Source organism: Oryctolagus cuniculus, chromosome 4, assembly GCF_051225735.1.
Source record: "Oryctolagus cuniculus isolate XC-2025 breed Fujian yellow rabbit chromosome 4, ASM5122573v1, whole genome shotgun sequence".
NCBI lineage: Eukaryota > Metazoa > Chordata > Mammalia > Lagomorpha > Leporidae > Oryctolagus > Oryctolagus cuniculus.
In genome coordinates this window covers 141,116,293-142,265,202 of record NC_142870.1, presented here as the reverse complement: position 1 = coordinate 142,265,202, position 1,148,910 = coordinate 141,116,293, and the positions used below count along the sequence as shown (strand labels likewise).

Genomic DNA, 1,148,910 nt, shown 5'->3' with positions numbered 1-1,148,910 from the left:
TTCCCCAACCTGTGCTCACAGGAACTGCCCAATCCCCAGTGTGATGTCTGTGCTGCACACTTTTTTTATTTTTAATTTGGAAGGCAGAAAGAGAGAGAGAGAGAGAGAGAGAGAGAGAGAGAGCAAGAGAGAACGCGAGCTCCCTCTGTTGGTTCACTCCCCAAATACCCACAATGGGGCCAACAGCAAAGCCAAGAACTCAAGCTACTTCTCCTATGCAGGTGGTAGGACCCCACATCTGCAATTACTAGAACCACTGCTGTTGCCTCCCAGGGTGAAGCCGAAGTCAGAGACCAGAGCTGGGATTGGAACCCAGGTGCTCTGACACGGAGTGTGGACATCTGAACGGCTAGGCTGAATACCCACCTGTGACCAGAACGTGTTTCGTAAAACGATCACACAGGCATGAGTCCAGATCTTGGCTCTTCCCCTTAGACAAGCGGCTTAGCTTCCAGGTGCCTGGTCTCGGCCCTCTGTGTCATGAGGTTGATAACCCCCCTCCAGGGCTTATCGGGAACAGTGACGAAGGCAGAGCGCCCAGTGTGGTGCACTATTCACACTCCGTACTCAGCGGTCATTTCTACAGCTGTTTGTAGGCCAACCCACCCAGGAGAGGATCAGCTGCAGGGGCCTGCGCGGGAGGCAGCAGAGCTCTGACTGATCAGCCATCCCCGACCAGCAGTATCTGGAGACTGCCGAGAAGTGCCAATCCCCAGGCTTCTCCTTGGCCCTACTAAGTCACAGGCTCACCCTGAGGCTCAGCAGTCTGTTTTAAAAAATTTTTGTTTAAAATTTTTAGCTAACACAAAAAATATCCATTTTAGGGGTACCTTCTGATATTTCTATACAAATACACATTGTGTAATGTTCAGGCAGGACAATGTTATCTGTCTTCTTAAATATTTTACATGGGCTAGTGCTGTGGCTCAGTAGGCTAAGCCTCCTCCTGCAGAGCTGGCATCCCATATGGGCGCTGGTTCTAGTCCCGGCTGCTCCTCTTCTGATCCAGCTCTCTGCTGTGGCCTGGGAAAGCAGTAGAAGATGGCCCAACTCCTTGGGCCTGTGCACCTGCATGGGAGACCCGAAAGATGCTCCTGGTTCCTGGCTTCAGATCGGCTCAGCTCCAGCTGTTGCAGCCATTTGGGGAGTGAACCAATGGATGGAAGACCTGTCTCTCTGTCTCTGGCTCTCACTGTCTGTAACTCTACCTCTCAAATAAATAAATAAAATCTTTAAAAGAAAAACATTTTACAAGCCATTTCTTTTAGTAAGCTCTGCAGGTGATTCTTGGGAACATTCAAGTTGGAGAACAATTGTGCTTTGTTCAGTTTTTTTTTTTTTCAAATTTGACCTAAGAGATTTTAAAATTGTTTCAGATAACATATTAATTGGTTTCACTTTGTGTGCCAAATCTGAAGTCCTGCAGCTTTCCCTAACTAAATATTTCATGATCTGCATTGTTTCAAAGCTGGCGGGCTGAATGAATTTTAAACAATATTTGTGCTACGTCCACTTGGTAGTGTCTTTTTAGTTGAAATCAGTTAGGATGCTCTTGCAGCAGGTAACAGAAATTCCTGAGTGCAAGTGGCATAGGAAATAGGAAAATATGTTCATTCACATGCCAGGAGTTCCACAGGGGGTACATCTGGGGACAGTGCATCAGGGCCACCTGGTTGCTCTGTGGTTCTTTCTGTTCCAGTGGTTCCCTGTGCCAGCATCTCCTCGGACTGAGCCATGGTGGCTGTGTGGTCCAAGATGCTACACCCAGCCTTGACAAAAAGTCCATCTCTGTGACTTCCTCGTCAGCAACCAGGAATTTTTTCCTACAAGATTCTGCAAGGCTTCCCCTCAGGTCTCGTTGGCTGGTCCTAAATTACACGTCCACATCTAAACCAGTGACCAGCAGGATAAGGACTTCATTGAGATCTAGCCATCTTCTGGTATTTGTTTTAGATCCAATCTTTTGGTTCTTGGCTTTGTCCTTTGGTTCCATTTGTCCCTAAGAATTTCATGTGCTGAAGTCGTAACCGCTGATGCCTTAGAACATGACCTTATTTGCACATAGGGTCCTTGCAGCAGTAATTAGTTAAGATGTGTCCTCATGAGAAAGGGAAAGGCGGACAGACCCCCAGGGACAGTGTGACGTGAACATGAAGGCGGAGACTGGGTGATGCAGGGGGCCAACAAATGCTCCAGACTTGGGGAGAGGCCTGGATCAGAGCTCCTCTCATGGCCCAGAAGAGGAACGAGTCCTGCCAGCACCTTGGTCTCAGACTTCCTGCTTCCAGAACTGCCAGGCAATAGATTTCTGTCACTCAAGCCACCCACGTTGTTCTGTCTATTCTAGCAAATCAGCAAAGCAGAGATGAACTAGATGTTGGTGAATACATCATGACAGCCATGACTGCTGCACCCCATCAGGTAATGAATCTTACGCTGGTGTCTCTACTGCAGTGTTGATCTACAGTGTAAGAGAAGCAACACCATGACGTAGAAGGTGTGAAGCTTTGGGTCTCAGCCACCCCCCTGACTCACTGTGTGACCTTGGAAACATCACTTCAGTTCCACTACTGACTTTTGAAGCCCACCACTGAACCGTGAGGTGGGCTACCAACTATGAGCGCAGAAGTTTTCAGAGACCCCGTTCCCCAATCCCAGCCCACCAATGTGAACACACCTCAGATTTCCACCTGCTTCTGTGCTATCCCTACCTCAATCTCCATGCTAGGGGAGTTTGATTTTGTTTCTGCAGAATGAAATGGGTGGAACAGGGCGAGAGAGTAGAGAGATGGAGGGAGGAAGAACTGAACCCCTACGGCAGGAGGTGAGTCTGTAGAATAAAGACCAGGGAAAGAGCTGAGACTGCTTGGGGTAGAGGGAATTTTGAGGGCTTTCTGGCTAGCGAGGGGCTTCATGGACAGTGGAGAATAGGAGAGTTGGGAAAGAGAGAATAGATTTCCAAGGAGATTTATACAAGATTAGACCTCCTTTCTATTTTCAGAACGCTCCAATGAAGACTGAAATTCCTGAGCCTTGGTTGGAGAACAAAGTTGCATCACAAACTCAACCTTCTGCTACACTTCAAGAAAGAATCCAAAACATGAAAAACATGAAAACCAGCCCCTCACAGAATAAATAGACAACTCACTAGCAACCAATCAAGGAAAAGGGTACAATTTCATGCCAGGAAGTCCCAAAAGTGTTGGTCAAAGAATGAGGCAGAGGGGCCAGCGCTGTGGTGTATCGGATAAAGCCGCCACCTGTAGTACTGGCATCCCATATGGGCTCCACTTCTGATCCAGTTCTCTGCCATGGCCTGGGAAAGCAGTGGAAGATGGCCCAGGTCCTTGGACCCGTGGGTCTGCTTGGGAAGACCCTGAAGAAGCTCCCGGCTCCTGGCTTCGGATTGGCCCAGCTCCAGCCGTTGTGGCCATTTGGGGAGTGAACCAGCAGATGGAAGAGATTTCTCTCTCGCGCTCTCTCTCTGCTCTCTGTAACTCTGCCTTTCAAATAAACAAATAAATCTTTTTAAAAAATGAGGCAGAGAAATCAGGCTTGATTTGCCGGAACTTGTAAACTTGCCACAGACACCATATTGATGGGAAGCGGTGAGCAGAAACAGTTCTGAGAATCCACACAGCTCTATCCTAATCTGGAGAGAAAGGACTAAGGCAGGGCTGCCCATTGAATGCCCAATACCTTCTTTCAACATGAATGTCAGGTCAACAATGAATAATGATCTAGTAGAAGATGCCCCAGGCAACAGTTGGGATGTAACCTATTCTAGGAAAACCTTGGTTGTTGATTTGCCTTTTTTTTTTTTTTTTTTAATTTATTTATTTACTTGAGAGGTAGAGTTACAGACAGAGAGGGGCAGAGAGAAAGGTCTTCCATCTTCTGGTTCACGCCCCAATGGCCAGAGCTGGACTGATCTGAAGCCAGCAGCAGGAGCTTCTTCCGGGTCTCCCACGTGGGTGCAGGGGCCCAAGCACTTGGGCCATCTTCCACTGCTTTCCCAGGCCATTAGCAGAGAGCTGGATCAGAAGTGGAGCAGCTGGGACATGAACTGGCGCCCATATGGGTTGCTGGAGCCACAGTCAGAGGCTTAGCCTGCTACACCACAGCGCTGGCCAGGTCGTTGATCTGAAATTTGAATTTAACTGGTAGTCTGGTTTTATTATTATTTATTTTAGTTAAATTAGGCAACACTAGACAAAGGTAATGAGCAGGTATTCTGTAAGTAAAAAATTTTTTTTAAAGATTTATTTATTTATTTGAAAGGCAGAGTTACAGAGAAGCAGGGGGAGGTGGGTAGGAGCTCTTCCATCTGCTGGTTCACTCCCCAAATGGTCACAATGGCCAGAGCTGAGCTGATGCGAAGCCAGGAGCCAGGAGCTTCTCCAGATCACTCACATGGGTGCAGGAGCCCAAGCACTTGGGCCATCTACTGCTTTCCCAGGCCACAGCAGAGAGCTGGATCAGAAGTAGAGCAGCCAGGACTTGAACCGGCGCCCATATGGGATGCTGGTACTGCACGCGGTGGCTTTACCAGCTATGCCACAGGGTCAGCACCAAGAAAATTTTTAAAAGAGCCTACAGTAAAACTCCTAACTACCCTTAGCCCTCTAGAGAGTTCTCACTGGAAATAGAGCGTGTTATCCCTGGGGTTCTTTTCTGAATGGGGGCACCATGCCAAAGTGTGGGGGAGCTCCCTGCACACTGGAATAAAACCCCAGGGGAGGAGGTCGCTAGGGGCCCCTGCCTTGCTTCAACCCCTGGCTCTGCCCTCGATTCCAGCTTCCGGCTAAGGCACACCCTGGGAGGCGGAAGGTGACAGCTCAAGTACGTGGGGCCCTGCTACCCAGCCACGTGGGAGACCCAAACAAAGTTCCTGGCTCCTGGCTCCTACGGTTGCAGCCATTTAGGGGAGTGAACCAGCAGATGGGAGATTTTTCTCTCTCTGCCTTTCAAAGTGAAAAAAATCCCCACAGAGAGATCCCAGCCCTTCAGGCTTCGTGTCACTTAGAAATGAGTTCTTCTCCTGCCTCTTGCACTCTCAGGCTAGAAAAAGCTGCACAGCCTTGAATTATCCCAGCCCCCGGAAGGCAAAGAAGACAAACACAGCTCAGGTGCAGAGGGAGGCACTCCATTAAAGAAAGCTGTTCCCCAGCCTCCTACGCTACAGTGAGTGCCATAGTAGGGGAGACATCACAGGTGTGTAAGAGAACCCACGGAACGAAAGAAGATTCCCTGTAGCTGTTTGGAGGCAGCTGTTTCTGTCCAGATTTTTATAGCAATAAAGAAAGAAAGAAAGAAAAGTCCTTAGATCAGTTTGCTCAGTGTTCTGCTTTGGGGAATTAATAGTTAAAGAGATAGTCGTGGACATGCGAGAAACAAACAAAAGCTGTGTGTGTAGCTAATAAAAACGATTTGTACAGTGAGGGACTGGTTCAGTACAGGGTGTAAACTCCCCCAGCGTCTGCTTCTGAGTGGGAATAATAGGGCGGGGGAGCAGCGTGGGAGGGAGAGCCTCCGAGTTGACGCCCACCCCTCTGGTCCAGGGTTCACCTCCACAGAAGGTAGCAAGCGCCTAGCAGCTCCCCAAGATAGCAGCGGCAGCAGCTGACTCTCGCCCAGGGAAGTTCTCGTTTTCACCCTTTTCTGCACTTCTCAGGATTGAGTTGTTTTGCTTTTTTTTCTTTGCATCAAATATGTATTGTTTATATTAATACAGAACTTAGCCCACTTTGGGGGAAAAAAAAAACACTTATACACCATCTGCCTTCCTTAGTGCATTTTCAAGGCTTCTGAAGCACTCTGGGGTGAGGAAGACCGGAAAGGACGGGACGGGGTCCTGTCTGCTTCCCAGCAAGTGGGCAGACATCGTACCTAGGACAGCGTGCAGCCCGGGGCCCCTGGGATGTCACAGTGACACTGGCCAGGTAATCGGTGGGACCTTGGAGCTGGGGCAGCTGAGCCGCTTTGAAAAGCAGGACCCAGCAGCTTAATGATAGGGTCATCAGTTCTCCTCCCCAGCCTCAGTGCCCTCGTCTGTAAGGTGGAGTTAATGGAACCTGCATCCTAGGCATCAGGTGATACAGCATGTGTGGAAGACAATGAATGCCACGTCCTCCTCAATGTCTTTTCCTTGTGCTCTTAACATCGGTCTTTTGGGGCTGGTGTTGTAGTGCAGTGGGTTAAGTCACTGCCTGTATCACCAGCATCCCATATGGGTGCCAGTTCAAGTCCCTGCTGCTCCACTTCCGATCCAGCTCCCTGCTCATGCACCTGGGGAAGCAGCAGAAGATGGCCCAAGTACTTCGACTCCTGCCACCCACACAGGAGACCTGGATGCAATTCCAGCCTCCTGGCTTTGACCAGGCTCAAATCTGGCTGTTGTAGCCATCCGAGGAGTGAACCAGCAGATGGAAGATGTCTCCCTCTCTCTCTGTCTCCCCCCTCTCTGTGTCTGTAACTCAGCCTTTCAAATAAATAAAATAAATCCTTTTTAAAAAAGATTGGGCTTTCATGTTGTTGATGATTGGACTCTGGATGGAGGGCGAATTCATTTGGAAATGTCGTGGCCGAATGAATGCCCTCCCTGCCCCCACACTGCTCAACACCCTCGCATCTGGCCTTCAACACACTTTAGGATTTCACCCGCGGTGGGAGTCTTATACTTGGGTTATTTGCTTCCAGGACTACATTTCCCTGTGCACAACCTCATTTGCTCCGTGAGAAACCAGAGGCTTCCATTGTAATTCCTATGATGAGATTGTGTTTAAGTGGAGGTCGGAGCACGGGCACAGAGGGAAAGCTTTGCAGCTAGAAGACTTGCCGTCGGCACCAACAGGTCCATGTGGCAGCTGCCATCCGAGAGGGAAATGCAGTCTCCTCTGCCCCCTCAGGGTGATGGGCTCTCAGTCCCGCTTTTTGTCTCTGCATTTCAGCTCAATTAAACAGCAGAGTCAGCCTGCGCCCCTGGCTGAAACATAAGTTGGGCACATTGGGTTGCTTCTGGTTTATTCCAAGCGGTAATTTGGATTTTCAAAAATAATGAAGACAAGTTAACCAGTCCCCAATCCCCTGTCAGTAGGGACAGGCTGTCCTTGGGTATGGGAGAAATATTCTGCCCAACATCAGCTCAAGGCAGAAACCCAGCAAATGGGATTACTCACCAGACTGGAGTTTTGGAAACAATGTGTGAAACAGAAACTATTGTGTGGCAACTAATTTATACCAAGGCAGTGAGCCCAAAGAGATGGGGAGGGGTTCAGGCTCTGAGCCAGTGGAGGGTGGGTAGATCTCAGGATGAGATCAGAGCAAACAGACATTTGTACAGAGCCCAGGCTACCATTGTGCTTTTCCTGAAGGTTAGTGTTGACAAAAGATGGATATGCAAGTGAGCCTGGATGTGTGCTTGGGCCAGGGGCTTCAGAATTTATTTGTTTTTCATTTTATTGGAAAGGCAGAGAGAGAGAGTGAGCGTTCTATCTACTGGTTCACTCCCCAAGTGTCCCTAACAGCCAAGGTTGGACCAGGCTGAAGCCAGGAGCCAGGATCTCCATTCAGATTTCTCACATGGGTGGCAGGCACCCAAGTACTTTGAGCCATCATCTGTTGTCTCCTGGAATCTGCATTAGCCTGACCTTGGACTTGAGAATCAAAGTAGGCATTCTGATATGGAACACAGATGTCCCAAGCTGTGTGCTAACCACTGAACCAAATACACACCCCGTCTACCCTGCCATGTCAGAATGCCCCAATTAGGCAGTGCTCTAATCAACCCTCTGGCGAGGCGGGCATATGTGACATGTGCTTTCTGACGCCTTGACCCTCACAACCACCCTCTGCGTGAGAGGAGGGAAATGAGCAGGCTCCCAGGGGCGGCATCTTGTGCTGAACACAATCAGGAAGTGATGACGCTGATGAATCAGCCATCACCAAATGGTCCAGCATTGAGGCCAAGGTCTTCACAGATTTGGTTTTTAGTAACCATGGAGCTGGCAACTTGGCCTATCTTATGAGTGCTTGTGTGTGTGTGTGTGTGTGTACGCACGCTTTCATTTACACACATTAAGCAGAATAAGAACAGAAATAAAAGAAATCCTGAACAATTGCCCAATTAGCTGTCCTCGCAATTAGGAGAATGTGACATTCAGTTAAAAATGCAACGATCATTTAAAACCAAATTGCCCATTTTGAAAGCGTCCTCCTGGCTCAGTCTCCATGCCAACTGGTTCTGCGAGAGGCGCCTGTTGCTTTTGAGAGGCTGGGCACAATGGTCTCCCTTGCACAGAGCCTGAGCCGGCTTCCTTAATCAACAAAGCTGGCAGCAGGGAGGGATAGGGCTGTGACGGGGAATTGGGACCCAGGGCAGGGGCTCTGCCAGATTGCTCTCCCAGTGATTTCTCGGCCACTGCATTTGAGGATATAGTGCAGGGGAGAGGCAGGGCCAGGCCAGGAGGACAGCCTGGGCAGTGACACTGGTGTGCAGTTGGCTAAAAATCTCTTTGGAGCATGGAGGAAGCGCAAGAGGAGGGGACGAGTGAGCAGGAGGGAAATAGCTGCTTCTTGAGAGGCACCGACAGAATCAACTGCAGCCGGCTGGAGTCTTACAAGCATTTTCTTTCTCCTTCCCTCTCTTTGTTTGCAAGAGCCTGTTCTCACGGGCTGACCTGCTCGCCTCACCACCCAGGGCCATCTCTGTGACACACAAGAGCCTCAGTTCTCTTTGGCCTTGTTCCCTGCTGGCCTTGTGCCCACTCACTGCCCACCCATAAAGAGAAGTACACAAGCCCCAATGCCATGGGCCCAGGGTTCCCATGCCTATCATGTTCACACCCCAGGGCCCAGGAAGAGGGGGCCGAGAGGCCTCGGGGTACAAGGGGTGCTGGGGCCTGCTCCCCGACAGGCTTCTGCACCGGGTGGCAGCTCAGATCCCCGAGCCCCGAGGGCTGTGCCCACTGTGCGACATGGTGTTACTGGGGAACACTGGTGCTCTCCCACACCTCAAAGTGCCGGGCTCATAACACTCATCTTGCAGGACGTGAACGACGCTCGCTCGGGACCAAGGATCTGGGCTTCCCGCAGGCTCTGCTGCTGCACAGCTTGGGGAGCCTGGACAAGCTACCCAACTGTCTTGCGCGCCAGGGAGCCTTGTCTAAAGCTTTGGAACCCTGACTCCTCCCTGGCCCCAGAGAGAGCCAACAAGACTCATGGGGAGTGGGATGAGCTAAACAGTGGTGGCATCCAAAGCTGTTCTGGGAAGGGAACTTCCTCACAGGGCCCTGAAGTCACTTAGGGTGGGGCAAAGCAGGTGAATCCCAAACTTGGGTTGGAGGGGGGAATAAAAAGTCGCTCTTTCCAGGAAGTCCTCAGCTGTGTGATCAATTTCTCTGCTCACTGAAGATAATGTTATAGAAGAATAGTTGGTGACCCAGGAAGAGTTTCTGTTATACCAGATTCTCGCCCTCTGCTCTGTTGGCAGTTGGGGCTGGTGACGGCTTGGTTGTGGGGCTGCCCTGTCCTGGGCTGTAGGGTGGTTAGCAGCATCCTTGGCCTCTATCCACTGGGTGCTGGTAGCACCCCCACCCCCAGTTATGGCCACCAAAAATACCTCCACCCACTGCTGAATGTGGGGTGGGCAATAGCATCCGTGGTTGAGAAACACTACAGGAAATGACATGATCCCACTTAAAAAAAAAAAAAAAACGTGACAGTGGACTGTTGCTGTTTCAGCCACTGTCTGGGGTAGCAGTAGATGCTAGACATTGGGTTCACAGCGTTACAAACAGGATCTCACTGTGGCTACAGGATTGTGAGAGTCCTGACTCTTTATTACAAACAGTACAAATAGCAGTGGGGTCCTGCAATTTCTCTACTCTCTTGCTGGGCTCTCCCTCTGCCTCCCACCCCACCCAGCAAGGAGGAGAAGCAGGGCTGGACAGGGAAGAGGTAACGGCGCCAGAGCCCAGCACTTCACTGGGCTCTGCTTCTGCACATCCTGCTCACCCTCCAAGAGCCTCAGCCCTCCTGTCTACACCACGCGGCTGGTGATCCCTGCCTTGCAAAGCAGGCGGGCTTGGGAAACAAAATGTGCCATAAGATCAGGATAGGGTGCCTGCTTTTCCCACCACCGTCTCGTCAGTACCTGGCTGCTGGGCCGGCCTTGTAGTAGACAGTCGCTCTACGCTCCCTGAATGCAGAGGCTGACGGAACAACAGCAACAAACCCACAGTGCACTGACATGTTCTTGGTTAAATACTGACTGTGAGAGGGACAGACAGGCAAAGGGCAGAGACACCTGCAGGCGCGGGACACAGCAGAGAGCAGGACTCAGAACAGAGCTGCCTGAGCCCTCATGTAGACTCTGCCCCAGGATGGAACAATGAGCAGTAGCCACACATCCCTGCGTAACTGCCAGTGCAGAAAGACTTCGAAGCAGAGGCTTGGCCACCTGCGTACTGCATGCCAGCCACGCTCCGGGGGACCGCCTGCCCAGGGGCAGTGCAGCTTGGGGGTCTGTGGTTAGCTCAAGGACGCCCGGGCTGTTTTTAAAATATCATTTTTTAAGCCTAAAACAATGAACTCCAATAAAGGAGAACATTTCCACTGAGCTTTTCAACACTTCCCAGGAATTAAAAGTAAGCAGGCTAATAATACAGCCTGTTTTGTTCCAATTCCAGAAGTGCTTTCTTACGTGATCATGGTCCTTCAAAATTGAAAATTACATTTGTCTGCATTTGGTCAAGGTCACATTTGCCCAAACACTGATGGATGACTACGGTAAGGCAGCTGCTTGCACCATGGGATGCCAGCGAGAGACGGGGCTCTGGGAAGCTCTGTTCCAACTCTAGCCCTTCCATGTCCTGGCTGTCACCCACTCTGGGCACATCAGCTAGGCCTCTGTTTCCTCATTAGGAAAGTGAGGGTTAACGTCACTGGGCAGAGCAGTGCTGAGGATTAGGAGAGCTAAGCTGTGTCAGGCGCCTGGCAAACCCCGTGGTACAAGGAGGGAGCTGTCCATTGATGAGGACCCCTCTGCTCTCCCCTTACCTCAGAGACAGCCTCTCCAAATCCCATGCACTCATCACGGCTCGGGGCAGGGGTGGGTACTTGGTGTGGCCGTTAAGATGCTCGGGATGCCTGCATCCCACGTCACAGTTCCCGGTCTGCTTTCTGGTTCCAGCTTCCTGCTGATGCACACCCTGGGAGGCAGGGGTGATGGCTCAAGGACTTGTGTCCCTGATACCCCAGGCAGGAAACCCAGATGGAGCTCCAGGTTCCTGGCTATAGCCCGACCTAGTCCTGGCACTGGGAGACATTTGGGGGAGTGGATCAGGCGATCTTTCCGTGTATATATGTCCTCTGCATTTCAAATAAATAAATAAATGACTAAAAATTAAATTGAGTTAGACTCAGGTGACGGAGAGTGGTGATGGGAAGCCTTTCTCCTTGGGCTGGGAGCCCGTCCACTTCTGGCTCCCACAGCCCCCTGCACACGCTGCCTGGTGCATCCTGCGCTGCCCGGACCAGGAGCTCCCTCGGGGCAGGACTGGGGCTATTACCTGCCGTGTGCCCCTCACTGCCCACTTGCTATTACAGGCCCCCAGGTGCCATCCTCCGCTGGGCTCTCCACTGCAGGGAACTACATTTCCCAGGCTCCCCTGCAGCTGGGTTTACAAGGTGGGAGAGCAATGGTGGAAAATTTGAAAGTGGGAAGGAAGGGGATGGTGGAGTCTCTCCCTATCTCTGTTTTGGGGGGTGGGGTGGGTTCGTGGCAGCGACTGCCTCTTCCCAGGGAGCCCCTCTCCCTCCCCCGAGAGGCTCAGACCCTTACATTCTGTGTCCTCTGCCCCTGACATGCCCCTGAGCCCTGGTCAGGTTGCAGGAGGTCTTCCTGGCTGAGCACAGGTTCATTGTAATGTCCCCCACGTGGTGAGATTTTGCCACCTTTTCTGGGCGTTCCCTTGGTCCTCCACACCCCCACTCACTTTCCACCACCTGAGCCCTCCAGGAGCCCAAGGAACAACTGCAGGGGTTGGGGGCCAGCCCCACAAAATCCACGACCCGCTCGAGAGCATCTGCGCATTCTGGCTTGTCCCTTGCTGTTTGATTTTCTGCAGCCCCAGCTTCTAATTGTGTCAGTCCACGGAACAAGTGCAATCAGTGAGCCAAAATTAAATATCCCCGACCTCTGCCCTTCCAATCAATCACAAATCACGGGTGGAGAATGCAGATGCCGGCCGGGGGGAGGGGGTGGGGAGGAAGGGCTCCAGGAGGCCAGTTCTGTCCATCAGTTCTGTTGGGCTCTGCACAGAGGTGGGACCCAAGCCCCCAGTTGGAGAGGATATAAACCAGCCCCTTCTGGTGACGTCCTGTCTGTAATGGAAGAGTCTGGAAGGAGGCTTGAAGTGAATGCCGATTCAAGAAAAAGAGAAAGGCTGGTTTCAAGTGATCAGGAAGAAACAGGAAAGAGAGGTCTTTGAAGACACCGGGGATCTGGAACTTGCCTCAGAAGGACTGCCCTGGTCCCTAGGAGCCTCCTGCTGTATCAATGCCTTGGGTTTGGGGAGCACACTCAGATCCCAACTTCTGCCTCCACTACTTATCAGATATGGGATCTTGGAGGAGTGCTTGACCCGGTCCGAGCTTCAGTTTTTCCATCTGGAAAATGGGCACCGGCATCATGGTCCCAGACAGAGTTTCAGTGAGGACAGAGGAATAGATTAACGAAGAGTTAATTAAGCCTATAATCTGGATCCATTCCTTGCCTGGAGGACCAGCGAGATGCCCAGGCCAACACTCACAGAGGGCCTGTGGGCCACCTGCTCGTCCCACGTGGGCCAAGTCGCATTCAAATGAACCCCGTGTTCTTTGGGGAGAGCTAGAGGAAGCCCCCAGTTGCTACTGCCCTGGTGCTGGGCGGCTTCCCTGGCCTGTGAAGACAGATTGGCTGATGGTGAGCAGGGCTTCTTTGGTAAGCCTTGCCTCCTCTTCCTTCCACCGTTCTCTCCCCTCTGCCTCCCTCTTCCCTCTCCTACCCTTCCCCTCCTCCTCCCTCTCCAACTCTGCCCTCCTGGTCTCTCCTCCTTCCTTCCTTCTCCTTCCCCCCTTTCTCCCCACCCTCTCTTCCTCCCCTTAACCCTCGGCGACATCACCTTCTCCCAGCCTCCCAACTGGCGGCAGCAGCTGACTGCTCTTCCACTCTGGCCCCAGCCCAGGCCGTGCTGCCTCCCCAGGCAGTGGGACTTAGCACTCAGCCAGTGGAGGCTGGTGCTGGCCGCTGGGGACAGGCCTCACACTGGCCTTTGTGATCATTGCTCTGTGGCTTCATGTGGCCAGGACCAACGCCAGCCCTTGCTCTTCAAGCCCTGGGCACCCCCCTGCCCTTCTGCCACAGCTAAGCCACACTGAGGGCCTCTGCGCTCCCCAAAGCCACAGCTGCCTGTGTGTGCTCCCTTAAGTGCCACTGCCACTCTGGCCTTCCTTCTCATAGCCACTGCCGGGCCCTGATGCCCGCGGGTCCCTCTTTGCTTCTCTCTGAACTCTGTGAACCTGGGTCCTGTGCTTTCCTGGCCCAAGCCTTGGACCGCATCGCTCTGTGCTCAGGAGCCTGCACTGACCTTCCTGGCCTGGCCCTCCTGTCTGCTAACACAGGCCGGTGTCCATGCACCCACCTGTCCCCAGCCCTCTCTGCCTTTCTCTGACCCGTGCGTTTGCTTGTTCAGTTCCTTTTCCACGGTTCCTGGTCTCCATCATCCATTGCCCTCCTCTGGGGCCCAAGTGCCTCCCCCATCATGAAACCCCTCCAAAGAACACAATCACTGGTCATGCAAGACTCACCTCCTGCAGGCAGGTGCCCTGATGTTTAGCTGCCAGACAACCTGGCCTTACCTGCCTGAGGAGGTGGGCTTGGGCTTGCGAGCGAGCGAGCATTTAAGATGATCACATCTTAAGTGAGGGAGGCAGGGTTTGTTTTCGCGCTTGCCCAGCACCTGCAGGGGACACACTGGAAGGCTTGAAGCCAGGCAGGCTCCTGGGCCCATCCCTGACCTCAGAGCCAGAGTTGGGGTGGAGGGTGGCAGGGGAGGCAGGGCAGGAATCTTAAGATTTATTTTAAGGGGGTCAAATCTTAAGATTTATTTTATTTATTTGAAAGACAGTTACAGAGAGAGGTAGAGACAGAGAGAGAGGTCTTCTATCCACTGGTTCACTCCCCAGATGGCTGCAATGGCCGGAGCTGCACCGATCCGAAACCAGAAGCCAGGAGCTTCTTCCGGGTCTCCCATGTGGGTGCAGGGGTCCAAGGACTTGGGCGATCTTGCACTGCTTTCCCAGGCCATAGTAGAGAGCTGGATTGGAAGTGGAGCAGCTGGGACTAGAACAGGTGCCCATATGGGATGCCAGCGCTTCAGGCCAGGGCTTTAACCTGCTGCGCCACCATGCCGGTGCCAGGAATCTGTGTTTTGATGAATCCTCCTACCCTTCACCTGTGTGGAACACTCTCTGGCTGGTCCCCAGGGGGCTCCCCACATGCTCTCTGGAGCGACAGAGGAGAGAGTCATTTGAGGCTGGGAGAGCAAGGGCAGCCTGGGGCTCCGGGCCTTCCGTGGGAGCTCCAGGGAGGTGGAGATCAAGGGCCCACTCGAGTTCCCATGGGACAGGGCTGTACCACCTCAGGATGCTCCCCTGCCCCTCAGCATCCCCTGCTGATGACACCAAGAGGACCATGCCCTGCCAGCACCTCCCCTGCTCCCCAGCTGGCATGAGGCCCCACCCTGGCATGGTTTTCAGGGAGCACGGCTTGCCAGGAGGCCCGTGGCAGGGCTGCTGGCCAGAGACCTGGAGCCACGGCTGGTCCTGGCCACATGGTTGGATTGCAGCCCGTCTACCTATCCCCTAATCCCACGTAGGACACCCAGGATCAATGAATAGGTCCCGTCTTTCAAATTATGCCAAACCGTGCCAACACCACCTGCCACCCCTTTGGGGATGAACCTGCTGTTCCAAGGAAATGTTAGCCTGAAGGTGGGATTCCAGGGGTGAGGAACTTCTGGACCCAGGACCTCTTCAAAGAGCCACGGTGAGTCCCTCCCCCCTCCCTTCCTTGTCTTTCACGTGCCCCCCTGCATCTGTGCACCCACCAGGAAAGCGTGACTCTTCTGCTCCAAGCAGGACACCTGCAGGCCTTGGAGGAGGTGACCTGTGCCTCCTGAGCACCTGCTCACCTGGTCCCTGGCCTGTGGAGTCCCTGGCACTGGGACTGGGGCTAACAAGAACCGAGCCCTTACCATAGACCATAGACCGGGTCCCCTCTTGAACCCTTTGTGTGTGATAAAGGCCTGAGCCTCACAGTGACCCCTGGAGGGAAGTGCTGTGTTTGTCTGCCCTGCGTTGCTGGAGACAGGAGACAGGTTTGTCATATGGGCAGGTAGAGAGGGACAAGGGCCCTGGGGAAGGGTGACGCCATCCAAGAGCAGTCAGTCACCAGCTGCGTTTGCATCCACCCAAGGCCCTGACCACCCTGGACCCGCTGAGCACCGGCTCAGCTTCCCCGAGTTACTCTGGCTGCACCGGAGCGGCTCCCAACCACCGCTTCAGTTTCATCTCTGAGCGTTTCTGTGCAAGAAAAGGGATTCTGGCTGCTGCTCCCTGAGTGGGGCTCCTAGTTTCTACCTTATTAGCATACATCGTAAACCATCAGGGAAAGCTCCCCGTTTAAAAACAAATAAAAACCTCTACCCCCTCTAGGACCCCTCACCATGCTGCTGAGTGCTTTCTCTTTTGCTTTCCTTTCTATTTGATAAACTTCTGTCACATTGCTCAGGCTTCCTCGTCTGTGTATCTAATTCTTCCCGGTCACAGGATAAAGAACTTGGTGGAGAGGAAGAGCCATAGCATTTCTAAACATTCAGCAGGAAGAGAAACTACAACAACAATACAGAGGATGGAGGGGGTCAAATGTTGTTGTGCCCGTGGCAAAACCAGTGTGGAAGTGGAATGGCAAGACTTGAACTCAGGTCACCAGGATGCAGTACTCTGTGTGGGGCAATAAGGTGCTTCCAGGCTGAACAGACAAGTGCCTGGTGGCCCCTTCTGTAGTGCACAGCTGAAGGTTAGAGGGGTGACGGGGGCCGGGGGCTGGGGGCACTGCAGACCAGGCCTGCTGGGGCTTTGAGGGTAGCTCTTTTCAGGCTGTTTAAGGTACAGTGCAAACTGGGAGGCATGTATATCCTAAAACAGAATTTTAGAGAAATAATGTGCTATCCAAAGGAATTATTCTCAAACAGGCAATATTCAAGAATCAGTATGGGATGCTGTTTTTCCCAGTGAATGCCTCTATGCAAAATAGACTCCCCCTCTTCCCAAATAAACTAACAAAAATAAAGAAAAAATGGGATGTAGTGAAGCAAATGAGGGGTTGGCATTGTGGCGTAGTGGGTTAACTTGCCACCTGCAGTGCCATCATCCCATATAGGCGCTGATTCAAGTCGCAGCTGCTCCACTTCTGATCCAGCTCCCTGCAAATGTACCTAGGAAAGCAGCAGAAGATGGCCCAAGCACATGGGCCCCTGCCACCCACATGGGAGAATGGATGGAGTTCCAGGCTGCTGGTTTCAGCTTGGCCTGACCCCAGCTGTTGTGGCCATTTGGGGAGTGAACCAGCAGATGGAAGATCTTTCTCTCCTTTCTTCCTCCCTCACTTCCTCCCTCTCTCTCTCCCTCTTTCTGTAACTTTGACTTTCAAATAAGTAAATAAACCTGAAAATACAAACAAATGAACAAACAACAATAGAGCCAGACACACACACACACACACACACACAGAGTCACCTCTTCTCTCTGTGAGTAAAACTGAAGGCATTGGATATAAAGGGTTTCTGAGAATAGGAGCGACTTTTGTCCTTTTGTTTAATGCCAGGTTTCAGGGGAGGGAGACTCTGTCTGGCATGGTGACACTCTCACCCATGGGACGCCTTAGTAGGGCTCTGGTGGGGAGAACTCTGGGAACAGGGCACTTAGGGGGCTCAGCAGGCCTCCCGCGTGGGCTTCACTTCTTTTTGAACACTTGGTGGCACACCTGGTCCCCGCAGGTCAGCTCCTGCAACGGCAGAAAGTGGGTTGAGTGGCTATGAAGCCAGGCCTTCCTTCTGCCCAGCCCCCTGCCCTGTTGGTGTCTGGGGGTAGCAGCCGGAGGTTGGGGGTGCGATAAACAGGGCACTTAGTTGCGGCGGGCGGAGCAGTTCCCACACTCAATCTGCCGGCTTGCCCGGCTGCTAGCAGTCATTTGAATTGGACACGTAAACTGAGCTTGAACAACTATAAAAATGAAAAATGCAAAGAAACGAGCCTCTTGGGCGGGATTTCTTCTGCTCCCGTGATTAAAGCCACGCCGTGTAATTTACGAGAGGCAGCGGTGCCACGAGGAAGGGAAAGATGTGGAGGAGCGCGTGGAAAGGAAGGGCCCGGGGAAAGCAGGCAGGGCGCTGCCCCTGCACCCTCTGGTCTGTGGCGATCACCACCTAGGCTGGTGGCACCCAGGCAGCGACAGGCACACGCCGCACCAGGGCTCCCCACGAGTGTGGTGAAGCTCCCCCCACCCCAGCACTGCAGCTGACAGTGCACCTGCTGTCGTAGCCATGCGTGTGTGCTGTGGGATGCTGTCTTTCAATGAACAAAATCCACCATCGGCACCAGAGCAGGCAGGGGGCGCTGCCAGTGCTGAGCACCTCCCGTCTATCATCGGCTGACGTTGCCTTCAAAACACAGACGTCAGGTCACAGGTCACGCCAGACTGGCCTGAACGCTGACTTTGGAGCCAGGGACCTACCTGACCCCAAAGGGGAATGAATGAATGAATGAATGAGTGAATGAAGAGCCAGCCATTGAACAAGCGAGCGACCACACAAGTGGAAGGCTTTTCACTGTTTGAAAGCTGGGCCCTTGAAGCTTGAAGAGTGAAAAATGGAGCTGTGGACATCGAGACCGTTTAGTGAAGGACATCAGTTCTTGTTGCGACGTCCTCTTCTAACGCCCAATTAACCTCAAGTATTCTGGGGTCAGGAGGACAGCACTCATGATAGAAGGTCAATGCCAGAGCCAGTTCCTAGGCCCTGCTGAACCGGTCTCCTTTCCCCTCCAGGCTCCGGAAACAGGGAGAAGGCACTGGCTCGCCCCCTCCCTCACCCCTACCCTCCCCAGGGGCATCTTAATTCTGTGTCCTCATTTCTCCCTAGCCGATCTTTCACAGGCTCCCTGCCTTTCTCCTTGGATCGCTCAGCCTCCTAACTCAGCTTTTTGAACTTTTCTTTTTAATTGCAGCTGCTTACAGTAACAGCCATATAGATTTCCTCCTGGAGTCCCCGGGGCCAGAGAGGGAACGGCTTCCTGACTGATCATAGGCACGTATCTGGCTGGAGTGCACAACCATTTTTCTTGCCGAAGCACCAGGGCCAGGCAGGGGATGAGGGTGGTCTGTGTGGCGCAGTGGGAGAGGGCTGGCGGCCGCAGGACTCACCAGATGCAGCTTGCCGTCCTCGATCCACTGCCTCCAGCCACGGTTCTCCTTCTCCCCCTTCTGCACGCACACCAGGCAGTCGCCTTCCCAGGTGACCAGCGTCTGCAATGACAGATTCGCAGGCAAATCAAACCTGTGATCCCGAGAGACTGAGCAAAGCTGACCCCCTGGCTGTCCTCGGCTGCCTCCTGCCCCCAGGGCAGAGCCCTCAGCCTCAGCCAAGCCACATCTTTCCCATCTCATCTCCACCTACACCGTCCAGGCTGCCCTGGGGCTTGCTCTGTTCTCCGGGAAGAAATACTGAGCTTCCCTTTTACCAGGCAGGGAGAGGAAAGGCATACACTGGATTCCGAAAGGACGTAAGACGCCTGCAGAGGGGAAAAATTCCTCCAAGTCAGCAGATAAATAACGAACTAGAAAAGTGATTGTAATGTATCAGAGCTGATTTCCTTAACAGGGTCCTAGAAACCAGGGAGCAAAAAGATCATTAAGTTAACAGTTCATGTCAACAAAAGAACTAACCGCTTACAAGAGAAAAAAAGAATCCAATGGATGGCTTTTAAGTGTCAGAAAAGGCGTCTGACCTCACTCTTGTAGAATAAGAGAAATGCAGACGAGGCTGCTTTTCAGATACAATTTATCACGAGGTCAAAGGTCAACATTTGGTGATGCACTGAGTGTGGGAGGGTGGGGGTAGAGAAACAGGCATCCCCTATAAGGAGAGCGGGAATATAAATCAGAATGCCTTTGGGGAGGGCTGTGCTCTCTCACCTTGCCAAACGTAGAGCTGCATTTAGTCTTTGAGTAGACATTCTCCTTATGGGAGTTTTCCCCACGCGTATTGCATCGTACTGTCCTGTCGGCTGGTAGCAGAGGCAGGGCAGTCCCCTAACTCTGCAGGGTGCTGCCCACGTGGCTCCCGTGCCAGCCTCCTCACCCAGCACCAGGAGAGTGGACCCTCCCCAGGGGCTGGCAGCTGTGTCCCAAGGGTTATTGGCACAGGGGCAGTAGCAGAATGCACCCAGCAGGTAGGAGAAGCCTCCATCCGGGCTGTGGAACCCAGGAAGTGCTCAACCCCTCTGCACATAGTCAGAGCACACACAACCCCCCAGGCGCCTCCCCTTTCTGTTTCCCACTTTCTTCCCTCCTCACACTCACCTTGGGATCATCTGTAGCACCCCCACCCACCTTGGTGCCCCAACTAGGTATGCACACACACCTCCTGAGAAAATCATGCCATTCCCGCCCAGGGAGTGCCTCTGTGTCAGCGAGGCCCAGACGCTGGCTGCATATTTTCCAAGTGTGTGCAAACCACATTACACCTCTATAAACAAGAGAGGGCCGAGGACCAGCCATTTATTTCCCTCTCTGTCTTGCAATCCCAAGCGGTGATAAACCAACCTGTGTTTTTATTTTTTCTCTGTCCTTGCACATTCAAGTCATCTGTTTTCTACAGATTGTTAAATTTACCTATTTCTAAAGTAATCTTTGACCTTGGCCATATTGTATATTTCATGTACAATTTCTTTCCTCCTCATTTTCCTCCTGAATGCATCCTAGCATTGTTATGGCAAGGCACTGGAAGCGCCATCAGTTCTGTCAGTGGGTGCCAGGTTAAACACGATGTGGTTCATCTCAGCTAGGCAGTCAATGAAAGAACAGGGCCAGAGTGCACTATGCAACTTAAAAAAGCAAGGAACAGGGGCTGGTGTTGTGGTGCAGTGGGCTAAGCCTACACCTGCTGCGCCAGCATCCCATTTGGGCACCGGCTGCTCCTCTTCCTATCCAGCTCCCTGACGGTGGCCTGGGGAAGCCATAGAAGATGGCTCAAGTGCTTGGGCCCCTGCACCCATGTGGGAGACCTGGAAGAGACTCCTGGCTCCTGGCTTCAGACGGGCTCAGATCCAGCCATTGTGGCCATTTGGGGAGTGAACCAGTGATTGGAAGACCCCCCCCCCCCATCTATAACTCTACCTGTAAAAAAACAAATCTTTAAAACAAAACAGAGCAGAGCCACATGCATGAACTGAGTGGGTCGGGGGCAGAGTGCAGACACACATGTGTTTGTACCTGCTTTCCTCAAGGAGGTGAAAGAAACCCCAACAGTGATTGTTCCAGAGCAGGGAGATGCATGGCTGAGGGCCGGGGTGGGATGGAGATTTCACTTTTTACTGTTTACATTTTTTTAAAGATTTATTTATTTGAAAGTCAGAGTTGTAGAGAGGGAGAAACAGAGAGAGAGAGAAAGAGATCCTCCATCCACTGGTTCACTCCCCAGACGACCACAACAGCCAGAGCTGGACCATGCCAAAGCCAGGAGCCAAGAGCTTCATCCGGGTCTCCCACATGTATGGCAGGGGCCCAGACACTTGGGCCATCTTCCACCACTTTTCCCAGGCCATTAGCAGGGAGCTGGATTGGAAGTGGAACAGTCAGGACTTGAACTGGCACCCATATGGGATGCTGGCGCTGCAGATGACGGTTTTACCTGCTACATCATAACACTGGCCCACTGTTTAAATTTTTTAAAAACTATAGGCACATATTAATATTCCCAAAACTGATTTAAAATTCTACATGCTGGGGCCAGCGTTGTGGTACAGCAGGTTAAAGCCCTGGCCTGAAGCACTGGCACCCCATATGGGGGCCGGTTTGTCTTCCTATCCAGCTCTCTGCTATGACCTGGGAAAGCAGTAGAAGATGGCCCAAGTCCTTAGGCCCCTGCACCTATGTGGTAAACCTGGAAGAAGCACCTGGCTCCTGGCTTCGGATTAGCATAGCTCCAGCCACTGCGGCCATCTGGGGAGTGAACCATCGGATGGAAGACCTCTCTCTCTCTCTCTCTCTCTCTGCCTCTCCTCTCTCTGTGTAACTCTGTCTTTCAAATAAGTAAAATAAATCTTTAAAAGAAAAAAATCTACATGCTTTTGTCTCCTCCTCCTCCGGGGCTCTCCTGAGCCTCATATCTTTGAAGGTCTTGGAGAAGCTCCATTCACAGGGAGCTCCCTTCACTCTCCTGGGAGAGGGATGCCTGGAACAGTAATCTGCTGCTGCCTGGTCTTGGCCTTGGACTCTGAGTTCCCTCCCAAACAGACAAGGACGGACTCAGGGCTTCTATGCAGGCAAGAACTGTGACTTCTATACTCCCCCCTCCCATATTGCATTGCACATGATGGTCACCCGTGCATGTTGATGGAATTGGCGCTATCCCCCAAGTAGGCCAGCTGTGTGCTCTGTGAAAGACGGGGCCGCCTCTGCAGGTCATTTCTGCAACACCAAACTCAGCACAGGGGTCTGTGCTGCATCTACAGTTGAGTCATTTTGTTGAAACAGAACCTTGATACAAACCCACCTCCCTCCTTGCCTTGCAGTCTACGGTCCCCTCACAGGGCCCAGATGTCCATCACTATGGCTGTGGACCAACTTCTTGTCTGCCTTCCCTGTGACACTCACTATCCCAGAGGGCAGGAAAGAGGGTCTGATTCATCATTTTATCTCTAGCTCCTGACGCCGGCCTGGCACAGAGTAGGGGATTAGTAAATTTTGTGGGAGGAAGGAAGGAGAAAAATGTTAGCGCACAGGGAGCTGCCCTAATATTTTATTTTAATAACTCATTTCGGACAGCAAGATTAAAAGTTATTCTGACCCTAAAGTAAATTGGTTACCAATGAATCATGGCAATACTTAAAATATTATAGCCTTACTCCTACATAAAACAGACAAGGAGAAGCAGAGAGAAGAGAATGGTTAAATGGACTAAAATTCCATAATTCAATTTGCTCTAAGCTGGTGCCCTTCATCCCTGTATCGGAGGAGAGTTGAAGACAGACTCCATCGCCTTAAGAGACCCCCAGGTGGAGGAAATGGGTAGCAGCGAGGCAGGCCTTGCTCCCCGGTGCAGGGAGGAGGAGGAGAGTGCTCCAGGGGTGGGCAGCTCTGTACCGGACTTAAAGGAGGAGGTTGGGCCCCACGGCGATCTCCCAGTTCACAACGGCCAAGTCAACGTTCGTAAAAGTAGCCCTTATGGCCGATTAGAGGCAGGGGCTGCTCCGATGTACTACGCGCAGAAGTTGATGATTACGGTGTGGCTACGTAAGAGGATCTCCTGATCCTTAGGGAATCCGTGCTGCATTATATAGGGCTGATGCGTCAGACTGGTCAGGGGACAGATCTGTGTATTTTACAGAGGGGGGGTGGGGATACAGAGGGAGGGAGGGAGGGAGAGTGTTTGTACAAATGATGAGGCAAAGATGGGGCAAAATGTGAACAGGTGGCATGAGGCTAGCTGCACAAAGAGGCTTTGGTTACCTCGTGTCACTTTTCTATGGATTTGAATCACTCCCGATAAGTATTCTTAAAAAGGCAAATCACGGCTCTTTAATTAAGAACACTGAAGGACACTGTGAACATACTCATCCCCTCCCCAGCGCACCTGCCCTCAGGGAGAGCTCTTCCAACCACCCAAAGGGCCTGCCCCTGGAGGAGGCAGTGCCCCTGCCCTGCCACCCCCCTGCTGGATTCCCCTGGCTCCCCCTGGCTCCAGGATAGCTTTGAGGCTCTAACTGCCCCATCTACACCTGCTCCTCCTGACTGCTCCAATGCCATTATTTATTTTTTTATTGAGATACAATTTATGAACCAGAAAATTCCCCCCTTTAAAGTGTACAATTCAGTAGTTTTTATTCACAAGGTGTGTGACGACTGGTAGCCCCAGCGAAAGCCAGAATGTTTTTATTACCCCCGAATGGAATCACCACACCCCTTAGGAGTCACCACTCATTCCCTCCGCCCCCTACACCCTGGTAAGCACTCTCTGTCTTTACGATTTTGCCTGGTCAAGAAATCCCAGGAAAATCTTCCCCACAGCATCTCTTGGCTTTGCCACAATACGTGGCCTTTTGTGTGTGGCTCCTCTCCCTTGGCCTGCGTTCCATGTTCATGCACAAGGTCACGTGTGTCAGCACTTCATTCCTCCTACAGGTGTGTGAGAGTCTGTGTGACATTGCATGGAATGTATGCTGCGTTTTATTTTAGGGCAGCTCGTGTAGTTTTGAAAGGGGCTTTAAACTCTGACAGCTACAAGTAAAGAAGGGCCATCTTTGCCTCCCAGATGAAGCCCAGCCGCTCCACGTCTGGTCCAGCTCTTTTCTCATGCTCCTGGGAAATCAGCACAAGACGGCCCAAGGACTAGGGCTGCTGTCACCCTCATGGGAGACACACATCACATGGGCTTCTGGCTTTGGCCCAGCCCAGCCCTGGCCGTTGTGGCCATCTGGGGAGTGAACCAGCAGATGGAAGATCTCTGTCTCTGTCTCTCCCTCTCTGTATGTAACTCTGCCTTTCAAACAACTAAATAAGCCTTTAAAGAGAAAATAAAAAGAAACAAATAAGGGTAGGAAGTTCGGAATATAAGAAGGCACTTCAGAAAGTGTATAGAAAACAGGAATAGGAGATGTTTATTTTGATACATAAAGCATATCTACACAGTCTTCCAAAACTATGTGAAAAGTGTGTTGCATGAAAAAATGTTGCATGGATTTCAAAAGCGTTTTGCACTAAAAGAAAACTCTCTTTAAATTCTATTTTTCCACCAACTTTTTGAAGCGCCCTCGCAGATGGCCGCAGGGAGGAAGAAGAGGGGTCCTAGACCCTTCAGAGGCGTGGAGCCCGTGATTCACACGGTTTCGTTGCCCCCAGGCTGCAACAGAAGGGAACACCGTGGACCTTTAGGCCTGGGCGGAAAACCACGTGCCTCCCCTCCAGCTTGCTGGGTGGGGCTGTTCAGAGGGCTCATGAGTGGAGAACAAGAAGGAGCCAAATGTTTCTCTCTCTCTCTCTCTCACACACACATAGCTGTTTGTGCACCAGGCGTGCCATCAAGTATGGGCAGTAGAGACGAACAGGGGAGAGCTTCTGGCTCGGTGTTTAAGACTCCTCTTGAGATGCCCCCACCCATATTGCAGAGCCTGGTTGGAGTCCCAGGCCCACCTCCAACCCAGCTTCCTGCTCCTGTGCATCCTGGGAGGCATCAGGTGATGGCTCAGGTACTTGGATCCCATCATGCACATCGGACAGCCTGAGTTCCCGGCTCCTTGATGGCCCAGCCCAGGCTGTGGTGGACATTAAAGGAATGAACAAGCAGACGAGACATCTGTCTCTCTCAGTCTTTCTACTTTTCAAGTGAAGTGAAAATAAGTGAAATGCAAACAAAAATAAAATAGTAATGGAAATGGACTCCACTCCTTGGAGTTCCCGTTCCAGCCACAGGCTCTGGGGCAGTTACAGGAAGCAGGCGGTCCTGGGGGGCACCTGCCCTGAGCTGTGATTCTCATGGGAACGACCCTTCACTGGAGCCTGGGCAGCACCATGCCCAAGGTGTCTCTTGCACGCCTGTGCATGTATGTGCATGCTCAGGTGTGTGCGTTTTCAGTAGCTCCCGCTTCTGCTACAGATCAGAAAGAGAGAAGCCGTGGGAAAGGGGACTGGTTCCCTCCACAGGGCTGGCTGCGGGGCCTGGTGGGAGGAAGGAGAGGCGGAGCTGGAGAGGCAGGTGTCGGCAGGCAGAACCCTGTAAGGCTTTGAGGGGCTGGGAGGACACAGTCTGTGTCAGGGAGAGTTAGCTTTCCACCACCAAAGGGGATAGAGGCACAGGTCAGCAAGGACGGGCCTGCTCTCCAGAGTCCCACACCCACAGGGAAAGGTGAGGGCAAATGAATCATTTTGAACTGATTAGGCTGGAACAGCAGAGTGATGCAAAAATTCAGAGACAAATTTTCCCATCAGTTCTGGTGTCTGATGAATGGGCCTTTTAGCCACACAGTTCAGGAAAAGGCCCCCGATCCATCATCCCCTCCGAGTGGGGGCTTCCGTAAGTGGACCTTGCAGGGCCCGGAAGCTCGCGCTCTTGGGCGAAGATGGCTCTGATGCAAGATCTCTAAAGTGCTTTTCATTTCCCCACTTTCGCTTCGCAAGGAGCACTAAATATAATTCAACCTTGACTTGATGGCTGAGATTATCAATGCTGCAGGACAACTTGATTGAGAAATAAAGTGCCTGCTGCTTGTGTGGCTTAGAGTCATCTACAAAGACTGATGACAGCTCTCCGCCCCCTCCTCCACCCCGGCTCCCAGGAGAGGAGCCCGAGCTCCTGTCCCGTGCTTTGGGGTGGAGTGGAGACTTTGACAGAGCCCCTTGGGGGCAGGCATCGTGGCACAGTGAAGCCCATAGTCCATACTGCGCTCCAGCATGGACCCAGATTCCTGCTCACGTGCGGTGTAAGAGGCAATGGTGATGGTGCAAGAACTTGGGCCCCTGCCACTCCTGTGGGGGACTCAGGTGGAGTTCCTACTCTTGGCTTCAGCCTGCACCAGCCCCAGCTGTTGTGGGCATTTGGGAAGTGATCAGTGGATGAAAGAGCTCTCTTTCTGCCTTTCAAATAGATTTAAAAAAAAAAAACTAATAAAAAACAGTTGAGGGGCTGGCGCTGTGGCATAGAAAGTTTAAGCCTATGCCTGAGGTGCTGGCATCCCATTTGGGTTCTGGTTTGAGTTCTGGCTGCTCCACTTTCAATCCAGCTCTCTGCTGTGGCCTGGGAAAAGCAGTAGAAGATGGCCCAAGTGCTTGGGCCCCTGCACCCATGTGGGAGACATGGAAGAAGCACCTGGCTCCTGGCTTCAGATCAGCCCAGCTCCAGCCATTGCAGTGATCTGGGGAGTGAACCAGCAGATGGAAGACCTCTCTCTCTCTCTGCTTCTCTTCCTCTCTGTGTAACTCTTTCAAGTAAATAAATAAATCTTAAAAAAAAAAAAAAAAAACTTGGAATTGCTTATTTCTGTCACTTTCCACTGACTATTATCACTGTCAGCTGACCACACACGTGTCACTGAAACCACAGCGGGCAGGAGGAGACCATTACAGTTCAAGCCCCTGGAAGCCTGGCCCCGGGAGCTCCGAGGACTTCCTGGACTGCATTCTGTGGGCCGGGAGAAGCGGAGACTTCCCCGTATTACCAGGACTGGATAAACCCTGACTGGTTCGCCCACTGAGTTTTTGGTTTAATTTGTACCATCCTTTCCTAAAACATTAAAACATCAGCTGGGATCATCTAAAATTGAGATGTTTCATGAAAATCATCTGGGTTTCCAATGCCTCTTGGGAAGAAACATCTGGCACCACGAGGCCTCATTCCTCCACAGCAGGGGCTGTCTGGGGCTGTCTGGGGCTGAGCTGGGCCACCCGTTTGCAGAAGGTGGTCACAGTCACCGTTCCCGCCTGGAACAGGCCCTCTGCCTGGCCAGCCCTTGTCAGTATACTCGCTGGCCCTTGACTCCGGTCCTGAAGAAGCTGAGACTCTTTCATCTCTCCGTGGCTACCTCTTCCTTTTTTTAGAAATATTTTATAAGGATTTATTTATTTTATTTCAAAGATTTACAGAGAGAGAGAGAGAGAGAGAGAGAGAAGAGAAGAGAAGAGAAGAGAAGAGAAGAGAAGAGAAGAGAAGAGAAGAGAAGAGAAAAGAGAGATCTTTCATCTGCTGGTTCATTCCCTAAATGGCTGCAACAGCCAGGGCTGGGCCAGGCTGAAGCCAGGAGCCAGGAGCTCCATCTGTGTCTCCCATTTGCATGCAAGAGCCCAAGCACTTGGGGCATCTTCCACTGTTTTCCCAGGCCATAGCAGAGAGCTGGATTGGAAGTGGAGCAGCTGGGACTCAAACCAGTGCCCATGTGGGATGCCAGCACTGCAGGTGGGTGGCTTTACCTGCTACACCACAGCGCCAGCCCCAGGGTTATGCACTTTTGACAGGAATACCCCAATGCTGTGATGGCAGCCAGGACCCAAACCAGAGCCCATGTGGGATGCTGGCACCGCAGATGGTGGCTTAACCTGCTGTGCCACAGCACCGGCTCCCCTTCTTTCTTCTAAACTTTCAGTAACTGCCCATCACTCACATCACTAAATTCTCTGCGGTCCCCTCTCCCTGACCCCTCCCAGATCCCTTCTGCCATTTCTCCATCGTGAAGCCTAAGAGCCGACCCCCGCACAGAGCGCAGGAGTGGAAATCGCCAGCCGAGCCAGTACCTTCACGTGCCGGTTGTCCAGGCCCTTCGTGTACTCATCGAACTCCACTCCAACGGTGAAATCCAAGTTGTAGTTCCGGAATGTGCTGTTGGTTTTCGTCTTGAAGCTGTCGCCGGCCTGATCGATGATTTTTGTCTGAGTCAGATGCACGGCGATCTTGCGGGTGGCAAAATCGATATCTGTTGGCAAAGGGAGTCGTGGAGGTTATGATGTGCCCAGCCAGGCTCATTCGTTTCTTTAACAAGGCCACACACTCAGGAGGAGAGACTCGGATTGGGGACAGGCCGTGTTGCTACGCTTAAGTGGGAAACAAGTGTTGTCTTACACATGGCCAATTTGGGCGTCTCAGTTGACTGCTGGAAAACCGAGGAATCTCTTGGCATTGCCAAGGAAATTCTGATGGGAGGGAGACAGAGCAGGCAGGGCTCACCCCTGAGTTGCAGCTCATACACGCACACACACACACACGTGACACACACGTACACATGTGTGACACATACATGCACACCTGCACATGTGCACACACACACTCACGCCCTCTTCCACAGTAGCTCCCTTCCGAAATACTGGGCTTCCTCCTAAGAGTTTGCTGAATGAAATGATTCCATGGCTTAAAGTATTTTGAAAGCCATGAATTCCAATCATGGGTAAAGATGAAACTTTTATTAATTTCCACTGTGTGGAGAGATAGACACCTTTATTATATATATTTATGTATATACATATATATGCATATATTTTCATTTTAGAGGCAGAGAGAAAGAGAGAATGACATATTCAAAGCTTCCACCTGCTAGTTTACTCCTTAAATACCCACAATAGCCAGGGCTCAGCTGGACTGAGGCTGGGAGCCAGTTTGTAAAGCAGACTGCAGGCGTCCTCAGCTAGGTGTTCTGTCTCCATCGCAGGCCCCTAGCATAGCTCTACGCCTACTCTAGACCATGTTGTGTGCTCGCTCAGAGATTGTCTTTTTTTAAAAATAACAATAAGATTTATAATTGTTTATAAATCTTAATGAAAAATTTCTAGAAAATCGAAGAACAGAGACAAGTACAAGAAATGCCACATATACACCAGCCAAATTCATCAACTGCCAAGATTTTGCCACATTTACCCCATCTAAGGCCTTGTTTCTTCTTTTAGAACAAACTTCATGCATTTCTTAGCAACTGTTAAACGGGAGTGCTTGGTTTCCTAAGCTTTGCAGGTAACAAGAAGCAGCTAAGTGCTGAGTCACCTACTTGCACATAAAACTTCACCCCAGCACAAGCCATCGTCCTGTGGAGCACAACTAGAAACAGAATAATTCTGAGACTACTAATTCTTTTTTTTTTTTTTTTCAGAAACTCCACCTGGATTTGCAAAAACACTGAGATGGATTCTGTTACAACCCAAGAGTAACAATGACCTCAAGAGAAGGAACAGTTCAAATTCACCAAGTGCTGCTTCTCTGAGAAGCCCTGCCCCGGCCATGGGAGGTGAGTGACAGGAGCTCATGTTTTGCCGTGGCTGGCGCAGGGTAAATATTGCATTGGGCCCACAAGAGGCCAGGAGTTGCCAGCAGCTCAGGGAGCTGCTCCTGTCCCCCCTGTCATGATGGTCCACATCACTTCTTTCATCCTCTCTCTCTGATATCTTTGATTGCCTTTCAAATCCCTGCTTGGTCACTCCTCCACCTTCTGCCACAGGACCAAGGAGAGCCCAAACTGGCTGCTTGAACTTCACTTTGCACCAGCAGTTGGACCACAGCTAAGAATCCCCAACAGAATCACATTGCACAGGGAAGGCCCTGGCCAGGCCGCTGAACCCCGTGTTGTCTAAAGTCCCATCTGAGCCTACAGGAATGGTTTTCAGTAGCATGAGCTAGCCCAGGAGGTAAAAGGATGCCATTCTTGCACCCTAAGGTTCAAGTTGGCATGGACTGGAGCACAAACACCAGTGCCTTCCTCACCTATCATTTCCAGCTATTTGTTGGGTGCCTGCCACATCTGATACATTTTAGGATCACCTGGGACTATGACAACACCGCAGCTTACTGGGTCCTACAGCAGGCCCCAAATCTCTAGGTGGCAGAGCCCAGTGACTTTAGAACTTTTTGGGGGAGGCTACTAGGAGAAAGATTTCCATGGCTTAAAAAATTTGAAATCCACCGTTCAAGCACCTGCAATACTAGGGTCCAGGATTTGGGTGGATGTGTCGACAGATTAAGTTGGGAAGAGAAAGCAGTGGTTTTTGAGTTTGGGTGACGATGGCGAGAGCCAGGGAAGGGAAAGAGCGAGCTAATTTTATGGGGGGACCTCATGAATTAAGTTTAGGTGAGGTGAACCTGCAGGCCCCACTGTGTGGACTCAGTACCTGGTGTGCTGAGGAAGCCACTCCTAGGAACCAACCAGGACTGGTGCCCCCTGGTGGGACCTCCTTTGGGAATGCTCACTCCCATCCTTCTTAAAACCCATGAGAAAAGTCTTATCTCCATTTTACCAGTGAGGAAAAGAGGCAGCAGAGGTAGAATTTGAACTCAGGATGGTCTGCCTCTCTGCAGGGCCCTGCTGCACTGGGATAGTCCAGTTAGACCACCCTCACTGTTCTCCTTTCATGGGTGCCCAAGAGACCAATAGCTTCTGCCTGTTGTTAAATGTCCCCTGGTGGGGGAGGGGCATTGTGATGTAGCAGGCTAAGCCTCTGCCTATGACGCCACCATCCCATATGGGTGCTGGTTCAAGACTCAGTTGTGGCCGGGGCTGTGGCACAGTTAAGACCCAAGCCTGCAGTGCCGGCATCCCATATGAGCGCCAGTTTGAGTCCCAGCTGCTCCTCGTCCAATCCAGCTCTCTGCTAATTGCCTGGGAAAGCAGTAGAAGATGGGCCAACTGCTTGAACCCCTGCACCCACGTGGAACACCTGGAGGAGGCTCCTGGCTCCTGGCTTTGGATCGGCTCAGCTCTGTCCGTTGTGGTCATTTGGGGAGTGAACCAGTGGATGGAAGCCTTCTCTCTCTCTCTGGCTCTACCTCTCTCTGTAACTCTGTCTTTCAAATAAATAAAATAATTCTTTAAAAAAAGAAAAAAAAAGATCCAGTTGTTCTACTTCCCACCCAACTCCTTGCTAACGCACCTGGGAAAGCAGTGGGAGATGGCCCAAATCCTTGGGCCCCTGCACCCATGTGGGAGAGGTGGAAAGAAGTTCCTGCCTTCTTTCTGGCCCAGCCTCAGCTGTTGTGTGGCCACTGGGGAGTGGTTCACCTGGGGAGAGGGAAGACCTCTCTCTCTCTAACATTCAAATAAATAAAAAATAATTCTTAAAAAAAAGTCCCCTGGGAATGGAGTAGGTCTCAAAGTGAGCCCTGGCCCAGCCACAGTGGCAGTACCTGGAAACCTGTGAGAAATGCAGTCTGGGGCCCACTCAAGACATACTGGGTAGAAGTTCTGCAGGATGGGCTTTGGTTTTTTTATTTTTATTTTTTTGAGATTTTTATTTATTTTATTTGAGAGGTAGAGCTACAGAGAGTGAGAGGGAGAGACGGAGAAAGGTCTTCCATCTGCTGGTTCACTCCCCAGATGGCCGCAACGACCAGAGCTGTGCTGGTCTGAAGCCAGGAGCCAGGTACTTCCTCCTGGTTTCCCATGTGGGTGCAGGGGCCCAAGGACTTGGGTCATCTTCTACTGCTTTCCCAGACCATAGCAGAGAGGTGGATTGGAGGAGAAGAAGCCGGGACTAGAACCAGCGCCCATATGGGATGCCAACGTCAAAAGTGGAGGATAAACCTACTGAGCCATGGTGCTGGCCCCACCTTACTTGTTCTTACCAGTCTCCCAAGTAGTTCTGTGCATGCTGAAGTTCCAAACTAAGGGCATATGTGTAGGGGTGAGGGGCAGCTCTGGGTACAAATCCTGTTCCTGAGCTCGAGGCTATGCGACTCATCTCCCCTCTCTGAGAACCCCCTCCCCAATTCCCTCACCCCCAGTTTTCTCAAGGAAAATGAAGAGCTGAGAGTCCACCTCAGAGGTCCATTTGGCGAGGGTCCAGCACAATGACGACGGCCAAAGGCTCCACACAGCACCAAGAAGCTATGTGGTCACTCAGCGTGCACCAGCCCCCACCCTGGGCTCTGGCTGCTGGGATCACATGGGGACCAGGGCAACATTCAGTCCCCAGTGACATTTCCGGCTCCTATGTATCCATTGCCACCGCTGCCGGCCCCTCCACAGAGCAGCGGGCAGGGCGGCTGACCCCCGACGCCCCTCACGGCCTTTCCTCCGGCCGTGGGTCAGCTTCCTCCCTCTGAAGCTGGCTTGATGAGTAGCTCCTGCTCTAGCCCTTGGTGCTCAGGTCCAAGCTGCGCTAGCCCGGCAGCTGGAACCACCGTTAGGAAAGGAAAACCACAGGTCACCTATTAACCAGATGAAGCCGAGGGGCACGCTCTAGGCCACAGAACCAAGGGCAAAAATGGGAAATTACAGATTTGGGCCAGAAGTGTCCCGATGCCAGCACGTCTCTTTTCACTCTGCAGCTGTGGAAATCGAGGCTGAGAGCGTGTAAGGGATCACCCAGCTAAGACAAAGCTCGGACAGTTCCTCTCCACACACCTTCTGTTTGGCATTCACAGCGATGCCTCCCTAGCAAAAATCATGCCTAGCCCTGGTTGCTTAGAAAAGTAGATCACCGCTAAAAACATCTATTGCTGCGGGCGCGGGTTTGTCCTGGAAACACCACCCCTAGTCAATCTTTTTGATCAGCGCTGGGGGAATCTTATTAGGGGCTCCATGCAAATGGAATCAAGCACTGCTTTGGCTCTGGATTGAAAAATGGCTTGGTCTCCTGGCCACCTTTTAGTGTTTGCACAGGCCACTTAATCATGTCTCTGCTGCTCCGCCCCGGGGAAGGGAGCCAAGTGCTCGGCTACTGGAGTCGTTGGTGGCTATTTCTAATCATAAGGGTTTAACTGCAGCTGTGTGACACACACACACACACACATACACACACAAGGATTTACAAAAATACTTCCTCTTTGAACTTTGCAGGGAAAATTATTTTCCCAATATAGCATTTCAACACCAGGGTTATCAAGTATGTTTTATCTGCTTTTCTGGATTAAAGATATCATGGAGCCTGATTTATAGCTAGGTGAAATGAATTTCTATCTCAGAAGGAAAGGTCCAAAGGCAAGCTATTTCTGAATAATATATACGGCTTATGGCTGGTGCGGAAGGAAAAAAACCCACAGCAGCGAAGTGACTTTATTAAAGCATACTTTTCATAACTGCATTTTGAACAATGCAAACCATAAAGTTGAAATATGAGCACGCTACCCAACATTAAAATGCTTTGTAATGCGCCTGTGAACAGAGCAAAAGTTGCAGGGTAAAAGGGCAGGCGCTCTTTGTAAATTAAAGAGCAGAGATGCGCACATATTCATCATATGAAATCTGAGAACCGTTCAAAGTGCAGCCTAAATGGGCTTCGAACCTAGACTCCTTAATTCTCAAATCATCAGCAATTGTGAGAAGCAGAGTGGAAGAGCAATCTCCTTTCCATGCCATTTCCTCCTCCAGAGAACACATTTGGAGAAGAATTAGACCGGCCCCCTGCCTGCCTCCACCCACAGTCTGGGGCTCACCACTAGAACGCGGTCAGGGTGGAGGTGCTGCCCACCTCTGCAAGGGGGAGACTCGTGAGGAGGGAGCACACTTACAGGCCCCTGGGCTCTGTCTACCCCTCAGCACATCTCCATTTCAGTCCAGCCAGGAACACTGTGCTTAACGTAAAGACTTTGGCAAGGTATAGAACTTCCTTGACTTGACAGCACTGGCAGGGATACAAATCTTACGAACCAAATTCACCCTTGGGTCATGATTCATTCATTCACTGACCCATTTTACCCAGGGATGCTGAGCGCCTCCCTAGCCCTGTGTCTCAGTCCTGCCAGCACGCTCTGGTTGCCGTGACAAACCTCACTCAGAACGAAGCTCCTCCTCTCTCACCCCCACGCTTTGCACTGTTGCCAAGAACAGCGCTGCGGAAAGCGCTGGGGTGTTAGAAGCAGGCAGGCAGGGCTCCTGCCTGGGCTGCACCACTCCCAGCCACACGAGGTCCCAGGTAGTGCCTCCACTTCTCTGGACTGCAGGTGCCCACCCCACAAGATGAAAGGCACCTAGAACCCAGACCAGTGTGCCAGTGTCCATATTCCACTTGAATGCGTAAGGGGTGTCTGAGACTCAAATATGCAAAGCAGGTCCTTAATGCATTCCTCCTGCCCCCAGAAACCCTCATCCAAAACTCGCTCCATCCATGTCCTCCTCATTTCAGCCAAGGGGATCACCACCTTCCCAGCCATTCAGGGCTTCAGCCTAGGAGCCATTGTCACTGCCTCTATCTCCTCCCGCTTCCTGGTCACCCGCAGCCCCTGTGTGCTTTGACCTCCAAAACACATGCTGAACCTGACTTCTTGCTCCAGCCCCACAGGCACCATGTAGCCCAAGGCACCATCATTAGTTGCCTGAACAACACAGCAGCTTCCTAGCTGCTTCTCTGTCCCCCACCAGCTACACCCACCTGCAAATGAATGAGAGCCTCAGAGCAGGACCACCAGGATGAAGCCACTTGACCCCCAGAACTGTGAGAGATAACTGGACACTAACTGTGGCTGTTTCAAGCCACTACGCCTGTGTGTGTGTGTGTGTGTGTGTGTGTGTGATACTCCTTGTTTAGCAGAATTCACGGAGTCTCCCGCAATGCCTTTCACACACCTGGGTCCTCCTCCTGCCTGCCTTCCTTGGCCTCCCCTCTTTCATCTCCTGACCCCAGCTGAAGCAGGACCTCAGAAAGTGATGGATTCCTTGCTGTCAAGGAGTCCAGAGCCCTAGGAGACATCGGGTGCCCAAGAATGCAGAAGAGGTACCATTGACCCTTGACCCTCGCTCTTTGCTCTCTAAATGGCTTTGATAACTGGGGGCAGACCCAAAGGTTTCTGTGACATGTCACTCTGCAATGCTGGTGCCTGGAGCCGCAGAGACAGCTGCCACCCAACCTGCACTGCTGCTCCTTCTCCTCTCCTGAACCAAAACCAGGCCCACAGAGAAAGCAGCTCCCTGGTGCCGGGGGCTGGAGTCTAAGAAAGGGATGGGTCCTGGGCAGGGGGAGGTGTCAGACCCCACAGATCCCTGCAGTGCAGGGAAGGCTGCCCGACCTTGTGCTCTGGGTGGGGCGAAATTACACAAACCCTCTGCTGTTTGCAGGTTAGACTGAGGGGCAACCCCGCCTCACCTACTTCTGCCTGAGCCCCTCGAGACTCATCTTCAGCCACGCCTGCCAGCATGAGGAGTCAGGTGTCCTGTCTCAGTGGTAGAAAGATGGCTTGGAGGCATTTCTGAATAAGGCATCATGGACTTGAACCAGCACAATTTGCTCGGGTCCTGAAGCACTGTGGGCCCTCAGCAGCTGCATAAGCCAGGAACCAGGTGCATCCACGTGTGAAGTTAGCTACTACCGCCACCTGTGTCATGACTGTGAACCAGCAAAGTATCAGCGGCTGCAGAGGCCCTTGGTACAAAGAGGCCAAGCAGTTGCTCATGGGAGTGAAATCCGTGTCGTGGAACATTAAATGGGAAGTTCTAACTGGAGCTCTAAGGGACATCAGATACTTTGGAGAATTACCCTGATCCAACACCTCCTGACTGGAGACGTGCGAATATCACAGTCAGCACTGGTGGGCCCCTCCTCCAGATAAGGGTGTGAGTTGGTGTGAAAGGTGCAGAGGAAGGCTGTTTTTAGAGAGAAGATTTCTTGGCGAGAGCTGACAGTGCGCCTGGCACTCTCCTCTCCTCTCTCCTCTCCTCCCCTCAGAGGGAAAAGAGGGTGGTGGGACGCTTGCCTCCCTACTTAAGCCTAGAGAGATAGACTTTTCGGGCCCATGCTCAGAGCCACACACTAAACAAAGGTTGGATTTTTAGACCTAAAATCACCATAGGACTTTTGACTATTTAAGCATAAGCAGCAAAAGCCTCCAAGTTTCTTTCTAACATTATGCCATGACCTCGGCTTCCTCAGCATACCACTAAAACCTCAAAACCAGCTTCCCAGCAGATCTGGCTGAGGGTCTTTCAGTTGTTCAGAACCGCAGCTGCATCTGTCATCACCAAGACAGGCGAGGCACCGCTGTTATCCCTGTTTAGTGGGTGAGGAAAGAACGTCCGAAAGGTCAAGGATGGGTTCAAGGTCAAAGACAAGTCCTGGTCCAGCTCGGTTATGTGGACTCCTCTGACATGGCTTTCGCATCTGTGTGGTCCTACCCACGGCTTTAGTTCTGGGCTGCGTTCCCCACCACTTGCCCGTGTGTCCATTCAGAATCTAGCGGCCGATGGCAACAGGTGCAACAGCGTTGAGGGTGGGCCCTGATGGATCCGGTCTGAGTCTCCTCTTTCCTCTCCACCACCGCCCCCCTCCCCGACCCAAGAGACTGATGCAAAATGCTGAGAGGAGGGAAAAGAAGCTACTCAGCGTGGGAAGCCTCCTATACGCACCAAAAAATCCCACGTGCCATTCATAATGAAACACCTCGCAGCTCTGCCTGTGTCAGTGGCCGTGTCAAAAGGGTTCATCAAGCTAGAAGGTAATGGCACAGGAAAACCCAGGATTCCTGTGTTTGGAGAGACCTCCCCCACCGTCACGGCCACGTTAGCTGACCTCTGACCCTGCCTGCAGTCATTTCCCTCTTGCTGCCTGCGAGGGAAGTTCCAGCCAGTTGGCTCCATCCACAGAGAAAGTTGCAGCTGGGGAGGGTGATGAACCTGAACTTGTGGGGATGAACCTGGAGTATGGGAGTCACCAGGCCGCGGTGAACTCTGTCTGGGTGCCCACTCAGCTTCCATGGAGAGCCCAGAGCCTGGACACGGCTACGTATGTTCTTTGCAAGCTGGAAGACCCCCCTGTAGTCAACTCAGGACACGCACTGACCGCTGTGTGGCCTGCAGCTCAGTTTAGAAGCCAGCTAAGCAGCGGTTTGAGCTATGTGCCAAAGCCTCATCCACCTTCTGCGGGCCTGATTTTCTCTGGGCTGAAAGATTGGTTGGCCACTCCTTTTCTGCTTCCCCAGGACAGGGCTGGCAAGGGAGCAATGCAGGATCCAGCCAGTTATCAAAGGAGACGGTGGCCACTCCAGGTTGATTTTATTCTGTGTGTGTGCACATGTGTGTATGTGTGTGTGTGTATGTGTGTGTGTGGCGCCTTCCCTCCACTGCATGTGTTCTGTGGGCCTATCCTATGGCCATTCTAGCCCTCATCTCACTTACCGCTATGCCCACTTTGCAGATGAGTCTCAGGCTAAGTCTCAGAAGATCTGGACACCTTGCCCGAGCATGCACAGCTGTAGGCAAGGAGCGGGGATGTGCACGCAGGTCTACTGAGCAGCACAGGGACCAGGTCTAAGGGGCCGGCGACAGTCCCTCCCCTCAGCCTCCCCTTACCCAGGGCCTTCATGTAGCCTTCGAAGTTGTCATTGCTCTCCATCTCCCAGGTGCCATTCTGGTCCCTCGTCATGGTGGCGGCCTCCGGTTCAGGGTGGGTTGTGTGGTGGGCGGCGGGGAAGAGGCTGCAGGCAGAAGGGTTTGGAATGAGCTGCTTTTATAGCCTGGTGGACCAGGTTTATGGCTCTGCAGATAACAGATTAAAGGTCACAAGCACGACTCAAAGGAACTTTCCTTTCCTTTGCAAAGTCCAGCAGGACTGTGGACAACCCAGGCTCAAAGTCCCGGTGTGGCCCGGTGGGGGCGACCCAATGACCTCCGCCATCGGCAGGGCCCAGAGCAGCTCACTTTTTGGCTGGCTGGGTGCCCACCACGTAGCCCCACACAGAACACTGCATCCTGCATGTGAGAAAAGCAATGCTCAGTGTCCACCCTTCATGCACCACCAAGCACCTAGGCCCACGATCTTGGGTCTGTTAGCCACCTAGCTTCTACCCAGGCAGATGGAGCCAAGCAATGTGGAGCAATGTGCAAACACCAGTCTTCTTGCTTCAGCTTACACAAGTTCTATGAACCATCACTGGCCACCCCATTTGGCAGTTGAGAAAGGCTTACGAGAGAGGTTCAGTTCATGTGTAATGATGACTTGTAAGTGGCTGAGCCAGGGTCCAGAGCCAGGCCTGTCTGGCTCCCCAGCCTTCCTCCATAGTGTGCTAGTTCAGCTCAGTCTCTCCCTTGTTTCCCAGGGAGGTGTCCCAGGGGCTTCTGAGAAGCACGGTTCCATGATAAAAGCAAAGGCATGCAAGCCAGCCGGGCCTGGAGGGATCCAGATGGGAGATGGGACCCCAGGAGTAAGCTAAGGAATGCCTGGACCATGGTGGGACATAGTTGGCACCTGGACAAGGACCCTTAGCTCAGGGCTGGTATCCAAGTGGCTGCCCCACTGGACCAGAAAATGGCTTGGTTACTGCCCTGACAGTCCCTTCTCAGATGTGGGGTCTGCGAAGGGACCTTGCCTCTAAAGAATGGAAGTGTGGGGCTGAGATGAATATATCATGCACCCCCAAATTGAGACTAATTTTTTAAAAGATTTATTTATTTATTTGAAAGACAGAGATACAGAGAACAATCTTTTATCGACCGGTTCATTCCACAATGGCCACAACGGCTGGGGCCGGGCCAGGCCAAAGCCAGGGCCTGAAACTTCATCTTGGTCTCCCATATGGATAAACTAGGGAGTTGGATTGGAAGTGGAGAATCCGGGACATGAACCAGCACCCATATGGGATAATGGTATCGCAGGCCGCTGCTTAATCCACTATACCACAACACCGGCCCTGAGACTAATTTTGATGATTATATTTGTGCTGTAAAGTCTAATTAAATGGCTCTGTGTGGGTCGAGGGGTATAAAACAGCACATTCATTTCTCCGTAAACATACTGGAGTCAAAGTGTGAAAAATGGCCCAGCTGTAGACAAAAGGCCAACACTGGACAAAGGGAGTGGGGACTAAGTGCCGACTTCACTGTAAATGGGAACTGAGTGGAGGCAGCAGACGTGGGCAGAGAGTGAGCCCTGGGGAGTCACCCTTTGAGGTCCAGCTGCTCTGGGCTGAGCACGGAGCTTCCTGGGTTGGAGATACAGACTGTGCCTTCAGGCTCGGATTCAAGGGCCTCCACCCAGTCCCTCCTGCCCCTGACTAGGTACCCAGAGGACTCCCCTGCAAGACTGGAAAGAAAGGTGGCCAGGTAGGGTTGGGGTTGTAGACAGGGAAGGACTCCTAATTGTGGAATGGGCATGGAGGAATGAGGCAGGGTCTTAGTGCAAGGCAGGAAGTTGAACTGAGTGAGGGGCTTGCATGAAGTCAGGACACCTGAGAATATGAACTAGTCAAAATCAGCCCAGAGACCACCAGAAAGTTAGTTTGACCTGCATCTAAGTTGTAAGAAGTTTTCGGGGCTGGTGCCATGGAGTAGCGAGTAAAGCTACTGCCTACAGTACTGGCATCTCATATGGGCACCAGTTCCAGTCCCGGCTGCTCCACTTCTGATCCAGCTCTCTGCTATGGCCTGGGAAAGCAGTAGAAGATGGTCCAAGTCCTTGGATCTCTGCACCCGCGTGGGTGACGCGGAAGAAGCTCCTGGCTCCTGGCTTCGGATCGGCACAACTCCAGCTGTTGCAGCCCTCTGGGGAGTGAACCAGTGGTTAGAAGACCGACCTCTCTCTCTGCCTCTCCTCTCTCTGTGTAACTCTGACTTTCAAATAAATAAATACATCTTAAAAAAAGACAATGTCTGTGTAACTCTGACTTTCAAATAAATAAATACATCTTAAAAAAAGACAATGTCCAGAGAGCTATCTAGAAAGTACAGAACACAAAACACACTGTGGTTAAAATTTAGGAAAAAATAACGATAAAAGTCTAACATCATCCAGAAAGAACAAAAATATCTACACAGAATACCTAAAAAGAAACAACATAACGATCAGATTGATATTAGGCTTTTCAATAACTCTTATGGAATGCAACTGGATCAAATTTTATAGTGAGGAGAGAAAGCATTTCAAGCAAGATGTCTAAACCCAGCTGTCATTCACAGCCTAACTGAATCTAAATTAATTTCCACTACAATAGCGCCGCTGTGGAAATGCAGACTTTCATCACCAAGTGGATGGGTACGCATGGTGGTATATTCTACAGAGAAAAGGAACACTTTCCTGATACACACACGATGTAGACGAATCTCCTGGACACTCTGCAGAGGGAAAGAAGATTGACATAGAAGACCACTGACCTTGTGCTTCCGTTTATACGGAACCCTAGAAAGGAATCAACCTAGCCCATATTGATACAAACTACAGCAGAGTCTCAAGGGTTTGGGAAGAGCAGGTGAAAGTGGGCCAGCCAAGGACACAAGGAACATTTTGGGGGAGGGAGGGGGGAATGGAAATGTTCTACAGTTTGACGGGGGTGATGGTTGCTTGGCACCTGTCAAAGCTCAAGTGTGCACTTGAGATCTGTGCCTTTTCATTATATTGTATTAAATTACACCTTAATAACGATGAATAAAGTGCTGATTGTTTATCCGAAAAAGATTTACTAACAGCTCAGACCGAAATCCCCTCGGTTACCCACGCGCGAAGTTCGCTGAGCCCTGGGAAGCCAATGCATGCTAACGAGCCCATCATTACTGATTGAGCTAGATGTTTGTGAGAAGTGCTTCAGCTTAAGCAGTGTCTTTAAAAATTTAACAGGAGCCAGCTGAGGTTCTCCAACTCCAGCGGGCACCGGAATCGTCTGGAGGGCTTATTAGAACTCAGATTGCGGACTCCGCCCCCAGCTCTCTGGTTTAATAGGTTTGGGTGGGGCTACGTTCTCAGGTCATGATGCTGCTGCTGCGGCTCCAAGATAACATCAGCACAGCTGTTGGAGAGTCACAGAAAGAGAAGGGGGAGCCGACAATAGAAGCTTCCGGTTCTGGGATCAGCCACGCCCAGTCTGAATGTAGGAGTCCGTACTTCCCACGGGCAGGACCCTGCTCCCTGGGCCGCGGTGAGTCTCAGGGTCAAGGTAAGAATTGCAGGGCACAATGAGCCCAGGGCTCTGAGCGGAGACCCCCGCACACGGCGAGTGTTTACTCTGAGACAGCAGCTAGTTTATGCGGCTCCCTGCAAGTGTTCGATCTGTCACAGGCCCTCAGAAACACAGCCGCAGCCACGCTCTTCCCGTCTGATCTGCGTGTGCAAGGAACGAGGGCGGTGCTGACAGCAAAAGTGAGGGACCCTGGCTGAGTGCAGCCACAGCCACCCAGCACCTCCCTGGGCCTTCCATTCAAGGAAGACCACCCAGAGGAGCCCCAGTGTGTGTCAAAAGTGCTGACCACCTGTGCCTAACAACACACACCTGGACGTCCCACTAGCTCGGGTGCTGGGGCCATTCCACCTGGGAACAGACTTGGCTGAGTCTCTGTGGCATCCTTCTGCGTCTTTAGTAAGCCTGGGGAAAATGATCTGTCACAACCAAGTCTTCCCAGGTTGCCAAGCGGCTTTCCTGGAAACCAGAAGGAGGTGCCCAGGTGGGTCTTCCGGGAAGCCCGGGACTGAGGGCAGTCAGTGAGCCAGGAGTCAGCACGGGTCAGCTCCCGGGGTGCTGCAGTCCGCAGGACGGCTGGCTCTCCCTGGCCCAGCTCCTTCCTGCTTCCTCCTTCCTCTGCAGGGGAGACATTCTCTCAGCAGCCAAGCCACCTGGTACTGCCTTCCCACCGGGTCCCCTTCCTTCTGCTCCCCGAGGAGAACGCTCCAGCGACTTGCACTTCTGGCAGCGCCGCGTGTGCTCAGTTGCGGGAAGCAGACCTCCAGATCTGCTTCACCTGGAGGCCTTGGAGGAAGGGGCCTGGGGCTGGGCCAACTGCAGACCCTCATCCTTCCCAGGAGGACCCCAGGGAGCACATTGCCCTGGCCCAGCAAGGGGCCCTTGGCAAGTCCCTTGTCCTCTTCACGCCCCCACCCTCTACCAGCTGCTGGTAGGATCCAGCCAAACCACCTCTTCCCAAGGGGGCTGGGCCTCCCTCTCCAAGGACCCTTGGAATGCCCTTGGTGATCCCACCTAGTGGTAGCTGTAGTTTGCTGACCATGCCTTCCAGATTCCAGGAACGTCTGACATTTTCCAGGTTAGGCAAGGCCTGTGACTAAGTGCAGTCTCTCCCCTGGAGGGGAGGGACCACCTCTGTTTTGCTTGCCCTGTGTATCCCCAGGACGTGTGAACGGTAGGAGAGGAATACCCAAGGCTTGCAGAGTGGAGCCCTCCTGTGTTAAGGGTGCAGGGCTGCAGGGGGGTGGTCTGTCTTTATACCCTGGGGATGGAAAAGTACAAGGACTCTGAGGGCCAGCGACACTGTGGGCCACCAGCAATTCTTTTCAATACTTCAAATGTAATAAAAGCATGGGTGAATTGATCAATAGAATATCGGTCCATATAGTCTCCCACCATTCATCACAAGCAATTGGATGTGCTAAAATCAATAAAGTTGTGCCTGTTCAAAAACTTTTATTAAATAGTGTTTTGTTTCCAGTAAGTGGTTGTGCTTTGACCCATGATTAGAATAACAATTGTCATCTTTCTTGGGTGTGTTGAGCACTTGCCCTGCCTTGTTTCCTTTGACTCTCTTAGTAACCATTATGGGTGGGAGGGAGAGGGAGAGAGAGAGGCAGAGAGAGAGAGAGAGAGAATGACTTAGTTCTCTGATTCCCATGTTAAGGACGATCAAGATAAGGTCCAGAGAGGTTAGGTGCCTTCAAAAGGTCACACAGCTGTTAAGTGGACCATGGAGTTGAGGTCAGAAACTCTTCCTTCTGGCCTATTCTGCCTCACTTTCTCATGAAGGAAAATATTATCTTTCTCTTAAGTCATGGTTGAGGATTCATATGAACAGTATTTGCAGGCTTTGTTGCAATGGTTCTCCAACTCTGACCTTGTCCTGGGTGAAAGCAGGAAGCCTGCCCTGTGCTATGCATGGGTACTGGGGCTCGCTGCGTCTTGGTAGCTCATCAGGTGACGCTGATACTCTCCAAAGTGTGAGGGCCATTGTCGCAGCACATTATTTTTTTATTTTTTTATTTTTTGACAGGCAGAGTGGACAGTGAGAGAGAGAGAGACAGAGAGAAAGCTCTTCCTTTGCCGTTGGTTCACCCTCCAATGGCCGCCACGGCCAGCGCGCTGAGGTTGGTGCACCGCGCTGATCCAATGGCAGGAGCCAGGTGCTTCTCCTGGTCTCCCATGGGGTGCAGGGCCCAAGGACTTGGGCCATCCTCCACTGCACTCCCTGGCCACAGCAGAGAGCTGGCCTGGAGGAGGGGCAACCGGGACAGAATCCGGCGCCCCGACTGGGACTAGAACCCGGTGTGCTGGCGCCGCAAGGCGGAGGATTAGCCTAGTGAGCCGTGGCGCCGGCCCATTTTTAAAAAATATTTATTTGAAAGGCAGAGTTACAGAGAGGCAGAAGCAGAGAGAGAAGTCTTCATCTGCTGGTTCACTCCCCACATGAGCTGATCCGAAGCCAGGAGCTTCTCCCGCGTCTTCCACGCAGGCACAGGGGCCCAAGCACCTGGACCATCTTCCACTTTCCCATACCATAGAGCTGGATCAGAAGAGGAGCAGCCAAGACTTGAACTAGCACGCATATGAGACGCCGACGCTGCAGGCAGAGGCTTTACCCACTACACCACAGTGCTGGCCCTGATGCAACACATTTCCCACACCCAAACAAGGAGTTAGAAAATCAACAAGCAAATGCAGAATTCCCGTGAGACTCAGGTGTAAGGAGAGAGCAGAGCATGGCCAAAGATCCAGGGTCAAGGGGTCAGTCTGTGTGGTCCCCTCAGGGCTCCACATGCTGCAGGAGCTGCCCTTGGCCTTGGGAGAGCCAGGCCTCGGGAACGAGTATTAGTAATGCCGTGGCTATCCTCATGTCCACAGCAGCCTCAGGGTGGACGCTGGGGAACGTGTCCCTGTGTTTGGGCCAGTGCTGGGCTGGCTGTGAGGAGTACCTATCTCTGCAGCCTTGGGCCGGGCAGGTTGCTGAGTCGGAAAGTGTCCCAACCCGACACCTCCACGAGGCCAACAGAGCCAGGTCCCTGAGTGAAGCTGTGCTCTTTAAGGCTGAGCTGTCAGATCCGCCTGCACCTGGAGAAAGGGGCCCTGCAAGCTCTGTCACCAGCCGGGCAGCGTGGGGTCTGGTCTTAGGTTTCCTTGTGAATTATGCCTCTTTGTCACCTTTGCTTCCAGGAGCAGCAAGGGAACATGGAGGACACAAACCCTCATTCCTCCCAGGCCCCAGGGAACAAACTCTTCCAGCCCAAGAAGGGGCCCTTGGCAACCCCTTGTCCTTCCTATACTCCGTCTCCCCTGCCCTACAGTTGGGAGGAAGAAACGCGAGGGCAGAGATCAATCCAAGTCACTCCTCCCGAAGGGGCTGTCCCTGCCTCCCCTTGGAAGTCCTGCCCATGGAAGCCCCTTCCCAACAACCTTTCTGTCCACCAGGCACAAGGAATGTCTGACATTTTCATCTAATGGATCATGTAAGTCTTCCATCAGCATACGTGATCTACTTCCTATTTACTGACATCTTACTGTGTCTTTGAGCAGGTAACATTCTCATGATTCCAAGTCAAGCACAATGAGAACAAAGACGATGAAAGTCCAGCTTACCATGTTCAGTTCCCACCTGCCGGTGCCAAGCAGGAAACCATTTGCATTAATTTGCCACGTATACTTAGACAGCTTCTTTATACACATAAAGGATACATACTCCCCTTCTTGCCATTTTATCAAACAAGCAGTCCACTTGTCATAGTCTGTTTCATGCTGAGGATCCGAGACTAGGTAATTTGCACAACGTAGGAGGTTACTCTCTCCCAGTTCTGGAGAATGCAAAGGTCAAGCTCCAGGTGCCTGTGGGGAGCAATCCGGACTGGACTAGGTTACTGGAATTAAGACTTATTCTGTGCATCTGCTCTCCCACAATATGGTGCTGGGAGAGAAGAAAACAGCTTCTACACAGCTGCCTCCAGTTCAGCCAATAAACAGCAGGACCTGCTCCTGATTGGAGGAGAGCAGCGTACTCGGCGTGTGGGCAGCCGAGTTGGGATTGGCAGAGGAGGACTATAAAGGAGGAGAGAGACGGCATTCAGGGGAACATCTAAGGGGAACATCTAAGGGAACACCTGTGCAGCCCCCGAGAGAGCCGGCCGGCGGTGTGCCGCTCCCCTGCGGAAGTGGGGAATGTGGCCAGGGGGAACCGCCCTTCCACGGAGGTGGAAGGGACAGCAGCCAACCCGGGAAGAACCAGCAGCAAACCCGGGGAGGGCCGAGCAGACAGAAAGAACAGCGCAGGGTCTTGTGTCGTTCCCCCACGAAGACGGGGAGCGACAGTGCCAGCATGGGTGAGGGCCCTCTCGCCGCACACTCGCATGGCAGAAGGCGGAAGGCAAGAGCGTGTGAATCCTCTTGCACGAGTTCCGAAGGACCGAGACATCATGACCTAAGCACATCCCAGAAGGCACCTCCTGCCAACACTGTTGCATGGGAAATCCATTTTCCAAAGCATGAACTTGGGAGGACACATGTAAATCACAACACACTTAGTTCCATTTTTTCTTTTTACTTAACAGGTGTCTTGGCAAGCTTTCCATATCAATAGAGAGAGAGCTTCCTTATTCTGATTACTGCATAATATCCTACTGCTTATAAGTACTATAATTAATTTAGCCAATTTGCAGAAGTTAGTCCTTTTATTGACTTAAAGAACTTTTTACATATTGAAGAAATTAATCTTAATATATTACTGTTAGATTTCCTCCAGTTTCTTTTAGCATTCTTTATTTCATTTTTTAAAAACTTTCTCTTTTTTGTCACAGCAATGCATGCATTTATTACAAATGTCAAAGTAGTACGAGTTTACTATAAGATAGAAATCTTGTCTCATACCTACTCATGAGTTTCTGCTTCCTGGAGCACCTGTTTTCATCACTTTTTGCTGTTTCTCTGACACTTACTCCCATGTTTCTTAATAAGTTTATGTTACTTTTCCTTATTATATCAATTTTAGATATTTTCTGTTGATTTCTGTTCATGGATGTTGAAGATCTAGCACTCCTTCTCCTTCTCCCACATATGCAAGTAAATTTGCTGCAGGTTCTCTCTATACTGCCAAGCGTACTTGCAAATGTTTTGGCAAAATGGAATGAATGCATAAGTTTATTTTGATGCAAAAGTATCAAAGTCTATGCATATAAATGGTCTTTTAAAGAGTCATGAAAAATCTGTATTATGAAAAAAGCTATGCACTGATTTCAAAAATTTTTATACCAAAATAAACTTTTAATTCCACTTTGCCACAAAGTTTTTGAAGTACTTGCATATATAATTCATTGTTTATGTATTACATAGTTCATAGTTTATTATGTAGATTATTGATTTTTTATTATATAGTTCAGAGTTCATTATTTATTTTGACTAAATGTTATTTGTAGTTGAGCTGAATAATTTTCTGTGATTAGATCTCCATTCCTGTTAACTCTTTGATTCTCCTGGGATTAACAAGGGCCTATGGTTTTGTTTGCTTGCTTTAAATGGTTGGTTTTTGTAGGTATAAAGTAGTTGAGTATTTTCAGTTTCATGTTTCAGCCTAATAACACATCTTTCACTCCTTTCTTTACTTACTTATTTATTTTAAAATGTATTTCTTTATTTGAAAGGCAGAGTTACAGAGAGGTAGAGTCAGAGAGAGAAAGAGAGAGAGAGGTCTTCCATCTGCTGGTTCACTCCCAGATGGCTGTAGTGGCAGGAGCTGTGCCAATCTGAAGCCAGGAGCCAGGAGCTTCTTTTGGATCTCCCATGTGGGTACAGAGGCCCAAGGACTTGGGCCATCTTCCACTGCCTTCCCAAGCCATAGCAGAGAGCTGGATCAGAACAGGACTTGAACTGGTGCCTATAAGGGATGCCGGCACTGCAGGTGGCTTTACTCACTATGTCACAGTGCCCCCCGCCCCATCTTTCACTTATTCATTCCAAATTCTCAACCTGACTATAAAAATCATTCTCCCTGGAATCAAGCATATCCAATGGGATTTTTTTTTTTTTAACTTGACTATATCATCCTAGAGCTCCAGCCTCAGCTCCTGTTCAGGTGGTACTGCAGCCCCAGGGGACTGTGCTATGCTGGTGTCTTTGAATCCAGACCCCGGATGGAATAATTTCCTAGAGAGTAAACCTGTGGTTTTTGAAGGGGTGGGATAGGCATGGTTCATTTTCCAGATGGGCAAGAGGTAAAAATCTGGGATCCTAGTTGTTCCTTTTATAAATACTGAATTGACCTTTCTGTTTTCAGTCATTACTCCTGCCTGCTGGGTTGTTTGGAGTCCCTTTGGGGTTCTAATTGGCATACCCCTTCGGGACATTTGAGTTTCCATGTTCTAACTCTGCTGAGTGAGTTACCCCTCATCTAACCACTGTCCAATTTTCCCGTCACTCATTTGTAGTTGTCCTGTCTTTCACTTTCGTTGCTTTTGTGCATTTGTACCATCTTTCTACTTTCAAAAAAATTCGTAGAAAACTTGAAATGCACCAAAAAAAATTAGCATGCATTCTATCTAGCCCAGTCATTCAGATTGCCTGTGCCTTTGGCTGTCTTTTACTAGGCTATTTTCTAACCGCAAAAATAGAAGTTAACATGTAGAACTGATCATAATATAAATATTTCCAGTCTATAGTTATGCAAATGACTCCCGACTGTGGCAGCCCGGCTGGGTTTTGTCCCTCGGGAATATAAATTTCGGGAAGTCATATGTTCATCTGCGGCAGTTGTAACATCTTGCTGGCTCTGTCATTAAATAATGAAGTAATTTAAAATCTTGGCCAAGTGTTCATTTTTGATTCATATGAGAGGTGTGAATTCATCTGTCTTTAAAAAGTGGCCTTTTAACAATTTTGGTGGGAGTTCCTGCTGAGATGCACAGTAGACTCACCTGACAGAGCCAGGTAAACTATGGACCCAAAGGAGACCCTTCACAAACAGCTTAAATCCAGACCAGTTCCTTGGCTCCTAGAAGAAAATTGCAAGTGTCGCTAGAACTATGACTTTGCTAATTCTACATTTGCTGGTTTTTTTTTTTTTCTCTCTCAATTAATGTTGTGTTTGGATTTTGTTTCATTTCTGCCAATAAGGGGTCTCTCATTGAGGATAGCAGTTACTAAAGCAAAGCATGGCAATTTAACCCCTAAGGGGAAGTGAAGGTACATCAAACAGTTTCTGGACAATGGAATTAAAATAAGTTAAATATTTTAATTTAATAAATTAAATATACTTATTATAAAGTAAGTATATTAGTGCAAAAATTTTTGAAATCCATGCATAGGAGGTGTCTTCAAAAAGTTCACAAAAATACATATTATGAAAAAGCCATGTGGCAATTCCAAACCTTTTTTGCGCAAAAATAAAACTATCATTTGATTCTGCTTTTCTGTGAATTTTTGACACACTCTTGTAGATACCACCTCCCTTTTGGGTGCAAGATGACAAGAATTGTCTGTTGTTTTTGTGTTTGTCTAATTTGAACACAAATCAACTCAACATTTCCTACCTGCTTAGAAAGAGAATACCCTTTTGACATCTGGAATGGTGAGTTTTTTGTTCTTGCTGTGTTTCAGGAGTCACTTTGAGACTGAACCCCTATAATGTAAAGGCAAGACCCAACCCTTGTCAGTCTCCATTAGCCCAAAGTGTCCTTGCCTGTCCTCTATCAAAAGGAATTCACTGACTTAGGCAGTGATCCAGCTGTCCTGACAAGATTCTAATTGCTGGATTCAAGAAGTCCTCACTTCTCCAACAGATAAGACCTGGTTGACTAGTATTGTCCAGAGGGGGTTATTTAGGGCAATTCCAGGCCTGGGGCAGCAGGTAACTACCATTTAGATGTAGCCCCAGACCAGCTTCATCCCACCTGGCCACCATAAACTCCCTGAAGAGCTTGGTATGGCTGACTATCAAAGGAAGGTCATGAGGACCACCGGCCAGGCCAGAACGTGGCCATGAGTGATCATGCACCCCGAGCCCCAATGTCAGCCTGTAAGAACCTTCACCCCTAGCTCCTTGGGGAGCCCAGAAATTCAGCAACTGCTGCCTGGCTCCTTGCTCTGTGCTTTGCAATAAACACCTACTTTCTTCTACCACCCCGAGGTCAGTACTGGCTCTCTGCGTGTTGGGGGAGCAGACCTAGGTTTGGGATGTTCTACAGCAACTCCAGTGAGTTTGGGGTGTTGTTCAGCAGCAATTTGACCTCTGGTTAAACTGTAGAATTGAAGCTATAAGCTCAATAACTGAATGCCATTGGCAAAAACCTTTACCCCTCAATGAGTGTGTGTATGTTCCTATTTCCAGAGGGTATAAATTACATTACATCTTTCAATTAAAAAAAGAGCTTTTCTGATTGATTGGTCCAGAGAATAAATAAGGGCCTATATAAAATGCTTAACATAAGACAGTCGTACTTCTGATATTTTCATGTGCTAGAAAATGTTCTTCCTGAAGCTAACTCAGAAATCTTGTAAAGATCAAACTCAAACTAAATGTTTGCCAACAAGACTAATACATGTTTAATAAAAATAGCTTTGTGTTTTCTAATTAATCACTCTTAAAAAAATAACACAGGCAGGGGCTACTGTTGTGGTGCAGTGGGTAAAGCTGCCCCTTGCAACAACTGCAACACTGGCGCCCCATACCAGATGGCTGGTTTGAATCCCTGGGAGACCTGGATGAGTCCTTGGCTCCTGACTTCAGCCTGGCCAAACTCTGGCTGTTGAGGCCATTTGGGGATTGAACCAGTAGACAGAAGATCTCTCTTTTTCTGCCTCTCCCTTTCTCTCTGTGGCTCTTTCAAATAAATAAGTAAATCTTTAAAAAAATAATGCAAGCAGGGGCCGACACTGTGGTTTATCGGGTAGAGGTGCCGCCTGCAGTGCCGGCACTCCATATGGGCGCCAGTTTGAGTCCCAGCAGCTCCACTTCCAATCTAGCTCTCTGCTGGGCCTGGGAAAGCAGTAGAAGGTGGCCCAAGTGCTTGGGTTCCTGCACTCATGTGGGAGACCTAGAAGAAGCTCCTGGCTCCTGGCTTTGGATCAGCCCAACTCCAGCTGTTGTGGCTATGTGGGGAGTGAACCATTGGTTGGAAGACCTCTCTCTGTCTCTCTCATTCGCTCTCTCTCTCTCTCTGCCTCTCTGTAACTCTGCCTTTCAAATAAATAAGTAAATCTTTTAAAAAAGCATTGTTTTTAAAAAATAAAAAATAATATAAGCAAACAGTTTGCTCTGTCTGGGAATGGTTTTCCTAAACATTTTTTCCCACTATTGAAATTAGCTGACATCACTGCTGCACAATATTTAAAATTGTGAAAAACGTAAATTTATGTTCCACTAAATCAAATCATTATTCTGACAAACTGTTATCTCAACAGTAATTGTATGTTGTCATATGTCAGCCTGAAGATAATTTCCAGATTTCTGAGTAACCAAAACCCTTGAGCTATACCACATTAAGTATTGACTATGTCATCGACAGATAGCTGGGCGCTTTCTAAGCACTGCCGCACTGAATACTAAGCACACTTTTCCTGGTATTTATACGCCGAAAGAGAAACTAAAGCAACGGGTCACGCTAACGGATGCGTCCACTTGTGCCACACAGGGCCACGTGTGGTTCTGAACACTCGCAGTGTGAGCTTCGTTTATCGGCTCGTGTTTCACGATGACAGCAAGTCCTTAATTACCCACTCCTGTTTTCTCTGTGCAAGAGAAGCTAACTGCCTCAATTAAAAGTTATAATTGAGATGAGTGGCTTCAGCTGGGAAGAGCAGCGGCGGCCGAGACCGGCTCCGGCTCTGCTTTAAGCAGCACTTCTGGGGTTTCAGTTCCTGAGGACACTCCGCGGTTCCGGAGGACCCCGCAGGGGCGGCAGCCTGTGTGGCTGCCATGATTTATGTTTGCCATATTAAAAACCCAAGCTGAGAAATGTCTAGAATGTTTATTTGGAGATGGCAGTGATGAATGGGTAGCAGGCTCTCCCAAGTAATATCTTTCTATTATCATGAAATTAGTTTTGAACTCGTGGCGCCCCCTGAGATCTGTATCAGAATTGCAGTGTCGCCAGAGACTTGACTTGGAAAGAGCAGAATAAAAGGTAAAACGTGGAGAAGTGGATTTGGCTTGCTCTGGTTTATAATGGTAAGTTTGCAAAGCTGCATATTACAAGCTACTAACTGCGTCAAAATGTTTGCAAATTGTCTCAATCTTGCTGGGTTTCCTTGGCTGACGGATTAACGTTTTCACCTACAATGTAAATGGTTTTCGTTTCAGGATGGATTTGTCTGAGTTCCTGGAAAGTCACAAAGATTTGCTCCTTTCCCGTATAAAATGAGATGCTGGGAATAATTAGGCTTGGTGGGCTGCTCCGGAAGAGTTGTCAAATCAGAAGAGATATTCAGTCTTTCCAAGGTTAAATTTTTAGAAAATGTTATTAACTATTTCAGAAATGTTCAACGTCTTGCTTTTTATGTTTTAATTTTAAGGAAAATACTGGTTAAAAGTCTAATAAATAGTTCTGCTAGACTTCCCCATTGTTAGCTAAGTCTCGGTAGTGTTTTGTGTGATGATATTAAACTAAAATATATTTCATGCTAAGTGCCCATTTTCCACAAAAAATTTTAGGGCAAATAATGTTTAGATCAGTGGTTCTCAAATGGACATCAACTAAGAATTCATAAACCAACTAAGAGGGTTTTTTATTTTTAAAAAATATGTACGTATTTATTTGAAAGGCAGAGTTACAAAGACAGGTGGGGGAGAGAAAACAATTGTTGTTTAAGATTTATTTGTTTGTTTTAAAGGCAGAGTTACAGAGAAGGAAGTGGGGAGAGACAGAGAGAGAGGTCTTCCATCTGCTTGTTCACTCCCTAAATGGCTGCAATGGCCGGAGCTGTGCCAAGCTAAAGTCAGGATCCCAGAGCTTCTTCTGGACCTCCCATGTGGATGTAGAAGCCCAAGGACTTGGGCCATCCTCCTCTGTTTTACCAGGCACATTAGCAGGGAGCTGGATTGGAAGTGGAGCAGTTGACTTTACCTGCTATGCCAAAATGTTGACCCCAGCTAAGAGATTTTTTTTTAAGATTTATTTTTATTTATTTGAAAGACATAGTTACAGAGAAAAGGAGAGAGAGAGAGAGTGAGTGAGAGTACTTCCATCCACTGGTTCACTCTCCAAATGGCTGCAACAACAGAGCTGAGCCAATCTGAAGCCAGGAGCCAGGAGCTTCTTCCGGGTCTCCCACATAGGTGCAGGGGCCCAAAGACTTGGGCCATCCTCTACTGCTTTCCCAGGCCATAGAGAGCTGGATTGGAAGAGGAGCAGCCAGGACTAGAATCGGCACACATATGAGATGCCGACATTTCAGGTCAGGGGGTTTTAACCCTCTGTACTACAGCACTGGCCCCAAGAGGTTTTATAGAAATAGAAATATTCTAAGCCCTACTCTATACAAACTGAATCTCTTTGCTTGATAGTCTTGGTGTATTATGTATATATGACATCCAAGGATTATTATCCATCCATCTATCTATATCAAGAATTTTTCATCCATGGAACCAGAGCTGTGGTATAGCAGGTAAAGCCACTGCCTGCGATGCCAACATCCCATATGGGTTTGAGTTTGAGTCCCAGCTGCTCCACTCCTTATCCAGCTCCCTGCTAATGGCCTGGGAAAGCAGCAGAAGATGACCTAGGTGCCTGGGACCCTGCACCCACATGCTAGACCTGGAAGAAGCTCCTGGCTCCTAGCCCAGCTCTGGCCGTTGGAGCTATTTGGGGAGTGAACCAGCAGATGGAAGACCCCTCTCTTTGTCTCTCCCCACTCCCTCCCCCGTAACTCTGCCTTTCAAACAAATAAATCAGTCTTAAAAAAAAAATTGTTTTCTGGCAAATGGGTTAGTTACTTTTGCATTGCACGCCATCATTCAACCAATCAACCCACCAACCAACCCCCCAACTTTCCTTCTCAGTTGCATTATCCTTGTTATGAACTATCAATCTTTTTATATTGGAAAATCTTCAGTCATAAAGTAATCAAAGCTCTGTCATTTATAGTTTCTATCTTACTCTAAGGCTTGATAGAATATCTCCTATAAGCTAAAGCCCAGAGTCTGTGTCTCCAACAAAGGACAGTCTCAGAGACTTGCTGAAAAAGTACTTCAAATGTCGACCTTTCAAAGAACTGCCCTTTGGGTGGAGGAGCCTGAGCTGGAATCACTTAGGCAACTTTCAGATCCTATCGGTGGACTGAGTCAGGATTTCCAGAACTTTCTTTAATTGAGTAGCAGATGGTTTCATTTTGAGGCAACTAACCATGTTTATAACCATATCATCTACAAATAAGGAGAGTTTTGCCTCCTTATTTCTAATTTCATACTTTTATAGCTGTTGATTGTCCAACTGCCATGGGTGATCTTGTAGAAAAGTGTTAAGTAATAGCAATCAAAGTGGATAACTCTTTTTTTGTTCTTGATTTGAGTAGGACTGCTTTTAATGTTTTGCCAATTAGACTGATGTTCGTTTTTAGTCTAACATATCTTGCTAAGAAGCAAGCTATCTGTATGTGTTTTATTTAGCTTTTATTGTTAAGTTAGTATCAGTAATAAGTGTTCAGCATCATAAGATTTTTCTCCTTTAACAAATTAATATGATGAATCACATTAAAACTCCTTTATGTTCTAGCAATGAACACCATTGCACATGGTGCATTGCTTTTTCAATGTGTTTTCTGGTCGTATTTGATTATATTAGTTTGCAATACTTACATGGTTATAAATGAGGTTAGTGTGTATTTTTCTTTATTAGACTATCTTGCATAGTTTGGATATAAATACTGCATTGGTTTGATGAATTAATTTGGAAGTTTTCTTTTTCTCTTTGGTCTAGATTGTTTTATCTAAGAGATGTCAGGCTTGGGAGTGAAGACTTATAACTGTCATTATTTGGGGTTATATAATCATTTACCTAGGAAAAATCAGAATCAGCACTCAATCTGTTAGAACTGATAAGAGAGTGGGGAAAGTTTGCCAAATGTAAGAACAACCTCCAAAAATCAATAGCCTTGCCCTACGCTAGCCATAACTTACTGGGAAATGTAAAATGAAAAAGAAGGAATTGTTCATAAGGGAAGAAATCTACAAAGAGTCCAGGAATGAATGGAATTGAGGCATACAAGGTCTCCAGGAGCAGTCCCAAGCCCTCTGCTTAAGGACACAGAAGAAACCCAGTCAAGGGGAGACGTTCCAGACTCTTGGATCTAGTGTGCTGTGAAGGTTTCTGTTCCTCACCAGTTCATCTATGAATTCAATGTGCTTCTCAGTGAAATGTTAGGTAGACTATTTTTTGGAAGATGATAAAATCACTCTAAAGGTCACATGGGTGTAAAGGCTCATGAATAGCTAAGTCTGCATAAAGAACAGTGGAGATGAGGATTTGTCTTACCAGATAGAAGACTCACAACAAAGCCAAAGTGATAAATACACTGTGCTCTTAACACAAGTTCAGACAAATAGACCAATGAGGCAGAATAGAGAGCTCAGACACAGACCCCCTGTGATGCTGGGAAGTTCATGTGCAATCCAAGTGGTACCACAAATCAGTGGGAAACAGGGTGAGCCACTGGTTCACTTCCCGGAGAAAACGGAAACCAGTTAGCTCCCCACATAAAGGTGAATTGTCAGGCCGGCGCCTCGGCTCACTAGGCTAATCCTCCACCTAGTGGCGCCGGCACACCGGGTTCTAGTCCCGGTCAGGACGCCGGATTCTGTCCTGGTTGCCCCTCTTCCAGGCCAGCCCTCTGCTGTGGCCAGGGAGTGCAGTGGAGGATGGCCCAGGTGCTTGGGCCCTGCACCCCATGGGAGACCAGGAAAAGCACCTGGCTCCTGGCTCCTGCCGTCGGATCAGCGCGGTGCGCCGGCCGCGACGGCCATTGGAGGGTGAACCAACGGCAAAGGAAGACCTTTCTCTCTGTCTCTCTCTCTCACTGTCCACTCTGCCTGTAAAAAAAAAAAAAAAAAAAGGTGAATTGTCACTGAATTAAAGATTTGAATGGGCATGATAAAACTAAAACATTTTTGGAAGAAAATGTCAGGGACTGTTTTTGGACTGAAAGAAAAGACTCCTTAAACCAAAACAAAACTTCAGAAGCCCAAACCATAAGGCAAAGAAATTAAATTATATATAAATTAAAGATTCCTGCTCGGGGTCGGTGCTGTGGCGCAGCAGGTTAACGCCCTGGCCTGAAGTGCTGGTGTCCCATATGGGCGTCAGTTCTAGTCCTGGCTGCTCCTCTTCTGTTCCAGCTCTCTGCTCTGGCCTGGGAAAGCAGAAGAAGATGGTCCAAGTCCTTGGGCCCCTGCACCCACACGGGAGACCCAGAAGAAGCTCCTGGCTTGTCGCTCCCCCTCTTCATGGAGGAACGACACTGAACCCTGCGCTGTTCTTTCGTCTGCTCGGCCCTCCCCGGGTTTGCTGCTGGTTCTTCCCGGGTTGGCCACTGTCCCTTCCACCTCCGTGGAAGGGCGGTTCCCCCTGCCACATTCCCCACTTCCGCGGGGGAGCAGCACACCGCCGGCCGGCTCTCTCGGGGGCTGCACAGGTGTTCCTTCAGATAGATGTTCCCTTTAGATGTTCCTGGTGCATGTTGTCTCTCTCCTCCTTTATAGTCCTCTTCCGCCAATCCCAACTCTGCTACCCACACGCCGAGTACGCTGCTCTCCTCCAATCAGGAGCAGGATCAGCTCCTGGAGGTCAGCACTCAAGTTGGCAAGAGGCAGCTGCATAGAAGCTGTTTTCTCCTCTCCCAGCGCCATATTGTGGGAGAGCAGATGCATAGAATAAGTCTTAATTCCAGTAACTTAGTCTAGTCCGAGTTGCTCCCCACACTGGCTCCTGGCTCCTGGCTCCAGATCAGCACAGCTCCGGCCATTGTGGCCATCTCGGGGAGTGAATCAGTGGATGGAAGACCGCTCTCTCTCTCTCTCTCTCTCTCTCTCTCTCTCTGCCTCTCCTTCTCTCTGTGTAACTCTTTCAAGTAAAATAAATAAATAAACCTTTAAAAAAAGATTCCTGCTCAATAAAGGAGACCACTGACAAGATTAATTTATAACAGAATGGGAGAAGACAGTATCTAAAACCAACAATTGGATAACACCTAGAATATACAAAGGATGCCAGAAAATTCATGAGAAAAAGAAAACAATCCTAATTTTTTTTGAAAGCAAAGTCTACATACTAATATTAGTATCAGCACAGGGAACTTGAAATTCCAACAAGTATATGCAAGCTCATTAGGAACTGGAGAAATGCGAATTAGACAATAATGAGATATCCCTTTACAGCCATTAAAGCAGCCAGGGTTAGACAGCTGGATAATTTCAGCTGTAATAGTGATATATGAAGGGTCTTCAAAAAGTTAATGGAAAATGTGTGTGAGAAAAAAACTATGCATGGATTTCAATAATTTTTTTGTACTAAAATAAACTTTTCTCTTAATTCCACTGCCTGTGAGGTTTGAAAAGTTGCCTCATAGGGGCTCCAGGACTATTGTAGTTTGAGGAAGTGTAGATGGGGGGCAGGTGGCCTTAGGCAGGCTGGCCCTGTTCCTTCAAGCACAGGCCACCTGCAGGGAGCCTTTCCGTTTCTGACTATCCTGAGGATCTTGCAGATCCACCAGGAGATTGTAGGCCTCCTGTGTGTCCCCCACTGGGCAGGAGGAGATGCACAGTGGGACACTGGATGAAGCAGTCGGAAGCGATTCATTACACCTATACAGAGCATCCTGAATGGAGCAGAAAAAAAAATCAATGAGATTATAACATACTTAATTAAAAATAGAGACTAAATGTATAATAGTACAAAGCAACATGTAACTGTAAAATATATATTAATACTGAACCTGTTAAAATGATTCCTTATAGAATGTGGAGGAGGAAATGAAAGGACAAAGAGAAAAAAGTATTCCAGACTCTCCACCAAAAATAGAAGAAACTATTAAAAGAAAAGATGCAGTGGCATTATTTTTTCCTGGGAGGATTAACATAAGGTTTAATACATGTTTGTCTGGAATATCATCTGGGTCTGGTGCTTTGGTTCATTCTTGGACAACTTTCTCATTTGGTCTCTTGATTTTCTGTCTGCTCTGGGGTCAGTTTAGTTTTCTATATTTAAAAATTTTCCCTTTATTGAAGAAATAACTGTAGGTATCTTTATTTTCTCTCTCATTGGCCATTTCTGCATCTAATTTTGAGTATTTATGACTTCACCTTTGCTTGATTTGGTTAGGGAGTAGTCTATTTTGCTTTTAAGGATCCAACTTGTGGATTTGTTCTATTTTTCTAACTTTAAATGTTAATTTCTGCTTTTTGTTTTATCAATTTCTTCCTTCTATTATCCTTATGCTTATTTTGCTATCTTTTTCTAATTTCATTATATTTTAAAGATTTATTTGACAGAGTGACAGAGAGAGAAGGGTGGGAGGAGAGAGAGAGAGTGAGAGAGAGAAAGAGAGAGAGAGGGAGAGAGAGATTAATTTTCTAGTTTTCCATCCTCTGGTTCACTCTCCAAATGGCCACAATGCCTGGAGCCAAACTTGCAACCTGGAACTCCATCTGGGTCTCCTACGTGGATGGCAGGGATCCAAATACCTGACTATCATCTGCTACTTTCACAGGCGCATTAGCAGGGAGCTGGATCAGAAGCAGAGCAGCTGGGTCTTGAAATGTGCTCTGAAATGGGATGCTGGCAGTGACTTAACCCACTTCACCACAAGGCCAGCCCCTCCTTTTCTAACTTTTAAATTATTTATTCAGTTATGCCCATGCTTCCTTTGCTCAGTACTATTAAGTATTTAAGGGTATGAATAGTTCCTCTGGGCTCTGTTTTAATCTTGTCCTTTGGGATTTTTTTTTTTTTTTTTTTTTTTTTTTTGGATAGGCAGAGTGGACAGTGAGAGAGAGAGACAGAGAGAAAGGTCTTCCTTTGCCGTTGGTTCACCCTCCAATGGCGCCACGGCTGGCGCGCTGTGGCTGGCGCACCGCGCTGATCTGATGGCAGGAGCCAGGCACTCATCCTGGTCTCCCATGGGGTGCAGGGCCCAAGTACTCAGGCCATCCTCCACTGCACTCCCGGGCCACAGCAGAGAGCTGGCCTGGAAGAGGGGCAACCGGGACAGAATCCGGCTCCCCAACTGGGACTAGAACCCGGTGTGCCGGCGCCACAAGGCGGAGGATTAGCCTAGTGAGCTGCGGTGCCGGCCTGTCCTTTGGGATTTTATATATAGTGTTGTCGGGGACCAACAGCATGTGACCTCTTAGTGGAAAGATAGGGCTAGACAGGCCAGACCAGATAGTACTGATAACGCAACCTTGTGTGACCTCATGCCTTAAGACCTTGTAACCTTTCCCCTGCTTGCACAAGCATTGCAGCTACAAGATAAGCTCCCCCTCCTCCCCGAGCCCGACACCCTGCCTCTATGATATATAAGTGTGTGGTTGAAAAATAAAGTCGCAGCTTGATCGGCACCTGTCTTGCTGCCATCTTTGTGTCTCCTGTCCCTTTCATTTCTCCTTCTAGGTGCTCGGCCCCAGTTGCTGTCCCGCGGGACAGGACATAGTGTTATCTTTTAAACTTTTTATTTTGAAATAATTGCAGACCCACCATAAGCTATAAAAACAGTGCAGAGAAGTCCCATGTACCTGTGGCCCAGTTTTCTCCAATGGTGACGTGTTATATGATTACAGAGCATTGTCAAAACCAGGAAATGACCAGCACAATTAGCCCAAGTAACTTGGCTGCAGTTCTTACATTGATTTCTCCAGGATTTTGTGTATTCTCATTCTTTGTATGCCTTTGTGTAGTTTTATGATATTTCACCCCATGTGTAGGTTCATAACCATAACCATGATGCTGACCTCGCTGTCCCCACAAAGGAGCGCTCATCTGCTGCCCCTTGCACCCCTGCATTGGCATCAGCTCCCCGGAGTCCCTGACCCCTGCAGGCACTGTGTGTCACCCTCTCTAACATTCTTCATTCAGATGAAGTTGTTTCCCTAGGATCACATAGTCTGTAACATTTGAGACTGGCTTTTCTCATGTTGCACACCACTCTAAGATCTGTCCAAGTTGTTTTAGGTATCAGTAGTCTAGTTCTTCTTTAGTGCTGGGTAATAAATACCCCATTGTCTGGATATACCATAGCTTATTTAACCTTTTGCATGTTAAAAGACATTCCGATTGTGTGTAGTTTTTGGCTGTTACCAAGAAAGTTTTTGTGGATAATGCAAATTACCCAGGGGCATGAGTGCTCAGTTGTGTGGTACATGCATTTTTCATTAAAAAAAAAATGCTGGGGCCAGCACCATGGCATAGTGGGTAGAGCCACCGCCTGCAGTGCCAGCATCCCCTATGGCCGCTGGTTCGAGTCCTGGCTGCTCCACTTCTGATCCAGCTCTCTGCTACAGTCTGGGAAGGCAGTAGAAGACGGCCCAAGTCCTTGGGCTCCTGCACCTTCGTGAGAGACCCAGAAGAAGCTCCTGGCTCCTGGCTTCAAATAGGTACAGCTCCAGCCATTGTGGCCATGTAGGGAGTGAACCAGCAGATGGGAGACACCTCCCTCCCTCTCGCTCGCTCGCTCTCTCCTTTCCCTCCCATCCTCCATGTAAATCTGCCTTTCAAATAAGGAAATAAATCTTTAAAAAGTGCCAGTTTCAATTCCAAAGTGGCCCTACCATTTTATAATCCCACCAGCAACGTACTAGCGATCCAATATCTTTGTATCCTTGCCAACAATTAGTAGTATTGTCTATTAAACTGTAGCCATTTTAACAAGTATTTGGTCGTATGTTATTGTGGTTTTAATGTGCATTTTCCTAATGTCTAATGATGCTGAAATGTGCTTATGTGCTAACCTCATATTCTTTGCTTAAGTATCCATTCAAGCCTTTTGCCCATTTGCTAATTGGATTGTTTGTTTGCTTACTGTTGGATTTAGAATGTTCTTTGTTTATTGTGGATATGAGTCCTGTGCGAGGTATGTGATTTGCGTGTATTGTCCTGTCGGTTTTTTTTTTTTCATTATCTCTTTCTAACCATTTGCCATGTATTGATTTATCCAAAAGTTTTTAAGAGTTAATGGACCCCAAAGAACAGGAGTTAGCAAACGACAGTTGGAAGAGGCAGAAGGACCTTGCTCCAGTAGTGCTTTGAGCTGGGTGTTGAGGGTCAGAGAGGGGATTACAGGAAGCTCGAGGGTTATCCACGGAGGGCTGTAAAATGCTGAGCCACCAGAGTGCATGATAGCGGAGAATTTCTCAAGACACCAGGGGCATTATCTCAAAAGCCCTAATTAGGCGATGCAAGGCCCACATCCCCTGAGGAACAGTGCCCTCGCACAGGTGGCCTGTCTGTGGGCCAAAGGTCCCCCGCCTCTGGCTGCGTGGCAGGGAGCTTCCTGTCCTCTGGCTGCCAGGCTGCACAGGAGGGCCATAAATGAAAGGCACCAAGGCTGGGCTGAGAACCGCGGGCTGTTCATTAACCCGCCACATGGTCCAGAACCCGGCAGCCCAGAGACCACATAGTGAAGCTGCAGGGGGCGGAGGACGGCATGCGACCAGGCACCCCTTGGCTAGAGGAAGGCTCATGGAGCCAAGAGCCACGTGGGGTCCCGTGGGTCAGCACAACTTGGCTGTTCTCTTGCAAGATTACAGAAGCGCCAAACCAACCGAGCTGAATGGGTTTAGTTAGGGAAGAGCCAGTCAGGGAAAGCTTCAGGAAGAAGACACTTCTTAAGCAAGTGCATGACAATTTGCTGTAAAGGGAAGGGTGGGACATTTTTCATGGGAGGGGAGTTTTAAGGGGGCCCTACCGCCAACATGAGGAAGGCGGATGATGCAGGGCCGGAATCCCAGTGCCCCTGTGTGCCCATGGAGGACCTCTGCCCTCCCATTCTGAGGTCAGGGAGAGTCTAAGAGCACAGCTTTGGATTAAGGCATTGCCCCCTCCAGGGTTCTCTCTCTCTCTCTCTCTCTTTTTTTTTTTTGACAGGCAGAGTGGACAGTGAGAGAGAGAGAGAGACAGAAAGAAAGGTCTTCCTTTGCCATTGGTTCACCCTCCAATGGCCGCCGCGGCCGGTGCACCACGCTGATCCGATGGCAGGAGCCAGGTACTTCTCCTGGTCTCCCATGGGGTGCACGGCCCAAGCACTTGGGCCATCCTCCACTGCACTCCCTGGCCACAGCAGAGAGCTGGCCTGGAAGAGGGGCAACCGGGACAGAATCCGGCGCCCCGACCGGGACTAGAACCCGGTGTGCCGGTGCCGCAGGCAGAGGATTAGTCTATTGAGCTGTGGCACCGGCCTCTCCAGGTTCTTCTGTAAGATGGATTTCTTCCCTCTGGTATCCGCAGCCCCCCCTCCCCAACATACACACATGCCGGTGTGTGCGCCCATGTACACACACACGCACACCACATGGTGGACCAGCCCTAACTGCTTCCCTGGGGCTGTTTCTCTGTGCTTGCTCGAAGTTTCCCCCATTGCCTTTCCAAGTATCTTCTAGCTCCCTCCAGCTGCTGTCTCTGCCAGTGAGCTGGTTGCCCTGATACCTGGGGAACCCACTGGGCCCCAGGTTCTGATAGAACCTTCCCTGAAGTGTGAACAGCCCAGCCCCAGCTGGGTTGACATCGCGCAGGTGAAAGACACACATTTATAGGGAAATGAGAGACATCAGGGAACGTCCACCACCTTAGGCCATTTTGAAATTGTATAGGATATTGCTCCCATCTGCTCATTTAATTTCATTGGGGATTTTTTAAAAAAAAATTTTTGCATGGAAACAACAGAACTTACTCTTTCAGTTCGGGAGACTCTAGGGTTGGGGGAGAATCTGCCAGCGATCCTTGGCATGCTTTGCCTTGTAAACACATGTCCACATGTTCCTCCGTGTCAAATGCCTGTCCCTTTCTCCCTCCTGCAAGCACAGTGCCATTGGATTTAGGAGTCACCCTCGTCCGGCCGGACCTCATCTCAGTCCCCACCTAACTCACACCTCCACTGACAGGGCAACCACGTTCTTATTCTATTCTCTGAATCTTGGCCTCCCTAAGGTTCAGAAGGAGGCTGCAATGTTTGCCAGCTCTCTCCTCCGCCCCGGCCCTCTCCTCCTTCTAGCCCCTTGGCACCAGGCTGAACGGCGGCCGTGTGGGAAGGGCATGATCTCTGGTGTTATAAAGACCCCATTTCAACGCCGGCGCTGCCCCGCGGTGCTGCCTGCAAAGCTGCAGAGGAAGTCTTGCTGCTGGCTGCTATGCCGTACAGCCCTGCATGGTTTCCATGGAGACACTGTGTGTCCACAAGGATGCCCTGCTGGCTGTGTCTCTGAGAGTTGCTATATTACTACTGCTGTGTAACAAATCACTCCAGAACTTAGCAGCATCAGACAGCACAAGCATGTATTATCTCACGGTCGTGTGGGTCAGGGAATTTGAGAGTAGCTTAGCTGGACTGGAGCATCTTCCGCAATGGTGGCTCAGGTGCTCCCCATGTGGGCCTCCGACAGGGCTGCCCGAGAGTCCTCCTGAGTGCTGTCTGGCTTTTTGCAGGTTACAGGATCTGTGGGAGGAGCAAGGAGAAAGCTGTATCCGTTCAGGATCTAGCTTCAGAAGCCACATAACATGACTTCTGCCACCAGGCCACATTCAAGAGCAGGGGAGTTCAAGGGCAGGGGAGCTGGGCTTCCCATGCTAAAGTAAGTTATGTCAGAGTTTGCCAAAATATCTGAAAACCGCCACAGCTCCCTTCTCTACTAGGTCTCTCTCTTCTCCACTGTCTTTGTCTACTGGGTCCATTATACCTTGCTCCTCAGTCCATTACCCCCCCACCCAGGATCTGTGGCAGTGTGGTGGACATGTGTGTGCCAATGGGCATGAGGGACTCCATATTAGATTCGAGAAGTCCCAGACAATGGTAAAAATTCAGTGTCCACAAGTGAACTCTGTCTCTGGTCAATGTTGAGAATGCACCTTGCATAACCTCAGTGCTCACAGAACGGTCTCTCCTTACTCTACGTCCAAGGAGCCCCTTCCAATAAAAGGTGAGGAAAGAAGGAATGAAATAGGGGGAAGAACATTCTGTTCTGACCCATCGAAGTGCACAGTTCTCAGCAATTTAACTAGTTTCTGAGATCGAATTTCTTTATCAAGTGATTGGAGATCATATTTAATCTCAGAAGTTGGTTTTCATTGCACCATTTTCATTGTGATGAACAGAACCTCTACACCTATGAGTTAAAGCAAAGCAAAGGATCCAACTGGCTGGGCAGTAAAAAGAGCAAGGCTAGCTTCAGGCAGGGCTGGATCCTGATGCTGGAACAATGAAGCACTTCTTCACCTCTTGCGCCTGCTCTCCTCCACGTAGGCTTCCCGTCAGTAAGGCGCTCTCCATGTGAGGGCACACGGTAGCTCTATGCTGTCCTCTCTCTACCTCTTCAGGATCCCCAAGTGGCAGAGAGCATCTTTTCCCCCAGCAGTTTAAGTTAAAAACTCAAGGTTCTGTACTTGCCCTCGGTGCAGAGACGTTGGCTTTGGCAGGGCCTGGGTTGTACAGGCTGGGAACATGGGACACTGGTGCTGTCTGAACCACACAGGCTGAGTGTCACCAGCAGAAGGGGAAGAGAGGTGCAGCAAGCAGACTGGCAGCACTCTACTCCGCTGATGGGGCCGCGTGGAGGAGAGCAGCCGTCTGGCACTCGGTGGCGGTTCTGTTTTCCTGGATTCCTCTCTTTGCCCTCTCTCCACGTTTGATCATTTTATAAGTCCTTTGGCTTTTCCCTCGGTGGTGTTGCTTGCAATGGCCCCCCCTCTGCATCCCACAGCCTTGCCAGGTCCTCTCCCAGCTGTTGCTCAGTTGCAGCACCATCTCGCTGCCCCACTCCAAGTCTCCCACAGCACCTGAACTTGAACCAGGCTCTGGACAACCATCACCTCCACATACTTTGCAATGACCCCTTGGTTACAGAGGTCCCCGTGCAGGGTTTATGGGAGAGCTGGTGGCTGAGGGGAGGTGGAGGTGCATGGTAGCCAGGGTGTGTGGGTGCTATGGTTCCCAGAGCAGCCCAGATGGAGCCCAGAGCCTCTGGGTGCTGAGGGAGACAAGACAGCCGGGTGCACTGCTGCTTCTCAGCACCCCATCTCCAGGGCAGGACGAGCAGCAGTTTTCTGTGCCTTGATCTACAGTGAAAAACGTCTGGCTGATCCTGGCCAACCCTGCCAACCGTGAAGCCAGGTGTTCTGAGTTCAATTTTGTGCAGGCTTCTTTCTTCTTTTTTAACAACATTTTCTTTATTTTAACTAGTTTTTTTTTTAAAGTTTTTATCCTGGAATATCACAAGCAGCTACACAGTAGGAAAAATAGTCCAATGAATTCCATATACCCAGGACCCAGCCTCACAAATCCTAGACACGGCCTTTTCGTCCATAAACAGAGATGCACTTAGATTCCTAAAATACCTCACCATCACGACCTCATCCTACCTAAAAATGCAGCAGTGCTTCCAGCAACAGCAAACATCCACCTCACATAGCGCCTCATAAACATGGATACTTTTCATATGGCTGCTAACATTTTTTTAAAAACTGAATATCCATCAGTTTACAAACTTCCCTATTTATCTAGTTTCTTTTTGTTTGCTGTAGTTGGTTTTGCTTTTACTTGTCATTGGTTTGAATGGCGATTCAGTCAGTGCTGTGCACAGTTAGTGGGTATGTCTCCTGAGTCCCCTTGAGATTCTGATTTCCTGCTCGCTATCTTTTGAAAGATCCTTTAAACATTCTTTTATTATTTGAAACTTTTTGTGATTAACAGGCCACACTTGCACACCGCGTGGGGCGCAGAGCAACATTTCAACACACACACAGACCCAGCGCAGACTGAGCAGACCACACCCCGAACCTTTCCAATTCCTTAGCTTTTTTTTTTTTTTTTTTTTTTTTGACAGGCAGAGTGGACAGTGAGAGAGAGAGAGAGACACAGAGAAAGCTCTTCCTTTGCCGTTGGTTCACCCTCCAATGGCCACCATGGCTGGCGCGCTGTGGCCGGCGCACCGCTCTGATCCGAAGGCAGGAGCCAGGTGCTTCTCCTGGTCTCCCATGGGGTGCAGGGCCCAAGCACTTGGGCCATCCTCCACTGCACTCCCTGGCCACAGCAGAGAGCTGGTCTGGAAGAGGGGCAACCAGGACAGAATCCGGCGCCCCGACCGGGACTAGAACCTAGTGTGCCGGTGCTGAAAGGCGGAGGATTAGCCTAGTGAGCTGCGGTGCCGGCTCCAATTCCTTATCTTTTTGTGGATTTGCTGCCCACCAGCTCCTCCCCCAGTTTTTATAAAGAATGCAATACAGTGCTGGGGAGGCCTTGAAGCTTCCTGGAGAATCCAAGTTGGGTTTCCCCTAGGGTTTCTCGCCTGTGTCAGTGATTGCATGCCTGTTGCATTCTTTTGCAAGTCCCTGCATGTTCTGTAAATGTGTTGCCTAATCCAAATTGATCAGGTTCTGAGTTCACTTCTTGCCAGAACCATTTTGTAGGTGTTGTGTAGAGGCACAAACGCCATCTGGTGGCCTCTCTACTTTGTGATGTTAACAACCACTGATGGGGCCAGTTTTGTGGCATAGGGGTTAAGCAGCCACGTGCAATGCCAGCACCCCACAGGAGCGCCAGTTCAAGTCCCCGCTCCTCTACTTCCAGTCCAGCTCCCTGTTAATGTGCCTGAGAAAGCAGCAGATGGACCCTTGTCACCCACAGAGAGTCCTGGATGGAGTTCTAGGTTCTTGGCTTAGACCTGGCCCAGCCCTGGTTGTTATAGCCATTTGGGAAATGAACCAGCAGATTTATTTATTTATTTGAAAGTCAGAGTTCCACAGAGAGAGGAGAGGCAGAGAGAGAGAGAGAGAGAGAGAGGTCTTCCATCTACTGGTCCACTCCTCAGTTGGCCACAATGGCCAGAGCTGCGCCAATCCGAACCCAGGAGCCAGGAGCTTCCTCCTTGTCTCCAATTTGGGTGCAGGGGCTCAAGGAGTTGGGCCATCTTCCACTGCCTTCCCAGGCCATAGCAGAGTGGAGCAGCCGGGACTAGAAGAACTGGCGCCCATAAAGGTTGCCGGCACTGCAGGCAGTAGCTTTACCTGCTATGCCACTGCGCCAGCCCCATCTTCCTTTTTTTTTTTTTTTTATTTGTTTAAGACGTAGAGTTATAGACATAAGAAGAGACAGAAAGTTCTTCCACCCACTAGTTGGCCTCAATGGCCTCAATGTCTTGGCTGATCAGAAGCCAGGAGCCAGGGGCTTCTTCCAAGTCTCCCACATGGGTGCAGGGTCCCAAGCACTTGGGCCATCTTCCTCTGCTTTCCCAGGCCATAGCAGAGAGCTGGACGGGAAGAGGAGCAGCTGGGACTAGAACCAGTGCCCATATGGGATGCCAGCTCTGCAGGCAGAGGCTTAGCTCACTATGCCACAGCACCAGCTCCCTGGAAGATATTTCTATCTCTCCCTCTATAGCTCTACCTTTCAATACAAAAACTTTAAAAAAAAAAAAAAAAAAGATGATCATTGCCTTGATCCGTTAATTTCCTAGGAGTCAATGAAGTCATCCTAATGATAAAAAATAATATATTATCATTTTGGAGTAGCTTAAACCATATCATGTGCTGTAAGGTGAAAATAAAAAGTGTCCTGGCTCTCGAGTCCTCTTTAGAGGTAACCACATTTAGAAGCTATCTTGTGTTTGCACTAATTAAAACGCATTGGTGGGGCTGACACTGGAATAGCAGGTAAAGCTGGCACTGCAGGTGCCATATGGGCGCTGGTTCAAGTCCCAGCTGCTCCACTTCCCATCCAGCTCTCCACTGTGTCCTGGGAAAGCAGTAGAAGATGGCCCAAGTCTTCGGGCCCCTGCACCCGTGTGGGAGACAGGGAAGAAGCTCCTGGCTCTGGATCAGCCCAGCTGTTGCGGCTAATTAGGGAGTGAACCAACAGATGGAAGACCTCTCACTCTCTCTCTCTCCTTCTCTCTCTGTAGCTCTGACTTTAAAATAAATAAATAAATCTTTAAAAAAAAAAAAGACTCGTTTAAAGTAACAAAACCTCACAGCTTAAGTCTGAAAGAAAACATAAGATGAGGCTACAGGAGCAATCCTTGGAGTCTTAAGGTGGGAGTGACAAGGGGCCGTCATTTCCGAGACCTGGAGAGCCACCGGCACAGGGCGCTGCCTTCCCAGGCTCGGGCCTGCACCGGTACTCCATGTTCCTCTCCGCAGCCGCCTCCTCTCACCTCTCCCCTGCCCTGCCCAGGCTCTAGGCTCTCAGCTCCAGCAACCGCACAGACTGAGCAGCATGGCTGGATCACAGGTCCAGGTTCCCAGGGGCTGGCGACTGATTGGTCCTTGTGAATCACGTGACCTCCTGCCCCTGGGCCAATCAGCTCCGTCTCCTCCCTCGCCACGTGTAGAAGCGGCTGTTTCTGGCGAGGTTTCTGAGTGGGGCAGTCCCTTCCCAGAAGGTGTGGTGTTGATGTTTGAAATTGCAACTAGAGCCCACTGGAGCTTTGGTGGAAAGGGAATTCATCACAGAGTTTTAGGAACCCCACAGATCTTTGGAGTCCATCTTGAAGGCTACGTAGAGGGGAGTAATACAGGTTTGATGCCGCAGGGCTGCTCGTGTCCACTGCCAGTGTGGACAGCATCCATGACGCTGGATACCAGGAACCAGAAACTGCCACTGGTACCAACCCAAAGCCAATTTTGCAGCTGCCGCCACCATTTCCAAAGCCTCAAATCTGCAATCCACCTTCATCACAGGTTCTCTTTCTAAACCCTCCCCTGGGGCGCGTGTAACTGAGGGGCCCTCGGCCTCATGCTGGAGCGTGGCCACTACTTATGCTGGAAGTCAAGTTCTTCCTCTATCACTGCCTTGGGATCCCAGTGAACACAATCTCCCACACAGGGGAGAGCCGTAGAGCTGTTCACAAGGAAGTGGGCCCGCTAGGGGTTCCCACAACAGCAGAAAGACTGAGGGGTCAATGTCAGAAATTCCACCAGGATCCCCAGCAGGGGCGCCCAGTGTTGGGGGATGGGGAGCCGTTTGGTCCAGACATGGCATTCGAGTGGGGCTTTTCTACATTTCACAAGATCTCCACCTGCAGTGGCACACACAAGTCACTGTGAGATAGCAATAACAGATGAAGTTCTTTCTCCATCTTTTTTTTTTTTTTTTTTTTTTTTTTTTTTTTTTTTACTTGAGAGGTAGAGTTAGAGAGAGAGAGAGAGAGAGAGAGAGAGAGAGGTCTTCCATCTTCCATCTGCTGGTTCACTCCCCAAATGGCTGCAATGGGCCTGAGCTGGGCCAACCCAGAGCCAGGAGCCAGGAGCTTCTTCTGGGTCTCCCACTTAGGTGTAGGGGCCCAAGCACCTGGGCCATCTTCTGCTATCCCAGGCTGTAGCAGAGAGCTGTTAATGGAGACAGAAGTTGCAAATTAAGGCTTGAAGAGGGTTCTATGGAGTTCCCCTTGCCAGGCTTACTGTGTACGAAGGTTTTAGAGGCTGCTGGCAGGAAGATATTTTACCAGAGTTAGGGGGTGACAGTGGGGTCCCAAACAGCTGTGTGTGTGGTGGTGGTGATGGGGGGGTGAAGAACCTGTACTCAGGTGTGCACATTCTGGCCCTGTCCTTGTCCTCTCTGCCTCGGAGGCCAAGGCGGGTGGGGGAGGAGGGGTCCCTGCCCCAGACAGGTCACCCCGCCTGACATCTCTTAGATGCCTCCCTGGCTCCCCCCAGCATCGGCCAATCCTGCTTTTTCAGCCACTGGGAGCTTGTGGGCGAGAAGTCGAGTTGACTCCACCTGAGTCCTCCTTGTAAAAACCCACCTGTGCGTTGGCTTGTTCCATGCCAGGCACTGATCAACTCTGCGAATAACCTCGATTTCTGTTCCAGGTTGCTGACATGTGCTTGATTCATTTAATTCTCAATAAAATAAAATAAAATAAAGCCTAGGAGAGGAGGCCTGACCGGCCTTGACCTTACGGAACTAGGCAGGAGCAGAGCTGGGGTTTGAACCCAGGCTGTGGGGTTCCAGAGCTCGGACCCTTGGCCACTTCATCCTGGGCCTGGCCTGTCCTGCCCGAGTGGTCACACACCGCTGTCTCGCTGTTAGCAAGCTTCAAGTCAGGTGCTCTAGACACGTGAATCAGTGCTCAGAGAACACTGTCAACAACTGAACCCCCTCCCCTTTCAGCTGAGAAAGCATTCAAAATTTCATCTTCCCAAGCCAGTAGGCCCAGGGAGTTGTGAGATGGGATTCCATTTTCCCAGCCCAGGGGCCCCGTCTCTGCCACTCCTTACGGCCGTCACCACATTGACGTATGCTTTGGAAAGTCGGTGCGGGGCTCCATTACTGGTGCCCAGTTACATCACCAGGAGCTGCTCAGGTGGAAAATCCTTTTCACACTGTAGCCATGGCATCCAAGTGTTGGTTAAGCAGTGCGACTTAGCAGTGGTTCTACAACGGAGCTAACACCTCCATAGCCTTGGCCGGGAGGCGAGAGGCCGGCAGCCACCATGAGGCCCACCACTGTGAGTTTAGGAGCAAGCCCTCTGCAAAAATATCGGAGACAAGGCCAACAGGAAACCTGCCTCCTACTCTGCCTGCATTTCTTTGGGAAGACTAACTGAATGGAAGGTGAGTGTTTGTGCTGCCTTCTGCCTGTGTTGTCACTCTCTTCCTACTACCAAGAGACCAGTGACTGGATTAATTATGCTGAGGCTGCTCATGGCCTCTCCTGCTCCTGTGGTACCCCACTCTTCACTAAAATTGGTCCTGGTATTCACGCTGGTCAACCAGAAAGGGGCCGAGAGGGGGCACTGTGGTGGCACAGCCACTGCCTGCAATGCGGGTGGCCCATATGGGTGCTTGTTCAAATCCTGGCTGCTCCACTTCCAGTTCAGCTTCCCGCTAATGCACCTGGGAAGGCAGCAGAAGATGGCCCAAGTCATTTGCCCCTGCACCCAGTGGGAGACCCAGATAGAACGCCTGGCTTTAGCCTGGCTCAGCCGATACTGCCATTTGGGAAGTGAACCAGTGGATGGAAGATTTCTCTCTTTCTTCCCCCAACCCCATTACTCTGCCTTTCAAATAAACATTAAAAAAAAAAAAAATGGAACTGAGTTTCGCCACGGCCCAGAGGCTCCCGCGGATGGAGCCACAACTCCTATATGACCCAGGCGTTTGTGCTAACAGGGCTACAGAGTGGAGATCCGGTAGGGGTCTGAATCCCCGGGATGGGGTGGTGGGGGGACTCACGTTGATCTGAGTGTTCCTGGCTGGCCGACAGGATGGCCACTCAGCGAGGGCCTTTGTGAAATGTGCACGTGCTCCACGCACCACCCTTGCTGTGGACGTCTCCAACAACAGGGGCCGAGACCAAGGCTGCGGAGGGGAAGGGTTCTCCAGGACCTCAGGCAATGCTGGGCTCTCGCTGGCTGGGTGCTGGCCACGGAAACAATCTTCAACATTTGTCCGTGGCCTGGTTTCTCATCTTCCTCTTGACTGGCGTGTTGCCTGGGAGATGCCTGGTTGTGGGGGCTGCCTGTGTACCCCTGACCTCTCACTGATGCCAGTAGCATCCCCCTCCCCCGCCAGCACACCCAAGTCAAGGAACCAGGTATCTCCAGACAGGGCCGAAAGCCCCTGGAGAGGGGCGGGGCTGAGTTAGCCTGAGCTGGGAACCATGGGGCCGGGGCAGCGGCTCTCAACCACCGCTGCACTGCAGAATCACCTGGAAGCCTTTCAAAGCGCACAGTGGCTGGCAGTTTGAGACTTTCGGCTGTAACTGATTCTGGGGCTCAGCCTGGGTGGAGGGAATGTTGAGGCTCTCCAGGCGGCCCTCACACTGAGCCTGGTCTCAGCAGCACTGCTTCAGGGCAATCTTTTGCAAGTTTCGCTGAGCTACAAACTCCGTAGCCCAGCTGTGCAGGAGGTGAGGCCAGTTCTTGTCCTGGTTTCCTGACCAGGGAAGTGAGATGCAGGGGGGTGTGGTGTTGCCTTGTGAGGGCAGGCTTGGGATTAGAACTCAGCTCAGGTGAATCCTAACCCAGTGCTCTTCCCAAGGGTGCCGGGCACAGCCGGGGCAGGTGGTCAGCTTGACCACAGGGTCTGTGATGCGAGGCTGACCTTTTCCAGTTAGCGTCCCCACCCTGGATCTCTTACCTCCTTACCCTTCCTTCCGTTTCCCTGCCTCTTTAGACAAAGGCACAGCCAGCCTTCGTCTACACTTCCGTGTGAACATGAGGCTCTTCTAGGGGGACTGCAAGTTATGCCGCAACTAGTCCAGTGCAAACAAAGTCTTCCTATCAGCCAGCAGGTGGGGTGGGGACGGTCTTGGGGTGGTGAAGTGAGTGTCCAGGACACCTCTGAAATCTAATCAGACAGCTAACTGCCTCTGATTAAGGTTCACCTCATTGCAGCCTTGGGCTTAAAATTCTGACTGCATTTCACTCACAGATAATTCTAGAGCGCCTCCTTTGTACATAACGCAGTTACAAAACCATTCTCTGCTGGGCGGGCCCCCTTGACTGGGCTCCAGGTCCCCAGGGTGGAGGGCAGCTTCTCCTTTGGTGGCACTCATGACACCGTCCATGGCTGGACATGCAGTATGGTAGGAACTCATACACACACCTCCCTGGTGCCAAGCCTGTGCCCCAGGGGAAGACACGCCCAGGTGTGTCCTCACCTGCAGCCGCCTGGCTCAAGGTCTCCCTTGGGCACACACAGGGGCCGCATGAGGAGCAGCTGGCCGCAGGAGCCCCAGAGGGGACGTGAACGCAGTGGAGTGTGAAGCTTCTCCCAAAACAGACATCTCGGACAGGGATCACTTTTATTGAGACGGCTTCAATTTAAGGAAAGAGACAAAGACAAGAGCCGGACTCTGCTGACGGATGCCGGAGGGGAGGCTGGACAATCTGCCCCGAGCTGTGCAGAGGGGCGGGGAGGGTGTGTGTGCTCCTGGATCCCACGTCCACGCCACTCGCTGCTTGACACCAGGGTCTTCTGCCGGAGTTTCACTGCACCTTCTTGAACACTTGCTTGCACACCACGCCCTGCACCCTCATCTCCTGAAATAAAGGCAAATGCTGGTCACACTTGGGGCTCCACATGTTGTGTGACACAGACCTGGAAACTGGTGACTGGCTGCTATTTCCCCCAGAGAGCTGGTTTGCACTAACGAACTGTCTGGTTAGCAGAGACCAGGCTGTGCTCCACCCTGCAGACAGAGCTGGCTGGGGGAGCAGACAGGGCTCAGACCTGGCCGGCCTGGCCCCTTGATGTCCCCCCTCCCCCTCCAGTGTCCTCCAAAAAGCCTTAAGCATCTCAGGACAGAGGCTGGTCCTGGGCTCAGACACACGGCTTCCAGAGGTTGCCCCGGCCCAGGGTTGCACTCTGGTGTGACCTGGGAAGTGTGCAAATGCCCGGCTCCCACACCAGACCGGTTCTATCAGCGGCTCAGTGGGTGGGGCAATAATTAGAAGCTGCCCACGCAGTTCCAAAAGGCAGCTAGCATAACGCCTCGCCCTGCCCACAGGGCCGGGGCCTGCTCAGCTCCTGCCAGCTGTGGCCAGGAGGCGATGGCAGCAGAATCCAAGGGACTTTTTTTTGAAGGGGGCTGGAAATTGGACGCTTAATGCGACATTTCTTAATTTTTAAGTTGGTGGCGGAACATGCCGGAAGCCCTTAGAGAACTAAATGAAACAGGTCTGCGGCCCTCAGATGGCAGCCTCTGGCACAGAGCCACAGCTATGAGCTGATGGGGATCACTTCTTCCGCCCTCTTGGCTCTGCATCGAGGACACAGACTCCTCGGGAGGAGGTGGTCCCCAGGCCAGGCCTCGTGGCCCAGGCTCTCTGTGTTAGGTTCTCCATGACCGTGCACTGGGCGCCCAGTGGTGGCATTTCCCAAAAGCAATGCCCTCCTGCCTCTTCCTGGCACTCACACTTCTCAAGGCTCCTGCAGACCACAGGAGATCTTTGTGGATTCCTCTGTGGTACAGTGGCAGTTTGCAAATGAGGCCGACATAGGGAAGGGACCTACCCACGGGCATCCAGAAAGTTGCCAGGGATTAGAAACTGGGTTGCCTGCACCAAGCTCCTTCTGCAGAAAGATCATAGCTGGGGAGTTCCAAGGGGGACAATAGAAGCAAGAGGCAGGGGTCCCCCTCACGGGACATGAGCTACGTCAGCCCTTTTGGAGTTAGGGCTTTGCTGTGGATCTGTGCACACTTTTCCCAGAGGGTGGATTGAGCATAAGTGCCTCTGACCTGAGGCCCTAGGCTGGAGGACAGGTGAGTGGGGTCCACCCAGAGCTGAGCAAGCGTCCCCTCCCCTTGACCTAGACCACGTCTAAGTCTCTGAGCCTGTGAATGCTCCTTGGCTCTGGCCTGGCCACAGCTCAGCACGGTGCACATTTATATAAATGCAGAATGCAGCAGGCACAGCTTTGTAGATGCGGTTCCTCCCCTCCACCCTCAGAATGGACAGTTGGGTCTGCCCAGAGCCCGCGTCACTCAAGCATCCTCCCCAGGTTCCTGGAAGACATGCTCCAGAGCAGAACCAAGACCCAGCCGTGGTGCCCTCTTCCAAGTTCCACTGGGACCTCCCTCCGAGTGACAAGGGCCTCGGGGGCCACAGCCCAGGCGGGCCCGGGGAACCTACCAGGTGCAGCTCGTCTCCCTCGATCCACTGGGTCCAGCCGCGGCCCTCCTTCTCGCCCTTCTGCACACACTCGAGCTTGTCCCCATCCCAGCTTACCGTGGTCTGCCAAGCAAGAAGCACCACTGTCAGGCCTGAGCAAGCAGCCCCTGGGGGCGGGGACGGGGCGGGGGCGGGGGCGGGGGCGGGGGCAGGGCGGGGGCGGGGGCGGGGGCAGCCCGAACCTGGATGATCCAGGATGCGCTCCTGTGCTCCCGGCAATTACATCATGGAAAATGTGCAGCCCCGCATTCCCTGCCCCACCCCCCAAAAACTTCAATTAAACGCTACCAATCTGTTGTAAAATTCATGAAAATCTGCATCTATATACAAGGGTCATTAGGGGGCAAAGTCATTGGGGTGGGGCTGTCATTGAGGGGCTGAGAATGGGGGCAGGGCTCCCTAGGGTTGAGCACAGGCCAGCTGCGGGCTGGTGAGGGCTCCTTCCCCACATCATGATGGTGCCGGGTGGGCTTTACTGAGTCTCCTGCCCACCCTTGGACCCTGCATCTCTGTTCATTCATTGTTCCCACTTTTCTGGATCCTGGGACACCCCCCAAAGACCCTACCCCTGCCTTCAAAGAGCTCTCCACTCGTCAGGGCAAATGACCTTGGTAGAATTATCCCCTGGTAGGCATACCTGGTGCCCGGCAGGTGCCAGCTTGCACTTCCAGGCCCTTGCTGTGCCACCTCTTTTCACAGACCAGGTGAGGACACTTGCCACACTCACCGTGGTGGGCAGTGCAGGAGCCAGATAGGAACACAGCTCCATGGGCGCCGAAGCCCCCCACCCCACTACAGCTTCTTGAAGCACCCTCACATCCCTAGACCTACCAGCACAGGCTGTGGGAGCCCAGGGCAGAGTCCAGGGAAGGGGCTTCCTGGGGGACCACCACGGGATGAGGGAAGGTGCAGAGATGGGCCTGCACAAGGTTGCTCTGGAGTGGATCCGGTCACCCAGGGGACTGTGGGTGCTAAAGGCACCATGCTGCTTGTGCTCAGAGCAGAGCACGGATGAGCTCCCGCTGTCTCCCTCTGAATGACCTTCCCATCTGGGCAATTCCACGTGACGAGCCCCGCCTCCTCACTGTAGCGGGCAGAGCTCTGCCCCTTGCTCACTGGGCTGCTCCGAGTCCATCCCGTCTCTGGGTCCCTGTGCTCCCATCAGTCATCTAAGGCCATTCTCTCAGAGGTATGGCTTTAAAGCTAACGTTCGAGGATTCCTGTTGGCAGCAGGCTGGTAAGGACCTGGGAGAGGAGAAATCTGGGAAATGGGTGTGGAGAGAACAGTCACTTCCTGGCGGAGGACAATTCCCACTTGTCTCCTCGCTCGCTGATCACTATCGCCCTCTGCTGTCAGGGGGAAGCCTGCAGCGAGACGCAGGCAGGCACAGGGAGGTCGGGGGAGCCTACCCCCAGCTCTGCGCAGGAGTGGGTCTGACTTCTCTGCTCCCGCAGTCTGTTCCCAGAGCGAGATGGGGCACGGGAGGTCTTGGGGGCGGCTCCTCTTCCTAGTCCAGAGACTCACTCGGGGTACAGGTGTAGCCCCAGGCCAGAGAGAAGGGGCCCCTCCAAGTCGGGACGCAGTGTAGTTCCTGTCTGATGGGGCTGTCCTGGGTAAAACCACTATCGATGTGGCCACCAATCAGACGAGGCGCCCATTCACCGGCGCCTCTTCCGTGCCAGGCCTGGGCAGGGAACCGGGAGGCCAGAGATCAGTCCTTGACTTCCAGGAGCTCCTAAGGACACCCTGCTTCCTCATCAACCCCGGAAGTCTTCCTCTGCTCATGCGGAAGTCCACCTGGCGTACAGAGGGCGGAAGTCCACCTGGCGTACGGAGGGCGGAAGTCCACCTGGTGTACGGAGGGCGGAAGTCCACCTGACCTACGGAGGGCTCCCCATTCAGGAAAGTGGCAATGAGACAAGTTCATGTGGTCTTGCTTCCTCAGAGACAGGGGCTCTCGCATTTTGCTGTATTCTGACCAGGCTTTTTTTTTTTTTTTTTTTTTTTTTCTATCAGCATACACACACACACACACACACACACGCTTCTGTTAGAACAAAATTAAGATTGCATCACTTATGATTTTGCATCCTCATTTCTTTACTTATTAGAAGCAATTTCCCACTTCAGCGAATAGTCTCCATAAGCATCATTTTAATTGTTATGTAATATCCAAGAAATTGCTACATAATTTGCAGGGCCCTGCACAAAATGAAAATGAGAGGCCTTGTTCAAAAATGATTAAAGTTTTTTTTCTCTCTAATTTTTATTTATTTGAGAGGCAGAGATATAGGTCCATAGACAGACAGACAGAGACAGACGTAAGACAGAGATCTCCCATCCACTGGTTCACTTCCAAAATGCCTGCAATAGCCAGGGTTGGGCCAGGCTGAAGCCAGGAGCCTGGAACTCAATCCTGGTCTCCCACATGGATGGTTGGGACCCAAGTGCTTGATGCCTCCCAGGGTGCACATTAGCAGGAAGCTGGAATCAGGAGCTGAACCCAGGCACTGACATATGGGGTGTAAGTGCCCCAACTGACAGTTTAACTACTAGGCCAAATGCTCAAAAATGATTATGATGTTAAAGGTGATAACAGTAGAGCACTAACCCGAGGGAGGGGTCCTTCTGACAGCACGGCTTTGAGGGACTGTGGAGGTCACAGGCCCACGAAGCCAGCCCTGGGGGCAGCTCATCACACAGGCATGCCATGATTCCGCAGATTTCCTATCTTGGGCAGTTAGGTTATTTGCAATTCTGTGCTACTACAAACAAGACCTTCTCATAAACACAGAGTTGAACACCTGTTTCTTTAGAATGTATTTTCAGAGGAGAGATGATTGCATCAAAGAATGTGCATATTTCTCAAGCTTTTGATAAGCATTGCTGGCTTGATCTCCAGCAAGCCTGCACCTGTTAACCTTCCAACACCTGTGTCACAGTGACCGTGAGAAGAGATGCTCACTAGCGGCTCCTGCTCGGTGGCTACCATGTCACCCTTTCCAGATCACTTGGCATCTTCTAACAGAGGCCATCTGGACAGAAACAATAATGATACCTTAGGAATAATGGCAGCATTTCTGGCACCATGATAGGGTAGGCCAAGGGTGCAGGGACCAGAAGCCATTCTGGGCACAGAGAAGTCTTTGAGCCCTACCAAGCCAACGTCTTAAAGGGAGGAACCCCTATCACCTGACTACCGTGGCGCTTTCCAAGGCATGGCTGTCTCAGCCCCAATCTGCTATTCACTCGGATCCTGGCTCAGCTGGACACAGGAGAGAATACTCAGAATATTCTTGTCTGTGATGGATGTAGAGTGGTGGCTGAGCTCAGAGGGGTTACATGGGTTTCCCAGGGTCACTCAGCTAATGAGAGGCAGAATGTGGGCCGGAACATAGCCCCTGCAGGGCTCCGGGCCCCCTTGTATCTCAGCCCACAGCAGGGCACCTGGCAAATACCTGCAAGATGCCTGCTGAAGTCTTTGGGAGCTGCAGAAAAAACCATGGGTGCTGTGTGACGCTTGAGCAGCCCCCTGGGGGGACACCGCGCAGCTCAGTACAACCACTGCAGGGCAGGGGTGCGGGAAGTCAAAGGACCACCACAGGGTAGGGGGCCAGGTCGTCACGGCCCAGGGTGGTGGGTGCTGTGCCCCGAGGAGGGTTCCTGATGCACACAGTGGGTTAGCAGTGGTAGGGACGCAGACCGGATGAAGACCCAGTGGGGACTTGAGGGGCAAGCTGGTGCCCTGGAAGTCCATCCTGCATTCAAGGCTATTGGGCATGCGGCAGCAGGTGGGGCGTAATGTCCAACCGCACAACTCAGACTCTGGCCTGGAGTGTGTTTTCATGCTCTCGCACAGCCCCACGGGTCTCATCGGCTGTGTGGAACCATCGGGGGTCGGGGGAGACCTACTGGGAAGTCCAGGGAGTCTGCCAGGTTAGCGCCTGGGTGAGCGAGGCCTGGACCTCAGATCCTGCTCCCTGGCTCCTCCTGTGGAGCTCCCTCCAGCTGGATCAAGTTGGTCCAGAGATGGAAGTGAAGAGCAGGGCCATGGCCTTTGGCAGAGGAGGGTCCTCTGTTCCTGGCGTTGTGGCCGTGGGGCCCTCAATTGCAAAAGGGGGCTAAATGCTACCTACTGCTGGAGACTGCTCCGGCGCTGGCCCCCAGCGAGTCCTATGATATTCAGGCCCTTGTGAAGTGGTCACCTGTACCGACCGGGTTTGGCCACCCCGCCTGCTCTGGCCCGCAGGATATGACGTAAGCAGTTCCTTCATCAGCATGTGTTGAGGGCGTCCCCTCTCGGAACCCAGCTGCCACGCGTTAGGGCAGTCAGGGATATCCCACTAGGGCGAAAGGCCAGCTGGCGAAGCCCTGGAGGGTGAGAGAGGCCGGTTAGAGGGGAGCAGAGGCGTCTAACTGAGCTCTCTGCTCAGCACAGCCTCCTGGAGCTGGAGACGTGCCCAGTTAACCACAGACCCGTGGGGTTTACGGGTCTTGTCATACGCTATGACACTTTGGGAGGGCTGGCTCCATGGCATTACCTAAACAGACACCTCCTCTACCAGGCTGTCCTGAGGCTTGGGCAACCAAGGTAACGCGTTTCCTGTGACACACACGGCAGCTCCCCTAGCGACCCTCCCGGGACCCAAGAACTCTCTCCCCCGCCTCTCTCGAAGGCAGCATCACTAGGAAAGGGGCACTCAGCAGCCTGCGACGAGGACCCTCAGCAGCCTGCGACGAGGACCCAGCCTCACCCGGAAGCCAGGCTGAGTGGGTCTTTAAGAGATCTGCAACTCAGTTTCCTGGATTAATCCCATGAACCAGGGTCTGGTGGGGACATTTCTGGCTGAGGGTGACCCTGATGCTTTTCAAGCCACATAGGAAAGGCAGACGCCTGTGGGGTGGGGTGGACATGGGTGGAAACCAGGGGAAGAGGCACTGCTGCTGCCTGCACCCCCACCATGGGCTCTGGGACCCCACCTTCAGAACGGAGCTCTCAGACAAGCCCAAGGACTGGGGGATGGATGGCCACCTCCATCTCAGCCCCTCACCAGAAATCGTCACCCCCTGGGCTCCCCAAGTACACCTGGGCTGGAGCCCAGGGCAGCTGGCTGGAAAGCCAAGCTGCTCGAAGTCTTCTGCTAAAAACTAGTAATAACCCCCATCCCCTTGGCTCTGTCAGTTTTCCCTAGAGAGACACGTGCCAACAGAGAGGAGACAGCATCCTACCACTGTGACAAGGCACTGTCACTTCAAAAGCCATCATCCAGCTCCCCTGACCACTCGGAAGTCCCAGCTGGCCCTGCTGCATGGGACTGGTGACATAGAAAGCACAGCTCCTACGGGCAGCCCAAGAGAGTGGGCCCCAGGGAGATGGTGAGGCCACTTCCCCATCCAGGTGACGGCACTGGGCGCGCCAGACAAGTCCGCCTAATGGAACCACATCTTCCCAGTGACCTGGCACAGCCTACAAATGCTGGCTCTCAAGAAACCAGTGACATCTGTGAAGGTGCCCCACACACCTACTCCAGGGAACAGGGGGCTGCCCTCACCCTTGCCCAGCCAGCAGGCCCTCTGTGCATGGGCGCACCCCGACAGGGAAGGACTAAGCCTCACCTCTGGGATGAAAGCGGGGGGCCCTGCCTAAGGTGACTCTGCCTGCAAAGGCAGAGCCACAGTCGACCTGGGGCTGCTTCCCAAGCCCCTGCTCTTCAGCTCTGGGGGTGAAATGTAAAAACCAGGTAGCAAGCAGACGCTTCCTGCATGCAACTGGCTTCAGGTGCAACCTGGCCTTTCCTTTCCGAGTCTCCTTGGGAAGGTATGCACGTTCCTGGGTGATGCGGAAGTTTTCAGCCTTCGCCGCTGTGTTCAATATGCAACCTGGTGGGAAGGTCCCGGGAACCTGCCAAGTGCCTGTGTGCCGGGAGCCTTGTGCAATGCTTCATTTAATCTTTGAGCTTTAGGGAGGATGAAAATTAGGCTTCTGTAATTTACCAGCTTGCTTCCTAGGTGCTAAGGCTTGGGCTCTAAGTGAACCCCAGGAATCTCTGGCTGAGAAGTCCCAGTGCTTCCCTGGAAGCCAGCCTGGTGGAGGGGGCAGGTAGTGAGCCCTCTTCTCCTGGGCCATTCCTAGGGGCCTGGCAATAATCTAAAACCAGCAATCAGAGGGAAATGCACATTCGGTCCATAAGCAGATTACAACTAAAATTAATAAGGCCTTGAAAAAATGTGAACAATAATGAGAGACACCAGAGCTGTTAAAGGCAACCTCTGTGAACCACCTGTGGAGCCACAGTGAGTGAGGCCTTTGTGGGCAGGCAAGGTCTCGGAGCTGACGGCAGGCGAGGGACAAGGCGAGAACGTGTCACGACTGAGAACCCCAGCACGTTACACGCTGTTTTCCTTAAACATTCCCCGCAGTGCTCACACGGATTTAAACTGTCAGAGCCCTCCAGGTGCCAGGAAAGGCAAAGAGCAGGGTGAGGAGGCGGGAGGTGGGGAAGGTCCCAGGGCCCCATGGGACCATGCTCAGCCATTCTGGGGACCCAGACGCAGGCAACTCGCCCTGGAGGGGGGCGGGGAGACACGGAACCTGGCAATGATGCCTCTGTGCTCCATGCTGGGGTGAGTGATGCGAGGTCAGAGAAGGCTTCCTGGAGGAGGTGACAGCATCACTGTCATTGTCACTGTCACTGCCATCACCATAAAGGCCGGTACTGAGTACTCATTATATGCTGGGCAGGACATCAGGCGAGGTATGTGTCCTATAGCCATCGCCACCTTAAAACCCCAGCTTACAAATGTGGATGCTGAAGCCAGACACTTAGCCACGAAGCAGGAACACAGTTAACTCAGGAGCCTGGGTTCTCGGCTACGCTTGCCCTGCAGCGACTTGGTCTAAGCTGACCCTTTAAAAAAATGTTTATTTTAATCTACTTGAAATACAGAATGAGAGAGAGAGAGAGTGGGAATCTTTTCATTTGGTGGTTCACTTGCCAAGTGCCTGTAACAGCCAGGGCTGGGCCAGGCTGAAGCCAGGAGTCCAGAACCCCATCTGGGTCCCCGTGTGGGTGGCAGGGCCCCGCACTTGGGCTGTCCTCCGCTGCCTCTCTTCCATGAGCATGAGGATCTTACAGTGTGAGCTCTGCAAGGAAACAGCTTCCGGCACTCATGGCTCCCACACCTCCTGCACACCAGACATGGTTAGAAAGAGAGGGAGGCAGGGCAGGGGCCCTGGGCTGGGGGCTCACGGACGGCCAGGCAGGAGGACAAGCAGACAATTCCAGCAGCCGTCCAGGTCTGGGTGCCTGAGCCTCTGAGGTGGAGGCAGAGGCCCATCCGGGAAGGCTTCCTGGGGCAGGAAGGCTAGAAGTGATGCTAGAACTGAAACCAGGAAACACCTTGGGAGTTAGATTAGAAGTAGAAAGAGGAAAAAGAGGGGCCAGCATTGTGGTGTGGTGGGTAAAGCCACTGCCTGCAACGCGGCATCCCACCCGGGTGCTGGCTCCTGTCGGACTGCTCCACTTCTGATCCAGCTCTGTGCTAAGGGCATGGGAGAAGCAGCAAATGGCCCAAGTGTGTGGGCCCCTGACACCCTTGTGGGAGATCCGGATGAAGCTGCTGGCTCCGGCTTGGCCCAGCCCTGGCTGTTGTGGCTATCTGGGCTTTTCCAGATCTCCCTTTGAAGCCTGACCCTGCACCTCCAATCCTGGAATTTGCTGGGGAGATGGCTCACGGCCTCTGGGAGTGCCAGCTGTGTCTGGCTCCAGCAGGCCGAAGCTGGCACCATGGGCAATGCAGATGCTTGCTTCTCTGGCCTGGGCCACCCGCGGCCACCCCTGGCCAGTCCAGGAGTCAGCTATTACCATTTCTATCAGCTATTATCACCTCTGTCAGCACCAACCCCCCTCTTTCTTTTTGAAGGACCGAAATATCCCAGGCAGTGCGGCTGCTTGTTCTGCCACAAACTGGCCTCCTAGAAATGGCTCAGCCATTGCCACAATTTCGTCCTGAGTTTCTGAGGCTTGGCGTGCCAGGCACCACACCCGGGGCCCTCCAGCCAGGAAATGTGGAAGTCCTGTTTTAAGCCCCCTTCTGCCTGACAGCGAGCCCATGGCCTGCACACTGTCCCTACACGAGTGTCCTGTGGCTACGGGTACCATGACTGTTGAAAAGTGTGGTGGGCTGCAGGCCCGGGGCTGGCCCAGCCATGGGACAGTGGCTCACCTGCCCAGGTGGGCATTCAGGAAGGACTCGGTGACAGCCTTGGAGCTCCAATCTAACCCCACCTCTTTCTAGCTGGATGATCCTAAGCAATGCATCCGACCTCTCTGGGCCTCCACTTCCCCATCTGCACAGTGGGGCCAGTGAACTCTGCCACAGAGCAGAGCCATCAGGATGAAATGAAACCAGAGGTGTCCAGGACCTTCTCTGGGGCAGGACACACAAAATTCCAGGCAAGCAGCAGCTCCCCTCTGCTCTTGGCCTCCCCCAGCCTGTTCCCTGGGGACCTGCAGACCAGCCTCTGCTTTCCCTAACCCCACTAGCTCGTCTCGAGATGACAAGAGGTCCCTTTACATGAGTGCCCCCACACTCCAAACTTGACTTTCGGAGGACACCCTTCACAGGGTGAAAGGACTACAAATAACATCTCAGGGCTGGGCAGGCAGGGCAGGGGTTAAGCCACTGCGTAGGAAACCCACATGCCTTATTGGAGTTCTGGCTCTGCTTCCGGTTCCACCACTCCCGTTCCTGCACACCTGGGAGGCAGCAGGTGATGGCTCAAGTACTTGGGTCTCTATCACCCATGCAGGAGACCCGGATGGGTTTCTGGCTCCTGAATTCAGACTGGCCCAGCTCTGGCTGTTATGGGCAATTGAGAGAGATGAGCCCTCCTCCCACCCTCACCACCCCACCCCTTCTCTCTCTCTTTTTCTCCATCACACTGCCTTTCAAATACATAAAACCTTACAAAACAAACAGGTGACTGCCTGCACACCAGCATCTGAACCTCCGCATGAAGTTGGCCTCCCCTGCTTTATCACTACCTCCATTTCACAGACAAGGCACAGATAGGCGAAGCACCCGCCTAAGTTTATCCAGGGAAGCGATGAGGTCGTAAAAGCAACCGTCTGGCCCCACACCTCGAAGGGATCTGGGCTACAGCTGAGCCAAAGCTTGAAGCTGGGGCTCCCAGCCTGCAGGGCTGGGATCCCACAATACCTCTCCTTCACTTGGGGATACTGCAGTTTAGGTTTCAAAAGCCTCACAAAGCGATTAATTCAGAGCGTTCACCCCTGGAGATACCCACTGGTACATCTCTCCCTGATCGCAATCTCGAGTGAGGTGCCCGAGTTCAAATCCCAGGGCCCCCCAGCGGCCTGATGGAACAAAAGATATCTCTGTTTTGCACATCACCTTTTTCATATATAATATAAAAAGAATTCTGGCACCTTCATCATAGAATTATGAGGATCAAAAGAATTAATGCATGGGGAATGTTTAAAAGAGTTCCTGACACAGGGGAACTGCCCAGCGAACATGAGCTCCTGCTAAATGGTACAGGACTCTTGCAGTAATAGGATCAAGAACAGCCATTTGTATTGTTTGAGGTTCTGCTGTGTTCACTTAACCCGCACGGAACGCACACGCTGCAGCCCACTGCACAAGGCATGGAGATGTGCCGATGTGGGCCCTGCTGTCCAGAATCTCAGACGCAGCCACAGTCATCACCAGTGCCCTAAGTGCAGCACCTGCAGGGAGGTACAGGGGAGGGGGGAGAGGAGGGGATGGCAGTGGGATGGGAGCAACCGAGCAGTCAAGCCTGAGCCGGGTCTCCCAGGAGAAAGCACAGGAGGGGTCGTCCCAGGGACGCGAGCAGAGGGTGGCAAGTGAGGACACCCGTATGTTGGTGTGTGTGTGTGGGGGGGGTTCTCTCGCACCAGGCGGGAGGGAGGGAATGGGGCTGGAAGATCCTGGCTAGCACTGGGTGTTGAGCTGTGAGCGACTCGCCCACCTGCCCTTCCTCGCTGGGGCAGGTCGGGCGGCAGTGTTGAGGATGGCAGAGGGAGATCAGTGTGATTGGGACTGCAGTAACTGACAACAGAATCCATGCACAGCGTGGAGCCTGGCGCATGGCACGCACAGGCAATGCCGGTGACTGCCACCATTACTGTTCCCAGGCAAGATGTTCAGAGCAGTGGGGCTGGGAACGGGGAAGGGACGCAAGAGCAGAATCTGAACGTGTTGACTCGCTGCTCCTAAACGCGTCCCTCTGACCTTCCCAGCGACCCTCAAGTGGCTAGGGGGCGCTCTGTGGGATTCAGAAGCTGCCATCTTTCTTTTTCTTTTTTCTTTTTTGACAGGCAGAGTGGATAGTGAGAGAGAGAGACAGAGAGAAAGGTCTTCCTTTGCCGTTGGTTCACCCTCCAATGGCCACCGTGGCCGGTGCGCTGCGGCCGGCGCACCGCGCTGATCCGATGGCAGGAGCCAGGTGCTTCTCCTGGTCTCCCATGGGATGCAGGGCCCAAGCACTTGGGCCATCCTCCACTGTACTTCCTGGCCACAGCAGAGAGCTGGCCTGGAAGAGGGGCAACCGAGACAGAACCCGGCACCCCGACCGGGACTAGAACCCGGTGTGCCAGCGCCGCTAGGTGGAGGATTAGCCTATTGAGCCGCGGCGCTGGCCGCCATCTTTCTAACCACGCATGGTCATTCACATTTAGGAACACCAGCTGCTGACAGCCTATTCAAAAACCACACCAAGCCAGGAGTCAGAGATATCTGAAGCCAAAGCCAGCAGCGTGGCCTTGGCCAGGACCTCCGGTTCCCTCCAGGACCTCTATGGGGGTTAAACAGAGATGCAGGAGAGCGGGGTGCTGCCTGCTGTGGGGTCAGCCCAGGGGCAGGGGCAGGTGGCTACGCGCATGCGGGTTAATGCCCCCGACTGTTACACAGAGGCCTTTGTACAAATAGACAGAGTAGGTCTTTTGTTTGTGTACTTTGAATGGTTTTTCCTGGAATATAATCCTGCAAGTGGGATTTCTGAGTCAGGGTAAGATAATTTCCTGACTCACTGCCATTGGCAGACAGGATTTCTTCCCCACTTTCTGAGGGCAGGGCCACTTCCCCTGCAGGGCTGGTGAAGATGGGCTTTGGAGCCCGGGTTCTCACCAGCCCCACCTTCCTGCTCATCTCCTCCACTATAGCTCAGCCCCGGGTGCGCCTGGCTGGTCCTCGGACCCTCGGGCCAGGAAAGAGAGAAGGTGATGAGAGGCAAGGGAGGAGGGGGGCATGGAAAGAGCGAAGGAACAAAGAAAGAAATCAAGAAAGGAAGGAAGGAGGTAAAGACACGAGGAAGGAAAGGCTCAGATCCAAGACGCCAGCGCTCTAAGGTCTTTGCATGTTAAGGCTGACGCATGAGAAGTCTTTGATGTTTAACCAAATTGATTGTCATCATGGAGGCACTCCAGGGTTCCTCTTTCATGGACAAGGGATTGTGTGTGTGTGTGCATGTGCCCCTGTGCGTGCACTCCAGCACAGCTCCATTTATACAACAGAGACACCTGTGAAAACCATTCTCAGGGAACGGGCCATTGTGAATCAGGCACCATCCTTGCTCCCAGGGGACTTTCTTAATCAACTCCAAGTCAAAAGCGCCAGTAAGTCGCCCAGTGCAAGCGAAATGCCAGCAGCAGACCCTGGGCTGCAGGCGTTGGCTCCCGGAGGGCCATGCGCCATGGGGGTGGGCCACCCAGTTTATGTCCAGGCATAAACTCCCTCAACCCCCTTAACTCTTCCCACCAACAGGACCCTGGGGACCGTCATGGACACACAGCCTCTGGATGCCAGGAGGGCTCCCTGCCCCCACCCACCTCTCCTGGTGCGGAGCAGTGCAAAGGGGGCAGGGGGCCGCAAGGAGGAGTGACTCCAGTACTGCTCAGCCCCGTGTGTCTGGGACTCGGGAGGAGGCTGCAAGGATGACGGTGAAGTCCATGCCCCCCACCCCCCAGCAGGCTTTCCCACAGGCCTCTCCCTTCCCTTCGGGGCATACACCCTCTGTTTCTGCTGGGCCCAGGCTGCAGAGTGCAGCCCATGGCGTTAGTCAGAGGCCAAACAGCCCAGCCCTGAGAGAGCTTCAAAGAGCAGCCGGTGAGTAAAGTTTCACCGGCAGCTGCAGAGCGTGCAGCACAGGCCGGCACCCACTCCTCTGTGACCCCTTGGAATGCAGACTGGCAGGCCTGTTGCTATGCACTTCCGAGGTGAGGTAGCTCCCACCAGGCTGCCTGCTTCCCTCCCTCTTGGGACCCGCCACCATGCTGTGAGGGAGCCCAAGCGGCCAGCAGGGGGCGTAGGAGGGGATTCCCCCCAGCTCCTGGCTGACAGGGCCCAGGCTGGGACAAGCCATCGCCTCTGGCCCTGCCCAATCTGCAGATCTGGGAACCAAATAAAGGCCCCCTGGTACCTGGAGGCACTAAGGGCCAGGTGGTTTGTCACACAGAGATAGGAAACCGGAGGACAGAGTCACTGCCCCATTCATTTCTGTGACGGTCCCTGCACAGGGTGCTACCGCTGGCTCCTTTTTTAGAGTGAGGACACTGAACTTAGAGGGATAGAGTACGTGTGCCAAGGAACATGGCTGGGAGGTGGAATCCAGGCCCGGGCCAGAGCCAGTGCTCCTAGCTGCCCTGTGGTGCCCCTACCTGGCTGCTGCGAGCGAGACTGGCGTCCCCAGGGACAGGGCTGTGCCTCTCCCCTGCCCTTCATCCCCAGTTGTGATGGGGACATCTCAGGAGCCTGGGCATGGGCCAGCTGCTTCCTCATTTTTCTTTCTCGGTAATTTGATCTGGAAACTTCTTAGAGACATAAGCTCTCAGGCCCCACCCCAAACTTCAGCAGTTAGGAACTCTGGGTGGGGGTGGGGCCTGCTCAAGTTTGAGAATGGCCTCTCCAAGGCTGCTGGGGGTGAGGCTGGAAGTCTTGGGATGTTTTCAGATGCAAAGGCTGGAAAGCAGTTCACACAGCTTAAGAGGGGAGAGCAGGAATGGATTGGCTTCGTACCAGGGACGCTTAGGAGCGGCTTTGGGGTTAGGGACTCCAGGCACCCTCCAATGCTGCACCTCCTCTGTCTCCCTCCCTCCCTCTCTTCCCGGCCCCTCTTATGCTTTCCTGCTACTGAGTTTCTCCATGCAGCCAGGGCAGGTGGGGTGAGCGGACTGGCGTCAGAGAGCCAAGTTTCCATCATACCAGCTCATCAGAAGAGGGAACAGAACTCCTCTCTCTTGCAGGGTCCCCAAACTAAATCCCAGGAAGGGGTGTGACTGGGCCAGCTGGAGGCAGGTGCACAGTCGCGGGGCAGGCCAAGGGACAGCTGGGGGCACCCTGGCAGAAGGCGCTTAGTTCCAGCCCCCAGGAATCCACACGGCGAGTAGGGGTCAAAAAAAAAAAAAAACGCAGTGGGGGTGGGGGAGCCATGGTGGTCAGAAAAACAAATGGCTGTCACCCACTCAATAAATTGCCAGCCAGCAACAACGGTTATGCCCTGGCCCTCACTCTCTGGGACCAGAAGGGCCTCGGGGCCTGTTCCGCACATAGCATTGTCTCTTCAGAATGGTCCCTTCCTCCATTCCCACGGTCCTCGGATTCTGCCTTGTGAGACAGGCAGAGCAGGCACCACGGTGCCCATTTTGCAGATGTGAAAATAGAGGCAGGGTGTCAGTTCAGTAACAGAGACAGATTCAAAAGCAGACACTCCGACTTAACACCAGCACTCCCTGACTCACACCAGGCCTCGTCCACACTGCCAGTGTCACCTCCGGCTTGTAGTGAGGCTCACTCACCAGAAGGGCCTGGCTTTGGCCCTCGGAGGAACTCTGTGGGAGGCGGCTGTCCAGGCGGACAGGTTAGAACCGTCCCTCTGCCATGGGCCAGCCAGGAGGCCCTGGGCTGCACCTCTCTGAGCCTGGGATGCCCATCTGTCAGATGCATACAATGATATCTACAGAAGAGCATGTGTTGTGGGATTCAAAGGAGAAAAGGAACCCGAAGCACTTGGTACTTAGCAAAGATTCAGCAGGAGCCCTTTTCTTCGGTTCCTGCTCCATAAAGCCCCAAGCCTAACAAACCACTGTGGCTTGCAAAAGCTACTTTGTGAAATTTATTTGGGTTGCTTTAATTCTTCTTTTTGTAATCCTCAAAGGCATGCTGCTGACACTGATTTCAAAGGTCGGAGAACTTTCTCTAAGACATGAAAGAGACCCTGTGTTTCCGTCCTGGCGTGGACCCAGCTGAAAACCAGGGGCCTGAGCCGGGCCAGGGCACTTCTCAGCCGGCTCCCCAGGCCAATGGCACGCTCACCCCTGCAGACCAGGAGGCTCCTTTCCCCACTGGCCCTGGGTTCTTAAAAACCAAAAGAAAAAAAAAAAAAAGTCTCTCGAATGGGTGGAGAACAGGATGAGCAGGCCGGCTGGTGTTTAAAGTGTGCTCAGCAGTTGGGTGGGTTTGTGTCTTATTACACAGACTTAGATGGACAGACAGATGGACAGATGGGTGTAAGGAAGTCGAAAAGGAAGGGAAGAAGACAGAGAGGGTTAAACAGGAACACAGAGGGAAGCTGCTGACCCTGACACGTCGGTTCCAGTCCCGGCTGTCCGGCTTCCCCTACCGCACCTGGGAAGGCAGCTGGGATAGCCTGAGGACTCGGGTCCCCTGCCACCCACATGGGAGACCCTGATGGAGCTCCAGGCTCCTGGCTGTGGCCTGGCCTATCTGAGGAGTGAACCAGCGGACGGAAGCTCTCTTTGTCTCTCTGTCTCTCCCTCTCTGTCACTCTGCCTTTCAAGCAAAATCTTAAAAAATAGGATGCAGAAAATGCATAAGTGTTGATGTGCAAAGATGCCTAAGAAATATCATTGAGTGATCAAATCCTGTGCAGAAAAGGGTCCCTCCCTCCCTGCCCCTTCCCCGCCCTCTGGCTGTAGATGGAGATACGGACCAATCAACAGCTAGGTGCATACTTGGGGGGGGCGTTTCCTGACAGAGCCAGCCAAACAGGGAGGGATGACCTGGGGCGTGGGGGAGGGGCCGCACTCCCTCCTGCTATCTGAGTTTCTTCCTTTCATAATAAAAACAAAGAGGGCGGTGGGAAGCGGAAGGCAGGCCTGTGGCGGGGTCATCCCGAGTTCACAGCTGGATCTGAAGTGGAGGCCTCAGCGGGAGCGAGCGGGAGGCGCCAGGACCTTGGGCGAACAAAGCCGCCTCCTCCAAGGAAACCTGGCCCAGTGTCCACCGTGCGGTGCGATGACAAATGGCTGCCCACCCCCGCAGCGCAGCACCGGCTCGGGGCTGTGATTCCTGGTCCTCTGCCACAGCTGCTCCTGCTCTGCTGGGGACAGAGCCGAGGCCCTCCCAGGGGCTCCCTCGCCCAGGAGAGGGGTGCCTCGCCCAGCCCTCCCGTGCTAGGTTCTGTAAAGGCTGCTGGTGGCTCCCCGGGGCCTCATCTTCAGTCCTAACAGCCCAAAGGGCACGCAGCAGGCAGTGGAGCCAGCCCAGCCCCCATGTAGGTCCCCCCAGATGGCAATCCCTGCAACCCATGGGGCGTCTAAAACCAGGACGCAGCAGACTGGGACTGTGGGCAGGGTGACGCTGGACCACGCAGATCTGCAGCCACCCCAGCCTGGGTGGAGACCACTGCGCCCACAGGGGTCGCACGGTGAACCAGTGAACTGTCGAGGGGCACGAGGCCTTGATGCCTGATGTTATGGTTTAGCCATTTTTCACTGCGATGCAGTGAGAGATGGTTCTTCATGCCAGAGCTGAGCTTTCTTTGCACGCAAAACACCCACGGGGCTGCTGAAACAGACTGTGGGCCCACGCCTCCGTTCCGGCTCTGCAGGTGTGGGGTGCAGGCGCAGAAGGTGGTTTCCCAAGAGGTTCCCTGCGAGGTTCCACCGCGTTGGGACCCAATGCTCTACAGAGACAACGACTTAACGGCCATCTGATCCCGGATCTGAGGTACAGGGCGGGGTGAGGACTGGAGTAGCCTGGAGAACGCCCCATGTCACTGGAGCCACTGTGACAGCATCCCCGGGAGCCACACGGTGTACGGATCCACGGTGCCCAGTGTTTATTTTGGTCAGAGCCACAAGCAAAATGAATGCTTCTATGGAATCTTACGCTCTTTGGCAATCATTGGCAACCAACTCGGAAATATTTCTAGCAGCACGCAGGCCAAACGAAACATAGATGCAGGCCAGACCCACAGGCTGGCGCACAAGGCTCCCGTGGAAAGGGGCAGACCCCCAGCCTCTGGCCTTTTGGGGTGTGACTCGGCCTGGCCACGCCTCTCTCAGCAAGGGCTCCTGAGTCCTCTCTGCTGCCACACTTTGCACGCCCTCCTGCCACACCAGAGCATTTGCAGCCTGCCCCCTCTCCCCTCCGTGTCCCTCCCCAACGGGGCTGTGTGTGGTCTCAGTGCCTTTGTCCCCACTTAGCTGAGGGGACTTCCCTGACCACTGGGGCCCCTCCACAGCTCTGTACCCCTCAACCGGCTGTGCTCCCAGCATGCACTGGGAGCATCCTGACACTGGCCAGGGCACCCAGGAGCACTGGCACCTCCATATCCCCAGGGCTGAGCTTAGGGCCTGGCACGGGTCAGGTCTGAAATAACAGTGGCCAAATAAGAGAACACGTCTCCCTGGGCTTCGGAGAACACACCTTTCTGGGCTGCTGCTCCTGGCTGGTGGGTGCCAAGTGGAGGGGGCAGAAGGGGTAGCCTAGGACCCCCAGGGGCCCTTGGAGACCTCAGCCAGGCCGTGGCACCCAGCTCCTTTCCTTCATAAGCTGCAGGGACAGCAGCTGCTCTGGTGTGGTTCCTCTGCTCCTGTCCCCAGCCATGCTCTTCACAGTGGTCCAACCTGCACACCCACAGCCACAGAGAAGGGCATGTCTGCACTGCAGGGGGCTGAAGAGCAGCCGGAGCAGGGCAGGGGGCTGTCTTGCCTCCCGGCAGCCAAGAGCAAGGCGAGTGGGTGGCAGACGACTTGGCAGTGGGCTTCCCTGAGGCCTGGAGCCAAGAAGATGACCACAAGTCCTTGGCCAATTCCATCTAGTTTGTCCAGCACTAGGATCCCCTGCCTGCCTACCGTGGACCTGAGGCCGGCATGAGAAGAGGTGGCCACTGCTCTTTCTTTGTCTCCAAACCCCTCCCTTCTACAGCAAAATGCAGCGGTCACCTCCTCCAGAAACCCTTTTGGGATGCCCTCCGCTGGGTGGCTGCCATCCTCGGACCCCGGGACTTCCCTATGTCACCACAGAGCGCACAGGGACGCACCACAAGGACTGCTTATTGGATGTCAGGGACTGTAACTTGCTTTGCTGTCCTGGGCCTGGGTCAGTGACCAGCCGTGAGGCAAGTGGCACGCGCGCTACAGGGGTCCACTGCAACCCTCCCACTGCCACCCGCTGAACCTCTCCACGGTCACACAGCAAAACGTGCTGCCTCGGTTTTCTGCTCATTAAAATGAGACTGCAGAGGGTATTGTGAAGATCCAGTGGGTTCATATAGAGAAGTCTGACAGGTCCTGTGAGCACCCCATGGGTGAACTGGGGGCCAGGACGGTGCCTTGGGGGCAGAGCTCGGTGCAGTGGGGCAGGGCGGTCTGCAGGTCTCTCCCCAGGCCTTGAGACCTTCAAAGGCTCAGCCTGCCTTTTCCCAAGGCCAAGGCCGCTCCTGCTGCCAGCTCCCCCTTCCCCCATCACTGGAACACAACCTCAGCGGCCAGCCCCTCTCCAAGCACAGGCCTAAGGGGCTCAGCTGGCTTTCCTCAAAGACTGCCAGCAGAGGGGCCAGGCCCAGAGCGGGGGAGGGGGCTTCTGAAGCCCCAGGGCTCCAGTTCCTCCAAGCGCCCCTCAGCCTGCTCCCCAGCATGATGCGGGGTTACTGATGGCTCCCTCCCGGGCCGTGGGGGAAGATGACCAGCACCATGCGGGGCACGCGGGGCAATGGGAAAGACGCTCGGTGAATGGTAGAAGGGCTGGGCAGGGCTGCCTCAGTAAGCAAGGCGGACTCAAGACTGGAAGGGATGACAGGAGGGCTTTGACCTCCCCATGGCCTGGGAGCGTGATGCGGCCTGGGGCTGACCTTCCGGTCAGCGCTAATTGGGGTCTCCTGGTCACCAGCTTCCCATCCTTGGGGGAGGGGAGGCTGGAGGACCTCTCCTCCCCCACTGCTGCTTCCTCTGGCTGGCGCTGCAGGGACAATGCCCTCCTGGTAGGTGTTGGCTGGCAAGGATCAAAGCCTGCTCAGTGGGCAGCGGGTGGGGGCAGGGGAACGCCACAGCCAAATCCCAGCTTTGGAGCCAGGAGGGCTTCCTGTGGGGATCAAGGTGCCCCTGCCTCCTGCAGTCACTTCAGGCTGGGTCACCCCCGAGGGCTTGCCTGTGTTTCTTCTCTCCTGCTTCTCCCCCACCCCCAGCCCATTCCTAGGGCCAGAAGAACAGAGGCCGCCCACTTGCTTGGAATTCAGCCCCTCCCTCGCTGTGCAGCTCTGGACCTGTTCCCTCATCTCTCTGAGCCTTTCTTCCTCTCTAAAATGGGCAAGTTCATGTCTCCCTCAAAGGCTGCCCGAGGCTTGGGTGATGTCATGTGTGCCCAGCGCCTGCGCACAGCAGAGACTCCAGACGGTTTTCACAACTCTTAGCAATCGCTTAGCACGGAAGCGGTCGGGAGGCCTGATGTTTGGGTGCTGCCTCCCCTGGGGCTGGGAGTGGGAAGATCCAGGGTCCCTCCAAACGCAATAGCCCTGGCTCCCCTCCCCCGTGAACCAGCCCAGCCCGTCGGGCAGCCCACGCGCGGGAATCCTCACCATGCACTTGCGGTCGTCTATGCCGGTCAGATCCTCTTCAAACTCCTTCCCGACGTGGAAGTCCATGATGTAGTTCCTGAAGGTGCTCAGCGTGCGGATGATCATGTGGTCCCCGTCCTGCAGGATCTCTTTGTCTGGCTTCAGCAAGTTGGCGATTTTGCGCAAGGCCACATTGACATCTGTAGGGAGTGCGAGGGCAGAGAGGGACAGGGAGACTCAGAACCAGTCCCGGGGAGGGGGACCCCCAGCGGAATACCAAGGGGGTGTTCCGGGTCGCTGGCGCTGTCTTTGCACGCAGCCGGTCTGCGTCTCTTTATTCTCGCAACAAAGTTTTCTGCCCTCAGGTTAATCCTTTACAAACAGAAACTAGCACACCAAGCGCGCTGCACTAATTAAATTACCCACGCGCGGAGCCAACCAGCAGATATTTGCCACCAATTAGCCCTAACAAGCCGGGTCCCGCGATTCGCAGCCCTCTGGCAGCCCCGGCTGGCTCCCGGAGCGGCCGGCGGGGGCGCCCCGGCTTACCCAGGGCGCGCAGGTACTCCTCGAAATTCTCGTTGGCCAGCATCTTCCAGTACCCGGTGAAGTCGACCGGCATTTCGGGCAGGGACCGGGGCGGCTGGGCCACGGAGCAGGCGGGCGAGGCTCGAGGCTACCGATGCGATCCGGGTGGTGGGCGGCCCGGAAATGTGCGCCCTGGGGGGACAGGGGGCTCGGCGGGGCGGCGACAGCTGGGTTCCCGGAGCGCACAAAGCCCCGTGGGAGGAGCCAACGTAGCCGTGGCTCCTCCCCTCGGCGGGGCTGGGGGCGGGGACGCCGAGGGCCCGGGGCTGCCCTGGCCCGCAGCCGCCTGGGCACACGCCCTCGGCTCGCTCGGCTGTAAAGAGACGGGCGGTGGCGGGAGGCGGGAACTGCTTCCGTGGCCCCAACTCCGCGGCTCCCGAGGGGCCCCTTCCCACTCCGCATTCAGCGGTCCCCCGAGGTCCCAGCCCCTCGAGGTTAGGAAGAGGTCGGCGCAGGGCTGAGTCTGAGCGGCCGGGGTGGCGAGCGCCGGGCGCCGTCCGTCCACGGTCTCCCGAGGTTCCCGGGCGACGCGCTCTGCGGTCGTACACCAGGGCTGTACTCAGATGTCAGTGGTCACCCATCGACGGCCGGTGACCTTTCCTCCTCCTCCTCCCAGAGGCAGCCCCGTGCCCCACGCCGCTCTGCACCGGGCCTTGCTCTCACTTGGAGCGTTCTGATTCCCGTTCCCTGCGTCCTTTGGCGGCGCGTTCCGCTGTTTGTCCAGCGGGTCCCCTCTCGACGCCACCTCTGTGCATTCCGGTGCTGCGCTGTTGGAGGCATCGCCGCGGGGGCGATCTTTGCTGGCAGCCCATCTGCCACCTGCGTTGTCACGGCGCTTTTAAACGGCAGTCTTTGCCACCAAAGCAGGTGACATAGTCGCACAAGGTGACTTTTTGACCCTCTATTAAAGACTAAATATCGCTTTTAAATTGCTTTTAGCGCAAATCACAGCCTAGAAGACAGCGGGTGCATTTTTCTCCCAACAGGACTTTGCCCGCCCCTCTCCCAGCAGGGCTCCGTGCACTCTGCACAGTGCATTTGGTTAGCAAGAAAGGCAATTCCCTCCTCCCTCCCCGGGAGGGGCCTGGGATTTAGCTTCTCTCAGCTCCTCTGCGCTGCTCCTGGGGTGGGGTGTTTCCTGAGCACTACTGATGTGCGGGGTCACGTAGGTGTTGTGGGGACAGCATCCCTGGTCTCCGCCCACTCCATTGCAGCAGCACCCCACAACACCACCTCTGGATATTGCCAAATGGTCCCCCAGAGGGAGGTGCAAGATCCCCCTGGCCGAGGGTCACTGCGCTAGGCAGCTGTCCCTCCCCGGCCACACACCCACTACTCCATCCCCCAGGACCGGTTGCCAACCTCTCCTGTGTCCGGCTCTGGGGTGCTCAGGCCATCAGCTGTTCACACAGGCCCTGGCTCTGTGTCCATCCCTAGCTCTGGGCAGGCAGCCAGGGCAGCCTGTCCCAGCCCTACCCAACCTGAAGGTGCAGGCTGACCTCTGTGTGGCTCAGTCAGGGGGCTGGGTGCGTCCTGGCCTGAATTCTTGAAGGCATTAACTGGGACCAGCCACGGGCCTGGGCTTCCTGCCCTCCTGAGTCACTGGAAGGGAGGCTCAGCCAAAGGCCTGACCAGTGCTCTGAGCATTCGTTGGTTGTCCCCAAATAGTTAGAGCCCTCTCCCTGCGGCCATCCACCCCAGCCTCTGTTCGGGGAGGTGAGGAGGAGGACAAGACGGTCCAGTAAGAGATAGGTGGGCAAAGGGATGCAGAATGAAGTGGCAGACTCATTGATGATGGAGAGTGAGATGTGAACGCACCAGGGCGTCCTGACTGGGTTTGCTTCATTCCCCAGCCCTACAGAAGAGCACTGGGGGTCCACGACCAATTCCTGGAAACCCAAAGAACCACCAAGGCCACGAAGGACAGCCAGCAAGGACAAGGGAGTGATCCTGGGCTGGAGGCATGGAGGGAGGTGAGGAGAGGGCCAAGGGTCCTGGGTGGAGGGAGTTCGGGGACGTCCAGGCCTTCCCATGAAGACAGGGAGGGAATTGTGCCTTTCCACTCCTTAGTTGGCCGGCTGACTCCATGGGACTGTGGTGGAGCTCAGGAAACAGCCTGCAAGGGGCCACCCATGGGTCAAGCCCCTTGCCCAGGGTCTCAGTTGTCAGGGGTTGGGGTGCACAGAACTTAACCGGTGGCCGTGGTGTTGGAGCAGAGAACCCTGGGACAGACCTGGGTGTCCCAGCCTCAGCTCTGTGCTAGGTCTCCCATACCGGCAAAGTCACTTGGCTCAGGGGACAGGTGGCCCTTCTGTCTGCGGCTGACATGGACATCTGCCCTTGTCGGATCACCTGGGCACTGACACTGTGTCCCTGCGCTCCTCTCCAAGGTGCCTCTTAGCTTGAAGCCTTAGAGAACCATCCCTTTTCCTGTGTTCAAATCTGTCTCTGCACAGCGACCAGTGCAAGCTCCAGGCTGTCACTGCGCCAGCTGTGAGGGCAGCGTCTGGAAGGACGCGTGTGGCCCAGCCATGCTGCTGCCCCGTGCCCACGTGTCGGGCAGTGAGAGGGCCCACCCAGAGGCCACTGGGGCTGAGGGGCACGCGGTTCCCAGGGGACCCTCTGCTAGGATGGAAGCCTGAGTATTGAAACATGCAAATAACACACCAAGCCAGAACCCGAGCATCTTCAGCCCACCTGGGGTTGGGGGAGAGGGGGCCTGGGCCTTTCTTTCTTTGCAGAAAATGGTTGTGCAGTGAGGGTCAGCTACCTTCCATGCCACAGCCACTGAACTGTCCCTGTGGATCAGGACATGGACTTCAAAGGAAGGCTTCTTTTTCTCCCTTTTCTTCACCTCTTTCTTCCCTCCCTCCCTCCCTCCCTTCCCTCTCTCCTTCCTTCCTTCCTTCTTCCCTCTCCACCCCAACAGCTCTCTTAACTGTTTTATTGTGGGCAATTTTACCCCTATGTAGACACAGAGAAACTCTTCATTGTACCACCACAGCTTCATTCCCCAAACCCAACCATTATGAACTCACGGCCCATCTGGCCTCATCCACATTCAGCCCCCTCAGTTTTCAGAATTAGCGTGAGGCAAGTACAGACGTGATATCATTTCATCTGGAAGCATTTCAAGAAGTGCTGCTGAAAGATAAGGATTCATGATTTCTAAAGGCTAAAGCCATGCCAAGTTCTTGCCTTACACTGGTGGGGGTCAGAGATGGTGTCACGGGCTGAGGGCGGGGTGCTGGCCGGACTGCGCTCCCTCTGCCAGGCTGCCCCACCCCCAGGCTCAGGGCCACACCACTCTGCCCACGACTTCTTTCCTCACTTCCCTTTCCATGACTGCTGTCTACTGTGTAAGGACCCCCATGTGATCGGCTTGTGCCCACCCAGATGAGCCAGGAGAATCTTCCCATCTAAATGGATCTTCTCCGCCCCCCTCTTTTAAAAAGATCTTTCAAAAGATTGATATATTTGAAAGAAAGTGACAGAGAGAGAGGGACACACATACACACACACACACACACAGGGAGAGAGAGAGAGAGAGAGAGAGAGAATCTTCCATCTGCTGCTTTGCTCCACAAGTGCCCCCAACAGCCAGGAGTCAGAAACTCCATGTGTGTCTCCCACATAGGAGGCAGGGACTCCGATACTTGGGCCATCACTGCTGCCTCCCAGGGGGTGCATCAGCAGGAAACTGGAATCAGAAGCAGAGTCAGGACTTGAACCCAGGCACCCAACATGGGATGTGGGCATCCCAAGAAGTGGCTTAAGCTGCCATAGCACAACAGCCACCCCTCGATCTCTAACCTAATCATATCTGCAGTCGCATGGGCGTTTGGGGAGGGCCGTTATTCTGCCTACCCCATTAAGGAACAAGAAAAATCTCATTCTATTAATAAAATTATGCCAATCAATACAAGCAATATGTTCTCAAGATCGATTAATAACTAATGTGTGGTGTAAATTCTTTCTCCCTCAACTACAACTTGGCTGGTAAAGAGCAGATCACAATTCTTCTATGCTTTGCTTCTCTTGTGTTACCCAGAAAGCTGGACTATTACTATTACTATTGTTATTATTATTCCTTTTGTACCAAACGGGACGGGGGTAGCGATGTCGGCCTGGGAAGCTCTGACCTGACGTGGACTTTTCGCTCTCTGGCCTGGTGCCTGTTTAAGGGCTCCTCCATCTCTTGGAGCCCTCGTGTGGGTCCCCAAGATGACCTTGCAGAGAACACGCACCTGTGTAACGGCACTGGTCCAGGCCTCTTCTCTGCATGACTGCCTTTGAGAAGGACTCGCCTTGTGGAGACATCATTATCTCAACTAAGAAACAGTCCTCTTCGTCCCTCATCATCCTCCAAGTGCTCCGTTCGCTGATGTTCTCAGTTTGTTTGAGTTGGGATCAAAGAGGCTTAATGCATTACCATGGGCTGATGCTCTCATGACAAAATATAAACAGAAAGCTAAACAAGCCTTCTTCGGTGAATGGCAGCACACCTCGTGCTCTTTCAGACTTCCTGGTGGGCCCCCGCGGCTGCACCACAGTAGCCCGCAGGAGGCTTCCTGCTTCCCTTCGCAGCCGCTCCCCTGTGTGGATGCAGCAGCATCTACCACACCTGAGCCCTCCTGACGGCCACCCCCCTTGCATGGTGCTGCAGCAAAAGGGTTGCGTCTTTCCATGTTTTGGCCAGAGGTGTCCTTGGGATGGATTCCGTGGAGTGGGATTGCTGTGTCACAGAACAGATGCTTGGTGTGCTTTTTCTAGTGACTGCTGAACTCCCTTCCACACCACTGGCTCGCTTCACCGTCCTACCAGGCTGTGTGCAAGGGCCTGTTTCCTCACAGCCTTGCCAACGGATCAGCGTCAAACTCTTGGGTTTTCCTATGTGAAAAAGGGCATCCCCGGGTGGTTTGGGTTTGCACTTGGGGGAGGTTTTGATACCAAGAAGTGAGCCTGTCTGGTCTTGGTTAGCCGGGATTGTATGTGTGGGATACAGCAGTTGAGCAAGCTTACAACATCTGGGTTTGTTTTCTTACATTGTGTTTATAAATTCTACTGGGAGTCCTTATTCCTGTGCATGTCTGCTTGGTGTGACATGCCCCCAGGAGGGCCGTGCCCCCCGCTCCAGGTTCTGGGGCAAGCAGAGTCTTCCAGAATCTGGGAAGATGCACCCAAGGGCAGCCCCACCTGTTCGCCATCTTGGTAAGCTCCCCACCGAGTCATGCCAGGGCCCCAGTTTTAGGGAGAGGGTCATTTTTCATGTGCTTTGCTGTTACTCATTCACAAGATGGTGTGGCAGGCACCCCTGGTCGCCACCTGATGGCTGGGGCACTTTGGGAAGGGTGCTACAGCAGGTGGGAGTTGCTAAGGGCCCCATCCATAGTGAGTACACCATGATTAAGTGGGCAGATCCGGGTCACACAACAAGGCAACTGCTGGTGGTGGTGCAGGAGACTTTGTGAGGGGCAGAGTACCTTCTACTGCCTCTACACCAGTCCACCCCCCGTCTAACTTCCTCTGGCAATGTTCTCTGAGTCCCAGCTTTCGGATCCTGCAGCACTGCAGACAGCCATTTGCAAGGAAAATGCCTCCTAGAAAATGAAGTCTGGGTCCCTGGGGGCAGGCAGAGAAGTGGGGTAGGGTGAGGGGTTTCCCACTGGCGGGAGGAAGCTCCCACATGGTGTGTGCCAAGGCTGCGTGGGGGAGCACCTGGCTCATAACCATTGGGCACACCCTGGAGTGGAGACCTTATTGGGAAGAGGCCCACAACCCAGATAATGGGACAAGGAGGATTTTGGCGGAGTTATGGATGCCTAGCGGGAGGGTTCCCCAGGGCACGGGTTCAACCAAGAGACAGCATCTCGCGCAGTGGCACGGCTGGTGGGAAATCTACAGCCCTGAGATTCAGTCTTCAGGAGGTCACTTTATCCTGTGAGAGAGAGGGAAGATGCAGAGACTGGAGATTGTCCCAATTCTGGGACTCACCATGACATGACAGGGCAGCGGGAACGTTGTGGGGTCAGAAACCACGACTGATGTGGTAGAGAGTAAAACAGAAATTCTAAACTGCTTATTAATTTATTAAAAAGAACAATGAGCTTATTTTTTGAGAAAAGCATTTTATTTTACAAAAAATAGTGGAGTGGCCTTGCTTTACAATTTAAAAAATAAAATCAATAGATTGATTGATTGATTTGAGAGTCAGAGAGAGAGGGAAAGGCAGAGGTCTTCCATCTGCTGGTTCACTCCCCAGATGGCGGAAATGGCCAGGGCTGGGCCAGGCTGGAGTCAGGAGCCAGGAGCTTCATCTGGGTCTCCCGTGTGGATGGCAGGGACCCAATTACTTGGGCCATCTGCTGGTGCTTTCCCCAGGCTATTAGCACAGAGCGGGATTGGAAAGGGAGCAGCTGGGACAAAAACTGGGCCCTGTGCCCCTGTGGGATGCCAGTGTTGCACACCAGGCCACAATGCTTGTTCTGAATTTTTAAGAATCTCAATATTTGCTTAATAGCAAGATACCAGAATTCTCTTATATGTGTCTGTATTCAACCTGTTACATACAAAGGTACTTCAAAAATTTGTGGGTAGGTGGAATTGAGAGATGCTTGTATTGTTGCAAACACTTTGACTCGTGTGTATTTGTTATAATATGTATTTTCCATAAATTATTGAGGACCTCCCCCTTGTATGCATGAATTTCAAATAACTTAGCACCACAATAAACATATTTTAATTCCATTTTCTAAAAACTTTTTGAAGTACCTTTGTATGTGTGTGTTGGTTTGATTGAAGTATATGGAATAAATCCAATGTAATACAGACAATTCACAAAAAAGAAGCCATGATTGAAAGAATTTTAAAGTGAGATGTCAATGATAATTAGGTTAACCAAGAGTGACAGAAAGGTGAGAAAAGCATCGATATATCTATCTATCACTATATATTATAATATAATGCATAATACAAGTATATATTACTATATAATATACATGATATATAAATACATAAATACATTATATACTATAATAAATAATGCAACATACTACACATATAAATATAATTTATAATATTATAACATATAATATATAATACATAATGCATATGCTATATATTATATCATATATAGCACTATGTTATATATTTATATAATTATATAAATACAATATATATCATATATTTTATATACAGCATATAATATACAGTATAGTATATAAAATACATGTATATTGTACATTATATAATATATTATAAAATATATAATCACATAATATATCATATTTATAATATATAAAACACATATTATAGACTATATACGTAATATTACAATATTTATCATTATATAATTATAAATACACAACATATTTTATATAAAATATAAATATAATTATATAATTGCATGTACCATATATTTATATAATCATATAAAATATATGATATATATTTATAATTATATAAATATAATTATATTATAAACTTTTAAAACATATAATCATATAATATGCATATTCTACAATACAATATATTATACAATACACATTCTATAATATATAATATATAACATGAATTTTATATATGATATGTGTATATTATATAATGTGTTATATACAATATATAATACATTATATAACACATCTATATAATGCATATAATACATTATGACATATTTATATAATGCAATATAATGCATCCAATAATATATCATACATTATATAATATGTATCATATAATATATAAAATATATAATATACAATACATGATATAACATATTGTATAATGCATGTATCACATATGCTTGTATAAAATCTATTATATAATATATTATATACTATAGAATATATAATATGATATATAATAGATATAATAGATAATATATAGCATGATATATATTACATAATGTATACATTATATACTATATACAGTACAATATATATTACACATTACATAATGTATTCTATAATAATAGCTCTATATCTATGATAATAGATCTATATAATATTTAATATATATAATATAATATATTATGTAATGCATTAGTATATAACATATTAGTACATAATACAATAGTATATAATATGTATTATATAATCATGCATATTATATAATATGTGTAATACATATATGTCTAATAATACATATTATATAACATGTATGTGTTTATATATGTATGTGTAAACATATATGTGTATATGTATATGTATATATGCATATATACATATACACATAATAAGCATTACATTTTATGTAATACATATATATTATATATAATTTATATCATAGTCTATTAATATATCATATAACTATACATCATATCATATAGTATATTATATGTTACATACAATGTATAATTGTACAATTTATATATCATATATCATATATTATTACATATGTTACATATAATATATAACAATGCACTATATCATAGTTCATATATAATATATAAATATAATGTACATATGCTATATTAGATATATTACATCTATCATATTGTATATAAAATATAATATATAATAAATAATGTGTATATAACACATATGATACTATATAAAATAGGATGTGCTATATGTTGTCTAATATATAACACAAAAATAATACATGCTGTATGTAGTATATAACATATATATGATATCTAACTCATATATAAACTGTATTATATATTATACATAGATTCGCATATATATGCATATACATTGTATAATCTATGCATAATACACATATATTATACAGGCATCACTATAGTTTATATATTATAATATATAATTATATGGTATGTTATAGCATATATCATATATTATAAATAGCATCATATATAACATTATCATGCTATATTATAGCACAGATCATATATTATTAATAGCATCATAATCACATTTAACATGCAGAATATATAGCATATTACACAGCTTACATTATATTATATGCTATATATCACATATATATCATATTATATGTATTATAATATATGTATATTGTATGGTATTATTATAATTATACAATCTATAATATATTATAGATAATATATTATATCATATATAATATGCATTGTATTATATTGTAATATATAATGTAATATATATTGTATTATATTGATATGTAACATGATATATAATATATGATATGCAATAATGCATATTTATTATCTGATATATGTTATATAATATATAATTATATAATTATCTAATATATCAGATATTATATAATATAGTATATATCATTATATGATATACTAGAATTATATATTACTATGTATTATACTATGTAATGCATTTATTATAATGTATTGTATATAATATAATGCTATATATCAATGTTATATACATTATGTATATATATACATAATATATATACATAATATACATATACACATACATAATATATAATACATAATATATGTATACATATATATGTATACATATGTATATATATACATATATATTTTGCCTACTGGTGGCCAGCAGTTTCTCTTCCCTGGGCCAAGGTGGAAGGTGGGGCAGGCTAGCAGAGAAGCAGGCTTCTCCGGGCTGCCAGGGGCAGCCCCTGCTGAGTGGAGATAAAAGATGTGTACAAGCAGACTCCTGACCCACAAGGCTGCTTGCTTTGTTTTCCATAGGCCCATTCATTGGGTCAGTGGCTGGGCAGTAGGGCTGATGTTTTCTGGTCACTTAACTTGAGCAGTGTTTCTCAAGTACATGGTGTTCTGGGGCCTTGAGAGTTTGAGATTTATAAACCTCAGAAGGCTTATAAGTTATGTATTTTCATTTTGATGCTATTCCCAAATACACTTTGGCCAATAATACATTTGAAAGCCATTATACCTATTCACAGCTTCCCCCACCTCCTGCCTTTTAAAGGAGATCCCAGTTTTGTCAATTTTAACCCACATCCTTTTATTTTTTAGATTTTATTTATTTGAAAGTTGTATATAGAGAGGAAGAGACTGACAGAGCTCTTCCATCTGTTGGTTCACTGCAATGGCTGTGAACCAATGGTTGGTGACAGCAATGGCTGGGGCTGGGCCAGTCCAAAGCCAGGAGCATCACATGGGGCTCCCATGTGGTTGCAGGGGCCCAAGCACTTGGGCCATCTTTCACTGCTTTTTCCAGGTCATTAGAAGGGATCTGGATGGGAAGTGGAATAGCTGGGACTCGAACCAGCAGCCATATGGAATGCCACGTCACAGGGAAGCAGCTTTACCTGCTGCGCCACAACGCTGGCCCCACCCCGCATCTTCCCATGGAGCTAATCAGGGGTGCAGGTTAAGGATTGTGAGTCTGACCAGGGCGACAGAGAGCAGGCGGCTTCCCAGGGAAGAAGAGGGAGGCAGAAATGGGTGAAACACAGGAGGGCTGGGTGAGGCCACAAGTCCTTGCACAGAGTTGGGGCTTTGCAGAATTGTTGTGACCCTACAGGGGGAATTTGTGCAGATGGCAGGATTCTGGGTAAGACAGAACTCCGTGGGGCCTTCTTTTTCGGGAAAGAATGGGATTTTGAGTGGTTTTATCACTCACTTGAGATCCATGGGTGGAAGGCAGGACTGAATCCGCATCTGGTTCTCTCTGACTGCACAGCCCAAGGCCTTCACCACCTGTGGTCTCCTGGGAGATGAGGCAAAGCTCTGTGGGCATCTTGGCCTGGCGCATCTGATCAATCAGCCCACCGAAAGGGATCCCAGAGAGGAAAGAGATTCCCCAGGTCGTCATCAATATGCAAGCGGAGCTTGAATCCCCATGTGCAAGGAAAGCACAAGGCATCTATTCTGAGCAGAAAAGTCCACGCGCTGTTAAAGATTAATGCGCCTTAGTGAGGCTCCAACCAGACTTAAGAGCAAATCTTGCTGCAGCCATGTTTTCGCGTTTGGAGGGCAGAATCATACAATGAAGAGATGAAAGGGAAGCGGCTGGTCAAACACATTGATTTCCAGGAAGCACATGACCTGGTCCAAACCTCTCCTGTGCGTGAATACAGGTCAGAGCCATGCTGACCTTGGCCTTGGAAAGGCAGACCAAGACCACCTGTCTGGGGCTAGGCTCAAGGCCTCCATCTATGTCCTGTCTCCTGAGAGGCAGAGGAGGCTGAACAGGCTTTTTAGGCAGCTTGCGTAGGGTCTGCACATCCAACAAGATAGGCAATAGGCCAGGAGCTCCCTGGGCCAGCAACAGAAGGTGCAGCCCAAACGGCAACACACTCTTTGTGAAGGCCGTATGCACCTGTCACTGTCCTCGCCACTCCACCTGGCCCACAGCCTCAGGATCCGTAGGGCGTAGTGGGAAGCGCGTAGCTGGAGCATAGTCAGGCTGGTTCTGAACACCAGGTCCGCCGTTCCCTGGCCGTGTGAGCTCGGCTAAGTCACTTAACGCCTCTGAGCAAGGTAGCTTCTGAGGAGTGGGGCACACACACATCCGCCATGAACCCCAGCGTCCTGCTCATCCTGGTCATCGGGCCCCAGGGTCCCGTCCCAGCACTCCGTCTGCTCCCTTCGCCCACCAACCTGCACTGGCTGATCTGTCTTCTGTGTCCTCAACAGCCAAGTCTTCCTCCTACAGATCCCTCTGCCCGAATACTCTCCCTCTTCTCCTTCCTCTCCACCCATCGAAGTCCTCGTGTTCCATTTCTCCACAATCTCTGAACTCCCCAGCCAGGCTGTGCTGCCGCCTCAGGTGCACTGTGCACACTCCGCCACACCTCCACCAGCTTCTTCAATAAGACTGTCGATGCTGCATAGCCAGTGAGGGCAGCCTAGACTCCTTTAGGGGCTGGCTCCACAGTGCTGTGAGCTCAGTGGCCACTCACTGCAAGATGGTCGGGGAGGGGAGTATGTTGAAGCTGGGAGCTTACGGATGCAATCGACAAACCTTGAGTGCTTCCAGGTGCCTGGAGCAGGGCTGGGCATTGAGGACGCTGCTGAGAGTAAGACCCGACCCGAAGGATATCAAAGCTCAGGAAGAGGCAGCAGCCTAACAAGCAGAGAGAGGATTGTACAAGGTGCCTCAGGGTCAAGACAGTGGCTGGACCTAGGAACAAAGTTTGGAAGTTTGGGTGGGCATTTGCCTGAGGATGGAGGGGTGCTCCCAGGAGGGAAGTGCACATGCAAGAGCTCAGAAGCTGGCATAGGGGCCAGCATTGTGGTGCAGTGGGCTGAGCCTCTGCCTGGGCACCAGTTCGAGTCCCGGCTGCTCCACTTCCGACCCAGCTCCCTGCTAATGCATCTGGGAAAGCAGTAGAAGACAGAAGGGCCAAGCACTTGAGCCCCTGCACCCACATGGGAAGCTCGGAAGAAGCTCCTGGCTCTGGGCTTTGGATCAGCCCAGCTCTGGCCATTGTGGCCATTTGGGGAGTGAGTCAGTGGATGGAAGATCTCTCTGTCTGTAACTCTGCCTCTCAGATAAATAAATAAATATTTTAAAAAAGATGGCTTTCCAGGTTCATGTGTCTGCAACACCATTGTTCGAAAAAGAAAAATAAAAAATAAAAAAAGAAGAGGCTGACATATTCAGGGCAAGTGGAATAATCACCCGATGTGACTCAGCCTGATCCATGGCATGGGACCGTGGGACTAGGAGATGCTATCGGAGAGACAGTGGGGCCAGCATGGAGAAGCCCTGGCCACTTGAGCGTCAGCCTGCAGGACACGGGAAGCCACTAAAAACTGATCCCTGCAGGAGTGCAGCTGCCATCGGGGAAGGAGGAAAGGAGAGAAACGCGTCCCGGGCCACATGTGTGAGCTTCTGTGGCAAGTCAGCTGGCCTGGAAGGGAAAAGCCAGATGTGGCGTGCAGCAGGGGGCACGCTGCAGGGCCTGCACGACAGCAGGTTCAGGGGTTTTGCTGCTGTGCCACCATGCTCCTGGCCATAGCGATGAGAGCAGGATGTGAAAGTCAAGTTCTCGGCCGCTCCTGGTGCTGCTTGTGTGCGCGTTCGGTGCGGACCTGGTACCTCTTTTGTGAAGCGGCAGCTGAGGAGACTCCGGCGCTCGCCATGGCCGATGAAAAGCCCAAGGAAGGAGTCAAGACTGAGAACAACGATCATATTAATTTGAAGGTGGCAGGGCAGGATGGTTCTGTGGTGCAGTTTAAGATTAAGAGGCATACACTACTTAGTAAACTAATGAAAGCGTATTGTGAACGACAGGGTTTGTCAATGAGGCAGATCAGATTCTGATTTGACGGGCAGCCAATCAATGAATCAGACACATCTGCACAGTTGGAAATGGAGGACGAAGATACGATTGATGTGTTCCAGCAGCAGACGGGCGGTGTCTACTGAAAAGGGAACCCGCTGCTTTACTCCAGAACTCTGTCCTTCAGACCAAGAACACATTCTCAGCCAGAAAACTGCGACTGGGTTCCACCACACCCTGACTACTGCAGCATAGTCTCTATTCTTTCATTTCCCCTCCCCATTCCTTTATTGTACATAAAGTAACTGGTGTATGTGCACAAGCATATTGCATTTTTTCTTTTCTTTCTCTCCTTTTTTTTTTAAACTAAATGGCCAATGGTATGTTTTGATTGACATCAAATGGAGATGGAATGGGGAAAAATCCTGGTTCTGTGAAAATACCCCCTTTCTCCATGAGTGGCATGCTCATTCAGCTCTTATCTTTATATTCCAGTAAGTTATTTTGCTCTCACTGTTTTAACAAAAAAACCCAACAACATAAAAATCCTTGCATACCTTGTTTGATTGGAGAATTTTAATGTTTTTCATTTATCATTGTAAAACCAAGGACAATTTTATAACTTTTTTGTACGTAGCTGTTACATGTAGGGCAATCTGTCTTTAAGTAGGGGTAAATTACTCTTAAAAAATGAATCCTAGATAGTTTTCCCTTCAAGTCAAGCATCTTGTTGTTTAAATAAACTTCTTGTTTAAAATGAAAAAAAAAAAAAAGAAAAGAAAGTCAAGTTCGCACCCATCTATCACCCATGCAAACAACCTCCTTCCTCTCCCCCTCTGACACACCCTCATTGGCTGGATCCACCCACCCGGGCATTCACCCCCTACCGACTCACGTATGGTTGGGGAGGGGAACCTGTTTCCTGCCAAGGGCCTTTTGAATATTTGTAATGTCATACATGGGCCACACAAGATTACTCACTTAAAAATTAGTCTGCTGTAGATTTATTGAAGTTCAAGTTCCCACCTGCGGATGCCTTGGCAGGGCCAAACCCAGTGATGTCATGGCCCTTACATGGCCTGCAGTCCAGATGTCCCCACCCTGCCACATTACCCATCAACCCAGCATCTCCTGACCAGCCTTCCAACTACTCATCCACGTGCATCTTTAAAAAGGCGGAACCAGGAGTTATAAGGGATACAGAGAAGTGCTTGAGACCTGTGCTAGATGACAAAAGTGGCCGTGCAGAGTCTCCCGCCACCTCTTGCACCCACCTCTTGCATGCAGGCTGGCCTCAAGGCTTGTTCCAACCAACAGCAGAAGCATGGGGTGATTGTGTGTGGCTCAGGGGTTAAGTTTCCATTTGGGATGCCTGCAATCCACGTTGGAGCACCTGGATTGAGTCCTGGCTACTCTGCTTCCTAACCAACGTCCTGCTAATGTGCACCCTGGGAGAGAGCAGGTGATGGGGCAAGTCCTTGGGTCCCTGCCATCCACTTGGGAGACCTGGATTGAGTTTCTGGCTCCTGGCTTCTTTCTAGCCCAACACTGGATATTGCTGGCATTTGGGGAGTGAGCCAGTATATGAAAGACCTCTTTCTATCTCTTTCTCTCTCTCATTCTTTCAGAGAAAATGAACATTAAAAAAAGAATCTACACCAGAAATGACGTACCAGTTCTAGGTGTGGAGCCCCAACAGCTTGGTGGATTCTGCTTTCACGCTTTTGCAGTCCCACCATCTACTTCCAGGTGGCTAAGGCTGGCTGGCCTGATGGCTGGTAAGGTGTACCTGGCCACCCCACTGAGCCTGCCAACGACCAGTCACGTGTGTGCGTCAGCAGACCGCAAGGCTCATGAAAAATAAACACCATTCTTGTTTAAGCCATTACCCATCACGGGGTGGGTATCTGTACTTTTTACAGATAATAACAATAAAATTTACAGAGCATACGTAACTGGCTCCAATTTATACACATAATTTTAGGAAAGAAAAAACATGATTCTAACCCAGTTTGGGGTGATCTCAAGGCCCACACTCTTGTTCGGTTGCTGCGGCACGATCGAGCTGTGTGTGCGTTCCTCCTTGGAGGTGAGGGACAGGATGGTGCATCGTCGTGTTCACACACTTCAGCTGGATGCACCTGTCATCCTGGGATCTAAAAATCACTGCAGAGACCATTTCATTTGGGACTCTGAATGACCGCGCAACCATGCTGGATCCCAGGGCAGGCGGGCACCGTGCAGCTTGCAACAGACGAGACAGGAGCAAAGAGAGGAGTGTGAGGAGGACCGGAGCTCCGACCCAGCAAAGGGTTGGGTCCAGGCGCCAGTGTGTCGCCGAGAACCCATGCAGTGGAGACGCTGGGCATTGAGTGCAGAGTTGGCCTGGAGACCCGCCCACCCCAAGTCCCCCAAGCTCCTGTCAGCTCCAGGGTTTCCAGGTTGAGCAACTTGGGAGGGGTTCTCCTGGGTGGCTCCCTGGCATTCCCAGAGTCAGAGGGACAGAGAGCTCTCTGGTCAGCCTCAGCCACCCAACACAAGGCGGTCGGTCCCAGCCAAGCTATGAGGTCAGACGAGGGAGGACCCCGTGGGCCAGACAGGGGAAGAGCCTTCTGGAAGACATGGACCTTGAGAGGGTCCCAGGGAATGGGTGATGTTCAGAGAGGCTAGGAGGAGAGGGAAGGGCATTCGTATCTGAGAAATGGCACACGCCACGGCTGGGAGGTGGGAACCCTTCCGCGTGGAGCACCTCCAGTCATCCAGGACAGAGGTGTCTGGCTAAAGAGCTGGGAAACAGACAGGAGCACAGAGACCCAAACGTTGCTGCCTCTTCCCTGGGCTGATGGGAGGCTGCTGAACGTCTGAGACACCAGATGTGTGGGGCGGAGCTGGATGGGGAAGGCTGCAGGCTGCAGGTACTCCAGGCTGTGAGCCCTGCACACGCCCCGCCGCCTGCACCTCCAGGACCACCCACCTGCGCTTCTTCCTTCTCCCATCCTCAGGTCCTGCCTCCCCTCTGGGGCCTGGGGCCTTGTTCAGACTCGGGTTCCTGGGCGGCTCAGGCATGTGGCCTGTAGCCAGCTCTCCAGAGGATCCCATGCTCCCTGCCTTTGGGGGATCCGAGGCTGAACGTCTCCTCACCTTCCCTGCACCCCGATCCTGGCACTGGAGACTGGCAGGGTGAACCTTGGATAGAGAGCTCTCCCGAGAGCCTGGGGGCATGCTCAGGGTCTCGACCTTGGCCTTCCTGTTAGCAGGAGCTCAGCAAGGTCTCTGCTTCATCATTCTCACTGCAGAGGACACCATGAACCTGACTTTGTGAGTGCTAATGGCGTTTCTGAAATCATTGCCATGGCTGTCCCAGTGGTGACACAGATGTGATGTCGGGGTTTGGTGATTCCGGAAAGAACTGCTCATCACAGCCACCATCACTGTTGCCATTCTGCCCGGCTGAAGGCAGGCTTTCCAGAGAGCCTTTCACTCCCCAGTCACTCCCTCATTCGTGGAGGCTTGAGTTCGGTTTCTTCCCTCTCTCCCAGCTCCGCCCCTGTCCCTTCCTGCCTCCTCCCATTCCTTCTTGTTTGAATTATAAACATCAGAAATAGACTTTGGGAAATATAAGAAATGAGAAAACTGGGGCCAGTCTTGTGGTATAGTAGGTTAAGCCACCACCTGCAGTGCTGGCCTCCCATATGGGTGCCAGTTCGTGGCCTGGTTGTTCCTCTTCCAACCCAGCTCCCTGCTAACGCACTTGGGAAAGCAGTAGAAGATGGCCCAAGTGCTTGGACCCCTGCCACCCTCATGGGAGACCCCGATGGAGCTCTCGGCTCCTGGCTCTGGCCTGGCCCAACTCCTGCTGTTGTGGCCATTTGGGGAGTGAACTAGCAGATGGAAGTATTCTTTATCTGTCTCTCCCTCTCTATCTCTCTTTGAGACTGCTTGACAAATAAATAAATAAATCTTAAAAAAAAAAAAAAAAGAGAGAGAGAGAGGGAGAGAGATGAAAAAAATCTCCTGGAAAAATTAGCAAAGTCTGAGAATTGTGGGGAGAGAAATGGGAGGAACAAGTGTGCCTTGCACTGGGAACTGGCTAGGACGTGGCCACCAGGATAAAGCCACTGTCACCTGTGTTGTGTCCCTGACTGCAATTCTGGGAAGGAGAACACACCAAGTCCTTCAAGAGCACTCAGGGTGCTAGTGGGAGGGGTGTGGACGCCGGATCCTCTCCGGGACATCTGGAAGCCCACCCATGGGGCACCTGACCCAGGGAACCAGGGGAGATGGAGCGGATTCCGGCCGGGCCTGCCCTCACGGGGCGCATACTCAGGCTGGGAGGCAGCCTTGGAAGCAGGCAGTGGGGGACAGGCTGAGGCAGGGTCTCTTCCAGCCCTGCAGGGAGCCGGCAGGGCGGGGGTCAGGAGAGACAGGTCTCCTGACGCGGGCACCTCGCAAGCATCCACTTGTTCTGCTTGCCACCCTTTTGCAGAGAAGCCGGCTGAGCCTGGGTCACAGGAGGGCTCCAGAGAGGCGGTGAGGGATGAGACGAGGCTCCAGGGCTGCGGAGGAGGCGTGGGACCCCACTCCTGGCTCCATGCTCCACCCTGGCTGCTCTGCAGAATCCGCCTGCTGTCCCGGTGCTCTGCCGTCCCCTGCGGAAGCCGGAAGCCGGAAGCCGGAAGCCGGACTCCCCCAGCTCCACTTTCACGCCTGAGTCCTCGCACAGAGCAGAGGTGAGGGTGGAGGGTGAGGAAGGCGCAGGTGTGAAGGCTGCTGGGGGTGCAGGAACTCAGTCTGGGGAGGGGGAGGAGGAGAAGGGGAAGAGGGGAGAGGGAAGGAGGAAAGGCGGAGGGGGGGGGAGGGAGAGGGGGGAGGGGACTTGATTTTTTTTTTCTTGCTTTCTAGTTTCTCCTGAAACCTGCATATTTGCCCTCCCATTCCTGACATTCTTGATCCCTGACCCTCCACCTCCCTGTTTTAAGCTAGTTTGAGGAGTTACCAAAAACCAAAACTCTTTGAGTTTTGTACCCCGCAAACACTGGAACAATGCCTGCCTGGGAGCTGCTGCCTGTGCCCCAGGCTGTCGCACTGAAATGAAGAAACGGGTCTGCTTTGCCTTCTGTCAAAGACAACAGCGGCTTTGGAGAATTCCGGCAGCTGCACGAGATTCTGCTGTTTTATTTCTCAAAATTCCACTTAGAAAAAAAAAAGGTAGCGACTGCAGCCCAGTCTCTTGCCTTAGCACCGAAAGTACGCTTAGCAGTGGGCCCAGCACTGCCCCTCCTGGGAAGCAGTGGCTGGCAGGGTTTCTGCGCCAGCGTGTTTACTGCAGCGTTGTTTTCGCAGGAAAACGCTAGGTGGAAAGAACCAGTTTGATAACTTCTAGACCGTGGCCTCGCGTGTCACGTCCCGCCCACTGTCAAGTGTCTGTGTGTACAAGGGGACTCCGGGTGCTGCTTTACACAGAGCCTGACTCGCGCGCTGGGATGGCTGTCAGCTGCAGGGCTTAAGTGGGGTGCCCATATCCCAGGCTGAAGTGCCTGGTCCAGGTGCCACCTCTGCTTCCCACCCAGCTTCCTGCTAATTTAGCACCACCTGGGAGGCAGCAACTGATGGTACAAGTAGTTGGGTCCGTGCTGCGCATGCGCACACACACACACACACACACACACACACACGGCCCAGCCCTGGCTGTTGCAGGCATCTGGGGAGTGAACCAGCAGAGGCGAGGGCTCTGTCTCCCTGCCTTTCAGATGTGCGCATCTTGGGCTTCTCTGAGCTATGCAGACGCTTATTCAGATACTAGCTGGTAAGGTGTTTGTAGGGCACCCGCAGTGGGCCAGGAGCTGTGCTGGAGGAAGAGGCAGTAGCTTCCCACCCTACAAGGATGCGGTCACAGTGGAGACAGAGCACAGAGGGTGGCCCAGTGAGGGGCTGGGGCCAGAGATGAGGGCAGGAATGGAGAAGGGACCCCCCCCACCAAACAGGGAGAGGCAGGGCTGAGAAATGGAAAAGCGTGTGGGGAGGGAGCAGGCAGGAAGCAGGAGGCAGAGCTGCAGGCCACTGCCTGCCTCCCCCGCCAGGGGCCCTCCCTCCTGGGGCAGGCTGAGGCCCGCACAGGCCTTCTCTGCCACACCCTCACTGCAGCACACTACACACCCACACCAGCTGCCCATTCTGCACGCAGTTTGGTGAGCTTTCGTAAGGTTCGAGAGTTGTGCGGCCATCACCACGGGCCTCAGAACTGGTCGGCTGCCCCCAGAACTCCCCCGGGCCCGCCCTCAGACAGCCCCCGACTGGCTCCACACCTCTATTGTTCTGCCTTTTCTAGAAATTTCATACACACGGGGTCATACAGAACACGGTCCTCAGCTTCTGGCTGCTCCCGCTTGGTGCACTTTTGAGGGTCAAACGCATTGCTGCATGTGTCAGTCCTTTTAAATATGTCTGAATCCCAGAGCCAGTGCTGTGGTATAGCGGGTAAAGCCTCCGTCTGCAGTACCAGCATTCTATATGGGCGCTGGTTCGAGTCCCAGCTGCTCCACTTCCTATCCAGCTCTCTGCCATACCCTGGGAAAACAGTGGAAGATGGCCCAAGTGCTTGGATCCCTGCACCCGTGTGGAAGACCTGGGAGAAGCTCCTGGCTTTGGATCGGCTTGGCTCCGGCTGTTGCGGCCATCTGGGGAGTGAACCAGCAGATGGAAGACCTCTCTCTCTGCCTCTCCCTCTGTCTTTTTTATTATCTTAGTGGCAGCCCTGGAAGGAGTTTGGGCCAGGAAGCGACATGACCAGGTTTGCCTGGGTGCTAGGTGGAGATGCAGTGCAGGGGCCTGGGGGGCGGGGGGGGGGGCTGGCATCTGTTGGGAGGCCAGGCAGAGGTGAGGGGAGAGTTGATGGCTGTTTGGGTTAGGAGGGGCCAGAAGTGTTGAAGAGAAGTGGCGTACATGGGATGTGTAGAAGGCAGGAGTGACGGGGCAAGCAGACACATGCTGGAGTCCAACAGCAGAAGGCAAGACCACGCGTCTCCCATCGTCGACAGCACGCGCCAACGTTTTCGCAGTGAAACTTCCATTCATGGGTGGACCTCCGCGTTAGAGAATTTGGAAATGCAGTGAATGAATGAACTTTGGGGTCCCTTCCAAGTCCTCGCAGCCTGCAGTGCCAAGGCCCACCCCGAGGTTATTTTAACAACACTAAACAATTCTGGGCCGCAGGCCTGGCTGCACTGTTATGGGCTGTTTATCAGTCATGCACATGGTCCAAGAAAATCACTTCCTAACTGAAACGCAACACAGTCTGTGCACGGGAACTCCCGCGAGACGGAAGGGCAGAGACAGGGTTAGCGCAGGAGGAGGGTGGGCCCTGGGAACGGAGACTCGGAGCCACGCAATCACCCAATTACCCAACGCACCTGGCACGGCCGAGCGCTGGCTGTTGAAAATGGAATTTCACCTCACTCCGTCCCAAGTGACAGAGACAGTATTAGAAATGAAAATTTTTTTCCTCAGGCCAGGATACAGAGTTCCCGCCGTTTGGAAAGCGTGTGTATCGCAGAAGAACTTTTATTTAAGGCTGGAAATTGTATTTACCCAGGAGCCCAAACCGCTGTTTCTCTGTTCTTGCAAAAATCAACAAAACTCTCTGGCAAACTAGAGGCAAAGGAGACCTGGGGGAAGGGAGTGGAATGCGAAACAGGTGTGCGCACTGCAGCCTCAGCGCCGAGACGTATTTTCTCTTCTGATTCCTCATGAATCAATGAGACAGAGTGAGCACGAAACGAAGATATGCATGTATGCCCCGGGTGTGGACACACACGTGTGCACATCTCTTACAGTAGGTTTGACTGTGGTGCTGTTTTATTTCAGACAGAGATGACGTAAAGGCTCGGATATTGAGGTTTTGCCTGTTGTGAGATGCTTGTGGCAGACATGGATCAAGGAAGCCATAGCACCAGCTCCAAGCCTGGGTACGCCTGAGCCCATGGGGAGGCTGGACAGGGAGTGGGATGAATGCAAGGATACCCCTGTGCACGATGTCATCAACCCCTTCTTAGGGAGGTGAGGACTAATCCAGCTCATCATGTTGCTCATTCTGCCCCCTTCCTGCCTCAGGGCCTTTGTACATGCTGTCCCTGCTTTCTGAAAACCAGCTGCCTCCACCCATCCCCAAGTCTTGTGACTCCATCTATCAGGTCTCAAATCCATCCTCACTTCCCTGCCGTCTACACTGCCAACAGAACAAATCCATTTTATGGAGTCTAAACCTTCAAACATGAAGGCCTTTTTTTTTTTTTTTTTTGAGAAAAAATGATTAACACTGATAAACTGGAAGCTGCGCACCACATCACGAGGGCCCCTCCCGGTTATCAGGAAGGGCCTGGGTAAGACAGAGGCTGCAGCTTCCCGGCCTTGTGGTGAGCCCTCTGCCTCTGGCTGTCAGACCCCGCCGTGCACCTGCCCCGCAGCCCTCGCCGAGGCTGTGCCGGCAGGTGCAGCTGTGAGACTGACACCTGTCTACTCCCAAGGGCTTCTTGAGGGTGGGGGCTGTGCCTGCTCTGCTCACTGATGCACCAGGGGTGCTGGAACGGGGAGTGCTCAGTAAATACCATGTGAATAAATGAATCCCAGCTTTGCGGCACTGTCATGGTAGCAGCAGCTCGCTCTCACGGCCAGCCTCCCTTTGTCAGCTCCGAGAGGCCAGGGTGTGCGGCGACCCTGAGCCTTTGGTCAGCAAGCTTAAAGAATAAACGCAAATGCAGTCAGACCAACGCAAACCCTTCCTTAACACGGAGGCGGAATGCCGAGTCCTGATCACACGTGAGACCCCTGTTCTCATCGTGGAGTCTCCGCGGGGGCACAGCCTTGGAACCAGTGCGCATCAGATGGGAAAAGCGCACGCACGGGGCCGAAAAGCAATCGCTCCCTCCATTCCAAGTATGGGACACACGGACTTTTAAATTCAGGCCGGTCTGATTAAAACAGTGGCAAATTTCATGGAGCAGCTTAAAAAAAAAAAAATAGAGCAACAGCTGGTACACCAGGGCATTAATAATATAACAAAGGAAGAAAAGAGAGAAACTTTTCATTAATACTTTTTGATGTCAATTTATTATTTATCGCTTTGCCAATATTCAAACAGCCAGGCAGTCATAAAACATTCAGACAGATCCTGTCGAACAGGCAGGCAGCTGTTTTGCCTCAATTCCTCTCCAGAAACCTGGAAATCACGAGCCTGGGCATGCGCGGCTGAGCGGTGTTAAAAACCAGGTCGCCAGATCAAAAACAGGGCCCGAGGATCACTGCTTACTAAAAGGTTAGTTTCTTTTTTTCTTTCTTTCTTTCTTTCTTTTTTTTTTTTTTTTTTTTTTTTGCAAGGCCAGTGCGCAGGGCAGGCTGGGTTGCAGGGGGAGAAGGGTCAGGTTTCTGACGCTTCCGTTAGCATCAGGTGCTCCAACCAGGGCGTCTCCTGCACCCAGCACACCCCCACCCGCCAGATGACGACCCCGGTCCACGATAGCGGCTTTCACATCCGTGGGCAAAGTCTGTCCTGGAATCGGAGGCGGGTTCTGCTCCTCCAAAGAATGCGTCTCTCCCGGAAAGCAGAGTCCCCGCGGGAAGACAACCAGTGGAAACTGGAAAAGAGCCCCACGGAGCAGAACGCGCGCCCTAGCTCGTGCTGCCCGCCCCGTACAGCCCGTGCGCCTGGATGTAGGCGAGGACGGCGTCGGGCAGCAGGTACTTGACGCTGCGTCCCCGCGCCAAGGCCCGGCGCACGTACGTGGCGCTGAGCGCGGTCAGCACCGACTCGTGGGCCAGGTGGATGTTGTGGCGGTGCCTGCGCAGGATGGGCGAGTCCGCCACGCAGGCCTCGGCGTCGTGCCCGGCGCGGCCCACGCACACCACGCCGAACTTGCCCACGATCTCCTGCACGTGCGCGTCCTCCCAGAGGCTGGGCACCCTGAAGCTCTTCAGGAAGTCTGCCCCGCACAGGAGCTTCAGCTCGGGCGTGGCTGCGGAGACAGGGGCGGCGCCCGGCACGTTATGCAGGGGTCCTCGGGGGACACCCGCACCGCATGCTTTTCTCGGCTCCCGTTGCCTGGGAGAACGGCAGAGGCTTCCCACGGCTGTGTGCGCCAGGAGTCCCAGTTTCTGATAGGAGAAGTTCTGCATGCCCTATGACCAACAAGCTGAGAGCCTCGGCCAGCTCACTGCGCGCCTGAAATGCGCTTAGAACCCGGGACCTGGTTCTTTTATACAGAATGTCATCCTAAAGACTTACCACAGGGGCCGGCGTCGAGGTGCAGCGGGTTAAGCCGCCTCCTGCCACCACCACAATCCCCTGTGAGCACCCATGCCAGCCCGGCTGCTCCACCTCCCACCCAGCTCCCTGCTCACGGCCTGGGAAGGCGGCGGAAGATGGCCCGAGTGCTTGGGCCCCTGCACCCACACGGGAGACCTGGATGGAGTTCCTGGCTCAGCCTGGCCCAGTCCCAGCCATCGCAGCCACTGGGGGAGTGAACCAGCAGCTGGAAGCTCGCCTGCCCCTGTGACTCTGCCTTTCAAATACTTGAAGTTACATCTCAAGGAAATTACTATAAGGGCTCTTTGGGTCACCTTACCAGCTGTGACCTTTCCGTGGCAGTTTCTCTAGAACCAGTGATTAAGGTGGAAATTCCTTTGGAACTTGTTCTAAGACAATGCTCGGGGTGCTTACTATCTGCACCGTCGACAAGTGCTTTCTAACACCTGCTGACTCTCAGGACAACTTCATGAGGTGGTATCAGCGTGTCCATTTTGTGGACGGGGAGATCCTGGGACAGGAGGCAGATTTGCATGGACAGTGAAGCACCCAGGTGGCCAGGCAGCCTGCGGGCGGGGCATTTGTAACTGCTGGGCTCTGCCGCCGCCTGCTGGCAGGAATCCGTACTGCACCGGGACTGAGCCAACCCTGGCTGGAAGGCTGAGTTCCAGCTGGGCTGTGACTCTCCCAGCGCTGGGCTAATCTGGAAGAGAAAAATCCTAGTGCCTGCTACCAGCAAGCGTCAGGATCTCTGGCCCTTCTGGAAACGGATTCCTGGAAGAGGCAAAGGCCGGGCTCCCAAGGGCGCTGGCTCAGGAAGCCTCGGGTGGGAGGAGTTTCAGGGCTACCCCAGGCTGGGGGACAACATGCTGTGCAGGTTTGGTTTGGGCCAGAGGGTCGGAGTGTGGCGGAGGAGCCTGGCCTCGGTGGTGCAGGCGCCAGGTAAGGCCTGCTCCTTCTCTGCAGCTCAGTCTCCCCAGCCGTGGACGACCAGCACCAGCAGCCTGTATACTTGCCAAACTCACTCTGGCAGCCAGAGACGGTGCTCAGCGGGTGGTTCCCAGCCCAGAGCACAACAGTCCACAGGAACACACATGCATGTGCATACGCACACGCACACACATGTGCATATACACACAAACACTGTGGGGAGCAACTCAGACTAGACTAAGTTACTCGAATTAAGACTTATTGTATGCATCTGCTCTCCCACAATATGGCGCTGGGAGAGGAGGAAACAGCTTCTACACAGCTGCCTCCAGTTCAACCAATAAACAGCAGGAGCTGCTCCTGATTGGAGGAGAGCAGCGTACTCGGCATGTGGGTAGCAGAGTTGGGATTGGTGGAAGAGGACTATAAAGGAGGAGAGAGACAACATGCACCAGGAACATCTATCTGAAGGAACACCTGAGCAGCCCCCGAGAGAGCCGGCCGGCGGTGTGCCGCTCCCCCGCGGAAGTGGGGAAAGTGGCAGGGGGAACCGCCCTTCCACGGAGGTGGAAGGGTGGGTAGCCAACCCAGGAAGAACCAGCAGCAAACCCGGGAAGGGCCGAGCAGACAAAAGAACAGCGCAGGGTCCTGTGTCGTTCCTCTGCGAAGAACACAAGAACGCATGGAAAGATGTGAGTGCTGAAAGCAGAAAAGCCACACAGCAGCTAGGAGTCTGCTTGCTGCAATGCCCTGCAGTATTCCCGGACGGCTCCTGGGCTCTCCCGGTGACTTAGACAGGAAACAGATGTGAGAACAGGTTCCCACTTCCTGTGTGCAGCTGGAGACCAGAGCTGCAGGATCGTTGCCCAGTTGCTCCCACTGCCTTCCAAATGCTTCTCCAGGCCCTCAGAACCTTTCCTGTGGCTCCTCATCCCTACGTGGACGCAGAAGTTACACACACGGCGCTTTGTGCTTCAGCTGGAAGCTGCGTGATAAACAGCCTTCTGCGCCAGTCTTTGTCCCAGTAGCTGCTGATTTCCTTAGCCAGATGCCCAGGCAGGAACTTTACTGCAAGCGCCCACGGGAGGTGACGGGTGAGGGCTGGGGCGCCCGCCCGCTGTCTCCAGGCCACTCTGCTGCTGCCTGCCTCTCCCGGGAGGCCCTGCAATTCTCCAGGGGCCCAGTGGCCCACATGTGCCTCGAGACGCCTCCAGCCTCAGCAACCACGCTCACCCAGCAGGTCTTGGTGGGGTCCCCTCCTCAGAGCAGGATTCCTCACGCATGCCTGCCCGCCTCACCTCCATCCACAGCCTGGCTCAGGCTCAGGGCAGGGGCTGGGCCCCGGGCTCACTCGGGGACGTGCTCAGGGAGGGTTGGCAGAGCTCTCTCAGAAGTGCCAGCTAAGCCAGAGATGATGCAGAAAGGAGAGAGGCTGACGGTGGACACTGGGCATGGTGCTCACGCCTGGACATAGAAGGGGCAGAGCCTGCCCCGGGCATGGCGGGGAGGCAGGGGGAGACCAGAGGAATGCAACACACATTTTGTCAGCTGATTCGATATCACTTCTTCCTTTTTAGGCCCTCACTCCGGGGCTGAAACACACCCCCCAGTAGGCCTCAATTTGATTTTTTTTTTTTTAAGATTTGTTTAATTTATTGAAAAGCAGAGGAGAGAGAGAGAGAGGAAGAGGAGGAAGAGACAGATCTTTTATCTGCTGGTTCACCCCTCAAATGGCCGCAACAGCCAGGGCTGAGCTGATCTGAAGCCAGGAGCCAGGAGCTTCTTCCGGGTCTCCCAAGTGTGTGCAGGGGCCCAAGGACTTGGGCCATCTTCTACTGCTTTCCCAGGCCACAGCAGAGAGCTGGATCGGCGGTGGAGCACTGGGACTTGAATTGGTGCCCACATTTGATGGGGGTGTTGCTGGCAGTGGTTTAACCGGCTACACCACAGCACCAGCCCCTCTGTTCAGTTTTGTAGTATAAAGGGCTAATGGTACCAGTTTATCCCAGGGAGGCCCTGACTATAATCCATGTCATGAGCCCAAGTTGTGGGCCAGCTCAACGCCTGTGGGACGGCAACTCCCAGACGGGCACCAGCTTACAGTGGACGGCCCACTGCTGAGTAATCCGACCGCCTGACCCTGGCGGTCACCCAGGCCACTGGGCCTCCAGGAGGTCCCTGTCTGTGTCCGGAAGGCCGCACCCCACGCCTCCCATGTGGATCCCTGACATGTCAGCCCCCCACAGACGAGCTCAGCACCTACCTGCTGGGGCCGGGGCCAGGGCCTCAATGGAGTCCAGGCCTTCCGCCGGGGCTGAAGACAGGAGCAGCTGCCTGTGGTGGTGCCTGCGGTGTGAACAGATGGCTTCAGGGTGCGTCTGTCCTGCAGCCCCCAAAGCCACCCGGGGAGCTCCGACTGGAAGCCTCGACCTGCTTCTGTACATTTTAAGCTTGCTTACTCCACATTTGGTGGGGGCCCCCTGTGTGCCAGGCATCGTGGCAGGTGCCAAGACTGCCAGAAGCCACTGCTGGGAACTCTGCCTGTGCCGCCTGGGGGGAAGGGGGGAGACAGCATACATCTACCCACTCAAACCTTTCTTCACTATTTCTCACCCAAGAGACACAGGAGTCAGGCTTGAGCAGGGATTAAGGGTCACAAAGTCCTGAGTTCGAAATGCAAGCATTCATCTGGAAAGTCCGGGGAATGACAGCTGTTTTTTTGTTTGTTTTTTTTTGTTTGTTTTGACAGGTAGAGTTATAGACAGTGAGAGAGAGACAGAAAGAAAGGTCTTCCTTCTGCTGGTTCACTCCCCAAATGGTTGCCACGGCTGGCGCCACACCAATCCGAAGCCAGGAGCCAGGTGCTTCTTCCTGGTCTCCCATGGGGTGCAGGGCCCAAGCACTTGGGCCATCCTCCACTGCCCTCCTGGGCCACAGCAGAGAGCTGGACTGGAAGAGGAGCAACCGGGACAGAACCCGGTGCCCATATGGGATGCTGGTGCCGCAGGCAGAGGATTAACCAAGTGAGCCACGGCGCCAGCCCCGACACCTGGTTTTTAAAGACCATGGTGAAGGGAAATGAGCTAGATACACTAAACATGGGCACAAGTCAGCGCTCGGAAAAGATGCCTGCTCCCATCACAAGCCAGTGCTTTGGGATGGACCAGGTAGCTGAGAGCCAGGGCCTGAGGACCTGGCCGGCTGTGTGACCCCAGGTGCATGATTTCTGGTCCCTGTGTGCATGGCTCTCTGCACCTGCAGTGAGGAGCAAGGGTGGTGCCCCCTCTACTGGGCAGCGCTCAAGATGACAGGAGTTGGCACTGAGTGTCTCAGGCGTCTCCAGACTGACCCCAGTTTGGCATGCCCAGCTTTCAAAGCCATCACTTTCTACAAATCGAGATCCCTGTGTCATCATCATCATCACCATCATCCTCTTTTAAAAACCCAACACAGGTGTGCCCTGAACGCCCTTTCCTGTTTAATCTGCTCTTGCACCTGCACTCACTGCGTGGTGGTGCAGTTACTACAGCTCTATTTGGGAGAGAACAGTGTGGCTGGGTTCAAGTTCAGCCTCCCCTGCTTGTGTCACCTTGGACGAGTCACTGGCGAGACCACAAATGAGACTAGGCTTCTACCTGGCCGTGTGCTGGGGAAGTGGCTGCTGCTGGGTGTCACTGGGAGAGGTGTGGGTACAGGCCAAGTCCAGGATTAGGCTGCCTGGGTTGGAGTGCTGGTTCCCAGCAGTGGCTGCGCCACCTTGGAGCAATCGCCTCCAGTTTCCTCATCTGCAGAATGGGCGGCTGAGGGCAGGGCCACCCTAGAGACCACTGTGAGGTTCACTTGGGGCAGCCTTGGCCCGCGCAGACAGGACGGTGCCTGGCACAGGTAACAGGTGATCACTGGAAGGTGGGGACTGTCACCTGATTGACCGTGAGGCTCCTCGCTCCAGTTTGCCTCACTCCAGTGGTAGCTGCTATCTCTGAACACTGGGGTGCGAATGATCACTTTCAGTACCAAGTGCGTTTCCCTCCCCGTGGACTTCTGCTCTGTCTCTGCGGGGTGGTGGGCACTGCTTCCTCTCGCTGCCCGGCTGAGGGTGGCCAGCCCAGGGCCTGGGAGTCGCCCCCGGCAGCATGTTCTCTGTGTCCTCAGCAGTCCCCTGGACTCCAGGGAAGCCCCGCCTCCTGCTCCCTTGCAGTGTGGCTGTGAGCAGCTTCACCTCTCTGAGCCTGAGTCTTTGTATCTGTGGAATGAGGACAATGTTGAGATCGTGTTTACCCTGGGGTCCAGCAGGGTGGTGAGGGGCAGGAGGGGGCGACTGACCATGCCGCACGGCCCTGCCCCCAACACCGGGGGAAGAGTGAGTAGAGTAAGTTACCAACTGCCTACAGGAGTGAGAGTTGGCCTGGCTTTTTTAAAACTTAGCTACCTGAGAAGGAGAAAAAGCACCCCCAGGAGGTCCCACAGCCACTTGTCACACTACGGATAGAAACCGATGTTGACCCAGTCAGGGTGCTGCTAAATGGAGCCAACGCTGGGGCGGATTTCTACCGTGCTTCTAGAATCACTCGACCTTGCAATTGTAGCCAGGTTCCCGATCCCTGGAAAGTCATCAGCTCTCTGTTAAAACTGTGTCTACTCCATGATTCGCACACACAATGTATCATTCAGGATTTAAAAACAACCAAGCTTAGAGCTCATGCAAGACAAATAAAAACCGCCAGGGTAGGGGGAGCATGTTCAAAAAGCTTCCCTGGCAATCCCCGCAGCAGGGGTTGAGAGCTTCTCTGGGTGGGTCTCAGCGTCCGTCACCTGCTTCCAGGGCCCTCACTAAGGCCACGCAGAAGAACCCACAGGGTGCTCTTAATCCAGCTCCCTGCCAGTGTGCTGGGGAAGGCAGCAGATATGGCCCAAAAACCTCGGTCCTTGCCATCCATGTGGGGGACCCAGATGGAGTTCTGGGCTCTTGGCTTTGGCCTGGCCCAGCCCTGGCCGTTGTGGCCATTTGGGGAGTGAACCAGCAGACGGAAGACCCCCCCCCTCTTGCTATGTGTGTCTCTCTTTCTGTGTCCTCTGCCTTTCAAATAAACAAATCTTAAAAAAAAAAAAAAAACTAAGTCCCAAGGTCCCACCCAGGCCAATGACACCCAGTCTCTGAATAACACTTAGGGAATCGGACTTTTTGTAAAAGTTTTCCCCGCTGACACCAATGCACAGCCAGCACTGAGATGCACTGGACTAAGGGACAGAGTAAGCCAAGAAAGTGCATGCTCAGGCGGCCCTGGGCTCACGGCTGCACATCACAGCAGAAGCCTCACTCCTCTGAACGGCACTATGACCCACTCTGCCTGTCGGGGAGACTGGGCTGGAGTTACGGATGCAGGGAAGGTGGGTTATCAAGATCCTATTGTAAACGAGGTCTTCTGCCCACTTCTATCACAGCGGCCCACTGTGTGACACCATCCTCATCCCGGTAGGTGAGGCGCCGTGGCTCACGGGGGCTAAGCCACTTACATCCAGTCACCCAGACACCTGTGCCCAGGTAACACAGCCTCTCGCGGGTGGGGAAGCAAGCTTCCCTTTCTGAGGGCATACTACAGCTAATGGGGGTGGCATTTGGCTCAGCCAATTCAGTCCCTCGTTAGCACACCTGTGTCCCTCACGGGAGCATGTGGCCTCCACTCCTGCCCCTGCATTCCTGCTTCCTGCTAACACGGATCCTGGGAAGTGGCACTGACGACCCAAGGAGTTGGGCTCCTGCCACCCACGTGAGACACCTAAATTGGGGTCCCCCAGATTTGGCCTTGTGGGCATTTGGGGAATGAACCAGCAGATGGGGGCTCCTCTCTCTCTGCTGTTTCTCTGTGTGCAATAAACAAGAGAGGACTGTGTGCCTTGTTGTAAAAGGGTGATCTGGCTGTACATTGATTCCATGTGTAACTTCCGGTACATGCGTCCTTGTCTACACCGATGACTGTTTTAAAGCAAAGGCAGTGTGAACCCTCACACTCACGTCCCATTTGTTCTTTTGGTTTGGCAATGGCTCGGAAGCCACACTATAACCACGAGTGCTTCTAGATGGTTCTTTCCCTTACAAAAGATAAGCAGTGAGAACCAGGACATGGCAACAACGCGCTCACCTTCGTTGAGCCAACAAAGGAAGCGTTTGCCTCCCAGGTGACTCTGAAGTAAGAAAACAGTGAAAACCAAAGCACACGATGAACCAGCCTGCCAATCATTCCACTCTGACACTCATGCCTCCATTCCTAGCCATTCCCACCACATCCACATGGAGAAAAGACACAGCCCACAGCCCGCAATTCCTCCCGGCCGAGCTGGCTATCACAGGTGATGAGGCAGGCCTGCCCACAATCCCCTCCTGGAACTTCCTGCTTCTCTGGCAAACTCTGACACCAGCTGGGGACCCGTGGTCCTACCTGCGGGGCTGACCCAGGGCTTCTCAACACCCGCACCACTCACGCTGAACACGAATAGTGATGACTCAGGAGAAAACCCCAGGCAGCCATTTCTAGGTGTAGTCTTTTTGCTCCCTACTGAATCTAGAGAATCCAGGATCTGTAGATAATCCCAGGAGTGGAGAAGAGGGAGTGGTGGCCTAGGCCCAGCGGCTCAGCCTCTGAAGCGAGACTGGGTGGGTGCTGGCACCAAGCGTGCCCCCAGAGACAATGGTTTGTAGCAGTGCTGCTCGGGACCCGTCTCAAGAGGTGACTTTGCTGGTCCCTCCCGCCCCAGGTGCTGGCTGCAAAGGTCCAGCCGCACCCCGGGGAACACTACAGCCCTGTCACCCAGTGCGCTGTGCAAACGTCACACCGTCATACCCGCAGGAGCATGCCGTTACCTGAGCACCTTCACCGTCTCCATCCACTGCGCCTGCTCGCTCTCCCAGGGGTCCACTCGGATCCAGTCGGACGTCTGAAGGGCCAGCCGTGCCATGGCCACTCGGTGCCGGGCGGCCACAAGGTCTTTCTTCCTGTAGCTGTCATTGACGGGAGAGACGATCCCCGCGACCACCTGGTATTTTCCTGAGCAAGGGAGAGCAGAGGTGTTGCAGGTGCCACCCGGCAGCCAGGATTCAGGCGGGTACTCAAAGCCTCCGGGCCTCAGCTCGAGTGGGAGCAGGCCTAGGCATCTCCCCCCGGGAGGGTCAGCTCCAGGGTGACCTCTGCCACCACGGGCCTGCCCTCCAGGCTCCCACAACCCAGAGTAGCATCTCCAGTGAGAGCACGCCCAGGCCGGGGTTCCACACAGCAGCATGGGCAGGAAGGGGAGGGGATGGGATTTAGCACAGCCAGGTGCGGTGGGTGATGGGCCAGCAGTGTCCCAAAGAGAGCGTGGCTAAGGGAACAGACGGGCCTGTGCTGCTGGGAACCCTGGGGCTTCTGAGAGACGCGCTGCATGGCGCTAAGCCCCCGAAGCTGAGGGATCAGCTGCTGAGCCCAGCTGAGCCCATCCTGACAAACATGTCACTTCGGGAGACACTCCTGCTCTTCCTGGTTTAAGGGATTCTCTCGCAGACGAATGTTGGCTTTTATCAAATGCTTCTGCTGCAACTCGAAATGATGGTGTGGTTTTTCCCCTTGAGCCAGTTAATGGAGTGGATTATATTGATTAATTTTCTGATCTTAAACCAGCAATGTATTCCTGAGGTAAAACTAACTTGGTCTGGACAATGATCTGGTTTTTTTGGTTTTGTTTTTTAATGCATTGATGGGTTCATTTTTTTGTTTTGTTTTTGAAGTGTTCTGTATTCTTCCTTTCTCTCTCTGTCCTAACCAGGTTCCGGTATCAAGGTGATTCCAGCCTCATAAAAAAACTCTCAGGGAGTCCCCTCTCTTCCTAAGCTCTAAGCGGGCTTGTGTGTAAGGGCGGAACTAACACTTGTTGAATGTTTGCTAGAACTCGCCATTGTAATCTTAGGAGACAGCGTTTAATCAGTGCAGAATTGAATACTGATTTAACTCATTTAATGGTTAGAAGATGATTCAGATGACCATTTCCTAATTACAATTTTTGGCAGCTCAGATTTTTCTAGTGTTTTTTTGGTCCACGACATCTCCGGCTGACATTTGCTGGCGGCAGGAGCCCCGTGACAGGCTCCGATCTGTTCACGCCTTCCTCACGGCTGCTGCGGGAGGCGTCTCCTGACCTTCCCCTTGCACAGTGTTGCTCGGGGTCTGGAACTTTGCTAGTCTTTTCAAGAAACCAACTTTTGGCATACTGCTTTTTTTTCCAACTGAATGTTTGTTTTCTATCTCACCAACTCTCGCTCTCATTTTTATTAGTTTTGTCCTGCTCTCTTGATGCCATTCTGCTGTGCTTGTTAATGTCCGCTCAGCTAATTAACTTGCAGTTTGTCTTGTTCTTCTTTCCTGCTATACACAGTGCAGGCTGCAAAGTGTTCCCCTGGCGGGTGCGTGTTTGCTCAGCAGTTAGACGCCACAGGGCCACCTGCATCCCATAGTGCCGACTAGGTTTTATTTCCAGCTACAGCTTCCTGGGACACCTGGATATGGTGCCCGGCTTGCAGAAAGCCATTTGGGGAGGGAACCAGGGAATGGGAGATCTCTCCATGTGTGTGTCTCTCTGCCTTTCAAATGAATAAAAATTAATTACTTAATTGAAATTCCTTATGGGGCCAGAGTGCATGGTGTAGTGGGTGAAGCCACTGACTGTGGTGCTGGCATCCCATATGGGTGCTGGTTGGAGCCCTGGTTACTCCACTTCCAATCTTGATCCCTGCTAATGCACCTGGGAAGACAGCTGAAGATGGCCCAAGTCCTTGGCCCCCTGCACCCATGTGGGAGACCTGGAAGAAGCTCCTGGCTCCTGGCTTCGGATCAGCCCAGCTCCGGCTGTTGGGAGCATTTGGAGAGTGAATCAGTGGATGGAAGACACTCTCTCTCTCTCTCCTCTCTCTCCCTTTCAAATAAACAATATGTCATGATCAGAATACACATAATAATGGAAATCAGAAAATCCTGCAAACAAAATAGTACATACAGATGTGCTTAGAGGGAAATTTTTTAAAAGACTGATTTATTTGAAAGGCAGAGTTAGGGAGGGAGGGAGGGAGGGAGAGAGAGAGAATCGTTCAACTGCTGTTTTACTCCCCAACTGTCTGCAACAGCCCAGACAGGGCCAGGCTGAAACCAGGGGCCAGGGGCTGCATCTGGTCTCCCATGTAGGCGGCAGGGACTCGAGTACCACACCCAGCATTTACTGTGTCCCAGATGCATCAGCAGGAGGCTGGATGGGAAGCAGAGGTAGGGCTCGAGGGACTCCAGGCCCCCAGTATGGGATGCAAGCACCCGGGAGGCAGCCTAACCCACTGCAGCCACTGCGCCTGCCCTGATCTGTGCGTTATTTGAAAGTGCTTTTCCTAATTACCAAATACACACGCAGTGACGTGGGGTGTCTTTCTGTTGCGGATCTCCAGCTTAGCTGCACTGTAGTTGGAGCTGCTCTTACACTGGAAGCGATCACTCGGCGTGTGTTGACGCCTGCTTTACATCCCAGTGTGTGTTCTGCTTGCTGGGTGCAACGCTCTCTCTATTCAGCTGGGATCATGAATTGCTTTGCTCAAAACTATGATCTCACTGAGTTTTTTGTCTGCTTTATTAGCAATAGCGAGAGAGATGTTAAAATCCTCCACTATGGCTTTTCTTTCTTCCATTTGGTTCTTTCAAGGATGTGTAATCAAGAGTATACCCATTTATAACTTTTACCAGGCTCTTTATCTCTAGTAATTTTTTTCCTTTTGCTTGCAGTCTGATAATAGAGCTTCAAAAGGTTCATTTTGGTTAGAATACACAAGGCACATTGTTTCTCTCTTGTTATTTTTAACCTTTCTGCACTTCTGAATTGGGCGAGACTTTTATACATAACCTAGAGCTGGGTTAAGAAACTTTTGCTCAAGTTTGACAACTACTGACTTTTACTTAATGTGAACGCTGGTATTTTGCTTTCTTTTTGTCACACACATTCTGTTTCTTTGATTCTCTTTTCCTCTCTGGATAATTACTATTTAATGTTTTTCTCTCTCAGACTATAAATTACATACACAATCTTTTATCCAAAGTCAATCTAGATCGTTAATCTCCCCCAGTAACATCCACTCACTACCCACCCCCCCGCCGGGTATTTGTTGTTGCTGTTTTCATTTTCAATGTTTATTTCCCCCCAGTCCTACTGGATCTTACTGCCCCGCTTCACACGCCGAGGCTCATTTGCGCTTGCCCGTGCATTTGCCTTTTCCCGTGGGCTTCCTGCTCCTTGCACATCGGGCCTCCTACCTGGCAGTCACTCCCCTGCAGAAGTCACCTCGTAGACTCTCCCTCACCTACTGACGTCACCCTGGGCCTGACCCGCATTCTTGAAAGAGAGTCTCACTGGGGAGAAAACGACTGGCTGCAAGCAGCTTCAGGAAGCTGCTTCCTCGGCTTCCCTTGTTGGTGCTGCAGTGTCACTGTTTTAGTCCATTCTGGGTTGCTATGACAAAATACCTGAGACTAGGTATATATATATATTATATATATTATATATTATATGTATATATGTGATTATAATCGTTTTGGAGGCCTAGAGTCCAAACTTGGGTCTGCCCTTTTGTTCAGCCTCTGGGAAGGGCCTGCCTCCTATGCCACAACATGGTGGGTGTGGGGACACGGGGACAGGTGTGAGTATGGCTGGTGGACTACACAGAAGAGGTCAAATGCCTGGGGCAGTTCTTACTGACAACTGGCTCTCCCTGTAACCAGTCTAGTCCCGAGAGACCTTACCCACTCCAGCCAGATGGGAGTTAATCCCTTCTGAGGGTGGTGCCAACAAAACCCACTGGGCCCCAGCTCTCAGCTGTATCACGACCACTGCGTTAAACTGGGGACCAAGCTTCTAGCACCTTTGGGGACAAAACACATCCAAATCACAGCAGTCCTTCTGTAAGTCTAACTGCCACTCCTGGGAAGGTAATCTGTAATTTTCTGGTTGCTCTGCAGTTTTCTTTTGTCTACATAATGTTGGGATCACAAGGTCTCCTAAGTCTGTGGATTAGGGTCTTTCACTGGAAATGGAAAATTCTTAGTAATTATCCCCAGAAACTGTCTGCCCTCTTTCCTTCCTTTTCTAACTCTCTAACTGGATACATATTAATTCCGTGTCTCTTACCCTTTCTCTTGGCCTTTCTCTATGCTCCATGCTAGATAATAATTTCATTTAATCTATATTCCAAATAACTAAACCTATATCTTGCTCCAGCTGATCTGATTCAAAATCACTCGTTGAAATTTTGAGTCTTCCAAGCTATGATCATGTTCTGTATCTTCATTTGTTCTTGGTCTTCTGTAATTTTTATTTTCGGCATGACAAATTTGTTTCTGGTTCATTGAACAGTCCAAAGCAGGCATTAGGGTTCCTCTCTTCCTCCTTTAATTTCTTTTATCAGCATCTTATAGTTTTTAGGATTTAAATTCTATACATGTTTCAGGACACAAATTCCACATGTTTTGTTAGATTTTTAAGTGTTTCATTTTCTTTAGAGCAATTGTAAATGGCATGGTGATTTTAATTTCGTGTTCTTACATTTGTTATTAGTATATAGAAATGTGATGATAGGATTAAGATGGCGGAGTAGGGAGGGTGCTTGCTGCTTGAGTGTAGGAGAAGACAGATTAAAAAAAGTGGAAAGATTACAGTCTCAGGGAAGAGTTAGGGAGAAAACAGCAGAGGAAACTACGTAAACTGGAGGGACACAGCGGACCTACGTCGAGGGCGAGGACACACACAACTTAGGACCCCAGAGCTGAGAGCCTCTGCACCAGCGTTGAGAGCGAGGGGAGGCCAGACTGCAGCAGCCCAAGCCACTGGTGAAAAAAAGCTTCAGGAAGAGCCTGGAGGGAATCCGGCTTTGAGCCCCGTGGGGGAAAATGTACCTGTCAAACTAGAGGAGAAAAAACAAAGAGCGGCATGTTTTCTCTCCCACAATACCAGATTTCAGGACATACTACAAGGCAGTTATAATCAAAACACCCTGGTACTGGTACAGAAACAGACTGATAGACTAATGGGACAGAATAGAAACACCAGAAATCAATCCAAGCATCTACAACCAATTTATATTTGACCAAGGAGCTAAAACCAATCCCTGGAGCAAGGACAGTCTCTGCAACAAATGGTACTGGGAAAACTGGATTCCCACATGCACAAGTATGAAGCAAGACCCCTATCTTACACAAAAATCCACTCAACATGGATTAAAGACCTAAATCCATGACCTGATACCATCAAATTACTAGAGAACATTGGGGAAACCCTGTAAGACATTGGCACAGGCAAAGAGTTCTTGGAAAAGACCCAGAGGCACAGGCAATCAAAGCCAAAACTGACAAATAGGATTACATTAAATTGAGAAGCTTCTGTATAGCAAAAGAAACATTCAGGAAAGTGAAGAGGCAGCCAACAGAATGGGAGAAATTATTTGCAAACTATGCAACTGATAAAGGATTAATAACCAGAATAAATAAAGAGATCAAGAAACTCCACAACACAACAAACAACTCATTTAAGAAATGGGCCAAGGACTTAAATAGATATTTTTCAAAAGAGGAAATCCAAATGGCCAACAGATACATGAAAAAATGCTCAGGATCACTAGCCTCAGGGAAATGCAAATCAAAACCAAAAGGTGGTTTCACCTAACTCTAGTTAGAATGGCTTTCATAGGAAAACTAACAAAACAAATGCTGGTGAGGATGTGGGGAAAAAGGTACCCTAATCTACTGTTGGTGGGAATGTAAACTGGTAAAGCTACTATGGAAGGCAGCTTGGAGATACTTCAGAAATCTGAATATAGACCTACCATATGACCCAGCCATCCCACTCCTGGGAATTTACTCAAGGGAAATGAAATCAGCAAATAAAAGAATTATCTGCACCCCCATGTTTATTGCAGCTCAATTCGCAATAGCTAAGACATGGAATCAACCTAAATGCCTATTGACTGAAGACTGGGTAAAGAAATAATGGAATATGTACTCTGCAGAGTTTGTTCAGGTCATGTCTGCTGCCTTGGTTCTGCTAGTCCTTAGTCACACGGCTTCCTGTCGTTGTGTTTTGTTATTTTTGAATGGTTGCTGCTCAGTGCCCCTGCCTGGTTATCGGTGGGGGCTTCTCCAGGCTTCATGGTTGCTTTTTGTGGCACCTGGATTATTAAACGGCATAGGTGACCTAAAATCAAGTTCCTGATGGAGCTTCTTTGGCTAAAACAAGGGCTCATGTGTGGCCCTTTCTCCCTTGGGCTCACTGATTCTTTCTTTCTCCTTCTGCTTGCCTCAGCACCAAGGCACAAGGCCTCTCTGAAGTTGTCCAGGATTAGGGGAAGGAGATGGATTAAGACCCAGTTTAGCTTGGCCTGGAAGATGTGGTTCCTCAACTTTGTTAAATTCATTGAGTCCAGCTTAATGGGGGGAAGTCACCTAAAGGCTTCCCAGGTTGGGAGGGCTCCATCCCTTGAATTATGGCCCTCATGGCTTCTGTGGCCACTGATTCAAAGATTAGGTGAGGGGCCGGCACTGTGGCGCAGTACGTTAATCCTCCACCTGCAGTGCCAGCATTCCATCGAGTCCCGGCTATTCCTCTTCCAATCCAGCTCTCTGCTGTGGCCTGGGAAGGCAGTAGAAGATGGCTCAAGTGCTTGGGCCCCTGAACCTGCGTGGGAGACTGAGAAGAAGTTCCTGGCTCCTGGCTTTGGATTGGTGCAGCTCCAGCTGTTGTGGCCATTTGGAGAGTGAATCAATGGAAGGAAGACCTTTCTCTTTGTCTCTTCCTCTCACTCTCTGTAACTCTACCTCTCGAATAAATAAATAAAAATATTAAAACAAAGCAAAACAAAACAAAGCTTAAGTGAGCAACTCTGACCAGTGCCCTCAGTTATCAATGATTCTGATAACTGGGGTTTCTCCTTCATCTTTGAAAGTGAAACTTGAGGGGCTGGCACAGTGGGGTAGTGGGTAAAGCCGCCGCCGGCAGTGCCGGCATCCCATATAGGCACTGGTTCTAGTCCCAGCTACTCCACTTCTGATCCAGCTTTCTGCTATGGCCTGGGAAAGCAGTAAAAGATGGCCCAAGTCCTTGGGCCCCTGCGCTCATGTGGGAAACCTGGAAGAAGCTTCTGGCCCCTGGCTTCAGCCTGGTCCAGCTCCAGCTGTTGCAGCCAGTTGGGAGTAAACCAGCAGATGGAAGACGCATCTCTCTCTCTCTACCTCTGCCTTTCAAATAAATAAATTTTTTAAAAAAGGAGAGTGAAACTTGAAAAATATTCTACCTACCATTTCTTATTTTAGTGGGAGAGTTGATTCAAAAAGAGGAGCCTGCCCCACTGGGAGCTGGACATTCTCTGGTGCCTTTTGCATCCCTGGTAATGCTGGCCACCCTGGGCTGTCCTGTCTGCCTCGGGCCCTCCTTCCTGGGGGCTGAGGCATCCGCCGCTTCAAGGGCATGGCAGGCCCCAGCTGAGAATCAGGATGTGACGTGCAGCTTTGCACATCCAGAAGTGGCTCCCCAAACTCACTTTAGGGGTGACACTCATGAAAGGTAGAGCTTTTAGCAACCAGGCTTTGATGAGACAGCGAAGATTTATTTAAGTTCCAAAGTAACCCTAAAAAATTATTAAGACCCAGAACCCAGGAATCAGCGCACACATTTTCCTCAATTGCATGGAGTAGTAGGAAGAGATCTGAAGGAGTGAATGAAGGCACTTCGTGGGCTAAGGAGGGGTTGGGGCTGAGGTGGGGGTGAGGTGGGGTGAGGCAGGGGAGAGGCAGCAGGCAAGAGCAGAGACTGGCGTGGGGGCAGAGCTCCGTGAACGTGGCCAAGACTCCTGGAGAGGAGCACTGGAGGAGGGCGAGAATGGACAGTCAGCATGGCTACCAAGGGAAGTAGAAGGTGCAGGGAGGGCAGCCCAAAGCCAGCCTCCATGGCCTTGGCACGACCAGGGAGAGCCCAGGCACGCGGCCAGGCAGCAGGGACATGGTGTGCGAGTTGACAGCAGCTGAGGAGGCTTCCAGATTGGAGGCAGAGAGGACAGAGGTTACCTAAGGTCAAGGGCATGCCCCTCAGCTAGGCGGCACTGGGCGGCCCAGGATGCCTCTCTCCTGGGGAGGTAGGCAGGGGAAGATGAACTTGATTAATAACTGACCTGCGGGAGACTAAGCTGAAAACTAGAAAACTGCCACCTTGAAGTGACAAATGGACATGGTGGCTCAAGAGCACAGTGTCACAGAAAGCAAAGTAAGTTATAGTCCTGCACGTCCGAGCCCCTGTAATACGCAGAAGGCATGCATCACCTCTTTCTCCTTTCCCCTTTAAAGGAGATGGGTTCTGCAAGGATGAACCCCTCCAGGGAGTTCATGCATTTAAGCTTCACATTACCCCATTTTGCCAGGGGGACCAGGGTGGGAGGACAGGGGCCAGGCAGGCAGCTCTGCTGGGCATCCTGGAGACCCAGGTGTCACCTGTGCTGGTTTAGCACATCCTGACAGCACAGGTCGTGCACTGAGAAATCAATGCTTTCTTATAGAACACAGGGCGGAGAGTCAATAAGAACAACAATTTGAGCTAAAACTCCTTCCTGCCTTCCCAGTGGTCATGAGTGCAGCCTTTTCCCTCCGCCGCCGCTCTTGGTCACAATCCCAACGTTGCCCTTGGGTGATTCCTCCACCCCCCACCCTGCCCCAGCCTTCACCAGGCACTTCTCCCGTGGCCCTCAGCTGTCCAGACACACCTCCCTCACAGCACCTGAATGGTAATGATCTCTCTGCCCTTGTCTTTCCTATGGGTCTCAGAGCTCCTTATGGGCATGAACCTGTCTTTCAATTTGGGATGAGACACCTAGCATCTCAGCACCAAGCTGTACCATCCTCCCTGTGGGTTTATGAAAGCAACTCATGGCTGTGAGTTTAACATGGCACACAGAGTTCCTTGTTCTTATTCACCTCCTCTAGGACCTTATAAAATGGCAATAAAGGAAGAAAAGCAGTGAAATCACAAGGACCCAGTGGAAGAGGAGCCGAGCATCGGGAAAAGTCCACACCATGTCGGAAGCTGGAGAGCTGGTGAGCATTGGGAATAGACCAAGCAGAGCCTGCAGAGGGGGAGGTGAATAAGAGGCAAGCTGTGGCCGGCACCACGGCTCACTAGGCTAATCCTCCACCTTGCGGCGCCGGCACACCGGGTTCTAGTCCCAGTTGGGGCGCCGGATTCTGTCCCGGTTGCCCCTCTTCCAGGCCAGCTCTCTGCTGTGGCCAGGGAGTGCAGTGGAGGATGGCCCAAGTGCTTGGGTCCTGCACCCCATGGGAGACCAGGAGAAGCACCTGGCTCCTGCCTTCAGATCAGCGCGGTGCGCCGGCCGCAGGGCGCCGGCCGCGGTGGCCATTGGAGGATGAACCAACGGCAAAAGGAAGACCTTTTTCTCTGTCTCTCTCTCTCTCACTGTCCACTCTGCCTGTGGAAAAAAAAAAAAAAAAGGAGGCAAGCTGTGCACACAGAAGCCCAGAGTGGCTCAAACTGGAGGATTAGGGGCCTTTCTATGTATGGGTGCCAGAGGGCCTGAAAACAGGAGGACCAGTTGACAGTTTGTCTAAGGAGCCTCAGGTCCACCCAGACCACCGGTGACCTACCTTCTTCTTCCAGGTATCTGCTTTCTGCCTAGGCTGGGCCAAGAGAGGATCCTGACCCCCAGAGGAAGGGACAGGGAAAGAACATCCGTAAGTCAGTAGGGTTAGGTTTGTCTCCCAGAATAGAGTACCAGGTTAGTCAGAGACACTTCTCCACCCAGGAGGAGACACCAACACAGGCTGACGTCTGGGGTTTTGGACCTAGGAGCTGAGCCTATGGCCACGAGGTCCATCAGCCTCACCCACACACCCAGAGCTTCTGGCCTGCATGCAGGACCCGGGCCTGGTCTGCAAACCCGAGTGGACAGCCTAGGAAGGGACCCAGTTTAGAAGGTGGCCTACCGCGAGAGTGACCACCACAGCTGTCAGAGGGAAGGAACTTGGAGGACTCAAAGGCAATACAGAGAGACGATTTCAAAACCCTTCAAGGAGCAGTGTCAGAAATACTGCAGGGATATGCTCCTCACAAAACAGGAATGGCGTGCTTTAAAGAGACAGCCAGAAATCAGGAAGGGCTCATAGAAGTCGAAAAATACTCACTCACTCAACATTTGCCAGCTGCGCGTTGCTTGCTGGGGGTGGCGTTGGGTCTAGGGCAGCAGGTGATGATGCTGCGGACCAGCCCCTGCCCTCACTGATTTACACTGTGCTGGATGGCAGCAGCGAGGGAGTCAGGCGGAGGAAGGACCAGAAGACAAACGTGAGGGAGCCACAGGCTGCAAGGAAGGCAAAACTGGAGGCTCGAGCCAGGAGTTCCAACACTTGTCTAATGTGAATTTCTGAAAGGACAGAAAAACAGGGAGGAAATAGCTAAACAGGATGAGTATCTCCCCAGACCAGGGCGCACAGTTGCAGAATCCACTGCTCTCTGAGAACTCAGCACGTTGAATACAAAAGACGGCTCATGCCGTGGCAATCCATTGTAACACTTCAGGTCCCCACGTTCCACGTCAAGCACACAGGCCCGGGAAGCAGGACGGCACTGGACTTCTCAGCAGCAGCTCTGCAATCCAGAGGTCAGAGGGAAAGGATTCAACCTAAAACTCTGCCTTCAGCCAAACATCCAATCACTCAGGGCAGAGGCGGGCCGATGTTTTCAATTCAGAGACAGACAGTAAATAGTTTAGGCTTTTGGGGGCACATGCAATCTTTGCCACAGTCTATTTAAAAAAATTCTTTTTTTTTTTTTTTAGCCAAACAACTTTTAAAATGTAAAATGAATGAAAATAGGCTGTGCACCAGATTTGGCCTACGGGCTACACTTCACTGCCCCTTCCAGGGGAATGTGGACTAAAGCTGCATTCATATATGCAAGATCTCAGAAACTTCACCTGTTCACGCGCACGCTCTCTCTCTATACACACACACACACACACACATACACGCACACACACCTTCTCAGAAGGATGCTGCAGGATGTACTCCACCAAAACAAGAGAATCCACCAAAAAAGCAGAAAGCATGGGATCCAGGAAAGAAAGGCTCTGGATCAGACACTGGCCCGGGGAATCCCAGGACATGCCAGGATGACGGTGTCACAGCGGAAATACGGAGCTGGCTGTCCAGAGAGGAGCCGGAGAGTCCAGGGACACCAGGAAACAGGAAGAGAAGCTCACCTGGTGAGCATGTATTAAGAATTTCAGAGCTCTTTTGGAAAATTTGGGACAGACCTGGTGATAGGTATAAGGAGCCAAATCCATGAACCAATTAACTCTTAGAAAAACCAAAGTCTGTATGAGAAAATGGAATTACAGTGGACTGTGGTGCTGGCACTGTTTACACAGCCATAAATATAAACAAAACTATTAATTCAACCTGGAGTCGTGCATGCATCAGCATGTGGTCAAGCATGAAGGTGAGGGTGCAAGGGAGCTAACTTCTCATTTTTCATAATTGGAAACCAACAGATAACACCTACATCTGAAAACAGAGGCACCACGGTCTGAACATGCTATCTGGAAGTAGGGAGTTGAAAACCAGAGAACACAGACGAAACAGAATGACTGCTGGGATCCAGGAATCCAGGACGGAAAAGTCCCACTCTAAGCCTTAAGGTGACTTCCCGAGTGTCTGTGTATTATAAGTACATGTGTGCAGAGATATGTATACACACAAATGTACGTACACATGAGGGCACTTCAGGAAGCTGCTGGGAAAATAAAATTTTACATATATTTATTAATATAAATATAAGTTTAGAAATGAGTTCACATTGTAGAAACACTGCAATAAACTAAAAGGTGTAACTTAATAAAAAATTAATAAGACAAATCTAAGAGGCCAATACTCTATATTTTGGTTCATTTTCATGGTCTTTTTCTTATATATCTTTCTTTTTACAAGGTAAACCTACTTTTGTATCCTCTTTATTTAGGGTACATTATAAGCATTTTTCTTTGTCATTGGCACCCTTGAAAACATCATTTTTAAGGCTACATAATGACAAAGATAATAAAAATTAAAATACAAATTTTTATGCGAGAATCAATATATGGTGACCATCTCTGTAGGTCCTGATTGCAAGGTTTACAAAATTTTTCCAGATAAATTACTAGAAAGGAAAATTACTGGTTTGAACATCTGGGGGTCTTTTGCTTCATGCTGCTAAACCACTCTCCAGAAATTCTGACCAGGGAGAGAGCGCCACCAGCAGGTGTGAAAGATGCTATTACTTTATCTACCAACCATTGCTGGTAGTAGTCATTCAAACACCTTTTTCTTAGTCTGTAGGGAGCTTTTGTGGTTTACAATGTGCATTTAGAATTAATTATGTAACTTTATTACTTGGTTATGTTTCTCCTTTTGCGAACTGCTTGCTCACATCCATCGCTCATTTATCTCCTTACTACGCACGGACTCTTTAACAAGCATCGCCAGTGTTTGCCTGTTGCGTCTGTTGGCAGTCCCAGGGAGAATCACGGACGTTCCCTGCCACCTCCTGCCTGGCTGCCCGGAGCTCAGTCTCCCTTGCTCCATGCAGAGTCAGGCCTCAGGTCCCGGCCTAGGGACGTGTCTTGGATTCTCACTGCGCCTCTGCTCCTCTGTCCTGCACCAGCACTCTGTGTCTCCTAACTGTCACCTCCTCATCTTCGTCCTTGGTTCTGGAAGACATCCTTGGACAGGTGTTCTGATCCTCCGACTCAGCTGCAAGCAGCAGCCTCCTGCTGCGCTGGCTCCCCGAGCATTCGCTGGGCCATGCTGTTCTTAATCCAAACACACGTCTCAGTCCTCAGGTGGCCCCTGTGCAGCACAGGCTGTCCGTCTGCTGTTGCACGCTCTCCAGTTTGAAAAATCTCATCATCTTCTTATGTGGAGGGCCGCGTGCCCTCGCTCTGAGCCTGCTACCTTCCTTGGAATTACAGTCCCTTCTCATCTCACCTGTGCCTTCTGGTGGGCCAGCTCCTGGGTGGCCCTGTCGGTGCTGGAATAAGCTCTTATTTAATTATTTTGTTCACAGCAAAAAGACAAAGGCAGCATTTAGGTTTTCAGTATTTTTTTCTTTGCCTCTGAGTAATACACGTACTTCCTTGTGTAGTTTAGAGAGGGAGACAGCGGGTCAGAAACATAAGCCACTGACAGGGAATTCGCTATGCCAGGTTTTACCTTTCCTATTTTACCAGGTGAAATAAATGAGGTAGGAAATCAAACAGCTTTTTCCCCCCTCTAAATATGTTAAATGTGCCATTTCTTTTAATTAAATAATCTGTTGCCTGACTCCCATTGATTTTCTTTGTTTTTCCCTTATTGCATATTTTATCAACTTCATGTTCCGTGGTGCCATCTGGAGTCAGTATTACACTCCTGTAATCACTTTTTTAAAAAAAATAACATTTTAATGCCTGGGGAGAGCATTCGGAGCATCTGGTTAGTCGTCCAGGACAACTGTGGGCTGCTTCTCTCAGGTCTGAAAGATACAGGAAAGTTCCCATGCTCTGGCCTTGTCACCGGAGAGCCGGTTCCTAGAGGACGCTTCCTGTGAGCAGCTGGAGGACCAGAGCCTCTCAGCACAGGGCAGAGCTGCCCCCGGAGGCCCTGCTGCACCTGCTGCACCTGCTGCAGGTCGGCCCTGGGTGTCCTTGGCTGCTGCTCCTGTGGGTGGGATCTTCTCCTTTTCTCACTGTATTTTATCGTGTGTGTGTGTGTGTGTGTGTGTGCAGCTTTTCCATTCCATTGCATTGCAATTGTTTTATCGGGAATCCTGTGCTTCGGTTGGTTTATTCTGAATTGGGACTGCTTTACTGCTGTTATTAGTTCTAATCGGTTTTCCAATGCTTCTCCTGGATTTCCTAGGGACACAGTAACGCCCCTACAAGTAATGAGATCCTCGTCTCCTTCCTGTGGCTGTGTTTCTTATTTGCGGCTAATGCCGCGGGAAGCCAGTGGTGAGCAGGTACTGCCTTCTGCTCCCTGCTCCTGGAGACACCCCTGCAGTGTTTAGGCCATTATGCCGCATGCGCGGAAAGTATCCTTAGAAGTCTAATTTACTAAGAGTGTAAAAAAAAAAAAAATCCCTGAGTAGGTGTTGGATTTTATTGAATGACTTTTAAGTGTGTATTGAGATGATGATTTAGGTTTCATAAAAGTCTATTGTCTTAGTAATGCGATTTATTAATAGGTATCTTTATGGTATATTGTCCTTGAATACCTGGCATAAGTGCTACCTGGTCTTGTTGAATTATTCTTTTATTAGCAATTTGATAACCTACCACTTTATATGGGTATTTTGCATCCAAGATTATATGTTGAACACTAGCTGTAATGCCACAATATCCTTATCCAATTTTCTTTGTGCTGGAAAATGGCTATGGTAGATTGAATTATTGGTCCTGATTCCTCTCTCTGCTGCAATGCTATTACACAAAGGCGGGCTGTACTTCCCTATTCCTCGACTTTGAGCTTGGCCCTGAGACTTGCTTTGACCAATGGGATGTCAGCATTTGGGACAAGGCTAGAAACTGACACACTGCTTGCTTGCTTGCTTGCTGCTATGCTGTCCCGTGAGAAGGATACACAAGGTAGCCGCTGCTCCTCCTGTTCTCCCAGACCCCAGAACAGGAGAGGAGGAGCAAACCTGTTCCAGCCGACCCACCGACTTTTGCTCAAGATAGGAACTGCTCATTCTTGCATGCCACTGACATTCTGTGGTTTTTATGCAGTTGAAGCCGAAGTCTGATCTGAGAGAAACAAAAAGTGTGCACTGGCAAGACCCAGGTACTTTCACTAGAACTGGGGAACGAGGACACTCCCGGGCCTAACTGGTGCTCAGCAGTTACTCCCTCCCCTCCCCGGCCTTGGCGGGCTCTACAGAGGAGAGGACTGTGGCACACTGTCCTTTCCAAACGCGTCCATGACACAACCCCCTCCCCTGCACGCTCCTGGAGGACCCGGCCACTCCTTCGTTGAGAGGTGAAGTCTGCATCCCTCCTCGTGGACCGAGACAGGCTCCAGACTAGACGCAGCGGCGTCAATGATGCTGGCTGACTTCTGAGCTCAGGTCTTCAAAATGCATGCGCTTCTGTCTTCCGGTCTTGGGACGCTCGGTCCTAGAGCCCAGGTGCCTCTCTGGGAAAGTCCAAATCAGCTTCCGCTCAGAGACCCCGAGAGCGGCTGTGTGTATAAGTAGTGGCTGCCCCTCCAACATCCAGCACCGACTGCCAGGGGTGTGAGTGAAGACGCTTCCGACACTTCCTGCCTCCTGCCATCTGGTACCCCCAGACTGCAGAGACAAGCCACTCCCTGTGCTCTGGGTTCCTGACCCACTGAATCTGTGATCCTAACCACGCCATTGGTCTATACCACCAGGTTTGGGGTGGTTTGTTATGCAACAACAACTGAGACAGGAACAGGGATTCAAAAACGTGGTGTGATTCCCCCACAGTGACACTCCCGGGAAATGGCAGGGCTGGGATCTGAACCTGGGTCTGTCGAGCTGGACTGACAATGGAGGTCTATGGCAGCCAGGCCTAAGATGCCAACTGCTAGCCAGCCCCACCTCTGTGAGTGTCTATGTGTGTCCCAAACCAGGCCAGGCTGGGCGGGTGACAGAGAAACCGACCTTCTACCACTGACCTGAGAAAATGAGGCCACATCCCCACAGCATGATCGGGCTTCAATAAAATGTTATTGCTGTTTAAAATGCTAGCAGCCTCACAAAGCGTGAAGCAAAGACTTAATAGCATTCCAAACTGTAAAAAACTTCATTATTTCCACAGAGGCTGCCTTGGCACATTTATCAGCGTTTTATTAAGAATTACCATAGGTATTTAAAATAAAACTACATGTGTCAAAACAATTGTGGGAAGCACTAGGTAATGCCCAGCTGTGGCAGCCCTGTGGCCCGGGCTCATTACTAATTCTCTTTCTGCCACTGTGGCCTTCAATTCTGGGACGAGCTTGGTGGCCCTGGGTGTGTGTGTGGGGGGGGGTGCCCCGTCCGGCTCCTGCCCAGCTCATGCATCTTTTAGTCCATTTCCTTTTTTCTTGCCCTGTGTTGGCTGAAAGGCTCCCTGGGAAATAAGGTCTTGGAAGGCAAAAACCTGAGAAATCTGACGAGCCACAGCTGCAGGTGCTGCCGGGGATCAAGCCAACAAGAAAAGGAAGCTGGGGTAATAGAGTCGTTTAAGAAAAAGGTGACCAGGATCTCGACTAAAGCCTAGGAGTACTCCCAGCCTGGCCTCCACACGAAGCCGGCGAACCTGCTCTGGCAGAGGTGGTGACGGGACGCTGGAGGCCCGAGGCCACTCAGGCACCCTTTGCCTTTTTCCTCATCTGGTTCTGAGCTCACGGAACGAGTCTTACATTTTTCAGGATCTTTAGCCAGAGTGCTCTTGGCCTTGCTGGTGCAAATGAAGTGGAGACAGCTCATTTACTGCTGGTGTCTGCACCGGCTGGCCAGAAGTGCCCATGCGTTTCAAAGGCCAGTGAGTGCCGGGATCGAGGAAGCCTGGAGGAGGGAGAACACATCCAGGCTGGCCCTCGGGGACCACAGGCGGCTGCTGGGACCATGGTGGCCGTTACTGATGCAGGGTCATTCGCCCTCCCTCCTCGGGTGAGGCCCTGACTTCCCTTCCTTTTTTCTGTGCAAAGAGTCTTTCTTTGTTTCTTATTTATTTATTTATTCACATGTTTGTCTGTTTGCAAGACAGAGTTACAGAGGGACAGAGGCAGAGGCAGGTCTTCTATCTGCCAGTTCACTCCCCAAATAGCTGCAACGGCCAGAGCTGAGCCGATCTGAAGCCAGGAGCCAGGAGCTTCTTCCGGGTCTCCCACGTGTTTGCAGGAGCGCAAGATCTTCTACTGCTTTCCCAGGCCATAGCAGAGAGCTGGATTGGAAGTGGAGCAGCAGGGACTTGAACCGGTGCCCATATGGGATGCCGGCACTGCAGGTGGCGGCTTTACCCGCTATGTCACAGCGCTGGCTCCGCAGAGTCTCTGTCAATCAGCAGACTCCCCTGCGCACTCTCCTGTACCCTCCAGTCTGCAGACCCCGTCCGTGCCTGAGTCACAGTGCGAGGCCTCTCTTTCTTTGATGTCCAGTGCTCTGCCTTTTATGTGTGTGTTTGACTTCCTAAAAACCCGGCACAACACAGCAGCGGTAATTCACGGGGTTTACACTTCCCTGTCCGGACCCAAATGGAAAGGTTGCTCTCTCTCTCCTGCCCGTTCTGCGATCACCTCCCTGAGCCCCAGGCATGCAGGGCTGGTCTGCTGCCCGAGCCCCAGGGGGCCGGCTGCCTCCTCTGGGTGCTGCACGGTACAGAAGCTCTGTCTCGTGATTCCGTCTTCTCCACACTGAGGTCCCGCACGCGTCCTTGCCTGCTGATGAAGGAGGGTCCTTTCAGAGCAGGTGGATTTTTAGAAAGAACTCACTAGAACTCCCCAATGCTGGGGTCTTGAGATTCCTCATAAACTCATTCCTTTCTCTGTGGGATGGGATCTTCGGTCTGACAGGAGTTTCAGCCAGGACGAAGGGCAGGTGGGAAGGGGTGGTGGGGACTGGCTCCTGTCAGGTGGTTCTGGTGGGTGTATAACGCAGGTACATAACACAGGTGACAATGACACAAGCTACTGTGGGACAGCACACGGCTGGGGAGCACACCAGAACACGGGATCTGTATTCCCCCCAGCTCCCACCCTTGTTTCATTAACACCATTGTCTCCTCTTTCTTACGAAGGCAGGAGGAGGCCCCTTCGTTTCTGCGGGAGGCACTCCTGCATGCCTGTCAAGCCAGGGGGCGTGGCAGTACAGTGGGCTCGGAAGCGGGGTTCGGCCCTGGGGGAGCTGGATGGTCACCTTACGGTTGTCAGTGCTGGGCATGCAAGGGAAGCCCCAGGGCCCCAGGCCCTGTGTGTGCTGCCGCAGCTTTTCTGGAAGGGTCCTCTATACCGAGTCACCTGCAGCAGGCAGATGGTAATCTAAGGCAGGCGAAGCCTTGTTCATCCCATCAGCTCTTTCCACTTGAACTTGAAAAAAAAAAAAACCTTCAGAACCACTGAGGCCGGAGGACTCCCTGACTCTGCGCTAATACCTTTGCCTATTTCTTGATACGTTTTCAATTTACCTTCATGGTCATTTACACTCAAGGGAGCTGTCCAGGATTGGCTAGGGGATGCAATAAAATAGGTCATGGAGTTAAATGCTGTGGTGAAACACAGGGCTTCATTTTATGCAGAAAATTTAAACAGCTTGGCTGCCCTTTTTTTTTTTTTTTTGCATGATTCGTGTTAAGACTCAGATCACTCAGTGATGGGGACAGGGTCACTGTAGGAGCCAGGAAGCCATTTTCTGGACTCTGTAAGTACACAGCTGGCTGGGTTAGGGACTCTGCCCTGGAGGGTAACAGACACTGCAGCAGGGAGGCGGCCGCGGCGGCTTTCTGGTCAACCTTCCCGACCTGGCTGCTCCCGACACTGCTGCAGGAAGGGGAAGCCCGAGACGGGGACTTGTCCTCAGACTGACACTGGGGAGAATGAGCGGGGGGGGGGGGGGGGACGCTGCTTGAGCACCTGCTCTTGTTTCTCCAAGTCGGGTCTGCTCTGCTGTCCGTGTTGAACACGCACGCTCCAGGCTGCGGCCAGAGCTGCTCGCTGAGAGGCAGGCATCCCAGGCGGTCAGTGCTTGTGCACCAGGGGCGGTCCACACCGGCACTGCCGGCGGACACACCTCTGCCCTTCAGGCATGCAAGGTTATTTTATTGACCCAGCAGAAACCAGGCTCCAGAGTAAACAGGGACTGCTGTTCTGCCATGTCCGAATCAGTAATTCCATGAGTGTGGAACAAAAAGGTGGGTTTCTTCGGGTTGTAAATGTTTTATGGAGCTAATTCAATTTCATTTTTGAGGCTTGTTTTTAACAGTATCCTTAATTTCCATGTCTAATGTGTTCCTTGGTCAATTCTGATTATGGAAATTTAAGATGATCTTTTCTACTTGTAATATAAGATATAATTTAAACTAACCTAAAGCTAACTATTCTTACCAAGCACTTAAAACCTAGTCCCTGTGGGAGAATATGTTTTGCAAGTTTTTCTTTTCTATTTCTAGTGCTGTTTAGATTTGTGTTTATCTAATTGTTCTGCTTAACAGTTAATAGGTGCCTCCCTCCCCCAGTCAAGGAAACATGGCGGTAGACACAGAGAAACAGGCTTTTCCTGCGGATCACCCAAGAGCTCCCGAAGAGCAGGTGAGCACAGGCCTCCAAGGTGGGCACCGAGGTCCCAGGATGCGCCGGGCTCATTTAGCTGCCGGCCATCGTTCTCTGCTGAGTGAGCATTCAGACAATCACAGTAGCGAAACACTCAGTTACCTGCATCAGCAAACTACACTGAGGGATAGGGCTGCTCTGAGTCGGATGCACCGCCCATGGGAAAGCACTTCACTCCTGCAGGTGTGTGGACGCCGGGGAGCTTCCTCAGATGCAAACCTGATGCCCACGTGGAGGCACTGACCTCAGCTATGAGACTCTCCATCTGCCTGATCATCGCCAGCACTGCTGCCGGTGTCAAACCATGATCGGCGTCACCGCCATCATCCCCTGACCCGCATATCCTCTGTGGCCTATACCATCGCCACCACCACCACCACCAGTACTCCCCACACTGCTATGCCAATTAACACCAGGCACATCATCACCACCTCTACCGATATGGCCATCAGTACTGTCGCTCCCCGTCTTCGTGGGGGAACGACACAGGACCCTGCGCTGTTCTTTTGTCTGCTCGGCCCTCCCCGGGTTTGCTGCTGGTTCTTCCCGGGTTGGCTACTATCCCTTCCACCTCCGTGGAAGGGCAGTTCCCCCTGGCCACATTCCCCACTTCCGCAGGGGAGCGGCACACCGCCGGCCGGCTTTCTCGGGGGCTGCACAGGTGTTCCCTTAGATGTTCCCTTAGATGTTCCTGGTGCATGCCGTCTCTCTCCTCCTATATAATCCTCCTCTGCCAATCCTAACTCAGCTGCCCACACGCCGAGTACGCTGCTCTCCAATCAGGAGCAAGTCCTACAGTTTATTGGTTGAACTGGAGGCAGCTGTGCGGAAGCTGTTTACTTCTCTCCCAGCGCCATATTGTGGGAGAGCAGATGCATAGAATAAGTCTTAATTCCAGTAACTCAGTCCAGTCCGGGCTGCTCCCCACAAGTACCACACCATGGCAAGCCAGCACTGCTGCCGGCACCACCACTGGGATCTGTCCTACCACCACCATCACTGGTTCCAGCATGGCTAACACCACAGCCACCACCACTGACCCCAGCCACACACAGAACACGGGGTCGGTGCTGTAGCTCGGACTCTGGTTGCCGTGGCCTCCCAGCAATCATCAAGTAGAAGCAGACCGGGTGTCCCAGAGAATCCCAGGAGCCACAGCCTAAAGGGGCCTCTGCTCTGGGGCAAGGGTCCCTTTGTTACTTCCACGACAGCAGCCAAAGAGGTCGCGCAGGACTGCGGTCAGGTGTAGCCTCCGACTGCTCTCAGAAGTGCAAACACTGGACAACTAGCTGTCAGGGAGCAGTCCACTTTACAGCCAACACAGAATGACGCCTGGTGCGGCTGTGAAGAGGGAGGTCGGAGACCACAGCAGAACACTGCTTAGCTCACTCAACTACCTGCTCTGCTGCATGTCATTAAGCTATTCAGAGCTATGTGTTACGTATGCGCTACTGATTATATTGCACATATGGAAACGGCTGTCATTCCCCTTCTCAAGATGAGCAAAATGTGGCACAGAAAGATTAAATAATCAGCCCAAGGTTACAAAGCAAATCAATCGTAGGACAGAAATCTGAACCCAGGGGCTCTGGTTCCAGGGCCACTGTCTTCACCAGAGCAGGGTGGTCAGCACACGTCTGCACGTTGTCTGCAAGTGTACGCAGTATACAGACGTCAGCTGTGTGCATGTTATCCCGCACACGGTGATGTAAGGAACGTTTGAGGGTATTGCCGGTGATGTGCCATCTGCCTCACGGGTGATGCCTAAGCTTAGCTCTGGAGGAGATGCAAGTCCCCGGGAATCGAAGGGGAAAAAAAGACAGGAGAGGCCACCAGACGCAAAGCAACGTGGTGTCGGACACAATGGCGGCAGGATGACTGGACTGTTGGCCAGGTTCTCGTGAGCTCTCATTGTGCACATCGGGAAGCACGTAACAAGGGGCTGTGGTGTGCTGGGCGCTGGGCAGGGCAATGCCAGCCCTCCTGCTCTGTAGCCTGTCAGGGGTGTGGAGTCCTCAGTGGTTCTCAAGAATGGGTATTTGGGGTTCCAGCAGCTGTAGGTTTGCTAAGCACTTTCATGGTGGCAGGAGTCTGCAGGGAGATCAGGGCTGACTCCGAGGGCCGTGCAGAGGGGGCAGCCAGAGACGGCCACGCTGCCCTCACCTCCTACATGCCGTGGACATCTTGCTATTACAAACACAACCTACTATTGTTCCCCACCAGCAGTGGCACCCTCATCACCCTCTCCTCTGAGGTGAGCGCCGGCAGAGCCAGGCTCTGATGATGGCCAGAAGTCTCCTGAGGTCTCTTATTTGACCTGGCTGGAGCTGTGGCGCTGGGCTCAGGATGCAGGTCCTATTGTGTGGCTCTGACCTTGTTGCTGGTTTGAGTGTTCTGTGCGTGTTCTCACTGCCTCAGGCATCTCAGGTTAGCCCTTCTCTAAAGTGGGAGAAATAATGCCAACTTCACGGAACCGTTCTGGACTTCGACAGAATTAAAAATATCTTGTGAAAATGTAAGGAGCCTTCATGTACAATATTACTATTGTTGTGGTTTCATGCGATAAAACCATGGCTTTTCAAAATCCATAACAAATTGACATGCTGATACTGATTTCCAAGTAATTGTCTCCCTTTGTAATTCCACCAGTTTTGACTTTTTATTTGGGAAGAACTTTCAAGTTCCGGAAGCTGCAGAGTCCCCATACAGCCATGGCTTTTGCCAAAGCTAACACCATGTACGACCACGGTACAGTGATCTGGCAGGAAGTCACCATGAACACAGCGCCACTCACTGATCCGGACACTTGGTTCATACTTCCCCTGTGGTCCCACAGGGCCCCTTCCAGGCCTCGGGTCCAACCCAGGGCCTCCACACTGGGACGGCACCGCAGTGTTTCAGGATCTGAACCCTCCAGAATGGTCCTGGGGGCCACTTTTTAGGACATCCCCCCAGTGGGGTTAGATGGAGCTAATCCACCCTAGGTGAGAACGCCTTGGAAGTGAGGCCGTTCCTCCTCAGCGCCTGTGTTGGGCAATGGGATGCTGGTCTGCCTTGATTCTGGTGATAGAACTTTGACACTCGGTTCAGGTGGTGTCTGCTGGGTTTCTCCATGGGGAAGTGCACACAAAATGGGCACCTGTGGGAAACGCTTTGAGACTATGCAAATATTCTTTCCCTGCTACACTTGTGCCTACTAACTTTAGCATTCTCTGATGATTTTGGTCTACAACAATCATCACTGTGCTGTTTGCAAAACTATGATTTGCTATTTCCAACATTCCTTCCATGGTACTAATTAGAAGACTACTGTAAGGACGAACTTCTGTACATCTGTATATATGAAATACATGAAATCCATATACCTTAAATAAAAAGAAAAAAGTGAAAAAAATTCCTTTTCTCCTGTATTAATTATTCATTCAATTACTTATTTTATCAGGATGGACTCATGAGTACTTCTTGTATGAGAGTAATCCAGCATCATTATTTATTTCATTCCTGAAATTACCCCAGATTTGCCAATGGATGCTCCAGTATCTTTCTGACATGCTCCGTCATCTCTGAAGCACTTCTTTGCTTTCTGGAACCACGAAGTGTATAGGCTTGTCTTATATTCTCCCTGCCTCAGCCCTGGGATCAACCATTTTCCAAGGAGCCCTGGTTGGTTTGTTTCTCTTTTCTTTTTCAGAAAGTCCTTTAGAATCAAAGGGGGCTGTTGTACTCATTGCTACTGGGGTTTTGGGTTTCTTGGCCACCTTGGAAGACAGACATAGGTGATTTCATATGCATAATTAGATTATCCACCTAACCTCTACTTTTCCAGTGTAGTCTATGCTCACACAGATGTACCTCTGATTTCCTTCTTGATCTATCTACCATCTATCTATTCATACTGAAACCTTCAATTCTGACCTGACACCACAGAGTTCATTCCAGCTTCTTGATCTGTCAACCTTTCTTCAACAGTGAAAAACCTGGCTGCAATTATCCACAGTGGCAACTCATTTGCTCTATCCTAGTATTTACATGAAGCAGTTGCAGAATCCCTCACCTACAGAAGAGTATTTACGGATACTTTTTTTTTTTTTTTTTTTTTTTTGCCCTTCGTCTTGCATATTGGCTCCCACAGTCTGCTCTCCTCCCCTCCCGCCTTCAGGGTGGGTTATGCATTCATTTGTAATGGAGCTAGGCTCATCTGTTGCTGTTTGCATTTCATCTCGGGTTCCCCTTGCCTTCTGGCTGACTTTGATAATATATTCAGCTTTTCCCTGTGTGTGCGCGCGCGCGTCTCCATGGCTCCTAGAGTCACAGCCATCAAAAGAGAAACACTCAGCGAAGAACCTTTTTGCTCTCATCCAAGCTTCTCCTCTTTCCCCCACTCTCCTATTCTTTCCGCTCCGTTTCCATCCATGGTTTGTAAGTAATCAATCTCATTAGTTTATTAAATCTATCCTTAAAGGATTTTGTCTTCTTAAGATTTATTTTCCCCATAATTATCAGTAACTCCTAAATTTCCCCATGGTCTAACACCGCCTTGACAGCCTCATCTTTAGGAATATTTACACAGGCACATCTATTCGATTCCTATTAATTAACGCCCTTTGTGCTGTTGGGAATTGTCCTGCACCGGCTGCTTTATCTGATGTCAGCCTGAGCTTTCCACGCACACTGTGCACCGCTTCTCTTTACGGTCCGCTTAACAAAGGAGCCAACCGCTGCTCCTGGACTCTGAATGACCGTCGGGAAGACAGAGACGGTTACTGCACCCGACACGCTAGCCCCGGAGCTGTCTCCTCAGGGAGCTCAGACCTGACTGGTGGGAGAGTCGGTGGCGGCGGTCATGGCCGTGTGCTCAGGGGAAGAGGCGCCCCACGCTAGACAAGGGCACAAGCCCCGGATTCTGAGACTGGGGCTTCCCTAACGAAGCACAGCACCTCTCCAGCCCTCCCGCTTCCTCCCTGCTGTAAGATGAGAATACTCACGCTTCCCTCGCAGGGCTGTCTGGAGGACACAGCGGCTGTCTGAAAACCCCCGGCATGGAAGAGGGCCAGCAGAGGACGGTGCGGCCTCCGTGCTTCATCCCTGCCTCTTCACACTAAGAGCATGTTGCCGCTGGTCGGCGTTGTGGCGTCGTGGGTTAAGCCACCACCTCTGACGCTGGCATCCCGTAACAGCACTGGTTCAAGTCCTGGCTGCTCCACTTCCAATCCAGCTCTCTGCTAAAGCCCCTGGGAAAGCAGTGAAAGGTGGCCCAAGTGCTTGGGTCCCTGCCACCTACATGGGAGACCCAGCTAGAATTCCAGGTTCCTGCTCCTGGCTTCAGCCCAGCCGTTGTGGCCATTTGGTGGGGGGGGGGGGGGGCGAGGGGTGAACCAGTGGACGGAAGACCTCTCTGTCTCTCCCTCTCTTTGTAAGTCACCCGTGTCAACTCAGGATGATGCCTTTCCCTGGAGATGCATCCACGTGTGGCGCAGTTTCTCCTCCCTGCTGAGGAGACTCCATGTGCGACTGTAACCCTTGAAGGACAGCTGGGTGGCTGCTAGTTTTTACCCACAGGGAACAAAGCTGTAATGAACCTCTTCGTGCAGGTTTTATGTGAACACACGTTTTCTCTGGGCTAAACGCCCGAGTGGGATTGCTGGTCATGTAGGAGTCGCATGTTTAGTTTTATTATTTTTAGTTATTGTGAAAGGCAGAGTTGAGGGGGCGGAGGGAGGGAGGGAGGGAGGCAGAATCTTCCATCTGCTGGTTCACTCCCCAAATGGCTTCAATGGCCAGGGCTGGGCCAGGCTGAAGCCAGGAGCCAGGAGCCTCCTCTGGGTCTCCCGTGTGGACGCAGGGACCCAGGCACTTGGTCATCCTCTGCTGCTTTCCCAAATGCATTAGCAGGGAGCTGGATTGGGAGAGGAGTAGTCGGGACTCCAACAGGCGCCCATATGAGATGCCAGTGCTGCAATGTCACAGTGCCAGCCCCGCATGTTTAGTTTTATAAGGCAACCGTCCAGCTGCCTTCCCCGGGGGTGGGGTGGGGTGTTGATCCATCTAACGTCCCCACCATCATAGGAGTGGTCAGTTTCCCTGCACTTTTCCAACATCTGGTGTTGTCACTTTCGTTTCAGCCACTCTGGTAGGTGTGCAGCACTCTCACTGTGGTGTCTGAGTTGTGTTTCCTTAGTGGTTGATGCGGAAAAGCTTCCCTTGGACTCTCTGCATGTCCTCTTCAGTGAAACGTCTCCGTATTCTTATTGTTGGGCTTTGAGAGTTCTTTATATATTCTGGAGACTAGTGCCTTGTTGCCTATGTGGTTGGTGACAACTCCTTTTGAGGAATAAGAGCAAAATGAAATGAACAAAATAGGAATATGTGGATATGCTATGGTTTTGTCTTTGGTTGGGGGGCGGGGAAGGTTGGAAGAGGATGGGTGGGGTGGAGGTCCCTTACAGTTGACGAGGACAGGAGTGCTGGGCTCTGTGTGGCAGCAGTACTGAGGCAGGGGCACAGGGCCCTCCGGGCAGTGTCTGAAGGCCTCAGTACAAAGCACAGCCACCTGTGACCCACCAGTCACCCTATGTGGTGTTGGAACAGAGCCACAGAAACAGTGTTCCCAGAGGCCCTCCCAAGATGTTTCACGTAAGCCACGTCTCCAGGTAGGCATCGGTGGGGACTGCAGAAGGCTCATGGAAATGCAGATGATTAAAACAACTATAAAGAGTTTTCACCATTTTTTTTTTTGCAGCAAAATAAATTTATCTTCCAATTCCAACCTCCCCTCCCCTCCACCAACTTTCTGAAGTACCCTTGCATAAGGACAAAGAAAATACACGTTTGTTATTTAATCACCCAAGTCTCTCTCCTGGAAAGAACTTGGGGCTGTGGCACGTGTAACCTCCAATCCTTGGAGCCCCACATGAGAGGGAGAAAATTATCTTGGTTCAAAACAATCGCTGGAGTAATTCAACATTCTTAAATCTGTCTGCTCCAGAAAAATCTTTTAAATTACAAATGTGAAAATGAACAGTTTTTCAGCCCAGACTGGAGAAGTGCCCATGAATATATATTAAAATTAGTCTATTTGATTAATAAATGTCCATGTGAGGCCGAGATTAAAGTGGCCTGCTGAGCTTAGAGAATATTTACTTGTGCTCTCTCAGTCTCCCCAGCCTAGAGGACCCAGGCCTGGGGCTGTCACTGCCTTCAATGGAACTCTTACAGCTTAATTTCCCCCTTATCTCAGATGGTACTGCACCTCCTCGCCCTGATGCATTTAATTCTCTCCATTCTCACCGTGCAAGGCAGAATTAAAATTAAGATCACAGGAGGAGCCAAAGTGCTGTGCCACACGCTGGACATGGATCAGACATTTGTTACTTCACACAGAAAATTGCTGGTGTAAATGATATCACAATAAATACACTTGGATTTAACATGCAAGTCACTGAGAGGAAAAACTGGGAGCCATAAAACACCTCTCCCCTCCTCAAGGTTGTACAAAGTGGGGAGAGAAAAAGGAGGCGGCTTTGGAGTGTGCTGTTATCTTTACGACGCAATTTAATCTGGGATGCCGCAAGCATGGGGGGTGGGCAGCGTCATAAAGTACCGAGAGAGGGCTCAGGAAAACAGGAGGAGCTGTCTGTGCTTTTCTCATTCCTGTGCGCAGAAAGGGGAACACCATGTTAACCTGTCCAGTTCCCGCCACAGGAGCGGGGGAGGCTGAACTCAAGGCCCCGAAGGGACCAAACCTCCCCTTGGAGGTCCTGCAAGCCCTAGACGCCTCACACATCTCATCTCATCTCATCTCATCCAAGCCGTGAGATAAAGAACTCGGACCAAGGGAATGCAAGCTGTAGGCACTGAGTGGCTCAAGGGCACGCAGCCAGTGAGGGTCTGGCACCAAGGTGGAGGCCAAAGCCAGGCTGTGTGTGTGATCACAGAGAGGGGAGTGGTGTCCCCTCTGAAGTCCACCACCACTCTGCGGTCCTTTCTAAGGCAAAGCTGAAATACAGAGGAGAATACCAGGGCCCAGGAGCAAGCAAGGTGGCCAGGGCTGGCTGGGGTTTGCGGGGGCTCAGGCAGGGCCTTCTGCAGGCTGCCCAGGCCAGGATGGAGATGTGTGCCCACTTCTCCATGAACCTGCAGGAGCAGTGCTCTTCTTTCTGGAGGCTTCTGTTGCGTCCATCGTAGGAAATTCATAAAGGATAAATTCTGGAGACCATAGTTTGGGACTCTGAATTGTAACCAGAGCAAAATCAGAACAGAGTCTGAACCTGACAGTTCCTGGGCACCGAGGGAGAAGGCTGACTGCGCAGAGCCTGCAGGAGTTCACGAAGTCACCTCCCCAGTCGGTGGGGTTCCCAGAAGAGCAGGTGCAAGGCCGTATCCAGGCACTGGACAAGGCCTCACAAGTTCACCCTGGCAATGATTCACCCTGGCAATGAGGTGGGAGATTCCCATGGGACTGCGGTGCAGGCAGACGGAGCTATCCAGGGTGAGTGCTGCTCCCTCAGGTGGAGAGGGCCTGGCCGCTTAGAATCAGCGAATCCTGGCCTGCCAGGGGTCTGGGCTACCCACACTCAGGGACTCGGCGCCTGCCCAACTGGGAGCTCTCTGAGGCCTGTTGTGTGGAGGCTTCTCCGGGGCCTAAGTTCCACCTGGTGGGCACACGGTGGGCCACTGGGCAGAAGACTTCACGGATCCACTCAACCGGAAGTCCACCTCCCCCCGCCCCGCCCCCTTCCCTAGTTCCTGCTCTGTTCTCCCCACGGCACCGCCTGGGGCTTTCACAAGCATCCAGTGGCCTCTGCGGAATACGGGTGGGTTCAGGCGCCGGCAGGTGGCAGCCTCTGCTGGCCTCAGTTTCCCTGCGGCTCTGAGGAGAGGATGAGTGCTGAGCTGCTCCCTCACGGACACACCCTGTGTGTTCACCAACCCGGTACCCCTGAAGCTCCTCGCCCCACCCTGCCCCCATCCCCTTTGACTCAAAGGCCCTGGAGAGTAGGCGCAGATGTTTGCAAAGCCCTTCTGGACCTGGGACTTGACGCACATGGAGGCTCTCACTGCAGGCTCCATACTGCCTTGTCCTGACTCAGTTGCCTGCCATTCCCCAAACCCTTCCACTCAGCCTCCCCTAAGGGCACCCCTTGTATCTTCTTTGCCAAGGGTTCTCGGGCACTCACTTAGCCTCTATCAACCTGTAATGGGTCACACCTTGGTCTTAGAGCCCGGCACAGCACAGTACGTTTCTCTGCACGCCCAAGCTGTTCCAAGTGCACACAGACAACAGTCTAACCCCTTAGGTCCTTGCCCTCTCATCTCTAAAGGTTTCTCTTCTGTCCCCCGGAGCCCATGAGTTAGTTCTTCCACGCATCGGACCTCGTGACCCCACGACGGCCCCCCAGGCACTGTGGTCTCCCTGCTCTGCCCACACCCTCGGTCAGCTCTCGCTTATTCACCACTTCGATAACTCTGCGTCTACCTCCACAGGGCCTCCAGCCCACCGTGGCCCTTCCCAGCTGCCTCCCTGCTCCTTCTGCACTTTGCTTCAGATCTTCCTAGGCTCCAAGGTCAGTCCCTTTAAGGGTACTCACAGCAGGCTCCTGCACACTGCCACCATGCCAACTCCTCCTCTGGTGGAGCCCAGGGGCCTTCTCTCCCGAGGAGGCCCCAGAGCAGCCAGGAGCAGCTGGGGAGAGCCACCCCTGCCCCGGGCCTCATGCAGCACTGCCCCCAGGTGGGCCAGCTGCACTGTCTGACAGTGCATCAGAGGCTATGGTGCTCGTGGCCCCACACAGCATATCCCATGAGCCTCGGTGCGACCCTCACTCTGCTAAGGACTGTGCCACCTACCTGGGAGGATGAGAGAAACAGCACAAGGAAGTGCCCTCCTCAGTGCTACCGAGCACCACTTCCCAGTGCCCACCGCTGTCCTAGCCGTCTGGTCTCCAGTGGCAACAGGACAACAGGCTGGGCCAGGACGGCTGCCCGGGGCCTCAGCTCCCACCAGGGGGTCTGGGCCCCATCAACTGCAGCCTGAACCGGCCACCATGGCTTGTCTCGCTGGGTCCACACACCATAATGCTTTTGAAAAGTTCTAATGTTTGCTATTCTATTAGCTATTTTTATAACATTATTTATTATTCTATAATTTATATTTCTTATTTTAAAACCTTTTAAACTTTTAATTTGATAAAACTTCAGACTTAAGGAAAAGCTGTGAGAATAGGATCAAGAATGCTCATACAGATTACACGTCACCAGATTCCCTGCATGAAAATATCTTACATTTGATTTGTCCTTCCCTCTCTCTCTCCTCCTCCCCTCCCTCCCTCCCTCCCTCCCTCCCTCCCTCCCTCTCTCTCTCTCTCACACACACACACACACACACACACTTTCTGAGGCAGCTGGGTGCCTTGTAGACATGATGTCCCTTTACTGCTAGCTACTTTGTTTCTTTTGAATAAAACATTCTCTTACTTAACTACAATAAAGTGATCCACATCAGGAAATCCACACTGATACGGTACTACTATCTAACTCGCAGGGCTGAGTCCTGTTTTTCCACTTGTCCTGATACCATAAGTAAATACACCCGCCCGAGATCACACCACGGTGGGCTGGCGCATCTCCTCGGGTGTTCTTTGGTTGGCGCAGTGTTGCCTGACGCCAACACTCTGTACGGGCCCATTATTCCGCAAGACGCACCTGATGCTGGGGCCCTCAGATTGGGGTTGCCCTTCCTCAAGGAGCGGCGCAGAGGCGACGGTGTGTCCTCGGCGCGTCCCCTCCGACCGTGCCTGCCGCCAGGACGGCCCATCTGCCGCTGGCAACTTTGATGGCTTGGCAATGGTCTGTGTGGCGGGTCTCTCCGCGACAGAGTTATTATCTTTTTCCTTCAGAATGGATAAGCCCGTTGTCAGAATTTACTTTGTGACCATGTGTATTCCCTGTGATTTCAATACACGCGTTTTTGGGATCCGTGAGGGATTTTTACATAAATCAATAATTAGGATGGCTGCCAAATGGCGATTTGCCGTCTCCACCACGCCTTCTGCACTGGCATTCTACAGTAACAAAGGACTTTCCATCCTCTCCCATTTGTCTGTTCATTTAATTAACCAACACATTGATTTTTTTTTTTCCAAATCAGTTTAGACTCACGGATTATAAATTTACTCAACGAGTTATAATCCTTTACTTCATTATTGATTTTTATGTTCAGATAGGCTGTCGCAGGCCTGCAGGCTGGCTCCTGTGTCCCTGAGCCACGTGTCTATTCCTGAGCACTTGCACACCTGCTGGCTCCACAAGGTACTCCAAGGTTACCGTGTGCTTTCTCTCCTGAGCTCCAGAGAGGTTTTTCCAAGGCGCCCTCCTAGTACAGAATGGCGTTTAGAAACCAAAATTAGGATGCAAGTTGATAGTATTGCTACTGGGATGTAATCATTCCCGTGCACACGTAGCAGACGGGCTAAGGTACAGATGTATTTGTGTGTACACATATCCTCTACCTACCTACCTGCCATCCACCCATTCTTCCTGCCTTATCCATCTGTGAGTTCACTCTGAAGCCTCTGATTCCATTCCTGCATCACAGAGCACTTCCACCTCTCCTCTGTCCATATTTGTAACTCCCTTCTCCAACGGCGAGGAGCCTGACCTCCACAATCCACCAGATAGAGACTGCTCACTCCCAGGGTATGCAGAAAGCAGTTGCAGAACTGCTAGACCCTGCGGCTAGGAAAAAGAAGGCTACAAACTAGATCGGGTATTTGTTCACAGTTGAAGGTTCTGTTTTCCATACTCTGCAACTGCAAGCAAAGCAGCCATCCAGAATCTTTCAAACATGAAACCCTCTATTTGCAACTTCTTTGGAGAAGTCAGGAGGTGTGGTTGTTCCTCCCCCTCCACCTCCCCAGGCTTGGCCAGGACACACCTGCTCCCCTGGGCTGTTCCCTCCGCCCTTCACGGCAACTCACCGCTCCTCGCTCACGTACATTCAATCTCACCACACCGGGGCCCCTGCCATTCCCACAAGGACTGTCTCTCCTAGCGGCCTCTGTTCTTTCCTGGGCGTGTGGCTGGTCTGGTTGTCAGTACCTCTGCTTCAATGAAGCCTACTGCCCAGACATCACCACCCGCTCCAGGCAGCCCAACCCCACAGATGGGATAGTCCAGTCTTCAGCTAACCTGAACATTAAACTCTCACACTTGGTGGTGGAGACCCCTTCACTTTCCCGTCTTCTGGTGGCACTTCTCTGCAAGCTCCGCCCTCCCTGGGACCCCACGCCCCTCCTGGGAATCTTGGCATATTACCATCAGGTGATTTGCCAATGTCTGTCTCCAGGCTCTCCCACGGCTCCCAACTCAGCACACCTGTGGATGAACTGGTCTGCTGTCCAATGCCAGGACTCTTCCTTGTGGGGGCGCTATCTCGGCCTCAGAATCAACTCTTTATGAGGGCAGTTCTGCCTTCTAACTCCTACCCACTGTCAGCTTCTCTTCATTCCACTCATCACCCCTTTGTGACAAATATTGTCTGGGGCCAGCGCTGTGGCGTGTCGGGTTAAGCTGCTGTCTGCAGTGCCTCCATCTCATATGGGTGCCCGTTCGAGTCCCAGCTGCTCCACTTCTGATCCAGCTCCCTGGTGCTGGCCTGGGAAAGCAGCAGGAGATGGTCCAAGGGCTCAGGCCCCTGCCCTGATGTGGGAAATGGGGAAGAAACTCCTGGTTTCAGCCTGGCCCAGCCCTAGCCATTGCAGCCATCTGGGGAGTGAACCAGTGAATGGAAGTGCGCGCGCTCTCTCTCTCTTTTCCTTTCTCTCTGTAACTCTTTTAAAATAAACAAATCTTTTTTAAAAATTATATTACCTCAACTGCCTCCTAACAGGCTTCCCCTCACTGTTCAGCGTGTGTGAATACGCACGGCAGAGAGAGGGAGATGAGCAAAAATTCTCGTCTGTCAGCTCTAAGGATAAAAACAGATTTCTTACCAAAGGCCTGCAAGGCACTCGTGGTTGGCTGCCCCCACCTCACCCCAACTTACTGCACTCTCCCTCTGCTTCTCTCATGACTTACTCATTCCTTGGTGGCCACATCCTCTTCCACCACACGTGCACTTTCCCACACCAAGACTTTCCCTGCACCCCCCTGGCCCCAACCAACCTCGCTTTTCACCTGAGAAGCGCCTCCTCATCCTTCAGCGGCTCAGTCCCTAACATCCTCAGGAACACCTCTTCTGCACTCTTTACCTGCATCAAATCACCACGCTGCTCCTGCTGACAGAATTGGGAATGTTCCCTGCCTGGCATAGGCCACCTTGGTAATTTCTGCCCCTGTGGGGTCCGACTGGTGTCTGTCATACCCCAGCCCACCCCGGGAGCACAGGGGCAACTTCTGCTGTCCCATGTTCTTACACCCAGCACAGACAGATGCTCAACAAGAGATCTGCTGGACGAATGCAGTGGCATGGCAGGGTGCTAACAGGCAGGCACACTGACGCAGGAGGGCTGCACTGCCTGTGGGAACTCAGCCTCTCGGAGCCTCAGCCTGCTCACCTGGGAAACAGGAGAGGCAGAGGATTCAGCTTCCAAGGCTGTAATGAAGCCTTAGTGTGCAGGACCTGGCAAAGAGCGAAGAACATCGATGTTTGATAAACATGGAACATGAGCAGGTGCTAAATAGATGTTCAGTGAGTAAGTATTAATTAAATTGGCAAAATTTGATTAAAAAAAAAATACAAGTGGGCTGTTGTTGAAATGCAGGCCGATGGCCAAATTACATTGATTAGCAACAGCCACCCGTCTAAATCACAGAAAAGTGGGGTTGAGATTTAATTCAGCCTCCAAGAGTAAGTTTGTGACTGCATGTTGGGAAAACAAGCACTTACAAGCGGGAATACATCCAACATCTTAAGAGACAGGCAGGCTGCCATTCTCAACACAATTCCCAATACCCTGGGGGTCTGTCTGAAGCTACTGGCTGGTCGTATGTTCGGCTGGATCATTTCTGTCGGAAATCAGCAAACCAAGGACAAAAGTCCCAAGTAAACTCTTTACAACTGTGAGAGCCCACGCAGCACAAGTCATCAGGCAGGGACATGCCTACGACAAAAGGGACTCACAGCGGAGAGCAGGAGACGCACAGACAGCTTGGAGGCTCCCAGGCCCCTCGCCCCCAAGCAAACGGCTCAACATGCTCCGACAGGGAAGCCCGCACAAGGAAACCGACAGGTGCCAGTTTCTTGTTACCTAACGTGGATTTCCTTCATCAGGGAGCGGTGTGGCGTCACAGGACTACAGAGGGTTGGAAGTCTGGCTACACCACAGGGCCTCTGTCAGTTCGCAGGGCTGGGTTGTTTCAGGAGAAAAGGGAAGAAATACGCCGAGGGAGGAAGCGCAGGTGCACCTGGGCAAGGGGAGCCTGCAGAGGGGAAAAGTTCAGAGAGGAAGCAGAGCTGCAGCGAACCAGGGATGCTGTTCACTTCCGCTAAGGGCACTAAGCAAGTGGCCTCTGCTTGTTAACTCGGTCTACAGGCACACAACAGCCAATTCAAACCGCGAGCCGTCAGTGAATACTCCCACAGAAGGGAGATTCGGTTTTCTTCGTGAGAACCAAAGTCGGCTGAGGGGCCAGATGTTCCCGCAGTTTAGTTGTGGGCTGATTCAGACCAAGAGTGAAAGGCACTGCTGCGGAGACGGCGGGGCGGGTCACGGCTCTGCGCTGTGGGAGGCTGTGGGTAGGAGCCTGACTACGCCAAGCAGGGCAGCTCACATCACACACACCTCACGATGGCGAGGAAGTCCCCTCCCGCACAGCTCCGCCAGCCGTGTGTGGAGCACGGTTCTCACCTGTCTCCAGCTTTCCCTGCCCACAGTGCCCCTAAACCACCCGGAGGAGCTTCCCACACTGGCCAGCTCCTCTAAGGGGCTTCTCCCGACTGCCAGGTGGACGACCTCCCTCCTCTGCACCTGCTTCCACAATCCCTGTCCCCATGTGTCCCCTGCCACCTAGGCTGGGCACACCTGTTGGGCAGGGGACACAATTTAATTGACGTTATTTATAGTCACAGTGCCCAGTCCAGAGGAGATGCAGGAAAATTATGAAACACTGAAAGGTGGCACCGCCAGGTGTAAACACACAAGACACAGGCAGGAGGGTTCACTCCGGACCTTCAAGAATGACCGAGTACTTTCTATGAAAGGAGGGCCGAGAACCATGACAAGAAGGTGAGGGCACTTGGCACCAAGACCTCTCTACTCTGAGGCCAGAGCCAGGAGCCTGGGGCTCCAACCGGTCTCCAAGGTGGGTGGCAGGGACCCAAGCAGCTGGGTCAAGTGCTGCTTCTGCTTTCCCAGGAGTGGCATCAGCAGGGAGCTGATCAGAAGCGGAGCAGCCGGGACTGGAACCGGCACGCCAATATGCGATGCTGGCACTGCAGGCGGCGGCTCAGCTCACCGTGCCACCACGCTGGCCCCTGTGTTCTGTCATTTGAAGCATCTGGGTCTGGCACATCTCTGTCAGGTTTACCCCCAAGTGTTTCTTTTATTTTATGCTTTTGTAAATGAGCTCTTTCAGCTTTTGGGCCCTGAAAACGTCTTGTCTTTGCTTTGGTTTTCCAAAGAAACTTCTGCTGCAGAGAGGACGGACACAGAATTCTAGGCTGCTGGGGTTTCAGTTTCTGGAAGGTATCGCTTCACTAGATTCTCTTTTGGGGAAGCCTTAGCTTTGTTTCACTGTAGCTGCTGTTAAGATTTTCCCTTTACTACTGGCTTTGAGAAATCCACTTGTCATACACCTTGCTGTTATCTTGTGCGTGTTTCTAGTGGTGGGGGTTGTTGAGTGATGTGGATCTAGGGGTTCACTGCTTCAGCAAATTTGGAAAAATTCAGTCTTTATTTCTTCAAATATTTTTTCTGTTCTTCCTTTGTCTTCTCCTTTTGGGATTCCGACTGTAAGTGTGTTAATATTACCCCACCTCTCACCGACACTCTTTCTGGAACTCCCTTTCCTCTCGGTATCTGGCTTTGGATAGTTCCTGTTGCTGTGTTTTCAGGCTCACTGGCCTTTTCTTCTGCAGTGTCTAATCTGCTGTGAATCCCACCCAGGGTGTTCCTCAGGTCAGATGCTGTAGTCTCTGCCTCTGGAAGTTGGATCTGGGGCCCTGTGATGCTCCCCAGGCCTCTACGTAACTTCTGAGCACATGTACCTGGCAACAATAACTGTTTTCATCTCTCTGTCTGCAGCTTCTAACACCATGTCGTCCTTGCTCCGTCCTGGCTTGGTTTCCACAGATTGATTTCCCCCTCCTCCTGACGTGAACACAGACTTGAACACCAAGCTGTCCTGCAGGTATGTCTCATTATTCACCCAGTCGCTACCGGGACGTGACGCTGTCTGTCTCCCTCCCTAGCCCACCAGCACCGAATTTTGTCGGTGTTTAATCTGTGCCAACCTCACAGGCTTGCCCATGTCCTTCCATGCCAGATACTCGAGCCCAGGGATACACGGTGGCAAGTCTGCCGTGTTCCAGCAGTCGCAGCGGCTGCCCTCAGAGTGCTTACAACTTGGTAATTTACCAGGTTTCTGTTTGAACTGTCAGTGACAGTTAGTGTCTCTGAGCGTGATTCCCGAGTTTACTGGCCATGTCTCTCTCTTCTTTGGCATTCTGCCCACTAATGTCCACTGCCCTGTTTTAGCTTGATTAGATGACTTTTATTCCTTTTATTTATTCCCTCATAAGAGCTATTTATATACTAAAGGTACACATCAACTTTCACTTTTCTAATAATAATAATAAAAACAGTTTCATAAACAAAGGCATTTCCTTCCAAATCAAGTTAACTCTCGTGTGTGACTTCTTTGAAGAAGTTACTTACAAGGTACTCAAATGCTTTTTTCCATATCAAAAATAATAGGAATTGATTCTGGTGTGAAAATAATGTTGTTAAAGGCAAAAAGAGCTGGAATAATATTAAAATAGGTATATGAATACATAAAACATACACAAACCCTAATAGTAAATAAAAGCACATATACCTGATGTGGACATGTAAATGACTCTACCCTGTAGCAATAACCATGCAGACGGCAAATGTCACTGTGCTCCCTCAGTGATGAAATGGAACATCGAGGAGGAGAAACACTCCCAGACTGTGTATTTCCAGCTGATAAAATATTTCTCGCAAAGTCATGCCATCTGTATTGGAGATGCCCCCTGTGCAAGAGTGCTCATTTGTAATCACCTAAGACCTATTCTTTAAAAGGAGAAAATGTCAAAATCCTCATTATTGGAGGTTTTCACACCCACTGAGGAATAGCAGATTTCAAAGGCACAGGCCACCTCTCCACTGGGCTGAGGGGCTGAGACTTGGGGGTCCCAGGAAGGAGGCCCTGACTGAGGCACAGGTTCTGTGAAGCACCTGCTGTCTGTTTTAGCAGTCACGGCCATGTGCAGCAGCTGGGGAGGGGAGACGGCTGGGGATAAGACTGGCGCACAAGCCACGCGGCCCTCCGAACAGAACAGAATGGAGGAAAGGCACACCAGTTACACTGTGGATGACAACAGCAGCCAGCAAAGCGCCATGAGGCCCACCCCGCCAGCTCCTCCCTTGGATGCGGGGACCCCTGACTGACCTGTTTGGTGTAGGTGGTCCCTGGCCACTTCAAACAAGCGCAGGTGCATGTTGGTGATGGGGTTGAAGGAGCCACAGGCCAGCAGCACCACAGGGATCCGGCTCTTCATCTTGTCAGGTGCAGCCACACCGGCTGCTGCTGCCACCCTGTCTGGACAGAGACAAAAGCTCATGTCAAGGGGCTGGCACTGAGACAGCCGTCCAATCAGTATGTCTAAACCACACACAGGCTGTTCCTCCTCACCGGTAAGATGGCCGAGGAGGAGGCGACAACAGCAAGAACTTTTGTGGCAGGCTCACCATGGGCCAGGCGGGAACAGGGCCAGGTGCTATGCTGAGGTGTGCACCTTCTCGTGACGCATCCCTGCAACAACCCCAAGTGGCTCCCACACGGCTCAGGAACCCTAGCAGCTGCTGGGCCATGACCGGAGCCCGGGCAGCCTGACCCCAGGACCACACTCTGCCCTTCCTCCCTGTACCGACCCTGTGCTCTGGGTCACCTTGGGCTCAAAAGGAGCTAAGACCCCCATAATGTCACCTCTGAGGGTCCAAGCGTGCATTGGCATTTAAAAAATCAAAAAACCTTTAATTTGAAATGTTAGACTTATAAGTTGCAACACTTGTTAAAAAGGATTCTTATACCCAGATTCCCCATGTGTTAACATTCCACCACACTTCTGTTACTCTTTCACACACACACACACACACACACACGCCCGTGCATCTATCTCTGTTCATAGAGTTTTTTTCTGAAACGCTTGAGAGTGAGTTGCAGACACAGGGCCTCTTCCCCTCACCCACTGCCAGCTGCGTGCCTGCACCAGTTAGGAGCTTGTCTGGCTACAGGTCCTGGACGTCCAGCCTCGGGGGTTTATGTGACGGTCGCTGCCCCATCAGGTAGGGCATCTAGATGCAGGCAGTGGACGGCATCAGATCCTGGGCTCAGCAGCGACCCAGAGTCCTCCTCCTGGCTTTTCCCCCTGGTCTCAGTATTGCTGCTGCAGCCGCAGCTGTCACGACACCTGGCTTGGGTCACTTGATCTCTGGTTGACCCTGGGTGAATGTCATGCCACACTGTATGAAAAACAACCTGCTCCGTGTGTCTTCCCTACCCCTCTGGACAGTACGCCCCTTGGGAGCCGGCCTGCTGGCTGTTTTGTTCGGCTCTGCACGGCAGCTCCGAGCACGGGGCTCACTTAACACTGAGGGTAGTGGGCGGCCGGACGGTGGAGCTGCTGGCTGTGGTGAGGCCCGGTGTACCCGGTGCACCCGTGGGCACGCAGAGCGCAGTGGCTCTGACGTCTCCTGAGCTTGGGCACTGCAGGATCACCCCCTCCCACGGGAGATGAAAGCGCTCTGCAGGCTGCTCCCGGCTGCCCCCCAGCGAGGGGGTGGTTTTTGAGGTATTATCTGCTGGGCCATTCACCAGAGCCGCATATGTTTGAAGAGGGCGGCTGTTTTGCACAATTATTATGAAGCCTTTAAACATTCTATTTCTTTTTGATGAAGCATACATTTCGAGAGCCATTAAAACACGCAAGTGCAGCATCTCTCAGGTAACCTGGGGCTCCGATTCATTTTTCAGAAAGTTCCCGGCAACTGTAAATCAGAACATTTGTTTGAGTGGGGGCATCCGAGGCAATGCAGTAGGATGTTGGGAAGGAGAACAAATGACTATTCTTATTTAAAATGTATTTGAAAGGCAGAGAGAGGGAGAGGGAGAGTGAGAGGGAGAGGGAGAGAAAGGGGGAGGGAGGAGGGGAGGGGGAAGGGAGGGGAAAGGGAAGGGGGAGGGAGAGAAAGAGGGGGGAGGGGGAGGGAGAGAAAGAGGGGAAGGGGGAGGGGGGAGGGGGAGGTACCAGGGATTGCTGTCTTCTGGTTCACTCCAAATGCCCACAATAGCCAGGGCTGAGGCTGATCCAAGCCAGAAGCCGGTCTCCCACGTGGGCGGCAGGCACTCAGTCAGTTGCTCCATCGCCTGCCGACGCCCAGCATGAGTATTAGCAGGAAGCTGTAGTCAGGGACAGAGCCATAACTCGAACCCAGGCCCTCCCATACGGGGATTTGGGCATCCCGGCTGGCATCTTAACCGCTCTGCTAGTGCTTCTGCCTCTTCTTTCCTCCCCACGGGCGTGCTGAGCCACGCCACTTTGTCCTGTCCGAGGCGCATCTCAGGCTGGAGGACACAGTGGCTGCACACTTCCGGGCTCAGTGAGGAGGGCCGCGCACCTGCACCATGTGTCTATTCCAACTTGCTTCTGCTACACATCCTTGCAAGCCACACCCAGAGAAACACAGTGATGGAACTGACCGGGCTCACCCCGTGGGGCCGCCATCATATGCACCACAGGACGAGTGCCATGGAAGTGAGCCCTCTGCCCTTATCTTCTGATAACCTGCGAGGGAGACTCTGGATACCGAGAAAGGCTGCTCACCGGGAAGCACAGGATGGAGGGCCACAGAGCAGTGGCTGCTCAAGAGTTTAACACGTTGAGAAGGAGGTACACGCAGGGCTTTCTTAATTTATTATTAAACCGGAGGTAGAACAAACAGAGTCCACCTGCTCCAGCCTCCCACCATCCTGCTCCCTCCTACAACACGCTGCTCCTTCGAATGCTGCCACAGCCTGCCCCGGCCCCAGCGCGCACCCGCTGGAGTGTTCACCCCGGCTCCCTCCCCAACCGCACCAGCATCGCTTCTTAACACATCTTTATTGCCACTCTTTTTTTCCTCAGGCGGCCTTTCCCCAAGTACAAGGCCAGCTCCTAGAGGGTGGTGCTTCCTCATCTGGGTCCCTCAGCTCCTGGCGCTGCACCCAGCACATCCCGGGTGCTCAGGACACGTGTGCAGAGTGAACGAGAGAACAGGTGACTCCCTGCCCGAGGATCTTGTCGGAGGCCTACCTGGTCTCTTTGGGTCTATCTCAGAGCCCGCATAGGGCCTTCCAGAGACAGAAATGGACCTTTCCGGCTTCCTGGGAGTACTGAAGCCCTCTCCCCAAAACCCCCTCCACAGACTCGGACTAGAATGAAGCAAGACAGCCGGGCTGTGCCCCTTGCTCTCACCAACAGGGGTGTGCTGGCTGCACACTCACTGGCCCTGGAGAATGTGGGGTAACAGCTGCTGCTGGCCAGGGCAGCGCCCAGAAGCCCCCCCAGGTTCCCTTCCTGGGTGCTGCCTGCCCCCTGCACATTTTCAGACCATCCCGTCTCTCCACAGCTGCCTTCCTTCCATCTACCCGCAGGGCAGCTTTGCACAAAGCATCTACTCATGGCCAGGTCCTCTGCCGGGCGCTGGACTACACCAGAAAGAAAAGCACGTGTGGCCCCCGACCTTGGCAAGCAAGCCCTCTGCGGGAGAGATTCTCAACACACGGACCCCCCAAGGCCAGGGTTCCGAGCACGATGCGAGGGGCTGAACTGTGACTCCTGAAGATGCCCCCGCCCCTGTCCTCGGAGCCTGGGGTAGCACCTACGGGAGAAGGGACTGCACGTGTGAGTGAACGAAGGCCCCTGAGATGGGAGGGCATGCTGGGTTATTCGGTTTAAGCCTGGAGGAACCACCAACCAGAGTTTCAGTGGCTGCAGACAGATGCTGCATGAGGCAAAAACGGACTGGCCCAGAGCCTCTTAAGGGATGCAGCCCCACCCCCGCCTTGGCTGCAGGCCTCTGCTGAGCAGAAACCCCGTGCTGTCTGCAGTGGGAGGCGACACTTCGTTCACAGCAGACACACACAGGGAATGCACACAGTCACCGCAGCAGTGAGGCCAAGGCCTGGAAACCGGACGAGGTGGCTGAAGGTGGGCAACGAGTGGGCAGAGAGCATGTTGGGGTGAGCAGAGCCCAGGAGATGAGGCTGCCGGAGGGGGAGGCTTGCCCAGGCCCCCAGGGTTGGCAGAGTTAAATTTTACCTTGTGGGTGAGGAGGAGCCTCTGGAGGATTTTTTTTTTTTTTTTTTTTTTTTTGACAGGCAGAGTTAGAGAGAGAGAGACAGAAAGGTCTTCCTTTGCATTGGTTCACCTCCCAAATGGCTGCTACGGCCGGTGCGCTGCGCCGATCCAAAGCCAGGAGCCAGGTGCCCCCCCACCCCCCGGTCTCCCAAGCGGATGCAAGACACAAGCACTTGGGCCATCCTCCACTGCCTTCCCGGGCCACAGCAGAGAGCTGGTCTGGAAGAGGGGCAACCGGGACAGAATCCAGCGCCCCGACCAGGACTAGAACCTGGGGTGCTGGCGCCGCAGGCGGAGGTTTAGCCTAGTGAGCTGTGCGCTGGCCCTCTGGAGGATTTTAAACAGGTGCAACCCTTGCAGGGATCTGGATTCAGATAGAGCGAGTGGTGCAAATGCTCCCTTAGTGGGGTATCCCATACGGGGATTTGGGCATCCCGGCTGGCATCTTAACCGCTCTGCTAGTGCTTCTGCCTCTGCACACATGGTGCAGGTGTGCGGCCCTCCCCTCTGAGCCCAGAAGTATGCAGCCACTGTGTCCTCCAGCCTGAGATGCGCCTCGGACAGGACAAAGTGGCGTGGCTCATCCCTTTGGGAGAGGCAGGCTCTCCCAAAGACAGCCTTCGCTGATGCTCTATCTCACCCGGCTCGCCAACGGCCCACAGGTACTCAGCTCTGGGTCAGGGGGCGCCCCTGGGCCCTTTCGTCACGGGCCAGCCCCGCAGGCGAGGTGCCGTGGCTGCAGCAGGAACACACGGGTGCTCACCGCATGGGAAGCAGTCAATTTACCCTGCGTGCGCAGTGAGCGCAGCCTGGGACTGGGGACGGGGCTGCCAACAGCCCGTTTATATATTACAGACATAAAGCAGAGGGCTCCCGGCAGCACGGAAATGGGTTCCACAAACATCTTTCATCACACGGCCCTCTGGACCGGACTCCCCATCTCAGACAACAAGAGCCACGGTTTGTATTTGTGGGGCTGACGACCACATTTTTCAACACCCGGGGACATCGCTTCCATCTGTGAGAAGCGGTCGCCTTCTCCAGGGCAATCAAGCTTGATGGCGACTCCGCTACTTCTTTCATTCCAACTTGGCTGGGCCGTGCCGTGTTGCTATGGGCGTGTGGCACCTGCTGGGAACAAAGGCGGGCAAAGGGGGGAGGGGGGCTCCCGCAGTCCCACGCTCCTGAGCTGGGGACTAATGGCAGTGGCTGCGCTGAGGAGGAGATGGGGTTACGGGGGGCCAGGCTGGGCGCCGTGCTCTAGACATTGCACACCTAGAAGGCAACGGCTGGGGCTTGTGTTCTGGGCAGGAACCCCATCGACGTCTCCAAGCCCCCGAGAGCCCCGCGGAAGATGGAGATGACGACCGACCTATACTGCTTAGAGCACCCACCAGGGTTACAGGCGGGCCCCTCCCCCTCAGCACCTGGCCCCTAGTGGGTTTGCAGCCGTGTCAGCTCCTGTCCTTTGCCTTTCCTTCTGCTTAACACATAATTCACCACCCCTTTGCCTGCTTCCAGATGTTTCTCTACCTTGTTTGAAAAACACCCCTGGGGCCAGCGTTGTGGCCTAGCCAGCTGAGCCGCTGCAGGCTCCTGGCATTGTCGCAGCCACTTGGGGAGTGAACCACCAGATGGAAGATCTAACTCTGCCTTTCAAATAAATAAAAATAAATCTTAAAAAAAAAAAAAACACCTGCCATTTCTCTAGTCGCCCACGAGTAAACCCTGGCAGCCCTCAGCAGCGCCCTTGCGCCAGCATGGCCTGGGAGACGTCACCAGGGGAGAGTGCTCTGGGAAGGCCAGCCCCTCCCGCTGCCGCAGCCTGCAGTCCAGCACCAGCCTTCACACTTGGCTCTGAGCATCAGCCACCCCAGGAATTAACGAGGGCAGCCTCAGGCCAGGCCGCCAGCAGTAGCCTTCTGATGATGAACACACACACCCCCAACGGCAGCTAGCTGCCAGCTGGCCGCAGGGAAGGCAGAACAAGAGGTCGAGGGAGAGAAGTGCCTGGGCCCTGCCATGAAGGCAAAGCAGTGGAGAATTAACCAGGCGACCTACCAGCTTGCCGTGTGCCTACCTTACAGACGAGGGGGGAATGTGCCCTGCCCTCCAGGGGGCTTGGATCGCGCATTAACAACCAACCCTGGGACCGCAGGTGGGCCAGAGTCTGCTGTGACCCCTCAGGACCCAGAACCCTTGTCCGCACTTCCCAGCCTCCATAGCAGTGGGGCAAGGCCAGGTGGCGAAGGGCTGGCCAGCGATCTTTGGAGGCAGGTGTTAGGTGACACTTCAGGAACTCTCCTTAAAAGAGAAAGGCAGGCTGGTGCTGCGGCTCACTTAGCTAATCCACCACCTGCGGCACCAGCACCCCGGGTTCTAGTCCTGGTTGGGGCGCTGGATTCTGTCCAGGTTGCTCCTCTTCCAGGCCAGCTCTCTGCTGTGGCCTGGGAGTGCAGTGGAGGATGGCCCAGGTGCTTGGACCCTGCACCCACATGGGAGACCAGGAGGAAGCTCCTGACTCCTGGCTTCGGATTGGCGCAGCGCGCCGGCCGTAGCGGCCATTTGCGGGGTGAACCAACGGAAGGAAGACCTGTCTCTCTGTCTCTCTCTCTCTCACTGTCTAACTCTGCCTATAAAGAGAGAGAGAGAGAGAGAGAGAGAGAGAGAGAGAGAGAGAGAGAGAGAAAGGCATGTCTTTCTCCTCTTCTCCATTCCTGCTGCCTGGAACGTGATGGCTGGAGTTTGGCAACTTTGCTGGACCCAGAGGATAAGGACCAACTCCAGCTTGATGGAGAACAAGCCAAGAGAAAACCAGGCCCCTGGAGCAGCCATACCATCCGTGGACTGCCCACCCCCCAAGTTTCTGTAATGGAAGGGGTGACCATCTAAGCCACCATTACTTCCTATTTTTATACCATAATCAGCTTACTCTAATTCTAATGGCTTATTGATACCGAATGAATGCTTATTGAGTTAGTACATAAAGAAATGAAAAAGTAGGTAAACTTCTGGGAGCTTCTGTTGCCCCAGTGAAACCTATTTTTGCATGCAGAAACTCCAAAAGATGTTGTTTGAAAAGGGAAAATACACCTTAGGAAACAAAAATCTACCAGAACATCATTTTTCATGAATTTTTCACGGGAGGAAAAATCCTTACTCAGGACTCCAGGAGGCAGAAACGCGCAGCCGTGAATCTGCTTTTCTGCCGATCACAAAAACCAGACACTGTCCTATCTCCTTCCTCCCCAAACAGACTCACTACGGTACGCCGCCGCTCTCTGCTTCAAGTGGGCACTGGCCATATGGCTTGGCAGTTTAATGGTTCTCTGATACTTGACAAAAATGAAGCGCCATCATTTTGCAAGAAGCCTACGTTCCTAGGTGGGTCTTTTGCAAATAACAGCTGTGCCTCAACATCGAGTCACTCAATGTGCAATCTGAGGACACAATGCTCAAACAGTTGCAAGTGAGCAGAACCTCCAGCCACTTGGCCTATTTCCAGGCTTCAGAACTTAGGAAGCTTTGAGCAACGTTACGAGCGTGCAGCTGTCAACAAGCTCAAGCCAATGTCTCTGAACCCAGCCCTGCAGGCAGCAGCAGTGATAGGCTACCTACCAGCCGGCCACGTGGAGCTGACCACAAACCAGTGGGAGAGAGGACCTGAGAGGTGCCTCGCCCCCAAGCCCACAGGCTAAATCCCTAGGCCTTTCTTTCCACCCCTACCGCAGCTGTGTAGGTGACACCCAAATCTGAGGCTCGACTCTTCTTTTCCTTGCAGTCTTTTTTTTTTTTTAAGATTTATTTATTTTATTTGCAAGGCAGAGTTACAGAGAGGCAGAAGAGGAGAGAGAGAGAGAGAGAGAGGGAGGGAGAGGGGAGAGGGGAGAGGGAGAGGGGAGGGGGAGGGGGGAGGGGGGAGGGGGGAGGGGGGAGAGGGAAGGGGGGAGGGGGGAGGGGGGAGAGGGGAGAGGGGAGAGGGGAGAGGGGAGAGGGGAGAGGGGAGAGGGAGAGGGAGAGAGGTCTTCCATCTGCTGGCTCACTCCTCAAATGGCCACAACAACCGGAGCTGGGCTGATCTGAAACCAGGAGCTTCTTCTGGGTCTCCCACGTGGGTGCAGGGCCCAAGGACTTGGGCCATCTTTAACTGCTTTCCCATAGCAGAGAGCTAGATTGGAAAGGGGGCAGCCAGGACTCGAACCAGTGCCTTTATGGATGCTGGCACTGCAGACAGTGGCTTTACCCACTGTATCACAGTGCTGGCTCCTCTGCCTTGTTATTAAGCCAATGCCAGGTAGGGCTGCATTTGCAAGGTCAAGTGCAGAGCTTCAGGGCTGGCGCTATGGTGAGTCCCGGCCACTCCACTTCTGATCCAGCTCTCTGCTATGGCCTGGGAAAGCAGTAGAGGATGGCCCAGGTCCTTGGGCCCCTGCACCCACGTGGGAGACCCAGAAGAAGCTCCTGGCTCCTGATCATCCCAGTTCCGGCTGTTGCGGTCATTTGCCTCTCTGTAACTCTGCCTTTCAAATAAATAAATCTTTAAAAAAATAACGAGGCAGAAGTACATGGAATCACAGCCAATCAGCACTTCTTGAGTGACTGTGACTACATGTATTAGCAAGCCAGGTGAGCTGCATGAACAAGTAACCCCCAAATCTTAGTGGCTTGAAACAATGAAAGTGTATTGCACGCTCATATTGCACGCCCATTCCAGCTGGCTGGGGGCTCTGCTCTGTGTCTTGTCCCTCAAGCCAGAACTCAAGAGGATAGGTCAGCCTCTACCTAGGGTGCCGCCAGTTCCTCAGTCCCTGTTGCAGAGAGCGCGGGACGATCCCTCATCAGCAACTTTACACTTGGCCTCCAGGGGGCGCGTGTCACTTCCTCAGACTGCACGCAGCTACACTGAGCTGGAAAGGAGAACCGGGCTGTGCTGCAGGTGGAGGGTCAGCAGCCTTGGCTTAAGCAGCCACCCTGAGCCTCAGGGACCTGAATGGGAAGTGGAGATAATCACACACACACCTCCTGGAATTGTCATGAATGTCACGGAAGTGCACCCACGAGCGGCACCCATGAACACCCATGAACACCACCTGGCTCCTTCCCTTTCCCCGTGTGTAAAACACGATCCACTCCCCTCCAAACCTGCTCTGTGAGTGTCCGCACCCAGTCACGCCCGGGACAAAGCTGCCACTCAGCTGTGACATCTCACCCGTCACCACTGCTCCAAGTCTGGCCAATAGTCCCTATGTAAGGTCCTCACTTCCCACCACTGCAGAGACCCTGCCCTGCCGCAGGATTCGCTAGCTGGGCGTTATCAGTTAAGGGTGGCTGTGCTGCCAACAAGAGAAACCAACTCTGGTGACCCCGGTCCTCGCCCCCCCACCAGCAGGGCAGTGCAGCAGCACGGAGGGCTATCAAAGGCCAGGGCCATCACATAGGACAGAGAAGGAGCTCAACACGGGAGCTCAGGCTGAACAAGGGACAGGGTGGTGGTCCCAGCGTGCAAATGGGCCCACACCAGCGTGCACTGCTGCTCCCCGAGGGGAACAACCGTCGTGGGCTTCACGGCCCCCACTGACTCCGGTAAAGCTTCCTGTATTTGCTACAGGAGAGAAGCTCTGGAATCACATTCCCACCATCAACTTGGCCCTAATCCATTCCATTTGTAGGAAGCTAAGCAGATCAGCCAGCCCTGGAGTTGGTTCCATCACTCAAACTAATGTGCTAAACGACTGAGTGTTTACCATGCCCCAGGCTCTGGATAAAATCTGGGCGCTTATGCCAACCCAGTGATGCGCTGTGGAGGCGTCTGGTCTCCACTGACGTTTATCCGCTAGGCTGTGTCCTTCATCTGGTATCAGGACTCTGGCTTCCCTCTGCCTCTCCTACGAGTCTCCAGCCACCCCTCCCGCTCTGCGTGTGCTCCACACACTCATCAGGCTGGGGCTACCTGCCGCTCTCTGCTGTGGCTTGGAAGAGTTCCTGCTTCCTCCACCTCTATCTATACCGCTTCCCAGGCTGCCAGGGTCTCTTCCAAACCAACACTTCTGCAGAGCACCCTCTGGTGGCCCAGGGCTCCCTCCTCTGACCTCTTAAAGGCACCACGTGCCCATTCCACTTTGTGAGCCCTCTCTCTTTTCTTGCCTCGATCACTGTAAATCCCCAAGGGCAGGGATTCCACAGGGTCCAGTGTAGAGTGGAAGCTGAATACAGGAATATTCACCTTCTTCACTGAGGGACAAAATAAAAGCGAGAGTAGATCAACAGGAGCCAGTGGGCGACGGCCTCGTCAAAGCAGGGTCTAGGCTGAAGCAGGACAAAGCAGCAAGGGAAGAAATAACTCCCAGACCAAAACAGCAGAGCCCTCCACCCTCCACCCTTCCATCCCCACGCTGGCTTCCAATACCTGGCATTGCCTTGTCCGGTTTGCTGTCTTGCCCCTTGCGGAGTTCTGGCCTCCTGATCTGGGGTGCCAGCTCCCTTCTGAACTGAAATGTTGCTCTCACCCCATAAACGGCACCTGCTGCCTTGGGGAGGCCTCATTACAGGATCCCAATTCCTCACTCCCACCTTAGCAGCATCATTTGATTGCACTCTCCTGTCCCAGCATCTGCCCATGCCTACTCTGGGGTCCCTGCCCAGGGTCCCTGCCTGGGTTCCCAGCTCTAGTCCAGTGGGGGCCCGGGGTGGGGGGGCACCAGACCCACACTCAGTGTTGGGAAAGCAGTTCCCTGCCCTCTGCAGCCCTGGGGGCTTCCCTGTGTGGCAGCGAAATGCAGAAGCAACTGTTCATGACAGCAGGGACGGCACTACAGCCCAATCACAAAACTGGCAGCCCTCGGGGCTCTTCCCTCTCCCCGGCCTCGACAGGCTGTCCATTCCACCTCGGCAACATCTTTATCATCCATCGCCCTCAAACTGTGCAGCCACTGCCTGAGTTCTGTCTCCAGTCGCGCCTCCTATAATCCACCTGCCACACAGCTTCCCGAGGGATCTTTCCATGTGCTTGGTCCCCCTGCCTCCCAATCTCATTCTGGGTAATGCTGAGACTCCTTGCATGGCATCCAACCAGTCACCACCTGTTTCCCCAGTCTCGTCCCCTCCCCTCCGGCACCCTCCCCTTGTCTGCTCCACCAAAGTGCTTTCTATCCTGTCAACACCAGGCTCACTCTCATCCCTGTATGTCAGGCTAATGGGGACATCACTGGACACAACAGAACCAAGTCCATGGCCATTTTCTCCAGTCTCACGTAATCTAATTCCCTCTAAAATTGTAAGCTGAGTAGACTGCTATGGTGATGCACAGATAACTGCAGATCTGGGCAATGATCTATGAAGTCAGAGCAGACCAGAGCCCGGTTTGGAGCTGTGATTAATTAAAATATTTAACTGAGTGGGTCCAAGCTATACTGTTGTGCACAATTGGTATTGTGTTGGCTGGAAGTTAGACCAGAGTGGTAGGCAGCTCATAGCAACACCTGGAGTCTGTATCCCTACACAGACAAACTAGAGCATGCCCTGTTCATCTCTCCATACAAGCACATGTGTACTCAAACAGCAACAAGAATGGAGGTGCCGTTTCTGGCCTTGAACTAGGCTTGCACTTGGAGATCCGTGGAGTGGAAAACGCACAGCATTCACAAGCTTTGCGACCTTAAGGATGCCCTTCAGAGCTCTGTGAGCTGAGGACCTGTGGAAGCATCAGGAACCACGCGGCCACCTGAGGACTACACCTCCTTCCACCTCCTTAACTGGAAGAGGAAGCTTCCCATCACACAGTCAGGGAGGACAGCTCATGTAGCCTTGTCAAGACATCACTGTCCACGACAGACTCCACCTGTCCTGGTAAGAGCAGGAGGAATCAAGACACTGCGTATCTGAAGGCATCCAGCCGTGCCCAGCACAGAGTCAAGGACTTGATGGAGCCAGCCTTCTGGCTCACTGGTGCATGGGCTGAGCAGTGGAAGAAGCCTTGTACAAGTGCCCAGCAACTTATACACAGCACTCCAGCTGACCTGCACCAGGCTCCCTCCAGCACAGTAAGACATCATCTTTCCTTACTATCGATGACTTTTAAAACCAGCAGAGAGATTAGTTCAACTCCTCTGGTTTCTCAAGAACCAGTGCAGCAAGTGCCACACCTTGGCTGATGACTTTTTCTGCCAGCCCATCATGAGAGATCTGCGAGTGCCACGCCAGGGGCCCTCTGCCCTGCAGCTGGAGGAGAGCAGCTGCCCGGGCATTCAGGTGGAGGAGGGGCCTGGGCCCAGGAGGTGGGGCTGGTGTCAAGTCGATGAGTGGAGCTAGAATCCAGTCCAGCCACAGGAACTAAAGAGGCCCTACGCCCACCCACGTCAGGGAGAAGCCGGGCAGATGCTGCAGGTGTCGGCTCCACAATTAGGACAGTGAGGCTTCAACCCTTAGGCTTTTCTGATTCACATGAGTTCACCAATAGGGATGACCTTACTAAATCGATGAAGTAATAATTAAGTATAAAATACAACGTGGGCTGAAATAAAATGATTTAGGCTGTCGTCCACGAGCAGAGGTCGCAAAGGAAGTGTGATGTGACCAAGGAGAAGCTGCTGGCCCTTTCTGTGGCACGGTGACCCACCTTTCTCCTGGCTGGAAAACCTCAATTTTGTGTTGCATTAGGGACAAGAGTTGCAGATCCAGACAAACTATGGCAACTCACTCACCACGGTGGTCCCATCCCAAGCCAGTGAATGGTCAGACATGAGCATGTGACCCAGTTCTGGCCAATGAGATGCAACAGGAAGTGCGTGGAGGCCTCTGGGGTAGCTTTCTCCATCCAGCTGATGAAAAGCTGACAGCGATGACCAGAACTTGTCTGCATTCTCCCCCCCCACCCACCATCCTGGACACTGTGACATGGGAATGTGATGTGGGGCAACCATGAAGATGCCTCAGGACCCTAGGCTGCTAGCATCCATTTCCCTGCCCACCCCCATGTGCCTGGGGACCTCTCTACGGAGACGTATGTTCTCCACCTGTCTGGTCTGCAGGCTCCCACTGCTGTCCTGATGTCAGAGTTCCGCTGAAACAGACTGTGATGTGGGGTGTTCTGGACTAAATCCGAGAATGCACGATAATGCTGAGCAATGCAGGTCTGCTCTGGACCTGGGGAATGGGCGTGTAAGACATCCACAATGCACATTCCCGTGCAAGGGCATGGCCAGGGCCCTGCTGCATGGGCCTTTCGTGGCAAGCGCTGGAGAGTCTGAAGGGGCAGAGGGATTCTGCCAGTTAAATGTGTGTTCGTGAACCTCACCCTTGGCTACTCCTGTTGCTAAGCGTCTGAGGAGCACACACTTCTCTTGGCCTTAGGTCTCCAATGCTGCCCGACACCCACCACTGCTCTTAACCACAGCAGAGTACCTGTGGGGCCCTCTGGGCAGGTTGAAGAAAAGCATCCTATGGTTTGCTCTGCAGGAAGGAAGGTGGAACAGCAGATGGCTTCTCAGCTCGTGTCTGTCCAGGGCGTGCACACTATCCCACAGCACACACATTTCTCAATTCAAATGGGAAGAACCTTGTGCCATATAACCTCTGGGTTAAGGAGCTTGGTCAGCCAGAGATGTTCTGTCTGAACCTGACTCTGCCACCTCACCTTTCTAGCCAATTTTTCAATGCACAGAGCAAAATAATATTTTTCTGTCTTCTAGATAAACAAAAACACATTCTTCCAAAGAGTTCAAAGGAAATATCCAAAATTACCCCTACAGGAAGTTAAAATACTTTCATAGTGCCCAGCAACCTCCATTGCCTTTTTTGTTTTTTAAGATTTATTTGAAAGAGCTACAGAGAGGCAGCGACGGAGACTGAGGTCTTCCACCCACTGGTTCACTCCCCAGGTGGCCACAATGGCTGCAGCTGCACCGATCTGAAGCCAGGAGCCAGAAGCTTCTTCTGTGTTTCCCACACAGGTGCAGGGGCCCAAGCACTTGGGCCATCTTCTACTGCTTTCCCAGGCCACAGTGGAGAGCTGGATCAGAAGTAGAGCAGCTGGGACTAGAACCAGCGCCCACATAGGATGCTGGTACGGCAGGCGGCGGCTTTACTTGCTATGCCACAGCGCTGCCCAACCCCACTGGTTCCTTTTAATTGTATATTGGAAAAGAGATTGAAAAATCCCATTGTGGCAGGCTGAATAATGTTCCCCAAAGATACCAGGTCCTAACACTTAACTGTTACATGTACTGTACATGCATAGGATACATGTACGTGTTAATATATTTAAAACCAAACCAAAGGTCTCTGCAGATGTGACTAATGATGGGGTGGGGCTAAGTGCAATCACACGCATCCACATAAGAGGGAGGCAAAGGGCGGGGTCACGCAGAGAGAGAGGACATGTGGAGACACCAGCCTTGAAGACTGGAGAGATGCGGCCATGAGCCAAGGGATGCCAGCAGCCCCAGAACCTGGAAGAGGCAAGGACCAGGTTCTCTGACCGAGCCTCTGGGATTGTGGCCCTGCTGACACCTTGACTTTGGCCCAGGGTGCTAATTTAGGACCTGTGAGGAAACAATCTCGGTTGTCATAAACCACCAAGTTTGGGATGGGCATTTGGCCTCCTGGATGGTCCCTGGTCAGGGTGCCTGCGTTCCACAAGGCTTGAGTTCCAGATCCATTTCCTCGCCAGCCTCCTGCTAATGACGCGGACCCTGGGAGGCAGTGGTGACGGTGTAAGTAATCAGGTCCAAGACACCCACACGGGAGACTTGGTCTGAATTCCCAGCTCCCGGCCCAGGCCTGGCTGCAGCAGGCTTTTTAGGAGTAAATCAGCAGATGAGAGCTCTCCTTCTCTGTTAAAGAAAGAAACAAATACTTTAAAAAAAAAAAAAACCTGCTGGGCTCGTGGTAAGGTGTTAACCATATCCCTGGGAGACTGATGCACAGGGCGTTGGAGGGAAGAGCTGCAGTACCTGCAGAAGCAGCCCTGCGGTTCTTTGATGGCGTGTGGCAGACGTCAACCCCCTGACTCTAGTTGAGCGGGCTGTGAGGCAGCTGAATGCAAGCATGGGTTACAAAGAAAAAAAAAGGCAGCCAACTGCCGGCTCTGGGCAATGTGCCCTCCTGAAGCAGGAGGCTGATGACGTGTGGACAAATCTATAGTTCTTACAGGTAACATCTGGACAGGGAGGTGTGAAGGGAGTGGGCGGAGCAGGAGCAGGTCAGCTTCCCCCAATGGACCTCACAGTGTGTGTGAGTGTGTGAGTGTGTGAGTGTGTGTGTGTGTGTCAGGGAGCACACCTTCAGACAAACGCAGGGTAATTATTAACAAACACTGCCAGATGTCGGCAAGCAGATGTTAGCAGGCTGCTCTCGAAAGCCTTATTGGAAATCACAAAAAGTCAAAATGTCTACCTAAAGAACGGTGAAACGCCACGCAGGGCTGTGTGACTGCGAAAAAGAGTGACATATCTCTATGTGTACCAATGTGGGAGATTATTATTTTTTTTTATTTGACAGATAAGAGACAGTGAGCAAGGTCTTCCTTCCATTGGTTCACCCCCCAAATGGCCGCTATGGCCGGAGCTATGCCAATCCAAGGCCAGGAGCCAGGTGCTTCTTCCTGGTCTCCCATGCAGGTGCAGGGCCCAAGCACTTGGGTCATCCTCCACTGCCTTCCTGGGCCACAGCAGAGAGCTGGACAGGAAGAAGAGCAACCTGGACTAGAACTGGCACCCCATGGGATGCCGGCGCCGCAGGCGGAGGATTAACCAAGTGAGCCGGCCCTGATGTGGGAGATTATTAATGAGTAAATATTGGGTAAAAAAATATGCAGGTTGCAGACAGTATCACATCATGCAGTTTCAACAAAGCAGGCCACGCTGCTGTAGTCAATAAAAGCAATATACAGGGATACTTCAGAATGCGTGTGGAGGCCAGCATTGTGGAGAAGTGGGTTAAGCTGTCACTAGCATCCCGTATTTGAGGGCTGGTTTAAGTCTGAGCTACTCCGTGTCCAATCCAGCTTCCTCCTAATGGGCCTGGGAAGGCAGTGGAAGATGGCCCAGTAACTGGGGCCCTACAACCCATGTGGGAGACCACGATGGAGTCCCAGGCTCCTGCTGTCTGGCTTTGGCCTGGCCCAGCCCTGGCTGTTATGAGCATTTGAGGAGTGAAGCAACAGAAGGAAGACCACTGCCTCTGTCTCTCTCTCTGTCACTCTGCCTTTCAAATACATCAATCTTGAGAGGTTTGTGGAAAGTGGAATTAAAGGACAAATTCATTTTGGTGCCAAAGAATTTTGAAAACCTTGTGTATAGAGAGTCTTCACAGGCTTCATGGAGGCCTGCGCTGTGGCATAGTAGGCTAAGCCTTGGACTGAGGCGCAGGCATGCCTGTGGGCACTGGTTGAGTCCCGGCTGCTCCACTTCCGATCCAGGTCCCTGACCATGGCCTGGGAAAGCATGGAACATGGCCAAAGTTCTGGGGTCCCTGCACCCGTGTGGGAGACCTGGAGGAAGCTCCTGGCTCCTGGCTTTGAATGAGCCCAGCTCCCATCGCTGCAGCCACTAGGGGAGTGAACCAGCAGATGGAAGATATGCACCAAATGCATAAATACACTTGAACTCATTATCAGGTGCACATCAAATAGTAAGTCATTACTCCCAGGGAAGGCTGGGTTTGCTGGGATAGCAGGAGGTGTGCACAGATGTGGGTTTTCTTTTCTTTTCTTTTTTAAAGAATTATTTATTTATTTGAGAGGTAGAGTTACAGACAGAGAGGGGTAGAGACAGAGAGAAAGGTCTTCCATCCACTGGTTCACTCCCCAAATGGCAATGGCTGGAGCTGGGCCAGGTGGAAAACAAGAGCCAGTAGCTCCTTCCGGGTCTCCCACGTGGGAGAGGGGCCCAAGCATTTGGGTCATCTTCTACTGCCTTCCCAGGTGCACTACAGAGAGCTGGATTGGAAGTGGAGCAGCCAGGACACGAACAAGTGCCCAAATGGGATGCCAGCATCACAGGCAGAGGCTTTGCCCATTATGCCACAGTGCTGGTCCCAGACTTGTACTTTCTTAAATTACTTTACAGATGCGCATTTCCCCTAAGCATGGGCTCTTTCTGTAGTTTTAAGAAACAAAAACTAAGAAAATGCAATAAAAATGTGCTGTGAGAACTGTGCCTGGTGAACAGGAGGCCCACAGTAATGGAGCCCCGGGGAGGGCCGTGCAGTGTGCGGAGATGGCTGGCGGCTCCTGCCACAGGGCCAGGGCCAGGGAAACCCTGGCATTCACACCAAGCTCACTGAGGGTGTTCCATGCTTGTATCTAAAAATAGAGAAATGCCACACAGTCTGCAGCCAATGCCACCAGCCCGGCTGTCTTCTTGTGTGTTTCACGGAGTGGGGCAAAGTCGCTAGCCCCTGCTCCGCAATTCACACCAAGGCCATGTGCAACCTGTCTCTTGGGCTAAGAGTCCCATCTGAAACACTGCTTTGGATTAACGCAGTCGGGCATTAATTTTCATAGAGGGTGCTTCAAAAAGTTCATGGAAAAGGACCAGCATTGTCCTGTTCCATTGGGAGAACGGGTTGGGTTGCCGCCTACGATGCTGGTATGCCTTATGAGCACTGGTTCCGGTCCCAGCTGCTCTACTTCTGATGCAGCTCCCTGCTAACGCGCCTGGGAAGGCAGTGGAACACGGGCCAAGTCCTTGGGCCCCTGCACCACGTATCTGATGCTGGTGCCAGGGCTGTTGCGGCCGTTTGGGGATTGAACCAGCAGATGGAAGATCTCTCATTCTCTCTTCTCCTCTACTTTCCCTCTAATTCTGCCTTACAAATAAACAAATCTTTAAAAAAAAAATAAAGAACTCAGTTTATTTTTTTTAAAAAAGGCCATGAAGAAATGGAACTAAAAGACAAGTTTATTGTGTACAAAATTGATGGAATCAAGCAAACCCTTTTCACGGTCTACATTTCCATGAACTTTCCGAATCCCTGTCTCATAGCTAGGGGAAATGCGCACTGATCTCCCAGTACCCAAGGCAGGGGCACCAAAGAGAGGAATGGGAGTGTGTCCCACGGCCCCAAAACAGAGACCCAGTCTTTGGACAACCGGAAACCACGTGCCCAGTTCCCTTCAGGGTGACTTAAAGCAGGGGTGTGGGTCACGCCCATGTGAAATGCATGCGCTCGGAGCAGAGTGCCTTGCAGCTGGCAGATCTCTGCAAACACGTCTCAGTGAGGGCTCTTAGTGAAATTACCACTTATGCTGAATGTGAGGAACCAGTCCTCTCTCTCTCCATATGATGAGGAGTGCTTAGGCTTCAAGGTATGTTTTCCCACAATTTGCTGAAAATCTTAAAAAGTTTTGACATCTTCTGATTCAGAAAAGCAGCATATTTCAATCTCATATTTCACAAAAACTGTCATGAAAATACACACAACTGGGAGCTGGATTTCTCCCTAAGCAGGGAATGGTGTATCCTGAAGGCTTACGCGTACTAAAATACATACGCCTGTGGGTGGTGCATCCACTTGCAGAAGGCTAACCTGGGCTCCAACCACCCAATCCCCAACGCCACTTTGTAAATGAAGACTGAAGACCAGAGAGGTGATGTTGCTTGTCCAGGGTCACACAGTAAGTTAATTACACGGCTGGAGTCAGGGCTCAAGCTCAAACTCCCCACTCAGGGACAAGATTTTTTTTTAAAGTTTGTTTATTTTTATTTGAAAGGCAGAGTCGCTCTATCTGAGAAAGAAAGAGAACCTTCTATCTGCCGGTGTAGTCCCCCGATGCCTCCGTCCAGGTCTGCCACGTGGGCAGCAGGGAGCCCAGTCCTTGGCCATCACCTGCTGCCTCCCAGGGTGTGCATCTGCAGGGAGGGGCGGGGGAGCGGAGGCCGGGCGCTCTGCCACACGACCCCAGGGTCCCGCCCCAGGGCTGAGCGCTCCAGCCTGCCTCACAACCCGAGCTCTCGGGTACAGCAGGTTTTCAGGGTTTGTGATGAATGTGTCGTGGCATGGAATCCTCATACTCTGGGACAAGCGGGAGGAGACAAAGACGCCTCCCACAGAGGTAATACCTTCAGAGGCGGCTAAGGCTGCAAAGGCCCTGGGGCAGCCTCCATCCCATTCTCCTTGAGGCAGACATCACTCCAAGGCAGAAGCCGGTCTCTGATTTCTAAAACCCTTCAGGGAAAAGACACCACCCCGCCTCTCACCACAGAGGACATCTGATTTCCCCAGCGCAGTACGCTCCAAGAAGCAACCCAGGAAAATTGCCGCCTAGTTTCCTAAGTAAAAACAAAACAACAACAACAACAAAAAAACTAAAATCTTCCTCCTTTGGGTACCACCCAAATGATCTAAAATAATTTTCTAGTCAAATCCAGCGTGAACATTTCTACTGGCAAAGGAAAAGGCTTTGGAAAATCAGAAGAGCGCAGAGCTGTCCAGGGCCCCGCGGTGGGACTACTTTCCTGAGACGGGCAGGGCCGCTCAGGCTGGGCCACGCGAAGCGCTGGGACAAAGTGCTGGCTGGCACAGTCAGCTGGCACCTCTCAAGCCGCTGTCCCATATGAGCACCGGCTCAAGTCCCAGCTGCTCTGGTTCCTATCCAACTCCCTGCCGATGCACCTGGGAAGGCAGCGGATGATGGACCAGTGCTCGGGTCCTTGCCACCTACGGGGAGACCCAGATGGAGTTCTGATGTGGGATAAACAGCTGGAAGTTAGTTCAGGTCTGCTGGGCAGGAAGTCACAACCCCTCCCTCCCACCCCTGCCGTGTGTAATTCTAGTCTCCTACTTGTCAGTCAAAATGCCCCCTTTCCTGGAATGCATTTGCTTTATCTGGAACCTGGGAGGAGAACCATGAAAATATGGACATTGGACTCCTTGCAGAATTAGTGGAGGTATCATAAAATTCCCAGGTAACTTCACGCCTGTAGAGCCGACCCCCCCCCCCCCAACATCCCTCATAAAAGATATCAACAACAGGGAGGGGCTCACTCTCTCTTGTGCCACAGACCACAGCTGGAGGGGCTGCCACATGTTTCCTTCTGTCTCCCCTCCCCCACCCCTCTGCTGTTGGGCAAATCTTCTGGTCCACTGCTCATTCATGATGGGTATTTCTCTGCGTGGAGCAACCCACGCTTCCGTGTATGTGTGTGTATGTGCGTGTATGTGTGTGTTTGCTTTCTCACCTTTTCAGTAACATTCACCTTATATGTCAGCACTTAGAATGCTTGCTTTTGTGCATGTCAAGAACCTGGAATAAAAGGTAATTCCCCCCTTACCCTCATCAGTTCCAGGTTTCTGGCTTCAGCATGGTCCAGCCCCAGCCATTAAGACCATTTGGGGAGTGAACCAGTGGATGGAAGATAGATCTCTCTCTCTCTCTCTCTTTCTCTTTGGAAGTCTACCTTTCAAGTAGGTAAATAAGTCTTAAATAAAAAAAAAAAAGTGGACAGATAATGCTATACTCTGCAGATAGCGGCACGGCAGATGTCTGCAATGCAAAGACTCTTGAGTTATAAAGCGACTCCCTCCCTGTGCATTCAAGTCTGAGTTCACAAGAAGTCCCTGCTTTTTGCAAAGTAGTTTCACTATGAGGACTTAGTTCAAAGTACATTTCCAAGAAATCTGAAGAGAAGAAGAAAAGCAAAGCAGAATGGGTGCAACCTCCCACCCTGGACTCTCCACATCCCATGCCAAATGATTCACACGCCAGAGTTTCCTCTGAGAGGAGGAAGTAAGGCTGCCTGATGCCCGGGATATGAAGAGAGTGGAGCCAATAACGTGGGGCACTTCATCTGCGGATGACTCTGCACCGCTGTCCGGTCAGAAATGGTGAGAATCCACTCCTGAGAACCCGGCCTGTGTCTCAAGGATGGAATGAAATCTCAAGCTCTCGGGGAGCAAGGCTAAGCTCTAACCTAAAGAGGGAGGGCTCTTAAGCTCCTGATGGCTGCGGACCTTAGCATTTTGTATCTTAATTCAACTGCCTAGATAATTAATATTAACCAGACCTAAATGATTTTATGGAGCTAATCTGTAAATCACTGAACTGTTATTAAATAACAGGAATTCTAATGCCTTCATAAGAACAGCATCACCTTTATTTTTCCAGTTTCACTGGAAAGTTTTTCTTTAACAGTTGAACGTCTTTATGGGCTCCTGTGTGACCTTCCAGTGCAAGTACACACAGGCACTGGTCAAGTCAGGGTCAAGTCAGCATTTCCCTTCTCTGACTTCATGACCGGAGGCTGGAGCTCCTCCCTTCTCTTGGTGCATACGACACCCACTGTGTTATGGGGCGCACAGCATGCTGGGTGCACTAGCTTACTCCTTCCATCTCACTCTGATGTGCAACCCGCTACCGTCGGCGATCTGCATGCAGCCTCACCGTTCTCCTCTCTGTAGGGTCTCACCTAGGGGCCCCAAAGCCCAGGCTGGACGTGATGCTGGGAGGAAGCCTCACCTGGAAAAGACCCTGGAACCAGGCCAGGTTGGGGGGCAGTCACAGGACCACCATAATCCCGTGAGGTGTGATCATCAGGTACCCACAAAATGCAGGGGGACCCCCATGTGAGGCTCAGTGGCTCTGGGTGGATGAGCACAAGGATGCTGTCAGGCTAGCATGGGGGCTGGACAGTGTCCCTGCCCACCATTTAATGGGCACTGCTGCTGGCTGCTTGATACATACCATTCCAATTAGCACCGCTGCCTTGTGTAGACAAGCAAACAGGGGCCCAGAGAAGTGAAGCTGTTTGCTGGGATAGGATCCCCTGCGCCTGCTCCTGCCTCCCAGCCCCAGCTGGGGACCGGGGCAGCCTGTGTGCAGCAGGAGCACATCTCAGGGAGGCACAGGCCCCTGAGAGGTCCTCCTGGGGACTTCAAGGCTCCCACTCCCAGGTTCCCCACATCATGGTGTTAAGGTCCAATTGCAAAACTCAGAACCAAATTAAATCCGCTTTGATCTTCAAAGCGAACAGATGCCCTGCAGCTTTTCCCCGAGGAGGGAGGAATCAAGATCCAATAAAGCACTGTGCCCTCCTCCCCGAGGGTCACCATGGAACCCAGTGCAGCCCTGCTTCCTGGAAAGCAAGCTCCGGCCAGAACTCCCATGTCCAAAGACAAAGGCGACCCAAGAAACCCGGAGCCTGGGGCTCCTGGCCAGTGAGAGGCACGCTCAGGATTCTGAACATTCAAAGACAAAATGAGTTTCAAAATAAGCACCTTAGCCCATCTTACTGAAACAGTGGAGCTCAAACGTTAAAGGGAAGGATACACAGGGGAGGGGAAATGCCAGAGTTCCAGTTTAAGGAATGGCTGCTTCAGAGAGGCCGCCTTATCAGTGTTATTCTGTTTTTGTCAATGTCTATTCCATTTCACAAAAATATTTACATTTGGATTAGCAGGCTCCTAAGAGGTCACCCTGCAAATAAATCCCAGAGGCGTTTTCTCTTAAAAATTCAAATGCAAGAAATCTCACACTTCTCAATGTCATGGAAGAATGTGAAAGGTTAAAAACGTCATGATTAAAAAATAATCCAAATAACAATAATAGAAGTTACAAGATGCTTATGTGAGTTAAAGCCATTATTTCCTGAGCTAATGGATCATCTCTGCTTTTCTAAAGCAGAGTCCTGTGTGCAAAAACCCCAGCCCCGGTTCCTCCTGTGTCCACGTGCCTGGGAGAGTCTGACCCCTCCACCCGCTGCTCCCTTCCTTGTCTCTCCTGCCTAAGGCAGGTTTCTGGCCATCGGCCACTTCCGGAGCCCCAGCCTGGCAGGTGCACTGCTTCTCCACGAGAGTGGCTCCCATCAGACACTGTCAACCCCGCTGTCCTTGCTGCACCAGAGCATCACTGGGCGGGGGGCCCTCCTCTGTGTCTCAGACCAGCCCACTGGCTCTTAATAGCCCCGGGCCCCTTTCTGTGACCCACTGAGCTTGGAACTGTGGGCTTCCTTCCTTGTCTGGAGCTCTTCTCTCACGTGGGACGGCCCTCCAGACTTGAGCCACGAAAGCTCCTCTGATTCCCCACAGCACCCAGTGAGCGCCTGGGAGTCAGGCTGGCCCCCTCCATCTGTCCATCACTGAATCCTGTGCCTTCCAGGCCCTTGCTCTCTGTGCCCGCTGGTCCTCTCCACAAGCTCTGTAATATCTGGGGCCAGGGGCTCCCGTGATTCCCACCCAGGGGCCTCTCCTGCTTTCCACTCCCTGAACACAAACCTGAGCTCCTCCTCACTATACACCCCTCCCCCCTGTCCTCCAGCTACAGCCCTGCTTGTTAACAAGGCACCAAGAAGAGCCCAAATCTGGCTGTGCGGAGTCTCAGTCCCGGGGTGACTGCACCCGCCTGAGCTGAGGCCCTCCTCCCTTGGAGGCCGGGACCCTGGCTGGCAGAGCAGTCAGACACTGAGATCAGGGATTCATCAGAAGGCCTAAGGGAACTCTGGTCTTCAATGAAAGCCCATTTGGGCAGCTGATTTGATACTGGGCCACAGCTCTGCTATGAGAGCCGGGATTAGTGTTTACACAAACCCCATCCATCAACAACGACATCCCATTTAAACATGAGGGGAGAACTTGTCCACTCCCCTGCCTCTGCCTCACCCATCTTCTATGGTCATCCAGTTCCTGACCGACACATGCTGGGGGGAGCAGCAATCCCCATCACGAGTCTTTCCAAAGCATTCCATTCCGTTAGAAAAACCCAGTCTTTTCTGCACATAGTCCATCAGTTTATGTACTATTTCATAAAGTTACGCGCTTCTATTAATGAATAAACTGGCACGGCCGTGGCTGGGGACCAGCAGCAGAATGGTAAGTGGGACGCACGGGGCAGGAGGCAGCAGCACAGGGCTCAGCTTGCTGCCCTCGTGGTCTCTGTGCCTAGCACAGGCTGGCACAGAGTCTGGGCTGAGGAGATCCCGCTGCATGAACACATGAGCCTCCGCGGAAGTCCTCCCTCTCTACTCCGACTCACTCGCCGAGCCACTCTGTGGGCAGTTCAGATGCAGGGTGTGAACTTGTCCCAAGGGCCAGGTGTGAGGGACCGAGGGCATTTTGTACTCTGGCCTCACCTCCTCCCAGGAGGAGCTGGAGTCAAGCTAAGCCATCCACCAGGGGCACGTAGTGCCTCGACCAGCACTTCTCCTGTGCCTCTCTGCCTGCCTTCTTTCCTCTCCTGTCCCTTGGTCTCCAGGGGCTGGGAGAGCACGCATCACAGTCCTCACTCGCGCTCTTCTGAGTGAGCTCCTCTGGGCAGGAAGCACACTTGACTCTGCCTTCTTCCCCATGGCGAGGGGCTGATCAGCTGAGAGGGGCACAGGGCAACTCACCTGCTGATAAAAATAAAATCAGCTTCGCACCAGGAGGCTGACTTAGATGTCAACACTGGGCCGCTGCTGACACAGGAGCCTGCAGCTGACTCAGAAGACAGGGTGATGAGACTCCCAGCCAGTGGCAGGTGTGCCCATGCACGGGCAGGGCCACTAGCCCCATGGGCCACCAGGGAGACAGCTGGGCGTGGAGCGCCAAGACCCATGTGGATAAGCTTGCTTGCTGGGCTCTCACCGACTCATCAGCAGACCTCCTTTTAATGCTGGGAGCATGTGTGTGCCCTTGAGCATTTATAATAATATCACAAAACAAGACACAGAGCAGTAAACACACTGCAGCCCCAATTATGGCACAGAGGCACGAAGGACTTAACACAGGAGCAAGACTAAGGTCGCTCAAGCCAAATGTGCTTGTGGCTTTAACACTGGGCCGGCCTTCCTCATGGCCCCCCCTGAGCCCACAAAGACAAACAGGGGCTCTGAGGAGCCAGACCCCCCAGTGGCTGTGGGAAGCATGGGACTTCCTTGTTACCTTGATGCCATACCAATGCTTTTCCAAAGACAGTCTTCAAACCCATTCCCAAGTCCTCGACTGCCATGAGTGATCCCTTTCTCCAGCAAACACCACACAGCATCCAGGCAGTGTGCTGGAACCGGAGAGACAGAAGGGTGAGCCCTATCTGTGCCAGTGCAGGGCAGAAAGACCAACCGCTCACACCCGCGGTGGTACTAGCTGGCACAAACAGACCGAGAGAGCCGGGGCACACACAGGAGGTCTCCCAACCCGGCAAGGGTGCCAGGAGGAAGTAACTTGTGTTTGGAGTTTAGAAGGATGACTTCAGGTGGGTGAACGAGGTGGCATGAGGACACCGTTTACGAAAGCCTGGAAAGGTGAGAGGCCGGCAGAGGGTCGGCAGGGTGGCCAAGGAGGGGTGGGGGCCATGGGCCAGGGCACCCAGCGCGCCCAGGGCCTGGTGCTCTCTGCGGACGAGGTCACACTACATCCTGACGACGGGGGACGCTGAGCTCCTGTGTGGTTTGCCGCAGGGAGCGGTCGATCCACAAGCGAGCACCTGAGAGGCCCTGAAGAGCTGCGCGACTCCCGGGACGCCTGCCTGTCCTCGCCGCTCCCGAGGCAGCAGCAACTGAAAGGCCTCATTAGCAGGCAGCTCTCCGACTACCCACTCAGCCCTCCTTCCCTCCAGTGATGCCCTCTCTTCGAGGCCACAGCGCCTTTCAATTGCATTCTAATTTCAAGAAGTGATAAACATACGCTCATGTTGCCATTTACAAGTTTTTGATTATCAGCCTGGCATTGTAGCTGCAAATTACCCATTTTCTCTTATAATTATTTTTACTTCTCTACATGAAGGAGGAGAAGAAGCGCTTTTAAATTACTCAAGTGCCTGAGCCATGGAGGGTGGGAAGAAGCGGGCACGGCCGCGTCTTGCCCCCACAGCGGTGCCAGGGAAGAGGGCGGAGAATGACATGTGAGCTGCAGGCTGTGTCAGACCAGGCCTCCTGGAAGGCGCGCTTCTCACCACCATCAGTCTATCTAAAACCTGGCCCAGACGCAGCCAGGGAAGACGCCAGCTGCCGGCAGAACTGCTTGCCGCTGGGCAGGGCTCTCCAGGAGCAGCCCCTGGGAGTCTGGGCTGCCCTGGACACTCTGGGCACTAACTCTTGTTTTTTTCTGTTAGGGGGAATTTTTCTTTTTAAAAGAACTATTTTTAAAAACATTTATTTATTTGAAAGGCAGAATTACAGGGAGGGAGGAGGAGAGGGAGGGGGAGGGGGAGAGGGAGGGAGGGGAAAGGGGGAGAGGGAGGGAGGGGAAAGGGGGAGAGGGAGGGAGGGGAAAGGGGGAGGGGGAGAGGGAGGGAGAGAGGGAAAGGGAGGGGGAGGGGGAGGGGGAGGGAGAGGGAGAGAGAATCTTCCATCTGCTAGTTCATACCCCAGATGGCAATAATGGCCAGGGCTGGGCCAAGCCGAAGTCAGGAGCCTGGAACTCCATGTGGGTCTCCCATGTGGATTCAGGGGCCCAAGCACTCAGGCCATCTCCACTGCTTTGCAGGCACCTTAGCAGGGAGCTGGATCGGGAGTGGAGCAGCCAGGACATGAACTAGTGCTCATTTGGGATATAGGCATTGCAGGCAGCAGCTTAACTCACTGCATCACAACAGTGGCCCCTAAGAGCAATGTTTTTAAAAATGGACTGTTGCAAACTCAGATGCATCCAAGCAACTGCTGCATTGGGTCATGCTATCTTGCATCATGAGCTCTGCCAGGCAGGACCCATGGCAGGGCCGTGGCTGAGGGTGGGGTGGAGGACAACCGATGGGTGGCCATGAATTCAGGTCACTGACGGAAGTGAAAGAATTCTACCGTGCAGAGTTGCAGACCTCTTGGCAGCTTAATGTCCCATTTAATTGGCATCACGCTAATTGACGGAGTAGCATGTAAATGAGAACACAGCCATGGCTTTGGAAATGCTCTTGGTGGCTTTGCCTCTGAAGTGCAGCTGGGACTGGCTTTGTTATTGGGGTGACCTGCTCACTGGGCAACTGTGCCACTGCAGCGACATCCACTGTGCTCCTATCATCTCCTGCGCAGACTGTGCCAGTCCCAGGGAGAGGGGCCTGGAGCACACGGTCCCCAGTCTCGAGGAACTTGGGGAGTTCAGAACTGGGACGGACATGGGAAAAGCAAGAGGCAACTACTTAAATGTTCAAAATGCCATTGTGGTAAAAAACAACAAATAAGAATCCTGCCACTGTAACTAAAGACATTTCCAAAATCACCCTTGCATGTCACTCATTCATTCATTTAGGAGAATGAGCTTACTCCCCAAATGCACACAATGACCTTGAGCCAGGGGCGGAGGCTGGGAGACAGGAACTCAAGCTGGGTTTCCCACATGGGTGGCAGGCACCCATGTGCTTGAGCCATCAGCTGCTGCCTCCCAGGGGGCACACAAGCAGGAAGCTGGAATTGGAAGCAGAGGCAAGACTTGACCCCAGGGACTCTGATAGGGGGCATGGGCATCCCAACCAGTAGCTTAATCTCAAACCCAAACGCCTGGCCTCTTTTCACATTTTAAACCCTCATGGATGACACTAATAAATCATAATCAAACCACAGCAATGGTAACAATAACCCTGGCTAAAAGTGTACTATTTACTAGGTCCCTTTAGTCTATTAGCCATACCTTGGCAGCTGCTGTACTGTGCCTATAACCACACTGTCTTTTGTGCTGTCTGAAGCTTTGAGAACCTGCAGAAAAGTACCAACATCTTATTTCCCACAGGAACGCGGACGCCTGGCCCGATCCACTCCCTACTGCCTTTGGTGCCCCCAGAAATCACCAACAGCTCTGATGGAGGCCCAAGCTCCAAGCTCTTTGGTATGCAAGATGGTCTCATTCATTTTTGCAGAGAACAATGGATGCAATCAGCAATATTAACCATCCTTTAGACATCAATCATAAACTCCTCTCTCCACGTAATTGTTGCTCTTCCCATGCATCTCAAGATCCCTGCGCAAGTAAAGGCTGGTCAAAGCAGATGAACAGGGCACACCAGAAGCTACCCCTCCTTCCCAGCTCAGGCAAGGGGGCCTCACTCGGGGGTCGCTGGGTGTGTGTGTGCAACGGCTGTGTTGGGGCATGTGTGGCAGGAGGTGTCACAGAGCAGCACAGGCGGTAGGGGGTGTCAGAGCGGCACATGTGGTAGGGGGTGTCACGGGGGCTTCTGTGGTAGGGAGTCTGCCATGGCGGGACTGATGGAGGATGGGGCTGTGGGGTGCCTCCGGGGAGGCGTGCTGGGAATGTGGGATGGCGTGGGCATGGGTGGAAGAGAAGGCTACGTGGCCGTGCGTCACGGAAACCTCACTGTGGGTAGTTTCCCACTTTGAGGGGATGTGACATGAGGCTGTACTGGAGGTTGCTCCAGGGGGTGGGCTGTGGAGTCTAACACGGGTCGGCCATGGGGTTCAGCGGGTATGTTCTGAGGTTGTGCCATGGAGGGTATGCTGAGATCTTGGAGGACCCTGCCATCCAGAGGGGTGACTCAGGCCCCTGGTCAGTGTGGAGGAGGCCCCTGGGGAACCACCTACCAGACCCGAGAAGCCTGAATCTGCTTGCTCCCCATGGTGGCAAGCTCACACCCTGGAACCCCAGCCTCAGTGGTCCCTGGGCTCAGGATGGCCAGTGAGACATCAGGGGTGGTGTGTTTGGGGGTCCTGCTGGTTGGAGCGGCTTGTGCAGTGTCCCGGTCTGTGGCAAGGCCCAGGAGGCACTGCAGGTCACATCCACACAGTTTCTGCAGGACTCTGCTGGGGCTTGCTGCCCAGGTGATCCACCCCCAGGACCCAGCCCAGGTGAAAGAAGGAAATGGCTCAGCATGCCCCTGCAGAGGGGCCAGGACCAGCGAGCCCAGGCTCAGCCCTCTGCCAGCACAGCAGCCTCTGAAGAACCCTGGCCTCCACTTCTGGTCCGCCCCTCCCAGCTTCCCATCCATCTCACTTGTGGGAGGAGCCAGGCCCAGGGGGTGGCCAGCGCAGAAGAGCTTGGGCATGTGGGTGAAGTGCGTTTAGCCGTGTGTGTGTGCCCATGTCCCCCCAATGTGGATTACACAAGATTTTCAAACACACAGCAAAGCTGAAAACATTTCAAGTGGTCGCCTGGATATCCACATCTCGCTTCTACTATTAACACTTTATTATGTTAATCTTATCACATATCTACTCCCCTACCAATCTATCAATCCAGCTTACTTTTCTATGCTTTTCAAAGTAAGGTGCAGACAGCAGTGCGTTTATCCCTATGCACTTCAACGTGTGCATCAGCAACCAGAGCTCAGTGTCGCCTCAGCATTCCGCTTTCCCTCCACTGAGCGTGCCATGAAACGCACAGTTCCAGGTGTACCATCCAATGAATTTCCACAGACGTGTGCAACTGCAACCCCTACCAACACAAACAGTGTGCCCCCTCCCCGAGGCAGCCACTCTCCTAGGTTTTTCCACCAGCAACTAGATCTGTTGTAGAACTTTAAATACAAGTGGACCCACACATGGTGCAGCCTTCCTGGCTCTGCCCAGCAGTGTTTATGAGATTCAGCCACGTGGCTGTGTACAGCAGCAGTCTGCTCCTTTCAAGGCTGAGCAGTTTATTTAAAAGTCAAGATTATGACTTACTGGAGGCTACTCTGTAACACAGTCGCTCTCACTTGCACTCACACCTGTCTGCCCTGGCAGCAGAAGAGCAGATGCGTCAGAGAGAACACAGCCCCACCCGGCCAATGAGCGTCCCTGAAGAATGGAAATAATGTATCTCATCACCTTCCTCATAGGAAAATGATGGAAAGGGCACAGGTCTGGAGTAGAGGTTCCCCAAACGTGACAGGATGCAAGATGACCCCAGGGGAGAACTTAATAATGTCAACAGGTAATGTATTTGTTTATCGCCATGTTCCATTTACGGTCTGCAAAACTGGTTTTCCTACATGAAAGAGATATGTAGTTTGCTTCAAAAGTAAGTCTATTTACATGGGGGAAAACTTGATTTAAGGAAACATTCAGGGGCTAAAGATACGGAAGAAACCATGAGCCTGCATGCAGGTGTCTGAGGTGTGGGCATCCCAGTGGGGAACCATGGGGCTGGTCTTGGCCATACATCACAATCACCTGGGAGCTTTACGAGCCAGGCCTGCCTGGGCTCCCCCCTCAGAGCCCTTCGTGTAATTGGTCAAGGCGCCCCAGACGTCAGTTTTCAGCGCTCCCCGGGTGATTCTAATGCGCAGTCTGGACTGACGAGCATGCTTCAGCAACAGCCCTTTAACAAGCCCAGCCTACCCGCATCACCTGGGCAGCAGTTACATTGGTCGGAACCGCAAACTCATAGGTGCCCCTCCAGAGCCACTCAGGCAGACACGGGGCCGAGGGTCAGCACGCTGGGGCTTGACAGGTTCTCCAGGAGTTTCTGATGCTTAAAGTCGGAGACCCACCGCCTCAGGGGCCGAGGAGACAAGCCCTAAAGCACGCTTCTAAGTAGCTCCCAAGACTGAGGTCTCTACCACCAAGGTGCCGATCCAGCCGCAGTCACCAACTCTGCCCGGGCAGCCAGTCCCTGGGCAGCCCCTCTCCTCCCTGGGAGAGGGCAGGTGGGTGGGTGCAGGTTGGGAGCAGCGGCTGGTCAAGCGCCGGAGGCATGGCATCCTAAGGTCCACTGTGTCGTAACCTCAATTAATCCTCCGCGGAGTTAATCAGCCCCCAGAAAATCGAGTGTTGACCATAATCTCATTTTCACCATGGTTTTTGATTATCAGCGACCTCCTTCCACTCCATTACCCTTGTTAATTGAGAATTGACTGCACAGTTAAAATGAATGTTTCCTCCACGAACAGCGAGTGCTGTACCAGATGCACCGGGAAGGCCCTCCCAGCTCAAAAAACGCAGCAGCTCTGCAGATATATTGATCTGATACAATTCATTTCACCAAGAATTTATGAAATTACCACCAAGAGGTCAACTGTTAGGCGTTCATGTGTCCAGAGGCCTACAGGAAAGGAACAGTTTGTCTCTCTCCCCCTCCCCCCGCAAAGGGCAACACCGTACGTAGACAGCTAAACTGGCGCTCTTTGCTTGGTAGCAGTGATGTCTCTATTAACAGATGTTCAACACAGCTCTTCAGAGCTGGTCAAGTCCTTGGAAAGGCTGTCGCCTTACAGTCAGAGGGAAGATAAGAGCAGGCGCTCCTCCCCACCAGCTGGCTGGGTTGATAAGGAAAAATACAAAGTAGGCAGAAGCCACCGGGAGATCAGGGAATCTGATTCTCTGTTCCAATGCTAAGTTTGAAAAAACATGAATTTTCATGTAAGACCAAAAAGACTGTGGAATTAGCCAAAGACGACGTGCTGGGAACTCTGAAGTGACAAAGGTAATGCCCGTCAGGCAGCAGGTATACCACAGGAAGACGTGTGACCAAAACACCATGCTCCCTTTCTCGACTCATAATACGGCAAAGGAAAGATGCCATTAGGGAAATTCTCTCCATGGTCAGGCATCAGAACACACGTGAACAACTGCTTCTCTCTCCTTTGATCCAGGACCGACTAGCGCCAGGCTACCGAGGCCCCGCGCAGTTGCTACCCAGGAGCCAGCCCCTCCAAGGCCACCCGCCTGCCTCCATCCCCTTGCCCTGCCCTTCCTCGGGCCAGGGCCGTCTCTTTGGTCAAGTGACTTCTTGGTGAGTCTTCTCCCGGGGAGTGGGTCTAGTTCTAGCTCAGCCTAAGACAGAGTCCATCCTACGTGCTCAGTGACTGATTAAAAACTTTATGCAAAATTATATACACAGTAAAGAAAACAATACAATGCACTGCCGTGAGGAGGACCCCAGTGAGCATCAGGATAGTTCCATTTTTACTTCACCTTTTTTCCCTCCTGGAATATATTAAGGTCCCTTATGAACATCAGGTCATTTTACTTCTAAGTGCTTTAAAAAAAAAGGCACTTTCTAAAATATAGTTCTCCACTCATCCACAATAACGTGCTCACACCTGGCAGGACTAGCAACCATTAGCAAAAATTCCTCAATGTCATTGGATGCCAGTCCAAATGCCAGCATACATCTTTTGAAAACATGAATGAAGTACAGTTAAGAGTTGTAGTGACTCAGCAAGAGTGGCAGGTGCAAATGCACCCACAAAGTTCCCAGGAAGCCCACGTGTCCCACCCCTGCCACGGCTGGCGGCCCCATTGTTCCCAGAGGCACGGGAAGACGGAGGGCGCGTTCCCTCCCTTGAGGGTCTCCACTCCTGGGCCCACTGCACCCACACTCAGCCCCTTCAGGCAGCAGTCTTCTTCCACGTGGTGACCGGTTCTGTCCCAGAGGCTGGACCTGGAGCCAGAAGAACCTGGCTGGGAACCCGGACTCTGCCCCAATGAGCTGTCTGGCCTCAACAAGTGTCCTAATCTGCTGGAGCCTTTGTTTGCTCGTCTGTAATATGGGAGGACAAAGACTGGGCTCAGAGGGCTCTCACGATGAGTAAATGGCCTAGCATGCTGCCTGGCTGCTCATAAGCTCATTACTGCTCACCTGCTGACACCAGGGGTGGCAGGAACAATTTGAAGGTCCTGGAGGGTAGCGGTCAGAGGCCCCTGTCCTCCCTGCCAGAGGCACCTGACGGGCAAGTTCTGCCTCCCCTGACGTAGGATGGAGATGGAGGTGATGAAGGAGTGGAGGAGGAGGAAGGCCTCCCCAACCCTAGGAACTGAGAGGTTCCTTCAGGGTGTCTTTGGCCACTCAACTGGGCCATCCGGTGTCTCCTGCTAGCCTGAACCTCACCACTAGGGCACCAATTTGGCTCCTCAAAGACACTGCTGCTCTCCCTTCACCTATGACCACCTCTGCTCACCACCTCGCCTGCCGGCCACTACTGTTTGTTAGGCGTCTACTGTGCTCCAGGATCTCTGCTGGGTCCTGACAGTCAACTCTGTTCAGGTACCAGTGATTACCTTGCTCCCGGCGCCTTAGTTTCCCATGGCTGTTGTAATGAAATACCTCACACCTAGTGCCTTAAACAACACGCATTTATGGAAGCCACAAGTTCTACGGGATTAAAACCCAGGCGTCGGCAGGGCTGGGTCCCTTCTGGAGGCTCCGGGGGAGGATCCCTTTCCTGCCTCATCCAGCTTCCAGAGGCTGCCACGCTCCTTGGCTCACGTCTGCCTTCCACCTTCCAAGCCGGCAGCTGCTGGCCCAGTGTCCGACCCTGCGTCTCTCTGACCGGCTCCTGCCTCCCCCTTTACCAACGAGGACTCTCACAGTCAGAATGGCTCTCTGCCAGGATGGCTCCTGCCCTCGTCTTAAGGTCAGCTGATTAGCAGCCTTGGTTCCCCTGCAATCTTCATGTTCCCCACACCGTGTAACTGAACACATATACAGGTGCCAGGAATTAGGACGACCCCGTGGACGGCCATTATTCTGCCTCCCACCACTGGGGCGGAAGCTGAAGCTCGGGGGGGGGGGGGGGGAGCGTAAGCTCGGTGGGGAAGGGGGCGTACTCAACACTACACAGTTACTAAGTGCGACTGGATTCCAAAGTCAGATTACTGGACTCAGACCCAGCTCTGCTGCTGCTTCACGGCACGACCTTGGGCCAGGTACTGACTCCTCTGGCTGTTTCAACTTCCTTGCGATGGCCAGACTGTCTAAACGGTCCCTAAGGTTCCCTCCAGCGAGCTGGTGGCTATCTGAGCATCTGGGCCTCCTGCTAACTACAGGCATCATGAAGTCCACGACCCCAGGGGGCCCTCGCCTGACCTGTCCACACTGATGCAGGCTCAAGTGCTGCCCACGAAAGGGGAAGATCCAGCACAGGTGTCCTTCTCGCCCCAGCTGGACTCTCCTGAGGCTCTTGTCCTGGGAACCATGGAGACCGGCCTTTAAGAGCCCTGATTCCCTTCCCTTCACCCTCCCCTCCAAGCCTCCTGCACAAATCTAAAGTCAAGTGCTATGCATTTTCCTCCCAATCCCCAGCTTAGAGGCAAGTAGGGATTAAGGTTTCTTGGCACAATGAAAATTAAAACAGTGAGAAAATCGGACAGTAAACATATGGGGATGTGAATGTTTATCTGTTGAGTTTCCAAAGAAGCACAGAAAAAAAGCTCATTTTACGTTTTTTTAATTACATACTTATTTATTTATTTTGAAAGACAGAAAACAAATGGAGAGAGAGATCCCATCTGCTGATTCACTCCCCAAATGCCTGCAACAGTCAGGCCAGGCTCAAGTCAGAAGCTGGGAATTCTGATCCAGGTCTCCCGCGTGGGTGGCAGGCACCCACCTACTTAAGCGTCCTGCACACTAGCAGGAAGCTAGAATAGGGAGTAGAGCCAGAACTTGAACTCAGGTCCTTGTATATGGCATGCAGATTCCCCATCTGGCATCTGAACTACTGTGTTAAATGCCTACCCCATTTTATTAAAAAAAATTAGTTTCAGGACTGGTGTTGTGGCACGGTGGGTCATGCTGCCACCTGTGACACTGGCAACTCATAAAAGCACTGGTTCAAGTCCCGGCTGCTCCACTTCCCATCCCGCTCCCTGCTGATGCACCTGGGAAAGCAGATCATGGCCCCCGTAGTTGTGCCCCTGCCACCGACGTGGGAGACCTGGATGGGGTTCCAGGCTCCTGGCTTTGGCCTGGCCATTTCAACCATCTCGGGGGTGAACTAGTGGACAGAAGACCTCTTTCTGTCTCTCCCTCTCTATCATTCTTTCAAATAAATCAATCTGTTAAAAACTAGTTTTCATTACAGAAATTTTCAAACCTACACAAAAGCAGAGACTGGCATGCTGAACCTTTCCTGAACTCCCAGGCCCAATGTCCCCAGTTCAGGAGCCCTTCCAGTGTAAAGCCCAAACTCAGACTCGCCACCCATGGTGGGCAGTTCCTTTGAGTCAATCCTGTGTCCCTCTGTTTGGAGAACTGCTTGGTTACCACTCCTCACGACTCTGGGAGATCTGGCCAACTTCAACACCCTGGGAAAAAAGACTGACCCAGAGTGGACGCAGGATCCCTGCAGGACGACACTGGACAGAAGCGTGCCCTCCTCTGGGATCAGGCACTGGGGATTCCATCTCCCCTACCTCAGGGCATGAGGCTCAGAGACAGAGACGGCGAGACGCCAAGTACCATCACCTGAGCGCCTGGATCCAGCTGCATCTGACAGCCCGACACCTTCCCATCATCACAGCCATATTCCCGCTCTGCTTAGCCTAGCCTGAGCCAAATCTCCATTCCTTATGACAGAAAGAACCCTGCACACGCTCTGTCCCAGAAAGCCGTCTTTAAAGCAGCCAGCCCCGCTGTCAATCTTGCTTGGGGGGATCAGAATGTGGGCTTCTTAATTTAACAAAAACATCCTCTGCTCCCTAAGGAGCGTACTTCCTAACAGCAACAAAAAGGATGTGATTGGAGAAGAGAGGTAACGGCTGTTTTGCTGGATTTTATTCACTGAGGGTATGTTAGCACTGCCCACCTCCTGCCCCTGACTCCCACCTGCTGGGTTGTGGCTTTAAGCCTTCTAAGGTACCCTGCAAGTGAAGCACGTCTAAACAGGGTGGGACTGGATTCTGGTGTCGGTGACAGACCACAGTCCCCAGGTGGTGACAGTCCCTTCCAAGAAGCGATGATAGGCAACTAGAGGAGGTGGAACACAGGTCCTCCAAGAAACCTGTACTCCGTTGCCTGCCTGCTCCTCCTCCTTCCGCTGTGCTGTGCACAGGCCTCCTGTGCAGAGTGTAGACACAGGGCTCCCCGCAGAGCAGTGGGGACACGAGCCTCAGTAGCCAGTCTCTGGGCGCCCAGGGTCTGGTGAGCAAGGACCGTGCTGCAGTGAGATGTCAGGTGCTGTGCAAAGAGCGGGGACAGGCCAGGGCTCCCTAATCTACTGCCTCGCACAGAAGACGGCACCGTGTGTCACCATAGTGCTGTCTGCAACAGCAGACTGGAAACAGCCCCGCACCTACCCACAGGGAACTGATGGTGTCTGCCAAGGTAACACCACACAGCAGAATTCTGTGTGCCTGTCATCAAGAGTGAGGGCGAGAGCGAGACTCACTCTATGTATTGATAAGGAAAGCCTTCCCAGACACACCGTTAAGTGAAGGGGAAAGAAGCCAAAGCAGAACAGTGAGTGCAGAACAGCGAGTGTAGGATAACGTGTTTTGTATTAAAAGCAGGAAATCTAAAAAATACCACAGAAACAACAGGAAACATGATAACAGTGACTGCCTATGAGGAGACAGAACTATGAGCTGAGAGGGGCCATTTTCATTGTAAATATTCATATTTATTTTGTCTTAACTTTCAAAATCATGTAAATCATGTGACCTATTCAACATAAATGGAGAACAAAGCAGAAGCCTTCCGTTTAAGGCAGTTGGCAAAGGCACGGCCAGCCTTCCAACACAGCTGATGTGCCAGGGACATGTCTGCTGCAGAGGGGCGGGCCTGGCTCTCCTGTCCCCTCATGGCTGTGCAGCTGCAATGAGCCTTCTGAGGACAGATCTCAAGAAGTGATCTGGGGCTGGCACTGTGACGTAGTGGGTAAAGCTGCTGCCCACAGCACCAGCATCCCATATGGGTACCGGTTCAAGTCCCGGCTGCTCCACTTCCCATCCAGCTCCCTGCTAATGCGCCTGGAAAAGCAGTGGAAGATGGCCCAAGTCCTTGGACACCTGCACCCACATGGGAGACCCGGAAGAAGTTCTTGGCTCTGGATTGGCACAGCTCCAGTTGTGGGGAGCAACCCGGACTGGACTAAGTTACTGGAATTAGGACTTATTCTATGCATCTGCTCTCCCACAATATGACGCTGGGAGAGGAGAAAACAGCTTCTACGCAGCTGCCTCTTGCCAACTTGAGTGCTGACCTCCAGGAGCTGATCCTGCTCCTGATTGGAGGAGAGCAGCGTACTCGGCATGTGGGCAGCCGAGTTGGGATTGGCGGAAGAGGACTATAAAGGAGGAGAGAGACAACATGCACCAGGAACATCTAAGGGGAACATCTATCTGAAGGAACACCTGTGCAGCCCCCGAGAGAGCCGGCTGGCGGTGTGCCGCTCCCCCGCGGAAGTGGGGAAGGTGGCAGGGGGAACCGCCCTTCCATGGAGGTGGAAGGGACGGTAGCCAACCCGGGAAGAACCAGCAGCAAACCCGGGGAGGGCCGAGCAGACGAAAGAACAGCGCAGGGTCCTATGTTGTTCCTCCACGAAGACGGGGAGCAACATAATGGTGCCGTGACTCGGATATGAAGCCTAGGCAGGGTTTAGTGTCGTTCCTCCACGAAGAGGGGGAGCGACATCCAGTCATTGCGGCCATTTGGGGAGTGAACCAGAGGATGGAAGATAGATTGATCGATCTCTCTCTCTCTTACTCTGTGTGTGTATATGTGTGTGTGTCCCTATCTCTTCCTCTCTGTAACTCTGCCTTTCAAACAACCACATAAATCTTTAAAAAAAAAAAAAAAAAAAAAAAGTGAGCCAGCTTCTAGCTGATCCCTCTGGGGCACTTGTTCTCAGGATCCAGCTGCTAGGCTGTGAGGACATCCAGGCCACACGACGAGGCACTGCAGCCAGCCAGCATCCCAGCTGCCAGTCATGGAGCAGAGCCTCTGAGGTGGCTCCAGCCCACGCATCCTCTCCATGCTGAGTGAGGCATCCAGTGAGAACCGCCTTGCTGAGCCCAGCAACCCTGAGACCTGTGGGAGATGATGAAATGGTCACCTGTTCTAAGCTGCTACATTCCGGGCAGCAGCTCTCAGCTTGTGCCCTTGTCTTACCAGTGATTTTCCAAGGCAGAAGCTTTCTGACATGCTTGGAACAGTTCACCTGGGATTGTGAGAAGTTAATAGTAACAACCCGGCAGGGGCAAGTGCTGAGCTGGCCCTAGCAGAGAAGGAACGTCTAGAACCAATACAGCACGTGACCCCAGATGCCTCTGGGGACGCGCTCAGCAGGCTGCTGGATGCGGTGGTCTGGGCTCCAGAGAGGGCCTGTGATAGTGACAAGGGTGTGGGTGGGGTCCATGTAGAGGGGACAGTCTTAGAAACGAGGTGTGGGTGTACGTGCTACCATCCAGGTGGGTTGCACAGACGAGAGGCAGCCCAGGACAAACTCTGGGGCTGCTCCCACTGAAACTGCCCACGGACGAAAGGAAGCAGGTGGAGAAGTCATGGGAGGAAGGGGGAGGGAGGGAAGCACCAGACCAGCTCAAACTGTCAAGGTCAGAGATGTCAACGGTTGCCCAGAAAATAAGGACAGAGGACGCCTACGAGGTTTGGACGTGTGGACAGCACCAGGGATTGCAGTATTGAAGTCTGTTAAGGGGGCAGGAGAAAAGCGAGATCTCAGAGCCTTCCCACGGCCACAAGTGACTCCAACACGACTCGGAACGAGCGAGCGTGAGCGGGAAACAGTTCTGGGCTTCCCACTTTGCCTTCTGAGCAGCACTGGGGAGACAAAAAGGGGAAGAATAAAAACCCCAGGAAGGGAGACAAACATTGACAAACTGAACACCTATCATCCACATGTCAGAGGTACATAGGGAGTTAGGTTACCAAACTGCCTGCCCCTTGAATTTTTTTTTTTTTTTTTTTTTTGGGTGGCGAGGGGATGAAGGCTTCCATCATTGAGCATTTCGGGCAACGGCAGGGACAAGTGCAAAGGCACGGGAGTTCAGAGGCTTAGCTGGGGAGCCAGCATGGACGCTGTGTGGGACACTCCGAGAGGAGGACACAGGCTCTGGCATCAGTCAGCGATGACCGCCGAGTGAACAGGGCATGAAATAGGGTATCTGTCATCTCAGTCTTTTTGGAACAGATCTTGGACCACAATTTAAAGGGAAATGGCTTCATTTCTCTAAAACATTGAGATCTTGATTTTTTTTTTTCCTATACAAATTCTAAAATGCCCATAAATCAAAGTGTATGAACTCAGCCACTAAAACCTATTGTGCTTGCTACATGAACAATTTTAAATCATCTCCTGGAGTAAGGCCTTCATCTGCAGCGTTCCAACACACTTGATGAGAACAAACACACAAAGAGCGCTTCTAGGAGCTGCGTGATGCCCCACACTGCCGCTGCAATCCCTCCCTGCACAGGGGAAAACACATAAAAGGGCCTGGGACTCACAACAGCACACAGTGAATTAAGTGGGAATGTCAGCACGACCATATCCTACGACTCAGCTGTGAATAGATATTTTGATGAAGAGCTCACTAAATCTTTAATTGGAGATGGAGTGTCTCCATATAAAGGCAATGACGACAAAACATTCATCACAGCACCCGAAGCCACAGCGCCACAAATGCTCTCCCGTCCTGGGGTAGGAGCGGCAGCGCAGTAAATCCAGTATTCATATTACGACGTGGCACGGGAGGTGTGATCGTGGGCCGATACAAATAAGGGTAAATGTTTTCTCCCAATGAATTTTTCTCTTAAAATCATCTCAACGCACTGGAGAAATAACGGGAGCAATCAAATGGTGACGGAGGGAGCCATTGCCGCCATAAAAATAAATCTCAGTTTACACTCAGGCCCGTTTTTACAAGGGCTGGGCCTGTACCCTCCAGCCACGGTGCAATAGCATGCTGCCGTTTAAGTCAAACATTGGTATTCTACCCCAATTCACCGGGGGAAAAGGGCGGTATTTCCATTATTTAAAGCTTTCTACCTGTGATTTTTTTTTCCCTTAAACTTTTGGGGTTGGTTACAACTTAAAGTGGCCTTCCGTTCTGTGCAACCACACCTGAGCAGGGAATCGCGGGTTTGGTTAGAATGCTGTAACGTGTGTGGTGTTTAGGGAAGAACATTCCAGCAGAAACTGTCATCGCAGTGTCCTTGGCCTCAGGTCTCACCACCTCAGAGCAAGCCAGCGTGGCTTCCAACTGCCAGCACCCGCTTCCCTCTGGATGGAGACTACTTCGCCCAGAGAAACCCGAGCATTAACGTCCCCTAAGGAGCGGTGTTCAGCCAGTGACGGACAGGAACAGCATCCGCTAGTCCCCCTGGGGGACAACCCTAGGGTGGTGTTCCACTGGCTCTGGAGGTTCCTGGCAGGATTAAGGCCCAGCTGCCCACATTGGTCACCTGCTCCCCGGTGAGCTCATTTCCCTACATATTGCTAGTGCCTCCCGGGATTTCTTTCCAAGTAAACTCATACTCAATCCTTGTCTCAAATAAAGACACAGGTCATGATTTCCTGGTATTTGGCCATTGAATGAGTTTGAGTTGGGCCATGCATTAAGCCAGCATGGGACACCTGGGTATAGGGTGGTCACAGGGGTGTTGGCATGCAGAACTAACATCCAAAGCCTGCAGGGTAAGCAGCCAGAATGATGCATGGCCGACCCAGGCCACGGCGGGGTGTGTGTGCGCGTGTGCACGTGCGTATGCATGCACAGGGTGCGGAAGCTTCCCCAGTGAGGCTCGCAAAGGTTTTACACCCCAATGTCAATGGCGGATGAGGTGGGCCAGAAACTTTCTTCAGCTTAAAAACTCTGAGAATGTGAGTCTACAGGGCCAAGGTGAGCATGTGTGTGGGCTACTCTGCCCACGGACTCAGAGTATATTCCTGGACTGGAGACGCAGTGGGAAGGAGCCAGGCCTGGCCTCAGAACTTGCCAATGGATTTCATTTAGGATGAAGCCACAAATAGGGGCACACATATACTGCCCTTAAAAGTGCAAACAGGGCTGGGCACCACGGGTCACTTGGTTAATCCTCCGCCTGCAGCATCGGTGTCCCATGTGGGCACCAGTTCTAGTCCCGGCTGCTCCTCTTCCAGTCCAGCTCTCTGCTGTGGCCCGGGAGGGCAGTGGAGGATGGCCCAAGTGCTTGGGTCCATGCACCCGCATGGGAGACCAGGAGGAAGCACCTGGCTCCTGGCTTTGGATCGGCGCAGTGCCGGCCGATGCAGCCATTTGGAGAGTTAACCAATGGAAGGAAGACCTTTCCCTCTTTCTCTCTCACTGTCTATAACTCTACCTGTCAAGTAAATTTAAAAAAGGGGGAAAAAAAAGTGCAAACAGCATTTGGCCAGTGCTGTGGTGCAGTGCGTTAAACCCGCATCCCAAATGGGCACGGGTTCCAGTCCCAGCTGCTCCACAAGGATCCAGCTCCTTGCTAATGTGCCTGGGAAAGCAGTGGAAGACGGCCCAAGTGCTTGGGCCCTGGCACCCACAAGGAAGACCTAGATGAAGCTCCTGGCCTCTGGCTTTGGCCTGGCCCAGCTCTGGTTGGTCTGACCATTTTGGGGGATGACCAGTACATGGAAGATCTTTCTTTCTCTCTCCCTCTCTCCTTCTCTCTCTCCCCCTCTTTCTGAAAGTCTATCTTTCAAATAAGTAAATAAATCTATTTTAAAAAAAGAAAAATCCCTGCAAACAGCAGAAAGATGATTATGGAACTTGGCTCATGCGAAGATTTTTTAAATGTTATAGGAGTAAGAAAGCAACACAGAAAGCTACAAACAGGAGAAAATAATTCGTTGTTGCACTGTTCGTTTGCCACCCTCGTCCCCACGAAGGCTGGTCTGAACATACCTTTTAAGTTTGCCATTCCATCCCCAGAGCCATGTGAAGGCTTCCCCTGCTAATGCTCATATTTTAAGAACTGCACAGCATTCCAGCAACGTGGCCTTCTGTGATTTGACTACGCTCCTATACTGTACATTCAGGTCACTTTTAAGCTCTCACCATTATAAATAATGATGCAGCATCTTCCTACAGTGGCTCGCTCCTCTTTTTAGATGATTTTCCCGAAGCAGACTCCCAGAAGCAGCCAAAAGCTAGAGGCATCGCAGTGACACCTGAAACAGGCAGCCCCTCTGCTTTCATCACCTGTGGTCCTTTGATTATGTACAAAATACAACGTGGGTAACACCCCCTGGCACCCTTCTCCTCGCAAAAGAACATAAGGCAGGCATGCCCAACCACTTCCTAAAAGTTACATACAAGAAGCCCAGAAGCTGGGAATTAAAAGCAAAGCAGTCCTTGATACTAAGTATGGGTTCGTGCAATCAACACCTATCTCTGATCTTTGAAATGAACATTTGAAAGTTAGTAGTAATTTGCAGGCGGGTAGCAGGCACTTGGTGCTAATGATCGCCTGCTCCCAGAGACACTTCCAGCCTGCGCAGGCCACCTGATCTGCTGAGATTCTCGCACTGACACTGACACTCGTTCTCTCCCAGATGCCAGGGACAGAGCCCACATGCAGCTCAGGGAGCGCCACTCACGGCTTTCATCACCCACCCCTGCCCCACCCAGGTAGCACACTCCCTGGCTGACAGCAGAGCCGTGGCAGCGGCTGTGGTTAGCCTGCAATTAGGCTGATCCCTGCTTGTCAGCCCTTCTCCACACCTCCCCCCACCCCTGTCCGCAGCAGAATCCTGGGACAGAGCCCCTCCGCACCCCCACGCCTGCCTTTCATGTGTTACCTCTGCCAGGCAGTTCCAACCTCCTGCCTCGACAGACACTTCATGTCTATAAAGAGGAAGGTTCAGGGTGGGGGTGAGGGAGACCGAGAGGGGCGCTGATGGAGGGGAAGACAGCAAGAAGATTGACTTTAATTTCAAACCATCTTAGGAGCTCTAAAAAGTTGCAGGTTGACGGATGGACACATTTACTCCTCAGAACCCTTTTCATAAATCCTCACCACTTAACATGCACTCTCCAGCAGTATAAACAGCGCCGGCAGACTCCCAGAACCGCTCTTTCCTCCATGTCCGCAAGCCACACGATTGCAAGCCCATTACAGCTGTCCCCCGGAGTATGGCCCTTCCCACAGGCCTCTGTACCAGGACAGTCACACCCACCCACCAGGTGCCTGCTGCTGCTGCCGCCTCTGACCCCGTGGCCAGGGTGGGCTCCTCCCTTCGCTCCAGGGAAGCCTGCAGCTCCTCTCTTGGACTAAGGCCTGCAGCTGACCCTGCAGGTGCCTCCAGGTGTATTTCGTCAGCAGCTCTGGCCCCACAGATAAAGTAAGTCTCTACTAATCTTCAGGGGACCGGACATTGCCCGGGGCTGTTAGGATCACATCTTACTGAATACCAGCTTTCTCCCTGCTCTCAGTGGGCCTGAATGGGCCAGGAGGAGGCCTAGTGTGGCTCTGGAGGGTGTTCACGAGGGACCTGCTGGGATGGCAGGTGGGCCCCAGGCGCATGCACACAGGTGCGCCCACGACCAGCTGTCCCCGTTTCCCGTTAGAGGGTTAGAGGGCAGGCCATCAGTCACATGGTAAGACCTGTGTGGTCTTAGCCGGGGTGCCCAGGAGTAGCCACAGAGCAAGCCAACAGGCTCTCAGGTGGGCTCTGTCATCGGGAAGGGAGAGGGCTCCAGCGCCCACCTCCTGAGATTCACCCAGGAGAGCTGGCTGCTGCCACCCAGGTGTGGGGAGAGATGTGCTGAGAACCGGGGTGCTCCAAGAGGCTCTGTAAACTCTAATGGGGTCAGTGAGTGGGAGCGTTAGAATTACTCCCCCATTCGGGAGCTGAAGCACAAGTGTTTCTCAAAGTACCTCCTAAGATTACCCTGGCAGCATAAAACAGTTTTTAAATTAGAATTTATAGAAAACCACCACACCATTCCTGTCCTCAAAGGCACAGGAATAAGTGAGCATTAGCTTTCATCCCACATTTACGGGTCCACTCCTTATGGATCCTGACTGCATTTCCAGGTCAGTCCCACTGAAAAGGCAGAGAGACAGGGATATACAGACAGATGGACAAAGGTCCAGTAATCCACTGGTTCACTCCTCAAAGGCCAGCCACAGCCAGGGCTGGGCCAGGCTGAAGACAGGAGCCTGGAACTCCATCAGTGTCTCCTAGGTGGGTGGCAGGGACCCAAGGACTTGCTGCCTACCAGGGTACATATTAATGGGAAGCTGGAATCGGAGGCAGAGGCTGGACACAAACTCAGGCACCCTGCTACAGGATGCAAGCTAGGTCAAACCTCTGCCCCAGCTGGTCCCATCTTTATATAGTCACAGCACACAGGGCTCTCCTTTATGACAGTTAACCAGTCTGGAATTTGTTGATGTTGATGTGTGTGTGTGTATGTGTGTGTGTGTGTGTGTGTTTATGCAAAGCAATCTGCTTTCACTAAATGCATCTCATGTTACCAATCTATCTATATTAATATACAGGCTCCATAAGGGTCAGGACTGTCAGTTTGACTCCCCACGACACCACAGGAAGTGGAAGTGTCTGTCCGAGGGGGAAGGGAGGCAGGCCACATGCCAGGACACTAGTCTCAGGAAAGCCCAGCAGGGGAGGCAATTCAGGGCAACCGCAGAAGGCCGTGTTGACACAGGCTCCCTCTGGTGCCATGAGACAGCAGAGGAGCAAGTGCAGGGAAACCTGCCAGCAACAAGCTGTGCCTCCGCAGCTGCCCCAGGGGGCTGTGGCTTTAGGGGCAGGGACAGAAACGCAGATGGGGTGGGGGAGTCCCAGTGTCCTGGCTCAGTGGGTTGAGCCACCACCTGCAGTACCAGCATTCCATATGGATGACGGTTTGTGTCCCAGCTGCTCCACTTCCAATCTGGCTCCCTGCTAATGTGCCTGGGAGGGTGGCAGGGGATGGCCCAAGAGCTCTGGCCCCTGCATCCAAATTGGAGGCCCAGATGAAGCTCCCAGCTCCTGGCTTCAGCCTGACCCAGCTCCAGCAGCTACAGCCGTTTGGAGAGTCAACAAGCAATTGCAGGATCTCTCTCTCTCTCTCTCTCTCTCTCTCTCTCTCTCTCTCTCTCTTTCTGTGTGTGTGTGTATCTCCCTCTAACATTGCCTTTCAAATAAATAAAATAAATCTTAAAAAAAAACCAGAAATGCAGATGAGGCCTTCATGGGGCAGGAAGTCAGACCCAAGAAGCCACTCTTGGGTGGAAAGAGCAGACAGCTCTGACATGCAGAAGATGCTGTCACCCTCACCCAAAGCACCTTCACCCCCAGATCCATCGTCTTGGAGAACTTGAGATTGCCCGACACTAGCACCAGAATTCCTTTCCATCCCTAAGTGCCCGCCTGGTGCCTGCATCTATGTGCACATGAGAGGCTCGGGAGTCCAGGCTTGTCAGACACCATCATGCAAAACTACAAGGCCGACACAGTGGGCGGAGCTGCCGTCCTGAGGCCTGCCCTGCAGAGTGGGATCCGTCCTTCGCCTGGGGAACTATGATAAATGAGCAAGGACAGACACTGGTCAGGACAAGCCACTTTATTTAAAAGCTTCGACAGCCCAAAGTGGTTTAACATAGATGCATTGGGAGATTTATCTAGATGATAAAATACCTGAACTTGAAAGCCACATAAATTATCATTTTGCAGTTTTTTCCCTTTTAAGATTTCACACAGTCAAGTGCTTTAAGTAATGAATGAAATGCACATACAGTTGACTTCATTTCCCACAAGCTGTCTGGTTCACTGTCTGCACGGTGCTGCTGCTTCCAGACGGGACTGGGCTCAGAGTCAGCGCCACACACCTGTGCCTGCGGCCTTTCGTCTTCTCATCACAGTGGTGAGCACCGGGGGGATGCCTAAATGCAGTGCGAACAGCAGCTGTGACTGGCTAAGCACCCACCACCATGTGCCCACCGCCGACATCTGAACTTCACATACTCCTAAGAGCCCAGTCAGGTGCAAGCAGTCCCATTTTAGAGATGCACAAACTTGGGAGGTGACAACTTCTGTCAACGCAGACAATTCTCTCTCACTAAAAAGCTGTGTGTTCACCAAGCTGCAGTACACATGAAAATGCTTGGCTTTCAGCAAATGCAATTGGCTACCTTTCCCTGTGTTCGCTCTCCTTTCTTAAAAAACGCACACCTACACTCAGGGAAAAGTTTGCCTCTTGGGTTTATGCTCATTTATCCATTTGTGCTTGCACTTGGGGCCTGGTTTTCAGCTGGGTGCACAGGGGTTACAAAGCGCTCTGGCCCTTTTGCACATGGGAGTGCCTGGGTTCAAATCCTGGCTCTGCCACCAGCTTCCTGCTGGTGCCCACCCTGGGAGACCTGGATTGAGTTTCTGGCTCCCAGGAATTTGAGGAGTGAATTTGGGAAGTCTGTCTCTAATACATAATAAATAAACAAATAAATAATAATAATAATAATAATACTAAAGCTCCTTGCCATTTGGAGAACCAGACCATTCTCTGGCAGTCAGCAGCCCCACATGGAAGGCGGCTGGCAGCGGGCAGCAGGGGGCAGCAACAGCCCTGTGGAGGGGACCCACATCTAGCAGGGGTTGGAGACGCCCTGAAAAAAGACCATTTCTGACCCTTTACAACCCCAGCTCTTCCCACTTCTGCTGCTGCATTTTCTTTGGTCTGAGACTTCAAAGACTCAATTCCCAGGCCTGACAGTGCGGCTGCCCAGGAGGCCTTTTATCCTGCAAAACACCCCCCTCTCCCGCCAGGCTGATAATTGCTGGCCAAACCACTGCGACAGATAATCCAGCTCCCCCCTGCAATAATCACCCTGCACAGTCCCTCAAACCCCACACCCCACCCCTGCCTGCCGCCACTTCCTCTCCTTAATGTTTGCCTAGAACAGGGACCAGTAACAGCAGTGGTCGCAACTGCCACGGGTCAGGCGCTGCCCGCAGGGGCTCATCTACGGCAGGCACGATCATTACTCCTATGTCAGTTCATTCAGGGAGAGGAGGGAGGGGCTCATGTGTCTCCAGTGCCAACCTCATGCCAAGCCCCCGTTAACCGTGCACAGACCTCCCAACTCAGTGCCCATGTGACCTGTCCAGCCAGGTCAGTCACAGCGCCAGGCGTGCCTGCTCTGCCACCCCGCGCCTGGAGCCTCCCTCCTCCCCAGGGCTGGGACACTGCTGTGCACTGCGAGGGGACACGGGGGATGCACAAGGCCGCCCTCTCTCCCTCTCCACTCCACAGTCAACACATCTGCTTTTGACCACTCTCCACAAACGGTGCCAGACTCCAGCCCCAGCTGGGTCCTCCACGCTCTGGGAGCAGCAGGTGTTCACGGAGCAAATCTCCCGTCTACATCAACAGTGTGAACAGAGCCAAAGAAGAAATCCGGGATCATTCAAGCCAAAAAAACACATCAAGCAGCAGATAGGATAGGTGTTCTCGGGAGCCCCAGAACAATCTCAAGGCCTGAGGGGCCTGCAGCAAGGGAGCAGAACTGTGGCCTCAGGGCGCCTTCTGGCCGGTTCTAGGAGGGTGACCCCAGGAGCTGAGAGCCACCAACTGCAGCCTCCTGAGAAATGTGTACTCGGCCGGCGGCAGAGCGGTTTCAGCACTTCCTCTGAGTTCCGCAGGCTGCAACGGGGACTCGACTCTGCCTGGCTCACTCTGCACGGGCTGACCTGGCCGAGGGCAGGGTCCAGGGCTGAGTTCTCCCTGCATCCTCAGCACCAGGGAAAACCAGTGGACTGCTTCAAGAATGAATGACTTAACCAGTTGTCCTGTGAGAGAGGCGGTCTCCCACTCAGAGAGGCAGGCACACCTGCTCAGCCAGTGCATCCTCCCTGGTGTCACACACCTGGTGGTTCACACTAAACGCTCCGCCCCCCACAGTCCCACTGCAACGAGGAGGAAGTGAGGTTAGGGGCCCTGCTTCTCTCTAGCTGTCTGCGGCCAGGCAGACTGGCCCTCCCAGCCGCACACAAGCCACAGCCTCCGGCTGCAACAGGTACTTGCTCTGTGGCCCTCCTAGCTGAATCCGCTGATGCTTACTAAGGTTTCAGCGCTGGCCAGCACCCAGTGACGTCTATGTCACAGCTCTGCGCGGTTTTAACTTTTCCCACTCGGGAGCGTGGGCCGTGAGCTCCACGGGGTGGACACACCCCTCCCTGCTGGCCCACCGCCCTAACGCCAGCATCTGGCCCTGGGCCGGGCCCTGCGGGGCACACCTGAGTACTTGTGGAATGCTTAGTTTTAGAACGGCTGAGTGTGAAGTGCCGAAGGTGGAACCCGAACCTGCGTCTGCCCTGCTGGGGTCGGAGTCCAAGGGGTTCTGGAGGGTTAGGTTGGCACCTGCGGCGAGAACCCGGGACGCACCGCGAGGCCCCGCGCTCCGCCGCCACCTGCTGCCGCCGCCCCGGGCATAGGCCTCCGCCGTGGGCCAGGAGTCCTAGGGGGGCCCCCAGGGCCGGGGCGGCGCTTACCTGCAGCGTCCCGGGCTCCGGGACTCGGGGGACAGGAGCTCGACGTGCGAGGACTCCGCGGGAAAGGCACCTGGGCTCCGCACGCAAGGCCGCCCCCGCGCCGGCCACCCGGCCCCGCCCGTGACCTGAACGCCTCGATCCGCGGGTGGGCGGAGCCGGAGGGGCGGCCTCCGCGCCCCGCCCCTCGCCGGGAGGGCCCCGCTCCGGCCCCGCCCCCACGCGCTCCCGCCTGCGGGCGCCCAGAGCCCCACCCTTCACCCTTCCAAAGGGTGCGCGCCTTTGCTTTTCTGTTCCTGGGTTTTGTATTCCATTTTTTTTCTTATTTTTACTGAATTGTACTTTTTAAAAAGTCGGAGTTTAAAAGTATGGTTAAGTAATGCATGAACTTTTTTTTGTTTTAGCAAAATTGTATTATGTAGAGGAGCTTATAATGAAAGCAACAGTCCCCTCTCCCGTGCCTTCACGCGGGGACACTTTTTAATCCATTCCTGCTTTTAGTCCTCGTGGTCACCCCTTGTTGCTAGAGAAAGCAGCTGACACAGCCATTTCTGCCTCCTATTGACTTTCTGCCAGGGTGGACGAGGATTTACTCTCTTGCTGCGCCCCTGCTGCCTTCTCCTGACACATTTACACCTCCCTTCTCACGCCCTGCCCTGCTCCGGCCGAGGCCGAGGACCAGGAGTGGATGCAGCTTTTCTGAGACCTGAAGCTGCCGCAGCTGTGGGGCTGAGGACAAAGCACTGTTGGAGACGGAGAGTGCAGAATTGGCGCTTGCAAGCCAACATTTATTGCTGGTTAGAAAAGACATCTTAGCAGTCCTGGAGCGCTGGAGTTGGGCTGCCCCCTCCTGTGGGATTTTAGGTGGTTTAAGTCCTGGGTTCTGGTACCCTCTGCCCACCTAGAACTTTCCAGAACTCCCAGCACTCCAGGGCAAGACACTCCAGCTTCTGCCGCTGGGGCTTCCTTGTGCAAGGATTGCAGTGTGCAGGGAAGTAGAACAGCCAGGACTCGAACTGGCACCCATACAGTGATGCTGGCATTGCGGGCAGAAACTTAACCTTCTATGCCACAGTGCAGGGCCCAAGCTTGGAGATTTCTAAGCATCTGTGTGTGGCATGTGGTACCACGGCTTGTGTAGAGTCTCTGGGTTATAATCAAAGGCCAAGTCATTCTGTGTCAGGACCCTGGGACAGACAGAGACTGGACAACGGGAGCCAGAGGAGAGTTGGGCAGTGGCTTCCCCAGGCCAGGGCCTCTTCCTTCCCCTGGGGTAGGGAGGGGAAGGCTTGGCTGAGAGGGAGTCTGGCTTCCTGGGCAAGAAGTGGGGGCCCCCAGCATGGCATGTGATCCCCTCCCGTAATAACCTTGCTTTGCCAGACTAACAGAGGGAGGGGCAGCAACTGAGAGAGCCACTCCCTAGAGAAACCAGGTCCTGATTTTTCAGAGGAAGTAGATGGAGCTGCGAGTGATGGGCCTTTGCCTAAAGTCACAAGAGGCTCTTGGGTCACAGATCTCCCCTGTGTTGATACGTCTTGTGCTCTTTCCTGGATGGCACCTGCCATTACCGCTCAGGGGAGGTGGCTGGGCAAGGCCGTATCAGGAAGGGGAAGGACTTCACATAGCAGGTGCCTCCCCGTGAGGCCGATCCCGAGCCCAGGAGGGAGGCACTGGGAGTGCCAGCGGAGGAATGCAGGTGTCACCGAGGGCAGGAAGCAAGGCAGCCCAAGGAAGGATGCAGTGCTGAGCCGGCTGCTATGTGTGATCAGTGATTGGAGCTTAGTCCCTCGGGAACTCTGCAGAAAGGAGTACAAACAGCGGTTTCCAGGAGAGGCTGCAGGAGGCAGCTCTCTAGGGGAGAAACAGAAATTGACAGCTTAGCTGTGTTTTTGAACATTCCAAAAATGATCTCTAGGGGTCAAAATGGGGGGGCCCAATGAGATCAAGCGGCAGTACTCTGTTCTGCGGTTTCCTGCTGTCACCCAGCAGTCCCGAGGAAGTTTGTGCTGGAGCACCCTGGACCGCCGTCGGTGTGCGGGTGGCCCGGAGTCAGGGGCTTAGGCCCAGAGCCATGTCCCTGGGATGTCTTGGAAAGTCTACTCAGGGAGCGGGGCCAGCCTCTGCATTTGGATGAGCTTTCGTTGACAAAGAACCCACTTTGGCTGGGTAAAAGGGAGACAGTTGGCTTTTATATGACCAAGGAGGGCAGATTTTCAGTCCCAGCAAGTACTTCAGGAAGTTTTCTTATAAGCAGTGGACGGTGCCAGTGCCTCGCCGTTCTTACACGGTCCTCCCTGCAGGCCTCCCCACCCGCCCAAAGCCACTATTGCCAGCATGGCTCCCTTGTGGACATTTACCACCCAGCCAGGGGGACCCTGGGAGAGCAAGCAGCAGCTTACGGCCCTCCGCCGCTCAGAAGCCCCCGTGACCTGAACCACAGTGAGGATGAAATCCCGAGGCCCTGCCATGGTTCTCCCGACGTCTGCGCTGGGAGCTCAGGGACCTCGGGCTTTTCCTCACCTCTGCTTTCCTGGGCTTTGCTGCCCTGCCTTGACCACACTGGGCCTGTTTGCACACGGGAGCCGCTGTACTGCTGTCTCACTCATGGCAATGACGCCCTCCCTCCTCTCTCCCCACGACTTGCCCAGCCATTAGCTTTCCAACAGGCCACTGGCCTCACAGACAACACTCCCACACTGTCTCCTTCCTAGTATGTATTCCCTGTCGTCAGGGTGCAGCCTCCCTTGTTATGTGTGTCCCCCACGGAAGGTGGGATCAAAAGGGGTGGAGCCTTTGTATATCTCGCTTTCTGATCTAGCCTCCTACCTAGAACAGTGCCTGGTACTGAGTTAGGTATTTGATAGATCTTTGTTGAATGAATGAATGAATGAATGGAGAGCATGAGAAATATACTCAGGAAATAGACACAAAAATATTCTAGAATAGAGACTTTTCATCAATCTACATTAGATTCCTCTCAAATTGAAAACAATTGTTGGAACCTAGATAGGAAAAAAAAGGAGGCTGAAATGCATTATATAATCTGATTCATAACCATAGGCTGATTATTAGACTGAGAAATTTTGTGTTATATTTGGCCCAATGTCAGTGATAAATATTTAAGTAAAGGTTAGCTCAGAAGGCTACATCCTTGTTTAAGAGTAGTAAAAAAAAAAAAAAAAAAAGCTCCCACTCGTCATGTTAATAATTCAGAATGGTGTTCTATGGAGACTGTTGGCTTTGGAGAGCCCAAGATGGTCACTGGTTACCTGAAAATACAGTTCCTGATCAAATATTTAAGATCTCACTTATTTTCATTTTCTGCATATTTTGTATTCCTGCTCCTCATTTTTTTTTTACTCTTTCTGCAGCCACCCAATTCACACACTAAAGTTAATAGGAATGTTTCATGGATTATTAAATGCAGCTAAGCCATGAGCTTTTGCTCGAACATAAGGCCAAACTGGGGCCACTTGGCTGTTCTAAGATAGTAATCTTCCCTTGAAGCGCAGACTGTGAATTCACCAAGGCCCCTCCCCTGCGCGCTGAAGGTTGGTCAGGCAGAAGCGGGGCTGCTGGCTGCTGCAGGGAAGCCTTGCAAGCGGAATGCACATGCTGCCTAGCACAGGTTTCTCGATGCTGCAATTAGGAAGCCTTCTCATCAGCAACAGCTGAAACCATAGACGTGTAAGTGAGCCCTGGCCATCACGGCCCACTGAGGAGTGCCTGCTTGCTAAGGAAGTCATTGCACTCTGCTGCAGTGGAGAGTGGAGTGGGCTTGTATTGAGGTCATTGCACTCTGGGGCTACTACCAGCAGCCGTGGAGTGGGCGTGGGTGGCATCCACCCAGGCTTACCTGGCTAAGGCATGTTGCAGGAGCAGCACCTGCTGCTGTAACTCATCCTTTCTAACCCAGCTTTTGTATCCCACCCTGTTGCCAAAATCCTTATCCAGGCTTTTGTGTCCATTTGGGCTTATTTGACACAAGCAGGGGCTTCTGGGGGTGGTCAGAGTCGCTGTTCACAACAGACAGCGCTGAGAATGACGCACCTGTTCGTGGTGACGGCAGAGGACCCAGAGGTTCGCCGATCACACACTGCTGGCCGGAGGTGGGGTTGGAGCATCGGTCAGGGGTTTTTGGTTCCAAGCGACAGAAGCAGTCTCTGCTCGTGGAGTAGAAGGAACTGGCAGGACTGGGCTTCCGAACTTTCAGGAAGGCTAGAGAGCTGGGCTTAGCAAGGAGGGAGAGGAGAGCAATGCCGAGAAGTGAGAAAGGAACTCTCTCGGAAGGAACTCAGTAGAAACAGTCCATTAGGGCGCTACTGCAGAGACAGATGGCGCTGGTCCCACTTGTTAGAGCCCTGGGCAGAGCCTTCCAATGGGCCACAGTTAGCACCTGCTCTGTTGGCTGTTCTGGGGAAGGTGTTGGGTAACTCCTTTGATTTCAGATGCCAAGGGGAAGGAAACCCCGGAGGATGCAGTCAGGAGGAAGTTGCGAGTGCAGAGAAGCCAGGGCACAATGAAGCCGCCATTTGGTTTAGGGGGCCAGACTCCTGCACAGCTGCAGGTGGCTGTGAGCGGCACACTGTAGCCTTCTTGGGCTAACGAGGAAGGTTTCAGCCTCCAAACACAGGTGCTCTCTGTCCCTTTCCCCTCTTTTGGCCTGGAATGTGGGTATGTGCCTGGAGGCCAAGCCATCTCAATTAAGTCTATGAGGAGACAAAAAGGGCTTCCAAAGCTGCTTGCAAAAAGATAGGACTTTGATCTGTTAAATACATCGTGAAGCTGTTATACCAGCTCTGAACTGCCTATCTCCAAATGTCTTTATTTCATAAGAAAATTAAAAGCCTGCTTAGCCAGGCCACAGTAGTTGAATGTTGATAACATGCAGCCTAGCACAATCCAGATTTATTTATTTATTTGAAAGGCAAAGTTACAGAGAGGCAGAGACAGAGAGGTCTTCCATCCAATGGTTCACTCCCCAGATGGTCACAATGGCTGGAGCTGCGCCGATCCGAAGCCAGGAGCCAGGAGCTTCCTCCAGGTCTCCCACATGGATGCAGGGGCCCAAGGACTTGGGCCATCTTCTACTGCTTTCCCAGGCCACAGCAGAGAGCTGGATTCAAAGTGGGGCAGCTGGGACTCGAACCAGCGCCCACATGGGATGCTGGTACTGCAGGCGGCAGCTTTGCCCACTACATCACAGCACTAGCTCCAATCCAGTGATATAAATTGGCCCTGGAAATCTGACCTCTTAATGCCTATTACACTAACTAAGCACTTATCCTACCTTCAACGGGCTTATGGTCAAATTGACCTTGTTAGGGTTCTCCGTAGAAACAGAACCATGTGTACACAGAAGAGTAGACCTGCGCGGGAACTGACTCACGTGGTTGTGAAGGCTGAGAAGCGCCAGGACGTGCTCTCTGGCAGGAAGTCTGGCGCTGTAATTAATCTGAGTCACAAGGGCGCAGAAGCAGGGGCTCCAATGTCAGAGCACAGGAGAAGGTGGATAACCCACTGACGGAGCGAGAGCACGCCCCTCCCTCTGCCTTTCTCTCCTATTAGGACCCTGCTGGTAGCAGATGACACCTGCCTCCGTTGGTGGGGCTCAGCTTCTTTACTCAGACTACAGACGCTCCTCTCTTCTGGAAACACCTTGACAAGACACCCAGAATTAGTGCTTTCCCAGCCATCTGAGAATCCCTCAGCCCAGTCGAGTTGATGCACAAAATTATCAGGACAGAGGTTGAAATGATACTCTTCAGCAACTAGAGAGCCAGGAACTGTGTTGAATCATACATCCAGAGCAGTAGGAGCACCCCCCGATGGTAGAGAACCGGGGTCCCCCCGCCCACCTCCTCACCCCTGCCTCTGGCCCCGCCCTCCATCTGTTGTCATACTTCTCTTCTTTTTTTTTGGACAGGCAGAGTGGACAGTGAAAGAGAGAGACAGAGAGAAAGGTCTTCCTTTGCCGTTGATTCACCCTCCAATGGCCGCCGCGGCCGGTGCGCTGAGGCCGGCGCATCGCGCTGATGTGAAGGCAGGAGCCAGGTGCTTTTCCTGGTCTCCCATGTGGGTGCAGGGCCCAAGTACTTGGGCCATCCTCCACTACACTCCCTGGCCACAGCAGAGAGCTGGCCTGGAAGAGGGGCAACCGGGACAGAATCCAGCGCCCCAACCGGGACTAGAACCCGGTGTGTCGGCGCCGCAATGTGGAGGATTAGTCTATTGAGCCACAGCGCCGGCCCTATACTTCTCTTCTGCCTCACACCTTCTCCTCTCCTCTCTGCTCCTTCCTCCCTACTTAGAAGGAGGATCAAACCTGTCCCAGCCTGAAAGGAGCCCTCCCTCTGCCCAAGGACAAGTCTAGTAACCAATCTCTCACCTCTCTCTTTACCCCGACTTCTCAAAGGCATGCTGTATCCATGCTGTGTCTCCTTCCACATAAGCCTCACCCCAGAGCATCTAGCATCTGTCCCTGCTTTTGTGGTTTCCTATGGGTGAATCTCTGTCCTCCTTTTACTGCACCTGTGGGCTGTGCTGGGTGCTGTTGGCCACTGCCTTCAGAAAACTCTCTGCTCTTTGGGCTCTGTAACTTCCTGTTCTCTTCTTACCTCTTGACCTGCACGTACCTTCCTTCCAGGACCATTCATCAGGACATCAGACCATGCCCCAGCTGGTGGGAGGGAGCCATGCCCCTCCTTAGAAACTGAATCCTGAGCACGGAAACGAAGGCACTCCAATCAGGGCTTCCATCCACTGCCATGGCAGTGCCTGGGGCAATGGTGAGGAGCTCCTGCTAGAGTTCTGTCTGCTGCCCTGCCTGGTGCTTCGGCTCTGCGGCAGCCTCCCTGAAAAGTCTCCTTGCCTTTTCCATTAGCCGGAGTCAGCTCCTGTTGCTGGTGTCCGAGGAGCCTCAGGGATATCTCTGTCCATGCTGCAGAAATGAGCTCTAAACCTGTGTGTGGAAAGCAGGCTGTGAGCCCCGGTTGGTACCTGTGCCCTGGGGTATCTCAGCCAGCAGGGATCACCTCCCTGCACAAGTAGCCCTGTCTGGTCTATGTTCTTTCCTGGGTCAGCAAGACCTTGACCTCCAAAGGGCTCTTAGGGCCTGGGGTGCTCTCATATTTGACTGTAACACTCACAGTGAAAGCGGTTTGTCCCTGCTCTGTCTGCCCAGCTGGTCCAGAAGGGCCTCACGGCCGTGTCTAGATCTTCCCCCCTCACATAGTGTCCCCTGTGGCCCTGTCCTGCTCAGGTGAGAGCTAAGGAAGAACTGACAAGACTCCTTTCCAACAGAGATCCCTGAACGTTGATTTGTCTCCTTGGAAGGAGCTGGCGAGAAACACCACCCACCACCAAACTTCAGAGCTGCTGGTGCAGGCGGGACCTGTTCATTCTTGCCCCTCTCCCACTACTGCCCTGACTTCTGTTTGGGTCTCCAGGAGCCAGGTGCTGAGATGGAGCTAGAGGTGCCAGAGACATACAGAAAGTCACTTCTGCGAAAGGAAAAGGACGGAAGCAGGTAGAGCAGTGGGCGGCGTCAGCCTGTGCTGCAGACACACAAGAGGAGACCTGGTTGGGCCTCCACAGCCAGGTCCTTGACCTTCACTTTGCTTAGTTGTTGGCTGGCCCAAGGACAAGAACTTCAGACTCTCAGGAGGCCACACTCCTCCCAGCCAGGGAAGGAGTCCTCCCTGGAGGCAGATTGGCACAGTGCATGCCTGTGTCCAGCCCACCTTCTCCCAGCCAGAATTTGCTGACAGAAGCTCATGGAGCAACCAGGGTCCTGGCACATGCCTCACAGTTCTGTGTCAAAGTTTCTAGTTGGGGAAGCTGTGGCTATTTCTGTAGAGAGAGACAGGGTTCGTCCATATCCCAGATTCTAAAATGATGGCTAGAACTCAAGACCCAACCGTGGAGTTCTTGAACCTCATAGCACAGGCTCAGCTGTGTGTCTTGGCTCTGTCTCCAACCCCTGGCTTCTGGGTCCTGCCCTGCACTCTTGCCTGCCCCTCCTCCGTATGCTGCCAACCCAGATGGTGCTGAGAGCACTCACTGGCTGAACGGGAATGAATGAATTGCAGTGGAGGGAAGACTGATGATCTTCTAGAAGAATGAAGAGAGGGGAACAAATTGAATAAAGATATTTCAGCAACAGAGCTACTGATGGAAGCACTTAGGGACGAGATGATCGTGTCCAGCCCCAGGGATTCTTGGAAAAATCACTCGCGAGCATCCTTTGGTGGCAGAGAAGCAGTGTCTGCTCTGTCTCCTGCCTATTTCCCCGTGAGGACAGCTGTTCTTTCAGCCTGTGCCTGCAGCTCTTTGGTTAAGGTGCCATTGTTCCCTCGAAGGCGGCTTAGCTAAGGGCATGGGGAGCACAGATTGTGGGGGAGGCCCTGGGGCTCTCGGAGCTCAGACAGTAAGGTGGTAATTGACTGTGCCACCCCAGGGCCTCCCTTCCCTCCACCGTCTTTATTGCTGCATGCCGTGCCCAGATGGCACCTGAGCCTCTGCCTCCAGCTGTGGCTGCAGCTGGCTGGAGCCGAGTGACCCTCCAGGGCGGAGAGCGTCCCCCACACTCACTTCCACTCTCACTTCCACGTGGTCCTATAATGACTTACAGCAAAGCGCTAATTGGCCTGCCTTTCCTTGGGGAGTTGGGACTGACTCTGACAGCTTGCCCCATCAGGAGGGCACACTGCAGAAATACACCCTCGAGGAGGAGATAATTGTCCCAAGATCATTTTCAGAAAGGACGAGTGGAATCTCACACGAGTGCTTTGGCGACTTTTCCTTTGTCCTTCCAAGACTAGGAAGTATGAACGCCTAGAAACCGCTTATCCATGCGCAGTCTTCAGCTTGGGTTAAGTTACACTGGGGTGATAAACAGCCACACATCCCAGGGACTGAGAAAAACTAAAGGGCTCCTTCTTGCCCAGGCCACATGGCCACCATGGCCGCCATGGCCGCCTACAGTTCTACCCCACTGTGTATTTGCACAATAGCCTTTTTGGAGATGCTGCCCTGTGGCAGAGGGAAGAGAAGGAATCCTGTAAGCTCACCCTCCGTGCCATGGTCCTCTACGTTTTATTAACCAAAGCAAGTCACATGCCACTTCTAGTTCCGACAGGCTAAGGAGGTACAGACACCCCAGCGCCCCCCACAGGCCACAGGGCCCAGCCTGATAATGTCAGTGCTGTGGGTTGGCAGACCCCTTTCCCAAGCACGGTTGCTGTGGTGGGTCACAACGAACCACCTACCTTGACAAACAGGAGGCCGGCAAAGAAGTCAGCTTTAAGGTGTGTGCAAGGCTCTGCACCTGCAAACCAGGCAGAGGACAAGCCTTCCTGCAAAGCAGTATGAGTTAGTGACCGAGGGCCAGGGGTCAGCTTGGTCTCCGCCTCTGCCCATGTGACCTTGAGCTAACTGCCTATCCTTTCTGCACCTCTAAGTGAGTATATTCATACTCCTTCTTAAGGTTGTTGGTGAAGATTAAATCAGATATCTGGCAGCTGCATAATACATTAGAGGCTGTGTTAAGGTAAAGAAATTCATGCTTACCATGGACAATTCAGAAAATTCAGGAAAATGGGAAGAATTAAATAGTGCTAAACCATTTCTTGCCACCCAGAGACAGCCCGTGTGAGAATGTTGGCATATTTCCTTCAAAAGATGAGAGCTGCTATTTTGAAGGCTGCAGCTGCTTCTGCATTTGGGGGAAAGACAAGGAAGACATTTGTTTGGGAAGACACCTTAATGGGTTTTTAGGCTCCTTTCCTTGCTCTCCTCAGCGAGTCTGGATGGGAAACGTTGAAAGAGAAGTTCCCTGAATTCTCTGCCCGCTCATCAAGCTCGAGTTTTGGAGATGTCTGCAGAAAGCAGACAGGAAGGGAGCCTCCGTTGTTGGGGCTCCGGCACCCGGAAGAGACAGGGTGCAAAGGCAGAGGGAGCGTAAGCGATGATCTGAGACAGGTACGCATGGAGAGAAGGTGGGGAAGCCGCAGAGAGAGAGAGAGGCTGCCACAGATACAGATGGAGAGGGATGCAGAAGAGGGGACGTGCAAATGGCAGAGAGATCAGCAATGTGCACGTGGGTGGCTGCATCACACATACATGCGCACGCTGCACACATACATGCACACACACACACACACACACACACACACACACGTGCTGAGGCACAGCAGGAGATCCAGCACAGCGGAGTCCACCCGCCGCCTCAATCAAGAGACACCGCCAGGCAGGTTCTGCTTGGAGCCCAGCGTGACCAAAGTGCTCCAGAGCCCGAAGCCGGATGCTTACTTAGTTCTCGGCCCTGCCCTGCTGGTGCTGCAGCCCTGATCCTTGGGTTCACACACCTTTAGGAGAAAGCCCATTGCACAAAACAGCCTGGTGCTACTGCCGCCCTGCAGGGGGATGTGGGACAGGGTTGGGGAGGGAGCAGGCTCGCGGGCACTGCCCGACAGATAACCCCAGTGAGAGCAGGTTTGGAACAGGGCGAGTGACAACCCAGGAAAATGAAAGCCCCTTTTCCTGGGGTGCCCTGGGAATCTCCAGAGGGAGGCTTCGGAGTCCTGGGTTTCTGTGAGATCGGCGTTTGCGTTATTATGTGTGGCTAGGCAGGAATCTAACGACTGGTAAGTAGTAAATATAAAAATACAGTGACAGCTACATACTGATAATACGTGTGTATATATACATAGATAGATAGTTCAAATGATCCTCGGGTATATGAGATCCCCTGCCTTTTCTCCTAGGTATTCTATTTCAAACATTCTCCCACATCGTTAAAATCTCTCCATAAACATCGTTTCAGGGCTCTTACCTTCTCACAGCTGTCACGCCGCCTCCCTCTGCCTCCCCCTCCCCGGGCACCCTCCCTACTGCCGCCCACCTGCTTTGTTGTATGAATGTCTCTTGACAGAGCTGGAGGAGGGGCCTCTGACCAGGTCCTTGGTGGGTGCAATTATGGAAAACATGGACTGAGTCAGGAGCTGAGTGATGGCCGTGTCCCTCCTGCCTGTTATGGGAGCCGTCACAGAGATGCTTCCAGAGAGGCAGCACAGTTTTGTTATTTGCCGTTGTGGTTAATGAAAAGATGAAATTGGAGACTATGAGCACAACATGTAGGCAGCACCATAATTAGCCCTCTGGAAGGTGAAGGATCCACTTTAAAATAAAAGAAAATAGCTTTACTCCCACAATGAAATGGCTGCAATTTTCCAGCTAATGCAGAACCTGCAGTATTTCTGTAATTATGTCCCCTAGGTCTTTTATTCACTGTAATTTCTTCCTTTCTTTTACTCTCTTTTTTTCTTCTTTCTTCCTCTTTTACTCCTAAGTAAATTCCCTTCAGTACAAAGAAGGCTAAATAATATTATTTGCAAACAGAAGGAACAAGCTCTTAGACACATGATGAATATATTTTATTTTGAAAAACAAAAAACCCAAAAATCCAATGATGGAGTTCTTAACCTGGTGGAGCTGTGCTGTCTAAAAATAAGCCAAATGTGTGCAGGTGAGACTTGGCCTGGATTCTCAGTGAAAGGACAGGTGCCATGAACAAGGGAAAGTGACTTTCTGGGGGCTGACTGACTGCCCCTGCAGTGAGTCACAGGCAGGTTGGAGGAGGGGCAGACTCCCTGGGCTCGGCCCCAGACCCGACCCAAGTTCATTACCTTTCTTCTGTGTGCCTCACTTACCTCACCTGTAAAGTGAGTGACAACCTGCACCTTGCAGGCTGGTCTTGAGCATGTGGAAATGCCTAGCACAACACCTGGGAGTGATTGAAATATGGTGGGAGTTCAACCGTACTAAGTATGTAAAAATGTATTTATTTGAAAGGCGGAGTGTGTGATAGCAAGATCTTCCTTTTTTTTTTTTTTTTTTTTTTTTTTTTTTTTTTTTTTTTTGGACAGGCAGAGAGAGACAGAGAGACAGAGAGAAAGGTCTTCCTTTTCTGTTGGTTCACCCCCTCAAATGGCTGCTATGGCCGGCGAGCTGCGCCGATCCGAAGCCAGGAGCCAGGCTCTTCTTCCTGGTCTCCCATGCGGGTGCAAGGCCCAAGCACTTGGGCATCCTCCACTGCCTTCCCGGGCCACAGCAGAGAGCTGGACTGGAAGAGGAGCAACCGGGACAGAATCTGGCGCCCCAACCGGGACTAGAACCTGGGGTGCTGGTGCTGCAGGCGGAGGATTAGCCTAATGAACTGCGGCACCAGCCGATAGCAAGATCTTCCATCAGCTGGGCCACTCCCTAAATGGCAGCAACAAGTGGGACCAGGCCAGGCTGAAGCCAAGAGCCAGGAACTCTGTTTGGGTCTCCACATGAGTGGTGGTGCCCCAAGCATTTGGGTCATCTTCTGTTGGCTTCCCTGGTGCATTAGCAGAGGGCTGGATTGGAGGCAGAATCATTAGGACTTGAACAAGCACTCCGATATGGGATGCTGGGGTCACCAGCGAACAGTGTAACCCACTGTGGCACAACGCCAGCACCATCTTTATTCCTTTGACCTGGTGAAGTCACTGGCTTCCAAAGACCATGGCTCTAGAAATCATGGTGATGGCCAAGCTGAGAATCAGGTTTCTCTCGAAGCAGCACTTTGAAGGAATTGGCAGCGAGCAGTCTTGCAAGACAGGTGCTGTTATCCCGGTTTCACTCTTGGGGAAGCAGAGACTCGGCAAGTTGCCCAAGGCTACATGACTGAGCCAACACTTGAACTCCATCCTGTCTGCTTCCAGACTCCACGCTCATTCTCTGCCCCTTTGCTGGAACCCTGTCCTGGCTCCACCATGTTCTACTATGTCATCTGTGGAATGGGCGTGTTGCTTGTGCACGGCCTTGGTTATCAAACGGGCCTGAATCTGAGCTCCAGATCTCCCATCTCCAGCTGGATGGCTTCAGGCCTGGACCTTCACATCTCCTAGAGGGTCACCAGTTAAACGTAAACACTTGTCCCCTAATGCACCTGTGAAATCAGGTGTGGGTGGGGCCTAGCATCATGTTAGCAGCCGAGTGGCAGCCTTTAGGATGTCACCACTATGTTCTTTTTTCAAATTATTTATTTATTTATTTATTTATTTATTTTTGACAGGCAGAATGGACAGTGAGAGAGAGAGACAGAAAGAAAAGGTCTTCCTTTTTCCATTGGTTCACCCTCCAATGGCCGCTACGGCTGGCGCACAGCGCTGAACCGAAGGCAGGAGCCAGGTGCTTCTTCCTGGTCTCCCATGTGGGTGCAGGACCCAAGGTCTTGGGCCATCCTCCACTGCACTCCCTGGCCACAGCAGAGAGCTGGCCTGGAAGAGGGGCAACCGGGACAGAATCCGGCGCCCCGACCGGAACTAGAACCCGGTGTGCCGGCACCACAGGCAGAGGATTAGCCTAGTGAGCTGCGGCGCCGGCAGACCACTATGTTCTTGATGTGAGGATGCATTCAGGTCACAGCCACAAAAGCCTTCAGAGCTCAGGAAGCCCTTGATCCCCATCATCCCCTATCACAGATTCTGTAGCACAGATTCTGGTGCTAATGGCTGGGGGGGGTGGTTCTCAAACCCAGAATGAGCAAACCGTCCCTACGCCTCCCCATGCTCTCAGCTCTGAACTGTCCCCAGAACTGAGGGAGTCTTTCCCGTGAGACGATGTTTGCGTGAGGCCCTGCAGCAATCCCCCTCCTGAGTAGCTTTACTGCAGGTGCTAGGCAGGGTCCCCGCTCCCTTGGCACACAGCAGCACTGACGCCTGTCAGAGCGGGGCGGGGTGGGCAGTGCACAGCTGATCTGTGATTAAAATTCACTGCAGATCCCCAGCCTACACATCGTGCTAAAAATTGACTGCAGTGTCAATTTACTGCCCCTGCCTGGGGATCCGTGCCCCTGATCTGGGATGAAGCAGCCTCTGTCTCCATCAGGTCTGTCAGGCAACAGCGATGGCTGATGGTCAGACTGCTGGGAGAACTGGAAGGGAGGAAGATGATGGTCACTGGAAGGCCAGGATCTCTGTCCCATCCTTTCCTTTCCTCTCTCTCTTTCCCTGTCTCCCTTCTTTCCTTCCCACACACAATTATTGAGTCCCAGCTGAGCCAGGGGCTAATCTAGGTTTGAGACAGACGATGAACCTGACCTGGCTGTGGTCTCAAAAAGTTCAGAGAAGTAAGGGACAATGACCCTCAGTGATCAACCATCATAGGGGGAAGGCCAGATACCATGAGAGTTACAGGGAGCTCAGCCTTGGTTATGGCTGTGTGGGGTGTCCAGAACATTCTGGAAGAAATGGAATCTGAGCTGAACTTTTAGGAGTGTTGGTTAGGTGGGGTGGGACTTAGAAGAGCCTTAGCAACATCCAACTAACACTTAGGGATACAAGTCACTCAGCAGGAGCGGCAGGGGGAGTGGCTGTCCTGGGGCAGCCTCCGCAGAGCCAGGCTGTGGGAGGCGGATGAGTCAGGCTGGCCTGCCACCTGTCCGAGCCTGCCCTCCAGCAGCAAGGTCGCAGTGAGCAAGGTCCTCACGCAGGCACTCAGCTTCTCCCTGGATGCAGTGGCAGTTCTAGTGCCCACATCCCAGAGCAAGTCTCTGCACCAGGGTCGGGCTCATCTGGGCACTCAGCAGACCACAGCTCATTCCTCTCCCTGGGGGCAGGGGCTGGGGAGACGTGGGCTAGGAAATGGGCAATGGTTCCTCTCCAGTGCTGTGCATTGTCAAACCTTTTGAAATTTGTACTGCTGTGGGGACAAGAGAACCTGCGTTCCCCTAGTGGTCTCCGGGTTCTAAGCTCTCTGTGGGGTGTTGAGGGTGAAAGGGAACCCTGTGGGCTCAGCAGCCTGGAGGTAGTCACAGCCATCAGCCAGTGTGTGTGTGTATGCATGTGTGTGTGTGTGTGTGTATGTTGCGTGTGCACCATGCAGTGGAGGCCCTCGTCTTGGGCCCGTGGAACTGTCCACAGCCTAGTGGAATGCCGATGAACTGTGGGTTTTACTTGCTGGGTCACAAACCCTCCCAAGGGGAAAACCAGGTGCACTGGAGCTCTAGCAGGGCCCGGCACAGAGCTCAGCAGGTGTTGGCTGAACAAGTGCCTGAGCCATCTGCTCCTCCCCCTTTCCAACTCTCTCTGGGAAAGCCTGCCCCACTGGGGGCTGGAGGAGGAGCCGACTCTAGGTTTTATGTCCTCTAAATGGCCGATTTCCCTCTGCTCCCGGAGAAGATGGTTGGTGGGCTGGACCAGTGTGTCGGAAGACCCCTCCCACACTGTAGGTGACCTGGCGCCCTCTTGCTGTGTCTCTGAGGACTGGGATATGCACACCGCAGGGTAAAGTTTTCCTTGAGCCCTAGCGGTCACATCACAGGGCAGCTATGGCTTCTAATACGCTGAAAGCCACTTTTATGTGCATATTCCAGCCAATTCATCCTCCTCTTCTAGGCTCCTTGAGCTGGACTCTCCCACTGCCCTTCTGACTTCCTGTGGCTTGGGCTTCCATACAAAGCATTGCCATTTTGAGGGGTCTGGAGGTAAGCTCCATAGTAAACACCACTTGGGAGTCTGGACTTCTCTGTTCTTGCCAAAAAGTCAAGTTCATCCTGTTGTCTCTCCCCTCCCCAAGTCCAGCTCTGAAAACCACTGACAAACGGTGTGGCTTTTACCAAAGGTCTCACAGGGAGACGGAGGGGAAGGGTACAGCACTTGTCTGAGATCCAACTTTTCTGACTTTTTTAAAAATACCAATGGCATTCTTTTTTTAGTTTTATTTTATTTTAAAGGCAGAGTTACGGAGAGGCAGAGGGAGAGAGAGAGAGAGAGAGAGAGAGAGATCTTCGACACACTGGCTCACTTCCCGATGACTGCAAAGGCCAGAGCTGCACCAATCTGAAGCCAGGAGCTTCTTTCAGGTCTCCCACGTGGGTGCAGGGGCCCAAGGACTTGGGCCATCTTCTACTGCTTTCCCAGGCCATAACAGAGAGCCGGGTCAGAAGTGGAGCAGCTGGGAGTAGAACTGGCATCCATATGGGATGCCAGCACTTTACCCATATGGGATGCAGGCAGCAGCTCTATCCACTATGCCACAGCGCCAGCTATCTCCTTTAAACAACTCCTTCATCAGCTGCCACCTCTTCCCTCTGCCTCTCCCTTCTCTGAATCTCCCTTCCTCAGTCTCTCCAGGCATGCCCTTCTGTCCTACCCCAGGGCTTACTGTTGACATCATTGTTCACGTGTCTAGTGTCCCCATTCACTCAGGTCACTCAGCGACCTACCCTGCTATACCTTCTTCAAAAACCCAGTGCTAGAATGCCGTGCCCTGGAAGGTAGTGGGAGGTGTGGGGCCGGTGTTGATGCCTTCATACCACACGTGGGCACTCAGAGATAAGTTAATCAGGCAGCAGCCAAAAGGCATGCTGGCCTATGCTCTCCACCATACTCTCCACAGCACTTGGCTTTCTGTTCTGATTGTGAAGGGAAAGACTATGCTCTCTTAGCATTTTAGGATTCCCTTAAGGTTTAACACAGGGCTGTACACTGGAGGCTGGTGAAGGAATTCCTGCAGGAGGAATCAGATCCTTTTAGGTATTGAGGATACATTAAGATGCTGTATTCCTATTCCACACAAGCTGTGGCATGGTGATTTCTTTTAATTAAAAAAAATATTTATTTATTTGAAAGGCAGAGTTGCAGAGGAGACACAGAGAGGGGGACTTTCTATCCACTGGTTCACTTCCCAAATGGCTGCAATGGCTGGGTGTGGGCCAGGCCAAAGCTAGGAGCCTGGAACTCCATCTGGGTCTCCCACATGGGAGGCAGGGCCCCAAGTTCTTAGGCCATCTTCAGCTGCTTTCCCAGATGCATTAGCTGGGAGCTGGACTGAAAGTTCAACCTGGACCCAAGTCGTTGCCGTTGTGAGATGCTGGCATTGCCGGTGGTGGCTTAACCTGCTGCACTGCCATGCTGGCCCCGGCATGGTGATTCAGTACACAGACGATGGCACCACCTTGGCCTAGGTTCCAAACCCAGCTCTGTCACTGGCGGTGTGACCGCGATCAAGTTGCTTAGCCTCTTGGTGCTTCTGTCTCCATTTTTGCAATTTTATACAATCACGACCAAGTAGTTATTACGATTAAATGAAATGAATGGGTACATGTAGAACAGAGCCTGCACTTCAGTAAGTGCCATGTAAGTTTAAGTTATTGGTACAGCTGAACAAATTGCATGCTCATTCTCCAGCTTGGCTAGTTTGGAAAAGGATAATAAGGTGAAAACGGCAACTGAATCATGCTCATTCAAGAGGCCTTGAGAGCTGGGCAGCAGTTTTGAGCATGTTTCAGCAATTTTGCTGATTACTGACAAAAAAGAATTGATCAGTAGGCCAAACCTTTCCAATCTTGGCCCAGGTACAGATTCGACTGTAGCTGTGCCTTAAGTCACTGGCACTGGCTTACACCCGAAGCACAGGTGACCCTTCACCCTTGCCCTGGGCACTTGCTCACGGGCATGCCTGAGCTCAAGTCAACAAAGCAGAACTGGTCAAGACAGCGATGATGGCAGAGAAGGTTAGGAGTCTGTCCCTCTCCTGCGTCTCCCTGAGCAGAGTCCCTTCATGGAATAAACCAGATGAGTCAGCCATTACTTTAGAGCCCCCAGTGAATAAGGAACTAGATCCCATATTCCCAAGTAATGCACTGCCACTGATGAGCCAAAGCTGCAAGAAGAGGAGTTGCACATCTAACTCTGGCTGGAATTTTGGAGTGAATGAATACTGTTATGAACTGCTCTGCTAATTCTCAAAGTGTATGTCCCACTTCTTTAAAGAAGCAGAAGAGAGGCCGGCGCCGTGGCTCACTTGGCTAATCCTCTGCCTGCGGCGCCGGCACGCTGGGTTCTAGTCCCAGTTGGGGGCACCAGGTACTAGTCCCGGTTGCTCCTCTTCCTGTCCAGCTCTCTGCTGTGGCCCGGGAGGGCAGCTGAGGATGGCCCAAATGCTTGGGCCCTGCACCCACATGGGAGACCAGGAGGAAGCACCCGGCTCCTGGCTTCGGATCAGCACAGCGCCGGCCGTAGCGGGCATTAGGGGAGTGAACCAACAGAAGGAAGACCTTTCTCTCTGTCTCTCTCTCACTGTCTATAATTCTCTTTGTATCTGTCTCACTGTCTAACTCTGCCTGGCAAAAAAAAAAAAAAAAAAAAAAAACAACAGAAGAGAGAGTCCTCCCACACCCCGTCTCCACTTTTCCCTACATTCTAGAAAGCTATTGCATAGCTGGGCATAGGCCCAAGGAAGCGGTCCTCCTGTTGGAGGGCCTGTCCCCACCAGCCAGGGCCAAGGCCCTTGCCAGGACCTCTGTTCCTGGTATGAAACTAACCAAAGTCACTGCAATGGGTCAGAACAACTTTGGAGCCAATGTCTGCCCTCCCCTTTCAGATCTGCGACATTCGCACCACGCCGCCTCTGTTCAGCTGCCCAGCCCAGCTGCAGGGCTGGCTCTTCCCAGGAGAGTGCCCGGTAGAATGCTATGCCCCATTCATTGCAGAAATCTGCCCGATGTGTGCTGTTTGCTGTGCTGCTCCCATCCATAAATCTCAACCAAGAAAGGCCAGGCAGGCACGCTGCAGGAAGGGTAGGGATTTCCTCTCAGTGCAGAGAATTTCAGACGTGTGGATCTGCTAACACTGCTTCCCCAGTCAACACTTCTCCGTCCAGTTTCCAACTGGGCAGCTCCACGGCCTTAATGGGCTGAAAGGGTGTTCGTTTTTGTTAATTTTGCAACCGACAATTTCCGCACTACTTGAAGCGGCCTGCAGCCTGTGATTTGTTGGTTCTCATTAGAAGGGAAAAGGTGTAGTCCCGCACTCCGCGGCTTTCATAAATCACATTTTCAGGTGGCTTTAGCATGCTAGAACATTTCTGAGCACAGGGCCTGACGTGAATAATCCCCAGGATGCGGCTCTGTGCCGGCAGCGGGCCCTCGAAGCTCTTCCGCGATCCCATCTGTGATTCACTGAACATTCGTGCCGAGGCACAGACAAAGGTGAATTAGTTCCAGACAAAAATGCATCAATGCTCCATTGAATAGTCAATTATTAAACACATAATGGAACCCGCGGTTAGCCAGGCGGGCTGAAGATGTGCCATGTGTGCACAATTCCCAATGCGAAAAGCAAGGCTGGCTGGACATCTCTGCAAAATGAGACAAGTCACTGACATTTCACGTAAGCTGGAGACACACATCTTTCCTTAGAGATGAGGGACAGAGACCGCTGTTCATCCGCGTGCTCTTCCACTTCTCCCCTTAACTAAGCCTTTGGGCAGTCAGCTCTTGCAACTCGGCGGTCAGCAGGGGTGGAGGGAACGGGGAGGGAGAGATCGGAGTGTTGGACTGCCCAGCCGTCTTTCTGTCTGTGGTCGGCTGGGGACTGTCCCACGGAGGTGCGCCTATGGATGCGTGTGTCCTTAAGTCCACAGGGCTCCAAGCACAAGTGCCTGCTGCCTCGGTGTTGAAGGCTCCAATGGAGACACAACTCCACCTAACACACAGCCTCAGCCTGCCCGGGGCCAGAAGCAGCTGTTGGGGGCTGGTGTTTCCTCTAGGGAATGGGTGTTGGGTGCAGCAATGAAGGTGCCCACAGCCCACATCAGAGTGTCTGGGTTCAAGTCCTGGCTCTACCCTCCGTTCCAGCTTCCTGCTAATGTGCACCGTGGGATCCATTGGTCATGGGTCTCTGAAGCCCATGTGGGAGATTTGCATTGAGTTCCAGGTGCTTGACTTCAGCCTGGACCAGCCCTGTCTGTTTTGGGCTTTTGGAGAGTGAACCAGTGGATGAACTATCTCTCTCTCTCTCTGTGTGTCTCTCTCCATTTAAATTATTTTAAAACAGACAAGGTGCCATGCTGGCATCCTTAGTGGGTTTTATTAAGGACAAAGGCAAGCACAGCCCGGGGGCTCCCGGGAGCAACTGGTTATGTTTTGCTCAGGGTTCTGCTTTGAACTGTGTGTCTTTGGACAGCTTACCATCCCTCTCTGGTTTCACTCATCAACAAAGTGAGTGGATTGAATTGTAAAAAAGAGATGTAAGAAAAATCTTCGGTTTATTCGCAAAGACACTGAAGTCAGATAATGCCGAATTTTGGAGACATGTGTGGTTTACTTAATAGTGTTAATTCACTGTAAGCAAGTATAACAAAATAATCTCATAACTGCCTTCAACTGTGTGTGCCGACTCTTTTGGGTCCTTAACAACATCTTGGTCAGATTCCATCATTTTGCCTAGCTTAGTGCATCCATCAGAAACTCAATGTACGCCACAGCTCCTCTCTTCCCCTGTGACTCCAGGGAGGGGAGAGGTCAAGTGTGCTCCCCTGGCTGGCAGCTTAGAGCTGGGGGTGTGGGGCTGGGTTCCTCGGCTCCCTCCAGTCCAGGTCTCCAGGGTTGAGAGAAAGGAGGAGGAAGGGGGAGTGCAGGTCTTCCTGCACACCTGAGAAGGGGCAGCTGGAGGCGGGCAGGTGCTGCTGGCCTCTCGGACGTGGGTGCAGTCCTGCCTGGCTGGAGGCCACGTGGTAGTACCCCTGCCAATGTTCTACGTGGGCCTTGGGGGCAGTGTCCGACTTCTCCCTGGTCAAGGCCTTATCTATGAAGACAGGCAGCATTTCCTTCCTTCTGGCCCATCGTGCATTTCTGGGAGCCACGGGAAGGCAGGGGTTCTCCTGCTCCAGCCACGGGTCACACGTGGTGGTGAAGGTGGTGGTGGACTCGCTATGCCATGAGCCTTCCTTTACTTCCGCCACCAGGAGGGCTGCTGCAGCCAACCTGCAACCTGCAGAAATTTCTAGGGGGAGAAGCAGGCTCTAGATGTCTAGACAGCCTACACCCCAAACTGCAGGGAACGCATTTCCCCAAAAATGCCATCCCCTGTCTTTCCTGCAGCCAGTGTCAAAGCCAGGGGCACCCGTGCCTGCTGCATTTACATACATGGCACTCCGGAATGCAACGCCAGCCTTCCCTCTGATAGGCTCCCTCAGCTCCATGAGTTGGTCTTTGCAGCCTTGCTTTGCAAGTGTGTGTGAGCTTTGCTGCACTGACCTCTCCTCTATTAGACAGGGCAGGGGTGACCTGTGGATGAGGGCCACGGGCCTGGTTCTACCATTTCCCCTAAGCCTGGCAGTGGAATGGGGGTGTCTGGCTGTGGCTGCTTGGGCTGACAAAGCCTGTAAGATCCACGGTGACTCCAATCCTCCAATGTTGAGTTTAGCTGATGATCTAAGAACCACTGGAAAAATCCACACTCAACAGTATGTTCCAAGTGATTTCATTAGGTTCTCACAGGGCCACACACCTCCAACAAGAGATGAAGAGCTGTCTGGCTCCCACAGATTCTGATTGTAGTTGGAATCGAGGTTGGCTTGCGCTCATTGGGAGAGTTGGTAAGATGTGACCCTCATTCTCTGCCTGTTCCTGTGACAGCATCCGGGAGGCCGGTGACCACATGCTTCTCTGAGGAGCTTCTCCTGGGATGGGGAGACCTGGACCCCTGGGCAGAGGGAGGGTCTCTGTGGTCACACAGGTATTGGATAATGCTGCCCCTTACCCTAAGAGACCAGCAAAGCAGGAAAGGGCCTCCGAGGGGGTAGGCTCTTTAGGAGCTGGAGAGTTGGTGCCGTGGGCCTGCCCCACGGGGGAGACCAGGAGACGGGAGGAGGCACCTGCGGCAGCCTCCACGTGACGTTGAGGCGAATGGCCCCCGGTCCTGTTGTTTGTTTGCCTCAGAACATTTACTGAAGCCTAGGCCAGGGGCCCCTTCTGGTCCCAGCTACAGCCGCAGGTAGTCCAATGTCCTCTCATCACCGTGCGCCTCCCTGATGCGTGTGTGGGTTTGCTATGGAAGCTGTCTAGACAGAGGCTGGCTGAAGCAGCCCTCGGGAGTCCAAGCTTCTAAGTTACAGAAGGTTAGGCTGCACCAGGGGACTTCAAAAAGTGCGTGGGAAATCTGCCTTATCTTTTAAATTCTGTTTTCTCTCCAACCTTTGAAGCCCCCTTGCATTAGGGTAGCAACTCAACCCCTAAATCCCAATGGCCTCGCAAGAGTCTATTTCTCACGGAGATAAAGTGTGCTGCGGGGTCAGCCCGGGCCAGCCGCTGCCTGGCTGGGCAGGGACCTGGGCCCTGTCCCCATTTTTGGATGCCACCATCCTCACACACAGAGGCGGGAAGAGACGCAACGGAGCGCTTCCAAGGATGTCTCACCTCGGATGTCCTGGGCTTTGATTTCCTTGTTGAGTGCCACTTTTCTTCCCAGACACCCTGAGACGTTTGTCAGGCCCATGGGCTCTTTCTCTCACCACAGTAGAAGATTGCAATGCACGTGCCCCATGTTACCCTGACTTAGGTGCAGACCTCTCTGAGCTATCCTAGGCGTGCTCATGACATCGGGCATTTATCCAGGTCTTTTATTTCCTGGGAGCTTTCATATTTATCTCATTTCATTCTCGCAACATCTCTCTGAGCACAGATGGTGCACTTCCAGCAGTGTCCAGTTGGGGAAGTGGACACGTAGGACCCAGTGTCTTTCCCTCCACTCTGCCCTGACCGTGCGGCTGACCAGGCTGATGGCTCAGTGAAGTGAGGGTGGCAGCAGACGGCTAGAACCCTCGTGTCCCTGTTGGCTCCTCCCCCTCATTCAGGTTGCCCCCAAATTGTCCCCATCACCTCCGCTTTGGACACCTGTCCCTGCTTGCTCACTGCTCCCACAGTAGGTCTTTCAGACACCTAACTATCTGACTGCTAATAATGCAGTTGGCTTCTATTGACTTCGTGATGATTGGATCCTAAGTGGACCTGGCGGGTTCCACTGGGTGGTGAGGAGACGACTGGCACCCTGTGTCTGTTCTGAAAACTCCCAGAAGAGATTATTTTGAAGGCTCCTGAAAAAGTGATGGAGCTGTCAACAGTAAGAGATTTTGGCAGTTTAAATGGATGCATTTTAAATCGTATCTCTTTCTTTGGTAGGAAACAACATAAAATTGCAGTTTTTTAAACAAAGGAAGAACTACATAGAATCTTTGAGTTAAACAGGGTAGTTTGGACAGAGACAGTCATTCTTGCTCTCTTGAGATACCAGTGAGATGGCAGAAAAAAGACATAGCAATGGCGTAAATCTGCAAAGAGAACAGGGGTGAAGATGAGAGTGGAAGAGAGAGGGCTGCATACTCAGGAGGGTGGGACGCTGGCGGCCAAAACGTGGTAGAGGCACTGTCTGCAGCCTGGGAGCCTGTGGGGGCCCGGATGCTCCATGCCCACGCTGGAAGGTTCAGGGCTGGGAAGGTCCAGGTCCCTCTGCAGGCAGAGAGGTGAGACTTAAGACACACAGGCATAGCCCAAGTCTGTGAGGGGAGTGCGTGGAGCTCAGCTCTCGTCCTCCTTGGCTGCTCGTGGGAAAAGACTGAACCCAGTCCGTCAGGGAGACTGTGAGCTCACACAGCCAACATGGAGCAGAAGGGGCCCCGGGGGAGGATGTGGGCCACGAGGAACAAAGTCAAAGCCCACAATTCACTGGTGAGTTCCAGCCCCTTCCCGTTGCTCAGCTCAGCTTCCACAGGGGTGCTGACCGCCAAGTGTCAGCCCAGACAGAAGCACTCCAGAGCGGAGAATGAAAAGGACCAGAGGGGGAGGAAAAAAAAGAGAAGACAGAAAATTATGGACTCAATCTCTGTGGTCCAAACCTGACTAATGGGAGCTCCAGAGACAGGGAGCAGGGAAGATTGGTGGGAGGAAATTATCAGAGAGATAATAAAAGTATATTTCCCAGAACTGAAGGATTCCGGTTTCAGATAGAAAAGGCCTGCCACAAGCCCAGCACAGTGGATGAAAAATGACCCTCGCCAAGGCCAGAAGCAAAGATCCCGAGAACTTCCAGAGAGAGAGAGAGGGCGGGAGAGACAGAATCATATAAAAATAAGTGTGATTCAAAACGGCATCAGACTTCTTAATAGCAACCCAGGATGCTGGCAGATAAGAGGTAATTCTTCAAAATCCTTAAAGGACATTTTTATCTGGTCTAGGAGTCCCTGCATGGCCAAATGGTCAAGGACAAAAACTATGATCTCTCATGCACCTGCTTGTTGAAGGTTGTCACAAAATGAGGTAGCTGGGACTGGGGTTGTGGTGCAGTGGGGTAGGTCGCCCCCTTGTGTTTCTGCCATGCCACACTGCAGTGCCAGTTTCAGTCCTGATGGGCTGTTCTGCTTCCAATCTAGCTCCCTGCAAGTGTGCCTGGGCAAGCAGAGGAGGATGGCCCAAGTCCTGGAGTGTCTGCTACCCATGCCTGAGTTGGTTCCACGTATTTTTCCCAGTGACATCTCTCCTGGATCCTGGATGGAGCTCCTGCCTCCTGGCTTCAGCCTGGCCCAGCTCTGACCATTGTGGCCATCTGGGGAGTGAACCAGCAGATGGAAGATCTAGCCCTCCTCCACAATTACTTGACCTTCAAATAAATAAATCTTTAAAAAATGAAGTAGTTGGGGCCGGCACCGTGGCTCACTAGGCTAATCCTCCGCCTTACGGTGCCGGCACACTGGGTTCTAGTCCCGGTCGGGGCGCCGGATTCTGTCCCAGTTGCCCCTCTTCCAGGCCAGCTCTCTGCTGTGGCCAGGGAGTGCAGTGGAGGATGGCCCAAGTCCTTGGGCCCTGCACCCCATGGGAGACCAGGAGAAGTACCTGGCTCCTGCCATCGGATCAGCACGGTGCGCCGGCTGCGGCGGCCATTGGAGGGTGAACCAACGGCAAAGGAAGACCTTTCTTTCTGTCTCTCTCTCACTGTCCACTCTGCCTGTCCAAAAAAAAAAAATGAAGTAGTTGAAAATAAAAAAAGACATAGGATCCAGGAGGTAGAGGAGCCACCTCACAGAGGGGAGGGGATGAGTGAGGTGGACCAGGTGTCCTGGGAGCCCCGCTGTGCAGCGACTCTGGAAACAAGCGTCAGTCTGGAGCAAGGGGATGGGGGATCCCGGAGAGATGCCACCAGGGAAAACACCGTGGAACCTAGAAATTTCCGCACATATCTGGCTCGAAGGAGGGTTGTTTTACACCTGGGTGTGTGATGAGCTTGAGTTAGTGATAGATGTCCAGAGAAAATGACCAAATGGGAAAAGCAAGGAACCGGCAACACTAGGAACACACATAAGAAAGCAAATGTGATTACATCATGCTCTGTGTCTCAGGTGTGAAGAGTATTTACATGGCCCTAGAAATGTAAGCACTGTGGCAATCCATCCGGAAATTGGGTTGGTGCTTTGCGGGAGGACGAGGGGAAAAGATCTGACATGTGTGCCTGCGGGAGTGCACGCATGTGAGTGGGAGAGGGCTCGGTCCTCACGGCCCACAGTAGAAGCTGATGGGTGCTGCTGAAAGCGGTGCCAGCACTAGCCTCCCAAACAACTTGCTTAGGAAGATGAAGATGCGGGGCTGGCTGTGGGACACAGCAGGTTAAACCGCCGGCATCTCTTAGGAACGCCGTTTGAGTCACAGCTGCTCTGCTTCCAAGCCAGCTCCCTGCTAATGCAACTGGGAAGGCAGTGGAAGCTGGCACATGTGCTTGGGCACCTGCCATCCACATGGGAGACCTGGATAGAGTTCCCGGCTTGGGCCTGGTCCACTCCTGGATGTTGGAGAGTGAGCCAGCATATGAGCGATTCTCTCTCTCTCTCTCTCTCTAACTCTGCCTTTCAAATAAATAAATAAATAAATAAACATTTTTAAAAATGGATTTGTCCCAGTGAGGGGCTCTGGAACATAACATCTACGTCTTGGTCAGGAGATACCACCTATCCGTGCAAACCTTACGGCATCATTCATTGTTTAGCCTTGTATTCTAATACACCATTATTATATTTGTTACATTTTTAAAAATTTTAATGTTGTTTATTTGAAAGGCAGAGTTACAGAGAGAAAGAGGGAGAATGAGCAAGAGAGATCTTCCATCTGCTAGTTCACTCCCCAAAAGGCAGTAACGGCCAGGGCTAGGCCAGGCCAAAGCTAGGAGTCCAGAATTCCATCCAGGTCTCCCATGTGGGTGCAGGGGCCCAAACTCTTGGGCCATCCTCTGCTGCTTTCCCAGGTGCATTAGCAGGAAGCTGGATCAGAGGTGGAGCAGCCAGGACTTGAACTGGTGCCCATTTGGATGCTGGCCTCACAGACAGGGGCTTAACCCGCTTTGCCACAACAAGCCCTTAGTTGTATATTTTTTACAAAAGAAAAACAATAAGCATACTGCTAGAACCCAACTGATGGAGCCACTTCAGTTACACCGTTTCTCCTTGGCTTTGTGTAGTGCTGTGAGAGCCAACCCACTCTGTATGTGTTCGTGTTTTCCCACCTCTTTGCATCGCGCAGGGCACATAGTGCTACCTTTCCCATTTGCAAAGGGCTACAGTGAATTTTCTTATAAAGCTCTGTGCTTGCTTTGCCATGAGCCCTGCCCTAGGAAGTTGAACAAGTCTGTCTTCCCTCTCTCCCCTGCTTGCCCACAATGCTCTGTCCCAGGAGGCTCCTTGACCCTGGTGGGAGCAGCATCACAGGTATTGGACCGGGGTGCGCAGAGAGGAGGAACCCTTATTTCAGGAGAGAGCCCTATCGGTGCTTTCTGTGTGCAGAGCTCAGAGCAGAACTCAGGGTAGGGAGCAGACTGCTGCCGACTTTGCTGGGACAGAACCTCTCCCTCAAAGTCATGTCAACAGAAGGCTGTCTTTCTGTCCTGTTGGTTCTGCTGTGTTTGGGCACTCAGCACGTCTCAGCCACCATCAACAGACAAGCCTTTGACAACTCCTATGCAAGGTGCCAGGTTACACTCGGGGACCCCAGTGGAAACACCTGGCTCTGCCCTTAAAGGGTCCTTGATGGAGGGCCTGGGCTCATCCAGCTCAGCTCCACCTGAAGCTGCCCCGCCTTCAGCGTGAGCCGGATCCTCCCTGTGTGGCCGACTCTGCTCTCGGAGGCAGGGTTCAGACAGCTCCCGCCTTGTGGGAGGCCACTGTGTGCCTAGTTCTCCCTGGGAGAAGTGAAAACATCTGTCCACATGAAAACCTGGAACTCCAATGTTCACAGCAGCGCTATTCATAATAGACAAAGTGTGGGAAAACCCAAATGTTCATCAACCGATGAATGGATGGACAACACGTGGTACGTCCATTCAACAGAATATTCTTTGGCCATGAAAAGGAATGGGCCACAACTTACTTGCTGAAAACATACCAAGTGAAAGAAGCCAGTCACAGACGACCACACCTCCTCTGTCTGGCTCTGTGAAATGCTCAGTAGGTATTTATGGAGGCACAAAGCAGATGAGTGGTTGGCCAGGGCTGGGGGAGGGAGGGTGAGGAATGACTGCTGATGGGCACAGTTTCTTTCTGAGATGATGAAAATGTTAGAAAATTGCCTGTGGCAGGGATCGCACGATGCTGGGAGTGGGCGTAACATCGTCAATTTGCGCTGCGGTGAGTGGAATGTGAGTTATGTCCGAATAAAGCTGTAGTAAAAAACACCAACAGAGATTGTGTGAGTCTCTCCCAGCCGGACTGTGACTTATCTGAAGGTAAATTTGACACCTTCTGTCTCTTTGAATCTCCCATGGAAGTAAACACAGCATAGAGTACCAGGAAGTTGGCTTGCTGATTGATTGGATAATTGATAAATACCTCTTAGCAAGCAAAACCACAATGGAGAAACAATTCCCTCAGCTGCTACTATCAGTAGGGGTGTGTGTGTGTGTGAGAGAGAGAGAGAGCACGAGTGAGCCTGAGATTTGGAAGAAGGCGTTCATGTCATTTCACCCTCCCATGACGGACAGACAGGTGCGCCAGGGGACAGGTAAAGATGGCAGTGAGGAGCGGAGGAGCCTGCAGCTTGGGTTTCTGCACTCAGTCAGAGAGGGCTGGAGGCTAAGTCTCAAGGACATCTTGTCACCTGGGTGCCATCCACTGAGTCTAGAGGAAGATCCCCAGGGGGACCTGGGATGCTGGCTCAGGGTTAGGACTCCCTTGGCTCCTGGGCTGTCCCGTGTGTGTGTGTGTGTCTGGACGCGGCTGGGTTGAGCTCCAGGCCTCCCCGCCTCCTCCTTGGTGGTGTTCTTGCAGGGAGAAACACACCCACATCAGGGCCTTGGCCATCTTTATGGGAGTCAAGGATGCCCAGGGGCACCCGCTTCCCTTCCACTTCCCAGTCCCAACTTGACCTTTTACCTCCCTTCTGGCCAGGGGGAGACAAGCAGAGAAGTGTCCTTGGAGTGGACGGTGGAGGTAAAGGTGGAGGGGGTATGGGAGGGGGAGGGGGAAGAGAGGGAGGAGGGGAGGAACAGAGGGAGGCCCAGGGTCAGGCTGCAGAGTGGGAAGGCAGTGGTTGGGGCACTGGCAGTGAGTCGGGGTTGGAGGAGGGCAGGGCACGTCAGCCATGGAGGGGTGGCATCCGGTAGTCGCTCAGGGGGCTCCCTTTGGGAGATGCTATGACAGCAGCAACTCTGGGCTCCTGGCTGGCAGCAGGACCCTAGCCCTCTCCCCAGAATGAAGCCCCTGCACCCTGCCCTGCCTCTGCCTCTGCAGGGTCTCAGCTCAATAGTGGAGATCTCTCCTGTATTTGCATTAGAAGTCTTGCAATTTCTTATCCTACACTCCCTTCCCCCCAGTTGGCTGGCTGGGAACCCAGAGTTGACAGAGGCTAAGATGCTTCCTACAGCTCCAGAGCCTGGGTGCAAGCCCAGATCCTTCCAACCCATGGGGCTGCTCTCCAAGGACAGAGTCTGGGTTTTCCTCGATATGCACAAACCCCAACCCCCATCCAGCCCACTACTTACATGGGTATGAACTCAGCCAACATTCACAGGCATCTGAGGTCTGACCTGGCCTTGACCCGGCAGAAGGGATCCCGATGAGAATCACCAAGGGGTGTCTCCCTGCAGCCTCGTTTGCTGCTGCCGACACAGCAGCAGGCACCGTGGCACAAACAACGTCTCAGTTGAATGAGTGTCAGCGTGGGAGGGAGGCAGCCAGAGCTTTAGCATCCAAATACGCTACCATATTTCTCAATGTCCTCTTGAGCCAGCGTCTGCACTGCCACGGACATAGCCGTGGGAGCCGGCTGTGGCCACTGACCGTGGGCTGGAGCCAGCTCTGATTTCACACATGCTGGCTTCCCACGGCTCCGTGTTTCTGGTATCCATCATGGAGACTCTGTCCAAATGCTTGTTAGGGCTATTTTTAAAAAGTCCCATTTAGCATCGCACTGATGCCAGCAATGCAGCCTGTAAAGGAAGACGACAAATGATCACTTCCCCTTCCAACTCCGTCCGAGGCCTGGAGCTGCAAGACGAACGGAGTCTATTCTTGGACAGTCAAGACAGAAGTTTCTTTTTTTATTGTTTTTTTAAAATGCCAATCAAAATGTAATACCATTAGCACTCTGTGGGACTCTGTGGATGGTGTGCGTGCCAATGAGGCGGAGTCCTGCCAGCAGAGAGCGTGTCCTTAGGGAGACATGGCAGGGTACTAGGGGCCGTATAGGGATCTTGGACATGAAAGTCGGTTACCTCTTGGATATAAGCTTCCTGTGGTATTTGTGGAGCAGCTGTGGAGGCCCTGCTTAACCACAGCAAGCACTTCTGCAGTACCAGCCCCGGGCCAGACGCTATCATGGGTAGTGCTTTCCATGTCCGTGTCAGTTATCTTTATAAGCTCTCCAGCAGGTCGGCCCTGGTGTTAGCTCTGTGTTACAGGTGAGGAAATTGAGGCTCAGAGACATTGAGTGATGTGTCCAAGGCCACACAGCTAGCACGTGGTTCACACCCCGAGCAGCCAGGCCCCAGAGAGCGGGCTCTCGGCCCCTGCACACGCGTCTCAAATATGTGCTGTTGGGATTGGCGTGGTTGCCTGGGGTCGTGGAGGAACCCGAGTCTGGCCCTTGAAAGGGAGCTTCCTGTTCCTCCCACTCGTGCCGTGGGCTCTCTCCTGCCATTTGGCTGAACATGCTGTGGTGCCAGTCTCAGGCTGTGCCTGAATGTATCCTCTTAGTTCGTATGTTGGAAACTCCCCCCAACCCCCAATGCAACAGTGTTGGGATCTGGCTCCTAAGAGGAGATTAGGTTGTGCGGGCTCCGCCCTCAGGCGTGGATGGATGTCCTTATGGCGGGAGTGGGCTTGTTGTAAAGTGAGCTGGACTCCCTCCTGCTCTCCTGCTATGGGATGAAGCAGCATTGAGACCTTTACAGACCCGACTGCTCTTAGGGTCCCAGTGCCAGACACCATGAACTTGCATTGTTTGTAAGTTCTGTGGTTTCAGCAACACAAAGTGGACTAAGACGCCTTGTCACTAACCCTGACTCACTCCTTGAGAATAGAAGCTCTGCCTTTGCCATCTCTTTGCCCCTGGTCCCCATGGTCTGGCCCAGACTAGTATTCTTGGGCTGAGTGGTGGTGCTGATGGGAGGTGAGAGGGAGCTGCAAGGGTATCTCAGGCTGGACAGCCGTGCAAGCAAAGGGGTGGGACTGGGAGGGAATGGGGGCTCTGCAGAGGGCCTGCAGGCTCCAGCCGGGAGTCCACGAGGCAAGACTGTAGGGGGCCTTGAATGCAAGGCAGGAATAAAGTCCAAAAAAGTTGCTATCTGGAAAATAGGGTTTAAGCATGAGCAGTTTCGGAAATGTCAATGGACTTCCAGACCGGGGTGGGGGAGCCTTGGGGGACCATGGAGTGATGAATGCAGACAAGGGCCTTAGGAAGCTATCTGGTGTCTGGGATGCGGAAGCTTAGAGGAGCACAGGCAGGAGGCTCAGAGGAAAACCCAGGTCTCAGCAAGGTCAGAACAAACTGTGAATCAATCAAAACCACAAGTGACGGAAGCATGCCCTGCTGTGAGACAGGGAGAGGCACACCTAGCCCTGCCTCTCTTCCGCAGGTGCTTCCTGGGAGGCATGGCCAGGGGCTCTGACCCAGGTCACTACGTGCCTGAATCCTGCTGGACACTGTGGACCCCATGCAGTGCTTCTCATCATAGTTATCTCTCTCATCACCTGGGTTCAACCTGTAAACCTTCATCTTTTCCCCAAGGCTGCAGTTTCAAACATAGTTTTCTCTTGTGCAAGGAACCAAACTCTTTTATCCTATCCCTTCCTGTTGGAGCGGGGAAAAAAGAATTGCTCACCCTCAGAAAACTGATGCAAATGCCAGCTCTGATTTGAAAACAGCCCTGTCATTGGGAAGCTGAGTTTCTCTCTTATCAGCTCTTCTTGGGTTCCCAAGGGAAGTAGAACAATCATTTATAAGAATAATACAATCATTTTCTTGGTTTGACGGCGGCTGCTTTTCCGGCACAGTTGGCCAGGAAGCAAGCGCTGGTTCCTGGGACTGTTTGCCAACACACGTTCTGTCTTGCAGCCCTGGAAGCCCACTGCATGCCCCTCCCTCATGACTTAGAGGCCACGGTGAGGCTGGGGAGGTGAAGGCTCCTGGATGACTTTGCACGAAGTGTCCCCTTGCTTTTCCATCTTTGCTACTGCGCTCTCACCCAGTCCAAGTGCTCCCTCCGCCTCCCCTCAAATTCACTCTTCATGTCGGGCTGTGATGGTTAATAACTTTGTGCCGACTTGACTGGGCTAAGGGATGCTCAGAGTGCATTTGAGAGAGCATTTCTGGAAGAGGCTTGCTTCTGCACTTGTGGCTGGCTGAGTGAAGACGACTTGGCCTCCCAGTGCAGGTGGGCACTGCCCACGGACACGGCAGTGCCTGGCTGTTGGGTCTTTAGACTCCAGGACTAACATCATCAGCTCCCTTGGTTTCAAGTCTTCAGCTTGGCATGATTGACACCACTGGGGTCCTGGGTCTCCAGCTTGCCAAGGGCAGACTCTGGAAGTGGAGGGCCGTGGAGGATGGCCCAAGTGCTTGGTCCCCTGCACCCGCATGGGAGACCAGGAAGAAGCTCCTGGCTCCTGGCTTTGGACCCGCCCAGCTCCAGCTGTTGCAACCATTTGGAGAGTGAACCAGCAGATGGAGGATCTCTCTCTGTTTCTGTCTCTCTTTGTCTGTCTCTCCTGCTCGCTCTGTAACTCTGCTTTTCAATTAAATAAATAAATCTTTTGGGGGAAAAAGGACTTCCTTGTAAGTTCTCAATGAATGGTGACTGCTATTATAATCCTTCTCCTTCTCTTCAGTGCTATTGTTCGCTGTATCCCCAAAGCATCTAACAATCTGAAGCATGTATCAGATACTCTCTATAGGTCCCAACATTCACTTGGCTGAGTAGGCACAGAGCCTGGGGCCCATAATCATTTCAGGCCCATGAATATAAATATATATATACACAAATGTATTCATTTATATATATATATATATATATATATATATATATATATATATATAAAATCAGAAGGGAAACATGGATATAACAACAGTAAGTATATAGTGATGAATCCATCCTGGTTTATATTCACCTACACATCAATGCAGTCATAAGCTATAATCTTTAATTTTTATGGAGGAAGTCAAGCACCTAGGGCCAAGCCACAAAAGTCACAGTGAGGTTTTGATTCCACAGACAGAAGTTAGGAGCCCATCGTCGGGGCTGCTGGCCGTGGGACAGTGGTACCTCCTAGGCAGGATCTGCTGGACAGTGAAGATCTGGAGCAGGGCTGGGCTCCCGGCGGGGGGCAGGAAGCGAGGCCACTCTTCAGAGCTCAACAATTGCTCCTGTCTTCACTGCTAATCTGAGCTACAATCGCTTCTCGGCCTTTTGGCTAAGATCAAGTGTAATCTGAGCTACATCACATGACTGGCAGTTTCCCCAAGTCTTCCAGACTCCGGAAATGTAGTGATGAGGGAGCTGGAGGAATAAAATCCTGCAACAGGGAAGAGTCACTGGCAAATGGCCAGTAGGTTTGGAAACGTGAGTATGGTTTATCTGAGCAAGGGTGAACAGTGCACTAAGGTCAGAGCCAGGATTATCCGGAGGCTTTGGAAAAGGGTGACCTTAGAAACTGTTGGGGGGACAGATTAGCTCCTGGGGACCCTCTGGCTACTTAATTGCACAAGCAGGGGCCGCTTCACAACCCTCTGCCTGAGTGAGCCTTCCCCTCCCACAGGGAAGTGAGGGAGAAGCCATGGGGTGGGGGCGAGCTTGGGTCCTCCATTGCACCCTCACACCTGGGAGTCCCTGCTACACTCACACTCCCCGGAAGTGACGTCATGGGCTTGGTGAGAGACTTGTGCATGGCTGGTGGTGGGTGTCTTGGGAGGTGTTTCCTGACACAAAAGAGTATTTGGGAACAACTGAATTATACTGAATCCCAATCCCTATTCTATTTGGAGATGCCTGCATATTATTTTCTCCTCTCCTGGCTGTAATACTAAAACTTTTTAAAAATATTTATTTATTTGAAAGAGTTACAGAGATAGAGGGAGAGGGAGAGAGAGAAAGAAAGAGAGACAGAGATATTTCATCCACTGGTTCCCTCCCCAGATGGCTGCAACAGCCAGTGCTGGGTTAGGCCAAAACCAGGAGCCAGGAGCTTCATTCAGGTCTCCCACGTGGGTGGCAGGGCTCCAAGTACATAAGTCATCTGCTGCTGCTTTGCCGGGCCATTAGCAGGGAGCTGGATCAGAAGTGGAGCAGCCAGACATGAGTCGGCGCTGGTGGGGGATGCAGGCGTCACAGGCAGCGGCTTCACCAGCTACCCCACAATAGCAGTGCCGCTAGTAATATTCACAAAGCACTTGCTGTGTGCTAAGAGCTTTCTGCAGACAATTAGCCCTCACAGAAGTCCTGTGGGGATGCTGTCTCGTCAGCTGCTGGAACTAAATGACCCTTGATGTGGCAAATTACAAGAACCTGTGGTTTCTATCAGTGTACACCACACTGCTACTGAACACAGAACTCACACAGCAACAACCCTGCTGATGGTCACCGAGCCCTACTACCCCTCAGGTGCTTGGCACGGTCACCGTTCGGAAAGACGCTTTGACAGGGGTACTCTTAGCATTTCTGTTTTACGGCCGAGGAAACCAAGGCCGAAGCCAGTGCAGGCACTTGTTCAAGGTCAAATCTACGCAGTGGTGGGGCAATTTGTTCCAGAGCTGTCGCTGGCTCTCCGGTTCTATTGCTTATGGCTGCACCTGCTGCTCTTTCTCCCCCTCTTCTTGTATTAGGACCCCGCGGCTTTAGGGCTCCTTATACCCACAGTAGATACCTTGCCATTGACAACTGTCCACCAAGGGCTGCTCTCCCCAGGTATTTTCTGCCTGTTTCTTGCTTATCCACTTACCCCCCACCCCTCCTCTGATCCCCATTTCCATTCTCCCTCCCTTCATAAACTCCTACTCTAATGGGGTTTGTGTCTAAACTTACACAGTGTGACATTCAAAGCGTCAGAATCAAGGTGGGGTCATTTCGCATCACACCTTAGCAGCTACATACTGAATACCGCTAGGGTGTTGGGAAAGAGACCTTGTACATGCCTGTCTGATGACAAAGCTGTCAGGAGGAGGCTGCCGGAAATACAACCAGCACAGAGGTCACTGGACCCTCACGCGACAAGTTCATTGGCAAGGACATGTGCTCAGCAACTTCGACCTGCTCCTTGTTATTGATCCTGTGGCCAAGGATAATTGGTTCAAAAAACATACGCAATCTTCTGCATTTTATCTTTAAAAGCGCTTTATCCTTCGGCCTTGGCGAATGCGCCTTTAATTTACTGCGGCACATGCATGCCGGCTGCAGTGTTTATTCGTGATTACATTCGTTATCTTAGGAGAATCTCTCTCTGTCACTGAGGTCGACAATAGGCATGTCTCATTAGAAAATCTCTGGAGTTGTTTTATGCATGCTTGGGTTCTGATTTATATGAAAAGTATTGTTTCTCAAAAAAATCCATCCTGGTTCTGGCTTTCCCCATTCAAACCCACGCTTTCACATCTCCCCAGGTGGATTTATGTGCATCTAGTTCACAGCTTCTCACTGCTGCCTGGCATTTATCATCTATCCAGCACATTGCACTTAATTGTCCCTCCAATGCTGGCCCCCCCCCCCCCAGCTTAACTTCCTGCTATTAGAACTAATAACGCTGCTGATAAACACCCTCAGACTGGTTCCCTTGTTAGGTCTGTACAAATCTCTGGGATGTGTAAACAGGAGTGGAATTGCCAGCTTACAGACATCAATACCCATCATTTTACTAAATCCTGCTAAATTGCTTCCCAAGACAGCCGTGTGTGGTGCTTCTGACCCCTCACATGCTCACTTCAGCTAGGATCACCCGCTTTGCCCCGTCTGCAGCTCTGCTGGGCGTGAAGCCCCGTGTCTGTGGTGATTTAATTTGCTCATGTGGATTATTAGGGAGCAGTAATTCATTTAGCTTCCGGGTCTTTGAATGGCCCATTCAAACTCTTGCTCCTTCACAATATTAGTTTCTCCACTTTTGGCTTTGATGGTCTGGAATTTGTGGTCGTCTCCAGTAGGTGTTACTGCATCATTGGCAGTCATTATTGAAGGACCTTCTCCCAGCCGTCATCATTCTGTTATCTTTGTTTATGGTAGTCCTTGTTAAATCCCATCACCACCAAGTTGCGGCCATTTTTGAGATTTTGTCTTGTTCCGTTTGCCTTATGATTGCGCTTTTGGGTATTTGATCATAGTCATTCAAAGTAAAAGTTCTTCTGTGAGGTTTATGGTTTTATTTCCTGCTTATGTATTTACTCTATTTGTAATCTTTCAGCATAAAGTAATCGCCTAGGAATCTCTTCATAGAGCAAGACTATTTCCCAGTTTCACTGAGTATACTGAGTATCAGCCTTCTTTTCTTTTCTTTCGTTTTTTTTTTTTTTTTTTTTTTTTTTTTTTTTTTGACAGGCAGAGTGGACAGTGAGAGAGAGAGACAGAGAGAAAGGTCTTCCTTTGCCATCGGTTCACCCTCCAATGGTCACCGCGGCCGGCGCCCTGCGGCCGGCGCACCATGCTGATCCGAAGGCAGGAGCCAGGTGTTTCTCCTGGCCTCCCATGGGGTGCAGGGCCCAAGCACTTGGGCCATCCTCCACTGCACTCCTGGGCCACAGCAGAGAGCTGGCCTGGAAGAGGGGCAACTGGGACAGAATCCGGCGCCCCGACCGGGACTAGAACCCGGTGTGCCGACGCCTGGTGTGCCAGCGCCGCAAGGCGGAGGATTAGCCTAGTGAGCCGCGGCGCCGGCCAATCAACCTTATTTTCTCATCTTTCTGTGGAATGACCTTGACCATTATATATGTTCACATATACACATGCTTGGTGCTACTGATCTATTTTGTTCCTATGTCAGTACTGTAATATTGCTATTACTATAGCTTTGTAGGTTTTACTGTAATTGGATGAGTCTCTTCTCTTGGCTCTTCAATTTTTATTGACTTTTCTATTTACAGTCCTGCATTGTTACTTAAACATTTTTGAATGGTTCAGGCTCTTTAAAATATCCAACTGCAGGGGGCCAGCACTATGACATAGCAGGCAAAACCATGGTCTGCAATGCTGACCACATGGGCACCAGCTGCTCTGCTTCTGAGCCAGCTCCCTGCTAATGCCCCTGGGAAACAGCAGAGTAGGGCTCAAGTTCTTGGACCCCTGAATTGGTATGGGAGACCCGGAAGAGGCTCCCAGCTCCTGGCTTTGGATCTGCTTAGCTCCGGCCTATACAGCCATTTGGGGAGTGAACCAGTGGATAGAAGATCTCTCTTTATTTCTCACCCACCTCCCCAAAACTGTGCCTTTCAAATAAATAAATAAACATTAGGAAATCCAGCTGTGGGGCTGGTGCTGTGGCATAGTGGGTAAAGCGGCTGCCTGTAGTGCTGCCATCTTATATGGTCACTGGTTCAAATCCCAGCTGCTCCACTTCCTATCCAGCTCTCTACTATGGCCTGGGAAAGCAGTAGAAGATGGTCCAACTCCTTGGACCCCTGTATCCACGTGGGAGACCCAGAAGAAGCTCCTGGCTCCTGGCTTTGGATTGGCACAGCTCTGGCCATTGCAGCCAACTGGGGAGTAAACCAGCAGATGGAAGACCCCTCTCTCTCTCTGTCTCTGCCTCTGCCTCTCTGTAACTCTGCCTTTCAAATAAATAAATAAATCTTTTTTAAAAAAAATTCAGCTGCAATTTTGATTGGAATTGCACTGACTTTTTAATATTCATTTTGGAGACTTAATGCATTTACCCTGTTGAATTGTCATTGAACTTGGTGTATCTCTCCAATGACTTCATTTTTATGTATACCCTCCTAGAGAGTAGAAAATAATTTTCCATACAGGTTTTGTTAGATTCATAGATACTTGATTTTTTTGTTCTTGTTATATACAATGTCTTATTTTTGATTGCATTCCATAATTGATTATCATCAGTGTGGTAGAATCCTATTGATTTTTGCCTCATTAAAGTCTCTTAAAGTTGACTACAGTTTTTTTGTTACTTCTGTAAGGGGTACATTATATTTTTGGAAAGGTAGTTGTATATTTTATTTTGAGTTCATTCTGTCACCTCTTCCCTTCTCACAGGATAGGCAAGGATCTTCAGTGTTATAGAAACAGAGCCTGCCTGCTTTGCCCTGTGCAGTGAGTTCTAATGGCACCGATACCTCATGGTTCTCTGGGAATCCACAGCTAAAAGTGTATAGGCTCACAAGTCGCCACTCTCTCCCTCTAAGATTTGTTTACTTGTCTTCTGAAGATTTACCACTTTCACTGGGTTGATGTGTGCCGTTTAGTTCTTGGTTTTAAGGCATTGGTCTCAACACAGCATGTTCATCAAGAAGTCAAAAGCTGAAGAAGATGAAGGAGGGATAAGAAAGAGATAAGAACAAGAGGCGACTTTCCGGCTTCTAAAGAGCTGTGTGTCGATCCCTGCTTGACAATAATCTTTGCTCCAATCTCTGATTATTTTCTTGGAGCAAAGTGGGATTCTAGAATCAAAAATATCATTGGGAGCATTTGAATCGCTGAGCATCGTTCATTCATTGAATACTAACATAACGAAGACCTGGGTAGTCCGCATCGCGCTAAGCACAGAATCTGATTTATTGCAAAAGTTTTCACGGAGCCGCTTGCTCTCATAAGAAATCTGTGCGTCTGTAATCTTTAAAGTTGGGCTCACGCAAGCATGCCTTTCTTCAAGTGAGCTAAAGGAAGGAGAAGAGGTGATTTACAAGGAAGGCAGGGCCGTCCAGCCAGTGGGTCTCAGCGTCAGTAATCTGGTGTGGAGTGGAGCAGACGAAAGCTTTTTAACACTTTGGCCTCTTTTCTCCCAAGCTCCCACTGAAGTTAGCAGTGGGGAGACAACGTAATGGCACAGTTTGAGCACAGGGTGTTGACTCGCAGCTGTAGACAGGGAGTGGGCCGCAGTCGGCACACAGAGGAGAGGATGGCTGGCTCTCGCTAGAGAGGATGGGGATGGTCTTTCTGGGAGCTGGCTGGGCATAGAGGGGTAGGCAGGAGGCCTAGGGACTCTGTGTGTATATGAAGTATAGGGGATGTCACGAAGAGCTCAGGGTCTTAAGTCTGGAAGAATTAGCAGTGAGTTACTTCGTCACTCATAAGCTGTGTGATTTCAAGCAAGGTATTTAGCTTTGCTGAGCTCCTGCAAGGCTGGATGAGTGATACTAACCATCAGGGATCTTAGTGAGGGTTAGAGGTAATGTATGTATAGCATTCGTAATAGTCCCCTCCCCTAGAAAACCCACACATGAACTGTGTACGAGCAATGAGGACAACTATGTGTCCAAATCACTGAACTTGTGATCATCTGGGAAACAAAGGCAGGAAACGTGGCCTTGTCCATTGCCTTGGAGCAGAAAGAACAGGCAAGATGCTTGCCTCTTTTTTTTTTTTTTTTTTATTTTTTTGACAGGCAGAGTGGACAGTGAGAGAGAGACACAGAGAGAAAGGTCTTCCTTTTGCCGTTGGTTCACCCTCCAATGGCCGCCGCGGCCGGCGCTCTATGGCCGGCGCACCGCGCTGATCCGATGGAAGGAGCCAGGAGCCAGGTGCTTTTCCTGGTCTCCCATGGGGTGCAGGGCCCAAGTACTTGGGCCATCCTCCACTGTACTCCCTGGCCACAGCAGAGAGCTGGCCTGGAAGAGGAGCAACTGGGACAGAATCTGGCGCCCCAACCGGGACTAGAACCCGGTGTGCCGGCGCCGCTAGGCGGAGGATTAGCCTAGTGAGCCGCGGCGCCGGCCAAGATGCTTGCCTCTTAATCCCCAACGTGTGGGTGCAGGAGCAGATGGCATGACAGTGAGATCTGCGCTTAGGTCTTGACCTTCCTGTTAGCTTTCCTATTGCAGGAGGAACCTCTGCCTGCTGGAGGGGTCAGGAGTCTCTGGCAGGTGCCTGGGGCCTGGGAGAACTTGTGATACGCAGGAGCTGCCACTTGGCAGAGAGCGCCCCTCTGAGATGCAGGTGGTGTTTCAGTTCCTGCCCAGACAGTTCCAGAGACGTCCCTACACTGGTGGGTGCTATGCTGGCTCAAACCCGGCTTCAGAAGACCAGCCTCCACTGCCTACATGAGCGAGTGCAGAGCCAGGCTTTGGTCATAACCATCTGAGCTCGAAGCCCTGTTGTACCACTGATAGCTGGATGACCTTGAAAAAATCAATTTCTTTGAAACTTACTTACCTGGAAATTGGGCCAAGAGCAACAATGGCATAGAGTTTTCAGTAGGATCGAAGGAAGTGTCCTGCACATTTCCTTGTACATACAAGTGCTTAATAAATGGTAGGTGCCTGGATGTCAGGAGAGAAGCCTGCACAAAACAGGTGCTGATTGGAAGGTGACTAGAGAAGCTTGCTAGGCTGCTGGTGGCATTCTCAGCTGTGAGAGAGCGGTTGAACAAAGGCCTCAAGCTGTGAAATTGCCTGACATTTCGGGAAGTTGTAGGTGGTTTTGTTTGACTGGAGTGCGATGTAGGAAAGAGGAGGGCCATGTACTCTCCAAGGTACACACAGAGGCAGTGAACTACAGATAGTCTCAGGCAGTTTTCTAATTGTTTCATGCATGTCTCTGGTCATGTGGAGAAGATGGCTATTCCCCGGATGTTGGAGGTGCCTATCTGATACCCTGCTTGGTGGCTGGACCAGGCTGGGAATCCTTGAGAAAGTGCCATCTCCTCAGTTCCTGGTTGTAGCCAACAGTACAGTGAGCTATGGCCGGTAGGAGGTCTCAGAAGTCTTGGTCTGGGACAAGCTACCTGAATTCTTGCTTCTGAGACCGCTCACCCACCACCAGCCAGAACCCCCTGAGACTTATCTACAATCTTGAGCCAGGTTGCAGGTAGGGGCCTCTCCTGACCTTGCTACTTCTTCAGCCACTATGTACCATGTGGTCCCAAGGCCAATGCAACCTGTTTCCATTGCACCCTAATCCTGGTACCAATTCTGTATTAAAGTTCAGTGCGGTAAGTGGAGCCACTGTGTATGGCATGAGTTAAGGGATTTGCACAGTTGTGGGAAGAGTTGGGATGTGAAGTGTGGGGAACAACTCGGACTAGACTAAGTTACTGGAATTAAGACTTATTCTATGCATCTGCTCTCCCACAATATGGCGCTGGGAGAGGAGTAAACAGCTTCTACACAGCTGCCTGTCACCAACTTGACAAGCTGCAGGAGCTGCTCCTGATTGGAGGAGAGCAGCGTGCTCGGCGGTGGGTAGCAGAGTTGGGATTGGTGGAAGAGGACTATAAAGGAGGAGAGAGACAACATGCACCAGGAACACCTGAGGAACATCTGAGCAGCCCCTGAGAGAGCCGGCCGGCGGTGTGCCGCGGAAGTGGGGAAAGTGGCAGGGGGAACCGCCCTTCCACGGAGGTGGAAGTGTCGGTAGCCAACCCGGGAAGGACCAGCAGCAAACCCGGGAAGGGCCGAGCAGACAAAAGAACAGCGCAGGGTCCTGTGTCGTTCCTCCGCGAAGAGGGGGAGCGACAGTGAAGGTCTGTGTTAGGAGCTGAATTCTGTTCTCTCCTTCTCCCCAGCGCTGGATTCATATATTGAAATCCTAATCTCCAGTAGCTCTGAATAGGATTGCATTTAAAGACACGGGCTCTAAAGAGGATATTAAGGTTAAATGAAGGCACCAGGATGGAAGCTAATTCATTATGTACTGAAGTCTTTATAAGACGAGAATATCAGGACACAGGCACAGCCAGAGGCAAGACCACACAGAGGAGAGAATACAGTCGCCTACAAGTGCAGGCAAGAGGTCTTATAAGAAACTCACACTGCCGACAGCTTCCAAAATCAAGAGGAAATACATTTCTGTTGTTAAGCAAATCAATCTGTGATACTTTGGTGTGGCAGCCCTAGCAAACAACGCAGCCTGGAAAGAGACACTGGAGCTGCGTGAGGAGTCATTATCCATCCTTCTGAGACCGCGACAGGGATGGGCGAGCTGGAGCTTGCTGGGGAAATCTGAGAAGTCAGCAGGTTCAGCCGCTGAAGTGCAAGTGTGAACGTGGCAGCCACAGACGGGGGTGGGGGGGAGGGGGGCGCTGTAGCATCTCTGTAGCTGCTGCCTCGGTGGTAGCCATGCATCCAGCGGTGGGCCTGGGGCCGCTGTTGGTGATTAGGGTAGGAAGATGAGAAGGAAAGGCAGGCACACAGCCATGGAAAGCCAGCTGGAGGGGCCGTGCTGTGGCGTAGTACGCTAAGACTTCGCCTGCCGTGCCTGTATCCCACATGGGCACTGGTTCGTGCCCTGGCTGCTCCACTTCTGATCCAGCTCTCTGCTTATGGCCTGGGAAAGCAGTGGAGGATGACCCAAGTGCACGGGTCCCTGTACTCACGTGGGAGACCCAGAAGAAGCTCCTGGTTCCTGGTTTCAGATCGGCCCAGCTCCAGCTGATGTGACCATTTGGGGAGTAAACCAGCAGATGGAAGATCTCTCTTTCTTTCTCTCTCTCTCTCTCTGTAACTCTGCTTCTCAAATAAATAAACAAATCTTTAAAAAGAGAAAGAAAGGAAGAAAACCACCTGGAATCCACATTTGTGGATTAGGCACCTTTGTAGTTCTTTGCCACGCTCAAAGAGAAATGGTTGCTGCTCCATTTGCACGTCCCAATTCTTATGGAACTTCCACTTTTAGTTTACCTGGAGCTGGGACAGCTGAAACAAGGGGGTTCTGGAGAAGAAAACTTCCAACTCAACTCAGTTGACAGCAGAACAATGCAGCTAACAAAGCCTTTGAAATGTTCTGGGGAAAAAATAGCAGAGTGTGAATCTCCGGACTAATAGATTGTACAAATATCCACAAGTATAATCATCATCGTTTACACATTAGAGGATCTTTCTGCAAAGAAACTCACTTAGATACTCAGCAGACTCATAGAATGGCGGATGTCCTAAATAGCACTCTGGCCTCAGAATCAGCCCTAAAGGCACTCAGATCTGGCTGAAAAGCCCATGAGAGTATTTCAGGCATGGAAAGCCAAGGCACTCTGGCAAAAAGATCTCTGTGAGTGAGATCCCAGTGGAAAGAACAGGTCTTCAAAGAGGGAGGTGCCTTTCTCTGAAGGGAGGAGAGAACCTCCACTTTGACTATGACCTTGTCTAAACAAGATAAGAGTCGGAGAACTCAAGGGGCTTCCATAGCCTTGGAAACTCATGACTGGTGCATAGGGAGATTATTGATGCCATAAACAGGAGTGTCAATTTGTAAAGTCAACAACAGGAGTCACTGTGCACTTACTCCTCATGTAGGATCTCTGTCCTTAATGTGCTGTACACTGAGGCTTAATGCTATAACGAGTACTCAAACAGTATATTTCACTTTGTGTTTCTATGGGGGTGCAAACGATTGAAATCTTTACTTAATGTACACTAAACTGATCTTCTGTAAAAAAAAAAAAAAAAAAAAGAAATTATCAATTCCCAACTTGACTCTCACTGGGATTAAACATGACAATAGGTCTGATCTGATTTCATCATGATTTAAAAAAAAATCATCTATTATTTTTCACTTTATGTTTCTGTGTGGGAACAAACTGTTGAAATCCTTACTTAAGGTATACTAAGCTGATCTTCTGTATATTAAGATAATCGAAAATGAATCTTGATGTGAATGGAAGGGGAGAGGGAGTGGGAAAGGGGAGGGTTGTGGGTGGGAGGGACAGTATGGGGGGGAAAGCCATTGTAACCCATGAGTCGTACTTTGGAAATTTATATTCATTAAATAAAAGATTAAAAAAAAAAAAAAAAGAAACTCACTTAATTTTGGTCTTTCTCTTGGGCATTACAATATGAGGATACTTTAAAAGGTCCATGGGAAGTAAGTTTATTTTGCTGCAAAGGTTTTTGAAATTCATGCGTAGTCTTTTTCATAATACAAATTTCCCCAGGACTTGTTGAAGACTCACGCGCATCAGAATGGACATTGGGAACTGCTGCCTGCCTTCCTGCTCAGCCCCCTTGCGACCACGCTCCACCTCCCCCACGGCAGTTATGACCTCAGAGGCTCTTCTGCCCAAGCGCCCCCTTGCTACCTCCATCCCGCTCGTGGAGCTGCACGGCACCGATGCTCCTTTGAGCTTGAGAGGGAGACACGGAGTGGAGTCAGGAAGGGACTGTGTCATAACCGTGGCTCTCACCCATCCTGTGGGCCGGAAGTGCACATAGCACGGAGCCCTGCTGTTTTAGACACATGATGGGATTACTATTTGGATAACACTCCAAACAATGAGCCAGATGTTTCCTAGTCTAGTACCTCGGGGTCCAGGCTATTGCGATGTTTATACTTTGTCCTACCAGGTCCTGGAGATCTGAACAAACACATTCTGGAGATGTATTTGAACAAATCCTGGAGATGCCAGAAATCCTGGCTGTCGGCCCAGGCGGGAGCCACAGCAGAGGTGTGCGGTGACTCTTCTTGTCACCGTCACCGCCGGAAAATTAGGCAGGCTGCCCGCAGCTTGCCTTGGCCGAGGAGGGGAAGTGCGCCACCCGCCACTCAGCCTTCCCCAGACCCGGGGGACAATCAGGCACGGTGTGGAGCTCAGTCGAAGCAGGGTCTCACTTTATTGTAAAAGGGAGGTGTATATATAGCTGAGGTACAGAGCGGATGGTACAGAGCAGACGGTACAGAGCAGATGAGCAGATGTGGGCAAGGGGTGGGGTGTTGTGATGCAAAAGGGTGCTAGCCACTCCTGTGATACCACCTTAATGATCCTTAGGCAGAAGCGCCCTGGGGCTGGGGTGTTTGCCACCAGGGATTTGAAACTTAAAGTCAGGTTTTCAAATTCGAGGCAGGCTCAGGAAGTTTCCTCTAGGCCTCTCCGGATTCAGCCTCCCCAACAGAGGTGGGCTTTGCGCTGTGTATTGATGCTCTTCTTTCTCTGTCAATTCAAACATACATTGAGGACATGAAAGCGAAGCTGGAACCTAAATCCAACCAAGTCTTGCAATTGGAAAAAAGAAGAGGAGACATATTTCTGACAAGGTTGCAGCCATTGGTTAGCTTGACAGGGCTTTAAATAGCTGTTATTGGGGAAGTGCTGAGGAGTCTAAAAAGAGTGCATTCCGTTTCTCTCCCCTCCCGAGCCCCCCACTCCCAGGGGTCAGTGGGCGGAGGAGCTATAATTACACCTCCAGTGGTTGCAGTGACACAAAGGGGAGTGCTGAGGCCTTAGGTGGCGACAGGCACAGGCACAAATCTTCACTTGGGCATAGCGCACACATCTCCCAGATTTCTGCAGATAAAAACAGTGCTGAGAATTCCGGAGAGACCGGCTTCCTGGAAGGGGCGCGCGATGGAAATAGATGCATCTATTCTCAGCAGCTCGTAACCCTGGTCTTAGAGGCTGTCTCTTTTCCACCCTTCGGCTCTGCAAGTTAGGGCTCCAAAGACAGTGGTGACTTGGGGTGACGTTCTCCAAGTTTCCCTTGGGAAAACTGTATGATGAGCATTCCTAGTCTCTCCTTGAAGAATCAGAGGCCTCAGAAATGCCCCATGTATGTGTGTGTGTGTGTGTCTGTTACTGGAGAAATTGCGGGGTTCTTATCTTCGCGCAAGAAAGAATTCAGGCGTGAGACAGAGAGTAGTGGGAGGTAAAAGTAGCAAAGTTTATTTGGGAAGGGACATCTGCAAGAACGGATGGGCACCTCTCCAGACAGGACCTGAGAGAGAGTGCGAGTGTGCAGTCGCTCGGACTGGGGGGAGGGGGGTTAGTAGAGAGAGTACACCTGGCCAGACCAGGCGGGCAGCTCAGCAGAGAGGCAGAGTACTGAGCCGAGGTCCTGTTGAGGCACGGGTTTTTAAGGAGACGGGTCTTGCTTCCCCACCTCTGCTTCTCTTGGAACAAAGGGCTTTTTGGATGCAAATAGAAAAACTTTTCTCTGGAAGGTCTGAAACAAAGGGCTTTATGGACGCAAATGTTATCAGACCATAGGAAGGGAGCAGGGTGTTTGAGATGCAGATACTGGGCTGCACCTGGGAGATTGTGGAAGATTTGTCAGGCAGAAGGGGTGGGGACCCCCACCTGGCAGGTTATCAGGTGGAAGGGGCAGGGCAGGGCAGGATGTGAATACCGGGCTGCCCCTGAAACACCGTCGTGATGACCTTGAGATGCAGCATATGCTGGACATAGATGTCTTCTCTTTGGGCCTTTATGTCACACACACATAAGCTCATAACTGACTTTCCTACCTAACATGTCCATGTGTGTCTGTGTGTTATGTGGTGTGTCTGTGTGTGTGTGTCTGTGTGTGTGTGTGCCAGTGCGCTTGTGGGAGCTTTGGTCCAAGTGGTCACTATGGCTCAAAACCACACCCCCAGTATCCCTCAGCTTCCTGACCCTCCTGCCCCATGAGACTAATCAGGAAAGCTGATCACCCCTGGGGGACCCCAGGGAAGAGATAGCAGAGGGGAGACCACTATGGGAGCTAGCTTTCTAGCCTGTCCCGTGCTCCTGGAAGCCAGTTCCCTCTGGAACACAGACAGGAGCCAAGTGCGTGCATTTTCCCAAGCACCAGCAGGGGGAGCTTGGAGTGGCAGCCAAGAGCCTGCCGGGCCTCAGATGGCAGCATGAGCAATTCTGATTTCCATCTGTTTCTCTGTTTATGGTAGCAAACCAGTAACAGAGTGTCCCCTCTTGAAGCCGTAGGAAGACTGGTGCTCCCTGGGCTGGTGAGAGACACCGGTTCCTACTTCAGGCAGCAGCGGGCTGCCCACAGACTTAACAGAGGGCAGTCTGCTTCCCAGCTGAGCGAATCCCCCCACACCCTTAAGCATGGGAAGCCCTGGGGGAGTGGGAGCAGCTGCCCTCTGCCACACCTGGCATGTGTCACTGGCAGACACCTGGCAGCCAGGTGGTCTCTGGAGAGAGAGGCTGTCCTGGGAGGAACACTCTCCAACACGAATCCAAGGAGAGCCAGGGAGAGGGGCTCAGGCCCACGAAGGAACGATGACCTCTGAGATGAGCAGAAGGACTTCGCGGCCAGTGAAGGTGGATCGGCCCCGGGAGAAGCCAGACGAGTTTCAGGAGAGAGCCTGATGCTGTTGCTACCTATTTCCTTTTTAGCTGTGGCATAGCACACACCCCACAATGTAGAGAATGCACAAATCTAGACTCCGTAGCTTGATGACCTTCTACTCCGGTAGGCCCTGGGTCACGGCATCCAGCTGCAGATCCCAGCATTTCTAGCCCCTTCCCGGTTCCCACCTCCTCTCCCAAGATCGCTGCTGCTCTGACTTCTGTTGCCGACTATAAAATTCGCTGGTTACTGAGCTCACTCCACACATTGACATTTGTGACTGGCTTCTCTTATAATATAAGAGACCTATGGACCTTTTTAGTGCTGGGCACCAGTGGTTCAATCATTCCTTCTTTACAAAAAGTTTCATTTATTTATGTGTTCAAAAGACAGAATGAAGCAGAGAGAATTGTTCATCCGCTGGTTCGCTCTCCAAATGGCCACAACCACCAGGGCTGGGCCAGGCTGAAGTCAGGGCCAGGAGCTCCGTTCTGGTCTCCCATGTGGGTGCAGAGGCCCAAGTACTTGGCTCACCTTCTGCTGCTTTCCCAGGAGCATTAGCAGGGTGCTGGATCAGAAGCTGAGCAGCGGAGACTTGAACCGGTGCTCTGATGTGGAACACCAGTGTTGTAGACAGTGGCCTAACCCCACAACCCCAGCCCCAGCTCATTCTTTCTTAATGCTGGATAGTATTCCATTAGGTGAATGGACCACAGTGTGTTTACCCATTTCTCCAGTGAGGGACAATTTAATTGTTATCAGATTTTGACTGTTACAAATAAAGCCCATAGTCCTGTCCAAGCCTTTGTGAGGACATATGCCTTCATTTCCGCTGGGTCTATATCAAGAAGTGGAATCACTGGCTATAGGGTAGGTTTATGTTTAGCTTTAGTCAACACTGCCTAACAGTTTTGTAAAGTGTTGAACCAGTTTACACTCCTGCCAGCAGGGAGGGGACTTACACTGGAGAGTGTTTAAATGTGATTGCCATGGCCACATCTCTGCCTTGCTGATTCTCCTGCAGGCTCCACTTAGGCCAGTACCCTGAGCCAACCGTGACTAGAGGGTCATCTGAGCTGAACTCCCGGTCCAAGTCCAAGGCTGGGCTCTGTCCTTGGTCAGTGCTGGAATCAGTCCATGGCCAGGGAAAGAGCAGGACCACCTTGTGTTGCTCTATGTTCTTTGCACCTTGTGACACTGGCGATTGTGCAGGTGGCAGTGGATTCCCCTTACGGGGAACCGACCATGGTCTCTCCCAAGCTGCACAAAAATCGGACGTGGTCAGTTTCTAGCCCTGCTTAGAAACCGAGGAAGGCAAAGCTTAGCAAGGTTAGACAGCCCACTTGTGCGCTCAGCTGCTGGGAGCATTGGCTGTGAGCTGTGCTATCGTCTAACTATAAAGCCCTTGCTTTGTTTTCCCTTTATAATGCGACTCATTCTTGGAAAACATTTGGCACAAAATCAAAAGTATCCAAAGAGGAAACCCAAAGAAGAGCAAGCCATCATGGCAGCCCCAGCCCTCCCTGCCCGCCCTGCCAGTTCCTCCTCTCCAAGCCCACTGCCGTCACCAGCGCCCTGCGTGTTTGCAGAGCGCCTAAGCATTCATGTACATGCGCAGACGTCGGCAGCAGTTTCCCCCAGAGCTTGCTGTCATCATTCAACAGCACAGCTCCGAGGTTTTCACTGCAGTGTTCCCAGGAACGGCTTCTTCACAGACGTACCCCTTCAGTTACCCACTCCTCTCTCGAGGTACCCTTACGGTGTTTCCCATTCTTTGTTGTTGACAACAATGTTGCCCCAAGTATCTCTGTGCATAGCAACAGGTGCCTCTTTATGATAGAAATTTAGAAGTGGGGTTGTTGGGTCAAAGTGTGTGTACATCTCCAATTCCACAAACTGTTCCCAACCTGCCTTTTGTGTACCAAAACCAGTGGAGTGGAGTCAGCTCTGTGGCATAGCTGGTAAAGCCATTGGATGCAATGCCCGCCTCCCATGTGGGCGCTGGTTCAAGTCCCTTCTGCTCCACTTCCCATCCAGCTCTCTGATGAAGCACCTGGAAAAGGCAGTAGAAGATGGCCCAAGTACTTGGGCCCCTGCCACTGACATGGGAGACCTGGATAAAGCTCTTGGCCCCTGGCTTCGGCCTGGCCCTAGCCCAGGACTGTTGCAGCCATTTGTGGAATAAATAAGTGGATGGAAGATCTCTCTCTCTGTAACTCTGACTTTCAAATAAAATAAATAAATCTTAAAAAAAAAAAAAAAACATGAAGCAAACGCCTGGAGTCCAGGTGACATAAGATCTCAAGAGTGTTTGGTGTCTCGCCATCACCCCCTTGGGTAGGTCCAGCACAGTCTGTTTGCCGAACGCATGAGTAAGAGAACCCCTACTCCCAGCAAGCCTTGCAGGTCGTTTCTGTCGCCGCTGCTGGTCTCCCTGTGGGCTTCTTGGCACCATGGCTGTCCCTTAACTCCTCTCTAATGGCCTTGCCCTTGTGTGGCTGCTTCCCAGGCTAGAGAGGAGGATCTGAGTGCAGGAACTTCTTTGTACCGTTACATTTCAGGTGTGATGCTTTGAGGCCAGGGTTTCTGAGTGTGTGACTGTTCATTATTAAATTATCACCACGTGAGTGTGAGTCATGCTCAGATCCTGGTCAAAAGGTTGAAGAGTTCGGGAGGCTTTGGTCTGCCCCCCTGCTCCTCTTAAGTTTTAAGGAGCAAAGCAAAACAGGCTGGCGCCGTGGCTCACTAGGCTAATCCTCTGCCTGCGGCACTGGTGTCCCTGGTTCTAGTCCCAGTTGCTCCTCTTCCAGTCCAGCTCTCTGCTGTGGCCCGGGAGAGCAGTGGAGGATGGCCCAAGTGCTTGGGCCCTGCACCCCATGGGAGACCAGGAGAAGCACCAGGCTCCTGCCTTTGGATCAGTGCAGCACGCCGGCTGTGGTGGCCATTTTGGGGGTGAACCGAAGGAAGACCTTTCTGTCTCACTGTCTAACTCTGCCTGTCAAAAAAAAAAGAAAGAAAACCAAAACAAAAAATTATCACCAGGCGAAAAAGACAACTTTACCAGGTTCTCAGAAAAATGCAGAAGTCCCCAGTGGTTTTTTTACTCATCACTCAAACTTTTGAATTCACTCAAACTAGGGATAAGACTAGTCTGAAAGGCCAGAATGGGAGGGAGCCCTGAGGGAGGAGCCAACTGTCGATGACAATGAGCGGAGCCACGGAGAGTGAGCTTTCAGGGGCTGGCCTTGTGGCATAGCTGGTAAAGACATCGTCTGTCACGCCAGTGTCCCATGAGCCTGTAGTGAATGCCAGAGATGCGGGCGCTATGGGGGGCTTCGCTTGCTTCTAGAACCTTACCTGGACTGGTGCTGTAGCGCAGCAGGTTAAGTTGCCACCTGCAAACCCCAAACCAGCTCCCTGCTGATGTGCCCGGGAAAGCAGCAGCAGAAGGCAAAGTCCTTGGGCCCCTGCACCCACATGGGAGACCTGGATGGAGTTCCAGGCTCCTGGCTTCAACCTGGTCCAGCCTCGGTCTTTGTGGCCATTTGGAGAGTGAACCAGTGGGTGGAAGATCCCTCCACCGCCCCCCCACCTTCTCTGTCACTCTGCCTTTCAAGTAAGTCAATGAATCTTCATTTTTGCTTCCTGTACAGGCCTGCATCCCCCCCTCTACCCAGGCCCCCACTAGAGCAGCTGCAGGTGGCAGGGATGCCTCCTTTTTGAGGACAAAAGGTTCCTGCCAACAGCAGTGTTCATTTATGTTTTGTTGACTTCTGAAAGTGAGATCCAAATGTTTCATTGCTCTCAATTACATTTATTAATGAGAGCTGAAGGCTTCTGAGGGTGAAGCTTATTGGAACATATGGTCAGCTTCCATCTCTGAGAGCCTGGAGCCAAGGAACATAGGGAGGAGAGAGGCTGGGGTTTTGATAAGCGTTTGGTTTGTCCAGAATCCCCTCTCCCCCAGAATAAGTAAATCAAAAAACCTCTTCTCGTTTCTTTATGAGGCAGATTGGCCAGTTTAAAATCATTAAAAAAAATCAAGAAAAAATTAGAAGGCATACTCAAATAATAATGCCTTAAGAGGTTCAAGCTTGGCTTTATTCTCAAACCTTTTTAAAAAAAAAAAAAAAAACATTTTGTTTGGGCTCTGTGCTGTGGCATACAGGTTAAGCCTCCACCCGCAGTGCCGGCATCCCATATGGATGTCAGTTCTAGTACTGGATGTTCTACTTCCCATGCAGCTCTCTACTATGGCCTGAGAAAGCAGTAGAAGATGGGCCAAGTGCTTGGGCCCTTGCACCCATGTAGCAGACCTGGATGAAGCTCCTGGCTCCTGCCTTCAGATTGGCCCAGCTCTGACCATTTTGACCATTTGCAGAGTAAACCAGAGGATAGAGGGTCTCTCTCTGCTTTTTAAATAAGTAAAAATGACTTTAAAATTTGCTTATTTTTTGAAAGGCAGACTTACAAAGAGAGAGGGAGAGAGAGATCTTCCACCTGTTGGTTCACTGCTCAAATGGCTGCAATGGCCAGAGTTGGGCCAGGCTGAAGCCAGGAACCAGGAGCTTCTTCTGGGTTTCCCATGTGGGTGCAGGAGCCCAAGCACTTGGGCCATCTTCTACTGCTTTCCCAGGCCATAGCAGAGAGCTGGATCAGAAGTGGAGCTGCTAGGACATGAACTAGTGCCCATATGGGATGCCAGCATGCAGGCTGTGGCTTCACTGGCTACACCACAGCACCAGCCCCTATTCTCAACATTATTTCCCCGACTTTGTCTGGTTTGCTAATGGTTTTGGTACATGATCAGAAAAGGGTTTTGGATATGGGAATCCATAAAAACCTCCTTAATGCCTAGCTCCCAAATGAAAAAACTGAGTCTCGGAAAGATAAGCAAAGTGCCCAGGTGACCATGTCCAGAAGAGGCCAAAGTGTCAGAGCTGAAGGGAGAGGAAGGCTGATGGACGCGGGTCACCAGGAAGCCTTTGTGGGAGGAGGTAGCTTGGGTTGCATTTAGAACAATGAATAGAACCTGGTTACATGAAGAAGTGAGGGAAGGCACCTGGGCAGGGAGCTCTGACCAGGCAAATGTGCAGGAAGCAGCAGGACTAGATGAGATGTGTTTTGCGGGCCAGTGCCGCTGCTCAATAGGCTAATCCTCCGCCTGCAGCGCCGGCATACCGGGTTCTAGTCCCGGTTGGGGTGCCAGATTCTGTCCCAGTTGCCCCTCTTCCAGGCTAGCTTTCTGCTGTGGCCCGGGGAGTGCAGCGGAGGATGGCACAAGTGCTTGGGCCCTGCACCCCATGGGAGACCAGGAGAAGCACCTGGCTCCTGCTTTCGGATCAGCGCGGTGCACTGGCCACAGTGCGCTGGCCGCGGCAACCATTGGAGGGTAAACCAACGGCAAAAGGAAGACCTTTCTCTCTGTCTCTCTCTCTCACTGTCCACTCTGCCTGTCCAAAAAAAAAAAAAAAGAGGTGTGTTTTGCAGATAGGGGAGATGGCAATTTGAGTTTACAGAAAGGTTCAGCTAGGGTGGTGGGAAATGAAGTTAGAAGCGAAGGTTGAGGCTTTGGGAGGGGATGGCCAAGCTGCTCACCCTTGACCTTTGAGTGATCCTTTGGGGATTAGTGCCTGTGGGAGGACTGGGACAGAAGTGGTGCATCAGAAAGGTGAGCTGCTGGATCAGCAAGGAAGGCTGGATCTCAAAGTGGTCCAGGAGACATTCAGCGGGCACCCACTGGGTGCCAGGCATTGAGACCGGTGCTGAAGACACACACCAGGAACCCCAAATCTTGCTCATGAGGGAGCATTGGTCCAGGAGGAGAGCCAAAGGAGATCCGTGAGGGGACGGGAAGGAGTTCCCAGCTGTGAAAAGCTGTGGGCTTGAGTCAGGATGTTTGTGGCGGGGGGAAGGAATTTGGACAAGGAAGCTAGAGGCCATGAGGCATGGCGGGATTTGAGGAAGGAGGAGAGAAGGTGGGAACTTCATCGACTGCTTCAGGAGAGCCCTGCCCCTAGGGCTTCTCCACCTGTTGCACTGCTGGCAACGCTGATGTGGGCGCCTCGGTCCTCTGCAGGAGAGCTGCCCGTGCACACCTGGGGGCTTAGCAGCACCCTGGCTTCTGTCTAGTGGGCGCATGGCCCTTCCCCAACTGTGACAACCCAAGAAAACATCCTTTGGGGAACAAAATAGCTCCCCATTGAGCATCACGGCACCACGAGGTGGCTGTGTGAATGCCATCAGCCAGCAGGTGAGGAACGTTAACTCAGTTCCCCAGGGGCCCTTGCTAGAACGTATTGCAACCAGGTTTTCAACCCAAATAATCTAGTTGTGGAGTTTGCATTCCTCCCCAGGGTGAGGCTGGAGGAGCGGGGCTCAGAGAATCAATTCCAGCTGGGAGGTGAGGTGAAGTGGTTCAGGGTCCGGTGCCTGCAGAAAGTCCTTGTCAGGGCTCCTAGAATGGGCCGGGTCGCAGCCCAGCCCAGGACGTAAGAAGTGGCTACTATTTAACTGTAACTACAATTCTCGCAGGCCAACAGCTCTCTGCATATTAAAGACTCCAGAAGGGGAGCATTTATCTTTCCATAAAGCCAGGCTTCCAGGCTCCAGGGGATCCACTGCTCATATGTTGCAATATTTCAGAAGTGATTACCCAGCCTGCTTTGGATTAAAATGCGTTTTGTGGTTAAAAAGTGATAGGCTAAAAAAATTTTTTTTCTAAATCTAGTAATGATGTTTGCTTCTCCCCAAATCTAATTCAGGCCTCACATTGCCACTATAAAATCTATTGATCTGTCAGCTTGTCTCACACTGGAATAATGTAAAGTAAATTTACAAACTCAAACACCTGGTGAATCAAGTGAAAAAAACACGTTGCTTCTCAGAGTCTCCTCCCCGTGCCTTCCACCTGGTTAGTGCCTCTCCTTAGCATTCCTTAGTGTGAGATGGGGCGTTTCATAGTCTCCCACTTGAAGCTGGAGCTATATAGAGACTGTACAGTGGCTGCCTTCAAGGGGCTCACAGTCTGTTGCTCAGTCTGCGGCAGGTGTGCGTCTTAAAAAGCGTAGAAGGGCAGCTCTGAGTTACAGCAGGGTTGAGGTGTGTGAAGTGGCCCGAGGGACTACGAGCAGGGGACGCAGCCTATTTGGGGAGGCCTGGGGCACAGCAGCCTGGTGTGTCAGAAGAATTGCCTATTATTTAGTTGGACACAGCACGGGCTCCAGGCAAATTGCACCTCCCAGGACCCTTGTTCCATTCCTCGGTGGTCTTGGTTTCTGCTTTGTGTACCCCCAGTCCGTCGCTCAGGACCCCCTACACAAAGACTCTCTGAGCGGCTGCTTCTGTCCTCTCTCTGACCGCTGCTGGCTGGGAGGGTCTGCACCTTTGTCGAGGCAATACTCAGGTACTTCATCAACAGAGGGCAGGGGCCCTGTTGCCTTGTTTTGTATTTCTCTGGTTCCCCAGCATCCAGCAGCCACCCAGTGTCCATTTCTTGTGGAATTTCGAATGTCAACACGAAGCTCTGGTGTTGCTCACTCGGAGTGGATTCAATGTGACTTCCACCTCTGGCTCCATATGGCATCACTCGCCGCTCTCTCCTGGGTTCCTTCTCACTTCTTTCCTTGACTCTTCCTGGTACCTTGTGGGACTGCTGTGGACTGAACTTGATTTTGCTCCCCAAACCCATGCAGATATTCGACCCCCAAAGTCCTCTGTTAACCAGGCTAATGCACTAATGCTGCTGGGTGAGGGTGAAGACTTGATCTAACTTTGGCGGCCAGGACGTGGGAAGCCTTTAGGACACTGGGGACTTGTCCTTCAAGGTCATTCTCCAGAGGAGGCTGGTTATTGAGTTTGGCTCAGCTTCTCCCTCTGCTTTTTTTTTTTTTTTTTTTTTTGACAGGCAGAGTGGACAGTGAGAGAGACAGAGAGAAAGGTCTTCCTTTGCCGTTGGTTTACCCTCCAATGGCCGCCGCGGCCAGCGCACTGCGGCCGGTGCACTGCACCGATCCGATGGCAGGAGCCAGGCACCCATCCTGGTCTCCCATGGGGTGCAGGGCCCAAGCACTTGGGCCATCCTCCACTGCACTCCCTGGCCACAGCAGAGAGCTGGCCTGGAAGAGGGGCAACTGGGACAGAATCTGGCACCCCGACCGGGACTAGAACCCGGTGTGCCGGCACCGCAAGGCGGAGGATTAGCCTAGTGAGCCGTGGTGCCGGCCTCCCTCTGCTTCTTCCCATCTGCCTCACCCCTTGACTGCTCCTGTACACCTGCTCTGCTCTTGTGGGACTAACAGGGCTGCCTGGTCTTGAACTGTGGACCTGTAAACAACAGGACCAAACAACCCTTTCCTTCCTTCCCCTAAAGCTCCTCCCGGGTATTTAGAGTGATGGGATGAAAACATGACCAATATAGAGACCGTCTCTGCCTCTGTGCGTTCTGCCGTCCCCAAGGCCGGGTTTTGGGTCCATGACTTCCTCCATCTGCGTTACCCCCTGGCTGGGCTCCTGCCCTATGATTTAATCACCACCCACTTGCTGAAGGCCTTCGGGTAAGCAGGGAGCTTTGCCTGCCTCGAAGGTCTGTCTTCTCCAGGCCTGCCCCTACCCCAGGGCCTTCCAAACACACTGATCGTCCTTACTTCCCCACCCCCATTCTGTGTCCTGCACCAACAACATAACTTCAGATGCTGATCCAGAAATGCAGGGAAGAGTCTAGAATTCTCTCGCCCGCAGTCCCATCAGAGAAGCTCAGTCGTGTCTCCCATCAGATGACTTCTAGACTCTGCACTTTCCTCTCCATCTGTCTTCACTATTAGATCAGACTTCATTCCCTGCTGCTGAGGTAGCTGCCCTTAACTGCTCTTCTTTCTCCAGGAGAGTCTCTCCATCTTTCTAAAAATCTTGCCATTCTCCTATTTATATTCTTCAGGAAAATGTTGGGGATGGTATTTAAAATCTTCAGGCAGAATCTCAAGATGCTTCCTAATCTCACCCCCATCATCCCTTCCAGAAAATGACTTGATGGCAGAGGCCGTGCAGCGCAGGGACTTTGTAGGGTCTGGTGAGTGGCTGAGGGCGTTCTGATGGGATGAATATGTTTTTAGCTTGTGGTTGCAGAGCACAGCCCCCCGCCCCCCAACACCCAGCATCATCTTGGGATCTGCCGGCCAGATGAACAAGGGCTGACCTCTCTGCAGGCTCTCACGCTCATTTGCCGGCCCAGAGAAGGTGACTTCCTGGTCCTGCTCTTCGGTCATTGTCAATGTCCTGCCTTATCATTTGAGATACGTCAGAGCTGAGTGCTCTTCAAAGGGGAACTTGCCTTCTTTTGATTAACTGGCTTTGCTGATTCCATAAAAGAGGACTTACAGCTTTATTCTAGGGTATATGTGAGGGAATAAGAACCCTAAGAAATTTTTATTTGGTAGGAATAAATCTGTCTAACCAGCCAATGCTGGCTGCACTATTTATTACTTAACTAGCAATAGCAATATCTTACGTGTTAACGCTTTCGTGTTTTCAAAGGCTTCTCATGCAGCCTCTCCTTTTTATTTTTGATTGCTGTGAGGTTGGCATGACTCCGAGCTGTCACTGAGCAGCAGGACTGGCATTTGGGCTAGAGCTTAGTGGACTCCTAGTCCAGTGCTCATTAGACAATGACCACAGTGTCTGTTTCGGGAAACCACTCATCTTTGTGACATGGTGGTTTCCAAAATGGTCTTGTATTTTATTTTTTAGTTTATTTGAGGAAATTCTTCCCATTTCTGCCTTTATCTTTCCTTTTTTTTTCTATCTTGCACTCAACACTGGTAAGATAATTGCGTAAAATAGTAGCTAAGACTTTCTGTTCTAGAAGTTTAGCTGGAAACTGCTGCTCTGGACACTAACGCTTTGGCACCTTGACCAGGGCCCTCAGCCACCACCTGCCACTTGCTGCTCAAGTCTCTGCTTCCAGGTTCTTAGCTGAGTTTCAGTAACACAAGGTGAAAGAGTTTCAGAAATCTGATGTACAAAAATGAACATAAAGTTGGCTATCAGGCATTGAACACTTAAACTTTTGCTGATGTATGTGTTTTTTACTCAGAGTGACTTTCTCATACCTAGGGCTCTCATATCACCTTTTACCCTTTTTGGTTATGTTTCTTAGAAAGAGGTGGTTGAACCCAGGGGCAGAACCTAGACTTTGCAAGTGTATTGTGGGTTTTAATCCCAGCTCCACAGTCTCTAGCTGAGTGAGTGTAGGTGAGTCAGCTCATCTCCCTACTTCTTTCTGTCTGAGGTTGGTGGTGGTAATGATGATGACAGAATCTGCTATGTAGAGTTGTTCCAATCAACCACACAGAGCGAAATCCCTGTGACTGCCGTTACTACGGTTAGCACAGCTTAGCCATGGCTAGAGTTACTTATTTTAATCCCGCTGCACTGAGCACATAATCAGTTTGAGGAGGTATTTGTGAGTTCCAGACTTTACATAATAGGTGTTCAATAGTCATTTGTTTATTGAACTCTTTATTGAATTGAAATTAATCAAGACATACAGGGAAAACTAATGTTGGATCAGTCAACCAATCAATGAAAATGTTGTTAAATGCAGACCAAGAGAATAGCCTGCATAAAGATTTATAGGCCTTAGTAGAGTACAAAACATAGCACTCTCCCTAATATAACAGTGTTATTAATAAATTAATAAATTCCTTTAGATACTGAACTCAACAGTCTAGTACAGAGACACTTAGTAGACATTTTAACAAACATCTAGTAAATCAAGCTTCCTTCCTGGGTTTAAATGACAAGGATCAGTTAACAAAAAACCTAAATCATCTGAACTCTTTCAAGAATTGGTTCCCCTTGGCAGGTAGTGACAGCCCATCACATCACGTGCCATTCACTTAGTGGCCCAGAACACACGTTCCACAACCTGATGTCTTCTTTTGAATTTATTTTAGCTTTTTATTTTGAAGTGATTATAGATTGCTAGGCAGTTGCAAAGGCAGCAGAGAGAGGGCCTGAGTTGTATCTCATGCAATTGTAGCGCACATCCAGTAACTGACATCAGCGCATTGTGTGTGTGCATGTGTGTGTGCACAGTTCTCCCTCTGAATTTTGGCTTTTCGTCTCTGTGCGAAAGCAGAGGAAAGAGCTTCAGAGGAGAGAGTCCAAGGGCTCTTCTGAGCAAACGTTGGTCCAAGAGCCACTCGAGTGTGGGGTCTCAGCCCCTCGCACCCACAAGAGGCCCCTGCGGGAGATGTGTGAGGGAGCTTGCAGGTTGTCCAGACTGCTTGCTGCAGGACACACAAGGATGCAGGTGTGGAGGGGAAGGACCCTTCAGATCTAGAGCTCTACATGCTGGTTTTCCCAAACCCGAACTCCCTTGGTTCCTCCTCTTTCTGGGAGGCCACCCTTGGCCCAGGCCACAGTTCTTCAATGGATGATGGGTTTGGTGCTTTCTGCTGGGCTCATAGAAACAGCGTTCCAAGGATCTGGTCTACTTGTATGAGAAAGAACAGAGGTAGAGTCGAGTATGTTTGAGACACCCACCACGCAGCCCTGTTTATGAAGCTGCAAATAACCCGCTTACCGAGGTGTTGACGATGACATTTTATAGGGGTTTAGAACACCTCATAAAGACCTTTTATTCAGCATGCTTAATTTTAAATAGGTCCTTAAATTGTAGGGCATCTAAATGCCAGTGTTCTTTGAATATTTATATGCTTGCTTCAAGGAGAAAAACAGCAGAAATGGCCAAGACAGAGGGAAAGACAAGGCTACCGTTCCCCAGCCGCTTCAAGGGAAAGGCTTGGGCATGGAGGGCAGGGAGGCTCTGTCTTATTAGCAGGGTTGGGAGAGAGTCGTGGCAGTTAAGAGCCCTGTGGCAGCTGTGTGCTGAGAGTGTGGTGGCCACACTCCATCCTACCATGACGTGGCGGCTGGTGGGGGCAGGCCACCTCCCGGCCCACAGAATGTCTACAAGAGACAGGTGGCTTCAGAGGAGCCATTACATTTCGAGGGCCTGCTATGTGCAGACTCCTTTTAGGACTTGATTTAATCTTCACTGCAACTAGATTAGATAGATTTAAAAAAGATTCATTTCTTAATTTCAAAGGCAGACATACAAAGAGAGAAAAGACAGATAAAGAGAGGGAGAGATCTTCCATCCACTGGTTCACTCCCCAAATGATCACAATGAAGGGGGCTGGGCCAGGCCAAAGCCAGGAGCCAGGAGCTTCTTCTGGGTCTCCTACATGGGTGGCAGGGGCCCAAGGACTTGGCCCATCCTCTGCTGCTTTCCCAGGTGCATTAGGATGGGAAGTGGAACAGCCGGGACTCGAACCAGTGCCCAATGGGATGGTGGCGCACATGGTGCTGAGCCCTCGGCAGATGTTCTCTCCAGAGAGGACATAAGTGAGGCTTGAGCAGTTAAGTGACAGACACAGAGACCCGGGGCTGGTGAAGAGGGGACCCCGGGTTGAATCTGTTTGCTCCTCCAGCTTCCTCACTGCACGTGGAGAGGAGAAGAGAAGCAGCGTGAGCATCCGATCAGAGGGAAGCCTCCTCACAAGTGGCTAGTGTGTGACCAATGCCCCTGGCCTCCCTCTTCCTACTGCTGCCGTACACTACTAAAGGTGGTGACCAGGTGGCCCTGCCTGGAGGAAGCCCCTGTCCTGAAGTCACCGTCTTCCCCAGCTGGGTCTCGGTGCAGGCACAGAAAGGGCGAGGATCTGGTGGGTGCCCTGTGAAACCTCAGCATGGGGCAAGGTGGTAGCTGCTCTGACCCCGAGCTGGCAATGCCACAGCACATGTGGTGACTTGCAAGGGCGGCTCATTCACCTGCAGGCCGAGTGGCAGGTGTGGAGAGTGTCCTGGTGTGGAGAGGCAGTCCTTGGGAGTGGCCTGGCCACTGTGAGTGCAAGTGGCAGAACCACGAGAAGGAGACTGCCTCCCCCACGGGTGGCCAGAGTCCTGCGTTTTTATGTCCCTCTGGACTCTGCAAGTTATGTCCCTTCCCCAGCGTAGCCCTCACCTGAGCTGTGTGCTTCCCTGTAGCCAAGGGCCCTGCACCTTTCTGCGGTGTTCAGCGGTGAGTGAGGATCCTTCCTCGGTCCTCAGAGGGGCTGGCACGCAGCAGGTGCTCTGCTGGATGTGAGATCCTGCAGGGGTGGATGTGAAGGTGGGAGATGATGTGTGCGCATGCTCCAGTTTCTTCCTTTCCCTCATTATCACTGTAGCACAGGAAGAGAAGCAGAGTGCAGTCACCAGCTGGGGGCCTCCTGGAACAGGATGCCACGAGGGCGCCTCACGCCGATCCCTCTTCTCATTCACACATTGATTTGTTCAGCGAACTCTTCTGAAACTTAGTGAGATTTAAGACAGGAGACATGCAGATGATGAGGCCAACCTGGCTTCCAGAAGCTTCTATGCCAACAGGGAGCAGGAGAAGAACACAGACTAGACAGCAGTCCGGGAACCGCTCGGGGGCAGAATGTGCAAGGAACAGGAGCGCCGGGAGTAGGACTTGATTTCCTCAGCCCCCTGCCTGCCATCTTCCCCTCCTGACCTCCGTGAACATGACACATTCACCAGGGGAGGCTCTGCACGCAAATGATCATAGGAGACGCTAGGGCAGGTGCACGCAGTCGCTCTGTGGTCTCCTCCCACCGTGAGCTTTTCCCCTTGTTTCTCTCTGATTCTCCTGTGAGTCGAGGGTAACTGAGGGTGACAGTGAGTGAAGGGGGACCAGGGAGTCCTGCTTCCAGGCAGAGGAGCTGTGCTGTGCCCGGGGCTGGGCAGGCAAGGGGTACAGCCCCACTCTTGTGTGAAGGCCAAGCTTCAGCCAGACAGGCACTCGTGAGAAATCCAGGAACTGTGCTCCAGCCTCTTAACAAAACCCGCCCCCCCCCCCCCCCCCCGGCCAGTGCCGCGGCTCACTAGGCTAATCCTCCGCCTTGCAGCGCCGGCACACCGGGTTCTAGTCCCGGTTGGGGCGCCGGATTCTGTCCCGGTTGCCCCTCTTCCAGGCCAGCTCTCTGCTGTGGCCCGGGAAGGCAGTGGAGGATGGCCCAGGTGCTTGGGCCCTGCACCCGCATGGGAGACCAGGAGAAGCACCTGGCTCCTGCCTTCGGATCAGCAGTGCACTGGCCGCAGTGGCGGCCATTGGAGGGTGAACCAACGGCAAAGGAAGACCTTTCTCTCTGTCTCTCTCTCACTATCCACTCTGCCTGTCAAAAAAATAAATAAATAAATAAATAAAAACCCACCCCCATCAGGGAGAGCATTGAAATTTGTGTTTGTTCAAGGGGGTGTGGCCTGGCGGGGTGCACACCACGGCCACATGTCACCCTGTCCTGTGGCCATACCTCCCCGACTCCAGAGGGTGGGATGCAGGGGCTGGTTGTGTCCCGGAAGCAAACGTGAGCAGTGTCTGCCGCAGGTGCTGTATGTCATGTGAGGGTAGTGCGTTGGACAGCAGAAAAACCATCCAAGAGAAAATTGGTAGCTTTCGGAGCATAAATCCTGCGCACTCAGAAAGCCCGTCAGGTACCGTGATGACGGAAGGCTGGGCCACTCTGAGAAGAATGTGTCTTGGTTCCCACTGCCCTTTACTTCACCATGACTCGGGCTACGTGCCCCATCAATTAGCCCACTTAAAACTGTGTACCGGACACTGGAGATGTGTTAGGGCTCCTTGTAAGTGTCAGGGACACGGACAGGCTATGAATCCTCCCCAGCCTGGTGGCATCTCCAGTCCCCTGGGCAGATGGGGAGCAGGTGCGGGGCACTATTTCAGCTTTTGTGCTTGGAGGCCTAGGAAGGTGAGGCTTTGGCAGGGCCTGCAGTGTTGACGGGGCCGAGGGGAAGGGAGGGGCCAGAGGAATCCTGGGAGATAAGGGCCCAGCGGTGAATCACCCCGTTACAGGCGCAAGTGGCTCAACAGGTATGAGTCAGCTTTTCACTGCTACAGCAAAATCCTTGGTGCATGGTTCACTGTCCACAAGTGGGTGCTTGGGCATCGGTGGAGGTATTCCCGTGGGTGGAGTCCCAAAAGGGTACAGGGCAGTCCATGGGTGTCTGTCTGTGTCACTGTGGTCTCTCGTGAAGCCAGCAGGATTTAATCTTGGGGCTTGGAGCTGGCGCTGTGGTGTAGAGGGTAAAGCCGCTGCCTGCAGTGCCAGCATCCCATATGGGTGCCGGTTCAAGACCCAGCTGCTCCACTTCTGATCCAGCTCTCTGCTAGGGTCTGGGATAGCAGTAGAAGATGGCCCAAGTGCTTGGGCCTCTGTACCCTTGTGGGGGACCCAGAAGAAGCTCCTGGCTCCTGGCTTCTGCTATTCGGACCATCTGGGGATTGAACCAGCAGATGAAAGATCTTTCTCTCTCCTTCTCTCTTCCCGCCCTCCCCTGCCCCCACCTCTGCCTCTCTGTTAACTCTGCCTTTCAACTCAATCTTAAAAAAATCATGGGATTCCACCGCAATAACCCATTCTAATCACCTCTCAAAGATCCCATCTTCAAGTCCAGTAATTATCACATTATGATGCAGATTACAATTGGTGTGTTCTCTTAGTACCATTAACGTGAGACTTTGGGTAGCAAAACTATAAGACACAGGCCTTTTGGGATACACTTTACATCAGAACTAATATCAAAACCACAGCACTCTGTTTTCTCATCTGTAGAATGGGTACAATAAACCAGGCTTTGCAGTACTGTGGCAACAGTGCACAATACATGGTGTATAATCTAGGTCTTAAGTGTGGGCCACAGCCAGATGGGCGTTCCAGGTGTGGGGGGTGGCAGGAGCCTAGGGGAACCACAGAGACATGGCTGGGACAAGGTGAACTGACGAGAGTCGATGTAGAGATGGGCAGGGGTGGAAGGCGGTGAGGCTGGAAGGGAGGGTGCTTTGGGGGCCAAGGGGCACTGGGAGGGGTTTTAAGCTTCATAACCTGAAGCGCGGCCCCTGAGTGTGATTGAAGACCCTGGCAACACAGCCGTCTGGGGCCCCATCTGCTGGCGGCTGCAGTTGTGGGAAGAGCCCGAGATAAGTGGAGGCATCACACGGTTTCCTCTCTGCTGCTGTTGACATTCATGCCCCTTCTGTGGGTACAAGTGGCACATCCAGGAAGGACCAATGGCACCCTGGCACTGACGGGTCTGCCAGGAAAAGCCTCACATGGACACAATCAGGCAGATGTGAGCCAAGGCCTGGCACACAGAGAGAAGGCAAGCCCAGTGCAGTAATTATGCTAACTTTAAACCAAACAGAGTGGGTGGGCTCAGCACACGGCGGGAGGAGCTCAGGCAGGAAGGCGCGGGAGCCATCTGTTGGCCGCTGTCCACCCATAGCGTCTCCAGCCGCATCTGCTCAGCCCATGCCACCCAAGGGTGGCTGGCCAGCACCCAGTGCACAGCTCAGAAAGCAGCAGAGTGGTGGCTGCACAGGGTCGCCTGTCCCCAGGTCTCCTCTGCTGTCTGTGCTGCCGTGGGCCATGGGGCACATGGGAAAGCCAACCCGTGTGGGGCATCTGTGATCTCCTCTCTTAGGAGTCTTAGGGTCCTGGGAGTATTGGCCAGGGACAAGAAATGCTGAGGCTAAGGGTTAGGTCTGGCCTTGCTTTCACAGTCCCTGTGGACGATTCAATCAATCCCTTGGACTGTGAAATGGAGACGATAATAACCATTCCAGCATTCACTCATTCCTTCGCGAATGTTTCCTAAGCATTCGCTCTGGTCTAAGCTTTGTGCTGGGCCCAGGACCCGGCGAGTGAATACGGAGGGGCAGCCCCATGCACAGGTGTCCATGGCTGGGGCATGACGGCAAGCAGCAGTGGGCATCCGACCCAGCTTGAGAAGGAAGCTTCCTGGAAGGTCCCATTTCTGTGTGAATCAGGAAGCAAAATTGTGTGCTGAGGGCAAGAAATGTGGAGGGAGAGGGGAGAAGCTTAAAGATAGGGGTGTGCCGGCACCGCGGCTCACTAGGCTAATCCTCCACCTTGCGGCGCTGGCACACCGGGTTCTAGTCCCGGTCGGGGCGCCGGATTCTGTCCCGGTTGCCCCTCTTCCAGGCCAGCTCTCTGCTGTGGCCAGGGAAGGCAGTGGAGGATGGCCCAAGTACTTGGGCCCTGCACCCCATGGGAGACCAGGATAAGTACCTGGCTCCTGCCTTCAGCAGGTGCACCGGCCACAGGGCGCCAGCCGCGGCGGCCATTGGAGGGTGAACCAACGGCAAAGCAAAGGAAGACCTTTCTCTCTGTCTCTCTCTCTCACTGTCCACTCTACCTGTCAAAAAAAAAAAAAAAAAAAAGAAAAAAAGAAAAAGAAAGAAAGAAAGGGGTGTGAGTGTGACCTGTCTGATGAAGAGACTACGAGAAGTAACCAACCAGGGCTTGCCGGATGGCTGCTGGGAGGATCATTGTGACAGGTGGAGGAAGCTGCGTGCACAAAAGCGAGTGACAAGCAGCCGAAGGCAGTGGCATCGTTGGCTTTGCCAGCAGGTGCACTGGTCCTTACTGGTACTTTCCACTTACCCGGCACGCTTGCTGGCTGAAACCCCCTCTGTTTCCTGATAAGGATTCTCCCCAGCTGACAATGGTTTGACTTAGAATATCTTGACGTTAACATGATGGTGCAAAAGTGAGATGCAGTCAGTAGAAACTGAATTTCACATTCTGACTTTGGGAGATGTGCTGAGCTGCCCCAAGGCAAAAGGATTCAGGTGGAGGAGGCCCGGGGGCCCAAACAGTGCAGCAGCCAGTGCCCACGGGGCCGGGAGGGCCCTGGCACGGAGGCTGCCCCCCTTTCAGGGATGCACTCATATTGTGGGAAAAGGAGTCAGAAGATAAGCTTCTTTAAGCATTCCTTATTATTCAGTTTCATTTTCTTTGAAAAGCAGACAGGCACACAGATCTTCAACCCATTGGCTCACTCCCCAAGTATCCACAACAGCCAGGGGCTGGGCCAGTCTGAAGTCAGGAGCCAAGAACCTGATCCAGGACTCCCACATGAGTGGCAGGGACCCAAGCACTCAAATCCTGCTGTCTCGCAGGGTGTGCATTCGCAGGAAGCCGGAACCAGAAGCAGAGGAGCCAGGACTCCCATCAGCCCCTCTGATATGGGAGCATATCAGCAGCATTTTAACTGCTGCACCAAATGTCTGCCCTGGAAAGGTTATTTTGGTGTAAAAAATTTTGATCTAAATCGGTGAACTCAAAAGGCTTCCATAGCCTTGGCAACTCATGACTAAAGCCTAGGGAGATTACTGACGCCATAAACAAGAGTGTCAAATTGTTAAGTCAACAACAGGAGTCACTGTGCACTTATTCCTCATGTGGGATCTCTGTCCTTAATGTGTTGTCCAATGTGAAGTAATGCTATAACTAGTACTCAAACAGTATTTTACACTTTATGTTCTGTATGGGTGCAAACTGATGAAATCTTTACTTAATATATACTAAATCGATCTTCTGTATATAAAGATAATTGAAAATGAATCTTGATGTGAATGGAATAGGAGAGGGAGCGGGAGATGGGAGGGGTACGAGTGGGAGGGAAGTTATGGGGGGAAAAGCCATTGTAATCCATGAATTGTACTTTGGAAATTTATATTTACTAATAAAAGTTAAGAAAAGGGAAAAAAAGAAAAAAGAAATTAGATTGCTGAATGGAATTTTTTAAAAGAGCATGGATAAATGAGTGAAAAAAATGAATGAATGAATGAAATGTTTCATTCACTAAAATTTTTGGAGAGGATTCAAATTGAAATAAAGAATCCTTGCCAGAGGGAAAAAATTTTTTTTTGAAATCTATGTATACAAGGGGTCTTCCAAATGTTCATGGAAAAAGTGGGTTATGAAGAGACTGCATGAATTTCAAAAAATATTTCACTAACATAGATTTAACTTTTAGTTGTATTTGTCCAACATGCATTGGGAAGTGCCCTGGGCCTGCAGGAAAGGAAGCCAAGGTGAGGAGAGGTGAGAGCCCTGTGGAGCAGCAGAGCTGGGCTGCAGGTTTGGGTCTGCACCACGCAGAAAGAGAGAGGTAGAGACACACAGAGAGAAAAGTCTTCCAGCCACTGGTTCACTCCCCGAATGGCTGCAATGTGTGGAGCTGAGCCGATCCGAAGCCAGGAACCAGGAGCTTCTTCCAGGTCTCCCATGTGGGTGCAGGGGCCCAAGGATTTGGGCTAGTCTCCACTGCTTTCCCAGGTGCATTAGCAGAGAAGTGGATTGGAAGCAGAGCAGCTGGGACCCAAACCGGTGACCATATGGGATGCCAGAGCTGTAGGCCAGGGATTTAACCCACTGCACCATAGTACTAGCCCCTCCCGTGTTCTTAACAATGAATCCGTCCAAGAACCAGCCTCTGGTGATCATGTATCCAGCACCGAGCATGGATGAGGGACAGGCAGGACAGGGACCAGGTCTGCAGAGGAAGGCGCAGTCTCCACTGGGTTCAAACCAACGACCCTCGTGGGACAGCTGCTGCCCGAGGCTATGCTAGGGGGTGCAGACTCTGTAGGGGGGTGGGCAGCTCACATAGCCAATTCTAGGGGGCCACAGGGGCAGCAGGGTGGAGAACGGATCACAACAGAAGTTGCTTTGCTGGGTGCACGGGGAAGTCTGGATGTCCTGGTCCTGTCCTCCCGGGACCAGACCCACGCAAACTCCTGGTGGATGCTCTCGTGTCGTGTGTGAGACAGGCCAGGCAGAGGGATTCAGGGGCAGAGAGGAGAGAGGGCCTCCTGCGGGCTTCTCTCAGAGGAGAAGGCTTTGCCGGGTCCATGTGGATCGGATGAAGCAGCCCGGAGAAAGACACATGGGCGGGTGAGGCCTAGGGGGTAGGAGGGCCGGCTGAGGCTGTCCAGGCTTTCTCTTTGGCTAAAGGGAAGAGAATTCCGGGAGGGCTTTGAACTCCAATGCGCACTGTGGGAGATGCCCTGACAGAGGTGGCAGGGGAGTAGAGGGCACGGGGTCAGGTACCCCCTGAGGGAAGGAGAGCCTGCGCCCCCTAGTGTGGTGGGGCAGATGGGATACGGTGATGGCGTCAGCAGCAGCAGACGGCCCCAGTACTGCTGGGTGGGGGATGGAGGGACAAAGGGGAGCAGTGGCTGCCCCTGTGGTGGGAGCCACAGCTGAGAGCAGGGAATGAGGGTGCCGGCTTCCCTCACCCTCCTGTCCTCCTCGTTGGCTGAGCCTGCTGGCCTGGAGCCTGGCATGGGCAGCCCTCAGGGGCCCAGGCCCTGTGTCCTGCAGAGCTCAGGAGGGGATGAGCATGGCACGAGTGCAAGGGGAGCGGTTCCGGGCCTGGCAGGTCCACACAAGGCCCCCTCGGGCCGTGGGCTCTCCGGGCAGTCTCCAGGGGCCGTGGGGTCCAGCCGCACCGTGGCAGAGGACAAGGGGGATGACCATAGGGGTCAGGGCAGTCAGTGAGGGTCTGCCTATTTGCTCCAGGCCTCGCCTCCCCACCACCTCTGGCTCCTTGCTGCCCGTGCCTCGCGCTCCCCTTCTCGCCCAGCCAGCATCTCCCTGTATCTTCCCAGTAATCACCATTGACAGGGATTGACTGGTGGTGACCGGGCTGGAAGCTGAAGGCAAGGGAGGGGAGGGGTTCTTCCTCTGCTGCCCATGTTGCCCCAGATGCAGCCAGCAGCGTGGCTCATCTCTGGCCCAAATCCTAACATCTTCACTCCCCTGTACCTCCTCCTATAAAGAGCTGGAGGTAAGCATTACCACCTCCAGAAGGGCCTCCCTGATTGCTCCAGCCCCCAGTCTGACAGCAGAATGATTGACATCAACCCTTAATGCCAGGACCAGGACCAGCACATCTGGAAGGGGAGGTCCCAGTCCCGCCTGTGCACCTGTGTCACCTGGACGGCTTGGCGGTCCACAGAGTGCTGGACCCACCCAGGGTTTCTGCCTCAGTGGTTCTGAGTGGGGCCAGGGAATCTGCATTCTGACAAGTGCCCAGATGCTGGGGCTGATCTTGGGTGATGACTCTTGCGTGGAGGGCCAGGTCCTGTTGCCTGAGTGACCCATCAAGACCTTTTGGTCAAGAGTCCTACCTAGGGCTTTGGTAGAAGCAGGTGCTTAATATGTCATTGGCTCATTGTTAACTAAAAAAAAAAAATGTTTTTTCCTTGTGAGTGGCAAGGGAAAGGATGAGAGAAGAGTTCAGAGTTAGGGGTATGGATCTTAAGATGTTGCAAAACATTGAAATCTGGCTTTTGCCCTGCTGGGAAATGAGATATATGTAAAGCAGAGCCATGTTTGAAACCTGTTAAATTCTACAGATATGTTTATCATTACCATTTTGGGGGAGGGGCTCTGGAATTCTGCACAACCTCTGTGTCTGAGGAGACAGCCAGTACTGCCTGGAGTCTTGGGCTGCTTCCGATTTTCTCTTTCCTGGAATGAAATGCAGCGAAATATGAGGATGAAATACACCAAGCATCAGAACGTAAACACTTACCTTTCGAAGGGTGGGTTCTAGATGTCTTATTATCGTCTCTCTACTTCTCTGTGCTTCCCTAATTTTCTACCACAAACAAGTGTTATTACCAAGATAAGCAGCAAAATGTCATTTGCAAAACTCTGAGTGTGCCCAACACAACAGCGCACAAGACGTCAGCGCAGCCTGGAACTTCTGCCCTCTGGGGCCATTTTCTCCCTTAGAACCCTGACTGGGTATTGAGCGCGCTCTCCCCCTGTGCTAGGATTCGAAGGTAGCAAGGCAGGGCAGCATGCAGTTAAGGGCGTGGCTTTGGCATCAGTGGGGTGAGGCGTCTAACCCTCCCTGAGCCACCTGCTGGCTCAGTGACCGGGCAGGTCACTTCCCCTGGGTGTCAATGTGCTCCTCTGGGGAGGTCACAATGCTGCTTTCATTGTAGGATCTCTGGACGGAACCTGCAAAAGCCGACCGCAGGCTGTTCCTGCTGAGGCCGATGTCTGAGAGCTGCTTCCCAAACACCCTCTTAGTAACCCCAGGCATCCCAAGACACCCCCTGGGCCGCTGTCCCCGCTCCACGGGGTTGGGATTGATAGGGCTTGTCACTCTCAGCTTTCACATGCAGACTGCGGCCTGAGCACCACAGAAGCCCCACCTTGTCCTGCAGGGACCTCCGTGTCACGTCGCCGGGCATGCAGGGTGACAGTGTGGCCAGCCTCCTCCGCTAATGGCTTTGCATCGAGCTGCTGAGTTGATTTGGCTGCCTATGGTACGAGTTCTCCGGCCCCAACATCTTATTTCTTTTTGTGCTGCTATAACAGAATATCACAGACGGGGTAATTTGAGAAGAAATTTATTTCTCACGGTTCTGGAGGCGAGGAAGGCCAATACTGAGGGGCTGGCTTCCATCCAGGGCTTTCTGACTGCATCAGAGTGTGGCAGAAGTCATCACACAGTGAAAGGGCAGAGAGGGAGACAGGGGGCCGGTGCTGTGGCATAGTGGGCTAAGCCTCTGCCTGCAGCGCTGGTATCCTATATGGGCACCAGTTCATGTTCCAGATCCTCCTCCTCTTCTGATCTAGCTCTCTGCTATGGCCTGGAAAAGAACTGGAAGATGACCCAAGTGCTTGGGCCCCTGCACCTGCATAGGAGACCTGGAGGAAGCTCCTGGCTCCTGGCTTTGGATCTGCCCAGCAGCTCCAGCCATTGTGGCTATTTGGGGAGTGACCCAGAGGATGGAAGACCTCTCTCTCTGTCTCCTCCTCTCTCTGTAACTCTACCTTTCAAATAAAAAAATAGGGCAGAGGGAGGGGGAGAGGGGAAGGGAGGGGTGGAGAGAGAGAGGGAGGGATGAAGGGAGAGAAGAGACTCATTCTTTCATAAGGAACCTGCTCCCTTGGTAATGGTGTTCATGCATTCATGAGTCAGAGCCCTCGTGACCTAATCACCTCTCAGAGGTCCCCACTGTGGCACTGGGGAATCAGGTTTCCAATCAGGTTTTGGTGAGCACTGACACTATGGCACCCAGTGTCTGCTAAGCTCAGAGAAGTCTCCTTTCCTTAGGCGTGAAGTCAAGAGGCGTTATCCTAACTTAGGCTAAACCGTGGGGGACATCTCACAGCTGTCCCGGCTGGAATGAGGCTCCATGGCACCGCCCAGAATGTGTTGAGCTGCAACAAGACCCCTCAGGAGCAGAGAGCTGCCACCTGCCACTGAGCTCCCCCATCTAGGGAGTGCAGGGGAGCCCCGACCCGGGATGAAAACATTCTTCAGCATTCATGAAGTGATGGGAGGCACGCCGAAGGACAACGCAGGTGCTCTGGGAATGGGGAGGCCGAAGACTGGGGGACAATGCTTGCTTGGGCATCATGTGCCACGCTGGAGAAGCTGCTGCCATTGTTCCAAGGGGGAGACCTGGTGTGTTCACTGCAGGCCGGTGGGGTCCTTCCCTGGAGGAGCCAACATGGGGACAGAAAGCCCTCCTTTGTGCAGGCCGGGTGAGGGCTCCAGCACTGATCCACGGCGAGGCCTCGGAGAAGTCATTTAACGTGTCAGGCATTCAGAATTCTCCGTGGGGAAATGAGTGATAATGGCATTTTGCTGGGAACCTCAAACAGGGCGGTGGGTAAAGCAGTGGCTCAGGGTTAAAGAAGACCCTGGATGGTGCTCCCCCGGGAGTGGCATTTTTGTAATGAACATAAAAATTTAGTGGAGCTTCATTTTTGGTGGTGTTGGGAGGTAAAGCTTCCACATACGGCCTTTCAGGTAGGTGGAACTTGCACAGGTTCAGGCTCTTTTTCATGATCTATTACAGCTGCCGGTCTCCTTTGTGCTGGTCGGTGCTTGTTTTTTTGTTTGTTTGTTCACTTATTTGGCCTCTGTGAGGCTGCCAGCTGTTATTTTTCCTTTCTTTTTTATTATCGGAAAATTTTAAACATACACAAAGGTAGAGAACCTGGCTTAATGAACCCCGCTTTTCCTTCATCCAGCCCTAATAATGATCAATTCATAGCCAGTCTTTCTCCTTCTCTACCCTCTACTTGCTCCCCACTCCAGGTTATTTGAGTGAATTCCACTGATTGCATCATTCCACCCCCAAGTGTTGGATTGTAGCTCTAGAAGAGAAAGACTCTTTAAAAATCACAGCTACAATGCCATTATCATTTCAACAATTAGCAATCATTCCCTAGTTTTGTAGAATAACCAATCTGTACTCAAATTTCCCTGACTGCTTTATACCTAATTTTTTTTACAGTTTGTTTGACTTGGAATATAAACAAAGTCCAAACATGGCAATGAACTATCACCAAGTCTCTTGTAATCTCTAGCTTTCTCCTTTATTTTTCTGCTGAACAGCCTGACTGAGTGGTTTGTCCTGGGGTGGTTTACCACACTTGGGGCTCTGCTGATTGCGCCCACGTCGTGTGGTTTAACAAGTTCCTCTGTTGCCTGTAGTTCTTGCACATTGGTAATTAGGTCTGAAGTCTTGATTACAGTCGGGGTAGATTTTTTGGGTTTTTCTGGAAGACTGTGTCACGGCAGTGCTGTGTGCTTCCATCAGGAGCGTGCAGTGGCTGGTTGTCTGGCGATGGTCTTTGTCTACCTCTGTTAATTCACTGGGGTTGGTACGATGTCAACACACTAATCCTACCACGCCGCCTTTGTCTATTAGCAGAAATACATCTATAAATAGATGCCTCTCGTCATCAATTCTGCGGTTGCCCTGAGGGAGATTCATTTAGGGAAATCAGCATAAATGCTTGATTATGCCCCCTCTTTTTTGCCAGTTTTAAGATAATTAGCTACTTCATTTGTGCCTTCCAATGATGACTAAATAGTTTGTTTTTAATTTTTATGAAGTCCCGGATTTAAACATATCTGATGTCTTTTAATCTATTAGTTATCATCGTTATTGAAACTCAAATTGACTCCCTTCAGCAAGTGGAAGCATCTTCAGGTTTGTTCCTGAGTCTATTTGACAGGACCCTAGAAGTGTTTTTCCTCCACAAAATAGCTTTTTTTTTTTTTTTTTTTTTTTTGAGATAGATGCTGTGGCACAGTGAGTTAAGCTGCTGCCTACAAACCTGGCATCCCATATAAGCATAGGTTCAAGTCCCAGCTGCTTCACTTCTGATCCAGCTCCTTGTTAATATACCTGGGAAATCAGCAGAAAGCCCCAATGCTTGGGCCCCTGCCACCCACGTGGAGATCCAAATGGAGCTCTGGGCTCCTGGCCTCTGCCTGGCCGGGTCCCAGGGGTTGCTATCATTTGGGGAAGGGGTGATGACACAGCAGATGCAAGCCCTCTCTCTCTCTCTCTCTCTGTAACTGCCTTTCAAATAAATGAATCTTTTTAAAATTTCTTATTTTAGAGTCGGGGCAGAGAAGGAGAGAGAGAGAAAAAGAAAGAGATCTCATCTGTTAGTTTAATCCCCAAATGCCCATGTGGCTGGGACTGGGGCAGGGCTTAGGTCAGGATCTGGGAACTCAATCCAGGTCCTGAGTGGCAGGAACCCAACCACTTGAACCCTCACCACCGTCTCCCAGGTGCTGCATTAGCAGGAAGCTGGGATTGGAGCCCCTGCAGTGGGGGTAGAATGCAGGAACTACAATAATGTAGGGTGTAGGCATCTTAACCAGCATCTTTCTTCAAAAAAAAAAAAAAAGATTTTATTTTTTTTTATTTTTGAAAGAGTTATAGAGACAGAACAAAAGTCAGGGAGAGAGAGATCTTCAATCTGCTGGTTCACTTCCCGAAGAGCTGCAATGGCCTGACTCAGGCAGGCAGAAGCCAGGAGCCAGGAGCTTCATCCAGGTCTCCCACTTGGCTAAATGCTTGCCCCAACCGTAGAAGTATTTGACAGCTTCCTTTTCAAAGTAAGACAAGATGTCTTGGACTCATCCTGTATGATTCCTGCCCCGGACTGGCCAGCAACCACTTCTCCAAAAATTCCTGAGTTCTTTCAGTGCTCACAATCTCTGGTTTAGTCTTTGTTTCTGGGCCTTTCTAGAGGGCAAAGATGGGGGACATGTATACATGAATGTATATTTAAAAAGAGACATGGAAAATGAAATAAAAGATGAATTTATTTTGATAAAAAAATTTGGAAACCCTTGCATTTGAGGATCTTCAAAAAAGTTCATGAGAAATCATATTATTAAAAAGCTATGATTTTAAAGTAATTTACCTTCCAGTTGAAGTTTCCATGAATGAATGCATTTAAGATGAATTCTATCTATCATGAATTAATATTGCTGCTACCGAGCCTGATTTAGGATTATGGAATTTTACTTAACCTCAGTCTACGTGCTTTCTCTCCCTTACCAAAAATATAACCTCTCAATGTCACCATATAATTACGTACAGGCTTTATTGCACAACACACACACAATAGCCTGAGAATGACAATACAAACCCACCATGAACACTATGATTTAAACATGACTCATAAACATGAGTTCGGAGGACTTTTTTTTTTTTTTTGCAGTTCTTTTTGTCCTTAGGATATATTCCACTGGGGATGGATGTTGAGTCAAATTACTGTATTTTAGAACTGCTTGGAATAATTCTGCTCTGGTTATGCTACCCAGTGAATACAGAGTTATGTTCACTTATTTCATTTTACTTTTGATTTTAAGGGATTACTTTTCTGAAATTTAATTTTGCTTTATACTTAATGTAAAATATTTACATGGTTCCAAAATTAAATCTATAAAGCAAGTTATATCTAAAGAAGTTCTAGTAGTGATCTACTTTTAAATAGGCACGTATGTTGCATATATTCATAAATCCTCCTTTTGTAGATAATTGGTACCTTTTTTTCCCCTACCTTGCCTCTTGCACTTGCTTGATGTATCTGAGATATTCCTCCCTGGGAGTATGTAGACTTATCCTCATCGCTTGTCAGAACCCCTGTGCCTGCCTCTTGCAATCTGCCTTCTTTGTGGACATGTTGAGTCTTTGTGTCTTAGAGAGCGCATCTCCCACCTCACAAGGGCTGTAGTTGCTACGATTTTGTGGGTCCTGGGTGAGCACTCAGGGGGTCTGCAGGGAGAAATGGGCTTTCCAATAGATGTCCCAAGTGCTGAGCCTTGCTACTCAATAAAAATAGTTGAGCAACTCTGCTTCCAGAGGCTCTGGACAACCTCACAGCCATCACGGCCAAGTCTGCAACACCAGCAGCCATGGCCGGCACACCAGAAACATCCTCTGTGTTTGCCACTTTGGCTGGCAAAGAGGATGGTATCTGACAGTCATTCCTCAGCTTTGGAACTCCGGCTGGGAAACCTGTCATTTCTGGAGTCACGCAGCCTTAGGGATAAAACATCCTCGGGCAGGATTCCCATCAACGCGAAGTTGATTTGCTAACCAGGAGGGGCTTATCAATTTTCTTCAACAGCATAATTTTATTGATTGATTGGTTGATTGATTCAGCCATTCATGTGTATACTTAATTTTAAAAAATAAACAGTTTTTCTGAGCGCCTGCTTTGTCCAGGAATGATGTTGGAAATGGGAAGGAAATTCTTCCTTCCCTGAGCCTACTGACATCTTCTCTCACCCTTCTGGAACTTTCCTGTATAAGCTGATGATTCTTGGTCCTAAAATGCCAAATTCCCCTGGCTGAAGGGCATGTGTAAAGCTAGGCAGGTGGTAAGGACTGGGCGATGCTTGCAATCGCGTGTCGAGGTGTAAAGAGAGTGTCGAATGCTTGCAGCCGTGTGTCCTCAGGTCATCTTGCAGGAAGGATGTGTTTATTTCTGAGAGTTAAACTTCCAATGGGCTCAGGTCAAGTACCTTCAGGTCCTAATAAAATACTTTAGCATTGGTCAAAATGAAGGTTTTCAGTGCCACTGTTGTGGTGTAGTGGGTTAAGCTGCTGTTTGGTGACAGTGGCATCCCAGATCAGAGTGCTGGTTCAAGTCCTGGCTGCTCTACTTCCAGTCCAGCTCTCTGCTAATGCACACGGGAAAGCAGCAAAGATGACCCAAATACGTGGGCCCCTGCACCCATGTGGGAGATCCAGATGGTGTTCCTCCTGCTCCTGGCTTTGGCTTGGCTACTGGGATCATTTGACTGTGAACCACTGGAAGGAAGACTCTCTCTCTCTCTCTCTCTCTCTCTCTCTCTCTCTCTCATCTCTCCCTTGCTCTCTCTGTCACACTGCCTTTCAAATCAATCAATCTTTAAAAAAAATGAAGACTTTTACTGATTAAGCATTAACAGTGTAGTTTTTCATGGCATGGAAATAGCTGCCACTTTTCTAAATAGAAACCGTGTCTTCCCACAGCTGACAAGCCCCTCAGTTCTGGGACACAATTTCCTTCTCCCCTGCAGAACCCACTCTTTTTTTTTTTTCCTACAAAATATGAATGGGTGAAGCGCAGTACTGCTGTACTCTTTTACTTAAAACAATTTGCTTTTAAAGGCTGTTACAAATTGCTCTACACACACCTTCAGGCTGAGTCATTAAACTACCTCTCGGGGTTACTGTGCACAAAAGAGATAGTAATAACGACAGAACTTCTGAAGGCGGGAGCAGCAGGAGGCCAGCACACTGATGAGGGCCTCAAACGGAAGGCACCTCCAAAATGGTTCTCATATGCGTGCACCTGCACACACACTCACACACACACACATAGCACAGATGCACCTTCATACACACACACACAACCCTTCCCATGCACACTTACATGTGCACACAGTTGCACAAACTTGTACATGCACACACATGCATGCTTATCTACACACTCCTCCACACGTATGATGGTGCTTCAAAAGGGTTGTAGAAAACAGAATCGGGTTTATTTTCATGCAAAAATTTTGAAATCCATGCATAGTTTTTTCATTAAAATTCATTTTTCAAGAACTTCTTTTTTTTTAAAGATTTATTTATTTATTTGAAAGTCAGAGTCACACAGAGAGAGGAGAGGCAGAGAGAGAGAGAGAGAGGTCTTCCATCTGAAGATTCACTCTGAGATGGCTGGAGCTGCCACTCTGAAGCCAGGAGCCAGGAGCTTCTTTTGGGTCTCCCACGTGGGTGCAGGAGCCCAAGGACTTGGGCCATCTTCTACTGCTTTCCCAGGCCATAGCAGAGAGCTGGATCGGAAGTGGAGCAGCCGGAACTAGAACCAGCGCCCATATGGGATGCCGGCGCTTCAGGCCAGGGAGTTAACCCGCTGTACCATAGAGCCGGCCCTGAACTTCTTTAATTAATTAATTGAAGAGGGAGAGAGACAGAGAGTTCCCATCTGCTGGTTCAGTGCCTGCCACAGCTGGGGCTGTGCTGAGGCTGAGCAGGGAGCCAGGATCCAAATGCCACCACATAAGCCATCACTGCTGCCTCCCAAGAGCCGCACCAGCAGGAAACTGGAGCCGGGAACTAGAAGCAAGTGTGGAACCCAGACACGCTGACATGGGATGCAGGCATCTTCACTTCCAGGCCAAAAGCATGCCCCTGCATGAGCTTTTTGAAGACCCTTCATATGCACGGATTAATCTTTTAATTGGACTGGGACCGCCATTGGGTTGAACCTTTAAACTGCACTGCCCATAAAGTTTTTGAAGACTTCAAAGACACACACTCTCACACACCCACCTATCCACATGCACACACACTCAGGCACACTTATACGTTAAAACCCATAGGACACTCAGGAACACAAGCACACACTCACACAGACGAACACGGGCACTGCGTCTTTCTTAGCATTAACGGAAGCTGGAAGTGGCCACCCGTTCTGTTCTAATGTTCCCCTCTGCACTGCACTCAGAACCAGGCATTTGGCTGGAAGGTCACCTGTTGCCATGGACTCCCACCAGGCAGCAGGCTCTCCATGGTTCCAACCCAAGGAGCCTTCGCCCTAACCTTGAGCCCCTGAACCAAAAACAAAGAATCAAGGGGATAAGTTTCTTCCCCTCCACTCACCAGCTGGGCAAGGTCAAGCACGAGCAGAGAGTGGGACTTGCCCAGGCCTTGCAGGAGGCCACGGGAAGCTGCGCACAGCCCAGGAGCCAGCTCCCCTGCCCCCTTGGCCGTTTAGGCTTTGTGCTGAGGTGCCTCACCCGGCGCTGCCAGGCCAAGCTGCTTGTTTTCAGTCTCCAAACATTCTCTACCATTAATGAACCCTTTAATCAAACTCATTAATCATGTTTTTCATTATCCAAAGTGACTCTTGGAGTAAGGCCTCCCCCCACACCCACACATTGTTCAGAGGAAGTAGCTGTGTATCGTGCATCCCGTTCACCCAGCGCTTACGGGGGCGTGAGCCAGGCGTCGTCTGAAATTGCTGGGAATGTAATTTTTCTGAGCACTATTTCATGCGGCCTGAGTGACAGACAAGGAGGCCTTCAGGGACGGCGTGGCTGAACTCCTCGCCTCATGCAGGCTCTTTCCCTGGGAGATGAGATTTGCACCGAGGTTTGTTTCTGAACGATTGGGACCCTCAAACCCGGTGTTAAGTCACCCCACGCAGAGCCAGGAGCCAAGACCCCAGTCAGACCTGCCCCGACCCCTGACCCCGAGCCCCTCTTTGCAGCCTCTCCTTCCATGGGCTGGGGTGGAGCTGGAAGTAGGAGGGGGTCTCTGGATCAAGTATCCTTGTGTGACCTCCAGGTCGCCGACCAGCAGGTAAGAAGCTTGGACGTCAGCATCCTGTCCCGGTAACGAGTAAAACGCTGAAAAACCTGCAAACACCTCCTCTTCCACCTCTAAGACAGGTAGGGTCATAGGATGAACCACTGGCCTCCAAGCTGGAAAGACCAACAAGTGATCCCTGAGAACCACAGTGTCCCAGAGCAGAAACCCAGGCCTGGACCCCCCCAGGGATCTGGTGCCGGGGAGGAAGGGAGGGTGCAGGGGCGGACCTGTACCTGACCAGGTGCTGCAGGCTCAGGGCAGACAGATCCAAGAGAGAAAACACCCAGGGCACCCAGTCCTAGGGACACCTGATGGTTTCATGAATTTTAGTGCTGGATCCCTACCAGCTTCTCACAGCTGATATCAGAGGAAACTCCCCCCGTGGTTCCAGCAGCGAGACAGGAAGAGGATGGGTTCGAAATGTGCCAGAACCTTCTGTCCTTCCCGGCAGGGTGTGTCCTCGGGAGGAACCACCTCACCGGCGCCTCCCCTGCCCGGGGCTTCAAGCAGAAGCTGACTCAGCAGCGGGGGGGGGGGGGGGGGGGTTCCCAGCGGCCGCCCACTCTGGCTGGGCTGGCAGGTGGAAGGCACTGGTTCACCGAAAGCCAGAGTGTGGGACCACAGGACACCTCCCCTCCCCCTGCTGTTCTAACCCTTGTCACTCCCTTCCGTTTGAAGATCCTGGGGCTTTCTTCTCCTCCCTGGCTCCTTAAGGTCTAAAGTTAGGGGACTCATTTTGGATTTTCCTTCTTTTTTACTGTAGGCATGTATTACCATACCCTTCTCTCTGCGTGCTGCTTTTGTCGTCTCCCGTAAGTTGTACGTTTTGCTTTCGTTTTTATTTGTCTCACTGATTTCCCTTTTGATGTCCTCTTTGGCTTATTTGCTGTCTAGCAGTGTGTTGCCTAATTTCCATGTAATTGTAAATTTTCCAATTTTTCTTCTGTTGATTTCTAGTTTCATTCCACTGTGGTCTGAGAAAGGGGACTTCAGTTCATGTCTGTGCTATGACCCTGTGTGGTCTGTCTCGGAGGCTGTAGCAGGTGTACTTGTGCAGAACAAGACTCTTGCTGCTTTGGGCAGGGGATTCTGCTTTGGACAGAAGGCTCTGGCACGTTTCAGGGAGGGGATGCAATGCCCATGTCTCTGGGGGCCGTTTGGTCTTTAGTGTTGTGAAATCTGTTGCATTGATCTTCTCTGCGAGTATTCTGTCCATTACTGACATTGGGATACTGACGTCCCCCACCTTGATGGCACTGTACGCTGCTTTTTCCTTTTCTTCTGTCGATACGTGCCTTCTATGTTGAGGTGTTTGATGCTGGCTGCATACATGTTTCTGTCTTCCGATGAACCGATCTGTTTCTCATTATATTGTATTTTTCTTTGTCTCTCACAGCAGGTTTGTACTTGAAGTCCACTGTAGCTAATAACACTATAGCCGCAGTCCTCCCTTTGGTTCACCATTTTGTGTGGAGTATGTTTCTCCATCTTGCCACTTCCGGTTTTACATGTGTCCTTAAGTTAGTTTTTATATAGACAGAACAGAATTGGGTTTTATTTTTTAATTCATTCAGCCACTCTGTGTCTTTTGATTGAGCAGTTTAATCAGTTTATGTTAAAGTAATTACTGATAGTGATAGTGAGAGACTTCCTAGTTCCGTTTTGTTCATTGATTTCTGTTTGTCTTGTAGTTTTCTGTTATTATTTTCTCCTTTTGTTGTCTTCTTTTGTGTGTCATTGATTTTTTTCATAGTAATTTGTTTTTATTCCTTTCTTCTTTCCTTTTGTGTATCTTCTTTAAGTATTTCATTGTGGTTACAGTGAGGCTTACCTAAAACATCTTATACTTCTAACAGTCTATTTTAAGTGGATAACAATGTAACTACAATCAGATTCAAAAACCCTACACTTTAATTTCCTTACACACTTCTTGTTATGCCGCAATTTATATTTTTATGTTTCTTGGAACTTTTGTATATTCGTATTTATACTAAAATTAAAAATGATTTACATATCACTATTACAGTTTAGTAGCATTCTGAATTTGTCTATATATTTACCATTGCAAGTGAGTCTTATGTTTTCATGATTTCATGTTCTATGTAGTGTCCTTTCATTTCAACTTGAGGAGCTCCCTTCAATATTTCTCTTTTTAAAAAAGATTCATTAATTTAAAAGTCAGAGCAACAGAGAGAAAGACACACACACACACACACACACACACACACAGATCTTCCATCCGCTGGTTCACTCTCCAAATGGCCACAATAGCCAGGGCTGGGCCAGCAGGAAGCCAGGAGAGCTAGGAACTCTTTTCTGGTCTCCCACACAAGTGGCAGGGACCCAGACATTGGACCATCCTCCGTGTCTCCTAGGACCTGAGTAGGGAGCTGCATCAGATCAGCGCTGAGACGTGAGATGCTGGCACCGCAAGCAGTGGCTTAATGTGGTCCACACTGTGCTGGGCTCTCCCTCTGGTGTTTCTTCCAGGGCAGGATGAGCTCTTCAGCTTTTGTTTGTCTGGGAAGTCTTTCCCGCTCTTTCCTTTTGTAGGGCAGTTTAGTGGAGGAGTGTAACACTGCTGGGTGTCAGGGTTTTTGTGTGTGTGTTTGTGGTTTTCAGGGCTTTGAACGTATTATCTCATTCCTTCTAGTCTGCAAGCTCACTGCTCAGAAATCTGCTGGTGATCTCCTGGGGGCTCCCTTGTATATTATGAATTACCTCTCTCTTGTGGCTTTCAAAACTTGATCTTTGTGAACTCTGCCAAATTTCCAAAGAAGACTTACCACCAAACCTTCTCAACCTAGTCCAATAAACTGAATATGAGGAAGTACTTCCAAATCTATTTTATGAGACCAGTGTTACACCAATACCAAAGCCAGACAAAACCACTACAAGAAAACCATAGGCTAATTATTTCTGATGAACACTAATGCAAGAACTCTCAACAAAAAGCTAGCAAACCATTTCAACACCATGTAAAAAGGATCATGCACCATGATAAAGTGGGACTCTTTTTTCTTTGAGGTGTCAGGATGGTTCAACATACAAAAATCAGTTAATGCAATATACCACATTAACAGAATGAAAGATAAAAATCATATGATCATCTCAATAGATGCTGAAAAAGCATTGGGAGAAATTCAATATTCATTCATGATCAAAACACCAAAAATCCAGCAAACAGACACAGAAGGAATTTACCTCGACATGATGAAAGCCAATTATGACAAGCCCACAGACAACATCATACTGGATTGTGAAGACCTGAAATCTTTTCCTCTTGGTTTCTCAAAAAAACTAAAAATAGAATTACCATATGATCCAGCAATCCTACTTCTGGCTATATATCCGAAGAAATTGAAATCAATATCTCAAAGGAAGATTTGTACTTCCATGTTGATTTCAGCATTACTCACAATGGTCAATACATGGAAATAACCCAGTGCCCATCACAGATGAGTGGATAAAGACAATATGATTACGGACATGTAGTGGAATATTGTTTAGCTAGTAGAAAAGGAAATTCTGCCATGTAGCTATGTGGATGACACGGCAGGGCACTCTGCTAAGTGAAACAAGCAGTCACGGAATGGAAGATATTGCATCACACACACGAGTGTAAGAAGTATTTAAAATAACCAAGTCCTTAGAAGCAGAGTAGCATGGCATTTATCAGGGCCCAAGAGAAGGAAATGAGGGATTGTTATATGATGAGTATACATTTGCAGTTATGCAAGGTGTGTAAGTTTGTTGTACAACATAGTGCCAATGGTTAAAAATATTGTATGTGGAGAAATTTGTTAAGAGAGTACATCTCAAGTGTTGTTACCACACACTTGGACACGCACCCACACACAAAGTGAGCAGGAAGAAATTTTTTGGAGGTGATGAATATTTCTGTTACTTTGGTTGTGGTGGTGGCCCTAGGAGTGTGTGAATGTGCTCAAACTCTTCAATGTGTACACATTAAATATGGGTGACTTTTTGTATATCAATGTCTTCTCAATAAAACTATCACAGAAGAAAAAAATGAAAAACAGACTGTTGTGCCAAAAGAAATACTTGCAGTAATTTGTTGCAAGTTACTTGCATTATTCATGAAACAGTGTATTACTATCTTAAAATGAACTTGGATTTCCAATGTATATAATAAACTTTGGGGCAACTACTAAAAATGTGAAAAAGGGTACAACTGATATGCTAAGAAAGGGGAGAAGATGGATTCATACAAAATACTCAAAACCACAAAAGACAGATAAACATGGACAACAAATAGAAAATAGCAACAAATACGATAGCTATTAATCCAGCTGTATCAGGGATCACTGTGAACATAAATGGCCTAAATGCTCCAATGAAAAGAGATGGCTAGATTGGATAAACATACAACAAACTACATTTCTGTAAGACACATGCTAAAGACACACACAGATTAAAAGTATATGAATGTAGAATAGGTTGCCAGAGATAAAGGGGACATTACACAATGACAAAGAGGGTGTGTGTCAATTCTCCAAGAAGATGCAACAATTGTCAGCATCTATGGACCTAACACCAAGGCGCCAAAACACATGAGGCACAAACGGACAGACAGCAAAGAGAAACAGATGCACCTCCTATTGTAGCTGGAAACTTCCATACCCCCACATATGAAATGGTCCGATGCAGTAGGCAGAAAGTCAGCAAGAACACAGCTGGACTCATCAGCATTGTCAATCAACTGGTAATAACGCGTGACCCACAATAGCTGAATACACATTCTTTTCAAGCTTAAATGGAACATTCGCCAAAATAGACCACATTCTGGGCCATGAAGCATAGCTTAAAAGAAGAGAAATCATATGGTGTCCTTTCTCAGAACACAATGCAATTGAGCTAGAAACCAACGATAGAGAGATGGTGAAAAGATACCAAAATGTGGGGCCGGTGCTGTGGCGTAGCGGGTAAAGCCGCCACCCACAGGGCCAGCATCCCATATGGGTGCTGGTTCAAGTCCTGGCTGCCCACTTCTGATCCAGCTCTCTGCTATAGCCTGGGAAAGCAGTAGAAGATGGTCCAAGTCTTTGGGCTCCTGCACCCACGTGGGAGACCCATAAGAAGCTCCTGGCTTTGGATCAGCACAGCTCTGGCCATTGCAGCCAACTGGAGAAAACCAGTGGATGGAAGACCCCCCCTCTCTTTCTGTCTCCCCTTCTCTCTCTGTGTAACTCTGCCTTTCAAATAAATAAATAAATCTTTAAAAAATTCCAAAATACTTGAATACTAAGTAATATACCTTTAAATAACACATAGATCAAGGAAGAAATATCTGGAGAAATTTAAAAATAATACTAAATGCAAATGAATAATTTATCAAATTTGTGGGATGCTGTGAAAGCAATGCTTAGAGGGAAATTTATAGCATTGAATGTATACATTAAAAAAGGAAAGGGGCCAGTGCTGTGGCTCACTTGGTTAATCCTCTGCCTGCGGCACCAGCATCCCATAGGGTGCTGGTTCTAGTCCCGGCTGCTCTTCTACCAGTCCAACTCTCTGCTGTGGCCCGGGAGGGCAGTGGAGGATGGCCCAAGTCCTTGGGCATCTGCACCCACATGGGAGAACGGGAAGAGGCACCTGGCTCCTGGCTTCAGATTGGCGCAGTTCAGACCATGGTGACCATTTTGGGGGGGTGTGTGAACCAACGGAGGGAAGACCTTTCTCTCTGTCTCTTTCACTATCTATAACTCCACATGTCAAATAAATAAAAATAAAAAAAGGAAAAAAGATTTAAAATAAATTATCTATGCTTCAAGCTTAGGAAACTAGAAAAAGAAAAGAAAAGAAACCTGAAGTAAGTAGGAGAAAAGAAATAATAAAAATTAGAGTAGAAACCAATGAAATTAAATGCAGGATGTCAATAGAGAAAATGAAAAAATCAAAGCTACTTCTTTGTTTTTTTTTTTTTAAGAAAACTTTTATTTAATAAATATAAATTTCAAAAGTACAACTTTTGGATTATAGCAGTCCCCCCCCCCATAAACACCATCCCACTCACAAACCATCCCATCTCCTACTCCCTCTCTCATCCCATTCTTCATTAAGATTCATATTTAATTATCTTTATATACTGAAGATCAACTTAGTATATACTAAGTAAAGATTTCAACAGATTGCACCCACACAGACATACAAAGTATAGAGTACTGTTTCAATACCAGTATTACCATTAATTTGCATAGTACAACATGTTAAGGACAAAGATCCTACATGGGGAACAAGTGCACAGTGACTCCTGTTGTTGATTTGACAATTTACCCTATTTAGGACATCAGTAATCACCCGAGGCTCTTGTCATGGGCTGCCAAGGCTATGGAAACCTCTTGAGTTCACAAACTCCGACCTTATTTAGACAAGGCCATAATCAAAGTGGAAGTTCTTTCCTCCCTTCAGAGAAAGGTATCTCCTTCCTTGATGGCCTGTTCTTTCTGCTAGGATCTCACTCACAGAGATCTTTCATTTAGGTCATTTTTTGCCACAGTGTCTTGGTTTTCCATGCCTGAGAAACTCTCATGGGATTTTTAGACAGATCCAAATGCCTTAAGGGATGATTCTGAGGCCAGAGTGCTGTTTAGGGCGTTTGCCAGTCTATGAGTCTGTTGTATATCCGCTCTCTCCTTTTTAATTCTATCAATTATTATTAGTGGGCACTGGTCTTATTTATGTGATCTCTTTGATACTTAATCCTATTTTTATGATCAATTATGAACTTAAACTGATCACTTTAGCTAGTAAGATGGCATTGGTACCTGTCAACTTAATGGGATTTGGAATCCCATGGCACGTTTCTAAAGCTACTTCTTTGAAAAGACCAAAAAACAATAAGGTTCTAGTCAGATAACTAAGGAAAAAAGAGAGAAGATACAAATTACTAATATCAGAAATTAAAGAAGGAATGTGATTACAGATCCCATGGACATTAAAAGGATAATAAGGAAATGTTATAAACAACGATGCCTTCCAATTTAGTAATTTAGGCAAAATGGAGCAATTCGTTAAAAAACACAATCTGCCGAAACTCACACAGAAAGAAATGGACCATCTGAATAGGCTTTCACCTGTTAAACAAATGGAATCAGTAATTGATAACCTTGCAAACCAGAAAGGACCAGGTTCAGACAGGCTTACTAGTGAATCCCACCAGATATTTGAGAAAGAATGAGAATAATTTCTACAAGCTCAACAATACCCCAATACAATAAAAGGAAAATAGAGACCAATATATCATGAATACAGATGCCAAACACTCCAACAAATAGCAAATCGAATCAAACAGCGTGTAAGAGTTATACACTGCTGGCACCACAGCTCACTAGGCTAATCCTCCGCCTTGCAGCGCCGGCACACCAGGTTCTAGTCCCGGTTGGGACGCTGGATTCTTTCCTGGTTGCCCCTCTTCCAGGCCAGCTCTCTGCTGTGGCCTGGGAGTGCAGTGGAGGATGGCCCAAGTGCTTGGGCCCTGCACCCCATGGGAGACCAGGAGAAGCACCTGGCTCCTGCCTTCGGATCAGTGCGGTGCACTGGCCGCAGTGCGCTGGCCGCGGCAGCCACTGGAGGGTGAACCAACGGCAAAGGAAGACCTTTCTCTCTGTCTCTCTCTCTCACTGTCCACTCTGCCTGTCAAAAAACAAAAAAGAGTTATACACTACGACCAAGTGGGATTTATCCTAGGTGTTCAAGATTAGTTCAAAATTTGAAAATTAATTGTTATAATGAATTCAATCACATCAGTAAGCTAATAGAGAAAAATCACATAATCATATCAAAAGAAGCAGAAAAAGCATTCAACAAAATCCAACATCCACTCATGGCTAAAAACAACTCTCAGAACATTAGGAAAGACAGGAACTTTCTCAGCTCGATGAAGAATATCTACCCAAATCCTCCAGCTAACATCCCACGCAAGTACTTCATGAAGTGCATGAAAAAATGGAATGAGAAAGTAAGTTTCTCTTCCAAAAACTTTGAAATACATGTACAGCTTCTGAAAAAAGTTTATTTATTTGAAAGGTAGAGCAAGAGAGAGAGAGAGAGAGAGAGAGAGAGAATCTTCCAACCTTCGCTTCATTCCCCAGATGGCCGCAACCACCAGAGCTGGGCTGATCCAAATCCAGGAGCCAGGAACACCATCCAGGCCTCCCACATGGGTGCAGGGACCCAAGAATTCAGGCCATCTTCTGCTACTTTCCCAGGAGCATTAGCAGGGAGGTGGTTCAGAAGTGGAGCAGTGGGGACTCGAACCACTGTTGCAGATGCCAGTGTCACAAGTGGAGGCTTATCTTGTTGAGCCACAATGCCACTGATGTTTCATCATGCGCATTTTCTATAACATCTTTGAGGTGCCCTCGGGCTTAATGGTGAGAAAGTAGATGCCTCCCCTCTAAGCCTGGCCACTGGCAGAGGTATCCTGTGTGCACCCTCATAACTGTCCCCCCAGTTCCCAGTTCCCGTTGTTCCTAGTCAGACAGCCTGGGGGACAGAGCAGTATCCTGAGAAGGCCAGGTGCTCTGGGGTCCCAATTTGCCTCTTCCCTGATCCCAAAGCTTCTCTGCGCAGACTCGAGGGTCCGTTGCGAGAAAGAGGGTGAGGTCCCACTACATCCATGCGGCCCCTGGAATCGGGCTGTTTCCTCCTCACCTGTGTGCCGTGCTTCTGCTCTCGGGCTGGGCTTTCCTGAGAAGGTCATCCTCACCGAGGGCTGCGTGTAGGGGTTCTTGTCCACCTTGCAGCAGAGATTCGGTTGGCGTGGGTCTGGTGTGGCTCGACCCCTGGATTTTAAACATCGCCCTAATGCCTTCATTGTACGGGCAGTGGAAGCATCCCTGGATTACCACATTATAATGACTTCCCCCGGTGTGCTCCAGGGAACATTCAAATAAGGATCAAGGAGCCCTAGCATGGCGGGGTTCAGAAGAGCAGTCTGGGGCTCTGATGCAGGCAGAGGCAGGTGTTTGGAAGGAGGGGGGCCGTCCCTTTGCACCCCCACCCCCACCCCAGAGGCAACTGCCTCCATGCCTTCCCGTAAGGGCGACCTGGGCTGTAGGGGGCTGGTCTGAAGCCTGCCCCTTCTCGCACACATTCCTCAGCTGCTCTGGGTTTATCTTCCCAGCAGCCTCAGCAACCAGTTTTTCACAGATGCTGTTCCTGGGGGTGGGAGGGGCTCACACACCTACGTCCCCAGAGTTGCTGCACCCTCGCCAGGTCTCCTCCTCCCAGCTGCCCCACCTGACGTGTTTCTTCACTTCAGATGGTGGCTTTAGGACAAGTGACCACGACCTAGATACCAGCCAAAGGCCTTGGATTGGGCTAGCACTCTGTGGCCCTACAAATACCTGATGCGTGTGGTTGGTCTAGGGTGGCTTAAAATTAAAACAAGCCATTGCCAAGCAGGAAAAAAGTTTTGGAAAGTTTTTGGCACTTGACATTGAATTTGCCCCAGATGTTCAAGTAAGTCATGGTGTGAGCCTGACATGGGGACAGTGCACTTTCATGTGCTAGGAGCCAAACACACTTGTTCTACTTCCCAGCAAAACCACAGATCTGCCCAGACCACCCCAAAGTTCTGAGAGGGGGCTGGAAGGGTAGACCTGCAACGCCCTGGGGGCTGGATACCTCACCTACCTTGGAGCACAAGTTCCTCAACCTTTGACGTGCCAAAGAGGTCACCATGAAAGGTTCTGGTGCCACAAACCAGGTGTCCACAGTCCTACGTGTACTGGAAGGTAATGCAATTGTCTGATTCATCCTGAAGTGCCAGAACCTAGCCCCAGCCTGCCATGCAGTGAACGTTGGGAGGAATGATGGACAGGTGCTCCAGACCTCCAAGTACAATGACACAGTAGCAAGACTGCTTGGCCATGAAATTGTTATTGTTTAGCCTAAGTGCTGGGCTAAAACAGTGAGCACAAACAGACCGAGCCTAACCTCCAGGCAGCCTGCAGTTGGAAGGGAAGGCAGGCAGTAGGCAAGTCATCACACATGTCATCACTCAAGTGCAGTTTCCAAGGTGCAGTCCTGTCTGGTACAGGAAGCGGGTGATAAGGAAGGGCCCTGAAGTGAGATACAAGGTCAGAGTTCACTGTGTTGGGAGAGAATCAGAGTTTTCCTTGCAGAGGGCAAGAGCTTCAGTGCAAGCCCCCAGGTGGGAGCGAGTATGGCTCCTTGAAGTTCCTCGTGGCTGGGGTGCAGACGGACGGTGGAGGGCAGAGAGTGGAGTCGATGCAGGAACAGCCTCGAAGGCTCCAGGTCAGGAGCCTGGCCTTTGTTTGCAAGAACCGCCGGCAGTCAGTTCTGTTGCTGGGAATTCCTGTGTGGAGTGGGCTGTTCCTCTCATCACACTCCCTCGTTCTCCTTGTACTTCAGAGTCTGTTTCTAAAAAGGCCCCTCTCGGGGCTGGCACTGCGGTGTAGCAGGTAAAGCCACTGTCTGTGGTGCCGGCATCCCATATGGGCATGGTTCAAGTCTCGGCTGCTCCACTTCCAATCCAGCTCTTTGCTATGGCCTGGGAAAGCAGTAGAAGATGGCCCAGGTCCTTGGGCCACTGCACCCGCGTGGGAGACCCAGAGGAGGCTCCTGGCTCCTGGCTTTGGATCGGCCTAGCTCTGGCTGTTGTGGCCATTTGGGGAGTGAACCAATGGATGGAAGACCTCTCTCTGCCTCTACCTCTCTAACTCTGCCTTTCAAATAAATAAATAAATATTTTTAAAGACCTCTCTCATCCCAGGCGATTTTACAGATGCTCAAGTTTGTCACGATGTAATACACGTGAGGTTGCACAATTAGCCCGAGTAAGCCTACTTTATCCATTCTGGGCTGCACCCATGAGATTACACTCATCTCCTGATGGCTGGCTGAGGGTAAGCTCCTGGACAGGGCCAAGGGCGGTCCTCACAAGAAAGGGGCAGGCCGGCGCCGCGGCTCAGTAGGCTAATCCTCCGCCTTGCGGTGCCGGCACACCGGGTTCTAGTCCCGGTCGGGGCACCGGATTCTGTCCCGGTTGCCCCTCTTCCAGGCCAGCTCTCTGCTGTGGCCAGGGAGTGCAGTGGAGGATGGCCCAAGTGCTTGGGCCCTGCACTCCATGGGAGACCAGGAGATAGCACCTGGCTCCTGCCTTCGGATTGGCGCAGCGCGCCAGCCGCGGCGGCCATTGGAGGGTGAACCAACGGCAAAGCAAAGGAAGACCTTTCTCTCTGTCTCTCTCTCTTACTGTCCACTCTGCCTGTCAAAAAAAAAAAAAAAAAAAAAAGGAAGAAGATAAAAGAAAGGGGCAGCTTCAGCCATCAGCAGATGGCAAGGTCTCTGTGTGTCCTCCTGGGGCCTGGGGCGGCTCCAGCCCCCTTTCCACAGCCACAAAAGGTTGGTTCCTAGCTGTGCCTTTCATGCCCAGGTCCCTGTCTCCATGGAAGGGAGGGGCCCATTTTGATCCTGCAGATGTCTGTCTTGGGGACACCAAGGCCTTTTGTGATCACCTCTTTGGAATTTCTTTAATTTTTTTATTTATATAAGGGGAATCATGTATTCCATATATGCAGTTTTAAGAGCATAAAGATACTTCCCACTCTACCCTCCCTTCTTTGCACCCTCCCTCCCTCCTCCTTCCTTTCTTATTTTCCTTTGTTTTTTTTTTTTAAGGTTTATTTATTTATTTGAAAGGCAGAGATACAGAGAGAGAAGGAGAGAGAGGGAGAGAGGGGGAGGGAGAGAGAGAGAGAGAGCGAGAGCGAGCTTCCATTTGCTGGTTCAATCCCTAAATGGCTGTAACAACCAGGGCTGGGCTGACTGAAGCCAGGAACCAGGAGCTTCACGTGGGTCTCCCATGTCAGTGCAGGGGCCCAAATACTTGGGCCATCTTCTGCTGCTTTCCCGGACACATTAGCAGGGAGCTGTACTGGAAGTGGAGCAGCTGGGACTGGAACCAGCATTCTTATGGGATGCCAGATGCCCGACACTGCAGGCGGAGGCTTAACCTTGTGTACCTCAGCACCAGTCCCCATTTTTCTCTTAAATTTTATAATGGTATACTTTCAGTTTACTTTATAATCACAAGCTTAACCCTCTACGACATAAAGAACTCAACAAGTAGTAAGTAGAAAAGCCACTGCTGCTCAGGAGTTTGGACAAGGGCTGTAAACAATAATCAACTCTCAAAATGTCAAAGGTTGATACAAAATGCCAAAAACCTGTGAACCCCACTTAGGGATGAGGAAGGACTTTTGTTGCAAGTTACCTAAGGTACCGCCCCATGGCCTTCCACCTGCACCCTTCGGGGTCTTTCTCTCTGGGACCCTCCACCTCCCTCTGGGTAATGCCAGATGGAACTGTCCCCTCGCGGGAAAGCTCCTTCTTCAGCACCCAGGACTGCCCGCGGACCTCACAGGAGCTGGGTTCTCTTAAGGAGGGAATCCAGCGGCCACCAGGAGATTCTCCCAGGGGGATCTGGAGTTGGCCACACTTGGTACACGCTGGGTGGGTGGGCGGAGGCCAGGGCTTCTGCCCAGTATGGATTGCTTTGTGTCTTGTTTGTGGCCACTTTCAACCTGCCTCATTCAGCGTGTCCTTTTGGGTTGGTTGGCTGTGCTGTTTTAGAGCAGTGCATTTCTGGGCTCTGCTGGAAAGGGCCCCACGGTTGATCAGCGGTGCCTACCATGGCCAGGGGAAGAGGTTTATGACTCGTGACCGTGTCCTCGGCTAAATGGTCTCGAAGGTCTCTTTCAGCGGCAGCCTATGGAGACTTCACAGAGCTTTCCCTGACGTTGCAAAAACGCTCTTCCCTCCCTTTCAGCTCAGGAATATTCCTCCCCCTGCCCAACCCCATTCAGGCCCAGACTACTAGTTCTTTGTAAATGTTTATGTATTTTTAGACTTTTCCATTTTATTGCATAATGTCCTTATTTAGGAACTTGAGTTCTCAGGCAGATCGTAAGCTCTTTGGGGAAAGGGCTTCCGACTGCAACAGAAACTAATGCATGCCTGCCGACCCAGATACAGAGAGGCCTTCTCGTCTCATTGAGTTTTATCGGTCGGCGGTTAATTGTGAAGTCCTTGGCACCCAGTAGGCTCTGGTCTGGAGACTTGATTTATGACTAAGACAATGGTAATGGGTGCTGTGGGAGTCCTGCCGAGATGCCCCCGTCTCCCTACACAGGCACTTGCTAGCCGCGTCTCATCTTAGATGTCTTACACTGCGGCCTCTCTCGGTTCCCGACATGACCAAGGACGTTCAATACTGCTGCATCTTCCAACCTGAAACTCCCAAGCAGCTGGCTCTCTGGTTGTTTGTCAGACCTCAGCTTATTTACCCAGATATGGCTGCTGGTGTGTGTTTTCTGAGTCAAATATTAAGGCACACAGTAAACATGGAGCAGAGTATTTTATCTTTTTTTTTTTTTTTTTTTTTTGAGAGGCAGAGAGACAGACAGACAGACACAGAGCTCCCACCTGCTGGTTAACTCCCCAGATGCCTGCAATGGCCAGAAGTGTGTCAGGCTGAACCTGAGAGCTGGGTGGGTGGCTGGGACCCAGCTCCTGGAGCCATCACCCACTGCCTTCCAGGGTCTGCAATGGCAGGAAGCTGGAATTGGAATCCAGAACTGGACATCGAACCCAGGCAGTCCTATTAGGACACGGGTATCTTCACCAGTGGGTTTGCTGCTAAACCAAATACCCACACCCGGTAGAGTGTGTTAGGTCGGGATTATTCAGGGGACTCCAGGTGTACAGTCACAAAGAGCTTTGTTCCAGTCTGGGGACAAACCATTAACCAGTCAGGTTTCACTGGGATCTCCTAGGGAAGTGACAGGTGTCCAGCTGTGTGGCAGACACCTGAGTCTACATCACTCAAGAAGCTGTCTGAGCTGGTCCTGTGCAGCCCCGCCCCCTCCTCACCAGGCCCTTCCCACTTGGTTCCGAGCAGTGGACTGTGCGGTCCCCTGCAGCACAGAAGACACAATGAGGCCCCAGCTTGGAGGAAGGCTGTGTGTTTTGTGCTCGGAAGCCTGTTGGGTACGCATAGCCCGGTGCTCTGAGTTTTGCATTGCTGAGGTTCCTCACATTCCCTGTGTGGTTCCATCCAGTAGAAAAGAACAACACGTGGAGTTTGTCAGGCATCTGGGCCCTCTCCCTGGCTCCGAAGCCAGCAGCAGCTGCTCTCCCCTTAAGTGTCCTGGTTCAGATGAGGCCACGGTTCACCCAAGTACACCTTCAGCTCCAGAAATGCTGGTGCTTTCCCATAGGGCCTCACTGGGCTTGCCACAGGGCTTTTGGTCTTTGAGCCTTTTTTTTTTTCTTTTTTTTTTCTTTTTTTTTTGACAGGCAGAGTAGACAGTGAGAGAGAGAGACAGAGAGAAAGGTCTTCCTTTGCCATTGGTTCACCCTCCAATGGCCGCCGCGGCCGGCGCGCTGTGGCCGGCGCACCACGCTGATCCAATGGCAGGAGCCAGGTGCTTCTCCTGGTCTCCCATGGGGTGCAGGGTCTAAGGACTTGGGCCATCCTCCACTGCACTCCCTGGCCACAGCAGAGAGCTGGCCTGGAAGAGGGGCAACCGGGACAGAATCTGGGGCCCCGACCAGGACTAGAATCCGGTGTGCCGGCGCCGCAAGGCAGAGGATTAGCCTAGTGAGCCACGGCGCTGGCCTTGAGCCTTTCTGTGATCTCATGCAGGCAGCATGGGGCTCTGGGGGAGCTGTGCCTTCTGAACCCCGGAGCTAGGAGGTCCTGTGATGGTTCCCTGTGAGTTGCACCCGGGGCAAGCTAAGGGGAGGCATTCTCATCCAAGAGTGGGTCACCTCTGGACGGGCGTCATGACTGTCTCTCATGACTCGCTGCCTCAGCACTCAGCACCCTGAGGCCCTTCCTCGCCTGGGATGCCTACAACAAGGGTAGGCAAAGGGTGGCCCGTGGACCAAATGTGGCCCTCCGTCTGCTTTTGTCCATAAAGCCTTATGGAAGCACAACAATGCCCATTTGCTTTGTCTATGGCCAGTGTCAAGCTGTAATGGCAGAACTGAGTCCCTGCCCTGGACACTGTATGAGCAGCAAAGCCTAACACGCGTCCATCTGGCCCTTTACAAGAGTATGGCCGACTCCTGCCCAGGGCTAACTTGGCTCTGGGCCTGGGTGGAGAGAGGAGTGCTTCGGGAAGAGACTGGGCAGAGCTGTCCTGCCCACCAGGAGCCTGTTCTGGGCAATAGCAGAGGGAGGTCGGAGCTGCCTGATGCGTGGTTCCTGAGACGTGTTCCTGTGAACCCCAGCTGTGGAAGGTGCTGCCAGCAAAGAGTTCAAAAGTCAAAGACCTTTGAGAACCACATTGCTTAGCCTCTTCTCATGAATTCACAGCATTATCTTACTATATGAGAGTACTTTTCTCTCTTTCCCATTCTTATCTTTTACAGAGATCAATTTTCGGTTAATTCTTATAAGATTAACCCTACACTAAGTAGAAAGTTCACCAATTGTTATGAAGAAAAAAAGAAGAAAAGAACAAAAACAAACAAAACAAACAAGAAAAACATTCTTCTCCAACAGTCAAGGCAGGGGCTGTTCAAGATCATCAGGTTTCAAAGTGTCAGTTTCACTACTATAGATTACATTTTAAGTACTCTATTAGTTACCACAGATCAGAGAGACCATATGGTATTTGCCTCTTTGGGATTGGCTTATTTCACTAAGTATAATTGTTTCTAGTTGCATCCCTTTTGCTGCAAATGACAGGATTTCCTTTTTACTGCTGTGTAGTATTCCATTTTCTTTATCCAGTCTTCAGTTGATGGACATCTGGGTTGATTCCATATCTTAGCTATTATAAATTGAGCTGAAATGAACATGGGGGTACAGATCACTCTTTCGTATGCTAATTTCATTTCCTTTGGATAAATTTCCAGGAGTGAGAGGCTGGGTCATATGGTAGGTCTATATTCAGATTTCCGACGCATCTCCATAATGTCTTCCACAGTGGCTATACCAGTTTACATTACCACCAACAGTGGATTAAGGTATCCTTTTCCCTACATCCTCTCTAGCATTTGTTGTTTGTTGATTTCTGTATGAGAGCCATTCTAACTGGGGTGAGATGAACCCTCATTGTGGTTTTGATTTGCATTGCCCTGATGCTAGTGATCCTGAGTATTTTTTCATTTGTCTATTGGCCATTTGAATTTCCTCTCCTGAAAAATGTCTGTCAGGTCTTTTGCTCATTTCTTGATTAGGTTGTTTTGTTGTTGTTGAGTTTCTTGAGCTCTTTATAGATTCTGGAAGTTAATCTTTTGTCAGTTGCATAGTTTACAAATATTTTCTCCAGTTCTGTCCTTTGCCTCTTCACTTTGCAAACAGTGTTTCCTTTGCAGTGCAGAAGCTTCTCAGTACTTTTTAAAGTTTGTAGAAAAATGGAATTAAAAGATAAGTTTGCTTTGAGGCAAAATAATTTTTTAAACTTTTTTATTTATTTCTTTGAAAGTCAGAGTTACAGAGGGAGAAGGAGAGACAGAGAGCATGAGAGAGGGAGGGAGAGAGGGAGAGGGAGAGAGAGATTCTTCCATCTGCTGGTCTACTTCCCAGATGGCCACAACAGCCAAGCTGAAGCCAGAAGCCATCTGGGTCTCCCTTGTGGATGGCAGGAGACCAAACACTTGGACTGTCTTCTGCTGCTTTTCTCAGGCCATTAGCAGGGAGATAGATCAGAAGTGGAGCAGTCAGGGCACAAACCATCACCCATATGGGATGCTGGCATCATAGGCGGTGGCTTTATCAGCTATGCCACAATGCTGGCTTCACTGGTGCAAACATTTTTAAATTTGTTAATTGTTTTCACATTTTCCATGAATTTTTTTGAAGCAATCTTATACCAAGGATCTAAGAAGCCATGTGGGTAACAAACCCCTTTAAAAATTTTTTCTAATGGAAGTTGATCCAAAAATTATTTTTTATGTATGTACCCCAGAGTCCACAAAACCTAGAAACAGATTTGGAAAACAGTCATCTAATAGAAAAAGTTAATTCCATAAATTTTATTTTAAAAGTGATTTATTTATCTGAAAGGCAGAAGGAGACAGAAAGAGACAGACTCGTTCTTTGGTTCATTCCCCAAATCCCTGCAACAGCCAAGGCTGGGCCAGGCAGAAGCCAAGAGCCAGGAACTTCATCTGTGTCTCCTGAGTGGCAGGGACCCCAGTATGGGAGCCATCACCTGCTGCCTCCCAGGTGTGCATTAGCAGGGAACTGGAATTGGGAGCAGAGCTGGGGTCCTCCAACAGGAGATGTGGACATTTCAGGCTGTGGCATGACTGGAACCCCAAACGCCCATGCAGTCATGGATTTTGGAGGTTACTTGCTTGCTAATTCCAGAACACTCTTGCTTGGTTCTAGGAGACGGCATGAACACCAAGGCAGCCTTGCCCTGCACGCAGTTACCTTGGTGGGTGCTCAGAATGTGGGGTGCCAGGGGCTCCCTTTCCTTTCTCTCAATAACTCTGGGGGCTGTGAGCTGCATTACAGATGGTGAGGCTGTATGGCAGAGAGAGGTCTGCATCTGCAGCCTTTTGGGGCCTTCCGCTCCTTGTCCCCCCTGAGTCTGCAGTCTCTGTGAGGTTCCCTGGTAGTCCTAGCATGAAGAAGGACGAGGGGAACCTGGGAGCAGGCATTCCCAGTAGAGAGAGCCCCAGAGACCAGCCTGAGGTGTGCATGTGCCCGGGTGCTTCTTGTCCATGTCTCTTATGGTGCAAATTGGCACGAGTGGCTGGGAAATGGGGAAACGGTGACTACTTGCATGTGGTGCTCATGTTGCAAGCTGTGGGCATGTGCATTATACGCCAAGGCTGGCTAACACAGGGAGGGAGGGGATGGGGTCCCCCACAGGGCAGCTCCTGGATGCTGAGCCCCTCCAGGAGCTTACTGTCTCATGGCAGAGGGGGACTCATCAGCTCCCACAGTGCCCTGTTCTAGCTGCCGTCCTGCTGTGTGAATGCCATCCCGGGGACCTTTCAAGTTGGCAAGGGCAGAGGCAGATGCAGGTGTAAGAGGAGGAGAGTGACAGCAGCAGGGTGCAACATTCGAGCCAGGAGTTTCGGTGCCATCCACGACTGTGAGTTCAGGCCACGTCTCCTGGGAGATTGGATACAAGACGCAGGCTTCAGTAACAGAAAATAAGCAAACAAATCTGTGAGGCAGAATGAAGCCCACTGCGAAAATGAGCAGAATATGGAACAGATAATTAAAGAAATCGGAACGAAGCGGCAGTGAGAATCTATTTCCTCTGGATCAGAATAGCAAGACTTTGAATGAGGAAAATAATGGAATGACAGTGCGGCTGCTTGGCTGATGGGAACGAATGTCCTGTGGCATTTCCATTGCTATCCTCTGGCCAGACGGTTTCATTTCTAGAAACCTGTTGTAAGGGAATGAGCAGAGGTGTGGAAGAGAAAGCCTGATGAGCAAAGATGTCCATGCAACACAATCGACAACATCAAAGAATTAGGAGCCTTCTCCATGGCCCTCAGTAGGGGAATGATTAAGTAGATTGACGTTTGCATACAATGGAATATTTTATAGACTGTAAATATAATGCTTCCAAGGATGCTTTTAACAACATGAAATTCTTTTGACACAGTATTTGATGAAAAAGAAACACACAGAACTGCAGAGATCTCAACCATGGATACGTATACCATGATCAACAATAAAATGTTAAAAATACATATTTATGAACCGTGAGATCATGAATAATTTTTAACTTTTTTCTTTATGTGTTTTCCAAATTTTCTATAATGATCATCCATTACGTTTGTCACCAGACTATGTGACTATGTGAGCAAACCCTCGAGAAGATCAAAGATGGGAGGGAATATGATCCTGGAGTAATCAGAAGATGCTGGAAAAGCTGAGTCGAGCAAGGCTCTGGTTAGAATGACCAGTGCTGCTGTGGGCAGGCAGATGGGGGTGGGCCTGAACCTTTCACACCTGACAGTTAGGGAGTCCGAGACCTGTGGGCATAGCCCTGCTCGGGGCCCACAGCCAGCCTCAGCAGTCAGAGGACAACCTGCCTCCCAGTCCCTCACGTCTGGGCTTTCTTTTCTTTTTCCTTTTTTTTTTTTTTAAAGGTACATTTTTTGAAAGGCTGATTGAGAGATTGATTTTTCCATCTGCTGGTTCACTCACCAAATAGCCGGGAGCTCCATCCAGGTCTCCCATGTGGGTGACGGGGAGGGACCCAAGTACGCGGGCCACCTTGCACTGCCTCCCCAGGGGCAGTAGCAGGCAACAGGGTCGCTCCGGTACGGATACTGGTGTCGCAAGCTGCAGCTCAACTGTCTGCGCCATGATGCCAGCCCCACACAGCTTTTTCATTAGGCCCAGCTGCCCGGCGACCAGTGGAGCCCTGGGTATCCACTTGTTATGTCCCCGCCCTGCTACAGTGACAGCTGGTGCAGTGTGACTGCAGAAGCAAGCCTGGGCTGCCTCACTCCAACTGCCCACTCCACGGCCCAGCAGCCTTTGCTTCCTGGGGCTGCTGCTTGGGCCGGAGCTCACCTGGGGGCCCCGTTATCCCGAGGTTCACAGAGAGGTGCCACACCTGCAGCAACTCTGCAGGCCCTGCGGTGCTGACTCCAGCAGAGCACTTTGCTCGAGCCACACTTGGTCAGAAGGTCAGAAGGGGCATTTTGAGATGTTTTTTCTTTGCCATTTTATGGAGGTAAATCAGCAGCTGGGGTTATTGCCACAAAACAAAATGTGTCATAATGCAGCCCACAGGACAAGAGCGTGTACCTTGAGGGGAAGAATAAGAACTTTGGTGTGAGATGGGCTTGGATATGAGTCCCGCCATGGCCATCTCCAGCCAAGGCCCCAGAATCTTTCTGAGCCTTAGTTTTGCTCCTCTGTCAAATGGCCATGAAGATGCCCTCCTCTCAGGGAGAATGAAAGAACACAACGTTCCATACATGCGCCACCACAACTGAGCAAGGCGATGGCCGTGTTTTCAACAGATTTTACTATCTACCATGAAATATAATTGAGGACCGTTTCATTGATTTCAAAGCATGCTCTTGCCAGAGGGTGCGAGATGGGGTGTGGAGGAGCAGCTGGTGTGAGTGCGAACCAGGAGGGAGCGAGCTGCAGCCGCGTTGAGGACAGCTTTGCTAAGGGGACGGCCAGCGGGAAGCTGGAGGCACATTGTTGCGGTTGGTCGTGTGTTCTGGTAACATGACTGGCTCTTTAAGAAAAAGCAAGGCTTGACCTGTGGTTTGCCACTTTCCGCAATATAAATGTTTTCACCAGGGTTCCTTTCAACCTGCCAACTTGATGTCACAATCAACTCCCACAAACCACGCAAGCCAGTACCCAGCACAGCCCTGGGTGGATGGATGGAGGTACCATCAGTCCTCTTCCACAGGGGAGGTCGCTGAGCCTCGCTCGCCCAGTGGTGAAGGCAGAGCCACACCCCACCTCGTGCTCCTGCCTTCGCAGCCCAGGTCCTGCCGGCCTCACTCAGCTTCGGGCCGTCATAAGGATCACAGACCACAAGAGAGCCTTCGATGTGCCGTGGTGCTAGCTTGAGTGTTCACAACCAGTGGCCGTCACTGAGATGGTTGTCAATGATGACGTCACCAGCTGGTTTTCCAGGTCCTGTCCAGGGTGAAGCCAACACTGGAAGAACTGTGGCGAGGTGCTTGGAGGTGGCTCCTTCCACCTCTCCTTCTCATGGGCCACTCGGATTTATTCCCTGGGTGAGCACATTTGAAAAATGCCTTCTGTTATATAGTGGCCACAGCAGCAGCTGTGTCACAGTAGTCAGCACAGAATTTCAGAAATACATGTAAGATGGCCCGTGTCCACCGGAAAAGGAATGGTAAGGAATTCTGACGGGCCCTGGGGGAGGCGGGGAGGGAAGAGGTGGTCTTCAGCTAGCGACAGTGGCTTCCAGGGAGTCTGTGTAGTCATCCCTTGGTCACTTAAAGGAAATGTCTCCAAAGTACATGCCCATCAATGCATACCTGTGCCCCCCACGTCCCCAACACTTCAGGGCTAAGGGTGCTGGCTGGAATACGAAGGAGAGGCTCACGAGTATGGACAGGGTTCCTTAGAGTAGCACCGAGGGAACTACCTTAGGCTTCCTCGTTTGGTGGTGTAGATGGAGGGATGGGGCTTCCTTCAGGGCCCTGGGCAGCCGGTGGGATTCTCCCTGTGGACAGGACCGGCGCTCCTCCGTCACGGCCCCAGTCACAGCAAGCTGCACGGAGGAGCACTCTGGGACAAGGGGAGGAGGTGTTTGGGAAACTGCGGGAAGGATCGACAGCTCAGAGTCGGGGAGTCCGAGCGATGGTGAGAGTAGTGAAGATGAACACACCTGATACCTGGCCTGCGAATCCTCTGCTTTCACGCCCCCAGCCAGTGCATTCTGTCTCTGCTGCGTGGCCGAAGGGACTAAGGTTGAGGGAAGGTGAGCCACTGCCCAAGCCAGCTCCTCTGCTAAGGATTCCACAAGCACTGTCTCTCCCTGGAGTCACCCAATGCAACCATGCAGCTGGCACTGTGGTTATCCACGGGGCGTGGGGTGCTCGGAGAGTTCAGTAGGTCAGGCCTGTGCATCTGTACGCTCCAAATCTGCAGCTTTAACCAAACGTGGGGGCGAAATACTCTTCAGCCTTACTTGTGTGCTGAGCAGGTACCGACTTGTGTCCTTGTCGTTATCTCAGCAATGGGGGTAACACTATTCACCAAGCGTTTACACTGTGGTAGGTGTTGTAAGGACTGTGGAGCTGATTCAGTGTGCAGGAGGCTGTGTGTAGGCTGTAGGCAGACGCTATGCTGCATCTCATGAGGGGCCTGAGCATCTATGAATTTTGCTGTCCCTGGGAGGTCTAATCCCCGTGAACAGGGGATTAGAGGGATGACTCCTTGCAGGTGCTCTGCCCACGCCTTCTCTCCCTCCCCCAAAGCATGCCGGCTGGGCGAGAACCGTACCTCCTGGGGCAGGAGCCCTCTTCTAGCCTCGCATTCACTCAGCCTCTGGCCCCCTCCACCCTGTCCATCACGGATTATACCAGGCCTACATCAACCAACCAGACCCTGGTTTTAGCCGGTCAGTGCCCAGGCCTTTCAAGAGCTGGAAAAGCAGGTGGTGCTTTGCCAGTGATAATGGTGGTCCCTCTGTTCTCATTGCCGCCACTCTCCCGTCTAGAGATGACTGAATAATTTGTGGGACTCAGTGCAAAATGAACCCTCAGGGCCCCTTGTTTAGTAATTATAGAGACTACCAAGGCAATGACTGGAGAACATGCAATCAAGCAAGGACCCTGCTAAGCATGGGGCCCTGTGTGACTGCACAGGGTCCTAGCTGCGCTATGGTAATTGCCTGCTTTTTTTTAAAGGTCCTCCATCCGCTGGTTCACTCCCCAATTGGCCACAACTGCTGGAGCTGCGCTGATCCAAATCCAGGAGTCAGGAGCTTCTTCCACATCTCCCACATGGGTGCAGGGACCCAAGGACTTGGGCCACCTTCTACTGCTTTCCCAGGCCACAGCAGAGAGTTGGATTGGAAGGGGAGCAGCCGGGACTTGAACTGGTGCCCATAGGGGATGGTGGCGCCACAGGCGGTGTAGCTTTACCCACTACACCACAACACCGGCTCCAGCAATTGCCTTGTAACGATCCCTGGCCCTCCTCTCTTGCCCATCTCCAAGCCATTTCTACATGGCAGCCACAGAGACTGGGCTGTGACTCAGTGCCCTGATTCACAGCTCTGCACAGCGAAGGCTTGGATGACATAGCAGGTGCCCCAGGACTGCTGCCTCCAGACCTGGTTTCTTTCTTTCTTTTTTTTTAATTTATTTGACAGATAGAGTTAGAGAGAGAGAGAGAGAGAGGCAGGGAGAAAGGTCTTCCTTCCATTGGTTCACCCCCCAAATGGCCACCCCAGCCGGAGCTACACCGATCCGAAGCCTGGAGCCAGGTGCTATCTCCTGGTCTCTCATGTGGGTGCAGGGGCCCAAGCACTTGGGGCATCCTCCACTGCCTTCCTGGGCCACAGCAGAGAGCTGGACTGGAAGAGGAGCAACCAGGACTAGAACCCGGCACCCATATGGGATGTCGGTACAGCAGGCAGAGGATTAACCAAGTGAGCCACAGTGCTGGCCCCTCTTTCTTTCTTTCTTTTTTTTTAAGATTTATTTTACTTATTTGAAAGACAGAGTTACAGAGAGAGGTAGAGACAGAGAGAGAGGTCTTCCGTTCACTGGTTCACTCCCCCAGATGACTACAGCAGCCGGAGCTGTGCCGATCTGAAGCCAGGAGCCAGGTGCTTCTTCCTGGTCTCCCACATGGGTGCAGGGGCCCAGGGACCTGGGACATCTTCCACTGCCTTCCCAGGCCATAGCAGAGAGCTGGATCGGAAGAGGAGCAGCCAGGACTAGAGCCGGCGCCCATATGGGATGCCGGCACTGCAGGTAGTGGATTTACCTACTGCGTCACGGCACCAGCCCTGAGACCTGGTTTCTTACCCCAGCACCTCTGACAACTGTGGGCAGGACCGTTCTTTGCCATGGAGGTCCTCCTGTGCCCTTCACTGGCATCCCTGCTCTCCGCCTGCTAGATGACAATAGCAGCCCCGGCCCTCACTTACTCCTGCATAATAATTATCAAAAAAAATGCCACTCGATTCTGCTGAATGCCCTTACCTCCCACAGGGGGAAAATTGTCCCCAGCTCAACTACTAGACCCAACGGTGCTGAGCCTGGGGCAGCAGTGAGGAGATACCCCGTCCCATGAGGCCCTTGGAGTTAAAGCACCCAGGCTGGGTGTGTCCCTATGGGGTCTGTGGGGCAGGGGCACAGGGGTTCTCCCTGACATCTCTCTCTACCCCTTCCCTGAAGCCAGAACACCCCCAGGTTAAACCTCAGGTCTGACTCACTAAAGCTTTAAAAAAAAATCTGTTTCAGCTTCTAGCTTTTATCATTCTCTGGGTATGTCAAAGGATGCTAGAGTTTGCTTAGCTGGGCCAATCATGTGGATTGTAGATGAGAGAATTGCATTTCCGAGGGGTGTGGTGATTTGTCCCATGAGTTGGGTATCTCTTTCTCATGCTTCAGTGGCTCCCACTCGTGTCCCATAAGGCAGCACTGCTGTGGCTTTCTTTAAGGAGTCACTGTGAATCTCACGCCCTGCGGTGGGCGTGGGCCGACCTGGGTCCTGCTTTGGACACTATCCCCTTGGCCCTGAACTGGCCAATCAGAGTCAGTCTTGAGATTTGTGCTGAAATGCATGGGAACGGGGCCCCTCTTTCCTCCAGGGCTTTGCTGAGCTGGTTGGATGGAAGTCCGCACCCAGTCGTGGGTTCACTTGGGCAGGGAGCCCAGGCAGGGGTGAGGACAGCCAGGAAGCAGCCAGAGCAGAGGCACGGAGCGCCAGGGTTGTGCAGGCCCTGCGTGGGCTCCTGAGTCTGCTCAGGCCTGCAGGCCCGCAGGCTGCTGGACTTGGCAGTTTTGTGAACCCGTAAAATCCCTTTTTTTTTTTTTATCAGCTTGTCTAGTTGGGTTCCTGACACTTGTATCCAAATGAATCCTGACACATCTGGGGTTGTGAGTGCACGGAAGACCCTGGGAGCTGATCTCCCCCACCTCCGAGCTCGGGGTTTATTTATAGCCGACTGGGGATTGTCAAGGCCCGTGCACGCACTGGCATGGCCAGTTGTGTGGGTGCTGGCCCCAGGCCCCTGGAGCGGGGTGCGGGGCCACTGCGCTTTGCTCCCTGGTGGCACACACTCACCACGCTGCTGGGAGGTGTCGTCGGCACTCATTAATGCACTCGCAGGGAACATCCACCCAGAGACGCAGTGAGGAGCGGGCCTCATAAATCTTTTAACCTGACATGAAAGAAAGGCTTTGATTTTTTCCAATTCCTGGCTAGAAAGGGTAGTTTCTCTGTTTCAAAAATATTTATCTTTCAGCATCTTCAGGCCCAGAGTTCATCAAGTGACTCTCCCTTGTAGCCATGAGAGTGAGCTGTTAAACGCAGCCAGGATGGGGATCTGCTTCTCTTTCATTTTGCTACCCCGTGGCTCTGGTGCTTGTAATGGGGGCCCCTCCTTGGTGAGCCCAGACGCCTCTGGCTGCTGCTCTGAGCTTTGCATCTCCTTTCCTGGGCCTGGGGCAGCTCCTATCCAGAAGGGGAGGCGGATGGATAAATAGGGCACTCTGCTACAGGCGGCCCAGTGTGGGGTAGGGGGACACAGAGGGCCGTGTGAGCCCAGGGGAGGGGTGTCCTGTCCAGCTTGGGGATCAAGAAAGACTTCCTGGCAGAGGCGGCATCTTGGAGGTGAGTAGGGCTTAGGCAGCGGCGCTCTGAGAGGTCTGATATGACCTCAGAGAGGCCTCCCTGATTGCCTGCGTGAGGAACACCTCCCACCCCCCAGCCCTTTCTCCTCGGTCACTGCTGCCGGCCGTCTCCTCACAGCCCTTTTCCCGTCGGAGCCTCCTGTGTGCTCCTCTGCATGGGCTGTGCTGGGATTGTGCCTCTTGCTCTTGCGGAGAGGGCGGCTGGGCTGTCTTGTTCACTGCTCTGTCCCCAGCACCAGCACGCTCCTGGCATAAAGCAGGCCCTCAGTAAATCGGCTGCACAGACGGGTGTGTGTGTGTGTGTGTGTGTGAGTGTGAAAGCATGTGTGTTTATGTGTGTGTGTGAGAGTGTATGCACGTGTGTGTGGAGATGTGAGGGGGTGTGTGTGTGTGAGTGTATGTGAGTATATATGTGAGTGTGTGTGAGTGTGAAAGCATGAGTTTATGTGTGTGTATTTGTGAGAGTGTATGCACGTGTGTGTGGATGTGTGAGGGTGTGTGTGTGAGTGAGTGTATATGTGTATGTATGTATGTGAGTATATATGTGAGTGTGTGTGAGAGTGAAAGCATGAGTTTATGTGTGTGTGTGTGAGAGTGTATGTAAATGTGTGTGGATGTGTGAGGGTGTGTGTGTGTGTGAGTGTATGTGTGTATGTGAGTATATATGTGAGTGTGTGAGTGTGAAAGCATGAGTTTATGTGTGTGTATTTGTGAGAGTGTATGCACGTGTGTGTGGATGTGTGAGGGTGTGTGTGTGAGTGAGTGTATATGTGTATGTATGTATGTGAGTATATATGTGAGTGTGTGTGAGAGTGAAAGCATGAGTTTATGTGTGTGTGTGAGAGTGTATGTAAATGTGTGTGGATGTGTGAGGGTGTGTGTGTGTGTGAGTGTATGTGTGTATGTGAGTATATATGTGAGTGTGTGAGTGTGAAAGCATGAGTTTATGTGTGTGTGTATGTGTGAGAGTGTATGTAAACGTGTGTGGATGTGTGTGGATATGTGAGGGTGTGTGTGTGTGTGTGAGTGAGTGTATGTGTGTATGTGAGTATATATGTGAGTGTGTGAGTGTGAAACCATGAGTTTATGTGTGTGTATGTGTGAGAGTGTATATAAAAGTGTGTGGATGTGTGAGGGTGTGTGTGTGAATGTGTGTGTGAGTGTATGTGCGTATGTATGTGACTGTATATGTGAGTGCATGTGTATGTGTCATAGTGTATGCAAATGTGTGTGGATGTGTGATGGTGTGTGTGTGTGTGACTGCATAAGTGTATGTGAGTATATATGTAAAGGTATGTGTATAGATGTGTGCATGAGTGCATGTGCTTATGTATGTGAGTGTGTATGTGAGTGTGTGTGTATATATGAGAGTGTATGCAAACGTGTGTGGTTGTGCAAGGGTGTGCATGTGAGCATATATGTGAGGCATGTGTGTAGATGTGTGCGTGAGTACATGTGTTTATGTGAGTGTATACGTGAGTGTGTGTGTATGTGAGAGCCTATGCAAATGTGTGTGGATGTGTGAGGATGTGTATGTGAGTAGATATGTGAATGCATGTGTGTAGATGTGTGCATGAGTGCATGTGCGTATGTGAGTGTATACGTGTGTGTGAGTGTATGTGTGAGAGTGTGCATGGATGCGCCAGTGATCCCAGTGAGGAGAGTGAAGGGATGGAAGGAAGTTTGATGACCAAGTCCCCTGAGAGACCCCACTGTGTTCCCACTCTCGTCTGAGGCATGGGAGGGGCATTGAAATAATTTGTACGGGTGGCGGGGCTGTTTCGTTCCCTTTGAACCGGAGGCAAATCTCTCCGGCAGCCACGGGGAGGGCAGCTTGAAGAGGGAGGCCTTGGGGGCAGCAAGGACTGTTCAGGGGCTGTTCCATGGCCCAGGGCAGGAAGCAGCCGGCAGGGGCTGGGGCGGTAGCCTGGGAGCAGCCGGAGCATTTATCTGAGAGTGTGCGGGAGAAGCCCAAGACGTGGGGCTGGACGGGACGTGGATGGTTAAGCTGCTCCATCACTGTCAATCCAGCAGGTGGAAACGGCCTGCTAGTTTTCACTTTGCCTTTTTCAAAGATACGCAGCTGAGCATCGTGTGAACTATTCCAGAGCCACTTTCGCCAAACCGGAAGCACCCCCGCCGTCCCTTTTGGGAATCCTTTGTTCTGTTTTTGTTTTGCTGATTTCCAAGGACCCAGAAATCCGTGCCTCGTCTGTGACACGAGTGGCAGCTGTTAGAGCCAGGCTCCCTGAGCCGTGTCCTGCAGGTGTGGGCCTGGGGCAGAGATTCTGTGGGGACAGGGCTGTGTGTGTGTGTGTGTGTCTAGAACAGTGGCAGCTGAAAGAAGACTGGGTGGTCGAAGCCGGAGCAGGTGGAGGGCAGCCCTGAAGCGGCCGTGTGGAGCGCGAGGAGCAGTAGTGCAGGCTGGAACCCTGTGGGGCATCAGCATTGAAGGCGACAGCAGATCTGGGGGCTGCTGAGCCCATCATCTATGCCGAGGCAAACAACTCCGGTCCCATGCTGTGCACCTCAAGTCATCTCTATGACCAGAGAACGCCACAGCCTCCGCCCCCAGAGGAGAACCCTTCAGCCAGGAGCATGGGACAGTGTGCGGCGTGAGCAGAGTGAGACAAACCCATCAGCAGGAAACAAGGCCGGGAGTGAAAGAGAAATCCTGCCCACCCCCTGCCTGCCAGAGCTGTTGTGTGTGTGAGCATGCGTGTGTGCCTGCACGTACAAGCACACGTGTATACCCACATATAGAGCCCATGTCCTGGAGAGCTGCCGGTGTCAGGACAGGAGGGGTCTCTTCGCTGCGTGTGCCGTTATAGCCAAGGGCACCTCTGCCATCACTGCTTCTAGCCCAATCTGCTGCTGACTAGTGCTTCAGTTTTCTGGTCTCCTGTTCTAAGACTGATGCTGTGACGAAGGCTTTGGCGTGCATTGTTTAGCATTCTCGCAGGCGTAAAGGTAGGATAGATTTCTGGGAGGGGAGACACAGTCAGCATTTTCAGGTCTCATGCATTTGGCCATCTGCTTTCCGTTCCAGGTGTGCCAACTCCCACTCCTACCTCCTACAGGTGAGCTACCCCCCCCCCCCCCCCGCCCAGCACCACACGTGATTAAGCTGCTCCGGCACTGTCAATCCAGCAGGTGGAAATGGCCTGCTAATTTTCACTTTGCAGTGTTGAAACATACACAGCTGAGCATCGTGTGAACTATTTCAGAGCCACTTTCTCCCAGAGAGTCCTTGACTTACCCAGCACCAGCACCAGCTGTTTTTGAAAGCTTTTTTTCTGTCTTGCTGCTGCTTTCTGATTTCTGAGGACTCATTGTATCCTCAGAAATTGGCTCCTTGTTTGTGATAAGAATTGCAATGTTTTTTAAAAGACTTATTTACTATTTGAAAGTCAGAGTTACACAAAGTGGGAGAGAGAGAGAGACAGAGACAGAGACAGAGAGAGAGAGAGATCTTCCATCTGCTGGCTTACTCTACAATGGCTGCAATGGCTGAGGATGAACAAAGCCAAAGCCAGGAGCCTGGAGCTCCATCCGAGTCTCCCACATGTGTGCTGGGGTCCCAACCCCTAGACCATCTGTGCTGCTTTCCCAGGTGCATTAGCAGGGAGCTGGATTGAAAGCACAACAGGTGGGACTTGAACTGGCGCCCATGTGGGATGCCGGAGCTGCAGGTGTCAGCTTAACACACTGGCCCCAAGAATCGCAAATATTTTTACAGTTTTCACTTTGTCTTTCTCTGTTGAGCTCCTCATGTCTGGTCCCTACAGTAGCCAGCAATGACCTGGGCCATCAGCTGTGCTCAGCTGCAGGGAAGCCATGAGTGTCCAGAAATCGAGTAGGTAAGTCCCGTGAATGCTGTGTGTGTGTGTGTGTGTGTGTGTGTCTCAGTGGGGCTGGAAAATGAGCTGTGTTTATTCAGCCAGTGAGGCAAGCAGGGGGCATGGCCTCAGGCCCTAGGCCCGAAATAGCAGGACACAATTTTTAGACCCATCAGTGGGAGTGGGGTGTAGGCAAAATGGACAGGTGACAGCTGGTGGTGCAGGTGCGCGGCAGGTGATTCATGTGTTCCCACCACCCGTGCACATTTGTCACTGCTCGCAATGACCCAGGCTCTGGGGACGCAGAGACCCTGCCTTCGAGGAATTCACAGATGGGTGAACAGATGGTGCCGGAGCTGCATGATGAGGATCCCGGCAGAGACAGCACAAGGGCTTGGGCGACCCAAAGAGGGCGGCCCCACCTGCCGCCAGAAGTCTGAGCAGTCTTCCTGGATGAGGCAGCCAGCCCAGGAGGGGTGTGTGGAGGGGGAGGTGCCAGGTGCAGAGAGCTTTGGGGGTGGGAGGGACCGAGAAAGGCTCAGTGTTGCTGGAGCCGCTGCCGCACCTGCATGGGGTGTCAGCTGTGCCGGGCAGCCTGCCAGGGCAGTGAAGAGCAGAGACCGGGAGAAGGCCAGAGAGATGTGACTGCAGGTGGAACCCCTGAGCCGCGGGGAGAGGGGCATCTGGAAGGGAGAAGGAGCACACGTTAGCCCTGCTTGCAAATAAGGTTGGAGATTGAGAGGGCTGCATTTGCAGAAAAGCTGATGCGTTCAATTCGGCCATGGTGAACTGAGAAGACTATGGGGTTTCCCATGGTGCAGCTGGACCGTGGGCCTGTGGCTCTGTGGGAGGTGAGGGGAGGTTGCGTGGAGTCAGCTGTGTTCACAGAGGTGGGGGGTGTCGACCTGTAGGAGGAACCACTGGGTGGGACACCGGCAAGAGGCAAGGCCCCCCCCCAGAGATGATCGGACAGAAACAAGGAAGGGAGCAGGGGCGGGGGCTCCAAGCCGGGGAGGAAGGGGCTGTGAGGGTCAGCACTACGGATGAGGACCTGGGGCCTGGCCGGGCGGCACACACCCCCCTGGAGCTGAGCGGGACTGTGTCAGTGGGTCCTAGCGCAGGCCTTGATCATGGGGTGTGAGCAGTTTCTAGAGCAGGTGCCAACATAGGCAGCTCAGGGATTTGGAGCGTAGCTGTGCACCTTGGCTGGCGGGTGAGGGTGTTTGGGGGAGGGTGGCCATCGCTTGCTCACTCTTCCCATTGTTCTTCTCTGGCACATTCAGGCAACCCGACTGGGTACCAGGTTTTCTCTCTACCTCATTTGCTCACTGGGTAATGCTTGGGGAGGGCCTAGAATGGTGCCTGGCATTTACCAATAGCTCGATAAACATCTACCGCTCTTATCCTTGGCCATTTGGAGTTGCTGACTGTGGCAGACCTCACCGAGGTGGCCCCCGTGGGTCTGGCCCTGTATGTTTCTCTCATCTTGGTGGAACCTGTGACTTGTTTCTAACCCACAGAATGCGACAGAAGGGCCATGGGACATGTTCCCGTAGCTAAGGCGATGGGCTGTGCCCCAGGGTCATGATGCATGGTGTCAGCCTCCTCCTTAGCTGAGTGGAGATGGGCAGCTGCTGCTGGTGGGGAGGTGCAGGTCCCCACACATGGCAGGGAAGCGTGGACGGCCTCTGGGTGCCGCAGCCACTATGCGCATCTCACTAGGGCACGCCAGCTCCGGAAAGCCAGGTGCCCAGGCTGGCTGATGGCTCCACGCGGCTGTAGGGTCTCTGAGCTCTATGGCTCCAGACAGGGCGAGACAATCAAGGCAGGCTGGCTTCTGTGGCTCCAGCTGTAGTAATTTGCTAACGGGGTTACAGAGAATGCGGGCGCTAATACTTGTCTGTGCCACCAGGAGGGAGAACAGCTCCCTTCTGCACCCCCCACCCCCACCCCACCCCGGCTGACACAGTGCTAGGCGCTGTGCGGGGAGTGGATGCGTGAGACTCACGCTCACCTTCAAGGGCTCCCAGGGAACCTCTGAGGGGTGGGCTCCCCAGGCAGGAGCTGGCCTGGCAGCAGCAGGACAGACGGTCAGGAGGGACCTCCAGGCAGAGGAAGAAGCCCAGGTGAGGCGCACAGGCCAGGAGGGGCTGCAGCATTGTGGGTGCTGAGAACTTCAGTACAGGGAAGCACAGTGCATGGAGGGGGGGAAGGGAGCAGCCCCTGTCTCCTAGCGTCAGGACAGCCGCAGGGGAGAAGCTGTAGAGGGATGGCTGGGGAGAACGGGTGTTGGGTTGAGGGCAGGTGCACTGGTTTTTGCTGCTGGTGAGAGGCCAGCCCAGCACCGGGGCACTTTTCCTGGGCTGTGACCTGCTGAGCCCCCTCGGCCACATCCTTGGAGCTCCCCAGGCAGGAGGTGGCTCTGGTCAGCTTGAGGCGAAAGTGGTACCCATTGGAGGGGGGTCCTCAGCACCCTGTGGATGGTCCGTCCCTCCAAAGCTGGGGCTTCAGCCCAGAGCTCTGGGGTCTCTGCCCGTTCTCAGTTGCTGGAGAAAACGGGTCACGCCACAGAGGGCAGGGAGAGGCAGTTCAGAGCAGCCTCGTGGAGGACGTGGTACTGTGACACCAGACACAGCAGACCTGCCCTGAGGTCCCATCTCCCATCAGCCGCTGGAGGCCCCCAGGCAGGCGCCCTGTCAAACATGTGCATACAGCCTTTCTTCACCCAAGGCTCCCGCTAAGCAGACACGCTGACCTGCACGTTTCAAAGGCTCCACGTGCCGGCTTCTCCTGCAAGGCCAGGGCCAGGGCCAGGGCAGCTCACGGCCTCCCGAGGGTCTCTGCAGGGGGAATCAGATGTCAGGTGGCTCCAGAATGCCAGCAGGAGAGCCTGGGCCACACGCTCGTCCCCGCTCCCCGCCCCGGGAGCCACAGGCAGTTGTTATTTTCATTGGGAGGTCTCAGCCCCGCTCCTGGCTCCCGGCTCCTGGCGTCAGCTCCGCCTCAGCAGGAGCCTCGGGAATCGCATGCTCCCTGGCAGCTGTGTTGCTGTAGCTGTGACAGTAAATATCCAGAAAATTGAGTGCTTTCTGATCTTCAATTTAAGAAGTCATTTGCTGGATGCTGCTAACTAAGAACAGTCATTAAACTTGAGAAAGCACTCGTCTGCCTCACTCCTTAATTAAATGGAAGAGAGGAACAAAGAAAAAAAAAATCCTGGCTTCGCAGAGCCCGAGGCAAGCGTGGAGACACCCCTGGGGGGAGGAACGGGAAGGTTGAGTTGGGCTGCGGTTCTGCACGTGTGGCCAGGTGCAGCAGGGGCGGGGCATGCCTGTCTGTATGCTCAATCCTGCTCAATGCGCTGGCTGCTGGCAGGGGGCAGGGTGGGAACGGGGCAGTCAGCACAGGCCTGAACAGGTAGCTGCTAGGGACTGAATTAGAACCCCTCCTCTTCAAGTCACGGGCTGAAGCCTGAACCCCCAGCCTGGCTGGATTTGGAGAAAGTACCCTCAAAGTGCCCGTGCAGGTGAAATGAGGCCATGAGGGCTCAGGGTGTCCTTTTATTTTTATTTATTTATTTTTTTGACAGGCAGAGTGGACAGTGAGAGAGAGAGACAAAGGTCTTCCTTTGCCATTGGTTCACCCTCCAATGGCCGCCACGGTTGGCGCGCTGTGGCCGGCGCACCACGCTGATCCGATGGCAGGAGCCAGGTGCTTCTCCTGGTTTCCCATGGAGTGCAGGGCCCAAGCACTTGGGCCATCCTCCACTGCACTCCCTGGCCACAGCAGAGAGCTGGCCTGGAAGAGGGGCAACCGGGACAGAATCTGGCACCCCGACTGGGACTAGGTGGAGGATTAGCCTACTGAGCCACGGCGCCGGCCTCAGGGTGTCCTTTTAAGGAGGAGAAAGGACACGGGGACATGTGGGTGTGCAGACAGCAGGCTGGGGAGCACCTTTAGGCCCAGGCAAGAGGCCCCTGGGGAATCCCGTCCTGCCCACACCTCAGCCTTCCAGAACTGTGAGGAATGAACTGCTGCTGCTCTGGCTGTCCACTCTGTGGACCATTGTTCTTCGCCCCGAGCACCAAGACACCCCGAGATCAGGCCGGGGGAAGCTGGGAGGGCAGTGTTTGAAGGGCCAGCCATGTCCCCAAGGCCATCTGCCCAGAGAGTGTTAGGACTTGGGTAGCAGCGTGAACGTGGCAGTGTTGGCCTGGTTTGCATCAGGCACTGTTCTCCTTGGCTTCCCTCGCCTATAGTTGGTCGTCTTTGGAATGGCCTTTGTTGAGCACCTGCTGGGGTTCCACTAGTGGGGTAGGAAGAGGCCAAGTCCCTTTGGTTTGGGAAGACACCTCTCTCCTTGCTTCCCTGGGGCGGGGGGAGCCAGGGAGGACCCAGGTCGTGCAGGGAGGTCTGGGGTACCTAGCTCAGACTGGGAACTCTGGGTTACTCAGAGGGTCATCACTGGGCCAGATTAAGGGAGGAGGGCTGAGGAGTTGCTGTGGCTGGTTCATGCAGTTGGCATAGGCCTGGCCCTGTGAAGGAGGCCCTCCTGCTCCATGGGGCAGCCTGGGCACAAACCCCGGTGCGGTCAGCAGGGTGAGCTTGCTGCAGTGGGCCCACCCTCCTCAGCAGCTCCTGGACATGGTGGGCCCCTGGGGAAACACATAGGTCTTTTGAGATCTGCTAGGGTTTGAATGTCCCCTGAGGGTGCGCGTGGGCTCTGAAGACTGACTAGGGGTGTGTGTGTCGGCGGGGGGGTAGTCAGGATTAGGTACAGGCAGCAGGGGGAGCCCTCATGATCCAATCTTGGTGGCTTTCACAGACCAGGAAGCCAGAGCAGGACACACACCCCCGGCCCGTCCTCTCTGTCACCACGCAGGGCCCTGCACCACCTTGGGACTCTGTCAGCAAGAAGGCTGCCAGCAGGTGCGGCTCCTTGACCTCGGCCCTGGGGAGCCTGCCCCTTGCATTCTTGCCATCAGCATCTGACACAGGCCGCGGGGACCCATGGGTTACTGGGGTTTCTGAGCCTCTGCCCTGGCCCCGCGCCCTCCTGCACCTGGGAGGGAGACGCACTTTTCTTCCTTATCCCTGGAGCCTCCGTGGTTCTGGTATTTGGATATGTTTTCCCAGCAGAAGATGCGTTGCAATGTGTCTCAAAAGATTCAGTGTCTGGTTTTGAATTGTGTGGAAAATTGTTAGGCAATACTCTGCGAACTGAGGGAACGCAGCACGCTGAGTGTGGCGTCTCGAGAAGCAAGATGTGTGTTCCTGAAAACGTGCCTCTGGTGATAAAATGTAAGTTTGTGAGAACGTCAAACAATAGGTATGTGTTGATGAGATGTCTATACCTGACTTGCCAATGGTCTGATCAAATGATTTCAGAGAGAGAGAGAGAGGAAAAGAGAGCACAAAGTGATAGAACTATGGGATGCAAATGTTCCCCAAATGTAGATGCACCTTTCGCATACTGTTTGCTTTGTTTTCTTTGGGATTAAATTTTTCTTTTTTTTTTTTAATGGAAATACTCTTTTTAAAATTTATTTCATTTATTTCAGAGGTAGAGTTACAGTGAGAGGGAGAGACAGAAAGGTCTTCCGTCTGCTGGTTCACTCCCCAGGTGGCTGCAACAACCATAGCTGTGCTGATCTGAAGCCAGGAGCCAGGAGCTTCTTCTGGGTCTCCCTTGCAGGTGCAAGATCCCCAGGACTTGGGCCATCTTCCACTGCTATCCCAGGCCATAGCAGAGAGCTGGATCAGAAGAGGAGCAGTTGGGACACAAATTGGCGCCCATATGGGATGCCAGCACTACAGGCGGAGGCTTAATATACTGTGGCACAGTGCTAGCCCTGGGATTAAATTTTTCTAAACAAAATGTGAGAAGGAGAAAAAAGGCACCTGATGCAACACGAAGTCAAAGCAGGAACACAGCTATACACGCATGGATATGTATATTTGGATACTCACACGTTTTTTATTAGGCATTCAGGTATTTTTGTTGCGCCATCTGGCACCTTTAGTCATGCTCTTGGTGTTCACAGCTTTAGTTCTGAACGGTCTGCCTTGACCCATTTTCCACACCCGCACTCCTGGCCCTGCCCTGGAAACACCGTCTCCTCTCTCCATCCTTCCTTCCCGTGGCCCTGAAGGTGGATCCTGGGAGAGAACAGGGTCTGACCACGCTGGCTCGGGGTGGCGGGCTTGGAGAAACCCCCTCTCCTGGGAGTGAAACTCCCCGAGCCCCTGGGGACCTCAGATGCTTGGACAGAAACGGGGCTTGAATTTACATAAGTGAAACCAGGCTGGCCTCCTCTTATCTGTGATTGCAGACCAGGAAAGCGCTGCATTTGATTCTCACAAAGCGTAGGGAGGTTGTTTGGCTGGGCTGACTTGAAGCACAGCCGTGTGGCCTCCATGAAGCCCCAGGGAGCCCCAGGAGGACCTCAAAGCAGTGTGCAGAGAGCTCCATGGTGGCTGAAAGGAGGAACAAGCAGAGGCACCAGGTCAGGACCTGCAGGACGCCCACCACACAGACCAATACCTCACGGGCCCCCAGAGCAGACAGTGCTCCCCAGGGTGCTGAACACCCCGGCACAGATCCTCCCGGGCACGCAGACTGATGGCAGTGAAGCCTCCTGTGGCACAGGCAGCTCCACCCGGCGCACTGCTGGGCGGGCAGCAGTAAGGAAGCGTGAGCCCCGTGCCTGTAACACTGGGCGGAAGCACCAGAGAAATCAAAGCGCTCTTTACCCCTGACGGCCTGCAGCTCCTCGCCTCTGCCACTCCCCGTGTCCCTTCCCTGTGCCCTGTTCTGCGTGCAGTGAGCATTCTGTGGTTTCCATCAGCTCAGGGCGTCGCCCTGGCTGTCCATGACAGTCCCTCTCCCTTGCACAATTTCAGGGCACCCCGTTCCTGCAGAATGCCACGTTGGGAGGAAATAAAGGGTGGTTTAAAGCCACAGCCAATGTGGCCCGAGCCGTGCGGAGTGCTGGTGGTGCACAGTAATGAAATCTCCTCCAAGCGGGTGGGTCCTCTCTTGGTCTAAGTGCTGCCATCTCTACCCATCAACAAAGTCCACGATGAATTAGGCAGAGTCTTTAGCCGTGGCCCTCAGCGCAGCTCACAGCCTGGCCCCCAAGGCTCCATCCTTCTCCCCAGCCCCGGCCTGGGTGTGGCCAGCTAGGCCTGCGGACCTGAGGCTGTCACTGTTCCCGGGGGCAGGTGGCCTTGTGGGAGACTCACAGAGCCACCCTGAAGACCATGATCCACACGGGCAGGTGCTGGCTTCTCCCCCGAGGGTCCGTGACTTGGGAAGGCACGGACTGGGGATGTGGGGAGAAGGTGTGGATGGTGTCCACGTGGGAGATCATTCTCTCAATAGCCACACTGTGGACAGGGCCAGGAGCCCCTGCCTACTGTGGATTGGGCTGGGCTGACCCCCCAGCATGGATCCTACATATGGGGATGTCCGTCCTTAGGAAGGACCTGGGTTCTCCCCCAAGAGGGTCCTGAGAAGGGACCCCGAACCTTGTCACAGATGCCCCCAGCAAGATGAACTGGGCCACTTCCTCGATGTAGGTGATGGTTGGCTATTTTTATTTATTTCAAAGGCAGAGAAAAGAGAAGGAAAGGGAGGGAGAGAGGGAGGGAGGGAAGGAGGGGGGGGGGCCTTCCATCTGCTGGTTCACTCCCTAAATGCCCTCCACATCTGGGGGTGATGTTTCTGCTTTTCTTCTCTGCAGGAAGATCATTACACTTTGATTCAAGCCAATTACCTGTAAGCCAGGGGTCAGGAACTCCATCTGGGTCTCCCAGAGGGTGGCAGGGACCGAGTACTTGAGCCGTTCCCTGCTGCCTCCCAGAGTGTGCCTTAGCAGGAAGCTGGAACAGGAGCAAAGCCGGGACTGGAACCGAGGCAGCCTGATCGGGGACGCGGGTGTCCCGCGTGGCATCTTAACTGCTGTGTCAGTTGCCCCAAGCCTGTTTCCTTCATCACGTGTTGCACCGCCATAGCGCACTGGGCTTGAAACAATACAAACGCATCCTCTGCCAGTTCTGGAGGCCACACTTCCTCTGAAGCCTGGAGGGATGATCTTCCCCTGCCCCTCCAAGCTTTGGGCGGCTTCCCAGTGTCCCTGCCTTGAGGCCACTTCACCCCCATCGGCCTCTGTATTCACCGTGCCTCTCCTCTCCTGTCTCTCCTCCTTGGGTGTCTCTCTTACAAGGGTGCATGTGATTTTGTAGGGGGCCCACCCAGGTAAGCCAGGAAATGCTGTTTCTCTTTCCATCCTGAATTTCGTTGTAGCTTTGGCCATACCAGCTGGTCTTCAGGCTGTGGGGTTAGCACATGCGCACATCTCTTTGGGGCCCACTGCCAACCCCCCTCCAGGCTGTCAGCTGCTGGAGGGCTCTGCACCTTACCACGGCCGCTAAGAGTGAGTGCGAGGCCGGGCACGTAGCGGTGCCCTCTGGCCGCTGTGCAATGCGGGGTCGGATGCAAGGAGGCAATGCACAGCACGGTGGCTGTGAACCTGAAGAGGTGTCAGGGGCTGCAAGGAAGGGAGCGTAAATCTTGTTCCTGTCCCCGTTCCTGATGGAACAGCTTTCTCTCCTGGTAACAGGTTTTGAGACAAACGCGACTTGAGTCCCTCGGAACCATGCTTGGACAGGGCAATTGTAGTACATCTCACAAGTCATAAATATTTGGGGAGCAAGATCGATTCCTGCAGCAGTGGAGGAAGGGAAGAGAAGTGGGATGTTTTATTCGCGCTCCGTTGGGTCAGCCGAGAGGATGTGTGTGTGCTGGAATGCGGTGTCTGCTTCTCTCCCCAGCGGGCTGATTGCTGTACTTCCATGCAAGTCAACCAACTGTGGCGGACTGGACTTGGGAGGTGGCACTTGGCTCCAGCTGCAGAGCTCCTGGGATGGGACAGGAGGGGTTTGGTGTGAGCTGCTGGCTCTCAGCGAGGTTGCCCCCGGGCCTGAGCTGGATAGACCAGGAAATCCCGGGGTGGGGGAGCAGGTGTATGGTGTGGTTTTCCCCTTGGTCCTCTAGGAGTGAATTCAGTCTGGAGAAAAGTAAGGAGGCCCACAGGTGAGATGGGCATGGCCTGGGTGGCCACAGCCTCTTGGAAGTGGCTGACGGGCACAGGAGCAGTTCCTCCAAAGAACAGTGGCCAGAAAATAAAGTTTGAGGTCAGTTATTTGGCACAGTGGGTAAGGCACCACTCGGGATGCCTGCATCCTGTATGGGGGTGTCTGTGTTTGAGTCCTGACTTTGCTTTAGATTCCAGCTTGCTGAGGTGCACACCCTGGGAGGCAGCAGGTGATGGTCCAAGTACAGCTACCCATGTGGGAAAACCACATTGAGTTCTGGGCTCCTGGCTCCAGTCCTAGCATTGGCTGTTGCAGGCATTGAGGCAGTGAACTAGAGAATGGAAGATCTCTCTCAGCTTGTCTGGCTGGCGGTGGCTCTCTATCTTTGGTATACATAAAAATAAAGTAGATTAAAAAAAAAAAAAGACCTCTTTGGACCACACTGGGTCTCTTCCAGGCATGTGCAGATGGGCGTGGTTTGGAGTACTCAATCTCTCCTGTCCATCACATGGCGATGCCTCTTCAACTCTATTGTGGGTCTGCCCATGGTTGACGTGTGGCCTTTTGAACAGGAAGCAGGACAAAGCCCTTCTGCCTTTACCCCCCCTTAGCCTGCCTACAACTCCTCCTTGCCTGAGGGGGTGTTCAGGACAGACTCTTGCCATCTGCTTCTTCTACCTGTTGTATCGCCTTCTCTCGCCCACCGAGAGTAGGATTTCTATTTCTAGCTCCTGTTTGAAAGGGCTTTCCCGTGTGCCATTTCCACTCCTTCCTCTCCTCCCACTCGAGTGCTGGTGGCTGGAAATCAAGCTGTATGCAGGAGAGGGTGACACGCACATAATGTGTCCTGAATCCGAACCCTGCTTTTCTCCCTGGATCCGCAGGCGAGTGTGTCTGGGGTGTGCACACAGTTGTGTCACCAATGTTTTTTTCCTTTGAAGAATTCTCAATGAAAAAAAAGGAAAATCAACTGCAAGAGGCAGTCATTGCAATGGGAAGGCAGGCAGTGCTCTGGGACCCTTCTCGTCTCTCTGGGCTCAGAAGCTCCCCTGTTAAGAGTTGAGAAAGGGGGCCGGCACTGTGGCACAGTGGGTTATCGCCCTGGCCTGAAGCGCCAGCATCCCATATGGGCGCCGGTTCAAGTCCCGGCTGCTCCACTTCTGATCCAGCTCTCTGCTATGGCCTGGGAAAGCAGTAGAAGATGGCCCGAGTCCTTGGGCCCCTGCACCCATGTGGCAGACCCGGAGGAAACTCCTGGTTCCTGGCTTCGGATCAGTGCAGCTCTGGCCATTGAGGCCAATTGGGGAGTGAACCATCCATTGGATAGAAGATTTCTCTCTCTCTCTCTCTCTCTCTCTTTTTCTCTCTCTTTCTCTCTCTGCCTCTCCTCTCTCTGTATAACTCTTTCAAATAAATAAATAAATAAGTCTTAACAAAATAAGAAGAGTTGAGAAAGATGGTGGCTTCTGTGTTCCGACTAAAGACGCAGCAATCTCCAGCCGCATGGAAACAGCACAACCAGGACCACACACCGAGGCTTCCTTCACATTCTGTGGTCCAGAGGAATAATATCTGCTTTCTTTGCTTTAAAAAGCAACATTGCCAGGGCAGGGGGTTGCTATCATGGTTAAGACACTGCTTAGGATGCCTGCACCCGTATTGGAGTGCCTGGCTCTGCTCCTGATCCCAACTCCCTGCTACTCTGCACCCTGTGCAGCAGCAGGTGATGGCTCAAGTGACTGCATCCCTGCCGCCCATGTGAAACACCCAGGCTGATTTCCCAGCTCCCAGCTTTGGCCTGGCCAAGCCTAGGGCCTTGTGGGTATCTGCGGAGTAAAATAGTGGATGAGCGAGCTGTCTGTCTCTTCTTTTTCTTTCCCACTCTCCATTTCCCATAAATAAGACAAAAAAAGCAGTGTTGTCGATGCATATTTATTAATGGACTTATCTACCCCTGCCTTTTACCATGGCTCAAAGTTTGAAGTTTCACTTTATGTAAGAAATATTTGACTGTCCATGGGAAGTACAGAGAATCCTGACCTCCAAGTCTTGGGATCACTCCTGCTGGAAACACACCTTGGATCATGCTACCGGCCTTGAAACTTAGATGCTACAGGCACACCAAATTGGCTACTCTGCAGTCCATTCAGCTGGCTACAAATTGTTCATAGGGAAGGGCTTAGCTTTTTTTTAAAAAAAAATTATTTATTTGAAAGTCAGAGTTACACAGAGAGAGAAGGAGAGGCAGAGAGAGAGAGAGGGAGGGAGAGAGAGAGAGATGTGTTGTATCTGCTGGTTCACTCCCCCGTTGGCCACAACAGCTGGAGCTGTGCTGATCTGAAGCCAGGAGCCAGGAGCTTCTTCCAGGTCTCTCTCGCGGGCGCCCAAGGACTTAGACTATCTTCTACTGCTTTCACAGGCCATAGCAGAGAGCTGGATTGAAAACGGAGCAGCCGGGTCTCAAACTGGTGCCCACATGGGATGCCGGCACTGCTGGTGGCAGCTTTACCCACTATGCCACAGTGCCAGCCCCAGACTTAGCTTTTAATCAGATACCACATCCATCTCATGCAGCTTTAAGACAGTCTAGTGATTTCACTACCTTCAAGATACCACAAAACTTGATTGATAATTCAGAGCTTAAATGTTTTCAAAAGGGAAAAAGATAGTTCAAAAATCAATGCCTCCAACTATTCAGTTTTTTGTCATGAGTTTTCAATTTAACCATTGGAACTGGATCATTTTGTTGAAATATCGTTTCTTAGATCGTAACATCTAAGAGGCCAAGCATACTCCTTAAAAATAAATGTCAAAATAGTCTTTCATGTTTCTAATTATTTGCATTTATTTTAATAGGTTTCTCTGATCAAAAGAGTGGTAATGCATGCATATTGTGTAAAAAATTTAACTGTAAAAAAATCATGTATTTTAAGGTAGGGCCGGCGCCGTGGCTCAATAGGCTAATCCTCCACCTTGCGGCGCCGGCACACCGGGTTCTAGTCCCGGTTGGGGCGCCGGATTCTGTCCCGGTTGCCCCTCTTCCAGGCCAGCTCTCTGCTATGGCCAGGGAGTGCAGTGGAGGATGGCCCAGGTGCTTGGGCCCTGCACCCCATGGGAGACCAGGAAAAAGCACCTGGCTCCTGGCTCCTGCCAGGATCAGCGCGGTGCGCCGGCTGCAGCGGCGGCCATTGGAGGGTGAACCAGCGGCAAAGGAAGACCTTTCTCTCTCTGTCTCTCTCTCTCACTGTCCACTCTGCCTGTCAAAAAAAAAAAAAAAAAAAAAAAAAAAAATCATGTATTTTAAGGTAAAAATCCCTTTGAAATCACGATGAATAGACACAGAATCACAGTTACTGTTTTGATGTATACTCTTTGGGGGTTTTAATTTTTTCCTGCTAGCTTGAGCCACACAAAATTGTATATACCCATGCATACAAGGGAACTTCCAAAAGTTTGTGGAAAATGGAATTAAAAGGTACAGTAGGGGCAGCACTGTAGCATAGTGGGTAAAGCCACCACCCTCCCATATGGGTGCTGGTTCGAGACCTGGCTGCTCTACTTCTGATCCAGCTCTCTGCTATGGCCTGGGATAGCAGTAGAAGATGGCCCAAGTCCTTGGACCCCTGCACCTGCGTGGGAGACCCAGAAGAAGTTCCTGGCTCCTGGCTTTGGATCGGCGCAGCTCCAGCCATTGCAGCCAATTGTGGAATAAACCAGCAGATGGAAGACTCTCTCTCTCTGCCTCTCCTTCTCTCTCTGTGTAACTCTGACTTTCAAATAAATAAATACATCTTTTTTAAAAAAAATACAATATAAGATTACATTCTTCTCAGCACCTGCTCCATCAAGTTCAAGGCACTTTTGGGAGTGGCATCACCAGTCACTTAGCTCATACATAAAGACCTGAAGTTCATGGAAACCTAAGCATGCCAATGAATTCTTTTTTCGATTATTAATCAAAGAAAAATGGGCTTCCTTTAAAGACTTTTTAAGATTAGGAAACCAAAAGGAGTCAGAAGAAGCCAAGTCAGAGCTGTAAGGTGTCTCCTACCTTTTCATATCAAAACTTTTACAAAGTTGCCCTTGCTTGATGAGAGGAAGTAGCAGGAACATTGCCATGGTGGAGAAGGACTCCTCCGTGCCAAGTCTCCTGAGGATTTTCTGCTAAAACTTTGACTGTCTCAGAACACTTTCCTAACAAGCAGACACTATCAATCATTTCTCCAGAAAGTCAACTCCCAAAATGCCTTCAGCACCCCAAAAACCTGTGTCTGTGACCTTTGCTCTTGACCAGTCCGCTTGGGCCTTGGACCACTTCTGTCTCTTGGTAGCCACTGCTTTGGTTGTGCTTTGTCTTCAGGATCACACCCGTGAAGCTGTGGCCTGCCTGCTGTTCCAATTCTTCAGGGAATGTTTCAGGACCCCCATCCCACTTGCTTGAAGTTCTCTTTGAAAGCTCTGCTCTTGTCCACAATGTTCTGGCCACAACCGTGTTGGCACCTATTTGCCAGAAAGTTCACTGAACTTTAATTTTCCAGCCAGAGTTGAGTATGTCGAGCCAGTCGAGTTGTGGATGGTGTTGGTTATCATTTCTGCTGGTTGTTGGTCCTCTTCAGTGAAGTCACAAACCGGATGAGTCTTTCCTCATCAACTGATGTGCCTGGCCTGCCGCTGGGCATTGCATCTTCAAGATCATCTTGTCCCTTCCGAAAGTGAATTATTTATTTGTAAACTGCTTATTTCTTCAGGGGCAATTCCCCCATACACATTTTGTAAAGCATCAATGATTTCATCATTCTTCCACCCAAGCTTTGCCATTAAAATTGCTGTTTTTTCTTCAGTTTAAGCAGAATTCATGTTGCTATCATAGAGGCTCTATTTTTTTAAAAGATGTATTCTTATTTAGTTGAAAGGCTGAGTTAATGAATGAGAGGGAGAGACATGGAGAGAGAGAGCTTCTATTCATTGGTTTATTCCCCATGTGGAAGCTATCACCTTGCCCAGTCTTGGCCCTGCCAAAACCAGGAGTCAGGAATTCCAGTCTGGTCTTCCTCACAGGTGCAGGGGCCCAGGCACTTGGACCATCCTCTGCTGCTTTCCCAGGTGCATTAGCAGGGAGCTGGATCAGAAGCACAACAGTGGGGACTTGAACTGGCACTCTGATTTGGGATGCTGACCTAATAGTGGCTCTTTTAAAACTGAAATATTATTTAATCTTTTTTAAAGATGTATTTTATTTATTTTAAAGACAGAGTTATAGAGGGATGTAGAGCCAGAGACAGAGAGAGGTCTTCCACTCACTGGTTCACTCCCCAAATGGCTGAAAAAGCTGGAGCTGCGCCCATCTGAAGCCAGGAGCGAGGAGCTTCTTCCGGGTCTCCCACACAGGTGCAGGGGCCCAAAACTTGGGCCATCTTCTACTGCTTTCCCAGGCCATAGCAGAGAGCTGTATTGGATCGGAAGTAGAGCAGCTGGGACTAGAACTGGTGCCCATATGGGATGCTGGCTCTGTAGGTGGCAGATTTACCCACTACGCCATAGCACTGGCCCCTTATTTAAATTTAATTCCTCAAACTAGATCCTGTTTGGACATGCTATAATAAGTTAGAATAGGTTTATTTTAGTGCAAAAAAAAGTTGAAATCCATGGATTTTTTTTTCATAATGGACATTTCCACAACCTTTTTAAATGTCTGTGTTGTGTGTGTGTGTACACCCACAAGGCTTTATATTTATTTCAAAACTTGGTTTATTTTCACCTAACACATCTGGAGCAATCCTCAAAGGTTAAATATGCCTTTTACAAAAGTATTATGTGAATTTTATTAATGAGTCTCACTGGTTTTCTTTATTAGACATTTGGTTCATTTTCTCTTCCCACTGTTAACAGATGCTGTTGTAGATAAGACTACAATAAACATTCCTGTTCCTATGGGATTCTCTTCTAAGAACTTGTAGAAGGAGACTTCCTGGCTCCGTACTACTTGAACATTTAAAACAGCACTGCTGGTGCCGCGCAGGAGGGAGGGGTGTGGTTGTGCACACACCTGGCGTGAGTCCATCCTCGCTCCGTAGCTAGCCTAGCCCAGCCTAGCCTACCCGCTCCCTTGGCTTTGAAGAGTTGATTCAAAGATTAAGTAGGATCTTGTACATAAAGTGTCTACTCTGTTTCTGGGCCCTAGAAGAAACTAAAAGCGGCTAGCTTTGTTCAGAAAAGGCTGCTTGGCATAGCCCACAGTGGTGTTTGTCTAAAGATCACGTTCAATGATGGGGACTTCGGGCACTGCGGAGGCCTGGAGGGGGCCCTGGGCCTTTCTTTTTCCTTCTTATTTTCCACCTCTCTCTCTTTCTTCCCAGTCCCAGAGGCTGAAGAGTTTGTCTCTCTCTCTGCCCTAACTCTTGCAGACTAAAGCAGTCTCCTAAATGCCCCACTTAAACAGGAGAAGAAAGGACAGGAAGCAGTTCTATGCAGGGTTTGTAGCACGGGCAGCTGCCCTGTGGTCCTGCCACCCAGGGCAGGTGGCAGGTGAGTTGCCTGCTCCACTGTGCCCAGTCTCCCGTGTAGGAAGCAGTATTCAGAACTCAGGGAGAAGTGAACCTGGGGAAAGCACTTGACAGATGTCAGCGATCACCACTCTGGGACCCCCCCACACGCCCCACCAAGGCTGGCTGTGAGTCTGTGAGAGCACACATGCTGTCTCACCACGGCCAAGTCCGCAGTGCCCAGGACAGTGCCCTGCCATGCTGCAGTCACGTACTCCATGTTTGTAGGGCGAATGGATGCTTCTCTGAATACTCTCACTTCCAAAGAAGGACTGGGAGTGCTGTCTGTGCCACCGACTTGCTACTCTTGTTTTTGGCTGTGACAGCCATTCTAGGGTTAGTTAGCCATTCTAACTTCTCTGTGGGCGAAAACGCTGTAGTTTCTGGGGCACACGTATTGAATGCGGCTTTCGCTGCAGAAGTATATTCCTTTAGTGCCTTTGGAGTCCCTCCTGCACCTGCATGGTCTGGTAGGCTCTTGATCTATGCAACAAACATTTATGGATCTGAATTATCCAATGCGTCTGACCACGGAACGGCATGTGGGAGAGCGATCTCCAACCCTCAGACTCCTGGCTTCATGAAGCACACACACACACACACACGCACAGCTCTGTGCCTGCCCTTGGTGGGGGCCCCAACCCAGTGGGGGGCATTTTTTGCCCTGACCCATGAGCAGTGCGGAGGATGGATGATGAGAGTTGGAAGACAGCAGCCGAGAGAACTGGTGGGAGGATGGTGATTCTGAGCAGCATCTCAGCTCACCTGAGCTCAACAAACTCTTTCCTGAGCCATTCAGCAGGCTGGGCTGGATGTCAGGAGAGAGAGGTGAACAAGACCCAGGGAAAATGGGTAGACCAGAAGCCTCTCAAGGGACGGCCTCTACATCTTCTCCCAGGGCTATCAGTGGGTCCAGCATGAAGCAGCCGGTAAACGTTGAACAAATGCGGTGCCCAGCAGCAGGTGCACTGTGGGAGCCCCACGGTATCTGAGGGACAGGAGCAGCTGTGGCTAGACATATAGGCATGGGTACACCTGCAGAGAAATCTAAGACACCAGGCTCCAAAAGAAGACAGGCCTTGGATTCCAAAATCAGTTCTCTGTACCAACAACAACCAGGATGGATGGATCCCCTTAGGGACAGAAACTTCAGGGATTAAGTGGCTGCCTGAGACGCCAGCATCCCACATGAGCACTGGTTCAAGTCCCAGATGCTCCACTTCTGAATAGCTCCCTGTTTGTGTACCTGGGAAAGCAATGGAACATGGTGTACGAGCTTGGGCTTCTGCCAGCCATATGAAGCTCCTGTCTCCTGGCTTCGGTCTGGCCCAGCCCCAGCTGTTGTGGCCACTGGGGAACCGAACAAGTGGATGGAAGATCTCTCTCTCTCTCTCTCTCTCTCTTTCTGTAACTCTGATTTTCAAATAAACAAAACTTAAAAAAAGAATAGAAATTTGCTGTGGGGCTGTGTGGTGGTCACCACACCACCATGTCCATGTCTTAGTCCCAGGATTCTGTGAATGCTTTTTGCTTACATCTGCAAAGAAAACTGCAGCTGGGGCTGCATGAAGGGTCTTGGTACACGGAGATGACCCAGGGTTAGCCAGGGTAGGGTCTATGTCACCACAAGGGTCCTTCCAGGAGACAAGCACAAAGATTGGAATCAGGAAATGCAATGTGACGATAGGAGCAGAGAGCGAGCTTGGAAGAGGCTGTGCTGCTGCCTTTGCAGACAGAGGAAGGGGCCGAGAGCCAAGGGATGCAGGCGGAGAGAGGCCAGGAACCACCAAGGAACGGATTCCCCTCCAGAGCTCCAGGAGGAAAGCAGCTCTGCCAGTGCCCGGATTTCAGAACCTGGGGCCTCCAGCGCTGCAGGGGAATGCGTGTGCATTATTAGTCAGTTTGCACTATTTAATCCATTGTGCTTGCAATGATTTGCTGCAACAGTGAGAGGAAACGCACACAGGTGTCATGTTGATTGTTTCCTATGGTTCCCAAATTGTCTCACTACTCTCAAGCGTGTGTTTCTAGCCAAGACTCCAGCCCCTAGGTCTGGTTCCTGTGCCCAGTCGCCCCTGAATGTCTCTGCAGTGATATTTAAAGGGCTCTCCCTCTTTAACCTACATCCAAACAAACCCTTCTGTGCACCCTAAAATTGCCCCCAGGCTCCCTATCCTGGAAAGCCCTCTTTTCCTTACACCCCACATCCAGTCCAGCAGCAAGTGTTTCCCCCTCTTCCTTGAAAACAGTCCCTCCGTGAGCTTCGCCCCGGCAGTGGTAGCCCAGGGCCCGGGAGGTTTCCGAGCTGTCACAGTGGGCCCCTGGTGCTTCCTCTGCACACCAGGATCTTCACAGAGCAGCCAGAGTTTCCATTCAGGTGCCTGAGCCTTTCGCCCCGTGTTCTCCAGCATCTGTCACCCTCATTCAAACGAACGTCAAGGTCGCCTTCGTGAACGGATCCCAGCCACTTGCTCTCATCATACGCTGCTCCCTGTTGCCTGCTCTGCTCCAGCCATGCAGCCATGCATGCTTCCTGGGCACAAGGAGGCTGCGTCTTGACTGGGCTCTTCCCTCCGCCTGCCAGGCTCCTGCTCCAGGCATCACCTCCTCTGCCCTCCTTGATTATTCAGGTGCCTGCTCAATGTCACCTTCCCCGGCCACCGCAAGTACAGCGTGGTTCCTCTGTGCCTGCGTCCTCACAGTGTTTAATTGTTCCTCTGGGCACTGTTATACTCTGATGTTTACTCTTGGTCCTACACTTTTCTCTTCCTACTTATGTGTGGTTCCCAGGAGATCAAGGGCTTTTTTAAAGCATTGTTTTATTTGAGAGAGAGAGAGAGAGCGAGAGAGAGGTCTCCCATCCACTGGTTTACTCCCCAAATGTCCACAACAGCTGGAGCTGGGGCTGGGCCAGTCTTCCACACCGGTGGCAGGGGGCCTATGTACTTGAGCCTCCAGGAGACACGTTGACAGGATGTGGACACAGAACTCTGACCCAGGCACTTGCCTATAGGAGGCTGGTGTCCCAGGCAGTCTTAACTGCCATGCCAAGTGTGCCCACCCCGAGAGCGTGGACGTTTCGTTATGGCTCGTTTCCAGGGTTGAGATACTGAACAGATACTTGAATTAATGGCTGGCTGACTGATAATAGTAAAAAGAGGTGTGCCAGGCTCTGCGTTGATGCTTTGGCTTGCTCTCATGTCCCTCTTTCATCTCATGTCAAACCTGAAAATGTCCATGCTAGCAATCCTATTAAATGGCATCATTTCAAAAGTCATGGGGAGCCACCAAAGGCTTTTTGCCCAGTGAGTGATAAACTCACTCCAGGAAAAGGCAGCCCAGGGTCCAGGACAGAGGGGCAGGGCTGAGGACAAGGCGTGCTGAGGACAAGTCCCATCGTCACCATGCTGACCCCAGCCATGTGAGTGGGAGAGGAGGGATGGGCACGGCACTCATTGCAGAGTGAGAGGGACAGGGCCTGAAGAGCCAGGCTTCAGAGACTTGTTCCTATGAGGCAGAAACAGGGAGCACAGGAGGAGAGCCCGATTTGAGCTCGGCTTGGGGAAGGTTGGGTTGGTGAGTGCTGAGGGCCATCCCAGCAGACACAGGACCGGGGGCTGGGACACAGAGGAACATGAGCTCTGAAGCTCAGGGGATACAGAAGGTGCAGCTGGAGACCCAGGTTTGGGGCAGAGGTTTGCATTAAAAGACAGAAGTGGGGAACAGGGGAGGTCAGGTGGGTGGTCAGGCCAAGAAGGCTACAGAGGTCTTGTCTTCATGATTAGAAACTTGGACTCCATAACTGAGATTGAGCCCAGCCACCTCATCTTTAAAAAAAAAAAAGGTTATTTATTTGAAAGGGAGAGTTACAGAGAGGCAGAGGCAGAGAGAGAGAGAGAGAGAGAGAGAGAGAGAGGTCTTCCATCCACTGGTTCACTCCCTAAGTGGCCACAATGGCTGGAGCTGCACCGATCCAAAGCCAGGAGCCAGGAGCTTCCTCTGGGTCTTCCACGTGGGTGCAGGGGCCCAAAGCCATGCTGCACTGCCTTCACACAGCCACCTCATCGTATCCTATGCAGAGGCCAGCAGGTGAGCTGAAAATCCCTTTCAGAGCCTAGTAGAGGTGCAAGGGGTGAGGGCTTCTGTGGAAATGTCCTCCCCCGGCCATTGAAGGGAAAACATTGCAGCGAGGCAGAGAGGGAAGGAGGAAGCCAGCCAGCCTCCTCGGGAGGGGGCTGGGTCACGGGGCAGGGTTGTGTGTGGGAGAGGCTTCCAGTTGGGAGAAGCACAGTCTGGGTGAGGGCGAGAAAGAAGTGGTGTTTTCAAATCCACTTCCTGGGTTGGAAATGAAGAGACTGCCAATCCTACTGGGGTCCTGGGAGTGGCCTTCTGTCCACTCTTGGCTCATGTGCTAACTGGCCTGCGCCTCCCATTCATCCATCAGAGGCAGATGGATCACTGGGGCGCGCTGGAAAACAAAGAGAACAGAAAGGTAAGGTGTGCACACTGCTCCGAAGCCCCTCTGAGCCTGGTGGGCAAGAGAGAAAAGTGGAGAAAGCCGCAGTGTGGGGGGTGCCGTCAGCGGCTGCTCCAAGCGCCGTTTGGTGACGGCTGGAAACAGCTTCCTGCAGGCTCCTACGGCTGACCCGCGTCTGCAGCATGCAGGCAGGCAGAGACGAGAAGGGGTGTGTGAGTTCCTGTGACTGTGCAACCAATAACCCCCAAACACAGTCGACTCAGGCGGCCGTGTTCATCCACGATCTCACGCAGCTTCTGAGTCAGGAACGTGGGAGCCGCTTCGTGAGGGGGTTCTGGCTAGGAGATGCTCACGGACTTGCGGGTCAGGTGTTGCTGGGACTGCAGTCAGCTGAAGTCTTGGCTGGGCTGGGGACCGGCTTCCCAGCAGCCCCCGTTCCTCCGTGGGGCTGTGGCATTCCTATAATGTGGCAGTTGACTCACTGGGAGAGAGAGAGAGAGAGAGAGATGAGACGGAGCAAGGCAGAATCTGCAGTCTCTTATTGTTTTAAAATTTCCCCAATGGTGACTGTGTGGTACCTTGTTATGTTTGAAAGGCAGAGAGAGTGTATGTGTGTGTTTCCATTTGCTGATTCTCTCCCCAAATGCCCACAATGGCCAGGGCTGAGGTGGGTGGAAGCCAGGAGCCTGGAATTTCATCTAGTCTCCCCCGTGGGTGGCGAAGACTCAACTAGTTGAGCCATCACCTGCAGCCTCTCCAGGGTGTGCATTAACAGGAAGCTGGGTTGGAAGAAGAAATGGGATTTCAACCCAGGGACTCTGATAGGGGACACGGGCATCTCAAGCGGGGATTTAACCACTGAGCCAAATGCCAGCCCTTGCCATGTCTCAGTGCAGAAGTCATGCACTGTCATTTTGTCGTGGCCTCTTCATTACACAAGTGAGCCCCATTCACCATGGGAGGGAAAGGTGCCAGGGCATGAGGGCCAGGAGGTGGGGCCCACTGGGGACCATCATGGAGACTGGTTGCCACAAGGGGTATTTAACATCACAGAGCTGAGGTGCAGCAGGGTTTGAGAGGAACTAGAGCAGTTATCCTGAAGACAACAGGTGCAATCACAGAGATGGAGAGACAGATAAGGCCAAACAAGGCACAGCAACAAGTGCTCGGTGAAAGAGCTTGGAGGCCAGCTTTTGGACGACAGGACAGCCAGCAGGGACTTGTGTGTGATGTGGAAGATCGGGGCTGTCCCATGGAGGGAGCAACCCTGGGGACAGGAAGATGAGCAAGGGGGCTCCCGCAGAGCAGATGTCTGGGTTGGAGCTGAAGAGTTTCCCCCGGGGTCATCCATGGATGCAGGCACCCTATTGAAGAACTAACTGCACCTGGGATGGGTTGGATGCAGTGAGTTGAGGGAGGCTCTTTTTCCTCCAGCTTGGAGTCTGGGTAGATGGCAGTGCCACTAACTGAGATGAGGTCCCCAAGAGGAGCATGGTGGGGGGAAGCAGCAAGGGTGGAGAGGGTGAGCCTGCTTTGGGCCTGTGCATTCCAGAATATCCAGATAGCTTTTCCTCCAGCAGGCATTCTGGGGTCCAAGAGAGGCTTCCGAATCAAAGACAGGAAGCAGCGAGTCCTGCCCAGAGAGCGCATCACTCCTACTTGGGGCTTGATTAATGTGATCTTGGCTATTTGTGGTTTGTGTCTTGCCTGCTCAAACCATATGTGCTAGGTCAGAGCAGAAAGTAGAGAGGGAGAGAAGACAGAGCCTTTATTATGCACCTACTATGTGTTCAGAACTGTCCTGGGCTCTTTCAATTTTTAAAACCCTCACGACAGTATTGAGAGCTTATTACTGGTCAGACATTCTCCTAAGAATTTTGTGTGTGCTGAATCATTTAATTCTCATGACAAAACTATAAAGCAGGTGCCATTATTTGTAAAGAAACTGAGGTGGCTGGTGTTGTGGAGTAATGGCTTAAGCTGCTGCCTGCAATGCCAGCATCCCATATGGGTACCAGTTTGAGTCCCCGCTGCTCCAATTCTGATCCAGCTCCCTGCTAATGCACCTGGGAAAGCAGTAAAAGATGGCCCACATCTTGGGCTACTGCACACTCGTGGAGACCTGGAGGAAGCTTCTGGTTCCTAGTACTTGGCTTCAGTCCAGTCCAGCTCAGCCCAGCCCTGGCTGTTGCAGCCATTTGGGGAATAAACCAGTGGATGTAAGATCTCTCTCTCTCTCTCTCTCTCTCTCTCTATCTATCTCCCTCTCTCTCTCCTTCTCCCTCTCCCCTCTGTCTCTCTCTCTGCCTTTCAAACAAATAAGTAAATCTTTTTTTAAAAAAATCAAGGCACAAGGAAGTTAAGCAACTTCCCTGAGGTTTTGGAAGTGCAGAGTTAGGAGTCATTGCTGGTCTGTTTGCAGATAATGGATTAGCCAAGTAGTCTGGGGGTTGTGTCAAAGGTCAGACTGTGATAAAGGGTGAAGCCAGGATGTGCACTCACTCCTTTGCATCTTCTCAGACAGAAGAAGCCGAAGGATGAGGAGGTGGCTCCCTGGGTTTTGCCCAGTGCACCAGTGGGGAAAGAGGCTTGAAGAAAGATGCTGCAGGCTTAGAATCAGAGGCTGTGTGAATGCCTCAGGGCTCAGGAGAAACTCCCCAGCTCCCTTACAAAACCAGCCCCATCCTTGCAGGGGAAGCGCAGGGCCACCCCCAGACATCCCAGCCCAGCGTCTGTAATTGCAAATCTTACGGCCCAGCAAGCTGTGTGGGGGAATTGGCAGATCCAGTCTCACCTGGGCTGGGCTTAGCCAGATTTGGCTCCAGACTGCAAACTACCTAGGTCAGTTTCAAACAGGCCACAGCCTCCTTGGATCCACATGCCAGCCAGCATGTGTTCTCATGCTGATGGCAAATCACAACCAGTCAAGACCTCTCACACACACATGGCCAGCTTCTGTCTGCACCAATCCTGCTAATACCCCTGGACCAAAGCAAGTCACTGAGCCCAGCCTACAGCTGTGCAGTGCTTTTACAGGGGAGGGAAGAGCTAGGGTAGGAGTACCTGGCAGGGAGGGGTGCTCCTCTGATGAGATTCCTGGGCTAACCTGAATCAAATTACCTCGGTTCATTGGGGAGGCTGCTGAATGGAAAACTGCACCCCTGCCTGCCGTCACCCGTGAGTGTTTCATTCCTCTGAGCAGGTGTGGGGGCAGCAAGATGTGTGCACAGGTGAGGGACTGCGAGGGGCAGGTTGGCAGTGATGAGCAGGGGAGGCATGGTGAGTGGGGGCCCATATGGCTATGGAGGAAGAAGTCTTGCTTCTCAGATGGAGAAATGGAAGTATGAGTGATTAAAGAACGGGTCCTGGGAAACTAAGACTGACCAAGCATCTGCACTCATTAAAGGGCTTCCTGACACCTAGGCGAGTGGTCATCCCACAGAAGGAAATCGGGGAAGGCTGCGGCACCAGCCCGGACAGCAAGTGGCTCCTGGGTATCTGTGCCTTCAGCTCATCAGTGCGGTCTCACTGTTTCCAGTCAAACAGCCCCAGACTGCTGGAGGGCACGTGGGCTGCTCAGGAGGCCCACAGAGACAGGCTCCACCCTCTCAGCTGCATTTGCAGGGGAGCCACACAGTGAAGTCTCCCACACCCAGGCAGAAAAACCCCAAGCCCGGATTCCAGGCTTCAGTGACAGAGGGCTTGCATTCTGCTGCTCCACTGGAGCAAGGACAGCTGGGGCAATTGGCCCAGCTCCTCAAGGCCCCAGGTGCCATCCTTTCTGGGGACAGCAGACTTTTGACAAAGGCTGTGCCCTTTGTCATTGCTTGGATTCCTCTTTCAGATTCTGAAGTCTGTGAGATGTGCACGCCTGCAAGTAGTCTTGGACAAATGTGCTCTAAAGTGCATCCTGTGACATGCTGGGTTTAAGACTTCACCTCTTCTCTTTCTTGACCTCCGCCTCCCCAAAAGGGTTCCAAGTTTCAGTAAATTCAAGGTGCCTGAGATGAGTTGCTGACAACAAAGGCTATATCACACCAGACAAAGGCCACAGCCTCCAGGAGCCATGTTCAATACATAGTAGGCAATTAACGCAAATCATCACCGAATGGACTGAGCCTGATGCTCCAATGTTGTAAGTGCTTAACCATCACTTTCTAGTTACAGGGAGAAAAGCTATGGATTTTGGTTTTCAGCAAAGCACTTTTAATGATTAAGCTATAGACAGTTTTCAGCCTCATTTTCTTGGTAATTGAGAAACCGACGATTTGGAAGAGCCGTCGAGGACCCCTCCACAAAACCTAGTGACCTGTGTCTCACTTCACTGGAGCATGTGGAGCTGATGTTGCTAAGGGCCAGATGCTGCTGGGCTGAGGACCTGGCACACACAGGTCTTTCTGACTTTGCAGGGAGTGAGCAGGTGGAGGCAAAGGCTTATGCTTTCTGGACAGTCATTAATAAGCCAATGAAAACCACATCCGTTGACTCTGTAAGGAATCAATTTATTGCAATGTGTGGGGCAGCATTTCCTATTTCCAGTACGTTCTGTGCACCAGCACTGTGCAAGGTATGTTCATACATTGCCATCTCATTTACTCCTCCCAATGATTCTCTAGGGGAAGGAGACTATTATATTCATTTTCTTACAGAAAAGCTGAAGTTTGGAGAATGAAAGTCAATGGCCAAGGGTATCCCACTGAGGCCAGTCTGAGCACAGACCCAAGTGTCCCATACTACTATTTCACAGTGTCCTCCCCCAATAATATGGGGAAGTAGACATTGAAAAAGACAGCTCTCTGCCCAGCCTTCCTCCAAGATATGGATGAAGTACACAGTGCTCCTGTCTGACCGGTCACTCTGTGTCCTGGAAACCCAGGGCCTGGATTCCAAATGCACATCTATTCATGACCCTCTCTTTATGAGAAAGGAGAAAGTGTCCTCTTCCTTCCTATGCTACATGAATTAGCGGGTGATTTTTGGCTTTCATCTCTGGAAGATTCTCTAAAACTTCCCACTTAGCTTCAAAAGATCATCTTCCCTCAACTGTGGTTTACTAATTGCTTGTTTGGAGTTTAGTGTGGAATGGAAACTACCAAGGCCCTTCTCTCAGCTCTCTCCTCATTTATCACGTCCTGGAGGTGAGTAGTGTACCTTTATATTTAGCATGCTATTAAGGCTAATTATACTTTGGAATCAAAAGAGATCGCTCAATTTAAATGGGAAATGATTAAGTTCAGCAGAGTCTGATTTTCTAGTGAGAAAGGAACCCAAAGAAAGCTAAATGTAGAACTAGGATTTCCATAACTGATGGGGGGGGGTGGTATGAGGGTTGGGGCGGCGCTGGTTTTGCCACCCGGTCTTCCACCCCTTGAGTTGAACAGTGCAGTGGCTGGCGCTGTCCTTGGTGCTGGAACATTTCGCTAGTGTGTTGAGCAAGAGCTCAGAAGACCCTGCCCCGACTTCCCAGCTTGAAAACAGTGGGTTCTTATTTCTCTTCTAAAGCCACAAACTCCCCTGTTAAAAGGAAATGAATTGACTTCTTTCTGATCTCACTTCATTATTCCAGCACCATTAGCATGGCTGAATGTCAAAAACAGGGAGACCTGGTCCAGCCTGGGGCTCCACCGGACCTCTCCCCTCCAGTAAACTGCCTCTTACTTTCAACCAAGTCACAAGCTCTGGAAAGCATTTCCCAGGTTGGGAGGCACAGACTCTGGCATCAGGTTTACTGGCTTAATATTTTCTGATTCATTTTTAGATGCAGGATATTTGATTAAAAATCTCAAGTGGATCCCCAATATATATATAACAGGATAAAATTCACTGTGGGTTGAAGCAGGAGTAGTATCTGATATTCAGTCACATTATTCAGTCACATGGTCTTGCCCTCAAGAAACCCCCAGTAGTTGATGGGATTACCCTGAGGGACTATGCTGCCAGCTTGAAAGTCACTAATTTTAGTCCAAATCTTTCCTGATCCTTGACTGCTTGTTCAACTCCTTTTTATCATTGAAAACTAAGCTCAGCTCACCTCCCACAGGATGCTTTCCCTGACCCCTACACTGAGTTAGGGACTGTGGTCTCCCAGCCCTGTGCTCCCTGTTATCAGCACATCAATCCTTCTATTGGGCAATTATCTATTCCCTTCACTGAACCTGGAGATCCTTCAGGACTGGGTTCATATTCCTGGAACATAGTAGGTACTCAAGAAATACTGAGAGGCTTGTGTTTAATAAGACTACCGCTGGCCAGCGCCGCGGCTCAATAGGCTAATCCTCCACCTTGCAGCACCGGCACACCGGGTTCTAGTCCTGGTTGGGGCGTTGGATTCTCTCCTGGTTGCCCCTCTTCCAGGCCAGCTCTCTGCAGTGGAGGATGGCCCAAGTCCTTGGGCCCCGTACTCACATGGGAGACCAGGAGAAGCACCTGGCTCCTGGCTTCGGATCAGGCGCGGTGCTCCAACTGCAGCGTGCCCTCCACAGTGGCCATTGAAGGGTGAACCAATGGAAAAGGAAGACCTTTCTCTGTCTCTCTCTCTCACTGTCCACTCTGCCTATCAAAAAAAAAAAAAATAAGACTACTGCTCAAGGCAAATAGAGATCCATCTGCAGCTCTCCCAACACCTGCAGGGATGGGCAGCCCACACCAAATAGAGGAAGTCCACTCCATATTAAGGCTACTAGAATAGGGGGAAACTTTCCCACCATTTTGAGCCAAGATCTGTCTCCCTGTAGCACTTTCTGTGGCTTTCTGGGAAAAGTCTCACTCCTTTTCCACAAGTTGGCATTCAAGTGCTCCAGGAGAGTAAGCACATCTCTCATTTCCAAGCATCTCTCTATATATTCCTTGTGGGACATTATTTTGATTCCTTTTATCTGTGCATTTGCTAGTTTCTCCTGCATACCCAACATCTGCTATTTCCCTCTTACAGTGTGGAGTTGGGTTTTGAAGCTTAGATAAGCACCTCACATTTACTGTTCTTAGTCTAGTAAATTATTCTTTGGAGTCTTCCATTGCTCAAGGCCATTACTCTCCTAAGTTTTCTGCCATATTCTTTGAGGATCCTTCTCTACCTTAATGTTGGAAAACTTCTAAACTCAAAGATACGGGGGTGGTCCCAGCCCTTCTCTCTTTTTTTGGTGGAGTGGCTGATGATATGGAGTTAGTATCTCTTTTCCAAAGGCTGTCTTGGCTTGGGTTAAAGAACTGGATCTATGGAGAGGGAAGAGTCTTGTCTGTTTTGTTCGCTGTTGTATCCCCTAGTATACAAAAGAGCATTTGACATCTCTCACATGCTCAGAAAATATGTTTGGAAAGATGAAACACGTTAGACTAACACTGACATTTCCTTAGACACAATGGAGGTGATACCAGAACTTGTAGAAGAGTAAACTGACCCTCACTTGAGTGTTCTCATACTTCAAAGGAATGAATTGAGAAGGAATTCTGATTAAAAAAACAATATTAGTTTATATTTGTGAAGGGAGGGCGGAACACTCAGCACTTGCACACATTATCTCATTCAGGTCTCATAACTCTTCTATTGTGATAGGGGGACAACATAATTGAAAAGTCCAATGCCCATCCATGGAGTGCACCCCTTCAATGCCTGCTGCCTGTAAGCCTCCTGAGTGCAATGCAGGACCCCAGCCTTGGCTGGGTTATTTCTAGGTCTACACACAAAGCTGAACTTGGAGAATGCTCTCTTTCCTGAGATGGAGAGGATTCCTAAGAGCAGGGGCCACCAAGACAGTGAGGCTAGTCCAAACGCTGCTTTTATACCTGGCCCTAGAAATGATATGGTAACATGGTACTGCACCATGACAGGAAGACATATATGTCTGTACACACACATACTCATGTGTGTATGCACACATTAATAATACATGCAAATACATTGGCTTAAAGCTAGTTTCAAATACAGTGACCCTCCTTTATGTACAGGGAACAAATTCCAAGATGCCCGGGGAAGCCTCAAATCACATATAGATCTTAACATATACTACATTTTTTTTTCAAAATTTCATACAAATTGACGCATCAGGTATAGGGCCTTAGTATCTGATTTCCTTCTTTTAGCAAAATGCTGGGAGATCCAGCCTCGTTGTCTCCTGTAGTTTGTTCTTTTTTGTTGCTGCATTTTCTATGTTCTGGGAGAGTTTGTGGCATTGATATTGTTTTTCCCTAAAATGTCTGGTAGAATCCTTTTGTGGAGCCACCTGGGCCTGAAAAGCTTATTTTACAGAAAGTAATTCACTGTCTGCATTGAGCCTTTGGCACTGGGTGTAGGGCTCACTTACTTTCTCTTCCCTGCCTGATAGGGATGGGGCAGCTTTTACGTCCCTGGGAGACCCTCCTGCCTGCGAAGGATCACAATGTGCAGGGCAGGAACAGGCGAAGGGGAAGGATGAAGCTCAGCCATGGTGTGAGGCAGACCCTGCTGGGAGTGACACGTCAAAGAGATGGCAGCCAGGGCCTGCAGGGCAGAGCGTGGGAACTGGGAAGACAGCCCGCCTCAACCCTCCTGTTTACTCGGGAGAGAATCACAGCATCAAGGTCGCCCTGTTTGTTTGCTATTTCCATCCTCCTGGAAAGAGAGAAAGCAAGCTTCTGAAAGAGGCTCTGTCTCTGGAGATTTCCAGCCTCGCGTCCAGACCAAAGTGGTTTGGACACGCTTTAGAGAAATGTGTGATTGCTTTCACAGCCTTGGTGAGGCAGGACTTCCCGGTGCTTTGAAGTGTTCCGGTGCCACTGAAAATGCTCAGAATGTAACTCGCCAGCATCTTCCCCAATGGGAACAGCGTTGATGGATCATCCCTTGTCTCATGTCCGTAGCAAAAGGCTCCGTGGCTGTTTCAAGACAAATGTGCTGAGCTGCAGGCCCCCTCCCTCACCCCCGGGGAAGATGTCCTTCAGTCAAAGCCCACGAGGCAGGGATTTTAACGAGCTCCTAACAACACACATTGCTGGTGTAGGCTGAAGCATGGCTGTCCCCGACATTGCAATTATAACGTACTGCTCCTAGACTGAGGCTTGAAAGAAGTTAACAAGGAGGGCTCCAGACAGCAAGCAAGACAGACCTCGGGGCAGGGCCACGCATGTGGGGTGCCAGGACCAGGCAAGGAACTCGGGGCCACCCCTTGCCTTCTACTCATTCCTCATGTCAACACTCACCCCACGTGCCACCATCAGCCTCCTCCCTAGTTCTTCAGTGCAGTTTTATGTTTATGAAATTCTAAAATATTTTAACTGACACAAAATTGTTCAGTTTATGGAGTACCTTGTGATATTTTGATACATGAATACATTGTCTTTTTTCCGATCAGGGTAAACACATCTATCTTCTCAAACATTTAACATTACCTTGTGGTGAAAACATTCAAAATCCTTTCTTTTAGTTAGAGAATTATACAATAGGTTAAAATTATGTGCAGTCAATCTACTGTGCAATAGAACACCAGAAAACCTTCTCCTATATAGCTATCACTTAGTACCTGTTAATCAACCTTTTCCCAAGTCTTTCTCCCTCTTATTCTCCTCAACCTCCAGTAACCACCATTCTACTCTTAATTTCTATGTATTTTTGAAGAGGGAATGTTCCACATTGAGTAAATTACTTACTCTTTTTTTTTTTTTTCTGACAGCCAGAGTTGACAGTGAGAGAGAGAGAAAGGTCTTCCTTTTCCGTTGGTTCACCCTCCAATGGCCTCTGCGGCCGGTGCGCTGTGGCTGGCACACCGCGCTGATCCGAAGCCAGGAGCCAGGTGCTTCTCTTGGTCTCCCATGTAGGTGCAGGAGCCCAAGCACTTGGGCCATCCTCCACTGCACTCCCGGGCCACAGCAGAGAGCTGGACTGGAAGAGGAACAACCGGGACAGAATCCGGCGCTCCAATCGGGACTAGAACCCAGGGTGCCAGCGCCGCAGGCAGAGGATTAGCGTATTGAGCCGCAGTGCCGGCCTACTTATTTATTCTTTTAACCAACTTTTGTTGAGTATCTCCCATTTGCCTGGTACATGCTAAGTTAGGGGGTCTGATCTTTCTGCTTCCAGAGCATCAACTGATCCCTAACGTGTGACCCACTCAAGTGCACTTCCATGGTTGATGGAGAGACTATTAATGATGAAAAAGCTATACATAGTTTACATTCATTAAGATGGCTATTAAACAAAATAACAATAAAGAAAAATCAACCCATGTTGCTGAAGAGATGGAGAAATTACAACACTTGCACACTGCTGGTAGGAATGTAAAATGGTGCAGTTGTTGTGGAATATGGTATGCAGTTCCAGAAAATATTAAACATAGATTTTATTTGATCTAGTAATTCCACTCTGTGGGTATGTAAGTATGTCCAAAAGAATTGAATGCAGGAATCTGTATAGATATTTGCACACCCAAGTTTGTAGCAGCATTTTTAGAATAGCCAAAAAGTAGGAGCGACACAAGTGTCCATCAGTCAATGGGCTGACAAAGAAAATGCAGCAAAAATGTACACTGAGGTATTATTCAGACTTAAAAGACAGAAATGCTAGGGCCAGCATTATAAAATAGTGGGTAAAGCTGCTGCCAGCATCCCATATACATGCCGGTTCAAATTCCAACTGCTCCACTTCTGATTCAGCCTCCTGCTATGGCCTGGGAATGCAGTGGATGATGGCCCAGGTGCTTGGGCCCCTGCACCCATGTGGGCGACATGGAAGAAGCTCCTGGCTCCTGGCTTCAGCCTGGTCCAGCCCAGGTTGTTGTGGCAATCTGGGGAGTGAACCAGCAGATGGAAGACCTTTCTCTCTATCTCTTCCTCTCTATCTCTACCTGTCAAATAAATAAAATAAATCTTTTTTTTTTTTTAAAAGGCAATTCTGACACATGCTCCAACGTGAGTGACCCTTGAAGACATTATGGCAAGTGAACTGAGTCAGTCACAATAGGACACAGAGTGAATGTTTCTACAAACTGGAAACATCTAGAGTGGCCAAATTTAGAGACCAAAAAATAGAAAGGTGGTTGCCAGGAACTGAGGGGAGAAATGCATTTAAAAAATGACAGTGACGGCTGCCAATCCTGCACGCACGCATCATATTGTCCAGAGAGAGAGTTCATCCTCCCCCAGCACCTGGGGGCTCTTCCTAGAGTTTCCTCTGGTTGGGTCAATGCAAGTCAGCTGAGAACCAACATGCAGAAAGGACAAGGTCATGGCCAGCCTTGTGTGGCAACCTCGAGTCACATCTCTATCTGGAGCCTTGTTAGACTGACTTTTCTCTTCACTTGTGCTAGTGTGAGTTGGGTTTTTTAAAAATCTCATATGATCCACATCCTGTCTACAGAGATGGGAAGGAAGGAGGGATGGAAGGAAGCAGAATGGAACTGGGCTTTCATGTGAGTTATGGAAAATGGAGGAGTGGATGTCCCCTGGGTTTTAGGTTATTTGGGTTAGAAGGGTTGATGGGTCATCTCCTGACCATCAGGGGGATGTTGGTGGGATACAGGACACTCAGTTGTTGAGAATAAAAAAAATTGAAATACTCACCATGAAAACTGAAAAAGAAAGCCACCTAAGGAAACCAGGATCTCCAGACTGTCTATGTGGGATTAAGATGGAATGGAAGGGGAGAGGGAGTGGGTAAAGGGAGGGTTGCGGGTGGGAGGGATGTTATGGGGGGGAAGCCATTGTAATCCATAAGCTGTACTTTGGAAATTTATATTCATTAAATAAAAGTTAAAAAAAATAAAGAACAAATCCTGCCAGAAAAAAAAAAAAAAAGATGGAATGATTTTGGAGAATTTTTATAGTGAGTGTGAGGCAGAGGTGGGTTAGGAATCACTCTAATTATGGCAAAAAGTTAAGACATCTAAAGCTCTGTAAGCCATCAAATTGAAGGCACACATGCCATAGTTAACCACAGAAAAGAGATGGTTGACAATAACGCATTTTAAATTCTCATTATCTCATTTTCTCCCTGGAAAAGACCTACCAACACTGACCAACCAAATAGCAATGCACACACCTGCCACTCAGACTGGTTTCTAGGTACCGTTTCCTGCAAAAGGAATCAGTGCTCCTTGGGGGAAATTTCTGGGGAAGGAAATAGGCCAGATGAGCCCGGAACATCTTCTTATACCACAAGCCATGGAAACGATGAGCCAACCAGGATGGCATGAAAAGGACTCAGAGAGAAATTCATAATCTTCCACTTGCCAAATATGAGACAACTTGAGCATCAGTAAAGGTAATAACTGCAACAGATTAAAGTATATAAACACACACACATATAGAAGGATACTTTGAAAAGTTCATGGAAAGATATAACTAAAAGATAAGCTTAGTTTGGTGAAAAAATTGAAATCCATCATAATTTTTCATACTATGTGTTTCCCCATATGCTCTTTCTGAAGATTGATTTCATATTTTTTACACCAAAATAAAGTTACATTTTAGGGGCCAGTGTTGTGGCATAGTGGGTAAAGCCATCCCCTGCAGTGCTGGCATCTCATGTGGGTGCCAGTTCAAGTCCCAGCTGCTCCACTTCCAATCCAGCTCTGTGCTATGGCCTGGGAAAGCAGTGGAAGGTGGCCCAAGTGCTTGGGTTCCTGAACCCGCGTGGGAGACCCAAAAGAAGCTCCTGGCTCCTGGCTACAGATCGGCCCAGCTCTGGCTGTTGCGGCCATCTGGGGAGTGAACCAGCAGATGAAAGACCTCTCTCTCTTCCCTGTCTCTGACTCTGCCTCTCCATAACTCTGCCTTTCAAATAAATAAATAAATTTTTTTTTAAAAAATCACCTTTTAATTCCATTTTCCCACAAAATTTGAGGTATACTCACACGTATACATGTATACTACTCTCAATAAAAAAAAACTAAAACCATCCTAACTGGTCACTTCTGGAGTTGTCAACTTTTCTCTACTTGAAAGCAGCGGAGTCTGTATTTGCCTTCTTGGAACCTGGGCGGGCTCTCTGCGTGTGTTCTCCAGTGGCAGCTGGTGGAAGTGATTGTTACAGGATTTCTGAGGCCGAGACTTAGGAACTCTTGCACCTGTCTCCACTTCCTGCCATGTCAGAAGTCTGACTGCTTGGAGGCGTCCACACTGAGAAAGAAGCCCCAGACAGCCACATGGGGAGAAAGCTAACCCAGCAAGCCTCCAGTCCTTCCAGGCACCCCAGCTCAGGTAGCAGAGAGGTGAACAAGAGGTTGTTCACCAGTGTGGCCCGCACGAGGTAGAAGAACCACTTAGCTGAGTCCAGCCAGATTGCAGAATTGTGAGAAAGAAGAAACGCTTGTGTTAAGGTGCTAAATTTTGGGCTTACCTGACACATAGCAACAGACAGCCTTATTATTTGCCATTATTTTGAAAACAAAGGGAGACAATAATTTTTGTCTTCTGTTTCATTCGTGAATTGGAAAACTGAAGAGTAAATGAAGATAAATTTTTATTTGGTACATTTCAACAGATAAATGAAGAAAATTTAGCAAAATAAAATATTAACATTTTGCAACATCTAATGAATGGTGGCACAGGCTGTCAGGAACGTTCACAATGATGTGTAGTATTTTTTTATGAAGAACTGGAACATGGCCCGTCATTGTGACATAGCAGGTAAAGCCACTGCCTGGGATGCCGGCATCCCCTGTGGGCACCGGTTCCTGTTCCAGCTGCTCCTCTTCTGATTCGGCTCCCTGCTAATGGCCTGGGAAAAACAATGAGGATGGACCAAGTATCTGGGCCCCTGCCATCCATGTGGGAGATCCAGATGAAGCTCCTGGATCTTGGCTTTGGCCTGGACCAGCCCTGCCCTTCCTGGACAGCTGGGAAGTAAACCAGCAGATAGAAGTTCGCTTTCTCTGCCTCTCCCTCTCGCTCTGTAACTCTGCCTTTCAGACAAATAAATACATCATTTTAAAGAATTGGAACAGAGGGCCTGCTATGCTTCAAAATACAGAGAAAAGGTAAGAAAATGGAAAGGCTGGTTGTCTAGTATGGTTGGTATAAGCTGTTTGTTTGTGTTGAAGAGTTGCATTTACCCCCTTTAAAAATGTGCAAGTATTACATGTTTATCCAAAACTTTAAAATGAATAAAAAACTTGTTAAAGTTCCCAAAGAGAAAAGCCAGATTATATGTGGTTCCTGATAACAGACTATACCAACACCCGTTAAATTGTCTTGCCAAAAAAAGAAAGTCAAATCTGAACTTGGTTATACAACTATATCTAACTGCCAGTTTATAGGAAATCTAGAGAACAAAGAAATATGTTAAACTATACCATGGAGGTAGAATCAGGAAAATCTAGATAATGGTCAACTCAATGGGAGAGTGACCTTGTTTCTTCAATAATTTCAGGAGGAAAAAACAGATGGAGGAGGAATCTGCAGATGAAGAGAGGTTTTAAAACATATCAACCCATTTTAGCACAGATCTCATTTGGATCCTGACTCAAATAAATAATATGTAAAATATTAAATGATAAGATACTTGACCCTTTCAACACAGATTAGTTATTTGATGACCATAAAGGATTGTTGACTTTTCTAGGTGTGGTCAGGGAACTGTAGATATGTTTTTGAACTCTTCTAGTATTTTAGGAATCAATACTGAAGAGTTTTTAAGTGAAGTGATACAAAGTCTAGGATTCGCTTCCCATTAATAAGGAAGGGGGAAGTAGTAGGGGTGTGAGTCGGGCAGGAGCTCCTGATTATTGGGGTTCGGTGCTGAGTGTATGGAGACAGTCATTATCCTGTCAGCTGCAGTGCGTGGTTTAAATGTTCTGTAGTTGGAGTTTTTAATAGTCTAAGCTTCCCTGTGCTTCTGAAAGCCCACTGCTGTCACAGAGCAAGCCACCCATCTCCAAGTTCCCATATATCTCCTGTACCATCAACCATTTACACGTGTGTAGAATACATGTTCCTGGGGTAACACCAGCCTCAAGAATGACAGCTACCAAAGTGAGTTTGTTTGCTCTGCCTCTGCCTGTTCTGCGGGGCCTCCAGCCCCTCCAGTGCCTGCTGACCTCTGACCTAGGATGAAGGCTGTGTTGCCAGCTCTGTTTGCTTGGAGTGATGTGGATGTACGTTACAACCTGTTATGGCCTTCCCCACTGTGCCGCCACTACTCTGCCTATAGACTGCCTTTCTCCATAACCACAGAGGAGAGCAGTGCCAGCCACCACTGCCAAAACCCTAGCAGGCTTCCATGTTTCCTAGGCCTGTCTTGATTACACCACACAATCTTCTCTAGATGGGTCCATGGCTATAGTGCTGCTGCAGCACAACCCTTCCACTTGGACACAGATTAGTAGCCCAGGGTAGGTCCCAGAGCTCACCTGAGCCCAAGATGTCCAAGCAAATGTAGGATTGGGCAAAAGACAGTCAGTGAGGCTGGATTCATACCATACAACCTCAGCTACATGGAGAGAGTGGCAGAAATATCCAGTTTTCTGAAAAACAGTGCTGACAGCAGAGAGGAGAGAAGGACAGACAGCACTCTTGGACTCCCGCTAGATCTGCAATCCTATGTAGATCATCCTGATCTGCAGCTGCATTCTTAGCCTTAGGTGCTGAGAGTCAAAGGCTATCCTTAAACTAAGTCTTCATTTCTTGTTTAACCAACGTCAGCTGGTTTCTGTTACTTGCAACCAAAGAATTCTAACGTGGGAAAACTCTCAATCACATTTTTTAAATATTTCATTTATTTATTTGAGAGGTAGAGTTATAGACAGAGAGAGGGAGAGACAGAGAGAAAGGTCTTCCATCTGTTGGTTTACTCCTCAAATGGCTGCAATGGCTGCAATGGCTGGAGCCGGGCCAGTCCAAAGTCAGGAGCCAGGAGCTACTTCCAGGTCTCTCCCAGGGGCCCAAGGACTTGGGGCATCTTCTTCTGTTTTCCCAGGCCGTAAAAGAGTGCTAGATTGGGAAAGGAGCAGCCAGGACTTGAAGCAGTGCCCTATATATGCCAGTGCCATAGGCAGAGGTTTCACCTACTATGCCACAGCTCTGGCCTCAATTACTTCTTTATTTTTATTTTTTTTTTTTTAATGAGAGGGAGAGCAAGAGCAACAGAGAGTGAGAGTCTCTCACCCATTAGTTCATTCCCCCAAATGCTCACAATAGCCAGGGCTGGACCCAGCCAAAGCCAGGAGCCCAGAACTCCATTTGAAGTTTCCCATGTGGGTGGCAGGGATCCAGCTATGAGCCATCGTCTGCTGTCTCCCAGGGTGCTCATTAACAGGAAGCTGGATTGGAAGTGGAGCTATAACTCAAATGAAGGCACTCTGATATGGTATGTTGGTATCCCAAGAAGCATTTTAGCTACTTGCCCAAACCCCGCTTCCTCCTTTAAGTTATACCTTTCTTCCTCTTGCAGTCCCTCTGCCCAGGCATCTGAGTGGGTTTGCCTCATAAAAGGAATTAGATGGTGGAACCAGGCTGGGCTCACAATTACTCACCAACCCTTCCAGCACCAATGTGGCTCTCTGTCCCTGAGAGCACTGACTCACTCTATCTTTTGGGTGGATTATTTACCAGGAGGCACCCCAGGGCCCTCACATAAACGTGCACCTGCTGGGTACAGCACAGCTATATTGCTGACAAATTCCAGGAAAAATCTGAGCCTATTTTAGGATAGAGGTGTGGCCCTTCCAGTTCATGTCTCCTGAGTTCTACAGTAACCCCCGGATGTACAGGGCTGAGCCAACCTGTGCCTAACCTCTCCGAGGGCCCAGCCTAGAGGAAATGCTTACACCTGTGCTTAGAGACTGATGGGATGATTGACAACCTCCCATTTGAGATTTCTCATGGCACTATGTTCCTTTACAAAGCGGATCCCTTGACATGATACATTATATTAGTTTAAAGTAATTGCTTGCATTGTTCAAATTGCACTGCTTAATTGCTTCTAAAAGTGAGTAGAACCCAAGATGAGCAGAGTCGTAAAATCCGAGTCTGTTCTGCAGTGGATTCGTATTATGTGCAGATAGGAGTGGCTTCTAGTTTACAGGCATATGCTGGAGCCCGTCAGGGACCCCAAGGTGATGGGGAAAGGGAGACATCTGTTCTGAACCAAAGACAAACTCCTGTTGCTCAATCCCTTGTAATGAAACCAAGCCAGGGAACACACTAGGCACCCTCCTCCCCTGGAAACAAAAGTCCGACTTGTGTTTCACCCACCCTGTTCTGCTGTTTCTTTACATTTGCCCGGAGCTGGAGTCAAAGCAAAACTGGTCCTGCTGAAAGTCCTCTCTCCCTCTCTTCTCTTGTTCTTTTCTCTCTCGCCATCTACCTGTGCGTCTATCCATCCAGGATGTGTGGATATGCGTGGGTGTGCCTGCATGTATGGCTCTGTCTGTGTATCTATACCTACCTATCCATCCATCATCTTTGATGTTTGATCAGCGGAAGTGAATTGAGCATTTCCACTAAGTGGATGAGGCATGGGGCTCTCTAGACGGGGGCAGGTATGCATGGTAGGAAAAGAATCTGGTGAATTTTTGTTTGTTGAATCCGATAAGTCTTGATTTCGAGATGTGATCAAGGGGAGTGGTGTATTTAGGAACGGATGAGGAAAAAGTGATTACCTGCCTTGAACTGCCAGGAGGGAGCTGGGGCAGATGCAAGATCCCCCAGAGAGCACCTCTATGGCTTTTTGATGTCATATTAGGAAAATAGGAGGAAGCTGGGGGAGTGCTGGAGGAGGGGGAGGGAAGTCACGCTTCAGAGGTGCATTAGGACGGAGAGGACTATTTGCAGGCTTTGCCGTGTGGTTGGAACAGCACCTCACATTTTCTCTGCAAAATGATCAAAGACAAGATTCAAGACAGAAAAGGCCGAAAGCTCCATCAGCTCCAGCAAGGGCTCTGGGCTGGGGAAAAAGGACCCCACGGAGGGAGGTGGCTGTGCCTGCCCCAGTCCTCCTCAAAGCCACCGCACAGACACACCACAGAGGAGGAGAGGGCCCCACCGCGGGTCATGGAGGTGCTTCCCCACTCAGAGAGGGCCCAGGTGGGGGTGGTCACCAGCAGGCCTCCCTTCTCGGCTGATGGGACGGCTGCAGAGCACCTGCAGCCGCACGTGCAGAGGGTCCAGCGGGTTTGTAGTTCAGGGGGTCCCTAACACATGTACAGGTGCCAGTGGACAAACCAAGTGGGACAACAGGAGGAGAGCTTGATGGGTGGGGAGGGGGACAGGTGAGGTTTATCTGTCTCCCCAGAGCTAGAATCACTGGAGAAGAGCAACCATTGCTACCGTCCCTTACTGAGACCCACTGGAGGAAATGTGAGACACCCAGAATTCTGCACTCCCCTCCCACCTGCTTTCCTCTAGTGTCTCCCAGTGCCTGCCCTCCCGGCAGAGCATGATGGGATGCGTAGTTCTCTGCCGGGAGGGCAGACACGCAGGAGCCCAGCATCTTCATGAAGCTGAGCTCCTCCGAGGGTGGTGGGTTTGCTCTTCAGTCTTCCCAGCCTTTACCACCTGGGGTCTGCCCTCCACCGAGTACTGCCTGCTCATCTCGCCCACTCAAGCCTGCTCTCAGAGAAGTCTTCCCTCTCCGGGGTCACTGGTTGGCAGAGTTTCAGGCGCTGCCTCCTGGGGCATTCATGCCACGGCCTGGGCCAAGCCCACGAGGTAAGGGAAGATGCTCTGGCAGTGACAGGTCACATCTCAGGCTCTGGATGCCTGGGGGTTGGTGTGCACGTGGGGACCTTCCTTCCCGACAGCTACAACACAGCAGCGCTGGTTTTATCAACAGGTGGTTCCACTTGTCATCACAACCCCACGAGGCAGAGGGAATGGGACTGCCGTCCCCCTGGCTAAGAGCGAGCGCTGAAGACACGTGCTCAGCATGGCATGGCCTCCGGTTTCTGTGACTCCGAAAGCCGGGCCCTTCTCTCACTGTGCGTTATGGCTTTCTCGGGGGAGAAAGGACGGGTTCCGGGACAAGGTTGTTCATTGGCGTGATTCCCTCTCTCTGCAGTGAAAAACCTCTTCCTCACACAGGAAGCACCTCCACGCACATGGAGTCTGTTTAGGAAACATTTTATCCTTCTCAATTTAACCAATGTATCTAGTTCTACCTGAATTTTATGCTGTTTTAATTTAGCTTTAATGTCTATATTAATATATGTTACAGTCTGTTCACTCTCCCTTCTATTTTTCCTTAGTTTTACTCTTTTCCCCAAGATTTTCTTGGTTTTTCTCATATATTTTCTTTTCCATAATAAACTTGGAGTCTACTTATACAATTCGAGGAAGGATCTGCTGGCCTCCTGATTGGGGCTGCACTGCATAGCAAATTAATTTGAGAATTCTCATCTTTGCAATACTGAATCTCTCTATGTAACAACGTGGGGTATCTTTTCATTTATTCAATTACTTTTTATGTCTTTGATAAAGTTTTATGGCTTTATTCAAGCAGGTTGTGCACATTTCTTTGAGATTTCTTCCCAGACTTATTATAGTTTTGGTTGCAGATATGTACAAGGTATTGCCTCCCATGGCACCTTGTAATTGGCTGCCGTGATGTGGAGCGAACTCGTGATTCCCGCCTGCTCCGGTATCCAATCACCTGCCCAGACTCACTTGTTGGCTTAATAGCTCTTCAGTGCACTGGCCTGAGTTGTCTAGGTGAGGAACCAGATTGCCTTACCTACCATATTTAAGCTGTTTTCCCTTTTATGCCTTTATTCCCTCACAAGCACTCTAAGATTTTATCTCACTGCCTTCACACCCTGTCTTGAATTTAGTAACGTCTGCATTTCATTGCCTTTAGTAGATTGTCTGAGAGCAGAAATCATCTTGTTTATCATTGTACCATCTCTCCTTACTGACCAAGACCCCAGGATATTACATGGCATAGAGCATATTGTAGGTGTTCAATAATTGTTTCTGCAATAATTAGTCATACCCTTTAGTGCACTGAATTTTGCATATTAAACCCAGAATAGGCTGTGCAGTAAAAATACTATTTTGCTTTAACTAATATACTCCAAGCTGTCTTTCTTGTATCCTGAGACTTTTCCCCAGACTAAGCAAATAAATTGGAACACATTGCCCTGGGGTACAACAGGGAACAAAGATGTTAAATTCTTGGCTTTGAAAATAAAATTTCAGGCCAAGACAAAAAGGCAAACTTTGTGGTTCAAGGGAATTTCGCTTTTCTTCCCATCCAACCCACTGTGTACATGCATGAGCGTGCACACACACACACACACACACACACACATCCCCAGACAACACAAAGATTCCATGGGAGTAACAGGAGGTCCTGGGGTGCAGGACCCAAGCCAGCAGGAGAAGTCCCAGGCCGGGAGTTCTGCACAGGGCCCGCTAGTGACTCCACGGATGCTGTCAGTCTTTATGTGTGTGAACAGAGGACGCAGCATCAGCTAAAGATCCTGGTATATATGTATGATTTATTGAAAGGCTGTGGGGGGGAGCAGAGAGAGTGAGAGAGAGAGAGAACCCATGCAATGGTTTGTCCCTCAAATGCCTACAACAGTGGGGGCTGGGCCATGCTGAAGCCAGGAGCTCCAACTGGGCCTCCCAATGGGTGTCAGGGACCCAAGTACTTGAGCGTCACCCACGATCTCCCAGGCACATTAGCAGGAAGCTAGATCAGAAGCTGAGGAGCCCGGACTTGAAGTGGTGCTGTGATTCAGAATGCCAGTATCTGAGTGGCAGCTTAACCTGCGGCTCCACAACGCTGGCCCCTGTTAGTTATGTGTTACGATGCAACTGATAGTGGATCCAAAAGGCTTCTACAGCTGAGGCAGCTCATGTCAAGAGCCTCAGGTGATCCTGACATCATACATTAGAGTGTTCATTGTTAAATAAACAACAGAAGTCACTGTGCACCAGCTTCCCACGCAGGACCCCTGTCCCCAAAGAGTTGGATTATGAGACTTGCTAGTAAAACTTGTTTTCAAGAATCCCTTCCTGGCCGGCGCCGCCATAGCTCAATAAGCTAATCCTCCACCTGCGGCGCTGGCACCCTGGGTTCTAGTCCCGTCGGGGCGCCGGATTCTGTCCTGGTGGCCCCTCTTCCAGGCCAGCTCTCTGCTGTGGCCCGGTAGTGCAGTGGAGGATGGCCCAAGTCCTTGGGCCCTGCACCCCATGGGAGACCAGGAGAAGCACCTGGCTTCGGATCAGCACGGTGCGCTGGCCGCAGCAGCCATTGGGGGTTGAACCAACGGAAAAAGAAGACCTTTCTCTCTGTCTCTCTCTCTCTGCCTGTCAAAAAATTAAAAAAAAAAAAAAGAATCCCTTCCTTTTAGTGTATTAAATGGAGGGTATTATCATGTTATGTCCAAGAGCCCACAAAAGATGTATCATCCATGGGTTCTTCTCCAAAGACAATTAAGTTTCTAAAAGGAAAGAAGTGGGGGAGGAAGGAAGGGAAAGAAGTGAAATCACCTTCGAGAAGCAATAACAGAACAGCCCTTGACTAGACTGTTGAGGAACAGTCCTCTTAGGTTTTTTATTTCCATTCTTTTATTTTCTTTCTTTTTCTTTTTCGGGCTCAACAGGAGAGGGAGGAAGAAGGGGGGAGGAGAGGATGGGGAGAATGACTGTGTTCCTAATGTTGGATTTATGAGACACATACAAATAATAATAAAACAAAGATGCAGCTGAAGAGGATTCCTCAGGCTTGCCAGTCGGCGGGTGGATGTGGACGTGCTGGCAGCAGTCGGGGTCCCGGCTCTGAAGCCTTGCTAAGTGCCCTCCCCTGGCACAGGCCAACACTGCTCTCCCCAGGCCGGGGAGTCCCCCTGACGCCTCTGAGTGTTGGTGGTGGCCTCCCTCCTGGCACCCACCTGACCCCGGGCATGGGCATGGGCAGCCGAGAAGAACCCTGCTGCAGGCCCCCCATTGCTGGAGGTAGAGGAGCCACCTGTTCACAACACACCCACTGAGAGCAGGCTTGCTGAGTCAATAGCAACTCTTGCTCTGGGCCCCTTACCTCCCCTGTGGCCTGGGGAAGGGCCTGGCATGGGGGAGACCTGCAGTCGATGGAATCTGCCAGATAAAGGGGTGGACTCAGCCCTGGGCTGCCCTGGGCTGCTCCAGAGGCGCAGATGGGGGACTGCCGGGAGCAGCGGGACTGGAGGAGGTGCCTTCCTCTCCTTCAGAGTGGCCCCCAGCACACCTCTCCCAGCCACGAGGAACAGCCGGGGATGGAGGCTGCCTGCTGGTTCCAGAAGCTCAGGCCGCTCAGCTCCTCCCACAATGAAAGTGCTTCCAGTCCGGGTTCCGACGGCCATGGAGCAGCCACATCAGGACTCAGAAGCAGGGGAAACACAGCACTGTGCAGTGAGTAGGAGTAGAGCACCATTAGGGTGTTTCAGGCTGATCCAGAGTGTCTACACTGGCAGGGCTCCAGGGATGCTAAGTCCAACTTGATTCTTGCAGTGCTGGGGCCCTGAGAGGTGCGTGGCAGGAGCATGGTGGGCCTGGGGTCTGACAGCCCATCAACGTGGCCCCTTGTGCCACACCCAGGCACTAAAGGCATTCGCCCCTCTGAGGACAAAGCAGTTTGAGCCACCTTGAGCCATCCCTGAGACAGGGATGTTTATGCTTACATTTGCAAGGCTGCCTTCCCTGGCATTCAGGACAGCAGGGATGTTTCTCTCTCTCTTTCTCCCCCCCCCCCCCGCCCCACTGTAAGCTGGTGAACAGCAGGCAGCTCACATGCATTTGTTGAGTGACTACATGCACACTACTCCCGCCCCGCTGTATCCAAACAGGGGGCTGGAGGATGAAAACGGCCACCCCCCCCCACCCTGCACAGCCGTGAGCCCAGCAGCCAGCCAGGTGGTCTCCCCGCTTCCTTTACAAAATGGGAGGGACCGTGGTGCTGCAAGGGCCGGAGCATCCCAGGTGGTGGAGGTGTTGCAGGATCGGTTAAGTCGTCCATGCTGTCGTCACTGCTCTTCCTGCCCCTGAAGTGCTTGGCTCTCTCAGATCCTGCAGGCTCGCCGAGGTCAACAGTGGCAAGCACCACCCACTGGAGCAGCGTTGGTACCTCCTGGGGGCTCTTCTGTCTCTAGCGGTTTCCAACCATCTTCTAGGTTCCTGGCTCTGGGTCCCTCATCCCAGTCTCTGCCTCCATGGTCACGTCGGCTTCCTCTCTGGGTCTCTGTGTGTCTTTTTCTTTCTCTGATAAAGACATTGGCTTTGTCTGCTTTATGCCAGTGCCCAGAGCTGCCAGGAGGCCCTCGATTTATTTAATCTTCCCAGCAGCCCTCGGGCCTCAGCAGAACACCACAGACTGGGTCATCTGTTTTGGGTCACAGTTCTGGAGGCTGGGACATCCAAGAGCCTGGTGTGGCCTGCAGTGAGGGCCTTTGGGTTGTATCATCCCATGGCGGAAGGTGGAAAGGCAAGAGAGTACCAAGACCCCTTGTGTGGTAACTACCCCACCCATGCCATCAGCCCCTCGTTAAATGCATTGCCCCAAGTGGACATTGATCAGCCTTTCGTTAGGCCCCACCTCCCTTTGCTGTTGCCCCGGGCACTAAGTTGCTGACAAATCAACTTCGGGGTCATGTTCAAACCCCTGCAGATACTCTGCACTACACGCTCACCCTATTCGAATACAGTATCATTTTGTGTCGCTCCCCCTCTTCATGGAGGAACGACACTAAACCCTGCCTAGGCTTCATATCCGAGTCACGGCACCATTATGTCGCTCCCCCTCTTCGTGGAGGAACGACACTAAACCCTGCGCTGTTCTTTCGTCTGCTCGGCCCTCCCCGGGTTTGCTGCTGGTTCTTCCCGGGTTGGCTACCGACCCTTCCACCTCCGTGGAAGGGCGGTTCCCCCTAGCCACATTCCCCACTTCCGCGGGGGAGCGGCACACCGCCGGCCGGCTCTCTCGGGGGCTGCACAGGTGTTCCTTCGGATAGATGTTCCCCTTAGATGTTCCTGGTACATGTTGTCTCTCTCCTCCTTTATAGTCCTCTTCCACCAATCCCAACTCTGCTACCCACACGCCGAGTACGCTGCTCTCCTCCAATCAGGAGCAGGTCCTACAGTTTATTGGTTGAACTGGAGGCAGCTGTGTAGAAGCTGTTTCTCCCTTCTCAGCGCCATATTGTGGGAAAGCAGATGCATAGAATAAGTCTTAATTCCAGTAACTTAGTCTAGTCCGAGTTGCTCCCAGTTGCTCCCCACAATTTGAGCCTTTAGTTACATCTGCAGAGACCCTATTCCCAAATAAGATCACATTCTGAGGTTCCACGTGGACTTGAATTTTAGTAGGACACTGTTCCATCCGTTATACCGCTGTGATGCCATTCACCACATTGCATTCTCTGCTCCAGTTCATAAAGGCATCTTCTGGTGATAACTTGGTTTGCAGATCCCATGTCCTACAAAGGAGGAGGGGGGAGAGAAGGAGAGAGGGCAGCTTGGGCAATAGCAATGAAATAGGCCACACAAGGCGTGCCTCGAGTTCAGGTGGGGAGACAGGCAATCACTCAGGGATTGTCGTAGGACATCATGAGTGCTCTGACGACAGCGGAGTGGGGTGAGAGGCAGGAGCTCAACAAGAGCGCTGTTCAGCACAGACCTCTGGGGAGAGACTCCTGAAATAGACTCTGCATCAGGAAGGAGCCAGCCACGGGTGCAGCCCAGCAGGGGGAGTGGGAAGCGCAAAGGCTCAGAGATGGGAACGAACTTCGCAAGATGAAAAGAACGGGAAAATTCCAAGTGGGGCTGGGCTGAGATGCAGGTGGAGGGTGCTGTGAGATGAGAGGGGGCCGGGGCCGGATAAAGCAAGGCCTTGTAAGCAGGGACTGGGGTGAATTGGAAGCCTTGGGAAGGCTTCGACCAGGAGGTGGCAGGCGCTTTAACTTGGGTCACCTGCACAGCTGTGTAGAGTAGCAGTTACTCCAGGTCGGGGGAAGGAGAAGGGTTCGGCCATTATTTATGAGTTGTCCAGGTGAGGATGAGAGACGGTGGAGGCCTGGATCAGGGGGAGGGGTGAATATGGAGAGAAGGCTGCGGGGTGAGGCAGTTTAGGGACAGAGCCGGGTTGGGTGATGAAGTAGCTGTCGGCTATGATTTGAAGACAGATGTAGGACGGTTCCTCGGCTTTGCCTTGAGTAACTGGGTGGGAAGAGGCGCTGGGTCCCCAGAAGGGGTATCTGGTGAAGGTGAGAACTCACTGGGCGTGTGTCAGGGTGGGGGAGGGGGAGGGACCGAATTAGGAGCCCTCCCACCATCCCTCCCTTCTTCCCCACTTCACTCCAGAGAGCATGAGAAGCTGCGAGCCATCACCCAACTTCTGAGCTGAGCTTCACAGTCACAGTGCCGCCCTTTGCCAGTGGCCCATGGGTAGAGCGGACGGGATCCCCGAGGTGGTGTGGGTGGTGTCGGGGGGGGGGGGCTTGTGAAGAGAGAATCTGGAGCTGGACGCAGCTCGGAAGGGCAGGTAGTGGTGGGTGGGGTGGCACTGCTGGGGCTTCTATGGGTAGAAAAACTGCAGGCATAGAGGAGAGGGGCCAGGACAAGGAAACTCAGATGGGGAGAGCAAAGGTCACGCAGCCCCCAGTAGCAGGAAAGGCAGCCTGTGCAGTGAGGTCAGATGCTGGGCAGGGCAAGAGCGGGCAGGAGGAGCCACTGGAGGAAGAGCTGGGAGCTGACACTGAGGCTGGGAGAGAAGTAAGCTGGCACCCCACATAGCCCTCCCGGTGGCCCCATCCCTGTCTGCTGTGCCCCCGCGAAAGCTGTGGATTAAGAGGGGGCACCGAGATGGCCATGTCTGAAACCAGCCAACTGGACACTACCTCGTTTCTGCCTCCACGTTTCCTGAGGGGGCTCAAGGAGAAGAGGGAGTGATGACCTTCAGCTGCAGGGTGAAACGCGCAGTGTGGTAATCAGGTGTCAGCCTGGGGGACAGCTTCATCTCAGGTGCGCCAGGCTCCCGTGCTCCCCTCAGAGCATACTGCGTGTGCTGCCAGCTTCCCACTCCACCTGTGAACAGAGCCCGCCCGTCTCTCCAGCTGGCAGGACGCTGGTAATCAGAACTCCTCACCCACCCACCCACCCGAGCCCACGTGTGTACCAGGGGGCCTTGCAGACACCAAGTTGAAATGCAAATGTTTCAAAATCAGTGTTCACTCTCCCGCTATTCCGAAAAGGATCTGAGACCCCTTGCCCAGAAATTAGAGGAGATAAGACAGAGATTTTTTTTTTTCTAAAAGAGCTTTGCTGAGAGCCCACAAAAGAGGAGAAGGGGAAATTGCATCAGGAAATCAGGAGAAGAGGTAGTGATCTCTAAATTTAGCTCGCAGCTCATCGCATCTCTAGAAAAAAAAGGCCAGTGCACACTTGTGCTTAGTCCTCCATGCTTGCGAGAGGCAGGCAGCGCCGAGGCAAACATTGGCAAGGTGAGTGCTGTGTCGTGCCGTCCCGGAGGGGAGCAAAGCACCCTGGAGGCAGGCAGCGGTGACACCGGGCCAGACATCAAGCTCTTTGAGCACAAGATGTCTTTTCTGTGCAGTGAAGCAATTATTGTAAGCAGGGTGCCTTATAGGCACGAGGCAGAGATGTGTCATGGGGACCTTACATAAGAGGAGACACAATGCCATCTGGCCACATCCGCCTCCTCTCTGGCCTCACGGCCAAACTGCCTCTTGAAAGAGCACTCTCACCCAAAGGGAAGAACAACAGCCCATGCCCTCGGCTCGGGACCGACCCTGCAGGCACCCCGCGCCTGCTGAACTGGGCTACTCTTGTCTGGGTGTGCAGCGTGTCTTGGAGCAAAGAGCTGGCAGCGCTGAGGCTGCTGGAGGGCCCAGACACGACTGCACACTTCTGAGCCGGCCAAGCTTGGGCTGGCCCCGGCCCTCTGTCGCCGTGGAATCTGCTGCTTCTGCTGCTGCCTTTACAGGAACCGTGTCCTCATGGGACCCCTCTCCCCTCCCCACTCTCACGGCAGGCGTCCTGGGGCAGAAACTCAGATTGCAAAATTATTCCCACCTGCTTGCCCTCTCCTGTCCTGACCCCAGCAAGGCCCTGTTCTCTGCTAGGGACAGTGAGGGACGGAACATAAACCAGCTCTCGAGAAGGGAACACAGGTGAGTTGTGTTGTGGCACCATGGGTTGAGGTGTCTCCTGTGATGCTGCCATCCCATATCAAGGTGCCAGCAGGAGTTTCAGCTACTCTACTTCTCACCCAGGTCCCTGCTGTTATGCCTGGGAAAGCAGTGGAAGATGGTCCAAGTGCTTGGGCCCCTGCCACCCACATGGGAGATCCAGATCGCTTTCTGGGAGCCTGGCTTCGGCCTGGCCCAGTCCTTGTCTTTGTGACTACCTGTGGAGACAACAGATAGATTCTCTCTCTGCCTCTCCCCCTCTTCCTCTCTCCCTCTCTCCCCCTCTCCCCCTCTCTCCCTCTCTCCCTCTCTCCCTCTCCCCCCCTCCCCCTCTCCCTCTCTCCCTCTCCCCCCCTCCCTCTCTCCCTCTCTCTCCCTCTCTCCCTCTCTCTGTAGCTCTGCCTTTCATTAAAAAAAAATGGACTTTTATTAAAGAAGGTTGCACCAAGAATCATAGCAATGACCTTGGCCCTCATGGCCTAACCCTGCTCCCGGCTTGGGTCCACAAGCTCGTCTGATTGTAGCTTCCCCCTGCCCAGAGCCGGGCTCACCTGGGGTCCTAGCCCCCCTGAGACTTCCTCCTGGCAACCCTGGCACTCGAATCCATTTATAAGTGGATCACGGGTTTCTGCAGAGCAGTAGCCCCGTGACAAGCGCTGGGTAGCACAGGGCTTCAGAAGAGCTTTGGGAGGTGGGGGCTGCGGTAGCTGCCGCCTTCTCAGGAAGTAAAACATCAGAGAAAACTGCAAAAATGCAGGGTCATTCACTGGGCATGGATTGGAATACGCCCTGCTTTTCAGATGCTGCTAATTAACCTCATTAGGGAGATGGGTCCAGCACAAGCAACCCCGGCACCAGCTCCGTGTTCCTCGACCCAGAAAGTGCTGAGTACCCCAGACCACCAAGCCCTGTGCTGGGGCCTAGGCTGTGCAGGAAAATCACGGAGGCCCCGAACCTGAGCCGGGGCAGCTGAGAACCAAAGAAGGGGAGTTAGTGGGGAGATGGCCGCCAAGCCGCCAAGGGAAGACAGCACACGTGGCTGGCTCTGCACGGGATCTGGCTTGAGTGGACTGGGAGCCAAGCGCCAATAGTAGCTGTGTGGCCTCGGTGGGCGAGGCGGCTTCTCCAAGCCCCAGGGGCTCCCCTGTGAATCAGAGCTAGCGATGCTCCAGCCACAGCCCACGGCGAGGACCACGCCCGGCGATGTAGGCAGAGTGGCCGACTGCAACATCCCAGCAGACCTGCGGCCAGGCGACCGTTCCGCGTATTCTTTAAGTGGCTGCCGCATTTCAGTTGCCGTTTTTCTTACGATTATGATCATTAAGATGATTAGGATGGAAGTAGCTCCGATTAAGAAAATTCTATTGGCAGGAAGATGATGGAGAAGAGGCAAAACTTGGCAGGGCTTTAAGGAGGAAATGATGGCCGCCCGGCTGTGCAGAGAGAGAGAATGCAGTGCGGGCAGAGGGACCGGCAAGTGCCAAGTGCCAGAAGCGTGGGGTAGAGCTCAGCCTGGAGTGTTCCAAGAGGCAGAGTGGTCGTACCCTGGCATAGAAGGTGGAGTACCCAAGTGACATCTCCCTTTCTCCAGCCCTGTGCAATGGGAACGTGGAGGCAGCTTCCTCTCCCCTTCCTACAGGGGGCGCCAACCTCCATCCACTCAGTGCTACCCCAGCTCCCGCACAGGAGGCTTTTGGGTCACTGTGCCAGCGACCTTTCTATTTGGTCCAAGGCTCCAGCTTGCATTCAGCCGGCGAGGGGACAGCTAACTGGGCAGATGAGGCATCGTAGGGGGCTCAATGCCCTCGGCCCTGACTGGCCGCGGCAGATGGCCTGCCTCCCCCAGCCCTCCAGGGCCGCCCCCTCACAATTACGGCCCCACAGCTGCCACCCGCGCAGGTGAGTGCGGTACTTCAAACGTGTGCTTGGAAGATTATGTAACCCACTGGCAGGAGGAAGCCGCCACACTTGGTGAGTTTAGCAAGATTAAATGTGTCAACAGTCGGCTTTGAATATGAAATAATGCAAATGTCTCCTTTGTTCCATCGGAGTGTTCTTTAAAGAGCCGAGATTGGGCATGTTCTTTCTAAAATGCTAGAGGTTGAGAGTGTGTTTAACTCATTCATTCATTCATCAAGTCTATATGGAGGGTTTACCGTGTCCCAGGCAAACAGGATCCCTTGGGAAGAAAACGCAGTCATGACACTCTTCCCCCAAGGAGCTGACACTCTCCTAGGGCAAGACAGACGGTAGGTGACACCGGCAGTCATGGTGCTCAGTACAGAGCCACACAGAACCCGTGAAGGTCATGGAGTGGATTTGAAAACCAGAGGAAAGCAGAGTGGGTGTTCTCAGGATGACTGCACATTAAGCCGGTCTGCGAGGCAGACTTTCTCTGGGGAAGTGGACTGGCCTGGGTTTGGGTGCCTTTTCACTCTCCTGGTGGACGGAGGATGAGTCCGTGGGGTGTCTTTGATGTGTTCCCTGCTCCCTGTGGAAGACCTCCCTAGGGAAGAGTGCAGAGGGCACCCTCCCCGCCAGGGGGCCCAGCTGTGCCAGTTTGGCACAGAAGAGCACTGAGGACAAGGACGGTGCAGAGCCAATACCCGGGAAGTGCAGGAAATCAGGGACAGGGAGTCACCCTATCCCCCGTGCCAGTGCTTTCAAAGACTCTGACTTCTAATCTGGCCCCCGTGAGCCATGAGCCCAGCCAGAGTGGGCCCTGACTGACCGCGCCCTGGGCCCTGTCCCACTCATCTAAATCCCCCAGCGCCCTCGTCTCACTGCTTCTGGTCTTAAACTGAAGGCCTGGCAGTGGGGCTTTCTCCTCTCCTGCACATTTTCAACTTGCTTTGGGCCCCTGGAAAGAGAAGGAGGACCCATTTAGCATGCCCTTGGAAGTCTCCAGGGGATTTTTCTTGGGGACAGCATAAAACTGGAAATGTTTGCCTCAAGTGAGGTTTGAACATTCCCCAAAGATTCCCCCAGTCGAGGCGCCTCTGGAATCACCGGTGTTTGAAAGCTGATTGACGTAAGGGCTTGCTTTGGTCCGCGTGGGCTCGTGGCACCAGGCCAAGGACCTTGGTCCTGAGAGCGTGTTGTTCTCACCTTTGGGGTAGGCACTTCAAACTTGATCTATGCAGAACTCAAATTAACAATCTCCAACTCCCTCACCCACACCTAAACTTGCTTCTGTTCCCAAGTTCCCACTTCAGTGAATGGCCCACCATCCTCTGATGACCCAAGCCAGAAGCCTCTCTCTCAACACCACAGCCCATCAATCACCTGGTGCAATGAGGGATTGGCATGTGCTATCCTCCAGACGTGCCTTCTTGTGGTCTTCCCCGTGGCTACTGCTCTAGTCCAGGCTCCCATCACCTGGCATGTGGATGACACCCAAGCCATCTCATTGGTCTCTGAATTTGCCCAGTCTTTTTTAACATTAATTAGGGAATTTTTTTTTTTTTGACAGGCAGAGTAGACAGTGAGAGAGAGAGACAGAGAGAAAGGTCTTCCTTTGCCGTTGGTTCACCCTCCAATGGCCGCCGCGGCCAGCGCGCTGCAGCCGGCGCACCGCGCTGATCTGAAGCCAGGAGCCAGGTACTTCTCCTGGTCTCCCATGCAGGTGCAGGGCCCAAGCACTTGGGCCATCCTCCACTGCACTCCATGGCCACAGCAGAGAGCTGGCCTGGAAGAGGGGCAACCGGGACAGAATCCGGCGCCCCGACCGGGACTAGAACCTAGGGTGCCGGCGCCGCAAGGCGGAGGATTAGCCTAGTGAGCCGCGGCGCCGGCTAATTAGGGAACTTTTAAAAATACTCAGCTGATGTAACTTGCTTCCTGGGGCATCCATTGTAAACTTGGATATTTCCCAATGGGAAATGATCATAAATGACAATAAATGCATGGTTTCAAAAAAATACTCATTTGATTCTATCATTCTCTACCTTAAAAGATCAGCCATGGTTTTCCATTATATACTGGAAAAAGTCTGAGTTTGCTAGCACAGCGTATTAGGTTCTCTGGAATCTTGTCCCTGTCTCTTACAACCCCATGCTGCGGTTGGATTCTGGAATTGCATTCCTTAGCCGGCTGTGCCGCTCTGTTGTTACTCACATCCTGCCTCTGAGGGACTCTCCCAGTCTATCTGGTTCCAGACGCAGCTGCCATCTCCCTTCTGGAGTCTTTCCTGAGCGTTCCAGGTCGGACTGGTGTGCTGTGGTAGCTGCTGGCTGCTGTACACCACACCCTCCCTGGCTTCCTAAGCTTGCCCTTGTGTCACAGAGGCTGGGGACCTGGAAACTACTAGGTTACCCTGAATCCTCAGCCAGCAGAGCGTGGAGTGGTAGAAAGTGAGGATTTGGCTGAGAGATGCTCCTGGGCTCCGGTAGCCACCTCCTGCTCAGTGTCTTCAAGCAGGCTTTGGACTGTTCTTTGCAATATGATAGCTGACGTGCTGGCATATTCAGTAAGCTGAAATGTGAGGTGGTTTCACCAAAGAAGTGGCAGGTGGTTTGTTTTATTTTAAAAGACTTATTTATTTGAAAGGTAGAGTGACATGGAGGGAGAGAGAGAGAGAGGGCTTTTTCATCTGCTGATTCCCTCCCCAGATGGCTTGGTTGGGACTGGGCCAGGCTGAAACCAGGAGCCTAGAATTGCATCCAGGTTGCCCACGTGAGGGGCAGGGGTCCAAGAAGTTGGGCCATCTTCCATTATTTTCCCAGGTGTGTCAGCAGTGAACAGGATTAGAAGTGGACCATCTAAGGCAAGGTGGGGTTGGGGAGGGGCTGTAGTGCAGCAGGTAAAGCCACTGCCTGTGGCACTAACATTCCATATGGGTGCCGGTTCGAGTCCTGGCTGCTCCACTTCCAATCCAGCTCCATGCTAATGCACCTGGAAAGACAGTGGAGAATGGCCCAAGGACCTGGGCCCTTATGCCAATGTAGGGGACCCAGCAGATTGATTCAGCTCTAACCATTGTGGCCATTTAAGGAGTGAGCCAGCAGATGGAAAATCTCTCTCTCTCTTTCTCTGCCTCTCTTCTCTCTCTCTAACTCTGTTTCAAATAAAATAAATAAATCTTAACAACAACACCGAAAGAAGGAAGTGGAACAGCCGGGACTTGAACCAGTGCTCTGATATGGGATGCCAGTGGCGGAGATGGTTGCTTAACCTGCTGCGCCACAACTCTGGCCCCAGAGTGGTAGATTTTAACCTGTGTGTAGACAAAGAGACATGAAAATTCTGGTCATCCGAGATATATGACAGTTTCCCACATCAAGGCGCCAGAAGTTTAGGTGGGATGATTGTAGATTCTGTGGCTAGGAAAGGAGTTAGAGACACGTTCGCTGGATTGAGGCCATGATGAAAGCAGCTGGAGACGCTGGCAAGGCACACAAGGTGTCCTGCCTCGAGAGAAAGCCTCCAGCACATTCAGGCAAATTTCCAGGAGAGACAAGGATCAGGGGTAAGAAGGCAGGATGGGGACAGGTGAGTGAAATGTGGCAGGCAAACGCGTGGCATTCGGACAGGAGGGAAAGCGAGGCAAGTCGGGGGGAGAATCACAGCTGAGGGAAGGGCAGGGTGGCCGTCAGGGTGGTCCTGTCCTGAGCACGGGGCCAGGGAGGGCAAGGCCTGTGCCTTCCTCACTGCTGTTTCCTGCCCACCAGCACCCTCCCATAGATGCTTGTCGGGAGCATGACAGGTGCACCGGAAGTCCCCTCGTCCCAGCGGCAAAGGCGGGCAGGGTGTGTTTGGGTAACGGATTCTTTAGCCTCTCACTCTGGCTTATTCTCTTGCTATGGGCGACCAGGCCTGACACGTGCAGAGGGATAGGACCACAAACATCTATGTCCAAAACAATGAAACAGGAAAATCATGCCAGGCCCCGGGATGCTGAATCAGTGCTGGCCCCACACACAGAGAAGGTGTGCGGGGAGCTTAAGGAGCAGCTGATACGCCTTTTTTTTTTTTTTTTAATTTTTTGACAGGCAGAGTGGACAGTGAGAGAGAGAGACAGAGAGAAAGGTCTTCCTTTGCCATTGTTCACCCTCCAATGGCTGCCGTGGCCGGCGCGCTGCAGCCGGCGCACCGCGCTGATCCGATGGCAGGAGCCAGGTACTTCTCCTGGTCTCCCATGGGGTGCAGGGCCCAAGTACTTGGGCCATCCTCCACTGCCCTCCCTGGCCACAGCAGAGAGCTGGCCTGGAAGAGGGGCAACTGGGACAGAATCTGGCGCCCCAACCGGGACTAGAACCCGGTGTGCCAGCACCGCAAGGCGGAGGATTAGCCTAGTGAGCCGCGGCACTGGCCCCGATACGCTTTTAACAGGGCCGGAAGGAGTCAAGGAGGGACGTGGACTCCAGCCGGCTCTCTCACCGCCACGGGGAAGGAGGCTGCAGAAAGACAGACTCAGAGGACGCGAGCAGAGGGAGGGATTGGAAAGGAGCCCGCCGCTCGGAAAGACGGGCTTCTCGTGAGTCACGAGCGCGGCGCCAGTTCCTGGCATTCCTGCAGCCGAGAAGAACAGGCCCCAGCAGGCGGTTAGCACCAGGCCTGAGCACCAGGTGGAGCAGCCGTGGGCTCGGCACAGGCTGGGATGTTCCCGGGGCTGCCCGTGGAAGGGAGATCGAGCCCGTGGACGTGCCGTGAGGGTGCAGACACATGAGGCCCTGGGAAGAAAGAAGTGGGAGACGGAGGCTCAGGGAAAGGCGTGCGTGGTTGCACTGCTTCCCCCAAGATGTCACCCAGCATGTGCTACAGAAACATGGGCGCTCAGCTAAATTTGGCAGCTTTGGGGTTGGGGCCGGGATAGTCTCGGGCACCCTCTTGCCTTTCATCTCTGTGCAGAGCGGGATACACGAGGACCTTGGGCCTGGCGAAATCCAACCTCCTCTGTTGCTTTGGGAGCCACACCCAGTGACAGGGACAGCAGCTGCTCGTGGGGGAGACATTCAGGCTCCAGCTGGGGGCTCCCCTGCCCGAGCCTCGGGGGAGTGAAACTGGGTGTGGGAAGAGCTGTCTGTCATGTCCTTGGGCTTTGATGGGCCAAAGAATGAGTGCTTCCGTTTTGAACTTTGGTTTCTGGCCTGGAATTGAATGGCAGAGCGGAGCCGGTGGATCCCAAGTCCGGGGTATTTTAAGCTGCTGGTGTTGTGCTCCTGGAGTATTTTTGTGCTGCCATGTGGTGTTTGCAGCACAGCTTCCTCTGCGGAGCTATATCGGACAGTGCGGCTGGAAACTTGAGATGGGAAATACAATCGAGATGCATTTCTGGCCCCGGGTGCAGTGAAGACGTGGAGTAACTCTTCTGAGCACCTTGTCCTGGCCATTTCAGGGGCTTCCGGTGGCGACAGCTGAACGGGCCCATCCCCCAGGCCCCTGGCTGGAGCCCCTCTGCAGGCCTCTACCTGTGGAAGGCTGATGTCCGCTGGCTGGGCATGGGCTTGGCAGGTGAGCCCCGGTAGATAAGTAGGCTCCTAGGGGGGCTCAGGGTCCACCTGCCTTCTGTTCCCCAGAGACGAAGCCTCTCCTCCGCTATGTGCTCACGCATCCTTCCTGCCCAGGACGGGGGCATTGCTGACAGTCAGCAGGCCAGCGGTGACCAGGAAGTGGGGTGGACACTACTCACAGACAGCGAGCTCACCCTGTGAACTTGGGAACGGTGCCCCTTCTAGGCAGTCGTGGCCACGCTAGGGTTGGTGAGTATACATGTGTGGATGCATAAGTGCACCCCTTTGTTTTCAGAGGCCACCTGCTATGTGGAGCTGGGGTTACACTCCACTTCCTGCCTGTTCCCTCTAGGGATACTTTATTTTGCAGTGCACAAACCGCACAGCCTTACGCAGCAACCCCAGACACTCTTTCTCGGTCTCCACTCAGCAGGGAAGCACGAGGCGAGGCCTGCCTCTACACTCTCTGTTCAGCCTCCCAGGGCCTGTGGTCTCCAGGCTGCGGGAAGGAAGCAGGAGAGTGTTCTCTTCAGTCCAGTTTTCTGGGGTTTGCTGGGGAACGAGAGGTCTGCTGGGACCTGGAGCTCCAGAGCTAAAACCGAGAGCGTTCCGGGCAACCTGGGATGTGCTGGCTGCCCAGCTGCGCGCTCCGATTCTCACCATTCAGGGGCTATGCGCTCTGCACCTGACGGGAGTTTGCTGCCTGCTCTCCGAGGCTGCCTGTCTCGCCTTCCCCACCAGCCGGCCGTGCGCCATGGGACGGAACTTCTGCAGGAGTCAGTGTGAGCCTGATGTACAGGACAGGGTTAGACTGAGCCTCTTCCTCCCAGAAGGCTCCTGTCACAGGTGACCTCTGCTGTCTCCAGGTCCTGCCGGAAAGGCTAATGGAGAGCTCCCTGGAGCAGCTGCTGGTCCCACCACGCTCGGAAGTTTCACTGCGTCTCTCTGGGTCAATGCAGCACCTCCACCTGCCCAACACAAGACTGGCATTTACCTCTCCTCTAAGATTTTGTTAGTGGTGCACGTTTGGAGAAGGGTCTGGGAGCTCTGTCTCTTTCCTCAGCTTCTCTCGTTCGATCCTGGGTTGGTTTTGCTTATTGTTACTGTCCGGTCTGTGGCCACAATGCTTGCTGCCTGGTAGAGCATGGAGCCGTCCAGTGGTAACCACGTGACTCAAAAAAAATAGCCAAAATGCGCTTTGTCAGATCTGCTGGGAGAGGCAGGTAGCAAAGCCGCGCCTAGGGGTCTGGCCTGGGAGGGAAATGTGCTGATGCCATCAACCACAGGACAGAGGTAATCTGCTTGCAATTCCAAACTCATTATTTCTCTATTTGCATTCAGTATCGCACAGCCATTCATGAGAAACACAGTTTTAAAGCGTCATTACTATAAAATTTGTTAAACTGAGTGTAAACCTTTTATAAGCAATATGTTCTGAAGAGTTTTCTTTTCTCCCTTTCTCTCTCTCTCTCTCTCCTCTTTTTTTTTTTTTTCTTTTTTAACTGAAACATTATTTCACAGCTGCCTGGCTCCTAGCTTGGGTCGCAAGTTAATAATGCCCCTGCCTTGGAATGCAATCGGGCTGGAGCTGCCTGTCTTGCGAATGAGCCCAGGCGCTTTTCTCATTCCTTACAGCCCCGGCAGTGAGCAGTGCATCATCATTACGAAGCTTTCTTTTTTACTTTATCTTCTACCATCAAGCGCAGTCAGAGGAGCAGGAGGCCCTGTGTTCCTTGCAAGGAGATTCCAGCCACAAAAACATTTGGTTTATTGGGCTCAGGGGAGCCCTGGCGGCTCGCACACAAGGGAGCCGGCCGGGCACAAATGTGATGCAGACGGCAGACGCCCTTGCAACGAAAGACCTTTGCAACAGGAGAAGCAGAGCCTGCGTGGGCTGACGGCACCCTTGAGTTAAAGTGGCTTTGACCTTGGAACTTTCCTGATGTCCCAACTTTTTAAGCTTGGCTTTACAAGTTCAGGATTCGAAGGTGTGTTTGCGTCTTCCCTGGTGCGTTGGTCCCCAGTGGAGTGCAGATCATTTCGCGTTATTTCCAGGGATGCAGACCTTGGGAAGGAGCAGCCTGTGTCCAACCAGCAGATTCCCCTGTGTCTGAAGGCCGGCTGCCTGCAGCTGTGGGTTCCTGGACAGGTCCCTTGGCCCCTGGCTTTGTGTCCCTTATCTCCAAAATGGCAGAACAGGGCTCACGTACAGTGAACTCGGAGACTGAAAGGGAGGCCTGTGTAAAAGTCTCAGCCACACTACTGATTAACATTAGGAAGCCATCAGCTGTTTTTTAAAAAAATATTTTTATTTATTTATTTGAAATTCAGAGTTAGAAAGAGAGAAGGAGAGGCAGAGAGGCAGAAAGAGAGAGGGAGGCCTTCCTTTCTGCTGGTTCACTCCCCAAATGACGGCAACGGCCAGAGCTGAGCTGATCCAAAGCCAGGAGCTTCTTCCGGGTCTCCCACATGGGTGCAGGGGCCCAAGGACTTGGGCCATCTTCTACTGCTTTCCCAGGCCACAGCAGAGAGCTGGATTGGAAGTGGAGCAGCCTGGACTTCAACCGGCGCCCATATGGGATCCCAGTGCTGCAGGCTGGGGCTTTAACCCACTGAACCACAGTGCCGGCTCCCCTCAGCTGTTTCTTTTAAAAAAAAATCATTTTATTTGTTAGAAAAGCAGAGCAACAGTTGAGGGGGGAGGGAAAAAAAGAGGAGAGAGAGAGAGATCTTCCATTCACTGATTCACTTCCCAAATAGCTGCAAAGACTGGGGCCCAGAACTCCATCTGGTCTCCCATGTGGGTGGCACGGGCCCGAGACCTTGAGCCATGGTTAGCAGGGAGCTGGATGGAAGTGAGCAGCCAGGACTCAAAGCAGCATTCTCCGTGGGAGGCAAGTGGAGGCTTAACCTGCTGTGCCACAGTGCCTGCCCCATCTTCCAGCTCTTTCCAAAGCTGCCCCTCTGAGCGGACACACAGGGGACACGTGCTGTGCGGGGGGCTTCACAGGGTGGTGGAGCGGGAAGGCTCAGGCCCGAGGGCCTTTGCAGATTTTCTGATGATGCGAGGATGTCTTGTCTCTCCTGGTCTGTGCGACAACCACGAAAACCAGACCTTCCTCCTGTTTGCAGAAGCATTGCAGACGAGATCGGCCTTCCAACGGCAGGTGCGGTGGGAGCGCCTCCTCCCTGAGCCACTGGGAAGAAAGGCCGCTCTGGGGCAGTACGTTGACTTTACAGCTCATCTGGGAAGCAGCGCGGCCCGAGAACAGCCGGCATTACCCTCGGCCTGCAGTTTCCAGAAAGGCCCTTGGGGACTACGGTCCTCACACTTGTGCCCTTCATGGGGTTTGGGACAAGGACACCGGTGTTTATGCTGGCCTTGGGCTGGCGAGATCTCCAGAGGCTCGCGCTTGGCCATACTTAGCAGCCTTCCGTGCACCCGCGTGGGAGGAGGCCAGCACCAGCAGCCCCGGAGTCAGTCCTCGGGCTGAGGATGTGCTAAATCCCTTTTTAAAACAATGCTAAGTTTCTGTTCCCTGGACGCAACGCCTGCTCCCAGTCCCCAGCCCCTAGACCCAGGGCTCACAGTTGCATCACTGTGTCCACCTCAGGGAGATCGCGGTCCTTGATGTCAGCTCGGTCGTGAGCTGGTGTGGGAGACACACATGCAGACGTACGGCTTCCGTTAGCACGACAGAGGCTCTGGTGGACGGTGAGTTGCGCCAGGAGGAAACCAGTGGAGGTTCCTGTGGATCAGAGAGAGCCTTGCGAAGACAATGTTTGCAGGGCTAGGCAGGCATTTGCCACGTGAAGACAGTGAAGGGCTCACGAAAGGGAGACAGTGTAGGGAAACACAGGAGACGGAGAAAGCCTCCTGTGTTTCAGTAGCTGAAATGAATCTTTTTTAAAGATTTATTATTGGAAAGAGTGAAACAGAGAGGGAGACATATACACACCGAAAGAGAAAGAGAGGGATGGAGAGGAGAGGAGGGAAGAGAAAAGAGAAAGAGAGAGAGAAAGAGAGAGAGATCTTCCATCCACTGGTTGACCTGCAAATGGCCCCATTGGCCAGGGCTGGGCCAGGCCAAAGCCAGGAACCTAGAACTCTATTTATTTTTTTATTTTTATTTTTGACAGTCAGAGTGGACAGTGAGAGAGAGAGACAGAGAGAAAGGTCTTCCTTTGCTGTTGGTTCACCCTCCAATGGCCGCCGCACCGGCGCGCTGCGGCCAACGCACCGCGCTGATCCGATGGCAGGAGCCAGGTGCTTCTCCTGGTCTCCCATGGGGTGCAGGGCCCAAGCACTTGGGCCATCCTCCACTGCACTCCCGGGCCACAGCAGAGAGCTGGCCTGGAAGAGGGGCAACCGGGACAGAATCCGGCGCCCCGACGGGGACTAGAATCCTGTGTGCCGGCGCTGCAAGGCGGAGGATTAGCCTAGTGAGCTGCAGCGCTGGCTTATTTTCTTTTGGATTTTAATGACCTGATTTTGTTTCCTGGTATGTCTGGTAATATAGGACTTGCACACCAGGTCTAAAACGATTTAGAAACTTTGGATAATGTTTTCTTTCTCCAGAGAGGAAGAGAAGAGTAAGTCTCCATAGCTGCCTTCCTTTTTTTTTTTTTTCTTTTTGACAGGCAGAGTGGACAGTGAGAGAGAGAGAGAGACAGAGAGAAAGGTCTTCCTTTGCTGTTGGTTCACCCTCCAATGGCCGCCGCAGCTGGTGCATCGTGCTGATCTGAAACCAGGAGCCAGGTGCTTATCCTGGTCTCCCATGCAGGTGCAGGGCCCAAGCACTTGAGCCATCCTCCACTGCACTCCCGGGCCACAGCAGAGAGCTGGCCTGGAAGAGGGGCAACCAGGACAGAATCTGGCGCCCCGACCGGGACTAGGACCTGGGGTGCCGGCGCTGCAAGGCGGAGGATTAGCCTATTGAGTCTGCCTTCTTTTGCAGTTCAGATGAGAATACATAACATTGAGCTCCAGAACACCATGGGTTTGGCACGTCCTGGGGTTCAGGGCCAGAGATGCACAGGGTAGAGCCAGCAAATAGGATGTACACAAACAAAGGCACACACAGCCCCAGGAGGAAGGCCTGGTGCCAGGCATGGCCACAACTCAGCTTTCTCATGACTCAGCAGCACGGCAGGGATCCCGTGACTGACGGAAAACAGCTTCCAGGCACTGCAGGTTGCCCCCCAGCGTATCCACTTCCTGTCACTTGCAGTGCATTTTCCTGTGCACCTGTGCCCATGGGGTGGATTTGCATGTCTCAGTAAGAGGCTAGGGATCAGTTGCCTCCAAAGAACTGCCCACCCACCTTGGCTGCCAAATGTGGCGCCAAGTCCGGGCTGATGTGCACCTCAGCAGCCCAGAGGCCCAGGGGGCAGTCTCAGCGCCCCCTCCAAGCCCCCACCCACCCAGGTGCTCAGCAGGCAGTGGCTGAACAGCTTCCTGTCCCCATAGCCCCTTCTCTCTCTAGGCCAGAACCAGAAAGAGAGCAAACCTCCTTCTTTCAAGCGGGTGGGCCGTGGCACGACCGCTGGGACTCGGCGGAGGCTCCTGCATTTCTGCTCTGCTCTTACCCCACCACACAGCCCTGCCGGGGTCTCAGCAGGAACCCTGGGTGTGTGTCAGAGCCTCACACTGGAGCGCCCCACACTCCAGTCTTTATCTTCCTACCGCTGTGAGGCTACAGATCTCTGCTGTCCTGAGAGCTTTCCACTTGGCTTCTCTGTGTTTCACCCAACGCGCAGCTTGGAAATCATAAAACGACTCAAGAGAAAATTGTGTATCAGCTCGCTCTCTCTCTCTCTCTCTCTCTCTCTCTCCCTCTCCCCACCCCTTCTTCTGACTTCCTGGTCCCCAAGCCCTGTTTCTTTGTGGCCTGGGCTCCAGTTTTTTCCCATCCCGCCCGAGGAGGCTGCTGCAGGCTCTACACCACTGCCTCCCTCCCGGCATGCTCCACGTCACTCATGGAGAAAACTGTTGAAGGCAGGGCTCCTCACAAACCATTTCTCTGCTGGTTAAGCTTTGTCCCCTCAAGTCTGGAATGCTTTGGTTCCTCTGCGATGTCACAGAGCTGTTGTTGGATTATTATTCCGCTCTTACTGTCTTCCTTAGCCAGAGAGTTCATCCAATACTATTTATCTTCTCTAGAGGCGTAAGTCTGGACCTAATATGTCTCTTAAACATACATAAAATAAACTAGATTTCAGTTTCTATATTTATAGGCTTATGCAAATAAAAACCAAAACCAATTAATAGATTCAAACCCACATAACAAGTAGGATTCAAACAATTTTAGAACTTGGCTAAAAACAAAACAGTCACATTGAAATTGTTATTAATTTAATGTGGTGATGGAAGGGTTACAACATGTGATCAGCTCCTCATTTTGGGTTTTCATTGTGTTGTGTCAGTGCTGTGGTTTAATTCTCACATATCTTCTCTTTATTCATGCAAGTAAACAACTTCAATTCATACCATGTGCTGTGGCATTATTTGGTTGTCATGTGGCATAAACATTATATTTATGCATACAATTCAAATATGTTCTTTTCTCTTTGGTAAAGAGAACTTAAAATAGCATTCTTTGGCACCAACAGAGACAGTAAGGAACACACATGTAGCACCGAGATGCCCAGCGGCCGTGGCCTCTGAATGGTCATCCTGATATTTCAGGGTGTATTTATGTCATTGTTCTCGGGTGATCATTGGAATGAATACAAAAAAAATCAGTTACTTTTATTGAGGCTTTGGAGAGCCTACAGGTATGACAGTGGACCCCAGTTCTTAACACAGCTCGGCCAGGTGGGCAGGGGAGAGTGGACCTGCTTGGACTGCAGCTCTGCAGCCTGTTCTTAGCCTTCCACGTGCACTGGGGGAAGCTCACTCTCCCAGAGAGCTCTGGGTCCTGCACGAACTCCACAATCACGGAGTCCTTGCCCTCCCCAGCCCCAGGACAGCCTCCACCTTCCTTCTCATTAACGAGGAGCAGGTGGAGGAGTTTGTCTTCCTGAGAAAATCAGACAGGAGTGATCAGAGGCAACCTCAGCTTCAACCCAGCATTTCTCTTTGTCTTTCAGTGTGTGTGTGTGTGTGTGTGTGTGTGTGTGAGAGAGAGAGAGAGAGAGAGAGAGAGAGAGAGAGAGAGAGAGAGAGAATGTGTTATGGGCCAAATTGTGTCCCCCTAAGGTTCTAATGTCTAAATCCTAACCCCAAATACCTTGAAAAAATGATTGTATTTGGAAAGGGGGTCTTTAAAGAGGCACCTCAGTTAAATGGCATCATTAAGGTGAACTCTAAAGCAATATGATGTGTTAGAATCTTGTAGGAAGAGAAAATTAGGACCCAGACTGACAGAGGGGAAGCCTGTGTGGAGTCCCTGAGTTATGTGCAAGGCAGAGGGAGAGGCTTAGAAGGAATCACACCTCCTGACACCTTGCCCTTGGATGTACTGCCCCCGGATCTGCAAGAAAATAAATTTCTGCTGCTTAAGCCACTCAGCCTGTAGCCTTTGTGGTGGGGCCTAGGAACTAGAGAAGAGGGATGAAGGGAAATAGTGGAGAGGAGAAGAGGGGTGAGGAGTGGAAGGAAGGAGAGGGCCGGGCAGGCTGTGGCAGGTGCACAGACACGATGGGTGCAGGCAGCAGAGGACAAGGCTAAGGGTGAAGCCAGGCCCACTGCTCCCACTCAAGAAAGGTTCTGTGGTTTCAGGGAAGACAAGTCACTGCCGGACATAAGGACTCTTCTCCCAGGAGCCGTTCGGTTACAAAAGAGCACCCGGGCACAGCGACACCTTGCTGGTCCTGAGCTCCTGCTCCCCTTGCTGGCCCCAGCTGAGCATGGGAGCGGATGGAAGGATGGAAGAGCCGCGGACTCCTAGCCGAGGGTGAGAAAATGCGGGGAGGGACCCGGAGGCGAGAGGCCAGCAGAACTGATCCAGATCTAGGCGCCATTGAACCAATCAAAATCACACACACACACACACACACACACACACAGTCCTCAGCATTAAAGCACGTTTCCCATAAGCTGGAATCTAGTGCCGAGTACTGGAAGAGATAATCAACTCGGAGTTAAACAGACTTGGATTTAAATCCCTGCTCTGCCACTGTTTTGTGTAGAACCTTGGACAAGACACTTAAACTCTCCGAGCTGGTGTTTTTGAATTTCTAAAATGAAGATACTGACATCTGTTTCACCACATTGTTGTCTAATTAAGTGGAAAAGGAATAAGGGGATGGGACGTTCCTCCTCTGAGGAAAAATGAGGTTTTCCTTGCGTTCCAAAGGCAGCGTCCTCAAGAGTCACCAGTCACTGTAAGGTGTAAATTTCACGCCTGAGGATTTCCCGAGACGGGGTGAGATGGGAACACTGGGTGAGACACCCACCGAAGCTGTCGGAAGCAGGGGTGAGGGGGAGGGCAAGGGACACAGGGGAGGCCGACTTTGTCGTCAGACCAGCCCACCAGAGGGGTCTGCTACCCGGCCAGGGAAACGTTTGTGGATCGCAGCAATGCCATAAACCTGGAGGTAGAGGGCGCTGAGCTGAGCCAGCAGTCTGTACGTGGGCAGCTAGAGGAAGGAGGGCTACAGAGCCTTGCAGCAGGAACTGCCCACCAGCAGGAGAGCCTGACCTGGGGGGTGCAGGCTATGCCCCTCCTGGAGACTTTGAAACTAAGGGAGCCAGCCGGGAGCAGGCACCAGGCCACCTTCCTCTGCCAGGGTCCCTGTTTCTCCCCAGAGGATGCAAGCCACAAGCAGGAGAATCCATGGGGAAACCTATAGTTGTAGAAACAACCAAGAGCCAGTGCAAGAGAAAGCTCATAGTACTTGGGGCATGATAGCCACTTGTGGAAATTTATTATGTTCTTTAGATGCTTGCTTTACAGGGAGAAGGCTGAAAGAGATGCAGCTACCTGAGCGAGGAGCCAGGTTGCTGATTCTAAAGTTGTGAATGTAACACACACACAAACACACACACACACTCAGCCAGGGGCAGCATTGGAAGACCCCTCCCTTAGAGGTGGGCACAGGCTTGAGATGAAATGTGCATCTGTCTGCATGCATGCTGTCCCTGTCCTGCTGGCTTCAAAGGAAGTAGGCATGGCACTATCCTTCACTGGAACTGTTTCTAGGGTGGGCTTGGGGAGGAGATGCACTGAGTGTGGCGCTGCAGGGGGCCAGTGGCAAAAAGGGACCAACCAGGTGCTTCTAACTGTATGATTTGTATTGGTGACCTCTCCAGCATGTTTCTTAGGGCTCAGCACTTAGTCAACGTTCAATAGGTGCTTGTTTAAGAAAGGAAGAGCAAGAGAGAGAGAGAGAGAGAGATTCTATCCTTCTCTGGGGGATCACTGATGCCTGTCATGGCCTCTTTGGCTGGGACCAAAGCTCTGGCCAGGAATGCAACACTCCACCCCGTCTCCCAGGTGGGTGGCAGGAACCCAGCTGGTTGAGCCATCACGGCTGCCTCTCAGGGTCTGTATTAGTAGGGAGCAGGAGTCGGGAGCCAGAGCTGAGAATCAAATCCAGGCACTCCCATGGGGGCCACCGAGTGCCTGCCCCAACAATGAATAAGTATGTCCTGAATATTGCATGAAAGTATTTATATTGAAAAAGTCTTTGGTTCCTATACTCAAATTTAATTGGGTTACTTGCTAAATCTGACAAGCGTGGTGAATTGACAAGCCATGCAAGGATTAAGCCCAGGCTCTCTGCTCTTAACTACTGTGTTAGGTGTTGTATGTGTGTCAAGTATGTTTTCAGGGGTGACAGCTTTGATGACTTGATTTTTTCTCTGGTTCTTACTCCTCTTAGGTCTTTTTTTTTAGATTTGTATTTATTTATTTGAGAGGTAAAGTTACAGACGGAGGGAGACGCAGAGAAAGAGACAGATCTTCATTGTCTGGTTCACTACCAAATGGCTGGAGCTGAGTCAATCCGAAGCCAGGAGCTTCTTCCAGGTCTCCCACACAGATGCAGGGTCCCAAGCACTTGGGCCATCCTCTACTGCTTTCCCAGGCCATTAGCAGAGAGCTGGATCAGAAGAGGAGCAGGTGGGACTCGAACTGGCACCAATCTGGGATGCTGGCACTGCAGGAGGCTTAGCCTACTGTGCCACAGAGCCGGCCCACAGGTCTTCTTCCTTTTGAGTCAGTTTGATAGTATTTTCCTAGAAAAAGCACTCACTGAGTCTAGGTTTTGAAAGTAATTGGCATGGTACATTGAATCTTGTAATACCCTTAGGGTTTGTAATTCTTTTTGTCATTCTTGATAGAGTTCACTTTCTTTTCTTTTGTCAAAGACAGAGTCTTTCCATTGCTTCAAACTTCTTCCAAAGAATGAGCTTTCAATGTTTTTGTCCATGAGCAGTTTTCTTTATTTCAATCATTTGTTTTTGCTATTATTTTCCTATCTCTTTTCATTTTATTCTGTACTGTATCTTCTTGAATGGAAAGCTTTGTCATTCTTTAAAATCTCCCTTTTTTCTTAACACAAACATGAAGGCTACAGATTTTCTATTATCATTTCACTAATTCTCATAGGTTTTATTATGTAATCTCAATTTTTTTTTTTTTGACAGGCAGAGTGGACAGTGAGAGAGACAGACAGACAGAGAGAAAGGTCTTCCTTTTAACGTTGGTTCACCCTCCAATGGCCGCCGCGGCAGGCACACCGCGCTGATCCAATGGCAGGAGCCAGGTGCTTCTCCTGGTCTCCCATGCAGGGGCAGGGCCCAAGCACTTGGGCCATCCTCCCCTGCACTCCCGGGCCACAGCAGAGAGCTGGACTGGAAGAGGGGCAACTGGGACAGAATCCGGCACCCTGACCAGGACTAGAACCCGGTGTGCCGGCGCCGCAAGGTGGAGGATTAGCCTATTGAGCTGCAGCACCAGCCTCAATGTTTATTTCTAATTAAAATTTCAGCTTTGATTTTTTTCTTTAATTCACAATTATTTAGGAGAATTTTACTTTTTATGGGCTAAGTTTTTTGTTGACATTTTCTGGTTTTATTCGATGATTTATGTGTTTTGGAAATAATTGATGTTTTCTTTTTGCCCTAATTCAAAGTTCTAAGCATGGTTTTAATTTTTGAAGATTATTTTATTTATTTAAAAGACAGAGTTACACATAGAGAGAGGGAGAAATAGCGAAAGATATCTTCCATCTGCTGGTTCACTGCCCAGATGGCCACAATAGCCAGGGCTGGGCCAGGTTGAAACCAGGAGCCAGGAGCTTCTTCTGGGTCTCCCACATGGGTGCAGGGGCCCTATCACTCAGACCATTTTCTACTGCTTTTCCCAGCCATTAGCAGGGAGCTGGATCAGAAATAGAGCCGCCGGGACTTGAACCGGTGCTCATATGAGATGCTAACATTGGAAGCAGCAGCTTAACCCATTATGCCACAATGCCAGCCCTATCTAAGTGTGTTTGAAAAAGATGTCCATTTCTTATATGTTGAGTATAAAGTTACATATATGTGTGTATGAAGTAAGTGGTTAATTACTATTAAAGTTCTTAATTGTTTTGCTTTATATCTTAATCACTAGATTTGACTATTTTTGAGAGAAGTATATTAAGGTATATTAGTTTCTTAAATGATTGTGGATTTGTCTCAGGATGTATTTCTAGTAGTTATCATTCTGTATATTCTAATTAATTTTGCTGATTTGAAAGGCCGAAGGAGAATGACAGAGACAGAGACAGACAGACACAGAGAGATTAGACAGAGACTCTCATCCACTGGTTTACTCCCTAAATGCTTGCAGTAGCCAGGACCTGGCTGGGCCAAAGCCAGACGCTTGGAACTTAATTCTGGTCTGCCTTGGGGGTTGCAGGGACCCAAGTATTCAAGCCATCACCTGCTGCCTCCCAGGCTGCACATAGGCAGGAAACTGGATCAGACGCAGAGCCAGGACTCCAACCAAGTCACCCTGACACGGGATGCAAGTGGCCATGCAGTTTTTTAACTATTGCACCAAAGGTTCAATTCAAATATTTTAAAAAATGTTTGTGCATTAAAAGTTTTTGACTCTTAGAACATCATGGTGGAGTTTAGCTTTTATCATTAGAAAATTTCTAACACTTTCAGCTTGCCTATGCTGTAAATCTTGCCATTCCTGTTTTCTGTTTGTTGGTGCTCGCCATCCCTCTTTTGAAGATTTGTTTGTGATTTTTAGGTATGTGCTTAGGGCATAAAATCAGAGGTTGCTTTTTCCCAGTCTTAGTCTTTGTTCTTTTGTCTTTAAAACAGCTTCAAAGAAATATGATTGAGGTACAATAAGCTACATCTGTTAAGGTACACAATTGTATGCCCATTAAAAAATTCATAACAGTGATTGCTTTTAATGACTTCATCATTATTTATAATAAGGACATTAAATACAGTTGTCATAACTGAAATTTAGGACAGGTTTCATCATATTCTATTTTATTTTCCTGCATTATGTATTATATGTTCCTGTTTTTCCCCTTATCCAAGTTTTACTGCACTGAAAGTTTTCTTAATTATTTAAAAATGTTATTTGAGAAGCAAAGAGAGAATGCCTATCTGCTTGTTCATTCCTTAAATCCCCACAACAGGCAGATCTGGGCCTGAGGCCAGAGCCAGGGACTCGGAACACAAGCCGGGCCTCCCACCTGGCTGGCAGGAGCCCAAGCACCGGAGCCGTCGCTGCCACCTCCCAGGGTTTGCACTGACAGCAGCCTGGACTCAGGAGCCAGAACCGGGAATCAAACCCAGGCTCTCCGACAGGGGACATGGGTGTCAGGGTTCCTAATTTTAGTGACTATCTGTCTCTGGGGATTTGGAAGTTTTTTCTAGATGTTTCTAATTTGGGCTGGGTGCTTATATTTTGCAGGGTACACTCAAGTCTGTATTTCTCTATCAGCGTGTTAAACGCCCCGGGGTCCCAGGAGAGACTTTGGAGTGAGGCTGTGAGGGCGTTCGGTCCCAAGCCACATCCCCTACGCAGAGCAACTCTGGGGAGGCTTTCACTTCTTCACTCCCGCTGCTCCTCCACCACCAACTCTCGGGTTACTGGTCTGTGTGTCTGGAATCCTTTGAACTTTGGTCCTCGGCTTTTTTTGGACAGGCAGAGTTTAGACAGTGAGAGAGAGAGAGAGACAGAGAGAAAGGTCTTCCTTCCATTGGTTCACCCCAAAAATGGCTGCCATGGCCGATGCTCTCTGTGCCGATCCAAAGCCAGGAGCCAGGTGCTTCCTCCTGGTCTCCCATGCGGGTGCAGGGCCCAAGCACTTGGGCCATCCTTCACTGCCTTCCTGGGCCACAGCAGAGAGCTGGCCTGGAAGAGGAGCAACCAGGACTAGAACCCGGCACCCCAACTGGGACTAAAACCCGGAGTGCTGGCGCTGCAGGCAGAGGATTAGCCTAATGAGCCGTGGCGCCGGTGGTCCTTGACTTTTAAAAATACTTCTAGAATAACTTATCTTTCTGAATCTCTGTATTGTAGTTGCCCATCCCTGTTGTGTTCATCGATTCTGATGTAGCCATGGCTTTCGCCTGCTCAGATCCTCGAGCTGCTGTCCTGACCCCTTTCTCCCTTGCATCTGATTCACTGTCTCTCCTTTACCAGGCCTGCTGTCTGTCACCCAAGGGCCTCATCACCATGTCAGTGACCCAGGCAATACCCACTCTCTGAACCCCCTCTCTGACCTCACCACAGTCATCCACCCAGTATGAGTCCCGGCTGCTCCACTTTTGAGCCAGCTCCCTCCTAATGCACCTAGGGAAAGCATCTGAAAATGACTCAAGTGCTTGGGCCCCTGCACCCACGTGGGAGACGTGGTCATCAGTAACTGACCTCTATCAGCCATTGTGACAACCCCTCTCCTCCTCCCCGTGTCCCCAGGTCCCTCGCTCAGCCGCTCTCTAACCTGGTCGCACCGTTCTCCACTTCCCATCACCCTCCCCTGGGCTGCTTTCTCTCCTCGCTCGGTTTGTAGTTCATCCAGCACTGGAGCCTCCCTTGTAAATCTCTTAACTCACTTGCCTCTCCCGGAAGTGGGGTACACCTCCCCCCCACCCCCACCACCACCACCAGAAAAGGGATAAGCTGACATTAAATCTGTAAATGTGAGCTCATTTGGAAAAATGGATCTTTGCAGATACAGTCAGTTGAGGACTCAAGATGTGATCAGCCAGGTTAGGGAGGGTCCTAAATCCAACGATAAGTCCTTAGACGAGAAGAGAAAGGGAAACAGAGAGACACAGGAGAAGGCCCTGTGCAGATGCGGGCAGAGGCAGGCATGATGCAGCCACAGCCAAAGGGCGCCGAGGGCTGCTGGCAGCACCAGAAACCAGAAGAGAGGCACGGAACAGATCCCCTCTCGCAGCCTCCAGGACGGCCCAGTGCTGCGCTGTGAGAACCCATTGCGACTGTTTTAAATCACCATTTGTCATGGCAGCACTGGGAACATAGTACACTCCCACTGACGCACTAGACTGGAAAAGCCTGGAACTGTTTCAAACCAGCTCTCTGCAATTCTTCACTTATGCCCAAGGCGCCCACCACTGCCCGGGAAAATCCAGCTCGCTCCTGGGACTCTGCACTTCCCAGCCTTGGTTCTGGGTCCAGGTGGCCTTCCTCCATCGCCACGGCCAGCTTCTCACCACCCAGAGTGCACGAGTGCAGGAGAGCCGTGGGGCTCTACCGTCTGTCTTCTCTACCGGACCGCCCTGCCGAGAATGCCCACCTAGTCCCCTTCAGAAACGTACATGAGGGCCCTCCAAACAGAAAATACTTGTGGGGAAACGGAATCCGAAGATAAGCGTATTTTGTTGCTACAATTTGTGAAATCCACAAGGATGATGTGTGCGTGTGTGGGTGTGCTTCTCCTTGCTCTTCCTTCAACCTCGACTTCCTGTTTGAAACGGCAGATTCACAGCTCTCACGTCTCCCCTTGGAGGCCTCATTGAAGTCTTGGGTGTGGCGGGAACACATCTGGGCTTCCCATCAGACAGTTTGCTTTCTGTCGCAGTGGTCCACATCTTGAGAAATTACCACTAGATCCTGTCTCAGTTCAGTTTTTTCACATTTCATTTCTTTATTTGAGAGACAGATGACCAACTCTCTCTGTCTCTGTCTCTCTCTCTCTCACACACACACACACACTCACACACACACACACAGTGAGAGAGTATGTGCACCCATCCATTGTTTCACTCTCCAAATGCCTGGAGAGGCAGGGACTGGCTCAGGCCACGGCCAGGAGATGGGAACGCAATCCAAGGGGTCCCACAGAGGTGATAGGAGCCCGATTACTTGAGACGTCCCTGCTGCCACCCAGGTTACACAGTGGCAAGAAGCCAGAGTCCGGAGTCAGAGCCAGGAACTGAACCCAGATGGCTCAACCACCGGGCTGACCCCTGGCCGCTCGCGAATCCCCCTTAATTCCCCTTTCACACATCCCGTTTCCTGCTTGTCAGCTCTGCCTCCAGAGTTTCTCCAAGTTCAATCACTTCACAGCCTCTCAGTGTCAAAAGCTTCAGTCCGCTCCTACAGCGACCTCTCTCCAAGACCACGACCATGGCGCTTGCATGATCACAAGCCCTGCCCTAGATCCTAGAGCATAAATCACATGATCACATCACCTCCTTCCTGAACCTCCTCAGGCCCCGGCCCCTCCCACACCTGGCCCTTCCTGTTACACTTGGAAACTCAAACTCTGTGACAAGGTCCCACAGGACCCTGCCACACTTAGGATCAGAGGGAGCTAACTGCTGTCATAAATTTCCCCAATGGTGCAAGCCACTTAGATGTTTGTTTCTTCTTTTTTTTAATTTTTTTTTATTTTATTTTTTTTGACAGGCAGAGTGGACAGTGAGAGAGAGAGACAGAGAGAAAGGTCTTCCTTTGCCGTTGGTTCACCCTCCAATGGCCGCCGCGGCCGGCGCACTGCGCTGATCCGATGGCAGGAGCCAGGAGCCAGGTGCTTTTCCTGGTCTCCCATGGGGTGCAGGGCCCAAGCACCTGGGCCATCCTCCACTGCACTCCCTGGCCACAGCAGAGAGCTGGCCTGGAAGAGGGGCAACCGGGACAGAATCCGGCGCCCCAACCGGGACTAGAACCCGGCGTGCCGGCGCCGCTAGGTGGAGGATTAGCCTAGTGAGCCGCGGCGCCGGCAGATATTTGTTTCTTGCTTGCATTATCACACTGGGACAGGTGGACACGCTGGCAAAGTTGTTCTTCCCCAGTCACTTGGGGATGCAGGCCGACTGTCTTCTTCAACAAAAGGCTTCCTCTCAAAGTCACCCTGGCCATCTTGTCCATCTCAACCAGCCGGAGGGGAGAACATGCAGGCAGAAGCACATGCCGGGGGGTTTTATGGGCACAACTAAACATCGTTTCTGTTTATGTTGTCCTGGCTGCAAAGCTCACGGCCACAGCCAGCTGCCAGGGAGACTGGAAATGTGGCCTAGCTGTGCCCTGGACTTAGCAGCGAGAGTCCAGCGCTGGTGAGTGGACAATGGGCTCGGCCATACTACCTCCCTGACCCCACCTTCCTCTTCCTGCCCAAGTCTTCTAGGCCCGTGCACTGTAGCTGGTTGTTTTTTTTTTCTTCTTCTTCATGACACCTTGTGCATGCCCACGTGCCATCTTCACAACACTTGGTCCCTGCCTGCAATCCCTCTTTGTGACACCCGCCAGGGGCCCGCACACATGTCTTGTGGACCACTGTCCACTGGCACAGAACAGGGGCTTGGCAAATATCTTTCTGACTGACTCCAGGGACTCTGTGAACATTCCGCCCTACCTTGAAACTTTTTCGCTGCTCCTGTTCCGTTTGTCATAGGACTCTCTTAAGTAATTGACTTAGAAAGTCTGCTTGGGTGGCATTTATGAGTCTTTTGCGGTGAAAAAGCCTCGTTCCCGTCTCACATGAATATTTCATTGCGTAGTGTAAGATTCTTGGATCACGATGCTCTTCTCTCAAAGCTAAATATATTTTATCCCCTGTCTTCAACTTTCCAGAGCTGCAGATGAGAGATTTGTTGCTGATCTGATTCTCTTGCCTTTGAAACTAGCCCCTTCTCAGCACTGGGAAGCCTGGAAGCAAACCCCTTTGTTCTGGTGTGTATGTTTCCTTCATTGTTCCATCTGACCCTACTGCGCCTTTTCAACTGGAAAGTTTCTCTCTTTTTCTGCTCCGGGTGTTTCCTCCTTCTTTTTACTTTTGTGCTTCTCTCGGATCTGTTTGTTTGCTTCCATCTAAAATGACAGCGTTTTACATATTTCTTCTGCACGGCCCTCCACCACTCTTAATCTCTTCATTTCTTTACTTGTATTTTTTTGCTACTGTATAGTAAGATAGTGGGTTTTTTTTTAAAGATAGTGCTTTTACTCGATGTTTTACTCATTTGGTTTTTCATTCAAAACAATTCTATTTTTTCAGTTATGTAACTGAATTTCTCAAGTCAGGTTTTTTTTTTTTTTTTTTAATTTACCCAAACTCCAGTTGCATAGACTTACGCATTTTCTATGGCCTTTGATGTAACTTTTCCTGCATTTCTTTTACTAAGATGTCCTCATTAGGAAGAAGCTGGACTCTTTGCTTGATCTCCCTCCATGCTGTAAGTCTCTCACCTTGTGATCAGCCATGCCATGCTGATGACAACAGGTCTGCTTCCTCGGCTGTGCTCAGATGGGTTGGCAGCCAGAAGGAGGAAATGAAGGTGATGGTTTGGCCGGCACCGCGGCTCACTAGGCTAATCCTCCACCTTGCGGTGCCGGCACACTGGGTTCTAGTCCCGGTCGGGGCGCCGGATTCTGTCCCGGTTGCCCCTCTTCCAGGCCAGCTCTCTGCTGTGGCCCGGGAGTGCAGTGGAGGATGGCCCAGGTGCTTGGGCCCTGCACCCCATGGGAGACCAGGAGAAGCACCTGGCTCCTGCCATCGGATCAGCGCGGTGCGCCGGCTGCAGCAGCCATTGGAGGGTGAACCAACAGCAAAGGAAGACCTTTCTCTCTGTCTCTCTCTCTCACTGTCCACTCTGCCTGTCAAAAAAAGAAAGTGATGGTTTCCTGTCGGTGCTGAGCACAGTAGCTAGACAGCAGGCACAGGTCTGTGGGTCTGGTTGCTGGCGGCTCAGTGTATGAGGTCAGCCTACACAGCTGGGTGCTCAGAAGTCTTCACCCCACACCTCGCCAGGGAAAGCCCCTTCTCCCTTGTCACTGGGCCCTGGGTCCTCCAGGTGACAGAGATGAGTCCCGTAGAACAGATGTCACCCGATGCACTCACCGCCCAGTCTGCTTGTATTCTGAAGCTGTGGGTGCGAGCTGTCTCCTCTAAAATACAGAATCGGGGGACCCCCTCCCCGTCTCCATTGTCTTCTTCCCTTTCTTGAGGAGTCACTGCTGCAGGGAATCAGAAACGTGGGCTCCCAGAGGGGCCAGCACATTCTCCCGGTGTGTGTGGGGGTGTGTAGAGATATGGGGCCTAGGAAAAGGCAGGGAAAGGATGGGCAACATCCAGGGTTTACCCCTTAGGGCCCCTGTGGTCAGAAAGGCGTGGGGCTGCCTCCTGCTCAGTGGACATTATCCTCGCAGAAACAGAGAGGGAGCTGGGGCAGGAACAGGTCACCGATTGGCTTGCTGGTATAGGCTTTAAATTAAGGGGTGGGAGGGCCCCCAGATGGCTCCTATTCTCTAGCCCACTCCCTAGGCCAGGGAGAGAGGAGGTTGTTGGCGAGAGGGTTTTTCTCAAGTGAGTTTTCCTGGCATGACCATTCTGCTATTCCACATTGGGGTGAGCAGGCATACGCAGCAAGTAGACTGACTAGAGATCTGAGGATCCCAATCTTGCTCATCTCTCATCTCAAGAAACACAGCTAGCAGGGCTTTGAGGTTGCTGGATGGGCCCCCAGAAACGTAACATATTTGGAAAAAAGATCTGAGTTCAGCTGGAGGGATAAGTGCCTTCTTCTCTACGGTTCACAAGTCTTCAAGGCTTAGTGATCTCAAAAGCTTATCAGAGAAGAGGGCCAGAGTTTCTTTCTACACCACTGCTAAAAACCATAAGTGGAGGAGCCATGTGTGCAGCAGAAGCCAAAGCCAGCACGGGTGCCCTCCAAGATCTGTCCCCGGGGTTGGGGGGCTGCTTGGTCCCACCGCTCACAACTGAGCTGCAGGTGTGCTGTTGCTGAGGTTGTAGCAAGAGGGGCAGCAGGAGGAGGCACACCACGTGTGCAGCAGCGTGGCCAGGAAAGCGGCTGGCACTGGCAAGCGGGGAGAGACAGGCTGGGTGGAAGACGCAGCGACAACGCCAAGGCACAGCAAGGAGCCAGGCCCAGGCACCCACGCTTTCCTAGCTTCAGTTTTTGAAAGTTCTTCAAATGGCCTGAAAGTCCTTGTGTATTCTCAAGTTTCTAATAAGAATTTACAAATGTGAGAAAATATTCCCCTGCTTGGGGAATTTTGCTGGTGTCCCGGAGAGCCACTGCGCACAGGTGTCCTCCTCCACCTCCTCCACTTCCAACTCCCGCGGCCCTACTTGCAGCAGAAGGACCTCTATACATTCGCTTCCATTTCCTAGAGCTTGGTAAACATAGAGTCTTATGTGAAGTACTCTTTGGCCAGACCCCTTTGACTCAGCATAATTATTTCGAGATTCTTCCACGTGAGTAGCGATCGTTCCGTGTGTTTTATTGCTGAGTCGGATTCTATTGGAGGGATAACTACAACTTATAATACATTCACCTCTTAGTGGACCCTGGGCCATTTCTAGTCTGGGGCAATGAGAAATACAGCAGCTATGAAATTTCGAGCACAAGTCTTTGTGCAAACACAGGCCTTCTTTCTTCTTGGATAAAGACTGGAAGCTCCATGGCTGGGCCATGAGGTGGGTGTGGGTGACGTTTTAAGGAACTTTGTCAAACTGTTGTCCAAAGCAGTTCTTCCATTTGACATTCACGCCAGCAGTGGATAAGAATTCTGGTTCCTCGCCAACACTTGCTACAGTGATGGTTTTTAACGTTATTCATTTTAATAGGCCTGTGGTAGCATTTCACTGTTTTTACAGTACATTTCCTTAATGACAAATTGTGTTGAGTTCCTTTTTCTGAGTTTCTTGGTGATCTGTATATCACCTGTGAAGTTCCTTTTGAAACCTTCCATCCTATGTGGATGGGTGGGTTTTCTGCGTGTTGACACAGAATTATTTCTGTTGTATACGTATGGACATTGATATGTGATTTGCAAATACTTCCAGCAAGTGTTTGACTTATCTTTCGTTTTTTACTCCTATCAGTAGAGGCTTCTAATCTTAATGAAGTCCAGCTTATCAACATTCTTGGTTTATAGATTTTATGTCATGTTTAATGACTGATGTCATAATTAAAAAGTATTTGCCTACCTCTTGGCATTAGTCTAATTTTAAGGAGTTTTTTTGGCATAAAAATTGGAGCTCAAGTGCATTATTCAGCTAAAATTCCAAATCTCTGATTTACTTTTATTTCCTTTGAAACAAATATATTTTGTGGAGTCTATATGAGCCTGGGGAGCTGTCACTCAGAATTACTGCCTCCCAGGGGCTCAGTACTACTCCAGGTTACCAAGGAAAAATGTTCTCTTCTGGGGGCTGGAACTGGGTCCTTCCTGGACACCACCGGTCCTTTTCCTCTGCTTCCAGCCGCTGCCCTGCCCACTGCCCAGATCAGTAGGGAGATGCAGCATGGAGCAGAGGGTGCCAGCGTCTGATGGGCTGTGCCATCGGTCTTCCTGGCAAGCATTTTCTTCAGGTTCCAGGGACAGGAGGATGCAAACTGGGCTTCCTGCAACACTCGGGCCTGGTTCCAACTTCCTGCTAATGTGTGCTCTGGGAGGCAGCAGGTGATGGCTCAAGTACTTGGGTGCCTGCCACCCCATGGGAGACTAAGATTAAGTTCTTGGTCCCAGCTGTTGTGGACACTTAAGGGGTAAACCAGCAGATGAGAGATCTCCGACCATATTTCTGCTTTTCAACTAAAGAAATAAAAATTTAAAAAAGAAAATCACTAAACTTAAAAACCTTTATGAATCAAGGACACCACTAAAAAAAAAAAAAATGAAAAGGCAGCCCACTGAAAGGAGGGAAATTTTTCCAATCATGTCAGGTAAGAAACTTCTATCCAGCATATGCAAAAAAACTGCTACAACTCCACAAATACAAAAACGAACTGTTTAAAAAGTAGCCAAAGGATGCCAACAGATATTTATCCAAAGAAGGTGTACAAATGCCTACAGGGACATGAAGAGATACTGAGCAACATGAGCCATCCGGGAAATGCAAATCAAAGCCACAGAGCTAACTCCCCCTACCCACAAAGTTGGTATAATGAAAAGACACAGTGTTGCAGGTGTTAATGAGAATGTGGAGAAACCGGGGTCCTCATCAGGGCTCATGGAATTGTAAAATGGAGAACAGTCCAGCAGGTCCTGGACAGGCCGGATACAGAGTTGCATAGCATCTAGAACTTCCACTCGTGGGCCCATGCTCTAGAAATACGAAAGCATAAGCCCACACAGATGACTTGCAGGTGAATGTGTACAGCGTCACTCGTAATAGCCAAAAAGCAGAAAGAACTCCGTGGTCCTTCGACTGATGAAGGGAGAAGGTGTGGTATATCCATGTAACAGAATATCATTTGGCAATGAAAAGGAATGGGGACTGACACGGACTACGGCGTCAATGAACTATGTGCTAAGTGAAAGGAATCAGTCATAAAAGATCCCCCCACATTGTGTGGTTCCATTCATAAGGAAGGCGCTGGAGAGGCCAATCCATACAGTCGGGAGGTAGATTTGGGTTGCCTGGGACCACAGTGAAAGGTCAAGGAGAAAAGAAGGGTGATTGCTAACAGGCATGGAGTTTCTCCCGGGGGGTGGAGGGGGGCATGAAATGTAAAATACGTGGCAGTGATGGTGCACGACTCCACGAATACCTCCAAAAGCATTGACTTGTGTACTTTGTACGGGTGAATTGTGCTGTTACAGGAACTGTATTTTAGTTTTTCAATTTAAAAGTATAAGAAAGCAGCTGGTACCACTGCGCAATACATTAATCCTCCGCCTGCGATGCCGGCACACCAGGTTCTAGTCCTGGTCAGGGTGCCGGATTCTGTCCCGGTTGCCCCTCTTCCAGGCCAGCTCTCTGCTGTGGCCAGGGAGTGCAGTGGAGGATGGCCCAAGTGCTTGGGCCCTGCACCCCATAGGAGACCAGGAGAAGCACCTGGCTCCTGGCTTCAGATCAGCGCAGTGCTCCGGCCATAGTGGCCATTGGGGGGTGAACCAACGGAAATGGAAGACCTTTCTCTCTGTCTCTCACTGTCCACTCTGCCTGTCAAAAAAAAAGTATAAGAAAGCTAGAAAAGTCATATGAAAATTAGTCTACAGCTTACAAACCAGTTAAGGAGAGAAAGGAAAGAAAAAAATAAAGCATTATTAATTCAACAGATGGCAAGAAAGGAAGTTAAAAGAAGCAAACAGGCAAATAAATCAAAAATTGCCTGGTAATAATTAAATCTAAATATATCACTATTCATTAGTTTAAAATATCAACTAAAATACAGACAATAATAACCAATATTGTTACAATTAATAAAAATCAAGTTCTTCATTCTTTAATGATATGTGTAATACAAAGTCACAGAAAATAGTTGCAAATGAAGAGGTATGTAAGCTATACCTATAAATACAAATAAAAAGAAGGAAAGCTGTGAGGTATTTCCAAGAAAATTGAGTGTTAATGGAGAGGGTTTTATTAGAAGTAAAAAGGGGCACATTGATCAATATTTCATGATGAAAATATAGCAATAAGAAATACATAAGACATGAAACAGTCGTACAACAGAATGCATCACAGCAATTAAATGAAACCTGGGTCTTAAATGCACCAACATTGATAAACCTGAAAAGTGAATTATTGAGAGAAAATAGCTAGATGTATCTCAAAACATCAAGAATGACATTTTATGTAACTTTTATGTGAGTTCTAGAACACAGAACAGCATGTATTATATATGGTAACTATGTAATCCATGAGTTTTTTATTTTGTAAAATATTTGAAAAATGCTCGAATCCTTTTTTCTGCTCCTTTAATATAGGAATATCAGAGATAGAAGCCGGTGGCTTTTTCTCTGCCATGAAATCTGAGTGATTCTAATGCTAGAAAACACACAGTTCTCATAGCTCCCCTGGTCTGCCGTTCCGGACGGCGAGAGCAGAGTGAATGAGACCCAGCCCTTGCACTCAGTGGCCTCCCGGCCATCACGCTGAGAGAAAGGAAAACGGTAGCACATTGTAACAGATGGAGGGAGGCAGAGGTCCTAGGGAAGCTCGCCCATTCCTGTCTGCGGGTCTTCTGCAGGAGATGCCTTCCGCTGGACATTTTAAAGGGTGGGTGTTGCCCTCAGCCGGAGGTGGGTGAGGCAAGTACACAGTGAGAGCAGCACAGGGTCGTGAGAGCCCCGTGTGCTTGGGTGCCTTGGGTATGGGCACAGGTTTGGGTGCCGTTAGCAGAGGTGAGGCGTACACCTTGCCAGAGAGCTGGGCAGTGGCAGATCACCAAGGACCACGTTGGCAGGCACACCAAAGCCCAGGAGCTTGAGCCTAGGGACAAGAAGAGCCAGCACGGGGCTTCCAGGCAGGACTGGAGCAGGGGCATGCTTGTGTGTTGGAGAACTTCCTTGGGGAGCCAGAGGTGGTCGCACCCCGAGACAGGAAGTGTCTTCCAGGGGTGGGGAGCATCGGAAACAGAATCTAGGGTTGGAGACATGGCCCAACCTGATGGGAGGAGGACCCTGGAAATGCAGCCAGCTTGGGATGGGGTGATGATGAAGTGGGATGAGTGACACAGTTTGAGAGTGGGTGGGCGCTGAGGGAAGACCATCGCGGTGCACTGGCTGATGTTTCCCAGCCCCAAAAGCCAGGAGGTTTGCTCAACTGCTCCCGCATTCTCATGGCTGTGGACTGTGCAGTGAATTCAGGTCGGTGACGGGAAGCACGAAGAGATGTGGTTTGCGAATTATTTCGGCTTGTGGCTTTTGGATGTTTCCTTGTGGTAATTCTCTTGAGTTCACATCATCTGCTTTCTGGTAAGGAATGCTGTCACAAGGATTGCGATGCCAAGGTAAGCACCACCGAACTGCATCGCAATAAGCGGCTTGCTAATGGGCGTTCCTGACATGTTAGCGGTATCGAATCTGATTTTGTCACATTTACAAGGTACCGTGAGTTGCGATCCAGAGGCAGCATCATCATCGCCTAACATAGTGTTCCTTAATTATCAGCACTCTCGCACTTGCTGCTTTGGCAGATTGGAAGTGCTAGAAATAGCACGAACTTGAAAATTAGCGTTTTTCTCTTAAATAATCAGGATGCTATATTTATAGTGCTAATGTCTCAACGAAGGTAAACTCATTTCATCCTCAAAGGTGAGGTAGCTCTCTCCCCACCTCACCCCAGTCCTAACCTCTGTTTTCTTCAGCCTCTCACCATTTCCATAGCATGAGAAGTCTCCCCATCTCCCCCATCCCCCACGGGGTGTTTCTGCACTTGGCTTGCCCTTGTGATAATTCGCTGTGTTGGCCGGGAACCTGTGATGGAATGGAAGATTTTGCTTTTCTTTAGTTACTCACCAGCCTGTGACATTAGCAGCAACGTGATCACACGCATCGCACAATTTTCAAACTCCGGCGAAAGTCTAAGGGACTCGTCTAGGTCGCTGAGTTCTAAATCACATGTAACCTACTTCCCATCAGCCGGCAATTGAGTGAAAGAGGGAACAAGAGGAGGAGGGAAATTAAGAGACGGCTACGACGTGCATACAATCCTAAAGGGTCTTTGGCACAGAGTGAAGGAGGTGGAATCAATGCGGGACCTCACCTTCCTCTTTACCCCCCTTAGCCTGCTTCACAGGCACACGATGACCCCTGGGGAGCCCCGAGCACGCCCCCCTATAGATCCCTGCTCTGGGACTGCCCACCCCACCACCACATTAAATCTGCCATCTTGCTTTTAGGTTGATCCTGCCCTGTCTTAACAAGAAAGCAAACCTTCAGAGCTAATTCATCCCCTCTGCGTGCCTGCTGTCGGGCATACTAGACATTCTCAAGTTAGGGGAATTTCAGGGCGCGAGGACAGGGGAGGTCGGGCATTTGACATCTTGGGCAGAGCAAGGTCCTCGGGGGCTTAGCTGCCTTCCTGGAGTCCGCGGTAGCTTCCGGCTGTGTTGTCTGTGCACCGGGCCAGCCTTGGGAGACGGTACCTCCTGTGCTGTCAGTGTCACTCTGGACGAGCTCGCTTGTTGTAGCTCGGTGCTGGGCTTTGCAGTGAACCATGGGTTCTTCCTGGCTATACATCCTCAATTGGAGAAAAAGGGTGTTGCTAATTCATCAGTTCATCTTTGTTTCCTAACACTGTAGCTGTGCACGGTGCCTGAGTATTGTGGGCATTTGATAAACAGACACTGAGAAAAGAAAGAAAGAGAGAGAGAGAGAGAGAGAGAGAGAGAGAACAAGAGTAAGAAGGAGACAGGGAATGACAGAAACAGAGAGAACAGGAAAGTCTTTAAGAGCAGAAGGCCCTGAGGAATGTTAAAGTAGAACTTTGCTGAAAAGGAACAAGAGACTTCATGGTACACGACCAAGGAAAATGTAAAACAGGAGAGAAACTTAGAATTCTAGGTGCTGAGGTCTAGGACAGGAGGAGGCCTCAGAGCGCGCATCAGCCTGGCCCTGTCCGAAGCTTGATCCTGTGCCTCTGACTCACGGCTTGGTTTGTCTGGCATGGTTAGGAGGTAACAAGGCATGGTCTCTCTGGACGTGGGCAACACTGCAAGTATTGGTCACAGACCCATGGCATCAGGGGCTCACACAGGGAATCACGCTGCTGGTGTGAATACTGCATGGTTTTCCCTCCTGATATCATTCTCTCTTTGAAGGAAAAGTGCTGCTGTCCGCTTCTGAGGAGTAGCCCTCCTCTCTCCCCGCCCCCACCACCGAGGCTGGGTGCTGTTGAGTGGCAGCAGTCACCCCTTCATCTCTGGGAATAGGCAGGAGGCTCAGGCTTGTCCAATCACAGCACTGCATTCCCCTGGCCAGGGTGAGGGGTTCAAGGACAGGCACTTGATCCACTCCCAGTCTGAGACATTAGCAAGACACAACCTCACTCCCAATTGTCATAGAGAGAAAGGGGATGCCTGTCGAGTCCAAGTATGGTGGAGAGAAGAGCCTGGTGAGTCCTGTGTTCCAAACACAGACACATGCGTACACACACACACACACACACACTGGAAGGTGTTGTCAGAGGTCTGGGAACTTATCAAAGGCAGACCTCTTACTGGGAACTGGCCATTCATGCAAAACTGCTGGGCTTCAGGTAAGAAAGCCGGAAACACTAGGAGTCTTGCCTGGGACTGCTCTTATTCCTCATTTGCTCAGATGCCAAGATGAGGTACACTGTGAACACCAGCATCTCGGACACAACTGGGAAAAAATTAGCAAATTTTATATTTGTGAAGGATTTGTACCCAAAATATACGAGGGACCCTAACAAGTCAGTAATAAGAGAAGCAAAACGGTCTGAAAACAGGCAAAGGATCTGAGCATAAATTTTACCAAAGGAGCTATTCGAACGGCTAATACACACAGAGAAAGAGGCTCCACATCATTTGTCATTAGAGCAAAGCAATTTTGAGCCACAATGAGATTCCATTACACAATCGCTAGAGTGGCTCTAATTAAAATGACAAAGTCAAGTGCTGGAGAAGATGTGGAGAAACAGAAGCCTTCAGACATTGCTGATGGAAAAGTAGATTAGTAGAGCCACTTTGGAAAACAGTTTAGCATCAGAAAAATTAAACGCGAATTTGCCAGATGACCCAGCAATTCCATTGTGATATCTCTACCCAAGAGATGAAAATTCGTGTGCACATGAAGATGAGGACACACATTTCCATAGCAACATTATCTGTAATAGCCCAAAGTAGAAGCAACCCAGATGGTCATCAACTGATAAACAGATAAACAAACCACAGTTTATCCATACGATGAAAGATTATTTCACCAGTAAGAAACAATGACATCCTGGGGTTGGCATTCCATAGGGGCACCGGTTCAAGTCCCAGCTGCTCCACTTCCAATCCAGCTCCCTGCTAATGTGCCTGAGAAAAGCAGCGGAAGTTGCCCCAATTGTTTGGGCCCCCATGCCCATGTGGGAGGCCTGGAAGAAGCTCCTGGCTCCTGGCTTTCACCTGGCCTAGGCCTGGCCATTGCAGCCATCTGAGGAGTGAACCAGTGGATGGAAAATCTCTCTCTCTCTCTCTCTCTCTTTCTCTCTTTCTCTCTTTCCATCCCTCCTTCACTCTCTATAACTCTGACTTTCAAATAATAAATCTTTTTTAAAAAATGATGTCCTGACAGGCTACAGCTTGGATGATTCTTAAAAACGTGATGCTATGTGAAAGAAGTCAGATGCAAAAGACTGTGTCACATGATCTATTTCTGGAAAATGGCCGAAAGGGAAAGTCTGTGGCTCACGATTGGTGGTTGTCTAAAACTGGAATGAAAAGGAATTGATTCCAACCAGGCACTGAGAAACTTTGGAGAGAGCAACAAGTTCTAAAATTGGATTTGTGGTTATATGTTTCCTGAGATCATCCAGTTGTATAGATACAATAAGTGCATTTGAGTATTTGTAACTATTCCTCATTCAAGTTGCAAAACCAGAGATTCCTAGCTTCACCAGTGGTGAGAGACATGCAAATCAAAGGACAAATAAATACTGCGTCACCTATCAAATTGGCAAAAATATCACAAAGCTAAATTATGAATCACTGGTAGACACGCAGGAAAAAATGGGAACAATAATTGCTCTAGTTTTCTTCTAAGGAAATATGTTAATCAATATTAAAGGTGAAAATCGCTTTAGTCTCTGGCTCCCTACCTGAGCAGGGGCTCTCCCATACCTTGGGAGAGTTAAGCAAATATTTTAAAGGATTTTTGTTGCAGCATTGTATTTAGTGGCAAGATAAAGCAATCTGCAAACAAAACAAAACCCTGTCAATATGGAGTGGAGAAACTGTTCTGCCTCCGTAGGCTAGCTGCAGAATTCAGTTACAGGGAACTTAGGTTGGTGTGGGGATAGGGAAGGGACTCAGTCCTTGGGAGGGCTTGATGAGCAGGGTCTGTGCTGGGTCTCCAGGAATGACTAGATAGCGCTTCCAAGACACTAGCCCCTGAGCACCTGCTGCTCTCCTTGTGGTACAATCAGATAGCAGTGGTGGCAGACTGTTGTCTTGTTCTCAGTAATCAGCTCCCCTAATTTGTAAGAGGATTATGTGTCTCCACCCCATTCATGTAGTTTGGCCACGCGACTTGCCCTGGTCAATGAAATGTCAGTGGGATGATGTGTGCCAGCTGCAAATACAATAAAAGCTGCCCGTGCCTTGGCAAGGCTGTGTTGTCTTTTCGACCTATTCCGATGGTGGTATGTCCTGGACAAGGGCTGCTGTCTCAGCCTGGGCTCCAGATTAATGAAGACACAGGAGTGGAGGCCAATCTCATCAACAGCCAAAGTACAGCATCGGGGGTGGGGGGGGGGGGAAGACTGTCCTTTGTCTGTTTGTTTCAAAGCAGCATCACCTAGCAAGTGCTGACCAAAAACGCTGGAGATGCAGGAAGCTGCAGCCCCACAGGCTGGCTGGCAGCAGCCCTGCCATCGGCACGATCTAAGGCCGCAAGCAACCATGCTGCCTCTGCCTCTCACTGCCCGTGAAGCTGGGCACCGGGCCCTGGGGTTCCCTGGGCAGCCTGCCTTCCTGAAGCAGCATCTGTGACTGCCGCTGAGATAAAAAGCCGCAGCTCAAGTGCAATTCTTTATACTTCTGGGTTCCAGAGCCCTGCATTACCTATCTGTGCCTGCCAGATGAGGCTTACAGGCCAGGGGAGGCAGAAGGTAGTCAGTAAGGTGCTCTCCAGCAAGATCAGAATGCGCTGGGGGAGCCCACCTGCAGTATCTGCTACCCGAATCCAGCGGTCTGCTTTAGGTTGTAAGAGGGAGCTGGCCCTCCTCACTTAGGCTGTGCTCTCCGCCTCGCGTGGCAGGCTAGGAAGAGGCTATCACATGTTGATGGGGCATGTCAAAAGAGCACAGCTGGGTTAAAGGCCTGGCCTGAAGTGCCAGCATCCCATATGGGCGTCGGTTTGAGTCCCGGTTGCTCCTCTTCCGATCCAGCTCTCTGCCTTGGCCTGGGAAAGCAGTAGAAGATGGCCCAAGTCCTTGGGCCCCCGCACCCATGTGGGAGACCCAGAAGAAAGTCCTGGCTCCTGGCTTTGGATAGGCGCAGCTCCAGCCATTGCGGCCATCTGGGGAGAGAACCAGTGGATGGAAGACCTCTCTCTGTCTCTACCTCTCTCTGTAACTCTGTCTTTCAAATAAATAAAATAAATCTTAAAAAAAAAATAGAACTCAAGGTGGTGTGAGATGCTGTGGCTAGTTTAAAAAAGAAAGAGCACAGCTGTCCGACACGGGGACTTTATTGGCTAAAGCTGGGAAAATATAAGTATTAAAAAGAATAGTTACGGGGCCAGCGCTGTGGCACAGTGGGTTAACGGCCTGGTCTGAAGTGCCAGAATCCCACATGGGTGCCAGTTCAAGACCTGGCTGCTCCACTTCCGATCCAGCTCTCTGCTATGGCCTGGGAAAGCAGTAGAAGATGGCCCAAGTCCTTGGACCCCTGCACCCGCATGGGAGACCTGGAAGAAGTACCTGGCTCCTGGCTTCGGATCAGGTCAGCTCTGGCCATTGCAGCCAATTGGGGAGTGAACCACCGAAAGGAAGACTGCTCTCTCTCTGCCTCTCCTCTCTCTGTGTAACTCTGACTTGCAAATAAATAAATAAATCTTTAAAAAAAAAAAAAGAATAGTTGCAAGAGTTTAAAACGCACACATATATGCAAATCAGCTTGAGTGATAATCAAACAATGTTCATGAGTTAATGGATTTGGGCCATTGGTTTCCAGTATCATTGGGTGAAAGGCTTTGGATGCGCAGGTTAACACCTGAACCACCAGTCTACCACCATGACACTGACGCAACAGGGAGTCTTTAGAGTTCAACCTCAACTGTCGAGCCTCTAGCTCTAACTGCCTACAGGAAATACAGGCTATATATGTTTGCAGAAAATGGAATTAGAAGATGTTGATTCTTTGTGCAAAAAACTTGATATGGGCCGGTGCCGCGGCTCAATAGGCTAATCCTCCGCCTTGCAGCGCCGGCACACCAGGTTCTAGTCCCGGTCGGGGCGCCGGATTCTGTCCCGGTTGCCCCTCTTCCAGGCCAGCTCTCTGCTGTGGCCAGGGAGTGCAGTGGAGGATGGCCCAAGTGCTTGGGCCCTGCACCCCATGGGAGACCAGGATAAGTACCTGGCTCCTGCCATCCGATCAGCGCGGTGCGTTGGCCGCAGCCTCCGGCCACGGCGGCCATTGGAGGGTGAACCAATGGCAAAGGAAGACCTTTCTCTCTGTCTCTCTCTCTCTCTCACTGTCCACTCTGCCTGTAAAAAAAAAAAAAAAAAAAAAAAAAAAAAAAAAAAAAAAAAAAAAAAGGCGAGGAGAGGAAACTGTTAGGAATTAAAAGTGACTTGAGAGGAAGTCATCAAATACAATTAAGGACCTTCTTTAGAACCTGATTAAACTGAGTATAAAAAGAGATGTTTTTTGGACAATAGGAACATTTTTGGACACATTGAATTGCATGATATTAAACAATTGTTCATTTCCGAAGATATCATAGGTATTATGATTCTTCTTAAACTTGTCCTTCGTGAAAAAAATATATGGTGAAATATGTATGGAGAAACAGTATGGTATCTGTAATTTGCTGTAAAGATGCTAGCTCCTACAGGAAATGAAGGAGAGAGAGATCTGTTTTTCATGTCACTGTAACAGATCATCACAAACTTAGTAACCTAAAAACACACACTTGTTATCTTGCAGCTCTGCATGTGAGAAGTCTGACATGAGTCTCACTGAGTAACATCAAGGAGCTGCCTGCCCTGTGTTCTTTTCTGAGGGTCTAGGGAAGAATCCATCTCCCTGTCTTTTCCAGCTTCCAGAGGCCTTGGCTCATGGCTCTCTTCTTCTATCGTCCAAACTAGCAAGGTTTTATTTCACCGTGCCAAAGTTCTGTCGCTTGCCTTACTAAGTGCAGCAGGAAAGGGCCTGCGGCTTTCGGGGTTCAGGCGGTTGGGCTGGGGGGCCCTCATGCTATGTAAAGTAACCATGGCAGAGGATTTGGAGGCAGACAGCTCAGGAGGGCAGCATTCTGCTTACATGGGGGAGTTAAGGGAACAAGAGTGATCAAATGTAACTATTGGTCATTGTTAAAGCTGGGTGGTGAGTACTTGGGAATCCACTGTACTTCTCACTTCTTCCACTTTTGAAATTTTCAGAATAAAAATCTACAAAGAATGAGTTAGGTCTATTTCAACTGACTGCACAGTAACACAGTGGGAAAAGCTAACTTGAGAGAAGTCTAACATAATAATATAATCCCTTTTATAAAATAAACAGCTGAACCCTATTGATTTGTCTGCATGCCCTCTGCTTATTCCTTCTCCTCCCTGCCCATTCTCTCTGTTTCCATCTTGCTTATCTACTTAGGACGAAATTAACCTGGAGAAAGCCAGGATAGAATGTTCAGGTAAACTGTTAACATGTGGGTTATGTAAGATGTGAATATTGGGACTGGTTTGTGGCTGTTCCACTTCCAGTCCAGCTCCCTGCTAATGCACCTGGGAAAGCAGCAGAGGATGACCCAAGTGCTTTTGCCCCTGCACCCACATAGGAGACCGGGAAGACACTCCTGGCTCCTGGCTCCTGGCTCCTGGCTTCAGATTGGTCCAGCTCTGGCCATTGCAGCCATTTGGGGAGTGAACCAGCAGATGGAAGATCTTTCTCTCTGTCTCTCTGTGTGTGTGTGTGTCTTCCTCTGTAACTCTGACTTTCAATTTTCAAATAAATAAATAAGTTTGTGAGTGTTTGTGTGTGTGTATCGGGGCGGGTGTTGTGGTACAGTGAATTAATATACATGTTGGAGAGCCTATAGCCCATATGGAAATGCCGAGTTGAGTCCCCACTCATCTGCTTCTGATCCAGCTTCGTGCCAATGCACCTGGGAGGCAGATGATGGCACAAGTATTTGGATTCTTGCCACTCACATGGGAGATCCTGGCTTCTGACCATGGGCTGGCCCAGTCCTGGCTGTTGCAGACATCTGGAGAGTGAACCAGCAGATGGAGGTTTCTCTCTTTATCTCTCCCTCTCTCTGTGTGTCACTCTACCTTTCAAATAAATAAATAAATAAATATACAGGGATTTAGCATTTGCTGAAGCAGTTCCAGACTCTGCCGGGGATGCGTACGTGGGAGTGTGTAGGTTCGAGTCCCGATTCCAATCCCGATTCCAACTTCCTCCTTATGTGCACCCGGGGAGACATCAGGCGATGCCTCAGGTAATTGGATCCCTGCCACCATGTGGGAGACCCATGTCGGAATTTCCAGCTCCTGGCTTAGGCATGGCCCAAGAGGGTAAACCAGCAAATGGGAGATTTCTCTGTCTCTTAAATGAATGAATAGAAATTTTAAATATATGTGCTAAAATTTATGAGCAACCCTAAAATAATAGAAATAAAAGTGTAATCATCAAATTAGCAAAAGAAAAGAAAGGAGAGAGCTGAAGAGAAGCAAAACATAAATCAGTAAAAAAAAAAAGCAGAAGTTTAGAAAAGGGAAAAAATTGATGAGAAAACTATGACAAAGAATAGACTCCAAATATAAAGTAACAGCAAGGAGATAGAAATGAGAAATATGCTGAGGTGGTCAGTGCACATTATATATGCTTAGAAATATCACACTGTATCTCATAAATATGTACAATTGTTATGTGTTAATCAAAGATTTTAAAAAGTAAGTAAAAGCATTTACAATATATGAAGCAAAAATATGTGTTAATAATAACATATGTAAACATATTCAGCTAACCTACTAAATACACGACGTATCACGTTAACTAAAAATCAACGCAAAGTGTAAAAATCCACTTATGTGCTGCTTGTAAGAGTCATAAAATTAATGTAGCAAGGGTAAAGCTAGAGGGTGAGAACAGCCTCTCTGGCCAGTGGCAGCCAAAGTGCGGCTGCTGCATCAGACAAGAGACAACAGAAGATGCAAAGCGTTCAGTCACTGCATGATGAGTGGTGTAATCCACGGAGATGAGCTCACTGTGAGTTCATGCTACCAGCAACGTGGCCTGGAAAGACAGGACTGCAAGGAGAAGGGACACTCCCCAGTCCTGGTGGCACTGATGGAGCAAGAAGACAAGACCCAGGCGGGACTGCCAGGGGCAGTCATGTGCCATGCAGAAAGGCACAGAAACAGAGTCAGCGTGAGGTGGGTGAGGGAGGGAGGAGAGAGGGTTACAAGGCAGGTAGTGCATGTTTTTTTGACAGGCAGAGTGGACAGAGAGAGAGACAGAGAGAAAGGTCTTCCTTTTTCGTTGGTTCACCTTCCAATGGCCGCTGCGGCCAGCGCAACACACTGATCCGAAGCCAGGAGCCAGGTGCTTATCCTGGTCTCCCATGTGGGTGCAGGGCCCAAGGACTTGGGTCATCCTCCACTGCACTCCCTGACCACAGCAGAGAGCTGGCCTGGAAGAGGAGCGACCTGGACAGAATCTGGCGCCCTGACTGGGGCTAGAACCTAGGGTGCCGGGGCTGCAGGCAGAGGATTAGCCTAGTGAGCCGCGGCACCGGCCAGATAGCGCATTTCCATTGGCCGCCAGGCACCTGTCGGTAGAGATCAGGGGAGCCTCTCATTTGACTTTTGCCCTGAGCTCATTCTCCCGTGTTTCCGAAAGAATCTGTCACCTGCAGCCATGTCTTTAAGGCCAAATCAAAGCCAATGTAGATGATGGAACACAAATTGAAAACTCATCATTTGCTAACCAGACACCTTTTGTTGTTGTTGTTTGTTTCAGGCGTGCATGTAAAGTTTTGGACCAGGGACCGATGAGGAATGTTTCATTCTGAAACTGAAGGATGGAAAAACACAATATTAACATGAATGATGTTTACAGTGTGCTGTTAACAACCCTTGTGAATGAAACACAGACACTGGAGTGATTACTCCTTCTGCAAACAGCTTGCAAGCTCTGCAAAATGGCTTGCCACAGGGCGCCTTTGAGTAATGAGCTCCTGGGTGCGTTCTGTGCATGGCACCTGTTTCCAAGGAGCAGCTGGCCTAAGTTGGGCCGGGGATCCTTTAGAAGGTGCTCCTGCCTGGTGCACTTACCAGACTTCTCATTAGGTTCCTAGTGCTGGGAATGAAACCACAGCCGAGGTTAAGGGTACACCAGGTTGCACCCTGCAGGTGGCGCTAGAAAGTCAACTGAGGTTCCAGGGTCCTAAACGCACTGCTGTGACATAGCTAAATGAACAACACAGCCCACTGTAGAAGATGAGAAGCTGTAGCTGAACGATGAGGAAATCCCATAATTCCATATATATATAGGGAGTTGGCCCTCATATCCAACTATATCCATGGATTCCACCAATTGTGGATTGACAATATTTGGAATAGAAATTGTGTCTGTGCTGAGTGTGTACAGATGTTTTTCTTTGTTATCATCCCCGAAACAATGCAGTGTGACAACTGTTTGCATACGTCGTCACCGCGTTGTGTGCATAGTAATCTGGAGATGATTGACAGTGCGTGGGAGGGTGCCTGTGGGCTCTCTGCCAATGCTGTGCCATTCTGCACACTGGGCTCGAGAACGGCACACTTGGGGATCAGTGGCTAGAGAAACTGAGGCCTCTTGGAGACTGAGGGATAAATGAACACACACACACATGCACACACACACTCATACAAGGGTGCTTTAAAAAGTTCATGGAAATGGAATTAAAAGATATGTTTATTTTGATGCAAATTTTTTTGACCAATTTCCGTATGAAACACTGTGCAGGAAAAAGGAGAGATGATTGAGAGACACCAACACAGGCAGAACAATTTCTGCTTGGACCGCTTAGGAAGGCTAAGCTCAGGCAGTGGGGAAGCATTCCAGGCCCCAGGGAGAGGGGGCGAGCGACGACCCTGGTGGAGGAGGCACCTGGCATGGAGGTGGGATGGGAGGGAGGTCAGTGTTCTGACGGACAGGCCCGAGCCCTGCTCTGAGTCTTACTAGCTTGTGATCTTGGATTCTTGGAGCCTTACTTTCCTTGTGTATGAAACAGAATAACAAAGGTACATGAGTTTCAGGATTCCTGGGAATCTGTTGGGGCCCAGCATTGTGGCACAGCAGGTTCTGCTGTTGCCTGTGATGCCAGCATTCCATGTTGGAGCACCTGTTAGAGTCTCGGCTGCTCTGCTTCTGATCCAGCTCCCTGCTAATATACCTAGGAAGGCAGCAGGTGATGGCCCAAGGACTTGGCTCCCTGCCACGCTCATGGGAGAGCAGGATGGATTCCTGGCTCCTGGCTTCAGTCTGGCCCAGCCCTGGCCATTGTGGCCATTTGGGAAATGAACAAGCAGAGAGAAGATTCTCTCTCTCTCTCTCTCTCTCTCTCTCTCTCTCCTCTCTCATCACTCTGCCTGTCTAATGATAAAATAAGTCTTTTTTAAAAGTTACTATTTATAAAAGCACTTAAAGCTGTATATAGAAAAAATAGTCAACATGCAGGTGTTTGTTAAATAAAATAGCTGTGAGCAGAGCTTGCAGGATCTCGGTTTAGGCCATTCATCCGATCCTCGCAGCAGCCTTGTGTGGGAGGAGTTAGCATTGTCCCTTCAGAGACACAGCAGCTGCAGCTCCCAGGACCCAACTTTGCCAACCACAAACAGCCTCCCACTAGGGGATGGACATGGAAGTGCGGGCAGGGCAGGGCGGGGAGCCCCACAGGACCGCCCAAGGCAAGGCCAAGGGCGGAGAGAGGAGTTTTAGGACTGTAGATGAGTTCAGAGCCCAGGGTCATACCGAGGATTCTTCAGTGAGCTACCCTGCGAGCCCAGAGCAGCTGAGACAACTCTCTTGGGAAACAAAGCCCTCTGCCCCTCGCCGGTTCCTGGAGTGCATTTTGACTGAAAACGAAACCTGATCCAAGAACAGCCTCTCCAAGAACTCAACCCTGAGTCAGGAATGAAAAGCTGGTTTGTAACTTTTTTTTTTTTAAATATTATTTTACTTGTATTTGAGAGGCAAAGAGGCAGAGAGAGAGAGAGACCCCATTCTGTGGCTCACTCCCCAAATACCCACAGCCTTGCCCAGGTCCCCACATGAGTGACAGGAACCCAGCAACTTGAACCATCACCTGCTGCCTCTCTGGGTGAGCGTTAGCAGGAAGCTGGATTCAGGAGTGCAGCTGGGACTTGAACCCAGGCACTTCAACATGGCATGCAAGCCCCCGCAGTAGCATCTTAACTGCTAGGCCGAGTGCCCACCGCTGAAGCCAGTTTTCCGAATGAGCTGCCATCCCCAACGCAGAACTCTAACCCAGCCTCCGTCTCTTCCCCAAGTGCCTTCGGTCAGGGCTTGTGCTCAGGTCCAGGGGCTGAGCGTGGCCACCTCTGGGCTTCAGGTGAGAAAGACTTGGCCAAGTGCAGTGAAGAAGACACAGGAGAGAGGCAGGGCCAGGCCTGGCTGCCCCGGGAGGGACTCTGCACCTTAAGGCTCAGCTGTGTTTCTCTCTGCATTGAGCCACGACCCCGGGCCAGGGCCTGAGGCTACAGGTAACACAGAGCTCTTGAAAGTGGCGCCTTCTCGCTCAGGGTTTCCTGGCTCTAGGTGTGGTGTCAGACTCTTCCATTTTTGCTTACGTAAGAATATAAATTGGGGGCTCACAATAAACAATTATTTGAGTCGATCCAATAATGAGGATAATTTGGTTTCTCGTTCTTCTGGTCTCGTGGTCTTAGGAGACAGTTGCGCAGCCCTAGCAATTTCCCTGCCATGGCCTGCCCCCACTCCTCCTAGGACCCCTATCAGACGTGTTCTTTTTTCCTGTGTTCTACCCCACCAGGTCACCAAAGGGTCACATGTGACTGTGTGACGTTCACGCTCCAGGAGCAGGAAGCCTTGAACGTGGAGGTGAGTGGGTGCCAGTGGAAAACCTGGCATGAGCTGATGGCACCTAGACTGTTGCACGATTCAGGAGCCCCGCCAGAGCGCCTTCAGATGGGGCCTGCACATCCACCCCGACCCCCGTAGTTTTTAATTTAGCGGATCTGCCATGGGCAGCGGTAACTGGCAGGTCTTACAAGTTCCCAGGTGGAGTTGCTGCTCCTGGCCCACGGGTCACATTTTGAGAACACCTGGCCTAGAGCTGGTCCTTGCCTGTGGGTTGACCCAGGGGCATCGGCTGCCCTCAGTGGTGGAAGGGTATGAAGGTGTAGATGAAATCTGTTTTGGATGTTGGAACCTGAAGTCCTGGACCCGCTTCCTGGCCAGCTATCCGCTACAGCATAACAGTCACTGCTGAGGGAAGGGATTTGGGGCAAGGTGGCAAATAAGAGGGGGGCTTGTCAACAGCAGGTGCGGCCTCCCCCACGGTCGGTTGCTTTCTCGGTACCTCCGCCCCTTCATGCTACTTCATATCCTCCTGCTGTGTGTGTATTTTTCTGTCTTCCTGCTCCACGTTTCGTATCTCATCCTAGTTCACTGAGGACAGAAGTTGGCTTGATCGTTTATCCACCCACAGACATAGTGACTGAACGCTTGTCCCAGCTGCTGTGTCTGAGATTGCCTACCCTCCCCCAGCTTGCACTCTCACGGGCAGCCCGCAGCACGCTCAGGCAGCCTCCACTCTCTGGCTGGAGACGTGGATGCCAAAAGCCTGGATTTACGTCCTCACAATTTCCAGTGGCATAAAAGGAAGATTTTAGACATGCATGTCTGCTAATGGCAGACTGACTTTGTCCCAGAATGACTGTTTCGCCAAGAACAAGTTCAAAGCTGAACCAAAGACCTATTTTGCAAACGCTGGTTTGAAGATATTGTGAAATTAGTGAGTTGGGGAGGACCTGAGGAGCCAAGGCTACAGCGAGATGGTTACCCCAGAAAGGGAAACCTGATTTTTCTCTCCTGGAGGTGGCTGCCAATGTGAGAGACTGGGCAGATGCCGAGAGGAAGAGCGGAGCTTTAACTGCTCTCCTGAGCATGGCTGTGGGGGCCATGATCTGAGTTCAGAGCTCACGGCTGGGGAAAGCCCAGTGAACACTCAGGCTTTGAGTTACTACTGCTGAAAGTATACAAATGTAAAATAGCCCCTCACTCACGAAGACATAGGCCCAGCTGAGAACCACCTCAGTCCCCCTGTGTATTTACTTCATCTGTGACCTTCTGAAATGTCTGATATAAGAAAGAATCGATTTTTTATAAAGTGATAGAGCATTACCCAGTGTCCCAAATTTTCATCAATTCATACACAATATCTGGCATGTGACAAAATTAACCAGCATGCAGAAAGACAGCGAAAGACTTATGATCAGGATAAAAACATTGACAACACAAAGGACCTGTAGGATATCCTGTTATTGAAGACCTTAAACTATTATTAGCATGTTTTAGAAAATGCGAGAGAAGATGAATAATTATAGCAGAAAACTATACAAGCATGTAGGAAAGCATCAGATGGAAACTGTGGAACAGAGAAAGTATAACTAAAGAACTCAGTGACTCATTTTAGCATTAGACTAGTTCAGGCAAAAAGAGAAAACGAATGCAGTAGAAAACGGCAGAAGAAGATAGCCAGACTGAAGTGTGGAGGGAGGAATGAAAATACGCCACAGGGGCTGGTGGTGGGGCATGGCGGGTTAAGCCCTGTCTTGCAGTGCTGGCATTCCATACCAGTGTCAGCTGGAGTCGCAGCTGCTCTGCTTCCAACCTAGCTTCCTGCTAATGCATCTGGAAGACAGCTGAACATGGCTCAAGTGCTTGGGCTGCTACCACCCTTGTAGGAAGCCCAGATCTTTTCTCCTGAGTTTGGCCTGACCCAGACCTGGCTGTAGTAACCATTTGGGGAGTGAACCAGAATATTGAAGACCTCTCTCTCTCTCTCTCTCTCTCTCCCCACCCCCATGTGTGTGTATAACTCTGCCTTTCAAATAAATAAATCTTTAAAAAAATAATTATTCAATCTGAAGATTATACATTAGTGCTTCTCAATCTGTGATGGAGTTATGACCAAGCCCCTCATCAGTTGAAAAGATTTTAAGTTTAAAATGCATGTAATAGGGGCTGGCACTATGGTGTAGTAGATTAAGCCTCCGCCTGCAGTGCCAGCATCCCATATGGGCATCAGTTTGAGTCCTGGCTATTCCACTTCCAATACAGTTCCCTGCTATAGCCTGGGGAAGCAGTAGAAGATGGCCCAGGTACTTGGGCCCCTGCACCCATGTGGGAGACCTGGAAGAAGCTCCTGGCTCCTGGCTTCAGATCAGCCTAGCTCCAGCCATTGTGGCCATTTGGGGAGTGAATCAGCGGAAGGAAAACCTTTCTCTCTCTTTCTCTCTCTCTCTCTCTCTCTCTCTCTCTCTGCCTCTGTCTGTAACTCTGCTTCTCAAGTAAAATAATCTTTTAAAAATGCATTTAATATACCTAATGTACCAGACATCACAGCTTATCAGTACCGTACACTGAAGAGTGTTGATTGTTTATCTTAGAGATTGTGTAGCTTCCTGGGAGCTGCAGCTTGCTGCCACTACCTAGCATCTCAAAAGGGTATCACACTGGGAGAAAGATCAAAAACTCAACACTCACAGTGCAGTTCCTACTGAATGCACATCACTTTTGCACCATTGTAAAGCAGAAAAGCCCACGTCAAAGCATTGAAAGTTGGGGACCATCTATGTGTGAGTAAATGTAAAAGATTAATTGCATCAAATAATAATGCTGACTTGTGGGTTGACAACATAAAAGAGTAAAATAACAATACAATGTTAGCACAACAGCAGGAGGGGATGAATGGAGTTACAGTGCTCAAAGATCTTTATACCGTGGAGAGGTGGCAGACATATAAATGAGTATTTAACTAAAATATGTCATATGTCATGGACACGTCCTGTCTTCTTGTAGTGATAACAACAGAAATAACTGAACAGAAGTCCCACGTGCGTCTTTCACTTAAGCAATAGCTGAAGCACTAGCTGTGGCTAAGGTGAGAGTGGACCAAGGTCGTCCTGGCAAGTCCTGAGTTACAGGTGTATAAATTTGTCCCAGTCTAACTTTCAACTAGACCGCGGGACCTGCTTCTGCTCGCTCACCAGAGAGACACAGAAGTGATGGTGTGTTATTTCTGAGCCTTTCTGGGTCTTGGCATGCTCGCTTGCACCTCTGCCGCTCACATGAGAACACATCCAGGCATATGACAGATACATGGAACTGAGTCAAATCAACCCAGTTGCCTTAACAGAGGCCAACTTGGATTAGCAGATAACCAAATGGCCCCCAGAAATGTGAACAAGCCCAGACAGGATCAGCTCACAGCTGATCCCCGTCATGTGAGCCCTGGATGCCTGTGTCTGTAAACATGAAGGGTTTGTGATGGTTTGTTATGCACCACTATCACAGAGAAAGCGAATTAATAAGACTGATGATAGTACAATAAAATCAGGATCTACGTGGTGGGGGGTGGGGTAGAGATACCAGAAGAGGGACAACTGAATTCACTCAGCCAAGGCAACAAATGCCCACTGCTCTGTGCCATGAAGGATTTGTGTCTTTCATCTGCAGCTGTTGACATTTTAGACACAGAGTCCAAAGGGGCTAATGCTTGACTCAAAGGAATGGACCCACGAGGCCGGGATTCTCCGTGGTGCTGGTGGGAGAGCAGACCCATCTCCTTCAGCTGGCCAGCGAGGGTTTTGTGGTCTAGGGCTGCTCCAGGTCTGCTAATAGCACCATTTAGTGGGAGTGAAAATAAAGAGGGGATGTGCTTCTAGCAGAAGGCTAATGCATTGTTTGAGAAAAGATTTGCTCTGCTTCCCACCGAGGAATCTCTATGCTTAAAGACCTTCGCAACAGTGTCTCTTCGGGAGACAATTTATGGCAGCTGATTGCTGAGCTCGGTCCCAAGAGCTGAATCCTGAGAGCTAGCTGGGATTAACAAGAGAGGCGGCATTACAAGCCAGGGGGAAATCTCCTATCTGAGTTGTGTAATGTGTCGTATTTCCACAGCACTTCCCTCCCCTATTTAGTTCTCGACTATCCAGTACCTTTCTTGGAGAAAACGGGATTCAGTTTCAGCAAGAGAAATGCAGGCCGACCGCGAGGATGGATTTCTTACTGTGATGGTCATTCTGCTGGGGAAGGGGTTTTCAGGCAGTGGTGAGGTCTCCCTCCTCCAAGGCTTGTGGCCCATCTGGGGGTGGGGGAACTGGTGGGTCAGTCTGGCTTCCATCTTTTTTGGAGGCAGAAGCAGAAAAGTCGAGAGAGCTTTGATTCTAAAGCCTTCGTGCCGGCTGGTTCCTCCTCCTGCTGGCGGTTTGCTCAGCCCCATCAGCTGCTGGGAACCCCTGTCTCTGACCTGTGCACCTGCTTCCTGGACAAGGGCCACATCTGACCTTCACTGATGTCCCCCCGCTCCCCACGCTCCCTTCCCCCCCCCAGTTCTGTCTGGGAGGACACAGGGAAATGGCCGTGGGTCCTGGGCTCAGCCACATACAGCGAACGAGGTTTCCTCCTGAATTCTGCATTGAACCGAGCACACAGGTGGGAGCAGGGCCTAGCCCTTCACCTAATGCAGAAGACAAAAATAACCCAACCTAAATAAATACAGGTGACATGCTGCCAGGTAAGGATAAGTGGCAGAGACAAAGCCGGCGGCGGGGGGTTAGGGGAGGCATTAAATAAAGACAGATGCGAAGGGCAGTGCATTAGAGGGCAGGGGGTCAGGGCCGGCCTTTCTTGGGAGGGAACATTTGAGCAGAGACCTGAATGCGAGGATGCAGAAATCAGGCGAAAATGGGAGGAAAAGGCTGGTGCCAAGACCCTGAGGCTTGAACGTCTGGGAGTGTTTGAGAAACAGCAAGAAGTTCAACATGGCTGAGCTGTCAGAGCCAGATGGAGTGTGAGAGAGTGGGAGCCGAGGCTGGGCCACCTGGGGGCTTGCAGGGTACATAGCGCTTTGGATTTCCTTGTGAATGATGTGAGGCCGGGACAGTCTTGAGGCATGGGGGCTGGGAAGTGAAGTGACATGATCTGACTTACCCTGCTTGGGGCTGCTCTCGCTGCTGGGTGGCAGGCACTGTGGGGAGCCCCCGGTGGGAGAGGGAGGCCTGCCTGAGCAGGCTGCGCCGACAATCCAGGTGAGAGACTGGGCTGGACCGGGGCGGGAGCTGTCGAGCGATGACTCATTTTGATACCGAGTCGGACTTCTGGCACTGCCGCTCACACACTGTAACCTTGGACAAGTTGTTTAGCTTCTCTAGACTTCGCTTTGTTCTTTTCAGAACATCCAGGGCTGAATGTACTTCCTCTGTCGTCACTTGGTGCACCGTGGACTCGTCATAACCTGGTGGCTGCACAGCCCACCTCCACGTCCCCCCTCCTTCCGTCCCCAGGAAGGAGTTGCTCCAACCAGATCTTCCGTCTTGGGTGCAGAAGTTGAGTGGGCCCTTCTCATGGTGCGTGGCTCTTGGTGGCCACTGGCCCATGCAAGCTGCCTGTCTTGTTTTATTTACTTCCTTAATCTCCCTTCCTACCCCTTTAGCTTCCATCCTCAGCCAGTCATGGTGAGGTGTGAAGTGTGCACCCTTTTGCAAGCAACATGTTGTCCTGTGACTCGTACTTTGAATTTGTCTAAGTGGTGTTGCGTCATATACTTCCTTCTCTTACTTTTCTGAGCTCTGTATTTTCCTCATGCTTCCTCATTGCTGTGCATAATTTTTGAAGATTTATTTGTTTGAAAAGCAGAGTGACACAGAGAGAGGGAGAGACAGTGGGGATGGTAGAGAGAGAGAGAGGGAGAGAGGCAGAGAGAGAGAGAGAGAGGGTTTTTCATCTGCTGGTTCATTCCCCAAATGGCTGCAACAGCTAGGGACGGGCCAGGCCAAAGCCAGGAGCTAGGGACCAGGTCTCCCACATGGGTGCAGGGGCCCAAGGACTTGGCCCATCCTCTGCTGCTTTCCCAGGTGCATTGGCAGGGAGCTGGACCAGAAGGGGAGCAGCTGGGACTGAAACCAGCATTCTGGTATTGGATGCCAGTTTTACAAGCTGGTAGCTTAAGCTGCTGAGCCACAAGGCTGGCCCTGCTCTATGCAGGTTTGATCTGTCACTGCTGCTTAGTGCACACACCATGTGAGCACCTACCATGATTTACTTGGTCACTCACTCTTCCTGCCCCCCTGCAGGCTGAGATAGCCCAACATCCTCAGATACGTGACTGGACCTGTGTGAGAATTTCCCAGGAGTAGATCCCAGGAGTAGATCACCTGGGTCACACATACCTGCAAATATCACACTAAGCACCCCCAGAGGTTTCCAGCATGTGTGCAGCACGTCCCAGCAGCACACGGATACGCCCATGCCCCCCATCCCCTCCAGCACTTGGCATGATCCAGCTTTCCAATTTTTCCAGTCAAATAAGTGCTAAGCTCTTTGTTATTTAATCAGCGTGTTTCTGATTACTAATGAGCTTAAGCACCCTTCCCATGCTTACTAGCCCTTTGAATTTTCTTTTCTAGAAATTGCTAAGTCAGATCCTTTGAACGTTTTAAATTTGCAGTGGCTGTCTATTTGCCTTTTTCACTCTGGGAGTCTCTTTGTACATTCTAAATAATTAATTCCTTGTTGATATTAAATGCGACAAATATATATTTTAATTCTGTTTTCTATTAACACTTTCTAAATATCTTTCATTGGACTGAAACTATTTAATTATTTTGACAAGCTCAAATCCACCTACTGTCTGCAATGTGGTTTGTGCTTTTAGGAAATGCTGTCCTCCCTTGGTGTCACAACAGTGCTTTGCATCTTATTCTGATCATTCTAGATGCTCCTCTGATGTGTTTAGCTCTTTCACCTATTTGGAACACGATGATATTCAGTATGTATCTGGCTTTACTTTTCTTGGGTTCCAGTTTTTCCGACACTGTGATTAAACAACATTTTCTTTGATTTGCAGTCATTTTATCTCATCAGAAGTATGATAATGTGTGTTTCTTGACATTCTATTCTGTTTTATCAGTGTGTATTCTGTTTGTAGACTAATACTGGAGTTTATTACTATGGCTTCATAGTATATTTTATTAGTTGATAAAGTAAGTTTTCCCTTTTCATTCTTTTTAAGGCTGTTTTATTTCACTATGAATTTTTATTCTTCCATAGAAATGATGGAGCTCAAACTTGCATACATCAAAAGTTATACATAATTTTCAAATTCATTAAATTGAATATTTATAATCTTCATGTTTCTTATGCATAGAATTATAAATTAATAATTTATATGAAAGGAACAGATCTACAATTACCTTAGGCAGTCCTAAGACGTAGAATATTTTGGTCATTCCTGGCATTTTCTTTCTGACTGTCTGCCAATCTCTCCCCCAAGTCATGGCACTTTCTGTTTACTATGGCTACAGGTTGGTTTGGCTGATTTCTAATTTCCCATGAATCGAGTTAGACCGTCCTTACTCTCTCAGGTATGCCATCTTTCCACTCACCTCTGTTGTTGCAGCTGTTAGCGTTCCTCCCTTTCACTGTTGCCCAGATTCTTCTATCTGCCTGCTGGTACACATTTGCATTGCACCCAGTTTTTTATGGCATCCAAAAGGAGATTGTTGAAGTCTCTGTGTGGACATGCGTTTCATTTCTTTGTGTACACCTAGGAGAAGGGTTGCTGGTCTTGGGGTAAGTACTGTCAAAAGAGTCTTTAAAATTACTGTAGCAGTTTTACTTGCCTAGTCTGAGAGTTCCAGTTGCTCCACATTCTCATCGACAGTTGGCATTACCATGCTTTTTGCTAGAAGCGAGTCTAGTGGTGAGAATGTATCTCATTCTGACTTCAAGTCACGTTTCCTGATGACTGTTGATGTTGAGTGCATTCCCACGTGCTTATTAGCTCATCTTTATGAAGCGTCTCTTTGTGTCTCTTGTCCTTGCTTTTGTGGGAATATTTATCTTTTCATTGTTGGCTCAGAGGAGTTCCCAGCACTTCCTCCCCTCTCCAACCTGCTAGATGTGGTCTTTTGCAAGATGAAAATATTGTGAATTTAATTTTTGTTTGTGCCTTGCCATTTCATTTTCTTAATGGGATATTTTGATCAGGAGAAAATTTTTAATTTTTCAGAAGCCTAATCTTTCCATTATTTTTCTTTTAAGTTGATTTCTACCTGAGTTGCACTTAAGAAATCTCTGCCCAAGAGGCATTTTCCTATGTTTCAAGAGAGTTTGGGGTTCCATTTTTTTACATCCAGGTCTACATTTACTCTCAAATTAAATTCTTCTGTGTCTGGATTGAGATAGATGTCTATGCTCAATTCTCTGACCCCCTCTCCCAACTATATTAAGTTGATTAACATTCCATTAAAATATTTTCTGTGCCCCTTGAATTATCTGATGACTTAGTCAGAAAAAAATCAAATATGTGTGTGGGTATATTTTGGGATTTTTCTATTCTGTTACATTGATCTGTGATTTATGCCAATAATACATTATATTGATTACTATAACTTTATAATAGGTTTTGAAATCCAGTAGCATAAGCCCTCTAACTTTGTTCATATTTTTACAAATGGCCTTGGCTAGTCAAGATCCTTTATAACTCCATATCCATTTAATTTTAATGTTTACTTATTTGGGTTTTGTTGTTGTTGTTGTTGTTGTTGTTAGAAAGGCAGAGAGAGACAGAAATCTTTCATTTGCGGTTTCACTCCTCAAATTCCTGTAACAACTAGAGCTGGATCAGGCTGAAGCCAGGAGCTTGTAACTCAGTCTCAATCCTGGTCTTTCATATGAATGGCAGGGACCCAAGTACTTGATCTATCACGTGCTGCCTCCCAGGGTTCACATTATCAGGGAGCTGGCGTCAGAAGCAGAGCCAGGGAGTGGATCTAGGCACTCGAATATGGGATGTTCACATCCCAAGAGGAATTTTACCTGCTGAGCCAAATGCTCACCCATACACATTGTAGAATCACTTCTTAATTTCTTTTTGAAAATTCCCCTATATTTTGGTTAGGAGTATACCAGTTTGATGGATTGATGGATTATTGGCAATTTTCTCTTAACTATTCTAACCTATGAATATAACATCATTTTTCCAGTTATTTATTTTTTAAAATTTTTCCCATAAATATTCTGCAGTTTTCAGTGCAGAGGTCTTGCATACCTTCTGTTAGATTCATGCTACCTTTATGGTTTACTTGACACTGTTATGGATGGCTTAAAATTTCAATACCCAACTGCTAATGCTATTTTTAAAATATTGACCTCAGATGTTTCAAACTTTCTAAAGTCATTTACTAAATTTCAGAGATTCCCTATGTTTTTGTATGTATGAAATTATGTCATTTGTAAATAAACACTGTTTTTTTTCTTTCCACTTGTTATGCCTTATTTTTCTTGCCTTATTGTACTGAGTAGCATTTCCAGCACATTGTTACCTGGAAATGAAGACAGAGGAAATTCTAGAACTGCTTCCAGTTCAGGGAAAAGTGTTCAACGTTTTACCATTAGTTGTAATCTTAGCTATGTGTTTTCCACTAGTGCCTTATAGCAGATCAAGAAATTCCCTTTTGTGGTGGGCAAAATAACAGACTCCTTAAGCTGACTGCGTTAGCTCTAGCAACTTGCAAGTATGCTAAGTTACATGGCAAAGGGGAATTAAGGTTGCAGACGAACTGACATTGCCAATCATCTGGCCTTCAAATGGCAGATCATTCCAGATGATCTCGATAGGCCCAACTTAATCACAGGGGTCCGTGAAAGTCAGAGAGGGAGGGAGAAGGGCACGGAGGGAGAAGTGACTACGGTGAAGATTATCAGGGAAGGTCACAGCTGACGACCTTGAAGACAGAGCAAGAGATCTGTGAGCTCAGGACGCCAGTGACCTCTGAAGGCAGGAAAGCACCAGGGGACAAATTCTCCCCAAGGGCCCCCAGGCAGGAGCACGGCCCTGCCAACACCGACTGCTGTCCAGTGGGACCGTTTGGATCTCTGATCCCCAGAACTGTAAGATAACCAATCTGCGGTGTTTCAAGTCATTGAATTTGTCCTCATTTGTAGTTCATTATAGCTCTAATTATAGTAGCAGGAAGAAACGCATGCACCTTCCATTTCTGCTTTGTTGAAAGGGTTTTTTTTTTTTTAAATAAATGAGTGCTTTGCTCTTTTCTCTTTTAACAGTAAATCACATGTTCCTGATTGCTCTTGGGTCTCATAATTTGTAAAATCGTCTTTCAGATATTGTGTGAAAAAGAGCAGTAGAGAATGAGGTCATTTTATCTTCTGCAAGAAGGTGTGGTCCTTCTCTCCAGCTGCTAGCATAGGACATAATCCAGTCTCTGGTTGAGTTTGGGGCTTTCTCACACATTTAATTTGGTCCAATTCATGATTAGCTCCAAGTGTTTTGAGGTTAGAATCAAGACTTCCTCCTTTGGCAGGGACCCACGGCTCTGAGTGTCTCCTTGTACCTTACTGTCCAACGTCCAGCTTTTTGAGCTATGGGGGCTGTCTCTGCTGTGGTCTCCATTCCACCCCTCTTCCTGTGTCCCAGGAGATCTCTCTCTCTGCCCTGTTGCTCTGCTCAGTTCCCACAGGGCCACTGCAGTGCACCTGCTGAGGCTCCACTCTCCAGTCCTGTCCTCAGCTGATGGTCGTCGCTGTGCAAGCCCCAGAGTGCCTCAGAGGGAATTCTTGCAGTCCTTTGCCTCCCTGTAAGTGGTACAGTACACTTATCGAGTGCCTTTAAACTCTACTTGGAAAATTGCATGGAATTGTATTGAATTTGTGAGCAATTTGGGAAGAACTGAAATTCTTAATACTAGTAAGTTGTCTCACTTTTGACCTTAGACTGGATCTCCCTTCATTAAAATCATCATATAGACATGTATCTTTATTTACTAGAACTTAGATTTGCTCCTATATGTTTGTGGGCTTCGTGGCTGTGGTAAAATGTGTCTTTTTAAAAGTTATATTCACTAGTTAATCAGGGCTCATGTAAAGAAATAACATGGATTTCTGAAATTGATCTTAAGTCTCAAAACTCAGCTACACTCTCTTATTTGGCTTGATTCTGCTATTTATAGGGAGATATTTATAATATTGCCAAATTGTAGACATTTTATTTTTTTTTCTAAGTTCTTTCATCTCTCCCTCTTTTGTCTCCCCTTTTCTTTGCCAGTTGGCTGGGACCCCAGTGTTCTGGTGATCAGCAGCATGAACTCATTTTTAACCCCCTGACACTTCCCTGCCCTCACTTTGTGCTTTCCTGACTATACTTGAATTGAACCAGAAATAGACATCGGATCCAAGCTGGGCCAAGAAGTTCCTCTCCCTACAGGAATCCGGAATTGGGATTCAGAGTTGGTAGTCAGTCTGCTGGGCAGGTGAATTGGAAAATATTGTAAAGGTTGAATGGAAGCAGCCATATTTGGTCACTGACACACAAAGGAGAAAGAAAGAGAAGGAACCGATGTAAAAGGAAGCAGTTTAAGAGAGAGAACAGCCAGAGAGAGATGAGCCCAAGAGAAAGAGACACAAAGATATTGCTAAACATGCGAAGAAGCCAAAGGAAAGAAAAAGCCACGGAGCTGCAGGCGCAGGGAACGGCACCTACCCAACCACAAAGGAAAACATTCAGAGAGAAGAAGACAGACTGAGGAAAACAAAGACAAAGAGAGTAAAAGACAGGAAGAAATCTGACTCCACACTTGCCCGCAACCTCACAGTGCCTGGGGTAGTGCGACCCTTGCAGCAGAGACTGACCTACCAATTTCCGCATGAACACCATGCATGCTAGCGATGAAATCCAGATGACCTCATTTAGATTATCTGTGCATATACGCAGTAATGACATCCAAGAAACAGTGATTAATCTTAAAAATGCTCACTGTCCACACAGTGGATAATTATGAAAGCTGTCATTTTAACACAAACTCAGACAACCATGTCTTGTAAGTAGCAACTTTTGCTGACCCTTCTCTGCTCCAGAACCTTCAGTGGCTCCCATTGCTGACTGAATTTTAGCCAAAGATCTGTAGCAGGCATTCAAGACTCCTTAGAATGTGGTCCCAAGTCCATTTCCATTCTGTCTCTTTTTTCCCACTCTAGTGCAAAAGGACCGTCTCTATCTCCTGCTCTCTCCTATTGGTTCAGATATCTGTTGCTGAGAATGCTCTGATTTCACCTTTTTTAAAAAGATTTATTTATTTATTTGAGAGGCAGTTACAGACAGAGAAGGGACAAAGAGAGAGGTCTCCCATCCCCTGGCTCACTCCCTAAATGGCTGCAGCAGCTGGAGCTGGACTGATCAGAAGCCAGGAGCCAGGAGTTTCTTCCAGGTCTCCCATGTGGGTGCAGGGGCCCAAGGACTTGGGCCATCTTCTACTGCTTTCCCAGGCCATCGCAGAGAGCTGCATCAGAAGTAGAGCAGCCAGGACTTGAACTGGCGCCCATGTGGGATGCTGACACTGCGTGTGGAAGCTTAACCTGCTACGTCACAGCACCGGCCCCTCTACTTTCATCTTTGTTTTTTTTAAGGTCTTCCTTTTTCCGTTGGTTCACCCCCCAAGTGGCCGCCACGGTTGGCATGTTGCGGCTGCACTGCGCCCATCTGAAGCCAGGAACCAGGTGCTTCTTCCTGGTCTCCCATGGGGTGCAGGGCCCAAGCACTTGGGCCATCCTCCACTGCACTCCTGGGCCACAGCAGAGAGCTGAACTGGAAGAGGAGCAACCGGGACAGAATCTGGCGCCCCAACTGGGTCCAGAACCCGGGGTGCCGGTGCCGCAGGTGGAGGATTAGTCTAGTGAGCCGCGGCGCCGGTCTGCTTTCATCTTTAACCTTAACCTCATTTTGGAGACCAGTTTAGAACTTTATATCTTTTCTCGGGTGATAGTGATTCACCTGCCATCTCTTCTTCTGGAAACTCTTGAAGCAGTGGACAAAGGGGCGCAGTAGGGAGGGACACACACTCAGGGACTTGGCCCAGGGCAAACGGTGACTCAGATCATCAGCTCAGTTCATCAGCCAATCTCTGCCAACAGATTCTTTGCAGGTGCTGAGGACACCAAGTACAGAGGTTTTCCTTCCCCTTCTAAGGGCCTGTTCCCCACAACTGTTGACATTTCCTCAATCCTTTGGAAAAGGACAAGAATCTAAGTTCCCAATAGCCCTACCCACCAGGTAAAGCCCAGGAACCATTCCTGTGGCGGAATTCTGAAGGCTTCAAAAATAACAGCTTCAAGAGTTTAAGCTGGATGCCAGCACTATGGCGCAGTAGGTTAAGCCTCTGCCTGCAGCGCCAGCATCCCATATGGGCAAAGGTTTGAGTCTCGGCTCATTTATTTGAAAGTCAGAATTACACAGAGAGAGAAGGAGAGGGAGAGAGAGAGGTCTCCCATCTGCTGGTTCACTCCCCAGATGGCTGCAACAGCTGGACCTGGATCTGAAGTGGAGCAGCTGGGTCTCGAACCAGTGCCCATGTGGGATGCCAGCACTGCAGGCAGCAACTTTACCTGCTACGCCACAGTGCCGGCCACCTGGCTGGTTCACTTATGATTCAGTTCTCTGCTAATGGCCTGAAAAAGCAGTGGAAGATGGCCCAAGTGCTTGATCCCCTGCACCCACAAGGGAAACCTGGAGGAAGCTCCTGGCTCCTGGCTTCTGATCGGCTCAGCTCTGGTCGTTGTGGCCATTTGGGGAGTGAACTAGTGGATAGAAGACTGACCTCTCTCTCTGTCTTTCCCTCCCACTGTTTGTAACTCTGCTTCTCAAATAAATAAATAAATCTTTAAAAAAATTTAAGCTCTGGAGACGGCAGAAACATAAAGAAAAAGACACCCCCCCACCCCCATCTCTGCTGAACCTAGGGGTGTCAGGGAGGACTTCCTGGAGGAGGTAAGCTGAGTTAGGCTTGTTTCCCAGCAATCCATCTGCAGCTGGCTTTGTGGACTTCCCACCCCATCCTGGTTATCCCCAGAGGCTTGCAGACCTGGCTGGTGGTTCTTTACAACTCTTTATAGAAACTCAGTGGCACACTCATATTTGATCTTCCAGCACTTTATTCAAGAAGAACAGCATCGTCACCTCATTTATTTCTGGTGCTAATTCAGACTTTCAGAAATCTACTTGGCTCGAGGTCAGGGGCCACCAGACCCCAGGGACAGCTGGTGACATCAGCACTTGCTGGTTTCTATATTCAGCCTGAATCTGTCTGGAGAAAATCCATACTGTGCCTGCTGCACAAGTCTCTTTGGGTCACGGAAAACTCTGTAATATTCATTTTTTCAGAAATCGAAGGCTTCCCTTCAGGTAACACATCAAGATTTACAGTACCTTGGACAAAATTAGGCATTGGATTAGGAATTCAATGCATGCCAATCTAACTTCCTTCCCGAGAGATATTGTGGCACAAATCAGGAAATCATAGCCTGGCTGTATAATCAACAACATTTCATTGCAGAAAGCATATTGTAGCTGGAGCGATAAGGCCTATTGAAGCTGTGGATGGCAATTCTCAGGGTTTCTAACAGCCACACTTTCTGGGAACCCTTGTGGCTTTTCCGAACGCATTTGAGGATTTTCAGGTCCACTCTGTTCTTAGAGCAGGAGCTGATACTGCCAAGGTCGTGGGTTCATTGCAACAAGGGACGGTTTTCTTCACTTGTTACAGCTATATTTTCCATCTCTAAAAAATGATCCAGTGAATCTGTTCAATGTTTAAAAGAAAGCAAAAATAAATCTACTAACTGCACATCCCATTCTTGTTACAGTCTTCTTCGAATCTTCCACGGCCGGATAGCAATAACAACACACGTCAGGTTTACCGTAGTTACCATTCATAGCACACCTGTTTGTCAAACACACTGTTGTTTACCTAACCCTACTTAATTACAGCGATCTTGGGTTCTGGGTTGAAAACAGGGGCTCGGGGAGGTCAGGGAGTCTGTGCAAGGGGCCGCAGCTGGGCGGGCACAGCTGGGACAATTTTCTCCACTCTGTCCACTGATGCTCCAACCTGCTGCAGCCTGGCTGCTTCCTCCCTGGAGCTGTGGCAATGGCTCTCATCCAGGGCACTGGATTTAGCACGTATTGCTAAATCCAGCGGAAAGATTTCAGTCGTTACCTTAGGTGGTCTCCCTGCAGCATTTGTCACGGTCCTCTTTCCTCGGCCAGCGGGGAGGGACCACGCCAGCTGAGTCTTCTGCTATGTCCGCTGGGTGCTCCTTCTGTCTCCTGTGTAGCTTTTCTCATTGCTGCCATCTCCTAGTGTTGGTGTGTCTGGGAATTCTGTCCTAGATCCTTTTTTTTTTTTTTTTAAGATTTATTTATTTTTATTTGGAAGTCAGAGTTACACAGAGAGAAAAGGAGAGGCACTTCCCAAATGGTTGCAATGGCCGGAGCTGTGCCGATCCGAAGGCAGGAGCCAGGAGCTTCTTCCGGGTCTCCCACATGGGTGCAGGAGCCCAAGGACTTGGGCCATCTTCTACTGCTTTCCCAGGCCATAGCAGAGAGCTGGATTGGAAGTGGAACAGCCAGGACTCGAACCGGCACCCATATGGGATGCCAATGCTCCAGACCAGGGCTTTAACGCACTGCACCACAGCACAGGCAATCCTAGATCCTTTCCATGTTTCACGCATGGCCAACTTCCTCATCTTGTGTGCCCAACATGGCCCTGTCTTCTCCGTCTCAGACCTGTAGCTCCCACCACTTTATGGACTTCAACATCTCGGATGCCCTGCAGGCACGTCAAGTTCAGCACACCCCAAGAAGAACTTAGGACGCAACAATCCTAAGGGACAACCAGGATTGGTCCCAGGAGACCTCTACCGTGTGCCTCAGGCAATGGGTCCCTGACCTCACCCACGCAACTCTGTGCAGCTCAGTGTGGCTCGCACTCGCGACACCTACCGGCTCCCTTAGGCCTAGTAGATTGCAGGTTGTTCCACCTTGGTGATCCCTCCACCCAGTTTGCACATGAGTGGTATTATAATTTGAACAGGATCTGGCTTCCCAAACTCATGTAGTCATTTCATCCCCAAAAGTTACCCATTAATGGACTGATGTGAGTGGTTGATGAATTAAAGATGGCAGTTTCAACCCAGTGATAGTGTCTGGGGGCTGGGCCTTTGGGAAGTGATGGGATTGGATTAGGTTGCAAGTGTACAGCCCAAGAGGGAACCACAATCTTTATAAAGAGAGGCAGACAGACATGGAGGCAGAGTGTGTTCCCCTGTTTCCTGACTTGTCATGTGATCCTCTGGCTGCCATCCCCCAGCCTCCCCAGATCCCTGAGCCAATGGGGTCACCTCCTCTTGGACTGGGAAGCTCCGAATCTCTAAGCAGATGTGAACTTTCTTCCTTCCTAAGTGGCCCCCTGGGGTATTTTAGTTGGGTCCTACGCCTCCTGTCCCTGTGAGTTGCAGTGACATGCTGCCCTGTCCCACAATCTTCTTCAGGGAGCTTAGTGTCTGGCCCCCTGCCTCCTCCACACTCTGCCTGCCATGCTGTTGTGGCTTCAGCACTCCTGGAGGGGGCTCATCCAGCCTGCTGCCCACTCAGCTGCTCACTCCCTGCCCCCGTGACCTCCTTCCACCCTCAGTCACCCTCTCCCTCGGGCACAGCTAGGACCTCGTCTTTAGTAGATGCAGTCCTCTCTTTAAGTGTGGAAGGAAACCTGACCACTGCCAGGTTCCCAACTGGCTTCCTCTGTGCCTGGGCTCCCACAAGTGTTTAACCCACTGGGCTCTCCAGCTTCGGGCTGGGCTCAGTTCACTCCCCAGAGCTACTACTCCCTTATATCCTTCCCTTTACTCCCTTGTATCAGCCTTGGTTTCTCTTTCCTTTCATTGCACTTTCTGCAGAAAACCCCTACTCCTATTGCTGAAGCCAGCTGTCCACCCATTCTACACCCATCTCCGTGAACATAGCTGGAGAAGAACATTTTTAAACTTATCAGATCTCCAGTAAGTTCCAGACCTGACAACTGTTTCACACGTCTCCTTACCCTCAGCTAATAGTCTTGCTTCTTCTTTTACTGAGAAGACAGAAGACATAGGAAGAAAAGCCTCTTAATTTCCCAGCTGGGCATCCATCAACACCCTTGCTCTTATGTCCAAAAGCCCTACACCCTTATGGGTGCATTCACTCCTGCCCCTCTTGAGGAGCGACCACCCACTTACCTCCCGGCTTCTCTCCTCCTCCAAGTCACAGTTCTCTTCTCCAGTGGCTCCTTCTCATCACCATACAAGCATAGTAGTTAATTTTCATTTTAGAAACATAATCTTCCTTTCGACTGCCCCATTCCTTTGCTCTCTTGTAGCAAAGCTCTTTGGCTGAATATTCCCCACCTCCACTTCCTCACCTCCCATTCTTTGGAGTCCCTGCCAAACAGTTTTTGTCTCCACCACCTTACTGCTTCCACTCGTGGTGAGATCAACAGCCTCCCTGTTAGCAGGTTCAGCTAGTCCTTGTCTTAGCCGAGCAGCGTTGGCACTGTCAATCACGCCCTCTTTCCTGGAACCCTCTCTTCACTTGGCCTGGAGGACACTGGGGTGAACTGCTCTCCTGAAATCCAATTTTCATATCTAATCAGCACCCGAAAACATCACAACGCTGTTGGTTTCTACCTAGCCCTGTGTCTGAACCTTGGCTGAGCCACGTTTGCCTCAGTCTCTCACCTGTAGACTCGGTGCAACAATTTTACCTAATTGGAAATGTGGCAGTGAGAAGGAAATGTGGTGATAACTATAATAGCCTTGATCTCAATGCCAGGTGGACCGTAAGTTCTCAGTGGGTGGTTCTCGCTCTCCCTGCCTCACATTGCTGCCTCTTCATGGGTGTTTGCCTCTTGGGGAAAGGTACCGGCCTGTCACCCACTCTGGAACCTGACGTCAGCCTTGATTCTATCCCATGCCTAACCCCCACCCCAGTCAGCAAGCAAGGACGCTCAAGTCTCCCTGTAAGCCGTTCTCCCGTGCCTTTGTGTTACGGCGTTCCTTCCTACACCTGCTGTCACTGCTGGGCAGGATCTCCTTCCGCACTGCAGCTTCCTTGTGGTTCTCCAGGCCTGGACACCGCACAGCCAGGGATCCCTGGAGAACGCATCGTCTGCTTTCATGCCCCTTCAATTTCTCCCTGTTGACCCCAGGGAAAGAGCTAAATCCCTCCTTACTACTACGCGTGACCATTACTCTGTAAGACGGTTTGGCATTTGGCCTTGGCTCCCTTTCCCCTCTCACTACTCCCCACCCCATTCCCATCCAAGTCCCTGGTATAGTTTCTCCGCACCGTTTGCTATTTCCAACATCTGCCTGCAGTTCTTACCTCAAGGCTTCTGTATATGCCTAGGACCCTGTGCTGCGTGCCCCCATGCCCTTCGCCCAGCTAACCCCGACCTGAGATGGCCATTCTTGCATTTCTGTCTCTAAGAGCCTGGGGCTGACTCCCTCTGTTCTGTTCCAGGTTGGCTGCTCCCTCTCGCCAGCACCTGCAGCTTCTTCCTGTTTCTTCTAATGGCTCGTTTAGATGACCTGTTTCCCCACCAGGCTCCCAGCTCCTGGACGAAAGGACTTCATGATCAAAGCTCCTGGGAGTTTTGAATCCCTTGACCTTCTAAGAATACATTCCAACTTCTTGCTATCTTGAGCCATGCCCCTAACTGGATGCAGCACATGTGTATTGATAAACGTACCTGTACATGAGTAATTTTTTAATATTTGAAATGAGGTTGTGGAATTATATGGGGATACTTTAAAAAGTTCATGGTGTGGGGAGCAACTCGGACTAGACTGTTACTGGAATTAAGACTTATTCTATGCATCTGCTCTCCCACAATATGGCGCTGGGAGAGGAGTAAACAGCTTCTACCCAGCTGCCTCTCACCAACTTGACAAGCTGCAGGAGCTGCTCCTGATTGGAGGAGAGCGGCGTGCTCGGCGTGTGGGCAGCCGAGTTGGGATTGGCGGAGGAGGACTATATAGGAGGAGAGAGACGGCATGGTGGTGTGGGTTGGTTGGAGAGTGCGTTGGAGAGTTCGCGGGGAAGTTCGTTACTTCGTTCTTTCTCATTTCTCTCTACTCATTCTTGCTTTGGGAGTTTGCTGTTTACTTATTCTTGCTTTATTATAGAAAGGACTTGTAAAAAAAGGGGAACAACAAGCGCCCGGTCCAGTGCGGCTCCTCCGCGTGCGGAGGAGCAGCACATGGAAAATAGAACTAGAAGCTAAGTTTATTGTGGTGTGAAAAATTTTGAAGTCCCTAAAGCGCTTCACAGTTTTCAAATTCCAGGCCTTTCAAATGCTGGTGTATCCAGCTATAGAGGGCCAGGCTGTCTCAAGCCCGAATGGAAGGGCTGAAGGTGCTGGGGGAGTGTGAGACCATCCCTCCCTGGTCTAAAGTAGCCGGGCATCAAGCCTGCTTTTGACTTTTCTACCCAGTTATGTGAAAGCTATGTAGACACTCTCTAAAAGGAAAGTTATTAAACAGTTTCCTTTGGGGAATGACTTAACTGTTTTATATTCATTTTCTACCCCAGCTTCTTAGAATAATGGAGACAGCAAGATATAACAATTAAATGCTGCTACTCCCCAAAGGCCACTTGCTCCAGTTTATAATCCTGCTCCTGCCACGCTATAGCAAACAGTCCTGTCTCCAGTGACGCCCCCCTGGGTGTGTTAATGAATCCTTGTGCTTACAGACCCATGCGGCTGCAGGTCTGGTTAGCTCTTTGAAAGAGGTAAGGATTGAGTAGGAAGTTTTCAGGCATCTACATGAGCCTGACGATGGAGAAATAGAGTCATAGGTTTTCAGAGAGGAAAGGTTATTATGAAGTGCTTGGTACTTGATGCTGGGTATTTGTGTTAAAGGGGAGCACGATGCAGCCCCTTGGGGCCAATGTTGTGGCACGACGGATTAAGCTGCTGCCCATAATGCCAGTATCCCCTATGCATGCCAGTTCCAGTCCTGGCTGCTCCACTTCTGATCCAGTTCCCTGCTAATGCATCTGAAAAAGCAGCAGAAGATGTCATAAGAATTTGGGGTTGTGCTGCATACATGGGAGACCCAGATGGAGTTCTAGGCCCCTGATTTTGGCCTGGTCCAGCCTTTGCTGTTGCAGTCATTTGGGAGGTGAACCAGAGAATGGAAGATTGATCTCTCTCTCCTCTCTCTCTCTCTACCTTTCAAATAAATAAATAAATCTTAAAAGAAATAAAAATAAAGATGCAGCTTTTGGCCTTAAGGGGAGGAGACAGCAAGGACAATTGAAAGGAGGAAGAAGCCCAGGTGTGGGATGAAAATGACAGATGCCTAACCCAGCTGTAGGCATCAGAGATTTCCAGAAAGTTCTCAAGGAGGTGATTTTTTTAAGACGAATCCTAAATAATGTGCAGTAATTAATCTGGAAAAAAAAATAGGGGATAAAAGGCAAAAGTGCATTAAGGGGGAAAAGAGGAAAAGCGTGTGTTAGAGTCTGGTTCATGAGAGTGACAGGACCAGAGGCCTACAGTTCACGCGCACTTCTCTGAAGAGAGGCAGGAGGGGGTGATAAGAGGGAACAGGGCTTTGCCCAACGTGCAGAATCATCTGGTGTCTGGAAGCACCCTCTCCCCCCATTTCTGACATTCTGGAACATTCTGGTGCTTACCAATCCACGGGCCAATAGAATACTGAAGGATTCTGAGCTCATCTCCGACCATTCTACAACGTCCAGGTAGTGGGCTGTACTCATGCCTTTGCTGTTCTACTCTTTGGACAGCACGGCGACACTCTGTGAGCGATGATTAAGCTGACACACGGACGTGGTGTGCGTGAATCCCGAAGGCGCGAGGGGCCATTGGAGGTTATGAAGTACGGGGTAGCCTGGTTTCTAGGATCTTTCAGAAAGGTCAGTCTGCAGCAGCAGGGGGAAGGAGAACGCACATCGGGGCAGCGCCTCACCTTGCTGAGGGCGGCCACAGAGGAGGGCCTGTGCAGGGCGCAGAGGGTCCAGGAGGGGCCCAGCCCTGAGCCCTTCCTGCGTGGGTGCTCTGTGTGCCTGGCCACCCCCTTCAGCCTCCATCACCAAGGACACTGGCCCTTCTTCTCTTATCCCACCTTGGCCCCTTTAAGGCAGCCCCACCCAACTTGCCCAGGTCCATGCTGCTCACCTTCAGTTCCCTGACTGCCTTCCTTCCGGCCCCACCATCCACATGGCCACCCAGACTGGACACCTGGCCTGGCCTCCCCACTCTGCTGTCTATGTCCAGTCACCTCTGGATTCCGCCAGATTCACTTCCTAATTATTTCTGCACTCCACTGCCGCCAGTCGGCCCAGGTTATCTCTGGTCTGAGTCGCTGCCGTGGATTCCTAGTCGTTCTGCCTCCACGGGCCAGGTGTGTGTGTGTGTGTGTGTGCGTGCGCGCGTGTGTGCAGTGTTTTAAGGCCACTGGGATTAACTCCTCTGGGAGCTCAGGGTGGTTTGGAGCCTTTGTGTGCATGGGATGGAGACTGTAATCTCGGAGCTGTGAGTCTCTCTCCAGTGGCTGATCAACCAACCTCCTAGTACTTCCTGTGACAGGCACTTGGAATTCAATCCCCTTAATTTTAAATTTCTTTTGAAAAGCAAAAGCCTTCCAATGCGAGGGAAGGTTTCCTGCATCTGTCACCGGTAGCTTCCAACAGGGGTACCTGCCTTAGCCACACCTTCTCTGTTAGATGGAAGGAGACGCCAGTGGCCCATACTACAGATCTGAGTGCTTGTGCTTGTTTCCAAGCTGCCAAAAGGCCTGGGCAGAGCACTGGACACCAGGCCAGGCAAGGGCTCTGCTGTGGGAAGGGCGGAGAGCCTAGAGCTTGGCACAGAGTCCTCTGCCAGCCCAGCCAGGAGGCACTGAGCCGATGGAGGTGTCTGAGGGCCTGCAAAGCACATTGTGGTCTGAGAAGCACACAGCAGATTCCAAACTGCCTACCAGGAGTGGCTTCAGTGGCAATGGCCAAATAAAATACTTCCCAGCATCTGCCAGTTGAACTTGGAGCTCTCCAGCCAGGGCACGGGGGCACAGCCTGCCTAGAATTCCCATGTCTTGCTTTGACTAATCTGGTTTTACAGGAGGTGCTACACGCCCTGCTCTCTGAGAGCTATTTGGACCACGTTCCATGGGTCAGAATGACCAAATTCCTTCCTTCTCGGAAGTCCATCTTCATTTCCCTCAATGGCAGTTTAATTTTATTTTTATTAGAAGTGAAAATTCTGTGCTTTTCTCCAGCCCGCTTCTCTTCCATGGAAGCAGGTTTTCCTCTTTAATCTTTGGACAGGCGTGAGTTTGCTCCCCAGCCAGGGCCGTCTTCATCTGGGCACAGAGGCCATCTGGAGGGAGGGGCCGTGGCCTGAATCGAGTCACACCAGCTCTTGGTCTCTCTCAGCACCTGCTGCGTTCTACTCCACTCGCATTGCCTCAGCATTGCCAGGAGGGGTGCCCACCTCCTCCTCCACCAGCCCAGTCTTACCTGGTCATGGGGGCTAGGTAGGGGAAACACTGGGTTTTAGCAGGACTACAGAACGAGGGCCACTTTGGATAGCTCCGCACTTCCAAGGCCATCAGAGAGGCAGTGCTGGCAGGGGACCCCTGAACGGCTTTGTTCTGGGGTGAAGAAGGAGATTTGGGTTGTGTAGACGAGCAGCCCCATCAGACCTGCCTCTGCTTCTGCTGTGACGGCAGCGCCAGGCCTCCAAATGGCGTGATGGCTGCTCTCCTTGGGACCGTAAGAAGCTGTCTGTCTTGGATGCTGCTTGATCATGATTTCCCCATCATTTAATTAAAACAGCAGGCAAAGATGATCTCCTTTCCCACAGCCTTGATTACACGGGGAGTCTGATTCCAGGACATGAGCCCCTGGAGTCTGGAGGGGAGGTGCTGTCCTCTGGGCCAGGCTAAGCTACCAAGGGGGCACAGGGCGGCTTGCCCGTGTGACGATGCCAGGCTTTGCTGTCGCCTCTGAGCCCTCACTGGGAGGCCCTCTGGACCTGGAGCAGTCCCGTCTCTGCTAGAAGTCCCTCTTCTTCCATGACCTGGGTTGTAGCAACCGAGCACCGCAGCACACAGCACACAGCTGTGAAGACACAAGGGCAGCACCTACTGGGCCTGGGACTCTCTCCCCTGGAGGGCGACAAGGCGGACACTAAATCAGGAACATGCCCACACTTGCTCCCTGACCTGAGAGAGACAAATGAGGCCTCGGAGAGCAGTTGGCTCTTGGACAGCTCCCACCCCGTGTCTCCACACCTGTGCCCTGGGAGCTACGCACAGTTGTCTCAAATAACCTCTGAGATATATTTGGAAGAGAGGTTTGCACAAGCCCAGTCTGTGCTGCTTGTGATGCCCCACTCTCTAGCTGACCTGACTCCTCCAGCTGTCTCCTGCGCCCTCCGAAATCGCAGCCGAGGTCTGGCAGAGTCCCTCTGCCACCCTGTGCCGGCCCAGAGGATGAGCAGGGTCCGCAGAGCAAAGTCAGAACTTGCTGACTCCCCAGATAAAGCCAAATTGGGGAGGGGTGGGGAGCCGGCAGACTGTCAGTGGAAGGGGAGGCGTGGGGAGAGCAGGGGTGGCTGGGAGTGGTAGCCCTGACTCCTGTCTTCCGTGTTGAAAGTCCCCGAGGAGACTCCTGGCAAGTGTCCACTGCCCTCACGAGTGGCCTCGTGGAGTGCCATCCCCTTCTGAATCCTAATGACTTGCAGCTCTTCCGTAATTTCCCTCTGGGAAGCAGCTGGCGCCTGGGAGGAATATTTGACCAAAGCTGCTACAAGCTCCTGGATAGCGTTAGGACAATAAGCACACGGTAACCTGCAGCTCAGTCTATCCCAGACCCCTACCAGAGGCCTCCTGAACCACCCCCCCTAGCTGGAGTCAGCTCCACCTCCTGCCCTGACCAGCACGTCTCAATCCCTCAGGTCCAGGCTCCTCTAGGCATTCTCTTCATTCAGTACCAAGTTCTTCTTCCAAGGCACCATTGTCTGGTGACTCTCTGCTTCCATGGACTATGGATTCCCTTCCTCCTCTTTTCAGGATACGTGACTCACATTCCTGCTATCAAAGTCTAAAACAGGAGCTGGCGTTGTGGTGCAGCAGGTTAAGCCACCACCTGCGATGCCAGCATCCATATCAGAGTGCCAGTTCAAGTCCCAGCGGCTCTGCTGCGTCTTTGTTTGTTTTTAAGATTTATTTATTTATTTGAAAGGCAGAGTTAGAGAGAGAGAGAGAGAGAGAGAGAGAGAGAGAGAGATGGAGAAAGAGATCTTCCACCTGCTGGTTCACTCCCCAAATGGTCACACAGACCAAAGTAAGGAACCAGGAATTCCATCTGGGTCTCCTACTTGACTGCAGAGGCCCAAGCACTTGGACCATCTTCTGCTTTCCCAGGCACATTAGCAGGGAGCTGGATTGGAAGTGGAGCAGCTGGCACTAGAACAGGTGCCCATATGAGATGCTGGTTTAATGACAATGCTGGTCTCTGCTCTGTTTCTGATCCAGCTCCTTACTAATAACGCACCTGGGAAAGCAGCGAAAGATAGCCCAAGTACTTGGGCCCCTAACACCTTCATGGGAGACCCAGATGGAGATCCTGGGTCCTGGCTTTGGCCAATCCTGGCTGTTGCAGCCATTTGGGAGTAAACCAATAGATGAAAGATCTCTCTCTCTCTCTCTCTCTCTCTCTCCCTGCCTTTCAAATAAATAAAGCAAAAATAAATGAAATCCAACACGTTTCCCACCCTCTGCTGTGCACACCAAGTAGCAAGGCTGAGAGAGGGCATCAAGAGCAGGTGACAGCTGGCGCAGCAGCTCAATAGGCTAATCCTCTGCCTTGCGGCGCCGGCACACCGGGTTCTAGTCCCGGTTGGGGCGCCGGATTCTGTCCCGGTTGCCCCTCTTCCAGGCCAGCTCTCTGCTGTGGCCCGGGAGTGCAGTGGAGGATGGCCCAAGTGCTTGGGCCCTGCACCCGCATGGGAGACCAGGAGAAGCACCTGGCTCCTGCCTTCGGATCAGCGCGGTGTGCCGTCCGCAGCGTGCCAGCTGTGGCAGCCATTGGAAGGTGAACCAACGGCAAAGGAAGACCTTTCTCTCTGTCTCTCTCTCTCTCACTGTCCACTCTGCCTGTCAGAAAAAAAAAAAAAAAAAAAAAAAAAAAAAAAAAAAGCAGGTGACAGCAGCACTTGTGATCCAGAAGTGGTCAGTAGAGGTAGTAGCTATAAGTAGAAGTGATAAGATTTGGAATATCCAGTAAATTTCTCAGCACTGGCCAAACTGTTTCACACAACCCCCCTTCTATGAGTACCCATCTACAAGATCAAAGAGCCTTGTTAAAAATAATTTGTTTTCACAAGAGCTATCGAGTCTTTAATCACTAACAATTCTTTAATGCCTCCTACTCTTCTGTCATTGTCTCTCTCTCTCTCTCTTTCTTTTCTTTTCTTTTTTTTTTTTTTTTTTTTTTTTTTTTTTTTTTTTTTTTTGACAGGCAGAGTTAGACAGTGAGAGAGAGAGACAGAGAGAAAGGTCTTCTTCCGTTGGTTCACCCTCCAAATGGCCGCTACGGCCGGCGCTACGCCGATCCAAAGCCAGGAGCCAGGTGCTTCCTCCTGGTCTCCCACGCATGTGCAGGGGCCCAAGCACCTGGACCATCCTCCACTGCCCTCCCATTCCACAGCAGAGAGCTGGACTGGAAGAGGAGCAACTGGGACAGAACCCCGCATCCCAACTGGGACTAGAACCTGGGGTGCCGGTGCCACAGGCGGAGGATTAGCCTAGTGAGCCATGGCGCTGGCCAATTCTCATTATAAATTAATAACAGTCTGCATATATATGGGGTACTAGAATTTACATCTGCTATTTGTGGTTCCTATTTTTCTCCATGTTATTGGACAAATATTTTTAATTTAATAGTCACATTTATTAATCTTTTAAATTAGCATTTACCTGTTACCTGAAGGACAAGAAGATTTTATCCTGTATCATCTTTTAAAAACTTCATGGTTTTGCTTTCATGTAGGGTTTTTTTATGTACTTGGAATTGGTGTGAGGTAGGGATCCTTAATATTTTGTTTGTTTGTTTTTGTGAGGGTATAAAGAGATGCTAAGTCACGCACTCCGTTTTCCACATCTGTCTCATCCTCGTCCAGTTCTCCCTTAGGGCCCCCATGTCCCATGTTACTCCGTCCTCCTAGCTGCTGGCAGAGCCTGCCTTCCAGGACGCAGGCAGAAGTGCCCAGTCTTTCTGATCCCAGCCACCCTTGCGGCCAAGCGTGTCCAGGCACCCAAGTCCTGTGCAGACGGCAGGCTTAGTGGGAGGAGAGCAGTCGCTGAGACTTCGCTCCTTGAAGAGGAACTGTGGAGTTCCTCCATCTGGTTTTCCTCTCTCCTTCTGTGTCCTAGGGTTGCGCCAGGCTGTTTGCCTGTCTACCTGTCAGCAGGCACTAGGCTATGATTCACTTCACTTCATTTGGTTTTTTTCCTTGATAGAGAAACATTCATGTCCTTGGGGTCTTTTCTCAAAGGAAAACACCTGCTGTGCCAGGTTTCTCCTTAGGGTCACGCAGTGGTCTCAGAAGAAGTCACTGAGAAGGCATTATGTCCTCGTTTGCATCCAGTGCCTCTTTATTCATGCATGCGTGATGTATGCTGTCATACTCTACTCTGGCCCACTGGGTTGTTAGCTTATCTCTGAGCAAACAGTATTATATCTTAATTACTATAGCTTTGGAATAAATCCTGATACAAGGTGAGGCAATCTCTTTCTACAAGAGTCTTGGTTCTCTTTGTCTAAAATTTTGTACATATGAGTATATTTTAGATCAGCTTATATAGCCCCCATAAAACAAACACAGAACTCATTTTGTATTTTTTCCATTGAATCGGCATGTTTTTTGGGGAGAAATGACATCTTTACAATAAATAATATTTTGATTACATTATTTGCTGTCTATAGTCATTTCTGTATGTATTTGTAATGTGTCTTTATAATGTTTCATAATGTCCTCTGTAGGGGTCTTTAAAAATATTTTTTACATTTTATTTTAAAATTTTTCATTTTTAATTATGTGTGTCTAGGATATAAAAAAGCAAATTATTTTTGCATATTATTTTGTATCCTGTAATCTTGCTAAAGGCGCTCATTGAGTCTGATGTTTTTTCCATAAATTATTTTTACTTTCCACATTCACAGTTATATAATATGCAAACAATAATTGTGTCTCATTATCTTCTTAAATCCTCACAGTCTGTTCTCCCTCTCTCTCTTTATCATGCTAAGTCGTCTAGCGCAAAGCTGAACAAAAATGGTGAGAGCAGCTTCTTTATCTTAATCCCAGATACAGAAGGGGAGCTTGCAAAGCTTCAAAATTAGATATGCTGAAGTTATTTAATACAAGATCAATATAAGGCCCTTTATGCGTCCCTTTAATTTTTTTTTTTTTTTTTTTTTTTTTTTTTTGACAGGCAGAGTGGACAGTGAGAGAGAGAGACAGAGAGAAAGGTCTTCCTTTTTGCCGTTGGTTCACCCTCCAATGGCCGCTGCGGCCGGCGCGCTGCGGCCGGCGCACCGCGCTGATCCGATGGCAGGAGCCAGGAGCCAGGTGCTTTTCCTGGTCTCCCATGGGGTGCAGGGCCCAAGCACCTGGGCCATCCTCCACTGCACTCCCTGGCCACAGCAGAGGGCTGGCCTGGAAGAGGGGCAACCGGGACAGAATCCGGCGCCCCGACCAGGACTAGAACCCGGTGTGCCGGCGCCGCTAGGCGGAGGATTAGCCTAGTGAGCCGCGGCGCCGGCTCCTTTAATTTTATATTACTGTGTCTTTGTGTTTAGACAAAATGTTTTAGTTATATCTCATGAAATTTAAATATAGCATATGTAGTATATATTTATATGTAATACTGTATAGATCTAGATCCTGATATACAATTTCATTTTATAGGAGACAGAAAGTTTGCATCTAGCCATGGCTTTCTGAGACTTTTTAAAAAATAATGAATGGCATTGGGGCTGACGTTGTGGCATAGTGGGCTAAGCCTCCGCCTGCAGTGCCGGCATCCCGTATGGGTGCTGGTTCGAGTCCAGGCTGCTCCACTTCTGATCCAGCTCTCTGCTATGGCCTGGGAAAACAGTGGAAGATGGGTCACAAACTTGGGCACCTGCAGCCACCTGGGAGACCCGGCAGAAGCTCCTGGCTCTTGGCTTCGGATCTGCTCAGTTCCAGCCATTGTGGCCATTTGGAAAGTGAACCAGAGGATGGAGGATAGAAGACCTCTCTCTCTCTCTCTCTCTGCCTCTGCCTCTCTATAACTCTGCCTTTCAAACAAATAAATAAACCTTTAAAAATTGAATGATATTGAATTTTATAAATGCCTTTCTGCATCTTCTAAATTAACATTTTATTCCTTCAAATATACTAATGTGGTGAAATACAGCAGTCTATTTGCTGAAAAATGAAACTTGCATGCTCACTTTGCTAGTGCATGTTCTACAATCCAAGATTGCAAAGATTAGCATGGCTCCTGTGCAAGGACAACACACAACTTTGTGACTCATTTCATGTTTTTAACAAAAAGGGCAAAACGAGGTCACACACCACAAAGCCAAAATAATCAAAATGGCATGAAAACTGACACACAAAAAATCAAAAACTCAGAAATAAACCCACTGTCTTGGACAAAAGCACGAAAAACATACAGTGGAGAAAGAACACTCTTCACTATATTGTGCTGGGAAACTGAATATCCATATGCAGAATAATGAAATTGGTCCCTATTTCTCTTCATGTACAAAACCATCCAAAGTGGCTCAAAAACCTAAATGTAAGGCCTGAAACTATGAAACTGCTAGAAAAAACATTGGGGAAATGCTCTAAGGAAGTAGAGGCAATGGTTTTTTTGGATAAGATCTCCAAAGCACAGGCAGCAAACACAGGGATTGTCTCTGCATAGCAAAGGAAACAATAAATGGAGTGAACAGATGCCTGAAGAATGGGAGAAAGCACTTGAAAACTAATATCTAGCAAGGAAATAACATCCAGAACATGTAAGGAAAACAAAACAAAAAAACACAAAATATTTTTATTAAAAATGAACAAATGCTGTGAACAGACACTTCTCAAAAGAAGTAATTAGAGAATGTTCTATTGATTTCTTAAGTTGAATGTTTAGCTCATTAGATGTGAATTTTTAAAAATTTCTAATACAAGCATTAAGTATATAATTTCTCTCTAAGCTCTGATGTAGCTGAATCTAAAAGACTTGCTTACCGGCCGGCGCCGCGGTTCAGTAGGCTAATCCTCCGCCTTGCGGTGCCAGCACACTGGGTTCTAGTCCCGGTCGGGGCGCCAGATTCTGTCCCGGTTGCCCCTCTTCCAGGCCAGCTCTCTGCTGTGGCCAGGAAGTGCAGTGGAGGATGGCCCAAGTGCTTGGGCCCTGCACCCCATGGGAGACCAGGAGAAGTACCTGGCTTCGGATCAGCGCGGTACGCGCGGCGGCGGCCATTGGAGGGTGAACCAACGGCAAAAGGAAGACCTTTCTCTCTGTCTCTCTCTCACTGTCCACTCTGCCTGTCAAAAAAAAAAAAAAAAAAAAAAAAAAGACTTCATTACTGTAGTATACTTTAGTTCAGTTTTCTAATTCTACTTGTTTTCTTTGTTTTATGAATGTTTTCATTCTATGTCACTACATTTCCAAAACATGAAAACTTAATGGCATCACTCTTACTGTTTTGTTATTGCTTTTGATTTATAACTTAATTGTATTATAGACACAGCATACGGGATGTATGTCAATCTTTTGAATTGAATCAGGGCTTGATATATTATTTAATATCAGTGGTTCCTGTGTGTTTGGAATGAATACATATTCTCTAATTGCTGGGTTCTCTCTGCTATACCATCCCTGTTATACGCTTTATTGTTAGTCAAATCTTTGGTATGTTTACTTATTTCTTACTTTCTTAATATCAGTTGCTAAAAGAAGCCTACTAAATTTCTGTGCTATTACTAGAAATTATTTCTACTTTTTTAGTTCTGCCAACATTTTGCAGTGGTGTTTAGAATAGAAGTTTAGAATTGTTTGATCCTTTCCGTGAATTGGACATTGATACTTATGTAGTGATCCTTTTTATGTTAGAGTTCATCTTGGTCGATATTGATATAATTATTCTGTCATTTGTTTGATGGCCCTTTATGTGTCCCTTGAATTTCATCTTACTGTGTCTTTGTGTTTAGACAAAATGTTTTAGTTATATCTCATGAAATCAACAACATAGAACAGAATGATTTTGCAATCTTTGTCTTTTAACACAGGAATTATTCCACTTGTATTTGTTAATTTATATATTCATTTCTGCCTCCTGATTGTGCACTTTTCATTTATCCCCACTCTTTGTGTCTGCAATCTCCCATATTTTTTCTTGTCTTCTTTGGATTCTCATTCAGTTGTTGCTAGTGTTGATTTTCTTCTAATGTTCCTGTTTTTCATTGCACATATTTGGTGGTTGTGTCTTCTATGTTGGCTTTTTCAGTGACAGCCCTGCTATTTTAGCATATGTACTTCAATTGTGACAGTTTGCACTGACCCACCTCGCTGAACTTCATCCCACACACCTGGGCAGGGGCCAGGAGAACTCAGCCTGCTGAGAGAAGTGTGGCCGACTCCTACAGAGCATGGCCTTTCCACTGCCTGGTTCTGCCAGCAGCGAGCAGCGTCCCCAGTACTTCTGGGTTCTGAGGTTTCATAGTCCCCAGAAGTGTCGCCCTAGACCCTAGCAGCATCCGCCAGCACTGTCCCTGGTCACTTCACCAGCCAGTGGGCTTGGTCCTTGCCTACAATATTTTAACCTCTTCTTTGAGCACAGGGACTGGTGACTGCTTCTTACGTTTCTTATGTCTGCTGTTCCTCAGTTCTTTTTTTTTTTTTTAAGATGTATTTATTTTCTTGAAAGTCAGAGTTACACAGAGAGAAGGAGAGGCAGAGAGATAGAGATATAGACAGACAGAGTGAAAGGTCTTCATCCTCTGGTTCACTCCCCATTTGGCCGCAATGGCCGGAGCTGCGCTGATCTGAAGCCAGGAGCCAGGAGCTTCTTCCAGTTCTCCCACACAGTTGGAAGGGCCCAAGGACTTGGGCCATCCTCTACTGCTTTCCCAGGCCATAGCAAGAACTGGATCAGAAGTGGAGCAGCCTGGACTCGAACCAGTGCCCATATGGGATGCCGGCACTGCAGGCAGCAGCTTTATCCTCTACGCCACAGTGCCAGCCCCCTTCAGTTCTTTTCTAATTCACTTTGATCCTCCCTGGCCAATTCTGGATTGATCCAGTCCCCTGTTAATAATTATTTGTATTGCGTTTTAGCTGTTCAAATGACCGTAGGGTTCTTAGCACTTGACAGGGCCTTGGCTGATAGATGTTCTACAACATATACGATGTTGTCATCCCGTATTTTAATTCTTTCCTACACCTTTCAAAATCGACATTGCTCTCACTGTTTTAGATTCTAAGTGTTTCTATTTATACAGCTGTTATCAATCCCTGGACTCCGCTTGTGATAGTGTTGCAGCACAACACCGTTAGTGACTCAGAACAACACAACTACAGTGCTGTAGTGCAGAAACCAACCGGATCTCACAGGGCCCGATGCAGGGGCTGGCAGACAGCCCCCTTCTCTGAGACCTCTTAGGGGAGTCCATTCTCAGCCCTTCCCAGTTTCTCAAAGATGCACACACTCTTTGGCTGGTGGCGCTCTTCCTCCATCTTCAAAGTGCATCCATTCAATCATTTTGGTTTCTTTTTCCTTCCTTCCTTCCTTCCTTCCTTCCTTCCTTCCTTCCTTCCTTCCTTTCTTTTTTTAGGATTTAGTTATATAATTTAGAGGCAGAGTTAGAGAGAGAGAGAGAGAGAGAGAGAGAGAGAGATCTTTCATCCACTGGTTCACTCTCCAAAAAGCCTCAACGGTCAGGACTGGGCCAAGCAAAGCCAGATGGCTGGAGCACCACCAGGGTCTCCCCACTGGGTGCAGGTACCCGAGGACTCAGGGCCACTTTCTGGTGCTCCCCAAGTGCACTAACAGGGAACTGGATCAGAAGTGGAGCAGCCAGAGCTAGAACCGATGCCCATATGGAATACTGGCGTCACAGGCAGTGGCTTACCCCGCTCCACCTCAACGCTGGCTCCCCATTTTGCTTTCTTGTTTCATTTTTTTTATTTTTGTGGCTGTCTTTTCTTCCTTCCAAAATCTGCTTGGTCGTTCAGATATAGTCCCTTCTATTGTGCTGGTCTTCTCGGGCTTTCAGGCTTCTGCTTAATTCCTCTAGAAATACTGAACCCACGTGTGTAGAGTTTTAGGTCTCCAAATTCCAGTGTCTGGCGTGTCTCTGTATCTATGTTCCCTCTGTTTCTGTTGCTTCGTAACCGTGTGTGTATATGTAGTTTTTGAATGTGTGCTTCTTATCTACCTGTGGCAAAATTTGCCTGTGGCAATTCTTTGAGACCTGGATGAGGTTTTATTCCTCTGTGTGTATGTTTGTTCCCACTCCCTGTAGGTGCTACCACCTTGAAACATTATCTTTCTGCTTGATTCATTTTTTTAGAATGTACAGGAAATACTGATTTTTTTTTTTTACCAGCAACACATGAAAGGACTGGCTTATGGCTGTGGGTACCCAGGGGAGGTGCTTTCTCACCTACCCAGGGCTACAGAGTAGACGCCTCTGTGCAATTACAGAGTGACAAGCGTCCCTGCAGGCGGCCTCTGTGCGGTGACCCTGGTTACTCCTTCATTCTTTCAGGTTACCTGTTGCCTTCCATGTGGGGCGGAAGAGAGGCCAGGGTCTGAGCCTCATCTGGTCAGGCAGATGGCACAGGTGAAACTCAGGTCTCCAAGGGTGGCCAAAGCCCTCAGGGCAGAGCTGCCTTGGTGCCCACACACTTCCTGGGGGTTCCTTTTCATTTCAGATTTTACAGGACTCTTGCTTTCGCATCAGCTCAGCACTATGTAAAGCTTCTCTTTTGTGTCCATTATCTATCTAACCCCTCCTACTTTTGTACAAGGAAATGTCCAACTCGTGTTTTGTGGTTATCATCATGTAGTTTGGTTTTCACGTTTAATTTAAGTTCTATTTAATAGCTGTTGTGTGATTTTCCATGGCATGAATATATTATATCATCATTGATGACATTATCTTCTGTTGAAGGGTACTTATTATTTTCATAATTATGAAAACTATTGGAACAAACATTTTAATACATGCTTTTGTGTGCATGCATCTGTTTTAGTATATATATAACTAACTGCGGTGGGCACCTGCCCAGCAGTTCAGAGGACCACGTGTCCTTGGGTTTGGTTCCCTGCTCTTGCTCCCAATCCAAACTTCCTGCTGACTTACATTTTGGGAGGCAGTGACGATAGCTCAAGGAACCGGGTTCCTGCAACCCATGGGGGAGACCTGGTTTGAGTTCCCAAATCCCAGCTTCAGCCCCTCAGCCCTTGCAGGTGTACGGGCCATGAGCAGCAGATGGAAGTGCTTTCTCTGTCTGTCTACCTCTCAAATAATGTAATGCATTGTAATGTAATGTAATGTAATATAATATAATATAATATAATATAATATAATATAATATGTAACATAACATAACATAACATAACATAACATATACACGCTGCGAACAGTTATGGCTAGATGTTATGGGTGGAATTTTGCTCCCCACAAAGGAGGAACTCAGAATGTGACCTTATTTGGAAACAGAACCATTGTAGATGTGTTGAGTTAAGCTGTGGTCATGTGGGACTTGGATGGCTCGCATCCCAGTACAACTGGTGTGCTTGTGAGACGATGGCCATTTGAAGACACAGACACACCAGTGCCAGTGGAGGCAGAGGGTGCAGTTATGCTGTCACAAACGAGTAAAGGCCTAGTGCTGCTGAAGCTGGGGGTGGGGGAGAGGGGAAGGAAGGACCACCCCTAGTGGCTTCCCAGAGAGCACTTGGCTTTGAACTTGCAGTCCACAAAGCTGTGAGAGAACATATTTCCACTATTGTTTTAAGCCAGCCAGTTTGTGGTATTTTGCTACAGCAGTCCATGAATCAAATACCCTAGCTCATAGAGCATATGCACATTTAGTTTTAGCTAAGTTCTATCCAAAGATGTCGAAAGTGGTTGTTCCAATGATATTCCCACTAGTAGTAGAGCCCCATGCCCATTCTCACCAATGTGACTTTTAAAACCTTTCAAATTTGATAAGCTCGAAGTGATATTTCTTATGTCTTAAATATTCATGTTGTTTTATTTGAAAGGAAGAGTGGGGCCTGGTGCTATGGTGTAGTGGGTAAAAGCCACCGCCTGCAGTGCCGGCATCCCATATGGTGCCAGTTCAAGTCCCAGCTGTTCCACTTCTGATCCAGCTCTCTGCTGTGGCCTGGGAAAGCAGTAGAAGATGGCCCAAGCACTTGGACCCCTGCACCCTTGTTGGAGACCAGGAGGAAACTGCTGGCTCCTGGCTTCGGATTGGTGCAGCTCTGGCTGTTGCAGACAATTGGGGAGTGAACTAGTGGGTGGAAGACCTCTCTCTCTCTCTGCCTCTTCTCTCTCTGTGTCACTCTTTCAAATAAATCAATCAATCCTTAACAACAACAATAACAAAAAAAAGACAGAGTGACATAGAGAGAGGGAATGACAGAAAGATTTCTTCCACTTACTCATTCATTCCCCAAATGGTCACAGTGGTTTGGGCTAGGCCTGGCCACAGTTAAGAATGGAGCTCCATCCAGGTCTTCATGTGGGTGGCAGGTGCTCAAGTACTTGGGCCATCTTCAGCTGCCTTCCTAGGCTCATTAGCAGGGAGCTGGCCTGGAAGCAGAAGTAGCTGAGGCACAAACGGGCACTCGTACGGGATGCTGGCATTGCAGGCAGTGGCTGAACTCACTGTAGAAGGCTGGCTCCTGAAATGGTGTTGTTGTTGTATCATTTTTGATTTACATTTCCCTGATGACCTATGACACTGAATATCATTTTGTGAAAATATTTTTCTGTTTCCTTTATAGATTTATTTATTTATCTAAAGATTTATTTTTTATTTGAAAGTATTACAAAGAGAGAGGAAGAGGGAGAGGAGATAGGAAGAGAGGGAGTAGGAGAGAGGAAGAGAGGGAGAGAGAGAAATCTTTTACCTGATGGTTCACTCTCCTAAGGAACACAATAGCCAGGGGTATGCCAGACCAAAGCCAGGAGACAAGAACTCCATACAGGCTTCTCCCATGGGTAGCAGGGGCCCATGGACTTGGGCCACCATCTGCTGCCTTTCCAGGTACATTAGGAGGGGGCTAGACTGGAAGCAGAGCAGCCAGAACTTGAACCTGCACCTAGAGATGGGATACCTGTGTGGCCACTGGTGGTAATGCCAGTACAATGTACTGAATAGGTTGAGACTTTTCTTCATTCATGCACTTTGTTTTGTGTTTAAGACATTCTTCTTTACCTTGAAGTCACGAGAAGTAACATTCTATAATTTCTCTAAAAACTTTGCGTTTTTCAGATTATGCTGTGTTCCATTTAGAAGTCTTTGACTATGTTGATTGAGTGGTGCCTCTTTCCTGCACTGACTTCTAAGAACATATGAAGTTTCTATATATGTGTTCATCTATTTCTGGACTCTTACTCTGTTCCATTTCTCTGTCGATTGCTTCACCAGTGTCACACAGTCTTAAGTACTCTTGTTATTCAATTCCTAACTTCTTGTGTTGCGTGCTCAACTGAAAAATCTCCAGACTCTTTTTGTCCAAGATGAGCCTTGAAGGCTGTTATTTCTAAATAGCCTTTCAGCCTCATTCTGGAAATGTTGATAGGCTGTGTCTTCACCATGCTTCAGTCCCAAATGTTTTCTCATTTTTATTTTCTCTTTGATCCATTAGTCACTTGGAATTTTCTCCCCTTAATTTCCAAATCTGTGAGAATTCAGAAACATTTTTGTTATTACCTTTTAGTATAATAGGGATAAAAAATATTCCCTACATGATATAGATTCTTTGGTATTTGGTGAGGCTTTCTTTGTAAGTATCCAAATTGTGCTTGCAAATTAAATGGTATCCTTTAATTGTTAATTGCTGGTTTTAAATTCATCCATTAGAGCAGAATTGCTAATAGTTGTGTTCAAATCTTCTCTCTTCCTACTAGATTTTATTGGTTTGACCTACAAATTGCAAAATGAAGTATATTAGCTTCTTTCATTATGATTGTGAATTTGAGTCTTTATTTTGCAAATTTTTGCTTTACATACTTGGAGATTATATTACTGAGTGCATGGAAGAACAGAACTATTACACCTTCCTGGGAAATTGAAATTTTACCTTTATGTACTGATTCTCATTATTTCTGGTAATACTTTTTTTGTCTTAAATTCTATTATATTTGGAAATAAAAAGCAACATTTAGAAGATATATATATTTATATATATAAACATGTATTTATATGTGTATGCACATACCACATTACAAACCTTAACTTGTCTGTGAACTTGTGTTTTAAGCGCCAGCATATGGCAACATTAAAAATTCTTAACTTCAGAATTAATAAAGTTGTTAATAGATAACTTTAATCCCTTCATACTTGGTCGTGGCAAATTTGGATTTATTAGATCTATTTATTTTGTTCTAATAAATCTGTCTTTTCTATGCTGTTTCTTGTATTCCTTCACTTTTATTGGTTGGCCAGGTCCAATTTTCTTGCACCTTCCTTTTCAACTTCATTATTTGCAAGTTATTTGCTTTATATCTAGTCTTTAACTGCTTATCCTTAAAATTCTAACAAGAACACTTGCATGTGAACACGGTCTAAAAATAATATGTCACCCTACTCTCCTTTTGAACAATAGAGAGCCTGGACTATGTTAATCCTGATCATTCCATTCTGGTTTCCATGTTATTTTTGCCCAGTATTTTGTTGCTAGTTTGTTTTTATGCCACTCAAATTACTCATTATTTCAACTACTATTTTTATTTTGTTTGGATCTCTCAACATATTTTGTGTTGTCCACTATCCCTTTTCACCTCTAAGTTTCTTTCCCCAGGGGCTTGTTGGTTGTAAACTAGCACCAGCTATCTGAAATTATTTTTATTTCATATTTACTCTGGAATAACAGTTTTCCTGTGCAAAGAATGTATTAGTTACAGAGCTGTTCTTAAGCACTTTGAAGGTATAGGCATCTAATCAATTTCCATGAAGAGTTTTTAAAAAGCCCAAATCTTTGTTTGCAAAGTGTCAAGTTTCCTATTCTTGTGTCTGAATTGTACTGCATAAATCTTCAAAATCCTCCACCGCTGTGTAGCTGCTCTTCTACACTACTCCCTGCCTCCTCCAATCCTTCCACCTCTCCTCCCTCCCTTCCCCTCCTTCCCTTACTTCTCTGTCTCTCTCTGCAAGGTAGCTGCAGTATTAAATAAACCTTTAGATCAATTTTAAGAAAATGTATTAAGTTTGGATGTCAGTAGTCTGATTTAAGAATGTTCACCGCCACACTGTAAATCCAAAAAATACCTAGATATCTTCTACAATACAGCCAGCTTCTAGCACCCCATTACCCGTGGCCTCACACAGGAAGGCAGCCTCTCCGTGCCATTTAGCCGTGGCACGGGGTTTTTAATGTCCTGCAGTTCCTCCGCTGGCAACTACATACCGTTTGTCATGTGCCATCCGCTCGACACCGCTTTCCGCCATCCCAGATGTTATAGAACGTCGTATGAAGGTGATATAATATATCCTGTCCCCTTTGGACACATGATTCACTACACATAACCATGCCAACCTGGAAAAAAATTCTTAAATACTGAGAAATTGAAAGACATAAAACTTTAAAATTACTTGGGTGAAAAGGTTTCCTCGGAGCAGCGTAGCCACTCAGCTTGTCATCTTAGAGCAGGAGGCCCTGAGGAGCAGGCGCGCACAGCCTGCATCTTTGAACTGGGGTGCAAAGGGCGGTATTTCTTCACTTCTCTGTCACAAGGCCCCCTCCCCTGGGTGTTCCATGTGGCAGGCACTTTCTGCTGCCAGCCTGGTTAGCTCCAAGCATCTTAAAGAGTGGTGTTGGTACACCTTCTGTCCTGCACATGCACCAGGTTATGCTGCAAAGAAAGAACACTCAAGAGAATGAGAATGCAGCCCCGGCTGTGGGACATGAAGCCAGTGGCACAACCTCTCTTCGCTTCCATTTCTACACTGATAAAATGAGAACGGCACCTGCACTACCCACGATTCAAAATGCTGAATTACCCAACGCCTCCACTCACATCAGGAAGGATTTCCCAGCATCTTGCTTGGGCTACATGAAAACATGTTCTAGCTTTTGAAAAGAGAAAAAATGCTCACTGTGGTTGCTTTGCAATAGCATGTTTGGTGAAATAGAAGGGAGTAAGGCAGAAACAAATGGTATTTGGTCACTCATTCATTCGACAAATAACTATCTAAGCACCCATGCGTCAGACAAATGAGTCTCTCCTCTCTTACAGTTTATATTCTCGTGAGGGGAGATACGGAAATAAATGAGCAAGTAAATGCCTAAGAAAACATTAGCAAGGAGTGATCCGGAGGATTCAAAGAGAGCGACGGTAGAGACAGTGACTGGGAGCGCTCTCTGGGGAGGTGGCATTTAGGATGAGCTCTGAATGCCAGCGGATGGTGGAAGGCAATGCAGCCCTAGGGATCGGTTCACACCCAAGGTAGAAAACAGTTTGTTCTGTTCAAAGGACCAGAGACTGGTGGACTGGGAGAGAGCTGGTCAGAGAGGCAGGCGGGAAGCCGATATGGTGTAGCTTTGTGGGTCAGACGAAAATGCTTTTCCTCTGTTGTCAGTGTGGTGAGGAGCCGCTTTCAGATGCACGAGTCTGGGGAGCTAGAAGGCTTCTGCTGGAGGCGGGGCTGAGTGTGCTAGGTGGACAGGAACTAGGGAGGCTGGAGGGAGGTGGGTTCATTTGCATTAACCCTAAAAAGGTGTTATGGACTTGACCTCTTCCATAGTTTATTTTCTCACCATTCTAAAGGTTAGAAGCCCAAGATCAAGTTTTGGCAGGGTTGGTTTTTCCTGAGGCTCCTCTCCTGGGTTTGTGCATGGTGTGCATGGCTTCTTCTCCTTGTGTGTTCTCCTGGTCTCCCCTCTGTTACACCTGTGTGTCTGCCCCTTCCTTGTCTCCCACTGCCATCACATTCTGAGGTACTAGGGGTTAGGACTTCAACGTGTGACCTTGGCGGGGGGCATAAGTCAAACTGAGAGTAGAGGAGATAGTCTGAGCACAGGTGGAGAAGCAGGATGGGCGTGGTCCCTGGTGATAGACCACAGAGACAGCAGCCTGTCTGGAGCAGAGTTCAGATGGACTGGAGCCACTGGAGGCAGGCCATCAAGGGAAGTGAGGGCCAGGAAAGTCATGGGGCCTTGGTGTCGCTCCCCCTCTTCGTGGAGGAACGACACAAGACCCTGCCTAGGTTTCCTATCCGAGTCACGGCACCATTATGTCGCTCCCCCTCTTCGCGGAGGAACCACACAGGACCCTGCGCTGTTCTTTTGTCTGCTCGGCTCTCCCCGGGTTTGCTGCTGGTGCTTCCCGGGTTGGCTACCGACCCTTCCACCTCTGTGGAAAGGCGGTGCCCCCTGCCACTTTCCCCACTTCCGCGGGGGAGCGGCACACCGCCGGCCGGCTCTCTCGGGGGCTGCACAGGTGTTCCTTCAGATAGATGTTCCTGGTGCATGTTGTCTCTCTCCTCCTTTATAGTCCTCTTCCGCCAATCCCAACTCTGCTACCCACACGCCGAGTACGCTGCTCTCCTCCAATCAGGAGCAGGTCCTACAGTTTATTGGTTGAACTGGAGGCAGCTGTGTAGAAGCTGTTTCCTCCTCTCCCAGCGCCATATTGTGGGAGAGCAGATGCATAGAATAAGTCTTAATTCGAGTAACTTAGCCTAGTCTCAGTTGCTCCCCACACCTTGGAAAGTATCTGCTTAGTGGAGGAGAGGTGGAGAGTGATGACCAAGCCACTGGTTGTGTGAATGCCACTCAGGAGAGGGTGGAGACAACTTGGGTCATGGGACTCAAATCAGGCCATTAGGGATAGGAAGGAAAGGAAAGAGGCAGGGACATCCCTGGGGAAGAATTGCCAGGATTGATGGAGACAGCAGGGAAACAGAACTCCAACCCAAGGAGCCTTAAAAGATGACCGTATTGTAAATCGAGAACAACTATGCCAAATTCACAGGGGATATAACTGGGATGACATAGCCCATCTGTTCTCTTTCCAAAGCCTGCACCCATGGTGCAGGTTGGCTGCTTTGCCACACTTACCTGGAAACACACAGCTTCAAAGGGAGAAAGACCTCAGTTTAAATTCCAGCTCCTTCATTCATAGCAGTGGATCTTAGTATCTTTTTTTAAAAGATTTTATTTATTTATTTATTTGAGAAGTAGAGTTATAGACAGTGAGAGGGAGGCAGAGAGAAAGGTCTTCCTTCCGTTGGTTCACTCCCCAAATGTCTGCAATGGCCGGAGCTGCGCCGATCTGAAGCCAGAAGGCAGGTGCTTCCTCCTGGTCTCCCATGTGGGTGCAGGGGCCCAAGCACTTGAGCCATCTTCCACTGCTTTTCCAGGCCATAGCAGAGAGCGGGATTGGAAGAAGTGCAGCCGGGACTAGAATCGGTGCCCATATGGGTTGCCAGCACCGCAGGCAGAGGATTAACTTACCGTGCCATGGCGCCAGCAGCTAGTGACTTAATTTCTTTAAACCTTAATGCCCCCAGAAGTCTACTGGGAATAATAAATCACCCTTTTGGATGTTTGGGGGCCTAAATAAGGTAACGTGTACAATGTCTGGCTCATAGTAAGTGCTCAACAAATGGTTCCAGGAGTAGGACTTGGCTAAGTGATTAAGATATTCTCTTTCCACACTGAAGTCCATGGGTCAACGCACGGTTCAGCTCCAGCTCCAGCATTTCTGCCAATGTTCATCTGGGGAGGTAGCAGTAATGGCAAAAGCAGTTGGGTTCCTGTCACCCACCTAGTGAGTTCTCTGCTCCCGGCTTTGGCCCTGGCCCAGTCCTGACTCTTGTGAGCATTTGAGGAGTAAACCAGTGGATAGAAGTGCATACACACTCTTTCTCTCTGGTGTGTTTGTGAGTGCGTGTGTGTTTCAAAAAGACTAGGCTTCTCCTCATCCTGCTTATTGAGGTATTCACAACAAATCTGAATGGCCCTGGCAGGAATCCAGGCTGGCAAGTGGTGTAGATGGGTCTGGAGTTCTAGCCAGTCCACGTGTTTCCATATCTGCCAACATAGAAAACACCCCCCAATACTGGGACTGGCATCGTGGAGTAGCGGGTTAAGCCGTCGCTTGTGATGTGAGTGACAAATGTTGGAGTGCTGGCTCCTGTCCCGATTGCTTCGCTCCTGATCCGGCTTCCGCTAATGTACCTGGGAAAGCAGCCGGTGATTAGTCCCCTGACGTAGATGAAAAAACTGAGGTCAGACAGCAAGTAGCTTTCTTGATTTATACATAGAAAACAGTAGAGCTGGGTTTGCCACCTTGGCCTGCCTGACTCTCCCACTCACTTCTACTGGTTGCCTTCTTTGGCCTATGCAATTCTCAGTAGTTGAGCAGCAAAGTGAAACTGATTATACCTGACTTAACCTTAACATTTGGGCTTTGCTGTAGGGAACAGGTGAGAATAAGTATCTTCTAGTTACCCTGGGTGCCTTATAAACCACCTCCAGTGTTAGTGACATAAACAACCTCTTGGATGAACTCACAGGCTCTGTGGCTCGGGAGCCTGGGCAGGGCATAGAGGCAGTGGCTTGGCTTTTCCCTGGATGTTCAAGATCTCAGCTGTGAAGATCCAAACAGCAGGGCCAGGGGTATGACTCTGTGACTAGGAAATGGACTTCTCTGAAGGTTCCAGGCTGGTTCAATGGGTGGATTCAGCTGCCGCTGTCAACAGTACCTACAAGAAGCCTTTCCAACTGGCCCGTGACCCTCACAGCAGGGCAGTCTGAGGGCACTTGGCTTTCTCACTTGGAGGCTCCAGTCGCCAAATGTGAAGAGGCTAAGGGGACAGGACAAGCTAGGCTGGCCAGTCACGAGGCACCACTGCTACTGGACTCTACTGGGGAAGCAGGGGTCAGAGGCCAAAATGCTCAGATCCAAGGGGAGGAGCTATAGATCCCATCTCTCAGTGGGAGAACTGCTATGAATCTAATGGGAATTTACAACAACAACAACAACAAAATCACTACAAGGTATAAAGGCACAAGGAACCTGTATGGAAGTGTATAGGAATAATGCCTTTATAGTCAATGACATTTTGTTTTCAGTTTGGGCACCGTGCCTTGGCAAGTATAAAACACTCACATCCAAACAATGTTGAACATGAACTGGATTTGGTTGTGAACAAGCTTTTCTCACTGTTTCCTAAAGAGAAATGTCCTGGCACCAAAACATCCAAGAGCAATGTTGAAAACTGTGTGTCCTGTTCAGGGTGATGGAGTTCTGGCTTTGCCTGCCATGGTGGGGAACAGGAGGAGTAAATGGTTCTCACCTTTCTTTTCAAGTTAGGTACTTTTGAAGATTTGTTTATTTGAAGGGCAAAGTGACAGAGCAGGAGAGACCGAGAGATCTTTCACCTACTGGTTCATTCCACAAATGGCCATAACAGGCTAAGCCAGGCAAAGCCAGGAGCCTGGAAGTCCATCTGGGTCTCCCATGTGAGTGGAAGAGTTTCAGGTACCTGGACCATCATCTGCTGCCTTCTGAGTTATTAGTGCAGCAGCCAGGACTTGAGCAGGCACTGCAATAGGGGTTGTGGGCATTCCAAGCTGTGGCTTACCCTACTGTGCCACAATGCCCACCCCTACAGTTAAGTACTTTGGGGACAGGCATTTGGTCTAGTAGTTAAGATTCTGCTTGGGATGCCTTTACTCCATATCAGAGGACCAGGGTTCAAGTCTTGGTTCCAATTCCTATCTCCAGCTTCCTGCTAATGCATATACTGTGGGGAGCAGATAATGGTTCAAGTGGTCAGGTCCCTGCCTGCCTCCCCTGGCTTCAACCTTCAGTTCTGGCTGTTGCAAGCATTTGGGGAGTGAACCAGCAGATGCAAGCTTTCTCTCTTTCCCTCCTGCTCTCTCTCTCTGCCTATCAAATTAAAATAAAAATTAAAGAAAATTATTTAGAAACTTGAAAAGTACTTTCAGTTAAATTACACATAGGTCATATAGAAAGCTTCAGTTTAATTTTCTTTTTAAAAATAAGTTTCCATAAGTAGGTATGGCTTATTTATTTTCTTCATTTATCCAGCTTAAATTATTCAGGGGCTGCGTTTTGGTACTTAATTGGGTAAAGCATTAACAACCCTGGTGAAAGTGAAAGGGAATGACTGGGATTGTGTGGGGCCTGATCCTGTTAGATTCTGTTTTCTGGATGTGGGGACTTATTTATTTATTAAGAACTATTGACCCAGATAAACTGCCTGAAGTTCATTACTGTATTGCCAGGTGGGATCCTACAGGTGGGGTGGGGTGGGAGACTTACAGCAAGAGGCCTTATATCCTGCTCATCATTTTTTGAGTCTTTAAAGGAACATGTTACCATAGGAAGTCAAGAATAAGGAATGCAGTGACCACAAATTCAGGGTTTGTAGCACAATTTTGGAGCCACTTATTATTCAAAAGGTCATTATTCAGTGATGATGATGGTTAAAGATAAGAAAATCAAATTCCAAAATTACCTTTTCTGACTTGAAGCTGTTTTGTGTTTCTCTGTTATCCGACATGTCTCTCCCCGGAGCATGATGTGTGGGAGAGAGACGGAATTTGGAATCAAGCAGTCATGAATTGATATTCTACACAATTATGTGGATGGAGATAAATTACTCAAACTTTCTGAGTCAGTAATCTGATCATAATAAAGCAGGAAATTGCACCTGTTGCTGCAAGGTTTTGAGGAGGTATGAAGTATGCCACCCCCATTGCATCATCTGGCACTGCGTGAATCAGGACCCCGTTTTTGCCATCTGCAATGGCTCAGGAGAGGTAGCACAGCAGTGCTCCATGCAAACAGTACAGGCTTGAACTTCTTGTAGCTTGAGTGTTCTATTTTAAATTTATTTACTTATTTATTTGAAAGAGAGAGGGAGAGAGACAGAGAGAGCAAGAGAGAGACTGAGACCTTCCATCTGTTAGCTCATTCCCCCAAAGGCTTGCAATAGCCAGGGCTAGGATAAGCCAAAGCAAGGAGACAGGTACTCTATCTGGATCTTGCACATGGATGTCAGGAACCCAAGTACTTGGGACATAATCTGCTGCCTCCCAGGGTGCACGTTAGCAGAGCCAGGACTTGAACTCAGACACTCTGATATGGGAGGCAGGCATTCTAAAAGGTGTCAACCAGCGCCCCAACTTCCTGCCCCACAGCTTGAATATTTCCAAGGCCGAACTTACTTACCTTCACCCCTTCTAAGCCAGGCCATTGTTGCCTTTCCCCCATATAAACCAAATCGGAGTTGTGATTGGCATTTCAAAGACTTGGGGAGTGGGATAATAGGCATATGATTTTACACTATTGGACAATGACTATATGCAACACATGGAGTGTTTCACATATATATTCTCATTTACTTACTGTAATGACCTTTCAGATTAGACATACGCTGCTTAACCAATTACCCCCAAAACATAGTGGCTTAATATGACAACCATTTACAATACCTAATGAGTCAGCTGGGCATTTCTGATGTGGGTCAGGCTTGCCTGCTTTTGGCTAGACTTGCTCATGTGCATGTGGTCGGTTTGTCGGTCACTGGCGCTGCACAGCCTGGGGTGGCCGTGGCTGACCGAGACAGCCCAGCTCCGCTCCATGTGGTCTCCCACCCTTCTGCAGGTTGTTAGCTGGGCTTGTTCTTATGGTGGTGGCTGGGATCCAAAAGAGGAAGCGGTGACTACCCCATTGGCCAGAGAAAATCATAGGGCCAAGCTCTGAGTAGGGGTGGGAGAGCATTTCCAAAGAGAACAGGTTCAGGGAGGCATGAACAAACGGGGGCTAGGGAACTTGCTCTACCACAGTAGGCTTTGCAGAGGAGCAGGCAGAGGTTAGCAATGTAGTACCTCTTGGTCACTGGAGTGCTCCCTGGTGTCTCCCTGCTGTGTGCTTTCCTCATGATGTGTTACCTGGAGATGCTCTAATGACCTCTGTATCTCCCTTTTCTCATTTTTTGGTCTGAGTTTGAAACTTCATGTAAAATATTTGGGACCAATCAATTTGTCTTAAAACTCTGCTTCAGGATACCTAAGAACAGCGCAGCTAAGTTGGTAGCATGGGTCTGACTGTTACAGAAGACCAGTGTAATTGGATGGAAGAAAATGAGATAAATTTATAGTCCTCCTTTATTTGCTAGCTTTCCTGATTTCACCTGGGTCAGCGTCCATGTCTCCATATCAACCTGTCTGGATCTTGATACCAAAAGCCGAGAAAGGCAAGGACTTGGTGTTGGCCTGGGCCATTTGCTAACTCTTTTTTTTTTTTTTAAATATTTATTTATTTGAAAGGCAGTGTTACAGAGAGGCAGAGGCAGAGAGAGAGGAAGAGAGAGGTCTTCCATCTGCTGGTTCACTCCACAAATGGCCCCAGTGGCCGAAGCTGTGCTGATCTGAAGCCAGGAGCCAGGAGCTTCTTCTTGATTTCCCACGTGGGTGGAGGGGCCCAAGTACGTGGGCCATCTTCCACTGCTTTCCCAGGCCATAGCAGAGAGCTGGATCGGAAGCGGAGCACCCAGGACTCGAACCGGTGCCCATATGGAAGCCAGCACTGCAGGCGGCAGCTTTACCTGCTGCGCCACAGTGCTTCTCCCTGCTAGCTCTTTGACCTTGGGCAAAAAAGCTACCTGACTTCCCCTGGTCTCCATTTCCTCCTATGTGCAATGAGAATAACAGCAGAGACGCGATGTGTGCATTACAGGAGGCCTGCAGGTAAAGCTTCCCATCTGGTCTGAACCCCACGCAGCCACCACAATTCATGTCTGTCCCCAAACACCTCTTGGTGTCTGAAATGCCACAGAGTTGGCTTTCGCAACTGCTGCAGCTCTGGGTGAGCTGCCAGGGTGGCGCAGGGAGGCTGAGCAGCTTGAAGACTGTTAATGGATTTTATGGCTTTTTTGAGCACCCCGAACTACCGTTATTAATTACAGGATGCTGTTTAGACACGGTTGCAATATATACATTTAGTTAATTGATTTGCATAGACTTGCATCTAGTAACATAAAGAGTGTGCAGGACCATAACACTTACAATGGATCATAATTGCCTTTGCCGCTCTCTCTTGCTTCCTTGGCTGAAAATAAATGCTTCCAGGATGGGACTTACAGCTCCTCTCTGTCTTGGTTCCTCCAATCCTACAACCCGTCCAGGTGCTCGGAACACATCTTTAATCAAGGAATGCATAAGTAAGCTTGTTTCTATTTGAGTGTCTACCTTAATTCCAAATTACCTGTCTCTTAGGGACCCTGAATTTTGTGTGACATTGGCACCGCCTATGTGTGTATTTGTAAAGATTTGTTCTGAGCCACCAGGTAATGTTTACTGAATACATTTATGCTCTCTTCTTGGCCTGGGGTGGGTGGGGATGCCCTCAGGGAGCTGCGACATTCGTTGGTGTGAGGTTTTACAAGGCACGGCGGTGTTATCAAGTGGCCTGCTCTTAGAGACAACATAGAGGTGGGCACTTTTTGCAGGCGCGCCGTGCGGCAGCCCCCGCACTCCAAGTGTGTATTTTCTGATCCCGCTAGTGCCACGGCCCCTGAGAGCTGTCTACCCAGCCTGACCGCTCCTAGCCCGCACTCGCTCCTCGGAGCTCTCGCGTGCGCCTGGCGCCCTCCCCAGACCAGGCGGCACAGAGCGCCCAGACACCCAGCCAAGGGCAGCGCCCGCAGCGACGCCCGCTCGCGCCTCCGCGCCCAGGTCACTTTAAAGAGCCAGGCAGGGCAGGGTCCCCTGCGGCCCGGAGACGACCTTCAGCTCCAGGTGACCACTCTCTGGGGGAGCTCGCCATCCCTTGTGGCAGGCAGCTAGCTGTTTGGAGAGCCGGAGCAGGGCGGGTGAGGGTGGAGGCTCCGGGCAAGAGGGCTCCCGGGATCCGCCCCTGGGGTCCACGGGGAGCCGGGTGCTGCTTGGAGAGGGAGGGGCCAGACAGCGCTTGGTTGGGGGATGGCGAGGGAAAGTTGGGCGCCGGGGCCGCAGGGCTGCGCGCGGAACCCGGCGCCTGTGTCCGCGTCTCATGAATATGCACGAGCCGCCTCCCTCCCTCCGTGACGTCACGGGCCGTCCCGGGGTGAGCGCCGGAGCCGCTCGGGGTCCGCGCCAGTGAGCGCGGCTGCTACCGGCGAGCTAGCGAGCGAGCAAGCGAGCGGCGCGGCGGAGGGCGGCGGAAGCCGGGTGAGGCGGCGGCAGCGCCCAGAGCGCACCGGGCGGCACAGCGCGGCGGACACCGGGAAGCGAGAGCCGGCGTGGGCCGTGGGCGGCGGCGGCGGCGAGGATGCTGCCTGGGCGGCTGTGCTGGGTGCCGCTCCTGCTGGCGCTGGGCGTGGGGAGCGGCAGTGGCGGCGGCGGTGCGGACAGCCGGCGGCGCCGCCTCCTCGCGGCTAAAGGTGGGTGCTGGGGGGAAGTTTCCTGCTCTCACAGGAGGGAGGCAGGGCGGGCTGGAGGGCGCACGCGGCGAGGCCCCGGGCTCGCGCCGGCTGATTGTGCCCACCCTAGCTTGCCGCAGCTGCTCCGGCCTCTGTGCGCCCCGGATCCCCGAAGTCAGCGCCGGGCGCGGTGGATCAGAGAGGTTCCACCCGCCAGCGCCGGCCCAGCCTCTGGGCGCGGCCGCGGGGGCCCTGGAGAAGGCGAGGCCCGGGGCTGGGGGGGGGTGTCCAGACAACTTTGGGGGCCGTCTGTGCCTGGTGGGGAGCGCGGTGGGTGAGTCGCGGGCTCCCTCCCAGCGACGGCTGGAGCAGGGCGCGGGCGCGGCCGCGGGCACCAAGGGCAGGTGTCTGCTCCTGCCCGGGGGAAAGACAGCAGAGGTGCCTAGAGGGGACGGAGCCGCGCCGTCACCGGCCTCCCAGCTCCAGATGGAGTGGAAACTTGCAGGCTTCAGAGGGAGCCCCTGGCGCGCCCCGGGCTCCCCGCGGCCAGCTCTGGCTCCCCTGGGAACGCGCGCCCTCCGGGAGGGCGGCGAAGTCGGGAAGAGGTTGCGCTCGCCTCAGCTTCCCCGACTGCGCTCTGGCTCCCCAGGGGGCGAGACGCGGGGCTCTGGCGCCTGTCCCCCGCCCACCCTGTGGGATTCGGGAATCTTGACCTTTCCGCCCCGCCCGTCCGCCGGGAAGGCAGCTAGGGCCGGTGAGGGCGCCCGGCGCGGTCTGGCGAGCCTGGGGCTGACGAGCCCCGGACTTTGGCTGCTGCCAGGAGCGCGAGCCGGGGCGCGGAGGGCCGCTCCGAAATTGGAGGTCACGTGGGGAGGCGAGGGCAGAGCGGAGAGGGGCCGGGGGCGCAGCAGAGGCGGTGGCGGATCCAGCAGGAGCGCTCGGCCTAGGGAGAACTTGTTGATTCTCTGCGCTGCCGACGAGGACAGCGTAGGAGGGTTTGGAGGCTGAGACCAAGAGGACCCAGTGCCATGGGGGACCGGGCGGGGGGCATGGCCCAGGGATCCGTCCTCAGAGGGCCGAGGGTTTGTCTGTGGAGAAAGAGCCTGGAGAAAGAGCCTCCGTGTGCGCCAAAACCTGCGCTGCAAACTGGCTGTGAACTCCTGCGTGGCGGTGGCTCGGGGACCTTCGAATGACCCTTGGAGGGAGGGGCCGCGACGGTGCGAACTGGCTCTCCGGGAGCTGCGGGCGTACGTGGCCGGGAGACTTGGGCAGTTTGTGTAGCCTTTTTTTTTTCTTTTGGTGACATATTTTTGAAACGATTTTCCTCAGTAGGCATCCTATGTTTTCAGCATCTTCTTTAGCCCTAATGTGTCTCTTTTGTTGTGTTTTTGGAAAGATCGTGAAAAACCCACGGACGTGGTTCGCAGGCAGTGTGGTTAAGGAAGGGGTCACTCGGGGAGGCTTGGTTTCAGAGAAAACAGGGACTGAAAGCAGTGAACTTGGAGACCTTTTACCTGCTTCCCCCATACAGAGGCTTGCTAAACAGGTGCATTTCATTTACAAATGCCTCGTTAAACATGCGCATTTCATTCCCTGGGGACCTTCCTGTTACCTTTAGCACTGCCCACGGCTAGTAGGAGAGGGAGCTCCGCAAAGAGCACCTGGTGTGTCCACCACCTTGCTGAGGTCTGAGATCAGAGTGGGGGGAGGGGAGCTGAGAGAAAAGCAGCCCTTCAGGGATTCACGTTTTGTGAGTAAGTATGCGCCCTGTAGCCCACGCCGTTCACCTCCCCCACTCAGGACGCGCGCCTTCCGTGGTTGTCTTCTAGCTGTTTGTCTTCCCGGAGTAAAAAGTTTATTGGCCCTGCCAAGTCCGAGTCGATGTCTGAATCCCTCGCTCGGGCGTCTTTCCCCTTCCTGCCACCAGGGGGCTGCAGAGAGCGCCGTTTGCTGCGTTTTTGAAAGACGAATGGGTAACATTTGATCCCAGCAGAGACGTTGATTATGACACGTTAGTTGGTGTTTACGGCACAGGCTCCTTATCGCAGTGCACTTGCGTGTTGTGTTTCCGAATCACCTAATGTGAGAAGCACATTTGAGATAAGAAAGCTGGATGCTTCGTGTATAATGCACCTTGCCTCTGGACTGGGCCGTACTGAAGGTTCACATCGTTATTATTCCCGTCACTAGAGAAAACCCAGGACGGCCTGTGAAGAAGACGGGAGGAAAGAGCAGCTTGCTTCTTCCACACAATTCCGTGTTCGTGTGTGCAGGAAGATGGGGCGTGTGGCGTCCGGCTGCCTGGCTGCGTTGCCGGCTCCCTCTGGACTGTCTGGAAGCTGTCTGGAAGCTGCGCTCCCGGCTTCGGGCTCCTGTAAGAGGCCGCGGCTGCCGTGCACAGCTTGTCCGCCTTTGTCTTCCTTGCTTCTTGCCGTAGGAGCCGGGCAGCTAATCCCTGACAAGTGTGTGGCATTTTCAGAGTCAGCGCATTTTCAGTGGGAACATATTCCTGACTTTAGAAATAACACAGCGGCCAGGCAGTCACAGAGCCTTCCTTTCACTCTCCTGTATCTGGGCTGTTAAAAAAAAAAAAAAAAAACAAAAAACAAAAAACAAAAAAACACGACAGCCACTTTTTGGATCCATTGAAAAGACCAGATAGATCCCATGCACCTGTTCTCTGAGCCAAGCTGGGGAGGGATTTGTAGATCCACGCAGTCTCTGGGGGCAAATCCATGTCTTATTTGGGGGAAAGTACACAGTGCAAGGCAGACAAATCTCTGAAGGTGTGTGTAAAAGCTAGCCAAATGTCCGTGGTCTCAAGATCTCAGGTGCTCAGCGCACAGCCCCGCTTCCATTGCCAACACCCGGGCACAGAGGTCACTCAGGACAGAACCTGGTTAGAGATGAGCTAGTGTTAGATGCCCCCCAGAGCCTGGCCCAGTGCTCTGCAGAGGCTTCTGGGCAGGACCCTCCCACCCTGACCTGCCTGTGAGGAGCTGTTGGTCTTGCCTTGGAGAGACAAGATTTTTTTTTTAGGTGGGAGAGAATGGTGGCAGACAGAGTTTGTCCAAAGTATAATATTAACTGTGGAATGGGCCCTAGGCAAGGGAGATGGGAGTTTGGGGGACTTTCCATGCAAAAGTAGCATTTGGTGATAAAGGCGGGCAAAGACAGAGCAGAATTGTAGCAATAGTAATATAATGGCTGTAACTGCAGTGTGGGGAGTCTCTCTTTAATACATAACTGGTACTATGTTTATCCCTTTACATGGGCTGTCTCACCCTCTGACACCATGTGCAGGACTGGCGTCAGCCCATTTTACAGATGAGGAAACTGAGGCGAGGGGAGGGTCTATAACTTGCCAAGACTTCCAGCTGGAGGCTTAGCACTGGTGTGAGGATAGGAGGGCTCACCATGCCCAGGGCCCCTGGTTCTTTGTCGGATGGTCTCTCCTTTGGTTTTGAAAGCCGACCTGGAGTGCTCAGAGAAGCTTTGTTGCTCGTATCTGAGTTAGTCACCCAGGAGGTCTCGGGTGGAAAGGGGGCCCTCTAGCAGCAGGAGAGCCCAGGGCTGGTGGACAAGCTAGGGAAGTGGGCCCTGCGGGCCACTGTGGAACCACTGACGTGGCCTGGAGCAGCAGCCTGGTGTCACCCTCCAGCCCACTGTTGCAGACTGCAGATTGCACACTGCAGAAATTCATGCAGGGCCAGAGGTGGCTGCGGGGTGTTCATGGTGCAATGGGCAAGGAGCAGTGTCTCCCAGGGCTGTGGCAGAGTTCTTAGCCCTGTGGAAACCCTGAGCTCCCACAGATCTCGGCAGGGCACCCCCAGAGAGTGTTCGGCCCCTGCCCACCTGCTGTTCCTGCGTCTGAGTGCTCTCTTTCCTTGCCTGGAAGCTCTGGTCTTCAGGCTGGGAGGCCACCTTCCTTGGCCCATGGCCTGCTGCTATTCCAGACGTGGCCTTCCCTGGGAACCTTCCTAGGCTGGGCACCCCTGGACTTCCTAGTTGGACACCAGCACTGGAGTAGGGGTCTCATGTTGAGTCTCCCAGGTGTCAGAGCCTGGTCTCCAACATGAGATGAGCTGTCAGCAGTGATTGGCATATTGAAAGCACCTGCTTGTAACCCTGAACACTGTGTATTCTGGATAGAGACTTCTCCCATGTTTTCTCCCCTCCTGTAAGAGGTCACACGTGAGCACAGTAGCCAGAGAAACCCGGGTTCTGGTTCTGGTCCTACTGCTGTCTAGCTGGATGATCTTGGGCAAGTCAGCTAACCCTTTTGAGCTCAGAGTCCTATCTCCCAAGTGGGGATAGATAGCTGCCTTGCACGGTGGCCGTTATTTAGTTCTGAGGAAGCACGTGGCCCCCTCTGTGGCGTGTGCGGGTGCTAACTATGCAGTGATCATAATTATGGACCACTTCAACTCCTGGTTCTGGGCTCTAAGATTTGACTGCTGGGCAGCTCAGTAGTGTTATGCATGTCTTTTTTTTTTTTTTTTAAGGTTTATTTATTTATTTGAGAGGCAGAGTAACAGACAGAGGGAGAAACAGACAAAGGTCTATCCACTGGTTCACTCCCCAGATGGCCACAACAGCTGAAGCTGGGCCAATCCAAAGCCAGGAGCAAGGAACTTCTTCTGGGTCTCCCAGTGGGTGCAGGGGCCCAAGCGCTTGGGCCATTTTCCACTGCTTTCTCAGGCTATAAGCAGAAAGCTGGATCAGAAGTGGAGCAGCCGGGACTTGACCGGGAACCCGTATGGGATGCCGGCGCTGCAGGTGCATGCTTAACCTACTACACCACAGCACCTGTTCATGTCTTTTCTCAGGGCAACCTCTGTTCTCTGTCTCTCTCATGCTGTGTGTGTGTGTGTGCGCGCGCGTGCGCACGCAGGAGTGTGTAAATATCATGCTTGTGAGAACACCCATGGATGCCTTTGACACCAGGCCCTCATCTTGTTTGTCTCTGAAGCCCCGTCCCTTAGTGGCAGCTCACAGCAAGGCACAGCAATGTTTGCTATAAAATGAACAAGCAAGCAGGGGCGTCTCTGTGTGCCAGCACTGAGGTGTGGGAGGCTCTGCTGTCCAGGGAAGAGCTTGAGTGGCGCGGGTTGAAAGGAGAGGTCTCCTACCCACTTAATAGCGCTCGCCTCCCTCCCAGTCCTGCTGTCCTGGAAAGCAGAGTCGCTTTCTTTTCTGGTGACGGCACAGACACCCTTTGCAATGGTGCACGTTTACACAGAAGTGGGGGTCGGAAGCCGTGCTAACCACAGAACTACTGAAAGCACGTCACTGGAGGATTGTTGTCTGGCCCAGCACAAACTGGACTGTGTAGCAGTGGTTCCCTGGGGAAGATGGGTTTTGAGGGTGGACCATGGGAAGGCAGGATCTGGGCTGAAGATACTGGCACTAACCAGGACATTAGGCTTGTGTGGTGAGCTTCGGGGAGGAATCAGGCAGGGGGCAGAAGAGGCAGTGGTCAGAGGGGAGTGGGAGTGAGGCCCCTCCAGACGTGCCCTGGGTGCTGTGTCTTAGCTTCATCAGCCAGCAGCTCTTTCTCTGCCTCCTGTTATTCTCCATGTAGGGAGCAAGACGAAGACGGTAGAGAGAGTTCCAGATACCAAAGCACTGACACTCTGTTTAGAGCAGACATCACACATGACATGAGCGATGGCGGACTTTGGTAGTTTATGGGAAAGGAAGAAATTGGCACGCACAGGAGTCAGGGGAGATTTATGGAGAACACCAATGGGGTCTGGATGGCTGAGCAGACGCTGGGCAAGCGTAAGGGAGTGGGGGCAGGACAGGTCCATGTAGGGTGGCGAGAATGCCCGTGACTGGTGTGCCTGGCATTTGGGAAGGGCAAGCTCAGCCAGGGTTGAATATGGTTTTGCATACAAACTTGAAGTTGTATTGAGTGCATACTGAGTGCCAGCTACCGTGTTGAGACACCTCACTTCTCTCGCTTGTCTGTTGGCCTGATTCTCAATCCAGCCCCACAAAGGAGGTAAAACTAATAGATCGGTTTCATGGTGGAGGAAGCCAAGGCCCTGAGGAGTGGAGTAAATTGCTCTGGGAGTCACAGCTCAGAGGTGGGGAAACTGAAGTTGGAAACAAGAACGAATGTGCTGGGCGTGAATTGCCACATCACCTGAGCTTCCTAGCACAGTGATGTGATGGCTGCTTCTGGGAGCTTCGGGGGGAGTCAGAGAGGCCATGCTGTCCCCAAAGGGGACGTCACCTCAACGGCCAAGGATATTTGCTTGTGTTCTACCTCAAAAATGCTGAAGAGTGGGTTTCTCTGAATCTCTGACCCCTGTGGCGAATCCCAGGGAGTGTGGCCTCTCCCCTTCCAGGCAGCCCAAGCCGCCTCGCCTCCTGCAGTACCCAGTGTCCAGCAGAGGCGGCAGGTGTCTGCACCCGGATGTCTCCAGAGAGACTGGCCTCTGTGCCCACAGTCTTCCATGCTGGTCATTCATGTGGGCGAAACACTGCCCTCTTCTGACTCATTTGGCAACCAGGCAGGGCTAACAAAGGACACCATAGATGCGTTCAAGGGACACTGGGGCGTGGGTGCTGGGAGGTAAAGGCAGCAAGGGTGGGAAGAGATGGTGTGGGAGGAGTAGCAGGATCTGCACTGCCCTGCAAGGCTTTTCTTCTGATGCTGTGGCTGGGGTTTGTATAGATCAACTGTGTTTCCCACACGTACCCACTTCACAGGTTGCTGAGTGGACAGCATCATGCGTGCAGCAGCAGAGTCAGGAATGAGGCCAAGGGGCCAGACTGCCTGCAGTTGGGCGAGCTCCAGGGAGCAGGTGTGGCAGCCAGGTGACGTCATGGGTAATGGGCACCTGGAGTCCACTGCTGCTGCTGCTGCTGCTGCTGTTGAGTGGTTTTGGGGAAACAGGGAGTTGTCCAGTGCTTTGCCTTGGACCTTGCTTGCCCCCAGTCTCACACCCTCTGTGCACATCAGTCCTTCCAGAGGTGCCTCTGGTCCTGACGAACACCCCGCCAGAGGCTTGCTCAGTGTCTGACCCCTTTAGGATACCTCAGGACACGCCCACCTCATGGGTCCCAAGTTGACGTCCTCCATTCACAAATCCTCTTCTCCCTTTGTGGTCTCTGTTTGGGAGAATCACACATTAGGCTGATTCTACTCAGAAAGATCTAGAACTTCTGCTCTGTCCCCATGGCTACTGCCTGGATCAGTAGCTCTTGTGCAAGAAAGCACTTGATTCTAATTTTGAGCCTTTCTCGTCCTGTGTACCATGCTGTGGCCAGGATGAACCCCGTCCCATGAGGCCTGTGAGAAATTCCATCCCAGGCTTCATGAATTCCATGCTCACCATTCATGCTAGCTTGGTCTGTATGTGTGCCAAGGTTCTGAGGATAGCATAACACTTCTGGAATTGGCTCCAGTTACTGTCTCTTGCATATCCATTGTCCAAACAGTGTGGCCCCTTGAGATCCAGGGCACTTCCACAGGTGCCAGAATCTTAAGCCAGCACCAGTTCTCATGCCACAATCCATAGCTGTTGTCCCAGGTGCTGCTGCCATGTGGAGATGGGAGAGAGAACGGAACACCATTTCCTATCCTGGAGAAACCAAACCCAGCTCCGTTGTGGGATAGGTGTGCCAAAGCCTCCAGCCTTCTGCTTCCTTCATCCCCACCATAAGCTCGACAAGGAACCTGGTCACAGAGCAGCAGGTGTCTGTGGAGCCCATCTGCCTTTGCATGCAGCCAGGACTCCTGGGAAACAGGGACATCCTGGGCCAGCAGCCACAGCCCTGATAACCTCAGGGCTGCCCCAGTCCTGTCACAACAGACCCCAGAGTCTGCAGCCTGGCATCGGAACCCGTTTGTGATTTTTCCCTGGCTTCCTGTCTGACCTTCTCTCCTCTCAGTGAGTGTTCCAGAAATTTCCATATACTAAATGCCTCCAGCTTTCGGGAACTGCCTGTGTGCCAGGGCTTGTTCTGTTCTGAGTGCTTTCTGGGTATCTACTCCCTCTGCCTGCAGAGCCACCCAATGAGGTGTGTGCCATCATCGTCCCCATCTTGTAGGGACCTGTGCCTGGGCACGCTTCCCCCAGAGTTACCCATCAGGGCATTGCTCTTCAGTTATCTGCTGGATCCACCCAAACCAACTCACACCATTCGCATTGAGGGTTTACAGTTCTGCAGACGCATCAGAGGAACACTAACCCTGGGGAAACATGCTAAGAAGTCGTGCTGGATTTCAGGCTGGAAAGCCAAGACTCTGGCAAAAAAAATGTCCTATGTGAAGGATCTCTGTGAGTGAGACCCAAGTGGAAAGAAGGGGCCATCAAAGAAGAATGTACTTTTCTCTGAAGGGAGGAGAGAACTTCCACTTTATTTATGGCCCTGTCTAAATACTGACGGAGATCATGGATTCAAGAGGCTCCATAGCCTAGGCAGCTCATGGCAAAAGCCTCGGGTGATCACTGACATCATACATAAGAGTATTCATTGTTAAATTAACAACAGGAGTCACTGCACTAACTCCCCATGTAAGACCTCTGTCCTCAATGAGTTGTATTATGAGAATTAACTGCAAAACTTGTTCTCAAACAGTGTGTGTGTGTGACTTGTTCTCAAACAGTGTGTGTGCGTGTGTGTGTGTGTGTACATGTGTAAATTGTTGAAATCTTGATATAGAGTTGGTCTTCTATGTGCAAAGTTAATTGAAAATGAATCTTAATGGAGAATGGGACAGGGAATGGGAGAGGGAGGAGGAGATGGGATGGGAGGGTGGGAATGGTGGGAAGAATCACTATATTCCTAAAGTTGTACTTACGAAAAAGTTTGTGTTCCTTAAATAAAAGGCTTCTTTAGGGGAAAACAAAAAAAAAAAAAAACAAAAAAACAAAAAAACAGAAGTTGGGCTGGGAGTGAGTGAGTGGCCTATTGGTTAAGACCACTCGTGTCCTGTATGAGTGCCTGCACGGGGTACCCAGCTCTGCCCATGATCCCCATTTCCTGTTAGTGCAGACCCTGGGAGGCTCTGGTATTTGGGTTGCTGCCACCAGGGGGGAGACCTAGACTGCCTTCTGGCTCCCAGCTCTGGCCTCTGCTCAGCCTAGGCCTCTGGGGACATTTGAGGAATGAGCCAGCAGATGGGAGTTTTCTGTTTGCTTCTCTCTTTGTCTCTCAAAAAAAAAAAAAAAAAAAAAAAAAAATTAAAAGAAAAGAAAGAAAAAGTCTAGCCCAGCAGATGCCATCGGAGTGCTCACTCAGAAAGACTGAAAATGCCATTTGTATTTCTTCTGAGAATCCTTAATTGGCTGCACCTTGACTTTATTCCTCCAGAATGGCCACCACAAATTGGCGTATGACGATTACCGGCTTTTTAAGAAAACACGCCATTCTTGGGGCTCCTGCCTCTTTGAAGCCTCCCGATGTCTGTGGTTTGAGGCAGACACATGAGACTGGAGCCATCAATGGAGTGCAGCTGGCAAGTCACCCTGGGGATCCAGGAGAGGCCTCTAGAGGGGTGGGGTGCGCTGTCCAGCCCTCGGGTACCACTCTGGCCCCTGCAGACAGGTAAAGGAACAGCCAGGGCTGTCCCCAGTGTCCTTATGGAAGTGGCTCTGGTGTAAGGATAAGGATAAGGTGCTTAAGAAAGTAAGGTAACCTCAGCTAAGAAATTCGTTTGGAGGCTTGGGGACAAAACAAAGCCCCACTACTTTCTCTCTTTATACGGTTGGTCTTGGTCTTGCATATTTACTTGCTCGTATTTTCTGAAGTCTGAGTGTAGCCTTGATCTGGTTCTTTGATGTACAGCCTGCCTATCCCACACAGCTGGGGGTCACCAGGGTTGCGCAGTGAATGCAGCACTGGTAGGCCCATCAGTTTTCGGGAAAAACTACTCAAAACTGTGAATATTGTGTCAAGTTGATGCGTCGCTTTCTAATTTGCATGGATAACTGCATTTCAGCAAATTAATTAAAACAGATACATGTTAATCTAATGCATGTCCCCTTGTAATTAATGAAATATAACCATTATGGGGCATGTGATTTATTATTTTAATTTATAAAATGCTGAATTCTCCCATAAAGTGGGATATAGTAATAGGAGAAGCTGACCCATATATAGCATTAGGAAAAATAATCACATTTCTATAAATTAATCACTCTCTAAAAGGATATAGTTCATTAACACCATGAACTGAAAGTGTTAGATGTAAATTAGATTAACCTTTTTAGCGACACTTCCATTTATATTGTGCATTCTCTTCAAATGCAAAGCACTTTACATGTATTAATTCAATTAACCCTCCCCAGACCCCTGTTAAGTGAGTACATATATCAGAGTTGGAAGGGAGAAGCAAAACCCTTCAAAAATATTGAAGTCCGGGTCTTAGGATACATTGTTTATGATATGCTCTGCAGTGCTAAGTTACAGGAGAGCGCGGATAGGAATTCTCACTTTCTCTGCTGTGCTGCCAGGAAACACTTAGCACATCCCTCCATACCTGAAGCCAGAGACGCTTGTGTAGCCTTGTGATACAATGCACCCGAGGACCTCTGGGCTGGGCGGGCATCTCCAGGTGTGTGGAGCGCCCACTGCAGGCGGGAGCGCCCACTCGGGCCATGGAGGCTCATCTTCCCCTTGTGCTGGCCGCCGCCCTGCCTGGGCCCCCTCTCCCTTGACCACCGGGACACTAAGGTTGGACTGGAGCTCTTGAACAAGACCTTGGGATGCTAATGGCACGTGGTGGAATGTGGCTTGCCTCCCCTCCTTGCGGGGAGCTGTCCTGGGGAGGGGCAGAGGCCACTGTTCCTCTCTGCGGGATGGAGGGCAGGGTCAGTCTGGATGGAGAGCAGGGTCAGTCTGTCCTTGAGGCCTCAAAGCCTGTTTCTCAGGGGCTGGCTCAGTGAGGACCTGGGTTTTCTGCTGAAGCTTGTCACTGGCTTGTCACTTTCTGCCGGCGCCTTGCTTATATGGAGCACTCACTGTCCTTTGCCCAGGCTTCCAGGAAATAGACATGCATGTGCAGAGAGAAGGGCTTGGTGGGCATTGAGGTCTGCAACTGACGCTCACTCAGGGAGGAGTCTGTGTAGCATTTCCTCAGCTCCGGCCCACCTTGTGTGTGTGTCTGTGTGTGTCTGTGTGTGTGTGTGTTGGGCAGCTGCAGTTCTAAATGCTCATTTCTCCAACTGTCGCTGATCCTTCAAGTACTCAAACTGCAAAGCAGTCTTCTATGGACAGAGTGACACAATATTCCATAAAGTACAATGTATCTCACATGATAGCCTGCCCTGTAGCCAGTGGTTCCACACCTGCAAGGATAATGGTTAATCCAAAGGAATAGATCACTAATGGTTAGATATGAAATTGAGCATAGGAGGAAAGTTTCGGCATATGGGGAATTCTTCTCCCTGCCTGTGTAGTTAGAGAATCAATTGCTTTGGTCTTCTTGCACACATCTTTCTGCCGCTCATCGCCCCGGCTTCACTCCTCTAAGCCACTGCTTTGGGGGATTAAGAATCAAGACTCAGAGCCAAGAACTAAAAGACAAGATATCGCTAGGGAAACTCATGGGGATGCTGGGAGGATGAGACAAGGCATTGACTTTGCAGTTCGTAGTGTTTTCAGAATTTTTTTTTCTGTCTCCCATGTGTTATGTATTTTTGTTAGCTTCTGGGAGGGTGGTCATTTGGAGCAGGAAAGGAGGCTAAAATAATTCAGAATAAAAGTGAAAAGAAAATCATAACTAAAACATAGACTTCACCTTCCTAGCTTTCTTTTTGTTGGTTTTCTTTCCAAAGGAAAATCAATTATTTCAGCTTTATTGCACCATCATCAGAAATGTCAAGATGGTCATATCTTGCTTGATTTTAATTTTAGAATTATATTTAATACTTTTTGGTGATTTACTCTTCTTTCCATTAGACATCAAGAATAAATCATCTTTTATTGCACTTGCATCTAGATTTTTTTTTAAACAACTTCCTGCTTCTGCGCCCTCCACTCTTCATCTTCTGGAAGCTGAACTCCAGCCCTCCTGGTGAGAGGGACTGCAGTTAGGGGTCAGCCACGAATCTTTGCTTGAAGCAGTGGCGTTCTCTGTAGGTTTGCTTTACAAAACATGTCCCCCCCACCAATCTGTCCTGACACCCACTGCAAGAGAGGGGAGAGCTGGCAGAATCATTGTATCAAGATCCGGCACCTCTCTTGTTCCACTGTCCCCCTGTTTTGTGATATCTCTTCCTGTCTCTCTCACTTTGGGATCTCTCTTTTTAACCCTGGTGGCACCAGGTACTGCCTCCAAAGTAGGCTTCTCCTATTTATTGGCTTCTCCCTGGAAGCAAATTCTTAAAATCCTGCCAACAAAATGGGAACCATCAACAGCCTAGCTTTTCAGTTTGTTTTCTCAATCCAGTGGCAAATGCAAGTTAGAAGCATCTTTACAGAGCGTTGCTACTTTTAATGATGGAACCAGCCAGTCTTAGCACAGGTGAGGGTTTCCTGTGAGCAATAGCTTCAAAATAAGTCAGCTGGTTCACTCCTCGGACCAGGGAACCCCTAGGAGGAAACTCAGAGCTGTGCCTGCTCAGTCCCAAGTCTCCAAGACACTGGGGTCTTCAGACTCAGCTTCCACCAGCCCATCAGGGAGGAAGGGCTGTGGTGCTGGGACGTGGTGCATGTTCTCATGCAGCAGGGGCTGCACTGGGAAGGCAAGGGCTCTGCTCAACCCTCAGGGTTAGCCATTATTGAGCGGTGATGTTCCAGGCAGTGGGGCAAGCTGTCTGAGGTGGTGGGGTACACATATGAGGCAGACAGGTCTCCATCATGGCGCAGCCTCTGTGTTACAATTGTGCGGCCCCAAATTGTGCGGGTGAGTCTATGAGACCTAGCTGCTGGTCACCTAAAAGCTGGCATTGGCTGGCCACAGGTCCTTAGGAGCCATGCTGACTGCTAGCTCTGGTGGGCCCTTGGCCTTGCGTCCTGACACAGGGTATCCAGGTGTTTGGTCTGGGCAGCTTCTGTGGTTATGGGAAGAGATGTACACCTTGGCATCCCATCTCCTCTGCAGCAAGGCAGCCTTGGTGTCTGTAGAGCCCTGGTCCTGCCCCATCTGTGAGTGCTCCTGCATGTCCCCGCAGGCTTCGGTCTCTGGTCTTTGCTCCTCGTACCAGGGACTGCACCCTGACTTTCGCCCATCTACCTGAGCCAGCTCAGGACCTGGGGCCAGGGGTGGGGAGAGCAGCAAAGGTTCTGCATGGTCCTCACTGCTCAGGGAGCTCCTGGCCGTCTGGATTCTCCTGAGTGGTCCTGGGATTTTATATCCCATCAGCTGTGGACTAATCCCTTTTCAATCCAACAGGACATGGTGCTTGCTTGGTTTTCCAAACACACCCCCAGGTATCTTCTGCTCAGAATTTCTCTGGGTGACTTCTTCACGTCCAGGATAAGGTCTACAGCCATTGGCTCACCCTGGTGCTGCCTGCAAAGTGAGCTCCAGGTGAGCAGCACAGTGCCCAACCCAGAGCCAAAGCAGGTGAATCAATCCTCTCTATACCTTCTCCTCCCGCCTCAGCCCCCTGTAGGACCACCCACTTCACTGCCTCCTGGGTCTCTCTTGTGCTCTGTGCCACCTCACACCCAGCCTTGTCTGCTGTGCCCTGCGCCCTGCCTGGCCACCTGCAGACCCCTCCATACCGCAGGTGCTTCCTCAGGAAATGCGAGCCTGGACATCTGCTGGCTGAGGGAGGTGTCTCCTGCTCCCCAGTGTAGCTCTCATATGCAAAGGCACTTCAAACAGTTCTTGGGAAAATGAGATTAAAGCATAAGTTTATTTTGGCGCAAAAACGGTTTTGAAATCTGTGCATGGTGTTTGCCTCATGTGTGTTTCCCATGAACCTTTGGAGACCCTCCTAGAACTCCACAGTGCCCCCTCTCTGACTGTGCCATCCTTGCCCACCTGTGTGCCCCTCAGTAGACTGTGGTTGCCGAGGGCAGGAGCCATGACTCCTCACCGCGTGTCCCCAGACATAGTCTAGCATGGAATGAGGGTGGCGGAGTGATGGGTGGAGCTCCCAGGAGCCCAGGGTTTTGCTCTGTGGGGCGTGTCAGCCTGGGACAGAATTTTCCTTGATTTATCTTTCTCCCTCACCCTCCAGGATCCTAGTAGCCATCTCCTCAGCACAGGGACACTGAGCAGGGCTGGGGCAGGAGGAGTCGGTGGGGAGGGGTCGGTCTCTTGGGCAGGGCATTCTTGGGCAGGGTTGTCCTTGGTGTTAGCTGGTGCCTTCAGGCATGGGGAGGTGGATGGTTTGAGAGTGGGAATATAGGCAGTCTAGAGACTTGAACCCCTTTGGCTGACGATGCTGGAGGCGATTTCCAGAGTGTGTCTCCTTCTTGGATAAATAATGTAAGTGAACTTTGCCTGCACTGAGCACCGCCCCGCCCCGGTTCCACACTCTTCCTTCATGCACTGAGAGATTTAGTTGGAGCAGCGGCTACTGCAGGCCTGACCCTCTCCCTGTCGTTCCCGGGATCCTCTTTGCTCCAGTCAGCATTCTGTCAAAGCCCAGACTGTATGAGTCCTACGTGCAGAAAGCAGGCTCTGTTTTCCAAACAGGTCGTTAAAAACGAGGTGCGATTTATGACATCTGATACCTGTGCGTGCAGAGGCAAGGTTGAGGTTTTTAATTGGAAAAACATTGTTATCAATTAAAGTGGGACAGCCGTGTGCCAGCAGGCTGGTGGATTCCTGCGCCCACAGCTGGGGCAGCAGGGAGCGGAGGAGGCGCCGACTGCCGGCTGTGTCGATGGGCCACACAAATGAGCACACAGCAAGCTCTCTGAAGTCAGAACACTTGCTCTTGGATCTAAGGGTTCACTGGCTCAGTTCTGAGCACCTGCTGGGGGATGGTCTCCAGGGATGTGGACCGTGGGCTGCAGGCTGAGGAGTGGGCTGCTAATAGCCCTAATTCTGTCTTTGAACTTTCCTTTCTTCTCCTAGGGGCAGAGCTTTATTTTTTCTTAAATAATGCTGCTATTCCCTACACTGACTGCGGCAGTGTAGGGACCACCTTTTTCCCTCTAACTCTGGCTTACGTGCGAAGGCTGGATTGGAGCTTGGGCCCCACAGGGTTTGCCTAGAGGCTCAGCATGGATAACAGGGAAATAAACAGAAAAGGCCACTGCTTTTCAACCTTAATGGACCCAAGGGCCCCTTTTTACAACACATAATATGTAGTGTCCCATTGTTAGCCTGGAATGAAATTTACTGATGCTATTACCTACTTAGGTACATAATTTCACAAGTCAATGTAATGTCCTAACTGAAAAATAAAGAAATTAAAAGGAAAACAGTGTAGAGTAAAATATGTATTATGACCTGCAAATGCCTGGGCTCAGCTCTGCTAGTCGAAGTAGTGAGTTATGTGCTTGCTGTGACGTCAACAGCGACATGACGGGAACCATGGTTTGCTCAACCGCTGCAGGTGCAAACGGCTGGAGGTGTGTGTGCTGTCCCAGTGGTCCCAATGTCACCATATTGTGGTGATGTGACCGTTAGAAACGGTGAGATGCTTCTGGCAATGACCTGAACAAGAGAAAGTCACTCTTGGGCTGGCACTACGGTGAAGTGGGCTGAGCCTCCACCTGCAGCGCCGGCATCCCATATGGGCACTGGTTCTAGTCCCGGCTGCTCCTCTTGTGATCCAGCTTTCTGCTGTGGCCTGGGAAAGCAGGGCCCCTGCACCCACGTGGGAGACCCAGAAGAAGCTCCTGGCTGCTGGCTTCAGATCGGCCCAGCTCTGGCTGTTGTGACCATCTGGGGAGTGAACCAGTGGATGGAAGACCTTTCTCTCTGTCTCTCCTTCTCTGTGTCCGTAACTCTACCTCTCAAATAAGGAAATGAAATCTTTTTTTTTTTTTTTTTAAAGGAGAAAGCCATTCTGGTCTCAATCATGGGATGGTCGTGTTCTGAAGGACTGGGGTTTATTAAAGCTGCAGAAAGCATGTTTAGCTGGCCCACTCTGGGGCCACAGGTATGAGCTAGGACTCTGGAGCAATGGAAGGCAAGGGGGAGGGGAGCCCCTCCAGGCACAGAAGTGCCCGGACACCCTGTGTGTGCGCCTGCATGCACACACCACACACACACACCACACACACACACACACACACATTCATTCATGAGTTCCTGGTTCTCAGAGGTACCAAAGACGGATCCTGTACGGGCTTGCAGACTGAAAGTGCCTAGAAGTTAGACAACCTCTAGTTAGGGACTATTAGGGGAAAAGGCTGCCAGAAGTCGTATTTCACAAGGAGACTCTCTGGATGATCGCTGTGGTGGGGCCACACTCATGGCGTGTGTTGGGTGACCACGTGGAGTCCATAAACTGAGCACCGTCTCATTGTTTAGACTGACTGCAGAAAGGGCCCCTGCTTTGCCCAGATAGGCGCAGAGACACCTGTTGCTCTTCCCTTGTCCTACTTTTCAGCACAGAGATGCCTGGGGCGGGGGTGAGGCAGGAGGGCTCAGTAGGCACAGAGCATATGACCTTGGCATCATATCTGAGACTGAAATTTGAAAATGAATTAGACTAAATCTTAGTAATTGAAAGGGAATGAAAAGCCGTGAAATTGGGCCAAAATGTCTTTAAGGCAGTTGCCACCCATTGGGGAAGAGGAGCTTCACAGCATGGTGGTGGTGGTGGGGCAAAAATAACATCATTTTATGTTGATAGCCCAATGGATTGGACTCCAACAAACTGGCTAGGGTATTTGTTATGGTCAATCCTGGCATTTTAAAGATGAAACCCTGTTGTCTTGATAACTTGGATGAGGTTTTGTTTTGTGTTTAATCGCAAAGCTGTGTGTTTATCATCTTCACGTAAGATGGAGGTACTGCTAAGAGAGAGGCTGCATTGCTAAAGAGAGTTTCAGTAACTTTGAGAGGGAATGCATTTAATATTCTGATTTAATGGGGAACGGTATATCCCTTAATAAGTAGTGTAGTGACATTTGGTAGTTCTGTAATATTTGACTTGGAGTTGAGTTTATAAAAATTTCAGCCCAACAGTAACTTGAGGGCACTGAGGGATGTATGTATTCCTGAGATGAAAAGACCTGGTTGACATTCTGATTCTAAAATCAACATCATCTCTTATGCGTCACCATATTTTCAATTATAATGCACGATGGGCTGGGAATTTAGAAGCAGCTTCCCTGTGAGTTCCTGCAGGGCTCCTGCTTGTGTGGAGTGAAGAGGCTCTGGGGGTGGGGGAGGCGGAGTTCCCAGGCTCCCTCTTCTGCCTCCTCTTGTTGAAAGGCTTCCTTCTCTTAGACTGCTCCCCCCACACCCACTCCACGTTGACCCCCCTGGGGAATTTTTTAGAAAATGGAATCATTTTAATTTTGTGGGGGAATTTGCATCTTGATTTGCTAAGGATTTTTTCCCAAAAGGAAAACTCGTGGAAGTAAAAAAGCCAGAGATTGTGTGAAATCCCTCTGATGGCCAGACACAACGTATCTAACAAAAAATCGGTGGAGGGAGCCATATGCCTGGGGTGTGGGGTTGTAGCATCTGGTTGGCATGACATGTGCAAGCCAGGTCTGTGTTGCCTACTGGCTTCCTGTTTCACCATCATCTCACCTTCCAAGTAGAAAATGCCCTAAATGGATAGCAGGTGCTGAAAGTGGCATTCTCCGGTAGCGATTAAGGTCAGGGTTACCCTCAGGCAAGTCCTACAATGCAAGGGTTTTGTAGGGGACTGGGTTTTCTGTTTCTTTCCCAGGAGGCTCAGGATCAGACCTCCCTATTCCAAAGGGAAGTCACAAAAGCAGGTCTGAAATGGCCCCATATTCTACCCCTGATCAGCTTTAGATGGGGAAGGGCTGGCCTACCCTCCACCTCCTTGGGCTGAGCTGGAGGAAGAGAATGGCAGGTGGAACCTGCCATTAGGAGCTTACATCGGAGCCTCTTGGTAGAGGGACTGTGGTCTTCAGGCTGGCCTGGGAGCTGGCCTTGACTGTTTCTCCTGGATGCTTAATGTAATGCAGGTTGGGCAGAGCCCAGAGGGTGGCCGCAAGGTGGTGGGTGGGGGTAGCGCGGGCAAGAAGGGAGGTTGTGACAGGGGCTGTCCTGTCGCTCTGCTTGTGGCATAGTCACGCACATGGTCAGACTTGCTTGGCAGCCGTGAGGTGTTGTGGGACATTAGTCAGACCTTGCTCGTGGGCCCACCGCTCCCTTTGGTTGTACTCAATGCCAGTGAGTGCAGCACTTCCCTTTGCCTCTGCCCATCTGGATTAGGAGCCTGTGCTGGAACACAGGTCCTGTGCTGTGTTCTGCAGCTGAGGTGGACACTGTGTCGTGGTGGTCATTTCTCTCTGGGCCCAGGACTCTGCAGGTCCCTTGAGGGTGGGGTCATCCCAGCCCCTCTCCCAAGATCTGGGCTAAGGCACACATGCACCCTCTGGAGGTGAAATGAGTTGAATTAGGCTGAGTGCCTGCAGCCCACATACTCCAACTGTCTGGGAGAACATCTGGCACCTCCGATCACAGCCAGATTTCTCAAGTGTATTTTCAGCGTTTTCCCAGACCTCCAAAGTGAATTTGCAAAACAGTTATGTCTGTCTTCAGCACTCCCCTTGCTGCTTCGCTCCAGCCACCCCTGCTTGCTCACCCATCTGAATTACTGTGGGCATTCAGGTATTTGATTGATACAAATCCTGCCCTTTCTCTGGGAGACTTAATGCACTGGGCCATTGTCAGCTGAACAGCTTGATGCGCATTAGTCCATCAGCTAAGCTCAGTCACATGGCCCAGCTCAAGTGGGTGAGAACTGGCATTTGTTATTTTTTTTGACAGCCAAATGACTTTATTTCAGAGGTGAGTGTTACCAACATGTAGAAGATATGCAAATGGGCACCCGCAGGTACTATGTATGATGATGTCTGATTTATTTTAAAGCTTCTCTTAATTCCGGGGGCTGATGGGTGCCTGGTATGTGAATGAATCCTGAGATGATGTTTGAGTTCTGATTGTGCCACTTAAAAGCCATAGGATCATGCACAAACTGCATGACTTCTCCCATTCTTCTCATCTTTAAAATGGGCATACAGAATCCTTGCTCAGCAGGCTGTTGTAAAGATAAGGGAACCTCAGGGTATAAAAACTCCGACATCCAAGAGGTGGTGTTTTGCCTATCTGTTGCAGGCTAGCCAGCTACCCACAACTTAGTGATGTAAAGGAGCAAGCAATTTCTGCCCACAGATCCTGTGGCTCAGGGATATAGACATGAGGTTAAGATCATAGTTGGTCTCAGTTCCCTGAGTCTGTGGCCTTGAATGGCTGTGGGTTGGGGCCACCTGGAGGTTTCTTCAGATGGTTGGATGACTCCACGGTTCACCTGGGGCTACCCATCAGGTCTCATGCATGGCTTCCATATGTGACTCAGCTTCCTAACAGCATGAAGACCTCAAGGTGGCCAGAGTTCTCACCTGGCATCAGCTCAGGACTCCAGGGCACACGTGAAGCTCCAGGCTTCTGTGGACACAGGCAGAATTCTCTCCCAAGTCATCCAGTGCTCCCGGGCCCTCCTCATTTCAGTGTGTGGCCCTCTGGCTGACGGCAGGTGTTTTCTCCTTGATTCTCTTGGATCCTGAACCTGGCCTTAGCTAGAGTGGTCTCTGTGCCCTCAAAGAGAAAGGATGGACAGGGGTCACTTATTTCCTGGGGATCCCTATCAGGGAGGAGCATGCACAGTTAGAAACTCTGGAATGCAGACAGACCGCGGGGCTGGAAGGAAGGGGCGGTAAGATCCAGAGGGCAGTTAGCAGACATCGCTAAGTCCTGGTCAGCGTGCCCTACAGCTGGCCCTCACCATGAGCCTGTCTGTGCTCATCAGCTCATGTCAGGCTCAGAAGGACCCCACTGGAAGCTCTTAGAAGCTCTCCCGACTTCAGCACCTTGCAGCTGTGGAAACTGCCTCTCAGGGACTTTTTTTTTTTTTTTTAAAGATTTATTTTATTATTTGAAAGAGAGAGGTTGGGAGGGAGGGAGGGAGGGAGAGAGAGAGAGAGAGAGAGAGAAAGATCTTCCATCTGCTGGCTCACTCCCCAAATGGCCGCAAGGGCTGGAGCTGAGCCAATCCAAAGCCAGGAGCTTCTTCCAGGTCTCCCAGGTGAGTGCAGGACTTGGGCTATCCTCCACTGCTTTCCCAGGCCATCAGCAGGGAGCTGGATGAGAATTGGAGCAGTTGGGACTTGAACTGGCACCCATATGGGATGCCAGTGCTGCAGGCCAGGGTTTTAACCCGCTACACCACAGCACCGGCCCCTCAGAGAGCTTTAGGAGGTCTCTAAATAGAGCATCTGGACTTGGACCCAGCTCTGTGGGCCCTTGGAGCCTGAGTTCTTCCTGCTGCCATGTTCACAGCCTCCCATTTGCCAACACATCCTCCTCTGTGGCTCTCCATTTATTGTGCATTACTCATGTCCCCCACCACCTCTGTCCTCAGTGAGGGTAACAGGGCGCCTTTTCCTCCCATGCTTCTCTCCTGTGCAGATAAGAGTCCCTCAGGAAAGGGCATGGGGGATCCGCAGGGAGGTCCCCATCCTGCCCAGATGATCCTCTCCTTAGCCAGGCTAGCTGGGCTTGGGTGTCCCTCTGGGGAGCAGCAGGGCACTGTGGTGCACAGCCTATTCCCCAGAGGGAATTTGTTCTAGTTTATTGTTCAAGGATTGGCTTTGAAATGGAAACACTGAAGGTCTTCTAAAGGGATGTCCCCATTTGGAACAGACTCTCTTTTTTCATGTTTTCAGGTTAAAAGCAATACCCAGGAAGCAAACAGGAAGAAAACCCTCCAAAGAATATTGTGAATGGCTCTGACAGGTTAAAGCTGCTGCATAAATGCAAAATTTACATAACAAAAACTCTGGGCACAATACTGATTGTCATTCACCAGGAAAAGGAGTCCCTGAAAAGCTAAAAATCTTAATTAAAAAAAGACAATTTAGTTTTGCTGCCAAGTGTCCTTTTGCCTGGTGAGCAGCTCAGGCTGGACTCTCACTGTCCCCTCACTTAACTCCAGGAGGGGCTGTGTCTCCTTCTTCTTGGATCCCCCCCCCCCCCCATCTTCCCTCCCTGGGCGGGGCAGGCTGCTCAGAGCACAAAAAATCCTCAGTGAATGTTGTAGATTTGCCCTCAGGATGAACTGAGTTTTTGCTGGGGTAACTATCAAGCTGACAGATGAAAACATGAAAGGATGATGCCATCCAGGTGAGTGAGGCCGGAGGGTCAAGGTGGGCAGAGGTGATGAGAGCAGGTGGTGTCTGGTTGGAGCAAGAGGCCCTTGTGCGCGAGGACTGCCCCTCCCTCTAGGCTCAGCTCCACTGCACCTGACACAGCTGAGCAAGAAGCAGGCAGCACCTCCTCCTCCCCATCCACACCCTCTATCCCAGATCCCAGGGAGTAGAGAGAGATCTGGTTTCGGCTTAACACTCACCTTCATTGCAACTTTTTTTTTTTTAATTAAGGCTTTTTTTCCTCCTCCCACAAGTGTGCCCCTGTATAAACATCAAGTAGACTTCTTGCTTTCCTTTTTTTTTTTCCCCTCCATGGCCCTGAGCTGGAGGGGTGGGTTACTACAGGCAGCATTCTCAGCTACTCCAAGTCTCAGAATCCCCATAGGAGCCCACATGTCAGTCACATCAAAGGCAAGCACTTGCCCTTGTTTTTCTGATTCTGTTTTCCTGCTGAGTTCCTGCCTGTGTGAAAGCAGCAGTGAGGGCCCCCTTGTTTGATATTGATCCACAGTGTGCAAGAAGCCAGAGCCGGATAGATGCGGGGCTATGCTGGGGTGGCCAGCTGCTTGCCCTCCTGCCCAAGGAGAGGCCGGGGCAGACTCTCCATCTGGAGGTTGGGCAGAGCCAACCCCTGCTCCTGTCCTGATGGACAGGGTTCTGGCCATTAGAGCACTTGTCCCATAGTGATGACTCCCTGGAGGCTGGGGGTGCATGACTGCAGGTGAGCACCCGGAATAGTGCTGGCTGCTCTTGGGAGCGTTCAGCAGCTGTGCTGTTCGTGTGCTGTGCCCCCAGCACTTCTCCAGGGCATGGGGGTGAGCTGGGTGTGCTCACTGTCACCTGCCCTGCATCCCAGCTCCGTCTTCCCACTGCCCACGTTTCCTCCCCTCTGCCCTGCTGATTACTTTGCTCCTTTGCTACAACGTGCATTTCTGTGCAAAAGTCCACATCCTTTGCGAGATATGGTGCGGCATCCACGAATGCAATGATAAACCTGATTGCTGTCCAGGGTGACAGGATGAGCGTGAAAGCGGGGCTGGCCTTCATGTACCAGGCAGGCCAGGGGAGTGAGCTCTGGGGAAGGGAGAACACTTAGGAATTCATAGAGAAACACATGCAGCAGCCCCAGGGGCTGGACTAAGGATTAAACGAGGCAACCTAGTATGTGTGGAAAATGGGAAGCCTTGTGCCAGCTGAGCCTGATGCGGTAGGTGTGCCCGGGGGACTGCTTTCCAAGCATTAGCATTCCTGAAGTCAGGATGGGTCTTACAATGAGTGGTGTCCCAGAGGTGATGAAATGCATGAAAGGACAGCGTTATCTTTCTGCCTGTGTGCCTGCGGATGTATCCCTGCCCTTCGGACACTCACTTCCATTGGCAGGGATCGCCACCCCATAGTCCCTTGCCAGCTTGACCTCTGGCTAGGTACAGCCAAGGGAGGGCCTTGGTGGAAGACTGGAGGAGCTGAGGAAGCCAGAGGATATCCTCTGTCTCTTTCTCTGCCTGGGGACGTCTTGCCGTCAGTGGCTACTTCTCCTCCGAAGCTCTGGTTCCTACTGCCGCGTGGCTGCCTCTGTGGGGTTCCCTCCTTCAGGGGAGGCCTGTCAAATGGACGCTGGTGACCCTGCCTTCCCTTCTGGCCCTATGGCCCTGGGACAGGCACATCCTTCTGCCTTCCTATTGGCTTATTTTCCTTCTGGTTCTCCCTCACTGGGTAACTGATTCTTTCTGTTAAATTTTCTCTTTGAAGTACCTAGGGTAGCATCATTTTCCTGTTTAGATCCCGTCTGCTTCAGTGATCCATCATCACAAGATCAGGCAGGGGCATTCTTTCCCGCCCCCAAGTCCATGCATTCTGCAGGATCCAGTCTAGCTAAGATCCAGTTCAGAGGATCCCTTGAAATGTGTAGTGTTCACAGTGTGGCTCTCCAATTTGTGGAACCACCTGTTTCCTTGTCTCCTGGGACACCTGTCCCTTATTTCCATTTGCTTCTGGAATTTGCCTCAGCCTTCCTCACCTAGCTGTCTGCTCTGCAAGTCCCTTACCTGTTGGGTTCTGCAGAATCTCAGGTCATCCCTCTGCCCACTTTCCTGCTCTCATGCACCCCCGTCTGCAGTCCAGAAGTGAAACCCAAGATTCTGCCACCACCCTGGACCACATGCTGTGGGAGGTCTTCCAGATCCCGCACACTCAGAATGTCCCTGGATGAGCTCACCTTCTCACGCCTGACCCCCGCATTACCTCCCCCATCCAGCTGGTTTCCAAACACTTTATGCAGGGCTGTGTGCAAATGTTTTTCAACATTAGTTTAAATTATCAGGTCTTGGGGTAGGAAGAAGAGACACTCTGTAAATCCAGCATCTGTAGCATTTGCTAGTTTCTTTATTTTAAATACCCTTGTCATGGTTTGCTTCGAACCACCAATGTGGTGTCACTGGACAAAGACTGAGAAATCAAAGTGGCAAAGACTTGGATTCTTGCCAGCGACTTGAGCCAGCTCTGCATCCTGCAATGCTACACTCCTCCTCTTCGTCTACTTGCTGACTTTCACCTGGGTCGGTCCCTCTGACTACTGAGAGGGGTTTTCAGCTTTGCCCCTTCCACGAATACTTCACCAGAGCTGAGCAGGGCAACCCCTCTTTAAAGATCTATGGTCATGGCTGGCGCCGCGGCTCACTAGGCTAATTCTCTGCCTGTGGTGCCAGCACCCGGGGTTCTAGTCCTGGTTGGGGCGCCGGTCCTGTCCCTGGTTGCTCCTCTTCCAGTCCAGCTCTCTGCTGTGGCCCAGGAAGGCAGTGGAGGATGGCCCAAGTGCTTGGGCCCTGCACCCGCATGGGAGACCAGGAGGAAGCGCCTGGCTTCGGATCGGTGCGGCGCGCCGCCTGTAGTGGCCATTTGGGGGGTGAATCAATGTCTATGTCTCTCACTGTCTAACTCTGCCTGTCAAAAAAAAAAAAAAAAAAAATCTATGGTCATGTACTGTTGCTTGGAGTACCAAAGCTAGGTCATCTTGCAGCTGATTCTGGAGACCATGGACTGTGCCATCCTTCACTCTTCTCCCTCCTGTTGGCGTAAGGCTGGGCTTCAGCCCCCAGGGCCAGTCTCCTTGTGGGCTGTCTTCCATCTTTGCCTTCTTCTTCTTGTGTCCATCCATCACTCTAGCTGCCTGAAACAGTCAAATGTTGCAAGGCTTGCTTGGTGACTCCTGTGATGGTAACCATGAAATAAATTGGGTGGTAACTGACTCTATTTCACATCTGGGAGCTTAAGGCTGGGGACTTTTTTTTTATTTTTTATGACTTATTTTATTTATTTGAAAGAATTATATAGAGAGGTAGAAATAGAGAGAGAGTTCTTCCATCTGCTGGTTCACTCCCCAAATGGTTGCAACGACCAGAGCTGAGCCAATCGGAAGCCAGGAGTCAGGAGCTTCTTCCAGGTCTCCCACGTGGGTGTAGGGGCCCAAGGACTTGGGCCATCTTCTGTTGCCTTCCCAGGTGCATTAACAGGGAGCTGGATTGGAAGTGGAGCAGCCAGACTTGAACTGGTACCCATATGGAGTGCTGCTCTGCTACAGTGTGGTCTCGGCTTGGGAACTCTTGAGATGAGGAGTCAGGATCTCCTCAGGGTTCAATCATTTAGTGCTGCTGCTAAGACTGTCATGAAACAAATGATAGTCTTAGGGCCACATCTTTGAGAAATTATTCAGTAGGTCTTGAAAAACTTGAGATTCACTTAGATATTGGTTACCTAAGAGAGAGCACAGAATAAAATATATAGCTGTCCGTTTGCCAGGTTACTAACCCTTTCTTCTGGAAATCACTCACCAGAAGTTTCCCAGATGTCTGCCTTGGGCACTGGAGATGGAAGGACAAGTAGGACCTGATGGACTGCAGATACAAGGTCAAGTAGGACATGATGGAAGCTCCCAGGCTAGCGAGGGAACATGGACGCCCAGGACGTCTGTCTGTTGTTAACACAGGGGAGGCAGTGAAAGGCTCCTGAAATTAGTCTCAGCCAAAGGTGGAGCTTTGCTTTTGTTTTCTGATTTATAAAAAGGGGCCAAAGTACCAGCAACCCAATCATAGTCCAAGGCTGTTGTTCTGTTGAGATTCTCATAAAAATCGGGAGGTGTTATAAGAATATGATTAAGCATTAGGACTCCTGTGTGTCATCCCCGGGTGATCTTGTGTCCCTGTGTTCTCAGCTCTTTCCTGGTATTGTGGTAAGGCAGGAAGGGAGTGGCAAGGGAGGAATCGGCTTAGCAGACCGCCGGCACGATCAGGGGCCTTGATTGAATGTGTGGACCGACACAGGGTCTTAACAAGGTGCGCTGTGGAATCAGGCGGCAGTGTGTGGTGTTCTCCAGTGAGTCTCAAAGTAGAGGAAAAGAGTGTGGGTTCAAATTTCAGAGTGGAAGTTTGTAGAGAACATTTCTCCATTTTCACAGATGCAAGGGTTAGAGAAATGCAGTCTGGCTCTTATCCTTGCAAGGAACCAGAAAGATGAGAAGTTTCCCTTAAATATCATTTTTTTTAATCTTAAAATTTAAAAGGTATATTTTCATCGTGGAAAATTATGGAAATACATAAAAAATAGTAACAGCATTTAAACATTTGCATTAAAAGTTGAAAAACCACTCCTAGTTGCCATCACTCAGTGAAAATCCTAAAGGTATTTTGGGGATATTTCTATGCATAGTTTTACATAGTTTAGTTCATACCATATATGCAATTTATATCTTGAGTTTTTCACATAACATCAGCACATAAGTATTTTCTCAGGTTATTAAAAACTCCTCATAAGCCTTGCTTTTAATGGCTACATAATATTTCAATATGTGAGTATGCCATAATTTATTTGAAGAGTCTTTTTTTGTCAGCTATATTAGTGGGTTCCATTTTTTTCGTTATAAATAATCCTACAGAGGAAATTTTGTATCTCATTTTATGTCCTTAGGATATAGTTCTAAAAGAAGTGTCACAAAATAAGAACATTCCCAGGCTCCTGTGAGTATTGGCAGAGCTTTCCAGGAGGTCCTATTTATATCCTTTCACAACATTCTCCGCTGCCATCTTCCTAACAGGTGCAATTAACGCAGAGCAACCTGCACATAGTTCAAGTGTACAGTCCAATAATGCTGGACGTACATATGCACCCACAGAGCCGGCATCACAGCCAGGACACTGAGCGCTCATCCCCCTCGCCACTGCTGCCCTGCCCACCCCACAGGCACCACTGTCTCCAACTGTCTCACTGTTGGTAGTTTGCCTTTCCTATAATTTCACACAAATGGAATTATACAACGTGCTCTTTTTGTCTGGCTCCTTTAAAAAAAAGATTTATTTATTTGAAAGGCAGAGTTACAGAGAGGGAGAGGGAGAGAGAGAGATATCTTTCATCTGCTGGTTTACTTCCCAAATGGCTACAATGACCAGGGCTGGGTCAGACTGAAGCCAGGAGCCAGGAGCTTTATCTGGGTCTCCCACATGGGCGCAGGGACCCAAGCACTTGGGCCATCTTTCATCACTTTTCCAGGTATGTTAACAGGAAGCTGGATTGGAAGTGGAACAGCTGGGACTTGAACCAGTGCCCATAGGAAATGCACAGCACCAGCCCCATGTCTGGCTTCTTTTACTCAGCACGATTGTTTTGGGATTCACTTACTGTTGCATGTTTGCCTTTTATTGCAGAGTGCTGACCCATCATCTGGATGGACCACAATTTGCTTCCTCACTCAGGTGGCAGGCATTCGGGCTGTTTCCAGTTTTTGATGGTTGTAAATACAGCTGCTGTGCACATTTAGGGAACATGTGCTTTAGTTTCCTGTGGCTGAGTACCTAAGAATGTCATGGGTGAATCTTAGATTGGTGTGTTTACCTCCCTAGAACTGTTGGCTACTGGTGATAACTTCTCGGTACAAAACACTGGCCAGTTATTACTATTGTTGCATATTAAATGTTTTCATTCAGTTTTTTAAAATGCAAGAGATAGAGAGAGAGAGAGAGGGAGGGAGAGAGAGCAAGAGAGCACTCCCATCTGCTAGTTCATCACAGCCAAGATGGGGAAGAAAATCCAAGCCTCCTGTGTTGAGTGACAGGAACCCGGTGACTCCACCCATGTTTGCTGCCTCTGAGGGTGCACATTAGCAGGAAGCTGGAATCAGGAGCTAGAGCCGGGAATGGGATTCAGGCACTCTGGTGTGACACACGGACATCCTAAGCGGTGGCTTAACCACTGAGTTAAATAGCCTCCTCCCCTACATTACATGATTTTCATCCACTCATCTCATACCAGGCCTCTCCTCCAAGATGAGAAGGGGGAGGAGAGGGCAGAGACCCCCTTCCCACTTCCTCTTAGGTGTGCAGCCAGCAGTCCCTGTACACACAGAGGCTTCCACCTCTGGTCAGCACACAGGCTCTGCCCGCCATTCCTCCGGACCCCTCCGCATCTTCCTTAGAAGAGCAGGCTCAGATCCTGTGGCCTCATGCTGAGTCTCCTGTTGGACTGCACCTTCTCTTTCGTGATGCAGTGATCTGGTCCTCAGCCCGCCCTTTCCCTCCTCCACTGTACCCAGTGGCCTTCCTAATGTCAGGAGTGAGAGGTGGCTGCTGTGGCGATGGTCAGGAAAGGGGGCAAATGGCTCCCGGGTGACCTCTGCAGGGACCCTGCACCTGTGCACCTGTGGGCTTACTGAGGAGTCAGGAGGTGGGCAGGGTACTGTATCATCTCTGTGCTAGTTGTTCCTTGTTCTCTGAGCCTTCTGCCTGGGCCATGCTGGAGGCTGCTGTGGGCACTGGGTAGAACCCATCTCATGGATCCTAAAGACACATGTTTCTGGTTTATCTGAGACAGTGTTTTTTTCTTGAGTTCTTCAGACTGTCAGGTTTGCTCTTTATTTTGGGCCTGCTGTCCTATCCTAGAGACCTGTGGGAAGCACCGTGGAGCTGTAATCCATGTCTCTCAGGGCAGCTCATCAGGGATCTCTTCCTGGACAGGTGCTGCAGCCCAGCAGACCCTTGCCTTTGGCCCAGTGCTAACCACAGTTCCTGGCACGTGGTAGGAGTTCAGCAGATGCCAGAGTGCCCGGGTGGCGGTACTATAGCATTATGGGTAGGCTGGATTGGCTGGGAGCTCTCCCCACCACTGTCTGCTCTAACCTCACCCTTGGACAGAAGCTCCCCAATTTGTCTTGCAGCACCCTTCATGTCTCAATAACCGTCCTCCCTCAGTGCACCCCTGTGCCCACTGGGTGCTCACTGCATCCTCGGTCATGAGGTAGAGCGGAGCAGGATGCAATGGATGGGAGCAATGCATGAGCCATCATGGTGTCACCCAGCCAGGGCCCTGCTGGAGGCTGGCATGGGCGTTGGGTCTGACATACTAAGAACACATTCCATGGGAGAGAGTGCAGGCTGGGATCAGGTAGTTCTGGGACACCGGGCAGCATGTGTGTGTTCCACTCCCACCTGGAGAGTCAGAGGAAGCTGCAGGTGGAAGTGGCCCCCAAGCTTGGTCTCTACAGGTGAGCAGGAGTGGAGGGGTGAGCCTGGGTTAGGCAGGCACCTGCCGTTGTGCTGCAACACCCAGCGGGGGCCCAGCTGGCCCCCAGGAGGAGATCAGGGAGGGTGAGGGCGTCAGACTGAGAATTTGCCTTTCAGGAGCCAGTTGCTTTCTGGAGGGGGGAGAGACAAGGCGCATGCGCTGCAGGGCTGAGTTCCTGTGTTGTCTTCTTCCAGGAACCCCGGGGGCTGTGCAACCTCACACTTTGTCTGCAGTCATTTTTCTTCTTTCTATTTTTGCTTAAACAGAGGAGAAAGGCATTTGCCAGTGGCATACAATGCTGTTTCCAGAAGGTTTCATTTTTACCTCCCAGCCACACACGCGTCTCTGTCCCACTGCAGTGGCTTCGCTTCTCTTCGATTGGGGAATGACCTGCTTTGTCCTTCAGAACCTGAGTTGACAAATGCCATCTGATGTTTCTCCCAGGCACCCCCATTCATCTTGATGGCAGGCTTCAGACAACACTGCCACGCTGATTCTTGATACTTCGGGAGGGCTTTATTTATTTATTAATTTTTTTCCCAGCGATTTCATTTAACGTGCTTTTGATTTTCAGGCTGCCCTCCTTTGGTCCCCAGAAAGTTTTACACGGTGTCATTTGGTGAAGAAAATGCTTTCCTGTGAGTCTGTTCAAAGGCTGTTTAAAGGAATTAGTCGCAAGCTCTGTCATTTTCCTGAGACGGGTTACAGGCAGCGTTTGTGCAGGTGAAGGATGGGCATTGATGGGTCCTTTGAGCACAGTGCTGTCCGAAGCCCGCCGTGGCACAGCTGAGCTGCCTCTGCTCCAGCCCTGCACAGGCCAAGAGGAGGGGAAGGAGTGTGATGAGGCATGGGGTGGGGGCGTTTGTCCTTCGGAGCGACCCCTGGGCCTGGAGGCGTGAGGCCGGGCTGCTGTGTCTCTACTCTCCTGCTGCTTCCAGGGGTGGGCTTGGAGGGCACCGAGGAGGAAGGCAGCAGTGGCTTTCTAGAGGGGAGCAGGTGACTGACTGGCTGCACTATGTGGGATCAAGAGAGCCGCTTGGGTTTTCTTGGAGGACGGGGGGCAGACACAGCCCTCTCTAGGAGTGCCAACCCCAGGGATGACCCAGCCCTCTTGAGTCTGGTTTATTTCCATTTTGGAACTTGTTTCTCCACCGTGCAGGGCCCCAGAACCATCACACAGCCTCCCACCTCCAGCTGAAGCCCCAGGAAGCAGTGTTCAGAGCCACGTCCATTCCCTTGCTGAGTGTCCCGCCTGTGCCCTTCTCTCCTGCCCGGCTAACCTGCTGCATGGTGGCTTGGGGCTTGGCCATTTTGGTTCCTCCATCCAGTGGTGGAGTGTGCTGGCCCTTCCTCAGCTCTGGCTTGCAGGGCACGGCCGGGGGTGCTGGGGCCAGGGCCAGCCTAGGGAACGGCTCAGCCCGGGGTCTGGCTCTCTGTGCCCAGGTGATGGAGAAGGACCTGGGCTCTGTGGGATCGGTGTTTCCCTCTAAGTAGGTCATCGCTGGGGTGGGGGTGACACTGAATTGCAGTCCTAGCACCCTGCCTGGGGGGTCTGCAGTATAGCCTCCTTCCCAGTCCTGCCTTCCCTCTACAACCTGGGTCGGTCTGCAGCCAGAGACAGCAGCCTCCAACCCAGCTCTCCCGGCTGCTCTCGGATGGGAGTCCTTCCCACGGTTCCCGTTGTACTAAGGACGTGGTCAGAGCTCCTGAGCCTGCATCTGTGGCCCCTTAGGGTATGCTTCAGCCTCACACTTGACCCTGAGGTGGCAAACACTGCACGCACGCACACACTACATGGAGGTGTTGTCCCCTGCTCTTCCCTCTGCCTGCTGTGACCGTTTGTTCCCTGAATGGGTGTAGCTCGTTGGGTTGGGAGCCCCTCTGAGCTTGCCCAGCACGTGGTCTCCTGTGGCGCAGGCATCATCACGCTGCACTCTCATGGTTGGCTGGTTTGTCTTTCCCACTAGAGCCTGGTATAGTTAAAGCCAGTTGCTGCAGTCCTCAGATGCACCTGTTTGTTGATAGAGTTAGTGAAGGGAAGGGACTCAGAGGCCTGTGGCTGAATTATTTCTGGGTCTCTGTATGTGAAGCGACCAGGTCCTGCCGCAGCGCTGCCAGGGCTCTAGGCTGTCCCTGTGAAGGAAACCAGAATAGGAAGATATCTGAGGGCATAGACAAAGGAGGACGTATCGGGTGGCAGAAGCCTGGAGGCGCCGGGGCTGTGCTGGGTTGAATTACTGCCTTTTCTGGCATTGAGTCTCACTGGGGCTGCTCCAGGCCAGTGCTCCTGAACACTGGCCCCAGTCGTGGCAGGAAGAAGGGACTGACTTGGAAGCCACAGGGATGGATTTGAGAGTCAGAGGAGGAAGGAGCACTGGGAAGGGAAGTCTGTGAGGGAGCGGGAGGCGTCCTGCCTTCCTCTGCTGCCTTCCAGGTCTGCTCAGACAGCAACCTGCGTGGTGGCTTTGTCTGGGAAAAGTTGTGTCATGAGGATGTGATGAGTCTAGCTGCCTGTGCTCGCCCCTGCATCCCAGGCACTGAGTGGGTGAGATGCCATCAACAGTGGGCATCGGCTTCTTCTGGCTGCTGCTCAGTGACATGCAGGCCAGGGAACGGGCGTAGCCCTCCAGCAGCATGTGTGTCCTTCAGGCACGAGCCAGGGGAACTTGGCACACGGGACGCAGGGCAGCTGCAGGTACAGTCCCATGCATCCCTGGGAGCCTTGTGTACTTTCTCTGTATGTTTTTTCTTCCAAGATCATGGTACCTTTCTATCTTCCTTCTGGCTTCGGTAAAGACTGGTTGTTATTAAAAGTGGTTACCCATTCATTGCTTTCCTGAAAACAAAACAAAAAACAAAACCTCTCAGTTTCCCAAGAGCAAAGTATTCCACTTGTATGCTGGATGTTTTGAAGTTACAACAAATAGCTATTTTTAAAGCGATGAAACAGCTTTGTGATTTTACACATCCACACTAATATTTGCACGTGCTGGTGTGCGGGCAGGAGCAAACTCTTTATTAAAAGAAGGCCGTCCTCCAAAGGGTCTTTCAGGTTCTGCTGGAGAGAAGAGAGCCACAGAGAGGATTCACGCCTCTGGGGTCACGTGAATGCAGGGCACACAGTAGGCTGAGGTGTTTTGCAGCACAGGATCCTTGCTGAGACTCTTGGCAAAGAGTCTTCTGCAAAATGGGTGATTGCATTCATTGGATTTGTAGATAAATAAGGACTTACACATGCATACACATATGTGCTACACATGTAGCAATGAACATAAACATTTGGCATAATGAAATGCCTAGTAATTGAAGATTTGACATAGAAGAGGTTGAGAGGGCACCCTCTCCTGAAGCTGTAGAGAGTCACTGGATAACTGAGCACTAACACAGTCCCCAAAGCAAATTCACGGTCAGAATGAACCAGAGCCGCACACTTCCCAGGACTGGGCCCCTTTGGAACTGTGGGATACTAGTTACTGGGGTTCAGGGGGTACGTGAGGATTAGTCTTCAACCGTGTTCCTTTCTGCGGTCCTTTTGTGCGTCCCCTAAGTTTAAGAACTGTAGTTGATGGAGGGCCCTTGGCCTGAAGTTTACGGCCGCCCTCTTGGGAGCCCTGCCGAGTGGGTGCAGACTGCTCTCAGAGGGGCTGGCGAGAGTCGGTGCATTCTCTCTCGCTCTTCTACTGGGCAAGGTCATTGTGTGCATCCCCGCTTCTGCCCTTCCGTCTTCTGCCGTGGGATAGAGCTGCGAGGAGGCCCCACCAGACACTGGGCGCTAGCCCTTTGATCTCGGAATTTACAGTCTGGGATCACAACTCTGTTAGTCCACTGTGTCCTGGTGACTTTGGCTCTTAAAGTGTTTCCAAAAGTCAATATGTAGGATATACTGCTGCATAAAATAAGAGGGAAATGTAAAAAGAAATTAAATATATCTTAAGAAACTCAAATAAAAAATTATTGACATTTTTATTCAAATTCATGTTGGTAAGTCCGCTCTCCAGCAACAGCCAAAGACATAAACACTTTTTATTTGTTCATAATTTTGAGCCATAAAAGACGTCATTCTTAACACCTTTTTCTCAGAACGTAGCAAAGCCTTCACGTTTCAGAGCTTGGGAAAGTGAAAGGGATGTTCAGGGCCTCCACGCTGTCCTGAGCCTGGGGACCACTGAGGGAGCGCTTGGCACTGCTTTCTGTCTTGGGATTGAATTGAGGCGCATAGCCTCATGGGAGACTCACTGCACTCAGCTGGCTCCTGAGCTGTGGCCAGTGAGGGTGTCTTGCCCAATGTCACCTAACTAGTAAATGTCAGGGCTGCCACTCAAAGCAAGGCCTCCCACCTGGGCAGCCACTGCCAAGTCTGGCCCCTTCCAGCATCTTTAGGTCTCTTAGTCTTCCAGTCTCACGGCCCCACTCTGGGTCAGGTTCTCCTTCCTGGGGACATTACGTCATCCTCCCAGGTCACTTCCCACCCACCCCGGTCCTTCTGATCTCTCAACCGTTTCTTTCTGCAGTGGACTTGGAATGCCTGGTCTCTGCCCCGGCTGCACGGCTCTCCCTAGGGGTCTACTCGGCATCAGCAGCAACTTCCTGTGGCCAGTGGCGTAACTCCTCCCCTCTTCTCTCTGACCCTCAGGCCCTCCCAGCACTGCACCCATCTGTCTTCCTAGCCCTGCCTGTTCCTGCCCCGCTCCACCTTACCTGTGTGACCCTGCTGTCCTGTCCCCCCTGCTTTGCTCCTCCCACCACCACTCCTGGAGGTGGATCCTTTGCCTCTGCGCCCTTTCGCATGGGATTTTCCCCCAGGCATCCACCCATCCCAATACCAGGATCTCCCTGTGATGTTGTAGACTGGCCTGATTCCCTCTGTTCTATGTAGTCGGTGAGCAGCTTGAAAGCAGAGACCTGCAGACAGGCGTCAGACCCTTCCCTGTCCTCCTACTTAGCAGCCGTGGGAACTTCAGCCACTCCCTAGGCCACTGCTGCAGTCACCCAGTGGGCTTATAAGATATAGTGCCTTGCTCTGTGGAACTGATAGAAAGCCTGGGCATCAGAATTTTAAAAACTTTGTTTTTGACATAAGAGAGAGCCAGAAATGGATAGACAGGCAGACACACACACACACACACACACACAGTGAGCACTGTCCCATCCACTGTTCACTCCCACAGTGCCTACAATGGGGTCTTTCACGTGGGTGGCTGGAATGCAACTACTTGAGCATCAATGCTGTGTCCCGGGGTCTGCATTAGGAGGAAGCTGGAGTCAGGAGCAGAGCTGGGTATGAAATCCGGGCATTCTGACATGGGGTATGGGTGTCTTAACTGGCATCCTAACTGCTAGGCCAAATGCCTACCCCAGCAGCTGAGTTTTAAAGGTTTAGATGAATCTGATGAGTTTCTTGTTTAACCTGCTGGTATAGGTAGATTACAACTTAGTTTCAGGGAAGGGTGTTTACCCTTGTGGTTAAGATGGCCAGCACTGTGGCATAGAGAGTAAAGCTGCCGCCTGCGGTGCTGGCATCCCATATGGGCACTGGTTCGAGACCTGGTTGCTCCACTTCTGATCCAGCTCTCTGCTATGGCCTGGGAAAGCAGTAGAAGATGGCCTAAGTCCTTGGGCTCCTCACCCATGTGGGAAATCTGGAAGAAGCTCCTGACTCCTGGCTTTGGATCGGCACAGCTCCGATTGTTGCAGACGTTTGAGGAGTGAACCAGAGGATGGAAGACCTCTCTCTCTTTCTCTCTCTCTCTCTGCCTCTGCCTCTCTGTAACTCTGCCTTTCAAATAAATAATTTTTTTTTTTTTTAAAAAGACACCTGTATCACAGATCAGAGTACCTGGGTTAAATACACCCAGCTCTGGCTCCTGACTCTGGTTTCCTGCTAATGCAGACTGTGTCAAGGAGCGGTGATGGGTCTCATGCCTGGATTCCTACCTTCTATCTGGGAGACGTGGATTGGACTCTTAACTCCCTGCTTTCACTCAGCCCAACCCCAGCCATTACCAGCGTTTGAGGAGTGAACCACAGATGAGAGCTCTGCTCCTCTCTGTCTCTGTCTTTGTACCTGCCTTTCAAATAGAGAAATAAAGATTTAAGCAAACACACACAACTTATTCTTAAGTTCTAGGGTTCCTGGCACCTGCATGAGCTGATGTCTGGTGGGGATTGGGGTATGTGTGTGTCTCTGTGTGCTGCCAATACATGGTGGCCATTGGGATTATGGTTCAATCTTTTTTTAAAATTATTTATTTATTTATTTGAGGAGTAGAGTTACAGACAGTGAGAGGGAGAGACAGAGAGAAAGGTCTTCCATCCGCTGGTTCAGTCCCCAAATGGCTGCAAAGGCCAGAGCTGCGCCAATCCGAAGCCAGGAGCCAGGAGCTTCCTCTGGGTCTTCCATGTGGGTGCAGGGGCCCCAGGACTTGGGCCATCTTCTGCTTTCCCAGGCCACAGCAGAGAGCCGGATGGGAAGAGAAGCAGCCGGGACTAGAACTGGCGCCCATATGGGATGCCTGCGCCGCAGGTGGAAGCCCCCTATGATTCAATCTTGCAACTTCCACAATGCCTATTGTGACGTCCTGGACGGAGGAGGTGCTCGAGGCCGAGTTTGCCCTATGAACCGTCAGCAACGACGTGCTGCTGGGACAGAAAGAAGGTTGATCTAGGCCGGCGCTGCGGCTCACTAGGCTAATCCTCCGCCTTGTGGCGCCGGCACACCTGGTTCTAGTCCCGGTTGCCCCTCTTCCAGGCCAGCTCTCTGCTGTTGCCAGGGAAGTGCAGTGGAGGATGGCCCAAGTGCTTGGGCCCTGCACCCCATGGGAGACTAGGAGAAGTACCTGGCTCCTGGCTCAGATCAGCGCGGTGTGCCGGCTGCGGCGGCCATTGGAGGGTGAACCAACGGCAAAGGAAGACCTTTCTCTCTGTCTCTCTCTCTCACTGTCCACTCTGCCTGTCAAAAAAAAAAAAAAAAAAAAAGAAGGCCACAGGATCGCGTCTGCAGGTCCTGAGCGGCGGGCCCAGCCATGTACTGAGTGCTCCTCTCTGCCAGGCCTCTGCCGCTTCGGTGATGATGCTGGTGGCAGGCTTGTGGCAGGCAGAGCTGCGGCTGCCATGGTGGGCTCCCTGCCCCTGCAGTCCTGGGCAGCATTCCCACCCGAGGCAGCTTCCTGCCATCCCTCTGGGAAGGAGCTGGCCAGGTGCAGCTGTGGCCTCTCCCCCAAGTCTGAAGTCATGATAAGCTAGGCTCCGGGGAGGGTGTGCACTTGAGGAATAGCTCTGACAGGGAATAATGGGATTCAGCTTCCGGGAAGACTAAAGGATGGATGACAGGGACCCATTGTAAGCTTGCCCTTGGCGTCACATCAGTGCAAGGCTCGGTGGTACGGAGGGCTGAGGGTGCAGCAGTGCATTGAATGGTGAGCTTCTGCCTTAAAGAAATCAGGCAAAAGGAAGATTATGGTTTAGAGTGATCGGGCTGCTGCTTTGCATTCATTTGCTTTTCCCGGGACTGAGTAGCTATTAGTAGGCCTTCGTGATGCAGAGAAAAGAAATGGCCAGTGACGACGAGGGGTCTTGGAGCTGTTAAGTGAAATGCTTATAGAATAAATAGTACCTCTGCTTATGAGGGACATCGAGACGCTTCAGTGCTCGGCCGGGCTGGAGAGCAACGCGCTGAGAGGCCTCATAAAAGAGCACTCAATTATTTTAAAGATGAGTTGGCATCTTTTAATTCCTCACCAGATAATGAAATATCTATTTGAGCCTGGGGCTGTTGTATCATTTCTGGTGTTTTCAACAACATTTATTCAATGATCATTTCTCGAGTGCTGCTCTGGGGCAGGAGAGAATGGAGGAGTGGTCCTCGGTTACTGTCCTTGGGGAGACCCCTGTGTGCAGGCACGAGGGGTGGGACGGGGAGCCTGCAGACTTCCTGGAGGAAGTGTGCTCTCAGCCGGCCTTCCCAGCTGGGAAGTCACCAGACGGGGTAGGCGTCTCTGGCCAGGTGAGCCAGGGCTCATTCAGGAACACAGCACTTCCTTGATGAGCCGTCAGTGTGCTGGATTCTGAGCCCAGCCCTGGCTGCAGAGTGCAGACCAGGTCTGCCCCACATTTAGAGAGGCCGGCAGGACCACGCCTCCTGGGTCAGCAGGTGGTGGGGTGGATCTGCCCTGGCTCTGCCTCTGGGCGTGTGTGACACCAGGCTTCCTAGCCCGCTGGGCTCCGGTGGCACCTCCTGCAATATGCAACCTCTGGAGAGGGCCTGCGAGATGCTGAGCCTACGGAGGATTCTTGGAAGAAAGGTTTGGCTTGGCCTTGGGTCACGTGGCTGTCACGATTGGGTGCTTCCTCGTTTGCTCTTCCTTCAGGCCTCTGAAGCAGTTCCGTCCTCTGCCCCGCTCCCAGCCCGCATGAAGGGAGTAAGATGTGATGTTGAGCATCTCCTGGGGACTGAGTCCTCTGTAAGGGCCAAGTCCAGCGGGGAGGAAGGGCCTGGGCCGTGGACCCAGAGGGCTGCACCTTCCACTCTGTCACTTGCTGGTGGCACCACCCAGCTTCTCAGAGTTGTGCTTTCCTTGTCTGTGAAATGAAGGTGGCCCCAGGGAGCCAGTGGCTTGTGAGGATTCTGTGAGATCATTGCCGAGGGCCCCTCCCCGAAGGCCCGGCCCTCTTCGGCACTCTGGGAATTGTAGTTACCGATGCTCCTGACGCCAGGTCTGGTGTGAACCCTGGGGAGGGCGGTGCAAGAGGAGGAATGCGGGGCAATGTTGGATGAGGGGTGTGGCCTGTAGGACCATTGCTGGCTCCTGCCTGGGCCACAGGCACCACGCAGTCGTGTTGAACCAAGGAATGTGTGCACACGTGCGGGGTATGGAGGAAAAGTCAGAGCTGGCCCTCCAGTATTTCCCCTGGCAACTTTGTCTTTACATCTGTCTGCATTACGAGTTAATTGCTCTCGTAGTCTACCTTGGAAAAGCAAAGAGGATTCCTGCAGCGTTTCATAGATGGCTGAGATGTTAGCTAATTGGGCTCCTGATTAGGCTGGTGGGAAAAGAAACCTACCCTTATTTGGTGCCTACTGCACTCTGGGCGCGGAGGGCTTTCCTGAAGCCAGGAGCCCGTGATGCAGAAGGAGGAAGCCCTGGCTGGGCTCTGTGTGGGCTCCTCCATTGCTTGGGGCCACTCTCCGTCATCGGCTGGGTTTCAGGGGAGGTGCGTGGCTGAGAAGCAAGGCAGAGATAGCATGTCCTCCCACACGCCGAGTGCCAGCCGCAGCCTCAGCGGTGGCTGGCGTGGGTTAATGGTTAGAACAGGGGACTCAGGTAGGCACTGGTGAGCTCAGCGCTGGGGAAGGTGGGTCTGTCTGAGCTAAAGGCATGGTGCCGAGGAGAACGTGGGTGGAGGTGTGTGTGGGGGGGAGACTTGCTCTTAGGAACACCAGCTGGTCTGCACACCTGAGAGTGGGGTGGGCCCTGAGCTACAAGGACGGACAGGTGGCGCTGCAGGCTGTGGGCCTGTCCCATGGGAGCGTTGGGGAGGGGGCAAGGACTGAAGTCTGCTGTCCCCTGGACTCCACCAGGACACACCCACATCCCAGGCACGCGGCTGTCCGTGCTCCTGCCCACAGCTGTCTGCTGTCCGATGCCCGGGAGTGACACCCAGGGCTCATTGGCACCACCCGTTCCCTGCCCCCCAGCGCCCTGTGGAAGGCAGCACTGCTCTCTAGGGCGCCACACTGGCCCAGTTTACACTCTTGCTAAATGTTTTACAGCATGTGTCGTGTTGAGGAAATTGAAATTGGGCAGGAAGGTTTTTCCCAATTCATCAGTCCGAGAGAGCCCCTGTTAAGAGGTGGAAATGAGCTCTTGTGGGGATAACAGTCATAGGAAAACGAAGTGCAATAATATTCTGCTCTTTCCAAATTATGTGGAAAATCAATGACTAAAGAGCCTGCTGTTGTGCGTGGTAATTTATTCTAGGAGTCCAGGCCTGAGGGCTGGGGTGTGCAGGCGGAGCTCTGGCCCCCGCTCTGGGGTCTGCTGAGGAGGGGATGCAGCCGGGCTGGTCCTGCCCGGTGCAGGAGGAGAGGGTGGGGTGGGGGTGCTGCCTCCCCCTCGTGCTTTGCCCCACCTCCCCCGGGGCCATGCCTGCAGAGGAGTAGTGTGTCTTCTCTTTGCAGACAGGACACTGAGTCACTGAGGGAGTGTTCTTGGCATTGCTTCCCAGCTGGCCGGGGACAGAGCTAGGAGTGGTCACCTCCACCCTCCCCTGCTCTGCCTCAGCAGCTGGAGCCAGGCTCGGGGCTGGGGAGCTCTGCCTCGATGACCCTGTAGGCAAAGCTGGGGAACCCAGGAGGGAGGCAGGTGAGACCCAGGTCTGTCTATAGGGCCTGGGCTGGACTGGGCACCCCCTCAGGGCCGAGACCACATGTGTCACTGGCCCACTGTTTCCTGGAACCTGGCACAGAATGGGGCTTGTGAAACGAGACCAGATGAGTGAATGAGTGAGTGAGTGCTGTCCTGGTATTAATTGCAAACCTGAAACAGGGCCCTTCAGCTCCGTCAGGACTGCGAGACTGATGGAGACGTCACAAAATAAGTAAGATTCAGGGCATGGTGCATTTCGCAAGTGATACTTGTGGAGCGATGCTTGGAGAGCCGCAGGTGTCTTAAAACACAACCTCCACAGTCAGGCCTGGTTGTAGGTGTGTCCCAGCTTTGAGGCCAGGCTGCCACCCAGGCCACTCAGCGGGTGCCCGCGCAGCGAATGAGCAAACGCACGAATGGGCCATGTGCCATCACCTCTCTGCAGCAGGTGTGTATCAGGGGAGTCAGCACGGCCCTGGCGTGCCGCGTGGCTCAGTCTCCGGGGAGCTGGCTGCGCTGCGACCCCTGTCACTGTGACAGCTTCACGGCCCGAGAGGCGCCATGACAGGCCTTCCCTGAGCTCCTGCTGCGTGTTGGGCACCGTGCTGAGAGCTCCTGACACCTGCTTCACACGGTTCTCGTGACAGATCTGAGCTGGGTACTGGCACTGAGACTGAAGCTTGATGTCAACTGACTTTTCCGTGGAGCGAGTGGAAATCACAAGTCTGAGAAACACAACTAATCAAGTCCCAGTGCCCTCTGTGGGCAGATCATGGCTGAGTGCAAATCACTGACATTTCAGAATCTGTCCAGGACTGTCACCGGGTGCTTGCTGAACCGTTACAGCTGGCAGAGCGGCCTGCAGATGACGGGCTGGGGCCACTCCCCGGGAGGCTGCCCGTGGTTCCCTGGTCGGTGCTCCCTGACCCCCTTCCCTGGGCCCAGCCTGGGATGCAGCCTCTTCTTTGCCGGGCAGAGCCATCTAAATGTGCCACAGATCTGAATATTAAGGTGAGAATTACTAACAGCTGCCACTTATGGGAACAGCTGCCGTGTGAGAGGCACCGGGCCAGGCGTTGCACATATGGGAACTCAGACAGCCGTGAAACCATGTGGGGAGTGGCTGCCGTGCACCTCGGTGCACAGATGAGGGAGACTGAGGCTCAAGGGGCTTCAGCAATCTGCCCGGAGCCACTCAGCCCTGATTGCTAGAGCTAGGATTCAAATGGAGTCTGCCAGAGATCAAAGAACTCGCCTTTTCCTGCGGTGCCTGGAGTGCACCCAGCAGGGGGTAGCTGGATCAGAAGACACAGGTCCCAGTCCTGAGTCAGCAGGGGCTGAGGCCTGGGATGGGTCTTGGCACCTCTCGAAGCCTTGGCTTCCTCCTCCATGATATCAGGGTACCAAGCATGCTGAGGGTGCATTCCTTGGGGAGGGGGGTGTTTGTACAGTGATGGGTGTGTGTGCACCTGTGTTGGCAAGTTAGACACCTACAACCCTCCTGGCTATCATACTTCCTAGAAGGCAAATATTCAGTCTCCTTGTCTGGAGACCTCCAACAATGAAGTGCCTGCCCCCTGCCTCTGCCTCCTCCTGCTGCAGCTGTTGCCACCTGGGCCAGGGGCCTGAGGTGGACAGCTGCTTCAGCGCTTGCAAACAGGAATCCGGAGGGAGGAAAGACAAAGCCTGGGACCTCCGGGTGCTGCCTGGCAGTGCTAACCTTTGGCTGCAGGTGATGGTGTGCATCACGGTCCTCCTGTTGCTTCCTGCCTGGGCCTGGGCCTTGCAGATCTAATCGTCCCAACATCCCGCCCTCAAAGGACTGGCTGGGCAGTGCTTCAGAGTCCCCCAGGCAAGCGGACTGCAACTTTGGACAGGAAGGGAAGGAGGAATAAAGGAAGAGGGGACAGGAGCAGAGAGGGGGAAGAGGCGCAGAGAAAACAAGCTTGGGAAGGCAGAACACCATGGACAGGGGCAGCCTGCAGCCCAGGGCTTCCACCCACTTCCTGAGTCTCACCGCCTTCTCTCCTTTTGTTCTTCCTGCAGCCCAGATTGGTGTGGAGTAAAATGACAGCAGTAGCCAGAATCAGTGTCAACCAGTGTGGATTTTCAGACCCATGCCTTTCCCCTCACCTGTGAATCTCCAGGGAAGCTGCTGGATTAAGTGCTTTGGTGTCAGCATCACCCAGTCTGTGCCAGCACCAGCCCAGTCGCATGCTCTGCCACATTTCAGGGCCCCTGTTGGATTGTGCCGACAGGTCTGCGTGTCCTGGGGGCTGGGGTGAGGGTTTGGGACCAGGTGCCTGGGCACTGCAGGGAGCTGCTGCCTGGCGCACAGAGCTGTGCAGTTGCTTCTGAGCTGGCCAGGGCAGAGGTCAGCCGATGACTTTTGATTGTTTACCTGCCGAGAAAAATACAGCTCTGGAGTCGGGGTCATTTTCCCAGGCTCTCTGCAGAGCGTGTTCAGAATGTCTGCCTAGCTGGCTTGTTTCCATGGCACGTGGCAACATGGGAGGCACTGGCATTTCTCATGTTGATGGCGGTCAGGGCCTGGTTCTGAGGAGTGCCCCCAAACAGTATATCCTGCCTCCGAGGAACCCTGTGTCAGGCACACATGCAGACAAAAGGCTTGTGCAGAGTTTTGCCCTGGCAGAGCCAGGAACAGAAAGAAGCAAGGGATCCTGTACTCATCTCTAAAACATTGAGTCCAAAAAACCAAGTACCTGTGCCTGCCGGGTTAGTCCTTCCCCCTCCTTGTTGATGGTAACATGGAGTCTTTGAAATGTGTGTGGGGATAATAGCTCCATCCTCACTAAAAACTCCCTGAGTGCAAGGGGCAATGACAATCAGGAGAATGAACACTGGTACTTCAACTGTAGAGACTTAGACTCTGCCTAATGATGCTGGGTTTTTTTTTTTTTTTTTTTTGCATAGGAAGCACCCAGAAAATAAGAAAAATAGAAATCAAGATGGTTATTAGATTTTGAAAACACACAATTTTGTGCAGCAAAGGAGGAGAAGTAACGGTAGACATCTCTGTGAGGTCGCTATGAGTAGTGTTTACATGGCCGTAATTAGGTAAACACTTAGTATCGAGCTACCCAAAGTGTAAGGTAATTAACTCTAACTCAGCTGGGAGGAGGAGAAGTGTAGGTACATGTACGTGTATCTGTGTGTATGTGTGTGTGTGTGTGTGTGTGTGTGTGTACGGAGGAGAGAAAGAACAAGAACTGAATCATCATTTTCCAAAGTGGAAAGCTAATAGGTGATGCCCAGAGGTGGGACGTGAGGTGGCGACCTAAGCCTGTTATGTAGTGATATGGAGGTGGATAATGAGGAAATCAGCTGAAATGGAAGCATCTGCCTTGGGAGGAGTGGGAAGTGCGGCAGGGGCAAAATTCAGGTTGATTGTGCATTTTATTTTATTTTTTTTGCAATAAGCCCTGTAGGACTGTGTGACTTTTTTTTTTTTTTAAACTGTGAGCGTGTGGAATTTTGATAAAAAGTAACCACAAATGTAAAAGGAGGAAGATATTAAAAATGCCTACATGATGCCTAATGAGTCGTTGCTCATGCCCCCACTTTGGAGGCAGCAGACCTAGAAAACTGAGCACCGAAGGCACTGGCTTCTGAGGCCTACACACGGGTCACCTCCGGTCCACAGTAAAGGACTGGCTTGCAGGCTAGTCTGTGGGCACCGTGGGCGGCTTGCCACACTGGCATCCTTGCATGCTGTGGGTAGCAGAGCCCTTGTGGTTTCTCACCTGTCCATGGACGTGTCCAGAGTGAACGTGGGGCAATGTGCTCTCATTCATTATTCACATTTCCTGGCTGCTGGAACCCAGGATGACCCGATCCATTTCTCACCACACAAGTAGCTGAAGCCAGGGTCCTATATAGAAAGCTCTAGAGTCTTCTTGGTTCATTCTGTGAGGACTGATTTTTAATTTTTGGAAATTGGGGTGAATTCTTCACCCTGCCTTCTGCCACATCACTGTTGTCACCATCCTTGTGGGGCAGCATTCATGTCCCCAAAGTGAGCTGTTTGATTCCTCCCCTCAAAGCCACGCCCCTCCCCTATGCCCTATCTCCCACCCCCGTAGATGGCACTGATGCCCAACCCTTGCTTGGGCCATCTTGCAGTCTTTCCTGACTTTTGCTTGTTTCTGTTATTCCACGTCCCATTCACCAGGAAATTCTGTGAATTCTGTGAAGGGACGTCAGCGAGTTCATGGAACATGGAATGAAAAGAAATGTGTATTTTGGTGCAAAGTTTTAACAAGCTATGCATAGTTAGTGCATGACACACACTTCCGTGAACTTTTTGAAAATTCTTTCAGAATCCATCCGAAATCCACCCTCTTCTGCATATGTGTGGTTACTGCACTCAGCCAAGTCACCATCTTCTCTCACCTGGATGCCTGTAGTTGTCTCTGGACGATCCTTCTGCTCCCACTCTGAAAATGCCAGTCTTGAGACACCGGTGACTTCCCCAGGACACCTTGGCGAGAACCTGGAGTCCTCACTGTGACTGTCGAGGACCTACAGTGGCCTTACTGGCCTCATTTCCTATTGCGCTGCCCCGGCTTTCTCGGCTTCATCCACACCAACCTTCTTGCCTTTGATTTCTTGACCCATTCAAGCTTGCTCTTGCCTCAGGGCCTTTGCACTTGCTGTTCTCTGCTAGTCTCTTCTCTCAGAAATTCCAGAAGCCCACCTGCCCGCCCCTTCATTTCACTTAGATCTCTGCTTCAATATAGACTATTCACAATGCCTTGTGTGCTGTCACTCAGGAACGGGACCCCCTTTTGCTGCACATCACTGTCAGTCCTCCTCCTGCTGTCTACTTCCTAGTCCTTGCCATTTCTACGTTATATTCTATGTGTCTGTTTATCTTCCCCTCTAGACCACGTCTCTGTGCGAGCAGGTGCTAGTCTGATCACCTGATTCATCTGCAGCTCTGGAACAGTGCCACCATCCGGTAGGCACTCGGTGCAGACATTCATTAAATGTCTCAGTGCATGCATTGTGCACCTGCCATGGGCACAATGTAGACAATGGGCAGTAGCTACTTCCAACACGTAGAGACTTCAGACTTATGCCTGCATTGGATTTGTCATGCCCGTGGAAGGTGTGTGACCACAGGGAGCAGCCTTGCTGACTTCCAGCAGGAATTGTGGGGGGCTGTGCAGTGCCTTCTTAGTCATCTGTTGGTGGGACGGAACAATGCGTGGTGTCGTGGGGGATGGGGCAGAGGATGCTTCGCAGTCAGGAATTTCATGTGTGGCTTTGTGCAAAGCAAAACTATTTCTGCCTGTGGGTCATCGGTGCATATTTGGGTTTTATTGATGTGTCTCAGTGGTATCATCTCGTTTCTCTCACCTTTTTTTGGAAAATGTCATTCACTCAGCTGACTTTTTGAGACAGTTTGGCTATGTGCCTGGGAATTAATGCAGCCCTCATTCCCAAACTGCCCTTTCTGGTCCCCACCAAGTACTTTTGAGAACTCACTGTATTCTTGGCTCTGTTCTAACTGGTGGGGATACGGGTGGGAAATCAATCCTAGGATTGAAGGCTCTTTGCACGGGGAAAGATGGTGCACATGGGAGAGTGGGAGTCTACCTGGGTGTGGACGCCCTTGGGAAGCACGGGCCCCAAGTAACTCTTATCATTGCCTATACTGCAAGATGGCCAGGCCAAGCTCCCATGACGTCCTCTTCCTTCTACAAATGGAATGCCAGACATTAATTAAATGTCAATGACTATTCGTGCCAGTTCAATTTTCTGGCTCCCTCTAATTAGACTTAAATGGTGAGAGGTTAGGCTGACTAAATCAAAGGAACAAAAAGAGTTCAGGCTTCCCAACTATGTCCCTGCATTTGCTAAATCAATTTCAATTAGCTGCCTGAAGCTGTTTGGCTGCGTTTGTGCAGCAAGAGGGTGGTTGCCCCTCCCACCCCACCCCCTTTTTTTTGGACAGAATCTTCATTCTTCCCAGTTAGCCATGTTGACTTTGGGCCACCCCATGGCCTTGAGGACCTCTGCCTCCTTTAGGCTTTGGCAGCGAGGTGAGCACGTGGAAAGCTGGGTTTCCAGCCTGAGAACCCTGGGGAGCAGAAGGCCAGCCTGTCTGTTTGCAAGGTTGCCCTACCTGGGCCCCTCCCTCTCCAGCTGGTGAGTGTCTGTCCTCAGCATCCCAAGGAGGCTGGGGGTGGAGCCTTGCCATGATTTGTGTATTCCCTTCACTCGATTGGCAGAGCAAGGAAGAACAGGCCTGAGAGATGAGGAGCTTGCTAATTTGACCAATAATGATTTATGTGCTATTCAGGAGAAGCCGGATTCACTGTGGGCAGCTTTTCCTAAATGAATTAAGTGCTCATCAGCAAATTAAAATCTACGGGTTGAGCATCCTAATCTGAAAATCGAAAATGTCCCCAGATCTGAACTCTGTCCACGGTGGGGAACTCCACAGCAGGGATTCTGGTTTGAGGGGTCCCCTGGGGTCTGTGTGATTGTGAACCTGGTCTCCAATGTGATGGTACTACGAAGGTCTGTGGTAACTTTAGAGGTGAGGCCTATGAAGAGTCCTTGGTTTGTTGGGAAATGTGGAAGGAATTAGGTAGCTTTCATGAGACTCCCGGTTCCCCTAAAGAGTTGTTCTAAAAGGAACAAACCTGTCCACCCTCCAGCCCCCGCCCCTGCTTGCTGGCTTGAGATGTCATCTGCCCACTTCTGCAGGCACTCCTAGCACTGCCGCCATCCTGAGGCTGTTCAGTCAAGGGACAGCACCCACCCTGCGCTGTGCCTTTTGTACTTTGAACCTACCGATCTGCGCACTAAATAAACTTTTGCTTCCTACGTAGCTTGTGTCAGGCATTTAATTATGGCAATGAAAGGCTAATTCATCATGAAAGCTTGTTTCATGCACAAAATTATTAAAAGTACCGTATGAAATTACCTTCAAGCTGTGTGTATTTAGTGTATATGAAACATAAATTAATTTCATGTTTAGAATTGGGTTCCATTTGCAAGATACCTCATTTTACATACACAACTGTTCCCAAGTCCGAAAAACTCTGCCATCTGAGACATTTCTCGTTTAAGTATTTCAGATAATAATCATCTGTACTAATTTCTCACCTCTCTATATATTCGTTTTTGGTTAAATGTTTGTATTTTCAGGCATTGTTGTTATGAATTAATTCTTAGATTGTTGTTGGCCCAATGAAGTTATCACTTCCTCCACTTGTGATTTCGAGGAGTCTTTTGGGGGTTAATCTGTAATCTCTCTACATTTGTGAATTTTTACAAACTGCTCACAGGTCCTTACGTGTGTCTAGTTCCCTTGGTGTGACAGTGCTGCTGTGAGGGCTTGATTTCTATTGAATAACAGTTGGTGGCTGCAGATGCTAGGATGATGCTCAGAAGGGCGCTTTGGGTCGACCTCTGCAACTTAGCGAACTTTTGCAGGTCTGAGAAAGACAAAGGCTCAGCGGCTCTGCCCTGCTCCTGAGGGAGGATGCAGAGTCTAAGCTGGCTGAAAGCAGAGGTCCGCCTGGAGTTTCTGCACGTGGCCATGGAGCATCCTCCTGTGAAGGAGAAATGTGCTTGCAATGTGGATGTGATAGAAAAAAAAATCATTGAGGACTCAATAAAAATGAACAGAAAGTAGACATGGCTAAGAGATTTGCGGTGGGGGATGAGTGTCGATACAGGGCAGATTCTAGGTGTGCTTCAGACACGAGTCTGTGTGTCTGGCTGTGCCTGAGCACTCCGTAAGGAGCAAGCCCCCCAAACCACCGCTGGTATTTTAGAAGCAACAGCAACAGTGAATCCCTTCGAGATGAGCTCCTCCCTAAGCCAAGTCTGCCTTTCCCCGGGGGTTTTCCTTCCCTGCTATTCCTGGAAGGTGTGGGGCTGGTGTGGGCATGCTATTCTCCACCTGTTTTCATCAGGGAAACTTGATTAGGTGCCTGTTACTCACCTTTCATAAGAAGGCACTCATGTGGAAATCTGTTTACAAAAAGAGTGGACTGGAAAAAAAAAAGACGGAAAGGATGGTTTTTATCTGATTTAATATAATCTAACCACATTAAAATCTTAATTAGAAAAGAAATTTTGAGCTGTGGGTCTCATCTGGTGAAATACGCCTGAAAGCACTGCTGAAGAGAGAAATGAGCTTTTTCCTTAATTCACCATCATAGCGTGGTTTACATATTTATCCCAAGGCTCTGAAATAATCCCCTGTTTTAACCTTACAGCCACTAGAATCCACACGCCATTATATTAAAAACTTTGGGGGTAGGAGAAATGATTTCATATTACTCAGGCTGTCATCCGTTGGATTTTATGAAATTGTACTTGTAAAGCTTGCTTTTTAATTAAGCCTTTAAATAACACATGATTTAAATTTCTTGAATCACAATGACATTTTCTTTCAGTATGCCATAGTATTACAATAAGAGTGATTATTCAATGTATAATTTCAACATATCTTATCGCTATTTGAAGATGTATTGATTTGAAAGGCAGAGTGACAGAGAGAGAGGGATAGAGAGAGAAAGAGATCTTCCACCTGCTGGTTCACTCTCCAAATGGCCACAATGGCTGGCGCTGGGCCAGGCAGAAGCTAGGAGACAGAAACTCCATCTTGGTCTCCCCTGTGGGTGACAGAGGCCCAAGTACCTGGGCCATTTTCTGTTGATTTCCCAGGCACTTTAGAAGAAAGACGGATTGGAAGCAAAGCAGCCAGAACTTGAACTGGTGGTCTGATATGCAATGCCAGCATTACAAGCAGCAAGTTTAACCTGCTGGACCATAACTCTGGCCCTTAATATATTTTAAAAATTGACTTCCAGATTACTTAGAAGATATTATATATCTTGTTTTGTGCTGTATAAAGTGCTTTACATTTTAAATGGGAGCTTACCCAATCAATAGCATATTATTAACCTTGCATATTTGTAACAACATGAAACTTAAATGTATCAGTCTGAAGCTTCTAAACTGAATATATAAAGTAGTACTATTTATTAATCATTTGCAATTTGCTTCAGCCTCCCCAGATGGTCTATCTGCATTGCATTTACTTTTTTTCCCTCTTGGTTCTCTCATGGAACCACAGGTAAAATTGACTGGCGTCAGCCTTCTAGTTGAGCCATCTCATTAATCAGGCAAGCAGTGGTTTATTTGCAACAGTGGCATGTTTAAAAATCCTCATCACTGGTGCCAGGGCCAGGGAGCGTGAGGGAACTTGTGGGTACCTGTGTTTGAGGAAGCCATGGGGACGAGGAGTAGTGTAACTGAAGAGCCTACCCAATGCTCATCTTAGCTGAGCCCACTTCTTGCCTTGGGAGCTGTCCTGCCTCCAGAGTGGTCTGTGCTCATGGAGGCTGCCGGTGGACAGTGTCCTTCACAGACAGGCAACACCGTCAGAGACGCCCCCTGAGGAGCCCGCACCACGGGACGCAGGTGCATCAGGGAACCCCCTTACCCTTGCTCTTCCTTCTCCAGGTTCCAATTGGGCTTCTGTAGCCACAGGCTATTGAGGCTGTTCCCTACGCAATGTCTCTTCATGGGGTCCTTCTCCATTCTTGGAGGACAGGATCTCACTGTCACTTTTGACATAGACGACCGCCTCTTCTTCCGTGAAATGCTGCCGTCTCTTCACAGCCAGGGTGCCAAATCCCAGCTCTCCTGCCTCTTGCACCACCTCATCCTGATTGCCTTTCCCCTTTCCAACTCCTCAGACCCTTCTGGGTTGGCCTTTCCTGGGATCTGTCCGAAGTGCTGTTCTCAGCTCACCAACGTTACTCTCTAGGTATCTCTGTGCATTCCCGTAATGATGGGTTTTGGATACCAGCTAGAAGGTGAAACTTTCCAAAAGCTGTGCCTCTAACTCCAGCCTTACATCTCTACCTCTCTGCTTAGTTCCCAATTGAATATCTCAAAGGCCAAAATAACATGCTGTTCCCAATTCCCAGCAAATCTGTTCCCTTTCCTATCTACACTCCAGCTGCTCCAGCCAAACAGCCTTTCTTTACCCATTACACCTGCTGTGGTTTCAGTGTCCCCTAAGCCTTCATATATTAAAATGTAGCTGTCATTAGCAGGTGGATGCTTACTGACTCTGGCATGGAGAGGTGGGGCCTTTCGAGGTGCCTCAGATTGAATAAGGTCATTGGGGTGGAGTCCCGTGATCCTAACATGGAGAGCCACTAGAAGAGCCCTGCATAGACACTCACACTGTCTGTCTCTTGCTATGTGACGCCCTGTGTCATCTCAGCACTCTGCCAGCAAAAGCCATCCCCAGACCTAGACCTTACACCTGCAGATCTGTGAGTCAAAATAAACCTCTGTTCTTTATAAAGCAGCCTGCCTCATGTATTTCACTCTTGCAAAGAAGAGCTGACCCTTTGTGTCCAAACTGGTAGCAGTGCCTTCAGCTTCACCTCTAAAGTGTGGCCAGGAGTGCCTCGGTCATTACCATCTCCACAGCCACCACCAAATCACTGACGTCTGCCCCCACACCTGTATCACCTGCTGTGTGCTCTGCTTCTGCCTCCTAGAACCTTGCAAACATTTGTTCTGCACAGGAAATTTTCCACTTAGCAGAGTTTTTAGGTCATGATCCCATCGCATCCTTGTTTAAAACTGTATTGTGCTGCCCACCGTACTCTGCCTGCCACTCCCACTCAGCCCTGAGCTACAAGGCTACTGAGTGCAGAGCGAGTGGACAGAGCCTCACACTGAAGAGATGACAGGGGCATGGCCGTTTCTGTCTGAGTGGGAGGCAAAGCACTCATATTCATCAGTCTCTCGTTAGTACAGTTACGTACCCAAGACAAGCTTGTGAGAAGAGGCTTGTTTTGACTCTTGGATCTGGTCTTTCGTAATTGTTGGCATCTGGCAAGGGTAGCAGGTGGCACTGGCAGAGCATATGTAAAGGAAGTGGAGAGAGAGGCCGGGCCCAGCTTGGCTTTCATAACCAACCCAACCATCTCTCTTGTGAGAACTGCCTTCCAGCTATGCGTCCCACATGACTAAGGGGCAGGCCCACCTCACTGTAATAAGATGGTTTCCTCTCTCTTAGTGCCATTGTGTACTAAGCATACTCTCATAATACCCCATATGACTCAGGTTTAACGTACTGCAGGAGTTCAAGAGCCACACCATGTTTAAACCATGGCGAATGCCCATAGGTGTGCAACAGAAGTGTGAACAACACAAGTAGAGCTTCTTGAGCTTTCTTTTCTAGCAAAATGTCCACTGTGTGGTTAAAGCTTTACAAAAGCCAGTGACTGATTCACAGGCCTTCTTGAGTGTGTACTAGAGTGAGTTTTGTAGCTGGAAGGTCGCTGGGTGTGTACATCTGAAACTCTGATATTTGCAGAATTTTTTCTGAGTGTGTGTTCTTGTGCATTGTCTTTCCTGGAGAAGCCACTGCTTTCGTCCATTTATCAGGGCAATCTGTAGCTATCATTCAAAACAGCTTATCTGAATGAGAGATTTAAGGACAAAGGTGAGGAAGGGAAGGTAGTGGAATCTGCATTCAGGACCTGGTTGTCACAAGGTGCAGTTTATCTGGACTGTAGCCCTGAACAACAGGACTTCTGGGCTGCTGGCAATGGTTTATATCTGTGCCATTGAGTAGAGTAGCTACCAGCAACCTGTACAAGCGAAATGGAGCCAGTGCAACCAAGGAACTGGATTTTTAAACTTTGTTTCATTTCAATGAACTTAAATTGAAAGAGCCGCCCATGGCTAGCAGCAATCACTCTGGATACAGCAGACTCAAGCCTGTGGTTCAAGTGTAACTGGACATGAGTTAATTGTTCCCAATGCTGCTTAGACTTCAGGTCTTTCCAAGTGCCTTTCCATCTCTTCTCTCAAGCTATCCTAACTTCAGGAGGTAGATTGGATCTGCTTTTTTCTGTGATCTTACTGAGCAAACACAGTCATGTTGATATGATTTGTCTGGCTTCCTGAGACTAGAACAGAATTTTTAAAGAGCGAATTCAGCAACGTATTGAGCATTTAGAAGTACATTATCGAGGTGCACATAAACCTTCTGTTGTGACTCATTACTGCCACTATTAATAATAACAGCTTCCATTTCTGCATGGCTTCTGTGTACGAGGTTTTGTGCTGTTATCTTACCGATTTTGAGGGAGTAGGACCCCGGGCCCAAATAGGCATAGTATTTTCCCCAATTTAAGTGGCAGAGCTGGGCTATCTCTCTTCTCCTTCTTCTTCAAAGGTTTATTTATTTGATGGAGAGGGAGGGAGAGGGAGAGGTTTGGACATGGCTGAATCCAGGAGCCTGGAACCCCATCTGGGCTTTTCATGTGGATGGTAGGAATTCAAGCTCTAAGGCCATCCTCTGCTGCTTTCCCAGGTGCGTTAGCAGGGAGCTGGATTAGACATGGAGCAGCCAGGACTTGAGCCACACTTTGATGTAGGATATGGGTGTCACTAGCTATAACTTCTTTTGGTTTGCCACAGCACCAACCCCAGAGCTGTGCTTAACCTTGGGAAGTTTGCACTCCTGCAGGCATCCCTGAATCCCTGTTGCTCTTAGCTTGATACAGAGACCAGTCCACTGTGGGGAGGGTAATTATTTAGTCCAGTTTTCCTACCCTTTTCTCACGGAGTTCACTGACCTTTCTATCTCAGATTCAGTACTAGGGATTCTGGTTCTCCGTTCCTAAATTTTCTCTCTTGCCCTAGATTTTTATGGAATTTCCTTTATGGAGTTGTGCTTCCCTGTATGGCTTGATAATGTTCAGCTATGCTATTAGTTGCAGGTCTGTGTGGCCTCTTCTTGGCCGTGGAGGCAGGTGCATCTCATGGAGTGACCCCAGGCTGGCAGCAGCATACCAAGCACCGGGAGCTGGGTTTGCCAGTGGCACCCTTTGCCCACTCAGCCTGGCTGCAGGGTGGAGATACTGGGCCGTGTTGTGACGGGGATGGAGGTGTCTGAGAGACAGCGTTGATATGAAGTCTTGGTATCCACAAGGACAGATCCAGCTGGGTCATCCACACCAACTGTTCTCATGCATGCGCCTTGGCTTAGAGATGGATCAGAATCTCCTGCTGTCTAGATGGATGCTATTTACAAAATTCCCTTTGGCATATTGATTCTGAGAAGTCACCTTCAATGATTTGGTTCCTTTATATTTTTGAGAGTCAAGTATTTTTAGTAATTCAATGAACACAAATTGGAATTCTAACCACCCTTTCTTCTCCATGTACACAGTTTGAAAAGATAGTGGGTAGTATAATGCATGCCCAGTGCTAGGCCCTTTCAAACTGCGGGTGGCAGAGTCCTCTGGCAAGCTGTCTTGGGTGATCCTAAAATGTTTATACCTGATATTCAGTAATTAAAGTCATAGAAATTTACATCAGGAATAGATAGTAGAAATGAGCAACATCTTTTACTTAAAATGCTGGTTGCAGCATCTCTGTAACAGGAAAAGCTACTTTGCAAATGGAGCCACTGAGGACAGATAACTTGGTGACCGGCTGCTCCTCAGTCCCGCCCCTCAGCTTGACCTCAAGCAAGTCCACTTTTCTCACCAATAGGCTCTCATTCCCAAAACTGGTCTGGAGCTTCTGTTTTATAGGTAATAGAGATATTAAGGGGAAAAGCAAAAGCACTTTCTTAAAAGTGTTTTTCTGCCCATCGACAAAGCCCAGGGACGTGGTTTGCAGGGGAATTCACCAACCTCAAGAGCTAGAAGGTTTTGAGATCTCCTGCCTCCTCCAGTCTCCTCGATCGCCTGCTCAGATCACTGTGCCAGACGCTCAGTGAGGCAGATTGCACACCTTTAGGGTAACAGGCTCCTCACCAAACCCCGGGGAGATCAGGCTCTGAGCTGCAGGAGCTGGAGTTGTCTTAATAGGAACCTGCACCTCCTGGATAGCAGCTTCAGGTGCCACAGTGAAAAGCATGGAGGAAGGAAGTTCTCACAGGAGGAGCGATTTGAATTCTCAGAAAATAGACCAGGCCCTGTGTCTAGCCTAGGAAGGACAGTGCGGGGTGTTTTCTGGCTTTTCTAGTTTTATTAGCATTGTAGAACTGGCCCTTTCCGAAAGACATTCTAATGGGAATGGCCAGGAGTGTGTGCTGAGTGGGTAGGGACCTGGTGCAGCTCTTGTCCTTACTGCCCAGTGTCCTCGCTCTCAAGGATGCTCTGCCTTAACCTGGCCTGCAGGTTTGAACGGCTCCTCCAATCCACTGGGCCCAATCACTTCACATTTCCTGTACTCAAGTAACCAAGAAACAAGATAAAAGCAAAGATAGGCAACCTTCGAGGGATGGGATTTTGAAGTACAACACCGAGAGCAAACCCCTAACAAAATGGGGAGAAGCCCCCAGTGTGGTGACCCCTTGGTGCATAGCCCACAGTATATCCATGGGGCTTCAGTCACATGGTCAAGGTCACTCATCAGATATCCGTTGAGTTGGACTCAGTGAGTGATGGTTGCTTTGCTGGGCAGGAGTTTCCAGGATACATAGGGTGGAATCTTTGCCCCAGAGATTTTCCAGTCTTCGTGGGGAGGCTAAGGAGAAAACAGACACCTGGAGGCTGTGGGTGCCCCGAGGTGGGTACTCAACCTGGTCTGTGTGGTTAGGCAGCTGATGTTATGGTGGGGGTTCAGTGTGGGAGCTGTCCAATTGGAGAAATTTGCAAGGAGATACCAGAGAGCTTGCGAGGGCTTGAGGATTTGGGAGCTAAATCTTGCCCCTGTGTAAGTAAAGATCCCCTGCTGGCTGGATTTGGAAATTTTTATATGAAAAAAAATCTATTAGGGGTCTGGGGTCTGCAGCACAGATTTGCATGACAATCACCGAGCTCCAGGAGAGAGTGTGAGGGACAAGGTCACACCTTGTGTGTTCTGCAAGCAAGAGTCCAACCACACCCCCTCCCCTGCAGGAGCAAAGCCCTCTACACTGAGACAGGCCCTCTCTTGGGTGTTACACTTTGGGGAGCCCTCCAAGTTGCTTCCCAGCAGCCTTTGAACATAGCCAGCCCAGGTCCGTCGGGCAAAGGGTGGGCTTGCTGGGTCATGATCCTACTGGGGTTTCAGCTCTGATGTGAAAACTACCCCCACCAAGGCTCCTCCTCTGTCCATTTGGGCCCCTTGGGCATCTGTGCAGCCACCAAGGGCCCCACCTCCCCCACTGCAAGGTACCAGCTCCTTTCCCCATCTTAGACCCATGCTCTGCTTGCCTCCCTCCCACACTCTCAGGCTGCTGTGTCTCCCCACTCCCATCTCCCTTCCGAGGCCTTCCACTGCCTCCTCCGTGCCTCACTGTCACCTTTCACCTCCACCTCACCCTCCCTCTGGATGGGACAGGACCCTGAAGGAAACACTGCTTTTCCTTAGGCACTTCCCGGAAGGGTGACTCCCGGCACCCCTTGGCACATCTGAGTTTCTTAGCTGTCAAAGGGGATGTGGAATGCCCTCTTCCGCAGTTCTGCCCCCAGCCTTACTGCCCCCAGGGCTGACAAATGGCAAGCCCCTCCCCAGCTCCCTGCACTGTCTTACCCCAAGGCTCTTACCTCCCACCTCCCCACCTACTCTGCAAGTATGGTGCTGCCCAGTTTCCTCCCTTCTAAAATACCCTTGCCAGCAAGGATGTCATCCATATGAAATTGGATTGAGTTTGAAAAACTGTGATGTGAAAGTTTTAACACAAACTTAAAAATAATTGGCCCTCCTATTTCTGCCCCTGCAAATTGCCTGATTTCAAAACCAGATGGCTGAACTACAAACTGTGCTCACCCTTGAACAAGCAAACAGAAATAACCCATTCTGTCCACATCCCATGAATCTGTTTGTTCCTTGCATGCTTTGAAAGGCTGGGAGTCATTTTGGTATCGCTTATGTTGTTAGCTTAACGTTCACTGTTATTGTAATTGGAAATCCTTTTTTATGTCCTGTAACACCGTCATCCATGTGTTCATTAAGGAGCATTGCTAGTTCTGCAAATTGCACCTGAATGCCAATAGGTTGTGACCAGAAGTGTTACCGGAGAAATTGCAGGGTTCTTGTCTTCGCGCAAGAAAGAATTCAGGCATGAGACAGAGAAGTGGAAAGTAGAAGTAGCAAAGTTTATTAGGGTAGGGACATCCGCAAGAACGGATGGGCACCTCTCCAGACAGGACCTGAGAGAGAGTGCAGTCACTCAGACTGGGGGAGGGGGGATGGTGGTGGAGGGAAGGAAGGAGCCAGGTTACCTGGTTGAGGGTTGAGTGAAGTACACCTGGCCAGACCAGGCAGGTGGCTCAGCAGAGAGGCAGAAGGCTGAGCACGCAGTCCGGTTGAGGCCCGGGGTTTTTAAGGAGATGGGTCTTGCTTCCCCACCTCTGCTCCTCTTGGAACAAAGGGCTTTTTGGATGCAAATGTTAAGAAACTTCTCCTAGAGTTTTCTCTGGAAGGTCTGAAACAAAGGACTTTATGGATGCAAATATCAGACCAGAGGAAGGGAGCAGGGTGTTTGAGATGCAGATACTGGGCTGCACCTTAGGAGATTGTGGAAGGTTTGTCAGGCAGAAGGGGTGGGGACCCCCTCACCTGGCAGGTTATCAGGTGGAAGGGGGCAGGGCAGGGCAGGATGTGAATACCGGGCTGCCCCTGAAACACCATCGTGATGACCTTGAGATGCAGCATATGCTGGACATAGATGTCTTCTCTCTAGGCCTTTATGTCACACACACATAAGCTCATAACTGACTTCCTACCTAACAGAAGGAGGAGCTGATAACGTGCCATGACGAAGGCTGGACGGCCAGCGCAGTCATGGCCGTGTGGGTGGGGCCACTGCTGGGAACAGTAGGGCCAATGCTGGGAAGAGAAAAAGCATTTGAAAGTCAAATACGTGAGTGCTATGGAGGCAGGTGCTTCCAGGGCTGGTTCTCCTTCCTTCCTGTTTGTCCCTGAGTGTTGAGATCCACCTGTTTGAAATTGTCTGACACCTTCAGAAATGTGCCCTTTGCTTCAGATGCAATTACCTTGTAGGTTCAGAGATCATCCCACATGCGAAAGGCAATTTTCACACTCTACTGTCTAGTTCCTGGCCTACCAACAGATGAATAATTGTGTAATGAAGAGGAGCAGGCTCACTATAGGGAGGTACAGGGTGGTGGTCCCATCTGGGGGCATTAGCACTAAACAGGTGGAAATTGTGAGGCTTCAAGAAGGTGCTGCACAGGTCACCCTTCTGTTTCTTGCTGGAATGGCTTCACACCCATGTTTCCCTACCGTGTGCCGTGACCACTGTCCTCGGTATGCGTGATGACTTTCAGTGAGTACAGGATAAGCTGTTTTTATGTTAATAGTTATGTCTTCATTTTAGTATGTTCTTGAAGCGTAGCTGGCACATCAAGCTTACTTTTTAAAATGAAATTATTTAAATGAACAATATGGGCCTATTTAAAGAAACATTTTCAGTAAAGCATGGTACAGGTGGCACATGGCTATAGCAGAAATCATGAGAATATTATGCAAATGATGGAATTCTGGAAGATGTCGGTTTTAGCTTATTTAGGTAAATATGGGTGCCATGTTGATGGAAATCCTGGCGAGCACATATTGTTCTTTTGGGGCAATATATCGCATAATTGGATGTAGTGCTATTTTATATGTGGCTAATTTCAGAAGCTAAAACAACCATATCTATTAAATGCTATTTTATTTGATTAATAAAAATGCTAGATTGTTTTAGGATTGAATAAATATAAAATGTTAATTGGATATAAAATGCTTATTTATGTGATCATAGGCATTGCCATAAAACTATGAGATGGTTATTACTGTTTAATATTGCTTTAATTAGGAATGCTCTTCCAAAAGTTGAAGACAATAAGTTGTTTCTCCTAGCAGTGCCTGGGGAGCCAAAGCGGCGTTGGCATGAGCTCAGCAGTCGGAGTAGAACGGGGTGGTTTTCTTCCTCCCAGGATGACACAAGGTGAAGTTCAGGTGTGCTTTAAGAGGCTGGGGTTTAGGCTCCCATAGCGCTGCCGAATTTATTTAAACATTTATTGAGTGTGCACTGTGTCCCATGCTCTGAGAGGTCCCTGGGGGTGTAGACCAGGGTAATTCTGGGTGCCAGCGGTAAGAAACCTGACTCAAACTGGCCCAGACAAACAAAGGATTTGTAGGTTTCACGCAGTGAAGAGTGTAGGCACGGGCACGGACTTCCGGCATGGCTGTTTCCAGGCACACAGGCAGTGTCCTGGGTGCATAGCCTCCTCTGACTCTCTGCTCTTTCCTCTTTGCTTTCTCCACCTCGTGTCTCCTTGCAGCTTGAGGTGGTCCACTTGATTTCAGGTCTTTTCGGCAGAGTGGCATCAGTCTTGGCATTGAGGCTGGCTAGCCAGGTCCACTTTTTCTGTTACCTGGCCAGGGCCGGGGGGGAGGGGATGAGATCACTTGCATGGACCAATAGTGGGGGGTCAGTTGGATTGTGGACAAGCATATATCAGCTTAAATCCTGATTTGCCACAAACCAGTTAGGAGATTTGGGTAAGTCTGAGTCTCAGTTTCTTTATCTGTCAAATAGGAATAAAAATACTGACTGATCCGATGGATATGGGAAAAATCAATCAAAGTGTGTGAGCAGTGGATGGTACTGGTACAGAGAGTGCATGGATGCAGGGCCAGTCCTTAGGAGCTGCTGACTGGGGCATGACCAGGATGGTCGCATGGCTGGCTATTACTCATTTCCAACCCTGGGATGCCTGTGGTGAGATCTTCCCAGTGGGGAAGGGACTCAACCTAGCTCAGTCTTCAGGGACGATGGCTCCTCTGCTCTGTGCACCTGCCAGGGTCGAGGGCGGTGGAGAGCGAAGCTCACTGTTGGGTTTGGCATTCTGTCTTTCTGGACTAAGTACATTTGTCTCTAAGAAATGGCAAGTAGCCCACAACCAGTCACATCTCTGAGTTGGCGTAGCACCTGCCAGTGAGTGAGCTTTCCTTGTGTTTCTATAAAGTGACACTCTTTTTGGCATGCTTGCACATCTGGACCACTTAACCCCGGCACAGGCTTGGTAGGTTTCACACCCATTTGACAGATGTAGCAGCTGTGATGTGACGCTCTCCTTGAGTGCCGCTCGTTTCTGCCCTTGTGTTTGCCTGGCTGCCCCGAGCCCCCTCATGCGGCATCTGGCTTTAGTGTTCCTATGTGGAGAGGCTTTTGTGTGTGTGTGAGATCCTGATTTTTTTTTTAAATATTTATTTATTTAAAAGAGTTACACAGAAAGAGAAAGAGAGGGAGAGAGAGTGGGAGAGAGAGGAAGAGAGGGAGAGAGAGAGAGGTCTTCCATCCACTGCTTCACTCCCCAATTGGCTGCAACGGCCAGAGCTGTGCCGATCCGAAGCCAGGAGCCAGGAGCTTCTTGCAGGTCTCCCACGCGGGTGCAGGGGCCCAAGGACTTGGGCCATCTTCCACTGCTTTCCCAGGCCATAGCAGAGAGCTGGATCTGAGTGGAGCAGCTGGGACTCGAACCAGTGCCCATATGGGATGCCGGCACTACAGGCAGTGGCTGTACCCACCATGCCACAGTGCCAGCCCAGAGATCCTGATGTTAACTGAGATCTTGGCTGCAGGCAAACCTTCAAACCTCCCAGCGTGTGTGGTTCCTTTGAGAGAACTGCTCCCTTCACCTCCTTCTTGTTGGCCCCTGCCTCCAGCCTCTGCTTCTGTCAATGTTTATTTGATTCTTAACACTGAGTACATCCTTCTCTTGCATATCTCCTGTTGCTTAAGTGAGTCTCTTGGGCTACAGGAATTGATTAGAAAATCAACAGCATTTATTGAGAGTACATGAGCAAGAGTATCCTGTGCCAATACAGTTAAGGTGCCATGAAGTGTGACAGCGGTTTCCTTTGCTACTAACGAGTTTCCAAGAGAAAGGTGGCCCCTTCCTTTCCTCCGTTAGGATCCTGATATCCTTCCTAAATAACTCAGTTCTCAGGTTCAGAGACTCTGGCTTTGAACCACAAGGAAGACCCATACATCACCGGTGTCTTGGCCTTTATCGCTGACATTTGCTGGGGTGCCCGCTCTGAGCGATGGCCTCTGCTTTGAGAGTTGGGGTCTGCTGGTATCAGCCCTGCTCTCAGTCCTGTCTTGGCATCATCTGTCGAGGGTAAGGTTGTTGTCCTGAGCATTCAGAGATGCCTTGGGGAAATCACATTTCCTTCCTGAGCGCTCAACATCCAATTTCCCGCAGGGACCCCGACTGGTCCGGTCACCCGTGGACAGAGATATTTCTTTGGGAAATTGGTTTCCGTTTTCAGCTTCCACACCTCATGGCATAGCATATTTCCTGCATGTCAAGTTAAATATACCGTTGTCTATCCTGATTCTCTGTTTCTCCCGAGAACCACCGTGGGCAGGGATCCAAGGCACAGCTGGGAGCCGCATGGCTGTTTCTTGCACTTGGCGTCCGTCCCCCTCCATCAGCTGACTTCTTTTGTTGCCCCATGCCAGGACCCCTTGCATCCTTCTCTGGATTGTCTGCCATTCCGGGTGTCCTAATTGGGCTCCTGTGTGCAGAACTCGCTCACTGTTCCACATACTTCATCTCAAGTGACTTTTGGGGGCCGCTGTGCAAGAAGGAGTGTGGAGTTTTATCAGGTCCATTATTGATGTTTGCCACGAAGGAAAAGTGGTTGTGGGCTACGGGGGCTGCAGGCTGTCTGCCATCTGTGTTCAGGTGGGAAGCTGGGAGGAGAGTGTCCTGGCTGCAGGTCTCTCATGTGCACAGGTGAGGACGGTAGATAGCAGGGTTTTGGCAATTGCCATTATCCAATTGCACCCATATCCACAATTTGTTTTTATTGGATCTTAGGTATACAGAGTTAGATTAATCATAATTATTTTCTTTTTTTTAAAGATTTATTTATTTATTTGAAAGTCAGAGTTACACAGAGAGAGGGGAGACAGAGAGAGAGAGAGAGAGAGAGATGTCTTCCATCTGATGGTTCACTCCCCAATTGGCCACAATGACCGGAGCTGTGCTGATCCAAAGCCATGAGCCAAGAGCTTCTTCCAGGTCTCCCACGCAGGTGCAGGGGCCCAAAGACTTGAACCATCTTCTACTGCTTTCCCAGGCCATAGCAGAGAGCTGGATGGGAAGTGGAGCAGCCGGATCTTGAATAGGCACCCACGTGGGATGCCGATGCTTCCAGCCAGGGCGTTAACCTGATGCACCACAGTGCCGCCCCCATAATTATTTTCAAGACATACTATTTTCATTGACCTTCTGTTGTTTATTTTAAAAAATAATGAATGAACACCCACAGCTCCAACCAAGAGTAGGGTGTTGTCAGTAACTCCCACTTGCCCTAATGCTCCTTCCATCTCTCATGCCCCATCTCTCTTTCTCCCCACTGCTCAGCGATGACCCTGATTATGGAGTTGTCATTACTATTTTTTTTTTTTAATTTTTTGACAGGCAGAGTGGACAGTGAGAGAGAGAGACAGAGAAAGATCTTTCTTTTTCCATTGGTTCACCCCCTAATGGCCGCTGTGGCCAGTGCACCTCGCCGATCCGAAGCCAGGAGCCAGGTGCTTCTCCTGGTCTCCCACACGGGTGCAGGGCCCAAGCACTTGAGCCATCCTCCACTGCACTCCTGGGCCACAGCAGAGAGCTGGACTGGAAGAGGAGCAACCGGGACCAGAACCCGGTGTGCCGGTGCCACAGGTGGAGGATTAGCCTAGTGAGCCGTGGTACTGGTCTACTGTTTGTTTGTTTTTTAAAGATTTTTATCATCCACAATACCCAACCCCAAATTGTTTAGTTTTACATGGTGAAATTTATAAACAGTATCTTACCGGATATCGTCTCAGGTACTATTTTTTTCCCAGTCAGCATTAAGATATTACTCTGTGTGTCTGTGTGGCGTTCCAGAGGGTGGCATAATCACCTCATTTCTTCATCCTTCTGCTGGTGGGCCTTTGGGTCTGTGATTGTCCAAATTTACAAGATATCGCCAACTTATTTTTTCAGCTGTTCATATCATTTTATGCTGCCTGGCAGCGTAAAACCAAATTCTCTCAAACACTAAGCATTGTTATGCTTCTTATTTTTCCACCTGAGTGAATGTACAACAAAATCCTGAGTTCAATTTCCTGATTGCTACTAGGGCTTAGCGGTATTTCCTATGTTACTGGCCATCCTTGGGTCTTTGTCAGTGAAAATGCCTGAGCGTGTCTGTTGCTAATTTCCTTCCTGTATGTTTTAGGTGCTTTTTATTAATTCTTGATATGACTTGTTGGTTGCTCATCTGTTTCTCAGGTCTCTTCTTTGGGATGTAGCTTATCCTGTTTCCTTTTCTGGATCATCATTTGATGAATAAAAATTTTTAATGTTAGTGAAGTGAAGTGCATCAATCTTTTATGTCATTGCTAGGATTTTTGAGTCTTGCTTAAGAAATCTTTTCCTATCCTAAGGTCAGAAACACACACATACACACACACATGCGCACCGCGCGCGCCTCACAGTTAAAGATTTCTGTGAATGATCTGATAGATATAATTGCAATTTTACAAGTGGAGATCCAAACTTTTCAGCTCCATGGATTGTATTTTCCCTCCTGTTTCTCTATGTCAATTTTGCTGTTTCTTTTTTGTAGAGAACTTCACTCTCCAGGGCTCTCTGCTTTGCTGGTCACTTTTCTAGTCCTGCACCGACATGATTTTGTTTTAACTGGGGCACAGGTGGTCCTTGTTTCTGGTAGGGTAGTTCTACTTTTTGCTTCTTTAGAAGTGGCATGGCCATGCTTTGTCTGTCTCCCAATTTATATTAAGAGTCACCTTGTGAAGTCTCTTGAAAAGACTGATTTTGAATGAGATTGTATCCGGTGTATAGGCCAACTTGTAGGCCATCAGAATGGCCCTGATGATTAAGACTTCCTTCTTGTGGGTGTGGTGTGTCTCTTCTTGAGTGAGAGACTTTCCTAGGACCTTGAAATTAGGGACACATGGTTAGAAGAGAGCACTGCCTCTTTTTTTTGAGGGGGGGGGGGCAATCAGAAGTATGCAAGTGCTAGATTAAAAAAAACAAAACAAAATAAAACAAAAAACCCTTAATGGACATTTGGTCTGATCACAACATTTTCTTTTCCTATTGCCAGGGGAAGAATTAATGTGAAATTGTATCTGTAGAGGGTCAAGTGCGTTGTGTGGCCCAGGAGGATCCCTCTGTAATCAGAGCGAGGCAGGACGCTGTGGAAGGAATCCCACCTTCCTGCGCTGAGGAATCAGACCTGGCTTTGCCTGTGTCTCCCAGCCTGGGCCAGGACCTTCCCATTCCAACCACAGCGAGCAGTTCTAGGAGAGTTCTGGAACGGGTGTGGTTCAGGATTTGCTACTTGTGGCCAAGCTGGGGCTCAGTAAAGAATGGTTCCCTCCCCCCAGTCCAGGCCAGGCTGCCCTTGATGCCCAGGCTGGCCGTCTCCCTCCCAGCATCAGGAGCTGCGTGGACTCTTCTCCTCAGGGTCCCGCCACCTGCCCTGCCCGGGCCCGGAGTGCACTTCTAAGATGACAGCCCCATTAGTTAGCTGATTGTCCACTTGCAAGTCTAGTCACATGCAGACACTGCACAAGACCTAAATAGGTTTTCGGGAAAGCCTGAGGCTAAGGTTATAATGAGATTACCTCTGATGGGAAGAGCAGGCCTTCAGACTCAGCTCTCCTAGTCTGTGGGGCCTTGTGATTTTGTTGTTTTTCTGAATCCTCCAGTGATCCCATTACATGTGCTGTCCCTGTGGCCTGCCTCTCCTGGGCCAGCCCTTGGGAGAGGTGCTGTCTCCAGGCATCAGCCGCCCGGGGCCGTCACCGTGGCGATGGCTTCACGTTTTCTAATCCCGACCCCTGGGGTTCCTGAGGATGGGGAATAAATCCAGCACTGCATCCCATCTGCTGTGGGCCCAGGGCTGTTCTTCCACCTGTGCGCGTTCGTTAAGGATGACTGTGAGGCTGGAGTGGACTCCCTGCGCTTATCTCCTTGGACGGAGATGGGAGGGCTGTTTTGCAGCCCTCAGATGGATCTCACACTTGCCTGATAGGGACGTACCGTTAGAACAGTGTTTCTGATGCGTCCTAGCAAGCTCTGATGCTCCACTGGACACCTCTAAACCCAACTGGAGACAGACACACTTGCCATTTATTTAACTTCCTTTAAATAAATGGGAAAAGTACAACAGTGTGAGCAGATGTCCCTTAGTTTCATTGCTTTATGTGACTTATAAGGATAGAACATTGCAGACCTTCCCGTCTTCTCTCTCTCTGCTGAGATCCCTGTTGTCACACAAATGAAAGGGAAGAGGCAGCGTGTTAACAAGGGCTGACAGCGTGCTGATGCCTGCAGCGGGCACTGTATGTCACCCTCTCCACTAAGCAGTGCAGCAGTGCAGCACGGGCACATTTGTAGTTGGGGGGAACTGAGTCTCAGAGGTTGCTGTTTGGATTCAATCAGGCAAGTATGAACGGTCCCTAACATGCAGTGGGCACTCGGCAGATATTACCATCCTTTAGGGTTGACAAAGAACCTTGTGAGGGAGATTTTTAGCTAGCCATTATTTTGCAAGGTCGCTGTGATAAATGGAATGAGTTACTATGCATGTGAAATGTTAAGACTGGTGTGTGGCACACAGAATATACTCATTAAATACTATAAATGAAATCCTGTGAAATAAGTCACAGCAGGCAATAATTGGAATTGTGGATCATATGATGAATGTTGGGGTTATTACCCCGTTGTACCTGTGTTTTGAGCCATAAAACAGGTGTTGCCCAAATGGAGAGGGTCGGATGGGGACCTGACTGGCTGGGCCCAGATGAGCGTGGCTCCTGCTGTGGTCTGTGGATTGTCCTTTGTCAGTGGTCATCACTGGATACGGGCAATGAGAAACATCCGTAAGAACTGAACTGCAAGGGTGCTTCCAAAAGTTCATGGAAAATGGAATGAAAAGATACGATTATTTGGGCAGCACATTTTTAGATTCATGCATAGCTTTTCCAAAGTACACACTGTCCATGAACTTTTTGAATACCTCATCATGTGCTTGGGTTCTCTTGTAAGTCCATTTTCCCATGTTATTCTTCAAGTGTTGTCCTATTTTCTCATGACCTCTGGGCGTGGTTGTGGGGTGATGCTTGCCACCTCTGATAGAGTAGCTCAGCTTTTTTGTCTTGTCCTTCTTTGGCCTACATTATCTTTCCTTTCTCCAGGTTCCTAGCCTGTGCCATCTGTCATGCTGGCTGTGAGGAAGGAAAAGCCACGCAAGGAGTCTTCATCCCTATCTGCCCGTCTTCCACGTTGACCAAGGGCTGTGAGCTGGCAGGGCAGTGTCAGGGCCTTTGTTTTTGGTTTCTGCATCACTGGCATTTCTCTTGACGCTGGGACTGGTAGAGTGATAGGGCTTGTTGGGCTGAAAGGCTGGCTGGGAGCTGCACCCAGACTATACTGTGGAATATCCTGCCTCCCTCTAAGGAGCCTGCCGTGTATGTAGGCTCACTTGCTGCCATCTTGTCCATGCAGAAACTCAAGCGAGAGGAGTTGGGACACTTGCCAAGGACGTTTCTCACTCACTTGGCCAGGGAGGAGGCTGGGATTTAATTCCCATCAGTCCAAAGTCAAAACAGCAGAACTCGAACTTCATGTACATACGATAGATTGGCCATTTCCCATGGATCTTTTGGGCTGCTTTCTCTTCTTTACCTCCACTCCTTTTTCTCTCTGCACTGTAGGATGGCTCTACTAATCCTTTCTCCTGCTCTATCCAGTTGGCTGTTAAATACTTCTGATGAGTTCTAATTTTTTTTTTTTAAAGATTTACTTATTTATTTGAAAGGCAGAGATGGAGAAAAGGGAATAGACAGAGAGACCTTCATCTGTGGCTCACACCCTAAATGGCTACAATAACGGCCTGGGCCAGACTGAAGCCAGGAGCCAGGAGCTTTTTCTGGGTCTTCCACATTGTTGGAAGGGGCCCAAGGACTTCGGCCATCTTCTGCTGACTTCCTAGGCACATTAGCAGGGATCTGCATTGGAAGTGGAACAGCTAGGACTTGAACCAATGCACACATGGGAGGCCAGCACGGCAGGTGACAGCTTAGCTGAGTACACTAAAACACTGGCCCCTCTAGTGTTTTTTTCTTAAAGATTTATTTGATTATTGTTTATTTGAAAATCAGAGAGAGAGAGATATCTTCCATCTGCTGGTTCATTCCCCAAATGGTCACAATGGCTAGGACTGGACCAGGCTGCCTAGGAGCCAGGAGCTTCATCTGGGTCTCCCATTTAGATAGTGGGGACCCAAACACTTGATCCATCCTTCACTGCTTTTCCCAGACCATTAGCAGTGAGCTGAGTCAAAAGTGGAGCAGCCGGGACTTGAACTCGTGTCCATATGGGATGCCAATGTCACAGGTAGCACCCTCTACCTTCGACGCCACAACACCAGCCCTAAGTTATTTTTATTTTTTATTTTTTGGACAGGCAGAGTGGCCAGTGAGAGAGAGAGACAGAGAGAAAGGTCTTCCTTTTTTCTGTTGGTTCACCCCTCAATGGCCGCTGCGGGCAGCGCAGGAGCCAGGTGCTTCTCCTGGTCTCCCATGCAGGTACAGGACCCAAGGACTTGGGCCATCCTCCACTGCCTTCCCGGTTCACAGCAGAGAGCTGGACTGGAAGAGGAGCAACTGGGACAGAATCCGGCACCCCGACTGGGACTAGAACCCGGTGTGCCGGCGCCATAGGCGGAGGATTAGCCTAGTGAGCCGTGGCGCCAGCCCCTGAGTTCTTAGTTTTATAAATTGCACATTTCAGTTCCAACATGCCTTTTAAAAACTTTTTGATAGGTCCCAATTACTGTTGAAATTCTCCATCTTTTTAATTTTATTTTTCTTTTATTTTCTTTAACATGTTAATCACAATTATTTTAAACTTCTTATCTGCTGGCTCCAATATGTGTGTTATCTGTAGGTCTGTTTCTATGATCTTTTTTCCTTGGGTGATTGGTCCAATTTTACTGCATTTTCATATGACCACTATTCATTCTTTTTTTGTGTGCTAATTATTGCATGTAAAAAACTATAGAGGTGCTAATATTATTTTCTACCGAAGAAGGCTCTCCCATTCCCCAATTAAGTGGGTGGAATGAGAGAACACTGATCTCAATTTAATAAAAAATATACACTCATATTTTTCTCATCAAGCAGGGTTCACTAAATAGGGTTTCCATAGTCAGGGGGTAGCCTTTACTGCAGTATCTCTTATGCTAATTAACTAAGCAAGTACCTTCATTAATATGAATATGCTTATTCACAGAATTAAAGTCAGAGAGGGAGAAAGAGCGAGAGATGCTCATCAGCTTGAAGGTGATTTTATTAATGTAAACCCGATGATCTGACCTTGGTTCCGTTAGGAGAGGTGCGTTCTGGAAAGCCCTTGCAGAGGAGGTACAGATGCTGAGGAGGTGAGACCTGGGAGAAGGCAGTGTCATCCACCTGCGGACTTCTGCATCCCAACAGGGACACCCCGGGCAGCACTCAGCACCTAGAGAATGCTCTGGGGCAGCAGGGGGGACCATACCCTTCTATGAAGCCTTGGGAGGCCCTTTGCTGCTAGGCGCTCATCCAGGGACCTATCTCCCTGCTGTTCTGGACTTCCAGTGACTTGCTAACATGATAGCTTTCCTCAGCAGGAAGCAGAGACTTGGGAACGACGTGTGAATTGGTGAAAGACAAGCGTTTGCTGGTTTCCAACCCCTGCAGCCCAGTCACACTGGCAAAAATCCACCTTTGGAGGCTTCTTGGCTAGCTCGCAACAAAACCACTGGGTTTGTTTGCTGGGGCTCCATGGTACCACTGGGTGCTGAGCAAGATACAGAAATTAATTTTTTAAAGGTTTTTTAATTTATTTGAATGTCAGAGTTACACAGAGAGAGAAGGAGAGGCAGAGAGAGAAAGAGAGAGAGAGAGAGAGAGAGACAGAGAGAGAGAGTCTTCCATCCGCTGGTTCATTCCCCAATTGGCCGCAATGGCCGGAGCTGCATTGATCCGAAGCCAGGAGCCAGGAACATCTTCCGGGTCTCTCATGTGGACGCAGGAGTCCAAGGACTTGGGCCACAGATACAGAAATTATAAACCACCTCCTCTACCCCTGCACAAGCACCCTCCTGCCATGCACATGCTGGCCGACTCCTCTGCTCCTTCTGTTGGTCTGTAGGGAGCATAGTTGATGATTCATTAGCAAGCGCTGTCCCGTCAGGTGATCGCTACCTCTAGATGTGACCTCACCAAGGGATAGGCCGCTTGCGCTCAGCCCCAGGAACCCAGGGGTGAAGGAGCTGAGCGCTACAGACGTGGGCCTGACCTGGCAATCTCTCACCTCTCCAGATCCTGCAAGCTCTGCTGTGATTGTTGCATCCCCTCTTCCCAGTCTCCTCCTGTTCCTACTGGCTCTGTGATGGCCTTGGCTTTCCTCTCTGTCTTTGGGGTTGGGCCAGATGCCTTTCTTCAGTCTGCCTCATATGGTACCACCAGGTCCACACTCTCCCCCACAGGATCACATACTTGCCTTTGCACTCTGACCTGCCTTTCTTTGTGTCTCCCTTTGGCCCCAGCAAGCCTTTCACTGGATGCTGAAAGATGTGTTCATCCCTGAGACACGTGTGTGGCTGTGCATAACGTAGAGTTCTCGACATTGAGCAGCTAGTTCTCCCCAAGGAGACAAAACGCTTCTCAATCTTAACAAGGTACAGCTATCTTTAAGGAAGTGGTATGGTGCTGATGGGGGCTGGGGAAAGTCTGTTTGAGAAGAGTTCATGTCGTTTGAAGTAGGAGAAGACGTCGATCTTGATCTGGGATATGCCTTTTTGTCCACGTCTGGAGTTTGACCATTGCATCATCCATTGGCAACGTGTGTGGCAAATAACAAAGACAAAAAAAATGAGCTGATACACCGAGTTGTGGACAGGTGCCAACCACACATCCCAGGATGGTGATAGCCAGCAGTGTCTAATGTTGATAGCTTGCTGTGAACAATGTTATGTATTTTATCTAAACTAATAGTTTTCCAGTATCTAAGGTCACTCGTACCACTGTTAATGTTAGCAAAATTTTGGTTTGTGGGCCAGAGTTGATATATTGATATTCAATATAACACACACATTCTAGAAAAAGACAGCTCCTGGCTGAGTCTCCACTGAGGTTTTGTGGTTTCTCAGTGGGGTTTCCATGGATTCCCGGGTGTTAATGAGAGTGTGATATTCATGAGCAGATGAAGAAGCTGACCTCTGGCTTTAAATTAAATGAAACGTTTTCATGTGTTTGAGATACTTTGTTGTATTCTTTGTAAAAAATTAAATTGCAAGAAAAAATACTTTTGGCCACAGATTTCATAATCATCTTCCTCCCACAAATCTAAAATAGTCTTATGAAAGATTCAAAGCCTGGTTTCTGAAACACCCACCAGGGTGTGAATCCTCGGCACGGGGGGCCTTTCCTGAGGCCGTGTGCACATGTTCCTGGAAGCAGTCGGTCTCCGGAACCCCTGCCCAGCCCCTCGAAACGCTTCCAGGCACTGAGGGGTGTGCTGTAACCCCCCAAGTCTGCTGTCACTCCCCACAGTGCTTGCTCGACATTCCTCCCCCAGGGGACCACCCTCAGCACGCTGGGGTTTCCCGGGGCAGCAGGAGCCTCTTTGCCACCGTCTACATTGCCTCATACCAGTGGTGTGATGCTTGCTCTGCTATTTAGTTTCCGTGCCTCAGTCTTCCCATGTGGCAGAGGAAGACTGCTTCCTCCCCTGCTGGTTGGAGCAGTGCAGGGGCTGCAGGTGAAATTTTTGAGTGCTGTGTCTGGTGTATTCTTGGCGCCCATAAGCAGGCGTCCTATGGTTAGAGACCAGGGTCAGATGAGTGAGGCATTCATCTCAGCTTCACATCTAAGTGACACCAAAAAAAAAAAAAAAAAAAAACAAAGAGAGAAAATCTTAGAAATCAAGATTCAAAAATATTTCATGCCTTATTTTCAAAAATTAAGATTGGGCGCACATCCACGGTGAGTGCAATGCCAAGCTTGGAAATGAACATGAGGTCAGTGTTACTGATTTTTCCTTCTGCCTCGGGCCCCCAGGCCCTGGTAGCAACGAGTAACTGCATGTCCCTGTGTATTTCTGCCCATGGAGGAGTCTCTGTTCCTCTGGTGCCCACAGGGATCTGACAACGAGACGGCCAGGGCCGGGCATTGTCCATCTGCAGGGTTTGTTTCCCCAGGCTGTTGGGGGACATCCTAGGTGTGTCCAGCAGCAGGCAAACCTGAGTTGAGGCTGAGGAACTGCTGTGAGCCTGGCTGGATGGGATGGAGACAGGGCACAGAGGAGCGGGAGAGACAGGCAACTGACGTGGCTAGCACAGGCCAAAACAGTGGCAGTGGGGGGCTGCTGGCGGTGGTCTGATGGGGCTGCCTTTCTGCCTCCCTCGGCCCATCCTTCTTTGCTCTGGAGTTTAAGATAATCCGTCTACAGGACTGGGGCTGATTCCATTAACTAGGAGTTTCTCTGCTTCATGCACTCATTTGTACTGCTAGCTGTTTTGAAGAGGAGAGAGAGAGAGAATGGGTGGATAATGCTGGGGCCTCCGTCCCCAGTCCATTCACAGCAGGTGGAGGAAGCATGCAGGGGGCAGCGGGAGCTTCAGCCTGGCTCTCTTTGTAGACAGCCCTTTGCTTGTGCGCTCACCATGGTGTGAGAACTTTGTGGAGCCGTGCGCTGCTGTGTCTGTTCCTTGTGTGTACATGTGTGGTACCTCTGTGAACCACACACCCAGTTCCTCTGGTTTTCAGCAGAAACACCAGCCACCTCGTGCAGGGGTGGGGAAGAAATGCTGGCTGGTTCTCTTGTGCCTGCCGAGTGGTGTAAGGGGTTTCCTGGAGGGAACTTGGCCCAGCCATGATTTTTCACAGCGAGTGCTGGTTTAGAGCCCAGCCTTCAGATAGGAAGCAGTTTTGTCTTTGTGCATTTATCTACTCGTGTAACTGCCCGTGGGTACTGAATGAAGACTCTGGGTCAGATCCTGTGCCAGGTGCAGGGATGCCAAGCCTCGGGAGACAAGGCTCCAGCTTCAGGAATTCGTGTGTCTGTGGGCAACAACCACCTGTAAGCAGCTGAGTCTAGCAGAGGGTGAGGATGGTGGGGGATGTGACATCATGGGATGATGGCTTCTCTTTTGTCTCAGCTCCTTGAGTTTGTCCCATGAACGCCCCATGGTTCGTCCTGGAAGCTGGCTGATTGTCCTCAGGAACCCCAGCCCAGCCTGTGTGACTGTGGCATGGTCTCCTTGCCGATGGCCAGCAGCCCTTTTCCCATAGCCAGTATCCCAGTGGGTCAGGTCACCTCTGCTCCTGCAGCCTGTCTTGCCTGACCACCTTAGCCTCCAGGGAAACACCATTCACCTGTACCTGGTGTGTGCAGAAGCCTCAAGAAGGTGGGGGCCGTGTGCTCGCGTGCAGGGCCTCGGAGGCCATGTGCGGTGCAGCCAGCTGTTCTTGCAATTTATAGGGTCCCCCAGGGCCCAGTTCCCACCATTTGGCCGGCTCTGCATAGCACCTGCTGTGTGCTTCCTTTGAGTTTGCCAGGATCAGAGCCAATGGTTTGCCTCCATCAGGGCTTGCAGAGTTTCAAAGGTAACAGAATTTTCCTAATGACGTGAACAATCAGAGGATTATGATTTGGCTGCAGAAGGGCATCTGAGAGTCAGCAATGTTATTTGCCCAGCACATGCTTTTAGCGATGGTGATGGCGGGGCTGGCGGTCTCTGCCCAGCCGTTGGCCTGATGGTTTGTGGTCCCATTTTCTGTTACTCTGAAACATCAGAGACACATGGGCGATGCCATCAGTCACCTCAGAAATTGATCCAAGCGGCATTTGTTTTGCAGATTTTCCCAAATATTGAGATGTGCGGCATAATAGACCTTGTGTTTGTTGTTGTTGTTGTTGTTGTGCAGTCTTTCTGGCATCACACAAACAGGAGCCTTGTTGACTTCATGTTTGCTTGTATCCATGTAAATGCTTCCATTCACTAATATTTAACTAGTGTGCTGTGTTACAGATTGCTAAATAAATAGGGCTTGTATTAGAGAAATTTTACTGTGACATTAAAGAAAGATTGATATCTCCTCAGTGTACGTAGGGAATGTTTCTTATCCATTTCACTTTATCCAGCCGTGCTGCTTCCTATTTTCGTTTTTTTCCTAAAGGCCTATATCCTAATTACAAGTGTTGATCCTTAAAACTGACTTTGCTAAGTCATTGCTAGTTCTGCATAGATTTTTCTTATTTACTTCTTTTTATTTTTCAACTATTCATGTGCTTTATATGAACAATTAGATAGTTCACATAAGTAGATACAGAAAATAATTTAAAAGCAGCAATAATTTCATCACCCAGAACCAATGAATGCAAACATTTTTGATATTTATCTGTTCAAATATATGTATTTCTCATTCATTCAGTAAATATTTATTGAATTCCTGCTTTGTGCTTAGTACATGGAAACCTCCCCCCCACTTATATTCGTTGAGATTTGCTTATTCCCTCTAAATGTGTCCATCTCTCCACGCCGATCAGTGTGTGTTGACTTCATCTTTTAAACTGTTGTTTAGTTGTAACAGCCTATTGGCACGTCTTGTTATTTTTAAGTTTCTGGTGTCATATATTTATGTTATAAAAATTGCTTCAATAAAAGCCCTTATAAATATTTCTTGGCATGTGTATGAGATTATGTTGGAGAGATTTTCATATGTACTTACTTCCAAATTACAAAAGAAGGTGGAGAATCCTCTTACATGCCTCCCACAGAATTGCAACTGTACTCACGGTGGTGATGTCCCTGTCTGGGCAAAGGGTTCTCATCCTGCTCCCGCCTGGCCCAGGTGTGGCTTGGTGAGCCTCACATTTGGCTGTCCTCTGGCTTCAGTTTAGATGCCACGTTCTGAGAAAGTCTGTCCTGACCCTCTCTCAGACGAGGCGTGTGTTATTATTGGCTGCACTGCAGCCTTCCGCAATGCCCATGCCTCTGCCCTATCAAGAGCACCAGGCACAGGGCTCCTGTCTGTCTGGCTTGCTACCATCTTTCCTGCCGCTTGGCATGGTGTGCTGCTTGCCCATTGCTGAGTGAGTGGAAGCAACTGTGGTTGGAAACGGATGCTTCTCTTTGATTTCCACTTTTATCTTTTGGGAGAATTCTGTGCCCTGCCACGAAGTAGGAGACCTTGGTGTCTTGTTCTCTGTATTGGTGGGGAGACTGTCTTAAACAAGGTGAGAAAATATTGGCTCATGGCCTCGACAAATCCAGATGCAGGGTTGGCTGCGGGCGTGGCTGGATTTGTGTGCTTGGGGCTGTTGCTAGAGATCCGTGCATGTCCAGAGCTGGCTTTCCTCAAAGCCAATGCATTCCCTGGCAGGTGAGGGGCACGGTGGCCTCTGCTCCAGGTTTGCAACTTGCTCTTTCCTACAAGTCTGCTCAGCAACCTCGGGATGGATCTGAGTAGGCTGCCTAGAGACACAGGCCCTTTCCTGAGCCTCCCCAGGGCCCTGTGTCCCACGGGAAGCCAGGAGGAAGCAGGGGCAGACGTCACTGCTGATCCCCACTGCCACGGCCACTCCAGGACTGTTGTGAGGTCCTCTCGGGGTCTTGCTGTGTGCTGCTGGTGTTGTCCATGTGGACCGCTTAGGAAGCAGCGCTGCCTTCCTTGTTGGGAGGACCCAATGGGAAAATGGATACGGAAACAGGCAATTGTAAAAGCTTTTCATCTTCTGCACTTGGCTGTCCCTTTGTCCTTACACCTGAGCAGCCTGGGCTTCCAGGGTTGCAGTGGGCATCAGCTGACGGTGGGGGCTGAGCGCCAGCAGAAGCCGTGTCACTGCAGTCAGAGCACGAGGTGACCTTGGCAGGCTGGCTGCTTCCCAAGCCCTTCTGGACAGACCTGGGGACCCACCCTGGGGGGCTCTGGCCTTGAGCCACGATGCTGTTACCCTGGCAGCTTGTTGGGCAGCAGTGTTGCCAGGAAATCTGTAACTCCTTGATTGGCGTTTGTCTACCTAGTGATGAGCGTGGCGATGCTAGTGACAGCTCCTCTGCTGGCTTTTGGGTGGGTGTCTGGCTTGACTGAGCAGCCAGCAACAGCGGATGGGGAGTTGCATCTCCTCTGCTTCCAGGACATCCAACCTCCACCTGCAGACCACTGGCTCCCTGACCTTGTCTCTCTTTCCCTCAGCTGACTGTTCTGCCCATTGCTTGTGGCTCCAGACTAACTGCTCCATCTCCCTGAACCTCAGAATCCATGCTCTGTAGGACTACCCCGATTGTGCATTTTATAGTGGGGTCACACACCCAAAGTCATGAGGTGAAGGGCTTAGTGTGCAGTTGGTGGTCATGTCCCTCTAGCCTTGAACCAGAACGCCACCCGAGTCCTTCCTGAATGCCCTGAGCACCAACGAAGCCTCTTTACCTGACGGCTGTCGCCTTGTATCAGACTTCTGCTGAGTCCCTGCAGGAGGAGTGACTGTCTGGGGAATGGGAATAAAGTGCTGAGCCCAGGGTTCCAGTGATGGGCAGCAGGTGTGGGGTGAGAGCAAGGCTGTGAGGCAGAGGACCCCAGCTCTGGGGTGTAGAACAACCGCCATAAGGAGAGAGGTCAGAGAACCCTCTGGGAGGCCAGAAGGCTGTTGCATTCCACGTTGGAGAGAGCCTGAGATTCTAATGGTGCCAGAAATCCTGAGGCAGGCAAAGGGGCCTATGGCAGGGGCCACAGAAGCTGGGCACTGCCTGTGTAAGGTGCAGTGAGGCTGACAGATGGGCAGGTCCAGCTGGGATGCTCCCGGCCCCGTGTATGTGGGGCAGCTCCTGCTGCTCTGCCCCATGCAGCATGGATCCTGGGCAGGGTGGCTGCTCCAGGCACACTTGGCAGAAGGATGCCCGGAGAGGGGAGGGGGGGAGGCAGGGGAATAGGAGACGGGGCACTTGGGTTGGAGGTCTGAGGGAGGGAGGGCAGGAAGCAGAAGCAGAAGAGGTAAGAGCAGATGAGGACGCTTTAGGTGCCAGTGACCGAAAATACCATAAACCCCTGTACTTCCCTCCAGACAAGCCATCCAGAGGCTGGGGCAGTGCTACCCGGGTGCCCTGGGTCTTCTCTCTCCCTTGGACTCTTAACCCTCAAGCTTGCCTGGCCTGCCACTAGGGTCCTGGGGCTGCAGCAGTGTCGGGAGGGTGGGGGAGGGGGAGGAGGGGTGACCAGCTGCCCTCTAGCAATGTTTTCCAGCAGGCAGGGCTTGCCCAGGCTCCCCAGTAGGCTTCTGTCTCTAGCTCATTGGACAGAAGTGTGTCTCAACTTTCACAGGTCTCGTGGTGTTAATCCTGGGTGGCTGAGGAGCGAGGTGGAAGGTTGAATTAACATGACCAGGCAGATCAGGAGGTGGGAGGGGTGTGGGAGGGGAACTGAGCAACACGAAAGCCCAAGGTGCATCTCAGTGGAAACAGCGTTGGTGTTGGGGACACAACTTGGAGGTGGCTGGGCAGGGAGATGCAGAGAGGTAGCTGGGCATGGGCACAGGGAGCTGGCCAAGCATAGGGACAAGGAGGTGGCTGAGCATGAGGACATGGAAGTGATTGGGATGGGGACAAGGACATGGCTGGGCAGGGGGACGTGAGGTGGCTGGTACAAGGCAGATGATACAGCCAGAGGAGTCAGTGCTGTGCCATCTAGCGGCAGGAGGGGGCCGGGGGCTGTGGGTGTGATGAAGGCTGAGGGCCCCGAGGACCTGTCAGTGAGTGAATGAAATGAGGAGCAGCTGAGAGGAGAGAGAGCTGCCCGGGAGAAGATCTCTCTGAGAGAGAGGGCTGGGGTGTTGAAGCCAGTGGGAAAGCCAGGTGGCCTCAGGCAGGTATTATCATGCACCTGCTATCTGCCAGGAATTGAACTCAGAAACACTCTGGAGCAGATCTGAAGGGGAATCAATGAGTCTACCTGTGAGTGAGGGCACACAGTGATGGCTCTGCCACTCTGGAGCCTGGGGCTGGGGTGGAGTCTGCAGGATGTACCCTCGTCTGTCAGGCCACAGGCAATGGTGAGGGCTGGGCAGGCCACCCTTAGCGGGCTTGGAGAGGCTGCCTTGCTGCTTGTCCAGCTCTTGGTTCCCGCTCACAGGGGGCAGGAGGTTGTCGCGAGAACATAAGAATAGAAAGTGGTGCTTGGAGACGAGGAGACGGATCCGTGGGTGATGTAGAAACAAGGCTGCTGGGTGCCAAATATCTCTCTTTTCTGAGGCTTTCGCAACCCAAATATATCAACTGCCTATAGGAACACAATGTGGTATGCTATAGACAATCCAATGCCTGGGTTTCAAGTTTTAATTTAGGAAAATGCAATTGCAAACCCCTAAAAATAATCGGAAATATAAATAGCAGAGCACGGCTGTCGTAGTTACTGAGTCCAAAACCACAAGCGACAAGAGTAGAAGATGCTGCAGGAACTGTGCCAGTTTTGAACAAACCAGCTGACTGCTCCAGACGTCACCAGCGTGTGCTGGAGGTGGCTGCAGGCCCCACGTGTGCCTTGAAAGCCCACGTCACTGTGGCTTGAGCTGAGCTCAGCCCTGAGCCACGTCTCCCTCCCCACGTGTCCCTGCAGCACCCCGGGCCATGCTGACATCTGTGCCAACCTGTGCGCGTCTCCCCACGTGGCCTCTGCTTTGGTCTCTTGTCAGGCAGAGAGCTCAGCTGTGCTCTGTGGCACTGCTTTCCCATTCCACAGCCAGGAGTCCCTCAGGTCCTCTGCTGCTCTCTGTCCTTCATCGTCAGTGGGACTGGGTTAGGATTCCGTTGGGTGACGGTGGTGGTGAGTGCTACCCTGTGGATGTCCCAATGGAGCCGATCAGACGCCTAAGGTCTCGGGGTGGCCTGGGCCTGGACATGTGGCTTCCAGGCACTAACAGCCTCCTGTTTAAGCTGCTACCCCATACCGAGGTCGTTGCTTTCTGGGTGTGCTGTTGCAAAGTGCTAGTAAGACAGACAGGTGTTCACTGAAGGGCTTTGAGTGCAAGGACAGGTGCATGGACACAGCCGTGGGAGAGAGGATGGCCTGGGGAGACTGGTCACAGGTGCGGTGATGCTACGATAACACTGCATTCCTTGGCCCTCTGGGAGTCCTGACTCTCAGGTGGTTCCAGCATCCATCTCCCTGCACGAGGAGCCTGGGCTGAACTGACTTCCACTCTGTCTTGGGTGCATGCATAGGGCTGTGCATGGGCGCTACTCCCACGGGCATTGCCCACCAGCCCTGGGGTCCTCAGGGTGGAGTGACCCCCCCAGATGGAGGAAAAGAGGTGACTTTCCAGAGGTCACCCAGTGAGGAGGAGGAGGCCTGGGACGTGGTTCTCTTCATGGGTTGAGCTTCCTGCACAAGCCACAGCGGGCCACAGGCCAGACTCCAGCCTTTCCTTCTACCTGCACCTGCCATGGGCAAGTGTCCCGAGTTTCGGGGAGTCTGTGCCAGGGCCCCGGGGGCTGCTTTAGTGCCTCATCCTGGACTATTTAGGGGAATGGCGGCCATGCCAGAGATGTTTTTTCTGGAATAACTCTGACAGAGGAGCCAGATGTCATCTCTGTGCCCCAGGCGAGCCAGACTGGGTACCACCCACTTTTGCAGTTTTTGTTTAGAAAGAATGGAAGGCATAGAGTGGCTGAGAAATGTATCTAAGATTATAGCGTATCCCTCCAAGGCACTCGCCTGGCCATCTTTTCAGAAAGATAGTTGTCATTCTTCCCTTCGGCTGTGGTTTCTCGTGTGAGTAACTGGAAGTTGCTCTAAACCGGGCGTAGTCGTGCACCGCCGCTCACCCGGTTACCACTTGCACTTGTGACGCGACCCTCCTCTCCGTGAGCCTCAGGTCCGAGTGTGCGCATCTCTGCCCTGGCTCTAGGAGCTGCCGAACCTGTAAGGGTCACTGCAGACGCTGTGTCCGGGCGCTGGCTGTGGTGGTCACTGCAAGAAGCAGGGAGGTGTCTGATCTGAGCAGGCTTGGGGGCCTCCCCTGGTCTGGGCCTGCAGCCTGCTCCTGGCACAGCCCTGTCTCACTGGAGGCCCTGCGGGTGCCCTGGTGGCCGTCTGGGGATGAGCGTGGGAGGGCCGTGGGCAGGAGGAAGAGTGCTGTCTTGGGGGTTGGCTCTGAGTTGAGCCCCCCCCCCCCCCTTGAGCAGGCCATTTTGATCTGCATCAGGTGTTCTCTTTCTGTGGGGTAAGGCCCAGTTTGTGTGTTATCAGGGGCACTTCCCAGCTGGGGAGGGGCCCAGGGGCTTGTGCCCTTCCTCATCTTCATTCATCTGCCCCAAACCTCTCTAGATAAGGAGCACACCTACATGGACATTGTGTGCTGCTGGGGCTGGCGCTGTGGCGTAGAAGGTGAAGCCATCACCTGCAGTGCTGGCATCCCGTATGGGTGCCTTTTAAGTTCTGGCTGCTCCACTTCCGATCCAACTCTCTGATAATATGCCTGGGAAAGCAGCAGAGGATGGCCCAAGTGCTTGGGACCCTGCGCCCGCATGGGGGACCTGGAGGAAGCTCCAGGCTCCTGGTTTTGGATTGGCCCAGCTCTGGCCATTTTAGCCACTGGGGAATGAACCAGTAGATGGAAGACCTTTCTCTCTCTGCCTCTGCCTCTCTGAAACTGCCTTTCAAATAAATAAGTGAATCTTAAAAAAAAAAAAAAAAAAAAAAGAAAGAAACCCTGTGCTGCTATGGCAACATAAGTTCAGATCAGGTCCCTGCTCCCCCCAACCCTTCCCATCAGATTTCTACCCTGAGGCCCCTGTGTGGGGAGCAACTTGGACTAGACTAAGTTACTGGAATTAAGACTTATTCTATGCATCTGCTGTCCCACAATATGGCGCTGAGAAGGGAGTAACAGCTTCTACGCAGCTGCCTCTCGCCAGCTTGAGTGATGACCTGCAGGAGCTGATCCTGCTCCTGATTGGAGGAGAGCAGCGTACTCAGCGTGTGGGTAGCAGAGTTGGGATTGGTGGAAGAGGACTATAAAAGAGGAGAGAGACAACATGCACCAGGAACATCTAAGGGGAACACCTGTGCAGCCCCCGAGAGAGCCGGCCGGCGGTGTGCCGCTCCCCCGCGGAAGTGGGGAAAGTGGCTAGGGGGAACCGCCCTTCCACGGAGGTGAAAGGACGGTAGCCAACCCGGGAAGAACCAGCAGCAAACCCGGGGAGGGCCGAGCAGACGAAAGAACAACGCAGGGTCCTGTGTCGTTCCTCCACGAAGACGGGGAGCGACACCCTGCCCTGTGGGGACTGCACCCCCCCCCCCCACACACACTCAGTGTCTCCTGCACCACCTAGGGCCTGCCAGTGCATACTGGGTTCTGCTTACTGGTAAGTGCCCTCAGGGTTTATGTTCATTACTGGTACTTGTATTTGATTTGATTTTTCAAAACTTTTATTTGTGAGAGAGAGAGAGAGAGAGAGAGCGCTCCCAACCATTGGTTCATTCCCCAGATGCTCACAATGGCCCAGGCTGGGAGTTGAGAACTCGGTCTAGGTCTCCTCTGCTGGTGGCAGGGACTCCGTGACCTGAGCCATCACTGCAGCTTCCCAAGGTCTGCATTAGCAGGAAGCTGGAGTCAGGGCCCTGGAGCTGGGAACGAAACCCATGCATGCTGACGTGGGACGCGGGCATTTGACCCATGGGGCCAGATGTCCCTGCCTAGTGGTGCTTGGGTTTCAGGTCCTTGCAGAGCTGAGGCACGGGGCACGTTGTCTTCCCCGTGAAGGCAGCAGCGTTCCACTGCGTGGGACCCAGCTCCTCTGGGGTCTCCCAGCCCTGCAGGCCTGGCTGCCCCTGCCTGCAGCTGCTCAGAGCAGTCTGCGCCGGCCAGGCAGGGGGCAGAGTCCTCCTGGCTTCCCCAAGCCTCACCCCTGTTATTACAGAGAGAAGATGGCGCACTGGTTAATCGTACGTGTCAACCTGGCCGGGCCCAGGTGCCCAAATATTTGCTCAAATATTATTCTGGATGTTTCTGTGAGGTATCTTTCAGACGTGATTAACATGTAATGAACACAGTCCCTAACCGGGCTGAGCCCAAGACTGACTTCCCCTGGCAGGAAGGACTGTTGCCAGCAGGCGGCCTTTGAATTTCAACACTGTTCTCCATAAAAACGCCCCTCTCTTCCCAGAAAGTTAATAGAAAATGCACATTGTGAAAGAGTATGCGTGGATTTCAAAATTTTGTGCACTGAAATCAACGTATCTTTTAATTCCATTTTCTGCTAACTTTCTGAGTACCCTGGTGTGCGTGCGTGCGTGCGTGCACACACACACACACACCCTACCGGTTCTGTTTCTCTGGAGAAGGCACACTCATATAGATGGTGCAGTTAGGGCTTTTGAGGTAATGTTTGTCAGAAATATTCCCAGGCAAAGCAGGTTGGGTCCCAGTCTGAGTTTGGCAGGAGTCACTGAAGACTTAAAACAGAGGAAGGCTGGAACCAGCGCTGTGGCATAGCAGGTAAACCGGGCTCCCATATGGTTCAAGTCCCAGCTGCTCCACTTCTGATCCAGCTCTCTGCTATGGCCTGGGAAAGCAGTAGAAGATGGCCCAAGTCCTTGGGCCCCTGCACCTGCGTGGTAGATCTGGAAGAAGCTCCTGGCTCCTGGCTTCAGATCGGCCCAGCTCCAGCCATTGCGGCCAATTGGGGAGTGAACCAGTGGATGGAAGACCTCTCTCTCTCTCTCTCTCTTTGCCTCTCCTCTCTGTAAATCTGCCTTTCAAATGAAAATAAAAGAAATCTTCTTTAAAAAAAAAAAAGCAGAGGAAGGCTATGACTTGATTTGTATTTTATTTTAATGGTTACTTAAAAGAATTTATTTATTTGAGAGGCAGAGAGACAGGCAGGGAGCTCTCATCCTCTGGTTTACTCCTCAAATGCCCTCAATGGCTGGAACTGGGCTGGGCCAAAGCTGGCAGCAAGGAATGTAATCCAGGCCTCCCATGTGGGTGTCAGGAACCCAGATACCTGAACCATCACTTGCAGCCTCCCTGGGCTGCATTAACAGGAAGCTCATGTCTGGGGACAAACCTAGATACTCTGATATGGGATGGGAGTGTCATAGTACGAGGCTAGATGCTTGCCCCGATTTGTATTCTAGAAATATGCTGGAAGGGCCGAGGGCTGCAGAGGGCAGGGCACTTACCCAGCTGGGGAAGGGGCAGGGTGGGGAGACAGAGTGGAGAGATGTTTCAGGCAGAGGGGCCTGATGAGATGCAGGCCCAGTGCATGGGGGATGAGGCAGGCAGAGGGAGCCCGATTCCTCCTGGAAGGAGAATGGGGCTGGAGCAGAAGGTTGAGGAAGTGCTGAGTTCTGCAGTGCATGCCACGTTGGCAGGATCCCCTGGGGCATTTGGAAGGGACAGGCAGGGAGGCAGGAAGCAGGGAGCTGGTGGTCGAAAGCCCGTGGCAGTGCGGGGAAGGAACCCTTCAGCACCTGTCGCCAGGACTCACAAAGGCAGCACCCATCTTCTCACCTGTCAAAGACACTGTGCCGAGGGGCCTGAAGCTTGTTGCTTGTGCAGAGGGCGTGGCACGAGGGCATTTTCTGTGTGTGCACATGCGCACGTGTGCACCCGCTGATGCTCAGGTGGAAGCCCCCAGGCACGCACACAGGTGCATTCACAAAGAGTCGTATTGCTGTAACTTACTGACTCATATCTCATTTGAGATTCACAGCCCCCTTCCCTCACCTGCCTGAGCTAGCCATTTTATCCCCATTGACAGATGAGAAGAGGCAGGGAGCCCCTGTGCAGGCTCAGCCCCTGGGGGGTGCAGCGTGGGCCCTGTGCTGGCCCAGCACCTCCAAGGCCAGACAGGCTGCAGTCTTTCCAGCCTGGCGGGCAGCAGCGTCTGCTCCTCCCCGAGGCTGACCGGCCTCCCAGGCAGGACTCTGCCACCAGGGTTGTAAATGCATCTGTCTGGGTGCATTATCTAAATTGTTATGTATCGCCCTGGGTAATGGCAAAAGTGAAAACCGCTGTTGGCTCAGTGAATAAATCCTTGCTGTTGATCAATCATTGCATGGCAGAGACGCCTTTAATAGGCACAATTTACACGGAGCCTTGGCAGACGGCTTGGTCTTCTAATTGCAGACGGAGAACGGATGCCGATCTCGGCTGTGCCGTAAAAACGTAAACTCAACATGACTTAAATGCTCGTGGGCTCCTTCCTCTGCCCAGCACTCATTTTCATCCCAAATTTAGGCAAAAATTGGGGAAAAAAGACTCTCCTGTGAGATAGTAACTTTTACAATGTGGGGCTTGATGCTTCTCCCAACTGCTGCCCCCAAACCTGGAGCCTGGGTTTCCCCGGGTTTCTATCTTCAGGGAAGCATCACTGTTAGCTCCGTTGGCACTTCTAAGTGCCGCAGTGTGACTGCAGGCTCTTAAGTACCCTGAGTTACTACTCCTTGCACACACGAGTGCTTCTGTGGGCTGAAGGGCTCTGGAGCATCCAGGAGGGCCCAGCTCGAGCACTGAGCCTGGAGACAGGGGATTTTCATGGCAGATGTGTGCCTGGGCTGGGCTGGAAGCAGAGCAGGGAGGCCAGGTCTACCAGGTGGCCTGACTGGTTTCCCTAAGCGCTGGGATGAGCTGGGCTTGCTCTACTCTGCGTGAGCTTTCAGACCCTAGCACAGCCTGCTTTTAAGAACTTCCTTGGTCAGGATCAGAGCCATGTGTGTACATGGTCTGGGTAGGTTGTGTGGGTGGGTGTGTTTTTGTATTTTTAGTTCATGTCCAGGGACACTAAAGGATGATGTGAGGGGCACCATGAAGCCCTGTGTTCTCAACTCCAAAATTTTCACTCACCCATACTCCATTGGACCTGATATTTTGCCCATAAGAGTTGAATTTCTTTGGGGCTTGAGGCATGAAGAAGACCCCAGTTTTAAAATCCAGATGGGACTGAATAATCTCTTAGCTCAGATGAGAGTGTGGAGCCTTGAATACTAGAGATGATCCCGTGCCTTCCAGCACCCTCATTCTGGAGCAAGGAGAACAAAGGCCAGGATAGACATGTGACCTTCCAGGCCAGCCAGCAGGTGCACCTGCTAACTGGGTATAGCTCTTGTGGGAGGGAGTCTCCTGGAAAGGTGCTAAAGGAACGTGGCATGTGCCAGCCTGTTTTGATGGAGAAAAGCAGATTATACTGGGAACCCTGAGTCCAACCCAGGGTGGAGGAACCACTGGGCAGTGGTGAGAGTGGGGAAGTGTAGCCTGTGGCTGTAGACGTCCCAGAGAGCTGGAAGATGAGCAAAGCACCGAGGTACTGGGTCCCCCAGATGTTCTGTCCCTGGCCCCTCATATTCCCAGGTGACCCTAGGAGGAGGCTGGCAGTTTGCTTGGGTGAGGAGGCACAAGTATAAGTCAGAGAGCCTGAGCCGTCCCTGTGCACAGATGAGAACTGCCGAGAGAGAACCACTCCCGGGTGAATAATGACTGAGTCCCTGTCTCCCTTCATTTGCATCGCCTTGCCTGGCCTGCTCCCAGTGGCTCACGGCCTGGATCCTCAGAGACAACAAAGCAAGTGGGAGAGAACAGGCCATCCCTCAGGGGTCTGATCTCCCTATGTGGACAGTTGCTTGGTTCTCTTGGGTTGAGGCAATGGTCCGCTTGTGATCTATTAAGACACAGAGCTCAAAGTCATTTTTAAGAAAGTTTTAAATAAATCCTGTGAATCAATGCTGGCAAGTTGAGGGGTATCGTAAAAGAAATGCAATTGATTTTCTTCTGTGTTTCATTGGTTTATAAAACCCTAAGGTTTTATAAACTTTGGCCTTGGACTATGGCTGTTCTGTTAGTCGCAGAGCTGAACAACCCCCGCCCATGCAGGGGGCCACCCTCCAGGAGGGACAAAGTGTAGACACAGTGGCAGAAGGTGGGTGCCAGGACAAGCTTACTGAGGATGTGCAGGTGGAGGTGGAGAGAGGTGCCTGCTGAGCCAGGGAACGGCTCCTGGGAGAAGCAGGCAGGGACACTCAGTGTCCTGAGGCTGAGAGAGAGAGGCAAGAGAATCAGACGCTGGGAGGTGAGGCTGCACGGGGAGCTGGGCAAGGCTCTGGTGAGCTGCAGTGGAGGTGATTGGGTGCAAAGGCACCTGAAGCAGGAGTGTGACTCCCTTCAGAAGGACCTCAAGGTGCCCCCTTACATCTCCATTGTAGGAAGGGTGCTTGGGAGGGTGAGGAAAAAGGGGCGAAAGTGGAGAAGGAGGCTTTAGCCTCCTGTGGACCCTTCCTCTCTGCGTGGGTGTCAGGTGCTTGCCCCACTGGCTCTCCCACCTTGGCTCCTGGACACGTGCATTCACCCAGGACCAATGGGTCAAGTTCATGGATCTCCCCCTCCAGGGAAGAGGAGCCAGGCTCAGCATGGCTAGGGCCAAGCTCACCTTCAGGAAAAGCAGTGGCCGCTGCTGCCACCGTCCAGGTGTGTGATGCTGGGACCCTGAGAGGAGCAGGCAAACCTCACACAGGTGATTTAATGACCCCTGTGAGTTGCATCAGGCTGGAGAACCCTAGGGTCTCTGTGTGTGCAAGCCTTGCTTTGGGTTTATCTTCATTTGGGCAAGATCTGCCAGCTGGGGAGTTGACAAGAGCACCCAGCAGCCCTGAGTGAGGGCAGCTGAAATGCAGGTGCATTGGAAGCAGGTGGGAGTCTGCCGGGCTCGGGGTACTTGCTGCTCTCCAGGCTTCAAAACCTGCTGCCTGGGCCTGGATTGCACTCACAGCAGCCTGTGTGTTCCTCTGACGGGAGATGCTCCTTGTCCCTGAAAGCCAGGGCACCTCCTCCCCACGCCCACAGCAGGGGCCCGAGCTGGATCATTCATCCCAGGAGGAACTGCCGGGCAGCTTTGTGGAGGCCAGGGGCCCAAAGGACCACAGGCAGACTCTTTGTTTACCAGAAGGTTCTCCCAGGACTCTGTGCCTTCAGCACTGCCAACTCCCCCGAGGCACTGCTGCTTCCCGGCAGGAGTCTGGCCCCAAGGAAAAGCACAGCACAGGGGACGGAGGCAAGGCTGTGGGCTCCACTTTGCCTGGCACCACACCTGGGGCTCCCAGTGCCTCTGCAGGCTCACAGCAGCAGGGCGCTGCCTCTCTGGGGACTGAGGCTGCCTCGAGGGAAGGAGGCCATCAACAGGAGTTAAGTGCTGCGTCTCTGGAGGCTGAACCCAGGCTCTGCTGCCTGCTTATCACAGCCCACCTGGGTGTCCCTGTCCCCTCTGCTCAGTGGGGGATAAATCGTGGCGCCTCCTCGGTAGAGAGTTGAGATTCAGGAGGGAGTTGGGGAAGGCCTTTCCTATTCTCGCTCACACATTGGCTGCCTTGCAATTTTTTTTTTAAGATTTTATTTATTTTATTTGAGCTATAGAGATACAGACAGTGAGAGGGAGAGACAGAGAGAAAGGTCTTCCTTCCATTGGTTTACTCCCCAAACAGCCGCAATGGATGGAGTTGTGTCAATCTGAAGCCAGGAGCCAGGTGCTTCTTCCCGGTCTCCTGTGCAGGTGCATGGGCCCAAGGACTTGGGTCATCTTCTGCCTTCCCAGGCCATAGCAGAGAGCTGGATGGAAGAGGAGCAGCCAGGACTAGAACTGGTGCCCATATGGGGTGCTGGCACCATAGGCGGAGGATTAGCCTACTGCACCATGGCGCCGGCCCCATGCCTTGTGATTCTTAGCAAGAAGACCGGATAATGTCTCCACCTGGGCTGAGGGGTGCTCCATGGGGTGGCGTCCCATGGCATGGGGGCAACCTGTTGCTGTGCCCGCCTGGTGTCTCTCACGTCCGTCCCTCAAACGTGGGCAGCCTGGGTAATATGAGGCTTGGACTCAGCAGCTGGCAGGACTGGTTTCAGCTGAGCGTCCTGTCTCCTATGCAGTGAGGTCTTTTCCTGGGAGAGCCCCAGGGAGGGGGCTAGTAGAGCTCCCTGCAGCCCCCCAGGCAGCCTTGGTTTGGCTGGTGCAGGCCCCTCCACAGTAGACACGCTGTGACTCAGACTGCGCCAAACCGGCCACATGTGCCGGCCTCCCGTCAGCACAGGCCCTGTTGTATCAAGGTTCATGGTCCTCTTGCTGGTGCAGAGGGCTCGCTGGGCTTGCATCTTGGCCCCTCAGACTTTGTGAGTCTCAGTTGTGCCATTTATAGAGTGAGGGTGGCAGCCCTCATTTTGCAGGATTGTTCTAACATCTCGGGTACTGCAGAGAAAGCACCTGGCACGTATTTGGTGCTCAAGAAATGTTGGTGGCGGCTGTTGGTTATGTGAGAGGACCCAGTGCCAGGATTTGGTTGTTCCAGGATAAACACTGATCATTAAAGTTACCTAAACTAGACTAAGAATTATGGAGCTGGAAGGAGCCACCCTGAGTTCTTCCAGGGAAGGCCTATGGCGTGTTGGTCACTTGTCTAGGGTCTCACCTGGGCCAGGAGCCTGGCTGCTTCTAAAATCTCTTTCCTCAGCTCCCTGATTTTTTGTTTGTAAATAGAACTTTGGGAGTGACCTCAGTTTTGTTCCCAAAGATTGTTTTTTCTATTTAGTATCTTGGGCCCCTTAGAAACTTGCAGAGCAGACTTTATTCCTGGGTGTGCAGTGCACTCTTAAAGGTTGGGAGGCTTTTGAGACACCCACAAGGGAGGCAGGTGCAGAGAGGTGACTCCCTTTGTCCCCAGGGCTGGCCTTGCATGAATGAGGTCTGCAGACCTTGGTCTCGGATCCCCACTCTGCTCCTCGTTGAGCTCTGTCACCTTCATCAAGTTACCCCTTCTGCATGGGCCTCAATTTTTCCACCAGGGCAGCAGAGACAAAAGCTAGCAGGGGGCTTTTGCGTTGTTATTACAGATGGCTGTTGACGATGGATCCACCACTGCCTCCCAAGGGGCGTTCTTGTTGATGGGGTTGCCGGATGGTGGTGAATGGGTGTTTGGAGCAGTGGTTAAGACACAGCCTGCAATGCCCACAAACCAAGTTGGATTACCTGGGTTGAAGTCTCTGCTCTGCTGCCAATATCAGCTTCCTGCTAATGTCACACTAGGAGGTGGCAGGTGATGGCTTAAGTGCTTGGATCCCTGCCACCCACCCACACTGATTGAGCTCTGGGCTCTTGGCTTTGGGCTGACACATGCCTAGCTGTTGTATGCATTGGGGGAGTGAACCAGTGGATGGGAGATTTCCATCTCTGCGTCTCTGTCTTTCAAATACACTTGATGTCGGCCTCTCCAGAGTCTTCAGCAGTGCCCGTTGTGTTTGTGGTCCCAGGTGAGGCTGGATTTGCTTTATGGACACAATAATAGACTTGCATTATGCTGCCAGATAGGCATGGGCTAAGGCTGGGCTGCTCACAGGGCTACATAGGAACGGAAGTGTGGGCTGAGGGTTTCGTTAGAGGGCAAAGTGCTGGGAGCATAAAAGCCGACCGTGCCCAGTATCTTTCCCGGGCAGAAGTGATGTTTCTGCAGGAGGCATAAATAGTACTTGGAGCTCACCAGCTCCTTTCTGTGCTGTGTGGGGTATGCACCTGCTAAATGTGTCCAGGGCTCCAGAGGCAGGAACAAACGAAATGCAACAGAAATCTGCCTTCACATTGAGGGCCCTCTCGGTCACAGAAGGCAGGGGGCTGGGGGGACTTGAACACCTGCTCCTTTCCTGTTGGCCAGGAGGGAAGGTGGCCAGAGTTGTCTTTGCACAAGTTCTGGCCGCCCGATGCCCTGGTCCCCACCCCAAAGTGACGAGGCATGGTTGGGCAAGGCTGAGCGAGATCCCTGCTCTGGAGATGAGGGCCAGCCTTCTCCTTCAGCTCACTGTTCTTGCAGTCAGAGATGTCTGCAGCCCCCAGAGCTGGCTCTGGTTTTATGGATAGATACAAAGGGCCCTTTCCCCAGGCCTCTGTGTGGGTGCTTGACCCCGGGGTGCATTGACCCCGGGATGCAGGGCTTCCATGTTAGGGTACAGATACCGCGTGGACATTGCGTAGCATTCCATCTGAGTCTGTCTGACATTTCAAACAAAAAAGAAATAGAAATCTGGGGTGGAGAATGTGTGTGACCATAAGGGTAAGGGAAGGGATGCAGGAACGGGAGGCATGCCAGCCACAACAGAAAGGATGGGCAGCTGCCGGTGGAGTGTGGACCCTACCCCCATGCCCCAAGGCTGTCACGGTCTGTGCTTGTCTCTCCCAGCTTCCCTTATTATAGAGCAGACACTATCTGGAGAAGGCAAGATTGGTATTCCATTACCACGGAGGCCAGAGGGACGGGATTAGGCCAGGGTGACGTGTGGCTGACTCCCTGCCCTTGACTGCAAGTCGATTCTCCAGTGCCTCCTGCTCCCGGTCCCGTGATCCCCACCGCGGACGCCCGATGTCAGGAGGCTAAGAAGCTTGGTCACGGTGGGACTCGGGAGATCTGTTGTGTGCATCCAGGAGAGAAGGGTTGGGCTTGGGTCTGCCTCTTTGCAGGTGGCATGCGGGGCCTTTAGCCAAGGGGAAGGTTGAGAACCCCGTCCCTAGCTGGGGCTTCCATCCCAGGAGAGTGTGTGTCTTGCAGCTTGGGCGATGAAGCTTCTGGGGTGCACCTGGAAATGCCAGTGCTCCAGGTGGAGCAGGCTGTGAGAAGGTGGGGGCACTGCCACATCCATGCTGATGCTTTATCTTAAAATTGTGTCTCCTCCCAGAGCACTCATAGGACTCAGAGCCTGCTCATTCTAGGGATCCCATCAGTTCTTGCATATTTCTCTCTGGCTGTCAAGAGTGGAAATGGACTGGAATAAATGAAGGATTTTGGAGAAGAAATACTATCCTCTGCCAGTTCTTTCCCTACATTTTTATTTTACCGGTTGCAGAAATAATGAGTCTCGTGACTCAGTCTGGTGTACACAATGGTGTGTGTGTTCCTGAACTGGCATTTAAATTAAGGACTGGAAGGGGTGCTGGGAATGGAGTAACCCATGTGAGTGTCTGGCTCTTGTGTGCAGGGCCAGTGACCCATGTGGGGATTCTTAATTCTTTAAAAGTGGAGTTACTTCTTAAAGTATGGTGACAACTCTCAGAGCAGCCTCCCCCAAACTGTTCACCTCAGTGAACTGAGAGCTTGGCGCAGGGCTGGACTTGGGGAATATCTGTATCTAAGAAACACGCAGAAGCCAACATGCACAGAGACGAAAAGTGCCCGCATTGCAGGTGTATAAGATGGCGCAAACGTGAGGTCAAATTCCCCCTAAGGTTTTTGAGTCTGGATGAACCTCTGGCCACTGTGGCCATTTAGGGAGTGAACCAGTGGATGAAAGGATCACCTGTTTTCTCTCTCTTGCCTGCTTTCTCTCCCTCTCCCTCCCCTCTCATCCCTCTTCCCCTGGTCCTGGTGTTGGAACCATTGTCCCACCCTCCGATCCCTCTCGCTTTGCTGCCTATTTCAGCTCCCTGCCTGATCATCTTGCTGCATTGTAGTCAAACCCTGAGATCACCAAAGACCCACGTGGTCAGGGGACATCGCTGACAAAAAGTCTGCAGAACACAGCAAGCAGGTGCCTGGGGAGGCCCCCATGGCTGCCTTGAGAAAAGCCAAAGCTGTTTCCAAGAAGCTGCAGGCTCAGCTGGTTCACCTTGGCCCTATGTTTTCTGTTTCTTGTTCAGTGACAAAACACTCCATGCGCTGTGTGGGGCAGTGCCCAGCCTTGTCATGGGCTGTGGGCTGCTGGCAGGAACAGCAGGTTGGGGGTGGCCGCAGGGCTGCAGGGGGAGAAACTGCTGTTGCTGGTCTGCAAGGCTTGCTCAGCCCCAGACACTGCACTGGGTACTTGTGCACCCCGGGCTGCGTTATCTTTGCAGCCACTGTGTGAGACGGCTGATAGTTCCCCCAGCACAGAGGTGGGCATTATGCCCCTAGTGTGCAGAGACGGCTGATAGTTCCCCCAGCACAGAGGTGGGCATCATGCCCCTGGTGTGCAGTGGAATACGCTTGCAGGGTAGGGCCCCAATGCCTGCCTGCCCCCCCCCCCCCCCCCGCCCCCAACACCTGCTCAGGTGAGCTGCAGCCTCAGGAAGCCTAGGAGGGAACAGAGGAGAGAGAGAGGTGGTGGGAGCTGTGGCCACAGGGCAGCCTCCATCCTCTCTGCTCTCTTGGGAGTCCAGGAGGCTTCCTGGAGGGTGCTGGCTGCACAGGTGGGAGACCCAGGGCCCGGTGAGGGTGGGCCGGCGTAGTCGGGTAGGGAGAACTAAGGACACAGCTGCTGGGGGCAGGACCCTGGGCCCCTTCACAAGAAAAATGGTTCCTTCACTCTGTTGGAGATAATTTAACTGAAAACCCAATTCCTTAATATACTTTTGGAATTGTTAATTAAAAAATGCACACCCAACAACATTTTCACTAAGTACCCAAAATGGCAGATAAATTGCGTCTTCTGCCTCAAATTCCCCTTGGTGGGAGACATCATTAAAGGCAGAGAACTGCGATGTAAATTAGGCTGAGGGAGGGAGGAGCCCCAGGCAGGCAGGCAGGCAGGCAGGCAGATGCGTGTCCCTCTCTCTCTTCTAGGGAGCAGAACCTGTGCTGGCATTGCCTCTGCCTCTGCTCCTCTTAAAGCATCTAGACAGAGCCCTGTTGAAGGCTACGACGCCCTCCACTGAAGCTATCAATTCACACTCCTGCCTTGTTTCAGGGTGGTGTGGTGGCGTAGCAGGTAAAACCACCTGTGGAGCCAGCACTCCATGTGGGCAGCGGTTCAAGACCCCGCTGCCCTACTTCGGATCCAGCTTCCTGCCAATGGGCCTAGGAAAGCAGTGGAGGATGGCCCAAGTGGTTGGACCCCTGCACCTACGTGGGAGACTTGGATGAACCTCTGGCCACTGTGGCCATTTAGGGAGTGAACCAGTGGATGGAAGGATCGCCTGCTTTCTCTCTCTCTTGCCTGCTTTCTCTCTCTCTCCCTCCCCTCTCACCCCCTCCCCCTGCCGACATAACTCTGCCTTTCAAATAAATAAAAAATAGGTCTTAAAGAGCTTTCTGTAAGTCCAGTTACAAGAGGGCAGCAGCACAGTTAGGAAGCCAGTGAGCACCACACTCTGCCTGTCTTGGCTGCTACACATTCAGCTGAGCTTTGCGGGTACAGGGAAGGCATCGGTGGGCCTTGGAGAGCCCTGTTGACTCACCCTTTCTGCCTTGTTAATGAGGAGCATACTGAAGCCCTCATGTGGCGGGCGGGGGCGGGGGGAGCGGCGGAAATGGCTACCGTGTCCCCGGGTGCTGGAGGTGGTGGCCCTGGCATGTGTCCCTCAGAGGCCTGCCTCACTACCTGGACTCTTGGTGACCATGTGGAGTCTTTGCAGGCAGGATTGGATCCCTTGCTGGCCGAGATCTTGCTGCTTGGCTCTCTGGCTCACAGGGACTAGATAGATCAGATAACTGGTATCCTTTGATATTTGAGAAAGCATCACAGTGCTCCCCTTCCAGCTCTGGAGGTTTGGAGAGACAGGGATACCTGTATACCTGTAGTTTCCTTGTTCCGGACTTTTTTTTTTTTTGGATCTTGTTTTGACAGAGATCTTCCATCTGTGGGTTCACTCCCCAGACAGCTACAGGAGAGACACAGAGCTCTCACAGCTTTCCAGATTAGGCCAGGGCAAAGCAAGGAGCCAATAATTCCATCCTGGTCTCCCACATGAGTGGCAGGGATGCAAGCACTTGACCATCCTGCTGCCTTCCCAGGCGTGTTAGCAGGGAGCTGGGTTGGAAGTGGAGCAGCAGGGACTTGAATTTGCACTCTGAAATGGGATGCCTGTTATGCCACACCACTAGCCCCTCTTGGTGTTCCCTGACAACCTGGGCAGCAAAGCTGAGTTCGAGTTCGGTGTCATGGAGAAGACCCAGACTCAGAAATTGCTACAGCTGTGACTGCAAGGTGTGATGTCATCCCATGCTGGCCTTGGGAAGAAATTGGGTAGCTGGAAGTTCGTGATTTGGGATATGCTGGGGAAGACTCCCAGGTCTCCTAGAGCCTCACTTTGTGCCTGAACTGATCCATTCCAGCGTCCCTTGGTCAATAAGAGGCAAAGCTGGGATTCAGACAAGGCAGTCTGGCCCCAGTGTCTGCGCCCTCAGCCACTGTGCCGCTGGCCGTGAGATCTTGGGGAAGCTGCTTCCTGTGTTTAGACCCTGGGACCCTACTGTAAAACGCAGAGTTAGGCCTCTACTTACCATCCCTAACTCAGCAGCCTGGGGAATGCTGTGTTGCGCTGCTCTGTCCCAAAGAAAGTCTGTCCCCAACAGACCCAAGGAAGATGCTACCCTAGGCATGTTGCATGGGCTTGTCGTGAAAATTCTGTCTGTGCAGAGTAAACAGCCTTGCTGGGAACAGCAAGCCCGTATGTGTGCTCACAAGGAAAGATTAAGTAGTTGGAAATATATTTCACATGTAGCCTTTCTAAGAATCTTCCAAAAATGTTCTGCTCCTCTCTTTGCTCTCATCAAGCATAGTTCTAGGGCCAGTGATTACTTCTGTTGGGTGGGCCAAAGCTGGCACAGGCATGCAGAGGTGAGGGCGTGGCTTTGTGCCAGCTGGGCATCAGGCAGGAGTAGCAGTTGTGGTTCACAGCCCTGCAGCCGTCATTGGCTGCTGGCCTTGGGCAAGCCCCTCAGCCCCACCGCTCAAATTCCCCACTTATAAAATGCAGTTGAGGGTAGCAAATGCTCCTCTGGGTGTGTTGTGAGAAATGAGTGAAAACTGTGGTAGAGGTAGGAGGGGTAGTCTGGCCCAGGGGTGGGACAGGGATGCCAGGGTGAGGCAGTCCCTATCGAATCTGATTGTGCCTGCTGTCAGCCAGTAAGCCGGCGTGAGCCCCTGCACCTTCCTGAGCTCCTGTCTCCTTATTTTACTCATTTAAAAAATTTAATTTGAAAGGCAGAGAGGCAGAGATGGAGACAGAGATCTTCTATCTGCTGTTTCTCTTCCCAAATGCCTGCAATAGCTGAGGCTGGGCCAGGCCAAAGCTCTGAGCCAGGAAGGCCTTCCTCGCCTCCGATGTTGGTAGCAGGGACCCAAGCACCTGAGCCATCACTTGCTGCCTCCCAGGGTGTGCATCAGCAGGAAGCTGGAATTGGAAGCAGAGCTGGGACTTGAGCATAGATACTCCAATATGGGATATGGCATCCTATGCCCCATCTTAACTACTGTTCATACACCTGCCCTAAGTTTCTTTACTTTTAAAATTAGAGTGATGATTCTTACTTCAGATGTCATACTCATTTCAGTATGGAAAAGAAGTGGGAGGCTTAGCATATAGTAAGTGGAACATAAACATTGTAACATGCTCTGAAACATTGTAAGAGAACAGGGAAGACATGCAGGGCCCTTGAGTGGGCTCAAGGGACCTCACATGATGGCAGGGCCCGGTAGAAATTGGTCTCCATGTCCCCTCTAAAACAATAGCTTCCCACTGATAACTGGATTATTTTTGAGGAGCACCTAACTTGTGCCCAGAACTGGCCTGAAACCAGAAAGAACCTTTGGAGGCTGACATCGATGCTGGCATCCCATAATGGAGCACTGGTTCCAGTCCCAACTGCTCTGCTTCTAATCCAGCTCTCTGCTAAAGGACTTGGAAAGCAGCAGAGGATGGCCCAAGTGCTTGGGCCCCTGCCACCCACGTGGAAGATCTGGAAGAAGCTCCTGGCTTTGGCTTGGTCCAGCCCTGGCCATTTACAGCCATTTAGGGAGTGAACTAGTGGATAGAAGATCTATAGCTCCCTCTGTCTGTCTCTCTCTGCCTTTCAAATAAATACTTTTTTTTAAAGTGGTACTTCCTCTTCTGTGTCTTGCTTTGTATGCCAGGCGTGAATTTTTTTATTCCGATGGGATATCTTAGCTGACTGGCCCCTCCACAAGCTATTAGCACATTTAGACATGTGTGCAACATTCCTGATAAGTGAGCTTGGGTGCAGCGCAACACTGCTGTCAGTCTGTACTCAGTACCGATGCCCTAATGGAAGAGGCAGCCATCAGTCTCATAGGCAAATTAATGGGCTGGGAAAAGGAGGTTGAATATTCTTTAGGGTTCCCAAGCTCACAGGTGGGCAAAGAAGCATCTGAGGCTGTGTTTTATGTATATGCAAAGTGATCATTTTTTTTGTCTGCATGTGAGTAAAATTATCCGCTTTTCTGGGCAGAGTTCATAGCCCTCTTCATATTCTTAGAGGGATGAGGATCAAAAGGTTACAGCCCACTCATCTACTCAGTTACTTTCTCCAACAGGAGGCGGTTGAAATAATTAGTTTTGCCATAATATGTGGAAGAAAATGTCTCTCATTAGCACTTTAACAGCTTGAAAGAGTGCAAACTTTCAAGACTTCACCAATGAATGTTTTCAATTAATGCTGAGTGAATTTGCATTTTGTAAATGTGATTGCAGATGACTCTATATTAGAACCACTTCCAGGCTCTGACAGCACAAAGCCAGTGCACGGCGTTGACACCGACGGTCCCAAGTCAACTCTCTGTTTGTTTTAGAGATCACTCTGCAGTGCCTAGAAATTAATAAGTAATTTTCTTGGTGACAGCCTAAGGCAACTGAATGAATGCTTAAATTGCAGCCATGTGCAGTGTGGAAAGGAGCAAATGATTTGCAGAGTCTCCATGGCGGCCAGGGGAGGCGGTGGTGCTATGGCAGGGTGGCGGGGGGAGGGCCTAATGGGAATTCTCCTATTTCAGTCATTAACCCAGAGCTGGGAGGAAGAGGGAATGAAAACCCCAGCGGCCACAGGAGCCTCCAGCGCCAGATTGGAGTCACGGTTTGAGGTGGTGCTTTCTCTCCCCATGGAGGTGCCCTGTGCCTTTTCCTCAGGCATGGTCCTGGCCCCGCCACAGCCTTTCCACATGGACAGCGTACCCACAGATGCTGGGTCCGCCTGTGGGCTTGCAGACAGAGGGAGCCTGCCCACACAGTCTCCTTCAGCATCAGAAGGTGTGGGAGGGTAAGGAGCAGGGAGGGAGGATGGGGAATTATTTGGGGTTTGAGACCTATTGATGACAGTTAACTTTCCCCCTCTAACCTCTTAATAGGGCAAGTCAACGACCTAGATCCAAATGCAAACTTCTCATCTGTGACATGAGAATCATAATTCCCACATTGCAGAACAACTGAAAGGCCTGCTCCTATGCAAAGCCCAAGGTGCCTAGTAGGTTCATAATAAAAAAAATCAGGATTGAAGCATTGTATGTTGTGAGCAAGAAGCAGTCTATCCACATGTAGATCCTTCCTTGGGCTCTGGGGTCCTATTCATTTTAAAAATTTATTTATGTGAAGGACAGACATGTACATACACATAAGAGAGGGAGGGAGAATGGATGGAGGAGGAGGGAGAAGGGAGAGGGGAGGAGAGGGGAGGAAGAAGCAGGCAGGGAGACCTGGTTCTCTTCTCAAGCCTTCAACAGTCCTGGCTGGCCCTGATCAAAGCCAGGAGCTGGAAACTCAATTCAGGTCTCCCGTGTGCATAACAAGGATTCAATTATATGCACCATCACCCGCTGCCTCCCAGCCTGTGCGTTAGCAGGAAGTTGGAATTTGGAGCAGAGCTGGGACTCGAACTCAAGCACTCACATATGGGCTGTGAGTGTGGAAAGGTGTTTTGATCTGTACATCAAGCACTGCCCTGAGAGTCTACTCCCTGATCATTCTCTAGTGCCCCTAGTGGCCTTTGCAGGAATTCCCTGGGCTCTTACCTGCCCCTGGTTTAGGGATGATTGACACACCAAGGACATTGATTTCTACCCAATTTTGTGTATTGGAGCTTTTCTGAAATACACGTTTCCCTTTTGGAGTTTTGAATTCTGGCCAGCCAGGGAGCCATGCCAATGGCCTGGTGAGCGGAGGAACTTTGAATCTCCGCATCCTTAGGCATTTCCATCAGTCCCAAGAAGGGAAGAGGACTTGAAGATGCCAGCAGTTGTCTGTCAAGGGCATCACTAAGTGAGCAGTGGTGCCTGTGACTTGGGACGTCCTTCTTCCAGGTGCTGTGAGCCTTTTGTGAGGTACACGGGTGGTAGGCAGTGGTCGGCTGCAGTAGGCTGCTGGGCTATCTTTCCCAGGGTTCCTGCAGCCCAGTGTGGGCACAACCCCAAAGACAGCAGAGCGATAGGGAGTCCAGGTGGCTTTGGAGTCAGAGTTAACTCTTTCCAGCTGTGGGGACTTGTAGTAATCTCGCTTCCCTCCACCATGTCTCCATCTAGGATGGTGACAGAACCACATGGTAGGATTGCTATGTGGATGGAGTCTGAGAGTGTGTGTAAACCTCTGGCTGATACTTGATAGTGAAAGTACTCAGTGATGTTACAGTTGCTGTCGCTTGCCTAAAATATTTCATTGACTTAAGGCCAGGATTTTTTTTTTTTTTTTTTAACGATTGATTTATTTGAGAGGTAGAGTTACAGACAGAGGGTGAGACAGAGAAAAGTCTTCGATCCACTGTTTCACTTCCCAGATGGTGGGAGCTGGGCCAATCCAAAGCCAGGAGCTTCTTCCTGGTCTCTCAGGTGGGTGCGGTGCAGGGGCCCAAGCACTTAGGCCATCTTCTACTGCTTTCTCCAGGCCATAGTGGAGAGCTGGATTGGAAGAGGAGCAGCCAGGACTTGAACCGACGCTCATATGGGATGCTGGCACTTCAGGCAGCAGCTTTACCTGCTACACCACAGCGCCCACCTCAGGAATTTTTTTTTGTTTTAGAATTTATTGGAAAGGTAGAGTAACACAAAGATCTTTCATCTTCTGGTTCACTCCCCAGACGGCTGCAATGGCCAGAGCTGTGCTAGGCTTAAGCTAGGAGCCAGGAATTCCATCCAGGTCTCCTATTAGTGTGTAAGGGGCCCAAGTACTTGGACCATCATGTGCTGCTTTCCCGGATGCACTAGCAGGGAGCTGGATCAGGAGTGGAGCAGCTGGGATGTGAACTGGTCCTCTAACGTGGGATGCCAGAGCCATTAGTCACAGCTCAATCCGCTGCACCACAATGCTGGCTCAAGACCGAGAGTTTTAATGTGGCCTATGCGTGCTTGCGAGACCTGCACTATGCCTGCCTTTCTGACTTCATCCCCACCTCCTCGCCTGGGTCCAGTCACATTTGTTTTCTTTTGGTCCCTGGAAAGGAGCAGCATATGAGCTCTCTTCTGCCTGGTGCATTCTTGTCCCCAGCTCGCCTCCCGGGTTTCCTGGGTGACGTATGCTACTTCCGCATCTTTCACATCTCACCTTGAACATGCCTGCCCTGGCTACCGGCACGGGGCCAGGGTCCCCTGTCATGTTCACGAGGCCTCCTCCTCTTTCTCTGTGGTGTTTCTCACCACTTATAATTATCTACATGTCTTTATTGGATTATAAACCTGTCTCTCCCAGTAATCTCTCATCTCTGTGATGGCGGGAGCAGTGTTCATTTTCCTGCCTGTGGTCCTGGTGTCTGGCCTAGGATTCAACACCAAGTAGATGCCGGTTAGGGTGTGCTGAGTGAGCCGATGAGTGTTGCCTTCCAAAGCGCCGGCCATCGTGTAGGTCCTCCTTATGTATCTGTCACTTCTTAGAACTGTTTCCACTCCATTACCTGAAGCAATTATAGCTGAGCCCCAGATCTATAGGGTGATGGATGCTGCTTTTAATTAGGACCCACTCGAAGGCAGCTTGTCCAGGACTGCAGGAGCCTGGCTCCTCTTGGGTGTTTGTGCTGGCAAAAGGGTGGCATTGTTGCTTCCTCCTTCTCTAGTTGATACTTGTGTTTGAAGAAAGTGGGAAGGAATAATATCTGTGCTGACCAGGCCACTGTCTTCCAGTTCAGATGTGTACATAAATAACCCAGAATAGGTGCACAACTCAAGATGCTTGGAGATGCTTGGATTTTTCACTTTAAGGTTCCATTTCCCTTCTCAATTGTGTGTGAAGTGAGCATGGTGTCAATGTCCAAATGGCAGCATCACGGTGGATGCCGTGGTCTCATCAGTGGACACGCTGCTTTTACAGGAGGCTGAGCAGCAGATAAAATGCGAGGCATCTGTCACTCCGAGTGCTTCTAATATTTAGCATGCCATTCACTTATGACCTACATTTGAAATTGTATTTGTTTAGGATGGGGATACATGTACTCCCATTCCTGAACATTGTGTACACGCACTGTTGGATGTAAAAAGCAGTAGTAATTTTTTGATTAAAATACGTGCAATAATTATAAAGGAAGTGTAAAATATCAAAATATATAAAGAAAATAAAGATCTTCCATAATCCATGCACCCTGAGATAATTACAGTTTGCATTTGCAGTATGTAATTTTAGTCTTTTCTCTCGTGTTATGCGTAGTTCCTGTATTTAAATTGCAGTCATACGGTACTTGCTATTTTGTAGCATCCTTTTCCTGAATATGAATTCATTGTGGTACCTTTTAACATTCTTAATTAATATTTTCCCAGTTTTTTTTTTTTTTTTTAAACACTCTGGAGCTGAAATCTTTCTAACATCTGTGAAAAGAGAGGGTGACGTATTCACCCTGGTGGACCTGTCACCCAGGCTCAGCGCTCCCGTCTCCTTTTCACTCTCTTGCCTAGAACCTATTTGGAGACACCTCTCCATCCTTATATTACTTTCTCCATAAATATGTGAGCCTGGAATGCTAAAAGGTAAGGGCTCTTTTATTAAGTACATATGCACCCTGGCATTAACTCGTCTGTAAGAATCGCAACTATTCCTTTCTCTCGCAAAGCATTCAGTCACCATTCAGTTTTCCCCAGTTGGCTTATTTATTTTTTGAACTGGCATTCAAACAAAATCAAAACTGACCAGTGTCCCTCTGAAGTGTCTGATTGGAAGCGGTATACCCATCCACATGGGCTGTGGCGACCCCTGCCGCCTGAGACGGCACCCCCACAGGGAGTCCCACGCACCTCTCTCTTCTCTCTGCTTCCTGTGAGTTGACGGGTAGCGTGAGAGCCTTTTCAGAGCTTTGACTTGATGTTTTGGCAGGGTGACCTCGTGTAATGTGGCATGTTTCTGTGGTTTTGGCAAGGTGATCTCACGTTTCCATTGACAGTGTGTAACGTCTGTTTGTGTTTGAAATGTTGGCAGTCATGAATGGTCACTGCTTTGTGCATTAATTCATTGGAGGCTGCAGAATGGTGATATCCTGAATGTATCATTCCTCTGCACTTAATAGCTGAAATACTTACATGAAGGGAAACTTTCCTTCATGAACTATGTGGTCGGCAGTTTCCAAAAAATGAGGAGTAACTCTGTACTCTCAAGGGGAACTAATGTATGTCTTGTGCTGGGTGACTGTATAGACTTCGGCATTGTGTGAGGATGAATCCCTCTAAGCTCAACTGTTAGTGATGCCCACGTCGTCCCATCTCTGTTCAGTGGAAGCCTCTGCAGGTTAGCACCTATACCCCGAGATGCAGTTCCATAGTCTTTCATGGCCTTCTTGCTCTCCGCAGTAGCAAGATGTCCCAGGCCTGTTCTGTTCATCTTCTTCCCCAGACCTGGTACCAGTCCTTAGTCTGAGGAGTCTTTGTTGTTTTTATTGTTAAACATCAATGGAGTTGGTTGCTCCAGGGTTTCTAATATTCTCATTGGCTACAGTGATGGAAAAATCTGTTAGCTTAAACTAGTGGAAATTGTCATTTATTAAGGTGTTCTAATATTGGTAATTGCTTGTGGTTTAGCCTATTTTTAAGAGAAGACACATTTTGAGTTCTAACTGTTGTGTCTTTGAGTTTGTCTTTGCTCAACCTCATGCTCCTCACAGCCTGAGTCACTGATCCCTACATATCTGGTGGGGCTACTTCCTACTCATGTTTTCCTCTCTCAAGGGCTAATCTTGATTTGGCACTACATTCATTCATTCCTTAGTAGTCTCTCATTTGCCTGGACAAGACTTTAGTCATTTCCTTTTCCTGGATATTTTTATTCTAGTTTTTCTCTCTTGTATATGCAGCTGTGCTAAACACACTTGCCTATGCATCTTTGTCATAAATCTCAGGTAGTTTTCTTAAGATAAATTCCTAAAATGTGATTGTGCTGGGCTGAAGGGTTAGTTTTTGATATATTTTGCCAAATGGGCCTCCTCCCCTCCTGCTTCCACTGTTGCTCTGTTAGCTTCCCGAACTCATTCTGTATTCCTAGCCATTTGGATGTTTCCAGTTTTTACTGTCTTCATTTGCATATTAATAATTGTGTTATTAATGTTAACATTGTTAAAATCACAGTGAACTCTTTATATGTAAATTAGAGTGTTTAGTTTATTTCATAACCCTGTGCAACACTCCTAAAGCTAATTCAGAATTAGGGCCTATCTTGAAAACACTGTTTCTCTCCTTCTGGACAACAGGGCCCTGATGTCTTGCCACAGCCACCAGGGAATTTGTGGTGCTAAAAACAAACTGAAGGCTGGGATTCTAGACTCTAGGGGAAAAAATAAAAACCCGTTTTCTGTTATCGATTTCTGTAGGCATTAACAATGGATCTTCAAAGAGCTGGTGGAGAAATACATACATGCATGTGTTTCCATGTATCAAATAAACTTTTCTATTTTTCACAGACTTTTTGAAATAGCTGCGTGTGTGTGTGTGTGCAAGTATGTGTATATAAAACAAGTATACATGCATGTGCACTACAAAGTATTTAAGTTTTTAAGTGTATACACAGGTGAAATGACATCAACCTAATGAAAACAGAGACTGTGATTTCCAAATATCAAACTTGTTGAACTATGCCAAAATTATTTTGAGTTAGATAGCTCTGACCTTTCCTTCACTTATTTTAAACTGTTTTCAGAAGTTGAAGCTCCAAAATTAAATACCATTTTGTATGATAAAATTCCTCATCCATCTTCAGTAGGAAGCCAGTCATGGAACCGGGCAGCCCTACCTGGGGGCTGAAGGCACAGAGTTTTGAATTCATAGGGTTTGATTCTCCCATGTTCAGTAGCTGTGCCTTTCTTTTCTCATCTCTTTCGGCGTCTGTCTTAAGTAATGACCTCCTGTATGTGGCTGAGGAGTCGCCACCTCCCCGCAGCAGGTGGCCCCATGGGACCCACAGGCTTTGGAACTCCTGTTGGCCATTGCCTGGGGAAGCACAGCACTGGACAGCACTCCTGCAGTGCTGATGCACCAAAGAATGGAACAGTGGGCACCTTCTCAGGAAGCAGATTGTGTCTCCCAGGGGTGAAATCGTGAAGCAGAATGGTTGCACGGTGTTTGGACAGGAATGGATCCTCTCCCAGGCACTGTTCTGTACTGCTTCGTTGTCTGGGAGGCAGAGAGAGAGGAAGGCCAGTGACAAAGGTCCCTCCTGTGCACCTGTTAGTATTCCTCACTGGGTACCCTGACCCCACCTCACCCCAGTTCTGCCAGAGGTCTGGGTATTTCATTCAGCATTGGTGGCTTTTCCCATCAGTGGAAAGAAAGTTCGAGTAGTCTGCAATTTGAAGAGGTTAAAAGAAAAAAAAAGTGTCTATTGAGAAATGTGACTTGACTTATTCTTTAGTTTGAACCCAAGGCAAGAGGAGAAGAATCCAGTCTTGGCTGGGAGGCTGTTGATAATGCGGTGCGACTGACAGCCTGGTGGAAGTGGAGAGAGCATTTGTCATGATTACTGGGTGGGTCTGGCTGTGCGGTGGGCCCCGCAGTCAGTCAGTCATGTCTGGCAGGAGGAGGGCATGCAGGAAGAAGAGGGCACTTCGGCGTCCACCTTGTGTTGCCCACGGCAGTGATGAATGAAGGAAGGAAGGGCCCTCCGAATCCAGTGGCTGACGTGGGGAAGGGGGACCTGGGTAACGATGGGCGCTGTCTCCGCCCCTGCCCACGTCTGCACACCCTGCCTGCGGTCTGTCGCCCCTTCTGTCCATCACGCTAAATCCTGACAGCTGCGGGCATACGTCACTGCTGGATGCTATCTTCTGAGAAGTGCAAGCTGTGGTCTTGGCTTTCATTAACGGACTGTGAGGCGTTGATTGAGAGCTACCTCCCAAAGAAGGGGAAGGACATTGTGGGAGGGGCTGCTTGCTGGCCCCGCCGCCCCGCCAGCCTTTGGTTCTTCCCCAGGAAGCTGGGAACAACTGGAGAAATCTGTGACTTCCCTAGAAAGGACCTGTGCTGAGGACTGGGGGCCCCTGGCGGTGCAGGTCCTGCCCTGTAATCCTGGGGACCGGTCTGATCTCACTGGTCCAGGAGGAGCCAGGGGAGCCAGGGCCGGGGCCACAGACGCCTCACCAGGGAGAGGAGCCCGCGCTCCTCGCTGGGCCTGTGTGTGTCTTCAAGCTTCTCTCTCCCAGCCCTGCACACACGCCTTGCAGGTCACAGGGCCTGGGGCTCTCCAGCTTTCCAGCTGTTCCGCCTGCCCAGGAAGTGGTTCCCCACCTCCAGGCCTCCCCTGATTCTTGGCAAGCACGGTAGAGACGGATCAGTGTCATTATAGGGCATTGGGGGTCATCGCTGCTCTCAACTCTGTGTTGGTTGTGTCTGCGGTATGGCCGCGCTGGTACCCAAGGCAGAAATGGCGCTCTGCCGGGAGGCGGGGGCTGAGCGCCGGGGCATGGCTGTCCACGCCCCCTCCATCCACATCCAGCCCTGAGCCCTTACTTTAATATACTACAGCATACTGAGATAGAATTCACATGCCACGCCATTCACTCATTTAAAGAGCACAGCTCAGTGGCTTGCAGTGTTTTCAGTGGAGCATCCTTTACCGCAGTCTCAGAATGTTTTCATCAATGAATCCCCCCCCCCCCAACACTGACCATCAATATGTGGGTTCCTTGGACCCATTCTGCTTTTGAAACCAAAGAGGAACCTCTCCTCTGCCTCCCCAGCAACCACTGATCTACTTCCTGCCCTCACTGAGTTGTCTATTTTGGATATTTGATGTCAGTGGGGTTGCACCACACACAACCTTTTGTGTCTGCTTTTTCCTGCCAAGCATGTTCTTGTCCAGGTTCTTGTCCAGGTTCGCTACCTTGCAGCCTGCATCCACACTCCAGCACTCCAGTAATGCTCCAGTGTGTGCACCGTTCATCTTCCCCTTTGTCAGCGAATGGATCCCAGTCCTGATTGCTAATGATGACTCTGGTCTTGCCACCTCCAGGAGGCCTTCCTGACTTGCCTCTGCCAAGAATTGGGCAAATGCTCTTTCTCTGTTCGCCACTACAGTATGATACTGAGTGAGGGCAGGCACTTGCCTTTCATATTCATCCCAATGACCTGGCACCAACCTAACTTGCTGTCACCTGCATTCAGCTGTCCACACACCTGTATGCTTTCTACAAGGGGACTTCAAAAAGTTCATGGAAAATGAAGTTAAAAGACAAGTTCATCTTGGGAGCAAAAAAATTTTGAAATCCCTGCACATGTAGTATCTTCATGAAGTTCATGGAAATGTTTTATGAAAAAAGTGTAAGCATGGATATCAAACTTGATATTATCATTTATGTTGAGATTCATAAAATAAAGGACAAGGCAAGGATATTTAGGAAGCATCCATGCTGTCTCCATCTGAATCACACTAATACTGTGTTGTATTTCCTTCAACTCACTTCCTCTTTGAAAAAGGAATGAAAGTTGTTGGTTAAAAGAGGTCTAAAGTCCCTTTTATTATCAGTTTTAGCAGCATTCTCCTTCCTCTTCTCCCCGACCTTCCACATGGAGCACCAGCTCTCCAGTCTTGTGTATCTGTACAGCTGGGTACCTGTGGCCATGAAGAATATCAGCAATTGTATTTTAATTATACAGTATTTAACATCTTCCATAAATGAGGCCACAAAACTCATGTTGTTCTACGACACTGTTTCTTTTCATTTAGCTGTGTGTTGCAGTGACCTATCTGTGCTAGTCTATATACGCAGACCATTCTTTGTAAACGCCATGTTGTGTTCTACCTGTGCTTTCCATTTATATAGTATTTTCTTCTAACCCCTAGTATATATTAATTTTTGACTTTTAATTGAATTTTACACAAACTGTTAAAAACTATTTTTTTAAAGATTTTATTTATTTGAGAGGTAGAGTTACAGACAGTGAGAGGAAGAGATAGAGAGAAAGGTCTTCCTTCCGTTGGTTCATTCTCCAAATGGCAGCAATGGCCAGAGCTGCGCCGATCTGAAGCCAAGAGCCAGGTGCTTCTTCCTCGTCTCCCATGTGGGTGCAGGGGACCAAGCACTTGGGGCATCTTCTGCTTTCCCAGGCCATAGCAGAGAGCTGGATTGGAAGAGAAGCAGCCAGGACTAGAACCAGAGCCCATGTGGGATGCCAGTGCCCCAGGTGGAGGATTAACCTACTATACCATGGTGCCGGCCCCTAAAAACTATTTTCAACTACTTGAAAGGCAGAACAACAGAGATAATTTTCTATTCATTGGTTTATTCTTCAAGTGCTCACACAGCTTGATCTGGGCCAGGTCAAAGCTAGAGGTCTGGATCTTCATCCAGGACGCCCGTGCGGGTGGCGGGAGCCCAGGCACTTGAGCCACCTTCCACCGCCTCCCAGGGTACATTGGCAGGGAGCTGGAGCTGAAGTGTATTAGGTTGTGAAGCTGCACTCCGACATGGGACACAGGTGCCCCAAGCAGCAGCTTAACCAGCTGCACCGCAGTGCCTTCCTCCAAAGGTAAGTTACTTTAAAAAGGAAGCTGTGTGTCACCACCATAACTGGGGGAAATGATTATTCCTTGCCTTAAATAATGATGCAAGGAAATGAAGAAATGTGTGGTTATTAAGGTTAAAATATGAAGTATTAAAAATGACCAGAGGGATATTGTTCCCATGGTGACTGAGGGGGAAAAAGGAGGGAGAATGTGGCTAAGGATTGAGATCAAAAGGGATACAAATTCATTTAAAATGTTGCCATTGTTTATTTAAATATAAAGCTGATATCTCCTACCTTGAGGGTTTGGAAATGCGTGGGCGGTGGAAATGTAAGCAGCACTCGTCCATATCACCCGTACTGATGAGTTAAATAGCAGTGTTGGATGCAGAGGAGCTGAGTTCGCAGCTGAATGAATGAATGAATGAGTGAAGGCATAATCTGCAGGGTGGTTTCAGCCACCCCATAGTGAGCTGAGAGACTGCAGGGCTGCCTCGTGTCCTGTCTGCACACAGGCTGGCCCTCATGGCTGCCCCTTGTCCTGCCAACAGTAAGGACCATCAACCCTGTACAGCGCATCCCACCTGCTTTGCATTTATTAATATAGTTCCCACAGCAGCCTTGTTGGGTAGGCAAGTTCATTATCATTTCTGTTTTACAAATAAGGAGGCGGAGGTGAAGAGAGGCTAAGAGGATTGTTGAGGCCCACGCGGCCAGCGAGGAGAAGAGCAGGGTGTGAGCTTTGGCAGTGCGATGTCAGGCCCTGACCCCTGACCATCGACGGTAGGACCATGCCTAGCCCCTCCTCTGGGGGTGGTCCTGCATTAGGGGCCTCCGCTCAGGCTGGAGAAGATGCCAGCAATCTGTGTGCTCGCTGATTCCTGGGCCCTGGCCTCTAGCTGCTGCACTTGCCCTGAGAGAGGTCCAGTGGGAAAGACAAGAGGAGGTGTCTGGGCTCCCCGCTCTCCTGGATTCCCGCCTCCTGGCCCTCAGCCCCTCGGCAGTTGTGCAGCTCAGAGACCCCAGGGAGCCCCTCTGTGCTGGTCCTAGCACGTTCTGCACCTCTTGGTCAGGTGCACACAGGAACAATCAGAGGAAGCTGACTAATCTGTTGACCAGCAGCCTGCAGAGGGCCAGTTCCGAAGAGGAGCAAATGGCCCCCAGGCTCACCCCCTTCCCCGTGGCCTCTGCCTGACTTCTTTGTCTTTTTGAAGGCCGTTGCCAAGGAAATCCTGGAATTTAACAGTAAAATCCAGAGAGCCATCTTTTAAGGCAAGTTTTCTAACCTCGGGTGCAGAAAATCAATGTGTGATGAACAGTTTTAACCTCCCTTCTCCAACCACCAATTATAATCTCCAGATTAGAAATATGGTTTGCAGAATGAGGGAACAGAACCAGCCATTTATCAAATGCTGATTAGAGACCGCATGTTTTACCTATGCTGTCTTTATTTCATCTTCTCTGCCTCTATGTAGGGGCCCTGCCACCCCATACAGGGGTGACTCTCAAGTGCCAAGAGGCCGGCAGAGGTGTCGTTGGGGCAGGAGGAGCCTGTGCTGGGCCTTGGTCTCCCTGGCTTGAAACATTCCTGTTGGCTGCCTTGCTTCAGGAGAAGGACATCCAGGTCCCTGGGGGCTGGACAGGAGCTACTAGGGATGTGGCAAAGCATGTTCTGGGACGTGTGGCCAACCAGTGCTTGCTCCAAAGCTGACTCCGTGCAGGGCCCTCAGACCTAGCTTGGTTCCCCTCTCTCCCCTCAGGTGTCTTCTCCACCTTCTCCATTCTGCTCTTCCCTGGAGTCTGCCTAAAGCTGTCCATGGAGGTCAGCCTCCGGGGCACAGGGCAGCAGAGGATGAAGCTGGAAGCAAAGACCTCTACCCAGCTCTCCCATGTGAGTGGCAGGGACCCAGTGACTTTTGAGCCATTGCTGCTGCCTCCCATGGTGCGGGAAGTTGGAATCGGGAATGGAGCTGGGACTGAAACCCAGGCTGGCATTCGAGTATGACATGCAGGCATCCCAACCAGCATCTAAACGGCTACATTAAACGCCCACCTCTGCATATTCTTTGTTAGGGTCTCGAAGGCTGAGTAGGGTAAACGGACATGGAAGGTTTCATAACAATGAGATGAGAAAGAAATACAACACAGAGCAACCACAGCTGAAGCACATGCTGTCCTGGACTCAGCACAACTTCTGAGGTCCCCCAGCAGGGCCCCAAGGCCGGATGCCCACCCCGCTTCCTGGCTTGTCCTTGGAGGCCCCCTCAGCTCCACACACAGCCTCCAGTGCCTGTTCAAAGCCCAGGCCAGGCTAAGGGTGAGAACGGCTTCAAGGTCTTTGGTAGAACTGGGGTTTGTATGGCCAGACTGCATCAGGGAGCCGCTGTCTGGAGAAGCCATCATGCTTGTGGCTGCACAGTTTGCACAAATTTTCCGACTTGGAGGACTTTTTCTGAGGCATGAGGAACAATCAGGCTGGGGTGAAATATCACAGGTGTTTACGGCAGCTATTAAAATCCAAGTCAGAAGCCTGCCTGCCTTCATTCTGTTCCCCATCCATCCTCTGCTGCCTGCTGTGTGGCTCCATAAACAGCCTTGTCTTCTGAACTCCATTCCAGGGTCTGCTGGCTGCAGGGACACCCTCGTGCCTTTCCATCTGTGTCTTATTCCAGGCCCTCATTCCCAGGGAGGGATGCTCAACCTGGCTGCACCCAAGAAGCCTCAAAAAGCTGAGGCCAAGGTCTCATCCCACTGACATCCTAGTCGGTGATGTTGCTGGTCTGGGGCGGTTGGAGACACCCTCTTGGGAGGTGGGGGTCCTCCTGTGCATGGGGTGTGCTCCATCCAAGCTGGGTCACGATGCCCAGGAAGCTTTGGAAACCCAGGTGGCAGAGACAATCGACCTGGGCTGGGCTTGGGAACCTGCATTTCCTACAAGTTTTCAGGGCACACTGCAGCTTGAGAATCCTTGCCTGAGTGCAGTCAGAAGCTTGGAGAGTTGAGATGGCCTGACCAAGATTCAGTGGCCTCTTAGTGGATGGACATCCTGAAGTCAGTCTGTCCATCTCTCAGCCTGGCTGGGTCAGCCTGGTTTTAGATATCCTATTTTTTTCTTCAAATATTTCTGCTGTTAACTTACCCCAGGGTCCCTACGCACCCTACCCCTCTTCTAGGTTTACTCTGCAGGGCCTGTGTTTAACAGACTTGCCAGGTCAGGGGGACCCCTGCAGGTAGGGAGGAAGGCCAGCTCTCAAAATCTTCACTGTTGGGGGGCAGGTGCTTAGCTCAGTGGTGAAGATACCGCTTTGGACGTCTGCTCCCCCTATCAGAGTGCCTGGGTTCTAGTCCTGGCTTTGTTCCTGATTCTAGCTTCTGCTAAGGCACACCTTGGGAGGCAGCAGGTGATGGCTCAAGCAATTAGGTCCCTGCCACCCACCCTGAATTGAGTTTCCCACCCTTGGAGTTTGTATAGTAAACCAGCAGATGGGTGCTCTCTGTCTCTTTCTCTCTGGTTTTCAAATAATACATAAAGAATGAATAAAAAAGTATTCTAGCCAGCTGTACCTCTCTCCCACAACAAAGCAGATTTGAAAATGCCCCTGGGATAAGTGCTGGCCTTTCTGAACAGTTCTCTCTCTCTCTCTTTCTCTATCTCTCTCTTTAAATATTTATTTGAAATGCAGAGTTACAGAGAGGCCTGGAGTGTGAGAGGGAGAGGTGTTTCATCCGTTGGTTCACTCCCCAGGTAGCTGCACTAATCCAAAGCCAGGAGCTTTTTCTGGGTCTCTTATATGAGTGCAGGGGCCCAAGAGCTAGGACCATTGCCTACTGCTTTCCCAGGCCATAGCAGAGAGCTGGATTGGAAGTGGAGCAGCCGGGACTCAAATTGGTGCCCATATGGGACGCCAGCACTGCAGGCGGCAGCTTTACCCACTATGCCACCGTGCTGGCCCCTGCTCTCTTTTTTCTTTAATTTTTTTAATTTGTTTAGTAAATATAAATTTTCCAAGTACAGTTTATGGATTACAGTGGCTCCCCCCCCCCCCATAATTTCCCTCCCACTCGCACCCCTCCCATCTCCCGCTTCCTCTCCCTCTCCCATTCCATTCACATCAAGATTCATTTTCAATTATCTTTATATACAGAAGATCAGTTTAGTATATATTAAGTAAAGATTTCATCAGTTTGCACCCACACCGAAACACAAAGTGTAAAATACTGTCTCAGTACTGGTTATAGCATTACTTCACATTGGACACACATTAAGGACAGATCCCACATGAGAAGTAAGTACACAGTGACTCCTGTTGTTGACTTAGCAATTTGACACTCTTGTTTATGGCATCAGTAATCTCCCTAGGCTCTAGTCATGAGTTTCCAAGGCTATGGAAGCCTTTTGGGTTCACCGACTTCGATCTTATTCCGACAGGGTCATAGTCAAAGTGGAAGTTCTCTCCTCCCTTCAGAGAAAGGTACCTCCTTCTTTGATGGCCCCATTCTTTCCACTGGGATCTCACTCGCACAGATCTTTCATTTAGGTGTTCTTTTTTTTTTTTTTTTTTTTTTTTTCCAGAGTGTCTTGGCTTTCCATGCCTAAAATACTCTCATGGGCTCTTCCTGCTCTCTTTTTTAATACTTATTCAGGGCCGGCGCCACAGCTCAATAGGCTAATCCTCCACCTGTGGCACCGGCACCCCAGGTTCTAGTCCTGGTCAGAGCGCCGGATTCTGTCCTGGTTGCCCCTCTTCCAGGCCAGCTCTCTGCTGTGGCCCGGGAAGTGCAGTGGAGGATGGCCCAAGTGCTTGGGCCCTGCACCCGCATGGGAGACCAGGAGAAGCACCTGGCTCCTGGCTTCGGATCAGCGCTCTGCGCTGGCCACAGCATGCTGGCTGCAGCAGCCATTGAGGGCTGAACCAACGGCAAAGGAAGACCTTTCTCTCTGTCTCTCTCTCTCACTGTCCACTTTGCCTGTCAAAATATAAATAAATAAATAAATAAATAAAAAGACTTATTTGAAAGAATGACAGAGAGGGAGAGACGGAGAGGGATCTTTTATCCACTGGATCACTTCTCAGAGATGGCTGCAACAGCCCAGGCTGGGCCAGGCCAAAGCCAGGAGCTCAGAACACCATACAGGTCTCCAACTTGAGTGGCAGGGACTTAAGCACTTGGGTTATTGTCCACTGCTTTCCCAAGCACATTAGCAGGGACCTGTATCGAAAGTGGAGCAGCCGCGAGAACCTGGTGCTCCCGTATGGAATGCTGGGATCTTGGGCGGCAGCTTAATTGGCCTGAGCTTTTCTTCTGAAAGCAGCTCTTGCCTTCTACCCCATTGGTGTGGACAACTTCCTTGCTGAGCCTGGACTCTGGAGCCCGACAAAGCTGGGTCCCCAACACCGTGTGTCGACTCACAGGCTGTGTGGACCTGGGCATAGTACGTAGTCTCTCTGGGCTTCTTGCCTGCTCTGGCAGTTCCAAACCTGTACAGTGAGGGTTTTGAGGGTATTAAGTAGCATATGTAAAATAAGGGTGTGGACACAGCATGTGGTTGACAGTGGTAGGGGTGGACATAGCCACCATCCAGCAAGCATGGTCAGCCATACGTGCCTTCTGTGGGGTAACGGCATCAGGACCCTGGGGCACCCACCAGGCTCCCTTCCATTCCTGGGTGCAGGGAGGATTGGGGGGCTGGCCTGGGCCCCAGTATCCTGCTACCCAGAGGTCCCTCCTTCCAGCCCACAGCCCTACCCTGCTGCTGCAGCCCTCTAGGTGGGAGTCATTTCACGCCCTGGCTCTTTGCACCCTTGTGATGGATGTGTGTAAGTGACCTTGGCCCCTGTAGCCAGCATCGGCACACAGTGTGATGTAATTGAATTTGTATATGTCGTAAATTTTATTAGAGGCAGGCAATCTAGTTCCAATTCTGAGCCTCCAGAGTTACTGTATTGCATCTGAGGACAAACTCACTGGTCAGCTGGGTGGGGCGGAGGTCAGGGCCATGGTCACTCTCTCCATAGCTTTCACTGACCAGGTAAACAAAAGATTGCTATGAGTCTCCAGCGCACCTGCCCAGGGAATCTGCTCACAGCAGGAGCTCACGGAGGGAAGTCAGGTTTTGTCTTGCATGCTTGACTCCACTGTCCATCACTGTTCCTTCTCCTTCCTCCGTGGTTCTGCCTCCATTCCTTCCCCCTCTGGACTGGGAGGCTGTGGGTAAGCAACTGGCTCATCTCCAGAAGCCTCAGTTTTACTCCCTCTGAAGTGGAACTGGTGGCACCTCTCTCAGAGGGTAGTTGTGGGGGTGTGGAATGAGTTGGGTAATGAGCAGCACAGAGTTGGACTCAGCACCTGTCAGGTACCTTTTCTCATTGACGCTCCTTAGATACTTAAATGCCGTATCCCTAGGCACGTGTTGGCGAGCTGCAGCTTGGCTGGGAAACCCCAGCCCTGACGTTTCTGTCTCATGGGACAAAGCAGTGAATAACCAAGAGCAAGGGCTGGTGGTGACCAGCAGTACCATGGGCTCTTGGGGGAGGGAGGTCCTTGGGGATCCAAGCCTTCCTGGAGGAGGGGGCGCTGAGATTTGCAGAGGGTGAGCAGAGCAAGTAGACTTTTATCAAGTGCCTTCCAGATGCTCAAACTGTTGTTGAATCCGTATCATATCCCTAGCAAATAGTCATTGTCATCGCCCCCTGATGGAAACTGAGACATCACTGACGGTGGGAGGGGCAACTGATTTTTCTCAAGGCCACACAGTCAGTAAGGGGTGAGCATGACTTCTAGAATGGACCTGTCTTTCTGCACAGACTTCTCTCAGACCCACCTCCCACATTACCTACACATCCACCTGCTCACTGATTCTGCCAGCACCCCTACCCTGGCGGTCAGGTGAGGAGACATAATCCCCACCTACCAGCTAGTACGCAGAATGCAGGTGGATCTGTCTGTAGGGTCATCTGCCCTTGGGTTCAAGGTGTGTGTGTCGGTTTGCTAGTGGGGGTCAAGTTCCCGAGTGCTTTCTTGTACAGGTGGATCTGGTGGCCGTGATGAACCCCTTGCAGAGGTTGATCCTGTGTGGGAGGGGAAGGGAAAGAAGAAGATTTAGGGCGAAAACCAAAGCTCACGTCCTAAGAGGCGCTACTCCCGTTTGATTCCTTGGCAACAGAGGCAGCTGTCACTCACACTGGTAGCAAAGACAAAGTTCACCTGCAGTTTGATCCCCTCCTCCCCATCTTCTCAGAAGTATGTCTATTTCCGGAACACACCTGGGATACATCTGTGGGTTTATGTACTGTTATTTCTGAACTTGACAGAAAAATTGGCTTTGATTTTGTTGAAGGTTTTCTGTTTTATTAATGCTGGGTTTTCCCTCTAGATAGGGAGGCAGCTCGGTGAGGTGTAAAAGTTCCATTTTCATCTTTTTCCCACAGAATTTCATTCCGTTTCATCACCTGCTGCTTCCTCTCTGAGGCTTCCTCGAGATGGATGACAGGGTGCAGGAGCCAGTCTCGGATTCTGTTTCTCTTGTTTGTTTTTAAACCCTGGTTTGCAGGGGCCGGCCCTCCCTTAAGCAAGTCGTGGATTTTCACTTGACTTTGAGCCCCTTTCACACAGCAAACACATTGTCTCTCCAGATTGCAGCACTGGCACGGTTTGGAGGTAGGAAAGTTATCTGTGTGCTTGGGAGCCAGCTGGGTGAGGAAGAGGAGTGAGTAGAGGTTTCCTGGTTGCATAGCTGTGCTTCAGTCCCAGTCTTGCCACTGTCTGCCCATGCGACCAGCCTCCTGAAACCTCAGGTACCACATCAATGACAAGGAGGTTGTTAAGATAAAACAGAAGCACCCAGCCCAGCACTGGAGGAGCTGTTCAGCACAGGTCTCCTTTCCTCTGCTTTCATCGTGTGTGAGGGAGCAAAGCACGCTCCGGCTTAGCGCTCACCTCTGAAAGGCGGTGACCAGCAGCAGGAAGCAGCTTGTGTCCAGAGCAGGCTTAATCAGGCTCCCTGGCTGCTCCGTGTCTGGAGTCCTCTTTGGCACAATCAGGTGTAGGTAAGAGACAAACAGAGCCCAGCTTACTCCAGGAATTCAGGGTGTGGGTGGGAAGGGAAGATGCGTCTCAACAACTGGGTGCCCCTTAGGTCGGCTCAGCAAAGGCAGGGGTGCACCTTGGACTTGTCACCCATATGAGGACACTCCAAAAAGTCTGCAGAAAATTGCATTAAAGCCAAGTTTATTTTGGTGCCAAAAAATTGAAAGCCATGTGTGTTCCTTTCATACTACACATTTTCCATGAACTGTCTGAAGTCCCCCCAGAAGTGTGAATTTCAAACTTTTGCATTGGAATCAACTCCATTTTATTTCCCGCGAACTTTTTGAAGGACCCTGCCAAAATGGGAAGTCTTAGAAGAGGTGGAACTTGAGACTGCCAAGTGTTGGGGGCTGAATGATACTGGGCCAGGTTCGGGGCATCTTCCGAAAAGACATTGTCCTCACGGCCATGATCTCTCACGCTGAAATCACCAAAATCCAGACCCTGCAGATCCTGAAAATCAAGATCCCCAAAATATAAACCTTGAAAAAATCTTCAGAGTGTTTTAAAGACATGTAGTTACGTTTTTCAATGTAACCTAAAAACATAACAAAACACTGTATAAGCTGCATTTCACAATCCAATAGGCAGTAATAACAAATGTATTTTTGCAAGCATTAAGCGCTCAGATACACTAACGACAGTCCACAGCTTTGATAGTTGTGAGCCGATGTTCTAAGTGGGTCAGAAAGTGAGAAGCTGAATTTGTGTCAGCACAGCTGGGGACTGTGTACCCCCGCTTATAACTCCAGGCATCCAAAACTCAGGCATGAGCAACCTATGTCTTTTGATGAAACTGATCACCACCCACAGCAGGTCACTCCTGTGTACACAGGCACCCAGGAGCCAAGATCTTGAGAAACATCGTCCCTTGCAAATGCAGATGCACAAAGGACATTTCTTCATTTGTTGAGGAAGTTTCAGCGTTGTCACAGGATAGCGGTGCACGCGGTCAGCGTGTGATAATGTACTTCTACAGAGGCAGATGTGCCAGCAGTGCATAAAGTGTACAGGAACGCTCAAAGTTGTTATACAACGTTATCTCTCCAGTGTTGGAAATCAGGCAAAGCTGAGATACTTAGCATAACGAATTATATATGCTGATGATTTAAAATAGTGGGAAAAAAGCTTAAAAAAAAAAAAACACAAAAAACCTCTCCAAATCCTCCAAACAGCAGCAACAACAAAACCTAAGCCAACAAGTGCAGAAAGTGTACACAGGGCTAGGTCATGGCCAGTGGCGTGGAGGCGGTACTGAGAGCCTGCCGACGTGGACAGCCACAGCTGTAATTGGGAGTCTTGTTGAATAGCTGCTCCTCTTGTCGCGGACGCATTGTCCTAGGAGGATATATTCCCCTTCATGTTGAAACAGTGCAGCTCTTTAGGAGATCCTTCTGTGATTCCGTGTACACCAGCATGGACGTTCTCGATTAAACTTGCCTGTCCTCCGTGCCGTGCCTCTTGTTGTGGGTACACAGAAATGCACTCCACCTGAGCTCACATTCAGACTTGGTGGAAACGATACCAGGGACCAAACCGCAACACTGTTGAATGTGTCCTGCATGGAGTTATTTAGAACCAGTGAGCCACTTTGTGGCTTCTTCAGATAAGTAAAGGTTTTTTCTCTTAATGATGTATTTACTTGAAGGGCAGAGTGACTGGGTGGGGGGGGGGGAGGGAGATGGATAGATAGAGAACTTGTTCATTCTCCCAAATGCCAACAATAGCCAAGAGGGCCAGGCCAAAGCTAGGAACCCAAGAACTCCATCTGGGTCTCCCATGTGGGTGGCAGGGACCCATCATTTACTGCCTCCCAGGTGCATTGAATTGGAATTCAAATAACTAGGACTCGAACTGGCACTCTGATATGTGAGCGTCCCAAGAGTGGTCTAGCCTGCTGGCCGCCCTGCACATGCAGCTTTCATTCATTGCAAGGTCTTGGAATTGCATCAGATGGAAGGAATGCCAGTGCAGACAAATGGCGTTATGAAACTGAGGTTTTCATTGTTACAGTATCGTTGAGTCAGATCCCAGATTTGGGCTTTCTGCCCCTCATACGTAGCCTGTGTTTTTTGGGTGGTAATTGTGGTTTTTGGGATTGAGGCTCCAAGGATGACAGCATCCAGGATTGTAATCTTTCAAGACTGTGGTTTTCAGGACTTTAGATGTTAAGGATTTTAATCTTTGGGGACTTAGGCATTAGGGGTGTTCAGGGTTGTGGGTTTTAGGATGATGATGGGCACCAGGATAGAAGAGGGGACTGTCCATGTGGGGGCACTTGGGAGCAATGGCAGAGCAGGCCACACTGGGAAAGTCCTGCTGAGGAGGCGGAAGAGCGTGGATGGATTTTGGAATGCATGGCGAGAGTGATTCCTATGGATGCTTGATTTGAGATGTGGCGTGACATCATTCAGTGATGTCGTCTGGGCGCCTAGCACAGGGCCTGGTCCATAGTAGATCCTCAACAGATGAATTGCTGCTTGGATGACCAAGCTATGCTCCTCCTCCAGGAAGCCCTCCCTCACCCTCCTGCAGACCCTGATTGTGGGCTGGATAGGCTGCTGCCCCTCCATGTCTGCAGGACCCCTGGTGCACTTCTGTGTCATAGACAGTGACCCTCTGGGTGGCCTCGTTTGTTCCTGGTCTGTTATCTACCCTTGGCTCCTGTTTTCCTGAGAACAGGATTGAGCTCTGTCAGCCTGAGGGAGGAGTCTGGCTCGTGGATCACATGTTGGGAGAGGAGAGTAGGGAGCAGCTCCTGAATGGGAACTGAGAAAGATAAGAAGTTTGCAGACCTCACTTTTTTTCAGGGCTGCAGGTCAGATGGTCTAATTGCAACGTAATAACGGGCATCGCAGACATAGACCCAAACCCAATTAAGTTGACAGTCTGTCATGTTTTGAGAAATTTGAGCTGCTTCCTTAAAAAATTTTTGTAGAAAGTAATACTATTTTGTAGCATGAACTAATGCTTCCTAGAATAGTTGTGTGAACTGTGAACTGTGATCATTTTTATGAGCATTAAAAGCATGGCACCAGGGCAGCCCCTTGGATAACCAGTTGGGATGCTTGTTTATATCTTCGGAGTGCATTGCCTGGATTCAATGCCTGCTTCTCACTCCTGTCTCCAGCTTCCTGCTAATGCGCACCCTGGAGGAGCAGTGATGGCCTACGTAATCAGGCTCCTGCCATCCACATAGGAGACCTGGAGTGATTTCTTGGCTCCCTCCTTTGGCCTAACCTAGCCCAGGCCCTTACAGGCATTTAGTGAGACAACCATTGGATGGGAGTTCTTTGTCTCTTTGCCTTGGAAATAAATGAACAAGCAAATAGTACAGCACTGGTGCCCAAGACCCCATGGCTTACACTTGGAGGACAGAGTGGAGCCCAGGATCTTGACTCCTGATTCCCCTTTTCCAGAGCTTTCTGTTTTATGCTAAAGCTTCCCGCTGGAACAAGGAGATTTCTCGCACCCTCACCGCTCCCTAGCTTCAGTCGCTATTCCCAGGACACACTGGCCTGCTCTTCTTAAGTATCAGGTACTTGGCACTCTCATGAGGTTCTCATAATCCAGCAGGCAGGTGTCATTGTCCCCAACCACAGATGAAAGTGAGGCCCTGGATGAGGACATGAAGATCCGGAGTCGCTGAGATGTAAGAGGCGGAGCTGAGGCTTGAGCCTGGCATCCCGACCCCTAAGTGGGTGCCACTCCATGGGTGCCACACTGGAAACCATCCCTCGATGCAGCACACGGGGGGCAGGTACTGCTGGGAACATTTGCAACAGCAGATGTTTCACAGCTGGGCAGATGAAGCTGGGAAGAAACGGACCCTTTCCATGGTCCTCCATCAGCCCTCCGTGCCTGCCCTGACAGAACCAATCTCCTTTCTCCCTAGATCCCACTGGCCACTGATGTATGCCAGCAACCCGAGATTCTTAGCGAGGAAATGTTACATCCCAGGGATTGATGTTCCTGTATAATATTTCTAGAAAAGCTAATCACCTCATTAGTCATATTTACATTCTGTTTTAATTGCATCCTCTAGAGCAAATATATTCATTTTCTCCTATGTTATAGTACTCACTTTAACAACCTCTTAACAAAGCAGAGACAAGATCAGAGCCCATGAAGAAGTATGTATCTTGATTTCTTAAAATATACCACCTCCCCAATTATCACTGTGGCTATAAGCTAATTATCAGATACAAAATATGGATCACAACTAATTATCAGGATCTGACCTTATTTCGAAGTCACAGATCTTTCTAAACTAGGTTAGCATTACTAGAGATCCAGGGATTTAACTAGGAATTCAAGAACCGCAGTAACAAATGGGAATGAAAGTTTGTATTCTGACAAATGGCAAAGGCAAGATATATTTTTCCTAGGTTATGTCTGGTGAGATTTTCCAGAAGTTCACCCTCTATTAGGCCTTGCAAGTGGGACACAGGTGCTGAAAAGTCCGTTTCATTAGCATCTGGAATGTTTTATTTGGAAATAAAGATGGGTGCTTCCGTTTTTCAACTTTGTGAAAGCTGAGTTCTGTACCGCCGCCCACAACGCACCGCGCTAGGTGAGGAGGAAAGTTGTGAGTGGACTGAGTCAGTCTCCTGCCCTCAAGGGGCCAGTGGGTGGGGCAGCTGGATGTGCGGTGTGAGAAGCTGTGGGCGACAGCTTGCGTCTGGCCCGGTAATGCTGGAACTGAGTTTGGATGGTCTCTAAGATCTCATTAGTAAGAGAACAGAGCGAGCCTCGTGGATGGAGAAATGTCAAGAGCACATGTTTCCAGGGAGGGGGAAAGATGCACCTGTGTTTAAGGACTTAAGGAGCAGTGATAAGATTTGCATTTCTATAGCAGGGTGACTGCTTGCACTGGGAAGGTCCCAAAGGAGTGATATCTTTGGGATGATTTTGCACACGGAGGGATGCTTATACTTTTTGTTAGCTACTCGAAAGAGCCAGTGATCTCCAGCAGCATTGAGATCGGCTGTCCTGGAAAGCAGATTTGTGAATTGGGCACTGGGGAGCAGAGGGCGATAACGTAAACATGTAAATAAAGACTGACTGGGGGCATCTTGAAGGCCAGAATTGTGTGTCTAGGGACTCCACTGGGGCAGGAGTGAGGGGCTCGGGGCCTGTGGGAGGCAGAGGTCGCCAGGAGGAGGGGTGGGATGAGGGCACAGGCCAGGCTAGCTGCCTCTAAGGGAGGGCAGAGGAGCCTAGGGAAGCTGTGAGGAGAGGTGGAAGGGGTTTGCACCTGTTGGCAGAGAGGAAGCAGGAAAAAAGAGTTGGGGGGTGCAGCCAGGGATGGTGGTAGGTGGGCTTTGGCATTAGGCTTCAAACACTGCTTGGCTGCTTCCTGCAGGTACAGCATGGGGTGCTGCCTCTAACCTTCCTGTGCCTTGTTTTCTTAGCTGTCATGCTGGCTGCTGCCTCATGCTTTTGTGGAGGAGGATCCAGTGCACAGATACACACAAAGCACCTGGCACAGCCAGAGCAAGGCTGTTTTTCACAGTTGACTGACAGCTCCCTGAAGGTGGGGCCTTGACGTCTGTCCCCTGCAGGACCAGGAACATGCTTGGAACCCACTAGAGACTCCATCAAAGCATGCTCAATGTGGCACGGGTGACCTAGGGAGGTGTGCCAGGGAGCTGGGGTGCAGGCATGCTCTTGGTGAGCTAAGTGTGTTTATCCACAGGGGCGCAGTGAGAGCCGTGTGATGTGGGGCCCGAGGGGGTGTCCTGTCCACACAGATCTCTCAGGCCTGTGGGTGATGCTCGTCAGCTGTCCAGGCCTTGGGGGCGCCGTCTCTGAGAGCAGCAGGGTGGGTGTGATTTCAGCTGTCTGGCAGGGAGGATGTGGTGAGGGCATGAAGAAGCGTGGTCTTTTCTAGACACTCACTTGGGAGTTGCTGAGGTGCACCTGCTCTGGATGCGTCCAGCCGCGACCTCCGGGTACTGTTTTTTGTTGAGTCCAGAGCACTCGAGTTCAGTCCCAGAGAACCTGTGGCGGCCTTTGTTCTTGCCACCCTGGACCTGGCAGTGCCCATGGGCCACCTTACACCTTGCCTGGAAAATGGTCATGAACAGGGACCACAGTGTCCTGGGGGTGGGTCTCAGTCTGACTGAAGGTGGACCCACACACCCTGTTTTTGACCTGGCCTCTGGCTCATGAAACCCTTCTAAACCAGGTAGAGCGCTTCCATCTGCAGACCTAGAAAAGGCCGCTGATGAGCAGGTAGCAAGCACCTTTTTCTGAAGGTGGATCTGGGAGCATTGGCCGAGGCAGGGGGCCTCGATTCCCATCCCCCTGTCTCTGTCTCGTTACTGCCGACTCATCCTCCATGAGCTTCTGCCTCTTCTCAGTTAGTTAGCGTTTTGTTACTCTAAAATGTCCAAGAGGCACTTCTTTGGATGAAGGTTTGTTTCAGTTTGCAGGAGGGAGGTTCACTGTTGATTGGGTCTCCCTGTTGGTTCCTGCATTTGGTGAAGCCAAGGCAGTGGAGGCGTTGGTCTTAAGGCAAGCCAGGAAGCAGAGAGATGCAGGGAGCACACTCCCCCTCCCTCCCTCTCTTTATAAAGCCATTGTGGTTCCATCATGCGCCACACCCTAGCAACCTAATCCAACCCCGTCACTTCCCAAAGTTCTCAGCTTCACGTGCCATCGTTGGATCAAACCTCCACCCTCATCCATCAGCCACCGATGTGAGTCTTGGAGGTTTAAGTGTCTGCATGCCATTGGGAAGCCAAACCCTGTTCAAGCCTTAGCAAATGTCTTCCCTGCTCACAGGGAATCAGGCTTTAGCACTTGCCATTAAATTCAAAGCAAAGTAAAACCTAATCACTCGGAAAGGAGAAAATATAGCTCTCTTAAATGACTTTTGGGGACAAATGAAAATCAAAAACACAATTACAGGCTATTCATAGAGCAACACGACATCCCAGAACTTATGGGATGTGACCAAAGCTGTACAAGAAGCAAATCCATAGCCTTAAATGCTTTCATAATCAAGGAGAAAGAACAAAAATCAATAAAGCATTCCACATCAGAAGTTTGAAAAAAGAGAAATCTTGTGGAAATTAGAAAGCAATAAAGCATCAATATAGTAGAAATTAATGGAATAGAAAAAAGAAAAACATTAGAATTTATAAGTGAATCTAAAAGCTGATTCTATGATGACAACAATAAAATGGACATGTTCTTCTCAGACACAATCAAAAACCAGAAAGCACGAATACACATGATTAAAGATGAGAAGGGAAATATAGCCATGCATGTGGAATAGAGTGGGTCAGATTACAAGAGGATAACACACGGCCCGCGCTGTGGCTCACTAGGCTAATCCTCCGCCTTGCGGCGCCGGCACACCGGGTTCTAGTCCCGGTCGGGGCGCCGGATTCTGTCCCGGTTGCCCCTCTTCCAGGCCAGCTCTCTGCTGTGGCCAGGGAGTGCAGTGGAGGATGGCCCAAATGCTTGGGCCCTGCGCCCCATGGGAGACCAGGAGAAGTACCTGGCTCCTGCCATCGGATCAGCGCGGTGCGCCGGCCACAGCGCGCCAGCCGCCGTGGCCATTGGAGGGTGAACCAACGGCAAAGGAAGACCTTTCTCTCTGTCTCTCTCTCTCACTGTCCACTCTGCCTGTCAAAAAAAACAAAAACAAAAAACAAGAGGATAACACACATTGCTCTACACTAGCGTGCTAGAAGGTCTCTGAGATGTATGGTGCTCTGAGAAAATACGCACTATCAGATTTGGCTCCAAAAGTTAATTTGATTGGCAATGGGAACAACTTAAAATGATGTGTAGTGAATTACCCCAAAGTAAAAAGAAATGAGCTTCAAAGAAGGATCAAAACAGGTTTTACTGGAGCAGCAGAGTACATGGGGACAGCAATGAACAGGACAGGCTCAAAGATGCAGGTAGATCAGCACCAAGCCAGGTCAAGGCCAAGAGCAGGTGTGTGGGAGCAGGGCCAAGTGAGCCAAGGGTTGGGACATGCTGGGTTTGGTGATGGATCCATTGTTGAGGCTCAGCTCTGGCCTTTTGTGCCCTAGGCTTCATGTTCATGGACATCTAGGGGGATGGCCTCTTTCTACCTACTCACCACTGTTTTGAGACTGAGTGGGAGGGGTTAGGAAAGCTTGAGCAATTTTAATGTGCAGTTTTAACAGTAGGCTGGGGGGAAGGACTACCTTCATCTTGTTTGGGGAGCCGACTGCTGCAAAGCTGTTAGGTTAGCACTACAAAGCTTCAAGTGATTCTGATAGTCTTGAGTGTGTTACCTGGAGAGGAGCTGCCAGGGGAGCTGGGGACAGAGAAGGATGCTCTGGGAGCCATATTCACACTCCCACCCTGGAAAATGCCCATCTTATACGGCCCCACAAACTGTGGACCAGTGAGGCAGAAGGTGTTGGGATTTCAAAGATGCGATTCCAGAAACCATTGAATGCATTGTTATGCTTGATTTCATCTGTTTAAAGAGTGATGTTTCAAAGAAGGCACATGATCCAGTGAACAATAAATTGGTGGATGGGAAAGTCAGACCTCCATGGGCTACTTCTGTTGTCCTTTTGGAAGGATTAATCTTATAGCATCTGGTCAACCTTGGTGGAGAGAGAAGGGAGCTGTGGATACTCGAGTTCTCACGATTTACATCCACTACCCTGTATGACACTCATCATCAGATTTCACAGATGGTATCCCCATTTGGCATGATAGCTGGCTGAGGCTTTCAGGAATTAAATAATTTGTCCTTCAGCTGGACAGTGGCAGAGCTGAGATGCACACCTGGAGTCTAATGTCTTTCCTTGTGCTTTTCCACTCCTCCATCCCTCTGCTTTCAGATAGGCACAAACACACATAGCTTGGTTTCTGAGATGTCCCATCCTGGCTCCCGCAGAGCCTGTGTGTCCCCCGGCAGCCTGCCTGCCTGCCTGCTTGCCTGTCTACAGGGATGTGTGAGGCACAGGTACACCATCTCTCACCTTGTGTCTCTCATATGGAGCCCCACCCCACCCCACCCCCAGCCTCTGGCATGCTGTTTTTTCAATTCTGTTTGGCCAGTCTCTGATACCTGGAATTCTCTTCGCAGGTGCAGGTGCCAAAGCTTTTGCTCTATAATGAGAGAAGAGGCCTAGGAAGCAGATACCTCTGCGGTCTTATATTAGCCTACAAGGGGGACCTGTTTCCAGGAGATGCTCCCCTGGGAACAGGCGGAGAATGGAAGGAGATTAGGGCTGAAGGCACCCAGCCCCTGTGCAGCTGGAATGTTTCCATCAGAAATGAACAGGCACAAATGGGACAGGTGGTCGGGACACTCTACCCATTTCCCAGCTTTGTCTCCTTGGTGCAGGTGGAGATGGGTAGCTGGGGACCTCTTCTTAGGTTCCTGCCATGTTGAGCGAAAGCAGCAAGGTGTTGGCTTCCGCTCCTCTGTGTCCACCATGACCTCCGGATCTCCTTCCAGTGCATCAGCTGTATTGTTCTTCACCCCTGGACACTTGACTCATAATTTGGGAGCCAGACAAGGATGGCCAGGAGGTGGACTGTGCCTCCCTGTTGTTCCGTGTTCTGCACCAGCTATCTGTGGCACTTCTGTCACTCACGTCTCCAAGTCAAGGAGTTTGGTAATTTATCATCCATGCATTTTAATCAGAGCAAGAGATGCCTGAAGTGGATGCCATCAATCTTGAGGCAGGAAAGGTTTGACCTCTGACCCTTCCCCGCCCCTCAGTCTGTGCGACTCCATGATGGATTACATGAGGTAATGTGCAGTGATGGGGAAGGAGTCTCACTTGCTCTAAGAGGGACCTGGTGATGTCATACAAGCTCTCTGCATCTCAGCCGCTGCTTGTTAGCCTGGGGACACAGTGACCCACCTGGCAGGGCCATTTTGAAGATCATGCATGTAAAGCTCAAAGCATATGGCTGGAGAGGAGCAGCTTTTGGCTCTTATCTCTCTCTGTCTCTCGAGTTTTTAAACAGTTATTACTACAATTCTCTGAAGTTCATGGTCAGGTACCCAGCTCTGTCGATGGCTGGAGTCATGGCCTTCCTAGACAGACCTAGTCTGGCCTCTGCAGTTATTCTAAGACAGTCTGGGAAGCAGGGAAGCCTCACACTGAGCTCCTACTGTGTGCAGAGCTGTGCCGTACATGGTAGTATTTAAACCTCAAGTGTGGGGAGCAACTCGGACTAGACTAAGTTACTGGAATTAAGACTTATTCTATGCATCTGCTCTCCCACAATATGGTGCTGAGAAGGGAGAAACAGCTTCTACACAGCTGCCTCCAGTTCAACCAATAAACTGTAGGACTTGCTCCTGATTGGAGGAGAGCAGCGTACTCGGCGTGTGGGCAGCCGAGTTGGGATTGGCGGAGGAGGACTATAAAGGAGGAGAGAGACGGCATGCACCAGGAACATCTAAGGGGAACATCTATCTGAAGAAACACCTGTGCAGCCCCCGAGAGAGCCGGCCGGCGGTGTGCCGCTCCCCTGCGGAAGTGGGGAATGTGGCAGGGGGGACCGCCCTTCCACGGAGGTGGAAGGGTCGGTAGCCAACCCGGGAAGAACCAGCAGCAAACCCGGGGAGGGCCGAGCAGACGAAAGAACAGCGCAGGGTCCTGTGTCGTTCCTCCACGAAGACGGGGAGCGACATCAAGGAAGTCCTGTGTAGTAGGCATCATGCCCATTTCAGAAGGGAGAAGGTGGCGTCTCAGGAAGATCAGACCGTTTCCCAGAGATCACACACAGTCAAGAGGTGGTGTTGGGTCATGAATTCCCACGTCTCATGACTAAGTGCCTGGGTGGCAGGCACTGCTACTCCTGGGATAACAAGGGTTTCTTTGGGAGTGGACATCTTAGGACAGGCAGTTTCCTGGGGCAAATGGGGCAGTTTCCATCTTTTTATATTTTGAAGATACTTGAAAGGCAAACAGTGGGCGATCTTCCATCTGCTAATTCACTCCCCAAATGGGTGCAACAGCCAGCACTGGGCCTGGGTAGAGCCAGGAGCTCCATCCAGGTCTCCATGTGAGTGTCAGAGACCCAGGTACTTGGGCTGTCATCTGCTGCTTTCCCAGGTGCATTAGCTGGGAGACGGATCAGAAGCAGAGCCACAAGGACTTGAACTGGTGCTCACATAGGGTGCATGGCACTATAGGCAGTGGCTTAATACATCACACCATGAAGCCAGCCTCTACTTCTATCCTTTGGATGTTGGTTTCTTTGCCTCATTGGCTTCTGGCAGTGACATTTGTGAAACAACCAGTTTCTTTACCTCATCATATTGCTTTCCTCAAATGGATTAAAAACAGCAGCGTGCACTAAGTTCCCTTCTGTCTGACATGAAGTCCCTGGTCTGTGCGGGAATTGTGTTGGTGCAGTCTTCATGTCCCTGTGACTCCTCTGGCTCCCTTTCAGGCTCTCTGGACACAAACCTATTCTTCCAGGACTCCCACACTCAGGGCAGTGCAATCCATTCAATTCAGACACTCTTTGGAGGTCATGGAAAGAGCAGCACAGGGTCTAGTCTAAAGCAGGGCCAGCCTGGGCCCAGTTAAGAAGGAGGCTGAAATGTCTTGGGTAAGGCCACTCTTTCAGTGGGTACCTGTTGCAGACAAGTGGGGGTTGGCACCGACATTTGGAAAAAAGGGCCTTCAGTCGCTGTGTTGGATTCTCAGTCCACCAGCAATCTCGACAACTCTGGGCCCCAGATCCGAGGAGCCCTATCAGTATTGCTGGGAGGCACAGGTGGACTGATGCCTGGCAGTCCTCGGTGCGGTGCTTGGAACATGGACAACTAACCCAGGACCCCTGTGGCTGCCTTTGCCTTTCTCCTTCCATCCAGATGGACTCAAAGGATCCCTGAGCATTTGAGATACGTTTGGTAGCAGTGGGCTTTGTTACTGTTTCCACTGAAGAACATCGCATATTTGTTGTCTTGCCTCCCTTCTCACAGTTTGATTCCTGGGTGGGCATTAGCTACAGCATTGCCTTTTGGAATAAACCTTTTGGGATGACCAGTTCCTTTTGGAACTGCTCTGAAAGTGCAGCCAGAGATCAGAGAGGTGGCCAGTTGGTAGGAGGCCACTTCTTAGTGGTCAGCTCATTTCTTCTTCAAGAAAGGGTATCTGTAATTCCCTTACCATCTGCCAGGGATCCAGTGTGCAGGATTCATGAAATTATGTGTTATTTGAAGCACTCCATGAGATAAGCGTGTAGACGGCACTGATTAAGTGCCTGGGTCCCAATGTCACAGTCCCCAGTCTAGAGCTCAATTTTGCTGCTTCAAGCATTCAGCCTGACTGCTCTCTGATAATAGGCTCTCTCCCACGGGGTTTTGTGAAGAATTTTCTTTTGACACATGGTAGATGTTCAACACATTTTGCTGCCCTTATTATTTTCTCACATCTTACACACCAAGAAACTGAGGCTTGGAAAGTGTTTTAGAGTCTTCCTCTTCCAAAAAAAATTTCAAGCCTAAATCTTGCCTGAGATACAATATGCACTTAGTTCAGGCCAATGCTTTGCAATGTGAGGACTTAACTTTCCCTCGGTGAACAGCAAGTGACACCTCAGGAGTAAGTGATGGACATGGAGAGTGCTAGGCGAGCGAGTGTTCCACTTTAACTTGGCCATCGCAGGCATCCTGGGTGCAGCATGATGTCAAGACACCATGCAAATGCAGAGTCAGTTTAGGCCCCTCCTGAGCGTAAGCCACTGAGATGCTGAGCCTCCCCCTTGGATAGCTGACCCCTGTTGGTAGGGAGGGCAGAGCGTGGAGTCTCCAAAGGTTTTGTGGGCAGGGCCTGAGGCAGAGGGATGCCAGTTGATTGGATGCAAAGTGAGTTATGGCCATCCCATTGCTGAGTGACAAACCTGTATCATAACAGCGGATTTCAGCTCTCAGACATGATCTCCGTTGATTGCCATTGCTGTGCCAGGGAGGTATTCATGTTGCCCTTTTGCTATGAAAAAGCTAGGGTTGGAGAAGTTCAAGTATTTCCTTAAAGCACATGTTGGCAAAGGCAAGATTTAAACTTGAGTTTGCTGGACCCAGGAGTCTGTGCCCTCGCTGCAGCTCATGGACTGTGGGGCTGACAGAGGCCAGGAGATGACCCTGGCACAGGATTGGGGCAGTTGGAAGTGCTGGCATCGGAGAATCCATGATCCCAATAAGGAGTTGGTAGAGCAAAACTCTTTGGAAAGGAGGTGAGAGGATACCTCAGCCTGAAAAGAATAAGACTGATGGACACAAGCCTTGTGGGGTATGTGGGCTCTCGGGCAGCCCTCCACATGCATGATGGCGAAAGCACTTGATAAACCCGAGCATCACTCTGACTCTCATACAGCTTGAGCAGGTCTGAGAGTATGTGGTTCTCACCCTCCCCGGCCCTGCAGTCAGTATGTTTCTGGTCATCTGTATCTGGATCCCACCTCAATGTCGAAACCATCGGCTTTACCTACTTCAAGTCAAGGGGGCTCGTATTTGCAGCAGGAAATGGACAAGAATCTTGAAGTTCTGGTGCGAGGTAGAGACTCATTCAGATAAGTGTAGGGCTTTGCAAACGGTGCATGTGATTTCAGAGTATATGTGGACTCCTCGTGTTTGTCTATCAACCCCATGTTGAACAAAAATCAATAGGAATAAGAAATCCCATAAGTAGTAATAAACATAGAAACAGACAAAATACCTTCCGCTGAGCTTAACAGGGTGCGAGATCAGTAAGAATAAAACCTCAGTCTCTTAATGGAAACAAAAGTGAAGCTGTGAATAAGTAGAAAGAATATGGCCTTGGATAGTAGGGTTCAGTGTTTCATAACCTTGTTTCTCCTGTTAAGCATTAACTTCTAAATAATCCCAAACAGTCATCCATGGTAGTTCTGGTGGGGAGCACTTTCAAAAGTGATACTAAGATTCATTCAGAATAGGAGTTGGTCATTGTGGTTTCCTAAACTTACTTTTTTTTTAAAAAAAGTTTTATTTTATTTATTTGGAAGACAGAGTTACAGAGAGAGGTAGAGACAGAGAGAGAGGCCTTCCATCCGCTGGTTCACTCCCCAGATGGCTGCAACAGCTGGAGCTACACCAATCCGAAGCCAGGAACCAGGAGCTTCTTCCTGGTCTCCCACGTGGGTGCAGGGACCCAAGCACTTGGGCCATCTTCTACTGCTTTCCCAGGCCATAGCAGAGAGCTGGATTGGAAGAGGAACAGCTGGGACTAGAACTTGTGCCCATATGGGATGCCAGCACTTCAGGCAAGGGTGTTAACCTGCTATGCCACAGTGCTGGCCCCTAAACTCACTTTTTTCAATAAAGCTTTATTAGAATACAACCACACTAATTTGGTTGTGTATCTGATTTCCAGCTAAGCAGGCAGAATTGATTGGTTACTGTAGAGGCTCTATGACTCACAGAATTCCAAAGTATTTCCTCTCTATTCCTTTAAGAAAAACTTTGCAGGCCTCTGATCCAGAAAATTGAACCTATGAGAATATTTCTGAAAACCTAAAGAAGATTGATATAGGGAGCCTGGCCTTATCAGATTTCAAAATGTCTTATAATCACATAATACTTAGTTTGGTATTGGCACAATGATAGACAAATAGTTCAATGCAATGGAAGAATGATGCGGTAGGTCCAAGTATTGGGAGAATTTACATCTAGTGTGTGGTAACTTGACATTTCAGATCAGCAGGAAAAGATGGATCGCTCAGTGAACTATGGTGATATTTGGCAAAAGGAAAATAATATCAATACTTTCCTCTTCTGTCAGAGAAACTCCAGATGAGTACAATAGTTAATAATAATCAATGAAATCATAAAAAAGGCCAAATAGAAACAAAAGCTTCAAAAATAAAAAGTTGATTTATTTTACTCTAAAAGTAATTTTCAAGCTGACTGAGTAAATTTACTCCATGGAAGCCAAAACATGAGAAGGGACGGGGTGCAGAGAGGGCCAGCACAGCAATGGCTGGGAAAATAATGGAGCAGTCCTGTAGAAAATCAGCTGAGGGCAACAGGCAATCTGCCAATCAAATCATCTGGTATACCTTTGTTTACCTGTCCATGTAGGTTAGCAAAGATGAAAAGTACCAAGGAATGTGTGAAAACAGACATCGCCATATTGAGTTTGGAAAGAATAGTTGCAGTCATGTTGGGGAATAATTTGAAAGCATTTAGGAACATGGTAAATTCATCTACAGTCTGACCCAGCATTGCCTTATTTAGAAACTTATCCTGCAGGCATACTCAAACACAAGTACACTTGGCAGAGATTAATTGTGCATTGTTTGTGTTGGTAAGATAGCAGGAAATAACCTGCAGATCCACTGGGAGGGTTTTGCTTTCTCACCATTGCTCATAAATGAGCAACGTATCAATTCCATTCCGAGGAAAGAGAAATTCTCCCAAACCCTTACTATTGAATTTTGTTATTTTTATAATGACATTTTTATAACGTGTACAACTACTAAGCTAAGAATAAACCTCACAGGGTTATAGTAGTCTTATAATTCTATAAGTAGAAACAAAGTATTCTATATAAATAAAAATGCAATTCAAATTAACAAAAAGAATATAACGCACAATGTGTTGAATGCAAATTAAAGGGTGAGTGTTGCGTTAACATTGGGGTTGTGTAGGCCCAGTTAAATTTTACACATGAAATCTACTTTTAGTTCAGTAATACTACTGAACGGACCACTTGTTTATGGAAGTTGGCTTGAAAGTGATATTAATACACGTAGGCTTTGCTTGTTAGTGCAAGATAGTCAGATCCGTGATTAATCGAGATCTTCAAAGGCCAGTTTTAATGAGCTGTCGCTGATAATTCCATGTGGCTACCCGGTTTATTGAAGATAAACTTGGCATTGTGGCTGACTGAAACGTGTGTTAAATAGTACTTAATGTAATTATCCCTGGAACGGAGGACAGCAACATTCTGGGTGGGGTATTTAGGGCCATGCGCACGGCTCATGAGCTGAGACACGTGACCGTGGTGTGCACTGCTGCTGGGTTCCACCCTCTGTCTTGCTTGTTCTACCCTGAGAACTGCGTTTCTGTCCATACTTCCCTTCTGTTAGGTTATTTGGGGACCTTGTCTCCACGCTGCACTGAGGTCATTCAGTCTTTGATTGACGTGGCTCTTGTGGCAAATCAGACTCCATGGTGGGACTGAAACTTGGAGCAGTTCTGGGTTTAGAAGATGATCATCTGGGCCCGGCGCCGTGGTGGAGGTTAATCTTCCGCCTGCGGCACCGGCATCCCATATGGGCACCAGTTCTAGTCCCAGCTGCTCCTCTTCCAGTCCAGCTCTCTGCTGTGGCACGGGAAGGCAGTGGAGGATGGCCCAGGTGCTTGGGCCCTGCACCCGCATGGGAGACCAGGAGGAAGCACCTGGCTCCTGGCTTCGGATCGGTGCAGCGCCGGCCATGGCGGCCAATTGGGGGGTGAATCAACGGCAAGAAGACCTTTCTCTCTGTCTCTCTCTCTCGCTGTCTGTAACTCTGTCAACTAACTAAATAAAATCTTAAAAAAAAAAAAAAAAAAGAGGATCATCCAGATCACCCCCAAACACAGCTTGTACTCATCTCCTTATGAGCCAGCAGCACCAAAGTGAAAATGCAGAACCAGCCAACTGAGGTCTGACCTTGGGGGCTTTGCTATCACATGGTTCCATGTTCAAGTTACAGGGAAGGAGTAGGATGTGGGGATAGAGACAAGGAGTGCTACCACCTTCAAAAACAGAGGCACATCTGCTGTTCAGGATGCACCGGGGAGCCTAACAAGCTCATGCAAGATATGTATTATGAAAAAAACTATGCATGAATTTAGAAAAAAGTTGCACCAAATAAGCCTCTATTTTAATTGCATTTTCCCAAACTTTTGGAGGTGCCCTCCTATATCCTGAGTAGACTATGTGGTATGCCTGTTGAACTCATGTTTGAGCCTTGGAACCCAGACAACGTAGGCTCAAATCTGGGCTCGGCCAGCTGACTCATGGGACCTGCAGAATAATGAGAGCCAAGGCAGACACCATGGGCAACTGGGCTGTCAGCTCAGGGCCAGCCGCTCCTGCCAGGGTCATTGACTTCTGCTCCTCATTCGTGGGGCCATGCAGGCATCCCACCCAACTGGGCTGTCAGCTCAGGGCCAGCTGCTCCTGCCAGGGTCATTGGCTTCTGCTCCTCATTTGTGGGGCCATGCAGGCATCCTGCCCCCCTGCATGGTCTCTTCCAATGGACTATGCACATATTGGACCCCCTAGGCTGGGAGAGGGGGCGAGGCAGGTGCACCCGGGCTCTCCTTAAAGAGGCAGAAGATGAAGCGCGGGGTGGTTAAGTAGATGCTGGCTGAGAGCACTTAAAATCCTTACATCAGATGTTTTCATGCACTTCCCTGCCGAGAAGTGCAAAGGGTTCTTGGTTTAACTGTGGTTATTTACAGCCAAAGAAAGTGTCTGGCAGTTCGTAGGAAGCCAAGGGTTTTATTTCTCGCTCCTGTTTTCTATTTCTGTGATTTATGGTTCTTGGGGCTGGCAGAGCTTGCCTGAAAAGCTCTGAACAGAGTCTGCTGGGGCCCTGCCCCCTTGGACGCAGGTTTGACTCCCAGGAGGCCAAGGCAGGCATGGGAGCTGTTCCCTGTGCTGCAGGGGGCAGAGGTGCTGGTGGTGGTACTGCTGCTGCTTGGGCCAGCCAGGCTGTCCTCCGTTTCTTGTCCCTGGGCACCCCAGCACCATAGCTCTTGGCCTGAAAACTGAGGTTGGACCTACAACTCGCTGCTGTTTTTTTTTTTTTTTTTTTCCAACTGCTATTTAACATCTGCTTTTCCCTAGGTAAAATGTTTCTTTTTGAAAAAGCACCCACTTCTGCTCTCAGGAGCTTAATACATGACTGCTGAGTGGGTGAAGGGATGAGCGAGCCCCGTTGTCTGGGCCTAGCCACAGAAGTGCATTTCTGGCTTCCTGCCCAAGCTGGTACATTAAATTATGCTAACAGAGGTGTAAAAGTCATAGGATATTCAATGCAGCTGTGTGTACTCAGTACCAGAATGGCTTTTTGCTTTTTTTGCTATTAAAAATATGTATTTGATAGGCAGAGAAACAGGGAGGGAGTACTCACATCTGCTGGTTCCTCGCTTGTCCCAAATGCCTGTAACAGTCAGGGTCAGACCACAGCTGAAGCCAGGAGGCTGGAACTTAATCCAGATCTCCCACATGGGTGGCAGGGACCCAACTACTTGAGCCATCACTGGTGCTGCCCAGGGTGCACATTAATAGGAGCCAGAGGCAAATATTGGACACTGACATTCTGATATGGGGTGTGGGCGTTGAAATTGCTTGGCAAAGCACCTCTGTTTCACTCTTTTCATCGTGTTTATTGGGTACAGTCTGCTAACTGAATACATCAAGGGTGATGTTGAAATCAGGTTAGTTAGCATTTCGGTCTCCTTAAGCATTAAAACTTTCTTTAATGATTAATGTACATGTTTATGGTGCCCAGTGTGTGCTGGTCACTTAGAGTACCTGACGTTTCCTTCTTGTTGTCATTTTATGTTTGGAGACTTCCGGCCTCTCTCTTCTGTTCATAAAACATGTGCTAGGCTGTTGTGAGCCGTAGGCACACCTTTCTGTCCCATTATCCAGCCTCCCTCCACCGGCCTTCCCGCCTCTGGTCATCACTGCCCTGTGTCTGGCGCGGCTTTTCCTGTTGAGTGAGAACACAGGGTATGTGTCTTGTGCCACCTGCTGTCTTCCCCTGCTCGTGACAGCCCAGCAAGGGAGATGCTTTGATGACTCCCTTTTTACAGACGAGGAAGCAGAGGCCAGAGAGGTGAAGCCGCTTGTGTGAGGTGACAGTCGAGGTAGTTGGCAAAGTTGAAGCTTGGTTCCATTCGACTCGGGAGCCGGGGCTTGAGGACGTTATGGGATGCAGTCTTCTTTGGGTCACTTGGGCCCCCTTCATTGTGAAAGGCTCTCATGTGGCGGGCATTCCTTTGCTACTCACCTTGAGTACCCGTGCTGCCTTGCCTGCCAGGGACTTACTCGCTGCTGCACCTCCTGCTCGCCGCCGTGCCCTGTTGCCAGGCCTTGCTCCCAGGTTCTGCTCAGGAACTCACGCCCTGTCTGTCCCCTGCACTTTCGGGACCCCGAGGCGGGAGCCCAGGCCTCGCCTCTGGAAACACTGGTCGTGCTTGGCAAAGCGACTTCCCTTGTCATCAGGAATGCTCTTCTCTCGGCCTCATCGGATGCTTGTCAATTTTATTAGCCTTTTCAAAGAACTTGCTGTTGACTTTTTGGACCCTCTCCAGTTATGCTTTGTTAATAATTACTTTAAGTGTTATGATTTTCTTTCTTCTGCTTTCTCTGGATTCACTTTACTCTCCTCCTTCCAGGTTAAGAAAAGTGTCTGAGCTCATGAGCGGTTTTCTTTCCTTCACCAAGGCACTGCATTTTCCTCTAAATGCTGCATCAGCTGCATCCTGCATGTTTCGATGGATGTTCTTTTTATACCATTGAATTAAAACTACTTTCCTGTGGGTATTTTGATTTTTTAAAAATATTTATTTATTTACTTGCAAGTTAGAGTTACACGCACAAAGAGAGAAAGGGAGAGAGGTAGAGAGGTCTTCCATCTGCTGGTTCACTCCCCAGTTGGCTGCAACAGCCAGAGTTATGTTGATCAGGAGCCAGGAGCTTCTTCCGGGTCTCTCACGTGGGTGCAGGGACCCAAGTACTTGGGCCATCCTCCACTGCTTTCCTAGGCCATAGCAGAGAGCTGGATGGGAAGTAGAGCAGTTGGGACTTGAACCGGCTCCCATATGGGATGCCGGCACTGCAGGTCGTGGCTTTACCCACTACATCACAGCGCTGGCCCCATGATTTATTTTTTGATTCATGAGTTATGGACAGGTATGTTTCTTAACATCCAAACATGGGGGATTGTTCTGGTTTGGTTTTTCCTTGTTGCTTTCTCCTTTATTACTAGAACTCTTGTATCAAAGCAGAAACACCTCCCATTTGTTGCAAGACCCCAGGGCAGGGACAGCCTCCTTATTGCTGCTCCTCACCCATCCCTGCCCAAGTGCTGTCAGTTTCTCCATTGCATACATGAAGAAACTGAGGTTAAAGACTTGACCCCGTGCCCAGCAGTTGCCACTGTGCATGGTTGAACCCAGCCATCTCCAGTTCCAAAGCTCGGTTTTTGCCACCACTGCTGCCCACTTCCTAGTCACCGGGGATGTGAATAAGGGAGAGCCTTCATGTTTCTGGAGAGACAGGATGGGCAGAGTCGTCATGATTCAGGTGGGCACCAGGTCATCTTGCCTTGCAAGCACCTCTCCAGGTTTTGTCTTGTGTTCGTTAGTTATTTGTTTCTTGAAGGGTGTCGTAAGAACACTTAGCAGGAGCCCAGCTCGGTAGCCAATCTTTATATGCATGCAATACGTGATTTTAAGTGCAGTGTTGCATAGTACATCTCTAGAACGTACTAGTCGTGCAGAACTGGAACTCTACCCCCATTGATTGTCTGTTGCGCCCCTCCCAGTCCCTGCTGTCTGCCATGGAAGCTTTCTGCCCCCTCGAGTTTGATTTTAGGCTCTCCGCTCATAGTGGAGATCATGCAGCATTTGTCCTGTGACTGGCTTATGTTTTTCAGTCTGATGTCCTCGAGGGCCACGCTGTCTCATGTGGCAGAATTTCCTTCTCCTTTAGGGCTGAATAGTGTCTCCCCATAGGCACGAGTCGCCGCTTCTTCATCCCTCCATCTGCTGCTGGACACCGGGGCTCATTCCCCACCTGCTCTGTGCTCTTTCCCAGTGAGGACAGCCCCCTGCCTTCACCTCCTGGGTGATTTCTGACAAACTCACAGCTCTGGTCATCAGCTCTTCTCGTTTCAGACAGCTATGCTGCTAGAGTTAAAGCAGAAAAAAAGTTACAAAAAATGCAAAAACAGCTTGCAGGGGAAAGCCTGCCCTGGGATGAGAGTGGCAGGTCCCCAGCCTCACACACTCAGGGTGACGGGCAGAGCTGTGAGTGGATGGGACTTTTAGGATTCTTGTTACAAAACAAGCCCCTCCAGATGACTGCAAATATTAAGGAAAAAAATGAGGATTCTGGTCTCTCTGCAGCTTCCAAGTTCTCATGACCATGTTGTCTCTGCCCTCCTGGAGGCAACCTCTCTGCTGTCACGTTACTCAAGGAAGTCAGGGAGAAGATCGGCTCCCACCCTCCTCTCCAGACGTCACCAGCGCATAATAAGTCACTGCGGGGGTTCTGGAGCCTTCTGCTCTGTAATGAGGTCATCTGAGCTAGAATCAAGCATGAAGACATCCGAATGGAAAAAGAGAGTGAGGCTACCACCCAGATATTTGGAATGAGCCTGGGTATGGTGGAGTTTGATGTGGGATCCGCCAATGGCCCAGGGCTGGATGAGCTTGGAGCTGGTGATCCCAGCACCTGGGCTGCCCCTAAGGAAGATGACCTCAGTGCCCTCCCATCACCACACACTCCAGGAACTAGATGGGCAGTGTTGCCTGTGGTGTTTACTCACAATTGCATAGAGGTAGGTGGGAGGGAGGGACAATTTTTATGAAAATCACTTTTCTTATTCAATAGTAATATAAGAGGGATTCAAAAAGTTCAAGGAAAATTTACATTATCTTTTAATTCTATTTTTCAGATATTTTCTTTTAGACTTTTTGCAAGAAAAATCTAATTGTATAAAAATAGATCACACTGTGGACATTTGCTTTGGATCTTACAGTTTGAAGGAGCTGTAGGTTGGAGACGTAGTTCTGGGTCAGTGAATATCTGGTGTTTCCATAGCTGCATTGTATTTCATTAGGTGAATGTGTCATAATTTATTAAATGGCGACTCTTGAGGGTTTTTCCTTCTCTCTTTTCTCTTCTAAACAGTGCTGCAATCAACCGTGAGAAGTGGTGGGGTTCAGTGGAGAAATTCCACAGCCAAGAGCCTCCTGAAACTTGATTTTGGGTAATAAGAGCGGGGAGGAAGAGCAGCTTAGGGAAGAGAATGCCAGGATTGCTGTGTGTGCTGGTGGCATTTCTGGGTTCCCTCCACCCACTGGAGCCCCATCCGAGACCCGTGGAACATCCGCATCCCCTTTCGGATCAATGTTCACAGATGCTTGCAGCTGCTCTCCTGTGATCAGCTCTGATAGTGTTGAACTTTGCATCTGTGCTTGATCTCTGTCTTTAAGGAGGTAGTAAGTACGGGGGTATTGAACTAGTTTCTGCTGGTTGATTGAATTGGATATTGGTACCTGCAGCTGCCCAATGCAAAATATGAGAACACTTTAAAAAGTTCTTGTAAATGAAGTTAAAACACCATTTTAGTAGCAGCTATTTAGTGGCTCAGAACCTGCTTGTGACTCCAGCCTCCTGCTAATGCAGACCCTGGGAGGCAGTGGTGCTGGCTCAAGTAACTGGGTTCCTGCCACCCACTTGGGAGACCTGGATTGAGTTCCTGGCCAATAGCTTTGACCTGGCCTGGCCTTGGCCGTTATGGGCATTTCAGTGGTGGGTGGGTGGGTGCGGAACCAGTAAATATAAGCTGTTTCTATCTATCTTTCTGCCTCTGAAATAGATAAATCTTTTAAAGATAAATTTATTTTGATGTAAAATTTTTTGGAATTTGATTACAAAGGGTCTTGGAAAAGTTCACAGAAAATACTTATTATGGAAAATTATGCATGGATTTAAGAAATTTGAACCCAAAGATACTTTTCTCTCAATTCCAGTTTTCCATGCACATTTTGAAGTCCCCTGTGTCTGGTCACTGTGATTTAGAGTAGGTGGTTGGGAAAGAATTGAGCCATATCTTTGCCAATGTGAAATCAAAATGTGGTATAATATACTGTTGGGAAGCATTATAAAATTAAAGATGACTTTTTAATCAGGGATTGCAAGCCCATGGTAGCCTGTCAGGGGAGATCCATATAATGAGTATATTGTCTCCAGTAGGGACCCTTAATGACTGATAGGTGCAAAGCTGCACCACAGCCTGGAATTATTATGCTCACACACAAAAGAGGGAGAGAGTGACAGCATGGTGATCTATTAGAGCTGTCTGTGAGGTTAATGCTAAGCTTTCCTGCTGCTAGTGGTCTGTAAAGAGAGCAGAGGAAAAGGAAATGGTGCAGGGCAAAATCGATAGTATTAACAGAGTCATGGCAATAAATGCAATCATTTATTTCGGTGATGGTTTTTATTGAACTGGTTATGAATTTGATAATTTCCTTTTTAGTTTCTAACTTGGAGAGAATGAGATCTGGGAAGAAATCGGACTTTCCAGTAGACGCTGTTGCTGTGTTCAGTTGATTAAAGCTAGTTTTCATAGCCTTTGAAAAGGAGAACTGAGTGGTGAATATATATGAATAAGGAGCAGGCCACGGGAATGCTGGAGGATACAATGTGATTTTTGTGCCAGAAAGACTGGATTTTTAATCCTGGTTCTGCCTGGTATTACCTGCATGACCATTGGTAAATTTCTTCATCTTTAATATCGGATCTCTGTAGCTGGGGTCCAACAACATGAGGTATATCTCTAAAGGTGTCTAACGTAGTGCCTGGTAGAAAACAGCTACTTATCAAGTCGTGGCTGTGATTACTGATGCCATTATTGTTGCGCTATTGTACATTTAGTTATAGTCTTCTACTTCAAGGACCTTCAAGCCAAAGGCCTAGGAAGAGTTGCATGGTGGAACGGACCTTTTTTTTTTTTTTTTTTTTAAAGATTTTATTTATTTATTTTATTTGGGAGGTAGAGTTATAGACAGTGAGAGGGAGAGACAGAAAGGTCTTCCTTCCATTCGTTCACTCCTCAGATGGCCACAACAGCCGGAGCTGCACTGATCTGAAGCCAGGAGCCAGGTGCTTCTTCCCAGTCTCCCATGTAGGTGCAAGGAACCAAGGACTTGGGCCATCTTTCTACTGCTTTCATAGAAGAGAGCCTGGATTAGAAGAGGCACTGTCAGGACTAGAACCGGTGCCCATATGGGATGCCAGCGCCATAGGCAGAGGATTAACCTACTGTGCTATGGTGCTGGCCCCGGAAGGGACCTTTTAAGTCTGATGAGTGACAATAAGCACAGCAGCATCAATATTTTTAGTAGATTATTTTTAGAAGCCTTAAGTCTTCAAGAGATACATGAAATTATTCAAAAGATGACAAGCACTGGAAATGCCCAAGCCAGTATGGTAGGGGCGAATGTCAAGAACATTGTAGAAAAAAGTACTGGGGTGAGAGGGAAAGAGAAAGAATGGCCCATGTTTATGTTTTTAATCCCAGAACTAAGTTTCAGGTTGATATTTAAATTTTTTTATTTCATTGTATTTTTATTAAAAGGCAGAGACAAAGACATCTTCCACATGCTGGTTCACTCCCCATATGCCTGCAACAACTAAGGCCTGAGCCAGGCCAAAACCAGGAGCCAGGAACTCAGTCTAAATCTCCCATGTGGGTAAGCCATCATCTGCTGCCTCCTGAAGTGTGCATTAGCAGAAAACTGGAATCAGAAGCAGAACCAGGACTCGTTGTGTCCCAAGCAGTGTCTTAATCAATGCAGCAAATGACTACCACTCAAATGACTATTTTCTTAAGAGCTAGAAAAATATTAGGATAATGCAGTAGCTTATATGTTTAACTTTTTAAGTGGTCCAGCACATACAAGTTTTATTATTCTTGATTATTTGGTAAGCGGTAATTAATATATACCAATTATGAGGCAGATTTTCCCATCTGCATTATTTTCATAATTCAGTGATATAAAGCATTTTATTCTATTTCAGATGAGATTGAAAGCAAAATGAACTTAATTTTTTTTTCATGATATAGACGAAGAGAGAGGGGGAGAGGGAGAGGGAGAGGGAGAGGGAGAGAAAGAGAGAGAGAGAGAGAAAGAGAGAGATCTCATCTGCTGATTCATTCTCCAAATGCCATAATGGCCAGGCTAAGGCCAGCAGCCCAGAACTTGAGCCAGGCCTCCCATGTGGGTGGCAGGGATCTAAGTACTTGAGCCATCACTGCTGCCTCCCAGCACCTGTATGAGTAGGAAACCAGCACTGGGAGCAGAGCTGGGTAGAGAGCCCAAGTACTCCTGTATGTCACCTGGGCACCTTGACCACTCTGCCAAATACCCACCCCGGAACAAAACCTTTAATGTAGATTCAAGTTGCCATTATTTCTCAAAATCTTCCTGGCACTGGAGAAACCTCTCTTGACCCTTTTTCACATCCCCCACCTTGAAGCCCACTGAGTGTCCTTCCTTTAAGCTCTCTGAGAACCTGTTTGACATCCCACCATCATCCCCTATAATTCACTGTACTGTGCCTGTTGAGTCTTCAAGGTAAACTATAAAATTGAAAAAATTATGGCTCTTTCTTCCATGGACCTCCAGGACCTTGGTAGGAGTGGCTGCCATATCACAGATACCTGGAGAAGGTTATTTGAACAAGTGTTGGAAGATAATGCCCTAATGTTCAGCTCCCAGGACTTTCATTTAAATCAAGATGGGTCTCCCCCTCATCTATTGAAGGCCTTATTAGAGGTCACAGTCACCCAACCTAATGTTCTTTTCCAATGCCTTCATTCTTTTTTCATGAAGACAAATTCTCTCCAAGCCATTACATGGGGTTCCTGGGGTCTTCCACTTCCCCATGGTGTTTGTGCTCTGTCCAGGGTGCTGATTCCTCCACAGTTTTCCAAAGCTCCACCTCCCTTGCAGCTCAAGCTTCCTGGCTCTGTCTGCTCTTCCCCCATCAATGTAGATTCCAGGAAGTTACTGTCTGGTCACCCTCCAGTTTGTTCTCCCCCAGGACTGGGGCACTGTACACCTGCACAAGCTAGAAAGCCACTAGAATACAACACGTGCATTGTGTTACGAGGATAACTGCAAGAATTCGAGGGCAGAGATTTCTGCCACTGATCAGCTGTGGGGCACCTGACACTCCAAGCCTCCTTTTGCTCATCTCTGCAGTAGGGCTGCAGATACATACCATGGAGTAAGTTTATCAAAGTGTAGGTTTGATTCACGCACGATGAGAATGCTACGGGGAGGTGAGTCGCTAAGATGGAGATGGTGGCTGGCTGACCTCCCAACATCAGCTCCACAGCATATAGTGTGACCCCGGTGATGTGACAAATAGGCTATTACTTTGTGTGAAATGGGCTCCAGGAGGAAGGGAGATGCTTCTGCTGATAGAGACTGGAACAAGAGGTGAAGGTGTGTGAGAAAGCGATGGCTGGCTGCAAGGAATTGGACATTCTGTGGAGGGAAATTTTGTACTATAGTAGAATTTGGTTGGTCTCGCTCCTGGGGAAAATCCCTCACCAATGTCAAGACACTTGCAAAATGAACAATGAGGAGAAGAAAGAGAGCACCAAAGTATTGAAAGCATAGGGAAGTTTCCCTTGTTCCTTTGTGTTCAAAGATTAATTTCTTAGTGCCAAGGTTGCTGTTTCTTCTCTTCTGCATGTTTGTCATTAGTATTCTGCGTGAAAAGTTAAACACTTGAAACGGATAAAGATTACCTGCCAATGCTTTCCCCATGAATCAGATGGAAAATGCAAACTGTGACGGGAGGCAGAGACATTTATTTTATTTAGTAGGGAATCGGGAGAGGAAATTGCTTAGTTTCTGGTCTGTAGCCGCAGGCACCAGTGGGTCAGCTGGCATATTCCTCACACTCTGCTCCTGCCCCCACCCCACTTCCATCCCCAGTTCCTGCTCACTTCTCCCGTTCCCTTGTCTGACTGGTGCCCTGAGATCATGCCACCCTTGCTGAACTCCCTGAAGCCATTCTGATCGGGCAGAGGGCAGAGCATGACCCATTCTGATCCACTGGGCCCAGCCATCATTCTTCTCTGGAAAGCAGAGAGAATTATCCAGCTCTGCAACTTAATAGCTGTTTGACCTTCAGCAAGTTGCTCAATCCCTTTGGATCTAGCTTGCTTATTTGTTTTACACACACACACTGAAGTCCTACCTACCTATTGGTTGATTCATTTAACTGTAACCCTCCTGTTGTTCATCAGCTGCCACCTGCCTGGAGTTAATGTCAAGAAGGACATTTCTCCCCAGCTGTTTGGAGAGGACAAGGCTGTTAGAAGTGCTGCAATGACTAAAGCACCTTAAATGGAACAGCAGGGGTGGATCAAGCACAGCTCCCGCCTCACCGCAGGTGGATGCCCAGCAAGAGGCAGCACCACTCTCATGAGTGCTGGTGTGTGCCCCAGGGCAGGGGAGCTTTGCAGGAATGTCTGTTCTGCTGTGCTCTGCAGTATGTCTCCTAATCTTATTTGACTGCTCACGGCTCCTCCCCTGTTGCCTTCTTTGCCATTCTTTGACCTGGGAGGGCTTTGTGTTGATTCCACAGGGAATGCCTCAAAAATGCAGGGGACCGGCTGGGGAAAGATGGGACTGTGCCTTGCTCTAGGGATTGGGCTTTGCCCATGGAGAAACTGGGGTGGGCCATCCTTCTAGGCTTTGCTATGGAGGTGACAGGCAGAAGAGTTTGGGAAGCACGTCCATCCTTACAATGAAAAGAGCTCCATTGTGCCTCATTGCTACAATCAGAATGGATTAGATGCACTCTAGGTCTTTAGGAGCCTTGTTTATTTCTACATGCCTTGGACTGCAGTCGAATGCTCCCATACATTGCCTACCAAGCAGGGGGAGCTGCTTCCTAGTCTCTCTCATACCCCACTCCTGGGACTGCCTCCCAGCTTTGCTCCTGCCACAATTCCCTTTCTAGGGTAGCCTGGTTGCTGCTGTTCTGTACCATGCCCGGTATTTTCACTGAGGCCCTGGACCTTCCTGTTATCCTCCAGACTGCTCGTTCTAAACCTTGACCTCTGCCAGGGACTGTGGCAGGTGCTGAGGGCATGAGGAAGAACTGGACTTGTTCCTTGCTGCAATGAACTCATGGTCAGGGTGTGCATCTTTTACTTTTAATTATTTTAAGATTAATTATTTTTGAAAGGCAGAGTTACAGAGAGAGAGAGAGAGAGAGAGAGGGAGAGAGAAAGAGTCTTCCATCTGCTGGCTCACTCTCCAGGTGGTCATAATGGCTGGACCTGAGTTGATATGAAGCCAGGGGCCTGGAGTTTTCTCTGGGTCTCCCACACAGGTGCAGGGGCCCGAGGACTTGAGCCATCCTCCACTGCTTTCCCAGGCCATGGCAGAGGGCTGGATCGGAAGTGGAGCAGCCATGACTGGAGCTGGTGTCCATATGGGATGCTGGCACTGCAGGTGGTGACTTTACCTTCCAAGCCACAGCACTGGCCTCTGGAGTGTATCTTTTAGATGCAAGCATTCCTCATCTTCTATCCAGCCATTTATTTTGGCTGAAATGTTAGATGAACGAATGCATAAATTAACAGACAGTTGGTTGAATAACTGATTGATAGGACCGAACCTGATCTTTCTAGAAAGCAGGCATCCAGGGGCCTTTCTTTTCCTCTTTGTCTTTTAACCAGTGTTTTGCACCTTGATTCTCTCATCACTCCAGATCCCTTATTCCTGAGTGTCTACACATCCAGAGGCAGAGCCTGTGTTCGTGTTGAATGGCATGTGGCCCATTTCTACCTCTGGTGCAGGACTTCCCATCCACTGGCTTTTAGCCCAGCAGTGCTGGGGCATCTCCCCTGAGTACTGTGGAGAGGCTCCATGATGGTGCCCACACTGCTGCAGAGGCATCTGTGGGCAGGGCACAGCAAGTGTGGTGCAAGGGAGTGAGAACGTGAGCACCCCAGCTCCTGAGCTCAACCATGTTTTCTTTTCTTTCTTTTTCTAAAGAGTCAACTTTGATCCTCTGTCTCTATTCAGTAATCATCAAAGGTGGACTCTTGATACTTACCTTTTTGATGTGACACGTAAGGCAGAGAGCAGCAGGAGACATTCTTCCATGCCTTTAGAAGACTCTTGCCAAAGGGAAGTAATAGATTCTCTTGATCTGGGAATGCAGACTTTTTATGATGTTCGTTGTATGTGACCCCAAAGCAGAGGGTCACATCTTGGTGAATCAGTGATTCTGTCTCTCTTTGCCTTGTTGTGGCAAATTGGATGCATGTGAATCTCTGATCTGCCCTCCTGAGAGGCACTAACGCATGCCGTGGCGTTACTACCCTCTCCTGGTGACCAAAAGACAAAGAGATTCGTCCATGGGCACAGGATTCAGGAAGTGCACGTGCTAAGTACATAAATTTAGCCTCCATTTTCTTCAAACATTTGTTTATTATAAAGACTTACAGAGAAGGGGAAAGACAAAGAGAGATCTTCTCTCTGCTGATTCACTCCCCAGATGGTTGCAATGGCCAGGGATGGCCCAAGTTAAAGCCAGGAGCTTCTTCTAGGTCTCCCATGTGGATGGCAGGGGCCCAAACACTTGGTTCATCTTCTGTTGTTTTTCCCAGGCCATTAACAGGGTCTGGATTGGAAGCGGAGCAGCTGGGATATGAACCAGCATCCATATAGGATACAAGTGTTACAGGCTGTGACTTTACTGGCTATGACCCATTATAGCCTCCATTATTAGTAGATAAGAGAGTACTGCGCAAGAAGTGCAAAGATCGGGTTCAGAATCTTGAGCCAGCAGTGTGAGCTCTGGCAAGCTGTTTACTGTCTGTGGGATGCACTAAGGTAAGAAGTAAGGGTGTGTACAGACGTAGGCACATTCATATGTGCTATAGGAAAGCTCATTTCCTTCAGAGCTGAGGGCCTGCTGATGTAGTCAGAAGCCAAATCCACAGGCAATTGCAACAGAAAGTGCTGCTGTTTCTAGTGGTTATTTGACCTAATTAACAGGTTCAAAGAGACTGTGTTTGAGGGTTCTCTGATAATCTGCATGGTGCAAGACCCACTGAGGTAGGATACAAGCTAAGGCTGAACTTGAGCAAATTCTAGAATCACAGATTCTAAGAGTTAAAAGGGAGCCTAAAGACAGTCCTCCCAGAAGACAGTGGAATCTCCTTTCTAGCCTCAATTACAGGAATCTTCTATGGGTGCCTACTTACTTCCAGTGACAAGAAACACAGGACCCTCCTAAGGAAGGCCATGCCCTCTTTGATTTGGGACTCGGCCAGCCCGTGTGTGTGTGTGCGTGCGTGTGTGTGTGATGAACAGTGTGCATAGCTGTGGCTTTGTGCATGTAAAGGAGGTGCACACACAGCATATGTAGTATGTGATTGTTTATGCAGTGTGTGTGGCCGAATCTCCCACCATTTGCCTTTATACCGTTTCCAAAACTCACTGGGACTTTTCTATGGTTGTCAGATGTTTGGGGTTCTGACAGACTCCTTTCCCTGGTACAGTTCATGGAGGGTGGATTCTGTTTGCGAATGGTGTGCATTATTCAGCCAGGGACTCTGTGGACACCTCATCTCCTTCCTTAGAAATGAACAAACAGATGTGTGTCCGCCCTGTTGCTTGGTCGTGCTGCAAGAGAGATGGTGAGTTGGGGCATTTTGTTCCCCTGTCTGCACGAGGAGGCTCTCCTGCCAGCACCCAGAGAGGCTTGCTATGTCACAGTGACACTGTTGTGATGACGTACATGCCAGTGAAGCCAGGCTGTAAGCGCCTATCTGACCACGCTGCAGACATTGTTCCAAATCTGCTCATATTTCTGCCCTGCTGGAGACCAGCCTCAGCTAGAAGTAGGCAAGGGCCGCTTGGGCTGTGAATACCTTTTTTGAGGAGCCAAGTCATCTGGAGGCAGCTTACCATGTCCAGAGAGCTGACACAACTCATTGCCCATATTTAGGTGCTGGGCCCATCTGGTGAGACATAGGTGGCGTCTCCGATCCACCTGTTCTCAACATCCCGGCCAGGGCTGTGCCTCCTCTTGTGCCCGTATCTTCGGTGCTGCTGCCAGGATCTCGTACGAACATGAGTGAAGACAGGCTCAGTAAAATCATGTCTAGAGACAGCAGATGTGAGTCCTTCAGGCCTCTAGGGGTCTGTAGCCTCACAGGTTTTGCTGCGAGATCACACAATTGTGTAGTCACCAGGTCCTCCTCTGTAACTCTACATGGCAAGTTCTTGATCAACAAAACTTCAGATGGCTTGCAGCAGCTCCTGGAGAGCCTTCCAGATGGGCATTGACCTATTAGCAAGAAGTTTTCAGGTTCACATGTCCAGCCAACTGCAAATCCATCTGGAGGCATCTTCCACCTAATTCGTGAGAGTATAATAATAAGTCTGCATGACTACATGATAGATATTGGTATCTGTCCTGCCAATGGCGGGAGTGGCAGAGGGTTTTTCTGTGGTTGAGAATGCCAGCAGGCTAGGTGTGGTGTCTCTGAGGCACTGTCTTGAGAAGAATGTCAAGGCTGTGTCTCTGCTCCTTGATCCGGAAGGCTGGGATAGATTAGCAATGTCTGCCATGGGAATGGGACTGCAGAGTGGTAGTGTGTGCATGCTGTAGTGCATGAAACATGCAATTCAAATCCTAGCTCTCATTCTTCCTATAGTTGTTCAATCTTAGGCAAGTGACTTAAACTCTTTGTGCCTCTGTATCTTCATCTATACATTGAAGACAACAGTCCCTACCTCACAGGGATTTTGTGTAAATTGAATCCTCTAATTGGCATATGGTGCTTAGAATGCTGCTGACACACTAAGTGATGCATACATATTTGCTGTAACTGGAATTATTAATCACATCCCTGGCCTTCAATCCAGCACTGGAATTGACGTCTACCTGGTGGGCTGGTGCTGTGGCTCAGTGTGTTAAAGCTCCAGCCTGCAGCACCAGCTTCCCATTTGGGCACCTGTTCAAGTCCCAGCTGTTCCACTTGTGATCCAGCTCCCTGCTAATAATGTGCCTGGGAAAGCAGTAGAGGATGGCCCAAGCTCCTGCCTCCTGGCTTCAGCCTGGCTCAGTCCAGGCTGTTGCAGCCATCTGGGAAGTGAACCAGCAGAAGGAAGATTCATGTTCATTCTCTCTCCCCCCCCCCCAACTCTCCTCTCTCCTTCTTTAACTCTGCCTTTCAAATAAAAAATTTGTAAAATGTTCACCTGGTATATTTATTATTAATAAGGCCATCTTGTGTCCTCAGGCTAACTACTCCCCTTTCTGAGTACATGTAAACAATCTCTTGAAGGTGTATCCTACAATTTTCCTTGGCATCCCTGTGCATCTCACAGGCATCTGTTTTTGGATCTCTGCTTTCTCAGTGCTTCAAAATTAAGGCTTTTGCCATGGCTGGATCTCCGGGCTTTGCTCTCAGGCTGTCATTCCTCGGCTGCCTCTGACAGATCCTAGAGATATAGTTAAGCAGTCATCGTATCACTCACAGTTCTAAGAGCTTCTAATGTGTTGTCTCATTGCTTCCTGGCACGAGCCTTGAAGGATTGGCGTTAGGATCAACACCCACCCCCACGTTACCAAAGAGAACGTCGTAGTTTAGAGGACTTAGATGTTTTGCTTGAAAGTGCTCCTCTGGCAAACAGCGAGCCTGAATTCAAACCCAAAGCATTTATTACATGAAAGATGATTTGCAGATTTTAGGAATGGTACAAGAAGGACTGCAGCTGATATCTGAGACAGGATTTGGGGGCTAGGGTACGGTCCTGACTCACAAATCAGTGTGTTAAAACCCTGAAGAATGGAGTTGTGATGGGTCCATTTTGCCTTTGCTGAGATTAAGGATGGAGGTAGAAAGAAGACACTGATCCTGGGTGAAGTTTCCGCAGCAGGTTACTGAGGTTAGGACACCAGGTAGAGATGTGGGTCAAGCATCAGGTCGACGAACTGATTAAAGGCTAAACATGGAAATTGTGGCCATGCTCACTCTTGAAGTCAATGTTTATGATCCTAGGTACATTTGTAATACCTGCACCTTGCCAGCTGCCTCACCAGCACCTCCCTTCAGCAGGCTCCAGTCTCTGCCTCACACTACCTTCTGTTGGGATGAGTCCATCCTTCTACCCATCCATCCATCCATCCATCCCCTTATCCATGCAAGTCATCCCAAGCTAAGCTGCTTGTTGTGCATAGAGGGGAACAAAACAGATGCCTCTCTTTGAGGAGTGTCCTTTCAAAGTCAAGCAGAAAAAAACAAAAAAGCAAGCACATCTGATCCATGAAGTTGAGACTGATATGGAGAAAAGCATTAGGCTCTGGAGTCTGCCAAAGGGTCACCTGGTCCAGGCTGGAATGGGAGCAAAGTGTGACCGAAGGCTTCTCAGAGGCGGTGGGTTTGGAGTGAACTGGATAACCTACGTTGTTTGCAGGATAGGGAGGAGTGGAGGTGAGGCGTTTGGGGCAGAGAAAGTAGTGTGTATTTGCAGCAGTGTCTGGACCACTTGGGAAATGTCGCGCTGCTGGCATGAGTGCAGTTGCAAGGTGGCAGTGCTGTGGGGTGGGAGTCAGACCGCATCTGTCCCTGTGGGTCTCACGGGCTGGGATAAGCAGTGCCCCTTTGTTAAGCTGTGACATCTCTAACATGCTGGATTCTTTTGTGGCCCATTATTCTTTCGCTCCTAAGAAAACCAGATGCAAACACAATCACTTGGTTAGAATAAGATTTAGAACACTTTTATCACAGACGAGATGGTACTATCATAAAAGCCTCTGTCCCACAGGCAACATTTTCTATTAACAGTGGAAGATTTAACAGATGTCCATTATCTGAGAATGGGATTTGTGCTGATAATGGCCAGACAATGAGTTCCAGACACAGTTTGTAATCCGGAGTATCCTTTATTCTTGGGCAGGGCATGTAAATCAAGGTTGACTTTTATGTGACGCCTGAACACACCATACCTTGTGCAGGGAGGTGTTTGTCTGCGAGTCTTGTAGACTTTTAATCTAGAATCCAGCTGAGCCATAATCTGCAACCCCCATTCCACATTTATGTGCACCAACACTCCACTGGTATTTAGGGTCATTGGAGCTGACCTTCGTGGAGTGATAACTGACAAGAAACTAAGGAAGCTGGCTCTTCATAGCATCTGTAAGGCCCATCTCTGCCCCTGCCCATCACTGTCACCAACCCACAGTGCATCCACTCCAGTGCCTCTGGAACTCCCTGGAGCCCAGCCGTCCTGGGATGGGCTGACCGCCACTGTGGATGCCATGTGACTTTCCTGGGTTTCTCCCTAGATCTTCATAGCTTGCAGTAGGGCATTGTGAGCCAAAACCTGCACACAGATTTCATGGTTCTTGTCCCTTTCTCCTGTGTTCTCAGTCTTCTGGTCTGTGTCGTGGCAGCTTGTAGACCACTCAGTTATAACAGAGCCGGACCCCCTTTCAACAAGCTGAGGGAAGCCTGCTCCCGACTCGCCCCTCTGTCCTTGTGCTCCACTTGCTCAGACCTCATGGGATTCTGACTCAGAACCCATTTTCCTGTGTGGCTCTGTGTGCCCTCCAGAAACCAAGTCCAGTTCTTCGGTCCTTTTGGGATTTCTGTCTGGCTTCCCTTCTTGGCCAAGGCCCAGATTTGTCTTTGGGTCATGTGGCTCCTGAGAGCCCTGTTGAAGCCCTGAGAAGGCTCCCTCAGGGGCAGGCCTCCAAGTCTGTGCCCCACGCCTGGCTTCTCCAGCAGTGCATGCTGGCCCCGGACAGCGCTTCCATCTCCCCAGTGGGGAAAGGAACCTACTGTTGACTCAGCGGCTCTACACCTTCTAGGCAGTGAGGGAGAAGTAAAACCCTAGATTTCTGAGGGTTCTCCATGTTCCTTTTCAGATTCTTGGTATTGATTTGTCTGCTCTGTCCAGGATCATGGGGAAAAGGCAAAGATCTTATGGGTGCACAGATGTAGGTCAAGTGCTTGCTGGTGTCTAGCAATGTGTGTGTCAGACAATATAGGGAGAAGCAAGAAGAAGTCGTAGCACCTCTGCTCTGGGAACTTCAGACTGCGCCAGACACAGCACCGACACATGCAAGAGACTGAAGGAACAGGGGATTCTCCCGAGAGGAGTGGGCTGCGCTAGCCAAAGGGGCTTCCTTGAGGAAGTAAGTGTGAGTGTGTTCTTTAAAGAACAGGGCAAACATAAGGCAAAGTTGCTCAAATGGGAAGGCAAGACTCCGCAACAGGCCAGACATAACACGGGCAAGGAAGACAGGTGGGGGTGCGCTAGTCAGGGGACTTTGTGGAAAGAAGTTGGAGGCCTCAAATGCTAGGTTTGAAAGTGAGAAACCTGAGCCTACACGGGAAGCCAGTGGAAGAATTCTGGGGAACACTGGGCCTCTCAATGTGTGATGAGTGGAATTGAATGCTGTTCCTGGCTGTGTCACCTGGGGCCAAGTTTTGGCCTCCCAGAGCCAGTTGCTGTGTCTTGATTTTAAATATGAGATAGTGGCTGGCGCCGTGGCTCAATAGGCTAATTCTCTGCCTTGCGGCGCCGGCACACCGGGTTCTAGTCCCGGTTGGGGCGCCAGATTCTGTCCCGGTTGCCCCTCTCCCAGGCCAGCTCTCTGCTGTGGCCAGGGAGTGCAGTGGAGGATGGCCCAAGTGCTTGGGCCCTGCATCCCATGAGAGACCAGGATACCTGGCTCCTGCCATAGGATCAGCGTGGTGCGCCAGCTGCAGCGTGCTGGCCGCGGCGGCCATTGGAGGGTGAACCAATGGCAAAGGAAGACCTTTCTCTCTCTCTCACTGTCCACTCTGCCTGTAAAAAAAAAAAAATATGAGATAGAATATGAGACAGTGACCCTGACCTCCTGAAGGTGCCGTGGGGATTGCCGAGAACAAACACTGAGCATGGTACCCCATGGAAAGTCAAGGTTGGTACACACAGGTCCCCAGGGACATGCAGGTGACAGCACCAAGCTGCTGGGGCAGGAAGAAGCTGCACTCGGGTGCCACGATGCCAGGTTGAAGAGCCTGCCCTGCGAGACACACCTAAGTAGACTCTTAGCTTTACAGAAGCAGTGACGCTAACCCAGTGGTTAAGATGCCTGCTTCGAGTCCTGAGTCTTGGTGCCACTCCCAATTCTAGCATCCTGCTAATGTGTACCCTGGGAGACGGTCTGAGTTCTTGGATCCCTGCAACCTGGCAGACCTGTGTTGAGTTCCCACCTACTGGCTTCAGCCTGGCCCAGTCTCAGTTGTGGTGTGTATTTGGGAAGTCAATCAGCTCCCTCCGTCTGTTTCTCTGCCACTCAGATAAATAAATAAATAAATAGTTTTAAATGATGGAAATTCAGAGGAAAGGCAGCTATCTGGAATCTCGTTCCCCACCTGTACCCATAAGGCCCTCGGCCCCCAGGGAACTATGCCAGGCAAAGAGTTTTTCCCATTTTTACCCTGCCAGCTGGTGTCAGCTCCCGGCTTTCCTTGGGGGAGGGAATTCCTAGCAAATGCGGGAGCCTTGCCTGGGCAGCCTCTGAGAGTCAGAGAAGCCGGTTGTGTTTCATTACCCGAATCTGTCTGCAGCGTGAAGACACTTCCAAATGTTTACGATGACTTGCTGTGCTTCTCTGTGAAATCCTTTTCGCAATCACTCAGGAAATGAAAACATTTCTCCATGTTTTGATGTTGAAATGCAACAGGCGTGGGCCATCCATGACCGTGGTTCCTTGGAGCCAAGCAGAAAGCCTTAGAAACAAACAGAAAAGGAACAAGATCCCATTGGAAGTTCTCTTGGCGATGTATTTTAAAGTCACAGAGTGCAGAGTGGGTGTTTTAAGATGCCACTTGGGATGCTCACATCCTGTATCAGATAGGGTGCCTGAGTTACAGCTTCCGCCTCGTTCTCCATTCCAGCAGCCTGTGAATGCACACCTTGGGAGGCAGCAGGGGGTGGATCGAGTACTTAGAGCTCTGCCACTCCTGGGGGAGACACAGTTTTTTTTTTTTTTTCCCATTAAAGATTTATTTATTTATTTGAAAGAGTTACACACAGAGAGGAGAGGCAGAGAGAGAGAGAGAGAGAGAGAGAGTCTTCCATCTGCTGGTTCACTCCCAAATTGGCCACAACACACAAAGGCTAGAGCTGCGCTGATCCGAAGCCAGGAGCTTCTTCCTGGTCTCCCATGTGGGTGCAGGGGCCCAAGGACTTGGGCCATCTTCTACTGCTTTCCCAGGCCATAGCAGAGAGCTGGATCGGAAATGGAGCAGCCGGATCTCGAACTGGCACCCATATGGGATGCCAACACTTCAGGCCAGGGTGTTAACCTGCTATGCCACAGTGCTGCCCCCCACCTTTTTTTAGATTTCTTTATTTAAAAGGTGGTGTTAGAGAGAAATCTTCCATCTGCTGCTTCCCTCCCCAAATGGTAGCAACAGCCAGGACTGGACCAGGCCAGAGACAGGAGCTTCTTCCAGGTCTTCCACTTGGATGCAGGGGCCCAAAGACTTGGGCCATCTTCTGATGCTTCCCAGGTGCATTTTCAGAGAGCTAGGTAGGAAATAGAGCAGCTGGGACTCAAACCAGTAGCTATGTGGAATGCCAGCATTGCAGGCAGAGGCTTAACCCATTGTGCCACAATGCCGGCCCCAAGACCCAGATCAAGTTCCCAGCCTGACCTAGGCTTGGCTGTCGAAGATATCTAGGGGAGTGGATCACCAGGTGGAAGATCTCTCTCTTTCTCTCCCCCTGTCTCTCAGCTTTTCAAATAATAATAAAATAGAGAAATAATTTTTTTCTAAAGTTACACTGTGGTTTGAAGTTCTCTTCTGAATGGGAACAGTAGCCCTGTGCTTACACTTTTCCCTTTTCCCCAGTAATGTAATTGTTATTTGCTCTGTCTCATTTCTTCCTTCGTCATGGTGTTTCCGGCCCAGCCAATGCCTGGCATGTAGTAGGTGCCCAGTAAATGCTTACTGAATATATGAGGATGCGCTAAGTCAAGCCTGCCTGTGCCTAAAAATCCTGCAGGGAACTTTGAAGGGTAGCACATCCAGGACTTCACTGCCAGCCCATCGGGCAGCAGCTCTTGCACATCTGTCTGCAGGGGCTGTTGGCAGAGTGGAGTGGCTCAGAACCTGGATCCTTGATGAGATGCTGAGTGGCTCAGAACCTGGATCCTTGATGAGATGCTGAGGCTCCGGGCCCAGTTTGGAAGGTTAAATGGGCTGCCCGCTTGCTGCCCAGTTCTGTGAGGAACATTCTCATTGCCATCCCCCAGGAATGCTGGACAAGCTGGGCAATCCCATCAGGAAATCGGTGTCCTCTCTCTCTCTCTCTCTCTCTCTCTCTGACAGGCAAAGTGGACAGAGAGAGAGAGAGAGACAGAGAGAAAGGTGTTCCTTTTCCGTTGGTTCACCCCCCAATGGCCGCTGTGGCCAGTGTGCTACGGGCAGCGCAGAGCGCTGATCCAAAGCCAGGAGCCAGGTGCTTCTCCTGGTCTCCCATGGGGTGCAGGGCCCAAGCACTTGGGCCATCCTCCACTGCACTCCCTGGCCACAGCAGAGAGCTGGCCTGGAAGAGGGGCAACCGGGACAGAATCCGGCGCCCCGACTGGGACTAGAACCCGGTGTGCCGGCGCCGCAGGTGGAGGATTAGCCTAGTGAGCCACGGCGCCGGCCTCAGAGTCCTCTTAAGATGCTGAGGATGCACCCTGGGCTCTGAGTCCTGCACGGCTCCCGGCACACACTGGTGCCCCCGGGCATGCACTTTCCTCCAGGGGAAGGGGACTGTTTCCTCCTGGGAAACGGAGCTGAGAGCTTTGCTGAAAAGAGAAGAGCTGGGAGCTGAGGGGGTACCTTGTGGAGGAAGTGTGCTCCGCACAGGCCCTGTTGTGTGCACAGGTGGGAGAGGGTTGGGAAACACCAGAGGCTGAGGGTCAGGGGACCTGTGTCTGATCTCTGCTCTCAGACCTGATGCCTTTGCCTCCAACAAGTGAGTGGGAACACAAAGGAGTTGCACTGACCATGAGGCCTCCTCCAGCTGCCCCGACCCTTGTGCATGACCAAATGCAGCAGGAACTGAGCCTTCCTGAGGATGCCTCTTCACTGTACCCTCCACAGTGTCCCCAGACTCTGTCCTTTGATGCCTGAGCTGGGAGCTGCCTGTATGCTCCTGCTAACATAGGGGTCCTCCTCTGAGCACGTTGGCCAAGTGGCCAAGGAGAAGGATAAGTGAGTGGTGGGCAGGGGCTCCTCGGCTCCACTGGAGACCACCTAAAGCATCCCCGCATATGGTGTGTGTTCACATCGGGGTGCCCGTGAAGACCTAAGCCCCTCATCACCCAAGATGTGGGGCGACAGAGCTGTAGAGTCAGATAGAGCGAGAGCGAGTGAGATAGAGAGCAGACAGACAGATGATGCAGGCCATTAGGTGTATATGGCTCCCTGAGTCTGTCAGCTGCAGCCCAGCCCAGGCAGGGTGCTGAGTGCTGTGGCTGCTTCTGGAGCCACCATGTCACAGAGCGTGTTGATTCGGGCTGCATGAATAACCTGACTCTCTGAAGAAGTGACAGCGAAGGTGATGGGGCTGCGAGTAGTGTGGAGGTGGCCCAGCCACCATGCCTGGAGGTGTCCTGGCAAGGACTGAAGGTACACAGAGGGTGGGGTGGGTCCTACCCTGACATCACTGCTCTGCACTGGGCCTGGGGAGGTGCAGCTCTTAGGATTTCCAGATGGGGGTGGGGGACCCCATGGCCAAGTTCCACCTTCCCCTCCCCTAGGGAAGCCTTTTTCAACCAGCAGCAAAATCTTTCTCTCTGGCACAAGGTGAATGCAGTTTATTTACAGTTATGCATTTACTTCATTGTATATGGAAAGGAATATGATTAGCATGGCGAGCCTATTATTTCTCAGATACAAAGTAATAACATCTTAAGGATGAGTCAACCAAGTGAATTTATTCAAAGTCAAGTCAATACAAAGAGCCAGCAGTAAATAAGCATGCAAGTAGCTTCTGGATGGTGGGTAGCCTGGGAATGATGGGAATGCCGGAGCACTGGACCGGGGATCTGAACCAAAGTCAAGCTTATGAGGGTGAAGTTCCTTCTCAAACCAGTCCATCTCTTCCATGTGAGAATTTCCAGTTCTTCTATCAGCAGAGCTGGGGTTCTATGTTTTATCATTAATATGCTTGTTTGAAGAGAGTCACCAGGGCTGGCCATCATTGTAGTGTCACCTGCAACACCAGCATCCAATATTGGAACATGGGTTCAAGCCTGGGCTGTTCCTCTTCTGATCTAGCTCCCTTCTAATGCTCCCAGGAGGGCAGTGGGAGAATAGTCCAAGTGCTTGGGTCCCTGCCACTCATGGGAGAGACCTGGATGGTGTTCAGGCTCCTGGCTTTGTCCTGGACCAGCACTGGCCATTGTGGCCATCTGGGCAGTGAATCAGCAGATGGTTCTTTCCCTCTCCCTCCCCTTCCCTTCCTGTGACTCTGCTATTCAAATAAATGAAAATAAAATCTTATTTTTTTGAGAGGCACAAACCCGCCCCTCAAGGGAAAGTGGAACTGTTGGCTGCATGAATGTGGCAGTGCGCCCCTTTCTGTTCTTCCTGATCCCTTGGGGTGAGGGTCGGGGGCAGCATCCTTGTGTTAAGATCCTAGGCACAGGAAGGGGCAGCGCCAGCACTGAGCCTGCATCTGAATTCAGATGCCTTTCCCTTTTCTTTTCCTGGAGGAGCTGGAAAATCTCTTCAGACTCTGAAATCTATGACTTGAATTAAGGGGATTTTAATTTCTGTCCGTGCCCTTTGAAAAATAAAACTGACCTTCTATTTTCCTGGGGCCGATGGATTCCTCCAGTTCTCAAAGGCATTTTAATTAGCATCAATTCCATGTATTCAAGGAAATGAATTTTTATTTCAAATGGTTTGGGAGCCTCTGTCGGGAAGAAAGGAAAAAAACATATTAGCGACCGAAATGGTCAGTGTGCAAAACTCTAATTTAAAACCACAACATCATAAGTGCCTAAATTAAGCAGCCAGAGCGCTGTGCAATATTCATACAATCTCCTTCAGTGTTCAGCAGCGATGGCAGACAGAGGTTGGAGAAAAGCAGACAAAAACCCTCCCCCACAGCTGTGCCCTGTGGTCTACTGCTAGGAGGCTCCCTTTGAATATGGAGATGGGCAGTTTTCTGAGGTCTCTCACCAATACCATGTGACAGATTTCACTGGAAGCAAACTAACTATTGCATGAATGATGTTGTAACCCATCAAGGACCCTATTGCAGCCGGGGCTTTGCAGTCAGAGCCAGTAGGACTAACAGTGGCCTCTTAGGGTATTTTTTTTAAAGACTTATTTATTTGTTTGAAAGGCAGAGTTACAAAGAGTGGGGTAGAGAGAGTACTTCCTTCCTCTGGTTCACTAACCCCACCTCCCCAGTGGCCACAAAAGCCAGGATTGGATCGGGTCAAAGCTGGGAGCTTGGAACTCCATCCTGGTCTGTCACACGGGTGTCAGGAACCCAGGCACTTGGGCCAGCTTCTGCTGCCTTCCTTAGGTACATTAGCAGGGAGCTGGATGGGCAGTAGTGGAGCAGCTAGGACTCCAACTCCTTCTCTTACAGGATGCTGGCGCTGCAGAGGGCGGCTTAACCCACTGTACCATACACACTGGCCCCACTTCTGAATGTCTTGAAGGCATTTAAATTAAGATCAAAACTGAGAGTATAGAAATGTAAGCAGTTCTTAATGAGTGCATGATGCCTTCTCATTATGAGAGGTGGATTGCATCCTTAACCCTTTGAAGAGAAGAGTTCATAAAGGTTTTGTGAGCTGAATTTCTCTGTCACTTTCTGATTAGTTCTGTCTTCTTGCTGGTGCCATGCCACAACCGCTGGTGCATTGAGGATGCCTGAGAGTCTGTGGAGAGAATGCCAATAGAGGGGTGGAGAAAGTTGTGACATTGTCTTTGTTCTCAAAGTTCTCAGTGAAGTGTCGCCACATGGGGAGGGTGAGCTCTAAAAGCCTCTTGTCACATGGACATGTCCCTTATTGCCACATCGACCGTGTTCCTTGAGACCTGCACACCAAGCATCCACAATTCATAGTTGCTTAGCTCTTATCTATCTCTAGTTAACAGGGCACTCACTGTCTATGGAGGTGTAACACAGCAGTGCCCAGTGCAGTTAGTGTGACCTGGAGGATCTGGTGTGTTCTTTGCAATTATTCCACCCTGATAGCATCAGGTGGTGGAACATGATTCTTTGTCATCAACATCAGGCCTTGCCATGACAATGGATGCTACTCTGCTGCTACCGACGCTTCTGCCCCCATTCTCCTAAAGCATGTCGAAGCTTTGCCTGTGCCCTGATTTTTTGAGGATGGGTCACACTGCACTAAAATTGCTGCACAGTAAGAGGGAGAGAAAGAGTGAGGGACTGGAAGCAAACACCTGGGAGCTTGGAACTGTGGCAGTGACCGGTGACGAACATCTGTGTCTTTTCGGTGCTGTGTGTTTTGCAAAGACAGTGATAGTGGCTCCAATGCCGGCTTTTGGTCTGCAAGCGACTGAGTTCCAAGCTGGCGCCCACACTACTGGTGAGTGGGATGCCGTTTGTTTGTCTGACATGAGCACTTCTTTCTTGCAGCCGTGGAGTCGGGTCGAGCTGCTCTCCTGGGAGAGAAAGCTCGTGGTGGAGGAGGAAATGTTAGGGCAACAGGGTGATGGTGCAGTCAGCTCCTTGGAGAAACAGAAGTTCTTTTCTCTTCTAAGGGGAAGTGACTGGATTTTACCTGCCGCAGAGCGTGGTTGTGGTCCTCTCTGTGTCATCGTGCTCAGGCCTGCCTGCTCCTGCCATCTCCTCTTCCCTCCAGTGTCCTGTGCTTCCTTGCTGTCCCCAGCTCCCCAGACAGCTCAGGCCATAACTAATACTGCCTCTCATGCCTGCCCCTTTCTCGCTCAAGCCAATACTATCTAATGAAAATCATGTTCTGCCAAGAGCCTCCCCAGGAGGGTTTCTGATAATCCAGTTGACACTAGTGGCTCGTGATGCATTGCATCTCCCAAGAGCATTCGTGATGGGCTGGAGGATAAATGTGATTGCTCTGACAGTAGACACAGGTGCAGGTGGTAGGGTGCTGGGAGAGAGGGTTGGGCAGGAATGTTTCCTGGCTGTCCCGTCCTTTAGTGGAATGACAGCTGCATTCCCACGGCTGCTGCTTGTCGTGGGGGTACAAAGGATGTCTTCTAGGTGATAGCCCAGGACCTGTCAGCTGGGAGGGTTAGAGGGAGACACATATACACAGTGCGCTTCTATCAGCTGGTTCACTCCTTGAATAACCACAATGGCTGGGTCTGCGCCAGGCTGAAGCCAGGAGCCTGAAACTCATCAGGGTCTCCCACATGGTAGCAGGGATACAAGCACTTGGACCACCATTCACTGCTTTTCCTGCTGCATTAGCAGGGAGCTGGATGGGAAGTGGTGCAGCCAGGACTTGAATTGATGCTCACAGGCAATGCCAGAAGTTGGTGGCTTAACCCATTGCACCACGACACTGGTCCCTAGTCCTTGCTGTTAACTCTCAGTGGGTCACTTCCTGGTTAAATTTGATGCAGTCCAGCTCCTTTTCTGGAGCCTGGTTTCTTCATCTAAAAGTGGGGCAGGTAAACCAGCTGAGTTCTCAAGTTGCTCCCAGTTCCAACTCTGGGTACGGTATGATAGACTTATTGCTTCAAATGAGTGGATGCTTCCTGAGTACCTATTACATACCATGGACACAATGTATATTTTCCTACAAACTGTATTCTCAGCTTCACCTTAAATACAGAGATGCTAAGCTTCAGACATGTTGGGTGACTTGGCCTGTCCTGCACAGCAGGAGCTCTGGTCTGGGGCTCAGGCATGCCCGTCTCCACGTTCTGCGCTCAGCCATTCTTTTCCTTCTCCACCCTCCCCTGAAACTAGAGATAGAGGCCATTTGCTTTGGACTTCCTGCTAATTTACGGAAGCACTTCCAGCCTTCCTTGGGGGCCACAGTTTGGGGGTCACCATCGTAAGACTCAAAGCAGCAACCATTGCCCCCTCACTATGTGCCTTTGGGCAGTGGAGGAGACAAGACATACTACTGGCACAATTTTAGGTAAAGCCACACAAACGATTGCAATGAATCCATAGTTGTATAGTAAACCTTGTTGTTCTGACTCCACCTGCTTTCAAATTTTAGGAAAGAAATATGTGGGTCGGGCCAGGAAGCCCGCATGGACCCCTCCTCCTGAGCGTCCTCACTCGCAGGGCAGTTACAGGCCTGGAAGGTGCTGGTATTAAAACCTCCAGATGGGACCCATTGAGTAACTCGTGTCGCTGTACATTTTTATTGTCACAGGTGTTTGGGGTTTTCAGGAAGTGATTTAAGATGTGGAGATAACGAATGTAATTATTTCCCCAAAATGAAAATGGGCAGCTTTGATTACTTTGGATGTGAGTCTTCCTATTTTTGTTCACTATCTAAAACACAATGAAACTTTATTTCCTGCTATTCCTCCCAGAGAAATGAATTTCCTGAGTGCTCTGCACAATGTGGTGATATAAGACATTGGGCAGAATATTCCTGAAAACAGAGTAGGGGAGATAATAAATCTGACCCAATGTGTCTATTCAGCACGGCAGGCAGTACTGGTGAGAGTGTAGACCAAGGGGAAGGCTTTATTTTGTGCAAGTGTGAGAAGTAATCAGAGATTTCAAGAACACAGCAAAGCAAACCACATTAAGTATCACAGCTCATGCTTCTCCTGCAAATCGTCCTCATTTTTACAACTACACCAGGCCTTGCACAAGCCAAGTGGTTATTTTCTACGAACTTCTGCAAAGATGGTGCAAGCTGCAGAGTTAGAATAAGCCTTTTCCACCCCATTAAATTTTAACATTTCACATTTCCAAGTATTTGGCTACTAACACAGCATTACTTTTAATGAGAAATCTCAAAGCTGATTTCTCACCAGCTGTCACTGTGGAATTGTTTGATGTTCAATCCTTCAGCAAGACCGAGGGAGAGGGGGAAAGAGCTATAAAGTGACATTAATGACTTAATCAAAATATGTTTGTTTGGAAATGTATAGACCCTGCATATTTACTATTTTGAAGGCAGTATTTCTTTTCTTTTCTTTTCTTTTTTTTTTTCAGGAGATTGTATTCATTCTCCTGGCTTTACAGACAACTGCTAAATACCAAAGACCATGTAATCCTCCTTGAATGTAGTTCATCGTTTTATAGTACACATGAAGTCCCTTGTCTCCCTCCCATCTGGCTTCTAATATTTTATTCCTTGCGCCCTGAATTACCAAGCTATAAACCGTGTGCTCCTGAAAGTTCTGTTGTTTCACTGTGTTATGTGACAGCATTAGGAGTTTGGGTGTCCTCCTGGGAGCAGAGGTCTGCAAAAAGGAAAGGGAAGGGTGGGGGCGTTTGGCTTAGTACCTGCCTGTATCCCATAGGAGAGTGCCTGGGTTCAAATCTTCCCTCTGCTCCCTGTTGCAGCTTCCTGACAACGTGCACCCTGGGGCCAGCAGGGGATGTCTCTGGTAGTTGAATCTCTGAATGACCTGACTCAGCCTCAGGCTGTTGTAGGCATTTGGGGGAATAAACAGGTATATGGGAGCTCTCTGTCTCTGTCTCTCGAAGAAGACTGGGCATTTTTCAGGTGGATCATAAACTGAGGACTAACCCTCAGGGTCAAGCCGTACTTGATGGTGAGATGACACCTGTGGGCCTGATGTGACGAGAGTCACGTGTCAGAGCAGAGAGCCTGGTGCTGAGTGTGTAAATGCCATGGTCCAGAGAAAGATGACACACTCAGCCCAGACAATCGCATCCAACTTGGGCAGATTTTAATAAATGAAAGGGTGCAAAGTGGTTGCTGGCTTCTAAGGAACTCTCTGTGGCTCCCTGTATCAGTCTCCCGGGGCTGCGTAACAAATTACCATGAACTGGGGGGGGTGGGGGGAATGGGGGGGCGCTGCAAACCCCAGAAGAAGCTTGTTTTCCTCCCTACTCCAGAGACTCAGAGTCTGAAATCGAGGCGTCAGCAGGCTGGGGTCCCCTGAAGACTCTAGGGGACAACCTTCCATGGTGCTTTCAGCTTCTGATGCACCCAGACATTCCTTAGCAAATCACTACATCACTGTAGCTCCTGCCGTCTGCCTTTTGTATAGCTTTCTTCTCTTCTCCACGTGCCTTTCCTCAGTGTGCCCCTGACAAGGACACTTGTCACAGGAATTTGAGCCTACTTGCAAATTCCAGAATGATACCAGTTCCAGATCTTTAGCACCAGTACACCTGTGCAGATTGATTTTCCAAATATAAGATCGAAGTCGGCGAACTCAAAAGGCTTCCATAGCCTTGGCAACTCATGACTAGAGCCTAGGAAGATTACTGACGCCATACACAAGAGTGTCAAATTGTTAAGTCAACAGCAGGAGTCACTGTGTACTTACTTCTCATATGGGATCTGTCCTTAATGTGTTGTCCAATGTGAAGTAATGCTATAACTAGTACTGAAACAGTATTTTACACTTTATGTTCTGTGTGGGTGCAAACTGATGAAATCTTTGCTTGAAATATACTAAATAGATCTTCTGGGAGGTTGCACAGAACATCTGCCCACCTGACACCGTAGAGATGCTTGCTTGCATGCGTGTGCTTTGTCACCCTCGCTAAGATCCCACGTCACATCCTTTGTAAGGTTTATTTGTCTGTGTGCATACATCTGTGCAACTTCTGTGTGACTCTATTTTGGGACATCCTCATCCTCTCAAGGTATCTAGGTGACTCCTCTTACCCTTTGTGGGGAACTCAATCCCTTCCTGATTTGATGGGAGACCTTTTTCCATTTCGTCTGTCCCTTTTCCCTTTAGTACCATATGTGGCGCTGTCCACCTCTCCCAAGCCCCTTGCTTGTCTGCGGACTGTACCAAGCTATCAGATTTCCATCTGCAGCAGAGCCATTTAACCCTCCACTCAGTGGCATCGGCAGTGATCAAGGGGCACAGCTTTCCAGCAAAGGCAAGGGATTTATGATATTACTTTCAATATTCACCTTTAAACTCATAGGCACAGAAGGGAAGGGAGTGGCAACTATATGATGTTTTTAAGTTCTCCGGAAAATGTGACCTTGTGGTTGAGAAATATTTGCAGTCCTCGCAAGCCTTCACTCTATTTTTCATTCTTAAGTGCACCTAGCCTCCCACCCAGCCCACTATGGACCTGGCTGCCTGAGGGGGAAGAGGATCCTATGCACACCCACAGCAGAAGTGAGCTGTGGCAACATTAGCCACAGAGCTGTTGTGCACAGTAGTGCAGCTTCATAAAGCCTGAAGTGACAGTGCTGATGGCACCTGTGCCCCCATGTGATGCCTGTGACCCTCTGCTCTCTTGTGCCCCAGAGAGGAGGCTGAAGCAGTCCATCTCAGAAGCTTTTGTGATGTCACTCATACTCAGGGAGTATCACTGCTGGCCCTTCTGTGAGGCAGAGGGCACAAGCAGAGTGTAGGGGACCTGTTAGGGAGAGTGTAGCTGGCACTCTGGGGTCACACTGATACAGGGAACTATTGGTTGCTTGTCCTTTACTGTCAGGTTTTCACTTGTGAAATGGAGTTGATAGTGTATACTTCATTATGAGGATCTTTATAAGAATCAAGTGGGGCTGTATTTGTGCAGTGTGGAAAGCATTCAGGAAGTGTGCATATCTGCGCCTCCTGTACCCCCATCCCCTGCCCTGCTGATGCCCTGTGTTGCTTTGTGCTGCCCACAGACTTACTTCGGTTTGCCATCTTATCAGCTGATAACCACATAGTAGTATCAGTATTAATATTACTGCCTTTGCTAAGCTACTCCAATATGCCAGTGTCCATGTGCACGAAGAGCTCTGTATGCATTTTATAAGAGTTTAGGTGGCATCAGGTTGGACTGTCCCCGAAGTTGCTCTCAAGTAGGGGAGCTCTCCTGCAAAATCCAGAATTGTATCAGTTCTAGATCTTTAACATTAGTACACCTGCAAAGATTGATTTTTCCAAATAAGACCATATTTGTAGGGTGTGGACATGTGTGTTTTTCTTTTGGGGGAGGGGTGCCTTAGTTAACTCACGGACACCTGAACTGCAGCTTCCATCCCACTGACAAGAACTGGGTCCCAGAGACGTCCCTACCTGCAACGGAGAGGAAAGGCACATGGAGAAGAGAAGGAAGTTATATAAAAAGCAGAAGGCAGAAGAAAACCTATCGTTTTCTTGTGGTTTCTTGAAACATTGTGCATCTGTTTCTTTCTCCAACTGGTTTCCCAGTATGCGGTCTGTAATGTCTCTCGACCTATGGATCAGTCAGAAGAGACTAACTCACAGTGTGGAATTTATAAGCCCCCAAATCTCAAAGGAAGGTCACACTAAGAGTTTCTTTATCACCCTTGCAAAGCCTGGTGTGAGTTGTCAGCTTTGCACAACTGCTCTCTCTTAAGCCATAGTTCAGTGGATGGCGCTGATGTGGCCAGAAGTCCAGCCAAGGGACGTGGGCTGGTCTCCAAGGACTAACAGCTAGGATCAGTTATCCGTGCTTCAGGATGCATGCCTGTTGTGCTCAGGCATCATCTCTGCCAACCAGAAGCCCATGGTCATTGCCTTGGTCTCCACAGTGCTTGAGCAAACTGCTTCAGACCCTTGGAAAGCAGGGCAGAGAAAGAGACAAATTGAGAGAATATTTCCCCTAGTTGCCTTTCTCGTAAGAAGGAGATAATTTCCTGGAGAAACCACAAGAACTGACCTGCAAGTCATTGTCTTCCCATGACCTCGGTGGTGCCTTTATTTCATGTTCTTTTTGATGTCCGTGTTAAGGGCTGGGGAACAGGTGCTCATGGGAATGCCCTGGAAATAGAACCTAACTGTGGTATTGGGGAATGATGCACGCATCATTTGCTTCAAAATGATCAGTCATAGAAAGAGCCCTGGAGTCAGACAATATCCCAGAACTGGTACCTCGCTTGTAGGTCTGACACTCCATGTGCAAAACTGATTGTGTGATAGACACTTTACCCAACTCTGACCCTCAGTCTCCTGATCTGTCCAACAGGGATATTAACATCTAGATTTGTTGTGAGGCTTTGAAGTACAGCATGAAATCCACACGGCTTGTTGCCTGGAGATGCCAGCAGGATTTTAAGAGTCCTCCTAGGGCTGGCCGGCGTCTCCTGGCCTGCCCATGCTCCCAGGGTAGTTAGTGACAGCTGAGTCCAGGGTTGCAGCAGCTAGAGGAAGTACCTGCAGATGTCTGCTTTTGATGAGACACTGGCCTGTACCATTAGCTGAGCCAAGGAGTGCTGACTTCTGCATCATCTTTGAGCTGTTGTCTACGTTCGGGGTTTCAGAGCTGAATGGATGATGCCCAGCGGGCTTACGGTGCATGGGGGAAGAGGCAGCTCCATTCTCCATAGGGGGCTTTCAGTGGAGTTAGGCGGCTTCTGTCCACAGTCTTCTCAACCTCCTATGCCTGCCATTGTGCCTCCAGTTCTATCATCACAGGGACTTTGCGTCTTTATTTAGAGATTAGCAGCATGGATGAATTATACATTTGTGTATTTTTCCAAGACTCTTCTGAAGGTGGTGGCTTAGCTGTGATCCCTAAATATTAATTAAGTTTAAACTGAGGCATATACTTATCCCTGTCCAAATTTCCAGAGAGAAAATCCAAAGGCATTTCTCAGGGGTGAAATATTGTTTTCTCTTGTTTTTTCATGGCCTTACCGAAGTTCTGAAGAATTGCCTCCAATTTGACAGGCATTAATACAGCACCTTCTGTATACCCAGTCCCAGCTGGGCTTTCAAGGAGTTTCTGGGCTAGTGGGGAAAGAAGATTAAACCCATGAAGAAAGGATTCACAAAACAAAGGCTGTTCAACAATGGAGAATAAGACCAGAGAGTGATTTAAAGACTGTAGTGTTGAGGTCTCCAGGGAGCTGGGGCAGGATTGATAGAGCAACTAGAGAGACCTGTGGAAGCTGATTAGGACTTTATCTTTGCCTTGTTCTTATCAGGGAACAAGGAGACGCTTGTTCACATTAAAAGCTGGAACATGTAGCCAGCATTGAAAGAATTGGACAACTGTCGTCAGAATATTGCCAAATGCGCACTCCCCTTTCACGGGGTTGGTCAGGATGTCTTTCTCCTCTGCTGGCTGAGAGTTGAATGGCACCCTTCAGAGGGTGACCTGGATTCTTCTAAAGGACAGTCCTTCCCCCCCTGCACTTGTCTTCACAAAGCAGCAGGCCGGGGCACTGGAGAGAGGGAAGCTTTCTGAAGTATACCAGCCACACTTGGGAGATCACAGTTCTCCAAGCAAGAGCTGCCCGCAGCAGATATGTCATAAAAGACTTGAGGTTCTTCCTCTGGTGCCAACCAAGCAGCCCCCAGCAGAGAGGAGCCCCCACGTCCCTCCCTGGCTTCCCCGTCCAGGCCCTCTGCCTGACAGTATGTGGAGTTACTTTAGACTGGGTTTACAGTTGCAGCAGTTGTGTGAAATCTAATACTTTTAGCTTGCATCCCCAGAAACTGTAGCTGTCGGTTACTTAAGGAAAACCCAAAGCCAGAGAAAATGAAAAGAGAAACTGTTGCTGAGAAGCAGAAAACGAAAGGTAGAATCTGAATTTCTGATGGTGACATAGAAGGAATCTCCTGCCAGGACAAGGACTCAAGGTGGCTTAGAAAGGAGTAGTCTATCCAAGACTTGGGATGTTTCCAGGATTAGGACAAGTGCTGATTAATGGCAGCCCTGAACTAGTCAGATAAGTATCAAGTTTACCCAGTGCTCATTCCCTTCCATTCTTTTTAAGCTGTATCGTCTTCAAATACGCAGTCATCTTCAAATACGCAGTGTTCTCTGACGTTAGCTGTGTTAACTGACGAAATGCATTCCTGTGCCCATTGAAACTTAGCTTAGGGCAGACGTTGGCTGTACACCCAGGCTTCTGCTGAGGCTCGTGCCCCAAGTGCTGACTTCATTCCCGGAGTGAAGGCACATCCTAAAGCAGCCATTAACTCCTAGCCCAAACATTTGGAGGGCTGGTGCATGACTCCTGTTTTGGTAGTTTTTGTAACAACTCATACTTGGACAGTAGTCTCTGTTTCCCTCTACTGGGCCCAACCCTACTGAGGGCAGCACAGGTACATTTCCTCTCCTCTGCAGAGCACTGGGAACCACTTCACCACCCACTGCCCGGTCCCGAGCATCTTCTGCAAGCGAATTTCTTACAGTCACTTAGTGAGCCAACACGTACAGAGCATCTTATCCCTGCCAGGCTCCTCCCACGGGCAGGTGTATTCCCTGGGAATGTGACACTCAGTGACTGTTGCTTTGTCAGACCCTGGACGCCCTGGACCCAGCTTGCCAAAGATTAAGTTGCAAAAGACACCTGGTGCTGTAGCCTCGGCCTCAGGGGCCTGCGTTTCTTTGTTTTCTGGCACCTGTGCCATCCTGACAGTGGTCTCCCAGGGATTGGTTTGCAGTCATGCAGCACACGGGGCGCCCTCTTGAACAGAAGTCATGCTCAGTGGTCTAGCGGTGGCAGGACTGGATCCACTGTGGGAATCACACCCCTGCAGACCCAGGCGGGAGCGTGCACACTGCAGGCATCAGAGGTTGTCTTATCTCGTCACATCCAGTCTTTAAAGATGCAGTCTGTGTGGTTCTCTTCCCTTCTACAAACAGCCTGGCCCTGAGCCACACAGCTTCCAGATCACAGGTGTTCTGAGTAGCAGGGGACCAGGGCTCATTGCTGTTCGGGAGACCTGCATCTTTCCACACACCTGCTTCCTCCGAGAGCCCATCCCAGGAAGCCTCTCCGGAAGAGGCCGATTTGATGAACGGGCTTGCTTCCCACTGGCACATGGAGTAGAGATTCACCTGTGGGTCCCTAACCTAGGTCTGCCAGATAGACAGCCACTGCTGGCTTCTCAGAGGGTAGCTTCCCTGGTACACACGGTGGGGCAGGAGTGGGGACACATTCTCTTGTGCCCCTCCCCATTCTCTGGAGATGGGCACTTCTCTCAGCACTATGCTACCCACTTCTGCCTGGAATTCTAGGCCATGGCCCTTTTCCTGAAACCAGGCCCCTTTTCAAGATGGCTCCGAAGATATGGGAGGACCCGTTAGGAACCCCCAAAAGCACCATCTCAGGCTGCACAGTGCACAAGGTCCTCATTCTTTAAACATAATTTATACAGAGGAAAGGTCCCTTCCAAAAATAAATCTTCACAAAATCAAGACGGCCACCTTGCATGGTAGATTTTGAGCATGTTTTTTCAAACTTCTTTGAGCTGCTTATGCGAAGTCAGTGTTGACCCAGTGTTGCCCACTGGCTGCAAGATATTTTGGTAGAGACTCACTTTATAATTAATGCAATTAATGACCTGACAACTTGTCCTTTTCTACAAAGCTTCCTCACTGTTGGAGCACTGATGACCAAATTTCCCTTTAAGAGGGATACCAAGCTATAGGACTTCTTTTACGGAATGCTAGGACAGGTGGACAAAGGCAGATAAGAATATAAGTTCCCAACATCAAAATTTCTGTACAACCTGCAGGGGACTTCCACTGTGATGGGGGCCTTTGTGATGTCTTGAGGAGCACCCCCATATCCTGCCCAGTATCCTGCTGTCTTTCCCAGAAGTAGCCAGTTCTCTGGACCCTTCCACTCACTTCCCAGATACATACACATGCACACATGCTCGTCCCTACTCCTGTATCCCTGGATCCACCTCCTGCCCTTTGCTGTTGCTGAGTTAGCTTCATTCCAGCGAGAGGAGCACTCCTCATGGCCGGGTTGCTCTTTGACATCCAAGAACAGCTCTGGAGGAGTCTTGCAGGGTGGGCTTTTGGATGGGTGGGTATTTCCTGCCACACCACCCCCAGTGTGAGTGCAGGCTCCCCTGATCCTTGAAGCAGTATTCTAGGTGTAGCTGGATCTAAACAAACCTTGATGGCCCCCAGAGCATCCCTGCTGGCCCTGTCAGCCAGCGGCTCCTCTGAAGTCCTCGTGCAGAGTCCATCCCGTCTTTACCTGCCCACCTCAGCGGGGCTGAAGCACAGGCACGGGAGTCCCATCTCTTAGGAATGGATTCCCTGTTCTGCTTGTTCTCCGTCTTTTAGTTCTTATGAGAGTGCAGGTGCCCACCTTCCACCTTGATAGCTAAGAAAAGGAGATTTCAGAAAAGCTAAGAGACTTCTCCAAGGCATCCCAGCCTGTAGCCCACTGGGGACCTCAGTAGAGTCCAGCCCCTTTTCTCATCCTGGCCCTGTGCTGGAACAGAGCAGGGTTGGTGAGGGAGTCCTCAAGAAAGAGGGGCCTCTTGTGTTCCTGGCGTTTGGTGTTCCTTTCCAGTTTGCAGAAAATGTAGACGTTTAGTTCTGACACCTCTTCTGGAACGTTCGCATCTACTCTTCAGTGGTTGTGCACAGGCAGTGGAGCCGCCCTATCGTCAAGGCCAGGAGTTCACACTGGGTATTTCAAACCTTCACAGCCTGCATGGGGGCAGCAGAGTGTTTTTGCTGTAAAACACACTTGCCCGTCAGAGGACTAAACCTCAGGCTGTGTTGTGTGCAGCTATAGACAGAAATCAAAGTTGCCATCATATCAGGAAGTTCTGGTCATGGCAATGGAATTGAAAGACAAGTTCATTTTGGTGCAACGATTTTTAAAAATCCACATGTAGTTTTTTATATATATACATTTCCCATCTGAAGATCCATCTTCCTTGCACAAGACCTAGGGAGAGCTCTTTAGGGATTCCTGTAGCCAATGGAAGCTGGGCAGCGTGCCACGGTGGCAATGGTGCTGATCCATCCCTCCCTGCCTCTCTCCAGCCTCCTTTTCCAGGCACTTCCTTCTGCAGTCCCCCAGGGCTGCTCCTGTAGCTGGGAGCTGCGTCTCTCTGGACATTCTCACTTTAGAAGTGAGCCCAGAGACGGCAACCCTTCACTCGGCAGAAAGGACGGACTCAGTGTTGCATCCTCCCCCATCCCCCCTCCCCCCCGGTGAAGGTGAATTCATTTGTGCCCTCTCACCCTGGGCGCAGCTCTGTGGATTGAGTGTCATGATCCCATTTCAAAAGTGGGGAAAGCCTACCTCTGAGGGGTCAGGTGTCTTGCTCGGGTCAGGCAACTATGCAGCGGTTTGAACCCAGGAGACTGGGGCAGGTGGCAGTCGAGGGGTGGAGCCCCAGGCACATGGCTGATGGGTTTAGAGGGATAGTTCTGGCCAGTGGGTCTCTCTTGGGTCTTCTTTCCCTTCATTGCCCACACCTAATCAGAGAAGACCACCTGAACTGCTGCCCCCTCCTTAGTCTGAGGCTGCTGGCCTCATGGTGGCTTTGGCTGCTCTCCGGGACACCCAGGTGTTAGTGTAGGGCATCACCTTCCACAGCCAGGAACCCCAGCACAGGATGCTTACAGAGTCTGCCTGGCTGAGACTTGTGCTTGGGAGAAGCTTCAGTTTGCTCTAACTAGGGGAGGTGCAGGTGCCTGGTGGGGGACAGGCAGGTGGGGGATTGCCCTTCCCGGTGGCTTTGGAGGGCAGCAGTGGATATGGGGAGGCCATGAGCTTTTCATGCAAAGCTCCTTGAGTTTTTATCACTGAGTTTGGGGAAGTCCCCATAGTGGCTGGGCCCTGTTAGGCGCTAAGCTCTGTAGGGATCTGTAGAACAGCTCGGAGACGCCTCAGGGAGCTGGAGGGGTTCACAGAGCTGGTGCAGAGGATGCCTTTGCAGCAGAAGAGTTTTAAGGCAGCACAGAGAGCAGACCAAAGGATCAGCACACAGGGAGGGGGCGGACACGGGGTTGTGTGAGCTGGCCGGGGAGTAGTGCTCCAGGGCAGCATGGCAGACCGCATCCCTGTGGCCTAGGGGAACCCCAGCTCCTCTCTGGGGCTCCCTATCTCCAGCAGTAGGCTGTAAGGAGCTTGCTAACGCCTCCGCAGCCTTCCTCCCAGTTCACCCATTGATACTGATCCTGGCCATTTCTCCTACTCTGTCCTCGCTCTAACCCCTAGCAGCCCTCCCAGGGCCGCCATTCTCAGACTTCTGTGTGCTACTTTTATACCAGGGTTTGCTAATGCGTTTTTTTTTTTTTTCTTCAGAGGGCAGGCAATTTCACGTCAGTGTTACTACACAAATAATCTGCAAATAATGAAACAATATTACTCCCATATCCAGGTTTTACATAGAATTTCTCAATCTTTCTTATCTCGAGGCTCATTTTTTTTGTGGGCTTTTTAATCAGGACAAACTTTGTGATTCCCAAACAGATGTTCCAATAACCAGTGTCTTCCTTACATAGCTACCACTCCCTGATAGTCAACACAGGGAAGTCCAAAGATCAGAGTAGGGCCGCTCAGTCAGAGAAACTCTTGCCTTTTAGCACAGCCATGTTTTGGAAAAAGCACAGAAGGGAATGTAAACAGTCAGCACCACAGGGCACCATGTTATCAAATTAAGAAATTAATTTCCAATTTCTGCAGCGAGGCCGGAACTTTGATTCTGAGGTCAGGACTTTGCACCTTGCTGTTCCTTCCAAAGCTCTTTTTATCGTTAGAGAAAAATCCAGAGGCTAGCTGAGGGTGTTCTAGAACTCTCCGCTAAGGGTGGGTGTGCAGCTGTCCCGGTCATGATTTCTGCAGGAGATCTGGGACGGCCCCGGTTCTTCAGGTTCAGTGCTGCAAAGGTGTGCACAGGTTGTACCTCCATGCGACTCATGGCTGCCCTTGGAACCCCTGCCTCCCAGCAAGAGGATCAGGCTGTGGGGGATGTGACAGTGGTCAGGGGTCCAGTGCCCACAGGTGACATCTCCTGGGATGCTTTGCATTTGTCCTTGCCCCCTCTCCCGCCCCCAGACACAGCCCCTTGCTGCATCAGGTGTCCGTCTTGCTGCCTCTTCCTTTCCATTTAAAGCCACCTGTCCTTGTCCATCTCTTCTGGCCACATCCCCCAGTCTACGCTGCAGAGCTTGCAGGGGTGGGCTCGGCGATCCCCCTCCTTGTATCCAGATCCGAGAGCGGACATCCCTAGTGGACGTGTGAGCCACCAGGGCAAGCTGGAGACAACAGCAGGAGTGACGAGGCTGAGGAGTAGGGTCTCAGTGTGCCCCAGCTTGCTGAAGTGTCCCCGCCTCCACGGAGCACACGCCCTCTGCCCGCCTGAGATTGCCTTCATGTCTTGGGCCCCACTCTCTTTTTGCTCTCACCTCTTGATTCAACAACACACAAGTCTACAAGATCTCCCATCATCCCTGTGCCCCAGGTGTTCCCGGGGTCTACCAGACAGAGGGTGGGATGCGAGGGGCACGGCCCAAGGCATGTGGTTGATGGCTTTAGGGGGTTAGTTCTGCCCAGTGGGTCTCTGCACACTATGCACGGGAATGGCTTCTCCCCTCCACTGCCCACATCTAACAGGAGAAGACCAGCTGAGCCGCTGCCCCTGTCCTAGTCTTCTCCAGGCAGTCAGAATGTGGTTGAAAAGAGAGGGTTCTCATGTTTGGAGCAGCTGCAGAGCCCCATCACCATCAGCACCATTTACTGAGTGCCCACTGTGCACCTGGAGTCCCTCCACTAAGAGCTCCTTGTGCACCGTGCCTTTTAATCCCTGAAGCTTTTCCTGGGAGGCAGACCCACACTGTGGATGAGAAAACTGAGGCTTAGCGAGTACAAAGGACTCTCCCAAGCCCGCATAGGTGCAGAACCTGGCTTCAAACTGCATGTCTGAGTCCGTGGCCCATGGCCTACCCCTCTCACAACACAGGGATGTGCAGAGTGTACGGAGGCCCAGTGTCCCTGCCCTGACCTAGCTAGAAAGCACAGAGCGTGTGTGAAACCGAGGTCTGTCTGCAAAATAGGAGCCGCCTTCATTTCCTGCTGTAGAAGTACAGAAGTAGAGAAAGGGGCATCCTGATGGAATTTCACTTCTGTCCTGTGAGGGGGTGGGAGGACAAGACAAAGAAGCTTCTCCGGGCTGGCCTCCTAAGCAATTTTGAGAACGCCATTATCTCGGGAGCTTATTTGTCTCTGAAATCACAGATAGAGTGAAGGTACAGTGTGTAGGTATTAAAAAGTGCATTTTCCACTATGCTGCAAATAATTACCTTTTCCCCAAATGCCCAAGAATATCATAGACATCTGCAAAGCCTACCGCCAAAAGGGGTCTCAGGATTCACGGGCGAGCGTCCTCACAGGGCAATCTCCGTGAGCCAGCGGTGGAGCTGCAGACAGCCGAGCCTGCCCTGTGCATGCACACAAGGTCGTCTTTTCCTTTGTGACCTCAGTTCTGATTGGGTGGGTCTGAGGGCCCGCTCCGCTGGCTCCTCCTGCATGCATGCAGTCCAGGGGCAATGCAAAGGGCAGAAGGGCCTGTGTGGAGACACCTGCCTGTCTGACCTAGCAAGCTCTGTGGAGAGAGAAACAGGGCAGGATCTGATCTGCCCTTTAGGGCTCAGAGCAAATCCTGCTTATCCACACGATACCAAGGTAAACTTAACAAAGCCTCTGTGGTCTATAAACACAACTTTAGAAAGCACGAGAAAAACACCACAAAAATCCCCTCGCAGCTGATTTTCCCTGAAGTGTGAACGGAAATTGCAGAAAATGACCCCTAATCCATGCGCAGTCATCTGCTGGAGAGGGGCAGAGAAGCCAGCGCCTCCCCCCGATGGCTGCCCCGGGGGTTGTGCCGAGCTGGCTCCCTGGGAACCACCTGTTAAAGATTCGGGATCACCCTGAGCCAATTGTTCAACCATGCTGGTGACTGGAAATTGCCCATGGTTGTGATCTTTGCGCCATGGAAATGGGCGAACACCACAAATGGAGGGTTGTGCGTTTTTGCCCTGGAGAGCGGGTTAACCAGCTCACCACTGTCAATCTGACGTCAAAGGCAGCGACAGTACAAGCTGTGCTCCCCCAGGGCTGTGGAGACGCTCTGGGCTCTGGGGCATGGCCGCTGAGGGCCCGCTGAGGGGTGCAGAACCAGCTCCTCTGCCCCAGTGACTTCAGGGCTCTGGGGTCCTCGCCTCCACTTTGGGATGGGAGCAGCTTGCCTGATACTGACCTCGGGGCTTCCCTCACAGTGCTGGCCTACGTGCCTGTCTCAGCACTGTGCCCTGCCTGGAACTCTTCCTCCCCTCCTGTCCTGCTCTCAACACCAGCCATGCTCCATCCTGCCCCCTTTCTTGCTTTGTATCTACAGGGTCCACGCTGGTGAGAAATTGGGCTATGGGGTTTAAGATTTCCTTTGCGTAATTCCATTTGTCTCAGGTTAAATTTTTTCAAAGGTTCTGTGAAACACATGATCTGCCTTTGTGTTAATCCTCTCTGTTGGGCTTGACCATTTCCATTTCACAGACAAGAAAACTGAGGCAGGGAGAATGTGTGCGAAGTCGGGGAGTTAATTGGTGATCATGTGGGTCCATCAGGTTGAGCAAAAGATGCGTTTTGAATAATAAGGTGAATGAAGTAAATGTGTAGGTATTCATTTTTTTTAAAGATTTATTTACTTATTTGACAGAGCAATAAGAAAGAGGGAGGAAGGGAAGGAGGGAGGGAGAGAGAGAGAGAGAGACAGACAGACAGACAGACATGAATATCTTCTATGTGCTGGTTTATTCCCCAAAAGGCTGCAGTAGGCAATGCTGGGCCAGGTTGAAGCCAGGAGTCAGGAACTCCATCCAGGACTCCCACATGGGAGGCAGGGGGAAAGCACTTGGACCATCTTCTTCCGCTTTCCCAGGTGCATTAGCAGGGAGCTGGATTGGAAGCAGAGTAGCCAGGATTCAAATGAGCACTCCGAGATGGGGCATAAGTGATGCTTACCTCTGGCCCTGGGTGTGTGTGCGATCTCTAGAATCGCACATATGAGTTGAGTGACCTGAAGCTTGGAGAGTTATTCAGCACCCTGGGGAAGCCACCAGCTCCAGTGAAGCTGGGCCAGTGGAGCTGGGCTGGCCATGCATGCCCTGGCCATCTGGGTGGCCTGTGATACCTGGGAAACTGCTTCAGAGCAGCCGTTGCCAGTTACAGCCTATATGTCCTGCAGCCTTGGGGCAGGGAAGGCCTGATTCCTTTCTCCTGCCTGTGAGGCTCCAGACACCATCTCTCCAGCCCCACCCTCTGCCTCTCTGGCTGCACAAGGAGCCTCCACCCAGTGGCTGTGCTGACAACTCCCCCGCCCACTCCACCACGCACCCTCCCCAGAATATGTTCCTGGCCTCGTGAGAGCTTTGTGTATGTTGGTTCTTGCCATGACTGCTTCCCCCATACCTGTGCTGAACTCCTGGTGCTCCGGCTTCCCTGTGTGCTTAAGGCCCTCAGCTCCGTGTAACATCCTGGCTTCTCCTCGGCCTGTGGATCCTCTCCTTCGCTGGCCTGGAAGCCCTGGGCAGCAGGTCTACGTGAGGCTGGGCCCTGGAGCTGCAGGACCTTTGGATAGGGAAGATGAAGGGATGGTCTTGGACCCGAGCCAGAGTCAGATCCAGCCAAGGTCCATGGCAAGACTCTGCACTCACATGTGGCTTCCTTTGAGGGGCTACTGCGTGCCCTGTCCAGACGCAGGGCAGCTGGGAGTCCTCAGCCCTTAGAGGCAGGAGCTGCTGCTGTCCTCTCTATTTCTGGAGCCCGGCACTCAGGAGGTGGCATCTACATGTTTGTAGGATGAACAAAGACCCCGAGTGAGCAGCAAATGGAGCAGAGCTGTTTTCACCATCACAGCTGCGCTGCTTCCTTCTCCTGTGTCCCTGGTTTCTCCGTCATTAACGTGGTTAATGTTCCCAGGTGCCTGGGGCCAGCGTTCCCAGGAGTCAGTCCTGCGGCCCTCTCATGATAGCTGCTGCTTTGGTGGGTGGTGCGGCATCCACCTGCCCTCACGGGACTCAGGCCTTGGCCTTTTTCTGCCCTCTGCATGGCCTGTGCAGTGTGTGTTTTCCTTACTAAAACAAGGCCTTTTCTCCAATACTGCCACTTTCCAGTGTGTTCTCAGATGACTCCTGCTGAGTGGAGGAAACACTGGCCCATTTTGCAGTCCAGGAAACTGAGGTTTATTCTGGATCACATGCTGTGAGCAAATGGCAGGTGAATCGGAACTGCACTCCACTCCTCAGCCCCGAGTCTGCTTATTTTCCTGCGTCTCTGACTTTGACTTCCTGATTATGGGACATTATTGTGATTTTCTCGGTATGTGTGTTTGCAGTGTGCAAAGCTACCAAATCGGGCAACACAAGACAGCCTGATCCTTGCTTAGAGAGAAGGGGGGGGGGTGGAGAGAGAGAGAGAAGAATGTGTGTGATGAGCTGCATATTTGCTGGCCGCCTCACCCTTTCTTTCAGCTCCACAGCTGGAAAGAGGCCTCCCTCCCTGCTCCTGCCCTGCAGGAGGCTGAGCAGCAGTGGAACAGAAGTTCACTGGGAGAGGGCAGGCAGAAAACGGCGCTGCCTCTGCCTGGATTTTTCTCCCCATGTCAGCGTGCTGTTTCTGATGCCTGTCCCTCTGCAGGCAGGGTGGCCTGGGCCTTTGGGTTTGGGATTCTTTCAGGTCCAGGCACCAGGGCCATGTGCTTCTGGCTCTCTGAGCTGTCACCCCAAGAGATGGGGTGCAGTGTTTAGGTGGGCTTCCCCAGGAAACGGATCCCATCCCGTGGTTCTGCCGGAAGCTCTGCTTCCCTGAAAATGAGCAGTGGTTTCTAGGGGCAGCTGGATGCCCTCCACGGGAAGGAGTTGCCGAAGTGACCCCAAAGGGGACTCCGGACCAACCCGCGCCCATGCATGGGGCAGCTGGAGTGGGAAAACCTAGTGTTTCCCACCCTCAGCCCCGCACTCCCCTCCTTCCCAAGGTTTGCTTCATCTGTGCATCTCCGGTCCAGTATTGACATACTATTTTTCTCCAAAGAAACCTACATTTTAAAAATTCAGTTCCATTTATTTTGAAAGGGAACTGTATATATCAAGCTCAAATGGAAAACTAATACCGCTCGCTGTAAGTCTGTGAAAGTAAATACGGTGAAATGAAAGTCACACCGAGCCCTTGCCTGGCTCGACCGCCTGCCGGAGGCTGTGGGCAGTGGCCTTGCGCGAAGCCGGGGGTAGGAACGCAGATGGGCTTGGAGTTGGGTTTGTTTTCTCCCTGCGGAAACCACAAGGAGCTGACCCTGGATTGGAAGGGAACGTGCTTTGTCCCTGTGGCCAAGGCCAGGACAGGAGCCACTCTGACCCCTCCCTCTCAGGGTAATGGTGCACGTGCACCATGGTGAGGGCCACCTCCACGGCTGTCCCCTGGGTGCTGGCCAGACTTCCCCAATGCCAGCCCTGTGTGAGCGAGTGTCTGTCATCGCCAGGTCCTTGCCCGCCCTGCCAGCCCAGGGAGACACCTCCCACACCTCCCAACCTTGGCCATAGCAGCAGAGTGTTTGCAAGCCCCAGCATTGGTGGTGGCTCCCCTCTGTGGCTCACACAGCCCCTGTTTCCTGTCCGCCCCCAGGGAAAGAGCGCTGGGGAGGTTACCCAGCTTCCAAGCCCATCTCCAGAATCTCCTGTTTTGCCCTCTTTTAATCTGGCTGCTCTTTGCATTCTGTCACTCTTCTGGAATTGTGCCCACACTCCAGTTGCCCCGCTTCCTCCAGCTCCACAGTTGCAGGTGCAAGCGAAGCGTTTTGTTGCGGTGGCCCGAAGTGCACCATGCTTCCTTACTCTCCCTCCTTGCCCAGGTGTCCCTGCTGCCTCAGTGAGTGTGCCCTCCCCTCCCCGTGGTGAAGAACGACTGACCCCTGCTCTCTGCATGACCTGTGGTTTTTCTGCAGCCTGGACTAGCTTGGTGCACGCGCTCAGTGTGTGCAGCCAGCTCGGTCCAGCACACAGGGCAAGCGACACACACAGGTTCTGAGGTCAGGCTAGGCTGTGCATGCAGCTCCCTCCAGAAGCCTGCTGCCCCCACCTGAGCCAGAGCTCACGGTACCTTCTACCAGGTGGTGGGGAGGGTGTCCAGAGGTAAAGCAGCCAGACCCCAGCCGCAGAACCTGGGGCGTTGAGGTGCGGGTGCCCCATGTCCCTGCAAGCCCAGGTCTCCTTTCTCTGGATGTGAGTGTCCTTAGAAGATAGCTACTAGGGAGCAGCACTGTGAACTGGGAAGAGGAGGGAGTCTGGCTCAGAGAGGCACAGGGGCCCTGTGCAGGCTGCGGACTCCCTCTGCCTTCCAGGGCCTGGCCATGCAAGTGGGGTTGGGGGATTGGCGGGGCCAGGGACCAGGATTGGTGAGAACATAATCCTGCCTTTGGAGGCAGATATGGTAATGACTTTAGGGGGAGTGAAAGAGCACCTGTCACAAGGGGGTGTTAATCACAGTTTTGTTTTGTTTTTGTTTTTTTAAAGATTTATTTATTTACTTGAAAGAGTTACACAGAGAGAGGAGAGGCAAAGACTTCCATCTGCTGTTTCACCCGCCAATTGGCTACAATGGCTGGAGCTATGCCGATCTGAAGCCAGGAACCAGGAGCTTCCTCTGGGTCTCCCACATGGGTGCAGGGGCCCAAGGACTTTCCCAGGCCATAGCAGGGAGCTGGATCGGAAGTGGAGCAGCCGGGACTCAAACTGATGCCCATGTGGGATGCTGGCACTGCAGGCGGCAGCTTTACCTGCTACCCCACAGTGCCAGCCCTGGTTGTTTTTCTTAAACTTATCTCTTAATTCATTTGCCACAAACTTTTTTTTTTCTAAATTTTATTTATTTTAGAGGTAGAGAGACAAAGGGAGATTTCCCACCTGTTGACTCACTCCCCCAGTGCCGACACAACCTTGGCTGGGCCAGGCCAAAGCCAGGAACTCAGAATTCAACTTGTGCCTCTCTTGTGAGTGGCAGGGAACCCAACCATTTGAGCCGCCACCTGCTTCCTCCCAGGGTGCAGGTTAGCAGGAAGCTGGAGTCGGGGGCAGGGCTGGGCGTTGGAACCCAGACACTGGGTGTGGGAAGCTGGCCTGCTAACTGCTGTAGCCAGATGCTGGCCTTGGAGTCAGTTTTGATGCCATCAGGAAGTTCAGGCTGAGCAGGCACCATCGCCTGGTGGTTCTCCCTCCAGGCTATCTGCAGCTGCACGTGCTCACACTGCCCTCCGGAAGCAGCCGGGTGAGCTGCTCCCTACTCCACGAGCCTGTCAGTGCCCATCTCTCAGCTGAGTGGTTGGCACTGGGGAGGAGGCAAGCTGGATGGCCCCGCTGAGCTTCATGGTGGATGTCCGTGCAGGCAGGAGCCTGTGCGACCCCACAGATATGGACCGGCAGGAAGGGGTGGTAACCTGTGATGGCGTGTAACTATTTTATCCGGCAATTAAAGGATGTCTTTACTCCCAAGAAGTGGGCCCTTCTGGTGCTGTGGCGCAGTGGGTTAATGCCCTGCCCTTAAGCGCCGGCTTCCCATATGGGCACCGGTTCTAGTCCCGCTGCTCCTCTTCCGATCCAGCTCTCTGCGATGGCCTGGGAAAGCAGTAGAAGATGGCCCAAGTCCTTGGGCCCCTGCACCCACGTGGGAGACCCAGAAGAAGCTCCTGGCTCCTGGCTTCAGATTGGCCAGGAGCCGATCTCTCTGCGTGCTCCTGTGGTCGTGGCTTGGTACACGCACGTGCAAGGAGAGGTCTCTCTCGTCTCCTCATCTTCTGATGCCGCTAATTGTATCAGATCGGGACCTCATCCTCATTTAGCCTTATGGATCACCTACCTGCACTTTTCCCAAATACAACCACACTACAGGTCAGGGCTTCCATATAAGAGTGCTGGAGGACACAGCTTAGTCCATGGCACAGGGAGAGAGGGGGACAATTTAATAACCTCCTAAGTAAGTGTGTAGGACAGTGATGAGCAGGAACTGCCAAAGGAGGGTGTCGAGGGAGAACTGGGCCTTCTCTTCACCTCCGTTCAAAAGGTAGCCTGACCGGGAGCAGGTGTCCAGCCTGGCAATTAAAATGCTACATCCCACATCATAGTGCCTGGGTTAGATCCCAGCTGCAGCTCCTGACTCCAGCTTCCTGCTAACTCATACCCTGGGAGGCAGCAGTGCTGGCTCAAGTAGTTGGGTCCCTGCCAGTCACAAGGGTGGCCTGGACTGAGTTTCCAGCTCCTGTTGGGCATTTGGATGAGTGAACCAGTGGATGGGAGCTCAGTCTCTTCCTCCCTGCCATAGATACAGAGAGAAGTGGAAAGAGACAGATGGGGCGTGGGGAGTTATAGATAGATACAGCCTGGCCAGTTCTTGTCTATATTACTTTGGATTTTCTGAACCTCTCTGCCATCCACTCATGGTCATTACTGAAGGACAAATGGGAGTCAACAAGTCCCAAATCTTCATTTCCCCATAAACAAACTGCAACCCAATAGATGTGGGCTTTGCTCAGGGTCACACGGCAAATCTTGGAGCTCTTCTTTATTCTAGACTAAGGCATTGCTCCCCCATGCTAAGAACTACACTAGGAATATCTCTTATGCACCTCCCTGCCCATAGTTGGGGGAGGCTATGGTGCTGTCACCTGCATACTGTCCTGGCCCAGACACACAGCGACTGTAGGACTTCTGGAAAGTTGCTTAGTCTCTCTGTGCCTCTGTTTCCTCATCTGCAAAAGGAGAGTGACCACAGAACTAATCTTATGTGATTAGTATGAGATTTGAAAATGTTTGTAAATATTCGCACATGGCAAGCACTCGGAGTTTGCCAAATAAAAGAAATAATTGCTATGGAAAGTGGAGGAGAGCATGCAGGGCTTGCTGGTGTTTTACTAAGGTGTGCAGAGACGGCATCTCTTGAGCTGTGACCTGGGTGCTAACTATGAAAGGACGTAAGGAACTGCATCCCAGCAGAGGTGAAGTACACTCAGAGTCCTGGGGGGAATCAGTTCAGTGTGTTGAACAACGGAAGCCTAGCATGGGTGCTCAGTGATTGGCGATGGCTGGGCCATGAAATGGAGAGGGAAGCAGGGGCCAGATCAGGCACAGCCTCATAGCGGCTGCTTTTTGTAGACTGCTACCCCATGGGGGCATGGGGCTGCCTGCAGAATGCTATGGGGGGAACCGTAGTGAGCAGTGATGGAAACAGAGTAGCTGCTGACTGCGGGGAATAGGTGATGACGGTGACTTGCACGGGGGTAGAAGTGGGCTGTGGTGAGAGAATGGCAGTGTGTGAAAAAAATTGAAGGTAGAGCCATAGGCCTTGATGATGCATGAGACACGCAGGTGACATTCAAAGAGTCGATAAGGGGACTCCCCTGTGTTTGGCCTAAACCACCAAGTGCATAGTGGGGGCTGCAACTGGGATGGGGAAGACAAGGCAAGGGATGTGTCTCAAGAGGTGACCAGGAGTGCAATTCTGCATATGTTCAGTTATCCGTTAGACACCAGGAGGAGATGTAAAGTTGATGGCTGAGTGTTCAGGCCTGAGCATTAGGGGGAAATTTGGGGCTGAAAATGAAACGGTGACATCATCAGCAGATAGAGGATGCGTGAAGTTCTAGTGCAGGATGAGAACCTGCAAGGGGTGTGTGCAGGTAAGAGGCCCTGAATCAAGGGAAGGCGATGCTGGGGAGGAAGTGGAATTAGAAGGCAGGGAGGTCTTTCAGAGTCTCCCCAGTCAGTTGATAAAATATTTCCTAGGTACCTTGAGGACCATCCCTTGCAACCAATGTCATCCCTTCATGCACCCATTTAGCTGTCCACTGGGCGCCGTGCTGTGTCAAGGTCAGGCTGGTTCTGAGGACAGACATGGCTGTACTTGAACCTTGCCAACCATAGAAGGCCTTAGTGGGCCCCACTGTGCCGGGACACCAGTCAGCTATAATGTATCACAAGATGAGTTGCAAGTGGTATGTTCCTGCAAAAGGCCAAATTAATGCAATTAGCAAGTTATTGACTTGGAAAAATTTAGAACAGGTTCAAGGTCACCACTATAATCCATTCTTCCTCATTCACATACCAGAGTGTGTTTGTGAGTAGAAGACAAAGGGGTGATTTTAGGACCAGAGCAGGGATTTGTGATGGCCTCAGCATCCCCTTCACCCTGGGAGATAGTAAGGACCTGGGAATAGCCTGCCAGGGCCCAGATCCCAGCTCTTCTACTTATCAGGCACTTGATCTGGGGCAGACTGCTTAATGTCTGAGCCTTTGTGCCTCTGCTTCCTCATAAGTAAAATAGGGCTAATAACACTCCCAATGATAGAATTATGATGCAAGACTCACATCTTGATGGCATATTGCTTTAATAAATAGCAGATTCACTGCAGGGGTTTTTAACCTATAGTTTGTGAACCATCTGAAAATGTATGCAAATGTTTATGAAAACTTGTGTTTGTGTATTTTTCTAGGCTGAATTTTCATCAGATTTTCTAAGAGATCCATGTTGTCAAAATAGGTTAAGAATCACTGGGCTCTCCCAATTAAAGAAGAATTCTACTTAAAAAATGCTAAAAATCAATTTAAATAAATTTGCCATAAGCTCCACTCTTAGGCAAGTGAGCAGATATGCAGTCAGGCAGTTCCCACCCACTGTGGGCCTGACTGTGCTCAGTGGTTGATTCCTTAGGTAATCAAACAATGCATTAAATATAGTTTCTGCTTTCAGAGATGGTATCAGACAGCATCCTGGCAGGAAACAGATGGCACATTCAAATTAGGTAGTTTGAAGAGAAGTAAATAAAGGGATTATTTACAAAAGGGTGGGCGGGATGTGGTAGACCACAGGAGGTAGTGTGGTAGGGGCCTTCCAAGGCCTGCAGGGAGGTAGTCACTGGGGAGCTTGAAGAGAAAGGTGGGTGGAGAGGGACACCTCACAGGGCTGTTACCTTCCTTACTCCCCAGGGGAGGGAGTCAGCCCAAGGAAGTGCCCCAACCCCTCTTCTGTTTTTCTTCTTCTGTTCAGTATTCCCCAAGACTAGATCCAGCCCAGAGGAGGTGGTTCCGGGCTCATGGATGTGCTTGGCCCCAGGGTGCGGAACTGGGAAGAGAAGGGAAAGTCGATCTGGAGGGGCAAGTGGTGATTCCAGCTCAGAGACCTGGGCAGGGCAAGGGGTGGAGCTGAGGGCCCTTTGAGATCAGCAGAGATGCAGACATCATGCATACCTTCTCTACTAGGAGGTGGGGATTGCATCTCTACAGGAGGTGGGGAGAACATTACATTTTAGGGGATGCAAATCTTAGCATATCTAAAAACTCCTAACCCTGAGCTCCTGGAAGCCCAAGTGGCCAAGCATCAGCACAGAGTTGAACCCGATTTGTGTGTTTAATAAGTAGATTGACAAGTTGATTCCACCACTACTTCTTTTTTTATTTCTATTTTGAACTAACTGTGGACTCATAACAAATTGCAAAACCAGGGAGAGGGGGCTGGTGCTGTGGCACAGCAGGTTAATGCCTTGGCCTGAAGTGCCAGCATCCCATATGGGTGCCAGTTCAAGACCCGGCTGCTCCACTTCCAACCCAGCTCTCTGCTATGGCCTGGGAAAGCAGTAGAAGATGGCCCAAGTCCTTGGGCCCCTGCACCCGCGTGGGAGACCTGAAAGAAGCTCCTGGCTCCTGGCTTCGGATTGGTGCAGCTCTGCCTGTTGCGGCCAATTGGGGAGTGAACCAGCAGATGGAAGACCCCTCTCTCTCTCTTTCTCTGCCTCTCCTCTCTCTGTGTAACTCTGACTTTCAAATAAATAAATAAATCATAAAAAAAAAAACAAAACAGGGAGAGGTCTGGGGCCCCACCATTCTGTCATGAGATTAAGGACAGAGAAAGCACGCAGACTGGCCATGGGTACTTCTCATAAGTAGTTCCCATTGTCTGCATAGCTGCTCAAAACTACTCGCAAGGATTCTGGGGTCAGATCAGCCGAGTTCAAACCCAGGGTCTCTTACCAGTTACTGTGGTGGGTGATGAAACCTTCTGGGTCTTAGGTTTCTCATTCTGTGAATGAGAATTCTACCTATCCAACAGCGAAATGGCAAAGATTCAGCAAGATGATGTATACAAAGTGCCTTGCACACAGCAGGTGCCCAATAATTGCTCTTCTCATTATTAGATGGCAGGTTAGAGATAAGGACTGTGTCTTCCTTCTGTCTCTGTGTCATCTAGCAAGCCCTAGGTTCAGACAAGGCGCTCAGTAAATTGTTGACAAATGGATGCGTGCAAGAGGGACTGGATCTTGAACAAGCTGGTGTTCTTGAACCCCTCATCAGGCGCCACATCAGCTGGGCCTATGTGTTGAAGCTTGGAGCCACCTCCAGGAGCCCTTCCCCATGGAGCCCCATTCATCAGCCCCAGTGTCCACACACCACCACGGCGCGTGACGCATCGCCGAGCCCCTTATCACATGTAGGAAGCCCGCTCTCCAGTCCCCCTCTCACGGAAATGCAATCGGGACCCCGTTTATCATGGGGACCGGCATTCTCTTGGTAAACTAAACTGCTTAATGTACAGTGAACACAAATTGTCTCCACAGCACACTGAGCAGCTCTGCAAGGCGGGGTTGCCGACTCCGACTTTGGCCTGCTGCCACCAGGGAGATGAATCTGCTGTGTGTGTCACAGTGTGGCTGTCTAACCCAGGTTTCCACCAGAGAGCTCTTGTGTCACCCTGTACCATGTGAGCCCCAAAAGGCTCCATCACCTCTTTGAGCCTCTGCTTCCTCCTTTGCGTTGTGGGACTGGCCAGTCCAAGTTCTCCAAGCAGTGGTGACAAGCACAGTGTTACGGGTCCCCTGCCATCAGCTTGCCACAAATCATACACACAGGCATTCTGGGAGACCCTGGGGAACCTTCACGGATCTCCTTGAAGGTAGTCAGTGCACGTTCTAGGAAACCCTGACTCAGGTCCTGCCTGAGGACCCACAGGCCATGCCATTAAGGAGGGTTGCCTGAGGAACACTGGAGAAACATGCGTGTTTTGCCTCATTCGTTCTTTAAGCAAATATTCACAGTTACAGCACGTTGTGCACACGTTGTGGGTGTGGGGAGGGGAAGAGGCGAAGGGAATAGCCCTTGCTCTCAGGGACTCAGTTCTAGTGGCACAGAGCACATGGTGCAACTTGAAGGTGCACCAGTGTGATGACTGCCCTGGTAAAGACAAGCCCCCCTCCCCCCTACCAGGGGCAGGGGGCAGTGCTCTGCTCTGCTGTGTGTAGATTCTGATTTTACCCTGCTTTTTTGAGAAGTTGAGATGTTTGCAATTTTGTAACCCAATTCAAAGCGATGATTAGACCCACTGTTTAAGTGGCGTTGGTAATGGTATTTTTTTTTTTTTTCTACACCACAGTGCCCTATTCCTGAGCTCTTAATTTAGCTTCCCTGTCATTTGTCTGGGCTGAGTTCATTTCCCTGGACTTCCTTGAGTCCTGCCATGACCGGGAAGAGAACACTGGGCCCTGCTTTCTGAGTGCTCGGGGGTGACAGTGCACTTCTCGGGTGAATGGCGCCCTGGCTGCCACACTTCCTTTGGGTCCCAACCACTTTGTCACACAGAACTTGATAGCTATGTGTTGTAGCATTTACCAGTGGGCAGTTCTGAGGGCAGCAAGCACATCTTATAATTTTTACTTGAGTACTTAGTAGACCATACTTTGTCCCTTCAAATCCACAGTTTCACAGAAGATTTCTAAGAATGGATTTCTTCAAGGATTTAAAAAACACAACACAATGACCCTCTTCACTCTTTTTGTGGGTCCACAGAGTTCTTCTGTAGGTTTACTTAATGCTTCTATAGAATATACTCTTTCCTGATATTTCTTGTGGGGTACAAGTCAAGGGGATATCGAATGTGTGTAATCTTGTGGAGTGATCATACGCTTCTCCTGGCTTTTAGTTTTCAGCCTATTCTTTTGTATTCCGAGGTAGATTGTCAAGTTTTTAGTTTCACATGTAGAATGATTAGCCATCACCCAGAATGGACTATGCTAGCTGATTTCTCGTCTTCCCTAGACTTTCTTTCCCATGTGATCTGTAAGTCTGCTTCTGCTTGAAACTGGATGTGGTGTAAGCAGAGGTGGAAAGTCAGGCAATGGCTGGGGTCCTGTGGCAGAGGGCAGCCCCCACGGCTTCTCAATAGGGTTGGATGCAGTCAGTTTTGTGTTCAAAGTAGCTCATTGCAACAGCTATGTAGAGAATGGATTGGAAGGAAAGGGGCAGAAGTTGGACTGCTGGCCCCGTAGGGGTCTCAGACTGCCCCACAACTGACCAGTGTCTTGTCTGAATTGGCTGGCAGATGGGAAATTAACGTAGATGCAAGCAGTGGCATTTACAGTGTTGGAGACTAAATAGATCATTGCAGCCATACTTGTGTGTGATTTAAAAGCAGGTGATACAACACCCCAAAGTAATAAGCTTCTCTCGGCGATGAATTAGAATTCAGTCTGGCAATTACATTAAGGTTTCTGATCGATAGCTCACACGGAGAGCTGCAATTATGATACATCTTGCTCTTCTGCATGGCAGGCTCACATAACTCATCACGTTGGTTTGAAGTGTAACAGAAGGGAAGAATGGAAGAGACTCCTCACTTTCAGGTGCAACGCCTTCCTCTGGTTTCCACGCTTTTACCAGTAGCACTTAAATAATTAACTTTTTTCCTGTGTTTGAATGGAAATAATGCACAGATCCAAATGTACCTTCCTACTTATTGTTTTTTCAAGATAATACAAATAGCTTCACTTCAAATGTACAAATCTTCTCAAAATAATGCATCATCTCCCCATGCAGGAAAAGAAGAGAAAGTGATTCTTTGTGCTACTAAATGTCGAGGAGGGAAGGAGAGGCAGGAGCAAGCACACGGGCCAGGGGGCTCCGGTCAGCCCAATTTCTAGTCTCAACTCTGCCACTTCTAGGGCTGCAGCGTTGCTCCGTGTCGCTGAGGCTCAGTTTTCTGCCTGAAAGTTGAACAGAATATGGGCATCACGAGGATGAAATGAGATGACGTGAAAGCATGGCACAAAAGAAGTGCTCCAAGGATGTGAATTCTTTTTAAAGGTTTTTTGTTTTCTTAAGATGGTAGTACCTTGTTATAGCAGAGTATCCAGAGTAGCTGTTGGAAGAATAACTCATCCAACACCCACAGCTAGGAAGTGGTCGCTCCTGGAATTACATCCCTGTCTGTGTGGAAGTAGCATCCTCTGCCTTTAACTCACACCAGCGAGCTCCTGTACCCAGGCCACTGTGTTGAAATGTAGCTACAGGTGACTTTAGAGCGTGGCTTTACGTTCAAAGGATTGTTAAGTAGAGATGGAGTGCACTCTTAGAATGTTTGCTTGATGAAACAGGCATCTCTGTGCTGCCTGTGAGAGCACACAGGCCTGATTCTGAAGTACAATGAAACACCTGGTTCTGATCCATACCCAGGCTACTTGTGTTGGCACCCAACCTGTCTCCAGAGAGACCCGGAGGTAGCTGGAACTACCTGGCCAATCAGTCACCAGCAACTTGGGGAAGGCCCAGGCCATCCCCCAATATCTGAAGGTCAATTCCTGGAGAACGGTGGGGCGGGGAGATGGTTGTGTTGGTGGTCCCGTGGGGAGCCTGCCTTCGAAGGCAGACTTGAAAGCACTCACAGATAATGTTGATAGGAGGCCCATTACATAATGTGGTATTGGAAAAGCTTGGAGGCAGGAGTAGGGTAGCCCCATGCAGGGCCAGAAAACCTGGGACATTCTCTCTGGGAATAAGGGAGTGATGTCTGTCCTCCTTCATATGCACAGCCCACCCTGCAGGCTGTGGGACACATCCAGCTGCAGTTTGGATCTCAGGAGGTCAGTTTGGATGGAGTGCCTGCCTCCCCATCCGTGGTCCATGGGTAACTGGTTGTAGTTTGAATTGAATGAGCAACTGATGTGAAATTAGAAGCTTGAGTGCCAACTGTGGTACCTCCAGGATGTAACTTCACCTCCTCTGAATCTGTTTCCTTGTTGGTTAGTTTGTCATGTAGTGAGAAGCCTGAGATGTCTTAGTCCTGTTTCCTTCCCCATGTCCTTGGTCACACACTTGGATGCTGAGCTGAATGTGTCCCCTCTAGATGTAGAAGACTTCCCACTGGAGCTGCAGCGTGCGCTCTGCCCTTGCTTGTCCACCTCTTGCTTGGCTGATGGGTAGGTCACTAGATGATGTAAGACACAGCAGTTCTTCTCTGTAAATGGGGATTGATTCCCAGCCCCACCCAATGCAACTGGCTTCTTGGGAAGAGCAAACTCACGTGGAGCTCATAAGCACCTCCAAGTCTGGGGAGCTAAAGTAAGACATTTCTCATGAAATAGTGTTTCCATAGAAACATAGCCGATGCCAAAGCTGAAAAGGCTTGGATTGCTAATGAGGCCTTTTGGGCAAGGGGAGTCATCACTGGGGCCACAGTTAGGAGAAGATGGCCTGACACTGGCTGAGCATCCTCTTGATGGACTTCTCCCCCTACAGCACACGGATCACCAGGTGATATGTAGGCCAATGCCAATCACAGTGCGGAGCCGGGCTGGGGGAAGAAGCAGGTGTCAGGTGGTGCCCAAGATGCATGAGCTGCTGTCTGCTAATCCATCAAGGAACATCAAAAGCTCCAAAATACATGCAGTGACCCCTGGATGCTGGCTTGTGGAAGAAGGTTGGAGGACGTGTGTAAGAACACTCCAGAATGGAGAGCGCATGGATGGTGTTCACTTTGCAAACCAGGTTTGGTTCAAGGAAGGTTTAGATGATGCTTTCAAGAGTGTGCTCGTCATAACAGCAGTCCAGAGTGATGCATCTAATAAGAGCAGATACATTTAGGCTGTTCTGGGCATTAGAGTCATCTCTTGGAAATTTATAATGGATACTTGTATATCCAAGACTCTCAGAGCTTAGTGAAGATACGTGTTGAATCGTGTTTCATGCATTGCCTTCTAAACTTACTGATTCTGGGTGTTGCTAATACAACCCTACCCCTCTATTGTGGCACCCACTTTGGGAATCCTGTCAAGTCCCCATCACACTTTTCTTCAGTGTAATCTCTATGACTATCCTCCAAGCTAGAATCTGGGAGTGACTGCAGAGTGAGGTTGACCAGTGCTCCATTGCTGCTTTGTTTATATTTTCACAGGTTCTACAGACTAGCGTGGATAGGAGAAATTCATGAGTGTCTACACCTCTAGGAGCATTGAGAAAACGCATGTGAAGGGAGACAGTGAGGGCAGATGTTACAGACATGTAGGTAGCCTGTGGCCCTGGCCTGATCACACACTGACAGGTAAACTGTGTGCAACAGCACCTCCTACATGTGGAACAGTGACTTTTGGCGAATGGAGCACTATGTGGTGGGTACACTGTGGTGACCCTAAATGGACACATACGGCTCCATAATCTTCTTGCAGGGCACTTTTTAGAGTTTATTTTTAACATACATAAAATTGTCCATATATCTGGGGTACCCAGTTACATTGTATAACATTCAATAGAGGTAAACATACTGGTCTCTCTTGAAACACTTGTCATTTCTTTATGGTGAAAATATTCATTTTCCTTTCTTAGAGCTCTTTAAAGAAAAAGGCACTTTAATTGTCATTAGCTATGGTCACCCTACTGTGCAATTAAACCCCAGGCCTTCGCTCCCCATATCACTGAAATTTCATAGCTACTAATCAGCCCCCCACTCCCCACTCTCCCTGGTCTCCAGTCACCACCTTTCTACTCTTCTATGAGATCAACTTTTCTAGATTCTTACATGAGTGATTGTTTGGTATTTGTGTCTCTGTGCCTGGCTTATTTCACTTAAGATAATGACCTCCGCTTCCTTCCATGTTGTTGCAAATGAAATATTTCATCCTTACTTAAGGCCTAACAGCGTTCTATTGTATATATGTACAAAAGCGTCTTTATCTATTCATCAGCAGTCAGGCACTTAGGTGGTTTCCATCTCTTGGCTGTTGTGAATAGCACTGCAATAAACTTGGGAGTGCAGATGTCTCTCCAGCAGACAGATTTCATTCCTGTGGATACACACTGCATAGTGGGATTGCTGCATCATATGGTGGTTCTATTTTTCAGAGAGCTGTGGGGTGCTTTTGTTGTGTGGGTTTCCTCCTGTCCTGGGCTCCTCTATTTTAGGCATCTGGCTTAATCCTTAATCTCTGAAATCTTATTACCCCAAACTGAGTTCTATTTGTGTTGTTCATCAGGAGACTGCTGGTGAATGCAGATATACACTTAGGAGATTTAGATCCCTATCTTGGGGCATTCATATGAGCAAGTCATTATTTATCTTGGACTTAAGAAGCTTTGAATGGTTTGGATCCAGAAAGGCAGAGTAAGGGTCACTCTCATTCTTAATGATTAGTTCCTTTGGAGCTTATTAAATTATTCCTATCAGCCACTGCTTCCCTGAAATGATTTGGATGGATAACAGTGCTTTAATTATTAGGCATGTATGTCACTCTTTGTCATCATGCCCCAACAGGAAGTCCGATTCCTACTGAGAACAATAGCCAAATCTCTCCCTTGGTGCTTCCTGTTTGCAGTTGGCAATAAGGTGGAATTGTGGTAAAATGACAGAGTTCAGAATTAGGCAAAGTTTAACTACACAGTGTGTTACTATGCCCCAGAGGAGGTTACTTAACCTTTCTGAACTCTAAGATCCATATGTGTGGCACAGCAGTTGTGACACCAGCATCTCATCCATATCAGAACACCAGTTCTAGTCCTGGCTCCTCTGCTTCCAATCCAGTTCCCTGCTAATGCACTTGGGAAATCAGTAGATGATGGTCAAAGTCCTTGGGCCCCTGCCACCTTATGGGAATCCAGTATTGAGTTCCTGGCTCCTGGTTTCAGCCTGGCCCAGCCCTGAGGGTTGCATCCTTTTAGGGAGTGAACCAGCATACATAAGAATGCTTTCTCTCTCTCTGCCTTTGTTTCCCCTTCTTTCTGTCACTCTGTCTTCCAAATAAATAAATAAAGCCTTAAAAAAAAAGACCTGCATCTGTAGAATGAGAACCTACTCTGTAAATTTACCTCCTAAGAATTATCATGTGGGTTAAGTAAGATGACAATGAGTACTGGCTTTGACACTCAATATGCAGTAGCTATGTTGCTACTGCAGTTATTATTTGGTCTGCAGTCATGTTCTCTGACTTTAACCCAGGTGGAGCCTTAACCAGAGGTCTTGCAAGGAACAAGGTTGTGGGTCAAATGGACTGCACCTGGAATCTTGATATTGTATTTGTTATTAGCCCTCTAATCTGTGTGACTTTGGGGAAATCACTTGGCTTCTCTGAGCTTTAGCTTCATTGTCTGTAAGCCATGGTGACTCTCAGCTGCCCTGAAGGATTTGTGAGAATTGAGTGGGAAAACCTAAGGAAACCTGGTCCAGAACAGCCCTGGCAGGGGGCAGGTGATCTGTGAATGACAGCTGTTCTTCCTCTGCGCTTTGGTAAGAGGGCCTCATGGTTGGATGGAGCTAGGAGAGCTGAGTTCAACTTCATGTCTGGACTGGGGAGGATGCAGGGTCGGGGGAAGAAATATGGCAGGTCACTGAGGAGATAGCTGAAATCAGTTTATAAATGGAATGGTTACAAAAATGTGGGGCTGTTTGATAGTCTATGGCTATTTTGATCATAATCATGGTCTACTGCCTCCAGCTTGGATTGGAGGTTGAAGACTTATTTATCCAACAAATATTTATTAACAACCAAACATGTATCAGGACCTGGGCCTGTTTCTAGATTCACCGATTTATGATGAAGAAAGAATTATTGATGAGGGCACTTCTGTTGTCAGGGGTGAAGAAAATTCCATCATGTTCCTGTCTCAGCCCCAGCAAGACTCCACAGCCCAGTGATAGGGAAAAACTTGGACAAAGAGCTAAGGACCTTGGCAAAGATCAGATTACGAGAGTTGTAAATGCAGTGTGCGTGTTTGGATGTAGTATCCACAGTATCTCCACTCTGTTTCATCACACATGCTTTTTCCCACCTGGAAAATTCTCACCATCCTCCGCCTTCCAACCAGTATCATTTGCATGCATCCTCCCAAGCAGAGCTCAAGGGTTGCCTCACTCACAACGTCTTCTTGGACCACAGACTCGATTCAGTGCATCTGCTCTGGAGCCTGCCGGTCCCACCCAGTGCTTCCTTCCTTGTAGTTGAGCATCCCACACTCAATTTCCTCTTACTCCTAGCCCATATGCTCCTGATGGCAGAAACCAGCCCAGGGATTGTGATGTGTTTGGGATAGTAATGATGTGATTTGAATGTGTATGTGGTAGCATACTTGCAAATCACAAAGAGATGTAATAGTTGTAACTGTTATGATGACTATGCTAATATTTACATTATGCTTTGCACTTCACAAAGCACTCCCCCAGTCTCTCCTCACTTAATTGTCACCCAGCCCCATGAGGCAGACACCTTCAGTGGAGCAGATGCTGCTTCCATATTTGCATCTTTCAGAGGAGGATGCAATGTCAGAATGACTGTGTGGGTTGTGCGGGGTTAAGCAGTGTCCAGACTGGAATTCAAATCCAGGTCAGGGTGATTGCGTATCCTTTTGCTCTTTCTCTTGCAGTAGGTCTTTTATGGGCTTGCTTGCTGAACAGAAGTTCTGAGAAAAGAGGGACCTGGACAAAAACATAGGACGTGTATGTGTGTGCTCAGATTCCTAGTGGCCAGTGCAGCAAGGAGGGGGATCTTTAGTAAGGAGCCTCTAGTCTTGAGCTCTCCCTCTCCTAAATTCTTCACTCTGGCCCAGTTTTCTGAGCCCTGGCATCCCTCTTTAGGGACAAAAATCTAACAGTATAATAGGGCCTAGCCTGCAAGTGTTGTCAATACCCCCAATGGTAGATAGCAGATTTCTTCTCTGACCCATGTACTTGAAAGGAGGAGGAGGTATCTTGCAGCAAGAGGCATGGGCAGGTCAAGGAGAAAGCAGGCTACACTGTGCCCACAGTGCCACTTTCCCTGGGTCCTTTCCTTGTGCCACTCCCCCTGTCTGGTTTCCACTCAGGCCAGCCTGGTGGAAGCCTTGTGCAGCTGCAAGGCCAGTGCTCAGGGAGGAGTCTTCTGTCTTGGTATCCTCTTGAGGCAGCCTGGCTGGGAATCAGTGTTGGGATGAGGGCTGAGTGAAACCAGGTAGTCTGGCCACCTCAATCTGGACCTCAGCTATGAACCACAAAGTCACCGATCGTTGGAAAGATGCTTAGCACAGTCACCCTTCGGATTCCAGGCCCTGGAAGCACATGGCACTCTCGGGATGACCTTCTCCTTGAACCATTCCCCACACCTGAGCTGGGGTCCTCGTCTCTTAGCTGAGTCAAGTTTTGTAGGAAAGATGTAGAGAATGTGTAAATTAGAAGTGGGAAATAATATGCCTCTTTCTGGCCTGAGGCGCCTTTGCTGTGATGACATCGTAAGAGGCAGTGTTGACATTTCCTCAGCTTCCCCTTTCAAGAAAGGCAGAGCAGTGTACTCAGAAAGATGGGGCTGTGGGGGTGTGGGTGTAGGCATAGCAGGTAGCACGCCTCTTGGGAAGCCCATATCTCATACTGACGGCCTTGGGTTGGAGTCCCAGCTCTGCTAGCTTCTTGCTAATAGGCACCCTTGGAGGCAGCAGGTGATGGCTCAAGTAGTTTTGTCCCTGGCACCCATGAGGGAGACACTGATCATTGAGTTCCTGGCTCCTGACTTTGACCTGGCCATTGTGGGAGTGAACCAGTGGATGGGAGAGCTCTTATCTGTTTCTCTCTATGCCTTTCAAATAAATAGAAAATTGAAAAAGATAAGAGATCCAGGTCCAACCCCAGCCCATCTTTTATAATCACTGTGATATGGCCCCAGTTAAGTCCTTGTCTGCACCTGGGCTTGCTGTGGATAGAGTGTGAATAATCAGAGCCCTCTGGCAGCGTGGGTGCTAGGGAGAAAGGGTGTCAAGTGCTGGCCCCAAAGTAGGTGCTCAGTGTGGCCGATGGAGAAGAGAGCTTGTCCCAGTAACAGGAACTCGCACTCTATAGGTCAGGGCTGGTGTCGAGTCTCAGCTCAGTTCCTGACCAACGCTGCAACTCAGGCAAGCTACTGCACACCCCTTGGCCTTCCTGGAGGCAAGGTTATTGTTCTAATTCACAAAATTGAAATAGCTTTTGCCTTTCCTCTCTCTAAATGTCCCAAGGTCTGTAGTGAGGGCAGCTGGGCCTGGGACAGGAGGAGGTGGGAGATGAAGATGCCCCACCTGGCAGAGGGTCCGATGGTGGCGGGCAGATCCACCTGGTTCCGTGGTTCACAGCCCTGGGCTGCACAGTGCAGTCACCTGGGGGACTTTAACGAGTCCTCAGGCCTGGGTCTCACCCCGCTCTGTGAAGATTTGGTGTGATTTGGCTGGGATGCAGCCTGAGGATCTGGGGGTTTCAAAGCTCCCCAGGTGATTCTAATGTGCGGCCAGCATAGAAAACCACTGCTTAAGGGAAAGTGGATCTAAAGAACTCTCCATAGCAACCCATAGTTCACCAGCTCTGACTCTGTCAGTGGGTACTGAGTGCCTGCATTTAGGGCGAGTTCATTACTCTGTGTAACAGCCACCGTTCCAATGCCTGTGGGGCTGGATTGAATTGGACATGCTCTTGGCTCATGTTGAAGGCACTGGAACCACACTCTTCTTCTGTACCCAGTGACTTGTCCTAAATGATCGTGGTGGTGTCGTGGCCATGTCCTGACTGCAGCTCTGTAAGTGGAGCTCCGTGCATGTGAGGCTCATCCCTTCCTCCCTGGCTGGAGAGGAGGGACACTGGCATTTCCTAGGATGCCACAGAGGCTCTCATTCCTTGGGTGCACCAGTGGCACCCAGAGGGCTTGTGAAATCGCAGCTTTCAGGGACCCGGTCCCCAGGGGCTTTTGATGCAGCGAGTTTGAACGAGGCCTGAGGATGTGCCTTTCTGAGAAGATTGCAGGTGATGCTGATGCCAGGGCTGCACGTTCAGAACCCCAGGTCTGGGACGCTCAGGGGCTTTTATTGTTTGCCTCTACCGAATTCCACAGACCAGTGGAGCAGACACAGCTCATGAAGCAGCTTCTCGTTTTTTTTTTTTTTTTTTTTTTTTTTTTTTTTATTTTATTTTATTTTTGACAGGCAGAGTGGACAGTGAGAGAGAGAGACAGAGAGAGAAAGGTCTTCCTTTGCCGTTGGTTCACCCTCCAATGGCCGCCGCTGCAGCCGGCGCACCGCACTGATCCGATGGCAGGAGCCAGGATCCAGGTGCTTTTCCTGGTCTCCCATGGGGTGCAGGGCCCAAGCACCTGGGCCATCCTCCACTGCACTCCCTGGCCATAGCAGAGAGCTGGCCTGGAAGAAGGGCAACCGGGACAGAATCCGGCGCCCCAACCGGGACTAGAACCCGGTGTGCCGGCGCCGCAAGGTGGAGGATTAGCCTATTGAGCCACGGCGCCGGCTCCCGTTTTGTTTTACTCTCTGCTCAGTAGCTTGTTGAGGGGCACAGTTTTTATTATTTATTTTTTTTTTTTTTTCTTTTTGGAGAGAGAGAGGAGAGCACTCCCAACCCAATTCCTTCCTGAAGAGCTGAGAATGAGCTGGCCACACCTGGGTGCCAGTGGTGTTATCTGGGTATTCCACGTGGGTGACAGAGACCCAATCGCTTGAGACATCATCTGCTGCCTCCCAGTATGTGTATTAGCAAGAAGCTGAAGTTGGAAGGACAGCTGAGATTTGAACCCAGGCACTCCTATAGGGACATGAGAGTTTTAACCAGTGTCTTACCTGCTAGACCAAATGTCTGCCCTGGTTGGTTTTGGTGGTTTTTTTTTACAGGCAGAGTTAGACACAGAGAGAGAGACAGAGAAAGGTCTTCCTTCCGTTGGTTCACCCCCCAAATGGCCACCACGGCCGGTGCTGTGCCGATCTGAAGCCAGGAGCCAGGTGCTTCTCCTGGTCTCCCATGCGGATGCAGGGCCCAAGCACTTGGGCCATCCTCCACTGCCTTCCCAGACCACAGGAGAGAGCTGGCCTGGAAGAGGAGCAACCGGGACAGAATCTGGTGCCCGAATCGGGATTAGAACCTGGGGTGCCGGCACCACAGGCGGAGGATTAGCCAAGTGAGCCGCGGCACCAGCAGTGGTGGGACTTTTAACTAGCAAAGTTAAGATTTGAACTCGGGACTTCCTGTCTAAAATCTGGCTCTTCCCTCTGTCCATACCACTCTGCCTCCTGAAAGACTGTTATTGGGTTCCTGCCACATTTCCAGCCGTGTTGCCACTGAGTGGGAAGCAACCTGCCCTCATTCTTGTCAGACCTTTTCTGGGGTCTCCATCAAGGAAGGAGGCTCAGAGAGGTGCCTGGGTATGCAGCTCAGCATGGCAGTAAACGCTTGTCAATGAGGGGCATCCCAAAGACCCCTTCCATCACAGCACGCACCTGCTGTGGGGCAGGGCAGGCTGGAGAGCTGTGAGTTGCAGGGGTTGCAAAAGGCTCCTGAGATCAAGTGGGTCTTTTTTTTTTTTTTTTTTAAGATTTTATTTATTTGAGAGTTAGACTTACAGACAGTGAGAGAGAGAGAGACAGAGAGAAAGGTCTTCCATCCACTGGTTCACTCCCCAGATGGCCTCAGTGGCCAGAGCTTGGCCAGTCAAAAGCCAGGAGCCTGGAGATTTTTCCAGGTCTCTCTCCCATGCAGTTGCAGGGGCCCAAGCACTTGGGCTGTTCTCTACTGCTTTCCCAAGCCATAGCAGAGAGCTGGATTGGAAGAGGAGCAGCCGGGACTAGAACTGGTGCCCATATGGGATGCCGGCACCACAGGCGGAGGATTAGCCACCTCTCCACAGCGCCAGCCCCTCAAGTGAGGCTTGGACAAGGTTGGAGCACAGAAGGAGACATTGTAGTCCCTGCCCCTGCCTTACTAGTGGCTTTTGTCACAGGGTGAGCCTGAGAAGAAGTGGAGTCTCCTTTCTGTTTGATGCCTGGTCCTTGCACCTGGAGTCTGCCCCAAATACTGCCTCACACCTGTGGTGATGGACACCCTGATTCTGGGGAGCCACCCTGTCTGCTGTAGTCCCACTCTGCTCCCCGCTTTGACCAAATGGACACTGTCGGCTCTCAGCAGGACAGGACACTGGCAGGGAGTGTGCTGGAGCTGCGGTGAGGAGGCAGGGCCAGGAGTGGCAGGGGAGGCTCAATCTTAGGGTGCTTTAGAGGGATCTGAATTGTGGCTGTGTATCCTGCAAGTCACTTGAGTGGTGTTCCTGAGAAGCCAGCCTGTCTCAGTTGCATAATGGCAATAATAACAAGCAAGAGGACCCCTGGCCTGGCCAGCACAGGGAGCATAGAAGCCTTTGCATCACTAGGTCCCAGTGCATGCACAGTCCCAGAGGCCCCAGCCGTTCCGTGCCAGCTGCTTTTGCTGCCTGCAGGCCCAGCTTGGAGCCCTGCTCAGGCCTGGTGAGCGTGCCATACCCAGCACTGCTCTTTGCATGGTGGATGAGGCCAGTAACCGTGGTCTCTGCCTCTTCCTCACCATAGGAGGGTGAGAAGCCATTGTGTCTGCTTTGTCCAGTTCCCTGCCATAGGCAACCTTTGCTTGACTCCCTGGATGGAGGCCCATTGCTTCGAGGTCTGTGCTTGCCCCAGAAGGGATGTTGCCCTGAGTTGTTGGCCAACCTCAGTGCCCCCCCCTCCCCCCCCATTAATACAGAAACCGAAAAGGCAGAGGCCTCTTCCTTTGGGGTAGAATGATACAGGGCCTCAGGCTGCCAACCCCTGCATGGTGTCGAGGCTTTGGATGCTTCCCTTCATTTTTCTTGGCTTCAGTGGCCTCGTTTGTCAGATGAATATAATCACTTGTGATTTGCATAAGGAGGTAAGTAGGCCAGCAGCGCACAGACTTCAGTAAACCTTGGCACTCCCACGTGCATTTGCAAAACGCTGGCTTGGCTCTTGTTGCTTCCTGGTGTGGATGCTGGGGGCATGCACAGGGCTCGCGGTCATTGTTAACATCACCAGGATGAATGGAGGTGGCTCTTCGGGACAAGGGATGCCCGGGGGCGGGGGGAGTGCACCCAGTGCAGAAAGACTCTCAGCACAGGACTGTAGAGGGTGCCCAGGCTGGTGAGAGCCTGCCAGTGAGCCAGAGGTGCGAGGAAGCAGAGTGTCCTTGGGGAACACTGAGGAGCTGAGCAGAGCTGGACCCACCCTTCCAAACCCACAGCAGGCATCAGAGACTCGCTTGCATCGCAGCTCTGTGAATGAGCGCAGATGTCAGAAACCACCAAGTTATGCATCTGGCTTTCCGTGACAGTTTTCTTCTCCACGTTGTCTTTCATGTGATGAGAATGATTCATCTTTCTTTGGGCAGTCCCACAGAAGGAATGATTGGTCTAATGCTGCCAGGTCCTTTTGTGGCCTGGGGAGAAGCTGTGGGAGGAAGGAGGTGTCCTCTTGGCTTAGCCCATGAGGAGCTAAGGGAATAGGCGCCTTATTTCTTTGGACTTCAGTTTCTTTAACCGTAAAATGGGAGAAAAACAAAAAACACCTGTCCCGCTCGCCTCATAGGCAGTCAGAGGTGGAGACTCATTTGAAAGGGCACTGGGGTGTTGTGACAGTTTGAAAATCTAGAAGGGTAAGGGGTGTCAGCTCAACAGGGACTTAACAGCTCCTGTGTGCTCTGCCGACAGTGTGAGTTCTCAGAGCCCCGTTTTCTCCCCTGTCTGATGGAGAGAATGGTCTCACCATCACAACAGGACTGCCAGGCTCCTTGAATGAAGACAGTGCATGTGGGATGCCCAACAGAGGGTCTGCGTGTAGAACGCGAACCTGCTGTTGGCATGATCACAGTCACTGTGGTGAATCCATGTAATCCTCACGCACATGAACATATGTGTCTTGCCAGGGAGGCCGGTTCTTTTGTGGGCTTTCCCTGCTTTCTCTTTCACTGCCATGGTTCTTCCTAACCTGTGTTTAAACCCTGCTGTGACTTCTTGCAGCCTAGAGAGCGAGCACTTCCCAGAGCCCTGTGGGCTCGTGCTCTCTGCACTTTGCCCCGCCTGTGTTAGCTAGTGTTTGCAGGATCTGCGTGTGCATCCTGTTAGTTCATACACGTGGATGTCTATGAGGAGATGGATATGGAAGCTGGCTCTCGCGGCCTGCCGTCCGCAAGATGCAGAACCAGGAGGGCTGTGATACAATTCAGTGCAAGTCTAAAGGCTTGAGAACTGGGAGCAGCAGGGATGCCGGTGTGAGTCCTGGTCTGCCTGAGTAGGAAGCCCCACGCCCCAGCACACAGGCATCCGAGGCCTGGAGAAGACGGATGTCTCGGCTCAGAAAGAGGGCACTTTCCCTCGTTCCACCTTCATGTTCCACCAGGGTTCCTGACAGGTTTATCCACGGCATTGAGCATAGATCTGCTTTCCTCCAGTGGCTGACCCCCAGGCTGGTTTCCAGGAATCAAGCTTTTCCCACCTCTTTGTGCATCTCCTAGTCCAGTCTAGTCGACACCCGACACTGACCATCACCTCATTCTGCCAGCATTGCAGAGTGGTTTCTGGCTGTGCCCAGTCTTACTGCCTGCAGGAAACCTGCCTGATCATTTGTGTGGGAACTGGGGATGCTCTGATAGCAAACTTGCAAGGCTGCTTTGCCTGAAGTCTTTGAGAGAAGCGTGCAGAAAGACGTGTTATGACTCCAGGTTCCCTAAGCAGCAGAGGCACGGGCGGGTGTCGTGCTAATTAGCATGTTGTATGTTGTCTCCTTCACAAAGGGCCTTTGTGCTGTCTGTCAGCTTCCACTCAGTAGATACTAAACACTGTTAAGGCGAATGATATCATGACTGACAACTTAATAGATGTCTTTTTGAGCGGAGCGCGCTCCCCGGTGCTGCAGCCAGATGAAATTAACGCAGGCTTTGCAGATCCTCCCTTTCAGGCCGAGGCTGCTGACAGAGACGGGCTGGCAGGAGTCTCCCGATCGAGTGAAAGGCGCAGGGCTCGGTCAAATTGGAGATTAGGATCAGTCAGATGGAAGATTAGGGTTGGAGGGTTGCCAGTGGGGACTGCTGCAGAACTGGATGTCTGCAGTGGAGAGGGTCAGAGACAGACGTGTCTAACGTAGATGGTGAAAGTTAATTCCCCCCAGGGCGTTGCTCCCTTATTCTGATGACATTGGAAGTACTTAAAATACCTTTAGAGACACAGCTGCTTTCAGGACTTATGAACCTGTAAGCAGAAAGGGCAGAGCCGTACAGGTCACGTTGGTAAGCCTAGACTGTGCACGTCTGGTTCCGGGCAGTTGCAATGCTGGGCTCCTTCGTAGAGCACCCTACCCCACACCCCCTACCCCACCCTTTCCGTCTGAAATCCAGGTCATGCTAACCTGGCTTTGTTCACCCAACAGGCTCCTCCTTCTTCTTCCTCTGGCCTCTGCCTGTGACCATTTGATTTTTCTTCTGCCTTAAACAGCTTCCCCTTCCATGGGGTCTTGATCTGACTCCTTGTTAGCTCTGACGTCATTTCAGCTCCTGTCTTCTGGGGAAGAGGACACACCTCTCATTGTCCCCCAAGAAGACAGTTCCTTGCCCCCAAACCCTAGTTGCTCCTGGCCCACTCCTTGGAACTTTGACCATCTTGGAATAGTTTGGTTATGCTACTGTTTCCACCCTGTGATTTCTCTTAGTTCAGCTCTTTAGATCTGGGCTTGTAGCCCAACACCAGACACAGGGTATCATCTCAGTAAACACTGGTCCAGTGACCACAGGTAGCTGTGGCTAGGAAGCCTGCGTGTGTAGAGAGAGTTGAGGAAGCGCCCTTGGAGCACCCAGATTTCAAATTCCTTTTCTGTCCCCTAGGAGGGAGGAACAGGAAGACATCTTCAGTGTGTCTGAGTCCAGTAACTGTATCTTCCTAAGGGAGAAAATAACTCTTAAAGGCCTAGGATTTCTAGGAGAGGTGGAGGACATGGATCGGGTGCCCTGGCCGGTGTCTATGGGCCCTGTACTGCCTTGGGGACTGTAGCTTATGAATGCAGTTGCCAGCTAAAAGCTCCCCCGTGGTTTCAGCGAGGCTGTCACTGGGATGAGTGTCTGGGCTCCCCAGGGGCTACTTAGAGGACATGTCCTCTGTCTCAGCTGCCCCTGGTGTGCTGTGGGAAACACAGCTTTGTTTTACACCAGCCAGGGTGTATGCTCAAGGTGGCACTTGCCTGAGGGCCCTGATGGCAAATGCTAACATATTCCCAGCTTCATCTGCGTGCTCTGTCAGCCTTTGGCAGTTTAACAAGTTCCAGGCAAGATTCCAGAGCCTCTGCCAAGCACGGGAGGGTTTCCTGGGTTCAAAGAATATCATTCCTGGAGCCAGCAGAAGGCTCTTTCTGACACATCCCACCCATGTAGGACAGATGGCGTTACAGAACATTCTGCCCAGTGAACATTGCTGCCTGGGAGTGAGATTGCCCAGCCTCCACTTTCCAACACGTTCCCTAAGAATTCTGCCTTGTTTCTGGGAGGTGGTTGAATGGACTCAGACCTGCAGTGACCAAATGCTTGGAGCCACGGCACAGGCCCTGGACAGGCCTTTCTCGGGGATGTCCTGAGCCACCTGTCACTGTCCAGTGAAGGACCATCCCCTGGGGGCCCTGCTGATTTAGAAAAGCCTGTGGTAAAAATGTGTGTGATGGGCCCCAGAATCTATTACGGAAATGAGCATCCACAACACTGGAGACAAGTGGAATTTACTATGTTCAACTAAGCATGTGATAACTTACAATAGTTGGAATGCCCTAAAGTTGCTGAACACATAGTAAGGGAGGCAGAATTTAACTGGAATTAAAAAAATTCAGTGTACAGCACAGGTTGTTTTCATTAGGAGAATGATCTAGAAGTCAGCAGCCAGTCAGCACGGTGTTGTGGGGCTGTTGCTAAATAGCAGGGAAGCTAGAAAGCTCAGACAAAGCAGGACAGAGGGCAGCAGCTCCTGGGGAGGGGCACTGGAGTGGGCAGTGCTGTGGCCACACACCGAGAGCCCTTTCCTCCTCAGGAGCTCCTCCAGGCTTTGCTAAATAAAACAGGTGGGGGAATTCAGAGACAGAAGGAACACTTGAAAGTGGCAGAGATGACCAAGTACACACTCCACTAACAGCACGCAGAAGAAAATGCCTCCATTCAAAGAGTAGCTGTGCTGGGAACACAAGTGTTTTTAGGGGCTTCGGGGGTGGGGCCTCTGAGGAGATATTGGGGTAGTTGTGTCACTCCAGAATCTGAGATTAATCCCTGCACCACCATCCTTGCCTTCTTGCCACACCACCTCTTCCCCAGCAGGAGGGACACCAGGAAATGCAGCCCTGTTTATAGAACATGTCCCCTGGCATTCATGCACTCATTCATCAGCATTTATTTAGTACCTACTCAGTGCCAAGCTCCGGATCAGGTGCCGATGTGCATATGCAATGTAAGCACTTGGCACCATGAAAAGAAATGTTGACTTTCAACGTGCTGAGTGAGTTAATGAGGCCATGGATGGGCTGGTGGGTGAGTGCATTGGTGTGGACATTTCTCTTTAGTAGCAGAGGTCACAGCTGATTACCTAGATACAAAGAAGGGCAATAAGACAGCGCCCATGTATTCAGATAGGAACTCCGTGAGTCCCTCGCCGAGGAGGCTACTCACCCTAGGACATCAGGAAGAGCATCTTGGAGGAAGATGGAAGGACCCCCCCAGGTCGAGCCTTCAGCGGTGGTTTTCTTCTCGTGCCTACCTCATTTCTTGCTTGCAGTCCAAAGGCAGGCCCAACCATGGAGGCAAGGTTTGTTCCTAGCAATGGGTCAGTGTCTCTGCTGAACCCTTGACCTGCTGCTTGTACAGCTTGTCCTTTGCCCTCTGTCTTAATCTGCTGCCGGTCACTCTGGGTAACTGTCCCCACCTGATCCAGCCACTTGCCAAGGACCCATCCGTGGTGCCAGCACTCTTGATTGACCCACAGTCCTGTTGAAATGACAGAGCCTTCTGCAAGGTGACAGTTGGACGGCTTGGTTTCTCTAAAATCACCGTGTGTTACTAGCTGCCTGGTTTTCCCTTGTACACTGAGCACACACTGCTCATCTCCAGCATCTGAACTTGTAAAAGAGACAGTCAAAAGAAGCAGATGAGTTGCAAGGGGCAGGATTAAGCATGGTTGGGAGTCCTGATGTTGTTCGTGGGACTGCTCCTCACCATACTCTGCAGCCTCTGGGCTAACTCCAGAGGTCCCTGGGGCTTCCTTGTGAGGGTCTTCGGGACCTCTCGTTCTGGCTGGAGACTGGGTGGGGCAGGTGAAGGTGCTGAGTCTTGTCACCAGGTGCCAGGGTGAGCTCAGATGCCTCTCACTTAGCTGGCAAGGTAGGCGCACACCTCCGCTCTTCCCCCTCCTGAAGCCTTTAATTGCTAATGACTTTGAGTGGGATTTGTTAAAGCGATTCTTTATGTTCAACCTCTTTTTCTAATTTTTGTTCAAAGTCATTACTCACTGTGGGTAGTTTGGATGTTTGAGACAGCCCAGGCTGGCATATTCCCCATCATGGCACTTTATAAATGTTCATGCTGATTAGAACTTTTATTTTTCATAATGACCCACTAATGTAATGATAATGCAAGTAATAGTCCATATCTAATGGCTTCTTGTCCAAGGGCTGAGGGAATTCATTTAATGTATTTAGTGCCAAACTCCTAAAAGAAAACTATTTAAACTGCTGCATTCACTTATGCATTTTTATGAATCTCGGGGTGATAAAAGGGAATGGCTTGTCTGGAAAGTTGGGAGAAAAGGAAGAAGTTCAGGTCACTTGGGATCACATTTTGATTGTCACACACCATTTCCTTATTGCAGAGCTGCTAAGAAATCTCCGATTCTAGGACAGCTTCTGGGTGAGCAGACTCTTGAGTGGGAAGCCGGGGCCTTTGCCAATCTTGGGACTGTTCCAGGCACATTGGCACAGGGCCACCAGACTTCCTGGTGCCCACATGCAGGCCATGGGTGCTGCTGGTAAGCAGCAAAGGGGCTGGAGTGTTGCTCCTCCAGCCAGAGAGGTGAGCCTGTGAACCCTCTGTGCAATCCCAAAAGACTGGCCTCTCCTCAAGAAGCCAAGTTGTGTGAGATGGAGAGGCACACAAAGATCCCCTGCCTACCTTCAGCCTTCTCGTCTGCTTCTGAGCCCTTCGCCCCTGAGACATGTCCCTGTCTGGCTGTCCCTCCTCCCCAGTCTGTGTTCACTTCTGTGTATTCTTCAACACCTGCTCTCCGCAGCCCCTCGAGGGTAAGTGTAGCTCATGCCTTTCCCCTGCACAGGGTGCTGGTACACTAAGCGTTATGTTGATTGTGCAGTGGGAACTTCAGGCACAGCTGAGTGGATTGCACACAACAGGCCGTGAAAGAGTTTGGTGTGAAGAACCTTCTGTGTCATTGAAGTCATCTTGCAGACAGGGATGGAGGCCTTCCTCCTCACCCATGAGTTGGGTTACCAGATGAAGCACAGAGCACCCATGGGTTCTGATGGCAGGTGAAAAACACATGACTTTTTAGTGGAAGTGTGTCCCAACTCTTGCACAGACCTACAAAATAAAAACTCAGCTGTCTCTCTGAAGTTCAAATTTAACTGGGTGTCCTGTATATTTATTGGACACATTAGACATCCCTTTCCACAAGTCCTAGTCCAGGACAACCTCCTGGGTTCCTGAATGTGGCACAGGATGAAGCAGTGCCCCCCTCCCCCACCGCCCCATGCAAGTGTAAGCTACAGCTACACATGGTGCCATACCCCATGCATTCCCTGTGCTGCCCCATCCTTCCTTGTGACATTGCAGTCCTTTCAACAAAGAGTAGGTACATATATGGTCTTTGCCAGGTAAGGGGGCAACGAGAGTCACTACCCACTTGATTGGGAGCATTAAGCATTGTACCATGTTAGAAGTACAAGTTAGGGATCAGAACTGAGTTCAAAGCCAGCTGTAAGACTTTGGTCAAATGCCACTCTCACTAAGCCTCAGCTTCTCACCTGTAAACTAGAGATGCTGTCTCCGTTGCTGGGTCATTGTGAGTTTCCAAAGTGTGTGGTGCACCCAGAAATGTGCCACTGAGATCCCCTTCCTGTCGAATAGTTGTTGCCCCAGGTGCCAGAACAGTGGGCAGAAACAGCGTTCAGCAAGCAACAGCTTTGGGCATTACTCAGCTTCAGAGCGGTACTCCACCTAGTGTGCAACCCCTTCATGGGTCAGCCTTCATCCAGGGACAGAGAATGCAAGAGGATGAAGGCCCTAGATCTGTTGAACCCAGGACAAAAGGCTCATTCAAGAGCATCTTGGGGTCTTGGAGGCTGTCACTGGGCTGCATAGCAGAAGCTCCTCTCTGCCCTCCTTGTTGCCTCTTAGTCTGACACAGATGTTGATCCCAAGGGTGTTCCTCAGTAAACATCCTGCACACTCACTCTGTTTCGCAAGGGCACTCAATCTCACATGGTAGCAGGAAAGCAAGTGGTTTGGGGAGACCCTTGGCCTGTGAAAGAAATTCATATAGGAAGAGTGATGAATGCCCCCAAGTGCCTGGGCACTGGTGGGAGAGAGGAAGCAGAAAACTGGAAGTAGCTCAAGGTGTTGAGGGAGATTGGGCAGTAAGTGGAAGTCAGAGGCAGGTGGAGCTTGCAACATGAAAAGGCTGTAAACCAGGCTAAGGGCTGAGGCCGTTGTATTCAGGCTGGTGGGAGATGCTGGAAGGAAGCAAGCTGCGAGGTGATTTGGTTCCATCTCTGTGTTCAGCTACTCTGCAGCTGGGAGGGTTCCTGGAGGGTGTGACGTGGGAGACAGGTGGGATGCTCAGCGATGGCTGATGCACCAACTGATGAGAAAACCCGCCTGAAGCTGTTGGTTTGCAAATGACTTATCCAAAAGGCACTTATTGCCCTCTGAGATCCTCTGAGGCCAAACAGCTAAGCCCTGAGCACCTGCTGTGTTTCCAGCCCCATTGCTCCAAGAGCAATGATGGGGCTTTGGCCTAGCCAGTGAGGATGGAAAGCCAACTCGGAGAAGAAATAGGTGGATGTGGTAAGACATGAGTTGATGGGTAAGAGAGAAGGGACGTGGCTGGGTGGATATCCACATTGTTTAGCGACTTTGCTTTTCTGCCTACCATTGTGTCATGAAGACCCAGCCCCTGGCTCCTAAAAACTGGCCAAGATGGAGTCAGCACTGACCTCCCATTCCTCTGAAGTTCCTAAAAGAATACATCTGGTAAAGTGTTATTGTTAACAATTATTGTTGCTAATTAGTGTTTATTCAGACATTAATAAAGAACACATTTTCGACTCTGGATCCTGTTCTGATGTCCTTGGGAGCTGCTCCAGGCAGGATCCATTATTCCTTGTCTCCCTCACCCTATACTTGTCCCCTGCCCAGCTCTTTCCACCCCTCAAGATGGATGTATTCCCAACCCTCCAGTAGGCAGTCTCCTTGATTGTCTCTTGTTCTACTTTCTCAGCATAGACCTTAATTTGGGTTTAGAATGTTCTTGGCTTTCCATTTCTCCCTCTCCCCACTGCCCAACTCCTAGAATGGATAGCAAACAAGTTTCATTCTAAGTGCTACTTCTTGTGGGTTGGCAGAAACTTCTAGAAACTTTGTTTTGAGAAAAGTCTGAGGTCATGTCCAGGATTGGTAAAGTCGATTACCATGCCTGCAAGGGTGTGAGAGGAGGACAGGTTCTGTCGAGTTGTTCTGAGATGTTTCAATTATGCTGTGTCAGCCCTGTCTAGACATTTCCAGGAATATGCTGCCTTTCTGTTGCATTGCTTATGCCTTGCACATCACAGGTTCCCACTAATTATTGCATGAATGAATAGTATCTGGCAACTTATTTTTTAAATGTTGATTTTAATCTACATGAAAGGCACAACTGGAAGCGAGAGAGAGAGAGATGGATGGATATTCTGTCTGATGATTCACTCACAAGGGTGGTTGCAGTGATGGAGTGGAGGTGGACACAGGGGTGGCAGGGGCACAAGCACTTAAACCATCTTCTGCTGCCTCTCACGTGCATTGGAAGGTGCATCAGGAAGGAGGATCTGAAGCGGAGTACCTGGATCTCTGGCACTCTGATTAGAGATGTAGGCATGCAAGCAGTGGTCTAACCTGCTGCGCTACAACACCTGCCCCTGGCAATTTATTTTAAATTTAAGGGGACTAAGGGCAGGACCCGGAACTTTGTGTGGCAGCCCGAGAGGTCGTGCCACAGACTACAGCCGCAGGGAATGTAGTGAGGCCCAAGATTGGCATTGAGGCCATGCTCTCAGCAATTGTTCCCAGCCGATGACTGGGTATGGGGATATCAAGGAGCACTAAGGCAGACTAGCTCATGGGTGAGGTGAGCAGCCTCTGCCAGCTGACTTTGACTTGCAGATGCCTGGAGGCTTTGGCTTTGTGGAGTCTCGCTTAGAACGTCTGGTGTCTAGCACACTTGTGCCAGTCCTTCTCGCTGTCTCCTCCACTGGCGTGATGCTTGTGTCAAGGTCTAACTTCTTTGAGAGCCTGTTCTGGCCACCACCACCACCACCGCACAGGCATTTTCCCTAATAAAATCATGGCATATTTAATTCTGTCTTGGTGTCTGCATCTCAGAGGCCTTGAGCTAACCCCTGCTGCTAACATCAGAGAGGGCAGAGATCCTGTTAGCTGGGCAGCAGGGGACATCCTGCCCCTGCCCTGGGCAGAGGCTACAGTGTGCAGTAGATCGGCTGCTGGAAATGTCTTGTAGGTCGAGGCATCACTTTTGAGAAATTAAATCCTTATTTTTTAAAGAAGTTGAAGAAATGCTATTGAGAATTAAAATAAAACTGTTTCTGTAAATATCTCCATTTTCACTAATATGCAACACACCGAATGAAACACTATCAATGACATAGTACCCATCTTAAATATAATGAGCTATGCACAATTAATTCCAGTCATCATTCCTTGTTCTTAAGAATCTTGTAGGCTCTGAACCCTGAATCAGTTCACTGCTACTACATTTATGCATGTCTTACTCATCACTGAAATGTCTAGTGACAATCTGATTTCATGACTTGGGAATTACTTTTCTTCCTAGGACCCTCTCCATTCTTGGAATTCTGTGGAATTCTCATTCTATGCTGAACTGTCAGATCAGTGTTTACCATCTGCTGATTTCCATTAATTTCCCTACCTACTCTCTTTCTCTGTTTTCCTTGTCAAATTATCTCAAGAGAGATTGTTGTACATGGTACCAAAATTCTCTTTATCAACCAAAAGTTGTTCAGGAATAAAATGCCCAAACAAGAAATCATTGTTATCATAATTGATAATTGGGGGAGAATCATTGTATATGAGAGTTTACCCAGATAATTGATACAATCTATTAGAATATCTCACTCATTGGTGATTTTTTTTTTAAAAGAGTTATGTATTAATTTGAGAGAAAGAGAAATAAAGAAATCTTCCACCTGCTGGTTCATCCCCCAGATGGCCTCGATAGCTCTGGCTGGGCCATGCTGAATGCTGGAGACAGGATCTCCATCCAGGTCTCCCACAGGCGTAGCAAGGACCCAAGTGTTTGTGCCATTATCCACTGCTTTCCCAGGTATATCAGCAGGGAACTGGATCAGAAGAAGAGCAGCTGGGACTCAAACTAGTGCTCCAATGGGGATGCCAGGGTTGCAAACAGATGCTTAACCAGATGTGCCACAATTATAAATTATGATTGTGCCATTGGCGATCATTTAACACAGATTTGTGGAGCACTTGCTGTGAGCCAGCCCCTGTTTAGTAGTCAGAAGAGCAAGAATCTTAGTCACCAGTTTTAGGAAAGATGCCTTAGGCAGTGAGATTCTTGCAGCTTGTAAATACCTGTTCTATTTAGCTCTAGGAGAAATCAACACCTTCAGCAGTGGAGTTACCCTTTACAATTGCTAAGATTGAGATTTCTCTTTCAACACACAATAGTTGCCTCCTAAACACTGCAAATTCAGTCCAAATTTATTTCAAAAATTCATCACAATGCTTTTAACCTTTGCTGCCTTCTGCAGGGATGACTTATGAAGTTTATTTATTTTTATGGTGGTTTCTCCAACCAGGTGACAAGAGATAGAAGGACTGTGATTTCAGTCAATTATTCTCCTGGCAGCATACATTCAAGTTCATCCAACAAAAGAATACGTTCCTCTTGATTTTTCCAAGAGAATCAGAGATTCTATTACTTACACAGCAGTGCAGCAATTGGTGTGCAAGGTTATTCAGGCAACCAGTTGCTTTTTCTTCACAACCTGAAATAGAAAAATGACTGATTTGTCACTACTTTGGTTGACTTTCCTCCAACTGGTTGAATCTAAGAACTGATTCTGTGAATCCCACCTTGATGACTTTAGTCTTCGTTTTCTTTCCCTCCCTCCCCTCTGTCCCTTCTCCTCTCCTTCCTCTGTTCCCCCATCCCCTACCATTTCTCTCCCTTTCTCCTCTGACCTGAGTAGTGGGTACAAGTGCTTTTGATCTCATATACTTGAACACTTTTTAATATTATTTTTAAAAAATATTCATTTATTTATTTGAAAGAGTTGGGGTCGGGGGAGAGAGAGAGAGAGATATCTTCCATCTGCTGGTTCACTCCCCAGATGACCACAATGGCTGGGACTGGACCAGGTTGAAGCCAGGAGCCAGGAGCTTCATCCAGGTCTCCCATGTGGTGGCAGGGGCCCAAGCCCTTGAGCCATCTTTTGCTGCTTTCCCAGTTCATTAGCAGGAAGGTGGACTGGAAATGGAGCAGCTGGGAGATGAACCACCACTTATATGGTATGTTGGTGTCACAGGCAGTGGCTTTACCTGTTATACCATGATGCTGGCCTTCTCTCCAATATTATCGATAACCTCCAAAAACATTTGTGCACAATGCCTATTGCTAGTTATTGTATTAATAGTTATAATGGATAAAATCTAAAATAGTGTTTATTATCAATTAACCAAAACCAATAGTGACAAAAATAACTTAAGTAACTATATTATCAAAAATAAAAAGTAACCGAATGCCATTATTTTACAATTTTGCATATGGCTTTAACGTCCAGCTTAGTAGAAGACAGCTGGATTCTCATATCTGCTTGTGCACTCAACCTGTTGCGGTATCATATTCCTCTAAAATACCCTCCAGAGATAATGAGAGCAAAGAAAGCAAAGTGTCTTAATATGTTTCTGAAAACAATTTGACCTGAAAGTATCTCAGGAGCTCCAAGAGGCTCCTGGCCATAGAATGAGAAGTGTTGCACTAGATTCGAGGTGCAGGAATTAAAGACTCAACACGTTTCCTTGCTGTGTTGTAGAGGAAAGACACAAAAGGATATGCATATCTTAGTATAGTCCTTGCAGTGCTGGAGACAGGCCAAGGCCATGGGAGGTTGAGGGTAGGGTCTGATTCAGTCTTGGGTGTCTATTCAGCTGTGGAAGGCAGGGGAGTCTGAACCCCCCAGCCCTTTCCCATGCTGAGCTGAGCTGAACTGGGCAGGCGTAAGTGCAGACATTTGGGGCAAATGGTACCTTCTTCCCTGATCCACTGATTCTCAGCACTAATTATGAAGATGACCTAGGGTACTGTTCTTGTAGCTTTATGAAGATTTTGTACTTGGCTGGGAACAGATAGGATTTTTTGCCTATTCTCTACCTCAGATATTTCACACTTTCTCAGGATGGAGCCGGTGCTGGAGAAATGCAGATAACAGTCCACATAAATAAGAAGTGAAATTGGTCTGCCGGTGCTTTCTTCCTGAAGCATTGAGAAGCAGGCTAGCATTTTGCAGTGAATATACCATAAACCAGATAATTGCCATCCATTGTCCTGAACATCTTGGGATCTAAGGCATGAAATGGAATTTGCAATAAAAATGTATCACACATATGCTACCTTCTAGAACAAAGTTGATAGCATATGTCACAAAGGTTTTATTTATTCTCCAGTAAGGAAACAAAAATACAGTGTTTCTCTTTGAGGTTAAGAGGAATTTGCTGTATCCCATCAAATCTTCTCAGTTTGAAAATAAAATTTTAAAGGATTTTTCAATGCGTGCAAGGATTAATTTGTGAGAAATAAACTTGGCTAGACTGTAGCACAGTTGTTTAATCAAGCACCTATCTAGTAATGCTGGTGGAGATATTTTGTAGATGTGGTTCCCATCTATGATCAGTGGACTTTATGTAGAATAGATAACTGTAAGTAATGTGGATGGGCATCAGCTGATCAGTTGAATGGTTTTACTAGCAAAACCTGAGGCTTCTCGGAAAAGAAATTCTGCTCAGGACTGCAGCATCAGCTCCAGCCTGAGATTTCAGCCTGCAAGAGATACCAGCATTGAGATTTCCCACCCTCTACCCCCTCTATTCATCTGTCTTCCTGTATGTCTGTGTGTGTAGACAAACTCATATGTGTATATACATGGGGGTCTTCAAAATGTTCGTAGAAAATTCAAATTATGAGAAATGCATGGATTTCAATATTTTTGTAGCAAAGTAAGCTTTTCTTCTATTTTTTTAAAAGATCTATTTATTTGAAAGGCAAAGTGACAGAGATAGAGATCTTGCATATGCTGGTTCACTCCCCCCAGATGCTGGGCCAGGCCAAAGTGAGAACCCAGGAATTTCATCTGGATCTCCCATGAGGGTGGCAGGAACTCAGTACTTGAGCCATCTGCTTCTTCCCGTGTGGATTAGCAAGGATCTGGATTGGAAGCAGAGTAGCCAGGACTCAAGCTGGCACTCTGATATGGGATGCTAGAATTTCAAGTGGCAGCTTAACCCACTGTGCCACAATGCCTAACCCAAACTAAACTTTCAATTCCATTTTCCCACAATTTTTTTGAAATATTCTCATGTATATATGTGCATGTCTTTTTGCATATATACTTTCATGTGTTGACATAGACATATGTGTAAAGAGACACAGCTGTACAGACACATCCTACTGGTTCTGTTTCTCCCTTCTCTCCGGGCAGCTTTAGTCTTGGCTATTTTTGTCTCTTTGTATGCAAGTCAATGGCTTGACCCAAGACTTTGAACCACAAGAGATGGGAACGAATGCATGTGTATTGACCTCTGTTCAGAGGAAGAATGACCAACAAGGTTGGAAGTTTGAGTGCTTCCATTTGGGGCCATGACCTTGGAGGTGTTCCTAATACTCTCTGAACTTCTATTCCCTCATCCGTGAAATGGAGCTGACATTGTCTTCTCAGTGGGGTGCTTGTGAAGATTTAATGAGATCAGGACTAGAAACCCTGGCACACAGTAGGCCCTCAGCTCCTGATTATACAGAGGGTCTGGTTAGGCAATGTCAATTAAAGGAGTTTTAGACAATTAAATTCAGTAGCATAAATTCTGAAGCAAGTTAAAGGCTGGTTTTAGGGGTTAAAGATATTTCAAATGCAGTGAAGTATGAGGTATTGAAGTAATAACAATCTTGAGGAATTATAGATATAACAATTTAGTGCGCATTTCAGTCCAATAATGTTGTTCAGCAGGTAAGACATTTTGTGTGGAAAAATGAGCTGGCTCCAGCAACTGAAAGGGAACATTAAACAATCAGAGTCATTTTTGCCTCCTGCTTCCTGTTCTGAATGATCTTTTCTTGACTGACTCCCAGTCTTCCTCATATATTCTTACTTAACCTAATCTTTCCATCCCCCTAGAGTTAAGCCTAGGGTTCTGTTAGGTCTTCATCCTACTAATAGGTTTGTTGTTTCACGAGCCTGTCAGGCTGGGGCACACAGGGTCCTGTGTGGGTCTTGATCCAAGCCTGTAGACACTGAGGTTTTCAGAATCAGAGAGCTATTGCGAGGAGTCTGTGATGCGTGGGGCACCACTGAGTCAGCACTGACCCAAGGCCTCATTGTCTCCTCCTCCTAACAACCCCATGGGATTTTATAAAGGAGCATAGAGGTCTGGGCGGGTTGGAAGACTTGGCTAAGCTGTGCTTTCGATATGTAGGTTGAGAACTTTGACATTAAGCCCAGTGCTGTTTTTACCCAACCTCAGGATCTTAGAGTGAGCTTTAGCCAATTGGATTTATCCAGATGACGTGTGTAAAGCAACTTAAAACCTCACCTGAATAAGACCACCTGGCACCTGGCCCTCAAGGCAGGAGCTAGTGGATGTTGACATATGGTCCATCCCCAGGCTGGAGAAATTCATTTAATGACTTTGAGAGTACCCACACTCCAAACAATGGAGTATTTATGGATGGATAGTGACAGATGCCAGAAAAGAGGAATGTAGGAATGCTGGCTAAATGGATGGGAAGAGGAGAAAATAAAAGGAAAAGAAAGAAGGGAGGAAAGAAATGTTCTACCCACCCACCTAGCAGTTAAGGATAAATGACTCAGCATCTTCCCCTCAAATACCTTTCAGCCCGATTACAACAGTGCAAGAATGCCCCATCTTGTGTGAATTTTTGCACGTGTGAGTCACATACATGGGATTTGTATTTAAAACTCTCTAATTGGTACCTCTAGCGAGCAATCAGTGCTGCCTCTAATTATGTAATGGCAAGTGTCACCCCAAGATCGGAGTCATGCCTCTTTCTATTTGCGTGATGTAAGGAATACTTCCTCACTGACTCTCAATTAGCATGTACTCAATTAGCCCTGTAATTGCTCCAGGTATTGCAGGTGCCAGCAAAGCAAAGTTGTGCTAGCTTCAGTTGCCGGTGACTTGCTCTGTGTGGGGCATCGTGTCAGGAATTGGGGATGTCTTTGTAACTAGGATGCTGTCTCCTGCTCAAGGAGGTGCATCGTTCCCTGGGAATGAGGGGCAAGGAAGTAGTAGAGTACTTCAGAAAGTATGTGGAAAATGGAATCAAAGGGTAAGTTCAGGTCCAGTGTTGTGGTGTAGCAGTTAAAGCCAATACCAGTGATGCCGACATCCCGTGTGGGTGCTGGTTTGTGTCCTGGCTGCTCCACTTCTGATCCAGCTTCCTGCCAATGGCCTGGGGAAAGCAGCAGAATATGGCCCAAGTGCTTGGACCCCTGCCACACTCATGGGAGACTTGGATGAAGCTCTTGGCCCAGCTGTGGCTTATGCAGCCATCTGTGGAGTAAAGCAGAGGATGGAAGATCTCTGTGAGTCTCTCCCTCCCTCTCTGCAATGCTTTCAAATAAATGAATCTCTTTTTTAAAAAGGGTAAGTGCATTTTGGTGCAAAAAACATGTGAATTGTATGTGTAGAATTCATAATGCTGAACACCCTGCAGAGCTAATGGCAATGCAGTGATGGGTGGTAGGAGAGCAGGCCAAACAGAGTGACATGGGGTACAGAGGAGGGCAATTGGGTAGGGGCCTTGAGCTGTGTTTGGAAGGATGAACAGACAGGAGTTAGAAGCACAGAACCCAGAACACACAGAACACACAGAACTCACTGAGCCCAGCAGGAGAGTTGCTGAAGGGCCCCAGGCTGGCATGCACGGGGCTAGATTTGCCTGTCCCACGCTCACCCTGGAGCAAGGAATGAAACTACTGTATAATGCAGTCGTAGTTACAGTAGTTGAAACAGATACCTGCACAAATTAGTATAAATGAAAAAATGGCTGGGGGAAGAACTACCCAAAGGCTTCAGTTGGTGCCTTCAGCCCCCCAGGGTCAGCTGATGAGCCTGTGGAGGGAGAGCAAGGCCCGGGACTGAAAATCCAGAGTGGAGGGCCGGTCTCTGATCGCTGGCGTCTCCAGGCTGCAGCTCCTTTGTGTGTCTGCACGTCTGCTCCCAAATTCTGTGTTTCTAAGCTTCCCCAGGTTTTTGTGACTGTCAGCTCTCGGTGATCATGCATGAATGCCAGCCTTGGCTTCTTACAAACTTCCATTTCAAGATCTTGAGTGCTCCTCACCCAACCATCCTCCCCCGTGAACATGCCAGAATCCGATGGATTGGCTCTGCTGAGGCCAGCCATCAGTTTCCCCAAGGGTTGCTGCCAGGGAAGGGATTCAGGCCGGAAGGGGAGATTGGGCATGACAGGCAAAAGACCTGCCTAACCCCTGCAATAATTCACATGAGTGCTGCTAACCTGCCCACCAGTGCATCCTGCCATCAGGGAAGCTTATGTTTTATGTTTTTACTTGTAGTTTACTGTCATCCAGGGAGAAGCATTGGAGTTCTGAGGGTTCCGGGGCTTGCTGAGGCCAGAAGGGACAATGTTAGGATGAATGCAGACAAATTCTAAGGTTAAGTCGTCAGCCACGTTGATTTTCTGTGGTGTGGGGCATTCATACAGATTTACAGAGGTGGCAAGAAAGAGAAGGGAGCTGGGCACTCTTCTGAGAAGTGCATCTGTGCTCCATTGAAGGCACGTTGGGTGGCAAGCCCTGATTTCTCTGTAAATGGGCACAGATATCACCTTGGTGTTTCCTCTGCGTAAGTGCCAAGACATGGGCATTTTCTAGACTCTCTAACATCATGGAAAAGAGACTAGACAGTGGCAAGAAGCAGTCCTGAGAGGGTGGGATCTGACCGAGCTCAGCCCCGAGAAGGGGTGTGCAGAGGAGAGAGGTCCTGCCGGGGGCAGAACTGCTCCAAAGACTGTTCTTCTGAGGCTCAGAGAGCAAGCATGCGGGAGCTGAGCGGCTTCCATCTGCTGGAGCCCAAAGCCCACACACGCCCTCTGCTCAGAGAAGGCATGTCAGGGGCAGGAATGAAAATACAGGAAGTAACAGTCAGGCCAGAGCCATCAATGCTTACTGCTTCTTGAAAGGAGGTGGCTCTGCAGGGTCCCAGAAAGCCAGGGTTACAAAGTAGCTCCTGGGTGATTTTTGTCTGTGCCACTCAGCCCTGGGTGATGTGGATGCTGTTGGTCCAGCCTGTGCTGGCCTTGTCCTGTCTGACACTGATCTCAAGCCAAACCTAACTCTGCCCTCACATTTCCCCATGATGCACCTGGTGCTTCTGCCACTGGGCCTTTGTCCATGCTCCTCTGCCTGGAGCCTTCTGTGTCCTTTAGCCCTGCTTAATACCACTGCTCACAGCCTGTACTCTGCCTCCCGCAGGAAGTACCCTGGATGGCCATGGCGGTGCTTGGGCTTTTCTTTTTCTGCTGTGCTCTTCTTTCTTGCCTCGTCCCTCCCCCCTTGTGTTTATTGTGGGTCCACTCTAGGCTGAGAGTCCTGTGACGATAAGGACTTGGCTCTTGCCCGTTTACTGAGGTATTATTGACACATGGTAAGATTCACCCTTGTTAAGTGTATAGTAGAGTAAGTTTTGAAACATGCACGGGGGACGGCACCATGGCTCACTTGGTTAATCCTCCGCCTGCAGCGCTGGCATCCCATATGGGCGCCTGGTTCTAGTCCCGGTTGCTCCTCTTCCAGTCCAGCTCTCTGCTGTGGCCCGGGAGGGCAGTGGAGGATGGCCCAAGTGCTTGGGCCCCTGCACCCGCATGGGAGACCGGGAGGAAGCACCTGGCTCCTGGATTCAGATTGGCGTAGTGCCGGCCGTGGCGGCCATTTGGGGAGTGAACAACCGAAGGAAGACCTTTCTCTCTGTCTCTCTCTGTGTCTCTCTCTCTCACTGTCTAACTCTGCCTGGCAAATGGAAAAAAAAAAAAAAAAAAGAAACGTGCACAAAGATACACACAAGGTGTAACCACTACCACAGTCAAGATACAAAGCAGGTGCATCATTCCAGAAAGTTCCCTGGTGCACCTTTTTTCTTTTTTCAAAAACTTATTTTATTTATTTGAAAGAATTACAGAGAGAGGTAGAGACATAGAGAGAGGTCTTCCATCTGCTGGTTCCTCCCCAGATGACCACAATGGCTAGAACTGTGCCAATCTGAAGCCAGGAGCTAGGAGCTTCTTCCAGGTCTCCCACGTGGGTGCAGGGGCCCAAAGACTTGGGACATCTTCTACTGCTGCTATCCCAGGCCATAGCAGAGAGCTGGATCAGAAGAGGAGCAGTGGGGCTAGAACCGGCGCCCATATAGGATGCCAGTGCTTCAGTCCAGGGTGTTAACCCACTGTGCCACAGCGCCAACCCTCCCCCCCCCCCCCCCCGTGCACCTTTACAGTTAACTTTTTTTTTTTTTTTTTTGGACAGGCAGAGTGGACAGTGAGAGAGAGGAGAGAAAGGTCTTCCTTTACCGTTGGTTCACCCTCCAATGGCTGCTGCGGCTGGCGCACCATGCTGATCCAAAGCCAGGAGCCAGGTGCTTCTCCTGGTCTTCCATGCCATCCTCCACTGCCCTCCCGGGCCATAGCAGAGAGCTGGACCTGAAGATGGGCAACTGGGACAGAATCTGGTGCCCTGACCGGGACTAGAACCCGGGGTGCCAGCGCCGCAGGCGGAGGATTAGCCTATTGAGCTGCTGCACCGGCCACAGTTAACTCTTGCCACAGCTCCAGGCCCCTAATTCAAAATTTCCACTCACCTATTTCAAAATAAAATAAGGTTAGGGTTAGGGTTAGGGTTAGGGTTAGGGTTAGGGTTAGCACCGGCATCCCATATGGACACCGGTTCTAGTCCCATTGCTCCTCTTCTGATCCAGCTCTCTGCTTTGGCCTGGGAAAGCAGTAGAAGATGGCCCAAGTGCTTGGGCCCCTGCACCCACATGGGAGACCTGGAAGAAGCTCCTGGCTCCTGGCTTCAGATTGGCGCAGCTCTATCAACTCCTGATCAGTTACTGGTCCCTGAACCTTTGCACTTTCTAGAATGTCACATGGCTGGCATCAGACAGTACACAGTCTTTGTGTCTGACTTCCTTTAATTGTATTTCACTGGTGAAAGGCCTTTGAGTTCTATCCATTTTGTTATATGGATCTGTGGTCGTTCTGTCTTCACTGTTGAATAGTGTCCATTATCTGGATATACTGCATCACAATTTGTTTATCTGTTCTCTGGGTGATGGCCATGCTAATTTTCAATTTGGTTCTCTTGAATAAAGATTTTATAATCACTTACAGGCCTTTTGTGTAATTTATGTTTCCATTTCTCTAAAAGTCCTAGAAATGCAACTGCTGAGTCATTTCATAAGAAACTGTTGAACTGTTTTCAAAAGTGACTGTATTATTGTTATTTGTTTTTCTAATTTATTTATTTGAAAGGCAGAATGATAGACACATGCACGCACGCACGCACGTGCGCAGAAAGAGAAAAATCTCTCATCCCCTGAGTCACTGTCCGCATGCAATGCCCACAATAGCTGGTGTTAGACTGAGCTGAAGCCAGGAGTCAGGAACCATCTAGCCCTTCCACGCGGGTGACAGGAACTCAGTACTTGGACATTGTTGCCTTCCCGGGTTCATTCGGAGGAAACTGATTTGGAAGTAGAGGAGCCAGGACTCAAACCAGCACTCCTGTATGGGTTGTAGGTGTCCCAAGGGTTGGCTTAGCCTGCTGCACCGCAATGCCTGCCCTATTGTGTTATTTTACATTCTTAGTGGTAACGTGTGAGCATTTCAGTTGCTTTACATCTTTGCTGTTGTCCATCTATTTTAGCCACCCAAGGACTAAAATAATACAGCAGCAGTATGCATGGGATCATGACACCCCATTGTGATCTTCACTACACATCCCTGCTGACTCTTGGAGCTGAGCATCTCTTTATGCTCCTACTTGCTGTCTGTAGGTTTATTTTGGTGGTAGACCTGTTTACATTTTTGCTTCTAGTAAGGATCCTTTACATATTGTGGGTGCAAGTCCTTTATGAGAGCTGTTTTGCAAGTGTTTTCTCTCGGTCTGGCTTTAAATAAGTTCTCCTTAAGAGAGTTTTGAAAGGAGTGAAAGATTGTAATTGTTATAAAGTTTGACTTTATTTGCTTTATTTTCATTTTGTCTCTTCTAATCTTTGATGGAAGGACACAATTATTACAGAGACAGAAACATATCTTCCATTCACTTGCTCACTCCCCAAATGCCCACAGCATCCGGTTTGGGCCAGGCTGACGCCAAGAGCCAGGAGCTCAGTATAGCTGTCTCACGTGCGAGCAAGGACTCCAGTACTTGAGTCATCATTTTCTGCCCCCGTGCATTGGCAGGCAGTGGGGTTGAGTCAGTAGTCAAACCAAGCACTCTAATATAGAGCATGTGCCCCCCAGGAGCAACTTAACCACTCAGCCCGCTGCTTACTCCAGATAGAAGAAATTTTTATGTATGGTGGCAGTAGGATTGAAAGTTACCTTTTTGAATATGGATATTCAATTTTTCCAGCAGTCGCTTTAATAAAAAGGCTATCCGCTCACTGGGTTCTCTGGAAAGCCTTGTCAGAGATGTATTGGCTGTATGCAGGTGAGTCTACTTCTGAGTCCTTTTTTCTTTCTGTTGATGCACATGTCTCTCTGCATATCAACAGCACACGATCTTGATTAGGGCAGCTTTGCAGGAAGTCTTGAAATCAAGCAGGGTGAAGTCCTCCAGCTTTGTTCTGCTTTTCCAAAATTTGTCTATGCAAGTTCTTTTTTGTGTTCATATAGTTTTAAAATTAGTTTGTTCTTTAAAAAGTCCTTCTGGGGGCCAGCGCTGTGGCATAGTGGGTAAAGCTGCTGCCTGCAGTGCTGGAATCCCATATGGGCACCAGTTCGAGTCCTAGCAGCTCCACTTCCAATCCAGCTCTCTGCTATGGCCTGGAAAAGCCGTAGAAGGTGGCCCAATTCTTTGTACTGATGTGGGAGACGCGGAAGAAGCTCCTGCCTCCTGAGGGCTTTGGATCAGCACAGTTCTGGCTGTTGCAGCTAATTAGGGAGTGAACTGGCAAATGTAAGACCTCTCTCTCTCTCTCTCTCTCTCTCTCTCTGTCTCTTTCCCTCTCTCTCTCTCTTTCTCCATTTAACTTTGAATTTAAAGTCAATAATAAGTAAATCTTTAAAAAAATAAGTCTTTCTGGTGTTTTAATTGGAGTTGCATTGACTCTGTAGATCGTTTCTGTAATTTTCCATCTTATCCATACTGAGTCTGCCAAATTATGGACATCGACTTCCCTCCGTTAAGACCTCTCCAGGTCTTCTTCTTCTTTCTTTTTTCTTTTTGACAGGCAGAGTGGACAGTGAGAGAGACAGAGAGAGAAAGGTCTTCCTTTGCCATTGGTTCACCCTCCAATTGCCGTCGCGGCTGGCGCGCTGCGGCTGGGGCACCGCGCTGATCTGAAGGCAGGAGCCAGGTGCTTCTCCTGGTCTCCCATGGGGTGAAGGGCCCAAGTACTTGGGCCATCCTCCACTGCACTCCCTGGCCACAGCAGAGAGCTGGCCTGGAAGAGGGGCAACCGGGACAGAATCCGGCACCTCAACTGGGACTAGAACCCGGTGTGCCGGCGCCGCAAGGTGGAGGATTAGCCTAGTGAGCCGCAGCGCCAGCCTCCAGGTCTTCTTTAAATTCCTTCCACAGTCTCTTCGCTTTTTCAGTGTACAGATCTTGCATGTATTTTGTGAGAAATACTACTGTTTCGTGTGTGGGATGCAATAGTAACAGCATTTTTTATTTAAATTTCAAATTGTTCATTGTTAGTACATAAAACTGTTATTGATTTTTATAAATTGACTTTCTATTCTATTGCCTTCCAACTCTTTTATTAGTTTTAGTAGTGTTTTTGATTGTGTCTGCTTTTCTACCTTGACGAGCACATTCACTGTGAATAAAGACAATTTTGCTTCCTCCTCTGTTCTGATGATTTTTCTCTCCTGTTGCACAGATTAGCACCTCCAGTGCCATGTGACTAGAGTGGTGACCGTGTATTCTTGCTCACAAAGGGAAAGTATTAACTCTTTCATCACTGATGCTAGCTATAGTCTTTGTCAAAATCCTCCTTCAATTTAGAAGTGCCATCCCAGCTCTCATTCGTTGGACAGTTTTAATTATAAGCAAACACAGAATTTTGTCAAATTCCTTTCTTCTTTTAAGACTTTTTCCTCCATCTTGCCTCAACACTTAACATGTTTTCTACACCCTTTAGGCTCTGCATATATATTTGTTGAATGAGTGAAGCTGAGCTAAGTATCTGTGAGAGTGCATGGCCCTATGTCACCATCCAGGAGCACAAGAGAGCCTAGGGGGGTTGAGAGTGTTTGAGTGCCTACTGTGTGCCAGGAGAACTGGATTTGCTTTTATATTACTTCATGTAATTTTCACAACAGTGTTGAGAAATAAACATCACTATTTTCTAAGTGAACAATGAGTAATAGAATTATTTATGAGATATGGCATTGGCATGGCTGGATTGTAGAGAAGTCTTTAGTTTCATTACTCAGTGGAAATAAAATGGCAATCGTTAAGCTTAGAAAACAAAATAAAAAATTATACAAATCAGGCTGCCTCCAAATACAATGCTAGCTTAAATGGAGTGTGAGCATGATTCAGCCATTTGATGAAGTGAAAGAATAAAGAATCCATTAGTCCGGGTAGTAGTTATGTTGTCCTTGAAATGACCATAGGACCACCAAGAAGAAAAGGTTGCACAATATTTGAAATATATCCTTGTAGTCAAAATAATAATTTACGTTATTGGTTTACAACTCTGAGGATGTGACCTGCAGACAAAGAATGGAAGAATTTTGTTCCCCTACCGAAATGCAAGTGTTCATCAACCAAGACAAAGCCAAAGTCCAGAGAGGTCGGAGAAAGGTTTGAATGTGAGAGAAAACCAAGAAAAGTCTCAGTGTTGACGGCATTTCTATGTTCCAAAATGGGAGCAATCAAACACTCATCACCTAGGAAAGGTCGTTATCTCCAGGGGCTGCTGTGAGGACTGGAGAATTCTGTATGCAAATGGTTAACAAGTGGTAGGTCCCTGCTAACTGTGGTGTTGATAGCAAACAGGGAGGCAGGCCAGTAGTTACAAGGAGAGCACCCCATGAGCTAAGAAGGGAGAACCTCAGCTTTGTGGTTTCTCTGTGAACCACCTCTCCTTTAGACACTGTCACTGCTCAGAGAGCAGGCGGTGACACAAGGGCAAAGACGGTGTGTTCTGTGCACACAAAACATCAGAATGATGGACCTGGCCTGTGAGTGCTGCCAGCATCCCCATCTCATAGCCCAGGAAATTGAATCTCTGAGATGCTGCCCAAATCACCTAGGAGAAGTCAGGGGTGGCTTAGCCAGGGGTGCAGCCAGAAGCTGTGACTGCTAATGCCATTGCCTGCCACTGGGCCAAGTGGCACAATGAATCTGCAACATTAGGTGAGTTCTTGGCATAGGCTGTGTGCACATTTCTAATGAATAGGCTCCTAGGTTTAATTAAGGGGAAAAAAGATTAATTGTTTCTCCCAACAGTGGTAAATTATTTACATTGCATTTGTGTTGATGGCTAATAAAAGAGCGAAGGAGTGTGGGGACAGCCCAGGGTAGCTGTAATTCTTCCAGAGTCTGTAATGAAGCACTGGCCTGCATGCCAAATTGTGGGAATGGATGAGCCTGCTGCCCTGTGTGCACCTGCAGTGGGCAGAGCTACTCTCCACCCTGGACATGATTCAATCAGCAGAAATGGATCTCGGGGGCCAAGACCCAAGAATAGTGTGGCGTATGTCCATGCCCCACTACAGTGCCTCTCAGTTTCTGATTGCTCTGCAGTGGATGCAAAGAAGCAAAATAGCAGCCCAAATCCTGGGACGGTTCTTCATTGACAGTTGAAAAAACTTGGGGTGCAAAAGAGATGGAAGGCACTGCAGCAGAACTACTCTCATTTCTATAAGCTCTTGCTTTACCATGGCCATTGAAAATTGCGTAATAAAAGACAGCATCATGTAGCACATACACGAAGTCTTCAGAATGTTCATGGAACGTGCATATTGTGAAAAACGCATGTGTGAATGTCAAAAAAATTTTGCACCATAATAAACTTAGCTTTGAATTCCATTTTCCATGAACTTTTTAAAGTACTTTCATGTACTTTATGTTGGTATGTTGGTTTGCATATGCCTTTTGTCTATTATAAAGTATGAAAGCGTTCTCTGTTTTCTCATTCATGTATTATGCCTGTGTGATCATGTTGGGGAAAGTCACAGCTGTAGTAGCTTCTCCATCATCTTTGTAACGGTCACAGCGACATCGCAGGTTGCAGTGGGGAGCATTAAGAGTGTGACCACACCCTTGGAACTGTGAAAGAGGACGAGTTGGGGACAACTGTGTTTACCCTAGGGCCCCCTGTGCCCTGTGATTTTATTTTAAAAGTGCTTCATTGGCACTCAGACTTCTGTGAGAGGTATGTAGGGAATTAAGAGAAACTAAGCAGCTTACAGTTGAGTCATCAAATGAATGCTTTAGAAAAATCACTTTTTTACAAAGATTTATGTATTTGAAAGGCAGAGTTACGGAGATTGAGGTAGGGAGGGAAGGAATGAGGGATGGGGAAGGGGGAGGGGAGAGGATGGCAGACCACAATGGCCAGGGCTAGGCCAGGCTGAAGATAGGAGCCAGGAGCTTCTTGAGGGTCTCCCCTGTGGGTGCAGGGATCCAAGCACTTGGGCCATCTTCCACTGCATTCCCACGTGCATTAGCAGGGAGCTGGATTGAAGTGGAGCAACTGGTAATTGAACCAGCACCCATAAGGGATGCTGTCGACACAGTCTGTTTTTTCCCAGTATGTCACAGCATCGACCCCATAAAGATCACTCTTGATCCTGGTGTGGAGGGTGGGCTTAAGGGATTTTTCTACCGGGACACCCATCATGACGTCACTGCAACGCTGCCAATAGGAGTCAGCTGGGTCAAAGTCAGATCAGATGAGACATACCAAAGAGACAGAATGGATAAAAACGTGATGTTTACCAGATAAAGCTCTGTCATAGGAACGTTAGACTAAATCCTGGTGCAAAGTCCTGCTTGAACCCTCTACCCTCTGGTACTGCCCGTTGACTGTAAGTGTATTGTACTCATTGGCTAGTGCTGCCATTGTGAAGTGCCACCAACTGGGTATCTGAGAAGAGCGATGCCATTATACTTCTAGAGGCCCGAAGTCGGAAATCTCAGTGTTGGCAGGACCGGGCTCCCTCTGCTCCCTCGTGCCCCGGAAGCACCTGCACCACGCCCCTCCTCTAAATTCTGTCAGTTCCTTGGCTCAGGGCAGCACTCCAGCCTTGTGATATTCTCCCCGTGTGCATGTCAGTATCACAGTTTCTCCTTTTTATGAAAACATGATTCATATTGGATGAGGGCTCATCCAAGTGGCCTCATTTTAATCTTACCTCTACGAAGTCCCCACAGGTACAGTCACATTCTGAGGCACCAGGGGTTAGGATTCAGCCTATCATTTTGGATGGGTTACCATCCAACCATGACAAACATTTAGTGAATACTTGAAGTATATTGATTGTTCATTCGGTAATATATCATCCAGCTGATCAAATTACTGAAGGGCAACTTAGGTTGCTAGGTTAGACTGTTGAGATAGACATCATCTTTAAACGACCAGAGAATATCCAAATGTCTGTTGTTGGGTACTGGTACTCATACATATGTGTGTGCACATGATGAACATTCTTAATCAGAAAGTCCCACACCCAGAATGTTCTAAAATCTGAAATTTCTTGAGCACTCACATAATATAACAATGGGGAAATTCTGCACCTGACCTCATGAGGTAAGCTGAGGTCAAAATACAGGTGGTACTAAAACTATGCATAAGATTACCTTCAGCCTAGGTGAATAAGGTATATGTGAAATATAGGAGCCAATCCTGTGGCATGGGGGGGGGGTGGGTAAGACTCAGCCTGTAGCGCCAATAACCCATATGAGTGCTGGTTCGTGTCCTGGCTGCCTCTCTTCTGATCTAGCGCTCTGCTAATGGTCTCGGAAAGCAGTGGAAGATGGCCCAAGTGCCCGGACCTCTGCACCCACGTGGGAGACCTGGAAGAAGCTCCTGATTTTGGATCAGCCCAGCTCTGGCTGTTGCAGCCATTTGGAGAGTGAACCAGCAGATGGAAGACCTTTCTCTCTGTCTCTCCCTCTCTTTATAATTCTGCCTCTAAAATAAATAATGAATCTTGATGTGAATGGAATGGGAGAGGGAACGGGAGATGGGAGGGGTGCAGGTGGGAGGGAAGTTATGGTGGGGGGGAAACCATTGTAATCCATAAACTGTACATTGGAAATTTATATTTACTAAAAGTTAAAAAAAGACAAAAACAAAAACAAATTTTAAAAAATGAATCTAGTGTTTAGACATGAGTCTCATCCCCCAGATATCTCATTATGTATAGGCAAATCAATATTCCAGATTCCAAAGAATCTGAAATCTGAAACACTTCTGACCTCAACCATTTTGAATACGGAAATAGTCCACCTGTAACCATTCTCAATGATGGACCAGATTAGGTTGCTGTCAGAAATTGCAGTACAAAGTCATAATCTGCTTGTTTTTTCATTGATAATGCACGTTGAAACATCTATTAATAAGGGATAGCATTTGCAAATTAAAGTTTTAATCAATTCTTCCCTCCCTTTTAAAAAATTTTATTTATTTTGGAAGAGTTACAGAGGGAAAAGGGGAGACAGAGAAATCTTTAATCTGCTGGTTCACTCCCCAGATGGCCACAACAGCTAGGCCAGGGGCAGGCCAAAGTCAAAGCCCAGAGCTTCTTCTGGGACTCTTCCATGGGTTCAAGGGCCCATGCACTTGGACCATCTTCTGCTGCTTTACCCAGGCCATTAGCAGGGAGCTGGATCCGAAGTAGAGCAGCCAGGACACGAACCAACGCCCATATGGGATGACCACATCTCAGGCAACTTGCTTTACCTGATACACCACAATGCCAGCCCCTAAATCAATTCTTACTAATCTATACAGGGCATCTAGAGGTAGGAATGATGGGATCTGGGTCAGGTAAAAGGTCCATGGCCTTAGGGACAAAAAACCGTGCTTGAATCTCAGTGCTGCCTCTCCTCTCCTGCGAGCCCTGGATGAGCTGTTGAACTGCGCTCTCTGGAACTCTGTGGGTACAAAATCGGGCTAAGATGCCTGATATTCCTCTTAAGATTGTTGGGTGGAAGTCTAGAACTGGGAAAATATATGCTGTGAATATTATTGTGGATTAGTTATGCAAACAATGACCTTTGTTTTGTTTTTTTTTCCTCATCGTTTCCCAGTCAACAAGCACAAGCCATGGATTGAGACCTCCTATCACGGGGTCATAACTGAGAACAACGACACAGTCATTTTGGACCCACCCCTGGTAGCCCTGGATAAAGACGCACCGGTTCCTTTTGCAGGTAAGATGCTGGCTTGGGCAGGCTGGGCTTGCGTCGCTTTGGAGAAGTGTTGAAAAAACGCTGTCACCTCTTGCGTCTCCTGGCTGAGTTGTAGAGTTAACGTTGTGTTCTTTGCTTATTTCTGGTGGATTTTGAAGCTCCTTGTATGTTGCCACTCCTCTTTCCAGAGGAGTCATAAATTCCTAGAGTAACCCGTGGCATTGGAGAAGTTAGGCTGATAAAGTCATTAGGGGATTTTTCTCCCCAGTAGAGATGAGTCCTGCCTCACCTCTCAAATTTGATGGTTAGATAGAGACTACCTATCTTGGCTGGTAGATTGGCAAGAGAAAGGGGAAAGAACAGGGATCAGAAATACTTGTTGAGTAGTCCTGCCTAGGAGCCTCAAAGTAGCTGTGGCTTTTGAAGGTGGAATTGTAACACCGAGCCGCTGTGCCTTCTGTGCTGCCATCGAGACCGCCACTACTTCCTGCTCTGACCTCTTGCCAGGAGCAGCCCAGGAGGAGTGTGAGAAGTGGATGGCTATGTCACAGGTTTCCCTGGCTTTTGGCAAAGAGAAGAGGATGGGTGACGGCAGGGGGAGGAGTGATGGACAAAGAATTTCTGAAGATGCATGCATCATGAGTAATATTGTTAACATTTTATAACTGTCAGGAGAAAGACAGGAAATTTAATGAAGGTTTTCGAGATTTCTAGAAGATTGCTTTATGATAGATGGGTGCCAGGCAGAGGTTTTCACCATGATGAAGTCTATTTTTCCTGACAGTTTGTCTGCTACATTATGAGCTACCTGGGCAGGAAAAAAATTGGCTGTTTTGCACTTTTAAAAGATAAGTTCTGTGTAGGCTTTTTTTTTCCCATTATGAAATAAAATAAAGACTGACAGGTTGGTTCAATGGGGGAAATTCAATGCTACAAGACCCATGAGCATTCTTGCAGAGCGTGGAGGTGGGAGGTACTCTTGATCTCAGCAGACAGATTCATCCTGATTCTATATGGAATGGTATCCACCAAGGGAGCCTCACTGTGGCTTCCGAGATGTTTAGAGTTGGGGCGTTTCCATACATCTTTTGACATCACCAGAAGTCCCAGTGACTCTGTGGAAATGTGATGCCCGTGCTGTCTTTTCCATAGAGGATGACTTACCATCCCCAAACCTTGTTTGCTGGCCTAGGACTCTGCCAGCTCAGTCCCTTCTTGGGAATATGATCATTAATATGATATTGAGGTTAATCAGTAATTCTAAGCAAGCCCTGGGAATGTCATTTTAAAACAAATATTAGCAAAACTGTTTAGACCTTAGAAAGGTCTGGCTTGGTATATACTATGCTTAAAAATATACAACCTTTAGAAACTGAGATATTTGTTATAAAAATCCAGGATCTGGTTTATCTTGATGAATGAGATCTGATTTATGGAACTGAGCTGCGGCTTTGCTCTTGGGCCTGACTGTGCACTCCTGGCTCCTCTCACTGCCCATGTGAGGAGCTCCTGCTATTCATCTTTCCATCTCCATGCATAACTCCTCTTTCAAACCTAACGGAGGAAACCAATGGCAAATGGGGTGTGAACACACGTGGTTAAGTCACGTAGATGTGATCAGACTAACAGTTGAAAAGTTGAGGCTGTGGTACCCGGTGTGTGCCTTGGATGCAGGCCTGTTCTCATCTCGGGTGGGCCAGAGATACTGAAGTTGTGGAACAAGCTGTTCTACAGGAAAGTCATGAGCTCTCTATGTACAAATCAGGACAGAAAAACACCTTTTGAGCAGATCTGAAAGTTGAAAGCTTGCATTTACAAAAGATTGTTTACTTTTCTTGGTTGAAGGGCTGCAGCCCAATTAAAAGTTTCCTCTGAGGAGTCACTAAAAAAAGTTCCTTAAATCATAAATCCACCAGATGCCTTTAAACTCAAATTTGTTGTGTCCATTGGCTGTGCGCACAGGTGTTCAGGCATATCTTGAAAGTAAGGTTTACTTCTGAACCAAGCCCTGAATGGTTATTTCTAACTGAAGACAATTTCTGTATTCCTATTGTTTGCAGCTGCCTTAAACAAAATCTAGCTTAATGCATCAAAATATAATCTTGCAAGCTCTGAAGAGTAAAAACTGAAGAGTGGTCAAAGCTATTTTTCTCGGTGTTATTTATGACTTGCTCTAAGACAGGACATAGGCAGTGGCCATCCATCCATGCTGCAGGCATCTATTTTAAAGCATTTATCTTAAAAAGAAAATACTGAAGATTTATTTCAGATCCCTATCATTCTCATAAAATTGAAAAATTCGTATCTGCCAGCTCCATCACTCCAAGTCAACTGAGGCTTTTACCCCTCCCCCCCATCAATGGCTCCTGAGTCATGGGTTAGTTTCCTCACCCTTTTCCCAGGGGTCTTTCTTTCCAATCTAGTCACTGAGGTGTGCTGTACGCTTTGTAAAAGATAGTTCTCTGCATATCACTTTTGCTCTGTCTCACTCCTCTATTTTTTGAAAAATATTTTTTAGGAAAAACTTTCTCTCTAGAGAATCTTCTAACGTATCCCTTGGAATTATATATTATCCCATGAGATTTTCATTTAAATAATGATCATGATTACATCTGTATATATGTGCACAATCCAGGGATAGAAAATAACTTGTATACCTCCTGATTATGACAGTAATAAACATTGTGCATAAAATGTGGAAAATATAGCAAAGAACAAAACATGAATTATATGTTTCCCTGCCCCCAGAAAGGGCCTCTTCTACCATTTATTGTTTCCTTTTAGTTATTTTTCCTACTCTTTTTTTCAAGATTTATGATCACACCCCTTATTGATATTAATGTTATTAAATTAAATTATATAGCATGATGAGATGAATATATAAATGATCTATTACATTAATTAACATATTAAGATTGATATTTAATTTATTACTCCCACTCATCTAATGAAAAGTTACCATTTGTTTAAATATTCTACAAGGGATTTAATGACTGCCTATTTATGAATATTTTATAGTTGACCATTCTTTTACTGACGAACAATTTGCTTTCCATTTTTTGTTAGACTACATCTCCGCATTTCAGGTTCTGTTTTTCTGATGGACTTCCAGAATTGGAATTAACTGGTCAGGAAGTTGAAAGTTCCTGAAACGTGTGACATTGCTTTGCTGGAAAGTTGCCCGAGTTACATTCCTGCCCACACGACAGGAGCCTGTAGTTGCCTGGCCCTCTCTGGCTTATTTTGCTGGTGTGATTTAGTGACAATGTAGTGGACTAGCTGGTGACGGCTGCCTTCCTGTCATCATCTGCAAACACCTAAGCTTTCTCGGGTTCTTGCTTTGATCCAGGATAAGGAATGTCTGTGATGCAAGTTGCAATGGCTCAAGAGGTAGTGAAATTTTAGTAAATGTGAGTTTTGTTCTCCAGACCTTCCTCCCTGCCCATTTCCCACAGGAGGTAAGTGACTCCCATAGACGCTAGGCATCTTCCCTGTATCCCAGAGCCGGCTGGCACAGGCTGGGACGGGACCCGGGGCTTCTCACTGCTTGCTCTGAGCTCCCGTTCCCTAGGATGTGCCCACTGATCCCTGCCTCACCTGCCAGGGAAATCTGCTGACTCGGTGAATGAAACCTCCTCAGCCTTCAGTCAAGTCCATTAGACTTGACTGCGTCCTTAGTCCGGTCTCTGAGCTCTGTAGACTTGACCTTCTTAAAAGAATCAGACGTGGAAAAAAAATCCTTGAGTAATAATGAAAATCCTGTCTCCTGCATGGCAAAAAATGATAATGAAAGCAAGCTGGGCACACCGTGAACTTATTAATTTCTACATGTGCCCCACTGAGGCCTGTTAGGAAACTGTGGAGACTTTCACATTTGAAGGGAATTAGACTGCCTTTCGGAGATAATAGAATTGCTCATTTGTCTCCATTGGGCCAGTCTGGACTTGTCTTTTCTAAGGACAAGGCTGCAGAGAATTATCAGGCATAATTGGCTGGCTTCTCAGGCTGGGTGGCTCTCTGAAGACTGCCCAGAAAATTGTCAGGGACATGATTTGGCCTGGGTTGATGGGCTGCTCGCGGTGCTGGGTGCAGCAGAAGACGCCTTTTCCTGCAGGGCTAGCACAGTTAGTTCCCCTGTCCTGCTCAGTGTCTGCCCATCCACCTGCTTCCTTGTCTTTGCACCAGCCCAGGGGCCTCGTTCATGCCTCCACCCCTTCAGTGCCTCATGGTTGAGACCTTCCCAGGATTTTCACACAGTGGTGTTGTCTTCTGGTGAAAAAGGAAGACAGAGATTTTAACAGTCACAGGCTTTTTCAAAAATATTGCTTTAAAACAACAGATGGCCTTGCATGTTTGTGTTATGTGCAGTATGATGTTTTGAAGTACATGTACATCTTGGAACAGTTAAATCATTTCGTGGTGATCTTGCCCAACATCCATTCACTCTAGACTTTTCGAGAATATGTCATCATCCCCCATAGTCACCTCCCTGCCTGGCATATCTCCTGACAGGTACTCCCCGCCCAAGCATGATTGTGCATCCTCTGACGTCATCTCCCCTCCCCCCACCTCCCTAACTGCCTCCTCCCTGGGACCCACTGCCGTGCTCTCTACTTCTATGAGATCAGCTTGGTTTTTTAATCCTCAATATGGGCAAGATTATGTGATATTTGCCTCGTCTCCTGGCTCATTTCATTTACCAGACACCTGGCTTGACCTTCCGGCTTGGCCATTCCCTACCTGGGTCAGTGAACTCCTCAGGGGGCACTTTCCTCATCCTGAAAATGGGAGTGATCATAGTAGTACCCCTGAGTTATTATGTGGATAAGTAGGATATAATGCAAAGTGCCTAGAGCCCTCTCTGGAAGCCAATAGGTGACCAATAGATCACAGTTCTTTTTTAAAAAATATTTTTACTTATTCAAAAGGCTGGGTCACAGAGAGGGGACAGAGAGGAAAAGAGATCTTCCATCTACTAGTTCATTCCTTAAGAGCCCTCAACAGCCGGTGATGGATCAGGCCAGAGCCAGGAGCCAGGAACTCTCTCCGGGTCTCCCAAGTGAGTGGTAGGGACCCAAGTCCTTAAGCCATCATCTGTCACCTCTCAACATGTGCATTAGCAGGAAGCTGGATCAGAAGCAGAGATAAGGCTCAATGTCTAAGGGCCTTGTGGTGCAAGGTAGCGTGTCTGACTCCAGATCAGAAGAGCCAATCTCAGACACTCTGTTCCAGCGTCCCAAGTGGCAACTTCACACCTGTGCCAAACGCCAGCCCCATACGTCATGGTTCTGATAATCATAGCAGTGGTAACAGTGAGAATCACTGGAGTAATTGTACTTGTTAATGCTGTCAGTAAGCCACAGGCATTTTGAGTACAATGGTTTAATGATCATCTGTTATTAAAGAAAGGAGAAGGGGAGATTTGGAGCTTGTTCTAAGGCTTCATGTACTCATCCACTTCTGCTGTCAAGCTATGCTGCCTAGAGTGGTTATGCGGTATTGTGGGCCAATCAGCTGAGTAATATGAGGGAAAACAGCTTGAAAGTTGCACAGAACTCTATCAGTAAATAATAACAGTTTGGAAAACTTTCCTCACATTGTATCTGTAGTTTACCCCTGTAAGATAATCTATAAGTTATAAGATATACTTCCAGACTTGCTTAAACTATGTGTCCTTTTATTAGAAACACATACACTCACCCACATAGACACACAGACGTACACACACATGTACCAGCTGCTGCACACACAAAATCACATCTACACCACACCAACACTGTGAAAGCGGAAGGTAGATACCCTGACTCTATCTTGCGGATGAGAGCTTTGAGACATAGGGAAATGTCGTGAATGGTTCTAAATTACCCACCTGGGATGGATCAGCCCTGCCACTCCAACTCCAGATGCTCTGAGTCCTGCCTTCATTCTCGTCCGTTGATGGTCCCACGTGGGACACATCTCTCATTGGTGGTGGGAAATGTATGCAGTACCCAGACATACCATTAAAGGATTCCACGCCAAGTCGTATCTTTTGAATTCTCTTTCAGACTTTCTGATTATGTCCAGGAGGGTGCACCTTAGGAAGCTGAAGACCTCCTCTCCATCTCTCAGCCACTTGCTGTTCTCTCTTCTGGACAAAGTGGGGCATATTATTACAGAGCCTTCTGTAGGCAACACTACTGAGCTAGGGTTTTAATAATATCCTGCTGTGTTTTATTTAGGTTACCTTTCTATCTGAGGCAAGTATTGCTGGTTTTCATTTCACGCATTTTCTTTTTAAATACATTTATTTGAAATTTTTTTTAAATCCAAATTTTAAGAAAGAATGCAAACAAGTAAGCATTTAAGTTGTGGGCGGAAGCAGCAAAAAACACAAGAAATTTTCAAATGAATGCCACATGGAACCCTGTGTCCTGTCCAGCACCCTTGGGGTTAGCCCTGGGTGACCCAGCCAGTTTCAGTCCATCCTGCTCTGTGGCTCTGTAAGCTACAGTCCTAATGGCAAAGGGACCATCTCCTTAAGCCTCACAGTGGCAGTGCCTTTGCATGGGGTCAGCTCCCAGTCTGCTCTCTGAGCGGCCACTTTCGCGCAGCCCCACCTCATCTGATGGTGCTCCCGGCAGTCAATCCAGTGCAGAACTATCCGGAACCTACCATCAGTACTCTGCCCTCACAGCATTGGAAATCCAGAATGAGCAGGACAGGGACAGAGAGAGACCAATGTCTGTGAACTCGAATGCTTGTGGAAATCACTAAAAATAAAGAATAGGGCCAAATTCATTCCTAAGACCTTGCTATCTTTTTAAATATTCACATATAGATATTTTTATTAATTTGGACTATAGTATATATGGCTCTGAGTCTTTGTCTTTCAATGCTCAACATTTTCCAAACAGATTAAAAGTTATTCAAAATATTAAACTGCTAACATGATTATCCATCATATAACCATGCCATAGTTTAGGTAATCACTCCCAAATTTTTGGATAGTTAAGGTGCTGACAATAGTTTTCCGGTATCAAGCATTCCATCATGGCCAACTTGGTTTGAAATGCCTTTCTCATCCAAGCACAGGAGTGAGGGTTTTACTCTTGCGGGCTGGGCCGTACACAGTGACAGACCGAGATTGTCTGGTCAAATGTTACTGCTCATGTGATCTGTGATTGCCCAGTTTTGGAGCAGAGGATAGGGTTCAGATTAGCCGGAGGCGTGAGGACTGGACTGACCGTCCCACCCCTCTCCACAGCCCGCAGAGCAGTGCTCCGTGCCCGTGACCCTGGATGCTAGGCTCCATCACTGAGGTGAAGGACCTGCTCTCAGTATGTCAGTACACTGGGTGGGGTCCAGGAGCCCCCAGTCACAGACAAGCTGTGATCTGAGAGGTCACTGCTGCAACACAGAAGCTGCTGGAAAGCTGGAAACAACTGGGGGTGAAGGAGTGATAGCCAGGGAATGGCCACGGACCTGCTCACATCCAGGCTCTGGTCACTGGGGAGGATGATGACCAAAGGTCACGTGTAAAGCCCCAGGAGCAGCCTGGCTGTTGCCCCGGCCACTCCCATGCTCCTGACTCAGTGGCGAGGGTTAGAAGAGGGGGAGGAGGCCCCAGTGTATCCGCCGCCTCTCTTGTATGCGCAGCATCCCTTTGGCTCAGTTCTTTTGATCTCTTTCTTCTGCCAGCTTGGCAGCTCCCAGCCTTGACCGAGATTGAATTGAGGTCAGGGTGTGTTTGGTTCCTCCTCTCTGGGCAGACCCATGAGAAGCCCTGGGTTCACCCCTTTCATCCCTTGTGCTCCTGCCTCCTGTGCTGAGTGGTCAGGGCCAGGCTCTGGGGCAGAGCAGCTGTAGAAGAGAACTGAGAAGGCTGCATCCAGAGGAGGATGGTGTAAAGCCAGAGTACAGGAAGACCTATGAGGGTGAAGGTCCCAGGGACAACCCACAGCGGGGCTGGGCTCTGCTCCTTGACAGCGGTGAGGGGAGGGGCTGGCCGGGACTGCCACACTTGTTCATTGGTGACCCTGTTCCCCAGGCTCTGGGCCTCACTGAGCACAATGAGACCCTGGTTGGCCAACTGATGTTTTAGGAGAACTAGCAGATGCTCATGGCCTGTTCTCCATCAAGAAGTCTGGTGAAGAAAAGGTATTCCGAGAGGCAGATGGTCCTGGTCTGCCTGGAACTGCAGGGCTTCATGGGATGTCGCGTTTTCAATGCTAGAACCAGGAAGGTCCGGGAAGACCAGGCGAGTTGGTCACCCTAACAGGAGAGAAGTGGAGTCCCGGTTAGGAGGCTGGAGTGCTGGCACTAGGAGAGAGCTTGAGAGAAGCACTTGAGTGCCGGCATTTCAAGTTCTCCGAGTCTGCGAGTTAATGACAATACTATGCTCAAGCAGGAGGAAAAGTGCACACTGAAATCCACAATAATAGCGGGACTGCTGCCAGCCCATATGGCCACTGAGCAAATTAGAAACAGGTGCCCCTTCTTCCAGATGGATAATGTCCCACGTCGGAGCACACAGCTTGGCAGGTGGAGATTTCAGCCCCTTACTGGTCCCTTCAGCCCCACGTCTTTGTGTAGGAAACAACTTGTACACAACAGCACTGAGAGTTAGCTGCCACTGATTATTGCCCCATACCAGACACTGTGTTCTAGACACCACACCATGTGCTTCTCACCATGAGCCTCTGAAATAGGCAGTATTATATATCAATATCTCCATTTCATTGATGTTAAGACTAAGCTTAAGCCATAGTGTATGATTTTCCCAGAGTGTAGTAGAAATGGTGATGTTTCACTTCCAGCCTAGATGTCTTGTTAACTCTTGCTGTATAATAACCACATCAAAACTTAGGTGCATCAGAAAACAGCCATTCATTGTTTTTGTGAGTCTACCTGCTGGTTGGGTAGCTCGGCTAGTCTCAGTCAGGCTCAGCTGACCCTCACTGTGCTTGCGCAGGTGTCTGTAGGCAGCTGGGCTGTGTACTGTCTGCTCTGGGGGACCTTAGGTGGGATAACACATTCTCCCTGTGTATCCTCATACGAGGCTAGTTGGAGCATGTCCCTGTCATGCTTGCGGAGAGGCCAAAGGCAGAAATGTGCAAGCAGGTTTGTGTACAGCTACTTGTGACAGGTTGTTGTAACTACCATCCCATTGGATAAAGCTAGTCACCTGGCCACTCCCAGAGGCAGTGCAGGAGTGGACCACCAAAAGGCATGGAGAGATGACATGTGAGGGGCATCAAGGCCTTCACCCTATCACAGCCTGCCTGTTCGCCACAAGTGTTCACATCCTTTCCTCATGCAAGACACATTCACCGCTGTCCTGGGACCCCCAAGTGCCGTGTCCTATCACAGCATCTAGCTTGAAGCCAAGGAGTGTGTGAGGCTCATTAGGACTGGGTGCAGTCCCGCTGGCTCCAGGGACCGGTGACCTGAGATAGCTATCTTCCTGCACATCCCTACCAGAGGAAAGCACATCTCAGTAAACACTCCTATTCACATGACGAATAGCAGGAGACTCACAGCAACCACTGGCCCAAAGCAGTTCTGAAATTCTGATGGGAAAGTGTGGCCTGGCCCCTATCCCTTTGGAGCACGATACTGTTCCTCAAGGGGCCTCCCCCAAGCAGCATTCTCTACCCCCTGTGACCCAGTCCTCTCTTTTTCTGTCTCTGGTTCTGCTGTGGCTGGTGTCTAGTGGACTCAGCCGGAAGTCAGCCTCATGCTCCTGAGGTCGGGATCCCGGGCCCCGTCCCTGGGGAAGCTCTTTACTTCATTCATCTCTAAAGCGTTGTCTGGGACACTGCAGCCTCAGGGAAAGACAGTGGATCCAATCGGGGACTCTAAACTCACGGCTTCTCATAGAATAAATCAGGAAAAACAACCTAAAAAAAATCCCAAACTATTGCTATTGGAAAAACAGCTCAGAGGACCTGTCGGGCTCCAAGCTTAAAGACTTTCAGGGGCATTAAGATCCCTTAATATTATGATGTGTGTCACTGACAAGTATGACACAAAGCTGTTCTTGGTTATTTTCCCACTCACTGCCTTGGGTGACCAAATCTCAAGCCACATGACCCAGTCCTCTACCCAGCTGAAACTGGGCCTCCAGTGGACCCTTAATTGCTGGTGGCTTAGTGACCACCTGGGGCTGCTCCCTGGATCACATAGTCAGTGGGCTTCCTGTTTGAGTGTCGAGGGGCCAGGGGGTGGGTTGTAGATGAAACTCGCAGGACACATGTAAACCACAGGGTGGGCCCCCATTCATGAGAGAGAGGGGATGTGGCTGGCTCCAGGGAGAATCAGGTGTGTCTGGAAAGGAGAGAGTCTAAGGTTCCCCAAGGGAAGAACCACCTCAGTTCCAGGCGGTCCCAGTGTCCTGGTGAACCTGAGCCATCCTCTTTGCTGCACTGCTCTCTGCACTCTTTCTCCTGAGTGAGGATGTCTCTATTCCCAGAAACCCAAGAGGCCTGGTTAAAATGCCCTGTTCCTATGATTTACTGTATTGGGTAGGGGGTGGATGGACTGGGGCACGCAGGTATCCTTTGAGCTATAGGAGCAGAAAGGAGCCACAAAGCTCAGATAAGGAAGCAGCATAGAAAAGAATAGCTGGGGATCTGAAAGCATTGACCAAATCCTCTTAAAAGGCTGTAGCTGGTAATTATCACAGTGAAATCAATGATGATTGAAAACCAACGCCAACTGTCAGTAATTGGACCGTTTAATAGCCAAGCTTAGACAAGTTAATTCCGATTGCAATCCCTTCTCCAGGAGCCATTTCTGTGGCTTACCACGGTGACCGTATTGAATAGGTCTGCAATTGGAGCAGGCCACAAATATTAATTATGAACATGAATTCATAAGGTCAGTGGTTTTTACTTTAATAGGAATTCTGGGCCTATGGACGCGAGTCTTAAATGCCTAAGACTTGTTTGAGATTTCAAACCAAAGAGCAGGAGTACAAGCAGGCTTTTATAGGCCATTCTGCTTGGCAGAGTGTCCGGAGTGAGATCACCGAATACCTTGGCGTGGGTTCAGAGCTCAATTTTATTGTCTTGTAGCTGCCTGTAATCAGAGACGATGCATCAAAGGCCAGCTGTCCGCCATGAACCTTGACAGTCTATATAAACTAATTACTTTTTTATGAGCCATCCTTTCTGAGGTCTGGAGAGAGGACCTATTAAGCCAAGTTCAATATGATCTACAAACTTTAAAAATTATTATTATTTACCCAAGTTCCAGCTGAGTGCCATCGTAAATGACATTCCTTGCAATGGCTGGCTTGGGTGGCCATGGTCTTCATTAAAGTACCATACTCTGCATTTTTTAATGGAAACATGATTCCCAGGGTGATGGGGATTCTTTCTGCACATTAGTGATACTAAGAGAAAAGTTTGACGGCAAGAAAAGAAAATACATTTGGGGGCTGGCGCCGCAGCTCACTAGGCTAATCCTCCACCTGCAACGCTGGCACTCCAGGTTCTAGTCCCGGTTGGGGCGCCGGTTCTGTCCCGGTTGCCCCTCTTCCAGTCCAGCTCTCTGCTGTGGCCTGGGAAGGCAGTGGAGGATGGCCCAAGTCCTTGGACACTGCACCCACATGGGAGACCAGGGGGAAGCACCTGGCTCCTGCCTTTGGATCAGTGCAGTGTGTCGGCCAGAGTGGACATTTGGGGGGTGAAAATAAATTTGGGAATTGTGGGCACATTTGGAAAAAAGTCCCTCTCCTGATCATAACAGGCTGTGAGTTGCAAGGGTCAAGTCTCTACACTCTTTTTATGATTTATTTATTTATTTGAGAGGCTGGGTTATAGAAAGAGGGAGAGACACAGAGAGAGGTCTTCCACCCACTGTTTCACTCCCCAAATGGCTGCGACGACTGGAGCTGGGCTGATCCAAAGCCAGGGGCCAGGAGTCAGGAGCTTCTTTAAGGTCTCCCACATGGGTGCAGAGGCCCAAGCACTTGGGCCATCCTCTGCTGCTTTCCCAGGCCATCAGCAGGGAGCTGGTTCAGAAGTGGAGCAGCCAGGACTTGAACCAGTGCCCATATGGGATGCTGGTGCTGCAGGCAGAGGCTTAACCCATGCTACAGCAACTGTCCCCAAATCCACTGTACAAAGAACATCCCTTTAGCCCTGCCCCTTTTTGTGTCTCTCTCTTGAAACCCCTAAAGAAGTAAGATGTCAGCACACATTTGCCTGTCCCACCCCCAACCCTGTCACCTCGCTGCCCCCTACTTCCTGTCCTGTCTGCAGTGAGGCCACCGTGCAGACCCACAGCCCTGAGGAGGCTCCATCCCAGCCTCACATCTGGAGCGTGTTCTCTCGCAGCCTCTGGGTCACTCTGGTGCTGTCCTCCTTGACCTGCCATCGTGCGGATATGCTCTTGGGTCATCCCAGGTCCTTCCTTAATCACTCTCTCCTCAGTCCAGCAAATCTGGACTCCTCCTCTTCCTCTGGCCTATTTCATTCTAGGATTCACACACACAGGTTGTTTGCAGGCCCAATGATACTGTTCTTCCTGATTTATTATAAAGGCTTCCCTTTGTAGACATGGATGGATGTGCCCAGGTTCTAGGTACTATAGGTACTAGTGATGTGGTCAAATCCAGGCCTGAGCTGTCTTGTGGAATGTCACCTTCAACTCCAGTCCCTGCTGCAGATTCTTTTATTTGAAAGGCAGAGAGACATAGAGATACAGAGACAGAAACAGAGATAGATCTTCCATCCAACTGTTTCTCCCAAATGCCTATAAGGGCTGGGGCAGGTGGAAGCCAAGAGCCAGGAACTCCATCTGGGTCTCCCATATGGGAAGCAGGGACCCAAGTGTTTGAGCCATCATCTGCTGTGTCCTAAGGTGGGCATACATAGGAAGCTGGACTCAAAAGCAGAGCCAGTACTCAAACCCAGGCCCTCTGATATATGGGACATGGGCACCCCAAACAGTGTCTTTACTGCTATGGACTCTGATCTCAGCCATCTCAATCCTGTCTCATGTGTAGCAATTCTGTTTTCCTTCAAGCACTGGGCTATGTCTGCCTGCCCATTGGTTCCCACCATACCTGTCCATTCCTTCTCCTCGCAGGCACACACTGGGTCCCACAGGCATGACTACACGTGTCTGAAGCTGATCTGCCAAGAGGGTCTTGAGCCAGATAGCAGGAGACTGGTGAGAGTGCCTGTTTAATTCTGCCTGCCTATAAGCAGGCTCTCACTTGGTCCTGCACCAGCGTCATGTGCAATGGACCATTGTCTTCAGAGTGGCATCCATGGCGTCCATCCTTGTGTTCCCCAATCCCTGCGCTGTTGTCCTCTGCCCCAGCTCTCATCACACAAGGCTATGGTTGTGGACACATGAGCTCACCTTCTCACTCCTCTTGAAAGGCAGTGTCAGAATCCATTTGTGTTAACTAGCATTCAGCAGCAAGTGGGCAGCAATTAGTTTATTCAATGAATGAATGACACATTGCTATGCAAAGCTACCTCAAAGAGTTCACAGGAAATGGGACTCAAAGATAAGTTTATTTTGGCGTAAAAAATTTGAAGTCCATGCATAGGCGTTCATGAAAAATATGTATTGTGGGAAAACCGTGCATAGATTTCAATTTTTTGGTAACAAAATATATTTGTCTTTGAATTGCATGGTCTGTGAGATTTTTGAACTGCTATGGTACGACACCCTGAAGCCGATCTGTCATTTTCTCTCCTTGCCTTTCACATGTTTGCTCCTGGGCTCAGCCCTGGGTTCTGCTGCACTCTCCATGCAATCTATTTAATTGTCTGCTGCTCATACTGAGCGGGGCAAGCCTGCTTATCCATTGGTCCTGGCGTACCATCCAGATTAGAAGTTCTCAGTAAATATTTGGTGATTTGAATTGAAAAGGATTGAGTGGCTTGCAAGCTGCTTCTCATCAGAGTGGGAGTGGGGACCGAGGGCCACTGGAGTTCAATCGCATCCCTGCTGCTTCCACTGCACTTGGCAGGGGCTGAAGCCCCCTGGGGGCCCTCTGGTGGCCCGGGAGCAAGGCCGCTGCAGCTGCTGAGGTTCCCAAGCAGCTCAGAAGCCTAAGGAAGCCAGGGAAGGAAGCGGGAGAGCTTCAGCCGGGCTTGTGGTGAACCAAGGAACAAACAGCCTGAGGGGAGGGCTGCTGCTACTCAGCATTGGTGAACAGTTTTGTAAAATATTAAATTCTTCATTCTGAGGTCGTTGCAAATTTGCATGGCCTTGCAAGGAAACGCGGAGAGCTGCTGTGTTCCATTCTACCAATTTCCCCCAGTGATGACATCATGCATAGCAACACCGCCAGGAACTGGACATTGCGACACTCAGGACACATCATTTCCACCACCTCAAGGACCCCAGGTGGCCCTTTTGTAGTCCCATCTTCTTCCTTCCCACCCAGTCTCTCCTGAACCCCTGCCTGGCAACCACTTGTCTGTTCTCATTTGGTAATTGACTCATTTCAAGTAGGTTGTATAAATGGAATCATGCGGTAGACAACGTTTGAGAACAGGCTTTTTTTCCCCACTCAGCAGCCTCCTCCGGAAGTTCATCTGGGTTGTTGCCTGGGTGAATAGTGTGTTCTTTTTATTGTGGACTGCATTCTGTGAAATGGGTGTGCTACCGTTTGTGTGTTGCGGGATATCTACGTTTCCGGTTTGGGTGTGTTTTGAATAAAGGTGCTGTCAGCACTGCTGTACAAGTTTAACGCTTCTCTGTCGTAAGTGTGGGGAGCAGAACTGGTGGGTGGTATGTATTGCATATTTTGTTCTATAACAAACTCTGAAGCTGTTTTCCAGGGTGGCTGTACCATTTTACTTGTGAGAGCAAGCAGCTTCTTTGCATGCTCACTTAAATGTGATGTTGCAACTATTTTTATTATAGTCATTCAGATGGTAGTGTAATGTTACTTCATTGTGGTGTTAATTTCCATTTCTCTAATGGCTAATGATGTTTGATGTCTTTTCATGTGCATATTCCCATGTGTCTATGCTCTTCCATGAAATGTCTCTTCATGTCTTCTATCCATTCTCTTAACTGTATTTTTTGTATTGTTACTGTTGAGACTTGATAGCTACTCCTGTTCTAAATATTCTAAATATCCATGTCAGATATGTGGTTTGTAAATATCTTCTCCTGTGCCATAGTTTGTCTTTTTATCTTCTTTAGCAGGCTCTTTCTCAGAATAAGATTCTGATTTTTATGGAGTCCAGATCTACAGTGTCAAGTCCAAAAACTCAATGCCTAGCCCTAGAGTCTGAAGAATCTTTCTTGTGTTTTTGTCTTTAAAAGTTTGAGAGCACTGCATTTTACATTTAAGCACTTGCTGCATTTTGAATCATTATTTACTGCCCTTGGATGTCCAATTGCTCCTGTACCCATTTGTTGAAAGGTTTATCTTTTCCCGCACTGAATTGTATCTGTGACTGTCCTCCTAACCACACATTTTGTCAATGATGGTCACAACCCATTGCTTGCAGCAGTTCCCAACACCCTGTTCCAGGATTGGGTTATGAGGAAACAATGTAGAAAACTCTGCCTTCCTCCAGACAGATTCCCTCCCACAGAGTGCAGTGGCTTGTGGGTTGGGTCCAATAATCTGGTCCCACAACCAATCTTCACCCTGGCAAGGGAAGTATTTTTCCATATCCTTCCTTGAAAGCAAAACAACTTCCCCATCTAAGTTACTTTCTAAAGCTGGAGATTTTGAGTGTGGGGCCTCAGCTACCGCATGTAGGTTGTAGGGTGAGTTTCCCCTCAAAGCCTTCGCTTGCATTTAGCTACAGCATGATTGGAATTCCTTTGCCTCACTCCTTCCTCCCAGCAAGAGGAAAAGGGTGAGGCTGTGAATCCCAGCTTGAGATATATGGCAGCCAGCTACGCCCAGCCCACACCATCCCCACTTTCTCCACCTGCCTCTTGAAATATCCAGGTAGTCAAAGAACAGCCCCAAGCCCTGTGGTTCAACGCTAGGCCTCAGGGAGCCGGGCAGGCTGTGGATCTCTTCTTCATCTTCCCGGGAGTAGGCCGGCCTTCCTGGGTAACTGACAGCCTTCAGGAGGCCCGAGACCACCACATGTGGATACTGTGGCGGAAGGGGTACTCCCTGGACTGGGGAGGCAGTTTGTACTGGCTGGCATGGTGGTCTAGACCTTCAGGTTGCAACATCCGTCTCCTTTGGAGCTGGGCTTCTGCAAACTCTTCCCTTTGGCTGCCTCCCACTCCCAGTGCAGTACTCCAGGCAGGCCTGCTGATGGCTCCCAGGCCCTTGGATGACTTCTTGAAGGTGAACTCTGCTGCTTCACCCTCCTCCAGGCTCCGAAAGCCCTCCATGTGCAGCGTACGCTGGCGCACAAAGGTGCCACTGTGGGTCTAGTGTGACTGCATGGGCAGTCAAGGACAAGACGAACTCAGTGCGCACGTTGAACCACTTACAGATGCTGGCCCCATGCAGCAGCTGCGGCTCATCTGTCCCCCACGCCCCCTGCAGGCGTACACCTTCCGGATAGGTTAACGCCGGCGAGACCTCGGAGACACCAGACGCGTTTATCGGCTTTTCAGCTTTCACTTTATTTTTCAGCAGACTCGCGTTACATGTCGCGAACGCCCGCCCTGTTACCGGCATTCATTCACAACTCATTCATTCACAACTCCTTCATTCACAACTCCTGCTTACTACTCGCATTCATTCATAACTCCCGCCTGTTACCGGCGTTCATTCATAACTCCCGCCTGTTTCCGGCGTTCATTCACAACTCCGCCTGTTACCGGCGTTCATTCACAACTCCGCCTGTTACCGGCGTTCATTCATTCCTCCGTCTTTTACCAGCCTTCATTCATTCCTCCGTCTTTTACCAGCATTCATTCACTCTCCGTCTTTTACCAGCGTTCATTCACTACCCCGTCTTTTACCAGCGTTCATTCACTCTCCGTCTTTTACCAGCGTTCATTCATTCCACTCCCGCCCACCGTCCACCTATTTATATATATCATTCACGGAAAACATGTTACCAACTAAGTGTGGGAAACATGCAATAACAGGATGCTTAAAGTCAAAACAGGATCTTGCAATTAGCAACGGGCAGGGTGGAAAAAGCCCAGCACTAAACTTCTTGTGCTTGTACATGTCGGGAGGGGCACAGCTGGCCAGGCTGTCCCGTTCCCCGACATCTCCCCCTTATTTCTTTGCAAAATGGAGTGGTACTGTGCCTGTCTTAGGTGACCAAGAGCATCTATCAGGCTTACCCGTCATTGGCACATGAACATGAGGTGTGGAGGGAGCGTTCATGCCCTGTCTTAGGTTGCCTTGAAGACCTCTCAGAACTTACCCGTCTTTGACTACCATTCCAGCAGATTCAGCCACACCTGAATCTGTCCATTTTGCATGGGGTACTGGTTATTGAATATTAGCTGGCTTGTTTAACCACCATTTGCGTATTAACAGCCCTTGCAAGATCCGAACAATAATTGATCCTGTTATTAACATGCTACCCAAAAGACGGGACTGATTAGCAGCAAATGAAAAGTGGTTGTAGGGGTAGGTGGTAACACAAACTGCAGTAGATCCAGTAACACAGGGTATGCCAACCAGGCCTAATCTTGCAATAAATCCGTTCTTGTGATGCTATCAAGTGTGGACAGTGTGGAGGTTTGGCTCACGGCCATGCCAATAGCGGCCTAACAAGCTGATAACGCCGCAATTACTGCAACGACGACCACGGTGACTCCAAAGTCTCTCCTGTGTTGAACAGCCATAGAGAAGTCCTTCTCAGGCAAATACACAACTGGAGAGGGAGAGGTAGGGCTCTCAAGAGACCCCAATACTCATCCAGCTTGGCCATCGTCGGTGACAGTGGCGTCATTATTAGTAGGAGTAGGATCACGATCATCTTGCCACTCTATTGTTCTTGTCCGTCTTTCTGGAGTCCAGATTGGATTTTTTTCTTCCTGTGGGAGAAAACAAACAGCGCCTCATACCCTTCTTATTAATGGGTATGGGCCTTTCCATTTGTTATCTTGTGGGTCTTTCCACATAATCATTTTTCTAACGTGTGGCTGAGCTTCTGTCGGTTCATGGGGTTTATTACTATTGGGGGTCTGTTCCAAGATTACATGACGTTCTGCCGGGGTAAGACCATCAGCTTTTTTATTTAAAAAATTTATGGTAAGTAAGGCGAGGTTGAGAATGTCTTTAGGGGAACGGGATAGTGCCCCTATTCCCCCTTTTTGTTTTAATACAAAGTTTTTCAGATACAGATTAGTGCGTTCCACAATGGCTTGTCCAGTAGGGTTATATGGGATGCCGGTTAAATGAGAGATATGAAAAGTTGCTAAAAACTCAGCAAAAACCTTAGAAGTATAAGCAGGTCCATTATCAGTTTTTATTATATTAGGAATTCCCCAAGAAGCAAAACATTGTAACATATGTTGCATTACATGGGAGGTGGACTCTTTGGCTGCGGCGGTAGCCATAACTACTCCTGAGTAAGTATCCACCGTAACATGGACACAGGATAGCTTGCCAAAGGCAGGGATATGCGTTACGTCCATTTGCCAAATGTGACATGGATAAAGGCCCCGGGGATTAGCTCCAGTAGGCATAGTAACAGGCTGATGAATAACACATTTTTCGCAATTTTGGACAATAGATTTAGCTTTACGAATAGGGATATTAAACCTCATACTTAAGGTCTTACTATTAACATGCCAAAGTTTGTGATATTCTGTTGCCTGTTCCATGGCAGTGCAAGCTAAAAGGAAGCGGGAATGTTGATCGGCAAGGGCATTTCCCGCGGTGAGAGGACCTGGCAGGGAGGTATGTGCTCTAATATGGGTGATAAAAATGGGATCTGATCTCCTAAATAAAGCGTGCTGAACAAGCTCAAATAAGGAAACACTGTAGAACTTTTGGATATTAATGAAGGGGAGCCTAGCCTCTTAACAGCATTAACTACATATAAGCTATCAGAAACAATATTAAGAGGACCCTCAACCATATTTAATAACTTAGCCACTACAGCTAGCTCTGCATGTTGAGGTGAGGGAGATGCAGTAACTGCATGATGCACCTGACCTTGTAAAATAGCCACCCCGGTACCTCCTTTTGCTCCATCAGTAAAAGCTATGGGTGCTTTGGGAATGGGATTAGAATAAACTCTTTTAAAATAGTGTAAGGGTACCGTGTCGCAAAATCTAATAAAGGGATGATTGGGATAATGGTTATCTACACTTATGTCAAGGGTGATGGTGATGTGGGACCATTGCCAAGTTTCCTTAGCCCACTCCTGAATGACTACAGACTCTAACGGAAGAATGCAGGACTGTGGTCTTCTCCCTGCAATTTCTACGACTCGGTGGATGGCTTGTAAAACTAAATTTCCCATAGCCTCCGCATAGGAGGTAATAGATCTGGGCATATGGTTATGTAGGTATATAAACAACAATGGTCCTTCTTGCCAGAGTAAAGCATAGGGATAATGACTTTGTATGAACACCAAAATACTTAAGGGCATAGTGGGGTCACACCGCTGCATAGCGGTGCTCTTAAGGCGCTGTTCAAATTTTTTTAATACTGCTTTTGCCTCCTTTGTAAGTTGTCTGGGTGAATTTAGGCATGCATCGCCTTCCAGAAGTCGGAACAAAGGGTGCATTTCTTCAGTAGTCATTTTACAATAAGGCCGAATCCAGTTTAAATTTCCACACAATTTTTGTAAGTCATTTAAGGTTTTAACATGATGAGTGGAGATGATGGGGATTAAAGAACTCTGCCCAATTTGGTTTCAGGCGCCGCGGTGGGTGGGGAGTTGAATCCCCAGTATTTATAAAAAAAGCGGCTTCATCGTCATTACGAGCACTTTCATTTTCAAGCATTTGCCTTCTAGTCTGTTTCTCCGGCCCAGATTCTAAAACTATGGGCCTCATCTCGCTGGAAGCATTGACGGCAAAACAGCAACAGCGCATAGGATGACGGGGTGGTTCGTAAGGAGGAGCGGAGGGCATTAAGGGCAACTCCGAGTATAGTGGAAGCGATCCCAGCGTCTGCGGATGTTTTGCTTTTGGTCGGGCTCCCCCGCTTGCTTCCATCCTTTGTTCCTCTATACTATCTCCTTTTTCGCTACTGTCATGGGAGTCTTCACTGAGCTCCTCCAGTAGTTCGGAGCCTTCATCTAAGAGTTCCCCGATCTGGTCATCCTCCGACCGTAAAGCAGTATCTATCAGATACCACAAGCAGATCACTCCCTCCTCGACTCCAGCGTTTCGCAATTCACGTCCCACCCGTCTCCAACGAACCTGTGATAAATCTCCTTCTTCAACAAACCAAGGACAAGTTTTATATAGTATCCTCGTAAAATTGCACACAGCTACACTCTTTACGGGCGTCCCCGTTGCCTTTAAAAGGCGGCTAATCAATAAGTGCATTTTCGTGGTGGACTCTGTGTTCCCCATTGTACCGCGGTATTCCTAGGCTTTTTCCCCTAGACTCCCGTCTATAGACGTTTTATTTCTTACCTTCTTTCCGCGTCGCAGTGATCCGAGTCACGGCACCAGTTGCAGGCGTACACCTTCCGGATAGGTTAACGCCGGCGAGACCTCGGAGACACCAGACGCGTTTATCGGCTTTTCAGCTTTCACTTTATTTTTCAGCAGACTCGCGTTACATGTCGCGAACGCCCGCCCTGTTACCGGCATTCATTCACAACTCATTCATTCACAACTCCTTCATTCACAACTCCTGCTTACTACTCGCATTCATTCATAACTCCCGCCTGTTACCGGCGTTCATTCATAACTCCCGCCTGTTTCCGGCGTTCATTCACAACTCCGCCTGTTACCGGCGTTCATTCACAACTCCGCCTGTTACCGGCGTTCATTCATTCCTCCGTCTTTTACCAGCCTTCATTCATTCCTCCGTCTTTTACCAGCATTCATTCACTCTCCGTCTTTTACCAGCGTTCATTCACTACCCCGTCTTTTACCAGCGTTCATTCACTCTCCGTCTTTTACCAGCGTTCATTCATTCCACTCCCGCCCACCGTCCACCTATTTATATATATCATTCACGGAAAACATGTTACCAACTAAGTGTGGGAAACATGCAATAACAGGATGCTTAAAGTCAAAACAGGATCTTGCAATTAGCAACGGGCAGGGTGGAAAAAGCCCAGCACTAAACTTCTTGTGCTTGTACATGTCGGGAGGGGCACAGCTGGCCAGGCTGTCCCGTTCCCCGACAGCCCCCGGGCCGTGTCCTCCTGGGCCTCCTCAGGCACCTTCCCTACCACCTCATTGCTGCCACCTGCAAACTGTGTGTTGGATACGGAGTCCTTGACCGTCAGCAAAGCCTGCCACCCCAGGGCTCCTAGTCAGGCAGCTGCTGAGCCCAGAGAAGTTGGGACTTCACGCCTACCACATTGCGGGCCAGGGTGATTTGCTTTATTTGTTCCCTTGGCTAACCGCACCTTGGGTCCCACTTTGTCCAGGATGCAACTGCGCTATGTGCGAACGATGCATCTTATGCATTTTAACTTGTTTTTCTGGATATAAATATTCTAGTTTTGTATTTTTGTATGTTTTAATTGAAGGCCCTCTTTCCTGCACTGCATTTTCAGATTCATGAGCAGGGATGAGTCTGCAACAGCTCCAGGTGTGCACAGCAGGAAGACTTCTTGTTTTTCTCACCGTGGAGAGCAACTATGTGGAGCACACAGCCTATTGAACTACCTCAGTTTGCCCAGTGGAGCTGGCTTTGTTGCCACAGTGTCCTCTTGGAAACCCCATCCACCTTGAAAATGTTTCACTGGAGACGAGCTGTTAACTTGGGTTGCCCATGACTCGATCTCCTCCTCCTGGAAGATTGAAATGCAGTCTACATAGACAAGGGTGTTAACAGAGAAGTTAAGAGAGGCCCAGCCAGATGAAAGGCCCAGAGAGGCAGCTGTAGGGTTGCTTCATGCCAGGACACAGGTCTTTAGAATAACATAACAGATCCACCCTTCACCAGATTAGGTGAGGCCCACTACGCACAATAGTTTGTGTATGTGTGCATGCATGCACACGCATGTGTGTGAAAAAACACGTGAGCAGGTAAGGATGAGTTTGGAGACCAATACTCCTGTACCCATCCTGTGCTGTCCAGGGATAGAAGTGTGAAGCAAGGACTACAAATCCTTAAGCTTTCCAAATTCTTGGCTTCCAGGGAGACCCATAAGCGAGGGCCTCCGTGGTGTCCAGAGCCCGTGGGAGCCCTATGACTGTAGTGATTTCTGTGTCGTGGTAACAAAGGAGAAAATGGAGGTTTGGTTTACCTGCTGAGAGATGGTGCAAGCTGTGTTGACACAGGACAAATGCAATAGAATGCAGTGGGTGGTGTGTGTCTGGTCCCAGGTTCCTGTCTCCCCAGATGCTGCACTCCCCACCTTCAGTTACTGCTTTGGTCTGGGCTTTGCAGGACTTCGCTGAGTCTACGTTGGTGATTGGTAGGTGGCCCAGTTTGTGTAAATATAATGTGCTGGTCTTTCTGCATGTTTTTTTTTGGGGGGTGGGTTATTATTTAGGAACTTCTTTTTGCATTGAGAGAAAAATAACCAAAGCCATCCTTGGCAGAAGGTTCCACACCAGGCAAAAGGATCTGAAATATGAGTGTGGGGAGCCCTCTTTTTAAAGCAGGGACCCTAAACCATCTTGGCCTTTGTGTCCCCTTCCCCTGTCCTATTTTGAATCTTCTGTCCTTACCCTCTATCTTCTATCCTCTATCCCTACCCTCTCCTCCATTCGCCCATCCACCAAAGGAAACCTACACATAAATGTCTAATGGTCGGGGCGTCTCCACAACTCTAAAGGGTTCATGCAGACATCCTGAAGAAAACAGGAAACCTCCAGCCCTTGTTTCCAACCTCCCGAGTCAAGATCATTTCTTGATGTAATTCATGCCAAAACCTTAAGGCATTGATTTCTTTGCGTCACTCAAACCTCTTCAGTCTGTATCCTAGAGAAGCTACCAGGGACCTTCTGTGTAGAAAGTGGGGTTTGGATGGACATTCAAGTCACTCGGGAACTTTTATGCAGGTGCAGGAAACTTACGTCAGTACGGCCACAAGATTAGTAGACCGGTGAATGTAATTCTGTTTATTGGGAGAAACCAGAGCTGTGTGTGAAATGTGGGATGCATGGGGAGGGAGGCGGGGTAAGAAAGCCTGAGTCTGTTCTTTCCCTGACCCCTTCCCCTCCCCCGTTGCTGAATTGCAGGAAACTAAGCACCTTGGGCTTTGGAGACCCCTTCACTGGGGTGTGTTTATTTGAAGGTTGATTTTTGCTGTACTGGGTACTTCCTTTCTCATTTTCTAATCACTCGGTAACACAAATGCTGACTCTCTCCATCCCCTCTCCTTTCCCTGGGAAAATATAGTGAATAAATCAAGACTTATTGGCACTGGAAAAAACAAACAAAACAAAACAAGTTGAACTTTGTCTTAGTCCATTCAAGTTGCCATGATAAAATGTCATGGACTCAGTGGGTTCGGAACACAGAGGTTTGCTTCTCACAGCTCTGGAGGCTGGGATGTTGAGATCAGGGTTCTATCACCATTGAGTTCTGATACAAGCCCTCTCCTTGGTTCTTAGCTGTCACCTACCAGCTGAGTGCACACATTGTGGAAGGCGCTTCTCTGAGGCCTGTTTTATAGGCACACTGATTCCATACGCAGGACCTAATAACCTTTGTGAGGTTATTATCAGCATCCCATTGGTGATTAGGTTCAGCATATGGATGGAGGGATGGGGGCTGGGGTAGGGGCAGAAACATTTAGAGCATAGCAGGCCGACTTGTGTGGGTCAGTGTCTGGGTTGTCTTTCTGTCCATGATTCTGCCAGAGCCACCCAGTATTGAACTACAGTATTATAACCACACAGTATTGATTACTGTAACCATGTAAGTCTTCAAATTGAGTGAATGGATCATTCTCAATTTATTTTTTTAACATTGTTTTAATTGTTTCCCCTTTACAAGTAAATTTTGGAATATTATTATTTGAAGCTATAAAAAACTGCTAATGCTTTAATAAGAATAGAATTAAACTTGTGTATCAGTTTGAGGAAAGTCGATATCTTTTATCTCCTAAGCCATTCAATCCATATATAGATATATAGCTCTCCATTTATTTATTTACTTATTTAAAGATTTTATTTGTCTACTTTGAAAGTCAGAGTTACATACAGAGAGAGAAGGAGAAGCAAAGAGAGAGAGGTCTTCCCGCCACTGGTTCACTCCCCAATTGGCCTCAATGGCTGGAGCTGTGCCGGTCTGAAGCCAGAAGCCAGGAGCTTCTTCCAGGTCTCCCACGTGGGTGCAGGGGCCCAAGGGACTTGGGCCATCTTCTGCTGCTTTCCCAGGCCACAGCAGAGAGCTGGATCGGAAGTGGAAAAGCCAGGTCTTAAACCGGCGCCCATATGGGATGCCAGCACTGTAGGCGGTGGCTTTACCCTCTATGCCACAGCACTGGCCCCCTCTCCTTTTATTTTGATTTTCTCCTATTTCTTTCATCATTGTCGAGTAGTTTTTTAGATTTATACTTCATACTTAAATATTTCACCTTTTGAGCAGCTATAAATGATACTTTTGATTTTCTTATGTGCTCATTGCTAGTATAGAAGTACAATTGATATGCTTGCATTTTTATGCTTTCTATCATGCCGCCTGCTGAATTCACTTAATGGTTATAGGAAATGTTTTTGGAAGATTCCTTAGTATTTTCTGCATTGGTCATCTGTAATTAAGGGACAGTTTCATTTCTTCCTTTTGATCTTTTGAGTTTTGCCCTTTATTGCCTTACTCTGCTGACTGGAACTTCCAGCATGACATTGAATAAAATTGAGGAGAAAAAAATCCTTACCTTATTCCCAGTCTTGGGGGAAAGCATTCACTCCTTCACTGGCAAAGGTAACGTAGCCTGTGAGATTGTTGTAGATGCACCTTGTCACATTGAAGCAGCTCTTCTCTATTCCCTGGTCTCCGTGAGTATTGGGTTATAATTGAGTGTTGATTTTGTCAAATGTTTTTTTCCTCCTGCTCCCATTGAAATGAACATGTGACCTTTCTTCTTAGTTTATTAGTATCGGGATAAAATTAATGGGTTTTCAAATGTTGAACCAACCTTGAATGCTTGGAATTAAACCCCACTTGGTCATAGTGTATAATTCTCTTTATAGATTGCTGAATTTTTTAAAAAAGGCTTATTTATTTATTTGAAAGTCAGAGAGGAGGAGGGACAGAGTTAGAGGTCTTCCATCCCTCAGTTCACTCCATAGGTGGCCCCAATGGCCAGGGCTGGGCCAAGCTGAAGCCAGGAGCCTCATCCAGGTCTCCTATGTGGGTGGCAGGAACCCAAATCCCCATTTCTGCTGCTTTTCCTAGGTGCATTAGCAGGGGCTGGATGGGAAGTGGCGCAACTGGGACACAAACTGGTGTCCATATGGGATACTGGTAGCACAAGAGGTGCTTTACCTGCTTTGCCGCAACATAGGCCCCTGGTTGCTGGATTTTATTTTATTTGTTAATATTTTACTCAGGTTTTTTTTTTTTTCATTATCTTTTTTTCATACTCTTCAGGGATGTTGGTGTAGAGTTTTCTTTGTACTGCCATTGTCTGGTTTTACAACAGTAATACTACCTTTCATAAATGAATTACAAAATATTCGCTCCCATTTTTATGGAACTGGTGTTAATTCTTTTTATGTTTGGAAGAATTCTCCAGTGAAGTTGTCTATGAAAATCTGCTTGGGAAAAGAGATTTTTAAATTATAAATTCAGTTTCTTTAATAGTTCTTATCTCCATCAAGTTATGTAGTTCGTATTGGTTGGGTTGTTTCAAAGAATGTGTCCATTTTGTCTAAGTTGACAAATTTATGTGTGTCAAGTTGTTTGTAATGTCCTTTTGGCATCTGCAGGACTTGTCATGATATTCACTAGCTCATTTCTGATACTGATAATTATCTTTTCTCTCTCTTTTTTTTTTTTTTACTTTGTTAGACTTGATAGAGGTTTGTCAGTTTTATAAATCTTTTCAAAGATAAAGCTCTTTATTTCACTGGTTTCTCTATTGTTTTTTATTTCATTGACATTTTTCTTTATCTGCGCTATTTCCTTCATTCTACTTGTTTGGGTTTGTTTTGTTCTTCTTAATTTATACCTGTTAAGTGGGAGTTTAGATTATTGATTTGCTTCTTTTTTGATGTATGGAATTAATGCTATAAATTTCCCTTTCCAACCCTATTGAGTCCCACAAATTTTGCTGTATTGTATTTTTATTTATTTCAGTGTATTAGTTTTACTTTCACTGAGATTTCCTCTTTGATCCGTAAGTTAGAGTGTGTTGCAAAGTTTCTGCATTTGTAGGAATTTTCCTGTGATCTTTCTGTGACTGATTTCTAGTTTGATCCCATTGTATTTCGAGAGCACACTTTGTATGATTTGTTTTATGGTTCAGGATGTGGTCTGTCTCAATATATGTCCTGTGGGCACTTGAAAAGTTTATGTATATCTGCTGTTGATGGGTGAAGTTTTCTATGAAGCTCAATTAGAATCTGTTGGTTGGTGGTATTATTGAAGTCATCTGTGTCCTACCTGATTTTCTGTCCAGTTCTGTCAGTTGTTGAAAGAGAGATGTGGAAGTCTTCCATTATAAATATAATTATGAACTTGTCTGTTTCTGCTTTTGGTTCTGGTAGTGTTGATTCACTTATTTGGCATTGTTTACTGTAACATGCTTACTTAGTATTGCTGTATCTTGGCAGACTGATCCTTTCATCATGATGTAATGCTACTGTCTCCAGGAATTTTCTTTGCTCCGCGGAATCTTGCCTTATCTGTTTGATTAAAGTTTTCATGCTCTATCTCTATTCATTCTTTTGTTTTCAACTTGTCTTTACTATTATATTTGAAATGAGTTTCTTGTTGACAGCATATTGGGTTTAATTTTTCAGTCTACTCTGCCAACGTCTTTAATTGTATTTAAATCACTTGCACTTAATGTAATATACTAATATATTAGGGGTTAGTTCTGCCATTTTACTTATTTTTTCTTCATATGGTCTGGTTTTTTTTTTTTTGTTTGTTTGTTTTTTTGTCTTTTTCCCCCTGCCTTCTTGGCATTTACTTGAAAACATTTTGAAATTCCTTTCTGATTTAACTGATTTAACTATAGAGTTTTTGAATGTGTGTTTTCATATAACTTTTAAAAGTGTTTTCTCTAGGTATTATATATCTACTGGAGTTGTCATTCTATCAGTTAAAATGATGTATACAAACCTTTACCTCCATTACAGCCCTCTCCAAACGTGTTCATAATTATTTTGAATATCTCACCTTTGGGTACTTAGAGCCACACAAGATGGTGCTGTAATTTTTACTGCAAATGTGCTTTACAAAACTCAAGAGTAGAAAGAAGGGCTAATTTGTTTACCCATATTTTTGCTTATCTTGTTCTTTCTTCTTTCCTGACATTCCAAGATTCCTTCTTTCACAGTTTCTGCTTTAAAAACTTCCTTTAGCCACTCTTTCAGATTAGGTCTGCTGGTGACAAATTCTTTTAATTGTTTTCATTTGATTTCTCTCTTATTTCCAAAGGATATTTTCACTAGGCATAGGATTCTGTGTTGACTACTTTTTTTCTTTTATCATTTGAAAAAATTGTGGCCCTCCTTCTGGTTTCCCTGATTTCTGATGAAAAATCTGCTGCAGTTCTAACTGCTTTCTCCTGGAAGTAAGCTATTGTGCTGATGGGCTTTGATATTTTTTCTGTGTTTTTCATTCTTCAGAAGTTTAATTTTTGGCATCTTGCCATGAACTACTCTGAGCTCCTCCTGTTTGATTTTTGCTCAACTTCTTGAATCTATTGGTTTATGTCTTTTGCCACATACAGGAGGTTTCAGCCATTGTTTCTTTCAGTATTTTTTCCAGCCACTCCTCTCTTTTTCCCCTCACTCAGGACCCAAGTGATACACGTGTTAAATCTGGGGTTATAGCTCCACAGGCTCCTATAGTTCTGCTCTTTTTTAAAAAAGTTATTTCATTTTTTGTCTATTCCCCCTCTGTTCAAATTTTTTCCCCTGTTTTCTGTCTCCTATTGCTATGATTCTTTCCTCCATTCTGCAGAGGAGCCCATCCACTAAGCTTTTCAGCTAGATTTATTGTGTTTTTCATTCTGAAATTTCCATTCTGCTCTTTTTTTTTATATATCTTCTATTTCTTTTCCGAGACTTTCTAATTCTCTTTCTAATTGAATTTTCTGTTTTTTTTTTCTTTTGATTCATGAGGATTTGTAAATGATTATGCAAGCACTTTTATCATGGTTTCTTTAAAGTTTTTGCCAGTGTCTTAGTCTACTTGGGCTGCTCTCTCTGAACAACTAACAACAGACATTTATTTGCCTCAATTCTGGAGGAGTGGAGGGCTAACATAAAAGTGCTGGCAGGTTTGATGTGTGGTGAGAGCACACTTCCTGGTTCACAGACAGCCATCTTCTCTCTGTGTCCTCACAGGGCAGAAGGGATGAGGTGGACTCTGGGGTTTATAAGGCCACTAATCCCATTCATGGGGACTGGGCCCTCATGACCTATTCACCTCCCAAAGGCTGCACCTGCAAATTCCATCACTTCGGTCATTAGGTTTCAGCAAACGAACTTGAGGGGGAGACATAAGCATTCAGTCTAGAACATTCATTTAATTCTAATATCTCTGCTCTCTATTGTAGCATCCATTGATTGTCTTTTTCATTCAGGTGAAATATGTCTGATTCTTGTTACAGTAAATGATTTTTCTGTTAGGATCTAGACAACTTTGCTTTGTGCTTGTTTGGAACTTATTCCTTACTCTCATTTCAACTGGCTTTTTCTGGCGTTGCTTCTGCAAGGGAGGAGGGGGCTCTACCTCCTTACTGCCTGTTGGAGATAGAATTCCAAGTTCATAACTTGGCCTTGATTGCCACCTGCTGGGGGTGGGCAGTCCAGCTTCCCAGGTGGTCTCCAGTGGCCTCATTACAGCAGAGCAGTGTGACTGTTCTGACTCTCCTCTGAGGGCTTCCTGATTCTACCTCAGTGGGGAGAGAGAGAAGCTCCTGCTCACTGCCAGGTGGAGGTGGGCCTATAAGCTCTGCATGGGCTCTCCACTGACAGTACAGGGGAACCCTTCTCAACAGCCATTGTGGAGGAAAGTCCCAGCCCCCTACTTGACCTTGCTGATCCTACTCCAGTCATGTGTTGGGGTGCCTCAGTACAGCTTAGTGGAGACAGAAGTCTATGCTCCTTACTCAACCTGTGATGGGACGGGAAGTTGTGAGGCTGTGATTCTTTAGTGACTCTCGTCTAAACGTTTGCAGTCTTGTTAGGTTGCCCCTTCCCAGCTCCTGTGGCTAGAAAGCGCGGCTTCGTTGGGGGTTGTTGCTGTTTATGTACCTGTACCTGTTAGCATTTATGAGTTGCTCTCTTCTTCAAATCTATGCTTGGGATATGTGAGTAAAAGGAAAACACAAGGAGCCTACTCCCATGTAATTTCTGGGCTCCACAGTTCCTAGCTCATCTGCCACCTTCTTTTCGACTTTTAGAATCTCCTGGTGTTTGTTTTATATATCATGTCTAGGCTTTCTAGTTGTGCTTTGTAGGAAGAACTGAACCTCGTTTTTTCATGCTGAAAAGGTAACAAATCTGCTAATCTTGTCATCTTCCAAAAGAAGCCATAAATCTCCAGAGCTTTGTGTTGAATTTCCAATTTTTTTTAAGAAAAAAATGTAAACTGAGATTTTATCCATCAAGTGCATAGACCATCAACAGATTAAACAACACTTTAGGTGAATGTAGCCAAGGCCACCAGCTTGTGACCCCTGGTTGTGGCTATTACTCAGGCAATAATAAGGGTTTGCATATTCCTAAGAGGTGTGTTTCCTCTACCCCACGTTCATTCACACAGAAAATTAGTGAGTGGCTATTATGTGTGAACTGTGGTGGAGAATGAGATGGACAAGGCTTCTCACTTGATGCTTATGTGAACAAACAGATTAAACACATCTTCTATGGTGAGTGTCATGAGGGTGAAGAGGTTTACAAAGAATAGATGTGTCTCTATGGAAAGATCCGAGGGTGGGCTGTCTTTCTAATGGTTAGTCTCCAGGCAGATTTCTTCAGGAATCCAAAGACATCTTTCTTGTTCAAAAAGAGTTCCTGATGGCAAGTGTACTAGCCCCAGTGACAGCAGGAGCCTCCTAGCTACAGGAGGTTATAGCATCAATGCTGGCCATTGTCACAGGTGGCAGAGCTCTCCCAAATGTCATGGGAAGGGAAGGCAAGAAAAAAATTCCAGAGCCACACTAATGAAGGTCAAGGAAACAGGAGGTGTGAGACCAGATGCTGGGTTGTGGCATGAGCTGTCCTTGCTTGGTCATGGCTTGGAGATAAAAGTCAAGGTCATGGGCTTGCCTGATCAAACCATGAGTAGTGGAAGGGGCTGGATAGAATTAGAGACCACTCACCATCTCCAGGGCAGAAAGGATGGACCCAAAAAGTCTGCAGCCCTCATTCTTTTGACTTCCGTTGATCAGCAGGGTGGGTGAAATACTCAGCCCTGGCTCTGAAGTTGCATCCGTCTTTGCCTCCCCTGGAATTCCAGACAGTACAAATGCCCACAGTAGGAATAGGCCAAGCCATCTCACTCTGCTCTATTGCACAGTATTGAGCTTCTGCACACCCAGGTTTCATGGGGAAGCCACAGTTTGAAACCTCCAGAATCGAAGTTCCTGTTTTAGTCCTATAACACAGTGTGATCACAACAGCAACTTGGCTATTTTGTTATGAAAAACAAAATTACTTCTCTCCGCCTCTTATTCCCGGACCTTTTCCATCTCAGAACCCTGACGTCTTCAGAGGTGTTTGTCAATTCCACATTTTTATGAGTTTCTGCAATAAAAGCAGTTGACTTACTCAGCTAGGAAAAGGATGATAAATACTAATTGAATTTTACTTTGCAGAATCCTGCAGCTTGAGATAAGGATGCTTAAAGACATGACAAAAACAAACAAATAGCACCTATTTTGTTTTCCTGCATGTGCAAATACAACCCTGAGTGGCTTGCAAGCTCTCCTGTTTTCCTCCAAATGTGAGAAGGCCACAGTCTCAGCTCTCTGCTGCCAGGGTCGCTGTCCCTACTGTGAAATGGTTGCTCAGTGGCATTTACAGCAGATGGCTGAGAGGAGAAAGAGCTGGCTGGATATAGACAGTTTAAGCCCTGGTGTCACAGGATCAAAACTCATCAGGTAATAGCTACTGTTAGCCTACTGTATGCCTGGCACTCACCTTTATAATTTCATTGATGTTTACCAATCATGTGAGCTTAGAAAGATACTAGGTCAGATCCGTAAGTCTCAATCCCGAGTGATTTTGCCTCTCAGAAGACTTTTTTAAAAAATTCATTTAAAAGGAGGAGTTAGAGATGGGAGAGGAGGGAGATAGAAAGAGAGAGAGATCTTCTGTCCGTCTGTTCACTCCCCATGTGGCTACAACAGCTAGGGCAAGGCCAAGCCAAAGCCAGGAGCTTCATCCAGGCCTCCCTTGTGGGTGACAGGGGCTCATGTATTTGGGCCGTATCCTGCTTCTGCTGGTACATTGGCAGGGAGCTGGATTGGAAGCAGAGCAGCTGAGACTGAAACCAGCACTGTGACATCAGATGCCAGCATCGCAAGCCTCAGTTAAACCTGCTGCACCACAGTGCCAGCACACTCAAGAGGCATTTTTTGGTTGTCTTTCATGGAGGAGGGTTGCTGTAGCATTTAATGAGCAGTTCAAGGATGCTATGGAGTATACAGAATAGCCCCCCACAACAGAGGGTTATCTCACCCAAGACTTCCATTGTGTTGAAGGTGAGGAACCCGGGCCTATGGCAAGAGGCACCATTTTAGTTACTAGTACATTCTAGCTTAAAGCACATCCTTATACAAATTATTTCCTCTCTTTGGGGCTCAGGTTCTCACTGGAGGCTGGACTTTCCCACTCTATGCTCTCTCAGGAATTCCTGCCTTTAATGCCTGATCCTGGATCCTGGGGAACTTCAGGGTTTCATTTTAGAGCTCTTGAAGTGGTCTTGAAAGTGCCTGTGAGCTCTCCTGACACTTCCAGCAAGAGCTCTGGCTGGTGAACAGAAACAGAACAGGCAGCATACGCCTGACCACGGTTCTTGCAGCATCAGCCCAGCTGGCCGGGGTGGGGGTGGGGGGTCAGAGGAACAGATTATGCACAGGCCAAAACTGCTTCTTTGCACACATACACACACACGCACACACACACACACCACACATATGCACAGATTAACCCACATTTGGGGCAACAGTTTAAACCTTACAAGGCACTTCATCTTGTGAGTTTCATGAAGATTCTACTCCAACCAGGGCTTTAGAATTGTGGAAAACAGACACGTGGTGCTTTGAAGGGTCACTGCTGATGCTGTTGCAAAGCTCGGTGAGAGGAGAGCAGGTGGGCGAGTGCTTGGTGAAGTGCACTGGGGGACTGAGCCCTGGACGCCTTGAGTCACAGGGAAGGAGGCAGCTGTGGGCAGATGAAGTTCCTGCCGTAAAGGATCTGGCCCCGTGTTGAAAGCGGGCCTGGGAGGTAAATGACGGCGCAGTAGCTGTGAGAGACGCAGTAGGCAGGCCTGCTAAAGACCTCCATGTGAGTCTTTGGGGACGAGCATTGCTGAGCACCACAGACCCGGCCCAGCCGCCCCTCGTGGTGCTACTCAGGCTGCGTGGAGGCACTGCCACATCCTGTCCAGCCCTGGCCTGGGAGCTCTGGGAGGGGAGGGGAGGGGCCCCCACTTGTTCACCTCTGTGTCTGGGCCGAGCAATCCCAAGCAAGCAATTGCCAAGTGCATATTCCAAGTGCAGCAAACTCCCCCGGGCCTAGGGTTACTCGTGTGGCTTCTTTCTGGCTCTCCAGTCACTAACAGGGTCACCAGCACCTTAGGCTGAACACCACAGTCGCCCATGCGCAGATTGTGTGGTCTGGCCTCAGTCATTCTGTCTTTGAGCTGCAGTGTCCTCATCTCCCAAATGGGCAGCCTACAGGCCGTCTGGTCCTCATGCTGGGGCAGCCTGGCAGCTGGCTAATGGGAAGCTGAGGGTGGCTAGGGCTCTCCTATTGAGGAAGTGAGACAGAACCTTGAAGGGTGTCCAGGCTTTCTCCATCAGAGTGACCACTGAAAGATACCTTGCCTGAATGTCAGTCACCCGGGGAGCTTTTGAAAGTGCATGCTCTCGGCCTTCACCACTTTAGGATTTTTAGTTCAATAGATCTGGGGTGGATCTGGGAATCACAATTTCTCTGAGACCTCCTAGATAATTCTGTTGCAGGTCGAGATTTGGAAGCCACTAAAGAGACCCAAGGATTCCCAAGGAATCAGCTGGGATGGCTATTGAGCCTGGAGCTGCCCAGACCCCTGTCCCAGTGGTTATTGTCAAACTGGACACCATGATTTGCAGGCCTTTCCAACCAAATCCCTCCCACACTCAGCCACATGCAGCTGGAGTGGCGGCTGGGGTGAGTTCTGGGCTAACTGGCAGGCTGTCGACACCCCAAGTGGGTCTGATCTCCAGAATTTGGCGACCGCTGGGATGAAGGAAGGGAATAGATGCACCTGGCTGTCAGGTAGATGCATTAGAATTCATATGCTGCAATCCCAATCCCTTAAGTAGACTCAAATAACATTTATTTCCAAACAGTGGGTGTTAAGAAACTGCAAAGGTCTTTTAAATCTAGTGCCACTGAACCCTAGCATTGTGCACAAATAGTTTTCAGGTTCTGGCTGGCAAGCATTATTTATGCTAGGATTGGAGCAGCTGGGGCTGTGTCCAGGTACATCCCAGGAGGCTTTTAGTCCAGCCATGAAGGCAGCTCTGCTCAGAGGATTTTGATTCTACATGAAGCTTCCTGTTTCTTTTCCTGGGAGTTCTGTTCTAGGCAAGAACTATCTGGACCAGTCCCAAGTTTGACCTTGATCAAGTTCATCATGGAAGGCAAGATTTCTTGATCCTTCTAAGTGGTCTTGGTTGTGGGATGTGGCACCCGGATGCCATGGATGACCTTGAAACTGGCAGGGTCAGGGAAGGGTGAATGATAGGAGTCAGTTCAATAGGAAATGGGAGGTGAGAAGTAGATGGTAGCAAGGCGGGAACTTCTTCCTTCTGAGGAGCACAACTCCAAAGGAGAAGAAAGAAATGTGGTGCCAGGCGATGGGGGAAGAGGGATCAAAAGAAGGATGTGCATGTTGGCTTTGGTTTGTCTTCTGGTTGCTTTAAGATGAGAGGGGAAAAGCACACCAAGGGGTATTCGTTAGCGGGAAATGTTAGCTCTTTTGGCACATGGCCATTGCCTCTGCAGCTCACCTGGGATACTTATTTGTTTCCACCCGAATGGCAAATGATATCATTCTGAAAGGCCTCCTGGTGCCTGATTGATTTGTTAGGGAGCCTGACAGCCTTAATGGACTTTTCTGACAAGACAATGGCTTCTCCTGGAAGTGCTTGTCTTGGAGAGATTCCAGGCTGGTAATGAATGGTGTTATGCATGAAGACGGAGGACAGGAGGAAGAGGAGGGGGAAGCACAAGGATTTTTCTTAATGCAGGACCTACAGAATGAGAAGGAAATCCCAGGGTTCTGTCTAATTGGCAGATGCCACGGAGGGAACAAAGACGTCAAAGAGGAGGAGACGGTGGCATCTGGGAGCATCCCATGGGGATAGCCCCAGCAGTGGCGGTGTAATGTCCTGTCTCAGGGGCTGACCCTTAGCCTAAGAAGATGCTCGTTGAGATGCACACAGCCCGACCTGAGTACCTGGGCTCAATTCCTGGCTCCAGCTAATGCCGACTCTGTGAGACAGCAGTGATGGCTCAAGTAATTGAGTTTCCAGCTCCTGTTTTGTCCTCAGCTGAGCCCCAGCCCTTCCATAGCTAAGCTAGAGAACAGGGGAATGAACCAGTCGATAGACACTGTGTCTCTGTGCCTCTCTCTCTCAAATCTATCGACTAAATTCTTCACCATTTTCTGCCTGTGTGATCTTGAGTAAGTCCCTCGGACTTTTCAAATCTTTAAATTCCTTTTCTGGAATGTGGAAACAAGAATGTCTAACATCATGTGTGGCACAAGGGAGTTGCTCCCTATCTGAACCATCCAAGAAAATGTGGTGACTGTGAAGGCAGGGCTGGGCATGACCTAGGAGCTCAGACAGTGATGCTGGCTGGAGCCGTGCTGGTCTGCTTCCTTCTTTCTGACTCACACAGGTCACTTATCCTCTCTCTCTGTCTCTCTGTCTCTCTGTCTCTCTGTCTCTCTGTCTCTCTTTCTCTCTTTCTCTCTTTCCCTCATTCCCTCATCCGGCCATCCGCATCGTGAGGGTCATTACAGCACCTACCTCATGGGCCTCAGGGCAGTATTAACGAATGAATACTGCAAAGACCCTTAGTGTCTGCTTCAGAGGCACTTCTCAGTAGATCAGCTAGTGGGATACTTTGCAAGTGTGTGTGTGTGTGTGTGTGTGTGTGTGTGGTTTTGTGTTGATCTGGGGCAATGCAAACCCCTCGACTGGTTGGCTGTAAAAGAAAGACTTTGCTACCAAGGACAGGACTTGGGCTGGGGGAACGAAAGCTAGCAGTGTTAGTCTAGTTATACCAGATGCCTTTTCCTAGGGGAGCCACATATGTTGAGAGAGCCGGCCGGCGCTGCGGCTCACTAGGCTAATCCTCCACCTTGCGGCGCCGGCACACCGGGTTCTAGTCCCGGTCAGGGCACCGGATTCTGTCCCGGTTGCCCCTCTTCTAGGCCAGCTCTCTGCTGTGGCCAGGGAGTGCAGTGGAGGATGGCCCAAGTACTTGGGCCCTGCACCCCATGGGAGACCAGGAAAAGCACCTGGCTCCTGCCATTGGATCAGCACGGTGCGCCGGCCGCAGCACGCCGGTCGCAGCGGCCACTGGAGGGTGAACCAAAGGCAAAGGAAGACCTTTCTCTTTGTCTCTCTCTCTCTCTCACTGTCCGCTCTGTCAAAAAAAAAAAAAAAAAAAAAAAAAGAGAGAAAGAGCGAGAGAGCTCTGCCCCTGTTGGAAGGGTAGCATGAGCCACCCCAAGGTCCTGGCACCTGCTTGGGAGTCTTACTGTCCTGGTTGCTGACCCCACACACAGCCACACTACAGCAGTTATTCAGTCCTGCCTGCCGCGCCTCCTGGCTCCATGAGTGCACTGGGAAGAGACTGGCAATCCCCAGCGACAGTGCTATGAAGACCTCCTGACATCATTAACCTGCTAATGATTTGTAGGAGGCACAAAGCCTGAAGGGGAGCTGGGGAGAAAGGTACTCTCCAGGTGCTGCATAGGTCTCAGAAAGTGGGGACATCAGAGAAGCTGGAGACCAGATGAGGTTAGGACAGCCACAGGAGGTGAGGGCAAGTGAGGTGCCCATTGCTGCGTAGACCTGACCCCACACACAGTCACATTCTATGTACAGTTACAGTTAAAGGTCTCAGTCAGTCAGTGAACCCATCAGCCAAAATACAACCTTCCATCACTCCTTGGCTGAGCACCTACTGCACGCAGGTCCCAGGTCCAGGGTTGGAGGCAAGAGGGCAATAAGGCAAAGCCACTGATGGATGCAGAGAATGTCGCCTTTCACAGCTGCATGCCAGCAGTGCCCACAGGCAGCCCTAGTGCCACACAGCGTTCATGGAGCTGGTGAGAACACACTCCTGGGCACACGCAGCTGTGCGCCTTGTACCCCTGAGGGCTGAGAGCTCCATCCTGGCCTCTAGTCCCCAGCAAACACAGCAGAGCACACAGGAGGAAGGGGCTTTATTGAATATATAACCTTGAATCCACTCCTATTAAAAACAAGAAGAAAATCGTTTCCACACTTCAGAACATTCACTTTTATTAGTAACAAATTACTGCCTGCTAAACTACTGCTGCTGTGGCCCAGAGCTGTAAACAACTCCAAATTAGTGTATTCTTGGGGTCGGGAGGGTGTGGGCTACGGGGAGTTCAGAGAGCCAGGGATGGAGCCCACAGGGCCAGCTGCTCCCTTTTAGCAGTGCAGCCCTGGTCAGAGAGAAGAACCGTCTCCAGCAGGCAAGTCTGGCTCCACAGAGCCCCTTACCTGAGCCTCCCCAGGCTGGGGACAGAGGCCAAGGCAGAGGCTAAGCAAGAGTGGCAGGGTAGGGATTTGGCAAAGTGGCCCTGAAGGAACTGATCAAGGAATTGCAGCCCCAGCCAGCAGGCAATGAGCTTCAAGAGCTCCAGGAGGGCTCTGGCTTCGTTAACAGCCGTCTGCTCTTATCAACCAGGAGGGCACCTGACGTGAAACCCAGACACAGCTCTCATCTTCCAGACCTGAATCAGTTCCCCACACCACCTCTTCAGAGCTCCCTCTTTTAAATAATGAAGCATCTGACAGACGTGCTGCTGGTGGAATTGTAGCAGCTAAGGGGAGAGGCTGAGGTCAGGTGTTAAAGTCCCCCCAGAGAAGCTTCCCAGGGCCCTGCCGGGAGACATTGGTGTTGACCCTGTTGGGCTCTGGTTAGGAAGGGTCGGCCCATCATCCTCTCTCCATGGGCCCTGGGGTGCTGTCCAGGGTCCTTGCCGAGAATGTTCAAGAGCCCAGAGACTGCAGCTGGGCCTGAAATGGCCGGTGTGGGATCCACAACACAGCTCTGGTGCCTGCTAGAGGTGGGGATTCCTACTCTCAGGAGGGAGCAGAGCTTGCCTGGCCCACGTGGGGGATTAAGCAGTGGATGTTGGTTTCTTTTTTCTCCTGTATCCCCCTGTGTAGCCACCCAGGTGCTCACTGTGAGCCCAGAGCCCTTTGGGGTGAGTCTGGGAGGTCAGGGAGATTCCAGGACATTTCTTGAGGTCTTCCTTAACCTACTTCTCCATCAGAAGTGACCCATCGCCTGCCCGATTTCCCACGTCTAAAGTACCTGTGTTTAATGTAGTAAGCGAACAAACAGCCCAGAGCGGCAGTTTGGGAGGGCGCCCACGTGGTCCTTCTTTCCAGACACGTTTGGGACTTTGAGGCAGTGAATATCAAAGACGGACTGACCCAGGTCTCCACCTCCTCCCTCTAAACTCAGGTTTTCTAATTTACAAGAGAGAGCTTTCTCTGAATTATTGGCCATCCCAGTCTATTGTTGCCTTTTAAGTCTTAGTGCCATGATTCCAGATATCAGAGAAAACTTCTTGAGCCCTCTCACCCAGGCTACCCTTCACTTAGCATTTCTGTCTTTCAGTAACATCTGGGAGGATTGGCATTGATAATGGCTTGAGAAATACTCATGACTGTCCAGAAACAGGATATAGATAGCATCCCCTGCCTCAGCCCTAGACGCTTATTGGATTGGTGCATGGCAGAAGTCCCTAGAAACTGAATTGTTAGTTTTCTTGGTACTGAGTGCGGAACTGGTTCCCCAAAAAGAACTGGCTTCACAGTGGTTCAGAAAATAAGAAGCTACTTCCCTCTTCTATTTTGCCAATTTGATAAACAAAATTACTGCCATGTTTTCTTCAGCATTTTGTTGGTGAGTGGGAGCATTTCCAAAATGGTTATGGGTATATGCATTTCTTATTTTATAATTTTCATATTCATATATAACAGATGATTATTGCTTCCCGGTTAAAATGTCACAATGTCGATCTCTAATTTCTTTTTTTTTTTTTTTTTTTTTTTTGACAGGCAGAGTGGACAGTGAGAGAGAGAGACAGAGAGAAAGGTCTTCCTTTGCCGTTGGTTCACCCTCCAATGGCCGCCGCGGCCGGCGCGCTGCGGCCGGCGCACCGCGCTGATCCGATGGCAGGAGCCAGGAGCCAGGTGCTTTTCCTGGTCTCCCATGGGGTGCAGGGCCCAAGCACCTGGGCCATCCTCCACTGCACTCCCTGGCCACAGCAGAGGGCTGGCCTGGAAGAGGGGCAACCGGGACAGAATCCGGCGCCCCGACCGGGACTAGAACCCGGTGTGCCGGCGCCGCAAGGCGGAGGATTAGCCTAGTGAGCCGCGGCGCCGGCCTCTAATTTCTTTTTAATAGCAGTTCATTGTCTGCCATATTTTTTGCAAAAAAATTTTTCTTTGCTTTTAAATTTTTATGAGATTGCTTTGGATATAAATTTTAAACTCTGTTAGTTTAATCCATTGATGTTTTATTTTGTGAGTTTTCCCATTACTTTTTGCTTTAAGCAAAAAGAGAAAGGCTCTCTATCCAAAAATCTGAACAGTGCTAATAGAGTTTTTCCCAAGGCTCATTTTTAAATTTACTCTTTAATCCATCAAAATTGGTCTTGACATAGGATTGGAGGTGAGGTGCTAACTTGATTTCTTTTTATTAAGAATAGTGCCCTGACTAAAAATATTTTTTGTGACTTGTCAACTTAGCAAATTTCACTGGCTGTATCTAGGAAAGTATTTCTCTTCACTGATTTCTTTATGGAATGGAATAATTTTTTTTCAACATACACTTATGATTTGTTTTGTTTCAGGCAAGGGAAGTTTTCTATATCTTTGTTTATCGATACTGTTTCCCACAAGTGCAGATAATGTGCAGAATCCCCATTCTCTGGGGTGGGGGTGGGGGTCCAACATTGTGATTTGTCATTTGCCACCTTCCTGCCTTCTTAGCCATCTTCCCATTTTGTTTTGTGTCACTGGCTCAGTTGCCCTGTATTCATTTTGCATTTGTGGGCTCCCAATGTGAATTTTAATCTTGAAACATTTTTAAGCATCTGTTGCACTCCTCTTTATTTCACTCACCTGTTTTAGTTATTGTGTCTTCTTATTACGTGTTGTCTTTTAACCTGCTCCACCATATAATGTCCAGCAGCCCAGTGAGTCATGGGACTTCTCTGGAGGTGCTTGAGTGACTGCATGGGTCACTGACTGCTGTGCCCAGACCCGGCATGCAGGAAGGGCTCTGTAAAGCCTTCCGTGTTATTATGAACACCACCCACCATTTCCTGCTTGTCCCAGAGTGTGACAGACACAGTCTGTGGAGGACAGGTGTCTGCATTTTGAAGTGTCTGTCCCCTTGTTCACATTTTTGTGCCGTCATGGCTGCTTTCTATGAGAACTACTTATTTAGGAAAAATCTATAATTGCCATTTTATCTGCTGCACTCTCATCTTACGCTCAGATTTTTAAAACTTGGAGGCTGCTGCTGTCTATAGGATCAAAAGCCTTGCTGTGCGCACCACAGCCATTTTAGCAGGAGGAGCAGGTGGACAACTGGGGACAGTGCTGGGGGCAGCCTTCTCACTGCTCAAATTAGGCACCATTCAACAGAGAAACAGATGGCTTGCTTTGGGGTTCATATTCACTCTGTAATTCTGGATTGGGGGAAAGGCTGAATGAATGGACTCCAACCTCTCAGGCTCTCAGATGAGCAGGTTCACTTCTTTGTAGCCACAAAGATTTGGTGGTCATTGATTTTTTTTTCCCATTTCCATTTCGTTGGTGGGAGATAGCACTCTTCTCTGAGGTCTAGGAGTAGATTTGCGGCCAGGGCCCAGGTGGTGTCTCCGAGTGGTTGTCCTTCCTGCTTGCATGGGATACCAAGGGATGCAGCATCAGCTGCTGCTGGCCACAGCCTTTTGAAGGCTGATCTTAGATCCCTGATGCTTGCACCCTCAGAGCAACTGTGAATTAGTTTCTGAGAAGGTGCAACTCCTAAACAATGCTCTCCCCCATGGGCTGGAAACTGGAGAGGTTGGCACTATGAAGGGGAATAAACTAATTCAGACAGTGGCAGAAGATGGTGGGTCAGCCATTCAACCCTGAAGTGACTCTACATGTTCATGATCATATGGAGACTCAATTAATTGGGTTCTCACTACAAGCACAGAGTTCAAGATTTTTCCATGCACGTACAGGGCTGCAGATCAGAGGTCACACAGGTTCGTGGGCATCCACTCCCATGTTCCTATTTGTTGAGCAGCTGCAATGCACTAAATGCTGGGAGTCACCGGAGAGCAGGACAGAAGCTGCCGAGAAAGTCTGCTCTGCATTGCACAGAGTCCATGCCACTGTCACTTACTCACAGCCTCACCTGCATCACCGCACTAGGAAGCTGCTGCTGTTGGGTCCATTTCACAAATAAGGCAATGCGGCACAGGAGCTTGTTTGTGTTAGTGAAGGGCCAGGATCTGACCTCTTTGCCTAACTCCAAAGCTCTTGGCTCATACTTCCTCCAGCCACCAATTCTCACATCCCACAGATGCTCAGAATGTGAGAGGATGTAGCCCCTAAACCAGGCTCAGCCTTCAACCTGACAGCAGTGCCTGGAGCAGGCTGTACATCTGGTTGCTAAGAAACATCTGGAGTTTGTATACACTACTAGGTGGGTGTTTGGCATCAAAGAGTCAGTCAACCAACAGGAGACTCTCCTGGCAAGAAAGAGGAGCTCCTACCGGGACACAGTCTCTTGAGGTTGGAGAGCAATTTTTGTTTTTGTCTCCTTTAAGTCTCAGGGAAGTCATGCACTTGCCAGGCTGAGGCCACAGGGGCTCAGGGAGACGTTGAGCTGCTTTGCTTTCAGTTGGATAGCGCATTGCAGCAAAGCAACTCTGTGTCCTGCACAGCCTTTGCTGTGCACCCAAGAAAGGGTACTGCTCTCCTGGATGGCCCCTCTTGGCTGGATCCTGGAGGCCCCGCCCACCAGGCAGGAGGTCTGATGGAGGAGGATCTTCATGGAGACCTACTTAGAGCCTTAGAATGGGGTTGGGCAGAGATGGAGTGACAAGAGGCATCCAAACAGTGCAGGTATTGATGCTGACCCAGCCTTGATCCAGCCCTCTCTTGGCTTCCCAGGGAGCTTTGTGTCCCCAGTTCAGAACAGCGTCTCCTCTACCCTTCTGCCACACAAATAGCAACCCTACCCAGGGTTTACCCCCACTGTATACATGTAAGCATGATTTTTAAGAGCAGCTCTGTTGACTTGGGATTGAGTGGGGGCAGCATCTCCAACCCTGGACAGAGCCAGGCTCCAGGACAGAATCTGAAGAGAAGGAGCTGTGCGCTGGCTCTGGGCTCACCCACAGTGTGGCTGTGCTAGACTGTTCCCCTTCCTGGCCTCCGTTTCTCCCTCTTCTGTTGAATTCTTCAGGTTAGATTATTTAAAGGATCTTCCAGCTTCATTATTTAGAATACCTTCTAGGTGAGTAGTTGGCAGGGATGAGCAATCAGTTCTCAGTTATCTATGAGCAGTTAACATAGCAGAGGTGTGTGTGTGTGTGTGTGTGTGTGTACATCTAATACCCACAACAATGAGCTTCAGATACTTGTAACACTTCCAGTAGTGAAATAAGCTGAAGCATAACCCTCATCAGTCTGTTCAGATTCAACCACATTAGGACCAGAAAAATGTTCTGCAAGACATGCCTCTTGCCCAACTTACCATGTCTTTCCTAACTCTTCAACCTCTAAACTCCAGTGAATCGGTAAAATACAGGAAAGGTCAAAAAATGGAAGAAAGAAAGAAATGGATGCTTTGTGGCTTTTCAGGGCCTGGTGCTCACAATTTAAAGAGGATTTAAGGTTGATTAATTTTTTTCCTGGTGTACTTTTGACTGTGCTTGATTTCCAGTGCCCAGCATGCCCACTCACTTTTGGCTCTGCACATGTGTCGATTTCCCTTGCATCATCTGTAGTAGGCATCAGGTGGAGGGACGGATGCCCAGGGATTGGGCCAGATGCTATGGATTTCATGAGCAACCCAGATTCCAATGCAGTCCCACCCAACAGTGGCTGTGCTGATTCAAAGGTGTGGACGTTCAGTTTCTCAGGGACACGGTAGGTGTTTGCATTGTCCTGCACATTTCCTCGGATGGGAAGTCATTTACACTTGGCTCTCTGATGCATTATGTTAATCACTTTTAGCAGAAGTTTGCCTTCTGGATTTGGTTTGGCTCAGTCCAGTGTTCAAATGAGTTTGTAGACCTCGGGGAGCCGGTGACTAATGACAGAACGACAGCCATCAGTGTCTTGCCCAAGAATGGAAAATCAGTTTGGGATTAGCATTTTTCATTTGCCGCAGATAATCCCCAAGGCAATTAATGTGCACATAGATAATTACAAGTTGATTCGGTTGCACTTCTTTGAAATCAAAACTGTATAAGTGTAAAGCTTCCAGACTCCCAGGCAAGAGCGTCTTCGCCAAGCTTTCCAGCCCAGGTAACTCGTTTAGCCCGAGATACCATGCATCTCTCAATCATTTTTCATCCTTCAATGGCCCTCTGTTGCTTTTCAGCTAAAGCCTAAACTCTAACATGCCTCATAAGGCCTCCATCCCCTGTGTCCTACCTGTATCTTTAGCATCATCTCACAAGGGTCCTCTTACTTCCCAGCAGGTGGGACAATGGTATTACCTGCTCTCATGCAGGCCATATTTCTGGTCACTCTAGACCTTGCCACTGGTGACCCTTAGGCATGGAATGCTCGTCCTCCCCCCATGGCCCACCAGGCCTAGCCAACCTCAATGCCCCTCCCTAGATGTGTGCTCCCTCACAGCCCCCTCTGTACTCCATCTGCATTGCTGGCTGCCACCTCCTGTAGGCTCCTTGAGGGGCACACTTGGTGTGATTTGTACCAGGTGGTGCTTGATGGGTGCTGATGAAAGCAAACCTGTCCTCCGTCGGTGAAACTTCCAGTGGCCTCACAGCCATCAGCACTTTGCCCTTTCATTTGCAATATCAGGAGTAATATATGAGTATTTTCTCCTTGCTAAAAAATGGAAAACATTGTAGATGAAGCTGAACCCCTCTTACTACTATGCCCAGTCTAGTGCCAAGAGCTTCTCTCTCCTAATCTGTGTGTGTGTGTGTGTGCGTGCATGTTTGCATGTTTGTATTCACGTAACCACATATCATCCAGAGAAAACATGCGGCATTATGTGGCAGTATCTGTCTGTGACTTGCCTTGCAGATTTACAGCATGCTGTAAACTCGGTCCTGGGTTAGCGCCCACCCATAGGTCTGATCCATTCTTTTTAGAGGCTGTCAAGATTTCATGTGGATGCAACCATTTATTTAGTTGTCCATCGATCTTTAAGTACAGAGTGATTCTGGATGCTTCAAGACAGGGATGGCCTCTGGGAATCATGATGCAGCTAGAGCTGGCGTCCCTCTAGTGGGTGCCCCTGCAGATCATACCTGCACCTGCTTGGGTACTTGTGGAATAGGGTACTCAAGACCAGAGAAGAATCCCTAATTAGGGCATTTGTTCCCACTCCAAACCAAAGCCTCCTGCCCCCTTAAGCTCCCACTCTTCTTTCTTGCTCAGCCCTTTTGAACCTCGACCACTGAGGGCACTCCTCCCCACTCCACGCCCACCCTGCAAGTGTGTGGTGCAGACTGCCATGTTTCCCACTAGCCATTCAGGTTAATCCTTAGCCATAGCCCTTCGGGGTTGGTTTTTAGGCACATGCACCTCCATGTGGAAAATCTTGTCTTCATGTGCCACTCTCAGGATGGAGTGGTGGACTGCATGCAGCACACCAGATATGGCCTACCAGCTCTGGCTACCTACAGTTATCCCCTCCCCTGGTCTTAACTGCTGTACTTCTATGAACAATACCTGTTAGGTACCCAGCTCCAGGCTCCAAGAAGAGGTAGCTTGAGTAGGTTTGGGTCAGACTAGGAATGTGCATGCCTGGAGATGAACTGGGAAGGGGACTATACCCTGGAATGGGGGTCTCGGCAGGAGTGGAGGAATGAGAGAGTCCCCAGGGCCCTGGACAATGCCAGCAAGCAAAGGAGACAGAGGCACAGTCCCTCATCTGAACATGTCTGAGTGGAGGAGGCCAACCCTGGGGAAGGGGACCCAGCCCTGCTTGATGGTTCATCAGACTAACATGAGGAGCACCTGTGCACCCAGGCCTGCACAGGGATGCGAGCCCCAATCCTCCCCAGGTGCAGGACAGGAGTGCTGTGCTGAGGAGCAGCTGTTGATGGCCAAGGTCCTTGCCTCTCTGATGCATGCAGGAGGATGCCTGGTCCCACACTCACTCACCTGCTCTGGGTCTGGCCTTGTGATGTGCAACCCCGGGCCCCTTGCTGGAGCTGGTACTTGGGTAGATCTTGCTTTCCTTCAGAAGGGTGGGTGAGCCCCTGCCCGGTGTTGGCCTCAGTGTGACCGGGGCTCAGATCCAGCCCTGTTCTGTACCCAGCAGCACACTGTGGTTGCAAGCAACAGAAGCAAGTGCAGGCTGACAAACATCAAAACAGGATTTGCTGGAAGGATTTGAGGGCAGAAGGCGCTTACAGGCCCCATAGGAAGTTGAAGACCTGGGTTTAATTTCCATCATCAAGCCAATCCAATCAAGGTTCAGTGATCTGAAAAGTTCAATTGGCCCAGCAGCTTGGTTTATAGTTTTAATCTAAAATGAGGAGCAAAGAGTACAAGACATTGGCATCCCAAGGCAACCATTCTGGCTCCGTCTTAGAAACAACTACACAAGCCTCAGTTTCCCTATCTTTTATCTATGTAACAGAATGAATGTGTCTACCCAGTCTGCAAAGTGCCTAGCAAAGAGCAGGCGATGTCCTGGGACCAGAGCCAAAGCTTTCCTCATCTCCACGTAGCCTGCGTGTGACACTGCCCGTGTTTCTGACTTCTCTCTAGCATGTCCTCCCAGCTTGCAAACTCCACTACAGAATCTCCTAATTTTTTTTTTTTAATATTTCTTTGAGAATCAGAGTTACATAAAAAGAGAGGAAAAGACAGAGATCTTCCATCCATTGGTTCAGCCCCCAGATGGCTGTAATAGCCGGCATTGGGGCCAGGCTGGAGCTAGGAGCTAGGAGCTAGGAGCTGCTTCCAGGTCTCCCTTGAAGGTACTGGGACCCAAACACTTGGGCCATCTTCGCTGCTTTTCCCGGAACATTAGCAGGGAGCTGGATTGGAAGTGGAGCAGCAGGAACATGAACCAGTGCCCACATGGAAGGCTGGCCTTGCAAGTGGAGGCTATGTGACAACGCTGGCCCCCAGAATATCCTAATTAATTACCTTGTATCTTCAAGATTGCTTCCAGAGATCTTGGGAAAATTCCCACCCTAAGCAATCGCTCGTGTGGCAGGCAGCTTCGAGGACAAGAAGAACACAGCACAGGGGGAGAAATTCAATAACTGCATAATTTAATGAAAGCAATCTTTCTTGACTGTCTGAAGCCTTATCTGTTTTCTTACACTTTGGGAGGGCATCTATGCCATATATTTTTGAAGTCTTTATACAACATAATAAAATTAGACTATTTATTATATGTGTGTTCATCAGAATGTATCAAATTTTTATCAAGCAACCAAAATAACTAACACTTATGGATTGTGCATTGTGATGTGAATCTAGGGCAAGGGGATGAATATTTTAGGAACTGCGCTTAGTCCCGGCAGTGGCAGAGAACCCGACCTTCTCGTAGAACTACGAGGGAGGAAGGATCTTTTTCTGCCTTTGTTCTTTTGTAAAATAGAAAACATATATTTTATTTCATTTGAAAGCAAAGAGACAGAATGAGAGACAGAGGCAGAGATCTTCCATCTGCTAGCTGGTCCATTCCCCAGCTGGGCCGAGAGTTTAGAACTCCATCCTGGTCTCCAGCTTGAGTGTCAGAAGCCCAACTACTAGAGCCGTCACCTGTTACCTCCCAGCGTGTGCATTAGCAGGAAGCTAGAATTGGGAGTGAGCCGGGACTCCAACGCAGGCACTTAGGTGTTGGCTGCGAGTATGCAGGTGGCATCTTCACCACTGCACACGCCGCCCACCCCCCTTCTGTGACTCCAGTGTGGCTGCTGGCTTGGATGACGGAAACAGACGGAGCCTTTGCCCTTCTTCCTCCCTTTGTCATCATCTTCCTGAGCCTTTTCCCTAACTGCTGTCTTTCCTCCTCGTCCTCCTTCTCCTCCTCTTCATTCCCTCTCTTCCTCCAACTTCTGCCTGGAATGACAACCCCAGACCCACCATGACAGGCTGGTATTTTTTTTTGGAATAAAAACAGTTTTTAAATAATAATAATAAAATAAAATAATATATTATATATAACATATTATATAATATATATTTTATATTACAATATAATAATATAATAAATAATATAAATATAAATAATATGTAATAATATAATAATAATAAAATAATAATAAAAACAGTTTTCCCTTGGTAAAGGGAAAGCGCACTCAGAGGCAGCAGATAGCACCTTTTAGCTGCAGCAACCCATCTGTTTCTGCACGACACTTGTCTCTGCGTCAGAGCTCATAGGTTTCAGAGACGTCATCACAGGGTACGCAATTGGAAGGCTCGGCCTTTGTCTGCCTGAGTAACCTTGGGGGATCCTGGCACTCATTGCTCATGAAAGTGTTTAGAGGCAGATGTTGGGACACAGCAGGCTGGGCCAGTTTGTCACACACACACACATACACACACACGCACACCCATCACATATCCAAGCTGGGACCATGCTTCAGGTCCCAGCTGCTTCACGTCCTGTCCAGCTCCATGCTAATGTGCATTCTGGGAGGCAGCAGGTAACAGCTGAAGTTCTTTGGTCCCTGTCATCCACATGGGAGACCTGGATGGAGCTCCAGGCTCTTGGCTTTGCACTGGCCCAGTTCTGGCTGCTGTAGGCATTTTGGGAGTGAACCAGAGATGGGACCTCTCTCTCGTACTCTCTTTCTCCCTCTTCCCCCTCCCCCTCCCTCTCCCCTCTGCTGTTACCCCTATAGAAATCTGACCCCCATTAGTGGCCAGTGAGAACTCCAGGAAATCTGGTTCCAAGGCCTTGAGGCCCTGTGATTCAGTGCACAGAGACGGGAAAACAGTGGCCATGTCAGGCAGGGTGGGGATACAGCCAGGGCAGGTGTGAGAATCTGAGAACCGTGCAAGCTTTGGAGCACCAATGTGCTTTGCAAACGTCCAAATCACGTACTGATATTCGATGTCGGTGGAAGATGCTCATACCAGGAATCCAGGACCAAGCAGGAAAACCTGTGAAACTAAGTGACAGCACAGGGGAAAGAGGTCCCATGGTTGATTCGACATAAGAATGCATTTACTGTACACCAGACACTGCTGGAAGTACTGTGTGTGTCCCCAGTTTGTGCAAAGCTATGCACAAGTGCTACCATGCAACACCTTTCACAGGGAGAAAACCACAGACCGGAGAAAGAACTAGCCCAGGGTCTCCTGCTGGTGAACAGCCGAGGCTGGCTTCAGACCCCAGCAGTGTGACTACAGGGTACAAGTTCTGAGCCACGGCGACCCACCAGAGACCAGATGCTCAAGCCAGCGTCTGCTCACTTCAGTTTCCCTGGGAGCGGGCTCTGTCTGGAGCTGAGACGCTGTGACATCTGCCATTACGGCTCTGGTGTCCTTGGAGGGGAAGGGTTACTGTTTCAGCCCAGATTCTCCTTTGAGTCTTCTAGACGCAGTTGTGTGCCGAGGCAGGGGGTGTTTTCTCCAATTGAGAGGAATCAGGTGAAGTAGTTAAGCCACAGTGCACAGGGATGACTGTCCCTGAAGCTGTAACCTGCCCCCCAGGTCCGCTTTGCTTGTTAGAATTATCTTTAGGGCCGGCGCCGCGGCTCACTAGGCTAATCCTCCGCCTAGCGGCGCCGGCACACCGGGTTCTAGTCCCGGTCGGGGCGCCGGATTCTGTCCCGGTTGCCCCTCTTCCAGGCCAGCCCTCTGCTGTGGCCAGGGAGTGCAGTGGAGGATGGCCCAGGTGCTTGGGCCCTGCACCCCATGGGAGACCAGGAAAAGCACCTGGCTCCTGGCTCCTGCCATCGGATCAGCGCGGTGCGCCGGCCGCAGCGCGCCAGCCGCGGCGGCCATTGGAGGGTGAACCAACGGCAAAGGAAGACCTTTCTCTCTGTCTCTCTCTCTCACTGTCCACTCTGCCTGTCAAAAAAAAAAAAAAAAAAAAAAAAAAGAATTATCTTTAACCTGCAGTGGCGTTTCCTCCATGGTCTTCCCAGATACAGAAGAAAAGGTTGTCAGTCAACAGCCACAGTAAAAGAAGCTGTGTTAATTACTGGGTACGGGCCAACATTTGGAAACAGGACCGTTCATTAAGCACAGTAATCCTTGCCCTGTGATGAACTCATAGTATTCTCTGTACCTGGTGTCTTGAGAGAGGGCCGTGGCCCCAGGAATTGTGGCTTAAATGACACATCCTCTACTCTCTTTCCATCATCTTCATTTTGCTGCTGGAGCAGAAAGGGGGCATATTTGCCTTGCAAATATGTTACCGGGCACAGACATGAAACTACTCAAGAAATGCCAAGTGCAGAGCACGCTTAGAAATTACAACTTTAAATTTTAAAAGTTGCCTGCAACAGAAGAAAAGGAAACAGAGAAACCAGATGAGCCTCCAGACTGAGAAACCAGCTCAGGAGCTCATTGGTGACACATGGGGCCCTGCAGGGAAGCGGGTCCTTCCCGGACCATCACTGCGTGAGTCAGCAGGCACCGCCGGATCCTGGCGGAAGGCTGGCTGGGAAGAGGGCCCTGGGGTCATCTTCCCAGAGCTCATCACGGACATGGAACTCAGGAAGTAAAAGCACCGCTAAATACATGTAGATGAGAAAATGTGACAGTTGCCATTTTTTATTAAGCACCTGTCAGCAGAAATTTCCCAATTCTTGTCAGAAAATAACCACTCCTATCAGCAGAGAGATTCCAGTACCCAGGAATAAAATACTCCTGGGGCGCTGCGTTTGCTACTGTTTTACCTTTACTAAGCCATTAAGTCCCATGTATTTCAGTTCTGAAGACACTTCAATGACAAAAACGTTTATTTTGGGGGCACGGTAAGTGGTGTACTTAGTGCTCAAGCTTTTGCAGCTGTCCTGTATGTAGGATGATGGGACATAATGGGCTGGTCTCCCTGTTACTAAAGCAAAGAGATGCCCTCCCACAGTGCCCACTGACCAAGCTCCTACAGCTCCTGGGTGCTGCTCCCAGTGCAACCCAGACACTAAGCAGCCTGGGCTCACTTATTTTACCCTTTTCTTGAGTTGGAAATCTCCATCTCAGGGCCATGCAGGAAGTGAAAGCCAGGGAGATGGAAGGTGTCAATCAAATGGCTGCAGGGAATGTAGAAAGCTGGGGAGGCCTGGCTCTCGCTAAGGGTAGAAGCTGGCCAGTCCACGCCTTGTTGGAATGCCTGCTTATGTTCTGATTTGTTGAGAGGAGACCAAGTAGCTTCAGACGTGAATACCTTTCTGGGTCAGTTTCTTAAAGCATTTTTTTTTTTACAGGCAGAGTTAGACAGTGAGAGAGAGAGACACAGAAAGGTCTTCCTTCCGTTGGTTCACCCCTCAAATGGCCGCTACGGCCGGTGCACTGTGCCGATCCAAAGGCAGGAGCCAGGTGCTTCTCCTGGTCTCCCATGTGGGTGCAGGGCCCAAGCACCTGGGCCATCCTCCACTGCCCTCCCGGGCCACAGCAGAGAGCTGGACTGGAAGAGGAGCAACCGGGACAGAATCCGGCGCCCTGACCGGGACTAGAATCAGTGTGCCGGCGCCGCAGGCAGAAGATTAGCCAAGTGAGCCGCGGCGCCGGCCTCTTAAAGCATTTTTAATATCTCAGGGCCACGGTAGCCCCCAGGAACTTTCTCCCCAAGGACTTTCAGGTTGGTGGTAGCTGTGTGCAGGGACTCAAGCCCCATGGGAGTCGGGGCATTAATAGTGGTTGGGGTGGGATCTGCTGGGGAACACTGGATTTGTTTCCAGTAATGGTATGTGGAGCCCCCTGGGGACGAGGCTATTGAAGCAGCCTGCACAGATGTAGTCGGGCAGGCATGGAGCCATCTCAGCAGAGGCACTGAGCCGAGGTGGCAGAGTAGGAGCAGAGAGGAGCTCGACCTCGAGGAAGAGGAAAGCGCAGCGGGGGGAGCCTGATTGACACATGTGATGGCTGTAGATGCCACCTGGGCATGCAGTTACTGTCTCATTTCGTTCGAATCATTGGGAACTTTGTTTGAAGTCAACTTGTGCATCAACTCCAGCCATGCTCTGGTTCGTGGGCGTGCACCTCGGCAGCTGTCATCTGGGAGTGCAGGAGTGACGCTGGACACTTGAGTGCCCCATGCGTTTGTGTCTGAGGAGTGGGGTGCACAGCGTTTCGTGGAGAGTGGGGAGGCAGGGCAGAGAGGGCCCCGCATGTGCAGATGAGGGCCTGAGTTTCTCTCTCATCAAAGCCTTTCTCTGACCCTCCTTCCCTGAGAGCAGGCAGGGGACCGCTGGGCTCGCACATTAGTTGCACGTGAGTGAGTTTTAATTAAAGCCTGGGGCTTTAAAAGCTCCAGATTTCCCGCAGGTAACCTTTCAAACCACAGTTCCTTAATTCAGAGAATTCAAAGCTTCTTAGGAAAACAAGGTGGCATTTTACCTAGGAGCGATCTTGTTTCCAGACTTCTGTGGCTTGATGTATTTTTTAATGTCTTACAGTTGCTGCTCATCATTTAGCGCGTGCCTTGGGTTGGTGTCCTAGAAACTGGGAAATGCAGGGGGAAGAACCCCACACTCGTTCGACAATGCAAGCAGGGGCAGTGGCCACCTTCCCAGGCAGCCCTGTGGGTTCCTAGGGTGGTCTGTGCAACCTACTTGGTAAGGTGACCTGGTGAGAGGGCACCTGCTTGGGAACCTCCTTTCTTCCAGTCTTTTTGATCGGCACTGGCATTGCCTGGTGGACATCTCATGCTTGGCAGTGAGACACAGCACCGTCGCTCTCACATCTACTGCTTACCTAGGGCTTTCTCTCTACACTGCACTGTGGAACTTTGGCCATATTCACTCATTCCACATCACTCCAACCCCAGAGGGAGTGGGCACTGCTATGTCTCCGTTCTTTAGATGGAGAAATAGACAAAGAGAGGATTTAGGATGTTGTCAACATCTGTAAATGGCTTCCAACCCAGACAGCCAGGCCCTGGACGCTGTGCTCTGAACTGTTGTGCTCTCCTGCTTCCCTTGCTTTCCTTGTGCTCGGAAAAATGACATCCAGATGGAAAGAATCTGCTGCCTCAATTCAGCATTCAGCCCCTCCATACAAGTGCATACGTGCTGTGCTGCATCACCTGTTACTGGGTCTCTACTGGATGCCTGCAAGCGTGTCTGCCCACAGCGCCCCCTGGTGGAGGTAGCCCACTCTGCCTGTAGGCATCAGTATTAGGATGTTTGTTCCCAGGCCCGGAAGGATGCAGTAGGCAGGAAATGCAAGTTTCCTGGGCGAGTAGGACTGCGGGCATTATCAAGACTACTGTGTGGAGTTTGGCATTTGTCTCCCCACCTGAACTCCAAGATTAGTTTATTAACAGTTTCCACTTTCCGTCTTAAATTGATCCAGATGTCTGGCTTTGCACCAGACTGCCTCTCCTAAACATCGTGCAAGCACCCCTGCTATGTCTGTTGTTATGAAATCCATAACTCACGAAGAAGATTCTGGATGCAGTCAGGGGCAAATTCACTGAGAGACGTTTCTAGTCAATTCAGTAAAAATGTCTGCAGGTGCTCTCTGCTGAGGTTACCTGAGCAGAATTGGCACCCGCTTCTCTGACGCTTCCCATCTAATCAAAGTTCCAGGGGTGAATGCCTGTGAGCTCAGAAAAAAGAAAGAACAGAACAAGGCTGAATGTCACTGGGCACCACGATGGGTAAAGGATGTTTTCCTTCTCATCCGGAAGAGAAGAGCGAAAACTACAGATGCCACTGTGTTCCCAGGACCGCGTGCCCAATACTTTTGACCACGTATGTCCTTGGAGCCTCACCCAGTTGGTGAGTTCAGTATTATATCATCCTTGTGGCAAAGTGACTTAAGCTGCCGCCTGCAAAGCTGACATCCTATGTGGGTGCCAGTTCCAGTTCCGGCTGCTTCACTTCCAATCCAGTTCCTTGCAATGAGCCTGGGAACAGCAGCAGAAGTGTCAAGTACTCAGGCCTCTGCACCCATGTGGAAGACCCCAATGAAGCGCCTGGCTTCGGCCTGGCCCACCCCTAGCCATTGCGGTCATTTGGGGAGTGAACCACTAATGAAAGATCTCTCTCTCTTCCTCTCTGTCTATCCCTCTCTCAAACTCTGCCTTTCAAATAAAAAGAACGATATATTTATTTGAAAGGCAGAAATAGAGAGGAGAGTCACACACACATACACAAATATCTTCCATCTGCTATTTCACTTCCTAAATCAATGGCTGGGGCTGGGCCAGGAGAAAGGCAGGAGCCAGGAGCTTCATCTGGGTCTCCCACATGTGTGCAGGGGCCCAAGTACTTGGGCCATCTCCTGCTTTCCTAGGCACATTAGCAGGGATCTGGATCGGAAGTGGAGCAGGCAGAACTCAAACCAACACCTCTATGGAATGTTGGCACCGCAGGCAGCACTTCAGGCTGAGGCTTAACCTTCTACCCCTCATCACCAGCCCCAATAAATAAGTCTGTAAAATACAACACAGAAAAAGATGTGGCCACTGGGGCTGGGGAAAAGTAAACTGCAGGGGCCAGCACTGTGGCCTAATGGGTAAAGTTGCTGCCTGCTGTGCTGGCATCCCATATGGGCACCAGTTCGAGTCCCGGCTGCTCCACTTCTGATCTAGCTCTCTGCTATGGCCTGGGAAAGAGGAGAAGATGGCTGAAGTCCTTGGACCCCTGGACCCACGTGGGAGACCTGGAGGGAGCCCCTGGCTTTGGTTGGTGCAGCTCCAGCTGTCGCGGCCAACTAGGGCGTGAAGCAGTGGATGGAAGACCAACCCCCCCTCCTCTGCTTCTCTGTAACTCTGACTGTCAAATAAAATAAATAAATCTTAAAAAAAAAAAACAAACAATAAACTGCAGTGCTGGCTCTGTGGTTGGTGCCTTTGGACTGAGAGCAGGTGGGGACTAGCCTGGAGCAGTCACTGTGTGAGTCCAGCCCATCCTAAGCCTGACCGCAGATGCACATCCAGCCGAAGCTCTGGGCCCTGCTGGGTGCTTCCTATGGCTTCTTGAAAAAATGAGTTAATAGTAGCATTTGAAGTCTCCTAAGGACAGAAGATGTGATGAGTCCACAAAGATCATACAGGTTAAAGTGGTGGTCAGAGTCCCCAAGGTTTTCCCTGTGACTTGGTTTTCACTCCAGCTGCTGTTGAGAGCATTCGGCGCTGGGAGCAGAACGTCCCATCTGAGCATGGGGCAGATGCTGGAGACTTAGGGGGCTCCAGGGAACGGCAGGACAGGGTGCAGAGGTGTCATTCCAACCCCAGCAGACCCAGGCCCTCCAATGGCCCCCCATCTCTTGCTGGAGGTTGGCTGGTGAGCCCTGAGGGCCCCCAAGGAAGAGGTGGCTGGCCAGCAGGTTGTTACAAGGCTCCTAGAATGGCCAGGACTGGGGCTCCGGCATGGATAACACAAAGAGGCTGCCTCGCACTGCCTGGACACCCAAGTTAGGTGTGAGCACCAGGCGGTCCAATGAGACATTCAGTCCTACAGAAAGCAAGCACTTGTGTTTGTCTGACTGGTGAGCTTTCTGCTTTTAAAGAGCAAGAATACGCATTATCTGTTAATTATGTTTTTCCGTGAACTTAAGGAAATGCCTGCTAGGCAAGGTCAGGATTAGGAGGAAAACTTAGATAACTCTCAATTTTGATATTTCTGTCCATTTTGAAGTTCTGATGCATCCATCTTTACTGCAGTGTAGCCCGTCCGCAGAGGCTGGACAGGAGATGTCCTGGGAGAGGCACCCTCCCTCCAGAATGTTCCGTGAGAGGGCAGTGCTGTGTCTTCAAGCTGGCCCACGGTTTCTGTGAACAAAGGCTGTGGGCATATTGGCAGTTCTAGAACATGTGCAATTTTGTGACTACAGTACCTTCCCCATCCATCTGATTGCAGCAATGTGATCTCACAGCTAGGAAGGAGCCTCCAGTAGCCCAGGCTGGGAGCAGTGCCAGAGACGGCTCACATAGTATCCAGAGCCAGCAAGCAGCCCTGGCTAGGCAGCCAGGCACTGGGCACTAGAAACTCTGCACCAGGTGCTGGTCAGGCGCTTATAGGGTGGAGGGCCTGACTTCTGTGGGCCACCCAGCACGCCCAGGCTTAGCAAGGCCCTGGCAGGAACCATCTGTTACAGAACCAATGCCCACAGTCAGTCTAGAGCAAACCTCGGGGACCCCTCGAGGAAGGGCTTCTCTACTGCAGGCAAAGCACCCTAAGGCAGCGATCCAGAATACAGGCCAACAGCTCCCTATCCAAAATGCACAAGCAGGCATTTAGCCTGGCAGAGAAGGTGCCTGCATCCCGTACTGATGCGCCTGCGTAAACACCCAGCTCAAGCTCCTGACTCCAGCTTGTTGCCAGGTGGATCTTAGGAGGCAGTGGCAATGGCTCAAGTCACTGAGTTCCTGCCTCCCCCATGGGAGACCTGGATGGAATTCCCAGCTCTTGGTTTTAGCCCAACCCCAGCCATTACAGGTATTTGGGGAGTGACCCTGCCGAAGGGAGCCCTCTGTCTTTTTCTGTATCTCTCTCCCTTTCTCGTAAATAAATACTTTTTTAAACCCCAAAAAAGCTTTAAAAGTCATTTCCTAAGTTTGATGCCAAATCTTCCTTTGTGGAAAAATTACTTAATGTGCATGTTACTTGTTAGCCACAGAAAGGATAATGTTCCTGATTTGGGGGCATTGTCTTTAACGCTGCAGAACGTGCTACATCACAGAAATTGCACTCACCGTGTTTCCTTTCTACATTTCTTTAGCCAGACCTGACTGCCTTAAGGGCTGATTCTGAGGCCAGAGTGCTGTTTAGGACATCTGCCATTCTATGAGTCTGCTGTGTATCCTGCTTCCCATGTTGGATCGTTCTCTCCCTTTTTGATTCTATCAGTTAGTATTAGCAGACACTAGTCTTGTTTGTGTGATGCCTTTGACTCTTAGACCTATCAGTGTGATCAATTGTTAACTGAAATTGATCACTTGGACTAGTGAGATGGCATTGGTACGTGCCACCTTGATGGGATTGTATTGGAATCCCCTGGCAGGTTTCTAACTCCACCATTTGAGAATTTCATTTAAGTTTCATTTACTTGTGCTGCTCACACATCTCAACCTTAGTGGCAGCAGGGCTATGCCTGGCAAAGTCTTCGTTGAGCAGTGCCTTGCAAAGCAAAGCAAAGCAGTGCAGCCAGCTCCCTGGGTGTGGGGCAGACCCTTGCAAGGCCTGGAGCTTGTTGCCAGCCTTTGGAGGGAGGTTGAGGAGGCCCCTGAGTGCTGGGGTGCTAATTCAGTGCTCTCTGAGAGCTGCGCTTCCAGTGCCCAACGAGGGATCCCAGAGCCCCTGTTAGCAACCTCTGCTCTCCTAGGCGTGTTGGTTCCTTCCTGTTTGCTCCAGTGCTGGTAGAAGTCTCTCACAGACACACACACAGTGCTGCAAGATGCCGATGGCCGCCTTCCTGGGCCTACATCTACTCTGCTGGAATTAATGCTTCTAATTTCCTGTTTGGAAGCTATAGCAATTACTTAATTGCTGCAAAGGGCTTCCTGGCTCCCAGCTCAACCTCTCACCCTCTGTTCTTTATGGCTGCTTTACTCCAAAGGCCGCAGTGCTCGGTGTTGACTTTTTTCAAACAGGGTCACACATTACCAGGTAAAGCCTACAGGTAGTTCAGGTGCATCTTGGTGATGCTGGGGTGCCCACAGGGGCCTGTCCTGTCCTCTGCCATCGGGAAGGCGCTGCGGATGTGTGTGATACCTGAGCGCTGCAGGAGGCTGCCACAGAGGGCGAGTTAGGTCCTAGGAATGCGGTGGTTGGGTAGACACTGCTCTGACAGTGAGTCTTTGGATCCATATATTTTCTTACGTGCTCCTGCCTGGAAAGATGTAGTGGTTATTCACGTGGGCTTTGAGACGAGATAATCTGGATTCAAGTCCCAGGCTGCCTCCCTCCTAGGAATCATAAAACCTTGGGCAAATTATTTAGACATTGTAATCCTCAGTTTTCTCAGCAATGGAACCTTGTTCCCAGGATGATTTTGAAGTTAAGTGGGATAATACTTGAGAAAAAATTAGTACAATGCCTGTAACTCAAGAAGTGAGCTATTATTTTCTAATCATTTAACCAGGATTCACTGAGTCCTGACTGTGAGCGAGGCACTGTTCCAAGCAGAGGGCATGCATCAGGAAACACAGGGGAGGGCGTTTATGGTCCCAAGTTCACGGAGACGTGAACCACACAGATCAGAATCTTCCATGGGAGTTTGGAGAACCTGAGTTAGTCAGAACCTGAGAGAATGAGGTCCCCTCCCCAAATGGGTTGTACCTTGATTATGATCATTGATTATAATCCTAAATCAGGAGTTAAAACCATATACTCTAAAAAAAAAAATATTTATTTATTTATTTATTTGAAAGGCAGAGTTAGAGAAAGAGAGAGAGAGAGAAAGATCTTCTATCTCCTGGTTCACTCCCCAAATGGCTGCAACGGCCAGAGCTGGGCCTATCCAACGCCAAGAGCCAGGAGCTTCTCCTGGATCTCCCACATGCGCTGCTAACCCCTAAGGGATGCCAGTGTTGCAGGCTGTGGCTTTACCTGCTATGCCACAGTGCTGGTTCCCACCTTACAGTCTCTCTCTCTCTCTCTCTCTCTCTCTTTTTAAGATTGATTTATTTACTTATTTGAAAGTCAGAGTTACACAGAGAGAAAAGGAGAGACAGGTCTTCCATCCATTAGTCCACTCCCCAGATAGTCGCAACGGTTGGAGCTGCACCAATCTGAAGCCAGGAGCCAGGAGTTTCTTCCAGTCTCCCATGAGGGTACAGGGGCTCAAGGACTTGGTCATCTTCTACTGCTTTCCCAGGCCACAGCAGAGAACCGGATCAAAAGTGGAGCATCTGAGACATGAACCAGTGTCCATATGGAATGCTGGCACTGCAGGAGGCAGCTCAACCTGCTATGCCACAGCCCCACCCCTCCGCCACCTTACACTCTTATAGTAACCTGGCAGATCCCCATGTCATGGACTCTGAGCAGTCTTGTAGTAAAGACTGTCTAACTTGGATTAAACCAGCATTCTCCAAGAATCCTTGCCAGATATCTGTGCACTGAGAAACACATGAAGCAAAATACTGGGCTAGAGATGACTGGAAAGTCAAGACTGCGATTCACTGAGAAACACCAGGTAGCCCATACCTTTGCCAGGTAGGTCAAGGATGGGGCACCCATGGAGAGAGGCTTCCCCTGTTCTGGGGAGGAGGCGGGAGATTTGATCCAGCCAGCCCTCCAACGTGTCTGCTGTGGGCCCACCCCAGGTTGCTCTGCCTGTGGATAAATTCATTAACAACTTGAAAAGGAGCACCAGTCCAAGCCATCTGAGTCAGCAGCCTCCGAGCTCTGGGGCACAGGCTCACATCCCACCCTTAAAACTTTCTGGGGCCGGTGCTGTGGCATAGCAAGTGGAGCCACCCTGCAGTGTTGGTATTCCATATGGATGCCAGTTCAAGTCCCAGCTGCTCCACTTCCATTCTGGCTCTCTGCTGTGGCGTGGGAAAGCAGTGGAGGATGGCCCAAGTCTTTGGGCCTCTACACCCACATGGGAAGACAAGGAGGAAGCTCCTGGCTCCTGGCTTCAGGTTGGTGCAGCTCCGGCCGTTTCGACCATCTGGAGAGTGAACCAATGAATGGAAGACCCCTCTGTCTCTCTCCCTCCCTCCCTCTCTCTCTCTCTCTCTCTCTCTGCCTCTGCCTCTCTGTAACTCTGCCTTTAAAATAAATAAATAAGTCTTAAAAAAATATTTTCTGGGTGGCCTCTTCTGCCCTTCAACCTACCTGTTGCTTCATGGGAGGGGCCTTGTCACTCTGCAAAGAGAGTCTCCTCCTCTGTGGCTGGTTTGCCTCTCCAGGTGACTATCCGGGAGACCCCCTCTCATAACAGTCCTCCTGAGGCCCCTCACACTCCTTCCCTGGAAGTCTTTCCAGTGGAGAAACAGAGGGCTGGGCTTGAGCACTCAATGCTAAACTTCCAAACTCATGCAGAGACTTCCATACTGGTGTTTGCCCTCTTCCTTATAGGCTGCTAATTGATTTCTAAAGATTGCTGTTGGCAAGTTAAATGACACTTCCCTTCCATGTTATATAAAGAAATAGCAGCCAGTCACCTCTCCTGGGCACACATCCCCTCCTCGGGCTCCTGGGGTGTGATTCCATTACTGCGACTGCACTGCTCCTAGCACTGCTCTCATGCAGCTCCAGCCACAGGAGTGTTGCTCTTGCTTGTTTAATTGCCCATGTCTTATTACTGAGACAATTTATTGTTTTAGTGCAGCATAAAGTTCAGATATTTCATACAAGATGAATATGCCCACTGACATTTTTATGACCTCGTCAAATTCACACACACACACAAAATTCATACACTCTGGAAACTTTACAGAGCATTCGTGGCCCGTGATTACCAAATGTCAAAACTTCCACACACTAATTGTTTTCAAGAAGGAGAGAGTCCGAAGAATGTTACCTTCTCTACCATGGCGAGTGATTCCATTGGTGATAGTGATCTAAGCTTATGAGGCACTTCCTCTAAAGGTGCCTTTGGGAACACATTGGGAATGAATGGTTGATGGATGGATTGCCAGAGTTCTGAGTGAAACCAGCCAGTGTCCAGTTACATGACATTCTTTTTTTTTTCTTTAAGACTTAAACTTTTTATTTAATTAATACAAATTTCCTAAGTAAAACATTCTTTAAAATGTGTGGGTGTTTCTTTCTTTTCACTTATTTGAAAAGCAAAGAGAAAGATACAGAGATCTCTTATTTGCTGGAGAGGGATGGCTGAGGAACAGTTTTTTTGTTGTATTTTTTGTTTTTCGGTTTTCGGGGGCTTTTTTCCATGCAAACTGTTGAACTATTTACTTTAAAAAATGAATTTACAGAACAAATACTTTAAAATCTAGTTCTTAACTGAAAATAAATATTGAATGTATCAAAAATGAAAAAGAAAATGTTCATAATACAGTGTTCGGAGAAATACGATAGAAATTTGAGCAATCACCTAACAGAGAACAGAAATGACAGAACCCAACTGTGCAGGGCGGGAGATCCAAGCTAGTCATTTGGCCCCTGGCCTGCAGCAAAGAAAGCACCTGTACCCACTCTGTACATGAAGGAGGTTGGAGGTTCCTGGCATGAGACTCAGGGATCCAAGGACATAGGCTTGTTGCTGGTCATCCTAGTAGCCAGCGCAGAGCCTAAATCTCTGCCGGACAGTCTTCTGGATGGGTCCTGCAGAGCCGTGAATAATGGTACGACGTCTGGGAGTGTGGGAGTGTGCTTAGCTCCTGGCCATGGCCAGCCACATATCTCTGCACCACGGTTCCCAGGATCTGACGGTGTACGAAGAACAAGTCCCATAGCTAATGATGTGTACTCACGAATGCAAACATAAGACATTCAGTCAGCTTGAGTTCCAACCACTTCTTAACAATGACCATGCCCGTGATCCATTAGCAAAGTAGTAAAACCCAGCGACAGTCCACCTGCCCATTTGTGTTCCTGTTCTAGCCTGGTCACTGGAAACTGAAGCAGCAAAGGTGCCATATCTGCATATTCCATGGATACAACAGGCCCCTGTTCTCTTACTTCTGTCTTCCTCCTCTTCCCTTTCTAGGCCTGTTTCATCTCACAAAGGAAATGGCAAATTGATGCTCCTGGTGTGGTTATTCAAGAGAAATAAAGGCCACTCAGGCAGGAAAGGAAGGAAGTAGCCAGGCAAATGACGGAGGAGTGGAGGAGCTGCCTTGCTCACTCTGGGAGCCTGAACAAACCGCACCCAGCCTCACCTCCTGCATGAACCTGCTGCACACCTTCAGAACCTGTTTTCCAATCTTTTCCCCACCAAGATCTTCTCTTACAAAGGCAGATGAGGCTCCTGCTGTCTGGAATGTAAAAGGCTAACAAGGATGCCTTCCTCCCTCCCCATGCAATTGTAGACAGAGTTGTCAGCTGGCTAGTTTATCTCACGTTCATGGTTTGTCGTGATGGTCCCTCTGAGCAGAAGGTGAAGTGATCACCCAATCCAGTTTTTCTTTTGATGTGTGGCCTTTAGAGAATCTAGCACACTCTATCGAAATTCTTACTTTCCTCACTGTCTTCTATAGCCTGTGAGCACCTTGAATGATAGGGTATGATGCATCCCCTTCCCCGACAGGGGAAATCTTGGTAAAGTAAATGTTTAGCCAATGGATGATGGGGATAGGTGGATGATGGATGGATGGGTGGATGATGGATGGATGGATGTGTGGATGGATGGATAGATGGATGGATGTGTGGATGGATAGATATATGGGATATTGATGGATTATCAGGCCTCCATGAGGAAGGTCAGGAGCTAGTTTTTGCATTAGTTTCTGATATATGGAGAATTATGTACTGACCACAGTGACATGGGGCACATGGATTTGTTGGAAAGTTATACATAGCAGTATGGTGTGGTTTCACAGGCATAACCACAAAGGGGAAATGCCAAACCCAGAGGTATTTTACATTTGTCTATAGTATCTTCAATGATTGGAGCTAGACCAGCACTTGATATGAGTGAGCCCCAAATGGTAAATGTAGCCAGCCAGGAACTGAAGGTGTTACCTTGAAAATGCATGTGATAAAACCATAACCCCAACATTGATGGTATTAGGAGGTGGGGCACTTGGGAGGTGATTAAGTCATGAGACAGAACCAGGGTGAAAGGGATCAATGCCCTTAAATTTTAAAAATGACCCTTGCTCTTCCTACCATGTGAGACACAGAGAGAAGGCACCCTCTGTGAGCCAGACATTGACTCTGATAGCACTTTGATCTTGAACTTCCCAGCTTTTTAAGTCATTCAGTTTTTGGTATTTTATTACTTCAGTCTGAGGCGACTGGGACATAGCCATTTCAGAAGTCAACTTTGCATGTCAGCTCAACTCTACAGATGATGGGCTCTGTGGAGAAAATCCAGAGCCCATCACTATCACTGCCATGCTATGGTGTCCTACCTGGCTTCTTAGAGAACATTTGGAGAATGAAAAACGTTGTTGGTTCTCAGAAGATTTCATTGGCACTGTGAGGTCAGCATAAATCAACTGTTTTCCTACAGTGAATTATATTTTATAGACCCTCTTAGAAGTTAGATCTTGTTCATCACTGTAACAATTGTCTCCCATGGTGAATGTTGGAAAAGGAGGTATTATTGGGTCAGTAATCTGGCGCAGCGGGTTGAAGCCTCAACCTGGAGTACCTGCGTTCCATATGGGTGCCGGTTTAAGTCTCGGCTGCTCCACTTCCAATCTAGCTCTTTAATATGGCCTGAAGTGGAAGATGGCCCAAGTGTTTGGGCCCCTGCACCCATGTGGGAGACCCGGAAGAAGCTCCTCGTTCCTGGCTTCAGATCAGCTCTAGTCTGGCCTTTGTGGTCATCTGGGGAGTGAACCAGTGGATGGAAGACCTCACCCTCTCTAGCTCTTGCTCTTGCTCTCACTCTCGCTTTCGCTCTACCTCTCTCTGTATCTCTGTCTTTCAAATAAATAAAATAAATCTTAAAAAGGAAGTATTATCTGGAAATAGAGGAGCTCCTTGGTAAGGAACAGTAGACGTCTTGGCTTCTTTGGGGCAATCTCCCTCTATCTCCTATCTGTTGTAGTTGTCCTCTCCCCCTGCCCAGCTCCTGAACTGTGAGTACCCGCCCAGTCATCCACTGGAGGAAAGCTGTGATTCCATAAATTCCAGCCCTCTGAGTTATAAATGTCTAAGTCTACTATCAGCACAAAAAGGAACTGAGAAAAGCATAAAGCTTTTTCTGAAATTGCACACTGGATCATGAGCAGCAAAGTCACCATCATAAAAATATCTTCCCTTGGAAAACGCATGAGGAAGACAAGTTCAGGTCAAGGCAAGTCTGCAATGTCAGTGCCTACACCCTTAGCTAGTCTGTCCATTATGGCTCTTCTCTGGTCTAGGGACATGCTCTGCACCGAGGGACTCAATAAAAACCTGCGTTTCTCTTGGCCGGTCACCAGTTCAAGTCTCCACAATCTGTCACTCAGCTCCATTGTTCCTTCATTTTCTTGTATTTTAAAAAAATATTTATTTATCTGAAAGGCAGAGTTACAGAGGGAGGGGGCACAGAGATAGAAGGATCTTCCATCTGCTGGTTCACTCTTCATATGGCCACATCAGCTGGGGCTGGTCCAAGGCCGAAGCCAGGAGCCTGGAACTCCATCAGGGTGTCCCACGTGGGTGCAGGGGCCCAAGCACTTGAGCCATCTTCCTTTGCTTTCTTCGGCATGTTAGCAGGGAGCTGGATGAGAAGTGGAGCAGCTGGGACTCCAACGAGTACCCATTTGGGATGCCGGCATTGCAGGCAACAGCTTAATTCACCCACAACACTGGCCCCTGTTCCTTTTTTTTCTTCCCTAGATGAGGAATTAATTCTAGAAAGTGCTTGATTATGCATCCATTTGGGTATGAAGTGTGACATTTTAGTGAATTCTAACAACTGACATAATGTCTAGTACACAATAGTTATGTGATTTTCATTTGAATGAAAGATTTGAGATCCATTCCAGCTCTACAGTGTAGTGATAAGGAGCATGAACTTGGGAGCTGGGCTTTCTATGCTCAAACCTCATGTTTGCCACTTTGTAGCTGTGTGGCCTTGAACAATTTCATTGTGCCTCAGTTCCCTCATTAAGAACACGAGAGTAACAGTGGTACTGGATTACTTGGCATAATATTAGCACTGCATATCATGGGATTACTCGAAAGACTGAGTGGGAGAATATACTTGAAATGTTTAGAATGGTGTCTAGAGCACAGTGCATACTCAGTCAATGCCAGATATTAACCGTTTTACTTATTGAAACCTATAATATAGCTTCTGAGATGGAATTACATAGATTCAAATGGAAAAAGCAATTGTACGTTTCAATCCCACCCCAAAGCTCACTAGTGCTCTAGTTTTAGTTACGTTGCTTTATCCCAATGATCCCCAACTCCTTTATGTACAAAATTAGAATAATTTGGTCTAGCCTTGGGCTATTGGAAGCATCGCACGAGATCGTCTGTGGGCAGCACTGGGTGATGAATGGTACGCCTCTGTCTCCTGGTCCTTCATCCCCATCAGGATGCCCTTTGCCTTCCTCCTTGCGATGCTCACTGCTCCCCAGGGTTCCTCCCCTTACTCTGTGCTCTCTTTGGGGTCTCATCCCTGCCATGGCTTTGGACACAGTTCCTGCAGGCTGGTGCTCCTAACCGCTGCCTCTTGCCCAGCTCTCTTGCTAAGTTTCAGTCTCTTGTATCTGTCCACTCCATGTCTTCACTGGTCTCTTCTGTTCTACAGACACCCAGAGTGATCATGTCCAAGACTGAACTTCTTACCTATTCTCCAAACCTGGCCCTCCCCTTTATGGAATACCTCAGTGAGTGATGCCAACATCCACCCAGTAACTCAGCCAGAAACTTGAGTGTCTTCCTTCACTCCCTTTACTGCTGACATCTCCACACTCATGGACTGTGTCAGTTATACCTCTGTACTTCTTCTGTCTGATACTGTCCCCTTTCTGACCCCTGTTGTTGGCTTAGCTCAGGACACTAGTTCTCTCTTGTGTGACTGCCAGAGCATCTTGGCAAGCCTCCCCTCTGTCATGTCCCTCCTCCTCCAAGTCCATTCCTTTTTCTTAGGGAAACCCAAATCAAGTTTCTCTAGATTTTTAAAAAGACAAACCCAGCTTTAAAAGGCTTCTTTGTACCCTATTCCCCTGATAATTGGGCCATCTCTTTCAAGGGGTGTACTTCTCTCTCTCTCTCTTTTTTTTTTTTTAAGATTTATTTATTTACTTGAAAGTCAGAGTTACACAGAGAGAGAAGGAGAGGCAGAGAGAGAGAGGTCTTCCATCCACTGGTTCACTCCCCAATTGGCTGCAATGGTTGGAGCTGTGCTGATCTGAAGCCAGGAGCTAGGAGCTTCTTCCAGGTCTCCCACGTGGGTACAGGAGCCCAAGGACTTGGGCCATCTTCTACTGTTTTCCCAGGCCATAGCAGAGAGCTGGATCAGGAGTGGAGCAGCAGGGACTCGAACCGGTGCCCATATGGGATGCCAGCTGCTACACCACAGCACGAGTCCCAAGGGTGTACTTGTCTTTGATAATCTGACTGCAGATTCCCCCTCACCCCAGCACCCTCCATTCCCTTCTCATAATCAAGCCTCTATGGGTTCTGTACCCGCTTTGCTCTATCTCCCCATGCTGCCTGTCCTGGCCTTTACAGATTACTCACTCTGCCCCCTACCTTTCCTTGGATGACTTCAACATTTCCAGTCTCAACAGAGATCGACTTTCCTCCTGGAAGCTGCCCTTAATCCCGGCTCCTGCTCTGTATGAGTTGTTCTCCTTTGAGCCGTCTCTACTCCAGCCTGCACAACCCTGGTTTGGCTGTCTGTTTCTCTCTTACCCATTAGGCAGGGAACTCTGAGAACAGGGACATTGCGCCATGCATGCTGCATTTATCCCACCTGCCATATAGCAGGTAAAGATCAGTAAAGGTGAGTGAGTCAAAAAGGATTGATGGTAGTTGACATTCCCTTGCACTCTTCAGAGCCCATCTAACAAGAGTGTTATGAATGGGGAAAAAAGGTCTTCATTGTCATAAATAGTCTGACACTCTCCCGCTCTCTGTTAGAACTTGGCGATGTTCACCCCAGACACCTAGAATCCAAAGCTTTCTTGTCCCCGACTGCAATGTCCTGCATCCAGGTGGCTTCAGGATACGCGCTCAGCTTAAGGCACATTTTCCTTTCCACAGCGCCTCTCCCAGAAGGGAACGGCTGGTGCTCTAGGATAGGGAGTGGTCAACTGGAGCCTGAGGGTCAAACTCAACTCACCACCAGTCCTGCAAATAAACTTCATCAAAACATAGCTGCACTCATTCATTCACATACTGTCTATGGTTTCTTTCATGCCACTGTGGCAGAATTAAGTAGTCATGACAGAGACCAGATGGCCTGCAGAGCCTAAAATATTTACTCCCTGCCCCTTAATAGATAAAGGGCACCTGCTCTCGAGCCTTATTAGAGAGCATCTGGGCCCATTCAGCTCTGTGCTGAGATTCAAATATGCGAGGCATAACCCAAGAAAGGGTCACGGTCTCAAATCCAATTTCCATGGCTGAAAGGCATTTCTAATACATTCCCCTTGCTAATGCTTGATGCTTTTCTAAGTACTTTCATATTCATTAAGAGAAGAATCTTCAAATACAAATAGCACAGCTCCCAGGTGAGGCCGCTGCTGCCGCTCGCTGGAGCACACGCTGGGTTGCGTGGCCATGGGTGGGGCAGGCCTCCTTGCTTGTGCTTCACACTCAGTCGCCACTCACCGGTGCTGTGGACTTGAACAAGTGTCGTCTCGGTGTCCCGCCCTGTAAGATGAGCTCGACGAGATGCACATCCAACTACCCAGGTTGTCGTAGTGGACAGCAGGCGGGCCCTGTCCAGTCCTTATCACAGCGTTTGCCCATTTACAATGCTCTGGACATGGCAGCTGTTACGGTAGGTGTTGTGCTATCTGCTGATATCGTGACTGAAATTCCAACAAAATCTGGATTTTGGGGTTCTCTCAGCCAGATTCCTAAAACTGTGTTTCCTCCCTAATATTTCCTTGGCGTGACATCTCCTGCGTATCTCTGGTATCTGCATGAGATGATCCAAACCAGGGCTCTGCTTCATCACTCCATCACTCGGAGGCCTTCTGTCCCCAAGGCAGGTCTTCCCACTGCCCTGGTCATTGTGGCCCTGCTGTGCCCCCCAGCATCCTCCCCGCCTGTGTCCCAAGAACTCAACGCAGGACTGTGGCCACCGCCTGCTGGGCTCTCCTCATTCCCAGGGTTCGTGCAACCCCAGCAGAGGCTGTGACACTTACCTGTGCAGCCCTTATTTCACTGTGTGACCCAGCCTCTCTGAGCCTCCATTTCCTGAACGAAAAATAGGAATAATATTTACCTTTCAAGGCAGTTAGCATTAACTATAACGAATGTTTCCCAGACATAATAAGCTCAAAATACATTCATGCGTCTTCCATGCTTTAAGCTCATGGCCCTGCGTGTAACTGAGCACAATGGCTGATTAATGTACATTGCAGACAGCAGCACTGTCTGAGGACAGGGTGGGGGTGCTGATAGTCCCATACCAGCCCTTGATACCCTTTCTTTCCACAAAGATGAGGGTGATGGTGGAGGAGAGTTGAAGTCCTCTTCCTGGATATGGAAGTAGATTGGTCTGTTTGGGAAGAAATGAAATGCATGGTTAGTGATAACAGTAATAGCTGATAAATCAGGCATGAGCGGTGCCCCAGGCTGTGTAGCTCCGGGGACCCATGCATGGGTCTGAGTGGCCCTAATTAGTTTCCTGATTTGCAGTGGCAGACAGTCTGGTCATCACAGGTCTTACCTTTCCACTGCTGTTTGGTGAAGAGCCCTTGGTGTCTACCTTGTCTATGCCAGCAGCTTTCGGAGCTGTTTATCAGCAGGACTGGCAGAGGTTGGGGTACCTAGGGGAAGCCCCAGGGCATCCCTGGTGTTCCTAAGCACCTTCTGAGTTAGAGCCAGGCTTTCCCAAGCTGAGAGGGTGGGGGAGGGGCTTGTGTTCACCCAAGGGTTAAATAGTCCTTAGAGTTGGATGTTTAAGAAGGTGAGCTACTAGGCTAATTCTCCGCCTTGCAGCGCCGGCACACCGGGTTCTAGTCCCGGTTGGGGCGCCGGATTCTGTCCCGGTTGCCCCTCTTCCAGGCCAGCTCTCTACTGTGGCCAGGGAGTACAGTGGAGGATGGCCCAAGTGCTTGGGCCCTGCACCCCATGGGAGACCAGGAGAAGCATTTATCTGAAGCCACGGGTTTATTCACATTTTCCCAGTGGACACTATGCCATCAGGGCAGGAAGCGGAATTCCTACTAGATGCTATTCTTATCCTTGTTTTACAGGTGGTGAAACTGAGCCACAGGAGGCTGGATAATTGGCCCAAGTGTACACCTTTTACAGTTAACTGGGGGCTTGAAGTCCTGTTCTTAAACTTCAGGCTCTGCTCGCAAAAGTATTTCAGTGAATCAACTCAGAATCTTTCCGTATGGTAATTTGCTCTTAGCCATTGCAGGGGAAGGAAATCAACATGTGTTTGCACATAAGCCCATCCAGTTTTCAAGGTGGTGGTCCCGTTCTGCTCACTTGTATGCTCAGAGCTCATCACGTATGCCTTGCCAGGTATCATCCCCAATGCTGGATTTGCATCCTGCCTCAGACCTGGGACAGAAAGCCTCCCTCCCGACCCTGTGAGGCCAGGACACATTTCCAGAGCCTCCCGTTGTGACACATCCTTGTTTTGAGTAGAAATATCGTCTGACGTTTCAGTGCTATCTGGAACATTCCTGTTTTCAGAGCACAAACCATTTACCCAAACAGCGTAAGGAGATTACGGTTCACTCTCTACACTGAATTATGTATGGTTTTCACCTCGGCAAAGTTCTCGGTATTCTATTTTAGGAACATTTCCTGCACAGAGCAGGAAAATTCCTCTAGCTCCAGAAGTAACTATTCTTGATATATTTTACATCAACCAGGAAAAGAAACAGTGAGTCTGAATCTCAGCCATGTTTCCTGCATCTCGAGCTATAATTGGGAAGCAGAGATTTCACTTCAGTTTCAGCAGTGGAACTTGCCCCTTCATGTTCCAAGACATTGAAAGGAAAGAAAGGAGCAAATTTGGCCCAAATTTTAAGCCATCTATTGCGGCGGGCTCATTATGATCTCGTTTTAGAATGAGACTGACTAATCCTGCTTAATACATGAGAGTGTTTGCTATTAAGTGCTGTGCCTTCTCAGAACATCATGTCACAAGCACTTGAATTTGAGTTAGGGGTGATTAAAAAATGTCAGCTGTAAAAGGACTATTTCAGGAATGCCTCAGAGCCTTGGATTTGGCTGTAGAAATTGGTGATGTATTGAAATAATAGAATGATTAAGGCAAGAAGGGATTTGAATTCCAGAGTTTTCGTTCAGCATTTATGTATAAAATACAATAGACGTGGGTCTGAAACGTTCGATTGCCCAGCTGAATGGAAGGCTTGTGTTCGGGAGAAGGGACTGAAAGTGGCACATGGGCAGAATATTGTTGTATGTTTCTTAAATGCATTCTGCATCTCATCATCTGTCCCAGCAATTTTTTGCCACATTTGGTTTGCAGAAGACCCAGTAACCCCAGTGTTTGCGGTTAATCTCCCCAGATATTGGCTGTGAGCATGCAGCAGAGTGATTGATGGTATGAAAAGCAAAATGATATAACTATAGTTTTGATTCAGTCCAGACCTGCAGCTCATATTTTTTAGAGTTACAGGACATACATGTACACACATGCATGTATGAACGTAAGAATACACATGCACTACATGTGTGAACTCTCTTTATTAAAGCTAACATGCCATCAATCGTAAGATCTGATGGACCACTAGGAAATGAAAAACATTACCACCTGAACTGCGGCATGATGCTTTCTTTGTTTTTTTTTCCCTAAAGATTTATTTATTTATTTGAAAGAGTTACACAGAGAGAGGAGAGGCTGAGAGAGAGAGACAGGTCTTCCATCTGATGGTTCACTCCCCAATTGGCTGCAATGGCCAGAGCTGCGCCAATCCGAAGCCAGGAGCTTCTTCCAGGTCTCCACGTGGGTGCAGGGGCCCAAGGACTTAGGCCATCCTCTACTGCTTTCCCAGGCCATAGCAGAGAGCTGGATTGGAAGTGGAGCAGCCGGGTCTCGAATCAGCATCCATATAAGATGCCAGTGCCTCAGGCCAGGGTATTAACCCGCTGTGCCACAGCACCGACCCCAATGCTTTCTTAATACTTAAGCATTTTTGTTTTATATTTATTAAAGTAGTTTTTTATTTTTTAAAAAAGATTTATTTATTTACTTGAAAGAGTTACTGAGGGAGAAGAGACAGGGAGAGAGGTCTTCCATCCACTTGTTCACTCCCCAAATGGCCTCAACAGTGGGGACTGGACCAGGCCAAAGCCAGGAGCCTGGAGCTTCTTCTGGGTCTCCCACATGGGTTCAGGGGCCCAATAAGTTGGGCCATCTTCTGTTACTTTTCCAGGTGCATTATCAGGGAGCTGGATGGGAAGTGGAGCAGCCAGAAGTCACACTGGTGCCTGTATGGAATGCCAGGGACACAGGCAAACAGCTTAACTTACTACACCACAATGCCGGGCCCTAAAATAGTTTTTTTGTTTTTAAGAACAGATGAATGTTATCAGTTTTACACATATCCTCAAATGATCTTATCACATAGGCAAAAATAAATGGTTGAGGTGTTCTAAAATCAGCTTCACATTCAGGGACTGAATTGCCTGATCACCTGGAGTTCCGAGTTGTCCAAGCCCGAGTGTTTGCACACAGTATCATCCTCTGTGCCGTTAAGAACACTGCTAATGCAGTACTTCCTAAAAGCCTTCCACTGTTGTGGCCAGGACTTCCTCCAAGTGCTAAAAGCCCATCTTCACATTTTGTTGTGTACACACCAGCAGTTACAATTACATCATGGCTCAGCCTGGCGAGAGGCTGGGATATGCCATTGATTTTAACATACATCCTTATTCCAAAGATGATAAGCTATGCATCTGAGAAGATATCTAATCACATGAGTCTTTGTGTATATATTTGTGCGTACACCTATACTCATGTTTGTATGCATATACACATGCACATATGTATTATTTAAATAATATGCAGTTATAGCAGCATCTTTATAAAAGGGAGAAAATTCCATTTTGTAGGCCCTCACTCCAGAGGATGGATCTGTCTTCCTGCCTTTACTGGGTTCGGGCATTTGTCCATGCAGTTCCCTCTGCACTAGGCATTTCCCCAAGCCCCAGCTCCAGCCCCAGCCATAGGGCTCACTTTACTTGCATCTGGACAGCCTGCTCTTGTATGGTCGTGCTTACAGAGCAAGTTATCTAAGCAAGGAGAGTGTGCCTACGAGACCGCAGACACTGTGGCAAGAGAATGAGATTGGAAACGGGAAGAAGGCTTGAACCCCCGGCTGGAGGTAATGTTTACCAGCTGTGGAAATGTGCGCCTCCCGGAGCCTCCTTTCCTCTTCTGAAAATGACAGGTGGTAACCGCACCTTCAGAGCTTTGTTGAGAGGACAGAGGAGGTGTGGCATGGCGCACACGTGACTCAGGCATCCATCAGTGGGCTGACACTCCCTGCAAGCCAAAGGGCGAAGCCCTGGCTCTGGTAGGTGTCCTCCCCCTCGCTCTCAGCAAAGCTCTTAGGAAAGAGAGCTAGGGAGGAAGTGAGAGGGGAACCAGTGAGCTTGGAGAGGCAGAGCAGTGAAGACTGACCAGGGAACAAAGGGTGTGCCAGAGCTGGGCTAAGAGGAGAAGGCAATGTTTCAAGTGGCACCAGCAGGGTCTCTGCCTTCCAATGTCCCTCTCCATCAGGGCAACTTCCTCTTCACAGCTTATGTGCCGACCACAATCTGGAAGGCTAAGAGTGGGGGCAGTGACATGCGTCCCCTATCACCAGGAAGGAATGCATCCAGATTGGGGGAGACGGGGCGTTGTAACTATGGACAAAGTTGCAGGCCCTGAAAAATGATACTGTGTGGAATGAACATGGAAATTGTGGCTTGTACTTAAGGATCTAGATGTTCTCTTTTTAATGTGTTTAGCAAGATAGTAAAATTTCAGCAGCAATAAAAAAAATAAAAGTAATTCTGAGAGTGCCGTGCCGCGGTATGACGTACACATTTTGTGCCTGTGCATCCTGATCTCTGTAGCCAGAATTATAAATCAGTTCTGTATCTCCCATCATTTGGCATCGTTTGGCAGTGACTGCTGGGGGTTCTTTTGGTGACTATTCCAAGTCCATGTTCAGAGAGAGAGTGTTGTGTGAGGACTTAAAGGAGAAGAGGAGGCACTGAAAGTCTCCTGACCTTGGGCTGTGGGCCGGGCTTGTAGTCAAGATCTGGTTAGGGAGAACAGGTGTGTAAGAACTGGCTGCATTTGGTCCTGTCACTGTCCCCACGTGTCTGACCCTGATCCTAGTCCACACACACTCCTCTGGCACAAGTGATCACACTGTGCGTGTATTCATTCACTCACCCATGGCATTCAGTTAGCAAATCATGATCAGGCATTGGCTGTGGAGTGGAGACTGTGCTGGATTCTCTAGCAACATTGGTGAATAAGACACACGGAGTCCCTGGAGCCCTGCTGTCGACTTGAGCACGTGTTATTTAATACAATTGCCTTATGTGCTACAGAAGACAGTATGGTGTGTTATGAATACATAAGAATGAGAGAAACCTGGCCCAATCCAGGAATTAGGAGATTTCTTCGAGAAACATTCTTAGAAATCTTGTGGACATTTTCTAATGCATGTTCAGTATTTTCCAGGAAACACACAAGCGGCCATATAGAGAAAGCTCATGGATATATGACACTGGAAGGGTGGCCCTGTGGCTCCCGCGGGGCGACTTCTAAGAGCATTTCACACAAAGGACCACTTTGGAGGCCTTGCGGGCCTCATGCCGCACATCCATTCACTGTGCTCAGCCTCCCGGAGCCAGCAAAGCTAACTTCTCCTTGCATAAGACAGAGGCACAGCCTGCATCCCAGCTCCTCCCACCTGGCTGGCAACCACGGGGTAGTTATGGCCCTGCAGAGTGCTCACCCGAAGCTGTGGCTTTCCCTTGGGGATGCTTAACAAGCAGCGAGAGCTCCGGGGACGCTGAGCTTGATGGGAGGACACGACTCCTGTTCCCCCGGCTGTCTGTGTCCAGCATCACAGAGGCGATGGGGCCTGACCGAGTCCTCAGTGCCCAGCAGCCGTGGAGGAAAAGTCTCCTTCTCCCAGCAATCCTGTCCCTAGAAACACTGCAACGTGCAGGGCCCTGGAGGGGCCTGGCTCTTCCTCCTCTGGGACTCCAGTCCAGGAGCGACGTATACCCTGCTGTGGGTGTTTGTTTCCATCAACACCCACCCCTCTTCCTTCCACCTGGCTCCCTAGTGAGGTCTGATCATCGCTGTGCCCATGCAGCCCCCTAAACTTTTCTCCTCCCAGCACCCTCAGAAGCATGTGTATGCTAATGGCCGAAGTCCCGCTCTCCTTCCACGGCCCGGAGGGAAGGACTTCCCAAATCATGCTCACCCTCTCTCTTCACAGCAGGGTGCAGCAGAAGCCTGCCACAAGGGACGTTGGGCCACACACAAGCAGGGCCACTGGTGATGGACAGGGATGGAAATGGTCTTGAGTTTTCTCTTCCCACATTGGGAGTCAGTTGCCCACTATCCGAGGGCTGGACTTCACTAAGAAAGGCACTGGTAACTGGTCAGCTAGCAGTGTGTTTCCCCTTAAGCCGGTCACAAAGGGGCCTGGGTGTCTGAGACCCCCCCAGAGGATGTTGTTCTGCTTTTCCTGGCTTTAGCACATGAAAGGAGGTTGGGGGAACACCGTGTGCAGGAGAGGGAAGCCCTTGGTATATCCTTGGTATATGTTTCTGTGCACAGCACACAGGACCCCATGTTAGATAGATGCCTACGTGTTCCCCTCACTGAAAATGCTGCATTTGGGCCTCACTGCTGAAGCACACATTGATCACCACTGTATGCACGCAGGGCCTCCAAACGGAATGCTGAGAGCTTGGGAACTGTAGACTGTGAGAGGGGAAGGGAGCCTGTAGTCTTGCTTCTCAGAGTGTGGGCTGTGGGCCAGCAGCATCAGCATCACTAAGGAGCTGGCTGGAAATGCAGATTCTTGGGTCTGCAAATCTACTGCACAGACATGGCAGCCTAACAAACTCTCCAGGGAACTCATAAGCTGTTAATGGTTGGAAACAAGCCCAAGCTTGAGTTTGTCTCCCTGCGCTGTGCAGCTGAATCGGCCTGGAGAGAGGCTGCACAGTCAGTCCAGGTCAGAATGGGGACTGTAGCTGGCCTGGCAGTTCCCGGAGTACACCTGACCATCTCACGCAACCGGGGCTGATGGCCCCGCAGCTCGTGTCTGTCAGAAGTGCCGGGGAGCAGGCAGAGAGGAAGGCGGATGGCCCTGCGCGCTACGTGAGGACGCGCTTGCCTCTGAACTCAGGCGTGGAGGGGAAGAGTGGAGCTGTCCGGGCAGGATTAGGTTGCGCCCTGCCAGAGCTCTTCCCACCACTGCCTGCACCTGGAGCCGGCCTGGCTGAGACTGCACCACCTGAGTGAAGTGGCAAGGAACGGCATGGGTGCACAGAGCGACATTTGGTGGAGGTGGGTTTTGCGATCTGCAGCTCACTGGAAAGGAATGACCTTGGTGTAAAGCTAAATTGACATCATTGCTGCCAGGACATCATGTTGGATGGGACCTGCCCCATTCCCCTCAGGAAATGCCATCTCCATGTTTTCTGCTTCCTTCTGCACCTAACTAGCTAGCTCTGGTGTTCCGGGAAGGGCCCTTGACTTGGACAACACACACCGAGATACACATACACGCATACACACATGCACATACACACATGTGCATACACATTCACATACACACAGCACTAGATGCTGGCTTCCCACTTCAGCCAGTGTCTGGCTTATCTCCACAGCTCTCCACCAAGCTCATGCTTGGCACATAATAGCTGCTTAATGAGAATTCACTGATCCAAACGTATCTGCAGTGGGAGAATGGTCTTTTTCCAAGATCAAGGCCTCACCCATCCAAAGGAGAGGTCAGTCCTATGAAACTGCTTCCCAAACAGATGTCCTGTTGTGTTTCTATTCCTATTTCATTAGCTTTATGAGTCTAGTTTGGTGTTTAATGCAATTTATTCTCTGTGACACATGTGCTTACAGAATCTTAATTTTATCTGAATCTTGTTTTATATCTGAGTCTTGTTTCGTATAGCCTGGTGACTTGAGAAATGTCAGGCTGAACTTGCCATGGACTTCCCCAGCCTCAGCTGTGGTCACCTGCAGGTGCCGCTGCAGGAAGCAGCGTGTGCAGGCTGCCCCGATCACCCCCTGCCCCAACTTTCGTAATGGCCGCTCTTCTTCAAAGTCTTGGTTTCTCACCAGGCACTTCAGTCTCCTTGATCTAGGTGTGGGATGCACGATGTTTGTCTCCTAACTTGGTATCTGTGTGTTCCAGGTTCGGCAGAGTGTTTCTATCTGGCTTTTATTCCCAAAGGCTGAGGGCTTAGTAGGGATTCAAGCGATGTCTGCTGGATGAACAACTACATAAAAGTATGCCTGTGAGAAGTCAAACGGACATAAATTCTAAGGTAAAACAAACCCGTTTGAATTCTAATGCAATGCAATGCATATGTTCAGGGAGCTGCTCCTGTGTCGGGCCCTGTGCTAGACACAGTGAATGTAGGTATGTAGGCGACTCAGTTCCCTCCCCAAGAAGTACAAATGCCTATTGGGGGAGCAGGCATTTAAATAAAGACTTGTCTTACTGTAGGTTATTGAAACAAACCAGGGATGGTCACAGCTTGGAGACTGCAGAGGAAAAGGAGTGCTTAGTCCTTAACCTAGGAGCAGGCTCAAAGAGGTTGTGCAAGGATAGCAGTGAGTCCACCAGGTGGACCAGGAGTGCATTTCGGGACAGGGTACAGTACGGACAGGATTGGAGGGGAAGACCCATAGCCGTGTCCCGGAGACTGTTAACATCCATAAAGAGTGAGGTAATGACTGACGGATGCTGGAGCTGAGAACGTGTGTGGTCACAGTGCATCTGTCTTTGCTTTCCCTGGACACAGGGCAGTTGCCCACTCTGATTTGGGAAGGCCTCTCTCTTGCTGACTTCAGGGATTCGTGGTGACTTTGGACGGTGGCCCTGACCTCTGTGAACTTCCAGTTAGTTGCTGTTTTCCTGGGAACTGAGGGACAGCTTTGAGAGTGACCCCTACTCCAATACACATGGCTGATGGCCTTGGGCTAAGGCATGTTTGTCACTGGTGCTACGATTTTCTTAGAGGCTTCTTGTTATGCGGTACAGATATGTCTAAGTTTTATTTTCAGCTTGCACTCAATAAACTGAATCTGTGACTGTAAATAAGACAACTTGTAAAAATGCATTTACGTTGATACTTCCAACTTAAAATTTATTTTGCTTTTACTTTAGTTTATTTATGAGCCACGAACGACACTGATGGAGAATCTGTTTCCACACTAATAACACTAAAATAGATTTACATGCATATCAGATGGAAGCCGAGTATCATTTTTAATTATGATTAAGGTGACGTTTTATTATTTTCCCCAGGAGAGTCATGAATTTTGACTCTGCATGAAATGTTAATTGAATCCATCTCCTGCCCCTTCAATCAGGGGGTCTTCCTGGTAAAGAATGGTGGTTCCTAGTGGGCAGCTGCTACAGGGGGATTTTTACTCCGTGGATCCAAAGAAACATTCCAGGTGCTGGTCCATTTCCCTGAATATCTTATCCAGGTGGAGCAATTGGAAACATGTGGACCTGAAACCCCGCAATACTTCTTAGTAGCAATATGCACTTCAAAAAGTTATTTAATCTTTGTAAGCCAGAGTTGCCTCAGCTGTACAATGGATATGATACAGACCTCAGAAGATAGAGGAGTTTGGGAAATAATGATGTAAAGGACATAGGATGGTGCCTGGCATATAGTGTTATTTTATTGAAACGTCAGTAAAAACGGGCAATCTTAAACTCATACATCAGTGTGAGAGCTGGGAAGAGAGTGACAGGGCACAGCTGGGCAGGTGGGAAGGCATGGGTGCATCTGAGTGCTGGCTCCTCCACTGCCCGCCGTGGTGAGGCTGCTCCCCTGCCTCTGAGGGGTAGCCTGGCGTAGCTATGGATGCAGATGGCCTTGGGCCTTCATCCTGGGGATATTCAAATTGGAATGGTAGCACTGCCTTAGTTGTTGTGGGGACTCTGAATCATGGTGGATGGGGTATGAGTGGGAGTGCAGTGTCCAGCACCCATGGACCGATACCGGGAAACCAGAATGAGGGGCACCTCTACCCCAGTGGGTACTCAGGTCTCCTCTTGCAATGAAGGACGATGTGGGTTGAAAAGTGAGCTGGAGGTCATGAGAGGGCCTTGCCGTTGACCTTGGAGTGTTGATTTGCCGCTCAGTGTCTATCCCAGAGGTGACAGTTCTTAACCCCGTGTCTCCTTCAGTGGCCTTTCAAGAACTTCAGTAGCAGGTAGGACCTTGCTGTTGGCGGGATGTCCAGCTCGGCCAGGTTCTTAAGACTTTCCCAATGCCCATCTGGACAACCCTGCATTGTGGGGAGCCTTTAGCTCCTGGGCAGATAGGCTGGCTGTGCAGTTTGTCCCCGACTGGTAGGAGGGGACATGTGGAAAGCCCTGCCATCCCATAGTGCCCAGAGCTACAGCTGGACTAAGCCACCTTAGCAGTAGCCTAAAAACACAACTTCTAACTGGCATGGTAGATGGATTTCTTTCATTTCAAAACTGAGCAAGACATCATGGAACACTTGGGTCTCTAAAGTAACCCCAATGAGCTGATTTATGTGCTTTGCTGCAGTTCTGCCCTCCTGAAGGCTTTGGGTGTTCTTCTCACTCTTCTGAGCAGGTGTCTTTAGTGTGTGTGTGTGGAGGAGGGTGAGGGGTGCATCGGCAGCCATGACACCTACACCCCACCGCCTCCCCAGGGAAAGGCTTTGTCCCCTTGTGTGCCAAGAGGTGAGGGAGACAGCATCGCGAGCCTCCCAGAAAGTACCCCCCCACACCCCATCACAATTAGTAAATACCCCACACCCCGGGCAGCCATTTTTCCAGAGCTTTTCAAAACCTGCAAGTACCCCGGAGGCTTGAGTTCACTGCTGTGCCATTGGGCCAGGCCTTGGGCGTTCCTGAGAAGACCCTGGCTATGCTGCCCACATGGTTCCAGGGTGAGGCTGCTGCCCTATGAAGCAGGCTGTGTGAGCACTGGGTGCTTCCAGATGCCAGTGCTTTTCAGACCTGCTTCCTCCCAGGCATCCGATGAGCGTGGGAGGGGACTGCTGAAGAGCTGCCTGTGGGTATCGGGGGAGACGCAGGGTGGTATGGGAGCTTTTGCCATGTCTATCCCCTGAACAGAACAAGGCATTGGATTTGACACCTCAGATAACACTGGAAGGTATGGGTTAAGCTGACAGGGCTATTTGACTTTTTATTTCTAAGATTTCTTTAAATTTATTTGAAGATCAGAGTTGAAGAGAGAGAGGGAGAAATAGAGGAGAGTGTGATCTTCTATCCACAGATTCACTCCCCAAATGGCTACAATGGCCAGGGCTGGGCCTGGCAGAAGCCTGGAGCCAAGAGTTTCATCTGGGTCTCCCACGTGGATGCAGGGGCCCAAGGACTTGGGCCATCCTCTGCTACCATCCCAGGCCTTTAGCGGGGAGCTGGATTGGAAGTGGAGCAGCCAGGACTTGGCATGCTGGCGTAACAGACAGTGCTTTCCATGCTGCACCACAGTGCTAGCCAGACTCGACTGTTTTAAACTGCAAACACAGGCTATGCTGGAGCAAGGGTGACCCATCAGTAATAAGGAACTTGCTCCTGATTCCTGCAGGCAGCATTCCCACCCACACCTGGTGGGGAAGTGGTGGCCATTTGGGGCAGTGGCAGAGGAGACCAAGTAGTGTCCCCATGGCCTGAAAGCAGCAGGCCTCAGGGAGGAGGCTGGCTTCAGTGCACACCCAGTGGACTTGCTCCTGTGACACCCACCTTGAGAACGTCAGCCATATGCATCTGGGAGCACATCCATTGGCAGTCAGAGGAGGGAGGCCTGAAATCCCACAGAGGATGAGGCTGGGCTGAAGGAGCAACTAGTAAACAACAGACCTGGGGGGACGGTGGTTTTACAGGGAGGGGTGTGAACAGACTCTTCCAGTCTGTACTTCTGTGATATGCTTGAAGGCATTTTCTTAGACATTTTGATCTATACCAAAAAAGATAGAAGGAGCTGTAATCCACAGGCTTTGAGGTCAAGTTTCAACCTTGCTTCTCCCACTGATTGTGATCCTGGAAATGTCACTTTCCTTCATTAGGCCTCCTCTTGTCTAATGTAAAATAAGAGAAGTGGATCCGATGATGTCAAGGGGACCTTTTAGCACTGGCACTAGAGATTCACTTTCTTGAGCTCAGTTATCCCACGTAGAAGGGGACACCTGTGAGGTTGCCGGTTCCTCGACCCCAGCCACCATCCCCGCCCACTCCCTGCTTCTCCTAAGTGCATCCTTACTACTCTCTCTAACGTTTCTCTTTCTAGATTTATTTAATTATTTGAAAGGCAGAGCAACAGAGAGAGGGAGAGACCATGAAACAGGCAGATCTTCCATCTGCTGATTTGCTTCCCAAATGGCTGTGACAGCCAGGTCTGGGCCAGGAATGCTATCCTAGACTCCCACATGGGTGGCAGGGCCCCAAATACTTGGGCCATCTTCCCCTGCCTTCCTAGGCACATTAGCAGGGAGCTGTATCAGAAGCAGGGTAGCCAGGGCTCCAATGGGCACTCCAATATGAGGTGCTGGTTTTGTAAGTGGCAATTTAACTCACTGTGCTGAAACTCCTGTCCCTCTTGACAACTCTGGAGCTGTGGCAGGCCTGAGAGGCCAGCCAACATGCTGCAAGTCCTTCCTACCTCCATACGCTGTTGTCCTAACAAACAGGGCCTGGAGAGAGACTGTTCTGTCTCTACAGTTATTTCTCTGTTCAGACAACTGCAGCTGAAAATCTGAGCCTAGATGAAGATAAATCGACAGTGACAGATGCTCTGGCTGGAGCAATTGGCCTGCAGCTCACGTGGGAACATGTATTTAGCATGCCCTGCCAAGGGTCTGAGGACGGTACTCTGCAGAGGAACTACCTCATGTCATGTTGCTTTGGAGGCTGGAGCTCTTGGCAGGAAATGGTCTTAGGGAGTCAAGGGTTATGGATTCTAGTCTAACAGATATGACACAAGCTAGGGACATCACAACAAATGGATTCTATAGCAGGCACCTGCAATGTTCCAGGTACAGTGTAGGCTTTTGCACATTTTACCTAGTTTAATCCATGCCATTATTATCTCCATTTTACAGAGAAGAATTGCGGCTTCAGTGGCTTTAAGGGGAGTTGACTTGGACTCCAATCTGTCTGATACGGTAACCTGTTTGGTTTCCTGTAGTGGATGCTGAATTCTATCTACTCTCATCTCACCCATGCTTCCTGGAAATTGCTATAACTCATGTGTCTCAGCCAAGAAAATGGGGTAGTGCAGGAAGTCAGAGATGTCAGGGAGGGGTTTGGAAGGGCGTGAATCCCCAAGAGACAACAGCCAGGAGGCAACATCAACACCAGCGTGACTTTGGAGGGATGCTAAGCAATGTTTCACGTCAATTGAAGAAATAGCAGTTGCCCCTTTTCAAGATGTACTTGCTTAGCCTTTAGATTCAGAAACCTCGGAATGATTTGTGCCGTGGAGGGAAAAATCCAAACAAGACTAGCAGACAGGGTTCCAGGAATCAAACTTTCTCTGGCAAACCAAATGTGTCTTGAGGGGCTGTGCATTCTCTCAGCACAAGCTCAGGGGCGCCCACTCTATGCTGAGCCCTGTTCCAGGGTCTGGGAAGACTGAGGGAGCCAGATCAGACCTTGACTTCCTTCCAGGGGCTCATATTCCTCCAGAACACTGCAAAGAACATGCCAGGCGCTCGTGGTGCAATGGGGATAGGGGCTCATTGGAGACGAAGCTGGGGAATATTTCCATGACACACGGTTACAGCTGCGAGTCACGCTATTTGCCTGTGCCTCTTTTGGGGGCTGGGACTAATGTTTCATGAAGTTTTCATAGGGAAAAAAATGAGAACAATCTATTTCAATTACATTGTAGAAGTCAAATTTACATAATCATGTAATAGAATGCTGTTCAGGATGGGCTTCCCCAGAGTGGAGTCAGAGCCGCTGTGCCTGCCAGGGCCTGGGCTTGGAGGAGCGACAGGCATGACTCCACCCTGGGCAGGTCGAGCTGCCATCCACCGCAATTCGATGGGCTGCTGGTCATGGAGAATTAGGCCAAATGCATGTGAAAACCCACCCAGGAGGAGATAAGAAAGGAAAGCATACTCTTTAATTCATCACTCTTTTTCCAAACTGGAGAGTAAAATTAAAGTGTCATTTTAATAATATAGTCTTTATCAATGTGAAATCTAGTTTTAGGCAGGCCTTGATTCAGAACGTGCTTTTTTTGGTGAAATTAGAATATTGTTTTTTGCTGACCTTTGAGAAATCTATGACTAACAAGTGGAATTGTGAAGGAACTCCTGAGATGTGCAACTCTGTGAAGAGTCCTTTCCCCGCCCACTGGTTCTCCACGTGGCAGGTGTGTCACACGGTGACGTTTGTGCCATACGTATGTGGGGATGTGTGGGCATGTGGTCCCCTTGGTGAATGCTCCGAGGGCCAGAGCCACACCTTCTGTAGCTGGCTTTTGTAAGTCTAAGCTTGTACACACTTAGGCACTGTTTGTGGAAGAAAAGTAGGAGGGAAGGGAGGGAGCGACATGACCGAAAAGTGACTTCATTGTTTTCGGTACAAAAGTTTGGCATCTCTGTTGGGGCAAGACCATCACTGAGTTTGCCGTTGGTAAAAATTTTCCAAAAAGAATGTTTATGTTTCTCCCATTAAGACAGTCCTGTGGCCCGTGCCATTTATCCAGCATTGATTTCTAGACTTGGTATTACATGCTTGTTTTGTGTCTATGAGTCTGAGGGGCTCATCTGCTTTCTTTGAGTCTTTGGCAGGAAGAGCTGAAAATCTTTCGTGAAGTTTAGAGATAGCATCTTTGCCCTAGCCAGGTGGTTGACATCTCCTTCCTTGGTGCAGTGGCAAGAGAAAAAATGGAGTTCCATCCCTTCCTGGCTGCCTCCAATAGTTACTGGGCACCCCCACCCCCTACCCAGGCTCTGGGCCCAGCATGATGCTCTCTGATGGTAGTGGGACATCCAGATGTGACAGGAAGCTCATGCCCTGCCTTCCGGGGGGGGCCTGTCAGTGAAGGAAACAAAGTGAACAGATGACCAAAAGGATGACCAGGAGCCTGGACGAGGCGGAACTGTGCCCAGCCCGGAAGAAGCAGGAAGAGACACTGCTGTAGAGGGGGGCCAGGCTGGAAGGAGGAGGCTACACACTGTAGAGCAACGCGCTTGAAGCCTGGAGGCAGACAGCCATGACCCAGCTGGGAATTTCAAGGTCTGGTCTGGCAGCAGCTCGGCTTGGGAAGACAGAACGGGGAGACACGGGGCTGCAGCAAGGAGACAGGGCCGAGATTCTAATGAGCCATCAACACCATATTAGGAAATCTGTTTTCTAAGCACGAAGGAGTGGCGTTGAAGAATTTTAAGCAGAAGAGGGATACAGTGAGGCATGTGTTTTATTTATAAAGAAATATTTGGAAACAAAATGCAGTGATAGGAAGAGATTAGGGCAGTGACAAGTTGCTCATCAGGAGGCAGCTGCAGAAGTGCAGGTTCAGTGGAGGTGGGGGGAGGAGACGAGAAGGAGATCCTGTGGTGGAACTCAAGGCTGGACCGCAAAGCCTGTGTAACAGCATGTGTGTGGTGCAGTGGTTAAGGTACAGTCTGGGATGCCTGCTGGAGCGCAACTTTCAATCTTGGCCCCTCTGCTTCCGAACCAGCTTCCTGCCAGTGAGCCCCCTGGGAAAGCAGCAGATGATGATCCAAGTACTTGAGTCCCTGCCACCCACATGGGAAACCCACACAGGGCTCTGGGCTGCTGGCTTTAGAATGGCCCAGCGGGTATTTGGAGAGTGAACCACTGGATAGAAGATTTTCTCTCTCTCTCTCTCTCTCTCCCTCTCTCAAATAACATGAAAATAAATATAATGAAATAAAAATTCAACTACCACATTAACATTCTCAGCAGTCCAGCCTTGCTGGCAGTCCCACAGAGCAGGCTGAGAGCCTCGCAGTAGGGCTTCCATTGCAGACCCGCAGTGGCAATGTGGTTTCCATTGCAGACCTGCAGCAGGGCCCCACTGAGGTGCTGGGATGTATGCATGCATGCAGCAGTTGAGAAGCACGGCTGTGCAGAGGATCCTGGAAGATGGCCGCATCTCGAAGGGCCATTATCTAAGACAGACACAGGGAGTCCCGTGTGGTTGGTACCAGTCTCTTTTTGGGTTGATTCTATTCTTTGAGAAAAGCAGCAGCTCTAAGACTTGAAGGGACCTATGGGGAAGCTGATTTGGGCTCTTCAGCTGTGGCCCAGCCCCTGTTAGGAAAGGCAGTAATGGGTAAATCTGCTGGCCAGTGTCTCTCTATGGAAGCCAAGCAGACCAGGCCAGCGTAGACGTTCATCTCCTAATCACCCCGATATGCTCAAGCAAGCAACCAAGAAGTGAGCAGAATGTGAATTTCTGCTTAAGGTGACTGTCGATCCACGTGTGCATTTGATCACTGGGAGCAATGAGGCCATCTGGACAAACAGGGTGCACAGACTCCTACCCAAGATCAAAGTGGGGGGTTGGAGAGCAGCAGACAGATTCTAGGCCACAAAAACCAAGTCAGCAGATTGTGTCTCGTGGAGGAGCAGGACTCGGGTGAGGCTGGTCAAGGTCAGTGTATGAGCCCTGCCTGGTCCTGTCCAGGTTCTTGTGTGGAGGGTGGAGCAAGAGCCGTCTCCTTCCCCAGGAAACCCGTCGCCAGCCTCTCTGCACTTTGTGCACTGCGCTCTAACAAACAGGGCAGTCTGATGTTCCCTAATTAGAGTTGGCAGCAGCTGTATTTGTTAATGATGTTACATAATCAAATTCATATCATTGCTCTTTCATAACTCATTTAAAAAATAAAAAAAAAAAAAACCACAACACCACATGCAGGCAGGGAGAGCATGAGCTGGGGTCCCATGACTTGTCAACATTGCAGCTTTCCCAGACGTGGAAGGATGTGCTGATAAAAGCACACTCAAGAAGGTGACACGGAGGAGCTATTTCCTTATCTGCCAGAGTCAGGTGTGGCTCCCTTCCCTGGAAGAGACTAGAATTTAATTCATTTAATTTCTCGGAGATACAAAGTTCAGGATCCCAGGAGACAGGTATCCACCAAGCAATTTGGGTCTTTGTTTTGCTTTGTTTTCCTTGTACCGTCAAGTTATGACTGTTGCCACTGCGTTCCTCCAACAGGTGTGAGAATCTTTCATTAAGCAATGCTCTTGGAACAGGCAATCCCACAGGCAGCTTCGTGCTGGTCGTGTGCTGTCAGGGTTCTGTGCAAAGCCTTGGACACATAACCAGTGCATTCATTCCTGTTCATTAACCCCAGCACAAGCTATGAAAACAGAAAGCATTGCCTCTAGCTACATACCCCAGCATGTTTTGAGATAGTAAGATCCTTAAAACCTGAATCTGTTGATTTGATTGTATGTTCAAGTTCCACTCATGCCAACCCCAAAATTTCCTTTTCCCCACATTTTTCCAATGTGAGAGCCATAGAATTGCAAAATGACAAGGCTATATCCAGGTCAAAGTTAGCCCTAAATGAGGCAGCTAATGACCAGTGATGATATTCCTCAAATATACCATAACAATCTCCTGACACATTCTTTTTTTTCTTAAAGAATTATTTTATTTATTTGAAAGATGGAGTTACAGAGAGACATAGAGCCAGAGAAAGAGAGAGAGAGAGAGAGAGAGAGAGAAAGATGGTCTTCCATTTCTCTGGTTCACTCTCTAAATGACCACAATGGCCAGAGCTGGGCCGATCCAAAGCCAGGAGCCTCTTCCAGGTCTCCCACATGGTACGGGGGCCCAAGGATTTGGACCATCTTCTATTGCTTTCCTAGGCCACAGAAGAGAGCTGAATTGGAAGAGGAGCAACCAGGACTCTAACTGGTGCCCATATGGGATGCTGGCGCTGCAGGCTGGGGCTTTAACCCATTGCGCCACAGCACCAGCCCCCTGACCCATTCTTTATTCTGTTCCTCTCCTGGACCTGCGACTTCATCTTGCAAAATGCAGGTGACTGCCTCCTGTTGATAAAAAATGGATATTGTACTACATTTTGAACCACACTGCTCCACAAAGCAACCTTAGGGAATACTGTGTTTTTGATTCATGATCAAACTAATGCCCAGATGAAAATAGGTCTTTGACTGACAGAAAACTGTTCCAGCATGTGAGTGAAGTCACACTTGGCCTCTCTGTGGCTTGTTAAATGGGTATCATCGTATCAGCCTCATTGGGTTATTTGTGAAGATCTAATGAGATAAAATAAAAAGACTGGTGTCTGTAAACCTAGTGCGGAGTAGAATGTTAAAAATGGTCATCTACTTTGGCAACCTTTCAGAATGAGTTTCCATTGGATATTTCTATTCTGCGTCATTCCACTGTACCTCCCAGGAGAATGCATGCTAGACCTGAAGTTCTAGGAAGAGTGGTTCTCAAGGCTTCACAGACTAGGGCTGTCCCCAGGCTAACTCTGTCTGACTCCGATGTTATTTGATTTAGTTGCACAGAAAGACAACCAAATGCATATCATCAACTAAAATGCAAGTATCAGCAGGACCAGTGCACGGGTTGTAATGTGTTTTTATCTGCTTGTTTTCCTGTGGGAGGTTGTATCACCTGGCCTTCTCATTCCAGCCAGTGGATGTCTTCCCATACAGTCACACACCAAGTACTTGTGTGCTCCGTGCCTGACTCAATCTGCATGATACCTGGACTTCAGAAACTGAACTGCACACTCTCAAGTCTCGCCAAGGAGACATATTTAATGCACACAAAGCTTTTGAACAACATGTGTGGTACACAGAGGCATGGAGAAGGCTCTTAATTAACGTTTCTAAACGATAATATATTCATGGAACGAAATTCGGTGTTCAGTGGATCAGTTGTAGGGTAGAGGATCAATTTCAAACTTGTAAAGCAAATAAGCTTCCTGCTCATGAAAGGCCCTACGATAATTAAGTGTGTGTTTCATTAATGGCCCGTGGTGCACAGCGCATGTGGGAATGTCTCTGGGGATCACTTACAGGATGTAATAAGGAAAAGTGTTTAGGGTTAAAGTGGAAATCCAGGAACCAGTGGACAAGACATGGTCTACAGGAACACGGCCTGCCTGTGAATGGGAAAAGGCTTCTATTTTGAGGGCAAGCATTCATGAAAAGAATTTCAGAAAACACTGGTTGCACATTACAGGGGTCATGATGACACCCTCTTGTATCTTAAACTTGTCACTGCTCAGTTATTTATAAAGAAGAAAATGAGGGCACGAGTTTGGCCTAGCAGTTGAACCTCTAGTTAGGATAGCCACATCCCATGTCATCAAACTCTGGGTGTGATGCCCACCTCCAGCTTCTGATTCCAGCTTCCTGCCAATGCACTTGCTGGGCGGCTGTGAGGATGGCATGAATTTTTGCAGACCTGGATTGAGTTCCTAGCTCCTGGCTTCAGCCCTGGCTGGGCGTCACTGCAGGCATTTGGGGAGTGAACTAGCGAATGGGAGCTCTCCCCCGTGTGCACCTGTCTCCTCTCTCTGCCGCTCAAGGAAATAAATATATATGGAAAAATGTCCTGTATTCTCACTGCCATGGTGTAGTCTTATTATTCTAGCCTATTTCTAGTTCGGTGTATGTGTTGACTCTGAGACTACATTCTGCACACAAAATTATTTTTCTGTATAATATTAAAGAATGTCCATGTCATTGTACTTCTAAATGGCTGCAAACTGTGATGACATATTGATGTGCCCTAACTTAATTAGCAATTCTTCTGCTACTGGGTTTGTAGGTTGTTTCTAAACTTTGACTGATACAAATATTAAAGACACAGCTATGAACATGGGAGTGCAGCTATCCCTTCAACATACTGACTTCATCCCCTTTGGGTTTACATCAGCAGTGGGATTACTGAGTAATATGGCAACTCTGGTTTTACTTTTTTCTTTTGAGGACTCTCTATGCTGTTTTCCATCCTGGCTGTACTAATTTATATTCTCCCATAATCCCCTTTTCTCCATATCCTCTCCTACAATTTTTGTCTTTAATCTTTTTATTATGACCATCCTAACAAGTGTGGGACAGTATCTCATTGTGGTTATAATTTCCATTTCCCGAATGATTAACCACTTTGAGCAATTTTTCATCTGCCTGTTGGCCATTTGTATATCTTCTTTTTAGAAATGGCTGGTCAGCTCATATGCCCATTTTTTTGGTCCGGTTATTTGTTTTCTTGCTATTGAGTTGTTTGAATTCCTTATATATTTTGAAGATGAGCCCCTATCAGATATACAATTTTCAAATATTTTCTCCTATTCTTTGAGCTGTCTCTTCACTGCATTTGTTGTTTCCTTTGCTGTACAGAAGCATTTTAGCTTGATGATATCCCATTTATTTAATTTTGCTTTTGTTACCTGTACCTTCAGGGTCATAGCCTAAAATATCAATCATTGCCAAGACCAATGTGATAGAGCTTTACCCTTGTTTTCTTCTAGTAGTTTTATGGCTTCAGATCTTATATTTAAATTTCTAGTCCATTTTGAGTTGATTGTTGTGTACGGTGTTCTGTAAAATACTAATTTCATTCCTCTATGCATAGATATCTGGTTTTTGCAACACGGTTTACTGAAGATGCTGCCTTTTCCCCATTGCTGTTTTTGACACCTTTGTTGAAAATCAGTTGATCATAAATACATGTACTTGTTTCTTGATTTTTCATTATGTTTTAGTGATTGATGTACCCATGTGCCAATAGCATGCTGTTTTGATTGTAGTTGCTTTACAGTATGTTTGAAATAAGGGAGTGTGGTGCCAAAATTTTTTTTGGTATTGTTATTGGTGTTTAGGATTGTTTTAGCTGTCCAGGGTCTTTTGTGCTTCCATGTAAATGTAAGGAATGCAATATTTTTTTTAAATTTCTGTGAAAATGACATTGGAAATTTTATAGGTATGCAATAAATATGTAATCACTTTGGGTAGTATAGATATCTTCACAATATTAATTCTTTCAGTCCATTTATTTGTGTTTCCTTCAATTTTGCATCATTGTTTTATACTTATAGGTCTTTTGCCTCCCTGAGCATCATATACAATAGATGAAACTAGGCACAACCCAACTGTCCATCACTGAATGAATGGGTGTGTTCACTAGGCACTACTCCTCAACCTTCCAGAAAGGGAAGAAAACCTAGCATTTGCAACAACATGCAAGGAGAACGGGAATAGGGAATTGTTTGTCAAAGCTGCAAAATTCTAGATAAGAGGAATAAGTTTTGAAATCTGTTGCACAGTAAAGTGACAATAATCAATATTAATGTATTATATATTTAAAAATAATATATTAAATTTCAAATGTCTCATCAAAAACTATACACCAAGCAATAAGTATGTTAATTAGTTTGATTTAATCATGCTGCCTTTCATAGTGATATATTATCACATTACAACCCATAAATGATATAGTTATATTTTTGGTCAAAATAATCGTAATAATAAATTTAAAAGACATATTAAAATGATCACTTTTGTGTCCAAATTAAGATGTAGTCCCAGGGACCAGTGCTGTGGTGTAGCAGATAAAGCCGCCACCTGCAGTGCCAGCATCCCATATGTGCACCAGTTCTAGTCCTGGCTACCCCACTTCTTATCCAGCTCTCTGCTATGGGCTGGAAAAGCAGTAGAAGATGGCCCAAGTCCTTGGGCCCCTGCACCTGTGTGGGAGACCTGGAAGAAGCCCCTGGCTCCTGGCTTCGGATCAGCACATCTCCGGCCATTGCAGCCAACTGGGGAGTGAACCAACAAATGGAAGACCTCTCTCTCTCTCTCTCTCTCTCTCTCTCTCTCTCTGTAACTCTGACTTTCAACTAAATAAATAAATCTTTAAAAAAAAAATAAAAGATGTGGTCCCAACCGACAAATAGCTGGATAAAAGGGTTAGAAACATTGTAAGGTTCTTCATGTATATTCTGCTCAGATTTGTCATTCTGCAGTCCCATTGATGGTGTTAAAGGGCCCTTCCTTTCACAAATCCTGCCCGTATTGAATACTATTATTTGTGTCTATTTTGCTAGCGGGATTATCTCATCTTTGTTTGAATTTGCTAGTCTTTACTTATTGATTGAGTACTTTCCTCGGTGCGTAGGAGCCTTTTTAATTCCCTCTTCTGCACATTCCCTCTTCATAGCTTTCCAGCCTCCTTTCATTGGGCCAGGCTCCCGTTTGTGGTTATTTAAATAGAACTTGAGATTAAGAAAAGGAGGCCCTTTGTGGGAACTTCCAGCTACCAATTTGCTAATTCCAGATGAGCATTGACTGTCTCATAGACATATGTAGCTGAAATTACTTTAATACTTTGTGCTTCAGTCAAATATTTATACATAGGTTTTTTATTTGACAGCTAATCCATGCCCAGCTTTGGGAAGGCGTTATTTCCTCCATGTGGGCAAAGATAATGGATGAGGTCATTTCCAATTCATTTGTCTTTTCCTGTTTTCTTCTTCTGGCTCTCTTTAGTCAAATCCCTAGAAAACCCGCAGGTGCGTCCTGGTAAGAATGAGAAGTCATGTTTCTGATGGGAGCTTTGTCATGTCCCATTGGTGGCTGTGAGGTGTATTCCATTCAAAGCTGAAGTAAGCATGGATTTTTGACTTACAGATAAATTTCATTACTTCCTCCGTATTCATCGCTCCCCTTCCTTAATGTCTTTTGTGGAAACATCCACCATAATATCTTTGAATCATTTTCTTCAGGGTTGCAAGATCTCTTTGGGTTTTAACAACATGTTGGAATTTTCCATCATTTTGACATGTGCCATAGGATTTGTGGAAACGATAAAACTCTCTGATGACAGGCAGAACTTAAGAAGAGCCTCCTGTGTAATTATCTTTCTTTTCAAAACCTGTTCACAATACCTACTTTTCCACTGGTAGGGATCATGATATGCATAGAGTTTATGATGGCTGTTTATGTGGGGGAGATGCTGAGCAGCTATCCTTGGCAAGAAAGAGATAACCCCACAAATTTAATGTCTATAGCATGCTATTGACTCACACCCTTTTTTAAAAAAAGACTTTATTTATTTGAGAGGTAGAGGTACAGACAGTGAGAGGGAGAGACATAGAGAGAGGTCTTCCTTCTGTTGGTTCACTCCCTAAATGGCTGCAACGGCCAGAGCTGCAAAAATCCGAAGCCAGGAGCCAGGTGCTTCTTCCTGGTCTCCCAAGTGGGTGCAGGAGCCAGGAGCTTCTTCTGGGACTCCCGTGCGGGTGCAGGGGCCCAAGCACTTGGTCCATCTTCTACTGCTTTCCCAGGCCATAGAAGAGAGCTGGATTGAAAGAGGAGCAACCAGGCCTAGAACCGGTGCCCATATGGGATGCTGGCGCCACAGGTGGAGGATTAACCTACTGCACCATGGCACCGGCCCAGACTCATACCTTTTGATCAGTCCCTTTCATAATTTTAGCTTAGTCTCCATGTATTTTCATGGCTTGTCTTAGCTACCAAAATGTTTTTAGAGTTTGATCTATTAGAGATTGGTGATATTGAGAGTTATTTCAAGGTCAGCCAGGTAGACAGGATAAATACTATAATGCTATGAAAACTACAGGTTTCAGAATCACCGTAGCAGATTAGCTGTGTGACCTCAGTAGATTTCTTAACTTCCCTGAAACTCAGCTTCTTGGTTTAGAAAATCAGGACTATAATAAAAACTTTGCAGGTTTTTGGTTTATGTACACTATGTCTATATGCTTGTTTATTTGCTGTTGGAAATGGTCCAGTAGAGTATAAAAATGTGTATAATGTGGAATCAAAAGGGGCTGAGGCTGGCGCCGCAGCTCAATAGGCTAATCCTCCGCCTTGCGGCGCCAGCACCCCGGGTTCTAGTCCCGGTCGGGGCGCCGGATTCTGTCCTGGTTGCCCCTCTTCCAGGCCAGCTCTCTGCTGTGGCCCGGGAGTCCAGTGGAGGATGGCCCAAGTGTTTGGGCCCTGCACCCCATGGGAGACCAGGACTAAGTACCCGGCTCCTGCCTTCGGATCAGCACGGTGTGCCGGCCGCCGCGCGCTGGCCGCGGCGGCCATTGGAGGGTGAACAAACAGCAAAGGAAGACCTTTCTCTCTGTCTCTCTCTCTCACTGTCCACTCTGCCTGTCAAAAAAAAGGGGGGGGGCTGAGAACTGGGGTGAAGGCAATCGGCCAGTGAGCCTGGGCCTTGGATTAACGAAGCCACGTCTTTCCACATCACAGGACCCCAGTCAGCATGGCTGTGGGACTTGCTCCAGCATGTTCCCCTGCTCAGGTGCAAACACGGAGGTTTACCCATGGTCGGTGTTTTCTGGGTCTGGAATTCTTGAGAGCATTAGAAATTAAACAATTATAAAGGTGAACTGTGAACTCTAACAGGTTAAAATTGGATGAGAAGGAATAATGTTGATGGTGGAGAATAATGTTGATGAAGTGGCGAGATGAATGGCTTGGGCTTCTCCTGGGGTTTGCAGATTGGTGAGAGTAGTATTCCAATGACAGAGCATCCAGGGAGATGGTGTGGAGAGAGAAGACTGCTATGTAACCATGTCGTGAAGGCAGAGGTGTTGTCAGGAAGACATGACCTTCATCGTGGCCATGGGGTGGGTGGCTGGGACTAGCTGAGAATAAAGGGATTTGGTGTGGTGGCATCAAGGATGAGGCCAGGATGGGGGCTGGATTCCTCAGGAGACCATGGGTGTCACCAGGAAAGGGGACAGCAAGACTAGTGACAAAGAAAGCAGCAAGCAAGGACCTCAGCCCTTTAGACAGTGAGAGGGTCCACGAGGGGCCAATAGATGCCAATTGTGAGGAGTTGGTGAGTTCCATAGATCCGTGGGGTGCACTTGAAAGGAGTCAGGAGTTTTGGAGAAGGAGGGCCAGCAAGCGGTTTGGAGTGTCCTGAGGGCTACTTGACCAAACCGAACACAAAAATAGCTTCCAGAAGAAGATTGCCATGGAGATGGTCTCTCCCAGGGCAGCCCAGCTTTCAGAGGGAGAAGAGGAAGGAGCCCTCCAGGGAAGTGCAGACTGTGGAGAGTCGAGTGCTGACCAAGTCTGAGATGCAGAGGCAGCAGTGGGAGGACTGGGGAAGGGAGCAGAGGCAGCCTACAGGCCAGTTTTGGCGTGGGTGATAAGAGCTGATCTGGCTCTGCAGCGTAGTGGGTTAACGCCCTGGCCCAAAGTGCTGGCATCCCCTATGGGTGCCGGTTCAAGACCCAGCTGCTCCAGTTCATGTCCAGCTCTCTGCTATAGCCCAGGAAGGCAGTAGAAAATGGCCCAAGTCCTTCGGTCCCTGCACCCACGTGGGAGACTGGAAGAAGCTACTGGCTGCTGGCTTCAGATCGGCACAGCTCGGGCTGTTGTGGCCATCTAGGGATTGAACCATCAGATGGAAGACCTCTCCGTCTCTCTCTGCCTCTCCTCTCTCTCTATGTAACTCTGACTTTCAAATAAATAAATAAATCTTTAAAAAAGGAGAATAGAGCTGACCTGGGAAGCCCGGGCCAAGGTAAGCAGAGCTGGGTGGGGTGATGCCACTGTTCCTTGTGGGTTACAGGTAGCCAGCTGGAAGATGTGGTGGGGTGGTCATTGGATCATGTTCACATATTTCAGGGGCTGCTCGCTCAGCTTGTGAGAGTCCGGATGTCACCCAGTTTTAGTGACTGAAAACAACTGGAACAATCTAAATATTCTAGTTCTATATTTGGCTACTTATTAGAACAACACAACATTCGTATCAGCTACTCATTGGTAATTGCAGGATGAAGACACATCTGAGGGAGAAAGTTGAAAGTCCAACTTTGATAATCTAAAAGCATTTGAAGCTGTAGTCCTACAGGCATTCATTACAAGTGCCCTTCAAAGTACTTACTCCCACAGTGCACATTCATACACGGTGATATTTATTATTTGCCAACAACTCCATTTTTGCAAATATTCCTGCTTGCTAAAAATTGTGTGTTCTCAATATCCGTTCTTGGGCTCCTTTCACAGACAGAGTGGCAACACATTAGAATTGCCCAGTGCACCAGACAAGTGATGCTCTGCCTTCTGGTTTCAGTTCTCGTGCTGTACATGAGTGTTCTTCCCACGGTCTGTTTCGTGCTGTGGTTTTGTATGGTTTGCAGTAGGGAAGCCCGATGCTGCATTGCTGTCTCGGGTTCCCAAGCACAGGACGGGTATAATTTTCTTTGTGGAGAAAAACATATTAGATAAGCTGTGTTGAGGCATGAGGAATAGTGCAGTGGCTGTTAGTTCCAAGTTAGTGAATTGACAATATATATTAAATAAAGGGTCTTTAAACAGAAACACATGTAACACACAGTGATTTAAAATAAGTATTGATAATAACTTGAAAAAATCTTGTAGCCAGGGACTCGATGACACCCCTGTGTTTTCCCTAGGAGCCGTGGCTCAGTATTTATTAATTCAGCATTGGCAGCAACTTTATAGAGCCTAACTATAGCTGATAATGGTAATCAATGGAGGTTGATGATTCTCTTTGAAGCTGATCCTTTCCATTACCTTCCATTGACCTATCATGACCAACAGATAAGCCTCTTGGGTCAGTGACCCAGGAGCATGGAAGGGAAGCAGGAGGGTAATAATTAATCACTGACTTTAGAGCAGTTGAAAAACTGATGATTTTCCATGACAATGGCATTGAATTGAGAACTAGGAATCTAGGAGCATAGCCATGTTTATAACATATGTATTCAGCTATCCCTCTGTGCTGGGGTTACAAGTGTGATGTAAACAGGTCCAGACCCTTGAAGGGCTCATGGTCTATTGTCAGTACCTCCCTCCCAACCCCAGTGTTCCAGACCCTGTCGTGGTTCCTGTATTGTGCATGAAGACCCCAAGGGGAGGCACTGTATTGTTGCCATTATTCAGAGGGAGTCACTGAAGTCAAACAACTCACCCAAATCTACTCACTACATGACACAGTGAGGAACTGAGCCCGCACAGTAGGGTTAAAGACACCCACACATCAACACCAAACTTTCTTGTTGGAGAAACAGGTAGAAACAGATGCAAGACAGTTCCAAGTTGTAGGCACTCTTGCCTGGCAGGGACACAGGCACTGAGGGAGCCCCAGATGAGGAGAACCAAGGACAGTGTCAAGTCTGGAGTCTCCAACACTAGCAGGAGAGAGAAGGCGTAAATTAGCAGCTTCTCGGCAGGGGAGGGAGGGCTCAGAGGTTCGGGGGACCATGCAAGCTCTGTCAGATCTGAGTTCGGAGTTCTAAACCACACTTGTGCACGATCTGTCAGAGGCCCCGTGAGGCCAGCTTCCAAGAAAAAAAGCTTTTGTCAGCAGAAGGTAATCACTCCAGCTGGCCTATCCCCGTAGAGTGTGATTCAGTGCGGTTTGAATGCACTTTCCAATGGCATTGACTTCTTAAAGTGATTCTCCTGCTGCCTGTCTGGAATAAAAGCCACTTTTATCTGGAAGAAAAATGAAACCATCAGTGCTTCGAGTTTTCTTAAGGAAGGGCTAGATTTTCATTGTTCTTCCCACTCCCACCCAGAGCTCCTGAAGAGGGAAGTTTGTCAGGCAGCAGGAATGTTGTATATCAAAAAGGCTATGCAGAGCTGGCGGCTGAGGAAAATGAGGCTGGTACAGGCATCCTTGCCAGTCTGAGTCGCCCTCCTGTGATCTGAGCTGGTACCTTCAGAAAACATTTTCCCACACTGGGAAAATGAGGCTGAGACTCCAGTGTTCTTGGGTCCCTGCTAGGTAATCGTAGCTGATATGGGCATCAAGACTACAGTGCCACAAATCAGCCCATTATAGATGGATCCTTGGTGAGCATGGGTGTCCCTAACCAACCTTCCAGCATACAATAGACAGTCTGCAGTAGTTCAGCACCAGACACGGTGGCATTGGATTGCCGGGAGCAATTGATGCTGCACCCCACTATCAGTGATGGCTCACCACCACCACCCTCCTTGCTCTGGGATCCTGCTGATAGCTGGAGTACAGGGAAGATAGAGCCCTCTGAGTGGGGGTGCTTCAGTCCTTAATGGTGTGGAGGAATGCAGCCAGTGAAAAGCATAAATGGGCATAAAGTGAAATAAAGTAAAACAACACTGGAAGTCCCACAGCCACAGTGAGATGCAAATGTGAATTTGAAAAGGTGTTAAATTCCTATTATTAGAGAGTTGTTTTGGTGTTCATGTAAAATTCAGACAGCATCCCCCAGTGTTCCTTTCTGCTAAGTTTTATGAGTGTGTTGCTTTCAAATACACTTGTGCATGCCCCAGAAAGTGGACAGTCCCATTCTCAGCTACTCAAGGACAGCTCAGTGATGCATCCTTGCTGTTTGTTGATGTAACTATTCCTGAAGCTCAATGATAGTTTCAAGTAGGGGGTTTTGCTTTGAGGTAGGCTGTGTAAATGAGTACATCCCTGGATTTCCACTGGTGTCCATTGCTTCCACCCACCTTGTTTATGTCAGGCATTAAAGCTCAGACAAAGTAGGGTTGGAATAATGGTCACAGCATAGGATCTTGCTTAATCAAATAAGTGATCATCCTTCATAAGTAGTTAAAATAGAGATACAATACATAGAGCTGTGAGTGTTAACCAATGATTTGTCTTTTGCTATATGGCAATCAGGAAGAGAGCTACTGTGACATTTTGGATGCCACCTTTGTTATTTGTGGTGGAATGAGAAGGTGAAAAGGTCATGCCAAGATGGCCGCTGAGGTGAGAAGGTCATGCCAAGATGGCCATAGACAACAGAAACTGCCTGGCAACAGGCCGTGATTGGATGGCTTCGGAAACCACATGACAACAGAGCCTGACTGACATAGGCCATGATTGGATGGTGTCAGAAACTGCCTGGCAACAGAGCCTGACTGGCAACAGGCTCTGGTTAGGGCATAGACCGTCCCTTGACCAGATGGGCTGCCTTGGCTATATAAGCAGCTGTAGCAACTGAAATAAATGAGTCTGCAGACTGCTCGCCTCTGGCCCGCTTTCACCGGACTCCCAGGGTCTGTGTGGTGACTCCGTGCCTCTTGCCCCCACCCCCCCACCACACTCCTCCTCTCAGAATGAATCCTCTCAAGAGAAATCAACTGCAACAGTTATTGTCTGGAACTTTGTTTTGGAAAGAATGCCAGTGCTGAAACTGGCTCAATTGGGAATAGTGTCATCATCAATTAATGATGTCTCATTAGTACAGGTGGAGAGAACTGGGACAATTTCATTGTTCTTGGACTCTTGGATTAGAGCTGTAAAATACAAAAAGCAGATCTGCCTGGGAGTTAGTGGATGGAGAATGGACCGTGTTTCTCCCAGGCCGTCAGGGTGAGTGTTTAGTTAGTGAACAGTGTGTGACTTCCTGTCTCTGACATCACATTAGTACTTCCTCTCAATCCCAAGACTTCTCCGGGCCTTAGCGCTTCCCACAATAGGTAAGATGAGGAGAAAGCAACTTAGGGAGCAAATACAGGTAGCTGAGACTTTGGAACAAGCCCAGCATTACAGTGCTCCTCAGAGAATTTTGACATTGCATCCTGTAAAACAGTGTGTGCAGTGGTGCTGCAGGCCCTGGAGTGCTCCACACAGAGTTAAATGTTATCATTAAATGGAGATTTGTGTATTGCCCAGTCAATCAGGAAATCCTTTTTCGAAATAAATAATTGTTTGATTGGCAGCAAGACAGAGCAAAGAGAGACAGAGAGCTTCCATCCACTGGTTCACTCCCCAAATGCCTACAACAGCTGGGGCTGGGCCAGGCTGAAGCTGGAGGCTGGAAACATGATCCAGGTCTCCCACGTGGGTGGCAGGGAACCAAGTACTTGAGCCAGCATCTGCTGATTCCCAGGGTGCACATTAGCAGGAAGCTGGAATTGGGAGCAGAGCCAGGACTTGAATGCAGGTACTGTGAATACCAGGTGTCCCATGTGGCATCTTTACTGCTGTACCAAATGCCCACCCCAGGAAAATCTTCAATACATCTACTGGTGAGTAAACCCACTGGAGGGCAAGCACCCTGGAGTGCTGCTTATCTTGTTTCTCTCTCTCCTCTTCTCTCTCTCTCTCTCTCTCTCTCACACACACACACACACACACACACACACACAGGTGATCATAAGACACCTATGTCAACCATCAGTCACCCTTACTCCTCTGTTGAGAGACCTCTTGTTTTCAGGATTTGGGTCAAGAGATGGATTTTCCATGGATACAAATTAGAACCCAAGAGTGTGTTCTTTGGGGGTATTCCTTGGTTAGTTACTTTCAGAAAGGATTTTTTAGGAGGACAGAGAAAGTAAACAGTCAAGAAGTGTTTGTCCCCAGTAACTTTATTGGAAAGCATTATTGGGCCAAATGAACCGAGCTGAGCATTTACATTCATTAAATTGACCATAAACCGCACTTAATGTATCATTTCACCTTTCTCCTGGCCCGGGGTGCCTGAGTGTTCTGGAACTCAGATACATACCTGCTGGTAGGACGGCTGAAAGATCAGTGACAGTCAGTGTTTATAATCAAAGAAAATTAAACTTGGTATTAATTAACAGATGTCTAATGGTCAGCACTTACTTCAGTCAGAGTGACTCAGTCTGTGGCACACCAGCAGGACCGGGAGAAATTACACAGTGGCCCCTCTGGAAGCAAAGACTTTGTTCTTGTTGATTATTAAACTCCATGTGTGCAACCCCAATTCCTGAGCCAATGGGAGACCACACCAGGTCTAGCAGGACATTGGGACTGATGAAATGGAACTCCCAGCCTGCACCTTCTCAGTGCTTCTGGCTGCGGAGGACTTAGCAGAAGTGTTACAAGAGGAGGCTTGGGACAGGTGTTCTAGTGTAGTGGGTAGAGCCACAGCCCACAATGCTGGCATCTCATATGGGTGCTGGTTCATGTCCAGGCTGCTCCACTTCCAGTCCAGCTCCCTGCTAGTGGCTCGAGTGTTTGGGCCCCTGAACCAGATGAAGCTCCTGGCTTTGGCCTGACCCAGTGCTGGCCATCTGGAGAGTGAACCAGTGGATGGATTCTCTCTCTCTCTCTCTCTCTCTCTCTGTACATGTATGTGTGTGTCTCCCTCTGTCTCTGTAACTCTTTCAGAACAAACACATCTTCCATGAAGAGAGAGGAGGCTTCCTCCTAGGTTCAAAGCCCAGCTCCATCAGTCACTGGCTGTGTGATCCTAGCAAAGTTACTTAACCTCCCTAAGCCTCTGTTTCCTCATTTGTGAAATGGAGATCACGAGTTTGTGCGTTTAAGGAGGCCTGATGTGGTAGAGACAGAAAGAGGTAAGGCAGGAGTGAGGACAGGCAGGCTGGGAGCCAGAACACCTGCTCGCTGGGTCCCATGGTCACAGAGGAGGATATGTACCCCTCAAAGCCAGGATTGTGATGCGCGTTCCTCAGCCCACATCCCAGGAGGAACAGGGCAAGTGCATTAGAAAAGAGCACAAACGCCCTGGGAAGTGAGGATCAGGTGCCACCCTGATGGGCTCACCTGCGATTCAGGAACCTGACGACGCAGGTGAAGCCATGGATGCTCAGAGATGCTGAGGGACATGTGAGAGCCCCTGCTGGAGCTGGACTCCCCAGAGCCTGGATTCCACCCGCATTGTGCCCTGGGTCTCCTTGCTGAGCGTGTCTGTGGGAGGCAGGAGGCAGTCTCTGGTTGGGGGTGGGGGAGGAAGGGTGCCTGCAAGCTGGGTGAGAAGACAGAATCCCCCAACCAAAAATAAGCTGAGAATGGAAAACCGCATGTAACCCATTGTTGAGCCCAAATCACTCAAATGAGTCTCCCATTGAGTTAGTAAAGGGCATGAATGCTTTCCTGTGAGGCCAGGTTTTGTGTACATAGGGAGATGTGGCTGAAATGCAGGGTGCATAGACAAATACGGGTCTGCGGATCTACACTCAGAAGCTCTGGTCCAGGAGGTGACAAGCGCCACGGGGACACTTGGCACTTCCAGAAGCTTCCAGGTCTTTTCTCTTACTTGGAACCTACACTTGACCATGTGATGGTTGATAACGGAATCTGGGTACCTGCAGTACAGACTGGTCCAGGGCCCTAGGGAAGGTCTTAGGGTCCCCACCCAGCTAGCACTCCGCTCCAGCAAACCTGGGAAGATGTGTACCCTTGACCTCTCATCCTGGCAGGGAGACAGTCTAGCACCACTGGATAAGGTAATAACCTGTCACTCCTGACATGCTCATGCTGGATCATTCTTTGGCAGCTTCCTGGAAGCAGCATGATCACTTTGCACTGGCTCAGCACACAGCTGATGGCTCGGTGCATCATTGCCCCCAGTCGAATGGATTTCGAGCGCCATTGTCTTCTGTGATCGTCCATCCCTTGATCTCTCAGAGGTCACCTCTGCTCATCAGGGTCCCAGATATGCAAGAGGGAGGAAGCCCAAATGCCAGCTACTGTGTAAGCAGGAAGGGCAAGGGGCAGTGTATTTGGTGTGCATTTGCTGGTCCATCCCCTCCAGGCTAATGATCTGTTTCATTCAATGGTGCCTTTGTGTGTTTGGGCTCCTGTAACGAAATGCCTTAGACTGGGTAATGTATAAACAGCGGCAATTTATTTCCCGCAACTCTGGGTTTTCTCGGAGCTGGGAAGGGTGAGATCAAGGTGCCAGCAGGTGCATTGTCTGGCGGTGAGGGTGCCTTCACTGTGTCCTCACACGGTGAGACGCAGAGGAGTCAAGCCTCTTTTATACACATGCTTGTTCCATGTGTGAGGGCAGTGTCCTCACAGCCACATCACTGTATAAAGACCTCACCTCCTCATGCCAGCACCTTGGTCATCAGGTTTCAGCCTGTGGATTTAGGAGGTGGCAGGGCAAAAAGGTTCAGGTTATAGCAAAAGGTTTACCTGTTCATTTGCACACAAAGCAGCTTGTTGGGCCTGACTCCTTCTGTAAAGAATAAAAAGCCTATGAAATTCAAACTAAGTGCTTATGTAATTCAGATGCTCAGAGAGACAAAGTTTGTTTACTTAAAGGCAGGAACACTTGGTTTCTAGAATGGAGGTTCTGCCTGAAACCGACCCTGAATTCTCTGGCTCCTTCCTCGCTCTTCTCATTAGTGCTGTGGGCAGGACTAGTTCTCAGTGTGGACCCAGTAAGTGTCTGCCTTCCAGATTCAGGTGAGCGGGGAGTGCTGGGCAGAAGCTGGATAAAGGAAAGCCTTCCCCGATTTTCCTACTTGTTCCTCGATTTCTCCAAGACGGTGCAGTGATATAGGGGAAGAAAATAAAAGCAGTGTCTTAGCAAGTCAGATCTGGATCCACTCTCAGCTCTTCTAACACTGGCTGGGAAAGCTGTTGTTTTTGTTACCATTTATTTGTTTCAGAGGCAGAGTTACAGAGAGAAAGGAAGGCACAGACAGAGACCTTCCAACCACTGATTCACTCCCCATATGGTCATAAACTGGCCAAAAACGGAAGCTGGGAACTCCATCCATGTCTCTCGTGTGGGTGGCAGGGGCCCAAGTCCTTGTGCCATCTTATATTGCATTAGCGAGGAGTTGGATGGGAAGCAGAGCCTACAGGACTGGAACCAGTGCTCATAGGGATGCTGGCATCTCAAGAGGCAGTGTAACCCACTGTGCCACAGGCTGGCCCCCAGCCAAGGGACTTTGGGCAAGTGACCTGGTGTTGCTGTCCTCAGGTTTCTCCAGTCTCATAGGAGACCCAGAGTAACAGTGTAGCCCATGTATGCAGGCTTGGAATACATCAATACTTAAGACCTCATGTAGGGGCCAGTACTGTGGCATAGCGGGTCAAAGCCCTGGCCTGAAGCACCAGTATCCCATATGAGCACTGGTTCGAATCCCAGTTGCTCCACTTCTGATCCAGCTCTCTGCTATGGCCTGGGAAAGCAGTAGAAGATGGCCCAAGTCCTTGGGCCCCTGCACCCACGTGAGAGACCTGGAAGAAGCTCCTGGCTCCTGGCTTCGGATGGGCACGGCTCCGGCTGTTGCTGCCATTTGGGGAGTGAACCAGCAGATGGAAGACACCTCTCTCTCTCTCTCTCTCTCTCTCTCTCTCTGCCTCTCCTCTCTCTGTGTAACTCTGACTTTCAAATAAATAAATAAATCTTTTAAAAAAAAGAAAGACCTCATGCAGTAACTGTAGAGAATAGATTCTATATGGGAAAGAGTGTCTAGAATATAGGGGTTGTGGTAATTAGAATGACCACCTGAGCATCAGTATTCAGTATCTTACATTCCATTATGTTGATTTCTGGGTGGAAAAAAATCACAAAATGCTGGAGGAAGGCTGCGCTGGCTGCTGTGCCCTTCTGTCTGGGTGAAGCTCTGGACAGCTTGCAGGAACTAGCCCTGATCCATTCAGATGCAGGCGTTCACGCTGGGCGGTCGTCTTCTTCATGTGTTGGAGGCAAACTTCCTAAGGAACACTTTTGTCTTTGACATCAGACTCACCATCTTTGAGTTCCTATGGATTAGAAAATCCATTCATTTCCCTCTTCTTAAAAATACAGATCATGCACCATGCTGCAAGACACTGCTTGTGGTCGGCCCAATTTATCCGCACCACACATTCCGGCTTAGGAGCCTTAAAGCCTCACCTCCACCCGAGTGGCCTCAGCTCACTCCAGAATGAGTATTCTTCTATACTGCATGTGAATACAGATAATAATATAAAGTACAGAGAAGAAAAATGTAGACCAGGGGTCATGGGGGACAACTGTGCAGTGCCCAAGGGTATATAGATGGTGTCTAATGGATGCTCACGCTTGATTGTCCTCTCCTTGACCCCAGCAAGGTTCTCCTTGCAGCCCTCAGTTGCAGCTCCTGGGAGAAACCAGCCCCTCCTTCGCCTCATGGACGTGGGTGGAAGAGCCTTCCCAAGGCTGAGTCTTGAGCACATAGTCACAGTTTGACGTCCTGTCGTGAATCATCGGTCACAGAGCACAGTCACCCACTGAGGTGCCTCAGGAGCCTGGCCGAAGGGAACAGGGAGCAGAGCAGCTCAGGAAGTCTGAGGACAGGTGATGGCCCAGCGCACCCCCAGCATCTGCAGGGGGCATGGCTGAGCCATGGCTGCTGCTTGGGCTCCTCCTAGTTCCAGGGCAGGAGCCGGGAGGAGCTTTCTCACCACACTGTGAGCCCAGAGACAGCGCTGCAGCAGCACTTGGCATGGGGACACTGAGCTCCCCATGCAGGGCTCTGGCCCCCATGACCTTCTCACTGCCCCTAATGGAGGGCCCGGAATGAACCAACTGGATGTGCAGTAAGGAGAGGCCTGGCCAGTTAGCAATGACGTGTCCTGGGCTCTGGCATTGCTTGTTTGAGTGCCAGGGCTGGGCTCTGATGTGGGAAACCGGGACACAGACCCCTGCCTCTGGGGGTGGGGGTGGCAGAACCACTCCCCAAAGTCCCACAGGGGCTACCCCGACTGTCCACAGCTAATCCTGATGGTAATAACTTGTGGAAATTGGCCCTCTTGGGACTTAGTTCCTTCAACTGCCAACCGTGGGCCAGCACCTGAGACCAGAGTGGACAGGCCAGAGCAGTTGCATTGGCCTGTTCTGGAGGCCCTGGGTGTGCATGGCGTTGGGGGAGTGTGTATCTACTCGGGGGGTGGGGGTTGCAGGGGGCAGTTCCCGAGAGCTATGGCAGTACACTGAGGCGGGGGGCAGGGCAGTGTGCTTCTCCACAGGGAGGGAAGTCCCAGGCGTGGGTCTGAGAGGCTGCGTGCTCATCAGATCTGCAGAGAGACAAGGCTGTCCAGCGCACCCCAGCTGCAGGGCTGGAGAGGCAGAGATCAGCTGTGGTATCACAGCAGAGTCGAGAGGGCAGACCTTAAGCTGGACCTCCAGAAACATCCCAGACGCTGGCCTTTATGTGGTGCCCGCCGGCGTGACCGCAGAGGCAGGCTGGCTGTCTCCGGTGGCTGAGGGACAGGGGCGAGCTCCTTTGGCTTTGGCCTTCAGTGACTGAGACCCGAGCCTCTTCTCTGGAGGAGCCTTTGGGCTCTGGGGACTGTTCTGCCTGCGGATGGACAGGGCAGTCCCTAACAGGTGACTGTTGAGTGAGGATGTGAGGCCACCCCTTCGCCTCAGGTTGGGACAGCTCTGAGCTGTAACTTGCATGCCAGCGTGCTCCTGCAGGGCGTGACAGGATCCACCTGCCACGGGACTCTGCCACCTCCCTGCACTGGGCTCCCAGTCCCAGCTCCTTACAGTCGCCTCAGGAGCATTTCTTACTGATGGCTCCTGTGAGCACCTGCAGCCCGGGTCTGCTTCTGGGGGAACCCCACAGGAGATGCCATCAGGCCCCTTGTCCATGATGGCCCATCACTCACTCACCAGCGGGTTCTGAGCCTCCCAGGTGCTCTGTGCAGCCAGCACCACTCTGCTCAGGTTGTGCCATGTGGCCGGGTCCCGTCTGAAGCTGGCGTCTCCGGCTGTGGGGCATTCGGTGTGGGGAGTTTACTTGGGGTGGGTGGGGAGTGGGGCATCAGGAAAGCAGAGAAGCAGCCGATGGTGCAGTGGTGACCAGGTTACTGCTGTGGGCATCTGGACGCCATCCTACTGGGGACCCTCTTAGCTGCAATTAGGTGGACCAGCCATCCCTACTGACTCAGGTGAGCCCTGAAGGAGCCACGTCCTGAGAATCCCCCCAAGTACCTCTCAACCTGGAACTGCTGGGCACTGGTATTGTGTCAGATGTTCACCCAAAGGATGAGCGAAGCAGACATTTGTTGCTGCTTGTGCCTCCTTGGTGCAGGGTGGCCTCTGAGCGTTGGCACTTCCAGGCTGCCTCTCACAGGCTACTGTGGTTCCAGAGAAAGCACTAAGGCGGAGAAGCTGGGGTTTGCAGGCCCTTGAGTAACATACATGGAATGGTCCATGCACTGGCAGGTGAACTGAGACATGGGCCGAGGGGATATGGTAATGTCTGCGTTAAACCGTTTCCTTGTCTCCAGAAGTCTGCAGGGCGGGCGAGAGGCGGCCAGTGGCAGGTCTGAGGCCAGCTGCTTTTTCCATGGGGAGCTGCGTCAGCCTCAGAACCCACTCACCCTGCTTCTCGAACGCTGCCCTGTGATCTGTTTATCCTCCCGTCATCTCCATTGGCATCTGGCCCCAGACTGATTTCTTCTGAATCATTCTGCAGACAACTGTTACAAAGAGAGGCTATTGAAAAGCATCCTGGAATTTAGTTGGTAATAGCTCACCTTGAAAAATAACAAGGTTAGCCTGAAGAATGTTCTGTTCAATTCTGTTGTAATTAAGAGAACTTTCCTGCATTGCATGCTGCATAATTGAATTATGCTGCCGATTAATTTTTTAAATAATTATTTCTAGATGTGTTTCCTCTACCGGTCCCCCTCTTTTTTTTAATAATATAGTTTGCCACTTAATAAAGCAGCTAGATGTTGAGGGAGAGATAGTGGAGGAGACTTCGTTTGCACTGGGAAGTTCCATCATTACTATTGATTGTACAGCCTTATTATTCACCTCAACGGCACTGCAATTAATGGAAATGGAAATGAAGGGATACCTGTGTTCCATGAGCTTCATTGGAAAGGGAAATAAATAATACATGTGGACAAGTAAGACTTCTTCTTCGTTGGCCACAATAGTGGTGCTTTCAGGGGAAGGAGTCACTTACCTCTCAGCCACGCTCTCCCTGCATTCCTGGGAGGCATCCGCCTTAAAGCCCAGCCAACAGGTCTGCGGCACCCCTCGCTGGAAACCGCCCTCGGACCTGTGTGTGATCTGCCGAGACAGGGCTGTGAGCACAGTGGCCCTTCCCTGAGCCCCTCCATACCCCACCTGGTACTCCCAGTACTCCTCGTCTGAGCTGGGCATGGCCCTTGCTGGCTGGCCCCTCCTTCCCTGGCCTCTCTTGTTGCACGTGGGTTCCCTGCCCTCCCCACTGCTCCTTGCAGCCTGTGCCCTGGCCGGGGAGGCCCCTTCTCGTTTATTTCCCAGACCAGTGGCCACCACCCTCCAGATCTCAGCCTGCTCCTGCCCCTTCTCACGATCGGTTTACAGGGCTGTGTCTCCACCGGACCATGAACTTGACAAGGATGATCACTGTGCCTCTTCATGTCTGTCTCTTGATCTTCAGCAAGGAGGATGGCACAGCAGTCCCTGGAGCCTCTCATGACCTGGAGTGACCCAGAGCAAGCCCCTCTGTGCAGACATACAATAAACTCTATACCAGTGCCCCAAAAGTGCTTTTTTGTAATATCGAGGGATAATTTATACACAAAGGTGCACTGTTCCTCCAGGCACAAACAGATATGTATGCACATAGCATGTAGATGCTGCACAGAGAGGCATAGAGCACTTCCAGCCCCCCACTTCCCACCCCCAGGGTAACCACTCATCTCTGTCATTGTTGACCAGCTTTGCCTGACCTAGGGCTTTAAACAGATCAGACCATGGAGCAAGTACACGTGCATCTGGCTTCTGTCTGTGGAGGTTGTCCTCACCTTATGGGCAGGCTCTATGTGCCCTGAAGTCATCCTTGGCAGGTGCCCTGTTTGCACATCTCTCGCAGGAAACTCTGCTTGAGAGAGAACAGGGAGAAGCCCAGGACTGCAGGTGCTGGGCTGCAGGACCCAGAGGCTCAGCACCAGAGATTGGGTTGCCTGGGCAGTGTCAGGTCAGGGGACCACAGCTCCTGCTGGGGACCCGGCTGAGGCTCATGAGCTAAAGCTGCCACAGACCTTGTTTTGAGATGCTATAGAAAAGCATCTCAGCATGTGCACTTAGGAGAGACTGCATTGATCCAGGAGATAAAACTGGAGGAGGAAGGAGTGGTGCGTGGTGCATCTGGGCAGGGGATTGTGATGTCCAAAGCCCTGCTTCGTTCTGCCGAGTCACCGCTCTGACAGACGCGCCTTCTTGATTGCTCAGTCCTGCAGCTCTGTCTCTGCTCATGCCTATCAGGGCGAAACTGCGAAAGCAGATGACCTCTGCTTACCTGCAGTGGCTGTGAGCCTCCCAAGGTCAGCAGCCTGTCTCCTGTGTCCCTGTGCCCTGGCCCCCATCTGATGCCTGGTGCACAGCTGTATGTTCAGGAAAATCTCTGCCAAATGGACAGAAGAGAGGGGAAATGAGCCAGTAGTCCCACCTTTTGCACCTTCAAAGTACCCTTGTCCTGGAGGGAACCTGTTCCTGTCAGCGCCCTCTTGATCGTCCCAGGGGCCCACGCAGCCTTGCAGGAGCACAGCAGACTGCACCTGTCCTGTTGTGCGTTCTCATCAGCCCTATCTGCTCCCCAGCCGGCAGCTCGGCCCTGTTCACCTGCGGGTCGGCAGCCCCAGCACAGGGCCTGCACCAGACAAATACAAGTTGGTGAAGGGTGATGCCTGTGTGAAAATGAAATATTCATGTTCTTTCATAAATAAAGGGATGTTTTAAGCAAGAAGGAAGAAATGTTGTAAGTAGGTTACATTTGGAGATTCCTTCATACATAATGGTTTACATGCAGAAAGAAATAAGTGTTGCTTTTCAGAATCTGTGTCTTCTTCCCCCTACGCTGTCCCATACCAGGGATCCTACCTCTGTCATTTCAGGTTCCTGGTCTTTTTTTTTTTCTGGTGCAGAATCATGGGAAAATGGTAAATTGAAAGGCAGAAAGTCTGGCTAGATTTATTTGCAGTGAAAAAAGGCATAAAATCATTAGTGGAAGACAACAGGAGATATCCAGGAGGCACCAGCAGAGAGGATGGCAAGAGGGAGTAAGGACTGCTGGGAGGCCAATTTTAAAGGGTTGAGTGAGGGAGGAAAGTGACTAGGAATGAGCCAACATGTTGGCAAGGAAATGAGAAATATGCCGAGAGTGATCAGGGCGCTTCGCTGGGCGCTGTGAACGAATCCCAGAGATTCATAGAGATTTGAATGCCTGCTGCATTGTTTGGGTGTAGACTTGAGCTCCTTCCACTGTGCCATGATGCAAGACGGCATGTGGGCTGGTGGCTTCCTGCCTTAGCATGCCCAAGGGCTAGGTCGGAGGGCGGGAGAGGCAAGGCCACCTTCGGAAAACTTGGAGAATTTGTGCAAGTGACCTAACGTGCGTGGGATCGGCAGGAGCCCCTGTCAAGGGAAGGCTTCGATATACTGAGCTTGATAAGGAGTGGACAGCAACTTTCACCTGGAGGCCAATGTAGATGAGGTGGCAGTGCCTTCCCAGAGTGCTGCGTTGAGGAGCACGCAGGCTGAATAAGTAAGACTGACACAGGGCCTGTGCTGTGTCATAGCGGGTAAAGCCTCCGCCCCCAGTGCCGGCATTCCATGTGGACTCTGGTTCCAGTCCCAGCTGCTCCACTTTCGATCCTGCTCTCTGCTATGGCCTGGGAAAGCAGTAGAAGATGGCCCAAGTTCTTGGGCCCCTGCACCAATGTGGGAGACCCAGAGGAAGCTCCAGGCTCCTGGCTTCGGGTGGACCCAGCTCTGGCCATTGTGGCCATTTGGGGAGTGAACCAGCAGATGGAAGACCTCTCTCTGTCTCTCTCTCTGCCTCTGCCTCTCTGTAACTTTGCCATGTTAAAAACATTCCACAGACCACAGAAACTTGTGTGCAGGTTTTTCCCATCTAAGGATTCTCTCTTCTCCCCACATTTGTCACTCGTGTCCAGTCTTCTTGGAGGGGTGTCTTTCATCAGTGTATACCAAGGAAACTAACTAAGGCGGCAATGTGCTGACTTGTCCAAGGTCACAGAGCCACAGGAACTGAGTTTTGAAACTAGATCTGGGTCAGGAAGCGACTCGGATTCCTCTCCCTGTGCTATCATGCAGTGTGAGGGCCTCTGGACCTTTGCCATTTCCATTCCTTCCTCACTAAGCTGAGCAAGGAGCGATTCCTTCGTAAATGAGGCTCTGAGCCGTTTCCAGTAGGGAAGTGATTGTCAAAGTGGTTTTTTCCTCTTAAACCCAGCTGGTGCACCCCCAGTGCTGGTACATGGGACAGCTCAATGGTGAGTAGTTGTAATCCTTTGCGCATGGTGTTCAGAGCCCCCTCTCCCTATTACAAGCAGGTGTTTCTCCCTTAGCCCTTTCAATTTAAAAAAAGTGATATATTTCATAACACAACCTTTCTGAAGCCTATTACCTTGTTATTTTCCTATTATCCCAGCTTGAGAAAGAAGCATCAGCCCTGCTGCACTCTGACCAAACCTCCCATTCACTGGACTCTGGTGCTCAGTATTTCCCTGCAACCCTTCCTCTTTCTGAGGGCCAAAGTCCGTGTGCACCCATACCCTGGCACATCTGTGCCACCACACTTGAGCACCAGTGTGTGTGCGTGTAGGGCAGGTGACTGATGCTTCCGTGTCAGTCCCTGATCATGCCCAGCCCCTAAGGAGAGCCGGTGGGGTGTATGGAGATCATTTGGTCTCCTTGCCAGGGCAACCCAGGTGGGACTCAAAATTCAATAGATGGCTGGCGCCGCGGCTCACTAGGCTAATCCTACACTTGCGTCGCCGGCATACCGGGTTCTAGTCCCGGTCAGGGTGCCAGATTCTGTCCCGGTTGCCTCTCTTCCAGGCCAGCTCTCTGCTGTGGCCAGGGAGTGCAGTGGAGGATGGCCCAGGTCCTTGGGCCCTGCACCCCATGGAAGACCAGGATAAATACCTGGCTCCTGCCTTCAGATCAGCAAGGTGCGCCGGCCGCAGTGCGCCGGCCGCGGCGGCCATTGGAGGGTGAACCAATGGCAAAGGAAGACTTTTTTCTCTGTCTCTCTCTCTCACTGTCCACTCTGCCTGTCAAAAACAAAAATCAATAGATCTATCACAGGCTGAGCTTTTTTTTTTTTTTTTTTTTTTTTGACAGGCAGAGTGGACAGTGAGAGAGAGAGACAGAGAGAGAAAGGTCTTCCTTTGCCGCTGGTTCACCCTCCAATGGCCGCCGCTGCAGCCGGCGCACCGCGCTGATCCTGGCAGGAGCCAGGAGCCAGGTGCTTTTCCTGGTCTCCCATGGGGTGCAGGGCCCAAGCACCTGGGCCATCCTCCACTGCACTCCCTGGCCATAGCAGAGAGCTGGCCTGGAAGAGGGGCAACCGGGACAGAATCCGGCGCCCCAACCGGGACTAGAACCCGGTGTGCCGGCGCCGCAAGGTGGAGGATTAGCCTATTGAGCCACGGCGCCGGCTCAGGCTGAGCTTTAAGTTGATCATTTTGTATGTCCAATGAATGACGTTGTAAATATCCAAATGGCCTTTGGTGGAAAAAATGTTTCCCACCTCTGGGAGGAGATGGACATAAGGTCCCCCAGAGGGTGCAAAGCCAGACTTGTGCCAGGGACCTATCCCCCTCCCTCGCCCTTCCCCACATACACTAGCCTGGGCTCTGGAGCATTTACCTGAGCTCCTGCCAGGCCTCCAGGCCGGGCCTCCTGTTTGCTGGGTGTTGCTCAGTTAGGGAAGGGCAGATGAGACTGAGCAGAAAGGCCCTTCCTCCTCAGATGGAAAATCCCAAGCCTCTGTTGGAGCTTGGTTTCCCAATGTATTCAATGCCCTCTCTTTGCCTTTTAACTTCCTTCATTAATTGATAATGTTCCCTGCCCCATCAGTTTCTTTGACTGCTTCTTCCTTGAAAGCTCAGGGCCAGGAACTGGGTGGGTGGCGTTTGAGTTATGACTTGTTTAGAAAATTGATATTGGCATTTGCTGCACAACTCGCCTTTCTTCTGCGAGTTACTTTGCTCTCATTCTCATTAGAGGAACTGAAGAGGAGATGCGGGCTAATTAAGGAAGCTGGAAGCTGGAAGCTGGAAATGGCACCTTGGGCTGAGAGTGTGTTCTCTCCACAAGAATGGATGCCATTATTGACCAAATAATATTGTCACCCAAAAGAGCAACCATTTTAGTTTCCTAAGAGAAAGCAATGAGATATATATTGTTGAAATAAGCCTTTGACCCAAAGATACAGTTATTACATGTAAAAAAACAGGTGAATTTTTGTCAAATTGAAGTATACGTAGTCTAAAACCTAAATGTTATTAGTTTGGTTTTTTTTAATCAAAGAATAAGTTGGGCTTCCTATTTATTGCTGGGCTAAGAAGCACTAAAACCACACACACACACACACACACACACACACACACACAATTACTTGTCAAATTGAGCAGAATTGAAATGACAACAAACCAAGATCAACCCTAACCAGTGTTTAAGATGAAACAGCTGGTTCCACATATATACTATGGAATGAGTCCTAAAGAAAATGTGGGAGTGATTTTTGTCCACCAAAGCAAATCACGTTTTTCGCAACTTGCAGGGGTTTGCATGGACCGAGTCCTCGAACCAGGGCTGTGCATTCCCAGGCTCAAGAGCCACTCCATCCAGGCGGGCCCTGCCTCTGGGGCCTGCTTTCTGTGGAAACACTCCAACAGCACAAACCCTCACTTAAAGTCAAACACAAACCCCAGACCGAAACGGCTCCTTCTGAAGGCTTTGTTCTCTTGTGATCTTCAGGTTAGGATACATTTCTCTGTACATGGACTCCCTTTGTCAACAGCCTGGGTGTGCGAGGCAGGCAGCCGCATCCATGTGCCTGTTCTGCTCACTGCAACACCAGAGATGTGTGATGGACAGAGCTAGGACCAGTAGCAGGGGCTGTAGGTCAGGAGGGACTTTGTCCCCGCACCCCAGCCCTTCTTAGGAGTCCCTGTCCTAGCCTGCCACCCCCTACCTGCTGCTCCTGCCCCAATTAAGCCAAGCCAGAGACAAAGACCTGAAGAAGCTCTTGTGCAGGTTTGTTCCAGGAGACAGGGCTGGGGGACAGGGACTGGGTGGACTAAAGCAGTGAAGGAGGGAAGCCCACACACAGGTGCGTTCTCGCATTAGGCACTGCTGTGAGCAGCTGGGGCTTATCTCCTGGTCTTTTCCAGAGAGCTGTGTAGAACCGGACTGGGCAACAGGAATTTCTATAATGCTGGGAATGTTCTCTGTGCTGTCCAGTACCGGACCTACTAGCGTGATGGTGGTAGGGGCAGGGGTGAAATGTGCCCCCTTTATTTCTTCCATGTCCATTCATTGTAAGGATGGGCATCACCGTATGTAGTCACCGACTGCCATGCTGCATAGCTCATGGACAATCTTCATTCAGCTTTTCTGTCCAAGGGGTGGGAAACGGTAGCACCTGTTCCTGTTGCTTCCAGGTCAGCCTCTGTGTGTGCAGGCGGTTCCTGCGGGCATCTCCAGTGCTGAGTCAGAGGAGCAGGTGCAGCGTGGGAGTTCTAGGGTGCAGTTGAGGCAGGAGCTGATGGGACCACTCCTGTGCAAAGCTGGCAGTAGTGGACATGGCTAGCACAGTGACTCTCAAGCACGCGCCAGCACTCAAATCTCCCAGAAGGCTGCTTAAATCAAGGATTTCTTCCCCCTTACAATTTCTGATCCTGTGGGTCAGGGGTGGAGCCTGACCATCTCATTTCTAACAGGGTCTCTTTTTTTTTTTTTTTTTTTTGACAGGCAGAGTGGACAGTGAGAGAGAGAGACAGAGAGAAAGGTCTTCCTTTGCCGTTGGTTCACCCTCCAATGGCCGCCACGGCCGGCGCGCTGCGACCGGCGCACCACGCTGATCCAATGGCAGGAGCCAGGAGCCAGGTGCTTTTCCTGGTCTCCCATGGGGTGCAGGGCCCAAGCACTTGGGCCATCCTCCACTGCACTCCCGGGCCACAGCAGAGAGCTGGCCTGGAAGAGGGGCAACCGGGACAGAATCCGGCGCCCCGACCGGGACTAGAAACTGGTGTGCCGGCGCCGCTAGGCGGAGGATTAGCCTAGTGAGCCGCGGCGCCGGCCTTCTAACAGGGTCTCTTGATGCCACTGCTGCTGGCCAGCTGACCGCATTTCCAGAACTCCTGGGCTGAAGTGAAAGATGGACCTGAGGACATGAGTTGGAGCCAGGATGATGAACTGTTCATGGTTAAGACAGCAGCAGTCAGGGACAAACGGAGACACATAGGGCACCCCCGCTGGAGGACAAAAGGCATCCTTACAGTGACCTGGGCCTTAGGAACTCTTCAGATGGGAAGTTGAGGCAGAGCACTGCTGACCTCCTGGGTGTTTGTGCAGTCAGAGGAGTTGTAATGCAGCCCTGGCACATCAGAGGCTCAGCCTTATCCCCAGCCTCTGAGCAGCGGCTGCAGAACTGCTGCCGTGTGCAGGTGCTGATTCCAGGGATGGCCTGCAGCAGGGACCACGGGCCAGAGCTGCCTGCGGGGTTTTCATCTGTACCTTGCCCGGATGGGACTGTGTTCTCAAGGAGATCTGGGGAGACTCTCTGGACCACTGCTCCTTCACATGACAATTCAGTGTATATGGATGGTCCTCTCTGTTTGGCTCACATAGATATGTTTGGTAGGAAAGGGGCAGACAGCAGGTGCATCAAGCTTGCTCCTTGGTGACATCTGTGACAAACTGAGGAAAAAGAACAGGATGACAGTGCCCACCCCCAGCTGCCATATGGCAGACACACAGATGTATTCCCATCCTCTCCCCTTTTCTCCTCTCCCTCTTCACCCCTGGGTGTGGCCTGCACCTGTTGCTTCCCTCCCAACCCTGAACCCTAAGCGCTTTGTGGGAAGGGACTGTGTTTCTCATTCAACTCCTGGCCCCTGGTGCTCAGTGCAGAGTGTGGCAGGGAGGTGGCAGGAGGAGACACATGCTAAGCCGTGAGACATGGCGGGGGGCTGGAGGTGGAGGAGCAGCGGGCGTCCTGGAGGCAGTGAGGCGGGCCCTGGACCAGAGGACAGATGGGCCTTGTGGGAATGGAGGGTGAGGGACGGGGTTCCGGGCCTGGAGCAGCACTCGCTGGTGACAGACATTTGCGAGAGCCTGGAAAGGAAGGGTGGGTGACAGGCTGGACGGAGGAACCAGGCTGAACAAGAGGTCAGCTCCATCCATGGAGCACATAACGAAGGGTCTGGACTCCTAGCTGAGGAGGAGGCCTGGCATCATGGTAGCATTCACAATAAGGAGGCCTGGCAGCACGGTAAGCATTAGACACAATAAGAGCTTCCCGATTGTTCTGATTTTCAAGGATGTGGTATAATTTGTTAAGGGATGGCTTCACAGCTTAAAACTCCAGGTGATGAAATATTCTTAGCAATACAAAGCTGTAGACTGTTGATACACACAACATTGCAGATGAATCTCAAAGTCATTATTCTAAATGAAAGAAGCCAGGCCCAAAAAAAGAAAAAAGAGAGAGAGAGATTCTGTCTGATTCCATTTATATAAAATTCTAGAAAATGCAAGCTAATCTCTGACGGCAGGAAGCAGATCGTGCCCTCCTGGGGAGGGAAGCAGAGGGAGGAGCGGATGGTAAAGGGCAAGCAGGAACATGTGGGGGTGAGGAAAATGCTTGTTATCCCGGCGGAAGCAGTGGGTGCGCAGCACACGCACCTGTCAAGACTCATCACAGTGCACACTTTGAGTGTGTGCAGTGTCTTGTACTTCAATTACACCTCATTAAAATTGTAAGAAACAAAGGCCATCCGGTTCATGTAGAGGAATACCATAACAGTAGGGGTAGTTGATAAAACAGCTTTTTTCCAAGGAAAAAGGAATGCTGTGTGCGTGTCGATTCAGGTCATCCTCTCCAGGTATTCAATGCCTGTTTTATAAATTATAGACAGAGGCTGGGAGGGGTTCAGAGACACTCAGCTTGTGAGGGATGGGCAGAGCTGCAATCCAAACACAGGGCTGTGTCTGGGCCCTTGAGCCAGCGTGCCATTTCCTCTATGTGTGCCTCTCCATGGGATGGGAGCATGGCCCTGACTCCAGGGAGTCACCAGCACGGCACAACCTCAGAGGCCACAGGCCCTCGCTTTTCACAGTGGATTTGGGCTGGAGGAGGATTGCGTCTCATGATTATCCACGTGCTTTTGGCTCAGAATTTTAACCCAGCTCACTGATGTCTAATCGTTTCCTCCTCTTAGTAGATGAGAAATAAGGGTAGTGTGCAAATCAACCTCGGAGGCCGGTGTCGTGTCCCAACTGGTTAAGCTGCCGCTTGTAACACCAGCATCTCAGAGCCGAGTGCTGGATCGCTGGAGTTCTGGCTGCCCTATTTCCAATCCAGCTCTCTGCTAATGCACCTCAGAAGGTATTAGAAGACGGCCCAAGCGCTCGGGTCCCTGCCAGCCACGTCAGAGAGCGGGATGGAGTTCCTGGCTTCTGGTTTCAGCTTGAGCCAGCCCTGGATGTTGGGGTGTGGTGGAGAATTAAACGGGATATGAAATGTATCTCTTTCTGTGGCTTTCTCTCTCTTTCTCTCTCTCTCTCTGTCTGATGCTTTGCTTTTCAAATAAATAAATCTTTTTTAAAAAAACTTAGCAGAACAAGAATCAGGAGGATCAAAAATAGGTGTGGATGACTTATGATATGGATTTACAAGGGGATTTCAAAAAGTTTATGGAAAATGGAATTAAAAGCTGTTTACTTTTGTGCTCCACACGTGGGTTTTTCATGACACATGTTTTCCATGAACTTTCTGAAGACCCCCCTCATCCACATGTGGTCACCTTATGTTTAATCATCAACATGTATCACATAAACAAAAATCAAAGTACCCCAATTCAAAATGCAATAAAAGAGAGTGGGAAGAAAAGTAGGAAGGAGGCAGAAAGAAGGGGGAGGAAGCTGTCGCCTTGCGGACAGGTGCCGGGCTCAGCGTGCAGCCCAGCCTCCTCCGAGGTCTTCCTCTCTGCAGAGGCCCTGGCCAGTGAGCAGCGAAGATCAATGATCGCACCAATGCCCTGGCATCTGCTCAGGCACGCGGCAGGGGCAAGAAGTCTCTGTTGCAAGCAATGCACACCACTTCCTGGGTGTTTTGGAGACTGTCTTCAGCAACGCGGGTCGAGAAAACGAGCAGCTGTGGAACGCTGAGATTCCTCTCGTGTGTTAGTGAACTGCAGACTCCCAGGTGCTAGCCGTAATTTCTGGGGTTTGTGCATTGGCTTAGGAAATGCTGATCGATTGTTTTGATTTCCCTCCTTCTCACCAAGCCCCAGTTAGTGCACTCTGCTTCCCGCCCACACTGTCCACTAATTATCTCTTAAGATGCTGTCATCGCTGCTGTGGAAGGTCACATTAGCACGAACCAAGGGATTAAAGGAAGATGCCTGCGAACCGGGCTGGGACTCGAATGAATTACTCTGTAAGTGGGGAAAGTCCGCCAATTCCAGGCAGCTTGTGGCATTCTCCCCAGCCTCTGAATGAGCTGGGTTATTTCTGTCTGTCCTTTGTACCCTCCTCCCAGCGTGCCTTCCAGGCTGTCTCCCCGCAGAGTCTCCGGCAGGGTCCCCTGGGTCCTGTGCTTTGTCACCCGGCTCAGCTGCTGCTGCTCCGGTGCTGTCCTGCTCACACGGGGCTGAACTCCTCCGGGATTGTTACTAGATGCTTGCTGAGAACGGGATCCTCTTATTCCTCTCTGGGTGCACAGGAGCTGACACAGTAAAGTCACCACAGGAGAGCTAGTGTGACTGCTTAGTGTTTGCCTGGCAGAGTTCCAAGGTCTTTGCCTCTATCCAATCCTTTAATCCCCAGAACTCTATGAGATAAGCTGTGTTATTACCCCTTTATATAGATGTGGACACTGAGGCATGGCACACTTTGGTTATTTGTCCAACATCACAGTTGGGAAATGGAGATGCTAAAGGCTGGTGTTTGGCACAGTGGTTAAGATAACGCTTTGGAGACCCTCATCCCATACCAGAGTTCCTGGGTTCAAATCCTCGCTCCACTAGCTTCTGCTAATGCAGGCCATGGGAGGCAGCAGCGATGGCTCAAGGAGTTGGGTCCCTGCCACCCACGTGGGAGACCCAGACTGAGTTCTCAGCTCCTGGTTCAGCCTAGTGCAGCCCTAATGTTGTAGGCACTTGGAGAGTGGTCTAGTAGATGGGAGCCCTCTCTTTCTCTCTCTCTTTCAAATAAATAAAATTTAAAAATTGAAAATGGAGGTGCTGGGATTCCAACCCAGAGCACCTGTTCATAGCCTTTTACCATTCATCGGGTTGTGTTTTTAGAAATTGGGGTCTTTTGGGGCCGACGCTATGGCGTAGTGGGTTAACACCCTGGCCTGAAGCGCCGGCATCCCATATTGGCGCCGGTTCGAGACCCTGGTGCTCCACTTCCTGTCCAGCTCTCTGCTATGGTCCGGGAAAGCGGTAGAAGATGGCCCAAATCCTTGGACCACTGCACCCATGTGGGAGACCCGGAAGAAGCTCCTGGCTCCTGGCTTCAGATCGGCACAGCTCTGGCCGTTGCAGCCCTTTGGGGAGTGAACCATCAGATGGAAGACCTCTCTCTCTCTCTCTCTCTCTCTCTGTAACTCTGCTTTCAAATAAATAAATAAATCTTAAAAAAAAAGAAAGGAATTTGGGGTCATTCGATCAGGGACCAAGGTAACCTCTGGCACAGTCTCATTCCCTGGTATGATCTGCAGTGGTTCTGTGCCCTGGGGGCCTCTGTGTTGCCTCAGCCCCACCTGTGACTCCTCATTGCCTTTGGAGTCAGCCGGACACTTCTACAGATCCCCCTTCTTCAACAGACAAGGAGGGCCGTGTCTTGAGCGGTTTACCATCTGTTGGGTGAATGGACGACGCCTTCAATGGATCACACTACATCTGTGTGAGGTCCAGGGTGGGGCGTTTGCTGCCTTCCCCAAATCGCATTCCTGCCAACTTGACCAGAACTAAAAACATAACTATGTCAATTGTCTCAGACAAGATTTAAAAACTCAAGACAAGATGTCATCAGGATCCCCATATATGCTAAACAATGGCAATAAACTTTCATATCAAGTCAGGCAGCATTGTGTTTTCAGATTGGAAACAGTGCTGTGAGCACATGCAATGGTCTTGGGAGTCTCTTTGGCCATCTACTAGATGCTGAATAGCATTGTCAGGGCTCTTAAAGCAGACACTGTATAGAAGGTGGGGAGATAGGGACTACAAGTCCCTTTAGTGCTCTCATTTTGCTAATGGGCATCAGAAAGGTCTTCATTATCACCTTGCATTTTTTCAGATGATGGATTCTGGATTGCCTTGGAACACCCATTTTTATGACTCCCTTGAGCCTAATCTGTTTGGAGTGGGATCCTGTTCATTTCTTAATCGGTCATTTAGGAAAAAGCTCCCAGGAGTCAGGCACTGCCTCAGCCCTGGGGTGGGGCTGGGGGAGCTTTGGAGGTGACTGAGATCTCACCCACGGGGGGCCTGTGCAGCAGGAGGCACCTGCAGAGTGCTGCAGGGCAGCAGGAAGGGGGCGCTGAAGCGCAGACGGGAAGGCTTGTCCAGGCTTCCTGGAACCGGCTGGCCTGTGAGGCGGGATTGAGGGGCAGCAGGTGGGACTTATGCGAGTGAAGAGGCAGAGGCGGGAGAAAAGCAAGGGGCATCTCCGCGTCGTCTGTGACGCTCGCAGTCTGTGCAACCGACAGATGGCAGACAGGGAAACGCTTTTCCCTGCCGGGGATCCTCCAGAGCCCTGGCCCGCTCCGCGCTGGGCGTGGGCTGCCTCTTTTCAGGTGTAAGCGCCATGTCCTGGTTGCCACCTCCTCCTCAGTCCTCAGCCTCCGCTAGCCGCTTCTCTTCTGTCTGCCGATGCCACTCTGCACTTCATCTTGAACACAGACGTCCTAGGGCAGGTCTCCTAGGGGAAGGAGTGCCCTTGTGCCTCTTGGGGCCATCCTTTGCCTGATCAGCCAGGATACCCTCATTTTCATGACCCCATCCAAACAGGGTCAACTACCTGATGCGGAAAACCAAAAAGATTTGAATTCTTCTCTTTTCCTCGCATGCCCTTGAGCCCCACGCAAAGGTCTCTACCACCCTTCCCAGCAAAGCATCACTCATCTGCCTGTAGCCCAGTTCCCTCATCTGCAAAAGGTCGCACGAGGTTGTTGGAAAGTTGCAAGGCAGGGGCCTGGTCCCTGGGAGCTTTCCCTGTGGTGGGGTCCTTGATTTCCAGCAGTTGCTGTGCCCCTGGCTCCGCCTCCTCACTCCCCTCCAGGTCATCTCCCTTCCTAAAGTGTAGCTGAAGTTGCTTCTGTCAGGGTCACAGGAAGCTAAATGAGGTAAATGCATCCCACCCACCCCCTGCTGGCCTCTCCCTCACTCACCAGTGCCGACTGCCCCTCCCCCTTGGAAACACTTTCCTGGGTTGGATCCTGTGATCCTGGGGTCTCTCTGGAACCTCTTTCTCGGTCGCCTTTCTGTCTCCTCCTCTTCCACCGGACGGCCAAATACTGCAGTCTCATATCCACTGTTTTTGTCCTTTTGCTTGAAGATCTTCTCTGGCCCCATCCATATGGGACAACCTTCACTCCCTCCAGAGCAGGCATCTCTCTCAAACTGCAGGCCTGCACCTCCCCTGCCTACCTGATGTCACCACTGACCCCACGTGACTTGACTACGACATCAAAATCAGGTTTGTCCCCTCCTCCAGGGTCATAGGGTTGACGCTGTGTCTTCCTTGTCTGCACTGGGGAGCTCCCTACAGCCCACTTGGAGCCATCCTCGATCCTTCCCTGCCTGGCCACTCGCGGTGCAAATCTTAACAGCTGCAGCTTCAGAGCACATTGGTGCTCCTCTCCGTCTCGTCGCCGCAGCGTCTCCCTGCACCCACTCTGCCCCTTCTCAGTGCATGCTCCACGCAAAGCTGGAGGATGTTTTGAAAGCAAAATCCAGGTCATCATTCCTGACCTCTTTTTAGTTCTGTTCATAGACTTCCCAATGTCTTTGCAGTAGAAACAATGCTTGCCTACAAAACACCCCTGGCCTGCATCCCCACCTCCCATGCTCTTCTCTCAACACACATTCCTTGCACAGCACACCCAGACCCTCTGGCCTCTCTGCTTTCCTCCAGCTGACCGGGCTTTTGCACACACTGCTCCCTCTCCTGGGTGCAGCCACCTCCTACTTCTTACCCAGGGCCGTCAGCTGCTTCCTTCCTGTTGCGGGTGTCTTGCCCCAGATAGCTCGCCTCAATTAGACTTTCTGCGGTTTACCCAGTTAACTGCGTCGTTGGTATTCCTTTCTTTTCTATTTGGCCCACTCGTTTCAACACTGCTGTGTCCTGAGTGGCTGCAGAGTGCTGCCAGAGCATTAACTGCTCTGCAAAGCTTTGTGCAAGGATGAACACACGGGTTCCCCGACCTGCGAGCTGCGATAGCCCTCTCTAGTTACCCCGGCATTTCTGCCTGCCTGTCAGAACTGCTGCACAGAGTCATATGGCTCAGTTGGTAACCCACTTCTCAGCCTTTATCCATCAAGTGACATTAAGCAAGTTACTTAACCTGTCTTAGGCTCAATCTCATCATTTGCCAAATGAGGGTGAAAATAACAACCTAGTTCTCACGGGGTTGCTGGGAGAACTCCCCAAGTTAATGCGTGTGTCTCTGCTTTAAAAATTACCGACAATCGGGCTGGCACTGTGGTGTGGCGGGTAAAGCCGTGGCCTGCAGTGCTGTACTGTACCATGTGGGTTCTGGTTCAGGTCCTGGCTGCTCCACTTCCAATCCAGCTCTCTGCTGTGGCCCAGGAGGGTGGTGGAGGATGGCCCAAGGATTTGCACCTACATGGGGGACCTGAAGGAAGTTCCTGACTCCTGGCTTTGGACTGGCCCAGCTGTGGCCATTGTGGCCATTTGGGGAAGTGAAACAGCCCATGGAGGACCTCTCTCTCTGCCTCTGTCTCTCTCTAACTCTGCCTTTAAGCAGATGGCTAAATCTTTAAAAAAAAAAATTACAGAGAATGTTTCCAATAGTAACTAATGATTGAAGAAACTACAGCTTTCAACTTGGGAAGGCTGCAGGATTGTTCAGTCATTTCTGAAGACAATGAGGCTGAGTCTCTGGTTGGTGTTTGGCCCGGAGTCGCCTGTGTCCTCAATGCCCAGGCAGTTAGAAAGCTGTCCCCGCGGGCTTTGAGCAGACAGGAGATAAAAGCTATTGGAGCAGAGCACCCAGATGGCATGCTTTTAAAGGAGCCCAGCAAAGGGAATCGGGATCAAGCTCAATTTCTCTTCCCTCTTTCTCGTTAACCACAGCCCCTCCCCACCAGTCTATCTGTAGGATCTGTCTTCAGGGAGAGAAACTAACTAGGGTTTCCTGAAAGAAATGGGTTGTGAAGACACGCTTGAAGGTGATTCACTGGGTTGATAAGAGCGTGTAGGCTAGGCTGGGGAGGGGAAGGGGATGGGAGGAGAACATCTTCACAGGTAGCCATGGAGGAGCCAGGTGGGTGGCGTGGAACCTGTATTTTATGCACACCTGTCAGAAATACTTAGCATTGCCCATGTCAGAGGGAAGGCACTTGTGCTGAGCTGTGTTGCCCCATGATGACAATGGCTGGGGGAGCAGTGGGGAAGATGAAAGTGAGAAGTAGGCGGAAGGGACCCTAAGCTCTGATGGTGGACAGGATGGGGGAGACAGGAAGTTGACAAGATTAGGGCTGTCGTCCTGAGATGAGGAAGGCGCTGAAGCCATTGCTCATGATGGGAAGCCCAGGGTGGGTGATGCTGGGCGCCTGACAGCGTGATTTGGGCTTCTTGGGCCCAAGCATTGCTGACTACAACTCCTGGCTGGCTCATCCCTGGCTAAGGCGCTTGGTCTCTTTGCCCAGGCCTTCCCGAAGTTTTTTGAATGAGGTGTAAACCAGGGTCTTGGGAGGACTAACGGCTAACAGTCTGCAAACCAGGTTTACTCTACCCCATGCGAAGTTCTGACTTAGCCCTCTATTCATCTTCCCAAGGGCAGCTGGACCGCAGGGTCTCTGAAATACCCTCTAACAAATGTTTCTTTGGTTCACAGCCTATCGTAGCAATACTGTCATTGCTGTATATAGTCAGACATCTTGATTGGGTCATTCACTCTGACCATTGGCTTTCCTAGCCTGTCTAAGCCTCAGTTTACTAAGCTCGCAAATGGGAAATTAAGAGGGTAATTATGAAAATTAAATAGAAATTATAAGTCACGATGGGCTAACTTATTAATTTTAGCATATTCAAATACCAAGGTTTATTATTTCCATAGATTGAAATAACAAAGGCTTAGCTCTTATTCACACTATATGTCTACACTATTTTTTTTTTAAATAGTGCCACCTAGACTAGAACAAGATAGGTATGCAGCACCAGCTTTTTTTTTTTTTTTTAGATTTTATTTATTTATTCTTGAGAGGTAGAGTTACAGACAGGAGAGACAGAGAGAAAGGTCTTCCTTCCATTGGTTCACTTCCCAAACAGCTGCAAGTGCTGGAGCTGGGCTAATCCAAAGTCAGGAGCCAAGGAGCTTCCTCCAGGTCTCCCACTTGGGTACAGGGGCCCAATCACTTGGGCCATCTTCTATTGCTTTCCTAGGCCATAGCAGAAAGCTGTATTGGAAGAGGAGTAGCCGGGACTAGAACTAGCACCCATATGGGATGTCAATGCCATAGGCCCAGCCCACTGTGCCGCAGTGCTGGCTCTACCTACACTGGGTTTTGCTCCAACTCTTTCACTTCAGGCCCCAGGCTGATGTTGCCTTCCCTGTTAAGATTCTCTCTGATCATCGTTACCGTGGAAGTTGACATATTGTTCCCCAGCTCCTGGGGATCCCACTGACTGTCACTTCTGCTCACGTTTCAGTGGGCAAAGCAAGTGATATGGCCACCCCCTTAGAGAAGAGACAGAGACATGTTTTTGTTGCACGTGCTTGGAAGAATGAGGACCAGAAATATTCTATGAGCTGTTCTAGCAACCACTCCTGGGGTGGATATAAAATTCAGACACATGTCCTATGACCACGGTGGCATAGAAAGTGTTCTCTTCACCCCACTCGTGGGCCACAGGTGAAGGGCCATCTATGACTCTGGTTCCAGATTCCATGGTCTTCTGCCAGCGCCACATGGACTAAGTGCGTCCTGGTTACTAGCCCTCTCGGTGCCTCAGCTTCATGCCCTGTGGAGTGGGAATAATAAGTAGCACCCCTCCCAGGATTGCGGCGGGGTCCGGAAGGGTGTCTTCAACCTGCTACAGAGGTGTTCAGGAGAGTCGCTGCTAACTGACCTGTCTGAAAGCCTGGGCGGACAGTCCTCAGCTCCATGAGGAGCCAAATCTCCTGCCCCCTGCAGTGCTGAGAGGTGGAGCCGTGCAGGGAGCAGTTTACTCCAGGAGTGCTCCCCCTGGGACATGATGCTGGAACCGATAGCCGAGTATGGGGCACGGAGCAATCATAGAGACACTTAACCCAAGAGAGGGAGAGAGAAGAAATTTCAGATGCAAAGATACCCAGGCACCGTGGAGTTCGCCTTCTCCGAGTGGCAGAAGGAAAGGCTCTGGGAGCAGCTGTTGAGAGAGGTTCATCCTTACAGTCTGACCGTAGCTCAGTACTGTACCCTCTCCACATAACAGAACAGCTCAGACTCCTTGCTTATGCAAAGTACTTCATAGTCTCCCAAGGGTTTTCACTGTTGCATGGTCTTATTCGCATGACAGTGCCCGTGGGTGGCCAATGTCATGGAGGAAGCAGGCAAGAGGATCCTTGAGGCTAGAGGACCCATTTCCTGCCCACTCCCTTGCGTGAGTGAACACTCATTTCCTCTCTCTTTTCCTCCCTCCTGTCTTCCACAGCTGGGGCTGCCCTACTGGGACCCAGAGCCTGGGAGGCATGCAAACTGCAGGGACGTATTTCTCCTATTTCTCCCAGTTCTACATGACAGAAGTTGGAGATCAGGGAGCCCTGTGCTGGGCTCCCAGTGAGTAAGGGCTCGATCCAGGTCAGGTGCTGACTTCTTGCATGTCAGCACAGGGCAGGGAGAGGGCAAGAGACCCATCCTGCGCCTCTGATCAGGGGTACAAGTCCCATCCATGGGAGTTTCACCCTCATGAACCAATTACCTCCCATAGGCACCACCTCCTAAATACCCAGCCAAGCCAGAGGACTGCAGCTTATGAATTTGAGAGGGACACACATTTGGCCCCTAATAGCTCTCCTCCTCCCCTCTCAACTTCTTAAGATTTATCTATTTGAAAGAGTGACAGGGAGGGAGAGACACACACAGAGAGAGGAGAGAGATCTTCCACCTGCTGGTTCACTTCCCAAATGGCTTCATCCAGATCTCCTACATGGGTGCAGGGGCCCAAGCGCTTGGGACATTTTCCACGGCTTTCCCAGGCACATTAGCTAGGATCTGGATGGGAAGTGGAGCAGTCAGGACTTGAACCAGCACCCAGATGGGATGCCAGCAGTGCCGATGGTGGTGTTACCCTCTACACCACAGCCCCAGCCCCTCTCTTTCAAACTTTTTTTTTTTTTGACAGGCAGTTGGACAGTGAGAGAAGAGAGACAGAGAGAAAGGTCTTCCTTTCCGTTGGTTCACCCCCCAAATGGCCGCTTCGGCCAGCGCGCTGAGCCTATCCTAAGCCAGGAGCCAGGTGCTTCCTCCTGGTCTCCCATGCGGGTGCAGGGCCCAAGCACTTGGGCCATCCTCCACTGCCTTCCTGGGCCACAGCATAGAGCTGGCCTGGAAGAGGAGCAACTGGGACAGAATCCAGCACCCCAACCGGGACTAGAACCCGGGGTACCAGCACCGCAGGCAGAGGATTAGCCAAGTGAGCCGCGGTCCCGGTCTCTCTCTCAAACTTTCTAACAATAGCTGCCTCATACATATTCTCTTGCCAATTCTTTAGGAAAAATCACACTTTGTTTGTCTTGGTATTCATCTTATTATGAGCAGGTATGATTTTATGATCCTATTTTATACTTTAATTGATGATTCATATTTCTTCTATTAATAGCTTATTTCTTTTGCCCATTTTTGTTGTTAAGATATAGAACTTTTCTTTATAGCTTTGAAATCAGTTTTCATATTAAGGATTTTAGCCTTTACTCTGTCAAATAAATTATTTTCTCTAGTTTTAAAATTTATCTTGTGACCTTGTTTGTCATAATTTTTCCCTCACAGAAAGTCCTTTGCCTTTATTACCTCAAAATTATAAAAAAGATTTACTCACATTTGTGTTCAGCATTTCTGTGCCATGTTATGCGTAAATAAATCTTCAGTCCGGCTCTGATTCATTTTGATCTAAACAGTGATGGAAAACTCCTTGACTTACTCACCGGCCCCAACTCTTACTTCTCTGTCGAAGAGTCCACTCGGGGCTTTAATGCAGCCTCTGCACCTGCACCGATTCGTGAATTCTCCACACTTCTCCCCTGGGCAGTCTGTCTATAACCCACAGCTCCATGGCCATAACTGCCTCGCAACCTGGAAGGGCATCGCCCTTCTCCTCACTCTTCCTGTCCTGAAGTCACTGGGGAATCCTCACATCTGAGGATGTGGGAAATGGAATTAAAAGAGTAGTTTATTTTGGTGCAAAAAATATTTCAAATCCATGCATACTTTTTTCACAATATGAATTTGTCAGGAGATTTTTGAAGACTGTTAGAATGGGTGGATTTAAGTTTTTTTTTTTTTTATCACAGTAAATATTGGGATAGGTATTTAGCCTAGTAATTAGGACACAGGTTAAGATGTCCATGTCTCACGTTAGAGTGCCTGGATTTAATTCCTGGCTCTAGCAGCTGACTCCAACTTCCTGCTAAATGCAGACCTTGGGAAGCAGCAGTGGAGGCTCCTGTAATTAAACTCTGGCCACCCATGTGGGAGACATGGATTGAGTTCCAGGCCCTGGCATTGGCCCTGGCCCATCCCTGGCTGTTGCAGGCATTTGGAAGTGAATTTCTAAACGGAGGCTCTGTGTGTGTCAAAGAAATAAATAAAAACAAGTAAACTTTTAATTCCTTTCTTTCCACCAACTTTTTAAAGTACCTTCATATTTATTCTTCAATGTGATCTTGTGATCTTTAGAATCTCTGAGTCGGTTCCACCCTGTTGGAAAATTAATAGTGATGGTGAGTGCAGATTTAAGATATTGACAGATACTGGTAAATTGCTCTCTGGGAAGCTTGGACTAATTTATATCTCCCTAATTTCCTCATACTTGGGCTCCCATCAGTCATTATCTCTCTCTACTTGCATTGCCACACAGGGAGTGGCATCCCATTGTCATTTCAATTCTGCATTTCTTTGATTGCTGGTGAGCTTGAACATCTTTTCCAATGTTTACAGCTCACCTGTTTTGTATTTCCTGGATTGCCCAATTCTCACCCTTTCCTACTTTAATTGGGGTGCTCATCATTTTCTTATTGATCCATAAGATTTGTTTATAAGTTTAATGCCAACCCTTTACATAAGCCTCAATGCAATTCTGAAAAATATAGATGCCTTTTCACTTTGCTTTCCCTGTGGAGTCTTTTTAAACTTTCATGTTGTATTTGACCCATAATTGGAGCTTAATAAATATGTATTTGACGTTGAATTAATGAAATCAAAACTCCCAATGATTTCTCTATGGCTTCTGCTCTGATCACCTCCAGTGAGGGATATGTTTTGTTATTTCTAATCATGGCCAAGGCCATCCCCTCACATCTGGTTTTCCTTAGATTCCTCATCACCTCCTTGTTAGTAGAGAGGAAAGAAGTAAGAAGGAGACTTCAAGTTCAGGTCTTAAGGGCAGGAGGGAGAAGAAGAGCATGCTGGGTGGAGCCAGCAGGAGTGGTCAGGCCCACCCCACAGGCAGCCTGCAGTGGGCTCGGCCACGGTGGACAGAAGCGTGATGGGCACCGGGAACCATTCCAGAGGGTGCCGATTCCCTAAAACGTGAACATGTGCACTTCCCAGCTGCTCTTTTCGGAAGAGCTCTCTGGCCACTTCTTGGAGTAATTAACTTCTTACTCATAGTTTGACTAATTAAGAAACCTTTGGACTCAGTTAGGTTTGTTGGGCAGCTTTTCGTGGTCAGTGTGGCATTCAGTCAGCATGGACTCCGAGACTCCACCTCGCCCACGAATTGCACAGCCAAGTGCTGGTGGAGGGCACAGACTCTCACGCCCGCTGCTCATTGGCAGGTGCAGAGGGCACCACCACCTCTGGCATGGAGATCATGTCCAGTGCTGGTCGTTATCCTGCTTGCAGGGGCCTTGGCATTGCAGCCTCCTCTCCCACAGATGCCCACCCACAGCTTAGCTTGGCTCACAGCGTGAACTGCAGTAATCACCACCCAGCACAGTGCTCAGCAGCATCCTTTCTTTCTCTGTGGCAGGAAGGGGCCAGATGAGATTGTAGGCTTATGCAAGCTAAGACGCAAAATTGAGGAGCTCTTCTCCTGAAAGAGTGGAATCTTTAAAATCTAGAAAATCTAGAAGCCACTCTGAGCTCACAGGCCATATATAAACGTGGTTTGGGGCTGGATGCGGCCCGCAGACTGTAATTTTCTGATCCCCAGCATGTAGCACTAGGACTGGTTAGCAGATGACAAAACAGAGGCTTGGGCAGTCTGTGAGTCTACCTTAAGTGATTCGTTTTTGAGAATGTAGGGGCTTCCAAGTTCCATTGTGATAGCTCAACCTAGCATTCATTCATGCATGCATTCATTCCTCCACAATTAACTCAGCTTCTATGTGGTAGGCCTTATGCCAAGAGATAGGATGATGTAAAGAACAGCATTTAAGTCTCTGGCCCTGAGTTAGGCCTGCACACAGTCCCTGGCCCTGCTGCATACACGCTGGGGGACCCTCGTCAAGTCGTTTAATAACTGAGCCTCTGGTTTCTCACCTGGAAGATGGACCTTATGTATTCTTTAAGAATACAGAAAACAGTTCATTGGCCTGCTGTAAATATGTAAGGAAATAATCTATGCAGAGTCCTTCAAAGATGCCTGGAAAACAGCATCCATAGATATGGAACAAAACAACAGCAATAGCGGTGACTTAGGCCGGCCTGTGGGCCTTCAGGGACTCATAGTCTAGAAGGAGGAAGCGTAGAAGCCATGGCTGCAGTACACTGTGATAAGACATGCGGCAGGGGGAGGCATGGCTGTGGGTGTCTGGGGGTGGGTGGGGAGTGTTTGTGCGGGGAACACATCCCGCACAAGGGCAGGCAGCACCCAGCAGCTGCAGAGCCCAGCTGAAAGTGCCTGGGATTCATTCATTCATTCAGGAGCCCTTGGGCAGTGTACTTCCTCGGAAAGCTGACTGCCCAGGGGGCAGCAGCTGGGGGTGGGGTGAGGGCGATTAACACCCAAGGAGCCAGAATACAAGACTGGAGCCAGGGAAATGCAAATCAGCTAGAGGGTGGGAGATCCCACCAGCAGGATAAAGGCAAGGCACCCCTTCATACCTGAGCAGAAGCTGGGGTGTGGGATCTGAGGCCCGGGAATGGGCTGAATGCAAATATCTGCAGCCACTTTAAGGAACAGAGACTCTCTGAGGAGTGCCTGCCCCAGTGGTGGCCATGTGGTGAGCACCCAGTTCAAGCCTGGCTCTCAGCTTCCCACCCTGCGCCTAGGTCTCTGCACTCACCATCCCCTTCACTCTGTAGGAGCTGGGATGCCCACTGTACCCTCACTCAGCTAAGAACTACAGGTTCCTAACAGCCCAAAGCCAAATGCTCCTGCGTGCAGGAAGTCCTGTATTACTCCAGCACACAGTTTCCAGTAATTGCAGCATGTGGCCCTACTGAATGGGAACCCACTCTATCTGGGCAAGAGAGAGCCGTACCCTGGACAGCCACTCACCAGACCTGACTTGAGTACTTACCTGGGCTCCCAAGCCTCTCCCTTCACCAAACCTACAGGAGCCCACACAACAACACGTTTTAAAGATTAGTCTCAAATGGAAACCACATTACATAATAAACACACATATGATCAGTGTGTGGCTACATGCATGTTCCAAGAGAGAGTTTGTATGGAATGCAGCTGGAGTGACTGCTCTGTTGACGGCAGTCATAGTTCACTGGGAAAGTGCAGCCCCGGACCAGGTGTAGGGAGTGTGTGTGGGTCCTCCTCCTGCCTGGATGCCCTTCTGTCTGCGCCACCGGTGTCTCCGGGTCAGTCCCTGGTCTTTGTCTACTCCCCAGGCTTACCTGCATTCCGCTTTGCTCTGCTCGTGGAAGGATAGGAAAGGGATATGCAGAGACAGCTCAGTCTCTGTGGACTGCTGCCTGCCGACCACGCTGCATGCGGTGCCTTTATTACCGGCTTCGTGACACTGGCGAGTTGCCCCTAGTTCGGTGTGCATGGACATGTGCAGTTGGAGAACTCGGTATACGCTATGCAGACCTGCTCGCTGAAGCTTGAGGCCGTGAAGGTTTCCTTTTCTCCTCTCCTGCAGAACTAATATTTTCGTTGAATGGCTGGAAGAACGCCACATGTGATGATGGGATATTTTGTGCAGCTTTGCCTTTTGATGCAAAAAGAACAACTTTGATATTGTGAATAATCTGAAAATGTTTTCCTCCTGTTGTTGAGCAAACTACAGCTCTTGGCTTCATCACTGGGAGCTGTTGCCCAGAAAGTGGTCTCTTCCCCGCCCCCCACCTGTATAGAATTTGCTGTTTAATTATCGCTGGAGGTTAGGAGCAAAATATGCAGTTTAGTAAATAACTCGAGGGATCCCTCTGCATGCTAATGCATAGAGAGCCGGGCCTTGGTGCAGGGCTGCACGGAGATTAGGCCGCCATGAATAATGATGATCAGGAGTTTGGTGGGTCTTGCTGGATCCTTAATGCTGCTTAACAGTTCAGCCAAAATCTCCGTGGGCCCCTGCTCTCCCACCTGCCTCGCTTCCTTCATGGAAAACTTGCTGAATTCTTCCTCAGTGCCGAGGCCTCTCGTGGGCATTGAGAATGCAGGAGTGAGAGCCACTCAGCTGGTGTCTGGAAGTACCGGGACCTATGGTTACAGTACTAGGTGATCGGTGCTAGGATGAAGGCTGGCCCAGTTCCTTTGGGGTCAAGGCTCTGAGCGGGCTTCCCAGGGAAAGCGTCCTGGAGACAGGACTGAAGCAAAAGGGGAGAATGTCTCTCCTCCCCCTGTTTTTTTTTTTTTCCCTTTCTAACAAAGGAAAGTCTTTCTCATGAGATTGGCTGGTGCCCACCCACACTAGGTGAGTGACCTCCACCAAGACCACCAGTTCAAATGCGAATTTCGCAGACACACCCAGAAATAGTGTTTAACCTGGGTGCCCCATGGTCCAGTTCACATGAAACCTAAAACTGACCATCACAAGGTCATTTCTATCCATACTTAACCTTATTAGACAGGAAAGCTGGTATTTTCAAAGATATTAATTTAATTCATTTTAAAGGTTAGTAACAAACGCAGGGCTGTTAACATAAATCTTTTATGAAAAAAGGACTGTTTTCTAAAGCAAGGTGAGTCTGGTGGGAAGAGTAGCATTGCTTTACATTAGCGCAAGTCTCTTTACTGTTTAGCTTAATAGAATCAGCAGGATTCTTCATTCTGCTGTTCTGTTTGCCCTGCTGCAAGAATGAACCTCATGTGGCTTTGTTAAAACCTCACTGGACATCCATGGGAGAGTAGACTGAAACCAACAAATAACATCTTAAAGTAATTATAAAATGATTTTGATTTCATAGAATTCTTTCCTCCCAAAAAGGGCCACCAGGAATCCCAGGGTTCCCTGGACTATACTTTGAGAATTTCTGTTGTAGAGACAAGACACTCAAGGAGTCACAGTTGCCCAACTTGCCCAGCTTTGGGCTCCTACTGAGCAGGTAGAGACAGGCGCTTTTCCTGGAGGCTGTGAGTGGTTCCGCCGCTGCTGTGTCCAGCCACCATCAGGCAAATGGGAAACATGGGAGGGCATTCTCGGGACGGCAGTGGAATTTCCTGAAACCCTTTCAGTAATTTTTTATAGGAGAGTTTTTTGGATGCCATTTAAGATGCACAGGTTTGCCCAAAAACTTCAGGCCTCTGTTTAAAACAAATGCATTAAGATGGTAAATAGAAAAAATAATGTGTGCATAGGTTGAACCTTGTTTTTCATCAATAATGTGTTTTCTATACTGTTACATAGAACAACATTAACCTTCATTTGGTTAAGAAGCCATTAGGCTTACATCTTTATATGTAGAACAATGTGATTATCTGAGGCTTGGTTGGATTTTGTTAGTTTTTAATCTTGGGTTTTTTTTTTTTTTCCCTTTAAAAAACAAAAAGCATTCCAGAACCAGGACTGTGACTGTATTATTGCAAGGCTGGGTGAGTTGTCAGAGGGCCCTGATGCAGGAGACCACTTGTTAACTGTGCTGACACACAACGTCCATATTTATGAGCTCCATAATTGAATAAAGATGGGTTTGTAGGTGGAAAAAGAGAGTGACAGAGAAAATGGTGAATAACTGTGTTCATTTGACTCCCTTGGGATCGGGCTTGTTTTCTGCTTCCTTGCTATTAATGAAAAGAAATCCAATTTGTTCTACATGGTGAGATTTGTAATTTAGATGCTTATTAATTCTGGATTCGCACAGGAGTTCTTTGAAAAATATGGTCTTCAAAGCATTTGCTCTCAAAGGCCAGTAATCCTTGGCTGAAAACAAGGCAAACATGTGTGGCTAAAATGCTCTCCGTGTTTAACACAAGTTTATCGAGTACCTGCCATGCACAGAGTTCTGATCTAGATGGTGGCGTGTTTGGGGGTGTAGGAAAAATGCCTTCACCGTGGCCTGCTGTTCAGCTGGGAGAGCAAGGTGGGCATGGACAGGAGAACATTGCACTAGGATGGACCTCGCGAACTGGGTGGAGATGGGATGGTGTGGGCCCAGTGTGGAACCCAGTGTGCTCAGTTATCCAAATAAGGGCTCTGGTTTTCTGGTGAGAGCAAGGGCTGGGTCAGCCCCAGAGATGGTGCAGGATTGTCCTCCCTCAGCTGTTGCTGTGTTCCAGCTCTATGCAGTCCAGGAGTGCACGCAGCGTGTGGTCAAGAGCAGGGCAAGGGCTGTGACCTTGAAGACAGTGCAGTGTCCTGGGAGAAGCACATGAGGACAGGAAACACTCCATTCTGTGACTAACATCCTGTTCCTCTCCAGGGTACCTGGCTCAGTGTTGGGTGCACAGTGGGTGCTTGGTCAACACTTCCCCAACCAATCCAGTGCAGGAGTCATGTGCTAGTCCCTGCTCTGCCACCATCCAACCTTGGGAGTTTTGCCAAGTAATTTGACTTCATTGCACAGTTTTTCACTTACAAAAGAAGAAGAATCTCTAACTAATCCAGATTTTTTCCAGGTGTGATTACCAAATCCTCCAAACCTAGGGTTCTCTACAGTTTCCAAAATTTATTTGTTTAAGAAGCAGAGTGACGCAGCATGGCAGAGAAGGAAAGACAGAGAGAAAGATTATCCGTCTTCTGGCTCACTCCCCACATGGCCACAACAGCCAGGTTTGGGCACGGTGAAGCCAGGAGCCAAGGACTCCATCTGGGTATCACAGAAAGTGTGGCAGGAACCCAAGCACTTGGGCCATCACCTGCTGCCTTCCCAGGCACACTTGCAGGGAGATGGGTCCAAAGAAGAACAGCCAGGACTCGAACCAGCACCCTAGTTGAGGATGCCAGTCCGTCCACTGTGCCACAGTAGCGGTTCCTTTTTCCAAATTTAAAAGGTACCCAGCTGAAGGTCACCTGTGGCCAAGGAGGCAGTGGTGGCTTCTGTAAAGCTTGTCAGAACAAACTTGAGCCCGATGGGGCCATTTGGTCATTGTGTCCTGGCTCCAGCAACTCCAGGGCCCTAGAAGAGGCACCTGCTGTGTCCTGGGAGGAGCCAACCTGCTCTGGCTAGACACACAGAGGAGAGCAGCCACGTCCAGGAATCCTGCTGTTGACTTCCAAGGGGCCACCATCGAAAGAGCAGAGCCCAGGGCTTTGACACTTTTTCAGCCCAGAGTCTTGGAGGGAAACGAAGCCCACAGCAGTGCCAGTTTTTCCTCTATATTATGGGAGCTATTTCTTTCTCTAAGTCTCGTTTCCTTTGTCTTTGAAATGGCAATCGGAAAGCCGACCCATTGGGGCGGGTTGGAGGGATTAAATGTCACATTATGTGGAGCACTCAGAAAAGCATAGGTGTGAGGGACTCTGTTATATCAGAGATAACCAAGAGGGGAGGTGAGACAGCTCCTGCTGTGACAGCCTGCAACTTCCTGTCTCTGAATTTTCTGATGGCTGTGTCCATCCTCAAAGCTGTTGCTGTTTCGTTCCTCATCACTGGAAATCTGAAATGCTGGTTCAATTTCAGATGCAGCCGTTGCTGATGGTGGGGCTCTGAACCTCTGTGTCATCATCTGTTCAGACCCCCGTAAGTGCAGTCACTTGTTACTTTAAAAGGCAAATAAGTACTGAAAAGTTGCGGCACTGGGCAGTGCTTTCATTCTGTGAACATCAGACAGTGCAAGTACACAGACCCAGGTGGCACAGCTTCCCACGCACTTGGGCTAAATAAGCGGTCTATCTAGCTCTGTCTACATGAATACACACACACACATCTCTATTTATCCAAGTTTCTATGTTTATATATCTATAACTACATGCAGAGATTGCGAGAAAGATATGTAGATAAAGGTATAGACATATTGTTGCCTTAGGGCCATGACAAACAAAACAGCGTGAGATTAAATCAAGCTCAAGACTGAGGGATACATTCAAGAGACAGTGTGATACAACTTACTGTTTTACAGTAAACTTTTTTACAAAGTAGAGAGAATACACTCAAATAATGATAAAGGGATGATAATTTCATAAACTGGTAATACAGTTGTTTATTATCATTATGCAGTATGAGGCGTACATAATGGTATGTGCTCTACCTTCATCTGACTGGCGGTGCAGTGGGTTTGTTTAGACCACCATCAACACATGTGAGTAATACACTGTGCTAGGACCACATCGTAGCTAGGAGGCCACTAGACAATAGGAATTTTGCAGATCAATCATAATGTTATGAGAGCACTGTGGTGTATAGGTCCCAGCGTTGGCTGGAATAGAGATAGGGAGTGTGTACTACGTAATGCACTGGGTGTGTTGAACAACTGGGATTTATTTCTCATGGTTCTGTAGGCCTCAGAGCCCAATATCAGGATGCTAACCAATTCAGATCCTGCTGCAGGTTCTCCTCCTGGCGTGCGGATGTCTGCCTGCCGCCTCCTGCTGCGTGTTCACACAAGGAGAGAGTGTGCTCTACCTTCCTTTTTGGAGAGATGCCAATTCCACCATGAAGCCCCACCTTATGATCTCACCTAAACCCAATCACCACTTTTTTTTGAAGATTGATTTATTTATTTAAAAGGCAGAGTTACAGAGAGGCAAGGGCAGAAGCAGAGAGAGGGAGGGGGGTGGGGGAGAGAGATCTTCCATCTGCTGGTTCATTTCCCCAATCAGCTGCCATGGCTGGATCTGCTCCAATCTAAAGCCAGGAGACAGGAGCCACAAGCTTCTTCTGGGTCTCCCATGCAGGTACAGGGGCCCAAGGACTTGGGCTATCTTCTACTGCTTTCCCAGGCCATAGCAGAGAGCTGGATTGGAAGTGGAGCAGCCGGAACTTGAATCAGCACCCATATGGGATGCCAGCATTGTAGGCAGTGGCTTTACCTGCTATGCCATCTGCCGGCCCCATCAATCACTACTTCTAAATACCATCCTATTGGCAGTTAAGGCTCCAAAGTAGGAATTGGAGGTGTGGGTACAAACACTCCATCTGTAACAACCCGTGCGGACAGCAAACAAAGCTACTGCATCCACAGGGCTGGGGTAGGACGGAGAAAGGAGTCATGTCGTCAGCTGAGTCGGTACAGCAGGAGGAGGCAGGGACGTCTACTAAGTGAAAGTCGGCTTTGGATCCAGGCTGCTCTGAGCCCCAGTCCCAGACCCATCACACCCTGCTAGTGTCACCTTGGTGAAACACCCAGCTCTCTGTCCCAGGGAGGAACAGGCAACAGTTATTCCTGTTGTTCTAAGTCCAGAGCACAATAACTGATGGCACTTGTCCAGTGCCCTGCGTGTCACATGACACATACACCATACAGGATGGTTTGCTTTTCCCAGAACAATGAGGTCAGGTTAGCTGTGACACACACACACACACACACACAGTGCTACTCTTGCCCTTCTTCCCTGCCTCCCCCCACCCCACCCCACCACCTGGAGGACTAATCACCAGGAAGCCTGCAGTCTGTGCCGTAAAATGGATTCAAGCTGTCACCGTGTGAGACAGGGTCAGAAGGGGCTCCGTTTGTGCATTAATAGCCTGGTGATGCTCCTTTCCAATAAAGAATTGAATTCACCATGGCAGACTTACTTCCAGAAACCAAAGCACTTCCTTCAAACCCCAGAGCTTCCATGTAACGGCTTCGTTTTTAAAAAAGATGTATTTATTGGGGCCGGTGCTGTGGCACAGCAGGTTAACATCCCAGCCTACAGTGCTGGCATCCCATATGGGCGCCAGTTCTAGTCCTGGATGCTCCACTTCCAATCCAGCTCTCTGCTGTGGCCTGGGAAAGCAGTGGAAGGTGGTCCTAGTCCTTGGGCCCCTGCACCCACGTGGGAGACCCAGAAGAAGCTCCTGGCTCCCGGCTCCTGGCTTCAGATTAGCGCAGTTCCAGCTTTAGTGGCTATCTGGGGAGTGAACTAGTGGATGAAGACCTCTCTCTCTCTCTCTCTCTCTCTCTCTCTCTGTCTCGCTTATCTCTGTGTAACTCTTTCAAATACATACATACATACACATTTTTTAAAGGTGTGTTTATTTATTTGAAAGTTGGAGTGAGAGAGAGAGAAAGAGAGAGAGAGGTCTTCAATCCACTGGTTCTCTCACTAAATAGCCACAACAGCAGTGGCTGGGCCAGGCGGAAGCCAGGAGCTGGAAGCTTCCTCCAGGTCTCCACATGAGTACAGGGGCACAAGGACTTGGGTCATCTTCAGCTGACTTCCCAGATGCACCAGCAAGGAGCTGGGTCCTAATGGAGTAGTCAGGACTTGAATCAGTGCCCATATAGGATGCTGTTGCTGCAAGCTGTGGCCCAATCCCCTATGCCACAGCACTGGCTCCTAAAGTCCTCTATTGCTATTTATGGTTGCGTCAGGTTGAAGGCATCTCAGCTCCCTTTCTACAAAACAAAGTAGATTTTTCATTTTGTTCCTTTTACATCATTCCTAGCAAGGCCAGGTGCAGTATGGGAGGAAGGGAGCCTGCTTGCAGCGGGGAGCTCAATGGGACACCTGAGGACCCAGAGGAACCCTGGGAGGCCTCGGTGAACTCTCCTCTCCTCCCCATGTGACCCTGGTCCTCACCTTTCAGTGCAAGTAGGTGTGTTCTCAGGACCAAAGAGCTTGGGAAGCCCTTAACAGAGCACTGTGCGGCCGTGGAAATGCAGATTCTTGACATGTATTATAGCAAATATGCCCCGTTGTTAGGGATCCTGCATTATGTGTCCAATCTGATCATGGAGGTGTTGGGTTGTTTTGCAAAGCCTGGTGAGATAGACACCAGACACTATGAATAACTTCCTCATTTTTCCTGCATACTCCTCTGCATTTCCAAGGAATTTTGTGATGAATGTATGGGGCTTTTATAACCAGGGAGAGAATGGGGTGTTGAAATGTCCCTCTCTCTACTCAGTGAGGACAGGCCGCGTGTGCCATAGCCATCCCCACTGCTGTCAGTTGCTAATGCCCTGCCCTCTGGCAGCACCATAGAAAGTTCTCTTTCTGCACACGTCCAGACCCTGTACAGCTTTCAAGGCCTGATGTGCTCCCAGATGTCCTTTTACGCAACCTATGCTTCACCTTTATGCACGTGGGACGCAGGTGCATGGGACAGTTTCGTGCACACACAGTGCTCATCCGCAGTCTAGGAGTCAGTCACCTAGTGGGAGGAGTCTCCTATTCCTCCCCTCTGCTGCAAACACTCACCATTTACTCTCTCCTTAGAAGACATCATTCTTCCCAACATTGTCAGAGTTCTCAGAGGATGGCAACGTGGTTAGGGGAAAGCTCAGGTTTCATGGCCAATGGACCCTGGCCTTATTACTTTGGGGTCTTGGGCAAGTTACTGAAACATTGAGTGCCAGTTCCATCCTCTGTGAAATGGGTGCAAAACACAAAAGCTTAGTTGCAGGACCCGAGAATTGGGGAAATGAACATAACAAGAACACGGCTTGCTGCAAGGATTTGCAATGTTGTGTCCCCTCCTGCCTCTACGTCCTTGATGGATTTCAAGGATGTGACCTGCTGGCTTGTTCCACGTGTTTCAGACACAGAGACCTCTTGCCGCCCCAAGGCTCTGGTCTCGGCAGCCGCGTAACGTGGCTGCCAGCTGCTGTGTGTTCACTTACTCCCAGCTATTTGTTCCAGCCCTATCAGCTCTCTGGTCTTCTGGGAGCCATGTTTGTTTTTATTTTTATTCCTTGTTTTCTTCATTTTGGTTGTTTCTGCATGAACAACCCGAGACATTCAGAGCCCTTCTCCTGTGAAGCACGTCTGGGACCCTGTGGAGCTAACTGATGGCTTTCCATCCCCTGGGAGCCAGTGCCCACCCCAGTCCAGTCTTCCTCCTGGGGGCTCCTTGGCTCTGCTGTCTGGTGCCTTCGTCAGGAGTGCAGACGGTGCTGCTGACTGTCCTCATGCCCATGTCCCTCTCCCCTACTCCACATACACACACACAAATACACACAGACATGCACACACAGACATGCATACACACAGACACACACACAGGCACACACACAGACACACAGACATGCACACACAGACATGCACACACACAGACATGCACACACAGACACATACATGCACACACAGAGACATGCATACACACAGACATGCACACACACAGACACACACAGACATGCACACACAGAGTCATGCACACAGACACACACACAGACACGCACACACATAGACATGCACACACACACAGACATGCACACATACAGACATGCATACACACAGACAGCACACAGACACACACACAGAGACATGCACACACACAGAGATCCATTGAATCATTTCTAAATAGCCCTCCCAGTATTTGGCAAAAGGTAGGTGGTATACAATGAGTGCAGTATACAGCAGGTGCTCAAAAATCTTGCAGACTTCAGAAACCAGGCTTGGTCGTAGCCACAGGCCTGTCTTCTGCAGGGCATGGTGGGTGCCTGCTAAACACTCTCCCTTGTCCAGCCTTCTCAGCCTTTCCTCTACCTTCCTGAAATGCACATCCCTAGAAGGGCCAGGCCCTGGTTCGTGAATTGTCTGCTTCCTTCTACGTTTCAGAGGTAAAGGGAGGAGAAGGATTTCAGTCATTTCTACTTTATGAAGTTTTCTGGCATATTAACAAACAGAGCAATGCCAAACCGGTTACCAGTACCAGGTTGTGTGTAGAGGTTTGCCTTGGACAGTGAGCGAGCGTTGGTGTGGGAGCATCCTGTCATGTCTGCCGGTAGCAGCGTCTGCAAAGAGAAGCCGAGCAGGTGCAGCAAGTCTCAGTGTGAGGGTGAGGGATGACAGAGCACCCCTCCCCACCCCTGGGATAGACTGGGCCTACCGGTGCTGGCCCCTCGGTCTGTCAGCTCCATCAGCGCCCTCGGCGGGGGGAGGGGCCAGCCCCTCGGAATTGACTCTTGACCTCTCAGGAAGGTCACAGCCCCTTAATTATGGAACGCCAACAGCATCACGACCAAGTCAGGAGTCTGACAAGGTGGAACCAGAGAATGAGCAGGGCCACTGGTTCCGAAGGTGTTGGCCAGCACCGAGAAAGGACACAGGTGAGGGCCCTGTGCCATGCCGGCTTGCAGTAGGCTCTCCACAGCCATCCTGGGTACGATAAGCCCTGGGCAATCCCTCCTGAAATGCATTCTCCACCCTGATAAATAACTGTGTGGAGGATTCTGCATCTCCTGGGGGAGAGTCAACCTAGTTAATTCTAGAAGCACGTTTCGGAGTGAATGAGCATGTTCTAAGGGTTTGTGCGAGACATTAAAATCAGATTAGTTGGCCATCCCCAGGAGAATCGGGGAATGTTGCAGAACCACCCTGCTCCCTTCTCAGCCAGCTGGAGTGTTGACAGATCCTGTCATCGTGGAAAGGAAACAGCAGCTAGCAGGGCAGAAGTGCAGCCTTCACCCCAGCTTTTGGCTGCGCTGGTATTCTCAGGAAACTGACATCTGTGGACATGGTACAATTGCTTCCCACCCTGCTGGCAATCCAAGGGCTGATCCTCCATGGAGAATCGTTTCCTAACTGGACCGGCCTTGAGCCTCAGCAGAATACACGGATGAATTCCCATCCCGGAGTCCACTCCCCGGCTGTGTGATCTGGAACCAGGGATGACTCAGATCTGCAGTTACCTGCTTATTCATTGGGTACTCACTGAGCGGAGGCAATGGTTTGGTCCTGTTTTACCTGTGCCTCCTCTCATTGAATGTGCAGTCAGGTAGGAGAATCAGACATGTAACATGTGATTAAACAGAGAATAATTGGAATCATCACGTGACAAAGTTCTCCTTTGGCCCTTTTTCCCCATACTGTGGGGGCCTTAATGTTTGCATCCCACTTGGCGCTTATTCCTCGCCTCCCATTTGTGCAGGTTCTGCACTGTTCTTCTTACCCCTCCCTGCATAGACAAATACACATCCCCAGTTCTGCCAGGACCGACTCCTCCCAGTTGTCAGGACTGACACTTCTTTTTGTTTTCTAAAGAGTTACTTTATTTATTTGAGAGGTAGAGTTACAGAGTGAGAGAGGGAGGGAGAGAGAGAAAGAGAAAGATCTTCTGTCTGCTGATTCACTCTCCAAATGGCTGCAACGTCTGGGGCTATGCCAGGCTGAAGCCAGGAGCCAGGAGCTTCTTCTGGGTCTCCCATGTGGATGCAGGGGCCCAAGCAGTTCAGCCATCCTTTGCTGCTTTTCCCAGGCATGTTAGTAGGGAGCAAGAATGGAAGTGGAGCTGCTGGGACTCGAACTGATGCTGGTATGGGATGCCAGTGTTGCAGGAGGCAGCTTAACTTGCCCTGCCACAGTGCGGGCCCCACTGACACTTCTCACTGTGCTGCATGTGGCTTGGTCATCCTACTCGGGTCCTGTCCACTCTGTATCACCTAGGGCAGGTCTGGTCTTAAGAGCCGGAGCCTGCCTTTTTCTCCCTCTCCTCCCCCTCCATCTTCTAAGTTAGGCTTCCTTCTCCTCCTGCAGCTGAGGAGCTCAAGTGTGCACATCTGTTCCCTGGGCTTCTAGCGCAGCGTCTCGTCTGGCCCCATGCCAGCTGGACTCGCTGCCGCAGCCAGAAGTATATTTACGAACCAGAAATCTTTCTGTCCCCTGAAAAGCCTTCAGTGAGCACATGGGCTGGCCCATAGCCCCAGACCCTGGCCCTCCCCTGCCCTCATGTGTTACCTACCCTCCGAGGCGGTTGGAGTTGAGGCTGGCCAGAGGCAGGTCCGAGCCACGCAAGCCTGGCCTAGTCACCTGTTCCCTTTCCCGCCTCTCCCAGGCCTGCATGCTTTTCACTGCCTTCTCCATTCTGGAAAGACCTCCCACCCACTTCCTGCAGCCTTCCTTTCAGTATTTTGTCCCCTTTTAGCATATCCCAGGCTAAGGGCTGGGCCTGTGCAGAGGCCCTGTGGCTGCTCAGAGAGAGCAGAGGAGGCCAGTGCTACTGAAGCAGAGAAGAAGGAACCGGTGAGTGTGACATGGCCGGAAGTCAATGGATTATTTCTTTCTACAGTAGTAGAAAGCCAGGCCGACTCTGTTATGCACTAGGTTAATCCTTTGACTGCAGAGCCCGCATCCCATATGGGCGCCGGCTGCAGTCCCAGCTGCTCCTCTGTCAATCCAGCTCTCTGCTATGGCCTGGGAAAGCAGTAGAAGGTGGCCCAAGTGCGTAGGAGACCCTGAAGAAGCTCCTGGCCTCAGATCGGCCCAGTTCCTGCCATTGCAGCCATTTGGGGGGATAAACCAGTGGATAGAAGACCTTTCTGTCTCTCCCTCTCACTGTCTGTAACTCTACCTCTCAAATAATAATAAATAAAATCTTTTAAAAAAAATAAAATAGTGGAAAGCCACTGAATGTAGCAATAGCACCAGATTTGCCTAGCCTGGAATTGAGAACATTGCAAATACCTACTAAATGCTATTTGAATGAAAAGGCAATGAATACTTGCCTGAATTAATAATAACAACAACAGCCAAAAGCTATGAATACTCATTGCATACAAGGCACTATTCAAAGGACTTTAGATCCAATACTCATGATCCTCATGACACCCCGAAGAGGTCATGCTATTTGAATGATTTTCATTCTGCCACAAACTAAAATGAACCACAAGAGTGGGACGACTTGCTCCAGTCGTGAGTTTGGCAGGATTTCTACTGGGGCGCTGAGCCCCGGATCCTGGCTCCGGGAGAACAAATGGAGGTAGATGAGGGACAAACTTGTGCTAACAAAGCACCCGGGGAAGGAGAGACCTTATCTTCCACTGCATCTCTCATTATGAAGATTGTTCCAGTTACTTCTCTACATGTAGGTTGCCAGTGTTCTCCAATTCTCGTTAGAGTCACCTAATCAGAGGTAATCCAATTAAGCCTGATTCTGCTGTCCCATTCTCCCGTTCAGGATGCTAACTTCCAAGCACTGGAGGGAAGGCATTGCAGCCATTTATTTTTAATGAGAGGGCCAAGAGTTTCATTACCAAGTGCATCTAAAATCTCCTCCTGGTAGCTGTGTGCTGCGTGTTGGTTTCTCTAACAAATAATTGGTTTCCCATCGCTAGGTGGGCATGACTTTGCAAATCAGATCCCAGATGTGCAAAAATAAGCACCTTCCTCCCTTGCTGAGTGCACGTGCTCTGCACAGTTGACCTTGGCAGCAGCTGGTTCGAGGAGCTGCCGCTTGGCAGTTCTCTTCTCAGCACCGGGGCTCTTGACCTGTTCTGTCATCATCGCGTGAGAGGACTCTGACTTTTTCTTTTCCTCTTGATTTTTCTTTCAAGTGGCGCTCCCCCCAGGGAAATAAGCAGTCTTGACAGCTGTGGTTATCATGTTCAGTCTACAGCTCTTTCTGTAGCGTTTGGGCTGTGATTGATCTGCACTGGTATCATGCAGGAGGAGCCTCACCCCTCCCTCACAATGATGAGAAATACGGAAGCTGGACACCTGGGTGTCTCCCTGAGTCTTGTCCTTAGCATTGTCAGGAGCCAGGATGAGCCGGTGCCTGGCAATCGCAGTTATGTGAACTCAAGACCACAGTGAAACTGTAATTAATTGGGGTCAAGGGAAAGCGGGGGCTTCTCAGAAGAGCATCGGTTTGGCTTGCCTTGGCTTGAGCATCTGACGAGGGCTACGTGGGAGGAAAAGAGATGGACATTTGCATTTGTTTGGAAAATTGAGAGCAAAACCTTTTATGGGTTGACATTTTCTGCAATTGGATTATGTGTTAGCTTGCCTCCAAAGGTCTCTACCCTAAGCCTGGGCAATTCCTATATTGTGTTATTGGTATATGTGTTAATATCTTTGGGAACATACAGAAAACATTTTAAAGAAGCGATGCAAGGAGCCTTGGGGTGAGGGGGAGTTCAGGCAATTCCATTCAGCAAATCAAGTAGTGCCCCGTGCTGGCTGCTGGGGTCAGAGATGGACGAATCAGGCACTCTCCAGCATCCAGAAGCTCACACTGTAGCACCAGGGCTGGAAACACGAGGGCAGCACACTGCTTTCTAGCCCTTTATGGCCTTTCTGTGAGTCTGAAGTCTTGCATTCCGCACAGCTTTATCTTGAAAATAGCAATGTAAGTTAGGGACTATTAGTTCCTTCTGCAGGTAAGGAAGCTGTGGGTGGCTATTTAGCAGGTAGTGGAGGGGTGTGAGCCTTCCACCTCTGAAGTCCATTTCTCTTTCCACTCCCTGTGCGGCCCCTGTGCCCCGACAGGGGGCCAAAGCAGGAGGAGTCCCCTCTACCTGGGGAGGGGCCCCACACACCGCTTCACACAAGATGCAGATGTTCAGTGGAGTGCACTGTCATTCCGAGTTCCATGACAAATGACCACGGAGAGGGGCCCCGAGCAGAAGAGAGATGTGAGCGCCTGGAGGAGGTGGCAGCTGCGGTCAGTGCTTTGGAGGCAGCACCAGTGGGTTGTGAAGTTGTAGCAAAGGGGATAATGATTCCAGGAGTGAGACGGCGCCGAGATTGACAGGGGAGCTTTTACAGCTTCCAAGGGTTTCTGTTCCAGCCACTCAGAAGCGATTTCTAAACTCACAAAGTGAAGGGTGTCATTGGTAAAAAGTCTAGACAACATAATGGCCTTGTGACTCAAAGCACAGTGCAAAAAACTGATCTCCAAATCACACCAAACGCACCTGTGACCTTCCCTGCCACTGAGCCTAGGGCTTTGGGAAAGGTGACATTTGCCAGTTTGGGAACACTGAGAGCAGGACCAAGCCCTGCTTACTGGGGTGCCCCTCTTTGCCCTTTTACCCAGTCCAATCCCAGTCCTCCAGTGGCCACAAGGCCGACTTACTGGAGTGGGAAGAATAGGATGGCTCAAGGGAAGAATGTGCCTCATAACAATCCCATGAGGGGGTAGTACTTGTCTCTGACTTCGTTCAGAAATTAGCTATCCTCAAAGCCACTCTCCTAGGAAAGGGCTGGGTGCACATTACACTCTCCTGAGTTTAACAAAGCCAAGCTTGCTTGCATGGTACACCAGGGACCCAGGCATCCTGCCTTGGAGTGGCTCCTATGAGCAAGGCTGAAATGCCAGTCCCCTGAGGTGGGGGAAGACAGTGTACCCTCTGTTTGAACCCAAGCCTTTGTATGTGTGGTTTCTGGGGCATCTCACCTGCCCACCTCCCTCCTTAATTGGAAAGAGAGCAGCTTCTTGTCCAGACCCCGCCCATGGCCACCTCCCTGGGGGCCCCACCTGAGTGACAGAGTTGGGTGCTCTTCTCTGTCTCATAGTCTCCTGCAGTATTATCCAGTGTGTGTTGTTTCATATAAGCCAATCTTTCTTTTCTTTAAAGATTTATTTATTTATTTGAAAGACAGAGTTACAGAGAGAGGTAGAGACACAGAGAGGTCTTCCATCCACTGGTTCACTCCCCAGCTGATCGCAGTGGCTGGAACTCTGCCGATCCAAAGCCGGGAGCCAGGAGCTTCCTCCACGTCTCCCATGTGGGTGCAGGGGCCCGAGGACCTGGACCATCTTCCACTGCTTTCCCAGGCCATAGCAGAGAGCTGGATCGGAAGAGGACCAGCTGGGACTAGAACTTGTGCCCATACGGGGTGCCGCTGCTTCAGGCCAAGGCTTTAACCCACTGTGCCACTGTGCCACAGCGCCAGCCCTGAAATAAGCCAATCTTAAAACATGATACAAGCAGCCACAACAGAAAACAGGAGCTTTTGCTTAAGAATCTGGGTTTCTAACTTTTGGGTAAAGCCAGAATATCCAAGAACATGGGCACAGCCATCATTTTGAGTCTGGTAAGGCCCACTCCCTTGAGAGGGAGCTTGTGGGACCAGTGTTGTGGCGCGTCAGGGTTAAGCTGCCACCTGCAATGCTAGTGTTCCATAATGAGCACCAGTTTGAGTGCTGACTGCTCCACTTCCAGTTCATCTCCCTATTAATGTACCTGGGACAGCAGCGGAAGATGGCCCAAATACTTGGGACCCTGTCACCCATGTGGGAGACCCAAGCAGAGTTCCAGGCTCCTGAACTTGGCCTGGACCAGCCAGACATTAGCTATTTGGAGAGTGACCCAGAGAGTGGAAGATACCTGTCTCTCTCTCTTTTCTCTCTCTCATTCCCTTTCTCTCTCTCTCCTCTCTATTTTTCTCTCTTCCCTATCTCCCTCCCATCTCCCCCCATCACTCTCCCTCTCCCCCAGCCCCATAACTCTCATTCAAATAAATAAAATAAATCTTTTAAAAAATAATATGACTTTGTGTCATAGCTCTCACCCACCCACTTGTGGGTGTTGGTTGTCCTTGGGACATGAAGTAGGTGGTGCCTAGAGACATGGAGATAACTATCTCTGTAAATGTCCATCTCGGGGAGGAAGCAAGTCCCTGTTCCTCAGGGCAAGCCCCAGCTCCCTTTCATGGCCACCCTCTGGCCATGCAAGCACAAAGAAATATCCTTGAGGGAATGCATGGGGGAGCTAAGTTTCCAGGATCTCAGATAGATGAGAGAGTTGGACCAATTTCCAGTTGATGCCAAAGAATGTATTAGTGTGGCTGAAAGCTGTGCGTGTCTACTAGTGAGGGCAGATAATACACACTGCTGATAGGGGGAAGTGTGAAGGTCCAGGGGGCCAGTGGGCAGACCCTGCCTGAGAATCCAGAACTGCCACATGCACTCAGCAGAGCTGCACCTGAGCGAGGTGAAGCACAGCGCGTGTGGAGTGATGGGAAACCTGCCACAGGCCTTCCCAGAAGTGCAGTTCTGCACAGCACCTGCAATCGCCCAGCCGGTTCCGAACCCTGCGGTGGAGAAGGCGCCTGCCTGCCAGGAGGATTTGCTCCAAAGGAATCCTGTCCGGCCAGTTAATGATTCCAGAGCAATCAGCCCGGCTCCTCGGATTTAAACCCCACAGACCAATCCGCGTTAATTGGATTTGATTGTATTTGCTATTTCAATTAGAAGGGAAATTATGAAAATGTTTACTTGTTCTTGTGGATGTTACAATCCTCTCGCTGCTGTGGTTCTTCCCACTTCCACGAGTGCCAGATGCGACACCTTCCATTGTTCCCCTGCTCCTGTCTGCTCATTGTCAGACTGGTTTTCAATTAGCAACGGAGATTAAAAGGGTCAAGTGCCCTGAGGAGGATGGAGGCTCCCTGGAGTGACATTCCAGGGGGACCCCACAGCCGTTTCTGTCTGTTCCTTAGTCCTGAGTCAGAGATGGCATCTCGTAACAAGATCTCGTCCCACTGACTGTCATGCTGTGGGCTCAGGTGGTAGGGTTGGGGATGGAGGGCAGAGGGGATCAAAAAGGGAGAGTGGCCCCTGACCCCCAAGATGGTGTCTGTCTCCCTGAGTCAGTGGGCAAGGGAGGAGGGGAGCTCAGAGGTGGTAGAGTTGGAGTTTCCAGCAGAGCGTGCATTTATCCTTGTTCTGGTTCTGGGGGATCAGGAGACATTTGTTGGATGCCAGCTTGCTGCCGGGCACAGTGCAAGGCCACCAGGCTGTGGAGATGGATGAAACCCAGCCAGGTTCTTCACAACCCAATCGGGAAAAACCAATGAGCTCATGCAAAGTTCAGCATGAGCAGTGGTGTGAAGAGAGGCTGCACAATCGATGGATCTCACCTTTCCTGTGACCAGCGAGGGAGGACCCCCAAATCTCAAGTCCTGGAGGAGAACCAAGGCCATGCCAGTTCCAACAGTGTCAGCTTGGGGGCCCCAGTGTCGGGTGCCAAGCACAGGGTGAGCACAAGAAGGCACTTGCCAGTATTGTGGTGTAGTGGGCTAAGCCTCTGCTTGCGATGCCAGCATCCCATACAGGTGCCAGGTCATGTACTGGCTGCTCCTCTTCTGATCCAGCCCCATTCTAATGGCCTGGGAAAGCAGTGGAAGATGGCCCAAGTGCTTGGGCCCCTGCAACCATGTGGGGGACCTGAAAGAAGCTCCTAGATCCTGGTTTTAGATTAGTCCAGCTCCAGGCCATTTCTGGAGTGAACCAGGAGAGGGAAGACCTTTCTCTCTGTCTTTCCTTCTCTCCGTATATCTGTAACTCTGCCTCTCAAATAAATAGAATCTTTAAAAAAAAAATACACTTGCTCAATGGTGCCTACAGTCCTGCAGTTACTTTGTATCTTTTCCCAGTTGTCCCTTCTCCAGTACACACTCCTATTCTCAGTATCTCTCTTTGTCTGTGTCACCCAAGTTGCTCCCTGAGTACATGCCCTTTTCATCATGGCTTAATTGTGCTAGGATGTCAGTTCCTGAAGGCCAGAGACTGATTCAGATCTCTCAGAGCAACATGGGGCACAAACAAGTGCCCAGAAGATACTTGTTGGGGGTGAGGGGCTCTCACATTTCTCAAGAGTATAGGGATCTGTGATCAGAAGTGGTGATTGCCTGGAAGGCGAGTGATATGCTGATCTGATAACATATTTGTAAAGTTACTGTTTCCTTTCTCATAGTTAGTGGTAGCATGGCTAACTTGTTGTACCATTGAACTTTGAAAGAGACACCTCGCCTCCATCCCATCAAGCTACTCCAAGTGTTCAGTTCTGTGAACACAGATAAAGACTACCATGAAATAATGCAGGATGGGCTCTCAGGATGCTGGTGGGGAAATTGTCATGCTTCAGAGACAATTCCAGGAAGTCAAGACAATAAGTCCTGGGTGTTAGGCAGAGTCCTATTAAGGTGAATTATTAGAAGTGCTTCCATTTGAGAGTTCCAGTGATTTCCCCAATTAGTGGCTCCTCTGGGAATGATACTTCTTTATAATGAAGCTGAGCCTTTAAGCAAAACAAACAAAGAAAACCATGTCTGAATTATAACAAAGAAGTGTTGGCTGGACCAGACGGGTTAATTATGAACAGGGTAGTTGCTGCTTGCATCATCCTTTGGAAGTGCAGGTGATAAAAGTTCAGGGACCTTTCTGGAAGGGCTCATCCAATAAACCTCCTCAAGAGGCTGTAACCTCAGCCTCCGAGATGGAATTATAAGGAGTGAGGCTCTTGTAGCCGGAGACTTCTGCTAGCAGCCTCAAACCAGGTTCCTCTCTTCCTTGGAAAGTTCCTCACTCAGCCCCAGTCCACGTGCAGGAGTTTGCCTTTGGAAAGGGCCCTACAGCCTGATGCCTCGTGCCCCAGTGCTTTCATCAGACCTGCCAGTGACCAGCTGTCTAGGAAGTCACCAAACTGTCCAGGCTTTGTGTTCCTCATGTGCAGAAGAGAAAAAAAAATCCCTCGTACATTTGCCTGGGAATATTGAGTCTCCAATTGGACCAGGTATGTGGAAAAACCTTGGGAAGCTGATTTACTCTCCAACTACTCAGGGTCTGCTACTGTCATGACTCGATGCATAATCACTAGAAAAATGAGTGTTGAAATCAATATTCAAGGTGCACCTGTGTTCTTCTTCACATGTAATACTGGGTTTGCTGCTCCATAGGATGCCTCACTGTGCCTCCCACAGTTTGGGAACTCTTGCTATCCAGACTTCTAGAGAGCATACCCCTTTGGTTCAGAGACCTTGTGTTAGGTTCTAGCTACCTGAAAGTTAGGACCACCTCATCTGATGCACAGGCTGTGTGCCCATCACTGGGGTCCCCCCGTGTGCTGATGTGCAGGCTGTGTGCCCATCACTGGGGTCCCCCCGTGTGCTGATGCACAGGCTGTGTGCCCATCAGTGGGGTCCCCCTGTGTGCTGATATGCAGGCTGTGTGCCCATCACTGGGGTCCCCCCGTGTGCTGATGCACAGGCTGTGTGCCCATCAGTGGGGTCCCCCTGTGTGCTGATATGCAGGCTGTGTGCCCATCACTGGGGTCCCCCCGTGTGCTGATGCACAGGCTGTGTGCCCATCAGTGGGGTCCCCCTGTGTGCTGATATGCAGGCTGTGTGCCCATCACTGGGGTCCCCCCGTGTGCTGATGCACAGGCTGTGTGCCCATCACTGGGGTCCCCCCGTGTGCTGATGCGCAGGCTGTGTGCCCATCACTGGGGTCCCCCCGTGTGCTGATGCACAGGCTGTGTGCCCATCACTGGGGTCCCCCCGTGTGCTGATATGCAGGCTGTGTGCCCATCACTGGGGTCCCCCCGTGTGCTGATGCACAGGCTGTGTGCCCATCACTAGGGTCCCCCCGTGTGCTGATGCACAGGCTGTGTGCCCATCACTGGGGTCCCCCCGTGTGCTGATGCACAGGCTGTGTGCCCATCACTGGGGTCCCCCCGTGTGCTGATGCACAGGCTGTGTGCCCATCACTGGGGTCCCCCCGTGTGCTGATGCACCGCAGCTAAGTGTGCTAAGCAGCTGTTGCATGGCCCCTTCAGGATGTCTGATCCCAGGGGACTATGGAAGGTCCCTCAGGTCTCAGATGGTGACCTAAATATTACTGAGTGATGGTAAAAGCCTTCCTACTGCTAGAAGGTGATTGTTTCCTTCCCGTTCTTGGACCAGCAGATCTGGGCATGATGTCCATCCTCGCGTGGTACCGTTCCAAGGCCTTACTTCCTGATATGGAAAAGGAGCCAGGAAACCCAGGGCCTGGTCAAAGCCGCTGTTTCTGGCTGGGAGACTGGGAGTGTGTGGTTTCATAGACACATAGTTCATGGCTGCGCTGTACCCGGAAGTCTAGAGAAAGAGTAAAGTAGAGCTTTAACATAGTTAATAATAACATGAACTCTAAAATTTCGAAAGCAATCCATCCTGCTAAACCATCTATGCTCAGAGTTCTTGGGGGACAGTGTTGATTTAATGCATTTTCCTCCTCTCAGTGAGGGCACAGTATAACATTTCTTCATATGTAAGAACCTGTAGGTTAGAACCATTAGAAATTTGGATTTAGGGTTAATTTACCCCTGAATTTGCACTGTTTACTATATAACCTTGGACAAGTCATGCTCATAAGTCTGCTTCTTCATTGGTAAAATGAGGCTAATAAGAATCCCAGATAAGTTAGGATTTTTTCTATGTATAAGAGGAATTCCAGTTTTCCGAGAGCTGAGAATACTTGTCTGGTTTCACATAAACAGCTCAGTGATGCCAGCGAGGACCCAGCTCTCCCTGTCCCTAGCCCTGTGGTCTTCAGCCTGGTGGCTCAGGAGGTCCCCTGGGAGCGCAGGCAGCCCCTGAGAGTGGCACTTGGGTATACGTGCGCCGTGCCCTTCCCACCCAGCAGGAGAGAACGAGAGAGGGAGAACTTGGCACGTGGGTCCTCATCCTCGGTCTGTCTGCTCTGTGCTCATGAGTCCTGTCCCAGTTGAGGAACCGTGGCCAGTGGAATCCCAGGCTGATTTGCTTCTTCAGAAGCCAGGCTGTTCCTGTAGGGTTAGGCATGTGTGAGTAGCAGAACGAATCAGGAGCCAATGAAGCCGTGGGAGAGGATGGCTGCCGAGAAGGCAGCCAGCGCCAGCATCCGCCACAAGTAGTGCCATGGAGATCCGTGGTGAGGCATGAAGAGGTGGCAAGTGGGACGTTCTGAGCTAGGCACTCAGCATGCTGTAGATCAGTCTAATGAGAGGCAAAGGTGCAAACCCTTCTAGGAATTTCCGTCTGTTTCGCATAATAATCGCTCTTTTGAAACGTGCCCCTGGCACAGCATTCTGCTGATGCTTTGGAGAAGTGGCAACTCAGTCACCTCCGAGACACGGCTGCTGTCACTGAAGCTACGTCACTGCTGGGTCATGGCTTTTCCTTTTTGTGGCAAGTACATTCCCCAGTGTCTGGATGCCGTGTTCCAGCAGCCTAAACAAACATCCTTGTCCTGCCTTAAGAGGCTTTCGCATGTGAAGTGTCATCTTACAACATGAAGTATGTCCAGGACTGACTACAGGCAGCCACATGTCACTCATTCTCTAAGCTCTGCTGCTCCAACAGCCCCCTGTGCTCAGCGTCCCCTGTAGGAGCCCCGCACCATGCACGCCAGCCTGAGACCCTGGCAACCTGAGAAGTCCCTGTGCCAAGGAACCAGGTCACCAGGACCACTGCCAGCCTGGAAAGCCCCACACGCACTAGGTGGGCAGGGGGACCCTGCTCAAGTTTGCCCATGCTTGTCGTCTCCATGTAGGGAAGGGGATGAGGAAACAGGGGGATGAGAAAGACAGGGAGACCATGGGTCCAAAAATGAGAGTGACACCACCCAATCACCTTCTCCTGACTGACCGAAGTAAGGACTGAGCAATAGGAGTGACAGGGAAATGACAGAGTAACAAAACACAGCCTATCAGATGCAGGCCCCAAGACACACTTCCCTCCCCTACCTGCTAGTGGCATTGAGAGGACTCCTCAGCTACAGGTGCCACCAAGGGCTGAGTGGCATTGAGTGGACCCCACCTGCAGCCAGGTAATGTCTGTGTCCCCTCCACATTAGAGTGTGTATGTGTGTGTGTGTGTGTGTTTCGGGGGAGTGATTCTACATATCTTATGGAATATTCAGGATTCAGGAGCATCGCCCTCATCCCTTGGTGCCCTGAACCGTGTTAAAAGCAAAGATAGGGCATTTGTGGGATGCAAGGACAGCCTTGGGCAGGAGCAAAAAGGCAAAACCCAGTGGCAGAGGTGTGAGAGGCAGAAACAGAAGGCACATGCAGAGCAGGAGAGCCTGAATTCTTCTGCTTTTGTTCATTTGTTTAATGGGAGGTGGGCAGGAGTGACAAGAAGTAGCATTTCAACAGACTCCTTACAGGGCGCTAGGAACAGCACTCCATCAAATGGTCCCAATTAAAGGATATGCAAGTGTCCTTTAGTGTCTGAGCATGGGGTCAAGTTGCAAAACCACACACAGATACTAACACCTGCAGCTGCTCAAACCTTTTGACAAAATAGTGTAGTATGTGTGTGTGACCCAGGCACATCCTCTTGTAGGCTTTAAGTCATCTCTAGCTTACTTATAATACCCAGTATATGCAAATGTGTTGTGTCGTGTTGTTGAACCGTATTATTTAAAAAATGATAGCGAGAAAAAGGCTGTGCATGTTTTAATTTTGAAACTTTTTTTTTCCAAATATTTTCCCTCTGTGGATGATTGAACACGTGGATGCAGGACTTTGGATGCAGATTTGTGCTGATGTGCAGGACTGAACTGATGGCATCACAGAATGCCCCTTTGTCACCCTGGGGGCATGGGGATGCAGAGGGCTTGGGTATGCAGGGTGAGGGGCATGCGTGTGTGAGTGAGTGCCTGCAGGTGACTGTGGTGAGCAGTTGTGGGAAAGGGAGCTTCTTTGGTATGACTTTACCTTGGGCAGAGCTGGTTCCTGGACTAGGGGCCATGGGACTTTGAGGAAGAATTAGCAAAGCTCTGCCCCAGGACCCTCCCTATGCGAGGATCTAGTGGCCTGTGTGCACTGTGACCACAACTTCCATACTGTCCAACCAGCTATGGCCATCTCCAGTGTCCTGACCTGCCAGTAGAGCAAGTGTCCCCTCATCTCAGCCCTGCCACTCCTGGCTTCTCTTGAACCTTCAGAGCTCAAGGTCATGGCCTTGTTGTCCCATCTGTGCAGCACCTACTTTTGCACTTGCGCCCTGCATTCATGTGTGGATGCATGATCGGGGCCTCCACCTTCCCTCAGCAGAGCTGCCTGGAGCAGACCCCTGGGGGTCCTAGAAGCTCAGAGCAGAGCACCCCTTGCAAGCTGAGAGTTCTGACTTTTTTCTTCCATATTGCAAAAATGGGGATAAAGGCAGGGTGGGGAAGGGCCAGAAGAGTTGCACCGCTTACCCCCACCACCAAGAAAGAGCCCTCTGGGGAAGGCAGTGAGGAGGCACCCTGGTTCCTCAGCCTCACTCTACCCCAGAGTTCATCAGGTTTACTCCTTGAAGAGAGTTCTGTGAGGTATGCTAATCACCATTTCTGCTATTTTAATGTCCAACAATGACTGGCCATCCCTGGGAATCCAGGCTGCAGCCTTGTCTGTACACGGCCCACTCTGGGGGCAGAGTAGCCTTGTCCTTGTCCATCTTCTGTTGCTGTCACAGAAACCTGAGACTGGGTAATGTGTAAACCTGAAGCAGGTACTTCAGAAAGTTCACGGAGAACAGAATTAAAGGGTAAGTTTACTTTTGTGCAAGAGAATTTTGAAATCCATGCACTCCTTTTTCCATGAAACTTTTGGATGTATGTATTGATCTCCAAACTTTGTTTTCTATACCAAATAAACTATTCTTTTCACTGCATTTCCCATGAGCTTTTTGAGTTCATTTGGTCCCTTGTTTATTATTATTCTTGTAGTATATTTGGTTCATTGTTCTGGTGACTGGGGAGTCCAAGATCCAGGGGCCGCATCTGGTGAGGGCCTCCCTGCTGCATCGTGAGGTGGGAGTGGGGGAGCTGAATGCCTTCCTCTCACGACTGACCCGTTCCTGTGATACGTGTGATGCATGGGGGCAGTGCTGTTGTGACCTAATCACATCTTTAAGGTCCCAGCTGTCACCTGTCGCGATGGCAATTAAATGTCCATGTGTATTTTGGAGACGACATTCAGCCACACAGCAGGCCTCAAATAGCGCTGAGCTGCAGGGCGGGTCCCAGACCCTCACAATCCTCTCCATCTTCCCTATGTGGCTCCAGACCCCAGCTCCAAGGGAAGCCCTGGGCCAGGGACTGTTCTCATGAGCAGAGCATTGGCCAACACTGAACCATAGAACAAGGACTTTGCCAGTGACGGGAAAGAGAACCACGGTGTTGGGCAGAGGCAGGGACTTACCCTGGACCCTATGTTACAGGTCTCTGAGGCTGCCTCACAGAGAATCTGAGATGATCTGTGGCGAGCGCCCAATCTGAGATAATCTGTGGGTGGGAACCAATGCTAAGCCACTTTCCCATGTGCCATTTGGGAGTCATTGAGAAAATAGGGATGGAGCACCTTTGCCCCTGGCAAGCTCCAGACAGTGGGCTGAGGATCCAAACACACTTTCAGGGCTCAGGGTCCAGTGTGGGAGTTGGATGAGGAGACAGCCAGACACCATGCAGGGTGATACTGTGCAGAGCAGGGGTCATCTCACAGGATTGCAGTACACACAAGGAGCCCAAACCAACCTGAGGATGAACAGTGGTCGGGGAAATTTCTAGAGCTGTTGGCAATGAACTGAGTCTTTTAGAATGAGCCCTTTTTTATTATTTTTTGTTATTGGGCCTTAAAAATAGACTACAAAGGGATTTCCCCAAGTGCAGGTTGTGAGAGAGACAGCGTGTGTGTAAGTGGAGGCACCGTATGTCTGACTCACACACTCACCGGATGCTATCACTCCTAGAATCTCTCAGTCACAGTTGTAAAGCCTCCGAGGGATTTCTGGGTTACAAAATCCTGATGGAATCAGCGAATAACAAAAACAAATTCCCTATTTGCAAGCCAGCACCCCTGCCACGCAAAATCCTGTTTGCTTCTTGCTCACCCCTTGAAAAATCACGTCCATTATCCGAATTAAAATCTAAAAGGCAAACCTCACGCTGGGTTGATTTTCTCTAATGAGGTGATCCGTGCCCCCTTTTTGGGTGGGAAGTTATTGCAGCCATAAATACTTGTAATGTTTTCTCTGATGGATTGTATTTGTTAACAGCACCATGGGGCTCACATTGCGCTTGAGAAAATAAGAGCGTCCAATGGTAGGGACTAGAGAGGGGAGGCCAGGAAGAGAGGGGCTCCCTTCCAGAGCAGGCTCCCCAGCAGTGAACTTTCTGGGCCAGGGGGTGTGCGTGGAGGGGGCTCTGAGCCACTGGTCAGGGAACATGGACTCCAGTTCAGCTTCTGAGGCCAGCTGGCATCGTGCCTTGAGGCACAATGTCTCCCTCTCTACAGGGCTATGGGGCAGGATATGTTAGTAGATGCAAAAGGATTTTGAAAAGCAGTAAGCTCCACACTTGCACATCCCAGCCAAGGGCGGTAGAGCTGGGGAAGCTACTCGCTCCCTCTGGAGCGTCATGGATTGCTTGCCACTCTTAGCTTCTCTGATCAACCAAGATCTAGACTCACACAGCTATGGATTCAAATGCCAGTTCTGTGATTTGGGGTGGGTGGCATAGCGTCTCTGATTCTCTGTGTCTTCATATGTTCAGTTACAGATAAAGTCTGCAGTACACTTCATCTGTGGTAGCCATTATGATGGTGTGTGTTACTTTCACTTTAAGATGCTTTCAATTGCAAAAAAAAAAAAAAAAATTGAACTAGAAAAAAAAAGAAAGAGGAAACTTTATTTTATCACATAAGAAGTGTGGCTGTGGGGATGAAACCAACACCAGGATGTGTATAATAAGCACCTCAGTGACATCAACAAGAACCTGGGTTCAGGGTTGGCTTCTGTCCCAAGACAATCCCTTGCCTTTGTCTTCACAACATGGCTGCCACTGCTCCTCACACCACATCCTCACCCAACAGTGTTCAAACACCATGCCCAGAAGCAAATCCCTCCTGATGCCAATATCATAAGGAATTGTTTATCAAAGCAGAAGAGTGGCTCTTTGCGGGGCAGCCAGGTAAAAGCTCCCACCGTATGTCTTCATACAAGACCCCAGGGTGCAGACATGTAACACTCTGCACTCTTCTGTGCCATCTTCGCAACAACCACACACACATCAAGCCTTCAACAACATGTGGTTACTCATTAGAAATCATTGGCACAGCACTGTTTGTCGTTTGTGTAGAAAACTATCCACTCTGAAGTGATTTCTAAGAGCAAGAAAGAAAATGAAGCAACTAAGTGTTTAATAATAGGATCATTAAATGATCAGCGGTGCACCACGCTAATTCTGCAATATTAAAAAAATAATTTTAAGTGACACGGAAAAAGGCCACTCTATAATGTCGAGTGGGTACTAAAAAGAAGCATAGACACCACATGATTTTGACTAGAAGAAGCAAAAATATGTACAAAATCAAGCTATATATAGGGGCCGCCATTGTGGTGCAACAAGTTAAACCGTGGCTTGGGACACCAGCTCCCAGGTTAAATCCTAGCTGCTCTACTTCTGATCCAGCTCCCTGTTAATGTGCTTGGGAAGGCAACAGAAGATGGCTTAGGTGCTTGGGCCCTGCCATCCTCATGGGGGACCAGAATGGAATTCCTGGCTCCTGGCTTCAGCCTGGCCCAGCCCCAGGGGTTTCTGCCATTTGGCAATGAATTAGTAAATAGTAAATGGAAGATACTCATTCATATCCCCCACCCCTCCACACCTCATGCTACTGTTCAAGAAAATAAATAAATCTTAAAAAAAAAAAAGCGGGGCAGGGGCACAATCTGCTAGAACAAAGTAGATCAAAATGTTGACAGCAATTTTTCCAGGATTATGGCAGCCTGATCAATTGATTTCCCTTTATCTTTCCTTCCAGTATTCCAAAATTTCTATCCTCCATCTGTTTTACTTTTAACAAGGAGAAAAATCAATTTTAAAAAATAGCGGTGCTTAGGCTGATGGCAGAGGATGCCTCCCTGGCATGAATCTGCATGTATATTTATATCTTTCTGCTCCGTCCAGATCCACGTGGAGAGGCAGTCCAGACCATGTGTGAGTCCCTGCATCTCATGCATTTTTAACAGATTTATTGAAACAAGTGAGAGATGAGGGAGAGGACCTCTTTGCCCTGAGAACAGGTTATATAAACAAGAAATGATACCGTGGAGATGGCAACCACTGAAATGTAGGTGAGAGGACTTTTTTCTGAGGCTGCAGATGTATCACCAAAACGCTGATGGTTTGGGAAGCCAAGTTAATATCTGTGACAAATTAAAGAGGATTGCCATGCGTCCTTGTTAAGAGGAGATTTATTTTGATTACAGAGATATTAAAGAGCTGGAGACGCCTCCAAAGCAAGAGGTTTGATGAGGTGGACTGGGGAGCAGGCAGTGGAGCTGCTAGGGGCCAGCTTGGTGGGTCCGTGGGGGATATAGTTCGGCTCTCCATGGGCAGTGCCTTGGTCAAATTGTAGTGACTATGATGATATACCCTGGGCAGGCTGCATTGTTAAGAAAAGAGGTTCCTTGGCCGGCGCCGTGGCTCAATAGGCTAATCCTCCGCCTGAGGCGCCAGCGCACCAGGTTCTAATCCCAGTCGGGGCACCAGATTCTGTCCCAGTCGCTCCTCTTCCTGTCTAGCTCTCTGCTGTGGCCCGGGAAGGCAGTGGAGGATGGACCAAGTGCTTGGGCCTTGCACCCACATGGGAGACCAGGAGGAGCACTTGGCTCCTGGCTTCGAATCAGTGTGGTGTGCCAGCTGCAGCAGCCATTGAGGGGTGAACCAACAGAAAAGGAAGACCTTTCTCTCTGTCTCTCTCTCTCACTGTCCACTCTGCCTGTAAAAAAAGAAAAAAGAGGAAAAAAAAGAGGTTCCTTTTGGCTCACAGTTCCAGAGGTGCATGGTCTAAGGCCCACATCTGCTGATGGCTTTCTTGCTGGAAGAGTCCCCGGGGCAGCAGATGGCAAGAGACAGTGAGGATGCATCTCTGTCCATCCATGTCTCTAGTCTTTCTCTTCCTACAAGCTGTGGGGACTGCACCCTGATGACCTTATCAAAACCCAATCACTTCCCAAAGGCTCACCTACAATCCCCATCATGGGATTAAGAATCCACCCTTTCAGTACCTCACCATGGGGATTAAATTTCAGCACATGACATCATAAGGGGCCATCAAACTATAAACAAAGCATAGCAGGTCACTCATGAAGACTCTGTCCCCAGAAACCTTGCCTGTGAGGCAGGGATTGAAGTTTTTCAGAGGCCAGATTCACAGTCCTACCTCACAATGAAGTGTCACAGACAAGAAGGACCATCTTAGTGCCTTGTAATGAACACGGAGTGTGAGAGAATGCTACCCACGCAAGCTCTCCCCTGCTGCTGTGCTGTGCCTCAAACACCACCATCATGATTCTTCCCTCTCCAGCCTTGAATGGCCCCAAACAACCCTTTCCCACTGGGTAATAAATCAATCTTCATGTCAGAGCCAGAAGCATCGCATGGATTAGTCTAGTCATTGACTACCAATGGGGAGGGCCTGTGGATGTGAAGTTAGGGAGACAAGACAGGAGGGGGAAGGAGCCCCACAAGGCAAGTCCCCACTGTTCCTGCAAGTCCCGGACCTGAAGCTTCCAGAGATTCTTTTCCCCTTAGATGTTGCAGCCATGCGTGAATTACCTAATTCCTTCTTAGGGCCGAGGAAAAGGGATGCTAGAATGTGTTGGGCATTTTCCAGGCATGTTCTTTCATCATCTCAGCTTCTCCTGGTTTTCAGGAGAAAGACAGCTCTAAATGATTGCGGAATTTGGAGGTTTGCATATTGATACGTGGTGACTATGAGATTCAGGGCTATAATTTACTCTTCCAACTTAGACTCCTCCCAAAGACACAGAAACCTGGGAGACAGGCTTCTCCAAATGCTGCCACCTTTTCTGCCTACGTGTCCCCTTCGTCTAGACAGGCTCGCCATGGTGCTGGCCGTGGTTCTGAATGTCGTGACATTATGCTGACGATGAAGAACCTAAGGGATGAAAGCTCAGGGCCGGGATAGAATCCCCAGATTCCTTTTTCCTCTTGCACTTTTAGACAAAGCCCACTCACTGACCTGTGCAATTTGGCGTGACATTTCTTAAAGTGCTCTGTAGAACTGCACTTCCTTTAGACATCTCTTTTAAGAGCAAAAGGTCAACTTCCTGGATGTAAAATATTTTATACCTGACCTTTTATCCATCATTGCTAAGATTATTACAAACTATTTGACTTGAGGAATAACTTAAATATGCAATCAAATAAGGTTATCCATTGCATAGGAAAAAATAACACCTCATTCAAGTGAGTGTGTGTGAGTTCTTGGCAAACAGGTCAGCATCAATAAAGTCATGTTAGGAAGCACATGGAAGACAAAAGAGATAAGTCTAACACACACACACACACAGGCATCCACGTGCATGACAATCCAAGATGAACTCTTTTTGGGATAACCAAGAATCATGAGAACTGAAGCCAAGTTTGCTTATAGCAATCAGAACCTCGGGCTGCACTGTGCACTATGCATTGTGCACTCATTGCTCTTCATAATGTAGCCATTATCCTGCACTCCAATAGGACAACAGCAGGGAGAGTGACCCTAGCTCTCACATCCTGCCCCCTGCCCCAGAAACATGTGCAGTTCATAAAGTTCCTTCCTGCATGAGACGGAGCCCAAAGGCTTCTTGAATCCACATGAGTTCAGTACTCTGCTGTTCTCAGGTTTGGGATGTGGGTCTCCTGACGGTTGAGAGCCGGACCTCCTGCATACTCTCCTCACACCTGGAAGCCATCCTGAGCATGCTGCTTGGTACAGGCACATGCAGGAGAACAGGGCCTGACAGTTCCCAGCTCAAGCCCTGGCTCCACTGCCCAACATCTGTGTGGCCATGAGCCCCATTACTCTGCCCTCCTGAACCTCTGATTCCCATCCTATAAAGTGAATGCCCTGCAAAACCTCTCCCCTGAGAGTAGTTCTTGGGGATTAACTGAAATGAGCACCTTGTACTTGATCAGTGTTCGTTTCCGTGCCACTCATCCCTTCAACACTGTGGGATATGGAGAATTTGGTGTAGCACAATCGCTAATGTGTTTTCAGATGTAGCTAGCTACAGGTGCATTTATTTAGTGAAACTGTATGTAAAAACCCCACATGGAAACAAGTTAAAGGCTCAACTGTGAGTGTGGGAGACTTAGAATCTAGCTTCTTCATGCCAATTGTCCTTCAACCCCGACCTTTTGAGGGTACCCCAGATGCCCATGGGAATCCAGAAGATGGCTTGTCACTGCCCTGTTGTCATCACGTTGCCTTCCCTTACCTCCTGTGGTCTTGCTACTGGTTCAATTTCTTCAGAAGAAAACTTGGTCTTCTCCAGCCCCTAACTAGAAAGTTCTTGGACCTGGAGTGCTGCCTACCAAACCAAAGCAGAAAGCAAATAAATGAGGCTGGCTCTTGGTCTTCCCCAGCATTTCCAGGGTGGGATCTGCAGTATGATAAACCGTGCAGGGACTCTCTTCCCATGTCAGGCCCTGCTCCTCCCCCAGGACCCTATGCACAGAAGCCCATGGATCTTCCAGGTGCACACAGACCCCTCTCTTCTGTGTCCTGTCCTCTGGGTTAAAAAACCTAGAGATTTGGGGATGATTCTGTGTGTCAACTCCCTTCCCATGGCTCTCACTCTACTTCTCTTTTACCCCATTTGTTTAAGCTAGAAGTCCCATGGGAGCCCATCTCCAACTTGCTGGATAGAAGAGAACTGAGCTGTCTTCTCATAGTACAACCCTTTCTGCTGACTGTAGGGTTGGAAGGTTTCCTTGTTACGTGGGACAGGCCCCATGGCAGGAGGCTCCTCATGTGATGAGGGGTAGTGTTGTGGAGTGGTTAAGAAAGTGAACTCTGGGCAGGCATTTGACGTAGCACTTAAGACACCAGTGCAAACCCAACAGAGCAGCTGGGTTTGCTGCCCGGCTTCAAGTTCTGACGGCAGCTTCTGGTAATGCAGACCTAAGGAGTGGGCGCTGATGGCTCACGTGATTTGGTTCCTGCCCCCGAGCTGGGAGACTTACACTGAGTTTCTGGCTCCCAGCTTTGACCCCATCTTCCCCAGCTATTGCAGACATTTAGAGAGTGAACCACTGGATGGGAGCTGTTTGCCTCTGAAAACAGAAACAAAACAAACAAAGACAGTGGAGTATGGAGGTAGTCCAGATTCAGATACTGAGCTTTGGTACTTAGTGCCTTTACACTCCTGCCTCCATTGAATCACATGTAAAATGAACATAATAGTAGCTCTTTTCTCACAGGGTCACTGTGAGCATGCAATAAGTTAGTGCCTGGCCCATGACATGTGCTCAGTCAACTGCTCATTGACTTCTCATCTCTCTAGTGTGTTTAATAAGTTGACTCAATATGGGGTTGTCACAGGGGCACTGGACTGTCAGGATCTCCATTCTGACTTGGTCTGTCTTGGTTTCTCCATCAGTTTGATGTATAACATTAAGCAAGCTACCTTTTCTTTGGGGGAAGGGGCTTAGTTTTTCTCATTGGTGAGTTGAAATAGATCGACTATAAGACCTCCTCTCTTCTGTAACTTTGATGCTATGATTCCGTGCTTGATGTGGAAGAAATGGCTGGTTCTGGAGTCTGCTCCCCAGCCCCTTGCTTGGTATCTCTTCCCTGGGTTGCTTCTTGTGCTGTGCTCTAGGTATCCTCACAATGGTCTCCATCCCTTTAGTGAGAAGATTGAGAGTTGGCTTATACATACATGTGACAAACACCTTGGATTTAAAAAGAATTTAGCCCAACTTCATTTAAAAAAATCAAACTCTTTCCTTTGGTTTTGTAGGCATAAGCACTTTGGGTCATATTTCTGGGGTCAAGCTCCCAGCTTTGATGGATGGCCTCTCATCCGGCTGCCTATATTCATGGCATGGCCCCAACAAGAAGGCATGGGGGATCTATGGCCGGGTGCCACTGAAATATAAATGTTCCTTCATTTCTAATAGATGCTGAAGGATGCAGCTTATATCATTATGTCTGCCATAAAATATTAAATGTGAGTAAATTAATGTTACCCAAGAGCCAGAGCCAAGCTGGTGCCTTCTTCTTTCCCGGTTCAGGGCGGGGAACAGCCTTGAGGTCTCAGCCTGGCCCTGAATGCTAGCTGGATGCAAGGCCAGCCCCTTTGCAGTTTATGGCTGGAGGTGCCTTTCTTAAGATCATATGATGCTGGCTGCTGCAAGAGGAATGAGAGGCAGAGAGCCAAGCTCTGAGCAATTTCTTGTGCATGTCCTGCAAGGAGAGGGCCAGAGGGCCACACCTCGTCTTGTATTCTTTGTGTAAGGAAGGGAGGCCCAGAGTCTGATTTTTGCCTATGGATAGTCTGTGAATGAAATATTCTGTGCCTCGTGTCAGACCCTTTGGCCTGCCTGATTCCAGGGCAGTCATGATGGATAGGTTCCTCCACATTGCCAGCATCCATGCATTCATGGAAATCCACCCAACTCACTCAGGTTCTGCTAGAAGCGTGGGAAAGTTCACGCTTCCCTGGAAGCTCCCAGCTGGTGGAGGTGGAATGTCCTTGTGTTCACCTGTTGGATGGACAGTTCTAATGTGCATTCTGTGTGTTTTCTCAAAGCATCCCTGGCAGGATGGAGCCCCAGCTTGTCCATGGCAATAATCAGCCCTCTTTTGAACCTCCCAGTGGTTCGTGGGCTTCTTTCCCTTGACTCCTCACTCGGCTTCCTGAGGTCACCTCCCAGATCCATGAGCTGGCCCCAGTGCTATCTTGGGCCCTGCTTTCAGAGGAACCCTCACCAAGCCATAGGCTCACCATGTGGGGAGGACTACTTCTGGGAGGGGAAGTGAATTTGGGAGGATCAGGGCCTGACCAAAGACTAGGAAGCTGGAAAACTCAGGTCCTATGAAAAGACCTGGGCTTCTGTTGTACCCTTTGTTCTCTGTGCATCTGACCTGGACTGTCCAGGTCAGGCCACTGCATCTGTGCAGGTTGGGCACTGTATAAGGGCGCCCAACTCTGGATTTTAAAATGTGGTACTTGCTGTACTCACCAGACCGCATGCTCAAGCGTTGGACTTCATCTGACAAAACAGAAGCCCACCTTTCTCTTCACACAAAGGAACCCATCACTCCGTGAGCCACACATCTTTAATTGGCATCTGCCCAAAGGGAGTTCCTTTTTCCAGTTCATACAAAGGTACCCACAGGCTAGCGGTGGTCTTTGGTCACCCGGGCTTTTGGCCCATGTCTGACTATGTTAAGCCATGACTCTAACAGTGTAATCATAGTAGAATCAGAGTAGTCAGCTCCCTCCCACGCCCCATGTGACACTTTCATTGCTGCAACTGCCCTTGGCTAATGCCCACTCCCCAACTCACTCTGCTTCCCTGTTCTCTGTATTCCCATTGCCACTTACCCTACTAAGATTGCAAGCACACTTGTGTCTCCTCTCTCCAAACCATTATAGTGCTGATTGGAATCCATCCACGTGTTCACTTCTTTGTGCATCTATGCTTCAAGAAAATAGCCCGTGCTTTCTAATAATGTGCCTGACTCAGGCTCTGCAGACGTGAATCAATCCAGTCCCTGTTATAGTGGAGAAACAAAAAACGCAGAGAGACAGAAACACAGCACAGTGGGAGCCCAGGGGCTCTGGGAACAAGGACAGGGCCCCTCCCCAGCCTGGAGGTGGGTGTCAGTGTCATGGAGACAGAGGCAGGTTACTATCTGAGCCGTCTTGACACTGGGAAAAGGGGAGAGTGGGTGACATGCGAGACAATCAAGGGGCAGCAGTAGGTTCCGAGAAGAGATAACCAATGGCCACTGGGGACGCTGAACTTCTCTAGGGTTCTTGCAGCATAGCATTGAAGGCAGAGAGAAGAGAGAGGAGGCTCTGGGGGTGGGAAGTGAGCATGGGAGGAGCAACTCTGTCTCCAAGAGAAAAAGCCCATTAAGATGCTTCTCCGCAGTTCCAGCCATGGGACACAGCATGTTAAGCTGCCACCTGCAGATCCAGCGTCCCATCTGGGCACCAGCTGAAGTCCTGACTGTTCCACTTCTGATCCTCCTCCCTGGTAATATATCTAGGAAAGCAGCAGAAGGTGATTCAGGTGCTTGGGCCCCTGCCACTCCTGTGGGAGACTTGGATGGACTTCCAGGTTCCTGATTTAAGCCTGGCCTGGCCCAGCCATTGTGGCCATTTGGGGAAGCAAGCCAGTGGATGGAAGATCTTTTCTGTATCTCTGTATACCTCCTTTAGCTTATTTCAAATAAAATAAATAAATCTTAGAAAAAGATGTATATACTCAACCCTGCAGATAACAGAAGACATGCCAAGATATTGAGCAAGGGTTTGCTCTTCCTCATGTTTTGCAAAGAGTACCTTCAATAATTATTTTTCAGAAATCTGCCTGTGTTTCTGTATGCAAAGTTATGTCTTTTATGGGGCTTGGGTAGACTGTATTGGGTGGATGAACGATCCTGTGGATGAGACTTGGTCTTCTTTTTTTTTTTTTTTTTTTTTATTTATTTTTTTTTTTGACAGGCAGAGTGGACAGTGAGAGAGAGAGACAGAGAGAAAGGTCTTCCTTTGCCGTTGGTTCACCCTCCAATGGCCGCCGCGGCCGGCGCGCTGCGGCCGGCGCACCGCGCTGATCCGATGGCAGGAGCCAGGAGCCAGGTGCTTTTCCTGGTCTCCCATGGGGTGCAGGGCCCAAGCACCTGGGCCATCCTCCACTGCACTCCCTGGCCACAGCAGAGGGCTGGCCTGGAAGAGGGGCAACCGGGACAGAATCCGGAGCCCCGACCGGGACTAGAACCTGGTGTGCCGGCGCCGCTAGGCGGAGGATTAGCCTAGTGAGCCGCGGCGCTGGCCGAGACTTGGTCTTCTAAGTGTGGGAGATTCTGGGTCAGTGGAGGAGTCCAGAGGCTGGGCGTCCTTCTGTTGACCCTCACCCCTTTCACATGGTAGGTCTGGGGTTCTCAGGGTGAAATATCTCCCAAGGGAATTGAGTTATCTTTTGGGGTGGGAAAATCTATAGGAAGGGTCCTTCTGCCCTTGTTCTGGAGATAGGTAGGAGGAGGAGTAGAAGCAGGCAATGGGCAGTGCAACCTCTCTGCATTCCTCCAGGTCTTAGCAGGACCATGTAAAATTCTGGGAGGCCCAGCTGAGCAGAGAGACACTGGGTCTGGGTGTCTTACCCACCTGCATCAAAGCAACACTCAGGCTTAAGCAAGTTATCAACATTTTCTAAACCTCCAGTCTGCCTCCCAAGGAAGTCCATGGCTGTTAAAACAATGAAAGGAGACAAGACAGCACCAAGCCCTTAGCTCAGAGCCTGGCTCCTCATGGGACCCCAGATGGAGCTCAGTGTCTGTTGGCCCATTCCTCCCCACTACCTCTCCTTGGTGTGTGGGCAATCCCTGTCCATTCCCTTCGGCTCCCCTTCTGTAAGTAGGCAAGCTCCCGACCTGAATGTGTCAGTATTTCCCACCTCCTCTGTCTCTCTACAGGTTAACCCGCTTCCATGCCACCACCAGCAGTGAGGACTTCCTGAATTCGAACTCTGGTTACACCTTTCCTTTGCCCATAATTTACCATGCTACTGTTGGCAAGATAAATCTGCTCTCTGAGCCTGAGTATGTCCATCTGTAAAATAGGTGGGTGGGCTAGATGATCTCTGATAGTCATTCCAGATCTAACTCTATGATTTTGTGATTCCATGGCTCCACACTCTCTAGAAAATAAAGCCGGAATGCAAGCTCTCCCAGGGACCCCACCGCCTGGTCTTACTGCAATCGTATCCTCATCACCCCTGGTTCCTCTTCTGCACCTTCCAGTCCCCTGCCTCCTGTCTTTGCTGGAATTCCTGCCCCCACCATGGACCACCTGTCACACCCAGTGTATCATCCTCTTCCCTCCCCAGTTTCATCAGGTCCACTAACACCACTGCACAGAAAGAAGGCATACAATCGTTTGGAGTTTCATTATGAGTGAATATTCCCAATCATTAGCAAAGAAAGCCTTATCTTATAGTTAGGGACATGGTCAATGAGTTAATTAGGCCGGGCCATGTAGGTAGCCAGTTGTTAGGACTGAAGTCCTGCCCTCAGAATCACTCACTGCTCCTCATTCAGCCTGCTGGTCAGTGCTGAAACTACGCAAAAACGTTACACGCAGATGTTGTCTGAGGCATGTGTCACTTTGATGGAGGAGAGGCAGACTGGGGTTGAGGAGAGAGGAAGGCAGAGGGAGAAGCGTCTCGTGGTATCTTAGCTCTCCCTTCGTCCTTGAGTACAACTGCTTAGCTTTTCGGCGCTCAGCCCCTTCATCTGCAGAATGAGTGTGTTCTGATTCCTGTAACGTCTCCTGATGCACAGATTACACGTAAAGCTGCATTAGGAAGAAATACGCAAGGGCTCCCCACAGGGAAGAAGTGTTATCATGAAGTCATTGCTTATCATCCGTTACAGCAAGACTTTCTGGAAGGAGCAAGACCAGCCACCCACTCCAGCCACTGAGAAATGGCTTCACTCTGCGGACGTGACTGGAATCAATGAGCAAGTGTGGCAGCTCCAAGGTGTGAAAATGCAAGAGACACCGGTGGCTTCATTTGTCACTGCCGAGGGACGTTTCTGCTCTGTTTTGCTTGTGCATTTACCCTTCTGTGTTTGTTCCGTGAGCACACAACATTTGCTAAGATTTGCTCCATGCCAGGCCCTAGGCTGGACTTGGGAGGCACAAGTGGATGGACAGGATCTGTGCCTCCGAACCCCCCAGAGCCACATGGGGAGCCTCCTTGAATACGAGCCTCACAACATGTTCTGCTTAGTGACAGCGAGAAGGGCCGTCCTATGTGACGTTGAGAGAAGAGCGTGAAATCTTCCCTGGGGATCAAGAAAGCTTCATAGAGGAGGGAGCCTCTTGTTGCTGTTCCAGAAAGTAGCCCATTTATCCCAGGCTAACGGTGGAGCTTCTCCTGGTCTTTCAGTGGGTTCAGTCTTCTGATGCTGGACTGTACTATGAGGCAGAAGGGGTTGTGGGTGAGGCCCCAGCCAGCTCCTGCGTTCATGCAGAAACAGCAGTGCCACATCCCTATCACTCATCTCTCCATCCTGGCCTTGCATAGATGCAGCACGTGGACTCGCCGAGCTGGCCAGTTTCCATTTTCTTACGAATTTCTGAGAAGAGGCACTGTGGTGACTCCTATGCTTACTGACAGTTCTGAACTTGGGACCTTGGTGCCTTTAGCCATAACTCTTCAACTCAGGTCAGAGCCCAGGGAGCAGGAGATGGCATTTAAGAGGAGACTTGAAGGATGGCTAAGACATTGGCTGGGGGGCAGGGGAAGTCAGAGGAGCCCTGGCATTGGGGCTGTATCCTCGGGCAGAATCTGGAGAGAAGAGAATCAACCAGCCTGCAAGCCACACTGCAAGCCAGCACCTGGATGCCAACCTGTCGTTGACCCCAGAGCTTCCGCACCAGGCTGGCGTCAGTGCTGCCCCCTTCTGGGCAGGCAGACACAGGGCCCACGCCCCCAGCAGAGGGGACCAGGTACAGAAGCACAGAAACCACTGCGCAGGAATGGCTGAGGGGCTTCTCACAGGAGTGAGTGGCCCCCTACCCTGACCAGAGGTTTCCTTGGCTTAAGATTCCCTGGGTGGAGACTCTTCACCGGCTAGCGACGAAGGGCTGCTGCGTCTCCAGCTCTGTTGTGGGTAGTATGTCGCATCCTTGTGTTGATTAAAATCCAAGCATGGGGCCGGCGCCGCGGCTCACTAGGCTAATCCTCCACCTGCGGCGCTGGCACACCGGGTTCTAGTCCCGGTCGGGGCGCCGGATTCTGTCCCGGTTGCCCCTCTTCCAGGCCAGACCTCTGCTGTGGCCAGGGAGTGCAGTGGAGGATGGCCCAGGTGCTTGGGCCCTGCACCCCGTGGGAGACCAGGAAAAGCACAAAAGGAAAAAAAAATCCAAGCATGGGGCAGACCGCCTTGCCTGCCTCTGGTCTTTGCACCTGTGACCCATCTGATGGCAGGAATTCGGGGCTCGGCACAAGATTACTCTTCTAAGGATCGTGTACTCTTCGGGTGGTAGTAGTTAAAGAAATATGAACTTCAGCCACACTTGCTATTCTTAGCAGGAGCACTTACAGCAGGCAGGGAGCAGAGTTGCTGAGAGAACTCAGAGCTAGCAGCGTGCACCTGCTCAGAAGGTGGGCGAGACGAAGAAAGCCCCACTGAGACGTGTACAGGCTTTTCGCAGACTTGAGTCAGAGAGTGCACTATAACCCCCGGTCTCGGGGGCCTCGCCTTCCCCACAGGCCCATGGTCCCCCATGCTCTAAGGCAGGGAAGCCTGCACCCCAGCTGCCCCCGCATTAAAACGGCCAGGTTCTCAAAGATACTTAAAGACCGCGTTTCTCACTGATTGTTATTTGTAATACAGACGAAGGGAGAACACAATTACTTTAAAAGGCCTTTTCAGAAGGCTGCTGTTCCCACAGAGCTGGTATTAATGCGATCATACACCTGGAACATGGGGACTACGAGCTTAAGGAAGTCGACCTTCCAGGAGGAGGGGAGATGAACCAACAGAAGTCTTGAATGTGGCTGGGAGAGGGTGACACTCCCAGAACAGCCTTCTCTCCTCTGACCTCTGCTGCCCTCAGAACCTCTCCTCCACCGGAATTGGGGTCCCCATAACACCAGGATCTAGCTTAAACTAGATGTCTGAAAGCTGCTTCCCATCCCCCTTTTTAAAGACTTATTTATTTACTTGAGAGGCAGAGAGAGGTCTTCCATCTGCTGGTTCATTCCCCAAATAGTGGCAATGGCCAGACCTGAGCCATTCCAAAGCTGAGAGCCAGGAGCTTCTTCTGGGTCTCCCACATGGGTGCAGGGGCCCAAGCTCTTAGGCCATCTTCTGCTTTCCCAGGATATCAGCAGGGAGCTGGATCAGAAGTGGAGCAGCCGGGTCTTGAGCTGGTGCCCACATGGGATGCTGGTGCCACAGGTGAATGCTAAACCTACTATACCACGGTGCCAGCCCTAGAAAGCCGCTCCTTAGGGTTACATAGTGTCATTGTTTGGAGGCAACTGGGAGCAAAGTCGAAGGGACAAATGGCTACTCTTTGGATTATTGACAGATCTGTCAATCAGCAGTTACTTTTGAGTTGAATGCTGGCAAATTTGATTATTACTGCATGAGATAACCGTGATCAACCACAGCTCACAAGTGCTAACTGCATGTCTCAGGCCATCCATACACGAAGAATTGATCCTTGTCCCCCCATTTTACAGAAGTGTAAACCTTGCTTGCAAAACAAGTGCTTGCTAGAGACGGGATTTGAACTCAGTTGGTAGAACACCTCACTGTTCAGCATTTCTGGGGCGCGGTGTATTAGTAGAGAAAGAAGGCTCTGGGACCAGAGTTCAGCTGGGGAGGGGTCCTGAGAGGTCTTGAGTACATTCTGGGGCTTCAGTTTCCTCCTTCCTAGTTTTTCAGGTACTGCCAGTGAACAAGCCTCTCACAGAGCAGCCCCTGAGTTGCAAGCCCCATGGCATGGCAGAGCTCACATGCTGCTCAGGACCCGGATTTTTGTAGCTCCGTTGGGTACACAGCCCCCCCGCCTTGCAGCCCGACCGAGGAGGAGCTGAGAAGTGACCCTGTGCCAAGCACACAGATGCCCCAGCTTTCATCAGCTTGTCAGAGCATCACAGCCTTGCCAAGACTGCTGACAACCAACTGCTTTCCCTGTAGTAGAAGCTGAAGTCCTGGAGGGGGAAGGTTTTTGTATTTTCTTTCATGGAACCATTTACCGCTGCTCTGTGTGAATTGTGCACTGAGAATTGGCTGCCAAAGGCTTCGATCACCAGCATTCACTGGACAATGGGCCAGCGGGCTGCTGAGTGCCCCCAAGTCATCATGAGCCAAATTGTACAACTTCACAGGTGAGGGAGGGGCTGACTGGTCCCACAGTCCTCCCCTCTGCCTGCTGCCCTAGCTTCCCCAAGAAGATGAGCGGGTAGGGAGGAGCAGAGCTGCTGTCTCCAGCAGGGCTTTGTCCAGTTGCTGCTCAGCAGACTGCAGTCGGGGTCCAGAGTCAAGAATCTAGGGCCTACTTCTTGGAACAGTCATCCAGCTCCCTAATTCTAGAGTCCCAGGGATTGTCCATTCTGGGTGGTTGCATACATTAATTTTCTGGAACCTCCAAAACAAACCCACACTGTGTGTGACTGGAACGCATTGCGTCTGGCATCTGGACGCCCAAGATTAAGGTGTCAGCAAGGTAGGCTCCATCTGAGGGTTGCAGGGAGATACTGTCCCAGGACTCTGCTGGCTTCTGGTGGCCTGAGGTGTCCCTTGGCTTGTAAACAGTGTTCTCCCTGTGTCTTCCTGCTGTCCTCCCTCTGGCCACTTCTGTGTGCAAATGTCCACTTTGGTTAAGGCATCTGTTTTACTGAATTAGGGCACACACTACTGATCTCGTGTTAACTTGATATTCCGCAAAGACCTTATTTCCATTCACAGGCATGGAGGAGTCAGCACTTCTTTTTGTGGGGGAGAAGGGGCACAATTCAACCCATGCCTTTGTGCATAGTCTGTGCTAGGTTGTGGACATGGTTGGGTGTCACAGGTAAGGGAGATGTACCCAGGTTGTGGGACTGGCCTCACCTGAGACGGAGGAGATAATCTCCTTCTGACCGAGGCCCTGAGCCCAGGAACGTGCCCATGACTAGAGCCTCTCTGTGTGAGGTTCCACCAGTTGACCTTGACCCACTCTTGTCCCCTTCAGAAGCCCTTGGATGTGGATCACACTCTCACTGTTGGTCTAGAGCTAGTTGAAGGGGGTTGTGTGTGCTGACTGGTTCAACCTTCCTAACTCCCATAGTGGGTGGACACTTAGCAAGATGCCTAATTTTTTAAGACTTACTTTATTTGAAAGTCAAAGTTAGAGAGAGAGAGGGAGAACTGTTCCATGTGCTGATTCACTCCACAAATGGTTGCAATGGCCCAAGCTGGGTGAGTCCAAAGCCAGGAGGAGCTTCTTCTGGGTCTCCTTCATGAGTATAGGTGCTCAAGAACTTGGGCCCTCTTCTGCTGCTTTCACAGGTGCATTAGCAGGGAGCTAGATCAGAAGTGGAGCAGCTGGGACTTGAACAGGTGCACATATGGGAAGCTGGCACTGCAGCCAGCAGCTTAACCCACTATGCCATAGTGCTGTCCCCCACAGAATGCCTATTTTATAAACAGCAAAGGTCAGAGTTACCAAGCCAGGAAGTGACAGAGCTGAGATGGAGATTCAGGCACTCTGTTCCAGGGCCTGAGCTCTCAACTCCAATTTCTTGCAGAACTGTAGGCTTTTCTCCTAGAGTAAATCTGAGGTGGTTCTCTGGAATCTGAGTTTTAAGTCTGCAATGGTTCTGTTGCAGGGGCCATGGACATTCAGGCCACAGGGCAGCAGAGGGCCCTGGCTTTTCTCTCACTTCTCTGGCATATCTCTCTCTCTCTCTCTCTCTCCCCCTCTCTCCCCATTTCTCACTCTCCCTTTCCCTCCCCACTTCCCTCCCTCCCTCAGATACAAAGTGATGGGCCTCCATCTGTAGCCACTACACTCTCTCCTCTTCCAACCAGAGGCTTCTATTTTCGTTGCAAGTGTGGGGCCCAGCTCTACCAATCTGCCCAGCAGACTTGTATTTCTCAGAGCCTCATCTATACCCCAGCACTTCTAATGTTTTTCCCACAAGGGTGACAGCAAGGATAAAATGAGGCTATGATGTAAAATGTCCAGTTCCACCCCAGGCCCCTAAGGGGCACCGCATAAGTGGCTCAGCTTCAGAGCCCTCTGGAGCTGTGTGGCTCCTCAGACAGCTATTTGTGGGAACCCTATGGGATTGACTGATAAGGGAGCAATGGCTGGTGCCCTTTGCTGCATAGGTTAGGTTCACCATCCTAGGGGGCTTTTCTGGCCTGAGAGCAGGGAAAAGCATATCTTGGGGGACAGAAGCCCTCCTTCTAGGGCTCAAGATATTCAGGATACAGAGGCTGCACCCTCCTCACCCTCCTGGTGCCTGGCAGCTGGTCTCTTAATCCAATGTGCACTGACCTTGTCTGCTTTGTCCAGACAGGCAGTAGGGCCGGCTTTCTGCAGACATCTCTAATGAGGTGGGGAGCAGAGGTGAGGGTTCTGGCCACCAGACACAGACCTCGGTGTGCTGTTCCATGAGACTGGATTGGCACTGTGGCTCATCTCAGTGAAGCTGCCTGCATCTCTCCAGCTCTGAGCAGCAGCCATACCACATGCTTTGGCCAGTGGTTCACATGTGGGCTCAAGGTTGTCACTGCGTCTCAACATGGGAACTTGGCACTCTGTCTTTACTATATGGAATGGATTGGAAGGGACTCAGGATGTTTCTCCCATCTGGGCCCTTTGATATCCCAAGAAGAGTTTGGCCCCTTTAGCCAATGTCTTGTGTGGAGGACTTAAGGGGATTAATAGATCATGGTCCTCTCCCTCTTTCTTCCAACCCTTCTCCAGGGAACAGAAGTCAAAAAGACCAGAAGAGGCTCTTTGGAATTAGAGATGTATAAAGAGTAGTTGCAGGAACTTGATTTGCTAATCAATTGCTCTGACACTATTAAAGCTGGCAGGGACTATCTCAGCGGTTTCCAAATCGGATTGTGCATCAGCATCACATGGGGAATTACAACAATGCCAATGCGCAGGCCATAAACTCAACTTACTAAATGGATACCCCTTAAGCAAGGACCTAGCATTTGTCTTGGCTGTGTGCTTCCCCAGAGCCCTGGGAGTCTTGGACAGAGGCCAAGACATTTTAGTCATTAGACAAACTGCATCCACCTTTGGTTCCCCAAGGTTTGCATGGTCTAGACCTAGACCACTCAGAAAACCAAATCATGCAGACTCCAACATACATTCCATGCTAACAGATGTTGTAGCAGCTGAACTGTAGTTATCCATGCATCAGTTTGGCCTCAGTTTCATTTTCTCTAGAAGTTTGTGCTGGTCCGAACAACAGTTCTGCCTTGTATGTGAAAAAGAGCCCAAGTTTGAGAGCTGGACATGGGTTGGGATTCCGGCCCCATTATGTGTGAATGGTATTTGGCATCCAGCAAGGCACAGCTGCCTTTCAGAGGCCCTGAAAATGCAGACAGTGAAATGGATCTTGCAAGGTTCCTATGAGATTTAAAAGAGGTGGGTTTTGTGGTTTGTGAGGTGAGTGGTATGGAATATCACAGTACAAGTTTCGGCCCTCTTTAATTCCTCTCCCATGAGATCAGTATATATATTACAGTCTTTTTAAACTTACAATCTGCCCAGAAGATGGTCTAAAACATGCATTTTATCTCAGTGCATGCTAATTTGTGAATTACGCCTAACTTTCTGAAACTCTAATGTACTTCTTACACATACAAGGGTACTTCAGAATATTCATGGAGATGGAACTTAAAGACAAGTCTATTTTGGTGCAAAGTCTTTGAAATCTATATGTATAAGGGCCCTTAAAAAGACCAGAGAGGGAAAATGCTGTTTTCTTCACATCTTATCAAGGCACCCAACTTGTTTCTGTTGCTGTTGACCTTGGTCACCTGGTTAAGGTCATGTTTGTCAAGTTTCTCCCTCCTTTCCCCTATGGTGCTTTTGTTACTGGAGAAATGTAGGGTTCTTGTCTTCACGCAAGAAAGAATTCAGGCGTGAGACAGGGTAGTGGAAAGTAAAAAGTAGCAAAGTTTATTAGGAAAGGGACATCCATAAGAACGGATGGGCACCTCTCCAGACAGGACCTGGGAAAGAGTGCCCAGTCGCTCAGACTTGGGGCGAGGGGGGGAGTGAGGTTACATGGTTGAGTGGAGAGATTACACCTGGCCAGGCCAGGTGGGCGGCTCAGCAGAGAGGCAGAGGGCTGAGCATGCAGTCCAGTTGAGGCTGGGGGTTTTTAAGGAGATTGGTCTTGCTTCCCCAACTCTGCTCCTCTTGGAACAAAGGGCTTTTTGGATGTAAATAGAAAAACTTCTATCTGAGTTTTCCCCTGAAGGTATCAGACAGGAGGAAGCCTAGCTGGTGCCATGCCATCCTGAGTTTAGAGGAAGGGTGAGCAAGACCCCCTGGAGAATGGGTATCCAGAGCAAGGTATTTGCAATGCAGATACTGGGCCGCATCTGGAAGATTGTGGAAGATGGTCAGGCAGAAGGGGCGGGGACCTCCACCTGGCAGGTTATCAGGTAGAAGGGGGTAGGGCAGAATGTGAATACCAGGCTGCCCCTGAAACATTGTCAGCAGATGCATATGCTGGACATAGATGTCTTCTCTTTAGGCCTTTATGTCACAGACACATAAACTCATAACTGACTTCCTACCTAACACTTTGACTTGTTACATGTTACCTAGGGGTGTTTTTTTTTTTTTTTTTTTTTTTTTTTTTTTTTTTTTAGTGAACATAATTAATTTGATAATCAGGGAGGGAAAAATGTTTTCCTTTTAAAAAGATTGGCAAAGTCTCATGGGACTTTATTTGTGTTTTATGTCTTATTCAGGTATGGCTTTGCAAACACTATTGCACACCTGTCCTTCGGGGATTTGCGTGGCCTTTAGCCTCACTTCCTGCTGAGCGTGGCTCTGACCTCCACCCCAGTGTGCTGAGTCACTTCCCATGGTGCTGTGGGTCGCTTTGCCCTCACTGCCAGTAGGACAGGGACTTTCGGCATACTTTCTCCTTGCTGCCAGCGGCAAACAGGGTGTAAATCTTGTTGAAGGAGAAGTTCTTGTCCAGTCTCCTGGAAACACCCCTGCAGTTTCGAGGATGGTCTGCCCCACAGGGCCTTCCATACAAAATGCTCACTGCCCGACATAGGGCTGGGCACATTGTGCTCAACCATCAGTGGGAACAAATGAGTGAATGGTACCAGTCCCTACCTCACATGCCCAGAGAAGCCAGAGAGGGATACAATGAAATTAGATGGCTTTTACTGCAGCAGCAACTTCCTGGCCACCTGCTTCTGACACTGTGCTAAAATTTACTAGCTTTAGAAAATACGCATGCACACACATGCATATACATGGGAAATTTTTTTTCAAGAGAGGCAATTCTTCAGGGAGAGTGTGAAGTGGCTAATTGTTCCACTTCACAGGGAATCTGGTGCAGAAGTCAAGGCTCTGAGAGGGTGTTGTAGGGGCTTGACACTTGGAGTAGGCAGCCTGAGGATGCTGCTTCATTTATTTTACACCTGAGACAGAAAGAAAAGAGTCTTCCATCACACCTTGTCACAGCCTTGTCTTCCTGGCCCAGGTAGCATTCCTCTGTGAAAATGAAGCATTCTTCACAAATTATCCAGCTCTGAGTGGCTGCTGTGTTCTAAAGAGGAGTTTCTCAACCTTGACATCACTGACATTATGGACAAGTAATCCTTTGTAGGGCTCTGCAGGGTTTGAACATCATCTCTGGCTTCTATCTGCTAGATGACAGTAGCGCCTCTCCTCCCAGCTGTGACAATCAAAAATGTCTCCAGACATTGACAGAAGTCCCTTGGAGAGGGGGTGAAATCACCCTCTGCTGAGAATCCCTGTTCTAAAGGGATGCATATCTTTCCAGGTCCCATACAAGCAAATGTATTTGCATCACTTTTGTTCCTGCTGGTAGCCTGCAAGATAGGGACATTGCCTGCCTCTGGGCAGGAATGACTGCCCCCCTCCTGAAGTCCTGGGAGCCTCACATAGAGGCTTCAGGTGACCTGACACCTGGAAGCAGCCATAGCTGTCTTAACTTACAGGTCTTTTGTGTTATTGAAAGCTTGGTCCTTGTCCATGGTGCTGAATCAAAATAACAAGGACAATGTTTAAAGGAAAGAGGAAGTTTAATCCATCCATGGACAAAGTGGTAGCAGATGTCCATCTCAATAACTACTGTACTGCTGACGGAGGGTCTTTTGTGGTGTTTAAGGAGGCTACAAAGAAGGGGAAGTCAGGAATAAGGGGAACAAAGGACAGAGACAGCTGCATGTTAGCCTCTAGCCAGGCCATAAGGGGCTGGTTGGAACCACTGTTGGTATTTGGTCTGATTAAATGATCCGCTCGTGTCTGAGTTCCTGGTTGGTTAGCAATGCTGTATTCTTCATGGAATATTGATGATGGCCAAGTGGAACTTCAGTGATTTCTGCTCTGGTACATCAGCTATCAAGATGTTGTCTGATTATGACCTTGTAGGGCAGGCAGTGCCTCTCCCTCAATTCAGCGAGTTAAGCTAAGGGGGAGGGGGAGCCTAGGAGAAGGGGGCCTGATGGTATCTAGCATTCAAGGCACAGTTTAGGGGCTTGGTTTCAGTAGTGGCTGCTGACTGTCAGATGGCCTCTCTGTGCAGTCTGGACTTCCCTCCACAGGGTTCTCAGATGCAAATGGGTGTCTCTGGGCTCTGCAAGAGAATCAGGCATACGCTGGATGGCCTTTTGTGACCAAGCCTGGGAACTTGTGTGCTGAACTTGGGAGGAATGTCCCAGTCACATCGCAGAGAGGAGACACAGGCCAGGCTATACAGTTGTTGTGGTCATCTGCTCCAGTGTCCTCCTGAACTCAGTCTCTCTGTGGCCTGTGTCTCTCTCACCATGCCCCATGGGCCTGGGCTCCTGTCTCCCTTTCCTCAGGCTCTCTGCTCTCCTTTCTCTCACCACAAACTCCCCCACAAAGCCTGGAGAGATTGAAATGAAAATTACCCTTCACCTCTGCTAGACAAGGATGATGCTGGGTTTTTGCAGTGGCTCTGAGAACCTTTTTATTCTCAATTCTAGAGATCCCGAGAAGAGTTAACTCCATTTCACTCTGAGAAAGCTCATTTCAAGGCAAAATCACACTAGTTACTATGAGGTTAGCTCGACAAAGCATTATGGTGCTAATGTACTTGAAATAAGGCTGCACATAAATCTTTACTTTTAAGAGACTGTCTTCATCAATTTGTGTCTTCCAAGGTCTGCCAATGTAGTGCACTTACTGGGCTCTTAATAAAAGTTTGCTGAATAAATGTTTCTGATTTCAGTGACTAGGCACTTTATTGGTTTCAATGTTATCTACATTAGAGGCTTGGGAGATTTTTCTTGAGTTTGGAGTTTCTAGGAAAAATGTAATTAGAATATGAATTATTTTTCATCTACTTAAAAGACAGAGTGACAGAGAAAGAAACAGAGAGTGAGATCTTGCATCCACTGGCTCATCCCCCCCCCCCCAACACTCACAATATCCAGGATTGGGCCAGACAGAAGCCAGGAGGCTGGAACTCAGTCCAGGATTTCCACATAGGTGGCAGGGACCCAGGCACTTGGGTCTTCATCTACTGCATTGGAAGATGGGCTTTATTAGAAGATGAGCTGGATCAGAGCAGAGTGGCCACACTTAAACAAGCACTCCTATATGAGATATGATCTTAAGCAGCAGCTTAACCCACTGTGCCACTAAGTCTGTCCCTAAAATATGAATTGTTACTCTTTCATATTTGTGCACGTTCTTAATATGGTGACAAGTTGATGTTATGTTAGCTAGGAAGTTTTTCTAGGCTGTGGCCATAGGGGATGTTTAGCTTGATAGTTTCAACCTGGTGTTGCAAGTTGACTCAAGTTTTGGATGTGTATGCAATCTATGGTTTCTGGGTGAGGACACATAGGTTTGAGCTTTTAACTGTATTCACTATGCAACTTCTGTGTGCTCAGAATTATGCTATGTGCCAAGTGTGGGTGTCTATCCATAAGAAGCAGTCCCATTCCAAGTCTCATGCTACTTCTGGCTTCCTTTCGTTTGCTGTGTTTGTGTCCAGCTGGTTAGGACCGACACTTTCTTCCGACTCTGGCCTCCTCCTTTCTCATTCTTTGCTTTGGGTAGAGGATCAGTCTGCTGTACTCTCAGTAATGACACATACAAAACCACCCCAGAGCTATGGGGACACAACAGCATGTCTATACCCCTCGCCTGTCTGTCAGCATTGTAGTTTGGCTGTTTAGGCTGAGCTCAGTTGAGGCTGGGTTCAGGTCTGCTCTACACAGACTCTCTGCTGTTGGGCCTGAGGGATAGGCGGGAAATTGAACCTGACTGCACTCACATCATGTCCATTATCACAACCAAACCAGCTGGATTCCCAGCAAAAAGTCAAGTTGCCTGCAGGAAGACTTCTCCCAGAGGATGAGTGGCAGGAGTTGGGGGAGAGATGTGGGAGTACTTCCTAAGCAGTGATCTAACCTTTCATACCTGCCTATATCAGTACAAATGCCAATGTTCTTCTGGCCTCTGGACCTTAGGTATGCCATCCTCTCCATCTGAAATGCCCTCCCTTTGGGGGTCAAAGTACCCCGCTCCCTAAATAAGTCATCCTTCTCTGTTGAGATTCTAGCCAGTAGCTGCCTCCTCATGGATACAGTCCTTGAGAACACATTTAGGTTCCTTGCCTGTCCTCTGGCTCTCACCCACACATTTGTACTCCATTCTGCTGCACAAGTGGATGCCTCCCACAGCTTTCCATGAGCACTGATCATCTCTTATTCACCACATTTTCCCTGGCATGCAACACAGAGTTCAGAGGTTTTGGAGCAAATAATGCAATGTTAGTAGTGTTGGGTGAGGGACTCATGGGCTCTCTCCACTGACAGCCCTGGAGAAGCACAGAAGGAAATGGGGCATTGGCATTTTCAAGCAGGCAAGCCATTGGAAATGAACTATATGAGCCGTCTGGGCACAACTGTGTCCAACAAATGCCATCTGCTTTCGGGGCATGTCAAGACTAGGAAATCAGTGTAGACATGTGGCTTGGTTTCTGTTCTGGATGGCATCATTCCTCACTTGCCATTTTTTCAATCCTTTGTTCTCCCTATTTTGCCTAACATAAGGAGTAGATCTGACTTGTTTGCTCCCCTAAGAGGAGTTTGGGGAGGATCCAATAAAAAGAGGCATTAGGCAGATACAGGCTCTTTTATGCAACACTTGTCATTGGTATCATGAACAGATCTTTTCGTAAAGAGGGTGAGGCCAGGACCATGGAGCAGAAGGCTGTGCATGTGTGGCTGCCACTCAACTCTGTTTGGATTTCTCCAGAGGCGATGGGGACTGTGGTGGGGACAGGCTTTCTGGCTGCTTTCAACACACTCCAGACTTCAGTTTCTTCAGAATGGGGCTGGAAAGGGAAATTTAGATGTTTGCCTGGTGGTACTTTACAGTCACAGCTGGTGCTCATTTAAAGGAATTCAAGGCCTTTCATGGTGAATGATCTTTCTGAAGGTAACTCGATTATTTGTGTTTGCTGGTTCAATATGGCACTCCTCGCTGTAATAGCCCATCCTCTCAGCTTTCTGAATCCACGCGCAGCTGCCAGGCTGGATCTCCATCCAAGAAGCAAGAGGAGAGATTCAGGAGTCTCTTCCAAATCAGTACCCAAATATGCTTGATACTGGGGGTGGCTGAGCCCCAAACTCTGCTGTCTCTCCGTGTGCCACCTCTAATTCCCTTAGGCACACAAGCATTCAGAGGATTCTTACCATTTCAAAGGTGTTTATTCGATGCCAGTTGAGTTGGCTGAAAAATTCATCAGAAAAGGTATCACACCATGTATTCAAATTTAGAATTTTATATTAGCCAAATCCCTGCAGTCACCCAACATGTAAAGGTACAAACAAAATTTCCTGGATGTTTCTGCTTAGGGAAAGGCTATAGGGAGCTAGTGTTGAGAGTTCATGGGGTCAGTGCAGTGTGTGTCAGGCACCTCCCATCTCATTTTTGGTGACTCCTTCTCCCATTCTTGCTCCTTTCCATCTCTACTCTGATAGCCGTGTCCTGTGCTCTGACTGTCCATTCAAATCTGGGCAGTGTCCTTCCTGATGGAAATGCTTTGAATAGAGAGATTGATCAATGAGTTTGTGGGGTCGAATGATGAAAATTAAGTCGTCAAATATGCAGAAACCCAGAAGAGAGCCATTATTAGTCACGACTTTTCCAAAATGCTTGCTGAAAATTTCCTTTGAGTCTCTGTGTACAGCCACCTTCCTCCTCTCCCTGGTGATTGTATCTCAACATCTTATGGACCTCTCCTACACACTGGAGACAGCAGCTTGCAGGTGGCTATGAAGATTATGGTTACGGGATGGAGTGAAACACATGTAGCACTTGGCTGATGATGTTGAGTCTGGAATAGTGACTAACACTGGGACCTGGCAACCACCAGTTTTTCCTGTTGCCTACCAGAGGTGAAGAACCTTTTTACTGCCACAGGCCTTTTGGATATTTATAATATTATTCATGGACAATACAAAATTATCAACTTAAAAATTAGCCTGCTATTGATGTATTGAATTTCAGTCCTGCCTGCAGTTGCCTTGGCAGGGCCAGGCTCAGTGATTTTGAGGGCCTTATACAACCCATGGATCAGATGGTCCCCTCCCTAGAAGTCAAGAGCATAGAGATCTGTATACCAGTGCCGCAGCCCACCATATTTTTCTTCTCTTCTAATGAATAGATAGTGAACACCAGAAGAATATCTTTTCTACCCTTTGTTTTTCACAATTTTTCTCTCCTGGGAGGGATTTCACAAATCAACTAAAGTTTCATTTTCTTAAAAGGGGTGCAGAAGTATCTGCTTTCTCATGAGAATTGTACACACATTTGGAACAGAACCATCCTTCTCAATGGTCTCTTTACAAAACTCTGTTGACTTAAACATTGAACAAAATGTACTATTTGGCATCTTCTAATGGACTAACAACAAAATTGCCTTGTGCTATTGAACTTTTCCTTGTTAAACAAGAGGGATTAGGACATTCCTAGTGAGTTGAAGACTCTGAGCAGGTTTAGCAGGATGGCTGAAATGTGAGGCCATTGTGGTTTTGTTGAATGGCTTTTTATGAGCGCTTGCTCCAATCCACCATAATGGTGAGCTCTGGTCATTTTCCTGGGGATTGAAATCAGAGTAAGCAAAGGTGTACCACCCGGTATGCTTAAATTAACTCCCCATGATTCCACTGTCTTTCGCCGAGGCAAACATCTGATTCATCATTAAAATGCAGACTACAACATTTCTCTCTTGCTGAGCCTGGCTGAAGCTTTGTGTACATAAGTCCTCAGTGGAGTGTTTCTCTCCCAGATGTGAGAGTGAGTGAGCAGTCACAGCAAATATGCTGTCACAATCTCTAGGTAACATTTCCTTTCATCTCTCTGTCAAGAACAGTTGCTAATGGGTCAATTGTATGTTCTTGTTTCACATGAACTTCTATCAACTCCTCCGTGATGTACTGCATAGCTACTTGAGCGCTCTTCCCTGAATCTCCTCTTCAGGGAAGAACACATAGAGATGGAGCCATTGAAGACTGTATACGTGGGAACTCTTCATTGCAGTTGGTCAAGAAAAGAAAATAGATTTTGACCCATGAGCCAAATCCACTCCACTGATTCTGGCAGGCTGCAGAGATAGGCTTAGAAGGATTCTGAGGCTTAATATTAGCTCAGTAAAAATGATGCTTTGGGGAGCCAGTGCCATGGCTCACTTGGAGAGTCCTCTGCCTGCAGAGCCAGCATCCCATATGGGCGCTGGGTTCTAGTCCCGGTTGCTCCTCTTCCAGTCTAGCTCTCTGCTGTGGCCAAGGAAGGAGAAGCACCTGGCTCCTGGCTTCGGATTGGCGCAGTGTGCCGGCCGCAGCGGCCATTCGGGGGTGAACCAACGGCAAAGGAAGACCTTTCTCTCTGTCTCTCTCTCTCTCACTGTCCACTCTGCCTGTCAAAATAAATAAATAAATAAAATTAAGAAAGAGAAAATCATCCATGTGCATCTTAATATGAGTTTTCCCTTCTTTAGATAACTAATTTGAAATTTCTCTAAGAACTGAAAGACTCCCTATCATAGGAAGGCAGGCTTCAGAAAAAGGGAGGGGATTTAACTTCATATCAGAAGACCTTTATTATGTTGCAAGTCGCAGCACATATATAACAGCCTACTCTGCCTTATGTGTTAGGCATCGCTACTGTTCTTTGCCTTCCGCTGATGGGAATTTCTCCCCCTTGTGTCAAAGACACATACTCACCTGCACGTGTATAGGATGCTCCTTGCAGGCTCTCCTCTCCTCCTCTAGCCATCTCATTCAGGCACAGTACAGTCCCAGTGACTTTGCCAAGTCTCAGTAATTACTTGGTTGACTCTCTTTCTCTTGCTTTACAGCACCAGTATGCGTTTCATTTTATTATTGGGTCAAAATCCAATTACTTTTAGAATGTACTGAGGAAAGGAGAGGAAAAAAAGCCATGTTTCCTTTTGTACAATGACAGTCCTTCTGCAATAGGAATGATCCATTTGTTTATTCAAGAAACATGTGCAGGGCGCTTCCCCTATAGTCTCGAGATTTAGCCAGAAGGCTGTAGACGACCTTCTAGTGGGTGTCCAATCTGGGACTGCAGTAGCAAGCGTGGTGTGAGGGGGTGGGACAGGCCAGATCCGAAATCGGTGAATTTGTACTCTTTCAAATGGTCACTCAGACATCTGAATGTCCAGGTGTCGGGACCTAATTGCAGGGTATCAGGGCCCAGCATTGAAACGACAGGTACCTATTTACCTATTGCTTGCTATTTTTCCATCTGGGTGCCAAGACTGGGTTTCCTTCTCTAACAAGAGTCTGAACGTCATGCAGTTAGGGGAAGCAATGTTCCTCTGGTTCCTCACTATGATGTGTGATGGTGAAGCAGAGCGGACAAGCATCTTGCACCAGAGTCTCTCTCCAAGACCTTCTCCAACTTCCCATGCTTCTCGCCCTGTTGACTTGTCTCACAGACCGAAGGGATCACTTGGCTGACAGTTTCTAAAACTTTGTCTGAAGTTCAGGAAGAAGAGGCAGGTGTCATACAGAGGCTGAGGGCTAATGAAGCTCTTTTTACTACTCAGGCACCCTGAAGTCCCCAGGGAAAATGAGCTGGCTGGTTCTTCCTCCCACCTCGGTGGCAGCTTAGGGTGCGGGTGGACAAGCAGAGCGATAATAGCTTTGGAAAGCTGAAAGGATCACATCCCAGAAAAGCAAATCTTTCTGTAATGATGCCAAGAATACTACCTGCCAGAACTGCACACCGATCTCAAAAGATTGTAACAGCTGGTGGATTTTCACTCATGCAAAATGAAACTGCACATGCAGGTACTATGTGGAAACTAAACTTCCAGCTGCAGATTTTGACTCCAACGCAAAGCTTTGCCATGGCCATTGAGTTTGTGAAGGTCCCACGTGAGGGCTTAGATCGAATGGAGAAAATGGCACGTGACATGGGGAGGAGACATGACTTGTGAAAGCCCCCCAGTGTGCTTTTTTGGGTCTCTAAAAGTAAGGCACTGAAGAAATCATGAACCTGTCATACATGGTGTTCTCAATGTATGTAGTGGTGCTTTGTACACCTGAGTTCTGTTTACCCATTTATTCCTTGCTTGCACTTAGGCTCTCCCTTCCCAGATGTTTGGATATGATGCTGCTCAATTCACATTTCCTTTCACAGACTGTTCATGTAACAAGCCCCTTATTGGGTCTCCTCCTACATCTGAGTCATCAGTGATGTTCGGCCTGGGACAGCAGGTCGCTGAACCTGGGGCTCTCGGTCATTCAGGAAGGTTAGCAGCTAGATGCCAGAGATGCAGAAAGGCATAGCCACTTGGTCAGAAGTCTGGTGAGGTGTTTCAGAAAGCCGGGACCCCCTGCACCCATGCCAGGGCCTCTCGGCACAGCTGCACTCCTTCCTCTCTCAACCCTTGCGGTTGATTTTGTCCTTGTTTGCTCAGTGTTCCTGCTGTATTTGCAAGCTGGGGAGAGGGTACTCAAGATGCCACAGGTGCAGAGAGAGAGAGACAGAGAGAGAGGCTCATAACCAGGAGAGGGTAGAAGGGTACCACTGCAGAAGGGTCCCCAGAAAAGGCGACAGGCAGCTAAGCAGTGAAGTCTGGGCAGAACTGGGTGAAAGAACCTGGACAAATTGCATTCTCAAAATGTGTGTGTTATGTGTGTGCCTGTGTGTGAATGAGAGAGAGCAGGATAGAGATAGGTGGGAAGAGGAAAGGAGAACATGGATCAGAGTTTAACTTTTTAATGAGGGAACCCGCAGGATGACAAAATCACTACAGAACAGACCCTGAGAACTGGGGACTTCTATAGTCTGTGAAATGAAAAGGATGCTGGAATGAGAGCTCAGTGAGACACAGGGCTGAGCAATCCTGCAGGGCACGAAAGCTATCACTTTTAAGAGTCTCCCTGCCAGTGTCTCCCTGAGTCAATTTGCTGCAAGTCCATCACTAACCTTTACAGAGTGCAAAATTCTGGGTTGGATCAATAGTAAACAGTAAATCAAGCACAGTCACATCCTCCCAGTGCAGGGCCAGGCAAACTATTTCTGCAACGGCCCGCACAGCAAATATTTTAAACTTCCTGGCCATAGTAGAGCATGTTGTAACATGCTCTAACTCGGCCATTAGAGCACAAAAGTAGCCTAGATAATATTTAAATGAATGGGCATGGCTGTTTTTTTAAATAAAGCTTCATTTACAAAAGTCAGTGGTTTGCTGGATTTGGCCCGCAGGCTATAAAGTCCTGACCTACTCTACCTCGGACTTAAAAGAGTCACCTGGACATCTTTTTAGTTTAAAGCCAAGTTCTTATACTTTTGTCCTAATAGATTTAAAGCACAACAAACAGCAAGTTTAAATGCAGTGAAGCGTGAACACACATATTGTATTGGGGGATTTATAAAAAAGTGGAAAATCCCGAGTACCAGCGTGAGTGCATGAGCGTACATAGAGGGATGAAGGTGGGAAGTCAGGGGGGAGATCCACCATCTTTTACCTGTAAAGAAAATTAGGACCCAGCCCTGGTCCTAATCCCGATGTTTGGGCTGAGGGGATTGAGATAGTCTTACTTAAACCTCGTTCTTCCTGTTTCAAAGCTAAGGGTTATAATTGGACCTGTCAACAGGCTGCTGTGACAGTTAAAGGAAACAATCTATTTAGTACTCAATAAATGATCATTTTTAATTATAAAATTATCATTAATATTCTTTATCAGTCAGAGCCGTAGCGACATGCTGGGCTACAGAGAAATCCACAGTTGTTTGTTTGGAAAGCACAAGGACTGAGACCACGGAGGCCTTGTGCAAAGTTCCAGTTTCTCACTTTCTTCCATTGGAGGTCTCCAGTCCATGAGACGTTGTCCTAAACAACTCAGTCTGTCCCTGCAGTACCCAGCTGGACTCAGAAGAATCTGAGCAATAAGAATCCCCTGCCCCAACCCTGTAGCAATTTGTAAACAAGGATTCTGAGGACAAGGACCTTGTGAACAAGGACACAGGGTCGGTGTGCCCAGAGAAAGCTGCTCAGGTTAGCAACCAACTGCATTTGCATTTTGGCAATGAATATGCTAATTAGCAGATCCCTACCTATTCATTAAAGCCTCTAAGATTGTCTAAGAAATATAACAGCCCCCTTCACTTATGCCCCTGCCAATAGTATCCTGTGCTTCCTGAGAGGCCCTCTTTAAAATCTGTTATTTCGATCATGTATGTGTGTGTATGTGTATTCATGTGTGTGCATGCATGTGCGTGTGCATGTGAGAGGAAGGAGGGTGTGTGTGCACATGATAATTGGGTCCAGTTGTCCTTTCAGACCAGGGGATTCCTCTGTTGCACCCTGGCGTCCTCAGCCAGCCCTCTCCTCCTCAGAAGTGCAACCTGATGCCTTATTCAAGCTGTGGGTGGTATCTACCCCAGTCAGCAGCTCTGAAGCTTCCTCGGATTCCAGCATAAAATATGAATGGCTAACGACAATATTTATCTAAGCCATTCTTCATTTCTTTCTTTCTGCTAAATACTACTAATGCCCATAAAGTAATGATTCAACTGCTGTGTGACTGTTCTTCTTTTGCCTTGGGTTCAACCAAACAGATGGCCCTGTGATCCTAGACAGAGGGGACAGCCCCAAAGTACTGAGGTTGTATCACAGGAGAGCTGTGTTGAACCACAGGAGTAGGCCCAAGGGCGGTCTGCAGGCTGAGGCTACCAGCCTCCTGTGCACCCATCTCACCCTAAACACTCAGCCATGCGCTGGCTTGCTTTGCAGCAACACCTGGAGTCTGGACAGTGAGTAGACACACAGCCTTGGTCTTCCGAAGTGAAGGGGAGGGGTGAGCCAGACAGTTATGAAAGACCCTCCCTGGGTCATTTCACATACGACAGTAAGTTATCTCCACGTGCTGCCGTCACCCACAGTTGCATGGATCAGATGGAGCTTTGGCCCGAGGGGGACACTGCACCTGCCTTCGGGAGTGGGCCTCTTGTCTGTACTTACCTTCTGTGTCTGTTGTGGTTAAAACACTTTCTGTCCTTTGGTTGTGAAGAAAGTCTACAACTGCTAATTGTCAGTGGAAGATGTGTTTCCATCCGTCCCATTGCTGGCCCTGTGACAACCACGTGGACTTGACTTCTGTGTCACTCTGCTTGCGGAGGCACCCGACACACTGACCTTAGTCCTACGTTGCTGAACTTCCTAGCACATTGGTGGCACTGGATCCCCGCCTCCTGTCCCGACTGCCCTGCTGGGATGCCTCCTAAGACACTGCAGGAGACCGTTTGCAAATGATGCAGCCCTGACCAGCATCACAGCTACTGGTGTGTCTGTGCTTTACCACGCAGGGGGAGACTCTGCAGGGGGCCGGGTTGACACAGGCCTGGCACATAGCTGGGGGAATCAAGCACATGAATGTCACTCCCTTAACTTCCTTCTGGTAAGAGAGACAATGAAGGAGACTCAGCTTCCTCACTGCCTCTCCATGTGCTTTCATCCTAGTCTGTGTGACCACCAGGTCCACATGTACCTCTGCAAGGCGCACCTCCTGCTCACTGGCAGGTGCTCCTCCGGGGGTGAGGTGGCTCGTTATTCCACTCCATGCCACACTCGACAAAGTGTCTGAAGGAGCATGTCGCTTGACCCCTAACCTTGTGACATCTAGAGCCAGTAGGAGGGGGAGCAGCCGCTCTCATGGTATTCTCAGGAGACCAGAGAAGCTGGTGTGTGAGTACCGGGTGCTTTACAGAAAGAAAGTGGCTTTGCTATTGCACTGTGCACGTGTACAGGAATTACATTTCTTAGAAAGGCATTTCTTATTCAAGTCAGGCATGTCTTTTTTGAAACATTTATTTTATGAATATGAAAGACAGTGGGAGAAACAGAATGAGAGAAAGAGAGAGATCAATCTTCTACGTGCTGGTTCACTTCCCAAATGGCCACAAAGGACAGGGCTGGGCCAGGCTGAAACCCGAAGCTTGGAACTCCATCTGGGTCTCCCATGTGGGTGGCAGAGGCCCAAGCACTTGGCCATCTTCTGTGGCCTTCCCAGGCTGATTAGCAGGGAACTGGATGGACGCACAGTAGCCAGGACTTGAGCCTGGGATGCCGGCATTGCAGACTGTGGCTTAACTTGCTGTGCCACGACACGGGCCCTGAAAGGGATTTCTTATCTAATTTCAAAGACTAAAATGTGAACCTTCACTATCCTGCTAAATAGTTGGACTGTGGCGGTTTGTGTGTAATTTCACATATGTTTCAGTTTGAGCCTCACTTTCCGTACGTGTTAAGTGGGAATGCTAGCATCAGTCTCACAGGATGATTGCAGAGCTGATGTGGGAACATGCCCTTAGCATTCAGTGTGGTTCCTGGTGTCAGGAGGATGCCAGTCAATACGTCTGTGGGTGGAAGGGAGGCAACAATGCAGGCTTTCAAGACACCACCCGGGGGCAGCCAGGACGTGCTGCCAGGTTCCACGGGAGAGGGGTCAGTGTGTGTAGGAGCAACCCAGGAGGCACCCTGAAGGAGGCCATGCTGCACTGTGGGCCAGCGATTGGATGGCAGCCACAGGGAGCTGAATCAGAACTGGAGCAGCTGGGACATGAACTGACGCCCACAGGGGATGCCAGTATCGCAGGTGGCGGCTTTGCCCGCTGTGCCACAACACCAGTTGCAGAGTGAGTTTCATTACCGTTTGTCCCTTAGCACTTGCCCGGATAACCCAGCACCATCTCGTGTGAGGGGGGTAAGTGGAGAAAGGGATCCCAAGTCTGGACGGCTTGCTGCGATGTAGCTGGGAGCTCAGCGGAGGCCCTCCTGTCTGCCTCATTTTGCGCTTCCTCGATGTCCCTCTGGAATGAGGCTCAAAGGCAGGGGTCTTGGGGCTCCGTGGTTTGGAGCACCTGGACCATCCCTTCCTGCAAGGCCAAGTCACCAGGGTTTCTGCCTGCTCTGACTTCTTGTCAAAGCTGACCAGCTTCAGTGACTTAATGCTTAGGAAAAAATGATAAATTTCTGGATTACTCGGCAGAAATGCAGACTCTTATGGCTTCTGACAGCCCATTAGCTAGGAGTGAGGGGTTAAGTGTGAAGATGCCCTGGCAATTGCGTCTGTCCCTGTTCCCGCACAGGCGGGCTGCTCACGCCTCATCGCAGTTAGCCTGTCTTGGATCCCCACGGAGCTGACGGCTGGCCTAGTGCCCACCAGGCCGGCCACACACTGGGTGTGTCACAGGGTGGTGACCCTCAGGTCTCTTCTGCTTGCAATTCCATGAAGCCTGCATCTCCAGGCTCCTCAAGTGTCAGGGAGTCATGGCCAACCCTCTTCTACCTCTGTTAGAACTCCTGGAGGCAGCTCAGGGCTGGGGTCAGCAGCCTCCTGGATTCTGACTCCAGCGTGCGGCCAGGTAGTTGGTAACCTTGGGAACGACTTTTCACAGCCCTTTTGGGTGGAGATTTTTTTTAATCTAGAAAATGCTTCATCCTTAAATGCCTGAAAAGCCCACCTCACAGTGGTGTAGTATTTATTTAAAAATCTTCCCAGAAGATATCACCCAGGCAAGTTGGCCTTGGAAATGTCTTTCAGCCATAGACCTGTGGCTGGAGGCTGTGAGCCGTTCTTGGGTCATGCCTTGCGTATTTGAATCTTAGCACGGAGCTGGAAGAGACTCAAGAGATTATTCTGGGTTACTGTTATCCCAGTTCTGAACCCTCTTGCCTCATTATCATCACTTGGAAACTTCTTCTGGGTATCAGTCCTCTAATCTTACCCACTACCTCCCCACTCACACCCCCAGCTCTCGTATTTCGATCTGATTGATCTGAGGATGTTGTAACAACATAGGTGTTTATAAATTGTACTTACATGTTTGAAAGGCAAACAGGCAGAGAGAGAGCTTTTGTCTTCCAGTTTACTCCCCAGATGCCCACAACAGGCAGGGCTGGGCCAGGCTGAAACCAGGAGCCTGAACGTAATCACATCTCCCATGTGGTTGGCAGGGACCCAGTTACTCGAAGAGTCACCTGCTGCCTCCAGGTGTGCATTTGCAAGAAGCTGGATTGGAAGCAGAGCTTGTACTCAAAAGGGGATGCCAGTATCACAGGCATTCAGATATGGAGTGTAGAGACCCAGCTGGCATCAACCACTAGACCCAATGCATACCTCTTAACGACTGCACCAAAAGCCCACCCCTGGTATGTTTTAAAATTCCCCATGGACGTTGTGCCCCTGGGGCAGGAATGGTTGATTCCACCAGCCTTTTGTGTATCTGCTGAGGGTGCAGTGGAGGGCAGGCAGGCAGGGAGTCCTGCTCGGGTACACACCCCCACAGTCAGGAGGGTGTGAGATAAACAGGAGCGCAGAGGTCAGAGGCAAGATATTTCCCAAATCCTCTTCCAGAATCCAGGCATCTGCACAAAAAGCCAAAACCCTATGGCTCAAGGCGTCATCTTCCAGTCTGCGCCCACCCGGTGACACGCTCGCCGCAGCAGCCCAGGATTTAACGCCAGCTGCAGGAGCGCCCAGGCTCTTGGTCAGCATGTGTGGAAAGTGAAGCCTTTGTGGGGCAGGGGCTGAGTCCCGACGCCTCCCTGCCTCCTGAGAGAGGAAAGCAAAGCCGGAAGAACATTCCGTGTGTCTCTGAGGGCGAAAACGAACAGATGCATGTGAAGAGCCCAGGAAGGCCTCCATTTACACCGTGCATGTCACATAATGAAACCATTTCCATGCTTAACTAGCTCTTCTGCCCTAAATTCTAATTGAGTCAGCATAAAACATAATTTTGATAGTTAGCCGGGGCTGAACCGATGCTAAACATTATGTATACTCACATTTACAAACGAAAAGGAAAAAGGAATAAAGCTTTTGATTCGGTGCCTAACACACAATAAACCATGCATGGCGTTAATTGTTTGTAATAACGTAATGACATAATTGTTCCTGTGTAGGTTGCCCAAAGTAGCAGACGCACAGGATGATCTCAGATCCGAGCAAGTGGTTTAAAAAGGAAGGCTGGAGCTTGGTCGCAGCTCTTCTCCTCTGTCATCCACCAGCCTCTTCTTTGAAGGGGGACAGTCATACTGACCTCGCTGAGCTATGTCTGCAGAGGCATAAAGTGCTCACTTCCAATTACATTCTCTTGGCTGCAACTAGCCGCTTGGTCCCAATCTTGACTGCAGGGGAAGCTTGGAAATGTGCAATAAGCGTCAGTCAGTTCTCTATGGGTAGTAAAACTCCATCAGTGTATAGTCTTTCTTTCCTTCAGAACATTTTCCCCACCCAACCTTGGGAATACATTTATGATTTAGGAAGACGGTACGAGAAAATTGAATTATCTAAGTTGGGGCTTTAGCTCCTCCCATGGCCCTCACTTTCTTCGTTCCTCCCTTCCCTCCCACACTCCTGAATCAACAAGTCTTCATCAGGCCTCCCACGTGCCAAGCAGCTACAGATGCAGCTGAAGACTGCTTCTGCTTTCGCAGCTGCAGCATCCTGACAGAGGCTTCAGTGAGCACAGATAGAAGTCAGACCATATACACACACACAAACACACACACACACACACATATATATATATATATGAGAAAGTGACAGAATAAACAGAAAAAATCCATAAAGTGATAAGTGCTTTTCTAAAATAAAACTGGCTGGGGCAGGTGCTCGGTGCCCCTGTGAAGACTCCGCTTGAGATGGCAGCATCCCGTATTGGAGTGCCTGGGTTTGCATCCCACCTCCACTCCTAATTCCAGCTTCCTGCTAACGTGCACCCCAGGAGACAACAGGTGACGAGTCAAGTAGTTGGATTCCTGCTACCCACAGAAGAGACCTGGATTGAGTTTTCAGGTCTTGGTTTTGGCCTGGCCCAATCCCAGGCATGTGGGCAGTGAACCAGGTTATCATTGTCTGTCTGTCTGTCTCTCTTCCTCTGACATTCAAATGGGTTTTTTTAAAAAAACTAAAATTAAAACTGGCTGATGTGATAATCAGTAGCTGGGGGTGGGGAGAGAGATGTTTGAGATGAGAGTGACCGAGAAAGGGCTCTCAGAGGAGCTGGCGTTTGCTGAGAAACTCCGATGACTGTAAGTGGTTCCTGCAAAGTCTCCTTTACTGAGACATGAAAATTTTGTGCCAAAACCAGAAGAGAAAGATGTCACTACTGGATAGTGGACTGAGAGTTCAGCAAATTATTTTTCTAAAAAGGAACAATACAACTTAAAGGACGTATCAAAGACAACCATTTCAGGACTCTGGTAATGGACTGAAAGCAGATAACACACTGGAGGACTAATATGCTCAATTATATGCCAATAAATTGGATCATCTCAAAGAAATGGAAAGACCCCTAGGAAAACACACATCATTAAAACTGACTGGAAAAGAAATAGAAAATCTGAGTAGACCTTAGCAAGAAGAGAAATTGAATTAGTAGTTAAAAGTCTTTCCACAAAGGAAAACTCAGACCCAAATGAGTTCACTGGTGAATTCTATTGCATAAAGAAGAAATAATGCCAATAGTTCACAAGCTCTACAGGAAACAAAGGAAGAAAATACTTCTCCGTTCACCTGTGGGAGCCACATTACCTGATATGAAAGTAAGACAAAGACATTGCAAGAAACTACAGAGCGCTGTCACCAACATGGATGCAAAACTTCCCAACAAAACATTGGCAAATTCAATCCAGCAACATATACAAAGGACCACACACCAATTTCTTAGTTGGATTTACCCCAGGGTCAAAGGGTTGAGTTAACATCCAGGAATCAATGTACTATGCCATCTTATTAGAAAAAAAAAAAAAAAAAAGCTGTATGGTGACCTCAACAGACATAGAAGAAAGCATGTGACAAAAATTCAGCACCCACTGAAACTAAAAATACAGGAACTTTCTCAGCTTGATAAGGGACATTACAACAATCTTGAGCTAATAGCGTACTGAATAGTGAAAGCTTTCTATGTAAGATGGAGACAAATAAGGATATCCACTCTCCATGCTTCTACTCAACACTAGTGATAATGCTAGCCAGTGAAGTAAGACAAGAAAGAAATTAAAGGCCTTTAGATTGAAAGGGAAGAAGTGGAAAATTGTCTTTATTCACAGTAACATGTAGAAAATTCTACAGAATCAGCAGAACAAATGAACTCAGCAAGGTTGCAGTTCAATATGAAAAACTCAATTGTATGTTTATTATCAATGAATAACATGAAAGTGAAATTAAGAAAACAATTACAAATAAAATGACATTAAGGGTAATGAAATATCTAGAAATAAATTTCACAAAAGAAGTCCCAGACTTGTACTGAGAAGTAAAAAGCATTGCTTAGTTAGAAAATATAAGGTCTAAATACAAGGTCTAAATTAATGGAGGATCTACCAGTTCATAAATCGGAAAATTCAGTATTATTGTAATGACGGTTGCCCATAAATTCATCTACAGATTCAGTACAATGCCCATCAAAGTCCCAGGAGGCTCTTTCACAGAAAATGACAAGCTAAGGATCCAGAAGAGCCAACAGTTTTGAAAAGAAAAAAGTTTGAAAGCCTGAGACTTTGTGATTTCAAAAATTACTTTAAGTTAACAGGAATTAGAATAAAGAGATACCAGTGTAAGGAAGGGAATGTAGACAAAAGAAACAGAATTAGGAGTTACAAATAAAAACTTAAGTTTGTGATCAAGTTATTTTTCAGCATAAAAGCTGAGTTAATTCGATGAGGACCGGCTAATCTTTTTGAGAAATGGCACGGGTTCAATTGTACATTACCTGTGGGTGGCAGTGGTAATTCTCAAGTAATTAGGTCCCTGACACACATGTGGGAGACCTGGATTGAATTCCTGGCTCCTGGCTTCAGGAAAGACCCAGTCCCGGCCATTGCAGGTATTTGTGGGTTAACCAGCAGGTGAGAGCTCACTCACTCTTTCCCTCTCTCTCTCTCAAAAAAAAAAAAAAGTTTGAGTACATAGTGCAGCCTGGATGAATCCAAAAAGCAGGGTATTGACTAAAAGAAGCAATTACAGTAGACTACTACAGCATACCCTCCTTTGACAGGGGAGCTGTCCCGAGACCTTCAGTGGATGCCTGAAATTACAGATAATATTGAGCCCTATCTATACAGTGTTTTTCCTATATGTACTTACATCAGATAAACTTTAATGTATAAATTAAGCACAGTAAGAGCTTAACAATAATAACTAGTAATATGCAGCAATTCAAACAATATACTGTAATAAAAGCAGCTAACATCACTACTTGTGCACCTTGGGACCAGAATAATAAGGGTTACCTGAACACACACACACACCCTGCCAGTGGCTGTGGCAGTGAAGAGGGACTGGAGGGGCTGGGGTTAGTGGATGCAGTGTGGATACTCTGGACAAAGGGACGGTTCACATCCAGCAGGGTTGAAGTACAATGATGAGATACAGAGCAATGTGCATTCAAAACTTACAACTTGTGTTTCTGTAATTTTCCACTCCATATTTGGAAACTGAAGTTGTCTGCTGTACATTGTATGATTCTGAGTGTGAGGACTCGCTAGGAAAAGGCAAGTCTCTGGAGATAGTAGATGTGTTTCGGGTGGCTGCCTGGGACTAGGGTTGTGAGCCTCCGCCTTGAGTACAAACGGGTACAAGTAAAATTACACACCTACGGGTGAATTTTAGGGTATGTCAGTGATGCCTTAATGCAGTTGCTGGAAAAAAATGAGATCAAAACATGTGGTTCCCAACTCATGCCTGACAGACAAACAGAGTCGAGTTCAGTGGCAGCTGGCAGAGTTAACGGACCCTTAGGGTTCTGTGTTTGTGTTCCTCCTGGCTCACGTGGCAGTCATGCAGGGTTCCTCTGGGCGCTTGGGAGGGTGGGTAAGATGGGAAGGCCAAAGTCATTTGGAACTTCATTGTAAAGGCAGCAACAACCTTTCCCGCCTCTAAACTCAGGGCAGCTCATTCCCAGTTGGGTTTCACAAAGGCCCTGTGGTGAGGGAGACCCACTGGCCTACTCTGGCAATGGCCATGGCCAAGTTGGTAAACCGAGGACTAGTGAGGCTGGGAAACCCTGACTGGGAGCCTCGGTCTTTCCCTGACACATCCCTGGCCAACTTGAACCATCCCTAGTTCTCCCATCTACAAAGCAGGTGTGGGTCCTGGGATCCCAGCACAGTTCCCAGGGCCAGGCACATGGTCAGCAAATGCCCCATAGGAATTTGACCCATGAGTGTGTGCCCCCCTGAGGTCCTTCCTAGTTATTCCTCTATCTATGCCCTCATGCCTGACCTTCAGGAGCACATTTTCGAAGTCACCCATCTCACACCCCTCTTCCCATAAGTCTGTTGCAAGCAGTAGGCCTGGTTATTTGGGTGTGAAATGGGCCATCTTGGGCATGAAACAGACTCATCTGGAGGTCGCTAAGCAGGCCCCTTGCAGGAGCCTGGAGGTCTGAGTGGCACCAGCCCCTCTCCTTGCCCTACAGACTCTTGGGCTAGCAGCCTGGGGTTGATGAGTTCTGCCCTATGGTATCAAACAACCCCATTGCCAACCCCTGCTGAGAACAGGAGTTTGAAAGAAACCCACTGTTACCATGGAAACTGCCCAAGGCCTCTCAACTCATCCCTTTTTCTTTGTGTGGCATTTGATCTCTCAAATGACCCTCTAGTGCCCACCTTGAAACTTGCATGAGAGAGCCTGCCACTTGTCAGCAGGACAGGGAGATAGCAGCAGCAGTGGCAGAGGAAGAAGGGATCTGTGTGCAGGTGCCAGGAGCAGGGGACAGGGATGGGGTAGGGAGTGAACCGCTCATTGTGCCCAATCTTGGGGCCCGGGGGTGGGGCTAATGAGGCAGGGAGGGAGCCAGGGTGGAAGCCCAGGCCCACCTGGAAGGGCGTGGACAAGGCCTCCATTCAGATTTCAGACCCACACTTACCTGTGAGGGAATGGTGGCTGACAGCCCGCCTGAGATTCACTCACTCTCTCAGCAAACATCGGTACCCACTGTTGACCATGTTTTGAAAAACTAATCAGAGAACTCTACCTCCCTGAGGTAGACTATGGTCAATAGATGAAGGCCAAGGTGTTCACTGGGGCTGGCTTTTCGTGATAACTTTTTTTAGCAGACCATCTTCTGGGGATGATTTTCTGACAGTGTCCGTCCTATGGTTCAAGCTATAAGCAGCGTGGAATGTAGATACAAAGGAAGGCACCATCCAGGTCCTCTTGTCTCGCTCCAAGTGCATGACGGAGATGTGTGACGGGCTGGCCACTCCTCTCCCACGAGGGTCTCTTCCAGAGGAGGCAGCCTCTCCATCCTCACTAGGTCACAGTGCTCGCCTCCAGGAGAGGATCAGTAGCTGGGTTTCAGCAAATGAAGGAATTTCTAGACAGTGGCTCTGCTAATCGCTTCCCCACCTTTTAGCTAAGATCAAGTGAGAATGGCTGTGCTATCACCCTGTGACACCTCAGACCCTTTGTTTAGATAAGAGAAAAATAATCAGAAAATTCGTCCGTTGGATTCTGGGTATAGCTCAGTACTTAACTGTCTTGTGTAAAACTCAGCAGCAGGTGTTGTAAGGCAACCCTGAGAAAGTGGGAAAAGTTTTCACGTCACGGGGCTCTGTGCACTGCCTACTTGGGTTTCATTACAGGCAGCAGAGAGGAAAGCCAGCTGTGAGGCTTCCCTGCCCCTGACATCACACACTAAACTGTGGGCATTCGTCACAGGAAGTGAATTACACTCATATCCTACACATGGATGCAGTGCCTGGTCAGTACACTTGCTGCCCCTCGGCCTAGAACCAGAATCTGATGAGGAGACCTGTTGCACTTGTTTTGCCCAAGATGTTTTGTTTTTGTGTTCTTTAAATAGTTTACAAGGTTGATTGACTCTCACCCTTGACAATTCAAAAGGTTTCGCATGAAAAATGTAAAACATCTGAAGATCTGCCAACACGGGCCTTCAGTTTCTGCTTGGCCATATCAACTGGAGCTAAATAACAGCCCACCCATTTTGGATGGAGCATTAGCACTCCAGGAAGTAACACCCCCATAGCAGGTTGTGGAGGAGCCTGTCCATAGCTGCATAGGTGGCATTATGCAAAGCAGGCGGTGGGCCCTTGCAGGTTGTTTCCGGGTCATTCTATGCTCCAGTGTACTGAAATGTAGAAGTATGTATTGCTTCTGTCCGTTGGTAAGGACTGCTTCTATGGGGTCATAGGGTCAGGTCTTCAGGTCCCCACCTCAGGGCAGGTTGGCATCCCTAGAAACACAGCCTCAGCCGTGGGTTGCAGGTGAGAGCACACCTGAGCAGGCTGACTGCAGGTGTAGGGTGCTCTGGAACTGCGCTGTTCTCCGGCCCTGGGTGAGAACGCACAACCTAGGCCTTCATGGAGGCTGAGATCCAGTTGCCCTGAGGTGAGGCCTGGGCTCCCTGTGTGACTCCCATGTGCTGTGAAAGTGGAGAATCCCAGTCCCACGGAAGCCAGTCTTCTTCAGGTCCACACTCGTGACACTGAAGTGCTGCCCAGGTCTGAAAGCCTGGGCTCTACCTGCCCCACCGGAGCAGAAAGCCTGCATGGCTCTGGGTTCACCCTGTGTCCAGCAAATGGCAGGTGTGCAATACATAAGAATAGAGGGAAGGGCTGGTGCCGCGGCTCACTAGGCTAATCCTCCACCTGCGGCGCCAGCACTCCGGGTTCTAGTCCCGGTTGGGGTGCGGGTCCTGTCCCGGTTGCTCCTCTTCCAGTCCAGCTCTCTGCTGTGGCCCGGGAAGGCAGTGGAGGATGGCCCAGGTCCTTGGGCCCTACACCTGCATGGGAGACCACCTGGCTCCTGACTTTGGATCGGCGCAGCTCCGGCCATAGAGGCCATTTGGGGGGTGAACCAGCGGAAGGAAGACCTTTCTCTCTATCTCTCTCTCACTGTCAAAAAAAAAAAAAAAAGGAATGGAGGGGAAGAGGAAGGGAGGAAAGAAGGAAGAGGAGAATGGAGGGAGGGAGGGAGGGAGGGAGGGAGGCATACGAGGAGGGGAAGGGAGGGAATTGTTGGGAAAATTTCGCATCCCAGCTTATACTGACTTGGCAGTTCTAGGATATGGCTAGTGTGGAAGGTTTGAAGCAGGAGAGAGGAGACCCCACAAAAACTCCACCTCATTTTTTTAAAGATTTATTTATTGAAAAGAGTTATACAGAGAGAGGAGAGGCCGAGAGAGATAGAGAGGTCCTCCACTCTCCAATTGGCTGCAAAGGCCGGAGCTGCGCCAATCTGAAGCCAGGAGCCAGGGGCCAGGAGCTTCTTCCGGGTCTCCTACTTGGGTACAGGGACCCAAGGGCTTGGGCCATCCTCTACTGCTTTCCCAGGCCACAGCAGAGTGCTGGACTGGAGGTGGAACAGTCGGGCCTCGAACCGGCTCCCTTATAGGCTGCCGGCACTGCAGGCGCCGGCCCTACCAGCTATACCACAGCATCGGCCCCAACTCCACCTCATTTACGCAGTGTGCCCTCACCTCAGGCAGTCTGGGTTCAAGTTCAAATGGGACGCACGTAGGGCTTTGTAAAGAAAGCCATCTAGAATGCAGAGGGACAGAAGATTTGTCTTCTGGGAGCTGAGCAGCTGACCCTGCAGGCCAGCTACCAGCAGGGGCCCCGTGCGACCCATAGGCACACTAGTCCCCTTCCATGAGATTCCCTGCACACAGCTCTCACCCCTCCCCCCTTCAAGCCCCTCACACTTCGCCCCCTCCAGCGAGTTGGTCAGGAGAGCATGGTGACTCCAGATAGCAAGCGTCAGCTGCAAGCCCGTGATTTCCACAAACTTTGTGTCTCATGACAATCTAAGCACCCGCTAAGTGAAAACAACACCTCTCACGTGGTTCTGGCCAACACCTTCCACAGGAATTTTCTCACTTCTCACAGGCGACACATTTCGCTGGCAATTCCTCTGGCACAGAAGCTGCCGGGAGATGCGGGGAGCGGTGTGAGGCGTGCTCTGCCCGAGTCCCTGCAGGTGCAGGGAGCTCTGGGTTCAGGGAGCCGAGAGGGCGTGCATAGGAGACGTAAGGGAGTCAGGCCTCATGTAGGTGGGTCTTTGGAGATCAAGGGTGGCAGCTGGGCCTGGGGAGACTGTTGCAAAAGCATTCACAGAAGACTAGGGGAAGAGCTGCTCGGCTGGGACACAGGGAGCTAGGGCTCGGGAGCTGAGCAGGTGTCACTTCTCAGGACTGGCCACAGGCCAGGCATTGGTATACCTCAGTGAGCTTCCCCAGGCCGCGCTGCTCCTGATGCCAATGGGACCCCTACCCTAGTAACTACCAGCTAATCCTGTGCCCACCACATTCAGGCTGTTCCTGAAGCCGCCATGATGCGTCCTGCAGGCCGTGGTTCTGCAGTTCCCATGTAAATACAGAGGGACCATCCCACTCCCCACCCCCCCGCGCTGCAAGTCATACTCTAAAGTCCTGGTCCCCAGTGCCTCAGAATGAGGTCATCCTGGAGGAGAGTGTGGTGTCTTCCTCAAGAGGGGACGTTTGGAAGCAGATATGTACACAGGGAAGAGACCCTGGAAGAGGAAAGCAGAGCCCAGGGCTCTCACCGGCACAGGAACAGAAACGAGGAGAAAGGCCACAGCCTTGGGGAACAACAGCCCTGCTGGCGCCTCTGTCTCTACCTTGTAGCCCCCAGAACTGCAAGGCAATGCACTTTTTCTGTGTACGCCACCTGGCTTCAGCTCCAGCTACTGTGCTATGGCGGCCTTAGGGAAGGAACACACACTCTTCAGCCTTGGCTTTCAGCAGATTGCTAAGCGGCTGCCTCTTGACCCTTGCTGCCCGTCAGCCCCTGAGTCCCTGCCACTCAAGCCTGAGCATGTCGAGTCCCCACCTGGACTCAGAAAAGAGCCTCAGCTGCCATCATCCCATGGATCCCCCAAAAAGAAAACCCAAAAGAGATATTCCATCCTTACGTTCATTCGAGGCTGCAACCCAGGGAGATGACTGGACTCTCATTAATCTGGATTATCCCTATCAACCCACTCACAGAGCAGCAGGTGTGCAGAAGGCACCTGGTGAGGGAGCTGCACACAACAGAGTCACTGCAAGCAAGTGGGGCGCTGCCTGAAACTCTACCCCTGGGGACATGCTGACCATGTCCATGTCTCCCTTCCTGGACAGAGCTGTTGTAACATAGTGATGGTTCACCCTGAGCATGAGAGTCAGAGACACCGAGTCATAACTCCTGCATGACAGCAGGGTTAACAGGATATGCGTGGTGGGTGGAGGAGAAGGCTGTGCAGCAGGCAGGGATGTCCCAAATCCGAGCGGTCCTGGAGCCAGGAGGAGCGGGAGCTCAGGGGACAGCTGCCTTCCTGGAACCCCACATTTGGACAGGCGTGCCTTTATTTTGGCCTCCCAAGCTCCTCGTGGTTTCCGGGATGAAATCCCTGTTCCATAGTCCATCTCAGGTCATCTCTGTTACATTCTCTATAGTCTTTCTAGCCGCATCCCCAGCCACTCGGTCAAAAGTCATCCTTTCTTTGGGGTGAGCGAGCATTCCGGTGCTGCGGGAGAAGCCACCACTTGGAACTCTCACACCTCATGTTAGAGTGCTGGTTTGAGTTCTTGCTCCTCTGCTTCTGATCCAACTTCCTGCGAGTGCATTCCTAGAAGCAGAAGGTAATTGCTTAAGTACTTGGGTCCCTGCTACCCTTGGTTTTGGTCTGGCCCAACCCTGGCTGTTGTGGGCATTTGGGGAGTGAACCAGCAGGTGGAAGATCTCTATTTCTCTGCCTTTTAAATAAATGCACAACAAAATAAATAAAGCTGTCTTTTTGCCTGAATCTCACTGGACTGCTTGCACGCCTCGAAGCTTGCTGCCCTGCTTCCTGGCCTTTGCTCATGTGATTTGCTTTTCTAGGCAGGTTCTCACCATTCCCCAGGTAGGAGTCACCTCCTTTTGGAGGCAATGGTGATTGCATTTCACATGGGCAGGCTAAGGCATCCCTTCTCTGCTCCTGAATTGCTCAGTGCACACCTATCATAGCGTAGTACCCTGGAGAGTAACACCTGCTAGTGTGTGCCTCTCCCACCTGAGGGTCTCATGGGCAGGGGCTGCGTCTTATGGTCTTCTCGCATCCCCAGCTCCAGGAACAATCTGTGCCCAGTGTTTCTGAATGACTCTGAGTGAATCAAGGATGCCTGTGGGCATAGCTAACCCAGCAAACAGGCTTCAGCCCTTTACGTCTTAGTGACAACTCTTCTTTGTAACCAATATTGAGAGTTCTATCTGGAGTGAAAATAAAAGTGAAGGGCTAGGTGGGGAAAGGCAGTGAGAGCCTTGGGCACACATTTTGCTGTCTTGATAGTATCAGGCCACTCATGGTTTCCCACTGTGACGCACCAAACGGCCGTGTGTCCTGGAAAGTCTGGTCTGGAAGCCTGTGGAGGGAGGTGAGTCTGAACCCAACTTGCAGAATGCAGGAGGCTTCATCAACACAGGGTGGTATGGCCCTGTGTCTGTCTCCCCTAAGGCCCCCGGAAGCTCTAGTCCAGTGCAATGCTTACACAGTTCTAAGAAGACACAGTCCTGGGAACACTGTTCCCTTGGGAATTCAAGGTACAGACATGCATAAGAAAGGTTCAGAAAAGTCTTCCATGAAGAAATCTGCAAAGGGGCTGGTGTTGTGATGCAGCAGGTTAAAGCTACAGCCTGCAACGCTGGCATCACATATGGGCACCTGTTCTATTCAGCTGGTCTACTTCCCATCGAGTTCCCTGGCAATACACCTAGAAGACAGCAGAAGATGGTCCAAGTGCCTGGGCCCCTGGCACCCATGTGGAAGACCCAGATGGAGTTCTGCATTCCTGGCTTCTGCCTGGACCAGCCCCAGCCATTGTAGCCATTTGTAGAGTTAACCAGCAGATGGAAGATTCTCTCCCTCTCTCCCTTTTCTTCTGCATCTCTGCCTTTCAAATAAATAATCCTTTTTTTAAAATATTTATTTATTTATTTGAAAGTCAGAGTTACACAGAGAGAGAGGAGAGGCAGAGAGAGAGAGAGAGAGAGAGAGAGGTCTTCCATCCATTGGTTCACTCCCCAGTTGGCTGCAACAGCCAGATTGTGCCAATCTGAAGCCTGGAGCTTCTTCTGGGTCTTCCATGCAGATGCAGGGACCCAAAGACTTGGGCCAGCTTCTATGGCTTTCCAGGCCATAGCAGAGAGCTAATCGGAAGTGGAGCAGCCATCAGCGGCCACTCACTCACTTCAGCTTGCGCCACAAGCCCCTGACTGCTGGCTTTCCCACGGGGCCCCTTGGGATCCAGCCCTTTTTACTGCTTAGCTCCCTGACCTGAAATCCCACAACAAAAACCACATTGATCAACCTGTTGCTCAGGACTGCCCCAGCTACCTCCTGCCCTTCCTCCTTGTCTTCTTCCCCCTCTCAATCTGTCCAGATGCCACCATCCTTTACAATGCAACTCAATGCCTGTTGTGTCTTCGCAACGTGATCTGATAGGACCTGTTCCTGAACACTCTGGTGCACTGTAGTACTAACCCTTGTACTGTGTTGACCAATTTTTGTAGGATGCTCCCTTGCCTGCTTTATCCTCTCAACTGCATGTTTGCTGTTTGCTGAATTCCTCTTCTGTGGGATGAGCCCATATGGAAGGAGAGAGTCCAAAGAGAAAGGACAGATGTCCCACTCTCTGCACCCAGAGGACCTCTGCTTGGCCACTTGGTGAGAGCCCCATGCTCTGGGTGATGGACATGGCTGGGAAGGCCCCAGTCATCTCTCCGCAGAGGGGCTCCGCACTGGCACAGGCCTGGTGGCCAGATGAGCTCTGTCTTCTTGTCTGGTTTGTTGTGCCGCCTGGTTCCTCCAGTTTTACATTTGTAGATTGTATTCTTTCAGTATTTGTTCTGCTCTTTTGTTTCCTGGGTTTTAATTGTCCTCAGCTGACTTAGGACTTAATGACTCTCTTTGATCTCACTTTGACTTTTATCCGTGGCTTCTGTTTTATCCAGTTCTCTCATCACGTTCAACTTTTATTTGCAGCTTTATGTTTATCTCACTCATTTCTGCTTTAGTCCTGTTGTTTGCCTTTTATGCTGTTCTAAGTGATTTTTCCTTGGTGCGTCTTTTGGTTGATGGCTTACTGTTGCTTTATTGTCTTTTATGCTCTTTAATTACAAAACAGAAGGCCTGAGATGGACTCACCAGGGAATGGGTCGTGAGGCGTGTCCAGTCTCTTAGAAACAACATGAGTGACAGATGCAGTGAGCCACCCAGGCCAACTAAATGCAAGGAAGGCTGATTGGAAGAATACAGGCAAATATCAAGACAACAGGGGCTGGTGCAGAAGGGTAGCAGGTTAAGCCACTGCCTGCAGTGTTTTTGCATATGGGTGCTGGTTCGAGTCCCAGCTGCTCCACTTCCGATCCAGCTCTCTACTGTAGCCTGGGAAAGCAGTAGAAGATGGCCCAAGTCCTTGGGCCCCTGCACCCCTGTGGGAGACCTGGAGGAAGCTCCTGGCTCCTGGCTCTGGATCGGCACAGCTCTGGCTGTTGCGGCCAATTGGGGAGTGAACCAGCAAATGGAAGACCTCTCTCTTCTCTCTCTGTGTAACTTTGACATTCAAATAAATAAATAAATCTTTAAAAAGAAATATCAAGATGTCAAAACACAGGAAGGATGCGTGTGCCTTACTAAGCATGCACAATCGTCATCAATGACCATGATCTCCTTGTGTCCCCAGCCCAGAGTCCCTCTCTGCTCTCTGCTTCAGATGCTCCCTCCAGACACTCTCATTGTGGTTGAGACCTCGCCCGATCATGAGCTCAAGTCCACGTGTCTGCAGTCTGCAATCTGCCCCACCCAGCTGCTGCAGTCACTGCTGTCCAGCTCCAAAGGCTGGGGCTGGAGGAGCTGACTGGGAAGCTGAGTGAGGCTCTGTTTTCAGCCACCACCCTCTCCCAATACCTTCAGCTGAAGCCACTGGTCAGCAGAGAGTAGGAGTCCATGTTGCTCCCTGCAGGCCACAGCAGGCAGGGTCCTAACCAGGGATGGGTGCAGACATGGAAGGGAGGGGCATGGATGCTTTCTCTCTTCAGGTGAGAAGGCAGCCCATCACAACCCCCTCCCGAAGGCCCCATCCCCTCCATGTCTCACTGGAAACATATGTAGTTGAATAATTTGGTAGACAACTGGCCAAAATTCCATGTCCTACTGAGCAGTACATAGATTTTGTTTTTAAATGCCGGGTTAAAGGGTTTTTTAAAAATGTTCTTAAAGTTTGGCGGGCGCCACAGCACAATAGGCTAATCCTCCGCCTTGCGGCGCTGGCACACCGGTCGGGGCGCCGGATTCTGTCCCGGTTGCCCCTCCTCCAGGCCAGCTCCCTGCTGTGGCCAGGGAGTGCAGTGGAGGATGGCCCAAGTGCTTAGGCCCTGCACCCCATGGGAGACCAGGAGAAGTACCTGGCTCCTGCCTTCGGATAGGCACAGTGCGCCAACAACGGTGCACTGGCCGCTGCACGCCAGCCGCGGCGGCCATTGGAGGGTGAACCAATGGCAAAAGGAAGACCTTTCTCTCAGTCTCTCTGTCTCTCTCTCTCACTGTCCACTCTGCCTGTCAAAAAAAAAGTTCTTAAAGTTTTAATAAATGATTTGGAAAACAAATTTGCAAAGAGAGAGACAGAAAGAGAGATCTTCCATCCACTGGTTCACTCTCTTGGAATTCCAGCCAGGTCTCCCACACAGGTGGCAGGGACCCAATATTTGAGCCATCATCCACCACTGTCCCACATACATCAGCAGAGAGCTGCATCAGAAGCAGAGCAGCCAGGACTGGAACCAGTGCTCAGATATGGGAGGCCAGCATCACAAGTCGTGGCTTAACATACTGTGCCATAATGCAGCCCAAGTGTAGTTTGTTTTTTCTTAAATCCCCTTGTCTAAAGTCCCTATGGGAACTTACATTCTAAATCCAGTGTCCTCTCTGAATATACAAGGATGCTTCAAAAAGTTTGTGGAAAATACATGTTATTAAATCCTGCCTGGACTTAAATTCTTTTTGCACTTAAATAAATCTATCTTTAATTCTATTTTTTGCACAACCCTCTTGAAGTTCCTTGTACAATAACATTTGGCCAGATTCACTAATAGGACATCAGTATCCAAGTTTATGTGTTTTATTTTTAGTTTTTTTAAAAAAGATTTATTTATTTATTTGAAAGTCAGAGTTACACAGAGAGAGAAGGAGAGGCATAGGTAGAGAGAGAGAGGTCTTCCATCCACTGGTTCATTCCTCCATTGGCCACAACGGCCGGAACTTCACCAACGCGAAGCCAGGAGCCAGGAGCTTCTTCCAAGTCTCCTATGTGGGTGCAGGGGCCCAAGGACTTGGGCCATTTTCTACTGTTTTCCCAGGCCTTAGCAGAGAGCTGGAATGGAAGTGGAGCAGCCTGGATTTGAACTGGCGCCAATATGGGATGACGACACTGCAGGCGGCAGCTTTACCTGCTATGCCACAGTGCCGGCCCCCATATCCAGGTTTAATTAAAATAAGTCTCATGGTGTTGGTTTGTTTGAGAGGCAGAGAGACAGAAAGAGAGAATTCCCATCCACTGGTTCATTCCCAAATACCCACAACAAAGTGGGAGCCAAGAATTCAATGCAGGCAAGAACCCATCACTGCTGCCTTCTGGGGTCAGGAGCCCAACCCAGGGATGGAGCCCAGTACTCTGATATGGGACATGGGCATCTTAACAGCTGTGCCACATGTCCACCCCACTGCCTGTTATCCAGAACATTTTCATAAATCTCTCTGGGAGGAAACAGAATGAAAGGCCCACAAGCTGGGACTGTATCTAATTCTTTGGTCACTGGGACTTGCTGAGGTCTTAAAGCAGGTAGGAGCCATGTTCCTGCCCTCTGGGGTTAGGGAAGGATCATCTTCTCACTGTGAGTGCTCCCTGATACCTTTCTTTTGGTAGCAGGCGCATACAGGGATTGGCCAGGATTTGGAGGATTTCCAGGGAGTGCGATATACAAAACCAGACACTTCACGTGCTACCTGCTCTGGTGCCCAGTGATAGTTCACGGATCAGCTGCAAAGCCACCTGGCCCTGATGGAGAAAGAAAGCTGATATTTATACATGTTTATCATGGAGCAGGCACTTAACCAGCTTTGGCTGTGTGAGGCCCAGGACCATGGCCTTCCTGAAGTAACAGACTCCTTCCAAAGACTCAGAGTGCTATACCGACACTAAGGAAGGTGTGGCTCTATGTGCGCTTGTGGGGCTGCACTGTCCATCCTCCAGAGACCTGAGACAAGGCGGTCCCACTGGCACAAGGATCCCATTGCCTGTCTCAGTCTGGCTGTAGGGAAGGCAGCAGAGTGGCTACGAATTCTCAGTAGCAAGAGACTAAGAGCAGTGTGGGCTGCACAGCCTGGGTCACTTGCTGGCTGTGTGACCTAGGATGAGTCACAGAAACACTCTGAGCTCCAATTTATTTTTTTGTCCAATATGGCATTAAAAACCCAGCTCTCAGCAGGTGTAATGAGGATTGATTGTGCTGATGTGTGTAGAACACCTCATCTCCTGCTTCATGTGTGGTATCTGCTTAGACAGCCCTCTCCTTCCTTCCTCCCGCAGTGAGTGTGGCTTCTATCACAGCCACAGCCTGCCCGCCAAACAGTGCCATGTGCTCGAGAACTTCACTGTTGTTGTCGGCTGTCAGCATTGGCTTAGCAGCTGGGCTTCCCTCCTGACAGCTCCATCTGCTCCGTTCCCACGCTGCTGGTGAGAGGTGAGAGACAGCCCCCCACCCCCAAAGGGGACGGAAGAGGCAAAACCAAGTCCCTCTCAGGGTGGTTGCAGCTGGGTGTGAGCCAGAAGGATTGGAGACCATCATGCTGGGCTCGCAGGAGCCTTGATTTCTTTACTTGTGGTCTTGGGTTCCAGTGTGGCCAAGGAACATGGAGACTGACCCTGGGCCATGTGCAGAGGGCCATGGGTGAGCATAGCCATGAAGGAGGATGCTGGGATGGGGAAGAAGGAGACGGTGACTGATCAGAGTAACTCATTGGCTGGGAGTTTGTGTGGCTCATAGGAGAATCATTCAGCCAGGGATCTCTGTGATAGGGCTGCCGGTCTCTGACCCCAGCATAGCAAGGCTCGCCCGTTTCCTGGGAGGATGATGCCACAGCAGAGCACTGGTGATGCCAAGGACCCTACTGAGGCAGGGGCACGGGAGTTGTGTTTTTACGTAAAACAGCAAATTGCAGCATGAACGTTAAATTGTCACGTCCAGTATGTCCACTTCTAGGAGTTCATAGTCATTTTGTCAACAATATCTTAAAAATACATGAAACTGCTCATCTCAGTGCTATTTATGGCTCTGTGAAATTGGAAACCAAGTGCATTTCACCATCTGAATATGGGTTAAATACGTTTGCCATATCCACAGAGTGGAGAATTGTGCAGCCATCAAAATAATGCTTGCAATGAGCTTTGAGTTGGGAAAATACGTCCTTATAATATGAAATAAAGACAGAGGCAATGGAATTGGACATAAAGCATCATCTCCACGTTTAAAAGAAGTTCACTGGAAGAAGACTACAGTCTGCCTAAAAATTACTGTGGATTGCCTCCCAGAAGCAGGGTTGCCATTGTTTTTTTAGCTGTTTTATATTTCTAAATTTTATCTATTGGGCATGAAAACAAAAGTTGGAAATGAAACAAAAAACATCCTTGCAGTACCCGTAGTGGTGGTACTGAACCTGGAGAAGTGGGTATTGCTGGTGGGATTTCAGGCACCAGCAGGGGGGAGTTGCTGGAATGTAAGCCCCACCCAGCCAGGGTCTGGGCAATAGACCTTGAGCAGCTTTGCAATGCGGTTTGGGAGGGGAAGCTGGAGTGGGTGCCTGTCAATCATCAGAGACAGCCCCTGTCATGAGGCCGGGTGGACGAGGGCACTGAGTCCACGTGGGACCAACACTGCCCAGCCGGGTGTAAATGGGATGCTTCTCACACTGGCTGCCTCGAGGGACAGCACACGACCATGAAATAATAACGGGTTTATTTATAGCTCTTAGATCGAAATACTTGAGAGTTTCTGTTTTTAAAAATTCTGCAATTCCTCCAAGTTTTAGAAGCATGAACAAAGATTATTTTGGTTTCCTCTGGAGGAAACGTGGTCAGAGGCATGAAGCCTGCATAAGCACCTTCTGCAGTCTTTCCTGCTGCCCCAGCCCCCGCCCCCGACACCCCCTGCTCTGTGCCCCGCTGCCTGTGCCCTCTGTGGCCCCCTCTGATGCATAATCCTCCATACCAAATCCCCCAGGTGTACTCTGAGCTCCACCATCTCTGGAACCCCACCTGCTCCCACAGAGGTCATGGAACAGAAGGGGCATGCATGATAATCCATGACTGAACCACACATTCCTTCCGGGACTGTGACTCCTGCACAGGGCAGCTAAGGGGAAGTGTGGCCACGGGCTTAGCTGCCTAGAAAGCAGAGTGCACACCTGCCTAAGATGTGGCATCTGTGTTAGCTTCCCAGGGCTGCAATGACAAAGTACCAAAAGCTAGGGCACACTAAGCACCAGAGATCGATTGTCGCACAGCTCTGGAGGCCTCAACTCTGAAATCAAGGCTCTCTCATGCTGTGGGGCATCTTTCCTTGTCTGCTGTTACTTCTGGTGGTTGCTGGCACTCTTGTCATGTCTGGACTGGGAGGTGTGCCCTCCCCGTCCCATGGTCATCATCTCCCTGGGCAACTTCACATGGTCTTCCTTCTGCACGTGTCTCTCTCTAGGGCCAGATTCCTTCTTTTTCCATGGACACCATTGGATCAGGACTCTCTGGAATGACCTCATCCAACCTTGGTTACCTCTGCAGAGACCCGATTTTTAAATAAGGTCACATCCTGCTGCTAGATCTTCCCCACGTCTTTTCCAGGGGGACACAGCTCAGCCCATAACACTTTCTTAAGCTGACTCCACCAACTGTGTAGCCATGGAAACGACACCACCTCTGGGCACCTCAGCCGCTCTATAAACTGGGAGTAAAGAGAGCACCTGAGTCCTGTGGTCCTCGCAGGTCCAGTGAAGTTGCGTGTGTAACACACGTCGTTTCCATCCCAGACATGTCTTCTCGTTGTCCCACGCTCGGGCCATACTGGTACTCCCAGCAGGAGAGAGCGTCGGGGCAGAGGGTCTGAGCCCGCTGTGCTGGCAGGAGCCTCCCAAGCTGAACAGCAAAGGTACGGTGCCGGACACTGCTGGGATGTCTCAGAGTATGCTGGACAGAACCACTGGAGCTTGCCTTCTTAGAAGAGCCGCATAGAGGCCATCTTGGCCATGAGGCCTGCTGAGCAGCAGAAAGCAGCACGTGTTCAAAGGATGCCTCTGGGTTCAGACAACCAAGCCTTGATTTGGAAAGCATAGCCTGCATATCCCTCCTGCCCCAGTTCTGCATGCCACCAAGTCTTTCCTCACTAGGGTCACATTTCCTTTCTATTCCTTCAGAGGGAGCCTGTGGCCTCCTGCCTTTGCGTTTTTTGCACCTGCTGCTCTTTCTACCCAAAATGCACTACACAGGCACACTCCACCCTCCCAGCTCCCCAGTTTGTCTAATTCCTTCTCTTTATATTTCCCTTTCCCAGTCGTTCACCTGTTCATTCCCCTTCTAACATTTAATACCATTTGCAGTCACATCTTCAGTCTCAGGCCTAGTCATCTGATATTTACCTTTCCTGTTAGGCTAGGTCCCAGGCCTAAAGGACCATATTAGGTTCATTACCTCAAGGGCAGGTCCGGCAGAGCAGGTGCTGGAGCTGTTCCGTGGATGTGTGATGGGGGGAAACAGTGGCTCTTCCCCTGGGCAATGTGTCGTCCCACGATGCTGAAGGACTTCATGTGAAAAGGGAATGATACACGGCTCTGCTCTCAGCTGAGTCATATTTGAGTCTGTGTGATTTGTCAAGGAAGTTGGTTCATTTTCATTGAACTTAACAAGCAGCCAGTACCATCTTTGTGTCTGTGGGTGGTGCTCTGTGTCATTTTTTTAGGGGCTCAGGTTAATAGGATAACTGTCTTAGCAGGATCAGGCTGCTGTACCTAAATATAGTAAACAATAGACATTTGCTTCTCACAGCTCTGCAGGCTGCCAAGTCCAAGATCAAGGTTCCAGCTTGGCTGAGTTCTTGTGAGGGCCCTCTGCCAGGTTGCAGGCTACCTGCTTCTTGCTGGGTCCTCATCTGATGGGAGGGGCAGACAAGCTTTAGGCCTCTTAAAAGAGCACTAATCCCATTCACAAAGACTCTGCCCTTACAACCTAGTCACTTCCTGAAGGTCCTACCTCTTAATATGATTGCTTTGGGGAATAGTTTTAAACATTTGGATTTGGGGTATACAAGTATTCAGAATGCAGCGAGAAGCCTGCCAAAGAGCCCCCTTGCCTTGAAGAAGTGAGGTGAACCCAAGAGAAAACACAGAAGGCTGCCATTCTTGGTCCAAGTCCAAGCATGCAAGTGTATTCCACATAGGCTCCTGAGATTTGTAAGGTGCTTCTATCTCCTACGGAGGAAGGAAAAAAATGCAACTGAAAGTCGGAGGGATTGCCTGCTGTGTGAGGAGCAGCTGGCTAAGAAATGCAGTCAGCAGCTGCAGAATTCTATGAGCTTCCCAGCCATCTCCTAAGGAGATACCAGCTGGATGGACAGGGGTGAAATTATGTTCTTCTGCCTCTTCCTGCAGTGCCTTGAATATAACAGGTGCTTTCTAGTGATGCCTAATATCCCATGCATGAGGGCGATTGGCTGAGCGAAGAACAAACAGCACAAGATATAAATGATTGAATTAGAAGTTTCTCGAGGAGGTTCTGGGCAGAATTTGCCAACTAGGAGTAGGATGGACACCTGCTGATACATTTGTGCAGAGATGTGCAAATGCAGACTTCCCAATCAATAAAAATGTAGGCAGTTCTGAGGAACTGCAAAAAAAAAATGACATGGTCGATATAATTTTTGTAGGATACACAAGATTTTGGATTTCACTGGGGATAGTCTTATCACGTGACCTTTGCTGCTGGGGATGAGGGAATTCAATTCTCCTGAACCTTCTACAAGTAGCTTCTATGTAGAGAGAAGGAGAAATTCCATCTCTCTTCCCACTTCTAGGCAGCTTTAAGAGTGAACAGCATCCACATATATTTTGCATGGAGAAAGAGCATAAGGGTATTTGCTGTATAATGAGATGGATCACGAGGCTGTGATTTATCTTGCACTGGTCCAGGGGAGAAATGAAGCGCCCTGTTAGTATTGCTGGTCCCTGGGAATCACAATAGGCAACTTAGAGCTGCAGCAGGCACCAACAATACAAATGCCCATGTGTCTGTGAAGGAAAATGTAAAAGCAGAGTTTGTGTCTCTAAGAAAGAGGTTACATTTAGAAAGCATTAGCTCCTCACACCCAGGGCCTTGGTAATCTGCAGCTCTTTCAAGCTACGCACTGTAAACTTGGAAGCAACCAAGTTTTTACATTTGCATTGGCTTTCTTTGGCCAGCCAAAAATAAAAGGTACATGAAAAGGAAAGAGAGTTGTTTCAAGTCGGTCTCCCATCGGGCTGGCTTGCTGGGGGCTGTGTCCCTGCACTGAGAACGCCTTGACCTTCCTGGCTCTCTACCTGGCCAGCAGGCTCAGCTCCTGTCCCAGCCAGTGTTTTGGAAGATAAGTGTTTTCTTTTGCTCCAGAATTAGAAACTGAAGCAGCTGAAGCTGGGAGTTACGAGTCTTAATTATCATCCGTGGCCTTTTCTGTAGGAACCTAAAATTGATTTTCAAATTTCTCTTCTTAGCTTGATTTAATGTTTTAATCTGCGTGCCTTCTGTGGGGGGCTTGGCTGGCAATATCGATGACAAGGAATTGAGGAATCAGCCATCCACATTGGAGGCACTTGTCATCTGCAGAGAGGTCCTGCCCTCGATGAGAGGCGCTCCTGGGGGTCACCTGTCCTGGGGTAAAGAAGCACCCCAGGGCCGGCGGTGTGGCACAGTAGGTTAATCCTCCGCCTGCAACGCCGGCATCTCATATGGGCACCGGTTCGAGTCCCAGCTGCTCTTCTTCCAATCCAGCTCTCTGCTATGGCCTGGGAAAGCAGTAGAGGATGGCTCAAGTCCTTGGGCCCCTGCACCCATGTGGGAGACTGAAGGAAGCTCCTGGCTCCTGGCTTCGGATAGGCACAGCTCCGGCTGCTGCGGCCATTTGGGGAGTGAACCAGCAGATGGAAGACCTTTCTCTGTCTCTCCCTCTCACTATCTGTAACTCTATCTCTCAAATAAATAAATCTTAAAAAAATCACTCCCCCAACAAGCCCCTACCTTCACCCCCATCTCCCACTCCCCAGCCCTGGAGTGAGAGCCGAGTCCCGGCCGACAGGTAATGGGCCTGTGAACTTTAGTTCTAAAGTCTGAAAGTGTCCTCTGAGACGCTGATGTCTGAGCTCCATGAATTGACAGAGCAGTAAAGGCGTCCATATGCTTCCGTAGTATTGATCGGGCTGCCATTTCTCTCTTCCACAGCTCAGATATGGATTTTCCTGACACTTGCTTTAATTTGAATTAAGCATTTAAAATATGGCTCTGCCTCTTTGGGGTTCCCCGCCTGAACATTGGGGACTTCAGTACAAGCGAGACTTGTCAGGAAGTGGAAATATGAGGGCCTGTGTACCTACACTTGTTCATCGATTTCAGGGGCTTGCTGTACAAAGAGACAGCTGGGTATAGAACAGGAGCACCAGAGCCAAAAACAAGCTGCCAAATGCCGGTGTGACTTAAATGATTCAGTTGCTCTGTGCCTCAACTGACTCATCTGTCCAATGGGTGAATACAAGCCAAGAGCAGGATGACAGGCAGTGGGCCCAGCAGCTGGGAAGGACTGAGTGGTGTGTCCAGCTGTGGAAGCAGCCCTCCAAGCTAGGAATGCTGTCACACATGAGAGTCGTCCTGGTCCCCGGAATGGGGCCCAGCAGAGATAGCTCATAGCTCAGGAGCAAGCCGGGGCCTGCGTCAGGAGCCAGACAGGCTGTGAAACGAGGCTGGCTCCAAGAGGTCAAGCTGAACACCCGGCAGGGCGAAGCGGGGAGGCAGGCTCCTAGGGAGGGCCCTGTGTGGCTCTTGGACCTGCTCTGTGGCTCTCTGTCTCCTGTGAGTTTGAAACCAGAAGGACATGCATTTCAGCCTCAGCATGCATGTGCTGCCTCTTATGTTAGCAGTCGTGCTCCGTGTTCATGTGTGCATTAGGTAAGTGCCTTATGCACTCTGCTGTGTTGCTGTGAACGACACAGCAGCTCAGGATGGTAGGATCTGTTATTATCCCCATTTGGGGGATGAGAATATGGAGGCTGGAGAAGTTTACTCCCCTTGGCCAGGGTCCTATAGTTATGTTAGGAGCTGGTACTTGAAGGCAACTCCTTTGGATTCCATGTTCTCTGGCCTTGATCACGATGCCGAGCTTCGTGACATCGACTTTATCGTGACTTCGCTTTATCAACAGTCTCTCTAACATCCAGCCAACCTTCTGTGAGCACCCGTGAGAAGTCAGGCCTTTCCCAGGCAGGAACATCCGGGAGATGAGTAAGAACAGACTCCTGCCTCGGGGAACTCTAAGGAGAAAAAAGGTGTGCGGACACAGCTGACAAGGCAGGGAGCAGGTGGTACCGGGGAGCCCCAGGGAAGGGTGGCCAGCAGCTTGGGAAGCCGGAGCAGGGTGCTTGCCGGACATCGTGCGTCACCCGGCTCGTGAAGCTGGTCTGGGCGTCCTCCTAGCATGTGTGAGGGAGGCTTCTCTGCGAGTTGACCGAGGGTAGTAGGGTGGCTCACGTACATTCTTGGCAGCAAGGGCTGCGCACGGCTCCGACAGCTGCTTATTCATCTCTCCAGCGGGAAGCTTGCAAGCCTTCCCGCCTCCGTGGGTTCCCATGTGTAGAGAAACTGCAAACGCTGGCTTATTATAATGGTTTTTGTTCGTCCTTAATTCCCAGGGTAGAAATCTTGGCTCATTCATTGCCAGGTGGGTCCCTGATATTCTAGCCTTGAATGAGCAATTTCCAAGCAGGGCTTCTCTGGGCCTGAAGCGGCCCTCATGAAACGCGTGTCGAGTTACCAGACAATCATGCCACATTTCCCAAGATCGTTCAATCTACTCAAAATGTGCAGGGGTACAATAACATTCATTTCCTACTACAAGATATTTAGGTACTTTATGGAGTGAATTGCAAAACATGCATGTCTCTTTTTCTTAGGATTTATTTATTTATATGAAAGGGAGAGTTACAGAGAGGCAGAGAGAGAGAGAGAGAGAGAGAGAGAAAGGTCTTACATCTGCTGGTTCATTCCCCAGATGGCTGCAATGGCCGGAGCTTCATGGATCTGAAGCCAGGAGCCAAGAGCTTCCTCCATGTTTCCCATGCAGGTTCAGGGACCCAAGGACTTGGGCCATCCTCTACTGCTTTCCCAGGCCATAGTAGAGAGCTGGATTAGAAGTAGAGCAGCCAGGACTGGAACTGGCGCCACATGGGCTGCTGGCACTGCACGTGGCTGTTTTACCCGCTAAGCCACAGTGCCGGCCCCATGTATGTTTCTTAAAGGCACGTACAGCTTTCTTGGGCATGTCACAGCTGACATGGGCCACTCTCCGGCAGGGCACTTCCTTCTGCCTCATTAGGAGGTGGTGACACGGCTGGAAGAATGGAGCTAGGGCTCAGGTGTCCTGTTTCCAGTCAGGAAGAGACCTGCCTTTTACCAGCCCAAGTGCCCAACGCCCACAGCCCCGCTCCTGACGGGAGCAGGGTCTTCTCCCCGCTGTGTCTGCCCTTTCGTAAAGATGAGCGCCGAGCCTGCGGCTCACGCTTCGCCAGCGGTGGCTGGAATCTTACAGTCGTTTAATGTCTTGCTTGAAATTAAAGTAATGGGAAGCACAACCATAAGAAATCCACTATAGGCCGTGTCGAGTCATAAAACTGTAGTGCTGAAAAGCACGGCGGCAAGAAATCACTGCTGATGTGAAGGGAGCAAAATAAATATCTGCTGGGGTTTTAATTAACTGCCTCTAAATAAAGGAAACGAGCAAATTAGACTCCCTTTTAGGAGCCAGATCCTGTTGTCATTTATTCCCGTTGATGGACAGCGCTGCGCCTGTGATGGAGAGCTGTAAATCAGGCGGCAGCTCGCTCTCTCGTGGCCCCTGGAAACCTGGCCCTCCTGAGCCTGCGTCTGCTCCGCCCCTGCTGGGTGATTTTTGCCTCTGGGCCTGTGGAAGGGGAAAGTGTGAAGAAAGGCCCCGAGGCTTGGAATCTACTTGTGGTCTCTATAGTAAGGATTGTCCTTATGCCACTCAGAATATGGCTGCGATTACGAAGAGACTTGATTTCACGCTTGAGCCTGTGATGGCTTTGTGACATTGGGAAAGCGGTTTCACCCCTCTGTGTTTCTGTCTTCTTATCCGCATCAGGGGAGAAAACGTGCAGAAAGGGTTCTCTAAAGCCAGTGGCTCAGGTCCTGGCTCCTAGTAAGGACTCAAGAACTTCCCAGGGGCCAGCGCTGTGGCTCACTTGGTTAATCCTCCGCCTGGGGCTCTAGCATGCCATAGGGGCACCGGGGTTCTAGTCCCAGTTGCTCCTCTTCCAGTCCAGCTCTCTGCTGTGTCCTGGGAGGGCAGTGGAGGATGGCCCGAGTGCGTGGGACCCTGTACCCGCATGGGAGACCAGGAAGAAGCACCTGGCTCCTGGCTTCAGATCAACGCAGCGCTGGCCACGAAGCCATGTGGGGAGTGAACCAACGGAAGGAAGACCTTTCTCTCTGCCTCTCTCTTACTGTCTGTAACTCTACCTCTCAAATAAATAAATAAAAAGAACTTCCCAGGGCAGGCTTCTTGCCTGGTCCAGATCTCAGCAAGGAAAGATTTGCTGTCCCAGTGCTTTGCACCTGTGGAAACGATCGCACGGATGGTTTTTGTCCTTTGTCCTAGGTTAATGTAATAAATTACATTGATGGAATATTGCATCCCTAGGGTAAACCCTACTCAGTCATGATCCCTTTTATAGAATTGGACTATATCCGCTGGTATTTGTTGTTAAAGATGTTTTTGTGTCTGCATTCACAACGGGTAGAGGTCTTTAATTTTCTTGTAACGTTTCTGTTAAGTTTTGGTATCAAAGTAATACTAGCCTCTTAAAAGGGGTTCAAAAGGGTTCTTAAGTGTTCCTCCCTCTACTTTCTAAAAACAAATTACATATGATTGATGTGATTCCTCCTTTGAATGTATGATCGTATCTACCAGTGAAACCAGCTGGGCCTTGACTTTTCTTTGTGGGAAGGTGTATTTTTTTTTAAATAATGTATTCAATTTCCTCACTATGTGATTTAAATATAATGGGTTTTTTTTCATCTGCTTTCTTTGGGTTTACTTTGCTTTCCTTTCATAGCATACACTTATGCTTTTAAAGCTATGTATTTCTCTCTAGGCACAATTTATCTGTATCCCATGCATTTTTCTATGTGGTATTTGTATGCTCTTCAGTTCCAATTATGTTCTGATTTCCCTCTCCATTTTTTTCTTTAATCCACATAATTAGATGTGTGTTGTTTAATTTCCAAATACCTGGTGTTTCTCTAGATACCTTACCGCTAAACGCTGTTGATTTCTGATTTATTTTCCTTTTGGCCAAAGGCTGCGTTCTGCACTATGTGGGACTGAGTTTATGGCCAGTGCATGGTGTTGATGAATGTGACATGTGAGACTAGGCTGGGTTGCAAGTGAATGCAGCATTTTCTGCACCTGTCAGGTAGGAGAGAGTGATTGAGAGTCTTGTCTATATTATGACTGTGTGGACTGTTTTTTGTTTTATTCTATTAATTACTGGAAGAGTGGTGTGAAAGCCCCCTGTTATGACTGTGAAATGTCTTTGTCTCCCTCCACTTAGTCCTTTTCCACTTTGTGGTTTTTTTTTTTTTGTTTTTGTTTTTGTTTTTTTTTTTTTTTTTTTGAGCATACTAATAAGAACTTTCAGAATGTGTTCCTTCTAGAATGCAGATGTCTGGAGTCTTAGGATTGGTTAGGGAAAGGTCCATTTTTCCTGGTTCTTCTTATGTCAACTAAGAATCAACTGTACCCTGGACATTCTGAATTTTATGCTGCAAAGACTCTAGGCTGTCACATTTCTGCTAAAGCAGTTGCTGCCTTGCTTTATCAGGCTACTAGCTTTGTTGAACTTCAACTGTAGACAGCCATGGGCTGCAGCTGAGACCTCACTCAGATCGGGGGACTCTCAGTCTGCCCCAGAGCCAGCCAGAGGCTTGGGTGGAGTTTGAATTTAAACACAGCATTTGTTTGGGCTTCTCCTCCCTGGCTGTCTCCTCAGTGGACTCTTGGCTCACTCTCCAGCAGTGCTGCTGGCTGGGCCCTGAGGACAACAGTCTCCAACAGAGTCTGTGCCGTTCTGTTCCCATGTAGCTGCGTGGGACTGCACTGCTTCTGAGCAAAGATCAAATCAAAAAACTCATGCACAACGTAGCTGTTTCCTGTCTCGACCCATCTCCACATCTGCCCGATTTTGCTCACTCCCCAGAGCCCTCAGGTGTTTTGTTTGTTTGTTTTTATTTAAACTTGTGCAGTGTGTGACATTTTGCATGATTTTGGAACATTCTGGATAGAAACAGTGCAATCCAAATACTGACATATAACTTGTGTACTATATAATTAGTATTTTATAAAATTGTTAAAATAACTTTAATATAATACCGTTAATTTTGTTTTAAAATATTAAAAAATTTTCTCTAAAGAATTGTACACCTTCAATCCTGGTGACTAAGTGAATTATAAACGAGACCCCACTTGCTAAAGGCTTTTCTGATGCCATGGTAATCAATCAGTAACAGCCGTTTTCCAGTATGTACATACATTGGATTTTTATAAGTGGCCAAGATGTTGTTCTTGAATGTTATTAAAATTTTAAAATCATTTTGTATCCTATATCAGTACTGTCCAAATCATCATTATTAACTGGAGCTAAATGTCACAGAACCACCCGAAGAAGGTCAACTGAGCTTTTATTTTAAAAGAGAGCATTATCCTAAATATTAGGGCAGCATCCAGAAAGTCAAAATCAGCAAAAGGCGCAAGAAGCCTTCGTTATTGTAGAATCTGCCACTCCTTTGTCTCTATGGGGAAATGTAAGTCAACTGTGTGTGTTCTTTTTTTCTTTAAAGATTTATTTATTTGAAAAGAGGGAGAGAGAGAGAAACAGAGAGACAGAGAGGTTGATTGATCTTCCATCCAGTGATCCACTCCCCAAATAGACACAACAGACAGGGCTGGGCCAGGCATAAGCCAGGAGCCTGGAACCCCATCACAGACTCTCACTTGGGTGCAGGGGCTCAAGCACTTGGACCATCTTTTGCTGCTTTCCCAAGTGCATCAGAAGGGAGCAGGATGGGAAGTGGAGCAGCCAGGACTCCAACAGCTGCTCATATGGGATGCCAGCATCACAGATGGCAGCTTAACCCTGTGTGCCACTAATGATATATTTTCTAGTAGCCACATTATAGAAGTAAAAGAAAAGATGTAGAATTGACTCTAATAATATATTTTGCTTTATCCTGCATATTTAATATGACCATTTCAATATTGCTGAATAAAAATAATGAGAGATTTTTTGTTTTTCATTTAAAAGTCTTTCAAATCCAGTGCACCTTTGACACTTATGAGACATCTCCGTTTGTATTCTAATTTTTTTAGAAATACTTGATCTGAAGATTTCACAAAATTCACAGTTGAAAAATTTGATTTACATGTCTACACATAGTTGAAAGTTTTCTAGTAACTGAATGGAATATCTGTTCTTGAGTTTAGATTTAAAATACTAAAATCTAATGAAAATGTGAAATCTATTTCCTGGGCCATGCTAGCCATATTTCAAGGATTCAAGCGCCGTGTTGTAGCTAGTGGGCTCCACATCGTGGGGTGCAGATCAGCCTTTGCAGGAAAAACTACCCCAGGCCCATCTGGCTTCCTAGACATTCTAGATGAGAAAAATTCAGCAGGAAGTAGAAGGAAAATGTGAATAACAAATTAGAATTAGCTAGGGACAAGCAACGCCTTTAGGTGACTTCTGACTGGTTCAGGCATGAGGGCCTATGTCAGACCCCTGTCTGGACACTTAAGAGAAAAGGTAGGCAGAGAATCCAAGGAATTCACCTGTTAGCATTCTCTGCATCAGTTTCCCTGGACACTAAGACCTCCACACTTGGACTTAGCCAAAAGGCCAAGAAGCGATGGAATACTGAGACTTCCTCTGGCTAAGTGCGAGGGCTGTCCTGTTAAGCTCCCGTATCTTGAGAACTCATTGTGACTGATCAGTTGTTGGCCCCTCGAGGGCAAGGACAGAGGCTTGGGGTTGTGGGAACCTCTGCTCCTTCCTAGATCCCTCCATGCATGAGGTGGATGGTGTATAAGTCTTGTTGATGGAGATAATGGGATAGCAACACAGAGCCATTGTATCTGCAAGGGACTCGACACCATCCAAGAGGCTTCAACATCCATGGTTTTTCTAAAGGACAAAGGGAAATTGACAGAAATAGATCCAAGTAATGACCCTGTAGTGAGTGTGGCTTCCCTGGCACCCAAGAACCCTGGCAAACAAGGTGCCTTTGTATCTTAATCAGGTTCTCTATCCTTCCTGCATGGGTCTCCATTCCTGCCTGACTGTGGGAAAGATGTCTGCTGCCACCTTGTCATTGGGTCTGATGTGGGAAAAGTCAAGAGGATGTCTAGTTCATGAGCGGGAGACCACACCTCGCCTGCCCCCATGCAGGCCCACCTGCCAATCAGCTGTGTAACAATCCCCTTCTGGAAGTGAATAAGAAGCCTGGGGAGGGGAAGGGGAGGGGGCCCTTGTGGCTGATCTCTCTCCTCTCATTGACCCCGGGGAAGACTGGTATGGAGGTCCCTGTCTACCCCTCCTGGCCCACTCTCCCTTAGTGAAGCCCTCATGTTCTGTGGATTCTTCTCACTTTCTGAATAAACCTGATCACGCTGCATGTCACGTTTCAGCCTGCACTTAGAATTCTTCTCTTAAGTAAAAGGCAAGAACCTGGAATAGGAGTTTGAGGCCAACCTAGCCCACAACATATTTAAAACTAAAATAAAAATTAAAAAGTCACTCAACATAATCACCACCATTCCTGCCACCTGTGCCAGGGGTTGGCGCCTCCCATCTGGCACAAGCAGCCTCCACCGTTGCGGCAGCCTGGATTGAGGGTACCCAGCTGGCCTCAGCGCAGCCGGGCTGGGGCCGCCACTGCCCAGGTCCAGGATGGTAACTTAGGGTTAGACTCATGCTTGTCGCAAATATTATAATTTTAGCCATTACAATCTTGATCAGCGTCCTATTAGCTGTGGTTCACTGCCTCTCATCCCCTGTAATCTGACAATACCTGGCTAGAATTGTGGATGACCTCAGGGCTGGGATTGGATACCACAGGTAAGGACACAATGGTGGGATCAGGGGTACCTGTCTGCTCTGATCTGCCCTGATCTGCTCTAGCTTTCTGCTCGCTTCATCAGAAAACTGTTGTCAGAATTAAATGAGAGGGCTTTACACAGGTCACTCAATCCAGCTCCTGCCATTGAAATGTTTAGTTAAAAAAAAAAAGCTCTATTTTGATCATAATGTGGTTACCATAGGAGGAGGATGGTTTTATTCCTACTGTACAGGTGGGTAAAAGGAGGTAGGAATAGGCACTTTGATGGGCGTGAATCCGGGTTTACCTGGCATAGTAGGTGCTGCGTACTGCTGCTTGCAATGTCTTGGAACAGAAGCCCCGGACGCCATTGTAAAGAGAGAGGTGGGCAGTATCAGTGGATGGGGCTCATCTCAGCCACATTGTTTGGCTGAAGTGCCTTCCTCCTTGCAGCCACAGCATCCTCTGTGGGGGCACAGGACAGCCAGAGGTTGATTCTCAAAGTATTGAGGAAGGGAGAGTGCTCCGTCATCACTGTGCGCCCACAGCACCCGAACAAGACACCTGCTTCGGCCTTTGCAGAACTGCACCGCACGTGATTCTTTATTCCTCTGCCTTCTTCTCTTGACTGCAAAGACAGAACTGAGTCAGCTCCGTGTGCAGTCGCCACCTGGACAGGTCAGCGCAGCTGGGATGCAGGTTCTCTTCATGGTGGCTTTGCATGCCTGGTCCCTGGGAAACACTCCGTATGTGAGCTGCATTGATTTCTGGAAATCAGCATCCTGCGTTTTCTTCTTACTGTACCATTGATATTGCATTGACGCCCCAGGAAGTGTTGCTGAGTGAATGAATACAGTTCAGTCCTTCAGGGCAGGACCAGTGGACAAGGCGCAGACCCAGTGACCAGTGAGCGTCTCTGTAAGCTCTGCTTGATCTAATTCTGCCAAGCTCTCCATATCTCTCAGTACATATAGAGATTCTTACAGGGGCCGGCACTGTGCCATAGCTGGTAAAGCCACCGCCTGCAGGGCTGGCATCCTATATGAGTTCAAGCTGCTCCACTTCCAATCCAGCTCTCTGCTATGGCCAGGGAAAGCAGTAGAAGGTGGCCCAAGTCCTTGGACCCTGCACCCATGTAGGAGGCCTAGAGGAAGCTCCTGGCTCCTGGCTTCAGATTGACACAACTCCAGCTGTTTGGAGAGTGAACCAGCGGATGGAAGACCCCTCTCTGTCTTTCTCTACCTCTCTCTATAACAGTATTTCAAATAAACCTTTTTTTTAAAAAAAGCAGTTGTTACATCATTTATTCGTTCAACAAATGCTGCCAAAGGGAGAGAACTGCCTTGTCTTCCTTCGTGTTTCAGGAACATAATAACTGTTTTGTTAATCTTCCAAAAGATGGGGCTTTATCTCATCACAAAGCTTTAGGAAAATGACTTCTTGAATAAAAGCGTCTGTTTTATTTTCTCAATTCTAAGCAGACTTTAGAAAGCTGTAAATAGTGACACCTCCCTCGTGCCTTGGTTTCTAATGGGAACCAAGGTAAGTTGCCAACGTGCTTCTAGCTGTCTGCAGCCAGAAGGCAGCATGAATACGACTGTAACAAGAAGTAAATAGACCTTTGCGCTTCCCAAAGCTGCTCCACGTTGCGGGTGTCACTGCTGTCTCCTGGTACTCTGCAGTGGCACCTGGTTAGCACATCCAGCCGTGCTGAGCAGGAACTTGGGGAGAGCAGAGCCAGCAGTCAGGGCCAGGCTGTCTGAGCATGTCCTCAGTGCTCACATGTGGGAGCGCACATTCCACATCCAGCGAACCTTTCCCCTTCAGCTTTCTGCTTTTGGAGACTTTAAGTTTTCAGAACTGGGAAGGTTTAAAGCCAACTGTCAAGTTATACATGTATTGTATATATAGTAGCTCAATTCACCAAAGCTAGGATGTGAATTAACCCGGATGTCCATCAGTTGATGACTAGATAAAGGAATTGGGTGGCCAGCGCTGTAGTATAGTGGGTAAAGCTGCCGCCTGCAGTGCCGGCATCCCATGTGGGCACCGGTTCTAGTCCCAGCTGCTCCACTTCCAATCCAGCTCTCTGCTATGGACGGGGAAAGCAGTAGAAGATGGCCCAAGTTTTTGGGTCTCTGCACCCACATGGGAGACCTAGAAGAAGCTCCTGGCTCCTGGCTTTAGACTGGCCAAGCTCGCTCGCTCGCTTGCGCTCTCTCTCTCTCTCTCTCTCTCTGCCTCTCCTTCTCCCTCTGTGTAACTCTGACTTTCAAATAAATAAATGAATCTTTAAAAAAAAGAAGTTGGGATATATACATACTACTCAGCCATAAAAAGAATGAAATCCTGCTTTTTGCGACAAAATGGATGCAGTTGCAGGCCATTATGCTTAGTGTAATAAACCAGTCCCCAAAAGATAAGTATATTATGTTTTCTCTGATTTGTGGTAACGTATATATAGAGTACAAAAAAAAAGTAACATTAAAAAAAGTGAAATTGATATTTTGAGATTTGATTATTATTTATAGCCCTTGTCTACACTCCTGAGGAACGGTGTTCTTTCTGCTTACTACTTGTTGAATTCTTTATTTAGTGGAGGAATAAGCTTGTGATAATGAAGTAAGTTGAAAGTATGTCATTGCAAAAATTAAAAGTAAAATAAGAAAGATGAGGGGAGGGTGGGTGTAAAGTATCATTATGTTCTTATAACTGTACACATGAAATATGTGAAATCTGTTCCCCTTATATAAATGAATAAAAACCAATCTATATTCATATTTGTATTTTTTTTCCTAAACTCATCCCAGATTTGACATCCTGGGATTGATTACCTGTTGATGTGGTTTGTATCTGTGCTCTCTCAGTTTCTTGGACTGAAAGTGACGACAGATGAGTCTACATAGTGGTGTGCAGGACACTTTCACAGAACCTGTCCCGCCACCGTCAGCCCTCAGGTGGTGAGGTCCTTGTTGACCTCTGCCCTGTGGGCACAAGGGAAGACAGAGTGTGGCTGAAGCTGCTCAGGTGGTAGAAGAGGCTAAGGAACCCTCTGGAGCTTCTTTTATTTTTTACATTTTATTTATTAGAGAGACAGAGAGATTTTTCATTTGCTGGTTCACTCTCCAAAATGCCTGCAACAGCCAGGGCTGGGCAAAGCCAAAGCCAGAATCTAGGAAGGATCCAGGAAGTGAATCCAGGTTTCCCACGGGGGTGGCAGAGATCCTAGTAACTGAAAGGCAGCCTCTGCTGCGTCCCAGGTGCAGGTGCATTGGCAGGACGCTGGATCAGAAGCAGAGGCAGGACTCCGCCCCAGGCACTTCCTCTACTATGGGATGCAGGTGTCTCTGCTATGCCCAAAACCGGCCCTCTGGAACCTCTTTCATAACATAATCCCATCACTGGACCTCATCACCTCTCCAAGCCATCACTTTGGGTGTTTTCAACATCTGAATTTGGGGGAACACGGCACTCAGACCGTTGTGTGTTGTCTCTTTAAACCTCGCTGGTCCATCGTGCGCTGTGAGTTATGCTCAGTGTGACTGTGCCACAGCAGGCATTGCTCATCTGTAAGCTCACTGGTTCACTGTCAAGTAGATCTTTCCAAAGTGGACGTATTTCACTAGGCAATATCGAAACCTCACACTAGTGAGCATTGCTACCCTTCTCATCAGAAAAGTACTAACGTCTTAATAAATGGTACAACTCTCAGTGGCTGATGGTTTTCTGAAATTGAAAACTCAAATTTTGTATCTTTGGCAGCAAATACTATCAATGCTTTGCTTTAGAGTGAGAGGCTTACTTCACAAAATAGCTGCCACTCCCTCAAGTTTGAAGAAACATTTTGTAAATCATTCTCTCAAGTCTGAATGATCAGTTTGTCAGTCATTCTGTCAAGTTTAAAAATGGCATCCCACAGAAAAGGTTCCGGGTTCCTCTCACAGCTCAGGTAAAACACGCAAACACGGTTCCCGGAGACAAACCAGGTGCTTGCTGTGGTCGTCCTGCGGCATCACTGCACCACATCAAAGTCAGGGCTTGAGATTTCACGCAGTTGGTGCTGACTGGCTGCGCCGTGACGTCACTCGTAAGCGACCCGGGCTCCTTGCTCCTTGTGGGCGTGACGTACAAGCAAGCCAGTCAGGTGCCAGCGAGACGCGATGCAGCCACTCGCCGCCACATTTGTATCCTCGGTGCCAACATCAGCCCGGGGCTAAAAGCAAGCTGCATCCTGGTACAAACAGGATGCTTGTGTCGACTTTGTGGAGCCCCTAGACAGGGTCGCAGGGACCTCGGGAGGAGAGAATGGCCTTGGAGAACCACAGTTCCTGGAACATCACGGCCCGCCTGGGCCAAGCAGCATGACTGAGAGAACAGAGAGGGTGCTGGCTTCAGGTACCGAAGTTCTAGGTTCCAGCCCTGAATCTGCTCCACGCCAACAGGGTGACCTTGGACAAACACTGTATGCTCTCCACGACTCAGCTTCCTCGTCTGAAAAAAAGAGATCCACAGACTGTTAGCCAAGGGTAGTCAGGAGAAAGCATCTCTTTAACCCGATTCAGAGACATTCTGCTGGGGTGCCCTGTGGGGCTGGGAGACAAGTACCCCATTTTCTTCTGGTGTCTTAGGAGGTTAGCACAGTCTTGCAGGTAAGAAGGCACCTGAGATAAGGGGGCCCAGAGGTTGGGGCTGTTATACCCTGCCCTGGCCCTGCCTGCAGGATTATCTTTGGCCCCGCTCCCAAGAAGGACCTTAATAAAGCTGAGTTCAGCCACGTTGGACCACAGCTAGGGCGAGATGAGCCCCAGGGGCCCGGCGGCCTGGCTGTTGACTTCACTCCTGCTCGGCCCCCTGCAGGCCTGGCGCACATGTTCCTCTGTGGGTTGTCCCAGGCGCAAACCGGCGCAGTCTCCCACCCACCCAGGAAAGCAGGCTGCAAGCAAGACTGGAAAAGCCATCGGGCCTGGTCATCCTCCCTTGCACCGGGTATTAGTCAGAACAGATCCTCAGGACATGGCTCACACAAGATGCAGACACTGACGCCGAGAATGTGGGTCTTGCCAGCACCCCATCCTGGGACCTCTCTCCTCCCGCTGTTCTGAGTTTGGTATCTGATGCCTTCCAAGTAAAGCTGAATTTCTGAATTGTTCGCCTGAATGTTACCATTTATCCACTGCCAATTTTACATGCAAATAGTGGAGCCTTGCACGGATGTGCAGAATGTGTGTCTTGAGGCTCACGTGTGCATGTGTATCCTGGCACGAAATGAAATCAGTGATTTTTATTTTGCTTTTTGATGTGCACCCGCCATGCCCCCTCCCCCACCCTCCAGCTTGCTGAGGTGGGATCTGCGGGTTTTCTGATTCTCCCTTTCCCCCTTCTGCTATCATTTTCATTGTGAGTGGTCGGCTGATACAGGGGTGCAACATGAGGAGGACAGGGGGCAGCAGGGTTCCATTGTCAGTCATGCTTCCTGGTAACATGCTGCCGACTTTTCTTCACTCAAAACAGCTTGAACTTGACCTGCAAGCACAGCCCCTGGGGGCCATCAGCTCCCCACTTCCTCCGCTGGTGACATAACATGCTTACCACGTTCTCGCCCTGCATCCCGCTGAGAGCCCACACTGCAGGGGCTCCAAATTCTGTGTTCCTGGGGCATGCTGCACGCTCTGTGTGAATGGGACAGCAAGACGCTCTGTGCCCGTCTCCTCTGGCTGTGACATGCTCCATTGTGTCTTAACATCAAAGCACAAGTGCCCAGATAAAATGATGGAGAACCTCAAGTCAGAGACAGAGAGGCCATCCTGGCTCAGAGGGCCCTGAATGGGACTTCTGTTTCTCCTCTCCTCCCCCTCCTCCTCTTCCTCCCCCCCCCTTCCTGGGAAATTGCTGGGTGAGGGGTTTTTCTGGACATGGAGCTCCAAAACAATCTTCCCAGGACCTTCTCAACACAGTGTTGTCAGACCTCACAGTCCCCTTAGTGCAGGGCAGGGGCTAGTCCCCAGGCTGCCCCCAGGGGGAGGGCTGGAACCCAATAGCAGGGTTACTGAACAGGAGCAGAGGTGTAATTGCTGGCCAGGCTGGCTTTTACATTTCCTCTCATTCCACCACACAGAAACTCATTTTCTTTAAAAAAAAAAATTCCCCTTTTCTTGGTGCCTCGTGCACACAGGCTACTGAATGTCTACCTAGCTCCTTTTTTAAAAAATTTAAGATTTATTTATTTATTTGAGAGGTAGAATTACAGACAGTGAGAGGAAGAGACAGAGAGAAAGGTCTTCCATCCGTTGGTTCACTCCCCAAATGGGCGCAACGGCCAGAGCTGCGCCAATCCAAAACCAGGAGCCAGGAGCTTCTTCTCAGACTCCCAGTGGGGGCAAGGACCCAAGCACTTGGGCCATCTTCTACTGCTTTCCTGGGCCATAGCAGAGAGCTGGATTGGAAGAGGAGCAGCCAGGACTAGAACCGGCGTCCACATGGGATGCCAGCGCCTCAGGCAGAGGATTAGCCTACTGCACCACGGTGCCAGCCCCTCTACCTACTTCCTTTAACACAAGGACCTAATCATAGGGCTCCTCCCTAATGACCCAGTCAGCTCCCAAAGGCCCTTCCCCCCAGTGGATCCAGTTTGCACTGTCACCATATGGTTTTGGGGCTTAACTGTTTACGTTTGGAGGTCATTCAGATCAGAGCAGCATCCTTGTGCTTTCCGGTACCCCAGGCCTAGAGCAGGTGGCCTCAGCTGAGCTCACTGAATCTAGCCCCCCCAACCCACCCCCTGTGTCTCCTCTTCCTCTTTTCCCTCCGTCCTCTCCTTTCCCTTACTAAGAATTTCTTAGTCTTGGGAACCGCTTTAGTTGTGATCAGATGATTCCCACAGAAAATTAGCCTCATCTATTTTGGGTTTAATGCAACTCTTCAGATCTTGGTGGTGGTTGTGCACCCCAGAGAGTGCTCTGTGCACTTTCGTTGGCAATGTTCTCATGTTGGCATTGATCTTGGGATAGAATCACACGGCAGGCAATTTGGAGGTTGCTCTGTTCAAGCCCAGCTAACTCAGAGTGGAAATTACGCGTGAGGATCAGATGAATCCTGATTGAGCCTCGTTGGAGTGGGCAGGGCGGAAATGCTGAGTGAGAGGAGAAGCAGCGGCTAAGGGGAACCGGCCTGCCTGTTAGACCCTGCTCCACAACCTGTGTGTCTGGTCTGTGGTTCCACAGCCACACTGGAGAAATGGCCAGGAGGGGAGGTAGTAAAAGCGGAATGTTATAATGAAATTGAGGAGGGAAGATGTAATGGAAAACCAGAAACCTAAAGGTAAGATTGATATTGATTAACAGCTTAGAAAACATTGTTAGTGGGAGCTCAGGGCCTATTTCCTGTATGTAGAATGGGAATTTCTCCCCTGAGACCCGAATTCGACTATGGACCATTCCCGGGGGCCAGGCCAGAGAAATAGTTAGAACTAACGTAGTAGCCCAGCCGAGGGGAAGAAATGCATACATGTCTCAACGCGCTCGGCTCTGAGAAGTTAGCTTTTCAGGCTCCCCTGGGACTCTGAACTCATGTAGACTCAGCCACCGAATCCAGACAGGACGTTGTAGCTCTGAGTGGTGGCCTTTCTCCCCAGGGGAAGTGTGGGTTCTGATGCCTAAGGGAGGGGGGAGAGAATTTGGTCACAGCAGCAGGAGTGGGGAGAAAGGGCAGTGTTGCTCCCACTTCTAAATCAGTGGGGCTTCCAGCTTCTGCGTCTGGGGGTCTGGGTGGGACCCCGGATTCTGTGTTTGCAATGAGCTCCTCGGTGATGTCACTGGTTCATGGAGCTCGCTCCCAGAGAAGATAGCATCATGGGACGAAAGGCTGTCATGAGCTTTGGCCTTTTACTCCCTTCCTCTGCCCTCCTATGACTTCTGACTGCAGTCACCGTTCTTAATCCCAGACTGGGTGGGCAAATGGGATGGCTGCTGGGGAACCTGGGAGAACCAACAGTCCCAGGCACGAGGGCGCGCACCTGTTGTTCTGCCGGATGTCCGTGGTGGTGATATGTCCATGCATGAAATGTGGCTGTTTCACCGCCCATGAGACGGGCGTGTGGCCTGGCATCCTGTCCAGGTGTGACAGGTCTGTGTGTGTGCAGGAAACATCAGGGGGACTTGGGATCTGTCAGGCTGGCCCTGCCGAGGCAGAATGTGGTGTGCTATTCTCATGACTCCCACTCTCTATCTCCCATCCTACTGCAGGGGAGATCTGCGCATTCAAGATCCACGGCCAGGAGCTGCCCTTTGAGGCCGTGGTACTCAACAAGACATCTGGGGAGGGCCGGCTGCGAGCCAAGAGCCCCATTGACTGTGAACTGCAGAAGGAGTACACGTTCATCATCCAGGCCTACGACTGCGGCGCTGGGCCCCGAGAGACGGCCTGGAAGAAGTCACACAAGTGCGTGGCCTGCCCCCCGGCTCCCTGGACGCCCCTCCCACCCCGGTCCACGCCGCCCCAGCCCACACCCATCCATGCCCGATGGTCCCAGCCCTGCTTGGCTGCTCCCCGTTCCCCAGGCCCCGTAGGCACTTACAGGATGCTTCCTGTACCTGGAACCCCCTCCCCACTCTTCTTCATGAGAAACACTCCTTGTACACCTTCAGGGGCTGAGTGGTGATGTCACTTCCTGTGGGAAGCCCTTCGTGCAGACGCACTGAGGACTGTGTCCTGCGGGTGTGCCAGGCCATGTGCGGCTCTAAAGATGGGACTGGGGAGGAGTCCAGGGGTGGGTTCATCCCGGAGCTTCAGGGGAGTGCCATTGAGGACCCTGGTTGGAGGGGTGACCATCATTCTTGCAGCAGGTGCTCTGACCACCCACTTGGCCTTGGGACATGAGTCAATATCCTAGGGAGGTGTGGGGGTTGGGGCGAGTCTTTACCTACCACGTCTCTGCCTTCTTGTGTGCGGTCCCAGGGCCGTGGTCCATATCCAGGTGAAGGATGTCAATGAATTTGCCCCTGCCTTCAAAGAGCCTGCCTATAAAGCTGTCGTGACGGAGGGCAAGATCTATGACAGCATCCTGCAGGTGGAGGCTGTCGACGAGGACTGCTCCCCTCAGTACAGCCAGATTTGCAACTATGAAATCGTCACGACAGACGTGCCTTTCGCCATCGACAGAAATGGTGAGTGTGACCCCACAGTGGTGTCAGGGAGCAAATCCTGCCCCCCTACCCTGAAGGCCCAGCAGGGTCTCTGCATGGACCTGCCCTGCCCTGCCCTCCAGGGAATGGCTTGATGTGGTTAGCAGCCCTGCCAGGTCTCAGGCAGCACTGGGAAACCTCAGAAACCTCCTCAGGGAATAGTCTGTGGGCTCCCACGGCCCCACACCTGAGCACCCACAGAGCACACATGAACACCCACAACAGTCCATCAGTTGGCCACATTTCCCAGCTGCCATCCAGATACAAGTGCTGCCGTCTCTGAGCCGTGTCTGGGTGCCTTTCCTATGCACCAAGGTGTACACTACCCACCTCCACCACCACCACCACAGCCTGCCATCTGCCCCAGATGAAAAGGTGTGGATTTTGAAACACCTTCCAAACCACAGACCCATTCAGGAAGCTCACAAGGTCTCACCAGTGCCCCTCATGGGACTTTCAACCCCAGCAAGAATGAAGAATGAAAGAACCCTGCCACCCTCCTCACTCTCAGACCAAACTGAGAACAACTCCAGGATGCCACTGGGACATTACCCTGCAGTATAAACCCCTAGGCAGAGGCCCAACTAACTCAGCTCCTTTTGACTGTGATTTTCAGTACTTTGGTTATATCATAGTTCATGTAATCTATACAATATCATGATTTTATATAATTTATGACACAATCGTATTTGATTGTTTCCCACAAATGATAATTATTTGCTAAACATATCACTTCGTGTGAGTGTGCATTTATTATCCCTGCTTTGTTTCAAATAAGATTTAACTGCTGCACAAAAAGGCAAAAGTTGCAAAACCTGAAGTTTGTCCCCTCTAATTACTTACTGGATGTCAGACATGGTGCTGAACACTTGGGATGGAAATAGAGAACTCCCAACAGATACGGGCCTGCCTACATGAAGCTTGTCATGGGAAATCAAGCGGCGTCAGGGTACAGTTTGTGCAGAAAGCATGAAATGGACCCCAAGCCTCCCAGCAGTCAATGTCTAGAAGGCAGTGCACCCAGTCACCAGTTTGCAAGTCTGCAGGAGAAACAGCGCTTCCTCAAGTTGAGACCGGGGAGAATCCTGCTCCGTGATACAGCCTTCTGTATGCTGAGAAATGCAGCAGGTTCCATAGGGATGGAAGCCGAGGACTCACCTTTATCCCAGATCTCAACTAGCTCTGGCAAACAGAACTAATATTTATGAGACAAAAAATCTAGTAATGAAATAGTTTCCTATAAAATGTTAAAAGACACCTGAGCAGCAAGTATATACCTGGACATCACTAGTTGTGAACTGGACAGGGCACGAGATCGGTGCATAAGAAAGTAAAGAAAGGACTGCCGCCATGAAACAATGGGCTAAGCCCTGCTCCCAATGCGGGCATCCAATATCAGAGCGTCAGTTTGAGCCCTGGCTGCTCTGCCTCCAATCCAGCTGTGTGCTAATGCACCTGGGAAGGAAGCAGATGATGGCCCAAGTACTTGAGCCCTTGCCACTCATGTGGGAGTCCTGGATGGAGTTCCTGAGTCCTGGCTTCATCCTGAGCCAACCCCGGCTGTTGCAGCTATTTGGGGAGTGAACTAGCAGATAGAAGATCAATCTCTCTGTATTTCTCTCAATCTCTCTTTCTCACCTCTCTTCCCTGCTTTGCCTCTCCCTCTGTCATTTTGCCTTTTAAATAAAAACATCAATCTTTTTTTAAAAAAATGAAAGGAAATACTGGACTTTAATTACTAATGAAAATGAACAAGGTCATTTCCGTTAGTAAAGCCTATCAGAACTGATCCCGACAGCTTCTCCCGTAGCTTGGGTGCTGCGCAAGGCTGGCCTGTCCCCACCACACCCTGACAACATGCCCCACTCTGAGTTTCTGTTCCCCTGCTGTCAGTTTCCAGGCTGTTCCCATGCAAGCTTTGGAATTTGGGCAGTGCCAGGTTTGTGGGGAACAGCAGGACTGGACAAGTGGAGGTATCGTGATCAGTGGTCAGGCTCACTTGGCTTCCTGCACTTGTTCTGGAATGAGAGACGAGATGCTAATTCTTTCATCAGAGGGTACACTGCCCCAGTCATGGACATAATTACTCACCTTGATGAGCCATTTCCCTAACATATGCCAATTTATTTCCCTGGCTGTCTCATTAAAAGTGAGTAATGGGCCTTTGGCAGGCCGCTGCCTCCAACTTTGGTTTACTGTATGAGATGAAGAGGCGAGTGGGCACACCCAGGGAGTGTGGGCCCCCGACAGCGAAGCTTCCAAAAGCACTTCTCCAAGTAATGAAGGCAGGACCTAGGGGCAGGCACAGAAGCAGCTCCCATTCTAATGAGCTTCCCAGTTGGCCCCAATCCATCTCTACTGCTGGTGACCTTCCCAGCTCCTTGGAGAAGTTCTGGGCACACTCATTAGTGAACATTTGGGACCAAGTTTGAGGCCCCCTCACTGAGACCTGGATTTCTGCAGTCCCTACCCTATGGCTTCAGGTACTTAGGTCTGCCATAATCTTTGCTTTTAGGAGAGAGGAGGGATACAGGGTAGCATGGAGGACAGAAGACGTGGTGTGGAGTCAGGCTGACCCATCTTGAACTGGAGACCCCACTTCTCCAACTGGAGGCCCTTGACCTCCTCTCCCACCAACTTTTTAGCAGTTGGGGGCACTCCCTAGTGATCTGCTCCAGTTTCACCCACCCAGTGTAGCTGAGATACCTGCAGTTGTCTGGGAACAAAACAGAAGGACAGGGGCTATCTATCAGTCATGTGATGGGGACCACCATACTTCCCAGCAGCCTGTTGTGCCCAGGGCCCCAGAAACCTCCTCTTAAGAGAGCCTCAATAGCCCTTGTGGCCACCAAGCACACTCCCATGATTTTCAATAATGAGGATCCAGTGTTCCCCATCTCGGATCCCATCAGCCTTCTCTGCAGGGGACTCCGTCAGCCTTTGCCTCTGAGTAAACCATTAGGTACAGCTGCAGCAGACTTCTCTCAGCTTTCATTACTACAGGTGCCATAGTTGTCAGCTTTTACAGTTTCCAGATCCATGAGTCACCACCTTCCCCCTCTTCAGAGCTGCCCCAACCCAGCACAGCCACTGTGTATCCCCACAAATGGCCTCGGCCCCACTGCAGAGCCAGCCTGCACCACCATGTGCACACCTGTGCCTTGCCCCAGGAACATGCAAGCAGCTGGTCCTTGCCCTCATCACTAGGCCTCATGACTGCATGTCCCTGCAGCTGACTTGTGTAGCCAAGTGCATACTTGCCATCAGCCTCATTCTCTGCAGCTATATACATGTAAGCAGCCAGCCCCAGCTTCCTTATTGGCCCTCACTGCTGTGGCTATTCCCACAGCTGGCCCTGAAGCCATGTGCAAGAACACTGACACTTCTTGTTCCTGCAGCTGTGCATGGAGCCCACCGTTCTCATCATGAGCACCCACATACTCATGTGCTCACAGCTGGCCACTGCAGCTGCACACCCGCATTCCACCAGCCAACCCCCATAGCTGCATGTATGAACACAGCCATCCTTACCACCCCATCATCTGATCCTGCTGCCGTGGTGTGACCCCTGCAAGCACAGGCATGCACACTGGCAGCTTGAGCTGCACAGCTGCACATGTACATGTAACTGACATACTACTGCCACTGGCCCCCATGGCCACACAGATGCCTGTGGCTGGCCCCATAACTGTGCATGTGCATTATAGCCTTAGCTCCTATAGTCATGCTTGTGCATAACCCCAGCACCCCACTATGCCTATAGTTGGCCCTATCCCAGTCATCACCACTGTGCACATGCGTGCAGCCACGTACACAGACTACCAGTCCAAGTTTCTATTGTTGCTTGTACCAGTCCCTCACCACTGGATCCAGAGGCAACACTAACAATACCAACAGCTCTCTCAGTCACCACCGGCCTTCCACAGCTCTTGTCACACCAAGGACCACATTATTACCACTGTTACCAACTCCTACTTCCTGACTAACCAGATACCATGCCCCTGGAGCCACCTTATGCTAAGTACTAGGCATGGTGCCACTAGGCATGGCAAAGGTGAAAATCTTCCCTTAATGAAACCAGTCCATAAAGTCAGGAATGCTCAGACCTCTCAACTACACAAGACTACAGGTGGGTCATGAAGAAAAGGGAAACATGACACCAACAGAGGAACACAGTGAAATAGTAACAAAACCTCAAAGAATTGGAGATCCACAAACTTCCTGGCAAAGAATTCAAACTAATTCTTCTAAAGAAATTCAGCAAGCTATAAAACAATATGGATAAACAACTTAATGAAGAGAATGCAAGAACAAAACTGTAAGTTGAACAAAAAGAATATATAAGAGAACAAAGCAGAAATATTTTAACTGAAGAATGGAATGATGGAAGTAAAAAATGCAGTAGAGAGCTTCAACAGCACACTAAATCAAGCAGAAGAAATAAGCTCCAAAGGAAGGCATATGAAATTGTCCAGAGGAGAAAAAAATGAAAATGATTAAAGAACTATACAGGATTTGTGGCACATCATTAAGACAACTAACATTTGCACTCTTGAGATATTAGATGGAGGCAAGGGAGAAGGGGATAGAGTGCTTATTTAAAAAAATTATTGGCTGACAACTTCTCACGTTTGAGAAGATACATGGACATTCAGGTATATGAAGATCGAATACCTCTAGTAAGATTCAACCAATAGGAGATTCCACCAAGAAGTATTATCATTAAACTCAAAAATCAATACAGGAAGAAACAAGCAACAAGAGCAACAAGCAACAAGAGAAAAGAATACTGTTTTTGACAAGGGGATATCAAGAAGACTGTTGATGGACTTCTCAGCAGAAACATTGCAAACCAGGAGAGAGTGGGATAATGTATTTATAGTGCAGAAACTAAAAGGATACTAAATATTTCATCTGGCAGAGTTCTTCCAAATGAAAAAGATATAAATCCTGTCCCAGAAATACAAGCTAAAGAAGTTTATCATCACAAGATCTGTATTACAAGAAATGCTAAAGGGAATTCCCTAAGCTGAAACAAAAAGGGTGATTGCTAATAATATAAAAACACATGAGAGTATAACAGTCATTGGTAAAAGTAAGCATATAGTCAAATTCAGAATATTCTAGTACTGTAATGGTTGTATGTAAACCACTTATAACTCTCATTCAAAGGTAAATAGGTAAAAATATTAAAAATGACTATAACCAAAATACCTAATCCTAACCCACAGTGCCCTCCAGCATTCTGTGTAAACTGTGACATCAGAAATATAAATGGAAAGAGGAATAAAAGTACAGAATGTATACATGTGTTTAAATCATCTTCATCTTAAATTAGGCTGGTGTAACTGTTAGATATTTTATGTAAGCTCATTGTAACCAAAACAAAACCTGTAGTAGACAGTCAAATGATACATAGGAAATAATGAAAGAATACCACATAGGCAATTTTGTCAAATCACAGAGGAAGTCTACATGAGAGGGAGCAAGGAAAAAAGGATCTACAAAGCAATCAGAAAGCAAGTAATATGTCAATAGTAGGTCCTGAGACAAGATCCAACTATAAAATGTATTTGAAAGATTCGCTTCATCTTTCAGAGCATATATATACTATAAGTGAGGGGATGGTAAAATATATTCCTTCAAATGGAAATCAAAAAAGAGCAGGGGTAGGTATAGTTGCGTCAGACAACATAGATTTTGAGTAGCAAATGTAACAGGAGACAAAAATATAATTATTTAATAAAAAGGAGTCAATTCATTAAGAGAATATAATAGTTTTAAAAATACATACACTAAACATTGGAGCACCTACATATATAAAGCTAACACTGAAAGATCTGAAGCAAGAATAGACAAAAATGCAGTGCTAGCAGGTGACTTCAGTACTCTACCTTTTTCTTAAAGGATTCATTTATTTTTTGAAAGAGTTACACAGAGAGAAGGAGAGGCAGAGAGAGAGAGAGAGAGAGAGAGAGAGAGAGAGAGGTCTTCTATCCATTGGTTCACTCCCCAATTAGCTGTAATGGCCAGAGCTGCACTGATCCGAAGCCAGGAGCCAGGAGCCAGGAGCTTCCTCTGGGTCTCCCACGTGGGTACAGGGACCCAAGGACTTGGGCCATCTTCTACTGTTTTCCCAGGCAACCGCTGAGAGCTGGATTGGAAGTGAAGCAGCTGGGTCTTGAACTGGTGCCCATATGGGATGTTGGCAGTGCAGGCAGCAGCTTCACCTGCTATGCCTCCAGCTGGCCCTAGTACTCTACTTTTAACAATGGATAGATTAGCCAGACAGAAATTCAATAAGAAATTATTGGTGTACATGACCCAACTACCAAAGATGAAAAGTGCCAGGAGACTAAAGAAAGAAACAAATCCAGATTTATACAAAGTGTAATTTACAGGGGGACATAAGGACAAGAGTTTGAGCTCAGATAGCATGAGCATATGGTCTCTGTACCTCGAGGCTGGAGGGAAAGTGTTCTATAGACAGGGGTATCGCATGGCTAACTGGGACGTACTTGGGATTTTTAAATAAATATTAACACTCATTAGAGACATTCCATGCCTCATATGAGAGTGGCTTTGTTTACCTCATGAGGCTTGGGGACCATGAGGAATACCTGAAGGGCAATACAGCAGGTGCATCCAAAATGTCTACAGTTGCATCAAGCTGAATCCCTTCAGCAATGTTCACAGTAACAGAAAAAAACAATCATGAAGTTATGTGAAACCAGCAAAGATCCCAGTAACAAAGCAATCTTGAGCAAACAGAACAAAGCTGAGGGCATCACACTTTCTGGTTTAAAATTATATTACAGGGCTGGCACTGTCGTGTAGCGGGTAAAGCTGCAGCCTGCAGTGCCGGCATCCCATGTGGGTGCCGGTTCAAGTCCTGGCTGCTCCACTTCCGATCCAGCTTTCTGCTATGGCCCGGAAAAGCAGTGGAAATCAGCCCAAGTCCTTGGGCCCCTGGGAAACCCAGAAGAAGCTCCTAGATCCTGGCTCCTGGCTTTGGATTGGCACGCTCCAGCCATTGAGGCCAACTGGGGAGTAAAACTGCAGATGGAGGATCTCTCTCTCTCTCTCTCTCTCACTCAATGTATAACCGACTTTCAAGTAAATAAATAAATCTTTTTTTAAAAAAAAACTATATTACAAAGTCATAGCAACCAAAGCTGAATGCTACTGGCTTAAAAACACACAGAGACTAGTGGAACAGACTAGAGAACTCAGAAATGAATCAGTAAAAATAGTTAGCCAATTTTCAAGAAAGGTAACAAGAACCCGCAGTAGGGGAAAGGGTAGACACATCAACAAACGATCCTGGGAAAACTGTATCCACAGCAGAAAAAAAGAAAGAGAAAAAGAAATTGGACTCTTCACTCACACCAGACACAAAAATCAATTCAAAACATAATGAAGACCTAAAGACCTGAAACTCTAAAGCTGCTTGAAGAAAGCATGGGAGGAAAGTTCCTTGCCATTGGTCTGGCAATAATTCTTTCAGATTTGACATAAAAAAGCACAGGGCAGCAAAAGCAAAAATAATCAAATGAGACTCTATGAAATCAAATAGGAAACAGTCAACAAACACAGAGGCAACCTATGGAATGGAGTCAATGTTTGTAAACCATACATGCAAGCAGTTATCCAAAATATATAAGGAACACACATAACTCTACAGCTAATAAATAAATAAGCATATTTAAAAATGAGCAAAGGACCTACATGGACATCCCATGTAGACAAAGTAGACATCGAAGTGGCAGGTACCCATAAAAGATGTTCAGTATCGTCAATCATGAGTGAAAGGCAAATCAACACCTCAGTGAAATGTCACCTCACAACTATTAGGATAGCTATTGTCAAAAAGTAAAAAGTTAACAAATGTTGGTGAGGATGAGAGGAAAAAGGAAATGTTAATTCGTACAGCCATTATGGAAAACAATATGAAAGTTCCTTACTAGTTAAAAATACACCTACATAGTTTGCAAATATTTTTTCCCATTCAGTCATTTGCCTCTTCACTTTTCTGACTGTTTCTTTTGCAGTACAGAAACTTCTCAATTTGATGCAATCTCAAATGTTAAATTTGGCTTTGACTGCCTGTGCTTCCGGGGTCTTTTCCAAGAAGTCTTTGCCGGTACCTATATCTTGCAGGGTTTCTCCAATGTTCTCTAATAATTTGATGGTGTCGGGTCATGGATTTAGGTCTTTAATCCATGTTGAGTGGATTTTTGTGTAAGGTGAAAGGTAGGGGTCTTGCTTCATGCTTCTGCACGTGGAAATCCAGTGCAACAGATAAAGGGTTAATAACCAGAATCTACAAAGAGATCAAGAAACTCCAAAACAACAGAACAAACAATCCACTCAAGAGATAGGCCAAGGACCTAAATAGACATTTTTCAAAAGAGGACACCCAAATGGCCAACAGACACATGAAAAAATGTTCAGGATCACTACCAATCAGGGAAATGCAAATCAAAACCACAATGAAGTTTGACCTCACCCCGGTTAGAATGGCTCACATTCAGAAATCTACCAACAACAGATGCTGATGAGGATGTGGGGAAAAATGGACACTAACCTACTGTTGGTGGGAACGCAAACTGGTAAAGCCAGTATGGAAGTCAGTCTGGAGATTCCTCAGAAACCTGAATATAACCCTACCATACAACCCAGCCATCCCACTCCTTGGACTTTACTCAAAGAAAATTAAATTGGCAAACAAAAAAGCTGTCTGCACCTTAATGTTTATTTATTGCAGCTCAATTCACAATAGCTAAGACCTGGAACCAACCCAAATGCCCATCAACAGTAGACTGGATAAAGAAATTATGGGACGTGTACTCTATAGAATACTATACAGCAGAAAAAAAAACAATGAAATCTGGTCATTTTCAACAAAATGGATGAATCTGGAACAAATCATGCTGAGTGAAATAAGCCAGTCCCAGAGGGACAAATATCATATGTTCTCCCTGACGGGTGACAACTGACTGAACACCAAAAAGGAAACCTGTTGAAGTGAAATGGACACTTTGAGAAACGGTGACTTGATCAGCTCTTGTCCTGACTGTTGATGTACAACTTAATACATTATCCCTTTTAGTATTTTTTTTGTTCTAATTAATACTATTGGTTGAACTCTGTAATTAACACACAATTATTCTTAGGTGTTTAAATTTAACTGAAAAGTGATCTCTGTTAAATATAAGAGAGGGAGGAGATGTATAATTTGGGACATGCTCAAGCTGACTTGCCCCAAATGGTAGAGTTAGAAATGTGCCAGGGGATTCCAATTCAATCCCATCAAGGTGGCATGTGCCAATGCCATCTCACTAGTCCAAGTGATCAATTTCAGTTCACAATTGATCACACTGATAGGTCTAAGAGTCAAAGGGATCACATAAACAAGACTAGTGTCTACTAACACTAACTGATAGAATCAAAAAGGGATAGAACGATCCATGATGGGAAATGGGATACACAACAGACTCATAGAATGGCAGATGTCCTAAACAGCACTCTGGCCTCAGAATCAGCCCTGAAGGCATTCGGATCTGGCTGAAGAGCCCATGAGAGTATTTTAGGCATGGAAAGCCAAGACACTCTGGCAAAAAAAAAAAAAAAAAAAAAAAAAAAAACCTAAATGAAAGATCTCTGTGAGTGAGATATCAGTGGAAAGAATGGGGCCATCAAAGAAGGAGGTACCTTTCTCTGAAGGGAAGAATGAACTTCTACTTTAACTATGACCTTGTCTAAATAAGATTGAAGTCAGCGAACTCAAAAGGCTTCCATAGCCTTGGCAACTCATGACCAGAGCCTAGGGAAATTACTGATGCCATAAATAAGAGTGTCAATTTGTTAAGTCAACAACAGGAATCACTGTGCACTTACTCCTCATGAAGGATCTCTGTCCTTAATGTGTTGTTCAATATGAATTTATGCTATAACTAGTACTCAAACAGTATTTTACACTTTATGTTCTGTGTGGGTGCAAACTGTTGAAATCTTTACTTAATATATGCTAAATTGATCTTCTGTATATAAAGCTAATTGAAAATGAATCTTGATGTGAATGGAATGGGAGAGGGAGCAGGAGATGGGAGGGTTAACTGTAGGCTCAGGTCTTCTGAGAAAGCACTAGTAGGAAAAATCATTCAAATGTGGTAGGAAAAACACACAATTTAGAGGCCAGTGCTGCGGCGTAGCAGGTAAAGCCACTGGCTGGGATGCTGGCATCTCTGTGAGCGCTCCACTTCCAATTCAGCTCCCTGCTAATGTGCCTGGGAAAGCAGCAGAAGATGACCCAAGTACTCAGGCCCCTGCACCCATATGGGAGAAGCCTCTCACTCCTGGCTACCATCTGGCTCAACCCTGGCTACCACCACCCCCTGCCCGATAATTCTGACTTTCAAATAAATAAATCTTTTCTAAAAACACACAACTGTAATAGCAGCAAAATGGATGACTTTTCCTGAGCTTTCAAAAATTTTGGAATTGATTCTTAGCCAAAGATGATCCTCCTCCACACAACAATTGATCACAATATTATATTTTCCCCTGACCACAAAGTCAATCTTTGAAACCCATTTTCACATGCATGCAGTTGGAGGTGGTGGAGAAGGGAAATTAGTTTCTTAGACAGTTTCATTAGGGCTTGTTACGGAAGTGGAGCTGTAACAAATGGAGCCAAGGATTCAGCTTGTGTGTTTATTTTTCCACCACAATCAATAGTGTTTGCTCCGTTTAATGTCACACGGATTGTAAACCCTGAGCCTTCCTCTTTTAGGAAGTGGATCCATTGAGAGCCATTTAACTTTAAAGAAAGAGAAAGCTCAAACTTTTTGTTCAAAAATTCAATTTGTTGTTACAGAAACATGGTTCTCAGGGTTGTACGCCATTCCTCCTTGTGCTGACCATAGCCACAAACAAGTGTGTTAACAGAAGCCACGGGAGCCATACCAACCCACGACTGGACATTCCAGGCCTGAGCAGGCCCTCAGACGTGAGGCTGAAACAAATATTTCCAGGAAAGTGAAAGGGATTTGAACATCAGCCACAAAGCCAGAAACACATCAAATCCACTTTCATTCAGCCAGATTTGGGACTGGCTTTGTCAAACAACTGGACTCTGCCTGCAGTAGATGGGCACAGTTGCATTTTTAGGGCACTCCAGAGCAGAGAGCAGAATAAAGTGTCCTGGTTCTTGGTCCAGTGTCCTGGGCAGCATCATATTCCCTCCTTGCCATCACCCAGTCTTCATTTCCGCCACACCTCACATTGACTGAAACAGTCAGCCGTCCATGTCTACCGGTTCCACAACTGCAGGCTGAGCCAACCATGCATGGGAAATATTTGAGGGGCTCCAGCTATGACACAGTAGATTAAGCCACCACATGCAATGCCAGTGTCCCATATCCGAGGGCCGGCTCAAGGCCAGCCTGTTTCATTACGATACAGCTTTTGTTAATACACCTGAAAAGGCACTGAATGAGGGCTCACATGGAAGACCAGGATGAAGCTCCTGGCTCATCTTTAGCAGTTGTGGCCATTTTGGGAGTGAACCAGGGATGGAAAATATCTCTATATATCATCCATCTCTCCCTCTGTCACTCGGCCTTTCCAAAAAGTAAATCTTTAACTAAAAAGGAAAATATTTGAGGAAAAAGTAAATCTGCCCTGAACATTATTCTGTAAACAGTACAGTATAAGAAAAACTTTATAAAATAGCATTAACATTGCAATAAATGTAGTAAGTAACCTGGAGATGATTTAACATACGCAGGATTGCATCAATAGATGCAAACACTATGCCATGTTCTATAAGGGATTTCAATAGTGTTGGATTTTGGCATCTAGGTAGATCCTGGAACCAACCTCCCTGACCCCATATGGAGGAACACCTGCAAAGCCCTGTGTACTCCCATATGCACCTGCTCATGGCCTCAGGCTGAGCACTGTTTCACTGTATTGGCTGATTGATGGGTCAACTTTTTCCATCTCTCAAGTATTATTTGACTTTTCTAGTTTTCCACACTTTCTTGTCTTCATTCCTATTGTTTCATATAAACAATATACATCCACTCAGGTAATCTTCTTTAGTTTCTTGGAATATAAACATACACCAAGGTCAGTCATTCCATATTTGTCTATTTGTTTAATTTCCATTTTCTTGATATCACTTCTGGCAAAAGATGCTATCATCTGAATTTTAATTTACCGTCAATTTCCGCTGTCAAAAAAGCAGAAAAGAAAAGCAGGAATGAAATTATTCTCAGCAAAGGAAGGCTTTAATCTCTTGGAATTAAAAACATAAAAGTGTTTGATGAACTTTGTATCTTTATTACTTATTTGGAACCAAAATTTTATTTCAGCAAAAAGTCATTTAAATTTTTCTCATTAATCATCCCATGTTTATTTCTGATTCATAGGATAAAACTTACAAGAAGAAAAACACATAACAGCCCAGAAAAAAAAGAAGACATTTGGTCTCACTTGGGGAGGAAAAATATCTCCTTCTTCAGGGCAAGGAATTCGTTATTCTGAGTCGCTTTCAGAAAGGAGCTTGCGTGTTTTCTTATTGATTTTGCTTCGTATTTGGTAGCAAAATAATGTGAGAAGAGGCAGTGAACATGTCTGGCAACAAGCCCAGATGCTAAAAAATGTGTCAGGACTTTCTCTGAATTCCATCTTTTTCCCAGAAAGATGAGTTCCCGGTTCCCTCCGTCGGGGACATGCAGCCACAGGGGTGCACTTTAGGATGGAGGTTGCTGGCAACCCGTTAGTTAAAACACAAGCCTGTGGGATTCCTGGGTGTGCTGAGAATTCCCTAGCAAGCCCGTGGCACAGCAGAGCCCAAGCAGGTGGAAGCCTTGCTCCCACCTGTGCCCTTGTCTCCACAATGAGAGCGATTGCATTCTTGTGAAGGTTGCTGGGGTGGAAAGGGGATTTTGAAGAAGTCCCGTGTGGTTCACCTGACCTGAAATGATTGTGCATGTTCCTGTTCCTCAGGCAACATCAGGAACACCGAGAAGCTGAGCTACGACAAGCAACACCAGTATGAGATCCTGGTGACCGCCTACGACTGTGGACAGAAACCTGCTGCACAGGACACGCTGGTGCAGGTGGACGTGAAGCCAGTGTGCAAGCCTGGCTGGCAAGGTGGGCTGGTGTTTATCAGTTCCATGTGTGAAGGTGGCTCAGCCCATTGGATGGAAGGTTGTGGGCTTACTCCCACATCATCACAACCAAGGGAACTTTCAAAGCACGGTCACTTTGCTGCAAGAAACAGAATGGCTTATTTATTCCCACAACTCTTACAATGCATTATCCTCATGTTACAGCCAAGAATGTCAGAAGCAGCTTAGCTTGTCTAACATCATGTGCCTGGTTGGTCCAGTGCTCCCTTCTCCAAATCTCATGACGTCTGTGATCCATAGAGTTTATCCCTATTGCTGAGAAATTTCGGTGAGGCCCTTCACTGTGTCTCAGGGTGCTGAGTCTAGCTGATGCATTTCGCATTTTCTGAAGGTCATCATGCTCATTGCCACCCAGCACACACAGGCAGGGGGAGAGGCCCAACATCCAGCCTCTGGCTTAAGGAGTTTCTAAAATGCAAGGCCTTAGCTGACATCTCACAAGCAATGCAAGGCACCAAGAAAACGCAGTTTTAGCAGCTTGACCTCTTGTACCTGTTCTAAGTCATTTCCGTCCAGGCAGGAGGGGATGGCAGTACAGCGAAAGCAATCCATCATGTTCAGGAGCCGCAGCCTCCCCTGGCACTCTCCATCAGCACGGCGCCCAGTCCCGCTGCAGCCAGCTTCTCCCAGAAGCTGTCTCTGAACAAAGCTCTTTCTCATGGCCAGAGCCTCCCCTGCCTTCCCAGGATCCCTAAATGACCTGCTCCCAAACTCCAGTGATGCTGCCATTGCTACCCAGTAACCCCTTCCATGTTCAGGAGCTTGGCTACCCCAGCATGTTTCTGGCCTTGCCCAGCTGTGCACAGGCAGACCTCATAGTCCCAGGCTCTGCTGCCACCTGCCTTTCAGGTGGCCAAGACACTTTGTGCTGTGACTGTGGTTTCCCAGTTTCTGTCTTTTTCACCTGGATTGGGCTTGTCTTCCCAGATGGATATGGGCTACCTGAGGACAGGACCACGCTTCTGGCAGCCACTGCCACTGAACTTCCCTGTGCCACCAAAGCATCAAAGAAAATCTTGCTCACTAGCATCACTCCCCAGTGGGCAGAGTGGGGCTTGTCAGGGGTTCAGGTGACAGCAAGGGGACGAACGGAGGCTTGGCATCCAGGACATGTGTCTGGCTCCTGTATGGCATCCAGGATGCTAGGCTCGTGTGTCTGGCTTCTGTACGACTTTTGCTTTCTCTGCTGTGTTCTGAGCTTGTAGTTCTGCAGGGAGCAGGAGGGAGCATTCCCATTGTCCCTTGGCTGGGGAGGAAGACGTGCTTCAAAACAAACCAGGCTTGTGTGAGTTGAAGGGAGAGTCACAGCACAAGCTTAGAGAACTCACGGTGGGCTTACAGGTGTCTCCAGTGCACAGAGATGAAAGATCACCCCGGGCACCAGAAAGAGGTGCATCTGCATCAGGCCACTCACTGGCCAGAGCTCCTCTCCTGCCTCCCATGCCGTGCCTCTGGATTGCAGTCTTCTTAGGGTTTGATGCCCTCTGGCCAATTTGACAGAATTTTCTAGGCTTGGACCCCTGTGTGCTGTGAGGGCTAAGAGGAGCTGCGTTGGCTCATGGGAGGCTAGTGTGCCTGGGAGGCCAAATTGATGGTGGCAATAGCAGCTGGAGATGGAACTGAGCCGTGGGGCCCCATTGACCCCACCCTAGGTGGGCCTGACCTGTCCCCTGGAGGATCATTCGTAATGTAGTTTTGATATAGGGGATCTTTGTTTAGTTTTTCTTTCATGTTGTGTTACTGGGAGATACGCACCCTTGTTTATGCTTTGCTTTATTGTTTGTACTTTGTAATCCCTTGGGGCATCTCTTGCTTTGTTTCCAGCTGAAAACATTGCCACAACGCTTGCTGGTCCATTTTCCCTCTGAGTATTGCAAGTCTGACTTTACATTCATTGCCTGTTCCTTCCGGTCCAGACCTGAAGTCCAGAACTTCACTGTCCCTTCACCAACGTCACTGCCCTCTGCAGACAGCCTGGTGACCCTTGCCCATTGCTTCCCAGGCCATGCAGCCATTCTGGATCTGAGACTTGCACCCCCCAGAGGCCCCCACTTCCACATACTTGCATCACCCCTGAGCGTGACTGCTGGGCAGCTAAGACACCTGGCCCTGTAGCAGGTCACGCAATAGCAGGGAGTTTCCCCAGTGGGCCCAGCCACCTGCTGTTCCTTTTACCTTCCCAATAAGGTGTGTCCTACTTCAAAGAGCTCAAAAGGGAAATGCAGCCACATAACTGAACCATTTCCTCCCTGGTCTTGGAGTAATTCTCCAGGTGCATCCAGTTGTCTCTCACATTCCCTCCAGCTGGGCCTCTGGCCAGAAGGCAGGGCCAGGTGCTCTAGAGGGTGCCTCTCACCCTTGAATGTGCACGGAGTCCCCCAGGGACTTGGGTAAAATGCAGATTCCAAGAGGTCTGGGCTGGACCTGGGTGCCCCTGGGCCACAAGCTCCATGTTGAGTGAGAAGGTCACACAGAATTACTTACTCGATTCTTGCAGTGTGCCAAACACTTCTGTGTTGGGAAGACAGCAGGATGAAAGCTGTTGCTTGAGATTACTGCTCCCGGAGTTATTTGCATTGTAAGAGACAACTGAAGCTGACATGCCCTCACACGGTGGGAAAGATTCTTGGAGCGACTGCTCCCTTTTGCTAAAGGCCCAGTGCAGGCTAAAGGTTGTGGGTATGGAGATACATGTAGCAATGCCAAGAGCAAAAGCTATGGTAGAGGGAATTGTGGTGACACAAAGCCACCCCTTAACATGCATGAGGCAGCAATCTTGGGACAGATGCCCTTGGACCAAATCTAGAAATATAGCAGGCTTCAGTGTGTTGGAAGAAACGTGATCTAGAATGGGAAACTGGTGTTAGGAAGGTGGGAGGGAGCCTGATGTGGCCAGGTGCTGGTGGGGTAGGGGAGGGGGTGGCAGGGAGAGACTGGGCTGGTGGAGAGGGACCGCATGATGGAGGGGCAGACCTCCTGTGTTATCCTGAGGGCAGGGGGGAGCCCCAGAGAACTCCATGCCTAGTGCAATGAGGGAGGGTCTTAGGGAAGGAGGGCTGCACAGCCAATCACCTGTAGGGCAGCTGGTTGCAGTGACTGGGGACAGAAAGGCCAGGGGAAAGGGAGGGTATTCCTAAGTGCACTTGTAAGTGGACCACATCATGCAAAGGATCTTTAGACCTATATGATTTATTCCAAAATTAAAGTACTGGGCCACAAAGGAGGTTAGAGTTGCAGGCAAATCTTGTGAGAGTTACAGGCGAGAGGACAAAGTTGGCAGTCAGGCGTGTGGGGTAGAAGAGGTTCCTGCTAAGGATGGTCAAGTGCATGTCCCCATCCCTGCTGTGGCCGCCCACCTGCCACCACTCTGCAAAAGGAGCAAAAGGCTCAGGCCCCAGAGGTCAACTGACTTCACCATGCCCCTTCCAAAAGTCAGATCAATTATCGATCAGGTACACTGAACAGCTGACTTAGGTCTTATTCTGTGAAAGGCATTGATTTCCAATCGTAGGGGAACCAGCCCAGGAAGGAGCTCGGGTTTGCTTAGCAAAACAGTCATGCAGGGCTCAGATTCCATCAGGTGACGATGTCACCCCACAGCAGGCTGTTGCCCAAGGCACTGCCAGACAGAGGGAGGAGAGCAGGGCTCCGTGGTCTCAGTTCTGCCTTCTCGGTGCTGCCGGGTGTCTGAGATCCCACCGTGTCAGTGCCAGCCTTGGAATCTAGCAGCCAACCCCCCTTAAACGGCAGATAGATAGCTCTCGCACAAGTCTTGTGTTAAGTGAGCAGTCACCAAAGCGCAACCTGCAGGCAAACCAGGTCCACCACCTATCACTGTGAGTTTAAAAATACTTTTTAACATTTTAAATGGTTGCAAAAGGGAAGAAAAGTATTTTATAGCGTATGCAAACCATAGGAAAAATAGGCTGCAGTGCCCATCAATAAGGTTTTATTGGAACACAGCCACGCTCATTCATTTCTCCACAGCCTACAGCAGCCCTACAACAGCAGAGCTGAGACTGCATGGAGACCATCAGCCCCGAGGGTCTGATGTTTACCACCCAGGCTCTGCTAGAAAAGGCGTTCTGAGCCCTGCGGGAAGTTCTTGCTGCCTATTGACACTGCAGCAGGAAGTAGTTTCCGAGATGACCTTGCACAGCTGGAAAGAACGGGACATCAGATGGATACGTTGAGATGCAGGGCCAGGAGCCTTGAAGGCCAAGGAGCCATTCATGGCACAGAGGCTGGGAGCCTGCTCTACAGGGATGAGAGAGATTGAGTGAGGGCCCCCGACTCACAACTGATAAGTGGCCCACGTGGAATTGGACTTCTATCTGTCCACCCCAGAGGGCATTGCTGGTCAGAGCCAAGCAGGAGATAGGAAAGGAGGCTGGGAATCTGCACAGGGGCAGCGTAGAAGGGAGGCAGGATCTGAGTGTCCTCATGCCATCTATTTTGTGAAGATCGATCGATCTATCTATCTGAAACACAGAGTGGCAGAGAGAGAGAGAGATCTTCCCTCTGCTGACTCACTCCCCAAATGCCAGCAATAACCAGGGCAAAGCCAGGAGCCAGGAGCTCCATCCTGGTCACATGGGTGCACTTGGCCCATCTTCCATTGCTTTCCCCAGGCACATTAGCAGAGAGCTGGAGTGCAAACCAGCACTCCATTATGGGATGCCAGTGTAGCAAGCCACAGCTCAACCCACTGCACCACAACACCAGCCCCTGGTTTCCTTGCCAAATGACAAGACTTATCTAGAAAGGGTAGCCACAGTCCACTGAAACAACAGTCACGTGGCACTCAGGACCTGGCCACGTGTCAGTGCTCTCTCCTCTCTCTGCCCACCCACCGCTTGAGGAAGCCTGCTGTAGCAAACTGTCTCCTCGAAATCACAACTCATTCCCAGTTGAGCCCACCCTTGTGGACTGTCCGTCTCTCAGAGGCTGTTCGTCTGGAGCTGAAGTTTTCGTTGGTTGCCTGATTGGCTGGAGAAGCATGAGGTGGGCCTAGGACTTGGGTGCCCAGGGCCAAGGGTAGTTCCTCGTGCAAGAGCAAGAAGACTCCACTTTTTCCTTAAAGGGAATTTGTCATGAACTGTCACTCACCGTCCACCTGTCTGTAAGCACAGGGCATGGCTGTCCCTGCAGTTTGTCCCCAGGGATCTCTCCTTTGATCTCCACCCATCCTCTATCCCTTCCTTTCCCTCTCTCTCCTCCCCTTCATTCCTCCTTTAGTTTCTTTTTTTAAGATTTATTTATTTATTTGAAAGAGTTACACAAAGAGAGGAGTGGCAGAGAGAGAGTGAGAGATCCTCCATCTGATGGTTCACTCCCCAATTGCTACAACAGCCGGAACTGCACTGATCCAAAGCCAGGAGCTTCTTCTGGGTTTCCCAAGCGGGTGCAGGGGCTCAAGGACTTGGGCCATCCTCTACTGCTTTCCCAGGCCATAGCAGAGAGCTGGATCGGAAGTAGAGCAGCCAGGTCTTAAACCGGCGCCCACATGGGATGCCAGTGCTTCAGGCCAGGGCGTTAACCTGCTGCGCCACAGTGCCGGCTCCTTTCCTTTGGTTTCTTTACCCATTCTCCATCCCTCAAGCATTATGCTCTGAGCCCCCACTGGGAAGGCAGTGGGGTCACAGCTGGGTGGAAGTAGGAGCCAAGTGTAAACCAGTGGAGGTGGAGCAGGACGTGGGATGAGACTCAACCGTAGTTCTGCAGCCATGTGGCCAGAGGCTTTGCTTACACTTTGTCTCTGGCTGAAGTTTAGTTTCCTCAACTGTAAGGGAAGAATCATCAAAGTCTTTGGCCAAACTCTTTCTCAGGGTCCTTAAGACCCAAAGAGGTTCTGGGGTTGAAGCTGTTTGCAACATTTAAAGCACTGCATAAACGATGCTATGATTAAAACTGGGAAAATAGGCCCTAAGGCCCTTATCTTGCAAAGGAACACCTGTAAGCCCAGGGAGTGGAGTGAGGTTGTGTGGCCAGGGCATCAGGTCCTCAAGACTGGGACCAGAGGAGGGGGGTAGAAACAGCGCAGTCCTAGGGAGGGGCGGGAACCCCGGTGTCTATGCAGCTCTGCTGTCACTCTGCAACTCTGGGGCAGTCACTCCCGGGTGGCCTCTGCTTTCCCAAGTGAAAGCAGGACCAGGGAGCCTTCCAGAGAGGATTCCATGAAGCTGCATGGGGCTCCTTGCAGAGAACCACACATGGGGGCGTGCAGAGGACAGCAGGTCTTCACAGTCCCCTTGGTTCTAATGCGCATGTCAGAAAGGAGCACTTCCCCCCAGTAGTTGGCACAGCCATGGTGGGGCCCTGAGCGCCACTGCCTGCAGCCTTGTGACCCCAGGGCTTGCTCAGTGTTTGCTCAGAGCTGCCAGGCGGGCAGGCGACTCCAGGCTGCAGGCCTCGTGGGACGTTCCTCCGTGAATAACAACCTGTTTTGATGTTTCTGACATAGCTAATCATTAAGGTGCGACAAATGGTTGAGTACGGGATGCTGATTTACCTACTCAGTATCGTCTAAGTGTGCTTACAGGCTGCTGGGTAAAAGTGCCTGCGCTCAAGCCCACTTCTGCCTGACTCCCCTGAGCCTGAGCCTGTACCTGCAGCGCCGTGAGCCTGGGGTGTGTCTGGGTTCAACAGTCTCAGCCCTAAGCAGGGAGGGGTGTGGGCAGAATGCACTCACCCCAGATAATCCTCAGTATAACCCAGTGATCATACCACCACCAGCAGCAGCAGTAATAATTAGTAGCATGACCTGCACCTTCCCCAAGTCCTAGTCAAGGATGCTGCAGGCCTGCTCTCATGTACTTTTCACCCCCACCACATGAAAAGCTGATATTTTTCCCACCTTCCAGTTGAGGACAGAGGCCAGGACCCTGGGGACACAACTGGTGCACACCCAGGTTCCTTGTGTCTGCAGACACAGAGCCCTGCCCAAATCCATGGCTGACAGTGCATCTGGAAGCAAGAGAGCACCTCTTCCTTTTGAGGCCCTTGGAGGGGCACAGTTAGGGGGGCAGCTGCAGTTAGAGTCCCTGTGTGGGAGAGAAACCATGTGACTGGACAGCAGGGCAGCCTAGAGCGAGGACCCGGGCTCGTGGGATGGGGGGCCGGGGAGGCCCCCACTGGCATCTGCCTTTCAGCCTTCTGAGGCCACAAAGAGGAGGACAGGCTTGCCCAGGAACACGTAGATGCTGGGAGGGGGCAGGCAGGCCTGGAGCTGGCCCGGCCCCCCCACCCCAGTCAGCCCACTGGCTCTTCCACTGTGGGAAGATGGGATACCTCCCTACAGGTTGGCAGCAGAGTGTGGCTTCAGGGTGCTATGCTGTGAAGTCAGAAAGCCCAGGCGCCACCACAGCCCCCCTCAGGGGCAGTGGACAGGTCACTTCCCCTCTCTGGACCCTCAGGTGTGGCATCTGCCCTGGGAGCTCATCAAAGCAGTCCTCCCCAAGGCTGAAATGAGACAGGGCTGTGCCTAGGCGGCAGGTAGCAGCCTGCCCAATCACTGCTCACAGGGAGGGATAACTGAGGACCAGACCGAACAGAAGCCACCCCAAGGTGGATGTAGGAGTCGGGCCAGGCTGTCCATGCCCTCTACTTGCCTGGTGGCCTCCGGCTGATCCCTGTGTGGTGAACTCAAGTGTCAGAGGCCCAGAGGGGCTTCGTCCCTGCTCTCTGCACCCCCAAGGTCACCGCTGTCACCCTCGGCTCCCATGCAGACTCAGGCGCTCATGGGGCCTGCAGCCCCAGCCTGCCGCCCTCCTCTCCTTGCCACCGTTGTTCTCATCTCTGAAACGGGCAAAACAGTGCCCCCATCTCCCCCACACTTCCATCACCTTGGGAGGTGGAAGGACAGTGTGGACGTAACGAGTTGGCTGTAGTCTGCCCAGGAGCCCTGGATTCACACAGTGGAGTGGAGTGTGACTTGTAATCAGCCAACTCAGGAGCCACCTGAACCACACAGGTCTGGCCCAACTAAGTCAAGGCCAGGCCCACCTTCGAAGCCCTCAAAGCTTCCACTCAACCCAAAATTCTGCCCCAGGGCCAACCCTGTGCCAGGCCAGCGGTGAGACCCTGGGGACCATGAATGGGTGTGGTGGGGCCAGGACAGGCAAGTGAGCAGGTGAGTGTGGTGCAGGCAGTGAGCACAGTGGCCAGGCAAGCCAGGGGCTGGTAGAGCAGAGCACAGGGCTGCCTGACCATGCTCTGCTGGCCAGGGGAGGTGCCCAGGGAAAAGAAAGGCTTCCCAGAGGAGGAGGCACCTGCACCCAGACCTGCCAGGTGCCTGTCAGGGTCGGAGAAGGGGGCAGCAGGGCAGGCAGGAATGTCCCCAGAATCCCCAGGAGAGCATGGGGCTAACTTGCTGCACCTGCTGGGACTTTGACATCTTCCCTTGCTGTATGATCAAGTGGAGGCAGGAGTCTGGGTTGCCAAGGAGAGTTTTGGAGGCAGTTGAGTGACAAGGTTGATGGGCACGTGAGTGTTGTTCTCTTAGTTTTCCTTAGAGATGTGGTGAGATTTCTGATGTGGACAGTGGATGACACAGACAGAAAGACTGGGATGGAGGAGCAGAGATCATAACCAAAGCTCACCTGGTCCAAATGGGCAAGGCGGACCCCAGTGGTTAGGTCCTCCCCCCTGCTTTCCCCCCAGCCCACCTTGGTCCCTGTGGCCTGGGCACCTCCAGAGCACCGGTATGGCCACTGGCATCCGCTGGGCAGGTGGGGCAGGACAAAGCCTCACCATATGAGCAGCAGGAGTGGTCAATGAGCCCTGCACAGGTGTGGACACCTAGGAAGGCCCTTGTCTACGGCCTTCAAATACAAGTTCATTTTGAAGTAGACTTGCTTTCTAATAACGGGGTGGTGGAATTCACTATTTAAAATAAACGTGTGGGGTTATCTGGTTAGTCTTTGCTGAAGCTGGGATGGCTGTGTCCCCCCTCCGCCTCCCCAATGCCAATATCTGCCTCTGGCCTGAGCCTCTGCATCCCCGGGTGACAGCAGCCAGCCTCCCAGGCAGAACCAGGCAGAGAGGAGCAGGGTGCAGCCACCTGCTGGGTGGTTTGGGTAGTGACAGCCTCACATGCACTGAACTTCCCTCCTGCAAGGGGTTCTGGATCCGCCCTTCTCCCAGGCTTCGGCCCAGCAGCAAATGTGGACAATTTGTTGTCCCTGCTCAGCCTTCAAGGCGTCTGCTTTCCAAGCTCTGAACCTCGTCACTGGTGCCAAAGAGCTCCATGTCGTGTGCGTGTGTGTGTGTGTGTATGCAGATGATGGAGAAGAGCTCATGTAGCCATCGGGGAAGAAGCTCCTGTCTGTTCAGGACAGGCAAGAAGGGTGCTTTTCGTTGAAGGCTTATGAGATCTGCATCCTGCAGAGAACTTCATGGGAGAACGTGGCATTGGGCTGCTCTGACTTTCTTATGCAGACATTTTAACTTGCAAAGTGATTTTTAAAAAAAGATTTATGTATTTATTTGAAAGGCAGAGTTACAGAAAGAGGGGGAGAGAGAGAGAGAGAGAGAGAGAGAGAGAGAGAGAGAGAGACTTCTGTTTGCAAAGTCAGGAGCTTCTTCCAAGTGTCTACATGGGTGACAGGGGCCCAGGCACTTGGACCATCTTCCACTGCTTTCCCAGGCTGTTAGCACGGAGCTGGATCAGAAGTGGAGCAGCCAGGATTCCAACTGGTGCCTATGTGGGATGCTGGTGTCACAAGCAGTGACTTAACCTGCTATACCACAGTGCCAACTCTCACAAAGTGTTTGATGCTAATTTGAAAAATAATAAAATAAGAATAACCACGAAAAAAGGTTCCCCATAATCCAATTCAAGCAGTAACATCGACATTAGGATGCAGCTTTCTCCCTTCATAGTCATTTCAACTTTAGGCTGTTTCTTCACTTCGCTTTATGTGGTGTGCATTTCCCCGTGTCATAAAAGCTCACTGCTCCCGCGGGAGCTGCACAGCGTTCCCACAGAGCCGTGCATGCACGGGTGCATCCCCGTGTCCTCGCAGTCAGGCAGGGCTGGGACCATTAGTCGTTAGCATGGCTCCATTTGTCTTTTGAATGTGTTGGTGAAGATCTTAGTACAGAAGTCTCTGCATTTGGGCTGACTTCCTTGCGAGTGTATTTACCAGGCCAAAGTCTGCGGGCATTCGCCTGAAGTACCTTTCAGCAGACCCCTTTGTAATCAATCCCATGGGGTGGCTGCCTGCCCGCCCAACACCCCTCCCACCTCACACACAAGGAGGCAAGGGGCGCCATTTATTTAGCGGGTTCTTCCTGAGGCTGTCGAGCACATTTACTGCAGAAATGAGAATTTGGTCCCAACTTCAGAATGTCGTTCAGGGAAATGGAAAGTCTAGCACTCTAGTACCTCCCACAGTGAACGTTCTTTAACTTAAAAAAAGACAAGCTTTGAAAGTGTGTACAACGGGTAGGTAAAAGAGGTTCATGTAACTAGAGTGCAAATAAGTAGACAGGAGCCCTCTTTTCAGAAAGGGGGAGATATGTTCATGAAAAGCTCTATTCTTGCAGTGTAAACGCTCTTCGAAACCATAAGTCAGAATTCTTAAACAGCAGCTGCTCCATCTTACACCCGCAATGCATCTGTCGCAAGGGAAGACAAGTGCCTAGAAAAATGCTCGTGTTTACGGGACATGAGAGAGAAAGCCTCCTGCTTGGCTGAGTTCATGATTCTTTTCTCTGGGGAGAAGTAGCTTTCCGACGGGCCACTCCACGCCGCCTGGTCTCTGCAGCTTTCCAGCATCCGTCCTGCGGGGCGGGTTTCTCCCTGGGAGCTGAGCAGCACACGAGCCGGGGGTGTTCAGGGATGAAGTTGTCAGGGCCCCTGATTTCTGAATACCAGACAGTTCACCTTGACTTTGGATGCTGATTCATCTGTCTGCTGGGCTGCAAGCCTCCGTCCTGAAGGCTGAACCTCACCGCCATGACAAAGTTTGAGGATAAATTTCTGGTTGTTTCATTTGACATCTATTGAGAAGGTCTAAGAGGACTAAACGGCTGGAGCATCTCCAAGAGGGGAGCTATCTTGTGTTTTTATAATAGAAGTATTTGTTTATTTGAAAGGGAAAGCAAGGAGAGAGAGGAAGAGACACACACAGAGAGAGATTTTTCATCTACTAGCTATCTCCACAAATGACTACAGCTGCCAGGGCTGGGCCAGGCTGGAGCCAGGAGCCCACAGCTCCATCCTGGTCTCCCACAGGAGTGGCAGGGGCCCAAGAACTTAGGCCATCTTCTGCTTATTTCCCAAGTGCATTAGCAGGGAGCTGGATGAAAAGCAGAGCAGCTGGGACTCGAACCAGTGCTCCAATATTGGACGCTAGCAACGAAAGCAGCTGCTTAACCTGCTGTGCCACAACATCGGCCCCTATTGGAGCCCTTCCAAAAAGTAATTTAAATATACATGCTCACTCACAGGCATTCAAACTCAGGCTGGGGTGTATGTGTGCACACACATAGCAACACACACACACACACAGCAGCCGTGTCTTGGATCCCAGCAGCCTGTCATTTGGTGCCTGGCAGCAGGAAGCAGGGGGAAGAGTTGACAGCTGGCCCAAGTGCACTAACCCTTGCCAGCTGGAATAAGGACTCCCTGGGTTCTAGAGAATTGCCTTCCTCTGCCTTCAGCGGCAAGCACTGTGTGTATGTTCCCATGCTTATAAAGTGACCGTCGTCATGTCACAGATATTTATTGAGTACCCATCATATGCAAAGCACAGCACGGCGAAATACCAGGGGACTTCTAAAAGCTCCTAGAAAACAGAATTCAGAGGTAAGTTTATTTTGGTGTGGAAATATTTGAAATCCATGTACAGGTTTTTCCTAGTATGCCTTTCCCATGAACTTTTTGAAGACCTTTCACATGAATGGATTCCACACTTTCTGCACCGAAATAAACTCAGCTTTCAAATCCATTTTCCATGAACTTGTTGAGGGGCTCCCAGGCGAGGCATGCTACAGAGCCAGAAGTAAAGATTTCTAGGCGGGGTGGAGATGAGGCTCAAGAGACCTCCTTTCCATACCTGTGGGGCAAGACCCGGAGGAAGAGAAGGCGCAGCCCCAGGAAGACAGGGACCCAACCTGCAGCGGCAGGGAACAGCAGAGCACCAGTCTGAGGCTTAGCCAAGGATGCAGCTCGGAGATGCGTCCCCCCACCCCTCCCTTTGCGGGTAATTGTCTCTTTGCAGCAGGAATTAAAAGGTAATAAAACGCTCTGGTGAAAGTAAAATATAGTGAATGGGAAAGGGTCAGTAATAAAGGAAGGGAGGGGATTCCGATATTTGTAATTGAGTTCAGAGAGTTTGTGTTGTTTCTTGGTAAATGGAGCCTGCGGGTAATTGTTTTTAATTGGAGAAGAGAAAGCCACATAATTTAGTGCCCCCAAGCATACGTACTTATTATGTGTCAGGCACGGGCACCATGGGGGGCATTCTGCTTCGCCTGGGACCCACACACACAGCTGTGAAGAGCTGTGGAGAAGGAAGCAGCTTGCCCACAGTGGCTGAGGCCACGAGGCTGAGCCGGGGCTCACACCCAGGCCTGCTGACAGGGCCCCAGCTCCTGGTGGTTATGCGATGGGGCCTCCCCGTGGGGCATCTCTATAGCTGAAGAGACAGAGGCTCAGAAAGGTTAAGGAACACAGCCTGGGTCACAAGGCTGGCACGGCAGAACCAGCTGCATCAATTGTGGATCCCAGTACAAAATGGGAATAAGAGGTCCTCTGTTTTAAAAATCATTAAGAATTTCAAGACAGTGACAACAGCACACTGAAGCACACACGGGGACTTGTAAACATGGCAGCTGGGCCCAGAGCCAGGATTGGGTGCCCCGCCCGGTGATGGCACCCCTGCCTCCCTCCAGCCTGATGTCCCAACTCATGCTCACACCCCCAGGACAGCAGTTGATGAAATGCCTGTAGAAAGTAAATTTAGAGAAGCAAGAAATCTCTCTTGGGTGTGGCTAGCACCACGCTGGCTCTACTGCCCAATGCCACTCAAGCTCTCCCCAGCCCTGTCCCCCCTCCCATACCTGGGGACAATGCTCTTCCCCCACTCCCCCAGCCCAGCCTTGTTCAGACATGGCTGCAGGAGCTCCAGGAGCAGAGGGAAGGGCTTCCCTCACTCTGCTGAGAGCAGCCAGCAAGGCTGGCGAGGGCTGGCTGCCACACGCCCTGTGGATGCCTGAGAAGGAGCCTACACCTGCAAGCTTGGTACCAACATCCCAGTCTCCTGAGTGCTTGCTGCACCTTGCATGGCACACACAGCGTCTCGCCTAATTTGCACCATGCCCGCAGAATGTATGTATGTATGCATTTATTTATTTAAGAGGTAGAGTTGCAGACAGACAGTGGGAGAGACAGAGAGAATGGTCTTCCATCCACCCATTCACCTCCAAAATGGCCCTAACAGCTGGAGCTGCGCCAATCTGAAGCCAAGAACCGGAAGCTTCCTCCAGGCCTCCCATGTGGGTGCAGGGGCCAAGCACTTGGGTCATCCTCCACTGCTTTCCCAGGCCATAGCAGAGAGCTGGACTGGAAGAGGAGCAGTCAGGACATGAACCAGCACCCATATGGGCTGCTGGCCCTGCAGGCAGAGGCTTAGCCCATGGTGCCACAGCACCTGCCCCACAGTCCCTGATTTTAAGGAGCTCACAGCTGCTGGGAGAGGCAGGCCCACAAGTGGATCACTGCAATATGATGCCCTGTAGGATCCTTCCATGCTGTACCAGTCTTTAGAGAGTATCTTCTCCACGCCAGGCATCAGGAAGCATGATGGAAATTCTGAGTCCGCGTGATACTGGGATCCTGGGGCTGAGGCTGCCGTGGCAGCATGAGGAGGGCATCTACCTAGACTGGGGAAATCCTGAAAGGCTACATGGAGGAGGTAGCTAGTGAGAAAGTGACAGAGCAGGAGCTCATGTAGAATAAATGGCATTAGCATATGCATACTGGCATGAAGCACCTTGTACCTAGGATGCCACCCAAGGGAAGGGGCATGGTTTTCAGTACACCTGACAGGAAAGCATCCTTTAGGAAGTCTTTAGGATTGAACCTGGGCCTTTGGGGCATGGGCTGCCTAAGGTCGTCCTTGGAGAAGGGACAGGGCCAGTCCAGACATGGGTGCTGGAGGAAAGCCTATCACCGGTTGCTTTCTCCTCTGTGTGCAGCCACTCTTGACCCAACAAGCCCTCTTCCAAGGCCCTGGGATAGACTTTACAGCCCTCACGTGCAGCATCTGCTCACAGCCTGTGCTGGGATAACACCGTAGGGAGCAGTGGGCGAACGTGGGAGCTCAGGGCAGGGTCGTGGTGCACAGGGACATTGTCCCCTTCCTCACCAGGGAATGGGTTAACAGGGCCTACTGCCTGCCATGCCCACCTGATGGTTGCGCCTGATCCTCATCCCAATGCTGTGATGGTCCCTGTTTTCCTGGTGAGGTGCCTGAGGCTTGGAGGACCTGCCCATGAGCTTCCTGACCTGGCAGCCTCAAGCCAAGATCCGTGCTGAGTCTGCTTCAAACACACATCTCCCGAGGCTCCCCTGGAGCGTTCCTCATTGCCATGCAAGCCTCAGCTCAGACAGGCGCTCCTCATCCAAGGGAGCCCCTGCTGGCCCTGGCCTTTCCTCCCATAGCGCTTTCTCCTCTGATAGAACAGCATGGGCTTCGGCATCTCCTGCCAGTCTCCCACACCCCTGACTTGCTCACTGCTGTATCCTCAGTGCTCCGAGCAGAGCCTGGCACAGAGAGTCCCTAAGCAAATGGTTGCTCAGTGAACAAAGTCATCTCGCTGATCCCTAAGCCAGGCCCTGTCCATGGTCCTGGTGTCACCACAGCGGCAGTCACTGGGAAGTCCTGCAGAGCCTGCCGGAGGCTGCAGACTGATTCAAAGTCCCACAAATGCAGGACTTTCTTGGTTCCTCATGGGCAAGGGTGGGCAACTCCAGAGGTTTTCATTTCTACATCAGAAAACGCCATTGCAGAGCAACATGCTACATGACAAACATTGGGGATTTGTAGACCAGTGGTGCCCATCACTTGCATCTCTCGGTGACAGAGTCCTGCTGCACAGGAATCCTGGCTGAAGGTGGACGCCCTCCTCACAGTGCACGGGCTGCCTGCTGTTGTTGGCACCCGAACCTTATCAACTGCTGTGAGCGGCTCCTGGACAGGCCCTGACTTTCAATCTTTGCTGTTAACGCATCAATCAATTCCTATGTGCTTGTCCTTGGTATTTATTTCTGTAGATTGCTCTGTTCTTGTGTGGTGGCATTTTGATGATAAGTTTGTTCTTCGTTGCTTGATTGTCTCCAAATTGCTTCTCTCCTGAAAAGCAAGGTGATAGTCCAGGGCCAGCATTGTGGCACAGGCAATTAAGCCATTGCCTGTGACATCAGCATCCCACAAAAGTGCAGTTCAAGTCCCAGCTGCTCCACTTCTGATTCATTTCTGTGCTAAGGAACCCATAAAAGCAGCAGATGATGGTCCAAGTGCTTGGGACCCTGCCACCTGTGTGGGAGACTGGGATGTAGCTCCAGGCACCTGGCTTCAGCCTAGCCCAACCCTAGCCATTGTGGCCAGCTGAGGAGCGAACCAGCAAATGGAAGATCTAGATCTAGATCTCTCTCTCTCTCTCTCTCTCTCTCTCTCTCTGTAACTCTGCCTATCAAACAAAGAAATCTCTTTTAAAAATGAAACACGTCAGTGGTATTTCAGCAAGTCCTGAATGTTGGCCTATCCCTGCCTTATGATCACATCATCCTTGAAAGCCCACGCATCTTTTGTCTGCAAACAAGACCGGTGCATTCCTAAAACTCATGCACAAGGCAAAACAGGGTGAGAGACGCAATATCGGAAATCGTCATCTGTGACGCATCAGAGAGAGGGGAAACATTAATGCAGTTTTACACAAGCCCTTGACCTTGAAGAGACCTGACACGTGCAGGTGGAGGTGCAGGTAGGGAGGGCTGCAGTGGGTGATACTGTGAAACACGCAAAAATGACTGGAGGTTGTAACTGCAGGTGCCCATACACCAGCAAAGTCAGGTCTCCCCCAGGCACAGGGCCGTATTTATTGTAGTATTTGTGTAAAACAAGACCAGCATTTCCTCTTTCTCTCCTCTTTATGCACCACCAATGGTCGTTTTCTGAGCTTTGTACCTCTCGTCCCATTTTCCCTGTAGCACACAGTGAACTAAGCACCCGCTAGATGTTTGAGATATGTGCTTGGGCGTGTTTTGCATACTCTTACATGGCTTGGTTCAGCTGGGTGCAAGCTCCCTGTATTTTCCCTGCATTTCTTGGGGAGGGAATCTTGCACAAGCAAATGCAAAATCCCCATTATCCTCCAGCTGCTCTGTAATATATTGCTTGAAATCCATTGACATTCGTAAAACAAGTGTTCTTGCAGAACTGACTTCCTGCTTTATCGTTTCCTTGTTGATGCAGACTGGGCCAAAAGGATTGAGTACCAGCCCGGCTCGGGGAGTATGGCCTTGTTCCCCAGCATCCACCTGGAGACGTGCGATGGAGCCGTGTCCTCCCTGCAGGTCACCGCGGAGCTGCAGACCAACTACATCGGGAAGGGCTGCGACCGGGAGACCTACTCGGAGAAGTCCCTTCAAAAGCTCTGTGGTAGGGGTCTGCCTGCTGTGACTCATTACGTTAGCCCATGTGTGCAGATCAGATGTATTCTGTGATGGTATGAAAGGACCGGTCCTCCCCACCTGCGTCGGATTATGGCGCCCCCAGGTGGATCCATTTGCTTAGGGTGGAAGGGTTGAGGACAGGGAGCAGCTTGTGGCATCAGACACGCCTGATTCAGGCTCCTTTTATCAGTTGGTGGCCTGGGTCCAGTGGCACAGCCATACCTCCGATGTTCACTGGTCATACAGGGATTAAATGGCACAGCATGTTTAGGAGCCGCCAGCGCAAGGCCCAGGGACCCCCACGCTCCCTTCTGCCCTGCTGGCTCCCAGAGAGCCACCTGACTGATGATGAGTGGGGTCAGTCCCTTGGGAAGAGGTTGGCCTCCTCCCCACAGAGCCAGCTGCATAATTTGTGGGGCTCCATGCAAATGAAACTGCAGGACCCTAGTTCAAAAATTGTTAGGAATTTTAATACAGGGATGGCAAAACTTTAAACCAAGTTTTCGCAACTAAGGCTGGGGTTGTGGGTCCCTGCCTGGGTCACATATCCCTGAGGCTGGGCCTGGCTGCCCACAGCAAGGAGAAGCTTAGAGTCAGGGTGGCGGAGGGAACTGAACACTCAGGTGTAGGGCAGAGAGGGCTGGGGTCTGTGGGCCGTGATGTGGGACCACAGGATAGGGGACAGCCCAGGACTTGGGAAACCAAGCTGAAGGAGCTGTGCTGTGAGAAGTGGGTGTGGGGGAACCTAGCTTGATGAAGCACCTACTGTGTGCACCTGCAGACTTTAGGCACACTATTTTGTATAGTGCCCCACCTGCACTGTGACGGTGATGTCGAGAAGGAAAATGTAAGGCCCAGAGCATGAGAAAGGACTTCTGCCAGTTCACATCCAGAACTGGAAGCCGGGTGTGTGGATGGCGGCCTCGTTAACCCAGCATCCACAGAGGCCTGGATCTCTGAAGGGAGCCTGGACAGCGTGGAGATGAGCGCCTCCTAAGTGGGCACTGCCCCTTGTTCCTAAGACGAGACACTCGCTGTGCCGAGGGGCCTCCTTCCTCGCCACACCTGCAGTCACTTCTATCCTTCCTCATTTTCTCCAAGAATACTCAGGAGCTCACATGTGACTCTGCAGCCTAGGAAAGGCCGTTCTCTTCCACTGGGCCTGTGTCTGGGGGTCACTTCAATCCCGCCAAGGAAATGGAGATCCCTGCATGCATACGTTCTGTCCTCTCGTGCCCCCACTGCTGTCTTTCGGGGTGGCTTTCCCCCCTCAGCATTCACACACCTGTGTATACACACACACACACACACACATGCACACACACACACACACATGCATGCACTGCACCCACACACAATTCTTCACCCACACTGCTCGCACCCACAGAACCCAGTGAGAATTTCGGAACTCTCTGGGCTCCACCCTATTCCCTTGATCACGTCCCAGGCCAGCAGGGAAGGGTGGTGGCAGCACAGACCTCTTTGAAACTGTACAGGGGATGGAGGAAACCGCGTCTCAGTATTCCAGATGGTTCTGGCAGAAACAGGTAGCGGGGCCTGTGATGGTCAGAGAGCCGCCTGCAGCCCTGTCCTCCCCTCTGCCTGAAGAGAAGCCATCTAGGCTGACATCTCACTCTGAATGAAAATCCCATTTCGCTACCCGAGCACCTGAATTCTAAGCCGACTGGCCCCCACGCCACCATGGGTTAGAGTCATTTTCTAAACTCCTCCAGGTTAGAAGGAGATGATGGAATCAGCTTGTTAAAGATCAGATGGGCCCCAGGGCACAAGCCTGTGATTTGATTTTGAATGTTGCTAGGGAGAGATGGGGAGATAGGGAAGGCGAGAGGGATTTTCCGAGGGAGAAATCTTAAGCACACAATTGCATGCGGTGTGTGAACATGGCACATTCCGTGTGGACAGCAGGGCAGGCACGCACAGCATCTGACCCTGGGAGCTGACTTTGAATGGCAGAAGTCTGTCTCCGGTGACTTTCCCGGTCATGCCGCCCACCACCCTTACCCACACGGGGGAACCGGGCTGGCACAACCCTAGCAGGTACAGCCAAGCTTACCTCCAAATCAGAAATCTGACTCTTTAATTGCATTCTTCAGCTCCCAGGAGAGCTTGGAGAAAAGAAGGGCAGAAGCAAATGAGTGAGACCGAGATGTGGATCTGGTGCTGGGGTCTGTTTCCCATCGGGGCCCCATGCCCTCTCCAAGGCCCAAAGGAAGAAACCCTGACTTCTGAACAAGAGGCTGGGCTGGGATCCCTGACTCCTGTGGGCCCTTCTGGTCCTGGAAACACTTCTGTGTGCTTTCAGGGGAGAGAGGAAGGCTCCTGCCGGGCCTCCCACCTGGGACGCTGCCGTGAGGCGGGAAGCCTCAGCATTCATGCATTTTTCATGCTACAAATCTTCATCGACTTCGGATGGAAACTGAGAGACCAATTAGGATGCCTGAGCACGAGATAATGAGTTCTGAACCAGGGGAGTGGCAGTAGGGATGAATCTAAGACAGATGTAGGGGCAAACTCAGCAAGATTCAGTAACAGATTAGCTGCCAGGAGTGAGAACGAAGGAATCTAAGGCTCCGCTGTGAAGATCCAACTGGACAAGGGTGCAGCCGGCCAGCACTAGGAATCTGGAAGCAAGAGCAGATTTAGGGGCAGCGATGACCATGGCCTGTAGAACACACAGGTGTGGTCCAAATCCCAGCCTGCCTCCACCCTGCTGATCCATCCCTGGAGCCCCCTCTGTGGTCAGGGCACCCCCCCCCCCGCCCCGGTCTCTCACCTGGTTCACCCTCGTCCCTAGGTTCTCCTGTTTGCCTCCCACCAGGACGTTCTCTCCCCCTCGCCTTTCCAGACCCCTCCTCAGTCACTATGTGCCTGTGCGTTGTGCACACTGGCGGTCAGTTCTGGTCAGGCCCCCTTGATTTGAGTTTTGGAGCTTCCCCTGTGATGCTAGAGTCGTGCAGTGACCTTGCCTTGCCAGGAATGTCTCCCAGGAGGTCATCATGCGAGTGTAGCTGTTGCCCACCACAGGGACTTCAAGAGGAGCAGCGAGGGAATCCTGTTGAAGGGGAAGTGGGAGCCTGGCTGGTGTCAGGCCTGCTGCAGGAAGAAGCAGCCACACTGCAAATGGCCTAGAGAAGAATGAGATGTCAGACAATTGCTTCTCAATTGTTCTACACATACATGACCATTCTTCCTCGGACAAAAAGAGCAGAGCAGCGAGGGTGCTTAGTACTTAGTTAAGATGCTGCTTGGGACACCCACGCCCTAAGCCAGAGCACCTGGTTTGAATCCCTACTCTTTGGCTTCCAATTCCAGCTTCCTGCTTTTGTGCACCTTGGGAAGCAGGGGACAATGGTGCAAGTAGTAGGGTCCCTGCCACCCACATGAGAGACCCAGATTGCGTTCTTGGCTCCTGGCTTTGGCTTGGCCCAACCCTGGCATTTGGGATGTGAACCAGCAGGTGGAGGATGGATGGATCGATCTATCTATCATCTATCTATTACCTATCATCTATATCTGCTTTTCAAAGAAACTACATAAATTTTTAAGATTTTATTTATTATTTTTTATTTGAGAGGTGGGGTTACAGAGAGGTCTTCCATCTTGGTTCACCCCCCAAATGGGCACAATGGCTGGAGCTGGGCAGATCAGAAGCCAGGAGCCAGGAGCTTCTTCTAGGCCTCCCATGCAGGTACAGGGGCCCAAGCACTTGGACCATATTCTAGTATTTTCCAAGCCCATAGAAGAGAGCTGGATAAAGGAAGAAGAACAGCTGGGACATGAACCAACGCCCATATGAAATGCTGGCGCTGCCTGCAAAGGCCTAGCCCATTATGCCACAGCGCCAGCCCTGTAAATAAAAATTGAAAAAGAGGGCCCTGACCATGTGTCCCCTTCAGCATGTAGGGGACTTCACTCTGGATTTCATAAAGCCAGGCTTCCTGGAGAAGTTGGGCCAACTGCTAATCATTTCCTGCAAACCTGGAGGAGGTCTCCACCATCTGACCACCAGGCTCTCTAGAGGTGCAGTGTCTCAAAACTGCCCTGAGTATCAGATGCATGCTGGAGCTCCAGGGAGACCTCGCGGTGAAATTATACTTGACATTTACAGCAGCCCAAGGCGTGGGTGACCCTGTGTCACTGCACATTATAGAAAACGGACAAGCAGTTTCTGATGCATGCGCCCTGGAAAGCACAGGGGGCAGGGGCTGTTCCTCGTGGGGATGGCAGGGCTCTTGGCAGCTGGCCAGCACCTCCTGTGCACAATGCCAGGGTCAGCTGTTTCGTATGTGGAGTCAAGAATTCCCAGAACAGGTCCTGTTGGAGCTTGATCTCATGGTCCGTGTGAGTGGTGCAGATGAGCCTCCCTGAAGTTGTTCCTAGGTTTTATTTATCTCAAACCCCCGAGGGTTTAACAGAGGACTCACTCATTCATTCGTCTATTTGTTTAATTCAAGAAAATATGTGCTGAGCGTCCAAAGGCTGTGCTAACTCTTGAAATAATATAGAGATTAATAAGACCACTTAACAAGTCAGTCTTCTGGGAAAGACAGACGTGTTTAAAAAGTTACACAGCAGTGTTTTTTCAAGATGCTGTGAATGTCCCAGGTTTTCTAATGTACTTGCAGCTTAAGGAAGATGGTTTTGAGAATGACTATCAGAGATTTTATATCCTGAGAATGGACCAGCTACCGGAAGCTGGCGTGGGTCTCTCTAAGCTCTCTCTCAGGAACTGGAGCTTGCAGCGTGATGGCAGCAGTCCCATAGTCATAGCCACTGCTCGCAGTGTCAGGGATCTCAAGGAGGCCTCTTCTTCTAAAGAAACTAATCAAATCAATCATCACGCACTCACACTGACTCCTGCGCGATGACAGCGAGCAGCGGGCTTCTCCCTGGAGATTTGCTTATTTCTAGGCGATCACAAGGAGCTTCCACTCCAGCTGTCCTCTCTGTTGGGGAGGAGGTCTTGGACTACAGCGGCCCTGCTGTAGCTCAGCAGCAGCCAGGTACCCACGGCCCTGCCCAAGGAGCCTGGATGAGCACTCCCTCTCCAAAGCCCTGTTTGCTTCACCTAGGAATCCAAGTCTTAGACGAGTCCCTCTTTGTCTAGGAAAATGGAAGTAGGCTGACAGTCTGATGGTAGGAACAAGGAGATGTGGGTCCTGAGAGAATGTTGGAAATCCTTCCTGCCCATGCTTCCGGTGTACAGATGAAGTAGGATCTGGGGCTGCTAATGGCAATCACGTGTGTGGATTATCAGGCAGGGCGGGACAGGTGATGCTGCAGTAACGAGTGACCCTGAAATCCAATGTAAAATAGCCCAGGTTTATTCCTCATTCCTGTCACGTAGTCTTCTTGGATCGGCTGTGGCTCAGCTCCATGCTGGCTCCCCGCCAAGTTCCAGGCTGGTGGAACAGCTTCTGTCTAGAACATTTTCAATCTCATGACAAGTGGGAAAGACACATGGGGAGCCATGGCCTGGGTGTTAAGGTTTCTGCCCTGATGTGGCGTGTGTCACTTGCACTCAGATTTCACAGTCAGAGAAAGTCACGGGGCCAAGCTGAAATCTGTGAGTCACAGAAGCATGTTGTGAACTGAGTGCACTGTGCCACCGTACAACCCTGGTGGGGCATAAGGCACTCGTCACGAGGCCCTCTGGCTTCCCTTGGGATCTTCTGTCACTAAACCACACCCTCATGGAATTGCTTCTTCCAGAAAATCAATGCCTTTTACCTGGTGCCTCACAGCAGAGCCATTTCCACCTGGTCCATTGCTGCATTCTCATGGCAGGGCCTGGCATGACTGAGCCACTCGTAGCATGGACTGGAACGATAGGGAGCTGGCCTTGCCCTGTGTCCTTGTCCCTGCTGTGTTCACCATGGGTCTCTCCCATGCAGAGAATGCTTTGCAAAAGAGTTGGTGTCCTTGATTCACTGGACCTTCTCCTTGAAATCCTTCCACCTATCCCCAGCCCACCCTACGCCCTGCAGGGGACCATGAGGGCTGTGGGTCAGTCACCCTTGCCACAGGCACAGCTGGAGGCACTAAGGACACTCTGCTCTCATTAAAGCCATAGAATGCAAACGCAGGGACCTTGGAGGAGGACTCCACAGGAGCATCTCCAATGCACACCGGTGCACAGACCATCTCTGCGAGTGACGCATCCTGTCTACCCACTGCTTTCCCATGGGATCCCTCTGGGAGAAGCGATAGAAGAACTCTCAGAGAAAGTAAATCATTCTCAGTTTGTTTAAGTGAACCAAGCAATGAAATACAATCTGCCACGTTTATGGAGGTCTACGCCATCTGGCTCAATGCAGCTTAATGCTTCGGGGCAGGTGACACATGCGAGTTAGGGAGGATGGCCTGTGTCTCTTCTTTAGCAGGGAAGACCGGGGAGCACCACATCAATGGCTCCCCTTGTCCTCAACATGCCGGTCTGCGGTAGCAGCCACCTGGGTGGGGAGCTGGGGTCCATGGGATGGAGCCGGGCATGGCAGGTCGGCTGGTTGGCCCCCTGCATACTACTGTGTCTTGGAAAGAACACTGGGTATTTGAGAGCCACTTCTACCTCTGGCCAGCTGTGTGGCTGTGTGATCTCAGTCCAGTCACTCCCCCTCCCTGGGCCTCAGTTTCTATGCCTGTAAACCGTGCACGGAGGAGGTAAGGAGCAGGGGCCACAGAGCCGGGAAGTCCGGATGATGGATTCACTCAGCTGCTCACTCAGCCTCAGGCTCTTGTCTGCAAGCTGGAATCTCAGGAGTATTTATCAAACACGTGAGCAATTAAGAAAGAGCTCATGAAGTACTTAATTAATTCAGGTCTGGCACCACACAATGCCCAATAAAAACTTCCTAGGAGGAAACAGAAAACTTTTATAACTATGACAAAGCAAAGCTTTGGAGTTGCCGTTTAGCCTGGCAGTTAAGACACCCACTCCGAGTGCTCAGGGTCGAGTCCCAGCTCCGGCTCCTGACTCCGGCTTCCTGCCAGTGCAGACCTGGGACACAGCAGTGAGGGCTCAGATAATTGGGTTCTTGCCACTGCCATGCAGGACCTGGATTGCATTCCCAGGCTGTGACTCTCACCCCACTCCAACCCTGGCCGTTGGTGGAATTTGGAGAGGGAATCAATGGATGGGAGCACTTGATCTCTCTCTCTCTCTCTCTCTCTCTCTCTCTCTCTCTCTAACAATAATAAAGCTCTATAAATATTGGATATATCTATAAAATATCCTTGACTGGGCCTGGGTTATTCTGTAACCAGCCTTGCCTCCAAACCTTCCCTGTAGGTCTCCCCCATGCCCTCACGCTAGGCTTCACTCTATACCTCTCTCCCTCTATCCAGATATGTTTGGAGAGGAATTTATAGTCCTCTCCTTCCCTGGTCTGAAGTGTTCACTGTAGTGTGATTTCTGTAGGAACAGCAAAGGGTTTCGCCAAAACAAAGGCCCTGACATGGTAGAGTTTCATACCCTTCCCAAATGCATCCCAGTTCCCCTTCCCAAACGCATCCCAGTTCCCCTGGACCCTGGAGGAGGCCTGGCTGCTCTGTGTGATGGCCGAGCTCGTCCCAGCAGCCGAAAGTGCACACACCTCTGCAGGGGCTCCTGCTGGACTGTGTCGGTGTCATTGGCTTGAGTGAGACGTGGAGCCCTGAATACTCATCCTGTGTCTCTCTGGCCGCCCCCGGTTTCGGGAACTGATGCACACTCTGTGTGTGCTGCAGTCACCCCTGACTTCACACTGGGCAAATCCTGGTGCCCAGCTCCGCTGACTAATTGGGCCAAAGAGGCTGCTGGGGAAAATGAGCTTTTTGCAAAAAGCCATCATCTCCTGCTTCCAAACCACTCACAGATCTCTGCCTGCCACCACCTTGATTGATGCCTTTCGTCACACATACCGAAGGAGGGTGAAGGCTTTGTTGGTTATTAAAACCATAGTGTGAATTAGTTTATCAGATACGTACAGGGGTACCAATCCAGGAGCTAGGAGCATGGGATGAGAACAGGTATGACGAGAAGTGTGGGGAGTAGAACGGAGGCCAGATGGGCAAGCTCCTCTGAACACTGGCTAAGTTAGCAGAAACATCTCATGGGAGCCCTGGGTGAGAGCAAACACTTTCATAAATATTAGCTGAGAGCCTACTCAGTGTCAGGCGCAGTGCTGGGCAAAACCCCTAGGAAATCCTATGTAAGCCACCAACTCTACCTGTATTTCCCTCGATAAGCACAAGCTAAGCATGAACGTGAATGGGGAGACTTGCGTCTCCCACTGTGTTAGTGTTTCAGTACTTTAAAAACACCAGAAGGGTGATCTGGCTGGCAGTTTTGGAAGTTCACAGTCTGAGACTGGGCAGCCCCATGGCTCGGGCAGCTGATTGGCAGTGGTGGAGCCCGTGCAGAGGAACTACCACTTGGTAATCAGGAAGCACGAGAGACAGGAAGCACGCTCCCCCTCCATGACCATGCGCTCCTCTTTGTGAAGCTCTCATGATTCCATCATGGACGTAATCATTGGACCTAATCCAATCCCACCCCCCACTTCCCAGAGGCCCCACCTTCAGACGCCGTCCTTGGATCCAGCCTCCACCCTAATCCCTCAATCTCCAGCATTCATCCGTTAACCATTAACAGTAGACTTTGGGGTTTAAATGTCCCTAAGAATTTAGGGAGCTGAATCCAATTCAAACCCTACCACCCACTTTCTCAGCCTGCAGAGTTGTGGAAGCCTCTCCCAGGGTGAGCCTCTCACAGGGCAGAGCAGAGCATCTGGGCTGGGGGGGGGGGGGTACATGTTTCCCACCAGGCAGAGCTTTCCTTTGCAAGTCAGTGGGGAGAGGCCTGATGATTCGCTCCAAGGCTGGAAGGAAAACCGGCCGGGTTGAACCTCTGCCAAGTGTATTGGTTTCCAATGCGGTGCCTCCCCTGAAGGATTTTCAAGAGCAGTTTCAGCTGCAGATTTTCCGTGGTTGGTGACTTTGAAACCCAATCCCTGAGGAGAGTTGAGGCTCTGGTATACGGAAGTCAAAAATTCAATGATCCTAGACAAATGGCAGGTAATGCACATAACCACCGTCCATTAAACCTTTCAGCTTATGACTGAGTGGTTGGTGCTGTGCCAAGGAATAGGCCCGTGCACCCAGCCCCCACCCAGGACCCTCCTTAATCTCCCTGGGGTTTTTTTTTTTTTTTTTTGCTTTGTATGTTAAGATTTATTTATTTATTTTGAAAGAATACAGAGAAAGAGAGAGAGAGAGATTTCATCTGCTGATTGATTCCCCAAGATGGCCACAACTACCAGGGCTGAACCAGGTCAAAGCCAGGAGCCAGGAACTCCACCTGGATCTCCCGCGTAGGAGGCAGGGGCCCACAAGCACTTTGACCATCTTCCACTGCCTTCCCAGGCCATCAGCAGGGAGCTAGATCAGAAGTGGAGCAGCTGCACCACCAACGGCACTCATGGGATACCAGCATTGCAGGTGGCAGCTTTAACCGCTGCACCACAGCGCTGGTCCCCAGACTCCCTGTTTCTTACTACTTGAATATAACAGGAAGTTCCTGATCCTCCTCCTTCTCACCTGCTCCTGTATGGAGCAGAGGATGTGGAGAACTCTGTCTTTGAGCCTCTATGGGCAGCTAATGGAGGCCCATGGATCCTCCCGGTGGGGCAGTCAGAATTCTCTCCAGGCCAGCCAGTCTCTCACCTCAACCCTGCCCTCTCCAAAGCTGTTGATGTGATTCTAATGCACAAATCTGCCCATAGCACTTGTACTACTTCCAGCCAACCGGTCTTCCTGCTCTGGGTCAGATTCAAGTGCCTGTGTTCTCAGCCACTGGAGCATCTGGCCTCAACGAATGGTGGTACAGAAGTGTGTTGAGTGTGAAGTGGCTCACATGCCTGCCCAAGGGATCAGGACCTGGGACCTTCCTGTCACAGCCCTGACCTCAGTTGTGTTGCCACATTGACCCTACCCTCTCCAAGTCAGGAACTGCGTCTCATTCCCTTTCATGTGGCAGCGTTAGCAGAGGGTGTTAGCACTGGTTGGTGCCTACTAAATGGATGACAGGTGAATGGATGGGTGGTTGCATGGATGAGTCAGTCTGGGCATCCAACTCAAACCTTGGCTTTCCCTAGGAAATTTCTCTGCAAATAAAAGCCCCTACGCTTCTCCCCATTCTCTAAACTCCTCCAACACCTGTTCTTTGTATCGTAGTTCACACCCTGATGTGCCTCGTGCAGCACTTTTGTGTGTAATTTGCTAGTGCTTCCCCAAGCAGACGATAAGCAGCTCAGGGACTGGGATGGTGACTGACGCCTCTCTCTCCAAGTTTTCCAGCTCAGGGCTAGGCACAGGCCTCTGAATAAGTGTGCTGTGTGCTCCATCCTGACCCAGGAGCAGGTCACAGAGCAATGACCCTCTGCTCACTCTCTCTCCCCTGCCCACGACAGGAGCCTCCTCCGGCATCATCGACCTCCTGCCATCCCCCAGTGCTGCCACCAACTGGACCGCAGGACTGCTGGTGGACAGCAGCGAGATGATCTTCAAGTTTGATGGCCGGCAGGGCGCCAAGATCCCTGATGGGATTGTGCCCAAGAACCTGACGGATCAGTTCACCATCACCATGTGGATGAGACATGGCCCTAGCCCCGGTGTGAGAGCCGAGAAGGAAACCATCCTCTGCAACTCAGATAAGACCGGTGAGTCTCTGGCCTGGCACCCTTCGGTACAGACACACTCTGCAGGATGTGGGAGAAAAGCAGCAGCATGAGGGCAGCCCGGGGAATATATTCTGGTCTCTGATTTGTTTTTTCATTGCTTCTTTGATGGTCCCAGGAGAAAGCAGGAACAGGAAAGATGGAAAAGTAGAGGCATAGATGCAAAGAATGCATTTATTTAAAAAAGTATTTATTTATTTGAAAGAGTAATAGAGAGAAAGAAGGGAATAGAGAGAGATCTTCCAGCTGCTGGTTCACTCTGCAGATGGTCACAATGACTGGGGCTGGGCCAGGTGGAAGCCAGGAGCCTGGAACTCCATCAGGGTCTCTACCTAGGTGGCAGGTGTCCAGCACTTGGGCCATTATCCCTGCTTTCCCAGGTGCATTAGCAGTAAGTTGGATAGGCAGTGGAGCAGCCAGGACTTGACCCAGTGGTCAGATATGGGATGCAGGTGTTGCAAGGCATGGCTTACCCCACTGCACCCCAATGCCTGGATTAGTGGTTTTCACACTGGGTTCCTTGGAACCCTAGCACACCCAGAAGAATCTTAGGGCTGCTATAGGAGGTGCTGATGTGAGATGAAGCTTCATCCTCACTTCAAGCAGAGAAGCCTCATCTTTAATGTATGATAAGGAAGGTTTCCAAAAACCCTTGGAATAAAAGCCTGAACTTAAAACAGTGGCTGGAAAATCACCACCCTGTGTAACAACAGTCTCCAGTCTTGTTAGACATGTATCGCATATCGAGACCGTCTGTGCAAGTCACGGCGTGGTGGTTAGTGCTCCATAACTTAATAGCTGTGGGACCTTGGGCACATGCTGCACCCTCTCTGTGTGTCCCTTTCCATCTGTGAAATGGGCAGCATGGTGTTAACTTCCTCATAGGGTTGTGATGAGGATTAAATGAGTTGATAGATGTGCAGTGCTGAGAACAGTTCCTGGCACACAGGAAGTACACTTGGCATTAGCGGTCACTGTTCTATACAGTTTTCTCACCTCTACAACTTTATGAAAGCATTGTTGCATTTTCCGAGTTAAGGATAACAAGCAAACATCAGTGAGTAGCCAAATAACTTGTCACAAGTAGTTAAACAGCTAGCAAGTTTCAGAACTAGAACGGCAACGTAGTGCAGCTAAATCCACATCCTTTGCTCTGGTGCACACACATACATGCACGCACACACATGCATGCACACGTGCATGTGTGCACACACACGCAAGCACAAACATGCACGCTCACACACATGCACAGACATGTGTGTGTACACATGCACACGTGTGCACACACACTCACTGAGGCCATAGGCAAAATTCACAACTCTGATTACAGTTGCACAATTTCCCGTTTCAAGTACTACACTACTTTAGTTAAATTTCCCAAACAAAACAGCCACCACAGCAACTATAATATTAAGAAGCTGGTGCAGAAGAACGGCTGACAACTCAGCTCTCGGCTTGACGGCTCCTGAAGGTGTGACCGGGGTAAGTACTAAGTCTTTCTGAGCCTCAGTTTCCCACGTGCAAAGAGCGAAAGTAAACATGAGACGAAGCATTAAGTCACTTAGCCGCATCAGGCCCATGATCAGTGCTCTGTTGAGTTACCTGATGCTGTCCTTGTCCTCATCACCTCTGTTTTTTTCCTACTTTTCAGTGCTACAGGAACTCCCACATTCCCTGTTTCAATCGATCTTCACCATAAATACTGATATATGTCCTGGACGTAGAAACTGAGATGCAGATGCCTGCCGTTGCCCTTGTCATGTGATGGGTCTGTGTAGGGGTCAGTGCCAAGGGCAGGTTTTCTGAGACATTCATGCAGGAAGGACCCCGCACACCTGCCAGGGGTGGCGCTGGGGTTCAGGGCCGTGCTCAGTGACCAGGAGTGTGGGGCACCTAGTGGACTGCTCCCATCAGGATCTTGGAGCCAAATCTCAAGGAGGCAACAGCTCAGGCCTGTGCAGACCAACGCAAAGCAGCCAAGCTAGGATCAGCAGCTGCACACACAGAAGCCAAAAAATGTGCAGAGAAAGAAATTAAAAGAGGAATTTATTTTGGTGCAGAGACAAATTTGAAATCCAGGCACAGTTTTCTCAGAATATGCATTTCCATGAACTTTTTGAAGACCTACATATAGTGCTTTCTGAGATGTAGCAAGCATTCCTGGGAGGTGGGACAGCCAGAGACAGATGCTAGTGCGTACGGCCAAGGCAATTGGAATGTGGCAGGTTGAGGGACTGGCCCAGGACAGCACAGCCAGTTACCAAGAACCTGGATCCTCTGGCTCCATGTTCCCAGCCCAGACTAGAGCACCAGAGGTTGTTGTTAGAATAAGCTAGTGCATTTGTAAAAATATGTAGATACCAGAGTCCCACCTCAGCTCAATGAGCCAGGATCTCAGGGAGCTCTCTTGGGCAGCCACAGCTGGCAACTCTGCCTTCACCCATGAGGCCCCCTGTCATCACTGCAGATCTGCCAATGGCCATTCCAGCTCCACAGGTGGCGAGACCTGTGCTGTGCAGTTTGGCCCTTGCATAAGATCACACTTTACAACTTAGAGGAGACGGGCAGATTTTTCTCTAATTTCTCAGACTTAAAAAAAAAAAAAAAAGCTCTAAATATCTCCTTGTCCTTAATAAAATCAAAAATATCAAGAATAACTCAAAGCTTGATTTGGGACTTTTTAAATATCAAAACCTTTTCAAGGTATAAAAACAACATTTGTTTACAGCAGAAATGTGAAAAATACAGAAAATATAACAGAGAATTCATAAACCACCTAAAATCCTGACACTTGGGGGGATATTGTCTGATAACATTTTGTGCATTTCATTGGGACGTTATTTTTATATCCATGCATATGGAGACCATCCTTAGAGTTTTCAATATATTTTTATAATACGTGTGATGCTATTATCTTCTTCCTTTATGTAACCATATCCAGATAATTTTTCTATGTGATAAAATATTCCTTAAAAACGTGAATTAGATGGCAGTGTAGAATTCTGCCATATGGATTTATCACACCTCATTTAACTGGCCCCTCTTTGTTAAATATTTAGATTGTCTCCTTTTAAGTACAAATAAAACAGTGCTGTAGTGAGTGTTCTTGGATGTGCCTTCTGGGCATCTCTGCTGCTTTCCTGACCAGAAATGTTAGGAAAGCTATTAATGTAAAATTGTCAAATCGCCCTTCGTAAGATTGCATTAATTGCTGTTTGCTACACCGAGTGAAGCTTATTAATGCAGATCCATAATGAAGTAATTTATAAATAGTTGTGTAAAAGAATTGACTAGCCAGCAAAGGCTAATTGTGGGAGAGAGAGAGAGAGAGAGAGAGAGAGAAGGAGGGAGGGAGGGAGGGGCAACACCCTGGGAGGCTGACACTCTTTCCTCGTGGCGTTCCCTCCTGTCCTTGTGCAGGAGCCCTGCTGTGCATCTGTGCTTCGCCCAGGTGTTCAGAGGCCAGGAGCCCTGTATCATTTGGCACCGCCCTTTTTCACCACCGACCATAAAGCTAGAGCTGCGCATGGAAGGCCTGTGTTGGTGAGCACAGAAGATGGCAGCTCTCACCTCTGACTGTGTTCCACCTGCCAGAATGCGGCCACATTGCCCCCACCTAACACAGGAGAGGCTGTGACATGGGCATTGGTCGCTGAGTGTGCCTAGGAGCTGAGGACATGGGGTTCGGGGTTTGAGGAATGCATGGCAGTGTCTACACCGTGAGGACATTGTGTGCGTCCCTGTGCCCTGCACCCCCACTTCCGTTGGTCCTTCTTCTCCGGGCCCTTTCTTCTTTCAGTTGCTTTTCCTGATTTCTCCCCAGCACTTGCCCCCTCTCAGTAACCCCCCCCCCCAGCACCCACCTGCTGCTCCTGCTGGGGCTCCTTGCCCCTGGTGTGCAGCCCTCCTACTACTGCTGGGGTTCCCTGAGATCAGTGAATGACATGTGGCTCACATACTGCGTCCCCACAGGGCTTTCCAAGAGACAGAGGCCACCCTTGTCCTGTAATCAGCGGGCATGGTGGAGGTGTCAGCTTGGTGCAGGTGCTAGAATGGCCCCCTGCCTGCAGGGAAAGGGAGGTGATGCTCCCACACCCCAGAGGCACCCACAAACATCACTGGGAAGAGTTGGGTTGTCTGCTGGGGGTGAGGGGCTCACTCCAGGCTGGTGTTAAGGCAGATCCCAGGCGAGACCTGGGGCAGTTTAGCTCCTGGGCTCAGGAGAACAGGGAGTGTGAAAGCCGGGACCTGACTCTTGTCCAGGTGTCTGAGGTCAGCGCCTCAGTGCAGGGTGGGGAGAAGGACAGTGGGGAGAGCGGCTTTAGTGACAATCTGGCAGGGCACAAGGGGTTTTCTTCTTGTGCTTGTGCCACATGGCCCTCCAGAGTTGGGCTCGAGGCCGGAGGGCTGCCTGCCAGGAGAACCCAGCAGCAGGAGTGGATATGGGCCTGGGAGAGGACTACCAAGAGAGGCCAGGAGCTGGGGAGGAATCAGGAAAGTTCAGCCGGAATGGAGAGGTAGGGGCCAAACAGAAACGGGGTTACAATCAGCATAAAAGTCCCAGCCATCCAGAAAGGGACCGTCATTCATGATGTCACTTCCAGATTCAGGATTTAGAGCAGGGCCAGCCTTCCTGGGGGGATGGTAGGGAAGGTGGCAATCTGGAGTCTCTGCAGAGCCTCTCCACAAACCAACCCACGCACCCTCGGAGGGACCCATAGGTAGACACCTGCCATGACACAGGACTTACAACATTCATGAGAAAGTTGTGAACTCCACCGGCTTTTGAAAAAGACTCTATGCTGCTTTCCTCTTTATCTGCTTCCCTCGCCTCTGACCATGACCAGAGCTAGGAGGAAATTGGGGACTAAGGGGTGGAACAAGGAGACTAAAGGCACGGGCCTTACCCCACGCCTCCCTGCTGTTGGCTGCAGAGCTGTGGGTCGAGGCTGAGTGGAGGCAGGGTTGCATCTTGTAATCAGATGCGATGTCTGATGTGTGGCTGGATTGGCCTCCTCAAGACTGTTCCAACATCTACAGTGATAGGAAGGCTTGAGGATCTGCCAGAGATGTGGATAGAGAGGAGGGAAGGAGCTTCCTGAGGAACTCTTAAGGACAGGAAAGCAAGGCGGTGGGCTCCCGAGCCTGTCTCATCAGCAGTGCGCTGTGTACACCAGGGGCCTGGAGTGTGCTTGGACCCCAGGGGTCAAGTCACAAGAAAGGGACTGGAGCTGCCCAGGCTGTAGGGTGTTCCCAGCAGGAGTCTCTCTTCTTTCCTGGCCCCTCCTCAACCCAAGCCTCCCTGTCTCCAAATACAAACAAAAGCAAAAATGTTTTCTTTCTATACAAAGGTACTTCCAAAAAATTCATGGAGAAATGGAATTAAAAGATAAGTTTATTTGTATGCAGAAATTTGGAAATGCATGCAAATTTTTTCATGATATGAGTTTTCCATGAACTTTGTGAGGACCTTTAATTTTTTTTTTTTTTTTTGACAGGCAGAGTTAGAGACAGAGAGAAAGATCTTCCTTCCGTTGGTTCACTCCCCAAATGGCCGTTACGGCCAGCGTGTTGCACTGATCCAAAGCCAGGAGCCAGGTGCTTCTTCCTGGTCTCCCATGAAGGTGCAGGGCCCAAGCACGTGGGCCATCCTCCACTGCCTTCCCGGGCCACAGTAGAGAGCTGGATTGGAAGAGGGGCAACCGGGACAGAACTGGCTCCCCAACCAGGACTAGAACCAGGAGTGCCGGTGCTGTAGGCGGGGGATTAGCCAAGTGAGCCACAGTGCCAGCCCATATGTTCTTTTTTTTAAAAACAGTCTTTATTTATTTGAAAGAGAAAGGGAGAAAGAGATAGAGATAGAGAGAGAGAGAGAGAGAGAGAAAGAGAGATCCTCTATCTCTGGTTCACTCCCCAGATGTCCACAAGAGCCAGGACTGGGCCAGGCCAAAGTCAGGCTTCCAGAACTGCATCTCCCATGTGGGTTGCAGGGACTCAAGAACTTGAGCCATCTTGCATTGCTTTCCCAGGCTCATTAACTGGAAGCTGGATTGGATATGGAGCAGTTGGGACTTGAACCAGTGCTCCAATATAGGATGCCACTGTCGCAGGCAGCAGCGTACCCTCCTGCACCACAACCCCAGTGCCCCCTCATATTTTCCTTTTCTTTAAGATTTATTTATTTATTTGACATAGTTATAGAGACAAAAGGAGAGGTATATAGAGAGCTTCCATCTATGGTTCACTCCCCAAATGGCCACGGCTGGGTCAAGACAAAGCCAAGGGCCAGGAGCTTTATCCAGGTCCCCACATGGGTGGCAGGGGCTCAAGCACTTGGGCCATCCTCTGCTGCTTTCCAAGGCCATTAGCAGGGAGTTGAATGAGAAGTGGAGCAACTGGGATATGAACCAGTGCCCACATGGGATGCTGGCATGGCAGGCGGTGACTTTATCCACTATACCAAAACTCTGGCCCTTCCTCATATTTCCTAACAGATTTCAATATAAATTATATGGGACCATCTCTCTAATGGTGGAAGGAACAAAAATACATAGTAAAATCCAATGGCCAAGCTGTGGGTGTTTTGCCAGGGGCTCAGAGTGATCACCCAGACACTGGCCTGGGTAGGCCCCAGCACACTTGACAATAGATGGTCTCCTTCCTGCCACTCTTTGGTGACATCCTTGTGGGAAAACAGCCCCTGGCACGCCCTGGCCGCACTGCTGTGGTCACGAAGCAGGGTAATCGCCCTCCTAACAGCGAAGAGCTATTGAGCATCTGCCCTGCACAGATGTTTTGCATGCATCTCCTCATTATTATCAATTAAAATGCTTTCACTGGCCAGTGCTGTGGTGCAGTAGGCTAAGCCTCTTCCTGTGGCACCAGCATCGCATATGGGTGCTGGTTCGTGTCCCAGCTGCTCTACTTCTGACCCATCTCTCTGCTATGGCTTGGGAACTCAGTAGAAGGTGGCCTAAGTACTTGGGTCCCTGCACTCACATGGGAGACCCAGAAGGAGCTCCCAGCTCCTGGATTCAGATCGGCCCAGCTCCGGCTGTTGTGGCCATTTGGGGAGTGAACCAGCAGATGGAAGACCTTTCTCTTGTCTGTAACTCTGCCTCTCAAATAAGTAAATAATTTCTTTTAAAACCCAAGGGTTTCACTTACAATGGATATGAAGCCCAGGTCAAGCTGCTATCAGACAGCCAGAGAGTCAAAATAACACAGGCAACGCGGAGTTCCTGTGCCTGGAAGCGTCCGGGGCTGTGAAATAGTCCCTGGCCCCTCTTCCCAGCAGTTTTGCAGCTCTGCACTACAGGTGTATCCATTTCCTGTTGGCATGCAGGACTGCAGCCACTCCAAGCCTTCCCCTCCTCACCCCATTACATGCCTCGGCCTCTAGTGGGAAAGAGAGAAAGGCTTCTTCCAGAATGGCTCAGAAAAACTCACATCACTGCCCTGAACTGGCTCGGTTGCCAGGTCCCCACAGAAGCCCTGTGGCCAGGAGAATGGCTAGTACTGCTGCACCTGGACCAACCACTGTGGCAGGGGTTGGACAGGACGAGTCAGGCCCTTCCCAGAAGTGGACTGGTGTTGACCAGGGTTGTTCACAACCTCCTATTCTTAGGACACATTAGAATGTTCCATGGTACAGTTAAGACACTGAGGTTGACCAGGTGAAATAGCTCTTGCTGTCACTCACAGACCCGGATCACTCAAAATCTGACTGCAGGACCCATGCTCTTCCCACTTGTGCGTGGTGGCCTGCTCACTCTCCCAGCATGGATGGAGCGTGCCCCTGGGGGTTTCTGTGTGCCATGATGTGATAACCTGTGGGTTCTCCAAGCTCTGGTCCAAGAGCAGCTCCTCTTCTGCCGATTCACTGTACCTTGTGGCTGCAGGCATTGGGGCCAGGCTTCTGGGAGGCTTGCAAAGCAGGCAAGGAGGTTTCTGTACCAATACAGGAAATGGTCCCATTGACTGGGTGCAGAGAGGAGGGTTCTAGTCCATGGCTTTGGAGAGGCACAAAGTCTCATGCTAGGGAAGCAGTGTGCCCACCACCCTCCCAGCTGCGAATCAGGCAGCAGCTCCTCTGAAAAGAGACTCAGCAGGGAGAGGAGAGGAGCTCTGTGACCGGTTATAGAGCCTGATAAAATAAAAATAAAGCCTGCAGGGGCCCGGTGCTGTGCGTAGTAGGCTAAGCCTCCACCTGCAGCGCCAACGTCCCCTATGGGTGCTGGTTCTAGTCCCGGCTGTTCCTCTTCTGATCCAGTTCTCTGCTTATGGCCTGGGAAGGCAGTGGAAGATGCTCTAAGTGTTTGAGCCCCTGCACCCACATGGGAGACTTGGAGGAAGCTCCTGGCTCCTGGCTTCAGATTGGCTCAGCTCCAGCCATTGTGGCCATCTGGGGAGTGAACCAACAGATGGAAGACCTTTCTCAGGGCCGGCGCCGTGGCTCACTTGGTTAATCCTCCACCTGCGGCACTGGCATCCCATATGGGCACCGGTTCTAGTCCGGCTGCTCCTTTTCCAGTCCAGCTCTCTGCTGTGGCACGGGAGGGCAGTGGAGGATGGCCCAAGTGCTTGGGCCCTGCACCCACATGGGAGACCAGGAGGAAGCACCTGGCTCCTGGCTTCAGATTGGCGCAGTGCCAGCCGTGGCGGCCACTTGGGGAGTGAACCAACAGAAGGAAGACCTTTCTCTCTGTCTCTCTTTCTCACTGTCTATAACTCTACCTGTCAAATAAAAATAATGATAAAAAATAAAATAAAACGAAGACCTTTCCATGTGTCTCTCCCTCTCCCTGTAACTCTACCTCTCAAATAAATTTACAAACCCAGAACTCTCCCACAGCAGCTGGTGGGACTGGCAGAAGCCCCCTGACCCTCCTACAAATGTCAGCAATGCCAACAACAGCAAAGAGCCCCTTGACCTACGTGGTGTCCACCCGGAGCCGATGCAATTGCGGAGCCTCAGCTTGGCCAGTATTTAAAGCCCAACAGGATTCTCCGCACTTTTGCTGTAGGCTCTCCCGAGTCGTCTTCTTCCATCTCAGTGAGCTCCACACGTGTTCTAGAACGTTTTTGATCAGAACCCACTGGACGGCCCCGTGGCTTTGCCCTGCCGAGCTGTGCTCAGAGGTGGAGCAGCAGAGGCGGACACAGGGGGCTCTCTCACTCCCCCACCCCTCCTTCTGCTTTTCAGAAATGAACCGGCACCACTACGCCCTGTACGTGCACAACTGCCGCCTCGTCTTCCTCTTGCGCAAGGACTTCGACCAGGCCGACACCTTTCGCCCTGCAGAGTTCCACTGGAAGCTGGACCAGGTAAGGCTCTCGCCTCACACCTGCCCCTGCTCACACCTTTGCAGGAATGGGCAGTTTGCTCCCGGTGTGGCGATGGCAGCTGGTGGGGACCTCAAGGTCCCGGTCTTTTGCCCATTTGTGGAATGATCAGCTCAGGGGGACACCCAACATCTTAAAGTCAGGATGGAAAGTGTTTTCTGAAAGCCCACTGGAGGTAAGGGTGGGGTGCACTTCCCAGCTGGGTCGCGGCAGGGTGGCAGGTGTACCGCGTCTGCCTCATCCACTTGCTCGGCGTCGAGCTCGTGGGACACTGGCTCTCCCGACTCCTGGGCCTGTGTTGTGATCTTCATGCACGCCCCATGTCTGCCCTTTGATGCCTGGCTGCTTCCTTTGGGTGATGGTGAGCTTGCTTCTGGTGACACCAGCTTGAGGACAGACACCCAGCGGTTTTGAAGTAAGCGGTGACAGCGCTGGCACGGGCTTCTCATCACAGAGGCCACCGTGTCACATGTGTCGACGACAAATCCCGGTTTGCATCCAGCGTTTTGTAGTGTCTGCTTCCCGGGGCTATGCAGCATTGGGACAATGGAGGTGGCGCTCACCTCTCTGGGTATGGGCACTCAGCCTGGAGGTGGCCTGGGCTGTAATGTGAGAGAGGCCAGGAGTGGGTTTTAAATTATCCAGAGGTCGGCCCCGTCTCAGCTGGTGCAGGCATCCCAGGGGTTTAGTAAGTGAACCAGTGAACAGGGAGCTCTGTCTAGCTCTCCAAAAAACAAATGGGTTAAATGACCAAGAGGCCGTGTGTCGGCAGCACAGAGCAGGTGCAGCTTAAGGAAACGCTGGGAAGGACGCCCGCTGGGTGACCCGCGCCACCTGGGTGATTTGCTTCCATTCTGCCCCACCCACATCCTGAGCTGAGTGCTTCCAGGAGCCTCGGTCGTCTTCTCTTCCCCCAAAGCCTGCTGTCTGTAGCCCCTGCCTCTCCTGGTCTGGGCGTCACAATGCCTTCTCATCTCCCTCCCTACTTCTCCTCCTCCGCTCCAGCCTGACCCCACTGCGGCTGCTCTCAGAGAGAACTGATTCACCTGGCGCTGGGGGTGAGGCCTCCCCGTTTATCCTCACGGAGGGCCACACAGGGGCTCTGGGAAGCAGAGAGTCATTGCTAGGACGCTCTCTCAATGGTGCCACCTCCTGGCAACATGACAAGACCCAGGGTACCAGGCTGATGGGAAAGTGGAGGAGCCCGGTGGCAGCAGCTTACCCTGCTCTCCCTTGGTCCCACCCCGCCGCATCCAAAGCCTCTGCAAAGATAACACCTGGCCTCATGTGTGCTCCTCGGAGCCCGGAAGGCCAGCTCCTGCAGGAACGAAGTCTTGACACTGTTCACATGATGTCTCAGCAAACTCTCAGCCAGGTCTTAAAGTGCCAGATGGCTTTGATGGGATGTTTTCAAATATATAACACAAATGGAAGCGAATTAAAATGAATTCCATATTGTGATTTTAATAAGAACATTGCCACACTGGCTGAGATCATTCTAGATGCCCTGCGGCGTTTTCTGAGATGCGGTTGAGAAACACAGATCCAGGCAGATGAAGTCACGGGGTTTGAAATTAAAAACAGGCAAAGAGGGAATTTTGGTTCTGCCCAGAGAGAGAAGTGAATCTAGCTGTTCTAAAGCCTGTTCCTATAGTGGTGAATTTAAGGAGGACTGAGTCTCCCAGAATGCCTTCCACACTACCCCCTGTCTCACTGACAGCTGCCAGGGCCTGTGCTGTGCCAGGCAGACAACCCAGCTGTGCCCAGTTCTACTCAGTAATCCCAGGAAGCCCAGGCCCAGGACCCAGCCCCAGGTCACCCAGGACTAGCACCCACCCTCTCTGTGATGCTATGTGGCTACTTTAATGAGCTTGCCAACTAAGATGTGAAGCATTTACATTTTTTAATTTAAATAATTGAGGCCAGTGCTGTGGTGTAGTGGATTAAGCCACCTCCTTCAATGTTAGCATCCAAAATGGGCACCAGTTCAAATCCCAGCTGCTCCGCTTCTGATCCAGCTCCCTGCTAAAGACCTAGGAAAGCAGTAGAAGATGGCCCAAGTGCTTGGGCCCCTGCACCCACATGGGAGATGTAGAAGAGGCTCCTGACTTTGGCCTGGCGCAGCCTTGGCCATTGCAGCCACTTGGGGAGTGAACCAGCAGACAGAGATTGCTCTTCCCCGCCCCCACCCCATAACTCTGCCTTTCAAATAAGTAGATCTTCAAAAAAACATTGAATAACTTAAATTTAGAGACCAGGATGGGCCAGCGCCGTGGCTCAATAGGCTAATCCTCCGCCTGCAGCACCGGCACACTGGGTTCTAGTCCCAGTCGGGGCGCCAGATTCTGTCCCGGTCGCTCCTCTTCCTGTCCAGCTCTCTGCTGTGGCCCAGGAGGGCAGTGGAGGATGGCCCAAGTGCTTGGGCCCTGCACCCCATGGGAGACCAGGAGAAGCACCTGGCTCCTGGCTTCGGATCAGCATGGTGCGCCAGCCGCAGCGCGCCAGCTGCAGCGGCCATTGGGGGATGAACCGATGGAAAAAGGAAGACCTTTCTCTCTCTCTCTCTCACTGTCCACCCTGCCTGTCAAAAAAAAAATAAAATAAAAACAAATAAAAAATTAAAAAAAATAGAGATCAGATGTTCACTGAAATGCAAAATGCCCGTCATCCTGACAAGCCCTAAGAAACAGTCAAATCTACGTGGCTCGGGCTCTGTCTCCCTCCTCGACTTACTCTGCTCCGGCTGCCACACAGAGCGCACGTCTGGGCCCTTACACAGCAAAGTTCCCCTTTCTCACACTTGAGGAGGCCGGGAAGTCCAAGATCACGGTGCCTCCCAGTGGAGTCCCGCTGAGGGCTCTTCCTGGCCCGTGCATGGCCTCCTCACAGCCATGTCCTCACGGGGCAGCAGAGAAAGCTCAAACCAGACCTGTCACATTAGGATCCCAACCATAACTGAACATTAATTCCCTCCAAATATATTAGGGTTAGAGTCTCAAGGTGTGAATTTGGCCAGGGACACGATTCAGTCCCGAGCGTTCCTGTAACAAAGAAGTGAACGTGAGGGGCTGGCGCTGTGGCGCAGCGGGTTAATGCCCTGGCCTGAAGCGCCAGCATCCCATATGGGTGCCAGTTCGAGACCCGGCTGCTCCACTTCCTGTCCAGCTCTCTGTAGAAGATGACCCAAGTCCTTGGGCTTCTACACCCGTGTGGGAGACCCAGAGGAAGCTCCTGGCTCCTGGCTTCGGACCACTGCAGCTCCAGCTGTTGCGGCTAATTGGGGAATGAACCATCAGATGGAGGCCCTCTCTCTTTCTCTCTCTCTCTCGCTCTCTCTGCCTTTCCTCTCTCTGTGTAACTCTGACTTTCAAGTAAAATGAATAAATCTTAAAAAAAAAAGAAGTGAACATGAACATACTTGAAGACTGCATGCTCATAGCCGGAGGCCCAGCTTGCCTGGACAACTGCCGCCCTCTACAGGAAGCCACAATGCACAGGGTGAGGGGACCCTCGGTGACACCTGTGCTAGCAGTCAGGTAGTGTTTAGAGAGCAGCCCTCAGGTTCTTCTCCTTATTCAGCTCCCTGTGTGGGCAGAATCTGACCACAAGTTTCAGGGATGCAAACTGCTTGATGCCTAGAATGTGCATGCCTGTTAAGGCCTCTTCCCCCAGGAAGCCCTCCTGAATGGCCCCTCAGCTCTCCACTCCACATGCAGAGCTCCATTCTAGCGCACACTGGGCAGTGGTTGCCCGTGCATCCTACCTATCTGCTGGATGCACTGAGCATCTGGAGGGTGGGGCTGCGTCTCACCCATCTCTGACTTCAGTTTGTGTTGCAGCCTTGTGCACACAGCATAGGGGGTGCCTGGTCAAGCTTTGCGTAGCCTTGTGGTCGAGGGACAGAAGGAGAGAAGAAAAGCCCAGAGATCTTTGCAGTCTTCCTGGCGATTGGTGGATCTGTTGGTTGACGTCACTGAGCATTTTTACGTTTCCTAAATGTTGCCGTCCTTCTACTCTTTGAGTTGCAAGCTTGTTTTGTCCTTGCTCTTGACATCTTATCTCAAAGAGCTAATGGGATTTGCCACCAAGGAACCTGTAACCGTGTGGCCAAGGCCAGAAGGGCCTCAGGCCAGTCGAATGCACCAAGTGTGTTCAGACTGCTGGTCCACCTCGGGGATTCCACAGACGCTTTCTCTGCTCTATGCCTTATGGGAACTCACTGATGTCTTCAATCGGCAGCTTATTCTGAGTACAAGAAAGTGAGCCAGGCTCTGTGCAGTGAGCCTGGGCTGAGCCACTCAGAGAGGAGCCTCTGCCTTCTGCAGGTTGCCGTGACCGTGGGTCAGAGACCAGTTACAAACACTGCAACAGGTGCTGGGGCAGAAGGCCCTAGGGGGCAGCTGGGGGCAGCTGGGGGAGCCCATGCAGCAGCACCTGACATGGACACGTACTAGGTGGTAAGAGCCTGGGAAGGCCTGTGGGAGGGGACATGTGGACAGCAGAAAGAGCTCCCTGGCCCAGGACCGGACAGCCAAGGTGGCAGAGCGGTGAGCAGGAGGGCTGTTTCAGCTTTGAGAGAGGCAGGGCCTAGCGTGGGGCAGGAGGGAAGACGCTGGCAGGTCCAAGGACATAAGTGCAGAAGAGCAAATGGAAATGACCATCCCAAGAGGCTTTTTCTATCACGTTATTGAGCGGGTCCTTTATCCCTAGAGAAACGGGACACAACAGAAGCAGCTGTAGTTCAGTGGGAGACTTAGGAAGCTAGGGGTGGACAAGTGTGACAAATGCTGCCATGGATTCATCCTGTGTCTCATGAGTGCGCCAATGCAACTCAGGCCGGGCATTCAGTGGGCCCAGTGACAGGAGCTGCGTCAGAACCAGGGTCTCCCCCATCCTGTCTCCACAGCCAGAACAGAGCCCCACTCGAGGCAGGCGGGCTTGCACAGCTGGCTCCCCATGGGCATCCAGAGGAGTGGGACAGCTGCCATGGAGCCGCTGAGTGTGTGTAGCCCTCCAGCCCTGCACCGCAGAAGGCCTGTGCCCAGGTGGATGACATCCAGGTAGACCCAGTACCAGGGAGTGCCAGGAAATGCCTCTGAAGCCCAGTGCCTCTCCCTGGGTGATTCTAACAATGGGCAGACGGTCATTGTTGAGCCATGATTGCTTAGGGTCTACTCACGCGTGTGCCTAGAGCCTGCAGTGTGTCGTGTGCAAACCCACGCAGAGTGGGGAGAGCAGGCCCAGCTGCCAGCACGCACAGGAGAGTTGTGTTAATTTGCGTTCAGATGATTTGAATGTGGTTGACTCAGTGTCGCGGATGCTAATGCCCCTCCCTTTGGAGCTCTTGGTGCTTGGAGGCAAACCTGCTGATGTTTCCAACGTGTCTCACTTATTGGAAGGCTCAGCTTGAGTGACAGCCTCAATCGACCAGCGAGAGCACAGGGACTTCCCTAGTCCATACGGGGTAGGGGAGGGGATGGCATCAAGCCCAAGATGCAGAAGACGCATTCGTCTGGTCGACCCCTGGCCTCTCTGAGCAGGAACGTGCAATAGGCACCAGGGCGAGAGAGAACTTACTCACGCTGGGGACGTTCACGGCCCTTTGCGGCTTATACGCAGTTGCTGTGCCCTGGGGGACATTCCCCTGTGGGAGTCCTCACTCCTAATTGTCGTGGGCACAGAAAAGCAGCAAGAGTCGGGGACAACACCTGGTGGGTGCCTTGAAGTTTCAGGAGCCACCAGCTTCAGGGCCCACAGGATCCAGGCCCCCAGCAGCTGCTCTGCCGGTTGCTCAGTATCTAGAAATCGGCTTTGCATGTAAAATCCCCCCAGGTTTTGATAGCTCTTCATTTAAGGTGTGCTGTGGTCACCTTTATCTGAGACTACTGAGACTACCGATCGCAAACGACTCCTTTGGTGTGAGAAAACCCCATGCTAGCAAATCTGCTCGAGGACTTTGGGGCGCATTTATCCTTTTGTGAACCCTTCCCGTCCTGCCAGCTCCATGCCCCAACCCCAGGGTGGGACTCCCTGCAGAGAGAGAGCAAGACTGGCCCCCAGCAGCCCTGAAAGGAAGGGGCACAAGTGAGTGGGGCCGGGTCCCTGCAGCCCAGACTGTGGCATTGACGGTGCTCCTCCTCCCACAGAAAGGCGAGAGTAAGTCACGGGTCCAGGTTTCCCCAGAGCCGGCCCCTTTGCCTGCCAAGTCCACGCCACTCGCATAAGACTCCAAGCTCGTGGAAGCAGCTAGAACAGCAGGACTCCTTTGCGTGTGGTGAGGAAGGAACATGAGAACAGTGCACAGCTGGTTTACTTGTGTCTGCTCATTCAGCCACACGGTGGGGGAGACCGAATAGGTTAGTCCCCTGCAAATTATAGCCAAGTGCCCAGGACCCAGAGTGCTCGGTCTGTGTGGAGCAGGCAGCTCCGTGAGCAGACGACTCGGGCTTTGTCCACACTCTAATCCAGCTGTTCAAGGCTGACTCTTGGGCCCACTGGCCGCAGTTCCTCTGATGCAGTGTGGCCGCCCCCTTCAGCCCTTCTGCCTACAGCCACGCCTGCTTCCCTCTGGCTTCTGCTCACCCAGGCAGAGACCTGAATGACTTTTCTGCGGTGCCACCTCGCAGGGTTCTTCTGAAGAGATGGTGCCTGGGAAAGCGGGTCGCAAACACAGTAGCTCACACTTGGACTTGCACAGAAAACCTAGATTCCTCATTTCCCTGCAATGGATACTGCTCCGGGGCCCCTCTCCACCTCTTTCCATTTCCAAAGAACTCTCTAGCTCTTCAGCAAGGGGCAGCTTGGGAAGAGGAGAGTCCTCAGACACGCATGGCACACGCGGTCCTCCTGGGTCAGGACCGTGTAGTGGCCGGAAAGATGGCTGCTCACCACGGCAGCCCCTGTCTGAGCCATGTTCCCAACCCGTGCCTTGAAGCCTCTCTGATGGCAGCCTTTAATCCCATGCCAGCTCCCTGCTATACACCTGCCCTTGAAACCTCTGTGTTTCCAGTATCTATCTGTCTATCTAGCCATCCATCCACCCATCTATCTACCTAAAAGGCAGAGTGAGAGAGAGATCTTCCATCTACTGGTTTACTCCCTAAATGGCCACAATGGCTGGGGCTGGGCCACACTGAAGCCAGGAGCTGGGAACTCCATCCAGGGTGGTAGGAGCCCAAGTATTTGGGTTATCTTCTCCCGCTTTCCCAGGCATATCAGCAGGGAGCCGGATTGGAAGTGGAGCAGCCAGGACACAAACCAGTACTCATATGGAATACCAGCATTGCAGGCAGCAGCATAGCCCAGTGTGCTACAACTTGATACCTCTTTGCTATGCCACCTCACTGCGGGCCTCCAGAAATCTGGAGTTTTCTGTTGCCTTACATAGAAAAAGTGTTTGCATGGGTGGTGGAATGAAGGATCTGGAGATGGAGACATTATGCTAGATTTAGCCTTATGGGCCCAGGGCAATGGCCAGGGTCCGTAGAAGACAGAAGGGCAGAGCGACAGAGACAGAACAGGAGATGTGATGGCGGAAATGGAGGTCAGGGTAATGGGGGACCACAACCCAAGGACGGTGACAGCCTCTGGGAGCTGGAAAAGGGAAGTGGATCGATTGTTGCCTGCAGCCTGCAGAAGGGACGTGGCCCTGCCGGTTTCTTGATCCGAGTCCACTGAAACTCATTTCAGACTTCTGACCTCCGAAGCTCTCAGATAATAAATCTGTGTGCTTTTAGCCCATGAAGTTGGTGGTAATTTGTTATAGCAACAACAGGTCACTCATGGGGCCTCGAGGGGGCCTGGTCCTGCCTCCGCTCCTGTGTGAAGCCCCTCCCATCTCCCCACGCCAGGAGGAGGTCCCTTCACACCACTTTGGCTGTCACAGGGAGGAAGAGGCTCTGCCTGCTCCTCCCATTCTCTCCTGGCTTTTCACCTGGCCTGCTTCCTCACCAGCCTAGGACGAAGATCCATAAGAGACAGATTTCAGCCTCCCCTCCTCTCCAAGCCAAAGGTGCCGGGCCTTCTCACTAGCACTGAGGCAGAACAGGAACGTCCTACTTTGCAGAAAGGAGAACTGGGTCCTCTGTGCCTGGTTCTTTGTGCTTTGGAAAATCTGTTTCTTGATGGAGTCCCACCTATACACTTAGGGTTGGCAAAGCTGATGTGAGAACAGAGTCTCCAGGCAGTACATGCCCTGCCCCTGAAGCACAGACGCTCCCTTCAGCTGGACAGTTCCTTGTGCAGTGCACACCACACACCACCGTGCTTCTCCATCTGCTGCTGCAGGGTCTCCCCAGGCAGCGGGAGCTTGCCTGGCTGTCCTGAGCACTGTGCAGAAGTGCAGCAGCACTAGGACCTTCAGGGTACCCCTCCCCCCAGAGACAGCAGCAATGCCAGGCACCGTCCCCCACTTTTTCAGTGCAAGGAAGCCCCCACTGCCTGCAGTGATGACCTCAACAACTCCGCTTGCACAGGCTTCTCCTCCTTCTTGGAATCGCCTCCCCGCTGAGCTCTGCTTCAGCTCCCCGGGTGTCCCAGGCCAAGCTGCATGTCCACCGTGGACAGTTTCCAAACAGTGACTTCTGTAACCATCGGCAAGAAAGCGACAGGTGCCGAGTCCCCGAGGCAGACCCATCACGCAAGGAGGGAGTCACCAAGACAAAAGTAGTGACTGCCGGGAGGAAGGCAAGTTTGGTGGCCGCGGGTTGGTGGAGCCCACTGCATTCTTAAGTTGCAGTAACTTCCACTTGTGTCTTGCGTGGACCTCGCCTCTGCACACCCCCTGAGGGCTGCCATTGCTCCCCTGGTCAGTGCATCCCAAGTCATTTGCTGAAAGAGCCAATTTCCCGGGACCTTCTAGAATATTCGTCATGATTGGTGAGATTTTCTCTGATTTTTCTTTGGAGAATCTGTGAATCGACAGCTACAGAATGTCTCTGTCTCCCCTGCTGCAGCCCCCCTGGCTTCCCCCACCTTCTCTTCCCCACTTGAAGTCTGAAACTGTACACCTGCTACCTTCCAACTGAAGGTGCTAATTATTCTGTGCCTCCCTCCCTGTGCTGCCAGACCCCCTCGCTGGCCTCTCTCCCCCTGCTGCGCACCTGCTCAGCAATTCCCTTTGCTCGATGCCTGCGATCATTGTTTGTGTTTTAGCCCGTACGTCTGCCCACAGGCGAGGAGTGCCTGTTTTCAGTAGACATCTCCTAATGCATATTTAAAATCAGTGTTAAAAAGGAGAAAATGCTGTCAACATTAAGAGGAATGTTGTTTTGCTGTTAAAAAGAAGAAAATAATGTCAACACAATTAAGATGCTTGGTGAATCCGGTAACCTTTGCAGGAGTGAATTAAGATGCTGGCGCTCTGGGGCGGCCCCTCGGGAAGCGGCATGGATGCCGTCACTGCACCAGCTGTGCCGTGCGCCAGTCTTCCCAGGCTTTTCTGGGGGTTGGTGCCAGTGGGAGCAGAGACTCCTTGGTATGAAACCCAAATGTTTGCTTTTGTTATATGAGAGAGATTTTTCTCTGTCACTTCCACACAGTGGAAAGACAAGAAATTGGCAAAACTGGATCCTAATACAAAAGGAAAAGTCCTAATGCTAACCCCCTTTAGTTGGGAGGCATGAGGCAAAGACGCTGGTCCCCATGCAGCCGTGCAGTGGGTAGGAGACTTGGATCCAGCCGACTGCAGCTTTGACTTGGTGCCGGTGCTTTCTGTTAGTTCCAACCCGAACCCTGCAGTTTGGGGATACCCCCTGGGTGGGCTTTGAGCAATGGGAGACGTGACAAAGTGATGGCCCTGTGTCTCAGCTGATAAGCAGAAGAACCTGTAACGTCACCTCAAAATGTGCACCTTCCAAGAGGGGGATGGCATCGTTCTTGGGAGAATTGACACCCTGCGTGAATCTACAAGGTGACGGGAGTGAAGTGCTATCGATGGCCTGGCCTCATTGTTTAGAGCATGTCACGGGTGTCCACCCAGGAGCGGAGTCCACACTCCACTCACCAGAAATCGCGTGTGTGCATCTTTGGCAGCCAAGATGAGCTTGCTCCTGCAGCCTGGCGCTGGGCGGCCCTTTGAGAGAACAGAAGACAGTGCGGAACTGACGTCCCAGGGAAGACTGCTCCTTTGAGGAGGGCTTGAAAAGCCCGGCAGCGAGGTTAATTCGCCCTACCTTCCCTGCTTCTCCCGATCGCCCACGAGTCATCTGTTTCCATCCTTAATGTCTAAACATGCAAATATTGCTGCACTTACTGCTCATTAGTTTAGCTAAAGAAAGTGCCCTTTAATTATGCCTCTAAATAATGAACCTCCTCCATCACCTTGACAATCAGTACATATTTAGAAGGAAGCAAGGCCTCATTATGAAACAGCTACTGCATCTCTGAGTACTTGGAATATGGTATCTTTCTCGAGGCAACAGAAATGGTAGACAAACAAGCCTTGTGACTGCATAACTCCCTGTGACCTTAAGTGCAAAAATGGTAAAGAAATGGTAAAGAATTAGTAGCATTCCGTGAGAGGGGGAGAAAGGACACTAGCATTTGTGAAAAGCTATGGTGTACCAGTCCCTAAATGCTTGGTTTACCTGTGAAGATACTTCAAAAACTCAGGAGATGGTAATTAGGCTAGAGGTTAAATTACCCACACACCACTTAGAAAACCTGGGTTCAGGCCGGCGCCACGGCACACTAGGCTAATCCTCCACATGCGGCGCTAGCACACCGGGTTCTAGTCCCGGTCGGGGCGCCGGATTCTGTCCCGGTTGCTCCTCTTCCAGTCCAGCTCTCTGCTGCGGCCCGGGAGTGCAGTGGAGGATGGCCCAAGTGCTTGGGCCCTGCACCCCATGGGAGACCAGGAGAAGCACCTGGCTCCTGGCTTCGGATCAGCGCAGTGCGCAGGCCGTAACAGCCACTTGGGGAGTGAACCAACGGAAGGAACACTTTTCTCTCTGTCTCTCTCTCATTGTCTAACTCTGCCTGTCGAAAGAAAGAAAGAAAGAAAGAAGGAAGGAAGGAAGGAAGGAAGGAAGGAAGGAAGGAAGGAAGGAAGGAAGGAAGGAAGAAAACCTGGGTTCAGTTCCAGGCTCTGACTGCTAATTCTAGCTTCCTGCTAATATAGATCTTGGAAGGTAGCAATCATGGCAATGATGGCTCAAATATTTGTTCCTGCTGCCCACATGAGAGGCCTAAATTGAGTTCCTAGTTCCAGGCTTCTGTCTCTGCTTGGCGGCAGCCATTGTGGGCACTTGGAGAGTGAATCAGAGGATGATTCTCTCTCTTTCTCTGTGTGTGTGTGTGTGTGTGTGTGTGTGAGAGAGAGAGAGAGAGAGAGATAGAGGGAGACTTTCTCTGCTGTTCAAATATATAAATTTTTAAAGTATTTGAATTCATATAAAATGGAATTAAAACATATATTTATTTTGGAGCAAAAAAATCCATGCAGTTTTAAAAATATACATTTTCTGTATAAACTTTTTGAAGACCCTTCATATGCATACATTTCCAATTTTTTTGCACCAAAATAAACTTATCTTTTAATTACACTTTCCACAAACTTTTTGAAGTGTCCTATGTTAGTTGTAAGCCACACAGTTAGTTTGCATGTTATCTTGGCTCCACTTTATAAATATGAAATTGAGGCTCTGAAAGGTTAAGTAATTTGCCTAAACTTTGAACCAAGTACTTCATCGCCAGAGCTCCATGCTTCTTTCCATTATGTTTTATCTGGTAGAAAAGATTTACATAGCTTTGCATTACTGGGTATCTGCTAAGTCTTTGCCATATTCCTTCATTTTTTTGACCTCAGCAGAATCTCAGAGAAATAGTTTGCTATCACACAATTTCCAAAGACATGAGTGGCTGGACCACACTCTCTGTGAACCTGCCTGTATAGCTCAGAAGAATAAAATACCATGTGTCACAGACAAGTCATGTCCACCATCTGATGAGCCAATTAGCACTCATCATACAAGACCATATTCAAGGGTCCCATCCTCTTGAAGACTTTCCTGTAACTCCCTCTCCAACACAGAATGACTTCACCTCCTGGTGTGGGGAGCAGAAAAGACTTTCATCAGGGCTTTTTTCATACCTTATTCCACTTGCTTGTTCACTGGATCCTTTCCCCACTACACTGGAATCTCACATCTTTCACCTCTTTAAGCTTTAACAAAGTGTCTAACACAAATGTGTGTTCCACAAATGCTTCTTAATTTTTTTTAAATTGTCAGTGTGGCATAATATGATCTTCTGCACCATGCTCCCGTGATTGAAGTGGTGGCAACAGAACATGTGTAGCCCATGAACATGTTTTTTGGGGCCAGCACAGTCACACATACACACATAAATACACACACACACACACACACACACACACACACACTCATGCATAGATGGGTGGATGATAGCTAACTAGATGATAGATAGATAGTAGGGTATAGAGAGGTAGATAGATAGTATATAGAGTGGTGAATTGATAGATATTATAGAGAATGACAGATGATAAATACATGGAAAGACAGATGGCGGATACATAGATGACAGATTGGTACATGGACAGATAAGTGATCAATAGATACATAGATGATAGATACATAGGTAGGTAGATATAAAGATACGTAGATGGACAGCCTATTTGATAGATACCATAGGTGCAACAAGCACTCTGCAGCTGCTAAAGTCAATGAACCACATGCTGCTCCATACCAGGCCCTGATCTGGTGGGAGCAGAGCATAGAGTGGTGAACAGAGCTATGGCTGGTCTCTGCTCTTAACATCCAGGGTGCGCTCTTCAAATATCATTTGCACTGGAAGAAATCAGGATTTCCAGAGAAATAGCTGATTGCAGGTTTGGGACAAAACATGAGAATGAGCAGCTCAGATCTCATTGGAGATACGGGGACGGAGCAATATTATGAACCACAGGAGAGCACACAGATCACATAATCCACACCGGGAAAGTCTTTGGACCAAATGTATCGGGTTCTTAGGCAGATTATAAGGAAAGTGATGGAGGAGGAAGCTGTGGGTTTAAAAGGACTTAAAAAACATAACAAAGCCACGTTTTAATGCACTAAACCAGAGCAGAGTGTGCAGGGCTAGAGGTGCAAGCGGTGAAGCTGTCGAGAAGTGAAGACCGTAACACCGGCACAGCAGACGCTGTCGCAGGACGGGGTGCTCGTGATTGGAGTGGGGTGCGGGGAAGAGACTTCACGTAGCTGATAGGGTTTGAGCTCTGCACGTGTCTTGTGTGGTTTGCTATATCGTGCTTTGTATTACAATAAAGAAGCAACATGTGCCCAGAGTTTCTATGGGCTGGAAACTTTGCCAGGTGCTGTGGCAATGGACGAGGCGCAATCCTGGCCCTGAAGTAGCCATGGCTAGGGCTAGAAGAGGGGCAAATACAAAAGACTGGCTAGGAAAGGCCACCCACCCAAGCCGGGGACAGGGGAGGCTTGGACGGAACAGCAAGGACAGGTCCAGGACAGGTCCTCATGACTTTTTTTTTTTTTTTTTGACATGCAGAGTGGACAGTGAGAGAGAGAGAGACAGAGAGAAAGGTCTTCCTTTTTTGCCGTTGGTTCACCCTCCAATGGCCGTTGTGGCCGGCGCACTGTGGCCGGCGCACAGCGCTGATCCGATGGCAGGAGCCAGGTACTTCTCCTGGTCTCCCATGGGGTGCAGGGCCCAAGCACTTGGGCCATCCTCCACTGCACTCCTGGGCCACAGCAGAGAGCTGGCCTGGAAGAGGGGCAACCGGGACAGAATCCGGCGCCCCAACCAGGACTAGAACCCAGTGTGCTGGTGCCATAAGGCGGAGTATTAGCCTAGTGAGCTGCGGCGCCGGCTCCTCACGACTTTTAAAAACCTACCACACACCGGCCCATTCTAAGGCTACAGGAATGCCCTCGACACTCTCTTGGCTCGAAAAGGGCACTGATGTGAGCCCACTGGGGGATGCACCTTGCTGTGCACTTTATCCTTCTTCCCCTCAGTATCTCAGTTCATTCCAGCTAAGCACCATTATCCCGTTGCTCACATGTAGCTCGGAAAGGTGAAAGAACAGCTGGCCCTAGATCAACTGGCCAGGAAGCAGAAAAGCTGAGGTGTGAACCAAGTCTGTACTCTCTTGCCAGAGAAGCAGTCCCAGGTACAAGCAGTTAGTCTTACAGGAATGAGCAGCCCAGATGAGAAGTTAAAGAGGTTGGCAACAGAAAAGCACAAATTATCATTTTTTTAAAATATCATTTTTATCAAGTAGAACAACAAAGCTGATTTTATTTTTGTTTCTGATTTAATAAGAATACCAAGCATTGGCAAGTGTGCATTACAAATAGACTGCTTGGGGCAAGTGTATATTGGCACAGGTTGGCATGGGGCACCCGGAGACCCGCAGTCTCTTTCCTAGGGGACGTAGAGGACTTTGCATTCAGATCACCTGGAAGAGAAAGGAGGTTGTACGGGTGCTGTTCCTGGGGAAACTATCCAGCCCCGTGAGGACAGATGGCATGTGTAGAAGCAAGAGTCTGGCTACCCTCTAGCAGTAGGGACTTGAGGAATACTTACCCTACGTCCTCTTCTGCAAAGTGGTTACGTGAGCATTAGATATGCATAACACACGTATTGTACAGGAGGATCACTAGATTACACTATCTTGAGTGTTATTTTTGCTTTGTTTTAACCAGCACCAGAGGTCGTAGCTTAAGCAATTTCTAACTATCCTGAAGGATTTTAGGATTCAAGACTTTATGGAAATTCGAGACTGTGTCCTCTGGTGCACTTGGTTGTCAATGTTAGCCTGGCTCAGTGGTCAAGGGCCACTGAGGATTGAGGAACCCGACCTCAAGGGTTTGAATTCCAACTCTGCCACTACCTGCTGTGTGGCCATGGGAAAGTTGACTCCATTGACCATGCCTCGGTTTTTCCATCTGCTAAATGGCACTTACCCCATTGGCTTGGGAGGATTAAACATGCTGATACCCGAAGAGAGTGTTATGCCTAGTACAGCATTTGACTCTATGTTCTCTGCAGTAAGGAGCTGGTGAGGCATTCTCTCCATGTCCGGCAGCATGCTCCTGCTGGTCTGGCGGGAGCCCAGTCTGGGCATCGCAGGCTGCTGTCCCCTCATGAGGACCCTTGCAGGGCCTCTCAGGTCCTGCTCTGTGATGCTTGTTTCCACTGTCTGCCCCTTGCTTAAGCACTGACTTGATGTAATCTAAAGACTTGCAAGGTTGGAGTCTTTTGTGCAAGATTTTGCTTCCTTCTGCCCATTCCAGAGCACTGGGGGACATGGCAGTCCCCATCGCTAACCCAGTGCTCCATGGACCTCCTGTGAGCTCCACACATCGCTTCCGTCCCGTACGTCCTGTCACCTGCGCAGAGACAGAAGGGGAATGTAAACCTACTCGTGAAGGAAGGGTCCCTTCGTACCAGAAAGGGGGCCTGAAGGCCCCAGTGCCTGTGTGGGATGCTCGTCTTTGGGAGCAGCAGCTAGCGTGGAGCACTAGGACTGCTTTGCTGCCCAGGCTAGGAGCTTCCCACTGACTCTCACTCCAGAAAATGGACACTGAGCCATGGCCAAGATGCCTGTTGTGGGGACCAGTTGCTTAGGACAAGTTCAGGATGTGGCCCGTAGGCCTGGACTTGTGTTCTGTGCAGGCTCTCAGCTGCACCAGTAGGATTCTTCCACGTGCCCCCTCTCAGTCATGGGCAGTGTGTTCCCCAGGCAGCATGGTGGGCTGCATGTGGAAGCATCATTTGCCCAGTAACTGGGGTGGCGCCGCAGAGGAAGCTGTATTCTGACTCCTTCATCTCAGATGGGGCACCAGCTCAAGTCGCAGCTGCTCTGCTTCAGCTCCCTGCTAATGCACCTGGGAAGGCAGTGAAAGATGGCTGAAGGACTCGGGTCTCTGCCACTCTTGTGGGAGACTTGGATGGAGTTCCTGGCTCCTGGCTTCAGCCCGGCCCAGCTCTGCCTGTTGTGGCTATTTGGTGGGTAACCAGCAGGTCAAAGATTCTCTCTCTCTCTTTCTCACCACTCCCTCCCTTCCTCTCTGTCACCCTGCCTTTTTTTTTTAAAGATTTATTTTATTTATTTGACAGGCAGAGTGGCAGAGAGAGGTAGAGACAGAGAGAAAGGTCTTCCATCTGCTGGTTCACTCCCCAGATGGCCGTAATGGCCAGAGCTGCGCCGATCTGAAGCCAGGAGCCAGGAGGTTCTTCCTGGTCTCCCACACGGGTGCAGGGGCCCAAGGACTTGAGCCATCTTCTACTGCTTTCCCAGGCCATAGCAGAGAGCTGGATGGGAAGTGGAGCAGCAGGGTCTCGAATCAGTGCCCATATGGGATGCTGGCCCTTCAGGCCAGGGCGTTAACCCACTGCACCACAGTGCCAGCCCCCACCCTGCCTTTCTAATAAAGAAATCTTTAGAAAAGCAACAAGAGTCCCCCAGCCTAGCTGCCCGGCTCTGATGTACATAGCCGGGCTCACCTGCAGCCAGGAAGTAGTCACGTTGGTGGCCTAGAAGAGAAGCCCAGTCAGTGAGATGTCCTTGCACCTGAGGCCCCGCAGCAGCTGCCTTTCCACATTGGACCTGGCAACAGCTGGTCTAGGGAGAGTGAGGCAGGGTGTGGAAAGCCTGCCCAGTCAATATGATTTTAGCACGATCTGAACACCCTGCAAGTCCTTTGTCCCCGGCACACTTAGGGCTTTTTATCTGTGGAGAAAAGCACAACCGGCCATTACAATCTTGAAAAACATGCTGCACGTCAGAACCAGGCTCGGGCGGTCATTCGTCTCTCCGTGTCTCTGTGTCTTGCCAGCCTGGCCCCCTCCAGCCTTCATTCCACCCTGCTGCCTCAACTCGGTAGTTTTTCTAAAAACATCCCCGGAGCCCTTACACCACTGCCTTGCCCAGACACGTTCCTGGACCCCGTGCCACCCTCACCCCAAGTTTGCTATTCTAGCTCACATGTCCCTGGTGCTACAGGATAGCTAATCACAGCTAACAGGGCATGAACACGCAAACGGAACCGAATCACTTATTTTGGGGACCATTACTAAATCACCAGTAATGTGAAAGGAGGGATCTTAGAAAAAACATGATTGGGCTTGTTACAATTTTAGTAGTGACCTAATTTTTCCATCTATACGAACAAAAGTGTAACTTGCACATTGCAGCAGGATTTCACAGCTGGGCTATGATTTAAAATTATTTTAAGTCAGTTTATTTAAGTAAAAGTGGGCTAATCTAGAGAAAAATATTAAAATGATAGTAGAAAAGGTATGTAGACTTGCTCATTTATGTTACAAATACTTCCTCACACGCTGCCACCCAGCAGGCCTTGCCCTGGAGCCTGGGGATACAGCAGTGAATGAAGTGGATGAAAACCCTGGGCCTCTGCAGGTCCTGGAAAAGCACTTGATGAAAGAAGTTATCCACGTGGCTCATAAATGCATGAAAAGGCACTCAACTGCATTAGACATAGGGGAAATGCAAATTTCAAATCCACAGTGAGCTACACTAAACATTCATCAACATGCTTTAAAAAATTATGAAGACGTTTAAGAAGAGACAATGGCAAGATTTGGCAGGAATATAGAACAAGTAGAAATCTTATATGTGGCTTGTTGGTAGAGATTGATATGGCCACTTTGAAAAATTATTTGATGATATGTACCAGAGCGGACCCAATGGTTTATTCCTAGTCACCTACCTAGCAGGTGCACACACCCGCTCACAAAAAGTGTTGGGGACATGAGTAGGTCTCTGGTGCTGACTGACTGAGCTGAAACCCATTGATTCTAGAGTGTTCTATAAAATGGAAAATATGATGTTGTCCCTGTCTTTGAGGATGGTGGCTTCCTTTCACTGAACACAACTTTTCTGAGTGTGTGCTGTGTTCTGGAATTCATGCTGGGCAGGAGGAATGTAGGTCTAAATGAAAGATGACCTTTACTCTTTCAAGAAGACAGTCAACGGCCAGACCTCCTGGGTCTTTTGCACTTGGCTCTTCCTGGTTTGCATTTTATAATGTTGCTCTCCTTCATGGGAGCAGGGTTCATGTCTGTCTTATTTCCTTATCACTCAAGACTAGAATGATATCCAGTAATAGGCACTCATTGAAGGAGCTCAGTAAATATATTCTGGGCAGATGGATGGATGGATGCATGAATGCATGGATGTGGAGACATGGATGGATGGATGCATGGCTGGAAATATGCATAGATGCATGGATAAATGAATAGATGCATGGATGGATGTGAACAGGATGTGAACGTACATGGGAAGAGCTCAGGAGTCTGTAAACAAACTGTGCCACTGGAGGAATATTCCACAAAGAGCCTAACCAACCCTTTGCATCTCCATCAAGATCACTCACCAGCAGTTTGAATTGCTAAAATCAACCATGGACTTTGTTTTACTTAAAACATAGATTAATATTTTAGGAGAACAAGGTTCTAATTTACAACCAAGACCTTTTGTTTAATCAGAAAAAGGAAAAAAAGGAGCCCATGAACATCATTGCCTTGCTCAGGTTTTCCCATTGCACTCCTGACGGGGTTTACCTCTTTGGCCTTTAATTATTCCATTCCCTCACAGGGCTTTATCTCTGACACTTTGGGATGAAAATGTGATTTGCCATTCAGAGGTTTCAGCAAAAATCACATTCAAGTCAGCAAATTGAGAGTCTGATAAAGGAACAGAGGGTTGGGACAAGGCTTCAAAAGGACGCTTCTAAAGTGTTCTTAATTAAATCGGTGTTATTATTTAGGAAGGTGGAGAATCATTGACATGCATTACAGGCTTTGCCTGTAATCTCCGTCGGGCTGTTCTTGTAACTGCAGCATTCCTCATGCAGTCTAAGTGCGAGGTGACAAGTCTGCTTCTTCTGTCAGGTATCTTGCCAGCAGCACCCATTGTAGAGCCTGCTTGGTACTAGGTATCAACTACGATCTGTGCGTGTGACAAATAAATCCCTAACACATCACAGGCAGGCTGACGTCACTCACTCATGCTCTAACAGAAGATGAAGATGCCCAAGGAACAAGCATCAGTCAGCCCGTCCCCGCCGGGATCGGCCCCGGGTGCTTGGCCTGCATGCACACTTCCAACAGTGTGTCATGAGGACTCATCTCACACATGTCACAGGTGGCAGGCATGAGGCCCAGAGAGTTGAAATGGCTTGTCGAAAGCCACACAGCTCCTGAAGTGCTGTCTCTCCAACTTTGCCACACGATGGCGTGCAGCAGACCACATTGAAGGGTGTTAAAAGGGCCATCCCCCAAATGAACTATTAGATGACTCAAGGATGGTGTCTTCTGCATCGCACTCTATCTTTTGAATACCCAGTTTTCTGTCTGGATTCCATTCTCCTTACTAATAGTTGTCTCTTCATTTTATGAACATACGAAGACCATGTGAGTCATCAGGTTTCCTCTTTGCAGTGGTGGCCACAAAGCTTAGAATTGTCTGTGCTCTCTGCTAAAGAACATAGGTGCTCTCGGCAAACATTTAAGCCACAGCCCACATACACCCTTCCAAGGGTTCATCTTGACTTTTGTCTTATTCTGAGGCCCCAGAAAGAAGAGCCAGAGGCACACATTTCGGAGTTTCTCCTCTGTGGTTGTGAGTGCAAGCCAAAGATGTGAGAGTGTTGGGTAGAGAAGAGAGGGAAGAGGGAGATGACTGAAAGGGTGTGTTATCAAGCTGAAGAGCTGGTAATCAAGTTCAGCTGATTGTTCCTCCAAAGCAATTATTAGCTAATCACAAGTAGCTGATGTGTCTTATGTGAGGGGGGAAGGGAAAAGAGGTCATCCAATGGAGCCTGTCTCCCATTGGCCCAAGATTTCTCCCACAAGTCTCAACTTCCCTGCCATGTCTCTGGGACAACCAGGGAGCCCAGCACAACAATGGAGTGAGGTGACGCTGACTGGTGCCTCTGGGGAGCCCATCCTTGGGCAGCAGCTGAGTGGATCATGCAAAGTCATTTTCCAAGAAGGCAGCTGGAGCCAACTAGAGGCACCGCCCAGATGATGCCAATATCTAGGGTAGCCCAGAAAGGTGTAGACAGACTTTCTGACCACATTTTCCCTTCCGCAGCTTGTATTTCCTGAGTTTAAAAGAAAAAAATCTTGTATCGATTGTGTGCACATGCCACGTTCAGTCTGCATCGGATGGGTCAAGGTATCAATAAAATTCAACAATTGTTTGCTGTGCACTAATCCAGCTCCTTCAGTAGGAGCTCCATTCTCCAGGCAGTCTTTCTCCTTTATCCCCTGGAGTGCCCCCAAGAGTGGCCAAAGTGGGTACTTGAAGACAAATTGTCACAACCAGTAGCTGTTGTCACCGTCTGTCTACACAAGGTAGCCTTGAGTGCACTGTCACGTGCCAAGTATACTGCTTTTGTTTTCTGAAGTACTTCCTCTCAACCGTATTACATCTGTCATTGGAAGTCCCAGGAGGGTACAAGGACAGTATGTCTTTGGAATCTCCAACACTTTGTTGGCATTGTGAGCACTTAATGAATGGTTTCTGCACTCAACCAAATAATTCACAATGATTATATTAAAAATAATCATTTGGGGAACATTGCTCAACACTGCACTGCACTGCCTGGCTTGCCGTGTTTCATTCTCTCAACAACTCAGCTCTCCAGCTATAGCTCAGTTTTATAATCTAACAAGGAAACCTGATCTCTACAGCTGTGGATTTTACTAGAAAAAAAGCTTTCTATGCCTGACTCTGAAAAGGCACGGAACCCCTAATTTGCTGAGCTGGTGGTCTTGTGATGCTCCTCTTTTTCCTGAGTCCCCTGGTCTCGAGGTTTACCTTTCCAACTGCATGACTCACAGCCCCATCTACTGACTACACCTAAAATGGTCCACCTGTCTGAACACAGCAGCAAGGCATCCTTTAATTGCCTAATGTCTTCAGGGTCCCTAATGTGTAATTAGTTTGCCTGGACCTTGCAACTTAATGGTCAGCCAAGAACGTGAGATGGTGTGTGCCTTTGGCTTGGGCATTCATTCCCTTTCTGGGCTGAGACTCTGAGAACCACACCCTAAGGAACAAAGAACCACCTCGGTGCTGAGCTGCACCTGTGGCTTGGGGTGCATTTTTGGGGGTGCATTTGTGGCTTGGGAGGGGCATTTGGAGAGAGTGTGACCACATAAATCAGGGCAGCTGTGCTCACTGGCAGAGTCGCCCTGGGCGTAGGTGGTAGGGGTGAGATTTCTCGCTGAGTGTCTCTGATAGGCCTCCTTTGATGCCTGAAGATCTGCCTCTTGCCATACCTGGGGTAAAAATGCAAAGGTTCTCATGGAGGGGGGTGGGGGAGGATATAGCTGGAAATGGGGGCTGTTCATGGGGGAGGTCAGGGGTGCCCAAGGAGGAGCTCAGGAATTCAGAGTCAGCTTGTGAGACTCTGGACTCCTCGCTGACCCACTCAATGTGACACATGGACATGTCTTCCAATTGAGTACCAGAGGCTGTTCCCCAAACCAGCCTTGCTGGTAACTGTTTAAGGGCCCAGAGAGCATCTGAGAATGAGAACACAAATGAAGCAACATACAAAATATGCATATATATATATACACACATATATATGTGTCATGTTCATGAAAAGAATGCATATGGTTAAAAAATGACATGGATTTCAAAAAAATGGACCAAAATAAGCTTATCTTTTAATTCCGCTTTCCATGAACTTTTTGAAGTACTCTCAGATACCCACAGAAGAAAGGCACATTTGAAAATTACTCAGAATATCTGTGGGAGGGAGATAAGCTTGATGACATAGATGGCAAAGCCTGCCATGGATGCAAAGCAAGCTGTTCTCGAGTCACGGATCTGTAGGAAGGGTTATGCTAAAGCTTGAGGAATTAGGTATGTGTTCCTGACTCACTGTGTTGGACCTGTTCTCTCCTTTCCGGCATTGGATTAGTGTTGTGTTCCCAGTGTTGGTCTGGTTTTCATGTCTGCTGAGTTGGTTGGAGAAGCCAGGCAAGGAAGAAAAGTTCTGTCTAGACTGTAGAGAGCTGGGTCCTGCCCCCATTCACCTCACCCCATAAGCCGCCTCTGATGAAATCACTGCACTTGTGCAGAGCATACTGTTTTCATTTGTAGAATATTCACCCACCTGTTCTCCTGGAGAGGCTGAAGAGAAAATGGGATAATGTTGTAGAGTCCTCTGAAAATAATAAAATATGATTTCATTAATGGAAGATGATTAGTGCTGTTGCCATTAATGATGGCTATTAAAAATCTATTAATACAAATTGATGTGAAATCTGATGAGGAATGAGGTGAGTATAAATAAATAAATATGATCTAAATGAATGGGTTTAAAGGCAGTAATTATGTTGATTAAGTACCAGTCTTGTTCTTCTTCTGTTGAGTGTTGGGGTGAAGGAAGGAGCCCCTGGCACTGTTGACTGGAGTGAAATCAGCTGTGGAGGCAGCCAGGCCTCCACCCTGCACATTTGGTGCCCAAAGCAGCTCACCCCCAGTCAACCACCCTCCTCACCCACCTTGCTCCAGTTCCCACTCACTGTTTCAACTCTCTGTGTACCAGCTGGCTGGTATTGCAATGCCTATGATGTCATTGCTTCTTCCTCAGGCTAAGGGACTTTGGTTCCAGTCCATTCAGGAATGTTGGCAAGAGCAGTCCATTTGCTCTGATGCTCTTTAGAGGTCATTGGCTTCCCTGACCACAGCACAAGCCCAAACACTCCATGTCCATCCTCCAACAAATCTACAGGGGTAGTCTTCCCTGGCTGGTCTGGAGGCTGGGTACAGGCAATGGGGACACCCCGGAACCAGGTCCTTAGGGTGGAAATAAAATGCTTCAGAAAGCCTCCTCTCCTCTCCCCAGGCTGTCCCCCTCCCACAGTGCCTAGCCCCACTTGACCAGCAACAACACCTACACAGACACCCTGTTCAAATTCACATCCCATCCATGCTTGTTTGCTCTTTCTTGAGTGATGGTACCACATAGGGGCTTATAACAGAGCGTCTCACATTTTAATGTGCTTGCAAATCACCTAGAAATCTCATTAAAATGCAGTCAGATGCAGAAGCATCTCTGATGCCTCTGCTGTTGGTTGATGGCCCACAGCTGGAGCAGCAAGGGTTTCCAGGAAGGCTGTAGACACAACCTCATTGTGTGACCTTGGACAAGTTATTTAACCTCTCCGAGTTTTGGTCTATCTGTAAGATGGGAAAAGAGTAGCACCAACTCCAGGAATTATTGGAAGAACTAAATAAGGTAGTGCATCCCAGGTTCTAAGCCCATGGTGTAGCACAGAGCATATGAGAAGGGACTGGACTCCTGGTGCTGGGTGCAGGGGGATAATACAGGAAGCCTTCTCCTAAGAGGGCCTTTCCCTGGGGAGCATTTCAGTGAATCAGAAGAGCAATCTCGGGCCCAGCACTGCCTCAGCCCGAGGTCAGACAATTCTACACCTCTAAACGGAGAGCCTGTCAGCAAACACAGAGCATTGGACTAGCTGAGCAAGCAGTGGGAGGTACAGAGGCCTGTGTTTGCATGAGGGGTGTACAAAGCAGAGCTGATGATGCGTCTACCATGCAGGGCAGGACCCTATTCCCACACAGAGGTGATCCATGAGCACTTCAGGCAAGGTCATTTCTTATTCAACAGCCTGGGGAGGCTCAGCCAGGTGAGGTGTTCTCTGCTTATATACAGGAGGCTGGTGGTCATGGGTTATACATGAGGAAAATTCTTCCAAATATTGAGGAAAGTCAGAGATCAGAGCCCTGGGTACCTCGCTTCAGTGAAGGAATTTGGGGCAGGAGCAGAGGCAATGGAATAAATGGAGCTGGTCTTGGAAGATTACTTGGGTCTTAGCGGGGAGGGGAGTGGGGTACATGAAAGAGTCTAGGACAAAGAGAGGGCAGAAATCAGTTTGTGCAGAGAAGCAATGACAATGGCCTGAGCAAGATGGATGTGTTGGTTTCCTACTGCTTCTGTATAAGCTACCACACTCTTTGTGACTTCAAACAGCTCAAATCTATTGTCTTATCTTTCTGGAGGTCCAAAATCTACAATAGACCTCAGAGCTAAAAATCTAGGTGCTAGAGAGGCTGTGTTCCTTCTGCAGGCTCAAGCGGCACACTTGTCCCCTTGCCCTGCCAATTTCTGGTGGCAGCCTGCATTCCTTGGCTCACAGCCCTTCCACCTTCCACATCAGCCACTGCATCACTCCAACCTTGCTTCCACCTTCACGTCACCTCTGACTTGGCTGCCCCCTCCCCGCCACCTCTTTTTACTTGCAAGGATTCTGGTGAGCTCATTGGGCCCACCTGGATGCTCCAGGATGACCCAGGCGTCTCAAGAGCCTCCACCTGGTCACTTCTGCAAAGTCCCCTCTACTCTGTATGGGACCTACTTTGGGGATCAGGACATGGACTTCACTGGGGACCATTCTGACTACACAGTGGGCGAAACCACTCCCCAGGATTTTGTTGGAAATGCAGCTGATTAAGGATGTTCATAAAAAGAACAAAATTCTTCTCCAAGGGTTTGGGTTAGAAGGAAAAAGAGCTTCTCAAGACTTGGCTATACTGGCTCATTTGTGTGGAGAATTCTACCCCCATGCAGGGGGTAAGGACCCACAACGCATGTGGCAATGTGGTGGGGCCTGCTGTAGAGCCCCCCCCCCTTCCAGAAAAGAGGCAGGGGAGGCAGCTCACAGGTAGTGAGAACCTTGGAAGGGCACTATTTGCCTCATAAACCTGTAAAGTCCCTTGAACCTCAGGCATCCACATCAGGGCTCTCTGAAATAATCTGAAATCTGGGCCTCCTCCCAGCTTCTGCCAGACTCCAGGAGAGTGAGTCTGCAGAGCTCCAGCCTCCTCCGCTTCCTCTGCCCAGAGCAGGTGGAGCAGGCAGCCTGCACCAGCTCCGTGCGTATGCGAATGGATGAGTGACTAATGCATTAAGTGTGGTTTGTGGCCCTTTTGATGGGAGGCTTTGCTGTTGATGTTTTCGTCGCTAGAGAGATCATCCTTGTAAAAGTAGCACTTCCTGAATAAATGCAACACTCACAGATTATGATTATTCTCATATGAATCTGAAGACTCATACACACACACACAAAAAAAAAAAAAATAGAAAAGATGGCGCCTACTACCTGGCCACTTGGTGAATGATGGGAATTCGGATACCACTTGAGCACATTTATGTTCCTAGCCTTACACTGGGGTCCCAAGGAGATGAAAACTCCTGCACTTGGGCTTTCCCAGCCCTGTACAGAGGCTTTGTGAAATCAGGACCCAGCCCCGCAGAGCTGTAACAAGAGTGATGGCTGAGCCACCTCCACCTCACTGCACAAGGAGGGCCCCTCATATTTTCACTTTCCAACATCTGCAATCAGACAAAAGCTTGGAGCCGGTGTGCACTCTGCCTGTTGTGAGCACTTCTGTCTCTGCTGAGTGACTGACCAGAACCCGGGCACGGAGTGGGGCAGAGAAAGTTGGTGTTGGGCATGTTCTTGTGTCTGGGGGCTTGGTTTTGGTTTTGTTTGGAGTAGAGCGGGTTTTGCTGGATTTTCCCCAGCTCCCCAAAGCTCTGTGTGGGACCCCAAACCCAGCTGTGAAAAATCCCTGTTAGAAAATATCCCTCACAGCCTGGGGGTGAAGCTCTTGGATGTTCTAACGGGTTCAGAACTGCAACTACTCCCTAAAGATGTCTACAAATCCCCCGAAACTGAACGGACTGCCTTGTAGCTCAAAGAAAGTCCCCAGCTGCACTGCCGTGGAGCTCCAAGCACAGGCAGTGAGCTCACAAGCCCTCCCTCAAGGTCCCAAGACATGCAAACAAGCCTCTCCATGGAAATCTCGCCCTGCTGCGTGGCAGGTGACTCAGACGGGCTGCAGCTTCAAGTCCTTTCTGGAGCAACAATGAGATGCTCATGGCACAGCCCCCCGACAGCATGAATGGCAATGGAAGCTCCAAAGCCCACCAGAGCAAGACCTGTTTGGGGAGCACAGGTGGTGCAGGCCCTGCCCAGGGGACTCAAGAACTTCCCCGTTAAATGCCCATGTCCTGTACAGCACGACCAGGGAGCAGACGGGCACACAGCGAGCCCAGCAGATGTGTGGCTGAAAGGTCTGAGCCGCAGAGTGCCTGGCTGATGGAGCTGGCAGCTCAAGATGTCCCCCGTGAGCTCGGGGGTGCTGACTTCGCAGGAGGAAACCCTTAGCCTGTTCCATTCCAAATCAGTTCACTTTTCCAAAACAGACAAACTTATTATTTGGATTTTTCAAAGGAGATACATTTGCCAGCCCTGAAACATGAGATATGTCCACAAAATTGTAATTGTTTCTCTGAAGATATTCACTGAGATTCCTCTTTTTTTTTTTTTAAATGTTTGTTTATTTCTACCTACTTGGAAAGCAGAGAGATAGAGAGAGAGAGAGAGAGAGAATCAATCTTCCATCCTCCAGTTCACTCCCCAAATAAGCACAACAGCTGAAGCTAGGCAAGGCTGCAGCCAGAAGCCCAGAACTCCATCACGGTCTCACACTTGGTAGTAGGTACCCGAGTCCTTGTTCCATCATCTGCTGCCTCCCAGACACATTAGTAGCGAGCTGGACTGGAACCAGAGGAGCTGGGACTCAAACCAGCACTCCAGTACAGGATGTGGGCATCCCAAGCAGTGGCTTAATCCTCTACGTTACAATGCGCGCCCCTGTTTTTAATTTTGTACTATGACTCTAATAGCCATGTAAAATTATTTATGTGCCAGGGACTTGGTGAGGGAAGCGGAGTGGGGGTGGGGGGCAGCAGTGGACTGCAGTGAGTGTGGCCCAGATTGTGTGTTGAGAATGCTGGGAGCATGGGGCTTCTGCTGGAACACTGTAGGGGAGGACAGAAGCCCATGCCAGGGCCATGAGTCAGGGAGCAAACACCCAGAGCTGTCCCTTTGGAGCACACCCTATGTGCACTGGTATTCTGCAGTTTTGTGTGTACTAACTTAGTCCTTCCACACAGCCCCATGAGAAGGGGACACTATAATTTTCTCTGTGAAGGAGCTGAGGCACAGAGAAGGAACATGACTTTGCTGAAGTCACACAGGAAGAGATTGAATCAGAATGGGAACCCACAAAGGGCTGGCACCAGAGCCTTGGCAATGGGATGGACTGTAGACCCTCTCCAGGGTTGGATTGGGCATCCCCACAGGTTTGAGTCAGGCAGAGCGCAGTCCAGCTCAGATAACTCCAGGGTATGCTGATAGCAGAGGGAACAGGAGAAAGCAGAGGCTCCTATCTCCCTGGCTCTGTTCTCCCAAGCCCCTCCTTCATTCTCTGTATTCCAGCCCTGGGCTGTGGCACCTGCTGGTCTCACTGCCTTTGAATGCTCTTCCCTGCTTCAGCCTGTTTGCCCCCTCTTCATCACCTTTCCTCCCATCTTCATCACCAGATAAAAGCTCCCTGCTACAGGCTCATAGGGTGCCTATACCTCGATGCATAGTGTTTGTTACAGAAATAACATTACACATTTTTGCATATGTTATTTTCTGCCTGTCTCTTAAAAGAACAAAGGCTATCTTGGGTCACTTTATATATTCAGCACCAAACATTGACCTTGACCTACAGTAGGTACCAGCCATTGTCTGTTGATCACATTGTCTGAAGATCGCATCTTCCTGCAAGATAGCCATTGCACCCATTTTACGGATGAAGAAACTTGCACTTGGGAGGTTTCAGGAAACTCACTCCCATTCACAGCTATCCGAGTAGAGCTGGCATCTCCCAGGAGCTGGCTCCCCTCAAAGCCCTTGCCTCCCAGTGGGAAAGCTAGGAGGTGCTGGTAACCCTAGATGTGCATTGAAGCAGAGGCTGGTGATGCAACTCACATCGGCTCCTCCTTGGCCAGCATCTTACTGGGACGGACCTGAATCTGATGACCTGTACCCTGCTTCCTTGTCCCCACAAAGCTCTTCTCTCCCGTCCAGAGCCCTACTGGGGTCCTGATTGCCTTTTTCCTCAGATGCTCAGCACTGGTGAGTGTGCTGGACTCCCCACTGGGAAACTTCCCAGCTGCACCCTTGTGACCCCCTTTTCTAGGGGAGCCAGTTCCAATGTCGCTGGCTCTGCTGATAATCATATATTCATCCACTCACTCATTCAGTCTGTCAACAAGTTACCGAGGAGCTCCCACATCTTTACACTGTGCCTTGAGAAGCTCACAGGCTTCTGTGAGAAGAGCAGAACTCAGAGGACGAAACGCTTGTTGAGGTGGATTTGTTCTGAGACGAGGAGCATGGTGGAGGCAAAAGGCACAGAGTCACCACACAGACCCTGGGAGCTGGGTGAAAGCAGGCCAGAGGTGAGCAGCCTGCAGACTCATTTATTTCAGTTGGTACAGACGCTTATATAGCCAAGGCAGCCAATCCGGTCAAGGGGTGGTTTATGCCCTAACCATTCACAGCCTGTTGCCAGGCAGTTTCCGAAGCCATCCAATCACAGCCTGTTGTTAGGCAGGCTCCGTTGCCATGTGGTTTCCAAAGCTATCCAATCACATCCTGTTGCCATACAACCCACAGGGACAGGCAACCATTGAAAAAAACTAATAGGACAATTAAAGTTCTCTTACAAAGACAGAAAAACAATCATATGCCCCCAGACCCACAGCTTGCTTTGACTTTGGTCCTTTTCACTACCTATTTTCTTACTTTTGATTCCCAAGGGGTCAGCCCAGCTAATAAACACTGGGGATCCTTTCCATCCCAGACCCAATCCCCTGTGGTTAGGTAGAAAGACCCCCTGACAGGAGAATGGAAGGGACCACACCCTCTGCTAACCAAGGATCAAGGATATGCTTGTGTCTTTCCAGAGAATGTGGGACAGCCCACTGGGGTATCAGCCAGAACATCAAGCCTGCAACTGAGAGTCCGCCTTGTTAGCAGACGCACCTGCCCTATCATCCTACCCTGAGAAACTGCCCATAGTCACATCCATTACTGCTTTATACCCCACAAGCTCTGGTCAGCCACTCGAACGGCCCACATCCTGCGTGCAGTCATGCCATTCCTGATTACCATTGTTCCTCATTCCTACCCCCATCTGAGCAAGCATTCCTGTGGTCTCCCATTTTGAGCGCTGGTTAAGTCAATGACAGGTAAGATTCCCTAGGGGACAACCTAAGACAGGCACAGCCACATACGGAGACCACATGGAAATGGGGTCAACAATGGTACGGCCAAGAATCATGCCTCTCATTGCTCAAAAATAAACAAAAAGGAGGAAATGTGGTGGAATGAGAAGGCCATGCCAAGATGGCCACTGACAATGGAGCCTGCCTGGCAACAGGCTGTGATTGGATGGCTTTGGAAACTGCCTGGCAACAGCCTGTGATTGGTTAGGGTATAAACCACCCCTTGACCGGATTGGCTGCCTTGGCTATATAAGCTTCTGTACCAACTTAAATAAACGAATCTGCAGGCTGCTCACCTCTTGCCTGCTTTCACCCGGCTCCCAGGGTCTGTGTGGTGACTCTGAGCCTCTTGCCCCCACCATGCTCCTTGTCTCAGAGTGAATCCACAGCAACAGACGCTGAGCACCTGCACCACACCCTAAACCCTCACATTCAAGGCCATTCCCAACTGGAGGTAGGCGCCCTGCTTGGTCTTGGTACAGTAGTATGTGCCCAGGGAGGGAACAGACAAGGAGAAACAGGCCCTTTCCACACTGTCAGATGTGAGACGTGTGCTTCCCAGGCTAATATACTATCATGTTTGTTCCTTACCTGGGCCACTGCAACCTACAGCAGGCAGCTGTGTCTCTGTAGCTCTGAATTTGCACCCAGGAATATCAGCTAATGTTCACTGGCTCCAGGTGGATTCCTGGCACATCCTGGAAGCAAAATCCATGAGCAGGAAGGAAGCAGGGTGGGCAGATGGGTGGAAGAGAGGCAGTTTTCTTTGGGGGAATTGAGGATTCTACATGCACAGGAGAAAAAAACAGGAGGAAACCTATGAGTTGGGGCAGGCAGGACAGGGGAGGTGAGAGACCACCAGAGCATTTGTCAGAAAATCTTCCGATTTGGTTCACTGTCATGTTCCCAGTCCCTAGGAAGGACCTGGGCCGTTGTGGGTACTCAGTAAACAGGTATTGGACAAATTGAAAGCACTTCACAGCATGTGTCTTGTGGATGTTTCTGTTGCAGGTGATATTCATAGGGACTCCTCGGGAGGGAAAAATAAATAAGATCCAAATATTTGGTGAAGTGGCTGCCCTACTCCCACCTCCTTCCCCACCTTAGTGTATTCAGTTCTCTGAGGCAGGTGGGTCTTGAACCCAGCGACACCAGAAGCACCTGCAGGGCTTGCTGAAACACAGCTGGCCAAGTCCCACTCCTGCTGGGGTTCAAGGTGAGGCTGGGGGCTCTGCTTTCTAGTAAGTTCTTGGGTGATGTTGATACCCCTGGGCCAGGGAGCACTCTTGCAGAACCACTGCTCACATGAAGCCTGCTGAGATGGCCAATGAAGCTGTTCTAAAATGCTTTAGACTCTGGACCCCTTTGTTCACAGCGTAACTTGCAAAGAGGTGTTTTCCAGAATCTTAGCTTGGAAAGGGAACCTGGAAAGGCCCCCAGGAGGGCATTGCCTTGAGTGACAACAAAGGAGTGGTCTCGCTGTCTCTCCTGCTGGTCCTGTTCTTCCTGGCTCCTGCAGAAGCTAGGTGCTGGGAAGGCACAGCCCTGCTTTGCTGAGAGCAGATTTCCCACCCTAGCCTCAGGCTCCCACGTCAGCACCTCCATGCCTTCCTCCAGGGGGCTTCATGGAATTTGCACACGGGTCCCACCCTGGGTGAGAGGAGGCATTTGAACTAGATGGAGACTGACGTGTACCTTTTAATCCATGACCATGATGAGTGGAAACTCTAAGGGACCTGCCATGGGTGACACCCAGGGGTGAGAAAGGAGGATCTGATGGGTGAGAAAGATGAACCAGCTGATGACAGGGACAGAAATCACAGCATGGTGCCAGGATGCCAGGCGGACCATCAGTGCACCTAACAGGGTGTTGAAATAAATGCTTTAAACCCTTGTGCTAAGCTGTGCTTGGTGCACACTCTAAGCACAAACGGCAAAACAACTTTGCAGGATTGTTTAGGGGTTCTGCCCAAATGATGCTCAACCAAATTTCAATTGCGGGTGGCCTCTCTGACACAGGTCCTGAGTCAGCAGTGGCCTTCTGATGGGAGGCTCAGCAGGCACTTTCCAAGCTGTCACCATCACCTTCCTCTGAAAACACTCCACACTTCTCCCTGCCATGTCGGAAGTGCAGGCGACCTCCTGGGAAGATCTCAAATAGATCTGCAAATAAGAGTGGCTTCTTTGTCTTGGCACCAGGTTGACGTTGGCACTGCCCAACCCCTCATCTTTCTCATATTCCAAAACGGTGGCTCAAGGCCAGATGGCCTGGCTCGTCCCTCCTCCGTGAGAACCTGATTGGTGTGGTCTCCGTCTTCCTGGTTCAGTAGCTCTGCAGTTCATGGGGTGAAGCTCACTTTTGAGCTACGCTTCAAGTGTGTCCTGTGGAGCAGGGATTTAGGTAGCTTGCTTGTCTGACTGTCACACAGGCTCGGGCTGTGGAAGAAACAAATGGCTGTCTAGAGTGCAAGGCGCTAAAATATAGAGCGACAGGAACCTCAGGGTGCCAGACAGAGGCCTTGAGAAGCCAGTCCCCCTCCCTGGCCCCCACATACCTTCCAGTATATTTGTTGGAGTCTGTGATTCTGGCACCCAGAGACTCCATTCATTCTGCTCTATCATCTCATCTATCTTCCAATTACTAATTCTTCTGCCAGCTTTCTCACCTACATTTCACCTATTGGTTGATGTATTTTTATTTCAAAATCATTACTTCTATTCTCAGAATTTTTTTTTCCAAAATTGCCCTTCCCCCTCTCCCTTTTCATTGCTGCATGTTCTATGGTTGCTGGTATGTTAGTCTGAGCATGCGAGTGTCTACTTTTTCTCACACCCGCATCAAAGACAGCTAGCTTTGTCACTTCTTACCCTGAGCTCATCTCTGGTAGGCATTGCCATGCACAGGGCCCAAGTGTGGCACCGTCTCTAGTGAGCGGTTTGAGTTTGCCTTTGCTAAGGACCCTAAAGTCTGCACAAAGACATGTTTAAGTCAGTCTCTGAGTTTCAGAATTCCACATCGTGTGAGCTGATCGCCTTTGGACCCGACGCCCACGCACACAGTAGACCTGGGGCTCTAACTTTCCACTGCAGCCCAGGTCAGCGGCAGCCTTTGTCCCGGGGCCCAGGCAGCAGGCTTTGTGCAAACATTCCAGCCCCTCATTCTTTTGTGCAGAGGCCTTGATCTCCATCCCTGTCTCCTCACCAGCTTTGAAACTCGCAGCCCCTCCACACCACCAAGTGTCAACTCCCAGGTGTGGCTTTGCTTTCTTTGCTTCTTTTACCCAGAGTTCCTGTTCCCAAATTTTGCATTTTTGTTTTCCTCTGTTGTTATTGTTGCTCTTGTGTTTCACCCAGCGTTTCAATGCATTTGGAAATGGAGAGGGGTTCTGTTCTGGGATCAGGCTGGAAATACGTGCTGAGCATGGAATATGCCTTGGCTCAATCCACACAACACCAGTGAGCAGATACTCATCATGCTCACTTCAGAGAAGGCAGCCAGGGCTTAGGAAGGTTTGATTTTTTTCCCCTAAGTCCAGGACATGATTTCTCAAAAACTCATAAAGCAGGTGCGATACCTAACACCTTACCTACAGACTTGGCCTGCATTGACTGCCTCCATCCCCTCCTTCTGCTGCCCTGCCCACCTCCTCCTGCCTCAAGCCCAGGGCAGTCAGTCAGCAGCAGGCTGCTCACACTCATTCCACTGCTCTCTCCGCATTCCACTGCTGCAGATGGTCCTCTCTCCCTGCTAAAATGTGGTCCACCTTGCAATCGCCTGTCCCGGACACACTTTCTCCGTCAGCCAGCCCCTCCCTGCATCTCTTTGCCCTCCCCAGGGTAAGTGCTGGGTATTCATGAGGGTAGAGAGGGAGACTGGACAAGAGAGAAGCTTCATGTCAGAACTGGACAGCGCAGTAATTAAAGACAGGGGAAGAGCAGAGGGAATCCACAGCAAGGCCCTGTGTCCTGGCCTGGATGTTACGTTCTACAGCACTGTTTGTTGAGGCAGGAACACAGGAGAGGGGGCAGGTTTAGCTGGAACATGGAAAATGTTGAGCCCCATTTTGGACACAGTGAGTTGGAAGTGCCCCTAGAACATCGGGTGGCATGGAGGTGGGTGGGATCGGGGTGGTGGTGCTTGGGGACAACATGACACTCAAGCCTACCACTCAGGAGACGCCTCTGTTCCAGAGCCTGACTCAACAGTCTGGATGTGTGAAGGGGACAGGACATGAGGCCGTGACAGAAGCTCTAACACCCAACAAGATGGCAGGTTCCCTGGGACAGAACCAGATGCTCTCTTTCATACGCTGACCTCACTTCCTCCAGATATGGACCCAGAAGTGAGATGACTGGGCCGTATAACATACCTATTTTTAGTTTTTCAAGGAACTGCTATCTGTTCTCCATGATGACTGAACTACTTTACATTCAGCATGTCAAAGAGGCACCTGCACTACATGTTGTTTGCTGTGCTGTGCACAGAAACCAAGACACAGAATCAACCTAGGCATTTGTCTCGGTGGATGAATGGATAAGGAACATGTAGCATATACACGTGGTGGAATATCATTCAGCCATGAAAAAGAATGAAATCCTGACGTTTGATGTAAGATGTGTGGAACCAAAGATCACTATATGAAGTGAAACAAGCCAGACACAGAAATATAAGTACAACCTATACTAATATATGTAACTTAAAAAATGGTCACTCCAAACCTAGAGTAGTGACTAATAGAGGCAGGAGGTAGGACTATATGGTGGAGGTAAAGGGTTTGATGTTCCACAGCACAGTAGGACGACTCAAGTTTGCAATAGTTACAGTATTCTTTGTGAACTGGTAGGCTCCAAATACACAGAAAAGATAAGGAAGGGGAAAGGCTAACTGCCTGATGGGACCAGGTTTTTGCTGTGTGTGTATGCTGAAATGTTGCAGCATATCCCACTAAAATGTACAAATAATAAAGTATCACATGTGAATCCAGAATCTAAAGAATGAAAAGGAAACAGTGCCATTTCCTCCCATTATCACCTAAAGGCACCCGGGGCAGGAGAGCTCCTCCTTCAGGGGTTGTGGCAAGGGTGAAATAGCATCAGAGGATCAGGAAAAGCTGCTCCAGTGTTGAGAAGTTCGGTCCAAGACTGTTGTCATGACAACCACCCCACCCCACTCAGAAACCCCCAGACTTCCTGGTACCCACAGAGAAAGGCCAAGTCCTCAGTCCTGACTTCCAAGTCGTTCCTTGAAGCCACATCTCGCACCCCTCACCACGGGCTCTGCGTCTTTGCTCTTGCCCGCCCTCCCAGTAGCATCAGATGCCCCATCCTCCTCCACTGGGTCAGGCTGGCTCTCAGCACAAACCTGTCACCAGTGAGCGTCCCACTCTGTTGCAAGCCTTTTTGTTAACTCTGTCACTGCACTGGAAGCTCCACAGAGGCAGGTGCTGCTTTTGGTTCACAAAATCGAAATGCATTCAGGCAATGTCTAGTGGAGTGGATGAATGAGTGAATCTGCAACATGCCCCAAACCTCTGATGACAGAGAAGACGGACAAGTGAATGAAGGAGCAGGAGTTTTTCCACTTCGTTTGCTTGGAATTTACTTCTCAGCATCTATTCCCAATGCAATCTTAGTCCTTGAATCTCACTCTAAATTCCACCGTCTCCCAGCTGGAAGGAGTGTCTCCATTCCCTGGCACCTTGCAGTGCCTTGTACCTGGTCTGCAGCACTTACCTCCATTCCCAATACATTGGAGTATTTTGTAGACTCGATAAACCCCACCCATTAGGTTGAAAATCTGGAAGTCAAAAGACCTATCTGCCAGCACTAGTAGATAAATTAGTTGGTAAGTGAATGTATCTCATGTTGAAAAGTTGCATTCAGGCCAGCGCCATGGCTCAATAGGCTAATCCTCCGCCTGTGGTGCCGGCACACCAGGTTCTAGTCCTGGTCGGGGCACCGGATTCTGTCCCGGTTGCCCCTCTTCCAGGCCAGCTCTCTGCTGTGGCCCGGGAGTGCAGTGGAGGATGGCCCAAGTGCTTGGGCCCTGTACCCCATGGGAGACCAGGAGAAGACCTGGCTCCTGCCTTCAGCCACAGTGGCCATTGGAGGGTGAACTAATGGAAAAGGAAGACCTTTCTCTCTGTTTCTCTCTCTCACTGTCCACTCTGCCTGTCAAAAAAAAAAGTTGCATTCAAAAAATACCTGCATTAATTGGGGAAACCAAGTCAGAACTTCCAATCTGGCCCTCTCTAGGGCATTTTGGATGAGCCTGCCAACACAGAGAACTTCTCACCCAAACTCCTGTTCCTCTCATAAGCGGTTTCCCTGGCCCCTGACTCACCCTGGAACGCCAGCCCACTCCTGAGTCAGACTGCTCTGAACACTGTCTGCTACCTGTCTTCAACATTCATTTCTGGGTCTCTGGTCTCTGCCTCACTAACGAGCTAAATTCACAGCCAAGGCTGCCCAGCTTGGGAGCACCAGCAGGTGTTCAGAAAGTGAAGTATCTTTGCTCTAAGTGAGGCCCGGGGCTTTATCTCAGGGGATGGTGTGGGACTTGGTTGGTGCAGCTGGATTCATCAGTGACTGACGAACACTCAGGAATTCCAGCTCCAGGAAAGGCCACCATGCCTGTGTTCCTTCTTTTCTTGAGTGAATCATGCATCTCCATGTTAGTTTTGGCTGTCCCCTGGCCTGGTCATGTTTCCATCACTTCTGGTGGGATTCAGTGCTGGTCTCTTCCTGATCATAGACTCACATTCATGAAGTCCTAATTAGGCATTTGCTTTAGCGGCTGTCTTCGATTACTTCTTGGTGGGAGACATCTACAGTGCCAAGCCTAGTACATGCTAGAAGACTAGATTCCCTGTTAGGGGCTCACTGGGGCAGCCCTCAATCTTTCCAACCTCAGAGGCATAGCTCGGGCTGGTCCCCACTCTCAGAATTCCCTCCTTGTGATCCTGAAGCATGTGAATGACATCGTCTTGTGTGACCCAGGCTAAAGTGAGATAAGATGTCACCTCTCTCCAAATGCCAAGATTTTACTTTTGCTGTTGTTAGTGGTGGTGGTGGTGGTGGTTATTGGGAGGGTGCAAGGCCTGAGCTCTCCCACACACTGTGGGTAGGAGGATAAATAGTCACAATCTCTGGCAGAAAAAGGAATTAAGGATATGTATCAAGAGCCTCAAAAATATCTCCAAATTTTGATTATGTTTTTGGGAATCTTTTCTATGGATGCCATCAGAAACACTAACAAATACTTATGCAGAATAAACACATTACAGCAGGATTTATAATGCCCGATACCTAATCAATGCACGATAAGAAGATAGTTAACTGTGGTCCAGTATGATCATACTATACAGCCACTCCACTGAAATCTGTGGAGACATTTTAATGCTAACGTTGAAGAACCATGGAAACTTTCTAATTGTTACACAGGGGGCTCCAAATATGCCTTTCCCTACAGCTGCTTCACAGAATATTGATAGGAATATTATCAATACTAGGTTCCATTTTTCAGTAAGGTTGAAAAGCTGTTGGAGTTTGCAGCTGCTGAAGGCTGTGGACATGGCCCATGAAGATGGGAAATCCTACCCCCCAAAAGAGAAGCCCGGGGTATAGGGCCACTGGTTTTTCTGGGGGGCATCACAGCTAGCGAGAGAAAGCCTGGTGGGAAATGTGATGCTGAGAGGCCCACTGCGGCTGTGGAGCTCTGGGATGATTTCACTTCCCCGGAAAGGGTTTGCATTGTCCTACAAAGCTGTCAAGTGTCGTGAAAGAAAGGAAGGCAGAGGACCGTCCTCCACCTGCTCCGGCAGCTACGGAGCCCACTGAAGCCTGGCGTGGGCATGCCTTTGACACTGAGAGGGCGGGGAGAGGGGCCAGGATGGGGAGCTGCCTGGTCCCTGCTCTGCCTCAGGGATACAGCAGGAGGCACCACACCATCACCACTCCCTCCTGACCCTGGGCTGGCCAGAGGTTCCCAGATGCTTCTGAAACACCCCCAGGACGTCACCCATATTCCAGGTTGCCCTGCTGCTACCTGCCCTTGCTCACCAACCACCTCCATGGTGCTCTGGCCTCCCGGGTTGTGTGCTTCATTCAGTTCCTCTCCAAGGTTTCCCACCCTTCCATGTGCCCTGGATCTTCAGGGCTTCCTCTGTGCCCCACTCCAGTTGCAGGCCCAGCTCAAGAGCCCTGTTTTGGGCCAAGGTGCCAAGCAGTTGACGGGTATACACTGAGTCAGGGTCCCTGAGTCGGTGAAGCCAGCCTGTGCCCTCCTGCTTACTGTCCGAAGGCCCTGAAATATTCATCAGGCTTTATCAGGCTAATGGGCTTCAAAAGAAGCAATTTTCTGAGACATGAGAGAGGACAATATAAAAAGAACATTAAGGGAAAAATTCTTATTCCAAAATGAAAGAGAGAAGATCATTTAGCATCCCTGTTGGTGTTATCTATTCATGAGAAACAGCACACTGGATCCGGAGTGGGATGGGATGGGTGGGGGGGCTTTGATGTCCTCACCTCAGGGTCACCTTCATGCAAACAGCATCTGTCTCCCTGCCGCCCATGTCAGGGGCAAGGGAGGGAGAGCATGTGCGTGAGGGACTTTACCGCGGTGGACCTCGTGCAGTGCAGGGGCTGGAGCAGGAGAGAGTGGGAGAGGGAGAGTCAACACAGGGCACCAGGCTCCTATCTGGCTTCCTTTATGCCTCCGGCCTCCCTTCCCGAGATGGTCTTGGTCTGGTCATGTTGCGTGCGGCCAGCCCCTGGAGGGCAGCAGCCGTGACTCGCCCTAGTCCTCTGCATAACTACTCACCTGGTGAGGTTCACCAAGGTTGGGGTTGTTTCCCAGCCCTGACACCGGAGTCCTGTGTACAAGGCTGTGCGGGGGTGTGTGTGCGGGAGTCCAGGCCAGGAGAGCCTATCTGTGCCTGCCCTGCCTCCCATGTGCACCAAGACGGGGTGAAGCTGAACCCGCAAGGGCGGACTTATCTCCCTGGGAATTTGTTTGGCTTGAGTGGAAAGGCCATGGGGTTACACCGGCTTCACAGAAGCCTCACAGCGGGGGTAGGGAGCCTTTTTCTGCTGAGGGCCAGTTGGGTATTTGTAACATCTTCCGGCCCTACAAAACTATCAACTTAACAATTGGCCTGCTGTACACTGATGGGATTTGGAGTCTAACTGTCGTTGCCTTGGCAGAGCAAGACCAAATAATTTTGCAGACCTCACGTGGCCCATGGCCCAGACACTCCCCACCCCTGCAAGTATGAACAAAAGAATTGGGACTTCTGGTTCTTCCACGTCTCCTCCTTCTTCCTCTTCCTTCGTGCATTGCACTCTCTCCCCCTTTCTAACTTCTGATTCTCTTCTTGTTCATCAACTCCTTTCCCTGTCCCCTCCCCTCCCCTCTGTCTTCATCTTTATTCCCACTTTCAAATTAGCACTGTCTTCTTGCCCTCCCAGCTAGTCTTAAACTTAGAGAAATAACTTCAATCAAACCTTTGTTCTCTACTAATGAACTAAGAAGTTTCATACAAAGCAATTTAAGCCGATGCTCCCACCTGGCCACCCAACATTGGCCAGCCTACATAGCTGCTAATTGTGTGACTGAGATGATCTTCCCACAGTCACGACAGCCATCAGCCCTCAGTTCTATATCCAACCACAGACGGAGAATATTCTGTAAATGAATCTGCGCTAAACACATATAGACTTTTTTTCTTGTCTTTGTACCCCAAACAATCCAGTGTAGCAACTATTTACATAGAGTTTCCATTGCATTAGCTATTATAAGTGATCTAGAGGTGGTGATTTAAAAGTGTGTGGTAGGATGTGCACAGGTTATATGCAAATACAGCCCCATTTCATATCAAGGAGGGGAGCATCCACACATTGTGGTACCTTTAGGGGGGTCCTGAGGACAACTAGAGTTGTCTGATTGTTGGATTCTCCGGGGCTCCTTTCTCATCATTTGACAACAAGCTTCTGTAACCTCAGTGTTTGTCAACCGTGGTATATTCCTGAGTGCTTTGTGATAAAAATTGTTGAGCCCAAAATGTCCCCTCCCCCTTTCCTAATTAAAATAAGAATTTGTTTGGTGTTGTATTACATATTCAATTTTAAGTTTGCTTCTCTTCTTTTTCATTAGATTTGTGACAAAGAGTGGCATTACTATGTCATCAATGTCGAGTTTCCTGTGGTCACCTTATACATGGACGGAGCAACATATGAACCATACCTGGTGACCAACGACTGGCCCATTCATCCATCCCACATAGCCATGCAGCTTACAGTCGGTGCTTGTTGGCAAGGTAACCCCAGCTGGAGCCTTCTCTCTGGCCCCCAAAAGACCCTAAGGGTGAGACAGGGAGAGCAAGTGGTGCGCGAGTTTTCCAGAAAACAATGTACTAGATTTTACTGATCAAACAGAACTTACAAAAAAATTAGTATTCACGGCTGCACTAAATCTGATTTTAGATCAACACAAGCAGTTCCACAGTTGCCTCTGAGTTGCTAATGTCTTGTCGTTCTGACGTCTTACCTGGTTCCAAACTGGGGCTGTATGGAGACGAAGCTGAATGTAGAATCTTCTCTCCAAGCTTCCAGTTGACTCTGCTGAGCGCTGGGCTGATCTGGAGTCAGGGATCTCCCTTTATCCCCATACGAGTTCCGGGCTGTGGGAGGCAGCCTGTCCAAACTATGAAGCCACGGGGAGCCACTCTCCAGGTCAGCTCAGCCCTGCACCCCGTCGCTGGTCTCTGGGAATAGAAGCCCTTTATTGCCTTCCCACCGGGAGGTCTGTGGTCCCTTCTGACTTCCTGAGCAGCTGCCTCTCTCCCAGGCCCAGGCCAGGCTCCTCTGTGGAACCAGGAAAAGCAGCTCTCCAGGCAAGCATGTGACCTGTGTCACTCACTCGGGTCTGCCAGAGTCTTTGTTTCTGCTTCCTTGGGGGCAGGGGTGCTTTCAAGGAAAAAGAAAACCCTCCCCAAATAAGCAGGTGAGTGTGTTGAGATATGACCCAACCTTGTGCTGCTGGGTTCTGTGAAGTTTAGCAATGTTTGTGGCTAAGGATGGATAGTTCGTCACGGAGAGCTGCGGGGAGAGGTGAGAAACAAAGAGTCGAGGGAAGATACAGGGGTGAGGACCTGCTGTCCGAGTGAGCTGAGAGTGATGAAGACTGAGTGCTGGGGAAGCCCCATACCCAGAGCGTGGGGAGAAGAGCATATGGGGTCACCTGGGAGCAGTATGGATGCAAAACCCAGAAGGTCAAGCATGAAAGAGGTAAGGGAGCAGAAGGTGCTTTGGAGTGAAGGCCACCAGCTTGATGCCTGGCATGTGACACATTTCAGTAGAACTTGGTGGTGAGAGGTTCTTCAGTGTGGCAGGCTTCCCCAGGATATCGGGAAGGAGTTTGTGTCACCTGGCAAGCGTCCACCCAGGGATTAGCATGGCAGGGCACCAATTCAGAGGTTGCACAGGAATCATTAGCCACTGGGCATGGCTGTGCTAGAGTAACGGCCCTCTGGTGTGGCTCTGTGTCCTAGCTGAATGCTGTCACCAGCTGTGGCTATTACTGAACATAGCCTGGAGAATGGCCATAAGAGGTCTCTGGCCCGTGTCCCCCTTGTAAAGAATTAAGACAATGGCTTTGAATCAGCTAGACTAGATTAAGCTGTGCTTCAGTGACAAGCAAAGCTCACCTCTCAGTTACTCAGAAGAATTCTCACGTCGTATTCACTGCTGTGCTTGTTCATGAGCTTGAGGACACAAGCTGACACACAGCCGCAGGGCTGGGCCCCTGCAAAGAGGAAGCGAGAGTGTGGCCATGTGTGCCCAAGTTCCCAACGCTTCCACCTATACAAGTGATGCCGTCACTTTTAATTCACTTTTGTTGGCTAAAGAAAATCACACAACCACACTTAACTCCAACAGGGTGGGAAGTGGAATTGTTCCAGAATATTTATGGAAGAAAACCTGAAACTATCTGATGAACAACACAGTCTGTCTACCTGGTCAACAGAGATACATCTGACTCTCCTTCCATGTAAAAAGAATGTCCACCCTCCTCTAGAAGAGACAGCACGAAAGTGCCACCTGCTACAGGTTCCAGCCTCAATGTCTAACATCTCAGAGGCTCCATAGGAGGTCCAGCAGTGGCTGATCTGACAACTGTGTGTTTATAGGACAAATCACTTGCCATGACCACAGTCACCAACCACCACCATGTCCAACACCACCAACACTCACTCACACACACACACACACACACACAGCACTATACAACAATGGAATGAGGTAGAACAACCGACTAACCCTTGCACTAAGAAAGGAAGAATTAGAGAAATGTGACCATGTTTAGTCCATAGGGAGTCTGAAATCCCTTAGGCACGTGCTGTAGGTGGGGTCTTCTGCGTGGCCTTGGTTGTGTCCATTGAGATACATTTCTTCTCTAGTGTCCCTTCGGGCTGCTACTGAGGAGGGCATGGTCACTCCATAAAGAACAACTCGAATACCAGGGTGCTTCAGAAAGTTCAGGAAAAGTAGAATCAAAAGATAAGTTTACTTTGGTGTAAAAATGTTTGAAATTTCTGCATGTTTTCCATTAAGTAGTCTCTCCATTTTTTGAAGACTGCTCATATGTATGGATTTCAAGGATTTTTTGAACCAAAATCAACTTAAGTCCTTTTTCCACAAACTATTTTAAAGTACTCTCTTATTATATCTGATCACAATTTATTTAAAAGCCATTCAACAAAAATGATTGCAAACAGGACACTCATGTGTGTGTTTATTTTTAAGGAATGTGGTAGACAAGGTAAATACTATGGTGTTTGGCAAGTATTTCTGGCCTTCTTGCCGAATGGATGCCAGGGCTGCTCTCGCTCCGAATTAGATGTGCTCATCTGACTTGCTTGGAACACTGGAGTGCGAGTGAGTGGAAGGACCTTATATCATTCCCTGGTGGAAACTCAGCAGCCAGTGTCGGAAGGAGGCCCTTGATATAGTTGGGGTGGAGGTGGGGGGGCGGAGGGTAGACAGTTAACAGTTCAGTGAAAAATTGGTGTTAGTCCCAATCTGTGGATGAGGAAACTGAGGCTCTGAGGGGGGCAGACGCTTGCCCCATGCTGTGCCCTCTCGCTGTGGCCACTGCCCCCTGCTGTTTGTTGGCCACTTTGCTGACGCGATCCTGTGTTTGGGATGATGTGGATGGATGCAGATGCTGCCAACTCTTGGCCTCCTGCGACAGATGACAGTCTTCTGATGAACTCCCATGGGAACACTCCGCTCCCCTGGCTGATCCCTTACTATCCACTCCCTGAAGTGACGCACCCCAGGGAACTATGAGAATGAGTTTAGACTTTAGAGTCAGAGAAATCTGAGTTCGGGTCAAATCCCCGCCCTGCCACTCACCAGCTGTGTGGACCCCTCAGGGTCCTTCCCTGAGCTTCTCTTCTTATCTGTAAATAAGAGGGGGCCCTACCTCAGGGGGTTATCCTAAGGATTAGGTGCCTGGCACATCATGTGTGTGGCATCTTTTACTTGAACGAGTGCGTGGGTTTTAAAGCATCTGCTGTCGCCTCCTGCACCTCTTTCCCTGTTCCTCCACCTAACCCAACACTGCAGGCCATGTGTAAGCCCTGGGCATGCTCTAGCAAGTGGTCCTGTGTTCCCGTGGCTCTGGGCATGCACTGACTTCTCACCTTTCCTAGGACCGACCCTCCTGCCCAGATGTCTATCGTGAGGCAGGTAAAATGAGCCACTCTGGCTGCAGCTAGGGAGAGGCACTGAAGGGTGGCGTGAAGGTGGGGAATAGGCCCGTGGAAGACACGTGTTAGGAGATGGGACTTGAGACACAGGCACGAACCTCATCGAGCAGTCTTTAGGGCCGTGGAGAAGACTCGAGTATTCTCCCTGAGAGAAAGGACAAACCTTTGATGAAATTTCAGCAGGAAAAACACTCAGTGTCTTTCAGGTGGGCTTAGTAAAATGAGCAGGAGTTCGTGAGGAAGGGAAGGGAGGTAGCAGTGTATGCTGAGGTAGGGGGGTGGCATAGGCTGCTTAGGGCTCCCCAGAAATGGAGCATATATGGAGCAGAAGGAGTAGAGAAGAGGCTGGGGAGAGGAGGAGAGACCAAACCCTGGGACCCCACACTGCCTTGTTAAGGGTTCCCATGCACACTCATATCTTCATTGGAACCACACTTTTTCTGGGGTGGACACATGCATTCTTCAGTAGACCACAGTGCTGTGAAATCAGTGGCCTATGGTACAGCCCCTTGCCTCTGCATGTATGTAAACCTTCTGAGGTCCAGCGCTATGCATCACATGCACCTCTGTGTGACTCTAACTGCCTTTGGGACTGCAGCTGTGGGGTGCTTTTCAGGTGCTTTGGAGGTTGGCAAGGGAACTAGTTGTCATTTGTGAAATTTCCAATCAGGGCTGAACAATGGGAAAAGAAAATGATAGGATGGCAGCTGCTGGCTGAGTTCTCCTGGGAACTGGTGCCAGAACTGTTGCTGGGCAGTGTCTGCAGCCCCAATTAGCCTACTGTGTCCTGTTAGTGAATTTGAAAGCCAGTGTAATCAATGGAATTTCATTTCCATTAGTATCTTTTCCAGTAATTAGAAAAATGAGACTTCATTTACACTTAAGAAACGTTGCCAGTGAGGCCCAGAGCCTGTAGCATCTCATAATTGTAGGGAAGAGCCTTTGCAGCCAGGAGACGTGTGGCATCATGAGCGTGGCCAGCGCTCACAGTCTTGCTATCATTGCCCGGTCCTGGGAGGCGCTGTGCTCTCAGGGTGGAGTCCATGTCGTCTCCTGGCCATGCTCATTCTGGGCTGGCCCAGCCACTGGTACCTTTACAAATGCCAGCTTCTTTGTTTCTCAGTGGGTCACAGCCTGGGAGAAGTAGATTTCAGAGATGAAGTTAATTCATCCTTTATCTTAGAATTTCCTACTGATTTGTTCTCATTTCTGTGAACAAAAGAAAAATTTCTACTCCTAAAAAACAAGAATTAGATACTCACATCTGCTTCATTCTCAGACCTCTAAACCGGGCCTTCCCACCCAGACTCTGTGACCTGACTGTGCACAGGCGTGCATCAGCTAAGGCTGGAGAGAGTGCAGACCAGGGCCTCAGGGAGCCCTGGGGCTTCTGGGAGATGCTCAACACGTAGCAGTCTGGCCTCTCCCCAGGCTACAACCAGAGCGGCTCATTTTACCTGCTTCACAGTAGACATGTGGGCAGGAGTTCTTTTAATGCAATGGCTAAACCTGCTGAAAACACAGCTCTGGGCACCTGTTTGAGAAGCTATGTTGCCCGACTTCCGTCTCCTCTTGGGGCTCTCCTCCTGGGGCTCTCTGCCTGGGACTCGGTCTTCTGTGACCAACTCACCTGTCCTCTGGTGCTCTGACCTTGGCCTTGCTAGGATGTCCAGTCTTGCCCGTCCCTGGCTATCACAGGGGCATGGCAAGGCTTGGGGGAGGAAGGCTTTCCACTCTGGCTCCTGGCCTTGATGAGTCCTAAATCCTACTTAGCAAGTATGACAGCAGGAAATAGAGGAGGAGCTGTTTCTAAAAATGACAGCCCATTAAAGACAGATACAGAATCCCCATGGTGGCTCTTGGAAGCAGCCAAAGCAAAAGACAGGAATGGCCAAGAGGGGATTTAAAAAAAAAAAAAAAAAACAACGCAGAAATGACCTGTGAGCATTGCAGGAGTCAGCTTCATACAGTCCTCAGATACGGGGGAATTGGAGCCACATGGGATCCTGAATCTATTGTGCATTTTCAGGTCGTTTTTCTGCCAGACACGAGCATTAGCACGGAGACTTGGAATACATGCCTTCACTTAATAAGCTTTGTCTAATTTAGTACAAATTTCTCTTAATAAAGTCTGTGTTGGAATTATCCTGCCTCCCTTGGGTCTCTGCCGCTGAAGAAGGGGGCACAGACTCACCTAGTCTGCCTTTCATTCAGGCGGTGTTTCCCAAGGAAGATTTCAGGGAGCTCGGGGCCCATAGGATGCTTCTTGCCTGCACAAATGGGCCAAGGTCAAGGTCAAGGGTGGTAAACACAGCAAAAACCATCCCCACATCTCTACCTCGGAGAGCCACCGTGCACATTAAAATATTAAAAATTCTCAAAAGCACTCCAGGAAAGCAGCCTATTGGATGCTATTTAACCCGTAATCTCCAGTCTTCTTCCACCTTCGAGCTCACTCCTGGAGCACTCTGGGAAGCATAGGAATTGTTGACGGCAGGCTCCACCCCTTACCCAGTTGAGAGTTACCAAAGGACAAGAGCTATCTGGTTTCCCAGAGCTTCAGAAGGCCCCTTCCCTGACCCCAGGACCTAGAAAAAGTTGACAATCAAGGTTGATTGAATTACATCCTATTTTTAAGTCAATTATGTTTGTTGAACTACATCCTGTTTTTAAGATTGTTTTGACAAAAGTTAGTCACACATATGACACACACAACGATGACTAATCAAGTGTGTCTCTTAGCATTGTCTGCATCTAAAAACCAAGGGAAGATTGTTCTAAGCCATGGAGTCAATTTGGCACACGTCTACCTCTGGTTCGAAGACGACACAGATGAAATCAGGGTTAAAACTTGGTGTCCGATGTAAAAAATACAGTATAATTGAGCTATATTGCTAACTTTGTATCTTATTCTGGGTTATGTTCATTAGAAAGTGTTATGATGATCTGAAAGCAAGAGCTGTCACTTCCGCATCTCTGAGAGACACACGGCCAGGGAGAAGGAAGGGACCAGTGAATAGAAAGGCAGAGAAAACTTGGAATGGTGCACCTGGTCGTGAGTTCCTTGGCCCCTGGCTGGCCTGTGTGAGTAACTGGCGTGCACCAGGCACTGTGCTGAGCATTTCACATGCGTTCTCCATTGGTTCTCCCCAAAACCCTTGAACTTGCATGTAACTGTGAGCCCCAGTTTGCAGATTAGAACCTGGGGCGCAGAGAGAGTCAGTACCTTGCGGAGGATCACCCAGGGTCTGGATCTGAATGCAGGTCTCTGTCACCGGATCCCTCACCTTTACGAATCCTGCCAGACCACCCAGCAGAGTAAGGCAGCTCAGAGGATGCCAGAATCTGAAAACAAATCATTTGCCCAAATTTCCTTGTCATATTTCCCACTGATTGGACAAAATCAAGCTGAGGCCTAGGCTCATCAAACACCACAGTTTATTGCTGGGGAGAGGAACTGAGTTTGGACTCAGGAGAGAATTCCAGACCCTCACTACTGTTGCATGTTGTTCTGAGTCTGTGAAGACAGAATCTTGCTTCCCTGAGATTTTTAATTCCTTCATCTGGAGAATGAAGAGGGAGACTCTAGACGGTATGACACGGTCTTCTTACTCCATGAGTTAGGTCCGCAGCCCCAGAGAGCTGAGTTTTGTGGTCATCCCTCAGCCATATGCTTTGCTCACTAATGCCATGTACGTGTCTGCTGGAGACATGATCATGCAAGGACTGGGTCTGCTGAGCGTGGGTCACGTCAGCCATGGTGGCAGATCACCCATCTCCACAGGCCACCTGCAACCTGCAGCTGCGTGAGCAGCTGGGGGGTCATGCAGGCTGAGTTTTGAAGCTGCAGTTTAGGGGTGTCTATGACACACGTCACCTAGTCTTTGTGTTTCATGTCTCCATCACTGAAATGAGGAAGTGAGAGAAGCAAGATTTCAGACAGTCTTGCTATTTGCATTGCTCAAAATCGATGCCCAGCCATCCATGAAATTGTGTGCACTGAGGGCATCCCCATCCGCCCGCCATGCACAGAGCAGCACCCAACTCAAGCAAGAGGGAGCGTGGCCCCCACTGCTTGCCCTGTGGTTCTTAGCCTGAACAGCTGTGGGAAAGACAGCAAGAAAGACCAGTAGCACCCTGGGCACACTGTGCACAGCGAGGAGACAGTACAATAACACTGCAGAAACCTCGAAGCAGAGAGAAATGCCCATCACTGATTCAAAGGCTATATGTCCCACCTCAGATGAAAGACAGCTGGGAGGGAATGGATCTGTGGCTCTTCCTTCCCAGTGCAAGCCTGAGCTGAGCTGAGAGAGCAGGCTGCACTGAGTCATGTTTGCCAAGTACTACTGTCTTTCACAGTAACTATGTTTCCCAGCACACCCCACGCCCATCCTTGGGAGCAGCTGCTGAAGCCATTCAGTGGCCAGGGAGCCCAGTAGAATTGGGCCATCTGGCCCAGCACTGGGTATACCCCTGCCAGGGCTCAGCCCAGGAAGCAGGTCTGCTGCCTTCGCTCTGCAGCTCCGAGTTCTTGTCATCCTGCTGGAACCTCCTCACCCTTCCCACCTCTGATGTCGCGTGTCCTCATCTCGGGGAAGCCACATTCTCTTCCTCTGTTTCTCCCCAAATGCTGCCCACACCCACATCTCCCCCAGGCTCCTAAGGGTTAGGCTTCTGGGAACCACACTAGGGAGGAGATTCAACTGCAGGTCTCCCAGCTGCAAATTCTTCCTGTGGCCATGAACAAAAGGCCAGGGGTACATTTAAATGCAGGTAAGCTGGGAGAAATGCTAGGGAACAATTTTAAAGAACAGAGACACAGATATCCAAAATATCATCCCATCCCTTAAGGGTTAAATAAAACAGCAAATCAAAGTGCCCACCATGTTTCAAGGATGCAACAAATAGTGGCTATGTTCCCCTTTTAGGACACATTGTCTAGGTCACTGGGACATGTTGGATTCATGTTCCTGACAACCTCAGAGGTTCTATTATGCCAACAACCTATGCTTATAGTTTTACCTTGCCCTTCTAATGTCTGTGCTTTATTTTCCCAAGTCAATAAAAGCACATCCAGAGCCTGGACCACTTCTCTTAATTCACTAAATCTAGTAGAAAGCTGGGCAAACAGCAGATACTTTAACAAACGCTGCATAATCTAGCCTCAGGAATCTAAATCATGCATACAAATATTTAAAGAAGGTTCTCTGTGGAAGGAAGCAGGTTTTCTTTTCTGAACATGATTCATGACCCCATTTATGTCTACACATTCATAGAAGAACCATGTGTTCTATGAAAACTAAACATTAAAAACAAGGAGATTTTTAATGCATGAATCCTTTGTTTAAAAATCTTGCATCACAAGCACCACTGGGTGCAAATATAGGTCAGATTTTTTGCTGGGCCTCCTATTGCAAAATGCTAATTGAATCGATCTCCCAGAACCTTGTCACTGCTATACAGAGGCCATCACAGAACTGGGACGCTTGAGTCAAAAACACAGAACAGGAATGTGGGGTTTTTTTGTGAAAGAAAATAGCCTGTAGGAAAACACCTTAGCCTCCAAGAGTGTCTCAAAGCTCGGCCTTAGAGGATGCAGCTGCTGAGTGAAGGGTGGGGGAGAGTGAGAGGAGAGATCACAGCAGGTCCCCAGAGGTGCTGTGTGTGGATGGATGGAGTCACACCACAGGGACTCATGCTTTACCACTGCCTGCAGTGTGGCCTTGGGCCCTGCGCTTCTGCGCACTAAGCCTAGTGTGCTCACCTATCACTACAGAGGAGTCCCTGCCTCCCCAGAGTCTTGTGAAGAGTCCATGGGATGACGTAGGTTGAGAACCTGAGGTGGTGCTAGATACACATTTCATGGCCATTGGATGTTGGTTGTTGCTGGGTCTGCCGCTGCAAGTTTAGGGGTTGGGGGAGAGACAAAGCAGAAGAGAGATGACACATGTGGAGTGTACCACACCTGGGATGCCCTGGGAAGGAACAGCTCCACCACCCACACCCAGACTCACATCCTCCTTCCTGCAGCTCAACAGACACAGCCCCCTGCTGGGGCAGGAGCATGCACATGGCTCGGAGGAGCACATTCCTCCGTGGGCCGTCTCAGGTTATTCCTCAAAGTCAGATAGATATCCAGCGATCCCCATGAAGTGAGCACTTCCAAAGAGACCCCTTTCATTTCCAAAGTCAGCTGTGAGTGGCAAGGAATACCATGAGCCCAAATGATGCAAACCATGGAGACAGGTGCATCAAGGAGCCCAAGGCATCCCAAGTACAGCAGTGAGGAGAGCACCGGGCTCCACCCAGCCCTGTGTGGCTCTCCTGCTCTGCCCTCCTCCCTGCCTTGCCTCTGTGGCTGCCTCTAGTGTGCCAGCAGCCTTGGCCTTGGAACCTCACTTATCACCAAGGAAAGAGAGGAAGAGTCAGACTCTCCGTTCTCCTGCATCAGCTGTCAGTCAACAGCCCTCACGTACCCCCTGAGTTGGGTCTCATGATTATCTGTGGACCCATCACAGTGGCTGCTTGAATGCCACATGCTGATGGGATTCACCTTCGTCCTGGGTGCCAGGTCCACACCTCCATCAGTCTCTGCAGCAGTAGGGATGGCGTAAGTTAAATAAAGTTCAGCCCCTGGAGATCAAGTCAAATATCTAGGGCGGACTTTGCAAGAAGGAAGGAGTGTAACACATGTGGAGAGACAGCTACAATGCCCCGTTTTTCCAGTATTCAACTCCCTGTCTCCCACAACTCAGCAGACAATCGCAGAATGTCTGCTGTGTGCCAGGCAGAGCCCAGGATGCCAGGAGGACACCGAGGCCCAGTGTTGTGGAGAGGAATAAATGAGCCGACTTAGGCCAAGTGCCCGGTGCAGCACTCAGCCCCTGATTCTTGCTCAGTGTTGTCTTCATTAAGATGAATAATGCATGAGTGATCCCTGCTATCCAGGAGAGAGACTTAAACTAATAAATTACAGCAGCGTGCGGAGAGTGGCGAGAGTATGCCTGCGGGCGGCGTCAAGGAGAGACATCGCATAAGGAGTATGCAAAAAGACCCAGCCTCAGGAAGCATCTAGCTCAGTGGATCTTAACCTTGACTTTGCATTTGATTCACCTGAGGAGCTTTTAAAACTCCCCGTACCAATTAAGTCGGAATCCCTGGGGCTGAGACAGAGCGCTGGGCGCCGGTCTGACTTTGTAAAGATCCCCAGATGATGAGACTGCATGGGCGACGTTGGGCACCCTACCCTTTTAGGTTATTGAGGACATAAAACACACACAGGTAAACCATTAGTTGGCAATGCCGGGTGCTGGGGGGTGGAGGTATGGTAAAAGGGACTGTTAGTGCCCAAGGTTCAGGGAGGGCACGGGGCTTGGGCAGCTTTTCTGTGAGCAGCAGGGGACCGAGGGCTTGAGGGACCTTGAGGAACTGTGAGATGTAGCCGCTCCGAGCACTTGGGAGATGGTGTCTCTGTGGGAGGAATGGATGGGTGTAAGCAGAGGCCAATGGGCCAGCTTGGATTCAGTCAGGAGACAGAAGCCACATGGCAATTTCAACAGGAAAACGTAGCAAATCCCTGACTATACCAGGTCTCTAGTCAGAAGGGATTCGCCAGTAAGAAGTAAGGAGAGCCTAGAGGCACATCCCAGCAGGAACAGCGTGGATGAGATTAAGGGGCAGCCCTGGAGCCCAGGCCTGAGATAGGGCAGCCCAGGGAAGGTCCGCCCTCCCCAAGCAGAAGTGAGGAGAGTGCTGGTGGGGCGTGGCTCACTGAGTGACAGAGAAGCACCCCTTTTTGGGAATGGCTCCTTTTCCTGGCATGCAGAGGCAGCCTCAGCTTCATACATCAACGTCTTAGCAGGGGATGGTTGGGAATCTGCCCTCTCCGGAGCTGGCAATCTGTCCACAGGGACTTGTTCCACTGGACCCCACCCTACCACCAAACTGCCGGGGTGCTGGGAGAGCTACACGAGCCGTGCTGAGTCTTGGAGAAGGAGGAGGCAAAACCCAGAAGTGTGCCCTTTGGGCAAACAGAGGCACAGGGACCAGCAAAGCTGCGCTTCCCCCAGGGCTGTCTTGGCCCTGCCTTCTGCTCCCTCTCTGAAAGAAGAGAGGTGCAAGGTCCAGGCTACGTCCGGCTGTGCGGGAGCAGAGGGGCAAGTGCCAGTGCTCAGGGGAGTCAGTAGGCAAGGGACACACGGTCAAGTTGACCTTGATCCACAATTAGCTGGTGCTTTGAAGCAGTATATCCTACCCAAGTTCTATAGGACGAGTGACAGTGCTGCTTTATTTATTTATTTTATTTTATTTTTCAGGAGGAGAAGTTGCCAAACCCCGCTTTGCTCAATTCTTCCACGGTAGCCTGGCTAGTCTCACCATCCGTCCCGGCAAAATGGAAAGCCAGAAGGTGATATCATGCTTGCAGGCCTGCAAGGAAGGGCTGGATATTAACTCCTTGGAAAGCCTTGGCCAAGGAATAAAGGTAAGGAAGGAGCTGGCATCACCCCCAAAAAGAAATCAATTTATGAAGCTGAGGCTGCCTATGCACGCCAGGAAATGAAGCCATTTCCTGTAAGATTGCACAGAAAGGCCACCACGGCAAGGGTGCTGCCACGGGGAGGTCAGTGACTGTCACGTCCACGAAGGACTCCTGCTGTCGTCTCCTGAGACTCCCAGATCCAGCCCTCGTGTGCAATCAGGCCACTACAAGGAGTTGGCTCTCATTCAGTGTCTGTGTGGAGGAAGTTGTTGTACTTCATTTGTTTATGGGTTGGTTGGTTGCTGTGTCATTTATTCGCCTAAAGGAACTGAAGCAGTGTGCCGGAGTACATTTCCAATGCATGAGAAATAAATAAAAAGTTAGGGCTCTGTAAAATACAAATTAGAAAGGGAAGTGTAAAACCAGAGAGGGGTGGAATTAGAAAGCAGATAGGGAGGTCATTAGGTCTTAAACTGGGATGAGGAGCCGAGGATTATCTCCGTGCAGTCTCTGGCAACAGCAGTATGAACAGAGTCATGATTTCTATTGTCCACTCACAATTAAAATATTCAAGTGATGCATGAGAACCAAAGCCACATTTCTGAGGAAAGCTCCTCCTGCAGGGCTGAGCAAAGAATGTGGCCGACCGGAGCCTCCCTCACAGGTAGGGTTACTCGCTGGCCTCACCTGACGGAGCTCATGGAGCGCCTGAGATGCTGCCTCCGATTCCCATGTCCTCTATCACAGTGCCTGGGTTCAATACCTGGCCCCTGTCCAAATTCCTACAAATGCAGACCCTGGAGGCAGCAGTGATGGCTGAAGTAGTTGAGTTCTTGCCACCCATGCAGTAGACCTGGATCGAGTTTCTGGCTCCTATGTCCAGCCCTGGCCCAGCCCCAGCCATTGTAGGTATTTGGAGAGTGAACCAGCAGATGGGAACTCTCTCTCCCTGTCTGTGTGTCTCTCACTCTCTCCCTCTCAAATAAATATTAAAAAACAGAAAAGAGCAGAGTCAATATCGTGGAACCCGCACTCGAGGATCCTGGAGCCCAGTGAGGGAAGGCAGTTTCTCAGCCTCCTCTCTGGAAGTTGGAGGGCCCACCCTCTGTGTCCCACGGCACAGGCCAATAGCACAGCACACCACATGGCATCAGCAGCTCCAGGTTTCCCTCCTCAGCCATTTCCAGAGGGGGTGTGGCTACAGCAGGCTTCCGTGAGCCCCTCCCATCCCCCTCCTGAAGCACCTGTGCTCTCCAACAGAATGGCCCTGCAGGGGCCCACTGCTTGCAGGGCTCAGACACGGGGTGGCCTTGCAGGAGCTGGTGGCCTGGGGACGTGAGGTCTTTTTACAATTGCAATCATCCCTGACACTCACATACTCAGTTCTGGGCTGAAGGCCGGGATACAGAATATGCAGAGAACTCAGTGGTCCGGCTGGGTGACTGTTAACGGTGACCAGGAGCACTGGCATGCTGAGGGTGTCCCAAGTGCCAGGCACTCTGGGTTCTAGTCTACAGAGGTCCCCATGACTGAGGTACCCTGAACGTTCCCGTTTTTCACATCAGGAATGGAGGCCTGAGAAAGGAAACTGGTCTAAGGTCCCCAAGTTGGTGAAAAGAAGCGGAGCCAGAATGTGAACTCAGGCTCCAGAATTTCAGAATCGGGGGGGGGGGGGGATAGCAGTCAGGGAAGGCTCCCTGGAGGAGGTGAAGCTTGAAAAGAATGTTTAAGAATAGGTTGAAATCAACAGGAAAAAAAATGCAGGGCAGGTGGGAAGAGGGCGGCCATTCCAGGCAGATCCATGAGTGTGGGCAAAGGCAGGGGGCTAAGGAAGGACCTCACGGCGTGCACTGGCACTCCCACAAGGCCAGTGGTGCAAGTGCCTACAGTGCAGGCAGGAGAGAGCAGAAAGTGGGACTAGAGAGCTAAGCAAGGCAAAGATGGGCAGAAGTCTCGCAGACAGGTTGAGGTGTTCACATTTCTGTTTTTCTGCTAGCAACGGGGAGCCATCAGAGGTATGGGACGGGTGTCTGCTGTCCAGAGATGGGGTGCTGGGAGGCTGAACCTTCAGAACGGCTCAGGGATGGGAGCTGGGGGAGCGCAGAAGGTGAGGTGACGTCACCTCAACTTTCCAGAACGTTGGTTAACGCGGACGGCGTGTGCGTGCACACACGCCCATGATTCACCTGTAGTGCGGGTGTTCATGAGACCACCTCGCACTGGAAAGGCTGGCCACCATCCCCCCTTTGTTGTTCCCTTGGGGCTTCTGTCAAACCAGTGATATGCACATCGGGCCTCCTGCCCTCGCTCTGTTTCTGGGTCTGGATTTAGCGCCTGTGTCTGGGCGGATCCTGTCTGTTCTGGAAGGTCCCATGGAGACACAGCAGCGGGGTTCCAGGCCTGCGAGGAAACAAGCCAGGGATGCAGGGTTTAAAAGTCACACATTTTTTATTGATATATAAGTTCCTAGCAATTTCTAGGGAAGTCAATGCCTGTGAAAATGGGAAGTGCTAAAATAAGTGGCACAAGTCTTGTGGGGGGCTGGAGGGCGCTAATCCAACATCCAGGCTAGCACCTGCTCCTGCCCCAGTCACTGCTCACTTCGAGTGGTCCTCTTCCATCCCTAGGGCGCGCCTGCTAAGAACGAGAGCACTGAGTGCCAAGTTAATAAGACACACGACTCGTGGAGCGCTCACTGGGGGCTATTTTACGTTCATTATCCCTACTCCTCACAACAAATTAAATATTATGACCTCATTTCAAAAATAAGGGGTCTGGGGCTCAGGGACTTGGCCAAGATAAATCCGTGCTCTTTCCTCCAAGCTTGCGATTCAGATCAGGAGACATTCTTGAAAATTATGAAAACTTCCTTCCCTCACTCCCTCCCTAATCCCTCAGCTCAGGTCTGAGTAATGACTGCTATTACATTTGCTGATTCCTGGCCTCCTCCTGCCTCTCTGGCTACTGGGAAGAAGTGAGCCCCCCTGGGGTTAAGGATACTGCCTGTCAGTTAAGGATGCTGTCTGTCTTCCTCTGGACCGTGCACACTTTGGAACATTTCCCCAGCCTGTGCAGGACCCCTAAATGGCTGTGATGGCTACCTCATTCTGGCCTTCATAGCTCAGTTCCTGCCACTGTCATCTCCAAAGTACGAAAGACCAGGAAAGAGCAAGGACTTTGGAATAAAACATTCCTAGATCCGAATCACAATACCGATATACACCAGCTGGGTGACCCTGGGGGAAGATGTTACAACCCTTTAAGCTCCAATCCCTCATGTGTAAGATGGACTGAACACTGTGTATCTTGTAGTGATGTTGTAATTTAATTTAATATATGTATCAACACGCACACAGGGACACACACCTAACAGTTTTGAACAAATCACAGCTCCTTTTGTGGCAGGAAGATTCTGAGCTGCTAGATCCAAATCTGGCCCTGCTCAGAGGGCTGCCAAGTATGTGGGGGAACAGCTGGATGCCTGGGGAGCCGTGGCCAGCCTTCCCCTGAGGAGCAGGTCAGGGCTTTGGGCAGGGACCTCGCTGATGGTCCAGCCCAGTGGCTAGAGACACTAGCTGAGCCCCTAGCCGAGGTGACCATGCTACAAGGGCCATCTATCTAGCACCTGCTTGGTTCACTGTGGCCACAGCTTAGCTTCCCAGGGGAAAGTGAACATTGTCACTTCTGCTGGGCCCCAGCATGCCACCATCTCCTGTCCTTACGGTGATAACAGCACAAAGGTGTCCCCTGGATGACCAAAGATGTGTTTGCAGAGATGGGAAGACTGCAGTTGGAACAAAGCAAGAACTTATTTTGACTTTGTAAGAACTCTGTGGGTGGCAAGGCCAGTGCCCACCTTCCTGTCTTGGGATAACCCTCCAGATGCTCTGGCTGTTGGACCGGAGCATTACCTGGAGAGCCAATACATTCCCTAACCCGCGCTCCCACCTGGGGGCTGCGGCAGGAATGCGCCCTCTTCTGATTGCCATGGGGTACTGCAAACCCACCCCTGTAGATGAGCGGTCAAGCCAGGAACAATCAGCCCATTGTGCAGGGTTCGTCATCCTCCTCCTGCATCACATGTGAGGCAAACCCAGCACACCCTGCCTGCAGGTGCGCAGCACAAGCCCCTGCTGTTGGAGGGATGGTGTGTAGGGGAGGTAGGGGGCATGGTGACCAATAGTCTTCTTAGAGGAATGACCTTGCATCAGTACCAACCCACGATGGATGACCTGGACACCTGAGAGCGAATTACAACTCACTAGCATGTGGCTGCTGTGCTGGTAGGCCATCCACAGTTAGAGATACCCCAACACAGAGACTGGTTGTGGCATCAACCACGCGCATGCTGGAGTGCTCCTGAATCCAACACAGGGAGCAGCGCTCATGGCTGCTCACGACACGGCACAGGGCATTGAGGGACAGGAGGGGACAGGATCACCAGGAAGGAAGTGCAAGGGGGCCAGGGCAGCCACACAAGCGGACTCAGCCCAGGTACGACTGCCACAGAGACAGAATCAAAACCAGCACATGCTACACACCTCGTGAGTGCCAGAAACTTCACATATGTTTCCTCACACAGGCCCCAGACTGCTCTTTATTTCCCTGTTTTAAATGAGGAAATGAAGTCTGGAAAGGGAACATAGCTAGTCCAAGGCTGCACTGTGCTGTTTGTATCGGAACTGCCGTGTGAGAGAGCCCACAAGCCCCAGCATCTCTCAGAGGGGAGATCACACCTGAAATGTGCCAAATTCCCCCAAGCAGGCCACGCTGCTGCAGAAGCGACTGACTCCCAAATCTCAGTGACTGAATACTGACAGCCTGTGTGTCTCTTACACTCAGCCAGGCAGGTGGGTGGGCTGTCTGCCTGCCAGGTCACTGCGGTGCAGGAAGATCCAGGCTGGGGCATCCGCAGGGCCCTACCTGGCCTCAGCCCAGGGCACTGTGGGTCACTTCCTCCCACTTCTCATTGGCCAGATATGGTCATGTGGCTCATCTTCACAAGGCAGCTGGGAAGTGTGGCTTCCAGTATGCCCAGGAGGAAAGAGTTTGGTGTGATGACTCCCACAGAGCTCAACTTAAAAAGACAGGAGACTAAAATAAAACAAAATGGAAGCAAACATCAGTCCCTTTGGGAGGTGACAGGTAGGCTGGGGGACCGCTCACTCATTCATCTTACAGGGATGTTCAGAACACGGGGGCTGGGTTCTCAGATTCCAGGGTAGGGGTCACTGGACTATACCCATTGTGCTACCATTTCATGAGCACAGCAGAAGCAAGGCAGGGAAGCTCAGCAGAGACCTTAGTGAGAGACTTAAGGAGTAAGTAACACACAAGGTGATCCCAGGAGCAAGAACTGAGCTACTGGCTGGCTCAGGGCCACCTGGCAGGGGACTGGTGGCGTCCCGTGTCAGCAGCAGTGCCCGTGAGACATCTGCCACCTGTGGGGTCCAGACACAGAGCAGGAGAACTGTATAAAAGCATTCGAGTCAGATCAAGGAAAGTTAATAGATTTTTGCCTTGAACTCTGAAAAGATATAGTAAAAGAGATGCACATTAAAACCATACTGTCCCTCTTCCAGGCCAGCCCTCTGCTGTGGCCAGGGAGTGCAGTGGAGGATGGCCCAGGTGCTTGGGCCCTGCACCCCATGGGAGACCAGGAAAAGCACCTGGCTTCTGGCTCCTGCCATCGGATCAGCGCGGTGCGCTGGCCGCAGCGCGCTGGCCGCGGCGGCCATTGGAGGGTGAACCAACGGCAAAGGAAGACCTTTCTCTCTGTCTGTTGTCGCTCCCCCTCTTCGTGGAGGAATGACACTAAACCCTGCCTAGGCTTCATATCCGAGTCACGGCACCATTATGTCGCTCCCCCTCTTCGTGGAGGAATGACACTAAGCCCTGCCTAGGCTTCATATCCGAGTCACGGCACCATTATGTCGCTCCCCGTCTTCGTGGAGGAACGACACAGGACTCTGCGCTGTTCTTTCGTCTGCTCGGCCCTCCCCGGGTTTGCTGCTGGTTCTTCCCGGGTTGGCTACTATCCCTTCCACCTCCGTGGAAGGGCAGTTCCCCCTGGCCACATTCCCCACTTCCGCAGGGGAGCGGCACACCGCCGGCCGGCTTTCTCGGGGGCTGCACAGGTGTTCCTTCAGCTAGATGTTCCCCATAGATGTTACTGGTGCATGCCGTCTCTCTCCTCCTTTATAGTCCTCCTCTGCCAATCCCAACTCGGCTGCCCACACGCCGAGTACGCTGCTCTCCTCCAATCAGGAGCAAGTCCTACAGTTTATTAGCTGAACTGGAGGCAGCTGTGTAGAAGCTGTTTACTTCTCTCCCATCGCCATATTGTGGGAGAGCAGATGCATAGAATAAGTCTTAATTCCAGTAACTTAGTCCAGTCCGGATTGCTCCCCACAGTCTGTCTCTCTCACTGTCCACTCTGCCTGTCCAAAAAAAAAAAAAAAAAACCATACTGTGGTGGCCTCTGTCACCAGTCAGGTTGGCAAAAGCCCCAGAGGGCAATGGCACACTCTAGTTGAGGAAAGAGAACTTTGGTCCCTACCAGAGGAAGGTCCTCATATTATCCCAAGCAGTGGGGAATTTGGCAACATGATGCACTGTTTGCAACTTCACTTGTGAGGATTTATCCTACAGACACATTTGCACATTTATGAAATATTAGGTATATAAAAGACTGTTCACTGTGTCATTGTCAATAAAAGATACTGGAAATAAGCCAAATGCCCGTCGGAGGAGATTGGTTTATTTATCTAATGGAGTTGTAGTTTATCTATTCTATGGAATATTATAATCCAGTAAGAAAAGGAGGAGGGAGCTTTACATGTACTGATGTAGATATAGCTTCAAGATATAATCTAGTAAGAATGGGGGCTGGCATTTTGGCATAGCAGGTAAAGCCACCACCTGCAACGCCAGCATCCCACATGGGTGCCGGTTCGAATCCTGCCTGCTCCACCTCTGATCCAGCTCCCTGTTAATATGTCTAGAAAAGCAGTGGAAGACAGCCCAAGTACCTGGGCCCCTGAACCCACATAGGAGACTCAGAAGAGCTCCTGGCTCCTGGCTTCAGACAGGCCCAGCTCCGGCCATTATGGCCTTTTGGGGAATGAACCAGTGAATGGCAGATCACTCTCCCTCTCTCTGTAACTCTGCCTCTCAAATTTTTTAAAATGTAAATAATATTATGTGGCAAGCTACCTTTGGTATAATAGATAAAATGGAAAGGAAATGTATAATCCCTGATTACAGACTTGAAGAATGCTTCAGTAGAGTTGCCAGTGTAGGCTAAGTTATACAGGAGTAACAAATGACCTCCATCTCCATAGCTTCGAAGACAAAATGTTATCACTCCTATTTCACATCCACTGAGGATTGACTGCACCTCTGACCCACACCACCCTCCTTGTGAGACTAAGGCTGATGGGCCAATCCTTTTGCAAGTTTCATGGCAGAGAGAAAAGAACATGGAAAACTATGATCTCGATAGTAAACATCTCTGTGGGTGTGAACCAGATATTTCTGCTTAGCTTTCAGTGGCCAAGCAAGACACATACCCACCACTGAGTGTAAGAAGACAAAAATGTATAACCTCTAGTCAAGGGCATCGTCACTCACGTGGTCCACTCTGTGGACAGTACCACAGTGTGTGTAAGCCTCCCACTGAGAGCAGAGCCTACTAATTATGAACAGTTATGCAACTTGCCTCTAGGGAGATAGGATGGAGATGGATACTTGTCACTTTGCACATGGGTCTGGGTGACTAGTGATGTATTATCTATTCACAAAAGTAACCAACGGCTAAGTCATGTAACTCTAAAAAACATCTCACGTCTCCCCTTCCCTGTGACATGAGCATTTGAGCCCACCGGTATGTTCCTGATGTCTTGCTGATGGTAGTTCTTAATAATTGTTGCTCATGGCCAGTGCCGTGGCTCACTAAGCTAATCCTCCGCCTAAGGTGCCAGCACCCCGGGTTGGGGTGCTGGATTCTGTCCCGGTAGCTCCTCTTCCAGTCCAGCTCTCTGCTGTGGCCCAGGAAGGCAGTGGAGGATGGGCCAAGTGCTTGGGCCCTGCACCCGCATGGGAGACCAGGAGAAGCACCTGGCTCCTGGCTTCGGATCAGTGCAGCGTGCAGGCCGAAATGTACTAGCCATTTGGGGAGTGAACCAACAGAAGGAAGACCTTTCTCTCTGTCTCTTTAACTCTGCCTGTCAAAAAATAATAATAGTAATCGTTGCTCACAAGTTCCTCGGGATCAGTAACACTGAGCAATGCAAAGGCAGTTATTTGTGCTCCATTAACGGAATAACTGCTGGAGGGCCATGCAGAGAAATGTGGGTCTGTATCTTGTTTGGGACCCACAAGATTCAGTGGGGAGCATCACAGCCAAAGAGGCCTTCACCAAGTGTAGCACTCAGGGTGCAATGGGTAGGTGCAGACCCAGGGCAGCTGGCCAGTGTGTAAGCAGCAGGCAAGTCAAAGTGCAGCATCAGGAAATCAAGGCCAAGAATCAGACCTGGGAAAGACAGAAAGTCATTCACTGAAAGATGAGCTAAGAAGCTAAGAAGATCTGCCCTGGGCAGGAAGTCAGGTGCAGGATGAAGTGGGGAGAAGTTCAAGGCCAAAGACAAGAACAACAAAAGGAGCCAATGCCCAGGTTCTAGGCTGCTGCTGCTCAAGACCATGCAGTAGCACCGAGCGTGGACCACCCCTCACCAAGGCGGGGCTGCGAGAGCACCATGACTGTGTTTATAGAGTTCAGTCTTGCAACGCAGACTCATATCGCTCCAATAAGCTCAGCGAGCAGCGTCCCACAGCCACCACACCAGCGTGGCGGGAATTGCTTGAGAGGTTGAAGCTCAGAACTGCTCACTTGCAGGTGTTCTAGAGATGCCTAGGTGGCCTTCTCATGGAGACGGAGGGCTGCTGGGGGACCGCCCCTTCACTGACCACCCTCTCCCTGCTGTCCACTCTGTCTTCCAGTATCACTTCAACCCCTCGCAGTCTATCCTGGTGATGGAAGGCGATGACATCGGGAACATCAACCGCGCACTCCAGAAGGTCTCCTACATCAACTCCAGGCAGTTCCCCACGGCCGGGGTGCGGCGCCTTAGAGTCTCTTCCAAAGTCCAGTGAGTAGGCGCGAGGGGGCAGGACTCGGGGTGTTCCCTTGATTTGCCCTCTGCTTCTCTGCAGTGCCTAGGAAGATGCCTCAGTAGATCTCAGTTCTCCCTTTGCTATCCTGTTACCTGTTCTGCCAACTCTAATCCACCTCTCTCTACTGATTCTGTATCTGATTCTAGTGCCTTGAAGGACTGCTTCCTATAAATTCTCAGAGAACTCAGTTTTAAGTTCTTTGATTCAAGGACACGACACCTGTACATAATAGGCACTTGATAAATATTTATTATGTTGAATTACATGAGCCCACCTAGCTTTGTAGAGTTCCTAAAAGCTGAGTGTTCCAGAGAAAGAGCAGGCATGGTTCTTGTGCCAAGGGACCAGTTAAATTAATGGGAGGAGATTCTTTATTTGCGTAACTCTCTTACTGGGCTATCAAATCTACTCTCAGCTGGGCAGCCGGGGAGGGGACCCCAGAGAGTCTCTCAGGCAGTGGCAGTGGAGTAACGAGGCACTTGTCCCTGGGGAAGGACTTGGGGAGGAACAGGGTAGGGAAAATGCTGACTGCAGGTGGCCAGAAAACACCTTGCTCACAAAAAACCAATGCGCCTAACAAGTGGACGCTGTCTAACGTTGCCATTGGCTACTTGGGTAAAGGTTTGGCCGGCTTACTAGGCTAATCCTCTGCCTGCGGCGCCGGCACACCAGGTTCTAGTCCCGGTCGAGGCGCAGATTCTGTCCCGGTTGCTCCTCTTCCAGTCCAGCTCTCTGCTGTGGCCCAAGAGTGCAGTGGAGGATGGCCCAAGTGCCTGGGCCCTGCACCCACATGGGAGACCAGGGGAAGCACCTGGCTCCTGGCTTCGGATCAGCGCAGTGTGCCGGCCGCAGCGTGCCGGCCGCAGCGGCCATTGAGGGGGTGAACCAAAGGAAAAAGGAAGACCTTTCTGTCTCTCTCTCTCTCACTGTCCACTCTGCCTGTCAAAAAAAGAAAAAAGAAAAGAAAAGAAAGGTTTTAAGGCTTGCTTGTTGCTCGTTTAGGAAATTCCTGTTTCTTCCAAGAGCCGATCTTTCTAGTCCGTAATAGCTCAGTTTTAGGTCTGAGCACCTGTTGAGGTCCTCAGAGACTCCTAGGCAGGCAGGTGGCAAGTCCTTGTCTGTGGCTGGTTCAGCCCATTGCTGCTCCGAGTCCTGATGGAAGCTGTCTCCCCAGGTGCTTTGGGGAAGACGTGTGCATCAGCATCCCTGACGTGGACGCCTACGTGATGGTCCTGCAGGCCATGGAGCCCCAGATCACCCTACGGGGCACGGAACGCTTCTGGAGACCGGCCTCTCAGTTTGAAAGTGCCAGGGGAGTGATCCTCTTCCCCGACATCAAGATCGTGAGCACATTCGCCAAGGCCGAGGCCCCCGGGGATGTGAAAACCACAGGTACGGGTGCATTCCCACCTGGGGGGTAAGGTGGACTTTACCCTCGCACAGCCTTGAAAATCCAACTCCCAGAAAACAGCATCGTTCACCATGGCAGGGTGAAATACCTGGAAACCACCCAGCTGAGCAACAGGAGAGAAATGAGTGCCTTAGCAAATCATGGCACACCCGTGGGAGAGATGTAAGGTTGGAGGGAAAACATTTGAGCTAAATGTTAAGTGAAATAAAAATGAGATTCCACAGCCTCAGGTCAGGTCCTTGGCCTCACGGTTAAGCAGCCAGCTTCCACATCTCACAGCAGGGTGCCCAGTGAGAGTCCTGGCTCCGCTGATTCCAGCTTCCTGCTAACATGCACCCTGAGAGGCTGCAGGGGATGGCTCAAGTGCTTGGGTTCCTGCCAGACACTCGAATTGAGTTCCTGGCTCCTAGTGTTGGCCTGGCCCAAGGCCAGACGTTGTGGGCATTTGGGGAGCGAACCAGGGGATGGGAGCGCTCTCTCTTTCTGTCTCCCTCTCACATAAACTTTAAAAATTGCAGGTAGCTACACATAGCATGATCTCAACCATGCAGGAAGAAAAGGCAAGAAGGAAACACACCTGATGCTAACAGTGCAGTTTTCTGAGAAGCCTGAGGAGAGCCCATTTGTTTCTGCTTCCCTTCCCTTTTGGAACCTGCGGAAATGTTTTATGGGGGGCATCTGTTATTCTGATCAGAAGAAAGCTAAAGACGCACAAAGAAGGAACAGAGCTGCATCTTAATTGTGTGCAGTGACAGTTGGGGCTAATTCGGCGGCGCTGCTCGAAGCGCTCAGGGATCTTCCAAGTTGTTATTTCTCAGTTTCATTCTTGGGAGGGCTGTTTGTTCGGGGAGAGGGGAGCAGTAGCACGGAGAGCTAGGGGACTGGGAAGGGGCAGGAAGGGAACAGGGAGAGAGGGGAGCAGGAAGGAGGCAAGAAGGGAGCGAAGCCTTGCTTCTGTCACCCACAGGGACCCAGGTCTGTAAGGGACATTCCCAGTGGAGAACTACCTTTTGCTGCCTTTTCTAAGAGAGCACTTTCAGCTCTCCCCTTCTCCCCCCGCCCCGCCAAAGCTCCAGCTGCTGCTGCGCTGGTGTCAGTGGGCCCGAGTCCCTGGAATAACCCTAACCACCCATTCCCTTCGTGCACAGGGTGCTTGGCTGGCCGCCCTCTGGGCTCATAAAAATAGACCGTGTTCCACCAGCTGGCCAAGTTACTCACCGAGGGCATTAGGTCGTGTGATTGTCTCTCTCCCCCTGCCCCGTCCTCAGACAACACAGGGGAGGGGCCCTGACCTCAGTGGTTGCAAGCAGTGCCCGAAAGCATTGATGAGCTTCGTCTGACCCCCGCACACAAACGATGCCAGGGACAGCAAGAGTCTGGGCCCACGTTCCACCTTGTGTTTACGAGAGGGGCACGCAGGGCACAGGGCCAAATGCCCGGGAGCTATGACTAGTACCTGCACGTTCTTACCCTTACTGTTGTTCCAGTAAGTGTCATCACAGGTGTTTAAACAAGCAGGCTAATTGCATTTGCCACCAGGCCTCGTGACTGGATACAGCAGCATCTTCTGCCCCCATTCACCTGCTCTTTCTGTTGTCTCAGTCCCAAAAGCGAGAGCCTGCCCCCACCACCCACACACACACACACACACACCCCTCTCTCACACACACCTTTGCTCAGCCCTCTGCCTCGGTCCCGCCATCCCCACTCTCTGCCCACTGCCTTCAAGGCCGCCTCCAGCAGGCCTCCCCCGACTACCACCCTGACCCCAGGCTGGGTTTGTCGCTGGCTCTACCCTGCCCCTGTGAGAACTTCCCTGTAGCACCCATCTTTTAGCCCATGGTGGTGATAATCTGTTTACTAAACCAGAACAGGAGCCTCCTGGGTCTCAGCTATGGCTGAGTCCTCCCTGGGTCCCTGAACCCAGCACAGTGGGAGTCCAGGAAAGTGTGGATGGAGGTGAATACCTTAGTGCACAGGTGCACATGACAGCCTCAACGTGGCGCTACCCAGCGCCAGCTCTGTCAGGCAGTAGTGCAAGTGGGAGCAGGGATGATCTGGCCAGAACTACAAAAGGGCCATCTGAAATACAGCTACACAGACACGACTGTTAACAAGACATTGTCACCCGTGTGTATTATTATGCTTATGGAATTTGCATGATGCATGAAAACATTGTTGTTTGGTCAGCATTTAAAAATTAAACATATAGAAATTACTTATAATAATATACATCTAGTGAGAGCCAAAAATATTTTGGTTTCATTAAAATATTAAACTAAATAATTATTTAAAATAATTCTTATCTTTCATGATCTATAGCTGAATTTTCTATTTCCATACCTGTTTCATGATGGATAAATAAACTTACTTGAAAGATCTCAGTTCACCAATTTTTCAGGAAAGAAGTAGAAGATAAAAACATTTGAAGGAGAAGGCATTTTGCCTAAACATTAAGGTTCTTGTGTCCCATATCAGAGCCCCTGGGTTTGATACTTGGCTCCAGCTCCTGATTATAGCTTCCCTACTAATGCAGACTTGAGCAATGCCTCAAGTAGTTGGGTCCCTGCCACCCATGGGGGAGACCTGGATGGAGTTCCCAGCTCCTGGCTTTGGCCCTGGTGCAGTCCTGATCATTGTGGCCATGTGGGGACTGAACCAGTAGAAGGGAGCTTGCACGCTCTTTCCCTCTCTCTCCCCCTTTCAAATTAAAAGAAAATTTTTTGAATACCATCGGATCAGACATTATGAACTTCCAAACCAAAGGGTCAGAATGAAATGGTATTGAGTTCCAATGATTGCCTTACTCTGTGTGTTACCTTGGACAATCCAGCCCTCCGACCCTCCCTGATAACCATATCCCCTTTGAGGTTTGGATTACATTTGCACAGTGCCTGGCACATGGCATGCACTCTATAAATATCATCACCTTTATCTTAAGATGAGAGATTGTAACTTAGGACAGCCGAACTGTCCTGTATTAAATACTCAGACATTCCCTTGGGAACTTTGGAGTCATAAAATAGGGCAAAGACTACTAGGCTGACCAACTTGCTAATTAATTAATCCATTATTATTAGTTATATTGTGTTGACTTGTGTTAATTAATGATCCAACTCCATTGAATTCCACGGCAGCCCCTGTGTTAGACACTAAGATTTCCTTCAGGAGCTTCTGCCCTTGAGAACCTCAGAGTCTGCTGGGGAAGACAAATGCAGACACGGAGGCCATGGGCAGAACACTGCAACAGCCCCCAGACGAGAGCCGTTGCTTACTGGGCAGCTGCTTGTGCCAGGCACTGTCCCCATTCCTCTCATTCCTTGCCCTCTTCACAGACAAGGGAACTGAGCACCTGACACCCTCCCAGTGGCATAGTTGGTATTCAAATTCACACCTTTTAATGTCTGTATTTCTGCTTTTCCCACTAATTCATGCCACCCAATCTCAGGGCTGCCTGGACATCTGAGCAGTGGACATGGTATTGGATTACACAGCTCTTCTCCCAACCCAGCCTTCCCCTGGGGTACACAAACAGAGGAGGGAAGAGCACTGAGTGAGGTCTGGTATGAGCTGTTAGCTCATACCTGTGCTTCCCACGTGTCTGTCTTCCCACAGCCCCCAAATCAGCAGTCTTAGATGAAATGCTTCACAACTTGGACTTTTGTGACATTCTGGTGCTTGGAGGGGATTTGGACCCAAGACAGGAGTGTTTGGAGCTCAACCACAGTGAACTCCACCAACGACACCTGGATGCCACTAATTCTACTGCAGGCTACTCCATCTATGGTAAGGCCATCCTCAGCTCCCCTCAAACCCGTGGTGTCTTCTCAAAATCACCTTGTCCAGGGGAAGGATGAGTGTGACGACCTCTAGGGAGATGCACTGTGAAGCCCCAGGGGTCAAGTGGAGACCCTTGACCTCAGAGCATGGATCCCCTGAGCTTCCTTTGAGAGTTACCCCAACATCTTAGGGACCTGCCTCACATCAGGGACCTAAGGGAATCTTCTGTAGAAGCGAGTTAGATGCCTTCTCTTATATAGTTGGACCTCAGCAAATTGTTACAGCAACATTTGGCAAACTGAGGCCAACATCGCAGTCCGAGCCCACTGCGTATGGAAAACCTGCAGATGGGTTAATAGACTCCTTCGATTGTCTACTTCTCCCACAGTCCACCTTGAGTTCTCACCCTTGATGACTGCAGGAGACCCACAAGCCCCAGCCGTCTCCCCTGTCTCCCTTCTGCCCCCTGATGACACGGTGGTCTCTTGGCACAGGTGTGGGATCCATGAGCCGCTATGAGCAGGTCTTGCGACACATCCGCTACCGCAACTGGCACCCAACTTCTCTTGACGCAAGGCGGTTCCGGGTCAAGTGCTCAGAACTCAATGGGCGCTACACCAGCAATGAGTTCAATTTGGAGGTGAGCAGACCCTGCCACTGTCAGGGAAGTCTCATTAATTCAGAAGCACGGCAGCCCCCAGCCCGCCTGCCACTCCTGGTCAACAGCAACTTCTTATTCTTTCCAGGTCAGTGTGCTCCGCGAAGTCAGGCTCTCGGACAAGGAGCACGTGAACCACCTGATTGTGCAGCCTCCCTTCCTCCAGTCCGTCCATCACCCCGAGACCCGGAGCAGTATCCAGCGTAGCTCAGGTAGGGCAGCCCAGGAGGTCATTGTCACTCCAGACCTCCCGCTGAAGCGACACTTCTGTTGCAGCAGCCACAGGTGTCCAGAACTGAAGGAGAGCGAGAAGATGGGGGCCCTGCCTCTGAGGCACTCACAGATCGAATGGGAAGCCAATCCAGCAAACAGGAAGTCACACGCAGTACATAAGAGCAGAGATCGGTAAAAAGGGCTCCAGAAAACTTTGGCTCGTTGTCTCTGGACTCAGAGTCACATCTTATATGAAGCTTTCTGTGAACCCCTTAAGTTCACTCACACACACGTGTGTACCACAGTGCAAAGCCCTCTGCCCATACTGCCGTATTGAGTTCCCATCTGGTGGGCACTTGTGTCCATTCCTGGTAACCTTCATGGTGCCTACCTCTTAGTGGGAGCACCCTTGGGATTTGAATGCAAAGGCCAAGGGCAGAGTAGAACTTGAACCAAATCCCTACTCTGTGCTGCTGTGGAAACTCACAGAGCTGATTTCTTTGACTCCCTACAGTTATCCATAGGGTAGGAATGATTGAGTCCACACTATACACGCCTGATGCAAGGGAAGCCCAGCAGGGCCAGGTGCTGCCCAGAGCCGATTTTATGCCTGCCCCTCCACAGAATGAGCTAGACCTCTGTCCACCTTGTCACGTGGGCTTCTTCCTCCCTCCAGTGGTCCCAAGCATCGCCACGGTGGTCATCATCATCTCCGTGTGCATGCTCGTGTTTGTTGTGGCTATGGGCGTGTACAGGATCCGGATCGCCCACCAGCACTTCGTCCAGGAGACTGAGGCTGCCAAGGAGGCCGAGATGGATTGGGACGACTCTGCACTGACGATCACGGTCAACCCCATGGAGGTGAGCTTCATGTGGGGCTGGGAGCGCTGGGGGGTCTTCTCCTCCCACCACCCACCTCACTCCTCCCTGGGTCTAAACCTTGGCCCAAGGGGCCTCCTAGTCCATTCAGTCTAGTCCCACTGATTCTACCACCATGGAGCTCCTCCAGCTCTCTGTCTGCACAGACCGTATTTTCCCACCAATTGCATCCTCTGGTTTTAAATGTGGGGATTGTTCTCACCCCACAGAGAGAAACAGAAGTCTCTTAAAGCAAGCAGTCATGTGGTATCCATCCCTTGCATCCTCCTAGTATTAAGCTCAGAGCTAACGCTGAGGGACTTGGGACTGGGTCTTGGTGAGCCAATATCGTAAATCAGATGGCTTTACTCCATGCTGCCCGCACAGCTCATGTCAAGGCTCATAGTAGGTGAGAAGAAAAATGCAGCAGCAGCACTCGCCATTTACTGAGTCCCCATGATGAGGTGGTGCCCACAGAGCACTCTGAACACGGTGCTGTCTGCCCACCACCCATTTATTTTTCCAGCAGCCTGTGAAATAGGAGTCTTCATCAGTGGGGACCAGCTAAGAGAAAAGGAAAGGGCTCAAGTGTACCCAACCACTATGCAGAGTCAAGATCTTCCGGCTCTAAAGCTCTGATCTTTCCAGTTAGCCAAGGGCCCCCAGCATCCATTGTGAATGTCAACGATCCCTGCTCAAACATGTGGCTGTAACAAGAAGCTACCTACGTCAAGCCCTCTGCCCATGGGGTGCTGGGTGATGGGAGATGCAGACTTAAGAAAGCAGGGAAAGAACAGGAAGAATGCCTGGCAAATAACAAAGATGATTATCTCAGCCTGGTCCCCACTTTCTCCCTCCTCCCCTGGTCCCACGATGCAATGTTAAGTCGGCCTGCTGACGTGCCGCAGTCCTGTGAGCGCTGCTGGTGCAGTGGTGAGCTCGCCACTGTCGGAACTCCAGCTCTTGCACCCTCAAGGAGCTGAGCCTCTAGCGTGGGAAACAAGAATACTTGGCCTGGAGCAGCAAGAGTGTGCCTTGCTGTCCGCCCTCAGTGGAGCCCAAATCGGGAGAGCCTTGGGCTGCAGGGTGCAGGGAGGCTTCCCAGTAGGAGGGTGACCTAAAAAGAGACCCTGCAGAACGGGTAGGATCTGGGGGAGGCAAAGGTAGAAGAGGAGACAGTCTAGACAGGAGAGGCAGCCAAGCAAAGGTTTTTTGCTGGACTCACCAAAGAGCTGGAGGCAGGGAGAGAGGGTGGAGCCCAGATGGAGGACACAGGTTGGAGGGCGAGGTGCAGGCGAGGAGTGAGGACCATGAAGTCTGTCCTTCCCAAAGGGATACTGTTGAGGGACAGCACCCCTGGGTCCCTGCTTCGACACTAGAGGTTCACCCGGAAAGGGGGTACAAGGCTCAAAGCCGCCACGTCACCAAGACGCTGTGCGGTAAGATTTAGAAAGTGCACAGGTGGGCTCTTGCAATGCCCATGGCCGGAAAGCCTCCAGGATGGATGGGATTGGCTTTCGCTTCCGTCCCATCATTCACCAGAACTTCCCTTGGAAGTCCTGCCGTGAAGCGGCACCATGAGTCCTTGGTCCCTCAGGCTCTGACCTCTCTTTCCCCAGAGGCCCTCCCCTCCAGAAAGCCAGGCCCAGGGGTTTAGCATGAGAAGAACTCCAAGGGGTCCTACATGTTTCCTTAATGCAGGGAGAAACGTAAGCTCCAAAGCGGCCTCTGCCGCTGCCCTGATGCGTATCCCCCTTCTCTCCCTGGCGTCCAGAAACATGAAGACCCAGGGCGTGGGGAAGAGGAGACCGAGGGAGAGGAGGAGGAGGAGGCGGAGGAAGACGGAAGCTCCAGCAGCAGCGACTCCGATGACAGCGAAGAGGAGGAGGAGGAGGAAGGGATGGGCAGAGGCAGACACGGGCAGAGTGGAGCCAGGCAGGGCCAGCTGGAGTGGGACGACTCCACCCTGTCCTACTAGGCAGCGCCCTTGGGCAGCCGCCCAGCCCGCACCTCCCTTTTGTAAACCCCGACCCGATGTTTGCCCGAGCCTATCACCCCTGGCCTCTGATGTCTGTGACAGGTCTGGGGAGCCTTCTCTGGCTTCCTGGAGCCTGCCCTGTATGCCTTGGGCACTCCCTGTGTCCCAGCCATGAGGCAGTTCCAGCGTCCTCCTCGGTGGGGACTGCAGCATGGACTTTGTCCTGCGGTCTCCACCTCCCCGGCGTCCTGCCAGCCAGTCTGCCGAGCTCTGCCTTTGCTCTTTCTGCTGGGGAGAGGGGCCGCCTTGATGTCACTCATCTCCCCCAGCTCGGGGTTCCCAAGCTCTCTGGGTTCTAAGTCACTGTGCGTGCACCTGCACTGTCTCCCTCACAGAGCAGCAGGTCCTCCTTACACAGTCTCTCCACGTTGCTTTATACCTGGAGGGGGGTTCAACTTCACACACTGAGGTCTTAACACTTGGAAGGAAAGTCCCTGTGGAGGGAGAATGAAGACTCCAGGGAAATGTACACAGGCCCCAGCTTGCAGAGGCTCGCCCCTTGCTGCTCTCTGAGGCCACAGAAGCTGATAGGAGAAGTCCCAAACTAAGCATGGGTCACTGGCTCGAGCAGGGCCTCATCCTCAGCCAAAGTCGCCTGTCTGCCTGGGCAGTGGGCACTGAGTCCTGCGTGGCTGCCCTGCCAAGGGCCCTCCCCTATGAAACCACAGGGCCCAAGGAGCAGGCCACACAGGCGCCGTCCTGAGACAGCAAGGAAGCAGGGGGAAGGGTTGAACAGGTGATTGCCGGGTTCCAGGGAGGCTGCAGACCTGATATGTGGTTACGGTGGCTGGGGTCCCCCAGGACAGAGGGGTCCCAAAGGTGGTGAGGGTTTCACCACTGAGTCTCTCGGTCCCTCACCTCCGGCTTCCATGTCTGCATCCCTCTAGGCTGTACTAGAACAAGCATGAACTCCAAGTGCAAAATGAAAGCCTGGAACTCTAACTGCTGGGAGCGGGGAGTACATTCACAAAAACAGCGGCTTCTTCTCATAACAGGAGGAACGCTTTGGGTAGAGGGCAGATATCTCTGAAAACCTAATTTCTTTCTTCCTTTCTTCTTCCTTTAATAACGAGATCTTTGCCACCTGCACCCGAACGTGGACACCTCCTGGGGAGAGTTGTTGCTATAGTAACTGCTCCGCGGTCCGTTGTGGCTCGAGAGTAACAGGCGAGAACAAAGGCCATTGTGAGAGTTCACGAGGCTCTGAGAACCTGTTGGTCTGCAGTGTCGCGGCTCTCCTTTGTTCTCAGCGTGGCTCCGACTCCATCTTCTGGCCCATCCCATGTTGGTTTAGCCCAGACACAGAGCTGGACCGCAGGTGAGGGGTGTCTGTGTTCAGCAAAGGTTTACAACGTGCTCAGTCTGCTCCCTGCTGCACCGACACAGAGCCGCTGCTCTCCTCTGCTCTGAGCCCCTTCCAGGCAGCACCCACCGCTGGCCCTGGCAACCTTCTCATTTGGGAGAACCACCCACGCGGCTTTCTCCATCTCCTAAATCCTTTCTTGCATCTGTTCTCGCCTTTGAAGCTCACGATAATCCTGCAGAGTCGCTGGGAGTTCCTCTGTTAGACACATTTCCACGACGAGTACACCAAGGGTCAGCGATTCGGTGTCTTGCTCAGATTCATTCAAAGCCACAGACGAGCTGGGAATCCCACCTCCCTCTCCTGGCCCAGGATTCCAGTCGTGCTCATGTTTATTTAGGTTACTGCTGGGTAACCTACTATGTGCGAGGCACTCTACCAGCAGCTGAGTAAGACAGCTCCTCCTCATGGAGGGACAGAGGCATGGGACTCCTAGAAGAGACAGGTGGGGAAGAGGAAGGAAGAGCGAGCAGAGGTCACGTTCACAAGCCCAGCCAGAGCCTCAGGTTTCCCTTCTTGGGGATAAGATGGGCAGCAGCTAGGGGTTTTGTATTCAACGAGTGGAAACAGACACTTCTGTGAATTATCCCAGCCGAAGTCTCCTCCTCCTATCAGGCTATGTGTGCCCATCTACAGGGAGAAAACCTGCAGGCCTGGTTAGTCCTCACATCCCATTATTTCAATAAAAAGAGATTCTTCAGTGTGGCATTTAAGAGCTGCTGAATTGTCCCAAAATTACAGCAGCAAAATGAACACTTTATATGGTTAGGGCAATTCTTTTTGAATTAGATTTGATGGGAAATATTTGACTCTAGTATTCTGCCATTTGCAGAGATGGGGAAGGTGCCCCTCTAGCTGTTCCTTGTGGTTGCGTTACCTATTCATGGCTGAGCGAACCGCTGGGCATATTGTGAACACTTTAGATGACTTTGGCCTTGGGTTAAGGAGGAAGCAGGTGAAAGTGCCACTTGGTTCAGTAGCACAGCAAAGGCATTGGAGGAAGCATTTTGGTGACAACAAGTCAGACCTCTGTTCACCAAGCCTGATTGCAAAAGATCACCCTGCATGCCAGCCCCAGGGATGAGGCATCTGAACGCTGCTGCTGGGTCAACAGGCGTTGATCACATCCCCAACACCCTATTCATCAGCATGGGCTAGAACCCAATGGAAGCGGTTATACAAAAGCAGCAGAAACTTGAGGCAGCATCCGGGTGAGTGGCGGGTAACAGAGTTTGCCCTCCATCCGATATCCCCACTCTGTATGAAGGATGTCATTCGAAAGCCCAGCTTTTTCCAGCCCATGTGCTGGCATTCGGGAACCAAGTGCCCAAAAGGCCTGGACACCCCAGGAGCACTCCCCCCACAGCAGCAGCCGGGCAGGTGCAGGCTGGGAACCCAGAAGGAGTGGCTGCATGGGCTGGACATAGGCTAGTCTGTTGCTTGTCCTGCCAAGTGGGTGGTCAGAGCCTACTTTTCGGAGCTCAGAAATAGGCTGACCCCTCCTGGGTGACTCTGGTGACAGGGAAGAGGAGGCAGAAGAGGCTGAGTTGGAAAAGACCCATCCGGGATGAGTTGCCACAGGGGAGTAAAGTGATAGCCCAGGTGGTGGCCGATTTTCACACTAAACGTGATTTCTAATGGACTGAACCAGATGCTCTCAGTCTGAGACCCACATTCATTGGGATACCATAGTAGGATTCAGTTGGGCTTCTTTTCATTGCCCCATCTTAAACTTGTTCCGCCATCCTATCCAGCAGGGTTTAGACTCCAGGAAGAGGGGTCCTGGTGGGGAGGCCATGCCCTCTGTCCCTGAGTGCCAGAGGTCAGCTGGCTCTGTCTATACAGAACCGGGGAGTGAGAGTCTGGGGCTCTGTGGACCTCAGGGTCTCTGTTGCAAGGACTCCATGTAGCTTTCCACTGTGGCGTGGAAGCTGCCACAGGCATGACAGACACAAATACATGTTCCAAATACTTTGGACACTTGTGGACACTGATGAGGCAGGGAACCCAAATCCATGCCATTTGCACATCACAAATAATTTTCCTTCTTTGGACTTTCATTTTCAACCCCTCAAAGACGTTAAAAACTTTTCTCAGCCCACAGGATGTAGGCAAATGAGTGGATCTGACCCCAGGGCCACAGCCCGGCCAGCCCTCCCATCGACCACCGAGCAGTCCACTTCCAAAGCGAACCTCGGGAAAACCCCATAGTCCTTCATGAAGCGCTTTTTAAAAGACTGTGCTCCTGGGGGAAAACAAAAGCAAAGGAAACACCAAGCCCTTGCTGCTTCTTGAATTGATAAGCTCAGACGATCATTCCCCAGCGCTGCAGGCCTTGGATCCAGGAACCCGAGTGATCCCTGGGCGCTAACTCCACCAAGGCTGGCGCAGCCTCCCCGGGCTCGGAGCCTGCCGGTGCAGCTCAGCCCATGGCACATTCTGAGCACAAGTGTTCATTATCTCGGGCTGATTTTCAATTCAGCCCTGCTCGTGCTGTTGCTCTAAAAATGATCCTAAAGACTTGTGACTGTGTGAATCAATAGCAACATAATCAGTGGAAACCCGATGCAGCACACTTCAAAATTAGCAGTCTGCTCGGCACAGGGAAGAAAAAAAGAGGGCTTTTTCTTAACCGTGCCCTCATTTAAATTAACCAAATAGGCTTCACAAAAGAAAAAAAATATGGGGGAGTCTGAGTCTCTCAAAGAATTTGCTGGTAAAAATAGCTGATGTTCGGGCCGCTGGGGGGTCGCTCAGCCTCCTGCAGTGCAGTCTGGCAGGCTGTGGCTGTGCATGGTCCTGCCTGCGTTAGACATTCATCGAGGCTGACAAGCCAAAGCCCTGGGCACAATTTAATTTTCATGTAGCCACTTTCTGCTGTCCAGCTGCAGGCAAAGGAAATGAGCAATGGAAGTCTGAAAGTCCACTCCAGCACCCTCATTTCCCCGTCTTCCCTCGCCGTGCTTTCCTGCTTTCCGAGTTCATTCTGTACCTGCTCTACCCATCTTGGCTCCAGGTCTCCTGTGGCTCCAGCTGGGGGCTGTGGATTAGGAGCCACACTTGGTTAGTGCCAGGGAGACAACGAGGCAGCCAATTCTGGCACCAGTGTCCCAGGGAGCAGCCGGACAGACAGGCCCCGCATGCGGTCAGGGAACAGATGGGAGGCCGGGTGTGCGGCCTCGCTCGGTGGGATTCAGTGAGTCCTCACGGAGTTGGCCGGTCCTGTGCCAGGGGGCTTCGGCTGGCTGGCTGGCAAGCTGCTCCCTGCACAGGCAGTGCTGGTGCTGTTGGAGCGGTCACCATCCTTGGGCAGACATTTGGGATCAGGGATGGCACGGCCACCCCTTTGGTGATGACCCACCTGAAGTCGCATGGCCGGTGTGATTCTTGGGGCGTGAGGTGTTCTGGGGGGACCTCCAGGACAGTAGGCAGCGCTTTCCTAGATGTCCCTTAATTCTCCCTGAGCCAGACTCCAGCCCACTTACGGAGGAAAGCTCTTATTACTGGGCAGTCACATGGCTGACAGCTGTGACACAGGGGAGGCTCCCCACCAGAGGAAGCCCCACAGCACAAATGACAGGTGCATCCCGAAAGTCAGGAAGGGTCCACGGGAGCCAAGGCCCAAAGGCATGACCAGGCAGAAGTGCAAGAGCCCCAGAGGCTGTTCTGGGGGGGACACGCCTCTGCCCCAAAGTAGCGCTTCCCAGCATGTGGGCTCTGCACCAGCAGCAGCAGCAAGGTCCCCTGGGAACTGGGAGGAAAGCAGGTGCGCAGGCCCCACCCCAGACCCACGGAATCAGGAACTCGGGCTGGGCCCAGCCAGCTGTGCTGTAACAGGAGCTGCAATTCTGATGCCCGCTTGGCTTAAAGAACCACCGACGTGAAGGGTGGGGAGAGTGCCACAGGCAGGCCCGCGGGGGTGCTGATACTCGCTAGCAAGGTGAACTGGTCAAGTACTAGTGCAGTGGTACCAGGGGGCCATGGCAGAACCCTCCCCCCCCCCACCAAACTCACCCTCCTGGGACTTCCAGGCTTCAGTTCCCACCCCCCGAAGCAGTTGTCTCACGAGACCACCCCTGCCTACCCCATTCCTTCTACCCCAGAGCCAGACTCAGCCCAGGGCAGGTTCTTGTGACTCCCCCTTCTCCACCATCTGCCGGATTCCTGTCCCCAAAGCAGCAATGCCCCTGCCCCTGACCCACCAGGAGAACGGCTTTCCACATAGCCTGGGAGACAGTGCAGCATCCAGGGTTTGGCAGAGAGAGTGGCCCTGGTGGTCCCAGGACACTGCATGGTCGCTGCAACACTGCCCGATTTGTATTGGGCCTTGGGCACAAGGTGCCCCAACTCAGACACTTCCTAGCATGGGGACTGGATTGGATTGCTTTCCTTGGAAGGGTGGTACCTCGTACTGGGTGCTATTAAAACAAACAAACAAAAAAGCAGACCTGCAGCCTTAGCCACAGTCCACATCTGTAGGGTTAAGGCTCACACCTCACAGGCCCGGCTCCAGCAATGCTCCTCCCCCTGTCCCACCAGGTACCGGGGGCCTGCCAGTTACCAACTCCTGGCTTGAACTCTGTGACGGCCCACAAACCTTTAGGAAGAACTCACCAGTGCTTTGTCATGCTAACAAGCAGGAAGGAGCAGTACCTCTGCACCCCCAAGGTGCATGACCTCAGAGGCAAGGTCCCACAGTCCTGCTTCTCACGCACCTGCTGGGTACCGGCCAGGCCATGGACACCATGGTTGTGTGATGCAAGTCTGGATCCCCAACTCCTGCCTCCCCCAGCCCTGTTATAGGCCACCTTCCCAAGGCAAATAATAATAACTTAGCACAACACCCTGGGTGCCTAGCACAGCACCTAGTCCACAGTATATGCTCAACAATGTCATCTCAGAGACCTCCACCAATGGACTTGCTCTGAAAAATTAAGATGATCCCATGTCTGAAAGGCAAGGTCTATCATAATATCAGATGGCAGAGGAGAGGGAACACGTGGACAGAGGACACTATTCCTTCAGCCCAGGGTGAAATACAGCAGGAGAGGGGCTGTCTGCAGAGGGCCACCCCCCCCCCCCCGTCAGCTGGACCCAGTGCAAGGAGCAGGGCAGAGGGCCCTGGATGAGCCCCCCTTGCTCCACTCTCTAGGTCACGGGCAGTGTCCCGGCTGCGGAGAGAAAGCCCTAGTGTGTGAATGCTCCCAGCCCCGTGCTGCTCTCCAGTCCCTGTTATCAGATATGCTGCAGAGGAGATTCATCAACAGGAAGCTCAACTCCCAACAGTCTAATGAAAGGAGGGCAACAGGCCAGAGAGGAGCCAAAATGCAGACGCTGTGTATTAATCACGGGCAAGGGGAACGTGCTGGCGTTCGTGTCTGTTTGCTTTTAGCTGAGAATGAAAATGCAGCTCTGCTACCTGGACCCTGTTTACTGAGCGTCTCAGAAGAGAGATGGGACACACAGCTGCATACACATGCACACACACACAGGATTACTGAGCATCTCAGGAGAGATGGCACACACAGGCACACACGCATATATATACAGGTACACACATATGCACACATTACTAAGCATCTCAGAAAGATGGGACACACACATGCACACACGATTACTTGGCGGCTCAGAAGAGAGATGGAACACACCCGCACACCTGCACACATGCACACACACAGGGTTCTTTTCCCAGCAGAAAGAGCTTTCAGAGTAGTGACTCACAGAGGCAGAGAATCATCCCGTAAGTGTCGGCTCCAGACTCCAGTGGGGGAGGGAGAGGAACGGGTGAGAAGGCCCCCTCTGCCCTCCACAGTGTCCATCAGGGCCTCCTTGACGAAGGGCCTGCTGGCACCTGGGGGTCACAGGTCTGAGTATAGAGCGCACACCCACACCTGGAGACACGAGTTGCTCCCTCACAGCCTCTGGGCCCACCCCCAGCTCCCTGACACAGCTGCGGAGCAGCCACTGGTGGGAGAGACTCCAGAGAGCTCCACTCATTGCCACAGCCAGACGTGTGGTGGAGACGAGGCGCAAGCTTTTGGCATGGAGGAAGTTAAGACTTGATATCCAGCACAGATCACTCAAAGAGCAAAGGAAGTGCTATGCGGGAGGGGTGACTCAGAGTTGGAGAGGGGACGGGGAAGCTGGGAGGAGTGGCACTATAGAAGCAAGCTCCTTGCCAGAAAACCAGAGCACTGCTGGCTCTTAAATCTGAGTCCGAGTTTAAAAAAAAAAAAAAAAAGCTATGGGCAAGTCTGCCACGTGACCACAGCGGCAGGAAGTCGGGGCTGTTTGAAGGTGACTTCTGCTCTGAATGGAGCTGGTCGTGCTGACTCAGCACACGCGGTGGCTGCCTAACCTTGGTGGCTTCCAGAAATGGTGGTTGATGCCCTGAGCTGGGCAGGCTCAGCAGGAGATTGGAGGAAACCAGTCGGGGACTTTAGGAAAGAAATCGTAGGTAGACATTGGCTGTTCTTAAAGGAATCTGTAGGTATTAGAGTTGGGGTTGGGATGTTATTAGCATGGATATCATAATGTTGGTGAGGAAGAAAGAAGGACTTGGTGGGGCATGAGTTCAGGAAGTTAGAATATTAATGTAAATTATATGTTGTGCCCCCAACTAAATTTCTCTTATTCCGTTTTCCATGAATTCTTCAAAGTCCTGTCATGGGTGTGTGTGTGTGTACACACACCACAGTCAGGTACGTATCTATAGTACAGACATTAACTATGAAGAAGTCAATGGCTCCAACATATTTTAAATTCATTAGAAGCAGTGGATCAGCAGTTATGTGACTTTCTTATGACTGTTTATTGTAGCTGTCAAAGTACCAGGAACATGGCCGGTGCCGCGGCTCTCTAGGCTAACCCTCTGCCTGCGGCACCGGCACCCTGGGTTCTAGTCCCAGTTGGGGCGCCAGATTCTGTCCCGGTTGCTCCTCTTCCAGTCCAGCTCTCTGCTGTGGCCTGGGAAGGCAGTGGAGGATGGCCCAAGTGCTTGGGGACCTGCACCCCATGGGAGACCAGGAGGAAGCACCTGGCTTCCTGGCTTCGGATCGGCACAGTACACCGGCCGTGGAGGCCATTTTGGGGGTGAACCAATGGAAGGAAGACCTTTCTCTCTGTCTCTCTCTCTAACTCTGCCTGTAAAAAAAAAAAAAAAAAAAGTACTGGGAACAGTGCCTGGCACATAGTAGGCCTTTGGTAAAGATTCAGAAGTGGAAGACCCAGCTTGTCACTACTTGGTAGAAATGCAATTATATCATTGCCCCCAACCTGAATGAGCCACAGAGGAGCAGGCTGGCCACACCCCCAGCTCAGCTCAGGGGACACCCTTGAGAATGCTCAGAGTCTGTGCAGTCCTCAGCTAGCTGCAGGCCCTGGGTCTGGCTCTCTGGTTGTAGACAGAGCTGGGATGGTGCCCACAGTAGGTCTGCACATATGTAGCCTGCACTTAGGTAACACCCAACATGCTGTTTCTGTCTCCCTTTGTCTCTGCCACTTCCATATCCCTTGGGAAAATGCTGTTGGACTTGTCTCCTGCACATGTGAATCTGGAACTGAATGTAAAAAGGTTCTTGTCCAGCCCATCTGGGCGGTCTCCTGATTTCTTACCCCAGCTCCTCCCTCTTCCCACGACCGGAGATGCCACCACCATGTAAAAGCCTCGTGTTAGAAGCAGGCACCTCCCAGCTGCTCAGCCTCAGTGAGCACAGGATAAGGAGGCACCTCCCTGGTGTTCCCGCAGAAGCAGAGGAGGCTCATTCTAGAGAATCATCCCCCAGCACTGCTGCTGTCTGGGCGGCTAACCAGAGGGTGCCCCCAGGGGCTGGCATCACACCCCCCCGCCCCGCCCTGGGGTGGGGGAGAGGCCTGCAGTTCCTCAAGCTGCCTCAGAGAAGAACTCTTGTTAGTCTAGAAAGTGTGTGTATTTGCCCGATGGACCATGGTGTGTTCGAGTGTGACTCGTGCAAACTTAGAATATCTCAAGAGCAGTCTACAGAAAAAGGAACCCAAACCGAGTACAGCGCGATGCCGTCTCAGTGGACTGGGGTGCCCGGAACGGCGGAGCTGAGACGAAGCTCTTGCCTCCGCCTCTGTTCTCAGCAAACCCTGCCTGGCCTGGCTGAGCTGCCCCCTCGAGTCCAGGCCGACGGCAAGGGGTGCAGGGTGTCTACGTGTACATAAAGACGTAGGAGGATGGCAGGGGCCTTCCCGGGAAACTGCCGGGCTTCTGCCCACCGCCGGGATCCCACCCACGCTGGAACCACAAACTCCAAATTTCTATCAATTACGATTCTCGCCGTTTCTGAGTAATTTGTTAAATGCCTATTCAACACAGACAGATATTTATTTTCAGCCTTGGCTTGTAAATGCCTACAAACTGATTCATGTTGGTGGTCATATGACACTTTCTGTGAATGGGTGAATAAATATGATTTTAGAATTTCACAGTAAACGCGGCCTTGGAGTTTCTGTCGTTCCCACCCCTTGATGGAGTGAGATGCCCACAACTGCTCTGGCAGGGCCGGCATCCCCTGGGGCTCTGTTCTAAATCTGTGCTGGGAGAAGAGACAGGCATGGGCCACCAGAGGGGGACCTTGCAAATCGGCCCCTCATGAAAATGATGGGGCTCAAAGGAGTCCAGGTCGCCTGCCAAAGACAAGTGGGACTGAGGACCGCACTGACCCTCTCCAGGCCCAGTCCCCCTGCTCCCCCATGCTGACCTGCCCTTGTGCCCAGAGGGACCCCGGAGCCAGTGAGCTCCAGAGCACTTCCCTGGGATTCTGCCAGATCCGGTCCCTGTAGCCACTGCCTCCTGCTACGCACTGTGCCCACCTGGGAGTTAAGACCTCCACTTGCTTGCGTTCCAGGGGGAAGGAGGTAAACTCCATGTTGGAAGCGCAGGGGTCAGGAAGGAAGGCACTCTGCCCAGGGCGGGGCACACAGTCACGTGGCAGAGTAAGCTGTCTCCTTTCCAAACTCCTCCTGGCCACACTCCCCAGCCCTATGCCAGCTGCCTTCCCTCTCCACCCCTCCCTTCTCCCGTCTCCCACATAAGAAGCAAGTCCCTCTGCTGTCCTCCTTGGAGCACAGTTTCAGCTGCTCTGCTTCATCGCCTGCTCTCCTGCCAAAACCTGTGTCCATCCTCCTACCCAAGACGTCCATCAAGACCTGCGCCCAGATACAGAGCACTCAAGAGGACGTTTCTGCCCAGCGTTAAGACAGCGTGTTTAACCAGGAGCACGGGGCACACACGGGGGCACACACATGGTGGTACACGCATACGCACACATGGGGGCACACACACACACATACACATGGGCCATACACAAACATACACACACACAGGGGTACACACACACATCTGTATCCTTAGAGCCTAACGTAGGAGCTCACAACCAGCTCCCTAACAGCTCACGCCACTCTTACTCCCAAAAAAAACCCATGTCCATCTTCCTGCCATCTGACACATACAGTCTTCGTTTTTGTTTTTTTTTTTTGTATCTTCCCTCTTTCCAAAGCATCCCTTCCCCATGAGAAGCTCCCCCCTCCGGCGGCCTCCTGCCTCAGACCCTGTGCAGCCAGGATGCTGACGGTGCTGCAGCCCCACTGCCAGGCGGCCCCCAGGCTGGCCTTGGCACTCACCTTCACAGCAAACCCCTGCTGCTCCAGGAACCCCCCAGTCTCCTGGGGCACATAAGCCACAGTCCTGAAAACGTCCTGCCTCATCTGGTTTGAAGAAGTGCTTCAAGTGCGGCCAACCCTATTTATGGCAGAAACTCACCACCAACAACAAATTATAAACCACAGACGTCCCGAGCACGGGTTTCGTCCTGAGCCTGGGAGACACAGGGCTCAGAGAGCATGTATTCATTCGGTTGAATCGAATCCAACGTCAAGTCCAGCTCCTCTGGGACCTGGCCCAGCCTCAGGCTCCACCCTCCTAGCACCTGATTGCCCGGTGCGCATCCAAGCTCTTGTGCTCCCAAAGCACACGGTGCCCATTCCCAGCTGCTTGCTGCTCCTGCCGCCTGGAAGGCCGTCCGTCCTCCCACACCTTAGACCACTCAGAACTCTGACTCCCCACCTGCAGGGCACTGCTGCCAGAGGCGACTGACACACAGGAGGGGGTTAACACACCAGGTTCCCACTAGAAGGACGGACAGGTCCCCAAAGAAGCCTTACCTCCAGGGATCCCTTTCTGTGCTCCTCTCTAGGTCTTTAACAAACTTGAAAATCTTCCCTGGCATCAGCACTGCTCTGTGTGTGTGTTTGGGGGGCAGGGAGGAGGGGCGGAGGGTCAGGCCTCTCTAGAAGCTGCCCGTGCTGGCAGGATCCTGTCGGTGGCAGGTCAGACAGGCCTCAGCGAGAGGCTTTGCCTCTGTATTTGCTCTTGTGACTCCACAGTAAGAAGAGCTGGGTGTGGCTGGGCCCCACCAGTGCCTGCAAGCTCAGGATTTGCTGCAGTGACTCCAGGCAAGTGACATGTATGTACACGTATACTTACGTGGAATCACATATGTAAGTATGTACCTATATAGTATGTATTTATATGGACTTGCAGCCGTGATCATGAAGTGATTCATACGGATGTACATTCACAGACATATCCAATCACACATGTATATGTGTATACTGATGTGGTATGTACTCATACAAGGCAGAATGTACATATACATATTACATGCAATTACTAGGACTTGTAGTGATTATAAGGTGATTCATATGTATATACATAGGCATACAGCCAATCGTGTAAGTAGAAGTATACACTTATATGTATATATAATATGTAATGTCTAGGACTTGCAGTGATTGTGAGGTGATGCGTTTGTATATCCATTTATAGACATAACCAATCACGTACGGGTGTGATATGTATGTAACCAACATGAAGGCAGGCACTGTCCCTCCCCTTCTCTTATTTGGCTGACAAGGGCCGGCGGCTGGTGTTGTGAATGACTGTGACCAGGGAATAGCAATGAGCCTCCTGAAGGGAGATGACTCGGAAGGGCAGATTTCATGTCCAGCTGAAAACAGCTGAACTCCACCATCCAGGAGGCACCCAGGGTCTCCCAGCCAGACCATAACGGTCAACTGACTGGACTCACTGTTTCTTCTAATCTCACCTGCTGATGCCCCTTCCCTTTAAAAACCCTTTTTGCTGGCTTGCTGGTCAGGAGGGAGCACGTTTTGGATCCAGAGATCACTCTCTCCCCAAGACTTTGAGCTTCTTGAAGCAAAGCCTTTCCTCTTACGAAGTCTTACCTCTAGTGCACCGGCTGTCCAGCAGGAAGCAGCAAGGATCTGACTGTTTTGCCTGGTAATGAATATTTACTTGTGTGGTTCATATTCATACATAAAATAGAATGACTAGGACTAACTAAGTTTATTAATATATATTGATTATGCGGCCAACATTGCGGTGCCATGGGTTAAGCTGCTGTCTGAAAAACAGGCATCATGTATCAGAGCCCTAGTTCCTGGCTGCCCCACTTCATGTCCAGCTCCCTGCACAATGCACCTGGGAAGGCAGCAGAAGGTGGTCCAACTACTTAGGCCCCTGCCACTCCCTTAGAAGATCTGGTTAGGGTTCTAGGCTCTTGGGTTTGGCCTGACCTAGCCCTGGCCATTGTGATCATTTGGGGATTGAACCAGCAGACAGATGATCTGTCTCCCTCTGAAACTTTGCCTTTCAAATAAATAAATAATCTTTAAAGCATATATTGAGTATATATTAATATATTCGTATATATATTTTAAAAGTGTATGTTTATATTGCATGTTATAATAAATTTTAATGTTATATGATACATATTTATAATAAATACATAATAACATATCAGCAACCTTATCAAGACCTAATAATTATGTATTAAATATAGAGTTATATATGGTATACATCATACAAGACTAAATTGCATAATTACAATGAGGTGAATTACATAATTACATATTACATACTATGAATAGCCACATGCTATGACACTCTAGTTCATCAGGCACTAGTGAGGTGTCCCCACGTCTGCCCGCTCAGGCCAGCTTCTGTACTGGGTGGGATCTGTGGCTGCTGGCGGCTCCTAGTCTCACCTCATCCTCAGAAAGAACAGGAGCTCCTCTGCCTCACTACAGGCTCTAAGGCTTCTCCGAGCTTGTGTGAGTCCAGCCCGCATGGCTGTGCACGGGGAGGGGAGCACCCTCACCACCAGGATCAGGTGTTTGGGGTCAGATGGGAAGGAGCACTGCTCAAAGAAAACACAGAGAACACCCACGGGAAGAGGGCAGGGGCTTGGCCCAGCTCGTTTACAAGAACCCGAGCGTCTGGATTCCTCACGTATGTGGCATGGAGTGCACATTCTGTAAGCTATTCCTCGATTTATGCCTTTTTTATTAGCTTCTCAATAAAGTTCTGTTCTTGGAAATAATGGATGGAGGTTGCTTTTATTTGTTTCTTCCTTAATTCATTTTCATCTACGAAGAAGAAGCAGAAGCAGAAGACGACGACAATGAAGACGACGAAGACAATGATGACGATGACGATGGATGAAGAAGAAGAATACGACGAAGACGAAGAAGACAACAAAGACGACGACGAAGACGACAACGAAGAAGATGCAGATGAAGAAGATGACGAAGACGAAGAAGATGACGCAGACGAAGAAGATGCAGACAAAGAAGATGACGATGAAGATGACGAAGAAGACGAAGACGACGAAGAAGACAAAGATGAAGAAGATGAAGACAAAGAAGAAGACGAAGACAAAGAAGAAAAGGACAAAGAAAAAGACAACGAAGAAGAAGAAGACAAGGAAGACAAAGAAGACGAAAAAGAAGACAACGACGATGACGATGAAGAAGACGACGATGAAGACGAAGAAGGGGAGAGAGAGAGAGAGAGAGAGGGTCCATCCTCTGGTTCACTCCCCACATGCCCGCCGGAGCATAAGACTCTGTCCTGCTTTGTCATGTGGATGGCAGGAACCAGCCATCACCTGCTGTCCGCTGGGACGCATCAGCAGGAATCCAGACCAGAAGCAAACCCAGCGCTCTGAAATGGGAGTGGCTTGACCCACTGCTCCACAACGCCAGCCCCACTGTGAATAATCAGACAGGAACCTATAGAAGTGTGATTCTCCAGCCAGTTTGACTAGGGAACACTGACCTCATTAGATATCTTTGGGAGAGCATTCACCCCCAACATGCTTCCAGAACCTCTGCCTTCAGTCTGAGAGGACCTGCAGCCAACTCACAGCATCTTCCCTTTGCCAGCACCTGCACTGGGCAATGCAGTCCCCCGAGACGATTTCTAGGATGAAGACTCTGCTCCACGTCCTCCACCTCCTTCGCAGCCTCCCTGCTGGGACAGTCCACTCAGTATCCTCATGCCTCCTGCACATGAAGCCCAGGTCTCAGGCTCCATCAGCCCATTTCAGCCATGGAGCCCAAGGACACAGAGGCTGCAACTGACTGCAGGGTGCTGGCACATTGGGGGGACCGCAGTCATGACTCTCGCTGGCCAGTAGGGTGCAGCCAAGGGCTGGAACTGCCTGCTGTCACCCATGCCATGGAGGACAAGCAGGCAAGGATAAAGGACCCAGTGTTGTCTGTCAAGGTGTAATACCATGAGCTGCTCACAGCAATCCTGAAAAACACCTTCCCTCTTCCTCCCTACTTAGTGTTCACAGCCTGGTAAAAACTCACCCTGTGTCAGTCCTAGCAAACTATGCGCAGAATGTGTAAAACAAACCAATGCTCAAACCTCCCCAAGAGACTCCTTAGCTTCACTCCCTAAAGCTGAATGGACTAAAGATAGAAAATGTTTTCCACTGTGACAAATTTTGTCAAGGCAATCATTTCTCCTATGTGTACTTTATTAAGTATATGTTGTATGTATTATTTTATTATAATTACATTAACATATATTAAAATGTATTGATATATCATTAACATCAATACATTAATATATTTATGTATTAATGTGACTGGTATATAATAGCATATTAATGTATATTAATTGTATAATTATATTATACGCATTATTTCTTTACATGCGTTATTTCCTTTTAACCTCACCAAAATTCTATGACATGAGACCATCTACAAATGGGCAAATAAAGCAAAGAGAGAAAAAATAAATAACCCAAACTATCAAGATGTCATACTTGGGGGCTATTCAGGTCAGACCAACTTACAGTGGTGCACCTTTTCTTCATTGCAGAGGCAGGGAGGCAGAGAAAGCCACAGGAACAGACAGCCTCCATCCACTGGGTCACTCCCCAGATGCCCACAATGGCCAGGCCTGGGTCAGGCCAAAGCCAGGAGCTGGAACCTCAGCTGGCGTCCCCCAAATGGATGGCAGGAAGCCAGTCACTTGAGTTACCACTGCTGCTTCCCAGGGTGTGCAGTAGCATGGAGCTGGAGTCAGAGGCAGAGCTAGGTACTGAACCCAAACGCTCAGATACGGGACAGGGGCATCTTAACCACACCTGCCCTAAACTGATGATTCTAACACCTACACCCACCCCAAAGCAGATGCCAATATTCTGTGAATTCCCAGCATTGTGATGACTGCAGAGCTACCTGGAAACTTTTAAGAGGGAAAGCTCTCTTCGTATTCCAGAGATTTCCACATGTGCCAATGGCCTGTATGCAGGCCCTGCAGCCGGGCTCCCGAGACCCATGAGCACACCCCTCAGACCTTGTTCAGAGCTCTCACCCAGCTGTTTCGCCCCTACGCAAAGGAAGGCAGCCCCAGAAGCCATGCGTCTGCTGACTTTATGTCCTCTGTCCCACAGCTATGCCATCATAACCACTGTTCTTGATCTACCCTCCACTCTATCTGCCTTCACTCTTCCAATCCTCACCAACATTTAGTCACTCAGTAATTCCACGACCAGGTCAACCCCATCCATACATGTAAATGAGTGTGCATGCACACACGTGCACGAACCTGCACACACAGCCCACACAGTTTCTACCTACATGCTTCCTTAGTCAAACCCTTGATGTCAAGACGCCACTCTTGTGAGAATCTCACCAAGCTCTCCTTTCCTCATTTGTAAAATGGTGCTACTGGACCATTCTTACAGGACTCCGGCAATAATTAAATGAAATAATTCTTCAAAAGTGGCTGCCACAATGTGCAGCCCTTTGGGTACTCTCTAAATTACAGCTGTCACTGCCATCCTGACATCCCCGGTAACAGGTGTTGTGGTCACATCCTCACTCATTCAGACCTTCCCTTATTCACTCACTGAATGAGTTCACTCATTGCTTCAGCGATTCTGGGGTCCAGCCGCACAGAATTCCCAGGAGGCTGCTCTTTATCTCCCTGGTGCAGACTTGTTTCAGAAAGAGGACAGGGAAAGGGACAGAAGATGTACAAAGAAAGATCTGCTGGGCATTCAATTTGGACCAAGACTCTGTGGGATTTTCTAATTTCATCCTTATTGTACCCTGATGTAGCAAAATCTTCATCCCCATTTTAAAAGATCTGTTATTTATCTGAAAGGCAAAGTTAGAGAGAGAGGGAGAGGAGAGAGAGGAAGAGGAGAGAGACGGAGAGAGGGAAAGAGGGAGAGAAGGGGGGAAGGGGGAAAAAGGGAGAAGAGGAGAGAGAGAGGGAGAGAGAGAGGGAGAGGGGGAGAGGGAGAGAGGGAGAGAGGGAGAAAGAGAGAGAATATCTCCCATCTACTGGTTTCCTACCCCAAAATGGCTGTAATGGTCAGGGCTGGGCTGGGCTGGGCTGGGCCAAAGTCAGGAGCCAGGAGCCTCATCCAGGTCCACATGGCTGGCAGGCCCCAAGCACTAGGGGTATGTTCCACAGCTTTCCCAGGTGCAACAGCTGGGAGCTGCATCAGAAGCAGAGCCGCTGGGACTTGAATGGGCACCCTTAAAGGAGTCTGGTGTTGCAGGCGGTGGCTTAAGCCACTGTGCCACAATGCCAGCCTCCCCAATCCCCTATTTTGTTTTAATTTTTTAAATTTATTTTCCCCCAAATAAACCTTTTATTTAAGGAATACAGACTTCATGCGTTTCGTAAGTACAACTTTAGGAATATAGTGATTTTCCTAGCATATCCGCCCTCCCACCTCTCCTCCTCCTTCCTCTCCCATTCCCAGTTCCATTCTCCACTAAGATCCATTGTCGATTAAGTTTATACACAGAGGACCAACTCTATACTAAGAGTTCAACAGTTTGCATGGTAAACAAACAAACAACAACAACAACAAAAAACCTGTTCCTCAACAGTGGAGACAAGGGCTGTTCAAAGTCATTGCATCTTGAAGTTAATTTCACTTTTTTTTTTAGAAACTTAATTAAGGGGGCCAGCACAGTGGCTCACTTGGTCAATCCTCCACCTGCGGTGCCAGCATCCCATAAAGGTGCCAGGTTCTAGTCCTGGTTGCTCCTCCTCCAGTCCAACTCTCTGCTGTGGCCCAGGAAGGCAGTGGAGGATGGCCCAAGTGCTTGGGCCCCTGCACCCACATGGGAGACCAGGAAGAAGCATCTGGCTCCTGGCTTCAGATGAATGTAGTTCCGGCCGTAGCAGCCATTTGAGGGGTGAACCAATGGAAGGAAGACCTTTCTCTCTGTCTCTCTAACACTATCTGTCAAATAAAACAAACTTAATTAACAAAGCATCCAAGAATGATATATTTCTTGTGAGCACTTAGACATAGTTATAATACAATTCACTAAGGACAGAGGTCCTGCATGGGAAGCTAGTGCACAGCGACTCCTGTTGTTAATTTAACAATTAACACTCATGTATGATGTCAGTGACCACCCGAGGCTCTTGACATGAGCTGCCTAAGCCGTGGAAGCCTTTTGAATCCACAAACTAGGTCAGTATTTAGACAAGGCCATAAGCAAAGTGGAAGCTCTCTCCTCCCTTTAGAGAAAAGTACCTCCTTCTTTGATGACCACTTCTTTCCACTGGGGTCTCACCCACCAAGATCCTTCATGTAAGATATTTTTTTGCCACATTGTCTTGGCTTTTCATGCCTGAAATGCTCTCACGGGCTTTTCAACCAGACCAGAATGCCTTAAGGGCTGATTCTGAGGTCAGTGTACTATTAAAGTGATTGTCATTCTATGAGTCTGCTGTGTGGACTGCTTCCCATGTTGGAGCATTCACTCCTTTTTAATTTTATCCATTATTATTACAAGACCCTTAATCCTATCCATATAATCACTTTAACACTTAAAGATAGTATTTTATCACCCAGCTTAAGGGAATTTGGGGTCTCATGGCAAGTTTATTTATTTATTTATTTGACAGACAGAATTACAGACAGAGAGACAGAGAGAAAGGTCTTCCTTCCGTTGGTTCATTCCTCCAAATGGCTGCAACAGACATAGCTGCACAGATCCAAAGCCAGGAGCCAGGTGCCTCTCCCTGGTCTCCCACATGGGTGCAAGGGCCCAAGCACTTGGGCCAGCCTCCACTGCCTTCCTGGGCCACAGCAGAGAGCTGGACTGGAAGAGGAGCAACTGGGACTAGAACCGGCACCCATATGGGATGCCAGCACCGCAGGTGGAGGATTAACCTAGTGTGCCATGGCACCGGCCCCCCATGGCAAGTTTTTAAACTGTACCCTTGTAAGTAAGTCCATAGGAATGTATACAGAACTATACAGCTTCACAGTTACAAACTTCATACACTTCATAATTAGAACTTCAGGAACACGGTGATTCTTTCCACTGTGCCCACCCTCCCGTCCACACTCCCAACCCTCTTCCTCCTCCCTTTCTTATTCCTACTCTTATTCTTTACTCAGATCTATTTTCAGATGACTTTATATACATATATTTAACTCTATGTTAATTAAAGAGCTCAACAAATAGTATTAAAAAGAAAACAAAACTATTCCTCAACAGTCAAGACAAGGGCTGTTCAAGTCATTGCTTCGCAAAGTGTCAATTTCACTTCTACAGACTGCCTTTTAGGTGCTCCATTAGTTGTCACAGGTCAGGGAGAACATGTGGTATTTGTCCCTTTGGGACTGGCTTACTTCACCAAGTCTGATGTTTCCCCGCTTTTTGAGTGAAGAAAGTAAATTCCAGAGAGATGAAATCTGCCACGTGAGCTCACACGGAAGGCACGGAGCAGAGCCCACATCCCCGCAGACGTGCAGTGCCCTGAACACTGGCTGGCCTCTGGTCAGATGTCTGCCCATAGCCTTGGGCAGTGCAACACTGCCTTTGAAGCAACAGAGCCCAGGGACCAACACTGTTTTCCATTTTAGCACCTTGGACCCCAAGCAGTCCCCTAACACACACCCGATAAGAGCTGGGAAGCCCTGGCGAGACAAATGCAGTTCCAAAAACAAAATGAATGTTAAATAAAACAGAGAGCAAGCCCGAGAGAGCCTGAAACCCAGCACAAGAGTAAAGTGTGTGACAATTAGCACGCAGAAAACAGGGCAGCAATGCAGGGAGACCACCCTCAAGGTCCCAGCGAACCTCCAGGCCCCGGAACCTGGAAGGATCCTGGAGACTAGGAGCAGCCCCAGGTCCTCACTCATTCGCTTCTCTCTTCATTGCCCAAAGCTGTGTGATCTGTGCCTCCTGTGCCAGGTGCCAGGGACACATGCAGCACCGAATTCCCAGTCTAGTGGGAGACAGCAGTGATTGCGAAATCAGAAAAGTGTGCAGCTGCACTGACATGAGTGCTACAAAGAAGGCGCCTCTGGGGCCATGATGCGCGACAGTGAGGTGAAGGGCCAGAACCAGGGCGGCCACAGGTGCCCGGACAGAGCAATGAACAAGCTGAGAGAGAGGAAAGAGGGCAAGCGTTGGCGAGGGCTCTTGGTTGCAAGGAGCAAGGCACCCTCTGCAGCTGCGACGGTGGGCGTTTGTGGAGGGATCTTACATGGCCCACATCAGGGGGAGAGCAGAGAGCCTGAGCTTCCAGAAACACCTCTAACAGAAACAACTGGAGAGGATCGAGACAGAGAGAGCGAACCCGGCACCACTGAAATCACGGTGCTCTCCCACCAGGCACAGCCGCCATACGTTTGTATAAAGCAGAAAGTTACTCTGTCATTTAGTTCGTTCGCTCATTAGTTCATGGGAAACGGAATTAAAGATGAGTGTAAATGGGATCTTCTGCTTTTAGGCAAAATCAGACACCTTAAAAAGGTTCCCCGAATCACAGAACTGCAGGTTTCCAGGACTCTTATTTTGACGAGAGTGACAGAGAAAGGAGAAGGGAGGAGAAAAGGAGGAGAGAGAGAAGCAAGCCGGGAGATGAGGGAGCCAGCCCCTTAACCCTCTTCAGTTCCTTTCCTTCATGGATCTAAGGTGGGAACTCCAACCCAGAAATAGCAGAGGATATTGCAAGGTTTTTGTAAATTTAGAATTTAAGATTTATAATAGGTACAAAGAAAACACAGAAAGCTATTTTGAAAAATTAGCCACTCCAAAGAAATCGTCAGTTACAAACTACTACATAAATTGCTAAATGATCAAAGTGATACTTTCCGGGGGGGGGGGGGCAGAAACACTTAGAATTGTGTGCGCCAGAGAGATAGAGATAATTAGGCTGTACGGTTAGTTAACACTTGAAATATTCTGAACAGGAATCTGTGCTCCAGAGAGTGTTGCTTAAACAATTTAGAACTCATTATCAAATTCTATATGGGGGGTTTGTTTACAAGCTAAAAAGACATAAGAAATATGTTTTTCAGAACCCAATAGAAATATGGCCAAGGAAAATGAACAGATAATGCACAACCAATGACATTTAAGAGGCTAAAACTCACATAAAGATGTTCTCAAGGGGTGGGCGATGTGGTGCAATGCTCAGGACGCCCACGTCCCACATCGGAGCACCTGGTTGACGTCCCAGTTACTCTACTTCTGATCCAGCTTCCTGCTGATGCACACCCTGGGAGGCAGCAGATGATCCCTAAGTATTTGAGTCTCTGCCACTCATGTGGGAGACCCAGATTGAGTTCTGCGCTCTTGGCTTTGGCCTGGCTGTTGTGGGCATTTGGGGAAGGAAGTGGTGGATGGAAGATCTCTGTCTCCCTGCTTTTCAAATAAAATGAAAATTTTTAAAATATAAAACTTGAAAAAACAGATGTTCTCAAACTCATCAGTAATTACAGACATGCAAATTTAAACCAAAACCAGCAGACATTTCACATCAGAGCCCTGGTTAGAATCCCTGAGCAATGCTGCCATTGCCACCTGCTCTGCTTCCGATCCAGCTCCCTGCTAGTGAGTCTGGGAAGGCAGTGGAAGACGACCCAAGTGCTTGGGCCCCGCACCCACGTGGAAAACTCAGATGGAGTTCCAGACTCCTGTTTTTGGCCTAATTGCAGCCATTTGGTAAGTGAACAAGCAGATAGATTGATGTGTGTATGTGTATGTGTGTGTGTGTGTGTGTGTGTGTGTGTCTCCCTTTCTGTCACTCTGGCTTTCAAGTGAATAAAATAAATCTTAAAAAATAAACGAAAGCATAGCAACCACCTCCCTGTAGGAAGACCTAGTGTGAGCCCCTCGCTTCTGGAGCACCCCATCCAATGTTCCACTCCATGGTGACGCACCTCATTGGCAGAGCATCTCTGGGTCTGCCCTGCGGTGACTCTTCTATGGACTCAGAGTGGTGGCATCTCTGCATGGTTTATAGGCACAGGGCATGTGACGGTGTTCCTGACTGCTGTACCTTTGGTAGACCTAGACCTTAGCACAGAACTTTCATTGGGCTATTTCTATAACAAACTTGCAGAGAAAGAGTTATAGTTCCACCAACCTCCAATGGCCAGATAACAGCCAGTATTTGCTAGAAGAATTTGATTGGTCTGTTAAAAAGCCAATCAGTGGGGAGCCAACACTGTGGCACAGCAGATTAAGCCATGGCCTATAGTGCTGGAATCCCATATGGGCAGCAGTGCGAGCCCCAGCTGGTCCACTTCCAATCCAACTCCCTGCTAATGCGACTGGGAAAGCAGTGGAGGATGGCCCAACTCCCTAGGCCCCTGCACCCATGTGGAAGTCCCAGAAGAAAATCCTGGCTCTGGATTTGGCCTGGCCTAGTCCCAGCCATTGCAGCCATCTGAGGAGTGAACCAGCAGATGGAAGATCTCTCTCTCTCTCTCTCTCCCTTTCCCTCTCCCTCCCCCCCCTTCTCTCTAACTCTGTTTGCCTTTCAAGTCAATAAGTCTTTCCAAAAAAAAGAGCCAACCAGCCATGTGACTGAGACCAGCTAGCTCTTCACCAAATCTCCTTCCTTCCCTCTCCTTCTTGAAAACAAAGTCCAGCACTCCCATTTACCATGCAGCTGACGTTAACATGGTCCTGTGGTGGGATATTCCAGAATGCACAAAGAAGTGGGGCAAGCCATTCCTAGCCTGGCCCTTAGAAACTGTCTGGGGACAACTAAGCTTCCACCCACAGCTGCAGCCTCATAACCATGTGTTAAAGATGTCAGAGACAGAGCCAGTGCTGTGGCATAGGAGACTAAGCCTTCCCCTGCAGTGCCGGCATCCCATATGGGCGCTGGTGCATGTCCCGGCTGCTCCTCTTCTGATCAAGCTCTCTGCTACAGCCTGGGAAAGGAGAAGACGGCCCACATGATTGGGTCCCTGCACCCATGTGGGAGAACTGTAAGAAGCTCCTGGCTCCTGACTTTGGCTCCTGGTTGTGGCCATTTGGGGAGTGAACCAGCAGACAGAACATCCCTCTCTCTCTCTCTCTCTCTCTCTCTCTCTGTGTGTGTGTGTGTGTGTGTGTGTATCTCCCTCTCTCTGGCTGTAACTCTACCTCTCAAATAAATAAAATCTTTTTTTTAAAAATGGCAGAGCCAGGAAATGGTACCCCTTGATAGAGAGCTACCCACCTCCTGTCAGGAGCACTTGCTTTGCACTCGACATGAGCACATCCAGAAGGAATTACAACATATTCCAAGACCAAGTTAGATGTCACATTTCATAGTCCAGTAGCCATTGTCTACACCTTGGTTTGTGTGTTCAGGCTTCCAGTAACTCAGCTGTTAGATCTCTCCATATCTGCCTGTTTACCCCACACACTAACCAAAAGGGTCCTCCTACTTTCATTTAAAAACCACCAAAGATCCTTTCTTTTAAGGAAAAAAAAAAAGATTCAGATATGGAAGTGATGTGAGCCTGAGTATCTTAATTTCTATTTCAGGTTCTTGCCACACGCAGAGATAAGAATTCTAACAGAAGACACAGTAACATGCACAAGTAAGAACAGGATTTATTTAACAGTGACATTCTTTAACAGTCACATTCCCACGTGACCATGGGCTGCCTCACACAGAAAGATACCCAGCAGGAGTGGGCCTGAGGGTTACCCATGAAAGACAGAAAATGAGAGTGGCACCTCCAAGGGTGGTGTGTGGCAAAAAAAAAGGGACCTCTCCTCCATTCTTGGCCTCTTTATATGAGGGAGGGGTAGTACCTTAATCAGATATATAAGTGGGGTGAGGGCTGAGCATGTGCCTTTGTTCCGGGTTAGACAGCTGCATCCTGGGAAGATAGATATATCAAGTTGACAGTTAAAGAGATAAACATTACTTCGTAGGGTTGCAAGAACCTCAGGTCACCCAAACATTGACCCAGGTATTCCATATCATAAGATTATAAGACTGGAGCTCAGAAATACAACTAGATCTCTTTATCAGAGACACAACCTAAAAGGAGGCCAATTATCAATAACATTTATTGCTATTTCCACAGTGGTAAAGGGATACTTCAAAATTTTCATGGGGGCCAGGGTACAAGTGTTTGGCCTAGTGGTTAAGACCCTGCTTGGAACACCCCACTTGCATATTGAAGTGCCTGGGTTTGAGCCTTGGCTCCAATCCTTATTCCAACTTCCTGCTAATACACACCCTGAGAGGCAGCAGGTGACAGACCTAGTACTTGAGTCTCTGCTGCTACAGTGGGAGACTGGACTTCAGACTGGCCAAACCCTGGCTGTTGCAAGCATTTGGGGGAAAAATCAGCAGATGGGAGATCTCTGCTCTTCCCTTCATCTCTCTTTCTGCCTTTTGAAAAAAATAAATAAAATTTCATAGAAAATGGAATTAAAGGATGTTTATTTTGGTATCAAAAAAACCTTGACGTGTGCTGTGGCTCACTTGGCTAATCCTCCGCCTGCGGCGCCAGCACACTGGGTTCTAGTCCCAGTTGCTCCTCTTCCACTCCAGCTCTCTGCTGTGGCCCGGGAAGGCAGTGGAGGATGGCCCAAGTGCTTGGGCCCTGCACCCGCATGGGAGACCCAGAGGAAGCACCTGGCTCCTGGCTTTGGATCAGCGCAGCGCTGCCCATAGCAGCCATTTGGGGAGTGAACCAATGGAAGGAAAACCTTTCTCTCTGTCTCTCTCTCTCACTATCTGTAACTCTACCTATCTAATAAAAAAAAAAAAAACCTTGAAATTCATGCACAGCTTTTCATAATACACATTTTCCTTAGCTTTTTGAATACCCCTCACATGCATGGATTTCAAAACATTTTGCATGCATAAGCATACTTTAAATCCCATTTTCCATGAAATTTCTGAGGCACCCTGAAATACATATGCTAAGCACTTAATCACAATGTATAAGCGACTTTGACTCCTATAAATTCGTAAGTTCACCAAGCTAATTGCCCATTCAGTATCCATTCCCATTTCCTGATTTACTAATAAAACAGCTAAAACCGGGTGGCTTCCCAGCAACCTTTACTGATAAACATGGCCTCTTAACTCAGTTCTGGCCAAGAAGATGTAGGGTGGAAGCCCCTGAGTCAGATGTTCTTGTCTGAATTACAAAGCGAGTCTCGGTTAAACCGGGGTGGACTTGTGCCCTTTCTCTTTCACTCTCTTCCTTCCTGGAGCATATGTAAGCAAAGATATTTGGTTCATCTTCAATGTAAGGTGTTCAGCTGTGAGTAGAAAATTACTAACAACTGACAGATGAGTACCAAGTTACAAGTAGCTGCCTAGCATAACAGCTAGGTTACAAAATGCGAAGGACAAGCACCTGGAAAACCCCAAAGCTGACAGGGTATTGAGCAAATAGAACACTGGGGTGGTCAACTCAACAAAACTAAAACAGAGGGAGAGAACATAAGTTAGGTAACATCAGGGAAGAGCGTAACCCTGTAGTAATCAGCCAATGAGGAGCCGGGGAGGGACCTGCGTGCTAGGGAAGTAATTGCTTGCTATAAACTGCATCGGGTGTGCTTGCCTACCAGCCAATCCATGTCGCCTCACTTTTGCTGCACTTCCAGAGTCTTGAGTCCACCCTCTGCGTGGACAGGTAAGGGTATTTCCCCCACATGGATGAGAGGATTTGAATGACAGCAGCCATCTGCAGGTTTGCAGGCTGAGGGTGACAGAGATGTGAATGGACTTGGGGTTCCTGGTGGCTTAAGCCACAGTAACAGCCTGGACCCCTAACCCTACCACTCTTTCTCCCACTGTTTGTTCTCTGTTAATTCATTTTAGGTGGTTGTTCCATTATTTGTAGACCAATGGTGGATGATACCGTACTAGTCTTTATGCACATGTTCAAATAAAAGGAACTCTAGGCTTTAAAAAAAAAAGATGTGAACTGAATGCTCTATAATTTATACAAATGTTCTATAAAGTAATTTAAATTTATAGTTTCAAAATGACATTCAGAAGTTGTAAGCCAAGGGAGAGAAAGAGAACACTGTCTAAGCAGCAATTTCTCCTGAATATCCAACATAAAATACACAATTGAAAATAACAAAACACCATTTGTAAAAATGGTTTTAAAAAGGTTCTTTGAATGGGCCATCAAAGGAGGAGGCACCTTTTTCTGAAGGCAGGAGAGAACTTCCACTTTGACTATGGCCTTGTCTAAATAAGATCAGAGTTGGTGAACTCAAGAGGCTCCCATAGCCTTGGCAGCTCATGACAAGACCCTCGAGTGATCACTGACGTCATAAAAGTATCAATTGTTAAATCACCAATGGGAGTCACTGTGCACCTACTCCCCATGTAGGATCTCTGTCCTTAATATGTTGTACTATGCGAATTAACAGTAAAATTACTACTCGAACAGTACTCTATACTTTGTGTGTCTGTGTGGGTGCAGTCTGTTGAAATCTTTACTTAGTATATACTAAGTTGATCTGTATATAAAGATAATTGAAAATGAATCTTGATGAAGAATGTGATGGGAGAGGGAGTGGGAGAAGGGATGGTTGCGGGTGGGAGGGAGGTTATGGGGGGAAAAGACACTGTAATCCAAAAGTTGTACTTTGGAAATTTATATTTATTAAATAAAAATTAAAAAATTGTTCTTTGAAAAGTCTGCTTGAAAAATAAATATGTTCTGATCAGGGAGAAAAATGAACTTTGCTAAAGTATTTGTACAAAACTCTATGTTTGGGGCTGGCATTGTGACACAGCAGGTGAAGTCGCTGTTTGCAACCCTGGCATCCCACATTATAGCGCCGGCCAAAGTCTGTGCTTCCAATGTAGCTCTGTGCTTCCAATGTAGCTCCCGGGCAATGCAACTGGGAAGGCAGCAGAAGATGGTCTAAGTACTTGTGCCCTGGACACCCATGTGGGAGACCCCGATGGAGTTCCCAGCTCCTGGCTTTGGCCTGACTCAGCCCCAGGTGGCGCAGCCATTTAAGGAGTGAACCTGCAGATGGGAGATCTCTTTGTCCTTGTCTCCCCCTCTCTGTCACTTTTTCAAATAAATGAATGAATACACCTTTAAAAAAAAACTATGTTATAACTTTCATCAATTTCAAGATAAATTCAAAATCAAGAAATAACATGTTATGATTAAACAGTGATTTAATTATTAATTTTATTTTAAAGTATAATCCTTCAATAAGAAGCTACCTTAGATGCATGGAAACGAAACATTCTAAAGTTCTACTAAAATAGAATAATAGGAGGGGCTGGCACTGTGGCACAACAGGTTAAGTTGCTGCTTGCATCACCAACTGCTGGTTTGAGTCCCAGCTGCCTTACTTCCAATTCGGCTTCCTGCTAATGTGCCTGGAAAGGCAAGGATGATAACCCAAGTACTTGGGCCCCTGACACCCCTGTAGGAGACCAGGATGGAGTTCATGGCTCCTGGCTTTGATCCGGCCAGCCCTGTGGATTTTGCAGCCATGTGCGGAGTGAACCAGTGGATGGAAGATCTCTTTTTCTCTGTTTCTCTCTGTCTCTGTTGCTCTTTCAAATAAATAAATCTTAATATATATATATGTATATATAGATACATATATATCATATATAATACATAATATTATATAATATCATATAATCACAACATGCAAAGTTCTTCCAAGCCTAAAATTCTTTTTTGAAACAAAGGAGCAGTATCAATTTCAATCTGACCTTTGAAATAGCAGCTTCTGAGCCAAGAAGAGAGACAAGAACTATTTACTGACTTTTCTTTTATGAAAACAAATCTTACATATGAGGTTTATTTTCTCTGAGTGATTGGTAATCCCAAACCGGGGAACTTTTTATTGAATGCTTCTAGTGCAAAAGAAATAAAAACGTATAGCACAATAAAAGTAGGAAATTAAACATGTCATAGTCTGGTAATTTCCTTATAAATTCAAATGAGAAAAACCATGTATTCGTAAATTAGGTTTTTGTAGGAACTCAGTTCTTTATGAGTGACTGTGTGCTTGTTTCCGGTGGTATTTGTGCAGTTACTGCAGACAGCAATGACAGAAATATATGACATTGTTTGATTATGCCAAGATTAGGTTTACAGCAAAGGCAGAGTAACTAAAACTTTTTATGGCTGCAATTTGTTGAATTTCCTACACTCACTTTTGCACAGAAACAAAAACAACAATAAAAAAGTTGGATTACCTTAATTGAATAGATACTGACAGATATATAAATGTCAATGTGGTGATACAATTAATACAAGGGTTCTTCCAAAAAGTTCTAAAAAATGCTCATTATGAAAAATCTATGCATGGCATGGATTTCAACATTTTTTGAAAACAAGCTTATCATTTAATTCTATTTCCCACAAAGTTATTGGAGTCACTTCATATCACAAATAATATTTAAAAATCCAAATAACTGGGTTTTTAAAACTTGCTTCTAATGAAACCAGACCCTGTAAAATTATATGGCTGCATTTCCATTTTTACTTGTTTAGGTAATTTTCAAGAAAAATGTACATTAGGAATCTTTGTTAGCATTAATTATAAGGTATCTGCTTTTATTTTTTCACGTTCAAAACTGGCTTCGGGCATCCTGGATTCAGATCATGCAGTGTGTGGCAGGGACGCGCCACCAGCCATACGCAGGTGTAACTCTCCATGCAGTAAACACTGGGCGCTCTGACTAGCCCCGGCCCGTGGCCGCCCGGGGACGAGCCACTGCAGAGCCGGGAGGGGACACGGCAGCTCTCCATTTCCTGTTGAGAGAAGCCACGTGTCCCAGATGGTCAACCTGTCAGCCTGGCTCCCTGAGCAACCTGTGGCGCAGAATCCACTGACCCTCAGCAAGTGAAGTGCCTTTGCCATGCCCTTGGTCTGGCTGGGAGCAGTCGTCACTCACCTCTTAGCTGGGCACCGCCTCCAGGGCCCTCTCTCTGCGCCTCCAGGTCCCCATGCTCCTTGTAAGACGTGAGGACGGGCTGATGCCGCCACAGGCCGTCCACGCCGCTCTCTCCTCCCCTTCCTGCGCCCATGGGCGCTCTGTGAGCAGGTGCAACTGCTGGAGCTCCAGGGCTCCTCCTGTGCCCCGCAGGCTCGCAGCCGGCCCGGCAGTAATGAACGAGAACAGCAGCCTCCTCCACCCTGGCTCTCTCGAGCGACGGTGCGATCCATCAAAACACCATCAGGGCCGCCGCCATCTTTTCCCACCCGGCTGCCCTTCCGTGGCTGCGAAATAAGCCTGCGTTCTGTGGGGTCGCGACAGCCCCGTCACCTCTGGAGACCAGGGCTCGCATCTGCAGCACCGACTCCTCCAGCCCCGTGAGCCCACGCGCCAGGCCCGAGCTCATGGCGGCGGGAACCGGCTCGCGGAGCGGAAGCGAAAGGGCCGGAGCCGGACGCCGGACGCTGGACGCTGGCCTGTGGATCTGTGAATCGTTCCCTCCATCCCAGGGAGAGCGAGGCGTCAGTGCTTCCCCACTGCGGACACCATTGTCAATGTGGCACACGTTTAAACATTTTCGTGTATTTCACAAAATAAATTTCGCACTACTGGACGCAAGCCTGTGGTGATACTGCGGGGGACGCATCTTCCAGGGGAGTGGCAGGGTTTAAACACCCTCTTGGATCAGAGCAGGGGTTTACCAACTCATGAGAGCTGAGCACTGCCAAGACAGCAAGCGCAGTGCGCGCTGGCAGGACTCAGCCCCCAGAGAGAGAGACGGGCGTTCCTCGAATTTACAACCAAGCTTGGAAAGTAAGAGTGTGGGGGCTGGCACTGTGGCACAGTGGGTTACGCCGCCGCCTGCAATGTTGGTATCCCATAAAGTAGAGAGCCCGGGGTTCAAGTCCCTGGCACTCCACTTCTGACCCAGCTTCCTGCCATTGCACCTAGGAAGGCAGCAGAAGATGACCTAAGTGCTTGGTGTCCTGCCACCCATGTGGGTGACCAGGAGGGAGTCCCTGGCTCCTGGCTTCAGCCTGGCCCAGCCCCAGCTATTGTGGGCATTTGAAAAGTGAACCAGGAGTTGGAAGATCTCTGTCTCCGCCTCTGCCTCCTCTCACTCCCTTTGTAACTCTGCCTTTGAAATAAATAAACAGAAAAATCTTTAAAAAAATTTTTAAAATCACTGTCACAGAAAGAGACCATCAAAGGGTGTACTATCAAAACACCACAGTAAAAACTATTAGCGAGGTCTGTTAGTTCAAGGACAATATTACGCTTCTTATTTTGTCAGCTCTTAAACATATGGAATTTAATGTCATTTCTTTCTTATTCGAAATAAACATTTGCATTTGGCCTATATTTATATTCATGATCTTGAGGTATTTTCCATAAAAGGGCACACAGAAGCTGAACCTAACTGTAGGCAGATGGGGATTCTGGAAGCTTCTGGCCCCGGCTCAGCCGGGGAGGGGGGCTGGGCTGATGAGCCACTGTGTCACTATTTCCCTGCCTCTCTGCCTCAGCACAAACCCCAGGCCTCTGATCTTTCCTCTGCAAGTGGGGACTCCTTCCTTGTCCCCAGGGCTACAGTGCCTGGGGCTGGGGGCTCGGCTTCAGTTCTGCCCAGTGTGTCCTAAGGCCTGCAGCACAGCGTGCTTAACTCCACAAGGACCACCAGGGTTTTGGTTTATTTTTTAATACTTGACTTTTGGGGGGCAGTTTTAAGTTCACAGCGAAACTGGTGTAAGGCAGAATGATATCTCACAGGCTCCCTCCGCCACACACGCCGAGCCTGCTCCAGCTTCCCCAGCTCATGGCACCTTGGTTAAAGCCAACAAAATGAGCCGACACTCATGCATCATCACGCAGAGTCCAGAGTTCACGGCAGTGTCCGGCAATTATGAATCGAGCTGCTGTAAGCATCCATGTGCTGGTTTCTATGTGGGCATCAGTGTATATTTTTAAAAATTTATTTATTTATTTGAAAGAGTGACAGAGAGAGAGAGAGAGAGAGAGAGAGGTCTTCCATCTGCTGGTTCACTCCCTAAGTGTCTGCAAGAGCCAGGGCTGGGCCAGGCAAAAGCTAGGAGCCTGGAACTCCATCTGGTTCTCCCACACGGGTGCAGGGGCCCAAGCACTTAGGCCATCTTGCTTCCCCAGGCACATTAGCAAGGAGCTGGATCGGAAGTGGAGCAGCTGGGACATGAGCTAGTATTCTGGTATGGGGTGCTGGCATCACAGGCAGTGGCTTCAACCGCTTTGCCATAAAGCCGGCCCCTGGACATCAATTCAAGGCTGGGGGCTGCTCTTAGTCCTCCTGCCTCAGGGCTCTAGCAGATGGTTGAAGGCATTTTCCCCCTAGGCACACTCAAATGGCCCCAGGACATCAGGGTACTGGCCTGGCTCAGAGGGTTCCTCCCCTCTGAGCAGGCTGTTGACTCCCTCACTTCTTAGGAGGTTCACGTTTGGGCTCTCTCTCACCGTAGCCAGCGCTGGACAGAAGCCATGCATAGAACCAGGTCACCATGTGGGCCAGAGCCAAGCCCAGGGTGGAAAAGGACAGTCACCGTGGAGATGCTACCATCTCAGTGAGCTGCAGGCCACACGCTGACTGCGTCTCAGCCCTTCCTGCTGTGGTCACGACACCTGGGCACAGCACTGCCTGAGTGCTTTACTTTCACAGGCACCCTCTCAACAGCCTCTGAGTCTGTTCCTTCGCTACCCTCATTTTGCAGGTATGGATGGGGAGGCCCAGACAGACCATGCAAATTTCCCAAGGGCAGGGAGCTGGAAAGACCAAAACTGCAGTAAGACCCTGTCTTTTTTTAAAAAAAAAAAAAAAAAAAAAAGATTTATCTATTTATGTGAAAGGGCTACAGAGAGAATGGGGAGGGGAGGGAAGAGAGAGAGAGAAAGAGGGAGAGAGAGAGAGAGGGAGAGAGAGATTGAGAAATATTTTCTATCCACTGGTTTACTCTCCAAATGGCTGCAACGGCCAGAGCTGGGCTAGGCAGAAAGCAAGAGCTTCCTCTGGTCTCCCACATGGGTACAGGGGCCCAAGCACTTGGGCCATCCTCCGCTGCTTTCCCAGGCACATTAGCAGGAAGCTGGATCAGAAGTGGAACAGCCAGACTTGAACCGGCTCCCGTATGGGATGCCAGTGCTGCAGGCAGCGGCAGCTTTAACCCACTACACCACAGCACTGGCCCTTAGGACCCTGTCTTTATTACAGCTTCCTGCAGTGTAAAGCAACTGTGAGGACAGAAACCACACCCTGCATGAGGCAGTGGGACTCCAGATGAGATGAGCAGGCGGGTGGGGGGAGGCACTTGTCTCAGTGGCTAAGATCCGGCTCTGAGTGCCTGGATTCCAGCCCTGGCTCTGCTCCTGATTCCAGCTCCCAGCTAACGTGCACCCTGTGAGGCGGCAGGTGAGGGCTCAAGGAGCCGGGTCCCTGCCACCCACATGGGAGACCTGGGTTGAGTACTTAGTTCCCAGCCTTGGCCTGGCCCCATCCCGATGTTGCAGGTGTTTGGGGAGGGAACCAGCGGATGGGAGCTCTGGTTGGATGTCTCTGTCTCTCTGCCTCTCATTTAAATAATTAATCAATTAAAATATTTTACATAGAAAAAACAGATTTTCCCCACTCCATTTGAGGAACTCTCGGCGTAGAGGTGAGGATGGAAGCACATTCAGACTCAGCCCTTAGCACCTGGTGAAAACAGAAAGCCCATTAAGTGTTACTCAGGGAAGCCTTGGTTTGCTAGTGTAGATCTTAGAAGGGAGCAATTTTGCTTTCCTGAATATTTTTCTGTGTGTATTTAAAATTGTACTGGTTTCAGAAATGGGTAGGAAAACAGAGAAGTGCAGAGCCAACATTTTCCCTTAGGGTCTTTCTGTGAGTCTTTCCTTACTGTTTATAGAAACCATAGCGGATTAAGTGCTGCCTGCAATGCCACATGGGCACTGGTTCAAGTCCCGGCTGCTCCACTTCCAAACCTGCTCCCTGCTAATGCACCTAGAAAAACAAGTGCTTGGGCCCCTGCACCCACATGGGAGACCTAGAAGTAGCTCCTGGCTCCTGGCTGCAGCCATCTGGGGAGTGAACCAGCAGATGGAAGATCTCTCTCTCTCTCTCTCTCTCTCTCTCTCTGAAACTCTGCCTTTCAAATAAATAAATAAGTCTTAGAATAAAAATAAACTCCCATTATGTTATCCCCATTTCATTATCTCCATTTCTCAGGCAAGAAACTTGAGATCCGGAGAGGTTAAGAGGCCAAAGTGAAGTCACACAGCACAACCCAAGTCTGAACCCAGGTCTACAAAATCACCAAGTTCACAAGCTCTCCAGCACCCAGGGCTGCCTTTCCGGGATCACAGGTGTCACGTGACCAAGAGAAAGGCCCTGGAACCTGAGAACACCCCAGGCTGAGTGGAGGTTTGGAGGCTGTCTCCCTCCTCCCCCTCCCCCTTCTCTTCCTGCCGCTACTCCCACCCAGCCACAGCAGCTCCCGGTCCCCGGGCCCAGGACTCACTGCTGCTGCTGCTGCCTGAGCCCAGTGCCCTGGGGACCGTGTGTAAGAAGCTCGGTGACTCTGGGCCTCCACTCTATAAACCCCTATGAAACACTCCGGATCTAATGGCTGCTATTAATACAAATTATGCTTCATTAAGTGTGAAGCTAAGGAGAACGCAGCCCAGAAGCTCGGGTTCAATACCGAGCCGAAGGACAAACAGAACGGCTATTTTTAATCCTGGTGATGTCAGCGGGGAGCAAGCGCCTGGTGCAGCTTGTGCCTGTCCCGCTGCTGCGGTTTCCAGAGATGCACCCCTTGTCTGCAGCTCGCACTGAGGGGTGAGTCAACCTCTCCAGTCCTTGAGGTATGGAAGGATCTGGAACCTCTGACCTTCACAAAACCTTTTTCTGCAACACTTTCCAAGGCACAGGGAGGGGGAAGCATGGGCAGGTGTCCTGGTGGGGGTTCCTGTTGGAAACCTTGCTGCAGACGCCTGCTCCACTGTATAGGCTGCCCCTCTGCCATCTTGCCCTGCCGCCCTCATTGTCACCCCCCTGCCTTTCAGAGCGCCAGTGCTGCTTCCAGAGGCAGCCAGAGAACAGGCAGGAGTCATACCTGTCACCCTCTTCCAGCTCAGAAGTCACACCTGTCACCTTCTTCCAGCTCAGGAGTCAGCCAACATCTTACGTCAACAGCCGGAGAGTAACTCTTCAGGGATTCGTGGGGCCCACCAGCTCGGTATAGACGACTCAGCTCCCATCACACCACAGACGCAGCCACGGATGGCACGAGAGGAATGTGCTCCGATAAAACTTCATGTACAAGACTCTGGGCGTGGTCAGAGCTGGCAACAGGCGGTCGCCCCCCACTTCTGTCTGATCCAAGCTTTCTGCGCCATCACAGGTGTTTGTGCATGAGCAGACCCTGAGTTACGTGTTTACAACAATGACATCCGTTTACCAACAGACTTGTCACACTGACATGGAGTTTTAAAAATTTCTCTGTGCCGAATTTTGCCGTTACCATATCTGGATTGATGGAATTTGCTTATCTGCCCTGCTGTGCTCAACCAGGCCTGTATCACGTTCATGGGAGTGCGATCTGCAGGCAGCCCTTTTGCTGAGCAATCGGTTTGCTTTCATATTTCACACAGCACGTGATCGTTTTTCTTTGTGCCGAGACTGACAACGAGTGCCCTGCAGTCAGCTCTGCTAATGACAGGCTCCCGTTTCTCCGCGGCGGTAGGTCGGAGACGTGCTCCGCTAATACACACTACCGCGTCCTTTTGCGCACCTGCTCACCTAGAGACGGATGTGATTGCTTTGGCTACTGGGGTGTTAGAGTCCATTAAGGGAGAAGATGCTGGAATTGACAGGGTTGGCTGAGAGTCCCAGCTTGTGCCAGTGAGTCCGTGGAGCTGCTCCCAAGAGCATGTGGGGAACAGGATTCCTGTAGCCCACCAAGAAATGGCGTTTTTAAAAAATGTGTGGACAAGATCTCTACAGAAAAAAGAAAAAAAATCAAAGACAAAAAGGTTGCTATATCAGATGCCAGCTGTCCTACAGGGCAATGAAACCATAGTTAGGAATGAAAGACAGGTCACTCTCTACTACACAGAACTAGAAATTGGCCAGCAACTTTACAATAGCAGGGCTCTACTGAATGGGGAACAGCAAGGTCAATCACAAGGACTTCCCGTAGACAATCCAGCTCCAGCTGGACCGTGAGCTGTGAAGAATCCCAGAGCTCAGGACCTGCTCAGGAGCAGCCCACCTGTTGACTCGATGCTCTTGTGGCCGTTCCGTATAAATGGGTGCCATGCTTTGTGCATCCTCTCGCCTCCATTGATTCACCCGGTGGTAGCCCTGGCGGCATAGCCTGAATGGACAGCAACCTCAGTGAAGGCAGATATAGCTCATTCATTCAGTGTAGCAGCTTCTGTGGACTGGGTTGGCCTGGGGACAATCAAAGCACCCGCAGCTGTGCTCGGATGCCCTCTAGCTGGGGCCATCACGTAAGGCTGAGCTTGTCCTACGGGTTCAGAGGAGCGGGGATTTCACTGGCCTCACTCGATCTAGCAAAGTGTTACTAAAGCAAATGAGGCGACACCCCAAAACTTTCACAACAGTGCTAGTAATCACAAATATTTCATCTTTTTTTCATGGTGCAATATTTTCTTTAGTTGCCTATGGCTTCTGTCCTTCCGTATTAATGCAACATTCCCGACTGTCATGCACGGGTGAAGTTAAACTCACCTAGAATTACTTTGCTATGTAAATAAGCAAAGCTCCCATCTCAGATGCCTCAGACAGACATAAAAGGTGACAGACAGACTTCAGACAAAGGCTTCCTGAACCTCCTCAGGACTTTGAGCAAAGTCTGAACCACAAAGGGTCATTCAGTAAACACTTCGCACCACAAGCCAACGAGTAGGCCCTAGCATGAAAGTAGCAGCAGACAGTATGCAAAAACATGAAGGTGGCTGAGTTCCAACCTTACAAGGACAGGTGGCAGGCTAAATTCTGCCAACCCTCACTCTAGACTACAGCAAGCTCTCTAGACCAGCATGACAAAGAGCTCCTGCCCCACTGTGGGACAGTCCTGCTTTGCCCTCTTCCTACAAGCCTCCATCCTGACAGCCTTACAGCTAAGTGAACTGGCAGTTTGCTTTTGCCAACACCTGCTCGCACTCCATTATTTACAGGCAATTAGCACAACAGTCCCCTCTGCTGGGCGGCATCCAGGTAGAGGCCCACACTTAACAGCTCCCTAAAAGCGAGCAAGGGAAACGTGAGGCTGAGAGACAAGGTGGTGCTTCAGGAGTCTTCAAACCCAGGAGCTATGGCTCAACTTAGAAGGAGCCTGAGCCTGCTGGATGGCACAAAGGCCACTGGCGACTTACACAAAGGGGTGGGGAGGCGAGGGGTGGTGGTTATGGTGCTCACAGAGGAATTTGGGTCCGTGAGCAGCCCCAAACCACACTAGTGGCCAACATGGACTGTGAAGGTGGACATGGTCGGAGGCTGAGGTGGGGCCTGAGCAGTACCCAACAGCACCCAGCAGCTGCACAGGTGCAAAGCTAGACCCTGGAGTGGGCCTGGGGGGACGTCAGAGCAGTGGCAGCCAGAGGCACCAGTCAGAGCTGCTTTGTGTGGCAACAGTAACAGGGAGTGAGGGAAAGACTGGCAATGTAGGTTGCAGACAACCTGATTAGAAGCCACCCTCTAATACCTTGGGGACAGCTCCTTCAGGAAACCATGCAGAAGTCACTTTTTCTCTTTGGGGAAAAAAGCAGAAAGAAAAAGATTCTGAAATACAGGCTTTGAGATACTGAATCAAACCCTTGGGAAAACAGCTAACTTTTATTTCTCCTTTGAAAGAAAAAGGGAGAAACAGGTTCTGGAAACAAAGTCTTTGAAAGAAAGGCTTTGAAACAAGCCCATCTCTGCTCCAAGACTGATCCAGCCAGCCTAGACAACCTAATGATGAACAAATCATTGCAGTTAAAGTGACATGTGTGGTCTGTCGCTGTCGCTTACCTATAAAATATGCTGCACGTGGGAAAGACAGAGAAAAGGCCCTGGCACAGCTGCCCCTCCGCACCCCAGCCTTGTGGGATCCTCCAGGCCCAAAAGCTCTGTGGGCGGAGAATCTGATGCCCCACCCTGTCATTTCTAAGTAGGAAATCACACTCCATTTGATTAATATAAAAGATGCCCCAGACTAAATATTGGTATTCCCCACAACTGCTACAGATTAGCTAGTTCAAAGTGTAAGAAGTAAAAATGCATGACTCAGGAGATTGTGAAGTTAATAGGGAAGGTATATCTGGTCTACTAAACCTGCCAAGACAATTTTACACTATCAAGTACAAACAAGCTGAGTACACGTGTGTCCTGTTACAGTTGAAGGTGTAGTTTGTGGAGAGTAGTGACTGGTGTGTTGTTGTTTTGGGTCTCACCTGTTCATCACCCTCCACGAGGGTTACAAAGATGGCCCTTTCCTTACCACCTGGCCCACAAGCCAAGGAAACTTGGTCTCCATCAGTGGTCTGAGTTCCATCATTTACCCCAAGCACAACTCACATAGTGTTACGGTTTGCATGTGTCCCCCAAAAATCTTGTGTCACTAATTTATTCTCTTCTCTCTTCCTAGAACCTCTCTCTCTTGCCCTTCTACCTTCTACTGTGGGGTGATGTGGCAAGAAGGTCCCTGGCAGGTGCAGCTCCATCAGCTTTGGACAGTTCCAGGATGCTAACACATCAATCTCTCTTCCTTAGAAACAACCCAATCTCAAGTATTTTGTTATGGCAGCACAAAACGGACATATCCTTCCCATCATGTATAACAGGAATGAATGGAACTTGAATCAAGATAGTATTGTAAGTACATGACTTGAAGTCCCCTTCCTGTCCTCCAATGTGGGCACATGATGACGGAATATAAAGAAAAACCAGTAATAGCATAGCCAAGGTCAAAATCAAGATAACTATGTCTGTGGATGTACAAGGGAAGAGAAATCCAAACTGGTGATAGAGGCTGAAACGGCCGACTTGCTCAGCTCTCAGTGTGCAGTGTCTGAGAGTCTTGTTCTTGCAGTGCAGGTAAGTAGTACAGGTGGGGCACCTAGGAAAGGTTATCCTCCAAAAATAGAAAGTGTTTGTGGGGGGAAAGCTGCCGCTTCTCTTCTTCCCTGGGATGTTACAGTGCAATCATAGCATTTCTGAAGCTTCTACAGCCTCTTGAAACGACCGGGGAAAGGAGAGAGATTGAGCTAGAGTCCTGACAGTGTTGGACTACTCAGTAAGCCCTGGAACCTGGACAATACATGATCACTATGATCTGTCCAGTGCATATTCAGACCAAAATCTCCAGCACGCTCTAAAAATGCTGCAGCAATGTTGTTTCTCACACCCATTTTCTCACTGCAGACGCAGCAACCTGTGACCTATGATGTGCCTAGCACTGTGTTAGCAACTCATTCACCAAGCTTCAGGCCCTACTTGGGCATTACAACACAGTGCTTATTCCCCATATCAAAGCCAATTGTTTTTCTGAAAAATTTCTGCTCTGTGTTGTTTTCCCACACTGTGTACTTTTCTAAACTTCAGAACTCTGCTAGGTACTCATGTTGGTGGTGCTGGGGTAATAGCAATTTGCTGAAATGCAAGGTTCAAATCTTGGGTGGTGATGAGACCAGTTAGATCCAAAGATTTCAAGATAGCAAACAGACTGCCCACAAGATCAAACTAGACATGAGAACAGATCCAGATGCAGACCTATAGGGAGCCATATAGACCTGGATCTGGGAGAGGCAGCCAGGGGGAAGAGAACTGTAATGAGCAGCCGGACTCAAGCTACTATGTTGAGATTTCTGTCTTGGGGCAGCTGGTTGGAGCATGGCAGGGTCTTAGAGTCACCTGGTTTCAATTACACTGAATTTTGTTGTTGAGATGAACTCTAATGTATATGCTTTTATGGAAAATTCAGAAATAGAAAAATGCAAATGTGAAATTACCTTCTGGTATCTTCTATTTCATGTGCTTTTCTATATAACTGCTGTATATAAAATTTTATTAACTTTTTAAAACTATATTATTGGGGCTGGCTCTGTGGCTTAGTGGGTAAGGCCGCTGCCTGCAGTACTAACATCCCATACGGGTACCAGTTCAAGTTCCAGCTGTTCCACTTCCAATCCAGCTCTCTGCTGTAGCCTGGGAAAGCAGTGAAAGATGGCCCAAGGCCTTGGGCCCTTGCACCCATGTTGAGCACCCAAAGGAAGGTCTGGGCTCCTGGCTTCGGATAGGCCCAGCTCCGTCCATTTCAGTCATTTGGGGAGTGAACTAGCGGATGGAAAACTCTCTTTCTTTCTCCCTCTGCCTTTCTAATAAATAAATAAATCTTTTCAAAAAACTATATTGTGTACTTTTCTATCATGAAAGAAAATTAATGTCTGTGCAAAGAAAGAGTTTCCTCTTACACAAAGTCAAATACATCCTAACTAAAGCACAGTGTGTGTGCACGTGTGTAGATAGGGAGGTAAGGCAAGCCTTCCTGTGAAGATGAGCCTACAAACCAAAATTCCAAAACTTGTGAGGAAATCAAGTTTAATAAAGGAAAGAAAGCAGAGGCCTGCATTGTGGTGTCATGGCTTAAGCCATCCGATGCAATGCCAGCATCACATATGAGTGATGGATCAGGTCCCATCTGCTCCACTTCAGATCTAGCTCCTTGTTAATGCACTTGAAAAAGCAGCAAAAGATGACGTAAGTGGGGCCAGTGCTGTGGTGTAGTGGGTAAAGCTGCCACCTGCAGTGCTGGCATCCCATATGGGCACTGGTTCAAGTTCCAGCTGCTCCACTTTGGATCCAGCTCTGTGCTGGTGTGCCTGGGAAGGCAGCAGAGGATGGCCCAATTCCTTGGGCCCCTGAACCCCTGTGAGAGACTTGGAAGAAGTTCCAGGCTCCTGGCTTCTGATTGGTGCAGCTCCAGCCATTGTGGCCATTTGAGGAGTGAACCAGCAAATGGAAGACCTTTCTCTCTCTCTCTCTCTGCCTCTGCCTCTCTGTAACTATGCCTTTCAAGTAAATAAATAAATCTTCTTAAAAAAAAGATGACCTAAGTGCCTGGGACCTGCCACTCTCTAGGGAGACCCAGATGGGGTTCTAGGCTCCTGGCTTCAGCCTGGTTCAGCTCCAGGCATTGCAACCATTTAGAGAGTGAACCAGCAGACGGAAGATCTCTCTACTCTATACCTCCTTCTATCTCTGTAACTCTGCCTTTCAAATAAATAAATAATTTTTTAATAAAAGAGCAAGAAAGAAAACAATAAGTAAGAAAAAATAATCAAATATGAATTCATTCTGTCTAAAAGTAAAATTCAGGACAGTCTAACAATGACTTTAATATTTTATTTAATTTTTATTTATTTCAAAGAAAGAAGGACACATATACGGGGTGGGGGTCTTCTTCCATCTACCGATTCATTCCCCCAAATGCTCACAACAGCCAGGACTGGGCAAAGCCAAAGCCAGGGGCTCAGAATTCAGTCCAGGTGTTTTTTTTTTTTTTAAGATAGACTTATTTATTTATTTATTTATTTGAAAGTCAGGGTTACACAAAGAGAGAAGGCGAGGCAGAAAGAAAGAGGTCTTCCATCCACTGGTTCACTCCCCAATTGGCCACAAGGGCTGGAGCTTTGCCGATCTGAAGTCAGGAGACAGGAGCTTCCTCCAGGTCTTCCCTTGTGGGTGCAGGGGCCCAAAGACTTGAGCCATCTTCTACTGATTTCCCAGGCCATAGCAGAGAGGAACAGGAGCAGCTGGGATTCCAACCGGTGTCCATATGGGATTGCTGGCACTGCAGACAGTGGCTTTACCCACTGTACCACAGCACCAGCCCCAAGTCCAGGTCTTTCACGTCAGTGATAGGGACTCGACTACTTGAGCCATCGTCTGCTGCCTGCCAGGGTGTGCATTAACAGGAAGTAGGAATTGGAAGCAGAGCTGGGGCTCGAATCCAGTACTCTGATATGGTACTCGGGCATCCTAAGTGGTGTCTCAATCACTGTGCCAAACGCCCACTCCTGATACTGACTGTAAATAAATATTTCTAGCATCATTGGTGAAATGAAGTGTCCATAAAAAGGACAGAAATTAGGATAAAAAATCAGGCAGAAATGAAAATAACAATACACTATTGAAAAACTAACTAGAAATCTGGAAATTAAAAATGGAGTTATTGAAATAAACTCAATAGGTAGAGCATACTCTAGACTGAAAACAGAATAAAATGGACTAGAAGACAGGAGCTGGAAGATGACCATAAGGGAGATAAAACCATCTCAAAGAGCTCTTAGGACATGTGGAGGACAGTGAGGAAGCAATATCTGAAAACATGAATGCTGGCTATTTTCCATGGCTTAGGGGAGATGTAAGTTCACAAATTAAAAGTTTGCTCTGAGCACACAGCAAGATAACACAAGCCGCAGAAAATTGGACATGTCATGGTGAGGGAGTAAACATAAAAATCCTAAAAGTATCCAATGCCCCCAAAGAACAGATTGCTAAGTAAGCAAGCCATGGCAATGAATGTGCCCTGGGCTGGGATGGGAGCCATTCTCTCTCTCTCTCTGAGTTGTCTTTGGCTCAGCTCTGATTCCAGCAAAGCATCTTAGCTAAAGCTCTCTCAACTCTTGATCCGGCCTTTGTAATCTCCTGCATCTGCCCCACAGTATCCTCCACACTGGCTTCAATACTCAAAATCTGTTCCTCTCCCCTTCTCAGCTTCTCTGCTCACAGCCCTCTTGCTTGTCTCTGTCTCAGCCATTGTCCCTCCAAAACATCATCTCTCTTTATTTTACTATGTTTTCCAGATAGGACTCGTCATGCCTTTCAAATCTGCTTACTATCGACAAGAAGGAAATTGATTAGCAACCATTAGAATATGACATTAAAGGCAGATTTCTAAAAGTGCATTTCACACGGCCTTTCACACTTCACTAAAATCAGATGGTTTGACAGCAGAGTATAAGTGGACAAAGCAAGAAGATAAATCCTCTCAGTGCAATTTTATAGTTTCTGTAACACAGAAGTGTCCCAGTTGATAAGGAGAAGCATCGGTTGTTAAGTGGAAGTCAGGGGCACTAGATCATATTGCAGGTTATCTCCTGCACCTACCCTTAGCAGCATTTCTATGGCACCACCACAGGAAGAGCAGCAGTTGAGAAGCCCAAGGCCCTGGTGGCCCATTAAGGCATCTGAATGACTCACACTGGAAACAGCAGGACTCAACTTCATGACTTCCTCCACCAAACAGGCAGCAGCTGACCAACACAGCTCACCTAGACATGCATCTTCTGCATTTTCCGTGTGGCCTGTATAAATGCTTTTAAGAATGTTTAAACATTTACCATTATTTTTTTGATTTTGCCAATTTTGAGCATTTTAAAGAAGCTTTCAGCCCATGCTTCCAAGGGCACAGCAGTTTGAATTGTTTGGAAATACTGAAGAAAACAAGACAGAAAAAGATGTCTCACAGACTATAGAAATTACATCAAGGACCAGAACTGTCTAATTTTAGAGCATTATACACAATAATTTAAGCACGTATGTCATTAGATGAAACAAATATAAAAGAGAATTGATTGAGGGTTTCCCAAATGTGACAATAACTCTAAAAATTTACATGGCATTTCCAAAAATAAAGTGGTAAATGGAAAGAAATACATCTAAAACTATCAATGATAAAAAGCAAATTTGGATCTACCCCACTAAGGAAAAGACTAAATTACCATTTAATTCTCCTATAAACAATGGTATTATAAGATTCTTGACTTGTGTAAAGGCAATCTAGCAATGCAGCGAGACAAGCTCACCCAGGAAAGCTCATAGGTATCATTTGCTTTATTAGAGGAAGAGTGGTTGCCCCACATGCCCAGTGCCTAAGGAACAGCACGGGCTTGCAGCTGCACCACCAGCTGGTGTTGCAGAGCCACCTAATGCCGCTGTCTGAGGGTCCACAGACTGAGAAGCAGCCCTGAACCTGAAGAATGAAGGAAGCTCCAACAAGAAGGAGGCTCTACGGGGTTCCAGAGGTGAGTGCACGGGCCACCTGGACGGAAGCTGCAGTGAGCTGCTCCACCCAGGGTGCAGAAGGGGGACATGTTACACACCTAAGGGCAGCGGGGCAGGGACTTGCTCCACTGCCTCCCTTTGCCTCAGGAGCCAGATGCTCACCAGGAAGGCCTGGGATAGCACGTCAGCTTAATGGCCAGGCTGTCGGTGACCCGCTGTGGTAGGGGCAGAGGTCACAAAGGGCAACTCAGTATGGTGTTACTGTAGCGGGATTCGTGTGCAGAGACAAGACGCCAAGGCCTTTTAACAGGAAGTAGTTTTTTATTATTTCTGCCGGCATAAGGCCCAGGTGGAATTTCTTATCCAAAAGCCTGAGCCTCTAACAAACAGGTGTATTTCCTTATAGATGGTTTTAGCCTCTTTGTCTGCCTTACATGGCTACAAGCATACATTTGATTGGATATTCTAATGTTCCATGGCAGCCACAGGAATTGATGTAATACTGCACATGCATACATGGCTCCTGATGATGTCTTTCCCCCCCACACACTGAGCTGTCCAGCAAGTGTTAACACCATGGCTCTGTACTAACAAGCAGAACCTGAAACGCTTACATAGAAGCAGATAATAACTACAGCTGAAGTACTCATAGGCCAGCAGATAATGACCACACGCCATTCCCAGGGCAAGTTTTTTCTTCTCTACCTGACATCGGGGAGGGCTCTACCTCCACTTCCATCATGTTAGAAGCAAGTTTAATCAAAAGACAACGACCTCTACCACATTGCTTCAGTTTATCATCACCCAGCTCCACGTGGGGACACAGCTTGGGTTCTGAGCACACACGAGAGGGTCCAAACGCAGCCTGTGGGGTGTGCCCTCACACCCTTAATGCCTCTGTGGGCAGCCACTTCTCCCAGCTGAAGCCTACCCTGCCTGGTGCGGTGGGGTCGTCTTCCGCTTCTGTGCAAACCAAGGCTTGCTGTCCTCTGCCAAGTGCTAACCAGAGCTGCAAACAGGTGAAACCTTCATTCCCTGAGTCACAAGTCATGGCCTTCGGCTTCTTCAGCCCCTTGACTTTCAACCTTGAGGCCAGGGCTGATGTTCCCAGCAGCAACAAACAGCCTGCTTGCAGCCTGGAAGAGGCACTGCTGACCCCTCCCATTCTGGGTGGGCTTTTCTGGGTTGTAGTTCAAGGACAACCTACTTGTATGGAACATAAAACTGTCCCCAGACATGAGTCACCGCTGCAGATCCCCAGAAAAGGCCAGTCCCCTGCATCAGAACGGCCCGTCAGTTATCTACAACACCGCTAAGATGGTTTAAAATAACCTGTAGTCCAAATTCCAACACTAGAAGCCAGATCTCGTAATTTAGCCGACAGCAAAATCCATCATTTGCTCCTTAGTATTCCACTGAAGGAAAAGCCTGGTGACCAGAGGTTGCAAACTTGGGGCCAACGCTAACCCAAGGGACATGTTTATTCATCTTAAAACTAGTTAACAATAAAAATCAGGATCTTGCATTCTTAGGTTTACTTTTAAATTCACATCTCTGCTTCTTTTGGAAGTTCAGGGGTGCAGGGTGCACAGAGCTGGTACTCCGGCTTAGCAAGCTGTGTCTGGAGCTGGGGCGTGTTATGTTCTCTGCCGCTCAGTCCCCAGGGCCTCTGCTGTCTCCCTCGTTCCCAGCACCTGTCTGGCTCCCGCAGGAGTCTGCAATCCTTGTACACAGGTGCAGCCAAGCCAGGTGAGCCTGAACAAGAGGAAAGAGAATATCCTGAAAGTGTGCCTTCATGTCTTCCACTAAGGGCAGTCCTTGCTGGCGAGGTGACTTTTGACAAGTTCTGTAGCTTTTAGGAACCTCACTTATCTCCTACATAGAATGAGGCTGATGGTATGGCGCCTGCGTGAAGTTTATAAGGATTAAATCATCTACTGTTTGCACAGCACCTGCTAGCTATTATTCTGATTAGTTTGTTCAGACGTAAGCCACATTTCTCTTGAGAAAGATGGGCCTGAAGCCAGCCAGGGCCTCGTCGAGATCAGAAACGTGCAGCAAGCATTGTTTCACCACATAACGTGTGCGATCTATTGGAAAACACACTTTTAGATATCGCCTTAATTCCTCACGATGACCTTGCAAGGGTGATGTCATTACCATCCATAATTTTTTTAAAAGATTTATTTATTTATTTGACAGAGTCACATAGAAAGAGAAGGAGAGGCAGAGAAAGAGAAAGGTCTTCCATCTGCTGGTTCACTCCCCAGATGGCCAAAAATGCCGGAGCTGCGCCGATCCGAAGTCAGGAGCCAGGAGCTTCTTCTGTGTCTCCCAGGGTGGGTGCAGGGGCCCAAAGGACTTGAGCCATCTTCCACTGCTTTCCCAGGCCATAGCAGAGAGCTGGATTGGTAGTGGATCAGCTAGGACTCAAACTGGTGCCCATATGGGATGCCGGCACTGCAGGTGGCGGCTTTTACCCACTACACCACAGCGCAGGTCTTCATCCATATTTAATAGGAGAAATTGTTGAGGGGCAAGGCAGTGCCAGCCCCTCTAGTGTCCTGAACACATCTTCATATCACAGTGCTTGCCGAACCCACTATGATGAGTGCCTGTGCTTGTATCTGCTTTTCTTCCTAGGCTGCGGATCTTTGCTATTAGCAACAAATTAAAGTCACTGCTACAGCCCTTGGGGACCCCCGAGGGCTGAGCCCAGAAAGGCCGCTGGGCCAGCCCCTGTGGCAGCAGGCAGTGCCCGAGGCCAGAGAGGCAGCGAGTCACTGAGAACCTGACTGCCACACCAGTGTTCTCTCCCCTCCACAGGAACGCCAGGATTCTCCCCGCTGCTTCCACAAGCTGGTCTTCGTCCCGCTACTCCTTCACTGGCTGGGATCTGCGAGTTTCACATATGCCGTTGAATGTGGAACCCAGGTGACTGCTGGGGGCTCCGGGAGAAGGAGACGTGGCCTCGCCTCCAGCTGCTGCAGGAAGTGCAGAGCCTCTGTAAAGCCGCTGACTGCGGGCAGCCCAGGCTGCTCCATTCTCTTCACCTCCTCCACCACCACCTGCAACCCACACGTGGTGTAATAACAAGTGGGTGCAGTAGTCAACACAATATCAAACACAAGTTCTAAAATGAGATTTACCGAAGCCTGACTTATATACAAAAGTCGCCCTTTTTGTACAGTTTGATGAGCTCTGAGGCCTTGTAGACAATATTGTAACTGCCAGCACAGTAAGAATATTCTCATCGCCCCAAAAACCTCCCCTGAGCCCTTAGCCCAGCTTCCTGGCTCTGCATCCTGTCACCACAGAGGGGCTTTTTCTAGAATATCATAGAATAGCAGCAGGAAGAATGTAATCTGGGGCCTTAATATGGTGCTTTTAAGGTTCTTCTGTACTGCTGCATCTATTATTACATAATGAGTAGCCATTGCATTGTGTGACTATATTCTGTTCATGGATAAGGGCTGTTTTGAGTTTTTGTCTCTGTTGAATAAAGCTGCCACGAGTGCACATGTACAGATGTTTATGTGGAGTAGGTTTCTATTTCTTCAGATAAATATTAGAATATTAGAATATAGAATATTAGAATTAGAGTGGTTGAGATACACGGTTGCTGTATGTTTACAAAAAACTCCTGCTGCATTCTTTTTTTTTTTTTTTTGACAGGCAGAGTGGACAGTGAGAGAGAGAGAGAGAGAGAGAGAGAGAGAGAGAAAGAGCTTCCTTTGCTGTTGGTTCATCCTCCAATGGCCGCCGCGGCCAGCGTGCTTCGGCCGGTGCACTGTGCTGATCCGAAGGCAGGAGCCAGGTGCTTCTCGTGGTCTCCCATGGGGTGCAGGGCCCAAGCACTTGGGCCATCCTCCACTGCACTCCCAGGCCACAGCAGAGAGCTGGCCTGGAAGAGGGGCAACCAGGACAGAATCCGGTGCCCCAACCGGGACTAGAACCCGGTGTGCCGGCGCCGCAAGGCGGAGGATTAGCCTAGTGAGCCGCAGCACCGGCTGCTGCATTCTTTATAGGAAGTCACCGAACCAGTTTTCAAACTGATTGTACTACTTTGCTGTCCCCAAATGTACAAATTTATAAACGTACCAGTTGTTCCACATCCTCTCCGACACTTGGTAGTCTCAGTGTTCTGAACACTGGCCATGCTGATGTATATTGAGGTTTTAATTTGAATTTATTTTGTGAAAAATAATGCCATTCTTGTATCTTCTTCAGTAAAAATGTCTAATCAACTCTCTTGCTCATTTTTAAATAGGGTCATTTGGATTTCAATTCTGAATTTTAATACTTATTTTTATATTCAGGATGTTTATATAATATGTGGCTGGCAAATATTTTGTCCACATGTGGTGCTTGCTTTTTCATTTTCTTAACAGGGTCTTCCCAAAGACAAAAGTTTATTTTTGTGAAGCCCAATTTATCAAAATTTGGTTTTGTAGTCCCTACATTCTGTGTTTTATCTAGGAAGTAATTACATAAGCCCTTAAAGATTTTCTTCCATGTTTACTTGTGTAGGTTTTTATGGATTTAGTTTTCATTATAAAATATGATCCATTTAGGATTAATTTTTATGTATGATGTGAGGTCAGGATCAATGTTCATTTTTTTCCCCACATGACTATGCAATTGGTTCTGCTCCATTTTTTGGGAGACAAACATTTCTACATTGAAGTATCATAGCACCATTACAATGAATCTACATCTGGACTCTATTCCATTGAGTTTCATGTCTGTCCTTATGCATAGAAAAATGGAAATTAACTCTACTGTTTGAGGTAAGTCAGCTTGAGTATGTCCCGAATTGCACATCTCTTCCCTCTCTTACTCCCACTCTTATATTTAACAGCGATCACTTTGAAAAGTTAAGTTTCAACACTTGAGAATAACTGTGTATTGATTGTGTATTCAACCAAAAGTATTAAGTAGAACAAATAAACAAAAAAATACTAAGAGGGATAACGTATTAAGTTGTTCATCAACAGTCAGGGCAAGGGCTGATCAAGTCACTGTTTCTCATAGTGTTCATTTCACTTTAACAGGTTTCCTTTTTTGGTGCTCAGTTAGTTGTCACCAATCAGGGAGAACATATGGTATTTGTCCCTTTGGGACTGGCTTATTTCACTCAGCATAATGCTTTCCAGATTCCTAACAGGGATCACTTTTCAGTTAAAATTTAAACACCTAAGAATAATTGTGTGTTAATTACAGAGTTCAACCAATAGTACTAGAACAAAAAAAAATACTAAAATGGTTAAAGTATTACATTGTACATCAACAGTCAGGACAAGAGCTGATCAGGCCACTGTTTCTCATAGTGTCAATTTCACTTCAACAAGTTTCCCCTTTGGTGTTCAGTTAGTTGTCGCCGATCAGGGAGAACATATGATATTTGTCCCTTTGGGACTGGCTTAATTCGCTCAGCATGATGTTTTCCAAATTCCTCCATCTTGTTGCAAATGACCGGATTTCGTTGTTTTTGACTGCTGTATAGTATTATATAGAGTACATGTCCCATAATTTCTTTATCCAGTCTACCGTTGATGGGCATTTGGGTTGGTTCCAGGTCTTAGCTATTGTGAATTGAGCTGCAATAAACATTAATGTGCAGACAGCTTTTTTGTTTGCCAATTTAATTTCCTTTGGGTAAAGTCCAAGGAGTGGGATGGCTGGGTTGAATGGTAGGGTTATATTCAGGTTTCTGAGGAATCTCCAGACTGACTTCCATAGTGGCTTAACCAGTTTGCATTCCCACCAACAGTGGGTTAGTGTCCCTTTTTCCCCACATCCTCTCCAGCATCTATTGTTGGTAGATTTCTGAATGTGAGCCATTCTAACCGGGGTGAGGTGAAACCTCATTGTGGTTTTGATTTGCATTTCCCTAATTGCTAGTGATCTTGAACATTTTTTCATGTGTCTGTTGGCCATTTGGATTTCCTCTTTTAAAAATGTCTATTGAGGTCCTTGGCCCATCTCTTAAGTGGGTTGTTTGTTTTGATGTTGTAGAGTTTCTTGATTTCTTTGTAGATTCTGGTTATCAACCCTTTATCTGTTGCATAGTTTGCAAATATTTTTTCCCATTCTGTCGGTTGCCTCTTCACTTTCCTGACTGTTTCTTTTGCAGTACAGAAACTTCTCAATTTGATGCAATCCCAAATGGTAATTTTGGTTTTGACTGCCTGTGCTTCTGGGGTATTTTCCAAGAATTCTTTGCCCGTACCTATATCTTGTAGGGTTTTTCCAATGCTCTCTAGTAATTTGATGGTGTCGGGTTGTAGATTTAAGTCTTTAATCCATGTTGAGTGAATTTTTGTGTAAGGTAAAAGGTAGGGGTCTTGCTTCATTATTCTGCACGTGGAAATCCAGTTTTCCCAGCACCATTTATTGAATAGACTGTCCTTGCTCCAGGGATTGGTTTTGTATCCTTGATCAAATATGAGTTGGCTGTAGATGTTTGGATTGATTTCTGGTGTTTCAATTCTGTTCCATTGGTCTATCCATCTGTTTCTGTACCAGTACCATACTATTTTGATAACAACTGCCCTGTAGTATGTCCTGAAATCTGGTATTGTGATGCCTCCGGCTTTGTTTTTGTTGTACAAGATTGCTTTAGCTATTCGACGTCTCCTATGTCTCCATATGAATTTCAGCATCATTTTTTCCAGATCTGAGAAAACGGTAGAGTTAGAAACATACCAGTGGATTCCAATTCAATCCCATCAAGGTGGCATGTACCAATGCCATCTCACTAGTCCCGGTGATCAATTTCTGTTCACAATTGATCGTAATGATAGGACTAAGAGCCAAAGGGAGCACATAAACAAGACTAGTGTCTGCACATACTAGCTGATAGAATAAAAAAGGGAGAGAACGATCCAACATGGGAAACGAGATACACAGCAGACCCATAGAATGGCAGATGTCCTAAACAGTACTCTGGCCTCAGAATCAGCCCTGAAGGCACGTGGATCTGGCTGAAAAGCCCATGAGAGTATTACAGGCATGGAAAGCCAAAACACTCTGGAAAAAAAAACAAAACCTACATGAAAGATCTCCACGAGTGAGATCCCAGTGAAAAGAACAGGTCATCAAAGAAGGAGGTACCTTTCTCTGAAGGGAGGAGAGAACTTCCACTTTGACTACGACCTTGTCTAAATATGATCAGAGTTGGTGAACTCAAAAGGCTTCCATAGCCTTGGCAGCTCATGACAAGAGCCTAGGGTGATTACTGATGCCATAAACAAGAGTGTCAATTTGTTAAGTCAACATCAGGAGTCACTGTGCACTTACTTCTCATGTAGGATCTCTGTCCTTAATGTGCTGTACATTGTGATTTAATGCTATAACTAGTACTCAAACAGTATTTTTCACTTTGTGTTTCTATGTGGGTGCAAACTGTTGAAATCTTTATTTAATATATGCTAAACTGATCTTCTATATATAAAGAGAATTGACAATGAATCTTGATGTGAATGGAAGGGGGGAGGGAGAGGGAAAGAGGAGGGTTGCGGGTGGGAGGGAAGTTATAGGGGGGAAGCCATTGTAATCCATAAGCTGTACTTTGGAAATTTATATTCATTAAATAAAAGTTAAAAAGAAAGGTATTTTCCAAACTGAAAAAAAAAGAAAAATGGAAATTATATACTGTAGATGTAGGGTTGAAAGTTCTGTAGATATCTGTTAGATCCATTTGGGCAATAGTGTCAATTAAATCTGCTGTTTCCTTGTTGATCTTCTGTCCGGATGATCTGAGAGTATTTCAGGCATGGAAAGCCAAGACACTCTGGCAAAAAGATCTCTGTGAGTGAGATCCCAGTGGAAAGAACAGGTCTTCAAAGAGGGAGGTGCCTTTCTCTGAAGGGAGGAGAGAACCTCCACTTTGACTATGACCTTGTCTAAACAAGATAAGAGTCGGAGAACTCAAGGGGCTTCCATAGCCTTGGAAACTCATGACTGGTGCATAGGGAGATTACTGATGCCATAAACAGGAGTGTCAATTTGTAAAGTCAACAACAGGAGTCACTGTGCACTTACTCCTCATGTAGGATCTCTGTCCTTAATGTGCTGTACACTGAGGCTTAATGCTATAACAAGTACTCAAACAGTATATTTCACTTTGTGTTTCTATGGGGGTGCAAACTGTTGAAATCTTTACTTAATGTACACTAAACTGATCTTCTGTTAAAAAAAAAAAAAAAAGAAAGAAACTATCAATTCCCAACTTGACTCTCACTGGGATTAAACATGACAATAGGTCTGATCTGATTTCATCATCATTTAAAAAAAATCATCTATTATTTTTCACTTTATGTTTCTGTGTGGGAACAAACTGTTGAAATCCTTACTTAAGGTATACTAAGCTGATCTTCTGTATACTAAGATAATCGAAAATGAATCTTGATGTGAATGGAAGGGGAGAGGGAGTGGGAAAGGGGAGGGTTGTGGGTGGGAGGGACGGTATGGGGGGGAAAGCCATTGTAACCCATGAGACGTACTTTGGAAATTTATATTCATTAAATAAAAGATAAAAAAAAATTATATACTGTGACTCCTCCACTACTATTCTCTCTAACATTGCTTTTCTAGATGCTTTTCAATTTTGTATAAATTGTAGACATAGCTTCTGAATTTCTATAGAAAACTTGCTCGTGTCTTGATTAGGTTTATATTGGATCTAGAGATTGATTTTAAAATAGATGTTTTAACAGCACTGAGTCTTCAAATTAATGAACATGGTATAATAATCCATTTTAAACCTTTTAGAAAATTTCCATGCAATGACTTTTCTGTATACTGAAAATATATTCAGTATATGCAGATTTTGTGTGGATTATTAAATTTTTTTCTCTTAGACACTTCAAATTTCCTAATTTTATATTTTTATGTTGATTTAAATGACATTTTAAATTTCAGTTTTGAAGTTTTTACTGTTGATATAGGGTACTTTTAACAGTTTATGGAAATGAAATTGAAAAGTAGCTTATTTTTGTGAAAAAAATTGAAATCAATGCAGCTTTTTCTTAATATATATATTCCATGAATTTTTAAAATATATTTATTCTTATTTATTTGAAAGGCAGAGTTACAGAGAGAGAGGAAGATCAAGAAAAAGAGAGATCTTACATCCACTAGTTAACTCCCCAAATAGTGCAAAGGCCAGGGCAGGGCCAGGCCAAAGCCAGCATCCCCTCAGTCCATGTGTCCCCTGTGGGTGACAGGGCCCAGGTACCTGAGTCACCTGCTGCCTCCCAGGGTGTGCATTAGCAGGAAGCTGGGCTGGAGGGTGGGAGCCAGGCACCCCGAGATGAGAGGTACAGATTCCAAGCAGCACTTCACACCGTACCAAATGTCTATCCCTTTACTAGATTTTAATGGATTAAAAATTTCTATGGAGGGGCTGGGGCTGTGGCACAGTGGATTAAATCCCACATGGGCGCCGGTTCTAGTCCCGGCTGCTCATCTTCCAATCCACCTCTCAGCTATGGTCTGGGATAGCAGTAGAAGATGACCCAAGTCCTTGGGCCCCTGCACCCACGTGGGAGACCCAGAAGAAGCTCCTGGTTCCTGGCTTTGGATCGGCACAGCTCTGGCATTTTCGGCCATCTGGGGAGTGAACCAGCAGATGAAAGACCTCTTTCTCTGTCTCTCTCTCTCTCTGTAACTCTGTCTTTCAAAGAAATAAAAAAGAAGTCTTTAAAAAAAATTTCTACAGAGACAACTATGTCTTCTATAGAAGTAGTTTTGTTTCTTCTTTCCCACTTCATGTGCCTCTTAATCCTTTGTCCTGCCTTATTACACTGACTACGATCTCCAGTACAATGTTAAATAAAAGTGGTGAGAGTGGCCACATTTGCCTTGTTTCCAAAATTAGAAGGAAGTCATTCGTTCTTTCACCTCTGAATATGATGTTGTCAATTTTTCACAAGTGTTCTAGAAAGTTACAGAAATACTATTATTTCCTAGTTTTCTGAGAGTTTTAGTCTGAATCATTGCTGAATTTCATTACATATCTTACTGAATGTATTCAGATGAATGGATTTGTATATGTGTGTGAGTCTATTACTATGGTGAATTTGTCAAAAAATAAATTAAGCTCTTTCATTAGCAAGAACTAGAATGGCCCATGATTGAATGAGACAATGATCAAGTAAATTGTAGTTCACATATATACCGGTCTCCTTTATTTTCTCATAGTATCAGCAACAAAAGAGCAAAAGACTATTTAAAAAAAAACCAGACAAATGATACAGCAAATTGTGGGGAAGGAGCCCCCAAATATCTAATATTTGAAGAAATGCCCAACCTCTCTAGTTTCTCAGTGATCTTGAGACTGAGAGCCCTTGAGACACAAAAGAGTTGATGCCATTGGGAAACATCTAATTACTGACAAAACTGGAACAGCTGCTCTCCAGCGCCTGGCTAGGAGAGGAGAGTTTGCCGTAGGATCTGGGAGGGAGCTCTGAGCGACAGAAAGGAAAGCAGCCCGGCTCTGCGGGAGTGATCACGAAGGAACTGTTACCCACACCCAAGGACAAGGAGAAACCTGCAAGAATATTTATCACCGAGCTGTTTGTGATAGCAAGCGGAGAAAACAACCTAGCTGCTCTCTGTCTGGATAAATAATTGTGGCATTTACCTATGATGGAATGATATCCTGGAGGAAGAATGAAAATGGATTAGATTTTTATGCAGTAACATGGATAAATCTATAAAACATATTGAGCAGAAAAAGTAAACAACAAAATGAGGTCTACAGCACAGAGCTATTTATGGAAATTAAAACATATACTGCCTTACATATTTTTAAAGAATAGACTTTATCTGAATAAGCCTCTGAAAGGGGCCCTGGAAGGATGCACATAAAATATTCTAGAATGCGCTTCTATGGGATAAGCTAACTGGAGTGGGTTTGTGAAATAAAAGAGAATAGTTGAAATAAAGCAAACAAGAGAATATCGTTGCACCAAAGACAAGAAGTGTATGGTCCAATAAATCTGCAAAACTCCATCCAAAAGAACTTTCAGTTTTTAGTTTGAGATGGAAGTTTGAGCCCTGAGACAGAGCAGTGGGGGACAGATTCAGAATCCCAGCTGCCTCCACAGAACCATTTAAAAGTAAAAAAAAAATGAGCAGCAGTATCTTTGGCTAAACCCAAAGACACAAACGCCAGTCTGTAGCATCGGGGTGATGTGCTGCGTGGCCCTGACCCCGGGATGTGGCTCATCCCTGTCTCTTCGCATGTGTTATTTTGTTGCTGCCCATGGGAATTATATCCCAACATCACGAACACTGCACCAAAGGGACTTCAGAAATCCAACCATCTCCAACTGCTCTCAGTTTGATTGCCCCAGACACAGGAAGCCTCCGTCCACATCTACGAGAGCAGCCCAGCCTGAGTTCGTCCATCCACTGACAAGAGTGAGGAAACTGTGCATTCTCTCTCGCTCCTGGTGGGGTCATTGCAATGCGCCACCCTACCCAAAGGTGTCAAATCCCCAGCCAGATAGCAAGAGAGATTCTGTGCTCCACTTTAGGTGGGTAACCAGCTGATATGGTATCAACTCCCCAAGGGAAAGAAACCTTGTCAAGATCATTCAGGAAAACACACTGAAGCTGAACAATTCACATTATCAGTCTATCGATACCTTTGTCCCCTGTCTACCTGTCTACCCACCGTTTATTTCTGTGGGGGCTGGGGAGGGGAGAAACACAGTTTCTATTAAAATGCTTCATTTTCATACTAAATTTCTGTTGTCCATTTTAAGTACTCAGATGAACACCATTTCATACTCAAATAGTATCTTGCCTTCAGCAAGTAATATATTTCTAAACAATACTTTATAGCATTTGAACCAACCATTTCATCAATTTCTACTACCATTTTTTGTTAGTCTCAAAAAGAATGATAGGTTATACACTGTACGGCATTTCCATTGCAATGCCATTCCTATCCCAGCTGTGCCGCTGGGTCTGTATTATTGAAACAAACATGCTCTCTCTCTTTTTTTTTTTTTTTTTGCTTGTCCACACACTGACCACAGCATGGGGTGTAGCTGTCCCTTGTTCTGGTGAGAAAGTGACTGCCACCCTGTTGAACAGCAGGCACAACTGAGAGACACTGACCAAAGTCCCCGTTCTTGTTACTGGACCCCAGTGTCCAACCACCTAAAACCCTCCTCCCCTTCAGAGCAACTGGTTGAACTGGAATGAGATTCAGCCCTTTTGACGGTTTAGAAAAGAGCTCTCTTGCTCTGAGTGGAACAGGGTTCAGATGTGAAGCCTCGGATGGCCGTGACCCTTGAACTCTTAGACTAGCTGGTCAGGCCGTGCTGCTGAGCCACACGAAGGCAGAGCAGACAGAACAGCAGAGAAATGGAGCCAGAGCAGACTGTCCCTGAAGTCCCTGAAGGCCTCTGCTCTCTGCCTCTGGACATGGAGCTCCCCGGGACACTCCTTGCCATGACTAGTTTGCTTTTTTTCCTTTCTGGTACTTGGAAACCAACTGCACCCTTACCTAGCCCCAGTGTGAAAGCTACTCAGAGGCGGGCGTTGGAGAAACTGCTTTCATGGAAATGTTCCTTGTTTGTGACCCAGCATGTCTCCTCACCCTGGAGGCCTCTCTGCTCATTGGTGACACAGCCTCGCTATAAAGGAGCCACCTTTCTGTCTGAATCTTCCTTCCTCTGCTTCCAGAATCTCTCTCACACCTGCAACTCGATCTCAAGGAGTTAATCTGGCCATAATTTGGCTGTGAGGACCCCGAAGCATCCTCCTTCGTGTTCTCTCCTTCCTCCCAACAGCACTGCGGCTGCACCTGCTCAGTCGGGGCCCCCAGACCCCAAGACAACACCCGCTTCTCAGTGGCAGTCACAGAAATGGAGCTCAAGGGATAGGCCTGTCTGTGGAGGAGTCCTGGGAGGCCACAGCAGACACCAGGTCCCGCCTGACCCTCTGTGGCCGCCGTGTCCTGTGTCTGCTCAAAGCACCCAGACTACTGCAGCCACCTTCATGGTGGCCATTTCTCCACCGGACTTCTCTGTTGCTCCCACACGCAGAGCCCCAGTCTAGCCCTGAGGGTCTCAATCACCCTCCCACCTTCCATTCCCAGACCACCTAATGCCTGCTCATTGTGCCTCTCCTTGTTCTTCTGGGTCCACATGCCCATCTGTCCGCCTTTCTAAGTTATTCTTGTCTTCCATGTCCCTGCCCCTGAGGAGCAAAGGTTTAGGAAAAGGGCATGTTCTATGACATCAGACTGACCTGGGTTGAAATTCTACCTAGGAGGACCAGCACTGTGGCACAGCAGGTAAAACTACTGCTTGTGATGTTGGTATCCCATACTGCAGTGCCAGTTTGAGTCCTGGCTACGCCTATTCCAATCCAACTTCCTGCTTATGTGCCTGGGAAGGCAGTAGATGATGACCCAAGTGCTTGAGCCCCTGTCAACTATATGGGAGACCAAGAGTAGGTTTCTGGCTCCCAACTTTGGCCTGCCACAGATGGACTCTTGTAGTCATTTGAGGAATAATCCAGCAGATGAAAGATCTCTTTCTCTCCTTCTCTCCCTCCCTCCATTCTGCTCCCCCTCCATTGCCCTGTCTTTCAAATAAATAAATAAATCTCTTTTAAAAGAATGAGTTTAATAATAAATAAATAAATTCTACCTAGGACAGTCATGAATAATGGGAACAGGCTGAACTTGTCCCAAGCAAGGATATCAAGCATTCAGGATTCACCTGTGCATGGCCACCTGTCCCTGCACCCCCTCCTTCCCCTAGTGGAGTCACGGATACTAACATCAGGAGCACACCTTGCAGAGACAACCTCTGTGTTTCCCTGAGCAAAGCTGTGGGCGCCCCCGCCCCCGTAAGCTAGGCTGACCTGAGTGACAGGCAGCTGACAACAAAGGCAAAGCAGGAGGCTTCCTTTCCAGACTCACCTCTCCAAAGGAATAAGAGAAAAGGAATTTCTAACACCAAGAACAGAGCGCTTCTTTCCAGCCTTCAAGCCAGCCCTTTTCTGGGTGAGATCATTTCTGGGCAGAAGGTGCCCGGACCTTTATTTACAAGCTCATGGGATCTGAGAGAGGGGAAAGAAGAAAGATGAAACTCAACTGACACATTGAGCCTTCCAGCTCGGGAGCAGAGACCACCAACCGCCTCTGCTTCTTGGGTCCTCCCTGAATGTCTAGGTCCCCAGAGTGGCATTCGAAGACCTCGGGACCCAGAATGATCTTAGTCCTTTGGCACAAAACCCTTCTAAACAGTAACACATCATGTTACGTTTATGTATATATATGAAACCAAAACCCTTCCAGCCCGCTGGTTTTCACCCCCAAGACTCCAAGGGGCAAAGCCACTCAGATTTGTGGGTCTATCTCAGTTCTTCGGGAGCTTACCCTTCCTTTGTTCCTAATGAACGTCCCAGGTAGCTCCTCTGACTGTTAGCAAGACCCTACATCCACCAGAGCAGAAGTCTCTCTGGAGGCTCTTGGAGCCCATGGCTTCTCCTAGCCTGTGTCCACTTCCCACTGCCTTGTGTTCCAGTCTGTGCAGCCTCCTTCTCCCTCCCCAACACTGTCAGTGTGCCAATCACTGCCCTCGATGGAGCAGCTTCGTTACTGTGGACCTACCCTCACAATATGTGCAATGATAATAGTGAGCATTCCATGATTAATAATTTTGCTTGCCTTCTTTGAAATTTGAAGAGCTTCTGCGCAATCCCTTGGCTCGCCTGAGCCCATCAATAAAAGATGCCCAGAGAAATTGGTGCTGAGCTCTCCTTCTCACTCTCTAAGTTTTGCTCTGCAAGTAGAGACCGCCAGTGTCCTTGCAGCTGTGGGCACTTCCCTCAGAAGTGAGTGGGGATGGTGGCATCTCCTGCATTGGAACTCTTAGGATAGGGCCTGCTCAGCGCTGCAGCCCTTCGTCCTCTCCTCCCCCTTCCTCAGGCCAGGTGGGATGCAAGCTAACAGAAAACAATAATGCCTTTCCCGAGGGTTTTTCTTCCTATCTCTGACAATGGCCTGATTTGACATTTTCTTGACAGTCTTCCGGGCACTTCACACTTCTCTAGAAAATGTTGAAAGCAATTTATAGGTTCTCTGCACATACAATAAATAGGTTTCAAAGCAATATCACTCAAAATTGCCATGAGTATCCGGACTGGGCGAGACACTGTTTTGTCCCTTGTTGGTTTCCTCTGGGTGATATTACCAAATAATTATAAGGACTATAAAGGTTGAAGTAGCACTTAAGTGCCCAAAAATCACTGATTTTCTGTGACAGACTTATCATTGCTCAAAATATATGTCTCATGGAGCTAGTGTTGTGCTGTAGTAGATAAAGCTGCCGCCTGCAATGCCAGCATCCCATGTGAGCACTGGTTCGTGTCCTGGCCACTCCACTTCCCATCTAGTTCCCCCCCAGCTAATGGCCTGGGGAAAGCAGCCAAAGATGGCCCAAGTGTTTGGGCCTCTGTCACCCATGTGAGAGACCTAAATGAATGTCCTGGCTTTGGCCTGGCCCAGTCCTGACTGTTACAGCCATCAGGGGAATGAACCAGCGGATAGAAGATTTCTCTCCATCTACCTCTCCCTCTCTGACTGTAACTCTGACTTTCAAATAAATCAATCTTTAAAAAAAAAGTCCCTGGCCAGCACCAGGGCTCAATAGGCTAATCCTCTGCCTGCGGCGCCAGCACACAAGGTTGTTGTCCCGGTCAGGGCGCCGGATTCTGTCCCGGTTACTCCTCTTCCAGGCCAGCTCTCTGCTATGGCCCGGGAGTGCAGTGGAGGATGACCCAAGTGCTTGGGCCCTGCACCCGCATGGGAGACCAGGAGAATCACCTGACTCCTGCCTTTGGATCAGTGTGGTGCACCGGCCGCAGTGCGCCGGCCACAGTGGCCATTGGGGGGTGAGCCAATGGAAAAGAAAGACCTTTCTCTCTGTCTCTCTCTCTCACTGTCCACTCTGCCTGTCAAAAAAAAATAAAAAATTTAAAAAAGAAAAAGTCCCAGAAAATGACAATACTGTGTATCACACTGCTTCTCCCAATCTCTTTTTATGTCCAGCTCAAAAATTCTTGTTTAGCCTAGATATGGTGGATATCTGTTGCTGTTGACTGCTCTGTCTACTTTCCACTGTGCTGATAATTTACCTGTCTCCCTCCAAGACAGGTAAATGCCTCCCATACAGGCTGGGTCGATATTCAGGGCACACTCAGCTCTACAGGTGAACATATAACTTAACCCCAAGCCAATCAGCATGTCTCCCACCACAGTGATTGGTTTAGGAGTAGTCATATGACCCAACCAGAGCCGATAATATGCAAAAATATGCTGCTGAGGCTTCTGGGAAAGAGACAGCTGTCTTCACATCTGGGTTTACACCTGAAGAAGGACACAGTGTGACCCTGCTGCCATCACTGTGTCACCACATGGAACCTGAGACTGATGCCAAGACAGCAAAGGAGAGACTGGGGCTTCAGAACACTGAGTTCTGAGACCCAGTTGTGCCCCAAACCCTCCAAGCCCTTGACTCCAAATAAGTCAACAACAACAACAAATCACTTTTTCCTGCTAAAACAAATTTAGTTGGTTATTCTTTTACTTCAAAGCAAAGGACCATGAATGCCCCACCAAGTACTCCAATTTTAGGTTTGAAAAAATACTCTGTGAAGACAAATGTGGAAATGGACAAAGGGCTTCTATTCCTACATTTCCTGAAGGGGCCAGCACACCCCGGGCACTCCCTGACTTAGCAGGGAGTGTGTGCTCCACTGATGGACTAAATGTTCACAAAAGGAAGTTACTAACAGTTCATGCCAAGTGTTAGGGAAGCCCTAGCACTCAAAGCAATGCCATTGAACCTGCACTCTCCAGGCTGAATATGCAACACACAAGACAAACCCTGAACCACAGATCAAAATGCCTGTGAGCAAGGTGGCGCTCCCCAATGAGGCTCTCGGCAAGACTACCTGTCTCCCTGAGCTAGGAAGTAGAAGAAAACCAAGGAGCAGCCCCTCCCTCCACGGCTGATTGCAGATGGCACCCCTGGAGCAGTGAACGGTTGAGCTCAGAGCTCAGAGCTGCAGAGTGCCTCCCACCACAAGGGGGCGCAGGGGAGGCGTGGGCTGCAAGAGCAGCAGGAATGGATGACCAAAACCCAAGCAGAGCCGCAAGTCCCCAGCAGCCTCCTCCCGACGCCAGCGCGTGGGTCGCCCGGCAACCTTGAGAACTCTTTTCAGAGGAGGAAGGCTCAGAACCTCCAGGGAGGTCAGAGCGTGAAGGCGGGACTGAGACGTGAGCAGGCGCGGTTCTGAAAGCTGCGACAGGAGCAGAGTTTTGTTCTCATCCACTGCATCCCGTGAGCCCGGTCAGCTCCTTCAGCCCGGAGGTCCTGGGCTCCTGCGGGTCTACAGTCGCAGGGGAAGCGGGTCCGAGAGGAAACGTGTGGGAACTGGTGTGAGGAAAAACAGCGATGCTCAAAGGAGGCCCGGCTCCCCTCACCCGGGGTGCAGCTTCCCACCTGTCACCGCGTTGATGGGCAAGCTCTGAACTAAGTGTGGGATTCCCCTGCTGTGGATACAGTCTTCTAGGTTCAGAATTACGTCCCTAAAACACAAAAGTCAGAGTGTTGGCTCCAGACCTGGCTGCTCCATTTTCTATCCAGTTCCCTGCTAATGCGCCTGGAGAGTCAGCCGAAGATGGCCCTAGTGCTTGGGCCCCTGCCACCCATGTGGGAGACCAGGGTAGAGTTCCTGACTCCTGGCTGCAGCCTGGCCCAGACCTGGCCGTTGTGGCTGTTTGGGGAGTGAACCAGCAGATGGAAGATCTCAGTCTGTCCCTGCGTCACTCCTTCTCTCTCTGTTGCCCTGCCTTTCAAACAAGTCCATCAACCCACCAATCTTTCACAAATACATAAATCGCTCCGAAGAGAAAACAGCTCAGATGTGAACTGTTCCCAGTCATTTGCATCCCTGAGTGAAGACTTGGCCACGAGGGAAGAAAGTGAGAAGCAGGGACATATGACATGAGGATAGGGAATGGGGACATCACTGGCGAGCACGCAGGACACTGGAGGGCCAGGGCACAGGCTGGGGGTGACCCGGATTCAAACCTTGACTCTTGCGTCTGCTAACTGTTACCTTGGGCCAACGACTTCACTTCTTTGAAACTCAACTACACTCTCTGTCGCTCTCCGTGGCTTTAGCTGTTACATCCTCCCTGCCAGGAGTGCCCACACATTCCATGCTGTTCACCTGGAAACTCCTCTCCAGGCTATGTCACCTGCTCAAGAGAACTGGGCTGGGGAGACGCCCCTTGTCTGGACACCTGGCCTCCACCTCTGACTTTCTCCATGAAAGGGAGAGGGCCTTAGGATTCGGGGTCTGTGTCTTACTCGTTCGTACATCCCCAGTGCTCAGGAAACAAAGAAAGAAGAGGAATTACAAGGGCATTCACCCAGGAGAGGTGGGAATGTTGGGCTAGGGTAGACCAACCTGGGGTACCCTGCACGAGGCTGCTCCTCCACTGTAAGAGACCATGTAAGAGATGTGTTGCAGGCAGGGCAGAGAGAGAACCGGGCATTCTTTTTACCCCCCTCAACCAACTCCCTAACCTGGAGCAGCAGTCTGAATGGAGATGAGACAGGAACTGTGACCTTATTAATAGACAAAGTTGAATTCAAGGTCAAAAGCACTGCAGGAGGGCAGAAGGAGTGACTTTATAATGATGAAGTCTGCAACCCATATAGATAATACTGTCACGAACTGTTAGAGATCAAATAACAAAGCATCACCCTTTGTAAAGTGAAATCATAGGAAATACAAAGAGAAACTGACAAAAATATAAAAGTAATTAAGGTTTTAATGTATCTCTGACAGATAAAGCATATGAAATAAGTAAGGATATAAAATATACAAACTGCATAATTAAAGTTATAACTTTGTAGGTTGCTATGGCACATTTACAAAAATTACCATCTTTTAGGAGTAAGGTCCAAGAAGCTGATATAATAGAAACCACATTCTAAGACTGCAATACAATAAAACATTAAATAAGTAAGGAGTATAGAAAAGCCAAACATTTAGAAAATTGGGGGTGGCCAGCGCCGCGGCTCACTAGGCTAATCCTCCACCTGTGGCGCCAGCACTCCAGGTTCTAGTTCTGGCTGGGGTGCTGGATTCTGTCCTGGTTGCTCCTCTTCCAGTCCAGCTCTCTGCTGTGGCCTCGGAAGGCAGTGGAGGATGGCCCAAGTGCTTGGGCCCTGCACCCACATGGGAGACCAGGAGAAACACCTGGCTCCTGGCTTCGGATCGGGGCAGTGCTGGCCATAGTGGCTATTTGGGGGGGGGAGGTGAACCAATGGAAGGAAGACCTTTCTCTCTGTCTCTCTCTCTCACTGTCCAACTCTGCCTGTCAAAAAAAAAAAAAAAAAAACAATTGGGGGTAAAACTCTCCCAACTAACTGTCAGTCAGAAATAATACACTGCTATTGTTAAATATCTAAAAAATAAAACAATAACATTACAAATTAGAACTGGGGTACATTTAAAATTTTACCCAGAGCAAAATTCATATCGTCAGACATTTATATTACATAGGAATGGAAATAAATTAAATAAACATGCAACATAAAGAATTAAAAGGAAAATAAAAAGCAATTTAAGAATAATATTCAAAGAAAGTATAAACTAAAAAATTGAATTACTGATCAACAAATAGTAGAACTAAATATTTTAGGAGCAAATTCTTTGGGGGCCAGTGCTGTGGCATGGTGGGTTAACCCTCCGCCTGCAGCACCAGCATCCCATGTGGGCACCAGTTCTAGTCCTAGCTGTTCCTCTTCCGATCTGGCTCTCTGCTATGGCCTGGGAAAGCAGTGAAAGATAGCCAAGTCTGTGTAAGACCTGAAAAAATCTCCTGGCTCCTGTCTTTGGATCAACTCAGCCCCAGCTATTGTGGCCATTTGGGGGGTGAACCAGCAGATCAAAGACCTCTCTCTCTGTCTCTCCCTCTTTCTGTCTATAACTCTGCCTCTCAAATAAATAAATTTTAAAAAGAACTTTAAAAAATAGAGCAAACTCTTTGGAGAAAAAAATCAATACAACCAACAAATCATTAATTAGTATAATAAAAGAATCATAAAATTGGGGTAAAGAAAGGAAAAGACACTAATGCAGAAGAAATCCAAATATATGTAAAAGAACACATTCCTGATGATGAGTTAATTTGAAAATCTGAGTGAAATGTATGATTTTGAAAGGAAAATATAAATTACCAAAATTGACATAAAGAGAAAAAAGCATGGCAGTAACTAAGAAATATGTCAAAGAACTATCCCCCCTCATCTCCCATCCACTCAAAGTACCGCAGCTAGATGAGTTTACAAACAAATTCCAGCAAATATCTGAGGAGAAGTTAACCCTTATATTGTAAAAAATAAAGCAAAAACTGCTCCCAAGTAGGCCCAAAGGAAAAGAACAAAGCCCCCAGCACTATATGAAAGAGGTAATGGATTTACAAGAAGACCCCATGGAACAGGTGGTACTGCTGTGGGGATAACCAGAAAACACAAAAACTCCCACCTGCACACCCATTACTGTAGTCTTCTCTAACACCTGAGCTGTCAATCAAAGAGCTACGAAATAAGACTCTTGCCTCATAGGAGAAGGCCATGAAAGACAGCACGCTCGATGCTGTCCTGGTGTCCTGCTCTATCTACTGTCCCCTCTCCTTCTGGCTGAAGCTGAAGTCAGGCATGACCTATGGTCAGGGTGACCATAAGAACTCTAAAATGAGCTTTGTACTCCACAAGTGTCTTTAAGTTCTTCTACTGTTGGAGAAATCTAACTTGGAAACTCTAGATTATATATATATATATATATATATATATACACACACACACACACACACACACACACACATTTGAGTATACATATTCAAAGAAAATGCCATAGCCCTACATCAAAAACTTTGGCAAATTGGTGTGCAAGTATATATGTTATGGATAAATTAAAACTTAAAGCTTGATGCCTGGGAATGCTAAGTTTGTAACAACAGGCTAATTTCCATTACAATTCTTCTGCAGATAGCAATGATAAGCTCGGTAGAGATTTGGAGAAGAATCAGTCTTTCTGAAAGCATTAAAGAGCAGTCCGATGCAGGCAGAAACTAGAGGAGCCTGATAAAGGGGCCAGCTCCAGATACTGGTGTGTGTGGATTTCCTTCCGCAGACAGGTGCCAATCCGTATACATGAGACTGAAGTCCAGCAAGCATCCACAATCCTGCAGCCCGAGAATTTCGAGGCTGGAGTCCAGAGCTCCCAAGTGGCTAGAAAGTAAAGGCACAACAAAGTATGCATGTAATGTCCAGTAAAATCATCACCAGATCCATGAACTGCACCTGTGCGGGGAAGAGGCTCTAGGAGGCTTGGCAGAAAGCAACAGGTGGAAGGCAGAAAGAATAAAGCATGCATTTCATTTACTGCCTCCTTTAGAAGAGACAGAATTTGGAGTCTGGATCCAACCAAGAAAATTGCCTTCTGAACTAAGTATCAGCAGAGGAAGATGAAGACATCAGAGGAAGATAACAGAATCCAGAGTCTCAGGCATGTGTTATCCGCAAAATCCAACGCACAACCACACTGTACTTTGCAAAGTGAAAAGAAGGGGAAGCGAGGTACAGTTAAGGGGAAAATCAGTCTACATCAACTGACTCTGGAGGACACGGCCATCGGGAACATCAGATAAGGATGTGAAGTCAGCTATTACAAGCATTTTTAGACACTTACAGGAGATAGGATCAAAGTGCAGGAAGAAAGGAGGATCCTCTGCAAAGAAGCATAAAAGAACTAAATGGAAAATCAAACACGGAGACGCGTAACGTCGGACAAGAAACATGCGTGGATGGGCTTAACAGCAAATTGGGAATGGCAAAGCAGAGAGTCACTGGACTTGAAAAGACATCAATATCAATTTTCCAATATGAAGAGCGGGGAAACAGGCATTCATAACAGACGTGAGAGGACACAGCCGTCTATGGGATGGTATCAAGTAGCAGAACGTCCACGCAACTGCAGTCCCAGGAGGGCAGCTACACCACGCACAAGACAGGAATATTTGAAGAGATGATGACTGAAATTTCTGCAAATTGTTTTAACATCAACTTACACATTCAAGAACTTTGAAGGACCTGAAACAAAATAAATATAAATTCAAATCTAGTCATGCCACACAGTTGGACTGCTGAAAAGCAGAAAGTGAAAATCTGAAAAGCAGACAAAGAACACATTACATAATGGTTTTGCAAATAAGAACAATGTTTGGCTTCTCTTCAAAGACAACAAATGGTAGAAGACAGTGAAAGGACATTTCTGAAGTGCTGATAGAAAAATTCAAAATTCTATAACCTGCCCAAATTGTTATTCATAGATTGAAACTGAAAAAATACATTTTTACGTAAACCAAGACAGACAGCATTTGTTACTGGGAGAATAATACTTAAAGAAATGTTGAAAAGTCACAAAGTTCTTCAGAATGAAGCGAACTACACTATATAGAAACTTAAATCTACACACACACACACACACACACACGAGGAGAATTAGACATGGTATAGATAAGTGTCATTCAAACCATTATTGAACGTTTAATACCTTTGTAGAATATATGATAATTTAAAGTAAAAATTATTGATACTATAAAGCAGACTTTACAACATATGAAAATATATACTATAAGAATTTCCTGGAAGACTAGGAGTAAAAGGGAACCAGGCTGATATAAGACTCTTATTAAGGAACCCAGGTATAATATTGAAATATTTGATTAATCCAATAAAGGCAAAGAAAGGGGAAACATTAACACAATGGATGGAACAAATAAAAGTCAATACACAAAACTGTTTAACTAAATCCAATACCAATAATTACATTAAATGTAAGTAGACTGAATACTACAATTGAAGATCCAGGACTGTCGAATTTAATTAAAAAGCAAGGACATGCCATTGGCAGGAGATGTATTTGAAATACAAAGGCAAAAATAGATTGAAAGCAAGGATATAAAAAACACTGCATCAACACCAAACATGAAACGTAGGGGCAGGCACTCCATGTAGCAGTTCAGATGCTGCCAGGGACATCGACATCCCACACTGGAGTGTCTGGATTTAGCTTCCTGCATCTCCCGGATCCCGACTTCCTGACAATGTCCACTTTGCAAAGCAGCAGGTGTGGGCTCAAGTGGTTGGGCTTCTGCTACACACATAGAAGACCAGAGCTCCCAGTTCCTGAATTTGGCCCAGACAATACCAGCTGCTGTGGAATTTGGGCAGTAAACCAGCAGAATTAGCAGACCTCTCTAGTCTCTCTCTGTGTGTGTGTGTGTGTGTGTGTGTGTGTGTGTCTTCCAGATAAATAATTTTAAAAGGAGATATTAATATGCAAATTTAGTAATTCATTATATAAGAAAAATAGTATTAGTAAAAAGATCAATAAACATAGATAAAGAGGGCTTTCATTATGATAAAAGAGCCAGCTCATTAGTGGCTCACTACTTGAAAGTTGAAGTTACAGAGAGAGAGGGAGAAAGAGATATATCTTCCATCTGCTGGTTCACTCCCCACATGGGTTCAACAGGCTGAGGCCAGGAGCCAGGAACTTTTTCCAGGTCTCCCATGTGGGTAGCAGGGGCCCAAACACTTGGGCCATCTTCTGCTGCTTTTCACAGGCCATTAGCAGGGAGCTGGACCAGAAGTATAGCAGGTGCGACATGAACCAGTGCCCATATGGGATGCCAGCATCACAGGTGGTGGCTTCACCTGCTGTGCCACCAAGTGGCTGCTACGGCCGGCGAGTTGCGGCCGGCGTGCTGCGCCGATCCAAAGCCAGGAGCCAGGTGCTTATCCTGGTCTCCCATGTGGGTGCAGGGCCCAAGCACTTGGGCCATCCTCCATTGCACTCCCTGGCCACAGCAGAGAGCTGGCCTGGAAGAGGGGCAACCGGGACAGAATCCGGCACCCCGACTGGGACTAGAACCTGGTGTGCTGGTGCCGCTAGGTGGAGGATTAGCCTAGTGAGCCACGGCGCCGGCCTCTTTTTACTTTTTTAAAAGATTTAATTATTTATTTAAAAGACAGATTTACAGAAAGGCAGAGGCAGAGAGAGAGGTCTTCCATCTGCTGGTTCACTCCCCAAACGGCTGCAATGACTGGAGTTGCGCCAATCTGAAGCCAGGAACAAGGAGCTTCTTCCTGGTCTCCCACATGGGTGCAGGGGCCCAAGGACTTGGACCATCTTCTACTGCTTTCCCAGGCCATAGCAGAAAGCTGGATTGGAAGTGGAGCAGCTGGGACTCGAACCGGTGCCCATTATGGGATGCTGGCACTGCAGGTGGCGGCTTTACCTGCTACGCCACAGCGCCGGTCCCACGAAGGACCAGTAAGTGAAAGTAGGTCCAGTAAGTGAAAGTTGTGCTGCTGCTTTAATCCTGTGACTCAGCAAATCCAATGGCACTTGAGGCATCTGAGGTGAACAGGGACACCACATGAAGCCTCTGGAATCATCCTACAGGAGGATCATAGCACAAGAGCCTTGGGTTTAGGGAGCACAGCCATTCCCACTCTGTTACACTTTTTGAGAAAAAACTTTTGGCTTTTTCTCTAGAAAAGATGGAATAAATCTCAGAAATATTAAGTGATCAGGTATGAGCTGTTATTCATGAACTTGATAAAATCTGATTCTCAGGACCCGTGTTGTGGCCTGGTGGGATAATCCGCTGAGAGTGACACCAGCATCCGTTTGGAGCACCAGTTCAAGTCCTGGCTGCTTTTCCTGGGAAAGCTGCAGAAGATGGCCCAAGAGCTTGGGCCCCTGCCCCCTACATGGGAAACTCACATGGAATTCCAGGCTCCTGGCTTCAGTGTGGCCCAGCCTCTGCTGTTGCAGCCACTGGGGGAGTTAACCAGACGATAGAAGATCTCTTTCTCTGTGTCACTCTGCCTTTCAAATAAATAAAATAAATCTTTTAATAAAAGTTGATCCTCAAAGCCATAGGCTACTAGGCATAGGAGCTCTAATATGCATTGGCATTTTATGTACAAGACCTATTTTGAGCAGATCCTGTGGGTATAAGTAAATTTTATGAACAAGTAGCTGAGATTCATATGCCACTTCTTACCTCATCCCAAACCTTTTGCATCATGGGAAATCCTTTTAACCAGTTGAGGTCTGGTGCACTGCACAATATCCTGACTCAGACCAAAAATGGCTGCTACGGAATTTCAACCCAAATCCAGCAGTGAAGAGCGGTCCTCCCAGAACACAAATCATCCACTGGGCAAGATGACCAGAGATTCCATCTTAGGTATTCATGGGCATTAGCTAGTTGTTTTGGCCTCAAGGTCCATGATTGGGAACAAAGAGATTGATGAGCAAGAGATCCGGGGGGAATTTATGTTGATCAGTCTCTCAAATGAACACCTGTAAATATCCACGTCTTATATGCTCATTCATAGGAGGTTTTTATAATCGACTGGACAAAAAGAATGTGTTGATGTCAGTCATCCTCTCTCCTTAGTCACCACAGGGCCTGCTCAGTGGGCTCCTGAGTCCCCTGAGGCCAGGCATGAGCTCAAATCTGCCCGTCACCATGACTGAGCAGGAACTTGCCAACAGCAGAGATCCGTGTGGAAAGCCCAGTGTGGGGTCATCCCTTGGGAACCACTCAAGCCCTTTCTGCCATAGAGGGGCAACAATTTGTCTTCACTCAAGTAGGCCCTTCTGTTGAATATGGATCAGCCTACACTGCCCAAAGCCCTCTATGGATTTATGAAATGTTCAGCCTCTATCTCATTAGCCTTCAAACGTTGCTTCTGACCAAATAACTTTTTTTTCAGGGCAAAAAACAAAAATTCAACAGTGGCTCATGCCCATGGAACTCTGGTCTCAGCATGTGCCCCTGTACGTAGTACTGGGCTGATAGAATCGTGGAGTGGAATGGCCCATTGAGGATTCGTTACAGAGCCAGAAGGGACAGAATATCGTGCAAGGCTAGGATGCTATTGTAAAGTTGAACCTGTTAAGCCTAAACCCAGTATGTAGTATGCTTTCCCCCCCAGCCAGTGTATGTGAGTCTAGGGGTCAAAAGCTAGAAGTAAATACCACCTGTCTCGGGGCCGGTGCTGTGGCTTAGCACGTAAAGCCGCTGCCTGCAGTGCCAGCATCCCATATGGGCACCGATTCAAGTCTCAGCTGCTCCACTTCTGATCCAGCTCTCTGCTTCAGCCTAGGAAAGCAATAAAAGATGGCCCAAGTCCTTGGGCCCTTGCACCTGTGTGGGAGACCTGGACGATCTCTCTCTGCCTCTGCCTCTGCTTCTCTGTAACTCTGCCTTTCAAATAAATAAATAAATCTTTTTAAGAAAAAAAAAAGGAAATTGCCTGTCCCCTTATTTCCCGTGACAATCCACTTGAAGAATTTATACTTCCCGTTCTTGTCTTCAATCCCAGGTGAGAAATCTTGCCACTAGGCAACACTAGGTGGTTTCGTCAGATTGGAAGTTGAGATTGAGACCTGTTCATGTCAGACTCGCTGTGCTTGTGACCCAACAAGTGAAGAGGTGACTTACTCTTCTGTCTGGAATGATTAACCCCGACTACCAAGGGGAAATCGGGTCGCTGCAGGGAATGTCCACGTCTGGAACCTGGGTGGTGACCCCTGCAGGCCTAGCATGGGCAAATCATTCAGGTTAACATGGACCAGCTATGGCGAAGCAAACTCAGGACTGTCCTAGAATGTGAGTGAACCGTACGGTTCATGCTCCCTTTCATATAATTCGCACGAGAAAAACCTGAGTTTTATAGTATTGCTCAAACTAAAAAGACTGTTTACTTGATTCAATCCAGAAACTACTTGTTTTCCTGTGACATTCAAAAAACCTTTTGTTACAAATTAAACATGTGAATGTGATATATAAAAACAGTGGCAGGCTGGCGCTACGGCTCAATAGGCTAATCCTCCACCCAGCCGCACCGGCACACCAGGTTCTAGTCCCGGTCGGGGCGCCGGATTCTGTCCCGGTTGCCCCTCTTCCAGGCCAGCTCTCTGCTGTGACCCAGGAAGGCAGTGGAGGATGGCCCAAGTGCTTGGGCCCTGCACCCGCATGGGAGACCAGAAGTACCTGGCTCCTGCCATCGGATCAGCATGGTGCGCCGGCCGCAGTGCGCCAGCCGTGGCAGCCATTGGAGGGTGAACCAAGGGCAAAGGAAGACCTTTCTCTCTGTCTCTCTCTCTCTCTCACTGTCCACTCTGCCTGTCAAAAAAACAAACAAACAAACAACAGCAACAAAAAAAAAACAGTGGTCTATCATTTGGGAATGTAAATCCTCCCTCCATATTGGTTTATCAGTAAAAATCAAAATGAATTTGTAAAAAGTAAGCAATATCTTTTTACATTTATTATTTATTTATTCAAAAGGGTTGAGGTGGGGGAGATCTTCCATCTGCTGGTTAACTCCTCAAATGGCCACAACAGGCAGGTCTGGGTCAGGCCAAAGCCAGGAGCCAGGAACTCCATCTGGGTCTCCCGCATGGCTGGCAGAGGCCCAGTTTCCTTTGCAGGTGCATTAACAGGCATTTGGATCTGAAGCAGAGCAGCTGGTATTCGAACCAGCACTCCAATACGGGATGCTGGAGTCACCTGCTATACCACAATGCCAGCCCCAAGAGCAGTATTTTAAGAACCTGGGATATATCTCCCAAGTGACTCCACGCATCCATGAGCTTTATGAGGTAATAACCCAACTTAAGAACTTCCAAGTAGCCAGAGATCTCAGACAGAGGAAGATGCTCCCCACCACCAAAGGAGGGCAAGGAGGAGATGGGGGGGCAGGGGTTGGGAAATGTTTTCTGCTATCAACAAGAGGCAGGAGCTGATGGCAACAAAGGCCCATTCCAGTTCCATTGGTGTGAGTCTCCTACTTGAGGGTATACGCAAGCCAACTGCCAGCCCTCTGCCCTCTTCCACTTCTCCCAATGCCCTCCAAATTGTTCTGATCACTAGTAAGACTCACTATTCAGTAATGTGCTGAACAGGTGTTCTGGAAGCCCAAGATCCATCTGACACTTTGCTGTGAGGCAGGTGCACCGAAATATCTTCCTTGGTCCCAAACAAAATGGGACATTTTGCAAGCATGATGCTTCCGGATGCAGCGTCTGGAAAACCCTAACAGGGAGTTAAGTCACATGCCAGATACTCTGTGAGGACTCACCAGCATCTCATTATATGTAAAAATGACCCATAAGCCAGGTATGCTTATCACCATCTTCCCTATTTCACAGATGAACAAACAGCAACTGAGAAATACTGTGACTCACCCAAAGCTACACAGCTAATTAGTAACCAAACAGAATCTTGAGCCCAGCCTAGCAGAACCAAAAACCCAGCCACATCGCCCCAAATTGTAGGTGCTGTGCAGCCGGGCCAAGGACTATGCTTGGAGTAGGAGGCAGTACTCTATTGTGCCTCTCAGTAGCATGCATCAGATTATTTAGCCCCTACAACAAGCCCGGCATTTCATAACATGCTATTCAGACCTATCTGATTTAATTCCCACTACCATCCGAGCAGGTGGATGCTATGATAATTCCCATTTGAAGAAGGGAAACCTGAGGCATCATAAGCTGACGTGCTAGCCAAAATGAAGACAGCTCCAACAGACGGAGGCAGAAGCCTTACCCACATCTGGCCAGTCCCCTAACTGATTTCTTTAACCTTCACCAGGTTGTTAAGATATATCTGTCCCCAGACACCCTGCCAGGTTTACGTATAATGCAGTCATTCATGGATCAAGGAATGAAATATTCTCCAAGAAAATTAGGAGGTCACAGCCAACTGAGACTACAGAAGAAATATTGCTGCAAACTGTGGTGCCATCCTGTGCTTCCGATAATTCTCTTAAGAGAAGATGCATTATGTTAGTTTATCATTTTAAATAAATTCTCCACGAGCTATTTACCTGTCAGTCTCTATCTGTAGGACTGTTTTCGCAACATCAGATAAATGAGCAATTAGAGAGTTTAAAAGCCTCTTAAATGTAGTGGAGCTTATAAACCTGAACTCCAGGGACGGTAAATGTCACCTCGAATGTCTTCCATACACACTTCCTGTCTGTTCTTCATTTCCACAGCTGCACACGGCCCTCCTTTTCCCCGTCTGAGGACACCTGCCTTCCAGCACAATCTAATGAGAGAACTATGGGCCGGGGGCACAGGTTCCTCGGGGATCCAGACCCAGCGGTCCTTGGGTGGCCTTGACCAAGTCAGTATTTGTCCCGGGTACTTTGTTAATAAAAGAAGAAGGTTGCAATTAGATTATTTTGAAGAGCACTCCAAGCTCTAAAAATCTATGCCATTGTGAATCTAGGACTCTGACTATGCCTAGTTTCATTCTGGACAATTTCCTGGCAGGAGGATTCTCAACCAGGGCAGGTTGAGCCCTCAGTAAATAATGGCTATTGTCGTCATCATTGCCATTGGATGAAGTAGGAAGTCTATAAGGAGTTAAACACCAGCACAACCAGCAGAATCCAGATCTAAATTCCCATCATTAGGGACTCATCTCTTTGGGTTTAGAAGGTTTAAAAATACCTCCAACAGGAAGAACACTTTGACACAATGGATTTTAATAAAAAAGATGCAGAACTCATTTGTGCAAAACTCCAATCCTTTACTGAACCCCCATATACAACACATAGGTAGGAGTTTTTCTGTAGGAAGCAGGGGATGGGGAAATGGGCAGGGACATCTGGGAGTCTCTCCATGCAGTCTCCTCACCCTCACATGGACCCAAAGGCACTGCCTCCAAAGTCTAGGATTCCTCAGAAGATTCTTAAGAAGCTCGCTTTAAGCCAATGCCAGCTCACAGTCTTAGGAGTAAAATCCCATCAAGATTCAGAGCTCATAGTCCTTTAGGAGTAAAATCCCGTGGAGATAAAGGTGCAAATGGGCAGTGGAGAAGATGATGAACGAGTGGGTGCACAGAGGCCAGATTCCAGGACAGGAGGGAAAAGATAGCCACTACCCTATATCAGAGGCCTTCTGTCCACCAGGCATTCTGCTGGGTGCTTTAACCTGCAACAAGGGGCAAGCGTTTTTAAATTACACAGGTACGGGGCCCTGTTACCCATGCCGCGGCTTTCAACAGCCACTCTCTGTACCGGGCACTCAATCCCACCCCCAGTTCTCTGCTCAGGACACTGGCCCAGTAAATCTCCCCTCTTTCCTGTCAACCTTCTGCCACCTGGATCGCAGCCCCAGCTCGCTAACTGCTTCCCGTGCCCCTTCGCAGTGTATTCTCTCACTGACTGGCAAAGCGACCCATCACCGCTATGCTCCAAGTGACAGCCAGAGTCCTTCTCGGGGGGAGGGGGGCCAAGGACCACAGGATCTGAGCAGGATCCTCACCTCCTACCATGCTCCCTCCTCCTCCCTCTGCCTCAGCCACCCTGGTTCCTGCTGTTCCTGGAATATCAAAGGCGCACTCGAGCCTAGGGGCCTTGGCACTGTCTGTGCCTTCTGCCTGGGCGCCTTCTCACACTGCACGTGGCCCACTCCTATCTCCCCCAAGCCTGGCCTCCAGTGCGCCCGCCTCAGTGAGGCCAGCCTGAAGTCCCTGTTTAGCCTTTCAGCCCACCCACGGACGTGGGCATGTCCATCTCTCTACCTTTTACGTGAACTAACCTGCTGAAATCCTAACTCCTCACACCTCAGAATCAGAGCTTATTTGGGGAAAGGGTCACAGCCAACGTAACCAGTTAAGATGAGAACTTACTGGAATACAGTGGTCCTGAGTCCATTCAGACTGGTGTCCCTGTTCAAAGGGGAGACTTGGGCCCAGAGACAGGCCTGCTAATAGGGGGACACCATGGGAAAGACTAGGCTTGTGTTGCCACAACCAAGAACCAGCAGAGAAGCAAGGAGGGGAGCCAAGCAGCAGGGCCTTCCCCGGAAGCTGTGCAGGGAACCTGGTCCTGCTGATTCCTTGATCTCTGGCTTCGGCCTCCAGCACTGGGAGCCAGGAGCCACCTGCTGTGGGCACCTCTGCCTCAGCAGCCCCAGGGAACGAACACACTGCCTCTGCTCTGCACCTCGGAACCTTCCAGCATACTACACATTTCTTTTTTTTTTTTTTAAGATTTATTTATTTATTTGAAAATCAGAGTTACACAAAGAGAAGTAGAGGCAGAGAGAGGAGAGGTCTTCCATCCGCTGGTTCACTCCCCAATTGGCCACAACGGCTGGAGCTGCACTGATCTGAAGCCAGGAGCCAGGAGCTTCTTCCAGGTCTCCCACGTGGGTACAGGGACCCGAGGACTTGGGCCATCTTCTACTGCTTTCCCAGGCCATAGCAGAGAGCTGGATCAGAAGTGGAGCAGCCAGGTCTCAAACCGGTGCCCATATGGGATGCCGGCACTGTAGGCGGCGGCTTTACCTGCTACACCACAGCGCCAGTCCCACACTCCGCATTTCTTTTGTATTCCGCTTCATATCTACCGTCTATTTCCCTAAGTCAGCTTTGTTCACTGACCTCTATCAGGGAAAGGTGTGAATGAATGCTTTCACATGAATCAAATAAAAAAAATTCCCCCCTCCCTTTGCATTCTCAAGAGACCCCATCAAATCCTACCTCGATCTTTTACACCTTAGCGCCCAGGCTTTCCTTGACACCCCTCCCCCCGCTTCCCGCCTGGCTTAACCACTCCCACGGACCTTCTTCCAGTCCCCCCTAAAGATGGCAGGTGGGTTTGGTCCTCCCAGTGAGAGGAGTGTGGCCCAAGAGGGCGTGGTTACACCCGTGTGCCACATATTGAATCCTCACAGCAGCCCTGTGCAGCAGGGAGGGAGAGACTGAGGCTCCCACAGCTCAGCCGTAAGCCCGCGGCCGGGTAAGCATGCAATCCTGCTCCGGGCGAGGCGGCGTTTCCGGGGCAGCAGTGGCATCTTTGCCCGCGTATTGCGCGGTCCCATAAACACCGCGGAACCTTTCCCGGTGTCACCAGGCAGCAAGTGGCAGAGCTGAGCGGAGACAGCCCAAGCTGTTGCATAGAGCCTACTGTGCCTGAAGCCCATGGGCCCCGTCCCGGCTTCTCATTTCTCCCAAAGTTTTTAGCAGCCTCGCCTGCCTACTGCCCCCAGAACACTGTCGCCCTCTCCCAACAGCCTGCTGGGCGATCCCACACGTACGCTATGCACAGCAGGGGGCTGTCTTTATTTTTTTAAGTAGTCCCTCACATACACACATACGCCTGAAAACCGCTCCAGGTGGCTCGATTTGGCTTTAAATTATTCCTTTTAATGACTACATGGTATGAATGTATCACAGTTTATGCCTCCATGTGCCCTGGTTGGGTATTCAGTTTATTTCCAGGGCTTTTTTTTCCTTCTTGTTAGTGTTGTTACATTAAATTTTCTTATAGAAGTGTTATCTGTGACAGATTCCCTAGAGGGAGATTACTCACATTATATTAAAAAAAAAAGGAAAGGTATATCTACTTCTACTTGTTGTAATGGAAATTTCCAAATACCTAAAAGTAATACAGAATGTGGTAAAGTCCCACAAACCTGTTGGCCAGTCTCTGCAGCTGTCAACATACAGCCCATTGATTTCATCCAATTCTCTACCCATGCCCCTACAACACAAATTACTTTGGAGAGGAAAAAAGAAAACAAGTGATTTTATCACTTCACATGTAATTATCTCTTTCTGTATCTCTAAAAGTTGAAGACTGTTAATTTTTATTTTATTTATTTTTATTTCATCAGAAAGACAGAGGGAGACGGAAAGAGACCTTCCATCTACTGGTTTAGTCGCCAAATGTCCACAACAGCCAGGGATGAATCAGGCCAGTCAGGAGGCTGGAACTCCACCTGGGTCTCCCAGGTCAGTGGGGAAGGCTTGAGCCTCACCTGCTTCCTCCCAGGGTGCACATTAGCAACAAGGGATGAGGTATCCCATTCACTGCCTGAACCAGTGTGCCAGACACCCAGATGCCCTGCCCCCATGTATAGGTTTTTTTTTTAATGCAAATAAAGGATTAACAAAACTAATTCTCCTTCTCTGTGGAGAAATGACCTTCAGTTAAATTTCCTGCTCCATTCCCCTGGAAACCTGATAAAGGTGAAATGCCAACTATGTTACCAGGCAATACTGCTTATGGGAAAAGCCACCTCTAATTGTGAAACCACACCTGGCTTGGGAGCGCTCTAAGCACCTGGTAGGAATCTACAGAATGCAGTGGGCTCTTGTAACCGGGCATAGGGCTTGCTGGAACCCCTGGATGCTAGTCCCTTGGGCAATGGGGCTTACAAGCAGGTTGGCGCCCATACCCACTGGGAAAGGGCCCACAAGACAGACTGTGAGATGGGGATTTGCACATGGGGGGTTTGTTGGGGAGTGTGCTTGGAGAGTGAGGAGAACAGGACTATGCAGAGGGAAAAGCTCACCTGTGATATCTTTCCAAGTGTAAACCTCAGCAATCCAACAAGACCTCCCTGGAGCTGAGGTGGTTCTTTAAAAGGGTCCCCGTTTAAACAGCCTTGCCCTCACATAGCACCATAATCCTGTAACAGTGCCATAATCCTATAATGGCTTCCCTCTAGTGAAAGCTGTTTCTGGACACTCAGCTGTGAACCGGGAGCAGGCAGATGGCAGACAGCGGGAGGAAGGGGTGTGTCAGTCCCACCGACCGAGCGTGTACCTGGGCAGCACACCCCAGCATCCTTGTACCTGGATAGCACACCGCAGCATCCGTGTACGGCTCACACAGTCTCACTGCTTCCCACCTGAGCTGTCACACCTGCTCTGCCCTGCCCTGCCCTGCCCTGCCTGCCTGCTTCCTTCCTGTCCTCTAGCATCTGCCTAAACTGGTGCAGAGACAGTCCTGCAGAGTCAGTTGTCAAGTGTAGAGCTATACACACCTTTCCTGCCCAGACCTGGAATCACCCATTTCACCAAAAAACCCTAGTTCTTTTTAATGATATTCCCAGATCACAGCCTGGGGAGACCATGGGACTCATTACTACCAGGCAATTCATGGTTTCTGGGCATTTTCTGTTACCAGAATGAGGATAATTTTTTTTTATTTTTTGCAGATAAAATACAGCATGGGTTGACACTGTTATTTACAATTCAAATTCAGGACCACAAGGTTTTCTTAATTTCAGCAGTGTTCTAACTGTATGTCTTTTCCTCCATGCCAAAAATTCTGATTCTCATTGATATCAACATAATTCCCCACTTGACTCATTGCACAACACATACACACAAACATACACACACACTCACATATACACACATACACATACCTACACACACACACCCCTACACACTCACACATTACACATACCTACACACACACCTACACACTCACACATTACACATACCTCCACACACAACTACACACTCACACATTACACACACATTTATGCACACCTCCACACACTCACATTTACACACATACATAACTACACACATCTTCATATACACCTGCACACATACACACACAACTACAAACTCACACATATATGTACACCTCCACACACAGACACACACATGCACACACACACACAACATTCATAATAGCAACACCAGCATGGCCACTAATGATATGATTAGTGAAAGAGTTTGAGATTTTGATTTGTTTGGTTTGGTTTGTTTTGTCCTCAGGGATAAACTTCCCTGGGGGAAGTACAGACATATTAATGAGTTTTAAATTAACTTGAAATAATTCCTCTTTTTATGGGTGTGCCACCAACTCAGTTTATAGTTGGGCTAATTTGTTCCATTTTTCCTTATTTTTAGATTATTCTTTCTAGTTGATTTTGTTGTATAATTAAAATATTTAAATGGCTTTAAAATCAATTAGATAAGTTGAGAATTACATACAACCCAGTCCACCTTGTACTTGTCTTCTCTCATGAATCTAAGCTTTGTTTCCCTCTCCACATCATAAAACAGCAAAGATTGAAGACCTTTCCTGGGCTGAATGTAGCATATCACAGCCACCTTTGTACAGCTTACCTTTTCACACAGTGACGTGTCTGAGAAATCAGGTTGGAACAATAGACAGGCTTTTCTCATTTCTGTAACAGCTGCATTGGAAACCACTATGTGGGTGTACCTTAGCTTATCTGATCAGTTTCTACCGACAAATATTAGGATTGCCTCTACTCTGGTGCTATTACAAACAGTGTCATAATAAATAGTCCCAGGAATTATATCTTTTACTTTATATTTTTGTTAGTATATCTTTGGGTGCTATTCTTAGGACTGGTATTAATTTTGAGAGTTTTGTCAAATTCTACTCCATGGGGTTTGTGTTATTTAACATTCTTTTTTTATTTATATGATTTATTGGAAAGGCAGAGAAACAGAGAAAGAACAAAAGAAAAACAGATAAAGAGATGGACACAGAGAGAGAGATATCTCCTGTCTGCTGGTTCACTCTCCAGATGCCCACAACAGCTGGGGTTGGGGACCAGGCCAAAGCCAGGAGCTGGGAACTCAGTCCAGGCTCCCACATGGATGGCGGGCACCCAATACCTAAGCATCACCTGCTGCCTCCCAAGGTGCACATTAGCAGGAAGCTGCAATCAGGCACAGAGCTGGGACTTGAACACGGGTGCCCCAAGTGGCATACCAACCATTATGCCAAAGGCTTCCCCACCTCTGCATTTAACATTATTTTATTATTATTATTATTTGTTTGAAAGGTAGACTCATAGAAGGAGAGACAGAGAGAGAGAGAATCTTCCATCCATTGGTTTACTCCCCAAATGACTGCAACAGCCAGGGCTGGGTCAGGCAGAAGCCAAAAGACAGGAGCCAGGAGCCAGGAGGTTCTTCCGGGTCTCCCATGTGGCTGCAAGGACCCAGGACTTGGGCCATCTTTTGCTAATTTCCCAGGGATCCAAAGTGGAGCATCCAGAACTCGAACCAGCACCCAAATGGGATGACGGCCCTACAGGTGGCGGCTTTGCCCGCTACGCCACAGCAACGGCACTGCATTTAACATTCCTACTAGTAATGTATGGGAATTCCTCTTCCCCAAGAGCTTTGCCAACAGACTACATCCTTCTTTGTTTGCAATTTTGGTAATCTGTTGGGGAAAAAAGTATCTCAGCATAGTTTTATTTTGCATTGCTCTTTTTGTGAGCAAAGGTGAGAAAATACACACATCGTTATGGGCTATTTATATTTTCTCTGTAAACTGTTCATGATGATAGCTCATTTTCCTACAGAAGTCTTGATTTTTTTCCATTCAAAATTTTCAGAAGCTTTCTATGTGTTAAGGTTTTCAAATCTTTGCCCATAATGTCAGTTGCAAAATTTCTGCTAATTTATCTTTGTTTTTCTACTTTGTTGAATAGATTTTTATTTGTGTGGATTGTTTGCTTTGTTTTTCTTTGTTCCACCCTTAAAAAGACTTTCATGTTCTACAATTATCGTTCTCTTTTCACCAATCTTTTTATGAAAGTTTTCCCTTTTTCGCTTTTATACACTGTGTCCTAATTAGGAAGGTCTTCCCCCATCCCAGGTTAACAAGCAATTACTCCATGTCTTCCATTACATGCGTGATTTGCTCTTTTATAGTTAGATGGCTGATGCATTCGGAGTGTGTAGTGGTGCCTGGAGTGAGGAAAGAACTCAATGTTTGGAACATATACCTATCCAGGCCATCCAGCTCTATATACTAGATACCCCATCTTCCTCTTCACTGATGTGAAATGCAGCTTGTGTGATACATTACATTTCCATCTACAGTTTGGTCCATTGAGATTTCTGCCCTCTCCGCCAGTGAGTAGTCATTAGTCTGTTCCTCCAGCCATCCTGGCACTCTTCTAACCACAGAAGCAGCTTTGTATTTACCTCAATAGAGCCCTTCACTTCTCTTCTCCATCACAGTTTTACCAATTGTTCTCGTCTGCTTGTTCTTCCAGATAAACACCATAGTCATCATTCCTAAATTCAGCAGAAAAAAATCTGCAGATCATATATTTTAATTTTTTGCATTTGAAAAGCAGAGTGCCAGAGAGGGGGAAAGAAGGAGAGAGTGAGAAAAAGATCAATCTTTCATCTGCTGGTTCACTCTCCAAATGCCTGCAACATGTATGAATGGGCCAAAGAGAAGCCAGGAGCCAGGAACTCCATTCAAGTCTCCCACATGGGTGGCAGAAAGCTAAATACCCAGGCCATCTGCTGCCTCCCAGTTGCATTAGCAGGAAGTTGAATGAGAAGCAGAGGCAGGACTTGGTTCCATGTACTCCAGAATGGGATGTGGGCATCCCCAGCAGTGGCTTTAACCCACTGAGTTACAATGCCTGCCACCACATATTGCATTGGAATTGCAATGAATTCATAAATTAATTTAGTGAAATTGACATCTTTAGGATAGTGAATCTTCCTCTCCATTAATATGGCAGATATTTCCATTTACTGAAGCCTACATTTAAGTCACTCAAGGGTTCTTTAAAGCTTTCCTTTTATAGGTTTGTCTTTTCTGCTCAAGTTACACTTAGATATTTTCTTTTTTGGCTTGTTTGGTTTCCTAATAAAAACTAGATCTTTTACATCTTATAACTACCTTTGTTTGTACATATAGAATTTATTGTTTTTTAAATTTTTTATATTTATTTGAATGAGACATAGAGAAAGACAGACAGAGAGTGAGCTCCTTATCTCTGATTCATTCCAAGTGCCTACAACTTCCAGGCCCTGGGCTGGGTCAAAGCTGGGAGCTAGGAAATCAACTCCAGGTCTCCTGCATGGGTGGCGGGGAACCAGCCACTTGAGCCATGACTAGCTTCCTCCCAGAGTGCTCATTAACAGGAAGCTGGAATTGGGAGCAGAGCTGGGACATGAATCCAGGCACTCCAACAGGGGATGCAGGTATCCCAAATGCCCACCTCCAAGTAGTTAGTCTTTGCATGTTGACTCTATAACCCAATATTTTAGTAAATTTTCATGTGGTTTATAATGTTCATTATTTTGGGCTTAAAAATATATCCAAATTACCTACAAGTGGAGAAGGTTGTACATCTTTGTCTTTGCTAACCACCTTATCGAGGTACGATTGAGATACAAAAATCTTAATGTGTAGAAGTTGATTAGTTATTAGGTAAGTACACACCTTTGAACTCTCTTCCACAAATCTGCTATAAGTCTATCCATTAGCTCTAACAGTTTCCTCCCAACTTCTAATTTAATATTTTTATTATTAAAAAATAAGAGCTGGGGCCGGTGCTGTGGCACAGCGGGTTAAAGCCCTGGCCTGAAGCGCCGGCATCCCATATGGGTGCCAGTTCTAGTCCCAGCTGCTCCTCTTTTGATCCAGCTCTCTGCTGTGGCCTGGGAAAGCAGCAGAGGATGGCCCAAGTGCTTGGGCCCCTGCACCCTTGTGGGAGACCCGGAAGAGGCTCCTGGCTCCTGGCTTCGGTTTGGCTCAGTTCTGGCTGTTGAGGCCATCTAGGGAGTGAACTAGCAGAAGGAAGACCTCTCTCTGTGTCTCTACCTCTCTCTGTAACTCAGTCTTTAAAAATAAAAAAGGAAAAAAATAAGAGCTAAGTGTGAAGTACAACATCATTAGCTGGAGGCACTATAACGTGCTTTATTCATCTTGTGTAACTAAAACTTTGTACCATTGAAGTGATACCTCTCCATTTCTCTCTTCCACGTGCCCCTGGCAATCACCATTCCCACCTTCTTCTAAGAGTTTGATATTTCATGTTCATAAAGTAAGTGGTATCATGTAATCTTTTGTGTGTTTGGCTTACCTCACTTAGTATAATGTACTGTAGATTCACCAGTGTTGTAAATGGTAGGATTGCCTTCCATTTTATTGAAGATTTATTTATTTATTTGACAGGCAGAGTTAAAGAGAGAGAGAGAGACAGAGACAGAGATCTTCCATCCACTGAAGGCCACAATTGCCAGAGCTGAGCCAATCTGAAACCAGGAGCCAGGAGCTTCTTCCAGGTCTCCCACGTGGGTGCAGGAGCCTAAGCACTTGGGCCATCTTCTGCTGCTTTCCCAGGCCATAGCAGGGAGTTGCGTAGGAAGTGGAGCAGCCCAGATTCAAACTGGTGCCCGTATGGAATACCAGCACTGCAGACTGAGGCTTAACCTACTAAACCACAGCGCTGGGCCCATCTTCCATTTTACAATCAAACGATATTCATGTGTGTGGTTGTATGTGTGAGTATTACATTTTCTGTGCTATTTGTATTTCTTTTTTACAGAAATGTCCATTCAGATGCTTTGACCATTTTTTAAACAGGTTATTTTTTGGTTTTTGCTATTGAGTTGTAGAAGTTTCTTATGTATTTTAGATGTGGGCCATTTATCAGATATATGGCTTGCAAATATTTTCTCCCGTTCTGTAGATCACTTTGCATCCTGTCAATCATTTTTATTGCTGGGCAGGTTTTTACTTGTCAAGTTTTGCCTTTGTTGTCTGTGCTTTTCCTGTTTCTTTTGACCAGTATTTCTTTAAATACTTTCTCCTAACTAGGAAGAATTTCTAATTACTTTTCAATTTAAACATATAACACACATATAAAAATGTACATATTTATGGGGTACTCTGATGTTTTGTTACATGTATACATTGTGTAATGTCCAGTCAGGGTAAATATATTCATCCTGTCAAGCATCTAACATTCTTTTATAGTGAAAACATCTGAATTCCATTTTTTATACAGAAATATACAGTAAAGTAACACTATCTGTCATCAGCCTACTGTGCAATAGAAACCCAGAACTTCTTACTGCTACCTAGCCATAACCTAGTACACATCTACCAGTCGGCCAATTTTAGGGAAAATCTTGCATTATTTTCTCTACTCATCATATGACAGGTGATTTGTTTAGACTTTCTCTTACGGCTGAGATCAATCTGGTAAGCTGGATATTTCCAGAAAATTCTCTATTTCATTTAGATTGTATAATCAATTTTTAGAGTTCTGAATAATAGTTCAATATGACTTTAAAATTTCTATTATCCAAGGGCTGGCGCTGTGGCATAGCAGGTAAAGCCTCCGCCTACAGTGCTGGCATCCTATAAGGGCTCTAGTTCAAGTCCCAACTGCTCCACTTCTGATCCAGCTTTTCTGCTATGGCCTGGTAAAGCAGTAGAAGATGGCCCAGGCCCTTGGGCCCCTGCACCCTCGTGGAAGATCCGGAAGGAGTTCCTGGTTCCTGGCTTCAAATCAGCACAGCTCCGGCCATTGCAGTCATCTGGGGGAGTGAACCAGTGGATGGGAGACCTCTCTCTGTCTCTGTCATTGCCTCTACCTTCTGTTACTCCTTCAAATAAATTAAAAAAAAAAACTCTACTGTCTGGATAGTTACTTTTTCTTTGCTTAAATTTTGCGTTTTTAAATATTTCTCTATTTTTATCTGTTACATATGTGGGGGTTTTGTCAATAAGGTTCATTGTTTTTCCCTCAGAAAATCAGCTTTTAGATTTATTTGCTTATGTTTTCTGTTTTGTGCATTAAATTTGGGCTTTTGTCTTCATTAAACTTTGCCCTCAGCTTTTCTGTTTACTTTGTTGTATTCTTGCAGTTTCTGAATTGGGTCTGTAATTCACTTCTGTGTTTCATTTTTATTAATAAAGTTAGTGCTATTAATTTCCCTTTGAAACTAGCTTTAGCTGTATCCAAGATCTTGGCATGCCGTGCTTTTTTAAAATTATTTTTATACTTAAGCAAATCTGAAATTTCATTTCTATTTTGTTTTGCCATAAATGTCATTTAATATTATTTTTAAGTTACCAAGAAGAAGATCGTTTGGAGTTTCTTTTTCCATTTTTGAGTTCTAGTATTCTTGCACTGTAACCAGAAAATGCTATTTCTATCCTTTGGAATTTATCAAGGTCTTGTTTGCTTGCTAAAATATGGCCAAGGTTCATAAATCTCCTTACATATTTGAAATGTTATGTTTTGGATTCAGAATTATTCATTATACTGTTTATATCTTCAGTCTTACAAGTTTTTGTGCAATTGATCTGACTGTAATTGAAAAGTCTCAGTATTAATGTGCTTCTCCTTTTATGTCTGGTTTCTGCATTACTGAAGTTTTTTCCATGTTAGTGGGTGCATAAATGAATGCAAAATTTCTTTTTTAACATTACCAGATGTCACTCTTTTTCTCTTTCAGATGCTTTTCTGTCTGAATTCTACCTTTCCAGATAGGATTGCAAAAAGGCCTCGTTTTTGTTTTCGTTTCTTTTTCTATCTCTGTCTATGCTTTTATTTTTAAACTTTCTGACTGTGTTTTAGAAGTATCTCTCATATGGATTTTACTTTGCTGGCCAGATATTTTTATAGATGAGTTAAGCCTATTTATGTTGCTTCATTTCATCAGTATATTTGGCTTTGGTTCTATTATGTTGTTTATATTGTACTTTTACTTTTCCTATAAATATACTCAGACTATGTTTAAGATACATGCTCTATTTTATTTATGCTCTCTCTTTTTTGATATTTCTGTTTGCATAATACTGTCTTAAAGATAGCAGCAAATTCTTTGCTACTGCTCACACTGAGAAGTAAGTCTGTAAGTCTAATTCCTCCCCTTAAATCTGGTCTGGCCTTAGTGACTGCTTCATTAATAGAATTCAGTAGAGATGTGGTGTAAGACATCAGTATCAGGTCATAGGATGACTTAGCAATCACACAGGTATCTTGATACATTCTCCTGGTGTCCATGTAAGAACTGCCTTGCAAGAAGTTCAGTTCCTTGAGAACCCAAATTAAAGAGACTGACAGTCTGAGTTGAACCTAGTCTTTTAATGAACTCTTCCAAGATTGCACACATGTCAACTAAGCCAGGTTGAGGTTTCAGAGGAGGAAGCTTATCAGGTGTAGGTAGCTAAAGAATTCAATTCTCTGTACAATCATTATCCAACCACTAAGACAATAGATTAGAGGTTTGATGGCTAAACATAAAAAATAAAACAGAATTTAAGAATTGCTTCAGAAAAGTAATTAAACAAGAACAGCAGCAATAAGAACCAACCCTGGGGAGTGTGGAGAATCTGAATTCCACAACTTCCCCATTATATTAGTTGAAATATCCATTTATTATGACATGCAGAAAAAGGAAAAAAAAAACATGAAAATATGACCTATTCACATGAGAATAGGAAAAAGTAGTCAATAGACACTGCCCCTGAGGCACAGATATCAGATGTTCTAGACAAGGACTTAAAGTCAGCTACTTTAAGAAAGGTAAAGAATCCAAGAAAACCATAAAGAAGTGAAGTTTAGAACAACATCTCATCAAATCAGAGATATTTTTATGCCCAAAACGTCTGATTCCCACCAATTAAGACCACCAGGAGCCGAGGCTGATGCAAACACAAAGGTTTTATTTCAAACGCGAGTTTGGTCTGACGTCCGCACCAGGCGCAGCTGGACTGGATCGGCGGCCCCTACAGTAAGGTCGTTAGGATTTTTATACAGTTGAACAAACAAGTTCAGCTATACAGCATCTGACAGGCTTATATTTTAAATTTATACTTGTTGTTTTATAATTGGCTAAAGTTTAGGGTCTGAGCTGCTAGGGTGTACGTGCCAAACTGCAGGGTTTCGGGATGTTATCAATCACCTTAACTGTCTGAAAAGACACCTGGAACTTTGCGTATTTCCCTGTTATCTGTTAATTTGCTGTTGCTAGGAGAGTTTATCACAAGAGGAGTTTTATTTTCTTTTTTAGGAGTTTTTGGCTTAGGGTTCAGGGCCTGGTCAGGCCCGAATTACAAGATGGAGGCCTAGTCTAAAATAGCTGCGCCTTGATCCAGGCTCAGATCTCTCCATATGAGGAAGAAGCAGAAATTGTAAAAGACAACCAAATAGAAAGTTAGGAGCTGAAAAGGGCAGTAACTAGGACATCATCCAGCACAGTGGAATAGACATACAGGGACTGCTAGAAGTAGAGGAGAGAGTGAACAAGAAAGAATGTTTGAAGAAACAAAAGCTAAAAGTTCCCCAAAGTTTATAAAAAAGATTAGCTGGGGCCAGCGCTATGGCATAGTGGGTAAGGCTGCCACCTGCAATGCCAGCATCCATATGGGTTCCAGTTCGAGTCCCGGCTGCTCCACTTCTGATCCATCTCTCTGCTATAGTCTAGGAAAGCAGTAGAAGATGGCCCAAGTGCTTGGGCTCCTGTACCCACGTAGGAGGTGGCCCAGAGGAGGCACCTGGCTCCTCGCTTTGGGTCAGCACAGCTCCAGCCATTACAGCCACCTGGGGAGTGAGCCAGTGGATGGAAGACCTCTCCCCTGTCCAGCCCCTGCCTCTGCCTCTCTGTAACTCTGCTTTTCAAATAAACAAATCTTTAAAAAAATATTAATCTACATATCAAAGAAACTCAATAAATTCCTAACATGTTCAATTCAAAAGACCCACCCTGGACAAATAAATTGTTTCAAAAAATAAAAATAAAGAGAGATTTGAAAAAAATGAAAGGAAAACAACTCATGTATTGCTCTTAGGTGAGAAGTGACTTTTGTACAAAGCATCCACAATAAAAATTAACAGTAGATTTCTCCTGAGAAATAACAGAAATCAAAGGTATGGAATGACATATTCAAAGGTTAAAAGAGAATAATATCCAGCAAAGCTATCTTTCAAAATAAAAGAGAATTTTATATCCAGCAAAGCTATCCTTCAAAATAAAAGAGAATTTTATATCCAGCAAAGCTATCCTTCACAAATGAAGAACAGGGGTGGGCATTGGCACAGCAGTTAAGATGCCACTTGGGACACCCACTTCTAATACTGCAGTGCCTAGATTTGACTCTTAGCTCTACTCTCAATTCCAACATCCTGCCAATGGAGGCAGTAGAATGGAGGCAGTAGAGAATAGTTCAAACAGTTGGTCCCTGACACCCATTTGGAGAACTGGACTGAGTTCCAAGCTCTCAGCTTCAGCCTGGCCCAGGACCAGCTGTTAAAGAGTATTTGGGGTATGAACCAGTAGATGAGAGATAATTTTCTTGCTCCCTCTCTCTCTCTCAAATGTAATTAATTAATTATTTTTTTAAAATGTAGAAGAAATCAAAAACACTCTAAAATAAATAAAAACTGAGACAGCTCATTGCTAGTAGGTACACACTTAAAAAATACTAAAGGGAAGTTCTCAAGGCAGAAATGAAAGGGCACTAGAGAGTAGCTTAAATCTATATAAAGAAATTAAGAACACCAGTGATACAATAAATACGCTAAAAGGAGCATGGATGTATTTTTTGCTTATAATTCTTTTCTCCCACCTGGCTTAAAAGATTACCGTATAATTCAATAATCATCCATCTGATGGGCACATAACATATAAAGATGTAATTTGTGATGATAACAGCATAAAGCAAAGGGCAAATGGACTATACAGAAGCAATTTTTGCATACTATTGAAATTAAATTGGCTCTATTCAGAATCAGATTTTTGTAAATTAAGTTGGTAATGGTTATCCCCAGAGCAACCATTAATAAAATAACTAGAATGTATGTATTAAAGGGAACAACAGTGTTTTAACAATACATTAGGAAATATCTAGTGCAAAAGAGGATAATAATGGAAAAACTGAGGAACAAGAGACATAAGAAATATAATAAACAATAGAAAAATGGCAAACCAAACTCTACCTTATACATCACTCCATAGGAGGTGGGATCATGGCATAGTGGGTTAAGCCACATCTTGGGACACCTATATCCACATTGGAGTGCTGATTTGAGTCCTGGCTGCTCTGCTTCCAGTTCGGCTCTCTGCTAACATGCCTGGGAAGCAGCACACAATGGCTCAAATACATGAATCCCTGCACCCACGTGGGAGATCTGGATAGAGCTTATGGTTCCTGGTTTCAGACTTGCCCAGCCCCAGTTGTTTGGCCATTTGGGGAGTGAACCAGTTGTTGAAAAGATCTTGGCCGGCGTCACAGCTCACTAGGCTAATCCTCCTTCTGCGGCGCCAGTACTCCAGGTTCTAGTCCCGGTTAGGGGGCCAGATTCTGTCCTGGTTGCTCCTCTTCCAGTGCAGCTCTCTGCTGTGGCCCAGGAAGGCAGTGGAGGATGGCCCAAGTACTTGGGCCCTGCACCCGGATGGGAGACCAGGAGGAAGCACCTGGCTCCTGGCTTCGGATCAGCACAGCACGCTGGCTGTAGCGGCCATTTGGGGGATGAACCAACGAAAAGAAGACCTTTCTCTCTGTCTCTCTCTCTGTCTAACTCTGCCTGTCAGAAAGAAAGAAAGAAAGAAAGAAAGAAAGAAAGAAAGAAAGAATCTGTCTCTTCCTCTCTATGTCATTCTGCCTTTCAAATAAATAAATAATTTTTTAAAATCCACTAAACGAGAATGAATTAAACTCTCTAATTAAAACAATTTTGGCAGAAAGATTTTTTTTCTTTTTTTGACAGGCAGAGTGGACAGTGAGAGAGAGAGACAGAGAGAAAGGTCTTCCTTTGCCGTTGGTTCACCCTCCAATGGCCGCTGTGGCTGGCGCACTGCATCCGGCGCACTGCGCTGATCCAAAGGCAGGAGCCAGGTGCTTCTCCTGGTCTCCCATGTGGGTGCAGAGCCCAAGCACTTGGGCCATCCTCCACTGCACTCCCTGGCCACAGCAGAGAGTTGGCCTGGAAGAGGGGCAACCAGGACAGAATCCGGCGCCCGACTGGGACTAGAACCCGGTGTGCCGGCACCGCAAGGTGGAGGATTAGCCTATTGAGCAGCGGCGCCGGCCAGAAAGATTTTTTTTTAAATATCCAGCAGTCTGAAACCAGGAACCATAAACTCTATCCAGATCTCCCACATGGGTTCAGGGATTCATGTATTTGAGCCATTGTGTGCTGCTTCCCAGGCATGTTAGCAGAGAGCTGAACTGGAAGCAGAGCAGCCAGGACTCAAATCAGCACTCCAATATGGATATAGGTGTCCCAAGACGTGGCTTAACCCACTATGCCAACAAGGAATCACTTTAGATTTAAAAACACACAAAGGTTGCAAGTAAAAAGATAGAAAAAATTTCATGCAAACACTAACCAAAATAAAATTGAAGTAGTTTAGCTGATATCAGACAAAATATATTTTAAGGCACAAATTGTTACTCAGCTGAATTTTGTTTTGTTCTGGACATTTTATCACGATGAAGAGTCAATCCCACAAGATATTAGCATAATAATATGTCGGGGAACGGGACAGCCTGGCCAGCTGTGCCGCTCCCGACAAGAAGTTTAGTGCTGGGCTTTTTCCACCCTGCCCGTTGCTAATTGCAAGATCCTGTTTTGACTTTAAGCATCCTGTTATTGCATGTTTCCCACACTTAGTTGGTAACATGTTTTCCGTGAATGATATATATAAATAGGTGGACGGTGGGCGGGAGTGAGTGAATGAACGCTGGTAAAAGACGGAGGAGTGAATGAATGCTGGTAAAAGACGGAGGAATGAATGAACGCCGGTAACAGGCGGAGTTGTGAATGAACGCCGGTAACAGGCGGAGTTGTGAATGAACGCCGGAAACAGGCGGGAGTTATGAATGAACGCCGGTAACAGGAGGGAGCTATGAATGAATGCGAGTAGTAAGTAGGAGTGGTGAATGAAGGAGTTGTGAATGAATGAGTTGTGAATGAATGCCGGTAACAGGGCGGGCGTTCGCGACATGTAACGCGAGTCTGCTGAAAAATAAAGTGAAAGCTGAAAAGCCGATAAACGCGTCTGGTGTCTCCGAGGTCTCGCTGGCGTTAACCTATCCGGAAGGTGTACGCCTGCAACTGGTGCCGTGACTCGGATCACTGCGACGCGGAAAGAAGGTAAGAAATAAAACGTCTATAGACGGGAGTCTAGGGGAAAAAGCCTAGGAATACCGCGGTACAATGGGGAACACAGAGTCCACCACGAAAATGCACTTATTGATTAGCCGCCTTTTAAAGGCAACGGGGACGCCCGTAAAGAGTGTAGCTGTGTGCAATTTTATGAGGATACTATATAAAGCTTGTCCTTGGTTTGTTGAAGAAGGAGATTTATCACAGGTTCGGTGGAGACGGGTGGGACGTGAATTGCGAAACGCTGGAGTCGAGGAGGGAGTGATCCGCTTGTGGTATCTGATAGATACTGCTTTACGGTCAGAGGATGACCAGATCGGGGAACTCTTAGATGAAGGCTCCGAACTACTGGAGGAGCTCAGCGAAGACTCCCATGATAGTAGCGAAAAAGGAGATAGTATAGAGGAACAAAGGATGGAAGAAAGCGGAGGAGCCCGACCAAAAGCGAAACATCCGCAGACGCTGGGATCGCTTCCACTATACTCGGAGTTGCCCTTAATGCCCTCTGCTCCTCCTTACGAACCACCCCCTCATTCTATGCGCTGTTGCTGTTTTGCCGGCAATGCTTCCAGCGAGATGAGGCCCATAGTTTTAGAGTCTGGGCCGGAGAAACAGACTAGAAGGCAAATGCTTGAAAATGAAAGTGCTCGTAATGACGATGAAGCCGCTTTTTTTTATAAATACTGGGGATTTAACTCCCCACCCACCGCGGCGCCTGAAATCAAATTGGGCAGAGTTCTTTAACCCCCATCATCTCCACTCATCATGTTAAAACCTTAAATGACTTACAAAAATTGTGTGGAAATTTAAACTGGATTCGGCCTTATTGTAAAATGACTACTGAAGAAATGCACCCTTTGTTCCGACTTCTGGAAGGCGATGCATGCCTAAATTCACCCAGACAACTTACAAAGGAGGCAAAAGCAGTATTAAAAAATTTTGAACAGCGCCTTAAGAGCACCGCTATGCAGCGGTGTGACCCCACTATGCCCTTAAGTATTTTGGTGTTCATACAAAGTCATTATCCCTATGCTTTACTCTGGCAAGAAGGACCATTGTTGTTTATATACCCACATAACCATATGCCCAGATCTATTACCTCCTATGCAGAGGCTATGGGAAATTTAGTTTTACAAGCCATCCACCGAGTCGTAGAAATTGCAGGGAGAAGACCACAGTCCTGCATTCTTCCGTTAGAGTCTGTAGTCATTCAGGAGTGGGCTAAGGAAACTTGGCAATGGTCCCACATCACCATCACCCTTGACATAAGTGTAGATAACCATTATCCCAATCATCCCTTTATTAGATTTTGCGACACGGTATCCCATTCCCAAAGCACCCATAGCTTTTACTGATGGAGCAAAAGGAGGTACCAGGGTGGCTATTTTACAAGGTCAGGTGCATCATGCAGTTACTGCGTCTCCCTCACCTCAACATGCAGAGCTAGCTGTAGTGGCTAAGTTATTAAATATGGTTGAGGGTCCTCTTAATATCGTTTCTGATAGCTTATATGTTGTTAATGCTGTTAAGAGGCTAGGCTCCCCTTCGTTAATATCCAAAAGTTCTACAGTGTTTCCTTATTTTGAGCTTGTTCAGCACGCTTTATTTAGGAGATCAGATCCCATTTTTATCACCCATATTAGAGCACATACCTCCCTGCCAGGTCCTCTCACCGCGGGAAATGCCCTTGCCGATCAACATTCCCGCTTCCTTTTAGCTTGCACTGCCATGGAACAGGCAACAGAATATCACAAACTTTGGCATGTTAATAGTAAGACCTTAAGTATGAGGTTTAATATCCCTATTCGTAAAGCTAAATCTATTGTCCAAAATTGCGAAAAATGTGTTATTCATCAGCCTGTTACTATGCCTACTGGAGCTAATCCCCGGGGCCTTTATCCATGTCACATTTGGCAAATGGATGTAACGCATATCCCTGCCTTTGGCAAGCTATCCTGTGTCCATGTTACGGTGGATACTTACTCAGGAGTAGTTATGGCTACCGCCGCCGCCAAAGAGTCCACTTCCCATGTAATGCAACATATGCTACAATGTTTTGCTTCTTGGGGAATTTCTAATATAATAAAAACTGATAATGGACCTGCTTATACTTCTAAGGTTTTTGCTGAGTTTTTAGCAACTTTTCATATCTCTCATTTAACTGGCATCCCATATAACCCTACTGGACAAGCCGTTGTGGAACGCACTAATCTGTATCTGAAAAACTTTGTATTAAAACAAAAAGGGGGAATAGGGGCACTATCCCGTTCCCCTAAAGACATTCTCAACCTTGCCTTACTTACCATAAATTTTTTAAATAAAAAAGCTGATGGTCTCACCCCGGCAGAACGTCATGTAATCTCAGAACAGACCCCCAATAGTAATAAACCCTATGAACCGACAGAAGTTCAGCCACACGTTAGAAAAATGATTATGTGGAAAGACCCACAAGATAACAAATGGAAAGGCCCATACCCTTTAATAAGAAGGGTACGAGGCGCTGTTTGTTTTCTCCCACAGGAAAAAAAAAAAAAAATCCAATCTGGACTCCAGAAAGACGGACAAGAACAATAGAGTGGCAAGATGATCGTGATCCTACTCCTACTAATAATGACGCCACTGTCACCAACGATGGCCAAGCTGGATGAGTATTGGGGTCTCTTGAGAGCCCTACCTCTCCCTCTCCAGTTGTGTATTTGCCTGAGAAGGACTTCTCTATGGCTGTTCAACACAGGAGAGACTTTGGAGTCACCGTGGTCGTTGTTGCAGTAATTGCGGTGTTATCAGCTTGTTAGGCTGCTATTGGCATGGCCGTGAGCCAAACCTACACTTGATAGCATCACAAGATCTACCGCCCAGGCACTTGATGATATATTGCTGAACGGATTTATTGCAAGATTAGGCCTGGTTGGCATACCCTGTGTTATTCGATCTACTGCAGTTTGTGTTCCCGTCTTTTGGGTAGCATGTTAATAACAGGATCAATTATTGTTCGGATCTTGCAAGGGCTGTTAATACGCAAATGGTGGTTAAACAAGCCAGCTAATATTCAATAACCAGTACCCCATGCAAAATGGACAGATTCAGGTGTGGCTGAATCTGCTGGAATGGTAGTCAAAGACGGGTAAGTTCTGAGAGGTCTTCAAGGCAACCTAAGACAGGGCATGAACGCTCCCTCCACACCTCATGTTCATGTGCCAATGACGGGTAAGCCTGATAGATGCTCTTGGTCACCTAAGACAGGCACAGTACCACTCCATTTTGCAAAGAAATAAGGGGGAGATGTCGGGGAACGGGACAGCCTGGCCAGCTGTGCCGCTCCCGACAAGAAGTTTAGTGCTGGGCTTTTTCCACCCTGCCCGTTGCTAATTGCAAGATCCTGTTTTGACTTTAAGCATCCTGTTATTGCATGTTTCCCACACTTAGTTGGTAACATGTTTTCCGTGAATGATATATATAAATAGGTGGACGGTGGGCGGGAGTGAGTGAATGAACGCTGGTAAAAGACGGAGGAGTGAATGAATGCTGGTAAAAGACGGAGGAATGAATGAACGCCGGTAACAGGCGGAGTTGTGAATGAACGCCGGTAACAGGCGGAGTTGTGAATGAACGCCGGAAACAGGCGGGAGTTATGAATGAACGCCGGTAACAGGAGGGAGCTATGAATGAATGCGAGTAGTAAGTAGGAGTGGTGAATGAAGGAGTTGTGAATGAATGAGTTGTGAATGAATGCCGGTAACAGGGCGGGCGTTCGCGACATGTAACGCGAGTCTGCTGAAAAATAAAGTGAAAGCTGAAAAGCCGATAAACGCGTCTGGTGTCTCCGAGGTCTCGCTGGCGTTAACCTATCCGGAAGGTGTACGCCTGCAATAATAAACATATATGCACCTGATAACTCAGCCCCAAAATACTGGCAGAACTAAAGGTTGAAGCAGATAATTCAACAATAATGTTTGAGAACTTCAACAACCCACTTTTGGGGCCAGCACTGTGGCTCAGTGAGTTAAACTTCCACTTGTGACTCCACTTTAAGTCCTGGTTGTTGTGCTTCCTACCCACCCCGATAATGCACCTGGGAAAGCAGCAGAAGACGACTCAACTACTTGGGCCCCTGTACCCATCTAGTAAACCCAGATGGAGTTCCTGGCTCCTAGCTTTGCCCTGGCCAGGCTCCAGCTGTTGTGGCCATTTGTGGACAGAACCAGAGAAGGGAAATATTCTCTCTCTCTCTCTCTCTCTCTTACCTGGTCTATCAAATGCATGCTTTTAAAAAGTAATCCACTTTGAATAATGGATAAAACTCAAAATCAGTTTAGCAAGGAATTGGAAAACGTGAATCAACACTACAAACCAACTAAACTTCAAAGAACTAGAACACTCTGCTCAACAATAACAGAATGTTTATTCTCACAGGCACATGGAAATTGTTCAGGACATCAGATAATAGAACATAAGAAAGGCATCAATAACTTTACAAGGATTTATACAAAGTATGCTTGCTGACTACAATCGAATGAAGTTACAAACAAATAAAAGAAGGAAATTTTGGAAGTTTATAAATATGTGAAAATTAAACAACCATTCCTAATAAATCTCCTGGGCAATTGGAAAGTACTTTGATATGTATAAAAGTGAGAACACAGCACTCCAAAACATGACATGCAGGCAAAGCAGGGCTCAGAGGGATAGTTACAGGTGTAAATCTACTTAAAAGGAACAAAAGAGAGGGAATTTGGTTTGGTGGCTAAGATGCCCATTAGGATACCCGTGTCCCACACTGGAGTGTCTGGGTTTGACTACAAGCTCGAATTCCTGGTGCCAGCTAATCCACCCCAGGTAGAGCGCAGACAATGACTCAAATAGTCCTGTCCTTGCTACCTACCTGGGAGTCCTACTTTAAATTCCTGGCCCCTGGTGTTTGCTTGATTCAGCCCCAGCTGTTACAAGCACTTGGAAAGAGAACCAACGGATGGGAGCCCATGCTTTCACTTGCTTTCCCTATCTCATTATCTATCTATCTATCTATCTATCTATTTATCTATCTATCTAATTTCTTAAATAAAAAATAAGATTTCTAATCAATAACCTAAATTTCCAACTTAATAACTAGAAAAACAAGAGAAGTCTAAACCCTAAGCAAGCAGCAGGAAGGGAATAATATGGGTGAAATAATAATGGCTAAAGAAAAATGTAATAACAAATAGAAGCAAATGAGAGAAAACCAACAAAAAAAGAAAGTAGGCTTTTTTGAAAAGATAAACAGAACTGGCAAACATCAATCTAGACTTACTATGAAAAAAATCACTAAAACTGAGAATGAAAAGGGAGATGTTAACAGGAATCATACAGAAATACAAAATATCAGAAGGGAACACTATGAACAACCATATTAGATAACCTAGATGAAACGGGAAAATTCTTGCAAAGACGCAAACTACAAAATGGAAAAGAAAAAATAGAAAACCTTAATAAATAACCTTAATTAAAGAGATTCAGTTAACATCCAAAATACTTCCGACAAGGAAGAGCTCAGAACAGAGGGTTTCAGTGGTGAATGCTACCCTACATTTAATGACAAACTCAACACCAGGCCTTCTTAAGCTCCTCAAAACGGAGAAGAGGAGAAAAAGCTTGCTAACTCATTCTTTGAGGCCAGTATTTCCTTAATATCAAAATCAGAGAAAGACATCATAACAAAACCAGAGACTAATTTCCCTTTTGAATACAGGTACAAAATTTCTCAACAAAATACTCGCAAACCCAATTCAACAAAACAGAAAACTGCATCTTTTCTAAGTGGGATTTATTTCACTCATTCAAAAATGATTCAACATACGAACATCAAGCAATGTAACACACCACATTAGCAGAACAGTGACACCAAAAAATCACATCATGATATTGAAAAAAGCATCAAAATTCAACAGTCCTTCATAATTAAAAAATCAACAAACAGAATAAAATGGAATTTTACAAACTTAATAAAGGACTTCTATGAATAACACACACCTAAAATCATACTTGATGGTGAAAACTAAAAGTTTTCACTTAAGATTAGGAACAAAACAAGGATGTCTACTCTCATCACATCTATTCAACATTGTACTGGGAGACAGAGCCAGCATAATTAGGGAAGAAAAAAGAAAAGTATCCAAACTGGAAAGAAAAAAGTAAAGAGATCTCTATTCACAAGTGACATGAACTTAAATATAAGAGTACGTCAAAAAAGTTTCTGGAAAATCAAATTAAAAGCTGGGTTTAGGGACTGGTGCTGTGGCATAGCAGGTAAGGCCACCTCAAAGTAATCCCAGCTCTTTTTTTAAGATTTATTTATTTGACAGTTGAGTTACACAGAGAGAGAAGGAGAGGCAGAGGCAGAGAGAAAGGGCTTCCATCCTCTAGTTCACTCCCTAGTTGGCTGAAATGGCCAGAGTTGTGCCGATCTGAAGCCAGAGCCAGGAGCTTCTTCCAGGTCTCCCACATGGGTGCAAGGGCCCAAGGAATTGGTCCATCTTCTACTGCTTTCCCAGGCCATAACAGAGAGCTGAATGGAAAATGGAGCAGCTGGGATTCGAACAAGAGGCCATATGGGATGCCAGCGCCACAGACGGAGGATTAACCTACTTCGCCACAGCACCAGCCCCCCAATACACATTTTCTATGAACTTTTCAATGACAAAGCTACACATAGATTTCATTTTTTCAGGGCCGGTGCTGTGGTGTAGTGGGTTAACACCCTGGCTTGAAGTGCCAGCATCCCATATGGGCACCGGTTCGAGACTTGGCTGCTCCTCTTCTAATCCAGCTTTCTGCTGTGGCCTGGAAAAGCAGTAGAAGATGGCCCAAGTCCTTGGGCCCCTGCACCCATGTGGGAGACCCAGAAGAAGCTCCTGGCTCCTGGCTTCAGATCGGCGCAGCTCTGGCTGTTGTGACCATCTGGGGAGTGAACCAGCGGATGGAAGACCTCTCTCTCTGTCTCTGCTCTCTCTCTCTCTCTCTCTCTCTCTCTCCCCCTCTGTAACTCTGACTTTCAAATAAGTAAATAAATCTTTAAAAAAAAAAGATTTCATTTTTATTTTTACCCTAAAGTAAACCCAGATTTTTTTAAAGCTTTATTTATTTGACAGTCAGAGTTACAGAGAGAGAGAAGGAGAAGCAAAAAGAGAGAGAGAGAGAGAGAGAGAGAGCGAGAGCAAGCTTCCATCCATACATTCACTCCCCAATTGGCCACAGTGGCCGGAGCTGCGCTGATCGAAGCCAGGAGCCAGGAGCTTCTTCTGGGTTTCCCACATGGGTGCAGGGGCCCAAGGGCTTGGGCCATCTTTCACTATTTTCCCAGGCCATAGCAGAGAGCTGGATCGGAATTGGAGCAGCAGGGACTTGAACCGGCACCCATATGGGATGCCGGCACTGGAGGCAGCGGCTTTACCCGCTACGCCACAGCACCAGGCTCCCAAAAATTCTTTCTTTATTATTTCTTTATTTATTTGAGAGACAGAGCTCCCATCCACTGGTTCACTCCCTAAATGTCCCCAGCAGCTGGGGTGGAGCCAGGGCTGACACCAGGAGCAGTGAACCCAATTCAGGTCTCCCATGTGGGTGGCAGGGACCCAACTATTTGAGCCATCACTGGCTTAGTTGGTAATTTCTTAAATGACACCAAAACACAAGCTACAAAACAGAGGGACTGGTGCTGTGGCACAGCAGGTAAAGCCACCGCCTGCAGGGCCAGCATCCCATATGGGTGTCGGTTTGAGTCCCAGCTGCCCCACTTTCAATCCAGCTCTCTACTATGGCCTGGGAAAACGGTAGCAGATGGCCCAAGTTCTTGGGCCACTGCACCCACGTGGGAGACCTGGAAGAAGCTCCAAGCTCCTGGCTTCAGATAGGCCCAGCTCTGGCTGTTGTAGTCATTTGGTGAGTGAACCAGTAGATGGAGGGCCTCTCTCTTCACACTCTCTCTCTGTCTCTCTGCCTCTCTGCACCTCTGTCTCTGTAACTCTGCCTTTCAAATAAATAAATATTTTTAAAAATATATAGATTGCACTTTGCCAAAATTTAAAGCATTCTGCCTCAAATAAAGGACATTATTCAAAAGGAAAAGATACCATATGATGGAGAAAATAGCCACAGATCACTGGTCAGGGTCCAGTGTCTAGATTATGTAAAGAACTCTTATAACCCACCAATAAAAAGACAAATAACTCATTTTAAAACAGGTGAAGGATTTGAGCAGACATTTACCCAAAGAAGATACTGGCCAATCAGCACAGGCAAAGACCTCAATACCATTATCGGGAAAACTCAGATCTAAATTACAAGCAGATTCCACTTCACACTTACTTGATATCTATATTCAGAAGTGTAGAAGTGAGTGGGCAATAGCAAGTCTGGGTAAGGCTGTGGAGAAATTGTTGCCCTCGTATATTGCAGGTGTGAATGCAGAATTGTGAAGCCATTGTGAAAATAGTTTGATATTTTCTAAAAATATCTTAAACACAGAGTATCCATATGAACAAGCAATTCCGCCCCAGAACTGAAAATGCATATTTATACAAATTCTTGCGTACAAATACTCAGAGTAATAGGATTTCTAATAGCCAAAAAGTAGAAACACTTCAATGTCCTGCAATTATAATGGATAAACAAAATATTATAACAATATATTATAACAATATTATTCAGTCATTAAAAAATGAAATACTGATACATGCTACACATGGATGAACCCAAAAACACTGTGCTAAGCTAAAGAGTCCAGACACAAAAGCCATATATGATACGATTCCATTTATAGGGAATGTCCAAAGCAGGCAAATCCTTAGAACTTAGGGTACTTCTCAAGGATAGACAGGAGCCGCTAGGGAATGAGGAGTGGCTGACTGCCCTTGAGTGTCTTTTGGGGTGATGAAAATGTTTTGGAATTAGGTCTTGGTGACAGCTGCACAGTTTTATGATTATACTGAAAACTATTCAATTGTTCATGGTAAATTTAATGGTAAGTGAATTGTAATGTCAATAACAATTTCTAAAAAGAGGGGACTTCACAGAGACCAGTAATGAAAATATACCATGAACCCAAGAATGGCATTTGGACCTCTGGGCCTGGAGCCTAGGGAGAAAGGCAGATAAAATTGAGTTTGAGCAAATGTGTGGGAAAGATGTCTCTCATCCATTACTGGTGTCAGTATGAACTGGCACATTTATTTGAGTAGGCAATTTAGTGGCATCTATCAAAAAAGATAAAGCACATACCCTATGATCCAGCCCTCTCATTTCTAGAAACTTAAAATCGGTGTGTGGCTGGCACCATTAGCACTCAGTAAACGTTCTTTCCTATTATGAAGACGATCATCATGGGGAGAGATCATGGATTATGCAATCGGCTCGAGCAGCCAAACTCAGCCTTCAGTTCTTTTTGGAAAAGTAATACTGCAGCCTTCATACCGTCATGCGGCGTGGTCATGAACACTTTGCTCTTTTAACCTTTGCAAGCTGCATCAAGTGGAAACGAAATTCACCCCATTAGGGTCTTGTTTCCAGGTATCTGGAGCACACTGCTAGCACAAAAGTATAAAGCTCATGTAGCATTATAACTTCTTGATTAACAGGACCTAGAGGACTGATAGTAGGGTGGGGGAAAGGAAGTAAAGCCTAAGACTTGGTCAAACCCCTTGAAGCTGCAGAATTGGCAAAAAACATTCGGAGGTTTCTGCGAAGCCTCATGAAACAGACCAGTCATTATGCAGTGATGGGCAAGAGCAATGACTTTCAAAAGAAGCTCCTGAAGGAAGCGGTGTCTTCTGCTCCTTTAGTTCTTTCCACAAATGGTGACACCTCCTTCCGTGCTGTCCTCCTTGTTGCTATTTGTAAACACTGTAAGGAGTTCTATCATGCAGGAAAAACCCAGGAGAGGAAAATTATGTCCATCTACTTTTCCAATTAGTCATGCCAGGCTTCTCAGTCTGGGAAGACATTCCCTGAAATCAGCTTGCCCAAACTACGGGCAAACACCAAGCAAGAAGAAATAGCTTCTGAAATCTACCCCACAACCAGGAAGGGGACCAAGGACAGCTCCCCTGGAGCTGGTCCGACGGAGGCATGAGGGGAGTATCCATCAACTCACCTGCTAACCACTCCAGGCTTCACCTGCCAGCTCCACAGCGTGGTGAGACACTGCAAGGACCCAGTGATTGTGACATCAGCAAATGGCCTCATGCACGTGCTAACCCATGAGCTTCCTGGCAGGGACACCACTGGTGAGAGCCTCCTAACAGCCAACTTCTTGCAACTCTCAGGCTGACGGCCTCACTGGGTTGGGGGAGGAGGGACACCTCCACTGAGAACTGGCAGCAGGATTCTGGTAGAGGAGACACCAAGAGCCACGGTGGGGACGTGGTAATCATGTAGGGGCCATGGAGACTGCTATGTGCGTTTGCTCGCCATGTTGTACATGGCAAAGATGTTGTCCTCAGCTATGCTCCTGTCTGTGCTGCAAGTTCATCTTCACCTCGGAGAGGAACTGCACCTGCTTCCCCTGCCCATACAAGGATGAGCGGAACTGCCAGTTCTGCCACTGCACCTGCTCCGATAACCCCAACTGCCACTGGTGCTGCTGCTCCTGGGCCAATGATCCCAACTGCAAATGCTGCTGCACGACCAGCAGCAATCTCAAGTGCTACTACTATGAGAGCCGCTGCTGTCGCAATGCCACCATCACCTTCCGCAAGGGCCGTCTCAAGAGCATCCGCACCTCGTAAGTGAAAACTGGGAACTCAGTGCCAGCTGGGGGCCCACAGGGTGGGCTGGTAACCCCTGGGTTCATTTCTCTCTGTGGGAAAAGGAAGCCAGGAATTTTGTAGCAATTGAGTATATCCTCATATACTAACCATGTAGCAATTAAGTATATCCTAGTATACTAACCAGTATAGACTCTAACTTCCAAATTGAAAATCCATAAGGTGTGAATGCTTACAGCACTCTTCTGAACCACAACTCTCTCATGGGTGCAAAGTACTCAGAGCCAATACTCAGTGCTTAAGCAACTTGCCAGGCACTGCATGGGAGACCCTGGGGAACCCTCCTCTCCCTGAGCCCACTGGACCCAGCAACAGAGCCTTTGAGAGGTGAAGCCACCTGGGTTGACACAGCTAGCATGATGCAGAGTCAGGATTTGAACCCAGAAGCCATTATTTTAAATTTCAAGTGTTGTGTTGCAAAATGGAGAGGCCCTGTGAGGACTGATGTGAAATTCATGGACAGTAGAGTTCAGACATAAGTTGATTTGGGTGCAAAGTTGTTCATGATCCGCATTTTCCATGAATTTGTTGAGGGCTCTTTGCATGTGCTTTGTAACCTGATAGGTGACATAAAAATATAAATCGCTCTTCCCCCTGCTACTGTGAACTCTTGATATATGCAATGTTTCTTGGAAAAGTAAGAATTTCCAAGGACCAGTTTTGAGCCTGATGACCTGTATTCACCTGAGTGCCCCAGACACATCTGAACTCCCGTTGGCCTCCTCGACTTTCCCATGGAGAAGTCATGGTGCTTTGGGCCTCCAGGTGCTCACTGGGGGCATTAGTCATCCCCACTAAGCACTGTATAACCTCTTCCTACTCTACCGAGTCAGTCTTCTTCTGTCCCTGTGAGAGGAGCCTGGTAAGGACAGACTTACTCAGCACTGTGAGATGAGTGGACTAGGAGAGGCTGAACAATAGGAAGCAAGTCTGAAGGCCTTCAAGGCTGCATCAGCAATTCTACCAACAAAGGTTTGGTGGACTCAGGGCAAGAATGTAAGATCCATCTTGAGATTAGGTGCTTGGTAGGGGCGTAGGAAACATGAGTTTCCGTGCACGGCCCTCTCTGGTGCTTGCGGGAATCCAGGGACTCTAGTGGCAAGTCCAGAGGTTCCAAGGTGTGGAAAGCAGTGGCCACACCCCTCTCTCTGGACACGCCCGTTCTCCAAGCACCAGCCACGGAGAGCCACAGAGCCCATTCCAGGAGGGATGAAACTGCTGCTTTGGGAAAGTGGCTTTGGCATCAGTGGTTCCCAAATTTCTATGCATTTGCAATCATGCAGGGATCTTTAAAAATACCTAAGCCTGGTCCACTGCCTCCCCAAAACTCTGAATGTTATTGGCCTGGGGTACCACCTGGGCATCAGAATTGTATAAGGCCCATCCTGTTCAGGTGATTCCAATGTGCAGAATGGCCTGCGGGAGCAGGAAGGGAAGCTAGGAGACTTGCCAGGAGAGACAGTGAGAATCCAGGGGCAAGGGGACCAGGCCTGAACTGGGGAGAGTGAGGAGAAAGGACCAGAGGCAGATAGTTTAGCAGGAAGACCAGGCTGCTGGGCCTGGCAGCTGGGCATGGATCCCTGGCTACTGAACACCTTGTCCACACCTGAGGCTTCTGCAGGCTGGGCAGGGATGCACTTGACAGCTTCAGGAGGCATTGTGCCTGTCTTCTCCCTGGCCCCTCCCCTGGGTCCTGAAGCCCTGCCTCCCTGCTGCTCATCACCGCCTCCTGCTGAGCAGTTACAGCCACTCACCTCTCTCTGCTCTCGCCTGTCCCGCTCAGCCATACTCATTTCCTCACCTCCATTCCTACCGCTGCCACAGCTCCCTAGGCCATTGACACCTGTCTCTGAACCCTGTGCTCATTCTCTCTCCCTTCCCCCCCACCTCCCTCCATCTCCCTGATTTCTTTGGCTGACACCTGTCATAGTACGCCCTGGTTCTCAGAGTCCCATTTTTTTTAAATCAAACTCAAGAAGTCCATCCAGCCTCCATGTGTTATCCTTTACCACTCTTGATGACTCCAGGCAGGAGGCTAGGATGGCACAGTGGAACCAGCTGAGAACATCAAGGCTGGTGGGCTACAGCCCAGCATCCAAACCCTGAGAGGTGGGCCTTCCAGGCACCCGAGGGTGACTCCATCCCTGTGTGCCCAGGAGGCCCCTCTGAGAGCCTGGACTCTGAGGCCCAGGACCCCACCCAAGGGAGTGGGGATGGAGACAGGGCCATGCTCCTACAGGGAAAGCAGAAAGTCAAAAGCAGATGGAAACAGCCTCGAGGTCAGGACCAACATCCGAACATTCCTAATGCGAGCAGAGGAGAACAGACAGGAAAGAGCCACAGATTTCGTGCCTGCTTGCAGCTCCGTTCCCACAGCCGAGTCACTGATTTTCATAAACTGCTTTATTGTAACGTCTCAGAACTTGAATTGGATAAGCATGTGTTCATTTCAAACCCGCACTTCTTTCAATGAAATATTTGAAATCAGCCTCAGACATAAAATAGATGATGACCTTACACATACACACACACACATGCACACACGCACACTAGTAGAAACACTTTTTTTTTTTTAAGAGTCATTCATTTATTTGAAAGGCAGAGTTACAGAGAGGCAGGGGCAAGGGGGGAGTTTCCATCCCCTGGTTCAATCCCCAGATGGCTGCAACAGCTAGTGTTGGGCTGATCTGAAGCCAGGAGCCAGGAGCTTCCTCTGGGTCTCCCATGCGGGTGCAGGGGCCCAAGCACTTGGGCCATCTTCTACTGCTTTCCCAGGTCACAGCAGAGAGCTGGATCAGAAGTGGAGCAGCCGGGACTTTAACTGGTGCCTATAGGGGATGCTGTTGCTGCAGGCAGCAGCTTTATCCACCACACCACAGCGCTGGCCCTGAAACACAGGCTTCTCATGGACTTGGCCACCGCTTTCCTCCACTGCGGCTGTGTCCTCTCCTTGGACGTGAGCTGGCCAGGAGCAGCGGGAAGTCGTTGGAGTGGCTGGGTTTATTCAATGCTGACTGCATACCAGCAGCTAAGCATTTAGAGTATCAGGAACCTCCCCCGGAAGTAGTAGGTATGCTTTGATTTACAAGTGGGAAAGCTGGGGATGAGAAAGGGGGAGACACCCATCCCAAAGGTGAACTCAGACGTGGCGCCACCCTTCATTTGCATCCATCTCCAGGGGGTCTGAGAGCCACATCTCACAGGCTTCCTGGAGGAGGAAGACACACACACACACACACACACACACACCTTTCTCTGCCGATGTCTTCCAAGTAAAAACCACCAAGAACACACCTGTAGTTGGACAGGACTAGATTTATTAGCCCACTGAAACAAGTGAGAGCATCAATTATTATAGGCCTTGGGCTCATGTTAGGTGACAACATGGGTATTCGAACACCTGCTGTGTTCTGGGGGCTGCTCTCAGTCCTTACAGCTATGACACTCAGGGTCAATCCTCTGAAGAGGCTCTGCCGTGTGGGCACTCACCGCATCACCAGGAAGGGGGCAGAGAGAGGTTGACTGCCCTACCCGAGGTCACCCAGCTCAGGGCTGGTGGCGGCAGGTGCAGAACCCTGTGCTGCCTCTCTGACCACCAAGGTGGAGAAGCCGAGCTGGCTCTCAACCTATCCGCTCTTCCTTTCAGCTCCAAGACCGCCCTGCGCATCGGGAGCAGCGACACCCAGGTGGATGACCTGAAGTCGATGCCAGCCAACAGCCACCTGGTGGACCATCTCACCTGCCCCATGTGCAACCGGCTGCGCCTGCACTCCTTCATGCTGCCCTGCAACCACAGCCTGTGCGAGAAGTGCCTGCGGCAGCTGCAGAAGCACGCCGAGGTGACGGAGAACTTCTTCATCCTCATCTGTCCGGTGTGCAACCGCTCGCACTGCATGCCCTACAGCAACAAAATGCAACTGCCCGAGAACTACCTGCGCGGCCGCCTCACCAAGCGCTACATGCAGCAGCACGGCTACCTCAAGTGGCGCTTCGACCGCTCCTCCGGGCCCATCCTCTGCCAGGTCTGCCGCAAACGGCGCATCGCCTACAAGCGCTGCATCACCTGTCGCCTCAACCTGTGCAACGAATGCCTCAAGGCCTTCCACTCAGACGTGGCCATGCAGGACCACGTCTTCGTGGACACCAGCCCCGAGGACCAGGACGAGAAGGTCTGCATCCACCACCCGTCCAGCCGCATCAACGAGTACTGCCGCAACGACAATGAGCTACTCTGCACCTTCTGCAAGATCGCCTTCCACAGCGGCCATGACACCGTCGGCCTCATCGACGCCTGCTCGGAGAGGGCGGCCGCGCTCTTCAGCGCCATCGCCAAGTTCAAAGCAGGTCCTGCTGGTTCCCGCCCCACCTCACCTCCCCGACTCCCACCCCCACCCCGGGCAAGGCGGTTGGGGCGGTCTGTTTCGTGAGAGCCACTAGGTGGCGCCGCGGGAACTCCGGCAAGCGCCGGGCTGGGGTGGGTGGTTGGCCTGGCGCTGCACCTGGCACTGGCCGCCCCGCGCGCATGGCTTATCTCACCATGGCGGGAGCAATGAGGAGCATGGACAGGGCTTCTTCCTCCTCCCCTTTACCTGCTGTGTGACTGGCTGAGCCAGAGTTCCCTCATCCATCAATGGGAACAATGTCTTCTACGGAAGGTATATATGTAACATAAGACCTGTATATACATTTGGCCCATAATCTAATATATGGGTCTTGTTCATAATAAATGCTTACTAAATAATTTCTAGTTTCTAATTTTAGCTGTATAACAGGTCTTCAAAAAGATCATGGAAATGCATGTTATGAAAAACTATGCATGATTTTAATTCTTGGCACCAAAATAAACACACCTTTGCATTCCACGTTTCTGTGAGCTTTTTGAAACATCCTCACAGGTTTCAGAAGGCCTGAAGGAGACCTTGATTAGATCTTGCGCTAAGGTCAGCTCCAGCAAAGCTGTCCTGTTCATCAGGTTTGTGGGTAGAGATGTCTCTGAGAGCCTTCCTCTTGCATTCCCCCTCTCCTCGCATAGTCCCTTTCACCTCCTTTAAGAAATCTCCATCCTACACCCCCACCCCACCCCGGGCCTTTGCCTTACCCAAATTCACTAATGCCTAATACAGTCAGGAATTTCTTGTGCAAGTATCCTTGGCAGAGGGCACCTCTTGAATAGCAAGGAAGTTACTGCATGAAGTGGGATTTCTGTTGCCATCAGCCACAGTCAGGCTAGCATTTGGGAAAGGCGAGGATGCCTCTCAGCACTGCGGAATCACAGCCTAGGAGTCTCCTCTCCAGTCCTTACTCTGCTTCTTCCTTTCTGGGCCATGTGAGGAAGGAATTGGAGGCTACAGGGAGAGGCCAGACAATGGCGCTGCTGCTGTTCACATGGAGAAATCAGAAAACAGGAAAGAACGTCTTTCTCTCAGCAAACGCCTTTGGATCCCCTCTAGCCACTCTGGTCGTGAGGATAGCCCAAGGCACTGGGGTCCCTCTCCTCATGGTCTGGCTGTAGGGTTTCTCTGACTCAGATGCTCACCACCCACAGCAATCCAGGCTCCTGTGACCCAGGATGTTGTTTAGAACCAAGTACAAAAATACACAGGCACCTGCCACTCCTTTTTTTGATGGAGATCAGAACCAATGCACTGTGGTGTTGGCCTCTTATGCGGGGGAGGGCTTTCCTGTAGTATAGGTGAAAGATGGCTGGCATGCTCCCACTTGCTAGTTAGGCCCTAACAACAGTGTTCATCTCACAGAGACGTGCCACAGGCTCACCCTGCAACAGCACCCTCCAGCCATCGTATGGTTGGGTTTGTGAGTGCCTTGAGCATAAGTACACTTCATACTCATGTCTGTATTCCTAGTGCCCGGAAAGGCCTGCGGTGTGCAGCACGGCTCTGGGGAATGTTTGCTGAATGACTAACTGTGTGAACTTAAAATTGAAGTGCCATGGGACAGGGTGCAGGATGGATTGGTTCCCCGTGGAGTGTGACTGCAGACGCTTTCTTGAAAGGGAGAGGCGAAAAGACAGGAGAGGGAACAGCGCTGACCACGAGAGAGACAAAGGCTGCTATGCAGGACCACGGGTGTGCAAGAGGGCCCCCATGAGGGAACACTTTGCCGATTTCCCACTGCTGTCTGAGGCTGGATTCTGGGTGAATGAGGCAAGGCAGCATGTAGAAGGGGTCATCAGTAATGTACTTCTGTCTTCCACCACTGCAAAAGCCCACCTTCCTGCAGGAAAAACAGGGCCCTGGCCTAGATGACTTTGCCTCTTCTCAAGTCCAGCCTGCAGACAGGGCAAGTGTGGCAGGAACCAGAGGGATTGCCTTCACCAGCTGGGGCTAGGTCAGGGAGGACGGCTCCTGACACCTGGGGGAGGTGAGAGGGAGGGGCGTTCTGAGGGAGGCCACGTTCAGCCCAGCTGGGGGTGCCTGCCCTCCGTCCACTCACTCCCTCGGAGGCCAGTGCCGTTTAAGGGTTTGCTGTGGCTTTGGCATCTGGGGAGAGGAAGCTTCTAACAGTAAGCAACTTGGTTGTTTTGCAGTCCGATATGAAATCGATAATGACCTCATGGAGTTCAACATTCTGAAAAACAGTTTTAAAGCGGATAAGGAGGCAAAGCGGAAAGAGATCAGAAGCGGGTTTCTGAAGCTGCGCAGCATTCTGCAGGAGAAAGAGAAGAGCATCATGGAGCAGATCGAGAATCTAGAAGTGTCCAGGCAGAAGGAGATCGAGAAGTACGTCCACGTCACCACCCTGAAGGTGAACGAGATGGATGGCCTGATAGCCTACTCCAAGGAAGCCCTGAAGGAGACGGGCCAAGTGGCCTTCTTACAGTCGGCCAAGATCCTGGTGGACCAGATCGAGGACGGCATCCAGAGCACCTACCGGCCCGACCCACACCTGCGGCTGCACTCCATGCACTGCATGCCCTTGGACTTCGCCGAGCTCTCCAGCGCCATTCACGAGCTCTTCCCCACGGGACCCAAGAAGGTGTGTTCCTCCGGAGACTCACTGCCCACCCCCTACCCCATGCACTCGGAGATGATGATCGCCAGGAAGGTCACGTTCAGCACCCACAGCTTCGGCAACCAACAGATATACCAGCGGAGCTCCTCCTTGCTGTCCTTCAGCGCCGCTGGTGAGAAGGCCAAGGGGGGTCTGGAGGCCTACGGGAGGACCCAGTCGGCCGCGCCTGCCAAGCCCCCCGATGGGCTGTACACCTACTGGAGTGCCACAGCCGACAGCCAGCCTGCACAGAACTGCAACAGCTTCCACAACTGGTACTCGTTCAACGACACCTCTGTGAAAACCCCAGGCCCAATTGTTATCTACCAGACTCTGGTGTATCCAAGAGCCGCTAAGGTAAAAAAAAAAAAAAAAAAAAAAAAAAGGCTCTGGGCCCTGTGGGGAAGGTGGGAGGTTGTGGGGTCCAGAGTGGAGGTGGGTAAGCAGGGGAGGTTGTTTGACCTCTGGGTTCTGGCTACTCAGACCTGCTTCTCTCGTGTCTTTGGGGGTCAGCCTGTTCAAAAGGATTGAGTTCTGAAATCTTAAATAACCCAAGGTTGGCTTAAACCAAAGAGTCAAGGTATATTTAAAGCATGGCCGGAAATAAAACTGAGAGCCTGACCCCCACTCCCAGGCAGTTTCTCTACTGACAGAGAACTCCTGTTGGGAACCAGAGTAGTTTAAGGCGACGGCTGGCAGAAGGTGGTATTACCTGAGGGATGGTCTGTTACAGGGCACAGAAATGGGAATCAGGAATGCAGGCCCCTTTGCCCATGAACTTGGGTATTTCAAATTGGCTGCCTTTCCTAAAGAAACTATCATTGTTGTTATTGATTATTCTTATTAGAAGAATACTGGATATTCCAATATTGAAAAATCTAATAATCTTATTGGAAGAATAATCACCAACGGAATGCCAGTTCTTATCTCCTGAGATCTATCCTTGTTTGCAGAGCGGGGGTGGGGCTAGAGAGTGGGGTGTCTCACAGATCTCTACAACTGCCACCAGTGGGCCTCATGGGAATGACACCCTCAACCCAACATGGACAAGCGTCACGTGCCTTTCAAATATGCTTGTAGGATACTTTATTAAGCCCCATGGAAGCAAGAGATGAATATGTGACTCAGTACTGGACAGAGGTGTATCTTGCCTCCTCCTGAGCTTCATCACAGGCACCTCCCAGGCCAGCCTGTGTGGCTGAGCCCATCTCTTGCCCAATTCTCTGAGATACTCTCAAAGACTCTGGGCTTCCTTGACATCTGAACCAAGGCTTCTCAACACTCCCGTGTGCCCGGGGATGTTGTTAAAGCACAGACTCTGCTTCACTGGTTGCAGGGGGGCCTGACACATACCACTGTGTTTCTCACAAGCGTCCAGGTGTTGCCACTGCTGCCATCTGCAGCCCATACTGCAATATTGGGTTATCTAAATGGAGGAAAGTGAAGGTCTGCCACAGACCAGGCATCAATAAATAAAACATGTATTATGAAAAAGCGATGCATGGATTTCAAAATACTTTGCAACAGAATAGACATCTTTCATTCCATTTTCCATGAAGTTTTTGAAATTCCATTGTGAGTTTCAACACGCAGATTATGATGTCTCAGAAGTACGGAAAAGTACAAGGGGACTTCAAACAGAGAAATGAGAAGATTGAAGTTTATTTTGCTGCAAAAAAATTTGAAATCTGTGCAGTTTTTTCATAATGTCCATTTCCCATGGAGGTTTTGAAGACCTCTCGGATGACTGACACTAAGAATGACCACATTATGTAACATTATGTAACATGGCCTCCCATGGCCTAGAGACATGGTAGTCCCCGCCCTTCACAGGAGGGACGCCCATCACTCAGCAGCCGAACTCATCTCCAAGGGCTACTGCATGAGCAAGACCTACAGTGTATGCGCCATTGGGTAGGCAGTGGGTGTCACCTGCACATTCACTCAGACCTCTTGCAAAATTGGCAGGAGTTTAGCCTGCGGTGTAAGTACTGGTGGTCCCTGCTCCATAACTGGGCTTGGGGAACAGTCACCCCACGCCACCTATTGGTCATCCCCAGGGAAGCTCCAGAAATGGGCTTCCATAGAACAACCAGGCAAGGGTGGCAGTGGAGAGAGAGATCACCTAAACCTGCCACCAGACAATGGCAGTCCTTGTGAAGCCATCACTGATCCGTATTTTAGGGCCACAGAATGGACTTTGCACAGGCATCATAGTGTTGTGTCACACAGGAGATTAAATCTCTGTTAACATCTCTGTCAAATCTTTAGAACATTGGCATCAGAAATATTCTTTTTTTTTAACTTTTATTTAATGAATATAAATTTCCAAAGTACAGCTTATGGATTGCAATGGCTCCCCCCTCCATAACTTCCCTCCCACCCGCAACCCTCCCCTTTCCCTCTCCATCCCCCCTTCCATTCACATCAAGATTCAGTTTCAATTCTCTTTATATACAGAAGATCAGTTTAGCATATATTAAGTAAAGATTTCAACAGTTTGCTCCCACACAGAAACATAAAGTGAAAAATACTGTTTGAGTACTAGTTATAGCATTAAATCACAATGTACAGCACATTAAGGACAGAGATCCTACATGAGGAGTAAGTGCACAGTGATATTCTTAAAGTTCATCTTATAATTTGTTAATATGTTTTGTTAAAAATCCTAGAGGTTTTTTTAACTCTAGAAACCCTTTCAAAGGAAATGATTAAAAATGTAGATGAATTTTCGTGCATGAAAGTGTTCGTTGCCACATTTATTTGAGTATAAAATTAGAAACAATCTAAATGTTCGACTAGATAAAGATTAAATTATTTATAGGGCAGTTTTCAGAGATGGTGCTTTACTGAATTTTTAATGATATAGAAAAATATATAAAATATAGTAAGTGAAAAAAGCAATATTTGAAGCAACATAATCCATATTACATGTATTTGTGCTTGTATTTCAAAATTAAAAGGAAATAATAATGAATTAACTAGATTGTGAGATTATTTGTGATGTTCACTTTTTCCCTTACACTTTTTCTGTATTTTCCAAGTGTGTCATTGATGAGTATGTTTGTTCTGATAACCAAAAAAAAAAAAAAAAAAGTAAGTTCATTTCTGCTGCTTTACAAATTGATTTGGCAGGTACCACCTACTGATTGACACTTGAGTCTTTTCCCAGGAGTTGGTATTTTATGCTTTGAGAGTGAACACAGATTCTCCATTATTGGAAAAGTCTTTTTTTTTTTTTTTTTTTTTTTTTTTGACAGGCAGAGTTAGACAGTGAGAGAGAGAGAGAGACAGAGAGAAAGGTCCTCCCTTTTCCATTGGTTCACCCTCAAGTGTCCGCCACGGCCAGTGCGTTGCAGCCAGCACGCTACACTGATCCAAAGCCAGGAGCCAGGTGCTTCTCCTGGTCTCCCATGGGGTGCAGAGCCCAAGGACCTGGGCCATCCTCTACTGCACTCCCGGGCCACAGCAGAGAGCTGGCCTGGAAGAGGAGCAACTGGGACAGAACCGGCGCCCCGACCGGGACTAGAACCTGGTGTGCCGGCGCCACACGCGGAGGATTAGCCTAGTGAGTCGCGGCACAGGCCGGAAAAGTCATTTTAATGTCTCTGGATTCTATTTCCTTGTGTATAATATAAAGGGTTGGAATAGGTAAACGTCTCATCTTCTAGTATTCTGTTTTTCCAGTAAAGTCTACTAATCTTTCTGGGCCTACAAAATGGAATCACACAGAGTCTATCTTCCAGGGCATTGCCAGGACTAAATGAGGTAGGGGTGGCAGCTCCTGACAGAATCTGGTCTTCAATAAATAGTAGCTGCTTCATTAGTGGTGTCAGGAGAACATCAGCCAGCCACACAGCACTCTTTGGTCCTTGAAAGCTGATACAAGAACCACGTCAGCCCTCATCACACAGCCTGCCAAGGCTGTTGCACAGGACCTAGCTCAAAGTCCCCCGCATACAGGGGGCGGAGTCAGCTCCAGCTCACCACAGGACAGCCAGCAGCAGTGTTCCCGCCAAGGGCAGGCTGGTGTCACCTGATGCATTCATTTCTTCTGTAGGTTTACTGGACGTGCCCCACAGAAGACGTGGACTCTTTCGAGATGGAATTCTACGAACTCGTTACGACCCCGCCTAACAACGTGCGCACAGAGCTCTGTGGACAGATTCGTGACATAATGCAGCAGAACCTCGAACTGCACAACCTGACCCCCAACACCGAGTACCTGTTCAAAGTGAGAGCCATCAATGACAATGGGCCCGGGCAGTGGAGCGACGTGTGCAAGGTACTGTGCCCGCTCTCTCCCAAACACACTTCCTACACAGGCTCAGGGGGCGACTCCGTTAGTATGACCATAAGATCGCAGACCCCACAACAGGGCTCTCCCTCCAAGGCCAGAAAATTCACTAACTCGAGGGCAAAGACAGAGCTGGGGGCCCCCAGCAGACTTTCTGAGAATTGGTAGTCCTGTGCCTTTGCTCCAGGCATTGTGTTAGGATGCAGATTCAGGGGAAAACAAAGCTTAATCCTCGCCTTCAAGGTGCTCGGGTTCCAGTAAAGAATACATAACTGGTGTGAAAAGAGTAAGAAATAATTGTGTAAAAAAGATTAAGAGAGGTTCTGTGCCCAGCCAAGCACTGATCGCCAGATTTAGCAGTCAAAACACAAGATGTCCAGTTATGTTGGAATTCCTGGAAAATAGTGAATACTTCTTCTAGTGTATCTCCTTGTGGTTTTAAAACCTACTTACACTAAAACGTGCATTTGTTGCATACAGGAAACTCAGAGAACAACCCTGAGCTGGTCAGTGTGGGCTCCAGAGAAGGAACAACAGATGGTTCCTGTCTTCTTGGTGACACAAGGCCGATGCTTCTTTATATCCCCAAGGGACACACCCTCATGAGATTAATTGTATTGGTATTAAAAGGAAAGAGAGAAGAAAAATATCAAGACTGCCCAGAGCTGTCTTGCTGTGTCACCATGATGGTGCTCTTTGCAATCAGAGTAGATTATGTCTTAATCAGGGACTCCTTAGGAGAAAAAAAAAAAAAGACAAGTCTATTTATTTCAGCTTTTGAAAGGAGGGAATGTATTATACAGAGAGAAAGAGGAGTCTCCTGACACCACTTCCGGAACATTTCTCTCATCTGATTCCCACAGGAACTGGAAAGTCCTCAGACATTCTCCATCTCTCCCTGTCAATGTCTCTGTCTCCCTATCTCTGTCCCCCTCTTCCTCTGCTTCTGCTGAATCTGTACCCTTTTCAACTAGCCCTTAGTTTCTGCTCCCCTAAGTTCAGTGTGCATGTGGTTTTGTGTTGTCATGGCCCAACCCTCTTGTGACCTTAGAACTCCAGTGCCCAAGCGACCATTGTCAAGTGTTAGTCCCCTTGTCACATGTTTGAGGACAAGAATGCAGAGGGCTGCTATCTCCAGGGAAGAGGGGCAGCAGGAGGAGGTAGGGTGAGGCAGGACTATGCTGTTGGCCAGTATCCTGGAAGCAGGGCAGCTCCTGGGGTGGGCATTTGCACCCTGATGATCAGCTCCAGGGTTCTGGAGCCCAGGACCCACATGTGCTCACACACACACACACACACACACAGGCCAGAGCCTCCCATAGGAAGGCAGTGGGATGAGAATGCCCTGTAGCCACTCCCCCTGGCTTACCCCAGCCAATCACTCTGTGGGTCACTGCCCCAGAGACCCATCCTTCTCTTTGGAGCAGGGAATACCCCATGGCTCCTACAATGCTTTGCAATGCAGCCTCTTGAAATTCGCCTTTCTTTCCAATTCCATCTTTCTTCTCAGCCCTCATTTCACCTCAGAAATGCCTTGCCCATGAGAGACTCTCAGGACTGTTCATGTCATTTTAGATTCCAGGGACAGGGATGGGCGCACAGAGCAGACAGTGTCACGCCTGCCATTGCAGTCCCTCTGGGGCCTTCATGGGGCAGATGTTTTGTTGTCGCTCTCCAACTGTGAAGTCCACGAGAACAAAACTCATATCTAGTTCCTCTCTCCTACAATGCTTCCCGCAGCCAGCAGTTTCCTAATGGTCATTGAATGAATACATGAATGAAAATGCGATCAAACAAATAAATGAATATCTAAATCGAAGAGTGAAGAAAAAGAAATTAAATTAGTAATCACAAAACACCATAAGAAGCCTGGTAGCCATGATGTGTTTTATGCAATCATCCAAGAAAGAAAATACCCCAAAATTGTGTTTATGTGATGAATTTGCCCTCTCGGTAGAACAGGGAAACACATGCCAATCCCTTTGCTTTTTAACACAATGTCTAAATGAGCAGTGCCCTAATTAATGAGGTTTTCTGGAAGCTTCATTTTTATCTGACTTGAGGAGCTGCAGTATAGATTTTTTCTTCAGAAGTAATTCTTCCTCCCTTCTTCGTGGCAATATTAGCATTCCGGGGGAGACACTGGTTTCCTTAACATTTGTCATGATTTGCATAAGTAAAGGCTTCAATAGCAAATGAAAATAAGATGGTGTGTTTGAATGACATTTATAAAGCTTCATGAAAGTAATGACTTCAGCTCTTTCCTATAAAATCGACATTTTTTTCCTGTGGCATCAGTGCTATGCAGGATTCCTGAAAGCTTTCATTTAAAAGCTGCGAGGAGGCAGCAGAAACATTTCTGATCCAAAATGCAATATTTCCATCATATATCCTCTGTGACAGAAGTGAAATAATACCTTTTCTATTTGATTTGCGTAGTTAAGACTCCTTGTTTTTTACAGGACTTTTATTCACAGTACAATGTGTAACTCCAATGCTTTTAAAGGTTCCAATAGAAAGCCAGCTCTGTGTCAGACGTTGTGTATTTGTTTTCAATGATCATGCCAACCACTGAGAAAGCAGAGAGCTGCCGCCTCCATTTTACAGCCCAGGAAGGGAAGTGTCTGGTCTCATGGAATGCAAAGGAGGGGTTCAGTGGGAACCAAGGTGGGTACCCAAAGCTAGGGCACTTTGTCCTCTGCGCCATGTCGTATGTTACTAAGTCTGGGCCAGGGAAGGCTCAGCCTTGGGGCCATGATTCCTCACTCTAGAACAATGTCAAAGCCAGCAGCAGTGAAAGCTGAACTTGTATTTCTTTGAGAGGCAAAATCTCACCTTAGAGAGAACACCTGGTTGGGGGCTGACATGGTGGCGTAGCAAATTAAGCCACTGCCTGCTGTGCCAGCATCCCATATGGATGCCGGTTCGAGTCCCGGCTGCTCTACTTCTGATCCAGCTCCCTGCTGATATACCTGGGAAAGCAGCAGCAGATGTCCCAAGTCCTTGGGCCCCTGCACCCATGTGGGAGACCTGGAAGAAGCTCCTGGCTCTTGGCTTCGGCCTGGCTCAGCCACGGCTGTTGCGGCTATTTGGGGAGTGAACCAGCAGATGGAAGACCACTCTCTCTCTCTCTGTCTCTCTCTATAACTCAAATAAATAAGCAAATCTTTTTTTTAAAAAAAAAAGGAAAGAAGGAAAGAAATAGTGAGTAGCTGGGTCCAAGGTCGAGCCACAGCAGGCTGCAAGCTCCATGAGGATAGGGACCCTGGGATCCCCACTCACCCGTCTTTGCCTGTGCTCCCAGCTGAGGGCCTGCAGCATCTGAGAGCCTGTTTTCATTGGGGAAGGGATCAGAGAAATGCATTCTTAGTGAATCATGTACGGTTCAGCCCCAGTTTCTCCTCCTGCTCTCCCTTGGGTCCTCCGTGTCCCTGCTGGGTCCCATTCATTCCCATTTCTGCAAGCCCCTGTCTCCCTGTGACTTGAAAACTCAGCTGACTTCCACGAGTCTTCCCCTGACCAGTTTACCTGCTTTTGTTCCCTGCTGCTGTCGCCAATTTGGAGTTTTAACAGCACTAATTACTTATTACCTTCAAGTTCTGGAGATCAGAAGTTAAAAATGGGTCTCCCTGGGTCAAAGCAGAAGGGGCTGTGTTCCTTCTGGAGGGTCTGGGGGACAATGTGTTCCCTTGTCTTCTCCAGCTTCCAGAAGCCACCTGCATTCCTTGGGTCAAGATCACTTCTCCATCTTCAAAGCCAACAACACTGCCATCTCTCGGGTTCTCTTCCACCTCATCATTCCCCCAGAAGGACCTATGTGATCGCACTGGGGCCACCCGCGGACTCAGAACCACCTCCCTGTCTGAAGACCAGACGCCTAGTGACCTGAGTCTCCCTCGCTATGCAGCGTGCATGGTCCCAGCTTCTGGGATATGGGCATGGGCATCTTCGGGGGGCCATCATTCTGCCTACCCAAACCTATAGACTGGATGTGCCTGGCTACATCCAATTCAGACGTAAAATTTCAGGCCTGATGACAGTCACCACAGCATACATTGCTGGGTCTTTCCCTGTAGCTCATCAGGACCTGCAGCAACTCCTGGCCCCCCTTTTACCCCCATCCCAGTCTTTGCTGCCCCCCTGCACCCTGCGTGTGTTAAGCAAGTACTTCTGTTGTGGCTTCCTGGAGTCTCTACAGTGCTGCCGCCTTCCCATTCAGCCTGTGCGCCTGCTGCACTCAGCACAGAGCAGGGCCACCTGGCATCACCACACCGGTTGTTCATCTCTCCTCACCGCAAACCCCTCCGCAGGCTGAGCCATGTGTCTCCAAGGACCGGAGCTGGAGCACAATCCACACTCAGCATAGTTACCCAGCCCCTCACACACTCACAGTGCCTCAGCACCCTAAAGTGCAACTGGAATGCTTAGCAGTCCCTATGTCCCTGTGAATTATTCCTTCCCAAATCGCTCCTGGTCCTTATGACTCCTTTTAGTCCCTCTTTACTTGCCCTGCAAACAGGTTTGAACCCTGGAGTGGGCATGATTTTGGTTCAAGCTACACCTGCTTTTTTGAACCTCATATTCAGAGTGTTGAGTTAATCATATGCCTCAGGTCATTAGCCAATGCAAGGCCTTTGTTTGGTTGATGTGCTTCCTCTTGTGTCAGTCTTCCCAGGTTTAGTGCATCTTATTTGTGAGTCCTCACATGTTGTGTATTGTTGTGTTCAGCGTGGTGCTGACACCAGTAGCATCGTGTTAGAGAGGTCTTACTTTGTTTTTTAACCCGCATCTCCTAAACACTATTTTTATGAGCCATCACTGCGGTCATGGGCATCTCAACCCTTACTGCCAATGCTGCCTCATCCCTCAAAGAAGTGTGCATTTGTAACTGCCTGTGACCTGCCTCCTCCTCCACCAGGCTGAGGACACCTGGGCGACCTCCAGTGACACTGCAGCAACCAGCCTCACACAGGACACCTCGTGCGCGGGGCAGGCTCTGAGAATTTCTCTGGATTCCGGCACTGCCACAAGAGAAAATCACAGGCGAGGGGGGCGTGAGCAACTGAGATTCCTTCTTTCACTGGTCTGAAGTCCAGTCAAAGTCCAGCTGGAAGTCCGAGATCAAGGTGTTGGCAGGGTTGGTTTCTCCCGAGGTTGGCTCGTGTCCTCACGTGGCTGTGCCTCTGTACACGGGCACCCCTGGTATCCCGCTCTGTGCAGATTTCCTCTTCTTCTAAGGACCAGTCTGGCTGGACTCAGGCCCAGCCTAGTGACCTCATCTTAACATAATCACCTCTGAGTGCCCTGTCTCCGAATGCATCACCTTCTGAGATCCTAGGCATTAGGGCTTTAGCACAGGGACGGGAGGGTGAGGGACGCTACTTAGACCATTTCAGATCTCAGTGGTAGAGCAGCAAGTACTTCATTTGACCTTGTCCATGTACACTCCCATGAGAAATACCTATATCCTAAGCCCCACCCGCATCCGGCAGGATCCTGCTTCCTATCACTTTGCTAAACCAATAGGTGCAAAGTGATATCTCCTTATTGTGTTAAGTTTCGGTTCCTATGCTTGCTGGTTTTCAGGATTCCCTCCTCTGTGAATAGCCTGCTGTTATCTATTACCCATTTTCCCATTGCATTTTTCTTTTTCCAGGTGATCTGCAGGATGTCCTTGTGTGTTCTAGATAACAGTTGGAGACTTTGCTAAATCTTTCCCCCTCTGACATTTGTCTATTAACTTTGTGCATAGTGGACTTCATGAGACAGCAGAAATATTCAATTTTGAGCATTAAAGTCATCAATTTTTTTCCCTTATGGTCTGACCTTTTGAAATTTTGTTTAAAAAGTCTTTCCCTAGGTTTAGATCACAAAGATAATCTTTTATCTTTTCCTTTATTAAATTTATAGTTGTACCTTTCAAATCTAGGGCTTTAACCCATGCAGACTCTACTTTTGTATGTAGTGCTAGGAAGAAAGGTACTCTTTTGCCATCTAGCAAGCCAGTTTTTCCAGTGCCATCACCCAAGCAATGCTTTTCCCTACTGGTGTGCAGCGAAGGTGCCACATTGGTCTCACACTCAGTTGTCACACATTTGGGGGTATGTCTCTGAACTCCATCGTATCTGATTGGTCCATGTGTCTTTTTTAAGAAAGATTTATTTATTTGAAAGAGTTACACAGAGAAAGAAGGAGAGGCAGAGAGAGAGAGAGGTCTTTCATCTGATGGTTCACGCCCCAGTTGGCCGCAACAGCCGGAGCTGCACCTATCTGAAGCCAAGAGCCATGAGCTTCTTCTGGGTCTCCCATGTGGGTGCAGGGACCCAAGGACTTGGGCCATCTTCTACTGTTTTCCCAGGTCACAGCAGAGAGCTGGATCGGTAGTGGAGCAGCTAGGAGTCGAACCAGCACTCATATGGGATGCTGGCACTACAGGTGGTGGCTTTACCCACTACACCACAGCGCTGGCCCTCACGTGTCTGTTCTTAAGACAGTACCATCCCGGTGTCAATTGTTCTTTAACCTCACTCAACTCTGTGCTATGCCTTGATGAAGTGCAAGGTAAGTACGCCCATTCTTCCATTCTCTTAAGATTTCTTCAGTTAATCATAGAAATGTATTATTTCATATAAATTTAGAAGAAAATTGAATTCTTAAAAAATAATCCAGATGGAATTTGATTAAGAAGTGTCGCTCCCCCTCTTCGCGGAGGAATGACACAGGACCCTGTGCTGTTCTTTTGTCTGCTCGGCCCTTCCTGGGTTTGCTGCTGGTCCTTCCCGGGTTGGCTGCCAACCCCTCCACCTCCGTGGAGGGGCAGCTCCCTTTGCCACTTTCCCCATTTCCGCGGAGGAGCAGCACACCACCGGCTGGCTCTCTCGGGGGCTGTTCAGGTGTTCCTTCAGATGTTCCCTGGTGCATGGTGTCTCTCTCCTCCTTTATAGTCCTCTTCCACCAATCCCAACTCTGCTACCCACACGCCGAGCACACTGCTCTCCTCCAATCAGGATCAGCTCCTGCAGCTTGTCAAACTGATGAGGCAGCTGCGTAGAGGTTGTTTGGTCTTTTTCTCTCAGTGCCATATTGTGGGAGAGCAGATGCATAGAATAAGTCTTAATTCCAGTAACTTAGTCTAGTCCGAGTTGCTCCCCACAAAGAAGGCCTGGAACCACTGATTGGGGGATGATTGATAATTCCATCATATATCTGAGTATTTATTCAAACCACCTTCCATGTGCTCCACTAGGGTTTTTTGAAGTTTGCTCTCCAGAGGTACTATGCTCTCATGGTTAAAATAGAGAGCTTAGAGATCTACTGTAGAGCATAACAAAAGAAAGTTAATAATATTGCATGGACACTGTAAAGCTGCTAAGATTTTAGGTACTCTTAGCACACACTTAAAACAAAGGTTGACTGTGTGAAGTGATGATTATGTTAATTATATTGACTAGAATAATCATTTCACTATGTATATCAACACATCATGTTACACACCTTAAATATGTACCATAAAAATACACAAAACAGATGGTTTATATAGATGGTATTGATGTTAGGTATGTGATTACTTTTTAAAGATTTATTTATTTATTTGAAAGGCAGTTAGAGAGAGGCAGAGAGAGAAGTCTTCCATCCGCTGGTTCACTTCTCAAATGGCTGCAATGGCCAGAGCTGGGCCAATCCGAAGCCAGGAGCCAGGAGCTTCTTCCAGATCTCCCACGTAGGTGCAGGAGCCCAAGGACTTGGGCCATCTTCCACTACTTTCCCAGGCCATAGCAGAGAGCTGGATCGGAAGTGGATCAGCCAGGACTCGGCCAGCACCCATAGGGGGCGCCAACACTGCAGACTGGCTTTAACTGGCTATGCCATACCTCCAGCCCCAGGAATGTGATTTCATACTTTGCTATATTTTTCTAACGAGTTGCTGGTTTAGAATAAAGATTATTGCCCTTTGTAGGTTAATCCTGACTCACACAATCTCAAACAACTGTTTTATTCTGAGTTTTGTCTTGATTCTGCTTATTTTTCCAGTCAAAAAATATCCTATTTTGGGGGGGAGGAGGCGGTGCTGTGGCTTAGAGGGTTAACGCCCTGGCCTGAAATGCCAGCATCCCATATGGGCGCTGGTTTGAGACCCGGCCGCTCCATTTCCAATCCAGCTCTCTGCTGTGGCCTGGGATAGCAGTAGAAGATGGCCCAAGTCCTTGGACCCCTGCACCTGCGTGGGAGACCCAGAAGAAGCTCCTGGCTTTGCATTGGCGCAGTTCCAGCTGTTGCAGCCAACTGGGGGAGTGAACCATCAGTTGGAAGACCCCCCCCACCTTTCCTCTCTCTGTGTAAATTTGACTTTCAAATAAAAAAATAAATCTTTTAAAAAATCCTATTTTTTATTTTAAAAATGGTGGTTGTGTATCTTTTAAGCCTTGAAACTCTATTTCTCTTTCTTTCCTTATAGATTTGGCCAGGGCCTTGCATTTTTCTTCAGGAGTAGAAATGACAGCAGAAATCCTTACTAAGCATCCCATTGGTAGTGTTAAAGTTTCTGCACTGTGGGCCGGTGCCGCGGCTCAATAGGCTAATCCTCCACCTGCGGCGCTGGCACACCGGGTTCTAGTCCTGGTCGGGGTGCCGGATTATGTCCTGGTTGCCCCTCTTCCAGGCCAGCTCTCTGCTGTGGCCCAGGAGTGCAGTGGAGGATGGCCCAAGTGCTTGGGCCCTGCACCCCATAGGAGACCAGGAGAAGCACCTGGCTCCTGCCTTCGGATCAGTGCGGTGCGCTGGCCGCAGAGCACTGGCCGCGGTGGCCCTTGGAGGGTGAACCAACGGCAAAGGAAGACCTTTCTCTCTGTCTCTCTCTCTCACTGTCCACTGTGCCTGGACAGAAAAAAAAAAGTTTCTCCACTGTGTAACTATTTTGGATTCCATTTTAGTGGTACATAAACATTTTTAACTTGGAAAATTCCTTCTACTCCCAGTCTTCGGAGAGCTTGTACATAAACAGCTGAACTTTGTTAATTGTGCTATTTGAGAAACTCCTAAGATGCTTCTTCTTTAGGCGATTATTAATGAAGTGAATCCCTTGATTGATTTTTCTGATGTCAAACCCTACTTGCATTCTTGGGATAAACTGTAAGTGGCGATGTGTTACTTTTTAATATACTTGGCTTCACTTAGCTTCTATTTTACTTTGGATAATTGCATCTATGATCATCAGTAAACTGGACTTACAGTTTCTTGCTTATATTGGTTTTTAATCTGGTTCCAGAACCAATATTCCTCCAGGTTAATTAAAGGAACCAGGAAGCACCTGCTCTTCTCCCACTTTCTAGAACTACTCTTTCCTCCGAGTCCGGCAGAATTCATCTGGAAGCAAGCTGAGCCCGGGGCATTCGGCCAGCTGGCATTTCAATCTCTTTAGTAGCTCAAGTTCCGTTTTTCATTTCTCCTCAGGCCTCTGTTCCTCCCCGTCTCCTTGTCCACAAGCACACCTCAATTCTTGCTGCCCATTCACACATCACACACGATTTTTAGTCTTGGAAGAGCCTAAGTATAAGACAGAAACTACTTTTTGCAAATCATTCCCATGGCCCCTCACCCACTGTGACCCTTCCCCACTCCCTCTAGTAGCTCTGTGCGTAGGTCTTACGCCATGCATGCTGGCTTCCTCAGGGCTGTCTCTGTGGATTATCTCCATTTCCACCAAGCAATGGGTAACCCAAGGTCACGTGTACACTATCACCTTTACCACACTTGCAGCCTTCTTTTCTCTAAAATCAAAAATAAATTTTATAAAAGGAGAGAGCATAATGCTAAGAAGTGTCTAAATTTATTGCCCTTTCTCTTTGCATGCAAGTATAGAAGATGCAAAGCTTTGTACACAGAAACTCAGTGCTGTGTGCAAACATTCCTCTTCACCATTCACACCCTAACCTCTGCCCTTCCTGCCCCACAAGTCCACATCCATGGTACATGCACGCCTCTGACCCCGGGGGCCCCTCCTCACTCCCTAAACGCCCCTCGGTACCTGTGTACTGGGAAGGTACCCTCCACATCCAAGGTAAGGCACAGAGATCCACAGCGGAGCTATGGAAGTTTCTAGAAGGATCCAGTGTACCCCTCATGCCCTGTGAACACAGTGTGGAACCCTCCTGCCTGCAACAAAGGGAAACATTTAGCAGATGGACAAGTTCTAGATCTACTTACCGCTCATCCGCTTTTCTAAGAATCTTCTCTTTTACCATACCAGCCAGTTGGGAAGACAGGGATGAAAGACTGTCATTTCTTCCCCACACCCTCATCAAGATGCTGACAGTCTGCTAAGAGTGTCACACACATTAGCTGAACCATACAACTCACACGAGCTGTAGCAGGAACAAGTTCCAGGGGCGCTGCCTTAAAGAGAGTAGTACTTGGTCCCTGGAGTCAGAACCCCAACACACTTTAGCTGCAGGTCCCAGGGAAAGTCACTGGTCCTTGGAGCCTTGATTTCTTCATCCATAACATGGGACCGATGGTGCCTGCCTCCTCTGGCTGTCTCGAGGAGTGAATGATATGATGTGTAGAGTGTCCAGGATGCATGGGCCAGGGCTCCTGGGGGCTGCTGTCTCCCTCGTGGCTGGGGCCATGGTTCTTTGCCTCTGATTGCAGGTGGTAACACCAGATGGGCGGGGGAAGAACCGAGCTAAGTGGGGCCTGCTGAAGAATATCCAGTCTGCTCTCCAGAAGCGCTTCTGAGCCCGCGTCCCAGGCAGCACCCTCGGCGATGCACCACAGAATGGACGTTTATACACACACAGACGAATGGATATGTATTTTTCTCACTGTATTCTTCAAGGAGGCTGCAGATGAGCTTTGCGACAGCAGTCTTCCAAGAGCTAATAAAAGGAGAGGCCTGACATCAGGGGCTGCTGGTCGCTCATTATGATGGCGCCGAGGACCCTGCCAGCAGCTCTGCATGCCTCCATCACCGCGGGTCTAGCGCTGGGCTCGGAACGCGGAGCCCAGCTCAGTCTTGAACTGAGCGATCACCAAGCCACTGGCACTGTAGCCACAGTCGGCACCCCTGGGTGTACATGCTGATGCTGGCTCATTTAGCTTTGGGCGTTAGAGCAAGTCGCTGATAGATGGGGAGCTCATTACCTCACTGTGAAATCTATTTCAATGTTTAGCAGCCAGCATTGTTAGGATGCTTTTCCGAATTATAGGACTACATAGTCCTCTCCCCAGCTTGCACTCGTGATCTGGGGTCGGCTGCCCAGGCTGTGAAGAATGAGGGTCCTCCCCACACTTCCCCTCCCTCTGTGCCCAGGGGGAACCCAAAGCTTTTCTGGGGCCCTTTAAAGCAAAGCAATAATGGACAGCAGAGCCGTGCATAGACTCCAGTCTTGCTGAGCTCATGGGGGTCCCTCGGACAAGAAGCAGCCCCCTGGTGTTTGCCTTCCAAGGCCTCATTTGCTGGGAGTGATCCCCTCCCTGCACTCCAGCCCATTTCTGCCCAGAAAGTGCGACCTTCCTTTCAAGAATTGCTTCCACTCCCTTGGGAGATTCTCCAGGTGCTATGGGGGAACTATGCAGGCAGATGAGGTAGGAACAGGTGAGCTGGGCGATTCTTCTCACATCTGCTGGGTAGCCCTGCATTGTAACACCACCCCTGACCTGTGCAGTAAGCCCACTCTGCCTGCGTCTCCTCAGAGACAAGCAAGGAAGAGACACCATGTTGGCCATGTGGAAGTCAAACTCCATATGGAGGCGCCAAGAAACCCCCAGAAGGCCTTGCACACACCAAACCCCGCCCAGATTCCATCCCATTTGTATATTCAATTAGGGCACCAACCCCATGCCATAAAGTGGGCTGTTACACAGGAACATCCCCCCCCTTTTTTTTTCTTTTTGGCCACTGTTCCTTGTTTTTCCTTCTCAGAGGCACACAGGGTCTCTCTCCCTGTAGGGGAGCCACACTCACCGTGACACTTCTAAATAATTCCTGCTCTCACTTGAGCACCATCTTTATGTCTCTGCATGCTTATCTCAGTGGGGACATGAACTTGGAATAACAATTGAGATATGTGTGGCCATATAACACAGGTGGGACGTCACCTTTCTCCTCCCTTGGGGCCCCACTAAGGATAGGGTACCTCCCCGACCCTGTCCCCTACAGAGATGCCTTGTGATACCTAGCAGCACCCGTGTGTCCCATCTTAGGGCAGAGAGATATGTCCCATTCACCCTCCACCTTACAGGGTCCGGCACAGTGAGGCTCATGTTCAATGTCAGCACCAGGTTGGAGGGGAGGCAGACTCACAGACAACTCCCCTGAACATGCCCAGATGCCAGGCTGTCCCATGAGGGTCTCCACACAGACGTGGGGTGGGGCTGGTCGCCACCTCCCCTAACCCCATCATTCTGGGAGCTGTACCAGCAGCTTCACCACGCCAGCCTCTGCCCTGTAGCCCTTTAGTTGGCCTCTGAGCAGGCAAAGACCAATTCCCCATGAGGGGTCCCTGGTGAAGATCTTCCAGCAGGGAAAGGAAAGAGAGTGGTGCAGGTGCCCACCCTGCCCCCTCCCACTGCCACAAAGGGCTGCCCAGGGGCTTGGTTGTGATCCTGTTACTGTAAGTGCCTGCTACAGCCTGACACTGGATTTGGTATTACCGTAGCATCGTCTCTGTAAAAGGCTGCAGAATCATCATTAGCAAGAGAGCGAATTAAATGACATGCCAGCAGGGATTTCACTATTGAGAAACTAAAATGAAATTAAACAGAAAAGAAAGGAATCCATGTGTGTGGCATTGCAATGCTCACACCTGCTCCTGGCTCTCTGCACACAGTTCTTTCCCTCTAGAAAAGACAGGGGCTTGCAATCGGGGACCAGGACAGCTGGGTTCCCTGGGAATCCCTATTACCCGCAAGCTGAGCCATTCCTTCAGCCAAATGCAAGGTGCGTTTCCTAATGGCACAGAAACCCTGACCGTCGTAGGTCCTGAGGGTGCAGTTCACATGGAGTTGCCCTCCCAAGACTGCCACTCAGGTGCAAATATACCAACTATAACCAAGAGATCATAAATACATACCACTATGTTAAACCATAGTCTCTCTGCACAGCTACACCTTTCTTCAGAGGACAGTCTGTGGCCACAGGGTCAGAGAGGTGGGATCTACCAGAGACCCTCTTAGGCTAGAACAGGTATTAGGGTGGGCATTTAGTCTAGTGCTTCAGATGCCACTTGGGACACCCACACCCCAAGAGTGCCTGGGTTCAAGTC

At 49.8% G+C, this 1,148,910-nt stretch overlaps 5 protein-coding genes, 1 long non-coding RNA gene and 2 pseudogenes across 26 annotated transcripts; 5 read left to right on the top strand and 3 right to left on the bottom strand.

Moving 5' to 3' along the window:
* Nucleotides 1-16,900: 16,900 nt before the first annotated feature.
* On the bottom strand, nt 16,901-37,187 carry RBP2 (retinol binding protein 2). 2 transcript variants are annotated; one of them, XM_002716557.6, is made up of 4 exons: nt 37,063-37,187; nt 27,602-27,780; nt 18,524-18,625; nt 16,901-17,107 (listed from the first exon to the last, which is right to left on the bottom strand). In XM_002716557.6, the coding sequence occupies exons 1-4, from the start codon at nt 37,133-37,135 to the stop codon at nt 17,057-17,059; spliced, it is 405 nt and encodes a 134-aa protein (XP_002716603.1). In that variant the 5' UTR covers nt 37,136-37,187; the 3' UTR covers nt 16,901-17,056. The 2 variants fall into 2 exon arrangements, with proteins under 2 accessions (XP_002716603.1, XP_089187283.1); XM_089331157.1 differs by lacking the exon at nt 37,063-37,187 and adding an exon at nt 34,865-35,039.
* Nucleotides 37,188-50,444: 13,257 nt separating this feature from the next.
* LOC149127144 (uncharacterized) lies at nt 50,445-55,718 on the top strand. The gene is made up of 3 exons (XR_016232122.1): nt 50,445-50,838; nt 50,971-51,108; nt 55,000-55,718. It is a non-coding gene; the product is annotated as an uncharacterized LOC149127144 (long non-coding RNA).
* Nucleotides 55,719-71,590: 15,872 nt separating this feature from the next.
* RBP1 (retinol binding protein 1) lies at nt 71,591-93,224 on the bottom strand. Its single transcript, XM_008266241.5, has 4 exons — nt 92,869-93,224; nt 92,341-92,519; nt 73,439-73,540; nt 71,591-71,845 (listed from the first exon to the last, which is right to left on the bottom strand). The coding sequence occupies exons 1-4, from the start codon at nt 92,939-92,941 to the stop codon at nt 71,792-71,794; spliced, it is 408 nt and encodes a 135-aa protein (XP_008264463.1). The 5' UTR covers nt 92,942-93,224; the 3' UTR covers nt 71,591-71,791.
* A 12,547-nt stretch (nt 93,225-105,771) lies between these two features.
* Nucleotides 105,772-106,811, top strand: LOC100348841 (small ubiquitin-related modifier 2 pseudogene; annotated as a pseudogene). Its single transcript, XR_016232775.1, has one exon. The product of XR_016232775.1 is annotated as a small ubiquitin-related modifier 2 pseudogene (transcript).
* An 8,307-nt stretch (nt 106,812-115,118) lies between these two features.
* On the bottom strand, nt 115,119-209,411 carry NMNAT3 (nicotinamide nucleotide adenylyltransferase 3). Of its 18 annotated transcripts, none has more exons than XM_089331148.1 (7): nt 209,247-209,409; nt 161,278-161,427; nt 157,893-158,064; nt 134,489-134,723; nt 124,116-124,299; nt 119,520-119,602; nt 115,119-116,036 (listed from the first exon to the last, which is right to left on the bottom strand). In XM_089331148.1, exons 4-7 carry the CDS (start codon nt 134,493-134,495, stop codon nt 115,693-115,695), a joined length of 618 nt encoding a protein of 205 aa, XP_089187274.1. In that variant the 5' UTR covers nt 134,496-134,723; nt 157,893-158,064; nt 161,278-161,427; nt 209,247-209,409; the 3' UTR covers nt 115,119-115,692. The 18 variants fall into 18 exon arrangements, with proteins under 18 accessions (XP_089187274.1, XP_089187275.1, XP_089187279.1 ...); XM_089331149.1 differs by lacking the exon at nt 157,893-158,064 and adding an exon at nt 206,495-206,641 and having other exon boundaries at nt 209,247-209,384; XM_089331153.1 differs by lacking the exon at nt 157,893-158,064 and adding an exon at nt 206,495-206,641 and having other exon boundaries at nt 134,485-134,723; nt 209,247-209,377.
* A 226,450-nt stretch (nt 209,412-435,861) lies between these two features.
* On the top strand, nt 435,862-435,962 carry LOC127483058 (U6 spliceosomal RNA; annotated as a pseudogene).
* Nucleotides 435,963-454,643: 18,681 nt separating this feature from the next.
* CLSTN2 (calsyntenin 2) lies at nt 454,644-1,033,428 on the top strand. The gene is made up of 17 exons (XM_002716578.6): nt 454,644-455,060; nt 676,904-677,026; nt 903,130-903,325; nt 903,842-904,050; nt 917,086-917,235; nt 933,758-933,943; nt 944,427-944,675; nt 953,899-954,020; nt 993,375-993,537; nt 1,005,312-1,005,478; nt 1,014,476-1,014,624; nt 1,015,824-1,016,041; nt 1,019,676-1,019,846; nt 1,020,335-1,020,480; nt 1,020,587-1,020,710; nt 1,021,388-1,021,572; nt 1,023,344-1,033,428. The coding sequence occupies exons 1-17, from the start codon at nt 454,949-454,951 to the stop codon at nt 1,023,545-1,023,547; spliced, it is 2,874 nt and encodes a 957-aa protein (XP_002716624.4). The 5' UTR covers nt 454,644-454,948; the 3' UTR covers nt 1,023,548-1,033,428.
* Nucleotides 1,033,429-1,123,956: 90,528 nt separating this feature from the next.
* Nucleotides 1,123,957-1,146,382, top strand: TRIM42 (tripartite motif containing 42). Of its 2 annotated transcripts, none has more exons than XM_002716561.5 (5): nt 1,123,957-1,124,297; nt 1,127,987-1,128,684; nt 1,130,888-1,131,708; nt 1,135,412-1,135,636; nt 1,146,296-1,146,382. In XM_002716561.5, exons 1-5 carry the CDS (start codon nt 1,123,957-1,123,959, stop codon nt 1,146,380-1,146,382), a joined length of 2,172 nt encoding a protein of 723 aa, XP_002716607.3. The 2 variants fall into 2 exon arrangements, with proteins under 2 accessions (XP_002716607.3, XP_089186493.1); XM_089330367.1 differs by having other exon boundaries at nt 1,127,987-1,128,693.
* Nucleotides 1,146,383-1,148,910: the final 2,528 nt, after the last annotated feature.

What these genes read in the sequence shown, in the direction of transcription:
- RBP2 (XM_002716557.6), bottom strand. Translation starts at nt 37,135, where the DNA reads ATGACGAGGGACCAGAATGGCACCTGGGAGATGGAGAGCAATGACAAC. An exon ending in AGGCTACATGAAGGCCCTGG is followed by an intron (nt 27,781 to 37,062) that starts GTAAGGGGAGGC and finishes CTTTGCCAACAG; the next exon opens with ATATCGATTTTGCCACCCGC. An exon ending in AGGACGGCAAGCTGCATCTG is followed by an intron (nt 17,108 to 18,523) that starts GTGAGTCCTGCG and finishes CTGCCGTTGCAG; the next exon opens with GAGCTGACCTGCGGGGACCA.
- RBP1 (XM_008266241.5), bottom strand. Translation starts at nt 92,941, where the DNA reads ATGCCGGTCGACTTCACCGGGTACTGGAAGATGCTGGCCAACGAGAAT. An exon ending in TAGACGACCGCAAGTGCATG is followed by an intron (nt 73,541 to 92,340) that starts GTGAGGATTCCC and finishes CTTGCTTGGCAG; the next exon opens with ACCACGGTAAGCTGGGATGG. An exon ending in AGGGAGACGAGCTGCACCTG is followed by an intron (nt 71,846 to 73,438) that starts GTAGGTTCCCCG and finishes CCTTTATTTCAG; the next exon opens with GAGATGAGGGTGCAGGGCGT.
- NMNAT3 (XM_089331156.1), bottom strand. Translation starts at nt 161,386, where the DNA reads ATGAAGAGCCGGATCCCTGTGGTGCTGCTGGCCTGTGGCTCCTTCAAC. An exon ending in GGACCACCTACACCAAACAG is followed by an intron (nt 124,300 to 161,277) that starts GTCAGTCAGGGG and finishes TCCCTTGCTCAG; the next exon opens with GAAAATACCAGGTGGTCGCG. An exon ending in GAGACGGTGAAGGTGCTCAG is followed by an intron (nt 116,037 to 124,115) that starts GTAACGGCATGC and finishes CTGTCTCCGCAG; the next exon opens with CCACGCCCGAGCTGAAGCTC.
- CLSTN2 (XM_002716578.6), top strand. Translation starts at nt 454,949, where the DNA reads ATGCTGCCTGGGCGGCTGTGCTGGGTGCCGCTCCTGCTGGCGCTGGGC. An exon ending in GTCCCTTCAAAAGCTCTGTG is followed by an intron (nt 933,944 to 944,426) that starts GTAGGGGTCTGC and finishes TGCCCACGACAG; the next exon opens with GAGCCTCCTCCGGCATCATC. An exon ending in CGGGGATGTGAAAACCACAG is followed by an intron (nt 1,016,042 to 1,019,675) that starts GTACGGGTGCAT and finishes GTCTTCCCACAG; the next exon opens with CCCCCAAATCAGCAGTCTTA.
- TRIM42 (XM_089330367.1), top strand. Translation starts at nt 1,123,957, where the DNA reads ATGGAGACTGCTATGTGCGTTTGCTCGCCATGTTGTACATGGCAAAGA. An exon ending in CTCAAGAGCATCCGCACCTC is followed by an intron (nt 1,124,298 to 1,127,986) that starts GTAAGTGAAAAC and finishes TCTTCCTTTCAG; the next exon opens with CTCCAAGACCGCCCTGCGCA. An exon ending in GTTCAAAGCAGGTCCTGCTG is followed by an intron (nt 1,128,694 to 1,130,887) that starts GTTCCCGCCCCA and finishes GTTGTTTTGCAG; the next exon opens with TCCGATATGAAATCGATAAT.